General features: G+C 40.0%; 4 protein-coding genes across 12 annotated transcripts; 2 read left to right on the forward strand and 2 right to left on the reverse strand.

Moving 5' to 3' along the window:
- Positions 1-251: 251 nt before the first annotated feature.
- LOC140466867 (mitogen-activated protein kinase 12-like) lies at positions 252-68,273 on the reverse strand. Its single transcript, XM_072562609.1, has 12 exons — positions 67,437-68,273; positions 66,986-67,115; positions 56,631-56,689; positions 29,241-29,352; positions 24,144-24,173; positions 23,267-23,314; positions 21,675-21,789; positions 16,811-16,882; positions 14,301-14,380; positions 8,859-8,937; positions 4,772-4,945; positions 252-2,772 (listed from the first exon to the last, which is right to left on the reverse strand). Exons 1-12 carry the CDS (start codon positions 67,547-67,549, stop codon positions 2,699-2,701), a joined length of 1,086 nt encoding a protein of 361 aa, XP_072418710.1. The 5' UTR covers positions 67,550-68,273; the 3' UTR covers positions 252-2,698.
- An 8,600-nt stretch (positions 68,274-76,873) lies between these two features.
- On the reverse strand, positions 76,874-132,533 carry LOC140466869 (mitogen-activated protein kinase 11-like). Its single transcript, XM_072562610.1, has 12 exons — positions 132,177-132,533; positions 115,366-115,495; positions 109,914-109,972; positions 107,371-107,482; positions 102,661-102,690; positions 101,636-101,683; positions 101,394-101,508; positions 98,844-98,915; positions 97,675-97,754; positions 88,051-88,129; positions 83,012-83,185; positions 76,874-81,736 (listed from the first exon to the last, which is right to left on the reverse strand). The coding sequence occupies exons 1-12, from the start codon at positions 132,287-132,289 to the stop codon at positions 81,663-81,665; spliced, it is 1,086 nt and encodes a 361-aa protein (XP_072418711.1). The 5' UTR covers positions 132,290-132,533; the 3' UTR covers positions 76,874-81,662.
- A 94,624-nt stretch (positions 132,534-227,157) lies between these two features.
- Positions 227,158-889,701, forward strand: LOC140466870 (voltage-dependent calcium channel subunit alpha-2/delta-1). 7 transcript variants are annotated; one of them, XM_072562612.1, is made up of 40 exons: positions 227,158-227,750; positions 287,278-287,359; positions 291,642-291,758; positions 436,955-437,014; positions 520,150-520,194; positions 526,463-526,583; positions 611,064-611,195; positions 641,224-641,293; positions 676,733-676,783; positions 676,882-676,981; positions 729,798-729,956; positions 732,615-732,719; positions 740,968-741,046; positions 741,195-741,244; positions 746,471-746,560; positions 759,800-759,868; positions 763,764-763,838; positions 764,517-764,591; positions 774,079-774,135; positions 782,487-782,558; positions 785,780-785,851; positions 788,236-788,297; positions 791,065-791,141; positions 797,499-797,559; positions 800,219-800,316; positions 834,085-834,169; positions 839,890-839,952; positions 843,820-843,923; positions 849,867-849,962; positions 856,614-856,681; positions 857,561-857,599; positions 858,282-858,353; positions 860,699-860,851; positions 868,272-868,324; positions 871,198-871,253; positions 872,721-872,850; positions 874,634-874,746; positions 876,957-877,039; positions 878,647-878,735; positions 884,492-889,701. In XM_072562612.1, exons 1-40 carry the CDS (start codon positions 227,653-227,655, stop codon positions 884,526-884,528), a joined length of 3,318 nt encoding a protein of 1,105 aa, XP_072418713.1. In that variant the 5' UTR covers positions 227,158-227,652; the 3' UTR covers positions 884,529-889,701. The 7 variants fall into 7 exon arrangements, with proteins under 7 accessions (XP_072418713.1, XP_072418712.1, XP_072418716.1 ...); XM_072562611.1 differs by lacking the exon at positions 878,647-878,735 and adding an exon at positions 524,065-524,100 and having other exon boundaries at positions 227,159-227,750; XM_072562615.1 differs by lacking the exon at positions 774,079-774,135 and adding an exon at positions 524,065-524,100 and having other exon boundaries at positions 227,159-227,750.
- Positions 889,702-945,152: 55,451 nt separating this feature from the next.
- LOC140466871 (hepatocyte growth factor-like) lies at positions 945,153-995,736 on the forward strand. Of its 3 annotated transcripts, none has more exons than XM_072562619.1 (18): positions 945,153-945,269; positions 949,272-949,428; positions 953,737-953,849; positions 955,381-955,495; positions 957,561-957,703; positions 958,183-958,303; positions 959,219-959,337; positions 960,098-960,263; positions 970,540-970,673; positions 972,397-972,499; positions 974,491-974,672; positions 976,436-976,471; positions 976,900-977,008; positions 979,858-979,932; positions 981,826-981,969; positions 984,624-984,730; positions 986,905-987,050; positions 991,485-995,736. In XM_072562619.1, the coding sequence occupies exons 1-18, from the start codon at positions 945,218-945,220 to the stop codon at positions 991,665-991,667; spliced, it is 2,205 nt and encodes a 734-aa protein (XP_072418720.1). In that variant the 5' UTR covers positions 945,153-945,217; the 3' UTR covers positions 991,668-995,736. The 3 variants fall into 3 exon arrangements, with proteins under 3 accessions (XP_072418720.1, XP_072418721.1, XP_072418722.1); XM_072562620.1 differs by having other exon boundaries at positions 974,542-974,672; XM_072562621.1 differs by lacking the exon at positions 945,153-945,269 and adding an exon at positions 945,606-947,040.
- Positions 995,737-1,095,412: the final 99,676 nt, after the last annotated feature.

Below are 1,095,412 nucleotides of genomic sequence, written 5' to 3' on the forward strand. Positions count from 1 at the left end.
TTAATTACTTGTTAAAGAATGGTTTCAGCTTGCTAAAGATGCAGTGATCAAAGTTTTAGGCCCTATTCTCTCTCTGGACAATTCCAACTTAGATGCTCTCTGTAGATGTTTTATTTTTGCTTCCATATCATGAATACTTAACACAAAAAGATTGACAAAACATTGCAATTGCGATGATGTACCAGTAACACTTTCTCATAGAGCGAGTCCCAGTGCACAAATATAAATGGCTAGCAGAAACAATGGTACTCTTCAAATTTTTAAAAATATTTTAATGTTTTAACTACTCATGGTCCCTCTGCATTACAGTTCATAATTTATTACAATTCAGTCAATATTGTTCCTTTAGGAAGTGTTTCTATGCTACTATAATGAGGTTCATAAGGCTAGTTGCAGTGGATGAGTGTCTACATGCAATACCAGCTGATGTATAGCACAATTTACAAGAAAACTTAGAAAAGTACCACAAATAACTGGATGGCATCCCTGAGGAAATTGCTGAAGTGTGCTCTCACTGGTTTGAAAGATAATGTGGTGGATTTTGTGATAGAAATTACAATGAACTGAATCATTGTTATTCATGTAAATCAGACAGCAATTTCCAACAATTGCACATCAATTAAATGTGTTAAAGGAAGTTGCTGTCCAAGCTACCCTTCTCCAGAAGAGAAAGGCATCTAAAGGACCTTGGCATTGAAATACATAGAAAAACAAATATATTTTAATGGTGTTTTGAATCTTAATTACTATCAAACAACCTCTCCAGTGCTGGAAATCTACTTTAATAAATGTGAAGTCTCATTGCTTCAGATTTTAATTATAATGGTCATTGAAGTAAGTCTTACAATTTCTTTCCCTCATCATCCAATTTTACATTCCTTCCCTCTACTGTTTCCCCTTGTGGGAGAACCTAGGATCAGATTAGATTAGATTAGATTACTTACAGTGTGGAAACAGGCCCTTCGGCTCAACAAGTCCACACCGACCTGCCAAAGCGCAACCCACCCAGATCCATTCCCCTACATTTATCCTTTTACCTAACACTACGGGCAATTTAGCATGGCCAATTCACCTAACCTGCATATTTTTTTTGGACTGTGGGAGGAAACCGGAGCACTCGGAGGAAACCCACGCAGACACAGGGAGAATGTGCAAACTCCACACAGTCAGTCGCCTGAGGCAGGAATTGAACCCGGGTCTCTGGCGCTGTAAGGCAGCAGTGCTAACGAGTTGCACATTTAAAACAGAGATAAGGAGGAATTTCTTCTCTCAGAGGGTAGTGAATTTATTGAATTCTTTACTGCAGAGCTATTGAGGCTGGGTCATTAAATATATTCAAGGCTGAGAAAACCTATTTCTTTACTGATTAAAAAGATCTGCCTGTGGGGAAAAGGCAGGAAAGTGGAGTTAAGGATTATCAGATCAGCTGTGATCTCATTGGATTAGTAGAGTAAAACTTGGCTAAATGACCTCTGCTTCTACATCTTATGGGTATTTCTCTTTTTATTTCCATAAATGATTTGACATTGGATTAAGTATACTGTAACTGGCACATCCTGATTCAAATTCTGTGCAGTGAGATAACAATTCTTCAGTCTGATTAGTTAAGGAGATACAGGTATATGGCCTGTCCCAAAAGGTCACATAACCCTATAGACAGTGCAGATTTCCAGTAGTTAACTGAGAGGAATATTCAGTGCAGCACGTATAATTGGTCTTTGGGCCATTGAGATAAATAAACAGCACCTAATGGAGTTAGAAATAAAGTCACAAATTGCTGGAAAACTCAGCAGGTCTGTCAGCATCAACAAGGTTTGAAGAAGGGTCACTGGAGTCAAAATGTTAACTCTGCTTTCTCTCCACAGAGACCGCTAGATTTGCTGAGTTTTTCTAGCATTTTCTGATTTCCAGTGTCCATAGCTCTTTGGTTTTCTTGTTTATCCAATTGAATTAGACTGTTAATTTCACATTCGCTTGAAATACAGTTTGGAAAATATAAATGAATTACTATTATTACCTAGATTAATGAAAAACTGTGAACTAATTTGCTTGGAGTGGGAACTCCCACATGATTGGTCAGTGCTACACACTGGCACAGTTCTAATGGTTCGTTTTGGTCAAGGATTTTAAAAATGTAGTCTTTGATAATTATTTCTAATTAGTGTCTGTGAATAGTTATAATGGGAATGAGGATAGATTAATCAGTTTTCAATAGACTTATGTGTTTGTTATAATTTTAACACAACCACTATTAACAATGACTCTACATTATCTTACTAACAGCACTTAAAGAATGATGGTTAAAGACATTATACATCAATTAAAGAGACTACGCAAGTGACTGTAGACAATACAGTTATGAGAAACTTTTGAATTTATATAGCACCATGAAAAACTCAGTGTCAGAACAAGATTGTTTTTGCCTATTTTTTCCCTCTCAATTATTATCAAGAGACATTTCAGCCTAAAATCACATAATTAAAAATGTTACAACACTGAAGTGCTTCCAAGAAATGCTGGTGCAGAGTTTGACCTTCAAAAAAAACAAAAGACTGAAGTATAGACATAAATTTAAAATTGTGTACATTTTCTTTCAAAACATTGGAACAACAAGCAACTAAATGATTGAATGTCTTCAGAGCCAGCTGCTCACTCCACAATTATATACTACTTCTGTCTTCGACCTATGATTCCAGTGTTACACTGCTGTTTCTTTAGATTCTGGTACTCCAGTTGATGGTTTAAAGTTGATCACTTCTTTATAAGTATGACCTAGGTAGAAAAGAAATGAATTTATTCCCTTGCAATATATCATTTTTACATATTGCACAAATTTAATAAATTAATTTGGTTCTGGCGCCTTTCACTTTTTCTTATAAAGTACTCAGTCTGACATACTCTCGAAAAGCCACACTCTTACAAAAGATATGCTAACGTCTGTTGCTACTGGAGTCTGGATGTTATTGACAAGATTGAGCATGCACATGAACAAGAGTAGGAGGTAAAGAAGGATCTCTGGGGACATTTGAGAAGTAGTTATGAGGGATAGAGAGATGAACCATTGTTGGAGCTGTACTTGCCAAAAGTGCACAACTTAAAAAGGAACCAAGTGTGGCTAGTGTCATTGAGTAGGACAACAAAAGGGATGCATTGGAGGATGTTGATGTGTTTGACAAACATCAACAGCCGCAGTGAGGTAGATTTTTTCCCTTGAATTCCTGTCCCAAACCTCTTGAAGGTCTTACTGGGTCACAGCTATATTGGTACCTTACCAAGAAGATATTCATATATAAATTTAAACTATTCAACTATGGATGCATTATAAGGGATCCCAAACAATATCCATACATTTCCACAGCAAAGGCCACTGGAGAGTTATCAGTAGTGGGAACTCAATCCTTTTCTAGCATACTGATTCTGAGGCCAATTGTAAAATCTCAATTGCTATTTAATTGAAATTAGCTAAACATGACTGGAAAATACTTGCCAAAATGCAAGGCAGCATCTATAGAGAAAACAGATAAGTTAATATCAAGTATGGAATCCTGACCAGAACTGACTACAACAGGAACTTGGAATTAAATCCAGGATGTCCTGGGCTTTATACCAATGTTCTATGCCTGCCACTATTTTTACCAACAAGAGAATCAAAGCATAAGCAAAATATCACAAGACCTAGCAGTTTGAAAAACAAACAGCATGAAACTGTAATGAGGTCAGCCAGGTGGACCTCATAGAATGAGGTAGGAGGAAATCTAACATTTTCTAATTTTTCAGTAAAGCGCCAGAGTGTCAGTGTTAAACAATGCTAAAATCTATAGATTAAAGCAATAGTATTGTCTCAGTTCTATCTTTAACAAGTGATTCAATGTAAATATCAGTAGATCATCCTTAACTGTACCAGATGACATTTTCCATTTCCTATCCCAAACATTGGATAAGCATATGGATGGAAATAGAATAGTGTAGGTTAGATGGGCTTCAGATTGGTTTCACAGGTTGGCTCAACATCGAGGGCCGAAGGGCCTGTACTGTGCTGTAATGTTCTATATTCTCTGTTCTAAAACACATTTATGTCAACTTGTGAGAAGTTTGTGCTGTGGTCTAGCTCAATCATGAACTTTGCTGGGAGCAGTGAAAATGATGGTGCCATACTTGGAAACCTTACAATGGGCAGATAGAAGAAATTTCATTGTTCAACTTGAACACAAGTTGAGCACAAATTAGATGGTTAATGAAAACATGTTTAATGGAACAATAACTGCATGGCATGTCCTAAACTCTACTGATCAACACTTAGCAAGAAACGCCTTGCCAATATCCATTGTCTTGCTTCTTCTCTTTCAAATAAATATCCCTTTACTTCTCTTCTGCTTTGTTTTAAAATCCCATCCATCATTATATTTTAAAGCTTCGAATTTGAGGAGCAACATCACCCTGACTGAGCACCCTCACTCCCACATCCCCAACCCCTTTGCTTTCTTCTTGAGCTCCAATGCTGTTCACAGTTCATCCTTCCAAATCAATATTTTCTTTTGCACCTTCTCCTGAATCTCTTTATCCGGTTTTTAACATGGAAACCAGCTGGTGCCTGAATTTTAATTCAAGTAAATTTGACAGCCATTGAATCAGATATTTTTCTGACTTTGGCAGTTGTCTCTAATACCACTATATGGGTCCGAGCATTGGAGACGGTCAATTTGTGTGATCTAGTGTGATCAGCAACCTTAAAACAACTTTTAAAAAATGTCAATATTTGAAGATTGCTTACATTTCCATTCTTCAATAGTGCAATCCATATTATCAAAACTATCATCATATGGCATTGCCACAGTCTCTTCTTCAGGATCTCGATACTGCTCAAAGTAAGAATGAGCCAAAGCTTCTGCAGCAGTTATTCGTTTCTCTGCATCGAGTACAAGCATTTTCTCCATTAAGTTGACAGCTGTTTTGAGGGAAAAATAAACAAAGTCAGCAACATGACATTATTAAGCTACTGAAATTTGAAGCTTGAAAGAATGACATGTACACATTGTTAAAGTAATTCAGTACAAAACGATATGAAATGCCAATGTAGGAAAATCTGACATGCTGCTTCACAGAAGTGAAAAAAGGGCATTGATTATATAGTGCCTTTTGAAAAGTTTCAAAGAACTGAACAGTTAATGGAGTACTGTTGAAGTGCATTGTAGAACCCAATAGCACTCAACTTATGCACAGCAAGTTTCCACAAATAGCAGGACAGAAATGACTAGTTTTCTTTTGTAATATTGATTGAGGAATAAATATTGGCCAGGACACTGGGGAGAGATCCCTGTTTTTCTTTGAAATTGTGTCATGGAATCTTTTACATTTACATGGAAAAGTGGACAGGGCCTCAGCTTAACATGTCCTTTGTGGGATAGTAGTGTAGCGTCAGGCAAGATTGTTGTGCTTTTATTATAGAGTGGGACTTGATCTAACATTAACTCAGAGGCAAGAATGCTTACAACTAAGTGATGGCTGACTGTTTTAAATATGATTTGGAGATGCCGGTGTTGGACTGGGGTGTACAAAGTTAAAAATCGCACAATACCAGATTATAGTCTCAACAGGTTTAATTGGAAGCACTAGCTTTTGGAGAACTGCTTCTTCATCAGGTGCTTCCAATTAAACCTGTTGACTAAAACCTGGTGTTGTGTAATTTTTTGTTTTAAAGATGATATACACAAAACTTCTCATAATTCATCACAAAACAAAGGGTGTCACCACAGTCAGAATGCAGCATACCCAGCTTATATAATTCAGAATACACATTAGAGACAAGGTATATTAATATAACCTTGGTACAATTCAGCTGTTGGGCTGTCAAAATAAAAGAACAGACACAAGCTTTTAGTATCTTTTCTTTGGAACTGACAAATATTGATAACTATGCACAAACTGACAAGATAGATGTGAATTTTAGTATTGCAGTTGTGAAGTGGAAGTACCAATAGCCCCAAATTGGTTTCCAGCCACTTTGGGAAAATTACATCAGTCATAACTTAAATCTCATTTCAGGGTTACACCCTCACCAATATCAACAAGGCAATGTCTATTGGACGGCACAGTAGTACGCTATCAGACAGGAGTTGGGAAGTACAGACTGGGAGCAATTGTTCCACAGAAAGGGCACAGCAGACATGTGGAGACTACTTAAGGAGCAGTTGTTGTGAGTGATGCATGAATTTGTTCCTCTGAGACAGGTAAGAAGGGGTAAGACTAAGGAACCTTGGATGACAAGAACAAAGGAGCCTTTCATCAAAAGGAAGAAGGCAGCTTACGTAAGGTGGAGGAAGCAAGGATCTAGCACAACTTTAATTACAGGCTTACTAGAAAGGAGCTCAGAAATGGACTGAGGAGAGCCAGGAAGAGGCACAAAAAAGGCTTAGCAGGAAGGAGTAGGGAGAACCCAAAGGCATTTTACTCATACGTGAGGAATAAGAGAATGATCAGGGAGAAGGGTGGGCCAGTCAGGGATAGCGTAGAGAACTTGTGCGTGGTGTCTGAGCAGATAGCGGAAGCCCTAAATGAGTTTTTTTGCTCCGATTTTCACTAAGGAAAGGGACCTTGTTGTGAATGAGAACTTTGGGAAACAGGCTTGAACAGATCAAGATTGATAAAGTTGATGTGCTGGAGGTTTTGGTAAACATTAAGATTGATAAGTCCCCAGGGCCAGACCAGATTTATCCTAGATTGCTTCAGGAAGCGAGAAAGGAGATTGCAAAGCTGCTGGCAAAGATCTTTGCTTCCTCACTCTCCACGTGAGTTGTAGTGGAGGATTGGAGGGAGGCGAATGTTGTTTGTATTTTCAAGGAGGGGAATAGGGAAATCCCTGGCAATTACAGACCAGTCAGTCTTACATCTGTGGTCAGCAAGGTTTTGGAAAGAATTCTGAGGGATAGGATTTATGACTATTTGGAAAACCATAGCATGATTAAAGGCTGTCAGCATGGCTTTGTGAGGGGCATGTCATGTCTCACAAATCGTATTAATTTCTTTGAGGAGGTGACAAGGCAGGTTGACAAAGGTCAAGCAATGGATGTGGTGTATATGGACTTCAGCAAGGCATTTGATAAGGTTCCCCATGGTTGGCTCATTCATAAAGTCAGGAGGTATGGGATACAGGGAGATTTGGCTGTCTGGATTCAGAAGTGGTTGTAGATGGAAAGTATTCTGCCTGGAGGTCAGTGGTGAGTGGTGGGCAGGGCTTTGTTCTTTGTAGTTTTTATAAATTACTTAGATGAGGAGGTTGAGGGATGGTTTCGTAAATTTGCTAATGACACAAAGGTTGGAGGTGCTGTCCTATTGCAGGCTGTAGCGCGACATAAACAGGATGCAGGGCTGGGCTGAGAAATGGCAGATGGAGTTCAACCTGGATAAATGCGAAGTGATGCACTTTGGAAGGCCAAACTTGAATGCTGAATATAGGATTAAAGACAGGATTCTTGGCAGTGTGGTGGAACAGAGGGATCTTGGTGTGCAAGTGCATAGATCCCTCAAAGTTGCCACCCGTGGATAGGGTTGTTAAGAAAGCATATGGTGTTTTGGCTTTCATTAACAGGGGGATCGAGTTTAAGAGCTGCGAGGTTTTGCTACAGCTCTGCAAGACCCTGGTGAGACCACACTTGGAATAGTGTGTCCAGTTCTGGACACCTTATTATAGGAAAGTTATGGAGGCTTTGGAAAGAGTGCAAAGAAGGTTTACCAGGATGCTGCCTGGACTGGAGGGCTTGCCTTATGAAGAGAGGTTGACTCAGCTCAAACGTTTCTCTCTGAAGAGAAGGAGGAAGATAGGTCACCTGATCAAGGTATATAAGGTAATGAGAAGCATGGATAGTCAATAGCCAGAGATTTTTCCCCAGGACAGGATTGACTGACATGAGGGGTCATAGCTTTAAGATATTAGGAGAAAGGTATAGAGGAGATATCAGAGATAGGTTCTTTACACAGAGAATTGTGAATGCATGGAATGCGTTGCCAGCGATGTTGGTGGAAGCAGAGTCATTTAAGCAACTGGTTGACATGCACATGGACAGCAATGAATTGAGGAATGTGTAGGTTAGGTTATTTTATTTTAGATTAGGATAATCCTTGGCACAACATCATGGTCTGAAGGGCCTGTTCTGTGCTGTACTTTTCTATGTTCTATATCCACAAGCACACTAATGTCATACCATTGCCTCACTAACATGTTCAGTGGAGGAAGGATATTGGTGATGAATCTTAGGCAGCAATTTACCTCCTTCCATTACCAATTCAGACTGATCAGCTGCCAAATCCATGCACTGATTCATCCACTTACACCAACTCTCTAACTCATACCACTGGTTTCGTTCAGAGTCATACAGTTGTACAGCACAGATACAGACTCCCTTTGGTCCAACCAGTCCATGCCAAACATTATCCCAAACTAAACTAGTTCCGCCTGCCTGTTCCTGGCCCATATCCCTCCAAACATTTCCTAGAGTCTCAACACCTGGTGTTTACACATCTCATCCTGCTTGCTTTATCTGTGTCAGAATCATTACCCATAAAAAAATTTGCTGTTTGTGTGTATCTGTATTCTTTTAGTAATATAAATAAAGTGAGTCAGGGACAGCAATCTACTTAAATCTATCTAAGGTCATGGAAGTACTGAAGGTGTTTTAAGTAGAAACTGCTTCAACAACCTTTGAATACCCTGTTAAACAAAGAACAATAGACCTAAATTACTACATTGTAGTTAATAATAATTTATTGCTTCACTGACTGTTTACTCCTGATTACTGGTAGGCTATACTCCATTTAACTTTTTCACCATAACTTATCAATTTATAAAAAAAGGTATCCCTTACCTGCTTGATTTGCATTTGCAAATAAGGCTTTAAAATCTTTCTTTGGAATTCTTTGTAAACTTTTGATGTAATTTTTAGCCTATAGAAAACAAAAATATAACACGATTGCTCAGGTTTCATTTAACATGAATTTTCTGGCAGCTTGTGAGCATTTAGTATACATTTCATTTCAGTCTGTTCCAAGATCTATGTGATCATTGATGCCATTCTTTTCAATAGTAAGACAAACTCATTTTATAATAATTATAAACACAATGTTTTTATTGGGGAATGCAATAAACTAAACTTTACATTGCGTAGTAAGTTGTTAAACTGTTAATATGCCTGATTACACATGTTGAAAACTGGATATATCATTAAGATTTTAAAAATTCCTACTTCTGTTTCAATTAGGAACACATTTTAGTTAAAATATATACATTTCTACCTATTCCTTTAAAGCCAAATCAAAGACATTTGCTATGTTTCAGAATCCTGAAAACTTGAACCATTAATCAAATCTGTCCAATGCTGAAATGAAAATAGTAATTTTTTGGCATTCATTCTATTTTAAAGTTCTTAATAAAGTCTCTGCTTCATTAATATAGGCTGGCACAGTGGTTCAGTAGTTAGCACTGCTGCCTCACAGCACCAGGGTCCCAGGTTCGATTCCAGTCTCGGGCAACTGAGTGTGTGGAGTTTGCACATTCTCCCCGTGTCTGCGTGGGTTTCCTTTGGATGCTCCGGTTTCCTCCCACAGTCCAATGATGTGCAGGTCAGGTGAATTGGCCATGCTAAATTGCCCATAGTGTTAGGTGCATTAGTCAGAGGGGAAATGAGTCTGGGTGGGTGACTCTTCAGAAGGTTGGTGTGGACTGGTTGGGCCGAAGGGCCTGTTTCCACACTGTAGGGAATCTAATCTAATGTAATATGGATGTTTGAAGATACGTATGCCACATCATGCTGACTTGTGTAAAAAGAGACATCTTGTATTTGCAAATCATGTTGCTTAAATACAGCACATCCTGAAATGCTTTCCAAAGAAGTACTTTTGAAGTATTGCACTTGTTATATTGTAGGAAAATGTATTAATTAATTTATATGCAGCAAGGTCCCACAAATGGAAACAATCACATGATCAAATATTCTCAAAGTTTGTGAGAAGATTTGTAGCTTGGGTGCTCGTTGTTGTGATTCTGTTCGCCGAGCTGGGAATTTGTGTTACAGACGTTTCGTCCCCTGTGCTTGCGAGCCTCCTGTGAAGGACATGCCACAACCCAAAGGACTAGCCACATTACCATGCATCAAGAACATTTCTGAACTGACAGCCAGACTACTACGACCACTAGGACTCGTAACAGCACACAAACCAACAGCCACTCTCAGACAACTCACTAGGATAAAGGACCCGATACCCAGCATGAGCAAAACCAATGTAGTGTCCAAAATTCCATGCAAAGACTGCACAAAACACTACATAGGATAAACAGGAAGACAGCTAACGATCCATATCCATGAACACCAACTAGCCATGAAACGACATGACCAACTATCCTTAGTAGCCACACACGCAGATGACAGGCAACATGAGTTCGACTGGGACAACACTATTATTTTAGGACAAGCCAAACAGAGAACAGCCAGGGAATTCAGGCATGGCACTCATCCACAGATTCTGTCAACAAACACATCGACCTGGACCCATTATACCGGCCACTGCAGCGGACAGCTGGAACTGACAATCGGAAGCGGCAGAAACAAACCACTATAAATGCCGGAGGAAACAACACAGAAGCGCTTCACAGGAAGCTCCCAAGCACTGAGGATGTCACCTAGACAGTGGACGAAACGTCTACAACACAAATACCCAGCTCGGCGAACAGAACCACAACAAATATTCTGCTTTTAGTGATGTCATTTAAGGGTTTAATATTAGCCAGAATATTAATGCAAGAATCTTTTTTCAAGTAACATCAAGGTATCTATTTTGCCTACCTACATGAGAGGGTAGGTGAGGCATCAATTTAAATGTCTTATCGAAGAGCCAGCACCTCTAAGAGTGCCCCACCCCTCAATCCTACATTGCAATATTAGCGAATGGTGAGCAACTCAAATCTTGCAGTCAAAGTTAAGTTCTTTACTTTCTGACTGAATCAATACATGACCACTGAGGCAAGACTGAAATCTTTTTTTTAAATTAATTTCATCTCTCTCCAAGACTATTTTCAAATAAGTCATTATTTTGTCTGTCTTTCATCAGATTTTCAACTGTGGATGTAACTCACATGAAGCCCTTTAGGATTTGACTTTCTATCCTCTTTGATAGGATTTTTGAAGCATTAATGGACCATAATCTATGCGTATCGGAATCAATGTAGTACCTCATAATTTATGAGTCACATTCACTTGTATAACATTTTTTGAGGAAATACAGTTTTGAGAATGACTCTATTGATGTTGCCATAGATTAAACACAATATTTCAAATCAGTGGCGTTAGTAATGATATTTACTTACAGACTGTAGCATTTCTTATTGCTTAGTTTCCATTAAGAAGTATAAGTTATAGGGAATTAATTTAGTTTCAACAACAAAGAAAAGATCCATTGGAAGCTCAGCTGTAATATAATAATTTTTTTAGCTGATTGCCATCATTTGTCGTCATGGTAACTAATCTCTGAACAGTTCTCTTGCAGCAGTTGGAAACAGCACTAAATCTAATTAGCATGCTCATAGAAAAAGAGTATCATAAGTGAAACAGGAAATGTATAATTAACCAATAATTGCACAAGCAATCAAATGTCAGGCAATCTGGATCTTAACAATAATCCAGTGAAATATTTTACTGGCTGTTTTCTAACATAGCTTGAAGACTGTATTGCAAACTATAATTATCAAACTAAAAAATTGCAGAAAGACCTGAATTTATATAGCACCTTTCATAACCACCAGTACTCCATGTGGTAATTTTAAGGTAGTTGTGTAGCCATTGTTTAGGAAATGTAGCAGCTGGTTTGAGCATAGAACTTCAGAAACAACAATATGGCTGATGTATTAAAAAATAGAAAGTGCTGTAGAAAGTCAGCAGGTCTGGGATCATCTATAGAGAGAAAAATACAGTTAACATTTTAAGTCCAATGACTCTTTGTCAGAAGTTCTGAAGAAGAGTTATTGAATTTGTCATGTTATCTCTGCTTCTGTTTCTACAGATGCTGCCAGATCTGGCTGCGTTTCTCCAGCAACTTCTGTTTTTATTTCACATTAACAGCATCTGGTGTATTTTGCTTTTATTTTAATGTATATGTGGTGATGATTGAGGAGCTGGGAATAACTCCTCTGCTCTTCTTTGAAATAGTGCCAAAAATATTTGTATCATCTATAACCATGGGTAAGATGCTGGAGACTGGAAAGTGGCTAATATTGCACCTTTATTTAAGAAAGGCATTAAGGAGAAACCTGGGAACTATAGACCTCTGAGCCTGATATCAGTGGGAGGTAAATTGTTGGATGAGATTCTAAAAGATAGAATTTACATGCACTTGGAGAGGCATGGACTGATTAGGGATCATTAGCATGGTTTTGTGAGAGAGAAATAGTGTCTCATAAACTTGATTGAGATTTTTGAGGAAGTAACCAAAAAGATTGAGGGTAGAGTGGTAAATGTTGTTTACATGGACTTTAGTAAAGCCTTTTACTAATTAGTCTACCATGCAGAAATTTGTCAAGTTAGATCACATGGGATTCTGGGTGAACGTGCCAATTGGATATAAAATTGGCTTGACGGTAGAAGAATGAGCGCGGTGGTGGAGGGGTTCTTTTTCGGACTGGAGGCCTGTCACCAGTGGTGTTCACAGGGATTGGTACAGGGTCCACTTTCCTTTGTCATTTATATAAATGATTTGGATGAGAATGCAAGAGGCATGGTTAGAAAGTATCTGGATGACACCAAAATTGGTGATATAGTGGTCAGCAAAGAAAGTTATCTAAGATTACAGAGACATTGATCAATTGGGACAATGGGCTGAGGAATTGCAGATGGAGTTTAATTTGGATAAATGCGAGGTATTGCATAAAACAAACAAGGGCAGGACTTATACAATTAATTATACAATTAGTGTTGTAGAACAGAGAAACCTAGGGGTTCAGGTACATAATTCTTTGATATTTGTGTCACATACAGACAGGATGGTTAAGAAGATGCTGAGCACGCTTGCCTTCATTGCTCAGATCCTTGAGTATAAGAGTCAGGACGTCATGTTGAGGTTGTACAGAATGTTTGTAAGGCCTCTTCTGGAATACTGTGTACAATTCTGGTCACCCTGCTACAGAAAGGATATTATTAAATTCGAGCGGTTTCATAAAAGATTTACCAGGATGTTGCTGGGAATGGAGGGTTTGAATTATAGAAATAAGCTGGGAATTTTTTCACTGGAGCATAAAAGACTAAGGGGTGAACTTACAGATGTTTATAAAATAACGAGGGGCTCAGATAAGATGAATAGCAAAGGTCTTTACGCTAATGTGGGGGAGTTCAAAACTAGGAGAGTATATTTTTAAGGTGAGAGGAGAAAATTTTAAAAGCACATGAGGGGCAATTTTTTTTACACAGAATGGTTCATGTGTAGAATAAACTGCTAGAAGAAATGATGGATGCAGATACAGTTAAAAGATGTTTGGCTAAGTACATGAATAGGAACGTTTTGGAGTGATATGGGCCAAACACCAGCAAGTGGGACCAGTTTAGTTTGGGAAAAGAGTCGGCAGGGACGAGTTGGACCGAAGGGTCTGTTTCTGTGCTGTATGACTATTGGGTCTTCTACATTCACCTGAAAGGAACTTGGGGACTCGTTTTGAAAGACAATGCCTCCATAGATGCAGCACTCTCACTCAATACTGCGCTACAGTGTCAGCCATGACTTTTTGCTGCTCAATTCATGGAGTAACACTTGAATCCACAGCTTCAGACATAGAGGTGAAAATGCTACAAGCCCAGCCAATGGTAACATGGTCCTACAATAAACTGTGCAGGAAAATGTGAAGGTACTCTATCATTTAACCTCAGAGTGAGTGAGCCTCACTCAAAATCCAGGTGCTTACAGCCTTAGAATTAAAATCAAATCAATTTTTACTAACACAATTGCTTTCCCATAACTGAGCATCAGACAAGATTGGAAAATGGATTTGAGGTGCACAGCATAAATGATCTAATTGCCGATTTGATGGGCTGAATGGCTGACTCATGTTCCTAATATTACATGCTGGCAGAATATTTCTATAACTGCTTTTAACTGTAATTTCTGCATAAGATTTATGACATTCTAAGTTCAATCTGGCTCAATTTAGCTTGGCCAATGTGTGGGGCTGAGAACTAGCAAAAGGATAGTATTAATCTAAAGTCACAATAATGAGGGAACCATTAAAATGTCCATTGTTACTTTGTATAGGTTTAAAATATTCTGCTTACCTCTTGACTCTGGAGCTTCTGAACAAAGTCTTGTGTGGGCGTACCTGTTATTTTCATGATTTCTGTCAGTTGGTCTAAGTCTATAAACTACAAGTCAAGGATTGTGCTTGATGAACCATGTAGCTGTAGACTGTAGGGCAATAATCTGAAGTGTAATTAAATCAATTAAATACTGTAACCTGTTGTGTTGTTGAATGTCACACATTAATCACATACGCAAGATATTATACCTGTGAAAAACAACTGGGAGAACAAAGTCAAAGAAAGATTTGCATTTATATAGTGCCATCCATGATGATGGCAGGGAAGTCACAAATGCCTTACAGCTGATAAAGTATTTTTGAAATGTTGGCACAAAAAGGGACAGCAGGCGAATTTATCTCTAATGTCTCCAAAACGTCTGGAAAAATCCACTCACCTGGGCAACCAGACAGAGGTCAACCCAGTAAATAGAATGGAAGGAAATGGTGGTCCTCCTTTGTGTTTGCTGCATCGGTCACAAAAACAGGCGAGAAGCAGCTTCTGAATGCAAGAATGGTGAGCTGTTTGGTAAGAAGGTGAGAGCAGTAAGGGAGCTTTATTCCGGTGGGGGAGCAAAAGAGTGTTTGGAGGAAGAGGCTGCATTGGGCAGTGGGAGGAGACAGAGAAGGAGGAAGCTCCAGGGAGTGGGGAGAAGGAGGCTGCGATGGGGAGGGCCAGGGGAGAAGAGGGGAGTAGAAGGCTGTTGCATGTTGGGAAAGGAAGGCTGTGAAGGTGAGAATGGTTTTAAACTCAGCTAACTGGGATCAAAGAAAATTTTAATTCACTGACATAATTAATTCCTTGTAAATGAATATAGAAGCTCCAGTTTAAGGGTATTCAAGTTCAGAAGCTGCTATATGGGGAAAAATGTGATGGACTCTATTGTAATGAACAGTAAATCAACTGTTTAAACTTGAGATTGAGATCAGAGATGCACTAAGTGAAGTTGTAACTGCCTGATTAAAATATTTTAACTTTGTGCTTGTGCAATGGAAATGTATTAGCTGTGACCTTGCCATCTGTGGAAGGTTATTTTGAAATAAAGACTTCCTTGCTGCTATTGTCTGCTATTTTGTACTAAATTCAATTCGGTGGCATCCAGGATATTAATGTTTTCGTTGTATGTTGTGGCTTTCAGTTTAGTGGAGACTTAACAGTTCTGGAGGATATTAATGAATTATTCTAATTCCTGTTCTGTGTCAGTCCAAATACCCCACTCATCAAATCAATTCAGAAAATACTGTTACTACGTGACTGCATCATCCAATAAATGAGTCAGTAAGAATGAAAAAGGAAAATTTAAATGTTGCCACTCCCCCGAGAAAATATCAAGAAGAGCCCTCAAGAAAATAATATTTGACACCTGGTAGTTACTGCTGTACTGTGGGAAATGTGGCAGCTAAGTTACATACAGCAAGCTCCCACAAACAGCACTGTGGTAATGATTACATTTTCCTTTTCTTTGTGATGCTGCTTTAAGAAATAAATCTTGTCCAGGGCACCAGGACCGATCCCCAACTCTTCCTTAAGATGGCTTCAGTGTAGAAAGAATGATGCACAGTCACATTGGCGCTTGGGGCTCAGTGGTTGCCTGGACACTGAAAAGGTATAACAGAAACTACAGCTGGATTTTACAGCTTGTTTTTAGTTATGGGGATGGTGGGATGGCAGGGGCATAGACAATATGTTGGTTGGTACCACCTTACAACCTCCCTCAACTCATTCCCCCCCATTAAGCAATCACTAGTTTGCCCTCAGGCCTATTGATGGCCTTAACTAGCCCATTATGACTACTTGAAGACCTGAATCCATTTCACCTTCATAAAACGTTGGATAGTGACAGGCAAATAATGTTGGAAAGACTGTTCTTTTTGTACTATTTTGTTGAAAAGGCAGGTTGGGGGCACATCATTCCAGGAATACCTTATGTGCATCAGGAGCAGCCCTCACATTCCCACAGGATGTTTCCCCCTCTCTATTCCTTTGTACCTGACCTTCAAAACCTAGGCCCCATGTCTCATCACCTCCTCCCCGCTGACTGTTAGGCTCCCTGAGCCCTCTGAGTTCAAAACTCTTGACTTACTACTCTCCAGGACTCAAGCTGTCTTTTTCGCCACAGCACTACTGAAGACTGGGCTGCTAGGATTGCAGGCCAATCAGATTGACCATCTTCTCTGGAGGATGTGACTTCCTCTCATGGTGAGGCACAGTTACTTCAGTGATAATTGTGAGGCTGCCTGCACCACGTTATTGCCATGGAGTGAGCAGAATGTGCTCCCATAAAATTCAGTTTATAACGTCTCCAGACGTTAAACAACAAATGCCAGAGATTAGAGCGGGTGGGGCAGCATCAATGGAGAGAGAGCATGCTGACATTTCAAATTACACTACTGAGCTGTATAAAGTTTCCAATTAATTACTGAGAAATTCTTTGCTATTTCTTGAGATCTATTAGCCACCTATCCCAGAGACACTGTTGCAAAGGATACGATCAATGCCTTTAAAGAGCGGCCGGCTTGTAATCATCTCTGCCATGATGCAGCCAACAGACCAAATATCAACTGTAGACATATAAGTGACATAAGGTCATTAACAATCGTCAACTGAATTTACTTTCATGTAGTCAACAGTTTACAATACTAGGGAAAAAAAAATCTATTTTATGATTTGAGTTAAATCAATACGTAAATCTTCAATATACATGTCCATGCTTGCTTGGCTAAGTATATACTTAGAAGGCATACAAAGCAGCAAAAACTAATGGTATGCCAGAGAATTTGGAATTTTTAAGGAAGCTGCATTTAATGACTAAAAAGCTGATAAAGGAAGGGAGAAAATTAATTAGAAAGGCAAATTGATAAGAAATGTAAAAACAAACAGCAAGAACTTCAATGCATATATAAAATGTAAAGAAAGTAGCTGAAATAAATATGGGACCCGAGAGGACATGACTGGGCTGTTAATAATGAGCAACAGGAAACAGCAGATTCTTTTCCCCAGCATTTTGCAGCCTTCATGGTGGAGGACACTATAAATATCCCAAAAAATACAGTAAAGAAAGATGCTAATGGGAGGAAAGATCTTGTCACAGTCTCTATCACACAGGACAATGGATTTGACAAACAAAAGAGACTAAATAAGGTAAAAACAAGGACTGCAGATGCTGGAAACCAGAGTCTAGATTAGAGTGGTGCTGGAAAAGCACAGCAGGTCAGGCAGCATCCGATGAGCAGGAAAATCGATGTTTCGGGCAAAAGCCTTTCATCAGGAATAGAGGCAGGGTGCCTGCAGAGTGGAGAGATAAAGGAGAGGGGGGTGGGGGTGGGGAGAAAGTAGCATAGAGTACAATAGGTGAGTGGGGATGGGGATGGAAAAAGTCATTAGGACGAATGCCTGCATCTAAGGATTTGTAAGGAAGTGGCTGCAGAGATAGTGGAAGCATTGAAATATTCCAGACACACTGGATTCCAGGAGAGGTACAACAAATTGGAAAAATGCTTATGTGCTGACCCTGTTCAAGAAGGGAGGGTGACAGAAAGCAGGAAACTATAAGCTTAATATCTGTTATTGGGAAAATGTCAAAGTCCATTATTAAAGGAGAAATAGCAGGACATCTACATCCTTTTGAAAATGCATGGTGTTTTAGCCTCAACCACTTCCTTTGCTAATAAATTCCACAGGCTCACCACTCTCTGGGTGAAGAAATTTCTCAGTTCAGTCTTAAAAGTTTTAGCCCTTTTTCTTATATTATGACCTCTGGTTCTGGACTCTCTCATCATTGGGAATATCCTTCCACAACCTAACTTGCCTAGTCCCATTAGAATTTTGTAGGTTTCTATGAGATCCCCCTCATTTTTCTACAGTCCAGCAAATGTAATCCAAACCAACTCAATTTCACCTCATGTGAGTCATGCCATTTCAGAAGTCAATTTGATAAATCTTCGCTGTGCTGTCTCTCTATAGCAAGCACATCCTTACTTAGAAAAGATGACCAAAACTGCACACAATGTTCCAGATGTGGCCTTACCAATCCCCTGTATAATTGAAGCAAGATACCCTTGTTCCTATACTCAAATCCTGTTGCCTTCTTTGTTGTCTGCTGCGTCTGTGTGTTGACTTTCAGCGACTGGTGCACAAGGACACCCAGATCTCATTGAACATTCCCCTCTCTCAACTTGCATTACTCAATTAACCTGCCTTCCTATTTTTGCTATAAAAGTGATAACCATATTATACTGTATCTGCCATACATTTGCCAGCTCACTCAGCCTGTCCAAATCACACTGCAACATCTCTGCACCCTCCTCACAGTTCACCCTTCCACCCAGCTTTGTGTCATTTGCAAACATTGAGTTATTACATTTAATTTTAGAGTTAAAGAGTCATAGAGCTGTACAGCATGGAAACAGACCCTTCTGTCCAACTCGTCCATGCCGACCAGATATCCTAAATTAATCTAGTCCCATTTGCCAGCATTTGGCCCATATGCCTTGAAACCCTTCCTATTCAAGTATCCATCCAGATGGCTTTTTGATCTTTTTTTCCAAGGTTCCAAAAAAGCGCAATGGCTTATAAAACAGTAATTACTGCTCCAAGAATTTGAGGAAATCAGCTTCAATGCTGAAAGTATGTCAAAAAAGCAGCTCTTACAGTCACATTTTTTTCCAGTCCTCCATCTTGGATTACCCAGAATTCTTCACTTATCATTGAGACTTAATGGCTTTGGTCCATATGCTAGCACTTTATACAAATACCATAAGTACAGGGTGACCCGTATCCGTGGAATTGTTTTCTGTGGTCTCAGTTTTCCACGGTTTACCGCAGTCCGAATATATTATAGGGAACACTCCAGAACCAGGGACTGGGGGATGCCGGGAAGGTGAATTTCTCATTTAAATGAATGGGTTCGCTTCAATCTACAGTTGTGGACTTCCGCGGTGAGTCTTGGAACATATGCCCCCACAGGTAAGGGGGGACTGCTGTATACATAATTAGGTGAGTCAATTTTTGAATTAACCAACAAGACTAAGCTGCGTACTGAAGCAACCTCTCCCGTTTATAAGTTATGGGAAAGCAAAAGATCGCTCTGCTGATCAAGTTCCTTCATTTAACTGAACAAGTAGTCAATCCCAGTGATTGATAAATCTTTTGAGCAAAAAAAAGCCTTTTGAAAAAAAGAACTAAATAAAACTAAAAAGAACTGAAAGCCGCAAGTCAAAATTCTGCATTTCTAAATTATATCAATGGCAAATGCCCAAGAGCAACTGTTAGAATTCATAATTTGTGCACAGCATTTTGTATGTATACATCAATTGAAAAACTCAGTTAGAAGACCTAAATAAATTACTGAATGTTTTTAACTTTCATTAAACATTAATTTTTCAGTAAAGTCACCTTTAAAAATGCCAATAACTGAAGTTGAGCAGAATTAAGAATTTTTTGGCCACTAATTCTCATGATAAATGTAGCTTTTACTGGCAAATTCAGAATAATGTCATTTCAGATACATCAGAAACAATAATCATTGCAACCATAAAACCTCTTACTTGAACCAAAAGAAATATTATGGTCGCTCATCCCCAAAGGATGTCTCACAAATATATTTCCAATCATTCCTTTCTCATTGCATAATACCAGTCTAAGATGGCCCATTCTCTAGTTGGTTAATTGTTACATAAATTGCCATAGAAAAGGTTATTGTACAAGATGGGAGCTCATGGTATTGGGAGTAATGTATTAGCATGGATTAGAATTGGTTATCACATAGAAGGCAGAAAGTTGGGATTGATGGATCTTTTCAGGATGGGAAAATAACTCCTGGAGTGTCATAAGGATTGGTCCTGTGCCTCAATTAGTTACTACTATATTAATAACTCAGCAGAGTGTAATGTATCAAAATTTGTAGGTTGATATACAATTAAATTGGAGGGTGTATTGCATTTAAGACATAAGGAATCTGAAAATGGATATATATAGATTGAGTGGAGACAGAAGCCTGACAGATAAAGGTTAATGTAGGAAAGTATAAGGTTATGTACTTTGTTAGGAAGAAAGAAAAGTAGAAAATTATTTAAATGGAGAGAAATGCAAAGAAAATGTGAAGTAGAGGGATCTGGGCATTCTTGCGCACGGAACATAAAATGTTAGCATGTAGTTGCAGCAAAGTTAAGAAAGGAAATGGAGTTTTGACCTTGATTGCTCAGGGAATAGAGTTTAAAAACAGGAATGTTTTGTTCTAACTCTACAGGGTGGTTTTGAGGCCACATCAGATTTTACGATCCTCCTATTTAAATAAAAATGTATTGGCATTGGAGGCAGTTTGAAAGAAATTCATCAGCTGATTCCTGAAGAAGTGTCATGAACAGCTAAGCAGGTTAAGCTTTTAATCACTAGTGTTTAGAGGGATGATCTTATTGAAATGTACAAGATTCTGAGAAGATGTTTCTATAAATGTGAGAAATCTCGAACTAAGAGTCACCATTAACATAAGAGAACACTCATTTATAGGAATTTGTTCTCCCAGAGAGTAGTGAATGTCTGGAATTCTCTCCCCCACAGGGTATGGGTCACAAAGTACTTAAAGAGGAATTGTTTTTTTTTAAATTTCAAGGAGTTGAGAGCTATGATAAGCTGTATGAAATGAGAATTAGAGGCCTTGGGCATATCAGCCATGATCTGCTTGAATGATTTGAGAGGCTAGTGCCCTAATGCAGCTCCCATTTCTTTTGACAGTTGAGGGTGCAAAGTGTGGGAGAGGAGTGAGGGTCAGCACATTCATGTCAGAAAAAGGTTGGCTATTTGAGAAGATCCATCATAGAACTCTTTGCTTTAACATTCTGTCTAGAGCCACTCAACCCAGCCACAACTTAACTGTATTTGTTTTTCTCCTTTCCCAATGGATGAGCTCAATACAGAAGCCATGACCATTCAGCTTGTATGCTGAATCTAAGGTAGGTCTGGCCAAGAAAATGGCACAGAAGCCATGTTGACCTCTTTGGGTAGATGCAACATGTGATCACCTTGATTTCTGACCCTGCTCCACCTTTCTAATGTTTTAAAAGCAAACTTGTCATGCAAAAATTGAGAGACTTGCTGGTATTGTGATCAGAAAATGCAAGTTATTTGTTGCTCATGGCATTTTGGTCAAGAGCTGTGAGATTCTGGGTAATGGAAAATAAAATTCAGGATATGTGAGCATTATTCACACATACTTCAAATAAACCCATTTCTCACACAGGCAGAATAATACTGTAAAATAAATCCAATATTGTCTAATTTTTGTAGCAGTGGAAACAGAATGGAAAACCGTGATTTTACATCTCCGCAGTGTATCTATACAGGGTATAAGATTACCTGTCTGTGTATAATGCATCCAGTTCAGTATTACCTCTGGGGCACGGTACCATCTGGTAACTACATAACCAGTCATTTCTTGATCTGCATGTCTTGCCAATCCAAAATCTAGAATCTATAATGCAAATTGAAGAGCATTAAAAAGGTCAAGGCAAATGTGTTTTGTACACACAAACCATGATCCTGTGTAACTTTGTACAGGCTAAAACTCCAGAGTTGTTTCTTTTGGTTCCTTAAAGTGAGAATAGTATTTTCAACGTAATTACAAACGGTTGCTGAAAGAGAACGTTAATAAATGCTTTCCTTCTCCTTTACCCTTTCATAATTTCATTAAAGGCACACCACATTCTAACTGTAGGTTTGGTGCTGAAAGTTTTCACCTTATTCGGACCATATAATTACAATGCAAATATAACATGAATCCGATGACAGAGCTTAACTTCATACTGGAAAAGAAAGGATACCTTTAAGTGATAATCTCATTCTGCTCTATTTTTAACTTTCTTTGCACCTTGACACCTGACTTGCAGCCCACAAGTTTCAAGTTGGAAAAACATTTTACTAAGAGTTCAGCATGGTTTGCAACAATGGCATGGATCCATTTTGCCTGGGTACAGCAGTTAGTCTACATCCCACTCATTTAGTGAGCAGTCTTTAAATTTTGGAACACTGGATTCAGGCTATAGATGTTATGACCAGCAGGAGACAAGAATACAGAGTAAAAGCAAAAGGAATAAAACCAGAACTGATCCAGAGAACTCATAAGCTCATTTGTACCGAGTGGGATTAAAGGTCATTGAAATTGTATTTGAGACAATGCGTTTGGATGATCTTTTTGACTTTTATATAATGGTGTATTTTTAATCCATTTGAAACAAATGGTTCAGCTTTTATGATGAAAGGTGAGTCAAGGAATCTCAGGTGAATATGTCAACATATTTGTTCTTAATTTCATCTCGAGAGAGAGCATTTTTTTTTAATCAGCAAACTCATCTGGAGTACCCAGCAGTAATGCTGTTCAAATCAATTAAATGGAAATGATAGTGATAACCGAATAGGAGGGACAAGCTTTCAGTATCGGGTGTGTTTGGGGATGAACAGATGTCTAATGGTGTCTGACAAAAATTAATCTAGTCATCAGCACTAACAACAAACGATAAAGATAGCATAAAGTTTTTGTCTGGTGGTAGCAGAGTTGAACTCGAGTTGTGGACCTTTTGCTCACTCATATTTTCACGGGTGATCAAGGCTGCTCCACTGAATCTGTGGCCAACTGGAGAACTGCATGCAATTTTTTTTAATAGGCTTCTGGGTGGAGCATGCATTATCGATATCCTGCTCAATAAAATCTGTTGGGCATGAGGAACAGTCTAGAAGTGTAAGTGCTAAATTATTTCTATGAAACCAGTCAAAGTAAATGTGTTCCTTTGTTGTTCACTGGCATAATGCCACATGTTCAAACCTTGGTACTGCAGCTATCACCGTTAACATTTTCAAAGGATACACAAAAAGTCTTGAGAGAAAATGGCACTCTATTGTTTGCCAGTTTTTAAACCAATGTACTAAACCACAAATCAAAAAACTGAGCCTACCTTGAGTTCACAGTCCTCATTGATGGCCAGATTCCCAGGTTTAAGATCCTGACAACAGATCAACCATAAAAACATAAGTTAACCAGGGAAACCAATCTTTGCTAAGCAAAAGTTTCTGAGATTTTTTTTATACTCTGCAACAGCCCTGACTTTATCCACAGTGCAGTAAATAAGACGGGTGTTACTGTCCTTGAAAAGTCCTCAAAAGGTGGTCGTCCTTGGCATTTCTAGGTACTATAGCACTGCCATTATAATGGCATGAACTGATTGTGGCAAATGCTAATAATTCTAGTGATGTTTGATCTGAGCTTTCAGCCCATTCAGAGAGGCTAGTGATAGGATTTCCTAATATGTTGGCTCTGCAGGTCCATCTCAGTCTTTTGAGATCAAATTTAAAACAAAACATCTGTCCCTTAGAAAAAACTAAGTTCTGGATTACATGTCTTCCCATCAAAACAGAGGCAAAATTCTGATCCTTCAACTTGGCCATCAAGAAAATGCTACGCCCCTTTATTTGAGCATCATAATAAACTATGACAAATATGGCATCAAATTAAAGTCCTGTACAAATTGCAGGACTCATTTTTGCTTTGGGCTTCACAGTTCCTTACTCACAATGTGCTACAATTGCCCAGCAACTCTCATGCTAACTGGGCCTCCAATGAAACATCAGAGAACCTGCTAGAATGGGCAACACTTTAAACTATTGAAATATGTTAATACTTGGGACTTCTTTTATCCTTGTAATTGCAAGCCTCAAAACATGACATACAGGTACATTTCATTACTTTTTGTGATGCCTGGTGACAATCAAACTATAATCAGTGTTTCATGTTTTAGAAATTAAACATAAAAGGTAGCATTGAGTGGGGCTTACCCGATGGATGATCCCTGCTGAGTGGATGTACTATTAAAAAGAAAAAGATACTATAAATTTAATTTTTCTCAGAGACACACCTATTTGGCCCAAGTTAGAGTTCCTTTCCACAACAAATACATTGCCATTAGAATTTAGAAAACACATCCCTGTGCTGTTCCCCATTTATTTGTGTATTTATTTTTGGCTCCACATTAATTTGAATGTTAAAATAGCTATTATCAATGTGCATAATGATAAGTGGTCAGACCTAAATTTGTAGAATTTGATGGAGTGCATAGAGGCATTATTAGTATTTTTTGAATATAATTAGGACTTGTTTAACATCAATGCATCATTGAGCACAGCACATAAATACAGGACAGTGTATTGACTCAAGATGACCCCCTTGTTTCAGAACCAAAAATAAGTATAGGCCTATAGTCAGCATATATATATCAAACTCCCTAGTCTTCTGCTAAGAAATGCTAAGCTCACATTAGGTGTTGGCCTCAATTTTCACCTGAGATGTTTTACTCATTGTCTCCATTCCAACTTGAGATCAAGTCGACAACTCAGGATGTGTATGAAGACGCATTGGGATTTTACACAGAGCAGACCACAAATGGCAAACACTAAAGGATGCTGGAGCAAAAAGAATAAAGTTGAGTGCTGCTTTCATGATAAAAATCATACCAATTGTTAACTCGTCAAATAAAATGTGTTGCAGCGAAGGGATTTGGTGTCAGTGAAAAACTTTTTGGAATCAAAATAGAAGAAATCCATCCTAATGAAGACGTCCAAGACCAATTGGGCTATGAGAACAGGGATCAGCTGCTGCCCTGATCTTGAGGAGGATGGATTAGAATGATCCCTTAAAAATGATCAGAATGTATATATACAATTCAATGTTTATATACCTGCATTTGGGCTAAACCAACTGTGAGCCCAGCAACCATTTCAGACCAACGGCTAGATTTTGAGATGTTAACAGTTGACTAATACTATGCAATCTATTGTATGAACCAAAAGATAATTAGTGAAAATGTCTATAGAAATTACAGAGATCATTGAGATGATAGAGGAAGAGGTCATTTGGTGCATTGTTTCCTTGCTGATTGACAAAGAGCTACTCAGCCTAATCTCCTGCACTATCTTCAAAGACCTGCAGGTCAGGGCTCTTCAAGTAGCCATCCAAATCATTTTTAAATGCGCTGAGATTTTCTGCTTGTACTATTCTTTTAAGCAGTGAGTTCAATGTCCCCTTCACTATCTAAATGAAAGAATTCTTTCTTATCTCCCCTTTAAACTCTTGTCAATTACTGTCAATCTGTGCTCCCTTGTTTTGGACCTGTGTGTTAAGGTAAATAGGTTAATTCTATTAACTCCCTCTAGGGTATCACAACTTTATGCATCACAAATAAACTCCTTTAATTAAAAACTTCTACTCCTTGCAAGACTCGATGGGCCGAATGGCCTTACTTCCACTCCTATGTCTTATGGTCTTATGGTTTCTTATAAATTTCCTTTGCACCCTCTCCATTGCAGTAATATTTTTCCTATGATGAGAAGACTGGAATTGCATGCATTAGTTAAGCTGTGGTCTAATTAGGGTTCTGTGCAGTTCGTGCATAATCTCCCTGCCCTTATATTTCTATGCATTGTATAATAAAGCACAGCATGCCATATGCTTTCTTAATTATCCAATTGAGCTGCCCTGCTACCATTAAGAATATGTGAGCAAGGTCCCTTTGTTTCTTCACGCTTTCCAGTAACTTGCATTTATTGCATAACCCCATGCTTTACTGCACCCTCCAAAATGCGTTACCTCACATTCTCCTGGATTAAATTCCATTTTCCATTTTGATGCCTAACTGATGAGGCCATCTACATCCTGCTGCTACAGTCCAAAGATTTCCTTCTCACTTTCAACCACATGTTTGCTATTGCTGTTTATAACAGTTTCCAACCGCACAGATGCAAAACCACAGTAAAATTTGGCAGCCATAATGGTGGTCATGAAGGATAAATGAGTCCAATATTAGTCTGTATACATCTACAAACTTCAGAGCAGGCCATGGGGGATTAATTTTGTGTTTGCTTTTTAGATATCTTCCAATGTAGAATGATACAACACAGAAGACCACTCACATCATAGTGCTTGTACTGGCTGTTTGAAAATCCTGTCCATTGGTCTCACTTATTTGTTATTTTCCCATAGCTCTAAAATTCCAGATGTCCTTTTTTTAGAAGCACATACCCAATTCTCTTTTTAAAAAGTACAATTGAATCTGCATCCACTATCTTTTCAGGTAGTGCATAACTCACTGTATAAAAAGAGTTTTGCTCATCCTTCCACATACTGGTGAAAATGTAGAAGATCAGCAGGCCAAGTGCCCTGGACTGTGTGTGTGTGTGTGTGGGAACATTAGAATTTAGACTGCAAACTTTCAGATGAACACTTATGGCCCTTGAGGTTGGGTGGGAGTGGGGATTGGGGGGGTGCATCTGCAAAACTGGGCTCCATGCCAGTGGCACTGTTCCCAGTAATTGGTTTTCAGCATCTGCAGTCATTGTTTTTACCTGTGCTTACCTGTCCACCTCACTCCAATTTTACTCAGTTACTGGCAACAACCAATGGATTTTACTCATGATGTTTTGAGTCCAGCACCTAGTGCTCAGCACTCACTATAAGCCACATGGAGTCCTAGTCAGGAAGGGTGAATGAGCCTCCTTTATTGGCTCCTGTGTCAATCAGAAGGCTTCAATAGCTTTCCCCCCACTCCCTCCTGTTTCCCTCCTCTCTGCTCTGTCTACTCTGGGAGGTGCCCCCTTCCATTCCACTCCTTTGTTATGGCCTTGCAGCCTAGGCCATATTAATAATTATATATAAATATAGTGAATAGTTGGGGTCTGACTGATTCCTGCTGCATCTGACTGGTCACTAGCTGCCACTTAGAAAATGAATTGTTCAATCAGTGCAGAAGAAGGTTCACTGGATCTGAAACTTTAACTCTGATTTTTCTCCAGATGCTGCCAGGCCTCCTGAGTTCCTTCAGCAAATTCTGACTTGTTTATTCTTACTATTTGTTTCCTGTCTGCCAGCCAGCTCTCAATCCATGTCAGTACACGACCTCCAAGAATTTGGCGCTGCTTCAAAATACATAAATCTGTGAATCTAAGGAGTTTGTGGTTAAGAATTTCCAGACAACACAGGCCAGGTTAATATCCTGCCAATATCAATTGAAGTTATTTCCTTAATGAAATCAACACAATACACCAACGAGAAGCCAGAATCTTTACTGCCTCTGGCTTCCCTCCTTTGTTGAAAAAGAATGACTTTTATGTGAAAGCGCTATTTCATAGATGCCGTGTGGCTAAGTATATTTCTGAGAGACAATAACGAAAGAACAGGATGAAACCTTAACACCCACGTAACCTCAAGCCAGTTCAGCAGTCAGTTGCAGAATAACATTGTGCTGTTTTCGTGAGTGAATTGCATTTGCAAATTACTCTTGTGTGGGTGCACATCTACTTCTGGTAGCACACCACAGCCATGGTATATGTATGTTCTGAAAAAACTGCTTTTAGCCTCTCTCTTATTTCTTAAACTGAGGTTCACCAGCTAGTCCTCTTCTGCAAAACACCTTCAGATATTTTCTGCGTTAAAGACTCCATAGGTGAAAATTCTCATTGGTGCCAAAACATTAAATTGCATTTGTCTTCAAAATTGGAAAAATATTGCTATTGTTCACAAAGTTTCAAGTTCTGTTTGGCGCCATTTTTCATTTCACAAGAATACAAAGAAGATATATGCTGAATGGAATTGATCTTCAGTTACTGTTTAAATTTCTGCAACATATGAATAAAAATGAGTTATTATAGTGTATGGTTACATTATTGGGCCAGTAAACCAGAGAGAACAGGAGCTCAATCCCAGTCAATTGGAAAATATGAATTTAATTGAAACTAAACCATGGAAGTAATAAAATTGACATCAGTAAAAATAAACATGAACTGTTAATAAGAAATATAAACAGGCTCAGTATTCTTATTTTGGGAAGGAACCAGTTGTTCTTGCCAGCTCTAGACTATTTTAAAGCTTTAGATCCACCCAGTTAAATTTGTGTTATCGGTGGTACTGAAGAGATACTGAAGAGCATCGTAAAATATTTAATCTATGCTGTTTTCTCACATTCAGTAGTGACCAGCACTCCCAATAAATGATCATACAATATCTTAAATAGCACTTCAAGCTGTCTTATGACTGTCAGTCCCAGCACCTCCACCATCAGAGGGTCACTTCGGAAAGGCTCTCAGTTACTGAAGGATGCACTTCATTCCAGTCAGTGGAGTATTCCAATGTGCAAGATCGGGAGAGATAGTGGTCTAGTGGTATTATCACTAGACTGTTAATCCAGAGACGATCCAGGTTCAAATCTCGGCATGGCAGGTGGTGAATTGTGAAATCAATTTTAAAAATCTGGAATTAAGAGTCTACTGATGATCATGAATCCACTGTCAATTGCCAGAAAAACCCACCTCGTTCATTAATGTCCTTTAGGGACAGAAACTGCCATCCTTACCCAGTCTGGCCTACACATGACTCCTGACCCACAGCAATGTGGTTGACTCCTAACTTCCCTCTGAGCAAGCAGGGATTGGCAATAAATGCTTGCCTAGCCAGCAATGCCCTCATGCCATGAATGAATAGAACAAAATGCTGAAAAACTAAGTTGTGAGGTAGGTGGATACTAACTGCCCTGAGAAGTGGCTCAGCCAACCAAACAGTTGCATCAAACCACTGCACTGCTTCAAGAGAATTTCAATATGCCATTGACACCACATCCTCAGAATACTGTTTTGAAGTACGCTTGTGAGAGTAGAAGATTCAAAAGAACGATTTTATTATATTCTGGTGAAAAAAAACAATTATGGATAACTACATGTCTTGCAAGTTAATATAACATGTCTCAAAGTAATGTAAGGGCATAAGGTTCTAACTCACTTGTCTAAAATTATATGTACAGACATAAAACTTTCATTTTAAAACTGGCCAGGCAATTAACTAATATCATATTCCCAGAGTCAAAATTAATGACTGAAGGACAAACTGACCTTTAGGCCCTTCAAGATTTGATACACCAGAAATTGGATCCGGTCTTCAGTCAGTTTCTCATGCTTCATTAATTTGCTAAGGTCTGTTCCCATAAAAGGCATAACCAAATAACTGCAAAGCAAGGTAAATTAATAAGCAGAACATCAGTACGACCATTAAAAATGTAATGCTGAACAATAGCCACAATACATAGCTGTTTTAATGTTTAGATAAGCAGTAACCAGGGTACTGGTTGATGGTCATTGTTTATGATATGCTGGGTCCTAGATAGAGAAATAGGATATAAAGCTAAATTAAGTAATTCCAGAGTGGAAGATTCAAGGTTCAAGAATGACTTTTAATAATTAAGCTGATAGGCAGGATTTTAGATGTTTAAAGTGATGAAAATTTAAAACACTGTATTAGAATCTAACATCCAAATAAAAGCAAAGTACCTTGGATTCTGGAAATCTGAAATAAAAACAGAAAATGTTGGAGAAACTCAGCAGGTCTGGCAGCGTCTGTGGCAAACGAAACAGAGTTAACATTTTGAGTCCGATATTACTCTTCTTTAAAGCTAAAGAGTCATATCAGTTTGAAATGTGAATTGTTTCATTATTCACAGATACTGCAGACCTGCTGGGTTTCTCCAGAATTTTCTGTTTTTATTTCAGATTGTATTAGGAATGTGTCTTGAAAAATTACTTAAATAAGAATTGGAAGTTCAAACAAAATATTACGGAGATAATACAGTATCTTACCACGTCTTCTATGCAACGTACAATTGTATCACTTTTGTTTTCTGTCATGCTTTTGCATTAAGTAAACAGCATAGGATCTAAGACTACACTGATTCTTTTTTGATAATACAGAATTCCAACTTCTGTAAATAATCCCAAAACAGGAATGGTATACAAAACAATATTATGAATGGGAGAAATGTAAGTTTTATTCCATCGGTTGTAATTTCTTTTTGTTTTAGTGTAATTATCTACTCACATGATAAAACTTGGCATATGGGAAAGACATGTCCAGTCATAATAAGTATATTCTTCACAGTTAGTTGCATTTTGTATTGAATAAAATTATGAAATGAAAAAAAGAATAGTCAAGTGATTATTAAATGATGTGGTACTTAACAAGATCTTTTAATTAGTTGTTATGACACTTTCCTGTAGAAACCCTACCTTTCAAACAGTTAAGGTTGCAAAATTTTATCTTTTCTATCTATGCCCATTGTCCAATTTCCTTTAAAAGAGACTAAATTTGGAAAGAATTCATTTTGCCCTGGAGACCTATATGTTCACAAATTATGAATATGAAAGAATGTGTTATAAAAATTTGCAAAGGCGTTATTCTTTGACACCAGTTAGATCGTTGAAGGTATATATGATCTGCCCTGAGCTACTAACATTGCAGTTAATAATCTGACATTCCTAATACTGGTTTTTCTCCACTTGTCAATTTTCTGAACTGTAATGAACTATTTGTGGGGTTATGGACACCTTGTACCCTCTGAAATCTTGTTTGGTTTGCTATTCTTCTGTGAATTTGGAAAGCAGCTTTTTACCTATGGGGTCATCACTGTGGAGCCTGAATCTATCCTTAACATCAACCAAAGTTTACTTCAAACAGAAGTCAGCAAAAGGATCATGAAACAAAGTGGGACTTCAGTCATTGAATGTTTTCAAGGCAGAATCAGATGGATTCTTGGCTAACGGGAAGGGGACAGTGGCATCAAAGGGTATCACAGGTTGGCAGGAAAGTGGTATAGAGGCTATTATTAGTTCGGCCATGATCTTATCAAAGGCAGAACTGGCTCAGAGGTCGAATGGTTTAATCCAGCTCCTACTTCATATGTTCATTCATGTGACAATTGGATTCAAAAAAGCCTTTCGCTACAGGAACCAACATTTGCTGCCTGGACAACCCCAATCCCCGTCCTTGTCAATTGGTTGGTATCTAGTGGGGAGGCTGACATTGATATTGTACACATAAAACTTCATAACCTGCAGAGGACTCTGGTTTTCTGGATCTTTGATGCTCTTCTATGACACACAAACCCCACTCTTGACTTGTCAAAAGAAATTAACTCCCCATTGCGTGTAGATATAAGTATTTCTGATTACTGGTCATGAAAATCACCAATTACATATTCTGCTTGACAAGGAAAAAAATTCAAGGATACATCTTACGTGATTGGTGAGAACAAGTCTTGCATGTACTCCACTAATTCAGGTCTAAATTTCAAATGAGACACTCAATTCAATGTATTTATCAAGCTATTTGTTTTATTTGACTCCATGTTCTGTATACTAACACTATAGTTAATGGTTTAAATATAAGTGGTTATCTGGAAATACTGTCAATGAAAAGAAAGCTAAAAAATGTGACATTTATTAATTCTGACAAATTAATTCAATACTGATCCATTAGAGATGAGGCTTCTCTCATTTTCCTTTCTCAACCAATTTTTTTCCTGACTTTCTGCTTTGAGAGTACTGAGCCAATGTAGGGGTATGATATCAAAGACACATTCCAGTACTGTGTCCAAGCAGCTGGTCTTTATTGGACCCCAGACAGTGAACCTTAGTGAGTCATCTGACCACATCAAATCATTATGCCCAAAGTGGTCTGACCTGCTATCCCTACCTATGTAACTTCAGAAGGTGAAACACCCCTTCCTGATCAAGCTAGCCATGAATTTTAAACAAAAACAGAAATTGCTGGAAAAGCTCTGTTTAGAGGAAGGGTCACTGGACCTGAGGAAAACTAGTTCTGAGGAAGGGTCACCGGATCCAAAACGTAAACTCTGATTTCTCTACACAGATGTTGCCAGACCTGCTGAGCTTTTCCAGCAACTTCTGTTTTTGTTTCTGATTTACAGCATCCATAGTTTTTTTGGTTTTTATTTAGACATAGATTTTAGCCCAGTCATAGAATCAATGCCTTCAAATGGGAAAGAGAATGGGCACAACTGGGGAAAAAAAAAACAAGATATTGTTACTGATTTCGGAGATTGACAAGGTTGAAAAAGAAAGTGATTCTTCTCTATCGGGTGGATTTCTGGTGGGGACAGGATTTCAACCTCTCCCTCAAAATCTGTCTTAACCCCTACCAACTTAACTGAGTCATTTATGGTACACATGACAAATGTCTCACTTCGAGAGTCAACTGACAACTAGCCTAGTGCAGGGGAAGGGAAGGTAAGTCCTGGCTTCGAAAGCAAGGTGATAGTCGATCTCGTGACCCACAGTTTTTCCTCCTTATTTGCCCTAACCCTCTGAAGAAAAAAAACAACAACCCTTCTATGTTGAGGAAACTGAAGCAGGCTTATTGAACTCCCTCACATTTTAGTAACAGATTTCATTTTTGGCAACGCAGCGGTAACAGTATGTACCAGCTATAAAGCACGCTGCAGCAACTCACCAAGGCTCTTTTGACAGCACCTTCTGAGAATGTCACTTCTATCACCTGGAAGGCCAACATCAGCAGATGCATGGCAGCCCCACTGTCTGTAATTTCCCTCAACTTTCACACCCTTCTGACCTGGAACTATATCACTGGCCCTTCACTATTGATGGGCCAAGATCCTGGAACTCCTTTCCAAAAGGCACTGTGGGAGTACAACACCATATGGACTGCAGCAGTTGCAGAAGGAAACATGCTATCACCTTCTCAAGAGCAATTAGGGATGGGCAATAAATACTGGACCATCTAACTACACCCTCCCAGGAATGAATAAAACAGTATAATATTCCAACTGAAATCTGGTGGCAAAATGGAACAAGATTTGTGAAAATTAATCCGAGATTACAAAGCAGTTATTTAAAGAAAACATTCTAATGATGGACTCCTATTATTACTGTAGGTTTTGGATCTTTCTGAAAAGAAAACACAGCTTAGATAATTAATATTTACTTAGCATCTATGATTAATGCAATGCTCCCAGCCTCATTCCTGATGAAGGGCTTTTACCCGAAATGCAATTTTCCTGCTCCTCAGATGCTGCCTGACCTGCTGTGCTTTTCCAGCACCACTCTAACCTTGACTCATTCCACACACTAACCATCCCCTATATAAAAACCTTGCCTCATAGGTCCATTTTAAATCTCTCTCCTCTCACCTTAAAAATGTGTCACCGAGTCTTGAAATCTCCCACCGAGTCTTGAAAAGACAACTACCATTAACTCTATCTATACCTCTCATTACTTTATAAACTTCTATGAGGTCACCTCTCAACCCCTATGTTCCAGTGAAAAAGTTCCAGCCTATCAAGCCTTTCTTTATAACTCAGCCCTTCCATACCTGACAACATCCTGGTAAATTTCTTCTGAAACCTCCCAATTTAATAATATCCTTCTTATAACTGGGCGACGAACGGGACACAGTATTCTAGAAGAGTCCTCAACAATGTCACGTACATCCTTAACATAACATCCCAACTTCTATACTCAAAGGACCTACCAATGAAGGCGTGTGCCAAACCCCTTTTTAACCATCCTGTCTATATGTGATGCAAATTTCAAAGAATTATGTACCTGCACTCCTCAGTCCCTCTGTTCTATAACATTACCCAAGACCCTACCATTAACTGTATAAGCTCTGCCCTTGTTTGTTGTTCCAAAATGCAATACCTTGCATTTGTTCAGATTGAATTCCATCTGTCATTTAGCAGCCCATTGACCCATTTGATCAAGATCCCTTTGTAACTTTAGAAAGCCTTCTTCACTGTCTACTATGCCACTAATTTTGGTCCTTCCGCAAACGTATGAACTATGACTTCTATATAATCAATGCCCTGCTGTGGGAAGAGAAATTTATCTTTATTATCTGTAACTCTGTTAGAGATAGATGGACTATGGGTGAATATTTTCACAGACCTCTGAAGGTTGCAGAGCAAGTCGTTAAGTTGGTTGAGAAAGTATAAGTGATATTTACTTTAATTAGCTGAGGCACTGATTACTAGAGCAATGAGGTTATGTTGGAACTGTATAAAATGGTGGGGTCCTGCGTGTATTTCTCGTCACCACAGTATTGGAGGTTTTTATCATTCATTCACCTGATATTGCCTTTACTGGTTAGGCCAGCACTTAGTGCCCATTCCTAATTGCCCAGAGCACAGTAAGAGTCAACACAATGCTGTGGATCTAGAGTCATGTGTAAGCCAGATCAGGTAAGGACAGCAGTTTCCTTCCTTGAAGGACATTATTGAATCAGAAGGTCTTTTCTGACAAATGGCAACAGTTTCATGATCATCATTAGACTCTTAATTCCAGATGTTTTAATAGATTCAAATTCCATAACAGGATTTAAATTTGGATCACTGAATTGACAGTCTAGCGATAATAACACTAGGCTCTCACCTCCCCAAATGCAGCTGGTAAATCTGTATCCTATCTAGTGCAAAGTGCTGCTTGGGTTAGAGGGTCTGAATTATGACAATAGATTGGATAGGCTGGGTTTGTTTTCTTTGGAACAAAAAAGGTTGAGAGGGGACCTGATCGAGGTGTATAAGAGTATAGGGGGCCTAGATAGGGTGGAGAGGATACTTTTTCATGAGTAGATTGGTCAAGAACAAGAGGCCTCTAAAATAAGAGGTAGAAAGCTAAGAAGACAGTTGAAGAGAAATGTTTTCACCCAGAGGGCAGTGTGAGTGTGGAACTCACTGCCTGAAAGGGAAGTCGAGACAGAAACTGTCAGAATGTTTGAGCAGTATTTAGATACTACTTGCATTGCCATGACTCCCAGGTCTAAGGGAGAAATGCTGGAAAATGGGATTAGAGTAGTGAAACTTTTACTGACCAGCGTGGACACAATATGACATACAGCCTCCTTCTGTGCTGGACATGTCTATGAATCTACTTATGAATATTTTATTTGTCTCCTCTAATCTTTTGCCCATTATCCAAATAAATTGTTTATTTTCTTTGAGGTCATTCACTAATGTCTTTTAGGGAAGGAAACTTGTCCTTACCTGATCTGGCCTAGACATGCCTCCAAACCCACAGCAATGCGGTTAACTCTTAGCTATTCTCTGGGCAATTAGGGATAGCCAATATATGCTATCCTAGCCAGTGGCACCCACATCCTTGTGAATCAATAATTTCTCCTATAATGTGGGAACCAGAACTGCATGCAGTACTCCAGTGTTTTATAGTATTCCAACATAATCTCTTTGCTCTTGTATTCTGTGTCTTGGATAATTAAAATAAATGTGTTGCTGGAAAAGCGCAGCAGGCCAGGCAGCATCCAAGGAGCAGGAGAATCGACGTTTTGGGCATAAGCCCTTCTTCAGGAATGAGGAAAGTGTGCCAAGCAGGCTAAGATAAAAGGTAGGGAGGAGGGACTTGGGGGAGGATCGTTGGGAATGTGATATGTGGAAGGAGGTTAAGGTGAGGGTGATAGGCCGGAGAGGGGGCGGGGCGGAGAGGTCGGGAAGAAGATTGCAGGTCAAGAAGGTGGTGTTGAGTCCGAGGGTTGGGACTGAGATAAGGTGGGGGGAGGGGAAATGAGGAAGCTGGAGAAATCTGCATTCATCCCTTGTGGTTGGAGGGTTCCTAGATGGAAGATGAGGCGCTCTTCCTCCACACGACGCCTGGAGGAAGAGCACCTCATCCCGACCCTCGGACTCAACACCGCCTTCCTAACCTGCAATCTTCTTCCCGACCTCTCCGGCTTATCACCCTCACCTTAACCTCCTTCCACATATCACATTCCCAATGCCCCTCCCCCAAGTTCCTCCTCCCTACCTTTTATCTTAGCCTGCTTGGCACACCCTCCTCATTCCTGAAGAAGGGCTTATGCCCGAAACGTCGATTCTCCTGCTCCTTGGATGCTGCCTGGCTTGCTGCGCTTTTCTAGCAACACATTTTTCAGCTCTTATCTCCAGCATCTGCAGTCCTCACTTTCTCCTAATTAAAATAAATATCTATACATAGCTTTACCACAGTCAGAAAATGTATATTGTTGGAGCCTTTTTTTCGCAACTTAGTAATCGTAAGCCAGAAGTTATCCTGGACATTTATTCCATAACCCTTTACAATATGAGTCTTGAGGAAAGATAATACAATATTCCAAGGAGCGATAACAAGCAACATTGATAACAGAGACAGCTAAGGAAATACTAAGATAAATTACTAAAAAAACTTGGTCAAAGAATGACGTTGAATGGAGTGCCATAAAGGAGAAAAAAAAGAGGCAAGGAGAAGGTTTATAAAGGGAACTTCCGAGATTAGGAGCTTGGAATTTGAGGGCATGGCAACCGGTGGTTCAGTAATTAATAACAGTAATACTTAAGAGGCCAGAATTGAATGAGCAGAGATACCTCAGAGAGTTAAAGAGCTGGTAGAAATGATAGAGACAGGGAAGAGTGAGACTATGGAAGGATTTGAAAACAAGCATGAGAGTTTTCAAAATTGATGCATTGCTTGACTGTGCAAGTCAATGTTGGTTTACGAGCACAGTGGTGATTGGTAAAGAGGACTTTTTTGAGGTAGAACATGAATAACAGAGGTTTGGAAAACCTCAAGTTTATGGAGGATAGAATATGAGAGGCTACTAGGAGGGCTTTGAAATAACCAAGTCTAGAGACAGCAAAGGTATGGATGAGGTTTCAGCAGCAGATGAACTGAGGGAAAGGATGAAATCAGGCCATATTATAGTGATTGAAATAGGCAGTCTTAGATACGGAGCAGATGTACATTTGGAAGCTCAACTTGGGCCAATTTTGACACTGGGTTATGAACAATTTTGTTTAGACAAAGATAGTTACTGTGATACAGGATAACTTGGTAGCTTAGGGAGTATCATGGAAACTGAAGATAATAATTTTTGTCCTCTTATATTTAATTGGAGCATATTTCTGGTTGTCCAAATCTACATGTTAGACAAGCAGTCTGGCTAACAAGAGCTTGTCTAACTGCAGTATTCATCACTGACTGAGTTTTGTCATTGTGGCTTGTTTTGACTTGAAGTCCAATATGCTGCAGTGAAATACTGCTGTATTAATAACTTAGGTAGAAAACAACACCAGATGGTTCCATTAGTCATCACCTTTAGGGTAGAAGCTAGGAGATGCATTAATTGCCTCATTAAGAGTTAAATAAATGAAATAATCTCAAGAGTATAGCCGAGATGCATGGCAGCAAGGTGGGAAATTTTTGATAATACGCTGTCAACAAAATTTAGTTGCAATTTTAAAAAACTGTATTTTTCTGCCACCTCCATTTCTGCACCATTCACCTGTCCTTAATCACATTCTGGCACCTCACAAAGATAGATGCTGGGGTGTAGTTATAGAAAGCACTCAAAAGATAAGGCTCAATTTTAAGGGAGCTACATCAATTCAAGATTAAATGTTCATTTTGTGAGAATGAAAGCCCTTGCGTGCCAACAAAATAGCCTGCTTAACTTGCAATAGAAGAGACCATTGAGGATCAGAGAATCCACTCTATATGATTTCTAGAATGTTAAAATCTCACTTATACAAAATGAAATTAAAGCCAATATTTTGGTCTGTCCAAAACAGCTTGGAAAAGTTATAAAAAGATTTTATTCAGATTTATTTGATATTACTTGAATTGTTGCCTGCTAATCACACATGTAAAATGGTGGACTGAGATTAGTGTGAATCTTGCAGCTGCTCCTGAGATTCAGGCTTATATCAAGTTTAATTCTAGATTTCTTACAGTTACTACATTTCAGTAGTATAAGATTTCTATTTTGATACATTTAGATAAGTACGTACATGAAGAAATGTTTGGAGGGATATGGGCTAAGTGCAAACAGGTAGGACGATTTTAGTTTGGGAATATAATCAGCATGGATTGATTGGACTGAAGGGTCTGTTTCAATACTGTATGATTCTATTACTCTAATCTTCATTTATCTGCAGATTGCTAAAACAGTGCATTATGTATTATAGTTTATCCCTTCCACGTCAGACCCAGAGAAGATACTTCAGCAGCCACTGGGTAAAAGGACATCAAAATAAAAGTTGTCCAGGCTCGCAGATGGTTAAGGCACAACAGTTAAGGTGCTGGTTTCTAGTAGGCAGCCATGGAGAATCTCATTCATGTGTTTGTGTTTTAAGACTGTTCAAACATAAGCACTTTCCAGGAGAATTCACTGGAAAATAGTTCGATCTGAAATCTAGCAGTCTTTTCTTCCGCCTTAAGCTGCAGTCATTATGGTCAACTGCAATTTTTCCACAGCAACCCAAACAGGATCTAACTTGGCATCAGTTCGGGATCAGACTGTGATCTTCCTGACTGTATGGACCCGTTCTAGTTGATACCTTTACTCCCTGAGCCACTTCAGGAGTTGCATTTTAGCAGAGAAGAAGAACTCTTGTCAAGTGCTTTCCCAGAAATAGTGGCCACAATTTTGAATTTTCGTTTTTGTACAGTTTGGTATTTGTGAAGCAAATGCAAGCTTATAAAAGCAAAATACAGTAGGTGCTGGAAATCTGAAACAAGCACAGAAAATGCTGGAGAAACTCAGGCTCTGAAGAGAGAAACAGAATTAATTTTTTGAGTCTGATCTGATTCCTCTTCAAAGTGATATCAGAATTGAAACATTTGCAAGTTTATAGTTTTGCTACATGTAAAAAACAAATGCTGTAAAACTTGAGAACTACATTCTAGGTAAGGGAAGTAAAATAGGAAGATGTCAACTGCTCACTATTATAGTAAAGCTGTAAACACACATTCTTAATACATTCATTGACAATTGCACAATAGGACACAATGGAGATTTTACTGCTTAGCAAACTGAATGAACTTTAAGAACTGCTGCCTGTTGACAGTTAAGTGAAAAATAGCCTGGTTGCCAAGGAAATACTTATACATTTGACAAATTTTGAATTGATTTCGTCCAGTTTCCATGGTTACTGAACTATTTTCAGTAGAGATGGCATTTCAGCAGTTACAGGACAGAATTTGCACTGATTGATCAGGAGGAGATGGTCTACTTTGATGGAAAAAAATATTTAGACTCATCAAAGATTTTATTGAACAGCAAGGCATTGGCAGTATGTTTTGTGGCACAGTGATATGAACACCCAACATGTTGGAAACGTACTGAATATATAAAATGTTTTATAGTCAATGGCTCAAGCAGCCGAGATGAAAATTGCAGTTACACGTAGGTCAATGCTGTATAGGATCATCTTTGTGCATACTATAACAGGTATATCTCAGAAGCCTAGCTGCCACTTTGATGCAGCTGCAAAATAATCTTATTGCATGGTGTTTGTGAGCTGAGGGCTGAAATGGGCATTTGCATATCAACTTGCAATGATCCTCGAACAAACAAAAATTTAAATTTGACTGAGTTAAACCTTGAACATCGTAATCATGCTTAATGTCCATCCCATTGTGTTGTAATCAAAATTTAAAGCACTATTAAAATCTGTTAATACCCTTCTTTGCTGCACAATCATTGATTGTTGTTTCTGGGTAATGGATTCTTCATTCCCCAATACATTTTTACCATTGTGTAATGGTCAGGACTAATTGCATTGACTCCTAAATCAACTCATTCTATTCCAAGTTAAAAATCACACAACACCAGGTTATAAGAAAAAAAGTGAGGACTGCAGATGCTGGAGATCAGAGTCGAGAGTGTGGTGCTGAAAAAGCACAGCAGGTCAGACAGCATCCAAGAAGCAGGAGAATAAATGTTTCTCATCAGAGTTCCTGATGAAGGGCTGATGTCCGAAATGTCAATTCTCCTGCTCCTTGGATGCTGCCTGACCTGCTATGCTTTTCCAGCATCACACTCTCAACATCAGGTTATAGTCCACCAGGTTTATTTGGAAGCACTAGCTTTCATAGCGCTGCTCCTTCATCAGGTGCTTGTGAAGCAGGATCATAAGACATAGAATTTATAGCAAAAGATTACAGTGTCATGCAGCTGAAATGATATATTGAACAAGTCTTCCATCTTTTAGAATGGATTTGTTTGTTTCAGTTCTTTAAAATTAACTTCTTTTAAGTCATATTCTCAAGATAGCTTAAGGATTTATAACAAAAAGTGCCATCTTAGCTCAAACAATGTATTAAAGGTGTGAGGTTACAAGTTTGTCTGTATCCCAATCCTAAGTCAGACTGGTTCTATTTCTAAAGTGGAATTTACACAACATTTACATGGATTGACTGCCTGTAGGTTACGTATATTTTGAGCAAAATAGAATGTATATGTAAATATAATTCTGCAAAATAAATTCACTCCATAAACTTGTGTGTGTGTGCGTGCAGGAGAGAGACAGACAAATTGAGTGTGTGCGTGTGTGTGTGAGTGCATGTGAGAGAGTGTGCTTACGTGTGTGTAAGTTTGGTAAAGTATGTGTGCGAGTGTGATGGGACATAAGCCTGTGAGAGAGTGCGTGCATGGGTGTGAGTGGGGATGTGTATGTGTGCGTGTATGAGAAGAGGGTTTGCGTGAGTACATAAGTGTGTGTGTGTGTCTGTGTGTCTTTGTGTTCATGAATGGACACTGCACAACAATCACCAGGCAAAGTGAGCACTTCAAGTGTTCCCTCCCAGTTGGGGAGCACTTCAGCAGTCAGGGACATTTGGCCTCAGATCTTCGGGTGACCATCCTCCAAGGTGGCCTTCAGACAATCAACAATGCAAAGCGGCCGAGTAGAGGCTGATAGCCAAGTTTGGTACCCATGAGGATGGTCTCTACTGGGACCTTGGGGTCATATCACACTACAGGTGACCCCACTGCACTACACACACATACTCACACACTCACGCAGACTCTCTCTCATGGACACACACATATACAACCCACACACTCACACCCACGCATGCACCCTCTCACAGGCTTATACCCCATCACACTCACACACATACTTTATCAAACTTGCACACAGGCAAGCACACTCTGTCTCACATGCACACATTCACTCTGCCTCTCTCTCCTGCATGCAAACACACATATAAATTTATGGGGGGAATTCATAGTTGCAGAATTATATTTGCATATATATTCTATTTTGCTCAAAAAATACATAACCAGCTGAAAGTAATATTATGTAAATTCCACTTAAGAAATAGAACAAGTCTGATTTAAGATTTGGATACAGACAGACTTTAACCTCACACCTTTAATGCATTGTCTGAGCTGAGATGGCACCTTTTGTTCCAAAACTTTAAGCTATCTTGAGAATGTGACTTAAAAGTAGCTCTGGGGTTTACATATTAAAGAACCGAAACTAACAAACCCATTCTAAAAGATGAAAGACTTAATCGAGGTTTGTTCAATGACACTGAAATCTTTTGTGATAAATTCTGTGTCTTATGATCCTGCTTCACAAGCACCTGATGAAAAAGCAGCGCTTTGAAAGCTAGTGCTTCCAAATAAACCTGTTGGACTATAACCTGGTGTTGTGTGATTTTTAGCTTTGTTCACCCCAGTCCAACACTGGCTCCTCCACATCATTCTATTCTAGGGTTTGTGGTACTCATTTACTTCTCCCAGTTATCTGAGTATCTTCAGTTTTGTTTTTAAGAAGGTCAATCTAGGTGCTAACTCAGTGGTACTTCCTGACTTTCTTTGCTTTCTCAGCTATTTTTCCATTTTGTCAGGGCCCTGTGTTGAGAACAGATTTATATCATCAATAAGTATTTTCATGGGAACCTCTCAAATATTTGGGTCACAATCTAAATGCTCACATTTGTATTCCGGTGCCACAGAATAGGATTATTTAGATTAGATTACTTACAGTGTGGAAACAGGCCCTTCGGCCCAACAAGTCCACACCGACCCACCGAAGCGCAACCCACCCAGACCCATTCTCCTACACCTAACACTGCGGGCAATTTAGCGTGGCCAATTCACTGGACTGTGGGAGGAAACCGGAGCACCCAGAGGAAACCCACGCAGACACGGGGAGAATGTGCAAACTCCACACACTCAGTCGCCTGAGGCGGGAATTGAACCCCGGTCTCTGGCGCTGTGAGGCAGCAGTGCTGACTACTGTGCCACCGTGCCACCCATAGGAAGCTGCTAAAATACTAAGCCAGATTTATTTCAGCCCCAGATAATAAGATTTATTGTTGAGTGTGGTGTATTGTTATATTTGAGGAATTAACCTAAAAGACAATCAAAATATGCTGGAGAAAGATCAGCATATCAGGGTGAAACTGAATGTAGTACTGAAGCTAACTTAGCATGGATACATTTTTTATTATCAATAATTTATTGCATGGGTTGACAGCTTGCTAAATTACAGAATCAGAAAACAGAATATGTCCAATCCAGTTCAACAACAGCTAATATTTATAGTGCCATTAACATCATGAAAGTCTTCACAGGATCATTATAAAGCAAAGTTTGATACTGTAGAGATTAGGATCAGGTTGACCTTGTTAGCTATGAAATGTTTGATTGAGGTTGTTAACTTGGGCCAATTAGGAAAGCCTTGGCTAACCAACATAACCAGGAGATTAGAAACTCCCTGTTCGAGAATTGACTTTGAGCTGGTTGCTCACAGCCAGTGTACTGTGCATTAGTAAATAAAATTACAAATCACACAACACCAGGATATAATCCAACAGGTTTAACTGGAAGCACTAGCTTTTGGAGTGCTGCTCCTTCATCAGGTCGTTTGGCCCCACAACCACCTGGTGAAGGAGCAGCGCTCTGAAAGCTAGTGCTTCCAATTAAACCTGTTGGACTATAACCTGGTGTTGTGTGATTTGTAACTTTGTACACCCCAGTCCAACACCGGCATCTCCAAATCATTAGTAAACAAAGGGTGCCTTGGTGATGGGACCCAGCCTCTGTGCAGATGTTTCAGACACCAAGCCACAAAGAGTTGTTAGGTCAGATGACCAAAAGCTTGGAAAAGCATTAGGCTTTACTAAAAATATCTTTAAGGAGGAACATGAGGAATACTCTCTCAGGGGGATGCATCTATAGAACACTCCATTCAAACATTTGCTCATAGGGAAATTTGCATGTAGCACAGAAACATAGAAAGTAGGAACAGGAGTAAGACATTTGGCTATTTAAGCTTGCTCCACTCTGCCATTTAATATCATCCTGGCTGATCAGCTGAAATATGTAAACTTCAGAACTTTTAACAACTGTTCATTGATTGAAAGAAGCAAGAATAACTTTGTCTGAAATGACCTACTAAAAAATACGCACAAACTTACACAGGAATTAAAAGCAATTAGCCTTGCCTGGGAAAAGATGGAGTCAAAATTACATAAACAAATAACAGTTTTAACTTCTGCTTGACAATTGGCTGCTTTGTGAGACAAGGATAACTGGTTGTCCTGGAGAAGAATTTAAGGAGTTAATCGCAGGAAAGGTGTGTCTTCAAACATACAATCAATGCCAAATGTAACAAGGAACAAGGAAGCTACTTCTGATAAAAATGCAAGCTGCAGCCTGTAAAATTGTGGATGAAAGAAGCTAAAAGATAATCAATAATGTCATCCACTAGACCTGAAGGATGAAAAAAAACTGTGTAAGAATCCAACACTTGAACTCTTCGGCAGCAGATCTTGGATGAACAACACTATGGAGCAGAAAGTGAGGACTGCAGATGCTAGAGGTCAGAGTTGAGAGTATGGTGCTGGAAAAGCATAGCAGGTCAGGCAGCATTAAAGGAGCAGGAGAATCAACATTTTGGGCATAAGCTCTTCATCAGGAAGGGCTTCATCATTCCTGATGAAGGGCTGAAGGACTTATGCCCAAAACAGTGAACAACAGTGCACAAGGATCAAACCTGTACATCAGAGGCAGACAGTGTTGGTTGGAATCATAGCTAAATTCCACCATTAATTTGTTAAAAGCCATGGTGAATTATGAGGCTTAACTTGATTTCTTGAGGGGTCTTATTTTGGTTGCTACATGCAATAAAGTTTTTAATAATTAATAATTAATTCATTACTTGACTGTCTGTGAGGTTGCTTAATAACTACATAAATTAAAGGCAGTTTGTGGTAATTTACCCACAACACAACCAACTCAGTACCCTGTTCCCACTTTGGTCCCGTTAGCCGTATGAATTGTAACTATTTCCATTTTGAAAAAATGTTTTGGCTTCTCTAATGGAAAATTCCATTGGCTTAACACTCCTCACCCATAGATGGCAGTCAGCAAAGGGTAGGTGCCTACACTCCATGATCATTCTCAACTACAGTGCTCTGCAAGGCTGCATACTTAGGACCTTACTATATTCCTTATACATTCATGACTGTGTGACCAAATTCTGCTCTAGTTCCACTTACACATTTGCTGATGACACCACAGTAGTGGGTCGGCTCTTAAGCAATGATGAGACAGAGTACAGGAAACAGACAGAGAGCTTATTAGTGTGGCATAAAGACAACAATCTCTCCCTCAATGTCGGCAAAATGAAGGAGCTGGTCATCAACTTCAGGAAGCAGAGTGGAGGACATGCCCCTGTCTGTATCAATGGTGCTGAGATGGAGATGGTCAAGGCCTTCAGGTTCCTAGGAGTAAATATCATCAAAAGTCTGTCCTGGTCCATCCACTCAATGCTACAGTCAAGAAAGCACACCCAGCCTCTACTTCCTCAAAAGGCTCAGGAAATTTGGCATGATCACAATGACTCTCACCAATTTTTATACATACATCACTGAAAGCATCCATTTAGATGCTCTGACCACAGGAAATTACAGAGAGTTGTGAACGCAGCTCAGTCCATCATGCAAACCAACCTTTCTTCCATTGATTTTGTCTATACTTCCTGTTGCTTCGGGAAAGCAGCCAACATCGTCAAAGAGCCCTCCCAACCCAGTTATACTCTTTTCCACCCTCTTCCACTGGGCAGAAGATACAAAAGTTTGAAAAAATGTAGCAACAGTTCCACGAACAGCTTCTTCCCCACTGTTATCAGACTTTTGAATTGACTTCTCATATATTAGAGTTGATCTTTCTCTGCACCATCTCCATAGTTGTAATACTATATTCTGCATTCTGTTCTATTACCCTGATGTACTTATGTAAAGTATGATTTGTTTGGATAGCATACAATTTTCACTATATCTCAGGACTTGTGACAATAACAATTCAAATCAAATCCCTGGGTGAAGACATTTCTCTTCAACTTTGCAGTCAATTTTGCTTGTTCCATATAGGAAACATTTAAATAGCACTTGCTACTTTGCCCTGTGGAGAAAATATTGACTGTGGGCTTGAATACCTGTTCAACACCTTTTCCAATTTATGATTCAAGTGACCTTAAAAATTACATGTTCTGTGTAAGAATTAGGATTGAGTGTGTGTTGCTGGAAAAGCACAGCAGGTCAGGCAGCATCCGAGGTTTTAAGGTCCTAAGTATGCAGCCTTGCAGAGCACTACAGTTGAGAATTATCATGAAGTGTTGTCATCTACCTTTGCTGACTGCTGTCTATGGGTGAGGAGTGTTAAGACAATGGAATTTTCCATTAGAGAAAGCTGTTGAAGCCAAAACATTTTTTCAAAATGGAAATAGTTATAATTGATAGGGCTAAAGGGACCAAATGGTATGGCGTGAAAGTGGGAACAGGGTACTGTGTTGTGGGTAAATCACCACAAGCTACCTTTAATTTAATCAGAGAATGCTGCCTGACCTGCTGTGCTTTTCCAGCACCAGACTCTCGACTCTGATCTCCAGTACCTGCAGACCGCACTTTCTCCTAGTAAGAATTAGGATGACAAATCATTATGTGACCGCTTGCTGTGCACACAGACTGATCATGAACATTTGCGAATATTGTTTAGTTTCACTCTTCGAGACTTACACCTACTTTTTATAAAGATTTAACTCACTTAGGTTTTTCTCTTCTTTTACTGTGTTCTTTTCCTTTCCACCACTCCTGTTTCTTAGATTACTTTTGTAATCATTTCTCTTATCTCCGAGTTAGGATCTCAAACCAAAAGGGGATAGTGGTCAGAGTGGAACTGGTCTTGGGGGAGCATGACAAGCAGAATTATAACAAAAATGGAATTTCAGAAATAGAAACCCCAACAGAGAAGGTATGAAGCAGAACCAGGAAGAAAACCTATGTCACAGAGAAACTATGTTATATTTAGATTTGTAGTTTATAGTGGAAGTAGTCTGTTTTATATTTCACAAACATACCAATGCAAAATATTTTTAATTGGCTCATGCAAGCTGTGATGTACATCCTTAGTTTAATATATCCCAATGTGTGATTAATGATTTAAAAATCTGATATGTATTCAATGTACTCCCTTTGAGAGGGGAAAGATAGAATCAGAGGTAATTGTCTTTAGGTGATTAAAGACAACTGAAGAAGCATGAGAGGGGAACTGGGTAGAATTGACTGGGAGAGCAGCCTAGCAGGAAAGACAGGGGAACAGCAATGGCAAGAATTTCTGGGAGTAATTCAGCAGAGATTTATCTTGAGAAAAAAGAAACATGGTACAGGGAAGATGAGGCAACCATGGCTGACTAGGAAAGTCAGGGATAGCATAACAGCAAAAGAGAAAGGATGTAATGTGGCGAAAGGCAGTGGGAAACCAGATGTTTGGGAAGCTTATGAAGACCAACAGAGGGCAACAAAAAAAAAGAAATAAGGAGGGAGAAGATTAAATGATATGCTAGACCACGTTCATATTAGAAAGGAGGATATGCTTAAAATTTTGAAAACCATAAGGATATATACACGCCCGGGCCAGATGAGATATACCCTCGGTTCCTGCAGAAAGCGAGATTGCTGCAGCTCTGGCGATGATCTTTGTGTCCTCCCTGTCCACTGGAGTAGTGCCAGATGATTAAAGGGTGCCAAATGTTATTCCCTTCTTCAAGAAAGGGAATAGGGATAATCCTGGGAATTACAGATCTGTCAGTCTTACGTCAGTGGTGGGCAAATTATTGGAGTGGATTCTGAGAGACAGGATTTATGCCTACTTGGAAAACCATAGTTTGATTAGAGATAGTCAGCATGGTTTTGTGAGGGGAATGTCATGCCTCACAAACCTTACTGAATTCTTTAAGGATGTGACAAAACACATTGATGAAGGTTGGGCAGTGGATGTGGTGTACATAGATGTTAGCAAGGCATTTGATAAGGTGTCCCATGCTAGGCTCAGAAAGTAAGGAGGCATGGAATACAGGGAAACGTGTCTGTCTGGATACAGAATTGGCTGGCCCACAGAAGACAGAGTGTGGTGGTAGATGGTAAGTATTCAGCCTGGAACTCAGTGACTAGTGGTGTTCCACTGGAATCGGTTCTGGGACCTCTGTTCTTTGTAATTTTTAAAAATGACTTGGATGAAGAAGTGGAAGGATGGGTTAGTAAGTTTGCCGATAATACAAAGGTTGGTGGAGTTGTGAATAGTGTGGGAGACTGTTATAGATTGCACTGAGACATTGAAATGATGCAGAACTGGGCTGATAAATGGCAGATGGAGTTCAACCTGGAAAAGTGTGAAGTCCTTCACTTTGGAAGGTCAAATTTGAATGAAGAATACAGGGTTAAAGGCAGGATTCTTGGCAGTGTGGAGGAACAGAGGGATCTTGGGGTCCATGTCTGTAGAAACCTTAAAGTAGACACACAGGTTAATAGCTGAAAATGTGTTGCTGGAAAAGTGCAGCAGGTCAGGCAGCATCCAAGGAGCAGGAGAATCAACGTTTCGGGCATGAGACCTTCTTCAGGATTCCTGAAGAAGGACTTACGCCCGAAACGTTGATTCTCCTGCTCCTTGGATGCTGCCTGACCTGCTGCGCTTTTCCAGCAACACATTTTCAGCTCTGATCTCCAATATCTGCAGTCCTCACTTTCTCTACACAGGTTAATAGAGTTGTTAAGAAGATGTATGGTATGTTAGCTTTCATTAGTGGGGGATTGAGTTTACGAGCTGCAAGGTTACGCTGCAGCTGTATAGAGTCCAGGTTAGACCACACTTGGAACATTGTGTTCAGTTCTGGTCGCCTCATTATAAAAAGGATGTCGAAGTTTTAAAGAGTGTGTAGGGGAGATTTCCCAGGATGCTGCCTGGACTGGAGGGAATGTCTTACAAAGAAAGATTGAGGGATTTAGGGCTTTTCTCATTGGAGCAAAGAAGGATGAGAGGTGACAATATAGAGGTATACAAGATGTTGAGAGGCATAGATAGAGTGGACAGCCAGACACTTTTTCCCAGGGTGGAAATGTCCATCACAAGGGGGCATAATTCTAAGGCAATTGGAGGAAGATTTAGGGCAGATGTCAGAGGTAGATTCTTTACTCAGAGAATGGTAGCTTCATGGAATGCACTGCCAGCAATGGCAGTAGTCAGATACATTAGGGATATTAAAGCGACTCTTAGATAGGCACATAGAAGTTAGTACAATGAAGTGTATGTAGGTTAGTCTGATCTTAGAGTAAGCTAGAATGCTGGCACAACATCGAGGGCTGAAGGACCTGCACTGTGCTGTACTGTTCTAAGTTCTAAATATGAGAGTAAGCGAGCCAATACTATAAAGGAAGACTGTAAGAATTTCTTTAGATATATAAAGGGCAAAAGAGATGCAAAAGTGGACATTGGGCAGCTGGAAAATGATGCTGGAGAGATGGTAGTGGAGAGCAAGGAAATGGCTGAGGAACTGAGTAAATTACTTCGTGTCAATGTTCACGGTGGAAGATACGAGAAGTCTCGAAAAAATTCAAGAGAGTGAAGGGGCAGAGTTGAATATTGTGGCCATCACCAAGAAGGTGCATGGAAAACTGAACGGCCTGAAGATGGATAAATCACCTGGACCAGATGGACTACACCCCAGAGTTCTAAGGGAGATAGCTGAAGAGATAGTGGAGTCGTTAGTGGTAATCTTTCAGGAATCACTAGAATCAGGGAGGGTCCCAGAGGACTGGAAAATCACTAATGTGACATCCCTGTTTAAAAAGGGAATAAAGCAAAAACAGAAAATTATCGACTGATTAGCCTTAGCTCAGTCGTGGTTAAGATCCTGGATCTTATGAAGGATGCGATTTCTGAATACTTAGAAATGTATAGTAAATTAAGGCAAAGTCAGCATGGTTTCGTCAACGGGAGGTCATGCCTGACAAATCTTCTTTAATTCTTTGAGGAAGTAATGTGCAGGTTAGACCAAGCAGAACCAATGGATGTTATCTATCTGGAATTCAAGAAGGCCTTTGACAAGATGCTGCACTGGAGGTGGAGTATGATAAGGGCCCATGGTGTCAGAGGCAAGGTGCTAGCATGGGTAGAAGTTTGGCTGTCTGGCAGAAAGCAGAGAGTGGGGAATAAAAAGCTGTTTCTCAGGATGGCAGCTGGTGATGAGTGAATGTTCTGCAAGGCTCAATGTTGGGACCATAACCTTTCACTTTATACATTAACAATCTTGATGAAGGAACTGAGAGAATTCTGGATAACTTTGTAGACAATACAAAGAAAGGTAGAGGACTGGTACCATTGAGGAGGCAGGGAGGCTGCAGAAGGATTTGGACAGATTAGGAGATTGGGCAAAGTAGTGGAAGATGGAGTACAACGTGGGAAAGTGTGAGCTCATGCACTTTGGTAAGAAGAATAGAGGAATGGAGTATTCTCTAAATGGGGAGAATATTCAGAAGTTCAAAGTGCAAAGAGACTTGGGAGTTCACACCCAGGATTTTCTCAACGTACTGGATTAGTGGTGCTGGAAAAGCACAGCAGTTCAGGCAGCATCCAAGGAGCAGTAAAATCGATGTTTCAGGCAAAAGCCCTTCATCAGGAGTACAGCAGAGAGCCTGAAGGGTGGAGAGATAAATGAGGAGGGTGGGGGTGGGGAGAAAGTAGCATAGAGTACAATAGGTGGGTGGGGGAGGGGATGAAGGTGATAGGTCAGGGAGGAGGGTGGGGGAAGGTAGCAAAGAGTACAATGGGTGGATGGGGTTGGATGAAAGTGCTAGGTCAGAGAGGAAGGTGGAGTGGCTAGGTGGAAAAGAAGATAGGCAGGTAGGACAGGTCATGGGGATGGCGCTGAGCTGGAAGTTTGGAACTGGGGTGAGGTGGGGGAAGGGGAAATGAGGAAACTGTTGAAGTCCACATTGATGCCCTGGGGTTGAAGTGTTCCGAGGTGGAAGATGAGGCGTTCTTCCTTCAGGTGTCGGATGGTGAGGGAGCAGCGGAGAAGGAGGCCCAGGACCTCCATGACCTCGGCAGAGTGGGAGGGGGAGTTGAAATGTTGGACCACAGGGCGGTGTGGTTGATTGGTGCGGGTGTCCCAGAGATATTCCCTAAAGCGCTCTGCTAGGAGGCGCCCAGTCTCCCCAATGTAGAGGAGACCGCATCGGGACCAACGGATACAATAAATGATATTGGTGGATGTGCAGGTAAAACTTTGATGGATGTGGAAGGCTCCTTTAGGACCTTGGATGGAGGTGAGGGAGGAGGTGTGGGCGCAGGGTTTGCAATTCCTGCAGTAGCAGGGGAAGGTGCCAGGATGGGAGGGTGGGTTGTAGGGGGGCGTGGACCTGACCAGGTAGTCACGGAGGGAACGGTCTTTGCGGAAGGCGGAAAGGGTGGGGAGGGAAATATATCCGTGGTAGTGGGGTCCGTTTGGAGGTGGTGGAAATGTCAGCAGATGATTTGGCTTATGCGATGGTTAGTAGGGTGGAAGGTGAGCACCAGGGGCGTTCTGTCCTTGTTATGGTTGGAGGGGTGGAGTCTGAGGGCAGAGGTGTGGGATGTGGATGAGATGCGTTGGAGGGCATCTTTAACCACGTGGGAAGGGAAATTGCGGTCTCTAAAGAAGGAGGCCATCTGGTGTGTTCTGTGGTGGTTTTTACCTATTTTCTCAAGGTAAACTTGTAGGCTGAGTCAGTAGTTAGAAAGGCAAATGCAATGGTGGCTTTTATTTTGAGAGGACTTGAATATAAAAGCAGGGGTGTACTTCTCTGGTCAGACCATATTTGGAATATTGTGTGTGTAGTTTTGGGTCCATATCTCAGGAAGGATGTACTGGCCCTGGAGTGTGTTCAGAGGAGGTTCACAGAAATGGTCCCAGGAATAAAAAGCTTAACATATGAGGAATGTTTGAGGACTCTGGGTCTATACTCGATGGAGATTAGAAGGATGAGAGAGTATTTAGTTGAAACATACAGAATACTGAGTGGTCTGGAAACAGTAGACGTTGGGAAGATGTTTCCATTGGTAGGAGAGATGAGGACCTGAAAGCATAGTCTTTGAGTAAAGGGAAGGCCTTTTAGAATAGAGATAAGGATAAACCTCCTCAGCCAGAGAGTGGTGAATTGATGGAATTCACTACCACAGAAGGCTGTGGTGGCCAAGTCATTAAGTATATTTAGACTGAGATAGATAAGGTTCTTGAGTAGCAAGGGGATCAAGAGTTACGGGGAGAAAGTGGGAGGATGTGGTTGAGAAACTTATCAGCTACGATTGAATGGCAGAGCTGAATGGTCTCATTTCTGCTCCTATGTCTTATTAAAGTAATTTAAATTTCTTGCTGAGTAATGTTAAATGTAACATTTTGGGATATGAGGCATTATATGGAAAGACTGGAGATGACTGCACACTTGGTTGTGGGGAATTGAAACATTTTCGGGAATATCATTTTAATAACCTGCGATTAAGACACAATGAGTTATTTCTGTGAAAAGCAATTGTTTTCCATGTCACGTTATATCGAAAGTAATTTCTACATTTGTTTTTGGTAGTCTTTTTTGATTAGATTAGATTACTTACAGTGTGGAAACAGGCCCTTCAGCCCAACAAGTCCACACCGACCCACCAAAGCGCAACCCACCCTACATTTACCCCTTCACCTAACCCTATGGGCAATTCAGCATGGCCAATTCACCTAACCTGCACATTTTTGGACTGTGGGAGGAAACCGGAGCACCTGGAGGAAACATGGGGAGAATGTGCAAACTCCATACACTCAGTCACCTGAGGCGGGAATTGAATCTGGGTCTCTGGCACTGTGAGGCAGCAGTGCTAACCACTGTGCCACTGTACCGCCCAGAATATTATATCTACAAAACGGGATTTATACTGGAAGTAGAACTGGATCATACTAGAATGATTGAAGGGAATCACTGGCTGAATCAGCGACTAGTTTTCAATGTCTATTACGTAAACTTCTTTTATGGGGTGGAACTTATGACCTTATCTGTGTTTGTTTTTCAATAAGGTAGACTTGGATATTTTGAATGTCTGTTTTGTTACCAGTATTTTATGCAATAGGGAGTAGAATTCCCGTTGGTGTAGGTTAATCAGCAAAAGTGAGGAATTTCATAGTTCCTATTAATGTAATTGCTCTTGAACAAATAACAACAATGTCTGTTAACATGACAACACTATCCACAGTGCTGATAATGTATTAAATCAAGCTGGATTCTAATAATGGAATTAGTCTGTTTGCTATGTGAAGAGGAAGGTTACTGCATGACAGTATTAGAAATTTAATCAGACTGCAGTTCCCTTTTTGCTTAGAAAAGGGGATCTGATCTTACTTGCAAATATAAAACAAATTTTCTCGCAAGTGAGTTACTTCAAGAAGTTAGTGATGGAAATAAACATTAAACTTCTTCATTTTCTCCTTTTCTCTCCTGAAGCTATGTTGGGCATGGTTTTAAGCTAAACATCTGTCCACTGGAATATCGACAGAGTGAATCTTTTTATATTAGCCTGATCACAGAGGGCAGAAGTTTAACAGGCAAACTGGGGAAATAGGGCTGTCTGCGTAATACGGGTGCAATTTAGATCCACTAAAAAGGCCAGAGTGATAGAAAACCAAGTTGACTTTCAGAAACATTAGGTGGCACATTGGAAAACCTGCAGAACTGTCAGTTCTGCAATTTAAATATGAATTTTGATCTTAATCTTGGATTCTGGTTTAAAATATCAGTGCTTGGGTTTTCCAAGCTGTATGAAAACCACCAGTGTCAACAAGATGCAAACAGTATTGTTGAGTGAAACTGACATGCCTGAAATCACACAGCTGCCTTCCTGCTTATGTGAATGCTTGTGCTTACAAGAACCTGTTCCGAGAGTGTGCCTTCACTGCAGATGATTTATTTCTGCCACCTTTGGCTTTACTCACCTTGTCCTACATTTCCATGCTCTCAGCCTTCATGGAGCTGAGCAACATGAGAGCAAATGATGTTGCTCTAGTTTCGAGTTCTGCTTACGGACAAGAGTAGCAGAAGCAACCCCAATAGCAGCACTTGCCTTCTCCTCAGCCAAATGCTTCTCCATGTAACAGAGCACCAGTCTGAGGGAGACAATCCTGCCAGCGCTGAATCTACAGCAGATCAATTCCCTCGACTTTACTGAGCAACAGTACGTCAGGAGTATCAGATTTGAATGGCAAGGTTCATTGCTGACATCTTCTGGAACAGGATCGCCTTCCCAGTGGAACAAATGGGTACACAGTGCCTGGGGCCAGAAAGGCAGAGCCCAAGCTCCTTTACCTGAAGCTTCTCTTTGGGATCTGCTGGTGACATCTGCAGGATTTCACAATCCACTACCCATAGTTCACCTCTCCACTCACTGATGCCAGATTTGCCAGAACCATGAGGCCAGCCAGAAACAGGGAGCTCTCACCACTGCAGCACCACCTGGTTGAAGAGGGTATTGAGTGCATGCACATATAGCCACCCTGAGATCAACAAGAGGATGGGTCAATCAGGAGGATATACTCAACATGACACAGGAGGATTCCCCTGAAAATATAGTACCTGTTCCCCCTAACACCCCATCCCTGCCTTCCTAACTGTCTATATTTAAAATCCACCACACCCATCCAACCCTTCCCTCATGTGGATAAACAATCCACCCAATATCCCTGGCTTACTTCACTCCATCAGGCCTTCTTAATGGGACTAACTGCAGTGCTGGTAGTGCCCACTACTGAGTTCTGGTGTTGCCAGGTCTGTTGGATCTGCCTGTCAACTATACTGGCTGGCACTTTCTCCCTAATGAGAGGGACAGGTCGAACCCTCCTGGATTCAGCACCCGCCTCCAGGACTTCAGCCAACTGCAACATTCACGATTGTGGACCTCTCTCCCTTCTAGTCTAACAGACTGACTTTCCTTCGAGGTGACAAGTAGTCAGCTCCCAACCTCCAAATTTTCTTTCCTCAGTTCTGATTGTAACATTAAATTAGTTTGTCAACACTCCTTGCTCCTAGATGCAGTGTCCTGTGTATGAAGCCAACAGTACTGTTTACAGGTATTTGTCTTTTCTCACCCTTGAAAGAACCATGTCTTGCTACCTGCAAATCTCTCCCCCTTCCACTTGGCTAAAAGTCCTATAGGTGTAACTCTATCCTTTGTTCTTTATTGGCCCATATCTAATACTTCACCTTCATTTGTTTCAAATCATATTTACCACTTATTCCCAAATCTCCTAAGTTATCCAATTCTTTTCACAGATTCTCAAGTCCAATCTGACCATCAGCTGGCTCCCTTTTAATAGTAGTATGACTGCCGCATGCTTTTGTTTGTGTGGAAAATAACTCAAAATGTGATTGAGAGTTACAATGAGTATAATACTCTTGATTTTTTTTAAAAGATCGTCAACTAATATTGTTCATATGATGAGTGACTTATAGAGTTTTAGAGATGTACAGTACAGAAACAGACCCTTCAGTCCACTTCACCCATGCCGACCAGACATACTAAATTAATGTAGTCCCATTTGCCAGCATTCGGCCCATATCCCTCTATACCCCTCCAATTCATGTACACATCCAGGGGCATTTTTACATATTGTGATCATACCAGCCTCCTCTACTTCCTTTGGCAGCTCATTCCGTACATGCTTCCAGATGCCTTTAAAAATGTTGTAACTGTCACTGTCTTTGTCTTCTTTCCTCCTTTTTAAAGTGACGTTGCTTTGATCTTTTCTCCCCCAAAGTTCCAAGATAATGCTACAGTTTATAATAGAGTAATTACTGCTCCTAGAATTTGAGCAAATCAGTTCCAACATTGAAAATACCTCACAAAAAAAAGGGAGCCACTCTTACAGCCACAATATTTTCCCTATCCTCCACTTTGGACCTTGGCAGGATTTGCATTAACAACTGGAAAGTAGTTGTTGCCAATTGTTCAAAACAGATCACAAAGAACTTCATTGCACATTATAATGGAGCTTTCACCGGGACTAAAAATATAATTGATTATAAACAAAAATCCAATGTTTTAATGTTTGTATTATTTACCATTTGCAATTAATGAATAACCTGCCCTTCCAACACAGACATTACAGGCATCTCAGATAATGAATGACTTGCTCCCAGACTTCTTAAAATTTAAAATCTGATTGGATTTTAGAAGCTCAAAGATACTTCTTAAACCTTAAATATTTTATGGTCGTTTTCTTGCAAAACTGAATTGTGAATTTTTTCATATTGAGTCGATTAATAAAATTTATGAAATTGATGTTGTAGTCTGAAGAAAGTATGGTAATTGGTCATTAGGCAATTTAAACAAATGTGTATGCAAAACTTAAGTGGAAGGCAAATTTTGATAAATGAGAATTAAATTCATGATCAGTCCTTTATGTATGGTGACAAACACCCATTATATTATATTATCCATTTCTTGATAAATTTAACAAACCCAAGGCTCAAGGGCAATGAGAATGAAACAAAAAGAGTTACAAATCCAAATATAGTTGCAATAAGCAGTCAAAACAATGGAAAATCGTTACAATCTGACAAGGCTGAAAAACCCAGAAGATTGTCAGGTCAGGAATACAACATGATTCCACCCACTTCCAAACTTGAACCAGCAGGCTTGCAGATGTGAAAAATCCTTGTGGGAACGCTGTTTAAGTAACATATTAAAATCCAAAATTTAATGTGAGACTAAATACAGATTACTAGTTTTGACAGCCAACCTGAGTTTATTGAGCTGCATGGAACTCACCAGGTTAAAGAAAACAAGAAGAAGTGTGTCATCAATGAAACGAACAGGTTAGAAAGCCTTCAAGGGGTGAAACTGGATAATTGCAGCCTTTCAGATTAGGTGGAAGGTTAGTACTCACTGCATGTCTTTCTTTCAATTGGAGAACCTTTGTGGCAATCAAAAGCTGGAACCCCAGTGAACTTTCCTTTTCTCAGCTTAGCATAAAATGGTTATTTGTAATGATCTAACTGCTATTCATGTGAACACCAAATACCTGTTCAATAAAAAAGGAACCTTCCTGTTCTGTAAAACTGCATGATAGAACTAGACATTAAGCTATTGGAACAACTTAAACATTTATCTTTTTTATTCTTAAGTTGCTCCAATTCAGTTGACATGAAAACAGTTTTCCAAGGTGGGATACATTCCCTTCTTCATATTGACCAGGTTTAGAAAGCTTTGTCTATCTTGTGCTTGTAACTTTCTTAAAACTCAACTCTGATTACTTTGGGATGTGAATGATAATGTTTCTGCTCAAAAAGATTCTCAATACTTACAAATCATTAAATTTCGCCAAGGACAGATCTGGTGTGAAAACATCCAACAGACCAATCACCTAGACAGAAAACAAAATATGTTTATAGTCAATGTATGATTTATTCAGATTATTCAATACATCTGCAAAGAATAGGAGACAAAAGACAAATCATGTGATAAGCATTTCTTCAGTTATCAAAGAAAAATTACTCATAAAATACTTTTATTTTTAGTGCACGTCTTCCTTTCTGAAAAAGTGCTTGTAAACCAATCAAAACTGGTTGTCAAATGTATAGTAGTGACATGTACCACATTGATATCAGAAGTACAATCTATGATCGAAATATATTACTCTCTTGTTGAAAAATCATGTTGAAAATGATACAAAACCCTCTCTCAGCTCTTCTCACTCTCTGCAAAATAATCGGCAGCGTGCTTTCTTGTAAAGACATAGAGTTATAATTTGCCTTTCTCAGTTGACCAAATGACCAAAAACAATTTCTCAGACATTTTTCATTTTGTTTTTCATTGAGCTTTGTCATGAAAACAACTTTCAGATAGAGATAAATTGGGCTGCCAACTCACTATCATCCATCTGCTAGTTTATACAGACAATGACTATTTTGGAGTTATTTTTTACACCTTCAAACATTAAAGATTCTTAGATTTAAGAAAGACAAACACTAAAATTATTGTACATACAGATATATATTTCTTAATGTATCAACAACATCACAGGCAGCTGGCTTTGATGTGTTAGTGAATCTAGTTAGGCTGTGAAGTTAAATTAAAACAAAACGCAAAAGAAACTCAGTATGTCTAGCAGCATCTGTAGAGGGAGAAACTGAGTTAATGTGTCCAGTCCTGTATGATGTCTTCTGAAGAGGAATCATATTGGATTTGAAATATTATATGTTTCTGTTTCTACAGATGCTGTCCCCACTACTAGGTTTATCTAGTACTTCCTGTTTTTATTTCAGATCTTCAGCATGTGCAGATATTTTGCTATTTTTATTATTCACTTGTGGGATGTGGACATTGCTGGCTGGCCATCATTTATTGCCTGTCCCTGGTTGCTCGAGAAGGTGGTGGTGAGCTGCATTCTTGAACCGCTGTGTTCCATGTGCTGGAGAACAACCTACAATGCTGTGAGGGAGGAAGTTCAGGACTTTGACACAGTGACGCTGAAGGAATGGCAATATATTTCCAAGTCAAAATTGCAAGTAGCTTGGAGGGCAAATTGGGTGGTGGTATTCCCATGTATCTGCTGCTGTTGACCTTCTTAGGTGGAAGTGATTGTGAGTTTGGAAGATGTTGTCTGAGGATCTTTGGTGAATTTCTGCCATGCATCTTGTTGATAGTATACACTGCTGCTACTGAGCTTTGGTGGTGGAGGGAGTGGATGTGTTGCCAATCAAGCAAGCTGCTTTGTCTTGGATGGAGTCAAGGTTCTTGAGTGTTATTGGTGCTTCCCCCATTCAGGCAAGTGGGGAGAATTCCATCACACTCCTGACTTGTGCCTGGTAGACAGGCTTTGGAGAGTCAGGAAGTAAGTTACTGGCTGCAGTATTCCTCACCTCTGACCTGTTCTTGTAGCTACTGTGTTTGTGTGGTGAGTCTATTTGAACTTCTGGCCAATGGTAATTTTTAAGATATTGCTAAATGAATTGATTATAACCGTACAACTTTACTTCAGCTCTGTCATATTGCTTGGTTCTGTAACAATGTCAAATTAACTTGTCTCAATGTCATTAAATTCCATTGGTTAATGAATGCTGATTCAACCCCCTGTTGACCTGGTTCTGGTCAGAGAGCATCAGGACTCCTTGCACTGAGCTATTTACATGACCTGGAGGTATTCCCAATCAGCTCACCAAAATCATCATCATATTGTAGTTCAGGTCCATGAGCAGGAAGAACTCACCATGGATATCCTGTGTACTGATAGCTGCTGAATTGATTTTGGATAAAGTTCCTGTCTAATTGTCTCCATGATCCCCACAGATCAAGGAGTTGACAGGATGTTGAAGCCAGACACAGGGCCTTGACTGTAGATTACAGCACATGAAAACAAGAGATAAAGCTGGAAACACCCTCTCCTACCTCACTGGTCTACTTCTGACAGGTTTGGAAATCAGCAAGGGATTTCCAATCATGTTGAATTCAGAGGTTTTTTTTCCTGAAATGAAAGGACTTAGATTGAATTGTTTTTTTTTAAAATTCACTCATTGCACATGGCCAGCATTAATTGCAACCCCATCCCATAATGGAATTTCTTGTACCCAGAAATTCCTCATGCTAACTGTGAGGGAAAACAGAAAGTGGACTAGTCCAGTTCAATTGCATGATCTGCCTGTGCTGCATGTTCTCAATTCCAATAACTCTCACTTGGGTATTCTCTGCTATTGTGAGCATACAGCCACTGAAATCCAATAGAGGCGTTTGGTCACACAATAGTTAATTCTGCATTAGTGGTGCTGGAAGAGCACAGCAGTTCAGGCAGCATCCAAGGAACTTCGAAATCGACGTTTCGGGCAAAAGCCCTTCATCACAATAGTTAATACCAACTGAACAAATCTCCACCAAGCCCGTAGAGAGAAAATAATTTTGCGAAATAGCTTATTTTAATTCTTTACTTTTTGCATGTTTCCACCGGACCAAATGGAAAACATAAATTGAAATGCTGAAACTATAACCAACCAAATGAGGACACAATAAAGGAGTAAGACGGAGAATGGGGTGACTATTCAGGGAAAACTTCAGCATTCATCTGAATCAGTGTGTATAACTAATGTGCCCAGATATTCCAAGGAGTGGCATGGTGGTTCAGTGATTAGCACAACTACCTCACAGCGCCAAGGACCAAGGTTTGATTCCAACGTCAGGTGACTGTCTGTGTGGAGTTTGCACATTCTTCCTGTGTCTGTGTGGGTTTCCTCCATTGTTCTGGTTTCCTCCCACAGTCCAAAAGATTAGAGAGATGGACTGTGCTAAATGCCAATATTGTCCAGAGATGAGTAAGCTATATAGGTTAGCCATGGGAAATACAGTGGTGGGGGGGGGGGTAGATCTAGTTGGGATGCTCTTCAGAGGAGCAGTGTTGGCTTGATGGGCTGAATGGCCTACTCCCACATTGCAGGAATTCTATGATGAGTGACAGTCACTGTTGGATTACATTATTGTATTAGGACTGAGCTCTGCATTTCTCACTGGCAATTCCAATCCCAATTCCTCAGAAATGTGGAGAATTATTGATATCTAACAATCCCCTTGGTTCAGGATAATTGGGGGGGTGGGGAAAAAATTGAACTTCATCCCTTTTTTAAGGTAGTAAATGCTGTATTCTGTAAATGTCCATTTTAAAAGGTTTTAAATGGGCTGTGTGTGTAGGTCAACTGATTATCTCAACTTCTTTCTTCAGTGTGAACACCTTCCTCACAGCTCCTCTCCACTAGTGAATACTGCTTCCTCCCCCTCACCCCTATCCTCCAATAGGTGGGGGGGGGGGGGGGGCGCTGTTTAGTGGTGAGTCAGTGGTCAGTTTATTAGTTTTCTAGGGCTAGGTTTTTAATCCTCTAGTTTTCCCAGTCTAACTATTAGCTTAATGGACCCTTCCAATTACAATGCACTCCTATGAAAGGTTCCATGCAGGGGAATTGTCCATGTGAAAGTTCAATTTCCTTGGCAATCCCCATGGAGTCAGCTGTATTGGGATTCTACATAGTCCTGATATACAACTCCAATCTTCACTGTTCCAATGACTCTCCAGCTATTAGAATATCTGGGCTGTGATACTATGGAGACTAAAAATTGGTGAAAATTCAATCATAATAATAGCATTAAACCCTGGAACTTTATCTCAAGGTATTGTTGCACAAATCTTAAATGCATTTCACTGAAATTCTTTCCTTTGCTCTATTAGCGGTAGACTTAATTGGTTTAAAATAAGTAAGTTAACATTTCATTAAAGTCTCATCGTAAAGGGATTTCAAATATCACCAATATTTTACAACTTTATTTCAGAGTCTGGGTCACAATGGGATCAAGAGAATATGGTCTCGTGGAGAAGGTGAGCTTAGACCTAATGAGAGAGTAGGAGATAAGTGGGTCGAGATAGGGTTGGGAAAGGGCTTAGGGGTCATCTGCAACTATCAGTGCAGCATTCTACATATCCTTGTCCTCCACAATGTTTCTCTATTATTGTCAGTATTATCATTCCATCCTAACTGTACTGATTCAGATCATGTACACAAATGGTGCTTGTCTGCAGCCCAACAGGTGTTCGGCTGAATGGCCTCCTTCTGAACTGTAATTATTATGTGATTCTGCTCCGACATCTTTCACAAGATCACACCTGGGCTTCCTCAAGGAGCCAAGCTTACTCTGCTTCTCTTTCTTATCTCTGTGAAACTTCTCAGGGCTATCACCTAATGGTATTAGGTCAGCTTCTATAAATATTCTAACAATATCTAGCTTTCGTCTTCAACCATTTTCCTTCTCTCCTGTGAAACCGCCTGTCTGACAGTAAATTATGAATTCCTTCTCAACTCCTTCAAGTGAACTTGGGAAGATTGAAGCTATCTTTTTTGGCTCCAGGCAAATATTTTGTTTGCTTTCACTGACTCAACTTTGTACCTGCTTGCTTGCTTAGGCTGAACTAGAGGGTGCACAACCTCAGCATCCTGTTTTGACTTGCAGCTGAGTTTCAGTTATTATATTGTGTCTGACATCAATACTGCTTACTTCCACTATCACAATATTGTCTTTCTCTACTTCAACTTGCTATATACTCTCTTCCTGCTTCCACAGCACTATTTGTTGTGGCCTAATGATCTATCCTTTGAAAAATACTGATTTCTCAACTATATAGTTCTCCTGTGTGACATCATTCAAAGTACAGTTTCTATTAACACTTGCCAACAACCAACTCTTCTTCACCACCCCTCTCTTGACTCCTCCACTGTCTCTAATTTGTCACAATAATTTGTTCAACATCCAGTACCGGTTTAGCAGAAATGTCCTCCAGCTCCATTTGAAAAAGACTGAAGCCTCTGTCTGCATTCTCTGTCAGCAACTCCATTTCCTGTCCACTGACTTCATTCCTCTCCCTGACAACTGTCAGGACTGAACCAGGTAGGTCATACCCTTGGTGTCCCTTTTACTTACTTCCAAGATGAGTTTCTGCCCACATATCCTCACCATCCCAAAGGTTTTGTGAAAGAAGGAACATTTTCATCTATATAACACCTTTCGTGACCACAGCAAGTGCCAAAGCACTTTACCGCCAGAAAAATGAACCTCAGTTTGTCGATTGCTGAAGTCATCATCTATGCCTTTATTAACTCCAGTCATGATGATTTCAGCACACTCCTGATCAAACTCACAGCTTTCATCCATCACAAACTTGAGATCATCTAAAACTTAACTGCCCATATTCTAAATCAAACTGATCACTCTCATACTCACTGGTCTATATTGACAACCAGATGAGCAACATATTGAATTTTTAAAATTCATCCTCGTTTTCAAATTTCTTCATGGCTTTGCTCTTCCCTCTCCCTGTAATGTTCTCCATCCTCTATAATAGACACAGAGTGCTAGTTGTTTGGAAATTTCTTCCACCAACACCAGTGGATACTATTCAGGTGTTAGTTTAAAATCTGAGATAGATTTTTTTGTGTTAAGCAAAGTATTAATGGATATGGGACAAAAGGTACATAGCGTGTGGCTACAGTTCAGCCATGATCTCATTAAATGGTGGGACAGGCTCAATGGGCTGAACAAACTACTCCTGTTGGGACGTTTCAATCTCTTCATTTCTCCAATGATAGATTCCTGCAGGTCATTGATTTTAGTCAATCCACATTGGATGGCTGTGCCTTCAGTTGACTAATTTCTAAGCTCTGGAGTTCCATCCCTTTCAACCTTTTTTGATTCTTTTTCTTCCTTTAAAGATGGCTCAGTGGTTAATATTGCTGCCTCACAATGCCAGGGACCCGGGTTAGATTCCAGCCTCGGGCAACTGTCTGTGTAGAGTTTGCACATTCTCCCTTTGTCTGCGTGGATTTCCTCTGGGTACTCCGGTTTCCTCCCACAATCAAAAGATGTGCAGGTTAAGTAAATTGGCCATGTTATATTTGCCCATAGTGTTCAGGGATGATTAGGTTAAGTGCATTAGTCAGGGGTAAGTGTCGAGTAATAGGGTAGGGGAATGGGTCTGGGAGCATTACTCTTCGAAGGGTCAGTGTGGACTTGTTGGGTCGAATGGCCTGTTTCCATGCATTTGGGATTTGATGATGCTCATTTAGACCTAATCTTTTGCTGCACTTTTGGCCATCTCCCTGACTTATCTCCTTATGTGAGTCAGTGATTAAATTTTGTTTGATAACACTGCTGTGAGGCAGTTTCTCTTGCTTTTCTACATTAAGTGCACTATACAAATACCATAAGATAAAGGACAAAAAACTACAGATGCTGGAAATCTGAAACAAAAAACAATGTTGAAGAAACACAGCAAGTCTGTAGAGAGAACATTGAGTTAATATTTCAAGTCCAGTGACCCTTCATCAGAACTACTGTTACTGTACAAATACAAGTTGTTTTTGTTATTTAATCAAACCTTCAGTCACTTTTCTTAACACACCCTCCCGAGCATTGGATTGACCTGTTTTCCTTTATTTTTCAGTGAACTGTACAAATTTCATGCAGTTGTAGTATAGTGTTAATTGTTGTTCTGATGTTTCGATGAATAATTAATACACAAGCATTATCAAAAGGAATGAACATGTATAATTAATTTGCTTGAATTGACATGACGTGCACCAATTACAAAACTTTATCCTAAAAAAAATGCACAAGTCAATTAAATAGATTTATTTTGCCCTAATACAATAACTGTTTTTGCATTTTTAATATTCAGCTTCTTCACTTGAGCTTCTGTTAACAAAAAGTATTTCACATCCACAGCAAATTTCTTTTGGAAACTTTGCTATCACCCCCTCACCAGGTCCCCTTTTCAAAAGCTCTATGCATTGTGTGACTGGTAGCACAAGTGTGGGAACAGCTTGACACAACGCAAGTATGTTACTATGGTAACAGTGTCTAGATCCTGAACACTGCTACCTAACGGGACAGAACAAAGAAGCTGGTGCTGTCTTTCTCAAGGCTGTGAAGACCTTGCACAAAAATGTTTCGCTAATTGAATTTCAATAGTCACATTGCTGTTTCAGCTCAGTGTAAATTCAAATCATTCAGAGTGTTACAATTTTGTTTTTGAATCCAATTATATGTCCTTGATACCTCGCTGTAATAAAGGACATTAGATCGTCTAAAAAAGAATTAATTTTAATTCTTACTGACCAACTAAAAAGGGACACAATATTAAGCCTCATACATAACAACAACAACAACAACAATGTCACAATGGACTGCAATGCACAGCATTTTGCTTCAGCTGAGGAACCATTTTAGAGAATTTACCATATTAAATCTTGTGGGAGTTGATATATAATATAAACAACTGACAAGCTCACCTTGAGTTGAAAGTGATGGTAACTTAAGTTAGAAGTCAAATTCAGTACTTTAACCAGTCATGATTTTTTCCTTGCATTAACTTTGTGAATTGGCATATTAAAGTTGTAAATCCCAAGGTCATAACTAGTTGTGAATTAATTGTATAAAATAAAGAACTATGGTTGCTGTAGATTTACAATACATAAACGACAAATTGCTGGGTAAACTCAGCAGGTGTGGCAGCATCGTGGAGAGAAACCAAAGTTGATGCTTTGAGCCCAGTGACCTTTCTTCAGAATTCTTCTAAAAAAAGAATGAATTTTAATTCTTACTGCCAAACTAAAAAGGCACTCAATATTAAACCTCATACAGAACAAAGATATGTCACTATCGGCTGCAATGGACAGCATTCAGAATTCTGAAGAAGGGTAGCTGGATTCATAACATAAACTCTGCTTTGTGTCTGCAGATACTGCCAGGCCTGTTGAGTTTCTCCAGCAATTTTTGTTTTAGTTGTGAATTAATTATGCTGTTTGAAGGAGTTGTTTGACCAAAGTGAATGAAATAATCTGTTCAGAGTTAACAGGAAAACCTAAGTGTAGAGTGCTTTCTTTAATTATATTCAAAGAGACCTTTAGCGGACATTAATGGATGAAAAAAATCATAGTAACTGCCATTGTGATTTCCCATCATGCATAACCAATAAGCAATGCTTGTCACTGGACTGCATATTAGTCAGTGCTATACTGTCAAATTGGAAGAGACAGCTGAACCCACAGACATAATCCAACAATTAAAATAACAACTATAGAAAAGCAAATATGAAATAATAGTGGTGAAATAATCCTTACACGTTTGAAGTATTATGTATAGGAAGAAAGTGGCTGATAAATTACTTATTCGATGAGATAGTTAATGGCATCATTGACAGTCATCCAGGATCTGATTAGACTTTGTACTCAGTACACTGTTTAATGAATGTAGTTGAATGTTGAATTGCATGTGCAAAAGATGAAAGCACAAGTCAGAGGAAATAATGCTTACACTATACATCACTGCAGCCAGACAACACTTGGAGCACTACAATACAATAGAAATAAGTATGTGGACCAAGGAGGTGGTGCAAAACAGAGTTAGGTCCTTTATTCCCAACCTATGAGGAAATACTATAGAAGAATGACCTTTGCATCCTTGAAAGATGACAGCATGTAAAAGTGAACAGTATAGAAAAGGGAAATCTGGAACACGAAAGCCTAAGCCATGCGACACATTTAAGTGATATCAGGAAGTTATTCACATGACAATATGGACTTTTAAGTTGATCCGTGGAGGGAAGAACCACAGAATTACTCAATGTATTTTGGGTTGAGATGCTGACAGTTGCCTAGATGGAGCACTGTCCTTACTGATCACAGTGATTAAGAGGAGGTGGTGGGATAATGGTAATGTCACTGGACTAATAGTCTAGAAGACAAGGGTCAAGGACTCAGAACATACAGATTCCACTATTGCAAATGATTAACTTCTGATTCAATAAACAAACTGGAATTTAAAAAGCCAGCCTAATGCTGGCCAAGTAACTATTGTCAATTTTCATAAATAACTCCATCTGGTTCACCAATGTCCTTGAGGAAAGGAATCTGCCATCTTTTCTGGGTTTGGCCTACATGTGACTCCAGATCCACAGCAATGCAGTTACAGATTCATATAAAGTTATAGAGCATGGAAACAGACCCTTCAGTCCAACCAATCCATGCCAACCATAATCCCAAACTAAACTAGTCCCACCTTCCTGTACTTGGCCCATATCCCTCCAAACATTTCTTGTGCACTTACTTATCCAAATGTCTCTTTAATGTCGTAACTATAACCACACCCACCACTCTCTCTAGAAGTTCATTCCACAAGTGAATCACTCCATGTTAAAAAAAGCCTCCTTGTCTTGAAATCTCTACTTCAGGGAAACAACATCTACTTTTCACCTTATCTATAGCCCTTACAATTTTATAAAGCTCTATAATGTCACCCCTCAACCTCCTACATTCCAGTGTAAAAGGTCCCAGCCTATCCTTATAATTCAAACCTTCCATTCCTGGCAACATCCTGGTAAATATCTTCTGAACCCTCTTCAGCTTAATAATGTCCTTCCCAAAAAATAGAGACCAGAACTAGACACAGTACTCCAGAAGAGGTCTCATCAACATCCTGTAGAAATCTCATCATAATGTCCTAACACCTATATTCAAATGTCTAAGCAATGAAGTCAAGTGTGCTAAAAACCTTCTTAACCACTTTAAGTATATGTGATGCAAACTTCTAAGAATTATGTACCTGAACTCTTACATCTCTGATCCACAACACTACCCAAGGCCCTACTTTTAATTGTATAAGTAAGTTAACTCGTAATTGCCCTCACCAAAATCTGAAGAGTCTTGCTGGACTAGAAATATTAACTGTGCTTCCAATGATGCTGCCAGACTTGTTGAGTTTCTCTAGTATTTGCCACAGCGACGTGCTTGACTCTGAATTGCTCTCTGGGCTATCAGGGATGGTAGCAATCTCGCCAGAGAAACCCACATCCCACGAATGAACAAACATCTGACGACTTTGGTCCTTCCTCTCAGCCACTACGTTACTCGTCTCCATCCTCGAATCGACATAGGTAACTGGCACTTATACACAGTCAACAATGAAGTAGGAAATGGACAAGCAAAATCAAGTCAAGATTTATGTGATAAAACAAAAGATTATTCAAAGCGCTGCTTTTCCCAAAGACAAACATACTCGTAACACTCCCATTTTATAGGGAGGCATTAAAATTGAGGATCTGAAATCCATCTTTTGAAGTGATCCATTCACTCACATTCTCGTGTTTCATGTGCTTCAATAGGCGAAGTTCCCTGTAAGCTCGTTTAGCAAACAACTCGGATTGAAAGGGTCGGTACAATTTCTTGATTGCCACTTTAGTGCCAGTTCGCTTATCAATGGCTGAGCTGTGGGTCAAAAAAAAATCAAAGATTAGTAAGAACGTGTTTGGTGTCTCAGCGAGTAGTTCTTCGGGTACAGTAACATGTAGCAAGGTTTTATTTGAGAACCCGGAAGAGCTCTGGCCCAGTCCACAACTTTCTCAATTCACCGATTGCACTTAAATACATGGTGTTCTTTGAATCTAATCTGCTGAAAAAATACCGTGTGTGTGTGTTTTTTAAACGTCAAATGACTTGAAGAAATCACATTGCCGACCACAGGACAATAAGCAAAAAAACTTCCAATCTCTAAAACGAAACTGGGTAGGGAGATAAGATCCCACTTACCAAACACTTCCATAGGCTCCCGAGCCGACAGCAGCCAGATCTGTGTATCTCTCCAACACTTCCCAGGCTGTTTTATTGATCTCCTGGTAATAGAAACCCTTTCTCGTTGTCATTGTAGCAATCTATTAGACTTTGGGACCCACTCAGAATTTATTCGAACAAGACGCTAGAAGCAAAAGTGTGAGTTTGTTGTACTTCTGTCGCGAGTTTCAGAACTCGGACTCCAGCTCCTTCACCCACTTTAAAGCTGAAGTGAATGTATTGAACTGGATGCCTTCATTGACTATCAATGAGTACAACTCGACCCAGAGTAACTTGGAATCCTTTGTTCGGATTAGTACGACTACAAGCTTCCCTTCTGTCTCTCTCTTTCTGTAATATTTAATCGTTTCCTTCAAAGAAAATCTTTGAACTTGATAAATCACGTGTTTGATCAATATTTGCAGTGAGGTAGGTGGTGTTTCGGTTGCTTTGAGTAAACACTGTCTATAGTCAGCAGCTGGATTGGAGACTGCCATCTCATGGCTGTAGTCGATCGTTACAAGCCAGCGCTTAAAAATGTGTTGCTGGAAAAGCTCAGCCGGTCAGGCAGCATCAAATTCCTGAAGAAGGGCTTATGCCCGAAACGTCGATTCTTCTGTTCCTTTGATGCTGCCTGACCTGCTGCGCATCTGCAGTCCTCACTTTCTCCCATTACAATCCAGCCCCAAATTCTAATGTCGCTTTCAACATTTATGGATGGTAGTCATGATTTGGAGAGGGTAAAAACAATGACTGCAGATGCTGAAAACCAAATCCTGGATTAGTGGTGCTGGAAGAGCACAGCAGTTCAGGCAGCATCCAACGAGCAGCGAAATCGACGTTTCGGGCAAAAGCCCTTCATCAGGAATAAAGGCAGTGAGCCTGAAGCGTGGAGGGATAAGCTAGAGGAGGGTGGGGGTGGAGAGAGAGTAGCATAGAGTACAATGGGTGAGTGGGGGAGGAGATGAAGGTGATAGGTCAAGGAGGAGAGGGTGGAGTGGATAGGTGGAAAAGAAGATAGGCAGGTCGGACAAGTCAAGGAGACAGTGATGCCAGTGTTAGACTGGGATGTACAAAGTTAAAAATCACACAATACCAGGTTATAGTCCAACAGGCTTGATTGGAAGTACTTTTGCTATAAATTCTGTGTCTTACAATTGTGTACTCCACAACCACCTGATGAAGGAGCAGCGCTCCGAAAGCAAGTGTTTCCAATTAAACCTGCTGGACTGTAACCTGATGTTGTGTGATTTTTAATTCTGAACATTTATACATAGGGTGAAATATTTCTGCATGCAGTACTGGAGTTGGAGGTCAGCGCCACTGAAATCCAAAATTCAAGTAGCACTAATCCTACAGTGTAAAATCTTTTGACAAACTCTGCTTCATTTTTGATGTCCTGCTTCCTAATAAAACCAGAATTCCAGCACTGTAAGATGGACAGACTTGAAAGGATAAGGTTGACAACTGGTTTAGCTATCAACCATCTTGGCTGGACCACCTAACAGTAGAGTGCTTGTCTAGGAAATCTGCTCCAGAGTTGTCCTGGAATCAAAGGATAACCTGCAGCTGCTTTTCTCTACTGCAGGCAGTCTACTAAATCCCCGTTTCCCTGACCACTCCCACCTGACTAACTATGGCATGGAAGGGCCTTATGGACTTCCGAGTGACACAATCTCATTATTTACTGCTGCTGTCTCACTGCTTCCACTACCCCGCCTGACCAAACATATCTGATTATCCTAATTGCCCTGATCCTGAATTCTCTCTTCCCCTAGACTCTTGATCACCACTTGTGCCTTCTGAGCTAATCTTATTAATAAGATTCAACTCCTGTTTCCTCAATCTTATTCCCATTAAACTGCTGATTGGCCAATTTCCTCTCCTTACCCCTTCCATCAGCAGATGTTGTAATTGCCTGTCTTTTCAGGTGTAGTCCCTCTCAGATTTACATCTGCTGTTATAAGGAGAAAGTGAGGACTGCAGATGCTGGAGATCAGAGCTGAAAAATGTGTTGCTGGAAAAACGCAGCAGGCCAGGCAGCATCAAACGAGCAGGAGAATCGACGTTTCGGGCATAAGCCCTTCTTCAGGAAAGATTGTCCTGCTCCTTTGATGCTGTCTGACCTGCTGCGCTTTTCCAGCAATACATTTTTCAGATCTGCTGTTATAATCCCTCCTCATATCAGGACTTGCATCCCAGGACTTGCAAACTGCTAGTCTCCCTTTATTCTCCAAAACAGTTGAATATGCCGTCATCTCTGAAATTCATGCCTTTCCCAGAACACCCTGTTCCCCCCCTCCAATCTGTTTTATGTTCCTCACTCAGTTTCAGTCAAAATTACAATGCCATCCTATGTGATGATAATAAATGTCCTGACTTGTCCTTCTTAACCTGTCTGCAGCCTTGAACATGGTTAAGCACACCACCACCCTCAATGCCTGTTGTGTGCCATTCAACTAAGAGGGAGTGTTCTCACTTAGTTCTAACCTTGTCTATCTAACCATGGCCAATGAATCACTCACAATAGATTCTCTTCCTGCTCCTGCACTGTTCAGTCTGGTGTGCCCCAAGGATCTATCCTTCGCTTCTTCAATTTCTCATCTACATCTTGTGCCTTGTGACATCATTAGTTTGCATATAGGCATCAACGAAACCGATCTCTACCTCAGCACCTTGACTCCTCCACTACTACTGTTATCTCCTCTTCTCTGATATACTGTACATGATGAGTTGAAATTTACTCCAGTTGAAGCCTGAGAAAGACTGAACCTGTTGTTTTTCATCCCTGCCTGTCCAAATTCCATTCTCCAATCTTAAAACGCACTTCCCAGACCAAAGTTAAAAATCACACAGCACCAGGTTACAACACCAGCATCTCTGAATCATTCCCAGACCAAGCTTGTGACCATCCTATGTAATATTTCCTTATGTGGTTTGGTGTCATACTTTATTTTATTATGTTTTATAATGTTTCTGTGCTGTATCCTGGTGCATTTCATTATTTCAAAAGTGCTACATAAGTAAACGTTGCTTATTAGAACTATCTAATACTACAGAAACCAGATTTGAATAAAAAACTCAATCCTTTCATTTAGGATATTATGCAAGATAACTTTCCCTAATGCTTTCAGAATGTTCAACATTTCTAATAGGCATGCTTTTCCTAAATTTTCTAGTCCACCAGCCCCTTTATATTTTAAGAAAACCTCCTCTGCTTTTAGCTAAATAAAATGAAAACTGAGAATGATGGCTTTTTAAAGCTTTCAAATCAACAAATGTTATGAGACATGAGCAGGAATGTTTTGCTGAGGTAGAAGATTAGCAATGATCAGGTTCAATAGCAGAATAGGCTTAATAGACTCATTTTACTTCTAATTTTTCTAATCCTCTGCTACATTGTCAGCAGTTCATTCTCCCCCAGTCAGTCAAATACCTTATGATACCATCATCTTCTGTCTGGGCCTTTTTCTAAGGCTGGGTGGAGATGCTGGGTTGCAGTGTCATCAGCTTAAAATCGATATCTTTATATGTGCCTACTCTCTCAAGGGGAACAATTAATAGACAATATAAGAATTCAAAAAGCAAGACTTGCATTTAAATAGAATCTTTTACAACCTCTGGATGATCCTTAGCATTTCAGACATCTAAAATGTCTTTTCATTTTGTCATGGGATATGGGTGCCACTGGCTAGACTGGGATTTCTTGCCCATTCCTAATTGCTCAGAGGGCATCTAAGGGTCCATCACATTGCTATGGGTCTGGAGTCACATGTAGGCCAGACCAGATAAGAATGGCAGATTTCCTTCCCCAAGTAATATTTTTGAACCAGATGGTTTTTTAAAAATCAGATCATCATTTGACTAGCTTTTTATTTCAGATTTAATAAAAATAATTGAATTCAAAGTTCACCATTTGCAATGGTGGGGATTCAAAGCCATGCCCTCAGAACCTTAGTTTGGAGTTCTGGATTACTAGTCCAGTAAACAATCCCATCTCCACAATCATTCACAGATGGAAACATGGCAGGCTGTGTTTGCACTACAACATGACAGGACCAGATGATCTGTTTTTGTGATGTTGGTTGAGAAATAAAAATGAATCAAATCACCAGAGATAACGTTTTGAAATAGTGTTGTGGGGATCTTTACATCTGCTTAAGACCAGAAGGCACCATGGTTTAACGCCTCAATTACAAGGCAGCACTGACTCTGTCCTTAGCACTAATGTGTATCCACCTTCGTTTTTATAAACTCTACGAGTGGGATTTGAGCCAACAACTTGTTGAACCAGTTTCTGCCAACTGAAGACAAAATGAAACTTAAGGTTTAATGACAATGCAGGAAGACTTTAAAAGCAAATGTTACTTTCTGGAAGAAAAAAATGTTTTGGATTTTTGAAGACTGAAGCAATTTTCAAGGACGATTCTTTCTTGTTTTTTTGCAGGTAATCCAATAGTAGCTGCTGCTTTTTAAAATTCAGTTTCTTCTCTTCATTCAAGTTTTTTTTGTCAGCTCAGTGCTTTGATCTGGGCACAGCTGCCTAGTTGCTCAAGCTGTGGGTAACTACCTAACGAGGAGTTTACTGGTAACTGATGCTTGTATTTCTCAGATTGGTGATGACTCTGACCCTATTTTAGCTTAGTAAGAGGAGTGAGATTCAGTTGCCCAAGTAGCACCTAATAAGACTGGGAGAAAGTGAAGATTGCAGATGCTGGAGATCAGAGTCGAGAGTGTGGTGCTGAAAAAGCACAGCCAGTCAGGCAGCATCCGAGGAGCAGGAGAATCGACGCCTATGAAGAGCTTATGCTCGAAACGTCGATTCTCCTGCTCTTTGGATGCTGCCTCACCATCTGTGCTTTTCCAGCACCGTACTTTCGACTCAGCACCTAATAAGAATTCACATTAAAACTGTGTCTTTAGGGGCATTGCAAACATAATTAACAGTCACACGGTCACACATGCTAAAAGATTCTAAAATTATAAAATCAACAAAGTCCCAACAAATCCAGAGGGAAGCCTCCCAGGCTGAGACATAGTACAATCATCAGTGTCTCAGACACTCCAGTCCCTATGGTGACCACCAGTTGAAAAGGTCTCAATGGATGCTAGCCTCTGGGACCAGCAGTAATCACTACTACCTTCTAAGTGGGAGCTATGGGATTTAGAGTTGGGTATATAGTCAATGGCATTTTCTGCAATAATTAGATACAATTAAAACTTACACCTCAGCAAAGAAGCAATCTCAACTGGCATAGCAGATTGATTTGAAAACAAGAAATGTACCAAAATATCATTATGTAATAAAAAGTGCCTTTCATTTAACTTCTAAATGTTGTGCTTTTATGAAGTACTTTTTTCTCAAAATCATTTGTAACTCCTAAAGATCAAGGGACTATATGGCATAGCTTCCCTCAAAAATCAATAGAATATTTTTCAATGTATATTCTCAAGTTTTCAGCTAATCCATACAGAGCTAAGGGCATTCCACAGGAGGAGGGACAAAAACATTCCACAGAAATTGAGTTGAAGTATAAAATGGTTGTGTAATTTCCCAGTAGTCAATCATTAACTTTCAGTTGGTTTTCATGCTGTGATTGCTTCACCATTGTCAATGCATTCTCAGATTTATACATCATGTGACAATGAATAATTTGAAAAAACTGTCACAAAATCACCAGCTTGAACTCCACAACACATTTTGTAAAAGTATACACACCTGTGATTTCAAATTTGTAACTTCATCTCCGGTTTCAGATGACAATTATATAAGATACTCTAGCTTTGACTGCCGATCATGCTTTCATTTTTTTTAATCCTTAAGTAAGAGAACGGACGTCATGTTTTCCTTTAAGAGAATCAAGCATCAGTAGGGAATGTTTCAGGGGACAATGATCATAGTATTGTAGGGGTTAAAATGACAAAGAGAAAAACAGGCTAAAAATAATAGGAGTCAGGAGTATTGATACGCTGATGAATCTGGATGTGCAGGTCCACAGATCACTGAAGGTGGCAGCGTAGATAGATAAGGCAGTAAAAAAAGGCCTATGGCATGCTTGCCTTCATTGGAAGGGGCATTGAGCATAAGGGTAGACAAGTTATGCTGCAGCTTTGTAGAACTTTACTTTGGCCACACTTGGAATATTGCATACGGTTCTGGTCACCACAGATTGAGGATGCATTGGAAAAGATGCAGAAAAGGTTTACCAGGATGTTGCCTGGTATGGAGGATTTTAGCTATGATGAAAGGTTAGAAAGACTAGGTTTGTTTTCGCTGAAATGCAGCAGGTTGAGGGGCGACCTGGTAGAAATTTATAAAATTGTGAATGGCATGGATAGAGTGGAAAGTATGGGGCTTTTTTCCAGGGTGGAGGAGCCACAGGTTCAAGGAAAGGAGGGAGGGTTCAAAACAGATGTGTGAGGTGAGTTTTTCACACAAAGGTGGTGAGTGCCTGGAACATGCTGCCAGGGGAGGTGATGGAAGCAGATATAATAGCAGTATTTAAGAAATACCTGGACGAATACATGAGTAGAATGGGAATGGAGGGATACGGATCATGTAAGTGACAGTTTTAGTATGGAAGGACAAAATGTGTCGGTAAGGGCTTGGAAGGCTGAAGGGCCTGGTCCGGTGCTGTATTATTCTTTGTTCTAATGAACTGGGAGAGGGCCACCTTTAATGGGATGAGATTGGATTTGGCCCAAGTACATTGGAATCAAAGAATAACAGACACAGTTTAGTGGAACAATGGGTTACCTTTAAAGAGGAGAAAGTTGAAATACAGTCAGATACTGGGGGAAATATGGAGATAACTAATCCAGAGATCTCTGGATGACTAATTACAAAAAAAAAGCATGACACGGTTCCTAAGGTTACGGAATGGAAGATAGCAGATTTAACTTTACCATTTGCAAAGGAGGGATACAGAAATTTAAAACTATAGATTTGTTAGCCTGAAATCGGTTCCAGGGAAAACCCATATATCTACTTTAAAGGATGCATTAACTAGAAATTCAGAAAACAATGGTGGGATTGGATGGATGCACAAAAGGGATATCATGTTGGAGGTTTTTTGAGGATTTAACCAATAGAATAGATAAAAGGGAAATGGAGTAAAATGTGAGAAATCATTAAGTTATTCATTTTAAAGGGAGAACAAAAGAATATCTTATCATTTAAATGAGGAAAGACCTGCAGAAAGCCACAATGCAAAGGGTCTTAGGGGCACTTGTATATGAAACACAGAAACCAAGCAGCTGGTAATCAGGAAGGCTGATGTAATTTTGGTCCTTGCTTCAAGGGGATTGGAGAATAAGAAGGGAGGTCTTACTGCACTTGAAGTACTATGACCAGTTTTGATCCCCTTTCTTCAAGGATACAGATTATTTCATCAGAAGCCATTCAGACACTGTTCGCTAGGATGATTGCTGATATGGAGGGATTGCGTTATGAGCAAAGGCTCAACAGGTTGGGACACCACTCATTGAAATTTAGAAGAATGAGAGGTGATCTTATTGAACCATATAGGATTCTTAAAGGTCTTGACAGGGTAAATGCGATGGGGATGTTTCCCTTTATGGGGGGAGTCTAGGACCAGACAGCATTGTCTCAGAATGACAGGATGCTAGTTTAAGATTGAGATGAGAAGGAATTTCTTCTTGAGGTTTGAGTGTCTTTGGAACTCCTTGTCACAGACAGCTGTAGAGGCAGAGTCCTTGTGTATATCGAGGAGCAGTGCTCCAAAAGCTTGTATTTTCAAATAAACCTGTTGGGCTATAACCTGGTGTTGTGTCATTTTTAACTGTGTATATTTAAAGTTGAGATGGATAGATCCTGGATCAGTGGGGGACTCAAGGGTTATGGGGAAAATGCAGTTTGGTCTGGGTGGGATGCTCTTTGAAGAGTCGGTATAGACTGGATGGCTGAATGGCACTGTAGGAATTCCATGAAAAAGAGAATGGGCTTATATTTGCTCAAATTTTGAAATATGAAAAGTGACCTATTCGGACACATAAAATTCCTCCAGGCCTCAGTAGGGTAGGTGAGGAAGGATGTTTGCTCTTCACAAATGCTGCCAGATCTGAGTTCTTCCAGCAATTTCTGTTTCTGACTTCCAGCATCTGAGTTCTTTGATTTTTTAGTTGACAGAACTTTAATGTTTGAGGAAACACAGAATGGTTTACTGTACATCCCAGATAAAAGTGAAGGAACATTGCTGGAATTGCAATATTCTATTGTGTAAATCTGCTAAAATAAGAGGAGTTGGCCATTTGACTCCTCAAGCCTACTCTGCTCTAGATTATGGATCTTCTACCTTAATGCCATTTCCCACATTATCCTGGATCCTTTGATGTCTTTAATATCTAGAAACCTATTCACTTTTATTATGACAAACACAAACGTCTGAGCCTCTGCAACCATTTGGATAAGAGAACTCCACAGATTCATTAGCCTTTGAATGAAGAAATTCCATCTCATTTCAATCTAAATGGTCTACCCCTTCTCCTGAAGCTGTGTCCCAGAAGATCCATAATCTAGAGCAGAGTAGGCTTGAGGAGTCAAATGGCCAACTCCTCTTATTTTAGCAGATTTACACAATAGAATATTGCAATTCCAGCAATGTTCCTTCACTTTTATCTGGGATGTACAGTAAAAAAATTCTGTGTTTCCTCAAACTAAAAAAAAATCAAAGAACTGCAAATGCTGGAAATCAGAAACAGAAATTGCTGGAAAAACTCAGATCTGGCAGCATTTGTGAAGAGCAAACAGAGTTAACATGTGACCCTTCTTCAGAAGAAGAGGGACAGAGAAAGCATTTAGGTTAACGTGGAAACAAAATTTGAGAAAATCCTTCTCTGATCTCAAAGAACAAATTACATTTATTAAACAAGGTAATGGTTCTGAATGAATTAATGTTGGACACTCCATTAAATCTGATGATGTCATATGGTCTTAGCGAGTGGAAACTGGGAGAATAATTCTCCCAATGATTGAAGGGGACAGATTTCTTTATATCTCTTTACTGTGTTAGTAACAATTTCTAATTAGCTAATGTAACTTGTAAATAATTGCTATTATTGATTAAACTACATCTTATTAAGAGCCTCTTCTTGTTTAGATACATTAGTGGTTGGTACTATAAGCAAAATGAGCCATTAGGCCAAATCAAGGAAAGAGAAATTGGAAATGATCATGTCAATGAGTTTGAGTATATAATTTGTTATAACTGAATTTGAGCTAATAGAGACATAATTTCTAGGTTGAACATACAATCTTTTGAAATATAGGGTCTAGATGGGCCTTGGTTCGGTTGATCAATTAGTCGCAGATAATGGTGAACTATGAAACATGTGAACAATGTGTTTGCAGAATACTCTCCTTATTGCTGCGAATATATGTCAGGACCAGCAGTTAATTTGTTTCAAGTTGCTTTATTCCAGCCAGAATATATACAAGTTCACTTTGATACTTTCAACTTCACATCAACCCTGTGATGTATTATTTGTAAGTTATTTTCATAGTAGAAAACTCCACAAATGCTAAGTAATTAGTTAAGATTTATGCCATGTTCTGAGCAGCTAGCTATTCTGTAGGATACTAGCCTCAACAGCAGGAGTATGCAGTCAATCTTGCCCAATTCAGCACCATAATTCCAGATCTAACCTTCTTGCAAGTACTTAATGGCTTTGTTTTGATGGAACAATTCAAGTCTAATAATATTTTGATTACTTATTCCTGGGTGTTTCTCCATATGGAGTTCTGATAATCCATCAGGTTTATTATGAAAAAAACAGATCCACCCTCCTAGTTTCTCCAAAAACATGTTGTACAAGGAAATAATTATGATGTGGAGATACTGATGTTGGACAGGGGTGGACAAAGTTAAAAATCACACAACAGGTCGTAGTCCAATAGGTTTATTTGAAAGCTTGTACTTACAAATGAACCTGTTGGACTATAACCTATTGTTGTGTCAGAAAAAAATTGTTTATCATAGCTACAAATCTTTGCAGTTATTCTCCCCAGTGGATTTTGGATCGGAAACCATTGGCCCATTGAATTCTGGAATTTACAATCCTCAATACTACAGATTTTATTGAATTAAGTTGTTTCTACAACCGATGGGCAACTTGAGGCAATGTCTGTCTCTTCAATGAATAGTAGCTTGAAACATTCTGCACAGGTATTTTTATTGAGCTATGTAGTGGTGGCCTACATTGAAGAAGGTTATTTGGATTTTTTTTTGTCTTGTGCCTAGTAACAATGTACTAGCTCAGATACCAGTTTCAATTCAGAATCCCTTCTAATCTGTGCCCAAAGTATCTCCTTATAATAGTTCCTTAACCTGTAGTTCTAAATTGGGTGTCAATGTGTAATTTTGCATAAATACAACTGAATCAAAAAATCATCAACTCAACATTGTGAAACATAGCAATCTCTTCCTACAAGTAGTCCATCTTTAACCAGAGCATTGCAGGAAGAGTAAAAACAGGTGGAGATGAAGCCCAGAGAGAAAGAAAAACAGGTGCATAGACAATGGTATAGGTAAAGGTCAGCCCGGGAGAATGAATAGCTGCCAATGGGGAATATTAGTGGCTGAGAGTTGGATGGGTTGTGGTAGCAGCCCATGTGATGACAAGGCCTGGTGTGTGGGGTTTGGCATAAGGACATAGAGGGAGAACTTAGGCCCTGAAATTACTGACACAAAAACAGACATTGCTGGAAAAGCTCAGCAGTTCTGGCAGCATATGTGGACAGAAATCAGAGTTAATGTTTCAGATAGAGTGACGCATCCTCAGAATGCACTTGACCCGAAATGTTAACTCTGATTTCTCTCCACAGATGCTGCCAGATGTGCTGAGCTTTCCCAGCAATTTCTGTTTTTGTTTCTGAATTACAACATCTGCAGTTTTTTTTGTCAGTTTTTACTTAAAATTACTGAACTCTATCTTGAGTCCCAAAGGCTAGTTCCCAAGTGGAAAGGAGGTGCCCATCTTCCAGCTTGCCTGAGCTTCTCTGGAACACTGAAGGAAGCCTGTGAGAGAGAGGTGTTGGGAAGGGAACACAGTGTGTGTTGAAGTGGCAGGCAACAGGAAGTTCAGGGTTATTTTTATTTTTGCTGACAGAATGTAGGTATTCTGCTAAGTGCTTCATCTTCCCACTGTAGAGGAGACCACACTGTGGCAAGCAAATATATTAGACTAGATTGAGTGAAGTGCAGGTAAAGCGTTGCTTCACCTGGAAGGTGTCTGGGGTCTTAGAAAATGAAGAGGGAGGAAGTGAATAGGCAAGTGTTAGACCTTATGTAATTACATGGGAAAATGTTGTGGGTATGTGCAGAGAAAACTGGACCAAGGTGTCATGGAGGCAACGGTCCCCATGGAGGCTGACAATGGAGACAAGATGAATATGTGTCTGATGGTGGCATCCCATAGAGGTAGTGGAAATGGCAGCTAATAATTGTTTGAAAGCAGATAATAATGAGATGCTAAGTGAGGACCAGGTATCCCTATTGCTGTTGTGGGAGTGAACAGAAGGGATGAGGGCCAAAGTGCAGAAGATGGGTCAGACATAGCTGAGGACCCTGTCAGTGGTGGGGAATCCTTAGTTGAGAACAAGGTGGAAATTATAGAGGTTCCCTTGTCGAAGTTGGTATCATCACAATAGATGCAACAGAGATGGAGGAACTGACAGAATGGAATAGAATCTTTACAGGAAGCAGAATGTGAGAATGTATCGTCAAGGTAACTATGGGAGTCAGTGGGTTTGCAGTGGATATCAGTGGCCAGCCCATTCCCAGAAATGGAAACAGTATTGCCAAGGAAGCAAGGCTGGGAGTTAAAGATGGACCAGGTGAAGGTGAGAGTTGGGTGGAAATTGCAAGCGAAATAGATCAACTTTTCCAATTCTACGTGAGGGAGATAGCACTGATAATGTCATTGACATATCAGAGAAGGAATTGTGGGTCAGAACCAGAGTAGGACTCAAACAAGGAATGTTCCATATATTGTGCCCAAAAAGAGACAGACATAACTGGGGCCCTCCCTTCCCTCACGTCCTTACCCCAAAAACCCAACACATCAGGCCTTTACCCTCACATGGGTTACCACCACAACCACCCCATTATTAGCCACTAATGGTTCCAATGAGCAGCTATTGAATCCTCAGGTGATCTTTACCCATTCCTTTGTCTGTCCAACTGTTGTTTTCTCTTTCTGGGCTTCATCTCTACCTACTGTCTACTCCAAGCCCCTCCTCCACCATATCTTCAGCACACATACCAATCATTTCCTAGATACACTCAGTTCTGAAAGAGAGTCACTGGACCTGAAATGTTACACAAATGCTGCAATATCTGCTGAGTATTTCCAGCAATTTCTGTTTCGGGTTTCCAGCGTTTTTTTCTATGAAGGAACACATGTTTATTTTTAAAGATCTCAAACATTGAGTTTGCTCCCTACCTACTGTAGTTTTTCCAATTAATTTTCTTATGTAGATGAATATTAAAGAACGTCAAATTTGTTAGGTCTATTTTTAATTTCTGAATCTCGTCACAACTGTTTATGTTACACGTTTTTTCGTAAAGACCCAGTTGACATTGACGTATAAACTGAATGGTATTTTAACAATTCTAGCAGTATTTCTCCTGTGCCTATTTCTATCACTTACATTGTTGCATGCTGACATTTCCTGTCTGAAAAACCTTCTTTCCTGTTGTTGCTGTTTCATATTAACCTTTTTCTATTATAAAATCCTATCTCCAAATTGGGCAAACAGCGCAATTGATGACCACAGCTGCATTTGAGCCACTGCCCTGGAAATTGACACAATGTAAGAATGATAGAAATTTAAATGCACATTCTCATGGCTGCCAATACGTACTGTACATGTATGCTAATTTATTCCAACATCAAGAAATTGCAAGGTGGGGGCAGAAGGGGGAATTGTTTTTTCAATAACTATCTTAAAATTCACCTGTCAGAGAATAAGAATTGTTGTGAGGATACCTGTGATTGAAAAGAAATGTATTATCGGCTATTATAGTTTTAGACTAAGTAATGCTGTAAGCTTTATAAATCATGATTTTATTTCATAAATATTTCATAAAGATGTTAAAAAGGACTGTCATTTCTTCATTACATTTTTTTTGTTATGTCATGTAAAATTTAATGCACTTTTATATATTTATCTTCACCTTTGTGGGTGGGCTTATACACTGTTTGCACAACTTTTGATACAGCCAAGGGAAACATTCCCCCCATGCTAGATGTAACAAACCTGTCTGTAAAGAACTTAATGTTTTTTAAAACACAATACAGAGGAATCATTCTACTCAGTTATTACTTTACCTATTGATAATGAACAATATATTATTCCTAGCAACAATCTCTTTGAAAATTTAAAGTCCATATATAGTTGGAATTTCCTGCTTGTACAGGAATTCTTTGATAAATGTAAGCATTTCAGGATCCAACTGTTGACATAACAATGCTACTAACCTCACAAATCAAACATGCAATGTGCTAAAATTTTGCAAATAAGATAATGATTGGAGTTGACAGTCCACGAGCAGAAGCTCAATTGTCTCCTTCTTTGTCACTAATATCTCAACATGAATTTAACAAAAAAAAAGACTATCTAAAATGTGTTTTGCTACCATTAAATAAAAGAGCAAAGCATCAAAAGCTTGTGTGAAACTAGGCTTAAAATGTATGTGTAACAGAGATGAAGACAATAAAATTTAAGTTTTGTTTTGAATTTTTCTGACTTGGTTTGTTAATCAGAAATTTTTGAAGAATGAATAAATTTCAGGTCAAATAAATGGTATAGTTATCAAATGACATCTTGAAAACATTTGTGCTCTCACTAGTTCTGAATGAGTCAGCATCATTGCCCAACATCAGCAGTAATAACACAGGTATTAATATAGACTTAAAAAGCCATTGATAAATTTAGGATGAATGCCAGACATGATTTGGTTTATTAACTGTTTACAGAAGAAGTCATGCAAAAAGTCATGGTTAAACTAAATAAAATTTTAAAATACATTCAATTGTTTTTGGTTTAAGACAGCTATAACCAAGTTATCAATTTGTTGTGTGGTAGCCTGTAGGGTGGTGAAAATGCAGATCTCTGGCAAGTCATACACCAGCAGCAGCTGAAATGCTTTGTATTTCTTAATAACGTGTTTAATGAGGTTGCTCCTAGGGTTCCATCTCCATGTTATCCATTGTTGATTGTGGCAACTCAAAGCTGTTTACCTCCTCAAATGTAAGTTCTGTGAATATAAAATTGTATTTACTTTCTATTATTCACTAGGATAAACCATAACAATAATAATATTAAGTGCCTCTCATGTCAAAAATTCTTGAAGTCCTTTATAAACTAAATTACTTTCTGAAGTGACTACTGTAATGCAAGGTAATTTGTAAAATGCATTTTATCTTATTACAGTGTATAAATTGCTTATGTTTGTGGGTCATGTTCCTACACAGGGTCCCCTTATACGAATGAAGAATTTTATTCTTATTGATAGGGATTTAGAAAGAAATTTGTATTTGGAAGGATCCAGTTTCCAGTATGTTGCTAATGATTCCAAAACTGCCGTTTTTTGTGTGGGCTGTTCACAGAAATAAAAGCTGGATTAAATAAAGAATGTTGCTCCCTTTTAGTGCTCTTACTATTCTATATGCAGCTAGTGCCCTGGACAATGACATTTTTTTTCATTATGCATCTCCATTGGCTTATGTAAATTGTCTGGTGTAAGAAAATTGTATTAATAGCAAGTCGAGTTAATCTACCATACCCTGTCCTCATTCTCTGGAGCGTATTGTGACACTTGACAAAGTTTTGTGTTTATCTTGCCCCCTGCCATGACTATTTCCCTTTGTTCTCTTGGTATGTCTTTTCTGAAACCTTACTATCAGTGGATGTGCTGACAAGAAGAGTGGCACTGAAGGAATTGAAGATTCTTTTTATTTTGGATCATTTGGGGTGGCATGATAGCTCAGTGGTTAGCACTGCTGCCTCATAGCACCAGGGACCAGGGACCAGGGTTCAATTCCAGCCTTGAGCGACTATCTGTGTGAAGTTTGCACATTCTCCCCGTGTCTGCGTAGGTTTCCTCCATGTGCTCCAGTTTCCTCCCACACTCCAAACATGTGCAGGTCAGGTGAACTGGCTATGCTAAATTGCCCATAGTGTTAGGTGCATTCATCAGAGGGAAATGGTTTTGGGTGGGATACTCTTCGGAGGATCGGTTTGGGCTGAAGGGCCTGTTCCCACACTGTAGGGAACCTAATCTAATAATTTTCATTCAAGATGACCGCCCAAACAGCAGGAGTGACAGACTTTCTTGGAGAGACACAATCAATGCCAAAAGTAGCTCAATATTACACTGGCTGGTGCATATACCCACTTACCATGGCAGAGATGTTCATATGTTCATTCAACATATGAAGAATATGAGACCATCCAAATTTTTAGGATGCACAACATATGGAATAGTTGAACAGAAGAGTACATATCTCAATAAGTTTCAAAATATACTTACCTTTCCACTCCTCTATAGTCCGTTCTTTATTCTCTATTGAATCATCATAGGGTTCTGCTTCTGGTTCATCATCAGGGTCATGATACTGAGCAAAGTAAGGGTGAGTCAGAGCATCTGTTGCAGTTATCCTCTTATCAGTGTCAAGTATAAGCATCTTCTGAAGCAGATCTACAGCTATGATTGGAAGGGACCAAGACAAGCTATATAAAAGGTTTACATATAACATCTAAATTATATTTACCCTTCAGAATGGTCACATTGCAATTTATGTATGAACTTCAAACAAATTAATCTAGCACCCACTGTCTTGAAGAAACACTCTTTAGGAGGAAGGAATAGAATAGGTGAAGTGACAGCCAGGCAGGAGTTTTCCTTTTGGGTCAGGCCCCCATTGACTGGTCAAATCATGACCACACTCTGTGTGGAAATTGTCACCCATCAGCGGTTTGTTCACAGTCCTAGTGGTTACATTAGTCAATATTGCACTCAGATAGCAAAAATGATTGATTAGGTCCATACCTGTAAAATATCTGAACGACATATTATCTTCTGATGATTTTCACAGGTAGTTATCTAAAATGGGTACGAGGCTATTTACATTCAATGGAGTACGAATGTGTGGTTCTCTTTTAGACTGACAGAATATCACAAGTGGTGAGCCACAGGGGTGGTGCTGGGGCCTCTACTCTTTACAATTTATATAAATCATTTGAATGAAGACACCAAAGGTATTATAGTTAAAGTTGCTGATGACATAAAGATAGTTGCAAAAGCAAGTTGTGAAGAGGATACAAGAAGCCAACAAAGCAATAAAAATCAGTCAGTGATTGGGCAAGTGGCTAGCACTGCTGCCTCACAGCACCAGAGGCCCCCGGGTTCAATTCCAGCCTCGGGCGACTGTCTGTGTGGAGTTTGCATGTTCTCCCTGTGTCTGCGTGGGTTTGCTCTGGTTTCCTCTCACAATCCAAAACTGTGGAGGTCAGGTGCATTGGCCATGCCAAATTGCCCGTAGTGTTAGGTGCCTTAATCAGGGGTAAATATAGGCTAGGGGAATGGGTCTAGGTGGGTTACTTTTTGGAGGGTCGGTGTAGACTTGTTGGGCTGAAGGGCCTGTTTCCATACTGTAGGGAATCTAACCTAATCTAATCTAAAATGGAGTACAATGTAAGAAAATGTGAACGTGTCCATTATGGCAGAAAAAATGAAAAACTGAAACACAGTATCTAAATGCAGGGAGATCTGGGAGTACTAATGTATGAACCACATAGGATACAGGAAGTAATCAGGAAGGCTACTGAAATGTTTTGGTTTATTGCGAGGGGAACACAGTGCAACCTCGTGAGGTTCTGCAGGGCATTGATGAAACTGCATCTAGAGTACTGTGTACAGTATTGATCACCATACTTTTGGAAGCAGTTCAGAGAATCTTTACTGGACTAAGACTTGAAATGAATAGATGGCCTTTTGAGGAAAGGCTAGACAGGCCTTGTCTGCATCCTCTGGAATTTAGAAGAGTCAGCAAAGACTTTATTGAAGCACAAAAGATCCCGAGGGGACTTGACTGGGTGGTTGTGGAATGAATGTTTCCTCTTGTTGGAGAGGCTAGAACTAGATGGTCCGAGTTTAAAAATAAGAGGGCGCCGATTTAAAACAGAGATAAAGAAACATTTTTTCCTCTGGTTATGAGTCTTTGGAATTCTCTTACTCAAATGGCAGTGGAAACAGAATTTCAAAATATTTTTGAAATATTTTGAAAAAGGTAGATGGATTTTTGCTTACCAATAGGATGAAAAATTCAAGTTATATAGGCATGTAGATTTCAGGTTGAAATCAGACCAACCAAGACCTTGTTGAATGATGGATCATTCTTGAAGGGCCATAGCCCACTTTCATACAATAAGTTTTTTGGGGTGAGTGGTTATTGGCTTTTCTTAGCAGAGCAGATCAGGGGCCTGGCCTCCAACCTGCTCCATTCAGTATGCATGTGAGATACCTGCAGACACCATTAAGACAGAGTTTGCGTTTTGTTTTAAATTCATGTTCCTCCTGGCAGCCAGGATCTACCACCTCTCGCACTGTATGTTGTTGTGTTCCAGCATTGATCACGCCCTGGCAAATATCTAGAGGGAATGTGACACTCCTTAGTGTTCATTGTGAAACTGCAATATTATCAGAACCTTTAGGTATTGCAGCAGGGTTACTGCTTTTGGCAGTGTGGAGTTGAGATTCCCCCTTGGCAGCAGAGATAGTGAAGCCACCATAATAACAGAAGCCATGTTTGTTAACAGGTAAAGCAGACTGGTATCAATGTTTATCTCACCGTTCTCTTTGGTACTTTTTGATCCAAGAGTGTTATCACAGTGTTGGTCTTTTTACAAGGTGTTGAGTATTTCTTTTTCAGACAGGGAGTAATTGGCCAGGCTTCAACGAGGCTGGGTTTGAAAGGTTTATTGGGGCCCTTTTTATTTACGCCTAAGTATAATGACTCCGGCTTAAGGCTTTTATGTCTTGTTTTAAAAAAAGGTATTATCAAAGGGGAGTGGCCAGCTAGCTGAGTAGCTAGCCTTCGTTTAGATGAGAGTTTTTGATTCAGTCCAGCAGCAGTGTGTGTGAAGAAAGGCAGCTGGTTCTTTCCCTCCTTCTGCCCTTCTGTAAGCTTTTTGTGTCATTTTCACTCTTTATGCTAAGGAGTTTGTTTAGGGGACTGTTGAAGTATCTTTGGATCAGCATCATTAAGTCGGGATAGTCTGTCGGGTTTTTGGGAAGGATAAGTTATCCGGTATTCTACTTTCTGTTCTTTGGGTTTCATTCCATAATTTTGTAAATAAATTCTGTTTGTTTAAAACTTGGCAGTTGAATCAGCTAATTCACTCCAGGAATATACACTATAAACTTACCTAAAAATAATAGCAAAGTTATGGTCTGGGCTACCTGCTTAAAAATGTTTTGAGGGGTCGGGCCTAGTCCATAACAACGTAAATGAGGCAGACTGCACTGTGCCAAAGACAGTGGACAAAGGAAATATTTCTATTTGGAAGAGAGTTTACATCATATAAAATTTACAAATAAACCCAATCTGTTGCCCATAGATTACCGTTGGGTGTGTGGAATTTAAATTAGATTACTTACAGTGTGGAAACAGGCCCTTCGGTCCAACAAGTCCACACCGCCCCGCCGAAGCGTAACCCACCCATACCCCTACATCTACATCTACCCCTTACCTAACACTATGGGCAATTTAGCATGGCCAATTCACCTGACCTGCACATCTTTGGAGTGTGGGAGGAAACCGGATCACCCGGAGGAAACCCACGCAGACACGGGGAGAACGTGCAAACTCCACACAGTCAGTCGCCTGAGGCGGGAATTGAACCCGGGTCTCTGGCGCTGTGAGGCAGCAGTGCTAACCACTGTGCCACCGTGCCGCCCACCAAATGCTAATCATCATCATTTAAATCACCAAATCAATATTTTTCCTTATGTAATATTTACTCCTGACATATTAAACTTTTTCCTAAAAAAAAGTTAAGCATATCTTGAATTGCAGCACCTCTTGCAACTATATTGATCCGGTTTTTTGAAGAGGTGACAAAGACGATTGATGGAGGCATAGCGGTAGATGTCTACGTGGACTGCAGCAAAGTGTCTGACCACATTCTGCATGTTAGACTGGTTAGTAAGTTTAGATTGCATTGTATCCTAAGAGAGCTAGCCAATTGGAAACAAAATTAACTTGAAGGAAGGAGACTGAGGGTGGTGGTAGAGGGTTGCTTTTCAGATGGAAGGCCTGTAACCAGCAGAATGCCACCTGAATCATTGCTGGGTCCACTGCTTTTCATCATTTATATCAACGATTTGTATGTGAATGTAGGAGGCATAGTTCATATGTTTGCAGATGACATATCTCAGAGTAAAATGGGATCTTGATTAGATGTGCCCATGAGCTGAGGTACAGCAGATGGATTAATTTAGATAAATGTGAGGTGTTGCATTTTGGTAAGGTAAACCAGGGCAGGTTTTATACAGTTAACAGTAGGGCCCTGGGGTTTGCTGCCAAACAAAAAGATCTAGGAGTGTAGGTGCATAGTTCGTTGAAAGTGGAATCACAGGTAGACAGGGTGGGGAAGGCAGCATTTGGCCCACTTGCCTTCATTGCTCAGGACATTGAGTAGAGGAGTTGGAACATTATGTTGTGGCTATAGAGGACATTGGTGAGGCCATGCTTAGAATACTGCATACAGTTCTGGTCGCCCTTTTACACTAAAAGTGTTGCCAAACTTGAGAGGATGCAGAAAAGATTAACAAGGATGTCTCGGGATTGGAGGATTTGAGTTATAGGGAGAAGCTAAATAGGCTGCAGCATTTTTCCCTGGAGCAGAGATTGAGGGAAGGACCTTATTCAGCTTTATTAAATCATGACGGGCCTGGATGGGGTGATAATAGGGTGAATAATTAAGGTCTTTTTCCTGGGGTGGCAAAGTCCAAAACTAGAGGGCATAGGCTTAAAGTAAGAGAGGAAAGATTTAAAAAGGAACTGAGGGGTAACTTGTTCACACAGAAGGTTGTGCGTTTATGCCAGAGGAAGTGGTGGAGGTACTTTTACAATGTTTAAAAGGCATCTGGATGGGTATGTAAATAGGAAGGGTTTAGAGAGATAAAGGCCAAATGTTGGTAAATAGGACTAGGCCAGATTAGGATGTCTGATCAGGGTGGACGAGTTGGACCGAAGGGTCTGTTTCTATGCTGAATGATTCTATGACGAAATGACTCTCTGTCAATTAGTTTTGAAGTTGTGCATTAATTATATTTCATTCTGTAATTATAAACTATTTGATGCATTTTATGAAGATGAACTTTCAGTTGTGAAATCTGGATGATTAGGCAAGGGTAATAGTGCAGCATAAACAATAATGGCATCTGTTATTGCTCACTTATGCAATGGCATTTTGCATTCATTACAGCAAGACCTAAGCCTACAAATCACAACAGTTATTCCCATATAGATTACTTCCAATTAGTTTAAATGCAGAAAGTCTTACCTAAAGGATTGTCACCATTGAATAGTTCTTTCAAATCTTTTTGAGGCATGTATGGTAAAGATTCAATGTATTTTCTAGCCTGCAAGGAGTAAACAATGTCATTTGACTGATTCCCAATTTGGTAAAGCAAGTCCATGATTGTATTTAATTCTTTTAGAATAATACAATGAGAAATACTATAAAGTATAATGCTTCCTTCCCTGTAACAGTCTGCTTCAAACATGGCATTGTACAGTCCATCAAGCAAATCCTCCCATGCACTGACTTTGTCTATACTTTGTGCTCCCTCGCGAAAGCAACCAGCATAATCAAAGTCCCCTCCCATCCAGGTTATACTCTCTTCCACCTTCTTCCATCAGGCAGAAGATATAAATGTTTGAATACATGTACGAGCAGATTTAAGATCAGCCTCTTCCCTGTTGTTATCAGACCTTTGAACGGCCTCTAATCTAATCTAATCTAATGTTGATCTCTCTCTCTGTAACACTGTATTTTGCAGTCTCTTCTGCTACCTGATGCACTTTGTAGGTACGATCTCCTATACAGCACGCAATACAGTGAAAAATGTTGTATCTCAGTACATGTAACAATAATAAATCAAATCAAGCAATCAGAATAGTAATATTTCAATGCTTGATTATACAAAGTATAATGATTTCATAAGAAAGAACTTTAGCTACAAGTGACCATTTGAGCTTTTGCTGCTATTAATTATAAAATCAAAGTCTCTTATAACCTGAAGTGTTTGTAGGATCTATGCAGTTAGAAAAACAAAATAAATCTTAAAGCTCTGAGAAATTATTTGAAACCAATGTTGGAGGAGTCTTTAATTGGACCTTACTAATTGGAACAAAGTTAATACTGTCTCCAACATCCGACTATCCCATTGAACTCTGAGTTAAAAATCACACAACACCAGGTTATAGTCCAACAGATTTAATTGGAAGCACACTAGCTTTCGGAGCGTCGCTTCTTCATCAGGTGATATAGCCTGGTGTTGTGTGATTTTTAACTTTGTACACCCCAGTCCAACACCGGCATCTCCAAATCATTGAACTCTGAAGTAGTGATGGACTGGAATCAATCTTTTGTTTTCTGAGGTAATCGCAGCAGGCAAATGCCTCTCAAATATGCATCTACTGGAGGCCTGAGATGTGACTGACGTCCATTGTGCTTTTTAATGTGAAAAATCAAACGTCTTGCTCAGAGTCAAATTGCTGAGCAAAATCTTATGGATTGGTTTCAGAAGATGGCTGGAACCACTGAAATGAATAATGGTGGAATTGAGATCACAGGGACCTGTGTACTATTGTCTCTTTGAGAAGATCTCCGAGTTTGAGGACTCCTCGCTCTTCCTAATGAACCCTGATTAAGGTCTCACAGCTTAGAACAAGAAAAAGTGAGGACTGCAGATGCTGGAGATCAGAGTTGAGAGTGTGGTGCTGGAAAAGCACAGCAGGTCAGGCAGCATCCGAGGAGCAGGAGAATCGATGGTTTGAGCATAAACCCTTCTTCAGGAATGAAGGGCTCCTCTGATGCTGCCTGACCTGCTGTGCTTTTCCAGTACCACACTCTTGACAGCTTAGAACAGCAAACATGATAACTTCAGTGTTTTGGAGGAAGTGCTAAACATAGTCGTGATCAAGAGGGGTTTGCTTTGGACTCATTTTCTTGTTCGCAAAATGTGAAAGTAGCAGTGTCAGTACAATGAATGCAGGCTTCCGATAAGACGGGCTTTCCTGCTTTTAGTAAGGTTCTGAGAGCCCACAAGAAATGACTGTCTGCAAGTGATTAGGCTGCTTGTCCCTGATATATCTGGATGGGAAACCTGCCAACCAATATTAAAAAAGCATAGGAATTAAAATATTGCTGGTGTGAAATTTCTGACAGAGAATGTGTTTCTCTCTTACCCTATCTGCCTGCACCCCACTCCAATTTAAAATCCATTTTAATGTTATTCAAGCTAATCTCCAGCAAAGGATACAAATGGGTATCCCAGGGAGTCCATCTTCCTAACAGATCATTTACTGAAATGGCAACTTGGAAAGGGGTCTTGTAGCCTACTGGCTAATGCAGTAATGAAAGCCTTTCATTTGCAAAAGTCTATTACAAACCTAAGGGTGTTTTTGCAATATTGATGAGGGTGGAGGGGAAAATGTTGGTAACAGTGGAAGCTACGCAAAGATTGCATTCATTGCATCTACAACATGGTGCCCAAGGACTAAGGTTCTGAACAAGAAATTTCCTGCCAACTGAAGAGAGCTTTGTTACAATATAATTACAATTAGATAAGAATGAAACTCTCTGGTCTGGATGCTGAATTTTATCCTGGTGATGCAAAAGACCAGAATTTTGCACATGAGCATTGTAGGACAGGGTATGCTACAGCACAGATATGGATGAAATTCCATGTTTTGGATGTTGGATTTTGTCCTGGTGATGCAAAAGATTTAAAGTCGTACTCTGGTCCAGTCTGTTTTGTTTCTGGTTATAAACTGCACAATAGATATTACCCTTTTGTTTTAAAAATTCCTGGCACCTTTCACTTAATAAATTTAGTGGATATATCAATTTATTTGTTTTGATGCTCCTTAAACTCAACTGCATGGTTTTCTACTTTAGAAAACTCTCTGCATTAGTGCTAGTTAAAAGAAAAGCAGGATTAAAGAGGAATGATGACAGGTGAAACAACACTCAAGATGTGCTCACCGCACCCTAGTTTCCTGCCAGCCACAAACCTATACCTGTTTAATAGGTGCTTGCATTGGTCTTCAAGTCAGGGTTTCTAAATACTGTTTTCTGATTATTGATATAGATTATGAAAGACAAATACTGTTCCTGATCGTCATAGCAATTGGATTCTGGGAGGCATCAAATTCATGACCATCTGAGCCAGGGGGAACGTATGCCTGGGGCAAACAGGAAGGAAAGGGGTTGAGATTCTTTTTAAATACATCAGTATTTTTGAATGGTGTGTGCTCTTGTTTCATGGATTTTGTTTTTAGTTAAAGTGTGATCTGACTCTGTCACAGCAGTGTGACCTTTTAAAATAATTTTTCCAGTGAACACAGATTTATGGGGTTTGGGGAAATCGCAAGGCTGTGACACAGTAGTCCTAGTCACTTTGATTAGAATTTTGCACATGGGCATTGTAAGACAGGGTATGTTACAGCACAGATATGGATGAACTTCCATGTTTTGGATGTTGGATTTTGTCCTGGTGATGCAAAAAATTTAATGTTGGACTCTGATCCAGTCTGTATTGTTCCTGGTGAGAAACTGCACAATACATATTACCCTTTTGTTTTAAACATTTCTGTTTAAACATTTCACTTAATAAATTTAGTAGTACATCAGTTTATTTGTTAGGATGCTCCTTCAACTCAATTGCATGTTTTTCTACTTTAGAAACTGCACAATAAATATTATCCTTTTGTTTTAACAATTTCTGGTGAGAACAGAAAGAGACTCTGAGCTCCAATATAAAGACTGGGCTCTATCTGATGAAATTTATAGGATGAAACTTGAGATGAAACCCTTGGGAGCAATTGCTTTTAAAGTGTTTTTTTTTCAGTTAATGCTTGTGGCAGAAAGATGTGGCCGTGTTTTGCATTAATGATGGGAAATCAGTTTTTCAATATCTACAAACAACGGCAAGCACAAGAACATAATTCCTCTATTTCAAACAGTTTTGTACAATGTTTGTTAAAAGTGTACATAGTATTTTGAAAAAGTGTTACTATCAATTGCCAACAATTTCCCGACAAACTTCAGAGGAACAGTGCACATGGAATTCCATGATCCTTTGGCCAAGGACATGCAGCATGATTGGGACAATCTGCATGCAAATACAATCTCCCATATGTTTCCGTTAGGATAGATTTTCAAGAAACTTAAGTTGAGGCCATGACTTGGTCACCTTCTTGTGGTCTGGGCAGCATGATTCATCATGAATGTACATTGAATCTATGTTAATCCACTGCAAATACAGTTTGCAGTGGTGGAGTGGGCATAACTCTGCATCCATCCACAATAAAATATAGTCAGTTTACATTTCAGATTTGTAAACAATGTTTAAGCACAAACGGTGCAAATGTCCAGATAACTGTAAACATCCTTCATTTTCAAATTATATACTTGTAGATCATCTTGCAGTGATTAGAAGTTGGTAAATTGAAATGTCTTTGCAGGTTCGAGGATAAATTCAAACATACATTCAATCCAGGCCACAACATGAGATGGAGTTTCTTCTTCACCACTGAAATGCAATTCTGAAATTTTAAAACTATGGGAATCATAGAAAAATTACAGCTCTGAAAGTGACCATTCAGCCCATTGTGTCTGCTCCTACTGAATGAACTAGCTGCCCATTTTAAACCCATACCTGCTCTGTGGCTGGCACATTACAGCACTTCAGGTACAGATCTAGGTTTCTCTTCACTGAATTGAGGGTTTCCACCTCCTGAACTGAGCAGTGAAGTCCAGACATCCACCATCCTCTAGCTGAAAATGTTTCTCCTTCCAGTGATCACCTTAATTTTGTGCTCCCTTATAAGTGACCTCTCTCCTAAAGGAAAACAATTTGTTTCTGCCTACTCTACCCAAACAGCACACCTCCACTCCATTATTTTGAACACCTCAATTACACCACCTTTCAGACACCTCTATTCTAAGGGAAACAATGCTAGCATACCTAGCCTTTGTTCCTAACTGCAATTTTCAACCCTGGCAACGTTCTTATAAAATTGTCTCTGTGGTCTCATTGCAGCAATGTTGTCCTCCATGAAATGTCATGACCAGAACTCAATATAAAACTCCAATTATGGCCTGGTCTATGTCTTACATAGTTCTGGAATTCCTTCTTTTGTATCTTGCTCAATGAAAGAAAGCATCCCATATGCCTTCTTTACCACTTTGACGAGCTGTCCTGCCACCTTCAGGGATTGGTAGATATGCACTCCGGGTCTCCGAATTCCTCTGTCCATCTTGATACCTTTCTATTCAATGAGTATAAACAGGTTCTTGAGTTGGTCTTTATTTACAGAGCAGCAACTTTGTACCTCATTGGGGTGAGATTTCAAAGTTACATCCTTCTGTGTGAAAATTACTTAATAAATTTTATGTTCTCCCAGAACCCTTAAGAACATTTCAAAATTTCAACACATTTTGTTCATTACAGATTTTGAAATTCAGTTTTAGAATTTGAGTTTGGGTAATCCTGCAGTGTCAACATGCTGATATTTATTTCTCAATAGTCACTAATCAACTTCAGAATTCATATTGTTGGCTTGTTAAAAAGTGTAGATCCTGTTAACAAGCTGACTTCTTGATTATTCATTTAGAATTTGATACAACATCACGTTATTTCCATATAAATAATTGATGTGGAAACAAGGTCTCCGAAGTTTAAAAACAAATTCCAGGATAAAATTTTAATAGTGTTGAGAATAAACAAGATTAGTAATGTTTATGCAAGCCTTTGTGTCAACATATTTCCAATAACTAAGTCATGAAATAACACAGAAATGTAATAAGAGAACAAATGCAACTTAAAATTAAAATGACTTGCAGGAAGTGAGAAGTCTATCCGTTCCAGTACCAGTAAATGTACTCGCTGACCTTCACTGGCTCCCTGTTAAACAATGCCTCAATTTTAGAATTTCATACTTGTTTTAAAATCCATCCAAAGCCCAATCCATCCATACCTCTGAACTTCCTCCAGCTCTACAACTCTCAGAGGTAAGTAACTATCCACCTCTTATCCTGCCATTGAAGCAGTCCTGATTTTAATCACTCCGCAACTGATGCTGTCTCTGGCCAAAACTCTAGTTTCTAAACTTTTATACATTTCTTCCTTTCTTAAAGACACACCTTTTGAAAGCAGGTGTCTTTGACCAAAGTTCTGATTATCTATCCAAATATCTCCTTTTTCAGCTCAGTGTCAAATTTTGTTTGTGTAAAGCACCTTGGGATTGCAAGAAAATAAGTCCCTTAATAAGTGGCTATTTTTGGAATAATAAAAATGTTATGAAATTTGCATTGATTATTTAATTGCAAAGAAAGGAAATCAATGCTTAAAACAGTTCTGGAAATAAGTGGGTCACTAATTATGTCAGGTTTCCAAGTTAGCGAAAATAAAACCTGAGTAACCTACTATCAGCGCAAGTGTTTAGAAAAAGATGATCCTGGCATAATGCAAATTGACTTGAGCGAGGAGGTGGACAAAGAGGGAGATGACTATCCTGTCAGTTGCATAGCCTGTCCTGCGCTGTGTTCAGTACAGTCTACCAAACCCCTAAAAATGATGATTATTAACAAGTGCTCAGAATCAGGGAGCATTGCTTGTCAGGCAACTATCATCTTCAGATGGAAGATGGCCGAGAAGAGGAGGAGGAAGCCACAAGGAGGGATCCCTAGCACTTTGAATCGTGAGCAGGATAGTGCTTCCAAAGCTCTAATAAGATCAACACACACTGTGCCAACTGTCTCTTCATCCTCTGCTACCACTGATCAATCCATGATTGTCATGAGTCATTTATTTTTTCTCTCTATGTAAACTACTGCTTAAATTTAGTACACTATCTGAAAATTACTTCTGAATAATCAACTGCCTACCTTGGGTAATTGGTCCCGCATTTCAAAAACCTAACGTAATGTTTTATTATGATGAAGGTGACACAGAAATATAAGTCATGAATATTTATTTCTCTGGCTTTCATTAATCATCTGTCATGGTTTTGCCAAAATTGCTCAATTAATCTCTACTGAATTAATCTCCTTTTCACTGAATTTCTTTCTGCCTTGCTCAATTTTCACTCTACTTGATTTTTGGTGCTCCATCCTTTGTTTCTTTACTGTCACACCCTTTCTTCTCTGTAACTCTTTATTGTTCTTTTCATTTGTACAATTTCTTTTGTTACTATGCCTTTGCTTCTCCACATCCAGCTTTGTCGTCCTTCTCCCGGCTTACAGGCAAAATCTCAAGCAGGAGACCCCCTCACAGATACAGGTCCAGTGCTGGTCGGAAGAGGCAGAAGATCAACTCTGGTGCTGTCTGGAATTGGGCCACGTTCAAACAGGTACCTTGGACGAGTACACCACCACCATCACAGACTTTATCAGCATGTGTGTGGAGGAAGTCAATCCGGGTGTTCCCTAACAGGAAACCCTGGATGAATCTGGACATACAGAACCTGAAAACACCAGGCGTGAGGCTTTCAGATCAGGAGACCATTTAAATATAAGGAATCCAAGTAAGACCTTTGCAGAGCCATTAAGACAGCCAAGGACCAATACCGATCCAAACTAGAGACCCAGACAGACAAGGTAAGAACTATGGCAAGAACTGAATGACATCACAGGTTCTAAAAAGAGACAGTGCAAGATTGCAGATGCTGACATATCCCTCCTAGATCGTCTCAACGCCTTCTATGTTCGCTTTGAGCAGAATTTTGGCGGAGAGGTAACACCTATTCCGACCAGTCCTGACGAACCTATCCCAACAGTCACTTCATCAGAAGTCAGATCAGTTTTTCTTCATGTGAATCCAAGGAAAATGATGGGACCAGACAGAGTACCGGGCCGTGTACTCAGAGCATGCACAGATCAACTGGCAGAGGTCTTCTCGGACATCTTCAACCTCTCCCTGCAGCAGGCCACTGTCCCTGCCTGTTCCAAGAGGCTAACATCATCCCTGTGCCTAAGAAGGTTCGTGCAGCTTGTCTCAATGACTACCGCCAGTGGCCCTAACTTCGATGGTCATGAAGTGCTTTGAAGGGCATTAATCAACTCCAGCCTTCCCACTACTCTTGACCCACTCCAATTTGTCTATCTGACCAACAGATCCACATCAGATGCCATGTCACTTGCCCTTCACTCCTCCTTAGAATATCTTGACACCAAGAACAACTATGTAAGAATCCTACTCATTGACTACAGTTCAGCCTTCAACACTATTATCCCTTCGAGAAAGATTACTAAACTTAGTGATCTTGGACTAAGCCCCACTCTCTACAATCGATTCTCAGTTTCCTGACTTACAGGCCCCAATCAGTGAAGATTAGGGACAATATTTCATCCTCACTAACACTCAACACTGGAGCTCCCCAGGGGTGCGTACTCACCCCCCTCAGTAACTCCGAACCCAGTATAGTCTCTAACTAAATAGATTGTGTCACTCATCCCATTACTGCACTGTGATTAACCAGCTGGTATCGGATGAAATTAAAAAACTCTGAAGTTATGAGGTCATGTTCTCTATTTGCATAAATAGAATGGAGAGATTCCTCTTTAGAAATGGGCATGATAGCATAGCAAGGGGTGTGTGGACATCTTTACTGCAAGATCAAATGCACTTTGCAATCTTCTGTCCACTAGAATAAGATGGATGAAAAGGCCATGAAGGTGTGGAAAACACTACTGGAGTAACTGATTAAACTAGAAGCCATGTGAACATTTAAGAATATCTTAGATGGGTGATTGTCGGAAAGCAGAATAGAGATTTGGGAATAAGGGCGGCATATGAAATAAGGATCACAATTGACAAGGGGAAAAGACCAACATGGACTATATATGCCAAAAAGTTTGTTATAATTTCTAAGTACTTGTAAATAACATTTATTGCTGCATACTTTGCCTGAGGCAAGACTATTCAGTCAATTATTTATTCAGAATAAAAACTCACCAAAAAAGAATCTTGATTGCTATGTGTATTGTGAACTGTGTGCAAATTTTGGTTTCCTAAATTGTAGCAGCGTCTATCCAGCAACATGCTTCATTGGGTGTAATGAGCTTTAGGATGTACTGAGGTTATGAAAGGTTAGTTCTGTGAGACTGCAAGCCTATCTTTTACTTTTATGCTGTCCATTAAAGGGAAAACATTTATTAGATGCTTTCATGTTTTTGTTTTGTCCAAATTAGCAAATTTCAGCTTCTGGCTGTAGCAGGGAGTAGTACAATTGGTTACAGAAACCCCTGATTACACATTCCTGAGGCTGATTGTTACTTTGCAAATTTCTGCTCAACGCGTGTTTCTGTTCAGTTGGCCTTATTTGTGATGGCTCATGTTTTTAAATGGTTTGATTAGATTAGATTACTTACAGTGTGGAAACAGGCCCTTCGGCCCAACAAGTCCACACCGCCCCGCCGAAGCGTAACCCACCCATACCCCTACATCTACATTTACCCCTTACCTAACACTATGGGCAATTTAGCATGGCCAATTCACCTGGCCTGCACATCTTTGGACTGTGGGAGGAAACCGGAGCACCCGGAGGAAACCCACGCAGACACGGGGAGAACGTGCAAACTCCACACAGTCAGTCGCCTGAGGCGGGAATTGAACCCGGGTCTCAGGCGCTGTGAGGCAGCAGTGCTAACCACTGTGCCACCGTGTCGCACATTCCAAGATCACACATGAATATTTACCAGTTAGTTGTCACAATTACTTTGAAACCACAATTCACTAAAATCATGTTGGATAGAAAGGAGGAAAACCTAGCAAAGACAGAATTTTATCATAAATGTTACTATGTACTCTCCACTCTGATACCTGATGACTATATGAGGGGACAAATAACTTCCTGTTTGAACAGTATTTACTGTTAGGATCAAGCACTCACTTACATGTTCTGAAGATATCTTTTTTAGTAATTCAGTACTCGGTGTTCCAACAACTTCCATTATTCGCTTCAGTTGATCAATATCTGTATCATTATAAGAAAATATAGAGGAGAAAAGAAAATCCTCTTGTTGATAAGTCACAATATCTGCTGCTTAATCAACGCTGAATATATTTTATAGACCATATAAGATTGGGAAAGCTTACTATCTAGAAAAATGAGGATGGTCAAAGTTACAATTTCACTATTATCTGTAATAATGAGATAAGATGGAGGCTTTTTCTTACATTTCATACCAATCATACAAACACTAGCTCTAGCTAGTGATCAGCTCTAGCTCATGTTGGTGAAAAATTAAACTTTAGCACTATTACTGTACTTTGTCAACAGCAGTGAGGGTCCGTTGGAATGGAGAATGATGTCTGTCAGTTTAAATGAAGTCCTTAGATAAGCCCAATTTTTGGCTCGAAAACTTTTTCTGTAATGGGAGCACATTATTGCAACAAGAAGTTGGAATTTGCACCACTGGATGGGCGTCATTCTTCCTTTGGTGCTGCTGTTTGACCTCCCAGTCAAGTCATGGACCTTGGGGTCTCGTGTCTTGATGGTTTGGGCGATGCCATACTGAGCCATTCTCCTCTCAGTCAGTAGTGCCGAAGCCTTTGTGTCTTAGGGTGACCTTGAGTCTCTACTTATACCTTTCCTTTGCCCAACTTTTGGACCAACTGCCAATGGAGAGCTGGAAGATGAGAACTTTTAAAGGGGAGGCAGCTTTTGAGCATCTGGACACAAGAGCCCATCCATGGGAGCTGGCTCTTTAGGAGCAGAGCTTTTGATATTGGTAGGTATAGCTTCATGGGGAGTGCTCACATTGGTTCACCTGTTCTCCCATTTGATCCCTAGAGTTCAATATGAGTACTGCTGGTGGAAACACTCTAGAGTCTTATTGTGATGTTGGTAGATGGTCCAGGTTTCCTTGCGGTAGGAGTAGTGTTCAATACAACAGTTTTCCAGACCAAGATTACTCCTATTAGGGTGCATGAATTACCCTAGCAGTAAACATGACTCTGGATAACTTGTATTTCAAATTATTTTACTTTATGTTAATTCCATTTACCAGTCTAAAATCAGAATAAATACTATCGAACAAACAAAAAAACTTGTCAAGGATACAATCAGTTCCTGGGAAGAGGGCTTTTCCTTTCAACAACTCTGCCATAATGCATCCAATAGACCAAATATCCACTGGGGAAGCAAAAGAAAAAGAATTTAGATTAAAAAGAAACCTGAAAACAAGTCCAAAACTGTATTGTGTGCATTGGTGCAACAATTTTACCATTACAGACTCTGAAGGCTGTCTTTTCAGGGATAGAGCTTAACACGGTTTCATGGCATCGACTGCAATACAAATTTAAGTCATGATTTCTCACTTGTTTCCCTTGGATTGGGAGTCTAGGATTAAAGGGCACAGTCTAAAAATTAGTCTTACAAGTTTGGAACTCTTCTGAAAGTAACAATTAATAGATCTTCTTTAACAATCAAAGGTCGTATGGAGTATGGGGTAAAGGCAGGTACATGGAGTTTGTTCACACATTGGTCTGATCTCATTGAACAGGCAAACTGGCTAAACAGCCTACTTGTGTTCCAATGTTATATCTTCTAATGTTCATTATACTGTTACTGTAAACCTACTATTACCAAAACTTGATATGACCGGGTTTGATTTACGTAATCACAGTTGGAGGTCACCTTTGGATTCATTTTCTTGTCGAAGCAGAATAATTTTTAAATTGAGATAATGGACTGAATTTTAACTTCGGCATCCCAATCTGAATGCTGGGCTGAAACTCTGGGAACCTGGCGATAACCCTGGCCGATCCCTGGCAAAGATTTACAAGGAGGCAGCCACCTCCAGAAGCAATGCCAGTTGAGCCCCAGCAGACAGACAGCCCAAAGGGGTGCCCGAGGGGCTAGAGGGCTGGCAGCCCTACTGTGGGAGACCATCACTGTCAGTGGGAGATTTGCATGGGCACCTTAAGGGGGACACTTATACATTGTATTGAATTTATAAGTTGACCACAGCTACCAGGCCATTGAAGCACAGGCAGCTCCCCTCCACTAGGGTCTCTGTTATGGCTGTCACAGCCCCTCAAGTCCATGCTGAGAAGTTCATAGAATGTGCCTCTGGCTCACCCTGGCCTGTCAGTAGGAGGCTCCACCATTTTATTTGAGGGACAGGGCTGTACCTTCAACTGCCTTGGCCTCAAGTTCCGGAACACACTCCTATATCTTTCCACCTCTCTACCTTGCTTTCTCCCTTTAAGACACTTACGAAAATTTACCTCTGACATCAGACCAATGCCTCCTTATGAGGTTCAGTATCATATTTTGTATTATGCTGCTGTGGAGCACTTTGGAATGGCATATTTCATTAAAGTCACTGTATGAATCCAAATAGTTAATTATAGACCTGAGGCCCAGATAGTCAAAGTTTGCATTAATGAATGTTTTTTGCAATATAGATCCAAATTTTTGATTGAAAAATGAAAGAAAAATAATTTTGATATCTGCCCTGTCTACTCTTACTAATCGAGTACAAGCTATTAAATCAGTTTGATGCAGATGCTATGTTCTTAATCCAGTCAGCAAATCAAAGGATTATTCAAAATCTTAAGTGGCACTGGAAACTCTTTATTCACATCAATTTAGCAGCCATCAATATCAAGGAAGAGTTAGCAGAAAGGCTGGTGAAGACTATGCAGACCTGTAAAGGGTTTTATGCATTCTCTACAACCTTACCATTGTGTCCTACATATTGCTGCAAATGCTCTCTGAAGTTGTTTCTAAGCATTTTCTTCTCAGTAACTGAAATATTTATTGTCCCCAAAATAAGAAAAACACACCATGATAATATCTCTACATAAAACATCTACCACTTGTTTTTCAAGACCTGGGCTTGTTATTTTTGCCTGTTTTGACTGAGCTGAGTTTTGATTGTGCAGTTGGAATATACGCACTCCATATTACGCATCATTCAACTCGCTGTACTGCCGGAAGGTTATCTTTATCGTTCAGCAGTTTCTATTCAAATATTTTCTTCACAATTATGATATGGCAAGAGTGAATAAAACACAAGCTTTTTCTCACAACAAATGTGCATGGAAGGTATTTTTCAACTTTATTTGTGTTTTATTTAGTGCAGTGTAAATATAAAAGTAAGAAACAGAACTGCAGTTCCATTGACTTTCATTATATCCGTTAGTAATGGCACTTGGGATTCAGCAGGCACATATTAAGAGAATGTCAGAAAACACAAATAGGGAACTGTTTTATACTGATTTTGGCTTCTTACCAATGTTCTTGAGAAATACTTTTCCCAGACTGAAAGCCTGAAAATATGCCCAAACAAAGGAAAAAAAAACATCCTATCCATGTCTTTAATTTGCAGCTGTGTTTATTCTAGTTTTTTTTTCAAAAACCCTTCATCTTGTGAGTTCCTAGCCAGATGCCCAGTATGGGATGGGAGCTTATATTAAATAGAATTAGTCCAACCCAGAGATCTGACTGGGCTGACCATTTGTAAAATATTACAATACAAGGTTTGCAAGTCCCACAATGAAACGCTATGAATGGAACAAATACTGTAGAGTCTGTACTTAGAGAATCCTTGGCACTGATTTGAAAATTGAGCAATATTTCTATAGGTGTTAGCATTCCTTTTACCTGTTTGATTATAATGCATCCAGTTTAGCATTATTTCTGGTGCTCGATACCATCTAGTTGCTACATAACCAGTCATCTCATCATCGGTCTGCCGTGCCAATCCAAAATCTAGAATCTGTATGTTAGATAAATATAAAACTGTATGTTAGGAGCAAGCGGTGGAGGAAGAGAAAGATGTAAAGAAAAAATATTCTTCTTCTTCAAATATGAATTAAACAGCAAGGGAAGTAAGTTATCCTTACTCGTAATTCACAGTCCTCATTTACTGCTAAATTGCTTGGTTTCAGATCCTGCAGAGAGAAAATATTTATCACTATTTCAGACTAATGTAGAAACATCAAATGCTTTGGATGCATAAAACAGATGATATCACATTGACTCTTCATTTTCCTTGCAATCCTGTATTTTCCCATTACATATCTTTCGATCAGTCTTTAAACATGTAGAAACAGACCTTGTTCTGTAATTTGGTTTAAAAAAGTTATATAATTCTTTAGATTTGTAATACTGTTAGATCTATGAAAATATTTATTCCTACTGGCTATAACCCTATCATGCACTAGCTATTGATACAGATTTCCCAGAAACCAAAGTCCCAAAAGGCATATACTTCTGTGTGTTTGCATTCATTTTAGCCCCTTATCCTGCTACAAAAGTGGTAAACCCATATGAAACATTTACTTTTTCCAATGCCCTCGAACGTCGGAATACATGGTTGTCTGCCCCCTGTAGCCTGGCATATTAATAAGGGAGGCAATTAGTGGGATAGCATTATCCATTCTAAATTCTCTTGGTATTTCCCCCTATACTTCTAAGTTACTGTGTGCTATCAATATACTGACACATACAGTTCACTGGCATGGTGGGACCCTTCCAGGACAGATTAATGGTCTATAGCACTCCAAGATTGAAGTCATGGCTTTTCTGAAATTAGGGCTTCGCAGAAATGAGGGCTGTTTTAAAAGTTTTGCAGCGGTTTCCAGCTGAACCTACTCAACTATGCTTGCAAACAGCTGGAAAGGCAGTCTTTTGTTGATTGTATCTTGTCTAAAATGGAACAAGCTGGCGGGTTGCCAGTCACCACGAAACAAATGGAAACTCTGGGGTCAGAAACGTACTGTGATGGAACTTATTTGCTTAAGCTCTTTACTAATTTGACTGTTAACTGGTTTGACTTATTTTTGTCTTATTAAACTTTTACTTAAGCAGGACATGCAGGGAATAAAAACTTACACAGGATACAATACATAATACAAACTCAACTTACTCTGTGAATGATACCAGCTGAATGGATATACTGTCAGAAGAAAAACAGGAAATTATGATGTTATAAATCAAAAGTTTCATCATAAATGTATTGTGAAATTGAATTTGAAATTGCCAGATTTTTCTTGTTGAAATTGACCATTTTTGTTTCCATGTGGAAAGACTGCGAAAAACAATAGTTAACTCTGTCTTATGATAAACTTATCATAAATTGTTTTTTCCAGAACTGTAGAAAGAGACTAGGGAGCATGGAGAACGAGAAAGAAAATGAGAGAAAAGGTCAAACTAGAGAAAACATTTTTTGATGCTGATTTATTTGTTACAGGAAAGTTGTCTAATGAGGTTGATATAGTCAGGATTGAGCCTACAAAAGATTTTCTTTTATTGATTTATGTGATATGAGTGTCACTGTCCAGGCCAGAATTTATTTTATCCTAACTGCTCAGACAGCAGTTAAGAGCCAATTAAATTGTTGTGGTCCAGAATCACATGCACATCAGATCAGGTAAAGATAGCAGAATACCTTCTCTTAGTGAACGTGACATATATGATTAGATGGTTGTTATTACACAATCTTCTTACTCCAGACTTTTTTTAATGAACTCAAAGTGCACCATGTGTCACAGTGAGATTTGAACCCATGTTGCCTGTGGTTCTGGATTGCTCGTCTCGTGACATCCCCACTATGCCCAAAATTTAAAAGCTATTCAAAGCAAGGATCAATCTTTGGCCTTTGTCAAGAAGTGAGTGTGTATATGTTTGCAAGTGTATGGCAGATGTCACTTTGTCCTCAAGTCAATTGGATTGGGGCTCAGTTGGTGTCATCTTGTCAGAGAAACAGTTGCCATGGCTGCAGATGGAAACATTCTGGTAGTTTATTCAGAACTGTGTTGAAGCTCTGGTAGTTAGTGGATTGCTCACTTTTATGGCTGGCATTACTCTGTGGCATAGGCTTCAGTTACAAAATGAAGAGAAAATATCAAGAATGTATGCACTAGTATAAAATCCTGGCAGGCTCAATTGTGCTGGAAGGCTTCAACATGGGAGATCTTCTGACATCTTCCACAGGATTGTTCCCACTGATTTGCATTTAATTTTAGACAATACAGTGAGAACATTTCCACAATGAACTCATGGGGATTTTACACTATCTTCAGGAGAGATGCTGGAAGGATTAGTGCAGCCATACTCAAGGTTTGGCTAATAAATTTTAAAAAGCATTTTAAAACAGGTAGGGTTGACGTGAGAAGGAACAAATGCTGGTAATTAATGAGGAGCCAAAATTATGGTTGAGTGACAGTTTTATAACATGGATTAAGTATTTGTACTGGGCATCATGTGCATGATTTCCATTCTGGAGGCTTCAAAAGCATGCCCTACTGCTTTCAGGAAATGTTGATTTTTGTGGTTATGACCAGTTAAGCAAACAGCACTTGTGTGTCAGCTTCTCGTAAGAAAATCGAGGTAAAGGTGATAGATACCAACACATCAGAGTATTTGAAAACCAAAACTGGAGGTTGTCAGATAAAACCAAATAGTTAGAACCTGAACAGTGCCTATATACCGAAGGTTTTTTTTCCAATCTACCGCCGATTGTTCAGAAACTTTAGGCAGAAAAGCTTTAAGATGGGCTGATGGTAAATGTCCATTGCTGTTATAGCTGCCTTTAATTGATCTATGTCCCCAGGGCAAATACAGAGAGTTAGTAAACTGCCAAAAATCAGGATTTTAGAACTAATATTTTCTCAAAGGAATTGTCTGGATATTTCTATGAGGATTTATTTTTCTCAAGCTAAATTGCAGTTGCATTTTGATGGAGAATGTTCCCTCATACAATTGCACTAAATGTGGTATTTGTTTGTCACAGCAAATTGTCAGGATTTAGAAATAGCTTGTGAAGAAGTGGTGATGAGATTTACTTAATTTCAATGCATTATACTGTTTTTCTTCTTTGAGGTCTTTGCTACAGCACGCCGCTGTGATGTATAATTATTGTTTGTGTGTTACCTAGAATGCTTGGTTGTTTTACAACTTTGTTGTTTTCAATTTGTTTAATACATCTACATTCTATTATTAAATTTTAGTTATTATTAATTTGTAATTTTTGAGGGCCCTTAGTCCTATCAATTAACTGATGGAAGAAACAGTGCAATCTGTAATGAAATGGTCATCCACGGGCCTATATGCAAATGTGACAAAAGATACAATCGCCACCTCAGCCTTGAAGAAAGTTGTAAAATCCAGCTCTCTCTCTCGGTTACTGGAAGTGATACTTTTGTGCACTTTGTTTTGTCAAAAATATTTGCATATTTTTGTCTACTGATCATGTTAAAATAATTTTGAAATTTTAAAACAGCACAATGGTTTGCAAATACTCACTATAGCTTTATGGTATTTTAACCTATTTATTTTGATTTACTAAAGATTGACAAGCACTTTCGTGTTTAAAACATTTAACATTTCCATGAGAAATGATTTTGACATGTAAAGTAGAATACAACAGGCTGTCCAAAATATACCAAATAAAGTGTCAAAAATCAATGTCATAAAGTTTGTATTCACAATCAAGCTTGAACTACCATCATTCCTGTGTCTTTTTTTAAAATAAGTTGTTGTTTGGCATTGAGATCTCTGTTATTGCTACCCTTGTGGATGAATTTGGGTGTTGGGTATGTTTACTAGCTGACTGTTTAACTAAATGTAATACATAACTTTAACTTGTCTATTCCCTGCACAAATTCTGATTGAACCAACTAATTTCTGTAATCAGATTTATTTCATTTTTTGGTTTAATATTTTTAATGACATTCAGATTTATTGCTGATGAAACAATTCTGTTCTTTCTGAGGTCAGGAGATACCATTGCTGACTTAAACTAGCAGAGTTTCTTGAAAGTGTTAACGGAATTTAGGTGATTTAAGAAAAGACAGAACCCAGACTATGTGAAGTGCGACCATGGGTCAAGGTTACATGTAGATGTTCACTTCTGTACATGTAAAAAAATCCTTGCAGTTATAGTGCCTTTCACAACACCAATGTCGCTGTTATGTAGGAAATGTGGCAGCCAATTTGTGCACAGCAAGCTTCATACTGATATGATAAATACAAGATAATCTGTTTTTAGGAATACTGACTGAAGGATTAAAAAGCGCACTTGGGTAAAACTTCTCTGTTCTCTTTTGATATAGTGTTATGAGGTCTTTTACACAACATGACAGCTCAGACTTCAATTTACTGTCTCATTCAAAATATGGTACCTCTGACAGTGCAAGCCACCCTCAGTATAATCTAGAATTCTGTGCTTAAGCATTTCGAATTGCATGTGAATTCAGGTCTTTTGCTAACAAATGAGGCAAGGTCGGCACTATAGGCAGTTATACATAAAGTAAGATCATTCTCAAAAAGCTTAGACAAGACCAACTCTGATGCTATCTGTGGCTGCTTCGAACTGGTCTGAGGTCGAAGCAGAAAGGACAGCTTTAGCCTTCAAGGTTCCATCTTTGCAGTCTATCTTCCTTTTCAAACTAATCTGACAAAACCAATTGTCATAAATGGTAGTTTTGTGACAGCTATCCAGGGAGAACCATCGATCAATATGACAGAATCATACAGGTCACTGACCAAGTGCCATGGGTGGAAGAGAAGCCCTTACTATGCAAGAGAAAACACTTGCTAGCTGACAATCATAAGAAAATCTTGACTGTGATGGTTTGAGTGCAATCTTGGGTACATTTTCCATTGATTTTTCCGGTAGAGGTTTAGTTACAATAATGAGAATAGCATTGTTAGGTTCATGGACTTTGATCGTTCTTGTTTGTGAAAGCAATCTGCAACATACCATTGACATAGATGAATGCAAAATGTTTCTAGATAGGTAAATATAATTCTGTAAATGGTAATTAGTATTTAAGTATTTTAGATGGCAAAAAAAAAGGGAAGAAACTGCAAATACTGAAAATCAAACAAAATCAAGCTAGAGATATACAGGAAGCAAAGCTGAATCCATGAAGAAACCAGGCAGGTGAATTATTTTCATAACATTAAATTTGTACTTTTCCAGTGAAAACATTTCACATAAGTTTTCTAACTGAAGGCAGATTTAGGGCACATTGTAACCTTTTACTTCATACACAGATAATTGTTTTAGCTTTTACCCATATCTTAATCAGGATATGTAATTACCTGATAGTTGTGGTAATAATTTCACCAAGTAATTAATGAATAATGGTAAATTCCATTTAGTCTCCCTCACTTAAAAAAATTACATCTTTTGCAATGAATCTGCTTCTTAGTGAAAATTCACTTCCAAAACACCTCTGTTGATGCAAATGAGATCAACAGATATCCTCCCTGATGAAATACCTTGAATAATAATTTAAAAATACCTGCACATTTGGAATATTTGAAGAACTACTGTAAATTAGTTATGCTGTGACCATTGTTTGACTGCAGAGAATGGGTTGCTGTTGGGGCAATGACTTAATGAGGTCAAGTATGGAGTAAGTCATTGAATATCATAAGACTGGAAGAGGAGAAAGGATAGTGTACATGGTTAATATTAATTATTAATAGATAGAAAGTTGAAATGTGTAAATGATGTTGAAACCATCTAAAGTATGCATCAGATAGAAAAAGAAATGAGAATCAGACATTGTTCTTGACCATTGTTAACCTAATTTTGTTTCTACACATAGTACACTGAATACTGTACCTTAAGTCCCCTGAGTAACTGATACACAAGAAACTGCACATGATCGTCTGTCAACTTCTGACACTTAACGATGTTATTCAAATCTGCACCCATAAGGTTTGTCACCAAGTACCTACAGTGGTAAATATGTAATTGGCATTAGACAAAGATTTTAAAGAAATTGTTTGACAGACAATCAACCTTCACAGTACTCTTGAGCTAAATACAAGGCACTTTAATTGCAAGATCCTTTCCCCAAATATGCAACAGTTGCTCTGGCATGTCATGGGGTGGATTTTCCAGCACCATAATCACATAGTAAAGAAATTATTATTCATGCTATCGCAAAATTGAACTTTTTTTTTCAACAAATAAGCTATTGGCACTTTGAAAATATCAAAACTACATCAGACATATATTTTATTAGGTAAGAGTATTAAAGGATATAAAACTAAGGCAGGTAAGTAGATCATGATCTAACTTAATGCTGGCACAGTCCCGAGGGGCTGAATAGCCTGGTCTTGATCCAAAGTTTATCATCTCCATTAGAGAACAAGATTTTAAAAAAACAGTAAACGCTTGAAGAAATATTTCTAGGTATGACTAGAATAATGGATTCAGAATACTTCAATATACTGTCAAAATTAACTGCAGTATCTGTTCAGCTCAATAATTCCACATGTAATTCACTCTATTCCTGACTCTGTACTTGGCAGATGCAGGAAGTGGTTGTCAACTTCTTCTTCCTTAAAAGACAAGTTATCTTGGGTTGTACTTGTGCTTCTCCCTTGTAAACGTTTGAGAGATGTTTGAACCAGATGCACATAGATATCCCACTTCCCATTTTAAAATCGTACTATGTCTTCCTGCATTTTTGTTATAAAATGATGTGTACAAATTCATAATAGAAACTACTTCTGCAAATATAGCTGTCTTCAGTGAAGCTGCTTCCATGCTGGCAAAAAGGCGGTTAAATTTGGGAACCAAGAAATTTCATCATCCTGCATGCACTTCACAGACGTATGATAAGTAATTAATATCCCAATATAGCAGGCAGTGTCTGTGCAGTCATTCCATTTTCGAAATGCATCACCCAAGGGATGTGAGCATTGCTAACTAGGCCAAGATTTATTGACTTTCCCTAATTTCCCAGGAGGTGGTGGTGCTTCTTGAATCGCTGCAGTCCATGTGGTGTATGTTCATCCATTGTGCTGTTAGGAAAGTAGTTCCACAGTTTTGACCCAGTTACAGAGAATGAATTATGATATAGTTCCAAGTCTGGATTGTGTGTGGTTTGGGGGTATTTACAGCTAGTCATATTCCCATGTGTCTGCTGCCCCTGTAGTTTGATGTGGTGGAAACTATGGGTTTAGAAGGTCTTGTCTCAGGATACTTGGTGAGTTGCTTTCAGCAAATCGTGGCATCAACAGTCAATATTTGCCCTGCAAGACCACTATAAAAATGACTTATTTGTCGTAAAACATCAGCTCAGGTTTGTCTGGAGATCCAAGTGGCTTTTAAATGTGCATAAATCCCAACCTTGCCAACTCTGAGTTAAGCCTGATTAGAATAACTGAAATCTACATTAACCACCCAAATTCCACACTGGCAAGTATAAAATTTGATACACCTAAACTATGGAATGTTCAAAGCTTACAGTGTAGAAAGAGAAGTTTTAGCCCTTGAGTGGGGCAACAGTACTGCCCAAACAGTATTAAAATATAATTTTTCATTTTTCAAATATTTAAAATACTGCAAGATGTACATCATTCATGAACTTCCAAAACAGATTTTAATTTTATAAATTGCTTATGTTTTCCAAAAGGATATTTAAAAATGTTTAGCCACCAAATCTTGATTTCCCGAACAGGCACCAACTGTTTTATTTCCATTGTGGCCAGCAGACTGAGCTGTAGAGCACTAACATGTTCTTCCAGTATTCAGTTGGGAAAAAAAGCAGGTTCAATCACAGAAATTTAATGTTAGTTCTTCATTCTTCTTTTAGCTTGCCCATTACACCATACTGTGCTCGGGCAGAGTTACACAAGTAATTCAGAATTTAATGAATCCCACCCAAATAAAACAAAAACCATGCAAGGAATAACTTAGCGAATTTTGAGAAGATTTGTAGCTCAGGTTGAGGTTCTGGATGTAGGTTTACTCGCTGAGCTGGAAGGTTCGTTTTCAGATATTTCGTCACTACACTAGATAACATCATCAGTGAGCCTCCGGATGAAGCACTGGTGGTATGGCCTGCTTTCTAGTTATGTGTTTAGGTTTCCTTGAGTTGGTGATGTCATTTCCTGTGGTGATGTCATTTCCTGTGGTGTTGTCATTCCTGTTCTTTTTCTCAGGGGGTGGTAAAAGTAATAAATTTCTCACATGCAGCAAAGCAAGTCCAGATTTCTTTACAAAATCTTCCATCTGTCCCCCCTGCAAATTGTGCTCTTATTAGGCTTACTTATGGACCTTTCTCAGGGAACCTACTTCAGAATAAACTGAGTTACAACAACAGAGCAGAAGAGATTTTCACCAGTTTGTAATTTAGATTCTGCTGAACTTACACTTCTCGAAAATTCTCCAGTGTGACTGCTGGCGTAAAGACATCTAACAATCCAATAACCTGAAAGAAATCAACAAGGGATGAGCTTTTGGATTTTACACAACTTCGAAATATATGAATGGTGAAATGAGAAGACACATTTGTGAGACAATGAGTATTCACCAATTAGAGACTTTACAAGTTGCCATTAATATATGAATGAATTCATTCATCATGTAATATTCTTGTTGCAATTCTAAGCACCTGTTAAGAATTTCGCAGAGTGTGGTACCTAATAGTCTTGGGTGGCTCAGTGGTTAGCACTGCTGCCTCACAGCGTCAGGGATCTGGGTTCAATCCCAGCCTCAGGTGACTGTCTGTGTGGAGTTTGTACATTCTCCCCATGTGTGGGTGGGTTTGCTCTGGTTTCCTCCCACAGTCCAAAAATGTGCAGGTTAGGTGAATTGGCCATGCTAAATTTCCCATAGTGTTCAGGGATGTGTACATTAGGTATATTAGTCATGGAAAATGTAGGGGAATGGGTCTGGGTGAGTTACTCTTCAGAGGGTTGGTGTGGACTTGCTGGGCTGAGTGGCCTGGTTTGACACTGTAAGGGCTCTATGAAAATTTAACAGGTGACAAGGAAATCTCATCATTGAATTGTATTTCTCTCCCTGAAGGTTATTATAATTTAATGCTGTCATAACCAAATAACACAAACTTCGTTCTTATGACAGTAGCCACAAAACTCATTCAAAACTAGAACTGGCTGTAAGAAATTTGGTCAAAATCTGGTCAGTAAATGTTTACCAAATATGCAATAAGTTAAATCTAAATCTGCAAACTTGATTAATAAATATTCTTTAAAGACTTAAATTTTATATCTTTCCTCCTTTCCCAAGGGCAACAAGTCATTGCTGAGTTCAGGTTCATTGTCAATGTTCTCCAAATGTTATTCAGATGGACAGGCAATGGACCAGTGGTATTATAATAAACCAGGGACCAAGATAATGCTCTGAGTTACCCAGGTTCAGTGGAATTTGATTTCAATAAAAATCTGGAATTAAGAGTCTAATAATTGTTGAAATTGTTGGAAAAGCCATCTAGTTCACTAATGTCCTTCAGGAAAGGAAATCTGCCATCTTTGCTCGGTGCGGCCTACATGTGGCTCCAGACTGTTAAATACCCTCTGGACAATTAAGAAAAAGAAATAAATCCTGGCCTAGCCAGCAGTGCCCACATTCTGTGAATGGATAAAAAGAAAAGTGAAGATCTCCTCTAGTCTAGGTATGCTGAGGCCAATTGTCTAACCATTACTTTGTCTGAGACCAGGCTATTCAGCACTAGGATAGTCCTTTCTCTTTTGCATAGCATCCTATTGCACAATATATTTGTCCACTAAGCTATCCTCTACTGCCCTGACAGCAATAATGCTCCTCACAGGAAATATATGATGCCATTATTCACTTGTGTTTTAACAATAAGTGGCAAAATGCAATTAGAATTCATATGCTTGGGTGTGATCCTCATATGAAAAATGTCTTGCTGGAAAAGCGCAGCAGGTCAGGCAGCATCCAAGGAGCAAGAGAATCGACATTTCGGGCATAAGCCCTCTGGCAGTTACAAGTATGGTTCATTCTAATGTGATCAAGAATGAGAATTAGAGCTGTTTTTTCCCTTTCCTAACCCAGCTTTTATATTCCTCATGCTTCTCTGCATAAGATCAGCTAAACCAACAGACACCAAATATGAAACCTGGTGTTTCTCAGGTCTGTGTGGCTCAGACAGTAGCAGCTCACTCACTGGAGGAAATAGTTTAGCATCTTGCACATTATTTAATTTACTGGAAGGATATCATCTCTGCTTTGTTGTTCATACTTGACTGGAAAGAAATTATTCATGTGACTAAATTTTGTTAATATTTTCTGGTATTCATGCTCATTATAGAAATATACAATGTTATTAATTTTAACATTTCACTGGAGGGTTACCAGTAACAGCCAAGAAATTTATAGTATTACCGGGATAACTGAGCATTACTACTGAGTTCTGCTGTTTTATATAAAAAAAGCATATTAATATAACTTTTGTAATCATTTTCAATGCTTTAACACCTACAAAGTGCACATTCAGTAGACAGCTGCATTAAATTAATGTAGAGAAACATTGTTAAATAAAGTAATGAGTTGTTGTGGTTCTGTTCGCCGAGCTGGGAATTTGTGTTTCAGACGTTTCGTCCCCTGTCTAGGTGACATCCTCAGTGCTTGGGAGCCTCCTGTGAAGCTCTTCTGTGATCTTTCCTCCGGCATTTGTAGTGGTTTGAATCTGCCGCTTCTGGTTGTCAGTTCCAGCTGTCCGTTGCAGTGGCCGGTATATTGGGTCCAGGTCGATGTGTTTGTTGATAGAGTCTGTGGATGAGTGCCTTGCCTCTAGGAATTCCCTGGCTGTTCTCTGTTTGGCTTGTCCTATAATAGTAGTGTTGTTCCAGTCAAATTCATGTTGCTTGTCATCTGTGTGTGTGGCTACTAAGGATAGCTGGTCATGTCGTTTCGTGGCTAGTTGGTGTTCATGGATGCGGATCATTTGCTGTCTTCCTGTTGTCCTATGTAGTGTTTTGTGCAGTCCTTGCATGAGATTTTGTACACTACATTGGTTTTGCCCATACTGGGTATTGGGTCCTTCATTCTGGTGAGTTGTTGTCTGAGAGTGGCTGTTGGTTTGTGTGCTGTTATGAGTCCTAGTGGTCGCAGTAGTCTGGCTGTCAGTTCGGAAATGCTCTTGATGCATGGTAGTGTGGCTAGTCCTTTGGGTTGCGGCATGTCCTCGTTCCATTGTCTTTCCCTTAGGCATCTGTTGATGAAATTGCGGGGGTATCCGTTTTTGGCGAATACATTGGAGAGGTGTTCTTCTTCCTCTTTTTGTAGTTCTGGTGTACTGCAGTGTGTTGTGGCCCTTTTGAACAGTGTCTTGACAAGCAACATGAGTTCGACTGGGACAACACTACTATTATACCCAATATACCGACCACTGCAACGGACAGCTGGAACTGACAACCGGAAGCGGCAGAGACAAATCACTATAAATGCCGGAGGAAACATGACAGAAGCGCTTCACAGGAGGGTCCCAAGCACTGAGGATGTCACCTAGACAGGGGACGAAACGTCTGCAACACAAATTCCCAGCTCGGTGAACAGAACCGCAACAACGAGCACCCGAGCTACAAATCTTCTCACAAACTTGGAAAATAATGAGTTATTAAATTCCTGAAATTAAATCACCTGCTGACTAAGGGAATCTTAGGTATAACATCAGCCACTAACAGAAAGCATTGATTCACAGATGAAATTGTGGATACTCATCCTGAAGGAATGAGATGGAGGAGGAAGACAACAGACAGAATCTTTCTGACCCCTTTGGCTGATGAGCAGGGAGGTTAGCTGGCTCCTGAATGCATTCCACTATTGCCATTTCTCAGCAATAGAAAGGGACCTAGATTAGCTACATGCACCATACAATCTCCATTGAGACTGCCTCCTTACGGAAATGCCGTTGGAACTTACTAGTTTGGCACTTCTACATTTTTAAGTTCAACTCACCTAAGGTGTGTCGATATGTTGAGGTGCCCTCATGGCACTGCATACTTCCCCCAGTGGATCTGCTAAAGCTACAGAACTGCTGGCTGCCTGATGGGACTGTCCTTAATTGGACAGCAAGCTCAGAGGTTGTGAATTAGGAGGAGATCGCTGGGAATAAGACTTGTGCTCATCTTTCTGTTTGCGAATGTGGCCTTGAGACCTCTGTATGGTCATGATTTTAAGGGCCCCAGGAAAATTTCCCAGAGGTGTGTGATGCCAGTGGTATGGAAATAACCACCACAAAATGTTAACATTGTATTCTTCCATCACCAGGATCAGACAAAGAGGGCACATTCCATCCTGAATGTTGGGACATTCCCATTAAAGTCCGAGCACAGTCTACAAATTTGGCAGAGTTAGGAAGATAGCCCCTGTTTCTCATGGCACTGACTGATATCCATCCAGTGAACAGGCACAAGTGTATAATTGGAGTGAAATGTAAGGAAAGTGAAGTAGACTGAATTTTCTGCAAAAGTGCACTTACTCTTTTTTATTTTAGATTTTGTCTATCTGCATGTATGTATAGTGGTGTAAGAAAGGGCAGAGATTAATGAGAGAACTGTAAGTTAATAATTAAAAAATTGTCTGCCCTTGGTTAGAACTCACTTATTTGCAATAAATAGTTTTTTTTGTTACTGATTTTTATTGACCTGACTTCATTAGATATGAAAGTTGGATGCTTGAATTTTCAGTTGGTATTTAATTTATTGTTGTCACATATACCGAGATACAATTGTTTTGCATGCTATACAGGCAGGTTGTACCACACAAACGCAGCAGGATAGCTGAACATAGTGCAGAATATGGTGGTACAGCTGCAGAGAAAGTGCAGAGAGAGAGATCAGAATTAATATTTGAGAGGTCCGTTTAAAAGTCTAACACAGCAGCGGGGAAGAAACTGTTCTTGAATCTGTTTGTATGCGTATTCAAACTTTTATATCTTCTGCCTGGTTTAAATTTTTAACTTTAGTGATGATCTGGGGTTCAAATTTCAGTGTGTATTCCTGAATGGATTGTGACAGTAGTGTTCAGAACTTGATCCTGGCCTCAAAAGCCAGGTGAGCTATATTTTCTTCCCTTTGGCAGAAATGCAAGCTTTGTCTTCCATGGGCGTATCTCTATCAACTCTCTTGTTAGGTGCTTCGGTGATCAGGGAATGTGAGAATTCCCAACTCAAGAAGAATGTAATTGTGTCAGGAAGATAGAACCCCACAAAATTAGCCAAGCAAGAGTACTTGTGTTTGATGAGGGCCAAGAATATCTCTTGGGTTCTTCTGGCAAAATCCGTTCAATTGATGATGGGGCTGTGAACCTTGGCCACAACGGTGTTAGTGAGGGTAGATACGTTAGAAGATGAGTCCATTCAACAACCAATGATACAGTGAAATTGTGACAATCTGAAGGAGACCATTTGTCAAATGGCTTGGTCAATCATGTCTGATATAAATGGGACAAAATTCCTACTGGGTACTGCACAGGGAGAGTATAAACTGAAAAAGGTTGCACAGTACCTACAATTTCCTTACTGGTACACTTTGGTAAAGGTGCAAATACATTTCAATCAGACATTTTAAATATGTGAAGCTCTCCATAGGGAGCTAGCATAATGCTGAAAGAAGATAATCCTAAAATACAATAAACTGAATGAGCTTACTCCTTTAAAATGTAGGCTTCAAGATAGTCTCAATAGAATTTTGCTTTTGAAATTTCTCATTTTTATTTGTAAGATTAGAAATAACTGAAAAATCATTTTCATCACTTTTTCACAACATATTTTTGATTGCAATTATAACATAGCAATAGATAGTCAACATATTTTAGAATAAAATATTCACTTACATTTTCATGTTTCATGTGCTTTAACAATCTCAGCTCTCTGTATGTCCTCCTTGCATGAATCAGTGACTGAAATGGTCTTGATAGCTTTTTTATTGCTACCTTCCGTCGTGTCCTTGTATCATAGGCAGAGCTAAACAAATAAAACAATACAAATCAGCCACACAATGAAAACTGTTCAAGCCCAAAAGAAGCTGTGCCTGCTAAAATGAAAGCTTTCTAGGCAGCTACCTGGAAAGTCCTCACTTGTATTTCATTTAGCTATTAACTGATTGCAATTCCCTTTGGAATCTGTAGAAGAAAACAGGCATTTGGGAGCGTATTTGATTTTTTTTTTGTTCACTGACTGTTTCTCAAATATCTGCCAAAGTAATGTGAAACCATTTTTGAGTTATGGAAGATTGCGAAATAATGCTTCTCTTACTTTAGAAAAAAAAATAAGGTGGCACATTTTCATCCTGGAGATTGAAAGAGTTGCAAATAGATTTGTGTCAGCAATGCTATATAGGCCGCATGAAACAAACAATGCAACATTAAAACCAAAATATGCAGATGCTGCAAATCTGAAATTGAGTTCCAAAAAATAGTCATTCCAGACTCAAAATGTCCATTCTTTTTCTCTCTGTGTAGACATTTCCAGACTTTGAGTTTTTTCCAGCGCCCTGTTTTCATTTCAGTACCCCCTTTTTGTTTCTACAATGCCATAGCTTTTCAATAACCATTTAGCCCACTCAAACAAGGGAGATCAATAACTATTGTTATGAAGTAAACTGAAAGTAAGCCCATTGGTTTAACCATGTTACCATTCAGTTCTGTTCAACAGAAAATGGCAGCATGGGAAAAAGTCTTAAAAATTACTGATACAAACAAACATATGAATCAGGAAATGCAGTGCTATCCATCTCTGAGCTCACTCTTCCATTCAATAAAATCATAGCTTATCTGATTATACACTCAAATCCACATTTCTGTCTATCCCAACAAGCATTTGACCCCTTGTCTACATAGAATCTGTCTTTCTCTACCTGAAGAAGTTCAAGGACGCTAGAACTCTAAAGACCCAGAAAATAAATTGCCTGATTTCTGTTAAAAATGAGCAATCTCTGATTTTTGAACAGTGATTCCCAGTTCAAAGTTCTCCCAGAAGAGGAAACATCCTGTTCACATCTAAATCAAGATTCCTCTTACTCTTCCAACTTCCAGCAGATTCAAGGCCCACCTGTCCATCCTTTTCTCAGAAAAAAACAACCTGTCCATTCCAGTCTGGTAAAATTTCTTTGAATTTAAGTTATTCAAGTAAATGTTGGAGTATGTTATCAATTGAGTTATGTAGTTGGTGGACAGGCTTTGGCAAGTTAAGTGGTGAGCAGAATAGCTGGCCTGTAAAACCAGTTTCAATAACCACTTCTTTTATGTAGCTGGTCCCTTTGAGTTTCTGGAATTTGATGAGCCCCAGGATATCAATGGGAAGGAAACTGGAACTATACTATTAGATTAGATTCCCTACAGTGTGGGAACAGGCCAACAAGTCCACACCGACCCTCCGAAGAGAAACCCGCCCAGACCCATCTCCATCTAACTAAAGCACCTAACACTATGGGCAATCTAGAATGGCCAATTCATTAAATGTGATAGGAAGGACCATATTCATTGGACAGAGTCTCAGGTTGAAGATTGCCATTGCCTGACACTTGAATGACACCAATGTTAACTGTCATATATCAGTCCCAGCTTGGATACTGTCCAGTTCTTTCTGCATGCAGGCATGGAGGACTGCTTCGTTATATGAGTAACTGTAAATGGAAATGAACACTGCATAATGATTATCAAACAGCCCACATCTCACCTTATAACATAGGAATATCTATTGACAAAGCAGTAAAGATACTCAGTTGTCGGACTCTGCCCTGTGGAAGGCCTGCAACACCGTAGGGCTGAGGTGATTGCAATTGCTAAGAGGCAAGGATCTTTTGTTGTCTTTGGCACGAGTCCAGCCACAAGACAGTTCTACTGCTGATCCAAAATGAATTCAGTTTTACAAAGGATTTTTGATGCTACACTTGGTCAAATGCTGCTTTAATGCTAACAATACTCATTGTCTCCTCACCTCTGGAATTTAACTCATATCCATACTTGAAACAACATAGTCATAAAGTCTGAAGGTTAAGAGTTGAACCCAAGCAAAAATCATCAGTAAAGCAGACAAATCCTACTTTAACGTACTTTTCTTCATGTTACTGATTATTTGGAGTCAGTTGATAGGGCAGCAATTCACTTCATTGGATTTTTTCTGCTTTTAGGGGACTGGCCAAATCTGAGCAATTTTTTTTCTGTAGACATCAGAATTCTAGCTTTAGTGGAATAGTTTGGTAGTGTAGTGGCTCATTATCAGTACAGATTCTCAGCATGACAACCAAGGTATGGTCAAGATCATACCTTTTGCTTTATTCAGTATGCTAAACCAGTCTTTAAAATTAAATTTTACATTGTCTTTGTGTCTTAGAAGTATTGGAATCCCTACAGTGTGGAAACAGGACCTTCAGCCCAACAAGCCCACACAGACCCTCCGAAGAGACACCCATCCAGACCATTCCCCTACTCTACATCTACCCTGACTAATGCATGTAACCTACACATTCCTGAATGCTATGGGCAATTTAAAATGGCCAATTCACCTAACCTGCATATTATTGATCTGTGGGAGGAAACCAGAGCACCTGGAGGAAACCCACTCAGACACGGGAAGAATGTGCAAATTCTACACAGACAGTCGCCTGAGGCTAATTGTTATTTTACATTTATATAACAATAGGGAAACTGCAAGGAGGCCAAGAAGAACACTTCTTGATGAAGATAGTAGTAAATGCTTCAGCCTTGTTTTGCATGTCAATGGTGGACTCCGCCAACTTTGAGAAAGAGGATTTCAAGGACTTTCCAACCATTCCATTTGTTTGTTAATTTTGCACGATCATTCATAATGAGTTCTCAGCCAATCCACTGACTGAGCAGTTGTGTTAGTATACATGCCTGGAGCCCACAACTTGCAGCTTTTGTTCAAAGTACAGTTGGTACTGGCCTTAGCTTGACACAGACTGTTCCACAGAACATTAACTCATTCCAATTAGTGCTTTTTTTAACGGCAGAAGTCAAACTTCTCCTCTTTTGTTTTGGGTGAGTAAGGTGGCTTTTTAAAACTCAAGATAATGACGCCAGATGTGAAAATTAGCAGTCGGCATTCTAACTTGGCATCAGTAAAAGGTCAGGTGCTTTTCATGCATTCATTGGTGCACTGTGTGAAAAGAGTTGACAACCACAAGAATATTCATGGCTTGAAAAACAAAAAGGGGGACAGTGCTATAAAAGGAAACCAGATATTCAGCCATCTGGTAATGGAGGTTCCTGTTTAATGAAACTACAGTCTTGTAAACAAAGCTACTGCACAGTACTGTTGCCCGATAGGGGCCAATATAAAGGTACAGTGCAACATGCAACATGAGCTCCAGTGTTTGTTCGGCAGATGAAATGTACGCTTGGCCAGTCTACTCTCTTCATTTTCCTCTGGCTTTCATACTTTGCTATTTTGCAGAAAACAGTATCTGGTTTTCTTAAAAAAAGTGATATAGCCTTATTGTATACATGGAGTAGAGTCCAATAATCCTCCATAATTCTGGACTGTCTGAAGTTTTTCCCTCAAGATATACTTTATTAATTGCAAAATACTTACTTGAATAATACCGAATTCGCATTAAAATTCAATTTGTCTCCATACAGTTTAGATAAATGTGAGCTGTTGTATTTTGGTAAGGGAAACCAGGGCAGAACTTACACAGTTAATGGTAGGACCCTGGGGATTGTTGCCGAACAAAGAGACCTAGGAGTGCAGGTGCATAGTTCCTTGAAATTAGAGTCGCAGGTAGACAGGATAGTGAAGACGGCATTTGGGCATGCTTGGTCAGTGCTTAGAGTATAGAAGTTGGGATGTCATGTTGCGGCTGTATAGGACATTGATGAGGCCACTCTTAGAAAACTGCGATCAATTCTGGTCTCCCTGCTATAGAAAGATATTGTTAAACTTGAAAGGGTTCAGAAATGATTTACAGGATGTTGCCAGAATTGGAGAGTTTGAGTTATAGGGAGAGATTAAAAAGGCTGGGAATTTTGTCCCTGGAGCATGGGAGACTGAGGTTAATAAAATTATGAGTGGTGTGGATAGGGTGAAATGCCAAGGTCTTTTTTTTCCCAAGGTAGGAAAGTCCAAATGTAGAAGGCATAGGTTTGAGGTGAGAGGGGAAAGATTTTAAGAACAACCCAAGGGGCAACATTTTCACACACAGGATGGTATGTGTATGAAATGAACTGCCAGAGGAGGTGGTTAAAGCAGGTGCAATTACAGCACTTAAAAAGAGATCTAGATAGGAATAGGATGGGTTTAGAGGGAGATGGGCCAAATGCTAGCATATAGGACTAGATCAGTTTAGGACATCTGGGCAGCACAAACAAGTTGGAACAAAGAGTCTGTTTTTGTGCCGTGTAATTCGATGACGATGACAAGTTGCATTTTTATGTATTTCAATACAATTATAATAGGTCCATTATAAAATTGTATTGAAATATATACTGACACTTCAACCACCCAGGCAGGTGGCATAAGTTTCTGTTGGGGATTACTTTGGGAATAGTGATCACAATTCTGTAAGTTCTAGAATACTCATGGACAAAGACGAGAGTGGTCCTCAAGGAAGAATGCTAAATTGGGGGAAGGCTAATGCGACCAAAATTCAGCAGGAGCTGGGGAATGTAGATTGGGAGCAGCTGTGGGAGGTTTTAAAGAGAGGTTGGTTAGAGTGCAGGGAGAGACATGTTCCTGTGAAAATGAGGGATACAAATTACAAGATTAGAGAATCATGGGTGATAGGTGATATTGTGAGAGTAGCTAAGAGGAAAAGGGAAGCATACATAAGGTCTAGGCAACTGAAGACAGCCGAAGCTTTGGAAGAATATCGGGAATGTAGGACCAATCTGAAATGAGGAATTGAGAGGTCTAAAAGAGGTGATGAAAATATATTTAGCAAAACACGATTAAGGAAAGTCCCAATGCCTTTTATTCATGTATAAGGAACAAGAGGGTAACTTGAGAAAGCGTTGGCCCATTAAACGACAAAGCAGGAAAGTTATTCATGGAGTCAGAGAAAACGGGTGAGATTCTTAATGAGTACTTTGCATCGGTATTCACCGAGGAGAGGGACATGTCGAATGTTCAGGTTAAGATAATTGTTTCATTACTCTAGGTCAAGTCAGCATAAGGAGGGAGAAAGTGTTGAGTACTCTAAAAGGCATTAAGGTGGACAAATTCCCCAGGTCTGGATGGGGAAGTGAGAGAGGAAATAGCTGGGGCTTTACAGATACCTTTGTAGCATCTTTGAACATGGGTGAGGTCCTGAAGGATTGGAGAATTGCTAATATTGTCTCCTTGTTTAAGAAGGGTAGCAGAATAATTCAGGTAATTGTAGAACAGTGAGCCTGACGCCAGTGGTAGGGAAGCTGCTGGAGAAGATACTAAGGGATAGGATCTATTCCCACTTGGAACAAAATGGACTTATCAGTGATAGGCAATATGGTTTTGTGCAGGGAAGGTCATATCTTGCCAACTTACTAGAATTATTTGAGGAAATGACAAAGTTGATTGATGAGGGAAGGGCTGTTGATGTCATATACATGGACTTCACCAAAGCATTTGGTAAGGTTCCCCATGGTAGGCTGATAGAGAAAGTGAAGTCGCATGTGGTCCAGGGTGTACTAGCTAGATGGATAAAGAACAGGCTGGACAACAGGAGACAGAGAGTAGTATTGGAAAGAAGTTTCTTAAAATGGAGAACTGTGACCAGTGGTATACCACAGGGATATGAGTTAGGACCACTGTTGCTTGTGATATACATAAATGATCTGGAGGAAGGTATATGTAGTCTGATTAGCAAGTTTGCAGATGACACCCAAGATTGGTGGAGTAGCAGATAGTGAAGGGAACTGTCAGAGAATACAGCAGAATATAGATAGGTTGGAGAGTATGGCGGAGAAATGGAAATGGAGTTCAATCCTGGCAAATGTGAGCTGATGCATTTTGGAAGATCCAATTCAAGACAGAACTATACAGTAATTGGAAAAGCCCTGGAGAAAATTAATGTACAGAGAGATCTGGGTGTTCAGGTCCATTGTTCCTAGAGGTGGCAACGCAGATCAATAGAGTCACCAAGAAGGCATATGGCATGCTTTTCTTCATCGGACGGGGTATTGAGTACAAGAATTGGCAGGTCATGTTACAGTTGTATAAGACATTGGTTCAGCCATATTTGGAGTATTGCATACGGTTCTGGTCGCCACATTACCAAAAGGATGTGGATGCTTTGAAGAGGATGCAGAGGAGGTTCACCAGGATATTGCCTGGGATGGAGGGCACTAGCTAAGAAGAGAGATTGAATAGATTAGAATTATTTTCATTAGAAAGACGGGTTTTGATGGGAGACCTGATTGAGGTCCACAAAATCATGAGAGGTATAGACAGGGTGGATAGCAAGAAGTGTTTTCCCCACTCAGTTACTAGGGGTCATGAGTTCAAAATGAGAGGGGAAAGGTTTAAGGGAGATATGCATAGAAAATTCTTTACACAGAGGGTTGTGGGTGCCTGGAACGCACTGCCAGTGGAGGTGGTAACGCGGGCACGTCATTTAAGATATCTAGACAGATACATGTATGGGCAGGGAGCAGAGGGCTACAAATTTTTAGAAAATAGGCGACAGGTTTAGATAGAGGATCTGGATTGGCGCAGGCTTGGAGGGCCGAAGGGCCTGTTCCTGTGCTGTAATTTTCTTTGTTCTTTGTCCTAGTCTTTATATCACAATTTGCATTCTTTGTCAGGCATACAGTCCATGGGAAAAAAAAACACTTCAAATTGAAAATGACAGAATATGCACTAAAATTTAAAACTTTCTCCCTGCACCATGTTCCACTTTAAGGTGCTTCTATACAATTTCAATACTACTGATGAAATGCACAGAGCCCACGTTTTATCTGTAAGGATTGTAATCCATTGTCGAGATGATTGTGCCTCACAGGTGAACAGCTTTAATATTTGTCTTTGCATTTTTACTACTCAATTAAAGGAAAATAGTCATTGTTACTATTTGATCAGAGAAACCAATTATACCTTAATTTTATATATTCACTCAACAATGTAAATCATATAGCACAAATACATGCACGTGGATCACTGCCAGCTAGTTTACATTTTCCCTTTTTAAATCTATGAATTTGATATCAGTTTCTGTACTCCACTGCTTTTAAACCACAATATTGTAATCTGCAAATAACACAGTGATTTCAAGGGTTAGTTCAAGTGGAAAAAAAATTATTAGAATCCACAATACTGCAAAGCCACAAAAGGTTAGACTGCTATTTTTAATACTTAAAAAGCACCTGTTTTAAGGTCTGTGATAATGCCATTCTTGAATTAGGAAGTGTGTAAAAGCAGCCCTACTATACTTTTCCAACATCTTTCTCGACTATGCAGTCTTTGGCCAAGACGCTGCTGAGATTGAAAATTTCACACTGAGTATACATCCTTACATTCTGCAGCTCAGAACTTTAGTGGTATTTGATGTCCTATTGTGAATTATCAACTTATTAAAACACAGAGTTTGTCTTCTAACAATGCTGCAGATACTAGTTTTGTTTTCCACACAGGATTACAGAAAAAAATAGCTGCAAGATCAGACACCGTATATATCATCGTATTTTAAAATGCAACTGTGTATGAAAATTTACATTTATCTAGCACCCTTAAATTAAAATGTCCCAGGGTTTACACGAGCCTCATAAAACCTAACCAAGGAGCTATTAGGTCAGATGACCAACGACTTTACAAAGAGGTAGATTAGGTTTGAAAATGAGTCTTAAGGGAGGAAATCAAAGTAGAAAGGCAAAAGATGGGTAGGGAGGAAATCCTCCAGCTTGGGGCCTAAGCAAATGAGGATGCAGCCAGCAATGGTGAAGTAAATACTAAACAAAAAAGTGTAAACAATGTGGATGCTGAAAATCAGAAACAAAAACATAAATTGCTGTCAAGATTCAGCTCATCTGGCAGCAACTGTGGAAAGAAATCAGAGTTAATGTTTCCAGTCCAGTGACCTCTCTTCAGAAGTAAATATTTGGTCAGGTCGATTATAATGTGCATTTCTTCAACACAAATTGGCTGTAATGCGATTGAAGGATTTCAATCATTATTTGTAGAATATGGACTTTCTTTACTTGTATTGGCTATAATGTGATTAGTTTAAATATTGCTGCTCTTACGTGATTTTCTTACATTGTGAGGTCACATGGGAACAGAACTATCACATCATATCAGAACCGACCATAATTTGGAATACAGAAGAAGCCACAATTAGAATAGTGTAGATATTTGGGAGGGTTGTTGGGCTTGAGAAGATTAAATTCAGAAAGGGGCTAGATCCTGGTGGAAGTTTAAGACAAGGTTGAGAATTTTAAAAGTCAATATCTAGTTTGATAAAGAACCAATGTAGGCCAATGAACATACAGCTGGAAGAACAATGGGATCTTTTGCAAGTCAACAAAACTTAGAATGACATGTTTATAGTCTGGAGAACGTGGGAGCCAAGCATGCATCTACATTGAACAATATCACAACTGCAAATGACTTTCACTATTCTGTTGCAGTAACATGTATCATTTGTGGGACAATTTTATGAACATATGGAAATTGTACATTGGGAAGTTGTTCCATCAAAATAACTTATCCACACCACAATCTCCATTGCCATCTGCCTGATCTCCTGTCAGCCTGCTGCCAAACCCTCCTCCTACCCTGAAGGCAATCAAACAAATTCTGAGATATCACAGATTTTAAAGGACACATCCCTCAATAGCCTACGTCTGCTCTTTGAGTAACATTGGCTGCAGAGAGTATAATTTGTTAGGACCGCTAAGCTGGATGGTCTTCACTGCTGTGTTTTTTTTCTGGAGCTAACTAAACCATGCAGAATTGCCTTAATCCTGACAAGTGAATCTCACTCAAGACATGAATGTATCTTTTTACGATCAGATTTTGATAAAACTGCAACACACTCTCAGTTTTTGCTTCTGTGTAAGTTCAACTGACATTGATTGATACCATGTCTTCAACAATGTTTTCCTTCTACAATTCTTTAGGCAGTTTTCCAAATTAAAAGTGGATGTGCCATGATGTGAAATATTTATGGTGTCCTCACACAACACTCAGAACCTCTGAGTATTTTGCCCTCTAACAGCCCATAATTTGCTTTCAAAATAATAGTGGGAACATCCTACAATGAATTCAGGTGAGAGCAGACGCACACTAAAAATGGAAATAGTCAACTTCATTTGAAAATGCAGCCTTAGTTGTTACATGCATAGTGCTGACGCAGCTCTCCACCTCTCTCAAGTTCTCCAGTGATGCTAATTATAGGATTGCCTATCTAACATCCAGTACTAGATTAGCAGAAACATCCTTTAATTAAATAAAGGCTGAAACTAGTATCATAGTCATAGAGCATGGAACCAGACTCTTTAGTCCAACCAGCGGAGCAGGAAAATCGACATTTCGGGCAAAAGCCCTTTATCAGAGCTCCATTCCTGATGAAGGGCTTTTGCCTGAAACGTTGACTTTCCTGCTCCTTGGATGCTGCCTGACCTGCTGTGCTTTTCTAGCACCACTCTAATCTAGACTCTGGTTTCCGGCATCTGCAACCCTTGTTTTTACCTCTTTAGTCCAACCAGTCCATGCCATTCATAATCCCAAACTAAACTAGTTTTACTTGCCCGTGCTTGGCCCACATCCCTCCAAACCTTTCTTATTCATATACTTATCCAAAATGACTTTTAAATGTTGTAACTGTACCCACATCCACCACTTCCTCTGGATGTTCATTTCATGCAAGAACCACTGTGTAAAAAAGTTGCCCCTCATGCCTTATTAAAATCTATCTCCTCCCTCCTTAAAAATATTTCCCCTACCTCAACCCAGGGAAAAGATACCCGTCATTCGCCTTCTCTGTAGCCCTCTGTAACCCCATGATTCTGTAAACCTCTATAAGGTCACTCTTCAACACTCCAGTCAAAAACGTTCCAGCCTATCCAACCTCTCCTTGTAACTCAAAACCTCCATTCCTGTCAACATCCTGGTAGGTTTTTTTTCTGAACCCTCTCCAGCTTAATAATAGGGTGACTAGAAATGGACACAGCACTCCATAAGAATCCTCACCAATATCCTGTACAACCTCAACATAACATCACAACACCTATATTCAAAAGGTCTGAGCAATGAAAGCAAGCATGCTAAGCACCTTCTTGACCACCCTGTCTACATATGACACAAACTTCAAAAGAATTGTGGACATGAACCCCTAGATCTCTCTGCCCGAGATCTCTCTGTCCTACAGCATTAACCAAAGCCATACTTTTAATTGAATAAATCCAGTCCTTGTTTTTCTTACCAAAATACAATACCATATCTTACCTTTATCCAAATTAAACACCAGCTGCAACTCCTCACTCCTTTCCCATGGTACTGACACCAAACATTTCATTGCCCATTATCAGATTGCTGTAACCTTCATGATATAGAGTCATAGAGATGTACTGCATGGAAAAAGACCCTTCAGTCCAACCCGTCCATGCCGACCAGATATCCCAACCCAATCTAGTCCCATCTGCCAGTACCCGGCCCATATCCCTCCAAATCCTTCCTATTCATATACCCATCCAAATGCCTCTTATATGTTGCAATTGTACCCGCCTCCACCACATCCTCTGGCAGCTCATTCCATACATGTACCACCCTCTGCATGAAAAAGTTGCCCCTTAGGTCTCTTTTGTATCCTTCCCCTCTCACCCTAAACCTATGCCCTCTAGCTCTGGATTCCCCGACCCCAGGGAAAAGACTTTGTCTATTTATCCTACCCATGCCCCTCATAATTTTGTAAACCTCTGTAAGGTCACTCCACAGCCTCCGATGCTCCAGGGAAAACAGCCCCAGCCTGTTCAGCCTCTCCCTGTAGCTCAGATCCTCCAACACTGGCAACATCCTTGTAAATCTTTTCTGAACCCTTTCAAGTTTCACAACATCTTTCCGATAGAAAGGAGACCAGAATTGCACGCAATATTCCAACAGTGGCCTAACCAATGTCCTGTACAGCCGCAGCATGACCTCCCAACTCCTGTACCCAATACTCTGACCAATAAAGGAAAGCACACCAAACGCCTTCTTCACTATCCTATCTACCTGCGACTCCACTTTCAAGGAGCTATGAACCTGCACTCCAAGGTCTCTTTGTTCAGCAACACTCCATAGGACCTTTCCATTAAGTGTATAAGTCCTGCTAAGATTTGCTTTCCCAAAATGCAGCATCTCGCATTTATCTGAATTAAGCTCCATCTACCACTTCTCAGCCCATTGGCCCATCTGGTCCAAATCCTGTTATAATCTCTTTGCTGCCATGATCAACACCTAGCTACACATCCACACTATTATCACTGCATATGCCTATATTCATTTTCATAATATGATCCTCTATTGCCTCGTCTTCTCACCTTCTGCTAACACCCTTCAATACCTCTCATTCTTGACTATTCCAACATGATCTTGCAGTCCTTGACATTCTACTCTCCATTAACTTGAGCACAACCAAAATTCTGCTGTACGCATTATTATTTGCACTAAGTCCTGCTCTCCCCTTAGCCCCATGCTTGCTCATCTACACTGGCTCTCAGTTATGCCAAATCATGATCTGATGATTCTCTTTCAGTGTCACACCACTGCTCATGTTATCTTCAAGATATCTATATGTCCAATGCTAGCCTCTTAGCATTGCCGATTTTAATTGATCCACTCTGAGTACAAACACATACAAAGTAAAGCCACCACATAAAGTTAGAACTGATCTCAAATGACATGAATTTCTTTTCAGCCATTTAGGATTTACACCTATTTAACTAAAACTAATACAACTTAATGAACAGTGGATTCATTGCTAGAGATTCTTCTTGTTAATTCATGAAGCTCTCTTAACTATTACGTGTGTGAAGCCTCATTCCTTGAGATTTTAATTGTTGCTGGATATTTTATAAATATAAACTTCCCTTTTGTCTTTTTTCCTTTCAATTAATATATTCTCTTGCCCATTTCCCCCCTTCTTTACCTGATTTATCATGAGATTTAGTAAAAATCACATTTTCTTCTGCCTTTGCACTGCTAATTTCATAAACCCTTATCTGATTGGTTGAGAAGAACTCCAATTGCTTGTTCTATTAACTCAGATCCCAAACATCCATTTTCTTACACTATTACCAGTTCACACTTTCACTAACTTAGAGTGTAGAATATCACTGAGATAAATGAGAATAGGAAAGTCTCATAAGACAATTATTTCTATAGAAAAATATTACCCAGTTATGGTTCTGGAAACAATCATTTATCTGAACAAAGGAGTTGTGATCAGATTTGATAATTAGTTTATACTAAATTACCTAAGACATCATTCATGGAAAATCAGTTCCTCAATTACTACATTTTGCATGAAATGCTTTTTAACTATGTTACATGTTAACTATGTTACAAGGTATTTGGTAAAGGACAGATGATATTAGTTGTGTTTTACTGTACCCAGTACAAAGGAGTGGAGCAAGGCAAAACAAATCAGTTTGATTCCAGTTTCTCAGTGCACATGGGGTGTTATTCTGCAAATGTACAGGCCTTAAATCACCATTTATGAAGTTGTTTCTGAAGTGCAGCAGAGATGAAGTACAAGTCCAAATGCAATGAAAACCAAGTTTAGTTAAATTCCATGGCACTAAATTGTTTTGCTGAATAAATGCTAAACATCTAATTAAAATGAATGTCTAGCACAAATGAATGCCGTAAGAATTATGACTGAAAACTGAAATACCTGTAGTCTTACATTATATTGTGCAAGAAGGTCAAATAGGTTAGAGAACAGAAAAATAATTCTAACCAAAGGTTGCATTTTCTAGCACCATACCTGCAGGGGATGCGCTCTCTACCTATGCAGTCTCAGTGCCCGCATGTCACTGTCAGCAATGCTGCAGGTAGATGCTGTATCTTAAAATCTTCTTTACTTGTCAGTTCAGGTTTATCAGAGAATGTCCCTTTCCATACATGCACTACATTGGAAAGTGAAATAAATGAAGCAAATTTATTAATTTTGTTTTAAAAGAACTCCCATTTGTAAGGTGTGTGGATAACCATCGACCCAGGGGAACCATTGTTGATTCAGCTACCATCTCCTGAAGAAGGGCTCATGCCCAAAACGTCGATTCTCCTGCTCCTTGGATGCTGCCTGACCTGCTGCGCTTTTCCAGCAACACATTTTCAGTTCAGCTATCATCTCATTTACTGCCTCATTCTCTCTGAATGAAGCACTGTGCAGGACAGCAAAGGGAGCAGCAGCAACAAGGGACACAATTGGGTCAGGAGCACCGGCTTCCTGTTCCAGTAAGGTGCCAGTGCACAGTTATAACATTAGTGGGACCAACATCCTGTTGTAATGCATGGCAGGAGATTCAGTTTTCCAAAAATTAACCATAGGCTATTACTGAAGCCATATTAGGACACTGATCCATAACAAAGTACATGAAGAACTTTAGAATATTAGCATCTCACTAGCATAACATTAGCATTTTTATTTATTCATGGACTATGGTTAGCATTTTCTGCCTTTCCCTAATTTCCCAGAGGGCAGTTTAAAGTCAACAACATTGCTGTGGGTCTAGGTTCACACATTGGCCAGGCCAGGTCAGGAAGGCAAATTCCACAAAGTGCATTAGTGAACCAGATGGACACACAGCTAGCTTTTTATTGAATTCAATTTTTCCCATCTGCCATAGTGGCATTCAAACCCATGTCCAGGTGTTAGTCTGGAGTTATTCATTGCTAGTCTGGTGACATTTCCATTACACCATGCCTCCCCACTTGGTGACACTGATGATATGGATAAAACTCCAAAGTCAGCAAGTATTCAGCACTATGGGCTTGTAATTTAAAAAAAAGCAACTTTAAATTTCACCAAAATTTCACTTTGAGAATATGAAGCCATTTTTTAAAAATCTAGGAATAATAAACTAAAACTGATGTCTGCCAAAGTGGCCATGGATTTTTGTAAAAGCCCAATTGGATCATTGACCTTCAAGAAGGAAAGGCTGCTAGCATCCTTTCCTTGGAAAAGCATATGGCTTCAATACAACAGCAATATGACTGCCATCTAGAGTAACCTGGTAAGCTACACAGTTGTACTAAAAATCACCAACCATGAAAGAGGGCCCAATACCAATTTTGCAGGGCAACTGAAGAAGAGCAATAAATACAGGTTCTACCAGCAATATCAAATCTTCATTAATGAAAATGAATACCATTATTTGTATTCATTATGCTTTACCCACCAGAAAAACAGTTGGTGAAACTGCATCACTAACAAAATTAACTGGACACTTTTCTTTGCTGAGAACTTTAACCAAAACCCTTCTTTACCAATACTGGCAGGATGAACAAGGCAGTGATGCAACCAAAATATAATGTAATTCATATTAATGACTAAACTTGCAGATGAAGCAGAAGTTGTAAATTTACCAAACAATGAGGAGGATGGTAACAGACTTCAGAAGCACATAGATTACCCAATAGGACAGACATGTGGCAGATGGAACACCACGCAGAGAAGTCAGAAGTGACTCATTTTGCAGGAAGAATAAGGAGAGGCAATATGAAGTAAATAGTAATATACAATTTTATTGGGGCACAGAAACAAACTTTGGGACAAAAGAAAGGAAGTTATGTTGGGTTGACCTCAGCCAAATAATGTAATTATTTTGGGCACATTTCAAGAAGCATTCAAGGCATTCGAGATATATTGAAAAGATATATTAGAATGTGATCAACAACGAAAGACTGACAGTGGGACATTCAAGGGACTTGTATTTCTTAAGAAGAGAAACTTAAGTGGCACGGTGGCTCAGTGGTTAGCACTGCTGGCTCACAGCACCAGGGTCCCAGGTTCAATTCCAGTCTTGGCAGACTATCTGTGTGGAGTTTGCACATTCTCCCCGTGTCTGCGTGGGTTTCCTCCAGGTGCTCTGGATTCCTCCCACAATCCAAAGATGTGCAGGTCAGGTGAATTAGCCATGCTAAATTGCCCATAGTGTTAGGTGCATTAGTCAGAGGGGACTGGGTGGGTCACTCTTCAGAGGTTGGTGTGGACATGTTGGGCCGAAGGGCCTGTTTCCACACTGTAGGGAATCCAATCTTAAGTGGAAATCTGGTAGGGATATTGAAACTCATGAAGGATTTTGATTGGGTAAAATGCCAGAAAGGGAAGTAACCAAATGAGACAGGTTGGCATTCTTAGGTAAGGAGAATGTCTATGCACAGTAAGTTGATTTGATTTGAAAAGGTGGTGAAAGCAGATTCACTAATGTCTTTCAAAAATAAATTGACTGTATAATTGAAGAGGGATAACTGCAAGGCTGTGTGGAAAGGTCACACATGCTTGGGACCATTTCCACGGCTCTGAGTCTGGTCTTTCTCTTGCTGTACAATTCAAACCCTGTGGAATGGTTATATACAGTAGCACCATTTGGAGAAATAAGGCTTACTTTGGGTAAGGTCAAAGTCAACTGGTTATAGTCCAACAGGTTTATTTGAAATCACAAGCTTTCGGAGCACGGTCCCTTGGTCAGGTGAAGTGATGAAGGGGCAATGCTCCGGAAGTTTGTGATTCCAAATAAATCTGTTCATGATGAAGGGCTTTTGCCCAAAACATTGATTTTCCTGCTCCTCAGAGGCTGCCTGACCTGCTGTGCTTTTCCAGCACCGCTCTAATCTAGGCTCTAATCTCTAGCATCTGCAGTACAGCACTTCTGCCTATAACTTAGGAGTTGTGTGACTTCTGACCTTGTCCACCCCACCACCTCCACATCATACTTGAGGTATGCCGCAGTTTCAATATCAGACAACAGAAAAATCAAATAAGTAATGCAAAATCTGTTTACAGTCACAACTTTCTGAAATTATTCAGGAATAAAATTTCACATGTTTAAATATATATCTTAATAGGAAGACCAATGGCTACTAAGTCATTTATTTAATTACTTCAACTTAAACACCATTGGGGCCTGGAAGTGAATTGAAGCTAAAATTTAAAAAGTGATGGCAGAAGATGCAATTGGCCATCATGTCATTTCGTTCCGGGACAGACTATTGTCACTTGTCACTTTGACCATTAATGCCAACGTCATCAAAGGGCCGTAGATGAAGACCCTTTGCTTATGTAAACATCTTTTGCAATTGACCACAGAGGCGTGGAACTGCTGTTTAACTGTCCTCGGCCAAATGCACAGACTAAAATCCCGCACCGATACCGTGCTCTCACACCGACATCTCGCCTGTCTGTACAAACCACGCCCATACAGCCCATTCCAACATGGTTATCTTGCCATTTCTCCGGGCAAAGTAGTCACTGCAATTTTTGAGGAAGCGCAGTCTGAGTGAGATTGCACCCCTGCACTTTCCAAAGGGGTACCTTACCGCCGAGTTACATTTGTTACAGGGACTGCAGACAATTCTCCATATTTATAAACACAATTTTGACAATGCAAGTGTGATTAATGCCCAAACCGTCTAAAACAAAACAAAAAAAAAATCAGCCATAAAATAGCCTCATATTCCTGCTGGGGTGAATCTCTCTAGCAGTTTCGGAGCATATTTTACTCACCAGACAGATCCATAAGCCCCTGATCCAACGGGAGTCAGATTCTGGTATCTCTCCGGCACCTCCCATTTCGTTTTGTTTAATTCTTGTTTGTAAAAGCCAGTCCTCACTGACATTTTTACTCCATCAAACGCAGCAAGCCGGCGGCCGGAGCCCCCTCCCTGTCTTGCTGTCAGCGTCGAATCGAAACTGGTTACAGATTGCAGGCACACGCTCGCATTTTATTCCATTCGGGCCCCAGAAGGCAGGCGGGCAGCACTCACTGTGCACAAACCACTCGCGACCAGCCGCTGAAGCTTGCACAGCGACCTGCCTTCGCGATGAGTTGTCACATCGAGTGCGAATATATTTGCAACTGCTTCAACTGCACGCGAGGTCTCACGCTTCAGTCACTGAGTGGCTGTGGGGAAACTCCGCCACGCAGTTTGGGTTTCGTTCCCTGCCCATGCTTTCTCCAATGTGTCTCCTGGTACGCACCTTTTCTGAAGTGGTTTCCACTTTTACCGATCAGAGTTTAGCAGATCTCCACTAATCCATTTTTCCATGTTCCCCTGGGGATGTGGTGCCTTCCCTGACACTCTGCTGTATGTATCACCTCTAGCAGTATGCGGTAGTGGGTACAGTGCTGGTGGAGGTGGTTTGCTGCCACCAATTCTCCATTGTCTTCAACCTGTCTCATGACTTGTAGTAGAAGATACATCACTGTACAGTATCCTTAGAGGAGGTGTGTTGTGTAACAACAATAAAGGTTATTGTATGATGGCCAGAAGCATAGTTACATTTGGTCAGGTATCATTACTAGGACCATAAGGAACTGGTACAGATAGATCTGCTCCCTCCCAAAGCTAGAGTCAAACTCCTTGATTTCACCCATAGACTGGGTGAGACCAGCAGAATCGGTGGAACAAATGTAACCAGCATTCAGAACCATTAGCACCCCTCCAAGATCCATACTTAATTCCCTCCTCTTCTCTGGTAACAGCACTTTCAGGGCCAGATCTGGACACTGATCTGGTTGCAGTTCTCCATCACTTCACTCCACTGTCTGGTCTTGCTTGACACCTTATCTGACAGTAAATCATGCATTATTTACTATTTCCAGAAGCTCCAGTGCTTGGAAGATTAAAATTACCATTTTAAACTTTGATCAATTGCTTTTGGCTTCATCCCCCTCTTCAGCAGAACCTTTCTTTAGGGAAGCAAATCCGCCAGCCAACAAGTAACCCCAGGCCCACAGTGGTTGACTCATTACTGCTCTATGACGAGGCCTAGCAAGCCTCTCAGTTGAACCAAAATTTTAAAGTACAAAAGAAATAAAATTGAATAGACCACCTCATGGCATAAAGTTAGGCACCAGAAATCAGAACAGTGCACACAGCCTTGTCAACTCTGCAAGTCCTTCTCACTAATATCTGCGGGATTGTGTAAAAATTTGGAAAGCTGTTGCACAGACTAGCCTGATATAGACATACACACGGACTTATACCTCATATTCAATGTCCCACAGATTAACGTCACATCACTGGCTATGTTCTGTTCCACTAGTAGGACAGGAGCCACCAAAAGTGGTATTACATGGTATATACAATTTGGAGACTTGCCCTGGATGTCCTCAACATTGAACCCATGAAGTCTAATGGCATCAAATCAAAGTGGGTCACAGACCCCTCTTGCTCAATAGCACTTATAAATCAGTACTCCTCCAAATCGAACCCTACTTGGAAGAAGCACTCAGAGTATGTACCCTTGGGGAATGTTATAGAATCTCAAAGCCTGTCACCAAGACTAGCTCTGCAGTGTCACCACTGACAAAACCAGTCAAGCCCTGAAGGATATACCTGCCAGTCTGGGCCTGTGTCGGGTTGTGAGGGAACCAGCCAGAGGGAAAAACCCACTTGACCTTGTCCTCACATGCTTATTTGTCACATATGCACCATCTATGATATCACAGGTCAGAATTATAATCAACATAATCCTTGTGAAGACAAAGTCCCATTGTCATATTGCTGATACCCTCCTTTATCTTGAGGTTCATAGCCACAGTGCTAAATGGGACTGATTTTGAACAGATATGGCATCTCAAAACAAGACATCCATAAGGCTCTAATGGCCATCAGCAGCAGATGTCTAGTTGATCGCAATCTGTAATCACATAGCCCAGCCCCCATTTTACCATTACCACAAGTCTACAAATACATTAATATAATTTAAATCTTCATCTTGAGTTGTATCCCTCCATAATTTTCCTCAGTCAATTTCTTTGATATCCTTCAGCCCAAAATCAGAATTTAAAGTTTTTGTTGCTTTACTCTGTGCACGCCCTACTCAGATCTATCAGAAATATAGCAACAGGAACAGTCTTTTGCCTCTCATGTAAACTTCCCAGTTCAATTAGAATCATTAGAGTAAGAATCTCCATTTTGCTCCCAGTTTAATCTTTGTACTTTGGGCCAGCTACAACATTCCAATGAAACTCAATGCAAGTTCAAGGAGCAGCATTTCACTTTTTGACTCAGCAATCCACATGTTTTCTAGATTTAGGGATGAGTTCAATGACTTTAGATCATAACTGTTCTCCATTTCTCTCATGTTTTTATTTGCTGGTTCACTTTTTTTCTTAATTCTTTCTACATTTCTTCATGTTTCATTTGGATGGCTGCGATGCAACCATTCCCACCTTATCTTGACACAGCTATTTCCACTCCCTTTCACTTTTATACTATTCAACTATATATCATTAAATCTCTCCTGTCCTCCACTGTATCATAGAACTTCTCTTTTCCCCTCTGCCCTTTGACCTTACACAAAATATTTTTCCTCAGTGTGCATCTTCCAGAAACGTTGGACTGCATTTTACAGGAAGGCAGAGAGCTCACCTTCCCTGGGAAGGAAACTTGGCTGGAAGCTGACTCAGACTGAGCAAACCTACCCTGAAGCCATGGCTGCTGCAGGTAAGGTAACCTGCTTATTGGTGCAATTTCCAGCCCTCAGTATGAGGAAATTCCACCTTGGAGGCAGTTTCTCCATCACCACTGTCGACTCCACCTGGGTTACTGTGTATGTGAGCTCAGGGTAAACTGGAAAGATGGTGGGCTGGCCACCCAGGTCTATTTTATGTAGATGTCCCACCAAGCGACAGGTGAAGCCCAGCCTATTCCTGACCATTGACGCTGTCTGACTTGCTGAGTATTTCCAGCATTTTCTATTTTTATTTCCAATTACCATTATCTGCAACATCACGCTTTTGTTTTAATCGCGGTCTTGAAATTTCCAACTGCCTGAGCATCCACAATCTTTTGGTGGAGAGAATTTCAGATTATTCTTTGAGCGTTCCTTCACCCCCGCCTCTTTCTTAAAATTGGTTTTTGAACAATCCTCACATCAAATCTTTTCTTGGGTTGGTGGCCATTTGTCTTAGATTTGATTGCAAAGCACTTTGTGTACTATCTCTGGATTAGGGACATTATTTATACAAGTAATCATTTAGAGTTGGACATCTGGTTCATTAATGTCCTTTGGGGAAGAAGACTGCCTTCCTTACCTGATCTGACTACATGTGACTCCTAACTGGCCTCTGGAATGGGCAATAAATACTGGCCTAGGTAGTGATGCCCTCATCCCGTGAATGAATTAAAAAAATGTATTTTGGGATATATTTCCACATGCATTGTCAGCATTCCAGAACAGTGCACCAGTGGACATTATTCATATAACAACATAGAAAGAAGGTCGTAGCAGTTTCCTTGGCAATGAGGGTTTAGGACAAAGTGATGGGACGGGGGAGTGGGATGGGTATCAGGTCTACTATTACAGTTGAACAATAACCTGCACTCAACCAATGTCTAACATGATCCTTCCAGGGTCATCCAAAAGCATAAGAAGCAGGATCTTTGACTGATGCTCACCGAATCCAATTAGAATGACTCTCAGCTCTCCTGAATAAGAGTTGCTCTTTTTACTGGATGGAAAATCAGAGGCTGTCAGCGTGCAGTTTCATGATATATGTTCCCCCTGAGAGTTGAGCAGACACCTGAAATTTACCATGTTTTGAAATCTAGCAGCATATTTTACAGAACCCATGTGTTGCGAAGTTGGTGTGTGTAAATTGTAAAATGGGGAAAGCATTGCATGGTCCATTTAAAAGTTGCTGTTTTTTTTTGGCACTTAAAGTTAAAATGGATGTCTGTAAGCTGCTTTAAAGTTTGCAGGAACAGAGAGCACCTGAATAGAAACATTTTGTATCGAAAGGCCAAACAACAGATTTTTTTTTTACCAAGACAACAGTCTTTTTAAATTTAGCCAATCAGTTTAAACTAGGCATTTAGCAACCAAAAACCTATCAAGTTTAAATCTGATAGTTTTGACAATCTGGGACCAGTCAAATATTGATAGGTCATCAGTGGGGCAGTTGAAAACTTGGCACAGCTAACCACAATCTGCTAAGAGATAACAGCTCTTAGAGCAAGCACAATCTATTTACCACAATACCACACCATCTAAATTCCTGACTGAAAAATTCACAGAGAAAACATTCCTGACAGAAGAATCAGTTGAGAAGACACAGAAAGTTCCAGAAGACATGTAACCTGGCTGTATTTTTAAGGGACTAAATTCTGTTGTTTTGTTTTTAAGTGGGACTTTTATTTATGTGAATAGCATACTATTAGAATCTTGGCTTTATTTGGGAGTAGTTAGTAGTGAGAGGGGAATTGTTCGATTTGTTAATAGTTTAGTTAATTTCTTCACTGTTAGACTTAGATAAATAAATTATTACTTGTGGTTGTAAAGTGACCATCAGGGATTTCTTTTACTTAACCACTAGAAGGTACTCAGAGAAAAAAACAGAATACACCCCTTCTTAGACTCCTTTTAACACATTATAAAGTGAGATGTTCTCCTTTGGTTTTAATTCTCAGAGAGGAAGGTCAACCTCTACTTTATAACACCATGCACATTTTTCTCAATTTGTTAGTTTTTGTTTTGGAGCACTTTGTTAGTTTTGGTAACGTTCTAGGTTGGTATTGATGAATGTTGTAATTATGGGTTATCCATTCAAGAGAGAATAAAAGAAGCGAAGGAATGTACCATGAATAAGAATTTGTTGAAGCCTGGAAATAATTGCATCTGACCGACAGCTCATCCATTGTGGTCCTGGCTTTCCAGTTGAGTAAGCATGGGATTCATCATTATTTGTGGCCCAGTGAACAAACACAATTCCTGAGAGACCAACTGCCTACCTATGATAGTCATCAACATTAACTGATGACAATTATGTCAATCGACCTGGTGGCCTGTGTGTATTTGCGTGTGTGTACAAGGAGTAGGGGAGAGAGGAATATGAGAATGAAACAGTTTCATGTGTGCTGCTATTATTAGTAAACTCACTAGTCGCTGATATAGATTCTATATCCTGTTTAATGCTATCTCTCTGCCCTTGCCCCCCACCCTGAACAATTATAATGACATTTCATTCACAAAATTAGGCTCCATCATCCTAAAGTCTGATGGCACACAATGAATAGGACACTTAGCTGAGACACAGTGAGATGTAAATGCCCTCAGAACTGTAACATAGCAAGTATTATTAAGTTTAATGGCATTAGGGACATGTATATATAAAGTAAACGTTTCCAAGATGCATGTGTTTGGGGCTAATTCTTTTCCCTACAGCTTAAATAAACAGATCCTGCTTGTACAAGGAATAGCTACTGTGTGTCCTTGATAAGTATGTACCTGTCAGGCAGGGAGGAAGTGGTTGAGCAAGGAAATTGTGGTTTACTAAAGAAGTTGAATCTCCTGTCAAGAGGAAGAAGGAGACTTATCTAAAGATGAGACATGAAGGCTCAGTTCGGGTGCTTGAGAGTTACAAGTTAGCCGGGAGGGACCCAAAGAGAGAGCGAAGAAGAGCCAGGAGGGGGCATGAGAAGTCTTTGGCAGGTTGGATCAAGGAAAACCCTAAAGCTTTCTATAGGTATGCTAGGACTAAACGAATGACCAGAGAAAGGTGAGGACCGGTCAAGGAAGTAGTAGGAAGGTGTGCGTGGAGTCCAAAGAGGTAGGAGAAGCACTAAATGAATATGTTTTGTCAGTATTCACACAGGAAAAGGACAATGTTATCAAAGAAAATACTGAGATACAGGCTATTAGACTAGATGGGATTGAGGTTCATAAAGAGGGGATGTTAGCAATTCTGGAATGTGTGGAAATAGATAAGTCCCTGGGCCAGCTGGGATTTGTCCTAGGATTCTCTGGGAAGCCAGGGAGGAGACCACAGAGCTTTTGGCTTTCATCTTTATGTCATCATTGTGAAGAGGAATAGTGCCAGAGGACTTGAGGATAGCAAATTGTTCAAGAAGAGGAGTAGAGGCAACCCTGGTAATTATAGACCAGTGAGCCCTACTTCAATTTTGGGTGAAGTGTTGGAAAGGATATAAGAAATAGGATTTATAATTATCTAGAAAGGAATCATTTGCTTAGGGATAGTTGATACAGTTTTGTGAAGGGCAGGCCGTGCCTCACAAACCTTATTGATTACTTTGAGAAGGTGACTAAACAGGTGGATGAGGATAAAGTGGTTAATGTGGTGTATTTGGATTTCAGTAAAGTATCTGATAAGATTCCCCACGGTATGCAATTGCAGAAAATATAGAGGCACGGGATTGAGGGTGATTTAATGGTTTGGATCAGAAATTGGCGAGCTGTAAGAACTCAGAGGGTGGTGGTCGTTGGAAAATGTCCATCCTGGAGTTCAGTTACTAGTGGAGTACCGCAAGAATCTGTTTTGGGGCCACTGCTGTTTGTCATTTTTATAAATCACCTGGATGAGGGCCTAGGAAGATGGGTTAGTAAATTTGCGGATGATGCTAAAGTCAGTGGAGTTGTGGACAGTGCAGAAGGATGTTGCAGGTTACAGAGGGACACAGACAAGCTGCAGAGCTGGACTGAGAGGTGGCAAATAGAATTTAATGCGGAAAAGTGTGAGGTGATTCACTTTGGAAGGAGTAACAGGAATACAGAGTAATGGGCTAATGGTAAGATTCTTGGTAATGTGGATGAGCAGAGAGATCTCAGTGTCCATGTGTATCGATGCCTGAAAGTTGCCACCCAGGCTGATAGGGTTGTTAAGAAGGTGGATGGTGTGTTAGCTTTTATTGGTAGAGGGATCGCGTTCCGGAGCCATGAGGTCTTCTTGCAGCTGTACAAAACCCTGGTGTGGCCATACTTGGGAGTATTGTGTATAGTTCTGGTCGCTGCATTTTAGGAAGAATGTGGAAGCATTGGAAAAGGTGCAGAGGAGATTTACCAGGATGTTGCCTGGTATGAAGGGAAGGTCTTATGAGGAAAGGCTGAGGGACTTGAGGCTGTTTTTGATAGACAGAAGAAGGTTAGGAGGTGACTTAATCGAGACATACAAGATGATCAGAGGGTCATATGGGGTGGACAGTGAGAACTGTTCTCCTTGGATGGTGATGACTAGCACAAGGGGGCATAAGCTTTAAATTGAGGGGTGTTAGCTATCGGATAGATGTCACAGGTAGGTCCTTTACTCAGAGAGTAGTAATGGTGTGGAATGCCCTGCCTACAACAGTAGTAGACTCGCCAACTTTAAGGGCACTTAAATGTGCATAGGATAAATATATGGACGATAATGGAATAGTATAGGTTAGATGGGCTTCAGATTGGTTTCACAGACCGGCGCAGCATTGAGAGTCAAAGTGCCAGATCTGCGCTATAAAGTTCTATGTTATATGTTCTGTGCAAGGGGATGTAAAACATGTCTCTTTTCTCCACCTTTATTATTTCATGGAATGTGAGAATCATTGGCAAGGCCAGTGTTTGTTGACATTTGTTCTTTTAAGTAAATTGCTCTTGAGAGACTTGTTAGGCTATGTCAGAGGGCAGTTCAGAAACAACTATGTTGTTGTGAGTCTGGAGCCACATGTAAGCATCACCAAGTAAACTTGGCAATTTCTTTGCTGAAGAGCATTAGAGAACCAGGTGGATATCCACATAAAATTGATGATTATTGTCACGATCACCATTACTGATGGTTAACTTTATAATTCCAAATTTACTAATTGATGCCATGCCATCTGCCATGGGAGAATTTGTATCCAAAAACATTAGCCTGGATTACCATTACAATACCATTTATGATCTGATTTGGAGGTATAAGTATTAACTTCCTACTCTGAGAATGAATAGAAATGAAAAAATTGTAAAATGCTCTTGATATAACCAGGTACTTATTAGTCCATTGAATGGTGCTGATATGATCACATTCATAATAATTCCTGAGAGGATATAGTGAATCTCATTAAAATTGAAATAATATACTATAATATATTTCCGTAAAATCATAATCTCTTAGAAGATGTTTAAAAATTAATTTTTAAACTTAAATTGCCACTAATTGGTTCAGTGTTAGAAACCAACTGGATAAAGAAAGTTATTAATAATCACCTGCAGAATGAAAACCTGGTCTAATGACCTTCACTGTCAGACTTCATTCAAAAAACCAATTCTAATTTCAAAATCTATTCACTTGCTCCTCATAACTTTAAGTTTCTTACGTCAGTTTGACTCAGTTACAGCTTTCTGATCTCTGAGGTAGATAAAATCATAGACATTGCAGCAGAAGTAGGCCATTTGGCCCATCAACTTGCTCCATCATTCAATTTCACATTTCTACCTTTTCCACGTAATTGTTGATTGTCTTAGTAATTAGAAATCTGGCTGTCTCAGCTTTAACTATACTTAACAGCCTAGCCTCAACAACCTTCTATGATAAATGATTCCATATTCACTACCCTCCGAGAGAAGAAATTCCTCCTCGTCTCTGAATTCTCTCAATTGTACCAGAAAGTTGTTACCAATAAGTGCAGCAGATACATAGGAACATCATGGGATGCAGGTTTCCTTCCAAGTGACCCACCTACCTGACTAGGAAATATAACGGTTTCTTTACTGTCTTTGCGTCAAACTCCTGGAACTCCCTCCCTAACAGCAGTCTGGGTGTCCCTACACTCCAAGGACTCCATTGGTTCAAGGAGGCAGCAATGACCATAAGTTCATGCCTTATGCTGCACTGACACTTCAAGAGACTTTAGTGGTCAAGTGTCATTGTTGAAGATGTTGCGTTAAATTGCAAATCCATTTACCTGTACTGGTTAATGCAAATATTATGGGAAAGTGTAAAATTACTGTTCCATCAAACAATACAATTGTGATTTGCTTAGGACACCTGTAATACAAATCTAATTGGAGGAGAAAGTCAGGACTGCAGATGCTGGAGATCAGAGCTGAAAATGTGTTGCTGGAAAAGCGCAGCAGGTCAGGCAGCATCCAAGGAGCAGGAGAATCGACGTTTCGGACATGAGCCCTTCTTCAGCCCTTCCTGAAGAAGGGCTCATGCCCGAAACATCGATTCTCCTGCTCCTTGGATGCTGCCTGACCTGCTGCGCTTTTCCAGCAACACATTTTCAGCATACAAATCTAATTGGCAATTATTATTAATGTCTGCAATGGCAGCTTAGAATGGCAGGTACATGATAATTGAGCATACTGTTGCAATGTTGAAAATGCACAAATCCATTAAGAGATATCTTGCAACTCAATCTGATTAACATCTCATAGTTGAAGGCAGTGACTGGTAATGCTGGACCCATGGTGGTGTAGGCTGGTTGGTCACATTGCAAAATGTAGTATTAATCCTTAATATACCAAAGTATCTTCTGAAAATTGCAGGTATTGGTGCCACTACATGTATTTTGTGACCTGGAATATGCGTGGGTTTGGGTAATGTGTGCCTTCAGTGTTTTGTAGTCAGCCTTGCTTCTGTTCATTGCTCTTCCTCCTCTTCTGAACAGCATCGACATAAGTGATTCCCCAACAAGACACTTCATGCGCCTATGGGAAACATTAATGGAAAAGCAAGAGGGCAATAGTAATTGATAGAAGAGTCACCTTTTTTCTGTGATTTGCAGAAACAAAGGAGGAAAGAAACTGTAGACTGATGTGAGTAGTGTTATACACAGCTCCTTAAAATCTCTTGCTTCTCCTCCATAAACATCACTATTTTGAACAGATGAGAAAAGGTTTAAATTACAGCCAATGGAACAAAGTGGTCACAATGACAATTTTACCCAATTCGCATGGTATTGCGTAAAGGCAGGCAGCTCCAACGGCAGCAGAAAATTGTGCACTAAAATGGGAGTGGAACCTTTCCCAAATTTCCAAGTAGTTCCATCACATTTATGCTTGATCAGAATATCAAGTTTTCACCGTTGGTAATCATGCACCGATAACACCATTTTGCAAAAGTTTCAGATACATGTCAGCATATGTGAACAAAACTATAGACAGCAATGAAGAGATATGAAAAGTTCAATGTTTGGAATCTCCATTTGTGAAGCAACAATGTCATTATGGTCAGGACCTTTCCGCCTGAGAAGTGGTGGGAAGGATGAATAACTGTGCAGGTTGGAACCAAGGGGATATTCATTCCTTTTCTGTCAACTCAGGGTTGGGATCTGGGTGGGAAAGCCCATAGGTGACCATCCTGAATTGTAGCCAATTTAGGTAGTTAAGTGTTAACGAATTACCATTTAATGGTCTCATCCAGACACTGCCCCAATAAACTGGGTCCTTGTCAGGTGAGAAAAGTGGCAAGCTCCTGATGAGTACAATGGAAGGACCTGCCCATTAGGTTGGGACTAGGTGATCTGCCTCAATCTGGGGATGGTGGAACACTTGGAAGTGATTGCTGAAAGTCAAACTAATTGCCCTCTCCTCTGACTCCCCAGAAACCCTCTCCCTGTCTCTTCGACCTCATTCCCCCACCAAAAAGTCACTTACTTTGCCCAGTGCCCCAAGGCTTCATCAAAGTGACTTTGCCTCTGGAGAGGTGCTGCTGCTCCTCATGGAGGCTGCCAGTCTCTGACTAGCTGGCAACATCAAGTAGGACAAGGTCTCTCTCTGCCAGGCAGTGATCCACTGAACACACGTCACTGGATGATCTCTTAATCTGGTGGGTTTTGTGTTGGTAGTGGTGAGTGGGGGAGTGGGGGCTGTCATAACAGTGCCTGCTTTCTCACTTTAACGGAAAAATGGAATATGCCAGCTTATGTTTCTTCAAATCTCCTCCAGATGGCACTCTAATCATAGAATTATAGCAGTTACACTGTAGATGGAGGGCCATGGTGTCTGTCTAGAATGTTAATGATATAATGATATTGGATAGTTGCAAAAGTCATGCAGGAAGAAACAGTTCAATTTTTATTCTTCAAAATATTGATAATATTTCTTTAAAAATAGATTGCAATTCACAGACTTGTTCAAATTCTGTATAATACCAGCCAGTGGTTTGAATCAAACACATAACAGAGGGTTATTACAGTGTCACCAAGTGACAAATATCTTGTATTGCAAGGAAGTTTTAATATACACAATACAGCCAGGCTGTAACAATTCAAAAATGAACAGCTTCATTAAAATCAAGAAAGAAAACAAATTCACTCATAACATCTTTACGCATCACCCTAGATCACTCTCCATGTGAGGTTTGGTTGATCTTTACAATAATTGCTCAGCACTTTAAATTACTTTCTCCAATCGTCCATTGTACCTTTGGCAGAAGATCTGTTGAAATACAAGGAAACAATGTAGTGTCTAACTGTTCATGAGAATCCTTTTGCTAACTTATAATAGATGAGAGGGAAGCCCTCACCCTTTATTTAAATGCACCCCTTCCATATCTTACAATGTGCTTTGTGCTAACTTTTGTGTTTGTAGATATCCTGCGCATTCAGAGGCTGCATTGTACAGTCCTTGCCTATAGACTCAGTACTGAAACACAAGCTGTGTTTGTGACTCCTTCCAAATTAAACTGACAGAATGTATTATAGTCAGGGGGCTAAACCTAAAAAAATGCATTCCATTGTGCCCTTCTTGGAGATATTCACATCATTATTAGTTCAGACAATCGATGTTGGCATTTTCAAAGAGTGAGGTATTAGTAGAAATTATTAAGATAAAATCTGTAGAAATCGCATGAAAACCCAGAATGATTTGTGATCACCAAGTCATTGATGCTAACTCCACTAAGCTCAATACAATGAATGCTGTTTTGATTAGATTAGATTCCCTACAGTGTGGAAACAGGCTCTTTGGCCCAGCCAGTCCACACCGACCCTCCAAAGAGTAACACCCCCAGACCCATTTCCCCTCTGACTAACGCACCTCACACTATGGGCAATTTAGCATGGCCAATTCACCTAACTTGCACATCTTTGGACTGTTGGAAGGAAACCCACACAGACACGGGGAGAATGTGCAAACTCTACACAGCCAGCCACCTGAGGCTGGAATTGAACCTGGGACACTGGTGCTGTGAGGCAGCAGTGCTAACCACTGAGCCACCCTTTTTATTTGTCAAGCTATACTGTAGTAACTCATGAAAGGTCTTTTGAAAGCACCTTCCAGAATCATGACCTATACCCCTGAAAAGGACAAGGCCAGTCCAAGCATTGGAACATTGCCACTTGCAAATTCTCTGCTGAGTCACATACAATGTTGACTTGAAAATATATCACCATTGCTTCACTCATTTCTGACACAAAGTTCATGTTATTCAAAATTCTGTTGTGCACCTCTAACCCTCCATCACTTGTCCTTCACTCCCATGCCAACTAAATTCCATTAACTCCATTCTCTATTGTATCAGATTCAATACCGTCATTCTTGTTTACAAACCTCTTTTCAGCTTAGCTTCACTTTATGTTATTCTTCCACAGGATCTAAACATTGCTGGTGAGACCAGGATATGTTGTTCATCCAATTTCTGCCTTCTTAAACTGCTTTAGTCTATTTGGCGTAGGTAGTTCCATAATACTGATAGACAGGGAATTTGATCCACAGCGGTGAATGAATAGAAATATAGTTCCAAGTAAGAGTGTGTGACTTAGGGAAGAACTTCGCTTGTGTTTCCATATGTCTGCTGCCCTTGTCGTTCTAGATGATAGCGGTGGCAGGTTTGAAGGTGCAGTCAAAGGAGCCTGTGGAGAGTATTATATCACATACCTGACTTGAGCCTTGTAAACTGTGCACAGGTTTTCTGGTGTCAAAAGTTCATTTATTCGCTGCAGAGTGTCTACCTTCCGACCTGCTCTTCTCTCCATAATATTTTTATGGATGGTCCTGATCAGTTTCTGATAAAGGGTAATCTCCAGGATGCTGGGGAATTCATCAATGCTAATGTCAAAGAGAGATTAATAAATTCTCCCTTTTGGCACTTGTGTGGTCTGATTGTTCCTTATTATCACTCCAGGCTGGACACAGTTTGGGTTTTGTTGCATTTGCACATGAACTGATTCAGTATCTGCGGAGTTGTAGACAGTGCTAAACATTGTACAATCATCAGCGAACATCCCCTCCTCTGACCTTATGATGGAAGGAAAGTTGTTGATGAAGCAGCTGAAGATAGTTGGTCTTGGTCACAGCTCTCAGGAACTCCTGCAGGGATGTCCTGAAGCTGAGATGATTTGCCCTTGACAACCATAACCACTTTCTCTTGTGCTGGATATGACTCAAACCAGTGGAGAGTTTTCACCCTGATTCCATTGACTTCAATTTTGCTAGGGCAGCTTGATGCCATATTCAATTCCATGCTGCCTTGATGTCAATCTTGAGGTAAGCTCTTCTTTTCCATGTTTAGACCATAATTGTAATGTGGTCAGGAGCTGAGTGGCCCTGGCAGAACCTACACTGAACATCAGTAAACCGATTATTGTATATACATGCCACTAGATAGATGAAAAACATCTTTTGTTACAGTGGATTATACCCTGATGGGGCAGTAATTACCAGATTGGATGTGTTTTGCTTTCTGTATATACGACTTACCTGGCAATTTTCTGTATTGTTGGGTAGATGCTTGGTTAGAGGTGCAGTTCGTTCAGGGTTCATAACATTTACAGTATAAAATATCTTCAGCACTCTCTTGATATCACATGAAGTGAATTGAATTGGCTTAGGATGGCTATCTGTGATGCTAGGACCTCAGGAGGAGGCTGAGATGGATCACCCACTCAGCACTTCAGGCTGAAGATCAATGCAAATGCTTCAATACTTGCAATGCCTGCCAATATACCTGACTCTCTATGACTTTCTGTCATCTATCACTGTTCCATTTTGTATTGACCATACATATTATTGCTGTTCATCAGATGTCATGTCATTTGGTGGGGGATACACTGGGGGAAGGTGAAGACTCAGAGGTTGTGGTTCATGTTGATACAGCTAGGAAGGGGATGAGATCCTGAAAGCAGATTTTAGGGAGCTCAGGAGGAAATTAAAGAGCATGGATGCAAAAGCAGCCATTTCAGGATTAATCCCAAAACCGCGTGCTGGTAAGCGTAGGAATAGGAGAACTGATTTGTTGAGCTCTTAGTAAGAAAATTGGTATGGGAGGGAAGGTCATTGGGACTGGTTCTGGGGCAATGTAACCTGTGCAAGGTGGATGGATTACATCTTAACAGGACTCAGACTCCAATCCTGGCAGGAAGATTTGGCTGAGGAAGGTTTAAACTAAATTGGCAGAGGGAACCCAACAGGGGAGCTGAGATTGGAGAGAAGGAAAACTGATAACAGGAAGAAGAAAAGTAACAAACTAAAATTAGAAGACAGATGATGCACAGGGAGTAGTGAGTGGTAAGGGCGTGGAATGCCCTACCTGCTAATGTAGTCAACTCAGCCACATTAGGGAGATTTAAACATTCCTTAGGTAAGCACATGGATGATTTTCGGATAGTGTAGGGGGACGAGCTGAGAATAGTTCACAGGTTGGCGCAACATTGAGGGCCGAAGGGCCTGTTCTGTGCTTTATTGTTCAATGTTCTATGTTCTATGAAACATTAAATAGGAGCAGAATGCAGAACAATGTTAAAAAGGCAGAAATATAGGAGCTCAGAATAAGTCCAGCATTTGCAACAGGGTGGTTGATTTAAAGGCACAAAATGAGGTAAATGTATATAATTTAATTGCCATTGCAGATAGCAAATGTAACCCCACTATCAGAGAATGAAGGGAGAACTACAGAATTGTTATTTTGATATCAATAAAAATGTTACAATCTATTTTAAAGGATGCGATAAAGAAAATAATGCTGAACTTGAGCAGAGTCAGCATGGAATTATCAAATGGAAATCATGTTTGCTAAAAATGTTGGAGTTTCTTGAGGATGTTAGGTGTAGCGTAAATGAAAGAGAAGCAGTGCAGATGGTGTATTTGTATTTTCAGAAGGCTTTTGATCAGGTGTCATACAGGGGGATGTTAGCAAACTAATACATGAAAAAGCATGGGATTTTTGAAAGACTGGGCCATTGCTCACTAAATTTAGCAGAATGTTTCTTCAGTGAATCATTCAGCATGATCTTGAATTCTGAACATTCCTGCAGCAGACAGGCTTTTTCCTCCATTAATATATATTCCTCTGTTGTGTCAGTGAGATGATAATGCTGGTAGTCTGAGTGTGAGATCTTTATTAATCTTCTGAATGTTTCCCCTTTCTGCCTGTAAGTCTTGATTGTGCTGTTTGGAGTGAACAGCTAGACTTTTAGTTCAGTAATTCCACTGAGGCAGTTAGACTGTGACAATTTTTGTTGGGTTTTGATCTTTTCAAACTTATTTTGATGCTTAACTTTAAGCTTCATCACCTCATCTGCACCTCTAAGAGCTTAATAGTTGTAGTTTTTAGCAAAAAAAAACTCTCTATTGCTTCCATATCTTGCTGATAGGTTTCCTTTGCAGCCTCCAGCTGCCATTTTTGTAGGTCAACAATTTCTGAATGTTGACATGATCCATTTCAGACTTGAGGATCTATTTTTCCTGGGTGGATTTTTATTAGCTACTTCAAGTTGTTGTACTTCTTCATGAGGGCCTTTTCTGAAATTTGAAGCTTTTATCTCAATGTAGTCAAGTTCATATTGAGGTTCTCTGGGTATTATTACAACATTGTTGCATGTGGCTTCTGTCTATGACACGATTCAGCTTGCCTGAAGCATCAATGGTTCTAAATTTGTTTTGAAGCTCTGGAACCTCTTTCCTGCATAATTGAATATCATTTTCTAACTTTTCAGTTAGAGATATCTCAGATGCTGTGGTCACTTCACTGACAATAAAATGCTTGAAGTCATTCAACTGACTGGTGATCGCTGCATTGTTTTCTTGCTTTCCAACAATAGTTTCTACTTTGGGAGGAATGTTATCCTACTGTGGCTACGGTTGCTGTTGCCACATCTCCTTGGAAGGTTTGGAACAATGGACAGACAACTTCACTTCTTTATTTTCTTCAACACAGGCTTGACTATACATAAAAGAGACAGTTGGGTTTTCAGAAACAGTGCCGACTGAACCTAAAGGTTCAGAAAAGGCCAAGGTTACAGATTTCAGTAAATGAATGACCTAAGTGATGACTTCATTCTCTGTAACTACATGTAAAAGTGAAAACCACTGTCTGAGAGAGCTTTGGGTGACTGAACACCATTACCTTTGGCACTTCCTGCTTCTGCCATTTTTGGCTTCTGTTTTGAGGTAAATGAAAGATCTGCAGGACCATCTTGCAAGGCTAAGTTTGAAGTGTCTTAAGTGTTTGCCAGCTGAAGAAAGTATAAAGCTTTGAAAGCAGTTCCACTTAATGATAAAACATAATGATTAAAAATGACATACAAGATCCCTGTGATACAGCTTCCATTGTAGCAAAGTGTAGCATGCATTAGACCCTCACCTTATTCCAGTATATTTCAAGCTGAAAACTGATTGGAAGATGTCAAAGAAATCCTGGCCTTAATCGTGGTTTAGCATCAGAATGGTCAATACATCTCCCTGATATTCAGTTTAGTTTCCCTGCCATTTCCCTAAATCTCTGTGTGCTTGAATTCATCCTGTGCATGTGAAGTATCAGGGGAGTTAAATTTCACCTGGAGTCTTTATTTGAAGCAAAATACTTCAGGTGCTGCAAATCCAAAATGAAACCAGAAAGTGCTTGAAAAAAATCAAAAGTCTAGATTTGAGCAATGATTTGAAAGAAAAGAACAAGAAACAGTACAGAGAGAGAAAAAGCTGAAGAATAACAAATAAATTGTATTAAGTATTTGCATTCTAAAATTAATGCTTTTGGTGTCTTTCCTGTGTTTGGTGCAGTGCAAATGGCTGTTTAATTGCACTGTGTAAAGTTGTTTTGCAACATCAAACATTAAAATAATCAAATCTGAAGTGCACATAGTAAATAAAAAGCAGTAATTCATGTCTATATATAAGCAATATGGATGATAAATTTATTATTCCATATACACCTTAAGGGATATCTTCTTGAAGATGTAATAACAGAGCTCTGTAACTCATTGTAATAGCAACTTCAATTTTATCAATTGCTTCTGTGTTGTAAATGCGGTCATCCATTTCAAAAGTGCATTTCCTGCAGTCACACTCTGCTCACTCTCCCTGGTGAATTTGTTAAAAATTGCAAAGGATCACTAAAAAAAAAATTTGAACTGCAAAACGTATCTTCATTAGTGAGCGCATTAAATTGCAAAATAAGATGAAAATATGTTTACGTCTCGTTTACTCTGGAGAATGCTTAACTAAATATTCAAATCTTCTTTCCTGTTTGCTCATTGCAAATTACAATGAGCTCAAGAATTGCAGGTGAATATGCCTACCACTTGTAACTGCATGAAAAGGGGAATACGCTAATAGTCATGTCGTCACCATTTTCAATCCATTCACATAGTTCACATTTATATCCTTAGTGGTGTTGTGTTGACCAGTAGAAGCCGTGACTATGCTCCATTATCTTGAGCAATCTATTGCTGATTTTTTCCCTGTTGTCTTTTGGTACTTTGCAAAGTTTATGAGCTGGGCATCAAAACTGAACACTCATTGCCATTTGCAGTTACACTGAGGAAATGTGGTTTTGGCAGTTCTTTAATGTCCCTTCACATAATGTGACTTACGTAATGACCTCATTGTAATTTGCACTCTCACCACCACTGCACAATTGTAATGATTGCATTTCAAAGCATTGGCCCTGACTCTTATATGGTCTTATCACAACACATGCAGTAACAAGCCTGGTGATTTCAGAAGACAATCCATGTTTCAAATCACTGCGAAACAGATATAATGTGATTTTTTATCTCTAGTTTCAGGTAGAACTTTGAAACAATGGGTTGTTTGGCCTTCCAATTTCTTATTATTTTGCATAATCTCAATCTGAGTTCATTTTGATGGGAAAAGTACATTTGGGCAAAGAAACTAATTTCACAGAACACCTGAGCTTTTTCAACATTTTCCCTAAGGTTTGTTCCTTAATTGTGGCAAATAGTTATATTAACTCAATCGACATTGCAGAAGACCTAGATTCTGCTTAATGGTTTTTCTCTTAGTTCTATGAAATGCCACAGGGCCTATAAAACTCTCTTTGACTTATTGTAAAAATCATCTCATGAAACTATAACTTTCCAAGAACATGCTAACAAGGACCCATTTAACTATTTCAAGAGGAGAGATCTCAGGATAATTATAATTTGACCAGGCTCTGCAATACTTATAAACATACACAAACAGGACAATTTCAGCTGCATGTTCTATTGCAATTTTCAGCATTAGAAATAAACAAACATCTGTTTTATTATGTTAAATATTGAATGTTACAAAACATGACTAGAGAAATTTGTTGCCTGCATTCACACTATACTTTAGTTTGCAACACAATCTGTTTGCTTCAGTATGCTTCATACTTGCTTCACACGTATGAACAAGAAGCAAGAGTAGACCATTTGACCCTTTTGAGCCTGCTCTGCCATTCAATACAGTGATGGCTGATCTGTTTAGAACCTTAACTTTACATTCCTGCATGCCCCTAAATCTTTCAGCCCCTTGGAAATCTAGAATCTATTTGCCCCTGCCTTAAAAATATTTAAGGGCAGAGTCACCATGCACCTTTTATGCTGTAACTTTAATAAGGAATGAGCTACTACAGAAGGTAAGTTGAGCTTTGATATGAGAGAGTCTGAGCTAATAGTGCAGGTGCCGAAGCATATGCTTATCATCTTGGTAATTTATTGGTGTAGTACATCTCATATTTAACCTAAAAACAGGTTTTCCTGATGGTATATTGCTTCACTATTATTGTTGATTCACTAATATTGTCTTTTAGATTGCTTGAAAATAACATTAACATTAATATTATATACCCAATATGACTGTTCTTCAAAATTCTTTTCCCTTCAAATTCTGCTGAGTAGAAACTTCTACAGTAACTTGGATCCTTTATAATCAAGCCAGTTCTTAAGGCAAACACTTAGTGTGTGGGAGAAAGTGAGGACTGCAGATGCTGGAGATCAGAGCTGAAAATGTGTTGCTGGAAAAGCGCAGCATGTCAGGCAACATCCAAGGAGCAGGAGAATCGACGTTTCGGGCATGAGCCCTTCCTGAAGAAGGGCTCATGCCCGAAACATCGATTCTCCTGCTCCTTGGATGCTGCCTGACTGCTGCACTTAGTGTGTGGGGAAAAGCCTGTCTAATGTTATGGACCAGACCAAACCCTCTCAAAACATTTCAAGGAGGTAGCCCTGACCCGAATTTTTCTCGTTGTTTTGAGCATGTGTATAGTGGATATTCCAGGAGTGATGCAGCTGGTCAAAACCCTTTGTTTTAAATAAAACAGAATTTATTTACAGAAACAGAAACAAAAGAGAACAGAATACAGAATAATTTTACCTATCCGAAAACTCAACAGACTATCTCAACTTAATGATGTTGTTCAAATTCCTGCAATGATCCCCATAAACACCCCTTGATAGAAAAGTTAAAATCAAAAACAGGAGCTTACATGACAGAGAGATGGCAGACAAATTTAGCATGGAACACTCTCTTCCATGTCAACTACTTCTTTGATCAGCAGACTCAAACAAACTGACTGACTGCTTGCTCTGAACAGCAAGACTGCTAAAAGCCAAACCAAACCAGAGGAAAGCTGAGCTGGGAGAACTGACCACTGCCCTTTCATTGTACAAGTGTTTGTTTAAAATCGTAAGAGCTTCTTCAAGTAAATAAACCCACATTTTTGAATCTATGTGTTTATGGCCCCTTTGAAAAAGAAGCCAAGGGCAACCTAACCTTGTTAAAGGAGCAGCATCGTTACACCTCTCCCTTAAAAAAAGAACCATCAATATTCAAAGGTGGCTTCATTTTAAAACCCTGTTAGTACTGTTACTAACCCTGTTACACTAAACCCTGTTACACTGTTAGTACGCAACAACACTCACATACATTACATTGACTGCAAACGTGCAAATATGCACTATATATTATGCTTCAGTTCATTTACTCCTGCCAACAAATGCCTCTGCTTCTCATCCATATCTCAACAATGCGTCGGCAATCATGTTTTCCCGTCCTACCACATGCACATCTTTCAAATTGAATGTCTGTAACAAAAAGCTCCATCTAAACAGTTTGGCATATTTGTCCTTAAATTTCTCCATAAACCTCAATGGATTATGATCAGATTATATGACTGTCTCGGATGCATCACTGGTAACATAAACATTAAAATCTTGTAAAGCCAACACCAAGCTCAAAGTTTCATTCTCAACTGTCGAATATTTCTCTGATGAATGTTCAAGTTCCTGGAGAAATACCTGGTAGGTCTTTTCTATTTTCTTATCATTTTCCTGTTAAGAGCACAGCACTGACACCGACATCACTCGCATTGATAGCCACCTTGAATGGCTTTGCGTAATTAGTTGTGGCTAACACTGCAGAAGTGGTAAACACAGCTTTCAGCCTGTCAAATGCCTTCTGACAGTCCACTGTCCACTGAAGCTTCTTGCTTTTCTTTAGCAATTCAGTGAGTGGAGCAGCCACACTGCTAAAATTTGGTACAAATTTCCGATAAAATTCACTCAATCCCAAAAATCATAGTACTGCTCTTTTTTGTTGATGGTATGGGAAACTCCTCAATTATCTTTGTTTTTGCATTCCATGGGGCCTTTTGTCCATGTCCAATAACATGCCCCAGGAAGGTAACTTGGATTTTGGCAAATTCATTTTAGCTACGTTTATCACCAAGCCTGCCTCCCCAAGTTGATCGAACAATTCTGATAAATGTTGAAAAGGTTCCATTTGTATGTGACTAAAAATCATTAGGTCATCCATATATGCAACACAATTGGGTAATCTGGAAATGACCTGATTGATTAGTCTTTGAAATGTGGCTGGCACATTTTTCATTCCAATGGCATGACTTTAAACTGATACAGTCCATTCAGTGTTACAAAAGCTGAAATTGTCTTTGCTCTTTCGGACAAGGGTACTTACCAATCCCCTCTGAGCAAGATCAACTTAGAAATATAAGTTGCTGGTCCCACCTTTACAACACAGTCTTCCAAACATGGAATCAGGTATGCATCAGTCTTTGTAACTACATTTATTTTACAATAGTCCATACATAACTGTTGGGGTACATCTGGTTTTGGCATCATTACTATGGGCGAGCTCTAGTCACTGTAACTCATTTCGATTATGTCGTCTTGGAGCTCGCGTTCAATCTCGTTTTGAACCTGTGCTACTTCTAGAGGGTTATGCCTATAATGATATTGCTTAATCAGAACAGCACCTCCTATATCTACATCATGCATAATTAGTACTTCCAAGCTTATTTCCACATATCTCCCCATGTGATCCCAATAACTCTTGCAGGTCATTTTGATTTTCCTCTGGAAAGTAACTCAATTATTTATCCCAATTTTTGACAACTTCCTCATTTGACAACTCCAATTTAATTTGAGGCATGTCCAATCCAGAATCCAATGAATTTGGTTCTTCACCTGTGTTGTTACCAATAATACAGTTTCCGTTTGCTTTCCTTCCCTGTCAAAATAACTTTTGAGCATATTCATATGGCACACTCTGAGATTTCTTTCTGTCTGAAGTCCTTATCAAATAGTTCACCTCACTCAATTTCCTTTCGACTTGATAGGGTCCACCAAACTTTGCTTTTAGAGGTTCATCTATCACTGGAAGTAACAGTTACACCTTATCTCTGATACCAAAATTGTGAGGTTTTGATTTCTTGTCTGCTTCTCATTTCGTTGTATTCTGTGATTTTTAAAAATGCTGTCTAGCCAACTCCCACACTCTATTTAATCGTTTCCTAAAATATGACACATAGTCCAAATATGTGGTCTCTGAATCCTTACTTACCCATTTCTCTTTAATCAATTTTAGCAGTACATTTGCTTCACACCCACAAACTAATTCAAATGGACTGAATTGCTTGATTCGTTTTGTGCAGCTCTGATCACAGAAAGTACTAACAGGATTCCTTTATCCCAATCATCTCAATAGTCTTGACAATAAGCCCTCAACATAGTCTCTAATGTCTGATGCCACTTTTCTACTGCTCTCTACGATTCTGGATGGTACACAGTAGATTTGAATTGTTTTATTCCCAAGCTGCACATAACTTCCTTGAATAATTTTGATGTAAAGTTTGTCCCTTGATCTGATTGTATCTCTGTGGGTAGTCCATATCTGTGAAAACTGTGAGTAACTCCTCTACAATCCTTTTAGCTGTGTTATTGCAAAATGGAACTGCCTCTGGAATTCTAGTGGACACATCCATTATTCTTAAAAAATATTGATTCCCACTCTATGTTTGGCAGGGGAGTGGGTGGGGTGGGGGGGGTGGGGGGGGGCTATACAATCAATTAAGATTCTTGTAAAAGGTTCCTCAAATACAGGAATAGGTATTAAATGTGCAGGGTTTATTACTGCCTGTGGAAAATTCAACTACATCTTGATGCAGTCCAGGCTAGTAAAATATTTTTGTATTTTACCCTTACATGAACCCCTACTGGTAGTTTGTGTACCATCCACAACACCTCATTGGTAATACAACTTGATGAACTTTTGCCCATTTCTCATTTGCCTGAATATGTGATGGTCTCCATTTCCTCATTAAGACATAATTTTTAAGCTAATAGCAGAAAGTGAGGACTGCAGATGCTGAGATCAGAGTGATGAAGGGCTTGTGCCCAAAGTGTTGATTCTCCCACTCCTCGGATGCTGCCTGACCTGTTAAGCTAGTAGAATTCAGAGATACATTTAGATTCTTCTTCCATGTATGCATTTTGACACAATTGGTTTAGGTTCTCATCCTTCTGCTGTAACTCTGTTAATTTCTCTGAACTAAAGATGTCTGCTTTGGCACTTATCTGCTCCTGGCTTGTCTCAACCATTTGATCAAACAGGATCTCTGCTAATTCCACTTCAACTTTCTTATCTGTATTCTTTGATCTCTCCTGTTCCAACTTGTGACTTTGTGATGTTGCTACCACACAGTTGGAAAAAAATCCCAGGATATTTGTCCTGCAAAAGTTTAATTGCCTGAGTTTCCACAGGCTTTTCAATCACAGTAGGTAGCAGTCCTACTGTGAACCAGCTATATCGTTAGCAAGGATAAATTATATTCCTGGAGCTGAGAGTTTGTCCAGTACTCCTACCACGACTTTTCAACTCTTCACTGGACACTCTAACCTCAATCTACATAATTGAGCGCTTCTTGTCTCACCATTAATTCCCATTACCTGCACTTTTTCTGGCAATAGTCCTTCAGAGGGTACATATATCCTCATCTTTCAACATCAAAGATTGAGAGGATTCTGTATCTCTTAATATTTTAACCTCTTTACCTGTTGCTTCTGGCCAATGTGAGTAAACTTTAACTTCACAGGTGTATTGTTTAAGAAGATCTGGCACTTCCTCCTTAACCAGCCTCCACTGGTTCTTGCCTCCACTGTGCTTTCTGTGATCTCTCCAACAACGTTCACTGGCTTATCCTGTTTTCCTACATCTGGCTTCCCAGTGCTTTTCCTCCACCCACCAACACTGTGATTTAATGTGGCCTACTTTATTGCAGTGAAAATACCGAAGCTTTTTAACTTCTCTTTCTCCTTCAAGAGTTTCCTTTTTTACCCTGCGGTAAGTTATCCTTATGATCTTCACGGAGATCCATCTTTCCCTTTCCATGGGAAGATTTTCCTTTTCCTGAATTTCTATTCCTCACAGATTGAAATTGATGTTGGAAACCAAACTTTGATTTATGGACCAACGTATAATCATCAGCCATTTCAAATGCTAATCTTGCCATTTTAACTCTTTGCTCTTCCTCACTAAGCTTACCTTTAGCCTTCATCTCCAACCTTTTAAGTTGATTTTCCTGTCCAAGTGCCAATTTCTGAAGTTCAAGCCCCCTCTCTTTCTTCCTTTCCTCTCTCTCTTCTCGCTCACTTTTTCTTTCTGTTCTGCTAAAGCAATTCATTCTTCTTCACTTTCCTCTGATTTTAGTCCAATTTCAAGCAGTTTCATTACTTTTGCCCTTTCCTTGTCTTTTGTTTTTAACTCAAGCTGCTTCACTTTCAACTGAATTTTAACCATCTCTAAAGAATTTGATGACATTTATAGCAAATTTAAATGCAGAGTTATTGCTGTAATTATCTTTCCTTTCTTCACAGAAGGAGACAGTTCAAACCCCACTTGACTGCCAATTCCTGCAGCTTTTCCTTATTTTGCAAAGCCTTCTACCACCCCTAGAAAACTCATAGTGACTGAAAGAGCCATTGCTATCCCAAGCACTATTTAAACTAACTGAATTCAACACCCGGAACAAAAGAGACTAACACCTACCATTTGCTGCCTTTGAGTCTAACAGCCCTAATCCCAATTTGGAACTATAGAACAACTCTTGCAAAGAGCCCCCAGTCTGTATGGACCAGGCCAGATCCCCTCAAACATTTCAAGAAGGTATCCCAGACCGAAGTTTTCTCGTTGTTTTGAGCAGGTGTGTAGTGGGTATTCCAGGAGTGATGCAGCTGATTAAAACCCCTCGATTTTAAACAAAAGAGAATTTATTTACAGAGTACCAAAGGAAACATATATAAAAGAGAACAGAATACAGAATAATTTAACCTGGGACCACTTATCCAAAAACCAAACAGATGATCTCAACTTAATGATGCTATTCCAAATTCCTGCAACAATCCTTTTGGCAGAAAGGGTAAAATCAAACATAGGGTCTTATAGAGGAGAGAGAGATGGCAGAGAGATACAGCATGGAACACAAAAACTGACCGGCTCCAAACAGCCAGACAGATAAAAACCAAATCAAACCAAACCAGAGAATAATTGAGCTGGGAGAATTGGTCACTGCCCTTTCATTGTACGTGTGTTTGTTTAAAAACTTAAAAGTTTCTTCAATTAGGTAAACTCAGACATTTCGGAATCTGTGTGTGTATGAGCCCTCTGAGAAGAAAACAAAGACAATTTAACCTTGTTAAAGAAGTAACATCGTCACATTGGGTCAACCAGAGCATGAGAAGTGTCAGTCATCTGTCATCTTACTTGTTTTTGAATGCTTCTAGTGTAGAGGTGAAGCTATTCAGGCCAACTAGTCCATTCATGTGAAGCCCATCTGACCACACTGACTGACACCAGGTAACATCACTGAAGTAGGCAAGTTGGGTTGAACTTTGACATGGGTCTCAATTCAAAAGGGGGCTGAACACAAAAACTTCAGATAAAGGTGGGTTAATTAGAATGGAATAGAAGAGAATGGAACCTGAAAGGTATGGTTGTTCACAGCACTGGAAGTATGCTGGTGAATGGAGAGTGGAAATGGGGTTACAGAAGTGGGAAGCAATGTACTGGGGAAGGGGGACAAAGAACAGCAAGAGTTGCATATTAAGGAGGGGAAACATGATGTGGTAATTAGGTATTTTCTGCCTGGTTTTCTACATCTCCTGGAATCGGTGGAGGTGATGAGCAGAGGTTGCTTGCTGCTCCTGGATTATGGATGATAGCTTATAGAGAATGAAGTGCATTTTAAATATATTCCCCAGAATTTGGAAGCCCAGTGGGCTTTCAAACTTCCTGTCTGTTCAGCTGCCCATGCTTCTCTCTCCACAGCTGCCAAATCTATGAGTTTCTTCAGCACTTTTTGTTATTATTTCAATATGCAGCATCCGCAGTATTTTGCTTTCGATATTATTACATTTGACAGCCATGGGTTAGTTAGTGCTTTTGCCTCTGAATCATAAGGTTACTCCAGAACTTGAGCACAATGATCAATCCTGAAACTCTGGTTTAATGCTGAGGCAATGCTGCCACTGTGAGGTGTGCTATCTTTTAGATGAGGGATTAAACTGCGGCCCTGGCTTCCTTCAAAAGGTGTACTAAAAAAAAATCCCATGGCACTGTTTCAATGAACTGCAGGATATATGTGTGGTATCCTGGTCAATATTTGCCAATAAATCTACATTTAAAAAAAACAGATTACCTGGCTCTAATATATTACTGCTTTTGGGAAGATTTTTGTTTATAAATGGGCTTTTGCTGTTCCTACACAAAACAGTCAATTACACTTCAAAAATATTTCATTGCAAAATGCTTTGGGACGTCTAGTGTCAAGAATGTTGTCATATAAACCCAAGTCTTTGTTTTCTGTTAATATTGCTGCAAAAATCAGTTGCCATTGTATTCAAACACAATATCCACAATAATTCTGCAAATATATAGAGCTGTTCATTTGTGCCAAGGTCATTACAATAATCTTGCAAGAATTAAATAGTCAATAATGTGACACTGCTGTAAACTGACTAATATTGGCAGGGCTAGTTTTATGTTCTGTTTGGGATAAATCAGAAACACAAATCAGATACTCACTGAATAACATTGTCATAATTAAATTAAGTCTCAAAATACAATTATTATTGAAAAAACAAAATAACTTCAGTGATCATAAACTGAATATGTCATGGTGAATGGTCAATACATGAGCTTGATAGCATTTTTACTCAAGTTACCTCGTCAACTTTTTTTTGTGAAGATATTTACCACATCCCCCTTATCGACTTTGGCATGTGCCTTATTTATGAAATCTGTGGGAATCATTTGGAGAGCCAAGTAAACTCAGTTATTTATGTTTCATTTACTACACAAATTTAGCACCTTTGATGCAATTTAAGTCTTTCACTGGGGAGAGAAACTAAATTAGTTAATCAAAGAAATATCAAACTTCGTCTTCTATTTCAAAGTTGATGACCCTTTGGTTGTGCATGTTATTTAAGTTTTTGCAGAAGATTTGAGGGGAGATAGTCTTTGGTCATAATTTTCAAACAGCACAACCACCCTCCAGTGCAGTCTGAATGTGAGAGACAGCTGCTGACTAAATTGATACAGTGAGACTGGTTATATTTCCACTAAACATCTAAGCACTTGTGAGTCCCTCTATTCTCGACAGGAATATACTATATTGATGCTTAAACAGAAATGTCCTTTCCTTACATTACAAAATCTGTAAAGTGATTTGATTTCCTTGCTATCGGTAAGAATCAAGGAATGACAACAAGCAAATGTTTGTCGTAGTGTGCATTAATACAATTATACCACTAGAGGGCAGGCACAAACAATTTTCATTTGGGGATGTAGTTTGCACTTGATCTTCCTCATGAAATCGGTTTAAAAGAAAGAATATGTGGGATTTATCATTTAACCAGCAAGGCTTTACATTTGATAAGCTGTCTACAATTCATGGAAACTGATGCCTTTTGGAATGCTTTATCTGTGACATTGGGTTTTGTTTTCCAGGGCAAAGAATTCTCAGGAAATTATGGGATAAGCAAATTAAACTATCATTCACGTCCTCCTCGTGATTTTCTGGGAGTTTTCTGCTTTTGCACCATTCCACGGCCATGTAAAATGGATTTTCATAGTGTTAATTATTCTCACTCAAATAATTACTAGTGGTTTGGTGCACTTGAAGGAAGATTGATAACAGAAGAACTTCAGTTATTAGAACAGAACAGAGACCTATACCCAACCAGTATTGCAATCTGGTCTCCTAATATGGGTTTCCTTAATTTAAGCTGGTTTTATCCCTGCATCTATAGATTGATAATGACAGTTGGGATTTTGTGGTTGCAAATGATGGAGAAATTGTCATATCAACTGACATTACTTTGATGTGTATCTTGCCTCCAATAGGGTATCTTTACCTGATGTGGCATACTTATGTTATCCCTTGTAACATATGAAACGAGGATGTGGGAAATGTGGCATTGAAAGATCTGACAGATGTTTCCTACAGCTCACTAAAATACATAATATATAAATATTATGGGCTGGCATTATACTATTTGGTTACAAAGAGGAACATGCTTCTAACAGCATGTCATACTTCAAGTGGTCCCAGTTAAGATGGAATATGTAACAGACCAATATGTATTTGTTTTTATGGTTATTTTGAGCTTTAATTTGTGTTAGACTTCAAGAGTTATTGTGAATCACATGTGGTTCTTTTAGTTAAAGGGTATTATTAGGTTTTAGCAAGCAGTTTGATACATCAGTTGGGATATTTGGGATGATATTAAATTGCTAGGAGCTGACACTACATATTCTACTTTGACATATATTCTACTGGTGCCAGTAGAAGATTTGATGTTAGTAAGATAAGAGGGACAAGTGTTGAAAACAGGATTACCATTTCCTAGAATTAATCAGGAGACAGTAAGAAATAATACATTAGGAAAGTGAGTGACTAGCCGGGATTAATAAATGATAATTACTAGTGGTTTGGTGCACTTGAAGGAAGATTGATAACAGAAGAACTTCAGTTATTAGAACAGAACAGAGACCTATACCCAACCAGTATTGCAATCTGGTCTCCTAAAATGGATCAACTGAAAACCACCATTTTGATTAATTATAAATTGTGTATTCCTTACAATGTGGAAGCAGACCATTTGGCCCATCGAGACCATACACTAAGTATCATTTGTTTTGCACTTGTTATGATAAACTTAGTAAATTCTGTAAAACTTATGAAAAAATAATTGTATCTGGAATGGGTCTTATAGCTAAATCATCTAGATTGGTTCTCAAAATTGTAATTGATTGAGGTCTGAAAATTACACTTAAAATGAACCCCAACATTTTGCAAAATTGGTGCTCAAAATCACAAATAAGATTAGTGTGTGGAAACAAGTTTCATCCAAAGTAGGAGCCAATGATTGGCCAGTGATGTTTAGTTTCTTTGGAGCAAAACCATTTTAGTCAGGTATCAAGTTAAACTGACCAATGGGGTCTCTTGAAAGTATACAATAAGTCACAAAAAGATAATGGGAAGAAATGTCTTTGGAAAATACTTCAACAACGCTGGATGGTAAAACCCTTTTCAAGAAGTGATTTGAGAAATGCACACAGTTTCCTTTGCAGAAGTACTTTGTCCAAAAATAGATGCAAAGGCAAAAGAATGTCAGATTAATATTTTTAGCTTTCCAGGATGAGCTGGCAGTTTAAGTTCCAAGATGAGAGTTTTGTTCATGAAGGTCTGTTATATGGATTCAGAGAAGATCAAAATGATTAAAAGCTGGTTGTTTGATTAAACCGATTAGTTTTGCAATCAGTTCCTGTGTACATAGAGAAGGTGAGAGAAATAAAATAAACTTTGAAGTTAAAAGTAATAGATAGAGAAAGTTAAGTTACTATGAGCAGAAGGCAAAGGAAAATCTTGTGTTAAGTGGAGTGATTTTCTATTGGTGTGTTTTACTGCAGCGTCTTATTTGATTTAATGTTTTTGCACGCCAGTACCCAGTGTTTATGTTATTGAATTTTAATGGAATGACTATGGTGGCCAGCCAGCGATGCCCATCCCTAGCTGCCCTTGAGAAGGTGATGGTGAGCTGCCTTCTTGAACCGCTGTAGTCCACCTGCTGTGGGTTGATCCATGATGCTCTAAGGGAGGTAATTCCAGGATTTTGACTCAACGATAGTGAAGGAACAGCAATATATTTCCAAGTCAGGGTGTTGAGTGGCTTGAAGGAGAACTTTCAGATGGTGGTGTTCCCATATATCTACTGCCCTTGTCCTTCTAGGTGGAAGTGGTCCTGGTTTTTGGAAGGTGCTGTCTGAGGGTCTTTGATGAATTTCTGCAGTGTACCTTGTAGATAATTCTGCTACTGAGTGTTATAGATGGAGGGAGTGAATATCTGTGGATGCAGTGCCAATCAAGAGGATGTCCTGGATGATGTCAAGCTTCTTGAGTGTTATTGGAGATGCACTCTTCCAGGCAAGTGAGGAGCATTCCATCACAATCCTGATATCTGTAGGTGAGTTACTTGCAACAGTATTTCAAGCCTCTGACCTGCTTTTGTAGCCACTGTGTTTATGTGGTGTTTTTGGTCAATGATCACCCCCAGGATGTTGGTAGTGGGGGATTCAGTGATGGTAACACCATTGAATATTAAGGGGCAGTGGTTAGATTGTCTCTTATTGGTGATGGTTGTAGCCTGGCTTTTGTGTGGCATGAATGTTACTTGCCACTTGTCAGCCCAAGCCTAGATATTGTCCAGATCATATTGCATTTGAACATTGGCTACTTCAGCATCTGAGGAGTTGCAAAGGGTACTAAATATTGCGCAACCATCAGCAATCATCCTCACTTCTGACCTTATGATGGAGGGAAAGTCATTGCTGAAGTAAGAGGGAGGGGATGTCCTAGTGGTACTATCACTGGACTGTGAATCCAGAGATCAAGGTAATGTTCTGAGGACCCGGGTTTGAATCCTGCTATGGTAGATTGTGGAATTTGAATTTTAAAAAGAAGACTGAAATTAATGAATCCATTCTCTAGGCAATTAGAGATGGGCAACAAATGTTGGCCTAGCCAGTGACACCCTCATCCCATGAAGGAATAAAAAATAAAGCTGAAACTGGTTGGGGCACAGACACTACCCTGAGGAGCTCCTGCAGAGATATCCTAGAGCTGAGATGACTGATCTCCAACAACCACAACCATCCTCCTTTATGTCAGGTATGACTCCAACCACTGGCGAGTTTGCCCATCAATTCTAGTTTAGCAAGGGCTCCTTAATGCTACACTTGGTTGAATTCAGCCTTGATGTCACTCTCACCTCACCTCTGGAATTCAGCTCTTTTATCCATCTTTGAACTAAGGCTGTAATGAGGTGAGGAGCTTAGTGGCCTGGCGGAATCCAAGCTGGGGTCACTGAGCAGATTATTGCACCACAATATGGAGGACTAACTATTAGAGATATTTCAATCACTGTCTTTCAATACCTTGGATTCCGTAGCTCATCCCAAATGTTATTATCTGGGAAAGTTGGCAGCTGGCCAGACTGGAACCCTTCTCGGTGCCTTCCTCGTGCTTCCTGACTAAGGGTACCTCTTGCAACAGTGATTCTCCTGCTGAAAAACCAATGGTTTACCAACCTGCTTTATATAGTTTGCTGTGCCAAGTGCCTGCCTCATTCGGAATTATCCATGTATGTGATCAATTCTGAATGTTTTATCTTTATTTGGTAGAGACATCAGTTCATAAATTTCTGCAATCCTAGTTCTCAGCAGACCTGAATGACTCAGCATAAGTCTATTCACAACACATCCCATTGTAAAGCCTCTCATCAGTTCCTGTATGTTCAGATTTATCCACCATCTTCCCCCCTTTTGATCCAAAGATTTATCTGAGGATCATCTCGACTGGGTTTGTTACATCCTCCAGATCACCAGAAGTGATCATTACCTCCTTCCAGCAATGTTTTCTCTGCAAGGCATGACTTGATTTGATTTATCTGAAATCCCATTTAGACCACTGTGCTTATCAAAAACATAGTCATAAATGGAATCAAAGTTACAAATTAGTTCCTGCGAAACAAGCATAGCCTCTGCTCTTGTTTACAATTTATTCTATACTTTTTATTGTACTTATTGAGCTAATCTCCTCACCGCCCCCCCCCTCAGCGAATTCACATACATCAAGGGCTGGTTCCATCCTTCCATCCTTTACCCTCATCTATTTCTGTTGGAGGTGGATGTCTTATCCAGTGTATTGCTTTTTTTTCCCCTTCATTTCCATTTTCATTGGTGAGTATGAGAGTCCATCAGATCCCTTAGTGGTTGGGAGATAATGATGTACATGGCGGATCTACATTTTGCTCAGGTTTCTCTGGTCCCACAATCCCATGTTTTATAAAGCATCAAGTGCTGTACACTTATCATCCCCTATCAGTGACCTACCTTGGTTACTGCTGAAAATGTGTTGCTGGAAAAGCGCAGCAGGTCAGGCAGCATCCAAGGAGCAGGAGAATCGACGTTTTGGGCATGAGCCCTTCTTCAGGAATGAGGAAAGTGTACCAAGCAGGCTAAGATAAAAGGTAGGGAGGAGGGACTTGGGGGTGGGGCATTGGAAATGCGATAGGTGGAAGGAGGTTAAGGTGAAGGTGATAGGCCTATCACCCTCACCTTATCACCCTCACCTTAACCTCCTTCCACCTATCGCATTTCCAATGCCCCTCCCCCCAAGTCCCTCCTCCCTACCTTTTATCTTAGCCAGCTTGGCACACTTTCCTCATTCCTGAAGAAGGGCTCATGCCCGCAACGTCGATTCTCCTGCTCCTTGGATGCTGCCTGACCTGCTGCGCTTTTCCAGCAACACATTTTTAGCTCTGATCTCCAGCATCTGCAGTCCTCACTTTTGCCTTGGTTACTGGTCAAGTAACATTGTGATTTTCAAATTTTCATTCATGTTTTCAAATCTTTCCATGGTCTCATCCCTCCCTTACTCTACAATCCCCTCCTGTCCCTAGCCCTCTGAGATATAGCTATTCTATAATTCTGGCCTCTTGAGGATCACCAAATCTGATTGCTCCAATATTATTGGCTGTACTTTCAGTTAAATAAGCCCTAAGTTTTTGAATTCCCTCCAAGATACTTCTTTACTTGTCCTGGTTTAGGACAACCCTTAAACCCTTAAACATTTGATCATCTAAACTGATTCTCCTTCTCTTGGCCGGTAGTAATCTTTTGTTTTGTAATGCTCCTATGAAGTGCTTTGGGACGCTTTATTATGTGAACATTTCCATATACCCCACATTACTTTTTATTGTTGATTGCAACTATGATGTTTCATTCCTTCAATTTTTATTACTGTTGGTGATTGAAGAAAACCTTTCTTTTACTTTCCCCTCTTAACCCAAGTTTTTCATTTTATTTCTTTTTCTCACTTCATTCTCAAATACCTCCACCATTTCTTCTTTCCTTACTCAGTAATTTCCTTCAGTCGCAAATCATCCAAACTATCTTTACTCATCTAATTCTGAACTGCTTGAGCATCCTCAAGTTTAATTGTTCCATCTGTTGCAGCCATGTCTTCCACTATCTATGCCCTTGAAGCACTTGGATTACCTTTCTACATCCCTCTGCATCTCCATCTCTCCTACCTCCTATAAAGACACTGCCAAATGCTATAAAGACACCTATTGATGAAGCATTTGTCCATTTTGCACTAATAAGTCATGAAGTACTTGTAATGCTGTGAAATTTTATGCTAAACAAATACAAATTGTTTTTTCTTGTTCTTTCTGCTGCTGATTTGGCCTTGATTTCACCCACTCATATTAAGCTTTCTTTCTTTGTCTTAACACAGTTAAGTTCACAAAGCTTCAATCTGATTTAGGAGGGAGCTACATCTGTTGTCCACCTTGTTCAGTCATATCCCTGATGTCATAGAGATGCTATTTCCATCTCACTCTTGCTGTAATTTGCGGCAATGTTAAATAAACAAGGGGCACTTCTAACCAATAGTGAGTATCAGTGACTATTCTGGCAATTTGAGGTGTGGCACAATGGCCACCCATGTCATCCTCCTGGCCTGGCATGGTCTCGAGGTGATTCCAGAACGATCTCACAGCCTCATGAACCTTAAGGTGAAGCCTGGCACAATCTGGAGCCAAGGCAGTGTGAGGTATGGAGGCTACGGACCAGCATGGTCTGGGTTGAAAGACCATTGTTCTGAACTTTTATTTCTGCAATGCTGGACATTTTACTTCTCTATTTTCTAAGATCTTGTAATTGAAGAAGCTGTACCTAGACACGTTTGTACCCAAGATGCACTGTACAAGGCGACATATAAACTTTTTACTGTACTCATTCGAGTATATGTGACAATGCAACTAATCCAATGTAATTCAGTTCTCTGTAATTTGGTGTAGTAAAACCTGAAATAACTGCAGAGAAAAATGATTTTGGAAATAAAAGTCATTTTTCCATCAACGTATCTTGATCTTTAGAATGAGGTGTTCATATAATAAGAAAAACAGCCACAGAGTATATTAATAGCAATGTAATAAACAACATTTCTATTCTCCCTACACACACAGCCATTAATATACGAAGCTGAGTTGCTTTTGGGATACTGAAGGGAATTAAGTCCCTGAGGAGACTTCTTTCCATACTGTGTCTGTTGTAATTTATTCAGGTGGGTGACAGATATGTTAGCCAAGCTCAGAAATGAGTTGAGAAAGGACCAGTGGGAAATCCTTGGAGTCTATAATTTATGGTTTGGAGATAAAATCAAAAACCTGTCGTAAGATCAGACCTTTGTCAGGTGAGTGCACATTAACAGGCTTCATTGAACATAACTAGATATAAAGGGCAAGACAGGACATTTCTGGTACCTTGAGACTTAGGTCCCAGTTCTATGTGATCCAACATCAATAGATGACAGTTGAGGGGGCAACTTTAGAGTATTTTTTTTAACAGCCCTCTTTTAGGTCTGTGGAGTCAACTTACAGTTAAGGTTAGTATCAGAGAAAATTCTGGGTTGAAAGGTCTAAAAAAAAAGATCCTGTGCTCCAGGCCTAAGAGCAGGTAAAGAATAAGCATTTTAGTTTCCGAAACCTTACTTAGTTGTACTGTGTTTTTAAAAAAAATGTTCATGAGATATGGGCACCATTTGCCAGGGTAGCATTTATTGCACATCCCCAATTGCTCTGGAGAAGATGTGGTGAGCTGTCTTCCGTCCTTGTGGTGTATGGGTACCCATTGTATTAGTAGAAAAAGAGTTCAGGATTTTGATCTTACAACAGTGAAGGAACTGGATATTTCTTATTAGGGTAATGTGTGGTTTGAAAGAGACCTTGCTTTTGGTGGTATTTCCATGCAACTGCTGCCCTTGTCCTTCTAGGTTGCAGAAGTTGTGAGTTTGGAAGGTACTGTTGAAGGACCCTTAATGAGTTACATCAGTGTATCTTGTTGATAGGATACACTGTTGCCACTATGCAGCACCCATGAAGGGAGTTAATGTTGAAGGTGGCGAATGGGGTGCCAAACAAGTGAATAGCTTTGTCCTGGATGGTGTTGAGATTCTTGAGTGTTGTTGGAGCTGCACCCATATGGGCAAGCGGGGATTATTCCTTCACACTTCTGACATAGGAAGACATAAGGTGAGATATTCACTGCAGGATTCTTAGCCACTGACTTGCCTTGTAACCACAGAAATTATATGACTGGTCTGGTTCAGTTTCTGGTCAATGGATGTTGATCAGGGGATTCACCAATAGTTATGCCCATGCATTTCATGGGACAATGATTAAATTGTATCTTGATGGAGATGATCCTTGCCTGGCAAGCCTGGCAAAACCCTTGCAAATCTTTTCTGAACCCTTTCAAGTTTAACAACATCTTCCCTGTAGCATCTTTCAATACATCTTTATACTGCCTCAATGTCAATTCAGTCGAGTATTTCATGATGCAAATGCCCAATTCTCTGGCAGTTTTAACCAGGCATTGGGTTTTTAAAATCATATCCAAGTATTTGTTAGTGGTCCATTAAATATGACATTCAACAATCACCAAGTATGATGTCAACCCAACTACCTTATATGTTATGTGTTCACATAAATGATAACAGATCTGCGAGCTTAATGACACATGTCTCATTTCTCTATATTCGAATATTTATCTTTTTTTTCTCCATGCCTGAAAAAGGTGTTAGTTATCTTAGTTGACTGGATAGCTGCCACAGTGTGGATCCAATTCCTGCACTGGCTGAAATTCTCTTTCTCAACCTCTCCCCTTGCCTGAGGTGTGGTGACCCTCAGGTTAAGCCATCACCAGTCATCTCTCTCTAGTGAGAGTGCAGCCCTACGGTCTGGTAGAACTTTAGCAACTTTACCTTTACCTTTGCTCGGAAAAGACACATCCAACTTGTAATAGTTATTAAAACTATAGATTATTTTCAGACTAAGGATAGAGTTAGTAAGGTTAGATTATCAAATACTGGATTAGTGGTGCTGGAAGAGCACAGCAGTTGAGGCAGCATCCAACGAGCAGCGAAATCAACGTTTCGGGCAAAAGCCCTTCATCAGGAATAAAGGCAGTGAGCCTGAAGCATGGAGAGATAAGCTAGAGGAGGGTGGGGGTGGGGAGAGAGTAGCATAGAGTACAATGGGTGAGTGGGGGAGGAGATGAAGGTGATAGGTCAAGGAGGAGAGGGTGGAGTGGATAGGTGGAAAAGAAGATAGGCAGGTAGGACAAGTCAAGGAGACAGTAACTGAGCTGGAAGTTTGAAACTAGGATGAGGTGGGGGAAGGGGAAATGAGGAAGCTGTTGAAGTCCACATTGATGCCCTGGGGTTGAAGTGTTCCGAGGCGGAAGATGAGGCGTTCTTCCTCCAGGCGTCTGGTGGTGAGGGAGTGGCGGTGAAGGAGGCCCAGGACCTCCATGTCCTCGGCAGAGTGGGAGGGGGAGTTGAAATGTTGGGCCACGGGGCGGTTTGGTTGATTGGTGCGGGTGTCTCGGAGATGTTCCCTAAAGCGCTCTGCTAGGAGGCGCCCAGTCTCCCCAATGTAGAGGAGACCACATCGGGAGCAACGGATACAATAAATGATATTGGTGGATGTGCAGGTGAAACTTTGATGGATGTGGAAGGCTCCTTTAGGGCCTTGGATAGAGGTGAGGGGGGAGGTGTGGGCACAGGTTTTACAGTTCCTGCGGTGGCAGGGGAAAGTGCCAGAATGGGAGGGTGGGTCGTAGGGGGGTGTGGACCTGACCAGGTAGTCACGGAGGGAACGGTCTTTGCGGAAGGCGGAAAGGGGTGGGGAGGGAAATATATCCCTGGTGGTGGGGTCTTTTTGGTGGTGGCGGAAATGTCGATGGATGATTTGGTTGATGCGAAGGTTTGTAGGGCGGAAGGTGAGCACCAGGGGCGTTCTGTCCTTGTTACGGTTGGAGGGGTGGGGTCTGAGGGCGGAGGTGCGGGATGTGGACGAGATGCGTTGGAGGGCATCTTTAACCACGTGGGAAGGGAAATTGCAGTCTCTAAAGAAGGAGGCCATCTGGTGTGTCCTATGGTGGAACTGGTCCTCCTGGGAGCAGATACGGCGGAGGCGGAGAAATTGGGAATACGGGATGGCATTTTTGCAAGAGATAGGGTGGGAAGAGGTGTAATCCAGGTAGCTATGGAATCAGTGGGTTTGTAAAAAATGTCAGTGTCAAGTCGGTCGTCACTAATGGAGATGGAGAGGTCCAGGAAGGGGAGCGAGGTGTCAGAGATAGTCCAGGTAAATTTAAGGTCAGGGTGGAATGTGTTGGTGAAGTTGATGAATTGCTCAACCTACTCGCGGGAGCACAAGGTGACGCCAATGCAGTCATCAATGTAGCGGAGGAAGAGGTGGGGAGTGGTGCCGGTATAATTACGGAAGATCAACTGTTCTACATAGCCAACAAAGAGACAGGCATAGTTGGGGCCCATACGTGTGCCCATGGCTACGCCTTTAGTCTGGAGGAAGTGGGAGGGTTCAAAGGAGAAATTGTTAAGGGTGAGGACCAGTTCAGCCAAACGGATGAGAGTGTCAGTGGAAGGGTACTGTTGGGGACGTCTGGAGAGGATAAAACGGAGGGCTTGGAGGCCCTGGTCATGGCGAATGGAGGTGTAGAGGGATTGGATATCCATGGTGAAGATAAGGCGTTGGGGGCCAGGGAAACGGAAGTCTTGAAGGAGGTGGAGGGCGTGGGTGGTGTCTCGAACGTATGTGGGGAGTTCCTGGACTAGGGGGGATAGGACAGTGTCAAGGTAGGTAGAGATGAGTTCAGTGGGGCAGGAGCATGCTGAGACAATGGGTCGGCCAGGGTGGTCAGGCTTGTGGATCTTGGGAAGGAGGTAGAACCGGGCAGTGCGGGGTTCCCGGACTATGAGGTTGGAAGCTGTGGGTGGGAGATCTCCTGAGGTGATGAGGTTCTGTATGGTCTGGGAGATGATGGTTTGGTGATGGGGGGGGTGGGGTCATGGTCGAGGGAGCAGTAGGAAGAGGTGTCCTCGAGTTGGCGTTTGGCTTCAGCGGTGTAGAGGTCAGTGCGCCAGACTACCACTGCGCCCCCTTTATCTGCTGGCTTGATGGTGAGGTTGGGATTGGAGCAGAGGGATTGGAGGGCTGCGCGTTGTGAGGGTGAGAGGTTGGAGTGGGGGAGGGGGGACAACAGGTTGAGGCGGTTAATGTCCCGGCGGCAGTTGGAAATGAAGAGGTCGAGGGCAGGTAATAGGCCAGCGCGGGGTGTCCAGGTGGATGCAGTGTGTTGGAGGTGGGCGAAGGGGTCCTCGGAAGGTGGGCGGGAGTCCTGATTGTGAAAGTACGCTCGGAGGCGGAGGCGACGGAAGAATTGTTCGATGTCACGTCGTGTATTAAATTCATTTTCGATGTCACGTCGTGTATTAAATTCATTTTCGATGTCATGTCGTGTATTAATGTCCCGGCGGCAGTTGGAAATGAAGAGGTCGAGGGCAGGTAATAGGCCAGCGTGGGGTGTCCAGGTGGATGCAGTGTGTTGGAGGTGGGCGAAGGGGTCCTCGGAAGGTGGGCGGGAGTCCTGATTGTGAAAGTAAGCTCGGAGGCGGAGGCGACGGAAGAATTGTTCGATGTCACGTCGTGTATTAAATTCATTTTCGATGAGGTTAGATTATCATCCAACCCATCTCTGAAAAGAAGGTGTTATGGACTTCTCTTTGAGCTGCTGCAGTATTTGGTGGGGGTGGAACTCACGTGGTGTTTTTGGATAGTGAATTCTAGGATTTTGAGCCAGAAATGATGAAGGAACAGGAAGAAGCACTTAAACCTGAAGACTATGTGAATTGCCATGGACTTGTTGGTTATTTGATATGGCACAACTACTCTTGGTCTTCTCAGTTATGGCACATTTGTTAAGGTAAATGGCATTTACTATAACCACAGTACAACATTGGTGGAGGCAATGTTGCTATGATCAATGTGGTGAAAACTAGTTAAGTGAAATATTGAGTTCTGGACAGTATAAAGTATTTGGAGCATTTTTACAAGTACATGCATTCAATGATTAGTGACACTACATACTTGAGCTTTGCAGATGGAGAAATTGCAGAGCCAGAAAATGACACATTTCAGATCGTTCAGTCTCTAGCTTGTATTTGGAGTCAGTAATGAATTAATATTCTGCCCTGTGGTGACTTTTCAGAAAAAAGAGGGCTATGCCTTCTCTTGTTCAAAATGGTCACTGCCTGGTAATTACATGGTACAAATGTAGTTCCTCACTAGTCATCACAATCCAGGACGTTGCCCAGATATTGTGGTCAGGAATGGGCTTCTCCCTCCTCTCTGTGGTTATGTCTGTGTGAGGTTGGGAATTCCAGAGCTCTTGACCCTGACTGGAAAAGAAGTTGTAAATGGAGCTGAACATGTTGAATGGTCAGCAAACATTCTGATCTTCCAACGGAGGATAAGGTAATTGGGCCAAGAATACCACTCTAAGCAAATGTGATAGTAATGTCCTGGGGCCGAGGTTACTGACCTCTGACAGCATGATCATCACCAATTGCATACTATTGGTGATATGCACTTCAAATTTTACATTTATACTTTTGAATGATCGAGTGTCCTTCATTAACCAGCTCCACACTGTGATCTTGGACTCAGATTTAACTTGATTGTACAGGCTCTGAAATCTCTCAATATTTGCTGAGGGTTTCAACCAACCCCTGCAGTGGACTCCTGTGGGGTCCATCAGTTTCTATCGGAAAGCAGAAAGCCAGTTATGTCGCATTTTTGGGAGCAGATGGGCTGTTGGACAGCTATTGGAGGACTGGGAATGGGTACTGGGTGCTGAGGATGAACCTGCATTGCCTGTTAGTCCCATGTACGTGACGTGTCCTCTGTAGGACTCTACAAATTCTGCCTTGGTTAGGCACATCCGCCAGTTTTGTATCCCCCTGACTTTCATATCCACTGTTCTGCTAAATCCAGATGCAGCAGAGGTTTTTTAAAATAATGTTTAAAATAATGTTATGTTTATGATAACATAACTTTTTGATTAACACCTATCAGCTATTCTCATTCATGTTACAATAAAATAACATGTTGGTGTTTAGTTCAATCACTGACATATCTACCAAGTAGGAGTCAGGGTAGACTTGTTGCTGTCCTGATTGATCTTATTGAGTAAATAATGAATATTTTTACACCATTGTATATGGAATAGTTAGAAGCAAATTAATCTAGGCTACATGAAACACCAGCTCTCTGATGTGTATATGTTGATGCAACATTTGTTTGATGCCCTTCAACCAATACAGATAAATATTGGAATTTCTAATAATATGTTTCTATCGAACAGATATCCCTTGAAGGTGATTCAAAATTAAAGCATTGTGCTTCAAACTAGGGAAATTTGTAGCTTTCATGCTCACCTTTTCAAACTATCTGTGCACTGCAAGAATATAAATCTCTGTGGTTATTGTAAGCCATAAAATTATGCACAGCTTACTAATTTCAAAGTAGTTACAAATCTCTCCTCCAAGGACGTGGAAGAAACATTGAAATCTCATAAACACATTCCTTGGGTAAGCCCTAGTGAATTTGGAAAGCAGATGCATTTCTCTTGTTCCCTCCGCAGACCATCTGTGCCTTCCTTTATTCGATTAGATCTTGCAAATAGTGCTACATCACAGAATTCTTTGGTAAATGCGTGAAAGAATCCAATCATTCATTACAGCAGTCACCTTCAGCGTGACTGATCACTCTGTTTCAATCTTGGATGAGACTAGTAGATCATCATTTAACTAGTGACAGATTTTGTAAGGGAACGGCCAATAGTTTATTTGTCCTTGACTAGGATACCACCTGGAGAGGATTCTCTTTAACCTCGAATCTGATTCCTGTCTTGTTTACCCCATAGAACGGAATGGCCTCTAAAATGCCTTGATGCTGTTTAGCCCATTATCACATTGAAAGGAAAGTTTGACCCCACAACAGCACTCATTCTTTTATCAAAAATGGGCAGTTTTCAAACACAATACAAGCCACAACTCTTATGGAACAATTAAATGGCGGAGGGATGGCGGTGCAGGCATCGTTGATATTGATGAGCTGGTTCATGAAAGTTGGACCATCTTCCAGTTATAGCTTTCTTTTTTCTCTTATTTTTAAATTATTCAAAATGGCGCCGTTTCGAGGTGACAAATGAAAGCTTTTCACCATAATTTATTCTTACTGTAAAATACACATGACAATAATATCAAAATCAAAAATCAAAATCAGATCCAATGACATTCAAGAAGCTTTACACCATCCAGGATAAATATTCTTGATATCCCATCCACCATCTTCAACATTCACTCCCTTCATCATGAAACACAGTAAAGCCATATTTATCATATATATGGCTTCGCTGCCGTTTACACCAGACCCAAATAACATTGAATTTGCTGATTCTCAGGCGCCATAGTTTAGGCTGATACTCCTCTGCTACTGCCTAGCTTAATATTAACCTTGCCAGATTAACCAAAGTTAGAATCACTTCTCTCGATGTTGAGCCCACTTCATCGATGTTGCCCTGATGCACTTCCACCATCACTTTGCCACTGCCAGCGCTGGACGCAACCAAAGAAGTAGCCAATCCTCAGGCACCATCCTTTGCCGCTGGGCCTCACTCGCTGACGTCGCCTCTGCCAATGTAACAGCTGTCAATTCCAGGTACTGTGCTTGCTCTTATAAAATAGGGGTTCACCTACTTACAGGCCTCCACACTGGGTCCAGCGGAGGTCCACAGAAGGCCCACTCCAGATCCACGCTCTTGACCCGGCTAGAGACCACTCTAGGCTTGCATGCTGGGCCCACTCAAGGTCTGTGGTAGCACCCCCAACCCCTCTCCACACCCTGGATTCAGTTTGAGACCGCGTCCTGGGCCGGGTCTCGCTGCTGCTGATGCCGTCCAACCTCAGGCCAAGACAAGTAATTACGAAAAAGAAAAGATCCGCACCTACCTAAGCAAGTGGAGACTACTCCCTTCGGCTCCTGACTTGGGCCTTGTCAGCGTGGAAAGGCACAGGGGAGATAGAAGGTGAGTTACTTATTGCAGAATTCCTAACCTCTGTCCAGCTGTCAAAACCAAAATATGGATATGGCTAGTCCAGTTCAGTTTCAGTCCAGTCAATGGTCACTTTCAGATATTAATAGTGACTTGTAGATGGTGCCTTATAGATGGTGGACAGGCTTTGAGGATTTAGGAGGTGATTTACTTACCATGCAATTCCACTCTGCTCTTGGAACCAGAATATTTATGTGGCTTGACAAGTAACTCCCTGGATGTTGATAGTTGGGTACTCAGTGATGGTAATGCTATTCAGTATCAACGTCCGATTGCTAAATTATCTGTTGTTGGAAAAGAAAACAGCAAATTGCTGCAGATGACCCTGGCAGAATCCAAACTGAGGGTCAGTGAATAGGCCATTGCTATGCAAGCACTGTTGATGGTAGTTTCCATCACTTTCGAATGATTACAAGACATTTTGATGGGGTGTTCATTGGCTAGGTTGGATTGGTACTGCTATATGAAACTCTCTTGCTATATTCACTATCTTTCCATTATATATGAATGCCTCAGCTTCCCCAAAACCGGTGATCATGGCCTATCCAATGCATAGCCAAACAGCAGCCTGCATAATATGAAAATATGTTCCACTGTTCTTTGAATTGAACAATGTTTTATTACCATCAGCAGTTATCCACCTGTAGGTCTTCTTATCATATCTGTCAACATAGTCTTTATGGTGAAGTGCCAATGGCTTCTCATAATTTCTGTATTCTGCAGACAATTTTTGGAGGAGTGTAATATGCAGAGCATATCTTCCTCAAATATCACCTCAGTCCTCCCCTCATTCTGGACTGCTCCTACCTCATTTCCAGCAAATTAAACAACATTGTGTGCTCATTGGGAATCCCATCATGTCTCAGATCCTGTAGCTGAGGGTGAAGTATCCAAATGGTCTTACAGTTCTTCAAACTGCCTGTCCAACTTCGAAAAAATTGTCTGCAAGAGAATACTCCAGGTCTCTTAGCCAATACCAACAAATATGACAAAAATATAATCTGGTCATCATTGCTACGTTTGTGTGGCTTTGCTGTGAAGACATTGCCTGTTGTGCTTCTTAAACTGCAAGTGTCTACACTTCAAATGTCTCATTAGTTGTAGGATATTTTGGAATATCCTGATTCTAAGTAAGCTGCTTCATAAACATAGGTTCAGGTTGCGCAGACCAAACCAAATGTCTTCCACTAGTTTCAGCTGATATCTGGCAAAAGGTCCACCTCTTTAAATTTGTGCCTGATTACCCTTGGGGCAATGATGGCCATAAGAATGGATTTTGACCCACTCCAACACTGTACCCACAACAGAAGCTAAAAGAAAATCACTTCAACCTTTCTGGCTCTTATTCTGAGAATAAGAGCCAGAAAGGTTGAAGTGATTTTCTTTTAGCTTCTGTTGTGCATTCCTTTTTCTGTTCACCAAAGAATTTGATTGCTCCATGATGGCCAATGGTACCTCTGTCATCATTGCTGATAGTTGGAAGAGGTGAAGCATGACTTGAAGTCCATTTTTAAATATACTTGAAGTTAAAATATAAAATGATTTTACAGAGAAAATCTGCAGAGAAGAATAGATTGTGCAAATCTACATTCACAAAATATGCTATTGCCAAGAATGTGAACAACTATGGAAGGTAGCGGGATGGAGGTGGGGAGCAGTGTAATTATACCCACTCATATTCCACTACTATGAACATTATTACATCTCCATTTTGTACAGTGCATTTTTAATGAGCTTTAATACTTATCCATTTCAATTTGACTTAAAAAGTACTTTGCCATTTTTGTAAGCTTATTAGAAATATGTTAACTAATAACATGCCAGGTTTTAGAGCTCTTGTGAATTTCATGATTTCTTTTCATTCATGCTAGACCAGCATCCATTATCCATTTCTAGTTTTCATTGCAATGGTGATGGTTTGTTGCTGAAGTATTTTTGCATATTAGAACATGCGTTATTTTATAATAAATCCATGAACTGTAGATTTGAGGATAACACTGAGAATTTTCACCTATGAAAGAACGCTCTTTTATTTACTTTTTACAATTTGTCCGGATGAATTTTCCATTACAACTCAAGAAAACCAAAAGGATTTGAAGGTTTTAAGACTTTCAACATGAGACTGATTTTCTTTATTTTCACCTTGCAAAATGTTTACAAGCCTCATCATATAAAAGCTTATATGAGTATTTGTACATTCCACTTAGCAAATTGATCCTGTCCATTAATTTGAAAGGCATATGGCTAATGTACATCATTGAAAAAAGTGGATTTACCTGTTAATTATCACATATATACCGTAGTCACCTTCAACTGTAATTTCTAATATATATTGCCCTTTAGTAATATCAGTCTACTTCCAGCAACCCTGTTATCTTCACACCAGGGTGATAGCATTTACAGATATTACACCTTACTGGAAATCTTTCCATCAGTCTTTCAGTTTTATCACTTCTCTGTCTCCCGAAAACCCTTCAATTGTGGTTTCAGCTTCATCTTTATCTCCTTTTCTGTTCTACTCAATGTTCACTTTTTTCTTTCACTACCTTTTTAGCACAATTGTCCGACATGAATTGGCAGTAAATTGCTGCGGCTATACTTCATATTCTTTTTAGTGAACAATGTCATATGTCATTGAAATCATAGTAAAAATCAAAGGAACTTTCATCTTCTCTGTGATGGTTTTGGTGGTCCCCTTACTTGTTCTGGGAACTATTGTCCTTAAGGACAGTGGATTCTATCGGCATCAGGCGTTTAGCAGAATTCGTTGCAAGATATATTGCCATGCGATGATGTTTTGTGTCAAATTTGCTGTTTTTTATAGCTGGCATGATGTTATCTTAGGTGTGGCAGGTAATGTCAGGTTTAGGTTTTGTGAAAAATCAGTTATAAGTTTTAATTTGATTAACTCAATAAGTGAAAATATACTTTGGAAGTGGATTGAAATTGGTTTCAGTGGATTGAAATTGCCTTTATTGCATCAGTTTAGTTCCACAAACAGATGGCAGGACTTAAAAAAGACTGATTTTTAAAATATAAATACATCTATTGTAATGTTTTTGAATTGTAGTCTTTGCAGGTGCATTGTGTTTCTGTATAAGAGAAAATTTTAGTGACTTAAATTCTGCTTTCTCATAGAACTAACTGTTATTTTATATGAAATGAAGATTACTCTAATTAAACTCTGTCAATGCAACACTATTGAAAAGATAATGGCAGACCCCACATTCCATTACCACCTCAGATCTTACTTTGTTTACTGTTAGGAGTGTCTGTTCTACAAATGCTGATAACAGTACGCCTCTGCAGTTATACATTACATTTTGTAGAAATATGCAAATTTCTCAGATGTCTCAGTGGCTGCTCCATACTCCGAAATTTTGTGACTGAACCAATTTCTACCTTGTCAACATCTTTCAAAAATTTCCTAAATAGCAGCAGGGAGTTGTTATGTTCTCCCTAATGTTCTAGAAATCTTTGCCTGTGCTGAATACATTGTAATTGGTAAGCCAAAATAACATTAGTATCTGTAGATTACCTGTCAACAACATAGTTGAAAAGCAAATATACTATTTGTGTCCATGCTTTATTATAAAATGGATATGTCATAATAGTTGATAGAAATGTAGACATGTAAGTAACTCTTGTAAAAAAATTCTAGTCAAGGGGCCATTATTTTCCAATAAATAGGCTATTCTTTTAAATACAGCGCACACTTCAGTGTATGATTAATATCCAAGTTTTTGTACTGTAATCTCATCTGTGTATTTAAAATGAGTGAATACTAAGAATACTACAGAGTAAGAACTATCAGGGAAGTTATCTGTGTGAATGTTAAAGGCAATTTTATGGATTGTCCTCCTTGCTGTTTTAACATCTAAGACTTGTTCTTATATTATTTTCAATGTTAAATTAATTATCATGTATGAATTGGAATATTATGGTCAATTATGTGGTGGTGTCTAAAAGGGTGTTAGATACATGAAGTCATCAAACTTATATCATGAATTGGGAAAATAGGTTCAAGTGGCTTTGAACAAAAATGACATGGCAATCACATGTATTAAGAACTATTTAAATTACCATATATATCTATGCAATTGTACAAATTATATAAGCATTTGAGAAGAATAATTCACAAAGATGTGCCATTTTCTAACTGTTGAAATAGACATTGAAACATTTTGGTCCAGTTGTGTCTAGTGATCACAAAAGTATGGATGAAGGGTTTCAGCAGCAGAACGTAAGCAGGGCAGAGAAAGGTTAAGGAATCATAAAGACCTTCTTTGTGAGGGAGCAAGAGTGTGGTTGGAAACCATCCCAGCGTCAAATATAACAGTAATTTTGCGAATCGTCTGGTTCAGTCTCAGACAGGAAGAGAAATGGAGTTGATAGATAGGGAATGGAGTTTGTGGCAGAGATTGAAAATGAAGGGTTTTGGTCTTTGCAATGGTTAGCTAGGGGAAATTTCTGCTCATCTAGTGCAGAATATCAGATAAGCAGTAACGGATCAGAGAAAGTAGAGGGGTCGATTGAAATGGTGGTGAGATAAAACGGCAGGTTGTCAGCAAATACATGGCAGTGCATCATTAGAAGCAGCAAACACTGTAATTTCCCACACTCCAAAAAGAAAGCTCAACCCCATTTAAAAATCTGTTGACGCACATAACCAAAGATTTTTTTTTGTTCTTGGCCTCTTAGTGTGATGTGAGGAAAAGATGTTATATAATTTAGCTTTTAAAAAAAAGTAAGGCTCATCAACTTCTAAACTCATCAGCATCATAAACCTGATTACCGTTTTATAAACTATATTGAATATTGCGTATTTCTGACCTCTTTAGAAAAGATGCAAAAATGTTAATGATCAGATTACATAGTATTATAAATAACTATAATAGCCAGATAATGTTTTAGTGGTATTGATTGAGGGATAATTATTGGCCAGAGATAACACCCTGCAAATGAGACTTTGGCTTAATATCTCATGTGAAATACAGCACTCAATCAGAGTAGTATTCCGCTGAATGGACAGGGATACCATCCGAACGACAAGCATTGGTAAAGACGAAATAGTGATGGAGAGATGAGGCTGATACTTAAATTGCCTTTATTTAAAATATCTAGTAGCTATGATTCCAGAGTCCATTTGTATACCTAACATCTAATAAAACCTCCATCTATTACCGCTAAGAGAAAGCTAGTCTTTTACTAGTGTTGAAATATGCAAAAAATGATATTTGTTCACCCTTGAACAATAAAAAACATGATTACGTTGTATCTACTTAAGCAATTTTCTGGTTTAAAAAAACTGTTTGCTGCATTATATAAGGCGCAGCAAATGTGGCTATAGTTCCTAATGTTATAAATCACTTGAGTTAGATGTCTGTGGTTTTGTATCAATACAAGCACTTCAAAATCATTGAAAAGTTTGTAACTTTCTGTCTAAAAGGGCGGCACGGTGGCTGAGTGATTAACACTGTTGCCTCACAGTACCAGCGTCCCAGGTTTGATTCCAGCCTTGGGTGACTGACTGTGTGGAGTTTGCGCATTCTCCCCGTGTCTGCGTGAGTTTCCTTCGGGTGTTCTGGTTTCCTCCCACAGTCCAAAGATGTGCAGGTCAGGTGTAATTGGCCATGCTAAATTGCCCATAGTGTTAGGTGCTTTAGTCAGAGGGAAATGGGTCTGGGTGGGTTTCTCTTTGGAGGGTTGCTGTGGACTTGTTGGGCCAAAGGGCCTGTTTCCACACTGTAGGGAATCTAATCTAAAAGCAGTTGGTTTCTACTTTTATCATCAGTTGAATGACCCATTCAGTTCAAACTCAGCAATAGTCTAGAAGTAAGGTAATCACCTTTGCACTAAGTGCTCCCAGATGCAAGTTTCATATAAATATAGACATTGTGCCCTGTTTACCTTTTGGGCAGAATTTGTTTCACACCAAGTTTTCTACATTTAATTTGGTTTCAGTCACAATGGAAAAGTCCCATATCATATGGCATTATATTTCAAAACTCAGTCAAATTTAGTGGTGAAATTTCATCAAACTGACTTTCCAAACAACATAAACTAAGAAATTCCTATGGTTTTTGGGATAACTGATATCAGGTTCATGACCTCTGGTAGAATTGGTGGAATACCTTAAACTCAATAAATGAATAATATTTTAGATCATGACCTGACATTGTAACCTTTTCCAGAGGATTTATAACTTCTAAAGTTTCTCAAAACTACAAGCAAAGATTTAAAAAATATGCTAAATTATTCCAATCCTATCGTCAAGTATCTTTAAAACCCATCAAGCCAGATGTAGTCTGTGATAATGTAATTTCTTGCCAACACAATCTTCACGCTTAAGAACAAGTTAAGTTAAAGTTTCATATGTGCCGTGGAGGTTCTTGTGAGCCAGTGTGGCTTTTGAAGATTGAGTGAGCTCTATCCTGAAACTGTTAGCTGACCGTTAATTAATACTAACAATAAAATGTTTGCCTCTGCAGGGAAACAGAAATAAATTCCATAAAATTATTCCATAAGTATATAAATGAAAAATATTTTGCCCAATTTTGTTATCAGCCATTTAGAAATTTAACAAATTGTTCACCTTAGAATTTGATATTTTTCTATCCAATGGTGTTTAGTTTTTCCACATTCTACATTTTGAAAGATTAATTCCTTTCTGGTCTTATGAGATTTAGTGTGATGTTCTATTATTTATGAGTTCTTCCTACCCTTGTGAATGGAGTAGATTGAATCTTTTATAATCTTTCTGAGCTGCAGGGATGGGTGATAACCCTTGGAGAAGGATACAGATTGAAGTATGCAAATGCAATAAAACCATCAAATCTGTGTGGAGTTCTATTAGGTTTAATTCTTCAATATGCAATCCAATTATCTTGCATGATCACAAATTCTGATTATCCTGTCTGCAATAAATGAGTAAAAGTACTTCTGCAGTGGTCCCAATATGTGCATATTTTGCATATCATATTAATTTGCTGAATTCAGCAACAATATTCAGGCAGCAAGATCATATAAAGACATATTGTACACCAGCTGCAAGTAGCAGAATGTACTTGGATTATATTCAGGACATGTATAATTTCCATGACTTCTTTGTATTGTTAAAGATAGCCTGCTCATACATTTGAAAATTTGAATAAAAAGATTATTTTCTTTTTGAAAAATTTGTATATCGATTGAGCCAGATAATCATGTCACAAAAAGGCAGAACTATTTACAATCTATCTACAAAAGGATATATTCTTTTTCATCACAGAAAACCTTCCATTTTATATTTTTGCTTTGTTTCCTTTTTTTAATTTTGTGGAAAAACCGAACTGAAGCAGTCTCACATGTTTATTGTTGCTCTGCATCTTTTCCCTCCAAAATGGTTTTAACAACAAAGAGTGAAAACTGGTAATCAGTAATGAACTTGTCAAATTGTAGAATATATGTTGTAATCCAGGTCAGACCTGGCATTTGTAAACTTAACACTGGATATAAAAGTGAATGACAGACAAGAGCATTGACCTGAAATTTCCTCCATATACATAACCTGGAAATTAGAGCCAGAAATGCACCTTCTATTATGCTTATTCCGCTGACACCAAGTTAAATACATGTTCCCCTTGTATCTTATTAGAATATACCTGAATGTTGGTAGATAAGACCAGCATAAACAATAGAGTTCAAGGAGAGTGTGGAACACATTCTGCATATATCTTCTTTAATGATTAAAAATAAGGTTCTATTAATTTAACCATCATCCATGTACATCAGGCATAGCAAGTTTAAGGGCCCAATGATTGGGAAATTTTGAATTTTTAATACTTCTTACACTTATGCCATAAAAATCAATTCAAAGAACAAGAAAATGTTCTATTTGTGTTTCTTTCCTATTAATATATTACTGTCTTATCCTTGTCTTCTGAAGCCCAAACCATTTTAGTTATAGCACACATTTGTTTGATGTTATCCAGCCCCTGTAACGTTGTATTATGCAGTTACTGCCAGGGAGCTGTAATTATGATATTTCCCACAAGAGGTTGCCAATGTATCAACTATTAGACGGTTCAATACATCCTTTACAAGAGCCCATTTAAAGAGAATCATTCACTTTAGCAAGGATTACTAAGTTGTCATTCTGTATTACTAATGCAGCTCTTAAGCTATGAGGTCTTTTTACTTTCTGTTCATCTGAAAGTCTGTAATCCTCAAGAGTATATTGCAAGAAGAAATTTAGGCTTTTCTTGCCATTATCTATCAAGACGTTTAGTGTTTGATGATTAGGTGCAGAAATCTCTTGTAGTGTTAGGTGTCATTATCCCAAGAGCCAAATGCTATATTCCTGCTTTATTTGTAAACTCTGACTTTTACTTATATAAACAAATGTTCGACGGAGAATGCTCCCAAAATTCAATTCTGTGGCATACAGATGTTTGATTTTAAGATTACTAGTTAATTTTTGATCATGGGTTGGATGGATGGGGCATTGATTCCACATGCCCAATATACCAATGTATTCAGCAGGCAACATGTGTCATGTTGGCACTATTCCACACATCCTCCCAAATCCCCCCACAGGCCTTGTCCTCTGGTTCACAAAGGTGCTTGTGGAGTAAATGAAGAACAGGTAGGAGATCCAATTCTCTGCAATGCTGACAGATTCTCTGAAGAATCAGTCAGCAGAAATAGAGAGAGATTACTGGAAAGTTCAATGTGATGATCATAGTTCCAAGAATCTGGTTGCAATGCACGAAGAAAATTAGTTACCTCACAAAGATTGCCAAGGTAAGTTTTTTCTTCACTGTCCTGATATATTTTACCTTTGTCCAGCAAATACAATCCTTCCCAATTTTTTCACAGCTGCAAGTACTTTACTACTCTTTCTATTTGGAGTCATGTACTCAGCCATCACAGCTATACACATATATTCTCAACTTGTACATTATACACATGTTCAAAATCCTTCAGGAGACTCACACTAACCTCTTCTTGGTTTTCTTGGAGCAGAAACTTTCTCAAAGTTCAAGGATAATGGCAGTAGAATAACAGGAAATCCCACAGTGAACTGCCTCCATCTTTTCTCCATCTCCATCACAGATGCATGCAATCCATAACAATCTGCTCTTTACTCTTGTCATTATTTGTAACTTTGTTTTGATCTACCCTTTATCTGGGTCTTTCAGTCTGTAGGTTAGGAAAACCTCAGAGCCCTATCCTTTTCTTTGCCAATGTCCATGGATAAAACATTAAAGAAAATATTGTACTAGTCACCTGAGTAATGCAAACATAAACTGTGGACTGACTGATATGGATATCCCTTGTGGTGACCTGGAAGGAACATGAGCTCTTGTGTTCATGGTGGCAGTTGCTCACAGGGCTTGTACCAGGAAGTGAAGCAACTTTGTGACTGTCTGCCTAAGAAAAGAACAACCTGATTATGTTGATCTTCAGGAATAACATTTTGGGTGTATATGCTTTCTGGAGGGAATGAGAACTCCCTTTTCTTGTCCATCTAGGTGCAGTCCCATTTGCTGCTTCCTCCTATTGCTCCTCCTTCTGTTTGTTTAGATCTTCCACCTGGACCTCAATAACTTCTGAATTTATTTATTATTATTAAGTTATCGATTTGTTAATACCTTCACTGACATGGCTCAATCCCCTATTATTTATTTTTAACTTATCCAATTATCCCAAAATATTTCAAGTAAGTAAACAGTTGTATCCAAAGATCACAGTGATCCTGTTATTGGGTCAAAGGTTTTGTGTCTGATAGTAAAATAAAAGAATTAAGGCCTTAGAGTGATAAAAGAATTGTGTGTAATCCTTAATACATTAATTATCAGTACAATATATAGTGGTTTCAACAATATTCTTATAATTGTGATTGTGTAAAAAGTTCAGTTTTCTGCCTTTATGTATTGGTATTCCACACACACACCATTTATTTGGGTTATTTGGATTAAGGCTTCCTTAATCAGACCAACAAGCTCTGGTTGATTTTCAACAAATATCCATTTTCCGGCAATTCAAAGTGAAACAGCAGCAGTGGACTAATGAAGAATGGTGAAAGATTAGTATTATTCTACTGCATAATGAGTTTTGGACTGTAGCTTTGTCCTGGAATTTGGCGCCTAGTGAAGACCATAATAAATGCATTCCCACATGAAAGAGGATAAATGAAGGAGTGCTATCAATGTACTCAACATCTTTAATGATACACTTCTAATTCAGAAGATCTAAAAATAATCTAACAATATCAAGAATAACAAGAATCTAACAATATCATTGGAGATACACATTTGAGTGAGCTTCTATCGGAACTCAATGTTCAATTAAAGGCGTGGAAGTAGTTGCTGTCTCTTTCAGTCATGGAAATTCTGAGCATGTGGCCTCTGTGCTCTATGATTTGAATAGCACCTGAAAATAAGATAAATAGTCTGGGTAAAACAAAGAATGTGGGCTTAAATTAATGCTAGTTCTCTTAAAAATATCATTATGGCAATTAAAAAAAATAATATTTTCTTTCAATTGATAAAATCACTAGGTTGTTCCCATGCATTTATTAGTAGATACTGGACATATTCTTAGTTCAAGTGTTCCGACTCACTGTGGTAACGTGCTAAAAATCAAGCCCTGCTTTTCCCACAGTCATCACAAAAGTTAAAGATTTTATAGAAATATGCAAAATTCCCCAACTGACCTGTCTTTCAGACTCAGTTTAACAGAAAGCACATACTAGATTTCTGTAGTTGACATGAATGCCTATGTCTTATAAACAAATAGCTTCTAGTTACTGATAACAAGTATATGTTGACGGTAAATAACTCTTCTGGTTAAAGCTCTAACTCCCTTATAAACTCCTCTTAAACACACACATTTAGGCAGACAGATAGGAAAAAGAAACATGCGTGCTATGAATGGAGGGAGCACTGGAAAGACAGTTCTCTGGTCTTGACCACAGAGTTTGCTGAAATGATACTTGCGCTGATCAGAACATTACTTCTTCATCTTCCTTCTCCAGATATTTTCATCTGTTTGCAGGAGACAAACTTAATGGTCAGAAGCAAGGTTTTACTTGATATGGTTCAAAGCCACGCTGGGAATAGTGTGTAAAATAACAATTTGCAAGATATTATGCAGGTGTCATCAACAAGGAGGAAACTGAAAATGGGCTTTCATCGAGAGACAAGTGCCTTGTTAACTGAAGGCTGAGGATTGGTGGTTCATAGTGAATGCAGATGCTAACCCTGCCCCTTGCCAAATATCACAATTTTGTGCTTAGTGAGGAAAATGTAACAAAATCTGTGAAGCCTTTGAAAACACCCTCCTTGTGTTTGTATGAATTTCCTTCGGGTGCTCCAATTTCCTCCCACAGTCCAAAGAGGTGCAGATTAGATGAACTGACCATGCTAAATTGCCCATAATGTGTTCAGGGATGTGTAGGCTAGATGTGTTAGTCAGGGGAAATGTAGAATAATAGCGTAGGGGGATGGGTCTGGGTGGGATACTCTTGGAAGGGTTGGTGTGGACTTGTTAGGCCAAACGGCCTGTCTCCACACTGTAGGGATTCTATGATTCTATGATTGCACTTAAATTAATAAAGTGTCTTATCTTACAATATCACCATCAGGACAAACCTAGTGGCAAATTGGATCAAGAGCTGAAAGAGGCCCAGAAGCCCAGATTTGTGTGTTTTTAAGTCTTCCAGGTGGATCAGTAGGAACATCACAATAAAATGTATCTTGTGCTGGCCATTGTTGCCAAGGGTTCTCAGCAAAAGGCTCTGTCGCCTGATTGTCAGGGCAGCCTGACAACGTTGTTGGCCAGGAAATTGGCAAATGGTGTGATAATGTGACAAACAAATTTTAAAGTATCACTACAAGAGAATAAAGTGCTGATAGGTTGGCAAATCAAATGTGACTGGCCAAGGCATTGTCATAGAGAAAGTACAGGGAATTTTATGATTGTAAGGTAATATGCCAATTCAACAAAGTTGCAAAGAATTACCTTAATACCTCAACTAATATTTTAAATTGGCTGTTGATGTAGAAATGAGCACACACGCAATTTTTCAGCAATTGTTGCCTAACTGTGTAATCACATCTATTAAATGTTTGTTTTGGGGTTTTAGAAGAGCAGGCAAGTTAATTATGATCTATAGTCTGCCTATTATGAACAACCAAAGTAACATGCTATTCCATTCAATCAGCCAATTATTGGAACATACAGCCTATATACTTGGCATTACCAGCACTGAAATTCATACGTAACTTTGCTCAATTACTTGGAAGGTAAGCTGTCTTGCTGGACTGATAACAGCATCCTGTTAGTGGAAACTACCATCCAAATAGCCATTGCATTTTAGCAGTGTAAATCCTATTGTATCACTTGATATTAACATTTTTGCAATACTTTGTCTTTCCAAGATAACTTGAGGTGGACCAGGAACTTTACATCTCCAAAAGATAGTAGCTGTTGGACTGTTTATGAGCTTTTATGATACACAAGCAATGATCTCATATGGCTAGGTATTGTCCCACATATTTGCTTTGATGTACTCTACGTCTCTGTCAAGCTTGAAAAATGAGCTTGTGGTCTAATGTGGACTGTGGTCCAATTTACAAGATTTAATGTGCTTCCCTTCCACAATGTGCAATTTGAGAAATCTACTGATGGATTCTTCATGACTGTCTACCACAAACGCACCTTCACCAGTAAGTAAACTTGCATATCCACAGCCCAGACAATCATGGAAGTCAACTTTCCATCCATTAAAGCTGATGAAGAGTCACCTAGACTCGAAATGTTAGCTTGCTGTCTCTCCATGGATGCTGTCTGACCTGTTGTGATATCCAGCATTTGTTGTTTTCAGTACAAATTCCAGCATTTGTGCCTACTATGATCTGTATGTCCTTGCTGCCCATAATGTCTGCCCATAATGTGCACAAAACATTTCACTGTACTTAGGTACACGTGACAATAAATCAAGTCAAATCAAATCAAATGTACTATAAGATTGGTCTGAATAACAATCTTGTTTTAGAATTGACAGACAAATGTTGCTCATCAATGTCAACATATGAAATTCCTTTACTCACAAGCTACATACCAGCCAGTATTATGATCATTACAGCCAATGATCTAACAGCTATTGTGGCAATTTCTGTTTTCTTCCCACATGGCTTATAATCTCATTCAATCAGCTTGTAGGACACCATTGTTCCTTAATAAAATATCTTTGTTGCATTTAATAGTTTGTCTACTAAGTAGAGTTAGGATCTCACAGGTACTTTAGTATTCTTCTTGAAATGTCGTTACTGCACCTCATAATAACCTAGACAAGAAATTGGTGATAATTATGTTAGCCAGTTAACCACAACATGGAATTAATGTCATTCTTTTACTGGGCCAGTGGCCATTATGAGACAGTATGCACCATTGAGAAAATAGATTGCTTCCCCAAAGCATGTTTAATGGTATTCTATTAAGATTTAATTCAAAGGTTTGCTAAGCTCAACCATAATGCCTGGGCTCAAAAATTTTGAGTCAGTAGCAAAATATTACTCACTGAGGATTCAACTAAAAAAAATAAATGATTTTGTAGAGCTGACATATTTCTCAGGCCCAGTGCTTCCCAAAAAAATGTCTTACAATGGGTAAGTCGCCACTGTTGCCATTTGTTAATGTATAAAGAGATGGGCCTGAAGGAATATAATGGTCACTGAAGCTCAGTATTCTGAGCACACAAGCCTCAAAATTGATGGGAAATAGATGAATGAACATTATAGCTCTGGTACGGCCACACTTGGAGTATTGTGTACAGTTCTGGTCACCGCATTATAAGAAGGATGTGGAAGCTTTGGAAAGGGTGCAGAGGAGATTTACTAGGATGTTGCCTGGTATGGAATGAATGTCTTATGAGGAAAGGCTGAGGGCCTTGAGGCTGTTCTCGTTAGAGAGAAGAAGGTTGAGAGGTGACTTAATTGAGGTGACTGAGATTGATAGGTTCTTGTTGTCTAGAGGAATTAAGGGCTACGGGGAGAGTGCTGGCAAGTGGAGCTGAAATGCGCATCAGCCATGATTGAATGGCGGAGTGGACTCGATGGGCCGAATGGCCTTACTTCCACTCCAATGTCTTATGGTCTTATGGTCTTATGGTCTTAATAGAGACATACAAGATAATCAGAGGGTTAGATAGGGTGGACAGAGAGAGCCTTTTTCCAAGTATGGGGACGGCAAACACGAGGGGGCACAACTTTAAAGTGAGGGGAGATAGGTATAAGACAGATGTCGGAGGTAGTTTCTTTACTCAGAGAGTAGTAAGGGTATGGAATGCTTTGCCTGCAATGGTAGTAGATTCGCCAAGTTTAAGTGCATTTAAGTCGTCATTGGACAGGCATATGGACGTATATGGAATAGTGTAGGTGGGATGGGCTTCAGATTAGTATGACAGGGCGGCACAACATCGAGGGCCGAAGGGCCTGTATTGTGCTGTAATGTTCTACGTTCTATGAAGCATTATGAAACTACAGGTTGGAATTTACCAGAAATTGGCCAAGTGTCAATTTTGGAGGGTTTCACGGAGGATTTCTCTTTGTGAGCACATAACAGTTTGTTTCATGCTCTTCTCAGAAACCCACCTTATTAGCCATGCACTAAATCTCCACAATGTCCTCATTCCATCTTCCCTCTCACCAGAAGCAGAAGCACTTACCACTGCTGGAACCTCCCAGAAATCCAGCACCAACACCAGTTTGAAAGTTGAGCTGTGTACCAGGTCAAGGGCTGCCAACCATGAGCTGCCCTTCACAATGCACCCAGTGGGAAGGCAACCAAAAGGAAATATTTCTCAAGGCAAACAGGTGGCACATCTGACACTTCATTGCAACTGCAACTGCACATTGGTCCATATTGTTCTATTTAGGAACCAAACAACACAGGCTACCCATCCTTGTTGTAAACCCATATTAGAGACCTATCTAAGGGAATGCTACTCTTTCCCAATGCCCAGTCCAGTCTAACATCTTATTCATTGCAGGACCATCATGTATTAGAAAGCTTTCAAGCAGTAGAAAATGTTTACTTTTATTCATCAACAGCAAAAATAGAGAAAAAATAATGCAAAAATTACTCACTTGCTTTCAGATTGTAACAATTTTACAGTCAATGATTGATCACATCTCACATAAAGTCATAGAGATGTACAGCACAAAAAACCAGATCCTTCGGTCCAACTTGTCCATGCTCACCAGATATCCCAAATAAAATTAGTTCTATTTTCCAACATTTGGTCCATATCCCTTAAATCCCTCTTCTAGGAACAAAGCAGTCCTTCTGCAGCTGTACAGGACCCTCGTGAGACCGCACTTGGATTATTGTGCACAGATTTGGTTTCCAAATTTGAGGAAGGACATTCTTGCTATTGAGGGTGTGAGAAATATTTCCTTTTGGTTGCCTTCCCACTTGGTGCATTGTGAAGGGCAGCTCATGGTTGGCAGTCCTTGACCTGGTACACAGCTGGACTTTCAAACTGGTATTGGTGCTGGATTTCTGGGAGGTCAATTCCCAGAATGGTAGGACTTTCATATGTTGAAAGATTGGAGTGACTGGGCTTGTATACTCTTGAGCTCAGAAGGATGAGAGGGGATCTGATTGAGACCTGTAAGATTATTAAAGGATTGGACACACTGGAGGCAGGAAACTTGTTTCTGCTGATGGGTGAGTCCAGAACTAGAGGACATAGTTTAAAAATAAGGGCTCGGCCATTTAGAACAGAGTTGAGGAGAAACTTCTTACCCAGAGAGTGGTGGATATATGGAATGCTTTGCCACAGAAGTCAGTGAAGGCCAAGTCTCTGGACACTTTCAAGAAAGAGATGGATAAAGTTCTTAAAGATAGCGGAATCAAGGGTTATGTGGATAAGGCAGGAACATGATACTGATTGTGGATGATCAGCCATGATCATAATGAATGGTGGTGCAGGCTCAAAGGGCCAAATAGCGTATTCCTGCATCTATTATCTATTATCTAAACCCTTTCTATTCATATACACATTCAGATTCCCCAATTTGCTTTTCATCTAAGGAACCCTGGCTGTCTTTCCCAACGTTTCATCCTTGTTGAAGTATATTTAACCTGATGCATCTCCTTCTTGCAGAGCACTCTTTGTTCTCTTGCAGTTTTTCTTGTTAGTCTTTGGTTCCATTTTATTATAGTCAAATCCCAGTCATCCCATTGAGCTTAAAATCCATCTAATTTTAGAAGTTCTATTTTTAGGTTGCTTCTTGCTCATCTCCATTATGAATCTAAATCTTTTATAATTCAGTGGTCAATCATGCACAGTACCTGTTTCAACTCAACAAAATAAGTGACAGTCATTTGCTGGTTGGATGGTCAGGGAATTACCTTGAGAGAATCGGTCAATCTGTCTGGTTCAAATTGTAGAGCCTGGCAGTTAACTATCAATCAACATTGACAGGTCCATTTTCCATGGTACTGCCTATCTTAATCAGAGTTCACTTATCCAACCAATCAGTACTCTCCTCTCATGCTGTATAAAATGTTGGTTTTCCCCTGTGAATTGTCCCAATGAGTGAAAGTTTTGATAAAATGCCTTTTTTTTTGCACCTATGCTTTTGTGAAAGTAGGATTGGGGGGAGGATCAAGTGGAGAAAGCACAAAGATCAGGGATAGATTAGAAGGCAGGCGAGACTTAAATAACAAAATGATGTCATACAATAAAAAGTAAAAGCAGTGATGATGGTTGTAAAGAACCAACATTGTTCAGAAAAATTTAAAGCTGGACAAAGGTCAGCTCTTAAAGTGAAAACATAAGACCAAGATACTGACTGCTATGTTGGAGTAGGATTGGTGAAGAGGAAGGCTTGGAATTGAATTGGAGGACAGTTAATGATCTGAAGTTATAGGACTTTAAATTGAACCCAGAAGCAGAAAAGTGCTAAATTGAAATCTTTGGTACTGTTCCTTTAGTCTGTGTTGGGCTTCGTTGGAATACTGTGGCAGGCTGATGCTATATGTTGTGGTTGTGTTCACCAGAAACATTTGGGATGCGTTGGCATTCACTACCACCAATCCTCCTGTAAGTTACTGAATCTAAATGTGGAAGGACATTCATGTGAAATCTTTAACAAATATGTGCTCAGTCTTGATAAACAGTATTTTTAAAAAACGTATTAGAACACTTATTTACATTACATCTGGGATAAGGCTATAAGACTTAGGAGTAGAGATAGGTATTCTTCCCATTGAGTTAATCGTCAACTCCTCTTTCCTACCTTTTCCCCATAACCCTTGATTCATAACTAAAAGTCTTTCCATTTCAGCCTTGAATATACTTTATGATCCGGTCTCTACAGCCCTTTGATAAAGAATTCCACAGAATCTCTCTAATATGAGAAAGAAAAACTCTTCTTCATCCCTGTTTTAAATGGACAACTCCTTATTCTGAGATTATGCCCTCTGATCCTAGACTCTCCTGGAAGAGGAAACAACATTTCCACATCCACCCTGCCAAATTCGCGAAGAATCCTAATGTTTCGGGTCTGGTGACCCTTCCTCAGAACTCTTCTGGCTCTGAAGCAAGGTCGCTGGACCTGAAATGTTAACATTGACTTCTCTTCATAGATGCCGCCAGACTTGCTGAGCTTTTCCAGCAACTTCTGTTTTTGTTTTTGATTTACAGCATCTGTAGTTCTTTCAGTTTTTATTTTCCCTAAGAATCTGTCATCATAATATGCCTCTTATTCTTCTAACTTCTGCTGAGGACAGGGCCAAGTTACTCAAACTCTTCTCATAAGACATAGCAAGCGCAAATAGAGAGGTGGTCAGGCTAAGACTCCAAAGGGAGGGACAAAGTGGATGATCATCAGGCAGTGGAAGAAGACTAGGCAGGCAGTGCAAGTAACCCCTGTGACTATCCTCCTGCAAAACAGATCTCTAGACATGGGGTTGCTGCTGGTCACTGTGCATGAAGTGTGACCTGAGACATTGGTAAATGCTGTTTGAGATAGAGCCCTGGAGGAACAAGCTGCAAGCTGGAGTTGACAGCGAACCCCTCTGACTTACTGGCAACAATTGTCACCATCTAGTTTCTATCCTGCAGGTGGATCAATGGGATCAATGAGATAAGATTTGGTAATAATGTCATGTTAATGCCAGAAAAAGATGCAAATAGGTCTCATCACTCACTAGCAATACTTTTGTCTCACTGTTCGAAACCTGTTTCGCAAATCAGACCTTTATCTCTCAAAGTCAAGAGCCTTATTTCTGCCAATCATGCCCCAATTTGCCAACTGACTTGCGAATGTCCAGGCCATTCAGGAGCTGGGAAGATTCTGTAAAATGATGGGAATTCTCCCAGTGTCTAAATGACATGGAAAATGACAAGGTAGTTGTGATAATAAAGTGAAATTGAAAAATTGAGATTCTTGACACCAAGACAAATAAGTCACATTTAACCCTTAAGGGCTTCGTGGCAAGTTGTGAATGTTGCTCGTTGGTGTCAAGGGCCACATTTGGTTGGATTAATACCTCATTATTCCCTAATCTTGCTTTATTTGTATGCACTTTGTTACTCTCCCAAATACCAGTAAGAAACTAAATGGTGTCAATTCCTGACTTGAAACTCAGAAAAATTACATGGTGGCTGTAGCTCACTGGCACCACCTCTGGGCATGGTCTATGGGCAGTAACCTCCTGTACCCACCATCAATAGACATTGGCACCAGCAAAGCACCAGCGCAACATATCATTCCGGTGCACCTTGGACTAGCTTTTCACAGTTCAGCACTTTAATACCGTTCTTTGGAACTCACCCACATCTTTCATTTCCATGCTGCTGCCAAGCCCCAATGCACGAAGGGTCATCAGACATCCATCCCATGCATGAAAACAGCATGTACCTAGGTTTGTTTGCTCATTGAGTTGAAATTTAGTTCGTAATCTGGAATAAAAAGATAGACTTAGCAATTTTGACCATGACAAGTACCATCAACTGTCATTAAAAATACATCCAGCTCATTAATGTCCCTTAGGAAAAAAAAATCTGCCTTCTTTATCCAGTCTGGCCTAACTGTGACACCCTGCCCACTGCCTACAAATCATTGCTGGTTGTCTTTTGAGTCAATTGATCAACATCAGGAATTCTTTTGAATTCTGGTTCTGAATCAGATTGTTGATTTCTGACTGAGGACAATATTGTTTTCTCTGCCTTCATAGTAATTACATTAAAAAACTGCAGATGCTAGAATCCAAAGTAGATTGGCAGGAGGCTGGAAGAACACAGCAAGCCAGGCAGCATCAAGAGTTGGAGAAGGTCTTGAAGAAGAGTTACACCTGAAACATCAACATCTCCACCTCCTGATGCTGCCTGGCTTGCTGTGTTCTTCCAGCCTCCTGCCTGTCTTCCATTGTAATCGGTGGGTGAGCCGGTAGGGTTTCCTTGTGCCTTAAGAAGAAGAAGGAAAATAAAAGGGAAAACTGAATAGACCTGCAGCAGCTCATAGAAGGACCTGACCATGCTCACAGCACAGGTCTTCAGAAAGCATTTCTCCTATGTGAATGTCTCCAAGGGGCAACATCTCAGGGATTCACTGTTTCAGAAAGCAGGTTGCCTGTGCCCGTTAAAGTCACAGTGCTTTCCACTCGTGTGCCACAACTTTCTTCCATCCTGAAGCATGTCACATCAATGATAATTCCTGGTTTACCATCCACTGTCTTATCAGAGAGGTAACTGAAGTACTTTATTCAAGAGGAATGTGAGCAGCAGAGGCCATGCACCTAAGTAATTTTAATGAGATCCCAGCACAGTTTTAACATGTTGTCTCTGAGCAAAGGAATGGACATTTGCGTTCACCTGCATACCTAATATTGAGTGCAGTGGAATTTCTAGACAAGCATATTTATAGAGTTCTTTTCTTTTCATTCATGGGATGTGGGTACCAGCATTTGTTGTTCATCAGTGAAACTATTATCCTTTTATTAGTACATACAATAACATGGTAATCTGCAGATTTCTGTCAAGTATTAAAATTTCAAGGTATAAAGTTTCTTTGGCTCATCAGACCCTCTCCCAATGAGCTGTACAGCTATGAATTATCAGTAATTAATATGACATTTTGATGTAAGTTAGCTGCAGGTAGAAGCTACAAAAGAAAGTTGAATTTCTGTTCATAAAATAAATTGAGTGAAAATAACAAGTTATTGATCTAACATTGCAATTTCTTATTCATAAATCTATTTGACTTGCTTAGAAAAAATCCTCTAGGGAAAGTTGCAATAGGGTGAGATTTTATGGGGCATTGATCATTCCTGACCATTTCCACATTTAATTCCATTCTGATAGAAAATTCCAACACACTATGTCATAAAATGTATGGCCTTGAAATCCCTCATTAGTGCAAGGCCAGGAGATTGAATCCTTCATCTGCCCCTGTTCCAAGCCAAATACCCTATACCGAATTTTAGGGCTGGAAAACATTGGACAAACAGTATAGGTGAATCAGTGAGACCTTGGAAAAAAATTATTTTTTTTATCCACGTACAGGATGTAGGCATCTCTGGCATTTATTACCCAATACCTAATTGTCCAGAGGGGAGTTCAGAGTCAACCACATTGCTGTGAGTCTGATGTCATATGTCGGACCAATGAACAAATTTCCTTCCCTAAAGGACATTAGTGAACCAGATGGATTTTTATGACATCCAAAAGTGGTTTCATGGTCATCATTAGACCCTTAATTCTAGATTCATTGTTAAATTCAAATTCTATCATCAGCCATGGCGGGATTTGAATCTGGGTCCCCAGAGCATTATCTGAGTTTCTGGATTAATAGTCTAGCAATAATATCACTCAGGCATTATCTCTCCTAAAAATGAACTTCTTCATACTTTTATTCACAATGGAGGAACAGTGCTCTTTAAGAAGATGGTGTAATTTCTGGACAATTGATTCTCATTTCCAAACCAAAGATTCAGAAGCAAGTGAAGGTGTAAAATTGTAGACTTGTTTAGGACACCTAATGTTCTAGGCCACAGAATGTTTCTTGCTAAAAATAATTACACATACGTAAGCTTGCAACACTCAGTGGCTTGAAAATGCAGGCTGTTTGTTACCTATAAAACCTATGAGAAGGCTGTGTACCTAGTAAAGGTACAAGGTAATGCAGGGCAAGGCAGGGAACCAGAGAGAATTCAGGTATGCTTAGAGTGGGCGGGTTCCAAGAGAACAAATGAATGGGCTGGAGATGTAGCCTGGTCGATGAGCTGAGTGCATGTTGCAGAACACAAAGTGTCTTTGTTGCAGCTTTACAATATACTTGCTGTTGCCCCCTGAGCTGTAGCATTGCAGTGGAGGAGCTACTGGTAAGTGGTTTGGAGATGTGCAATGAGGCTGATGCACGTTGGATGCCAACATCTACGAATGTGAGGTTCATGAGGCCAATGTCCGCTATGTGTATCCTGAAATGTTGATGCCTGCAATCCAACATGGAGGTTCTTTGGACAGTACAGCGATGTCAATACATACTGTAACTTCCATGTAGAGCATTCTCGGGATGCATTCTGCTTACGATGGGTGGTAGGATTGGATGTTGCATATTAATGAACTGAAATGTGCAGTTAGTAACATCATTAACAAGCATCATCCCACTTAAGAGACAACTCACTGCTGACTAATGCGGATCTCTCCTTGGCACCTGGAACTTAGTGAAAAGATTTGATTTTATTTATTTATTGTCATGTGTATTTTGTCACAAAATACAGTGAGAAGTGTTGTATAGTGTTGCTACTCGCTGGTGTCATCTTAAAACACAGAAAAATAAATTAAAACATAGAATACAAAGGCAGAAAAATAAATAAAAGAATTCCACTTTACAGTTCTTCTTGTTAAGTGCTTAGCCATGTGCCTGATTATCAGGTGATTTTTGATAGACATTGCTGCACATTGTTGAGTGTAAACCAGTTTTTCACTCACAGTAATATCTTTTGGGAAAATAGATTCCAAAGTGTCCCATAGAATGTTTGATAATTTATCCTGCTATTTCAGCTTTGAATTTTCATTTCTTTTCAGAATCTGATACTGGAATTCATGCAGCTCTTCTTTAAGGAATTGATCTGATGGTTGTGAATTTTGATGGCAATCAGTTCTATTGGGAAATATCTCTCTTCTAATCTGTGGTTCAGCTTACCAATGTTGTTTTTACTTTCTTATAAACTTGTGAAAACAGATCGAATTTTGCTTCCATTTCTGTTAAAATGACTAATCAATGAATATTTGAACCAGTCGACCCAATTCAGTGATTGTGCCCTCATCAATTCCCAACCTCACGTTGTGAAAATGTATTATGCTGAGTCAAATGATGGGCTGGAGTCATTGATCTGCTTGAATTCACTTTCTCAATTTTTGAAGGTTTTCAAAGAAATGCAGGGGCTTCATTACTATCCTTACTTCATACAAGGATTAAAATTAGCAATCTTTTATTTATAAAATAGAATCATACAATCCTTACAATGTGGAAGCAGGCCAGTTGGCCCATTGAGTCCTCTGAAGAGCATCCCACTCCATCCCTGTAACCCTGCCTTTTGAATGGCTTATTCACAATTTATTAAATGCCATTCACCTTTCTGAGAAACAAATACTGTTGGAATTTCCTCTTCTCTTTTCGGCAGCTTGTTCTCAAGTGGTAGGATTAACAATCTAGTATCGAATTTTAAATTTGGGATTTTTAACGTTTTCCACTCAGCGTGATGGTGAGCTGAGAGGATGGGAGCTGGACAAATAGCCATAAGCTACGTAGAGGTGGATACCATATACATTCTTGCCTGCAGACTGAGCAGGAATGTGGTTCAGCTGCAAGGAAGCAGGTCAATAATGTACACATTGAAGGAACCGATTCAGGGCTCTTCAGAACCCTAAGTGCCACTTTGCCCCTAGTAGAACAGCTGTCCCCCCTGCCATCCACAGAGTCTGCAGCTTCCCAGCAGCAGTGTAGGGTGAGGAGGAGCAATCAAAGCTGAAAGCTTCATCCTCTATTGAGGGGATCATCTGCATTACTTGGAGCCTCAGTGATGCATCTGAATGGTGAGATCTGACTGCTTAGCCTTTCCAAAACAAAAGTATTTATTTTTGACCCCTCCATTTTGGGTTGCCCTCACGTTCTCCTACGGCCTCAGCAGACCCAGCTCTCTTAGTGATGTTGCTGAGGCTTTAAAGCTGTGAGCTCTCTGAATCCTATCAAGACCCTACCTATTAGCTCTAATATGACAATGAGCATCGAGATGGCTGGTGAAGGGGACACCATTGCAAAACCACTTGCTCCCAGCAAGTGAACACTGAGGATTCTCCTCTTGATCCTTATGTTACGGTCCCAAAGGCAAATAATTACACTTAGTGCATCATTTGATTTTTGAAGTTGCACTTTTGAATTGTTAGATGGCTTGTGCGCATATTTTTCCCCCAACATTCTTACTCGTGGCTGCAGGCTCCAGATCCCACTTCAGGTACAATGCAAACTGATCTTACAATGTAACATTAACGATATACTGCATGGCTAGAGTTCACTACTTTGAATGAGGTGTTAAACTGAGGCTTGATTTACCTATCCCAGTTAGTTTTTAAAAATTAATATCTGGGATTTAGGTGTCGCTGGCTAGGTCAGCTTTTATTACCGATCTATTTCTTAAAGCAGTTGCTATTGAGAAGGTGGTGGTGAGCTTTCTTCTTGAAACACTTCTGTCCATTTGGTGCAGGTGGACCCACAGTGACATTCGGGAGGGAATTCCAGGTTTTTGACCCAATGGCATTGAAGGAATGGTGGCATATTAACACGGCAGGTCGATGAGAGACTTGGAGGGAAACTTTCAGATGATGATGTACCTACATATCTGCTTTCTTAACCTTTTAGATGATGGTGATTGTGGGTTTGGAAGATGTGATTATACAGTTACAGAGATATACAGCACAGAAACAGACCCTTCAGTACAACTCGTACATTCCGAGCAGATATCCCAACCTAATCTAGTCCCATTTGCCAGCACTTGGCCCATATCCCTTCAAACCCTTCCTATTTGTATAGCCATCCCAATGCCTTTTAAATGTTGCAATTGTACCAGCCTCCACCAATTTCTCTGGCAGCTCATTCTATACACATACCACCCTCTGCATGAAAAAGTTGCCCCTTAGGTCTCTTTTATATCTTTCTCCTCTCAACCTAAACCGATGTCCTCTAATTCTGGAATCCCCCATCCCAGGGAAAAGATTTTGTCTATTTATCCCATCCATGCCCCTCATAATTTTATACTCTGCAGTGAATAAAGTAGATGGTACACTCTGCTGCTACTGAGCTTTGTCAGTGGAGGGAGTGGATGTTTATGGAAGTGCTGGTATTCACGTGAGATGTTTGGTCCTGGATTCTTGAGTGTTGTTGGAGCTGCATCTAACCAGGTAAGTAGGGCATATTCCATCACACTTCTGATCTGTGTCTTGCAGATGGTGGACAGGCTTTGGGAAGTCCGGAGGTGAGTTACTCACTGCAGAAAACCTAACCTCTGACCTGCTTTTGCAGCCAAAATAGTCAGGAATTAGAGTGAGTTTGAATCTCTCCAATCTATCCTGGGTAACTACTTGGCTAAATCAGTTAGAATTCTCCAAAGTCTCTGACTCTAACATTTTCTTTCTTGTGTGCTTTCTTGGAAAGTTCCAGATACTCGTTAATCAGAAATCAGAAGTTTCAACTTGCAGGGTAACTCCTGGGGTTTCAGTTATAATATGATGTCAGTGTCATCCTAATGTGCAACTCTTGCATCGTCTCCTGAAATGACTTTCTTCCCAGCAGAAGGTCTGGACTAAAGCTTTTTATTCATCGCAGTGTTCGAACTGTTGCACTCAGGGATAGGGTTAGATTTAGAAGAAGTTAAAAAAAAATACACCCAGAAGAAAGGTGTTGTTTCTGGAGTCACATTGCCCATCTTGCAGAGATGTACCTGTGTCCAACTCAAAAGAAAGCTGCCTTTGTTATCTACACTGCACAAGGGAGAGTCATGCTGCAATGTCATCAGTGCAACCAGCTAATACGATCTAAGACAGGGATAGCTATCCACTGTCTGGATATTGCCACATCAGTTCATTTTGTGCAATCTTGTGGTATTTGAACTAATATTCAATGCTAAGTAATCGCTCACACACATTTGAAGTAGCGATGATGTTGGAGCAGTATTTCTGCAGAAATCTCCAATGTATCATACAGTGAGCAAAGAACATCCTCGAAAGAGATATAAAACTGCTGTTTAATGAGCTCCTCTATATAAACAGCCTCTTTGAGATAATAAACTTTGGCTTTGCAATAGCAGAGTGCACACTTTGATCAGGTTGCTCTTGTTCATTTACAAGCATGTCCACTCGCTCCTCCTAGTTCTGCTGGGCGCCTTGAGTTTCTGAATCCCCTGTGGGATCTGTGCAAGTGTGTTCATGAGGACATGACAAACCTTTGGTGAAATTGCACAGCTTCCTGCCATTTGAGGTGGTGAGCACATTATGTTGGGAAAATCTTATAGCCAAAAGAAAAGGCCATGTAGCCTTGAAAGAAAAATCTATATTTTTCAACCCCTGTGACTATGTTGTGGCTGAAGTAGAAGTTAAAGCTTCAGTGCTGGTACAGAAGGAGAGATGGGACATTATTTCCATCAATTCAATATTAAATTGTCCATCAACTGTAAGAGTGAAAAGAAGACTTGCATTTACATAGCACTTTCAGAACCACCAGACATATCAAAAGCTTTACAGCCAATGAGATACTTAAGAAGTAGACGTTGTTGCACCATAGGAAACACAACAACCAAATTACACTCAAATGTCCACAAATTGCAATGTCGGAATGACCAGATATCTGTTTTTATGGTATTCATTGTTGGATGACTATTGCCCAGGACACAGGGGATGTCTTTGATATTGTTTAATTGCTATTTTTTGGCACCTCATGGTATCTGCCACTTCTGTCAGTATATTGTTCAGCGTAATGGTTGTACTTGAGGGAGCTTGCTGCCACCAAAAATCTTCGTTCATCTCTGGTTTGTCTTGAGCTTGTGTAATGATCAGAGTTAGTGAATACATCATTATAGAATCTTTACAGAATTGGCACTGATCTTAGTTAACCAGATTTTTATTGGATGATAGCGAAAATTACAAGTGCAAACTGGTCAAGTACAGCTCCTTGGACTCTTGTGAGCTGTGCAGAATACATCTGCGCCCTATGAAGGCTAATGTAGAATACACTATCTCTACCACAGCCTGAGTGTGACATCAACAGGAGTTCAATGTAACAGCTCTTCTTATTCTCCTTCAAAATTCTCTTTCACTCCCATCCAAACATGTAAGTATGGCTTCGGTTTAAGGGCTCATCTGAAAGATTGAATGAAATTGGATTAAGCTGGCAAAAAATGAACAAATAAGTACAATTTTAATATTTTCACATGGTGATAGCAAACTCTACAGTAATAATAACTTGTATGTTTGTTACTTCACTTAATTAAGAAACACATCCTAATATGGACGGCACAGTGGCACAGTGGTTAGCACTGCTGCCTCACAGCGCTAGAGATCCGGGTTCAATTCCCGCCTCAGGCGACTAACTGTGTGGAGTTTGCACGTTGTTTGCGTGGGTTTCCTCTGGGTGCTCCGGTTTCCTCCCACAGTCCAAAGGTGTGCAGGTCAGGTGAATTGGCCATGCTAAATTGCCCGTAGTGTTAGGTAAGGGGTAAATGTAGGGGTATGGGTGGGTTGTGCTTCGGCGGGTCGGTGTAGACTTGTTGGGCCGAAGGGCCTGTTTCCATACTGTTAGTAATCTAATATTATTCTATCAGTTATGCAGTGTGTGATCTTTCTTATTTTTGGAATGAACTGGGAACCTCAGCTCCAAACCTCATGTATTCAACTTATATTTTTTCATTTTCTATTTTCTATAGAGTCCTTCACTGTAGCATAATTTGATAAACTCTGAAATTGATAAGTGGTGTCATATTGATAATGTCACTGCACTAGTAATTCAGAACCCCAATTAATCTTCTGGGCACTTGCCTTCATATCCCACCATGACAGGTGGTGAAATTTACATTCAACAGAATCTGAAATTCAAAGCTAGCCTGATTTAACAACTGTCAATTGTCGTCTACAAACTCCTGTCTGGTTCATAATTTCCCCTGTGGGAGGAAATCTGCTGGTCTCACCTGATCTGGCCTTCAAATGACTCTACATCCACAGCAATGTGGTTGAATCTTAACTGACATCTGAGCAATTCAGGATGGGCAATAAATGCTGACTGAACCTGCAACACCCACAAACCATGAGTGAATAAAAGATAAATAAACTCTGATACAATATACATTGATTACAGCTTCCTTCTGAACACTGAGATCACATTACTCTCTTCTGACCCACAGAATATTTCTTCTGTAAGGCTCCTACACTAACTGAAAAAAGAAGGATCTATTTCTTAGAGCATTGCTAACACTTGTGATTCATTTGCAAATCCCACATTATGCACACATTGCAATTCTTGCAATTTACAAGAGGAATTTAAATTAAGTTCTCTATATTTTATTGCCTAACTTGAATTAGAAGCATTACAAAACATTTGCAAATCACTAACCTTGTGAATGAGTCATGAAAGTGTACACTCTTTCTGCATTTTTAATGATTATTCATACCAACCTCAAAGTCTCAAACCTTAGAAACAAAGCAAAAAGAATTTACATTCTAGTTGCGCTTTTAAATTTTCTCAGAATATCCCAAAGAACTCTCAGGTAGTAAATTATTTTACAAATGTAGTCACAGTTATGATAAATAGCAATTGCAAATCAGTTCTTGCAAAGTTACACATAAAAGCAAAGTCAAAACCTAAAGTTCTCAGGATGTCCAAAGCACTTCATAGTCAAAGAATTACATTTGAAATGTATCACTGTTGTTATGTAGGGAAATGTGACAATTAATTATCACACGGAAAGCTTCCTCGGACTTCACTGAAAGAAGTATACAGCTGGTTTATTTACTGTGCCTTTGGCTGGTGTAATGTTGCCTAGGACACTGGGAAAATGTCCTGCCCTTTTTCGAATGATATTATGGGATATTTTACATCTATTTCAAAGCTTCAGAATAAGTGACATGTCCGAAAGATGACACCTTTGACAGTGGTGGCAACCTCTTTATTATTACACAGAAGAATCCACCTGAATTATGTGCAGAGGTCCTGTAGTCCTGCTCAAACCCAGAACTTCCTGATTCAAAAGTGATTGTATTAACAGCAAGTCAAATCACTGTAAGCCTTTGGTAAACATAAAGGACTTACATACAATGAAGTCAAAAATGAATTTTTAGGAATATATTCCTAGTACCAACAAGTACATATCTATTTTAATGATGTGGTCTTCATCTATCCAGTTATCCTATATCACTTAATTCACTCAGCCAGATTTTTCATTTATCCCTTACATCCTTTCCTTATCAAGTATAGTTAAACATGATTCTTTCTATATTATTTGCATGCAGTTTTGGAGTGTATACTTGTCCCAGTGATTCAAATTCAATGTTCTATCAAGTATTGCATTAACTAATATTGTTTACTTGATCATTTTGATATCTTCCTGAATAATTCTGTAAGAAAAGGACTAATACCAGTTTCATAGAAGGTCTTTCCATTCACATTTGATTCTTAATACATTTTGCAATATAATTTCAAATCATCTTTCAAAGTCTGTTTCTTATTTCTATTCCAATGGTACTGCTTCCATGTGAGTCTCTGAGGTACATCTGCTTACCACGGACTGATCGTGCTGTTGTATAGCGACAATGCCTCAGTTACTAAGCAACCACTGAAAGCAAATCCCCAGAAACCTGCCTCTCCAGAAGCACCTGTCTGCAGACCAGCTATTTATTTAATTAAAAAGGACCTATTTCTTTGCAAAAGCCTTGCAAAAGTCAACAGAGCGAATACTGATCAAATCTGATGAAAGCAATCTGTCACCTTATCATTTCACAACTTTGGCCTGTATGAAATTGTAATTAATTTGGAGCACACCTTTCTGTGATTGACTTTACTGTGGTCTTTGGGAGAAGCTCATGATTTCCTCATTGAGTAATGTACAAATGAATGAGAATCGTGACTACAAATAGCAAAGTAGGATCACTTGGACCAAAATTTTAAAAGTAAGAGCTCTACCAATTAAATATAACGTGCAGAATACAATCATATTCAAAATTAGGACAGACGAAGAATTTTATACTTTTTATGCAGTTTAATATGAGAATGCATAAACTACCTCTCAAGACACCAAAATGTATATTCATACAGAGACAGTCATAATGACACCATTTAACGACTTCAAAGTAATTTTGAATGCAATTAATTTAACTAAGCCCTTGCTCTGTTGTTCAGCTTAGTCTTGGTAATTGTGTTTTAATGATTATGTCTTAACTTGGTTCCTAACAACATTGTTAGTATACTAATACAACATGGATTTCAATGGTTCAAGAAAGCGACTAATCACCACCATTCCACATAGGTAATACATGTAGATCTGACCAGCAGCACCCAGATGCCATTACAGAGCAAAGGAAAAAAGAAATGACATGCTGTTGAACTTTGCAGGTCAGGAAGGTTCTAAGTCAACTCCCAAACAGTGTCATCTGAGCCAATAAGTTGCCTTAATTATTAATACATTAAAGGTTTGGGAGAAAATATAGAATGTGCCTATTTGATTGAGGAACCTGAAGGGCTACATGTTCTCATAAATTTCATGGAGTAAAAATTAGAGAGGGAGATTTTTCTCTCTGTTTCACTCTGTTTTTCAGTATGAATGGGTGAGCAGTAGGATGACTTTGTAACTTATTATCACTTTTACACGGCGCCAGAACTCATTATGCCTCTGGGTGCACATTGGTGTGTTTTCCTAACCACAAGTTGTTGTTGTGAATTGTTACAGGAATGGAGTTTGCATTCCACAAACTCAGTTTGTTCCATGTCACATCAGTGGTCAATTTGTGCTTAGCACATTAATACAAACAGCGATAAGATAACCTGCTTTAGTGACCTGGGATTAAAAGTACCATGAGACATTTTTTTAAACTTAAGAGTGCAGTTACACATCTCATACAAAAGATGAGGCTGATGGAAACCTGGGCTGGAATCCATGACCTTCCAGCTTAGAGAGTAGCGACCTCCACTCAGTCAAGGGTGATAACCTAACATTATTGTTTCAATTCTGCTATGTCACCTGTCATGATGTGGTTATAGGCTTTGCAATGAGAGACTTCCTGACCTTTCTTTCTAAAAGCATTTACTGTCCTGTATAGAAAAAAAATCATATTCATCAACTATCAAAATTCTTTTGAGCAATTTATCCATACATTTGCATATTACATGCAACGAAGAAAATCTAAAACCAAGACTATGTATCAAACATTAACTTTGGTTATAAATACATGCACATTTTTAAAATATTGCAAGCTGTCTAGAATCTCAGCTCATTGTGCAATTTTTCTCCAAACTACATGTATTGTCATTGTCTGTTTTGTATCATATATCATTCATTATCCCACTGCTCCTATGCTGTGCTTGTATTTTATAACAGTTTTGCTTATACTGCACAAACATAATAAATCTGTGCTGTAACAGAGAAGAAAAGACCATTTGGTTCATAAACAAAATAGAAATTGCTGGAAAAGCTCAGCAAGCCTGGCAGCTTTTGTGGAGAGAAATCAGAGTTAATGTTTTGGGTTGAGTGACTTTTTCTCGACCCCGAAGCATTAACTCTGATTTCTCTCCACAAAAACTGCCAGACCTGCTGAACTTTTTCAACAATTTCTAATTTTATCTCTGATTTACAGCATCCACCGTTCTTTTGGTCTTTATTTGGTTCATCAGGCTTGCTCCATGCAGTTGGGGGGATACCTCAAGCATCAGGAGACCTCCAACCCACTAAGAGCCATGCAATCTTCTGGGAGAGGCAAAAAGAAATGGACAAAATACAAGATCAATTCAGGACTTTTTTTTGTTGCCAGGGCAAATTTGTCATCTAAGGCCTTATACAGTTATGAGCAGTTCTGCAAGTGGCAGATACTATCCTGATATGACTTGGTCTTTCATCTGTCTTTTCTAAGATATTACTTCAGCTTCAGGCAATAAGTGTCCAGCTCTGTTTTGAAGTTTTCTAAAGAGCTAGCACTCACCAGTTAACTCTGCTTTCTCTCCACAGATCCTGCCAGGCCTGCTGAGTTTCTCCAGCAATTTCTGATTTTGTTTCCTCACTCTGAGTCTGATTGGGTAGATTTATGCTGACGTAATTTGACAGGTGAGGATTTAGAATGGTGGAGAAAAGATTTTACAGCATGATTAATTATTTTCTATTCTACATTTTTCACCAGTAAGCAGTGCGAATAATAGAATGACCCAGATTTTGTGATTGGCAGTAAATGAACAGTGTCAGACACTCCTTACACTCACCCATATGATTTTTGTGTTGCATTGAAATTTGCAGATGTTTGAATTCAGATACAGCATTCAACCTTCTCTAGGGAATAGTGCAAACAACAATGTGATTCTTCAACCAATAAAATTGAAGAATCCAAATGAGCCATGCAGTATCAGAACAATGTTTAATGCTAGACCAATGAGGTTATGTACAGAAAGCAAACAGATGGGTGTGCATGACAGAGGCATAGAGATAAAAGAATGATTATAGTTTTAAATTGTTGTATTTCTAAAAATAATTAAAATCCCATGAAATGAGATTCCAAGCTTATAAACTTTCATTGCTGCATACAGTGGCTGGTATTTTCCAATGCCTAATTAATCTTTTCTGAAGTGTGGATGAGAATTGCGCATGGGGACCTCGGAACCCCCTTTGTAGCAGACTCTGATGGAATTTCCTCAGAAATTAAGATTCCATTGGGCAATTCTCCAACTTTAATGGGTACACTGAGAGTATTCCACTGGAGTTTTAAGTGAATAGTTATTCAGGAAAAGTCAGGCTCTTAAATACCTAGCGTAACAATGGAGTAAGTATTCAGCTAATCTCCCTTCCAAGTACATTCCCCAGACACTAATCTGACACACTCACTCCCATTTGGACCTTGGCGTACACATTCACACCCAGATCCAATCCCCACACCCATTGTGAAAGCAACCCCTTTTGCTCCTCTCTAGGCTGAACCCAATCCTTCCCACCACTGGGCCTGACAGATATCCCCACCGTTCCACAGCTGGTCTTGACCTTCAAAACTCCTGAATCTTTAAATTCCAGAATACAGCAGCTTTGTAGTGCTGTAAAGAAGGGTCACTGAACTCAAAATGTTAACTGTTTTCTCTCTACAGATGTGGACAGACCTGCTGAGATTCTCCAGCAAGTTCTGTTTTTCGTGTGTTTGCCTTCCCTGACTGCTCTACGCTAAAGGGGACCTGTCAGAATGGAAGCATGGCTTAGCATTTCTGAAGATGCAACCTCTGCATGAGACTGCCAATCCCCAGAAAATCTGGTTTATTATTCTGTAGTCGTTAGCTTTAGCATGATGTTAAAAAACTGAATGGAGAGGTTCAATACCTTCTATTAAGTTGAACAATTTCTATCATTCAAGTACCACAACTTCTCATTGGCCAAAATGTTTCAAACCATCTCATTGCGTGACAGATTGTAATAGAAGCTTCTGGAGTGGTAGAACAATTCAGACAGGAAGCACCTGATCTCGGTTCTCAATTGTGCAAGTAATTCTGGAGGTTGTATCCAAATTACTTCTTAATAACAGGGACGACCAATATTCACCCTCGTAATAACAGGAGGACCAATATTCTCCTCCTTAGTAACAGGAAGAAACAATGTTCACCCTCTTAATAACAGGGAGGACCAATATTCTCCTCATAAGGAACAGGGAGAACCAATATTCACCCTCTTAATAAGAGGGAGGACCAATATATTCACCCTCTTAATAACAGGGAGGACCAATATTCTCCTCCTTAGTAACAGGGAGAACCAATGTTCACCCTCTTAATAACAGAGAGAACCAATATTCACCCTCTTAATAACAGGGAGGACCAATATTCTCCTTAGTAACAGGGGGGACCAATATTCACCCACGTAATAACAGGGAGAACCAACATTCTCCTCCTTAGTAACAGGGAGGACCAATATTCTCCTCCTTAGTAACAGGGAGGACTGATATTCACCTCCTTAGTAACAGGGAGGACCAATATTCTCCTCTTTAGTAACAGGGAGGACCAATATTCTCTTCCTTAATTACAGAGAGGGCCAATGTTCTCCTCCTTAATCACAGGGAGGACCAACGTTCACCCTCTTAATAACAGGGATAACCCATATTCACCCACTTAATAACAGGGAGGACCAATATTCTCCTCCTTACGAACAGGGAGGACAAATTTTCTCCTCCTTAATAACAGGGAAGAAAATTATTCACCCTCTTAATAGCAGGAAGGATCAATATTCTCCTCCTTAGTAACAGGGAGAACCAACATTCTCCTCCTTAGTAACAGGGAGGACCAATATTCACACTCTTAATAACAGGGAGGACCAATATTCTCCTTAGTAACAGGGGGGACCAATATTCACCCACATAATAACAGGGAGAACCAACATTCTCCTCCTTAGTAACAGGGAGAACCAACATTCTCCTCCTTAGTAACAGGGAGGACCAATATTTTCCTCCTTAGGATCAGGGAGGACCAACATTCTCCTTCTTAGTAACAGGGAGGACCAATATTCTCCTCCTTAATCACAGGGAGGGCTAATATTCTCCTTTTTAGTAACAGGGAGGACCAATATTTACCTTCTTAATAGCAGTGAGGACCAATATTCTCCTCCTTAGTAACATGGAGGACCAATATTCACCCTCTTAATAGTAGGGAGGACCAATATTCTCCTCATTAGTAACAGGGAGGACCAATATTCTCTTTCTTAGTAACAGGGAGGACCAATATACACCCTCTTAATAACAGGGAGGACCAATATTCTACTCATTGATAACAGGGAGGACCGATATTCTCCTCCCTAATCACAGGGAGGGCCAATATTCTCATCCTTAATTACAGAGAGGGCCAATATTGTCCTCCTTAATAACAAGGGGGACCAATATTCTCTTCCTTAGTAATAGGGAGAACCAATATTCTCCTCCTTAGTAACAGGGATGACCAATATTCACCCTCTTAATAACAGGGAGGACCAATATTCACCCTCTTAATAACAGGGAGGACTAATATTCTCCTCCTGAGTAACAGGAAGGACCACTAATCTCCTTATTGATAACAGGGAGGACCAATATTCTCCTCCTTAGCAACAGGGACGACAAATATTCACCCTCTTACTAACAGGGAGAACCAATATTCTTCTTATTGATAACAGGGAGGACCAATATTCACCTCCTTAATATCAGAGAGTTCCAATATTTTCCTCCTTTGTAACATGGAGGACGAATATTCACCTCCTTACTAACAGGGAGGACAAATATTCTCCTTATTGATAACAGGGAGAACCAATATTCTCCTTATTGATAACAGGGAGGACCAATATTCTCCTCCTTAGTAACAGGGATGACCAATATTCTCCTCTTTAGTAACAGACCAGGACCAATATTTACCCTCTGAATCACTGGAAGGACCAATATTCTCCTCCTTAGTAACAGGGAGAACCAATATTCACCCTCTGAATAGCAGGGACGACCAATATTCATCCTCTTACTAGCAGGGAGGACCAATATTCTCCTTATTGATAACAGGCAGGACCAATATTCACCTCCTTAATATCAGAGATTTCCAATATTTTCCTCCTTTGTAACATGGAGGGTGAATATTCACCTCCTTACTAACAGGGAGGACCAATATTCTCTTCCTTAGTAACAGGGAGGACCAATATTCTCCTCCTTAATCACAGGGAGGACCAATATTCTCCTCATTGATAACAGGGAGGACCAATATTCACCTCCTTAATATCAGGGAGTTCCAATATTTTCCTCCTTTGTAACATGGAGGACAAATATTCACCTCCTTACTAAAAGGGAGGACCAATATTCTTTTCCTTACTAACAGGGAGGACCAATATTCTCCTCCTTAATCACAGGGAGGACCAATATTCTCCCTCTATTTGGATCCCAAAATCCAAACTTGACTACTTCACCAATGAATAGGAAGAAAATTTACTTGTTTGTAAGTCTTGATAGAGTCTATAATGTTGTTAGACATGGTCATTTTTATTAAAGAGGAACTTTTCATTTTTAATACATGCATTAAGAAGTTTTGACCAAAATATGGAATTTTGTTCACCTTCTAAGTGTAAGTCAATCTGGAGCCAAGTTTGAATTATTACCTCATTTTTTGACTCATATTTACAGTAGGTACAAACAAAAGAAGCAAGCTTTCTGAGCCTACTCTGCCATTCTATAGGATCATGGCTGATCTGATCATAACTTCAAATCCACATCCCTGCCTCCCCTGATAACGTTTTCCCTCCTTGCTTAACAAGAATATGCCTTAAAATATTCAAGATCTCTGCTTCCAACACCTTTTCAAGATGAGAGTTTCAAAGATTCATGAAATAAAAAAAATCACCGCATCTCTGTTTTAAATGCGAAAACACTGAATTTTTAACTAGTGACCTCTATTCCAGATTTTCCCACAAGAAACATTTCCACATCTATACTGTCAAGACCACTCTTTTTGCTTGTAATATTTCAAACAAATCACCTCTTACACTTCTGAATGTCAGTAGATACAAGCCAAGCCTTCCTAAGCTTTCCTCACTTATCTCTCCACCCTTCAGGCACTCTGCCTGTAATCCTGATGAAGGGCTTTTGCCCGAAACGTCGATTTTACTGCTCCACGGATGCTGCCTGAACCGCTGTGCTTTTCCAGCACCTCTAATCCAGAAAAAGCTTTCCTCTTCAAACAATCCACCCATAATCATCTACTAAGTTTTCTCTGAACTGCCTCTTAAGTATTTACATCCTTTCTTAAACAAGGTGACCAGTTCTGTGCACAGTACTCCAGATGTAGGCTCATTAGCCCCTTGTAAAACTGAAGCAAACCTCACTACACTTATATTAAATTTCTCTCAAAATAAATTAAAACATTCTGTTAGCTTTCCTAGTTATGGGATGTACCTACATACTGACCATTTACAATTTGTGCACTAGGACACCCAGACCCTTCTGCTGCCCAGAGCTCTCCAATCTCTCACCAGTTAAATATTTTTTGTATTCTTCCTGCCAAAATGGACAATCCATATTTTCCACAATTTTATAATAAATCACATCATTATCATTCTTCTCACGGATTTGAGTTTCTTCCGGAGGCTCACTGAAGATGTTACCTAGTATATTGATGAAACGCCCGAAAATAAATCTTCCAGCTCAGCGAGCAAACCTACAGCCGGGTTTGAACATTTTCCTGCTCCTCGGATGTTGCCGGACCTGCTGTGCTTTTCCAGCACCACTCTAATCTCCAGCATCTGCAGTACTACCTCCGCCTATGTTGATCTTTTTGTCTAATTAACTATGTTCCCACAGATAATGGGTATTGGGTATTACAATTAATTATTTTTTTCTGAAGGTCATGCTAATGATATACTTTACTCATTGACAATTGCTAAACATATAATAATCCTGCATCTCATTTTTTTTGTTAATTTCAGTTAAACATTGCTAAAAAGGAGACTAGAAGTTGAAACTTCTCATTTTACCCTTATCAAATCAAGAAAGAGACTTGGAAAAACAAATACACCATTTTAGACAGAATGAGAAGAGGTGCTGTTGGTTGTGCCATCATTGCATGGAGCTGCAGCATGAACAGTTAACTGTCAATCTTAACCCTCAGACTAGGCAGATAGACTCACGTTAGTCAGAGCATTGACTTGGAGCTGCTGCAGAGTTTGGATCTCTTCATGACCCCTTTAAGCGTAATATATGTACAAATTCCTTTTGCCTCCATAAACAATGTCTTGAATATTTATATATGTAGCTCTTAGTATGTGCAAATACATCAAACTGTGAGCCTAGCTGATGAATTTAATTTGGTTTCTTTTGAAATTCTTAGCATGGTTTGTATTATTTAACAGATGATTTTTAACAGCAGAACAACAACACAACTGGTTCCTACATAGTGTTTTTAAACTGACTAAAGGTGCTTGAGAGAGATATTATCAGGTAAAAATTAGCAAGGTGTAAATGCATGAGGAAGGGGGATTAAATGCTTGACCAAAGTTGATTATGGGTGGCATGGTGGCACAGTGGTTAGCACTGCTGCCTCACAGCGCCAGAGACCCGGGTTCAATTCCCGCCTCAGGCGACTAACTGTGTGTAGTTTGCATGTTCTCCCTGTGTCTGCGTGGGTTTCCTCTGGGTGCTCCAGTTTCCTCCCACAGTCCAAAGATGTGCAGGTTAGGTGAACTGGCCACGCTAAATTGCCCGTAGTGTTAGGTAAGGGGTAAATGTAGGGATATGGGTGGGTTGCGCTTCGGCGGGGCGGTGTGGACTTGTTGGGCCGAAGGGCCTGTTTCCACACTGTAAGTAATCTAATCTAAATTATTTTTAAGAAAGACTGCAAGTTGTAGGAATGAGAACTAAAACCATTCCATTTTCAGTAAGAGGTTCAATTTGCAGTTTACATTTGTGAACTCAAATACTCACTCAAAAACCAAATTCCAAGTTATTTGTCAAATCCTTCTCTGAAGCATGTGAGAAAATGGACCTCTTACAAAATGCCCAGCGAACCAAGATCCACTTCCAAAGAGCTTCCACAGAAAATATCGTCCCCGTCCACTCCCTCTTGCAATACTTAACCTCTTCCCTCTTTAAAGATGTTTCCTCATTTTCTTGATTATTGTTCCCTCCCTCTGGTGATAGTTGAACTCTCCCTCCCAGTTCCAGCCGTATGACCAATGCCATGCCAAAGTGGTTTGAAGCAAAATACTCTTCACTAGCCAGTTGCCTGGAGAAATCTGGCTGGCAGCTAGGGACCACTGGTTTCATGTAAACGATCTTTGACCTAAAGCTGAGTGGGGTTTGGACTACCTGTTGCCATGTAGCACTCATTTCCTGTGTCCAGGCCAGTAAAAATGAGTTTGAAGAGACCACAATATAATTTCACTAATAACCAGAGGATAACTGTTGTTTCTTTGTTCCCCTAATATTTTATTGACTCTTGCATTAGTTTCAATGTATTTTACTGGAGTGACACAGTTGTGTTCATAAGAAAAGTTTTACATCTTCAACTTTTCCAAACAGAGAAAATCACCAGCAGTAACATAAATACAGTAGGTAAAGTGCTGCAGCCCATTTTGATTGATGTTCTTTGTGATTATTTTTATGCTCATCAAAGACAGAAATGTCATTTCTTGGGAATGAAATAATTTTCCATCTAATGTCAGATTGAGTAACTCCTGGGTCAGATTTTACACAAAACAACCACATTGTAAAGCTTTTCTGCACCCCGCTGATGCACATTTGAGAAGTATGGTTCCATTTATGAGTGCATTTTTGTTTTGAACTTTCCACCTCATTTATCCTCATGACCTTCTAGTACAAGATTGCCTGTTTATGTATTGTTGATCCAATTCAGCTAGGAATTGTGATTTTTAAAAAAAATCTGATTGCATATTTGACCTATGCAATCAGCAGGAAGAGAAGATTTTTATCATGTTCACCTAGACTGACTACGTATCAGTGTCCTAGACATGAAAGGGCAATTTGCTTATCCACTGCACAACACTTTCCCTCTAGTTAAGCATAGTTTTGAACTTATCACTGTTATACAGTGACAGCAGTTATATAAAAGCAAACTGGCATGAAGAAAGTTTAGAACAATTTGAAAACTGCCTTAAAATAATGGCTATGTGGTGTCAAGGGAAACTTTCAGCCACAAGCCAGAGTGACATTTATAACTCTGATTTGACTCTTATGTAAAAAACACAAAGGACAGATTTTACGAGAGAAGGATGTCCCCATGTTGGGATCACAGATGGCTCCCACACAGCCAGGCACCAGGACCACATTGGCAATGTAGCCAGGAGCCGCCTCTGAATTGGCCACCTTGTGGCTTGCTGTCCAATTGAGGATGGCTCTGAGGCTGTCGACATTGCTGGGCCAATCAGAGGGCTGGAAACTCTGAAGCCTCAGCAGGGTCCCTGGGAGAGAGAGTCACTGCTGAGGCAGGCTGGAAATCGTGAAGCTTCTTCACGTGAAGATATCTTGGAGGAGGCAATTTAATATTTTATAAAATTATAGGCAGTTGAGGATGAATATCCAATTGACCAGCAATAACTCTGGGACTACAAAGCGGTGTTTACTTGGCTGCCCACTCTTCTCGCCATGGAGGCTCTAGATCCAAGACCACTGGGAAACAGCTAGGAGGCCACTTTTCAGTCAAATCTGACATTTAGTCCACTGCTAGGAAATGTCCCTATACCTGTGAATTCATCCCAGAGTGGCCCCTTGGCTTTATTACCAGCCCAAACCACACCCAATCTGTCACCCTGACACTAATAAAATCTGAGCCAAATTGTTTCAGAAAACAATGCATACCTGTCAACATATAGTTTTAACTTATTAATTTGACTGGGTTGAATCCCAGTTAATTCCCAAGACATCAATTGTTTGCAAAGTCGATACAGTGAAGGAAAATGTGTGAGCCAGTTTCAGTCTGAAAATACTGCAGAGTGGCATCCAATTACATAGAAAATATTAGACTTTTCATTCCATCAAGAGTCGATGAGTCTTTATTTATTTTAAATTTCTATCCTCTTCTTGGACGACCTGCAGTTAAAAATATAGACAGAAGACTGCTTCCAAATCTTCATAAGTGTTACCCTGAAGAAGCCAGCAGAGATATGTGAGACTGGACGGACGTTCCTATTTTCCCTCCTTTCGTTTCGAAAGGCATTTGAGTCCCACAAAGAGTGCCATGGAATCTTTGATGTACATGGCCAGAGTTTAAAATCTCAAACAAACAACAGCACATCTTACAATATTACACAATACCCTCAGCACTATACTAGCATTTCAGGCTAGATTATCCACTTATTCCTGAGGTTTGGGGCTTGAACCCAGAATTTTGTAACCACAAGTTACCATTAAGCGAAGATTGACATGTGAAAGGTTAATTTTGAATGCTATTCGTTTTGTTTATTTTTCTGCAGCTGATTAACTTGCTATATACCTCTGACATTTGCTGATTTTATTTCACTTTAGGATTAAAAGTAGAATTAATTCAGGAATATATTTTTTCATTAAGAGCAGTTTGAGATGTTAAATGAATGAAGTTCGGATTGATTTCAAAGATGTGACCTGCTAAGTGAGTGATCGCTCTTTAATCTTGCACTTTCCAGTCTTTTAAGAGAGGGGGCAGGATTTTGCATTTTGTTTGAAACCACATGATGTGGTCAAATGTGAGTCCCCATCCTGCACTGTTTTCGGAGTAGCAACCTGACCTGGATTTTGCGAATGAAAGGCTGAAAGAAGTGCTTGCTGTCCAATTCAGAATGGTGAATGGATGGGGTCTCGAAGCTAAAGGCCAGTAAGAGACCCTTGATGCATGAAATGAGCTGCACCTTGCCCTGACAGGTAATGAATAGAGAGGGCATGTCCACTTTAAGGCACCATCGTAACACATTTAAAAAGCTTGTAATAAAATCCAGACAGAGCTGCTTGGACACCATTGTGGAACAGCCATTCATAAAAACATAGAAGATAGGAGCAGGAGGAGGCCATTCAACCCTTTGATTCCTGATGAAGGGCTCCAGCCCAAAATGTCAAGTTTCCTGCTCCTCAGATGCAGCCTGACCTGCCTGACCTTTCCAGCAACATATTCTCAACACATTCAACCCTTTGAGCCTGCTCCAGCTTTAAATGTGATTGCAGCTGATCATTGAGCTCAATACCCTAATCCTGCCCTTGCCCCATATCCCTTGATCCCTTTAGCCTCTAAAGCTAAATTATCTCCTGATTGAAAACACATTTTTCCTTATCTCAGTCCTAAAAGGTTTACCCCTTATTCTTAAACTCTGACCCTGCTTCTGTGCTCCCACATCACTGGGAACGAGCTTCCTGTATCTAAGCTGTTTAAACTTTACAGATTTCTATGCGATTCTCTTTATTTTTCCAAACTTGTGTGACTACAATCCTAACCGACTCAATCTCTCCTCACACGACAGTCCTGCCATTCCCACATTCAACTTGGTAAACCCTCACTGCACTTCCTGTATAGCAAGAACATCCTTCCACAGATAAGGAGATCAAAATTTCAATATTCCAATACACCAATGCCCCTTTTCTGCTCATCAAAGTGAAAAATGTCATTTCTGAAGAAAGAAATATTTTTCCATCTGTTGTCAAGTTGAACAACTCCCAGGTCAGGTTTTACACAAAACATCTGCATTGTCAAGTTTGTTTGCACCCCAGTGATGGATATTTCAAAAGAATGGCTTCATTTTTACCATTGTCTTTTTGTTTTAAAATTTCCACCCCATTCAGCCTCATGGCCTCTTAAGTACAAGGTTGTGGTTGATGGCGATCATTGTACTGCTGATCGAATTCAGCTGGGAATTATGAGAGCAAGACAGGGTGGTCTCCAGCTGTGGCTGAATCAGGTGTGTAGGGAGAGGAGGAGTCTCAAAGTTTGGACCCACTCTGTTTCTGCCAGGCATCTCCGTTTCAGCATGTTCCAGCAAGTACAGGTTCCTGCAGGTTGACCTGTAAACTCCAGTTGGCCTCTGATCAAGAGCTTTTTTTTAATGGGTTGAGCAATCTACCTGAAATAACTCCACAGAGCCAGTATCCCATCACCAAGTCACCTTTGGTTTACATCAACTAGGCAGAAGTGGGTACTGCAGATGCTGGAGATTAGAGTCAGGATTACAGCGGTGCTGGAAAAGCACAGCAGCTCAGGCAGCATCCGAAAAGCAGGAAAATCGATGTTTTGGGCAAAAGCCCTTCATCAGGAATCAGAAACCTTGACTATAGTACTGCGTTGTACAGAGTCAGATCAGAGTGTCAGTATCTTTGGCACTCACCACGTTTATCTGTCAGCGGGGCTTGCTGATTGGGTCTGTTAATCTGGTCAGTCAGGGAACTCATACTCTATGAGGTCCAGCTGGCCAGCCTCATTACAATCACTGCACGATCTATTGTTTTCAGGTGGTAGCTGTTCAGCTTCTGACCCAAACTGTAAGAAAATGATCTGGGATGGAATGGTGCCAGTAATTACACACCTTCCTGACTCTGTTCCTGATCCCTTTCAGGGGAAATTCATGCCAGTGCAAAATATTCTTTTAGTCATCGAACAATTATAACAAGTTATCATTAACAATTCGAAAATTATTTATATTTCTGTGATGTTTCAATAATAAATGTTAATATTTTTATCTGAATAACTATCCTGCAGACTGGCAGATGATTGAGGGAAACTGAATTAACATCATTACAGAGATATTATTAAACTTGGTTGTTTAAACTTGGAGGTAAAAGCAATATCAAAACCTTTGAATCGATTTTGTCTGGTATACCCAATACATATAGAATAAAAACTCCATCATCAAAAAGAACAGAAAAGGGATTTAATTTGCTCTTTGTAAGCTGTCTATTAAACACGTTTGCCTGTTACCCTGTTCTTTGTAAACATACTCACCAAAGTATAGGCATTTATTCATTGCATATTTCTAGAGTTCTAGAGTTTCCCACTTCCTCCAGACCAAAGGGGTAGCAATGGGCACACGTATGGGCCCCAGCTATGCCTGTCTCTTTGTTGGCTACGTAGAGCAGTTGATCTTCCGTAATTACACCGGCACCACTCCCCACCTCTTCCTCCGCTACATTAATGACTGCATTGGTGCCACCTCGTGCTCCTGCGAGGAGGTTGAGCAATTCATCAACTTCACCAACACATTCCACCCTGACCTTAAATTTACCTGGACCATCTCTGACACCTCCCTCCCCTTCCTGGACCTCTCCATCTCCATTAATGATGACCGACTTAACCCTGACATATTTTACAAACCCACCGACTCCCACAGCTACCTGGATTACACCTCTTCCCACCCTACCTCTTGCAAAAATGCCATCCCGTATTCCCAATTCCTCCGCCTCCGCCAGATCTGCTCTCAGGAGGACCATCCAACGAGCAGTGAAATCGACGTTTCGGGCAAAAGCCCTTCATCAGGAATAAAGGCAGTGAGCCTGAAGCATGGAGAGATAAGCTAGAGAAGGGTGGGAGTGGGGAGAGAGTAGCATAGAGTACAATGGGTGAGTGGGAGAGGGGATGAAGGTGATAGGTCAGGGAGGAGAGGGTGGAGTGGATAGTTGGAAAAGGAAATAGGCAGGTAGGACAAGTCCGGACAAGACATGGGGACAGTGCTGAGCTGGAAGTTTAGAAACAGGGTGAGATGGGGGAAGGGGAAATGAGGAAACTGTTGAAGTCAACATTGATGCCCTGGGGTTGAAGTGTTCCGAGGCGGAAGATGAGGCGTTCTTCCTCCAGGCTTCTGGTGGTGAGGGAGCGGCGGTGATGGATGCCCAGGACCTGCATGTCCTCGGCAGAGTGGGAGGGGGAGTTGAAATGTTGGGCCACGGGGCGGTGTGGTTGATTGGTGCGGGTGTCCCGGAGATGTTCCCTAAAGCGCTCTGCTAGGAGGCGCCCAGTTTCCCCAATGTAGAGGAGACTGCATTGGGAGCAACGGATACAATAAATGATATTAGTGGATGTGCAAGTAAAACTTTGATGGATGTGGAAGGCTCCTTTAGGGCCTTGGATAGAGGTGAGGGAGGAGGTGTGGGCGCAGGTTTTACAGTTCCTGCGGTTGCCCGAAACGTCGATTTCGAAGCTCCCTGCTGTGCTCTTACAGCACCACTAATCTAGAATCTGGTTTCCAGCATCTGCAGTCATTGTTTTTAGAATTCAGATGTGTCATATGAACAAATATAATGCGAAAGCTGGATCTGTACATTAACACACATCAGAAAAATTTGCTCCTGTGCGGAGTGTGAGCAAGAGTTATTAATCAAACAATTAACAAAAAAACTCAATTCTGACACCACCCAAAAAACAATTAGCAAATTCATTTGCTCTGACACTGAGCAAATTAAATCTCAAAGAAGCAGTAACACATTAAAACATGTACTAATGATGATAGTCTCCCTTTAAGAGTGATTATTTGAACTTGCCTTTCATTTGGTGATAGCATTTGAACTTGCCTAGCCTTTGTTGAAAATCCTTGTACACATAATGTGCGTGTGTATATGTATTCCACACAAGAAGCTACACTTCTACTGAAGAGATTTTCTTTGAATTGTTCTGAGGAAGGGTTACTGAACCTTAAATGTCCACTGATTTTACTCCTGAGTTGCTGCCAGACCTGTTGCCTTTCCAGCAATTTGTGTTTTTGTTTCAGATTCTGTAGAAGGTGCCTCATCATCCTGACAAGTCATACATTCTGGTGATGTTTAATGTTTAAATGGTAAAGAAAATGAAGGTATCCCTTTCAATCTGATCCAAGCCAATAGATTGAGTTCAACACATCCTTTTGTACGGTTCTGAGTAATTTTTGAGATTTAAATTGTCCCCTTCACTCTTTGGTTGTTTGATTTGCTAAATTAGATCTTATTTCTATTATTCCAAGATTTTCCATCTCTCTCTGATGTGCGTCCTCCATCACGGATGGAAAAAAAACAACAAATGTTAGCAATTGGAAATAAAGTCAAAAATGGCTGGAGATGTATTAGATCTTCACTGTCTGAAAGTAGAAATAAAATGCTAATTTGCAAGTAGAATTCATAGTGATGGATCAATACCTGAAAGGTTATTTATATAAAAACCTTCTCTGTGTAAGTGCACCTTACAGCATTGTTTGCAACTCCCCCCCCCAGTGGGCTTTGAATCTGTAGGTGACAACATTAAGGCTAGAAATTGAGTCCCCAATTCACTGGCCACCTGCTGTTTATTTGCAGCAGTTTTTGTTTTATTTCAGTTTGTTATGGCTGGTTTGCATATGCATAACGTGTGCTGCCTCACTCTCAGCCATCTGCCAGTGACAACACTGTAACGGCTAGAAAGTGATGCACAAAAATGACTCAGTTTCAATTTTTTTCTTTGTCACACTAGGGATATGTAAAATCTTCCATCATTGTCTTCCCACTTATAGTCACATAGGAATAAGAACTCACTATGTGGGTTTGCAATAGAGTCAACATGGCTTTATGGTAGGAAAATCTCAATTAAAAAAAAATTAAGAATCAACTTTACTGACAATGGAAACTTTGTGAATGTTATATGTTTAGATCTCAGTAGACCCTTGGAATGTGCCACTCAGGCTATTAGTTGAGAAAGTAACAACTGGAACTAATAAGCAACTTCTGAAGTGAGTTGACAATTCACTAAATCAGATAAAGCGAAGAATGTCTATGAATGGAACTGTGCCATACAGCACAAGGTTTATTCATAGGATGACAGTGATTAATACTGGAGACATCATTTTTACAATGCGTTGGAATGGTTTTGAGCTTGTAATGGAAATCTGGTTACGTAAATTTGCAGAGAGCAAGTTGGGACACAGGTAAAATTTCAAATAATAGGGGTCAGGTAACCAAATATCAAAAGGTCTTTGAGATTGGAAGGTTGGACAGATGACTGCCAAATGGCATTTAACTTGACCATGCACAAGTAAGACAAGGGAAGTGAAATAAGTAATGGGAAAATAAATTGAATAGTTCTTGTTTTCAAGACATAAGAGCAGAATCTGGGAGCACTGCAGATAGTGTACTGAGAACCTAGACAATTTTTGAATGTATAGTTAGGATGGTTGAAAATAAGTTTCAGGAAGTGATAATGAATCTTTATAAGGCACTGAAATGCCACACTATAAATAACATGTAAAATTCTGACTGTTGCATTGCAGCAAGGATATTCAGGCACTGGAAGTAGTGCAGAAAAGAGCAATTGAAATTACAGTTAAAGCTTGTGAGCTAACCAACTGAATTGTCATAATATTGCTACAAACACAAGAACAGACATATTGGTTCAATCTTACAAAAGAAAGTGTATGCATGTTGTTTGGACTTAAACTACTTTATACTGAAAATTGATGGTGTGACATTAAATTCTTGAAGAGACAGTTGAGATAGAATCAGAAAATGTATTGGTAAGTTAGTTAGATACTTGAAAAAGGGAGTGATTGAGAGAATTTTGGTTATGAGAACATGCCAAGTGGATTGAAAAAACTTTGTCAACTCTATACTTGCATCTGTAGCATTGTGGTGAAAGACCATCATTAAAATAGCATTACAAAAAGGAAAACATTTCATTCTGAAAAATAAGGAATTGCTTTTTACAAAGCAACTATTACCCCTCTTTGCAAATAGAGCATATATATCTTTTCATGTATTTTTGCTTTTATATCCCAAATGTAATAATCCGTTTCAGTAAAATTAAAATGGGGATGTCATTGTGCTGAAGTACAGCTCAAGTTCCACATGACACCATTACTGTTCCTTAGCTCATTGAAATAAACATTCAGTATGGGGCTTGAGAATTAGGATATTCAACCATTGTTGAAAGAAAAGTGTTACTGCAGTTGAACTTTACATTTTCAGCCTCAGGAATACATGATTAAAAGTAATTTTGTAAACGAAGCTAACTGCTTTTCATTTGACCACCGTAATTTTACAATGCAGATAAAACATCACAAAGATGTAAAAATGTCATTAGAGCTGAAGTGAGGGTGATGGATTTTTAAAATTTTGGTTGTCGGCTGTAAATGTAATTGTCTCAATTTTTCAAAAGTGAAAAATTATGGCAGAGTGATTTCTAATATTCAGACTGGGGATCTTTTTTGATTAACTTTTAAAGCCATCATTTCACTATGCAATAAGAGCTTTAACCATTTAAAATTCCAATGGCATTTTTGAATATATTACACAGGGAAATTTACAGCAGTTTTTAAATACTTAAAGCTAGTATTACCTGAAAGGCTAAATATAGTGCTTTTAAGCATATTCAGAAAAATTCTATGAATTAAAGAAATATTGTGAATTTTGGATCAGTTAAAGAGGCTTTCGCTGTTACACTTATTCTCAGATCCTGCTTTGAAAGACTGATCTTTATGTGCTGCTTTCCTGTGTTAATCCTGTGAATCAGTCCTGGTATCTATAGAGCTGTTTAAACCAGAGAACTGAAGCATGTGTGTAGGGATCAGCTCCCTGCATTTATTTCACAGGAACTCATTAAAACATGTCAGTGTAACATTTACAGGCTAATATTTGGTGTGTCTGTGAGCCTTCTTTATGCAACCAAGAGAGGGAGAACCAACACTCGTGGTCAAGCTGCATTTCTATAATGTGAAAGCAACTCAACTTTCAGACGAGATACCATAAGTTCAGAAAAGTGATAAGACATTAAAAGTATTAAAATAAAGACTCTTGGCCAATGCACAGATTGTTTCCAGACAACAGATTCAATCAATCCCATCATGAAATCTACTTCACTTACTGCATCTAGTTTGTTTAGGCAAAATGTTACATAATGCTCATAAACCTCTTGCAGTTTATCCTTCTCACTATTCATGTCTGATCTGGAACTTCATTCAAGCTACATAACACCCATTTTATTCTATGTAATCCCATTGTTATGTTTATTTATAGCCAGCATTATATCAGGTATGAACTCTACGAATCATCTTTTGGTAAGTGCATGATGGGCCAAATGGTCTCCTTCAGTACTGTATCATTCTACACTAATCTACCTCTAGGCTTTTGCCCGAAACATCGATTTTACAGCTCCTCGGATGCTGCCTGAACTGCTGTGCTCTTCCAGCACCACTCATCCAGAGTCTGGTTTCCAGCATCTGCAGTCATTGTTTTTACCTAATCTACTTGTAGTCCATTCCATAATATAGACTCCTCGAGAAAGGAACAAGGAAAGCTTCTGATTTATAGTCTGACCTATGTTTTATTAATTTTAATCCGGTGTGTCTGGTTCCACATTCACAATTCCTGTCAAAAACTGCCTTATATCTATATTACTTACGATATTCAGCATTGCAAAAATATGGATCACATCCTCTTCTGATCAGTCTTTTTTCAATTGAAAATGAAGGTCAGCAATGACAGTCTTTTATGTTAGTCAATGAATTTAGTTTCTGTTTAAAATAAATATAAATGCCAAGTTCCACATGAAATTGACATTCTTGCTGAAGATAATGATAATAAGTACAAGAAGGAAGAATCTTCTGAGGTTTGAGTCAAACAATATAATTAGAGCAGTTTAAAGTGTCCTATTGTCATATTTGACAAACTCTAGGAGTGTCTGATAGTGAAACTGTGCCCAAAATTGGTGATATCTTCAATCTGGTGAATGACAAAAATCAATGTTTAAACAAAAAGTGGAATCTCATTGTACCATACATCATTATAAAAAAGAACCTCATTTTTGTCTCCCGATGATAGCAAAATGTCTTTGGTAATGTTCCTATAAGCTCAAATAATACTGTGAGCTCTTCAAATTGAATTTGGCTGTGAAATTCTGAATGTCTTCTTTAGGGAATAGTTTTTTTCTGTGGGTCTGTATTTCTCATTTTGCACTGACGTATAGGGACAGAAACAGTAATATTATGAATTATCAAGTGGATGCCCATGTACCTTCTGTCCTTTGAGCGATGTAAGGGTGCATAATCTGTCCTAGGATTTATAATGCTGTACTTAAAGCAAATCATTGTTTTCTGGCTGGATGTAATTTTGTATTCATTAAGGTTTCAAACCCAGTCAGTACAGAACCTTACTTCTGGCAAAACTAGGTGACAATGTGCCCATGAGTGAGCACTATACTTTATCACCTGCCCTAACAGTAAGGGTTAAATGAAGGATACGTTCCACTTGTCACCATGACCCTCTCCCACCTTTTATAACATTCTGAGTCTGATTCATTCATAAAGAATGAAACCAGATGGATCACTTGGCACTGACCGAGGCACTGAAAATGACAACGTCACTCCCAGTGCTGTCAACCCTACAAAGTCATCCTGGGGACCTGAGTCAAAAGTGGGAGAGTTATCCTGCAGACTAACTAATTAACAGCCTGCAAACCATCATTATATTATCCCTTAGAGAATCACGTCCTGTCCCATCAGCAAAATAGACATACCAGAGATAGCAGTACAGTGGCAAAATGGGTAAATGGTCAGAAGGGAGTTGGCCTGGGAGTCCTCAACATTGACTCAGGACTCAAGTGTGGTGACATCAGGTCAAACATGAGAAAGGAAACCTCCTCTTGACTACCATGTATCATACACTCACACCCATAACTAATGATTCAGTACTTCTCCACATTGAAGACCACTTGGAAGAAGCACTTCAAATGGCAAAGGAACATATGTGTTCTGGTTGGAGGACTTGAATGTTCATCATCATGAACAGTTCCGTCACACTACTAATGACCAAGCTGTCAGAGTCCTAAACTGAGCGAAAAATAATCTGTCTGTCACAGATGTATCTGTCTGTGATAGTTTCAGTAGTTATTTGGACAACTACATAGATAGGAAAGGTTTTGAAAGATATGGGCCAAGTGCAGGGAAATGGAGTTAGCGTGAATGGACTTTTCAGTTGGTGTGGACCAGTTTGGGCCAAAGGGTCTGCCTCCATGCTGTCGGACTCTATGACTGTTTGAGTGATCATTGTACAGTCTTTGTGAGATAAAGCTCCATCTTCAAATTGAGGATACCCTCCATTGTGTTGTGTGACACTACTACCATACTAAATGGGACAAATGTCCAACAGACCTATCAAAAATAGACCTAAAGCCTGGCTTCCATGAGGAACTGTGTGCAATGAGAGCAGCAGAAAGAGATCAACTGGTTCAAATAAGATTGAAGGAGCACATGCCAGGTGCAACACCAGACACACCTAAAAATGATATGTAAACCACATGAAGCTACAACATGTGTCAAACAGTGGAAGCAACAAATGAGAAATAGAGCCAAGCAATTCCACAACCACTGGATCAGATGTCAGCTCTGTAGTCCTGCCACATCCAGTTGGTAGTAGATAATTGTGCAGAAATCTTCAGTCACAAATATTTAATCACTCTCAGCTTCTTTCTGAAGTCCCCAGTATCACTGATGACAATCTTCAATCTATTCACTTCTCTCTATGTGATATCAACAAACAGTCAAAGACACTAGATACTGCAAATATAATGAGATCTGACACCATTATGGCAATAATATTGAAGACTTGTGCTCCAGAACCAGTGACTCCCTTAGCCAAATTATTCCAGTACAGCTACAACACTGGCTTCTATCCAGTAATGTGGAAATCTAGGACAAGTCCAACCCTGCAAATTGCTGCTCCATCAGTCTACACTGAGTAATCAGTCATGGAACATATTAACAGTGCTACTAAGTGGCACTTAGCAAAACTCTACTCATTGATGCTCAGTTGGGTACTACTAAGGATACCTAACCCCTGACCTCATTGTAACCTTGGTCCAAACATGTACAAAAGCAGTGGGCTCAAGAGGTGAGGTAAGTGTAATTGCCCTTGAATGAAGGCAGCAGAATTAAAGAACCTAAGCAAAACTGGTGTCAATGGGAATCAAGCGGAAAGTGCTCCACTGATTGGTATCATACCTAACACAAAGGAAGATGGTTGAGGTTGCTGGAGGTTGATCACCTCAGTTCTGCAATGTTACTGCAGAAGTTCCTTAGGATAAGGTCTTAAGGGAATGTTTGTTTATTCATATCATCAACAGTAACGTTTAAAAGATTTTAAATCTTGACTTTCAATTAAAGTATAAATAATATATTTACAATGCTTGATGGAATTAGAAACACAACTATTTAGTTCCATTACTAATCATGCGAATGCAGCCTTTTCAGCACTGAAGAACTATAAAGTTTCTGCACTGAAGAACTTAACCAGCAGCATATGAACAAATATAAACACACCACCACCGACACTGAGTAGTAACAAGGTGCAATGCAGAAATTTACTAGAGCTCCTGAGACAGCACCTTCCAAGCCTATGACTACTTCCGTCTAGAACGATAAATGCAGTAGAAACCAGGGACACCACCACCTGAGCCACTCCCCATTCTGACTTATAAATACATCACAGTTCCTTCACTGTCGCTGTGTCAGAGATGAGCTTTTATCTTGTGCACTGTGAATTCCCTCCCTAAAGGCATTGTGGGCCTATCAGAAGCACGCGGACTCAGTGGTTTAAGAAGGCAGCTCACCAACACCTTCTCAAGGGCCACTAGCAATAACTGCTGGCCAGCCAGCAATGCCCACATCCCCTAAATGATTGACAAAAACAATTGTTGTTGTTTCACTGACATGGCATTAGAATCCATATGGACTGCACTGGTTTATAAACATGGCCCAATACCACCTTCTCAAGGATAATTAGGAATGAGCAATAAATGCTGGCTATCACCCACACCACATAAAAGGATAAAAGTAAATGAATTGGGACAGAAAGTTTCAAACTTTTAAGTGGGTCAAGGAGGTTAATGTTCCTGATATGCAGAAAGGGTTGCATATCAACAAACATTGTATACATATAATTTATACCTTTCATGAAAGTCAAGATTTTAAAACTTTGTTTAAACACTTGCATTACAAGAGATTGAGTAGTCACTGTTGTGGATGATGTGAATGAACAAATGTTTCCAGAATATTTTTCTGTTAAATATTTTTAAATTAGTCTATGTTAGCACTAAAAAAAATGCCCAAACAATATGATACAGATCTATTTAGGTACCCCTACTGGAATCACCAACAGTAATTTCTGGAGTATAGTAGATGCTCCTGCATTCTCACCATGCAAGTGGAAGTTTCAGAGTGATTACATAGTGAGCTGGGGCTGGCTGCAGCCTTTTTGAACAGAATCACTGAAACCAGGAATATACAAAAACAGAAATTACTAGAAAAGCTCAGGGGTCTGGCAGCATCTGTGGAGGGAAATCAATTAAAGTTTCCTGTCCAGTGACCCTTCCTCGGGACTCTAACCCGAAACTTTAACTATGCTTTCTCTGCACAGATGCTGCCAGACCTACTGAGCTTTGCCAGCGATTTCATTTTGTTTTGTTTCTGATTTCCAGCATCCGCAGTTCTTTTCGGTTTTATTATAAAGATATTTCTTATAAAGCCACTGCACATATCAGTAGGCTTAGGCTCTTAAAACTGCAAGATTCCGTTCTTTAAGTTCTTAGTTAAGAAAAACACAAGCTTTTCCTCTGTGCAATAAATGGAAGGGATATTTGCTGATAAAGTTCTATTCTTGCAGGAGCTGCGTCCCCTCAAAAATGAGCTTTTATCTGGTGCGCTGTGCAGCTTCACAGGGCAAACTGGAACTTAGTCATATGCAAAAATGAACCACTGCAATATAGCTTTGATATTCTTTCCAGCAATCATATACATCAGAACAGCTGGTCTCAAGGTATAAAACACACCTCAGGGTTGACGTTTCGAGGGTATAGAAGGTGGTGCATTTTGATCTATAGACTGTAATTTTGAGTCCTTTTTTTTGTTTTTTTTTAATAACACGCTTTTCGAACACGAAAGTCACCGCCGCGATTGGAGAACCCGCCTTGTGAATGCTTTAAAAGCGTCACCTCGGCACGCAGCACCTCGCTTTAACAGCGTCGATATAAACCAGGGTTAGACTGCGATGTTTGTGTGACAGGCGATCAGCCGCTGGCTCCCCGAGAGGAGACCGAGTGTGTGTGGTGTGTGCGCGTCTGTGGTATTCCTTGTATGGAAACTCGAGGGGGAGCGAAGGGGATTGATGAGACTGGTTTCACAGGGCAATTGGAGGAGGGGACTGAGTATCCAGGACAGTGGCGATCACCAGCAGTTTGCACTGCCCCAGGATAAATCCCAACCCAAGAAAAAGAAGAAAAAAACAAAAACAAAACTAAGCTGTTTGGAGATGGAACCCGGGCTGATGGCGGCTCTTCAGATCAGCCGCTAATGTTATAGTTTGGGATTATTAGAATTTGTTGCCGTTGTGAACCTATTCTTGGAATCTCTTCTTCCTGACATTAACTTGGGACAGATTTATTTTCATTCTGCATTTTTTTTTAAATTTTCCCTCCCACTTTGTTTTAAAATACATCCACGGTGGAAGATGGCTGCTTGCAGGAGCTCACTCTGTTTAATAGCAGTTATACAGTTGTGCCTGATGCTATCATGTACATCGCAAGAAAGCTTTCCTCAAGCTAACGAGTAAGTAACAATAACCCAGTTTGCCGCTTGTCCTTGTTGTAACTGCGTGTGTGTGTGTGCCCAGTGCCTCTGACTGTGGCTGCTTTGCTTGCCAGTACGAAGTGTTGTACTGTACAGTATCTCACGGCGCATCTCTGATTAAACAGATCGCTGTAGAGAGGGAACAAAATCTTCTGATGCCTTTGCGATCTGGCTAACCGATTACTGATTCAGAGAAGTTTTAACACATTTGGACGTCTCTACTGGGTTGATCTCTCGCCCTCTTTCAACTTCCAACCCTCTACTGAACGACAAAGCAGACCCCGAAAAAGTTTATTGTTTGTGAGCATCTATTTAGGCTAAAACGATGGTAATATGTCAATCAGACAGGGCTGCCATGTTTAATTGGAATGGGGGGGGGGGGGGGGGGGGAAGAGTTGGATTGCTGTATTCTCCCTTCTGAATTCGGGGCAATCACCTTGCTCCAATAAACTTGTTGCCAAAGTTAATAAAAAAAGTAAAGCATTTGGGGAACGTTTGCCGTGACTGTTGTCACTGGGATTGATCCCGTCAGTTCTTAAAGGAGCCACTGCCGTCTTCACCAAGAGGTGTTAAACACGTTTTCCTTTGTTTATAAACACAAGGTACAATTATATAAACTACGTTCAAAAGCATTGCTGCGTCACTTGCATGTGATGTTAACGTACGGCAATAGCATTTATAGTCTCTTCCCTCCCCACGTCTTCCCATCCCCCTACTAATCCCAAAAACAAGACTGTTCGCTAACAAGAAAGTAAAAGGACGTGTAGGTCCGGAGTTCTATTCTTAACCAGAATTATAGAAATTCTTGAGTTTTTTTTAAATCATGCAATCATTTTCCTTTTTTGGTTGTTGGCTAGCATAGAATATTTTCAACATTGTTAAATCAGTAATACATTTCAACTCCCTCTCTCTCTTCCCATCCCAGAGAATAAAAGCGGTTCCATTAATAGATGGTGATTAGTCTCATTAGTCTCATACAGTTAACCCATCGGACGATGAACCAGGCTTTAATTCTAATCAGTGGTTCTCCAGGGGGAGCAGGTTTATGTTTGAATGTGATGCTGTAACGGGGGCAATGGTGGTCTGGCATGTGACCTTTTCCCCACAGTATTGACAGCTCGAGCAGGTTGTTGACTTTGAAGAACACAAATCTTGTGCTGCACTTTAGTTGCACGTGGTGGCATAAACTTCACAGGCATTTTTTGGCGCCAATAGAATCATTTTGATGAGCAAAATGCAAAATATTGCATTGGTAGCACTCTGAGCCATCTCATTCCATCCCTCCAAGAAACTTGGGAGCGTATGTTTTCTGCTTGAAAGCTATGCAGTCTTAATAAATACATTTCTTTAGGTTGTTGCAGAATAAAGTAATTTGGACAAACAATGCCTCAAATTGCGAATGATTAAAATGTTGCATTTCGATCCACTTTTTAAAAAATTTGGTCAGGGGACATTTCCATCATTCATTGCCAGAGGTCCATTAAGAGGTAGCAACATTTCTGTGGTATTGTAGTCAAATGTAGGCCAGGCCAGAGAAGGATAGCAGATTTCTATTCGTGCACTACATTTTGTTTGCAAATACAGAAGTTGTAAAGAGAAATCAGAATTAATGTTTCGGTCCAATGATCCCTCCTCAGAACTCTGACATTCTGAGGAAGGATCATCAGACCTGAAATGTTAACTCTGGTTTCTCTCCAAAAATGCTGCCAGATCTGCTGAGCTCTGCCTGCAGAATTTTGTTTTTGTTTCTGATTTACAGTTATCTTGGTTATTATTTAGATTTTAAAAATAATTTCACATGGCTACCTGTAGGTGTGATTTTCTCTAATTCCAGATATTTATTGAATTCAGATTTTTCCACCTGCCATGGTAATACTTGACCCCATGTCCCTAGAACATTAACATTAGACTAGTGATTTTACCACCATGCTTACCCCTTCTCCCTGCTGGATTCTGCTTGTACTGTATAGAAGCCAATGACAAATACTATTTTAAAATGGCTAGATTTGATATAATAAGACACTATTGAATTATTTACATGGTTTATATTAATTCCAATGCAGCTGCAGATTTCTAAGAAGCTTTCCCACATTTTTCCCGTTATAAAAGTTACTGTGCCTCCTTAATAATTTCACTGGGGTAGAACCTGGCAACCTGTTTTTAGGCTCTTGCTACTTGGAACCATACAGGGAACCACTAGGAGGTGTGTGAGAGCAATGCTTGTTGATTCCCTCTGTGGTCTGTGAATTCACTTTGTATGACAGCACCAATAAAGGCCTAATGAACAATTGCCTGTGCTCTCTCTTGACCATAGGTGCGGTATTAGAAGGTCAAGAAGTAAAATGCCATTTAAGTATTTTCATCTTTCACAGACATGAAACGGAACAAAAATTGTTCATTGTTTGGCAGTGCTTTTAATATCTGGTGGAAAGACAGGTGAAAAGTCAGTCCAACTAAGCAGAGCATATGCAGTAGAGGACTGCCTAATGGCAGTGAATTTGGAGTGGGCTCTGAAAGCTGGCTTGGAGACATTATTTTGTACAGTTGCGACATCAAATGCTTAGGCAAGTACCCTGGAAACTAGACAGTTGCTAACTTCCAGTTTGACACAAGTGGCATATATCAAGGGCATCAGATGAAAAAATGCCAAGCAAACATTGCTCAAAACAAAGGTTGGTTTCTCTCCCATTAAATAAAGCTGTTTTTCTGAACAAGTATTTGAAGAGTTAATATTCTATGTTAAAGGAAGCCTTCAGTGACAGCTGCTTGCCACATGCCGTGCTTAAGTTATCTCAGTAGAGTCTTTGGTTTATTATTTAGAGGAGGCTTGATTGGTTGTTTCCACATGAAATTGTATTAACTTTGATAGTGTGAATGTAAAGAATGTGTTTGTAGCTAACCACAGATGCTATGCATTACTAGTGCTTGTAGGAATGGGGCCATCACTCTGTCCCTGCTAATTTGCTGTGGTATATTTTTAAACCTGTTAGCTAGCACAAGTGTACAGATCTATATTTTAGGAATGAGTTATTCTGCCATCTCTGAGTTGCCTAAATATAGAAGTAGAGAAGTTATCAGCTGGTCCCAACAATCAATGGTGCTGTCTGTTAACCCATTAAGTAGTATAGCAGGCCAACTTTCTAGTCCACTATGTATATGTGAAATGAATTTGTATCTGCATTTAAAGCATTGTCCCTGTTTCTTTTGGTGCCATGCTATTTTAAAAACTAGTCAATATTTTCAGCTTGTACAGTGTTACTACAGCAACTTGGGGAGATGTAATACATCAGAGGTAGGTGTGTATGAATTAAAGCTATTTAAAAGATAAAACAGAAATGCACTATGAATTGTCACTATAAATCATCAGTATTTTCAGTATTTAAAACTGGCACGGTGACTCCGTGGTTAGCACTGCTGCCTTACAGCACCAGGGACACGGGTTCGATTCCAGCCTTGGATGACTGAATGTGTGGAATTTGCACACTCTCCCTGTATCTGCACGGGTTTCCTCTGGGTGCTCCAGTTTCCTCCCACAATTCAAAGATGTACAGGTCTGGTGAATTGGCCGTGCTAAATTGCCCATAGTGTGAGGGGTAAATATAGAGTAGGGAAATGGGTCTGGGTGGGTTAGTCTTCGGAGGGTCGGTGTGGACTTGCTGGGCTGAAGGGCCTGTTTCCGTACTGTAGGGAATCTAATCTAATCCATGGACTTTCCACTAGGAGGTATTGTAGAGGGTAAAACTGAGTCAAGAGGGAAGTTTTGATAAAGACTAAATGTTATGCATAACTATTTCAAAGCTAGAAAGTTGACCAAAATAATTTATTTCAAGTTTTGTTTTGTTTGTTTTTAACTTTTGATAACACTAATTAAGGCAAATTTTAGGTTTGAGGTTATATGGCATAGTTGCGAGGAAAGTGATTATGTTTACCATCACACCAATTAAAACAAAGGTTGCTGCGTAGAAAGACTCAAAACAAAACTACTTTCTGATTAAACCTCCAAGACTCCTACACTTGAGCACTTCCCCGATTTCATGATTGGTGGCTGTGACTTTGCCTGCCTAGCATCTAAGCACTGGAATTTTCTCTAAATCTCGCTTTTCTCTTGACTTTTGAATCTCCTTTAATATGCACCTCAAACTCAACACCTTAGATCAAGGTTTTGGCTAATAAATATCTGTTAATTTTACACAGGCAAATTTGTTATGTTTGATAATGTTCTTTTGAAGCTCCTCCCATCATTTCATCATGTTAAAGATACTACTTAAGTCAGGTTGTTGTTGTAATGGGTAGAGAGGTCAGAACAACCATTCATTATATAGGTACTGGTTCTAGGGCATCTGCAGGGAAGAAGCAGATAGTATTGTCAGGGCTGAGAAGCCCCACTCAACCCCAGAGTTTATCTCTTTATTTTACAACAAGGTCCTGAAAGGTTCGCCAAGTTGAGAAGAAACAGGCTTGGTGTCTTTTAGTGAGATTCATCTGTGCTTTCCAATATCTAGCATTAAGTTTCTTTGATTTGAGTACAGAATATTACACTGACAATATATCAATAATAATGTAAAATACCATTATGGTTTTACAGATTAAGTCAATACAAATGAACATTGTAGTGGATATAGGGAGGCAGTAATAACAGGTGTCATTATAATCACACAGCAGCGCTATAGATGGACACTTCTGAGCTGATGACCCAACTTCTGACTTCTGGATCATACAGATAGAGCCAAGATGTGTCTCTCTCTCTCAAAGAGTCACAGAGGTATACAGCATGGAAACAGACCCTTCAGTCCAATACATTCATGCTCACCAAATATTCTAAATTAATCTACTTCCATTTGCCAGTACTTGGCCCATATCCCTCTAAACCCTTCCTATTCATGTACCCTTCCAGATGCCTTTTAAATGTTATAATTGTCCCAGTCTCCATCACTTCCTCTGGCAACTCACTCCATACACACACTACTTTCTGCGTGAAAAAGTTGCCCTTTAGGTCCCTTTGAAATCCCCACCTCCCCCCCCACTCCCCCCATCTTAAAACTTTTTTCCTCTTTAGTTTTGGTCTCCCTTACCCTGGGGGAGAAAAAACCTTGTCAATTCACCCTATCCATGCATCTCATGATCTCCTAGAACTCTGTAAGATCATCCCTCAGCCTTCGACATATCTGTGGATGGAAAGCAGAGTTAACATTTTCGGGGCCAGTGACCCTTAAACATTTAGAATTGATTGCTCATCCCTAATTGCTCAGAGGGTAATTAAGAGTCAACCACATTGTGTGAACCAGGTTCCTTCCCCAAATGAGACATTAGTGAACCAGATGGGTTTTTACAACAATTCTTAGCCGTTACAATGTTACCTTTATCCTCCACTAAATTCCAGACCTTTTTTTCCCACTGAATTCAAATTTCATCATCTGTTATAGAGAGATTTAAATCAATGCTCCCCGATCATTAGCTCCCGGGTCTGGATTACTGGTCCAGTAATATTACCACTATGACATTCATCTTCACTATGCTTACATTTTGTACACTGCTGGATCCAGGTTCATGCGATCAGTGGAATGTCACTTGCCAGTGTTATTGTCAGGTTCAGTTGATATCCCACCGGTTTGTTGCATAACAATTGAAGACCGATGGCATATATTTTCATTGTGATCTATATGCCTATTCATGTCCCTGCAGAAAACTGTCAAAAATTGACCTGTAGCTTCATGAGGGCATACAACTCAAAAAATATATAAACTTATGATGTAGGCACACCTACATTGCAATAGGACACAATGTTGTTGAAGTTTTGACAGGAGATATATGCAGTGTTCCTTCACTTGTATGGTGGAAGTTTATAGCAAAAACTGTGGCAATTTCTGCCTAATTTCTTTCATAGGATTAGAGGGCAATTGTGGGCATGTATTGGTACTTGCTATGGGATTTGATTTTAAACTTAAGATTATTTATATTTTGTGCTAGCAGCATGGAAACAGTTTTCCTCTGCCTCACCCCTTTCACAGAAGCACTTTTTGTCCTCTGTCTACATGGCATTGGTTTCCCTTTCCTTTTGCAATTCACACTGCCATACTTCAACCCAGTATCTTCTGTTGTTGCTGTTAATCTCTGCACTGCTGTTCACACTGGCATTCATTCACCCATCATTCCTTATTTTAAGCTAACATTTTCTTCCCTTGTTGATGCTATTATTCAACTCCATTGCTCCAAATCTCAGGTGCCTTTAATCCTACCTGTTCCGTTCTTTCCCACTGTCAATTCCAACCAGCACTCTCCTTGCCGATCCCTCAGTTCAAATTGACTCGGCTCTTCCTTTCTCTATTTTGATCTGCTGTGGATGTTTTTCCTCTTACCTCCTTCACTTAATGTTGGCAATATAAATCCCCTCCCACCCTTCATCAAGACACGTTACTACTTTTCTCCCTCACTTCATACTGACCATTCTTTGTACCAACATTCCTCCCACCATATGCTGCCACCTATTCCTGTCTCCTTTTCACTACCAATCCTAGATCTGACTTAATGTCTCTGAGATTAAAATGCTACATGACTTTCTCACCTTTGTATACAGCACACTTACATATCCTACAGAGGCAACATAACCAGATAGAAATTGGAAGAAATATTGAGGTTCTGAGCTAGAGAGCTAGCATCTATTTATTTTCATATCATAATTTCCCTCATCTCATGAAGTTGGGTAAGACTCTGACTGACAGGGAAAATTCTGAGTGATCTGTGGAGGGCTGTGCTTGAAGATTAAATAAGGTTTTATTTTTCTGTACTTTCTTACTAATTTGTGGAAGTATAAAGAAAAGCTTACAGTTGACTGCCAGTACTGAATTAATCCTCACCCTCGACAATGTTTCCTTCAATTCTTCCCACTTTCTCCAAATTCAGGGAGAGGCCATGGGCACTTGTGTGGGCCCTAGCTACACCTGCCTCTTTGTCGGTTATGTCGAATAGTCCCTCTTCATTACGTACACAGGCATTCTTCCAAACTCTTCTGCCATTATATCGGTGCTGCATCCTGCACCCAGGCTGAACTGGAGCAGTTCATTGACATTGCTCACAACTTCCACCCCATCCTCAAATTCACATGGTCTATCTCAGACACCTCCCTCCCCTTTCTTGACCTCTGCATTTCCATCTTTGGTGACAGTTTATGGACCAACATTTACCATAAACTCCCTGGTTCGCGCCACATTCCCCACCAACCCCTCCAACCCTCCTCGCTACCTTCCCCGTAAGCAAAAGAAGATGCAATACTGCCTGTACACCAATCCCCTCACCCCCATAGCTACCTGGATTACACTTCCTCCCACCCTGTATCCTGCAAAAATTCCACCCTCTTTACCCAAATCCTCTGCCTCCATCACATCTGCTCAGATGAGGAGATATTCCACCCCCAAGCATTCCAGATGTCCTCTTCTTTCAAACAACATGGCTTCCCCCCTCTGTCATCCAGACAGCCCTCTGTTGCACCTCCTCCATTCCCTGCTCCACTGCTCTAAAACACCCTGCCTTCAAACATAATCAAGACTGGGTCCCCTTTTGTCCTCACTTGCCACTCCAAAAGTCACTGCATCCAACGTGTCATCCCCAAGCATTTCCACCAACTCCAATTAGTCCCCACCATCAAGAATATCTTCCCCCTCCCCCACCTTTCTCTGCCTTCTGCAAGGACCTTCCCTTTGCTACTCCCTGGTTCACATTCCCCACCAACCCCTCCAACCCTCCCCGCTACCTTCCGATAATTGAAAAAACATGCAATACTGCCTGTATACCACTCCCCTCACCTCCATCCAAGGCCACAAACCGTCCTTCCAGGTGAAACAGAGGTTCACCTGCATCCGGTGCTCCCAGTGTGGTCTTCTCTATATCGGTGAGATCCAACGTACACTTGGTGATCGTTTCAGCGAATATTGTCGCTGAGTCTGAAACGGCCAGCCTGACCTCCAGTTACCGCCATTTCAATTCCCCTTCCCACTGCCCCTCTGACATATCCATCCTTGGCCTCCTCCATTGCCATGGTGAAGCAGGCTGCAAATTGGAGGAATAACATCTTATCTTCTGCCTGGGCAGCCTACTGCCTGGAGGACTCAACACTAACCTTCCCACCCATCCCCCCCCAATCCCTTTCCAGCCCCACCTCCTCCTCCTCCCCCCCCCCATTCCTTCCAGCTACCAATTGGATTCACCCCTCCCATCGACTAACCAGGTTGTACCCACTACCTGTGTTCACTTATCACTACCTCACCATTCTGCTACCCGTCCCCCCGGTTTTATCTATAGCTTCCTATACCTCACATATAATCCTGAAGAAGGGTTATACCTGAAATGTTGATTTCTCAACCTTCTAATGCTGCTTGGCGTGCTGTGCTTTTCCAGCCTTCAGCTTGTCTACTTTGGATTCCAGCATCCACAGTTTTTCGATCTCTAACCCTGTATCTTCTCAGAGATCACTTTGCCCTTTTTGCTAAAGAAAAGAAAAATTCATTTGCTTGGATTTTATTTCATAAATTTATCTTCCCCTTCAGTACAGAAATAAGGTAGTTATGATTGTGGATTAATGTGTTCAAATCTCACTGTCGAAGCTTGAGAATTCGGTTTAAAACAAAATAAGTTTTAGAATCCACATGAACTGAAGCTGTCAACTGGTTTACTCATTTTATTCTGTTAGTAAATGAACCATTCTGATTCAGTCTGTTTTATATGTGACTCTCTTTCTCTTTTTTTTCTCTCACTCACTCAGTCACTCGCACACACTGTCTCTCTCTCTCTCACACACACACAAATGCAGAAGCACAAAGTTTCTCTCTCTCTCTATACATGTACACACACACATACACACACAGGCTCAGTGTGTGTGTGTGTGTGTGTGGAGTTAAAAGTGGAGTGGCACAACTGCAGAAAGGGAGGTCATTGAGGAGGGTTTGACTATTGAGTCAGTATGGGTGGAAGTCAGAAAGAGGAAACTTTATTGGAAGTTCTCTTTGTCTCTGTTGCTACTGAGGAAGCCAATGAGGAGCAGACTGGGAGGCAGATTTTGGAATGGTGCAGAAGTAACAGTGTTGCTGTCATGGGTGACGTTAACTTCCTAAATATTGATTGGAACCTCCTTGGTGCAAATAGTTTGGATGGAGCAGACTTTGTCAAGTGTTTACAGGAAGGATTCCTGACTCAATATGTAGGTAGTCCAACTAGAGGGGAGGCCATATTGGATTTGGTGCTTGGCAACAAACTAGGTCAGATGTCAGATCTCTCTGTTGGAGAGCATTTTGGTGATAGTGGTCACAACTCCCTGAGCTTTACTATATAATTATGGAGAGGGATAAGAGCAAATGGTATGGGAATGTATTTAATTGGGGAAGGGGGAATTTCAATGCTATTAGGCAGGAACTCTGGAGCATAAATTGGGAACAGATATTCTCAGGGAAATGCACGACAGAAATGTGGAGATTGTTTAGGGAGCACTTGCTGTGAGTACTGGACAGGTTTGTCCCACTGATTCAAGGAAGGGATGGTAGAGTGAAGGTACCTTGGATGATAAGAGATGTGGTTCATCTAGTCAAAAGGAAGAAGGAAGCTTACTTAAGGTTGAGGAGGCAAGGATCAGACAGGGCTCTAGAGGGTTACAAGATGGTCAAGAAGGAACTGAGGAATGGACATAGGAGAGCTAGAAGAGGGCATGAAAAAGCTTTAGCGGGTACAATTACAGAAAACCCCAAGGTATTCTACACTTATTTGAGGAACAAGAGGATGATCAGAATGAGGGTAGGGCCAATAAGGGATAGTGGAGGGAACCTGTGCCTGGAGTCTGAGGAGGTAGGCATGTCCTTAATGAATACTTTGCTTCAGTGTTCCCTAATGAGAGGGATCTTGTTATTTGTGAGGACAGCGTGAAATAGGTTGACATACTCGAACAGGTTGATGTTAAGCAGGAAGATGAGCTGGAAATTTTGAAAAAAAACATGAGAATAGGTCAGTCATGGGCCAGATGGGATATACCCAAGGTTTTACCGGAAGTGAGAGAAGAGATTGCTGTGCCTCTGGTGATGATCTTTGCATCCTCACTGTCCACTGGAGTAGTACCTGATGATTGGAAGGTGGCAAATGTTATTTCCTTGTTCAAGAAAGGGAATAGGGATAACCCTGGGAATTACAGACAAGTCAGTGTTATGTCGGTGGTGGGCAAATTATTGGAAAGGATTCTGAGTGATAGGATTTATGATTATTTGGAAAATCATAGTTTGATTAGAGGTAGTCAGCATGGCTTTATGAGAGGCTGGTCATGCCTTTCAAACCTTATTGAATTCCTTGAGAATGTGACAAAATGCATTGAAGGTAGAGCAGTGGATGTGGTATATATGGATTTTAGCAAGGCATGTTATAAGTTTCCCTATGGTAGACTCATTCAGAAAGTAAGGAGACATGGGATAGAGGGACATTTGACTCTGGATACAGAATTGGCTGGCCCATAGAAGACAGAGAGTGATAGTAGATTGAAAGTATTCAGCCTGGAGCTCGGTGACCAGTGGTGTTCCGCAGGGATCTGTTCTGGGACCTCTGCTTTTTGTGATTTTTATAAATGACTTGGATGAGGAAGTGGAAGGGTGGCTTGGTAAGTTTGTCAATGACACGAAGCTTGGTGGAGTTGTGGATAGTGTGGAGGGCTGTTGTAAGTTTAAAATGGGACATTGACAGGATGCAGAGCTAGGCTAAGAAGTGGCAGATGGAGTTCTACCTTGAAAGGTGTGAAGTCATTCATTTTGGAAGGTTGAGTTTGAATGCAGATTACAGGGTTAAAGGCAGGATTCTTGGCAGTGTGGAGGAACAGAGGGATCTTGGGGTCCACCATCCATAGATCCCTCCAAGTTGCCACCCACCTTGGTTAATAAGGCATCTGGTGTGTTGGCTTTCATAGCAGGGGAATTGAGCTTAAGAGCCATGAGGTTATGTGCAGCTCTGTAAAGCCCTGGTTAGACCGCACTTGGAATAATGTGTTCAGTTCTGATTGCCTCATTATAGGAATGAAGTGGAAGCTTTCGAGAGGGTGCAGAGGAGATTTCCCAGGGCGCTTCTTGGACTAGAAGGCATGTTTTTTGAAGAGAGATTGAGGGAGCTGAGGCTTTTTTCATTGGAGTGAAGAAGGTTGAGGGGTGATTTGATAGAGGTGTACAAGATAATGAGAGGCATAGTTAGAGTGAATAGCCAGAGACTTTTTCCCAGGGTGGAAATGGCTATATTTTAAGGTGATTAGAGGAAGATTTGTGGGGGGATATCAGAGGTACCTTCTTTACACTGAGCATTGTGGGTGTGTGGAATGCACTACCAGCAGTGTTATTAAAGTCCGATACATTAGGGTCATTTAAGTGACTCTTGAATAGGCACCTGAATGATTGTAAAATGAAGGATATGTAGATTAGCTTGATATTGAGGAGGATAAAAGGTCGGCACAACATTGAGGGCTGAAGGGCCTATGTTGTGCTGTCTGTTTGTCTATATATCTCACTCTCTTTCTCTTTCTCTTTCTTTCTCTCTCTCTCTCTCTCTCTTTCTCTTTTGCTCTCTTTCTCTTTCTTTCTCTTTCTCTCTTTCTTTCTCTTTCTCTTTCTCTCTTTCTTTCTCTTTCTCTCTTTCTCTCTCTTTCTCTTTCTCTCTTTCTCTCTCTTTTTCTTTCTCTCTCTCTTTCTTTCTTCCTCTCTTTCTCTCTTTCTCTCTCTCTCTCATTAATATGTTTTACACTGAGGATTTTTCCGGTGATGAAGCTAGCCATACTTTTGTATGAAATCACTAGAAAGAAAGGCTTCCATTTTCTCTGCCTTTCACGATCCTAGCTGTGGCCACCACATCTTGATAATAAATGTCAAACAAAGTTTAAGAATGTTCTCATCTAACTAAGGTGGGATATGAGCTTCATACTGTTCTGATCTTCCATCAACCTTTCAGCCAGACTGTGGTTTTAATGGAAGGACCTGGCCCCAGTTGAAGTATAGCACCCTTCACCCAGCAACCTAAACTCACCTTGCTGCAGTCGCTGAATGTCAGTGCCAAAGAACCCACAGCTGGAAACTGTGGCTTCAAGATTAAGGAATAATTGTACTTCTGTGTATCTCAGTCCCCTCTCTTTGATCATTGTATATAATACGTAATAGCCCTTGAAGAATACATGACTTTTTTGCCACAGAAAGCAGTTGAGACCAAAACAGTGAATATTTTTAAGAAGGTGGTAGACATACTTCTTATATGGTAGAATTATTGCAATTTTGTATGTCTTGATTCAGTGGTGTGTGTTCCTAGATTGTGATAACCCCAAATGGAAAGAGTATATCTTTATTTTCACATGCCTTCAGACAAATAGCTACCTTATGTAATCACAACTATTATTTGCATTAATCAAATTTGGTGACTGAACAGGATTCATAACTTTAAAATCCCAGATTCAAAATCATTTGGTAATTCAATCACACCCATCTTTGAAATTCCATACCAAGTATTAAATGTTAAATTATTTATTTCCATTTATTTATTGCTGGGGAGAAATTTGCTCAGCTGTACTAGGCCTCAGTGACTTACGTCCGTGGGGAACACTTAGGCAAGGCAACAATAGTGGTTGTTCCTATAGGGAAGAAGAGAGGTCAAAGTTGCTCACAGATATCCCAAATTGCATCTTGATGTCACTCAGTCACTATTGAAAAGGCACAAACCTCTGATCTTCTAGTCCTGCTCCTCTATCTTCTGGTCCTCTAGATCTTCCTCCTCCATTGGTTCAATACTATTCCATAATGAAGTCAGTGTCTATGGTCTATTGCAGGGAACTGTATTTGAAAGATGATCAAAACTCATAGTTTAAAAAAAATAATATTTTTAATCCAGGTATCTATCATAATCTTTCTGGAATTATATAAAGATCTTAAAGTACAAGATGAGTAACAATAATGAGATTAGGTCAAGGGAATTTGATATTGCCTTTTATGCTACAAAAGCAGATTCTTTGCCTAAAATGAATGATCTTGTAGCAGGATTAAATTGTGTATAATCTGAGAAAGTCTCAGATTTCCCTCATCTGTGTGAGGGTTAGGATCTGACTGGTTATGTAGGATAATGACTGTTCATCCTAACTATGCCATGGCCCACTGGGAGAATCTTGATCCAGTTGCCCCTGTCATACTTCTGTTGCTTCCAACCAGCTTATTGTAATAACAGAATTATTTATCATTTTCCTTATTTATTCCCCTGATTTAATTATGAGGTGGTGAAAGTTGTGTTTGGAAGTGAGAATGGTTAGATGTGCCATTCTTATGCTTAGCATGCAGAACTTGATAGAAGAGGGTAATTTTACCTGAAGAGAGAAGCAATGAGCTAATTAGCCTGATAACAAGATGGTCACTAATGTAAAACATGCAGTATGAATCATGAAAAATAAGGCAAATGCATTGACAGTGTTTAAATGTTCTGATTTTTAAGAATTCTCTGAACATGTGTTAAAGCAGCATTGACTTACTTGTGTGAAAATATGTTTGTTAACAAGTTTCTAAGGTGGAATCTTGGAAGAACAGAATAATGCCACTGCTGTTTATATTTCTGAAACGAATTAATGAAGCATGAAAGACATACACCAGACAGTGATGAATTAATATTTATTACTTCTTTGACTTTCAGAATATATTAGAAATTAAGTTCAACTGTAAAGACCCTACAAAGTAGAGGTAATCTTAACTCTTGATAATTGGACCCATGTGAACCTTAACTGAGAAGAACGAGTGTGACGGAGATATGGAAATAGTGATTTGATGACGTGCTGCCATGCAAGAAGATACAAGGCTTTGACATAATATCTAATCTGAAAGATGTCATTGCCAGAATGCCACTTAAGGTTGGCATTAGTTGACTAAATTAGTTTTGCTCTGAAGTAATAGCTTAGGTTATGGGCTCAAGTACATGGAGTTGAGTTTGTAACCTCAACTTTCTGACAGTAGCAAATATGTTCCCTCTGAGAAAGCCACTTCTTTGGACATAGGCATTTGAATCGATTATTGATTTGGGAAGTGTAGATTCAGTGCTGGTCAATAGCATACAAATAAAGAGAAGATGTGGTAGACTGGATTAATGAATGAATTGGCAGAAAACACGCCAGTAGCATTTTGCCTGCCAAATTTTCTTTGATAAGAAAATTTAGAATTACATAAAATTGTGAAAGTGTATAATTTTCACATGCCTTCATAATAGTGCAGGTTGTTGTGTTTATAAATTCTGATTTTATTTTGTGATAGGTTTTTGTCTGCTGAAGTTTATGAAATATGTTGTAATTCCACAGGTATGGAAATTGAATCACACTACAGGAATTAAAGAATAATTTTGGGTCCAGTGGCAGTGACAGGTTCATTTTGTGATGAAAGTGCATCACGTCCATACTAGGGTCAATCTGTTGGTGTTGAGGGTGAACAGTTTAAATGCATGTAACTACATACAATGAAAGCTTGAGAGTTCTTGTATCACAATTGTAGTGTCCCTACTTCTGTGCTAGGTGATACAGGTTCAAATCCCAATAACTCCACAAGTGTATAGTAACATTTCTGCAGGTTGATTAGAAAATATCTATATTGAAAGGTGAAGGACGGGGGGAGGAGGGGGTGGGGAAGTGGTTGGGGGTGGGGGGGGTTTGTGGTTTGGGGTCGTGGTTGCAAGGGTCTTTAAGTCTATTTTGGATCTCTTTGTGAAATTGAGCTGTGAATGACCATAGCAATGTGACCAGCCTCAACTAACAAAAGGGATCAGTGGAGATTTACACACAAAAGGCATGTTCTCTGTTTCCACATTCCTTACTTTAGGAAGAAGAATGTTCCTGCTAGTTCCACATTGAATCCACAGGCTACTACTAAACATTTATTTCCAACTCAAATGCTGGAGTTTTCTGCCTTCATTAGACACAATCAGAAGTCACTTGGCACCAGGTTACAGTCCAACAAGTTTATTGTGTCTGCACCTGTTGAAGGAATGGCACTCCAAAAGCTTGTGATTTCAAATAAATCTGTTGGACTGTAACCTCGTGTCGTGTAACTTCTGACTTTGTTCCCCTGATTCCAACACCAGCACTTCATTAGGCACATTGGAAACTCATGTGGGGGCATTGGGAGAAATCAGCTATAATAGGAAGTATATTTTAATTGCATTTGTCATTATCGCGTTTACTGATAACTGGTTTGGATACAGTTCAGTTTCTAAGTCACTGAGATGTAATTTGCAATGTTCATTCTGGAAATAATAATGGACATTAGCAATGCTTTTGCATTAGCTCTGTTCATACAATAATCAAATTAGTCATTTCAGATCATTGTTAGGTGTGAAAATCTAAAGCGAAAGGCATTACAAAGCATACAAACAATAAACTATGCATTGTTATCTGTAGTTCTTGGACGTTTGCCCTTCCAATGCATTTTGATCTATCAAGCAGGATAATCTTTCTGAGTATACATCTTCAGTTCCCTTGTTATGACTTGATATATAGCTGATGTAAATTGCAGAGAATTATCAGATAGGTAAGTGGCTATCTTGCAGATGCAGGTCTGGTTTTGTTCAGCAAATAGAATTAAATTGCAGATGGGAAAGAGCAAACAAAATCCCACTGCTTCCACCTCTTGCGTCAGAAAACTTTTGTGAAGAATTGTTCCACCATAATAATGTAAAGTATACAGTTTGAATTTCCATCACAATTGTATTTCTAAATAAACTGAATTTTGCTTGTATTCATCAAGCAGCTTGGCCACTTTACTGTCAGTGAAATATTTCATGTCTATGAGATGACTTTTTGGAGCACTTTGTGGTGGAGCCCACTAGGGAACAGACAATACTGGATTTAGTGTTGTACAATGAGGCAGACTTGATAAGGGAGCGTAAGGTGAGGAAACCCTTAAGAGGCAAAGATCATAATATGATTGAATTTGCTCTGCAATTTGAGAGGGAGAAGATAAAATCAGAGGTATTACAACTGAATAAAGGCAACTACAGAGGCATGAGGGAGGAGCTGGATAGAATTGGCTGGGAGAGGAGCCTAGTAGGAAAGACAGCAGAAGAGCAATGGCAGTTGTTTCTGGAGGTAATTCAGGTGACACAGCAGACATTCATCCCTAAGAAAAAGAAGTGTGGTACAAGAAAGATGAGGCAGCCATGGCTGACTAGGGAAGCCAGGGATAGCATAAAAGCAAACAAGGAAGTATATAATATGGCAAAGGGCAGTAGGAAACCAAAGGATTGGGAAGCTTTCAAAGACCAACAGAGGACAACAAAAAAAAAGAAACAATGAGGGAGAGAATTGAATAAGGGTAAGCTAGCCAGTAATATAAAGGAAGGCTTTAAGAGATCCTTTTGATATATAAAGGGCAAAAGAGAGGAAAAAGTGGATAATGGGTCACTGGCAAATACCATTGAAGAGATAGTAGGGAGCAAGGAAATGTCTGATGAACTGAATAAATACTTTGCGTCAGTCTTCTCAGTGGAAGACATCAGTAATATCATATGAATTCAAGAGAGTGAGGGGGCAGAGCTGAGTATTGTGGCCATCACCAAGGAGAAGCTGCCAGGAAAACTGAATGGCCTGAAGGTGGATACATAACCTGGACCAGATGAACTACACGCAAGAGTTCTCCGGGAGATAGCTGAAGAGATAGTGGAGGCATCAGTGGTGATCTTTCAGGAATTGCTAGAATCGGGGAGGTACCAGAGGACTGGAAAATTATTTATGTGACACCCCAGTTTTAAAAAGAGAGTGAGACAAAAGGCAGAAAATGTTTAGACTGATTAGCCTAATCTCGGCCGTGGGTAAGATCCTGGAATCCATTGTGAAGGATGAGATTTCTAAATACTTGGAAGTATATGGTAAAATAGAGCAAAGTCAGCACAGCTTCATCAAGGGGAGGTCATGCCTGACAAATCTTCTAGAATATTTGAGGAAGTAACAAGCAGGCTCGACCAAGGAGAGTCAATGGATGTTATCTACCTGGACTTCAAGAAGGCCTTTGACAAGGTGCCGCACAGGAGACTACTGAGTAAGGTAAGGACCTATGTGTCAGAGGCAAGCTGCTAGCATGGATAGAAGCAGGCTGTCTGACAGAAAGCAGAGAGTGGGAATAAAAGGGTCCTTGTCAGGGTGGTAGCTGGTTACAAGTGGTATTCCACAAGGCTCCGTGTTGGGACCGCAACTTCTCACTTTATACATTAACGATTTAGATGAAGGAACTGAGGGCATTCTGCTAAGTTTGCAAATGAAACAAAGATAGATAGAGGGGCAGGTAGCATTGTGGAGGCCGAGAGATGCAGAATGAATTTGGCAACTTAGAGTGGGCAAAGAGTGGCAGATGGAGTACAATGTGGGAAAATGTAAGGTCATACACTTATGAAGAATAGAGGCATGGACTATCTTCTTTTGGAGAAAATGCAGAGGCATGGGATTGAGGGTAATTTAGCAGTTTGAATTAGAAACTGGCTTTCTGAAAGAAAGCAGCGAGTGGTGGTTGATGGAACATATTCAGCCTGGAGTCCGTTTCTAGTGATGTGGCACAAGGATCTGTTTTGGGACCACTACTGTTTTGTCATTTTTATAAATGACTTTGACACAGGCATAGGTGGATGGATTAATAAATTTGCAGATGACACTAAAGTCAATGGAGTAGTGGATAGTTTAGAAGAATGTTACAGATTGCAGGGGGATTTAGATAAACTGCGGGATTGGGCTGAAAGGTGGCAATTGGAGTCCAATGCAGCTAAACGTGAGGTGATGCACTTTAGGAAGAATAACAGGAAGGCAGAGTACTGGGTCAGTGAAAAGATTCTTGGTAGTGTGCATGTGCAGAGGGATCTTGGGAGTCCATGTACATAGATCCCTGAAAGTTGCCACCCAGGTGGATAGTGCTGTTAAGGCATACAGTGTGTTAGGTTTCATTTGTAGGGGGATTGTGTTCCGGAGCCGCAATATTATGCTGCAACTATACAAAACGTTAGTGCGGCCACACTTGCAATATTGTGTACAGTTCTGGTCGCCATATTTCGGGAAGGATGTGGAAGCATTGGAAAGGGTGCAGAAGAGACTTACGAGGATTTTGCCTGGTCTGGAGGGAAAGTCTTATGAGGAAAGACCGAGAGACTTGGGTCTGTTCTCATTGGAAAGAAGGAGGCTAAGAGGGGATTTGATAGAGACATACAAGATGATCAGAGGATGGATAGGGTAGACAGTGAAAGTCATTTTCCTAGGATGGTGATGTCAGCTTGTACGAGGGGGCATAACTACAAATTGAGGGGTGATAGATTTAAGACAGATGTCAGAGGCAGGTTCTTTACGCAGAGTGGTAAGGGCGTGGAATGCCCTGCCTGCCAACATCGTTAACTCAGCCACATTAGGGAGATTTAAACAATCCTTGGATAAGCACTTGGAGGATGATTGGATAGTGTAGGGGGACGAGCTGAGAATAGTTCATGGGTTGGCGCAACATTGAGGGACAAAGTGCCTGTCCTGCACTGTATTGTTCTATGTTCTAAATGGGGAGAAAAATCAGAAGTCTGAAGTGCAAAGAGTTGGGAGTTCTAGTCCATGATTCTCTCAAGGTAAACTTGCAAGTTGAGTCAGTAGTTAGGAAGGCAAATGCAATGATGGCATTTATTTTGAGAGGACTTGAATATCAAAGCAAGTACTTCTGAGGCTCTATAAGGCTCTGGTCAGACCACTTTTGGAATATTGTGCACAGTTTTGGCCTCCATATCTCAGGAAGAATGTACGAGCCCTGGAGCCTGTTCAGAGGAGGTTTATGAGAATGGTCCCAGGAAAGAAAAAACTTAACATTTGAGGAGTGGTTGAGCACTCTGGGTCTATACTCGATGGAGTTTTGAAGAATGAGGGGGGGTTCTAATTGAAACATAAAGAACACTGAATGGTCTGGACAGAGCAGATGTTGGGAAGATCTTTCCACTGGTTGGAGAGACTAGGACCCGAAGGCACAGCCTTGGAATAAAGGGAATACCTTTTAGAACAGAGATAAGGAGAAATGTCTTTAGCCAGAGAGTGGTGAGTCAATGGAATTCATTGCCACAGAAGGCTGTGGAGGCCAGGTCACTGAGTATATTTAAGACTGAGCTAGATAGGTTCTTGGGTGTTAAGGTGAGAAAGTGGGAGAATGGGGTTGAGAAACTTATCAGCCATGATTGAATGGTGGAGCAGACTCAATAGCCTAGTTTCTGCTCCTATGTCTTATGGTCTTCTGGTCAGTTTTACTCTCATTTAAAATGCAGTTCTATTTTCTGTGGATATAAAAGTCTCAGGTATGTTGATGTGAGAGCTGCATTTAACTCAGAGGTTATTTAATAAATGACTTCTGAATGTATTAAAGCAAGAAATGTGAGACTAATCATGCGTAACCTGACACCATTTGGGCTTTTATGGTGCACTGGATAACTGTAGCCTAGTGGAAAGTACCCATGCTTCGACCTTTGGGGGATTTTAACGTTTATTTTTAAACGTTATTAGTGATGCTGATGCCTATTATCTGATGCAGTGATCTGTGCTGGAACTACAGTATTTGTTAACTTTGCAAAATAATTTAACTAATCTATAATAATGATTTGGAGATGCCGGTGTTGGACTGGGGTTTTTAACAAACTAAAATAAAGCCATCATCCTCAATCCAAACTTAGTTAGAGGATGCTGTTCTATTAAAACACAGTCATGTCTGCTATTAGAGCAAAGTAAAATTGATGACTCAGTTGGCTATTTAGGATCATTGGTACAAGCGCTTGAGCAAGCATAACCAACATATGTGGGAGGAAAACGTCAAGCTTAAAGAGAGCTATTTGTTTGTCATGACTACATATAGCAAAAGGAAAAAGAAGTCAGGAAGCAGTTTTGCTTAATTAGCATGAGGGTGAAAATTAGGGTCCTGTAATTAATCTCTGTATCATTGCTATTTATCACCCTGTGGTGTCCATCCATCTATCTGCCTGTTTAGCTTATTATGGAAGTATGTGGGTGTTTGCCTACCTCTGTTTTCTCAGCAAACATCTTACAGTTTCTGCTTGTCTGTATTTTTTTGGAAGTCTTTTCATTTCTCAGTTGATGTTTGGAAGTGAAGTTTTACGAATTGGTACACCTTGACCTTTCATTCCAGTTTGTTTCTATATCCAGTTCTTGTTTATGGAGTGATTGGGTAATAGTGACTGGAATTCTGTTTCCACACAGATCTGTGAACTAATATTTACTATCTGTAGCTTTGGAAATCTCCAAAAAGCATCCCCTGAAGGATTTCTGGAATATATTCTATCCTTGAAAAGAAAAGGAACTGATAATAATCCTTAGAAAAGTAATTCAAAAGTATAGTAATTATATTGGTGCAAAATATTATTAACAAAGTTATATTTGTTTTAAATTATGTACCCTGAAATATTTGTATTGAAGTGAAGAATGCTACTGACATTTGTAGATAACAATTTTGATGGAGTCACTGAGCCTGATGCTGCATGTGTGTTGAATTAGCATCAATTGATGTAGTCATTAACCACAGGTTATTTGGTGATCATGGGGGCTTTGTGGCACAATTGTCGTGACCCTACCTCTAATTGGAACATTCATGCTCTATTTACCTCCGACATGTGTCGTAACATTGTTTAAAAATATCTATTTAATGATCATATCCATTTAGCTGTGGTAATTCAGCACCTTTTTGGTTTTATCCATCCTAACTTCCCCAAGGAGCGCATCGGCAATTACAAAATGTAAAAAGATTCACAGAAAAACAAAGAGAAAACTAGTGAAGGTTGATAATTTTTCTATTAAACTACATTTCTTGCCTACTAAAAGCAGAAATGGCAACGTTAATACTCTTAACAATATTACATTGAGAGCTCAGGAACATGATGGATGGATGAAGCAGCTTAGTGACGTAGGATATAGTCTAGTGCTTGGTGTGCAGAAGATTCTGATTCTCATACAGGGATAGGTGCCAAATAGAAGCTTGCTCTTCCCTTTTACGGATGCATCAATCCAGAAAACTCTTAGTCACCTGATAGGATCTAATTGCAGTTCATTAGCTGCATGGTGTTCAATAGAAGTGTTAGAAAGGTACAAAAAAATTTGTATGAGCACAATGAAATAGTGCTAAAATTGCTGAAAATTAGAAACAGATTGGTTTGGAGTTAAATGCCAATTAAGTGTGTATAATTCGAAGTCAGCTAATTCCATGTGCTTTATTGAATTATATTTCCATAATTTTATACAATGTTATAATAATTTAAATTATAATTCAATCACATTAAAAGCATATTTTTGTTAAAAAGATTGTTATTTTCCTGCTGTAAACACAAAAGTTAGTGGTTGCTATGGTGACACAAGTCAAGTAGCCAGTGCCTATGAAATTTGAAATGAACCTAAAACAAAATTAATCACTAGGATTTTTAGACATTAATTTGTAGGATGTTACTAATAATATTGCAACAGATATGATCAGTGGTCAAATGCACCTAAATTTCTACTGGGAACGTCATGGAGATTTGGACATTTAAATACCAAATTGATGGAGAAAATACTTTACTCTTGTAATGTTTTTAAGATTGTCCTATTTTAAGTAAATAGATGGTGAGTAACATTTTTTTCTGACTTTTTTTTATGATCAACCAGGCTGGCAATTGAAACCATTTTAGGACCTCATCTGTAAGGATCTGGGCTATTTAAAGAAGAGCTGCTGAAACAGCTTGCATATCACTGCTTCATATTTCTGAAGATGTGCACCATTAATAGCAGCAATAAGCACTGTTTAGAATATGAATCAGAAGTCCACTCCTGCATATGTTATGTGCCTTGTTTTCTTGACCTGTCACCTCCTTTTCAAATTTGTGAATTCACTCTTCTTTATTGTTGCCAGCAAGAAGATGTCTTCTGGTATTTTTAGATTAGATTCCCTACAGTGTGGAAACAGCCCTTCGGCTCAACAAGTCCACACCGACCCTCTGAAGAGCAACCCACCCAGACCCATTCCCCTACGTTTACCCCTGCACCTAACACTACGGGCAATTTAATGTGGTCAATTCACCTAACCTATACACCTTTGGACTGTGGGAGGAAACCCATGCAGACACAGGGAGAATGTGCAACCTCCACACAGACAGTTGCCCGAGGCGGGAATTGAACCTGGGTCCTGGCGCTGTGAGGCAGCAGTGCTAACCACTGTGCCACCATGCTGCCCCATTTTACATTCAACTTTAAAAAATTAGCAATATCATATTTTAATGGTGGCATTAAATAATTTGAATCATACTATGTGGATTAAATGTTTTTATTTGAACTGATGCCTGTATGTTAATACAAAATATTTCAGCTTCACAGTAGTGTAAACATGGTTCAGTTTTATACTGGATGCAGTCGAGAACGTGGTGCTGGAAAAGCACAGTAGGTCAGGCAGCATCTGAGGAGCAGGAGAATTGATGTTTCGAGCAAAAGCCCTTCATCTGTCCCGTTGAAGGGCTTTTCCCTGAAACATTGATTCTCCTGCTCCTCGGATGCTGCCTGACCTGCTGTGCTTTTCCATCTCCACACTCCAATCTCCAGCATCTTTGGTCCTCACTTTCGGCTCTTTATACTGGATGCAGTATAATTCCAGTCTGAACAAAATGTTTAATGGCTGCCCTTATTATTTTTAAATGTTTTCTAACAAAATATTGTCAGAACCTATGACAATATTTTGCTTTAGTTTATATCCATTCTCTTTAAACTTTGTCCATATCTTTGGAGAAGGGGGAGACTCCAAAGAAACAGAAATTTAAATATGTCCATAAGTAGAAAAACGATATTAACAGTTAATTATTTTTCTATTCAATTGCATTTGTAGTGAGTCTTTACATCAGTACAAACCAATTTCAGTTGCATATTTATAGCACAACCTTGAAAATATTGCAAGATATTATCACGGAGTGCAGTAAGAGTCAATATCATACATATACAGTTAATTTGTGCCTGAGCTGAAAATGTGTTGCTGGAAAAGCGCAGCAGGTCAGGCAGCATCCAAGGAGCAGGAGAATCGACATTTCGGGCATAAGCCCTTCTTCAGGAATGAGGAAAGTGTGTCCAGCAGGCTAAGATAAAAGGTAGGGAGGAGGGACTCGGGGGAGGGGCGTTGGAAATGCGATAGGTGGAAGGAGGTCAAGGTGAGGGTGATAGGCCGGAGTGGGGTGGGGGCGGAGAGGCCAGGAAGAAGATTGCAGGTTAGGAAGGCGGTGCTGTGTTCACGGGATTTGACTGAGACAAGGTGGGGGGAGGGGAAATGAGGAAACTGGAGAAATCCGAGTTCATCCCTTGTGGTTGGTGGGTTCCTAGGCGGAAGATGAGGCGCTCTTCCTCCAACCGTCGTGTTGCTATGGTCTGGCGATGGAGGAGTCCAAGGACCTGCATGTCCTTGGTGGAGTGGGAGGGGGAGTTGAAGTATTGAGCTACGGGGTGGTTGGGTTGGTTGGTCCGGGTGTCCCAGAGGTGTTCTCTGAAGTATTCCGCAAGTAGGCGGCCTGTCTCCCCAATATAGAGGAGGACACATCGGGTGCAGCGGATGCAATAGATGATGTGTGTGGAGGTGCAGGTGAATTTGTGGCAGCTATGGAAGGATCCCTTGGGGCCTTGGAGGGAAGTAAGGGGGGAGGTGTGGGCGCACGTTTTGCATTTCTTGCGGTTGGAGGGGAAGGTGCCGGGAGTGGAGGTTGGGTTGGTGAGGGGTGTGGATTTTGGGCAGGAGGTAGAAACGGGCGGTGTGGGGTTGTGGGACTGAGGTTGGAGGCGGTGGATGGGAGATCCCCTGAGGTGATGAGGTTATGGATGGTCTGGGAGATGATGGTTTGGGGGTGGGAGGTGGGGTCACGGTCAAGGGGCAGTAGGAGGAGGTGTCCACGAGCTGGCGTTTACGCCTGCCTGACCTCAATTGAGATTATAACTCATATTTGCCTATTCAGACTGGTAGTGGGAACACAGGCTTTTTAATGATATATTATTAGTGTCGATGGAACCATTTATCTCCCAATCCTAAAGCATTGATTTGTTACCAGCTAATCAGGAAAGAATAATAAGACAATTAATCCCAGAGTAAATGTGGATCAAACACAGTAGAAGATCATACTCTTGGCTACCGGAGGTATGATTGGTTTTGAATTAAATACATAAACCCGAGTCCTGCTTGATGAATGTAAGACCACATGTACAAAGAGAAATAGAGTTAGTACAGAAATATACGGAGGTAATATTAGATTACCTTGATGCACATCATTGGATAGTTAAGTGTCATTTCTTCCAATTGGAAACTCTGGAGTAGAACTTGAACCTTGTGCCTATTTTGCCAGTGTATAATGGGCTTAACAATGCACAAGTTTGAAGATAGATATCTTGGAGCGAGGAAAGCCTGATCAACCTTGACCTGAAATTGGTTAGGTCATTTCAAAGGCACAGACTGTGTGATTTTTAAATGGACACAAATGTGTAGGGTATTCGCCAGCAGTGAGCCAACTTTTCAGCAAGAGCATAATGATTTCTGATTTTCTTTTCTAAGAAGTCAGAGTTGGCCAGTGGTCCAGTGCTGATTCAGCACTCATAAATAGTGCACAGAACTGACATTAGAGCCTGAAAATATGACCTTTTCATGAATGCACAGGCACCAAATGCTCCCAGGGACACTGGAGTGTGGACATCCTCAGTAGCTGGCAGCAAGCTGCCATATGCTTGAGTGTCAAATGGAATATTTTCACTTGAAAATGGTAAATGAAGGTTCTACAATCATTTTTGACTTTGAATATGGAAGCAGCCTCGACTGACCTTTGTCAAGGACGAGTGTGCATGTCGCTTGCTCATTTGCCATCCTAAAAACTTCTTCAGGTAGGTTTGGGCTTCAAAGGGGTGGTGGCTATTACCCTGCCATATTCAGATTTCAGAAGCCTCATTCATGGGGCTGCCATTATGCAGATATTGCTTCTCCCAGTGAGTGAGATTTATTCACTTATTGATACTCAACTCAGTGCTAAATGCTCAAGACTGTCCTAATCTGTGTAAAGGGCTCTAAGGGTGTAGTGATAATATCCTTACCTCTGAACAAGCAGGCCCAGGTTCAAGTCTGGCCTTCTATAAAGATGTGTGATAACATCTCTGAGCAGGTTGATTGAAAAATATCTGACAAGTTGTGCATGCCATCTTTTTGCATATCTTTAACTTGTGATAAAGATAACAATGTCAACAGTTTGCAGTCATGTCGTGCCTTCAGCATAGTTAGACCTCTTAAGAGACTTAAGAGGCATAATATCAGGCCAGAAACGGCACCAAGCCAAAGTAATTGATATTATTCTGGTGAGCACTAACCTTTAGTAGCTTCTGTATAAGAAGATTGTCGGGGTTTATGTGGAGAGAATGGGGGAACAGTGATGATTGGGATAATTCCAGTGTTTGCGTTTCGATAGCTGGCAGCTTTCCTCATTGGCTGAGTTGCTGTTTGAGAGATCCAACAAAACCCAGGTGAGACAGGAGCACCACCCAATACATAACCAGCCCTCCTTTACATTGTGTACAACACCAGTTAAATAAAACTACCTTCCTTAAAAATACTGATTGCTTCTGAGCAAGCATTTTCCAGTCTCCAAACTTTAGTCAAACTCTGTGTCGTGGTACGACTTTAGTTAACAATAAATAGACTTCGGGACTTTAAAGGGGCTACCTTTACAGCAAATAAGAGGTCGTGGTGGTGTCTGAGTTGTAACGTAGGTGGCATAGATCAGCCACCATCTGATGGAACCACTCAACTCTCTCACATTAAAATTGGGCAATTTCTTCATATAATAATTTGTACCCTATTGTACTTTACAAGTTTTGTGATACTCCTACAACTGAAGATTGTATAACTTTCTGGAAACAGAGCCACTGTGATCAACTTTTATGTCTAAAATCAAGAATATGCAGCAGAGCTAACAAGATTGGGATGCCCACTTTAAGTTAGCTTCTCAATGAGGGAATCCATAGTCACTGTAACCGAGTGAAGAACAAAAAAAATTGTACCCTTTAAAACATCTTTTCTAAATTAAGATGCGTTTAATCACATGGATTTCACCAAAACAATCTCTATATTTATACAATATAATTTAAATCCAAACCAGGAATACATTGAGTCAAACTAATTTAATTTTCTACTTTTGAGATTCAGCCCTGAGCCTTTGGTGTGTAGTTGCTGATTCATCTTGCAACCAGCTGCAATGATCTTCCTCCTACTGTCACAATGCTCTCCTTTGGTACTCAAATGAATGGGACGTTCAATTCAAATGGTCCTTTGGGTTATTAATGAGCTTCACCATGGGTTCTGTTAAAAGAGTGATAGCTTCAGAAGCTGCTGCATGGTTTAGAATCAAAGAATCTAAGCAGTTTGTTCTGCATTATTCTGCTCATCTGTTCTGTGCTGGTTAACTTAAGGAGCAATTTGGTTACTTATAGAGGCTTTCTGAAGTCAGTAATAAGTTTTTATTGATTGTTTCTTGTTATTTTATGCAACCTATAAATATTAATTATTGAAGTATCTGATCACTGTTGTCAATGTTATTTCATACAGTGATGTTTTTCGACATTTATTCTGATTGATGAAGTAATTCTACGCAATGCTACTGTTTGGAAATACTGTGCATCCAGGGCTGTTCTGCAGAGGCAACAGACTGATTCTAGGACTCATTGCTGAGCTTCAGTTAAGTTTGTTACAAAAGCACAAACCTCTTGCTTTGTATCCATTCCTAAGAAACCTCCAACACCCTGCACCTTCACTACCACGTATTCTTGCCTGGGTGATGCCTATTACAGCAATCCTGCTTGTTTCAAAGACCTGAGTGTAAGATTTTCATCTTATTCATCTCAGCTTCTGGACTCTAACACAGAATAGATCTTTTGCAGTAATTGCAATAGAAGTAGATGAATAAATCCTCTGAATTTAGCCATGAGTTTGGAGACTGCACATGGTTGAATCTAATCGGTAAGCTGAATGCACAAGGAATGCACAAGTGTGTGACAGCCTTGTTATACTTTATTCACTCTCATTTTACGCAAATTGTTTCCATGCTGCAGTCACCAGTTTTTTTTTTCACTGTTTGCTCCATGAGCTATAAAAACAGGTGCTGTTGGGATTTGCTTTTCTATCCTTTGGGAGTTTCCTTCTTCAAGGTGTGTTTGGATTCCCACCTGAAGCTCTGGGTTTCCTGGGAGTATATTTACAATACTGGTGTTTTGCATTGTAATCCTGCAGTACAGAACTGTTTATTTGCGGTTTTCCTGCATTTGTGGCTGGCACTTGGTCCTTGCAAAGAAATTGCTTTGGGAAATTCAGGATTTGGAAAGGCCTAGGTTTTAATATGGAGAAAGGGGAGACGTGCCTTAGGCATTTGCTGTAGTTCATCAGAAGGAAAGCTTCAGACATGTCTGCACTGTCCACTTTCCCTTGTTGGCCTGACAGGTTCCTTGGAGCCAAAACAAAACAATTCCTGAGATGGGAGCTATTTGGCTGTCCCATCCCTTACCATGTTGGAGCATTGAGTGTGAAGCACATTTAAATGTATAGGTGGGTACAATAGGAGCTGCGGCAGCCCCGACTGAGTTTATGGAGCCAGGAGAGGTTCTTCTGCTCCTCCTTTCCCTACACATCAGTGAAGAGCAGCTCACCATCAGGAACCTCTTCGGCTGGACTTCCACCTGCTACTTTGGAGCAAAGTCCTGGGATATACTCCATCCAGTTCGCTCCAAAAACCACAACCAAAATTTATAAAAATTGAAAGCACTGCAGATGCTGTAAATCAGAAACAAAAATAGAGATTGCTGGAAAAGCTCAGCAGGTGTGGCAGCGTCTGTGGGGAGAAATCAGAGTTAACATTTCAGATTGGTTCAGTCAGTTCTGAGGAAGGGTGACTTGAAACATATTTGTCACCAAAATTTATATGTACAGCACCCCAATTAAGTGTTCTGCTCCAGCTGCTGGGGAAACATGACTGTAAACCTGGTGACAGAATTCATAGGATGTTGGCCACCATTTTGCAGAAGCCACCATCTTGTTTTCTTCAGACAGGAGGCCTGATAATTCATTCATACTTTGAGTCACCAAGACGCAGGGACACTATTTTACTGGACTTTACACCTGAAGAAACAGCCGACTAGATGATGGAAGGAAGGAGAATAGATCTTGCTTGTGATCTTTTGCAACATTGGGATTACTTAGTCCTTGTTTTACAATCAGCATTAATCCAATTGCAGGACAGATAAATGACACTGAGCTGTACTTTTGTTTAAACTGAAGTTTTACGTTTAAAAAAAACAATTGAGAAATTACCAAAACGTGCCACTCTAACTTGGGTGGCTGCAACCAAAGTTCATTAAGATTTTAATACTTGTTTGGGATTTTATCGATTTAAAATTGTGCAGGATAGATGAGTAATTTAATCTGTGACTCATTTATACAAATATAACCTTTTACATGTTTTATTTTGAAGAACTAAGTATGCACAGCGATATAAAATAACTGTACTAATAGCTCGTGGTGTTTTCATTGATCTGTTGGTGTCTGGAAAAAAAAACAAAATAAGCTGCAGACAAATGGCTGAGAAGCCTGCTATTAAATGTCAGTGGAGCGTGTGTGTAGCATAAATGATGAATGCTTGTGTCTCGCCTTACCTTAGCTCAAGTTAGATGATTCACCCGAATTGATTGAATGTGTGTGATGCTGATTGCGTTTCTTTACCTTTATTTTGTTGAGCATCAGCCATTATTGTCAATTCCCTGTTAAAGTTGAGTCTGAAATGTATAATATTTTTATTTTGTCTTTTAGCCAATTTTCTTTGTTCCTCTCTCGAGCTGCTTGTTGGGAGATGGCTCTGTGGCTGGCCCATACCCTCCAGTATCTTATTCAAATGACTGCACTGCATATGATTGGGAATGTTAACAGACTGTTAGATATAATGGCAGGGTTCCAGCCAGGCAAGGCTTGTCCTCACCTGACATCTACACATATTAGACGAGTGGTGCCAAATAAAGCAAGCCCAACGAGGTACCAGGGCTGGGAGGAATAGCCTGGAGGATTGGACAACTGTACTAACGTCAGATTCTTGGCATTTGGAGAACAGTCCCCAGTGAAGTAGCAGGTCGCAAGGGGCTTTTGCGGGAACTCCAACTGTCTGCAGCATGTAGGCGATTAGGTTCACCAATGAGGTGAAGAAAGCCAATTATTCCTAAGGCTACGATAATTTATTGGTCGGTCAGGGATTGAATGGAACTTGCTTGGTCTACCTGTGCCTACTGAAGGACATGTAACAAAATCTGGTCAAGGGTGGGGGTGGGGGAGGAGGTTGCCTGATGAACTGTGTGTCTGATTGAATGGGTGGGGCAAGCAGCTGAAGGCCATCCTATGCTTTTGCCAGTGATCCCCTGATCCTTGCCAGCCATCACGCCTCTGTGACCTCCATCTTCCCCTCACTTACTGGTGTTCTGGAATCCAGATGTGACTACTGGAAGTTGGGAGCTGCTGGACTCTGACTGACCATCAGCTTTCAAGTCAAGATTTCCTTCCCACTGGGAGCTTCTCTGCATGGAAGGCAAGGTGCTGGCCAGTTAAGTGCCTGAAGGGCACTTATTTATGTTGGACCTCCACATAGAAAATATGTGGGGCGCTCACTGGTTCTCCATGATGTGATGGGATGCTGGGGAACCTGTGTCACTGGATCCAAATTCAACCCACTCTTTTCTGATAGATGTCACTGGAGAGAAACCAGAATCTTGGCTTATTTGTGTCCTCTCTCACACAGGAGTAATGTATCACAGATTTACAGAATTGTTATCGAGCAGAAGAGATTAGTAGGTTTATCATGTCAACTTAAGCATTCCAGATGAATAATATAACTTAGTGCCATTCTTCTGTCTTTTCCCTGTAATCCTGCACATTATCTCTAACCTTTTATGATTCATGCACCAGAACACTGGGATCCCTCTGCATCTCAGAGCTCTGCCAGAGACATTTTCATATTTTCTCACATTATACTCTTTTGGTCAAATCTGCGTCTACTCACTGAACCAGTCAATTTATTTTGTAGCAGCTAATTATTGAAATGCTGGAATCTGTACAGGAAACAGAAAAATGCTGGAAATTGAAGCGGGTCAGGCAGCAACCATGGAGCGAATAAGCTAACATTCTGAGTCTAGATGACTCTTCATCAGAGCCTTATCTGAGCAATAACAGCAATATCTTGTAACTTTCTTGAGTCCTCTCCACAAATAATTTCCCTACCTATATTTTTTGACATCTGCAAATTTAGCAATTATATCTCTGTCCTTTCAACCAAGTTATTTATATTGAGTAGAATCTGATAGGGATCTGAATGACATGGCCTACGTGAAATGTATGACCGAATCAGGCAACAGCAAGATCCAGCTCAACGTCAAGAACATCTTGTTCCATCCTTTATGCTTTTTATAAGCAGCATGACATGATTCTCATTAAAAGAGGCGCGATATCAGTGATGTATTTTTAATGCCTTACTAACAGCCCAACTCACCTTGCTAACATTCCGACTCCCATCATACTAAATTTGCCAAACAAGCTTGACATCACGAAAATTCGACCAGGAAACCAGAGCGATTACCTGACAGATTCAGGCTGCCATTTCCTCTGAATGACCTCCATGTTTGACACCGGGCACCAATATCTCAATGCTAGCTCAGTGGGCACTGACCACATGTATCCTTGATTCTCAGATATGTGCCAGCCTCTAAGAACGGTCATTACACATCTCCAATCCACTTTAAGGATGATTCTGCATTTCAATGCTGCACCTCAGGCTGCATTGGCAACTATTATTGTAATACAGCAACAAGGTCACTGTGCACTGAGAGTCACACACCCAACTCATGGACTGAGCCAGGCTGCATCTCCAAGCTTTGCACTCACTGTCATAATGCACATTTATTCTGAGCTGACCTGGATGTTCATACCATTCCTGCCTTCCATTGCATTGTCTTGCCATTGTTTTGTGCATTACCTTCTCAGCCAGAATTATGAGGCTTGTGTTACTTTAAACTTACCTTGCTGCTTAACATGCATAAAGCCAGGAAGCTTACATTGGCTTCCAGCATTCATCAGTCATGGTAGGGGGATAGTATTCCTCCGGGATACTGGCAAAGAAAGTCGAAGGCAGTCTCCTGCTTGGGGCAGTCAGAGCCAGGACACTGACCGCCTGAGGGGTGAAGATGCAAATGATGGGCAGCACACCATCGTTTAGTCTGATGCCCAACTGTGGACTTACCTTCCATTCCTTTCGAACAGGAGGATATTAAGGTCTTGAAAGTCACGAGTGGAGAAGACCATTGACCTACAGTGCTGTGCATTCTCCACATGGCTGAGACTGCTTTAAGCCAGTTGGGAGCCTTGGACCAGGTCAGCGTGGCCTGGTGTGACCTCAATTACTGGTGCTGGAGGACCAGAATGCCCTGTGTCAGTAGCACACAGCCCACCAGGAGCTTCAGGACATTGCCTGCAAAGTGGAATACCGATTTGTCTCTCTCAGCCATGTCTTAGACAAATGTCAGGAATCACACAGGGCACTTCTGGAGTGACAGCATTTGTCTAGATGCATCCTAGCCTTTCAAAGATGGCAGGAGTATAAGGAATTCTGTGTTTTATTGGATGTCCAGTAAGTGACAAGTTGTTGAGGAATGGTACTGGATAAGATAGGGCAAAAATCAGATGTGAGAGATGCGGCAGGGTTGTGTTGGGCAATCAATAAGGCCAGTTTGGTAACACCGTGAGAAACTCAGCAGCAATAATCCTTTCAAAAAACATGATGCATAATGAAGTTAGCCAATAAATGTAAGATTCAGCCTACAAATTGTAAAAATAAATAATATAAAGAAGCTGATCCCTGTGGTACACTATCTATTATGTTTTGCCAATCAACAAAGTCTCCTTTATCCCATTCTACTTCCTGTTAGTTAGCCCATCTTCTGTCTATTTCAATATGTTCCTTCCTACAGCAATGATTTCTGACCTGTTTGTGCACAAGATCAATTTTTGAATTTGTGTTCAATCCCAGATCTACCCTGGAGCAAATATGGAATAAACAATTTATTTTTAGTGCTACAGAAATGTGTAAGTAAAAGTAAGTGTGGATAATTATTCATTTTGTCCTATTCACACCAAGTCTCATTGGCACACCTATGACAGCACATTATCTGCCAGTACCTTGAAGTCTGGATTGTAGTTTGAGTGTGCGAGTTCTATCGACCGATAAATGCAAGTCCATCAAATGGGTCATCTGTGAGGTCAGTGCAATACTGGATTTGATTATTTTCATTTGTGAGAGTGCTGTCTTACAGAGGTATGTAGAGTCATAAAAAACATGGAGTATAAGAGCAGGATTTGGCCAATCAATCCCTCGAGCATACTTCATCATTTAAGATGATCATGGCTGATCATTAAGCTCATAACTCTGATCCCACCCTCTCTCCATACTCCTTGGTCCCTTTATATCCACCTCCTTCTTACAAACACATAATGTTTTGGCCTCAGCCACTTTCTGTGGGCTTTCACTTTAGAAGCAAAGGATGATAGATGCAGATATTTTTCTGTGTTTGAGTTCCCAGAAATCATTGTCCCTTGTAGAGTCATAGAGATGTACAGCATAGAAACAGACCCTTAGGCCTAATGCCAACCAGATATCCTATATTAATCTAGCATTTAGCCCACATCCCTCCAAGCCCTTTCTATTCATGTACCCATCTGGATGCCTGTTAATTGTTGTAATTGTAACCAGCCTCCACCACTTCCTCTGATAGTTCATTCCACATCCTCTGCCTGAAAACATTGCCCTTTAGGTCCCTTTCAAATTTTTCCCCTCTCACCTCAAACCTATGTTCTCTGGTTCTGGATTCCCCCACCCCAGGGAAAAGACCTTCTCTATTTTATCCTATCCTTGCCCCTCATGATTTTATAAACCTCTATAACGTCACCCCTCAGCCTCTGACTGCTCCAGGGAAAACAGCCCCAGCCTATTCAACCTCTCCTTGTAGCTCAAATCCTCCAACCTGGCAACATCGTTGTAAACCTTTTCTGAACCCTTTCAAATTTCACAACATCCTTCCGATAAGAGAGAGAGACCAGAATTACACACAATATACCAAACGTGGCCTAACCAATTTCCTGTACAGCTGTAACATGCCCTCCAAACTCTGTTACTGATCTGACTTTCAGCACAATATAATTTTGCATAATAATTATCAACTTCACGGCTTTGTAAATCAAACTCCTGATGGAATTGCCAACCCACCAATGTTGACTTGAGGAAATGGATTTGAGAAAAACATGATGATTTATTCCATCATATCTAATTCCTGAAATTGCCTGTTGACTTCCTCTGCTAACTTCCTCAAGTATGCTCAGAGGTTTTCTGGTTAGAACCATCTCTCTTTGCCTTTGATTCTTTTTCTAGTATTTTCTCCAGACTCAAAGTGTTGCAGCATTTTATTTTTTGATTTGAAAGGTTAACAGACCTAGTTTCAACTTGAATGCATTCACAGCACTGACCATATGTGCTAAGTCACTGTCTTTTTTCTGCAATTCACCTCATTCAGTTTTGACATTCAGTCTGTAAAGAACCCAAAGTCGAGCAACCACACTGATGGTTCACTGCACACTTCATTCATTGATTTAAGCAAAGTGAGGATTTCGGGCATCTGAAGGTTTTGCAAGACCACGCCATGATTTAGCAACCTCGGATTAGAGTGGAGGATTAGTTCACTGTAGGCAGCATTGATTTCATTGAGTAAGGATTTAAGCAAGCGATGCTAAAGGGTTGTTGCTTAAATTGAGATTACAATCTTATTGCAACTTGCATTGCGTGAGGAAAGTCCATAACTTCACTCAGTAGTACACATTGGTAGATTATACAATAATTGACTAAAGAGGGGAAATCAGGATCACTTCTACACAATGCAACAAAGCCAGCTCTTTCCCTTGACTAAAGGAGCTACATTTGCTATTGTTGTGGGTGAATCACCATAGGCTACATTTAATTCGGCTACTTATTCAGAAATGTGACAATCAAGTGCTGAAACAATGATGTAAGCATTATTGCACGTGGGAACCAAAATAAGACCCCACATGTAAGTTAGACCTCACAACTCAACTTGGCTATTACCCGATTTAATGGTGGATGTTAGCTACAATTCCAACCAACAGAGTCCGTCCCTGGAAGTGTCCAGGGTTCAACCCTTACACAGTATTGTTCTTTGAAGTGCTGAATTATTCTGATGTTGGATTCTTACACAATGTTCTCTCTTTTCACATTTGTGGTGGGATATTCTTGTTGATCCTTTAGATTCTTTCATTTTAAACATTCTGTGGTCCTTGAATCTGTAGCTTGCCTTCTTATCAGAAGTCGCTCCCTTGTTCCTTGTTACAATTGGAGTTAGCTATCTGTTTTTAAACAGCCTGTCCTGCAGTTTACCCCTTTTTACTTCAGGATATTCCTTCTGCAGGCAATCTTAATTGCCCATTTATCAATTAACTACAGGTTATCAGTAGTGTTACCTCTGCTATCCCAGGAAACAGCTTATTTATGTTGCTTTGACTCCTTCTTCTTCCCAGGGATGATTAATTAGCAGGTTGCTTTTAATTCCTTCATGACAGTTTCTCCTTGAATCGTTCATCTCAGGAAACAATTTACTCCAGAAAGAGTTATTGCTAGTTCTTCCAAGTTGTGAAGTTATTAAAGTTCTAAAGTTTATAATATCACACTATCTTCCAATCTAATGAGACTTCCCATGAACCTAGGGTGTTTTGAACAAATAAGAACAATGTATCAAATATCTCACTCAACACTTCTTTTAAGACCCTCGGATGAAGTCTTTCAGGACCCAGGCATTTGTCAGCTCACAGCTCCAACGATTTACTCAGTACCACTTTGCTTTTAATTGTAATTTTCCTGAATTCCTCTCTCCCTTTCCCTTTCATTTCTGAATTTGTAGCTGCTTCTGAATGTTACTTTTATCCTGTAGAGTAAAATACAAAAGATTTCTGGTAATAAATGTGAAGGAGTGGTAATGGGCAGAAGTGGGACCTGGTGTTCCAGGATCCCCACTGAGCTTAGGTCTGGGGCTGGGGTCTCTAGGCAGAGGCAGCGCTAGGGCCTTTGATTTCTGTCCCTGTTCCTAGAGAGTAAGTTAGGACTTCCAGCAGGTTTCTCACTCATGGTTGCTGTTTTAGCTGCGTGTAGATCAGACATTGAGATCTTCTGGTCTGCTTGGCCCTACTTCGAAGCTGCTTTAATCAGCTGAGCTGTCAGGGGAGTTTTGATTCTCAGGACGCAGATGTCACTGCTTTTGAAGTAGTGTTTTTTTTTGCCTTTGATGTCACTGTTCCAAGGTACTGCACCACCATATGCCAGAATGTAGCTTTGCACCCTACGCTGATTTTTTTTTAATGTTGTTGTGGGGAAAACATCTGGCACAATACAGGAACCTTTTCCCAGGGAGGAAATCTCTGGCAATTTTCAAATGCATTCCTTCCAAATTTTATAAATGGCAAAGCAAAGGCCTCAGAGTAAGCTGACTATCAACTTTCTTTAAAAGGAGGACTCACAACCTATGAAATGTACTGTGCTGCTATCAAATGTACAGTGCATAGGCGTTATTGGGGATGTTTATAGTTTACAAAGACTGAACATAACTTTTGAACATTTGTGTTTAATCAGGATGAGTAGCAATGTTAAAAATAAACAGATAGAGATAGATGTTGTTTTTTCGCTCCAGTAAAGAGTGAACACCACCCCATTGCCTATCTTTCCCTATTTATGAAAATTAGCATCTAAGCTGATGGTATTTCTGAAATTGAGTGATTTATGAAAAGTGGCTGTTATCTCAGTTTTGGATAAAAGACAACATTTCCAAATGAAAGGTGCTTAACTAACTTCAAAATTGATGCGGTTTTGATCAGACAATATTACATTTATATTCACTGGTAAGCAGCTAATTTTTTTATTGGTTTACATATTTTGCTCTAACACTGTTACCTCTCCACTTCATACTGCATTTGGTGAGGGCCTTGTCTCTTCATTGCTTCACTGCTCTGCAGTGGACTGACCAATAAACCTTCTTACTTTGTGTGATTTTCTTTCTTTGTATTTTCACCTGTTCTCTCATAGCTTGTATATCAGCATGACTGAGAATTGATAAACCAAATCTGTGAAAATAAATTGGTTCTGTTATCAAGCGTTACTAACTTCTGTGGGTTATTTTCTTGGCTCTGAATTTCACCTTTTTAATTAATCAGAATTTCAATGTTGTTAATAGCTAACCATTTTATAGAAATAACAGGACACTCAGTTGTTTTACAGAGAGGTTCCTGGGTCCCTTAAAACTCCTCCACATTGTTTTGTGTTTGTGAATTTGTGTTGATTACATTTTCCCTCCTGCTTTCTTTCTGCTCATTTCTTCTGCTTTCTTCCCGATTTTGTTTTTGGTGTCCTTCAGGTTCCGTGCCCTTGCCACAAATAGGGCCTGCTTCTGGATGTCTGCCAATGCCCTTTTGTCTGGTCAAGAGGAAACACATGGTAGAAATTCAGCTATGACATTCACTTGCAATTTCCCCATTCGCCCAGCGAACAGCCTTTGCCCAGTCTGCAAATATGGATGTTTGAATGTTTACACTTTTCCTTATCATCTTGGAGCATGTCCAGCTATAAGCAAGGGAGGATTAAAATAAAACATAATATAACAGCTGGAGTTAGAATGCTTAATGAGATCTCTAAAGATAGAGTGGTTCATGATTTTTTTGACTTTTTAAGAATGAATCCTGTTACAAGGAAGTAGGCAGTTTTGAAGAAAAAGCAAATCACCTGTCAGACTAATGTAATAGGCTCTGAATAAGTGCTCAATGAAGACTAAAGAGGGAATGATGAAAATACTGCTAATGACGTAATTAAGGTTAGATACTTTGTTGTCAACAATTATATTATTTTGATCAATCAGTTTAACCACTACACAAAGATATGGAGAACATTCATATTATTATTCATGTTATGAACTTAATGTGCAGTTTGATCTTAAGCTCAAAATTGTGCATGGAGTTATTACTTCAAAGAAAGATTGGCATTTTTTCGACCTTCCATCTCAACGACATTCATACAATTGTGTCTGAGATTGTTTGTTCAGGATCTCTACCTATTTTAGTGGATGTTTTTAATGTATAACTGAACCTATGAATTGCTCATTTGGCTGGGCAGTAGGATAGTGGTCACTGCAATGTTGTCTTTACCTAAAGCAATTTTTTCATCAGTTATCACATAAATTAGTTGGAAAATATTGTGCAATGCACAGGAAGAATCTGGCTTGAGTGATCCACAATGGGTAGAAACCACTGAGCAGTAGCCATAAAAGGCTTCTGAGACTTTGTTGTTCTAAGAACAATATTAGTTACTGTTTTGTACTAGCATTGCTGCTATTACAAGGTAAAACTATTGAGTTGAGAGGTTCTGCACATATACAGTTAAGTGTGAAAATTTGGAAATTGCTATCTGTGACTCTGCTTCACAGGCTGAATTGGTTGGTATCTCTGTGATATAATCTGTATGGAATTCAATATTATTTTATGAACAAGGCTAATCACCCACTTTCCCATTGTAAAAACAGTTGAAATTAGGGCTTGTCCAGTATGAAGTCACTGAGTCTATAATGATCGTTCTGATCAACCTCTTTGGACCTGAAAGATAATAAGTTTGCAGGTCTGAAGTCAAAATTGCTCTGAAGAACATTGTCAAAATCTGTAATGTTAATGTTAAAACAATTGTCAATTTGAAATCTTTTTTTCATCTCTCATATAGCCAAATCTATATTTTGTACTGTGTACAATAACTTAAATGTAAGCTGCATTTCCTGCAAATTTATTTCTACTTTCTGTTGATAGGTGGGTGGGTCTGAATGTTGTGGAAAACGTGGAAATTAGAATTCTTATGCTTTCCAGGTGTTTCCCGCTAGATTTATGGGCAGTCATGTGGGGATCTAGTCAGTGAGGGTGCCCAACAGGCAAAGTTGTGTGGAGGGGCAAACATTGAAGTGGGAAAAGGGTGGGTTGATTATGGAGGAAGGGACAGTGAGAAGATCAGGCCAGTGAGCTGCTGATCCAAGAATTTGGCAGGGGGAATGTGGGGATAGGATCAGAGAGTTTGGAAGGTAGTGGTGGCTTTGTGTGGGAATTGGAGGACTTGATAGGAAATGGTGAATAGGATTGTCATTAGAAGTCTACCCTGGTATTCTGATTTATGCAGGCTCCTTGACTCAGCAAGGAGCTGAAATGAATCTTGCTTCTTGATGGAACTGCCAGGTTACCTAACACTCCCCTTCCAGCCTCAGGTAAAACTATAAATAGACGCTTTTTTGGGGTAGAGGTGTTTGAGTGAGGAACAGATCTTTCAAACTTTAACTTGCCTCTGTCTCTCGCCATCAAGCGACCTAAAGCTCGGTGAAGTTTTCAATTAATCCTTCCCCAAGTTGTTGGTGGGTATTCTTCAATGTAATTGGTTGACAAGCTTCTTTACTCCCTGTCTGGCTCACAGGTACCACAGATTCCCCATTGGAGGGCACCATATTGATGTGGACATCCGAATACTAGAGATTAGAATTGACAAATCCAAAGTCTCTGTCATTTTTATGTAGAATGCAAGGGGTAGGTAACTGATAGTAAAGGTGGTCTGAAAAAATTCTGATCACCAGGTGGTGCCTTTCCCTCATCCTGATTATATTGTGTACTATAATTATGCAATTTATTTCTACACGGTGAAAGTGAATGGGCATAGTATGTCAGAATTTAATACTGCGATTGAATTACATTGGATTCAAGCGATCATTTGTTTCCCATGACAATGAATTTCATGTTCATTTGTTCAGTATAAAACTCCAAATCTCATTCTATTGACATATGATATGAAATAAATCTTTTAAAAGTTAAGCAGGTTACAAGGATGATTAAAGGATGAAAAAAAACCTACCATGAAGTTTGTGAAGTCATCCTACATCGTCTCTCTCACAGTGATAACCAGCCAGATCAGCCTCAGAACAGACAAATCGGATTAAGGGGTTATTCCACTTCCCAAAAATCAAATATCACAAGTGCCAGCTTAATCTGTTTTATTTCAGTCAGAGCACCAGACCTCCAATTCGGAGTAAAGAGAACATCCAGCATTCTAAGGTACAATAAGGACTGCAGGGGAGTTTGGAAAATTACTGTCAAGGAAATGCTTTAGAATGACACAAGTCCAAATCCCACTGTTCAGAATTGTGTTTATTATCTGTACATCATTTTGTGACAGATAAGTAGGAGGTATTTCCCACTGAGTAATTCCCGAGTTTGTCATAAATCTGTAGGATGACTGTGTATGTCAATTACATGTGGTCCTGAATGATTGTAATGTTTAGATTAGAACTGTACCCCAGCAGATTTATGGAGATATTACATTACAGACAGTCACTTTCGTAGGTTTAATTACAAAAGATATTTAACAAAAAGAGAATCCATCTTTTGTGTTTAAAAATAACACAAAATCTAATAACTATAAGGGTCAAGCATGAAATAAAATGATTTATGAAAATACAGTGACAACCATTTATCCTTGCTACAACTGAAGTTGCTTTAAAAGCATGTGCAAAATCATTCCGAAAGCTCAATATTGTTGTGTGTTGGCCATGCATACCAATGATAGAAGGTGTTGTTAGTTGGAGTCAACAGTGTTACCTTACATAGATTGGAGGAGCATTGAAGGTGAATAAATATTAGCCACTTGTCACAGAGGCCTCGTGATCAGGTTATTTGAGAAAGTGAGTGATGCAGTTGGCTTGTGGAGAGGCAAATAAATGTACAAGAGATATGTCACTATGTTTATTGGTTCATAGAATGGTTATAGAACTGAAGGAAGCCTTTAGCCCATTGTGCTACTGTCATGTTTCAGCAAGAGCAGACCAGATCATGACATCTAGAGTTTTTCGCTGCAGTCCAGCAAGGTTTTCATGTCATGATGCAATTCTATTTTGAAAGCCATCATAACCTGTTTTTCACAAAACGCTGAGATCATGCATTCCAGATCCTAACCACTTGTTAAAACACTTTTTCCTCATTTGCCATTACTTTCATGGGAGCTGTTTCACATGCAGCAACATAGGAAGTACATAGTGTAGTGAGCCAATGTTTGACTGGTCTTCACAGTAGATATTCATTTAGAAGCAGATTTGTTTGAAGTCTGTTCCATTTGGCATGGTGATAGTGCCACACAACACAATGGAGGATTTTCTGAATGTGAAGACATTGTCTCTGCAAAGATTGTGCGGTGGTTACTCCTGCCACTGTAATGTCGGATGCATCTGTGGTAGGCAGATTTTGTTTATTTCAAAAATATACTTTATTCAGAAAATTATTTTGATATCTATACAGTTGTTCATGCCATTCTTATGCACACATTGCATTTCATTACATACAGAGATTGGAATTAATCATTTGTATATGCAAGTCTGGACATTAACCATCCAGATATTTTGCTGAGGTGTCAGTGGGTCCCCTGTTCTTCTTAGGCAGGCAGACATTGCACGGTGGTCTTTCCCTACCACGCCTTGGCGGCAGCTGCCCCAAGCTTCAGTGTGTCCCTCAACACGTAGTCCTGGACCTTGGAATGTGCCAGTCTGCAACACTCAGTCGGGGTCAACTCCTTCAGCTAGAAGTTCAACAGGTTTCAGACCGCCCAGAGAACGTCCTTCACTGAGTTGATGATCCTCCAGGCACAGTTGTTCGTCTCGGTGTGCGTCCCGGGGAACAGGTCGTAGAGCACGGAGTCCCACGTCATGGAGCTGCTCGGGATGAATCTCAACAAACACCACTGCATTCCTCTCCAAACTTCCTTTGCATAGGCACATTCCAGAAGCCGCTTTGAGGGCAGCGTGCGGTGCGGCAGAAAGTCCGGGCGTGCCTAAAGGATCTCACAGGCAGAGCCCTTCTCACCACCAGCCAAGCCATGTCTTGGTGCTTGTTGGAACATTCTGGCGATGAGACATTCTGCCAAATGACTTTGACAGCCTGCCCAGGGAACTGCTCAACAGGATCCACCCTCTCCTTTTCCAAAAGGGTCTCAAGGACACTAATTGCGGACCACTTCCTGATGGACTTGTGGTCAAGGGTGTTTCTCTTCATAAATTTCTCCACAAAGGACAGGTGATACGGAACAGTCCAACTACTGGCAGCGAGGCCAGGCCCATCCTTCGCAACAATGGGGACAGGTAGAACCTCAGTACATAGTGACACTTGGTGTTTGCGTACCGGGGATCCACTCACAGCTTGATGCAGCCACACACAAAGGTGGCCATCAGGGTGAGGGTGGCATTGAGTGTGTTTTATTTTTCTCCCGTTGCCCAGATCTTTATACGTTTGAGTCCCTTCGGACCCGGTCCATCTTTGATCTCCACATAAAGTGGAAGATCGCTCGGTTGATTGCAGCGGCACAGGTCTGGGAATAGACCTGTGCCACATATAACAGCAATGACAGTGCCTCACACCTGATGACCAGGTTTTTACCCGCGATGGAGAGCGACCGTTGCTTCCATCTGCCCAGTGTCTGCCTCACTTTCTTGATATGCTGTTCCCAAGACTTGGCGCACGCCCCAGCCCCTCCGAACCAAATACCCAGCACCTTCAGGTGGTGAATCCTGATGAAGGGGATGGAGGATTGGTCGGCCCAGTTCCCGAAGAGCATGGTCTCGCTCTTGCCTCGGTTTGCCTTGGCCCCCGAGGCCTGTTCGATCTGTGGTAGGTAGATTTGGTGAGGACAGTGTTACGTAGATTTTTCACTCTTGTTGGATCCCCACCATTGGCCACAGATCCAGTCTAGCAGCTATGTTCTTTAGTTTGTGACAGCTTGGTCAGTAGTGGTGCTGGTGAGCCACTCTTGGTGATGGACATTGAAGGTCCCCACACAGCATACATTCTGTACTCTTGCCACCCCCAGTGCTTTCTCCAGTTGCTGCTTAACATGAAAGAGTGCTGATTCATTGGCCAAAGTGGCATGGTAGAAAGTGGTAATCAGCAAGGGTTTTCCACGCACATGTTTGGGCTATTGGCATGAGAGGATTTGCAGCGCAATCCCTTCCTGACTGTCGCAGCTGGTCATTATCTGACGTAGCTAACGGAATCTGCTGTGCATGGCTTTGGCTAAAATGTGGGAGATCAATGTTGAAGTCTGAAAGCTTTGATGTAGTAACTGGTAGAATTGTCATTTGTGGATGGTAATAATATTGAGATATGTGCATGCTAGTGAGCTGATAACAACTCCTTCATCTATTTCACTGAGGTAAAAGGTTTCAGTGCCTGTACTGAACATTTGAATTTGTATTTAAGTTGGGTAATGCCAATAAATGGAATGTCACGTTTATTGTAAGCAGTTAACTTATCTAGGGCAGACTGTACAACACTGACAGTTTCTTGAGTACATCTCATATAAATGCATAAAGTAATGATATTTATATTGGCACCAGTGCCAATCTTAGCATATAATGCATGTTGTCCATTTTAGCTCCGATATTTCACTTGGATGAAAAGATTCAACTTCTCTGATGGCCTTCATGTGATGTATCATGTGAGTTGACCCAACTATTATAATCCAAAAGTCTTCGAGAAGTGGTCATCGCCTCTACAACCCTCAAACACTCAGAAAAGTAATTCTGTAATGACTGACTGGGATCAACAAACTGTAACCTTGTAGTTATCCCTTGGGCTTTGTTGACATGGTGGTGGAACTTTGGAAGGATTTTTGGCATTATTCCTTTGTTGACTCATCTTCTCATGCTGCTTTGCAGCATTGTGCTGCGTTTTGAGTTTCTCTGGGCAATTGGACTTCATTCACATTGGGCTACAATGTCCATGGAAAATGTACACAAAATGCTAGACACTGTCTTGATTAATGAGACAGTTCTTGATGAATCTCACACAAGATTTTGATGTTGTACTGAACCTACTGATAGTTGAAAGAGTTGTTCCAGACTCAAGTACTTGAAATGCTACAATTGGTTCAAACTTACAACCTCTTCTAGTTGAACATGAATGGTGTATTCCTTAGATTTGTCCAGAATTACTTTTCTGAGTGTTTGAGGGGTGTAAAGGTGATGACCACTTCTTGAAGACTTTTGCATTATAATAGTTGAGTCAAATCACGTTCTGAACGTTTGCATCAAGACCTGCCTAGAATTTTGGTTGATTGATTTAGTTAGCTGTTGGTAATAACTCATGAACTTAAGCGTATGTATCCTGAAATTGACTTGAACTTTCAGTTGATCTTCTAGAATCTGAAAGGTTTGTCAGGACCTTTGGGGTCACCATCCGAAATACCAAAGGATTTATTCTTCTTATCTCTTCAGTGCCTAAGGAGAGAAGAGGTTTGACTGCCTCTCATTCCATGTTAGGTGTCTGTGGGTCCATCAAGTAAAGGTTGACTCTTTCTTTAAATAACCAAACGTCTGACAGATTATCAGCGGCATACCAATCCATGTGTTTGCTTTCCATTTTTATTATGCTCATTATGCTTCTTAAAATATCAGAACAAAAATCTGTATTGCACTGTGGTGCTTTTACTACCTTTTATTACCTGTTGGCTTGACAAGTGGTTCTCTTTTATATTTGTTGTAGCAGCTTTAAAAGTATTGTTGGCTTATCTCTCTTTTTCTTGTACCATTAAAAGTTGCAGACTTGCAGTAGCAGTTTTGTGCCTGTAGGGTGCCATTTGTTCCAAAAAGGGAGTGATGATGTTATGTGGACTTTTTCTGTGCTCTTTCCATAAAGGAAACTAGAGAAATGGACCAAAGTCTGGACTCAGTTAAGGTGTATATAGTAAAAAAAACAAGTTTCTTTTATATGTATTTGTTCTAGAAACTTCTTTGGGTAGGGACTTTCGTTTAGCATACTTTAAGTGCAGATTTTGGTTGAAAGCAGAGCTGTCTCTTGTAAAATGCTGATTTTTTTTTAAAACGGAGAAAGAGAGAGGTGAAGTATTCATTTCTTTGGTATCTGCTCCAGTACAGGTCTTTAGCCTTTAGCTTTGATTGTTGCACTTTAGACATAGCTCAGCTCTAATCTGATGAGGACTTCAAAAAGCCATATTGCTGTCATCTTCTTCCCCTTTCTCATCCGCTTACTGCCTTTGGCGAGCTAAAAGGTTAATCTTTAGCAGCAGCCAAGCTACTGCATCTATGATAAGTTTGTGATTTTTCTGTATGTTGGGCTGCTTAGTCAGAATCTTGTTGAGTCAGATACCCAGAAATTTACTTACAATATTAACTATTTATAACCTTAAATGGGCATAGTCTGGATGTCATGTAAATATCTTAAAGGTACAGGCCTATCTGGTCTGAAATCTATGCTCTCATACAACAGTTGTCGTTGGAAGATGTGATTTTGTTGTTGATTCCTTTTTTCTTATTTGACAAGGTGTTTAAATATTAATGTAAAATTGAGTGAGAATGCATGGATGCTCCAAATCACATTGCCAGTGGTGGTCATTTCCTTCTTTCTGACTTGCTGAAGATTATCTTGGACTTCTTCATTTCTCAGTTGCAAAAAAGATTTCATCTCCTCTCTTGAATTAACCTTCTGAAGATTAGATTCCCGACAGTGTGGAAGCAGGTCCTTCAGCCCAACAAGTCCGCACTGTCCCTCCGAAGAGTAATCCACCTAGACCCATTTCCCTCTGAATGAAGCACCTAACACAATGGGCAATTTAGAATAGCCAATTCATTTGACCTGCACATCTTTGAACTGTGGGACGAAACCAGAGCACTTGGAGGAAACCCACACAGACACAGGGAGAACGTACAAACTCCACACAGACAGTCACCAAAGGCTGGAATCGAACCTGGGACCTGGCACTGTGAGGCAGCAGTGCTAACCACTGAGCCACAGAAATACTCTGTGCTCAAATTTGCAAAGGGAAAAGAGAAGAGAATGGGGTTTCTGCCTTGGAGCTGACCTTTCTATTTTTATTGCAACAGATTTGACCCTAAGCCTCTTGACAGGGAAATTATAGGAGTTGAGCCGAACAGCGATTTTACACCTTTTGGAGACAAAATTGGGTGAAGTTTAAAATCATCAATTGACCTGATTGTCACTGGATGGATTTGGTTGAATTACTGTTCAAATTTCCTACAGTCAGGATGAATCTGAAATGTGCCTGGCCTGAGTATAGAAAGGGTACAAATTGTACTTAGCTATCCTGTCACAAACGCAGTTTCTGTTGTCTCTGACCTCAAAGTCCAGGCTGGAGTGCAAGCGTGCCATTTGTCACTGGGGCATCACAATTAAGCCTGAACTTGTCCTTGCACTACATTTGCCCGGGTACACTTCCAGCAGGGGCTGTGAAACAGGATTAATAACAACGTTAACTACTTTTGACGATGTACCAAAGAGAAAAATACCAAAGGTGCTATCACCTTTAACACAGATATTCCCTGCATCTCAAGTGGGTAAAACCATAAAAAGTGGGTGGTGTATTGAATTTTAAGGCCAGATATATTAAGCTATAAAAATCGTTAGACATTAAATAGAATAGTAAAATTCTCATCCTTGATTTTAAGTTCCTTCTTTACCTTACCTCCCCCCAAACCTCTGAACTGTTCTCAAAATACAGTCCCTGAGATTTTGGCATTTTGAGTGTCAATGATTATAATCACTTCATCATTGGCTCTCGCGTTCTCTCTCTCGCGCTCTCCTCTATTAAGGTGCTCTCTAAGACCTAAATCTTTGGCCATGCTTTTGATCATCTGCCCTAATGCCTCTTTATGTGGCTCAGACTGTAATGCTCCAGTGTAGCTACTTGACATGCTTTATTACATTGAAAGCATAAAATAGTTGTAAGTTGTTTTAAGTTAATAGACAAACCCCACCCTGCATTCACCCCTTCCCCCACCAAACAATCCCATCATTGACCAAATTAACATTTAAGACTAGCTTTAAATTGAGGGGTGATCGACATAGGACAGATGTCAGAGGTAGTTTCTTTGCTTTGCCTGCAACGGTAGTAGATTTGCCAACTTTAAGTACATTTAAGTCGTCATTGGACAAGCATATGGATGTACATGGAATAGTGTAGGTTAGATGGGCTTCAGATTGGTATGACAGGTTGGCGCAACATCGAGTGCCGAAGGGCCTGTGCTGCGCTGTTATGTTCTATGTAAGTGATTGGCAGAAAGGAGAATAAAGAAATTCACAGAAAAGGCTGGCACACTAAGAATGTAGCTATTGTTCACATTGAGTCGTAGTTATAAGGCAGACCAAAATAATAGCAGGAAGTGATGGAAATACTTAAAGGTTTAGCTGCAACTGTGGACAGAGCAAGAGAGTTAATATTTCTGGTCAATGGCATTTCATAAGCATCTCTTTGTAATTCTGTGCTCCAGTTTGCTAAATATTTAGAAAATACTTTATGGGGGAGACCTAACAGTAATGAAATTATTTACATTGAGGTAACTCCCTTACTTTGATGAAATGGATCCCAGTCAGTACTGAGGCTAACAGGGCTGTTATACAGATGGTCTAATCAGCTGTGTTGATCTTTAGACTTTGGAGCAGTAACTCCAGCTAGGATTCCTGTTCCTGACTGTTATCTACTTCAGCTGGATTTCAATTGAAGGCAGAGCTAAGCTCAGTTGGGATGCTTCACGAAGGTCAAATTAGAGGCAAACGTTGCCACAGTCTTACTCTCCCATTAATGAGAGATAAATGGTGGTGAGTTTAACCTGAGGGACACCACACCTCGGGTAATGTTGAGAAGACAACATTTTCATGGTAACCTCAGCAGATATGGGATTTGAACCTGTGCTGTTGGTATTACAATATTAGCAACCAGCCATTCAGGCAACTGAGCTAACAATCCTTCTGCCATTCACAGTGTAGTGTTATCTAGAGAAAGTAAAGGGAGAGCTACTGAACAAACACTGGCAGCACTGGGGCTTCTCATCTTCTTAAGCAGAAGGGGAAATTTGCAGGGTATAACAAGTAGTTTTTTCATAGTTTGTCCTTCTTGTTTAATTAGACTACACCGTTTTAATTAAAGGATTTTTGGAAAAAAAGCTGTAAATAAAGAGGTAATAGAAAGGGTTTCTGAAAACAAGGTTGCGTTTTTTTAAATTCACACATGGACATAATTAGCTGGCCAGCATTTATTGCCCTTGAGAAGGTGGTGGTGAGCTGTCTTCTTCAACTGCTGCAGCCCATGTGGCTATAGGTTAACCCACCATCCCGTTAGGGAGGGAATTCCAGGATTGTGACCCAGTGATACTGAAGGAATATGATGGTGAGTGGGTTGGAGGGGAACTTGCAGGTGGTGGTGTTCCCATGTACCTTTTGCCCTTGTCCTTCTAAATGGTAGCCATGATTTGGAGGTACTGGGGTGGACAAAGTTAAAAATCGCACAGCACCAGGTTATAGTCCAACAGATTTATTTGGAAGCACTAGCTTTCGGAGCACTGTTCCTTCATCCGGTCGCTGTGGAGCAGGATCATAAGACACAGAATTTCGTGAAAAAGATTATAGTGTCATGCAATTGAAATGATATATTGAACAAACCAATATTGCTGTTAAGTTTTTCACCTTTTTTAGAATGGGTTTCAGGTTTGCGTTCATTAATATCTAAATCCCAGAGCTTCTTTTAAGTCACATTCTCGAGATAACTTAAGGTTTTATATTAAAAAAAAGTAACTAACATCTCAGCTCAGACTGGTTCTAGGTAAAAACAATGACTGCAGATGCTGGAAACCAGATTCTGGATTAGTGGTGCTGGAAGAGCACAGCAGTTCAGGCAGCATCCAAGGAGCAGTGAAATCGACGTTTCGGGCAAAAGCCCTTCCTGATGAAGGGCTTTTGCTCGAAACGTCGATTTCACTGCTCCTTGGATGCTGCCTGAACTGCTTTGCTCTTCCAGCACCACTAATTCAGACTGGCTGTAGTTTAACTCAAGACTGGGATACAGGCAGACCTTAAGTTATCCAAAACTTTAAGTTATCTCGAGAGCGTGACTTAAAAGAAGTTCTGGAACTTACATATTAATGAACTAAAACCTGCAACCCATTCTAAAAAATGAAAGACTGAACAGCAATTACAGTGTGTACAATATATCATTTCAGTTGCATGACACTGCAATCTTTTGCTATAAATTCTGTGTCTTTATGGTCCTGCTGCACAGCTACCTCATGAAGGAGCAACACTTCAAAAGCTAGTACTTCCAAATAAACCTGTTGGACTTTAACCTGGTGTTGTGTGATTTTTTTAAACTTCTAAATGGTGTGATTGTAATATGGCTTTAAGAGGTACATTTTTGTCCTGTTTTGTTTTAAAGGGTAGGTTTTAAGACCGATATGCTGAGCTGTCTATTTGGAACGTCAGTAAACGGCTTGTGAAGCCTTGGGATTTCTTTTAAAGTTGAAACAATAGAAGCAGCCTGAATGGGTGTGTTCAAGCTCCCACAAAACCAGGACTTTTAGGTTTAGTTTTCAGCAGTGGTTGTTGCTCGGGTCTTTGGAAGCTGCAGCACATCTCTCCCTCATACATTATCTCAGAGTTTTCTTTTGGTGTTTTTCCTCCTGAATTGCTAGAATTGAGTGCGAGGCAATTTTTTTTTGTCTTTGCCTGGGGTGTATTTATGCGATGTTACTATATTGGAGCAGCTAATTAGTAATACTCACTATCTATTATTTTGTTAAGTATTTTGGTAGTTATAGCTAAGCTGATTATTTTCTCTTTTTTCCCTTTTGCTGTATTTTCACTATAGTGTAAGAATAAATTGTGCTTTGCTTAATGTTGAGTAATTTGACCATTGAATTGTATCTAGAATGCAACACCTTATATTTTTCTTTAAAATTAGAAAAAGTTAGGGTCCAGGCTACCTTCTTCATATAGTTTCAGGGGGGAGGGGGGTTGGTCTGGTCCATCACAAAAGAAGTGGTTGTGCATCTGGAAGGTGGTTTGCAAGGATCTGCAGCAAATTTCTGCAGTGCATCTTGTTCATTATCTTGCTGTTGCTGAGCATTGCTGGTGGAGGGAGTGTGTTTGTGATATATACAAGCACAAATATCAAATGTTTGTGAATTGTTGGTGTTACCTTTTGATAACTGAATTGTCACATGAATTTGTGAATTGAAGTCAGCATAATCTTATGAATGGCACATTGATTTGTGTGACAATATTTATGGCAAAGTGAATAGAAGTTGGGTGATGACTGTTCATGGGATAACAGTTAAACTGACAGTTTAAGCTACCAACAATACAAGATCAGACATCCTTTATCTTACTTACTTTATGTGGTTCTTAACTGCATGGAACAATGTGAAAGATGGCACCTCAGTCACATCACAAAAGAGGGCACATCTCGCCTTTTATGCTGTGCAGCTGTTTTGCAAAAGCAAAAAATACTCAGATTAAGTTGTCGGACTATAAATTAGTGCATAAACTGCATGGCAGCATCACAGGGAATATTTCAGGTGACAACCTGAGCTATTGAGAGTTAGACCCAAGCTATTTGTCAGTAAAATTCCAAGCCTGAATTAATTTTCTGTATTAAAACATACTCTTGCGCATGTTCTTTGAGTGCAGAAACACAGAAAAGGAAGGAATACTTTCCCTTGCCCCACTCAGGTCAGATACAGTATCAGTAAGTGAGGGTGGAATACGGGCTGAGGCTTTGAATGAGAGGAATGGTTGCCCTTGCCATGGTGAGTCAGTCTGAGCCACATAGTAATGTCATACAAGTTACCATTTATTTTTGTGTGCTGTAATCTATCCGGAAGTACCCTTTTAATACAAATCACAAGGGAGTTTAGGCAATGAGTTCTTGGCATCAGGGTCCCATGTCAGTAATGCATGACTCATGAAGCACGATTACAATGCCTTCATACTACATAAAGCATAGCCATTGAGTTCAATGTGGCAGCAAAGTATCATCATTCCTTAGTCTCCCTTCTGCACTGAGCCAAGCTCAGGCAGACTTTTCTCCTTTGCAATTATCTGGCATATGTTTTGTCCAGTGAAATTTGCACCTACATACTTATGAATATCCAGCTTCTTTGAATATTGTTGATACATATCTGGCAGGTTTCTACATCTGTCACGAACTTATTTCAGTGGGGCACTTGGTTGGAGAAGGAGTAGGAGTAGGGGAGGAACAGATATCGCTGTGGTCGATAGCTGGGGTTCCTGAAGCAATTGAAAATTCTAGGCTTTTGTTAAAATTTAATTTCCCAACCCCTTACTATAGTAATTCTGCGTACATGAAAACATGACTGTTCTGTGTCAATGGGGTGATCAGGATATGGATTGTTACCACCCCATTCACTTTAGGCAGTAAAAGTGATAGAAATGAAAGCTGAGCCCAAAATTTGCAGAATTGTTATTGGGAAATATAGATATCCTGAAGCTGGGGACAAATATACAGAAATAGTGAAACAATAAGGTTTTGAAGCCATCTACATATTCAATGCTATGCTTGATGATCAGAGCAATGGTTTTAAAGATTCTTTGACCTGGTTTATAAATCAAACGCTGTCCAACTTCCTCTTAAAATATCAATTTATAATAATGCAGTATTGGAGAATGATAATTATTCTTTGTTTTATCTTTCTATGGATGTGTAACTACACTAAACTACATGGGCAGCACAGTGGCTAGGTGGTTAGCACTGCTGTCTCACAGCGCCAGGGACCCAGTTTCAATCCCAGCCTCAGGCAACTGTCTGTGTGGTGTTTGCACATTCTCCTCGTGTCTGTGTGGGTTGCGTTGGGATGCTCTGGTTTCCTCCTACAATCCAAAGATTTGCAGGTTTGGTGAATTGGCCATGCTAAATTGGCCATAGTGTTAGGTGCATTAGTCAGGTGTAAATGGAGGGGCATGGGTCTGAGTGGGTTACTCTTTCGAGGGTTGGTGTGGACTTGTTGGGCTGAAGGGCCTGTTTCCACACTGTGGAGAAGCTAATCTAAATCAGTAAAGCTTAATGATATTGTCTGACCATTCCCAAAGGATTTGCTAACATTCTTGTGAGTAATCACATTTCTGATGAAAACATTGGAATGCAGAAGAAAGAATTTATTTGTTCAGATTTAATGGAGCTGACTCGTTTTTAAGATTGGTGCATGACCATAAGCAAGGTTTATAAATTAGGTATAGAAATCCAATATGAACTGGTTAACAAACTAAGTGAGTGCACTGGTGGAGGGGAGGAGGTTGTAGGAGGAGCTGTCAATGCAGACTAAGTAGCCAGGACCACACAATAGTTGGTTCATAAATTTTGCAATTAGACAAATCAATACCAATTACATTGTGAAAGTGATGAATGCAAGATCCTATATAATGTCAGAAAAATTGATGCTACAAAGATACTGTTAATGCTATAAGTAAGGAAAATGTGTAAAGAGATTTGGGTGGGTTAATAGACTCAGGAGTGAGAAAAAAATGCATTTAGATTTATTTAGTGCTTATCATGAGTTGAGTTGTATCATAAAGCTTTTCACATCCAACAAGTAAGGAATTGTGCTAGCTAGTTTGCACACAGTAGTAAGATAAGGGACCATTTATCTTATTTGCATGTTTTGGCTGCTTGATAAATATTGGACAGGACACTAGGGTAGCTTCTCTGATCTTTGAATACTATTATGGAATCTTTAATATCTACCTGCAAAAGCAGATGGGATCTTTTTTAACATTGCATCTTAAAGACAGAACTTCAATTGCACAGTATTCTGTCATTGCTGTGCTGATAATGTCACTCTGGATTATATGCTCACCTACCTGGGATAGGGATTAAGATGTCAAATCTTTGAAGTGGCAATAAACAAAGCCTCCTTGTAATACAGCCTGCTCTGCTGTGTTTTCTCAGCATTTTATATTTCATATTTACAGCATCTGCAATGTTATTGTAATAGAAAACATTGTTCGGCCAATATCGATGTGTTTGATTCATTCTACATGGATGAACAGAAAGTGGCTCTTCTCCCATATTTGCATTAATGTTGTGACTATAAAATACATTCAAAAGATTTTGTCTTTTTAAGAAGGATTCCTTTACATATCTATTTTTTAGATCATTTCAAGAACATTTTGCATGTTTGGATAGATCAAAGATATGAGCTATTTTTGGCATTTTGATTCATAGAGTGAGATGAGTGAACCATCTGGTCTCACCCAGCAGGATTGCAGACCCTAGGATGAGGAGAAAAGAGATGTGATCAGAATGCAAACCAGTGCAGTTCTAAGTGTGTTGATGGCTAGCAGTATGCAGTCACTGGGCAGGCTGCCTGATGTCTAATTGGTGGGAGGGGAAAGGGATTTTGCTGTTGCAAGTATTTATTTTAGACCAATGTGCTCATTGTAATTAGAGTTTCCCTCGCTGGAGGCAGGACGCCATCGCTGTGTACAAGGCCAGACATGCCTGATGTACTGGATCAAGACAGTTACAGTAGCAACCACATAGCTTTAGTCTTGGCTCTTGCAGTGAATGCAATGGTGAAGGCAAAAAGAAATCAAAAACTGAACGTAAATCCCAGCACTTGGTCTGTTGTGAACCTCAAAACGACCTGAGGCTTAGGACTCTTGTGGCATAATAGTTGTGTCCCTTCTTCTGGGTCAGCCGATCCTGCCCTGAAAATGTGTCATAATGTATCCAAAAAATGGATTCAAAACGCATGCTGTCTGAATCCGATGACGAGGACTTTGATCAAGCATTATTTGTAGTATTACTGTGATTGTGAAATATTGTATTACTGCTCGCAAAAACAACACCAGAAAGGTATGCATGCTATCAACCTGCTTAACTGCACAATGGAATAGTTTTGGATAAAAGCTTTGACTATAAATTTGAGCAGTTGTGAAATTCTGTTGCTTTAAAACAGATGGTAGCCAGAAGCTTACGCTGCATGGCTGTGGTGTCTACACAATAGGACTGACAAGGCTGTGTTATATCAGCTAAGTCCACTTGTATGAATGTGGCATAATATCATGTGATGTTTCATTTATGAGATGAAAATATGCAAAGATATCAAGATATCTGCCCTTTTTGAAAAGACAGTTGCTTTTTAAAAGGTTCCGTTGTGTGGGTTGTTGGAGATAAGGCAGAACCCAAGAGAGTCTAGCAAAGGGTATGACATGTGGTGTGTTGAATTGTAGTGAGATAGAGCTTTTCTTAGGACCATTTTCATTGTAATAGCTCATCTGTGACAGGGGTAGATAACTCTGGACTTTGTGATGATAAACAGTTGGCAGAAAGATCAACAATTTTGAAACATGTACAGACAATGTTTGATTTAAATGGCTACCTTGGTCACTTGCAACAGGCCAATATTTGTCCCATTGAAATTGTGGGGAATGACTGCCTAAAAGCCTTTCGTGTCCATTGTGTACTCTGATAAAGTTCAAAGCATCAATGGTGAATCCCAGAATTTGAATGATTTCAATGAAGGATGCTGTCAATTGCTTGAAGATGTCAGAATGTTGGCATATGTTTCCAGGGCTGGATGGATGTCAGGTCACTAAACTGGAAGAAAGTTCTGGATTTCTTTATTGCTTTCAAAGTCCTTAAAATATTTTGGAGAACAACAGCTTCATCTTCCATGGTTATACACTTGACCATCAGGTGGGCCTCACTTTCACCAGTTGGCCACCTAGTATTTCCTGCGCTGGTTGTACTTTGACTGATTATTTGGTTCAGGTGAGAGTTTTTTATTTGGAATCTGCACTCAGCTTTTCTGATTCCCAGCCAAGATGCTCATAACATTCCCACAGGAATTTCTTCTTTTCGTGGCAGTGTCATAACTTGGCAGTGGCACAAAGCTGAACTCCAAGCACTGACTGAACCTTGGCTTACTGAGGGATTTGCCAAATTGTGGTCACTATTGCACACCCAGTATGAAAAGGGAGCCATTATTAATTCCTGACCGAGTGTGTGAGGTGATTCCTGTTCTGCAATTCTGACAGGAAACAGTACACTTTATAGAAAATTAGATATATGTTTCATCATAAAAGTCAATTTTGTTTGCAAAATTGTTTGCTGACTCAAGTGATGCAGTTAGATAATCCAACTCTCTGCATTATTTAGGACAACTGTCTTTCCCTGAGGAAACATTTGTTATTTTTAGCACTGACTTTTTTTTTCTTGGATTAGCAAATTAAAGCTTCCCATGTCTGCATTTTCTCATGTAAAAGTGTTTAGAAGGTTGTGGATCATCATTTGCATTTATTTTGCCCAGCAGTATTCTTAACACACTCATTTATTCTTTTGTGATTGAGAAAGACAGGATTTTTTGATCTCCTTCATCCTGTGATGAGAATCTTTGTTCATTTTTCAGATGAAATGTATAAAATATTTCAGGTGGAAACTTACCAGGCTCTGAGTGCCATGGGTTACAGTGAAATGCCTGGTAGAATTAGGTGAGATGGTCAACTTGCTGCAACTTCTCCTCCATCCTTTGCTCAAGTGGCATGACAAGATTCTCACCAGGGAGTGGCGAGTTCCCAACTGAAGCTTTTTATTGCTTGTTAAACATGTTGGTGAGAGCCCAACTTGCAATCGTGCTAAATGTGCCATGCAAACATCGGGAAACGTTGATGTGGAAAATAAAGCATGTACTCCCTGCTTGGACCAAGAGATCCCTATTAGCCACAGACAGACTGGAGGACAGGGCCAGCTGCTCATACCCTTTCATAATAGACATTGGCATACACCTTCAAGGAGGCACCGCCACCATTCTGGCACTCTCCAATGAACTGGCACTGAATCCTGCAAGTGCGGACTTGTCTAAGAGGACACACCAGCAACCAGCAGTGGTACAGCTTTATCAGGAATAGGTACAGCTCAAGGAGAGGAACTCATTGTGGGCTTTTACAGGGCTGTCTACCAGCACCTCTCAGTGAGCCCATTGGCATGACCACAGCATGCTTTGTTCTACTGTGCCTTCCCTTCGGTTGGCATGTGGCACAGTGAGACTGCTGGGTAGATGGCTGTGTAGTGCAGCTGGCCTCAGTCAATGTGCCATGTCACTGTAGCACCTGCACCCTGTGATCTCACCGTTCACATCTGCAGCAAGCACTCAGACGCGGCTGGATGTCTGATAGGATAAGCTGGCAGTGAAGGGTGTACGATGAGGTGTACCTATCCATCAGGCGGCGCCCAGCATGGTTGTCAAGGGCAGCCTCCCATAACCGTACTGGGCTTCAATCATTCGTTCTAGGGTTTGGCCGTAGTCAGGTTGGGGTGTCGTTGCCTAGGGATATTATGTGTCCTTGCCTCAGGAAGTGGGTCCTGGTCTGTGTATCCAAGGGCCCCATCCAATGGGATCTGGGGAAGGGAGGGAATATGTGTCCAACAGCCAAGGTTTGTCCTACGCCTGAATTCACAGTAATTAAAGGGAGGAGACATTTCTGGGAAGGGGTCTGGGGTGGGGGAGTGCAGGGTGCACATTTGACAGTTTTAGTCACATTTACTCAGCTTGGGTGATATTTGGGGGAAGTGCAAATGGTATAGGCACATAGAAAGGAGAACCTGATGAGGGTCTCAGCAGCATGTTAACACAGAGGCTGGAAGCTACTCAGAGGACCACTCACTCTCAATCTTGAAGCACATGGATAGTATGCAAAGTTGAGCTGAATGGCTGCAAAGGGACTCTTAATGAGAGATAAGTCGACTGACTAGTGGGGGAGGAGTCTGCGCCTGCCTGTCAGCATTCACTGGGCTTCACAGAGAAATGACACAGTCCCCTGACACATGAGGGGTTAGTCACAGAAGCATGCTTGGTTCTTACCCCGGCCATCCTGTAATACTGACTGGTCTCGGTTGTACTTCCCTGTCACAGTCACTTGCTGGAGAACTCCCTGATTTGTACACTACTGTCACACAGCCAGCCGAACAGTAGGCAGTGATTTGTGTAGGAGCTGGGACAAATAATTTGGAATGAGCTGTTGCCATGTGATTTATCTGGTGACCATTGCAGACCCCTGACCATTGCATCTTGTTATTGGATGAGAAGCAATGCATAGGGCATCCCAAAGTTGAGTGGTTGAAAGTTGGGGGGAGGTTCTAGGAGGATATAAACAGATTGGCCAGATAGGCAGATCAGTGACAGATGGGACTTAACTCTGAGAAACGTGAGGTGATGCACTCTGGAAGAAGGAGCAAGGCAAGGGAGTACTCTTGAATAGCAGGACACGAGGATGTTTAGAGGAACAGAAGGACCTTGGGGATGCTTGACCACTGATCCCTGAAGGTGGCAGGGCAGGTTAATTGGGTAGTTAAGAAGATATATATGGGATGTTTGCCTTTATCAGTCGTGGCATATACCAGATCTGGGTGGTTATGGAGTTTTACAGAACTTTGGATAGGCTACAACTGGAATACCATGTGTATCACTGTATGATAGGAAAGATGACATTGTCTTGGAAGGGGGTCATGGTGATTTGCCAGGATGTTGCCTGGGTTGGAACATTTCAGCTATGAAGAGAATCTGGTTAAGCTCAGTTTGATTTCCTTGGGGCAGTTAAAGTAAAAGAGGATGTGGTCGAGGTGTATAGGATTATGAGAGGCCCAATGTGAGTAGAAAGCAGCCATGCACCTGGTTGAACGGTCAGTAACAAGAAGGCATAATTTTAAAGTATAAAGTAGGAAGTTTTGAGTGGATTTTCTGGAGGAAAAGCTTTTTTACCCAGACAGTGGTGGGGGTTTGTACTGTCCAAGAGGATAGTTAAGGTGGGAAACCTCAAAACCTTTAAAAAGTACTTCGGTGAGCTCTTGGAGTATTATAACATTCAGGGTTATGGGCTTAGTGTAGGAAAGTGGAATGAATGTAGTTGAAGTGTAACTTTGGTGGTCCAGACTCAATGGGCCAAAGGGCCGCTTCTGCACTGTATGTTGCTCTGATTCTATGGTTCTATGATTCTAAAATATTTACAGCTGTAACACAGGCAGGTACAACCACATGAACAGCGAAATGCAGGGGGATTATGAAATGTTAAAAATATTTACTACCATGGCATGTGAAACAATCTTTTAACATGAAAATGTTTTCTAAATAGCAGAAGTATAGTAAAAAAAACTAGTTACATCGGATGTAATGATCTACAAACGGCAGGTTTTCCAGCCATCCCTCACATGTGATGTTAGTATATTTTTCTGCTGCTCTCCCTCCCGCTGCAATGCTCTGAGCTTCTCTGCTGGAGGCTTTGCTGTGAACCCTGCTGCCCTGGAGGTTTATGCAGACCCCTGGGGTATTGGATATGGGTGAGCCAGATAACGCAAGGGTCTTCTTCCCAGGGACAAGTTGATCCTCCCAGTTGGCACTTCAAGTGGTGGAGAGGGGGTATGGAGGGGGAGGTATGGGGAGGTGGGGTGGGGGGGGGGGGAGGTGTGATATGGGGAGTAGGGGAGGGTAGATGGTTGGGGGCGACGGACCCCTCTGCAGTCTCCTGAGTGGAGACTGTCGCAAGGCATGTGTGTGGCTCCTCCTCTGGCTGGGAATCACTGTCTCTTTGTGAAGTTGGTGGTGGTGGGGCAGACGACACCTGCTCTAGGGTGAAGGCTAAATGAAGGCCTCACTGATCTGGAACTGGGAACTTGGTTCTTTGGTGCTGAAATGCAGTTTCTTCTTGCTTTCATTTGGTGCACATTCTTTGAGAAGGTTCTATAATCTGCTCATTCACTTCTTACATTCTACACTGGGTCCAATTCTACTTTCTATCTCAGAAGTTAGATTCTTGAGCTTGCTAAGATATGATTTGCAGGGCCATTTTGTTATCACGCTCATGACTTTAACTTTGGAGTATCTGCTCTTAGGAGAGTTGAACTAAGGTCAAAGTGTCCAATATTACCTATACATAGGAGGCTGCATGTGCATATATAAGTTTGCACAGTGGACATCAATACAGCATTCCCCTAGTCTCAATACTTCTTTTTGGATTGGGACCCATTTGCACAAAATGATGATTAGTCTCCTTATCTTATGAGTGAAATATCGTGAATGTATTTGACCTGCTTCAGTCCTCTCAAGCTAATTTCATTGAGTCATCCTTTAATAGGCATCAGACCTTCTTTTTACGACATGAGGTCAACCCTCCTGCTTAATTTACACCAGCAACACAAAGATTTATCCCATGCAGTAATCTATGAACATTTGAGAGGCTAAGAGCTATTTAAAGTAAAAATTAGCAACTTTATTTCTTAAAGTATAGCAGAGAATAATTAAGTAACAACTATTTACAACTCCTTCTTCTAACCTATCTTTTATCTTCCCTTCTATAATACTAGACCGATTAAACCCCCCAATTAAGATATACCAAAAATTCAAGTTTTCAAAGCCAGCCAGCTTTCGAATCTTCTATTTGGATCTTCATGTGTCTTACTTTGTTCTTCTTAGGGATTATGCTTCACAGGTCATGGATTGATAAAGGAACCTTTAAGAGAGCTATTTTTTAGGTAGTCTGTCTATGATGGTGGTGGGGCAAGTCCTCTCAACTGTTCAATTTTCTCCGGTCTTATACCCCCAAAGCATCGGATTGTGTTATTGGCTTTTAAGATTGTCAATAAATTAAATTCAAACTGGATTGGAATTTGGTGTTTTTTGGGGTATAATTTAAATTTATTGGCCTTAATTCAAATCTGTTTTTGTCTCCAGCTGCACTAACTGCTGGACCACATGTTACATTGTATTTTGTTGAGAACACTTGATGCTGTCAGGTTGTTCTGTTAGCTTTTAACTTTCTTAAAGGTACAGTACACCCACATCTTCATAACACCTTCATTAGCAATTTTTGCTCCTCTGCACCTTCAAACACAAAAGCAAGTAATTTTGCACTAACAACAAAAAAATTTGCTTATTTCTTTATTAAGAATTCTGAATGCCTCATGGAAAGAGCTGATATTTAGATCAGTTAATGAGTCCTATTCTTTCAATTTTACTTCCATTATGTTCACAGATGCACAACGTAAGGACAGAATTCTGTTCCAGCTGATTACATCAGAGTGTGGGAACATGTACTGACCATTCACCCCCTCACCTAGAATTCAATGACATCATAACTGATTTGGACCTTCACTTTATCTACTTCCCTTTGATGCATAAACTGAATGCCATTACATAGCAAAAATGTATTGACCTAAATCTTGAAACCCAGCATCCACAACCTGTGGAGAAACAGTTTCAGATCTTTGCCGCTTATTGTGAGAAAACTGCATACAAGGGAGATTGAGTGCTGAAATAACAACTTTGCAAAGGTCAGGAGGAAAATCCTTCAATTTAGAATGCCATTCTTCAGAGGAGGCTGTGACACCACTGACTGTCTTCGATGTGACTAAGCCAAGCAGAGATTTCAGTGAAGATAAATGTCAGCTGATATGTACATTTGTGACAAACCATTCCAAAAGCCATTGAGCTAATCAAACATCTTTTATCTTGCAGTATACGGTCATGGGCGGAGAAAATGAAGGATGACCTGGTGAAGTTGGTGCGTGCTTCGAGTGGAGTGGATCAGATGGAACAGGTAAGAGGAAACGACATCAGGTTTTCTCAGCCACAAGCTCCCACATAATCCTGTTCCCAGATCGCCTCAGTTCCTTTATTAACGCAAGAGTTATTTCTGTCTTTCCAACTGTTTGTGCCAACCCGTTACCCTATCAATTGGCAATTCACCAATACCTCATGAGAATCTTACCTTGCTGCTTGTGAGAAGTGATGTGGACTGTGGATGGATGTGTGACAGAATCCAGCAATATGCATCTTCATATCAAAATAATCGTACTCCATATCTGTTTTTCACAAGCGGCTTGGCGAAATTCTCACCAGGCAGTGTCAAGTTACCAATTTACTACAATTAGGGTCCTTGTTCCTGGCCAAAATTGCCTCATTTTAGAGTCATAGAGATGTACAGCATGGAAACAGACCCTTTGGTCCAACTTATCCATGCCAACCAGATATCCTAACTATTTGCCAGCACTTGGCCCATATCCCTATCCATATACCCATCCAGATGCCTTTTACATGCTGTAATTGTACCTTCCTCTGGCAGCTAATTTTCATACATGCAAAAGTTGCCCCTTAGGTCCCTTTTCTATCTTTCCTCTCTCACCCTAAACCTATGCCTTCTAGTTCTGGACTCCCCAACCCCAGGGAAAAGACCTTGTCTATTTATCCTATCCATGCCCTCATGATTTTATAAACCGCTATAAGGTCACCCCTCAGCCCCTGACACTCCATGGAAAACAGGCCCAGCCTATTCAGCCTCTCCTTATAACTCAAGTCCTCCAACCCTGGCAACATCCTGTGAATCTTTTCTGAACCCTTCACAACATTCTCCTGATAGGATGTTGCAGTAGCAATCCAACCAAAAGTGCTCAACAAATTAGATGTTGGGAAAATGTGAGATATAAACCAGATCAGGTGCCTGGCAGGTTGAGCTCAGCCTTTGCCCCAAATGACCCCCATGGTGGATACTGGGCACTGACCTGTTAGGGCAAGCTTCATAGCACGCACAGCTATGTCATTGGCATCTGATATATGCCAGCCTCTAAGAATCCCTGAGGCACATTTCTGATTGACTTAGAGGATGCTTCCATGTTTTGATGCTGCACTTCAGGCTGCACCAGCAACTATCAAGGACCCTGTGAGCTCAGGGACAAGCTGCATCTCCAGGCACCTAGTGCTCACTCACTCAAGTATTCCTGTCTTTCCTTGCCTCACAAAGGATGGTGACCAGAATGATGGGCTGTGCAACACATTTCTTGTTGCTTTCGGCACTAATGTGGGCTACCTTCCTCCTGGGCTCAACGATGGGTAGATAATGTGGAGGATGAAAGTTGGTGATGCTCCGGTTTGTGTTGGTGCTGGTGAGAGGTCTTCTGTGGGAGTAAGTGATGCAGAGGGCACAGGGGATTCCTGGCATCATAGATTGGTGCATGTGACAAGTCAGTAGTGAGATTGGTAAGGCGTGAACTTTGCTGGGAATTGGGTACAATGTGAAATATCAGAGAGGGGGAGATGGCACCAATTCTAATGGTGAGGCTTACCCTCATCCAACAGGGTTTACAGGCCCCTCACAGTACAGCGGATGCAGATTTACTCCCATCTGCTGTGTGTGGGGCAGTTGTCAGTCTGGGTAGCTGTGGAGTGATAGTGCTTCTCTGAGTGCACAATGGACCTTTAAAGATGCCACTTGTGCCAGGTGCTGGTCAATTCTGGGATATTATAGACAATAGACAATAGGTGCAGGAGTAGGCCATTCTGCCCTTCGAGCCAACACCACCATTCAATATGATCATGGCTGATCACCCTCAATCAGTATCCTGTTCCTACCTTATCCCCATAACCCTTGATTCCACTATCCTTAAGAGTTCTATACAACTCTTTCTTGAAAGTATCCAGAGACTTGGCCTCCATAGCCTTCTGGGGCAGAGCATTCCATACACCCACCACTCTCTGGGTGAAGTCGTTTCTATTCAACTCTGTTCTCAGTGGCTTACTCCCCTTTTTTTTTAAACTGTGTCCTCTGATTCGTGACTCACCCATCAGCAGAAACATCCTTCCTGCCTCCAGAGTGTCCAATCCTTTAATCATCTTATACGTCTCAATCAGATCCCCTCTCAGCCTTCTAAACTCGAGCGTATACAAGCCCAGTCGCTCCAATCTTTCAGCGTAAGATAGTCCCGCCATTCCGGAATTGACCTCGTGAACCTACACTGTACTCCCTCAATAGCCAGAATGTCTTTCCTCAAAATTGGAGACCAAAGCTGCCCACAATATTCCAGGTGCGGTCTCACCAGGGCCCTGTACAGCTGCAGAAGGACCTATTTGCTTCTATACTCAATTCCTCTTGTTATGAAGGCCAGCATGCTATTAGCCTTCTTCACTGCCTGCTGTACCTGCATGCTTGCTTTCATTGATTGATGTACAAGAACACCTAGATCTCGTTGTACTGCCCCTTTACCTAACTTGACTCCATTTAGGTAGTAATCTGCCTTCCTGTTCTTGCCACCAAAGTGGATAACCACATATTTATCCACATTAAACAGCATCTGCTATGCATCTGTCCACTCACCTAGCCTGTCCAGGTCACCCTGTATTCTCTTAACATCCTCCTCACGTTTTACCCTGCTACCCAGCTTTGTGTCATCAGCAAATTTGCTAATATTACCTTTAATACCTTCATCTATATCATTAATGTACATTGTAAAAAGCTGCGGTCCCAGCACTGATCCCTGCGGCACACCACTGGTCACCGCCTGCCATTCCGAAAGGAAGCCGTTTATCACTACACTTTGTTTCCTGTCAGCCAACCAATTTTCAATCCAAGTCAGTATTTTGCCCGTAATTCCATGTACCCTAATTTTGCTCACTAACCTCCTATGTGGGACTTTATCAAAGGCTTTTTGAAAGTCCAGGTGTACTACATCCACTGGATCTCCGTCGTCCATCTTCAGAGTTACATCCTCAAAAAATTCCAGAAGATTAGTCAAGCATGATTTCCCCTTCATAAATCCATGCTGACTCTGACCTATCCTTTTACTGCTATCCAGATGTGTCATAATTTCATCCTTTAAATTGACTCCAGCATTTTTCCATCCACTGAGGTCAGACTAACTGGTCTATAATTCTCTGTTTTCTCTCTCCCTCCTTTCTTAAAAAGTGGGACAACATTAGCCACCCTCCATTCTGCAGGAACTGATCTTGAATCTATAAAACATTGGAAAATGATCACCAAGGCATCCATGATTTCTAGAGCCACCTCCTTCAGTACCCGAGGATGCAGACCATCAGGTCCCGAGGACCTTTCAGCCTTCAGGTCTAACAGTCTCTCCAACACCATTTCCTGCCTAATATAAATTCCCTTCAGTTCAGGTATTGAGGAGTGGGAAGTTATTCCAGAAACAGCGAATGGAAAAGTAGGGTGAAAATTGGACATGATATTTGAAATGAAACTTGGCAGGACCATTTGGCATTAACCCACCCGCTAGAAAAGACAATGGCAGAAACAGCACTGTCACAACTGTCAAGTCCTCCTTGGTCACATCTGAGGACTGGTGCCAAGATTGGGAGAGCTGGTTCACAGACTGGTCAAGCAACAGACTGACATAGTCATGCTCACTGAATCGTACCTTACAGACAACATCCCAGACATCACTACCACCATCCCTGGATATGTCCTGTCCAACCCAGGACAGACCCAGCAGACGTGGCAGCACAGAGGTATGCATTCAGGAGGGAGTTGCCCTGAGAGTCCTCCACATTGACTCCAGACCCCATGAAATCTCATGGTTTCAGGTTAAACATGGATAAGGAAACCCTCTGCTGATTACCACGTACTGTCCTCCCTTGGTGATGAATTGGTGCTCCTCCATGTTGAGCAACAGTTAGAAGAGGCATTGAAGGTGACAAGGGTGTAAAATGTACATTAAGTGAGAGATTTCAGTGTCCACTACCAAGAGTAGTTGGGTAGCAGCTGGGTGATTCCTAAGGACATAGTTGCTGGACTGGGTCTGCAGTAAGTCGTGAGGGAACCAACAAGAGGGAAAAACATACTTGACCTCATCCATACCACTCTGCTTTGCAAATGTCAACATGTATATTACACTTAAATGGAACCTACACTGGCAGAGATACCATCTGTAACTAAAGTCCTTGTGCACAGTCCCTATAGGTTTCTGAGTTAATCTAATCTTGGTGCGATGGTTTCACTGATTTGGAGTTGTTTTCCTACGTCCCTCTATGAATGCAACTTTTTGTAATTAAAGCATAGTTGCATCAAATGGTTTCACATTTTTATTTTGTAGATTTACTTAAAAAACAGACAATACTACACAGTTGAAACAAACAATGCTCGGCGTTTGGTGGAAAGTGCAGCAAGGGAGATTGAAAAACTTTTAAGTAACAAAGTGGAAGCCCTGCAGGTGAGTACAGGAACTCTGTTAAAATTCAGTATGCATTTTAATCAACACTTTATAATGTTTTAACAAAAGCTATGGACTTGCTGTCTTGAGAGCAATGTTTTCCACTGCAATGATGTGTGTAGATTTGTTTGGAAAGGTATGGAAATGTAGTATTAAAGATATAAGCAAAACTGACTATGCCATTAGTTAGGATTTGTCATGTGACACTGATTTGAATTATATTCAGCAATCTTGTTAGTAAAGCAATATTAAATGGTTCTGAATATTTGCTTATTAGCCAAAATTTACAGCATTATTAATGTGTGTACTTTAAAAAGCATCAAAATCATGTTGCTGAACATTGATAGTTGGATGTGAACCACTATCATGTCTGACATCATTTACCCATAATAACCAGCTTGATATTTCCCAGATGGAATTTCTTTGTTATTCCCAGGGTGTTTTTTTTACATGAATAAGTAGAATATTGAATAGCATCTCTGACTCTTGTTTACAAATTTCATTTTACACTAGTCTATTTCTCTATTGTAACTCATATGGTAAAATAGTAAAGAGTCTTGAAGAGGAAAGCCTTTTAAATCTTGCATTACAATTTATTGGCTATTGGAATTCATTTCAAGTCTCCAAATTCATATGTTGTATAATCTTGAAATGACAAATTTTGTGTAAAGAGAGATTATTCTTGAGAAGTGAGTGTAACAGAATTGGTTGCTTGATGCCTGAGCTTTGTTCACCTTTGGAGTAGAAACAAAAAGAAAAACTGCATCTGAAGTTTAATGAAAATGTTGGAAATATACAACAGCTTGAATAACATTTGTAAACAGAAAGGAAATGTTAATGTTTGGGAATGCTTCCTTAGAACTACCTCAGAGTAATGACCACCTCCTAAAATGTTAATTTGTCCTTTCTCTTGTGGATGCTCATAGATGCACAGTCAACGTGATGCTCTATTCAGACTCTACAGGCTAGCAGACTTAGAGCAATAAAGCTGGTTGATTGCTCAGGAGTACTCTTATCAGGCAAACAGAAACTTTATTTGTGGGGATTACTCAATAGTGAAGCTTGGAAACTGTTACTCAAGATGATGGGTTCTGTGTCAAATGCCTGACTGGTCTAACAAAACACGTAGTTTACTTTTACGTTACAGTCTCACAATGAGTCACTGCAATTTACAGTTTAGAATGCAGTCTCACCAGTACTGCTTTGCACAAATATTGATCAGATTTAATCATTTACAGGTCTGTATTTGAACTGCTGTTGTTTAGAAATTGATTTCTATTAAGATCAAGACCAAGAAAGGAATGATGTCATGAGAAGTTTTAGTCAAATTTTTACATATGGTAGAAAAGAGATAATAATTTAGGTCATAATAATTTGGCCTGGTCATTGGTGTAAGAAAATATACCAGACTTGTAGAGGGACAGAAAAGAGGGCAATTTAATATTTGATATTAGAGTTAGGATTTTGTTGCCCATGTAAAATACATTAAGTTTAGAAAGGTAGAAAATAGAGGGACATGTATAAATATTATTAATTATTTTTCAGAATAGAGTTGACCTCCATATTATATACAAGGCTATAGTTAGGTTACATTTGTAGTGTTATGCCCAGGCTTGATTCCAGCAATAAAGTAAACCCTTTTCAGCAAAGGGCATTGAAGCAATCTGTGGTGTTAGTAAAAAGCAATCCTTTAGGGACAACCGTGACATATTTACAATTGTGCTTCTGCAACATGCATTATGGAGTAGTGATGGCTGGCAACACCTTCTTGCATTTACATCACTTAAAATTAGGCATATCCTGATGTTGGAATACGCTCAAACTACGCTGTCATGAATCCAAGATGTTTCCAATCAGATAAGGGAATCGATAAGGAGGATGTAGTAGTGTCTTGGTAATGCTGCTGGACTATTAATCCAGACAACTACGGTTTATGTTCTGCTGGGGATATGAATTTGATGGTGAAATTTGAATTCAATAAAATCTGGAACCTAAAGCTAGCTTCATGACATCCATTGTTGATGGCCATTAAAAACATATGTTGTTCACTAATGTACGTTAGGGAAGGAAATCTGCCATCCTTACCTGGTCTGGCCTACATATGACTTCAGACCCACAGTAATATATTTGATATTTAAGTGCTATCTGGCCAATTACAAATGGACAATAAATGTTGGCCCAGCCAGTGACTCCTACATCCAATGAATATAAAAAACATGTTTGTATTTTTTCTATTCTGATCTGAACTAAAGAACAATAAATAGAAAATAATGTTTCAATAAGCTGGGCTTTGTAACCTTAAAAAGATATCGGAGAAGCTACCTCTTAGAAGTATTTAGAAGCCATAATGAAAGAGAGGAGATAATTTTCAGTTGCAATAGAGCTGCCTGCAAGTCAAGAGCTCAGATTTGAGGTTATGATGAGTACATTTTGGGACAGATGCTGCAAAGTATTTCTTTCTGTGCAGAGCAATCACCAGTTTGGAAAGTTTGCCAATTACAGCACTTGAGGAGAGAATATACTTAAGAAGTGCCTAAATGTTGCACAAGGGTGACAAGAGTATTGGTGTTCTGGAAGAAGGCAATCCAATAGAAATCTCTTACCCAGAAAACAGTGGAGGGTGAGTCATTGAGTTATTCAAACCAGAGTTAGTTAGGTTTTTGGTCAAGGGAATCCAGGGTTATGGAGGGGAGCAGACAGAGTGTGATAGAGATCAGGACCAGATCAGCTTTGAACTTATTGAACGGTGGAGTCTGAAACCTATTGTGTGAAATGGTTAATAAAACATGTGCTATGATAGTATTTGTGAGACAAAGTCAGATTAGTGTAAAACTTGATAATATTCAGTTGCTTTTCTTTTCGAACTCAGTCATGATGCACCTTCCACACTAAAACAAAATCTATTACATTATTTTTGAAAGGAGTATCGTTCGTCGTCCTCTCAATTGTCTCTGCAAATCCTATAAAACAGCTGGTGACTGATTGTATTCAGATATTTATTTGTAACATCTGACTTGATTAGATGTATATATTGTACAACTTTAAGTGGATAATGAACATGTCTGATATGCATTTAGCCTGTTAATAGCTTTGCTTCTTCACACTCGTTGCACACCACGTTATGGGGCCTAGGAAGATTAAGTTCAGTCATTCGTAAATGTCCTACTTAACTAGAATGGTTTAAAATTACTCATGTCTGTACAGTGAGTGTTGTAGAATAAACTCATTTACTCATTTTAAAGCAGAGAAGCAAATTGTCATTGAAATTAGAGGGGATTGATGGTGGCAAGGCCACTGAATGTCGGTCAATTGTATAATCTCTCGAAACTATGAGCGAAAATTAACAACAAATAAATCATGACTGTGCATCCAAGTATAAAAACAACTCATGCATAGCATAATAGTAGGTATAGGGAAAGAAATAGTCCACGTGCATCAAAACCCCTGTCATGAAGTAATTCTGCTCATTACATTGCTTACTGTTCAGTGGTCACCTGATTATCGCACCTGCATTGCCATGACATCTGCTTTCCTGCTATGGGCTGTAATTAGGAAGTTTAGCTCCTGGGTGGAGGAGGAAGAACAGAAATGACATTGGTTTAATTACTTTTTCAAGGTAATTACAAGTTTCTCTTTCTTTTCCGAAGATAATTTTCCTCATTCAGTGGAGACCTGCTTGATATTAGGCTTGGTTCTTCCACCACGGCAGCATGGCACATTACGTCATGAAGTACGATGCAGCAATGGTACCATTCTGTGGAAAAGTGCTCCACGTGAATTATGTGCGTTATGCAGCTACAATTTTACTTCTTAGACCTGAATCCAGCCTTCATTGTAAGACTTAAGGCAATTACCATTATAGACGGAGATGAAATAGTCAATCAAAAGATTTCTCTGTCCCAATGAGTGATAAGACCATTCTGGGTAAAATATGATTTCACAAGTATGTCTTGGGGCCAAATGGTGATTTCCTGGAGCATGTGTTCGAAACTCACAATTCCAATTACTCAAATTTCAATTTAATTTGTAAAAATCTAAAGTTCTAATGAAGCTAGTCTATTGCTGATCATGACACCCTTGTCACTTGTTGTACAAAGTCATTAAAAATACAAAGGAATTAAAAATCTGCTGTCCTCATCCTGGTCTGGCCTGCATATGACAGCAATATGCTTAGTGCCTAAATGCTGTCTGAATAGGCCTAGCAAGTCACTCAGTTGTGCCTAACTGCCACAAAGTAAAGTATAAAAGGCATGAAACTGGATGGACCACTTGGCATCAGTAAAGGCACTGAAAACAACAGTGGCACATCTTCTTTGACAGTCTGTCAGCTTCATTGATGACTTGCTTCCACTCCAGGGATTACTTCTGTGGTGGTTGAACTGTCCAAAACTGGAGCCAGAGAAGGAGTGGGTGGGTGGGACACTCTGGAATATGCTCACTCTTTCTGCTGCTTGTGCTTGGCTTCCATGTGCTCCACTTGGTGACACTCAGTGTTTGGCATCTTTTGTGGATGCTTCTTCTCCAGTTTGTGTGTTCTAGAGCAAGTGATTCCCATGTGTCAGTGGAGTTGTTGCATTTCTTTAAGGAGGATTTCAGAGTGTCCTTGCAGCATTTCCTCTGCTCTCCTAGAGGCCACTTACCATTGCAGAGCTCAAACTAGAGCACGTGTTTAGGGAATCCTGTGTCAGGCATGTGAACAATGTGGTCCACCCAATCACAGCTGGTCACGTGTGACCACTGCCTTGATACTGGGGATATTGGGCTTGGAGAGGATGCTCACGTTGCTACACCCATCCTATCAGTGGCTTTACAGGATTTTGTGAAAGGAATGCTAATGATAGCTCTCCAGGGATTTGAGCTATCTGCTGCACATAGTCCATGGGATAGTGGGGACCGTAGCTGCTCTGCAGGCCATGATCTTGGTGCTGGGTTTGAGGTCTCAGACTTCTAACTTTCTGTACTTCAGATATCTGAAGACTGCACTGGCACACTTGTCAGTGTTGGATTTCACTGGCCTATTGGATTTCAGTGGTACATACAACATTCAATGGTACATACAGCATTACCAATCCTGCAAAGTCTGATTTATTAACATCTGGGGGCTTGTGCCAAAATTGGAGAGCTGTTTCAAAGACAAATCAAGCAACAGCTTGACTGTCATTCTGAGAGAATCACGCTTTCAGATAATGTCCCACATACCACCATCAACATCCCTGGGTATGTTATGTCCCATGGACAAGACTGACTGATCAGAATTGGTTGCATAGTGGTATGCAGATAGTGGAGGATGCACTGAGAGCGGCAAGGGCACGCGCTGTTCTCTGGGTGGGGAACTTCAATGTCCATTACCAAGTAATAGCATCACTACTGATCAAGTTGACTGATTTCTAAAGGACATACTTGCTGGACTGTGCCTGTGGCAGGTTATATGGGAATGCACAAAAGGGGAAGCATTCTTGATCTTGTCCTCAATAATCTACCCATAGCAGATGCATTTGTCTATTAAATGTTTGGTAGGAGTGACCATCGCAATTCTTATGGAGACAAAGTTCATACTGACATTGTATTGTGTGGCATTATCACTGTGCTAAATGGGATTTCACACAGATTCAGTAGCCCAAGACTAGCCACCCATGAGCTGCTGTGGTACAACACCAGCAGCAGAATTGCATTCAACCACATTCTAATCTCATGGCTTGGCATATCCTCCATTCTCCTATTCCTGCAAAGCTAATGGATCAATCTTGATTTAACGAAGAGTGCAGGAAGGCATACTGGGAGCAGAAACAGACATGCCTAAAAATGAGGTGTCAACTTGGTGAAGCCGCAATACCTACATCTACAATCAAATAGCAGAATGCTGAATGCAATAAATAGAGGAAAGAAATCTGCCACCAATGCATGAAATCTCATCTCTGCAGTTCTGCCACATCCATTTGAGATGGTGCCAGACAATTGAAAACTCACTGGAGAAGGAGGCTCCACAAACATTCCTGCCCTCAAAGATGGGACAGCCCAGTACAGCAGTGCAAAAGTTAAGGCATTTATGCATGTCTTCAGCCAGAGGTGCCAAGTGCATTATCCATCTCGGCCTCTACCTGAGGACTCCAGAATCGCAGATGACAAACCTCAGCCAATTCAGTTCATTCCATGAGATGTCAAAAATGTCTTAAGATCCTCAATACAGCAAAGTGTATGGGCTATGAAACATTCTGACAACTCAAGAACTAGCAGCACCCTTAGCCAATTCACTTACAACACTCCATCTACCTGGTAATGAGGGAAATTGTCTAGGCGTGTCCTGTGCTCAAAAAACAAGACCAATCCAACCTGGCCAATTACTACTATATTAGTCTACTCTCCATCATCAGCAAAATGATGGAAGGGGTTGTCAACAGTGCTTACTCCTTACTAACCTGCTTACTGGTGCTCAGGTTTGGTTTCACCGGGGCCACTCCTAATTTCACTATGGCCTTGATCCAAACATGGAAAAAAGCTGAACGCAAGAGGGAAACTGAGGATGACTGCCACAACATCAAGGCCACATTTGACCAAGTGTGGCATCAAGGAGCCTGAGGAAAACAGGAGATGGGGGAAAACTCTCTGCTTGTTATAGTCATACCCAGCACGAAGGATGACAGTGACCTCCAACTGCATAAATCATCTCAGCCACAGGACATCACTGCAGGAGTTTCTCAAGATAATGTCCTAGGCCCTGCAATCTTCAGCTGCTTTATCAATAACTTTCCCTCAAATGTAAGGTCAGTGATGGGGATTTTTGCTGATGATCGCACAATGTACAGGATTGTTCACAACTCTTCAGGTGCTGAAGCAGTCAGTGTCCAAATGCAGCAGATCCCAACAGTATCCAAACTTGGGCTGAGAGGTGTCAAGTCATTCTCTACTTAATGACATTTTGTGTTTACGTATAGCAAATTCAAGAGGGCAGCTCACCCCATCTCTTGAGGGCAATTGGTAATGGACATTGGATGCTGGATCAGTCAACAATGTCTACATCTTATGAGTGAATAAAAAGCTTGATCAACATAAGTGCCAGACAATGAACATCTACAACAAAGGAAAATGCAACATCGTCCCCTTGGCGATCAATGGTAGAAGCATTGTTGAATCCTGCCACTATCAATATCCTGGGCAGTTACCATTGACAAGAAACCCTGGGCCAGACACCGGCACCACTCCCCACCTCTTCCTCCGCTACATTGATGACTGCATTGGCGCCACCTCGCTCTCCCGCGAGGAGGTTGAGTAATTCATCAACTTCACCAACACATTCCACCTTGACCTTAAATTTACCTGGACCATCTCTGACGCCTCGCTCCCCTTCCTGGACCTCTCAATCTCCATTAGTGACAACCGACTTGACACTGACACCCACCGACTCCCACAGCTACCTGGATTACACCTCTTCCCACCCTATCTCTTGCAAAAATGCCATCCCATATTCCCAATTTCTCCGCCTCCGCTGTATCTGCTCTCAGGAGGACCAGTTCCACCATAGAACACACCAGATGGCCTCCTTCTTTAGAGACCGCGATTTCCCTTCCCACGTAGTTAAAGATGCCCTCCAACGCATCTCGTCTACATCCTGCACCTCTGCACTCAGACCCCACCCCTCCAACCGTAACAAGGACAGAACGCCCCTGGTGCTCGCCTTCCACCCTACAAACCTTCGCATAAACCAAATCATCCGCCGACATTTCCGCCACCTCCAAAAAGACCCCACAACCAGGGATATATTTCGCTCCCCACCCCTTTCCGCCTTCCGCAAAGACCGTTCCCTCCGTGATTACCTGGTCAGGTCCACACCCCCCTATGACCCACCCTCTCATTCTGGCACTTTTCCCTGCCACTGCAGGAACTGTAAAACCTGTGCCCACACCTCCTCCCTCACCTCTATCCAAGGCCCTAAAGGAGCCTTCCACATCCATCAAAGTTTTACCTGCACATCCACTAATATCATTTATTGTATCCGTTGCTCCCGATGCGGTCTCCTCTACGTTGGGGAGACTGGGCGCTTTAGGGAACATCTCCGAGACACCCGCACTAATCAACCACACCGCCCCGTGGCCCAACATTTCAACTCCCCCTCCCAATCTGCTGAGGACATGGAGGTCCTGGGCCTCCTTCACCGCCGCTCCCTCACCACCAGACGCCTGGAGGAAGAATGCCTCATCTTTCGCCTCGGAACACTTCAACCCCAGGGCATCAATGTGGACTTCAACAGCTTCCTTATTTCCCCTTCCCCCACCTCATCCTAGTTTCAAACTTCCAGCTCAACACTGTCTCCTTGACTTGTCCAGACTTGTCCTACCTGCCTATCTCCTTTTCCACCTATCCACTCCACCCTCTCCTCCTTGACCTATCACCTTCATCTCCTCCCCCACTCACCCATTGTACTCTATGCTACTCTCTCCCCACCCCCACCCTCCTCTAGCTTATCTCTCCACGCTTCAGGCTCACTGCCTTTATTCCTGATGAAGGGCTTTTGCCCGAAACGTCGATTTCGCTGCTCGTTGGATGCTGCCTGAACTGCTGTGCTCTTCCAGCACCACTAATCCAGACATCTAAATACTGTGGCTATAATAGCTTGTGAGCAACTTGGAATTCTGTGGTGAGTAACTGAACTTCTGCCTTCCCAGAGCTTGTCCATCATCGAGAAGGCCCAGGTCTTGAGTTTGCTGGAATACTCTCTGCTTGTTTGGATGAGTGCAGCTCCGGCAACATTGCAGTATCCCACTGAACATGTTTAAGCTTTACGCATTGGCGCACAGGTATCGCAGTGTGTATCATTCGCAAGATGCACTGTATGAATTCACCAAGAATTCATAGACAGTTGCTTCCAAACTCATGACATAGAGGAACAGGGCGGCAGATGCATGGGAACACCAACAAATGCAAGCTCTCTTCCATCCTGACTTGGAACTATGTTACTGCACCTTCACTCTCACTCTCACTGACACAGCACCACCATTCTGAAAGTCCCTCCTGAATACAAGTGTGGATGCACCTGCAGGACATAAAGGTTCAGGAAGGGAGCTCACCAGTACTTTCTGGAATGTAATTCGTGATGGGTAATAAATGCTGGCCTAACCAGCAATGCCCATGAGCTATGAATGAGCAGTAGTTTTTCAGGATTTATTAAGTTTATTGCAATAAATATAAAAGACTGATAAATGAACAGTAAGGTAATGGTTTTCATCAGAACAAAACCTTTGGAAGACATTGCACATGTCTCTTGTTCTGTTCTGTTGACTGAAGTTTTGCTTCTGTCTTTATACTGCACATTGTAATCACTAAAGGTTACAGCCTATTAATCCTTGCTCGCCACTATCCCTATGCATGATCAGAAGCATCATAAACTTTGATTGACTTAATCAATATAAGAACAGCATTTATTCAATTTCAGATTGGACAGGCAGTGTTTTCCCAACTTTTAATTCTTTTTTAATGGTGATGGTCATCTTCCTGATATTATTTTCTATTATATCCTGACTAAAATATCAATCACTTTTGAAGGGTCATTACCATCTTTTAAGGATCTTTACTTTTTTCACTAGAGAGTTATCGATCACATGACTTACAAAAGTTCTCTTCAGACCGTACCAGATTATCAAACCTGAGCATTGTACTAAAGCATGTTAACACTGATGTAATAAAGTACCATTACAAGATATAGCAAAATGCATGAAGGTCAAAGTAACCATACAAAACTATTCACAGGACTTGATTTCAACCTAATTTATGGGCCTGTTATAGACTTTAATTGACAAAAGGAGAACGTGAGGACTGCAGATGCTGGAGGTCATTCATGATGAAGGGCCTATGCCCAAAATGTCAACTCCCCTGCTCCTTGATGCTGCCTGACCTGCTGTGCTTTTCCAGCGCCACACTTTTGAACTTTAACTTCCAAAAACAAACCAATTTAGGATATCGCTATATACTGAATCCTGAAGTTGTTTTCACTGCAAAATGATTTTACATTTATCCTGTAATTCACCACATGTACATAAATGCAATATTGAGTTATTACCATCATTTGTTTATCATGACCAATCTTACTTAACATACAGACATGTATGTTACAGATAACATGGTGTGACACCACAGTGTTTTGTAGAATGCAATTGAATTTAATATAATTTAATTTCTCACTTGCTGAATCAATCCAAAATATCCAAACTGAAATGAATTACTGAAAAATAAACTCGATCTCACAAGAGGTTTGATGTTTCTCCTCTTTGCCAATGTTTACACCTTCTAAATCATGTTTGCAGTTTGCAGTTGTCAGTAAGAGCAAGTTGTCAGTGGTCATCATTACCTCTGAAACTGAAAACTCCTGGAGTTGTGCAATTAAAAGTTAAAAATCCAGAAATTGCTGTCAGTGAATCAGTGGTATTCTAGAAGATGTACTATAGAGGTACTCCCAGTAGTAAATCATTAGAAGTTGATTATTAGAAATCATTAGAATTGATCAGAAATTTCACTGGGATGCTGTTAGTCCCTTTGCAAAACCCACGCACCCAATTATTTTGGCTACTTGTAAAACTGAAAACTAAGAGATGAAGAGATCCTGGATTTTCAGTGTATTGGCGTCTATGTTCCAATGGTTTGCTTCTATATCATTATTCTACTTGATGATATGTCTATAGCTGAAGGCCTCAAGATCCCTTTGACTTGGCAGCAGGTTCAATCTGATTTTGGAAAAGGAGAGATCCATGAGCCAAAAATTGCTCGATTCAGAAGGACAGAGATCTCCAGGTTTCATTGTTTCACCACCATCTGCAAATACAGTCTGTTAGCATTAAGGAAGAATTAAATGATAACCCAATGCAAGAAACTGCCAGAATTCAGCAGGAAGTGGCAATCTCACTCTAGAGTATACAAAGGGTATTTCAGGCAATTTTGCATTAGCAAATACTCTAGGAAGCTTGGCATTCAATGTATATTGCTGAGGGAAAATAGAGTTTTGCTCAGCATTTGGCATTTATAAGCTTCCTGTCACAGCTGAGTGCCGTTCACCATTACTTTACTAACCTGTTTTACTTTCCAAAGACTGACAATTTGGAGGTTGCTGACATGAACTGATTTCCCATTATATCATGCCAACTAAAGTGAGACAGTAACATAAGAGAATGCTGTAGTGAGAGGACTGGCTTATAAATATTCTGATATCAGGGTGTTTGAGGCAACGAATGAACAAATTCACCACTGGATCTTCATTTCAATGTGTTGATGGGGGAGTAAGCGTGAGAGTTTTGAAAGAATTCCTGCTTTGAAGAAACAATAAAGTAGAAATTTAGACTATTAGCAAAAAATGTTGGAAAGGAAAAGGTAGACAATAGTTTTATCCTTTTGTTTACACAAAAGATGCCTCTTATTTGCTTATTATTTGTTCATGCTAGGGATTTGGATGCTGTTGGCTGGACCAGCATTTATTGTACATTACTAACTGCCCTTGAGAATGTTTCTTTCTTGAACTTTTGCAGTCCTTGCTGTTAGGGAGGGAGTGCCAGGACTTTGACCCCATGACAGTGAAGGAATGGCGATATATTTTCAAGTCATGATGGTCTTGTTGGGAAATGTGTCGGTGGTGATGCTTCTTTATATCTGCTTGTCCTTTTTAGGTGCTAGAGTACATGGGTTTGGAAGATGCTGTCAAAGGAGTCCCAGTGAGTTAGTGCAGTGCATCTTGATGGTACTATGCACTGAAGCCATTGTGTCGGTGGTGGAGTGAATAAATTTTGACGTGGTTGGTAGAGTTTCAACCAATGGGCTCTTTCTTCTTGAATGATGTTGATAGTTTTGAGTATTACTAGAGTTGTATTAATTCAGGGAGATAGACAATATTCTGATGTGCTCCTGACTTGTGCCTTGTAAATGGACAGAGATTGAGGAGAAAGGAGATAAGTTATTCACAAATTTCTTACTTGATGTTCTCATCGTCAGACTATTTATAGGATTGGCCATTCAGTTTCTGGTTAATGGCAACTGTCAGGATTTTTAATTGGGAAATTTACCATTGGGAATGCCATTGACTATCAAAGGGAGATGGTTAGATTCTCTGTCTCTTGTTTCAGAATATCAAAGCCAGACCATCACATGGCATGCATTTTAGTGTTAGCACAATTCTGGATTTAGTCATATGGACATGGGCTGCTTTAGTATTTGAGAACTGAAAAATGGTGCTGAATGTTAACAGCAAGCATTATGATGGAGACAAGAATTTTGTCATAGAAAATTCTTCCTTCCTTTTTTAAAATCAAATGCTGGGTTGCCTTCTGACTGGACCTGCTAATTTGCTTTTTCAACAATCGGTCTTAACTTGATACTGCTCAGCTGAAAGAGATGCTTACTTCTGCATTCCAATTCATAGTTATTCTCTTAGCTGGAGAAGATTGATTGTGCAGCCAATCCTTACAGCCTCTTTAATGTGTTTATTTCAAGGAACATTCCAAGTATACACGATCTTACCATAATTTCATTATCTCTTTATATGCGTTCAGATTTTATATTTACTGGTCAACTTGTTTGTTTATATAAATACACTCGTCTTGAACCCGCGATTCCTAGCTCAGAGGTAGGGACATTACCGCTCCACGACAAGACCCTACTTTATATGTGTTCAATATATTTTCTAATCAACCTGTTTATGATACATCTCTAGAGCATGTGGGACTTGAACCCAGGCCTCCTGGTCCAGAGGTAGAGACACTAACATTGCACCACAAAAAGCCTTTTATAAGTATTCAGAGGAAACCCCAATGAATGCCTCCAACTGGATTTTATTTAACACATTGATATGCAATTAACATCAGTCACTCTCCTTTATTTACTTTCCACGGACCTCCCCGATCTATCACTGTGATTCTCAATTTTATTCTTCTGTGTCTGGCTTCGTTCCCATCAATTGCTCTTCAGTCAGCACACTTAATGTGATTTAATGAAGTCATTGTGAGGATGGTTAGGTACATTGGATTAGTACACTGTTATTACACCTTTTGGGAATTGTTTCTTAAGTCAGCCCTTGACAGATGGGATGAAAGCCTCTTGCCATTAGAATGCAGCCCAGGGATGAAAGTTCCCGCACTTTGCCAGCTGTGTCCTACATGGAGAATATTTTTGTTTGGTCAGCCCTGTTCCCAATGGGCATAGTTTCACCTCACAGAGCAGTGCTTAATTCAGCTTGTTGCTGTCAGGTTGGCAACCTGAGAGTCTGATATTCTGTGAAATTCAGTTAGATTGAGGCTGTGCTGAGGGATGTATTTGGAACATGAGGGATGTATTTGGAACAGCGCATAAAGAACTTTATTCTGCAGCTGATTTAAACCTTCTTCATGCTGATTTTCAAACAGATATGTCTCAGAACTGTTGCCCTGCACTTTGATAAGCACAAAAAAAGCTCTAAAGTTAAATACTGTATGTTTAAAACAATCAGAATGTGACACAGTCACAGCAATTTAACACATTATTGTGTTACAATTGGTACATAGAAGGTTATGAAAGTTTGATATTCAGTGAATTTGGTATTTAATTTAACTCCGAATGGAGGCCCTCAGGTGTGACTGATGTTTCTGTAGTAACTAATCATGTTTGAATCCACGTTTGATACAGTCAATGTGAGAGCACGAGCTATTAATGTGGTGTCAGGGTAGTTGTGGCAAAATTGAGCCAATAGGAGTTAGTTTGTATGGATCTGATTGTACGTAAGGTAGATTGTTTGGATTTGCAGCAGGAGAGTGGGTAAAGATTCTAATTCACCAAACAGATTCAAGGCAGTGACAGCTTGAAATTGAAGTTCTAAACAATCGAAAAGAGATGTCATGAGAATAAGGGTCCAGAGTCACTCCCTGTGAAGTAGCCTGCTTTATTCTGTACATTTCCAATTAAAATACCATACTCCTTTTCTGTAGTTTACATCATCTTATAAAATTGTATTTGAGACTGCACATATCATATTTTTGGCAAACAACATGGCTGTTCATCTTTAAAAGCTCATGAGTTCTGTACACAAGAGTTAAATACAGTTCATCAGATCCTGGTAGAAAGCTTGTCAGGTGTATACACATAGATTTATATTTTAAAATAATGTTGACTGAGTTGTTGTTAACTCAGTCTGTTAGCATCTGTTGATAAATTACCATTGAACACCGTTACGGTATATGATTGATCTTTACACATTTTACGAAGAGAATTACTATTGTTGCAGAGATTTATTTTCCACTTTTTTGGTTCTGTGAACACGTTGCTTGAGAACGAGAGGATGGATGGTTGTAACAGCTGCTGTTTGGTAATTGGAAGAGTTCTTAATGGCTGATAGGCAATGGTCTGGTACACAGATGTGAGAGCTTCTGTCATCTCTGACACTGATGCTTAAAGCTACTGGCAAAGCACAAGTATTGCTCACTGCAGCTGAGTGGACCTGCTGGCTATGCTCTTTAAGAGACAGTCATTGACGTCAGCAGGGCCAGTTGAAGATGAAGACAGCCAGGTGGTTTTGTTAGTGTGTGGAAAAGCACTCAGCAATTCCTCTTCTCTGAGGGGATGTGCACACGCAGTCAGTGTTAATCCAATTACAGGCCTGGGCAATTAACCCTGAAAGGTGCTAGGTATTATGCAGGACTAAAACACGGCTGTGAATGGGATAATAAGATCTAAAAATGGCGCAGAGAAACCCTGCGATGCTGTTTAAAAATTGTAGTAATATTTTTGCATCACATAGCAAAATGGATCCAGTGTAGAAAATTCTGTGGGCCCTAACCTTTCTGTCATCCTCTTTAAAGGGACACAGCATTATTGATTTTTGGTTTTAACCATGAATAAAATGCATCCTCATTCATCATGAAGAGTATTGAATTCTGATATGTTGTGTTCTGAATCTTTAGTTTGACTGCGATGATATATGTGTGTGTGGAGCATCAGGGTTATGGCAGAGGCAGATTAACACATGTAGAGCCAACAAGATATGACGCTCCTGGTAACATGTAACAATACTGCAGAAAAGCTGACAATTCTGTTTAAGAATAATATATTGTAATATAATTTTTTAAATTATTACTTCAATATAGAGACTTTCTACAAACCAATTTCTTCATGCAGATTTTGACAGAGACTGGTATTTTAATCAACCAAAGGGGAAGGGGGAAGCCCTTAGCTATGGCCCCAAAATTTATGAAACTGTTTCTGCAACTTACAACCCTTCTTTGAAATTGCATTTGAACAAGTTATAAGTAAGAATTACTGTCAATATTAGACATTTAAGGGATTTGAGGTGTTAGAACTCTACAGCTCCCACAGAACTCTCTATTCCTCTGACTCTTGGCCTCTTGGTCATCCTGCCCTCCTTCATCTCCCATTTAGGACTCAAGTCTAGAATCCCTTCTGTATCTCTGCCTTCACCACCTCCTCCGTGTTTTGAAGACTGACCTTAAAAATACATATTTGACAAAGCTTTCAATCAGTTCTCCTAATAACTCCTCCTCTGGCACAATGGTTATTTTGTGAAGGGCTCTGGAACAAATTTTCTCTGCACATTTGTGGTATGCAAATGCCAGTTGTTACAGTGACATTCCTGTTGTCCATTAGAGTCCAACAGATATACGCAAGGGAACAGAACCTTCGGTCAAACTCATCCATGCCGACTAGCTATCCGAACCTAATCTAGTCCCATTTGCCAGCATTTGGTCCATATCCCTCTAAACCCTTCCTGTTCATATACCCATCCAGATGCCTTTTAAATGCTGTAACTTTACAAGCCGCCATCACTTCTTCTGGCAGCTTGTTCAATACATGCATCATCCTCAGGGTGATAAAGTTGCCCCGTAGGTCCCTTTTATATCTTATCCCCTCACCATAAACCTATGCCCTCTAATTCTGGACTCCCCCACCCCAGGAAAAAGACCTTGTCTATTTATCTTATCCATGCCCCTCATGAATTTATAAACCTCTATAAGGTCAACCCTCAGCCTTTGATGCTCCAGGGAAAACGGACCTAGCCTATCCACCCCTGGCATCATCCTTGTAAATCTTTTCCGAACTCTTTCAAGTTTCACAACAACCTTCTGATAGGAAGGAGACAAGTTTTGCATGCAATATTCCAAAAGAGGCCTAACCAATGTCCTGTACAGTTGTAACATAACCTCCCAACCCCTGTACTCGGTACTTGGACCAATAAAGGAAAGCATACCTAACACCTTCTTCACTATCCTATCTACCTGCAACTCTACTTTCAAGGGACTATAAAACTGCACTTTAAGGTCTCTGTTCAGTAACATTCCCTAGGAATTTCCCATTAAGTGTATAAGTCCTGCTATGATTAGCTTTTCCAAAATGCAGCACCTTGCATTTATCTAGATTAAACTCTGTCTGCCACTCCTCAGCCCACTGGCCCATCTGATCAAGGTCCTGTTTCGAATGGATATTGTGAGGAATTGAGGAATGCCACATGGTCATATTAAGCACTCTTCTGCTAACAACACTGACACTTTCCAGCCTCTGCTCTTAGTGCAGGCTATTGGTGTTCGAAGGAATTGCTCTTTAAAACTGCTACTTTTGAATATTCATAATTTTATCCTTTACAAAGAATAACTTTTCAAATTTTAAATGAAAGCCAGCATTGGAATTTAACACAGTTTTTGGAACTTAACTAGAAATTCCTGGAGTCAGGCTAAAGATTTACAAGGATGTTGCCAGGGTTGGAGGGTTTGAGTTATAGGGAGAGGCTGTATAGGCTGGGGCTGTTTTCCCTGGAGCGTTGGATGCTGATGTGTGACCTTGTAGAGGTTTGAAATCATGAGGGGCTTGGATAGTACAAATACATAAAGTCTTTTCCCTGGGATGGGGAGTCTAGAACTAGAGGGCATAGGCTTTTGGTGAGAGGGGAAAATTTTAAAGGGGACTAAGGGGCAACCTTTTCACGCAGAGGGTGGTGCATGTTTGGAATGGGTTGCCAGAGGAAGTGGTGGAGACTGGTACAATTTTAGCGTTTAAAAGGCATCTGTATGGGTATATGAATAGGAAGGATTTGACTTGACTAGGTTCGGATATCTGGTCGGCATGGACAATTTGTGCCCAAAGGTCTGTGTCCGTGCTGTACATCTCTAAACTCTATAGCTAAGACCATAATAAGTAAGAACAGGAGTAGGCTGTTCGACGCCTTGATTATGCTTTGCCATTCAATAAGATTGTGGCTGCTCCAACATTCCTCTCATCCAGTCTTCCGCCCTTTCCCCATAGCTCTGGATTCCCCTACTGATCAAGGAAGAATCTATTTCATTTAGCTTTAAATATGCAGAAGGACTCTGCACCCTCCCACCTCCCCCCGATTCTCTGTGGTAAGGAGCTCCAAAGATTCCCAGACCTTGGAGAGAAGAAATTCCTCCTCATTCCTCATATCAGTCTTCACTTGGTGCCCCTTAATGTTTTTACGATTGCTATTGAATAATCCGCATAAGCAATATTTACAACAAGAACTGTAAGGTTTGGGTGGGATTAACATTTTGAGTGGTTATTATGAGTTCTTAATGAATAATAATTTGAATTAAAGATGGTTTGAAACAGGAAAGGGTTTAAGACTTTAACAGGCAAATGTGTACAGATATTTAATCTCAGATTCACAGGTTGCTTTAAAACAAATTTTATTTTACTATCTGCTATGCCTTATTTGCATTTCTTAGTGCATTATATGAACAGATGAAATGATATTCCAGAGTGTTCAAGAGAAGCTTGTGTTCTCAACACCAGGGTTTGATTCATATTCAAACTTCCAGGTCGAATGAAGCCAAAGTAATTGCTGTTTACTTCCTTATTGGCTACAAATTTCAGGTAAATTTTTTCTATTTTCTACATCAGTTGATTTAAGATTACATAACTGCACACCCTTTACAGGCATGAAAGCAATTCAGGCGAGCCCCTAAAAACATTAAAATTAATTGTGTGGTGTTTTCTTCAGGGAAGATTTGTATTTTTATTTAAAAAGAAACATATATATTCTTAAAACCAAAAGATTAGTATTTAAAGAAGATGGTACATATATGCTTGCTGAGAGAGGTGTATTTGAATCCTCCCCTGAGGTGACTGTTCCCTGTGAATCTCCAGATGGCAAGCTGCCAGTTTCCATACAGTTGATAGGGTGCAGCATCAACAAAACCCAGCTTCTGTCACTTAAGGAAAGAGGAAAACTTAGAAAGAAACTATCCGTTTAATCACCAAAGCTTTATTAGCACCGATAGCAATGGATAGAGACTGATTGAGACCGGAGCATTTCATCAAAGTGGATCATCTGGGTGTGCCAAATGTCGACAGGACAAAATGGATATGTGGTGCCTTCTGTGTAAACCATTATAAACATTGCTAACATTGGCAATATTTTTAGCTTCAAATCAGCCCTGTATTTGAATGGGTCAGAAATTTGAAACCATATGATTTGCTGCTAATTGAAGACAGTTAGTGTACTTTAGTTTAAATGCGCATGATATATGCAGCACTCCCTTAATGCAGCAAGTATCTCAAACCCAGCTTTGAAAAGGGAATGGCAATTATTTGTATTTTTATAGCATTGTGTGACATTTTCAAACTGTCTTGAAGCACTTCCTGCAGTAAGCTCCTTTATTTATACCTTGTTTACATTGTAAGTATGGAAACGTTACGTCAGTAAATGTGAGCTATTCAAAAGCGCAAATTAAATAAAATGACTAGATGAACGAGGCACTTTATCATTAGAATGCTTGATAACTCCTTGATCCTTGTTTGGACTAGATGTGCTTAAAAACAAGACAGCAGTGGTTTGACACTAGCACAGTACAGTAGAATGACTCATCAGCTTTGTTTAAAGTTGAGCCCAATGTGATATCTGTATAAATCAACTGGAGTGATTATCAGTGATAGACAGAACTATATTTACAATCAATGTACTACTGCATCATTGCCTGACTTGAGACAAATAAATCCATTATGAATGATGCCTTGCTTAATTAGGATGTCTAAAAAAGTAGGATGTAAAGAAAAGATTAGACTTGTTAACAAAGATGTGTGATTAAAAGAATGTAAACAGCTGGACAAACTGGTCATAGGGAAGTTTGTGCTAATCATGCAGTAATAGATTGTCCTGTGTTGTGCAAATAATGATGTGGGGGTGGGGGGGTGGGGAGGAGGAGTTGCCCCTATGGCTGCTATACCTATGATAAAGAAGAATGTTTGCATTGCAGATCAGTAATAACTGGAATCTTTTTTGTTCCAAAATATGTAGATCTATAAAACTTGGGGTACAGTCGTTTCCTGATTCAGAAAACCAGTATATATCAATGATTTTACATGTGAGAATTAAATTTAATATTTCCAAGTTTGCTGATTGTAGTGATGGTAATGACGTCAGCCAGATAGCCCTCATAGAATGAGTTCCCTGATTGGGGTTGTTAACCTGGTCCAATTAGGGAGCCAAGGTTATGAAGATATAAACAGGAGTGTCAGAGGTTCTGTTCACTGTGGAAACTGCTCTGAGGAAGCTGGACCAGTGTCAAATACTATGCACATGTAAATAAATGGTGACTTGGTGATGTGATATCAGCCTCTATGGAGTCATTTCACAGATGACACAAAGTTAGGTGTGATTGTGAGTGGTGAAAATGATGTAATGGGCTTCAAGGTGACTCAGACAAGTTGGGTGAGTGGACAACTACATGGCAGATTGAGTACAAAACAGATAAATGTGATGCTATCCACTTTGGTAGGAAAAACAGAATGGCAGAGTATTGTCTAAATGATGATAAATTGGGAAATCTTGGGTATACAATGAAACCAGGTGAAATTGTATTCTGATTCCTAAAAGCAAGCATGAAGTGTAGCTAGCAGCTAAGAAGGCAAATGGTATGTTGGTCTTCGCTGCAAGAGGATTTGAGTACAGGAACAGGGAAATATTAGTGCACCTGGAATTCCCTCCCCAATGGCATTGTGGGTCAACCACAGCAGGTGGACTGCAATGTTTCAAGAAGGCAGCTCACCACCACCTTCTCAAGGGCAACTAGGGATGGGTAATAAATGCTGGCCAGCCAATGACGCCCACATCCCACAAAATGAATAAATTAAAAAAAGTGCTGTACCAGGGCATGGAGACATCCGTCTGGTTTCCAGCATAGAGGTCGTTTGGAGCAAGCAGTGAGGGGAAGCTATTGGGTGCTCTTTGGTTTTGAATTTTCCCAACATAAGAGCATAAGAATATAGGAAATATGAGCAGGGGTAAGCCATCTGGCCCTTCAATCCCACTCCAGCATTCAATAAGATCGTGGCTGATATTTTTTTGTGACCTCAGCTCACCACAACGACCTCAGTGCTTTGCGGGTTTGTTAAGAGGGGAGGCTGAATATTAATGAGGCTGTTTATGGCATTTACAAGGATTGAACAAATATTAATCCCCATTAATTGGTATCTTGTTGCTGTCTAGTGATAGTTTTGCCATGCTGTTTGTGAAAAGCACAAGAATATGGAGTGAGGTGACACTGAGATGGGCCTTGCTATAATTGTCTGCTGATTCTGCCACATGACTTGCCATATCTCATGTCACTCAGGCTTCTCTATGTGTCTGTCCAATGCAAAGAAAATCACTGATACAAACGCATTTCCTATTACAGTGCTGGACTGCATCAAATAGCTTCCCAGAATGCCTGCATGCATATATGTCTCAAATCCCAGAGTATGGTCCACCATAGGATTGACTATTTTCTGTAATTCTGAGTGTTTCAGCAGTTGAAAAGTGTTTGTGTGGTATATTTAGCTATGAATGTGACTGCTATCTTGATTTAATATTTATTTGAAAGCTTTTAGTCAGAAATACGTGAACTTTGTGTATAAAAGTCAAATTGATAAGAATAAAAATGTAGCAAACTGCTCAAACTCAGAGTCTTTAAAATGTTCTAAACTTTTTCATAGGATGTAAGCATCACTGACTAGGCTTGATTTGTTACCCATCCTAATTGCCATTGAGAAGTCTGTAGTGAGACGTTGACTCGAAATGCTATATATAACATAGGGAAACCCACAGCACTGATGAAGAGTGATTTCCAAGATTTTGACACAGTCAAAGTGAAGAAACAGTGATATAATTCCAAGTCAGGAATGCTTGTAGCTTGGAGGAGAATTCACAATTGGTGGTATTCCCATGAATCAGTGGGTCTTATGGTTAAATTCCCTTTTTTTGTAGAGATGGTCATTGTCTGGCATGAATATAACTTGTTCGTCCAATATGACTTTTACAGCAATCAATGTTGGACATGTTCAAGTTTTATTGATTGAATTAAAATTGTAACATGGCGGCACAGTGACTCAGTGGTTAGCACTGCTGCCTCACTGCGCCAGAGACCTGAGTTCGATTCCAGCCTTGGGCAACTGTCTGTGTGGAGTTGCCATTCTCCCAGTGTCTGCGTGGGTTTCCTCCCACAATCTAAAGATGTGCAGGTTAGGTGAATTGGCCATGCTAACTTGCCCATAGTGTTCAGGGATATGTAGGTTAGGTGCATTAGTCAGGAGTGAATGTTGAGTAATAGGGTAGGGGAATGGGTGTGGATGGGTTACTGTTTGGAAGGTCGATGTGGACATGTTAGGCAAAATGGCCTGATTCTTTACTGTAGGATTTTATGATGATCTATGTGCCATAGTGGGATTTGTACCCATGACTCCAGAATATTAGACTGGGTCTTTGAACTACTAGTCCAGTGAGAATGCTACCATATCATCATATCTCTTGGACTGCAATGGTTCAAGAAGACAGCTCGTCATCACTTTCTCAAGGATAATTAGGGACAGCCAATAAACAAGTCAGAGATGCCCACATGCCATGCACAGCTAAGAAAAAGCTATCTGTGTGGTCTGTTTTTGATATCAACCTAACACTGCTGCCTCAGCTCATTCATGAAGAATGCCTCTTAGAGGTATGGGAGAGTAATCCACTGAGGAAAAAACTGGATTGAAGAAATATAACATTGAAGTTGACCAATTATGTAAAGACCTAAACAGTGGTTTACTTGTGTCACTGAGGAGGGTTTAAAGTAGTTTAGCAGGGGAGGGCGAATCAGAGCAATAGATCAACAAGTGAAACAACTGAGGAGGAGTTAGAGTCTAAGACCACTAAGGCTAAGAGGAAAAACAGACAGGGAGAGGTTACTGAACATGGTAGGACTGGTAGTGTGAAGTATACTTGTTTTAATATAAGGAGTATGACGGGTAAGGCAGATGAAGTTAGAGCGGTGATCAGTTGCTGTGACGGTGTAGCTGTAACAGAGATTTATTTGCGAGAGGGACAAGACTGGCAGCTTAATTTGCGGGGATTTAGATATTTCTGATGAGAGAGAGAGGAATGCAAAAGAGGTGGCAGAGTTGTGTCACTGATTAGTGAGAATATCACAATGTACTGAGGGAGAACACCTTGGAGAGCTCACCCAATTTGTTAGATGCATCGAGGAGAGTTTCTTGAAGCGTAGAAGACAGAGTGTAATGGTGGTCTGATGTTTTTCTGACTGGAGATCCATGACTCCAGGACCGGTGTTCCGCCAGGACCGGTGTTGGATCCCTGTTATTTGTAATGTATGTGAATTATTTGGAGGAGAATGTAGGCAATCTGATTTGTAAGTTAGCGGATGACACAAAGGTTGTGGGAACTGCACATAGTGAGGAGGATTGCCAAAAGGTACAGCAGAATATAGATAGACTGGAGACTTGGGTGGAGAAATAGCAAATGGAACTTAATCCAGCTAAATGTGAGCTGATGCATTTTGGAAGATCTAATGCAGGAAAGAAGTATACAGTAAATGGCAGAACCCTTAGACACATTAACATACAGAGGGATCTAGGTGTACAAGTTAAGTTTCCTGCAAGTGGATAAGGTAGTCAAGAAGGCATATAGCATGCTAGCCTTCATTGGTCAGCACAGAAAATATAAAAATTAGCAAGTTATGTTGTAGTTCTATGGAACTTTAGTTAGGCCACATTGAATATTCTGTGTAGTTCTGGTCACCACACTACCAGAGGAGGTGAAGATTTTGGAGAGGGTACAGAAAAGATTTATTAGGATGTTGCTTGGTTTGGAGTGTACTAGTGGTGAGGAGAGATTGGACAAATTTAGTTTGTTTTCAGTTGAGTATTGGAGGCTGAGGGGCAATCTGATAAAGGTTTACAAAATTATGAGAAACATGGATATTCAGTGTCTTTTTCCTATAGTAGAAATGTCGATTACTAGAGGACTTAGGTTAAAGGTGAAAGAAGAAAAGTATAAAGGAGGTATGAGAGGTAAGTTCTTTAGCACAGAGGATGGTAAGTGCCTGGAATGTACTAAAAAAGGAGGTTGTAGAAGCAGATACAATAACAACGTTTAAAATGTATCTTGACAGATTCGTGGAAATCGAGGGAAATGGACTGTATAGAGGCAAAAGGTTCTTAGTTTGGAAAGGCTTGATGGGCCGAAGGCCTGTTCCTATGCTGTACTGTTCTTGCTCTTTCTTCAATACTTTTTGTTCCGAGCGATATTTCTAGGTCATTTGTAATTACTGTGAACTCTGTCATCACAGAAAAAAATACATTGAAGCTTGAGGACATTTGCATATTTAATATAAAAAGCTCCTTTAATATGTGAATTGGCTGAAATTGCTTCGGATTTGAGGAAGCATTAAACTTCTACTCATTAGAGTGTAGCTCCTGGAAGCATTTTTTTCTTTCTTATAAAGCTTAATATTGAAGAAAAAGCTCAATTTTTAAAAAAAATGTGAATGTTCTTCGGATGACTTCCAGTATTTGCCATAGCAACAACTGACTTCAATGGGAGTCAAGAGGAAATCTCTCCACTGGTTTGAGTCATACCTAGCACAAAGAAACATATAGTTGTGGTTGTTGGAGATCAATTACCTCAGCTCCGGGACATCTCTGCAGGAGTTCCTCAAGATAGCGTCGTAACTACCTTCAGCTACTTCATTAATGAACTTCTCTCCATCTTAAGGTCAGAAGTGAGGATGACGCTGATGACTGTGCAATGTTCAGTACCATTTATGATTCCTTTGACACTGAAGCAGTTTGTGTTCAAATGCAACAAGATCAGGACAATATACAGGCTTGTGCTGACAAGTGGTAAGTAACATTTCATGCCACACAAGTGCCAGGCAATGATCATTTCCAGCAAGAGAGAATCAAAACATCCTCCCTGCTTATTATCCAATGGCATCGTCATCACTGAATCTCTTACCATCAACATCCTGGAGGTTACCATTGACCAGGAACTGAACTGGACTCCTCTTACAAGTACTGTAGCTACAAGAACAGGTCAGAGGTTAGGAATCTTACAGCAAGTATCTCACCTCCTGACTGCCCACTGCCTGTCCACCATTTCCAAACCACAAGTCAGGAATGTGATGGAATACTCACCACTTGCCTAGAGGAGAAACTCCAACAGTCAAGAAGTTTGACACCATTCAAGGCAGCCCGTTTGAATGGTGCCGCATCCACCGACATTCAGACCCTCCCCACTAATGCACTGTAGCAGCAGTGTGTACTATCTGAAAGGCATACTTCAGAAGGGTCATTAGATTGTATTTTCCAAATTCGTGACCATTTCCATCTAGAAAGACATTGGTAGGAGTTACATGTGAACACCACCACCTGCAAGTTCCTCTTCAAAACACTCAACATCCTGACTTGGAAATATATCACTGTTCCTTCACTGTTGCTAGGTCAAAATCCTTGAATTCTTCCCCTCATAATATTGTGGGTGTACATACACCAAATGGTTTTCAGTGTTTTAAGAAGGCTCACCATCACCTTCTGAAGGATAAACAAGGACATGGGATAAATGCTAGCCCAGCCAGCAATGCCCACATCCCGTGAGTGAATAAAAGACGCAATTAGTATTTTTGACAACTTGTGTCGAAACAGTTATTAAATTCATTCACTAAGGAGAATGCTGGACCTGTTGTTTTTTTTGAAAGGTTACTGAAGAGACCTGCTGGGATATGTGTTTAAAAATACACTTATTTCAAGTCATAAAACTTAAGCAAATACCTTGCACTTAATGGAAGTTGCATATCTGAATTTATGGATGTCAGGAGTTGTGGCTATTTTGTTATTGTTCACTCTCATCTAATTTACACCATGTCCCACTCTGTACTACTATTTACTGGCCTATAAAAATAACTGCAACCAATATCTGCTGCCTCTTGCTTTTTCTTACTTCCTGCCAAACGGATTACACACCTTATTCTTTCCGACTGAAGTCACCTCCGATCCCATTTCATGTTACTGGGGCAACTCCACCTGTTTTTCCTTCTTGTCTATCTTTACTAAAATTGAAATATCCTTGAATATTCAGTTCTCAGTCCTGGTCACTAAGCAGCCATGTTTTTATAAGAGAAATTATATTGTAACTGATCACCTCTATTTGTGCCTTTAGATCTTCTAGCTTGTTGTGAATGCTGTTTGCTTTCAGGTGAAACCCCCTTAACTTTGTCTTTTTGACATAACGCTGCATTCAATACTTGGTGCTCATCTTTGTTTCTCTGGTTTTCTAGTCTCTCTCACAATTTTTCTGCTTCCTGTTACCAGTGTAGTTCCCTTCCAGTTTGGGTTATCCCTCAGGTTTCTGTTCACCTGAGAAACTAGCTTAACTCAATACCAGCTGTACTGGCTCCCTATGAGGGCTATCAGTCCAGTCCTGTTAAGATGTAACCCATCAACTTGACCAAGTCCACCAGCCACAGAACTGTTCCAAAGTCTCGGATATGATGTCCTCCTTCTTATGCCAGATCAGCTGAGCCTGCTGTTCTTATATTTATTGACATGTGGCAGAGAGTAATCACGACATTACTGCTCTTGAATTCCTGCCTTTCAATTTCCTTCTTAACTTGCTGAATTCTGTTTTCAGGACCTCATCCCTATTCCTACCTATGTCATTGAATCTCTCATCACTATTGGCCTCCCATTCCTCTTTCTCTCCTCACCTACAAAGCTGAGATACCCTTGATACCATGGACTTGCCTCTGGCTGCACTCCCCTGAGAGACCATTGCCTTCATTAGCTTTCACATAGCAATGCAACTTTAAGACTAAAACTTAATATATCTATGCTTGTAGTTTTTATAAATAATGGATAATAAGTAGTGTTACTTTTAAGTCTAAGCTTAAAGATTCTTCTTGACTTTGTCTTCTCCTCCTCCAAACTCCAGTGTGACATGAAACTAAATGAAAAAAAGCTCAACCACTTAAAAATACACTTATTTCAAGCCATATAACTTAAGCTAACAGATTGGACTTACTGGAAATACTAAAATCAGATGGCAGAACAAATTACCAGACACTGATAGCCTTATCTGAACTGGTGTGTCAAGTATCCAAGCCATATTGAGACCATATCAATTAAGTTTGGCTGGTTGCGCAGCTAGAATGCCTGACGCTTACTCACTAAAGCAAATTTTGTAAGGAGACTTTGAGTCTGGGTTCACTCTTATCACAGTAAAATGAAGTACTGCACTACAAAAACACTCTGAAAGGTTCATCGAGGAGTTCTGATGTCGACTTCAAGTCTTGTATAAAGCTCGCCCAGGATCATTGAATCATGTGCAACCCAATAAAAACTGGTGCATCCTCTTTCAACAAGCAGGCATGTCTGAGACAGTGAAAACATAAGTAGAGGAAATTCTGAGCCAGCAACTTGACCAATTCTCAGTCATCTGTGGTACCCTGTCTTATTTGCAGCAGAACCTCCTGGCTGCAGGTTGGTCTTAGCATTCACCTGTCTACTCACTAGGAACTGTTGAACCCCCCAGGTGATGAACATGGTCGTATTTGTTTTACAGGATAAACAAGAGGAAGAAGTCACAAACCATATTGTTTGTAACCAATTTACAATTTCCTTCATACTGGCATGTTCCTCTCCCACCATTTGTATCATGTATTCTGAAGAAAGTAGCAAAACTGCAAGATATAGTACAAATAATACAGTTATGGAACTCTCTCCATTTATGGTTATGTTGGTTTTAAATAACTTTACGTTGTCTAATTGTTTTCCTAACAAACTTTCATCACCATATAGAGATTAGTTAAATCATATTTCAAGTAACTTGCAATAAACATTATAATATACATTTTGGGAATGGACTCTGAGATTGTTGAACCGATGCCAGCTATCAAAGGGGTATAATGTGTAAGTTGAACTTTCATTTTCTCCTGATTTTGCCATAATTTCAGCTCCCGTTTATCAGTATTTTATCCTAGATCAGAGATTTGTCATGCAACACATCCTTTAGACTTTTTTTTTAATGAAACTTGGTACAGGTCCAAGTGATGAGGTGTGAATACAGAATACATCTCCAGGTTTATTGGTATTGGAAATCAGTTTCTTGTTGGTGACCCAGCAAATTTCCTTCAGCTCCTTTTTGCAAGATATATTAAAATATTTGCCCTTGCCAGTGTTGCCAGCTCGTGAAAACATGTTAGTGCACTATCCTGAGAATCAGTTCTAAAAATAAGAAAATGACTAATTTACACTTAATTTTTTCCTCTCATTATTTCTAAAGCCTGAATCCATTGTGCTGAACAGAGACATTATAGGCTCCTTTAATTTTGTCTCTTGGAGCTGAAAGATTGAAGTGCGAAGCCAGAGTGCCCTAATGGGCATGTCTTTTGATAACTTTCTTAAAGCTACACTTGGAGATGGCAATATTTTACACACACTTTGATGCACAAAGCCTTTTAGGAGAAGCAAAGGAATGTTCTTCATGTGATGAAATGTGTGAAAGCAATGGAATGATCACAAGTCCTTAAATGGTACAGTCAATTAAAAGTATTAATTTCAGAGTGTTCATGACAGAATGGACCTCATCAATGTTTTGTGAGTTGATAATGAGGGTGGTGATTAATTTAAATGCAAATTGTGGACTTTTAAGTTTTTGGCTGTTTTCACTTTGATCAACGAATCTGACCTTTGATTAAATGGCAACAAAATTTTCCACTCTTTAAATGTAAAGGCCTTTATCTGGGGATTTTCATCATTGTCAAGCTGTGTCTCACTGCATCAGAAACTTTGATCCAAAGTTTTTAACTTATTAAATTTGATCTGAATTCAAGTGTCTAGCCAAAGGAACAAGATTCAGGAGGTGCTGCTGAGAACATTACAGGGGAGAGGAAGAAAGGAACATGCTGTCATCAATGATCCTCCTTCAACTAGTTGTAAATATTATTTACAAAATGCTGAGAAAATGAAATAAAATCAGAAAATACTGGAAATGCTCAGTAGTTCCACAGCACAACAGAATGTTTTCTGAAACCCAAACAGAGTGCTGGAGAAACACTGGCAGCGTCTGTAGAAGGAAAGCCATGTGGTTGGCACTGAATCCATCTATGGAAGTAAAGGGTCTTCCATCACTCTCCTGCCTCTGCTATGGAAATAGTGGACAGTCTGTGGGGAGTCAGGAAGTGAGTTACTTGCCACAGAATTCCTAGCCTCTGACCTGCATACAGTATTTATATGGTAAATCCATTTCAGTTTCTGGTCATTGATATTCCCTCGGATGTTGATAGTGGCAATACAGGCAACAATCCTGTGAATTAAACATACTTAATTGTGTAGCCTATTGAGACTGCATCCTTTCTTCCTCAGATTAATTGACTCTTTAAATTGATGGACCACATATAAGGAATCTGAAGTAATAAATGGGACTATTATTAGTTTGGGACAGACTGGGGGCAATTTCTAATCTCACCACCTGGTGAGATATTGCTGTTGAAGGAGCAGTAGTTAGATGCTATCTGGTTGGAAATTGTCATTTGTTTGGTGTGAATGCTGTCTGCAACGTGTCAATCCGGCTTGAATGTTGTCCAAAGATTGCTGCCTATGGAAACTGACTCGTTGATTACTTAAGTTGCCACGAATGGTACTATATATTATGTAGTCACTGATGAACACTGCTGCCATTGTGATTGAGGAAAGATCAACGGTGAAGCAGCTGAAGATGGTTATGCCAAGGAAAGTAGCTTGAGGAATGTAGTGATGTCCTATAAACTCCTGTAATTCTATCCTATAATGTGCAGTGTTTCTCTCTAATGTACTGGTAATATCAGCGGACTAGTAATCTAGAATCCCAGGCCAGTGTTCTGGAGTGTGGGTTCGAACATCATGGTCGGTGATGAAATATGATTCTTAAAAAAAATTAAATATTAGCCTAATAGCAATCATTTAACCATTGTTGATTGTCATGAAAACCGATAGGTTTACTATTGTACTTTAAGGAAAGAAATCTACCATCCTTACCAAGTCTGACTTACATGTGTTTCCAGATCTGGAACCACATGTTTGATGCTCAACTGCCCTCTGAAATAGTCCAGCAAGCCACTCAGTTGTCACAAACTTGTAAAAACTCTAAACAGAAATTAACAACACTGTGGTTGCTGTGACACTCTTAAGCTTCAAGGTGACAGCTCATCACCACCAGGAGAATTACAATGGGCAAAAATGCTAGGGTAGTCAGCACTGCCCACAGTCTATGAATGAAATATAAAGAAAAAACAAGAATTGGGTGCCTGTGCCTCTCAGAAGTATTTCCTGAAAGATTTACAAGGGGTGCCATTTAAGAAGGATTCAAATGAGTCTTGCCTATGTTGCTATTCTTGAATTGATTTCAAATCATCCTGTGCTATTTGAAATAATGGGAAAAATGCTCTTCAAATAACAATCCTGTGAATTAAACATACTTAATTATGTAGCCTATTGAGACTGCATCCTATATTCCTCAGATTAATTGACTCTTTAAATTGATGGACCACATATAAGGAATCTGAAGTAATAAATGGGACTATTATTAGTTTGGGACAGACTGGGGGCAATTTCTAATCTCACCACCTGGGCAGTTACTGAATGTAATGAATTGTCCAGCCGAACTGATGTCTGGCTATTGTTCAGTGGTGGGATAATGGATGAAAGAACAAGTCTGCTAGGTTATGTTCTAGATTTACGTCATGCGCAAATTCTCACCTCAGTTTATGGGCATGTGTCACTTCTTGCCTTTGTTCAATTCTATGTTAGATAAAAAAAAGTATCTGGAGAAATTCAAATTGTAACATCCTTATCACAGAAAATAATGTTGTCACTCTGTTAGAGAGAACACTAAATCACACTTATGCACTGTAGTGTTCACCTTATTAATCTTCAGTGCATCATGTTCAGAAAATACCAAGTGCATTTTATAAAATAATACCATTTCAGACACCATTACCACCCAGTCATTTATATCTGAAAATGCTGGAACTAATCTATAAATCTTAATTTAATAAAGCAAAATAATGTCTTCATTTGATGAGATAAAATCAGTAAAATGCTTCATAAATCATATTGAGCTTGTCTCCACTGAAAACTGGAGTTAACCCTACATAGCACCTTGTAAATTTCACAGTTGAATTTTACTGCTCTTCTAGCTACTGAATTGATTTTGAATTTATGAAATTGATCCAACTATAATCCGGTGCCCCCACAAAAGACAATTACTGTGTTTTGAAATTAATCTAAGTCCACTTTCACTGCAGTAGCAACAGCATATAATTTGTAACTATCGAGCAAAAAGATTACTCTCAACTTCCAAACTTAAGGCCTTTTATGACAGAACCAAATCTTGCTTTCGTCCTTTTAGGAAATAGCCTTGTTCTCCTTTCATAGTGTGCATAGCATTCAAGAAAGTGAGTGTGGGAAGTTATTGAGTGTCTGTCTGAGGGCTGTTGGTGTCAAGTGGACATGCCTCATTCTGAACTGCCTGAAATTAGTTCAAAGCAGAGATTGAACCAATTTTTTTTAATCATGATGAGTGGGCCAGGTTTTGAGAAGCAAGGACACCACTGGATAATGGAATGAAGGTTTCTTGAAAAGGACTCAAGGACAGTTTTTAATCATCCATAGTTACCTGTAGTAAGTCTGTATAATGCATGCTCTAAGTATTATAGCATAAAGATGTAGAAGGCAGAATATTTCCAGCATAGCTTTACCTTGCCAATATCATACAATGTAATTTGTCTTCATTTCGGGAAAACAAATTCAAAACTCTGTATGCAATGAAGAACAGACCTCTTTCCGGAAGAGCTTTCTTCTAGAGCCCAAACAGAATGCTGGAGAGGAGGCCAGGGGTCAATTTGTTTATATTTCATTTTGTAGTTTCCACAGGACTGAATGCACTGTCAGATTTTGGAGTTCTCCAGCATCTGTGGCAGCAGCTTATTTAATGTTTATTGTAGCTGATACTGTGAAACAAAATCACATAATTGTTAGCTGTGGGTTATAGATCTGACCACAGTCATAAGCATGACCTGGACAGGGTTTCTGCTTTCTCAAAGAATGCAGTCTACTCCACAGTTAACTGCTGTGAGCTCTTTGTGTAAATTCACACTGCATTTTACACCAACCTTTGACTGACCTAACCATCCTTGGTAATTTGTTAAACAAGCAAATATGTTGCCTAAGCTACAAAATTATAGGTTCTTGAGACAACTCTAAATGGTATACACTTTCAATGGTACTTACTGTAATGAAGTGTTTCAAACAGCCATACCCTGGCTTTCAAACAGTATGCAGATTGCTCATTCCTGCCTAGGCTAATGATACAGTTGTGTACAGAGCTGACGACCTTTGATGACTTCTCTGCAGGGTAGCTGTATTCACCTTATGAGAGCAACTGTGACATTTATTTACCGCAAGTATCAAATGATGAAGAAAAGATTTTAAAAAGAATGCAATTGAGTAATCAAAGGTTACAGAGACTGTAAATTTTTAAGTGGGACATTAAGTACTTCATTGTACCACACTCCCCAGCTAACCACAATGTGATATTACTGAATGACTTGGACAACTTTTGTCATAATAGACCAGCATTTACGATCTAAATAATGGCTCAGATAATGGTGCAATTTATGCGCACACCACATAATAACTTTGGATGAGGGAGAACTCATGGTTAATCATGTGAAAATAAAAGTTGCTACCCAAAGGAGGCTGCTCCGCCAATAGCTTTGCATCAATTGGCATTTTACCATCTGCCTTACCATTGAAATACATTGAACAGTATGAGGGCCCTGTAATTCAGTGGTGGATACAAAGTAGACTCACTGCTAAGATTTAAGGTTTATTCATTTCAATTTGAATATCTTTTTAACTATGTGATTGATTATAATTACTTACAGATAATTTGGACCAGATCGAACCTCCTCAAAACATGTCAAGGAATTAATCCAGACTAGAACTTTTTCTTATTTAATAGGCAAAGCATTGTGTCCTGGATGCTATTCGATTGGTCAAACTATTAAGTTTGAGGCAAAGCACGCTTTATACATACATTACAGTTAAAATACAGACAAAATTAAATAAAAGATTTGGCTTAACTGTAACCCTATTGAAATACCGAGCAGAATAATAAACTATTCATTAGCTGTTCCGTTGTAGGAACATCTCATAAACACACCTTTGGCAATGGCAAATTCAGTAAAACAGTCTTACATGCAATTCCAGCAGCAGAAAGAGAACCCCAACTTTTAGCTGTAACAGAGGGAGAAATAAGAGCTTCTACATCAAGCTTCATGACCCCAGCATCTGCACAAAACTAAAACTACACATCTTAGTTCTGTGAGTGCTCGATCCTACCCATTCAGACTGCTTCGATTGTTCCAACTTTAATTAAGACAAACGCCAAGGCCTGACAGCTGTTTACTTTGTTGGTTTTGAGCAGCCTGTTCAGCACTTCTGTCTCAGCCTCTCTCCATCCAAAAAAGGGCAAAATACACCTCTCAAAGCCTTAGTATTGTTACACAAACAGCTTCTCTAAAAATGATCATTCAAAATCTCATTCCTTCAGATTGTTTATTTTGATTTCAAAATATAAATGTCTATTCTATGTTTTTTGTTTTGTTTTTTTATTCTTGCTACTAATTAGGTAAATATTCTCAAGTGTTTCACGGTAGCATAATTCGAATAAAGAATGTTGAGTCAAAGAAAGAAATGTAAGGTGTGACCTAATGTTTGGTCGAAAAGATGATGCTTCAAAAGTGGTTTCGGAAAACAATTACGTACTATGGCATCTTACCAACTGAAGATACAAACATCAATAATGGAGCAAAGAGAAATTGATGGGGAAAAGACCAGAATCAGAGGAATGGAGAAGAGTTGAAGGGGTTGAGATTGATAGGGATAGGTGTTAGAATTTGAAACACTGACATGAGAATTTTAGATTTTGAGCTGAAGGACAACTGGGAAACAACATGAATCAACAAGGACAGTCACGGTAGATGAAGTGAAAATAGAATTCGTACACTTTGGACTAGCTGGCGTTTACAAGGAAAGCTTGAGTAGATTGGGCCTGTACTCATTGGAGTTTGGAAAAATAAGAGGTATTGAAAAATACAAGATTTGCAGGGAGCTTGACTGGTTTGCAGAGGGCTTGACAGAAATGTTGTTTTCCCTTGTGGTTGGGAGAGTCTAGGGCCAAAGGGTGTAATCTCAGAAAAATAGGTCGCTGTTATAAGGCAGAGATGAGAAGGGTAGCTAACCTGTTGAGCTCTTTACAGCAGAGAACTCTAGAGATTGGATTATTAAGTAGATTCAAGGCTGAGTTGGACAGGTTTTTAATCAATAAGGGAATCAAGAGTTATGTAGAAAAGGCAGAAAAGTGGGGTTGAGGATCAGCTGTGAACTCGTTGAATAGCAGAGCCTGCTTTTATCCCCATGGCATGGTTTTATAGAGAGTGGAGGAAGTACCCTGCCATTAAAACATTGAATTGTTGAAACTGAAGATAGTAACAGGCTGCATTTAACATTCCACATATTAGAGCCAGAGTTATTCCAAAAATGATATTTTAAATATTTTAGAAAGTATTTATACTGATGGAAGTAGACAGCCCCTGTTTTCTTTTTTTAACGTATCTGAAGGTGCTTTCTCATACAGGCCAAAATTCCCTTGGCACTAGTGCATCCAAGAAACTGACCTGAGTACTTCTGTGTAGAGAGTGAGTACCAGCAAGGTTGTTGGTATTCTTACAGCACGTTCTCATCCTCATTTGACATCCTCACCAAATGATGTATCCTCTAGAAGAGGATACATAATAACTTTGGATGAGGGAGAACTCATGGTTAATCATGTGAAAATAAAAGTTGCTGCCCAAAGGAGGCTGCTCCGCCAATAGCTTTGCATCAATTGGCATTTTACCACCTGCCTTACCATTGAAATACATTGAACAGTATGAGGTCCCTGTAATTCAGTGGTGGATGCAAACTAGACTCACCGCTAAGATTTAAGGTTTATTCATTTCAATTTAAATATCTTTTTAACTATGTGATTGATTATAATTACTTACAGATAATTTGGACCAGATCGAACCTCCTCAAAACATGTCAAGGAATTAATCCAGAGTGGAACTTTTTCTTATTTAATAGGTAAAGCATTGTGTCCTGGATGCTATTCGATTGGTCAAACTATCCGGTTTGAGGCAAAGCACGCTTTATTCATACATTACAGTTAAAGTACAGACAAAATAAAAAATAAAAGAAACTATTTGGCTTAACTGTAACCCTATTGAAATACAAAGAGATTTAATTTTGTATGATGTCTGGTTGTTACGTCCAAAACAAATATATCTGGGTTCCAGGGAACTTTCAATCTAGTTATAATTTGCAAACTGTTGCCCTTAATCAGTTTACAATTCAATAGAGATTTAATCCTGGGATCTTCCTGCCCTGTATGATTGGGTATGACATCATGTGATGCAACGAGAAGGCAACATACGCATACTCTAAAAATCTGAGCCAAGATCTCAGTTTGTTGTAAATACACTTTAAATCATTTGTATGCTGATTTGAAATGCTGCCCGTTAGGCTTGGCATTAAACAGGATGTTGTGATTGCTCTTCTAGGAAGTTGAAATCAAATGAGTCAAGGGGTTTCTTCATTTGAAATCTATTTATTTTAAAAAATGCAACTCTCAGATCAGATGTAGATTGGCGTTGTGAATTGACAGTTGTGAACATTTATGCAGTTGCAGTTGCAATGTTATTTTTAAGCAGAACTAAATCTTAACAGTAATTCAGGGCATTTTGAGTCAGATTTTCACTTTTTGCTAGGTACCAAATTATTTAAATAACTGTAACAATTAAAAATTCCAGGTGTATAGGTTACATTCATCTCAAGTCAGTAACATTGGTTTCTCCTAAATGTGGACCCCAAGTTTCTTAGAAGCATTTGCTTACTTTCTTGAACATTGTCCAATTGGATGATAACATCATACAAGTTTTTAAGCAATATTACTTCATCATATGTGAACTGGAAATAATAATCTCTCGAGCTCCCATTTGTGTTTCTCCTCTTTTTTAAAAGGTGGAACAGTAAGCGCACTAGTGAGACAAGATCACTTATAAATCATCAAGGTGATGCATTTTGGATTTGGGAGCAAACTTACATATTTATATTGAGTTGGCTAGGGCATTCAAATTTAAATATCTTGCAGTCATATTTTAAGATTATATTTTTGTTATTCTGTAACTTCTTTGGAAGCAAATTTGTCTGTCTTTCTGACTGTGCTTGTATCTAATTTATAGAGAAAGTGTACCTGGGAGGCCGAACAGAATTGACATATTCTAGAATTCTGGATTGTGGTTGCCTTGGCACTCCCCTCTTTCTTATCAAAGCACTGACTTGCTAGAGTACAGTTCCATCAGTTCTCCAATGCCTGTTCCAAGAAGTCATAAATGAATCTGGGAAATTGTATCACCTATCATGAACTGCCATTGATGATTCTGATGTTCTTAAGGATGAGGTTGCTAGATAGCCCACAGGGCTGATAGCCTTGCAAAGCTATTCCATGCTTTTCTGGGATACTGAACTCAATTCACTAGGCTAACTGGGAATCAAGTATAGGAACTTGTTGTTCATTATGGTTTAGTTCCACTGTTGGATGTACATTGAAATACTGAAGAAAGCTGGTTTGACTTTTGGAGGAAGAATTTTCACAGAAACCAGGAAACATCTGAGAAATAGTTACAACACAAATTGCACAAGAATCCCGAGGGAATTTTCTCATACCATCGGTCCTTGTTAATATTTGTTATTCAGCTGGTGGTTAGCATTCTGATTACTGCATGGCTGCTGGAGCAGAATGTAAGCTCTGTTCCTGTGTGGCCATGACATTTTAAACATAAACAGTAACAGTACTGCTGGGGCAAAGATTCTTAATTAATCTATTAGTTGACTGACATCATTATTTTTGTAATGCAATTCATCCTCAAAAATAGCATGAAAGAATGTCATTCTTTTAAAAATAATTTGCTTTCTCCAAAGGAGATATGAATTTGGTTAAGTAGCCATTAGAATCACGCAGGTTGCAAACACATCTGGAATATTGATTAACTATTGTACCATTTTAAATTGAATGGTATGCTGTAGGAAAGCATGAGGGGAATGGAATCTGAAGGAAACAGAACACCACGGCTTTACTGCTACAACATCAAATGTTCTGCTGGTTTCTGTTGTCTATGAATAGACTCGCAGATTGTGCCAACTTTCATCAGTTATTTATTCATTTTAAATAGGTGAAAGCACCACTGAGTTTGTTCCCTTGAATTATTAATGCTGTGTGTTGTAAGACATGTTGTTGAAAACAGGATTACCTTTCAGAGATGCATGCGACTTATTCGGCCTTGGGCTGGGTGCAGAGTGTATGTGACAGTTTATGACAGGATAGGAGATCAGAGAGCTATGACTCATTGCATTAAGTTGCTACGGTGAACATCCTGGAATCAAAAGCATCATTTTTACACAGTTGCATAAACAGTGTTTGGTAATGATAGTTCAGTCAGTGCACCATGAATAATATATGGGTGAACTGTTTGCCAATTGACCGAGTGACCCAGAATTTTCTCGAGTCCGGCAATGTTGTAATGGTGGACCTGCATGGTTGGGCACATTTTCCAGTCCAAAAGTCCCAGGAACCATTTTGAGGTTCATGATTTACGCAATCATTCATGTTGCACTAAGATTTCTTGGGCTTCTGTGCCACAATGTCTGAAAATTGGATCATTCAATCATTGTTTTGAATAAATGATGGATAAAGGTCAAATTTCACTAATAACATTTTCTAAACCTTTGCAGGTATTTAAATGACTAAAGTCATCTTCTTCAAAAATAAATGGTTAGAAAACTCAAACTTGAATGGTCATTCCAAACTGAGTGCGGTGGCTGGGAATGCTGAGAACAGGTTTCCCAGGAGTTATAAAGGAAAATTCAACTCAGAGTCAGAGATCTATTGGGCCAAATGGCCAAACCTTACTCAAAGAGATCAGTTTAGAGAAGATAAGAGGGGAAGAGATTTGGAGAGGTTTAAGAAGGGAATTCCAGAGTTTGGGGCCTAAGTTGCCAAAGGCATGACTGTTGGTGGTGGAGCAGTTATAGTCTGGGATAATAATGAAGCCAGAATTGAAGGGCACAAGACTGTGGAGGGATTTAAAACCAAGGATGAGAATTTTGAAGTTTCATCAGGGACCAGTGTAGTTCAGCTTTAAACAGCCTAGTCTGTCATTCAGCAGCCCTTGGGGCCATCTCTGATTTGTGTCTGGGGACAGTGAGCTCAGGTTCAACCTCCTCCACGTGAAACTGTTGCGCGATGGGGCACTTTTTATTGAGGAGTGTGTGACGAGCCATGAAATTTTGCATTTGCCCTATCTAGCCTAGGAGTGAATATCTGATCCTGTGAATCAGGGCACTCTGTGTTAATTTAATTATTTAAAGCCGATTGATTTGGACCTCTCAAACATTACTGTTGATCTCTCTCTATGCACCTTCTCTGTGGCTGTAACACTATATTCTGCACTCAGTTCTGCTATCTCACTGCACTTTGTATGGGGTGATCTGCTTGTATAGCACACAAAAAAAACACTTTTCACTGTATCTCAGTACATGTGGCAGCAATTAATCAATCAATCATGTCTCGAGTCCCTGATTGATCCCTTTGCTTACTTCAGTGTTTTGAAATTACTGAAGTTAGCTTGTACTGGGAAAGTTGGGGTATAACATTGTCATCAATGGTTTTTGTCACCATTTCAGCAGTCTAGGATATGCTTTATATAAAACGTGTTCACATTCATATTGGTGAATGTAAATTGTTAACATTTTAGCAAAGCAAAACCCGTAGTTCAACCAGACAGTGAAGTTTATCCACCTTTTTAAGCTTATAAAAATAAATTGGATTGTTGTGAATATTTTGAAAAGCCATTGTACTTTTCTTTGCTATGTTTATAATCCAGTAAACTCAATCATCTTGTGGCCAACTTCACTACAGCAGCAAAAACTGAACATAAAATATAAAGGATTGACTTTGTAAGCAGACCATTAGAAGCAAATCTTCAAACTAGAGCTGCTGCTGCTTTTTTTCCCCAAAGTGGATGAAATGCTAATTTGTCTCTGTGTGCTCATAGTTAGTGAAATGACATACTGCTTCATACCCTACAATGAGCTAGGTTTGCATTTAATATGGTCTGTTGTGGTTAGGGTTAGTAATTTGAATTGTTATTGATCAGTCAGCACTAAATTGCTGCCAGTCAGTTCGAGTTGTTGTTGGCAGGAAGTTCTTGTATATTTCTCACTCTTGTTATGGTTCACTGGGGTGGTGCTCTGGAAATCCAGCCCTGCTATTCTCAGCATTGGCACAAAATTTAAAGATTTTATGAAGTACAGTCAGTCCTGCTATAACACATGTTTCTTCAACGCGAATTGGCTTTGACGCGACTGAAGAATTTAGACCATTATTTCAATAACATAAACTTCCCTTACCTGCATTGGCTATAACATGACTCCAGCTCCATTAGTTTGAATGGCATAGTTATTGCATGATTTTCTTACAACGCAAAATTGCACGAAAATTGAACTATCGTATTATATCAGAACCGACTGTATGTAAGATACTTCCACTAATTGTTAAGAGATACAGGATGGCTGGTTCCCATGTAAAAAGTCTTTAATTTATCACTTAAAGGTACAGCTTGAAACAATAGTTGCAGGAAAGAAAGACTAGTTTTCTTCTGTTTTACAGCTTTGACTGTAGAAAATAGAGAGACTCCTCCCAAGCTGGGGAAGAATAGAATATTCACCTATAACGTGTTGCCAGCTGTAAGCTGTTCAGTTATCTGAGATCTAATCATAAGTATTATGATGTTGACATGTTACCAGTAATTTTTTTCACCCACTGATTTTAATGGGAGCAATGTGGGCACCAGATTTGATATTTCTTGAAATGCTGTCTGTTAGCCGAGGCTCCCTGTTGGTTGTAAAATCCACCCTTTTATCTCTGCTGATGTACATTTAATGCTGTAGCTGTTTGCGTCAGTCTAAAAATTCATCCACTGCCACAATAACAGCTTGTCTTACAAATATATTTTAATGTATCAACAATAGACAGAAAAGGATATTAAAAATAGATCAGAAGTCTTTGCAATGCTGCAACTGTTGACCTTTTTTGAAAACTCTGTATCACACATGGTATACCAGTTTTTCTATTTTATGTGAGCAGTGAGCGAAATTGTGAAATTTCTGTTTGAGCAGGAACATTTAACAAACATAATTAAATGGTGGATGAAAATAGAAAGTGCTGGAGAAACCCAGCAGGTCTGGTAGCATCATCTGTGGAAAGAGAAACCGTTAATGTTTGAATCTGAATTTAAGGATCAGACTTCAAATGTTAACTCTGTTTCTCTCTTCACAGATGCTGCCAGACATGCTGAGTTTCTCCAGCACTTTCTGTCTGTCTTTCAGGCTTCCAAAATCGACAATATTTTGTTTTTATTGAAGTGTTTAAGCACAAGTTTGCTTAGTAGCCCAGCCAATTTAATGCCCTTCTTCCCTGTAATTCCTGTGTGGATGTAGGAAGAAAAATAAATAGTCCTACTTCCTGATGACTCTCAAAAACTAGTAATTATTATTGGAAATTACTCCCGTGAATTCCAGGTTGAAAAACGATGAGGCTTGATTGTCATGTTCCAAACTGATTCACCTGAACAGAGAGAATAGGGCCTCTTAAAGGTCAAGAAGGTCATCTATGTGTGGAGTCACAAGAGAGGGGTGAGATCCTAAATGAATATTTCTCATCAGAATTTACTGTTGAGAAAGGTATGGATGCTAGTGAACTTGGGGAAATAAATAGCGATGTCTTGAAGAATGTCCACAGTACAGAAGAGGAGGTGCTGTAAGTATTAAAACACATTAAGGCAGATAAATCCAATGGCACCTGATGAAATGCACCCTGGGACTTTGTGGGAGGTGATGGAGGGCACTGCGGGGTCCCTAGTGGAGATATTTGTATCATTGACAACCACCAAAGTGGAGAAATATATTCTGCTATATTTTTGTAAGTGTATTTTGGAGCGCAGACATTAAAAAAGCTGTGATGGTTTTGCTAGAAGTTTGGATAAGTCTTTTATTATACTGTCATTGAATTGTAATTGGCTGGAGGGAATTTCTGATAAATCTCCCTTCCCTGTCTTGTTGTCCTCCATCCCAGGCATTACTTCAGTTACGTGATCATTTCATGAGATGAACTTGGTTTTGATTCGATATATAATTACTGTATCATTCTGATTGAAAGATCTGTTATTTTAAAAAGTCCTTGACACAGAAAAGTGACTTTATAAACTGAGTTAATGCATTCCTAATTATTCAACTAATTAATCTGTCTCTGAAATATTTTTACAGTCCTGTGGTCAGAAAGATATTCAAGTTTTATTTAGATATGGTACAGTGCTGGGAACAAAGATTTTATATAATAACAAAATGCAAATTCATTTCTTTTTGCCTTACAATATAATTGTTAAAGATCAGATTGCAGTTTCATAAACTAATTAAGAACATTGTAATGTGATTTTGCTGAGGAGCTGTTTTGATTCCTTTGGAGTATTAAAATAAATCGAATGCTTTGTTTGATTATAATTTTCAACATCTTGCATTAGAATTTAATAACTTTAATTTCTTTGTCCAGTTCAATTTGGTGATTTTTTTTTTCTCTTAATGTAACTTATTAGCATGAGGCTTGGTTTCCCTAACCAGTTTGAATTTCTTAATTATATACAAAACAAATCAGCACATATATCTGAACTGCTGTGGTTTTGCTTTGCAATATCTTTAGAAACTTCTTTTAATCAGCTTATGAAACTTCAACAGAAGTCCCCACCTCCAAGGTATTCCTAACTTTGACAACTACCCTTTTTTTTCTGTCTCATTTGTCAGAAATGAAAAGTGAGCCTAGAGCCTATTGTTGACCGTGTTAATGGATGGGCACTTACAAAGGGTATGGATCCACAAAATCATCAAATTGTTGTGATGCAGAAGGAGGCCATTATACCATCATATGTGCACAGAGTCTCTGAATGAGCACTATGATTTAATGCAATTTGTTTAATAGACTCATATCAATATGTTGAATTTGCAAAGAAACTTCAGAGGTTTGCAAGGTTTTTGTTTGTAAAACTTTAAATTAACACAAACAGCAGTTTCAACCTTTCCTATTTGGATCCTTTCCCTGTCCAGAAACCAATAATAAATCAAATCAAATTAACTCTCCACTGGGGAAGAACCCAACTGTTAAATATAAAATCCTGATTTCAATCAACTGTATCAATCTCAACTCTCCTCAATCTCAGTCAATGCCATCTACAAGTTTGCTGAATGCACCACTGAGGTAGGATGGATGTCTAACAATGACTAGTCAGAATACAGAAAGGAGATAGAGGGCTTAATAACATGGTGCAATGAGAACAACCTCTACCTCAATGTTGGCAAACTAAAGAACTGATCATTGGCTTCAGTAAGGAAGGAAGAGAACACACCCCCATCTACATCAACAGAGCTGAGGTTGAGAGGGTGGAGAGAGTCAAGTTCCTCGGCATGACGATAATTGACAACTTGCCCTGGACTTCCCATGTAGACACCATGGTCAAGAAGGCCTTTTCTTCCTCAGGCAGCTCAGGAAATTTGAAGTATAACCCTCATCACCTTTTACAGATCCACCATTGAAAACATACTGTCCAAGTGCATAATGGGCTGTACATCTCTATGACTCTATGTTCTGTCCAAGAATGTAAGAAACTACAGAAGGTTGTGTGCATAGCCACAACCATCACCAGAAACCAACCTTCTATCCATGGATTCTTTTTACATGGCTTGTTGATGTGGAAAGGCTGCTAACATCATCCAGGACCCATCGCACCCTGGTAATGCTCTCCTACAACCTCTTTCATCAGGCAGAAGATAGAGGAGCTTGAAAGCTTGCAGTAGCAGATTCAGGAACAGCCTCTTCCTTGCAGATTATTAGACAGATGAATGACCTCTCTAACTTCAAATAATGCTGATCTTGCTAATGTTGATCTTGTCTAGCACAAGCCCTATGCAATGTGACCTGTATGCTGTTGTCCCTTTTTTTTTAACCCTCTGACCTGTATGTTCTGACTTACTATGATCTGCTTGTACTGCTCATAAACAAAGCTTTTCACTGTACTTTGGTACACGTGACAATAAATAAATCAAAGCAAATCTTTCTTTTAATAAAGTAAGTTGTATTTATTGGAGACTATATGGAGATAAATAAAATACAGATTTCTCACTATTGTGTAGTGAGACATCCTTCTTCTAGGGACTTCAACAGTGTTTCCATAGAGGCATTCTTCTAAGTGAAACAATCTTTTCTGGTTAGAGTGCAGGGTAAAGCTGGTAAGATTAAGGAACAATGGATGAATAAAGATATTGAGGTTCTAGTCAAGAATAAAAGAGAATCTTATTTCAGATATAGACAAGTTGGTTCAGTTGAATCTCTAAATTGATATAAAGGATGTAGGAGCATTCTTAAGAGAGAAACCAGGAAGGCATAGAGGGGAAATGAGAGAGCATTGGCAGATAAGGTTAAGGACAATCCAAAGAGATTCTACAAATACAATAAGAGCAAGAGGGTAACTAGAGAGAGATTAGGGCCCCTTATACATCAAGGAGGTCACCTTTGTGTTGAACCCCAAGAGATGAGAGAGATATTAAATTAATACTTTGAATCAATTTTTACTGTGGAGAATGCAGAAAAATAAACTTTTGACGTTTTAAAAACTGTTCACATTGCAGAAGAGGAAGTTTGGGAGGTCTTAGAGAACATAAAGATGGGTAAATCTCTGGGACCTGATCTAATGTATCCCAGAACATTGTGGGAAGTAAGGGAGGAAATTACGAGACACCTTGCAGAAATATTTGCATCATTCATAACTATGCGTGAGGTGTCTGATGACTGGAAGGTGGCTAATGTATCTTTGTTTAAGAAAGGTTGTAAGGAGAAACCAGGGAACTGTAGACCTGTGAGTCTGACTTCACTTGTGGGTAAATTGGTGGAGGTGATTATAAAAGATTGGATTTTTAGACACTTAGAGAGGCAAAATTTGATTAAGGATAGTCAGCATGGTTTTGTGTAAGGAAAATCTGTTTCCCAAACTTGATTAAAGTTTTGAGGAAGTTACTGAAAAGATTGAGGGCAGAGCATTAGACATTGTTTATTTGGATCTTAGTAAAGCTTTTGGAAAGGTTCTGCACGGTAGATTAATTAGTAAAGTTAGTCACCTGGGATTCAGGGGTGAGCTTGCCAATTGGATAGATAATTGGCTTAATCGTAGGAGACAGACAGTAAAGGTGGAGGGTTGCTTTTCAGACTGGAGGCCTGTGACCAGCGATATTCCACAGGGATTGGTTCTGGGTCCTCTTTTGTTTGTCATTTATATAAATAATTTGGATGAGAATATAGAAGGCATTGTCAGTAAGTTTGCAGACAACACCAAAATTGTTGACACAGTAGACAGTGAAGAAGGTTTTCTAAGATTACAAAGGGATCTTGACCAAATGGGTCAATGAGTTGTAAAATGGCAGATGGAGTTCAATCTGGATAAATGCGAGGCATTGCATATTGGTACAACAAACAAGGGTAGGGCTTTTACAGTTAATGTTAGGGCCTTGGGTAGTGTTGTAGAACAGGGGGACGTAGGGGCACAGGTACATAATTCTTTGAAGTTTGCATCACATTTAAATGGGGTGGTTAAAAAGGTGTTTGGTATACTTGCCTTCATTGCTCTGTCCTTTGAGTATTGGATTTGGGATGTTATATTGAGGTGGTACAGGACATTGGTGAGATCTCTTCTTGAATCTGGCATCCAGGTCTGGCTGCCTAGTTATAGGAAGGATATTATCAAGCTGGAGGGGCTTCCGAAGAGATTTACCAGGATATTGCCGTAAAAATTTTGAGTTATAAAGAAAGGCTGAATAGGCTGGTATTTTCACTGGAGTGTAGGAGGGTGAGAGGCAATCTGATAGAAGTTTATAAAATAATAGCAAGTATAGATAGCTAATGGTGGTTGTCTTTTCCCTAGGATGGGGGAATTTCAAGACTAGGGGACAGATCGCAAGGTGAGAGGAGAAAGATTTAAAAAAAGACATGAGCGAAGTTTTTTACACAGAGGGTGGTTCACGCGTGAAATGACCTTCCTGAGCAAGTGGTGGATACGAGTACAATTACAACTTTTAAAAGACATTTTGGATAGGAACCTGAATAGGAACGGTTTGGAGTGATATTGGCCACAAGCAGGCATGGGGGATTAGTTTAGTTTGGGCTGGTTGGACCAAAGGGTCTCTTTTCATGATGGATAACTCTATGACTCTATAACTAAATAAAAAATAAAGCTGGACACCATAACCACAAATGTAATTGGTAGTCATTCTTGTCCCATATCTTCACAACTAGTTCTATTACTTCATTAAATTTCTGGGCTAAAGGAACACTTACAATTTGGTGTAGTGCTGTCAATATTTAACACGTGAATCACATTGTGATATGATCTGTTCTACAATGGATACCACAAATGAGGCATCCTTTAACAGTAGCTTTAGATTTTGTGACTAGGGATGAGCAAGTGTGTATGTGTATATATATATTATAATGCTCCTCTTATCTGCCAGATTCCTAGCTGCAGAGATCAATCACACTTTTTTTTAAAATCGAAGAGAGACAATTAACAAGGTCAAAACCAAAAATCTCTCCATGTGCAAAATTTGTGTGCAGTCTAATAGTTTAGCACCAGCACAGTTGTGGAATTTCTAGCTTATATTTCTTTAGTCTTTCATCTAACTTCTCAAAATCCATAACATGCTTTTCCATTGATTGACCATCCACGTCTTTAAATTTCTCAAGTATTGACTACACTTTATAAGCTTCCAACACATCATCCTTTTAGGAAAATTTGTCCATAAATCCTGTAACTCCACCTCAATGTCCAGGTCAGTTACATTCAGTTCCAGAAACTATTTTCGTCATAATTTAAGTCCTCGCAAGGAGTAATCCAAAAACATACCTTGCTTCTTCTTAGTTAGAGTAAGAGTGGCATGGTGGCTCAGTGGTTAGCACTGCTACCTTACAGCACCAGGGTCCCAAGTTCAACCCCAGCCTTGGGTGACTGTCTGTGTGGAGTTTGCACATTCTCCCCTTGTCTGCATGGGTTTCCTCCAGGTGCTCAGGTTTCCTCCCACGATCCAAAGATGTGCTGGCTAGGTGAATTGGCCATGCTAAATTTGCCCTTAGTGTTAATATTAGGAGGGGAGTGGGTTACTCTTCGGAGGACTGGTTGGACCGAAGGGTCTGTTTCCACACTGTAAGGAATCTAATTTAAATGACCTGAGTCTGCATTTCCACCTGGGTCTTCTATTGCTCATGTGGACCGAATTCTGCATAATGATGGTTTTTTTATCCTACTGTGTGATTCAGACATTTCAGTTTCAAAAGCAACTGAGAACATTGCTTCTATCACAAACAGTGATTACCATTTACTTTCTTTATCTTTACACTTGAAATGATTAAGGTTAATCCTCTGCTACCATGTTTAACAGGCTGATATGAAGATTTCAACTGAAAAAGACATTCCGAGGTTTTTGTATGGTCTCAGCTGATGTTACTCCTGACAAGTCAGATCCCAGACTGAAGTCTGTCTTGGAAGGCTTGTTTTTAATTGATATGGTGGTCTTTGCCTCAGTAACCTGTTTCTGCTTTCATCCGTGTGAACCTCTGCTGAACACATTCCAGTGCCAGGATGTCCTTCCTGAGGTGTGGGGCCCAAAATTGGACACAGTATTCTAAACTGGACTTAACTAATGCTTTATAAAGTCTCAGAAGCACATTGCTGCTTTTGTATTTCAACCCTCTTGAGATGACTGACAACATTACATTCGCTTTCTTTACCACGGACTCGACCTGCAAGTTAACCTTTAGAGAATCCTGGACTAGCACTTCCAGATCCCTTTGTACTTCGGCTTTGTAAATTTTCTCACTGTTTAGAAAATAGTCCATGCCTGTATTCTTTTTTCCAAAATGCAAGATCTTGCATTTGCTCACGTTGAATTTCATCAGCCATTTGCATGACCGTTCTCCTAAACTGTCTAAATCTTTCTGTGTACTCCCCACCTCCTCAGTCCTACCTGCCTGTCCATCTAACTTCGTATCATCGGCAACCTTCGCCAGATTGCCCTCATTCCCTTCATTAATATATAAAGTGAACAGCTGTGGCCCCAACACTGAACCCTGTGGGACACCACTTGTTATCAGCTGCCATTCCGAAAAAGAGCCTTTTTATTCCAACTCTCTGCCTTCTGTCAGACAGCTAATCCTCAATCTCATCTCAAACACCATGGGTCCTCATCTTAATCAGCAGCCTCCTCAAAAGCCTTTTGGAAGTCTAGATAGATAACATTCACTGGGTTTCCCTGGTCTAACCAACTTGTTATCTCTTCAAATAATTCTAACAGGTTTGTCAGGCATGAACTCCCCTTACTAAATCCATGCTAACTTGTTATAATCGACTCTGCACTTCCAAGAATTTAGAAATTTCATCCTTAATGATGGATTCTAGAATTTTACCAACAACCGAGTTTAGGCTAAACGGCCTATAATTTCCCATCTTTTGTCTTGATCCTTTCTTGAATCAGGGGGTTACAACCGTGATTTTCCAGTTATCTGGGATTTTCCCTGACTGCAGTGATTTTTGAAAGATCACAACCAACTCCTCCACTATTTCCTCAGCCACCTCCCTTAGAACTCTAGGATGTAACCCATTGGGGCCAGAAGATCTATCAATTTTTAGACCTTTTAGCTTTACTAGCACTTTTTCTTTTGTAGTGGCTACCATATTCAACTCTGCCCTTTGACTCTCCTTAATTGTTGGGATATTACTCATGTCTTCCACTGTGAAGACTGACACAAAGTATTTATTAAGTTCTTCAGCTAATTCCTTACCTCCCATCACTGGCCTTCCAGCATCAATTTGGAGTGGCCCAATTTTATAGGCTCTCTCTTTCTCTTTGATATACTTCCTGACTTCTTATGTCAGCCATGGCTGTTTAATTGTTCCCTAGATAATGTTTCTTTTCTTTGGGATGAACCTCTGTACGGTGTCATCAATTACACCCAGAAACTCCTGTCATTGTTGTTCTGCTGGTCTTCTCCACTAGGCTCTGCTTTCAGTCAATTTTCTTCAGTTCCTCTCTCATGCCCCTGTAATTACCTTTTAGTTAACTGTCACACCATTACATCCGATTTTGCCTCTTCTCTTTCAAACTGCAGCCTGAACTCTACCATATTATGATCGCTGCCCCCTAATTGTTCCCTTACTTTAAGATCTTTTATAAAGCCTGGCTCATTACATAGCACTGAGTCCAGAATAGCCTGCTCCCTTGTGGGCTCCATCACAAGCTGTTCCAAAAAGCTATCCTGTGAGCATTCCATGAATTCCCTTCTTTGGATCTAATGGCAACATTAGTCTCCCGGTCCACCTGCATATTGAAGTCCCCCATGATCTTTCTGATATGCCCTATCTATTTCCCGGTACATCTTGCACTCCTGGCCCTGACCACTATTAGGAAGTCTGCACATAACTCCCATTATGGTTTTTTTTTGCCTTTGTGGTTCTTCAAATACACCCACACAGACTTCACATCATCTGACCCTATGTCATTCAGTTCCATAGATTTAATTTCATTCTTAAGTAACAAGGCAACCCCGCCCCCTCTGCCCACCTCCCTGTCTTTTCAATAAGTTGTAAATCCTTGGATGTTTAACTGCCACTCCTGAACCCCCTGCAAACACATCTCTGTAATGCCTACCACATTGTAATCATTCACAAATATTTGTGCCGTTAATTCATCTACTTTGTTACGAATACTACAGGCATTTAGGTCAAGTGCCTTAATGCTAACTTTCTTATTATTATGAGAGATATTGGAAATCAAAGCCTTGCCAAGTACTCTGCAATTAAATGTTTGCAATTGCCTATCTGCCATCATTCCATTAAGTAAGGCTTCCCAGTTTATCATAACTCATACTTCATGCATTCATAATTTACTCTATGTCATCCTCCATCTTAATTAAAAATTCTGTCTCATTATGGTCACATTTCCTCAAGGCACTAGATTGCTAATTCTTCCTTTCTCATTACGCGATACACAGTCTAGGATGGCTTGCCCTCTAGTTGGTTCCTCAATATATTAATCCAGAAAACTATCTCCTATACACTCCAGAAATTCTTCCTCTAGTATTATTACTGATTTGATTTGCCCAATCGATATGCAGATTAAAGTTGCCTATAATTATTACTGGACCTTTTTTTGCTTGTTGATCTAATTTCCTATTGAATGCTTTCTCCAACATTACCATGACAGTTTGAGGGTCTACATACAACCCCCAATATCTTTATCTCCCCCTTGAATAAACTAAGCTATTTGCATATAATGTAATTTGAAAAAAATTAAACACATGGGGAAAAAAAACATCTTATCAATTTCCAACACCATCACGTCAGTGATTCTACCAGAGAGGACTACCTTCTTATATTATACCTGAAGTCCACCTGTAGGTGCTTGATTAACTTCACCTTGATTTTTCAAATTTTCTGAGCTTTAAGCAACTATTAAGACTTCTAACCAAACACTTGTGGTCTGGAAAGTTTTCAGTTAAAACATTTACAATAAAATAACCCATTTCCTAACTGTTCTGAACTAACTTCTTTCTCCAGGAGAAACGTCTTATGTCTGACCCCAACCAGTTCTTCTGTGAACTGTACCAAAAGCTTTCAAACCTATAGATATTTCCTAAACATAAAAGCTTGATTCTTCTAAACCAAAAGCAAGCTCATGCCTTTCAAAATTTGCCCTCTTTGACCATAAAACTCTGACAATGCAAAGAAATTCCCATTATCACACCAGGACGGTCTCAATCAGCTGCTCTCTGACACACAGTTTTGAAATAATGACTCTGGAAATACTTACAAATTAATTTTTAAATTCTTTATTGCAGACAAAACAAAGCACTCAACCCTGGAGCCATTCTTGCAAACCACCAGGGCAATCTGTTTGATCAGTTCATACCAGCAATTGTGCTCTACCCAAGTTACATGCCATCTTTTACACCTAAACCTGTTATCATAACCCTCTATTGCTTGCTTGCATGCTTGAAAATGCATTTTAATGCTTATGTCATAAAATGGCGTGCATAATGGCATATGACATTGCTGGTGTCCAGCTGCTTAAGTTGACCATTGTATGTAGACCTTGATGTGTTAATGTGACAAATGAAAGTTGGACCTTCAAATATTTTATGTTGCATCAAAGATTTCAGAAGTAGTTTAATTGACAATAGACATTTAACTAGAAAGGTTAGGGTAAAGCTAAGGGGAATGCAACTACTAGGTTGCACTTTCAAACAGTGTGATGGGCTGGATATCTTTCTTTGGTGTTTGCATCATTCTGTATTATGAATCCAGATCAATTGGCATTGCATGGCTTGTAACTTACATTCTTCCCTGGATCACAAGCTTGTCGTATAATTAAAAACTGAATTATTTATAAAGATCCATTAAATTGGGTGACAGAAAGATTAGCTAAAGGCCACTGGCGTGCGACAATGGACTGTGTTATGTTTTCTGCGACCAGGAGTAATTTTCCAAATGATCAGCAGCAAAGGAATTAATTGAATTTGGAGAACATTTTGTACAGCAGTTGTATGCAAATTTGACTTTTACATAAAAATCTATGAAGTAAGTTGTTCTAAAATATGAATGATAAATGAACATTGTGACCAAAGCTCATAAATTTGGAACATTTTGCAGACAGTATTTATTAACTTGGGATTTAAAAATACCATTATGATATAATGTATGAATGCAATTGAATTTTGTGGTTTGCCCAAGAGGTACATTTCAAAACAGCACAATAAACCTCTAATACTCACAACTACATTTCATGGCAAAAACTTCAATGTAACTGAAAGTTAATTCTTAGAGCTAATTTTGTGGTACAGCATTGTCTATTAAAAATAATGACCTCTGATTTTCAGGCAATTTAGACACAAAAGATGTTTTTTTTTGGAGTTTCCATTAAGCCTTTAAGACAGATTAACTTTTGTGAATTTGCTTTTTGCTTCTGCTTTATAGTCTTTCTCCCTTATTAAAATAATATTTTCAGTAACTTGTTTGCCAATTACATACAAACTGCAACTTCCTCATGAAGAATTAAAGCAAAGTCTAGAAGCAGGAAGATTCCTGCAATATGTGCCATGGTGGTGATCAGAAGGTGTTCATGAGTGAACCATTTTTTAAAACTTTGAACAGGGATTATTTAAGTTGTACAATAGATTTGGTGCAACTTTTATAAGACATTTCCCAAGTTTGAGATTATTTAGGTTTATAGGGTATGAAGGGGGTCATGTGACCTGTTTTGAGGTCTGAGTCAAGATTAGAGTGGTGTTGGAAAAGCACAGCAGGTCAGGCAACGTCCAAGGAGCAGGAAACATCGACATTGCTCCTGGCCCATATCCATCCAAACATTGCCTATTCATATACTTCTCTAAATGCCTCTTAAATGTAACCGTGGCCACATTCAGTACTTCCTCTGGAACTTCATTCCACACACGAACCACTCTCTGTATAACTAAATTGCCTCTCATGTCTATTTTAAGTTTTCCTCCTCTCACCTTAAAAATATGCCCTCTTGTCTTGAAATACCTCCAGCTTAGTGAAAAGATAATGCCATTTACCTTATCTGCACCCTTCATGATTTTATAAACCTCTATAAGGTCACCTCTCAACTTCCTATGCTCTGGTGAAAAAAGGTCCAGTATTTCCTTATAACTCAAAACCTCCATTTCTGGCAACATCCTGTTAAATCTCTTCTGAACCCTGTCCAGCTTACAATATCCTTCCTATAACAGGGCGACCAGAAATGGAGATTAAAGGAAGGCTCGGGTTGTTTTACTGGGAAGAAAATGCAAATTATTTCTACTCTAAGACATTGGTTGCAGTGTCCAAGTTTCTAATGAGTGGGTACCAAGTCTCCCAAAGCCATAGAAAAGTGTTGCTGGTTTAAGTTTGTGAACAATTGTGCTGTAAACTGTCCATTTGTTTCTAACATTAATGAGAGTGAGGATCATGGATATCTGATTAGCATTTCTACCTGAATGTAACAATAACTTATTTCATCTTGCTATGGGGAAAAGGGCAGAGGAGATTATTATTGAGATGGGGTTACAGACCTTCTTGAATATCAGACGATAGCAGAGATTCTGTATTGTTAACACAGAGAGAAGAAGCTGCTTGACTTTGTAAGTCGTGAAGACAGTGGCCATTTGAAGAGGTGCATCTTCTATAAGACAACTTTAATAAAGATATTCAGGCTGAATCCTCTATATTTTGGCTAAGTGTGATTTCCTTTGAATTTCATGAGGAGTTTCTCACTGTGAATCCTGGCAGGTTTTCTTCCATGATTGTCCCAAACCTGCCTTATGAGCTACCTACCGTGGCCTTACAACCTCCCGATCCATGTCTGGGCCTTCAAGAGATGGAAGGTTAACAGCAGTTGCTCTTTGAACAATAACTCTCAGGCTCAGCCTCTATGTCTTGGTGAAGCCCCTACTCATAACCAGCCCCTTCTTTGTTGCCCACCCCATCAACTCCATGGGATTTGTACTTCCCCAAGTTAATAGGCCTCTTTAACTTACTAGTGAGAATCTCAACTTGACATCAAACACTTTATTGGAAAATGCAACTTCTTGGTCTTGATATCAAGAAAGGTCTTGATATCAAGAAAGGCCTTGATCCATATCTCACCTGATCTTCCCAGATTCTTCACCAGAGCTCACATTGTTCAGGGCCTGGGAACAATCCGCGCTTAGTCTTTATCAATCATGTTTGTTTTAGACATCTGTTACAGTCAAGTTATAAAATATGAATTTATGATGTTGTACTTTCAGCATTAACTGAGAAGTTCATATTTCTTTTTGAAGGTTCTTGGCCTCCTACAGGGGTTGGAACAACTTGATTTTATGTCATAACATTACAGAATTCTCAGAACTGCCAGGGCCTTTCACTCTTTGCAGAATGGGTGATGCTTGTTGGTTTATTTTTAGGGCCACCTTGAAATGAGATAGCTAAGATAGTCCTGAGAAAGGAGGTGGAACACCGGAGCTCAGAATAACTGGATAGTTAGATAATTAGCTCGTGATCAAATTGGCATCTGATGGTCTTGAAGGAAATGTGAGTTCTGTTTTCATATCAACCGTGCCACAATGATTCAACAATAAGAGTAGTGTGAGTTGGCTGACAATGATTGAGAAGTCAGCAAGTCCTATCTCAACATTGAGAACAGCTATGCATATTTAAACTAAGTTCTAGTTGTTGAGGGGAGATTCTCATGAGCTAGTGGCAAGTGGCCTATAAAGAGGGATTATTGTTCATTAGCTAACTGCACAGGAAGCTGCATTATAACACACCGCTGTAGACAAACATGAGGCTCGTTGCTCCAGAGGATCTCCATGTTGGACACTAGGCATGAACATTTCAGGGCAAGATCCATGGCTATAGCCACATGCACCTCAATCCTATGGACATTGGCATGTGATATGTGCAAGCCTCTTTGAGCTTCATGGTACATCTCTAACCATTTTCAGTATGCTCCTCTCATTCAATTGCCGTTGTGCCCCAAAGTGTGCCAATATCGTTGTAATACTACAGCCAGGGCACTTTTACTCTGGGACATGCACTAAGCTTATGCACTGGAGCAGGAAGCTGCATCCCTGAGCTGGTCACTTTCTCTCTTAGTGCTCACTCACTTTGACTCTCCCTAGATGAAGACAGCCTTTCCAGCCCTTTTTGTGCCTTGTCCTTCAGCCAGAGATACCGTACTCTCAGTACTGTGGTCCAACCTTGCCATTTAGCACAGGCATGAAGGCAGGAAAATTGTTGTGGTTGTCAGCACTCCTACGGCAAGCCAAAGGAGATAATCTTCAGTCAGGGGGTCACATCACCGTAAGTTAAAGCCAGCGTCTGATACCAGTTCAGGGACTTGGAGACAGTCAGTCAGCTGCTCAGGGCAGGCAGAGTCAGGATGCAGTCCACATAGTTGGGGAGGAACTGAATGTTGGGCAGCACACAATTATACTTCAGACTCTGCCTGTAATATATCAATGTTAATTTTAGCCAAGCTTTTCCTTTTTATATAGCTATTCCAACTTTGATGGACCATTTTGATGATTGAAATGAACTACAAAAGCCTCAGTCGCTAAGTAAAAAGGAAAAGTTTGGCTAAAACAAATGTTAGTATATTACAGGCAGAGTCAAGATAATTTACAATGACAGACAAACTAAATTGTTACTTTGTGTCCATTTTCACTGAGAAAGATGCAAGAAATCTCCTAGAAGTGGAAATCTTAGTTGCAAGGCAGAATGAGGTGTTGATTGGTGTTAGCCTTAGAAGATCATGTGTAGTGTGGGTTTCCTCTGGGTGCTGCAGTTTCCTGCCAAAATTCAAAGATGGGCAGGTTAGTTGAATTGGTCGTTCTCAATTGTCCATTGTATCCATGGATGTGCAGGTTAGGTGGATTAGCCATGGGAAATGTAAGGTTACAGGGATAGGATGGAGGGGTGGGATTGGATGGGAAACTCTTCAGAAGGTCAGTGTAGAATTGATGGGCCAAATAGCCTGCTTTCACACTGTAGGGATTTGATGATTCTATGATTGTACTGGAAGAAGTATGGATATAGGCCGGGTGCTGGCAGGTGGGACTAGATTGGGTTGGGATATCTGGTCGGCATGGATGGATTGGACCGAAGGGTCTGTTTCCATGCTGTACATCTCTATGACTCTATGTCTGTAAGTAATGGAGCTGAAAGTTGATAACTCCTGATGGACTATATCCCAGAGTTTTGAAGGATATCACTATAGAGATAGTCTATGCATTGATGGTTATCTTGGAAAATTCCATAGATCCTGGAATGATTCCTGAAGATTGGAAATTAGCAAATGTGACTCCATCGCAAATGCTAGAATCTATTATCAAGGAGTGAATAAATAGACTTCTGGTTAATAATGATCTGATTGACTTGATTTATTGTTGTGAGGTGTACCTAGGTACAATGAAAAGTTTTGTTATGCATGCAATATAGTATCACAGAATTCCTATAGTGTGGAAGCAGGCCCTTCAGCCCATCCAGACCCTATCTCTGTAACGCTGCACATCCCATGGCTAATCCACCCAGCCTGCATATTCCTGAACTCTATGGGCAATTTAGCATAGGTAATCCACCTAATCTACACATTTTTGGACTGTGGGAGGAAATCAGAGTGTCCGGAGGAAACCGACGCAGATATGGGAAGAATGAGCAAGCTCCAATTAGACAGTCACTTAAGGCTGGAATCGAGCCTGGGTCCCTGTGCTGTGAGGCAGCAGTGCTAACCACTAAGCCACCTTGCTAACCCAAAGCCTACTGCACCTGATATTGCAGGCAGATCAAAACATACAATGATCGTAGCATGAGTGGATAGAGCAAGGAATAGAAAGTTTCCGCAGCAAAGTAGGTTCACAAAAGCAAGATCAACATTACATTTGAAATTTGAGAGGTCCATTCAGAAGTCTAATAACAACAGGGAAGAAGCTGTTCTTGAACATGTTGGTATGTGCATTTAAGCTTTTGTATCTTCTGCCTGACAAAAGAGTTTGGAAAAGATTATAACTGGGTAGGAGGAGTCTTTGATGGTGGTGGCAGCCTTTCTGAGGCATTGAGAAATGTAGATGGAGGCAGCGGATGGAAGGTTGGCTTGTGTGATGGACAAAGCTCTGTCCGCAGCTTGCTGTAGTTTCTTACAGTCCAGGGCAGAGCAGTTGCCATTATCAGGCCATGATGCATCCACATAGAGTGCTTTCTATGGTGCATGTTTAGAAGTTGATGAGAGTCCTGACAGACATGCTGAATTTCCTTAGACTTCTGAGAAAGAAGCAGCGTTGTTGTGTCTTTTTGACCAAAGCATCAACGTGGGTACTCTAGAACAGATTGATAATGACTGTCACTCCAAGGTACTTGATACTCTTGACCATCTCCAACTCAGCTGCATTGCACATTGTCAACATGGATTTGTGAATGGGAAATAGTATTTGATGACATTGGTGAGGATGTTTGATGATTTTACCAACAAAATTGATTAAGGGAGCCAGTGATGCAGTACACTTAGATTCTCAGACAGCTTTTGGTGAAGTCCCCCACAGGATACTGGTTCGACAATTTAAAGCACATCAGAAAGGAGGTAATGTAATGACATGGATTAATGATTAGCAAATGATCAGGAAACAGAGTGTAGAAATAAAAAAGATCTTCCTCACATTGGCAATCTGTGACAAGTGGAATACTGCAAGGTTCAGTATTTGGGACCCCAGATGTTTACAATGTATATCAAAAGCAACATTTACAAATTTACAGATAATGCAAAGCTAAGTGGGAACGTGTATTGTGAGGAAAACATAAAGCGGTTTTGGGAGGATTTGGACTGGCTTAGTGAATGGGCAAGAACACGGCAGAAGGAGTGTAATGTGGAAATAAGTGAGGCCATTTGGTAGGAGAAACAGATTTACAGAGTATTTCTTAAATAGTGAGAGGTTGGAAATAGCTGATGTACAATATGTTATTGAAGGCTAACATGCAGATGCAGCAAGCTATTAGGAAGATGAATGGAATGTTTGCCTTTATTGCAAGAGGATTTCAGTATAGGACTAGTGAAATCTTGCTTTAATTATAGGAGCTTGGTGAGACCAAACCTGGAATATTGTGTGCAATTTTGATTTCATATCTTGGGAAAGCTATTATTACCATAGAGGGAGTGCAGTGAATGTTCACCAAACTTGCTTCTGGGATGATAGCTCTGTGAAGAGAGATTGGATAACTGGGCCTGTATTGTCTAGAGTTTCGAAGAATGAAAGGTCATCTCATTGAAACTTACAAAATATGTCAGGGGACAGGTACGGTGGATGCAGGTAAGATGTTTCCCCTCTAGAACCGGGGGCACAATTTAAAAATAAGAGGGATGCCTCCAAGGTTCAAGATGAGGAGTTTTTTTCGCTCAAAGTATTGTGAATCATTGAGATTCTCTACCACAGACTGCTGGGGAAGCTCAGTCGTTGAGTATGTTCAAGGCAGAGATTGTTAGCTTTCTGGTCACCAGTGACATAAAGCATGATGGGAATGGCCTAGTTAAAAGACGTTAAAGTATTCGATCAGCCATAATCATATTGAATAGTGGGGTGTGTTCGACACGCTGAATAACTTATTTTGTTCCTTTGATTGTACTGAGTTTTTGAGTAGACTTGACAAGATATAGGATCTGCTGCTGCTTCTGTTTCAATGTTCTCACACGTCTGGTGCAGAGTCTTTTTCTCTGTCTCTCTTCAGATACCAAACACTAAGTGGACATTGGCAATGATGGACTTGGCAAAGTACTGCAATGGTTTGTTATTGCTTTTTGCAGGATGGCTGACCAGGAAACAGGAGCAGGCCTGCTCTAACTACTTGCCATCAAGCATATCAGATGTATTTACTGGCTCATAAGCAATCTGGTTGACATGCTTTGAACTCTTTTTTTTGTGCTTGTCATCTCCTGAAGTGGGACGTGACCCAGGGTTTCTGAGAAGTTCCATGATTAGCGATATTACCCACTACCACACAAAACTCTACATTAAATCTCATTGGATAAGGAGATACAGAGTTACTTGCCCTGTTCACACAGATACTCAGCTAAAGGATCTATGCTGTTTCCGTCTCCCAGCTAAAGCAATTTAATGTGCAAAGTATTCTGAGATTAAATAGGAAAAAGAAGTCTGACTCTTGGCAGGTGGTATTCAGTTGTCATTTACAGTAAAGTTTGGCCCATTACATTTTTTATCAGGCTGCAACTAGACATTAGAAAATGCATTTTAATCATGTCACTAAGAACTTGAAAATGTCTAATTTAAATCAAGTCTAGGGCCAAAAGTTCACTGCAGCTACAAGTTCTCAGCATCTCCTTCAGGTGCATTCACATCCTTTTTGATTCATTTCCAATGAATGGAGATAAATCGTACAGATTCTAATACTGATTCAAATTGCTGAGGAAAATTGCAATAAACCAGAGTGTTGCAGATGCTGGAAATCTGAAACAACAATCAAAATTGCTGGGGAAACTCAGCAGGTCTAGTAGCCTCTGTGGAAAGAAAGCAGTCAATGTTTTGGGGCCAGTAACACTTCATCACATGAAATGGAATGTTTGGGATGCACAAAGTAACTCTTCACCGAAATATTCTTAAGTATAAAATTGCATTTCTTGCATGATTTCTCCAAGTGACCTATTTAGCTGTCAGTTCCTCTCCATCCAAAGAGCTTTAGAGATTGATACTAGCCACTTATTCCAAATGTCCTTGTAATTCCAGATTATTGTAATTAACTGAAGTGAAAGTATTGAATATCATTGTAATTGATAAGTAATGGGGTAGTCTTCATGTGGAGAATTGGGGGTTATCTTTTAAGAGGGAATCTCAACTAAATGATCACCTCTGCTCGTGAAGACATGATTTATTATGGATTTGATATGATGTGCATTTTTATTTCCTCACCAATGGAAAACTTTTAAAAGCAAATCTTTTATCCAATGCATTATGTGCCTCTTTATGACTGCAATAGGTGGGTTCATGATTGATTTACTATTGGAGGCATTAGCATCACTTTTGATCTGACTAATGAGTTCTATGTTGTTGTAAATTCCAATTCAGTACATGTATTCTGCATAAGTTACATCTTGTTTTCATTGATGTTTACACAGTCACTGTCTCCTATTGTGATTAGCACAACTAAGATTGATTGTACTTTCCACTGCAATCGAGGAGTTTACGCACGAGTTGACAGTATAAAGGCAGAGGTAACAAAGAGCTTTTATCTTGCATGCTTGTTGTAGCTAAGTGGAGCTGTGGCATCACTGGAACATTTGTCACGTTCATCAGCACTGTTTGGGTGTCAAGAAGCTAACATAGCCTGCATCTTAAATTGGCAGCTGTTAGAAAGGGCGGAGAGTTAGGAATTTCAGCTCTGTCTGAGAAAAAGATCTTACACATTTTATAGTGGAATGAGGAATCTATAAAGTGAGCTTTACTGTGCTGAAAGAGTGTTTGGGCCAGTTTCCACCATGAACAGTCTTTAAATTTTTACTACATGACTACCCTCCCAATGGAAACTGGTTACATTCTTCACCACAAAACTCTTCTGACAAGTGAATAGAATTGATGAGCTAACTGGGTTATTAACTGCACAGTTAGCAACAATAGATGTTTTCCGCAAATATTAGGATGGTTAGTGAACATCATCTGCAACGACCCTCGCACAACCCTGCAAATTAATACAAGAGTTCTTAAATTGTGTGTCGAACTTTCACACTCCAATGGAAAAGACAGGTTTTTCTAAATAAAAGCTATCTCTTGTTCTTTGATGCAGCATAACAACTAATTTAAATTTATTGCAGCTGTTCCTCATTGCTTCCAAGTTATTTCACCAAGTCATTTCACGTACATGAAGTGTTAATTAAGTAATTTGTACCTTTTTATAGCCAGGCTTTGGATCCGTTTTGGTGGTTGTTTAATTAGGTGCTCATCCCCCAAGACACAGAACAATGGATCCTGAGCGTGATTACAAGCAAATGATCTAATTGACACTTTTGGATGATTTCATGAGCAGTAAGAGCTAAGCCATGAAATGAGATCTGTGTATTGCCACTTTGGGTGACATCCTTATAATCATAAAAGGGTAGTTTTGTTCATTTTGTTCCTATTGTATTGATTATTCTTACCACCAGGGCTGGAATGGAATCAAATGTAGAAATTGTCATTGAAGCATTAATTATTTTGATGTCATAATTGTAGGTTTATTGAGAAATTATTAACAATTGGCTTCAATGTCAACTCCTTCTTGAATGATGAACTATGCTTTTGTTATAATATAGCTGAAACCCACCAGCAGTTTGCTCAATGCTGTTTAAAAGAAAAGTATTCATATAGTTCTTTTACAAACATTTTAAGTATTAGTCCATGAGATGTGAGCACCTTATTGCCCATCCCTAATAACCCTTGAGAAGGTTGTGTCATAATGTCCAAATCCACTGAAACATTTTTAAGGGCAGTCAGTGTTATGATCTAGAAAGCAGGGCAGCCAATTTGCACTCAAACAATATATTCCAACGACAATAACTAAATTGTTTTAAATTATGTTGATGATGGAGGTGGCTTTAAGCCAGGGCACTGGGGAGCACTCCCTTGTACTGGGAATTCTTTACTTGAGAGAGTTGACTGGACTTGCTCGACGTGATCAGAAAAGTGATAGCTCTGACAGTGCAACATTCCTTTAAATTCCACTGAAGTGGTGGCTTTGATTATGTGTCAAGTTTCTGAAAGGAGACAGGAATTCTACCATTGAGCCAGGGCTAACAGCTATCAAATTGCCATTAAACGTATGACTACCCAATGTCGTTTTCTGGCCTTCATGCTAATTTTTATTGCCAAAGTTTCTTTCTCCCCCATCCTTTCAACTCTAGGGTCATCAACCCTTCCTCAGTAACTCCTTTCCTCTCCTGACCCTTCTATCATTGCAAACTACTGCCTCGTCCCCAAACTCACTTTTTACTGTGCACGTTTTATCTACAACTTGCGGCCTAGGATTCCAGCAGCCTGGCCTGGCCTGATATTCCAGGCTTTGACTTAGTTAACATTTTTTCTTATCTATACTTTGTTATTAGTATGGGGGCTGTGATATGGTGACTTTTCACTTTGTTTTTGTAAAATCATACAGTGGCTCAGTGGTTAGCACCGCTGCCTCACAGCGTCAGGGGCCCAGGTTCAATTCCAGCCTTGGGTGACTATCTATGTGAAGTTTGAACATTCTCCCCCGTGCCTGCATGGGTTTCCTTTGGTGGTCTGGTTTCTTTCCATTGTCCAAAGGTGTGCAGATTCAGTGAATTGGCCATGCCAAATTGCCCACAGTGTTCAGGAATTGGTACATTATTTAGAGGGAAGTGTAGAGTAATAGGGGAATAGGTCTGGGTGGGTTACTCTTCAGGGAGTTGCTGTGGGCCTGCTTGGCCGAAGGCTGTTTCACACTTTAGGAATTCTAATTCAAAAATCTCTACAGTGTGGAGACAGGCCATTCGGCCCAAAAAGTCCACACCGATCCTCTGAAGAGTATCCCACCCAGACCAATTCCCCAACCCTATTACTCTACGTTTCCCATGACTAATGCACCTAACCTACACATCCCTGAACACTATGGACAATTTAGCATGGTGAAAAATACAAGTGGCAATAAATGACTATTCTATTCTGTCTCCATATTTGAACTATTAGAGTCATAGAGATGTACAGCATGGAAAAAGACCCTTCGGTCCAACCCGTCCATGCTGACCAGATATCCCAACCCAATCTAGTCCCACCTGCCAACGCCCGGCCCATATCCCTCCAAACCCTTCCTATTCATATACCCATCCAAATGCCTTTTAAATGTTGCAATTGTACCAGCCTCCACCACATCCTCTGGCAGCTCATTCCATACACGTACCCCCCTCTGCGTGAAAAAGTTGCCCCTTAGGTCTCTTTTATATCTTTCCCCTCTCACCCTAAACCTATGCCCTCTAGTTCTGGACTCCCTGACCCCAGTAAAAAGACTTTGTCTATTTATCCTACCCATGCCCCTCATAATTTTGTAAACCTCTATAAGGTCACCCCCCAGCCTCCGGCGCTCCAGAGAAAACAGCTCCAGCCTGTTCAGCCTCTTCCTGTAGCTCAGATCCTACAATCCTGGCAACATCCTTGTAAATCTTTTCTGAACACTTTCAAGTTTCACAACATCTTTCCGATAGGAAGGAGACCAGAATTGCACGCAATATTCCAACAGCGGCCTAACCAATGTCCTGTACAGCCGAAACATGACCTTCCAACTCCTGTACTCGATACTCTGACCGATAAAGGAAAGCATACCAAACGCCGCCTTCACTATCCTATTTACCTGTGACTCCACTTTCAAGGAGCTATGAACCTGCACTCCAAGGTCTCTTTGTTCAGCAACACTCCCTAGGACCTTACCATTAAGTGTATAAGTCCTGCTAAGATTTGCTTTCCCAAAATGCAGCACCTCGCATTTATCTGAATTAAACTCCATCTGCCACTTCTCAGCCCATTGGCCCATCTGGTCCAGATCCTGTTGTAATCTGAGGTAACCCTCTTCGCTGTCCACTAGACCTCCAATTTTGGTGTCATCTGCTAACTTACTAACTGTCCCTCTTATGCTCGCATCCAAATCAGTTATGTAAATGACAAAAAGTAGAGGGCCCAGCACCGATCCTTGTGGCACTTCCCTGGTCACAGGCCTCCAGTCTAGAAAACAACCCTCCACCACCACTCTCTGTCTTCTACCTTTGAGCCAGTTCTGTATCCAAATGGCTAGTTCTCCATATATTCCATGAGATCTAACCTTGCTAATCAGTCTCCCATGGGGCACCTTCTCGAACGCCTTACTGAAGTCCATATAGATCACATCTACTGCTCTGCCCTCATCAATCTTCTTTGTTACTTCTTCAAGAAACTCAATCATGTTTGTGAGACATGATCTCACACGCACAAAGCCATGTTGACTATCCTGAATCAGTCCTTGCCTTTCCAAATACATGTACATCCTGTCCCTCAGGATTCCCTCCAACAACTTGCCCACCACCGAGGTCAGGCTCACTGGTCTATAGTTCCCTGGCTTGTCTTTACCGCCCTTCTTAAACAGTGGCACCATGTTTGCCAACCTCCAGTCTTCCGGCACCGTACCTGTGACTATCGATGATACAAATATCTCAGCAAGATACCCAGCAATCACTTCTCTAGCTTCCCACAGAGTTCTCGGGTACACCTGATCAGGTCCTGGGGATTTATCCACCTTTAACAGTTTCAAGACATCCAGCACTTCCTCCTCTGTAATCTGGACATTTTGTAAGATGTCACCATCTATTTCCCTACTGTCTATATCTTCCATATCCTTTTCCACAATTAGTACTGATGCAAAATATTCATTTAGTATCTCCCCGCATTTTCTGTGGCTCCACACAAAGGCCGCCTTGCTGATCTTTGAGGGGCCCTATTCTCTCCCTAGTTACCCTTTTGTCCTTAATATATTTGTAAAACCCTTTTGGATTCTCCTTAATTCTATTTGCCAAAGCTATTTCATGTCCCCGTTTTGCCCTCCTGATTTCCCTCTTAAGTATATTCCTACTTTCTTTATACTCGTCTAAGGATTCACTCGATCTATCCTGTCTGTACCTGACATATGCTTCCTTCTTTTTCTTAACTAAACTCTCAATTTCTTTAGTCACCCAGCATTCCCTATACCTACCAGCCTTCCCTTTCACCCTGACAGGAATTAACTTTCTCTGGATTCTTGTTATCTCATTTCTGAAGGCTTCACATTTTCCAGCCGTACCTTTACCTGCGAACATCTGCCTCCAATCAGCTTTTGAAAGTTCTTGCCTATATTCTGGTGGTTTCAAGCAATAAATGTTGGCTAGGAGCCAAGAGAATACCTTTCCTCACTCTGAATAATGCTGTGCGATTGTTAGTCCCACTAGAAGCATCAGAAAAGGTAGAAAGGGTCTTGTTTAGATGTCTGACCGAAGAATAGCCTGCCTGACAGCACACCTTTCTTTACATGGTGATGTCAGCTGAGGTTATACTGAATTGTTACGAATGTGAGGTTTTATAAGATCGCTTTAACCCATCTTTCTAATATAAAACAAAATGGAGGAATGAAGTTGGTCATGTGATCTTTGACATCTGCCTGTGAACAAGGATGTCTGAAAGGGAAGGATGAGAGAAAGGTCTCATAGATACAAAAGCTGCACCTGGTCTGGCCAGCAGAGAGATGAGCTACCAGGTAGAATGTAAGAGGGAGAAGGGGTATGGAAAAAGATCCTGAGCTAATCTACAGATTCTGGAAGATTGCATCTGGTGAAACCTGAAGGACAAATAGGCAGAATGGGACTTACTGCTAACTGGTATTTGGCTTGGAAATTTACTGAAAGATGAGGTAAGTGCCTCTTAACCGTCACTGCTATGAATCTGAGCTGGAGAATAGGGCTAGCCTTTGGGAGCTGGTACAAACATGATGAGTCAAATGACCTCCTTCTGTCCTGTAAAATTGTAAGATTCTATTCGAACTTGGAGAAGCTGTGAACTATTTCTAATAAAACAGTGATGACATTGTGCTGTGTGTTGCAACACAGGGCCATCTTTTATGTAGTTGAGAGTATTCCTTGCCTATGATGTAATGTTTAATCAACATGCTTGTTGTTTGTTACAGTAGAAGCCTTACATCTTGAAATTTTGGTGTGCAACTCCTTTCAGTTGATCACTGGGAATTAAATTGTCTTTTCAGAAGTTATGTCTCTACAGACATCATGACAAAACATTTGGGTGTATTGCACTGCTGCCACTGAGGGGCTGTGTCTCACTTTAAGATTTGGAGATGCCGGTGTTGGACTGGGATTACAAAGTTAAAAATCACACAACACCAGGTTATAGTCCAACAGGTTTAATTGGAAGCACACTAGCTTTCGGAGCATCGCTCCTTCATCAGGTGGTTCACTTTAAGAGACACCCTGTCTGTTTGAATAGGAGAGTGCAGCAACACCAACATATTTGGGCATGGCAATTGCATTCCCAAATGTATCTGGTGACACTGACTTTTTTTTGTATTTGAGTTTAAAATTGAATTTAAAGAAAATGAAAGAGTGCAGTGAAAACGCTTACATTTTTACGTCTCCTATTGGGTTTGAAAATGTGTCACAGCTTGGAGGCAGACAAAACAATTTTTTCTAGTTGCTTCTCCTTTCATTCATACTCCTGAGAAGCAGCCATGGTATTTGTGTCACTAACTCAAACCTACATCTTTCTTCAGAAGTAGAGATGGCAGCAATTTCAAAAGCCTTTTGCTGGATTTTGATCTCTCATCCAATGACTTTTTAATATATTATCTCAGGCTACTTGTATATGCAGTAAACAGATGGCAGACATTCTGAGATTATCTAATTTTAGAAACAAATAACACAGCCATATTTTACAGTGATACGTAATGTCAGCATTTGTCTTGCACCTGCTTTCTAGTGCTGCATCAGGATTTCATCTCGTTTACACTCTCCACTACAACCTCTTGGAAAATCTTCTTACCAGTCTGTGGTTTGTCAGTAGCATGAAATGTTGTGAGTATAATTTTACCATTATTGGTGAAGTAAAGAAGATTTGTTCCTGCTATCAGCAAAACACCGTCAGCTGGACTTGCATCCAGTGATGTCCACCAATAGATAGAAAAGCCCTTGTATGTGCAATTTCTTAAGTTGGTTGCATGGTAACTTTCTGAAAATACATTTTGGCCAAACATCAAGAATAATTCCCATTCCATTCTTTATCGCTATATTATAGAATCTGTTACATCACCCAAGAGGTCAGGCAGCACACATTTAACATCTAGATGGCACTTCCAACAGTGCAGGACTCCATCAGTATTGCACTGACCTGTCAACTTTAATCTTTGTGCACAGATCCAAATTGGGACTCAGGTTCAGCACAGTAAAGACCATATCTTTTCATTTTCTTTATGTTTGGAGAGTGAACTGAAATCAGAAGGTACTACTTTAAGCCAAGGGGACTATCAGAAGAGATGGCAGAATTTTAAAAATCACCTGTACTGGAATATATAATGTGTTTTACCTGGAATAGTGCGATGATAAGAGGTTTATTTTGTCCTTTTTTTAAATTGAATTGAATTGTAATTATTGTCACGTGTGCTGAGGCACAGTGAAAAGCGTTGTCTTGCGAGCAATACAGGCAGATCACAGAGTTAAGTAGCATAGATAGTAAATAACAGATAAACAATGGCAAAAATGAAAACACAGGTACAAGATTAGGAAAGAGATATGAGCAGTCCAGATCAGATTAGAGTGGTGCTGGAAAAGCACAGCAGGTCAGGCAGCATCCGAGAAGGAAAATCGACATTTTGGGCAAAAGCCCTTCATCAGGAATACAGGCAGGGTGCCTGCAGAGTGGAGAGATAAATGAGAGGGGGGTGGGGGTGGGGAGAAAGTAGCATTGAGTACAATGGGTGAATGGGGGTGGGGATGAAGGTGATAGGTCAGAGAGGAGGGTGGAGTGGATAGGTGGAAATGAAGATAGGCAGGTAGGACAGGTCATGGGGACAGTGCTGAGCTGGAAGGCTGGAACTGGGGTGAAGTGGGGGAAGGGGAAATGAGGAAACTGGTGAAATCCACATTGATGCCATGGGATTGAAGTGTTCCAAGGCGGAAAATGAGGCGTTCTTCCTCCAGGTGTCAGGTGGTGAGGGATTGGCGGTGGAGGAGGCCCAGGACCTGCATGTCCTCAGCAGAGTGGGAGGGGGAGTTGAAATGTTGGGCCACAGGGCGGTTTGGTTGATTGGTGCAGGTGTCCCAGTGATGTTCCCTAAAGCGCTCTGCTAGGAGGCGTCCAGTCTCCCCAATGTAGAGGAGACCGCATCGGGAGCAATGGATACAATAAATGATATTGGTGGATGTACAGGTGAAACTTTGATGGATGTGGAAGACTCCTTTTGGGCCTTGGATGGAGGTGAGGGAGGAGGTGTGGGCGCAGGTTTTGCAATTTCTGCGGTGGCAGGGGAGGGTGCCAGGAAGGGAGGGTGGGTTTTTGGGGGGCGTGGACCTGACCAGGTAGTCTATACAAGTAGTCCAGTCAAAGCCAATCAAGTAAACAGCTGATGAGGCCTTGCAGTCTTCTTTTAAAGTTAGAACAATAGAAGCAGCCTGAAAGGGTAGGACAAGCTCCCCCAGAACCAGCATTTTTAGTTTTAGCTTCCAGCAGTTACTGAGGTCTTGCAGCTGGATGTGAAAGCTCTTTTCCTCTCTCTGTTAAATCTTCCATTTGATGGGTGGAATGAGCTGGTAGTTAAGCACTACCACCCCACAAAGTCACCAATGTAAAAGTTTTGATTTAGTTTTCAAAATGACCAGTAGTTTCCCTTTTGTACTGCTCTCCAGATTAAAAGCAGGCTTTTTTAAAGAGCTCAAAATAATTAATTTACGAAAAATAGCTCACTTATAAAAGACATATCGCAAAATTGGTCAACATCTCAGCAATAATCCAGATTTAGAAATATATTCCCTTTTGATTACAAAACAGATGTACTCACACAATGCAGAAGACAACAAAGATACCTGTAGAGAGAATATTTTTAAAATGACAAGAGAGAAACAGCCTTCTTCACCAATGGTCTGAAAAATAAATGATAGAATTTGATGAATTCTTACCATCTGTCAGATCTCTTCATGAAATCTAATTGCTGACAGGTGAAGTCAAATGGAAGATATCACAGAGAGAGGAAAAGAGCTTTCACATTCAGCTTCAAGACCTCAGTTGCTGCTGGAAGCTAAAATTAAAAATGCTGGTTCTGGGGGAGCTTGGCCCTACCCTTTCAGGCTGCTTCTATTGTTCTAACTTTAAAAAAAGATTGCAAGGCCTCATCAACTGTTTACTTGATTGGCTTTGACTGGACTGCTTATCTCTCTATCCCAATTTTGTACCTGTGTTTTCATTTTTGCCACTGTTTATCTGTTATTTACTATCTATGCTACTTAACTCTGTGATCTGCCTGTATTGCTCGCAAGACAACGCTTTTCACTGAGCCTCAGCACACGTGACAATAATTACAATTCAATTCAATTTAAAAAAAGGACAAAATAAACCTCTTATCATCGCACTATTCCAGGTAAAACACATTATATATTCCAGTACAGGTGATTTTTAAAATTCTGCCATCTCTTCTGATAGTCCCCTTGGCTTAAAGTAGTATCTTCTGATTTCAGTTCACTCTCCAAACATAAAGAAAATGAAAAGATATGGTCTTTACTGTGCTGAACCTGAGTCCCAATTTGGATCTGTGCACAAAGATTAAAGTTGACAGGTCAGTGCAATACTGATGGAGTCCTGCACTGTTGGAAGTGCCATCTAGATGTTAAATGTGTGCTGCCTGACCTCTTGGGTGATGTAACAGATTCTATAATATAGCGATAAAGAATGGAATGGGAATTATTCTTGATGTTTGGCCAAAATATATTGCTCAGTAAACATTACAGAAAGAAAATTAATTATTATCACATGGTTGTTTGTGGGACTTGTCCCACACAAACTGGCTGCTGCATTTCCTGCACGAAATCTTCACGACATTTCAAAATACTTCATTGGCTGTATAGCGCTATGAGACATCTGATGGTTTTGAAATGTGCTAAATGTATGAAAATCTTTATTTTTCTTTTTATTGATAATGTTTCTATGAAGTTAAAAGTACACACTGACCTGTAACCTTTAAATTTTTAAACTTAACCAACCATCTGACTTTTGCCAGTTGCTAGAATGTTTCTGGGTAGAGAACGGTGACCATTATTTGTCTCTCGCTCCCAGTTTGCCAAGAAAATCTGGTCCCATGCTTTTAATAGTATCAAATAATTTTTGTTGTCACCACAACACTGGGGAATGGAACTCCAAATTTTGAAATGTGATCTGCAAATTCTTGTGACTTAATGAGCCAAATGCTTTGGCCGGGTCGCTGACTATAACAAAGATTTCCTGGTCTTTTCCTTTGGGCACCCTCACCACACTTTCCACTTATTTCTCCTTCTAGCAGCATAAAAGCTATAATTTTCTCATTCCAATCTGTTCCGAAGCAGAGTCGTATTAGACTCAATGCCTTATCTCTGTTTCTCTCTTCAGCGATACTGCCAGTTTCTCTTGCACTTTCTGCTTTTTATTTAAGATTTCCTTTTGTTGCTTGCACCATTTTTTTTGAACTTGACTGGCATTTCAGAGCATGTCAGAGTTTCCTCTGAATGCCACAGTTTTTCTCTGGAATTCTGCATCTTCATTCACAATCCTATGACTACTTCATGATGCTATCACAACATTTAATAACTGTTTGGTGGGAAACCTAAATCAGTTGTCATTCAAAACCAGACTGGGGTTGAGCAGGTCTATGTGATAGCCTATTTGATTTACAATCCACCACCCAGTGGCTGTTCACCTCATCAAAGATTGCCTCTGGTTGTCAGTATTAAATATGGCCGAGATGGAAAACTCTTTACCCTTAGTCCTCCATGTCAGAAATATACCTGCAATCTACAGTTTACAGATGACAGGGAAAATGTTAGAAGTTGTTATTAAAGAAGTTAGAACATGGCATTTGGAAAAGTTCAAGATAATCCGACAAAGCATAGTTTTGTGAAAGGGAGGTCATGTTTGACCAATCTGTCGGAGCTTTTTGATAACATGACACTTGTTCTGAGTAAATTTGCTATAGCTCCAGAAGACCATCGGGCAGTTCTCTCATTAAAGAGAGGTGACTGGTGGTGAGTTTAACCTGAGGGTCACCATGCTTTAGGTGAGAGGTGGGGTTGAGAAGGTGGGACCTTCATGATAACCACTGCCTCTGTAGGTAAAGGGGAGCCCATGGATGCATTTAAGAAGGCATTTGATAAAATGTCATGTCAAAGACTATTGCAGAAAATAAAAATGTAATAAAATAACATATTGCATGAATAGACACTTGGCTGGCTAACAAGTAGCAGAAGGTTTGTGTAAATAGGTCTTTTTCAGGTTGGCAAGATGCAATGAGTGATGTGTCACAGAGATTGGTGCTGGGACATGAACTGTTTACAATTTATATAAATAACTTGGATCAGGAAATGGAAGATGTGATTCCTAAATTTGCTGATGACACAAATATAAGCAGAAAAGTAAATTGTGAAGAGGGCACAAGGAGGTTACAAAAATGTATTGATAAATTAAGTGATTGAGCAAATATGTGGCAATGAAGTATATTGGGGGAAAATATGAAGTTGTCTCTTTTGGCAGGAAGAATGAAAAACAGTGTGAAGATGCAGAGGGATCTGGGTATCCTAGTGCATGAATCACAAAAGGTCAGCATGTAGGTACATCACATAATTTATGAGGCTATTACAATGTTTTAACGTATTCTGAGGGGAATTAAATATAAAAGTAGGGAGGTTCTATTTCACTTTTATAGGGCACTGGGGAAACTATATCTGTAAATAGAGTGCACAACCTCAGTCACCTCATTTATGATAGCATGTAATTGCTTTGGAGGCAGTTCAGAGAATGTTAGATTAATACCTGGACTGAGTTGTGCATCTTATGAAGAAAGGTTGGATAAGGTTGAATTTGGACTTTATTGAAAGAAATAAGATTCTGATGGGTCATTACAGATGTGGAGAGGATGTTGTCTTTTATGGGAGAATCTAGAACTAGAGAACAGTTTAAAAATCAGGTGTGACCCATTTATAATAGAAATGCTATGGTTTTTTTCCTCTAGAGAATAGCGAGTCTTTGGAACTCTCACTTAGAAGGTGGTGGTTGCAGAGTTCTTGAATATTTTTAAGGCAGAGATAAGCAAGGGGTTGAAAGGTTATCAGGGTAGGCAGGAATGTGGATTTGATGTTACATTCAGATCAGCCATGATCTTTTGAATGGGGAAACAGCCTGATTCATGTTTAACTGATTCATATGTTTATATGTCTGTAGTGTTGTGATCCCTCTGTAAGCAATTCTTCATTCTCTTCAGTTCAACAAGATAGCCAGCTTGTCCTTGAATATTGCCAAATTGAAACAAAATGCACCAGGTCAGCCAAATATTGCACTGCCCATTTATGTTGAAGGAATGACTCTGGAAAATGTTGAGTACTTGTCAAAGTTTGGCAGTTAATGCTCTTAAAAGGCTGCCATTGACTGGGAGATCGAAGATCATGTCAGCTCAGACATCCTAACCCTAACCCTCAAATCCATGTCTGACAACAACTTCCAAGCAAGTCACCAGAACTGTTAGTGCACTGCAGTGAGACCTGGCTGTCAATCAGTGACACACAACAGTGCTAGAGAACTTCCATTCGCAATGCCTCAGTGAGGGGGCTATTGAACAAGTGCAAGTATTCCTCTTGAAGTCAGTTTTACAAGCATTCTGGCAGATCTCCTATGATAGAAAGTTCAATGGAATAGTGCCTGCTCAATATTCCACATAAAGACTGAGAAAAAATTCAAAGAAACTTCTCGAAGCTGGGCAGAATTGACATTAATGACTGGCAGGAACTTGGTACCAACTGTTCAACATGACAGCACCTTGTCCATAGATTGTCTTGTGTTTTGAGTCACAATACATCAGCGTGAGGCAGAATAGTGGCAGAGAAGATAGGAAAAGGCAGCAAATCTTGAACTCTGGATCCAACTATCTTGTGGGATGTCCCAACCTTGTCCTCAAAGATCTGTGGATCAAGAATTGGCATATTCAGTCACCTGAAGACCTGTAGCAGAAACTTACAGTTGACATCATCTTCGAATTGAGGGACAGCCAATGGTGACTGAAAAATTAACAGGAGGAAATATTCTGCTGGCAGTGTTTAGGCAGTCTGTGTCTGGAGTACAGAAATACTGTTGGCAACGATTACAAAAGGATCAAACACCAAAGTAAAGGCCAAGCAGGAAGTATTTCATTACTTTGTAACCTAATGATTCAATGGGTAAATTGGCAGAGCAGATGTCATGTTGTACTGCAACTTCAGCCATTTACCAGAGCAAAATAATAATTCTGCAGTGATTAGGGTGGGTTTAAATTGCTACTAATACCAGTTCAACAGTAAAAACAGAAAATGTGAGATAGGTAAGAACTACTTTATCCTTACTTTCACAATAAAGGTTTTTGAGGGGAATAAATCAACCATTTAGGAATAGTCTCAATCGGGAGCACTAGCAGGCAGCTGTAGGTTGACTATTGAATCTTAAGGAATTGAGTAGATGCCAGTCTATGCCAGACATGACCAAACTGGAGGGAAGACAGTAAAATTTGTCAGAGACTGATAAAGGATAGCCTGCCCCCCAAGAAAGATTACGCTATTGAAATCTCACATGGCCTTTTCTTGTACATATTAAAGAGAGAGATTTTTGTGATAGGTCCTAATTGCTACACAAAAAGCCAGAGATTTTTGAAGCAGTGTACTATTTGAAGTAGTCCGATCCCTGACAACATTTGGGGTAGGAAGAGGGAGAGTGTGGGCAGAGGGTCTCCTCGTGGATCTGCTCCTGTACCTGGCTCCAGTTGCCATCAAGAGGTCCAGGCAACATGCCGTGGATGGGACTGTGGTTCCTGAATGCTTCGCCTTCTTCTGTGGCTATGATCATTCTCAGATGTCCTTAGAGAGGGAACATGAGATGTCCACCTGGAAGCCCTCAGAAAGATGTGGGGGCCTGTGCTGCATTATTTGCTTCATTGATTCTATTTTGATTTTGCCTCCTCCCTGGCTTGTTCTGTTTTTGGTTTTTTTATTATGATAACACTCCCCCTGGTGGGCAGTAGCTGTTTGGTATTTGGGTGCTTTGCTTAATTGATGGTTGTTTCGTTTTAAGTTTTTTAAAAAAAAGGGCTGGGTTCTGCCCCAGTGAGGGGTTAGCTTCTGGACAAGGGAAAGGGCCCTGAAACGAAAGATGGAAACTTGTGTTTGTGTTAAACCAAAATTTTTGTGTTTCTCTCAGAATTTTTTCACAGCCTAATTCAACATTGGAATATTGATTTGTTAAACATTTGAGGACAAGAGAGTCATGGCGTCAGGATATCTGTCAACCAGTTAGGACTAGGTGCGGAGAAATTTCTTCACTTAAAGGGCGATGACCCTGTGGAGTTCTCTATTATATCATTCATTGGGAGTGGTATGGCAAGGGGTCAGTTATGAACTAAAATACTCAGTGCTTCAAAAGTGGTTTCCTAATCCTATTTTGTTTCTTTTCTTGGTTTAAATAAAAATCTCTTAAACCAGTCTGATTTAATTACATTTCAGAAGCTTGATTGCAGTGTGCCAACAGCACACTGTAATTAATGAAATTCCACTTCTCATTGAGAGACATAAAGATGACTAGTGCACAAATTGAAAATGCTACATTTGACAAGTAGGGGCTGTTCTTTGGAAATTTGAATTAAGTCGGAGTGGTTGAAACCATGCATTACTTCTGGCTTTGGCTCTTACTCTAACTACAGAATTCTTAAAAATTAATTGTTAGAATGTGAGCATCATTGCCAAGGCCAGCATTTATTGGCCATCCTAACGGCCCTTAGACTGAAATGCTTTGTAGGCCTTTCACAGGACTTATGGGATTGAATCTCTTTGCTAGGCCTAGAATCACATATAGGTCAGACCATATAAGGTTTCCCTGAAAGATTTTAGTGAACTAGATAGGCTTTGTTCCAGAAATCTAGTATTTAAGGATTAGCTTTTTGGAAAGATTTATTAATTCTTCCTCTTCCAGATAACTCATCTCTCTGAAGCCATGGCTCACCCTTTTAGATTACTAATCTGGTAACATAGCCTCTGTGTCACCAGATGATTTAGTTATGCCATAAAAAAAATCCTATTCTTGATTTTGTAAATGACAAAAACTACTGCAAGTTTGGTGTTAGGTTGATGTCATCCAGTAATGCATTGAACCTCTGCAAGACTCAGGCCTACATTAATTCAATCAGATTTTAGTTGTATTTGCTCCTGCCCTGGTGTGGTTGTACACTGTCTGCAGCCCTTGGAAAAAAGAACCAGCATCAAGTTGCCAGAACTTCACTTTTCATTAAAATCAATGCAAAAACAGCTTCATAGACTCCACCACTCGAGTAAAGTGATGCCCTTTTCAGCATGTCATAGCCACATTCCCACTACTTCTCATTAATTGAACCAGGCTTGGCTAAGAGACTTGGCTAAGACAAGTAAGGAATACAAATAGGCAATCCTATTCAAAACTCATAAATCTGATTAGTTTACTGCTGTGAACCTAATGGGAAACTGGATATGAATGGAACACATGACAGTAGAGCCTTCTTAAAGTGAGGACTGCAGATGCTGGAGATCAGAGTCGAAAAGTGTGGCACCGGTAAAGCACAGCAGGTCAGGTGGCATCCAAGGAGCAGGAGAATTGACAATTTGGACATAACCCCTTTATCCTGCAATTACCCATTTGGTGGTGAGGATGCCCATTGGTTGCAGTTGCATTCTGCACTATATTTTTTTTCCGTAAGGTTTACCTGTGACACTGGCCTAGCCAAGAAGATAATTGTGAGCCTTTTGCAATGCTGCTGCTTTGTCAGATTTACATTGTGAAAACAATGCCTGGTGATTGGTTCCGCTGAATGATGGTGTTGATCAGCATTAACTAGCTTGCATGTGGAAACACCGAGCATGAAACTGTGTGCTGTTTCTCCATGAGAAATCAAGGTGAAGTGCAATGTTAAGAGGAGATTGCAGTGATGGCCTTTGAAGGCCAAGTGTATCACCAACCACTGTACTTCATTATTGCTCAGAAACACACCCTGTGCTTGTATAATCACCATATTGGAACTCACCTTCCACATCTGAAGCTGTAATTGCTTCAACAATTCAGGGCGGTTAGCCAAGGCAAGGTCTCAAAGATTATTGTTGCTTTCACATAACTTTGTACTAAAAATGAATCAAACTAAGTTGGAAAGAGAAATGCAGTAATATATTGAAGAGGAAGCAGATTGCAGTACTGAGGAATTGATCGTACAATAAGCAAATCAGTCTGCAAACCGCCATTTCCTTACCCAGTGGCTATTGTTCATGTGTAAGTTGATTTGATGAGCCCTGGTAGGCTGTGTGACAGTGGAATAAAATATCCTGCAGTCTGTTTCTATTCTCAGTTGGCAAGCACAAGTACACTGTACAGCAGAGATCACTGGATAGCAATCAGGTGCTGGAACTGTGGCACTGGGATGAAGGCGCACATAACCTTTTTGTTTGGATGTGTGATGGTAACATCACTGAACAGGCTAGACTTTATTGCTTGTTTGTATTGCACTCAGGAGAGTTTGGCAAGACTGGAATTGCAGCAGTCAGCATAGTGAACATATCTTCATACTGTTGTTAGAACTAAAGTTGAAGAATTTTCCAAGGGATCTTAAGTCATGGTGTTCTCATCCACATTCTGTCCTTGCTCCCTTAGACAGAAAATGTGTGTGTGGATGTAATTACATACCTATTGTCCAAATTGTTAAAATATTGATATTTTCTAATCAACCTGCTCGAAGATATTATTATGCACCTTTGGAGTAATGGGGCTTGAATTATGGTTGATACAGAATGTAAAAGGTAAATGCAAAGTCCAGACCATAGGGTTGCTGTCTCATGAGAGAGACAGAGACAAACTGGCCATGGTTTAACCTGAGAGTCACCATGCCTCGGGCAAGGGAGAGGTTGAAAATGAAAGTCCTCCATGATCACCTCAGCTACCGCGGGAAATGAGCCTAGGCTGTTGCCATCATTCTGTATTGCACACCAGCCATCCAGCTAACCAACCTCAACATATTACATATTCCACTAATATCATTCTTCTTTCCAATCTGCACAGCTGCAGTGACTTCTGAATTGTCCAAAATATACTTCTCATTCTATTGCTGTATACCTAACAATAGCAAAGGTTCATTGACTGTCATTGGAACACAAAAATTAAGATCAGAAATAGACCATTCAGCATCTTGAGTCTGAAATGGGAGACTCCAATTTTTAAAAAAATATGTTACCTAATTCTAGACGCCTGCAGAATGGGAAGTGTCCTTTCAGCATCTATACTGTCAAGACCCTTCTGAATGTTAATTGTTTCAATAAAATTACAGTTTTGGCCTCTTGACCCTGCTCCATCTCTCATTTATTTCACTTCCAATGCGTGTAGGCCCAACCTGCTCAGCATTTCCTCATCTAACTCTCATTCCAGGAATCAGTTCAGTGACCCTTTTCTGAACAGCTTCTAATGCTATTGTATCTTTTGTTACAGACAGGGGAGAGATGGTAGGATGGTTCATCCTTTGTCAACCTCTCAATTAACTAAAGATAAATATGTTTCAATAAAGAAAACTGTTTTAAACCCTTGAGTGCTGTAACTCGCAAGAAAAGACAAATACTTCCTTTATGATGATGACTTGAAATGTTGTAGGCCCGTGGTTCACTGAGGAAATTAAGGGTGAAGGTCTGTGGAGTGTAGCTCATTACTTGCAGTAGCAGCTTTTCATGACTTCACTTCAGTCAAGGTGCAGTCATATCCCTACAATGAAAATCTGATTTGGTTCCTCCCAGTGATATGTAAAGGTAAGACCAATTCTGTGCTTTCTGATGGATTTTGGGCAGGATCCTAAACGCTTCTCCTTTCTGTCTGCCTGCTGCTGTTCAAAATGTGTCTGATTTAAATAACCTTTTATCCAGAATCTGATTTGTGTCATGTTACTATCGTATCTGTTTTTGATTGTCCTCACAAGTAGCCTCTGGTAGTTTGGACATTGACACACAGTGGTGTTTCATTTTCATCCATTTACAGATTTTCATCAATTTACATTTTTTCACACCCTCTTTTTTTGGAATTTCACTCCTTAGCTCAGAAATGTGAAAGTCCATTGTGAAAGAGTTTGTATTTCACTATTTAGATAATGCCCTCTGCATACATTGGATCTGTTCAGATAAGGAGGAGCACAACAGACACCTGAAGGAGCTAAATGATGTCCTGATAAGAATAGGGTACAATGCTCAACTCATTGATCACCAATTCCGACAGACCACAGCGAGAAACCATAATGACCTTCTCAGGAGACAGACATGGGATGCGACTGATAGAGTACCCTTCGTTGTCCAGCACTTCCCGGTAGCGGAGAAACTACGCCATGTTCTTCATAGTCTGCAACACATTATGGATGAGGATGAGCACCTCACCAAGACCTTCCCCATGCCTCCACTTCTCACCTTTAAATAACTGCCAAACCTTAAACAGACCATTGTAAGCAGCAAACTGCCCGGCCTTCAGGGCAACATGGACCACAACACCGTACAATCCTGTCATGGCAACCACTGCAAGAATGTTGACATGGATGCCACCATTACCCATGAGGCCACCACCCACCATGTACATGGCAGGTACTCGTGACTCCGCCCACATTGTCTATCTCCTTCGCTGCGGAGTAGGATGCCCCGTGGCATGGTCGTTGGCGAGACCAAGCAGATGCTATGACAACAAATGAATGAACACCACACAACAATCAACAGAGAGGGGTATTCCATCCCAGTCAGGAAACACTTCAGTGGTCAGGGATATTTGGCCTCGGATCTTCATGTGACTGTCCTCCTACGAAGACTTCAGGATATGCAACAACGCAGAGTGGGTGAGCAGTAGCTGATAGCCAAGTTCACGACCCTTGAGGGTGGCCTTAACTGGGACCTGTAGTTCATGTCACATTACATATAACCCCACTACACTATACCTCTCTCTCTCACTCACCCACACACACACACACACACACACACTCTTACATGCTCATGCACTCACACAGACACTCTCTCAGACACACATGCTGTCTCTCAGACACATATATATACACCCCCCACACTTTCACCTGCATGCACACCCTGTCACAGGCTTACACTCCATCAAACTGATACACACACTCTACCAAGCACACACATGCACACAAGCTCACACACATGCATGCACTCACACGCTCTCTCACTCTCTGTCTCTTTCCCTCCCATCCATGCATGTCCAAACACACATGTATAGGGTGAATTTGCACTTGCACTTTTTGAACAAAATAGAATGTATAATCTGCGAGCAGTTAATCAATGTGGAATTTTATGAATTTCTACTTTGGAAATAGAACCAATCTGACTCAAGATGGACTCTAATCTCACACCTTTGATGCATTGTCTGAGCTGAGATGTCACCTTTTTTTATAAAACCTTAAGTTATCTATGGAGTGTGACTTGAAAGAAGTTCTGGGATTTACATATTAATTTATCGATACCTGTAACCCATTCTAAAAGATGAAAGACTTAACAGTAATCTAGGTTTGTTCAATATATTGTTTTAGTTGTATGACACTATAATCTTTGGCTATAAATTGTATGTCTTATGATCCTACCCCACCTGATGAAGCAGCAGTGCTCTGAAAGCTCTCAAATAAACCTGTTGGACTATAACCTGATGTTGTGTGATTTTTAACGATTTGGATAATGGCAGGAAAAAATTGTTATATCGTAATGCTTTCTCACTGAAACATTCAAAAAGATAATTTGCCTTTTTATGTTTTGAGCAGGCATGCTGGGTATCCTCCAGACCTTTGTGTCGTTCCTTATGTGTTGACTTGCCTGGCCTTTCAACTCAATTTTGTTTCAAAAGCAGCGTGTCCACTCTCCATTTTATTTGAAGGAAAATATAAATGGTCATTTTGAATAAATTTAGGAGACTCCATCATGTTAACCATACATACCATGGTAAGCAAAGTGTGCATTTAGATGCATTCTCACCGAGGTCCTGTACAGTGATAGCAGATTTTCCCAACTTTAAGACTCTAATTCCCTGGCAATAAATGCCAAATTGCTGTCTTCCTTCCTCATCGGCAGCAGTACTTATGTCCTTATTATTTTTGTGACAAAACAATCTTTCTGAAGGGTGCTCAGACATTTTCTCCAATGACTGCAAACTCGACTGTTAAATTATCAAAATGAATTATTATGGGAACATATTATTGGCTACCGTTTTATTGCACTTAATGGAATAGCTATCACTAATCGCATGTTTAAAAGTCTTACACACGCATGTCTCATCAGCACAGTTGAACAACATACTGTGTTCCCTTTCCTGGTGCAGAAACAAGGATGCTGATTGTACAGGGAAGGCTGTGAAAGTCCTCTGGGATTTTTTGATATGGTAGTGGTGCATTCTGAATGACTGCAGAAGCTCAAGCAAACTACTCAATCCAAATTGAGGGATTAATATTCTTGATTGCATGAGTCAAAAATGTTATTGAAGGCAAACTATTTTTCAACGAGTTGAATTATGGATAAAGATCTAGGAAATTAAAGTTAATCTATTGCAATATATGTTCAGAAATCTATTCTAAATTATTGCATTTTTTTACTTGAAATAGTCTAATGACAGAAATAGTTGATAGTAGACACCATTGGTAACTTCAACAAATCAGCAGACTTAATGTACCTGGAGCACCACAGCAATGCTAAATCAGCTTAGCTGTATTTTCCCATAGGTGTTGCTGCAACTAGACTGATCTTTTGCCTTTTATGGCTTTCTCTTCCATGCAGGGTCACTCCTTATTACATGAACAACTGCCTCTTGGCTTTTAAATACCCAGCAGGCAATTTGAACCTTTTTACGAAGGTCCTATTTCAACAAAAAGTGGGCACTTTTTAAGGGCAACAATATAACAGCTTTTGATAGCTATTAATCTGCCCAATGACTTCGGAATTCTCCCAATGAATAAGGTGCCATGCAGTGCGACTACTCTTGAAATAAATTATTAAATTAACCTGTTATTATGCTGAACCATTGCCTGAGGAACAGTGATCTTGGAAGCACTTGCTGGGACTACTTTATTGGCCCCAGCATCATTGTGGAAATGCTAAGAATATTAGACTTAAATCAGTGCGGAGAGAAATGTAAAAATGACCAAATAATTATCATTTTTTAGACAGGAATGGCCTAAGGTTATTGAGCTCTGATAAAAGAGATGTACTGCATTCATTTTATAAAAAATGCAAATGTAACTTAGAATGAAAATTAAGTATTAAAATATATCCAGTTACTCTTGAAAGATAGGAAAGCAACAACGTTCAGGGTAATGAGGTCAGTCAGGTAGACCTCATACCATATGTGTTTGCTGATTGGGGCTGTTAACCTGGTCCAGTCAGGGAGTTCTGGCTGACAGATATAAACAGGAGTCTCAGACCTCCTGCTCACTCTGAGAGCTGGGTGTGAGGAAGCTGGGTCAGTGTCAAGGACTCTCCAGATGTTAATAAAGGGTGACTTGGTGACAGGATAACTCTGTGGAGTTATTTAATCCAATGCATTCTGCTAAAGTGAAATTGTGTACCTTAGAACCTAATTGTTATAGAACATGGACAATGATTAAAATGAATTGGGTACAATCTGGAACAGCAACATGATGGCACAAGTGCAAAATCAGCTCAGAAATGTTTCTGTTTACTTGATACTGACATGAAAAAAAATGTGAACTGAAAGAAGTCCTGAACACCATCTATTCCCAACAATTTCTACTGCACCCACCACTCAGTGGCCATGTATCTCTGAAGTATGATTCATGAGAGCTGTGCTGTAACCATTGCCTACTAAGTATTGCAAGCAAGCAGGAACAACATGGATGCATATGTTGGTTCAGTCAGGCACACACAGACGGAGTTGCCAGCTGATGATTTAGTCATGAGACCTCCACAGCTTTCTACTTTCACAGCTCTTGGCAGGCTCATTACTCTGTGTGCATTGGCTTCTGTTCAGTTCTGCTGTGCGTAGGAGGTAAATTTTGCAGGCAGATTGAAAATTGGCTAAACCAGTCAAGGTACAGCGTGTTTGTGAATGGAGCTGCATCAATATGGCAAGGAATCATTTGCAGCTTGTCACTGAAGATTAGTGCTAGTGCTGTTGCTGCTTCCAGTTTGTACAAATGATTTGAATTTGGAGGCAGATTGAATTGTCTAGCTTTGCAGATGATAACATAATAGCTGAGGATGGAAGGTGGGAGATAGTGGAGAAGCGAGGCAGTTTCCACAATATAGAAGAGGCAAGCTACAATTAAAGGATATGGATGAATTGGAAGGCTTCATGGATGAATGGAAAATAGCAACTAAAGTGAACACATTCAAAATAATCAGTCATTGAAAGCCAGTAAACAATGGAAATAGAACTTAAATTGGTCTAAGATACAGAACAAAATACAACAGAATAGGCTATTACAGAAAAGATTTACAAGGGTGTTGCCGGTTTGGGGTATAGGGAGAGGCTGAATAGGCTGGGGCTAATTTCCCTAGAGAGTTAGAAGCTGAGATGGGATTTTATATAAGTTTATAAAGTCATGGGAGGAATAGAAAGGTGAATAGCCAAGGTCTTTTCCCCAGGGTAGAGGAGTCCAAAACTAGAGGGCATAGATTTAAAGTGAGAGGGGAAAGATATAAAAGGGACCTGAAGGGGCAAGTTTTTCATGCAGAAAGTGCTGCATGTATGGAATGAGGTCCCAGAGGAAGTGGTGGAGGCTGGTGCAATTGCAAAGTTTAAAAATCTGGATGGATATATGAATAGGAATGGCTTAAAAGGATTTGGGTTAAATGCTGGCAAACGGGAATAGATTAATTTAGGCTATCTGATCAGCATGGACGCATTGGACCAAAGGATCTGCTTCCATGCTATACATCTCTATAACTCTATTTACAAATAGTCAACAAAAATCAGCAGCATCTAGCACGTATAATAGCATTAAAATGAAATAAAGGTAACTGGATCTAGAGATCTTAAGATAGAGCACATATTGCATGATTTGATCATGTGTGCAAGGTGGAAAGAAAGTGCAGAGTAAAAAGCAAGTGCAAAAAGACAACCAGACACAATATAACGTTCTGGAGAAACTCCACAGTTCTGGCAGCATCTCTGGAGTGAGAAACAGAGTTAACATTTCAAGTCCAATACTATTCAGAACTCCCACCCTCACACCTAGCTTAAAATGTATGAGCAGGTGGGCTTGAGCTTGACTGTCTAGAAGGGTTTATTCTGAATAAATAGAGACTTTTGCACAATCTTATTCAAGTAATTTGGGGGAATTTATTGAATAATATTGTCCTGAATGAAGGAATGTGAGCTGTCAGCTTAGAAGACAAAAAGTGCACAGTTTACATTTGACTGATTGATGCAGAAGGCAGTGATGTGTGGAATAGATTGTCCAGTGAGGCAGTTAAAGTAGACACAGTAGATTAGAATAGTTTAAGGTAGCATTGGACTGATATTCAACAAAGGGGCCTATTGCGAAGTTTTAATGAGATTAGTAGATGGGACAGCATAGTATTGACCAATTCTGTGCTGTATTTTCTGATAGCCCAGTTTCAGTGAAGAATAAAATTGTTTTTAACACTCTCTCCAATGAGTAAAACTCAAATTCACCCCAAATGGGTTGGGTTAAAACATATCATTAATGTATATTATGTTGTTTAGCTTAACTCTCTGAATAAACGAAAGCTACTTTATGCTGATTTTCTGAAATATTACAAAATAAGTATTCACAATTTGTCAGGCATGAAACAAAATCTGCCAATCAACGCAAGCTGAGAGAAATGCTACAAAAGAATGAAGAATAAAGGGAATTAACTGTCTAAATATGTTGTGAAAATGCTTTCAGCTGCCACATTGCTGAGAATATACGGCTTAACATTTTTAACAGCTGTTTTATTCTTAAATTAGTTATTGAATTGATTCAACTTTTCTGTGTTTGGAAGATTAAATCACAATAATGGAAACCTTGATTTAAATTGTGGGCTGATGCTCCATTGTAAGAATCCTTGCAGCATGCAGACAGAAATAAAACAAAAAAAAGTACTTAACATTTTTCACCATTTTCTATTTGGGCAAGTAACAATATATCCTTCCACATACCATTCACTTTAGAATTAGAATCACTACAGTGTGGAAACAGGCTGTTCAGACCAGCAAGTCCACACCTACCCTCCAAAGAGTAGCCCACCTAGACCCATTCCTCTACATTTAACCCCTGGCTAATGCATCCAACCTACACATCCCTGAACACTTATGGACAATCCATCTAACCTGTACATCTTTGGATGGTGGGAAGAAACCCACGCAGAGACGGGGAGAATGTGCAACTCCATGCAGACAGTTGCCCAAGTCTAGAATCAAACCTGGGTCCCTGGTGCTGTGAGGTAGCAGTGCTAACCACTGGGCCACCGTGCCACCTTATTGAAATGCATGAAAGTAGAGTTTTCAAAGAAATCTACCATCACTATTTCCAGGTGTTATTAATGGAGTACTGTGTCCAGTTCTGGTCTCCCAGTTCGAGGAAGGATAACCATGATGTGGAGGGGCTGGTGTTGGAATGGGGTGGACAAAGTTACAAATCACACAACATCAGGTTATAGTCCAACAGGTTTATTTGGAAGCACTACCATTCAGAGCCCTGCTCCTTCATCAGGTAGCTGTGAAGCAGGACCATAAGACGCAGAATTTATAGCAAAAGATCACAGTGTCATGCAACTGAAATGACATATTGAACAAACCTAGATTGCTGTAAAGTCTTTCATCTTTTAGAATGGGTTGCAGGTTTCAGTTCATCAATATGTAAATCCCAGAACCTCTTTTAAGTCACATTCTCAAGATAATTTAAGATTTTATTAAAAAAAAAGTGACACCTCAGCTCAGACAATGCATTAAAGATGTGAGGTTAGATTCTGTCTGTATCCCAATCTTGAGTCAGACTGATTCTATTTCCAAAGTAAAATTTATAAAATATTACATGGATTGACTGCCTGCAGATTGTGCACTTTTTGAGCAAAATAGTATCTGCAAATGTAATTCTGCAAATGCAAATTCACCCCATAGACTTATGTGTTTGTATGTGCATGAGAGAGAGAGTGTGAGTGTGTATATGTGAGTGCATGTAAGACAGTGTGTGCTTGTGTGTGCAAGCTTGGTAAAGTGTGTATTTGAGTGTGATGAAGCATAAGCCTGTGAGAGGGTATGCGCGTGGGTATGATGTGAGGGTTGTATGTGTGTAGATAAGATATGGGTCTGCATGAGTGTAAGAGTATGAAAGTGTGTGTGTGTATGTGTGCTTGTGTGTGTGTGAGGGAGTTATAGTGTAGTGGGGATATGCTGCAACGCAGAATGGCCGAGCAGAGGCTGATAGCCAAGTCTGGTACCCATGAAGATGGCCTCACCTCGGACCTTGGGTTCATGTCACACTGCAGATGACTCCACTACACTATGTACTCTCTTTTACAGGACTTTGGTCATTTTCTTTCTAAGTTGCATGAAAGTACCTTTGTGCGAACTGTGTTCGATGACTTATTCCTTTGTTTCTCAAGGGCAGTGAACTTTCTGAGCAACTTTTTATGCTTTATGGGCTAACCTGAACTGTTTTGATTTGTTTCACCCCAGAGTATGAGCCTAGTATATACTCCACACCTTCCATTAACATGGCTGAAATCAAACACTCTCCATTCAAATAAATACGGATAGTACCGATGCATATCCTTACATAGACTTTTCCTTTCTTTTGAAATATTTGTCCACTTTTTTCAAAGTAGTTTTGATTGAATTAATACAGAACATCTGCAGGGTGAATGCAAGTGTGATGACCAAACATAAATGGACTCTGATATCCTCCTAACGCTGCTAATATCAAGACAGGCTCTTCGCTGGATTTGAGCTGTATTTAAATTGCAGCTTTGGTATTTATGTGGAACAAAACTAGGCACTAAAGTCATGGTGTCAATGTTCCCTAAAGGATGCCACTTCGAGCCTTCTGGGAACACAAGTAGGAAACTTACAATTTGCACCATGTCCTACTTTATTAGACAAACTCTTTCTTCCCAGGTCACGTGAGAGTGGGGATGCAAATACATCTGTGGATGATCCTGCACTGGTGTTCTAGTTATCCTCTGCCACAGCAAAAGCAGATGGCATTCCAGTTGATGACTAGCAGTATAACTGCCCTGTTGGAATTTCCAGTTTTAATCCAAACGGTAGCCAAATGTGTTTTCTTGCAGAAATGTGATTCACTTACAAGAATTGTCCTTTTCCTACCAGTTTTGTAGAAGGGGTATGGAAGGTCTGTACTGAATAAAATGCATGAGATGTGTTGTTGTTTAAGCCAAGTTAAATATACTATACATGCTGTTCTTTGCACCACCTTCGACCATATGGTGTAAACTCTCTGAATCTTTCCTGCATTAATCATGCAGAACTAATCTCTCATGAAACATGGAATTAATGTGTATCACTGCAGAAACAAAAGTGATCAAGTGCTGAGAGACATGTTGGCAGCTGCTGTATTTGGTAGGACAAGTTGATTGCAATACATTACACTGTCTGCGATTGTTTGGCGAGAAGCATTATGGAGAAGATACGTTTCAAAATAGGTGAATGTGGATTTGGTGCTAAGAGACTTCATGTGGTCTCTGGGACTGTTGGCTCTGGGGAGTTTCATCAGTCAATGTCATTTTCTCACAGCTACTATCCTAACTTGGTTTCAAAATTTTAGTAACTACAAGTCAGGCAACACAGAAATGGAAAGAGAAAGAGTCAAACATTGTTTAATTCAATGTAGTTGAGTATAAGTCATTGATGTGCAAAGTAAATTATTATTTAAGGCAGATATTCAGTCAAGGGACATCCTGCTGTGAAGCCATGCTCTAACAAATTCAAATTATGAGAGAATAATATTACTAATAAACTTGGTATTTAAGGAATGAAACAGTGGTCCTGTTTAGATGTTGAGTTCCTGTACATTTGAGATCCTGCTTAAGTCATCTATCTGCTGCTTACTTTACAAGAAGGCTCACTTTTCTGTGAAGCTTTTTCCAGCCTCTCAGTAGCATCTCAAAGGTCTTACATATAGTAAATGATTTTGAAGCCTGTTGACTGCTGTGTTGGTAAATGTGAAAACCATTTTAGCACACATGATCCACAAGGCCACATTAAGTAATTGCTGTGGGTAACTGAGGGAGGAATACTTGAAATATCACTCACACATATTAATCTAGAACAACTAATTACGCAGCTAAAATTGAGGTATTAAACTGCTGAAAGTACACCACAGGAATATACACATATCAAACAACAGAAGCAATATGTAATAGGGCTAAGTGATTCCACAAACAACAGATCAGATCCAAGTTCTGCAGTCCTGCCACATCCATTTGTGAATGGTGGTGGACAATTAAACAATTATGGGTGGCACGGTGGCACAGTGGTTAGCACTGCTGCCTCACAGCGCCAGAGACCTGGGTTCAATTCCCACCTCAGGCATCTATCTGTGTGGAGTTTGCACATTCTCCCCGTGTCTGCGTGGGTTTCCTCCGGGTGCTCTGGTTTCCTCCCACAATCCAAAAATATGCAGGTTAGGTGAATTGGCCATGCAAATTTACCCCTAGTGTTAGGTGAAGGGGTAAATGTAGGGGAATGGGTCTAGTGGGTTATGCTTCGGTGGGTCGGTATGGACTTGTTGGGCCGAAGGGCCTGTTTCCACACTGTAAGTAATCTAATCTAATCTAAACTCACTGGAGGAGGAGTTTTCACAAATAGCCATATTTTCAACAATGGCGGAGCCGAGCACACCAGTGCAAAAACAAGGCTGAAACATTTGCATCCATCTTCGTTGAGAAACGGCGAGTGGATGATCCATTTTCCTGAAGTCCCAAGCATCACTGGTGCCAGTCTTCAACTATTTGGATTCATTCTACATGATATGAAGAAACAACTGAAAGTGCTGGAAACAACAAATGCTATGGGCCTTGACAATATTCTGGCAACAATACTGAAGACGTGCTCCAGAATCTGCCATGACCTGAGTGAAATTCTCCTTGTACAGGTATAACAAATTACCCAGCTGTCTTATACACAAAAAGCAGGATAAACTCAACACAACTAATTACCGCCCGATTAGTTACACTCAAGCATTACAAAGTAGTGGAAGGGGTTCGCCACAGTATTATCAAACAGTGTGGAAGCAGGTCATTTGGCCCAATGAGTCCACACCATCTCTCCGAAGAGCATCTTACTCAGACCCACCCCATCCCTATAATCCTGCATTTCTCATTGCAAATCCACCTTGTCTGCCTGTCCCTAGACATGATGGCAATTCAACATGGCCAATTCACCTGACCTGCACATCTTTAGACTGTTGGAGGAAATCTGACTACCTGGAGGAAACCCGCTCAGACACAGAGAATGTACAAACTTCAGACAGTCGCCTGAGGGTGGAATCAAACCCAGGTCCCTGGCACTGTGAACCAATAGTGCTAACCACTGAGCCACCATGCCACTCCATACCATTTACCTGACAATAACCTACACACAGTTGCTCAGTTTGTGTTCTGCCATACCCATTCAGCTCCTGAACTAATTGTAACCTTGAGTCAAACCTGGGCCAAAGAGTTTAGCTCCAGAACTGAGTTGAGAGTGAAAGGACAATAACTTCCCTTGACATCATGGCAGCATTTTATTGAGTGTAGCATCAAGGAGCCCGAGCCAAATTGGAATCAGTGGGATTCAGGGGAGAACTGTCCTGGTTGGAGTCATACTGAATACAAAAATGATTGTGGTTGTTGGTGTTTGATCATCTTCGTTCCAGGAACATTACTGCAGGAGTTCCTTATTAAAGTGTCCTAGGCCCAGCCATTTCAGCTGCCTCATCAATGAACTTTCTTCTATTTTAAGGTCAGAACAGAGGATGTTTGCTGATGTTTGCACAATGTTCATCATTTGCAAATCCTCTGCCTCTGAGGCAGTCAGTGTTCATATTCAGCAAGACCTAGGCATATAGTGAATAACGTTCATTCTACACCAATCCCAGGAAATGGTTATATCCAACAAATGAGAAGTTAATCATTGCCTACTGACATTCAATGGGATTACCATCACTGAATCCCCAATATCAACAATCTGGGAGTTACCATTGATCAGAAACTAAACTTGACTAAGCATATAAATGCAATGGTTACAATAGCAGGTCACTATTATGAATTGTGAAGCAAATAACTCATCCCCAACTTTGCTGCAAAGTAACAGTGCAAACTTATCGCTCGCCCAGTTTGTTGCCTATTCTCCCATCCTTTCCACAGTGTGAGATCCAGGAAATTGCTGGTGAGGTTGTAATGCATTTTTCCTCTTACAGCATTTTTTAGCATTTTCAGGTGTAACATTCAAAGATTCCTTGACAGTAATCTTTTGGCTAGATCAGATCTCTTTCAAAAAACAATGCTGGAATTAAAAGTTCAGTATGTCTACAGTGGATCATAGACTCCATTTGGGCGAAAGTGAAGACTGCAGATGCTGGAGATCAGAGTCAAGATTAGAGTGGTGTTGGAAAAGCACAGCAGGTCAGGCAGCATCCGAGGAGCAGGAAAATTGATGTTTAGGGCAGGAGCCCTTCATCAGGAAATCACTCCATTTGCCTGGATGAGTGTAGCTCCAACAAAACACAAGGAGTTCAACTCCATCCAGGAAGAAGCAACTACTTAATTGATACCCTACTGTGACCTTTCACATTCAGTTCATTCACTGTTTAGATTAGATTAGATTACTTACAGATTAGATGATTTACAGTGTGGAAACAGGCCCTTCTGCTCAACAAGTCCACACCGACCCACCGAAGCGCAACCCACCCATTCCCTACATTTACCCCTTTACCTAATACTATGGGCAATTTAGCATGGCCAATTCACTTGACCTGCACATCTTTGGACTGTGGGAGGAAACCGGAGCACCCGGAGGAAACCCACGCAGACACGGGGAGAACGTGCAAACTCCACACAGTCAGTCACCTGAGGCGGGAATTGAACTCGGGTCTCTGGCGCTGTGAGGCAGCAGTGCTAACCACTGTGCCACCGTGCCGCCCACTAATACTATGTTGATACATAATGTGATCAATCTAAAAGATGCACTGCAATAACTTGCCAATGATCCTTTGGCATAGTTTTCCAAACCCACCACCTCAACTACCTAGATTCACAAAAGCAACAGAATCATGGGAACATCATCACTTGCAAGTTTCCCTCCAAGCCACACACCACCCTGACTTGGAGCAGTACCACTGTTCCTTCACAATTGCTGGATTATGTCCTGGAGCTCTCTTCATAACAGCATTGTGGGATACTGTCATGTGATGGACTAGTTAGTTCAAAAGGCAGCTCTCCTCATTTTCTCCAGGGAACACCCACATCCCATGAATGTATTTTAGAAATGATTTCCTTGAGTGTTATGGCTACTGCGAGCTGCAAAAGAGCATGTGGTTTAATACAAACTGAGAGTGTGTGGGTCATCAGAGCTACGACGTAACCTTGTACCTCACTGAAATTAAAAAATCTCATCCCTCAGTTGTGTAGTAGGTCGAATGTCTTTTCAGCTTGATACAAATATTTTATTAGTGGGAATTACCAGTCATTATTGCTTCATTGGAGCAAAGTGAAATGGCTAGCTTCACCTGTTGCTCAAAGTTTTGGGAAACTTTACCCTACACTAAGGTAGTCCAAATTTTTTCAGTTCCAGAGGCCTTAGGCTTATTTATGAGTATGCATGATAGTTTCAGCAGCAGATGAGCTGAGGCAAGGATGGAGTTGGATGACATTAATGTCGGCGAAAATAAGAATGGTTGATGATGGCCTGGATGTGTGGTCTGAAGCTGCCGTTGAGACCAAATACATTAATCTGAGACAGTTGCCAGGTAAGAGGATAGAATCAGTGGCTGGACCACAGAGTTTGTGGCAGGAATTATTTAAAAAATGACTGCTCATCCAGTACTGAATAAATCAGGTTGAAAACTGAATAAAACTGCCTACTCTGCTAATGGTCTCTTCAGGAAATCCCACCATTCTGTGTTGTAGTAGTAAACCATACAGCTCACATGGTTCGAGATGATCTGCACTGGGCTATCCTTTGGACTGTATAAGTTATCTCAATATCTCTAGACTCATAAAGAAAAATAAATATCAGGACAATTCCTTCTAAACAAGTCTCCAATTAACATTCCCACTGCACAATGAATATATACAATTCCTGGTGAGAAAAGCATTGGGATTGCTGCAATGCATTCCATGTGCCAACACTATCTAGTCCTGTGGGAATGACTACTCGGGTGCGATAATTAGAATGCTGTCTGCTTACGTGAAATGTGTCACGCCAAGAAGTTGTGTCTTTGGGAGAAGGGGGGAGAAACTTTAAGACTATCACATAAATCCATTAATTCTGGCAAGTCAGGTTTTGACATAGATGCAGTATAGTATTTTTTCACATTGGTATTATGTGAATTCACTGTATATATTTGGATCGGAGAGAGACTTACACTGAAACAACATTCAAAGAGATACTGAGGCCTGGAGTTTTGTTCCTGGAGCTGACTTTTGGAGCTGGCTCCCCAACCCAGGAGAATGTGACCCAGTAGGTCACACTTTCCCTCTAGAGTTGTTGGCTTCTCTGGGAATTAAGCCGGTTGACTCTGGAATGAGTGTTGAGGCAGTGCTGTCTATTTTTGTGCACCAGCACTGTGTTGAATTATACTATGAAAAAGCTACAAAAATATAAATTAGCCTGCCAGCCCTCACCCATCAACTGCTGAAATCTATTTACTGCACTTGCATTCTTTCATCAAAATGATCCCTTATAACAAGAAGTATTTCATTCAAGTGTTCAATCCCTCATAGAAACAAGCATGAGAATTCTAAGTCCCAATTAAACTCTGGAATGGTAGCACCCTACTGTGACCAATGGGAAATTGTCAACCAGCACTGAGACTCAAAAAATAGCAAGCAAGTCTTTTTTTAACATTCCAAGCAGTTTCTTTTAAACATATTTAGAGAGCAGTATTTTTAAATACCTTTAGAGCTCCCTGATAGAGTTCCTCTTGATAGTTCCAGTGATTGCCTACGTACATTCATGCCGACCTTCAACAATCCCAAAGGATGCACATTCGCTCAGAGGGTACATGGACTCCCTAAATATGTTGTAGGACTTTAACACTCCAAAAGAGTACACTGGCTATCCAAACAAATCTACAAAGTTCAGATTGTTCCTTTCAGGCCTAATCTGCATGTTTTGTTTCATATACCTGGAACACCAAAAGCAGACTTAACTGGAGGCGGATTCTGATGTATATGGGACACACACACACACATCCATGGAAATTATAGGTGCCTGATTAAGAGGTGGTACTTTGAATATACAGCTTCATCTGCTATATTTGTAATAATATTGTGAAAATTGAAGCCCAAGTCTCTTTTCATATCAGTTGCTAAAAGGAATCATTAGGGTTACTCTGTACAGCAACTTTGACAGCGAATGAGCTTTTGAAAACAAGTCCTGCACACTCCCCAAGTCCTTTCAATCCATCGTTTCCTGATATTCCCTTACCCATTTAGGGAATCAGTCCTGGAATTCTTTAACCAAAACACAAAAAAACTGCGGATGGTGGCAACTGCAGTTCTGAAGAAGGGTTGCTGGAGTCGCAACGTTAACTCTGATTTCTCTCCACAGATGCTGCCAGACCTGCTAAGTTTTACTAACAATTTCTGGTTTTGTTATTGGACTTCTTTAAGTATTTCCACTCTGCTCTTTTCTTTTCAGGAGCTCCTGAAAATCTACTTCTTTGAAAAAGCTTTTCATCAGTCATCTGACTATCCCCTTTGACTTTGTTGATTAAGTTCTGTTGAGGCATTTGTGATGCTTTCTTATGTGAAAGGCCTTATTATTCCAAGTTGCTTTTGTTAACATGAAAATGTGGTTTTCGAAAAAGGCTACAGAGATGGTTAAATTCTTTAAGGAGTTTACTTTGTTGATGACTGAATGTACTAATGTCGACATATATAATAAGACTTTCAAGAAGGTTTTAACAAAGTGTCACAGAATAGTATCCTTTGGGATTGGAGGGTGGATCTTCGTTTGGACAGTGAAGCTGTTACCTGCTCATATAGAGTCATCATCAATGTCAACAGCTCTTCATGGAGACTGGATAATAGTGGAATGCTGCTACCACTATCTTCATAACCTATACCGATAATTTGGATAAGAATCAGGGAACAGTCTTCAAGTTCAAAGCTCTTGGGAACATTTGAGGAAGGAGAAAATATCAATCTGATCAAGATCCAATAAGTAAAAAGGCAAATTTAACAGGTTTTTAATTACCACAACTGGCTGTCTGCTACTGTTTGTGGATAGATGGGTATTCTGACTTCGACGTGACTCGACTCAAAGTGGAAGCAAAATACTATGGAACTGAAATAAAAAGAGGGAATTCTGGACAAGTCCTGTTCCAAAGAAGACTCTTTGGACTTAGAGTGAAACTGAGTTAACATTTCTCTGTTGATGCTGCCAGATCTTCTGAGTTTCTCAAAATGAATCAGATTTGTGATCATGGCACTGAACCTGTGTGACAGTGGTGAATGTGTGTGTCCACCTGTTTGTCAGTGTCTGTCTTCTGGAATTTTGTCTGTTACCCAAGATGAAGAGAAATAATATTTTTGTTGACTTATCTTAATAGTTGGAGTTGAACCATTATGGGGATTTTCTCTCAGCCACCCAAATACCAGAGATGACCCATGGAAGAGGTAGAGCTGCATTGTTCCCTATGGCCAACAGCATTATAAAGACAGACAAGAAGAGTTGGGATTGTGCTTTTTAGCCCTGGTGGTTAGCATATGTTTAGAATAACACCAACTGAGATAGACTTGGGACCTGCCTCCTTGCCTGACCCCTGACAATGGACGGCAATGGCAAACCATCAGTGAGAAAGACTGCCAAGAAACATGTCTGAGGATGAAGTATGAGCCAAGGACCTGCCTTTGGATAGAGTACACATGAAAGAATTATTGAATGAACACAAAGAGCGTGATAATGATTTCCTTACCCATTGTGATCAAAATAGTACTTTCACAAAGGGCAGTCTGATTTGGCACTGTTGTGACTATGGATACAATTAAATTTAAATATCAATCAAGAGTGGGATTCACACCTCAAATCCTCTTGGGGCCAACAGCTCCCAGCATTGCTTGGAAATGATATAAAGTTGCAAGGTCTTCATGTCATGTGGGGATTAAATTAATGCATGTTTTTGATATCTTCTGACTGTTTTATTGAATTGCTGGGCAGGCCTGATTTGCTCAGTGTTGCTGCTGAGCATAAATTTATTTCCCTGGCAGCACTTATTCAAGTGCCTTCTGGTAACGGAGATTCCCTTGAGAACACTTGCCTCCACTACTAGCGAAAAAAGTGCCAGAGATCCGAGTTGTCTTCTGCAGCTTGGGGTATTGACAGATGCTCCGAACTGGCTACTTTGCATTCTGTACCTGCTGTGCATACGAGATCACTGGAATTGATGTGCTGTACTGTATTCATGAAGGCGCCTTACTAATTCTTTGTAATAGGAAAAAAACACTGCATGAAGCAGTCCACATGATCCTTTAGCCCCATGCTGAAACTCAGCAGATGTACAGCTCCTGCCAAGAATACATTTACTCAGGAAGTGTAATACAAATGATACATTGCACTGACATTGATTTACAATTGAGGTAGTAAATCATTTCCCTATGAAGCTTGGGAAAGTGTCGGGTCAATAAAAAGAAACTTTTTGTGGCCTGTAGTTGTCCAGGTAAGAAATGACTGACGTGTCAGGAGGAATTATGATTTCAGTGGTGAAAGAGAATGACCATAACAAAGCATGGACTTGCTCTTAAAATGACTGCTAAAATGATTAGCATTGTCAGAATGTAGGCTGGCAGCCTGTCATTAACATTGGGAAACAAATGTTTTAAAAAAAACCCCTTTTTTCTAATATTATTTTATATACAAGCTATTCCCAGGTCTCTGGTTGCTAGGTACAAAGGTACATGAATGGATCAGCCCCTTACTTTCTCCGATTTACAAGACATTTTGTGCATGTTAATTCTTGGCCTTTATAAGTGATCAAAGATAAATTGCCAACATATATTTGTTTGTATGGATTTCAGAATGAGTTGAGATCTGATAGCATGAAAATTTAATCCTAGAGTATTTGACTAGAGTTGATTGATCTTGCTGACAAAATTCAAGATAATTGACAGATTTGAATACCGCAGAGCTGATTTAATTCAATAACAATATCTACTTGTGTTCATGTAGTGCCTTTAACATTGTCAAAGTAGAGGGGTGTTGAAAAGAGTTTGACCCAGCTGCAAAAGGAGATATTGGGACAAGTGAGCAAAAGCTTGGTCAAAGAGGGAGGCTTGAAAGGTGCTCCTGAAAGGGAGAAAGTGAACTGGAGATCTGTAAAGGTTTAGCAAGAGATTCTAAAGTTTAGAAAGTCGGTGGATGAAAGAATTCCTGCTAAAGGTGCTGCAATGGAAATTGAGGATGCTGAAGATGCCAGAGTTGCTGGAGTGTAGAGTGAGACCTTGAAGGGTTGTAGACATGGAGGAGATTACTGAGAAAGGGCAGTGACAAGGCCATAGGAGGATTGGAAAGTGAGGCTGAGAGTTTTAAAGTCTTGTAAATGTAATTCAGCAAGCAAAGGAGTGCTGGAGCAATGGGACTTTGTGCAAGTTAAGATACAGGTGACAGAATTTTGGATGAGCTCAAGTTTATGGAGGGAGGAATGTGCAAAGCTGGCCAGGAGGATGCTGGACTAATCAAATCTGGAGCTAATAAAGGCTCAGATGAGGGTTTCCTTAGCAGATGGGCTGAGCATTCACATTAAAACTCAACGCAATAATGAAATCATAGAATCTAAACGCTGTGATTATTGAGTCTTATTGCCAAAAAATATAATTTGATTCTGTCTGTATTGTATATCTATGAAGTTGGGAAACATTTGCCTAATTGAAGTACTTGTGTCAGCTTGTTGGCTTTTCTTTATACAGGGTGCAGCTGTGAATAGTCTGGGTGAATATTAAAGAATATCATCCAGCAATTACACATCAAGAGGGATGCTGAGGAATATTGAATGAATTTAATGCAAACTGAAAACTTGAATAGTTAATAGGATTACTTGATTTTGCCAGTTCCTAACAAAAATACTTCTATCTCCAACTTTAAAAAAGCGACCCACAAATATCAGGGTAAGGCTTCTGAAAATCAGATCTCAAGGTCTACTTAGATATTTTATTGTGAGATACAAGGCAGAAGTCAAATTTATGATCTTCTTTTCCAGTTTTTTGTGACATAGCTGTGCTTGCATTTCGGTCTCGTGCACCAATTTTGATTAAGTAGTGACATGAATAGAATCATGAACCCAACCCTTGGGTTGCCTATAATCTCATTCTGGGGTTGGCAGCCCTAAATTTATCCCACCTCTTGGTGTAACAAGGCCTTTTAAACTGAGGTGACTCTGCAAATGTGGGATGTTTGCCAACTTGAGCTAGCGGAGTATCGAAATTCCTGCCCTGCTACCTTTAGCCTTTGGTCCCTGCCGTAAGCTTTGTCCTCTAGCCAGCATCTCCCTCTCTGTCTGTTTGAGATTGAATCAGACTCCTCACAAAATAAAGACTGGAAGAACTATGGGTGCTGTACATCAAGAACAAAAGCAGAAGTTGCTGGAAAAGCTCAGCGGGTCTGGCAGCATCTGCGAAGAAAAATCAGAAGGGTGTCATATTTGACCCAAGCTGAACTTCTATCTAAATTTCCATACCGTCACAAAAACTTTCCTATTTCAAACTCAGTAACATTGCTCAGTTTCACTCTGCTTGTCTGCTGGTCAAACTCTCTTGAATGGTTTTATTACCCCTGAATTTGATTATTCCAATGCCACCTCCCACATAATAACATCTGGAAACTTGAGGTCATCGAAACTTCTGCCACTAGCACGCACCAAATCCAGTTCACCCATTGTCCCTGTGCCCACCAAACTGATTAACACACCTAGATCTTACATTTCCCATCCTTGTTTGCCGTTAGCACGATGCCTCACCCCTTCTGACTCTATGATTTCCATACCTGTCTAACTCTGTGACATGTCTGTGCTCTGCTAATCCTGGTCGCTAGTGTATGCCCAATTTTAATTGTTCCGCAATTGATGGCCATGCAAAGACCCTAAATTCAGAAAATCCCTCTGCAAAGCTGTCTGCCTCTCTAACGTTTTGGTTAGAGCTCTCATCTTGTAATGAGCTTCAGTGTCTGATTTACTCCCTGTAAACGTGACTTGGAATGTTTTCATACGTTAAAGGTGTTATATAATTACAAGTTATTGTTATGGATGGGGTATCCAGGAACTCAATTAGGGAATCAGTATCATGCTGTACACAAATTTATTGTTACCTCAATTGTTTCATTTATTTTTTTCCTCTAATTGATCTCTAGGATTGGTTTCTACGCTGCTAAGTAACAATGTATTTGTATGTAGGATATTGTATTCCACCTTCAGGATTAATTAGTCTTAAATGTGAATAAGTTACCAAGGTTCAAAGGGTGTGCTTTATATCTCATGAGTGAGCTGTGCTGAATTCCAAGGTATAGCATAGTGCCTATTGCCTATAGGAATAAATATCTGTTTTCACTCATAATACCTGTTATCACAAATTTATTTATGGTTTGGTTTGAGTCAGGCAGAAGGTAGCATGAATGGAAATTGCAAGTTAATTTTTCTATTTATAGGTTTATAGATGATGCCTTGAACCTTCTCCTTCAAAGAATTTTGAAAAGAAAAGTAAATGTCAAGCAAATTTAATATAAAATACTTCATTGATATCTACACTCAAGTAAATATATTGCATTGGGCATCAGTGTATGCTCTCAGTGTAATGTAATATCAGATCAGGGATTCAGTAGACTTTTGAAAACTTGCCTTTTGAAAAGAGAAGGTTGAACAACAACAAAAAAAAACTGATGAAACATGTCATCAGTTTTTAGGTGATGGGAAGTTGTGTGAAACTATTGTGTGAAACATTTATTTAAAAAAAAAAAAATGAAGGTTTCTAAAATTTGGAAAATGTTCAACCTATTAGTTAAGATACATTTCCACCAAAAACTTAGTGAAAAATTGAATGGATGAAAGATAGATGTATTTCCAATTGGTTCTGGAATAGACAGCTTTCATTTTAAATACTTTTGTAATTAAGCAACTCGCATGATAAGTCAAAACCCAGATAAAACATCATCAATAAAGTGCCACATCACAACATTCATTGTATCAACAGATATAACACAAAGAGTATTTAATGGGGTGTCATATAATTGGTGGACATTAATAAAGACAGGACAAATAAGTTGAAAAATAATGGCTTCGATTTTATAATTGATAGCTTGTAGGAGCAAGATGAGCTTGGACAAGGTAAGGATTCATGACTTTGAGATTAGGAGATGACAATTTATATTGACTTTAACCTTTTGAGCATGAGGATGTCAGATGATACACTTGGCATATGGGGAACAAATTGTGGCTCCAAGTTTTTATTTCGCTCATCCTAACACATTGCATTGATAGAATGTTGGATCTTTGCGGGTTTTTGCAGAACTATGCCATGTAGAAGGTGTGACTAGAATGCTGAGATTGTTAAGAATGTGATTTTGTCTGATCATAAAGAATGCAATAGATTGCAGACTACCTGGAATGTTGGAGGGGGAGTCTTCCAATCTTTGAGCCAGACATCAAAATTATTCAAATTTGAAGTAGATCTGGATTTTCACAAAGGTGTAGAAAATGTTGGGTGAGACCTGGATACAGAAGTCACACCCACACTTTTAGCAGGTCCCAATCTGCAGGACCATTTCAACTCATCAGACCCAGTTTTGGTTGTACCATGGGCCTTAATCCAGTGTGTGTTACACACTTTTTTAGAATGGATGTAAATCTAAAGGATGAATAGGTCTACTGAATTGTCGAAATGTGAAGTTATTTAAATCTACAGTTCTTTTTAAAAAAAAATCAACTGTGTCAGTGAGGGATTAAAAAAAAACTTGAGTTTTAGGAATAACATTAGCTGTTTGTCAACAATACCCAAAAGGCTCTTAATCAATGCTTGACTGCTTTCTACAACCAATAGTTACTTTAGCAAGGGATCTTTAAGATCGTACTTTGATTTACAACTAAAATAGGTGATTACAAGAGTAGCTGTCTTTGTGGGGTTAGGAGTAAGAGTTTGTTTATTTTATAAGGGATTACTTGATTTGTAAAAGTTTTGATTGGGCTTTCATGGATGAATTTATTATACTGACATTTTCCAGTGGATACTGGATGAATTGGCAGGGAGAATGTAAGGATTAATAGTGGTAGATAGGTTGGCATTAATTTGGCTTTGGGGTTGTAAGGAGCTACAGTAATTGTTGCTTAGCATACATTGATATGAACTGTCATTACATTTGTTTGAAGCTAAAAAGGTCCATGATTATGGGTAGGTGACTTGCATTTGTACTGAGTTGGCACATAGAGCATGAAGGGGTGGGTGCAGTAATATCAGTTGCCTTGGATGGGGCACAGGTGAGGGAATGAGGGTCAATGAAGGCTAGAGACCCTAAAACAACAGGGAGGAGGTCTCACCTCTGATCTATACTCTATCCTGCACACCCATTCCTGGATTAAATATCCTACTGTATTGAACCTGTGAACTGATTGCTGTTGTGCAGCCAAATGCATCTATTTTGCGTGTATCAATCTCATACCCATATTGAGATGAAATAAGGAAAATCTTGCATTTATGTAGGATTTTATATAACCAGTGGATGTCTCAAATGCTTTTAGCAGTCTTTTGACATGTCGTCGTTGTTGTAATATAGGAAAACTGGCAAACATTTACACAAATAGCAATACCTAGGTAACCTACTCTTTTGTGATGTTAGGTGGGCAATGACCTAGTGGTATTATGGCTAGCCTATTAACCCAGAAACCCAGAAGAAGGCAAATGGAATGTTTTTATATCTCATCCAAAAGACAGTACCTCAGACTATGCAACACTTCCTTAGGCCTGGAGCTCTGGAGTAGGGCTTCAACCTGGCACATTGTGATCTAGAGTGAAGGGTTCACCCAACTGAGCCAAACCAACATTGTGAGCACCTATTTGCTTGAGGTACTTGGTTGATCAGCAATGCGAGCTATCATGTCAAAAGAACTTCATGTCCTTTTTTAAATATAATATTATGGTATCCCTAATGCCACATGAGCTATGGAACAAAAACCAGAGTCTCATTTTAAATTTTTCTTCAAAAGATAGTATCTCTCTATGGCAGCATTTTTTTTTAGATTAGATTACTTACTGTGTGGAAACAGGCCCTTTGGCCCAATAAGTCCACACCGAAGCGCAACCCACCCATACCCCTAACCTAACACTACGGGCAATTTAGCATGGCCAATTTTGTCAAAGCAATAAAATGCAAATCAGCATTATAAGCTTGAACCTTTTCTTTTAGAAATGAAAAATTGAGATTTTGTTGGATTTTAGCAGAGAAAGACACTTTTATGTGAAAGCCCATTTTTCAAAAGCTTTATTAATTGGTGAATCTTTCCTTCAGAAGACTTAATAAGCAATGTTTTTCTTTCTCTCTTTGACATTTGCAGCTTTCAACCCCTTAAACTGGGTCTTTTAATAATACTTCTTCACAAAGGAGCTAATTCTTGTGTTCAAGCCTGTGCTATCAGAAATCAAGCTTTCCTTTTATATCCAGAGGTGCTCTTACCCACAAATGAACATTTAGTTTTACATATTAAACATCATCAGTAAATCACCCATGTTTTCCAATTGATTAACTTATGTACAAAGCTCAAAAAGTGCAATGCAGACCATCAAAGGTGAGGGAGAGGTCGGGAGAGAGGGAGGTGGCTAAATCAAAATGGACTTGGACAAAATTGGGCTTTAAGTACTCCTTAAAGTGTTTTCAGATTGGTGACAGCAGAAAATGATTCACAATGACAAATCTGTTAAAAGTTTCAATGATTGTTATGGGTTAATGCAGATTACAAACCAGCAGTGGCATCTGATACTATTCCAACTACCCATTGTACATTTTGGAGGGGATAAGATTCCTATCAACTTTGCAGCATGCTGTATTATTTTATGTAGAATTTGAATCCCAAAGACTTTTGATTTTAGGTTGTGAATTGGCCTTAAAAAGTTTCTGATGAAGGGCTTTTGCACAAAATATCGATCCTCCTGCTCCTTGGATGCTGCCTTTTCTAGCACCATACTCTCGACTCTAATCTCCAGCATCAGCGGCCCTCACTTTCATCTTAAATCATTTCAGTCCAGTTCTATAGTTGAGGCATGGTCCTCCTCTGTCAGAAAGGCTCGTTAATCTGTTAGGTGAATGATTAGCAGAGGTGATAAATTTGTTGACAGGTGCAAATGAGTTGATACGTTATTATCTTCTGAGATATAGGCCCTCGGCTAATGGATGAATTGGAAATAAAGACAGGACAGAAAGCTGGAGGATTCTAACAGGTGAGTCAGTAACGTCAATTTCTGGATGTAAAGAAATCAAAGACAGCCTGTCTTTAAAAAAGGAATTGAAGACATTGAAAGGGTATTTAGAATTTCCCTTCAAAGCACTGCTGATATTTTTCACTTATGCTGCCACCCAGTGCTTCCAGCACATTTTGCAATAGCCTTCACCACTTAGTTTGATGGCTTGAAGATGATGGTGATGACACGAGGGGAGAGGGAAGTAAGAGAGTATTTGTTTCTAATATTTATGAAAAGGGTCAACTGGTGCACAAAACAGAGGAAGACACTTTTAAACTCACCATTGATGAAGAAATAAATTTATACAAAGAGCAAACAATTATGGTTTCAGAAATCTGATTTTATAAACCTCCATAACTTAACCCCTCAACCTCTGACACTTCAGGGAAATTAGCCCCAACCTATTCAGCCTCTCCCTATAGCACAAACAGTCCAACCCTGATAACATACTTGTAAATTTTTACTGAACCCTTTCAAGTGTCATAACATCCTTCCTATAAGAGGGAGACCAGAATTGCACTCCCAAAAGTGGCCTAACCAATGTCCTGTACTGGTGCAACATAACCTCCCAAATTCTATTCTCAGTGCTCTGACCAATGAAGGAAAGCATACTAAGCGGTTTCTTCACTATCCTGTCTACCCAAGACTCCACTTTCAAGGAACTCAGAACCTGCACTCTAAGGTCTCTTTGTTCAGCAACACTCCCCAGGATTTTTCCATTAAGTGAATCAGTCCTGCCCTGATTTGCCTTTACAAATCTGAAGGGAGAAGACAGAAAACACTCAGTAGGTCATGCAGCATGTGTGTTTAGAATGTAGGGTTACTATTTCTGATGACTTATTCAAATGGGAAAATAAGTCTTAACTTTTGGAAAGAGTATCCCTGAATTTCTCAGTACTATTTCCACCTGCAGTTATTCTATGTGGCACAGCTTTCAGATTACTGTTGATGCATTATTTTCCAACAAGAACTCCAAAAGGCGACCTGCTATTGTCAAAGATTGTAATCATTGCCCACCGATAATGTAACCTTTGTATTGGCATTCGATTCTCCCCAGTCTCTGTGACACACATTACTAGCATACATTATAGAATGGAAGGAAAAACAAAATCACCTGTCAGAAATAATGCCCAGAAATATTGCCACCAAATATGTCAATTGTGAGAAAAATATATTCTCATCAAAGGTCAGAAAAGACATAACCACTCAACTACGTTAAAAGCTGTAGCAATGGCATCGATATACCTAACTCTCCAAATCCCTAAATCTACAGGTTATACCAAGGTCAAAAGCCAATGTTATTACTTTATGCTCCTCTCTTCCCCTTTTCTCTCCCATTGCAATGATATGGCTTACGCAACATTATACAGTCAGAAAGACTCTGAATCAAAGATTTTCTAGTTGACCCTAATCAGCTGATGCATTTTGTTGCCACATACTCCCCTCTTTGAGTAGATGAGCTCTATTATTTTGCTTGTTACTTTGTTTCATGATTCAACACTGAATGCTGCAGTTGCCTTGAAGTTCCAGTTTTGTCAATAGTGACTGTAATCTCGGCAAGGTGGTTCTGCTGGCTATTTATCGGTAGATGTTTGTTCCCTGTGTGTCAAGCAGGGCAGAATTGGAGAAGCAACAAAATTGTTCTCGTAGTATTACTGACGATCTTTTATACTGGTCATGGACAGAATCAACATATTGGTCGTCTTGCACAAGTCCAGCTAATTACTTGGGACAGAATCTTTTGGGTGATGGGTTTCCCATACCACTGCAGGAAAAGTTGATGGGGAGCATACTCCCATCATTAATGGTGCTGGGTCCATTGCTTTTCATCATTTATATAAACGATATGGATGTGAACAGAGTAGGTATAGTTAATACATTTGCAGATGACACCAAAATTGGAGGTGTAATGGACAGCGAAGAAAGTTACCTGAGAATACAACAGGATCTTGATCAATGGGCCAATGGGCTGAGGAGTGGCAGATGGAGTTTAATTTAGATAAATGTGAGGTACTGCATTTTGGAAAGGCAAATCAAGGAAGGACTTATTCACTTAATGGTAAGGTCCTGCGGAGTGTTGCTGAACAGAGATCTTAGAATGCAGGTTCCTAGTTCCTTGAAAGTGGAGTCTCGGGTAGACAGGATAGTGAGGAAACCATTCAGTATGCTTTCCTTCATTGGTCAAAGCATTGAGAAAAGAAGTTGGGAGGTTATGTTGCAGCTGTAAAGGACATTGGTTAGGCCACTTTTGGGAGTGCAATTCTGGTCTCCCTCTTATCAGAAGGATGTTGTGAAACTTGAAAGGGTTCAGAAAAGATTTACAAGGATGTTGCCAGGATTGGACTGTTTGAGCTATAGGGAGAGGCTGAATAGGCTGGGGCTAATTTCCCTGGAATGTCTGAGGTTGAAGAGTTACCTTGTAGAGGTTTATAAAATCATGAGTGTCATAGATAGGGTAAATAGACAAGGTTTTTCCCTGGGCTGGGGGAGTCCAGAACTAGAAAGCATTGGTTGAGGGTGAGAAGGGAAAGATTTGAAAGGGGCCGAAAGGGCAATGTTTTCATACAATGGGGAGTGTGTATATAAAATGAGCTGCCAGGGGAAGTGGTGGAGGCTGTTACAATTAAAAGGCATGGGTACATGAATAGGAAGGATTTGGAGGGAAATGGGGCAGGTACTGGCAAATGGGAGGAGATGGGGTTGGGATATCTGGTTGGCATGGATGAGTTGGACCTAAGGGTCTGTTTCCATACTAGACAGCTCTATGATTCTATAACTGCCCTTCTACCAAATAGGGCTTTGTGGATCTGATTGGCCAGTAGCTCTGTCATCACCACAATGTCAAAGGGTATAGTGGCAGTTGCTGGAATTAGTCTTCCAAAACAAAATGTTGGGAGCCAATGATTTAGATAGGTCCAGGGACTTTAGATGGGACCAAGAGAGGAGGGTCCAAAGTGAATGGCAATGGGCTTGCGGATTGGATTGCAAAAACCAGGTTTAATGGGGACCCCGAGGAGGAGGGTGGGCTGACCTTGTGGATCAAGCTGGTGATCTCCCTCACATCCTGGCTGAGAGCTGAGCAGGCCAACATGTGGAAACATCAATGACTTTGAGAGAAAAACATATCTTTGTTTTACAATTTCTTCAAACACTGAATGAAGTGTTACAATACATAGAACTGTTCTTTAAAACAGATTTATGATTTAACTACATGTAGAAATGATTTCCCCTCAGTATCAAAACATCTTTCAAAGTGGATACATAAATATAGCATGGACTTTATTAGCTTTAACTTAGCTCGTGATATTGCACAGAAACAGAGTCACCACCAATACTAACTAGCACTGTGTGTGCGCTGCCCCTTCCACTGCTACAGCCATTGTTGAGCGCTGGCAGTCCATTGATCCATCTTCACTCCCGACTCCAATATTTGCGCTCGACCTGAGTCTGCTTGGGGCCTCTTGCTGTTGCCTCCACTTAGATGTGAGCACCTGAATTAGGAACAGGAATAAGCCAGTCAGCCTATGGAGCCTCCTCTACCATTCAATTAGATTGTTGCGAATCTGACTGTAACACAGTCCACATTCCTGCCTATCTTTCAACCCCTTACTTGACAAGAATCCATTTACCTTGGTCTTAAAAATATTCCACCACCTTCCTGGAGAAAATTTGAAAGACTCACAACCCTCGGAGAGAAAACAAAAGCCTAACCTCTATTTTAAGTGGACAGTGCCCCCACTTTTAAACAGTGATCCCTAGTTCTAGATGCTTCCATCAGAAAACAAGTCCTTTGCATATCGATCTGATCAAGACCATTCATGATCCTTTTTGTTTCGATCAAGTAATTTCTAAACTCCAGTAGATAGAAGTTTAAATGCCCAACCTTTCCTCATAAGAAGATGCTCACATTCTGGTAAAACTCTGAACTGCCTGAAAAACAATTATTTCCTTTCTTAAAAGAGATCACCAATACTGTTCACAGTTTTCCAGATGTGATCTCACCAATGCCCTGTATAATTGAAGCATAATCTCCTACTTTTCTTTCAATTCCCCACTCAGTAAGTGGTAACATCCTACTAACTCTCCTAATTATTTGCTGTACTCCTCAGCTAGTCTGGCTAACATGTGACTCAGACCCATGTTAGTATTCGATTCCGAACTATCCTCTTAAATGGCTGACCAACTTGGGATGAGCAACAAATGTTGAACTTGCCAGCAGTGCCCACATCCATGAAAGAATAATGAAGACACAACTTAAATACTACTCTTATATGAATCATGAACTGGCACACCAAGAACCATTTCTATTTCAGCGTTCTGCAATCTCTCACCATTTAAATAATATGCTTCTCCCTGACAAAATGGACAATTATAATTTTTCTCACATTGCACTACATTTGCCAAATCTTTGCCCATTCATTGACTTATCCATATGTTTTGTAGCTTTCTTACGTCCTCTTTGCAATGTACCTATCTTTGAGTAATCAACAGATTTAGCAATTATATTTTAAATTCATTTATCAAAGTGATTTACGTAAGTTTTAAAATGTTAAGGCCTGAGCACTGATCCCTATGGCACAGCATTTGTTACAACTTGCCAACCAGAAAGAGACCATTTGTACCGAATCTCTGTTTCCTGTTAGCCAGCCAATCTTCTGTCTATTCCAATATTTAACCCTATACCGTGAGCTTTTATTTCTACCATAACCTTTGTCTATTTAAATGCCTTCTGAAAATCATCTAAAAACTTTATATCCATCTTTGTTCACAGAGTATGTTATTTCTTTGAGGAGGACCAATAAATAGGTTAAATGTGATTTCCTTTTCTCATGATGACTCTGACTGTTTGCTTTGAATTTTTCTCAGAGTCCTGGTATACATCATTTCATAATGGTTTCTAACACTTTTATTATGGCAGGTGTTTGAGTAACTGGCCTGTAATTCCTCCTGCTTTCTTTTTCTCATCCATTTTGAATGAAGGTGTCGCATTTGATATTTTCGATTTAATGGAATCTTTACCAAATCAAAGGAGTTTAAGAGAATTAAAGCTTTGGTGTCAACTACCACATGATCCACTTCTTTTAAAACCCCGGGATGAAATCCATCTTGTTTGGGGCACTTGTCAGCTCATAGCTTCATTGTTTATTTGGTAGCACTTCCCTCGTCACTGTAATATTCCTGAATTCTTTCCCCTCTTCCATTTCCAGATTTACAACTATTTCTGTGGTGTCATTTGTATCTTCAATGGTAATGACTGTTACAAAATAACTTTCATTGATCTGACCTTGTTTTCCACTATCAGTCTTCATAATATATAACTTTTACATATCTAGCTAGCTTTTGAATGTATTCCAAACTTTTCCTTCCTTATTAATCTTTCAGACATTCTTTGCTGATCTTTATACTTTGTCCTAGTTTTGACTTGCCGCCTATCTTTACACGAATATGCTTTATCTTAAGATTTAGCACTACTTTGTGTCTTTTCAGCTGATTACTGATGGTGGGTTCACCTTTGGAATTTTTCCTTCTCTTCAAAATGTATTTATTCTGAAATATCCCCTAAAATATCTACCATGACATCTCTACTGACATTTCCTTAACCAAATTTGCCAGTTCACTTGAGCTAACTCTTCTTACTTGCTCTCATAATTGCCCTTTTTAACTTTAAAATTCTAGACTTTGACTCACTCTTCTCTCCCACAAACTGAATACAAAATTCAATCATCTGATGATAGCTGCTACCTAGGGGTGTCTTTACTATGAGGTCATTAATTATTCCTATCTCATTGCGCAATATCGGGTTTGGTATAGCCAGTTTTCTTGTTGGTTCCAGAAATTGCAATGCTGTTCTAAGAAATTATCCTGACAACATGCCGTGATCTCTTCATCTACATTACTTTTATACACATTAGTTTTTTCCAAGTCGATTTTCCAGTTCATAAAATCCTTTAGGATTATCGCTGTCATTTTCTGACAAGCTCCCTTTTATAACAATAGAGCAAAGACCTGTGGATGCTGGAGACTTGAAACAAAACCAGAATTTGCTGGAGAAACCCAGTGAGTCTCGTAGCATCTGTGGTAAGAAAACAGAATTAACGTTTCGAGTTCAGTGACTCCGTTAGAACTCCATCTCTGATTTCATTGATCTCATTGTTTTGTCCTTTATATGTGGTCCTATAATGTGGTTACTATTAGGGAAGATATACTCTACACCCACAAGTATGTGACTTCTTGCCTTTTTCATTTCTTACCTCTATCCAAACTGTTTGTACATACTGGGCTCTCGAACATAGGCCAACCTTCTCTATAGTGCTAATTCCATTGTTAATTAACAGAGCCAATCCTTTAACTTTTCCTAGCTGCATATCCTACCTAAATGTTATGTCTGTATTCAATAGTTGTGTCCTAATCTATGTGATCCGGCAGCATTGTCTCTATAATGGCTTTCAGATTGTACTCATTTACTTCTACTTTCACTCTTAGTTCATCTGTTTTATTTTTATCCAACCACATATTCAAATACAGAGCCTTTAATTTTGTCCTTTCATTATTTTGGCAATCTCTAGTCTTATCTGCTGAAGTAACTTTAGATTTATACTCTCTCTTCTTTTCCTGTCATGTCTGTTTATTATTTCCAATATTAATAGCTTTCTCTGTCAACTTGTCTGTACTTTGTGATTTACCACATGCTTCAAAGTTTGATCTCTTGTTTCCAACAGTTTAAAATCTTCTCTACTTCCCCAGGTAGGACACTGATCCCAGTACTCTTCAGGTATAGTCTGTTCCAGTGTTACAGATCTCATATTCCCCAGTGCTGGTGCCAGTGCCTTGTGAAGTGGAACCATTTATCCCATTTATCCCACAGACCTTAAGCCAGAATTTCTATAGAATTTCTATAATTCTATTTGTCTTGTACCACTTTGCTTGAGGCTCATAGTTATTCAGAGATTGTTACCTCTATGATTCTACTTGATAATTTGGTCCATAATCCTCTCCTTTATTGTCAAAGTAGTATCATAAATCTCTTGGCTTGACTCTTACTTGTAATGAACAGTGTTAGTGAAAAGATTTATTTTGTCTCCATTACCTGATACAATTTGATTGAACTTGTGGTTATTAATTAATATGATATGATAAGATAAATTATAGGAGCAGAATTAGGCCATTCTGTCCATCAAGTCTGCTCTTCCATTAAATTATAGCTGATATGTTTCTCACACCCGTTTTCTTGCCTTCTCTCTGTATCCTTTGATCCACTTCCTCATCAAAAACCGATCTATCTTTGTCTAAAAGAGTCAGGGAGAAGGTAGGAGAATGGGATTGAAAAACATGCTAGCCGTGATCAACTGGTGGAGCAGAATCCGTGGGCCGAATGGCCTGATTTTGTTCTTATATCTTATATCATACATCATTTAAATTAATAAACACCACAAATTCAATTAAACTGGTTTGAGGTAATGGGCATATGATAAATCACCCTTTTCACTAACACTGTTCATGAGAAGTAAGTGTCAGGGCAAGAGATTTATGACATGTCTTTGACAATTAAGGAAGCACTAAGAACCAATTTAAAAAAAGCAGAATCACAAAGATACGATCTCTGAATTATTATGAGCCATAAGCAAAGTGGTATAAGGCAAGTAGGCTGGAGATCGGAATGGTTTCATTTGACAATATAAAATAAATAATTTTATATAAATTTTTGCTAGATTATACATAATTTTGCCATCCAGATTCATTTGGCTTTCCATCTGCACTGATTGCTATATTGTATTTCTGCTGATAGTATTTGCGATGAATCCATGTATGCTTTTCAAGTAGACCACCAGTGGCACAAAGCAATAGCTGGATAAATTAACAGGTGATTTGCTCAGACGTAAGTGACTGGTGATCAGTGAATGTATTTTTGACCACCTTGGGATTGATCCTTATAAACTGCACTGAAGAAGGATGGGAACTTTTATTGTATAATTGATTGATTGATTGCATTGCCAGTGTGTATTTCCTGTTCTGTGGAGGCATCACATATTCCTTTGAGCATAAAAATAATGGGTGAGCAAAATGAAGATGTGACTGAAAGCCTAGTTTAAAACTGAAGGGCTGGGCAAAGAAGTTTTGCAACAGGAATAAATATTGCAATATATCTTTCCATACACTGGAGCATTAAGTGCTTGATCAATGCTGGTGCAGCATTTTAAATCAATTATAATTGTAAGATTTTAACACTGGCTAAATTGGTAATTGGTAATCGTAAGTGTAATCTACTTCCTCAAGTATGGTCATTGCCATCTCAACAAGAGCAATTTATTTAAATTACTGCAGGGCATAGCATGTGTAAGATTGGAAAATTTTTATTATTTGTTAGAAATGAAAGTATTTGTATACCCTAAATGGATCCATACTCTCACCTTGAAATCAAATATTTTAGTGTTTAACTTCTTCAATGCCGAACCATATCTTCTATATTCAATAGTGAATCATTTCCTATCTTGATACTTAAACCAAATTAGAGTTTGGATATTAGTTATAAAAAGGATCTTCCTCTTCAACTGGTATTGACTATCTTGTATCCTTGAAATTTCTTCCGTTTGACTGTTTCATTGGTGAGGTTGTATCTCTCCTGCACATTGCCATGTTCTTTACCTCCCTTCAGTCAAAGAGGGTGTGGAATAAAATGATGCCAGATTACTAATCCAGAGTTCCGTTCTAATGTTCTGGGGATGTGGATTTGAATGGCATCATAGTAGATGGTGACATTTGAATTCAATAAAATTCTGAAGTTAAAAGTTACCCTAATGGTGACTATGTAACTATTGTTAGTTGTTTTAAAACACATCTGGTTCACTAACATTCTTTAAGGACAGAAATCTGCCAACCTTACTTTGTTTGGCCTATGTGTGACTCCAGACCCACAGCAACATGGCTGACTCTTAACTTCTCACTGAAAAGGCCTAGCAGGCCACTCAATTCAAGGGTAATATGGGTGGGCAATAACTCCTGGCCCAGCCAGGGTCACCCACATCTCATGAAGAAAAATAAAAAAAAATTCTCCTGATAACTAAGTTGAAGCAGGCAGATTGTTGGCAAGGGACGAGATTCTAATTTTTGGAACCACTCCATAACTACATTTAATATCTTGCTGTATTCTTCCCAGTTGGCTTTTTGTAGGATTCATCTCAATTTCTTTATGCTGGCATTGATCAGTAGTTGAAGTCGAATGTAATCCATCCACAAATACCTTGTGATAGTTACTGGTCTCCAGTGAGTTGCAGGATGCGAAATGCAGATCCAATAGTATGGAAACTACAGGATTTCATTTGTTGATGGTTTTTGCTGATATGGTAGTCAGATTCAATTGGTACACTTGCTAGAATTAGTTCATGAGGAGGATGATTGGCCTCCCAGTGTAGCCCAGATACAGTATATTGATGTGTCACACAACATTTCATTGCTGTTTGATTTGGAACAGAGTGCTATAATTATGCCAATCCAAAATATACAGCTGTCATACAGAAGCTTCTGCAGAGCGATCTACAAAGCGGCGACCAGTATCATTCCAAGCAGATACTATCTTACTATACACCTTGCCAGGGAGAGATGTCTACCACCTTACTCTATTAATATGACCTACTTGTGGCAAACACTAGATTGAATCCTGGAGTGTGCCTGAAAGCCAGATGGGGCAATTTGATATTAAGCCATAAGACCATAAGACATAGGAGTGGAAGTAAGGCCATTCGGCCCATCGAGTCCACTCCGCCATTCAATCATGGCTGATGGGCATTTCCACTCCACTTATCCGCATTCTCCCCGTAGCCCTTAATAATATTAGTCATCTCACAGTAAGGTGATAAATTATAGTTGTTGATACTAAGCGAATACCTTTCTGCCAATCCAGTTTTGCTTTAAGGCAGCTCTGACCAAAGCATCACAATGCTGGGGATTTAATAATAAATAAATGGGTTCACCCTGAAGACAGAGTGACTGGAGTATTCAAAACAACTTTAAGTCACAAGTGGGTTAATTTGGTTAGCTTGCTAGATACTCTGAAAGTTCTTTCTTTTCTTCATACTTTCAGAGTGTGTTTTTCAGCTTGTGATGTTTGTATGATTTAGGGCATGACCATATTCCTGGATTTTACATGCAAGAGAGTGGAGGATGAAGATATAAATATTTTTAATTGACCTGTTCAGACATGTTATTACACAACTCGAGCAGGTGGGACTTGAATGCAGGCCTTCTGGCCCTTTTGGTAGGGACACTACCACTGCACCACAAGAGCCTTCTTCATGATGCACATATAGAAATATCTTTAGAGAATATGATAATGGAGTTAAGACAGCCGTCTTCCCCTTTTGTATTCAGATCTTTAATTCCTGTTTCAGTGTGCATTCAGTTTGACTCAAGTCACTCAGGCCATATGTCTGAAGTATGTATGGAGAGTTAATTGTTCATCTACCAGGAGTTTGCACAAAATGTAAAATACACTTTACAAAATGCACAGTAAAAATAAGATAAAGTACAAAGGGTACAACAAGGTTTGCATTTCCTGCAAAAGGTGTCATATAATACTTGTGCTTTACTATTTACCTCAGCTATCAATATTCCATAGAAATATTGTAAGGACTAAAAGCATCATGTAATAACCTGTAAAAATAGCTGAGATTCAGCTATGTGGATAATTGCAACTGCTGAGCATTATGTTGAACTGCATAGACCAGAAGGGTCCTGTGACATAGCCTTCCCTCAGTTATCTGATTTCACCTGGAAGAATCCAGATTGTAAAAGTTTTCTTTCACGGTTGGCCTAGTTGAATCAATGTAAAGGTGGCCATGGTCTCACTACAGATAATTGTCCAGTGACTGCTGCTGGAAAGTGTGTTCATGTAACTGGCAGGCGAGAGTGGGATCAGACTTCACTCCGATATCTCTGCCAAAATTGAATTTTCTGCTGGAACTTGGCATTGAGATGTGCTGTTATAAAGATGGCCACCGGAATAAGAAACTGTCATGATCCCAGCTGACATTACTCTGGACAAGTCACTGTCATACCTTCTCATTTCAGAAAACTCTGAGCAACCTTCAAATCCATTTTTAAATCCATGCAGAAAACTTCATCATTTCGTGTTCATCACTTTTACGTCCCCATTTCTTTAGAAGCGACTCAAATCTCTCTTAAATTCAGTGAACTCAGATCTTGCAAGAGTCTCCACTTGTTATGATTACTGGACAAGTCAGAACCCAGAATGAAATAGATTTGATTGATCATATTTTGTTCTTTTTTAAAGGTATATTGTGTTGGTCTTTCACTGGAATATGAGCACACAATGCTGCAGATTTGGTTTTAACAATAAAGAAAATGTTTATTATGCAAAAGAAATAAAAATAAAAACAAAGCTATCAATTTATAATATATTCCAATCAATTTGTTCAAAGATATTATGACACACCTCCAGAGCAGCTGGAACTTGAATCCAGGGCTTCTGGCTCAGAGGGAGGGACTCTACCGCTGTATTGCAGGAACCCAGCTATCTACATATAGCACAATTTTAAAGATTTTAAACAGGTGATATAACAAAATCCCATCTATTCCTCAACATCATTACTTTATTCAAAGTCAAGAGAATTTTTCCTTTGCTATCCAATCTGTAGATTGACTTAGCTGCTTCTTTACAGCTGATCTTGCCATGAAGTATTTTTCTTTGACTCATACTACTGAGATCTTTCACTTTATCAGTCCTAAATTCCAACAAATTACTTGTGGTCTGGAAGTTTTCACAAATTACCAGCCCTTTACGGAGGAAACTTGAAACAAACACCGAGAATACTGGAAAAACTCATCAGTGGAGAAGCAGGTTTAACAAGCAGCTGACTTGTTTTTTAAAACTGAGTTCTCTTATTCCCTTGACTATACTGAATAATCTTACCTTAGACATACTATTCTTCTTTCAAATACCAGATTTTAAATAAAATTTGCTTTTCCCAACTTCTGATAAGCTGATGGCTAATCTTGAATTTCACTCCTGTTATAAAATCATACAATATAAACAATACTCCAGAAGCTCCATACTTATTTAAAATTGTGAATTTGGAAAGATTGATCTGTGTAATTTCCAAACTCCTTCCCCCAAAAAAACCTCTAAGACACTAGTTTATAATCCAAACACTAAAATTAATTAACATATGAATTATATGCCTTGCATCACAATACCAATATGTCACAACACATTTAGAGCTTTAAGAGTCAGTAACTTTAAGAACAAGCATTCTGAAACGCAGTATTTATAGAGGAACATGGCTGATTTCTGAAGGAACATGGCTGATTTAAAATAATCCTGCTGCCTCTAAACAAAGGGTCATAGATCACATTTACCAAGGAAGTTAAACTTAATTGAAGATTCTTTTTTTAACAGGATGGAATTACAATATTGAAAGTGATCATTGTATAATACTGTAAACAAGTGATGTAATGATGTTTTTGTGAGTGATCAGAAGTATTGTGCAGAGGCAGTGATGCAGTTGCTTTCTTATAGCCAAGTTAAATTACAACCTTAGAAAAGTAACAGCGTCCTTTAATTAAAAATGAAAAATACTGGCAGCACATTGTATTAAAAATCAGAATGCTGTTTTAAGTGGTAGAACAAGAACAGAGAGTTCTGAATCTTAACAGTGATGATGTGAGATCAGGCTGGTTGGCAGAAACAATTTAGTAGAAAAATTGAAGAGCCACTTCATGAGATCTTGTGAAATTCTATTATTGAGACTTCAGCAGAGGGATACAATATTGGCAGAAAAGGAAGTGAGGAGCATATTAATTGGAATTAAAACAAATGAAAAACATTTGTGGCTATAGGCGAATCTGATTTTATAGTTACAAAATTGATCAAAACTTCCTTTGATAGCTTGTGCTGTCATCTTAAGTCAATCAGATAGGTAAACAAGTTCCTAATCACATCCTACCATCTACCATTCACCCTATATAGAAAAGAATAGAGTTTCATTGTGAGAGCTTTGCAAATCTGCGTGGAGTCCAACCAGAAAACCCCCCAGAAATTGCTGGTAAAGCTCAGCAAGTCTAGCAGCATCTGTGGAGAGAAATCGGAGTTAACATTTCAGGTTCAGTGATTCTTCCTCAGAAATTACCAGTATGAAACTGGCTTAACAGAGACTGTGGTGTACTTTAATTTACTCTGGCTGTTCAGATATCTGAGAACTTTAAATGTTTGAAAGGAAAATATTCAAATACATTTTGGTGCTTTAATCTGTTGGATGGCTATTTAAATTTAAAAGTAATCAGAAAGGATTAGATTAATCTAATATGACATTAGCATTTTACAACACTGCATTGAACACAATATATAATTTTAGTAATTTTGATCCAGTACTTCTGAGATATAAATTAGGGATTTAATATTCTATTATTCAATCACTAACCCGATTTCTAATCAAAGTAATGAGTGGGCACAGATCCAATTAATATATAATTCAGCACAGCATTACTGGTTCAACTGTTATAGGTGCTTCCTAATTGTGATAAACTCTCAGATTTCATCAGTATTTTTCACAAATTCCTGTGAGGTTTTTTTCTTTGCAGTAAATGAATTCAAGAAACAGTAAGATATAAATGTGGTTACTGGCCTAATTAGCATTGCTAAAATAGGGAGATAATAACCAGACCGAGTCTGTTGTGATAACCAGTATAACATATAATGAATTACATTCTTAAACTTAGTGAAGATTAAAATTTACTCAGCATTTCCAGCATTAGTGTGTGTAATGCATATTGCACTTGTATGCATTCAGGACCCCAAATGCTATTTGTCAACAATGTTGCACTCCTCCTGGCACTTTGCTTTGGTATTGCATGTTCTTTGCGGAAATCATTTGGTTGCTGCAATATCTGCTTGGTGACTTGTAATGTCATAGAGTTGTACAGCATGGAAACAGACGCTTTGGTCCAACCCGTCCGTGCTGACCAAGGTCTCTTTGTTTAGCAACACTGCCCAGGACCTTAGAATAAAGTGTATAAATCCTGCCCTGATTTGACTCTTTTAAAAAAATAAATCCACTCACAGGGTTAATCAATCCATGGTGAGTGATTAACACAACATGGTGAATGGCAGTGGGGAGTATTGTGCTGATGAGGTCTACTGTGTTTGAACATTCAACAATCAGCCCATAGATAAAACACATGCCTGACATTCTTAAATCATGTTGTAGTACATGAGACAACCCTCAATTTGTTTATCCCAATTTGTTGGAAAACTTATATGTTGGTAAGCAGGATAAATGTTTATCAAGAATCTAGTTTAACTTACTTGAGAAATACTCTAATCACTTGTCTATGTTGGACCATTGGCAAGCAAGGGAGGCGAAAGGTAAGTTGTCATAATGTAGACAAAATTCCCTACTTTAAATTGGGACATGCAAGATCTCCTAACGGAAGTTGAGATTTTTGAACGGGATTCAAAGCTATGGTTTCTAGATTCAGGCATGTTCAATGCAGAAAAGCAAGTGATTAATATTTGCTTAGCAATTGAGAATTAAGGTCACCACAGTTTTAACATGTCATGATTATTAGCCAAAGAGCTAAAACATCCCCAAAAGACATGGACCACCTCAGAAAATCAATGCGGAGTTGGATTAAATGTCCATATTCATCAACTAGAATTCATGGCGTTTAGACAGAAGCTGACTGAATTTATAGACCACTTTTGAGAGCAGATGCAGCGAAAAGGGCTTGTTACATGATTTCTTTGGACGGGGAACTAGCAAACAAAATTGTTAAGTGTGATCATGTCATCCCCAATGGAAGCTTTTCGGAAAGATTTGCTAGACAAACCAAAGACTTACAGTGTCAAAAAGCTACTGAACAATGTTCACAAATTTGAAATGATCATTGCAGGTCAACAAAGCTGACAGGTCCTGTGAGAAATTCAGTGGTTGGCACAATTAATAGAACATCCAAACATAGCAAGACACATGGAAGGTGTGGCATTCTGCATGCACTAAGTACACCAGTCAATGAAGGTAAGCATGCAGGTACAGTAGGCAGTGAAGAAGGCTAATAGCATTATGGCCTTCATAACAAGAGGGATTGAGTATAAAAGCAAAGAGGTTATTCTGCAGCTGTACATGGCCCTGGTGAGAGCACAGCTGGAGTATTGTGTGCAGTTCTGGTCTCCAAATTTGAGGAAAGACATTCTGGCTATTGAGGGAGTGCAACGTAGGTTCACGAGGTCAATTCCTGGAATGGCGGGACTACCTTACGCTGAAAGACTGGAGCGACTGGGCTTGTATACCCTTGAGTTTAGAAGACTGAGAGGGGATCTGATTGAGACATATAAGATTATTAAAGGATTGGACACTCTGGAGGTAGGAAACATGTTTCCGCTGATGGGTGAGTGCCGAACCAGAGGGCACAGCTTAAAAATACGGGGTAGACCATTTAGGACAGAGATGAGGAGAAACATCTTCACCCAGAGAGTGGTGGCTGTGTGGCATGCTCTGCCCCAGAGGGCAGTGGAGGCCCAGTCTCTGGATTTATTTAAGGAAGAGTTGGATAGAGCTCTCAAGGATAGTGGAATCAAGGGTTATGGAGATAAGGCAGGACCAGGATACTGAATAAGGATGATCAGCCATGATCATATTGAATGGTGGTGCAGATTCGAAGGGCAGAATGGCCTACTCATGCACCTATTGTCAATTGAAATATCCAGCATTTAATCAACTTTGCAATGGAGTAGCAGAAAAAAAGCCATCGGCAGAGTCCGTTCGAGAGAGGAAAGGTAAATGCAGCCACAAAGACTGCTATACTGATCTACCAAACTGCGTCATGCTACAATAAGGACCATCTGTTATCACGGCAGAGGTAGATATGTGATGTGACTCAACAGAATCTGACGATTCAACAATGAGACAATGAATGGTGAACACGTGTTTCACACTGTCAGTCTCATGGCAAGCATTTAACATCATCACACCATCTGACATGTTTGCTGAAATGCAAATCATCCATGCTCCAAAAACCGATGACCATTTGTTACTGTCTAAGATTGACAGTGAGGCATGTGCCAGTAGACCACCTCCATGAATTCCAAAAAAACATATACCCATGGACATGGAGAGCCATGATGAAACTTACAAATATAAAACTTTCAGCATGCAACAGTTCACTGATACCATGTGCAGGATCAATAGTGCTGGATTGCAACTGCGATTAGTGTACCTGGGGGTTATAGCTGATTGATATAATTGGCACTGTTGGATTGGGGATTGCACGAAAACATCATGTCATCACCTAGCATTAGTCACAGTCCCCAGAATCTGGACATCAGAGACAGAACAGAAACTGTAGCAACTATTCAAAAAACACTTGCAGAACTGAACGTGAAAGAAGAACAGAACATTTCACTTCCTTGTGATTTAATGGAGTTAAAATCTCAACTCTGCTGTTGCGATAAAAATGAAAGTTCAGGAGGAAAATGCCAAACAAGTCAGTTTAAATGCAGATTTGAGAATACCATCCATGAGATGGTGAAGTCTTTATGGTATATCTCCTTTCGACACACAAAAGTTAAGCGAAGAGCTAAAAGATAAAGAAAGGAAGCAGTATGGATTACTAGCTCTCTTCCACTAATCCAGTGAAAGTATTGCAAGTTTATAGGAAGACTTGGAGAAATTTCGACATAAAACAGATCAGGCTCAGTAGGAGCAGCAACAGGATCATTAACTTGAGCTGAAAGCAATGCTGGAGAAAATTAAAGCCTTGCAAATACAGGAGGAGATGTCCAGCAGACATAATAAGGAGTGGCTAATCACTGGTGTGGTACTATCAGAAATCGTTAACAGAAATGATGCTGTTGTAAAAGAACTCAAAGTAGGATGTTAAAGAACCCAAACAATGTAGAAGAGGTGTAGACTTGCCAGAAAACAAAAAAAAAGAAACAAAATTGGAGAGGGTAGGCCGTTAGTCGAGCAGTTTATGAAGTAGACAACAATACTGGACCATCAGAGGACTGAAGCCATGAAAGAATTAGATGACTCTAGGGTTAAAACTAAAAGATTCAAAATGAACTGCTCGTCATCTGTCTGGTTGTGCAACTTAGAATGATTTCACATTCTCTTGTTTATCGGAGACAGCTGTAGAGTTCGTTGGTCCAGTAGTCACAACAATCGTAAAGCACCAATCAGCATTTTGGGTCCTCCAAAAATACATCCTGGGAAATACTTAAAGAATGAAAATGCGAGGAGACTGTGATCCAAAAATGTAAACATAAGAAAAGGTCTGGTGGTGCAAGGATTGCATTCCTACTATTGGACCAAAAGATGTGAGGTAGTTTGTACAATAATCACAACAACAAAAATCAAGAAACCCCTGTATATAATATGCACAAAAATATTCAATGAGAGTTGAAAATAAACTTAATAATTTTGGTTTGAGAATGTTTATAATGAAATAGTGACATTTGAGCAAAATATTATTTTATTTTGATGATTTATTTGTGTAATTTTATTAATCTAGTAAATAAGCCTTCACTTTCAACCTTAGCTCTTAGATCTGGCAGTTCTAAGATGTTAATCATCCCATGTGCTTGGTTATAATTTGCAATACCTACATGAAGGGTAGAGGTGTTCATCTGTGGCAATTCTAACCCAAATATGTTACATTGAAGGAAGTGCAGTCTTTCATATGGAGGTCAAGTTGCATGATATGCATACGTGAAGTGTTTTAGGAACTAGCAAGTTGTACTGCCTTGCCATTTGTGGGATTCTGCCATCAACACTAAATTCAACTCATTATATTTGCTATGCAGTCATTGTTTCGTGACTAGTTTAACAGATTCCTGGGATATAACACTGATCCATCAGAAAGGAACAATTATAAGTCATACAGTATAAACATTTCATTAATCAGTGACATGGAATCATTGTCCTAGCAGATATCAACTTTGGAACACAAATAGACCCAGAGACGAAGAAAATTGTCCATAAATCTCTCTGGGTGGCCCAATGGATATCTGCACTGTGATACTATTACTATAGCATTTTCGGAGAAAGTGATGCACAAACATATTAGCTTTGCTTTCACATTTGCATTGTGGGGGAATTCATTTGACTTTCCAGCATTCTGAGTCTTAATTGAAATTGGAGAAAGAGAATGTAACATGATTAGAAAAAAACAACACTTGTGGCATGACTTCACAGCAGGTGAGATGGTTCTTACACTTCCATCAGGCCTTGTCACATCGAGATATCACATATTGACAGTACTATGAAGTGTTATGTGCTAGGATGTATCAGATAACTCAGTTACAATTTCCCTTTTAACAAAGTAGACTAGTGAAGAGGTTAATGATCTTTTGTGGTCACTTCTTACAAGGACACATTGAAGTGAGGAAGTATAGTTGTCTTAAAATCAAATGGATATCTCATCTGTTTCATGTCGTGTTGAGACTGTAAGTAATTTTAATCAGCTTTTTACTTAAGGAAGAGGGGAGAGAATTAATTGAAATAGATGGGTTGTACATGATGGACATGGTTTGGATAAATTTCAATTTCTACAGATGTATGAGCAATATTCTGAAAATCAATCCTATTTAGGATTGTAATGTTGCTTTGTCATTGCAGCTAAAAAAATGTGTATCTGATGTCATCTGAGCATATGACTCATTGGTACATTTCTAAATACAGCAATATTAAATCAAATTATGCATGGTGTATCAATAGGTGTAACTAAGGAGAAGGGGTAGTGAGCTATTCCACTCCAAATTAATTCCAATGTATGATGATAGAACCAATGAGTGCCCTGTCCAAATTAAAAATCTTCCAAAAACCAACAGTAAAGAGAATAATATAATCAAGATGCTTGCATGAAATACACTGAAATGATCCTTGCTACTCCATGATGAGTAATGATGCAAGAGATTTTATACCTCAAGCAAATTACAATGCATTCCTGTTATTCTTTAAGTGCATATCAGTCAAGCTATTCTAGCATAAAACATAAGAATTGCTGATAGTTTTGTAGATTGCATTTAATCAGATTAGCTGCAGCATTGATCATCAATCCATTGATGAAATCTACATGTATGTTTTCAAATCTCAAAGAGGGCGATTCATACCGTGTTGCTTAAATGGTTTGCGACTTGCTGAGTCAGGACTTCAATAAGAACAATCTAAAATTTGCTGCAATAAAACAGATTTTGTCAAAGCTTTTCATCTTGCACCCATCGCAAAGAATACCAATGTAAAGAGAAAACATTTATTCAGTAAAAGAGGAGAGTGAGGATATTGCTATTGAGGATACACCAGTTCGAAGATGACAGACTGACAGTTAACAGACAAGAGTTTAGATCAGAGTGGTGCTGGAAAAGCAGAGCAGGTCAGGCATCAATGTTTCGGGCAAAAGCCCTTCATCAGGAATTGCTTTTGCCCGAAACGTCAATTTTCCTGCTCCTTGGATGCTGCCTGACCTGCTCTGCTTTTCCAGCACCACTCTGATTTAAATTCTGGTTTCCAGCATCTGCAGTCCTCACTTTTGCCTAGTTAATAGACAAGCTTTATTTAAATCTTAAACAAGGCAGTTTGACTCTGATTTGTTAAGTCGCTGCCCTGACAAATGAACCAGAACATTATTTTAACATTGTTTTCCCTTTATGTTGGTAATTCCTGAAAAATGCAAGTTCCTGAGTGCAAGTTCAAAAACATAGACAAAATATATCTTTTTGCAGCAACAATCAAATCCTGTACTAACAACCAGCTATTTGTAGATCTGAAATTCTTGTCTTCAGATGCAGTGACGTGATCTTTGAGTTGGGGAATGGAATTTCCCCAGTGTCTGATGACATGGGCAATGACAATACAGTCAGGGAAACACAGTGAGAATGAGAAAAGAGGTTCTCGATGTCAAGGAAGAAAAGCATGATTTTCCCCTTAGGTTTTCAGAGGCTGGATGAGAATCTAAACCCTGCTTGCTTATTGTTACCCCAGATACAAGTGAGAAACTCAACAGTGCCAGCTCCCAACCTGAAAGTCTGAGTGGGCACTTTGGTGGCTGCAGCTTGTTGGCATCTTCTCTGAGCCTCCATGTTGGCCAGCATTCCCAAAATGGCTCAGCACCTGCTTCATGGGCAACCACACTCAGTCCACAGATGTTGGTATCAGAAAATTACCAGCCTCACCACGCCAAAATGGCTCATCTTGGACTAATGTATTGTACGGTTCAGCTATTCGCTACTGCTAATTTGGAGCTTGCAACCATGTGGTATTGCAGTGCTGCTGCCAGTCTGTGCACCCGTCTCATGTATTGGAACAGGGTCTGTTTCAGGAATCTTGGCTTACTTCCTTAGCACTCACTAATTCTGTGTTAGTTGGATGCTCACAAAACAGGCAGCTTGACATGTTTTTCAGCAATAGAGTATCAAGGGTGCAGACATGTGGTGAATGATGTTGTGCCACTGTCAATGTGACACCTACAGAACATACCAGCAACTCATGTGAAAAACACATTGAATGCACTCCATCAAACAGCCATGTCTGAAAGTCTAAGAGGATGCCCTTAATCCAGTTAAGGGGGATTATGGTTAGTCCAGAGGTTGGTCCATCAGTCAGGAACGTTGCTGTGATGACCCGAGTGAGTGTGAAGTACAGAGGACATGATGGATTAGTTGTTTGGGAGGGATGGGACGTGTGAAAACCATTAAGGGAAAATACAGCATGCAACAATGCAATTGTTAGACTATGTGCCTGGTGGGAGCTGGGTACATTAGTGGAGTTAGACTGAGTGTGAGGTAGTAGAGAGAAGATGGTGGCATTTAATAGTGTAATGAAATGTTAGCCTTTATCGAAAAGGGATTTGAGTACAGGATTTGTGAAGTTTTACTTGAATTGCATAGAAGCTTAGTTAGATTGCACCTGGAGTACTGTGTCTTGGTCTTCTTATCTCAGGAAAGATATTGCCAGAGAAGGAGTGTATTGAAGGTTTACCAGGCTTATTCCTGGGGTGATGAGACTATCCTATGAAGAGGGATTGAGCAAATTGGCCTATATTCTCTGTAATTTTAAAGAATGAGAGGTAATGTCATTGAACCCTGTAAAATATTTGAAGGGATAGACAGGCTGAATGCAGGTTCCCCAGTTGGTATACTTAGAATCAGGGCGCACAATTTAAAAATAAGGGTAATGTCACTTAGGACTCAGATAAGGAGAAATCTTTTTACTTAGAGTTGTGAGTCTTTGAAATTCTCTGCCCAAGAGGACTGTGGAAGCTCTGTCTTTGAGTATATTTAAAGGAGAGGTTGATAGATTGCTGATTGCGGATTAGTGGTGCTGAAAAAGCACAGCAGTTCAAGCAGCATCCAAGGAGCAGTAAAATCGACATTTCGGGCAAAAGCCCTTCATCAGGTATACAAGCAGAGAGCCTGAAGGGTGGAGAGATAAATGAGAGGAGGGTGGGGGTGGGGAGAAAGTAGCATAGAGTACAATAGGTGAGTGGGGGAGGGGATGAAATTGACAGATCAGGGAGGAGGGTGGAAAAGAAGATAGGCAGGTAGGACAAGTCATGGGGACAGTGCTGAGCTGGAAGTTTGGAACTGGGGTGAGGTGGGGGAAGGAGAAATGAGGAAACTGTTGAAGTCCACATTGATGCCCTGGGGTTGAAGTGTTCTGAGGCAGAAGATGAGGCGTTCTTCCTCCAGGCGTCTGGTGGTGAGGGAGCGGCGGTGAAGGAGGCCCAGGACCTCCATGTCCTCGGCAGAGTGGGAGGGGGAGTTGAAATGTTGGGTCACAGGGCTGTGTGGTTGATTGGTGTGGGTGTCCCGGAGATGTTCCCTAAAGCACTCTGCTAGGAGGCGCCCAGTCTCCCCAATGTAGAGGAGACCACATCGGGAGCAACGGATACAATAAATGATTTTGGTGGATGTGCAGGTAAAACTTTGATGGATGTGGAAGGCTCCTTTAGGGATTGATTTTACTGCTCCTCGGATGCTGCCTGAACTGCTGTGCTTTTCTAGCACCACTAATCCAGAATCTGGTTTCCAGCATTTGCAGTCATTGTTTTTACCTACCAGATTGCTGATTGCTAATGGAAAAGAGTACAATAGGTGGATGGAGTTGGGGATGAAGGTGTTGGGTCAGAGAGGAGGGCGGGGGAAGGTAGCAAAGAGTACCGGCAGAGGAGATGACCTGCGGGTCACAGCGAGAGAGAGACTCACTGAGGTTCTTACTACCTCTTTGCTATCTTCCCCTGAGGTAGACAGAATCTCAGTGAGTCTCTCTCTTACTGCAACCCTCAGGTCATCTCCTCTGCCCGTACTCTTTGCTACCTTCCCCCGCCCTCCTCTCTGACCTATCACCTTCAACTCCACCCCCTATTGTACTCTTTGCGACCTTCTCCCCATCATTTATCTCTCCATCCCAGAGACTCCTTGCCTTCAGTCCTGATGAAGGGCTTTTGCCCAAAATGTCGATTTTCCTGCTCCTCAGATGCTGCCTGACCTGCTGTGCTTTTCCAGCACCACTCTAATCTAGACTCTGATTTGAATCATTAATGATAGAGCTCTCAGCCACTTTTTGCCCTTCTCTGTGGAGATGGTTCTGTATGTTATCCCTTTGACTACTTCCCTGTAAAGCCTATTTAAAACCAATCTTTTCATAGAATCCCTTAGGTGTGGAAACAGGCTATACATCCTAACATTGATTCTCTGAACAGCTCCCACCCAGACTAACCCCCTTACCCTATAACCCTGCATTTCCTATGGCTAATCCACTTAACCTACACATCCCTGGTCACTTCTGGGGCATTTTAGCATGGTCAATCCACCTAACCTGTACTTCTTTGGACTGTGGGAGGAAACCCACACAGACACAGCGAGACTGTCTATGTCGAGTTTACATGGCCTCCTGATGCTGGACCTGAACCCAGGCCCCTGGCATCATGAGGCAACAATGCTTAACCATTGACCCACTGGGCTATTCCAACCATGCTTTCTGTTATCATTCTTAACTCTGCTTGGCATACATTATGTAAGTGAAATCTACTTTCCTAATCATTCTGTTTAATGAGCTTCACATTCAATCTCACACTCCAGTAGGTGGCCTTGCTAAACACTTTCAGAGTCCTAATGAGAGATTCAGAAAATGTCACCCATTTTGAAGCAGCTAAATTTAGGCTTTGGCATCAGGTTTGCTGTGCCCACTGTTACTTTTTCATAACTGTCTTTTCATTCCTGCAACCATATCTCTCAATTAACTCACCGTTTCTCTGGCTTTCTCCCTTCTGTGTCCGTGTTCCAGACCACTCTTGTGACCCAAAGAGTGCCTAAAAGTCATCATCTTAGAAGTTGCCACAAATTGTCTTAACTATTTGTAAGTGTGGTTCCTGTCATTATTTGCATCTCAAAGCAATTCTGGAACATTAAAGCAGATCTTTGCATTGGGTCAAATGACTGTTATTTGGAATAAAATTGGGAGCTTTGAGATCAGAGAATATTGATGACGATGCCTTGAAAAGGTATTCCCACCTGTGAGAAACCTAACTTATTCGATATATATGGCTGAGTGTTTGAAATAATATAGATTTCTTCAATCATACTGGCGGACAAGAAGCCTAGCAAGAAATTATTAATCCCTCTTGCACACACTGTCACTCCCTTCTCCCTTTTGTTGGAAGTGAGTCTCTTGTCCTCTTTCACCAATGGCAACACTAAACAAGTTTTATTTACCTGGGCTGTGATCGATTCCTGAATCAAGATCTTGGGGTCTGGGAAGCAGGGAACAAATCTTTTCCTTTGAATTTTCATTGAAAAAGAATTATCCAGATGTACTTGGAGTAATGGTGTAGGGTTCCTGATGTACTGAGTTTAAGAAATCTCGTCAAAGTAGTTGTGGTTTGAATCCCATCTCTGAACGCCCATAATGTTCTGCTTCTTGTCACTTTGATTCAGTGCCAATGTCCTTTTATTGCACTGCTAGCCCATTTTCAATAAAGCCTATAGCAATGGCATGCAGTAGTCACCTGCCCAGTGTTCCAGTACACCTCTGTCCAACGCTGTCATATGCTTTCTTACTGTCACAGAAATCACACAGAGCAACAAGTCTTTGGTCCCTCTGCACACTCCCACCTACACACTGCATACAAGCCCTTAACCACTCTCCGTTGCTGGCATACTTTGTAACTGCATACTCTGAATTCCAAAGACTAACTAGCATGATCCCTCCATGTTCTTTGCTACCCCTTCCTCAAGTATTAATACTATTCCTGTGCAAACTGTGAAGATCTTCCTTGCCACCTTCTCGGGTTTTGAAAAAGAAAGCAAAATGAATGATGTTAATTGCAGAATTAAACTTTAAACAGTAATCAAGTTCAGCAATTTAAAATTTCCATGCAGATGCACACATAATCACAGCATTTGAGTCTGAAAATAAGACTAACACTCCTACAAAATTCTGTAATAAAACACACAATTGGACTTAAGTATTCATTGTAAATCAGTGATGCTGCTAATTTGATGTTATAACGTTCCACCAAATATTATGTTCTGACTCATCATGAACAATAACAATAGTTTTGTGTGTGTGTGTGTGTATTGATACTCATAATTTTCTAAGACTATCTTTCAGAAACTTCCAGGTTAGAAGCAAGTTCTCACTCCTCTATCGTCTCAGGTCAACTGCTGGGTAAATTATTCTTGCAGTTTTAACATATGATATTCAAAATGCTTAGTTACTTTTCACACAGAGAACAATCTATTTTTCTAATGATACATATATCTGTTGTTGCATCTGCTGCACTTAGTAAGGATGAGCTCCAAGTCACCTCTATAAGTAGGTCTGCCAGATCTGATTTCAAGGATTTGTGTAACATTGCTTATAGAACTCTTGTAGCTGCAGGAATTTGGAATTGCATGGATGCTGAGCACAGGTGGGATGGCAGGAACTAGGTTCATCCTAGTAATGGCTGCTGCACACATCAGTTTCTATAAACATAATGCGTAATGCATACCGTCACAGTGTCAATACACTGCTGGAACACATATTAGATCAGAGCTTTTGATATTGATTTTCCTGGATGCTTTACAAGTGAGGGAGGCCAACATCTTGGTTTAACTTCCTATTAGTTGGCTGAGCTCCCATGATCCATCATGTTATGAACTAATTAGGACTTTAGATATAGACAGTTCTGGTTTTGGTTAGTTTTAAGCCTATCTTGCTGATGTAAGAAATGATAGAGGTTACGTGCAATAATTATGACTTCGGAAGCCAGGCCACTTCTGAAATAAAATGAGTTATGATAAACTTTGACTCCTTTCATTAGTCACATTCTGCTGAGCCAAGCAGTTCCACATAGTCATTTCCCTGAGCTGGTGGAATGTTTTCCTAGTGTTAGTGCCAAGCACAAAATGCCAGGCACATAACAGTTAGCTGCAGAGTACATTCCCCTAACGATACTTATTGGAATCTCAAGCATACCTTCTGCTGCCCCAGCATAGATTATTTCCATTTTGTATACTAACTATCCTTCTTTGGTCTAGCTGCGGAAAATTGTAGATTTGAGTACTAAACTGTTTGCAGTTTTGGGGATGGAGCTTCAGTTGGTTGCTGTTGGAAACTGTAAAGCATTCATTGTTGAATTCTGAAGTATGGCTCGTTGTGCCCATCACCTACTGAATCTACCTACTGCCATTATACTTAACATGAAATAATATAGATTTAAAAACTCCAGTCAATGTTTAGCTGCCCCTTACTAAGATTTTTTCAAACCCAATTTATCATTGCAAATTAAACACAAAACTTTCTGGTTAAAACAAATTGCATGTGTCAGCTCTTCATCAAAATTGTAAAACTAAACTCCCAATGAAGTTTTATGAAAACCCTGAGAGGACCTCAGTTATACATATTTAAAGGACTAATTTCCAAATCTCTTTTCTACAGGAACACCAATTTCCTAGTGATCAAAGTTTCATAGGAAGGGTTAGAAATCAATGATCTGCCGAATAATCTGTGTCTCAGGGACACTCGACTGCCTTGGGACCATATCTGGTTCTGCATTGCAGTCAATAGTTCCTTGGTCCAGCATCTTTATGGATCAAGGATAAAATTAGGAAAATTTTCCAAAACATTTAAGCAAATGTTACTTTTCGTGCTGCCGTAGGTCGCAAAAGAGAACTTTTCCTTTAGGTATTATGCTCAGTTATGAATTCACTACTTGCAAAAAGAACATCAATGTTTTGGGCAAAGGTTCAACAAAAAGGGAGAAGGGTCTGGAGCTTAGAGCTATAAGCCTGGAGAAGATCCTTGCAGAATTGCAGTCTTTATTGTTGGAGAGAAAAAGATTAAGAGAAGATAAAGCAAAACTTATTTTCATGCCAGAGAAACTAAGTGTTCTTAACCTATGAATGCAGAACATGAGTACAAAATCAGTAAATCTCAAGAAGAAGTCCTCAATGGGATCAGATCCATGTTTGACAAGATTGTTTGGCTCATACATAATGAATGGACAATATGATAATTGAATTACAGCAACTTAATTGTGAAAAATATGAAACTTGATTTTACAGCTGGCGATCTATGGCAGCCGAACAAAACCCTTTTAAGTTTGGCTACAACTTAAAATGCTTGGGGTATTTAAGTTTTGTCAATGAATAGGTAGATATTTGGTCCAGTTCAGTGAAGGAAACTTCTGCGCTAGTCATACTGCCAAGCAAGACAGATGCCTGGGGAAACAAATTGGACAAGTGAGGGGCTAACCAAAAAGAATGACCTGTTTTCTCACTGAATTGCAGCAGAGCAATGATTACAAAGCCAGGGGTCTAATGTGGCTAAATGAAAAGAAGAAAATGTATCAGAATGAAATACTTCAATCAGGCTAGTTGGTAGTGCACAGAAGGAGAAGGAGTGGCCTAAAAGGTAGAAAAGAATAGCACATAAGAGGAATTGACAGAACAGAATGGGTTTACCGAACACACCTATCGATGAGGGAATTGCATGAGACATGGGTTTGTTCTGACCTTTGCATCATTTTCTATTGAAAGCTGCTGATATGAACATGCCAGAAACACAAAATATGCATTTTTGGACTTGTTTGCGCAAGTGACTCTAAAGTGAGCAGTGGATTATTTATTGTGACATAGTCACACACTGCTACTTTGGAAGTAATCTGAGATGTATCGCAGCAAGGAAATGCAGATTTTATTTCACATTAAACAAATGTATATTAAACCTACTCACTACTTTTGAATTGTCCAATAGAAAAATACAATTGTTGAAATAGAGCATTTGTGCATTTTTGGACTAACTAAGTGGGGAATGTTTGGTAAGGAAATTTGGAGTATAAAATGTGTAAGAAGTGCTGGTTGTACCTCCCTCTGAATGATTAAAAGAACCAATGGTTCTCTGTGAGGTAAAAGTGTTGAGTCATTAATTTGATTGCAGGGTGTGTATAACACTGATTAAACACTTTTTGCTGCAAAAACAAGGTGAAATTACAAATATATGCATTTGAATTTAAACAGAGTACTTTGAAATTGGTGGTTCATACTGCTTTTGTTATTTACATAAACCTATTAACAATGAACTTTGACAGTACTAAGCAAATATGATTCTTAATTGAGATAGAAAACTGCCATTGTTTGTGAAGTTAGTATTTTGGCTTTATGCAGTATCATAGAATCATTTGAGAAATGTTACCTTGACGGGCAAGTAATTCAATTTAATAAATCCAGTCTCTGTCTGAAATTCACTTATTTTGAGGGATTTGGAGAAGGCATTCATTTACCAGAAATTTGCTGGCTTGGTTTTTGTGTGGTTTGTACAAATCAGGCATCTTCCATACTTAAGCAGTTTACAATATAGTGTGATGTTGCTGATATTATATTATAGAATGTTAATAAGGATAGTGACTAACTAAATGTTGATTTAGTTACAGTTTCTGAGAGGGTTTAATCAGTCAGCCAAGAAACAATTTAAATCTTATTTGGTCTTATTAACGTACAAATCATGAATTAAACATGCAGTATTCTCATTGCGTGGCTTGCACTGAATTCAGTTTAATGTTTTCTATGCGCTTGTAAGAGAGGCTTAGTTTTTTTTTGTTTTTAATGATAAATACAGTTGAAATACTGCTAAATAACCCTTAATCGTCATATGGCCATTATTTTACAATTGTGATATTCTTGGAATTAGTTTCTAATGAACCTGCCCATTTCCTAAAAGTGAAAGATAATTAACAATACATAAGACATGCAGTTAGGCTCCAGGAAATGTAATATATCATGAACTGGGAGCTTATATATAGAAAAGGTGGGCCCCATGTTCACTGCAGCAAGGACCTTTAGTGGTAGAATTAAGGTATTTATAGCACATTAATAAATGTTCTTGGTGTAGTTAAAATCTGTACAACTACCAGGTTGTAAAGATTTTTGAATCTGCAGCCCTTTACAGAATTTAAGAAACAGCCTGCATATATCCTTGAGAGATTAGAAAGTCTCAAGCTATGAAATTATTCAAATTGTCAAGCCTTTACATTTTTTTTGAAAAGGTTGTGTTAGAGAAGTGAAAAAAATCTGCCCTAGCAATCATGACAACTATTAGTTTATATTGCCACAAAGGCTATCCTTATGTCACTTATTAACGTTTGGCTACTTTCTACTATATATCAATAGGTGATTCTAACTTCATAGTTTAAGGGACAGCTGAAAGAGGTTATTGAATGATCAGTGGTCTTTGAGGTTGGATTACGAATAGAAACATGTTTGTTATTTATATGTGATTAAGTACTTGAAGGAAATTAAATGTTTGAATGAGCTTTCATGGATGGAAATTTATTTTGGAACAGTAAAGGCTACGTAGATATTTAGCATTTTATTCTCTTTCATTTTAACATGAATTTTGGGGCCGCTTTTGAGGGTGAGTGATACTGAGGAAATAACTATAAAACATGTTGAGTAGGTTGACGTGAGTTGACATTGAAATAGAGTAGGGGCTACAAGGTACTGTGGGAGTGAGTGTGGCTGTGCATTCTCATGAAGAGTTTAATTGACCTTTGGGAGTGGGAGGTGAGCATAGCTGGCTCTGGGCATATGCTGGCATGCAATGGCCTAGTCGAGGCTTCAGGGCATGAAAGACGGTAAAAAGGTGAGCGCCAGGCAGCCTAGTATAGGTCAAAGTCCCTGAGAACTAAAGCAGGCCTTTTCAATAACTCACCTCTGCATTTTCCATCCTCTGCAGTCATCACCATGCTACATCAGATAGCAAAGAATTTGAGTTCATCCCAGACCCCAACGCCCACTGGAGTGAAGATCCCATCATTCAGTTTCTTCTGAGGCTCTGTGGTGAGCCAGGCGAGTTCCAACTCTCACTACTTGACATGAGGACGAAGGTCACGGTCTGAGTGTTTGTCCCGCTAAATAAACCGTAGGAAATTATATAACATGCTTCATTACTTCAGCAGCACAATTACTTGCAAGTGATTAATGGTGCTGTTGAAATAATTAAGCATGGTTGCTACTTTACTATGGTGTTCCTTTTACCATGCATTATCCACTGGAGAAAATAGCCAGTATTTATAGACAGCATTTATAGCTTATTTCAAGATGTTCTGAGAGATGGCAGTGGGCCTCCTTCTTCAACTACTACAGCAGCTTAATGCAACTAATTAGCTTCCTACGTCACTTGAGAGACATCAAATTGTATAATGATAACACGGTTCTTTTCATTAAAAGACATATGCTTTTTAATTTTGAGCAAGAATTATTGTTATGTGATATTAATACTCAAACACTTGTATGTGTGCAACTTTAATCTGTAAAATTTTAATTATTATCCACCTATATTGCTGTAAACAGAATCAAACAATGTGAAAATGCTCTAACTGCAGTGCAATAATTGTCTGATTGCTATTGAGCTTGGCTTTGTTTCAGGCTGAAGCAGCTTCTCTTGTGCTGCTTCGTGAGATAAAGATATATTTCCAGTTCACTATTGCTTGATTATAGGTTTGTTCCAGCTTCCTTCTGAACTGGAATAATAACCTGCCTTAACAATCTTCATTGTATGCAGCATATGTTGTTTGTTCACAGACTGATAAGTAGCTGGTACACATGTATTCTCTATAAACCTCATAACAACTGCCAGCAAATTGAATGATTGATTGAGTTGTTAATCAACTTCCATGCATGAATGCTGTATGAAAGGTAGTGTAGTATATTTAGAATTTGAACATGCCAATTTTCTTATATGCTGATTTTATCCAAAAATCTCTATAAACAGTGAATATGACAGCCAGAATGAGGGGTGCAATTCTTAACTTCAGTATTACTAGGTTGTACCTTGATTATATGTTTGGTGGTCGGGGATGGGGGTGTATGTGGCAAGGTTTAAGTCAGTGTTCCCAATCTATGAGCCACTGGTATTTCAGAAGCAGCATTTGGTATCACAAGCTCCCCCTTCATTCTCTGAAGCAGCCAACTGGTGGACTGACAGGAGAGCAGACTGGTTGAACAGCCTTGGGCCAATTGGGTGCTTGCTGTGAAACAGCAAGGGAGGGACGGTGATCCCAAATTATCCTTTAATCTGAGGAAACATATCAAGCAAGTGAGTGCCAAGTGAGTGCAAGATGTCAGTGTGCTAACTTGGTGCAGGCATGTGTAACCAGGTTCCTGATTGAGTGCAGGAACAATAGGCAGAACATGACTTCAAATGCGACTATATTTCTGCTCTTTTCCCATACTTTTCTTGTACGAGACTAGCAACTCTGCTTCTCAGGCAACTGGACCAAGGCAGGGATGGGAGGAATGATAAATGTGTGGATTGTTAGTGAAGTGAATGGTTGCCTGTTAAGTAGAGGCAAAACTGATTGCTGTGTAGGGAGGTGCCCAGAAGGAAACACCAGTGAAACTGGCAAATGATATATATTGATATGAATTGTTTACTTCAAGTGGTGGTCTAGTACATCATTTCCAAGTATGGGAACTGGTGGCAGAAAAGCTTCACCAAGTCATCTATCGTCTATCGTTGGTAAATATGAAGAGCTTGGCTGAAACCTTACATGTGTGCATAAAATAGTTTTACAAAGTCCTTTGAAACACACACTTTGGAATTTACATGCCATAATGTGAAAACTCAAATGAAAATATCCCAAGTTGTTTCAATGCTGTTTTGTTTTTGCTGGTGTCTGGGACCACATTAATTTTTATGTATTAAAATGAGGTCATGATGGGAAATAGTTTGTGAAGCGTGGGGATTAAGTATTCATATTGTTATATTTATCATGTTTTACCAATCAAAAGTGCGCAAGGCTTGATTTTCAGTCCATTTACAAATTACATTTCAAACCCTGGAAACCTTTGGAATCTGCAAGATGAGTTGGCGTCAAATATTGTGAAAGAGGTGGTGATGGATTGATTTTAAGTGGAGCAGTGATAACCAATGTAGTCCACAGTAAAGTGCAGCCTGTTGCTATAATAAACAGAAAATGCTGGAAATACTCAACACGTCTACATCTGTGGAAAGAAGAAACGGATAATTAAGGCTTCAGATCTGTCACAGCATTTCGCTTTTTATTTGAGCCTGTTTTCTGTTGACTCGTTTCTGCCCACTGGAGGACTGTCTCCCTCCCAAACTGTCTGGAAGTCTCCCAGATTTGTCAATTGATCTCCTGGCACTGAGGAAGTGATCACGCCCTCTCCCTAAGTTATGAGTGAAAAAGTGCTCAGAGGGTGTCTGAAATCAGGCAGAAGTAATTTGTAACAAGTAAATGCTGATCTTGTAAAGATTGCCCAAACATTATGGAGAGCAGCAAGCGTTTTTGCTTCAACATCAATAAACATCTGAGGATAAAACTCATAACCTGTGCAAGATGTTAATCCTTATCATTTGTTAAATACTCTGAAGAACTTGTGAAAAATGTGAACAGCAGCAACCTTCTGTGCATTAGTTTTGTTTAAACTTTTTCCGAATAAAATTTTGCACAATCTTGCTTTGATATAAATAACAAATGTACGATATTACATTGACTGCTGGAACTAATAAACTGCTTTGTGCAAAAATTAAGTTGCTTTCTAACAGAATGGGGCAGCACGGTGGCTCAGTGGTTAGCATTGCTGCCTTGCATGCCAGGGACCCAGGGTCGATTCCAGCCTCGGGCAACTCTCTGTGTGGAGTTTGCACATTCACCCCGTTTCTGCGTGGGTTTCCTCCGGGTGCTCCGGTTTCCTCCCACAGTCCAAATATGTGCAGGTCAGGTGAATTGGCCATGCTAAATTGCCCATAGTAATAGGTGCATTCATAGGGAGTAGGGGAATGGGTCTGGGTGGATTACTCTTCAGAGGGTTGGTATGGATTTGTTGCCCAAAGGGCCTGTTTTCGCACTGTAGGGAATCTAATCTAATCTAAAAAAACTGGCTGACACTAATATGATAGTTACCTTCCTCTTGCCAACCTCGTAGAGTCTAAGGGAATCTCTTGGAATTGAGATTTATCTCCTGGATACCATGCTAGCAAACCAGAGGAAGAGGATGGCGTTGCACCTATCCCCCTTGGATAAACCTGACAATGCTGAGTCCCATATCACCACAGATATGGTAAAACAGGCATTACTAAGGATAAAGGGGAAAAAAGAACATTGCATGGTTGGTGGGGTGGTGACTGGGAAATCACAGATTTGGAGTTTATTCCTAAAATAATAACCTTTGGCCTTGCAGAATTCCAGTTCTCAATTTGAATTACTCAGTGGAAGTCCTGAAGAGAGGATTGGACCAGATAAGTCATAAAGCACAACTGAGTGACAGGGAAGGAGCTGGAGATTGGCTAGGATAACAGACAAATGCAAAATGTGACACCCAGGAATGAAAGAGATTGTGTGGGTAAATGGAATAGGAAAGAAAAACAGTGGAAACCGCATATACAGCTTGGGGAATGGTTTACCCATACTATCTGGGCTTTCTAAATTATGTGTGACATAACAAAAATTGGAATGTTTTAATGGACCCTTAGTGATTCTGCGACAGTCAACAAGGCAAATGTAATATTTGAACACCAGTGCATTTGTCTACAAATTGTCATGTGATCAGTGGACTTTAATAATGATTAAATAATTAAATTCATATTAATATGTAGAATTGTCAACCACATGCTTAAAATGTCACACGATCAAACCCTCATGTGTACTCCTGGTCAGTATTATTAACCTGAACATTTCTCTTTCAAAGACCATGTATTCTCCATTGATTGTTTTTATTGAACTGGGTTTGAAGATGGACTTAAAATGAAAGAATGCACTCTGTGTAGTATTTATTTCTTTAACAACACACTCTTGTTCGTTTCTTAAAACAGCCCGGAGCTAAGCAAGTAAATGAATGCATTACCTTAAGGACCACGCTCCATCTGCTGGACACATGAAATTCATACGATTTGTGAAAAGATGGGTTTTGCTGTCTCAGATTACATTTGGGAATGTTAGTCCAGCCTAATTTACAGTCGAGAACGCGAGTACAATCCTATTGAATCCTAAATTCAGCTCTTATTTGCAAATTAAAAATTGGCTAGTAAAGAACATAAATCTCACCTCAGAAATCCAGTACGTCTTCAATATTTTAATATCACATTTAAAAATGTTGTGTAGTTTAATCATAGAGAAGTATATCACAACTTTAGATATAGATTCATTTTGAGATATATTTATATTAGTCAATACTGTGACCTAAAGCAGTGCCTGTCCTTTATTTCACACAAAGGATGGAAACTTCCCCACCAAAGTAGACTGAGGTAAGTCATTTGGGAAATATGGTGAGCTCATAAAATTGTGGGTTGACCCACAGCAGGTGGACTCCAGAGGTTCAAGAAGGCAACTGACCACCACCTTCTCAAGGGCAACTAGGGATGGGTAATAAATGCTGGCCAACCAGCGACACCCACACCCTGTGAGTGAATAAAAAAAAATCGCATGCACCAAAGCAGGGTTTAGCTCAGGGTGTTCACTTACTTTCTTAACACTCACTCATTTTGAGCCTACCTGGATGTTGAAAGTATCTGTAGCATGTCTTGCTGTGCACTGCTGTCTCATTCAGAACTTACAGTCTCACAGTACTTCTGCCCTGCCTGGCTTTTTCACAGAGACATAAAGTCAACCAGCTTGTCATGGTTGTCAGCAGTAACCAGTCAACAATCATTACACCTCCACTATATGCCAACAGCCTACAAAACAAACACACTGAATGTATTTTAACTAAAGAACCATGTTTCAAATATCTAAACGGACCGTCCTCTGTCAAGTCAAGGGATGACTGTCATCAGTCATGGGATACTAGCACAGTAACTCAAGTGTATTGTCCGATCTCAGTCCAAGATTCGGCATGGTCAGGCAACTGTATCACCCTGAGTCACAGTCAGTCCTGTAGGTCCACTGTGAATTTAGTGGGATGTCAGCTGGAGAGGTACTCGGAGAGTCACAGTCATCAGGTCAGAGAGGTCTACAGCACAGAATGAAAGGCCCTGTGGATCATCAAGTGGGTGCTGGTGGAAAACAACTTAACAATTCGAGAATGCGGTAAATTATCAGTCAGGGTTGTCATACAGGTCAGAAAGGGAGATGGGCTGTGGTCACTGTGGGGTCTGTTCATTGAAAATCAAGAGGGGGTTATCAGACCACTGCTTGTGCTGGCACTTTGGGAAGTAAATTATAGAGATTGAAAGTGGCATGCAGGGTTATGGAGAGTAATTGTGAAGGAAGCTGCTGAACACATGAGGGTAGGAGACAGTAAAGAACGAGAGGGCACAGGTTACTATAGGAAGGGGCTCATCGATCACCACCATGCTGGCTTCAATGAGGGAATAGTGCATAAATATGTTTGGCATAATTGACACTTGGGTGGGGGTGGGGGGGAGTACATGGAGACATGAAGAGATAAATAAATGAATTAGGTGGGATTGTGGGGAAATCAGACCCAATGGAATTGACAGGGAGCGGAAGGCAGAAAGGAATACAAAGGTTTGGGGTGGGGGGTGTGAACCTACAATGACATGCTGACTCATGTGAAGTGCTTCCTGTGTTACCTTCTCTCTCCCTGGAAAGTGCAAGTGTGCAGTCAAAATAGATAGTAGCTGCCAGTGTGGTAAAAACAAGGACTGCAGATGCTGGAAACCAGAGTCTAGATTAGAGTGGTGCTGAAAAAGCACAGCAGGTCAGGCAGCATCCGAGGAGCGGCTGCCAGTGTACCTGTACTGGGCAGAGTAAATGTTACTTTTACCTTGTATCTATCTACTTGTTAGGGATTTAAACATCCACTCCCTTCACCACTGAGACTCAGTCGCAACAGTGTGTACTACTCGAAGATGCACTGCAGAACTTCACCAAAGATCCTCAGACAACATCTTACAAACCCACGACCACTTCCATCTAGAAGGACAAGGAAACTGATACATGGGTCAGCTACCACCCACAAATTCCTCTCCAAGGCACTAACCATCCTGACTTGGAAATGTAAGACCATTCCTTCACCGTCACTGTGTCAAAATCCTGGAATCTCTCCCCAAAAGCATTGTGGGTCAATCCACAGCAGATGGACTGCAGCAGTTCAAGAAATGAGCTCCAGAGAACCTCGGATTGAGTAATAAATGCAGACTAGCTAGCAATGCCCACATGTCACAAGTGAATAAAAAAGTGAGGCCCTTTAAGGGGTAATTACATTAATCAGACACTCACAGTACGTCTAAAAGACAACTGTTATCACAGAATTCCTCCTGTGAATCCCAAACATTGACCCCTACTGTGGAGTTACAGATCCTCCAGCAATCTTGAACATGTTATTGAACAGATTAGTCTGAGTAATGGCTGTAAAGCAGAACTTATGTCAGCTGTACTTTAAGATTTCACCTCTGTTCTACAACTCTCAAGCACATTCCAGAGTCTCATAGCTTAGGGGAGCTGCACGCCTCACGCCATGGACTATAACATTTGCACACCATTATCCTATAGGCAATACTGTCTTTTTTGAATAATGTAGGGTAATGGGACAAACTGGAGTAATCAGTTGGACTTGGAGTTTTGGGTGGATGACACTGAGGCATTTGTTGATTTGACATTCTTCCTACTACACTTACAGTCTCCTACGGAATGTGTTCTAAATGGCAGCATAAATCTGGTCTATGATATAAAAGAGGCATCCCATTGTCCTCCTTGTCAGAGAACTATGTGTTCTGCTGTTTGGGTAATGATACCTAAGTGTCATATATGTGTATGCTTTGACTGTTCACTGTTTACTGAGGTGCTAAGGAGACTAGCATCTCTATTTTGATTTTTGTAGCTGCAGCAAAAATTATAGTCAATCACACAGCTGATGACAAAAAGTGAACTTTTTTTATTCTCCCATGTGATGTGGGCATCACTGGCTGGGCCAGCATTTATTGCTCATCCCTAACAGCCCAGAGAACAGTTAAGAGTCAACCATATTGCTGTGGATCTGGAGTCATGTTAGCCAAACCATACAGTGAACCAGATGGGTTTTCATGGCAATCAATAGTGGTTACATGATCACTATTAGACTTTCTTTCAATTTAAATTTTTATTGAATTCAAATTTCACCCACTGCTATGGTGGGATTCAAACCCATGTCCCATGAACATTAGGTTGGTTTTGGGATCCCAGTGAGAGTACCATAATGCCGCCTCCTCCTGCGACATTTGCGAATGTGAGATCCTCTCTAAAATGAGGCCACTTTTGTGCCCTTGTAAGGTTTTGTTTCTCCTTTCCATCCCACTACATCTGGGTGCAGACCTGGGTATAGGGGGTCTGTCCTGAACTGTCTTGCACCTGGGGTATAGGGGGGGTCTGTCCTGAACTGGAACTGGTTGGTCTTGGAGATTTGGGTGGATGACGCTGAGGCATTTGTTGCTTGATGGAACAGGCATGCTGACAGAGCAATAAAAGTGAAGTATGGTAGATGACAGAGATCTGAAATTTAAAAAAAAAGTTAGTGCTGGAGGAACTCAGCAGGTCTGATAGCATTGCGGAGAGAATAACAGAATTAATGTTTTGAGTCCAGAATGACTCTTCTTCAGAATTCCATGTTCTGAAGAACAGTCATATTGGCCTTGAAGTGTAGAGACACAACAAGAGGCCTACAAAACTTGATTCACACAGATGTAGCACCAGCTGTAAAAAAGGGAGACTATTCCCCTAAAGTGTACTGTTCACACCATTCATAGAAAAAAAATCCATCTTTGAAATCTACTGCAAGCAACACATTTTCAATTTGTTTTTTGCGGGTGACATTCTTCTCATTTATCTGGGAATTGTAAAAAGTTCTATGCTTTCTGCACTGCATGTCAGTATGAAATCCTGGGATCAGTTGTAGTGCAAGCTAATTGAAGAACGCTGATGGTCGTGCAACAGATCAGAACAACTGCCTAATATTTGCACATACATTGCTCCCATCTCATGGCTTCTCCTGAGTGTGATTATAAGGGCTTTCCTGTTTGTAGATAACCTAGCAATTGGAACACTGAAACCCATTTTATTGAGGGCCTGTTTTATTTGTCAATGAAGTGTGTTGTCTGCCTCGTTAATATGGATAGGGTTTAGATCTTTTCGAACCATCCGGTTCCAAGATGTTACTACACAGGTCTGGTGCAAGTGGGTCTTCAGCCTGGGCCTTCTGGCTCAAAGTTTGGGACATTACCACTGTACCACAGCTTATAGTTAGGATTAACAGTGATCCCCAGTAATATAAAGCACCCGTATTCTGAATTGAATCAATTCCCCATAAGCTTCTGCCGATATATTTTCCAAGGCTTATAATAACAAGGCCAACGTGGTCACACCTGAAGGAAAATTGTCAATTGGGTAAGATATAGTTAACCAAGTCATTTCTATCTTTATAGAAATTATTTGTGTTGCTTAATCTTAACTATGCAGTTCTATTTTAGAGTTGGGCCTAATAATTAGTTCTAAAAGATGAATTCCAAAATCCAATTTCAGTGTGTTTGTCAACTCCAGCTCTTGGGTAATATATGTATCTGTTCTTCCTGTGGTAGAGGGGAGAATTCTCTTTTGCTCCGTGCCAAAGGTAGTTTTAGTTGATTGATTCAAAGAATGGTGACAGTGCAGAAGGAGGCCACTCAGCCTTTTGTGTCTATGCTGGCTCTCTGCAAGGAAAATGCACCTTGTAATGCAGCCCTGCTGTTTCCCCATGGCCCTGCAAATTTTTTTCTCTTCATGTAATGATCCACTTCTCTCTTGAAAGCCACGATTGAATCTCTCAGATTCTAACCACACGAGGAAAGATGGTTTTACATATTAAGTAGCCATTGTTTTCTTTTGCCAATCACCCTAGTACAGTGTCCTCTGGTTCGATCACAAAAAGTTGACTGTACCTTTTAAAATTCAGCTATACTGTTAATCAACCTGTTCAAACATGTTATGATGCATCTGTAACTCGGATAGGATTGAACCCAGATCTTCCGGCCCAGAGGTAGAGACATCACCAGTGCATCACAAGAGCCCTTAAATCACAATTGATGAGAAGCATGATTGACAGGACTTGAACCTGGCTTCCGAAGCTATATTATCATTCTTTATGAAGATAACATGGCCTTTTACTTATTTCATTTACTATATTCCTGTCAAAAAGATATTTTACTGATTTGAAGTCATTGAACAGTTGTACCCACAGTTAATTTTGATAGTTTTGTTTGACTGGAATTCAGAGCAAAAAAATAATGAAAAGGCCTCACTTTAATCTTGATAACAGTTATTTTCTGAGCACTATGTGTGTGTTGTTTCCTGTTAATCAAATTCTATGAATTCTGCCATTTTTAGACCAATTACTGGACACAATTTGTGTGGATTGAAAGCAGTTTTGGCTTCAAGCCACAGATCATCAGATAGTTTTTCGGATCCTTTCACCCAAATCAAATTTAAGCCAGTAGTCTCTTGGCTTCATCTTATCAGCTGAAAGTTAATTATACCTAATCCGAAGCAAAGCTTAAAATCTTCCTGCACTAAAGTTGATACGGTAAGCATTGAACATGAAGATCCTTGCCGTGATCAGATCAGCATGTTTGATAAGCATGTCAATAATTCAAGTTTGCTGCAGTAAATTTGTTTTTTTTTGAAGCAGTCACAGAAGCAAGACCTTTATGTATATGTGATTCAATGAATTTCCCACTGCTGTGACTGCTTAAAGTATTATTTATTGCAAACAGATGTGATGGACCATGATAACACCATGGTTACAGGAGCATGAAGTTGCATAAATAGAAGAATCTTCCATTATTAAATCTACTATTCTCTGCTTTTTTACTCAAAGTAGAACAGAAATAGTTGTGGAGGCAAATGCGCTCCATAATTACGTTTTAAATAACTTTGTAATACCTTTTAGATTTTATTGTTAATTCGCTGCTTAAAAATTGTTAAATGCTATCCTTTGTGCCTCCACATTTCTGAATTGCGTTGTGGCTTTAATGACTATAAAGTTATAGAAAATCATTTTGACAGATCTTTTGTGAAAGACCTTGACATTTTGAAAGGTGAAGGAACCATTCAATCAGCGACAGATTCTGCTTTATGTTTGAGCATTTTGTCATGGTTTTAAATAAAGCCTCATTAAAATAATAGTGATAGATATCCTTTCCCAGCTGTGCAGCATTAGTCCAATCATCTTTCCATTGAGGCCCTATTGTCTAGATTGCTGATTATTGATGGTTAACTGCACATACACTGCAATGTTTCATATATCCTTGTCAATATTTGACATACATGGAACAATCCAATACTGAAAATGTTCTATTGTAGACTTTTTTGAACTGCATCCAACATTCAGTTTCAAGCCTTTTATGGAATAATCAGATATTACTGTCAAATTCAGAAACCATTATTTTTGCTGTGCTTCATTATGTTCCACCTTTTGAATCGAACTTAAAATGAAACCTTAAGTAATACTTGACTTTTTGTTTCAAATGAGATATCACAATAATAAAAAGCTGTTCTGAGAGTGACAAGGGAGTGGACAAAATGTGCTCATATTATGTGCTATCTGACCCTTACATGGACGTTAGATAAACATTTCCAGGCTTTTAATGTTGGGAATAATGATTAGCTTGCAATGCAGAACATATTCACTGATATGCTATTTCCTGTTGAAAGTTAGGACATTTTGTTGTAGCTGAATCAAACTTCCTATTTCTAAATTTACAATAATCATCCATAATGTCAGTATATATTGAAGAAAGGAAATGTATTTTGTTCAATGTTTGTGTGTGTCCCTCTCTATTCTTAAAACATTACTTTACACTTCTCAGAACCTGTCTGTTGTTGATTGAGCCTTTTCCAACTCTCTGTTCATGTCTGGACTGGAAACGTGTTTTTATGATGTGAAATTTATATTTTTATTTTCTACCATGATGCCCTATTTTCTTGTTCTGTTTCAAATTTATTGTTGAAACTGTGTTCAGCTGGAAAAAAAATTCCAAACACTCTGACTTTCTTGATTTTGATTCTTTGTGGTAATGTCAACTGGCAGTTTCTACTTCCCAATCAGTTTCTGTTTTTTGTCTGATCCTTTGCATTTACCTCTTCCACACCCCACTCTGAAAGGGGGAAACAATTAAATTCCTCTCGCACGTTGTTCTCTCCTTGTGGTGGACTAAGATATTCAGTCAACGCTGAGGAGAGAACAAAGTGCTAGAGAAATGCAATTGTTTTCTTTGTTCAGAATGGTGCTTGGAAGAGGTAAATGCAAAGGATCATACAAAAATAAACAGATTGCTGGTGAAGTGCAGATACTGTTATGTTAAAAAGCACGGTCATCAAGTTGCTGACACATTAACAACCTTCTGCAAATATAGTGACCAACACTGTAACTCTGTTCTCCAGATGTAATGCTGAGGTGAGAGATTGTTTTTGAAAACAATTTTGCCTCATGGATACCCAGCGTTGAGTTGCAAGGTCTATTCAAAAACTATCCCATTTAGCACAATGGTAGTTCATACTCCATGGTGCAAGCTGTCCTCAGTATGAAGATGGGACTTTGTCTCCACAGGATTATGTGGTGGTCACTCCTACCAACACTGTCATGGACCAATGCTTTTGCCATATACAGGTTGATGAGAATGAGTTCAAGTTTATTTTTATTTCTTTTTGGTTCCCACACCACTGGTCGCAGACCCACTTTGGCATTTATGTTCTTATAGACTCGACCAGCCAAGTCAGTAGTGGTGTTGTCAAGCCAATTTTCTTGATGGGACGTTTAAGTCCTGCACCCAGAGTACATTCTGTGCCCATATCACTCTTGGTGCTTCCTCCAGTGATGTTTAGCATGGATGAGTACTAATTCATCAGCTCAGTGGAGCGGTTCGTGCTGATCAGCAAGAGGATTCCTTGCCCATGTTTATCTCATGCCATGGGATAGCCTGTGGCTCAGAATCAATTTAAAGGATTACCAGGGCTGCTCCTTCCTGAATGTATACCACTGTTCTCATCCTTCTGTTGTGTCTGTCCTGACAGAACATACAAAGATGAAAGTGAGGATTGTAGTTGCTGGAGATCAGAGTTGCAGAATGTGGTGCTGGAAAAACACAGGCAGTCAGCCAGCATCCGAGGAGCAGGAGAATTGACGTTTTGGGTGTAAGCCCTTCATCAAGAATGATGCTTGTGGGCCGAGGTGGTGGAGAGATAAATGGGGGGGGGGAGGGGTGGGGGGGGAGGGGGGTTGGGGCTGGGGGGAAGGGAGCTGGGAATGCTATAGATAGATGAAGGTGGGGGTGAAAGTGATAGGTTGGAGAGGACGGTGGTGGAGAAAAGTGGGAAGGAAGATTGAGAGATAGGACTGTTCAAGAGGGCAATGCCAAGTTGGAAGGTTGGTACTGGGATAAGGTGTGGGGGAGGGGAAATGGGGAAACTGGTGAAATCCACATTGATCCCAGGTGGTTGGAGGGACAAAAGGTGGAAGGTGAGGTGTTCTTCTTCCTCCAGGTGTTGGGTGGTTAGGGTTTGGCAATGGAGGAGGCCCAGGACCTGCATATCCTTGGCAGAGTGGGAGGGGGAGTTAAAGTGTTCAGCCACAGGGCGGTGGGGTTGTTTAGTGTAGGTGTACCAGAGATGTTCTCAGAAATGATCCGCAAGTTGGCGTCCAGCCTGGGAACATACAAAGTAGAATGGTGATGGTGGTGTCTGGGATATGGCAAGCTATATTTTTGTGACTGTTCCTTAGCTAGTCATTGAGAGAGCTTTCCCAATTGTAGCACTGGCCTCCAGATGTTGGTAAGAGGCATTCTGCAATGTTTACAGGGCAATATTAGCTGTTGTTGTTTTTTCAGGTGCCTAGATCATTGTCTAGTGGTCTGTTTTTCAGTACTTTTAGTGGTTTGATACAACTGAATGGCTTCTTAGACTGTTTCAGAGAGCAGTTAAGAGTCTACTATATTGCTGTGGGTCTGGAGTCACGTTTAGGTCAGATCAAGTAAAGATCTTCTTTTCTAAACAACATCAGAAAACCAGATGGGGTTTAGTGATTATCAACAACATTTTCATGATAATTATTAGACTTTTAATTCCAGATTACTTTTCACATCCAATGACATATGTGGCGGTTATATAACCTTGTTCTCATTTTCAGTCTCGTGCAAGATGAAGCCACAGGAAATTGTTTCTGAATAAAGTTAATGTTTTCCTTTCTTTAGCAGAAACTGTATGTAATCTTTAGCAGCATAACTAAAGAAAGGCGATACGAAAAACCATATTAAGTATTCATCACATTGTTATTGATGGAAATTTGGTACCTAAAGCTATTACCTGCATGACAATACTAACCAAATTTGAATATTAATTTGTGGGAAATTCTTTGATACTTTTCTCAGACATTCAAGATGTTTTAAAAACACAAGCTTTCTCGTGTTGCTCCTTCTTTCAGCTCAGTGTCTCACAAGGCTGTTTTGCTGTCACTCACTTGCTTTCCTCTGAAATCACAATCACTTGGCACTGACTGAATCTAATGCACAGTGGCAGAGTCAATGAAAACTATAAAGCAACAGCAGTATTGATATAAACTTCATTTGATCTTGGTGAATGTTCACAGAATTGAGATTACAGAATTTTTTGGCATATTTTCTTCATTAATATTCAAAAGACCTTTTGGACACTTCCATTTGTCAGAAGAAAATAGACACAACTTTGACAAATGGCAAATTATTAATTTATCTCTGTAATTTCCTGCAGTACCATCACTTCTCCTTGCACATTCAACTTAAACCCTTCATGACTCTGATTAGAAGTTAATCTAAACATTCTTCACATCCCCACAATTTGTGCCACTATTGGTGACTATGCCCCCCTGACCAGGAAAGCCCAAATCTCCCTAATTTCCCTCCTGCAACCCTGTGCCTTATTCACCTCCTACCTCTGTTAGTTCAGAGTGTACATTTTTTCCCAGATAGTTGTGTGAAATGCTTTGGAATGCTAAGACTTTGACGCTTTTTCAGTCCAGTGATACATGAGGTAGTCCCAACATGTACTTATGTCTGTTTCTAGTTGCAATAGGTTGCCTGTTTAAAAAAAGAAAATGGCTGGAGAGACAGCATACTGCTCCAAGCATGATTGACCAGGCGCCTCTCCTACATTTGCCACCTGCCTATCAGAAGGTGGATGGTAATCAATCTGTTTGACTATGTTATGAATGCCCCTTTCATGGTCAACAAGTCCTGAAGCTTCTGTCTCAAAGGCAGGGTCCCCTTTCACTGGTGAGGCCTAAGACCTCCTATTTTCTACTTCGAAGGTGTGATGTAAGTGTATATGTATTATACATATATTTACTGATAATACATAAATGACATTTGAGTATTTAAAACCTCCATCACTGTTGGAACTTACCTTGCAACAAAGAATTTCTTACAGTTGCAAAAGGTATTCCCACAGGCAAATGCTTTTGATTGTTCAAAGTATCTCAGATCAGTCATAGAGTCATAGAGATGTATAGCATGGAAACAGACCCGTCGGTCCAACCCATCCATACTGACCAGACATCCCAACCCAATCTAGTCCCACCTGCCAGCACCCAGCCCATATCCCTCCAAACCATTCCTATTCATATACCCATCCAAATGCCTCTTAAATGTTGCAATTGTACCAGCCTCCACCACATCCTCTGGCAGCTCATTCCATACACATACCACCCTCTGCGTGAAAACGTTGCCCCTTAGGTCTCTTTTATATCTTTCCCCTCTCACCCTAAACCTATGCCCTCTAGTTCTGGACTCCCTGACCCCAGGGAAAAGACTTTGTCAATTTATCCTATCCATGTACCTCATAATTTTGTAAACCTCTATAAGGTCACCCCTCAGCCTCCGCGTTCCAGAGAAAACAGCCCCAGCCTGTTCAGCCTCTCCCTGTAGCTCAAATCCTCCATCCCTGGCAACATCCTTGTAAATCCTTTCTGAACCCTTTCAAGTTTCACAACATCTTTCTGATAGGAAGGAGACCAGAATTGCATGCAACATTCCAACAGTGGCCTAACCAATGTCCTGTACAGCCACAACATGACCTCCCAACCCCTGTACTCAGTATTCTGACCAATAAAGGAACACATACCAAACGCCTTCTTCACTATCCTATCTACCTGTGATTCCACTTTCAAGGAGCTATGAACCTCCACTCCAAGGCTCCGTTCAGCAACACTTCCCTAGGACCTTACCATTAAGTGTATAAGTCCTGCTAAGATTTGCTTTCCCAAAATGCAGCACCTCGCATTTATCTGAATTAAACTCCATCTGCCACTTCTCAGCCCATTGGCCCATCTGGTCCAGATCCTGTTGTAATCTGAGGTAACCCTCTTTGCTGTCCACTACACCTCCAATTTTGGTGTCATCTGCAAACTTACTAACTGTCCCTCTTATGCTCGCATCCAAATCATTTATGTAAAGGACAAAAAGTAGAGGGCCCAGCACCGATCCTTGTGGTACTCCACTGGTCACAGGCCTCCAGTCTGAAAAACAACCCTCCACCACTACTCTGTCTTCTACATTTGAGCCAGTTCTGTATCCAAATGGCCAATTCTCCCTGTATTCCATGAGATCTAACTTTGCTAATCAGTCTCCCATGGGGAACCTTGTTGAACACCTTACTGAAGTCCATATAGATCACATCTACTGCTCTGCCCTCATCGATCTTCTTTGTTACTTCTTCAAAAAAGTCAATCAAGTTGGTGAGACATGATTTCCCACACACAAAGCCATGTTGACTATCCTGAATCAGTCCTTGCCTTTTCAAATACATGTACAACCTGTCCCTCAGGATTCCCTCCAACAACTTGCCCACCACTGAGGTCAGGCTCACCGGTCTATAGTTCTCTGACTTGTCTTTACTGCCCTTCTTAAACAGTGGCACCACGTTTGCCAACCTCCAGTCTTCCGACACCGTACCTGTGACTATCGACGATGCAAATATCTCAGCAAGATGCCCAGCAATCACTTCTCTAGCTTCCCACAGAGTTCTCGGGTACACCTGATCAGATCCTGGGGATTTATCCACTTTTAACCATTTCAAGACATCCAGCACTTCCTCCTCTATAATCTGGACATTTTGCAAGATGTCACCATCTATTTCCCTACAACCTATATCTTCCATATCCTTTTCCACAGTAAATACCGATGCAAAATATTCATTTAGAAGAGACTGAAATATATTTCTTGCACCAAATTTAATGGACTGCCTTTTGTGTTTTCTTACAGAGACTTGCTCGTGCTGCAGAGGATTATCAGGTGCATCATGTTTGGCAAGAAGAATTTGGGGTAAGGCCTTAAGTCTCCTTTTGTTTCTTCCTGAGGCTATCCTTCAGGGGTGATTCTGTGTCTGGCCTCCTTGTGTTTGTAGCAGGGATCCACAATTGAAGGGCACAATGCATAGTGATTGAAAATCAATGTCTGTCTCTTTGAGTTTTATTTTAAGATTTGTTCAAAGCTGTTGAGGTGTGACCAGTTGTCTGTCATCCATCAGTGACCTACTTTTCAGTATTAACTACAAATTTGTTGTTTGGGCATTTATATTGATCGATCCAAATGCAGTTAGTTATTAAATGTAGGATTCTTTACAGAAACAATCTGCTATGCAGTCAGGGCTGTGCATCTGAAACCAATAGATTGATATTTGTGCTTTGTTTTGAATTTGGTTAAATCCAGTCTCCACTCTCCACCCCCAGGCACCCACTCCATTTCTCTGCTCCTTTTCTAGATACCAGGGCTACCCAAGTTCAGGGGTCATGAGTTCTGGAGCAGCAAATGTCATGATGGAACTTTGACTAAGTTATAACAGCTAACCTCCCACTCTCACATACAACACCTGTTGTCTCAGGCCCCCCTCCCCCACCTCAATTCTCACTGAGGGGCCACGATGGATTTCAAGACTCAAATTGGGGTCACTGTGGGAAAAGTTCGGAAAGCTTTGCTGTGGACTGAAGCTGGATTTTCCTGTTCATTGCTCTTAACCAATGAAAAGTGCAGAATTCCGTTTGTTTGCATGCTGCACAGGAATTTTTCGGGGTTTCTTATTATAAGCAGGCTTTTGTCTGTGCCTGTAGTAGGCTATTATCAGTGTTCCTACCTTAATGACCTCTCTGCCATAATACTGGCAGTCAAGCTTGTCTTCTTTACACCAGAGGGTCTTTGGCAGTCCATGGGATACATTAAAGATTTTCACGTATGCTATGCTCTTTTCTCAGGCTATTCAGTAGCCTTAGCAGCCTCCAGTCTTTTGTCTACTTATTTTTATTGCTTCTGTTCTCCCCTCCTACACAGAAAATGCCTGGCAGCCAATTTAATCCTTGATGTGATGGACTGGCTTTAGACCAAGAGCTCACTGTGGGGAATTGCAGCTTACTAATAATGCAAGTGCATGAACCTTTCTCTGATATATTGTGCAATTAATATCAATGGATATGAATGCAGATGGAATTTCAAACAGACCTAAGATGCTGCTAAAAGGGCAGACCACATCTGCTGGATGAATGGTTCGATTTCACAACTAACATTGTTGAGTGATTCAAATAACATCAAAACCTCGAAATCACTCCCATCGTCTATGGTTTTATCAGGATGCAGAATGCATGGGTGTATTGTTCCTGCAGTTTGTTTTTAAGTGAAAGATGGTGCATGGTAACTAGCTGAGTGGAAGAATTATGTTGGTAACAAAATCGCTAACTTTATCAAGAGACAGGATAATTGACTGCTAGTAAGTAGTCGGCTTATTTTGTGCAGTATTGATCTATTGAAACTGAATGCTGACATTTTATTTAGCTCTTGTATCATCAATTATTTTAACATCCAATGGATTATCCATTAATGTAGTTTTCCATATAAATTACTGAGGTAAAAATCCACTAGGATCTTGGAAGTGAAAATATCTAAAGGAGCTGTATACTACCCAGTATTGGTGTTTGTAATAATTGCATTTTGTAGTGGGTTTGTGCTTTCCCTCATCTCGTGGTTCTCAGATGGAAATCTGATGGTTGCATGATCTTTGAATCTGATTAACTTTGTGCGAAGTGATTTTTTTTCATATTTCATTAGCTCATCTTATGCAGACAACTGTGACAAGCATGTCTGTGATGTATCCAGCACTGCTCAGTCAATAAGCCCGGGCCTGAAACTTCGGCCTACTTGATGAACGTGCTTTTTTTTGCTGTTTGCATCAGCCATTAGTTGGGATTCAGTGACCAAATTTCATGCTACCAGTAGCTCTCTGGTTGCTCAAGTCCACTCAATTCCTTGGCCTAGAGGGAAGTTGTAGAAGAGGGCAGCCACTGTAAGTGTCAACTCAACAAATTAAGGGCTTTTTAAGGCCCATTGTTGGAGGCATCTGTGATTTTCCTGTCAGCTTCAAGGTCCCAAGATGAGATGGGTAATTAACTCCATTGTCAGATAAGAATTGATCTAACTCATTTTTAAAAATACTCAATGCCCTAATTTCCACACCTCTCCTGGAAAGAGACTAAGGACTCCCAGACAAAACTAAATCTCTTCTTCTCTATCTTAAGTGGAAAAGTCATTATTTTTATGTTGCTTATCTCAACAAAGGGAAACATCCTTTCAAGTCCCTTCAGGATCATTTATCTTTAATATGATCACTTCTCATTCTGCTATATTTGAATGGATACTGGCCCAACCTATGCACCTTTTTCTTATAACTTCTTTATTCCAGGAATCAGTCAAGTAAGCCTTTCTGGACTAATTTTAATGCTATTGGATTATACTCAAATCCCTTTACAATAGACAAGAACATTAAATTTGTCTAACCAATCATTTGCTGTAGTTGCAAACTAACTTTGTAATTTGTGTACCAAGTTGCCCAGATGGAATCTTCTGAATCATTGAGTTCTACAAACTCACTCTATTTAAATAACATGCTGCTTTTCTGTTCTTCCTGCCAAAGCATGTAAGTTAACACTTTCCCACATTATACTCCATTGGATGATCTGGTCATTGATATTGTGTGAAAGAAGGAGATTGAGGCAGATGATCAACCATGGTCTTGTTGAACAATGGAGTGTGGTCGGTGGGTTGAATGTATTGTCCTGTGTCTGATATATTGAGAATTAATAAATGAAGAACTTAAAGACCATCAGATCATCTTAATCTCAGGTGCACTGATGTTTGCAAGAGGAATGTGAACATTTTTAGTGTTGATATTATACGTTGCAAAGAAGTCAAAATTGGAGGAACACGTCATTCCTGAAGGGTTGTAGGGCTGGACGAATTTACAACAATAAAGATGGAGTGATGCCACAAAGCAATTTAAACACAAAGTGAACTCTACATTTGAAAAGGTGAGGTGTGCAACCTGTAAGTGTCAGAGAGGTGATTGGTGATTTGAACTTTTCTGAGAAAGTGCACAGGCTGGAGGTTGGAGGTTGGTTTGGGATGCAGTATAGGCCAGAGGGTGGGTGTTTGTCAGTGATACAGTACGGGCTGGAGAGTGGAAGTTTGTCTGGGATTGAGTGCAGACCAGAGAGTAGAAGATGACAACCAGAAATGCATTGGAACAGCAAAGCCTAAAGATGACAGAGGTATGGTTGAGAGTTTCAGCGCCAGGTGAGCTGAGACAGGGTGGGGGCAGAAATAAGTATCTTTATAATTGTGTGAATCTTCGGTCAGACACTCAGCGTAGTATCAAATGGATACCACAGTTTGGTTCAAAGCACAGAGCATCTGGTGAGGGGTTGAAATTAGTGGCAAGCTGACTCAATTGATGGCAGAGTGCAAAAAAAAAGCAGTATTTAACTGGAAGAAATTTAAGAACTGTCGGCCAGGAAACTGGATCCTGCAATTCTTCATACTTTTCAGGAAAAGAAAGATTAAGAGGAGCAAAATTGAAAGACAAAACAGTGAACATCTACTCATCCTTATTAGTTTATCCAAATATGGCAAACTGTACAGATTTGCATATAATACATAGCAGTGAGCTCCTTGTTGGTCTACTGTCAAGAAGAGAGGTAGGAGGACCAAGTCTGATCAGATCATTTTGAGCCTGTTGTTCACACTTCCCCTGAGGACAGAATGTGTCTTGTGCACGCACTACTTGTTGATGCTGTGAAGAATGGCAGAGGATGACCAAGTGCCAGGAGGTCATGGAGTGGCATCAGAGGGTCAGGCAGCCGGCAACTAGGACCCAGTACAATGCCAAACAATGGTACATAATTGAATATACCACATGCTCAGTCACTGACTGCGAATGCCAGAGAAGCAATGTCAGAGATGGCTGAAGATGTCACCATAATCAGTTATTGACCTGTATCAGCTTCTGCTGGAAGACCTACGGCCTTGTTAAATCAGAGGCAATCCTGTGTCAAATACCTTAGGCAAATGAGGCACAGACCTTCTGACCTTCAGCAATGCGACGCCAAACTTTGTGTTCTTCTAGCTGTATCCTCCCTTCCCAGCTTTCGCACCAATGATTCTGCTAGTCAAGCACAGAAGGAAGACAGCGCAGGGGGCACACCCTAGTTCAACAACACCAGGTGACATATTCAGACATGCTTTTAAAGATCTCAAAGGTTTTCAGTGAATGAGTTGGTGATGAGTGAATAGGTGGTTGGGAAACTGGCAGCCAGGATGGTAAGTAGGAGATAGTGAGGACTGCAGATGCTGGAGAGTCAGAAGGCAAATAGTTAGTGAGGACTGCAGAGACTCTCTTCCTCCTCAGATACTGCCTGACCTGCTGTGCCTTTTCCAGAACCATACTTTATTGAGCCAGGTTGGTAAGGTCTCAGTAGGAATGGGCAGCTGAGTAGGGGGAAGAGGATGGAGGTAGAGGGGAGGAAAGATGAATCAGGTTGGATGTTGTCAAGAGAGTGGGTATTCTGATGGAGAGGTATTGGTTAGGAAAGTGTTGGCGAAGTGTGGGTATTACATGTGGTTGGAGGCTGAATTAAGTTACACTGTTAATCACTAAATAATGCCAGAGTTTAAACAGTTTCACAATTCTCAGGTAAGTGTTGCATATTTAGCTCAAGTCTCTGACACAGGTCAGTTAAGAGAAAACAAAACTGTGTTCAAAATTTAATTCTGGGCCTTACAATTACATCTTCAGTGTTTGTTGGGGGTAGGTGGATTGTACATAATAAATTCTCTCGACAGCCAAATCCTTAGCTTGAAAGTAGACTTTGAAGTAGATTGTTTTAAAGGTAACACACTCTACCTAAAACTTCCCAAAAGATTGACAGTTCCCCTTTTTATAGAATCTAGATTCATTGCACACGTCTCACTCTGCTGTGAAATATATATTGTTATTGATTTTTTTTGGTGTATAGACTGAAAGCAAATCTTGAAAGACATCTCACTCAGATTTCCCTTGGGATCATGTGTCTGTGCTGGTAGTGGCTCAAGGGGATTCTTTCATGGTTGCAAAACATTTTCCCCTGTGCTTAAAGGGAATATCTTGCATTTTATTAGTCTCTCCATGTTAGAGACTTTCCCCATCAATGTAAAATCATGACATTTATTCAAAAAGAATCTTTGGATTAACTGAGTCTTTTTTTCTGGCTTTGCTATCTGTGCAATCTTACATGCTTTGCAGAATTCCTGTTGGATACAGTGAAAGTGGGCAAAGGTGATCCTACTTAAAAGGCATTAACTCTTGTGGTGTACCAAAAAAAAATCACAGGTCATCTCTTGCTTGTTTCTTTGCACAATTTAAGGTTGGTGCACTGTGTTTAATTAGCTTGCAAGTGTAGCTTTAATATTCAATGTCAGTTGAGTAAATCTTCAGTTTACCCACTCAGAGAGTTGCTTTTGTTGTGACCTTTCTTCTCTTCCCCTTTGTTCTCTTCTTAAATTACCTGATCATTTGCAGACAGTATTTTATGTTTGCGTAAAGCCTTTAACAGAGCAGAACCAAAACACCAGGCATTGCAGACAGGCAGTCAAACATTTACAGCAAAGAAAGGGATATCTTCATGGAGGGGTGACTAAAAGTCAAAGGGATGAAAATTTAGGAGAAGGTCTCCAAAGATTTGGAAGAGCTGGGAGGATTGAGATGGCAATTCTAGAGCCAAGATGTTTATGGAAGACATGGCCACCTATACTGGAACAAAAGGGTGGCTGAGGAGTGATGGCGCTTAAGAAACTGGAGTGAAAGGATTCAAGAATACCAGGCATCTGAAAATGAGGTAGCTGAGCTAGGAATGAACATGGCCATAGAGATTTGAACATGAAGATGAGAAATTTTAATTGGAAGTGCTGGAATTCTGCGAGCAAACATAGGCTTGTGAGCACATCAGTAATTGATGAATGGAACTTAGTATGTAATAAGATGCAGGTTGCAGCATGAATGAGCTGATATTATGGAGAGTGCAGTTTAGGAGACCAACAAAGAGAGTATTAGAATTGCTAAACCTAGAGGTAAGAAAGACAAATACATTTGATAGCAGATAACCAAAGGGGTGGGGGATACTGATGAAAATAGACACTGAAACTTTATTTTGATTTTAAATATGAACTAAATCGGGAAACATCTAAGTAATGTGGGATGGCTATTTTACATCCTGAGCCTATTCCATGCTTCACTGAGTCTGTGTCTAAATTATGACCTAACTATATGAACTCACATTCACTAAGAGTATGAGTCTCAGATAGAAATTTGATAATTGATCTAACATAATTTTCATTTGAGAATCAGAGTTCCAAACCTCTACCACTTCAAGTGAGAAGCAGTTCCTCATTTCAATTTCTTTACATCTACCCAATCTGTTCCTATTAATACTGTGAAAATGTTGATCTCATCACCCTTTTAACCTTCTAAATTCCTGGGAATACAATTCTAGTTTGGGGCTGTTATACTGCCTGAGCCAGGAGGACTGGATTCAAGATGTGTCATAACATCAGTAAACAAGTTGATTCGAAAATATGTCTCATCCTGGTTTGTGAAATTCATCATTTGTAATTTCATGCTTGGAATCCAGGTATTATTTTAAACCAAGGTGGCAATATTCTTTCTGAGATATGGTAACCAGAACTGATTCCAATACTCTGGGCTTGGTCTAACCAGCTAACTTTGTATATCCACAGCATAACGTCTACTCCTTAGCTTCATATTAGAAAAACCAGCAGTCCATTAGCCTTATTGATTATTCTCTGTACCTGTAAATGCTCTTTCATTGACATTTGCATGTGGGCCCCCAAGAAGTTTTGGACATCACTGTTTTCAGCATTTTACTTTTAGAAGGTCCTCTGTTCTGTCTTTTTAGGTTTGAAATGAACGATCTTTGAAATCCATTTTGTAGCTTTAGCCATTCAGTAATCTGTCACTATCAAATTGCATATTTATTCTTCTGTCTATACAATCTGTAATGCCTCTATCTTCGATTCAATGGTAAACCTTGATATGAAGCTTTCTATCCCGTAATTGGAATTGTTAATAAATGTGGCAATTATTTGAGGGCCAACACAGATCCTATCAGGGTGTCATGTTAGAATTGCTAATCAGAGATTAATTTCCTCTGTTAATAGGTTTCTTTGAATCAGTAAAACACCTCAAATTATGAAGCAGTTCTGGAGCAAACTAACTGATTTTTCTGCATGCTGCTTGCAGACATACAGCAAAATAACAGTCAGGCAGAGTCACAACATTGTATAGATACAGTGCATAGAGTCCTGAAAGGTGAACTCATTCAGAAAGGAGGGGCATGTTATATGTTTACCTTGACTTTAAGAAAGTTTAATGATTTGCATTAACAAAGGAGCCCATGAGGCACTGTATTGTATTAAAATATGCTGATATGTTACCATATCATGATGGTGACTTTGTTGATTTTCACAATTACCTGTTTTATTGTCAAGCATTCCTATTTGTGTTATCAATTTTTCTTTCATAGACAGCAGCTGCTATTCCGCAGTTTGCTTATCCTAATGTACAAAAGCCAGATTTTGTTCCAGATTAGCCACCGACTGATCTTGTTCCTCAAGCTATTTGTAATATTTCAAATCAGCTCAGCATTTCCTAATGTTGTAAAAAATATTTTGAAGTTTGTATTTTCACCTAATTTGTGAGTATGCCCCTTGTAGATCCATAGCAGAATAGCTGCCAGGCAGTCACTATAAGTTAAATACACAGCACATGGGATCCCTCAAGTCATATCCTGCCAGTTGAGTTACCTGTCCATTATTCCCACTCTGTCTTCAATTTCCAAACCTGATCAGGAATTTGGTTCATTTTCTTGAGCTTCAACTTGAGCCATTGGAAACTTAGGAGTGACTTTATTAAACACTTCAAAAACAGCAGCCTTAGAACAATTCCCAGGCTGCAACTTTAGTTACCAATTTAAATAATTTGATCAGGCTCTTCAGCTATGACCTACCTTTTACAAAAAAACATATGTCACTCTGATCATCTTACAGAAATGACAAGCAAAAATTTCCAATGCAAAATAATTGTTCCCAAATAGAGAAGACTTTAAAAACTTCTAGTGCAGAGATGTGTAATGTTCTCACCCATTTTCTTTAAAAACATGACAGAAATCCTGGGAATTTGTCACTTAATAGTGCCATTATTTTCTTTTTAATGGATGAGATTAGATTCCCTACGGTGTGGAAACAGGCCCATCAGCCCAACAAATCCACACCGAAGAGAAACCCACCCAGACCCATTTCCCTCTGACTAAAGCACCTGCCACTATGGGCAACTTAGCATGGCCAATTCATCTGACCTGCACATCTTTGGACTGTGGGAGAAAACCGGAGCACCCGGAGGAAACCCATGCAGACACGGGGAGATTATGCAAACTCCACATAGACAGCCGCCCAAGGCTGGAATCAAACTTGGGACCCTGGTGCTGTGAGGCATCAGTGCTAACCACTGAGCCACCCTGCTGCCCGTAAAGTTATGTTGCTTTTGTTAATTGTGGGCATCCTTCCCCGAATCAAGATTTATTTCCTTGGATGTTCCACATTTTATGCTTTCCACACTGTAAAATAATACTCAAAATAGCTATTCAATGTGTTTGCCATTTACTTATTTTCATTGATAGTACCATCATTATCTGTATTCAATAATCCCATGTCACGTCTGCCCATTCTTGTTTTCCTTATAGCAAATCATGAAATCCCTTGCAAATTGCCTTTCATATTCTTTTTTTCTCATCATCTTCCATTGTTCCTTCCATTCTCTCTCTGTTGCCAGGATCGGCACTAGTTTTTGTACTTCTGTCAGATTTTTCTTTAGTTTGATTTTGTCCCTTACTTCTTTGGTCAAGCCAGCCTCTTTTTAGATTCCTTGCAATCTGGACCTATTGTAGGTTTTCTTTGCATTCCCAGATGATTTATTGATATATTCAAAAGAAAGAAGAACATCAAGGCATGCCTATAACAAAGTTTTAACACTTTAAGAAGGTTTAACATGCTTAGTATACTAGCAGAATCTGTCTCATGACCCAGGATGTTGTTTTGGATACAGGTTATGAAGATACACTTAATTCCATGCCTGTGGTGGTACAAACAACGTGTTGAGAATTTTCTATGCTGCAGTTGTCTTAGCTGAGCATCAAATTTAGTAATGAAGGCAATGTGGACAGCAGTAGCAACATACTTGTGATTGCTGCTATGATGGTCACCACAATCTCCACAAGAAATCATCAAGGCCTGTGTTTTCCAATGCTCACAGATTGCAAGATGTCAAGAGGACATTTCAAGATATTCTCTCCAACAATGTATGTGGAGAGAAGCTTTGATTGAACAAGTAACTACAGTATGCACCTTGTTGATGCTTAAATGTATGGCCTTTATTGTCAATTTGCTGATGAGTGGAAACACTATTTTCAGTTTATCTAATCAAACCTCCTCACATTTTGAATTGAAAAGTGCCTTAGTGTCTTTTGTGTTTCCCTATAATAGATGTCTTTCAGCTCCCCTGTCATAATGATTCTCTTCTCTTCTCTGTTCGTAGCCTGACATGCTTGCTAAAGTGAGGCACTCAAAGCTAACCACAATATTCTATTAATCACTTTACCATTCTTATGCTATTCTTAGCTCATCAATTAGAATTGCCTGTTGTAATTCATTTCCCTGCCCTTGCCCAGTCATATTCTTTAAATTGCTTCATCCCATACGTAATTATTTGCCTTTTAAATGACAGAGCTTTTGGCCTTGGTAATAACCTGTCGCAACATTCAAAATAGTTACTTGGGGTTAAGTCTAAAACACAAAGAACGTGCCTGAACCTGCTGCCCATGCGAGCGTTGTGCCTTTTACACCTGTCGATAATATGCCATACTTCTGCCCCACCTTGCTGAGGTGGGGCACTTCATTAATATACTTAAGCCAGATTTCCACAATTGAATCTAAAAAATCTAACAGCTTTTCTGGGGTTCATGCTGTTATGTATCCATATTTCCACTTAAACACTACAGATTGCTTTCAATATATTTATGTTCACTTATTTCCTTCAAAAGCTGTGGTACTTATTTTTTCTCTATCTTGAAGTGTATGCAAAACCTATCTGTTAACTCCAGTAACCCTTCTGTGCTCTTCCAATCTGTTATGGCCTTCCTCAGAGTTTTTTCTGCTCCTAATTTAGTGTTGGGCAAGATTCAGTACCTTCAATTTCTCTTGTGCCTGTGTCTAAATTATACATTTAAATGAAGAATTGAAGAAACCACAGATCAAACCCCTGGAGCACAGTGCCATTCATATCCTGACTAGCAAAAGTTTAGATTAGCATGGTGCTGGAAAAGCACAGCAGGGCAGGCAGCATCCGAGGAGCATCCAGGATGCTGCCTGACCTGCTGTGCTTTTCCAGCACCACTCTAATCTAAACTCTGGTTTCCCGCATCTGCAGTCCTCACTTTTGTCTAGTTAAAACAAAAATCCATTTAGCCTTACTCTTTATATTCTGTCCCTAAGACATGTCTATGTTCATCAGCTGCACATATTTCCATATCATGCACTTAAATTTTCAAGTACTTTCTAATAACTAACATATTTAAGTCCCATGCTGCATTTCCTATATTTATGCACATTGCTAGATTATCTACTTGAAAAGTACAGCAAAATGATTCAGTCCTTCTCCTACTTTTTTACGGTGGCTCAGCTGGTGACATCAACACATGTTTGTCTCCCTTGCCTACTTCTCCTTTAAAGTTCAGGTCTGGTTCTCAGACGTAGCATGTTAACATACATTAGCATTTGTTACAGGTACTTCAATCAACTAGTCCAGACTTGTTATTACACATCTCTGGAGCATGTGGAGTGTGAACGCAGGCCTCCTGGTTCAGAGATATGGACATGAGCATTGCGCCACAAAAGTCTCTAACATTCATTGCATTCTAAATATCAACGCAGCGCCATTGTTAATTATATCCAAGAGTTATTACCACAGTTGCACCTGAGTCCAAAGCTCCAGGAAGCAATCAATCCATTTCCTTGAAACAACTGTGCCATGTTAAATTCACTTCCGTCAAGTATTCACAGGGAGAGACATCAGAAGCATGTTCTCCCCAGATAAAAATTGCTTGACAATACGCAGGCTAAAGTGGCTCAAAACCATTATCTGATGATGATGTTGATCAAGTTCCAACGGGACACATGAAACATGGAAATTACTACAGGGGAGTTATTGCTTTGTGAAAGATGCCAGTGGATTTGAAATGGGCAAATAATTTTATTGAATAACAAATATTAAACATAAAGAACAAATTCATTAGTCTAACTTCAACCCATCATGTGCAAAGGCATAAGTGGTAAAATAAAGATTGGATAAAATCTGTAAAATGTGCAGATGTAAGCTATTAATTAAAAAGTTAGTTAGCACACTTATTTTGAAGTAATGACAGTAGCATTTGGGATGCCACAGCAATTTGTACTGGGATTACACTGTTCCTTGTTTATCTTTGGAATTAAATACATATGGATGTAGCACTCAGGAGCACTCTGGCTTGGTGAGATATCTCAGTTAAAGAATGGATTGGTCAAAAGATTTAAGTGCACATAAAGTTCAAAGTTGACGAATACAAACATAGGGAACATATTCATTGAATGAGCAATGTTGAAAGAAGCTAAAGATGAAGTCAATAAGAGACCTAGGTGCCTTAGTAGATTCTGGATCGGTTTGTCCAACTAGTGAGGAGCAGCAATCATCAAAGCTAGTAGTGTATGAAACCATATTTCCAAGATAATAGAGGACAAGTCAGAGGAGGTCACAATCAAACCATACAGTGTTCAGTTCAAATCACACTTGGGGTATAGGAATCATTTCTGGTCATCCTGATAAGAAACTGAAGCAGTAAAGACACTGCAGCGCAGGATCATGGGGCTAGTATTGAAAGTCTGAGCCATGAAGAAAAAATGGACTCTTCAGAATTGAAGGGAATTTGTCTGTGACAACTTGGTATAGTTTCCACATTAAAAATTAAACTTGAATATTACTTCAAACAAATGTGTTAGTGTAAAGCTGCAGATTCAAACTAGTAAAAGGGAAAAAAAACAAAAATAAGATGTCCTTTACAATGTGATTGTTGTGTGAACCATTCCATTATCACAACTAGATTAGTGAAGATGGCACACTCATTCATAGTCTCCTGATCCCTCATTGCTTACCTGTGAAGTTCAGATACTTTTATGTATGGTGTATTGGATCCACTGCTTGCAGCAATTTGTTCTGCACACACACGTTTCATCCTCTTCAAGCTCTACATGAACCAGAAACAGCTATTGCATGTAAGCTGAACATGGGGCAAGAAAACTTGTACACATTATTCATTTAGAGTCATAGAGTCATAGAGATGTACAGCATGGAAACAGACCCTTCGGTCCAACCTGTCCATACCGACCAGATATCCCAACCCAATCTAGTCCCACCTGCCAGCACCCAGCCCATATCTCTCCAAACCCTTCATATTCATATACCCATCCAAATGCCTCTTAAATGTTGCAATTGTACCAGCCTCCACCACATCCTCTGGCAGCTCATTCCATACACGTACCAACTTCTGCGTGAAAAAGTTGCTCCATAGGTTTCTTTTATATCTTTCCCCTCTCAACCTAAACCTATGCCCTCCAGTTCTGGACTCCCCAACCCCAGGGAAAAGACTTTGCCTATTTACCCTATCCATGTCCCTCGTAATTTTGTAAACCTCTATAAGGTCACCCCTCAGCCTCCGACGTTCCAGGGAAAACAGTCCCAGCCTGTTCAGCCTCTCCCTGTAGCTCAAATCCTCCAACCCTGGCAACATCTTTAAAAATAGTTCTATGGTTAATTAAAGAACTTCTGCTTGCTCACCATGTGTAATACTTCCAGATCTAACTCTGAGTAAATTTGTCTCTTTACCTTTTCTCTGAGTGACCTGCACAAACACCATCTTACACATGTTTCTTCTAATTGCGCTATAAGCAGAATTTTTGGCCATTCATAAACTAATTTTCATAGGCCTGCTTGAGCACAATGGCAAAATTCAGAGCTGTGGTAAAAATCAATATTGGTTAGTGCTTTGTGCTGGTACCATTCACATCTACTTACAGTGACTTCCTTTCCCCATTGTGCAATAGCCCACAGGCTCAGTTAATAGCTGTTCAGAAAGCTGGATTGAAGATTATTCCAAGACGACAACTGTCCATTCCAATATTTTGTTCCATCTGTTACTTGGCAGAAACCTTTTTCATTCTGGGAAAGAAAGTAATGGAAAGAAGTTAAAGTATTAGAGTTGAAACTTTACAGGATCAAATAATGCTTGTATATGTCTTGTTGAACTATCAATTGTTATTAGCTAATAGCCTTAGCTGATGTGGAGACCTATTTTCTGAATAACATCAGCATCCGTTATTTCTTCTACATCAAGTAGAAGTGATACTTTAATTATAGATGATTTTCATTGTCCAGAACTGAACCATTAGGGCATGTTAGTCCTTGAGCTACTTTCCCAAATTCAAATATACTGACTCCAAATGGCACATTACTTGTGTTCATCACCGCAGTATTATAATTTATGGGACATCAAGTTGAAATCGACCCTTTAGTCAACATCTATGGTTGCATTAGAGTAAAAGAAAAATAATCTCTCTAGATTCTTTTTACTTTACCTTGTATTTATCCAGCATTCCACACATCTCAGCTCATAATCTCCTACTGCCACACCTCCCCCCCCACCCCTGACTGAAACAATGACTGGTGGAGTTGTGCAAACTTCCTGTTGTAGTCTGTTGATGTTCTCAGGGGAATGATAGGCTGAAAAGAGTTTGATTCTGGATTAGTGGTGCTGGAAGAGCACAGCAGTTCAGGCAGCATCTGAGGAGCAGTAAAATCGACGTTTCGGGCAAAAGCCCTTCATCAGGAATAAACCTTTATTCCAGATGAAGGGCTTTTGCCTGAAACATCAATTTTACTGCTCCTCGGATGCTGCCTGAACTGCTGTGCTCTTCCAGCACCACTAATCCAGAATCTGGTTTCCAGCATCTGCAGTCATTGTTTTTACCCTGAAAAGACTTTGACCTTATCCAAGTTTCCAATTTAGAAATAAAACAAAGCCATAAGCATTTGGTCTTATTTTCACAAGATCTGTGAGCAATTTTAAAAATTATCATTATCAGAGCTATAAGCAAGAAAGCGTGTTCTGACAACATCATGACATTAAAATGGGCATGTATTGAAACTTTAACTTATGTTTGATTTAAAATACAATCTTAGTAGGTTCGGAAAGAAAAGGTCTTTCCTTCATATAAAGCTGTCCTCCCCTATTATATTCAATAAAGCTCTCTGGTGAACACTGACAATGAATACTAAATTTAATTTAATCAGTAGTTAAAGATTGTGTCTGTAATAAATTGCAGTTGATTGAATGCAGCCCTCTTTTAAACCTCGGTATTTGTTGACCTATGAATTTTAATTTACCAGGCCTCAGAGAAGTCATCAGGGGTCATTACTATTACCCAGGATAAAGACTTTTGTGTTTTGGTGCTGTCTTGACATTCACAGTTATAGCCTGAAAATTACTGCTGAATAGAATGGTTACATTCTGAGCACAGGTACAAACTGATCTTTCTTCTAAGATCATAACTTAGGAGAAAAAGATCTCATTCCTTTTTAACACAAATTAAACAAAACTGATCAATTTCTATGAGTAATCAACACAACAGACTAGAATTCCATGCCATCAGTGCAATCTATTCACAGGATAGTGTGTTTACCAGAAAACAGCTTGACTCTAATTGCCTTTGGATGATGACCATTATTAGATTACATACAGTGTGGGAACAGGCCCTTCGGCCCAACAAGTCCATACCGACCCGCCGAAGCGCAACACACCCAGATCCATTCCCCTACATTTACCCCTTCACCATCTTAATGAAAAATTGCTCGAGTTAAAAGATTTGAAGTAATCACACTGTCACTTTGCTTGAAAATGAATACTGCTGTTGAATTTTGTTTTACATTGATCTTTAAACTCTTGGAAATACTTGCAGCTTATTAGTATTATTTATTGGCTATGCAACCTCCTTAATTCCGAATTTATTTTATCCACCACAGATCCCATATTATCTCAACAGGGACTTTCCTGTCCATACAAAATAAGAATCTAGGAGAATAGGAATTGCTAAATGGGAAAAGGGTTGGGTCCATCCCATTTGACTTTGTATTATTCCACTGGAATGATCAGATGAGGAAAACCCCTTTGTAGAGAAAGGCACTGGGAACATGAATCTACCATCAACTGTTGTTTCCAAATATGCTGCACCTATTACAGGTATACACCATGTCTTACGTTACTCATTTCAAAGTGATATCCTGAAGACAGTCTTTATAACTTCCTCTTTCCCGGTGGGAACCTGTCCAAGTTGTACAATTTCTTGAAAGACTCCTGAAATAACTCCACAGAGACCAGTATCCCATCACCAAATCACCCTTTATTTACAGTTCTTGACTATAGTACTGTCTCAGGCACCAGAGTGTCAAAATCTGACACTCACCCTTTCAGTTGCATGACACTGAAATCTTTTGCTATAAATTCTGTGTCTTGTGATCCCACTCCACAGCTATTTGATGAAGAAGCAGTGCTCCGACGGCTAATACTTCCAAATAAACCTGTTGGATTATAACCTGGTGTTGTGTGATTTTTAACTTTGTCTACCCCAGTCTAACACCAGCACCTCTACATTATTTTATATGTCAGCTAGGGCTCCCTGATTGGACTAAACTAACAGTCCCAATCAGGGAACATGTATGCTATGAGACCCAGCTGCCTGACTGCTAATTCAAACATTTTATTCCATCAATCAGGCTAGGTTTCCTCTTCTGTATTCCTCCAGAATCCTTTGTCTAGAGAGCTTGGCATGAGACACACATCAGCTTCACCACATCCTCATGACACATTCTGGCTGACTTACAATACAGTTCTCCAGTTCCGTCCTGCACTTTGGAGCATGTGCATTTCTTATACAGTGTAGTGCTGCTGTCAGGCTGATTTGTGAGCAGGGACAGGTATTTATCTCATGGACTGGAGCAGGGGTCTTCTCAAGGTTCTTAGCGTTCTCTCTTCGTGTTGATCACTTTGCACCAGCTTGCATGTTCACAGCATTTCTGTCTTGCCTTGCCTTTTTTCACATTCCAGTTTCATACCGAACTTACAACCTCTCAGTACTTCTTTCTTGCCTTGCTTTTTAGCGCAGGCACAGAGCCAGACTGTTTGTCAGGGTTGCCAGCAGTTGCTGAATGACACCGTGCTACATCAATGTCAGACCTGCAGCATATGCCAGCAGCTTATATGTAAACCCTCTGCAAGTGCTTCAGCAAATTGCTATATCTCAGGTTCTAAGTGGTGGAGTCCTCAGTCAAGTCAAAATGGATTGTCATCTGTTAGAGGAGACTGATACAGTAATTCAAGGGCATCACCTGATAACAGTCTGGGGAGTGCACCCATTTAGTCTCAAGAGGATGAGATGGGGTAGTGGCATTGTCAATAGATTGGCAATCCAGAGACACAAGTAATCTGGATATCTGGGTTTGAATACCAACATGGCACAGGGTGAAATGCGAATTCAGTAAAATTCTGGAATTAAATGTCTCATGAAACCACTGTTTGAAAAACTCTGCTTGGTTCATTACAATCCTTTAAGGAATGAAACCTGCCATCCTTACCTAGTCTGGCCTACACATGGCTCCAGACCCACAGCAATGTGGTTGATGAGTGACTGCCCTCTGAAATGGCTGAGTAAGCCAATCAATTGTACATCAATCAGTCTTATAAAAGGAGTGAAACTGGACACACCACATGTTATTGACTCGGGCACTAGAAATGTGCATGAGAGTGTTTGAAGGAAGGTGCTGCATGCAACTGAGGACGCAGTGGCAGAGATAAATAAGTGTGAGGTAGCAGAGAGAAGCACCTACCCTTGTGGAGGTCAGAAGGTCATTAACCTTTTGTAATTCTTGGCATTTTTCCAGACCTGGACACTGCATTGACCCAGGTAGTCACTTGTTTTATTCATTCATGGGCTGTGGGTATTGCTGGCTAGGACAGTATTGATTACCCATCACTAATATCCCAGAGGGCAGATAAGTGTCAACCACATTGCAGTGGGTTTGGAGTTACATTTTGGCCAGATCAGGTAAGGATGGCAATTCCCATCCCTAAAATGTATTAGTGACCCAGATGGATTTTCCAGACAAACGACAATGGTTTTATAGTCATCATTAGACTCCTAATTCTAGATTTTATTGAATTCAGATGCCACCATCTCCCATAGTAGGATTTGAACCCAGGTCCCCAGAACACTATCTGAGTCTCTGGTTTAACAGTCGAGTAATAGTGCCAGTTGGCCATCACCTCCCTATTGTGGTCTGGTTTGGCAGTCCTGAGGAAAGTAGATTGTCCTCTCCATTACCCCGTCCTCCAAGTCCCTGTTCATACAGCAGAATGCCAACTTTCCTTGCTTTGCAGTGTCCTTTAGAATTCTGCAGCAGCCCTCTGACTGGTAGGTCCTGGCCTGCAGCCTTTAAACTACTGCATGGCTAGGATTTTAATATGGTACCTGTTGCAAATCCTGGGAATTCCTGGCCGTGACGAGTAACTCCACTGCTGGTGAATGTAAGATAGTATGGAGTAGCACAACAGAGATGTGCTGCATACAGAATGAGGAGAGTAGCAGAGAGTTGCACATAAAATTTGCTTGTGTTCATGGTGAGAAATCCTCTGTGAAATTCTGCAAAATGGAAACTTTGGTGATTTTTGGTAAAATTTAGCCTTTGTCTGGTATGAGAGTGGGGTGCTGGAAAAGCACAGCAGGTCAGGCAGCATTCGAGGGACAGGAGAATTGACGTTTTGGGCATAAGCCCTTCATGATGCTGCCTGACTTGCTGTGCTTTTCCAGCACCCCACTCTCGACTCTGATCTCCGGCATCTGCAGTCCTCGCTTTCTCCCTGGTATGTATGGCATTGAATTTCTCAATAGTGAATATCACCTGTCATTTGTCTCATTCCCAAATATGTTTTTTTTCTATTGTAGTTCCTCCTGTTCAGCCTTAGAACCTTGCAGCCTTATTAACATGCCAGAAAAATACTGACATTTCCCCAGATTGAAGACAGTCCCTGTGATATTGTCTATTGGTTATTGAGTAATGCATTGATTGTTAAATATTTCTACCAACTCCACATTCTTAATTTTCATTATCAACTTTCCAAAAGAAGTTTGTCAAAGGACAAACTAAAATTGAAATACAACATCCAACATTTGAAGGTGCTTCTATCAGGCTGTATTTGCATACCCTTGCAGGTTTGCAAAATCTTCTCTTCAGAAACCCTATTGGTTTATGGTTTTGTTTCTTTCCAGATCCTTCATTCTCTTTAATAAAAACTGCTCATAATCTTACCCCTGTTGGATGTCACAGTCATGTGGGACAGCATGGTGGCTCAGTGGTTAACACTGCTGCCTCACGGCGCCAGGGGCCTGGATTCACTTCCAGCTTCAGTCTGTGTGAAGTTTGCACATTCTCCCAGTGTCTGGTGGGTTTCCTCCGGGTGCTCAGGTTTCCTCCCACATTCCAAAAGATGTGCAGGTCAGGTGAATTGGCCATGCTAAATTGCCCATAGTGTTAGGTGCATTAGTCAGGAGGAAATATGGGTCTGGATGCGTTACTCTTCGGAGGGTCGGTGTGGACTTGTTAGGCCCAAGGGCCTGTTATCACACTGTAGGGAATCTAATCTGGTCTGTAGTGTCTTGGGCTAATTTTGCTACCTTCAAATAAAAAAAAGGAGTAACATGTGCGTTCTTTGGTTCTTAGGCATTTCTCCAGTTTTCACTGCTTTCTGGAATAAAGAAAAACAGGAGTCTGTATTTGTCTTCATTCACCTAACAGCTTCCCACAATTATATTTAATTTAAGGTTTGATGACTGTGCAATGGTTGGTTAACTATGGTAATTTTAGCATATGGTTTTCTAGTGATTCTCACTGAACCTATACTCTTTGAACATGATTAATTTGCAGTTTTACATGATCCGTTTGCAATTTGCAATGGCCATTTTTAATAGATACAGACACCTTATTTGCAAAATTAATTATTGCAGCTATTGGCTTGCATGAGACAGATTGCTAAGCTTCATCTTTCCCGTTTCTAATTCATCTCCGCACTCAATGTCTCATTTTGCCAGCATAAGTGGTAACCTTTACTGGCTAACTTTGAATCAAATAGCTAATTCTGACAAAACAAAAGCAGACTTCATGCATATGAATACTTTGTTCTGGTGGGTAAGAAACACTTTGGGCAGATTTTTCATTTGATGATAGTGGCTTTTCAGATATAAAAGTGTTGATATTTATCACTGCTTGATTTTTGCTTCCTGCAATTCACTCGAGTTGCAGTACCAATGGAAGAAAATTGTAGCATCTGCTAAATGACATCTAAAATACTGCAAACAATCAGTTTGACTGAGATTGAGGGCACTTGATTCTTCTCAATGAATTGGTTTCTGTCTGGAGTGCAGTGGTTAAAGTTATTATACACAAAGAGCTACTTACCTGGAAGGCAACATTAGACTTTCCCCTGAAGGATGTTTTGATAGAGAAAGAGACTGCCTTTGGTTTAAAAATAAACACATACGTCCCATCTCTTATACTGTTTAGGTAAAATTTGCCCAAAAAAATAAATGCGACTTCCAAAGTTAAAAGGTACATGTGCAAGCATGTAAATAATATTGCAGAACATTGGAAATTGAGCACTATCTGGGAGATAAATTGTTATAATCAAAAGGGCTGGACTGAAACCTTGTCCAACTCTTACATTTGTCACAAAAAAAATTGAATTGAAAAAGGAAGTGACATTACTGCTAATTATATATAGACTATTTCAGAATCAAAAACATGTCAGCCAGGTTCTGTAAATTAACAAATAAATAATTAGTTTTATTGTGCGAGAAACAAAGCTCACTCACTTCAATAATTTCAGTCCGAGACAAGATCTGAAGCAATCAGTATGTTTATTATACACTTGCAAGCGTGGTGCCTGAGATAAGGCACACAGAGTTCAGCAAGTACATATCTTATTTAGGATTCATTACTCCAAACCCAGTGCCCATTACTATTGTTTATCTCTTGCCTTATCTGGCCTTGTGCATAACAAAGTACAAGTTTTACTCGGTCATTTCACCACATCATGCTGTGGCCCATTGTTAGGTATATCCTTCTTCATGATTATCTACTTCATCCACCTGTGCCATTTCTTCCCTTTCCCCAACCATATTGATCCTTATGACCTTTTAATTGGGGTTTGTTTTTGTGGTTTTGCAAAAGTGGGAAACAGATGCTTATAACTACTGCTTGTACAAGAATTTCTGGTTTAACCTACATCCTCACAGCACCTTACCTATTTGTCTACCATTGTTAGCAGGCACGTTTCATTCTTGCATTCACATTTTAGCCAATACAAGAACAATTATATATTTCCTCCACATATTTTCATTCTTGTTGGCTCAGCTCTTGGTTGAAACAATTATACACTGGTGTGAGTGCATTTACCTTGCATAAGTAATTATAATTGCAGAAGTAACACTACCTATATCCCACAATTGCAAAGAAAGAAAACCAATCTGCAAAGAATTATTGGAAAAAGAATTAAGAAGTACAAATATGTCCAACTACCCTTGTGAACATAGAAACCAGTAACAAAAAGAGGCCATGATGTGGAGGAGCTGGTGTTGGACTGGGGTGGACAAAGTTACAAATTATAAAATGCCAGGTTATATCCAACAGGTTTACTTGGAAGCACTAGCTTTCAGAGTGCTGCTCCTTCTTCAGGTGGTTGAGTAGCAGGACCATAAGACACAGAATTTATAGCAAATGATTACAGTGTCATGCAAGTAAAATGATATATTTAACAAACCTAGATTGTTGTTCAGTCTTTCATCTTTTAGAATGGGTTACAGGTTTCGGTTCATTAATATGTAAACCCCAGAACTTTTTTAAAATCACATTCTCAAGATAGCTTAAGGTTTTATAAAAAAAAAGGTGATATCTCAGCTCAGACACCTTAAACGTGTGAGGTCAGAGTCTGTCTGTATCCCAATCTTGACTCAGGCTGGTCCTATTTCCAAAGTGGAATTTACAAAATATTATATGGATTGATTATCTGCATTGGCTGCCTACTAGTTGTGCATTTTTTGAGAAAAATAGAATGTATCTGTAAATATAATTCTGCAAATATACATTCATCCCAAGACTTATATGTGTGTGTGCGGGAAGGAGGGGAAGAGAGAGAGAGAGAGAGAGAGAGAGAGAAAGTGCATGTGGGCGTGTACGTGTGAGTGTGCATGCACGTGAGAGAGTGTGTATTTTGTGTGTGCAAGCTTGGTAAAGTGTATGTGTGAGTGTGATCGGGTATAAACCTATGAGAGGGTATGTGCTTGGGTGTGAGTGTGGGGTGTATGTGTGTGTGTATGCCCTTCCCAGTCGGGGAGCACTTCAGTGGTCAGGGACTTTTGGCCTCAGATCTTTGGGTGACCATCCTCCAAGGCGGATTTTGGGATACGCAACAACACAGAGTGGCTGAGCAGAGGCTGATAGCCAAGTTCGGTACCCATAAGGGTGGCTTGAACCGGAATCTTGGGTTCATGTCACGCTAGAGGTCACCCCACTAAATATACACACACACACACACACACACACATTCTTACATACACATGCTCTCTCTCTTATGAATGCACACATACTACCCCACATACCCTCTCACAGGCTTATACCCCATCATACTTACACACACAATTTACCAAGCTTGCACATACACAAACACACACTCTCTCACATGCATTGTCTCTCTCTCTCTCTCTCTTTTTCTCTCCTTCACACACACACACGTATAAGTATATGGGGTGACTTTGTATTTGCAGAATTATATTTACAGATATGTTCTATTTTGCTCAAAAAAATACACAACTGGTAGGCAGTCAATGCAGATAGTCAATCCATATAATATTTTGTAAATTCTACTTTGGAAATAGAACCAGTCTGATTCAAGATTGGGATACAGACAGACTCTGACCTCACATCTTTAATGTATTGTCTGAGCTGAGATGTCATCTTTTTTTTATAAAACCTTAACTTATCTTGAGAATGTGACTTAAAAGAAGTCCTGGGATTTGATGATCCGAAACCTGTAACCCATTCTAAAAGATGAAAGACTTAACAACAATCTAGGTTTGTTAAATATATCATATTACTTGCATGACACTGTAATCTTTTACTATAAACTCTGTGTCTTATGGTCCTCTACACAACCACCTGATGAAACAGCTGTTCTCTGAAAGCTAGTGATTCCAAATAAACCTATTGGATTATAACTTGGCGTTGTGTGAAGAGAAGGCTAATCAGCCCTTTGAGCCTGCTCTGCTATTCAGTAAGATCGTAGCTGATCTGATTTTAACTTTAACTCTACGTTCCTGCACATCCCTGAATAACCTTTCACTTGCGTAGCAATCAAGAATCTATCTATCTCTGCCATAAAAATATTTAAAGGCTCTGCACCCACTGCCTTTTGAGGAAGATAATTCGAAGAACACTCAACCTCTGAGAGAAAAAAAAGTCTTGAAAAATACCGCGAACAAACACGCACATACTCCCCATGAAGCCTTGAAAATGTTTGTAAAATTCTGCAGAGTATTATCTTAAAAACACTTTGGTTAAGCAACAGGAAAATCAGAACACAGTATTATTCACAGATTGTTCAAATGCTGGTCTGCAGGCAAAGCCACTTTCCACACAAGCCATTGACATGGGAATATCTCCTGAGATCAGTTATAGCTTGTTAAAATCTTTTTTTTCTGTCAACAGTGGTGTAGATTCAAACTTTTCTTTCTAAAATTCCTCCACTTGTAGTGGTGAGATCTTCTAATGGGTTTTCAACTCTCAAACTTTGATAAGAGGGATTTCAGACAATGAAAGGGTATAAAGAATTCCTTGGTCAGTTTCTCTGTGATGGTGCTATTTCAAAATAATATGTTTCACCCACAAAATGAGCTGTGTGTCCTTTCTCGGAAAATGTTACACACTCAGTGACTTCATTTTAGCAGCTTGTGCTTCTGACAAGTACACCATTGTTGCTATTGTTGTCAGTGTCTGAAAAAAAGTTGTCTACAAAAGCTGCAGGACATGTCTTCCTAATGATTGTAGAGATGAACATTTTAGATAATGCATCTTCACAACAAAATTAAGATGTAATTAGAGAGTCTCAGTGGGCAATAAAATCTAAGGATAAATTCCTTGTTAGTGCTCAGTCAGTTTGTCTCTGCCAAGACAGGCTTTTGTGTGTTTTTGGGTTATGAAGGGAAAAGATTGATATTTTGTCATTGATTAAAAAACAGAATTAGTTTTCTTTGTTTTGCTTTGGCCTGAATAAATGTCATGACATTTCATCTTATTATAACTATGAAACTAAGATAAAAAGCATTGACCATAAATTGAAGTCACAAATAATAATATAAGACATCAAGGGTTAATCATAAAGTAGCAATTAGGCCAAAAAAAAATTGCTGAATGAATGAGAAACTAAGGAAGAAAGTCCAAGTAACCGTCTTGTTATATTTTTAGTCTAACTTTGGTTGCAATTTTCACCCCTTAACCACCACCGTTAAATCACTCCTGTTTCCAATTATTCAATTTACGTGCAGAGCCCATTAAGGGCAATGCAATGAACCAAAGGGTAGGGAGAGCTCAGGAGAGAAGGAAAAGATTTTGTTGCAGTGAATAGAATAGCAACAAAATAGCAACACCTGGTTGATTTTAATTGTGGTGTTGGCACTCCTCCTTAATCCTTATCTTTGAGAGATCCAGAGGGATACTATCAAAACTTCTGTTTTCTGAAACAAATGAATAGATCAGTTCCTCAGTGAGCACTTGAAAGTTTAAAAGCAAATGTGACATGTGCTTGAAGATATGACTAGTGAGGATGTATATGTGCTAGATTATCTATTATTGATCTAATCTTCATAATGTCAGTAAAATCCATAGGCAGGCACATCAAAATGAGAATAGAGGGACAGGATGAATTAGTTTTTTTTATCTGGAGTTTAATCTTCAGAACATGATTTAATCTCAGCTCAGGTGTTACTGGAAGTTAAATTATTTTATTCCAAGTGCACATTTGTGATGCAGTGGTAGTCTCCCATTCTCTGAGGCAGAAAGCCCAGCTCCCTCTCCTGGTGTACCAGAGGAATATGTGAACATGTTGAATAGAGTTATCTACATTTTCTAATTAGTGTGTTATTTCAATTAGTGTGTTTATTTGACTGTATATAACCACACACTATTACACACAGCCACCTACTGGTGGACTTTCCTTTTATATATATTTGAAAACGATTAACAAATTAGCACACAACACATACTTGGCTTGTTGCCATTCACTCCTAATTATTTACCATCCTCATGACAGTTTAGATATTAACACCTGGCACTAAAATGATCCAAAATAAAGTTGTATATGACACTGTCTGTGACCTTACTATGCTTCATCCCCATCTTTCTTATCCTCAGTAACCTTTGAGACTGGCAGCAACGCCATCCTCCTCCAACCCATGTCCATTCAGATCCTCGCTCGGTTCCATTTATATCGAGTATTTCTAGCGACAAATTATTTCCCTGAAACTGCGTCGTAACCTCTGGAATGACAAGGATTTGTTTTAGTATTATCCTATTTATCACCAGCGTGCTGTTTCACACATTGGAATCCGAATATATGTTCATATTCAACTGTATTCATCTGGAGTCCTGTACTGCCTCTGTTTGGTTGCTTCTCTCACATCCAAACCTGGATGTTTGTGAACATCCATCGAGCATTGTCTTCATTGCGGTCATTGAATTAATTCTGGACCCAACCACAAACTCCATCCTGACATTCATTGCCTTCGTATCCCTCCATGCCCTACCTACTTTACAGCTATATGAATTTGAATGGTTATTTATGCCTCACATTTCTCATATCATCATCCGTCTCTAGCTTTCTGTGCACTTCCTAATTCCTAGTCCACACTGTTGGAAGCCAAGTATCTAAGCTCTGTACTGAGGGACTTCCTCCCTATTTTTCTGTGCACTTCTAAGACTTTGCAAAAATTCACTTTTTCTGTTAAGTACTTCTGTTATCTCCATTTGCTTTGGTTTCTGCTTTTATTTGACTGGATATAAGAGAGGTATTTTAGGATGTTTTCCCAAATTACCGAGATCTTCTATGTATAAGTTTATGTTGCAATCGTGCAAAAGTGCCATAGCTCATACTTTGTGACAGTCATGCAGGCAAGACTGTCACTGTTGCTATCATTACTCAGTTGAAACTGACAGGACATTCTGGAGCCTGCCACATGCATAGTTAAGTGCCAAATTCCAGAAGTTATTGACAGTGATTCTATGCTTCTGTGTGACGTTTGGTGTTGAAGTCTCAAACAGTCTACAATCAAATAGAAGCCATGGAACTGATGAGATCCCGCACTTCCACGCTCTCAGTATCATTGTAGAAACCAATGAAAAATGTACACATTATTCAGTGAGGTGAACTGGATTTCTAAGAATGCAGTAAATTCATGATCATTGTCAAAGAATCATTTTGGACTAAGAGCAGTGTCGTTATATTTGTGAAATGTCAAATGTTTCTATTGTGATACATCATTCCTTGTTTTTAAAACAGTACCACTTTAAATTTGCATATTTCAGCTTCTACTTTAATATCTCAATCATTTATTTAACCTTCTGTAAAGCTTAACTAAGAGCTAAAAGATTCAGGCCATTGACTTCCTGGGTTGCAATCTCTGAAAATCCCTCAATGTGACTGGCTGCTTTCTCTGCTTGACAATAGCTTCTTAGCTAGACGCCTGGAGATATCTTTGATGCCAGCTTCACGCTAAGGCCAGGAGAATTGGAAATCCATGCTTCAAAGATCACGAGATTTATGTAGGCAGCTTTCTTTGAGGTCAGTGGTGTGTGCTGTTACATTGCCCCTAACCGCAAAATCCAAATGAATTATCTATTAAGCTGAAATCTTCAATGTGCTGCTTTTTTTTTGAAGGTAGTCTTTGAAGATGGCAGACAACTGAAGATAAATAAAACTTATGTGTGTATTTTGAAAAATTGATGCAAGGAAAAACAAGTTAAGTTATAGTACAGATATGGTGCCACACAGACCATTTTGAATGAGGGATGATTCCTGGTTAACTCATGTGTTCATAATAATGATAGTAATAACGATGGGGCTAATACATGACCAGAAGGAGTAGTTGCGCCCTTGATCATGTTGTGGTGAAGAATGACCATGCTGAGGTCTGCAAAGTTCAAGGAAGCAAAAGTTTTATTCAGACATTTGCAAGAAATAGGCTCATCTCAGTTACCCAAAAAGGCTTCTCAAAATTAAAGAAACGCAATCAGATATTGTTGGAGAAACTCAGCAGAACTGGCAGCATCTGTGGACAGAAAGCAGACTTAAGATTTCAGGTCAGTGACCCTTCTTCAGAACTGACTGTAACAGAGAAAAGATTGGTATATATGCTGAAGACGGGGTTGGGGGTGGGGGGTGGGAAATGAGTAAACAATAAATACTTGGACAGACAAAGGAATGGGGAGAGGTCCGCCCAAGAGAATGAATAGTTGCTAATGAGCACCGTGAGTGGCTGACAATAGGTTGTGTCTGGTAGCAGCCCATGTGATGACCAAAGCCTGGTGTGTAAGAATATGAGTAAAGATGTTCAGGCCCTAAAATTACTGAACTTGAGATTGTGTCCAGGAGCTATAACTATAATCTTATAACAATAGTTCTAATATTAAAACCTGGAACTCCCTCACTGACAGCTTTGTGGGATCAAGAAGTTCTCAAGTGCTAGTGTCCGAAACCCAACTATCTTCAGCTGCTTCATCAATGGCCTGCGCTCCATCATAAGTTCAGAGTGGGCATGTTTGCTGATGGTTGCACATTGTTCAGCACCATTCTCCACCCCTCCTGAAGCAGTCCATGTTCAATTACAAGAAGATCTGGACAATATCCAGGCATGGGCTGACAAGTGGCAAGTAACTTTTGGTGCCACCCAAAATACCAGGCAATGACTATCTTCAGTAAGAGACAATCTAACCACTAAACTGTGGTATTCAATGGAGTTGCCATCCCTGAATCCCGCTTTATCAACATCTTGGGGAGAGTGTTACCATTGATCAGAGCTAGCCATATATATACAATGGCTACAAGAGCAGGTCAGACGCTAGCAATACTGCCCCAAGAGACATATCTCCTGACTCCCCAAAGCCTGTCCAGCATCTGCAAGGCCTAAATCAGGAGTATGATGGAATATTCCCCACCAGCCAGGATGGGTGCAGCTCAACAACATTCAAGAAGCTTGTCACCATCCAGGACCAAACAACCCACTTGATTGGTACCATATCCACAAGCATCCATTCCCCCCACTACTGATGCTGTGTAGCAGGAGTGCCTTCCATGCATAAGATGCACTTCAGAAATTCACCAAACGTCATTAGCATCTTCCAAACGATGACCAGTGCCATCTTGAAGGACTAGGGCAGCAGATACTTGGGAACACCATCACTTGCAAGTGGTTTCCAATCCATGTCATGCACCATTCTGAACTGGGATTACATCATCCTTCCTTCACTGTTGCTGGGTGATGATCCTGGGAATTCCATCTCGAACACCATTGTATTTTACCTAGAGAAGAAGTTCCAGAAGGAGCTCACCACCACCTTCTGAAGGGCAGCTAGGGACAAGCAATTGATGCTGGCATAGTCCGAACAGCCCACATTCCATGAGTAAATAATAAAAAAAGTAGGGATGGGTAATAAAGACTAGTGACACCCACATGCCATGATCATAGAAAAAGCAATTAAAAGTGACAATAGATAAATAGATAAATGAACTGGTTTAACACAGTTTTATATTTTAAATTAAACTTAATTAAATGTTTTGAATGACACAATAATTAACATTTTGGTGCTTCACTAAATTTATTCATTTTTGGGTTGTCAGCCATGCTGTATAGGTCAGCATTTACTAATTATTCTCACTTGCCCTGAAAAAGGTGCAAGCAAGCAGTCTTCTTGAACTGCTGCAATTGTTGGGGTAAAGGGACACCCATAGTGTTATTAGGAAAAGAGTTCAAGGATTTTGACCCATTGACACTCAGGAATGATGATAAGGGTGATGAGTGCTTACAGGGGAACTAGAAGGTGCTGGTGTTTCCATGTGCCTATCTCCCTTGTCATTCTAGATGGTTATGATCAAAATGCTGCCTAAGGAACTTTGGTGAATTTCTGAAGTGCATCTGGTAGATGGTACACACTGCTGCTGGTGAGCATTGATGGAAGGAGTGAATGACAATGGATATGGGGCCAATTAAGTGGGCAGCTTGGTTATTAGGTTTCTTGAGGTGCACTCATCCAGGCAAGTGGGGAGCATCACTCCTGAATTGTGTATTGTGGAAGATGGACAGCCTTTGGAGAGTCAAGAAGTGAGTTAGTTATTGCAGGATTCCTGGCAACTGACTTTTGCTTGGAGCCAGTGTGCTGTTGCGTCTAGTCCAGTTGAGTTTCTGGTCAATGGTCATCCTCAGGATGTGGACATTTGAGTGTCGTCATTATTTATTAGAAATAGATAAAAAGCTAATCAGCTTGAACTCAGTCATAGATTGAAAATGAGGGAGCAGTTGGTGTGTTGGTTTGATGTATTTCCATTATTTATTTAAAAATAGCACTTTTAATTATTTCTGTCTTGTCATCAGTCATGGAGCTAAATTTTTTATTAGTTTTGTTCCTCACCTCAGCATGATGCAGTTTGGGTCAAAAGAGACTTTGCAACTTAATTATCACTTTGCGGGGGATTTTTCAACATGATAGATGTTGAATCAAGGATCAGTGTGTTTGAAAGTGCTTCCCTAATTTCATTTAAGTGACCATAATGTTCCCACAAGAAGGACTTTCTCAGCTCCTATTGAATCCTTTAAGTGTTTTAAACGCCTCAATCAGATTAAGCCCTCAATCTTCTAAAATCATGCAAATACAAGATTGTGTCACCCATCCTCACATTTTGATCTATTATACCCAGAATCATTTTGACAAATTTGTACTGCATCTCATCAAAAAAGACAACGTACCTTTCCTGTCACAGGCAGAATGTATGTGTTCTCTTCCAATCCATAATCATTTTGGTTTGCATGGAGACAGTTGGATCTTTTCTTAATCTTGGGGTGTGTATTCCAATTAATAGTTCAGCAGCAAGTCTTTTTGAATTGAAAATGACAAAGGTTATGCATCCTTACACACATATGCAGGAATTAATGCAACATCACATATTCAGTCTCTGTAGTGATTGTAATGAGGACAACCAGCTGGACCTCATAGAATATGAGTTCCCTGATTAGGCCTGTTAAACCGGTCCAATCAAGGAGCCCTGGCTGACAGATAAGAAAAGGAGTATCAGAGGTTCTGTTCACTCTGAGAGCTGGTTCTGAAGGAGCTGAATCTGTGCCATGTGTAAATAAAGGGCGACTTAGTGATGGGATAACAGCTTCTTTAGAGTTATTTCAGTCTCCCCCATACGTGCATACAAAGATGGGATACAAAGACCTTTTAGAGATTATGGTTAATCAAGTCTCTGATTATTGGTCTCTTATGTGTCAACACTGTGATGACTTTAATTTGAAAACTCAAAATCAGGGTCTTATAAGGCATACGTTCACAGCAGTTTGTGACATTTCTAGTAGTTGAATAAAACAAAGAAATGCAGATCTTGGTGATTTGAAGCAAAAAGCAGAAATTGCTGGTGAAACTGGCATCAGTTATGAGAAGAGATCAGAATTCTGATGAGCCACATGACTTGAAATGCTAACTCTGCTGTCTTCCCATAGACCTGCTGAGTTTCTTCAGCAATTTCTGTTTTTGTTTCTTTTGATTGAATATCTATAAAGCTGTTTCTCAGGTGAACTTTAACACCGGAACAGGTTAAGTGCTTGAATTGCAGGTTATCTGGCAGCCAATTTTACGGCCTGAATCTTCGGTTGACTGATGACAATTGGTTCTGACATGCCTTCTAGATTCTGAGATAATAAGTATGTGTTTCCAAAATCAGTTTCAAACATATATCACAGGCTTTACATTTCTGAGAGCTACCCCATCTATTTTGGATGGAGAGTTTATCCTGATAGATTAGAAAGTTAAGAATGGTGTTGAATTTCAATCTTCACTTTTATCTGGGATGGAACATGGAGACAGACAATCTGGAAACTCTGTAGTCTATAAATTTATCCATCCTTAAACAATGAGATATGCGAATTTCACTGATGTGAGGTACCCTTTGCCCATGTCCACATTTAATTAGGTATGCACCAAAGATTTGATATTGTCTTTCGTCTGAATTAAACAACTCCAATAATTTGTAGCAGCCATCTTACCAGCGTGTTTGTATTTAGATTTTAAATGTGTTGTCTGAAAATTCATGATATGACATGCCAGTATTGGGCACAAGAGAGGTAAAATGTTCAGAAATGAAAGATTAAGTCTGATCAAGGCTTGATACTACAGCATTCCTCCCCCATTTAGATAAAGAACAATATTTCAGCAACCTGTTTGATTAGTATTTGCATCAGCCCACTCGCTTTCACCAATCTGTGTACCAAAAGCAATACATTCTTTTGTTCTCCAGCATCCTGGAAATATCAGCAATTCAGGAATCAAGAGAGAGAGGAACTCAGGAAAATTACAATTACCAGGGAAGTAATACTGTGTAAAGCATTGGAACTGTGAGCTAGCAAGTCCATAGATCCTGATGATTACAACCTCGGGTCTTAGAACAGGGAGCTACTGAGATAGTTGATAAATGGCTTTATTTTCCAAGGCTGGTTAGATTTGTGGAAGGTTCCTTTAGGTTGGAAGATAGCTGATGTAACATCTTTATTTAACAAGGGAGGGAGGCAGAAAATGGAAAGTACTGCCAATTAGCTTAACATCTGTCATCGAGAAAATATTATAACCATTATTAAACAAGTTTTAACAGTCCACTTAGATAACTGCAAGGTAATTGAGCAGAGCTGTGATGAAACCATGGGTTTAAAAGATGAACTTTGTCCATTCTTTTTAAAGAGAAGTTTTAATCCATAGGTCATGAGCTGTCTCCTATAGACCAATAAAGTAGACAGTTTGTGAGGCCTTGGGTTTTTTTGTAAAGTCATAACAGTAAAAGCAGGATGAATGGGTGGAGTCAAGCTCCCACAGAACCAGAGTTTTAGTTTAGCTTTCAGCAGTTGTTGGGGGTTTGAACTCATTGTGGAAGCTGGAACATCTCTCTGTGTTACAGTGAAAAGCTTGGGTACTCTCTCTGTTGTCAAAATCACATGTGGGACAATCTGTTTTACAGACGTTGCCTTTGCTAAGGGTGTATTTGTGGGATGTTACTATATTGGAACAGCTTCTGTTTGGGAGTTAAACAATTAGTTATTCTGTTATGTTTTCCAATAGAGTTAAAATTATACTGATTAGAATCATATACAGCACGGAAACAGACCCTTCAATCCAACTATCCATACTGACCAAATATCCTAAATTAATCTACTTTTTCCAACATTTGGTCCATATCAGTCTAAATTCTTCCTATTCATCTACCCATCAAATTGCCTTTTAAATGTTGTAATTGTACCTTCCTCCACACACCACTCTGCATGAAAACGTTGCCCCTCAGATCCCTTTTTAATCTTTCCCCTCTCACCTTAAGCCTGTGCCACTGAGTTTTGGACTCCCTACTCTGGTGAAAAGATCTTGGCCAGTCACCCTATTCATGCCCTTTATGATTTTATAAACTTCTATAAGGTCACCCGTCAGCCTCCAATACTTCAGAAGAAAACCCTATTCAGCCTTTCCGTATGTCTCAAATCTCCAGTCTCGGTGACATGCTTGTAGGTTAGATTCCCTACAGTGTGCAAGTAGGCCATCTGGCCCAGCAAGTTCACACCGACTCGCTGAAGAGTACCCTATTCCCTCTAGCTAATGCACCTAACACTACGGGCAGTTTAGCATGGCCAATTCACTTCACCTGCACATCTTTGGACTGTGGGAAGAAGCCAGAACACCCAGAGGAAACCCACACAGACACAGGGAGAATGTGCAAACTCCACATAGACTGTCACCGAGGCTGGAATCAAATCCGGGTCTCTGGCGCTGTGAGGCAACAGTGCTAACTACTGAGCTACCATGGTGGTGATGGAGGGCTGTTTTTCAGAATGGAGGCCTGTGACTAGTGGAGTGCCACAAGGATCAGTGGTGGGTCCTCTATTTTAGTCATTTATATAAATGATTTGGATGCAAGTATAACAGGTATAGTTAGTAAGTTTGCAGATGACACCAACATTGGAGGTGTAGTGGACAGCGAAGAAGGTTACTTCAGATTACAACAGGATCTTGATCAAATGGGCCAATGGGTTAAGAAGTGGCAGATGGAGATTAATTTAGATAAATGTGAGGTGCTGCATTTTGGGAAAGCAAATCTCAGCAGGACTTATACACTTAATGGTAAGGTTCTAGGGAGTGTTGCTGAACAAAGAGACCTTGGAGTGGAGGTTCATAGCTCCTTGAAAGTGGAGTTGCAGGTAGATAGGATAGTGAAGAAGGCGTTTGGTATGCTTTCCTTTATTGGTCAGAGTATTGAGTACAGGAGTTGGGAGGTCATGTTGCAGCTGTACAGGACATTGGTTAGACTACTATTGGAATGTTGCATGCAATTCTGGTCTCCTTCCTATCAGAAAGATGTTGTGAAACTTGAAAGGGTTCAGAAAAGATTTACAAGGATGTTGCCAGGGTTGGAGGATTTGAGTAATAGGGAGAGGCTGAACAGGCTATGGCTGTTTTCGGAGGCTGAGGCTGACCTTATAGAGGTTTACAAAATTATGAGGGGCACAGATAGGATAAATAGAAAAGTCTTTTCCCTGGGGTGGGGGAGTCCAGAACTAAAGGGCATAGGTTTAGGGTGAGAGATGAAAGATATAAAAGACAACTAAGGGGCAAATCTTTGACGCAGAGGGTGGTGCTTGTATGGAGTGAGCTGCCAGAGGATGTGGTGGAGGCTGGCACAATTGCAACATTTAAGAGGCATTTCGATGGGTATATGAATAGGATGCATTTGGAGGGATATGGGCTGGGTGCTGGCAGGTGGGACTAGATTGGGTTGGGATATTTGGTCGGCATTGATGAGTTGGACCAAGGATCTGTTTCCATGCTGTACTTCTCTATGACTCTACGAAGATCTTTCTATAGCAAGGAAACCAGAATTGAACACAGTATTCTTAAAGTGGCCTCACCAATATCCTGTACAGCCTCTTTTTACTTATGTGTATATTTTAACTAGGGGTAAGAATAAACCGTGTTTTGCTTAAAGCCGAGTACTGTGACTCATTGAATTACATCTGGAACACAGCACCTTACACTTGCTGTTAAATAAGATAAAAGTTGGGGTCTAGTCTATCTCTTTGATATATTTGCAGGGGGTTTGGTCTGGTATATAATAGAACCAGCATTGTTTTATCAAAGGGAAAACATATTTACCTAATTTATTGGAGTTTTTGAAGAAGTAACCTGTGCTGTGGATAGAGGGGAAACCAAGGGATATTTTGTACTTTGATTTCCAAAAGGCATTTTATAAGGTGCCATGCTACTGGTTCTTGCAGAAAATGAAAGCTCATGGTGTAGTGGGTATCATTAGGTCATAGATAGAAGATTGGCTGGCTTACAGGAAGCAGAGAATGGCACAAAATGACATGACCCTCTCTCACTAGTATCCTTACATACAGATAAGGAAGGGCACCACTTCGGCTGGAACAATACATCCATTGTAGGACAAGCCAAACAGAAACACGCACGAGAATTCCTGGACGCATGGCATTTCCAACCGGAACTCTATCAACAAACACATCTACCACCCCCTGAGAAAAAGAAGAGGAAATGACATCACCATTGGAAATGGCGTCACCAACCTAAAGAAACCCAAACATATAAATAGAATGCAGGAATTGAAGGTGTTACCTAGTAGGGTGATGAAACATCTGGAAATGAACCTCTGAGTTCAGCGAGCAAACCTACATCTAGAACCTCAATCTGAACTACAAATCTTCTTAAAACTCCCTAAGAGAATGGCAATAAGTGGGTCTTTTGTAGGTTGGCAGGATGTCACAAGTGGTGAGCCACAGAGATGGGTATTTGGACCACAACTCTTTGCAATTTAAATAAATTATTTGGATAAAGTGACGGAAAGTTTGGAAGCAGTCCAAATAAGATAGTTAGGAAAGGATTTGTGATGAGGACATAAAGGGGCCTAAAAAGGGATAGTTTCAGTGATTTGGCAAAGAGATAGCAAATGGGGTCTAATGGTGGAAAGTGTGAAATTGTCCACTTTGGAAGAAAGAATAAAAAAGAAGCATGTAATCTAGATGGGGCGTGGTTGCAGAGCTCTGAGATGTGGAGAGATCTGGATGTCCGAGTATGCAGGCACAGCAAGTAATCAGAAAACCAATAGACAATAGGTGCAGGAGTAGGCCATTCTGCCCTTCGAGCCTCCACCACCATTCAATATGATCATGGCTGATTATCCTTAATCAGTATCCTGTTCTTGCCTTATCTCCATAACCCTTGATTCCACTATCCTTGAGAGCTCTATCCAATTCTTTCTTAAATGAATCCAGAGACTGGGCCTCCACTGCCCTCTGGGGCAGAGCATTCCACACAGCCACCACTCTCTGGGTGAAGATGTTTCTCCTCATCTCTGTCCTAAATGGTCTACCCCGTATTTTTAAGCTGTGTCCTCTGGTTCGGCACTCACCCATCAGCGGAAATATGTTCCTGCCTCCAGAGTGTCCAATCCTTTAATAATCTTATATGTCTCAATCAGATCCCCTCTCAGTCTTCTAAACTCAAGGGTATACAAGCCCAGTCGCTCTAGTCTTTCAGCGTAAGGTAGTCCCGCCATTCCAGGAATTGACCTCGTGAACCTACGTTGCACTCCCTCAATAGCCAGAATGTCTTTCCTCAAATTTGGAGACCAGAATTGCATACAGTACTCCAGGTGTGGTCTCACCAGGGCCTTGTACAGCTGTAGAAGAACCTCTTTGCTTCTATACTCAATCCCTCTTGTTATAAAGGCCAGCCTTCTTCACTGCCTACTGTATCTGCATGCTTACCTTCATTGACTGGTGTATAAGAATACCCAGATCTCTTTGTACTGCCCCTTTACCTAAATTGATTCCATTTAGGTAGTAATCTGCCTTCCTGTTCTTGCCACCAAAGTGGATAACCATACATTTATCCACATTAAACTGCATCTGCCATGCATCTGACCACTCACCTAATCTGTCCCAGGTCACCCTGTAATCTCCTAACATCCTCATCAAATTTCACCCTGCCACACAGCTTAGTATCATCAGCAAATTTGCTAATATTATTACTAATACCATCTTCTCTATCATTAATATATATTGTAAAAAGCTGCGGTCCCAGCACTGATCCCTGCGGTACCCCACTGGTCACTGCTTGCCATTCTGAAATGGAGCCGTTTATCACTACTCTTTCTTTCCTGTCAGCCAACCAGTTTTCAATCCAATCTAGTACTTTGCCCCCAATACCATGCGCCCTAATTTTGCTCACTAACCTCCTATGTGGGACTTTATCAAAAGCTTTCTGAAAGTCCAGGTACACTACATCTACTGGATCTCCCTCGTCCATCTTCAGAGTTACATCCTCAAAAAATTCCAGAAGATTAGTCAAGCATGATTTCCCCTTCATAAATCCATACTGACTCTGACCTATCCTGTTATTATCCAGACGTGTCATAATTTCATCCTTTATAATAGTCTCCAGCATCTTTCCTACCACTGAGATCAGACTAACTGGTCTATAATTTCCTGCTTTCTCTCTCCCACCTTTCTTAAAAAGTGGTATAACATTAGCCACCCTCCCAATCCGCAGGAACTGATCCCAAATCTATCGAACTCTGGAAAATATTCACCAACGCAACCACGATTTCTCGAGCCACCTCCTTCAGTACCCTGGGATGTAGACGATCAGGCCCCGGGGACTTATCAACCTTCAGACCTAACAGTCTCTTCAACACCAAATCCTAGCAGATATAAATGCTCTATGTTCAGGTCCTTCAGCCACTGTTACCTCAGGGAGATTGCTTGTGTCTTCCCTAGTGAACACAGATCGGAAGTACCAATTCAATTCTTCTGCCATTTCTTTGTTCCATGTGATATATTCCCCTGTTTCTAGCTTCAAGGGTCCAATTTTAGTCTTAGCCATTTTTTTGCCTTTCAAATACGTAAAAAAGCTTTTACTATCCTCCTTTTATATTTTTGGCCAGTTTACCTTCGTACCTCATTTTTTCTCTGCGTATTTCCTTCTTTGTAATCCTCTGTTGTTCTTTAAAAGCTTCCCAGTCCTCCGTTTTCCCATTGATCTTTGCTATGTTGTACTTTTTCTCTTTTAACTTTATATGTTTCTTAACTTCCCTCATCAGCCACGGCCACCCCTGCCTCCTCCTAGGATCTTTCTTCCTTTGTGGAATGAACTGATCCTGCATTTTCTGCATTATACCCAGAAATATCTGCCATTGTTCCTCCACTGTCATCCCTGCTAAGGTATTGCACCATTGAACTTTGGCCAGCTCCTCCCTCATAGCTCCATAGTTCCCTTTATTGAACAGAAATATTGTCACTTCCGATTGTACCCTCTCCCTCTCAAATTGCAGATTGAAGCTTATTGTATTATGGTCACTACTTCCCAATGGCCCTGATCAATTCTGGTTTGTTGCACAATACCAGGTCCAGAATTACCTTCTCCCTGGTAGGCTCCAGCACCAGCTGTTCTAAGAATCCATCTTGGAGGCATTCCACAAAGTCTCTTTCTTGAGGTCCAATACCATCCTGATTCTCCCAGTCTACCTGCATGTTGAAATCCCCCATAACAACTGTAGTAACATCTTTGCGACAGGCCAATTTCAGCTCCTGATTCAACTTACATCCGACATCCAGACTACTGTTTGGGGGCTTGTAGATAACTCCCAAGAGGGTCTTTTTACCCTTAGAATTTCTCAGCTCTATCCACACTGACTCTACATCCCCTGATTCTAGACCCCCCGCGGAAGGGACTGAATATCATCCTTACCAACATGGCCACCCCACCCCCTCTGCCCGTCAGTCTGTTCTTATGATAGCACGTGTAGCCTTGAATATTCATTTCCCAGGCCCTGTCCACTTGAAGCCACGTCTCAGTTATCCCCACAATATCGTATCTGCCAATTTCCAAAAGAGCCTCAAGCTCATCCATCTTATTTCTAAGGCTTTGTGCATTCATGTATAGTATTTTTAATTTGTTACTGCCCTCATCCTTCCCATCAACTCCTATTTCACTCAACCTTACAGCATGATCCCTTTTTGAGTTTTCTGCCTCATTGATACAGTTGTCTTTCTTGATTTCCCTTGTTCTAACTTTCCCTTCAATTTCCTTCTTAAACATCCAGTCTTTCCCCTCCCCCCCTCTACTTAGTTTAAACGTAGCTGTGTTGCAGTAGCAAACCTGCCTGCCAGAATGCTGGTCCCTAACCTATTAAGGTGCAAACCGTCTCTCTTGTTGAATTTATGCTTACCACAAAACATACCCCAGTGATCCAAGAATTTAAATCCTTGCTTCCTGCACCGGTTTCCCAGCCACACGTTCAAGTCCATTATCTCCCTGTTTCTGGCCTCACCAGCCCAAGGAACTGGAAGCAAACCGGAGATAACCACCCTGGATGTCCTGCTTTTCAGCCTTCTTCCTAGTTCTCTGAAGTCCTGCTGTAGTATGTTCCTCCTCTTCTTCCTGACTTCATTTGTGCTGACATGTACCACCACCTCCTATGATTTGGAGATGCCGGTGTTAGACTGGGGTGTACAAAGTTAAAAATCACACAACACCAGGTTATAGTCCAACAGGTTTAATTGGAAGCACTAGCTTTCATACCGCTGCTCCTTCATCCAGTAGCTGTGGAATAGAAGATCATAAGTTACCTCGGGCATTGACTGCATCTGGACTGCTGTGGACAGTATAGAATCATATAATCCCTGCAGTGCAGAAAGAGTCTTTTCAACCCAAGTCTGCACCAACTCTTCAAAGAGCATTTCATCCAGACCCATCCCATCACTATAACCCTGCATGGAGTTTTTATCTTGGCTAAACCACCTAATCTGCACATCCCTGGACACTACAGGCCAATCCGTCTAACCTGCATATCTTCAGACTGTGGAAGGAAACCAGAGCACATGAAGAAAACCCATGCAGATGTAAGGAAAACGTGAACTTCACATAGACAGTCACCTGAGGCTGGAATTGAAGCTGATTCCAAGAAGAGTTGCTGCATTGTGAGGCAGCAGTGCTCACCATGGTGATACCCAGTAATAGTCACCGTACTAACTAAAGGATGTTAATACATTAGAAGCAGTTCAGAAAAAGCTTGCTAGACACATATAGACAGAATAGTTAAAAAGGTGTTTCGCATGCTTTCCTTCATTGTTCAGTACTTGAGTTCAGGAATTGGGAGGTCATGTTGAGGTTGTACAGGACATTGGTGAGGCCTCTTCTGGAATATGGTGTTAGGTTCTGCTCGCTCATTTATAGGAAGGATATTATCAAGTTGGAGATGGTTCAGAAGAGATTTACCAGGATGTTGCCGGGTATGGAAGGTTTGAGTTATAAAGAAAGCATAGATAGATTGGGACTTCCTTCACTGGAGCTTAAGAGGTTGAGAGCTGACCTGATAAGAAATGTAGATAGAGTTAATCATAATTGTCTTTTTCCTAGGCTGGGACATTTTAAGACTATGAGGCATATTTTTAAGGTGAGGGGAGAGGGATTTAAGAAAGACACGAGGGGTAAATCTTTTACACAGAGTATGGTTCGTGTGTGGAATGAACTTCCTGAGGAAGTGGTGGATGTTGGTACAGTTGGGTTTAAAAGACGTTTGGATAGATTCATGAATAGGAAAGATTTGGAGGGATATGGTAAAAGTGAGGACTGCAGATGCTGGAGATCAGAGTTGACAAGTGTGGTGCTGGAAAGGCACATCATCCAAGGAGCAGGAGAATCAGCATTTCAGGCATAAGCCCTTCATCAGGAATGGGCAGGCAGGTGGGACCACTTTCCTTTGGGATTATGTTCGGCATGAACTGGTTGGACTGAAGGGTCTGTTTCCATTCTGTATGATATTATGACTTGAAATGAGTGGATTGTCTTTTGCAGTGCCTGTATCCTGTGGAGTTTGGAAGAGTCAGAAGTGACTTAATTGAAACATAAAAGATCTAGAGGGAAATGACCAAGTGAATGTGGAAAGGATGTTTCCTCTTGTGTGAGAACCCAGAACATGGGGTCATAGAAAGAAGGGTTGCTCATTTAAGATAGAGATGAGGAAGCATGTTTCTTTCAGAGTGATGTTGGGCTTTGGAATTCCCTTCCTCAAAAGCTGACAGATGCAGAATCTTTAAATGCCTTTATGGCAGAGGTAGATAGATTCTTGATTACAAGGGGGTGAAAGATTATTGAGGATATGCAGGAGCGTAGAGTTAAGGTTAAAAGCAGATCAAATATGACCTTATTGAAAGGTGGAGAAGGCCTCAAATGCAGAATGGCCAACTCTTGTACCTTGTTCAGAAGTTCGAACATTCACAATTTCTGAATTTTAGAAAACATAGTAAATGTATTCATTAATGTGGTTCCTGCAGATTCAGTAAAAGGCACCTGTAGGCTCATCAGTTATTCATTGCCTGAGGGTTGCTTTACTGCCTCATAAAGCTGGCAGATCTGATGAACATCAGGGATAGCATCGCCATGTTTAGACAGTTGAGGCTAAGACAAGTCGCTGAAAAATGAGACCCGAAAGTTTAAGTCTGACAGTTTGTTATTTTCTGTGTCCTGATTTTTTGCAAACAGCAGAGACCCACTCTATTACTGCTGTTCAACCCTTTTCCTTTCTTAATTTCTTTCATTAACAATTAGCTGAGGGCTTGAGGTAGTGCAATAATCAATTGTTTATCAAGAATGATAGTTTTTAAGTTAACATTTGGATTCCTTTGCTTTAAATTAATCACTGCTCAGATGGAATGTTAGGGAAGTTAATGTTTTGTGGAGTTACTCTGTCTGACAGACAGAGGATAATTAACAAACCAAGTGCTCTAACCAAATAACAGCGTTCAGCTTCTTGTAACAATGTATTTTATGAAGCCTTTATAAAGCCTTGAAGTTACAGCTTCACACCCCCACCCAATCCAATTTCTTCCAATGTATTCAATGGTTTCATGAGCATTATTCTATGAAAGTTGTCTTTTGATATTAAGAAAAGCGTGTGGAAGAAAAACTTCATTTCACTTTATTAATTTCTCTTCTAACTTTGCTTTATGGATGCTGAGACTTCCCTGAGGTTGTAATGGTTAGGCCTACCAGAAAATGTGTTATTGAACTGCAGACCAAGGAGCTGTATTTTGCTAGACTTACTGAATTTCTCCAGCATTTTCTGCTTTTGTTTCAGATTGCCAGCACCGACAGCTTGTTGTTTTATTCAATTCCTGATCCTTGCTAAGTTACAGCCACCATCTTTATTAAGCATTATGAGACCTAAGGATCACCAGGCTCGAGTGCAGAAATGTTAGACATGTTCCATGCCTTTGATCACATGCCAATGACCTCTCCTGTAATGTACCTGTGTCGTGACCAGTGGGATTTTCTATGATGCTGCCATAAAAATAAGACATTAACATTCACTTCCCTAGATTCAAATGCAATGACGAATAGTTTGTCCAGGGTAATAAAAATGAAATACTGCGAATGATGGAAATCTGAAACTAATACAGAAAATGCTGCCCAGATTATTAGCCGGTTAGCTCCTGTTGAATTGTATTTGAACTTGATTCAGTTAAAAGATCTAAATAAAAAGTGGAAGTTCTGTTTTAAAAAGTATTTTGTTGTCTGCGCGGAACACACTGGTATGAAGTTTGGCCACAGATATCATAGTATGTCTATGTAATAACTTTAACATTTCTAGGATATGTTTCGTAACTTGCCACCTGCCATGCTAATGATAAGTGTCCGATAATCAATTGCTCATCAGAGACTGATCAATTTCATGGATTAGTTTATTTGAAACAGTAAAACACATTTCAATCTATGAAACATGTTACAAAACCAACCAATTTCTGTGTGTGCAGTTTGCAGACGCACAAGATACCATCAGGCAGATTCAAACATTGTCTGTACACCATACATGGAGTCCTTAAAGGTGAACTTTCTTAAAGGCAAGTTACACATACACCACTACCCAGGTACAAAACTAACATTACTGATGGGTCACCTGTTTTATAAACCACTGAATTTTAATATCCATTGATTTCAAGAGAATATTGGACTGTACATAATGTTAATGTTTGTACTACTGGCAGGTTTAAAACTGCGCCATTCACCTTTCTTCGTGTTTTGATCATTTTTGGTTAAAAGAATTGCTGCCACCTTCAGTGCATTTGTCTGTGAACATAAAAAGATGTTTTGCTGCAACAAGAATGCTCCTTTGAGATTGTCGTGATTCTACTCATCCCAAGTACAATGTATACTTAATCAGTTGTTCTGGAAATGTGGTGCAACCAGGAGACTCCTGAAGTCTGATGCCCTGACAAGAATTTCAGGTTGCAACTGGTATTCAGCGCAATCCAAACCATCCCATTTACACAACAAAATGCTTAGTTCGGTAAAGATATAGTGGCATGTTCTAGAGAGAAGAAAGATTTTCAACATGTACAAATAAATTTAAAATTCTTTGATTTTATGTCATTATTTAAAGTACTTACCTAATGGAGCATCTCTCCCTCTATCTCTTACATTTTCTGAACCCAAGGTTCCATTTCACCAGGTTTATTTTGTTTTTTCTTCTTTACCAGTTTTGTTTTAGGATTTAATGAGAACCAACTGGTAACTCTTTACTTAGGTATTATAAATTGAACTTTTGGAACCAATAAACTTATTTTTCTTTTTCAAAAAAAAAATTTAATGAAGGCCTCCAGCGATGATCTGTTAATTTTTCTATTTTCTTTTCACTTTTTAAAATTGACAAGTTCTTGCCTGGAGCCTTTACATAGGAAATGCAGCAACACTTTGGGAACTGAGTAGGTTTAATGACAATTCCATGTATTTGTAATGCCACACACTTTTGGCCAAGGGTTACTTTCTGAAAAAGTTGCAGCTTTAAATGACTGCATATGGAAACTTCTCACACAGTGAAATCATTGCCAGTTTGGGTTATTCCCAATGGGGTTGTTTCATTTAGCATTACTGGAAGCCGCTCCCTGGTTGGAGAGCAAACTTTGTCACTGTTCAAAAGATGTGCAAGTCACAAATGAGGCACTGGGCAGTACAATGACAAATCTGCAGAGTACTACATGTGAGGACAAATCAGACTTCTTGCCAAACCTGTGACTATTACTCATTCTATGTCACCAAACAGCATGTTTTAATTGGGTGGCCAAAAGGTGGCTGCATAAATTTTGGAGTACTGGAAAATTGAGGATTGTCTTCTCAAAAACCCAGCAGACAAACTTCCTCCAATCAGAGAAATGTTAATAACGAAAGAAAAAAAACAGTTAAAATAAAATGAATGTCAAAAACATATATTGTGGCAGACTTGTTGGTAAACTAGGTAATTTAAGATGCAGCAATGGCCACATAATTCAAATGTGACAGAGTTGCAAGTGACAATCTGTCACACCAGTGAGATGTTGGTGTACTTAACTCCAGGCAATAGTAAATTGCTTCACTTCACAGATTTTATTTGAGGGGAGTAACTCTGATTAACAAAAGAAGGAAATGCTAGTTTGTGCAAATATATTATTCCATTAAGATATAACGAAATGTTTTGCTGACATTACACAAACTGCATAGAGTTAAATAATGTTTCCTGTTCCTATGATTTTGAGTTGGTGCCAAAATAAAGTTAATCTCATTGGCATAACATCAGACTGACGATGTGAATTTTTTTTTTGTATTTTGCTGTGCTGTTTTTTACCTTAGGAATTCATTTTATTTCAGCTGGAAGTATTCTTCTAATACTTTGTCTCCTTCAGAGAAATCCCATGATGGTACAAATACTCAATCTATGCGATATGTTTTCTGATATTTTTGGACAGTATTTTTTTCCCTTGTGTTCATGTGATGGTGTGGCTATCACCATATATAGTAGTAAGTATTAATACACAAAGTTATCTCATGGATTTAAGTTGTCAACAAGAAACCTTCAAAAAAATTTGAAAGGTCCACTTTAAGTGACTGTTATGCAATTTGCTGACAATATTGTAAATTGCCAGTTGCAAATAAAAATAAATATAAGTCAAAGTTGCATTTCTGATTTCTGGTGAGACTGACAACTGAGTTTTTGCCTTTTGAACATTTTTATCAAAAGATGTTTTATACAAAATAGACTGCAAAAGCAAAGAATGAAACCCTGGTGTTTTATCAGTCAGCTTATGAGACCTCATGCTTGCCTTTCAGAACTTCAGGGCAAGTATGTGTTACTAACATGCCTGTGTGCTGATTACTAGAGGCTGAGTTTATGTTTGTCAATGAGGCACGTCATGGGAGAATTACCCTAGAAGTGGCAAGCCCTTATTATTTAACATATGTGGAGCAATTGCTTAAGAATGGCTGTTCAAGACTGTCAGGTCCTGTGAGGCTAAACTTAAATATATATTCTCATTTAAACGATATGGAGAGAAAATTGAGGAAAAATGTAATTCACCATCCATCTCCTCCATCTTTTAGCTGCAACATAAGCCTGCTGGATACTTGAAATGATGTATAAATCCATCTGATATTCTGTTTCCCATTGTAGTCATTTTGCCATTAAGTGAAATTGTATACTTGCCAATTATTGCTGAATTATGGATGACTGTAAACTACCAGCCCATTTTCACCAGAACTGAAATCCTCGATCTAATTTCCTTCGTTTCACTTTGGGGCCACACAGACAGCAGAGAGAAAGGAAAAATTTGTGTGATCTGTCTTGGATGGGTTTGTTTGCTGTTTGATTGTGTGGATGAGTTACTGTTTTATTTCAATTTTCTGCTGCAGTTTCTGGATATTACTTCATTGTTTTTTTAAAATTGGGTACCTTTAGGATCCCTTCCCCGATTTTGCTATTGAAACCCTCGGTGGCTAGTCTTCCTGAGTATGTTGCTTTCATGTCAATTAACACGAAATCCACTTTGTTTCAAATTGTTATTGCTGATGCTGTTTTTAATTTTTTTTCTAATTTTGTCTCCTGGTGCTTTTAAGACATTCCCAGATTTTCCAAAATTCTTCCTGCTCACATCTTAAGATTTTTTGTTTTGCATTTCATTTTTAGCCTAGGAATTGTGAGAACGGAAAAAAAAATCCTATTTTTGATGGCCCTTTGTAATGGTGTAGTTAAAAAAATCAATTTTGGAAATTTCCATTTCATGTCACTATGTTGATTTTAAAATTCTTTAATTTTTATATCACCGTAACTTATTCAAGGGTGGTTAGAGAATCTGGATTGGGTGAGCATTTATTCCTATTAGTTATTGTGAGTTTTTCATATTAGCTAAGTCACAGTTGCTTGTTATGATAAGTAAAATATTGTCAATGTGTGTTTTATTTTATTTAACAATCTACCACGTTTAGTGTTGACATTTCCCTTTCACCAACGCTTGGAATATTGAGATAGTTTTTCAGGCACATTGCATCTGGGTGCTATGTGTATTTGTAAAGGGAAGACAATGTCTGATCAAATTCATTCCATTTTTTTAAGTAATAACTAAAGTAATTGGTAGAAGGATATCAATGGATGTTATTTATCTGGACTTGCAGAACATATTTGATCAAGTCCCTTCGGAGTGATTGATAGTTAAACCAGAATCTCATGGAATTGAAGGCAAATTATTAAATTGGTTGGAAAGTTGGCATTGAAGGGAGAACTAAAGAGGGTCCACAACAAATATGTTCCTCTGAAGAAACCTTTCTGGACGTTGTTAAAAATCACACAACACCAGGTTATAGTCCAACAGGTTTAATTGGAAGCACACTAAGCTTTCGGAGCGTCGCTCCTTCATCAGGTGATAGTGGAGGGCTCAATCCTAACACAGAATTTATAGCAAAAATTTACAGTGTGATGTAACTGAAATTATACATTGAAAAATTGATTGTTAAGCCTTTCCTCTGTTAGAATACAGTGATGGTTTCACTTCTTTCATGTGTAAATCACAAAACCTTTTTTTAAAAAGTTGCATTCTCGGGTTAGCTGTTAACAATGGTGCTAGCTAGACAATATGTTGAAGGTGTTAGCCCCCTGTATTCTCTGTCTATGCCATGATGTTTAGCTTGATTCTAATCTAAAAAGTGAGGTAACAGAGTTCTACATGAATGCATGCAGTTTTTGAGCAAAGTACAATGTAACCCTGCAAGTACAAATTCACCTGACAAAATATATGTGTGCATGTGGGTCTTTGTCTATGTGTGTGTGTCTGTCTGTCTGGGTTGGGGGTTGTGAGTGTGAGAAAGTGTATGTGTGTGCGTAGTGAGTGCAGAGTGTCTTAAGTCTGTGAGGGGGTGCATGTGGGAGTGTGTGTGTCTGTAAGGGTGTGTGTGGGTGTCTGCGTGCGTGTCTGTGTATATGTGTGTCTATGTGTGTATAGGAGTGTCGTGTGTGTGCATGCGCGTGTGTGTGTGTGTAGGAGTATCTGTGTGTGTGTGTGTATAGTGCAATGGTGGTCACCTGTAATGTGACATGAACCCAAGGTCCTGATTGATGCCCTCCCTATGGGTACCGAACTTAGCTATCAGCCTCAGCTCGGCCACTTTTCGCTGCTGCTTCCCGAAGTCCGCCTTGGAGAATGGTCACCCGAAGGTCCGAGGCCGAATGTCCTGGACCACTGAAGTGTTCCCCAACTGGGAGGGAACCCTCCTGTCTGTTGATTGTTGTGCGGTGCCCATTCATCCGTTGTCGTAGCCTTTGCTCGGTTTCCCCAATGTACCATGCCTCAGGGCATCCTTGCCTGCAATGTATAAGATAGACAATGTTCGCTGAGTCACATGAGTACCTGACATGTACAAGGTGGGAGGTGTCCCCACACGTAATGGTGGTATCTATGTCCACACTCTGACACTTCTTGCAGCGCCTATCCCATCTTCCCCACACCTCCACTACTTGCCTTTAAACAACCGCCATACCTCAAACAGATCGTTGTTCGTAGCAAGCTGCCCGGCTCTCAGGACAACTCCATACAACCCTGTCACGGTAGGCACTGCAAGACATGTCAGAGTGTGGACATAGATACCACCATTATGCTTGGGGGGACCTCTCACCTTGTACATGGCAGGTACTCATGTGACTCAGCCAACGTTGTCTATCTTACACGTTGCAGGCAAGGATGCCCTGAGGCATGGTACATTGGGGAAACCGAGCAAAGGCTACGACAACGGATGAATGGGCACCGCACAACAATCAACAGACAGGAGGGTTCCCTCCCAGTTAGGGAACACTTCAGCAGCCCAGGACATTCAGCCTCGGACCTTTGGGTGACCATCCTCCAAGGTGGACTTCGGGACAGGCAGCAGAGAAAAGTGGCCAAGAAAAGGCTGATAGTTAAGTTCGGTACCCATAGGGAGGGCCTCAACTGGGACCTTGGGTTCATGTCACATTACAGGTGATCACCATTGCACTATACACACACACAGATACTCCTACACACTCACACTCTCACACACACACAGGCCCTCCTATACACACATACACACGGACACACATATACACAGACGCGCACACAGACACCCATACACACCCTTACAGACACACACACTCCCACACTCACACATGTACCCCTTCACAGACTTAAGACACTCTGCACTCACTACACACACACACATACACTTTCCCATACTCACAACCCCCAACCCAGACAGACAGACACGGACAGACAAAGACCCACATGCACACATATATTTTGTCAGGTGAATTTGTACTTGCAGGGTTACATTGTACTTTGCTCAAAAACTGCATGCATTCATGTAGAACTCTGTTACCTCACTTTTTAGATTAGAATCAAGCTAAACATCATGGCATAAACAGAGAATACAGGGGGCCAACACCTTCAACATATTGTCTAGCTAGCACCATTGTTAACAGCTAACCCGAGAATGCAACTTTTTAAAAAAAGGTTTTGTGATTTACACATGAAAGAAGTGAAACCATCACTGTATTCTAACAGAGGAAAGGCTTAACAATCAATTTTTCAATGTATAATTTCAGTTACATCACACTGTAAATTTTTGCTATAAATTCTGTGTGTTAGGATTGAGCCCTCCACTACCACCTGATGAAGGAGTGATGAAGGACTATAACCTGGTGTTGTGCGATTTTTAACTTTGTGCAGCCCAGTCCGACGCTGGCATCTCCAAATCATTTCTGGACATTAGTAGTCCTCTGGCATAGGCTGGGAGGTGTATGGCCTTGCAAAGGGATACACAAACTGCTAATCACTGGGGCCCATGCCTTTATAGGGCTCTGAGTTTGGGCAGCTCTGTCTCCCACTCAATGGCCTCCATGTGCTTATAAACAAATGCAAATTCAGGAATTCACCAGCGCTCCTTAGACAGCACCTTCCAATCCGATGATCACAGGTGACGAGAGGCAAGTACTGTAGAAACATGGGGACACCACTTTCTGCATGTTGCTCTCCAACCAGTCACCATCATGTATTGGAAATATATTGCCTTTACTTCAGTACTGCTGGGTCAAAATCCTGGAATTCACTCCCTCATGTATCTCAACTGTATATGCAACACAGGGATTGTGCTGGCGCAAAACAACAGCTCACCACCACAGTAAGGGCAACTAGGGATTGGTAATAAATGTTGGCCAACCAGCGATGCCCATGTCCCATGAATGAAGTTCACAGTGAGCACTCTACAAAATGGCAAAGTTCCAGGGACTTGAGATCCTTGGCCTTACACAAGAGCCCAAGTCCCTGAGATCATTGATTCTAACTGCCACGACATTTTGGATGATAGAGTCTGCCTTTGGCCATGCTCCAACCCTACCCATTGAAGAAATTGGAGAAGACCTCCTTACCAGGTCCCAAGACATCTTCCAACACAGACTAACCAATCAGAGAATTGTTGCACCTATCAGTAGAATTGATGAGAAGTTGCTCCCCCAAACACAGGCTGTTTATCTCCTGTGATTGCTGCTTGTTGGTTCACTAGTGAGTCTGCCAGGATTAACCAGGAAAGTGAAGCAGTGAGCAATTTGGAAAGGAAGTGCTGACAGTGATGGCATTGCCAATGGTGCAGGATTTGCTTATGACCAGAACTCGAGTGCCTTAAACCATGAGACTTTTACCCAAAAGCAGGAGCAAGAAAGCTGGGGTGAGACAGCTGGGTCTGGGGTTGCCTTCTGCAAGTTTGGATGTTTTGTCTGTCGTGATGAGTGCTGTCCAGTCCTAGTTTGAGGGATGTGTTGGTGGAAATGAGTGTAGGTGGAAATAAAGAAGCTGTGAGAAGGGAATGGGAGGAGAAGGAGACTGCAAGAAGTGATAGGGATAGGATCAGAGAATTAGCAAAACGTGAGTGTGCAAGGCTTCAAAAGGGGTTTGGTGGGAGAAGGAGACAACGGGGAAATTCACAGAGAGAGGGAGGCATCAAAATACTAGGGAGAGACTCAAACTACTTGGGATTGTGGGGAAAGACATTAAGTTTACAAATAGATTACAAGAGAGAGGGTGGCTGCAGAGGTGTGTAGACAGGGAAGTGGAAAAGGGATAGAGAGAAACCGGGATATTGCATGGTGGGTGGGAAAAAGAGGGAAGCTGCAAGGGTGTGGTAGTGAGAGAATCAGTGAGCTGCTCATGGAGTCAGAAGAAGACAGCCTCTGCAAGGGAGAGATTTTAGGAAAGAGGACATAAGGGGTTAGGCAGATTGAGGCACGCTGTAAAGAAGAGGAGCAGTTCTAAACACAGCCTCAGTGGGGTGAAACAGTTTTGTAAAGGTTTAGCAAATCCTCTTAAATTTTATACACGATTCTTCTATTTTATGAAGCGCATTAAAAGCTTATGCTTCAGAATGATACACTTAACAAATTTGTCAGTTACACACAAATTGTCATTCATGCGGGTGGCACGGTGGCACAGTGGTTAGCACTGCTGCCTCACAGTGCTAGAGACCCGGGTTCAATTCCCGCCTCAGGCGACTGACTGTGTGGAGTTTGCACGTTCTCCCCGTGTCTGCGTGGGTTTCCTCCGGGTGCTCCAGTTTCCTCCCACAGTCCAAAGATGTGCAGGTCAGGTGAATTGGCCTTGCTAAATTGCCCGTAGTCTTAGGTAAGGGGTAGATGTAGGGGTATGGGTGGGTTGCGCTTCGGCGGGGCGGTGTGGACTTGTTGGGCCGAAGGGCCTGTTTCCACACTGTAAGTAATCTAATCTAAAAAATCTAATCTAATCATGATAATGCAAGCAGTTCTGATACTTTAAACCTGGCCCTATGCAATATCCAACAGGATAGCCAACTGGGAGTTGAAATCACTGAGGGAAAGTATCAATTACAAAATGAATACAGGGTCTCTAGTTTCAGACTTCATATGTTGAAGTGCTACTATCTAGGAGAATGCATTGCATGTTACTCATGAACACAATGACACTTGTTGAATTTAAACCTGCGATTGCGATCTGTAATACAGTGAAAAAAGTAGTAACTACTTGGTTAAACTCTTCCAGCTTTGTGTATGTGTGATGTAAACTCATAAACTGTAACCTCAACAGTGTTCGGAAGATGCATTTATGGTAATGGCTTTCTGTATGTTGAGGTGTCAGTTAATCTGAAAAACTTTATTTTATTGCTAATTTTTGTCTGTTCCCTTGTGCAAAGTTAACTTCTGTGGCTTATAGAAATTAATGCTTTCCTGGTGTGTTGTTGCTTTAAATTGGAAGGGTGATAATTCTTGAGGGTATTGCAGCATTATTCACATTGTTTTTCTGTGTGAGTCCAAATTCCTCACTCACCAACACAAACACAGCAGGTAATGTGACTATGTAGCTTTATCATCTGAATTAGAAGACTGAAATAGCTTCCCTTGAAAACCAAAATGTATTCTGAAAAGAGAAAAACAAAATTTCAGTATTGGCCGTATTTTGCTCTCTTATTATTTGTTCTATGCTGTGTGCATTTAGTTTCAGTTTAAATTGAGAACTTATTTATCACTCAGTTGCAAGGTGTGTTCTTTTCTATTACCAAAGCCCACTTACATGGGTCAAAATAGAGAAGTAGTACATTATTGCAGGTGAATGGATTGCTGGTAAATTACTGGAAGGTTTTTCCCAATTTAAACTTGGAAGCAAAACCAGGAGTCATGCGACAATAGAAGATGTCATTGTAATTTGTTCTTTGGACTATTATTTGCTGTGCTTGCTGTGAGGTTCAAGTCTTATTGATGTTATAGCAGTCTGGATATTACATAGAACCAGCTTCAAAGGAGCAGAGCTGCTTGTATTATCATGAATGACAATTAATGTGTAATTGTCTGACAATTTGTTAAGTGCATCATTCTGAAGCATGAGCTTTTGATGGGCTTTATGAATAGAGGTATAGTGTACAAAAGTGAAGGGGATTTGCTAAACCTTTATAAAACTGTTTAACCCCACTGAGGCTGCGTTTCCTATTCAGGGCACATGAAGTCTGTGAAGGGACGGGTCAAATGCAGAGTGGGTGTGATAAGGGAATGGGAAACCGGTGAAGCTCAAGAGCCTATGGTCTCTCTCCATAGCCCTGGGAGGGTATTGGGATGGGGTTATAAGATGATAGGGCAAGGCTTGATTTGCAGTGACCATCACCTCTCACTGTCCAGCTTCCATGACATTCTGTCAGGAGCAGGGAGCACTGAGGCCCACTGTCTCACTTCAAGAGACTGATTAAGGGATTCCTGCCTTTGACACTGGCATTTTACCAGCAGAAAGTATTGGCCCCGCCCCACTGGGTTTGAAGTGAGGGTATCGTCTGAATCAACGCTGTTTGGTCTGCAATGAGGCAGGTGGTGGTAATGGCAATCTTCAACCATGTGCACTTAGTGATCGTAAAATTCCTACAGTGTGAAAGCAAATCATTTGGCCCATTGAGTCCCGCCAACCCTACAAAGAGCATCCCACCCAGACCTGCCTCCTGCTATCCTATCCCTGTAATCTTGGCCAGTCCACATAGCCTGCACACTATGGGCAATTTAGCATGGCCATTTCACCTGACCTGCCCATCTTTAGACAATGGGAGGAAACCGGAACACCGGGAGGAAATCCATGCAGGCACAGGGAGAATGAGCAAACTCCACACAGAAGTTGCCTGACGGTGGCGTCAAACTCAGGTTGCTAGTGCTGTGAGGAAGCAATGCTAACCAATATGCCACAGTGCCATCCCAATCTGCTTTTCTCAGCAGGCACATGTAGTTCGAGGCTAATTCATTGAACACTGTTGTTCTACATAGACACAGCTTTCGACTGATTATTAAATTCAGCAGTAGGTAGGTTCTCAGAAATTTGTAAATCAGACTGGTATAGTGTTTTGTTGCTGGTTTAGGAGAACTCTAAGTTATGTTATTCCTGTTCTGTCTGCATTTCTTAAAACAATGTCCATTTTGTCTTTTCCTGTATTTTTTCATAAATCACCATAACACATAACATATACATTGGATGTGAGTTGGAACCTGTGCTTCATAGATTTCATCCAGCCAAACCAGTAACAAACTACACATAAATAGTTATGGTGTCTCCACTTATCTTTGATTCAATTAATAAAATCTGTTCTATCTCCAGTAAAAAAAAACTCTGCCATATTCTATCCAATTGATGTATTGCAACGTAATGTGAAAGAGCTGTTTAGTAACAGTTGTCAATGTCTGTTGATTCTAAGGATTAATAGGTTGTGTGATTACATTTAACACATTCAAAAAAATATGATTATTAGATTTTGTAACAGACTAGTTTGAGTTCACTACAATTGCTTGTGATTTATATTTCAAAGTTATTTTTTAAAAAAATCACAATTTTCAAAGCTTTGCAAAGCTGCAGATTTCAGATAATATCTCAATCATGCAGTCAGTAAAGTTCACCATAACCATGAAAAAAACATTCACAGGCAGTCTGGATTACAATTACAGTACATGGCAATGCAGAGGACATTATAAAAAGAACTCCGGATAAATGTTAATTTTACTTCTATGTTTTTTAAAATATCATTGGGGAAGAGAAAACAATTGTCCATGTTATATTCATTTACTCTTTTGGTAATTTTATGGCTGCACATATTTTCGAATCAGCCTGCTCAGAGATGTTATTGCACACCTCTGGAGTAAGTTGGATGTGAATGCAGGTCACCTGGCACAGAGATAGTGACATTGCCACAGTGCTCTAAAAGCTCTGCAATTATTAGCCTAAGGTTCTGGATTATTGGTTCAGTGTCAGTACCACTATGCCACAGTCTTCCGTCCATCGTTATGTAGCATGGTCATTATATGCTACATATATTTGATATACATGTGTGTATGATATGCACTGGCATAGAGATGGTATTCACGCCAACTGGCAGCTGAGTCAATCTTTCAGTTATGTGCTAGTATGAACATTTTGTGAAATAAGCAAACCTTCCACCTTCTGATCTGCTGGGAACGTCTTCAGAATTAAATGACTCCAGGAGTAATAAGCATTGTGTGCAACTCCCCAAATTTTAACAATGAATGACAGAACACTACTCTGCATTGCCTCCATGTTTATTTTGTATTAAAATAGACTCAATCTCCCTTCTCTACAGACTCAACAATGAAATCACTTCAGGTCAGCACTGTGGACCCCAGTTATTGTGTTAAATGCATGAGAATGATGACAAACTGAAAGGACATCGTGAAAAAGGAAGGGAGCCCAAACCTTCAAATTTCTTAAACACACCCAACCACTTTTTCAACGGCCATATGGACTGACATGCTGTCCTTTTTCTAACTGTCAGTCAGTTGTCAGTCACCCATTACAATTACTGCAACAGTTGATTTAACTTGATAATAACACTACACGAAGGCACCATGAAATACTTCTATTTCTTGTCTCTGATCTTATGCTGGAGAATAAAATTGGATGACATCCAGATCAAGAGCTTTTCTTTTGAAATTATTCTTAATTTCTCTGTCTGAGATTTGCGAGTAACCTTGAACTGATCTCTTGTAACTTATTATAATTCCTGTTACATTCACATCATTCTCATCTCCTGGCAACTAAAGCATTTGATTTATTTGGATCTGTCCAGATTCTGACCACTTGTAGGCGGTTCCAAACTGTAGAGAATCTAATCTAATCTCAGCACTTGACTTCTGCAACTCCCACTAACTCAGTGTAGTGTTTATTCCTGAGATGTATACGGTGATTGAACTTTTTCACCTCATATAAAGTCCTTGTATTCCAAATACTTATTCTCAAAGAACTACTTCATTGAGTGTAAGTGGCTGAGAAACTGATCACTCTTGTGAGTTTGCTTCACGCCCATCATAGCTTTGTTGGCTATTTTGTTGGATAAAGAGTACTCCTTCCCAGTTACTGTTGACCACAGAGAGGCTTCAAGTTCTTCCCGTATCTGTTATTTTTGACCATAATTAGCCATGACTAATTCTGGAGCTTATACTGTGTGAGATCCCAGATTCTCACAGGTGACTGGCCATGTTGCTTTATTAAGCATCATAACTGTGCCCCAGTGAACATGAGCAAAGCTGATACAAGTTTGTCAAGAAAATGATTTGATTGAAACCAAAGTTTAGTGATAAAAAAAAATACACTTGGAGAACTTCAGGTAATGCATTTGGAAATCCAACAAGTAAATTATGCAAAACAATGGGCAGGATCGTCCCAGGCCGTGACAATATGGGCCATGACCCAAAAGTTGGAAGAATTTTGTTAGATGTATAATGTATAGCTTCTCGGTGTCTGTCCATTTTTTCCTGGAATGAGAGAAAGCCAGGGATTGAGATAAAAGTGGGTGGCACAACTGTTAGTGCTGGTGCTGGTGCAGGTGGGGTAAGGTAGTGAGGTGTTCTCATTGGGTGAATAGGCAGCATGCGGGCTTAGGTGGTTGGAGGGATTGGGTGGGTGAGAGTGAGAATGGGAAGATATTGTGTGCAATAATGAGAGTGGACGAGCACAGGCCTTGGCCAAGCCTGGGTCTAGTAGCAGGGATTGATGGAGGATGGACTGTCAAGGAGATGATGGTGGCACTTAACTGAGCAGAGCAAAGAAGATGGCTGACCTCTTTCCTACACTATATTGGGGAGACAGGCCGCCTACTTGCGGAACGTTTCAGAGAACACCTCCGGGATCAACCAACCCAACCACCCCGTAGCCCAACACTTCAACTCTCCCTCCCACTCCACCAAGGACATGCAGGTCCTTGGACTCCTCCATCGCCAGACCATGGCAACACGACGGTTGGAGGAAGAGCGCCTCATTTTCTGCCAGGGAACCCTCCAACCACAAGGGATGAACTCAGATTTCTCCAGTTTCCTCATTTCCCCTCCCCCCATCTTGTCTCAGTCAAATCCCTCGAACTCAGCACCGCCTTCCTAATCTGCAATCTTCTTCCTGACCTCTCCGCCCCACCCCACTCTGGCCTATCACCCTCACCTTGACCTCCTTCCACCTATCGCATTGCCAACGCCCCTCCCCCAAGTCCCTCCTCCCTACTTTTTATCTTAGCCTGCTGGACACACTTTCCTCATTCCTGAAGAAGGGCTGATGCCCGAAACGTCGATTCTCCTGTTCCTTGGATGCTGCCTGACCTGCTGCGCTTTTCCAGCAACACATTTTCAGCTCTTTCCTACATTGTTGTGTATTTCTCCATACTGTCCTGGGTGGCAACTTCAGACCAAGGTTTCAGGCTCTGCTGTTGTGGCCTTTTCGGCTCGACTCTTGTAGGAGGGGTCTGCTTTTGATTAGATTCCCTACAGTATGGGAACAGGCCCTTTGGCCCAACAAGTCCACACTGACCCTCTGAAGAGTAACCAACCCAGACCCATCCCCTTATTCTATATTTACCTCTGAGTAATGCACCTAACACCACAGGCAATTTAGCATGGCCAATTCACCTGACCTGCACATCTTTGGATTGTGGGAGGAAACCGGAGCACCCGGAGGAACCCAAGCAGATACTGGGAAAATGTGCAAACTCCACACAGACAGTCGCCTGAGGCTGGAATCAAACCCAGGTCCCTGGTGCTGTAACCACTGAGCCACTGTGCTGCCCCTCTCTGCAGCTTACCATCCCCAGGACGTCCAGGTTCCTGTCTGCAAAGATGGCCATCAATTTTGCCTTATCTACCATGTCCAATGCAATGAACTATAAGGGGAAAATTTGAACTGATGGGATAAGATTCAATATTGAATATAAATTTAATATTTCACATTAAAGTTGGCGGCGGAGCAGTACGCTTCAGCCAGAGCTTGTCCACTCCACCTGTTTCTTTTTTTTTGTCTTTTTCTTTGCTTTTTGTGTTTCTTTTCTTTTTTCTTCTCCCGGCCTCAGTGTGGACCATGTGAGGCGTCCTCCCAACATGGTGTGTCGCCCTCCTGGCTATGACTCTGTCTTGGCGGCCTGTGGTGGCCTCTTGGCCTGGTGTCCGAGGCGGCTGGGGGTGAAGACAACGGCCCAGCTTTTATCTGGCAATCTGAGATTGTGAGTGGGTGCTGCGATTGGAGGCTGTGAGTGGGTGTTGCAATTGGAGATTGTGAGTGGGTGTTGCAATTGGAGGCTGTGAGTGGGTGTTGCAATTGGAGATTGTGAGTGGGTGTTGCGATGGGAGGCTGTGAGTGGGTGTTGCGATGGGAGGCTGTGAGTGGGTGTTGTGATTGGAGATTGTGAGTGGGTGCTGTGATCGGGGATTGTGAGTGGGTGCTGCGATCGGGGATTGTGAGTGGGTGCTGCGATCAGGGATTGTGAGTGGGTGCTGCGATCGGGGATTGTGAGTGGGTGCTGTGATCGGGGATTGTGAGTGGGTGCTGCGATCGGGAATTGTGATTGGGTGCTGCAATCGGGGATTATGAGTGGGTGCTGCGATCGGGGATTGTGAGTAGGTGCTGCGATCGGGGATTGTAATTGGGTGCTGTGATCGGGGATTGAGTGGGTGCTGCGATCAGGGATTGTGAGTGGGTGCTGCGATCGGAGGCTGTGAGTGGGTGCTGCGATCGGGGATTGTGATTGGGTGCTGCGATCGGAGGCTGTGAGTGGGTGCTGTGATCGGAGCTTGTGAGCGGATCCTCTGATTGGAGGCTGAGAGTGGATCCTGCTATCGGAGATTGTGAGTGGATCCTGCGATCTGAGGCTGAGAGCAGATCGTGTGATTGGAAGCTGAGAGCGGATCCTGTGATCAGAGGCTGAGAGCGGATCCTCTGTTTGGAGGCTGAGAGCGGATCCTCTGATTGGAAGCTGAGAGAGGTTCCTCTGATTGGAGGCCGAGAGCGGATCCTCTGATTGTGGTTGGAGATTGTGAGTGTGTCTGGCCCGGCATATTCCAGAGGCAGCAGAGGAGATCAGAAGCGGCATCTTCGGCAGCAGTGATGGCGTTGTGGCCCGGTGATGGAAGAGCGAGCGGTGAATGAGGTTCCCCCAGTATCTCTGGCACCAGCAAGGACAGACAGTTTAGATCTCTGGAACAGTGAGCTGAGTGGTGGAGATTGGAGCCCCAGCAAGCACTCATTAAAGATTGTCGAACTTTTAACTTTATTCCTTTATTTTTCTACTTCTTCCATGAAGTCTGTAATGCTTAACTTTTTAATTTTGATTCTTTTACTATTTTATACCTGAGTTATTTTGTGTGTCAATACCTTTGTACCTAAGGTGGGTCTATGTTACGACATTAGACACCTTTCATGTACTTCTGTACATGAGTGCATGTGACTATAAAACTTAAATATAGAATCTAATGCACAAGAACCTTTTAAATGTGGTTCGGTTGGCAGGAATCCCACGATATCCCAGCAGTCAGCAATACATCCGGATATGGCAAATTGCCGCATCAGATCAGATTAAGATGATTGGGCTGCCATAGAGATGTACTGCATGGTTACTTGGAATGATAGCGTGGAAAAATTCACTAGATCCTGTGGAGGGAAACCCACCACAAATCTTGTGAAAAAATACATTGAACCAATTTTTTTTGGTAAGATACAGCCCAATATTTCAGAAATAGTGGAAAGAAAGACATTTCTTCACATCCCAGAAGGGATATAAATTTACATCATTGTCTTCTTGCGGAAAAACTAAATTGAAACTGAAAATACCAAAACAGGAAAAAATGTTTGATCATTCAGATCTTGACCTATTTTAAGATGATGACATTAAAGTAGTATTCACTCTTCAACTTAACACAAATATGTATTTTTGAGGAATGAGGAATCAGAACAAAGTTTTCAGAACAAGAAACAGAAAGCAGGCTGTTTTGTCATAGAGTCAGAGAGAAGTACAGCACAGAAACAGACTCTTCGGTCCAACTCGTCTCCGCCGACCAGATAGCCTAACCTAATCTCGTCTCATTTGCGAGCACTTGGCCCATATCCCTCTAAATCCTTCCTATTCATATACCTAGAAGATGTTTGAATATCTCAAGTGTTATCTGAGCTGAACTCACTTAGTCAATTGGAGACTATTCCATCACACTCTTGAATTATGCCTTGTGGTAGGTAGGAGTCAGGAGGTGAGTTACTCACTTCGAGGTTCCCACCCTCTGACCTGCTTTTGCAGATATGTTATTTATGTGACGAGTCCAGTACAGTGTCTGATCAATATTAACCCGCAGGATGTTGATATTGGGGGATTCAGTAGTGTAATACTATTGAATGTGAAGGGGTGATCGTTAGATGCTCTCCTTTTGGAGATGTCCATTGCCTAGAACTTGTGTGGTCTGAATGTTACTTGCCAGTTGATAGACGAGACCTGAATATTGTCCAAGCTGTGTTGCATTTAGAAGTGGACGACTTCAGTATCTCAGAATTTTCAAATGGTACTTGACGTCAAATAGATATGTGATGTGAAATAATGGATAGAATCTATCCTGAACATGGAGGCATTGGCCTAAAAGTTGGGAAAATCAAGTTAGATGTTTAATGGGAGCTTCTCAATGACTGAACATTGTGCAATCATCAGCAAACATCCCCGCTTCTGACCTCATGTTGAAGGGAATGTCATTGATCAAGCAGCTGAAGGTGGTTGGGCCTAGGACACTACCCTGAGGAACTCCTGCAGAGCTGTCCTGGAGCTGAGGTAGCTGACCTCCAACAACCACAACCATCTTCTTTTATGTCAGGTATGACTCCAAACAGCAGAGAATCCCACCACCCCCACCTGATTCCAATTGACTCCTCTTGTGCTGGGGCTCCTTGATAACACGCACTTGATCAAATATGGCTTTGTCACTCTCACATCAGAATTCAGCTCGTTTATCCATGTTTGAACCAAGGCTATAATGAAGCCAGGAGCTGAGTGGCCCTGGTAGAATCCAAACTGGGCACCGCTGAGCAGGCTATTGCAGAGCAGGTGCTGCCTAGAGCACTGTTGATGTCACCTTCCATCACCCTATTAATGATCTAGAGTTGACTGATCGGGCGGTAACTGGCCGGATTTAATTTGTCCTACTTTTTATGCACAGGGCATCCCTGGGCAATTTCCACAACGTTGGGCAGATGCCAGTGTTGTACTGTACTGGAACAGCTTGACTAGGTTTGCGATGTGTTCTGGAGCACAAGTCTTCATTACTATTGCAGAATATCTTCAGGGTCCATTGCCTTTGCAGCATCCAGTGCCTCCAGTTATCTTCTGAAATCACGTGGAGTGAATCAAATTGGCTGGTGACTGGCATCTGTGATACTGGGTATTTCTGGAGAAGGCTGAGATGGATCATCCACATGGTACATCTGGCTGAAGATTGTTGCAAATACTTTGGCTTTTTTTTTGCACTGATGTGCTAAGCTTCACCATTATTGATGATGGGAACCTCCTCCTCCAGTGAGTTGTTTTGTTGTCCACCATGATTGAAACCAGGATGATGTGGCAGGACTGCAGAGCTTAGATTGGTTATGGAATCGTTTAGCCCTGCCCATCACTTGCTGCTTATGCTGTTTGGCATGGACGTAGTCCTGTTTGTAGCATCATCAGGTTGACGTGTCATTTTTAGGTATGTCTGGTGCTGCTTCTGGCATGCTGTCTCTCCTCACCAAAGCCTTGTTTGATCCCCATGGAATGATAGAGTTGGGATAAACTGGCCATGAGTTTGCAAATTGCATTGGTGGACCATTCTGTTGCTGCTGATAACCTATGTTGCTTCTTGGTGCCCAATCTTGAGTTGCTGGATCTAATTGAAGTCTATGTCATTTGGCACAGTGATCAGTGCCTCACAATGGAATTGCGAATATTGGAAAGTTGGGAATTTGTCTCTCCAAGAACTTTGCAGTTCTAACTCTTCCAAATACTATTGTGGATGAAAGTGTGGCAGACAGATGGGTAAGAATGAGGTCAAGTATGTTTTTCTTTCTTGTTGCTTTCCACCTGCTGCCAACTCAATCCAGCAGCTTAGGACTCAACCAGCTCAGTAAGTAGAAATGCTGCCAAGCCACTCTGGTGGATGCTGATGCCCCTTACCCAGAGTACATTCTGCACCTTTGCCACCCTTACTGCATTCTTCAAGTAGTGTTCAGCATTGAGGAGTGTTGATTCATCAACTTGGGGGGCAGTATGTGGTAATCAGGGGGTAGTTTCTTTGCCCATGTTTGACTTGTTGCAGTGAGACTTCATGGTGTTCCGAGTCAATGCTGAGGGCTTCTAAGGCACTGCATCTCAAATTTATACCAGTGAATCAGCACCTCCTACTGACAGGACAGATCCAGGGATGGTGGTAACTCAGACATTGGGTGTGAAGTATAATTCTATGAGTATAGTTGTGTCAGACTGTGGCTTGACCAGTCTGTGAGAAAGCTCTCCCAGTTTTGTTGCTAGATGTTAGAAGGGTTCTTTACAGAGTCAGCAGGGCTGTGTTTGCCATTGCTGTTTCAGGGGCTTTAGTTGGTGTCAGTTGGGCCATTGGCTACATTTTCTTTTCTATTTCTAGCAGTTGATGCTCTGTGGCTTGCATGGCCACATCAGATGGCAATTAAAAGTCAACCAGATTGCTGATGGTCTTGTGTCACATGTAGGGCAGACCAGCTAAAGATGTTATTGTACTTCCCTAAAGGACATTAGTGACCAGATTGGTTTTTACAACGCTGGTTGCATGTTTATCATTAAACCTTTCAATCCTGTTTTTTTAAAATTCTAATTTGATCAGTTGCAGTGAAGGGATTTGAACATTACTGTTCAGAACATTACTTGCGTCTCTGGATTCCTTGTCCAGTAGACTAGTACTGGTCTGTTACTAATAGACAATTCCACAAGGGTATTGTCTCCCCATTAAAATGGAAAACTGAAAATCATGACAGAGTGCAGAAAACAATACAAAGGAAATGTTAGCAAAATGGAAATGACATAAAAACAATGAATGGATGCAACATGATGTACCAGCAATGCTGATAGAGGAAAGAAGTGAAATGTACCTGAGTCTGATGAAATTGAAAGGCAGGTGAAAGTGGAATGATGTAATGAGATGTGTGATGAAGCATTGAAGCTGGAAAGAAGTCAGAAAATGAGAGTTCTGCTCCAGAAAAGGAAATAATTGATAGTAAGGCATAGCAACAGAAAGTGGGTGTGAAAATGTGGTAGTCTTGTTTGACAGGGATGCAGTAGATAAAGGGTGCATTGAATACGTAAACAAATTGTACAGTGATTCAAATTGAGGAATCTTCAAGACAAAGAGGGAAATGATAGACAAAATATTATGCTATCAAAGGTAAAGTATGCTTTGAAATTGATGAGTACAGGAAAATTTCCAGGCATCGATAAGGAAGTCACAGAGTATCTAAAAGCCCTTGGAGAAACAGAATTAGGAGTGGTAACAGAAATTTATATTCAAATATAAACCAAAAGAGACATTCTTAATGATTTGAGATATTTGTTATTTCTTAAGCAAGGATAGTGAGTCATCTTATTAAATTAAGCTTCAAATTTGTAATAGGGAAGTAATAACACATTTGAAGCAGAAATTGGTGAAACACAGTCTGCATTTAGACCTCAAATAGGCACAAAAGAGGGAATATTTAACCTAAGGACAATATTCAGTAAATATCCTGATGTAAACAAAGTATTTACATATGCCTCATTGATTAAGAAAATGTGTTTGATCATATTTATCACCAAAATTTTATATGCATATTGCTGAAATGCTGTATTGGAAACTAATAGGGTTAAATAAGAGAACATCTGACATACTTTCAATGAAGGGTGGAGTGGGACAGGCTGTGTAATGGTGCCAAACTAAGTCAAACTGTACTCAGAACGATATACAGAGAATTAGATATACTTTCAAGGGTAAAGCTGATACAGTGGAAAACATGCACAGCTCATGAGTAACTGAGAACAAAGATTTGTGAGTAGGGTCACTGCTACAAGATGACAGAATAGGTTAAATTTCCTTTTTACTGCACTAGATTTCAGAATTTTTATTACTTGTTTAGTTTTCCTGTGATGATTGAAATCCAGGAGCCTGGTTTATGATTTAGCAAGGGCAACATGTTGTTCTTTGGAAGCCTCAATTGCTCTGTACGTAGATAATGAACTTGTGATATTTCATTGCCCTGAATATCCATCCTTGCAAAATCCCTATTGTACCACTTCTGTTCAACGTGCACAGTCATTGTGCTCAGTTAATGACTGGCCTGAAACATTACCTTTAAATATTAATGCTGGTTAAAAGTAACTACTGCTTTGAAGATTGAATATCATGGGATGGCATGTAGACTGAATTTGACTTTCCCACAGATTTTCCAAGAGATTTTGTGTAGTATATTGCTGCCAGAGAGACATGCAAATGGTACCTGGAACCTGTGAAAAGGGGGCAAGCCAATGTATATCACATTATCCAATCGGATCATCAAATTGGAATCAGGGCATGACAAGTAAAATATTTAATTCAATGTCAGAATAGGCACAGAAAATAATAAAAAAATGTAGAAAGAAAGATTAGATTGCGAAGGAGTTAAAAGAAATAGAAAGATAAAGTAGTAACACATTTTTATCTTAAAATCGGTTTTGGAAAAATCTCTAATTATCATCACAATCTGATTCCATAGTTGTTAAATTCAATTCAGTGCCAGAGATGCTGTTCAATAGGACTTGAGATTTGTCACATGGTTAAAAGCGCTGATAGACTGAATGACTTAGCTTAATTTTCTGTAGTGTGTTTCATTCATATCTCCTTTGTCGAGGAACATCACACGCTCTGAAAAATTTGCATGAGGATAAGGTCGGTACTGCTACTTTGTGCAATTTATAGAGAAATGGTATATCTCATACAGCAAAGTCCAATTGTCTTGAGCTGTTAGTGTGCCCCTATATGATATTGCTGTACCACTTGTACCTACTTCAGGGTGACTGATGGGTGCCAGAGCCTTGGGTTCTAACGTTCCTGTTTATTTTATTACTTATGGCCCCCACTTCACATTATTCATGGATTTTACAGTACAGAAGGAGGCTATTTGACCCATCGTGTCTGTACTGGCTTCTGAAAGAGCTACCTAGCGAGTTCTATTTTCCAGTTCTATCACTGTAGTCCTCCAAATTCATCACTTTCAAATATATATATCCCGTTCTCTTTTAAAATCTCCTTTGGAATCTGCCTCCACACTGTCGGAGATGGTGCATTCTAAATCCCAAAAACTCTCTGAATAAAGAAGTTTCTCTTCATCTCACTCCTTGCTGTCTTCCTGACAGTCATGAAATTGTGATCCCTAGTTACTGACACGCCAGCGAGTGGAAACAAAATATCTTTCTTTACCCTGATGAAATTGTTCATAGTTTTGAACACCCTAATAAAGTCACTCCTAAATCTTCTCTGCTCCAAAGACAATAAGCCCAATTCCTCTAATCTTTCCTTGTATCTAAAATCCATTATTACTGGTATCATTCTAGTAAATCTAATTTGCACTCACTCCAGGGTTTTAACATCCTTCCTTAAATAAGGTGCCCAGAACTCAACACAGAACAAATACAGGCCCTTCGGTCCTCGATGTTGCATCGACCTGTGAAACCTCTGAGTAAAGAATCTACCTCTGACATCTGTCCTATATCTATCACCCCTCAATTTAAAGCTATGTTGCCTCATGCTAGCCGTCACCATCTGAGGAAAAAGACTCTCACTGTCCACCCTATCTAATCCTCTGATCATCTTGTATGTCTCTATTAAGTCACCTCTTAACCTTCTTCTTTCCAACAAAAACAGTTCAAGTCCCTCAGCCTTTCCTCGTAAGACCTTCCCTCCACACCAGACAACATCCTGGTAAATGTCCTCTGCACCCTTTTTAATGTTTCCACACCCTTCCTGTAATGCAGAGACCAGAACTTTATGCAATACCACAAGTGCGGCTGCACCAGAGTTTTGTACAGCTGCAGCATGACCTCATGGCTCTGAAACTCGATCCCTCTACCAATAAAAGTTAGCACATCATATGCCTTCTTAACAAAATCCTATCAACCTGGGTGGCAACTTTCAGGGATCTATGCGCATGGACACTGAGATCTCTCTGCTCATCTACATTACCAAGAATCTTGACATTAGCCTCGTACTCTGTATTCCTGTTACTCCTTCCAAAGTGAGTCACACTTTTCCACATTAAACTCCATTTGCCACCTCTCAGCCCAGCTCTGCAGCTTATCTATGTCCCTCTGTAACCTGCAACATCCTTCTGGACTATCCAAGACTCCACTGATGTTATTGTCATCTGCAAATTTACTAACCCATCCTTCTACGCCCTCATCCAGGTTGTTTATAAAAATGACAAACAGCAGTGGCCCCAAAACAGATTCTCGTTGTACACCACTAGTAACTGAACTCCAGGATAAACATTTCCCATTAACCAACACCCTCTGTCTTCTTTCAGCTAGCCAATTTCTGATCCAAACTGCTAAATCATTCTGAATCCCATGCCTCTGTATTTTCTGCAATAGCCTTCTTTGGGAAACCTTATCTGAAATCCATATACACCACATCAACCACTTTCCCCTCGTCCACCTGTTTGGTCACCTTCTCAAAGAACTCAATAAGGTTTGTGAGGCACGACCTACCCTTCACAAAATGCCGTTGACTATCCATAATCAACTTATTCCTTTTTTACATGATTATTAATCCTATCTCTTATAATCCTTTCCAACACTTTTCCCACAACTGAAGTAAGGCTCACTGGTCTATAATTACCAGGGTTGTCTCTACTCCCCTTTTTGAACAAGGGGACAACACTTGTTATCCTCCAGTCTTCTGGCACTATTCCTGTAGACAAAGGCAATGAACACAATACTCCAATTGTGTTCTGACCAATGATTTGTAGAGTGTCGCATCACCTCCTTGCTTTTCCACTTTATGCCTCTATTTATATCCAATGATCCTATAAACAACTGTTTGAACTTGCCTGGCCAGCTTCAGAGAATCATGCATGTGAACATCAAAGTCTCTATGCTCCTGTGTTCCTCTCAAGGTTTTGCTTTTGAGCCTAGATTGTCACTCCATGTTTCTTCTGCCAAAATGCATTACCTCACATTTCTCTGCACCGAGAAATCTTCATGGACCATATATGTGTCCAGTTGCTGCCAGTGGATCCTGCCTTGGGATACTGGGGACTGATGTAGTACTGTCGAACCAAGTGGCAGGCTGGAGTTGCCTGATTACTGCCAGATATCTGCCCAATTGGTCAACCTGTCAATGTCCCTCTGAAGTCACTCAGCATCATACTCACAATTCATTATTCTGCCTGGCTTAGGATGATCTGCAAATTTAGAGATTTTTCCCTCAACACCAATTTCCAAATAATTTATATAAACCAGAAAAAAAACAAGGGTCCCAAGACCAATCCCTGGGGAACACCACTTTCAACTCATCTTCAATCTGAGAAATGCCCATCAATGCTTATCCTCTGTTTTCTACCTTTTAGCCAACTTCTAATCCATGCTGCCATCAATGCCAAACATTTCCAATTTGCTAGCCAACCTGCCATATGGCACTATATCAAATGCTTTCTAAATGTTCAAATATACATCATCCACAGCACTATCATCATCCATTATCAATGCCACCTCGTCAAAGGATTCAAATAAATTTGTCAGGCATGACCTGCCCTTGACCAAGTCATGTTGATTGTTTCATATTCACTTACGTTTCTCTAAAAGCATGCTTACCTTATCCTGTATTATCTCTCCAAACATGACTTGCTCAGTTAGGAACTTAATAGGATGTATTCTGCAATTGCAGAGCTAATAGCTAATAGTCTGAATATCTAGTGTACTAGAATATACCCAATATACTAGAGAGAATACTGATGTACAGGCACAGAAAATGCACTTTGAATCTTACCTGGTAATTTAGCAACTCACTTTAATTTTCAGAGTGGATCAAAGTGCTGACTTAACATTACATTTCTAGACATTCAGATCCAAATTTGCAGGGGGCAGTTTCTAACTTCAGAGTTCGAGAACATTTCTTCTGAGAATTTAAATATATTTCTCAAAGTAATCAAACACAGTTAAAAGTGTGAAGTTGCGTCTTACCAGAAACCAGCTGTTAATTTTTGGTGGATTTCAAAGAGATTTTCTCTCTGCAAGGCCTAGTGAGTTTTCCAAGTATGTTCCCAAGCTTGTCTCATTACCTGTGCACCATGCCCCAGTGGTGCTATCCTCATTGCATTCTCTTACTCACCACAGGCACAAGTAGTGGTCATTACCAGAACCTCCTGGGATTCCTGGCACCGGGGTCATTTTTTAAGCCCAGCTGTGCACCCTGTCAATCTCTGGCAGTCAGCAATTGGCCTGGAAGGTCTTGTCAGCTGTTCCAGACATGTTGATCAGAGGAAAATTGGCACCCTACATTGTTGATAGTCACCTGGAGGTCTTGGTGGACAGGCGTGCATCTGATTGCTGCCAGTGGAACATAGCTTGAAATATTGCTGACTGATGCAGTACTGGAGGACCAAGTGGCAAGCTGGAGTTGCCTGGTTACTGCATTGACTTTCATGTTGAGATTTACTGTTTAGTTACTGTCTGGTAGGTGGGAGACTACATATCCATGAGGTGAGTTGGCATAGTAATCAGAATGTTAATATATACCAATGCATGTAAATAAGCTTCTCCCCACTCACTCATGAGAATCCTGCCTTGGAAAATGGACCCTTTTGCTCTTGACATTGGGATGCTTCTCACTACTGGTCACATGTCATTTTCTCAATTTTCTCATCAGTGTGCAAGTCACTTAGTGCCTCAGAATACTGTCTGCTACTTTTGCGATGTTTTGATGAAGATAAGCTTATCCTCCAATCTCTAGTGCACCACAACCGGACTGTGTAGGCTTTAACTACAAACACAGCCAGGATCACATCCTCTGTGATATGATCCTTTTCACTCGTGTTCCCTTGAGCAGCTTAATGCTCATCATGTAGGAAAAGAAACACTGTTAGCTTCAATTTTAATTGCCAGATGAATTAAGAGTGAAAATAGGTCAACAGTTTGCCATCCACTTATCACGGAGACTGGAGATGTAATTTCATTGCTTTTCAAAAGAGATTTTATTTCAAAATAAGTATATCTTGTTTATGAAAGCTGTTGAATGTTTTCATGGGAAATTGTTTTCATAGGTGAGTTTTTCACTCAACACACAAGTTGTCAGACATTTAATGCTTTATTACTGTGCAAACCCCGATGGTGAACCCTTCAGAACTGAGTGTGCAGGAAACCTCAAAGAGAGCAGTGTGAAAATCCACACAAAGACACACCGTCTTTTTATGGAATTGCCTATCAAATTGCAGGAAGTAAAAAGTTTAACTGTGCCAATGCTTGTTTATGAATCTCCAGAGAGAAGGTAAATGTGCATGATGTTTGGTTGCATGTGATAAGTGGCTAGAGTGGTCGGTGGGTAGGGTAGCAGGTGTGGGGAGGAATAGTGAACAGTACAGCACAAGAACAGGCCCTTTGGCCCACCAAGACTGTGCTGACACACGATGCATTTCTAAACTAAAAGCCTTTTCACCTTGACACGATATGGGAGAGTGGGATAAGTAGAATGGTGAGGTCGATAGCTAGTCGGCGGGGGATTGGGTCAAGGCAGGAGGTCAGTTGGTGAGTTAGGTGGTGGGGCCAGGTTGTGGGCTATTATGTCAGGATCAGGATGGAATCAGCAATCGAGGGGTCATGAAGTAGTTACTCAGGTGTCAGGCTTGGTTTTTTCTCCCACCCTTCAGGGAATTAGATTAGATTAGTTTGCTTACAGTGTGGAAACAGGCCCTTCGGCCCAACAAGTCCACACCGCCCCGCCGAAGCGCAACCCACCCATACCCCTACATCCACCCCTTACCTAACACTACGGGCAATTTACCGTGGCCAATTCACCTGACCGGCACATCTTTGGACTGGGGGAGGAAACCGGAGCACCCGGAGGAAACCCACACAGACACGGGGAGAATGTGCAAACTCCACACAGTCAGTCGCCTGAGGCGGGAATTGAACCCGGGTCTCTGGCGCTGTGAGGCAGCAGTGCTAACCACTGTGCCGCCGTGCCGCCGTTTTCTCTCCTGTTGATCATTTCCGGCATAAGTCAGAACTGAACAAAGTCTCAGCCCTGAGTCAAACTTGGAGGTTTATTTCCTGGAGGATCCTGAGGAGCAGGGTGATCACCTATTGGGCAATCATAAATCCCAAGTGATTCCTTAGAGACCTTTCATCTCCTACTGATCATCTTCCAGGAATGTACAGTCTCTGATGGTCTGGACACCATAAGATCTGTGTAAGTGACGAGCTCCAGACAGACCACACTTATTGTTTTTACGAAAAGAAGAGTTGCAGCATTAAGCCCAAGTATGAATCGAGCAAGTGTTTCTCAAAGTTGTCTTAAAATGAAACCTCTTGGAATAACATGCACTCTGTCAGTGAGCAATTCTCTCTAAAACTGATTGCTTTAAAAGGAGCTGTAGTTTGTCAGAACACTGCCTAACTAGACCCTGGTTTAGACCAGTCTTTTCTCCTCAGGTATCCATTCTTCTCTGAGCTAGGACAAATGATCACACAGTCGCCGTTCCTTAGATTAGAAACACCACCTTCAATATATCCTGTTTGACACATCCCAGTCCAAATAATCCTGCATTTATTGTGTCAGTTTGAAAGGGTGATGAGAACATATTGCAAATATAGTTAGCAGTAACAAACTGGGTGATCACATAATCAGCACAAAATTTACATTCCAAAGCTTCACCTCTGCTCTTCTTTTTTTGATGTATGCCATATGGTAATTGGGCTGGTCACCTCACAATCTGGATGATGCACAGTAATTAAGTAGAATCTGCAGAAGCATATACAGCAATGGATAAATTGTTCAATTCTAGCGCTGCAGTGTATAAAATAAACCTGTCATTGGAAAATAATTCTCTTGTAAAACTTGACAGGTTGTGTAAACATTATTTAATAATCTGTCCATGCTTGGTGATAGATATTGAACACAGCTACAATTGAGTTTTCCTTTCTGCATAGTCAAACCCTCTTCCAGTATTTCTTTAATGATATGTGCTTTCTCTCGTCAGTCAATTTTATGAGATGTCTCTGCTGTAAATATTGAACAGCTTTAAATCATTTTAATTTGCACAACATCTGCCCATTCCACACAGTGTCCAGAAGGAAGGCTTCCCTGGACCAAATCTGAGCATCTTCTTGGAGGTATCTTCAACATGATTGGCAGTGGCTTGGGAACAGTAATTATCCTTCTGTCATGGATTATGAATTTCATTGAGGAGAACCAATAAACAGGAGGGGAAGGAATTACTTGTGTCAGAGAAAGAAAATAATTAATGAGCTGGGAGGTTGCTTGAGGTGAGATTTTGTGCCAACTTCAGTCACATTTCTCATTACAAATTTAATGTACAGGATTAACTGGTTTACGGATTTTGTAGTCACACTCTGCAAGTGGAATTAGCTTCCTAAACCTTTACTTAATTACTATTTAAAGACACAAGTCCAGAGGGATATCATGAGGTGGTGAAAACCTGTTTAGGTCATCTGGCACTTATGTGTACTGGAGAGGACTACAGAATAATTTACTGTGGAAGAACTTTTGAATTTGTGAAAAAAATTATATTTTCTAGCCTTTAATATTCATGTAGTTAATTGAATGATGCTGTTTTATCAGATAATATTAATTCTGAGCATAGGCTTTTGTAACCGAATTTTGAATGTAAAAGTAGTCCAGAGTGTTTCCTTAGAGGGCTTGTGGTTAAACTACTTACCAGTGAATATAACAGCAAACAAATTTACAGTTTCTCTGTGACTTGACTGAATTGGTTCAACACTGTAATTTGATGTTAGCTTTAACCCAGATAATGGAGGGAATTTTAATAGTTCTTAATAATGGCTGGGTTTGAATGGATTTGGATGTCAGAAGTGTGAATACTCTGGACCCTGACCACTATCCATTTCCAGTTGGCTCATTTCTGGTTCTGATAGAGGCTGAACGTAGTGTGCTTGCTAGCTGAAAATTGAAATATTGCAATCATTGATTCACTGTTTCAAATTGGACTCTCGCAGGAAACCTGGCAGCTTTAAGGACATCAAGACTGCTAGGTCCAGGGTGTAAGTACATTTCCATTTGTGAATTAGATCCAGTGTACCTGCCTCATCAATCCTCTGCAACCACCTAGCTCACTTGAAACTCTTGATCTCTACCCACCCTTCAACCTGTCACCAGGGACTCCAGTCTCACTGCCTCCAATTTCTCATAACCTCACCCTGGCCTTCAATTCCTCAGCCCTCTTAAGTTAAACACCTTCTGGCCTCCACTGTCCAATCCTGATCCCTACAAGCCTCTGTTACCACTCCCCGTCCTTTTATGCTGCTTCCGACCTCACGCCTTTTCATCCTCACTGCAATTGTCAACTGACTAGATTTGTCATGTCCACATTGTAGTGAGTGTAATGAGGTCAGGTAGGTGGACCTGACTGGAGCTGTTAACCTGGTCCAATCAGGGAGCCCTGGCTGACAGATATAAACAGGCATGTCAGAGGTCCTGTTCTCTCAGAGAGCTGGCTCTCAGGGAGCTGGATCAGTGTCAAGGACTTTACATGTGTAAATAAAGAGTGACTTTGTGATGGGATACCGGCCTCTCTGGAGTTATTTCGTACAAAAAGCAGGGAAAATCCAATTCAGTCAATTGTTTTGACCTGTTTAGACCCCTATCATTCACCAACAAAGTAATGGAAGGTGTTGTCAACATTGCTGTGAAACAGTATTTTCTCACTAATGACCTGTTACCTCATGTCCAGTTTACAACCTTGGTCCAAATATGGGCAAAGGAACTGAAGGTGAAAGTAACTGGCTTCGACCTCAAAAGTCCCAATAATGTTGATGTCAGTGGGGATTGCGAAAATTTGTCACTATTTTACATGATAGTTTAACAGATTGTTGTTTTTGAACGCGAATGGCCTGATATCCAGCTGTGCCTCTGGGTTTCTTTTATGCAAATGTGGCAAGTGTATATAACTGACTAGGATCACATTTATTGCCCATTCCTTATGCCCTTAAATTACTGAGCTGTTTTCTTAAATCTTAGGATATGGGGGCACTCAGAGCTATTAGGAATGCAATTCCTGGATGTTGATCCAGTGACAGTGAAGGAAGAGTGTTAAAGTAGGGCAGTGCCCTAATCTCAACCATCTTTAGCTGCTTCATCAAGGACTGTCCCTCCATTGTAAGGTCAGACTGGGGTTGTTCACTGATGATTGCACAATATTGAGCACCATTTGTCTCTCCCCAGATGCTGAAACAATCCCTGTCTGCTTGAAGATGACCTGACACATTCAAGCTTGCACTCTTTAGTGTCAAATATCATTCACGTTACCTAAGTGTCAGGCAATGACAATCTCCAACAAGACAGAATTTAAGTATTGTCCCTTGACATTCAATGGCAGTGCTGCAACCAAGATGCTTGGGGTTGCTGTACAGACTGCAGCAGTTTAAGAATGCAGCTGAGCAGCAACTTCTGCAGGGCAATTTGGGATGAGCTGTAAATGCCGGTGTTGTTAATGACACCCACATCCTGTTAATGAATTTTAAAAGCATGTAAGCAGAGCTATGAGTTTATAACCGTGAAAGAAAAAGTAACAAAAACTGTATTTCTAAAAGCAAACATAAAATATGGTAAAATACCTTTTTGGGGAACATTGTACAGTTTTTAACAATTACTTTGGGACAATGTGTTCCATTAGCCTGATTTCTTTTGTCCAAGTTGAAATCTCTAATTACAACAAAAGGAAGAGATGAAAAATCACATTGAATAAAATAACTTGTGGACTAGTGTGAAAGAATTATATTCCAAATGAATTGGAATCCTGCATGAGAGACTAAAATTGGCAATTAATTTGGAGCTGAGAGCAATTGCTGTAAGTAATGAGATATATTTATAAGTATGTACAGTGTATAAGATTACCACATTTTTCCAACCAAAAAAAATTGTGCATTTGCAAACGCTCAGCATATAAATTGACCTCCTCTTTCAGCCATGTCTTGCTATACATATAAAGGGCAGAGCAGGAGATATACACAGTGTTGCAAAGATGTGTGGGAGTTTAAAACACAGTCACAGACAGCAGATCGAGTCTGAGAAACCGCTTGGAGAAATGAGCCTTCCACCAAAATGAATGGAGCATGAAGGATATTTCAAGGTAACGAGAGAACATTTGATTATTTACCCAAGTACAGAGGAACCTCGATTTATACAAATTTCAGGTTATCTGGCAAGATCACAAAGTCTCGATGCTTGGCTAAACTATGTTATCCAGCATTCGATTATCTGAGTTTCGATTATCCAAACAAAATACTCCCCGCCCATGTTGTTTGGATAATCGAGGTCCCTCTGTAACTGTACTGTACTGATAGAAATCAATATTAGTGAGAAACTGGTGTGGGAATGGAAGAAAAAGTAATCCACCTGGAAGAAACGCATATTGGATTGACTCCTTGAAAATTGTCAGAATGGTTTCATTGTTACCAGAGTCTAGAAGTGGACAGTCATGACTGAGATTCTTTCAGTGTTCACAAGGAGTGGAACTCCTCAACCATAACTATATTCGGCAGCATGCTTGTCATTCCCACATCAGCACAACTCCAGCTAGGCAGGAGAGTAAAAGGACTATATGATAGCTGAAAACCTAAAAGGACACCAGTGCAGATGGAATCTTTACCGAGAAACTGAAATACAATGGGGAAGTGCAATTGATATGAAAAAATGAGCTCATTTGGAATAAGGAGGATTACTGAGATGCTGTAATTGTGAGCATCTCCAAGAAAATAGATATGATCTATTGCAATAACTATGCGAGGGTGCACATGCTGCACACCACAGGGAAGGTTATGATAAAATCCTTCTTAAGTGTCTGCTTCCAGTGGCTAAAGAACACCTATGCGACTCTCAATGTGGATTCTGTCCATTTAAGAAGCAGAGTAGACTTGGCCTTCACAGTAAGGGAAATTCAAGCAAAATGCAGCAATCTTAATTCATGTCCTTCTTTGATCCAGAGTTATTGTGGCGCTTTCTCCTCAAGTTTGTTCCCCTCAGACATTTGTCACCATTCTTCACCTGCTGCATGACAACAAGGTGCTGCATTTTGGGAAAGCAAATCTTAGCAGGACTTATACACATAATGGTAAGGTCATAGAGAGTGTTGCTGAACAAAGAGACCTTGGAGTGCAGGTTCATAGCTCCTTGAAAGTGGAGTCACAGGTAGATAGGATAGTGAAGAAGGCGTTTGGTATGCTTTCCTTTATTGGTCAGAATATTGAGTACAGGAGTTGGGAGGTCATGTTGCGGCTGTACAGGACATTGGTTAGGCCACTGTTGGAATATTGCGTGCAGTTCCGGTCTCCTTCCGATCAGAAAGATGTTGTGAAACTTGAAAGGGTTCAGAAAACATTTACAAGGATGTTGCTAGGGTTGGAGGATTTGAGCTATAGGGAGAGGCTGAACAGGCTGGGGCTGTTTTCTCTGGAGGGTCAGAGGCTGAGGGGTGACCTTATAGAGGTTTATAAAATTATGAGGGACGTGGACAGGGTAAATAGGCAAAGTCTTTTCAAAGTTCGTGAGAAGATTTGTAGCTCGGGTGCTCGGTGTTGTGGTTCTGTTCACCGAGCTGGGAATTTGTGTTGCAGATGTTTCGTCCCCTGTCTAGGTGACATCCTCAGTGCTTGGGAGCCTCCTGTGAAGCGCTTCTGTGATCTTTCCTCCGGCATTTGTAATGGTTTGAATCTGCCGCTTCCGGTTGTCAGTTCCAGCTGTCCGTTGCAACGGACAGCTGGAACTGACAACCGGAAGCGGCAGATTCAAACCATTACAAATGCCGGAGGAAAGATCACAGAAGCGCTTCACTGGAGGCTCCCAAGCACTGAGGATGTCACCTAGACAGGGGACGAAATGTCTGCAACACAAATTCTCAGCTCGGCGAACAGAACCACAACGGCAAAGTCTTTTCCCTGGATTCGGGGAGTCCAGGACTAGAGGGCATAGGTTTAGGGTGAGAGAGAGGAAAGGTATAAAAGAGACCAGTGGGGCAACTTTTTTTACACAGAGGGTGGTACGTGTATGGAATGAGCCGCCAGCGGAAGTGGTGGAGGCTGGTACAATTGCAATATTTAAAGAGGCATTTGGATGGGTATATGAATAGGAAGGGTTTGGAGGGATATGGACCGGATGCTGGCAGGTGGGGCTAGATTGGGTTGGGATATCTGGTCGGCATGGACGGGTTGGACTGTTTCCATGGTGTACATCTCTATGACTCTAAAAGAATGAGGCAGTTTGGGGAATGCACGATTCAGGCTTAGAAAAGTACAGAATGTTGCAAGTGAGAGATTATTGGTTGAAGCTCCAAATTTTTCTGATCTATTGACCCAGATTCAGAAAACAATGTAAATGATAAGAATTTGTGTATGCTAAGACAGTAACCTCTAATTCTTACAAGTAGTGGCTGACAAATGGTGGCAATTTAATTACAATACAGAGAGAAGAGTATTGTATTGTTAAAAGAAAAATGAAAGTCATATGTACATTATGGATGGATAGCTATAAGTGAAATGGAAAAGGATCTGAGGATCATGGCATAATAGCTCAATAGTTAATGTGTTAAATTACTGTGAAACAGTGACAAGCAAAGCAAATAGAATGTAATTATTATATTAATCGATCAGAAGAATTAAATGGGGCGATGTCATAATAAAGTGTACAATGTCCTTGTTGGATTATGCTGTAAGTAATGGGTTCAGCGTGGCACAAAGAAAGAAGGAAATTTTCAAGCTAGTGTTATAGTACTGAGAGAAGCATTAACTGAACCCGCTGCAAGATAATCCTGTACGATCTGACTTAGCATTGAATTAGGGAAGGATACATGTGTATTGTGGAAAAAAGGACACGTTTAGTCAAAGCTTTTTTATCTTCCACTCCTCAAAACAATTCGCAAGAACACTGATTTATGTGAAAAACAAAGCTTTTAAGTTGTGAGAGGAAGATACTGTTTTGTTGACAAGTGGACTCTGGTAGATGTGTTGTCCTGGAAAATGCACCATTTTAATGATCATTGACAGTTAACTGCAAGGCTTAGTTTAAAAGTTATATCAAGCAGTTTTACTCTGGTCAGAGCCTTGTCTTGAGGAATGAACTAGTGAATGACTGTCAACTATTTTGTTGAGTTGAAACAGTGCATGTACATTTTCTTTCTATTTGCAAAGAAGAGCGTATTAGTCTAAATAGTTTCCTGTACATGGAAATGCACCAGTTTGAGATTCTAACTTGCAATTGGTTGAATTGCTGTCAGCATAATTCTTCACACACCCAGGATTATTCAGCAAATGTTATCCATTTGAGGAATCACATCCAATCTCGAATGCTGTGTTTTGGGTTTTGCAAGTGCAGGCTGGTTGGCTACAGTCAGTATTTGATGTTGCAAACGGTCAAAGCGATATTCTGCTTGATATGATGTGAGTCTTTGGGACACCCAGCCTTGAAACCTGGCATCACCCTGACACTGCTTTTCGTAATTCACTTCTGAGATGGGAAGTATGTCTTTTTGACTTTAGAGCAACATCCTGTTAGTGGCGAACACTACTGGTCTAACTACTGCATAGAGGCAGCACAAAGCAACTAGCTTTATCTTCTGTTCTAACCTTTGAGATATCTTACCCTTCAGGATAATTTGAAACAGACTCAGCAGGCCCTTAGGGCCATTCATGATGCTTTTGTGGTGTGCAATGAGAAATTCCTGTGATGTGTGAGATTGGAGATCCAACTGAGCAGGCAGATGACAGCTCTTGTTCCTACAGTTTGAAGTGTCAGATAAGATGATAGATTACATGTTAATTATAGTAAGATTGAATTCCTCCATTCGCCCACTCGTCACTGCTTTGTGATTTTAGTGATAAGATACAAACATATGAAGTACAAACAGGAGTACCAGCACTGCTATTCAATAATATTATGGCTGATCTGACTGTGCCTTTAACTCCATCTTCTCACCTACCCCCAATAAACGTGGACTCCTTGGTCAAAAAGTTGTCTACCTCTTACCTTTAAAAAGTCAATGCTCCTACCCTATCACTCTCTGGGAAAGATACATCCAAAGATGCACTAACCTCTGAGAGAGATATGGTTGAAGGAGTGAAAGGCAGCTATGAAAAAGGAACAGTGGGCAGGTCGAAGCCAACCTGATGCCAAAGCCTAATTTTAGCTGCTTCAGAATGGGTGACATTTTCTGAATCTCTCATTGTGACTCTGAAAGTGACCATCAAGGCCACCTACTGGAATGTGAGTTTGAAGGTGAAGCTCATTAAACAGAATGAATAGGGAAGTAGACTCAGATAATTTTATTTACAAAATATTTGCCAAGCAGAGTTATGAATGATAACAGAAAGCATGGTTAGAACGTCATGGGTGGTTCAGTGGTTAACGCTGCTGCCTCAGAGCGCCAGGGACTTGGGATCAGTTCCAGCCTCGGGCGACTGTCTGTGGAGTTTACACATTCTCCCTGTGTCTGAGTGGGTTTCTTCTGAGTCCTCTGGTTTGCTTCCATAGTCCTAAGGTGTGCAGGTAAGGTAGTTTGGCCATGCTAAATTACTCCATAGTATTCAGTAATGCATAGGTTAGATGTGGTTTGTTATGGGAAATGCGAGGTTACAGGGGTAGTAGGGGAGATGCTCTTCAAAGTGTCAGTATTGGGCCGAATGGCCAGTTTCCACACTTTGGATTTCTGTGGATCAGAAATGATTTTTCCTCCAATTTAGTTAGGGCCTTTTGATTTTTAAACCATGATCCTTAGTTTTAGACTCTCCCACAGAGAGAAACATCCTCTGTGTCCAGTTCCTTCAGGATCTTGTATGCTTAATAAGATCATCTCCACATTCTTGTAAATTAGGTCAGATTAACTTGTCTAATCTTTCCTCCTGCAACAACACCCCAACTTCCAACCCCAGGTATCAGTCAAGTGAACCTTCTCTGAAACTGTTTTTATGTAGTAACATACCCCTTTAAAAATGGAAATAAAAATTGTATAGAGCGTCTCACCAATGCCCCGTACAAGTGCAGCACAACATCCTTACTTGTATATTCCATTCCTGTTTTAATAATCACTTGCCTTCCTCTCACTTGCCACTCACTGTCTGTCCATACTAACATTTATGATTCATGTACCTGACACCCAGATTTCTCTGTGCCTCAGTTTTGCAATCTCTTGCCATTTAAATAATAACGTGTTTTTATATTCTTCCTACAAAAGAGAATAAAGACATTTTTTCCCATATTATACTCCATCTTCCTTTGTTTTTGCCCACTCACTTAGCCTGACTATGTCTCTTCGCAGATTCCTTCTCTGTTCTGCATAACTTAGTCACAGACCTATTATTGCACCAAGTTCATTCTGCACTCATTCCTTAAAAACCGTCTCTAATATTTGCCTTGCAATTTTGTTTAACTTAATGTTTCCTTTGTGGTTCATTCTGTTGGTCGTCCAAAATTACATTTGACTTCTATATTTAGCAGCTTGTCCATATGTTTTAAAATCATATCCTTAAACCTTCCAATGTATATTTCACTTCTATTCAAAGTAATTATCTTTTGCAAAAAGAGGGCAAGAAATTAGAACAAAGCGTCAACTGTGTGTAAGAAGGGAAGAAAAATAAAGGACTGACGGATAAGTAATAATGCAGAGCCTTTGGATTTTGTGAAAAGCAGCATTGAGACAGAGATAATACAAGAACTGGAATTGAGAGTTGGGAACATAAATATTAAATTTTGAGTTAATTTTTTTGATTGAAAGAAGGGTCAGAGGTTATGAGGGGCAAACATGATCCTACCAAATGGCAGACTCGAGCGATTAAATGTTCTGCTCCTACCCCTTATTTATTTGATGTTCTAGTGTGTTGTAGAGTCGGGGGGGGGGAGGGCAGTGATAGGGGTCAAATTCAGAAAGAGAGCTCTGTTCTATATCATGAGTCCTTGAATGTGGTCTGGGATTAGAAGGTGAACCAGGTGACAATTGCTCCAGAGATGTAATAAAATCTCTGAACAGATTGATAGGAAAGTAGCTCGAAGAGCAGGTTTAGAGCCAATGATAATAAAATAGGTTGGGCTGAGATAAGTTAGTGTCAAAGGTTAGGACCTGGGGCTTGCTGAGGAGTGGAACTATAATGTGCAGGGAAATTCAAAATCTGAGATATAATATATAAAATATAGGGACAGAATTAGGCCATTCGGTCCATTGAATCTGCTCCATCATTTGAACATAATTGATGTACTTCTCAACTCCCTTTCTCCTGCCTTCACCCTGCAACCCTTGGTGTCCTTACTAATTAAGAACTATCATTCCCTGTCTTAAATACGTCCAATGACATGGCCTCCACAGCCTTCTGTGACAATGGGTTCCACAGATTCACTACTGTCTGGCTGAAGAATTTCCTCCTATTCTCAGTTCTAAAGTGTAATCCCTTCAATCTGATGCTATGCCCTTGGGTTCTCGTCTCTCCCTCTAGTGGAAACATATTTTCCTCAGCCACTCTATTCAGGCCTCTCAGTATTCTGTAAGTTTCACTCTGATCCACGCTCCCACCCCAATTCATTCCAAACCCCACTGAGTACAGATTCAGAGTCCTTAACCACTCTACATATGACAAGCCCTTATTCCAGTGGATAATTCTTCTAAACTTCCTTTGGATCCCCTTCAACGCTAATACATATTCCCTTAGATATGGAGCCTAAAACTACTGCAATTATTTCAAATGATATCTGACCAGAGCCTTATACAGCCTTAGCAGTACATTTCTGCTCTTCTATTCTAGCCCTTTTGAAATAAATGTGGACATTGCATTCTGAATCTGCATGTTAACCTTAAGAGAATACTGAACTAGGCCTCTTAACTTCCTTTTGTACTTCAGATTTCTGAAGCTTTTTCCCATTTAGAAAATAGTCTGCACTCCTACCAACGTGCATAACCTCACACGTTCCCACCTATCATATCTTTCCCCCTCTTCTAGTCTGTAGCACTCTTTCTGCAGTCTCCCTGCTCCCTCCACACTACCTGTCCCTCCAACTATCTTTATGTCACCTGAAAACTTAGTAAGAATGTCCTCCATATATTCATCCAGATCTTTAATGTATAATATGGATAGATGTGGTCCCAACAATGACCCCTGTGGAACTCCAATAGTCACCCGCTGCCATCCTGAAAAAGACACCTTCATCCCCACCCTTTGCCTCTTGCCAGTCAGCAAACCCTCTATCCATGCCAGTACCTTGTCCCAAACACAATGAGCTCTGACTTACTAGCCTCCAGTGCAGCACTTTGTCACAGGCCTTCTGGAATTCCAGACAGATAATGTCTACTGGCTCTCCTGTGTCAACTTGCTTGTAATCTCTTCAAAGAGTTCTAATCAGTTTGACGAAGCTATGCTGACTCAGCTCTATTTTACCATGCTTTTCCAAGTACTCTGCCAACTTACCCTTAATAATGGATGTAAAATCTTATCAATGACTGAGGTCAGGTTAATCGGCCTACAATTTCCTGTCTTCTACCACCCTCTTTTCTTAAACAGGTGTGTTAGATTAGCCATTTTCCAATCCTCTGGAACCCTACCTGACTCCAATGGCTTCAGAATGATTAGCACCAATGCTACCACAATCCCCTGAGCTATCTCCTTCAGAACTCTGGGGTGTAGTCCATCTGATACAGGTAATTTATCTACCATGAGACCCTTCAGCTTCCCTAGCATCTTCTCTTTCATGATGGCTGCTACACTCACTTCTGCTCCAACTCTCTTAAAGTTTTGGTATAATACTGGTATCTTCCACTGTTAAGTCTGATGCAAAGTATCTATGCAATCCCTTCACCATTTCTTTTTTCCCAGCACAATGTTTTACTTTTTATTTATTTCAAAACACTCTTGCAATCTTCTTTTATATTACTGGCTGGCTTACTCTCATATTTCATCTTCTCCCCATTTATTGTTTTTTTCGTTTCCTCTGCTGGTTTTTAAAGCCTTCCCAATCCTCTGGCTTCCCATTCATCTGCACCACATGACATGCTTTTTATTTTGCTTTTGCATTTCTGCTGGCCCTGACTTCCCTATCAGCCACGGTTGCCTCATGGTTTTCATGAGGAATTAATTTCTGTGAACTGTAATTTAAACTATTGATAGAAATTCTATTTTTATGAGAGGCAACAGTGCTGAAATGCTATGAGGGTTTGGTGATTATTTTTACTGAATATCCACCAGCTGTGGTTGACCACTTTTTATCTTTTGCTGTTATTCGTGCATCCCGAATTTCCCTTTGGATATTGAGGGCTATGATTGTTTTTAGAACTGGAATCCCTACAGTGTGGAAATAGGCTCTTCGGCCCAACAAGTCCACACTGATCCTCCGAAGAGTAACCCACCCAGACCTATTCCCTTACCCTATATTTACCCCTGACTAATAACCTACACTATGGGCAATTTAGCATGGCCAAAAAGTGCTTGTTTTTCAGTTATTCCATAGGAAGAATGGAACCTCAATCTACGACTCATTCATAAAAACAAATCAGTGCTCCATGTCATAAATTGCAACAGTACTCTTTAGTAAAGTGTTAAAAGTGGGAATAGATGTGGAGTTTGCTTAAGTTGTATGAAGCACGCCCTCTATTCCAAAACCTGCAAATTCTAGCAGTGTGATGCTGGGACTGCTCAATAAAGCCTGTGGAAGATTGTAACTGCAACTTTGCTCAGTTTGATGAAACTTCGGTGAAAATGGGCAGAATTCCAGTTACAGGCAGCTCCACCATCCTTTTTGTTCAATAAAGACTGGCATGTTATATTCTGTCTTCCCATTGGCATTCATTTTGCTTCTGATAATGAATGCTCCTGGCCCAGTTTATGCCGGAGGTTATGGCCAGTAGTCCATCAGTACAATGAGTATGTGTGTATGAATGTTGTTTGTGTATGTCATGCAGGCAATTTTTTACTGATTCTGTTGTAACAAAGTTAACTATTTCTGATCCCTGTGATCCCTTCATTTTAACTGGTAAAATTAATCAATATTTTCTTATTCAGGCTCCTGACTTTAAAAGTGTGGCTTATTTGGTGACAAATTATTATAATTTGATTGGTTCACAGTGTATTGTTCAAAGGATACTTTCAGGTACACTATCTCAAATCTGGAAATCTTGGGACTGGGTTCATGCTCGACCTTGTTGGTTTTGGGTGAAATCATGTTCAGAAGATTGGGCAAAATTGGTTCTGGTGGGGTCAAGGGTCACTTGGCTCATGGGAAGAGACAGGCACACAGAGCCACTAACAAGTCTGATCTGTCAATGCAGTGCCGGGTGCAGCAAGCCACCAAGTTATTTTACAAATTCACATTCAGCATTTTGTAAAAGCATCTGGTTTTCAAATACCCCTGGCTTTCAGATTTGTGACACTGCTTGTGTTCTGTACTGTAAACAGAAAATTCTGCGTATATTCTACTCTGAGGAGGGCTTATTGGTCTGAAATATTTTCTTTGTTGTCCTCTCCACAGATGGCGCCTGATCTGCTGAGCATTTCCAGCTGTTTGCTCTTCTTTCAGATATCATATGTTGCCATTGTACTTGCAGTATGTAGCATGCCTTAGCTTTAATACCTATCCAAAAGATAGTACTGCTGACAGTGCAGCACTTCGTATTGCACCTGTGGGTCATCCTAGAATTTGTGTTCAAGTATCTGGAGCAAGACTTGGAACCACCACTTTCTGATTCAAGTGGAAGTTCTGCCAACTGTGCCACAACTAACATCTCTGCACATTGCACATGCAAGTTACATGTATCAATGTTTAGCAACATTAGGTGTATTATGTCTTGCTGTACATAACATAGTACCAGGCTCATTGGTTTGGTGCGATTGTCAAAATCCTGTTATTATTTGATGGTTTTTTTTAATTTTTTGCCAATGCTACAACTTTGTCCATTATTCTGTGAAAATGATCAAAGTTTGATCTTTAGTTTGATACTTACTTCATGGAATTGCCTTGCTGTTCTTAAAGTTGAACATACGCATCAAGGCATTGTGCAAATTGTGCTGGCCAAGGTCAGTATTCAGCAGTAAAGGTATTGAACTGTTTTCTTGGGCTTTCTTTAGCTAACGTTACAAAAGAAAACCCCACAAAACCTTGTTGGAAGTGGATAAGAAATATTCAAGTATATGGCTAGTTACTAGAAGGACATATTGCAGACAAATGATACATATTGCAGATACTTAGACAGCAGAACCTATCTTCCACTTACATTGTCATAGCTCATATAAAACCACAAATGCCCATGCCACACAGGCTTTTGGAGATCCAGAACACTTCAGTTAAAAACAAAATTGGAAGAACTGTGGATGCTATAAATCAGAGACAGTTCTCAGGAAGGATCACTCAACCTGAAATAATTTCTCTCCACAGATGCTGCCAGACATGTTGAGATTTTCCAGCAATTTCTATTCTTTGACTTCAATTAAAATGTTTGTGGCTGTTAAATAACATTTCAGTAATTTTAATTCTTCTTGTGAAATGTGTCATTTTAAAATATGATTCTGTTTCAAGTCTCATTTTGGCCACTGGAAATTTAAGTTATTACTAGCACTGGAAGTCTAAATAATGTTTTGCAGTTGGATTATGTTTTTCTCCCCTTTTGTTTGAGTTGTACTCTTCTCAGCAAATTTTCCAAATTGGTTATTCATGATTGGTTTGTGTCTATAAGCCTGTCGATTTTTTCATTGCTATTTTCTACCGAGTTCAATTGTGTTCAATTTTTGGTTCACAATATTTCCATCTCCTTGTTTGTATCAGCGCTTTCATTCATCCCTGATCGTTAAATATTCTGGCTCATTGTGATTGCTTTATGCCATTTGTTCCACTTTTACTATTAGCCAAACGACAATGCATTTCCAAATGTTGACACTCAAAACACGAATGAAACTTGAAAAGGAGGATGGTCTCGCTACTATATACAGGAAATGTGCATATGAAAGATTGAATATTTCAAACATATGAAAATGTGTTCTTTGTAGCAGGGTCACCATTAAGATGCCACTACAGTGGTTGCAAATCACTGTAGGATAGTCTTAGCTTTAATTCTACTGACTTTGTTTCCAAGGATTATTTGTCATTGCTATATTGAATGAATCATAAATTGTGCACTTTTTGTTTTGGTAATTATTATTTTCTTTATTTCTTCAGGATAATGATGTGATATACTACAATGCGAAGGATGACCTCATGAGTGTAAGTATGGGGTAAAATAATGGGTTTGAATTGTGGACCATTCTTTTCAGAAATCAATGTTTTTTTTTTCAAAATGAGAATGTACCTGAGCTTTCACAATTGATTCTATATTAAGAAAATACTGTGCTGTTATCATTGTCCTTGAAAGATGGGACTGATCTGTTTATGTATTCTGTACTGTCTACTTCATTCAAAGATATCTTTAAGCAAAAAATGCAATTTTTAAAATCAGCAACAATAACACAAAATAAAAAGACTCAACATTCAATACACGCTTTAGTGTAATTATTGATGGACCTTGCACGTTGCCAAAGGTTCTGAAGTTAGTAAACAATGAATGATGCAACTTATTTTTGGAGAATTGACATGAAGTTAAGATTTTCTTAGGTTGAGGTTTCCTGCCAAGGGTTCATTGTTAGAAAAACTCACTTGGTTCATTAATGTCCTTCTGAGAAGGAAATCTGCCATTCTCAGCAGGTCGGGCCTATGTGTGATGCCAGAGCCACAGCCATGTGGTTGACTCTCAACTCCAAAATGGCCTAGAGCCACTCAGTTTATCAATTGCTATGAAACCTCAACAAAGAAATGAAACTAGGCAGACAGCTTAGCATTGACTGAGGCATCAGAAAAGACAACAGCAAAAATAGGCCTGTATATCCTGCAAAGTCCTCCTTACTAACAGGTGGGAGATAGTGCTAAACTTGGAAGAGCTGTCTCATAGACTAGTCAAGCAACAGTTTGATATAGTCATATTCACAAAGTCATATCTTACAGATAATGTCCCAGATACCACCAGATATGTCCTGTCTCACTGGCAGGGCAGACCCAGCAGAGGTGGTGGCACAGTGGTATACAGTTGGGAGGGAGTTGCCCTGGTAGCACTTAACATTACCTCTGGACACCATGATGTCCCATGGCATGATATTAAAATTGGGCAAGGTTACCCTGCTAGTTACCACATGCTGTCCTTCTTTGGCTGATTAATCAGTACTCCTCTATGTTGAATAATACTTCAAGAAGGCACTGAGTTTGCCAAGGGCGAAAAATGTACGCTGGGTGGGGGACTTTCATTGTCCACCACCAAGAGTGGCTCAAAAACAGCACTACTGATTGACCTGATTGGGTCCTAAAGGACAAGCTACTGATCTGTGGCAGGTGGTAAGGAAACAAGAGGAAAAAACTTGACTTCATCCTTACCAATCAGCCAGCTGCACATGCATCTGTCCATGATAGTATTGGTAAGAGTGACAACAGCACAGTCTTTGGGGAGATGAAGTCCCGCCTTCACGTTGAGAATATCCTCCATCATGTTGTGTGGCATTATCACCAAATGGGATAGACTTCAAACTGATCTAGCAACTTAAGACTGGGCCATCAATAGCAATAGAATTATACTCCAGCACAATCTGAAACCTCATGGCCCGGCATATCCCCTGCTCAACCATTACCATCAAGCCAGGGGATCAACCCTGGTTCAATGGAGAGTGCAGGAGGACATGCCAGGAACAACACCAGCCATATCTAAAAAGGAGCTGTCAACCTGGTGAAATTACCAAACAGGACTACTTGCATGCCAAACAACAAAGTAGCAAATGATAGGCAGACCAATAGACCTATGCTGTATAGTCCTGCTACATCTAGTGGGGAATGGTGGTGTACATTAAGCAACTCCCTGGAGGAGGAGGCTTTACAAATATCCCCATCCTCAATGATGGAAGAACCCAACACATCAGCACAAACGATAAGGCTGAATGAAACATCACTCAGCAATCTTCAGCCAGAAGTGCTGAGTGAATGATCCATCATTGCTTCTTCCAGTGGTCCCCAGCATCACAGATACCAGTCTTCAACCAATTTGATTCACTCCATGTGATATCAAGAAACAGTTGGAGGCACTGGATACAGCATGGTGATGGGGCCTGACAACATCCCGACAGTAGTACTGAAGACTTATGCTCCAGAACATGCCTCTCCCCTGACCAAGCTCTTCCAGTACAGTTACAACACTAGCATCTAACCAACAACATGGAAAATTGCCCAGGTGTGTCCTGTACACAAAAGACCAGGATAAATCTAACCCAGCTAATTACCGCCCCATCAATCTACTGTTGATCATTGGTAAAAGTAATGAAAAGTGTCATCAATATTTTTATCATGAAGCAGCTGCTCAGCAATAACAGTGATGCCCAGTTTGGGGTCTGCCAGAGCCACTCCTCCTGAATTCATTACAGCCTTGGTTCAAACATGGACGAAAGAGATGAATTTCAGACGTGAGGGAGTGATCGCCTTTGACATCAAGGCTGCATTCGACTGAGTGTGGCATCATGGAGCCCCAGCAAAATGGGAATGGAAAGGTGTCAGGGAGCAAACTCTGCAAGATTGTGTGGTTGTTGGAGGCCAGCCATCTCGGCTCCAGGACATCTCTGGAGGAGTTCCTCTGGGTAGTGTCACAGGCCCAACCATCTTCATCTGCTTCATCAATTACCTTCCTTCCATCATGAGGTCAGAAGTGGGGATGTTAGCTGATGATTACATAATGTTCAATACTCTTCACATATTGAAGCTGTCCATGTCCAAACGCAACAAGATCCAGTCAATATCCAGGTTTGGATTGACAGGTGGCACGGAACATTCATGCCATACAAATGCCAAACAATGACCATCAGAGACAATCTTACCACTGCCCCTTGATATTCAATGGTGTTACCATCACAGATCCCCTTGCTACTAATATCGTGGGGATTATCATTGGCCAGAAACTCAACTGGAATCAGCGTACACACGGTGTCTACAAGAGCAGGTTAGATACTAAGAATACTGCAGGGAGTAAATCACCTCCCGACTCCACAAAGCCTGTCCACAAGTCAGGAGTGTGATGGAATACTCCTTACTTGCCTAGACAGGTGCACCTCTTATTATCCTCAAAGAACTTGGCACCTCCAGAACAAAGCAGCTAACTTGATTGGCACCATATCCATAAGCACTGATGCTCAGTAACCGCAGTGTGTACTATCTACATGATGCACTGCAGAAAGTCACCAAAGAGCCTTGGTGAGCACCTTCCAAACTTGTGACCACTTCATTCTGAAAGGGCAAGGGCAGCAGTTACATGGAAACACCACCACCTACAAGTTTCCTTGCAAGCCACTCACCATCCTGGCTTGGAAATATATTGCTATTCCTTCACTTTTGCTGTGTCAAAATCCTGGAATTCCCTTCCCAAGGGCATTGCAGGGGTCTACCTACAGTAATGAACAGCAATAGTTCAAGAAGGTAGCTCACCACCTCCTCAAGGTCAACTAGGACAAGCAATAAATGCTGGCTGGCCAGCGATACCCATGTCCCATGAGTAAATAAAAGAAAACGCTGGTTCAAAATGACGTTTGGAATTTTCATTGCAGCAGGGAGAAGCCATTTTTTGAATCTTCTATTCCTGTTTTTGATCATGATTAAAAAACAATTTTCATTGAGACCTTCATTGTATTTTATCTCTCATTGCATATTCTTAAAGATTGTGTGGACAATGATTAATTTAAAACTTTAATTTTTAACTTTTATAAAAGGAGTTTATGCCGTGAATTCCTCAGGCCCTCATTATTTATGAGGATTTCCATTTTTACACCCGACCTACAGAAATGTGGCTGGAAAGTTGGATGGAAATGGACTTTGACAAAATTGGTGTCATGTACTTAATATGCCCTGCAGGAATTGCACTCCAGAGTGTGAATTCTATTTGATATATTGAGCTCCTTGTGGTTGAGGCAGAGAAACAGTCATGTCCTTAGTCTGTATTAGCTATGTGATGAACCCTTTAAGAACTCCATGTTTAATTTAAGTTATTCTCTTTAGTAACGATGTTCATTATTACAGGTTTTAAAGCAAGACGAAGGATTCACGAGGTTCAAGGTTATGTGGATTTATTAGATCCTAGATCTGGTGAATTTAGATTACAGTTAGCTTTAGAGCTGTTATAACATACAGCAACTTGCAGTTTTTAAAAATGATTTAATTCTGAAGTGCCCCCCATATAATTCTGAAGGAGCTGCTTTCCTTTTTTTCATCAATGTTCTTTGCTCCATCCTGGAGATGCAGCCTTGCTTTGAATATAGTCCCATCTTCCAACATGTCACCCCAATGCCCAATCTTGACTTGCAGTGAGTTGCAGCAAACTACTTGACTGTTGACACCATCACATCAGAGCTTCAATTCTGCCGGGTAAAGTGTATAAACACAGTGGTTTGCTCAAAATCTTTACCTGTCCCTTGTGCGGCTTGGGGAATGGAATCAGGTTCGATATTCAGCAGGGATGCTTTAAATTCAGGTAGTGTTAAACCCTTAGAAGAACATTTCTGCCTTTTTAATTGGCACATTGTTTGGTGATCAACGTATTGGATTGTCAACAATGCCAAAGTAAGAAATGCAGGGCATTTAAATAAAAGGAACAATCCTATTCAAATTGAAATTGTGTGAATGTTCATTTTGCACAACTTGGAGCCTGTTACCGACACCATAGAGAAATCTAAATATTATGAATGCAGTGAGTTTAGGGGTTGGACCGAAGGATCTGTTTCCATGCTGTACATTTCTATGACTTTATAATTAGAAATCCTTTCTTTCCATATTTGAATGAGGACTGTTCTGGGGAGGAAACTTAGAATTAATGAAAAAAAAACTGTAAGGTCCTGATGTTTTCAGGAAAACAACTTCATAGATTTCAATGTTTTTTGTGATTTGAACCACTTGGCTGCAATTTTTTAAATGTTTTATTCATACCAATTTTGATGGTTTAATACAAAGAACTTTTGTTTACTAACATGTTTGTGCTTTTATCATTTTGGAAAACAATATTAGATCAGTATTGTAATTCTTATCAGCTGAACAATCTTTGGTTTTGTCATTTTTTAATATTCTCCAATCCTGATATAAGATCTGTCAACCTACTTGTTGGATCACTGCAGTATTTAGCTTGCAGCTCTTCCACCCATGTGCCTTACGGCTTCAGCTGCTCAAGGACTAAAGTCAGCTGCAACCTTTTACTTAATTGAACCTCAGAAACAATGTATTTTAAAATTGCGATTTCCTTCTCCCACTTCTGTACCTGTGGAGGCTTTTTGAACAAAGTGTATAAAAGGTAGAATAACCTCTGCAATTACTATTTGCCAGTAGAAAGTACTGAAGAGAGAGATCCACGAATGAACAATAGCTTTGGACAAACTCCCAATTATGTTTTAGTGTTGACTATCATTATTTGTAGTGACAAAATATTTTTTTCTGAACAGAGAGGCATCATTAAATAAGTGGATTTCAGCAAACCATACATTCCCTTTAAAAACAAACTTGCTTGTTTCTACTTGCATTTTACCTTTCTGTGGTTTGTGCACAAGGGCTGCCACACCCCTCTGAATGCAAACATTTCCAATCTCTCAGCATTTAAAAATATTCTGCTTTTACTTTTCCAACCAATAAGGATAAATTCTCACTTTTTCACCATTGCCAGAATCTAAGTTCACCTACTAAACTGTCTATATTTCTTTGTTATCTCTGAGCATCCTCTTCACAACTTCCTTCCCCAACTCACAGTACCTAATCAACTGAACTTGGATATATTACACCAAGTCTGCTCATTAAGTCATTAATATGGATTGTACTGATACTTGCAGCATCCCATTAATTGCAGCTTGCATACCTGAAAATCTCATTATATCCATTCACCAATCTCTATTACATTCCCAATTCCAATATGAATCTTTGCTCTCTATTTGAATTCAGCACAACTGGTTACTCTGAGAGGCTCCATGTTATTTCTGTTGTTAAAAATGATAAATTATCGCTGATTCTTTATTTGTAGAGTAGGCTCCTTTCTATGTAATCAAAAATTCATAATAAATTTGCTTTTCTTGGATGTCATCACCAATTTGGGATTTTTAAATTACTTTCAAAATGTTAGAATAAAAGTGCAATCATGTTTGTACATATGCAAAATTTTAGCTTGTTCTAAAATTTTCACTTTGTTATTTATTGGCTTAAAATCCCTTCTATGTTGCTTTTTATGCATTGTTATTGTCCAACCAATAGGATGTAATGTCTCTAATATTCATGAGTAAATGACACTCATGTAGAAAGATAATTTGGACATTAATAATCTCATATAATGATAACATTGCAGCTTTGATGTCTTTATAATCCAATAATTGTACGCAAGAAACAGGATTGTGTCAGAGTCTCAGAGTTCTTAAATGTTCACTTTTTGATTTTCTTCCCCCTAAAGTCTGACAGAAATGAAAGCCGTCCAAGGATCAAACCTGATTTTCAGTTCAACCAAGCTTTCCGACGCCGTGTGGACTTCAACCACACAGCTGTCCACATCCCCACTGACATCTATGAGGGCTGTAAGTATCTTCTGCTCTTTTATGTTCTGTAACATAGTTTCAAATTCTCCTTGATAGATAGAATCTCTACAGTGTAGAAACAGGCCATTCAGCCCATCAAGTCCACATCAACTCCTCAAAGAACATCCCACCCAGACCCACACCCCCCCTACCATATTCCTTTCGGCCTGTATTTCCAATGATGAATCTACCAAGCCCTACACATCCCTGGGGACTGTAGGCAATTTAGCATGGCCAATCCACTTAACCTGCACATCTTTGGATTGTGGGAGAAAACCTATACAGACATGGGTAGAATGTACAAACCCCACACAGACGGTCACATGAGGGTGGAATCAAATCTGACTCTCTGACACTGTGAGGCAGCAGTGCTAACCACTGAGCCACTGTGCCACCCTAGGTGAATATATGAATCCTACGCTTGAGCAGTTTTATTTTAAGGTGGTCAGAACAGTGTACAGTTTGTGGTACATCACAGGAAGGCTACGATGAAACAATAGAAGCTGGATTTTCATTCAAGCTTACCACTGTATTAGAAATAACTTTGTTGCTTGGATTTTGGAGAATATCTATTCAGGAAAATTCACCAGCCCTAGAAACTTGGAATTTGTTTACTTATTTAGATTATGATGATTGTCCAGCTGTTAATGGAAACTGAGCAGAGCTTTAAAGCGTGTGATATAGACCAGCAGAGTAACTATGTTGATGGTATCTAAAATGATGCAGATAGTCATCTTAAACATATTCACTGTTGTATGCTTTGCCATTTATATCAAGTCATGGTATTTAAAGCAGATATATTATTTCTCCCACTTACTCTGCACTTTAAGATGATGGTTCCCTCAAATGTGCACTTTATATGATATTGTGCAGTAATTTATTTTTCAAATGGAATGCTTGCTATTCATCAGCCTTTGGTAAGAAGAAGCTGATCTAATATCTATTTAGTCAATTTGTCTCGATATAAATTTCTACTTAATACACATGTTTGTCTTCTCTGTAAGACAAGTAATACTCAAAGAATGCCTAAATGTCCTCTTGCTATTTTTATTCTGCGGTGTAGACTGTTGGTTGCTAGACATTGCAATGTGGAAGAGATGCAACTTTGCATCTTTAAGGATTGTGTAAAACTTGGTTCAGGGTTTCTAAACTGTGGATTGCAATCCACATATAAATGTAAAAGAATCACGCCATCATTCTTATCCTATTCAGATTGGAAGTTACAGTATCCAAATATTTGATTGTAAAATGCATTATATGTGCCACCTGCTGTGGTGTGAATTGAGAATGTTACCCCAGGGTGTGATAATATATTTGTACAGAGGCTTGCTTTCATTGTAGTGAATACATTAACCAGGCTCTTCAGCACAGCTGTGCAGTGAAACATTCCTGTTCTTTGTTTTGATTTTGCACCACTGAGTTTACTTTTATAATGCGACTAATGCATAATTACAAAGAAAAGCACAAAGAATATTTTATGTTCAGTAGTTTAAAGCTTTTGATCTTTTCCAGATCTTACCTGTGAATAATTTTTCAGTTTTTACACACATGCTCCCACACTATTTGTTGCCAGCTTCACAATTATTTATAGCAGAATGAAAAGTCATGCCTGAGGACTGATTACTCTTATGCTTTATTAATCAGTCATTTGCAATATAAATAATTAAATATTCCATTGTGGAAACAATTTTCAATCCACTTCACTCTTTCTGTGTTAATTCTACAACTCTGCTTTTTTGCAAGGAGTCAGTTTTGTGGTCTCTATTCCCTTTGTGATGTGACGCTGTGCCCACATGTTGTCTGATATACTCTGGTATCAGTAACAGAACCTAGGAACACCGTAGGCACTTGGAATGCATGTGTAAGTTGTATGATAACCTTAACAAAGTGCTAATATAGACAAAAGCTAAAAATATAAAAGAATGGCATGGCCATGCTCCATCACCTTTATACACATGTAAAATGTGAAATACAAGGTAGCCCATCTATTCGATCCTTGCTTTTAAAGGTGTTCTACTTTTTCTATATATTTTAGCTTGAAAGACTTATTTCATAGCTATATTACTATTATACCAAATAAAACGTCTTTATTATTTATTCTTTTGTGATGTGTCAATGTCACTGGCAACTCTAGTGTTAGTTGCCCATTTTATTTTTACTTGAACTGGTTTACTAGGCTCTTTCAGAGGCCAGTTGCTATGGGTCTGGAGTCCCATGTCGGCCAGACCAGGTATGGAGGGTAGATTTTTTTTAGATTAGATTACTTACAGTGTGGAAACAAGCCCTTCGGCCCAACAAGTCCACACCGCCCCGCCGAAGTGTAACCCACCCATACCCCTACATCTACCCCTTACCTAACACTACGGGCAATTTAGCATGGCCAATTCACCTGGCCTGCACATCTTTTGGACTGTGGGAGGAAACCGGAGCACCCAGAGGAAACCCACGCAGACACGGGGAGAACGTGCAAACTCCACACAGTCAGTCGCCTGAGGCGGGAATTGAACCCGGGTCTCTGGCGCTGTGAGGCAGCAGTGCTGGCCACTGTGCCACCGTGCCACCCACCGTGCCTTCCCTAAAAGGCATGAGTGAACTGAATGGGTTGTTACAATAATTGAAAGTAGCTGCATCGTCCATGTTATTATGTTAAACATTCAATTTCAGTTTTTATTCATTGAATGTAAATTTTCCCAAAAGCCTTGCTGGGTTTGAACTTATGTCTGAAGGACTGGGGTCTCTGGATTACTAATTCAGTGATATTGCCACTAGGTCATCATATTCCTGATGTCTGCTGTGACCTTCCTAAACCAGTAGTGCTTCTGAAATCTTTGCCTGTTTAGAAAATGAATTTTGCTAAAATTGCAGCTTAAAATAGATATTGTTAATTGTCTCCATTAAGGCTTAGAGTCTGCGGGATTAGAGCATTTACTTGACAATGACTGTGCACAGATAAACCTATTCTGACTTTCCACAACTGGTGGGCACCGCAGAGAGTCATAGAAATGTATAGCACGGAAACAGACCCTTCAGTCCAACTTTTCCATACTGACCAGATATCCCAACCTAATCTAGTCCCATTTGCCAGCACTTGGCCCTACTCCTTCTAAATCTTTCCTATTCATATATCCATCCAGATGCTTTTTAAATGTCGCGATTGTACCAGCCTCCACCACTTCCTCTGGCAGCTCATGCCATAGGTGCATGTGAAAAAGTAGCCCCTTAGTTCTCTTTTATATCTTTCATCTCTCATCCTAAATCTATGCCCTCTAGTTCTGGACTGCCCGGCCCCAGGGAAAAGACTTTGTCTGTTTATCCTATTCATGCCCCTCATGACTTTGTAAACCTCTATGAGGTCACCCCTCAGCCTTTGATGCTCCAGGGAAAACAGCCCCACCCTATTCAGTCTCTTCCTATAGCTCAAATCCTCCAACCCCGGCAGCATCCTTGTAAATCTTTAAGTTTCACAACATGCTTCGCATAGGAAGGAGACCAGAATTGCATGCAATATTCCAAAAGTGGCCGAACCAATGTCCTGTACAGCTGCAACATGACTTCCCAACTCCTATACTCAATGCTCTGACCAGTAATGGAAAGGATACCAAACACCTTTTTCACTATCCTATCTACCTGCGACTCTACTTTCAAGGAGCTATGAACCTGCACTCCAAGGTCTCTTTGTGTCCAGCAACGCTCCCTAGGACCTTACCACTAAGCGTATAAGTCCTGCTAAGGTTTGCTTTCCCAAAATGCAGCACCTCACATTTATCTAAATTAAACTCCTTCTGCCACTCCTCAGCCCATTGGCCCATCTGATCAAGATCCCATTGTAATCTGAGGTAACCTTCTTTGCTGTCCCCCATACTTACAATTTTGGTGTCATCTGCAGACTTACTAACTACACCTCCTATGTTCATATTCAAATCATTTATATAAATGACAAAAAGTAGTGGACCCAACACCGATCCTTATGGCACTCCACTGGTCACAGGCCTCTAGTCTGAAAAGCAGCCCTCCACCACTACCCTCTGTTTTCTATGTTTGAGTCAGTTCTGTATCCAAATGGCTAGTTCTCCCTGTATTCCATGAGATCTGACCTTGCTAGCCAGTATCCCATGGAGAACCTTGTTGAACGCCTTACTGAAGTCCATGTAGATAACATCCACCGCTCTGCCATCATCAATCCTCTTTGTTACTTTTTCAAAAAAACTCAATCAAGTTCATGAGGCATGATTTCCTACGCACAAAGCCATGTTGACTATCCCTAATCATTCTTTGTCTCTCCAAATACGTGTAAATCCTGTCCCTCAGCATTCCCTCTAATAACTTGCCCACCATCGACATCAGGCTCACCAGTCTATAGATTCCTGTCTTATCCTTACCACCTTTCTTAAATATTGGTACCACGTTAGCCAACCTTCCCTCTTCAGGGACATCACCTGTGACTATCAATGATACAAATATCTCAGCAAGGAGCCTAGCAATCACTTCCTGAGCTTCCCACGGAGTTCTAGGGTACACCTGACCAGGTCCAGGGGATTTATCCACCTTTATGAGTTTCAAGACATCCAGTACTTCCTCCTATGTAATATGGACATTTTTCAAGATGTCACCATCTTATTTCCCCACATTCTATATCTACGATGTCCTTTATTATGTATAATGTGCCTTCACAACTATTTTAGTTCAGATTTTGTAAGCTTCATTTAATTATTTTATTTTTATTACAGTGCCCCTTAAATGTTAGTTTGATTTTCACTCTCATTTGTTTTTTACAGAGCTATCATCTATCATTTCTTTACAATGTTCCTTGATTCCTGACTTGCTTGGTTTCTCTACTCATACCCTTTTTGGAGGAAAAAAAAACTTTTCCTAATCCTCTATTTGGTTTCATTCTCAACTCTATCTCCTCTCCTGACCTCAGCTTCTGACATATGGAGCAGTTTGCTTGCTATACTTGTCTTGACTTCTTCGACCTTAGTAGAGGCGATTGTCTGGGAAGTTGTTGCAGTGGCATTATTGGTAACAGTTGCCATAAATAATTCTGTTGTTCATCCCTATTCCCCAGGGCCAATCTAATTTTGCTGAGAAATGCATTGTTGTACAGCACGTTGATTTTGGACACAATCAAGTAGACTTGGAAGTAAGATATGGGTGATGTGTGTGAATACAGCAGTTTCATCAGGCCAGAGAACTGATGACTTTCTTTCAGGGTTTTGAATTTCCACTTGAAGAATCACAAGTTTTATAACTTTGATAATAATAGATAAATGAAAAGCAAGATTGTTCATACACTGTACAGTCAACTTGTACTGTCAATGAGTGATTCTCATACAGTTTTTTGGCCATAGACCCCCTTGGCAGTCTTCTCAGGTTCCAAGCCCCCCTTACAAACAGGGAAACAACACAAACAGATAGACGTTAAATCATTTATTATTGAATACCAAGAAAACTTGAACATTGTGACATAACGGGCAAAAATTACAAAAAAGATTGTATGGAATTGAACATTTATCAGGCCTCATGTGATACTTGAGCTTGGTGCTTCTAATAATTATTATAAATAGCAGGGAAAGTATTGACTCCAATGACGGTTGTTGCTTGGACTTGAAGATGGAAGCAATAAGTGCCTAGTTTGTGTGACATTCAGGAATACTTTAGACTTTGCCCTCAGCAACTCTTATGTCTGTACCTCTACTTTGTTAAATATCTGGAAAAAGCAGGCAGTACAAGTCCATAAATATTACTTCCTGTTGTCACAATGTTTGGTTGGCAGTTTTATGCCAACACTACTCATTAAATATTACCATTGTCCACCTGTACTGTCTGTGTGGAAAGTAGCTGACTTGATCTCACTGTGATTGTGAATGCTGTTAGTAATGAAGAAAACCAATTTCCTAGCATTACAGTTGCACTTTCCCAATGGAAATATGATGTGAGATCTGATAAATTTCAGGAAAATAGCAAACAGTTTACCAAAGTAAAATTTTCAAAACGTTCAGGAGAGCAGTTGGAAACAGTTATAATTACAAATGAGTTTCCATTACATAATTTAAGACAGTGTTGGATTTATCCTGTTCTTCATTAAATGCTCTCCCCACCTTGCGTAGTGTTGACATCGTCAGAGTTAGCACAATGATTTGTTGACTTTGGTTAAAACGCTCGATGCATGGTTAAAATGATGGTAACGCTACAGCGTTTTCTAATCTCCTTGTATTATTGGTGCCCAAGGCTGCATCCGTAGTCAGAACATTTAATAAGACTCAAGGGACTTAGTTAATCAATTTTCTGCTTTGAAATGCAAAGTCTCATTGGTCAGTCATTTGTAGAGATTAACAAAGACTTTGCCTTGGGCAATGATAGTAATACAGCTTTCATAATCACTTTATCTGGAATCATTTACCTTTGGCAATAACAGTGATACTGCGGTTAGAACTATTTAAGCAATATATTTTGTATATAATGGCTGAAGGAACGTGGTGAGAGATTTAAGGCTGTCACTTAAATACTATAAATGCAGCTTTTCCATGTGTTGAAATTTAGTTACTGGACATTTATGAATTGAATGAGACATCTACTTTCCTGGTTAATGGGCACCAGTGAACAGGATTGCAAAGTCAGAAGTTTTACGTTTCTGTGTCTGGAGGGTTGCTGTGGACCTAATCATAGCTTATTTTGTAGCTTTAATAAAACTGTGGCATGCTTGATACTAAATTGAACTAAAGAAATATAATAAACAAACTAATTTCATTCTACAGTATGATGGTATTTTTAATAAAATATATAGCAGTGTATGACATAGGCAGCACCTGATTGAATTTAGCTATAACTTTAATAATTTTTGTCTAATTTGCAAAAGTGACTTTATGCAAATAGGAACATAGAAACAGGAGTAGGCCATTTAGTGCCTTGAGCCTGTACTGCCATTCAATGAAATAATGGCTGATCTATGGCCTAACTCCACATTCCTGCATTTGACCCATATCCCTGAATACATTTGCTCAACAGAATTTTATCTAAGAGAAAGTGAGGACTGCAGATGCTGGAGAGCAGAGCTGTAAATGTGTTGCTGGAAAAGTGCAGCCGGTCAATTTTATCTAACTCAGATTTAAAATTGACAATTGATGTAGCATCAACTGCTATTTGCGGAAGAGGGTTCCAAACCTCTGCAGCTCTTTGTGTGATCTTGCTGTGATTTCTTTTCATACAATTTGGGCACTTCTCTAACTTTACTTATCAAATTTATTTTGAGTGTCCTTTTAACCTACGACATTTCCTTGCCGTTCAAGATATATTTTGTTCCTTGAGGGCATTTTTTTTTGCCTCAATAGTGTCTTCCCCCAAATCGTGCTGTCACGACACTACTCTATTTCCATCCAATAGAAGTAAGTTTAGATCTTGTAGCAAATGCCATTCACTGTCACATCATTCCCTCTAAAGAATCTTTCATGGATTCGGGAAATTATGTGTTGGGGGAGATACCAATAATTAAAGCTCTTTTGTCCTCCATGCTACTTTGCTTGGATATGCATTCTCAATATTATTTGTTGCTGTTTCAGTGATCAAAACATGAAAAATGTTAATTGTTTGGCAGAAATTGCATTAAAATGCATTTTGAAGACAGTTGCAAAATTAATCAATGTTAAACAGCCATCTCTGCCTACAGTTCATTGCAATAGTTTCTGCTCCGTGAAGCTCAATTAAAAACAAATCTGTCTGAAATTGTGTTTGTTTAAATTTGAAGTGATTAAACAGTGAATTGATTGTCTTTTCCATCTCAGAGGATTCTTGCTGCCACAGAAATCTGCATTAATACCTTTTTTCATTTGAAATCTTACAATGTTCTGTTTGAAATTGTTGGCAAACATAATGTCCTATGTAAGTCTGCCCCATTTTCACCTATTTATTTCAATTCTACGCACAAAATTAATTTTACATAAAAGTAAACTTTACAGTACAGCATGCTGCGTTCCAACCCCACTGCATAGTTCATGAATCGGCAAGATTTGAATCAAACTTCTCCTGGGTCACAATACAAGTTCCAGGTCTCTGCCAATACCTCTTGGATTTTGCTGTCAGAAGACCTTGAAGAATCAGCTGTTAAGTATTCCTTTACTAATTTTTCTCACACTTTCTCAATACATTTTTGGCTTGTGCTTCGTACTTCACTGTGGATGACAACAACTGCGCTCCGGCATTCATAGAGTGGAGAATCAATTCAACTCATGTCCTGCAGATTGTCTTGTAACGTTTACTTTAATGTACCTTGAAATTTTCTGCACAGATTAAAAATAAATGTTGATATTGTCTCTGGGGGACTGACAGACCAGCATTAACAAAAGGCATAAAATAGATTATTACACTGGAACTATGCAGACATCAGGAAGCAATTTTTTTTACAGATTTCAGTGTTTAAATGGGCAGGGTTTGATCTATGGAAGTAATACGCTTGACAAACAAGGTGGTCTGGTTTAGTTCTATCTTTGATTAAGTTCTTATTTTTAAACCTCTTGCTTCTGGTAACAGCTCCCGATGATAGATGCTATTGGGAATGAGTTACAAAAATTGCCCATGCCTCTGCTCATTCCCAGCACTTTAATGTGTCTTAAAGCTTTTGCTTATTCTGCCATCAATAGGTAATATCAGAACTATAGAGCAATATGCTTTCAGCAAGAAAAATAGGAAATTGAATCCATTCAAGCATTCAACACCAAAACTGAGATGATGGTTACAGAAATATTACATAATGCATGCATTGAATGGTCTTTTATTTTTTATGATCAATTTTAATAGAAATGTGATTTCATGGTAGAAAGTTTTATTCATAAGTGATTAGATACACTGGAAAGCTCCTAATCCGCATGCATATCCATGACTTTAATAGCATGTTTCTGCCTCTGGGAGTGTAGTTAATTCCTAATCCATTGTAACAACTTCCCATTGATTCCACTAGATTCTGTCTGGTAGATGTGCTTACTGTGAGAAGGTACACAGAACACACTGAAAACGTAATCATAATGCCGTGTGAATTATATATTGGAGAAATTATGAGTCCAGGTTTATAGCACTCACAAGACATTTTTCCTTCTGATTATCCTTCTAATACAGTGTAAAAGACTGATCAGTGACACACTTGTTACATGGTACTGTGCCACAAGTGGGATAAATTCCTTGAGTAAACGAAAGTGCAAAACAATTAAGATCTTATAGCAACAAAAGAAAAAATTCTTGTGTGAAAGTTTGATAGATACTAAAAATAAGTTGCAAACCACCTGCCTGTAATGTCAGGCAGGAAAATTCTGAATGACCAACTCTGTTATTTTTCAGAACTTCTCACAGTGACACATTCTTGACAAGCCACACAGATGATCATTAAGGCTACAGCTAGCCTACTATAGCTGAGACTGAGAATATGCTTTCGGGCAATGTGGTGAATGCCTGTAATTGCTGTTGTCCTCTGACACACTGTACTTTGCTGAGAGACATGGCTGAATGTGCTGTGAAACAGACTCAACCACAAATTTTTGTAACAATGCATCTAATACTGGCTACTGTTAGTTTAATTAAAGTACTGTGAATAACAGACATCTGAAATGAAAACATAAAGTCCCGGAGAAGTTCAGTAGGCCTGGCAGCATTTGTGGAGAGAGAAACAGTGAATATTTCAAGTTCAATATTAAGTTTGGAGGAAAAGTCATACCTGCATTTTCTGTTTTGTTTCCATTCCTATTTGGACTTGTTCTTAAATCTTTTATTTTAATCATTTATTTTTATGATATTGCTGAAAAGAAAAGTTGGTACCACTATAGTGAGGGAAACAGGGCATCAAGAAACTGTGCGAACAGAGCATATCATCTTAATCCATCAGACTGAAGAATTGGAAACTTATCTATGACTTCATTAAAAGGGCACTTAGACTGAATTGGATAGTACTTTTAACTTTCTGGGATGAATTTAGCATGTTATGACCAGGTGAAGAGGGATGCAGTGTCTATCCTATTCTTCTATTCTTTGTTTGACCACAACAGTTTTTTTTTCTTTAGAATTTAGAGAGGATGTGTTTTGTCAATTTTGTAAGTGACCCACTGTTTATGTTTGGAGCCTATAAAAAAAACTATCCTGGCAGCTTGCTTGAGTTAAACAAAGAGCAAGATAAGTTTATTATATTTTTCCTGAGCTAAAAAGACTAGGCGATGCAACACTTTTCGGTACTTAGAAGGAAAAACAACAGTAAATTCTGTAAGTGCTGAATGCTGGTCAAATCCATCTTATACACTTCAAAATGGAGGTCCAGTATAACCAAGTTAATCTCCAAATATTGTTTTTTATTACCTTTTTTTTCTCTCTGGAAAGGTCACATAAATACGTCTGCTCCCACATGTACACACATATTTTTGGTGGTATAAGAGGATAAGCTGACAAGGATCTTTCAGTCCATGGAAACTAAAATAAACACACACACAATAAACTGTTGCATGACTTGTCTTGATGCGGGGATTTCAAATTTGTGGTGGTTTAGTCTAAATTTGTTCTCCTAGTCGGTAAGACCATTGAAGTACCCTGCTCATTTGTGTATTCCGTCGATGGTCCATTAGTCTATGCCTGTAGTTGCTTCAGAATATCTGATTGAAGTTGGAGGACTTATTTCAGAAACATTTGAATGTTTGGAGGATGGTGATTGCCAATCATTCAGAGATGGGAACTTTCATAATTCCCATGGATTTAATTGTCTGTTTTCATTATTTTGGTGGAATTCAAAAATAAGTAATTTGCAGTAGCCAGTTTGACTCACAATCTTTGCTTTTTTTAAAAAAGCACCTTGTTTTTTTTAAGAGTCCCAGTTTCTTTTTAACATCTCCAGCCAGGAAAAAAGGAAAAGTAGAAATTCCATCTTAACAAATAAGTTATCATAACAAGCAAATACCTTGTGCAACTACAGTAACTTTACACTGTTCAATGTATTTGAATGGTGAGGCAGTCAGAGATGTTTTGTGAAAACGTGAAGCAGTGGAGTGCTGCATTATGGACAACTTTTGGGTTTTCATCGTAATCATGCAACCAGGCTGTAGCTTTTGTGCATTCATAACTGCTATTTTAACAATATGAACCACTTATTCATCTATTGCTGAAAATCTTTCAAGCCAAAACCTGAGACTATGTTGATTCTTTAGGTTAGAATTTGTTTGGAGGTTCCTCTCATCTCCCAGCCTCCCAGTGAATCCTCGATTAATGGAGGAAATAACTGCTCGTAATCTTGCTCTATGTCTTTTACCAAACCGATGTTGGAGAATCCACATAGAAATTCAAACCACTCAACTCTTCAATCAGAATATGAAATGGAATTGTATTGGTTGCTAAAATCACCTTCACTTGAAATAATAGATTTGAACTGTTCAAGAGAAAATTGATTTTCGGTCAATCATTTGAAAGTAAAGACTGTAGAATGATTGCAGAAGAGAGGGAACAAATGTGAACGCAGTGGAAAAGATCTGTTCCATCACAAAGCATATTCTAAGTGCAAAAAACAACTGGATAAGAGAATTGCATGTTGGCAAGGGATCCTGCCTGATTTTCTCTTCATTTAGTGTAACTTGATAAAACATCATGTAGGGACCGATAAGGGTATGCATTCTTCATAGTCCAGAGTGTGGTGCTGGAAAAGCACAGCCAGTCAGGTAGCATCCGAGGAGCAGGAAAATTGACGTTTCGGGCAAAAGCCCTTCATCATTCTTCATAGTCTGCCCTATTCACCATGTCGAAGTGATCTAATACATCTCAATGCAGGAATAGGAAACATTGCATATGGGATTAAGTTCTAGTGCATATTTTCAGATCACTAATATGCTTTTAGAAATATCCACAGAATGAATTGTGAAGCTGAAGATGAGGAGGATTATTTTTCTCCTGGCAGAGTTTAGTTGTGGAATTTTCTTTCCTAGAAAGCATTGGTGGCTGGGTCATTTCAAGCCCTCCATTCAAGGCTGAGATACATGGAGTTTTGATAGACAAAGGCATTAAGGGTTCTGACGAGATTAGTCATGATCTTAAAGAACGGTGAAGCAGGCTTGGAAGGCTGAATAGCTTACTCCTGCTCATAAGTGCTTTGCTCCTATGATCTTGGCCACTGAGTAAATGGAGAGGCAGTAAAGGAAGCATCAGAGCAACAGATAAGAGTCATGTTGCAGGAAAGTTGATTTCTGCAGGCTGCTGTGGCGCACATATGTTATAAACAGTTGTGAGAAAGTTTCTTTGGGATTTTGTTCTAATTCATCATTGCATCTAGCTTCTTGTTTGATTCCACATTGCAAACAATGCAATTGCTCAGTATGACTGTATGCTAACCTTGCAAATCGAGCAGCTGATTACATTGTAGCATTGACACAGTTTGTAAATCATTGTTGTTCTAACCACTACAGCAAAAGGGCATGAAAAGTCTTTGGAAATAGTAGTCACCTCACATCTTATAGTTTTGTGTTGCAAAAATTGAAGTCAGCTATTTTTCCTTTTTATCTTTGTTTTATTTGCTGGAGACCTTGACAAATGCTGGTTCTGGCACCATGTGGTAGGCACTGTCTGGTGTCCTGTTCACGTAGCCGTTGTTGACATCTGAGCCTCATGGTTGGTGCTGATAGAATAGTTTCAGCATCAATGCTATCACATTGAAGTCTGATATTACCCTCACCTGCAGTTCACATGCAGGTATTCTCACTGAAACCCACCTAAGGTGATCAAGAATGGAAATTGTGGCTATTCCTTTCACTAACTTCATTAAAGAGTGAGGAACCTGTTGCAATCCAGTTGCCACACTGGCTTCAGATGATCAAACTACACATGTCCTACTCTTTTAACAAAGTCCTAGAATTTTCAGGGAATGTTGTGTGACAACATTGGGTTGGTGGAGGGAGGGGAGGAGGGTGGGATGTTTTCCCACTGTCATATTATTTTGCTTGCAGTGGGAAAAGTATCAGATAAGCCAGTGTGTACTGACCTATCTAAACTCATCCCATTTTCCAGAACTGAGCCCATAGCCTTGAATGTTATGACATTTCAAGTGCTCATCCATATTTTTTTAAAAGGCTGTGAAACCTCCCATCTCTTCTAACCTCCCAGGCAAAGCGTTCCAGATTCCCACCACCCTCTAAATGAAAATATGTGTCCTGAAATTCTTTCTAACCCCCTGTCCTCTTTAAAATTGTGCCTTCTTATTATTGAGGAGAAAGTAAGGACTGCAGATGCTGGAGATCAGAGCTGAAAATGTGTTGCTGGAAAAGCGCAGCAGATCAGGCAGCATCCAAGGAACAAGAGAATCGACGTTTCGAAGCTTATCCCCGAAACGTCGATTCTCCTGTTCCTTGGATGCTGCCTGACCTGCTGCGCTTTTCCAAGAACACATTTTCACCTCCTTATTATTGCCTCTTTAACTCAGGGGAAATAGCTGTTTCCCATCCACCTTGTCCCTAATCTGATATACCTCCAACAAGTCCCCCTGCAGCCTCCTCTGCTCTGATGAAAATAACCTGAGCCTATCCAGCCCCTGCTCATTGCTAAAATGCTCCAAGCCAGGCAACATCCTGGTGAATGTCCTCTGCACCTCCTCCAGTACAATCTCATCCTTTGTATAGTGTGGTCACCAGAACTGCAAACAGTACGCCAGCTGTGATCCAACCGAAGTCCTGTACCTCTCTGCTCTGATAATTTATGCCAAGACTAATAAAGGAAAGTGTCCCATAAGTCGTCTTATAAGTCACCTTCAGGGATTTGTGGACAGGCATCCCAAGATCTCTTTCAGCTTCCTCATGTTTTGCCTTCCGTTGAGTATTCCCTTGCCTTGTTATGTTTTCCCTTGGGCAGCCATTTATTTAAGTCTGAAGTTGGAGAGCAATGCATGTCTCTGCTGAACTGACTGAGAGATATCACCTCAAAGCTGATTTGGGAACAGCCAAGTCTTATTATGTATACATAAAAAAAAATCTTCATCACATTTATTATAATAGATTTGCCTCTCATCTACAACAATAGTTTGATCTGTTTTGGAGCAGAAGTAAGCCCATTTTAATAAATATCTCAATTTTATTGAGCCATGGAACTCAAACTACTAGAATGTAGTCTCTCAGTCTTACATTAATATTCATCTGTAGTTTTTAAATCTTATTTGTATCTCAAACTGTGATGAGGGAATTTGTTCCATTCATATTCAATTCAGGCTGGTCGTCACTTATTTGAATTGGAATGAAATCAGATGTTTTGAATGGAACTTTCTCATCTGTATCGGTGAAAACTACAGTTGATGATCATAATGAATCACAGAATTAGAGAAACATGCAGCACGGATGGAGGCCATTCAGTCCTTAATACCTATTCTGGTTCTTTGAAAATGTTTTGTCCCACATCCTCACTTTTTTTCCCTTGCTGCTTTAAGCTCCAACTCCATTTTAAAATTACTACTGGAATCTTCCTTCGCTACTTTTCAGATAATGTCCAAATTGGAGTGAAAAATAATCTTCTCCTCTCACCTTTATGTTTTTTTTGTCAACGATATAAAATCTATAGTTTCTGCTTTTGTTGACCCCCTTACCAGTGGGAATATGCTTTCTCCAGCTATTCTGTCAAAACACCTCTTCATCATGTAAAACTCCATCAGGCCACCTCTTCACTTACCTGCCACAAGGAGAACAATCCTGACACTTATCATGTTATGATGTGATATTCTGTGAAGCCATTTTCCACTCAAAGAACCTGCAAATGTCTCTGAATTTTGATGGGAAACAATTAATATTCATTAAATATCTGGGTCGGAAACGAGTCATTTATTAAACTGTAAACCAGCAAGTTAAATTTCAAAGAGCAGTTTCTTTTTGACAGAATGTCAGCTGCCATACATGAGACACTATTACAGTTGACACGGGAGCAGAAAATGACCATTAGGTTCATTAATCAAATCTGGTTTTGATACATTTTTTACCACAGTAATTCAAGTTCCTTCTCTCCCAAGGAGAACAACTAATTACTTCCTGCAGCCTTTCCTGCAAATATTTAAGACTGTTCCATTGCCCTTCATCTGGAGGGAAATATTTCACTTGACTTCCTTTCGAACTCCAGGTAAGTTTTTTTTCTGAGCATGTGGCCTTCAGCTGCACAAAATACCAACTATTGGTGTCAGCTTGTCAGAGTTTTATAAGAAAAATCGATTTTTTTTTCTCTGGGACCAGAGGTTGTCGTTAGAAACTACTCAAATCAGTTTGTCGGCATAACTGGAGATTGTCAAAACCTTTCAGATCAGTTGGAGGGCAACACTAAAGCCTTTTTTGGATGCACATAAACTTGAAACAACTAAATTTCAAGAGATTTGATGATTTTTGAGAGATTCTTGTTTACTGTTAATTTCTAAAAAGAAAAGTTTAGAGAAACAACAATTTCTTTCAAAGTACTTTCTGGATCATATCTCAGTATTTCTTCGCATTGAGGTCTGGACTAATTGCAGCCAGCTTTTTGAGAGGAGGAGGATCTGCCTGTTATGTATGCACTAACTGGCTTCAGATTGCTGGAGTTGGCAGGACTTTGAAATAAAGAGCAGTTCACTTAATTGAAGTAAATCCTCCAGCAAATACCATATTTAATATTCTGCTGCATTGTGCAGCTGTGATTGATGAGATGGAGCACTGGCTTATTTTTGCAGGAGTTGAAGTGCCCAGTTTAATAACTTAATTGATGTTGGCTTATTTGTATTTGATATTCCATTGTCTATGGAGCAAATGGGAAACCAGGCCACAGCACTTATATCACTGTGAGAAATATGGGGGTGACATTAACAGCCAGTGAAAGACACCTGAGAATCCAATTTCACCTCCTAACCAGCAACATTATTTCCACAGGTTGCTCTGGAATCAAACACTTTTGTGACATTTTTAAAAAAAAATCGATGCTGTGTCTAGTAATAATTTCATTCTTGCAAGAAGTGGATAAATCAATTGCTGTTGTTAACAATATTTATTAATGAGCTCGTCTTTGAGTTCTTATTTATTTTAGTAGAAGCTGGAATTTTCACACTTACACTGTTTTGTTGAGTGAAATTCATGGTAACTGCTGTGCCAAGGTTTGGAATGACTTCTCTCACACAATCTTGCGTTCTTCACCTCACTCATCAAGTGCCCAGCTTTTGAGCTCCTTCTCTGGGCAGTTGCATGCCTAGAGAGGCAGAGGTGTTGATCACTGCTGGGACCTTACAGCCTTCAAAGCTCTGATGGTATATCTAAAATCCAGCTGCACACCATTGCCGACGCTGCAAACCAGGAACAGCCCCTCACTCAGTGACGCTCAAACCTCAACCTTCCAGACTTGGCCTCTGCTTAGTCTTGCTGGTCAGGCTGTTGGAGAGGAGGACAATCCTTTTATCCAGCTAACTTCCACACGACCAGAGCTATCAGACTCAGCCAACCTGGACACACATTGCAGCCAGGTCAGTGATGTGTCTAGGCTGAGACATGATGCTCAGTAGTGCAGGAAGAAGGTCAATAATCTTCTGTGATGTGCAAAGATAAGTTCTCTGCTACACCCACAGGACTGTCACTTACTCTAATCTCTCATCAAGACTCATGACTATAACTCCCATTATTTCATGCATCATTTCCAGTCACTTATCTATCACTCACTATCTCATCCTCCTAAACCACTGCTTCTTTCTACCCTGTGCACTTCATACTGACTCAGTGGGGAAACCTTATCATACTTCTCCTGATCATACATTACCACTCACGGCTCTTCCAACCACTCTAATTGTACTCAATCCCTCCCCTTGCCTCATTGCAGGAAAACCTGGCCCATATCCAGGACAAGAGTACCAAGACAACGGGTGAGTTTGGGGAAATTGCTCATGTGAGGATGGTGAGATGTCAATGGCCAACCAAGTCATTAAGCTTGATGGTACTGTGCTGACCTGCTCCCCCATGACCACCAATGTTAGTTCACTCTTAGCCTGCACAAGAGCTTTTATCCCTCTGACACAATTAATTCCCTCTTACTCGTGACACTCAGTGACCCCCCTGCCTGCACCAGAGACCCTCTGCTCCAATCCCATCTGTGAGGAGGAAGCCAGTGAAACCTCAGATGGTGCAGCAACAGGGGTTTTAATTGTGCCCTCCAGACTTGCAATCATGTTGAAATTGGACTCAGGGGCACAATGTGCTGAGCATATCACTGACAAATCTCTGCACCTGGTCGATGAAGAAATGCTCAAGATTTCTAGCACTCAGAGGACTGCCCAAGACCAAGCATCTGCTCAGCTCCAAGTACACCATGATCCCATCATCTCAGCTGCAAATTGACTTTATCAAAATGTACAGAGAGGCATGGGACCAGCAGGCAGATTTGTCAGAGGCACTCAGTAAGAGGGATTGAAGGATAGAGGAATCCACCAATGTTGCCAGTAGTCCACTGGCTCGGACTTTTGTCCGAAAGATTTCAAAGAAATCTTGATCATTGGGTCAATTGGCTGAGGAGTGGCAGATGGAGTTTACTTTGGATAAAGGCAAGGTATTGCATTTTGATAAAAACAAACAAGGGCAGGACTTAAACAGTTTAAAATAGGGCCTTGAGGAATGGAACAGAAAGACTTGTAGAACAGAAAGACTTAGAGGTTCAGTACATAATTCTTTGAAGTTTGCATCCCAGATAGACGGGATGGTAAAGAAAGCATTTAGCAGGCTTGCCTTCATTGCTCTGACCTTTGAGTTATAGGCCTTGGGATGTTGGTGAGGCCTGTTCTGGACTATTGTCCAGTATTAGTCACCCTACTATGAAGGATATTATTAAGCTGGAGAGGGTTCATTAACAATTTACTAGGATGTTGCTGACACTGGAGGGTTTGAGTTAAAAGGAGAGGCTGGATAGGCTGGGACATTTTTCACTAGAGTGTAGGAGGCTGTGAGGTGACCCTTTAGCGGTTTATAAAATTATGAGGGGTGTAGATAAGGTGAATGGCAGGTGTCCTTTCCTCAGGGTGGGGAATAGGAGGCATTACGTTTAAGGTGAGAGGGAAAAAAAGATTTAAAAAGGACATGAGCAACTTTTTTTACATAGTTTGGTTCAGGTATGGAATTAGGTACAGTTACAACATTTAAAAGTAATTTGCATAAGTTCATGAATAGGAAATGTTTGGAAGGATATGGACCCAATGCAGGCAGGTGGCACTAGTTTAATTTGGGATTATGGTTGGCATAGACTGGTTGGACCGAAGGGTCTGTGCTGTGTGACTATGACTGGCTGGCTCCATGGACAAGTTGGTGATAGCTTTGATGAGCCAAGTCCAACACACTCAGCCAGATGTGTGCACAGCCTCTTGCATTCTATTGCCTTAGCCATTCTTCCTCAGCATCAATGGCAAGGCAAGAGGAAGATGAGGGACCTTCACTACAAGCACCCTCTTCTTCTCAGGTGTTAGGCCAATGCCAGTAGGCAAACATAGGGTGGGGGAGCCACAGACAGGCATCCCAGCAGTTTCATTTCGGTCCACTCTAGAGGAGTCAGCCCCTCCAGCTCCTAGGCCTTCAATCCAAAAGCCAGTGGCAGTTCAAACCAAGATGAACATGCACTTAGAAAGAAGACTCTGAGTGGGTCTGGGTCCTCTAGCCCCAAAAGATACCATGGCATCCCTGCTGAAATCTTCAAAGCCAGCACGGTCAACCACAAAGCAGGGGGAGAAAGGAAGAAGAAAATTTACCAATTGCACATCAGTGACATGAATGAAACATCATTGTAAATATACATTTATTTGCAGTGTTAAAGTCTGTGCTGTAGTTTAATTGTTGTGGTTGGATGTGGTTAAGTAAAACCCATGTGAGAGATGAATAGCCCCTTCAGATAGCTCAAGGATCAAAGAAATTGCAATCATCAAGCATTGCTTATCTCTCTCAAACTGCTGACTCATTGACAGCTAATAGCCACAGATGTCAGGGATCCTTGAACTGTAACATTGAGGACTGCAGCCAAGGCATTACACTGTAATATGTATAACACTGAGGCTAAACACAATGCGCAGGAAATTGCGCTAGGATCTGGTTTGCACACGTCATCCACACTTACACCTACCTTGCAAGTGACAGCGTGATGATTCTACACAGTCTGCAGAGAAGGGACCTTCTACTTATCAGCATTTCAGGAGAGTGCACTGCTGTTCAAGGATGGGAGGTATACAGTGGGAAACTCATATGTCAACTGTCCCTCATGGCTCATTAGTTTGTTGGGAAAAGGTGCACAAAACACTGCCTCTCACAGGTGTAATGTTGTTCTAAATGTTACTCAAGCAGTTCCGGGCAGCTTAGAAGTCTGTATCCATTCAGCAACATTGAAGGATTATTGATGATGGAAGGCTTAAAGCATTGATCTTAGCTCTCTTACTCTGAGAGTTCTATAATATATCATGGGCTGTCTTTGAAAGTGATAGCTCTTGTATCCAGCAGTTCCCTCAACTTTTTTTACACCAAGGACTTTGGAAAGAGGGAAGAACCAGTGAGTTCTCTCGTATGTAAGAGTCATGGAAGCTCCCGTGTTATTTGGAACAGCCTTCTTCCACTCACAAACTGTGCAAGTTGAAGACAGGATGCTTCCAAAGCAGTGTGGGTGCAGTGAGTGATCACGGAGATTTCCATTGCCTAGGCTAATTGACTGCCTTTGTCACAGGGGAATGATCGGAACAGCTATGAGCTGAAAAAGAATTGTCAATGACGTCCCAAATTCATTTATGGGTTGAGTTTTTTGGAAGATGCCACAAAGGCCCCCAGCTGCTTCTTGAAACAAACCATTGGCAAACAAATTCAGAGCAGACATGATCCTGATGGCCACCAGGATAGGATTTCCACCTAGTTCTTCTGCGTCTAAGTCCTGCTGCAGTAGATAATGCAATTAGGTGCTGATGGGCTGGGACATCGTAAATTGTGCCTAGGCTGTGTTTCAGATAGTTATAGAAAATGTCAGTGAAGCCTGTAGATGTGGGGTTGCATCATTCTTCTCCAGTACTTTGGGAGATCCTCATACGACCAGCCTTTGGAGGTTGCTGTTTATGCTGGGTTTACTGATCAATGGGTAGTGCTACCACTTTCACTCTTGTCTTGCATCAAAGTCCATGAGGCTTCCAACAACAGCGATCTCCACATGAGCTCTGAGAGCAGTTAATCTGTGAGGAATGTCATAAAAAGAGCACAATTTTATTGGAGGACCCCCCGGAACCCTCTCAGCCGTCATGTTATGCACTCACACAGTGTGGTATGGAGGCTTCTCAAAGAGATGAAAAATTGGCTTGATAAGAGCTCTGCGGTATGTGACCTTATTCCAATTGTATCAAAGTTTTCACACACTTTGGGGGCAGAATTCTACTGTAAGCCACCATAATAATTCTAGACCTTCCACTCTCCCAATGAAAAAAATACTTCCATTGACATCAGAGACCATATCCTAGCATACTTACCGTTTAGTGGCAAATGCGCAAGTGCTTGTTTTGGAATGTGTTTACAAAATGGAATCCTCATTTGCCATCTTTTAGGTGCCTTACATTACTGGTCCTTACTTGACACAACAGGGAGACAATTAGTTTGCTCAGTTTAATAGTCGTGTCTGCTTCCGGCCATAATTTAGAGTGAGCATTTTTGGATCTGCACATGAAGTTTAAAGTGAAGCCTGATGAGTGGCATTCATGAATCAATGGAAACATGATTACTGCAATGGCCCTTAACAGGGCCTCGAACGTTTTACTACTAGCCGGCAAGACAAATGCTGACAAGGGTAGTACTGTTGTTGTCTGGTGTTCTGATTTGTAGCTTGCAGAGGCTGAGCACCTCCTAACTCCCCCAGGACCATGACCTCAACATCAAACATTAAGCCAAAAGAAATGCAGATGCTGTAAATCAGAAACAAAAACAGAAATTGCTGGTAAAGCTCAGCAAGTCTTGCAGCATCTGTGGAGAGAAATCACAATTGACACTTCCGGTTGTGTGACCCATCCTCAGAACAGTTTTCCAGCAATTTCTGTTTTTGTATCAAACATGAAGCTATTGTTTGTCTGACTGCCACTAACCTCACTTTATCTATGTCTCCCCGCCTCCCCCCCCCCCCCCAATAATTTCCCATTATCCCATACAATCCATGTCTACCTTCTTCCTGCAATCCACAGACAGCACTGCCCAGACAGGCCCATTCTTTCAGCTTGTTCCTGCTCGCTAGAACATATTTCTTTCCATCTTTACTCGATTTTCTCTCCCCTTGTCCAGTCCTTTCTCATTTATTTCCACGATTCTTCTGATGTTTTAGGTTGGTTTCAAAATTTTTACTTTGTGGGCACCAGCCACCTCCTGTTCATATGGACAAATAATCAAAGAATTTTGGAGCTGGGGAAGCTCTGACCTGAGGTGGCTTAAGTGGTTAGCTATGTTGGTGTTCATCAAAGGGTCTACAATCCTTGGACAGTTGGTGGAGATTTGAATGGACACCTTTGCAGGACCTAAGGAGATGGATAAAGAACTCTCAACCATATTTGTATCTTTGAAACAGTAGTCAGACCAACTGTTTAACCTGCCATTTTGTGATAAACATTTGATTTTAGGGAGTGTAAGTCAAATGTGTGCAGGAGGAATTTTGAGTTAGGAAGCTTCATTTAGAGAATTAGTAACTATTGATCATACATTAGTTTGTTTGAAGAATATTTTAACATGGAGTATTTGTTACTCATTGTCATGTTCTTTGATTTTAATGCAATAGAATTCTTTGGTTTTAACCACAAACCTTGTGGCTTCATTCTTTTAGCAAATGCCTGAATTTACAGATTCTGAAAATAACTCTTGGTTTCTGGATTCCATGCAGTAAAACACATTGCTAATCTCTACTGAGACTAAACTATCATTCTGTCTTGCTGCTAATGGTCCCAAAATCCTGGCCTTTGAGGAAGCTCAAAAATTCAATTAATTTGGGCTGTAAGGAAACTGAGAGGCCTGTATACAATGCTGCTAAATATTTATTGTACTTTCCCATTGTACACCATTTGAATTAGTAAATGATTTAATATAGATTTTCAAGTCATTTCCAACAATTTAAAATTTATGACAATGGTTGGAAGTTGCAGTTGTTCTTGAGATATGCCTATTTTGCCTTAGCTATTTTTTTTAACACATTACGAGATGAATGTGTTCATTTTTGCCTGCCCAGCAAATTAAAAAGGTGAAATTCCTTAATGTTTAATTGGAGCTCTGAATGTTATCTTTAAATGTTAGTGCTCATGCAATCCTCTTCTGTTACATAATTCTACAGGCACCAGCCGTTTGTGAACCAGAAGGTGCAAAATTAGCACCCTATATAGCACTATTTATAGGTCTGAACAGAATGCCTCAGGGTTAGGCTGAACTTATAGTGTGATTCTTCCAGCTGACGTTTCATTTTCATGAAAGCAATGCAATTTGGCATTTGTGAGGCATTCTGCACATAAAATATACATGGAACTGTCACACTTCCATGCAACTGATAATAATATAATTGCAATAATTAAATAATAGCTGTACAATTTTGTGAAATATTACCTTATGTCAAAAAATAATGGGAAAGAAATTGGTTTACCTTTATCTGTCTTTTATTGCAAATTGAGCACATACTTACCAATTTAGCAGTTGGATGTCCACTATATTGAATTTGTGCAGACATAAATGTGTCCTTATGTTCACCTGCCTCCTCCAAAACTAGCCCAGGAACATGAAGTCTCAGGAGAGAGACTAAGATCCACTCGCCAAGCTTGCTACTGTACTACATCCAGGGGCCATGTTTGGTTACTGTTAAAAATGTGCTATGTTTTTGCTTTTGACTCTCTGGGAAGAAGCAATACAGGAGAAATACTGTTTATGGTAATGTTCAATTAAATTTTGGAATAGCTCCTTATTTAAAATTCTAACTTAGGCCAAGTCAGTTACTTTAACTTAAGTTACAGATTTCAAAACATGTTTAAAAGTTTCTTCTCTTCTGGCAAAGTATTTGGATTTGCTGGCTATGTATCTCCACTGTGTTCCCCATTTGAAATTAGGATTGATGTTCTTGGAAGGACTGTTCTCCACTCTATTTCCTTATTGGGGAACACGTGATTTACGGCCCACTGTTCTATAATTATTTATAATTATGGATGAAGGGGCCGAAATAGTTACGGTGCAGAAGAGTGGTTCATGACTAATCCAGTTGGAAGGCCAGAGCTATATTGATCAGGTGGACATCAGCTGCACAGAGGCCAAGCAATGAGGACCAGAGGAACATCACGACTAAATCATTGAGGAGCCGAGATGTGGGTCACACTACAATGGAAGCAAAATGATCAAATATGTTGCCACAAATTGACATATGTAGTCTTATGCTCATGATTTATTTGGATTATGTTGAATCAATTCAAAATGAAGGGACTGATGTTACTTATGATGTCAAAAGAAAGCTTCTTTGATATGAGAGAAGTAACCATGACGGGCAGGAGTACGTTCTGTACTTCCTACTCCATCTGGATATGAACAGTGCAAAATAGACTGGAATTTAGAGGAATAATGAAAGGATTATGGTCAGATTTAATATCATGAAAGAATCTAAATTTGCTATGCATTACATTGAGTGTACAGTTTAATCAATGAAAGCTACTATTAGTTAACATTCTGCCTCTGGCACTTGGAATGACAACCTGTGTATACCGCCAGTGGACTGCACCCTGACTTTTTGCATTGAATCAGGACAGTTCTGGATCCACAAGCCCAAACTGGTACAAAGTGCTTCAGAAGTTTGGAATTTCATTGCTGGATTCCTCGCTGCTATTCCTGGAAAGACATCAGAGATTCCTGGGTGTGCAGGTGAACTGAGCAATAGGCAGCCTTCAGTGCTGTGCCACTTTGAAACTGTATGATAAAGAATAAAGCAAAACATTGTTCTTGAGCCTGTACCTCTCATATCCCTTCAGATCCCACACATATTTACCCGTCAATCTACCCTATGACCCTCAGACATTGCATATCAACCTGTGCCATGTGAGTGACCATGGCCCTTTATAGCCTCTGCCAGTTTAATGCCAACATGTCAACTTATGCAAATTCCACCATCCTTTTTTACTGCACCCTCCATGCCAATTCACCTAATATTCAACACGGGCATTTCCCAGGACCCAGGCCAGGATGAAATAAAATTCTTGTATTCACTGATGAATTCAGTATTTGAAAATAGGTCTCAGTCATAAAAAAGACTTATTCATGATATATAGCTTTCTTTAATCACTTATAAGAAAAAAACACATGATTTTGTATTTACTGCTGATTTAAAAGCCTTGGGTTCGTGTTACAATACAGGTGACCATTGCACTGCGTGCGCACGCACACACACCACACACACGCATTCTCTCACAGACACTCATAACCCCTGTCTCCCCCCCCCCCCCCCCAGCCATGCACACATACACATATAAGTTTGTGGGGTGAATTTGTACTTGCAGAATTACATTTTATTTTGCTCAAAAACTGCATGAATCCATGTGAGATTTTGTAAGTCAATTTTTTAGATTAGAATCAGTCTGACCATTTGGCACAGACAGTCTCACACAGGGCAACTCCCACCTTCAATTCATTATCTGGGTCGACATGACTCCAAATGTTAAAGTTCACTTGAGAATATAACTTTTAAAAATGTTCTGTGATTTACATATGAAAGAACTGAAACCAACATGTTCATTCTAAACGATGAGAGACTTAACAACTAATCCAGGTCTTCTTCAATATATAATTTCAATTACATTACACTGTAAACTTTTGCTATAAATTCTGTGTCTTATGAACTTATACTGCACAACCATCTCATGAAGGAGCAGTGCTCCGAAAGCTAGTGCTTCCAAATAAACCTGTTGGACAATAACCTGGTGTTGTGTGATTTTTAACTTTGTGCACCCTAGTCCAACACCGACATCTCCAAATCTTTAAAAACTTTGAAAACAGTTGATGACTCAAACTATGAAATGACTGGCACATTATTGTGGTAATGGAAAGTCATTAAATCAGTGATGCAGTACAAATCCTTTAATGATAAAACTTAGGCTGATATCAATAGACAGAATGAAATAGCAAGCTCTGAATTATTTAAAACTATGCAGTTTCTCAAATGCTTAAAGGGCAGGGTACATAAGTGGTTTGACAACTCTCTTGACAGCTCCCTTTGATGCAGCCAATGAGCTTGTCAGTTCCAATGGGCTTGTGCAGTTTCTAAAGTATATCCTTTTAAAATTCCCAAAGGAAAATCTACCTCTCCCAAAGGACATGTGGCCTCTTTCTGTGGTGTCCCAGGAACTTTGCAAAAGTGTACTTTACCTCCTGAAAATGGTACCCGACATCTTAAAATAACTTGATAGCGAATCTGTTGGAAGCAATTCTGAGGCAAAGTTTTAATCTGCATTTGAAGGGGTAGAGAACTATGTAAGAACTATGTAAGTTAGCTCACCGAGCTTGTAGGTTTGTTTTCAGACATTTTGTCACCATAGTAGGTAACATCATCAGTCTCTGGTGACGTGCTGGTGGTATGTCCAACCTCTCTATTTATAGGCCTTGATTTCTTAAGATGGGTGATGTTATTTCTGGTTCTTTTTTTCAAGGGAAGGTAGATAGGATCTAAATTGATGTGTTTATTGATGGAGTTCTGGATAGAATGCCGTGCCTCTAAGTCAAAGTAGTGTATAGAAACTAGTGAGAGTGGGTCATGTCTTTTAGTGGCCATGTATCCTGGTGGCAGGTTTCCTGCCAGTTTGTCTGATGTTGTGTTTTTTACAGTTATTGCATGGTATCTTGTAAATGACGTTAGTTTTGCTGGTGGTATTTCAGACAAACTAGCAGGAAACTTGCCACCAGGATACATGAACACCAACTGGCCACTAAAAGACATGACCCACTCTTGCTAGTTTCCATACATATAGACAAAGAAGGACACCACTTTGACTGGGACAACACACACATCCTAGGACAGGCAAAACAAAGATACGATCGAGAATTCTTAGAGGCATGGCATTCTCACCAGAACTCCATCAATAAACACATTGATTTAGACCCTATCTATCTTCTCTTGAAAGAAAGAACTGGAAATTACATCACCCACCTTAAGAAACCAAGACCTATAAGTAGAGAGTGGGACATATCACCAGTGCTTTACCAGAATCTCTCTCTGACGATGTTACTCTAGTATGGTGATGAAACGTTTGAAAACAAATCTTCAAGCTCAGCAAACTAACTTACATACCTATCATCAACCTGAGCTACTTCTCAAAACTCATTAACCAAGAACAGTTAACATGGTTTTGTTAAGGAGAGGTCATGCCTGATATCCTTGTTTGAATTCTTTGAGGAGATGACCAAGTGTATAGATGAAGGCAATGTTTCTGATGTAGTTTAGTTGGACATTAGCAAAGCTTTTGATAAGGCCCTGCATGGGAGACTGATAGCAGAGGTAAGACCTCATGGGTACATTGAAATTTGGCAAATTGGATCCACAATTGGCTGAGTGCCAGGAAGCCAAGGGTGATGATTGAGGGATATTTTTCTGACTGGAAGTCTGTCCAGTGGGCTCCCACAGGGGTCAATGTCATGGCCCTTGTTATTTGTGGTTTATATAATAAATGATTTAGTCTTGAATGTAGGAGGGTTGATCAGTAAGTTTGCAGATGATACAAAAATTGGTGTGGTGGATAGCATTAGACAAGAGAAAATAGGTAGGCCAGTCAGATGGGCTTATTAGTGAGAAATGGAGTTCAGTCTGGATAAATGTGAGGTGATGCAGGGCAACCAAGCCAAAGAAACACACTATGAAAGGTAGGATCCTGGGAAGCATCAAGGATCAGAGGGACCTTGGTGTGCATGTTCCTTCAGGGAGTGGGACAGTTCAATAAAGTGGTTAAGAAGGCATGTGGGATACTTGCTGTTACTAGTTGAGGCATAGAGTTTAGGAATAGGGAGGTTATGCTGGAACTGTATAAATGTTGGTTGGGCCATAGTATTGCATGCAATTCTGGAATCCATATTATAGGAGGGATATGATAACACTGGAGAGGGTGGAGAGGACATTTACCAGGATGTTTCCTGGGCTGGAGAGTTTCTTTTATGAGGAGAGATTGGACTGACTGTGGTTGTTTTTCTTAGAGCAGAGGAGATTGAGAGGTGATTGAGATATATACGATTATGAGGGGTATTCATAGGGTAGACTTCTCCCGTTCTTGGAGGGATAAGTGACCAGGGGCATAGATTAAAGATAAGGGGCAGAAAGTTTAGGGGAAATGTGATGTAAACGTTTTCACCCAGATGGTGGTAGGAATCTGGAATTGGCTGTAAGGGGAGTAGAGGCAGAAATACTCAAAATATTTGACAAATATTTAGATGTACACTTGAGATGCCAAGGCAGACAAGGCCATGGGCCAAGTTTTGGAAAGTAGGATTAGAATAGTTAGGTGGTTGTTTTACTGATGTGGGCACAGTGGGCCGAAGGTCCTTTTTTTGTGCTGGAGGTATCTGTGACTCTAAGTTAGACATTCTCCCACAGGTCTAAAGTGCACAATCATGTTTTGGACACACCGCTAGGAAAATTCAGCTCTGACCAAAAGCAGCTACACTTTACTGTGTACTGTTCCCTCCGTGAATCACAGATGTGCAAATTACAACCCACTCCCATTCCTACTCCTACATCGTGAAACTGGTAGGATTGGATTTGGAGCAAGACTTTCAGTTTCATGTCTCCAGGGCCATTTTCGTTTGTATTTCCTAATTTGGTAAAACCATTGCATTTGCCACATTCCATTATCAGCTATATATGTTCAAACAGGAAAAAAAATGTTGCGGATAAACTATTTCTAGTTGCCAACAAAGCTAATTTATTTATTGCCAGAGATGGTGTTTGATTTGTGGTCCATCAGAAATTGGGGTTACGGGAGGCGATTAGATTATCGTGACTATAAAGGGCAATCTCAAAAACAGCAGATAAAGCTGAAAATAACAATGACTAGAAATTGACAATGTGAATGAAAGTTGTTATTTTCATTTCTCAGGTGTTTTTGTATTTATAAAGACGAGTACATCCAATTTCTGTAAAGATATGAAAGAAGATTATTCATACTGTGAATGTAGATTGCATTTGTGTTGAGGATCATGGTGAAAGGACAAGATGCTAACCATTGTGTGCTTCCTGTGCACATTTTGATTTTGTTCTGTTATTCATGTTCTGCCCAGTCTCTCTAGTAATGGCACATTTAAACTCTAAATGTATTGATTGCCTTGTGACCTTTTAAATGGGTATTCTATCATCATCATCCTAACTGATTTCAGATTGAAAGATTTAAATTATCCTTCATTACTGATAGTAATTTGGGTTCTCTTGTAACGAAAGATATTCTCACAAGACCTCATCTTTAAAATAAATATCAAACATGCTGCTCAAGGTACTAGAGGTGAAATGCTAACTTGAGCAAACGTCGTGTTCCATTGGCTTGCTTTGATAACTTGAGTGTTGAACCTGGAAGGCTTCCACTGAGGCGTGACTGCTGAGGAGAGGGTTAGGGTTTGCAATGATTCTTCTTTGCCTGAAGTAGGACATGGGGCATTTTTATGGACATCTAACTGCAAACTACCTTAAGCAAACAAAGTCTTGTAAATCTCATGATGAATGTGCTCTCGCTACATGAACAACGGATTTTACTGTCATTGTAAAGTATAATGTTCTGTAAGGCAAATTTTGTAGCCATTCTCTAAAGCATAAGATGTCCATTTGAAAAGGCAAAAGGGAGATATATGTAAAAGTAATTAATCCTAATATTTTGCACAAAATATTTGAGTTACTTGTAAGGGTAATCCATTCTAATTTGTCAGAAGGTAGCAGCTCTGAATGGTTGTCCTCCTCTTTTCCATTATTTATCAGCCAGTGAAATGCAAATGCAGTCTCATTTGTCATATGCTCAATTGCAGAAGCTATATAAATATATTCATAAACAACTGCTATTGTCATTGTTACTATAGCAACAGCCTTAATAAAGCTGCCAGCTTGTGTGTCTCCTGTGGAAATCTGATTATTTGCACAGATAGTAATGTTTGAAATGTGAAAGCAGTTCAGTCATGGCTGCATTTGCTGGTTTGTTGTGTAAATCTCTGGTGCGCTTGGGTAGCTCAGCCTGACGAGCATAACACATGACAGATTGCACCACAATAGAAGGAAGGAAGGTAATGAAATCGCAAATTAAAATACCCAGAGAAACATCATTAACAAAATGATTCAGGATAAATTAATTTATGGCATGCAGCATTAAAATAGGATTGCACCATATTCTAATTTTATTCCCTACCATATTTTCTCAATAAGTTAACTGTCAATAGGTACATCCATTTCCATTTGTAGCATCCGATATGTGTTGGCATTACCAAACATTTGCCATTGAGCATCATGTTTATTTATAATGTTATATTAAGTCAAACGCATCTAATTAAGAATAATGTTGATCTGTGATTTTAAACCTATCGATTTCTAATGGGAGTTGGTGATAGGCTTATATTGGATTCTCAAATGCTTGTTGCAGACCTATTGTGAACTGACGTGTTGTGCACCCAATTGGTTTCTCTCCTGTCAGCACAAGTTGTAGAGACAGAGTGGCAGTAATTTTAAATCTCCCTCCTCCTTCTCCAAAACAGGAGAATTTAACTCAGGTGGAAAGGTAAAATGTCAAAGATTGGAAATTCATACCAGGCTGGTTGGAACAGTGACCAATCCAGTCTCAAGGAACAGGTTCATTGTTGAAACTGTTTTAAAGAAGTTGCATGCCTCCAGTTAAATGTTTCCATTTTAAAACCTGTGAAGCCCAGCATGTTAGCCTGCCAAGCCACTTGCACCCCCACCTCCATGATCTCCTCCTGCCACATTCACAATCAGTCAGCCCTCCCTTGCTCACGTATTGGTCTCCTTCTGCTCCCTACCCCTGATCTCTGCCAGACTGCTAACCAATCTCTCCACAACGCTACCATCTTTTTCTCTAATCTCTCCTTGGAGCCCCCATCACACTGTCCGAACTTTACTTGCTCCCACCTCCAATCCCTCTCCATAATGTTTGCAATCACTCCCACACTCCTATCCTTAAACCATGCTATACACTTGACATTCACCACTAGCATCCATAATCCAAACACCAGCCTTTGAGCTCTGGCCTGTTCTGTAGTGCTCCAATTCTGATTGGGAGGCTGTCTCCGGGCCAGGAACATGTTTGGTAAAAACCAAACAGCATTCATGATTAGAACTTCTCCCCTTTCCTTAATTAGAAATCCAATGCCTGTAATTATCCTTGCTTTCTTAATGATACATCAAGATATTGAAAAATATTTGATCAATAAACAATTCCATATTAAGAAGACACAGTCATTCTCATGAGCTGAGGTTCCTTCTCAAATTTGGTTTAGTTCCTTCCACATTCCCCTCTTGGGTAACTTGGAATGCTGCAAATGTATTAACTGCTGTAGTGCAAGTTTTTTTTAAAAATGCAGTTGGTGTAATATGGATACCAGTCACTCAAATAAAAGGCTAAATATTTGAAAAATACCGTAAGTTAACAATTGGAATAACATAATCTTTACTGGTAATTGTTGCGTTTTTGCGAGTGTGTTAAGTAAAAGCTGGGAATCATTTTGTATTTCCGCATTCTGCTGTAACATAAAGCAAGGTAGCTCTACAATGTTGGGATACATAAAACAGATCAGAATGTCATAACCTGCAGTCACCAGAGTTTATGAGCACTTCAAGGGGTTATCTGTTTTATAATCGCCCAACATGACAAACAAGAAAATCATGCCAGCCCGGCTAGTACATCTGTAACATTAACCTTTTTACAAACCTCAGTGTCAGGTAATTAAGAACATTTTTTCTCAAAAATAATTATGAATTCTTACTGTATTGTGTATGACAGAAATACTTTACTGTAATTTCTGGTGATCTTAAGTATTGTATCGAATTTTCTTGCTGCAAGTCACTAAGAGATAAGAGAATAACTCAGGAAAAAATATGGACAAATTAGCAACCAAGTTGGTAACTTGTGCGATTAATTGCGGGACGTGGGCATGATTCTCAATGAGTAGTTTGTCTTTGCTTTCCAAAAGGTGTGGGGTGAGACATTGTAGTTGAGCGAAATATTGGATGAGGGGCTGAATACAAAGAAAAAGAAATGAAGTTCAAAAGTGGGTAATTCATTAGCCCTGGATGAAATAAATCCCAGGCTGCTAAAAAAATAGCAGTATTGGAAGCTCTGAACATTATTTTCCAATCTTCTCTGACTATAAGCAAGGTGCTGGATGACTGGAGGATTGCTAATGCTGTATGTACTCTTGTTTGCAAGAGGAGGAATGGATAATCTGAGTGATTACAAATCATTGACATAAATTCAGGAAAATTATTGCAAAATGTTTCTGAGAAACTGTATAATCATAATTTAGAGAGGCACAGATTACTTGAGAACATGGACTTGTTACAGCATTGTTGCATCTCACTAATTGATCGAATTATTTGAGGCAGTTTAGAAAGGAGAAGCAAAGGGAAGTGAAGCTAAGGTCATTAAATACTCTTAAGGATGGATTAAATAGATTCTTGATTATCAAGGGATTCAAAGGAATAGGAGGTAGACAGAAAGTAGGTATGAAGTCACAAAAAGATCAACCATAATCTTATCGAGTGATAGAGCAGACAGAGAGACTGAATGGCCTACTCTTGTTCTTAATTTGTATGTTTAGTTCTTGTAAATCAATTAAAATTGAACATTTGATGTAATCTGTATGGATTTGACAAGTTCTGCACCAACAGAAAATGTAGACTTGAATGAGAGGCTTGTGCTGGGAAATTCTGAATTAGTGATTAAATCTTATAGGTTTTGCAAAGACAGGGTTGTGCAAAAATGGAACATCATATAGTGAAACAACAGCTGTTCAACCAAAAAGCTGAGGTAGTAAAACCATTGCTTACTGCTTTAGAGGTTTACCTTGAATTTATCTGAATGACAATGAAGTGAAGTTTTGGTTTGATGCATGTTTTGGAGAGAACATAATTTCTAAATTACTGCACTAAAGAATGATTTAATATTAAAGATGACGCAGTAGAAGTGCCAATATTGAATTTAGCTTGCATTGTAATCCACTTTCTTTGCCTTGCATTGAAAACCTTGTTAGAAATGAGCCTCTTAATTCATTTATGTCACTTGTATCCTTTCAACCGGGACCTTTCAGAATGATGACTCATTTTGCTAAAGTGGACGATGATCTCACTTAGATAAACAAATTGATTTCCTAATCAATTCCAGGTCAATTCTGTATGACTGAGCATTGATGAACTGGTGATCTTTGTAATAAAGCAGTACTGCCAGATAAATTAATGTGATAACAACCTTCAAACAAAGATGATTGAAATTTAATAATTGGAGAAACTCAATGGAGGACAAATCATTAAACTAAGTTTAATGGAAACTATCTTCCTATGGACTTTCCTTAGTTAAATATTTCTCCACATAAGGATGGCATGATGGCACAGTGGTTTGCACTGCTACCTCACAGCACCAGGCACCCAGGTTCAGTTTCAACCTCGGGCGACTGTCTGAAGTTTGCACATTCTCCCTGTGCATGTGGATTTCTGCTGGGTGCTCCGGTTTCCTCCCACAAAGATGTGCAGGTTAGGTGGGGTGGGGGGGGAGGGTGGTTTGGGTGAGATGCTGTTCAGAAGGTTGTTGTGGACTCAATTAACTGAATGGCCTGCTTCCACACTGTAGGGATTCTATGATATTTCCTCAATACATTTACAATAGCTGGCAGACTATTCGATCTCCATTTGAATCTGATCATTGGAGTGCGAACGGATGGTAAAATATTTAAAAGTTCTTTAAAACCTCACACTATTGCTGGCTGTAACTATGGGATACAGGCATTGGTAGTTAGAAAATTGAATTCATTCCAATTATTAACTTCAGAGCCACAGAGTGATGAAATAAAATGAGTTTTGATTTTCTCATAGTATAATTGTCATTGGTGCTTTGTTGATGGTTAATATTTTGAATCTTATAGAGTCCAGGACTGAGGCTGAAGTATATGGTGAGGAAACTACAGTAAAAAATTAAACTCCATGTTTACAGATAACTTTTAAAATGTCACAAATAGATATGAGAACGTAACTTATCCAGTGTAAGCAGCACATGGTCTATTCTCTCCCATCAGTTTTAATAAGTACCAGCTGTTCACCAGTGAGTGAACAATCATACGGGTTCATTTCCCACTTTTTCCAGAGGTGTGTAATAATTAGCTCTGAGCAAGTTCATGAGTAAATCATTCTTTCCACTCACTGTGCTGATCAGCAGCTCCATGGATGTACAGTGATACTCAGTTCACTAATTCTAGAAAAATCAGGTGGAGCCACCTTTGCTTATGGCTAAGAAATTGTTGGCCAGAGTTACAGCAGAGAATACGTTAATGTGTAGACCAAGTTTCTGCTTCACTTTGAATGAAATTGGGGTGGCAGAGTAGAACCAAGTCCAAGGCCATTATAGGCCATTATTTTTCTCTGCCTTGATTATTTTTTCTTGCATTTCACTTCCAATTCAAACTCATCACCCAGCTTGTATTCAAATAATTTTCAGATGCACACAAACCGGAATACCCTTATGCACAGAGACAAACTTTGATTTTTCTGTTGTGAATTGTGCACAATGTATGCATGTAGGTGCAGAATCTCATTACAGCTACAATATAGCTCTGGATAAAACGATCAACTAGGCTTTGGGAACAGTGAGCCAATAATGAAGGCATTCAATGGCACTGAAATCAACTTCCTTGTTAAAATTGTGAAACACTCTCAGTATCACAAATCTTATTTAGGAAATGAAATTTTCTTTACCAAATCATTGTGTTACATTTTTTTCCCCGGAGTGTTTTGGGTGATCATTTGTTTCTCATGTTCTCCCTTTCTCTTCCTGAATATTGTAATGAAGTCACTTTCACTGTTAACAATCTTTGAAGATTTAGATCTAAAGGACTGTGAAAACGTGTTCATTTGAATTACTAAGAAAATATCTGGACCTGTTTTTATTTTACAATCCACTGAAAGGGCATTGTGGGACACTTTTTAAAAACAGACAGCTGCAGGAAGTCATGTGACTAAGCTAACTGTTTGACTGTGTTTATTGGAAATCCTACACCTTCATCTAATGGTTTGGACTTATTCAAAGTAATTACATGTCTCAAATTATGACTGTCCAAAATGTGTCTACTTTAATATTGTGTCGGAGTTCAAACGGGTGCGGCCTTTGCCATATTTCTGAGCAGTCAAAATTTTAACTTTCCTTGTGAGTGAGTGGTGAATAACTGAAACAGCTATTTTAATTCAGAAGCTCCGAGAAGACTTCCTCCTGACATCTCCGGAATGAACTGATCCTGAAGAAATCCCAATGACAACCTTCTGTACCTAGTGACTAATTTAAATAGACAATAGACAATAGACAATAGATGCAGGGGTAGGCCATTCTGCCCTTCGAGCCTGCACCGCCATTCAATATGATCATGGCTGATCATTCCTAATCAGTATCCTGTTCCAGCCTTATCTCCATACCCCTTGACTCCACTATCTTTAAGAGCTCTATCCAATTCTTTCATAAATGAATCCAGAGACTGGGCCTCCACTGCCCTCTGGGGCAGAGCATTCCACACAGCCACCACTCTCTGGGTGAAGTAGTTTCTCCTCATCTCTGTCCTAAATGGTCTACCCCGTATTTTTAAGTTGTGTCCTCTGGTTCGGCACTCCCCCATCAACGGAAATATGTTCCCTCCTGCCAGAGTGTCCAGTCCTTTCATAATCCTGTACGTTTCAATCCTATGCGTACCAGGATTCCAGACTAAAACCAACTGGAACATTTTGCATCTCATTCTTTTTTCCTTCAAGAATTGACCTTTGTCATAATGATATTATGACTAACACAGATCACGTTCTCTCCTACATGATTCCTGGAGCTCTTTAATAGCACTGTCATCAAAATTATGCAATTCTTTGTGTGAATTATAGGGATGAATAGGACATGCGTTCTGTATAGATATTATAATTCATTTTACTCCAAATTCTATTAAGACATGTTTGCAGCAAATAAGTAACTCCTAAAAACAGACTGGCATTCATTGATATGCCAGTGGTGGTTCTGTGCAAGCTCTATTGCCTTTGATTCAGTTTGCTTCCCACTGCAGAGATTTGGGCGTATTATTTAGGCTGAGACTTCAGTGCATTGTGAGGGATCATTGCAGTCCTTCTGATGGGACATTAAACTGAAGCCCCATCTGCCTTCCAAGCTGGATATGAATGACTCTTCTGCACTATTTCAATGAGAGAGCAGGCGTTTGGTGCCCTGGCCAATTTTATTCCCAATCAACATTATTGAGACACATTGCCAAGTGATTTATCGTGTTGCTGTTAATAGGACCTCGGAGTACGCAAGTTGGCTGTCACATTTCCCTACATTACAATACCGACAACATTTTGAAAATACTTCATTAGTCGTAAACACTTTTGGATGCCTTGGTTTTGTGAAGTGTTATATCCATCAGCCCTTCCTTTCTTCCCCCTGAAACTTGCAACTTTATGCATGCTGTGATGGACAGCATGACACTGGCCTAATGACCCTTTTCAGTGATGTCTTAAACTAGAGAACAGATGAGCTGCCACCACACATTCCTATCCACTTCAAAAGCTAGTAAATATTGATCTGAGACTGTTGTTCAGTCGAAAACTACCTGATTTATTTACAAGTGGCATAGGAGCAGCAAGAAACCGACAGTACAATACAATTATATAATTTACTTTTTAATACACAAATATAAACCTAAGCTTCAGAAATTAATTTTTATATTTGAGTTGGGCCTTTGATGAAGTGTATGCGTGACACCCTCATGCTGTTTTTCATCACTGTTTCATGTGAAATAAGCAGTGAAAAACAGAATCAAAGGCTTTGGGAGTTCATTTTAGCCTGTTCTATGACTTTCTAAGATTACCAAGAAATAGTTTTCACAGTTAGCATTAATGACATTATCCAGAATGCTGCTTTATTGAATAGAATTAGTTATTGGACAGTGTCTGTGAATTAAACAAAATTAGGTATTAGAGAATGATTCTGCACTGAATGGAACTCCAGCACAAAAGTCAACCGGACAACTTTTAATCTCATCTAGATTGGTAATAGGTTTTCTGGCACTGATTGGAATATCTGGGCCAATGGACTCCACCAAATTTGAAAAACAAATTGATTGAGCTAATGGCAGTTCATGCTATAATAAGAAAAGTCATTTTCAAATAAGATTAGTGAGTCACAAGTTGCATTGATTGTGACAGATCTGCTTTAAATCACAGGAGGCTTACACAGAGTATTATTCATTGGAGCAAAATTGTGATTAATCTGGTTTGTCTCGTTAAGGAATTAACATTAATTACCTTATAGCAAGAAGGCATGAAGAAAATTAAAGTTTTGCTTTAAGGTGAAGAAAGTTTTATAGGTTGCAATACGCCTGGAAAATTTTTACGTACATGCAGAAACACTTTATAAAAGCAAGGCATTCCGAAGTGTTTACAACTAATGAAGTATTTTCAAAATGTTGTCAATATTGTAACAAAGGGAAATGTGACAGCCAATTTGCATACTCTGAGGTCCCATTAACAGCAACACGATAAATCATTTGGTAATGTGTCTCAATAATGTTGATTAGAAATAGTCATTATATATGTTCCCTTTGTACGTCATAATTTTAACACTTTGAAATGTTACCTGCACACTCCTGGCTATTATACCTAATAATGGATTATTACTAAGCAAGGGAACAGTAATGTGACACCTTTGTAGTGCTCTCTAAAAGACTCAACTCAAGCAGAGCTGACCTCATTCCCAACCCAGCCACCCCAAGATGATAGGAAAATCCCACTGACTGTCATTCCCCCATAATCTGATGTTACCCACTGTCCAGATCCGATAGCAACCCCCTTCCCCACCCAAATGTGTGCATTTACCTGGCACTTTACCTACCTGGCATTTTAACCACCTGGCACTTCACCTTACTCATCCACCTGTCACCCTACCTGCATATATGCTAAATCCTGTACAGTTGAAGTATTATCACTTCATCCATAATCATGTAGCACCAAAATATGACTGTAATTCAGAATTTAGGCTTGTATCTATGGGGTTCTAGTATGACTAAACTGTCTGGATGCTGTTTCTGACAATGAGAGCACAGTAATTCCATTATGTTCTGTAGAGAGCCAGCAGTCACTTGTGCTCAAACATAAAACAAAGTTAATCAGTGCAGCTTCAATGTTTGTACTTGTCAACTTCTGGATCTATTTAATTTGTTTTTTGATTTTGTGTATTGATTGAGATTCCTTGGCTTCTTTTCAATAAGAACACCATCTGAGAATGAGCAAGATCAAATTAAGATCAATTCTTTCAGACTTTATTAGCTATTTTCACAGTGGAGATGAGAACGTCATCTTAAAGGGGTTATCAATTTCTTTTCAGAAAAAAAAGCAGTTATGAAATCCATTGCAATTTACATCAAAATAATGGAATCATTATCATTAGATGCTTGTTTCTATGTTCATTTGAAATATGTAAGTATTGAGTGCAGGTTTATCCAATTTCTATGACTCTTTTCACATTGGATGCCCTCAAATTGGAATTTATATTGCAAGATGCTTGGTAATACATAACCTTTAAATGCTGCCTTCATCTGACAACTAAAGAGCTTCCTATTGTTTGGATCACATCTCTAAAAAGCACAGCTTGATTGGTCTCAGACTCCCAGCCACTGATGAGATGATTAGATTTGAACATTTTCAGTATATTCCATATCCTTTTGTTGCCTCATTTATGTGGAAATGTCATGTTTGTCAGGTAGGTCAATTCACTCAGAGAATTATTGATGTGACTGTGCTGAATCCAGTTACAGGGTGAATACCCAAAATAGGCTACTTCTGTATTCTCGCCATGATTTATATCCAAAAGAAAAACAGTACTGATGCCTGCTATAAATTATTATTCCATGGATGATTCTGAGCTACTTCTATTCAGCGTTATTAAAATGGCAGTGCCTGACTTGTCTATACGACTGTGCAATTTACTCTGATTTCTATAATGTAGCAACTTGGAAGAAGACATCTCCTTTCTAATCATCTCCTCTGGGTTGAGATTAGGTACAAGGATTTTATAAATGTGAAGGGAACAGATCTCTGAAATGAAACCTTCTTCTTGTTATAGCTGCTACGAGAATCATTAAAGGTGAAGTCTGAGCCCCTTCTAACAATCACTTTGATTCCATAACAGTTTCAGAAGCTGAACGTCAGACAATGATCTCTGTTTAGTTGGATTGGTTCTGGCAGTTAAGTGTATGTGTGAGGAGCATGAAGCACATCAGCAAGTAAATCACTACAACAGAAATGAATGTGCTCTTTGGCAATAAAACCATTAAACATAAAGTGTGTATCAGATTATCATGAAAATGCAATACTATTTTGAGAGAGCAGAGCTGCAGCACTTAGGATTGCTGAGTGCTCACAGATCTGGTGTTCAGATTTGGCTGCCGGCCTTAAGCAATACCAATCGACTTCTCCATAACCAAATCTTACTATTGCTTCAGGATTATTACAGAAGCTAAGGACAATCCAATATTGCTGCTTTTAGTGTGTTTTTCGTTGATTTCTCTGCATATCCATCCGCCACCCACTTCCCCCCCCCCCCAATCAAATGTGAACAGCTTATAACTTTCTTTTCATCATAAGTGATCATATTCATCAGTTCAGCCATTATTTGCTGCTGTTCTCCAGTATTGGACCGTTTCAAAATTAATCCAGCAAGTTATTAATTATTGACTGAATGCAATTGTTCTGAAAAAAATTAATCATTAGATATATAAACCTCATATTATGAAGTTGAGAAGGTGAATATCACAGACAATATTATGTAGCAATTTATTCTTACACCCAGCATTTTATTTTAAGAGCAGATTTAGGAATTCATCTACTTTGTCGGAGATCTTTGTATGTAATTTTAGTTAATTACCCCTTTTTTGTTGAGATATTTTAAATTGATTTGCAAGTTTGTTCATATTTTTGTCATCAAATTGAAAGTGATTGCTTACTGTTTGACACCAGCAAATTTCCTTTATCGGTCAATATTGCTTAAGCATGGCTTTTTTGTTATAAAGGAAATCAATAGTGTGTTCTACTGGCAAGACATCAGATGCAATATTCTTTGTTATTCTAAACTGGAGATGTGTTCCTGCAGTTCAGCATTAGCATTGGGAGTTGAAAAATCAGCCAGCTTATTATTTGGCACATACGAAAAGTTGTTGAGGGACACAGATCATGATATCAGCATTAAGATTTCTTGGCCTCAAAGAATTAGGCATTTGTTTCATTCATTTGGTTAAATGCTTTTAGTCATGTACAAGATGTTGGAGGCACTTGAAGGAATTACAATTACCTAGCAGGATATGATCAATCAGTGCTTGAGTGCTATGCTTTAGTCAGTCCTAGAACCAATACAGCTTTCATGTGAAGATTACAGGGTATCTGTTGCTTTAATTTGATTTTTTTCTCCTCTCCTTGCACTGTAATTGTGATTCTTGCTGAACATGCTTTATAACAATATTCTCTAGTTGGATGACCATAACCTGATATAATGTTCTGCATCCACAAATAGTCTGTTTGGTTCATGACTACTCTGCATGCATCCATTTCTGTTCATTAACAAATTAAAAATAGTAAATGCAGAGAACACTCAGAGAAAAACAATATTCATGTTTTGAAGTTCAACGACCTTTCATCAGAACTGGAGATTACTACAGATGCATATAGTTTTTAGGCAATCTCAGAGCCAGGGGAAAATGAGTGTCAGAAAATATAGGGTGGTAGATATAAGTGATTACCTGACCAAAAGGATGCAGTACTTCGAAAAAAGATGATGGTAATTCATAGAATCGTTTTGCTTCTTCTCTCCTAGATAAAGCCCCATTTATGGGATATTAATCATAATGTTAAATTAATTTGAGCATCAAAACTACATTCCCATTGACTGTTTGTAAGTTAGGTGCAGGACTGGACTAACAAGACCATTTTGGTTAGTTTGATTCTATCAGCTTTGATGAATGAGGCTCGACAGTCCACACAGGTATTTGGGAGACAAGTGATATAGTGTTAATGTTACTGGGTTAGTCATTCAAAGGCTGAGACCACTGCTTTGAAGGCTTGGATTCAAATCCCATCAGGGCAGCTGTTGGAATTCAATTCAATTAATAACAATGTGGAATTGAAAGCTAATCTCAGTAATGGTGTGCATGGCAACTATTGATTGGTGTAAACTCTGTCAGATTCGCTAATGTCCTTTATCGAAGCAAAATCTGCCATTTTGCCCAGTCTGGCCTATCACTGACTCCAGATCCTGTTATGCCTCATGCGGGAATCTCACTGAAAATTGAGCCCAGCTTTCAATGAATCATCACAATGGTTAACAATTTTTTTTTAAAGTATGCGGAATTCCCAATTTACCTGACTTTCAGATCCAGGTTTCTGTATTTCACAAGAAAGAGTTATTATTACAAATAACTAGATGTCTACCTTATGCTCTAAGATCATCCAAAATTTATGTAAACAATTATGAGCTATCGACATATAACTCTACTCGTTAAAACTCTAACCTCCTCATTCACTCCCCCTTCACACCCACACGCATACTGATACAGACAGGAAAATAAACAACACTGATGTTCTTGGCAGCAGGAAAGGCAGTGCACTGGTTCCTGACCAACGTTTGCTGAGATGATTCCTGTGCTGATTAGAGCACTGACTCTTGGTTTACCCTCTCCAGATGCTTTCAGCTGGCATAGGCTGGGTGACTGGCTCCCACTCATAAAGGTCACAACTTACTGCAACTGGAAAAGGGAAATGAACTGGCTGTCATCAGGCTTGAGATGCTTTCTGCTGCCGAGCAAAAACAGCTTCCTTCTCCTTCAGAGATTCAACGTTTTCTGCCAAAAACGTTGACATCATCGAGCCTTTCAGCTCCCTTGGAGGTTGTTGGCAGATAGGACTGATAGTTGGCCCCCATTCCACAGTTTACACGTTACCAGCCAAAATTCTACTCGTACACACCACTTGCCTCCAGCTCATCTGTAAACTAGGTGTCCAGTACTACCTATACAAGCAGCTGTGTAACTGGCACTAGTTTCTGGTTAATTGCTTTTTTTAAAAAAAAACAAAGATTCTTCAACAACCCTTGGTTTCCTGAAACAGTTCGTTTCTTATTTCAGTCTACAGTAAAAATTCGAAGAAAAAAAGGAAAAGGTCTTTACGATATGCAGCATAATGTTTCACTGTTAACTGCCCTCTATACTCAGTTCAAGGGTTATTAGGGATGGACAACAATTGCTGGCCTTGCCAGTGATACTCCCATCCCATGTTAGAACAAAACAGATTCTGTTTGCCAAACACAGTCTGCACATGAGCTGGTAAACTGCTGCTTAAACACCACCAAATTAAATACTAATCATTGGATAATTGAATGGATGGATCTAGCTTAAACTACATAGGTCAACAATCCAAATTGTGTCCTCTTGTGGTTCTCAGTGGTAATGTGCCTACCCCTGGACCAACAGGGCTCGATTCAAGGCCTACCTGCCGTAGAGGTGTGTAATAACATTTCTAAACAGGTTAATTATAAAGAAAAGGTTAACCAGTCTAAATTGTCAAGCTTCTTGCTGCTTTGCTCATGTAAGACCAGACTGCCATAGTCTATGGGGATTGTAACCCAAAGAAAATTTTGATCATCATACAAAATGGTTCTTACATATTAATTAGCCTTCAAAAGAATAACTCCATGCATTTTGTAACATTTATGTGCCATGAGTAGAGCTGCCACTTTTTATTTACTTCAAACTTCTAAGAGCATCTTGTTCTTTAACTGATATTCAGCTTGAATAATGATAAATGTGATGGTTCATCTACAGTTCATACTGGTAATTCTATAGTAAGCCTAGCTGGCTAAGCTGTGCAGGAGAGGCTTGAAGGAGACCGGGAGAGAATAGAGATAGGAGATTCAAGAGTTTGGTGAAGAGAGGAGCATTTCTGGAGCCACAGAATCCAGGATAGTGTCTTGTCTCCCTGCTGTCAGTGTTAAGGATGTCGTTCAACAGTTACAGTACATCCAGAGCATGGAAGGTGAATAGTCAACAGCTGCAGTCTACATCAATACCAACGATGTTGGCAGAAAGAGGGATGTGAACCTGGAGGCAGAATTTAGAGAGCTGGCTATGAAACTAGCAAGCAGGCTTTCAAAAATGGTAATCTCCAGATTATTCAGAACTACATGTAAGCAAGTGTAGAAATGGAAGGATTAAGCAATTGAATATGTGGCTGGAAAAATGGTGCAGGAAGGAGAGGAATTCAGCTTCCTGGGAAATTGTGAACTGTGTAGGTTTGGATGAGTTGCACCTACACAGAGCCAGAGCAAATTTCCTTGTGGAGCAATTTGCTGGGGAAGATTGAAGCAAATTTGCAGTGGTGTGAATGACGAATTAGTTATATCAGAGAGGAGGATGAAGGTGCAAACAACACTGGCAGAGACAAATAACGCAAGTGGAGGATTATGTTCTGTCTTTCCACTGCCATGCAATCTTGTCAGCACCTTGTCTTCCCTCATCTCTCCCTGGAGGCCTAAGAAAATCCAGATTCATAAAATAAAGTCATATCATAAATCAATCCATGACAATTCAAAGCAGCAATCATTCTATTGTAAAAACTGAAAGAACTACAGATGCGATAAATCAGAAAAAATAATTGAGATTACTGGAAAAGCTCAGCAGGTGTGGCACCATCTGTGGAGAGAAATCAGAGTAAACGTTTCGGGTCAAGTGATTCTTTATTCCATTTTAGTTTGCCTGAGTGTGAAAAAAATAAACATTATAAGGAACTGCAGTGCTGAAACTAGACAAAGCTATGTAATGGGTAGTTTATTGCTGTTTCAGGGATCCATGCATAATGTGGTGATTATTTACATTGTTCTCTTTGGTGTAGAAAATTGGACAAAATAGTGGAAAAGATTGATGGCATGGCACATCAATGGCTTCATGTCTACATCTAGTTATTGATAGAGAAATGAAAAACAACCATTAAGGACTCCAGGATTTGCCATTTAGATGTCAGCAGTCTTGAAGAGTTCAAATGCTTTGACTGAAGCTTACTTTTTAAAATGGCATACAATCTCAATCTCTTTCCTTCTCTCTGGCGTTTGCATACGTGGTAAAGGAAATAATATGATCTGTGTTTCAGTTCTTAGTCTGAACGATAGGTTTAGCATAGTGTTTGTCCATTAAGTGACTAGGATAATTACTCCCGTCACTGTTCACCTGCACATACTTGAAATAACAAGAATTGATTTCTTGGACCACCATAAACAGCTTTCTGGGTAAACGATGATGTACACATGGAATTCTTGAGAGACTGCAGCAAAGCAGTTACAAATGAACATTTCAAAATCCAAAACTATGTGGGTCTCATTTTAAAGATATAATGGATGATTTGCTGGGGAGGGTGCTTGTTGAGGGTGCACAAGAGAGCTTTATACATACTGGGGATGGGACGAAATCTTTGCCAGGATATGCAGGAAACAGCAGAAGTGGGTGTCTGGTGATTTCACATGTATTTAAGGTCTCATGTCTGTGACTTTTAGTCATAACTGTGTTAATTTATTAGAATGTTAACTCAAATCTAATAAGCTAGCAAAAAGAGTTACATTACTCTGTGAAAAAAGGAAGCATAACAGAATTGTAGATTGTTGACAGCACACCAAGGAGGTTAGCCTATTGTGCCCACATAGTTGTTTGCAAAAGCACTGCATCTTGTTTCAAGAAAGGTCGTGCCATCTTCAATAAGGGATTTTAGCAACAGGGTTAATTTGGAGAAGCAGGGATTATCTTTCTTAGCGCAATTGAGATTGAGGGTAGAGCTTATAAAGATGTACAAGAATATGGAGAAAATGAGGGCTGCAGATGCTGGAGATCAGAGTCGAGAGTGTGGTGCTGGAAAAGCACAGCAGGGCAGTCAGCATACGAGGAGCAGGAGAATCGACATTTCAGGCAACAGCCCTTCATCAGGAATGAGGCTTCTGGATCAGGGCTGAGAGATAAATGGGAGAGGATGGGGTTAGCAGAAAGGTAATTGAGAAAGTGATAGGTAGATGAAGGTGAGAGGTCTGAGGGGGAGTAATGGACAGGTCCGGAGGGTAGTGCTGAGTTGGAGGCTTGGGATTGGGATAATGTAGGGGGAGGGGAAATGAGGAAGCTGTTGAAATCCACATTTATCCCGTGTGGTTGCAGGATCCCAAGAAGCGTTCCTCCTCCAGGCATCGGGTGGTAATGACTGCCTACCTAATCTAAACCAATGTGAAGCCATCCAGTTAGCTGATGATACAAAGGCGAGTAAACATAGATGCATAGTTTTTTGGCAAGATATATGTGCAGAGTATGAGAGCGAGTTTTGTACAATGAGAAGGAATAATCTAGAATTTACTGCCTATAAAGCTGATGGACATTGAGTTGTACTTGAGTGAAATAAACTTGTAGGACAATGGGGATAGAATGGGGCAATGGGACTGATGAGTTTGTTTTACTGAAAACCAAGTAGGCCTTAATGGAACAAATAGCCTCCTCCTGTGCCATAGTAACTCATGTTTTGAGGTGCTTTAGGGATTGTTTTATTAAGTTAGTAGGTTCTGTATGAATGGGAGTAATTGTGGCAGAATATGAATAGGAATCAGAAACAACTTCAGCAAAACTTTATTTTCGGAATTTATGTGGGTATGGTAGAGTCCATGTTTGGAGGGATTATACATAGCCAATAGAAGCAGTGTGATTGATCAGCAAAAGAGCATTTTCCTGTCTGATGCTTTTTCAGTTCTCATCTTGAGTACCCTGAGGTACGTGCTTTCAATGTGGGCAGTGACTCCACTCTAGGAGATAGTGACTGTGAAGCTGTTGATGGTTTGGGAAAGCAGATCTGGCTGTAGGGGGATTTGAATGCATTGTGACTGATTGTTATACACTTGTTGCTGATCCAGAATGGCAGGCCTGCTGAACTGGAAACATGATACTTACATTTAGGTCAGATATGGAAGTTTGCTGCTTTTGTTTTGAAGCACATGAATTTGTTCATGGTTTTAAATGAGAGGTGCACATAAATAACCTCGAAATACACTGATAAAGTTCAGCACGTTGAACAGAATGCAGCTGTACTGTAAAGGGAGGCATAGCTATGAATAGGAGAAGTTAATGGTTCAGTTCGACAACAAAAGTGTAAATACTAAATTGACAACGTTGGTCACAAACATCCCAGTCGAGAGTGTGGTGCTAGAAAAGCAGAGCAGGTCAGGCAGCATCTGAGGAGCAGGACAGTTGACGTTTTGGGCAAAAACCCTTCATCAGGAATGAGACTAGGAGCTCGGGGGTGGAGAGAGAAATGGGAGGGGGATGGGGCTGGGAGGAAGGTAGCTCAGCATGCAGTAGGTGGATAGAGATGGGGGTAAAGGTGATAGGTTGGAGGGGAGGGTAAAGCGGATAGGTGGGAAGGAAAATGGACAGATGGGATGGGTCATGAGGGTGGTGCTGAGCTGGAAGGTTGGAACTAGGGGAAGGTGGGGGAAGGGGAACTGAGGAAGCTGATGAAATCCACATTGATGCTATGGGGTTGGAGAGTCCCGAAGTGGAAGATGAGGTGTTCATCCTCCAGGCATCGGGTGGTAAGGGATTGGTGATGGAGGAGGCCCAGGTCCAGCATGTCCTTGGTGGAGTGGGAGGGGGAGTTGAAGTGTTCGGCTACAGGGAGGTGGGGTTGTTTGGTGCGGGTGTCCTGAAGATGTTCTCTAAAGTGCTCATTTCCCCCCCCACCTAACCCCAGTTCCGACCTTCCAACTGAGCACCATCCTCAGGACCTGTCCTATCTGTCCATCTTCCTTCCCACCTATCTGCTCCACCCTCCCCTCCGACCTTTCACCTTTACCCATACCTCTAACCACCTATTGCATTCTCAGCTATCTTTCCCCCAACCCCAACCCCCCTCGCATTTATCTCTCCACTCCCGAGGCTCCCAGCCTCATTCCTGATGAAGGGTCTTTGCCAGAAATGTCGATTCTCCTGCTCCTCGTGTGCTGCCTGACCTGCTGTGCTTTTCCGGCACCACAGTCTCGACTCTGATCTCCATCATCTGCAGTCCTCACTTTTGCCAAAGTCATCTCAGCTTTGACACAACATGGACATTGAGTGAATGTTGATATTGGCAGAAATTCGGTTCTCAGTATTAAGATAAAGGTGCAATTCTGCAACCAGGATTTGAAGGGTGAGACTATGCAACATCAGTGTAACACTTGCTCAATATGTTAGCATTGTACATATCTTTCATTCTCCACCACCATCAGCCAAATGACCATGTCTCCAGGTCTAATGGGCATGGTCATCACTCAAGCCAAGGTAGACAACGGGTCCCAGCACGGTAAATTAAGTAAGTACATCCAATTTCTGGATTAGAGGTGCTGGAAAAGCCCTTCATCAGGAATACAGGCGGAGTGCCTGAAGGGTGGAGAGATAAATGAGAGGAGGGTGGGGGGGTGGGGAGAAAGTGGCATAGAGTACAATCGGTGAGTGGGGGAGGGGATGAAGGTGATAGGTCAAGGAGGAAGGTGGAGTGGATAGGTGGAAAAGAAGATAGGCAGGTAGGAACAGGTCATGGGGACAGTGCTGAGCTGGAAGTTTGGAACTGGGGTGAGGGGGGGAAAGGGAAATGAGGAAATTGTTGAAGTCCACATTGATGCCCTGCGGTTGAAGTGTTAGATTAGATTAGATTACTTACAGTGTGGAAACAGGCCCTTCGGCCCAACAAGTCCACACCGCCCCGCCAAAGCGCAACCCACCCATACCCCTACATCTACCCCTTACCTAACACTACGGGCAATTTAGCATGGCCAATTCACCTGACCTGCACATCTTTGGAGTGTGGGAGGAAACCGGAGCACCCGGAGGAAACCCATGTAGACACGGGGAGAACGTGCAAACTCCACACAGTCAGTCGCCTGAGGCGGGAATTGAACCTGGGTCTCTAGCGCTGTGAGGCAGCAGTGCTAACCACTGTGCCACCGTGCCATTCCGAGGCAGAAGCTAAGATTTTGTTCCTCCAGGCGTCGGGTGGTGAGGGAGCGGTGGTGAAGGAGGCCCAGGACCTCCGTGTCCTCGGCAGAGTGGGAGGGGGAGTTCAAATGTTGGGCCACAGGGCGGTGTGGTTGATTGGTACGGGCATCCCAGAACTGTTCCCTAAAGCGCTCTGCGAGGAAGTGTCCAGTCTCTCCAATGTAGAAGAGACCGCAACTGGAGCAACAGATACAATAAATGATATTGGTGGATGTGCAGGTAAATCTTTGATGGATGTGGAAGGCTCATTTAGGGCCTTGGATGGAGGTAAGGGAAGAGGTGTGGGCACAGGTTTTGCAATTCCTGCGGTGGCAGGGGAAGGTGCCAGGACAGGAGGGTGGGTTGTAGGGGGGCGTGGACTTGACCAGGTAGTCCCGGAGGGAACGGTCTTTGCGGAAGGCGGAAAGGGGTGGGGAGCGAAATATATCCCTGGTGGTGGGGTCCGTTTGGAAGTGGTGGAAATGTTGGCGGATGATTTGGTTTTTGCGAAGGTTAATAGGGTGGAAGGTGAGCACCAGGGGCATTCTGTCCTTGTTACAGTTGGAGGGGTGAGGTCTGAGGGCGGAGGTGCGGGATGTGGACGAGATGCATTGGAGGGCATCTTTAACCACGTGGGAAGGGAAATTGCAGTCTCTAAAGAAGGAGGCCTACTGATGTGTTCTGTAGTGGAACTGGTCCTCCTGGGAGCAGATACGGTGGAGGCGGAGAAATTGGGAATAGGGGATGGCATTTTTGCAGGAGGTAGGGTGAAAAGGAGTGTAATCCAGGTAGCTGTGGGAGTCGGTGGGTTTGTAAAAAATGTCGGTGTCAAGTCGGTCATCATTAATGGAGATGGAGAGGTCCAGGAAGGGGAGGGGTGTGTCAGAGATGGTCTAGGTAAATTTAAGGTCAGGGTGAAATGTGTTGGTGAAGCCAGGTAAATATCAGTCTGGGGGATTAATCAGTCAGATACTTGAGACATCTAGGGTCAGAAACTCCTCGTCATTACAGTCTAGAGTCGCAATCAGTCCGGTGCAACTGGGGCCTTGGCTGTGATGGGGAGGTTGGGTGACTGAGTGGCTACACAATGGTTAAAGGCTACACTGGATATTGAAGGAAGAGTAACACTCTCTGAGACAGGGGTTCTAAGGTGGGATGTTGTTAAGGATGAGTACGCTGTGCAGCTTGGTTCTGAGACCAGGTCATAGATTAGAAAATCTGCAGCAGGGAACTTACGGCCTGATCCATCAATACCTGTCAATCATTTACAAAGCACAAGTCAGGGATGTGATGGAGTACACCCCTCCACCCCCCCCCCCTCTCCCCACCCCATCCCCCCACCCCCCTCCTGCCTCTAGTGCAGTTCCAATAGAACTCAAGAAGCTTGGGACCATCCAGGATAAAGCAGCCCACTTGATCAACACCACATCCACAAATATTCACTCCCTGTACCACTAATGCTCAGTAGCAGCAGTGTGTACGATCTACGAGCTGTACTGCCCAAAACTCCTCAGACAACGTCTTCCAAACTCTCGACCACTACCATTCAGAAGGACAAAGGCAGCAGATACATGGGAACACCATCACCTGCAAGTTCCCCTCCAAACCACTCATCATCTTGACTTGGAAATATATCCTCATTCCTTCAGTGTCACTGGGCCACACAATTCTGGAGTTCCTTCCCTGAAAGAATTGTCGTCTATCCACACCAAATGGACTGAAGAAGTTCAAGAAAGTAGCTCACCACTATCTCAAGAACAACTAATAACAGGCAATAACTGTTGGCCCAGCCAGTGATGTTTACATCCCAGGAATGATAGAAAAATATCTGGAAACCTGTCTGCCCTCTGAAGTCAATGTAAGTGATCCCACGGTACTGCTTTAAAGACAAGTACCAGTAGTCTCTTTCTCAGACATTAGCCAATATTTATCCATTAAGTGACACTGCTCGAGCAGATTATTCCTTGCTTTTTATGGGAGCTTGCAGAAAACCAATTGCCTGCCCTCTCTTCTACATTACAGTGATGACTATAAAGGTTTTTCATCAAATGTAAACCACTTTAGGGTGTTTCAAAGCTGTAGAATGTTCCATATAAATTCAAGTTTTAAAATTAGGCATTTTGCTTTTGTGGAGTGATAATACATTTTTTAAGAGACCTGGGACAGAAAAATCATTGTTTCGGACAGCATCAAGTTTTAAAAGAATAGGATCAATTAGAAAGTCATGAATAAGCAAAACCAAGCTTAATCACGTAAAGTGCAATTATCCCTGTGAACATGAACTATCAAGGATTATATCTTTTGAAGGCAAATTTTCATTTGAATTAGAAATTCCTGTGTTGCAAAACATTGTTACCAGACCTTACTGCTTCCTGTTAAAATTGTCAGCATGTCCTGCTCAATTGTTAAACAAGGACAAGACTTGTACAATTAATGGCAGAGCCCTGGGTACTGATGTGGAATAGAGAGAGCTAGGGGTTTAGGTACATAATTCTTTGAAGTTTGCATCATATATAAACAGGGTGGTTAAGAAGGCATTTAGCATGCTTGCGTTCATTACTCAGACTATACGAGTTGGGAAGGCATGTTAAGGTTGTACAGGACATTGGTGAGGCCTCTTCTGGAGTACTGTGTACAGTTCTGGTCCTCCTGTCATTGGAAGGCTATTATTAAACTGGAAAGGGTTCAGAAAAGATTTACCAGGATATTTGCTGGAAGTAGAGAGTTTGAGATATAAAATATATAAATAAATATATAGAAAATATCAAAATAAACTGAAGCGTAGGAGATGGAGGTTATAGAGGTTTATAAAATCATGAAGGACATGGATAAGGTGAAAGACAAGGGTCTTTTCCCCAGCGAGGGGATGTTCAAAGCTAGAGGGCATGTTTTTAAGGAGAGAGGAGAAAGATTTAAAAAGGACATGGGGAAGGGGGGCAAAAGTTTTACGCAGAGTGAGGTTTGTGTGTGGAATGAACTGCCAGAGAAACTGATGAATGCACATACAGTTACAACATTTAAAAGACATTTGGATCAGTACGTGAACAGGAAAGGCTTGGAGGGATATGAGCCAAACACAATTAGTGGCGCTAGTTTAGTATGGGAATATGGTCAGCATGGACTGATTCGACTGAAGACTTTGTTCCCATGCTGTATGACTCTATGACTACCATTCTTCTGAATCTGTTAGTTACATATCAAGTGTTGTTTGCTCAATTGAGGTAATCTTCACAATGCTTATTAGAGAACAATAACTTGAAACATTTGCCACCTCATAAATTGAGTTGAATTTGATACTTGTCTCAGCAAATACCAATTACATCACTGCACCATTCGTGTATACTCCATTTCAAACATTCAGCAGCAAAATATTGGTACCAGCTGTAAAATCGACTAAGCTATGGAGCTTCCACTGACATAATGGTAAATTTCAGTTAAACTAAAGCCATAGACCAAAACATCCTCGCCTTGAATATTTCGAGAATATCATGAACTTAGATACTCCTCATTCCTGTGGATGTACCTGCAAGAAAATTACTTTTGTAATTTACTTTTTCCAAGCAGCATGTAAAATAATGGATTACTCTGGTCCAGGATGCTAATTAGAGACACAGTCTGAACGTTCAGGTCATATAATAAACTGCAGTCATTTAGTAGGAGAAAACCTGACTTCGAATTCCTACTGTATGTCAACCAGACCATTCAGGCTATTGAGTCCACACTAACCCTCCGAAGAACAGCCCACCCAGACCCCCCCCCCCCCCGACATCCCTGTAACTCTGCATTTCCCATCACCAATCTATTTAGCCACACATCTCTGAACAATATGGGCAATTTAGCATGGCCAATTCCCCTACCCTGCACATCTTTAGATCGTGGGATGAAACCTGAGCACGTGGAGGAAATTCATGCAGACCCGAGAAGAATGTGTAAACTCTGTACAGAGAACTGCCCGAGGGTGGGATTGGAACCTGGGTACCTGGTGTGTGATGTGGTAGTGCTAACCACTGAGCCACCGTGCCACCCTTGATGAATGAAAACACATTTTATTGAAGCTTTACACGTTGTACTCATCAGAATAATTTGCAAGAATAGTTTGAGGGAAAAATAATATTTTTATTGGATGATAGGTGATATCTGATCAGTTGGTAAGTAGACTCTGATTCTGAGGGGTAACGCCATGGCTAATGAACTATTTAATGATGTATGACAGTAATTGCCAGATTTTGTTTAATATTTAAACCAGGCACGTTGACTCTGATTGATCAAGTCATAGCCCTGAGAAATGAACCACCAAAGGGCTGTCACCTATTTTGTTGAGATGAACTAGGCACAGTACGTGCCTAAAAATAAGGGGCCCTGGTTTGTTGATATATATGGCATACATTAAAGTGCACCAAACTTCTGTCATTCTTTGCACACTCAAGATTAACCATGGAATGTTGTCCAAATGTGGAATCTCATCTAACATTGGACATCATGCCACAAGTTTTGCAAGTGCAGGCTGGTTGATTATGGTCAGTATGTTGCCCATTGCAAATAGTGAATAGATATAATATTTGGGCCATACCAGAATCTACAAATATTAATAGAAATGACTCTGTTCTTTATAGACAGAAAGAGCATGTACAAAAGTTGCATTAATTTCAACCCAACAAGATAAGTGGTTCATTTCTCAGGGCAGTGCCTTGTCAATTCACAGTCAACCTGCCTGGTTTAGCATTTGAATAAAACTCGGCAATTAACTGTCATCATCATTAACTGATACATTCTCCAGAGCAATGTCTCTACCAATCAGAGTTCACTTGACAATCTAGTCTTTTATCCTGTATAAATGTTGGTTTTTCCTTTAAATTGAAAGTCTTGCAAGTTGTCCTGATTAGTGCAAAATGAAAAGCTTTGACCAAATATATATTTTTTCAGCAATTATAAGATGCATCTCTGAAACAAATGTCCTTTATTAACACTAGTTGACTATGTTGTGGCCATATCATTGCTGCATAATGCACACTTCAAATGTAACTCCATGTGTTTTCTTTTTTCCTCTTTAATTTTTACAAAGTGTCAATAGCTCTTTGTCATTTTAGAAACTTTTTGGAGATTGGTGCAGTGCTGAATAAATATTCCATAATATCATTTATTGTAGGCTTACTTGTAATATTTGCAATTACTTCAAGAGATTAAATACATTACATATTTTACAATTTGTTTTGTAATTGAGATTGTAGAAGACTTAATTGTTTAAAGTCCATTACTTCAGAGGCATAGCATGCTCTTTGAACAGCTAATATGTTCTGCATCTTTCTCTAGTTCCTCGCTGATCTCCCCTCGTGTATCCTCAGAACTGCATCCATCATTATGTCCATGACTCAACCCCTGATCCCTCAATCTATTGCCCACTTCCTTTCTTGCCATCCTCTGATAGCTGATATTGCAAACAGTTTTCTGTTCTAAGAATCTGGCCCTCTCTCCTTTAAATCTGCCGTCATCACACCTCTCCTCAAAAGAACAGCCGCTGACCCCGCCAACCCTACAGTCTATAATCCATCTGAAAATTTTCTTTCTCTCCCAAGTCACTGAATGTGTTCTTGCCACCCAAAGCCAATTCCCATCTTTTTTGGAAATCTATCCATACAATCAGGTTTCTGCCCCTGCCACAGCACTAAAACAGCTGTGATCACAGTCGTGAATGGCATTCCATACAAGTGCAATAAAAGTAACTTTCCCTTCTTATCCTTCTCAAAGTGTATGCAGCCTTTGACAGAGTTGGTCACATCATCATCCCCTGACTGCTCGACATTGTCATCTATCTTACTGGGACAGCTCTCAGCAGGTTCCATTCTTATCTATCTGATCATAGACCCAGTGGTTTATCTTCCTACTCTTGCACTATTACCTCTGGTGTCCATCTAAGATCTATCCATACTCCGTCTGTCTCTCATCTAATACTGTTCCTTGACAACAGCTTTTACGTAACTATGCACACTATTAAGATATTGTTTTTCAGGTACCTTTCTAAGCAGTAGTTTTGAAGTGCTGTAGTGCCGGTAGTTTTGTTTGTCAGATGAGATACTGAAACATATTTCTGCGTATTTCATTGTTTAAATTAGCCATTGAACATCGAGAGCTGCATCAAGAATAACAGGACATTTTCTCAGAATCCTGACCAATATTTGCCGTTATCAGAAGTTCATTAATTCACCTCATTGTTGTTTGAGGTTACAGAATGATTGACTCATGTACCCACATAACAATTAGATAGTTTAGATTCCCTACAGTGTGGAAACAGACCCTTCGACCCAACCAGTCCACACTGACCCTCCAAAGAGTAACCACCCAGACCCACTACCCTCTGACTAATACACCTATTGCTGTGGACAATTTAGCATGACCAATTCACCTGACCTACACATCTTTGGATTGTGGGAGGAAACCCACACAGACACAGGGAGAATGTGCAAACTGCACACAGACAGTCGTCCGAGGCTGGAATCGACCCTGGGACCCTGGTGCTGTGAGACAGCAGTGCTAACGACTGAGCCACTGTGCCGCCATAGTGCATTCTAAAACTAGTTACTTGTAACTGAAATATTTTGATATGTTTTGATGTGAAGAGGTGATTTATTATGCTGCTGTATTTGCTTTGGCAGTCAGTTAGCTCAGTTTACTGGGCAGCTGGTTTGCAATGCAGAGAGACACCAACAGCGCGGGTTCAAAATCTCTCCCAGCTGAGGTTATCATGAGAGTCCTGCCTTCTCAGCCATGCCCCTTGCTTGAGGCATAGTGACCCTCAGGTTAAACTCAGCACCAGTCATCCATCTGTCATAGTCCTCTGGGACTAGGGCAACTTTACCTTTATTATATTTGCTTAAAGGATTTAAAAAAATGTCACTGGCATTTGTCAGCAAAACAGCCCCCTTGAACATTTTTTTATGTAAAATTCCCTTTAACTTCTAAAGATAATACACTAAAACAACAGGAATTGTTAAATGAGTAATGAATTAGAATCATGACTACAGAGATGCACATCTTTTGGGTCAGAGATCAATGATAAGGTCAGAACTGTCAGCGAATTAAAAAGCAACAGTGATTTTTAGAACATTGGCTGAATTTAAATTACACAGAATGAGGAATTAAGCTAGTGAAGAGTTCATGGTAGAAAACAGCTTGATGGCATCCATGTGGATGTGTTACTGAATACATTCCATGATAACTGCAGTACTGAATAAAAATTATCAAGGCTTTCACTCCAACATGGCTAAGGATTCAATAGTGTAGAGGTTCAATTTTTGAGTCACAGACTTCTATATTCACTGATTCTTTACATCCATTCAGGTCGGAACACACAAATCTTCTTTTCTCCTCTGTGTTAATTCTGTTCAGTATGTTAAATCATCCCTTTACATACATTACATCCCTGACATGGATATTGTCCACAAATTTGATTCCTATACTAGTCCTTCAGTTCTAGACTTTGATACCTCACACTCCTTCCTTGTCACACAGGTTAAATATGATGAGTTTCCAACAAAATGGAAAATAAATCTTCACTACAAAGACAACCAAATCACTTAATGAAAAGGGCTAACCATTGAGGTAGCTACGATCTAAATGAATTTTGAATCATCAGTTGAATTACACAGTTAATGAGAAGTTTGTACATTTGTCCTTTAAAATGTAATGAGAATTCACTGTCTTCCTTCTTTAGAACGTACCTGTCATATTAACCGTGCTTCATGTGATAGGACTCTAGCCTCCAAGTCAAAATGTTGTGGATTAAAATCCCATTCCAGAGGCTTAAGTGCAAACGTCCAGGCTGATACTCCAGTACTGTTTGAGGGAGTGCTACACAGGCAGAGGTGCTGCAGTTCAGACCTGACATGAAAAAATTCTTCTGCCCTCTCAAATGTACATAAAAGATTCATAGGTACTTTTTTGAAGAATATCTAAGGAGTTATCCCTGGTGACCTGGCCAATGTTTTTCCCTCAATAAATGCTAAAACAGATTGTTATACATCACTGTCTATGGGATCTTGCTGTATGCATATTGACTGCCAGGTTTCTTGCATTGCAACACCAACTATACTTAAATCACTACTTTGAAACTTCCCATTGCTATGCAAGGCACTACATAAATGCAGGTAATTATTTTTGAAAGAATATTACAGTATTATTTTTGTTGGTTTTGTTATGAATCTTTTACTGATGAAATTATTTGGGAGCTGTTGGTGTGGTGACTAAGCACAAACATGACTGGATTGATAATTGCCGGAGTGACATTTTTTCGGTTTTCCATGTCAGCTATCTTTTGCTGCCTTTGCTATCTTGTCAATTTAATGTCATATTAAAGGTAGCTTTGTCCTGTGGGTTTAATGTCTATATTTTTGACTTTCCAAAACCTTTTATATTTGGGACGTGTGCATCCATAGGGAAAAGGATACTTCCATCCAATTACTTAAACTTGATTCCAGCCCTCAAAGATATAAGGCTGAACCAAAGCATTATGCAGTGTTTCCCAGGCCTAGTTCAGTATTAGCCTAATCCTCATGTTTGTAAAGAGAGAAGAAAGAAGTTGTGTATGTGTCAGTCCCATAATTAATCCGTTCTTTTCCATTGCTTGTGCTAATGTGTCAGAAGAATCTCAGTGCATTGAGGATTAGTCTGTATAGTTTAGTCTCATACTGCACGCCTATTTTTATCACATTATACCTCCATAAATGAGAGTAAATTCCTTTGGGAGATGAATATAGCTGGAGGCATAGTTTGATGACGGATATCTCCAGTACTTATGTCAGAACTGAATTTGAAATAATATGGAAGAGTTATGCAATGTTGGATGCCATTATATCGCTCTCATAGATTCCAGTTTGTTCCCATAGTTAAGATGGTACATGATAATTTGAAATTGTGTATCCTGTATCAACAGCAGGGCTCTTGGCATAGTGGTAATGCCCCTACCTCTGAGCCAAGTGGCTCCAGAGATGTGCAATTACACTTCTGAACAAGTTGATGAGAAAATATCTAAAATTAAGCAGTATTATATTGAACATAACAATAATCTCACCATCTGCAGTCTTTGATTTGTAAATCTGGTGGGAGTGTGCTGAGAGATATAGAAATTAGTGTGGACATGGATACTCTGGGACCATTTTGTATCTTGTTTGATGCAAAAATCTTTGCATGCTCCAAACAAGAACAAAAGCCTTCGAAATATAAGAACAGGAGGAGGGCCTTTAACCTTTGAGCCTGTTCCATCAGTCAGTGAGATCATGGTTTAGTGTGACCTAACTCCAGACACCCACCTTTGCCCCTTATTCTGTAGTAGCTCTGGCTAACAAAAATCTGTCCATCTCAAGTTATAGAATGAACCATTAGTCTCACATCAATTGTTATTTGCAGAAGACAGTTCCACACTTCTATTGTCTTTGTGTGAAGAAATGTTTCTTATTTTTACTTTTGAAGCTCTGTATTTTTTTAGATTCTGCCCCTAAGTCCTAGACTTCCCATGCTTCACTGTCCCTCTTAATATTATAGAGAGGTAGGTTTCAATGAATAAACATTTGAGTCTGAAATGTAAGCTATAATCTAACAGTGGCCTCAGTAGCCATGTGATAGCAATACTGACAGATGGTTGGAACAAGAGCATTGTGCTCTGCAGCTATATCATAATATATGCATAGTAAATAAATATTGCTCAAATAAATCTTGAAGTCTTACCTCTATGAAGAACAGAACCCCACACAGAAACGATGACTTGATGACTTCCGATTCAAAGCGAGAATGTCATTTAGGGAAAGCTCAGGGAAAAACGTTTCTTTAGCCCTTGCTTGGGATCCACTGACCACTGTGTGATGGGGTTAAATTGGCCTCCTCCAGTGAAATCCTGAAACTTGGACTGGTTCTCACATTTCCCCTGCTGCCTTTTAACAGAAGGCTGAATTGTCTCAGGTTCACCTATTGTGGGCTACTTGAGAGCCAGATTTACCATTACCTTCGGGTGGACGGCAGAAACAGACCTTTGGAAATGCCATGTTGAACTAAAGAGAGGATTTTTCTCAGTGTACAGATCCCAGGACCATTGCTGGAATCGGTTGTCTTGGTATTCAGGTTCAATGTCTTGTAAATGATTTACTTAAGTCACCGAAATGGAAAATTTGATCAGCTTAAAGTAGCCGTTTTTGTTTTTGAATTGAATCACATTCCAACATGCCTTCACTGCATTGCACATTTATGGGTGACTGGAAACAATGGACAATTGTTAATAGTTAATTCTCTGTCATTTTTGACATTTCTGCTGCAGTCTCTTGTGGACAAGCAAGTGATCTTTGGCATTAAAGGGAATTGACAAAATTGCTTTTTAAACATTATTTTGAGACACCTTTTGTTTGAATACTAAAGTCTCACTAAATAAACTGTGTCCTGCACTTTAAGCACACCATCTAGTTAAAAACAGAGATCAACAAAGATGGAATGTTCATTATTTACATCCATGCCAGTCCAGAAAAAGAAAATCACAAAACAAACCAATGTTTAAAAAACTGCTGACAAGGCCCCAGTAAAAGCAGACAACTCACAGGCTGAATGTACATCTTGGATGTCTTGCTACATTATTAATGCCACTTGCTTCAGACTTGCCAGGAACTTAATTTGTAGACACACTCAAAATTCAGTCATTGGTTTTGCATATGATTGTATCTATAATGTGGGGATTTCCTGTCATCCCTTGCGGGCGAATTGATCTATCGTAGACACGGAGCACACTTTAGTGTTAAATCTGAAAAACTGTTCCTGAACTTGTCACAGTACTGTGGACATACCTCATTTTGCTGTTTCCTTCACTGAGGTTCACTGACTCCATTTTTTGCTGCCCCATAACAACCTGGTGCGATGCGTGGCCTCTGTCCGTTCACACTGGCACTCTTAACTCCAATTCAGCCTTCTCTCCAGCTCTTTCCAATTTGTTGATTAACTAACTACAAGCAGAAATCAGACACTTACACTTCCTTTTCTCCAATATTGGTTTATTTTCTGTTTTTTTTGTGCAAGGGTTGCTTTTCTGCAGCATCACTTCTGATTGCTATTTTTGTTTCCTTTAGCATGCAATAGAGTTTGCTCACCAGGGAAACCGTGGAAACAATCAGTTGGTTCCAGGGTCAGAGTTGGGACTACATTGTGAATATTGCAACTGAGCATTTGTAATTCTTTAGGTAATCTCAGAATAACTGTTTGTGAAGTTCCTTGCTAACCATCATCTAAAAATTTAGAAAAGTGAATAATGAATTTCTGTTGGGGCATTTTAGCACTGGGTCAGGTTCCTTTGACTGTGCCTCTGATACAATGGCATGTAATGCACGGGAGTGCATTCCTTGCACCCAGAGCCCTCAGAAGAAATTCCTTCTCCTCTTCACGTGGCAAAGGCATTGAGGTGGCAATATCTGCCATGTCCATCTCAGATTATTATTATTAGATTCCCTACAGTGTGGAAACAGGCCCTTCAGCCCAAACCAGTCCACACTGACCGTCCAAAGAGTAACCCACCCAGACCCATTTCCCTCTGAGGAATGCACCTAACATGATGGGCAATTTAGCATGGCCAATTCACCTGACCTGCACACCTTTGGATTGTGGGAGGAAACCGGAACACCCGGAAGAAACCCACGCAGACACAGGGAGAATGTGTAAGCTCCACACAGACAGTCGCCTGAGGCTGGAATTGAACCTAGGACTCTGGTGCTTTGAGGTCCGTTTTACTCCTTACTGGTCTTCCCTGTTATTAGCATGTCGTCGAGATAAAGGGTGACCTGAGGTAGAGCTTGTAAAATGTTCTCCATCATCCACTGAAAAAATACCCCAAATGGCAGCCTTGTACATTGCTACAAACCTTTATGGATGCTAATTTTAGCATACCTCTGAGATTGGATTAGTGGTGCTGGAAGAGCACAGCAGTTCAGGCAGCATCCAACGAGCAACGAAATCGACGTTTCGGGCAAAAGCCCTTCATCAGGAATCGTCGATTTCGCTGCTCGTTGGATGCTGCCTGAACTGCTGTGCTCTTCCAGCACCATTAATCCAGTATTTGCTTTCCAGCATCTGCAGTCATTGTTTATACCTCTGAGATTACTCATCTAACTACAACTGTAAGTACGCATGGCTCATGTCCAGCTTTGGTTAAGGGCAGCTCCCCTCCAAGCTTTGTGTATAATCTTCTAAGTGAGGGACTGGGTATTTATCCAGCTGCGAAAAGCAGTTTACTGCCCCTTCTGATTTCTGCCTGTACTTTTACCCATAAGGCCAATGCTGTTGGGCAGGCCTTGTGGAATTTTGGAATTGCTTCCTGGTGAACATGCAAGGTGGCTTTGACTCCTTTGATAATCTCTATTCATTCCTGAAAATCTCATGGGCATTTAATTAGGACTTCACTCAGGCAGCCATTTTTGAATTGAAAAATAGTGAACCAATCTAGATGAATCTTTCTCAACCAATTTCGCCCCATCAATGTTGGAGCCAGCCTTTACTACAGTCAGTGGTAACTGAACCGGATGCTTCATGTATGAGACTGGAGATGAAATTGTACCCTTAATCTGTAAGGCTCCCTGGTATAGGTTCTCAGTCTAGTCGAATTCTTGTGCAAACGTAAAGGTTGGAGTCCAGGGCAAATTTTGTTAAAGACAGGTTCTGCAATCACTGCGATGACCTCCATTAGAACTGGATGACCATTTAATCAGATGTTTGTATTGGTTGGTTCTGATTTGGATGCTGCTAAGTAAGTAAACTGTTCCAAACCAGATGTAGGTGGATTTTGCTGACTGTGCATCTGCCGACATACCAGACTGGGATTTCTCTTACTCAATTTAAGTTGAGTAGGACTCCTTTGCAGTCTTGAGTCCGCATATCAGCAGCAATTACAATGGCTTGCCGGCCTAGATACAGAAGAAAATTTTAACCATTTGGCTGAGGCTTGACTTTGTGGTTTTGCTTTGGGCTGACCTAGAGTCCCGCTGATCAGGATATGTCCTGAGGATGGCTGTGCAATTGCCTTTACTCAAGTGGTGTTCCCCAAGTTTAGTCGGCCTGGGAGGGAGTCCACTTGCATCAGAAAACCCTGCAATTCATACGCTCACTTGCTGCATTTTCCAATGATAAAGCCAGTCGTAGTGCTGTTTGAAGTCCAGTTGGGCTTCAGCCAGTAGCTATCTTTGCAATGGTAACATCATTAGTCCCACATACCAACTGGTCTCTCAGCATCTCATTAAAAGTTGAACCGAAGTCCTATGCTTCTGTCAGTTGCTTTAATATCTTAAAAAATCCTGATATGGATTTCCTGGGTTCTCGAATTGCCAAGTCAAACCACTAATGTCTCAGAATTCAAGGAGACTTAGGTTGTAATATTCCTTAGCGAAATCCATCAACTCTTGAAAGCTTTTTGTATCTGATACCTCAGGCAAAGTTAGACTCCTAATAGTGGAAAAGGCCGTGGGTCCACAAACTGTCAGGAGAATTACTCATTGCTTTTCATTCACCCAGAAAGAATAACGCATTCTTTCCACATTTTGGGCCCAGTTTTTGATGGGTGGAATAAACAAGTCCAGCTTCCCAATACGCATGATGCCAGAAATGCTTACTCCAATTTAAAGATGACTATTCCAAGTGAACTTTTTCAGGAGCGTGAATGACTTTTGTCACCATCGAAATAACTTCACAGAGGCTGGTATCCCATCACCAAGTACCCTTTCTTTGCATATATATAGTGTCTTTGACATTGATACAACTCCCTCAGATCCAACTCTCAGTGTGAACAGAACCTCTGACACTCCTGTTTCTATCTGTCAGCCAGGGCTTCCAGCCAGGCAACTCAGATTCTGTGAAGTGAACCTGGCTGACCTTGTTATATTCATTACAGTGGGGCCCTGGGTGACCGAGGGGTTCAGTTACATAATCTTTGGAAATTTGTGTCACACATAGACAGGGTGGTTAAGAAGATGTTTAGCACGCTTGCCTCATTATTCAGGCCTTTGAGTTTCTGAATTGCAATGTCATGTTGAGGTTGTATAGGAGATTGGTGAGTCCCAGGTACAGTTCTGGCCACCCTGTTATAGGAAAGATATTATTAAAGTGGAGAGGTTTCAGAAAAGATGTACCAGTATGTTGCTGAGAAAGGAAAACTTAACTTTTAAGGATAGGCTGGATAGGCAATGACATTTTTAACTAGTATAGAGGAGTGACTTTATAGATGTTTATGAGATCATGAGTGGTATAGATAAGGTGAATAACAAGGGTATTTTCCCTAGGGTAGGGGAGTTCAAATTAAGGGGCATATTTTTAAGGTGAGAGAAGAATAATTTAAAAAAGGACATGGGGGCAAAGTTTTTACACAGAGATTCGTTAATATGTGGGATGAACTGCCAGAGGAAGTGGTGGATGCTGGTACAGTTACAATATTTAAGAGACATTTGGATAAGTACATTAATAGGAACAGTTGGGAGGGATATGGGCTAAGAATGGGTAAGTGGGCCTAGTTTGCTTTGGGAACATGGTTGGCATGGACTAGTTGGACTGAAGGGTCTGTTTCAATGCTGTGTATGGATCTATGATTTGGAAAGACTGACGCGTAAGGTCTTTCTGTCAAAGTTTAGTGAGAGTTTGTTCAATTATTGGGCCCTCCTGTTGCCTCAATGTATGAATAGGAGCGCCTTTGGTTTTTGGTAGGAAATGTCAAATTCCAATGTTTATTTCTTTAGATCCTCAAAGATGGCTTTAATAACTGTGAATGTAGATAAAGTTTTTTTATGAATAAAGTATATTTTTGAATAAGAAAAAAAACTATTCATTTGCTAATTGTCTAGTATTTTCCTAACCAAGCTGCTCAGAGATGTTCATACATACCTTTAGAACATCTGGGTCTTGAACTGATGCCTCCTGGTCCAAAGGTTGGGAAACTATCACTTTATCTCAAGAACCTTCATTTGCTAAATTGTGTTTCATTCTGTTGAAAGGCAAGATCATCAAAAGCTTTTCTTGACCCTAGTTGCCAATGTAATAACTCAAAAAAATCCAGCTGGAAAACAATATCATTTATTGTTGAACACTAAAAGAGAGTACATATAACTAAAATGGGCTAGTCCTATTCAGATTAGAGAGTTCTGTAGACATATGCCTGGATCTGCTTTATATATTTCTAAAAAAAAATCTATTATTCGAATCAACCTATTTAGTGATATTATTGAACACCTCTGGAGCAGGTGGGGCTCCTGGTCCACAGGTAGAGTCACCACCACTGCAGTACAAGGGGGCCCTCATTTGCTAAATTTCTATCTATTTAAGATATTTAATTGGCTAATCTAGTAATGTTAAACCGAAGACATTCCAGTTAAATACAAAATCAATTAATTCATTTGTTGCTCCAGAAAGTTCAAATTATCCAATATTCTTAATTACACAATGTAAATGGAACTACACAGGAGCCCTTCTTTTCTGCACAACTTCAATCTAAATTAAATTGATTTGAGGAGTAGGCGTGGTGATAGTTTATTGGAGTTTGAATTGCTAACTAATTACTTGCTGCTAGGTGACTTGATTATGAGTTATTGTAGAAATCACCAGTTGATAAACTGTGTGGGTAGAGAAATTCAGGATTGTAACATACCAACAATAAGGATCTGCATCAGTGAAATTAGGAGGTGCTGTATTTAAATATTAGCAGCATCTGTGCTTTTTCACCTTTTTCCTCCTTCCTTCACCATTTTAATTGAGGATGTCACAATATGGATTGATCTCACTCTTTACTTCCTGTTCGTCACCCATTTCACATCCAATTGCTATTGCTTCTTTCTGTCTGGATTTGGGCCTTCCTCTTTTTCTCTTCCTAGCAATTCTGACTTTATAATTTGCCTCACCATATTGTCACTCTGTCCTCAACAGATAACCATACCATTTCAATCTCTCCTCAGCTACTTTACTTTCTCCTCCCACACTCTTCATCGGTACCGTAATATGCTGGCTCCTGATTTTGTCCCTTCTCAGTAGTCCACGCATTAATTTTTGCCTCTCATTAGTATCTAATCTTTGTTCCTCACTTTTTGCTGTTGGCCACATTTCTGCATCAAATAACCAGACCAGCCACACAACTGCCTTGTTGATTCATCTTTCTGTTTCATCAATATTAATAGTATCTCTAGTCTTAGTGGTGTTATGCCTGTATAAATCCCACTGACTACTTGTACCTTGTATAGTTGGGATCCTTTACTATTATCAACAAAGTTGATACACTAGGACTGCAAAAATCAGCCATCAATAGATAGAAAAGCAAACATTGCTGTCCTTTTAAGTTGCTGCATGAGCTTTAGTTTGAAATATTCTCTTCAGTAATGTTTATTTTTTAACTACAAAGAATTCTGAATTTTTTTATTCTTTCATTGAAGATGGGCATCACTAGCATATCCCTAATTGTTCTTGAACTGAGTGGCTTATTGCACCATTTCAGAATACAGGTAGGAGTCAAACAAATTGCTGTGGGCTTCAAAGTAACATGCAGACCAGACCAGGTAAAGAAGGTTAACTTCTTTCCCTCAGTGACTTAAGTTGGCTTTTTTTCAACAATTACTGATGGCTTTGTGGTCACTACTTTGGAGACTAGCTTTATGTTCCAGAATTATTAATTTGTTTGAAACTCCACAAGATATGGTTGTGTGATTTCAATATGTACCTGCAGACTAATGGTCTAGGCATTGGGATTACACATCCAGTGACCTTATTGTTTCACCATCACCTCTGAATGTTCGTTCGTTGACCTGCAGAAAGATGTTAAGAATACTTCTCCATTGCACGCTGATCAGGTGAGATGAGATTGATGAGAGAATAATTCATTATTAAAAAAAAGAATGAAGAGACATCTCTAAGCATTATTTGATACATAATGTGGAGATAGCTATTCTAACTCAGAACATCTATATTTATATGAAGGTAGTACAATTGGGAGGAAAAAAATCTTGAATTACTAAATTAACAAAAATCATTTATATAAACATGATTGGAGTTTTGTGAGGCTCATCATTTTGTACGCTATGAAACAAAATTCCTCACTACCATATTTTGATTGGCAGTAACTTGACTGTGCTGAAATAAGCATCATTGTACTCAATGAGAGAAAAATAGACCCTTTTGTCTCTAAATAGTACAAGCATTCAATGTTCCTTATTAATATTCTGAGGTTGTAGACTGTTATTATTGTCCCACACTGGGTGCATGGCACGTAAAATGAGATTACAGAGATTAAACTGATCCTGTCTATCTGCAGAAATCTCATTAAATTTTCATTTGAGATTATCATCTGACTTGATTCATTTACGTAGCTCAACTTTCTGAAAGTATACTTTTGTGTTTAAGGTGATTAACAATTTGTACATTCAAAACTACACGAAACAACCATTTTCACTCTAAATTCTGTTAAAAGATTTAAGTTAAATGACTTTTCAGATTAGAAATGAACATGGCCATCAGAATAATACGGTATAACCATAATCTCTTTAGAGATAAAGATACAGCCATAATACAGCGAAGTGATTAATGAGATTTTATTAAATCTGATTTCTTTTAAGGCTTTGGAGTTTGTTCCCCAATTACAGTATTATGTTGTGCTTTTATGTCTTTTATCCTTGAAATGAGTCTGAAACTATGCTTAATATTTCAGTCATGTAGTCTAGTAAAAAATTGAGGGGATTCATTTAGTTAAAATGGCTCAATGAAGGAGGGGTGTAGCCTTCTAAGGCTAGCAATACGAAGTTCTTTCATTTTCTAAATATCAATTGTTTTTCTACTATGTGATATCCATTATGCAGGTGATTGGTAATTTTTGAGTATTAAAATGGTGATCAGAGATATTTTATGTGAATTTGTAAAACAGTACCTGTCACAAAGCTAGTCCCTTTTTTATTGTTGCAAAGCTGTTCCTTGGCTCAAGGATACTATGTCCTTGAGTTTTTTTATTTTGAGGGGTAATAAACCAGGTTGGGCTCTGATCAGACTGATTTGATACAGAGATGAAAAGGATTTTGAGAGGCCTTTTGTTTATATGTAAACAAATGAGACTTCAGCCCAAAGTGGTCATGTTTTAGAAGTGGCCTGTATAATGAAAGGTCAGCTCTCTAACTGAGCTGAGCAGTTTAGTTCAATCCAGAACTGGTTGGGAAGTTTGGCAGTGGACAGTGTGAACAGGTTGTCTCTCTTCTGCCCTTCTACCTTCAATCTGTGAGCATCTGATTTTTTTTTAATGTTGTTTTAAACGGGTTTTGCTTATTGGGACTATTGCGTATATTCGGAACAGCACACTTAAGTCTAGTTTGGATAGACTGAGTTCTGGAGGGGTTCTTCATTTTGTTCTTCATGTTTCATTGTGTAATTTTGTGAATAAAGTTTTTTTTTGTCTGTTTTTAAACCTGGTAGTCAACCTCGCTAACTTGATCTAGGTAATTTTCACTGAACACTTACCGAAACAAGTTGCAAAGTTATGGTCTGGGCTGTCTGCTTAAGAATGTTTTGAGTGGTCTAGCCTAGTCCATAACATACCCCACAAATATTATTAAGTGGAATTTTATTCCCAGAGCCATTGTGTTGAGTTCATTTACCACTGCTTTATTCAGTATAAAATCATACATGCAGTGTCACTTTGGCTTGAGACAGCTTTGTAACATGCCAGAATTCAACAGCACAATCTGTTTGCCTTGATCATTTTCATTAGGGAAGAACACTATCAATAGAGGGAAAGATTTGCCCAAAAGTTTCACTTTCCTGACATCTGCTCTGCACACCCTATGAATAAAATGCATGTAGACCAGCAATGTGAAGCTGGAACACCTCCCATTCATGTGCAGTCTGCCAGCCCACATCAGGAAAATTAACTCCTTTTTACTGCAGCACTGCCAATAGAGCCAGAACAATGCCAATGGTGGTATTATAATAAGAACGTTTAGTGAACACTACAGGAAAGGAGGTCTAGTTATCAATAAATTTCATATTTCAGCTTCACTGAGAAATGTTGTCTTGCTGCTTTTTATGACTTTCTTAGAGATTTGGTTGTTAAACAAGGCAGAACTCTCCTGTTGCCTCTGTGACTGCGTAACTCCAATTCATGATTACAGTAAATGAAAAATAAACTACATTTATGTAGAATCTTTCAAAACCCAGAGGTAGGCAAAGCACATTACAACTACTAAGATATAAGACAAAGGAGCAGAAGCACTCTATTGAGTCCACTTCGAGTTTCAATGTGATTGTTGCTGATCTAATAATCCTCTTTCCTTCCCTATCCTGGATCTCCTTACTGATTAAACCATCTTGACTATCTCGGCCTCAAGCATACTTTTTGACCCAGCTCTCTGTTAAAGAATTCTTCAGGTTCCCTAGCCACTGAGGGGAGAACTCGTGCCTCATCTCTGAATTAAATATGTGGCTCCTTATTCTAATTTTTTGATAGATTTTCTGAATTTCTTTTCAATCCCGATTTTGTTTTTCAGTGCAATTACAGTGCGTGAAATGTGGCAACCAATGTGCACACTTTAAGCACACACAAATAACAATGACTAATGGGCAGATTTTTGAGAGTTTAATATTACCAAAGTACCAGCAGCAGGAGAGGCCTTCTGTATCCTTCTTCCACTTGTGGGAGCTTTTATTTGCACTTAAGCTCTGACTTGAAACTGGTACAAAGCCTCTCCAACACTACTTGAGTATTTCAGTCTCTACTTCAATGTTCAGCTCAGCTTTCTGCCCAGAGACTTGAGCTTACAACCTCCTAATGATTTGGGGTTATATGTGTAGAAATAAAATGAGTCACTGAGTGGAATCTCCAGGCTAACATGTTTCATATTGTGTCATGTTTATCCCTATTTCTGTAAAATCAAATTAGAACCAGCAGCTCTACATGTGTTTCATAATTCAGCTTTGTATTAATTCTAAAAATTCATGTGTTCTTCACATTGCTAGATGTTCTCTCGCTCTGTGCAATATCACTCCTCTGTTTCAACACTTGAATTTCAGCAGGTACTAAGACAGCCATACACATGCATCAAACACCATGATCCTGAGAGAGGTAGGCTAAGTAGGGGTACTCATTTGCATCTTATGTTAGGTTTCTGCACACAAAAAAAAGCTGCCCATATGTGTGAGCATTAATAACATTCTCATTAGGTAGGCAAATGATATTTACATCACTGTGCTCCACCTGGTGGAATGATATACAATTGCATGATATGGCCAAACTATGAGAATGTTGAACGAAGGAAAAAGATATGGGGGTACCAAATCATTGTTCAAAAAGTAACTTTTTTAAAAACAAAGGTATTAAAGGATAAATGGAGGTGGAAGGGCAGCAATAATTAGAGGGGTAGTTTTGGATCGTAAGGCTGAAGTTTGTATCTAAGGCTGGACTGATAAGTGTTACCAATCTTTAACTGGTTAGTACTGCTGCCTCACAGCGCCAGAGACCTGGGTTCATTTCCCACCTCAGGTGACTGACTGACTGTATGGAGTTTGCACGTTCTCCCCGTGTCTGTGTGGGTTTCCTCTGGGTGCTCAGGTTTCCTCCCACAGTCCAAAAATGTGCAGCTTAGGTGAATTGACCATACTAAATTGCCCATAGTGTTAGGTGCAGGGGTAAATGTAGGGGAATGGGTCTGGGTAGGTTGCGCTTTGGTGGGTCAGTGTGGACTTGTTGGGCCGAAGGGCCTGTTTCCACACTGTAAGTAATCTAATATAAAGATAGCCATGGAGAACTTTTTTAAGAAAATAAAAAATTGTTTTTATGCGTAACAAAAATATTGAACATGAGAGAAAAGACTGGTTGATTGACAGTCAAAAATCAGATAATTGAACAATGCAAAGTCTATTGGTGCACCATGAAGATTGTCATTAGCTGCTCACATGTCCAAAGTCAAGGGCTAGGAAATGTTCAACCAGAATTAGCAACTCCGTAATAAAGTAAAGAAAGATATGTGTTCCTAAATTGGGGTTAAAACAAAAACATGTTTAGGAGAGGGTGGTATAGGTAGGACTATAATGCTGGAGAGAGACTGAGACATGAAGTGAAGATGTAGCTATGATATATTGGAGGACTGGACGTTACTGAAGATCAGCATGGGCTTGAGTGGCAAGTGAACTGAATAATTCTGAATAGGATATTGGCAACAAGGCTTTGGCTGAGCTGACCTTGAAGGTAAAAGACAGGAGGACAATCCTGAAAGCATTGGAGTAATGAAGCCGAGGCAAAGACATAGGTGTTGGCTTTTAGCAGCTTGGGCCAGAAAGTTCAAACTTTCCAATATTTCATTTGTAGAATTTGTCATCCAAACCTGCATGTCAAGCAAGCAGTCTCTTGGTACAGATTTATTTGTGGGACTTCATAAACTGAGAAATGGACATTTGGACTGCTTTGTTAGCGAGAATGAACCAATTTCTTTTTACTTCAATCAAAGGAAAAAAAAAACAATGGTGTAGCTATTTATTAGTTGACAAGGGTGTGTAATTTTTATAAAAAGCTGAACTTGATATTTTTGTGAGACAATTAGACGACAGATGTCTTTAGGTTATAAACAAGAAACTGCTTGGCAACATCTTTGTATTGGTTTAAGTAGCTGTTATCACAGAATTGTGAAGAGAGAAGGTAATGAGGCTTTGAGATCTCTTAAAGCCTCTGAGGAAGCCAATCCCTCTATTTTATCACTCTGAGTGGAAAAAGAATAACATTCAAGGATTATAAATAAGATTGTTTCTAACTTCTAAGACCTAGGTCAAACTGAGTGGCTATGGGATTGAAAATTGATGTGGTCAACAGCAATGTGCTATCATTGTCAAAAATACAAAATAATTGTGAGAAAGTTCCTTTCTAATTCAAACTCATTAAATAATTTTGTTCCTTGTTGCCTATATTTTCTATGCAAAGTATTTCTAAAGAACTGTTTGTCTTCATCCATCCTGTCCATCCTGATTGTGAATCAATATGTGCATGTTGGATTTAAAGTTATATATTTTAAGTTTGAATGCTAGTAATTAATAATCCATTCCCTCTTCTTAAAGATTAAGTTATTAGAAGTATATGTCCTGTTTATTAGCGTAATCTGATGTGAGTTCCGTTTATATTATGTAGTGGTCACAGTCAGGCATTAACCATCTGAGTGGCTAAATTGGTCAAATTTCACATTTATGGGATAGTATTGCTTGATGTGCAGTGTACTCTTCCCATCTGGATTGAAACAATGCCAAGACATGTAAAAAGAAGATAGACCTGAATGTCATTGGTGTGGGTATGTGACCTTGAGTTTGTGTCTGTGAACAATCTTGTCAAGAGCCACAAGCAGATGATGAAGAGTGAGCCAAGAATAAATTCTTGATCAACGCTGAATGGAACCATGTAGAAATGGGCTAGAAATGCTTTCACTACAGTCAATTAAGTAAAAGCTGTCCAAATAAACTGAAGAATACAGGAGAGGAATTGAAGGAAGAAGATGATACAGCTGACTTATTAATAGTTGCATTGAAAAGAGCAGATTGTGTCAAAGTCACTGAGATGACTGGTTCTGACTCTCAGTTACAGTGATTTGCAGTTGGACTCTGACCAGATTGTTCAATCCAACTGCAGATCCAATAAAGGTAAACAAAACAGGAGATGACAACAGCAAGGACCTTTGGCTGCAAGCCTTGGACAATGACCAGTGGAGGGAGGAAGCAAAACTGTAATTTATGGTTGGGATTGGGAATGGACAACCAAAACACTGAAATGGCAATATAAAAGTAGCATGTATGTATCAGGAAGGGAAAAGGAACAATGAAAGGACTGAGGAAAAAAAATGGTGGTGGGAATAATGTGTTGAGCTCAGCACCAACAGCCGAATTTCAAAATCAAATGGGTGCAAAGGCAATTCTTTGTTACAGAGGAATGACGGAAGTCGTTTAACATGTAAATTGAGAAAGGATTCACATTTACATAACACCATTAGGATGTCTCAAAGCACTTTCCATCACTTAAATACTTTTTAAAGTGTCGTCACTCAGGTAGCATAGCAAGTGGAGTAGTTAGCTTGCTCACATGTCCCATCAGCAGCAAGTTGGTAATGACCAGGTCATTTGCTTTAGTGGTGTTGGGTGGAAGATAAATATTGGCTGGGCCATTTCATTGTGTAACATAGGAAGCAGCCCAAGGTTAAAATCTGAAACCAGAAACTCCCCCAAGAGAAGAAAAAAAGATAGCATAGCAGAGAATGATCTCAAAAAATTGGTGGCATAAAGGCCAGAAACTTGCAGTGAAATTACATTTAGTCATCATCCTAACAGTAGTGTAAAGACAGTGATAAGAAATTTCCACTTTTTAGTGGAATTCAGACTTTTCAATGATGGAATTCCAGCCTTTGAAATGTTTCTCTGACCTCACCTTCCCTCTGCTTTGGTTTGCATGAACATCATTCAGCAAGGTTGTGTTCTGATGGCTGTATGTATGAATTTTGTCCTGTATTACATGCAGTAGCTGCAATAAATACTGAAATGCTGAGATCACTTTAGGTGATTTCGCACAAATGTTTTATTCCCCAGTCTTGCTGATCATAGAAGGCTAGTAAAGAGAAAATGCATGTTTCTACCCACTTGAAGTCTAATAATTCCACCAATTTGAAGGAGCCTAGAAACATTTGTGTTCACTGCATATTATAAAAAGTGCTACAGTTTTCCAACCCGATATACAGCAGTAATTTTGCCAATTTGTGCTGTATTTTGTACATGAATTCTTGTCACAAAAGACTTTCAGAGGTTTTTGTCATCATCTGTGCTCATCGTTGTAAAGCTCAAGGACAGCTATAATATTAAATGTTGCCTGTTTCTCCTTGGAGCGGAGCTGCAAATGTGTTGCTGGAAAAGTACAGCAGGTCAGGTGGCATCCAAAGAACAGGAGAATCGACGTTTCAGGCATAAGCCCTTCAGACCCAGCCTCAGGGTATCAAGAGATGGACCGGCAATGTGCCCATGCAATGTGAAAATCCAACGTGTGACCTTGTGCATGGTGTAAAAACCCAATACGTGAAAAGGTTAGATCCGTGCAGACAAGGTTTCTTTGGCCATACCTCCAAAAGCCCCAAGCTCTGTTGCCTTAAATGGCAAGAGGAGCAGTCATATATAAATAGTACCATCTCTAAGTTACACTTGATCCTGTCTGGCAGAGCTGAAACCGCACCTTTTGCCACTGGTTTCAGGTTCTGGAACTCCCTGCCTAACAGCACCTTCCCCATACTGAATGCAACAATTTAAGGAAATGGTTCATCACCATCCTTTCATGGATGGCCGGTGAATACTGGCTTGATTCCAAAACCCTACAAATAGATTAAAAACATGTAGAGATATCGATATGGAGGAGCAATGTATTTGTACTGACAGCAGCGTGTTGTATAAAATACCCAAGCATTTCTGATGGGAACAGGGAAGGATTTTACAGTTAGGCCTGCCAAAGTGACAGGTTTTATGTAAGCTTGCTAATTAGCTGGCCTCATTGTTGCAGAAACAGAAAGACATGCTGCTGTCTTGTTTTCTGTCATTCGATTCACCTGGGTGATTGTTCCCTGGTTTGCTTCCTAAATCTAAGCTGTCAATATTCAGCAGTGCTTGGAAGTGGCAGAGACAGCCAAATTGTGTTTCAATGTTGCTGCAGTTAAGTTCAGTGAACTGCATATGTCAACACAGAACCGAAGTCTTTCCACAATGTGTTCATGACTGTGTATGCCAATAGACAGAATTGGCCCCAGCTGATCAATGTTATAAGGATTTGACTCGCTATTAGTACTCTTCCCATAAAATGAAAATGAAGTACGTTTTCAGTTATCCGTGTGGAGTTGTCCTATTACATAGAGCAGACCAGACCAAAGCAAAACAGTATACTATGTAGCCAGGCTTATAGATATAGAGTCTAAAATGGTGAGAAAGGCAAGAGGGTTTCACTGATTTTTGTTCTTGTCATGAGTTCCTGAATAGTTACATTAAAAAAATCCTTTTCTTTTATAAAGTGCCTTTCATATTCATGAGTTGTCACAAAGCCTTTACAGAAAATGATGTGCTTTTTGTTTTAAAGTATAGTCACTGGTGTGCACTGTAGGTTGGCCTGAAAGGTTTAGCTCCCATTTTGGAATAGCTCTACCCACATGTATATAAATGAGTGAGTGTTTCTGGGAGGAGTTGGTTATTAGTTTGCTTGTTGTTAGTCTATCGATATTGTTAGTCAGTAGATGTAGTCTATTGTTAGATATTGACTACAGCAATGTGGCCTAGACCTAGTTACTATTTGTTAGGCAAAGTAATTTCGGCTATCTAGTGATAATGTAATTAATCAGTTCTGCAATAGTGGAGCTTATTATTTTATGTGATAAACTATTTCTTACTCAAAGATGTCTTTTCTGCTGAAGACTTACCAGTGGTTGATTCTTCACTTAATACTAGTAGGCACTTTGGGCTTGTATTACAGGAATGGTTAGTTGCAGACAATCTACCCGCCCCCCCCCCCCCCAAAACAAAGATCCGATCGCAATTTAGTGTCAGCTGAGGCATCTCTTAAAACAATATAGAAATCACAGCCGTAAGGTTCCACAGACTATTACATTATGATAACAATCAGGTGGTCTGCTGCATGAAAATATTGCTAAAGAACTGCAGAAGCTGGAAATCTAAAACAAAAACAGGAATTGCAGGAGAAACTCAGCAGGTCCAGCAGCAGCTGTGGAGAGAAGGCAGAGTCAACGTTTCAAGTTCTGAAGAAGGTAACTGGACTTGCTTTCTCCCTACAGATGCTGCCAGACCTACTGAGTTTCTCCAGCAATTTCTGTTTTTGGTCCGATTACATGATATTGATCGGAAGGATAAATAATAGCCGGGATATGTGGGATAACTCTCCTGTTCTTCTTTAAAGGAATCCTTTGAAGGAAATTCTTTGAAGTTCTTCGTTGTAGGGTCTGTAAGAGAAGACTGGGCCTCAGTTTCTAATGTCTCATTTTAAAGATAGCATCTCCAACACTGCAGTAAACCAATGCATATAATGTATTCTGGTTGGCTTTGTAAAATTCTTCATGGGATTGTCCATTTATTGCCCATCCCTAACTGCGCAGAGGGCAGTTAAGAGTCAACCACATCACTGTGGGTCTTGAGTCCATGTAGGCCAGACCAAGTAAAGATGAGTTTCCTTTCCTAAGAGATATTACTGAAGTGGATGGCTTTTCTAACAATTAACAATGATCATCATTTGACTCCGATTACAGATTGTTACTGAACTCCAATATCATCGTCTGTCATATTGGGATTCAAAGCTGGGCCTCCAGAACATTACATAGATCTCTGGATTAATAGTCTAGCAGTAATGCTAACAGTCTATCGCCTCCCTCTATAGTTTAATGAACATATCCAACACTGGTTTGCTGGCACCACTACTGAGTAAGCTGGTCAAGTCCTGAACAACCTAACTTGCCACTGGGGCTGTAGCAGCCTAGAGAACCAACATGAGGGGAAAACCTACTTGATCTTATTCTCTCAAATCTCCCTGCTGTAGATTCCAGTTTGTAGACTCCTTTTGAAGTCTAAAACACATCTTTCCAAAAAGAATATTGCCCAGTATGTCCTGCCGTACTGCTGCCACAGGAGATTCAAGACAGACTGAGCTATTTAAAACTGGGAATCCATGAGTTACTATGGCCATCAAGAGCAGCTGGGATACACTCAGCCATAATCTGTAACCTAATGCTTCACCTATCCCTCACTATGACCATTATTAGAGCTCAATCAGAGCTCAATCTTAGTTCAATGAGGAAAAAATGAGACCATGCCAGGAAGCCTATCAGGCATACCTAGAAAGGATTTGTAAACCTGGTAAAACTACTTGCATGCTAACAGGACAGCATGTTACAAACAGCACTAAAAAATCTTGTAACCAATGGATCAAATCAGAGTGGCTATATGTAGCCATGAATGATGGTGTGGTATAAGTGCATAGTATAGTACAATTGTCATTGTGTGGTAAGATGGGACAGAGGGTACAAGCATAAAAATCTACCAACAATTCTGGCCAGGGTATACAAAACTGTGAAAATGCATATTTAAACCTTGCATGTTTGAAGAATTCTAACAAGTGAATTGATAGCACAGACATAAGTAAATGAGAATTATAGTCAATACAGAGACGAGTGGCAGGGGCAATGTCTGGGACCCAAAATTTCAGGCCATTTAACATTTTGGAAGGACAGAACACAAGTGAAAGGAGATGAGATAGCTTTGGTAATAAAGTTAAAGATCACACAACACCAGATTATAGACCAACAGGTTTATTTGGAAACGCTACCTTTCAGAGCACTGCACCTTCATCAGGTGGTTGTGGAGTGTAAGATCATAAGACATAGAATTAATGATCTTATACTCCACAGCACCTGATGAAGGAGCAACGCTCCGAACGCTAGTGCTTCCAAATAAACCTGTTGGACTATAACCTGGTGTTGTGTCATTTTTAATTTTGTCAACTCCAGTCCAACATCAGTTACTCCACATTTTGGCAATAGAGGATGAGATCAATATACTCATGAGAAATGAACTTGATTCAGAAGTTCAAGATATAGAATCCGAGTAGCAATAAGAACCAGCAAAAAGAAATAAGTCACTGCTTGTAGTTTTTATGCCTCCTCCTATAGTAGCTGCACAGTACAGCTGTGTGCACATTAAGAAATAATGAAGACAAGACAGATACTGTAATAATCACAGTGACTTTAATCTTCATGTAAATCAGATGAACAAAATTAATAAAGGTAGCCTGGAGGATGAATTCACAAAGTGTATTTGGGACAATCTCCTCAAAATAGTTCTAGCAGACTGTTTTCAACCTGTTAATGTGTATTGAAACACAATTAATTAAATGACCCTCAAGGTTGAAGTACTGGAATTGAACATTGAGTTTGGGGGTCAGGCACTTGGGTCAGTAACTGGTGTGTGTAACTTAAAGATGATTGCAGTTATAAATACCAAGTTGACTAAGTTAACTGAATCAATTTTAGGTAGGTTATTCAGAAGCAGGATCAGATATTCAAGGATATAATTCATAATTCTCAACAAAGATATGCTCCACTAAAGAATAAAGACTTTATCAGAAAGATGTACCATCCATGGCTAACTATGGAAACAAGAAAGAGATGTACAGTGCTGTGAAGATTAGTGATCGGCCAAAAGATTGAGAAAGTTTTAAAAGTCAGCACAGGATTGTTAAAGAATTCATAAGGAGGGTATCCGAGAAAACAAACAACCAATACAAAAACAGACAATAAAAGCTTCTACAAATGTATAATTAAGAAAAGGGCAGCTAAATGGCCATTGTTCCTTAGAAGTTAAATCTAAGGAATTAATAGTGGGAAATAAAGATATGGCAGATGTTTTGAATAAGCATTTCATATGTCTTCATTGGAGAAGATACAAAAACATCTCAAGAATAATAGAAATTTAAAATGCATAAGAGCGGATGTACTTAAAACAATCTCACTGACGAGAGAAAAAAAGTAATGGGAAACTAATGGACTAAAGCTGACAAGCTCCCTGAATCCAGTGGCTTCGATGCATTTGAAAGATTCCCAGTGGATTGGAAAACTACAAAATAACATGCCTTTTTAAGCACAGGGTAAAATTTTAATATCAAGAAGTGAACTAATTTTATGGAAAAAAAAAAGTTTGACAAATTTATTAGTGTACTTTGCAGTTGTAAGAAATCGATGGGATGAAGTGGATGTAGTGTATTTTGATTTCCAGAAGCAATTTTATTAGGTGCCTCATAAAAGGTTACTACACAAAATAAGAGCTTATGGTGGGTGGGGATCCTATTGCAGACCCAGACAGTAGATCGGCTAAGTAACAGGAGACGGAGAATAAGATCAATGTGTCTTTTTTTCAGGATTGCAAGCTAACTAGTGGGGTGCCAAGAGATTATTGCTGGGCCTTCAACAATTTAAAAACCATATTATTGACTGACTGACTATTGCTGTTAAATTTGATGACGATAAAAATATCTGGGAGAGCAAGTTGATGAGAGGATATCAAGAGTCTGCAAAAGGATATGGATATGATGGATAAATGGGAAAACATTTTGCAGATGAAGTATAATGTTGGAAATGATCCAAATAAATAGGGAAAATAGAAAAGTGGAATATCATTTAAATAGAAAGAGTGACTGCAAAATCTGGAGGTAAAGAGGGATTTGAGTATTCTTAAATGTGATTTCCAAAGTCTGCATGCCAGGATAACATGTAAATAAGAAGGTGAACGGAATGTTGGTTGTTCCTGCAAAAGGTTTAAGAACAAAAGTAAAGAAGTCCTGATGTGACTGCGTCGGGCATTGATGAGATTACTTCTAGAGTGCTATGCACACATCTCTTGTCACATGATTTAAGGATGCATGTGCTTGCAACAGATGTCATTCAGAGCATTTCACTCAGCTGATTCCTGGGATGAAGGAGTTGCCTTATGAGGAAAGGTTGTGCAAATTGGACCTATATTCGTTTGAGTTTGGATAATTATATCTCATTGAAAGTAATGTTTCATTGCAGAATCTAGAACTAGGAGACACATTTTAAAAATAAGGAGCCTCCCATTTAAAAGAGGGAAAAGTAGATATTCTCTGAAGGCTGTTAGTCTTTGGAAGTCACTTCTCCAAAAACCGTGGAGGCAGAGCCTTTGAGGCCTACCTACAAGGTTGAGTTAGATTTTTGTTTGGCAATGGAATCCAGGGTTATGGAGAACAGGCAGGAAATTGGAGGTAAGGTCACAGTCAGAGCAGACACGGTCTTACTGAATGGTAAGGCAGGCTTGGGCACTGGCTTTTTTTCTGTTTATTTCTTATGTTTTTAATACCATTAACAGATGGCAGCCTGCCAAGCAGACACTTCAAGTGCTTTCCTCTCATTAGCTATCTTTGGTTGCAAATGGCATTATTGGCTATTTGTGCTCTGTTCACTTTTTCCAAACCTGTATTAAACATTTAAATAGATTTAAGTACTTCTGTAAGTGACAGTCCTTCCAAAGGGCAAGTTACCATCATAGTGTGCTCTGTATGCAACAGAAAGTGTGTGCTTACAGTATTATTAATGACAACTTGTATTTAGTGTTCCACTGTTCAGTAATCAGAGCTCAGATCCTGTGGTTATGATTTCACATTGAGGTTAATGAAGCTGCAATCTTGGCCTGTCAGGGAGCCACAATTAGTGTTGTAAGTCATGGTTGTACAGTTTACAATGAGGGTGAGTAATGGCGAATGCATTTCAATCTGTTCAAAGTCACCCCAACTAATAATATAAATTACACGCAGGTAAAGGACGGGTGACCGTACCAGGTACCTTTTAGTTCTTGTGAATTTTATTGTTAGTTCCACAATTCATTATAATTGCTGAATCATGCCTATGTACTTTTAGCTGTTTGTATACTCTTGAAAGCTTTAATTTATCTATAATTCACCCATTTGTGTTCAAGTTTGCATGTTATTCTTTAACTTTTATTTTACAGATTTATCACCATCTGTTGATGGCCTTTAGGGTAGAAACAGATTGAAATACTCCTCTCCGCTATTAAGATATGTTATTACTGTTTAATGCACAGTAATAGGGGAGAGTTTCCACTTTGAATATATTGAGTTTCCAATACAATTTGCAGCCTTTTATATTAATTCTGTTGTTTATAATTGCTATTCTGACAATTGCAAAATTTGAAACTGGATGTAGCAATCATCTGTCAGAGTTCCACCTGCGCATCTACCAATGTCATTTATTGTATCTGTATATCCCGATGCGGTCTCCTGTACATTGGGGAGACTGGACACCTCCTCGCAGAGCACTTCAGGGAACACCTCCGGGACACTGCACCAATCAACCGCCCTGTGGCCCAACATTTCAACTCCCCCTCCCAGTCTGCCAAGGACATGCAGGTCCTGGGCCGCCTCCACCACTGCTCCCTCACCACCCGACACCTGGAGGAAGATAGCCTCATCTTCCGCCTGGGACCACTTCAACCCCAGGCATCAATGTGGACTTCACCATTTTCCCTCCCCCAGTTCCAACCTTCCAGCTCAGCACTGTCCCTATGACCTGTACTACCTGCCAATCTCCCTTCCCATCTATCCTCTCCACCCTCCCTCCTGACCTATCACCTTCATCCCCACCCCCATTCACCTATTGTACTCTTTGCTACCTTCTTCCGCCCCCCACCCCCCAATTTATCTCTCCACCCTGGAAGCTTCCTGCCTCTGTTCCTGATGAAGGGCTTTTGCCCCAAATGTCGATTTTCCTGCTCCTCCGATGCTGCCTGACTTGCTGTGCTTTTCCGCACCACATTAATCTAAACTCTGGTTTCCAGCATCTGCAGTCCTCACTTTTGCCCTGTAGCAGTCACTATTCCAAGTGCTTAATAATCAGTACATTGAAGAATTTTACAGTATTGTTAAAGTGTTGAACCGTTTCATAGTTTTCCATTAATTTTCCCTGAACAAATTTAGATGTTTCGGTGTACTACTCCCTGTTTCTTGAGAGGAATTGCCTCGAATAAAGTCACTGATATCATCAATGCTGCTGTCTGGGCTCCAAATCCTGAAGTTGTACAATTTTTCTTCACCTGATAGGAACTGCTTCCATGTAGTAATTTAGACCACGGATACATAAACACACACTGTTTAGGCAGCTAGGTTTAAGTAGTAGATATAGAACAATACAGCACAGAACAGGCCCTTCGGCCCACGATGTTGTGCCGAACTTCTATCCTAGATTAAGCACCCATCCATGTACCTATCCAAATGCCGCTTAAAGGTCGCCAATGAATCTGACTCTACCACTCCCTCGGGCAGCGCATTCCATGCCCCCACCACTCTCTGGGTAAAGAACCCACCCCTGACATCTCCCCTATACCTTCCACCCTTCACCTTAAATTTATGTCCCCTTGTAACACTCTGTTGTACCCGGGGAAAAAGTTTCTGACTGTCTACTCTATCTATTCCTCTGATCATCTTATAAACCTCTATCAAGTCACCCCTCATCCTTCGCCGTTCCAACGAGAAAAGGCCGAGAACTCTCAACCTATCCTCGTACGACCTACTCTCCATTCCAGGCAACATCCTGGTAAATCTTCTCTGCACCCTCTCCAAAGCTTCCACATCTTTCCTAAAGTGAGGCGACCAGAACTGCACACAGTACTCCAAATGTGGCCTAACCAAAGTCCTGTACAGCTGCAACATCACCTCACGACTCTTGAATTCAATCCCTCTGCTAATGAACGATAATACTCCATAGGCCTTCTTACAAACTCTATCCACCTGAGTGGCAACCTTCAAAGATCTATGTACATAGACCCCAAGATCCCTCTGTTCCTCCACCTGACCAAGAACCCTACCATTAACCCTGTATTCCGCATTCTTATTTGTTCTTCCAAAATGGACAACCTCACACTTGGCAGGGTTGAACTCCATCTGCCACTCCTCAGCCCAGCTCTGCATCATATCTAAGTCCCTCTGCAGCCGACAACAGCCCTCCTCACTGTCCACAACTCCACCTATCTTTGTATCATCTGCAAATTTACTGACCCACCCTTCGACTCCCTCCTCTAAGTCATTAATAAAAATTACAAACAGCAGAGGACCCAGAACTGATCCCTGCGGAACTCCACTTGTAACTGGACTCCATGCTGAATAATTACCATCTACCACCACTTTCTGACTTCGACCGGTTAGCCAGTTTTCTATCCAATTGGCCAAATTTCCCTCTATCCCATGCCTCCTGACTTTCCGCATAAGCCTACCATGGGGAACCTTATCAAATGCCTTACTAAAATCCATGTACACTACATCCACTGCTCTACCCTCATCCACATGCTTGGTCACCTCCTCGAAGAATTCAATAAGACTTGTAAGGCAAGACCTACCCTTCACAAATCCGTGCTGGCTGTCCCTAATCAAGCAGTGTCTTTCCAGATACTCGTAAATCCTATCCCTCAGTACCCTTTCCATTACTTTGCCTACCACAGAAGTAAGACTAACTGGCCTGTAATTCCCGGGGTTATCCCTATTCCCTTTTTTGAACAGGGGCACAACATTCGCTACTCTCCAGTCCCCTGGTACCACCCCAGTTGCCAGTGAAGACGCGAAGATCATTGCCAACGGTACTGCAATTTCCTCTCTTGCTTCCCACATAATCCTAGGATATATCCCGTCAGGCCCGGGGGACTTGTCTACCCTCAAGTTGTTCAAAATGTCCAACACATCTTCCTTCCTAACAGGTATCTCTTCTAGCTTATCAGTCCGTTTCACACTCTCCTCTTCAACAATACGGTCCCTCTCGTTCGTAAATACTGAAGAGAAGTACTTGTTCTCCATGGTTCGGGTGTGCAATATCTTTGTAACCTGAGTTCTTTATGCTGTCATGCTAGTTTGATCATTGCCACACTACAGACTTAATTGCAACAGACTGCTTTTCAAAATTTGACACAGAACTAAAAGTGTATCTAACTATTTGGCTGCCGAATCTGTCAAGTAACATCTAATTAATATTATCACCACAACAATATCGTATGTTCCAAAGTCATAATAATAGAGATTCTCATGTCTTGGCAAGTAATAGGTTGATTTTAGTTGAAGTTGATGAAGTTGCCTCAGTGAAGATCTCTTGAGATATATGTTGGTGAACTTAATGTAAATTTTTTGCCAAGAAGCACACAGTAGGACATGCTGCAATTCTGTCTCTCAGGAGATATTAAACAGGATTGAATGATCCAGTTTACATGAAGCTGCACCCACTGCTGGAAGGACACCTAGAATAAATCATCAACAATATTTATATATTCATCTCTACTATTTGGAGGGAGTTATACCAGATTGTTGTATTGATTTCAATTCTATTTATAAAATTAAAAGTGTTCTTGTCAAGGCTTTTCAATTTTGTGCCATTTACTGGTGATAAAAGAATGGAGATGCATATCTGGAAGAAATCACTGGGGATGATGATGTTCCCTTTGTGTGATGAAGTATTACATTTTCTTTTGCTATATTGTGCTGATATTAATACTTTGATTTATGTCAAGTAAGAGCTGGAGATCGTCAACTAATAACAAGCTTAGCTTGGACATACAGTACAATTTTAATGATGAGCGTCTGCTTGACATTGGTTTATTCATATTCAAATTAACCAACAACGCAATGAAATATTACTTCTGTGTAAACAGCTTTGACTCTTTTTCTCTTCCACAAGGAGTTTTTTAGTCTCTTAGATTATAGATGAAAGACAGGTGGTTTAGTAGCTTCAGTACTGAATTATTTGAACCCAAATGCTTGTCAAAGCTGGGATTCAAACTCAAAGCCTTTGTTCAACCCAGAGTAAAAGAGTTCTCATATGCCTCAACCATTACAAATCTTGAAGTAGATACTTCTCTTATTTTTACTCTTAATAGGTAATGTGTCAATGACAGTTAAAGGACACTATTCTGTTCTTCTGGATTGCTAGATTTTGTTTAATCTTCAAATCTTTCTAAATGTTCCTTTCTGTAAACTTCAAACTTTTAAAGAATTCGTGCTTGTTACTGTATAATATTATTTCCAGATTTACCTGTTCTTTCCATTCACTTTCTTGAAGATTTCTTCCTTTTGAATGTATGAAGCTTGTCTGCTTTGTTTCTCTTGTGGAAAGAGCACTTGGATATGAATTAAGAGCAGGAGTGGGCCATTCAGCCCTTTGAACCTATTCAATAGATTGTGGCTGATTCAATCTCAAGTTCACATTTCAGGATCCCCAATAACCTTTCAATCCCTTGCTTAAGGAATCTATCTAACTCTGCCTTAAGAATGGTCAAGGAGTTTGCTTCTATCACCTTTACTGGAAGAGAGTTCCAAACACCAGTGACCCTCTGAGAGAAAAAGAAATCAAGTAGATGACCCTGATTTTTAAACAATGGCCCTCTGTTATAGACTTGACACAATTATTTGTTAAGACCCCTCAAGATCTTGTACATTTTAGTCAAATCACCTTTTCTTGCGAAGCATAATAAAAGTAGCCTTTAATTGATTTTATTCAAATGTACAACGCAATGGAATGATAAGCTGCTTGTGCGATAAGTTTGTAAACATCTTGCCATTAATAGGTAAGCGTTCAAATACTTGCAGTCTGATAAAATAAACTCCAGAAGGAAAACTTTTTATATCATGTCCTTGAATGTTCTTGGAGTTAGCCTAAGAGTGACACTGGCATAGACCTTTATAGTAGGTGACACTGCCATTCACATCATCGATAAACAGTGAAGCTCCAATCAGCAAGAAGATCAACTGACATAATAGGGAAAGTAAGCTTACAAGGATCACATCATAGATTTAGAGATACAATAATGGAAGGTGCTAATATGAATGTAATAAAGCCAAGTTTAAAAATGAAGTTCAGCTTGATCTATAATTTTGTTATATAAGAGCTAGGAACAGGAGTTGGCTAACTGGCTCTTTGAGCTAGCTCCGTCATTGAATAAGATCGTGGTTGTTCTTTTCATGGACTCAGCTTACCCACTCTCTCACCATAAGCCTTAATTCCTTTATTGTTCAGAAAAAGAATATTTCTTAGCTTTTAAAAGCATCTCGTGAAGTAGCATCAGCTACTTCACTGGGCAGGGAATTCCATAGATTTTACAACCCTCTGGCTGTCTTGTGGAAGAGAGGACCACACAGACAGATGCACAAAGATTGTTGGGTGGACCCACACTTACTTTCTATAAGAGAGGAAAAGTTTTTAAATGCTTAACTATCAAGTCCTGCGCAATGAGAAGCAAATGCACCCATTTCAGTGATATGTGAGATTGAATACTTAGTTTTGCAAAAATAATAATAAAACTTTCTTGAATGCAATATTTTCATTTTATGAGTATTGTTTTGTATTATACTTGTTGTGGAGTCCCTAGGACTGGGACACAGACTTTTAAAACTTTGAGACTTGCACACACTACGCAGTAAAAAGTTGGACTCTTTTCCTCAAATGGTAATTGATACGACATCTATGTTCAGTTTTAAAATGGAGATTGGTACCAAAAGTGTGAAGAACTTTGGCCCAATCATAGATCTATGGAGTTAGTTCATAGATCAACCGTGAACCTATTAAATGTCAGAACTGAGTTGGATGGAGCTAAATAGGCTACTCAACTCTTAAAGCTTAGACTAGATTCTGCCAATTTGAAATAAATGCTACAACCCCTCAGAGAAGTTTGAGAAGCAATGTGTTAGTGACCGGAACAGTGCCACAGAGGATGGGAATTAATGCTTCAGTAGTAGCTCCACTGCTCCATAAAAAGTAACCTCTTTTACTGATGGAGATGTATGAAGTTTCTGTTCTTGACAGTATCAGTGGAGAATATGGGCTGTTGGCAGGCAAATCAATTGCCCAAGCCTCTTTGTTTAACTATGTCATCAATGAGACTGACAAATCAGGGAATTTCATAGTTAATTCGTTTAAATACTCAGCTATTAAGAAATTGAGAAATCTTTCTTAGGCCAGGTGGCTTTTTCTTGCCTCATATTTTACTTTGTTTTCAATGTTATATTAAATGGTTATAATAGTGTTTCTAAGATGAAAGTCTCACCACAGCAGCACAGATGTGAAATCAGCAAGTTCCTGTTGGGGCTAGTGAATGTCCAACTTTGGTTTGACTTTGGAAAAAAACAACCATTTTCTGGAAAGCAACTACGTTTGGTGGGATAGGTGGCAGTATGATGAGTGTTCAGCTCTTGCTCTGATGAACCTTCCCAAAATATATTCTCCTTTAGTTCTGCGTGTAAGTTAAAACAAAAATGCTAGTGTGAGTTAGAAGTGGAGAACCATTCTTGTGCGATAACTCTAATAAGGAGCATAAATTGTCAGAATCTGCGATCAGCAACACAAAGCAAGGTCTAATTGATTCTGAGCAGTGAAGATATGACACATTCAAATTATTGCCCGATTATTGGCCATTTTATTCATCTTTCTCTATCTTTGTGACTGAAAATAAATGTGCTTGATTTCTTTCATGAATATTTGCACGTTTTAGGGAAGTACTGAATCTAAGCTGCATGGATTCCTATTGTGTGTTACATGTTTAACTAATATAAACTATTAAAGTGTAGAAGTAATGAAACAGCAAGTAACTAGTTTGCCTTCTATTTGGGCATCAAAGTAACTGGCTATTAATTAACCAAGTGTTTCTTTCTTGGCAGCAACTATTGTTCTAAATGAGCTAAGCTGGACTTCAGCGCTGGATCGCATTTTCAAGAAGAACAAAGATAAAGACCCCACATTAATGTGGCAGGTGTTTGGAAGTGCAACTGGCCTGGCTAGATATTATCCAGGTAAAATAAACTTTACAGTGTGAAAATGGGGATTGTATGTTGTAACTGGGAGGGAGCTGCAATTAATATGTAATAACTTACCTATACACTGGCTACCTTCACTGTATGATATTGTGCATTTCAATCCCTGTAAAATGTGGATGGAATCATGTCAAGAGATTTGTTTACTGGGAATCCTGCACCTTATTGTACTCCCTCACAATTATGTTACTACAAGCAATTTGCTGCAAACCTAATCTTTGGAGTGAATGCAAAATGGGATTGTTTCAATTTTCTACTCATTTAATGAAGTTAATCCTTATTATTTGCATATGGACAGCTCTTTCCTTGTTAGCAATATATTGGTGCTGGAGAAATTCATCAGAAAAATTCTGTTTTTCGCATTGTTATTTTACTCTGCAGTTTAATCTGTCATGGTCCTTTCTTATATTCATTTCATTGAACTTCTTCCTCTACATCTATAAATAATAACTGAGTCTCCAAAGGTGTGTCACATTGACAGCGAAGACCATGGGGGTGAATTTAATTGTTGCGCTCAGCAGGACCAGAATGGTAGAGCTGTTGAAATGGAGTCATTTCCCTTTCCATTGTATTTTTTATTGCTCTCTGTTTTTAATACACAGCTTGCTTTTTGAGGGGGGGGGAAGGGAGGGGGGCGGGGGGCGGGGTGTAGATGGCCTACTAATTGGATTTGGTTAGAAATCTCAGGCATGTATCCTAATCAGGTTTCTTTAATATCACCCTGAACTACATCTTGACTGTGGCCTACGTGATGAAATAACATCTTCTCCACCACCTTGGTGACTAATGAAGAGGATGACGAGGGCCTCTATAAACTTATTATTCTACAGTCTTCTACCAATGATGATACTGAAGCACTCACTGGTGATGTCTTTACAATGTGATGAATTTAGTGGACAGTGTATTTTATAATTGTAGAAGTAAGAGTTTACTGTAGAAAAACGCAAGAGGAGATGCATACAGACATAGGTAGGAGAGGCTAGGACCCGAGGGCACAGCCTTAGAGTGAAGGGAAGACCTTTTAGGACAGCGATAAGAAGAAACTTTTTTGGCCAGAGAGCAGCGAATCTATGGAATTCACTGCCACAGAAGGCTGTGGAGACCAGGTCATTGAGTATATTTAGGATGGTGAAAGTGAGGACTGCAGAGACTGGAAACCAGAGTTTCGATTAAAGTGGTGCTGGAAAAGCACAGCAGTTCAGGCAACATTCCGAGGAGCAGGAAAATCAACATTTCAGGCAAAAGGGCTTTTGCCCAAAATGTCGATTTCCCTGCTTCTCGGATGTTGCCTGACCTGCTGTGCTTTTCCAGCACCACTCTAATCGAAACTCCATATTTAGGATGGAGATAGCTAGGTTCTTGTTTGTCAAGGGGATCAAGAGTTACAGGGAGAAAGTGGGAGAATGGGTTTGAGAATCTTATCAGCCATGATTGAATGGTGGAGAAGACTCAATGGGCTGAATAGGCTGATTTCTGCTCCGCTGTTTTATGGTCTTATATGAAACATTTTATTTAGTATAGACAAAGTGCAAAATCTGTTGGTTGCAACACTTAATTTAGTGGCTCAAAGAACTATACTAGTAATTGGCAGTTGACTTAAATTGCCTGACGCTTGGCTTGTTAGTTCTCCTAGAATTAATATTAATTGGCCAGGAGAGCCAGGTGACCTTTCAGACAGGCGACAATGTACTTTGTTAATTGGTAGAAGGAGTAGAGATTATTTCATTGATCTTCAGGACAACCCAAAGTAGCTCACAGTGAGTTGACAAGTACCTGTTGTTTTGTTGTGATCGAATTAATTTGCAAGTTCCCATATACACAGATTCATTAAATAACTGGTGATGTGTTTTTCTTGTGTTCGTTAAAGGTTAAGAATTGACTTACTTGAATGGATTGATATATCTCAGGTTTAATGTTCCCTTTGTAGGATGAAATCTTTAAGAATGTAACACTCTCTCAGTATGACTCTGAAGTGTTCAGCAGTATTTTTAGGTCTTGGAGTGAGACTTGAATCCATTACCTTCTGACTCTGCGCAATAGTAATAAATACGGTAAGAATTATGCTTAAAGGTGCAAAAAAAGTGGGTCTCCATATGAGAAATATTCCATTAGTGACTTATTTTTCTTTTTTGACGGTTACATAGCTATTTCCGTAACCTGAAATGCTTGATTTCAGAATTAACAATTTGTACCATGTCTCAATGTTATACAGCCTAATTATGAATAAATAACAGTAAAATTGAAATACTGAGTTATAGGGCCGTACAGTACAAAAACAGACCCTTTGACCCAAATCATTCATGCAAAACAGATATCCAGAATAAATCTAGTCCCATTTGCCAGCATTTCATAGAATTCATCAAAACTTTATGGTCTGGAAGCAGTTTGTTCAGCCCATCGAGTCCATACCGATCCTCTGAAGAGCATCCCACTCAGACACATGCCTCCCCAACCATGTCCCTACATTTCTCATGGCTAATCCACTTAACCTGCACATCTATGGACTGTGGGAAGAAATTGGAGCACCAGGACAAAATCCATGCAGGCACAGGGAGAATGTGAAAACTCTACACAGACAATCATCCAAGGGTGGAATCAAATCAGGGTCCCTGGTGCTGTGAGCTAGCAGTGTTAACCACTGAACCATCATGCTGCCCTTATCCCTCTAAACCCTTCCAATTAAAGTATGCACATGGACGCCTTTTAATTGTACCAGCTTCCATCACTTCCTCTGATAGCCATATATGCAACACTCTCCACATGACAACATTGTTCCTGGGGTCTCTGTTAAATCCTTCCTCTCTCTCACCTTAAACCTATGCCTCCTAGCTTTGGACTCCTCCCACCCTGGGGATAAGACTTTGGCTATTCATTCTATCCATGCCCCTCATGATTTTATAAACCTCTATCAGGTCACCCCTCAGCCCCTGACTCTCCAGGGAAAATAGCCAATGACTGCTCAGCCTCTCCCTATACCTCAAACCTTCCAACCCTGGCAATATTGTTAATCTTTTCTGAAGCCTTTCAGGTTTTACAACATCCTTCCTCTAGCAGGGAGATTAGAATTGAAAGCGATGTTCCACATGTGACCTAACCAATGTCCTGTTCAGCCTTGACATGACCTCCCAATTCCTAAATTCAATCCATTGACCAATAAAGGCAAGCATATCAAATGCCGCCTTCACTACTCTGAGTACCTGTGATTCCACTTTTAAGGAACTTCCCAAGGTCTCTTTGTTTGACTGCACTCCCCAGGATCTTACCATTATGTATACAAGCCCTGCCCTGATTTGCTTTCCCTGCATGAAGCACTTCGCATTTATCTAAATTAAGCTCCATCTGCACTCCTCATTCCATTCACCCATCTGATCAAGGGCCAGGTATTCTGAGGTAACCTTCTTGGCTGTCCACTCCACCATAATTTTTGTGTCATCTGCAAGCGTACTAACTGTCCCCCCCCCAAATTCACATCCAGATCTTTTATATAAATGACAAAAAGCTGTGGACCCAGCATTGATCCTTGCAGCACACTACTGATCATAGGTCTCCAGTCCAAAAAGCAGTCCCCTACCACTACCCACTGTATCCTACCCTCGAGCCAATTTTGTATCCAAATGGCTAAAGATCCCTGTATTCCATGTGATCTAACCTTGCTAATTAGTCTTCCATGTGGAACCTTGTCGAACACCTTACTGAAGTCCATATAGATCATGCCCACTACTCTGCTTTCATCAATCCTCTTCATTACTAAATGAGTATTTTTGCATTCGTGTTTACTGTAGAAAAGAATATGGAAGCTAGAGAACTTGGAGAAATAAAGAGTGATATCTTGGAAAGTTTCCATATTACAGGGGAGGAGGTGGTGGATGTCTTAAAATGCAAAGGGAGATAAATCCTGAGGATCTGATCAGGTGTACCCCAGAACTCTGAGAAGCTAGGGAATTGATTGCTGAGGTATTTGTATCATCAATAGCCACAGGTGAGATACCAGAAAACTGGAGGTTGGCTAATGTGATGCTATTATTTAAGAAAGGCGGTAAGGACAAGTCAGGGAACTATAGACTGGTGGGCCTGACGTCAGTTGTGGGTAAGTTGTTGGAGGAGATTCTGAGGGGTAGGACTTGCATATATTTGGAAAGGCAAGGATTGATTAGGGATAGGCATCATGGCTTTGTGTGTGGGAAATCGTGTCTCATTAACTTGATTAAGTTTAAAATAAAACTCAAAAGTCTAGTCACAAAACTACAGGTTGCCACCATCCAATACATTGACAATTTGATGCTAGAAATCCAATTTTATCTGTGCATTACATTATCCTGAATGAGTCAATTTGGACTTCTATTTAAATTCATTGTGGAGCTGAGGCATTCAAAGTTTGATTTTATACTGCGCTGAAAAAAACTGTTATTAGCAGGGATGGATATAAAATTGCTGCAGTTGGCTTCTGTGTGTCTAGTTTAGTCAAAGAGAATTAGTCAGGTCTACTTGATTCCTGTTGGAAATGTCCAGTTATGAATACCTGATACATACTGAACCATGGATATCTCCCCTGTTACCACCCCAACCCTACTATTACATGATCAACAAATACTCACTGCTGTGTCATAAATGTGGGAAGTGACTGCTTGAAAAAGGCAAGCATTCCCCAGTGATCCTCCCCTCCAGATGAAGAATCAGAGTATTCAAGGGAAAGGTTGCAGGAGGTGGAATGAGTGGAAAGAGATAAAAATACAATTTGAACTTTAAATGAGAAATCAATACTTGTACAGCACAGTTACCATAATAAAACACCCCAAAGTGCTTCACAGGAGCATTATAAAACAAAGTATGATACTGAATCCCATAGAGAGCATTGGGTGCAATTGGTGCAATTTAAAGAGTGTCTTAACAGAGGAAAACGGGACTGAGAGGTGAAGAGGTGTGAGGAGGCCATTGTAGGGGTTAAAGTCTAGCCAACAGAGTGCATCCCCAAATAGTAGAACAGTTAGAATTGGATAGAAAAGAGACAAATAGACATTGGGCATCTCTTGGTGATGACCATGCTGGAATATAACATGGGTTAGCTCATGGAATGGGTGCAACCCAGAAAGAGCCAATTCAGCCACTTGTCTCCATGTCAGTTCTGTTTAAGGGCTACTCAGCCAATGCTGTTCCCTTCTTTTCCCTTATAATCCTGGGAAACTGCTTCTCTTCATGAAATTATCCAATTCCCTTCTGAAAGCTGTGATTTAATTTGTCTCTGTCTTACTCGCAGGCAGTAAATTCCAGAATCTAAATGCTGAGTGTTGTTATGATGTTAATACTGAACACTCCAGATCCCAGAGTGAAACCTGACTCAATAAAACTTTCAGTTTTATTTTCCTTTATGTTTATAGTGGAAGTCAGACAGTAAATGTGTTAACACAATTCTGCCCAAGAAGAAAATAAATTATTACTTGAAAGAAAATATGAATTACAGACTGAATTTTACCAAGAATCAACCAGACATCAGTTTTGGCAAGCTACATGGATGGGTTTTCTTCTACTGTAGGTTTTCTCTGCAATTTGCCTCATTACCTTTGCACCAAGCCTGGATGGCACTTCCCTCGTTCTATCTTCTCTCTCATTTAAAGGTGGAAGTATTCACCCTTGCTGGGTTTGCCTGGGATACCTGGAATGGCACCATTTCTAAAGCCCACCTGTGCATTCTGTCAAGGGCTGCCAGTTAAGATTGTCCTTCACCAGGCATATATTGCAACAGGATTTTTAAAAAAATCACTTCTCAGGGCGCCAAGGTGGTATGGTGGACACTTCATTTCAAGTACAAGTGCACATTTATAAATGCATTCTATTTAAGAAGCAAGCTGCACAGGTTTCCTGTCCTTAGCGTCATCCCATTTTTGAACCCTGTCTAAGGGACTAATAACTTGTTTGTTAATGCACAACATATGATACCACCTTCTCATTGTTCAATGTAGATAATGATATACTGGAAAGCCTTCAGTGGCAAAGATACACTTTTTTTATTTAGCAACAGCTAAAGCAAAAGCAAATGTTTAAAAAAAAATGATGCATTTGCTTCTGGGAATAGACAGGGTTTACTTGTCGTACAGTCAGCGATGTGTGGTCACTGCATCCAGCCAACATCTATTAGAAGTGGGTGGCATGGGGTCTGGAGTCAATACGGAGGACTCTTAGGGCAAGTAGGAATATGGGGAGGCAATGATCTATTGGTATTATTTCTTGGCCAACTGGTATTATCACTAGACTATTATTGCTCGACTGTTAATCCAGAGATCCTGGTAATGTTCTGGGCACCTCGGTTCTAATCCTGCCTTACTATGTAGTGGAATTTGAATTCAGTAAATATCTGGGATTAAGAGTCTAATGGTCACCATAAAACCATTGTGAGTTGTCAGGAAGAGCCCCATCTCATAGGGTAAGAAACTGCTGTCCTTACCTGATGTGGCCTACATGTGACTCCAGATCCACAGGAATGTGGCTGACAATTAATTGCCCTGGGTGGATATTAAATGTGGCCTAACCAGTGAAGCCCAGATCTCGTGAATGAATAAAAAAAAAACTTCCTCCTGACTATATATCATTGTGCCACCACCTCTGATGAATCTGTCCTGGGACAGAATATACCTAATGATGGTAATAGTGTTGTCTGTGACATTGTGTGTAAAGTATGATTCTGTGATTGTGACTATATCAGACTGTTGCTTGACCAGTCTATGAGGCAGATCTCCCAATTTTGAAAGTATCCCTCCCCCCATTTATTGGTGATTTGGGACTTTGCAGGCTCAGTGGGCTAGAGTTTGCCATGTCTTTTTCAGTGCCTAGGTTGATGCCAGATGATCCATCCAGTTTTATTCCAGTTGACGCTGTATCTTCTTTTCCACCTATCCACTCCACCCTCTCCTCCCTGACCTATCACCTTCATCCCCTCCCCCACTCACCCATTGTACTCTATGCTACTTTCTCCCCACCCCCACCCTCCTCTAGCTTATCTCTCCACGCTTCAGGCTCACTGCCTTTATTCCTGATGAAGGGCTTTTGCCCGAAACGTCGATTTCAAAGCTACTTGGATGCTGTCTCAACTGCTGTGCTCTTCCAGCACCACTAATCCAGAAACTGGCCTTGCTGGGCCATTTCAGAGGGCAGTAAAGAGGCAACTGCATTGCTGTGGGTCTGAAATCATGTGTAGGCCAATCCTGCTAAGGAGAGCAACTTTCTCTCACTAAAGGCCATTAGTGAAGCAGGTGACAATCAACAATCATTTCTCCATCTTTATTGGACTTGCAATTCCAGATTTTATTGAATGCAAATTCCACCATATGCACTGGTGGGTTCCCAGAGCCTCACCTGGGTCTCTGGATTACTAGTATGGTGATAATATCACGACAGTATCACCTTCTTCCCTTGTTGACAAGGTATTTGGGGCAGCACAGTGGCTCAGTGGTTAGCACTGCTGTCTCACAGCACCAGGGACTGGGTTCGATTCCTGCCTCGGGTAACTGTCTGTGTGGGTTTCCTCTAGGTGCTCTGGTTTCCTTCCACAATCAAAGATGTGTAGGTCAGGTGAATTGGCCATGCTAAGTTGCCAAGTCAGAGGTAAACATAGGGTAGGGAAGTGGGTCTGGGTGGGTTACTCTTTGGAGGGTTGGTGTGGGGTTGTTGGGTCGAAGGGCCTGTTTTCATACTGTAGGGAACCTAACCTAGTAGTTAGGAATTATAATTGAGGATAAACCCTTCAAAAGCATTTTTCAGGTTATTTTGGAGAAGTTAAACCTAAATGCAGCGAGTGCAAAATCAAATTTAAAACAACAATCAAATGATTAAGTTAGGAGCATGATTTAGAAAGACTGTAATGAGAAGAAAGGGAGAGAACAGAAAAAGAAGATTATAAGCATGCTGGCCACTCTTAGTTTTATGCCATAGGTTTCAAATATTCCATTATGGGGCACTTTATTGAATGCCTTTTGGAAGCGCATGCACACCAGCTATATTAGCTTCATCACCCTCTTTATCAGAAAACGCAATCAAACTGGTTAAATATGATTTGCCTTTGAAAAATCCACACTCTTTCCAGATGATGTCTTAAAGCTTGTTACCAAAATCAAGTGGTTTATTGTAAGTCTGTGAACCCATATATGTACAGGCATCTTCACATTATTTCCTGGCATATGTTCATCTTGCTATTGAATGTATTTTGTTCATTTGTTGCACAGTTTTCAACTGCCACTAATCACCATGTCCCTGATATGTGATGACAGTTGTACAGCAGTATCACAGAGTGTGATACCATTACTGCTGGTTTACTGAAGAGTAATCTAAAGCTATTGAAAATTCTGTTTCCTCTATAATGAGATTATGGATTGACGGTGTCATCTCTGTCTATCTGTGTTGGTTTCAGATTGCTTTTGTTGAGCTAATGTCATTGGACTACCAGAGAATTAACATAATTTTAACTCTATAACCAAGTCATTGGCTGGTATAATCAAGTCAAGATTTGCACAGGGGGCTGTTGTTGTGCAAGGACCATGGAGTAACATTGCAATAATGTCACAGAGCTACCCCTTACTGAGCATAAGTAGACCTGTGCAGGTAGAGTTCAAACACTGTAGAATGGGACACAGTGTTAAACTGGGTAAAAACAATGACCTGATGAAGGGCTTTTGCCCGAAACGTCGATTTTGAAGCTCCTTGGATGCTGCCTGAACTGCTGTGCTCTTCCAGCACCACTAATCCAAAAACACAGTGTTAAGCTCACATGCGCAAGAAGAATATGATTAAACTTTATCTAATATTGGATAAATTAATACTTGCCTAATGTAGGTACCTAATAAGGTCAGAACCAGGTATATCAATGATTACCATGCACGCAGTACTTAGTATGACCATTATAAATAGCGTTACTTTGAAATTTAGCTGTGACAACATTTCTAGACTTTGCCTTCTCCTCAACAAGCCTTTCTTGAACTTGAACCCATAGTCAGGCATGAAACCGCATGATAAAAAGTTAGTTATAAAGAGTTTTTACAACTTACTTTCAATGGAGGTACTCAACATAGGTCAAGGGTGGTTAAAACATTGAGTAGATCATCCCAAATACTCTTCACAGGCTTCTAATGAGCAACTTAAAAGTGCCATTCAGAGGTGCCAGGCAGCAGAAAATCTGCCCAATTTTTATGCCAGGAATATTGGGTGATAAGAGTGGTACAATAGTACGATTTCACCTGTTTATAACTGTTTTATTGAAATGGGTGTCCTTAAAAGACACGGTATTTTCAAAGCAACAAATGCACCAGTGTATGACGAACAGTCTATGTTGGTACAACATGCATTTCTGCATTTGCAGCAACGTCAGCGCAATATGTTTCTGTTAAAGTTGATCCTGTTTGCACTCTATTGTACACAATTTAATAATGAATTTAAATACATTTACAGCCCAATGTTGTGATTTTTCACTAACAACAATACATAAAACCAAGAAGTGGAGGTGTAATTTACATAAATTACATTGGCTTGTTAATGAGTAAGGGACTACTTTCGAAACATAAGAAAATGAAGTCAATGACAGGTTATAATCACGAGCAATCTTAGAAAGAAACTGAGTTAAAAGACTGTTTTAAATTGACGTAGATTTTTTGCATACAATTGTGGTTTCATAATTTTTCATGAATCTTACATTTTCAGGTAAGACACTGAAGCCGATTTCCTGCTTAATGGAAATATACATGGTCAAATAAGCAATATTTTACCAGAGGTACAGGCTGCAGGCCAGCATAGTGCAACATATGGACAAGTAGAGAATATCCTTGAACAATTTTGTATTTCTTTTATGCCTATATGCTTAACGAGGACATTTGCAGAGACTTAGGCCAGAATTTTCTCAACTCCAGAGCAATACAAGCTTTAATTTGTTTTTCCTATTGTGCCAGATTTCCTTGTGAAACTGGAAGTCAATTTATTGGCATGCTGATTGGCATGCATGGGCCCTTGGAGCGACCTGTAAAGTTCAATGTGTAGAGGGAATGATGTTTAAGAATGTTGCCCACTCTGGGAAATTGAAAGTGCGTGGCAACCCTGCAATTCTATGCCAATGGGCAGTGGTGTTCTGGCAGGTTTACTAGTGGTGGACATTGAAGAGAAGCCAGTTTGGACCACTGTCCAACTGGGGAGGGTGACCTGCTTCCGAGAGGTGTCCACTCAACGGGCCAGCAGCTTGGCTGCCTTGCCAACCCCATGACTACAAAATGGCCACTGCTGAGGCTGCAGGAAGACAAGACAACTTCCATGCTGAAGCACACTCAAAGGGAACTCTTCTTTTTGTCCCAGAGTTGGGCAGGCACAGATGACTGAGGTTGTGATCTGTCCATCATCAATATGAAGTGAGGGAAGAGATTGCTGTTCCTCTGGCGATGAACTTTGTGTCCTCACTGTCCACTGGGGAAGTGCCAGATGATTGGAGGATGGAAAAAGTTATTCCCTTGTTCAGGAAGGGGAATAGGGATAATCCTGGGAATTATAGAGCGGTCAGTCTTATGTCAATGGTGGACAAAATGTTGGAGAGGATTCTGAGAGACAGGATTTATGATTACTTGAAAAGCCATAGTTTGATTAGAGATAGTCAGCATGGCTTTGTGAGGGGCAGGTCATACCTCACAAACCTTACTGAATTCTTTGAGGATGTGACAGAACACATTGAAGGTAGAGCAGTGGATGTGGTGTACATGGATTTTAGCAAGATGTTTGATAAGCTTCCTCATGGTAGGCTCATTCAGAAAGTAAGGAGACATGGGATACAGGTAAATCTGGCTGTCTGGATACAGAGTTGGCTGGCCCATAGAAGACAGAGTGGTAGTAGTTGGAAAGTATTCCGCCTGGAGCTCAGTGACCAGTGGTGTTCCGCAGCGTTCGGTTCTGGGACCTCTGCTCTTTGTGATTTTTATAAATGACTTTAATGAGCAAGTGGAAGGGTTGTTAATAAGTTTGCCGATGACACGCAGGTTAGTGGAATTGTGGATAGTTTGGAGGGCTGTTGTAGGTTGCAGCGAGACATTGACAGGATGCAGAACTGGGCCGATAAATGGCAGATGGAGTTCAATCTGGAAAAATGTGAAGTGATTCACTTTGGAAGGTCAAATTTGAATGCGGATTACAGGATTAAAGACAGGATTAGATTAGATTAGATTACTTACAGTGTGGAAACAGGCCCTCCGGCCCAACAAGTCCACACCGCCCCGCCGAAGCGTAACCCACCCATACCCCTACATCTACATCTACATCTAGATCTACATCTACATGTACCCCTTACCTAACACTATGGGCAATTTAGCATGGCCAATTCACCTGGCCTGCACATCTTTGGACTGTGGGAGGAAACCGGAGCACCCGGAGGAAACCCACGCAGACACGGGGAGAACGTGCAAACTCCACACAGTCAGTCGCCTGAGGCGGGAAATGAACCCGGGTCTCCAGCGCTGCGAGGCAGCAGTGCTAACCACTGTGCCACCGTGCCGCCCACGGTGTGAAGGAACAGGAGGCAGTGTGAAGGAACAGGAGGATCTTAGGGTCCATGTCCATAGATACATCAATATTGATTGGGTTGTTAAGAAGGCATGTGGTGTGTTGGCTTTCACTAGCAGGGAGATTGAGTTTAAGAGCCATGAGGTTAATCTGTAGCTCTATAGAGTCCTGGTTAGACCACACTTGGAATATTGTGTTCAGTTCTTGTCACCTCATTAGAGGAAAAATGTGGAAGCTTTAGAGAGGATGCAGACGAGATTCACCAGGATTCTGCCTGGACTGGAGGGCATGTTTTTTGAAGAAAGGTTGAGGGAGCACGGCTTTTCTCATTGGAGCGAAGAAGGACGAGAGGTGACTTGATAGAGGTGTACAAAATGTTGAGGCATAGAGTGGCCAGAGACTATTTCTCAGGCAGAAATGTTTATCACAGGGGGCATAATTTTAAAGTAATTGGAGGAAGGTTTAGGGGAGATGTCAGTTTTCTTTACACAGAGGTGATGGGTGCGTGAAATGCGCTCCCAGCAGTGGCAGTAGAGTCAGATACATTTTGGACATTTAAGTGACTCTTGGAGAGGCACATGGAAGATAGTACTAAGAAAGGTAGGTTAGTCTGAACCTAGAGTAGGACTAAAGACTGGTACAACATTAAGGGCTGAAGGGCCTGTATTGTGCTGTTCTATATTCTATGTCCTATGTCCTATGTTCTGTGTAATGTTAGAGCCATGGGGGCAGCCATTCCCACCAGAGGTCCTTCTCTCAATGACAATGAAGAGGTAGTGGCTGGTTTGAGTGGTGGCAAGTTAGAATGGGGTGTCTTCTGTATAGAAGTGGACATTGACCCTACATCTTTGAATGGTGTTAGTAAAGGGAAGCAACTAGATAAGGAGGAGTCAAGTATATGCATTTGAGAGATAAGGGCATTTCAGGATAGGTGACAGAAGAAGGAAAGCCATTGCTGCTGATACTCTGATAATGATGAGACTCGGTGAAAATATTGAGCTGGAGAATGGAGCAGAATTGTTGGGGAAGGTGATCTTCTAAAGTAATTTTGGTGCTGTTTCAGGGGATGTGATTAGTGAGATTCAAGCAAAAGTTCTAGGAGCTGTGGCAATTCACATTGAATGCAATGGAATATCTGATTTTGAAGCTTTGTTATATGGTATTAAAAAATAGGTGCCAATCAGGCGATCAGTGTGGAATGCATGCTTCATTTTATGGAGCTTTGATATAAGTGGCAGCAAGGTATGATCCCATGATTACTCTAAAGTGAGGCTTTTATTGTCCTTTTGTTGAAGTATCCCTTCAGTTGGGAAATAGGCAGGTTAAGTTAAAAGAAAATCAGATTGGCATTGTAGGTAAACATTCAAATTGTACTGAATAAATTTTATCTATTTATCAACAATTTGTTACATTTGAGACTTTGGGTTGAAATTTTCTTCAGGCAATTATCCAAAAGGTGAACTGAATCAAAAAGTGTACCATATGTTTAGGAATTCAATATGTATTCAAATTGAGTGTTGTTTTTGGCAATCTGCTTTATTGCACGAGGTATACAGTTTGTTTTAAAGCATAGGAAGGACTGCACTGCTAGCTGCAAAGTCCTCACCAATATTCTGCTTGTATTTTGATATTGCAATCACACAACTTCTCCAAGGACAAGGTTCTGTATGTTGAGGGAGTCCAATACCGAATTGGGATTTCATGAAGGGGTAATTTAAGATCAGTCAACTTATTTGTGTGTGAAAAGTTCCTTCAATTTGAAATCACTTAATGCAATTTTTGTCCAGTTGGTATTTTTAATAAGCTAGAAATCACAGCCATAACTATCTTTGGTAATTTCAATGTTATATAAAATTAAATTGCCAGTGTTAGAATTTGGCTTTTTAAAAATGCATTAATTCAAGGGAAGTAGGTATTGCTGGTCAGTCTAGCATTTATTTATCATCACTAATTGTCAAGAGGGCAGTTGAGAGTCAACCACATTGATCTGGAATCACATTTAGGCCAGAGGAAATAACAACAGCAAATTTTTTTCTAGAAAGGACATTATTGAACCAGTTAGTTTTTAATAACAATCGACAATGGTTACACGATTACCATTGGCCTGCTCTTAATTCTAGATATTTGTCAAATTCAAATTTCATGGCAGGCTTCAAGTCCACATTTTCAGAATATCTGCCTGGGGTTTTGGATGACTCGTCTAGTGAAATCAGCACAATGTTACAGCTTTATACGAGGTTTAAATGATACATCAGAAGTAAAATGTAGATTGGGAACAGATGGTTTAAATGGGGAGGGGATAAAGAAACAGGTGGGACAATTAAAAAAAAACCTCAAACACTAATTTTCATCTCTCAGAATGAGATCTCACACTTCTAAAATGAATTGTTCAAGTTCGGAGAGGTCATTTGCCAGAAATTATTATTTTATTCCATTTTTAAAAAACTGTCTGTTGTTCTGTGATTTTATACAGTTTAAGCAGTTCTGTAGGCCTCCCAGTCTATGTAATCATGGAGGCATCACTGTGCAATCATAGACCCTGTCTAAAAATTCTTGTGACCCATAATATCATTTATCTTAAACCACACTCCATGGTTATGTCAGGAACATGAATTATCCCCATTATTATTCAACACAGATTAATCTAAACAATGTTCACAGTTTGGCAACAACAAAGTGTTTTGTATCCCCTGTCCACTCTTTAGAACCCTCGTTATCATAATCGAAATCTCGACATGAATGACTTATTCACCGTTTTCTGATTCTGCATTGCTTGAGCATAACTTAAGCAATGGAAAATCTTGCATAAATAGATACTGCAATACTGCTCCAGGATTTCCTTCTTCAGCTGAGGAAAGAATGAGGTTTTTGCAAAGTCTATTCATGTTACAATTCTCTCTGCTGTATAAATAATTCCATACATCTACTCTATCTTTCACTGGCTCCCTTCATTTAAATTTCCTTATTGTGTTTGTATTTATCTGGTATAGCACGTCCAAAATTTATAATGATAACAAGAATAAGTCACGAGTGCACATCACTATAATGCAGTAAATCTGACAGTAACTACTGGGGTCAGCACATGCAGCATTAAACAGAAATGTGGAAGTGACTATCAGAGATTCTCTGTTTGTCCACAAGGTGTGCTGTTGCAATCCTTATCGATAGACTCCGCATTAAAATGATTGTAATAGTATGCATTTTGGGTACTTGTCTTTTAATTTTAGAGTCAATGGTGGAAGATGTACATTCAGAGATTTTTTTTGAATGCAACTAAAATAATGACTTTGTCAAATGGACTCTCTGGACTTGAGCAATTTGTTTTAGAAGTGTGAAGGCTCATTCTCTCAGACGAAAATTAGTGTAAGTTGTTTTTTAAATGTCCCACCTGTTTTTTTTTATTCGCTCCTCCCTCCCTGCCACCCACTATTTAAAACATCTGTTCCCAATCTACATTTTACTTCAGATTAAACTTTATATATATTTCCTGTTTTTTACTTCATGGTTGAAACATTGCAGAGGAATTTTAATCCAAGTTAGTGTATTGGCTTGATTACAGGTGTAGGTCAAACCAGAGAAAGTTTCAAACTCAGCAGTATGCTGCCTCCAAATTCGAAGTTTTGTGAAAATAGGACAAGGAAGGGCAGCTAATGTGCTTCCAAGAGGTATATTGACATTCTAATGATCTTAATAAGACTGGTAGCTTTTAATTTAACTTGCTTTTCAGCAGCATCCTGGTCTCCCAGCTGGAGTAAGCTGAGATAAGTTTATGGGTTCAGGCAAGTGCCTTTTCTAGCTCTACCAGGAGGAATAGGTCTACTTTCTCACTTTCTCCCCTCATGATAGTCTCCTTCATACAAAGACTCTTGGAACAAGGGTTGGCTTACTGCCACTACCATCACACCATCCATCTCAATATGGGATGTAACCTCCATGTCCCATTCAACTCAAGGAGTGTGTGTGGCTGAAAGCTTTGCTGAACTAACCCAATACCTATTGCTCACCAGGGTCATAGGTCAGATCTTTCAGGTGCTGTGGCAGGTTTTAGAATGCACCCCACTCAACTGGCTTCCCATCAGAAATTTTGCCCACATAGCTTTCTTCCCTTACACCAACACTTAGGTCTCAATAAATATTCAGGCCATACTGTTGCTTGCATTATTTGGAGATTCCAGCAACTCCTGATCCACGGCACTTATCTCAATAAGATGCCAAGTTAAAGAAAACTTTCCCTGGGCACGTCACAAAAGATCTTTGGGCATCTGGCTGCAAGGTATCTGGATGTACTGCTTACTTACTGAAACAGATAAACTTGGTTAGTGTACAATGTATCTGCTCAATAACATTGAGAACAATAGGTTTGTTCGTATTGCTGCAGGGGGCGGGGGGAGGGGTGGGCATAATTCTGTGCTGCCAAAGCTAGCTAGTGTTCTTTAATTTTCTTCAACACAGAATCACTGGATTTTCTGGTTCTTTAACTGAATTGAACTCATCCACACAGCAAACTTTTGTGCACAGTGAATGGCATACTATGGGACATTTTAATATAATTAGAGTCAAGTTATTCATATGTAATCAAATAATAATTACATTTTTCTGAAAGAAAGCTATTATTGCCGCCTTGTTCCCAGTAAACTTATTTTTCTACATTGGCATGTGATATATGAAATTGAAGGTGAATATGTTTCTGTTATAAATGATGAGAGCTGCTTTCTCTTTGAAAACTTGTCTTAGTTCATATTAAAATGTAAGCATACAAGGATATTATTGCTTAATTTTTGAAGCTTTTGTTTTGGTTTCTACCTGTCTGTCTTTTGTATCTTTCTTGACTGGCACAGCCTAATAACATGGGATTTTCTCAAGTATGATCAATGCATTTTCAGAGACCTGCAGAGTCAAAGTGCTAATATTACTCAATGCAAAGTAAATTCTGTCTTTCAACATTGTTTTAATTAAGACAATAAAAGATGGAAAGAAGCACTTTCTTTCACAGTAACCGATTGTTGAATGTATTAGAAATCGCAAGTGGTACATGTTCTGCAAGTATTGAATTTATTTTGAAGTCTGTCTTTTGAAAGGAAAAATATTAAACCATTTATGACATTTAGAAAATGTAGAGAATGGACAGCCTGATATTAAAAAGTAAATCTATGGATTAATATTTCAGGGTTCAATGCTTTCAAAATAAAGTTTTAAAACATTATCAGTAAGTTAATCCACAAAGACATAATGATAATTTTATTACATTTTGCATACTTATTTACATATTATAATATTTTGATCCCAGCTGATGTTAACATTGGCCAAGTTAGTTCCCAAAGTGAAACCTGACCTTACAGATTCTCACTGCTTTTTTTCTAACTGTGGAGGTCAGTTAGTGAACTCACTCATATAAGCCTGCCAGTGTACTTTTTAATAAATATTTTATTCATTTTATTAATAGGAACACTAACAATATTACAGCAGACAAAAAAGTTGGCAAGATTTCATCGCAAACATCAGAAAATGAATCCAACTCACAGGATTCCTTTTTATTGCAACAGAATTCCTTACAAACATCAAAGCCCTAGTAATGATTTACCACAATCTCCACTCCCAGGCTTCTGGCACATTGTGGCACCATTGCAACCTACTTTTGTCTAGCCATTTGATTTGATTTGTTTTTGTTTGATTTTGATTTGGTTTATTATTGTCACATGTACTGAGATTCAGTGAAAAATATTGTATTCTGTGCTGTCCAGATAAATCATACAAAAGTACATCAGGATATCCCAACAAAATACAGAATATAGTCTTATAGCTGTAGAGAAGGTGCAGAGAAAGATCAACTCTAATTTCTGCTCCTTCACTAAATGCATTTTCATCAGCTAGTATTGCTCCCAGAGAAAGCAGAGTTAATATTTTGAGTCTAATGACCTTTCTTCAGAATTCGGTGCAGATTGAAACATTAACACTGCTTTCCCTCAACATACACTGCCAGAGTTTCTGAGTTTCTCCAGCAACCTCCAACTTTGTTTTAGATGTTCAGAGTCTGCAGTTCGTTGTTTTACTTTACAAATTCATTAAACGCTGTTTCTAGCAGTCTTGCAGAATTTCCTATTGGAGAGTTTAACACTTTTGCCTTCACTCTCTGGTATGCACTCAAACTGAGGTGGTCGGTTGCTCCCTTTGGATTTTTCTCTATCTTTGTGTGCCCTTGAACCTTTGTCACCAGTCAACACCCAGTTTTTTTTTAATACCTCTTTTGAATGCACTGAACTATTAATCTCCATCTCTTCACTTCCAATGTTGTAAAGCCTCATTAAGATGCATGTAAATAAATAGACCTGCAGACTTCTCAATACTAAACTTACAAAAATAGCCCTAAAAATGAAACCAAAAAACTGTTTAATGCAGAAAATACAAAATATTAATTAAACTTAAATTTGCATTGTCCAAACAATATTAAATACAATTTTTATTGTTGGCTAGAAATTCCAAGAAGGCCATGTGCAAATATGTTGTGTACCCATGCTGTACACCTGCACACGGAAAGGCAGGATGACCCCATTTGGGCGATAACAATGCTGATTGGGAATTGTCTGTCTAGACCCACTATTAAGCATTCCTTCCAGGCAACTTTTGGATTATACTAGCTGAAACATTGGGAAGGAATTTACTGATCTGGAATGGTGAGTGATAGACTGGAAAAATAACTGGAAGCCTTGTTGGAATGTTCCCCCAATGCAGTCTGACCACTGAGGAAGTTTCTCAGTGGCAGGACCCGATGTGAGATTCATTCCCTGCCAGATGGAGGTAAGGTAGCCTGCTGAAATATTCAAATGTTTTATTACGGTGATTTTCTGGAGCAGCTCGCTACTTCGTTTCAACACCCATCCTGTGGCCATTGGAGATCCACTGGAGATAGAGATTTTATAACAAAAGGAAATGGTTGGTGAATGAAGAAGACTGTAACTCAAGTGTATCATCCAAAGGGGATGGCCTGTTTAACCCCACTCATGTAAGTTTTTCACATAATAGTTTGATGTCTTCATGGTGAGGTACCTCCTCTATCGCTGATCTCCCTTAGCAGCTTTCACCTCTTCTGGTGGGGCTGACAAGGATTTAGACTTGCTGATTCCCTTATTGGGCCTGAAGCAAATCCATTCTGGCTGAAGCTCTCAAGTAGACAGTTGGCCCAGAGCATCCATTTAGGAGGTTCTTTTCTGGAATATTGTTGAGCCAAAAACAGAGTCAGTATTTGCATTTGGCCTCAACGTGGGGGTCATGAAGCCCACAGTAAAACTGTACCCATCTTAATGATTGACTCAAAAAATAACAATAAAGTAACGAAGGCCAGTTTGAGATGTTTGAGCATCTTTATTAACATTCATCTAGATATTTAATGCAATGGAAAGCTGAATGATTTCTAATTTGCCTTTTTTGAAAGTGACAATGAATTCCTTAAAGCATTGAATCACAAATTAAATTGAAAATGTCTCATTATTCTTTTATGAAAAATGTGTTAAATCCAGAAAAATGTATTTTGTCGGTGTTTTGTGTGTAATAACCTCTCTGTCAGGGGAGTTTTTTTTAAATCACTGGAGACTTAGGTTTGTACTTGCACCAAGAAAAGAAAACATGTTTTTTTGTCACTAATTAATGCTTAGATGTCTATTCAAGGGTTGTTATTGCCTTGTAGCATGATGAGCTGTCCTTTATGTGAGTCCCCGCAAGCAGATTTATTACTGACCTTCACTAGAACCATATTGCACTCATACCATACTTGATATTCATAGAATTGGAGAAATGAAATAAGATGCAATGTCTATTAGCCCATTATATATGCACCTGTATTTTTTTCTGCTTATTTTGACTGGAGTTTTGATTAAGGACATACTAATAACATAGATGTTCAAATAATAGTGATGTTGCAAATTCAACATTGTGACTTCGGCCTCTTAATACAAGTTAACCCACTTCTTATGAAATCATATCAGTTGGGAATTAAGTAAGCATTGGAATAAGCAACAATTTTGAATTGAAAGGTAATGCATTGACCTTAGAGGGGATATAGTGCAGATTCAGTGTGAGGACCAATGTACTTCAATTATTCCACTGGGTATTGGCATCACCATCAACATGTATTGCCCATTTCTAATTTCCCTTAATATGGTGGTGAGCCACTTCCATGAACAACAACAATCCATACGGTGTGTAAGTACACCCACAATGCTGTTAGGGAGGGAGTTCCAGGAGTTTGAGCCAGCAATACTGAATGAACTACAAGATATTTTCAAATCAGGATGGCAGTGAAACTTGCAAGTGCTGGTGCTCCCATGTATCTGCTGCTGTTGTCCTTTCAGACTGCTGAGATGGCAGATGTGGAAGGTGCCATAGAAGGAGCTTGCCTTTTATTCCCTTGAGCTTATAGCATTGAGGGAGAGGTCTAATCATGGTATTTAAACAAGAAAGGAAAGCATAGGACGGGTGCAAAGAAAATGTTTCCTGTGGTGGAAGAAACCAGAAAAAGGCATAATCTTGAAAATAGATCAAGGCCCATTAACCATGAAGTTTAGAATAGTACAAACCTGGAATTCTCTAATTTGAAGGCAGAAAATGGGTCAACTGAAATTTTCAGGACTGAAATACATTAAATTTTGCTTAGTTAAGGTGTCCAATGATATGAAAATACTGGTTAGACAGAATTGAGCCATGACCTGAAAGAATTGTAGACTTATCAGGCAATAGACGAAAAGGAATCAATACCTTACTATTTAGCCATGTTCCTATCATTATAATTTGCCATTGTATTGTTTATATTTCTGATACAGTTACTAGTATTTTCACCCGAGATGTCCTGAACTCCCTGTCACAGGGCTTAAGATCATAATACAGTGAGTGTTGCATTATTAAAGCTGCTTTCCTTCAGATGAAATATTAGCCAGAGGCCATGCCTGCTTATTCAAGTGAATCTAAAAATCTCCATGCACAGGGCAGAAAAGGAATTCTCCCAGTTCCCAATGTTCCTCCTTCAACTAATGCCACCAGAAAAAAAACCCAATAGATTAAATGGTTAATCATCACATGGCTGATTGTTGGTCTTCACAAATAATGATGCCATATTTGCCTACGCTACTATCAAAACATTTTATTGAAACTAACAGTTTACTAATTCTAATGTTCTGTTTCCTACGTCCATCAAGCCTAATTTATGCTGGCGTGCATGTGGCCTGTAATTTTATGTCATCTACTGTGACACCTTGTGAGAAATCAAGTGAGAAAGATGTTTCTTTCATTCATTCCTAGAAGTTCAAATTATAAAGCAGACATCTTCCAGTGTGATATGAATTTCAAGAATCGTTCCAGCCCCTGAATGATGTGGGCATTAGTGAGTCAGTGGGAAAGTAGGAAGAGATCGATAGAAATGAGATTCTCGACGTAGGGAGATAAAATCTGATTCTCTATCCAAATTCGGAGTAGCAACACAAGAATCTCACTTGAGTGGTGAGAGGTGGATTTGCATCTATGTACATGCTTAAGTATGGCTCTATTGTTAAATCACGCCTCATTGATATGCAGTTTTCATGCTCCCATCCGCTGGATAGAAACTAGATGTGACAATCCTCGACATGAAAGTCAGAGCAGGTACCTGCGACTCCAGTTCACTGCTCGCTCCTGAGGGTTTCCATCATGGACAACAATCACCAACATCTTTGATCATGCTCCAAGCATCCACATTCCCAATCCATGGAGGTTGGCATTGCACACGTACCAGCCTCACCATACTCTCCAGGTCAATCTCTGAATTATATACAGTACACATCTGCAATCTGATACTGCACTTGGAATGCATCAGTACCTATCAATGTAATGCTACTGCCTGGACACTCCACACACAGGGACAGCACATTGATTTGACCAGGGCACACCTTCAGGCACCTCGTTTACTCTATTAATACACAGTCTTATGTCCACTTGCAATGTCACATCTCTACGTGTTCTTGCCATTTTTGCTCTCTCCTCTCAGTTAGATTTTAAATGCTGACAATACTTTTGTCTTGGCTTACTGCTACAAAGCCAGGCAGCTTGACATGGTTGCCAGGCAATCACGCGCAGGGGTGGACATTTTGCTGTATGGCACCATATCAATGTCACACCAACACTTTATACCAGCAGTCTGCATGTGCTTCATCCAAATGACCATGTCTCAAAGTCTAAGTGGAGCAGTCCTCTGTCAGAGGGTCTTGGCACAGTAAGTCAACGGCATCATCCTCTTCAGTCCAGAGACTTGGACAATAGTCAGCCTCTCGGGGCAATCAGAATCAAGGGTTCCATAACTTTACAGTCTGAGAAGTGGGCTATGGTCAGGCCTGCAGGTCGAGTGCAATCAGTTTGGGAGCTGCATCATCAGTCAGGGGTCTTGTCAGTCATTGTTTGGAACTGACTGTCCATGTTGGTCAGGGGGAGGCCATGGTCAGTCTGGATGCAACTCTCTGAAATGCAAAGGAAGGTATGAGGGCCATTGCTGTTATAGGAAAGTTGGGGAGGTCAGTGGTATGGATTGGAGGCAACATGCTGGGATGCAGAGGGGGCAATAATAATGATGGGCCGAAAATCAACATGTACATGGGGGTGGGAGACAATATTACATTGGAGGAACATAGGTTACTGCAGGATAGAGAGTTATTGATGATCACAATCAACCTGACGTTGATGGGGTCAGTGTAACATGATGGTTGGCATGACTAAGCTGTTGGCTCATGCTTTGAGCATTGGGGGAAGAATAGCACCAACTTAGACAGGGGTTTAGTGTCACATGACACTACAGGTGGATAATTTTATAGCTTGGCTCTTAAATAACAATTTTTGTTTCAATGTACATTGTATTTGTGATGAAGTGTCAGCCATGCCACCTCTCTGCCCCGGGGAACATTTGTATTTTGTCCCCCTCTCACTACATGGACAATGAAGGGCATCTCCAGGTTGGCAGTACTTGATCTAGTGTGCACTGGTCTTTGTACATGGTGTTGACACTGGAATGCTGGAGGTCCCAGTGTGAAAAACCTTGCTAGGGCTTAGGGAGAGAAATACTCTGAAACTTGCCAAAATTGGTGCTTAGCTTATTTCTAGTAAAATTCAGAGCACAGAATGTTATTTTCTAAACTGGCAGGAGTGAGTCCAAACTGTTGAACTTGCCAAGCATAAATCAGCTGTCATCACAAACAGTGTTGTGATATGTTTTACCTTGATGAGAGTACGCAAACCTAAATAATTTTATCGAGGAGAGCTGGCCTGTTTATCAAAGCTGCAAGCAATGCCCAATTTAATAGAGTCATAGATGAATGTCCATTAGTAAATACTTATTATGTCTATCTGGAGATAGATTCAACCGTGATGGTTACATCAACACCAAACTCATTGATAATTAATTTAATCTTTTGCTTCTTTTGGAACCTGAACTTCAATATCATGTTCATCAAATTCCGCAGAACTCCTTTGTCCAGTTAATCTGGGGAGACAAAATCTCCTCGAGATAGGCCTTCATTTTACGAAAGAACGATGCTTTTACATTTCTAAGAGGAGATGCTCCCTCAGAAGTTCCGAGCTGCATGTCTGTTCTAACGGTTCAGTCATAGCGCAGAACTGTCAGGAAGGAGGCGAACCATGTTCCCTTTCATGGCAGTCACTTAACGTATTCCCCACAGGCACTTTGACAACTGCTGTCAAACTGTGAGTACATAGGGTGAGTGCGATGTTAAGGTGCTGGGAGATTTGGGTGGCAGATAAGTGGGATTCCCGCTGGGAGGAGTGCCAACTGTAGAGGGGTAGGCTGTCATAAGTGCCAAGATGAACTGGTGGTTTGCCAGTTTAGTGGCATGCCAGGTTAGGGTGCCAGATTGATAAAGGGAAGGTGTAAAGTTGGTAGAATACCACACTGCCAGGTAACTAGAGATCCGACTGGGCAGAGTGACAGGTAGGTAGGGGGTACAATGTCTGGGTGAAAGATGGCAACAGAAGTGATGCACTGTTTAACATCCGTCAGAGAGGGTGGGCAAAATTGGTTCAGCGCGGGGAGGGTCAGGAACAGATTGTGAAAGGTTGGAAAGTTGGGTCTGCTGTGGCTGAGGGTCAGACAGGGCGGGTTCTGTCATGTCAGGTCTGGGTTCAGCATGAGTCGTTGGCAGCAGTGTCGCAAGGAAGGCAGGAGTCGAGGAGAGGGACGGGGTTCTGTCATGGTCCATTGTGAGGAAAAGGCACTGTCAGGTTAAGTGTGCAATCAACTGAACAGTTATTCAGGAGTTAGACTGCTTTTTTAATGGTCCAACTTTGCCTGAGTAACTGTCTCATTTGGTTTCATTGGAACCATCCAAAATCTCTGACCTAAATGAAGACTTTCAGAAGGTTCGAGACTGAATGGATTTGCTGAATTGAAAATTTAATTTCCCAGGCAATACGATATCTAGTCAGCGTTGACAAGTTGGACCAAAGGGTCTATTTCCATGCTGCACTTCTCTATAACTCTCTGACCCTAATTCCTTTGGAGTGTGTTATGATGGGGTTTCCACAGGTTTGCCATATGGAACTCCCATCTATATTGAGTAACAAATGTTTGGCCAGTGGAAAATCCAGGCCCTGGCAGTGCAATGTTTTGAAAATTACTTTTTCCCATTATTGCAAAGATCAGAAACTGCACTATATCCATAATGATCCTTGCAGGCAAATCATGACAGGAGATAACAGTGTGGATAAATTGATGTAGACCATTGCTGTTCTGATTATTTCTCTCTCTATAAGATGCATTATTTGAAGTTGTTGGATTGATAAGAGTCTTCTGATTACTGCATTGCTGGTAGTTGCCATCCCTCCCACTGGCATTGCCCAAATGGGCACCTGCCAATTGATGTGGCACGGTGGCTCAGTGGTTAGCACTGCTGCCTCACAACGCCAGGGTCCTGGGTTTGAGTTTGCACATTCTCCCTGTGTCTGCGTGGGTTTCCTCCCGGGTGCTCCGGTTCCTCCCACAATCCAAAGATGTGCAGGTCAGGTGAATTGGCCATGCTAAATTGCCCAGTGTTAGGTGTATTAGTCAGGGGTAAATATAGGGTAGGGGAATGGGTTCCTCTTCAGAGGGGTGGTGTGGACTGGTTGAGCTGAAGGGCCAGTTCCACACTGTAGAGAATCTAATCTAATCTAATCTGTAAACTATCAGAGCACAGAATTGCAGCCTGGGGACTGGCCACTATGATGGATTGGCATCATTTTAAATGTGTATTAAATGTTCCTTCCAGCCGTTCTTTCTTCATGGTAATGCCATACAAAAGTAGACCGATGAGAAATGGCATTTGTAGCCTTTACTGTCGAGTTGGTAGATGTCAAAATCTGGCATCTTCACACATTGAAGGTTATTTAGGCTAAACACCACTAAAAAATCACTCTGGAAGATAATTCCCAGTTGCAGTAGCCACAGCGCACACTGTCTGCTGGTACAATTTGTTTTCTAATTAACTTGGTCAGATGTTATTGCATCCCTCTGGAGCAGGTGGGACTTGAACCTGAGTCTCCTGGATCAGAAGTAGGGACACTCCCACTGCACCATCAGAGCCTTTGTGCTGGTATAAAAATTCTTCCCTTTCATCCGTTTCAGCCTGTTCTAATCGCTGTACCTTATCATTCTCATTCTTCTTCCTGCCAATGCACAATGGGAGAAGGACCAGAAAATTTGGAATTCCAACTCCTGGCTCTTTATTTAAATGAAATGAGAGTTTTCTTTTAGTTGTTTGTGGGAAGAACCAAGTAATTTTATTGAGTTTAAAAGCATTGATTTTTGAGGCAGAAAATCCTGGCCAGAATAAATAGTTCCCCTGTTGAAATGTGACAGAAAATCAAAATTTACATGGACAGTCAAGACTATTACTTTTTGTAAAATTGTGAGCAGCATTCTCCTTGAATGTTGCTTCAGTCTGTTCCCTTTATCCTTCTTTTCATTATGACGCTGGCATACAAAGTGCGACAGTGCAGGTACTAAGATCGAACTGTATCCCACAGAGATAAAATGTCAGACGTGCTTTCCCTGAATGTGATAGACTGTTTGCAGATTCCTTCCTCTCGGGTTGTTTTACTGAACACGATTTGCATTTTGCAGTACTTGTTCGATGAATCAGACATAGTGAATGCCTGTCAGCCTTGATCCATCATTGAAGACTCAGTTATAATTCAATTCCTACAAACCTGATCTCCAAACGAAAGGCAGTAACTTATATTTAACGTGATGTTAACACAAACTGCATAATAGGAAGTGGAATTCCTATATAGATGAACTGTTGCTCCAGTTACTTGTCTCAAGAAGTTAGAAAGCTTGCTGCCTTCATTATTTTTGAATTAGTTACTGGAAATATAAACGTTCACCTGGGTAAGATGAAAAGAAAATTGCATTTCTACAATACTATATCCTCAGATGTCTAATTGAACTTAACAAGCAGGGAGTTCATTTGAAATGCAGTGACAATAACTTGGCAAGCACTTTGTACACTGCAAGATCCAAGGGAACAGCAATGAGTAGAATGACCGATTAATCTGGTTTTGGTGGTTGTGTTTGAGAGAAGAACTTTGCTCAGGTCTAATTCATTTTAGATCTTCCTAAATAATCTTAGTCTTTTTGAAATATGTGATGGACTCTTTAATATCTATCTGAATCTCTGCATCATTTGAAAGTCTGCATCTCTAATAGTCCAGTACTTTGCTGAAGTTAGAGTACTCAGTACACATTGCATTCCTGAAATGAACTGCAAATCTTTTGATTCAGAGCTGTCATCAAGTAAACTGAGCTGGAAGCTAAAATACTCGTACCAGAGTGATGACAATGTTAAATTGAATCAAGTAGCCCTTCCTTACAAGTAGAAGGTACAATTAATGGGCAGGGGATCTAGGTAACTACTGGTTGCCTAATATGTCAGAACAGGAAATTAAAAATATCCATGAAGTAAAACACTGTTTGAATTTCTAGCAGTCCAGATTTCCACTGTGAATCTTATAAAGAGGAGGTCTCAGATTAGGTTTCAATTGATGAACACCTCTGTTTCAAGTTGCGACTTTCAACTGACAGATTTTAAAAAAAAATCATTTTGTGGGATGTGGGTGGCACTGGCTGGTTTAGAGTGTTACCAGGTTGTGTGATTTTAATATTTGCCAATTTAAATATCTAGTCATGACTAAAATTAAGAATCAATTGCCATTGCAGCAGAGTTCCTCTGAGCTTGCTGCAAAGAAATTATAAACCCAGTACATGAAAAATATTTAAGATTTCATTGCACTCACCCAACCTATCCCATTCTTTCCCAGCAAATGCAAAAATTAGTCTTCGAACAAAATAAATAAAATAATTAAATAATCTGTGAGGTAGGTATGGTGGGAATGTATAATACATTCTACCACACTATCACTGCAACAGCATTTGGAGAACACTGCAAATTTCTAACATTTATACAGTGCAAATATGACAATTCTCTTCAAAACAGTATTTTTGTAATATGTGGTTGCATGAATGTAGTGTTATCATACATAATGCATACGTACTTATAAAAGGAAAGTGCAGCTGAAGCTATGTACTCCTTGGTTGTGTAAATGAAATTGGGACTTGAGAATGGAGGCAAATGACTACTAAGGTTTTTCAATGTTGATACCTTTGGCTTTTGATATCACAGGTTACATCAGGTCTTAGGTCATTACAAACTTCAAATGAAATGGAAAATAAAGTAGTTGTGACTTTTGAAAAAATCAGAGTAAAAATGTTTTTCTTATCGGTGCGGTCTCAGAATGGTAAATTTTGACTTTTAAATCTTGAAGTGAAATTACAGTGGCCTACAATAGCTAGGAGCCAAGTGGTTCCACAAATTAGGAATCAAATGTAGGATTTAAAGTTCAGGAAGCTGTGCAAGTTCACTTTGTTAGATGTATCATTAAAAAAGAAGAGAGAGAGAATTGGATGAATACTTGGAAGCAAACAACTTAGTGTGATGGAGAAAGTGCAGTGAGTGGGACTAATTGGAAAGCTCGACCAAGGAACTGAGAAGGCATAATGGATCCTTCTGTGCTGGCTGTTTGATAGAGGAGATTAATCACTGATATTCACAATGGTAGAGTTCAAATACTTTGGAAGGACAATTTAACAGTTAGGAGGTAGGAAGTGACTTCTTCCTATCAAAGAATATGTGATGAGAGAAAGTCTTTGAAACAAACAGTCTAATGAAACTTAATGGTGGTCTTGGCAAGAAAAGTGATTGAGTGATTTGGTGAAGAGAGACTGGTGAATTGCTCTGATAGAAGGAGACCGATATATTTGTCCTCATTGACTTTCCTGTCCTGTAGTAAAATTATGCCTGCGTATATTTAGTGTTTGCTAGAGAAAGGGTGCACAGATGATTCTTGAGAATGTCTCCAAGGATAAGGAACTTCAGCTTTGTGGATTGATTAGAGAAGGGTTTTCTCCTGAGAGAGGAGAATGGTGGTTCTGGGCGAAGAGAAGGTTGAGAGGAGATTTGTTAGAGGTGTTCCCAATCATGAGGGGTCTGGAAAAAATAGACAGAGACAAATGCTTCCTGCTGCAAGAAGGATTAGGAACCAGAGGACACTGATTTAAGGGGCTTTGCAAAAGAAGCAACGGTGACATTGGGAAAATATGCAGCAAATAGTGTGGAAGTGGAATACATTGCCTAAGAATGTGGTGAAGATAGTGTCTCAAAAGAAAAGTGAATAATTATATTCACACAAGGCCACACCTTGAGTATTGCGTGCAGTTTTGGTCTGCATGTCTGAGGAAGGACATTCTTGCTATCGAGGGAGTCTAGTGAAGATTCAACAGACTGATTCCCAGGATGGTAGGACTGACATATGAGGAAAGACTGGATCAACCGAGCTTGCACATGCTGGAATTTAGAAGAATAAGGGGAGAATTTCACAGAAACATAGAACATCCTTATGGGACTGGACAGGCTCACCGTGGAAAGAATGTTCCCAAAGTTGGGGAAGTCCAGAATTGGGGGTCACAGTCTAAGAATAAGGGGTAAGCCATTCAGGACTGAGATGAGGAAGAATTTCATCAGTCAGAGTTGTGAACCTGTGGAATTCTCTCCAGCTGTTGGGGCCAGTTTATTAGATATATTCGAAAGGGAACTGAACATGGTCCTTGCAACTAAAGGGATCAAGGGGTATGGGAAAGAGTGGGAATGGGACATTGAAGTTGCATGATCAGTCATGATCATATTAAATGGTGGTGCAGCCTCAAAGGGCTGAATGGCCTACTTCTGCATTTAATTTCTATGTTTCCATCTTTCTATATGAAGAGAGAAAAGTTTCCAGAGCTACAGCAAAGAGACCGGTAGCAGGATTATCTTGCTGGCTCTTACATAAATCTTACAGCGGTTCAAATCTGTACAACCAGAAATGGACCAGTTGAGTTGTTCTTGCAGAGAGCTGGTATAGGCACAGAGGTTTTTGTGGCCTCATCCTGGGTTGTAACCTTCTATGGTTCATTTCATATGAAATTACAAACTGGATTAATAAAAGGTTATTTAACTATCAGCTAAACACAATGTAGGAGCAAATACTGCAGATGTTGGAATCTGTACTGCAAACAAAAGATGCTTGAAGTTCATAGTGGGTCAGGCAGCATTCATGGAGAGAAAACAAGCTAATGTTTTGAGTCTCGATGCACTGATGAAGAATCTCCAGCATTTTGTGTTTTCAGTGTTTAATTGCCAGCATTGCTTTCTTTCAGGTGAATTGGCCATGCTAAATTGCCCGTAGTGTTAGGTAAGGGGTAGATGTAGGGGTATGGGTGGGTTCCGCTTCGGTGGGGTGGTGTGGACTTGTTGGGCCGAAGGGCCTGTTTCCACACTGTAAGTAATCTAATCTAATCTAATCTAATCTAATCTTTAAACTGGTTTAGTCAAAATGTAGTTGAGAGTGTGGTGCTGGAAAAGCACAGCAGGTCAGACAGTATCTGAGGAGCAGGAGAGTCGACATTTTGGGTCAGACCCTTCATCAGGAATCACTTAACACAAGTATAACATGAATACTTCAAATTCTGTATGACCACACTGATGTACAGAGAAGAGAATTTGGAAAAAGGACTTCAAATTTTCATTACTGATTCCTTTATCCACTGTAGGGTGACTTATCAAATCCATTCTGAGACTGATATGGAATGATTTCTTGCACTGGTTTGCAACATTTGCAATTAACTAAGTGTTGCAAATTATCTCAAATTAACCTGAACCTAGCAGGAATGATAAACAATGCATGTAGCCCTCTACCCTCCTTCATTATCAATATGCTTATCTATGGTCATTTTTGTAAGTTGGTTTATTGATTTACAATAAAGCATAATTCCTTATTTAATGACGTTTTTTTAAATTGCATTTTAGATCAGTTTCTTTGGTAACTTCTGTAGATTTATTGGACGTTTCTTTAATCAATAGTTCCAATCAAGTTCAATCTTTTGTTTTACTTCCAGCATCGCCATGGGTTGATCTAACAAAGACTGCCAATAGGATCGACTTGTATGATGTTCGGAGAAGACCATGGTAAGTGCTGCTTCAGTGAGGGGATGTAGGCATTTGGCAAGCTAGCATGTGTTGCCCATCCCTGTTTGTCCCTGACTGGTTTATGAGACCCTGTCTATGGGCAGTTAACCTTAATAATGTGGGTCTGGAGTAATGTATAGACCAAACGAGGTAAGAATGGCAGATTATCTCATCAAAAGGTTATTAGTGAGCTAGATGGATTTTTATGAGGATCAAACATAATTGTCATGGTCACCATTACATAGACACTCTTACAATTCCATATTTTGTTAAATTAATTTAAATTACATCAGCTGCCATGGTGGGTTTTGAACCCTTCGTCCCAGTGCATTAGCCTCGGCCTCTGGTTTTGTCATTCACTGATGTCACCACTGCTGTCGTGAAATCATTTAATAACATTTGTAATAACATTAGTCATTGGCTTCCATCCTGGAGCACTGAATGCTATTTATAAAAAGGTAGAAGAAAGTAAAAGAAATATTTGAGTTGATACAGTAAACTTAAAGAAAAGTTAGAAGTGACTATCCATAGTTATCATATTGCTATGATCTTGAGGGAGACCAGTAACTTTGAAAGAGAATTTCAAACTTTCAGTTATTAACTGAAAGAATTATGCCACAATGTTTCGCATTTTAAAGTAAACTGTTTACACGAGCTAAACAAATTAAATGCTGCTAACTTAACACTAAATTCCATAAAACGTTTAAACTATAAATTTTAAAAGCATACAGAACACGCCCCATTTTTAGTTTATTTCCATCTGAGAGTTTCCCTCTACCTTTTAGGATTTTGAGGTTTTCTCCACTTCTCTTGCAACCAAACCAAGGTGAGCTACAGATTCCAGGCAGTAACTTTGATTCTTCTCAGTGTTCCTGCTATTCTTCAAGCTGCGAGATTTCTTAGGATCCTTCTGCCAGCATCCTATGTGGCCAACTGCTTAAGCAGCTCATGATCGTGGACATCCCAGCTTCAGGATTGGCCTCACTACTTTCTTGTTCAGTGACTCCAAAATCAGAAAACATCCTCAGTTTCTGATGGTTTTTTGCTCCTGATCTACAGCTCCTGCCAGATTTTTCCTTTTGCTCATCTCTAAGCTCCTTTGTGGGTCCAACACCAACTCCTATTTCTTTGAGATATCATACAAGTGAAACCCAGGGACACAAAAAGCTCCCTGCATCTACCTATCTATCAGCAAGCAACATGGCCCACGTGGGATGTCCCAGGTGTAAATTTCGACTAACTAACTTTATCTGCCAAAAATCACTTTGATTCTGGGGTCCAAAGATTTATGTCTCAAGAATAATTGCAATCTCAACAGAATCACTGGTTCCATTGTCAGGCTAAAAAAAAGACCACTTTTGTTTATTGTTTCCCTCTTCCAACTCTGACTTCTTAAAAATACACAGGCTGTCTTTTGAATTACAGTTACTCAAGGTCTGTTTATTGGTCTCCTAATCCAAGTGCTTCCATTATCATTCATCTAAAACGTGCCTCCAAACATAAAGTTGCACTCCTAAAATGTGAGTCTAATTTTCGCAACGATATTCATCGTGAACTGTAAAAATAAGAACAAAGAGTTTTTATTCACTTTGATATTCTGTTTCTTCATTCAACAAATCGACAGTCTGAATGTACAGTTCTAAATGCTGATGTACATGTTTGGTAGAGATTACTTTGAGCAATTGCTTATCAGGAGCTAACATGTACAGATGTAGCTGCTCTCACAGAGGGCCAAAGTGGTGTGTGTTGTCATGTTAAGTTCAGAAGCTGTGCCAAGGCAGTTTCCTTCATGCTTTCATTAGCTGATAGAGTTTGTTGCAAAACCTTGTCAGCAAATAAAGTGCAAATGCATGCTCATAATATTAAGGTGGATGCAATTTAATCTTTTAATTGCTTAATTATTTAATGCAGCTCAATTACATAAAAATAACCTGAGCTAAAAAGTTTTTAAAATTCATTCCTGGGATATGAACGTCATTGGCTGGATCAGCATTTACTATCCATTCCTAATTGCCCTTGAGAATGTGCTCGGGAACTGCCTTCTTAAACTGCTGCTGTCCATGTGCTGTCAGAAGATCCACATAGCTGTTAGGGAGGGAACCCCAAGATTTTGACCCAGAATTTTCAAGTCTAGGTGATTGACGTGGGGGGCAATTTGAGAGTGGTTGGGAATCCCATGTATCTGCTGCCTTTACCCTTATATATGATAGTGTTCAGGAGTTTGAAAGGCAAAATAACTGTGGATGCTGTAAATCAAAGACAAAAACAGAAGTTGCTGGAAAAGTTCAGCAGGTCTGTAGGATCTATGAAGAGAAATTAATGTTTCTGGTCCGGTGACCCTTCCTCAGAACTGAAAAATAATGCAGAATGCTTCAGCCTCACTATTTTGACAACAAAATTAATGGGGCTGTTATCTCTCTGTAGAAATGGCAATATAAGTGACCTCCATGGAAATGTGTGATTAATTTGCAATTGAAAAATATTGTATCTCTTCCTGCCATCCATGTTTTTTTTGATGTGGTATTGATTTTATGTTTCCCAGTCAGAAAGTAGTAGGATTGTTGACCTGTTGTTTGACCTTTGTTAACACAAGTTAACATTCAACTTCCAAACATACTTTTAAGTTTGTTCATGGGATGTGGCCTTTGCTGGCTAATCCAGCATTTATTTCTCATCCCTAATTACCCAGAAGATTGTTAAGAGTCAACCACATTGTCTCTCAAAGTAATAATGTGGATTACACCAACATGTATGAACGAGTATCAATGACTTGGCATATGCTATTCTCCCAGTTAGGGAACCATCATTTCTTGCGCTATTTCTCTCATGCCTCCTCAACAATGAAGGAAAAACACTTCATTTAAAAAGCTTTATGTTCAGCAGGGTGTATTAGTTTATAGAAATCCATCTTACAGTCTCCTTCAGTCTATTCAGAATGGTTGTCTAATTGAAGCAATGAGAGAATGTCAGTAAATTCTGTTGCTTTGTCGCAGTTCAGTCATTAGACTGTACATTTGTCATTGTAGGAGGTTTTGTGGTTTCTGTTTTGTGATACCATGTATTTATGCATTCGGAATAGAATTAATACAAGCCTGGCAGCAATTGCCTAAATCCTCACAGCCTGATACAAAAATAGCATCCTGTCCAGGGTGACCAAAAGAGAATGAAAATAAACAAAAAAGGTAAAATATATTTTTGACAGCGGTAAGGTATAAAATGAAACGTTTTAACTCAGATAGTGAAGGTATATCTGTCAATGGAATGTCCAACATGCTTCTTTTCTGCCAGTTTCTAAGATTTGTGTGGGTGAAATTGTAGAAATCTGCAGGCATTAACTATTAATTAATGCCTTGCTAAGGTGTGAGTGTCAATCAAATATAATGAACAACCTACTTGGGCCACCTGAGACTATATCGGCTTTCTGCCACAGTGCCATGTTCTTTGTCTCACAACCGCTCAATGGATGCTTTTTAACTTATAGTTTGGATTTCTGTGAAGCTTAAAAATGTTGCTAGGAAATCTTATGCAAATTGCATTAGGATCTGGAGCAGAATGCCTGACCTAGTCATTTTAATTGCACAGTATGTTAGAACACATTAGTATACCTACAGTGAAAAATATCACATTTAATTACAGTACTCAAACATAATTTTGAGTTATTTGATTAAACATCTTTTTTTTTAAACCATTTCATAGACCTAAGAATTACTCTTGCTTCAGCTGCTTAAGAAATTAAAATTCTCAAACTCTGGGACGGAATATGCAATATAGGCAGTGGTGACCTTTCATTGTTATTCAATCTAATATTAAGACAAATGCATAGATCTCCAGCAATGTACAATATAGAGAAAAGTCATAATTAGCAGTTTGATGCACTTTTGAGGTTTTGCAGTCAAAGTTTGTTTTGTAATGTGTTTTGAGTCATTGGGGCACAAATATCTTTTTTATTTATTCGTGGGATGTGGATACTGCTGGCTGGGTCAGCATTTATTGCCCATCCCAAGTTGTCCTTGTGAAGGTTGTGGTGAGCTGTCTTTTTGAACCGCCATAGTCCACCCTAAAATTCAGATGAAAGTTACCTTAAAGGGGAACTTGAAAGAAAAGCTGTAGCATGTTTCAACTGATGAGTGGCATGCTTGATAAAACCTCTTAATTCTAGATTTGGTAAGTAAGGAGAAATTGTTCAGTAACAATTAAAACAATTGCAAAACAAAAAGTTTGCTGAAGAACGAAAAGTGCAAGTTAGTTTAATACTTTCTGAAGATTTTCTGTTTGGCCCTCAAACACACGTTATAAGCATTCTATCCCCTTCTTTTCTAAGTGGTTTAGTCAACTGATGCGATAGCTTTGGTATTCACAATCCGAAAGTTATTTTAATCATGTTGACCAGGTTCTGTAGCAAATAGGGGAACTGAGGGATACATTCCACTAATATTCTGCTAATGTGTGTGCACACGACTTGAATTGTGGGATAGGGCAAAGAGAAATCACGGTGTTGTTCAATGTTGCCATTGATGCACACAAAGCTGAGTCCGCTTGGATTAGCTATTGGTCATGAGCAACACTTTCAAATATATCATCTCCTCTAATCTTACCTTGCTGCTGCATACTTCTGATTGGCAGCTATGATGTTCCAAAAGGAGATAGTCCAGGAAGTGTAGACCCAGTTTCATTCTGTAATTATTGCCTTTTCATTACCGTGAACCAATTACCTGCTTCTGAAGCAACAGTCGCACTAATTACCATCAAATCTATTTGGCACCTACAAATAATCAAATTTGTACTCTAAATGCTTCACTGGAGATTGAATTATATTAGTATTAACTATAATTATCTTTGAAATTTAACTTAAATATTTACACCATGGCAAAATTCTTGACTCCTTGACACCTGTTATGACATGGGGTAAAACCCTCCTGCTTAATTTAAACCAGCAACACAGAAAAGATTTATCCTGTGCAGTAATCTGTAAAAGTTTGAGGTGAAGCACTATTTAAAGTGCAAATTAAAAACTTTATTTTTTAAAGTATAATAGAGAATAGTTAACGAGCAACTATTTATAACTCCTCCCACTAACCTATCTTTTACCTTCCCCTGTATAATATTAGTCAGATAAAACTCCTGTTTAAGATTTACTAAACAAAACTTTTATCTCAAAACCAGGCACATTTCTGTTTTCTCTGTATTCCTGTCTTTTCTTCTTGGGCATTCTGCTTCACATGTTACTGATCTTAAAAGGTACCTTTATCGAGAGCTATTTTTGGGCAGTCTCTTTACATGCTGGTGGCTTAGCAGTTGTCCACCCAACTGTTCAATTTTCCCTGGTCTTGTACTCCCAAAGCATTGGATTGTGTCATTGGCTTTTAAGATTGTCAATACACTAAATTCAAACTGGATTGGAGTTTGGTATTTTTCAGGGTACAATTTAAACAAATCTGTTTTTGTCTCCAGGCAACCAGCTACCCGAACTGCTGGACCAAAATGTTACATTATATTTTTTTTCAGGACACTTGGTCCTGTGTCAGGCAGTTCTGTTGCTTTTAACTCTCTTTGTAAGGTACAGTGTGCCCATATCTTCATAACACATCCTAGGTGGATTTGTTAAAGAGTGGTGATGGCTGATGTGATACAGACATTGACAGTTTGCAGAAAATGTCACCAAACATTTTCAAGAAGGTCAGAGGCATCATCTGAAATTCTCAGCTTAGATATTGAGATTGTTTCTTTTTGTTACATTATATTTATGAGACTCCAAGAACACAATGCTATGAAGGCGGTTATTGCTGTTTTGACCTTCACAGACTTATGGAAACATTTTAGAATGAAGAACCAAGTGTATTTCCTGTTGGAGAAAATTCTGAAGGAATGAAATAATATCCACTTAGAAAGGAATGGGTTAATTAGGGATAGTCATCATGGCTTTGTCAGAGGGAGGCCTAACAAATTGTTAGAATTGTTTGGAAATGTGATCAACTGTATGGATGGGGAAAGTTCCGTTTACATGGATTTTAGCAAAGATTTTTACAAGGTTCCACATGGAAAATTGATTGAGAAGGTTAAAGGACATGGAATTAAGGAAAGCTTGATGAGATGGATCAGAAACTGGCTGAGTAATAGGTCATATAGGGTATTGGTAGAAGGCTGTGTAATTGACTATTGCCTAGTGTCCACCAGTGTACCACAAGAATCAGAGCTGGGACTCTCATTGTTTGTTACAAACATAAAATATATGGATGAAAATGTGGGCGGAATATTAAACAAATTTGCAGGCGACACAAAGATTGGTAGAGTGGTTCATAGCAAAGAAGATCACTGTAGGCAACAGGAAGATATAATGGGTTGAACAGACTGGTGACAAATGATGTTTAACCCTGATAAGTGTGAGGTAATCCATTTTGGAAGAAACAAGATTAGGGAGTATTAGTTAATGGCAGTACACGGGGTAGCTTAGAGGAACAGAAGGTTATTCACAGATCCCTGAAGTCGACAGAGCATGTGAATAAGGTAGCTAAGAAGGCATAAGGGACACTTGATTTCATCAGTCATGACACAGAGTATAAGAGCAAAGAGGTAATGTTGGAGTTGTACAGAGCATTGATCAGGCCCTAACTGGGGTACTGTGTGCAGTTCTGGTCACCTCACTGCAGGAAGGATGTGATAGAACTTGAGGAGGTCAGAGGAGGTTCACCAGAATGTCGCCTGAGATAGAGAAATTGAGCTATAAGAAGAGACTAGAGAGGCTTGGATTGTTTTCTTTAGAGCAGAGGAAACTGAGGGGGGACATGATTGAGGGGTATAAGATTAAGAGGGGTGTGGGCAGGGTTAATAGAGAGCAACTGTTTCCCTTGTATGAAGGGTCAATGACGAGATGGCATCATTTTAGGGTAAGGGGCAGGAGATTCGGAGGGGATTTGAAAAAGATTTTCACTCCGCAGGTGTCAGGAATCTGGAATGTACTTCCTGGGAAGGTAGTGGAGGCTGGAAACTTGGCAACCTTTAAAAAATAGTGGGATGAGTACTTCAAATATCATAACATTCAAGGATATGGGACAAGTGCAGGACACTGGGATTAGCACACATTTAGAGGTAGTGATGTTGGTGCAGACTCCATGGGCCGAAATGCCTTTTCTGCACTGTATGAATCTACGTATTCTGGTCACACTGATTAATGCATCACAACCAACTCCTCCCACCTTTCTCCTTCTCGTCTGGTTCCCTGGTTGCATGGCCCATGGTTGAATGAACCCTTCCAAAGGCAATTCCATGAGCTGTTAGAACCAGGCTATTTGCAATAATTAGACCATAAGGAAGTTTTACCCCAATGCCTTCACTAAACATCTGAGCCCTCATCCATTTCATCATCATGCTGACACCCTACATCAGTTGAGCTTTGACCCAGTAGCTCAGTCACCTCTGCTGCCTGCAGGGTTAATAAGGGAAAAGTATTGCTTTTAATATTGGTACATTTCCACAGATGGTTTAGCTGCTTATGGTTCTGTATCTACATACACTTCCACCATGTGACAAAGTGAAGGATCCCTGTGTATCTACCACCTGTGAGGCCCAGAGATTTAATCATGCTAAAACTGCAGAACAGTTAGAGGCGAGTATCGGAGCTGAGTCAGTTAAGTTCCATTCATGCTAACCTTTGTATGTGAGAGGGAAAAAAAAATCACATGATTTTGCACATATGTTCAGCTGGACATTTTAGGGCCAAGCCAACCACACTTTGTGCCTCACAAAAAAATGACCAAATTGAAAATGCAACATTTCTTTATTTATTCAAGTATATGGGTATCATTGGCTAAGCCAGCATTTGTTACCCATCTCTCATTGCCATTGAGACAGTGCGAGTGAGCAGCCATATTGAACCATTGCAGCCTGTCTGGTGTGGGTACACCCTCACAGTGCTATTAGATAAGAATTTCCAAGATTTTGACTCCGGGATAGTGAACGAACAGTGGAGGATTCTGTCATGGTAATATTCTTAAATGTTAATTGCAGATGGTTAGATTATTTCTTGTTAGAAATGGTCATAAGACCATTGTGGTGTGATATTTACTTGCTGATCATTAGCCCAAGCCTGAATATTGTCCAGACCTTTCTGCACACAGACAGAGGCTGTTTCGGTATCAGACAAGTTGCAAATCATGCGAAACATTGTGGAAGCATCAATGAATATCTCCACTTCTAATCTTATGATAGGGAGTGTTGTTGATAAAGCAGAAGATAGTTGGGACTACAATGCTACTCCGAGAAACCAGGGAAGGGGGAAGACAGGAATAGTGGTGAAATCACTGACTAATAATGCAGGGGTCCAGGCTATTTTTCTGAGGCCATTAATTCAAATCCCACCATAGAATTGAAACTCAAGTGATAAACACATAAGAATATGAATCTAGTTTCTGTGCTGGTGACAATGACCGATAGTGTACCTTAATGTAAAAACCCATCTGGTTAATAAATGTCATTTAGGGAAGGAAATCTGCCAACCTTACTTGGTCTGCCTGACATGTGACTCCAGATCCACTGCATTGTGGTTGATTTTTAAAAGTCCTCTGAAATGGTCAACCACACACTCAGTTCAAACACAGTTAGGGCTAGCCAGTAAATCCTCACATTAGCCAGTAAATCTTCATATCTTATAAAGAAAAAGATACAACTCCTGCAGCAATGCTCTGGGACTGAGAGTCATACAGCATGGAAACATACTCTTTGGTCCAACTCATCCATGCCGACCAAGTTTTCCAAACTAACCTAGTCCAACTTGTTTGCATTTGGCCAATATCCCTCTAAATGTTTCCTATTCATGTATCTGCCCAAATGTCTTTTAAATGTTGTAACTGAATCTACCAATTCCTCAGATGGTTCATTCCACATACCAATGTTGTCCCTCAGGTTTCTTTTAAATCTTTTTCCTTTCATCTTAAAAATATGCCCCCCGTTTTGAACACCCCCACCCTGCAGAAAAGACCTTTGCTGTTTACCTTATCTAAACCCCTCATGATTTTATAAACCTCTGAGGTCAACCCTCCAGTTCCTACACTCCAGTGAAAAAAGTCCCAGCCTATCCAACCTCTCTTTAAAACTCAAACCCTCTAGTCTCAGCAGCATCCTTTTAATTTTTTTTTGAATCCTCTCCAACTTAATAATATCATTCCTATAGGAGGGTGACCAAAACTCTGTACAGTACTGCAAAAGTGGCGTCACCACTTTCCTGTACAACCTCAACATGATGACTCTTATCAATGGTCTGAGCAATGAAAGCATGCGTGCTAAGTGCCTTCTTAACCACTATGTCTACCTGTGATGCAACTTTCAAAGATCTATGTAGCTGAATGCCTAGGTCTCTCTGTTCAACAATACTCCCCACTGAACAACAACTACAACTGTCCTCTTTTTTTTTAGTATATGTTACTCCAAACAATTGAATGTTTACCCCTGAAACCTATTGACATAAACTAAACCTTCAATTTCATCACTTTCCATTAAGACTCCCTGTGAAAATCCATCCTCTTGGTATGTGTCCAGCTCTCCTTTCACATCCTGCTTGCATTCCTCCACATCTGTCCTTTTATCCTGCTGTATCCATCCAGCTCTGCTGCATACACCTTGGTCGGTGAATAGCGTTCTGTGATTCATGTACCAGGGCAACTGAATCCCTCTGAAATGTTTTTTCATTTGTTACATTTTTGCCCACTGACCTAACTTATCTGTATCCCTTTGAAGACTCCTTATGCCCTTTTCAAAATTTAGTTTCCTGCCTATGTCTGTGTGCTCAGCATTTTTAGGAATAACTAATTTGGTCCCTTCATCCAAATCATGAATATAAATTGTGAATAGTTGAGGCCTCAGCACTGATCCCTGTAGCATGCCCATTATAACATCTTACCAACATGAAAATGACCCATTTATCCCTACTCTGTATTCTCTGTTGGCTAATCAATTCTTTCTCCATGGTAATATATCACAACCTACACCAGGAGCTCTGATTTTATAGAAGTGCCTCTGAACCAGCACCTTGACAAATACCTTCAGGAACTCTATGTAGAGCATTCCCATGTGTACCACTTCATACACATTGCATATTTTTTTCTCTAAGAACTCCAATAAATTAGTCAAACATGATTTTCCTTTCACAAAACCATGTTGACTGTACCTTACTGCGTTGTAATTTTCTCAGTGTCCTGCTGTAACTTCCTGCATAATCTTAGCAATTTTCCTGTGATAGATGTTAAACTATCTAACCTGCATTTGCTGCTTCCTGTCTCCCTCCTTTCTGAATACAGAAGTCATATTTGCTACTTTCTAGTCTAAGTGGAGCCTTTGCAGAATGCAGGGAATTCTGAAAAATTTAAACCAATGTTTCCAAACTTGACTGCATCACTTTGAGCTTGACTTGAAGTGTAAATTTAAACTGGAAAATCTAGGATTCCTCAGTTATTCATAGATTAATGTCTTGCTTCATAGATCTCAGTTTTCATAATTAAAAAATATTAAAACTTACAGTTCCTGGTTTTTAGGATCATTATCAAACCAAGTAATCCAGAAATTGAAAATACATATCATTGTCCAGCATGCATCACAATTTTTAGCAATTAAAATTGAAAATAAAGTTCGCAGTTCCTAATTTAGTCAAATAAGTGAGACATATAAAAGCATGCTTACGTTATATAAGCATCTGTATACTATCAGAACAGATGGCATCTTTAAGAATGCGTTTCATCATAGTAGCACATCCAGGAGCACTTAGCACAAAAGTGTGATATTGAATCTCAATAGGTGAAATTGAGGCACACTTCTAAGAAATTAATGGGTGACTCCTATAGGGAGATATAGCTGGTTGAATTTTGACCTACTAGTGCTGGATTTTAATAAGAGTTTCATCGAGAAACATCCATTCCACTAACTGGATCTACATTTGCAACATAACACTTTGTATAAAACACCAGGTCAGCTCGTGCTACTCAATCTCTTTGATTTCTGCTTCTGTGTGCGAATCTTCTTCGTCCAGCATTCATGGGAGATATCATCAGTTACTGCAAATACTAACATTTAACATTTTAAATGAAATTAAAGCTCACTGCTATTGTTCAAATTTTGGAGTTTTGCAAGGTCAGGTTTTTGTTTTAATTTCAAATCCGAGTTGCAAAGTAACATTGCAAATAATTGCAGTTTATGCTATTAGAATTGATAGAATTTAATTTTCCTTTCTCAAGAAGGTAATTTAAATGCTATCCTTGCTATTCCCAGGCTGCTGCGATACAATTTCAGGGACAATGTGAGCAAACCACCATGACACATCTTATTCATTTTTTACTGCTTGTGGGAGAAAGTGAGGGCCACAGATGCTGGAGATGAGAGTTGATGAGTGAGGTGCTAGAAAAGCATAGCAGGTCAGGCAGCATCGAGGTACAGGAGGAGTGATGTTCCAGGCATAAATAAGCCCTTTGTCAATTCTCCTGCTCCTCGAAGCTGCCTGACATGCTGTGCTTTTTCAGCACCACACTTCGCGCTGCTTCTTGTGGGTTTGGACTGGGGGCAATTGGGAAATCTGTACTTCCCAATTTGAACACACAGACATTCTCCAGTGAGCTTTTAAAATAGGCTTAGACTCAAACAGAGCTTTTTTTTTTGGTTGTTTAAAGCTGGAACTTGCTGAGGGGTGACATAGCTTGATAAAGTCAATGGACTTTTTATTTAAAATCATTAAAGGGATAAGGGTGTCACTGGCTAGGTCAGCATTTTTTTGTACAACCAAGAGTGCAATGGGTCTGGAGTCACATGTAGGCCAGACCAGGTAAAGAGGGCAACTTTCTACCCTATTGAACATGAGTGACCCAGGTGGGTTTGAAGAAGAAACAAATGTCTTAGTGGCACAGTTGCTCAGTGGCTAGCACTGTTGCCTCACTGCGTCAGGGTCCTGTGATCAGTTCCAGTCTCAGGTGACTGTGTGGAGCTCACACATTCTCCCATTCTCTGCATGGGTTTCCCTCAGGGTGCTCTGGTTTCCTCCCACAATCCAAAGATGTGCAGGTTAGATGGATTGGCCATGGGAAATGCAGGGTCGGGGTGGGGGGTGGGGGTGGGGGGGCGTGGGGCGTGGGGGGGTGTAGAGCAGGGGGGAGTTTTGTCTGGTGGGATGTTCTTTTGAAGGGTTGGTGTGGGCTTGGGATGAATGATTTGCTTCTACACTTTATTCTATTCTATGAAACCCCCTCCCTGGGACTTAACTTGTTGCTGCCCAATTTTCTGCCACCTGAAAGACTGTTCCCACCTGGTTCAAGGGCAAGTAGGGGTGGCTGGGTGGAAGATGAAGCCTGGGAGCTAAAATTGCCTCAGCCTTGACCTGCTGATTGTCCTAGTTCAACCTTTCTACCTGTTTCCAGGTTAAAATCTTATGATATTGTAAATTAAATAGCATGAGACACAAGCCATTGTGAAATTGCAGAGGAGCTATTTTTGGCACTTAATGTTTGCATGGTTTATCTAAACTTGAAGCTGTTAAATTTTAAAATTTTATTTGGTGATTTATTGCTTGGTGCCAGTTGCTATTTATTTAAAATGAAAGAAAGGCAAAATAATTATCAATAATTGGGCCTGTAGATTGTTAAGGTACAAAGATGGCCTTTAGTGATGTGCTCTTCCTGTCAGATGTTACTAATGACTATGTCTGCAGGAAGTGCTTGGTTGCAAATCCTGTCAATTTGCATGGAGCGGCAGCTAGAGGCAATGAGGAATTTGCAGGAGTTCGGGGTGTGATGGATGACTGTTACATAAATGTAGAAAAGCTGCAGATACAGTCAGGTAGATGGGTTACCTCCCAGAAATTTAGGAGAGGTAGGCAGGTACTGTAGGAGTCAAAAAGTGTGGCGCTGGAAAAGACCGCAGGTCAGGCAGCATCCGAGGAGCAGGAGAGTTGATGTTTCAGGCATAAGCCCTTCATCAGGAATGTGGGGGTGGGGGGGATCCAAAAGGGGCTGAGACATGAATAGGAGAGGGGTGGGTTTGGGGGGAAGGTAGCTTGGAAGGTGATAGGTGGATGAAAGTGGGGGATGATGATGATAAGTCGGAGTGGAGGGTGGAGCAGATAGATGGGAAGGAAGACAATAGTCAATAGGTGCAGGAGTAGGCCATTCTGCCCTTTGAGCCTGCACCGCCATTCAATATGATCATGGCTGATCATTCCTAATCAGTATCCTCTTACTGCCTTATCTCCATAACTCTTGATTCCACTATCTTTGAGAGTTCTATCTAACTCTTTCTTAAATGAATCCAGAGACTGGGCCTCCACTGCCCTCTGGGGCAAAGCATTCCACACAGCCACCACTCTCTGGGTGAAGAAGTTTCTCCTCATCTCTGTCCTAAATGGTCTACCCCGTATTTTTAAGCTGTGTCCTCTGGTTCGGCACTCACCCATCAGCGGAAACATGTTTCCTGTTGCCAGAGTGTCCAATCCTTTCATAATCTTATGTCTCAATCAGATCCCCTCTCAGTCTTCTAAACTCAAGGGTATACAAGCCCAGTCGCTTCAATCTTTCAGTGTAAGGTAATCCCGCCATTCCAGGAATTGACCTCGTGAACCTACGCTGCACTCCCTCAATAGCCAGAATGTCTTTCCTCAAATTTGGAGACCAGAACTGCACACAGTACTCCAGGTGTGGTCTCACCAGGGCCCTGTACAGCTGCAGAAGAACCTCTTTGCTTCTATACTCAATCCCTCTTGTTATGAAGGCCAGCATGCTATTAGCCTTCTTCACTACCTGCTGTACCTGCATGCTTACCTTCATTGGCTGATGTACAAGAACACCCAGATCTTTCTGTACTGCCCCTTTACCTAAATTGATTCCATTGAGGTAGTAATCTGCCTTCCTGTTCTTGCCACCAAAGTGGATAACCATACATTTATCCACATTAAACTGCATCTGCCATGCATCTGCCCACTCACCTAACTTGTCCAGGTCACCCTGTAATCTCCTAACATCCTCATCAAATTTCACCCTGCCACCCAGCTTAGTATCATCAGCAAATTTGCTAATTTTATTGCTGATACCATCTTCTATATCATTAACAAATATTGTAAAAAGCTGCGGTCCCAGCACGGATCTCTGCGGTACCCCACTGGTTACTGCCTGCCATTCTGAAATGGAGCCGTTTACATTTTGTTTCCTATTAGTCAACCAATTTTCAATCCAATCTAGTACTTTGCCCCCAATACCATGCGCCCTAATTTTGCTCACTAACCACTATGTGGACTTTATCAAAAGCTTTCTGAAAGTCCAGGTACACTACATCTACAGGATCTCCCTCGTCCATCTTCAGAGTTACATCCTCAAAGAATTCCAGAAGATTAGTCAAGCATGATTTCCCCTTCATAAATCCATGCTGACTGTCCTATCCTGTTACTACTGTCCAGATGTGATGTCGATGGACTGGTGGGAGAGGTTCAAGAGGGCAGTGCTGAGCTGGAGGTTAGAACTGGGATAAGGTTACTTAAGTTAGCACAACAAAATGGCTTCAAGTTATGATTTGACACTGTGAACCTGCATTGCTGCTTTACTGAGTTAGCTGAATTAGATGATAAAGCAGACAATGGTATCTTCATAAAATGACTCATAAGACAGTAACTGACCACTTGAACTGACCTTGAATTGTGAGTATGAGATGATGTGTGTGAGATAATACCATTTCCCATAAAATACCATTGGAATGACCTGCTGTCAATCATGTCACCTTATTACATTTGATTGGTCTTTCCTTGTAATTAAGGCTGTACTGTCTCTTCAAAACATATAAAAATTGCTTATTGTTCAATTGTAATTGCGCATTTTCTCCATGGAACACAGAAACTTTTAACCTCTCTGTTGCTGGACAAATCTGCACCAGGCTGCCTTGTTTTATTAAACTGGTAACCTTGCTTTAAACAGACCGTACCCCGAGTGATTCCTTTGACTGATCATCTGGACCCTCCTGGGGATCCAAATCTTCAAGGGGAGGGGAGCTGAGGAAACTGGTGAAATTGACATTGATGCCATGGGGTTGGAGAGTCCCTAGGTGGAAGATGAAGTGTTCTTCCTCCAGGTGTTGGGTGGCTAGGATTTGACAGTGGAGGAGGCCCCAGACTTGCTTGTCCTTGGCGGAGTGGCAAGGGGGGAGTGAAGTGCCCAGCCCCAGGGTGGTGGGGTTGTTTAGTGTATGTGTCCCAGCGACGTTCCCTGAAACGTTCTGCAAGTTGGTGTCCTGTCTTACCGATGTACAGGAGACCACATTGAGAGCAACAGACACAGTAGATGAGGTGTTTGGATGTGCAGGAAAATCTCTGCCGGACGTGGAAGAATCCTCCGGGGCCTTGGGCGAAGGTGAGGGCGAAGGTATGGGCACAGGTTTTACACCTCTTGGGGGGCAAGGGAAGGTGCTGGGAGTGGAGGGTAAATTGATGGGAATCAGAGAGGGAATGATCTCTGTGGAATGCTGGTAGGGGTTAGGAGGGAAATGTATCTCTGGTAATGGGGTCTGATTGTAGGTGGCAGAAATGGCGGAGGATGATGTGGTGTGGCCAGAGGTTGGTGGGGTGAAAGGTGAGGACCCGGGAGTGTTCTATCCTTGTTGCGGTTGGAGTGGTTGGGTTCAAAGGCGGAGATGTGGCAAGTGGAGGAGATATGATGGAGGCCATTGTTGATCGTGGGGGAGGGGATATTGCAGTCCTTGAGGTAGGAGGCCATCTGGGATGTTCTGGAGTGGAATTAATCCTCCTGGGAGCAGATGCATAGGAGGAGTTGGGAATAAGGGATAGCATTTTTACAGGATTGGGGGTGAGAGTCGGTGGGTTTGAAGTAGATATGTGTTGAGTCATCACTGGAAATGGAGATGGAGAGGTCCAGGAAGGGGAGGGAGGTGTCTGATATGGTCCAGGTGAACTTGAGGTCAGGGTGAAAAGTGTTCGTGAAGCTGATGAACTGTTCAACCTCCTCTTGGGAGCATGAGATGATGCCAATACAGTCATCAATGTAGTGCAGGAGTCTCCTGTGACTAACCCCATTTCTAACAAGTATGCATTTTTTGAAAACTGAAGGGGTGATGGACTCTCAGGGGAATATAGCACTGACAGCTAGATTTCTGGTATCGAGACTGTCTCTAATGTAATGAGGGGTACACCAGATTCTAAGTGATCAATTGTGATAGGGGATGCTCCAGTCAGAGACACAGACAGACATTTCTCTGGCTGACAAATGTCAAAATGGCGTGTTGTCTCCCTGGTGCCAGGATCAATGATATCTCAGAGAAAGCATATAATATTCTCAAAGGGGCAAAAGACCAGCAGGAAGTCATTGTATACATTGGAACTAATGACCTAGGAAGAGAAAAGGATGAGATTCGGAGGAGAGAATATAGGACATTAGGCAGGAATTTACAAAGTAGGTCTTTGAGGGTAGTAATGTCTGGATTACTCCTCGTGCCACGAGCTAGTGAGAGTAGGAATAGGAGGATAGAATGAATGTGTGGCTGAGGAGCTGATGCAGGGGAGAAGGATTCATATTTTTGGATCATTGGAATCTCTTCTGGGGTAGAAGTGACCTGTATAGAGGTCACTCTACTCTTCTGGGGTAGAGTGTGCCTGACTTGGAAGGGGACTAATATATTACCGAGGAGATTTGCGAGAGCTGCTTGGGAGGCTTTAAACTCTAAGAGGGATGTCGGTGGGACCCAGTGAGAAAAGAGATCCGTCTGAGACTGGTGCATTTGGGAAAAGAAGCAAGTCAAACTGTCAGGGAAATAGGGACAAAGCAGAGAATGAGGTAAGACTGATAAAATAAACTGCATTTCAATTCAAGTGGCTTAACTGGTAAGACAGGCGAGCTCAGAGCATGGTTAGAAACATGAAACTGGGATATCATAGCAATTACAGAGGAACTCGATTATCTGGCTTTCAACTAACTGAATTTCGGATTATCTGAACAAGATCGCAAGGTCCCAATGCTTGGCTAACAATGTAATCTAGGATTCGACTAACCAAACAAAATACTCCTTGCCCATGTCCTTTAGATAATTGAGGTTCCTCTGTACAGAGTGGCTCAGGGATGGACAGGACTGGCAGCTTAATGTTCAAAGGTATACATGCAATAGGAAGGATAGAAACGGGGGGCAAAAGAGGAGAGGCAGTGGACTTTTTGTTTCATGATAACATTACAGCTGTACTTAGGGAGGGTAGTCCTGGGAATGCATTCAGAAAAGTTGTTTGAGTGGAACTGAGAAATAAGAAAGGGATGATCATCTTATCGGGAGTGTATTATAGATTGCCCAATAGTCAGTAGGTAATTGAGAAACAAATTTGTAAGGAGGTCTCTGTTATCTGTCAGAGAAATAGGATGGTAATGGTAGGGGATTTTGACTTTCCAAGCATGGTCAGGTCTGCCATACTGTAAAGGGTTTAGATAGAGAGGAATTTGTTAAGTGTGGACAAGAAAGGTTTCTGGTTCAGTATGTGGATGTACCTACTAGAGAAGGAGCAAAACTTGACCTACTCTTGGGAAATAAGGCAAAGCAGGTGACTGAGGTGTCAGTGGGGAACCACTTTGGGACCAGTGATCATAATTCTATTCATTTTACAAGAGTGATCAAAAAAGATAGACCAGAGCTAAAAGGTAAATTTCTAAATTGGAGGAAGAATTTTCAAAAGTTGAATGGGGATGAATATTCAGAGGTAAAAGGAGAGCTGAAAAATGGGAAGCCTTCAAAAATAAGATAACAGGAGTCCAGAGACAGGATGTTCCTTTTAGGGTGAAGGGCAAGGTTAGTTGATGTAGGGAATGCTGGATGACTGAGGAAATTGAAGTTTTCGTCATGAAAAAGAAGGAAGCATATGTCAGGTAAAGACAGCAGGGATTGAGTGAATCCATAGAAGATCATAAAGGCAGTGGGAGTATACTTAAGAGGGAAGTCAGGAGGACAAAAAGGGGACATGAGATGGCTTTAGCAAATTGGGTTAAAAGGAAGAATCCAAAGGGACTCTACAAATACATTAAGGACAAAAGAGTATCTAGGGAGACAATAGGACCCTTTAAAGATCAGCAAAGCCATCTATGTTTAGAATTGCAGGAGATGGGGGAGATACTAAATGAGTATTTTGCATCAGTGGTTACTGTGGAGAAGGATATGGAAGCTAGAGAACTTGGGGAAATAAATGGTGGCATATTGAACAATGTCCATATTGCAGAGGAGGAGTTGCTGGATATCTTAAAATGCACAAAGGTGGATAAATTCTCACAACTTGATCAGGTGTACCCTAGAACTCTGTGGGAAGCTAGCGAGGAGATTTCTGGGCCTCTTGCTGAGATATTTGTATCATCGATAGCCACAGGCAAGTTGTCATAAGACTGGAGGTTGGCTACTATTTTAAAAAGGTGGTAAGGAAAATCCAGGGAATTATAGACTGGTGAGCCTGACAGTGGTGGTGAGCACGTTGTTGGAGGGAATCCTGAAGGGTGACATTTACATGTACTTGGAAAGATGAGGACTGATTAGGGATAGTCAACATGGCTTTGTGTATGGAAAACCATGTCTCACTAACTTAACTGAGTTTTTTGAAGATGGAACAAGGATGAGGGCAGAGCAGTAGATGTGATCTATATGCACTTCAGTAAGGCAGTTTATAAGGTTCCTCATAGTTGACTGGTTAGCAAGATTAAATCACATGGAATACAAGGAGAACTACCTGTTTGAATGTAGAACTGGTTTGAATGTAGGACAGCAGATATAAGCTGCTGATGAAGAAGTGGTGCTTTGAAAGCTAGTGCTTCCAAATAAACCTGTTGGACTATAACTTGGTGTTGTGTGATTCTTAACTTTGAATGTAGGAGACAGAGGGTGGTGGTGGAGGGTTGCTTTTCATACTGGAGGCCTGTGACCAGCAGTATGTCACAAGGATCGGTGCTGGGTCCATTGCTTTTCATCATTTATATAAATAATTTGGATGTGAACATAGGCAGTATGGATAGTAAGTTTGCAGATGACACCAAAATTAGACGTGTAGTAGACATCAACGAAGGTTACCTCAGAGTACCATGGGATCTTGATCAGATGGGCTGATGGGCCGAGGAGTGGCAGATGGAGTTTAATTTAGATAAATGTGATGCACTGCATTTTGGAAAAACAAATCATAGCAGGACTTATACACTTAATGATCCTGGGAAGTGTTACTCCAAGAGCTTGGAGTGCAGGTTCATAGCTCCTTGAAAGTGGAGTCACAGGTAGACAGAATAGTGAAGGAGGTGTTTGGTACGCTTACCGTTATTGGTCAGAGCACGGGGTATATGAGTTGGGTTGTCATTTTCCGGCTGTACAGGAGATTAGTTAGGCCACTATTGGAAAACAGCATGCAATTCTGGTCTCTCTGCTATAGCAGGAATGTTGTGAAACTTGAAAGGGTTCAGTAAAGATTGACAAGGATGTTACCAGGGTTGGAGGGTTTGAGCTATAGGGAGAGGTTGAATAGGCTGGGGTTGTTTTCCCTGGAATGTTGGAGGCTGAGGGGGGACCTTATCGAAGTTTATATTAAAAAAAAGAGGGGCATGAATAAAGTAAATAGACAAAGTATTTTCCCTGGGGTGGAGGGGTCCAGAACTAGAGGGCATAGGTTTAGGATGAGAGGGGAAAGATTTAAAAGGGACCTAAGGGGCAACATTTTCATACAGAGGTTGGTGCATGTATAGAATGAGCTGCCAGAGGAAGTGGTGGAGGCTAGACCCATTACAACATTTAAGGAAGGGTTTAGAGGGACATGGGCTAAATGCTGGCAAATGGGGCTACATTCATTTAGGATTTCTGGTTGGCATTGACAGGTTGGACTGAAAGGTCTGTTTCCATGACTCTGTAACTAAATATCAGCTAAGATACAGCAAAATAGATAGTGAATGGGGACTGAAAAGTTTGTGAGGCGCTCCTGTGTTGTTGATCCTAACATTCACCAGAATGACCAAAAATGAAATAAAGGATTCAAACCTTGCCAATAACTCTGGCAACTAGTTGGCTGATATAATACTGGGATTCTTGATTACAAGGGATGTGCAATGTGTTTGAGTGCTCTGCACTCGTATGTTTGCAGTAGATTTCACAGTATCAAATTCTTCTGATTCAGAGTCATTTAACTGGAGTGGGAGTGAGGGACACTCTGATATGAAAGACAGTGGGAAAGTTTGCCTAGACTCAGTCAGGATTCTGAGTTGCAGGGTCAAAATGGGGTTAATGTGAGACGTAAGAAAAACTCAGGTGTGATGAAAAATAGGCGCCTGTGGAATCCGATCCGCCCTCCCAGCGTGCACAATGTATTTTCTGCCTGTGAGGATAGGATGAAACCCAGCAAACCATCAGACAGTAACAAACACTACATTGGACAAACAGGCAGAAAACCTGCCACCAAGATACATGAACCATCAACTAGCCACAAAAAGGCGTGACCCACTCTCAGTAGTATCTTTACATAACGTTGAGAAAGGACACCATTTTGACTGGGGCAACACATCTACGCTAGGACAAGCCAAACAGAGACACGCGTGGGAATTCCTGGAAGCATGGTATTCCAAGTGGAACTCTCTCAACAAATGCATTGACTTGGATCCCTTTAGCAACTTCTGAGAAAACCAAAAGGAAATGACATCACCACAGGAAATGATGTCATCAACCCAAGGAAACCTAAACACATCAATAAAAAGTGAGCCATACCACCAGTGCTTCATCCAGAGGCTCACTGATGATGTTACCTAGTATGGTGATGAAATATCTGAAACCGAACCTTCCAGCTCAGCGAGTAAACCTAAACCCAGCACCTCAACCTGAGCTACAAATCTTCTCAAAATTCACGAAAGCTCTTGGCTGTTAGAATGGCAACCATAACATTAACTGTGGTACTTTGGAGCAGGAAGTGGTTCAAAGGAGGGAACAGGAAAATGTAATATGGAAGTTGTAATGGATTCAGTAAACCCCGGTCACTGGTATCCTTTGTAAGCAGGATCTAAAGCACCATGTAGTACATTGCCCAACTAACACCAGGGTGAAGGAGTTACAAATCACCTTGAAAGAATATTGGAGAAAAAGTTGAAGGAGTCAGTCATTCTGATCCATGTTAAGACCAACTGAAAAGTTCAGAAACTAGCATGAACCAAGAGTGAAATGAAAATAATAACTGCCTCAAATGTTTTTGTCTCTGTAAAATTCCTGAGTGAGGCTAAATTTAACATTGTGATGACCAAATCAGGGAGGTGAGCATCTGACTGAAGTAGAACTATGTTGGCAAAGAGGTATAACATTGAATCTGGACTGGGGCGAGAGTCCAAGCAGAAAATGGAACAGAACCATCGCAAGAACTTAAGTAGATAACAGAATATTTTCTAAATGGTGAAAAACTAAACTGTGGAATCCAAAGATGTATGGACATCAATGTGCATAATTCTTTAAAATGGCATGGATCGGTTTATAGAACACAAGTACTAAAACACAAAGGGGTGGAAGTTTTACTTCTGCTGTAAAAAGCATGTTTTAAAAATTCATTCATGAATGTGGCCATCGCTGGTGGGACAGCATTTCCTGTTCACCCTGAGTTACCCTTGAGAAGCTGGTGGTGAGCTGCATTCTTGAACATCGATGTGGAGGTGCCATGTTGGACTAGATGGGCAAAGTTAAAAGTCACATGACACCAGGTTATAGTCCAACAGGTTTATTTGGAAGTATAAGCTTTTGGAGCATTGCTACTTCATCAGGTAGCGAATGGAGTAGGATCATAGGACACAGAATTTATAGCAAAAGATCATAGTGTCATACACTGATGTGATATATTGAACAAACCTAGATTGCTGTAAGTCTTTCATCTTTTAGAATGGGTTGCAGGTTTTGATTCATTAATATGTAACAGGTGAATAAACACCATGCAATAATCGCCAGACAGGGCTGTTCCCTCCCAATCAGAACACTTCAGCGGTCAGGATATTCGGCCTCAGGTCTTCGGGTGACCATCCTCCAAGGCAGACTTTGGGAAATGGCTAAGCAGAGGCTGATAGCCAAGTTAGATACAGATGAGGGTGTCCTTTACTGGGACCTTTGGTTCAGGTCACACTACAGGTGATCCCAGTGCATACGTACGTAGACAGACAGACAGACAGACAGACAGACACACACACACACACACACACACACACACACACACACACACACACACACACAGTCTTATACTCTCACAGTCATGCATACACTCTAAAAAGGATGCACGCACACACAAACACATACACTCATGTATGTATACTCACACACACACATTTTCTTTCTCTCTCTGTCTCTCTCTCTCTAATGCACACACATACAAGTCGATGATTTGAATTTGCAGATACAGTCTATTTTGTTTAAAAAGCACACAGTCTGTATACAGTCAATTTTTTTTTATAAATTCCTACTTTGGAACCAGTCTGACTCAAGATTGGAATACAGACAGACCCTAACCTCACACTTTTCATGCATTGTCTGAGCTGAGATGTCACTTTTTAAAATAAAACCTTAAGTTATCTTGGGAATGTGATTTAAAAGAAGTCCTGTGATTTACATATTAATAAATCGAAACCTGCAATCCATTCTAAAAGATGAAAGACTTAACAGCAACCTAGGTTTGTTCAATATATTGTATCAGTATATGACACTATGATCTTTTGCTATAAATTCTGTGTCCTATGATCCTACTCCATAAGCTATCTGACAAAGGAACTGCGCTCGAAAAGCTTGTACTTCCAAATAAACCTGTTGGATTATAACCTGGTGTCATATGATGTTTAACTATTTGAAACTTTGGTGTCGGTCCACCCACAATGCAATTGGAAAGGAGTTCCAGGATTTTGACCCAGTGACATTGAAGGAACAACAAATTTCTGGATGGTGAGTGGCTTCGAGGGGGAATTACAGGTGGTGATCTTTCCATGTAACTGCTGCCCCTATCCTTCCAGGTGGTGTCATTGAGTTTGGAAGATGCTGTCTATGAATCTTTGGTGATTTTCTGCATTACATTTAGTAAATGGTTCACATTTCTGCTACGGACTTTCACTGATGGAGTGACTGAATATTTGTGGTTGTGCTTCAGGTCAAATGGACTGCATTGTCCTAGATGGTGTCAAACTTCTTGAAAATTGTTAGCCGCACTCATTTGGACAAATGGGGAGTAAACCCATTACATCCCTGACTTTTAGGTGGTGGAAAGGCTTTGGGGAGTCAGGAGATGAATTACACATTGCAGGATTACTAGTCACTGACCTGTTATTGGAGCCACAGTATTTAAATGGCTGGTCCAGTTCCGTTTCTGTTCAGTGATAACCTGCAGGATGTTGAAAAGCGAGGGATTCAGTAAAGGTAATTCCATTAATTATTAATGAGTGGTGGTTAGATTCTGTCTAGCTGAAGCTGGTCATTGCCTGACATTATTATAGCGCAAATGTTACATGGCACTTATCAGCCCAGACCTGGATAATGTCCAGTCTTGCTGCATTTAGACAGAGACTGCTTTGATATCTAAGGTGCCATGAGTGGTACTGAACATTGTGCAAACATAAGCGAACGTCCCACTTCTGACCGTATGATGGAGGGGAGGTCACTTATGAAACAGCTGAAGGTGGTTGAGCCATGACCACTACCATGAGGAACTTCCACACGAGACGTTCTGGTGCTGAGAAGCCTAGTTAACCACAGCTGAAGAACCGTGCTAAATTCTGTGCACCATATCTTAGGAAGGATATTTGACCTTGAAAGGGATGCAGCGTAGATTTACCAGAATAACACCTGAATTCTAAAGGTTAAATTATGAGGAGGTCACACAAATTTAAATAGTGTTTCCATTTATAAAGCAATTTGATTAAAGTTTCAGAAACATTCGGTGGAACTGATCTGGTAAATAAAGAGAAGCTATTTCCACTGGTAGCATGTCTAGGACTGTGGACAGCGTCTCAAACTTAGAGCAGGCCTTTCAGGGCTAAGGTTAGAAATTACCTCCCCACAAAGTCCTGTTTAGCAAAAGACTCGGTCAATTGTAAATAGTAAAACCAGTATTGATAGGTTTAAGTTAACTGAACGTCAAATTAAGCGATATGGGGCAAAGGGGAAATATGGATTTAAGTCAGAGATTACTGATGATCTCAGTTTGTTTAAAAACGCTTGAGGCTTGAATGATCTCATTCTGTTTCAGTCCTCCAATCATGTCAGAGTTGTTATTTGGATTGAGCAATTAGTGACTTGAAACGTGGTATTTCAACATTGGAAGGCGATGACATGTCTTGCTGTCTAAAGTGGCAGCAGTAACACAATAGACTGTAACCTTTTCAGTGAACTGCTGTGGAACTACTTCAATCATGTGATTCCATCTTCTAATTGAAGCTTTAAGATTTCCTTTGATTTCCCCCTTTCCTGACTGACCAGAATTAAATGTGATAGCTTTAATTTTTATTGATATAATTTGCTTTAAGCCATTGAAAGAAAACCTCCTTTGTGCAAGGCAGATTTTTAAAAATCCAATTAAAGAAAATCATGCTAACTGTAGAAAGTACACAAATAATTGTGAGCTATATCTGATTAGACTTCTAGAGAGTTGAAATTATCTTCAGCACTCTATTTTTTAAATGACTTAGTTGGCGTGCTACTGTAGAATTCTTATGTGTACTATTTTTAGAAATAAGAGTCAACTTAGTGTACAAAACCATTTTAAAAGAGTACATGCACCCAGTGCTCAAAAGTATCTCTGCCCCAAATAATCCAATCCTTTTTCAACAAAGTGGAGGAATTTCAATGTTCTAGAGACTTTGTATTTGTTAAAGAAAATTGAATCTTTTAACTTGGGTGTGTATTTTTCTTACAAATCTATTGATTTGCCCCCTATTGATTTTTCTGAGGATTTTTCTGAGGAAAAATCTATTGATTTTTCTTACAAATCTATTGTCTCTTCAGTAGTCACTGTTAATTGCCACTAGTTTATTTGAAATCCCATATTTAAATTCAAAGATAAATTGTGATCAGTCTCTGTCATAATGTCACTGCACCAGTTGACATGCATGGCTTTCCTATACCCACATGAACATTTGATCATAGACATTTCCACCTGGATTTTCCTTCTCTCATTTCAAGGAGATTTTCAAGGCCATTTTCTTCAATGCCATTCTAATTGACTATTTTTCTCTATTTTAATTTTGCTACTTGTTTAGGCTTCACAAGTATATTTCTCACAAGCTGTATTCAATACCATTTTCATTGTTAATGAATTCTTTTGTTGAAATCTAAAGCTAATCTTTCTTTTCTTTCTTAGCTCTTTAAAACTATTCTCCTTGCCATAATTTGCAGACTTTAAAAACTCAGGTTTGAGGAAATTGAAGAGGTACTTTTTGATTATATGTTAGTTTGTGTTCACATCATCTTCTGCAGTTCCTCAGCATCAAGGATAATTTTCTTGCAAAATGACTTGATGGGTACTGAGGTAATAAATCCAATGTGCACTCTGCAGATTCTGTCAAATGTGGGGTAAAGAATGCTAGAAGGCTTTGTAACATGAGATGTTTGGAGATTCATGCATTATCCCCTCCACACATTTCAACAAAGTCTTTCAAAGTGTTCAGTGCCCTCCTGAATCGACCTTCTCCATTTTAGTTGCTCATAACCACGGTCCCCCCATGAGTTGGCAGCAATGTTTCACCTCTTCAGAAATGCTTTGAGGTTAACCATAAAGCCGAGCACCAACTCACGGAGCGATTCAGGGAACATCGTGGTCTGCATGCAATAAACAACCCCGCCAATATGGCCAACCACTTCAACTCCCCCTCGCCCTTCCCCAAAAGCATGCAAATCCTGGGCCTCCTCCACCATCAAATCAAAGCCACCCACCAACTGGAGGAAGAACGCCTCATCTTCTGCCTTGGGACCTTTCAATCACACGGCATCAATATCGACTTCATCAGTTTCCAAATCTCCCCACCCCCCACCTCCTATCCAGATCCAACCCTCAAACTCGACACTGCCCTCTTGACCTGTCCTCCCTGTCCATCTTTCTTCCCACCTATCCGCTCCACCGTCCCCACCAACTTATTACAATTATCTTCCACCTACATCCTTCTATCGCCATCTCCCACCAATCGTCCTCCCAGCTCCACCCCCACCCTCCTATTTAATTCTGATCCCTCGCCCACATCCCTAATGAAGGGCTTATGCCCAAAATGTCAACTTCCCTGCTCCTTGGATGTTGCCTGAGCTGCTGTGCTTTTCCAGCACCACACTTTTCAACTCTTGACTCTCCAGCATCGACAGTCCTGGCTTTCTCCTGAAGTATTTCTAATATGTTACTGGGACTAAGCCTGTGATTGAGTTCTGAGCTGTACAGGTGCTTCAGGATAGTCTGAGATATGCAATCAATTCTTCCCATCTGGCAGAGCTGTTTTAAAGTAGCTAGCATCTTGATGCTAACTGTGTTGCTTTGGTTGAGGATGCCAACATAGGATCCTTTTCCCAGATTTGGAGGATCTTGCATAGGTGGGATTTTTCAAGTGCTGTACGGTGTCTGCTGTCGTGTGTTCAAATCTCTGAAGCATACAGGATTGCAGGCATCACTGCTCCCCAATAAACCATGCTTTAGACATAGATGGTCAAGCTTGAGTTAGTGGTCCTCAGATATTCTTTTGCTCAGTCACCAAAGGCTGTGATGATGAATTTACTCATCTGTCTGCTTTCATGAAATTGAGGCTCACACAACTTGAAAGATTTTGTCCAAACTTTTTAAGGTCCCAGTGTTGATCTAAAGTGGTGTGGGATGGTGTTTTGTTGTGGGAGCTGTTTGAAAGAGGACTTTTGGGTTCTGGATACTTTGTGAAAGGTCTCTTTTCTTGGGTGCTTCAGAGAAGGAATGAACACTGACTTGGAGCTCAGTTTTGACTCTGCACACAAGCAGCACCTGCACATTGAAACTCAGTGCGGTTGGAGTGATTTTGGGTTTGGATCAAATGCAGTGTAATTTGAAGAGCTTCTCATCTGATCTGTAGATTGTCCATTTAGCTGTGAGTAATTTGTTGGAAGTGATGTGCAATATTGTAGTGAGGGAAATGGAGGAGAGTTGGCAGTATGTGTTGTTTGACTGTGTATTCATTGAGATAGAGTTTGTAGTGGTTCCGTTGATGAGGATCACTGTTTGCGTGTTGTCGTGGTGTAAGTGGAAGATGGTAACAAATTTATCTGGGCAATTGAATCTGATGAGGATACTCTGAGAGACTTCATGGCAAACAAATTTGAAAGCTTCGGTGTGGCTGAAAAGTCAGTTGATGCTGTTCCTTGCATTTTTCTTGAATTTACCATACAGTAAAGATGTGCTTCTCAAAAGAACTGCGTGGAAGGAGACTGTGGAAGGAGTTCTTCAGCCACTGCAAGGATGCAGTTGTGGAGAGCCCTTGTGATCATCATCCTTGTGGAAGACATCAGGGACCATTCTCTCTGGTTTCAATATCACCTCCAAAGTCAGACCCATGCTCATCTCCTGGGATATATTCTCGTCCCTCTGGTTCTGCAACTTGGTGTTATGGACCAGGCCAGACCCCAACTTTGCTCGTTGTTTTAAGCAGGTGTAAAGTGGATATTCAGGAGGGATGCAACTGGCCCAACCACTCCGTTTTAAACAAAACATAATTTATTTATATACAAACAAAAGAAAACCGAATTTAGCATAACATGACTATTTGAAAATCCAACCGACACTGTCACAACTTAATGATGCTGTTCCAAATACTTGGATCATTGCCCTAAACACCCTCCTTGGCAAATAAAAATGGTAAAATCAAACACAGGTTCTTACAGAAGAGATGGCAGAGAGACAGTGGATCAGCATGGAGCTGCTTCTTCGGGCCCCACAGCTTCTCTGGGTTTCCAGCTAAAACCTGACCAGCAGCTTCAACTAAAGCAGCTTGTTAAAACCAAACTAAACCAAACCCTGAACTGGGAGAACTAGCTTGCTCCCCTTTCATTGTACAACTGTTTTGAAAGAAAGACTTAAAAGCATTCTCAAGTAGATTCACCCAGATATATTGGAACCTCTGACTTTATGACCCTCTGGAAAAAAAAGGACAACATAACCTTGTTAAAGATGCAACATCAGCACACGTGGCCAAATCATCTACACCCACAGCACCACACTCAATATCTACTGGAAACATCCATCTCTGTCTCCATTACCCGTTTTGCTTTTATTTAACGAAAACTTTGGTAATCAAGCCTTTCGCCACTTAGAACTAGCACTCCAAATGTAAGTTCATTATTTTTATCAGTGTCTCTGAAGTTTCAGGGGCATCATTTTTATTCATATAATTGTAAATTGTGATTGCTAGCACTTCTTCCCTCCTATTTACTTCCCTACATTAGCCTTTAGGCCATGATCCACATTCAAAAGCAAGTCTGTAAAAACAAATTGTTGTTTAAAGTAGCTCAACGTTAATGATGCTTGCAATTTTTACCAGTGTTTAAAGCTCATTTGTGCATGTCAAAAATGTTTACTTCTGTGCTGTGAAGACTATGAACATCTTTAGCTTCAAATGGAAGTTTGACAATGCAGATGGAGTTGGAGAGTCAATCTGCTTATTGAATGCTCCTTAATCATGACCAGGGACAAAGAGCCAGATAAGACATGTTTTTGCAATGTGCTCCAGTGTTTAATGGGTGGTGCATAGCAGAAATTACAGAAATATTTCTCATTTATCTTTTGTGCTTGTAAGCCAAGCTGTGGCATCATAACATCTGCTTCCATTTCAAAACTGATTGTTCAAAATCTAAATCCAATAACTTATACTCTGTTTGACAAGCAGAAAGCACACTTTAATTGTTTTGCCACAGCTGACTTCAGTAGAACATCATATCAAATGGGGGGCTTGGATAAACTGCAGGATTGGACTGAGAGATGGCAAATGGAGTTCAATGCAACTAAATGTGAGGTGATGCACTTTGGGAAGAATAACAGGAAGGCGAGTCCTAGGTAAATGGAAAGATTCTTGGTCGTGTGATTGTACAGAGGGATCTTGGAGTCCATGTACATAGATCCCTGAAAGTTGCCACCCAGGTTGATAGTGCTGTTAAGAAGGCATACGGTGTGTTAGGTTTCATTGGTAGAGAGATTGAATTCCGGAGCCGCAATATCATGCTGCAACTATACAAAACACTAGTGCGGCCATACTTGGAATATTGTGTACAGTTCTGGTTGCCATATTTTGGGAATGATGTGGAAGCATTGGAAAAGGTGCAGAGGGGATTTACTAGGATGTTGTCTGGTCTGGATGGAAGGTCTTATGAGGAAAGGCAGAAAGACATTGCTCTGTTCTCATTGGGGAAAAAAGAAGGCTAAGAGGGGATTTGATAGAGATATACAAGATGATCAGCAGATTAGATAGTGTAGACAGTAAGTATTTTTCCTAGGATGATGATGTCAGCTTGTATGAGGGGGCGTAACTACAAATTGAGGGGTGATAGATTTAAGACAGATGTCAGGGGCATGTTCTTTACTCAGTGGTAAGGGCGTGGAATGCCCTACCTGCCAATGTAGTTAGCTCAATCACATTAGAGAGATTTAAACAATCCTTGGATGAGCACATGGATGATGACGGGATAGGGTAGGGGGACGAGCTAGAATAGTTCGCAGGTCGGCGCATCATCGAGGGCCGAAGGGCCTGTTCTGCGCTGTATTGTTTTATGTTCTATGTAAATGATGGGTACATACTTAGTTAATAGGTTTAAAAGGAACAGCAAAGCACATAAAAGGGCTCCTTAGTGCTGTGGCTGCTTAACGTTGAGGTAGGAAATGAGTGGTACAAGGAGGACAAAGAGTCAATGCACACAAGGGCAAATTGAACAAAAACCAAAAGCTGTTGGTGCAGGAGATCTGAAATAAATCAGTGAATGCTTAAAATATTAAAACAGGTCAAAGCTCTGCAGAGAAAGGAAGTTATAGGGTCATTGTTTCAGAATATTGGCCTATTTTCAGAGCCTTGAGATCTTGGAGATGAACTGCTATGAAGGAGTAGAAAGAAACAATGCTTGCAAACAGCCTATTGGAGACAGTGCTGGAGGTAAAGGTAAGAAAGGTCATTCAGCATTTGTGGAGAATTAAACTGCCAAGTGTGACACATGAATTCTGGTGTGGCATGTCAAATAGTGAGCACAGTTGGAGAGAAAAATGGTTGATGAAGACAACTGGTCCATGAAAGATGTAGGTTCACAGTCCTGCTGTCATGTATGTCCAACAGGGTAAAGCTTAAGGTTCACAAAAGAAACTTCCCAAAACGTAACTCCCAAAAGGATAAGCCATCTACGTTCATGATAAAGAATGGTGGAGGAAAGTGGTTTGTAAAGATGGCTGCAGGCAGATTGGAGCCGCCAATGCAGAGGATTACATTCAGAGAAGTTTTCTTAACTGAGGCATGCTTAGATCATGCCTTGTCAATGATGTTGCTGAGGTTTAGTCACAGAACACTGATATTGCAGTGATTCTCAATAGGAAATCTAGCTGTGTTCTACCATTGAATGTCTCTCTAAACAAGTCCTTCAAGGATGGCATCAGAAGAATGACTGGATGATCAGTGGAGAAAAGACATTCTCTAGCAAAGGCAGCATAAGAAGTGCAACTTTAGCAATCCTGTATTAATGAGTTTAAAGGGATGAAATTAGAGATCAGCTAAATCTAATAACTTATGCCATGCTCAAGAAGGCAGAGAGCACATTGTCTATTTTATCACAGCTACCTTCAGAGGAACATCAGATCAAGTGTGGGTATGTCCTTATTCAATGGATTTAAAAGGAACAGCAAAGCACATAGAACGACCACTTGGTGGAAATCGCCACTGGAAGTGCAATAGTTAGAACATTGTTTTTCTACTTTTTAAAAAGAAGGGCTGTAATGTTTAACTTTTTAACCTTGATTCATTATTTTTCTGCATTGTACCTAAGGGTCTGTATGTAATTGGCGTTGTAAGTGGCGACTTGTACACTTTTCACTGAACATAAGAACTAGGAGCAGGAGTAGGACATCTGGCCTTTTGAGCCTGCTTCGCCATTCCATTCATGGCCTCAGCTCCACTTACCCCCCACTCTCACTCTATCCCTTAATTCTTTCACTGTTCAAAAAACATCTGTCTTAGCTTTAAAAACATTTACTGTGGAAGCCTCAACTACTTCACTGGGCAGGGAATTCCATAGATTCATAGCCCTCTGAGTGAAGAATTTCCTTCTCAATTCAGTCCTAAATCTGCTCCACCTAATCTTGAGGCTATGCTGTATTGACCTAGTTTCACCTGCCAGTGGAAACATCCTCCTATCTTATCTATCCCCTTCATAATTTTATATGTTTCTATAAGGTCCCCCCTCATTCTTCTAAATTCCAATGAATATAATCCCAATCTACTCAGTCTTTCCTCATAAGCCATACCCCCTCCAGAACCAACCTAATTAACCTCCTCTGCACCCTCTCTAGTGCCAATGCATCCCTTTTCAAGTAAGGAGACCAAAACTGCATGCCATTTACAAGTTTGCTGAAGACACCACCATAGTCAGTTGAATCTCAGATGGCAACAAAACAGACTACAGACGGGAGGTGGAAGACCTGGAAAAATGGTGCATTGAGAACAACCTAGCTCTCAATGCCGGCAAAACCAAGGAACTCATTCATGACTTTTGATGGGCTGTTACTCATGCCCCCCTACACATTAACAGCACAGAGGTGGAACGAGTGGAGAATGTCAAGCTCCTGGGTCATCCACAATAAGCTTTCTTGGACTGTTCATGTGGAAACACTGGTTACAAATGTCCAACAATGTCTCTTCTTCCTCAGGCAGCTGAGAAAATTTGGCATGATGGCAAATAACCTTCGAGGAGAAAGTGAGGACTGCAGATGCTGGAGATCAGAGCTGAAAATGTGTTGCTGGAAAAGCGCAGCAGGTCAGGCAGCATCCAAGGAGCAGGAGAATCGCGCTTCGGGCATAAGCCCTTCTTCAGGATTCCTGACGAAGGGCTTATGCCCGAAACGTCGATTCTCCTGTTCCTTGATGCTGCCTGACCTGCTGCGCTTTTCCAGCAACACATTTTCAGCACTGGCAAATAACCTTGCCAACTTTTATAGGTGTGCCATCGAGAGCATTCTGTCTGGATGTATCACTACCTGGTATGGAAACTGTATCATTCAAGATTGGAGATGATTAGAGTGTGGTGAACTTGGCCCGGACAATCACAAAGGCCAACCTCCCATCTATAGAGTCTATCTACCAGGCCCGCTGTCAAGGAAAGGCCACCAGCATTCTCAAAGATCCATCCCACCCGGCAATGTTTTTCTATAACCTCTACCATCAGGGAGAAGGTACAGAAGCCTGAATACATGCACCAGCCAGTTTCGAAACAGTTTCTACCCTACTGTTGTAAGAATACTAAATGGACTCTCAAACTCTTAACATTTGCCTGTACCTGTGTTTTCGTTTTGCTGCTGTTTATTTATTATTTATTTAGCTATGCTAATTAACTCTGTGATCTGCTTGTGTTGCTTGCAAGACCAAGCTTTTCACTGTGCCTCGATACATGTGACAATAAGTTCAATTCAATTCAATACACCAGGAATGGCCTCACCAGCACCCTGTACAGCTGCAACATAACATCCCTGTATTTAAACTCAATCCATTTAGCAATGAAAGACACAATTCCATTTGCCTTCCTAATTACCCTAATTATCTGCAGACTAACCTTCTTTGATTCATGCACAAGGATACCCAGGTCCCTCTTCTTAGCAGCACACTGCAACTTTTTACCATTCAAGCAATAGTCCTTTTTACTGTTACTCCTACCAAAATGGATGACTTCACATTTATTAACATTGTATCCCATCTAACAGACCTTTGCCCACTCACTTAAAATATTTATGCTCCTCTGCAAAATTTCACTGTCCTCTGCTCACTTTGCTTTGCCACTCATCTTAATGTCATCTGCAAACTTTGACATACTGCATGTGGTCCCCAACTCCAAATCATCTATGTAAGTTGTGAATAATTGTGGTCCCAACACTGATCCCTGAGGCATACCACTTGTTACTGTTTGCCAACCAGAATAACACTCATTCATCACCACTCTTTGTTTTGTGTTAGTCAACTAATCCTGTATCCATGCTAATATTTTACCAGTAACACATACATGTTTATCTTATGCGCAGCATCTTGTCAAAGGTCTTTTGGAAATCTAGATACACCATATCGACTGAGACTTGTTTATCCTTAGCCCCAGTAGCTTGCTCAACACTTCCTCTTCCATGATAATGATACTTTCCAGGTCCTCACCTACCTTCATCTCTTTGTCAGTTACTGGCATGCTATTCATGTCCTCCACTGTGAAGACTGAACAAAATACCAATTCGATGCCTCAGCCAATTCATCATCTCCCATGACTAAATGCCCCTTCTCATCCTCTAAAGGACCAATGTTTACTTTTATCACTTTTCTTCATTTTCTATATTTATAGAAACCTTTGCTATCTGTTATTATATTCTATGTTAGTTTTTCCTCATGTTCTATCTTACTTTTCTTTATAGCTCTTTTTGTGGCTTTCTGTTGATCTTTAAAGTTTTCCCAATCTTCTAGTTTCCTGCTGTTATTGGCCACTCTGTATGCCTTCTCTTTCAACTTGATAGCCTCCCTCATGGCAGATTACCCACATTTCTTACGGTCATTTCTTTTCACTGGCATATACTTATGCTGAGCACTTTGAAAAATTGGGTTGAAAGTCCTGCACTGCTCATTAACTGTCCCACCATAACATCTTTGTTTCCCCTCTACTTTAGCCAAGTCCTCCCTCATCCTATTGTAGTCTCCCTTGTTTAAGCATAGGACTCTGATATTGGATTTTATCTTCACATTCTCCATCTGTATTCTAAATTCAACCATACCATGATCACTTCTTCCAAGAGGATCCATAATTATGAAATCTTTAATTATTCCTGTCTCATTACCCAGAACCAGATCTGGAATAGCTTGCTCCCTGGTCGGTTCCATTACATACTGTTCAGGAAAACTATCCGCGGATACACGCAACGAACTCCTCCTCAAAGCTACCCTGACCATCATGGTTTGACTAATTGACATGTAGATTAAAATCCCCCATGATAATTGCCATACCACTTTTACAGGCAGTAGTTATTTCAGAGCTACTGGGCTCATGTAAATACATGTGACAGTAAACCCAATTTTCAATTCTAATTCTAAACATTTGATGGTACACAGTGTGGTTATTTGTGGGATGATATGGGCAATAATGTTAGTGAAGATAATGTTGATAAACCATATGATATTGCACTTCTTGAATCGATTTGGGAAAAGTTATTTCATTCTGATGATGAAGAAGATAGTGAATCTTAGGTACTTTAATATAAACTCAATGCTTGTTCTGTTGCTAAATTGAATTCATTTCTGCAGAGAAAACCTGAGTAAAATTGCATACATTAATAGGTGTGATGTTTGGTTTTGATGAATTTGATAAATTTAATAAACTTGACGTTCATCAGTGAACTTACGGAAATTAATGTCTGCCTCTATTATTTACTTATAAGTGATATAAAGTAATGACAACTCTTCCAACTTCTTTGTCCTACTTTTGGGTGTTGGATTGATGGGGACAGTCTCCAACATAGCAGTTATAACAGTAAGGTAATGGGATAGGATGGAATTCAGCCTCTTCAAAAGTGTTACTTGTCTTAAAGTTGACTCTCTACCTATTGACTGAATGTTTAGTCTTAGAAACTCAACTTGTCCATAACTATATGAGGCAAGTACATTATTAGTGAAGTACTAAAGGGGTACAGCATTGCTATTTTCCAATGCAAATTGCCATTAAAGAACCCATTGCAATATTTGAGAAAGAGCATGAGTGTTCTTAACTGGCTATTTGCATTGCTCCTATTTCTGGGACCTTGTGTGTACAAGTTAGCTACTGCAGCTGCTAATTTACCAATAATATCTAAACTTTAAAAATAATTTAGTTGCTTGTAAATGTGGAATCATCTGTGTTTTGCAGCTCACTTATGATTTGATGTTATTGATGCCAACATGAATAAAAAGCTACATTTTGGCTCATTGTAGAATTACACAATACAAAAGGAAGCCATTTAGCCAACTGTGGCTTGTAATAGTTCTTTGAAAATTCTGTCTAATTGATCCCGCTTAGAGCTATTTCTCCATTGTTATATTACATTACAGCAACTGCCCCAGCTGTGCTTATGCACTGGCCACAAACCTTGGCAGAACACTATGCTTGTGATATGCTGTTAAAGAATAAAATAATACATCCCTGAAAGCCTGCAGCAGCTACACTAAAATATATTTCTGTATGGTTTCTCACATTGTGAAGTTAGTGGTGCATCACTGATTTGTTCTACTCTCTCAGGTACATTCAGGGAGCTGCTTCACCCAAGGACATGCTCATTCTTGTAGATGTGTAAGTACTGCTCAGGTCTTTAGAACATTGTAACTGTTATTTTCTGAGTTAAGAGTGAAACATTTACCATTTTTCTTGTTTTCTTTTCTACTGAAAAGGAGCGGAAGTGTTAGTGGGCTAACATTGAAGCTAATTCGGACATCAGTCTCTGAGATGTTGGAAACACTATCTGATGATGACTATGTGAATGTGGTATCTGTGAGTATTGTAACCATAACTCATTATCCATATGAAGTCCAGCAGTGTTTTATCAGTGACATTGTACTTTATAGGTACAAAGGCTGTTCCACTTGTCCATGCTCCCAGTGTACTCAAAGGGTTTGTGTGTCAGAGATATAGCTTAAAGCTATCACCCTGATCATCCAAACATGTCTGAGCTGGTGTGGCTCCTGCTGTGAATGCACAATTACACCACCTGTATGTCCGTTATTATACAGCACTTCAACAAAATGTGGGATCCATGAGAATAGGTGATATGCAGATGCTGGAAAGAATACGTTTGATGGGATAAATGTTTTTTTTAATTATTACAAACTGAAGTTTTTAAACTGAACAGATTAGTCAGTACAGTATTAGAAATGCACATCAATAACTGATGCCAAATTGTGCTCTGTGGAATATCTTATTCGTATTCAGTGTGTGCATCAGCTATCAGCCCAGATTGGTTGTCTGGATTAAATAAGACATGGCTTTTAGGAGTAAAGTTTTGTGCTTTTTCAGACTAGTTTGAATCAAACTGGTGGTTTCAAATTAAATTTTTGAGTGTCCTAGTTAATAAAAATGAGGATGGGTCTTTCAAACCACCTCGGGGTTTGGTTGCTAGAAGGAGAATCACATGCCTTAATTCAATTTGAGTGTCAGCATTTGTCTGGGGTGATGTTTTGGGCCTGTAATCCAGCTCTGCTTCATCATTCATTTTATTGAAGATGATGATGGTCATCATTACTATCAGAGTTTATACAATTACATGTGTTTCTAACATAGGCAAAGGTTACAAATATAAGTCTTCTTTAGAGTATGTTGTTTTCATTCCATGACATTGTCTAAGTTGAATGCTTTCAGTGTAATTTCCATAATGGTTTTTTTTTGTTAAGCAATTTATGACTTTTTCTTTGAATATCTATTTTTAGCTAAACTAAACCATAGGTTCCCACAAGGAGAGAAGTGTAAATGTGGAACAGTAAAAAATGGTGTACAGTTATTTTATTTTGTTCCTGTGAGTGGATGGAAGGTTATATTTTAATGATTGCTGTCATTTGGTGTCTGAAAACTTCAAGTCTGCTTCTCCCATACTATGCCATTCTTTTGACTTTGCCAGATCAGAATCTGTTAGAGGCCAGATTATAGTATCTGCTCTCGCCCCAAAGTATCTCCTTTTTAAGAGGTGCAGTTATTTGACCTGCTTGGACATGTGATCACAGATCCCTAGGGCAGGCGGGACCTGAACCCAGACCTTCCACCCTTGAAACATAACCACTGCACACATCCAAAGGGCCCTTTTAAGAAAGAGGTGTAGTTATTTTAATTAACCTGTTTATGATGTTATGACACACCTTTGGTGAATGTGTGACTTAAACCCTTAGAACTCAGTTCTGAAGGAAGGTCACAAGTCCCAAAACATTTTAACACCTGTTTTCTCTCCACAGCTGCTGCTAGACCTGCTGAGTTTCTCCAGTGACTTCTGTTCTTGTTTCAGACTTCCACCATCCACAGTTTTTTTTTTGGCTTATTATAAAGCTACTTTGGGTTTTCTTGTGACAGCAATCAGTTAGAATGGAAGAACTTGCATTCATTTTTCACATTCTCAGGAAAAGTTCAAAAATACTTCAATTCAACAAAATGCCTTTTGAAGGGTATTCATGGGAATGTGAGGGCATGCACAGTCAATTTTGATTCTCCTAGTCCCCACAAACAACAACTGGTCAGGTAACCTATTTCTCCTCTTATTGGCTTTTTATTTTCTTCATTCATGATGTGGGTTCAGTGGGTTTAATTGTGCAGAGGGTAGTTAAGAGTCAACTACACTGCTGTTGGTCTGGAAACATCAGGTTGTTAAGGATGGCAGTTTCCTTCCTTAAAGGACATTAGTGAACTAGATGGGTTTTTCCTGACAATCGACATCATTAAATGTTTAATTCCAGATTCTTATTGAATTCAAATTCCACCATCTGCCATGGTAAGATTTGAGCCCCTATCCCCAGAATATTACCTGGGTCTCTCGATTAACAGTCCAGCAGTAATATCACTAGTTCATCACCTCCACTCATCGCTGGATGATGAATGTTGGCTAGGGGAACTCCTTGCTGCTGCTTTCAATAATTCTATGGAATCTTTTACATTCACTGAGAGAATAGACAACTCCTTGGCTTAACATCTCCTTTGAAAGACAGTACCTCTGACAGTGTCAGTTTAGATAATCTGCTCAAGTCTCTGAACTGGGAATTGAATCTACAACTTTCTGACTTAGAAGCAAAAATGCTGCCATGAAGAAAAAACATCAATGAATCACCGCGAATTGATGAATTAATTGACTGCTGGACTCCATTGGAACACTAAGTTTGTAGACAGGTGGGCAGCAGCAAGTTAATAAATTAATACAGCAGTTATTGTAGCAGTGAATTAAAAAAAGAGCAGAGGGCACCTGATAATCAATTAATAGAACAACAGATGCAAACAAATTAATTGAGAAGCAGGCTACAGTGATTTAATAAATGCATGGACCAGGAACACACCAATGAATCAATAAATTAATGGAGCGTGGCGTATTAGCAGATAATTATGACCATGTAAATTAATGAAGAACTAAGCACCAACATATTGGTGAATGATAGAAAGGTGAGTATTCCAACCAATTGATGAATGGAGCTGTATGCACATCTCACATGCTGCCACAATCTGCAAAAGTACTCATATGTAATTGGAATAAGTTTAGAACTTTTCTGGATTTATAATGAGGCAGTCAGAATTTAGGTGGAAGCTTAATATTAAGGAGTTAATTGAAGACAATTTCGGAGAGTAAATTTACTCAAGTTATCATGAAAGACTTTTATCTTTTTTAACTTATGCTTTCTGAAGTCCACCAAACTCCACAGGAGCATCAAGTGATAAGTGAGATACATAATAAAGATAGGGAATCAGCAGAATTACTTGGAAATCCAAGATGAACATAGTAATAGGAGTAGGCCATTCAGCCCCTTGAGCCTGCTCTGCCATTCAATAAGATCATGGCTGATCTGTGGCCTGACTCCATATACCTGTCTTGTGCCTATAAGTCGTCTTACCCTTGTTTAATAAAACCTGGTCTGCCTCAGATTTAAATTTAACTATTGAATGAGCATTAACCACCATTTGAGGAACAGATTTCAAAGTCTCCACTATCTGCCACAGCTTTGCTCATTCACTTAATCTATCAAACTCATGTTGTAATTTTATGCTGTGTCGACACTATCTATAAGGTTGCCCATTTGAGAAAATTGTTGTAAAAATTCTAGGTTGTTCTTGACGTCTTGCTTCTTGCCCTCAGGCTTTTTGAATCCTCGCTGCTTTATTTACATTTAAATATATATTGAAATTGGATCACACTGAGGAAATCACTCCAGAGAGATCAAAACGAGACTCCTTGACTTAGTTTGGAGAGAAAACAAGCCTCCAATCTAAAGCTGGGAATTAGAAATCTTGTTGGGCTCTGTGTTGTCAACTTTTTTTCCATATCCCATCTAAAGCAAATTTGGTTTTGCTTTTACGTTAATCTCGGGGTCAGTCCTCTGCCTATTTAGTTCTGATATTAGTTCATTCTTCAGATATGGATGATGCAGGTAATGCGTTTATTCCCTTGATTCCTGAGGACATTGAGATGTGCCTCTGGATTCACTGGTCGGTGAGAGTGAGTAAGGCTGTCCGATTCCTTTCCCTGAATGACATAAGTTATTAATACTTAAATCCAAAGTTGTATATTTACATATTGACAGTTCTGCTTTTATTTGTTGTAAGATACCACCGTGCACTAGCCAACATGTGAATACACAATTTTGGATTTAAGTTCCAGTTGCAGTAAGCAACTATTTCATTCAATACACTGATGGACTGAAGACCAAACTTGATTGAATATTATTCTTGTTCTCTTCTCTGTAATTGTAGGCATGTTACAATCATGGCACAGAAAGCAGTGATTGTGATATCTTTTAAATATACATTTTAATATAAAATTATTTTAATTAGAGCTTAACTTTTTTGAAAAAAAATTGAATTTAGATTTCATTCATAACGATTGACTTTCACTGAAATAACTGACCGCATGAGGCAGGTTTATTGAATTATCTCATAGTAAAAAATCCCCTAGAATCACAAACATGGTCCAAGTTAGCATTCAGTTTGAGAGTGAGCTTGGGTCAGAAGCAGCTGTTTTAAACTGAGGAAGTTAAGGAGAACATTCATTTCAAGGAAAAAGCATATAATGAGGCAAAAGTCAGTGATAGTCCTCGAAGACTGAGATAAATTCAGAATCCAGCAAAAGAAGACTAACAATGTACTAAAGACAGAGAACATAAACTGTGACACCAAACTTACAAGGGTCATAAAACCTTACAATGAGAGCTTCTATAAAAGGAAGAGAGAAAGTAAAGAGAACATAGGCCCTTTAGAAAATAAATCTGAGGAAAGAGAGAAAAACAGGTAACTCTAGGCTAGTTAGATTAACTCATATCATTGGGAAAATGTTAGATTCTGTTATAAGTAAAAGGAAACTAGCAGGTGTAATATATTCAGATTTCGAGAGGGCATTTGATAAAGTATTACAGGGTTAGGTTGATAAGATGACAGTCCAGTGTTTTGGTGCAGTATATGAGCAAGGATGGAGGCTTGACTAATTAATAGAATACAGAGCATTGGGTAAAGGGGGCATTTTCAGAATAGCAACTCCTATCTATTGGAGTACCACATGGATTTATGCAGGGGTCACTGTTTTATTTGCAACGTATACTAATGAGTTGGAAGAAGGAGGTGTATGTACTGTTAGCACGGATGAAATGATCTCAGTCCGAGCCCAGAGTGCGGTTCGACAATCGGTAATTTATTAAAGTGTTTAACGCCGGTGGAGACCAACCGAGGTCCGAATCTCGATCGCTCTCCCGTTCCCCGCGCGATGTTACAAGTTATATTCTTCATGAGTCAGGATGTAGGAGATTGGGTATGAATTAGTGTGAATGGTGGCAATCACGGCTGGAGTATGTGTGAATGTCAAGCTTCCTGCCATCCTCGGAAAGCCAGCAGCATACACAAAAGGTGTGCTGTTTATCTTTACGTAAATGGGTCCGGGTGCTATCTGCTTGTCTCTCCGTGAGGGCTGGAGGCTAGCACCCCCCTTTGTTACTTCCAAAGTGTCTGTTAGATTCATCCTGTTTGTTTGGTGTTTGCCTTTTGTGTAAGACTGTTTTGCATGATCAGGTTATGGGTGTGTGTCAGTTGGAACCTTGACGAGATTATAAGGTGGGTTTCGATCTGTGAGTCATGACCATTGTCTGGAGTCCTGACTAGTGTCTGGTCCGGTGTGTATTCGGATCTGTCTTTTGGGCCCCCTTCTCCCGATCACGTGGTCGGGCTGGCAGCTGCTGTTTTAGAATGAATACTGTTTGCTTTAAAATGGATACTGCTGGCTCTCCCGATGTGGGCCTTGCTCCATGGTAAACAGGGGCGGTTTATCACCCCCCTTCAGTACTGAAGCCAGGTTTGTGCAGGACAGTGGTGAGAATGACACAAAGTGTGCGGAAAGATATGGACAGCTTAAGATAGTAGGCAAAATCTTGGCAGGTGAAATATAATATGGGAAAATTAGTGATTATGCACTTTGGCAGGAAGAGTAGAAGAGTTGAATATTGTTAACTGCAGAAAATCTGTAGAAAGCTGCAGCACAAAGAGAAATTTGGGACTCCTCATGCATAAAACACAAAAGGGTACCATCCAAGTTCAGCAAGCAGTAGGGAAGGCAAATTGAATGTTAACCTTTTAATATAAACGGAATGTGATATAAAAATGGGGAGTACTTGCTCAAACTATACAGAGTATTTGAGAGACCACACCTAGAATACTATGAACAGTCTTGGTCTCCATATCTACAGAAGGATATGCTGGCATTGGAGGATGTCCAAAGAAGATTCACTAGATTGATCCTGAGTATGAAGGGGTTATTTTATGAAGAAACATTGAGTAGGTTGGGTCTGTACTTAGTGAAATTTAGTAGAATGAGAAGACGACCCTATTGAACCATAAGATTATTAGAGGCTTGACAGGGTAGATGTGAAGATGTTGTTTCCCTTTGTGGGAGAGTCCAGGACTTGAGGGCATAATCTCAGATTAAGTGGTCACCCATTTCAGACAAAGATGAGGAGGAACGTCTTCTCGGAGTGTAGTGAATCTGTGGAATTATTCATCGTAAAGGGCTGCAAAGTCTTGTTTGTTATTATTTAGGCCTGAGATAGATTTTTAATCAGGAAGGGAATTGAGGGTTATGGGAATGAGGCAGGAAAGTAAAGTTGGGGATGATCAGATTCACTATGATCTCATTGAATGGTGAAGCAGGTTAAGTGGGCTGAATGGCCTACTTCTGCTCCAATGTCTGATGGTCTTATAGTACAGATGATTTACACTGTTTTCTAGTTTATTACCCAGTACTATAATCTCTTACTCCCTAATTGCAGTGTTTCTTCCATTTGTCTTCCCTTCTGTAGAATGCAAAGATAAAGAAGCCAAACATTACACCACAGTACACGCTCTTCGGCCCTCGATGGTTCCACTGGTCGGCGCAACAATCTGAAGCCCATCTATTGTATGCTATCCCATTTTCATCCATATATCTATCCAATGACCATTTAAATGCCCTTAAAGTTGGCAAGTCTACTACTGTTGCAGGCAGTGTGTTCCACACCCCTACTACTCTCTACCCCTACTACCTCTGACATCTGTCCTATATCTATCACCCCTCAATTTAAAGCTATGTCCCCTCGTGCTAGCCATTATCATCCAAGGAAAAAGGCTCTCACTGTCCACCCTATCTAACCCTCTGATTATCTTGTATGTCTCAATTAAGTCACCTCTCAACCTTCTCTCTAACGAAAACAATCTCACGTCCCTCAGCCTTTTCTCATAAGACCTTCCCTCCATACCAAGCAACATCCTGGTAAATCTCCTCTGAACCCTCTCCAAAGTTGTTGTCAATTCGGTACCTTGCCATTTAGCCATACATAACTGACTGGATACAATGAGTGTTAACAGGTTGCTTGACCAAAAATATTGGTCTGAGCCTGATACTATCTTCATTTATTTCTACATGGTTCATTTCCAGCAAGAATCAATGGAAAGCTTGGGCAACTATCTGTGTGGAGTTTATACATTCTCCCTGTGTCTGCATGGGTTTCCTTTGGGTACTCTGGTTTCCTCCTACAATCCAAAGATGTGCAGGTCAGGTGAATTGGCCATGCTAAATTGCCCATAGTGCATAAGTCAGGTGTAACATAGGGTAGGGGAATGGGTCCGGGTGGGTTACTCTTTGGAGGGTTGGTGTAGACTTACTGGGTCGAAGGGCCCGTTTTCATTCTGTCGGAATCTAAAAAGAAAACAGGAGATTCTTGCTAGGTTATTTTAGTCAAGATCAACTGGACCACCTGACTCAACTGGATTAAAATAATACATTAGTCAAAAGTAAACTTATTTCCCAACGTGTGATAAGAATAAAGAACTTACAAATAAGCATGAATGCATTTAAAGAAAACAAGGTAAGTCCATAAGGGAAGAAGGGATGGAAGGATATAATGATAGGTTTCATGAAAAAGTGTGGGAAGAGGCTTATGATATAGACAACTTGGATCAAATAGCCTGTTTCTATGCTGCAAGCTTTATGGAATCTGATATAATAAATATATTGAAACAACAGAAGTTGATGTTGCAGTTATAGAAACACATCTAACCATTGTTGTGCCCACATCATTAGTTTATCTCAGCTGTCTAAACAAAAAAAACCTGTAAATTTGTGCTTCCAAAGTGAAGATGGTAATGTCACAAAAAAAATTGAAGCACATTTCTCTTTTTTTTAGATTTGTTATAAGGTGAAATGTACACAACAAATACTTTGCCCTGTTCTGGTCCAATTTAACCCCAGCAAGAAAGCATCAGAATGAGATTTTTTTCTCCCGTGCCTATAAAACCAAACAAGGTAACCAAATTAATGGCTCCAATGGGTTACACAACACCAACTCATCTATAAACAAGAGTAAGATGCATTTTTCCACAGCTAAGCATTACCTTTTATTACAGGTCACAGAACACTATTGACAGTATAGTGGCATTGATTTGCCTGGCTATCGTGGTGTCTCATTAGGTGTGGCAGAAAGATTCAGAAAACCTATAGAGGGAAGGAGGTATTGTGGCAATTCAGTGATTCAATATACCTAAAGCGTGATAAATAAAACCTGAAGGAACTGCAGTTACTGGTAAATCAGAAACAAAAACTGAAATTGCTGGAAAAACTCAGCAGGTCTGGCAGCAACTGTGAAAATAAATCAACGTTAACATTTTGGGTCCACTGACCCTTCCTCAGACCAGAAACATTAACTCTGATTTCTCTTCACAGAAGCTGCCTGACTTGCACAGCTTTTTCAACAATTTCTGTTTTTATACCTAAAATGTACATTGTGGTTTTTTTTTTGGAAAATTATGTGACCTGTAATTCTCCTTTGGAAATATAAGCAAACTATCCAGATTTAGCTTTGCATTTCGCCTATCCGCAGATGTCTTTATGGACATGGCAAGGCATGCTAAAGAGTTTGAGGGTTCATCAAGAAGTTCAGCTGGACTTAGCTATGGTGGTTGAAAATAATGATGTTGGATTTAGTCTGCAGTTTCGGCTTCAGAAAGAGACTCAAGGGACTGACTGCTATCAATGCTGTAAGCTCTGAATGAAATGAGGCTATTGGCAAATTGCTGGTTCTCTAATGAGATAAAGTGACTGATACGTTCTGGCCTTTCTACTCCTTATTCTATACATCATTGGGAATGCAATAATTTGTTTCTGTCTAGTTTTGCGATCTTACCAGCTTAATGGGATTTCTTGCCTGAGCCATATGTTGTTATGTTATCTTGTTCTCTGAGACAAAATTGTAAATTGTGTTCCACAGTAGTTAACTGTGAAAATGATGCCTGCAGTCATGGTACACGAGTAACTGTTTCAGGAATGATATTTCATTATTTTATTTTAAACATTCATCGTCTCGTCTCACTGCATCACTATAATCAGTCCTGTGAAATTCCATGCTAAACTCACTTGCCAATATGATATAAGATGAACAATTATAGTCAGCATTGACAATACAGTCGAAGAATGTGGTGCTGGAAAAGCACAGCCAGTCAGGCAGTATCCGAGGTGTAGGAGAATCAACGGTTCGAGCATAAGCCCTTCATCAGGAATCTTCCTTCCCACCATCTGCTTCACCCTCCCCTCTGACCTATCAAAATCACACTTCACCTCCATCTACCCCTAGTGCCTTCCCAGCTATCATCCCAACAGCTCCACCCTTCTATTTATCCCTCAGCCCCCATGTCCCATCCCCCAATTCCAGATAACACTGTGCCATGAAAGTTGGTAAGAACCAATAAACTGTCTGTAAAATGAACACTATGTAGTATTCAAGAGAAAGAATACCATCCATTGAAGTGATCTCAAGTGTGTAATCTAATCTCAGGCTTTGAGAACAACTGGAAAGAACTGATGATTTATGAGATGTGAAGGACACAAGTTAGTTCATTGTTTTAAGTGTCGACTACAGATTGTGTGTGTCAAACATTTTCAAGAAAGTTCATGTTGTGTGACATTTACCACTGTGCTAAATGTGATGGATTTGGAACATGCAGCAAGGTGATGGTGACAGGTCGGAGGGGTGGGTGGAGCGGATAGATGGGAAGGAAGATGCATAGGTAGGACAGTTCATGAGAGCAGTGCTGAGTTGGAGGGTTGAATCTGTGAAGAGGTGGGGGGGGGGAAGAGAAAGAGGGGAGTTGGCGAAACTGGTGAAATCGATGTTGATGCCATGTGGTTGGAGGGTCCCAAGGCGGAAGATGAGGTGTTCTTCCTCCATGAGTCAGGTAGTTTGGTTTGGCAATGGAGGAGGCCCAGGACATGCATGTCCATGGCGGAATGGGAGGGGAAATTGAAGTGGTCAGAGGCAGGGCGATGGTTTGTTTGATGTGTGTTCCCCAAAGATGTTTCCTGAAATATTCCGTGAGTTGGCGTCCTGTCTCCCCAATGTAGAGGAGACCACATCAAGACAATGGAAACAGTAAATAAGGTGCTTGGATGTACAAGAAAATCTCTGCTAGATGTGGAAGGATTCTTTGGGTCCTTGGATGGAGGTGAGGGGGAAGGTGTGGGGCACGGGTTTTACACCCCTTGTGGCAGCAAGGAAAGATACTGAGAGTAAAGGGTAGTTTGGTGGGTGGGGGGCCGTGGACCTAACGAGTGAGTCACGGAGGGAATTGTCTCTGCGGAACACAGAAAAAGGTGGGGAGGGAAATACATTTCTGGTGGTGGGGTCTGAAATGACAGAGAATGATGATTTGGATCTGGAGATTAGTGGGGTGGAAGGTGAGGACCAGGAGGGTTTTATCCTTGTTGTTGGGTGGGGTTCAAGGGCAGAAGTATGGGAAGTAGGTGAGATGCACTGGAGGGCATTGTTGACCATGTAGGAGGGGAAATTGCGGTCTTTGAAATAGGAGGCCATCTGGGATGTCTTGGAGTGGAATTGCTCCTCGTGGGAGCAGATGCAGTGGAGTAATTGGGAGTAAGGAATAGTACTTTTACAGGATAAGGGGTGGGAGGAGGTGTAGTCCAGGTAGCTGTGAAGCTGGTGTGTTTGAAGTAGATGTCCGTGTTGAGTTGGTTCCTGGAGTTGGAGATGGAGAATTCCAAGAAGGGAAGGGAGGTGTCTGAGATGGTCCAGGTGAACTTGAGGTCATGGTAGAAGGTGTTCATGAAGTTGATGAACTGTTCGATCTCCTCATGGGAGCACAAGGTGGTGCCAATACAGTCAATATAGCAGAGGAAAAGGTGGGCAATGGTGCCAGTGTAACTGTGGAAGATGGACTGTTCCACATACCTGATGAAGAAGCAGGCATAGCTGGGACCCATGTCGTGCTCTTGGCTACCCCTTTTGTCTGAAGGCAGTGGGAGGATTCAAAGGAGAAGTTGTTGAGGGTGAGGATTAGTTCTGCCAATCGAATGAGTAAGTCGATGGATTGTACTGGTTGGATCAGTGGGAGAGGAAGAAAGGGAGGATTTGGAGGCTTTTGCCATGGTGGATGGATGTGTACAGGGATTGGATGTCCACGGTGAAGATGAGACATTGGGGGCCAGGGAAATGAAAGTCATGGAGGAAGTGGAGGGTGTGGGTGGTGTCCTGAATACATGCAGGGAGTTCCTTGACCATCGGGGACAGGACGGTGTCAAGATATGAGGAGATAAGTTCGGTGGGGCAGGAGCAGACAGTCAGGTTTGTGAATTTTGCGTAAGAGGTGGAACCGGGCAGTGCAGGGTTCCTGAACTGAGAGGTTGGAGGCTGTGGATGGGAGATCCCCTGAGGTGATGAGGTTGTGGATGGTCTGGGAGATGATGGTTGGTGATGGGAGGTGAGGTCACAGTCAAGGTGATGACAGTATCTTCTCCCTCCCCTCCGAGCCATCACCATCACCCCCCACCTGCATCTACCTCTCACCTTCCCAGCTACCTTTCCCCCAGCCCCTCTGATTTATGTCTCAGCTCCCCTCACCCCCAACTCCTGATGAAGGGCTTATGCCTGAAACATTGATTCCCCTGCTCCTCGGATGTTGCCTGACCTGTTGTGCTTTTCCAGTGCCACAGTTTTCAAGAAAATGTTTCTGATTTGGAAGATAAGTCATCTCAGTTTCAGGACATTCCTGCAGATGGTCTTCAAGTAGTTTTCTACATTCAGCCACTGTAAACTACTTCTTCATTGGGCTTCCTTTCATCATAAGATTAGAAAGGGGATGATAATTGATGATTGGACAGTGTTCAGTCCCAGTTGTACCTCCTGAGATAATGAAGCAAACCATGACTGTATGCAGCAAGCCCTGAACAATATCCAGCATTAAACTGAATGTCACGAGACGAAATGCAAAATGAGTGCTAATGCTTGTAGACGAGGAAAGAAAGCTTTGGTTCAGAGAACATGTCATTGGCAAAATAAAGGACAGCTCAATCTAAAAACATCAATTAAGATACAGACTGCCATTTGGCAAAATGGAAGAATTTGGAAGACAGTTCACATTTGGAGATTATTGAACCCATGTTGAGGCCAGATGCCTGTAAAGTGCTTAATCAGAGGAAGAGGGACAGTATAGCAGGCTGTGGGCAGCAAGTGAGCATGAGGGCAGGATGAAGCAGCGTGGTTAGCACTGCTGTGTCACAGCGCCAGAGACCCGGGTTCAATTCCCACCTCAGGCAACTGTCTGTGTGGAGTTTGCACATTCTCCCTGTGTCTGCATGGGTTTCCTCTGGGTGCTCCGGTTTCCTCCCACAGTCCAAAACAAAATGTGCAGGTTAGGTGAATTGGCCATGCTAAATTGCCCGCAGTATTAGATGTAGGGGAATGGGTCTGGGTGGGTTGCTCTTCGGAGGGTTGGTGTGGGCTTGTTGGGCCGAAGGGCCTGTTTCCACACTGTAAGTAAGTAACAGGAAGGACTGGGTCATGCTTGCAGTCTGAGCACGTCTATTCCACAGTGGTCACCCAGTCTGCTTTTGGTCTTCCCAATGCAGAGCAGACTGTGCTGTGACATCAAGAATGCCTATCTGTGCCCCTGACTCTAGAACCCCCTATCACTCCTGCTCGCTGACCCTCCCTGCTATACCACAGAGCCACTGATGTGGCTACTACTGTTGCTTTCCCCTGAGAGAACATTCTCACCCTTCCCCATCCAAAATGATATATTTGTTTGAGACGGGAAAAGCCGTTGGAGACTCCTGTACTGCCTGCCTGTCTGTCCTGGCAGTCACCCATCAATCTGGCTGAACCTTTGCTGCGACCACGTCCCTGAGAATTTTATCTATCAATTTTTCTGCCTCCTGTATACTTTTCAGTGAGTCCAGTGTTCATTTCAATTGATTGATGTGGTCTGAGAGGAACTGCAGGTTACACACTCCCTGCAGACATCAGGACATTTAACTTCTCGCTATTCTTCTACATCTCACAGGATGACCGTACCACACCACTAAGTGTTATTACTACCTCTCTACTAAAGATTGGATTAAAAGAAAAGGAAAGACCTTACCTTGCCTTACCTAAATGCTGCTCGCTGTCCTCAGCTAAGCCTGATTCTTACTAAAGCCCACACTTTAGCCACTCGTGGACCTCATAGACCCTGTACAAAATGGCCGCTCCCACTCATGTTTACTTTCCTTTTGTGTACTCCCAGTCAGAAGGAAAAACATCTCCCAGAATCGTCCTCGATCACTCATTAGCACTCTTTGTTTTTACCTTATCCTTTGTACATTATTGATCAACATGAAAGACTCTTTTATTTCTATTGGTCCCTCTGGTAATTAATAGGAACTGGTCATTTGTTGACTTCTGGAAATTAGGAGAAAACAAGTCCAGACAAATGCATTAAATATCTGTCTGCCGACTAAAGATTTTATGCAGAAGTGTGGGCAAAATCTGAGCTTCATTCTTAATGACACTAGTTAGTGCTTGCCTACACCAAACTTGCAGTCTTATTGCAACTTTCTTTTACTTACAGAATGTGGGCAACACTGCCAATGTTGGGATTTATTTTCCAACCTTAATTTCCCCTGTGAAGGTGATGGTGAGCTATCTCCTGGAACCACTTGTCATCCCTGTGGCTTGGGCACATGTACAACATCGATCTTCCAGGATATTAATGTAGTGACAGTGAAGGAATGTCCATGGTCAATGTAGTTCCAAGTAGGTGACTTAGGGGAGAACTTACAAGTGGTGGTGTTTCCATAGATCTGCCTTTGTTGTATTTCTAGATGATAAAACTCATGAGTTTGGGAGATGATGCTGAAGGAGTCCAAGAGAACTGCTGTAATGCTTTTGTAAAAGGTACAATGTGCTGCTACTGTGTATCGGAGATGGAGGAAATAGATTTTATTTAAGGTCGTGGTTGGGGCAATAATCAGCGGTCTGCTTCATCCAGGATGGTGTTGTAATTCTTGAGAGTTGTTGGAGCTACACCCATCAAGGCATGTAGAGAGTATTTCATCATACCCTTAACGAGTATTTTGTAAATGGTACTCACAGAATCATAGAAATTTCATGGAACAGAAAGAGAACTCTTTGTGTCTGTGCCAGTTAAAAATGTGCTATCCAGTCCCATTCCATTTTGCAGTGTTTGTTCCATAGTGTTGCAAGTTATAGCCCCTAAGGTGAATATCCAGATACATTTTAAATGAGTTGAGGGTTTCTGACTTGGCCACTCTTTCAGGCAGTGAGCTCCAGACCCCTACTACTGTCTGGGTCTTTCCTCACCTTCCCTCTCGAGTCATAGAGTCATAGAGATGTACAGCATGGAAACAGACCCTTCGGTCCAATCTGTCCATGCTGACCAGATATTCCAACTCAATCCAGTCCCACCTGCCAGCACCTGGCCCATATCCATCCAAACCTTTCCTATTCATATATCCATCCAAATGTCTCTTAAATGTTGCAATTGTACCAGCTTCCACCACATCCTCTGGCAGCTCATTCCATACACGTACCACCCTCTGCATGAAAATGTTGCCCCTCTCACCCTAAACCTATGCCCTCTAGTTCTGGACTCTCCAACCCCAGGGAAAAGACTTTGCCTATTTACCCTATCCATGCACCTCATAATTTTGTAAGCCTCTATATGGTCACCCCTCAGCCTCTGACGCTCCAGGGAAAACAGCCCCAGACTGTTCAGCCTCTCCCTGTAGCTCAGATCCTCCAACCCTGGCAACATTCTTGTAAATCTTTTCTGAACCATTTCAAGTTTCACAACACCTTTCTGATAGGAAGGAGACCAGAATTGCACGCAATATTCCAATAGTGGCCTAACCAATGTCCTGTACAGCCGCAGCATGACCTCCCAACTCCTGCACTCAATACTCTGACCAATAAAGGAAAGCATACCAAACGCCTTCTTCACTATCCTATCTACCTGCGACTCCACTTTCAAGGAGCTATGAACCTGCACTCCAAGGTCTCTTTGTTCAGCAACACTCCCTAGGACCTTACCATTAAATGTATAAGTCCTGCTAAGATTTGCTTTTCCAAAATGCAGCACCTCGCATTTATCTGAATTAATCTCCATCTGCCACTTCTCAGCCCATTGGCCCATCTGGTCCAGATCCTGTTGTAATCTGAGGTAACCCTCTTTGCTGTCCACTACACCTCCAATTTTGGTGTCATCTGCAAACTTACTAACTGTACCTCTTATGCTCGCATCCAAATCATTTATGTAAATGACAAAAAGTAGAGGGCCCAGCACTGATCCTTGTGGCACTCCACTGGTCACAGGCCTCCAGTCTGAAAAACAGCCCTCTACCATCACCCTCTGTCTTCTACCTTTGAGCCAGTTCTGTATTCAAATGGATAGTTCACCCTATATGCCATGAGATCAACCTTGCTAATCAGTCTCCCATGGGGAACCTTGTCGAACGCCTTAATGAAGTCCATATAGATCACATCTATTGCTCTGCCCTCATCAATCTTCTTTCTTACTTCTTCAAAAAACTCAATCAAGTTTGTGAGACATGATTTCCCACGCACAAAGCCATGTTGGCTATCCCCAATCAGTCCTTGCCTTTCCAAATACATGTACATCCTGCCCCTCAGGATTCCCTCCAACAACTTACCCACCACCGAGGTCAGGCTCACTGGTCTATAGTTCCCTGGCTTGTCCTTACCACCCTTCTTAAATAGTGGCACCACGTTTGCCATCCTCCAGTCTTCCGGCACCTCACCTGTGACTATCGATGATACAAATATCTCAGTAAGAGGCCCAGCAACCACTTCTCTAGCTTCCCACAGAGGTCTCAGGTACACCTGATCAGGTCCTGGGGATTTATCCACCTTTAACCGTTTCAAGACATCTAGCACTTTCTCCTCTGTAATCTGGACATTTTGCAAGATGTCACCGTCTATTTCCCTACAGTCTATATCTTCCATATCCTTTTCCACAGTAAATACTGATGCAAAATATTCATTTAGTATCTCCCCCATTTTCTGCAGCTCCACCCAAAGGCTGCCTTGCTGATCTTTGAGGGGCCCTATTCTCTCTCTCGTTGCCCTTTGTTAATGTATTTGTAAAAACCCTTTGGATTCTCCTTAATTCTATTTGCCAAAGCTATCTCATGTCCCCGTTTTGCCCTCCTGATTTCCCTCTTAAGTATATTACTACTTTCTTTATACTCTTCTAAGGATTCACTCGATCTATCCTGTCTGTACCTGACATATGCTTCCTTTTTTTTCTTTACCAAACCCTCAATTTCTTTAGTCATCCAGCATTCCCTATACCTAGCAGCCTTCCCTTTCACCCTGACAGGAATATACTTTCTCTGGATTCTTGCTATCTCATTTCTGAAGGCTTCCCATTTTCCAGCCTTCCCTTTACCTGCAAACATCTGCCTCCAATCAGCTTTTGAAAGTTCTTGCCTAATACCGTCAAAATTGGTCTTTCTCCAATTTAGAACTTCAACTTTTAGATCTGGTCTATCCCCTTCCATCACTATTTTAAAACGAATAGCATTTTGGTCACTGGCCCCAAAGTGCTCCCCCGCTGACACCTCAGTCACCTGCCCTGCCTTATTTCCCAAGAGCAGGTCAAGTTTTGCACTTCTCTAGTAGGTACATCCACATACTGAATCAGAAAATTGTGTTGTACACACTTCAGAAATTCCTCTCCATCTAAACCTTTAACACTATGGCAGTCCTTGTCGATGTTTGGAAAGTTAAAATCCCCTACCATAACCACCATATTATTTTTATAAGGAGATCTCAGCTATCTGTAAGTTTGTTTCTCAATTTCCCTCTGACTATTGGGGGGTCTATAATACAATCCAATAAGGTGATCATCCCTTTCTTATTTCTCATTCCCACTAAATAACTTCCCTCGATGTATTTCCAGGAATATCCTCCCTTAGCAAAGCTGTAATGCTATCACTTATCAAAAATGCCACTCCTCACCCCCCCCCCCCCCCCCCCCCCCCCCACCCCCTTTGCCTCCCTTTCTATCCTTCCTGTAGCATTTGTATCCTGGAACATTCAGCTGCCAGTCCTGCCCATCCCTGAGCCATGTTTCTGTAATTGCTATGATATCCCAGTCCCATGTTCCTAACCTCTAATCTTGGTCCAATCCATGCCCACTTGATACTGACCTGTCTGCGAAGGGAAATGTACACTGTATTATTACAGTGTGGAAGTTCTGAATCCAATGCATTTTATCTGTTTTCCAGTTGGTTAATTATATTTTGCCTGCATTGTTGCACTTCTGAGAACTCTAACTAAATAATAGTTATTTTGCCGACAAAATAACTAAGTAACAATGTAGATATGTTTCGCTAACTCAATTCAGGGTATTTTCAGATTGCAGATTAAGTTAAGCAGATTAATTGTATATTAACCTTTGCTATACAGCACAAATATGTGCTTGATGCTGACACTGACAAAATTTCAAAATTATTCCATTTCCCCAAGATGTGCAGAAAATTCACTATCATTTTTAAACTGAGTTGGTACTTCAATGAGACTTTCTTTATTTGTGTAAGATATTGAAAAATCAGTAATGCAGTGTGTTAATAGCATCTGAAGGATGAGACAGGCAGCAGAAGCAGACAATGTAATATGGTGTCAATATTTACAGCATAAACAGTACTGCTAATCAAACAGTTTAAAGCTGCAGAAAATTATATTTCCTAAATACTCATGTAAATTTAAAACACTTGGGGAAATGATCCTAATGAACAGGTGTAATTAAGAGATTTACACACTGTGAAAAGAATTCTAGTGTTTCCTGATGCTACGTTCCATTTTCTAATGACATTGCCTAATGATGAATCCGACAGATTTTCAAGGGAGCAATTTCCATGCATGTTCTTGCTTTAAAAAGGGATGGTTTCAGCAGAACAGGCTGTTAAACAATGATAAAAGTTCATTGAGCTGCAACAAGATTCTAGTGGGACTGTAATCTGTAAAAATATTCCACAGTGAGTTGGCCCCCTGTGATGGCTAACACAGCCAGTAAAAGGAAAGCAGCCTCCTAGCAGCAGACTAGTGGTGGAGAGTGTTGAGTGGGGTGGGGGAAGAGGGCACACTTCTTTTTGAAGTGTCCCTACCCCAGGTCCACCATACCACAATGATTTTCCCCATGCTGCTGCTGAACATACTGTGGAGGCCAGCCTGGCAGCACAAACTCTTCCTGTCTTGGTATTTTGAAGAAAATGTTCAGAGATCTCCTTAAGATGGAGGTGTCCTTTCTCTCTCCTGCATACATTAGCACTCCCATCTCAGACTGTGAAACTGTCAGTGTATCTTTGCAGGATTGGCTTCACAAACCAGTCCTAAGACTTGCAACCTCTTGGATTTTGAACTTGGCTATCCTTGTTAAAACGCAATTTCTTTTCAGCTTTTAATGTTATTCACTTCTGTTCTTTTGTGGACCTTGTTCTTTATCTTCTCTTGCCAAGGAAATTGGTATTGGTCTGACTTGTTTAACATTTCAGCCAAGCTTGCTTTCTTCTTTCATCCACAATTTGTTTTTATTCCCATCTCCTTCTTCCCATCAATAATTTGGCCGAGGTTTTAAAAGCTTGTTGTATACAGAGAGCAACTGTGCAGGTTAAAAAACAAATATATTACACTTTTTTTTAAAAAAGTGTCAGAAGCACAATTCCTGAAAATAATGTACTGTCAGCTTGACATTTCCAGTTATACTCCACCATAAAGCTCGCAACTTAAGCTGAGATAACAAACCGGGAACATGCCTTTATTCCTTAAATAATTTGCAGGTCACACTGTCTTACTAATTATTGAGGATTAGTGTTATTTCAGATCATGCCATTTTAAAATCACGAAGTGATCCCTTAAGTTCTGTAAATGTGCGTGGCTGAGTGGAAGAATCTATGAGCTTTGATTATGAATTGACTGGGAGGAGATTGTGGAGGTAATGGCACATATTATAATAATGTATGATAGTGTATTGTATATTGTTCTTCCTGTTGCCATAATGGCTGTGTATTGATCCTCTTGCTTACTATAATGGCTATTCATCATTTTCCCTTTTTACAATAATGGCCATGTATTCAACACATTTACACACATGGTTATGCACCCTACTTTTTTGTGTGATTTTAGGTTATTAAGCTACACTTACACACTTTTTAGACAGAACACAATGCAATATTGTTAGGCAGGGGCATCCCTGAGGTGATGATCATTAACAATTGGGGAGCACTATCTCATTGAGCAAATAGGTAATGAGCAAAACCAGAAATTGGTGCGAAAACTCAACAGTTCTGGCAGCTTTTGTGCGGAGAAAGCAGTTAACATTTCTGAAGAAGGATCACTGGACCTGAACTGGTGATAGCTAGGGAACATTTAGTTATTTATACTGAAAGTGGGGTAGGGGGAGGTGGAGGAGTATAAACAATAGGTGGAGATGGAGAACCAGAAAGAGAGAAACACAGTTGGACAGACAAAGGAATGGGTAAAGGTCAACCTGGGAGAATGAATAGTTGCTAATGGCAATGGTTAGTAGCTGACAATGGGTTATTTGTGGTAGCAGCCCATGTGATAACAAGACTTGGTGCGCAGGGCTGGGTAAGGATATGGAAAAAGGTGCTCAGGCCCTAAAATTATTGAACTTGATATTGAGTCCTCAAGGTTGCAGTGTCCCCAAGTGAAAAATGATGTTCTTCCAGATTATGCTGAGCTTTGCTGGAGCACTGTAGCAAGCCTGAGATAGAGATGTTGGCCTGAGCAGAGATGTTGGCCAGGGAACAGGGTGATGTGTTAAAGTGGTAAGTAACTGGAATCTCGGGGTCTTTTTTGTGGCCAGAATTAGGTGTTCTACAAAGTGGTCACCTAGTCTGCTCTTCATTTCCCCAGTCTAGAGAAGACCACATTGTGAGCAGTGAATGCAATAGACTAAGATACATTGCTTCATCTGGAAGGTGTGAGTGGGGCCTTGGATACTGAGAAGGGAGGAGGTAAATGCACAGATGTTACACCTTCAGCAGTTGCAGGGAAGGTGCTGTGGACCTTGGGAATGAAGGAAGAGTGAACCAGTGTGTCCTAGAGGGAACAGTCCCTGAGGGAGTCGGACAAGGGTGGTGAAGGGAATATGTATCTGGTAGTGGCATTTTGCTGGAGGTGGCAGAAATGGCAGGTAATGATCCTCTGGATGTGGATGGTGGTGGGATGGTAGGTGAGGAGATGGGTAATCCTATTGCTATGGTGGGAGGGAAGAGAGAGGTTGAGGGCCAAAGTGGGGAGATGGGTCGGACATGGCTGAGGGTCCTTCGGTTGAGGAAGAAGGTGGACATTTCAGAGGTCCCCTTGTTGAAGTTGGCATCATTGGAACAGAAGTGACCGAGACAGAAAAATTGGGAGAATGGAATACGGTCTTCACAGGAAACAGGGTCTGAGGATGTATAGCGAAGCTAACAGTGGGAGTTGGTGGGTTTGTAGTGGATATTTAGTGGCCAGTCTATCCCCAGAAAGGAAACAGGTGTTGAGGAAGGGAAGGAACGAGTCAGAGATGGACCAGGTGTAAGTGAGAGTGGGTAGAAATTGTAAACATTTCCAATTCCGGACAAAAGAGGGAAGCAACACCGATGATGTCATCAATGAACCAAGCAAGGGACCAGAGTGGGACTGGAACGTGGAATGTTCCGCATATCCCACACAGAGGCATAACCAGGGCCCATGTGAGTACCCAGGTTACCCCTCTGACCTGAAGAAAGTGAGAGGAGTTAGAGGAGAAATTATTCAGGGTGAGGATGAGCTCAACTAGGCGGAGGGGGTATGGTGGTGGATGGGGATGGTTCAAGCCTTTGCTCCAGGAAGAAGTGGAGAGCCCTGAGACCGTCCTGATGAGGGCATGGATATGGAAAGGGATTGCATCTTCACAGTGAAGAGGCAGCAGCTGGAAACTGCGAAGTGGAAGTTCATAAACTCGTGTAAAGCGTCAGGAGATCTGCGGATGTCAGAGGGAAGGCCTTGGATAAGGGGAGACAAAACTGAGTCAACGTGGGAAGCGATGAGTTCTGTGGAGCAGGAACAATGGGTCTGCCCAGACAGGTCTTTTTGTGGATTTTGGGAAGGAGTAGAAGCAGGCTGTGCAGGATGGGGTACTCTGAGGTCATATGCAGTGGAAAGGGGAGATCACTAGATGAAATGAGGTTAGTGACTGTTTAGACACAAAGCCCTGCTATTTGATGGTGGGGTTTTGGTTCCAAGGGAAGAGAGGAGGTGGTGTCGGGGAATTCAGATGTCAGACGCCAGACAACAACAGCACTGCCTTTGTCGGCTGGCTTGATTACAAAGTCAGGGTTGGATCGAGAGCATTTTGTGCAGTTGATTCAGAGGGAAATAGGTTGGAATGGGTGAGTGGGGCAGTGAAATTGAGGCGAACAATGTCACATTGACAGTTCTCCATGAATAGGTGGAGTGCAGGCAAAGGGCCGTGGGAGAGTGTTGATTCACAGACAAAGGCATCTGTGGGATGGGGAGAGAACTCTTTTTCCAAAGAAATGGGCGCAGAAGTGGAGATAACAGAAGAAATGTTCAACATCATATACCAGAAATACATTGAGATGGGGGCACAGAGTTAAAACTGAGACCTTTGCTGAGTACAGAACTTTCAGCATCAGTGAGTAGAAGGTCAGAAGGGATAGTAAATACATGACCGGAGGTAGGATTAAGAGAGGCAATGGAGTCCGAGGGAAGGGGAAGAGAAGGTTATAGAGGGGCATGGATATCTGAGTAGTCACATCTTTTATTCCTTAATGCTTGAAAAAAATGAAGAAACTTCTTTTTAAATCACAGTGAATTTTAATTCATATTTAAAGTGGAATTAGATGGGTTTTGCAATAAACGTTTAGAATTCTTTCAAGCCAGAAGTTTCCTGAGACTTTAAATTGAAAATTTAAATCTTTTATAGATGAGATTGTTGGCAACGAAGATTCATTCAACCACTGAAAAATGCTAAAAATACTCAGCAGATCTGTCAGGCATCACATGAGAGAAACAGACTTATGTAACGCATGTGTCTTTTTTTTTGAGTTTTTAAAAGAAAATTATGGATGGAGAAAAGAATTGTTTTAAAACCAGCAATTGTAAGTATTGCTGCATGATTTGAAAGTGAATAGCTTAATGCTCATGGTGAACATTGTCTGTACAGCTGTGGGTGCAGATAACCTGGAAATGAAGCCTTGTGTACCAGTGGATAATCGGTTGACAACAAATAATGATTGGTTTGTGGACGAGTGACCAGTTACCAATGACAAAAATCTTCAGCCTGTACACGCTTATGTGATTGGTTCTCAGGTAGCTGAATCACTTGGGGCTGTGAACTAGATTATAGAGCAGCGTTCAAACTATGGCCAGCTCTCAAGCTCCCTCTGTTCTCTAGAAATCCACATTAAATTTCAAGGAAACCAATTTATCTTTCTTTCAGCAATTGTGTAAGCTGTGACATTTCATTAATAAACAAGAGACCTTTTAGAAGTGTCATAACCACCCTGTGGTTCTTGCAAACAAGATAAAGAATTTGGAAAAGTGAAGACAGAGAAGCAACATTCTGATCAACGCATGAGCCATCTGAACAGATCATTTGAATGAAGGCTACTGAGCGGCTTTTCCAGCGTTCCCTCCATCCATAATACCCAGACACAGGGGTAAACAGGGAACGTGTGTGTGTGTGTGTGTGTGTGTGTGTGTGTGTGTGTGTGTTAATTAGTAAAGGTTGATTGTTCACAATTAACCTGTAACTACACTTTATGTACCTGTGACAACTAACAGTTTTTATTCAACATAGAATCCTAGTCAACGCTTTCTGTCAATCTGGGCCTAGAAAATAGGTACATTTAGGAACCTTTGCATACTTTTAAAAAATCTTTAACTTTTGTGATGACTCTGGGAACAGTAGGGCTTGCTTTCCAGCACACTGTCTTAGTGAGGCACAACAATTAACATTTCAGCTCAATGCAAACATTAATGGTAACAGTGTTAAACCAGGACAGCAAAGGGAAGAGAGAGTGAAAGATTAAAAGAGGAGACCTATAATGAAGCTGGATGGCAGAAGTGAGTAAACGACATGATGCATTGGACTAAAGGTGACAATTGGACAAGTGCAGAAACAGACTCTTTGTGATGCAGTGTTGATGTGCCTGTCTCTGATCCAGGAGTCCCTTGTTCAAGTCCCACCTGACTCCAGAATTATCATTTCTGAACAGACTGTGTTGTGGACCAGACCAAGCCCCCTTCAGATCTATCAATGAGATAGCCTAATAGTCCCAGGAAGTGGCAGCAAGGTTAGCCAGGATGAAGTATCTGCTACTTTGACATGGTGGGCCCAACGTCTGGTTAGATCCCGATTGGGACCTGGCAGCTTCAGTGGATGCATGGTGCCAATACTGCCAGTGGAGGCAAGATAGTGCCGAAAAATGCCAACATGATTCCAAGGGTGGAGGAATGGCTCCAGGCCATGGCTGGGTCTGGGTACCAGGTGCTACCCTTCTGGCTGTGGCAGCATGTGGGGACTCCGGTTACCTGAATGTTTGCAGACTGAGGGATGTACTATGTGGCTTTGTTTATCTGGCAGTGAAGCCCCATGGCAGAGGCAGGGGAGTGATCTGAATGTTTCCTTTCCTTTTGGCTGTTTCTTTTATTTCTGCTTCTGTTTTTAGTCCTGTCTTCTCTCTACTAACATGGTGGGAAAGAACGGCAACTTTGTACACTTTTCACTGTACTCCTGTGTTCATGTACTCGAGTACACATCACAATAACATCTAAATCCAAATCTAGTCCCTAACTTTTGTCTTATTGAAAGGCATGTGTACGGTGCTGTGTTTCAGATGTAATTTTATTGGTTACACTACACTGTTTTAAGCAAAACTTTATTCTTATCCTCCAGTTAAAATACAAACAAAAAGAATGAAGAATTGGTATAACTTTAGCTGTATTGGAAAACTGAACGGAATAGTGGATTATTTAACTTCTAAACAGCAACTGTTCCAATATAGTACCATCCCACAAACACACCCTTAGCAAAGGCAAAGTCAGTAAAACAAATTGTCCCACATGTGATGCTGGCAGCAGAGAGAGAACCCAAACTTTTCACTATAATGGAGAGAGATGTTCCAGCTTCCACAACGAGTTTCAAACCCCCAACAACTGCTGAAAGCTAAACTAAAGCCCTGGTTCTGTGAGTGCCTGACTCCACCCATTCATGATGCTTCTACTGTTCTAACTTAAACAATGAACCCAAGGCCTCACAAAGTTTGTTGGTTGAAAGAGACAACTCGGCACCTATGGCTCAAAACCTCTCTTCAAAACAAAAAGGGCAACGCCACAGTGTCGCCACCTTTTGTTTTTAAAAAGGACAGTCGAGGAAATAGAAATTGCAGAATCATTAACAATAGCAACCTGAGGTCGTGATTAGCATCTGCAATTGTTGAACTCAATGTTAAGTGCAAAGGCTGTAAAGTAATTAATCAAAAGATGGAGGGCTGATTCTCAAATTTACGTTGAGCTCCACTGGAACACCGCAAGAGGCTGAGGACAGAATTGGAGTGGGACAGAGAATTAAAATGACAAGTAGAGACTGCATGGTCACTCAATATGTGTTTGATCTCCCTCCCCTGTGGAGGAGATTGTATTGTGAGAATGAATATAAAACGCTCTCATGTTTTTCTATCATTTATTGTATTCAAGTACAGGTATATGTTTTTGTTTGAACAAGAACGCTGATGACATTGTCACAGGAATTGGCACTGTATGTTATTCAGGCTGACAGCACGAGGGAGCAGGATTCACATAGAGAATTGAGATGAGAGAATTTCTGAAGCACTATGGGTTTCTGATTATATCTTTATTGATGCTGTCTCTTCTTCGCCTCCGTAATTCCTCCAAGCTGCCTCCCTGATGTCAATCTTAATTCTTTGTAGTGGTTTGATCGTATTGAGGGGCCTGACGCTCGGACTCCTGCTGTCAAATATCAAGGGCTGTAACAGATCAGCTTAGCTACTCCAGTGATTTTCAACTGCTGGACTGTAAGATGAAAGGACACTAAAGCAGAAATGAGTTTTGAGTGAGTCTTTGTCTCTTTCCAAAAGCTAGCGTTTTTGTTGAACTGTCCGAGCCAGTGAAGTCCATTTAACCAATCATGTCTGAGATACTTCTGCGGTTCAGAATGCCAGGGTAGATCTTCCCTGGTTTTAAGCAGTGAAGCATTGCTTCATGGTAATTGCGCACAAGTCAAATGTGACAGATTGGCTGGTTTCCTGATGGTTGTTTCTGTTAGTTGCCTGCAGGCTTCATTAGATATTCTGTGCCTGTTAGCTATTGGGCCTGAGATACAGTACCTTCAAAGGATTGCTTTCATAATTCAACACTGTTTTACCATAGAAAGAGCACTATCACATATTTATAAACTCTATTTTATTCATATGATATAGAATTGAAATGTTAAAAAAAAAGGGCTAACTCACCAATGATTGAGGATCAGGATTTGGACTTTATATATTGATGTGAATCGAAGGTAATGAATGAAACTTTAAACTTCTGTAGGGGTAAACAAAAGCAGGAAACATTGGAACAATCACTTAATCGACATTTTACTTACTATTCCTGTATGTAAAATAATTGAAGAGGTTAATTAGACACATTATAAAATGGACTGATCTAACATCACCCACTTTATAACTGTCAAAGCTGACGATTTGACGATAGGTATTTCACTTTAAACTTTGAGACCCGACTGCCTTGGTTGTTGCTAATGAATGTGAAAACCTGCAAGATTCACATCCAAATAGTTAATTTTCTTGTTTTCAGTCCGTTGTTCTTTAAATTTTTTTTGACATTTGATGCCTCTTTAATGTTCTTATAAGGTAATACAATAAAGTTTTAATGTAATTTCCTTCCTAGCTTTGGTATTTGAATTAGCCTCACTCTCATAAATGTTATGCTGTGAGACTAGTAGATTGGATATTTTTAGCTCTCTCTCTCTATTCCAGTATTTGAGCATTATATTCATGGTGCTGATCATTATTATTGTCATTATGTGCAGGGTACTTTGTCGGTTCTGCAATGAGTTAGGAATGAGTGATGTAGTCACTGTCTCCTGGTGACAAGTTAATTTTCTTGTTTAGAACATTAATGTGTTTCTAGTTTTTGCTTCTCCCTCAGGCCCTGACTCATGTTGATATACAATGCAATGAATGTCAGCTGACCTTCAGTATTTTGCCCTGCTGATCATTATCCATGAATCAGTCTATACAATAAGGTATATATTTAATAATCAGGGTGACTTCAATGATGATATTAACTCATTTAAAATAAATGAGATAATGTCAGAAATGGGATGATGTTGATTAGAAAATCTAAGATGAGAGATTTGAAGACTATTTCCCTATGAGTATCCCAGCTAAACCAGATCCTCCTTTCATCTCCAACTCCCAACCTTGCATTTGCAGTTGGAATCACTAGATAGTGTAAAGGAGCCAGCCTAACACTTGTCGTTTTCCTCCGCCCCCCCCCCCCCCACTTTCCCCTTGCCACTGACCAGGCATCCTGAAAGCCAATTGCACTGTTTCTGTCAGTTTTTTTTCTAGCTGGGATCAGTGAGTTTGACATTGCCCAGGGCTGGAACAGGGAAATCTCTGGTCTGCACAAACCAGCTTTGAATTGGCTCATGCTCCTATCAGTTTAATTATCCTCGAATCACTCTCACCAGAACCTGTGTTGCCTCAGTTTGATCTGCTGGTTGCTGTTTTAGTTTCCTCCAAATGTAATTGCTGGTTAGGGGACACTAACATTGCAATAATGTAAATGACATCTGCCTGATTTTGAGAGATATATAAAAGGTTTCAGAATTACTTGACCTGTGGCATGGCATACATTGTGAGTTTTGCTTCGAAGTGGGGTTTTAAGTCCCTGATTGTATTATCATGGTTGTATTTCAATTATGTCAGCACTTCATAAGAATTTGACTTTTTGTTTGGTGAACAGCTGGCATGTGACTGAAAATGAAAATACACAGTGTTCCTACGTTATAGGATTGGTACTGGGCCAACTGTTTTTATCATTTATATAAATGATTTGGATGTGAACATAGGAAGTATGATTAGTAAGTTTACAGATGATGGCAAAATTGGAGGTGTAGTGAAGAGTGAAGAAGGTTACCTCAGAATGCAATGGGATCTTGATCAGATGGGCCAGTGGGCTGAAGAGTGGCAGTTAAGTTTAGTTTAGATAAATGTGAGGTGCAGCATTTTGGTAAGACAACTCAGGGCAGGACTTATCCACTTAATGGTAAGGTCTTGGGGAGTGTTGCTGAACAAAAAGACCTTGGAGTGCAGGTTCATCATTCCTTGAAAGTAGAGTCGCAGGTAGATAGGGTAGTGAAGAAGGCTTTGGTATGGTTTCCTTTATTGGTCAGTGCATTGAGGTTAGGAGGTCATGTTGCAGCTGTACAAGACATTAGTTAAGCCACTTTTGGAATACTTCATTCAATTCTGGTCTCCCTGCTATCAGAGGGATGTTGTGAAACTTGCAAGGGTTCAGAAAAGATTTACAAAGATGGAGAGTTTGAGCTACAGGAAGAGGTTGAATAGGTTGGGGCTATTTTCCCTGGAGATTCAGAGGCTGAGGGGTAACGATAGGGTGAACAGCCAAGGTCTTTTTCCTGGGGTTGGTGGAGTCCAAGACTAGAGGACATAGGTATAAGGTGAAGGGGGAAATATTTAAAAGAACTTAAGGGGCAGTGTTTTCATGAATAGAAGGGTTTAGAAGGATATGAGCCGGATGCTAGCAAATGGGACTAGATTAGGTTGCGATATCTGGTTGGCATTCAACCGGGTCTGCTTCCATGCTGTACAGCTTTATGACTCTAAATGGCATTCTAAATAAATTTGTGGAAACTTATTATTAAATAACCTGTTGCAGCCTCTCTGCTATTTAGTTATGTATTGCATTCTTGTGTGGTTAAATTTTTCCTGCTCTAAGAGAATTGATGTACAAGCAATGTGAATAATAATTGCAACCAAATGGCCACCAACCCTCTCAGATATCTGATCTCCTAACAGCTCGGGCTGAATCCAGGAGATTCGAAATCTCAGAATTTGAAAAGGTACTGGGGAGGCTTCTCATCCACTGATTCATCAGCAGACAGTTTGCCTGGACTTTGTTGTCAATCAACTCATAGGAAGGATATAATTAAACTGGAGAGGGTCCAGAAGAGATTTACCAGGATGTTGCTAGGAATGGAGGGTTTGGGGTGTACAGAGAGGCTGGATGAGCTGAGATGTTTTTCACTGGAATGTAGGAAGTTGAGAGTTGACCTTAATGAGGTTTATAAAATAATGAAGGCAATAGAGGTGGGACTAGATTGGGTTGCGATAGCTGGTCGGCATGGACGGGTTAGACTGAAGGGTCTGTTTCCATGCTGTACATCTCTATGACTCTTTGACTAATAGAGAAAGTGTGTGTTTTCCTTTGGGTGGATGATTTTAAGACTAGGGAGCCAATTCTTAACATGAGAGGAGAAACATTTAAAAAAAACACGGGTGACAATTTTTTTTTTACACAGTGGTTCGTGTGTGGCATGAACTTCCAGAGGAAGTGATGGATGAGAGTACAGTTACAACATTTAAAAGACATATAGATAAATACATGAATAGGAACTGTTTAGAGGAATATGGGCCAAGTGCCAGCGTGGGAGACTTTAGTTTGGTATTGTGGTTAACATGGACTGTTTGGACCAAAGGGTCTGTTTTCATGCTGTATGACTCTAACTCCACAGGGCAGCATGTGACAGAATACGGATGAGTTGCGCCCTCTGCAGGTGCTGCTTCCTCATTACCTGGGCTTGATGAGACTGCCCAGCTGCCATGCCACCTTGACACAAGTTCAACTGTTAGAAGCATGAGGTGATAAAATGTTTAACACATCCTTTGTCCCTTAATTGTATACAAACCACAGGGACAGTGCTTGTTTTCTGATACAGATTGTTGAACTTGTGGCTGCTGTCCTGCAGACACCATGACTTGAGAAAGTAAATCAACTGTGATCTCGGCCTGGCTTTTAACTCCCAATGTATTTCTGACAATAAGTTGCACTGGAGAGGTAAATGTCCTGACTGCCCACAAATGTTAGGAAGGAAGTGACAGAAAGTAAGTCAGAAATACACTTCCTGACATTGGGATCAGCTTTGAGAGTTGACTTGCTTTAAATGGTGGCAGGATCAATCTATGACAGGGAAAATCTAAGCTGTCCTAGTGAAACTTGCATGAACAAGTAACCATCTTCCATTTTTTGTACTTGCTTTGTACAAGTGACACTGTTTCAGAAATTGATGTTTTTCCACTTTGTCAAGCTGGATATTCTGTGATAGGAAGAAATCACTGTCAAATTTTAGGTAATAGAGACATCAAAGGATATGTGGAGAAAGCAGGAATGTGGCATTGAGACAGAAGATTGTATTAAGTGGCAGTGCAGGCTTGAGGGCCAAACAGCCTACTCCTGCTCCAAATTTGTGTTTACCATTGGGTAGAGCAAATAGCTGCTGCTTTCCTGTTTATTGTGTTATGTATGTTTAACTTTTTACATAATATTTCTCTGGTATTAGACTGAGCAGATGCTTTGGACAAATGTATCTTAAAGGAGTACTTCAGTTGTGCAGCAACTTTGGTCAGTTTTGTCACATTTAACAAGGAAGCTCTTATCAAGAATTGTGAAAATGAATTGAATTGATTCAGATGGGGTTGGAAGTCTCATTGTGAAATAAGCACAGACCCAAGACCATAGCTTGGGTTCCATAACTCAATACTGTGTACTGCCTCATGCAATAGGGTGTGACTAACCAACAGGTTATAACTATCCTCCAGAAGAATATCAAAGGGTGGCAGCCATGTTAAACTTGCATGTTTAGGCTTTAATGTTTTTTTGCATGGAAAGTAGTTGGAATTGTGAGGTAAATTTGCAGATGCAATGACAGAAACCCGTGCGAGGGGGCATGCAATTGGGCATCACTGTAATGGATCAGATGGAAGAATTGTGAAGATAACAATTTGAACTATTGCCTCTCAATTTGACTTTGCACAGGTACAGAGAGTGAAATAAAAGCAGGGAAACAAACATTGGATGAAGAACGAGTGAGAAAAAAGGAAGGAAAATAAAAACTTCTTAATTCAAGAATTTTAATTTTAAATTCTTTTAACAATTAAACTGAAAGAATGAAATGTGACATTGTTAATAGTTAACTTATACTGCCAGTAATGCCTGCCATATTGTTAAAGGTTGAAATGGACAAGACTTTACTGTCTGTGACAAGGTTAGTTCATATCTACTGCCAAAACACAACATTCCACTCACTGACTTTTCAATGGTAAAGCAGACAATGAGATGCCATTTTTCCTTTGCTGACAGCCAAGTGCCATCAATTCCAAATATTTGAATTGAATCATGCATTTGCCAAGTGGCTAAGATTTTTAAAAATTAATTATTGTGTGAATATGGATGCCACTGCCAAAGCCAGTGTTTGCTTTTCATCCTGGAACTGAGTGATTGGCTAAGATGGTTAAAAGACAACCACATTACTGGGGGTCTGGAGTCATGTGTAGGTAGGGACTGTAAATCTCTCTTCCCTGAAGGACATTAGTGAACATGATGGGCTTCTATTACATAGTTTCAGGGTCAACATCACCGAGGTTAGCTTTTAATTCCAAATTCTATCAGTTAAATTTTAATTAGTTACAGTGGTTGCATTTCAACCTGTGACTCAGAACGTTAGCCCGGATGTCTGGATTACTAATCCTCTGATATTGCCACATTACCCTATTATTTTCAAACGACTAATGATGGGTGGCATTAGCCACATGTTATTTTGACAACAAGTTATGACCCAAAAGATTTCAAAATCATGTTGTTCCCCTGAGGGGAGGGGTCAAGTGGCAGAGGGGTCAATAGGACAAATCACATCACCAGAATAACCAATGGTTTAAGGCATTTTGCTGTATAACTCATTGCAGGAGGTATTATTTGAATTAGTTACACACTTGCACAACTCATGTAATTATTAAGTATTAAATGTCACAGATGCTAAGCACTTGGCAATCCCATCTACAGTACAATATGCTCTGTAAAAAATAGGGATTGTGGGGATTGTAAATGGTTATTGCATTAGCCTCACTCTGAATATGCTGTAAATTGGAAAGGGTACTACCATTCAGTGAATAAATACTCAACACTATGACACTGTAAAGGAAATACTTAAATTGTTTATGAAAGCAATGCAAGATCTACATGTAGAGAATGACCCAATGTGAAAGCACCTCCTTGTGGCAATAATTATAACTTAAAGAAACAATTTTTGTTTTACGTCTTCCTAGTTAAGAAGAACCTTCTAGTTCATGTTTTTAGTGCTATTTTGGTGAGAATGGAGAGTGATAGTATTGTTTCAGTCTAAAGTATTTATGAATATACACTTTTTAAATCCTGTTTTATACTTATGATTGAACTGAATGGAATTCCAGCCATAAGTAATGGATCACTGCATTCCTCCTTGATGTATAAGGCTGTTATGTATTGACAGAAGTTCCATACTATCACTTGTAATCTATACCTTACAATGCATAGTGCAAGTATGAGAGTACATGCCATGCTTCCTTTCATGTTGCAAGACCTGGCCGAAGTTCTCAATTGTTCTGTAATTACAATGGGGATCAGCATCATACCGAGCAAAAATCTGAGCCCAACCTATTCGGGTTAGTGTGTTGTCTCTGCCTAAGTCTCCACTGAATATGTGCTTCTGTCCTAGAATCTTTGAGCTGTAAAAATACATTGAAATAGCAGCAGTCTCACTAAGGCTGTAGTGCAACGATTTATAAATGTAGGTTTGGATGCTGATTTGGAAGGTTTGTTTTCAGACGTTTTGTCACCATACTAGGTAACATCTTCAGTGAGCCTCCGAATGAAGCACTGGTGGTGTAGCCCACTTTCTATTCATGTGTATGGGGTTCCTTGAGTGTGTGATGTCATTTCCTGTGGGACATTATTTCCTATGATGATGTCATTTCCGGTTCTTTTTCTCAGGGGATAGTAAATGGAATATTGGCAGCTTTTGATGATGGCAGCCTTCGTCTCTGTTTGGCTTGTCCTAGGATGGATGTATTGACAAAACACGTCCACAAACGCTAGCCACACTCCCCTACATCAAAGACATCTGGGAAGTGACTGTCAGACTACTCAGACCCCTTGGCATCATGGTGACTGACAAACCCAGCAACACACTAAAACAGCAGCAATTGAACTTGAAAGATCCTATACAGACAACAAGCAAAACTAATGTCATTTACAAAATACCATGCAACAACTGTAAAAAAACACTACATTGGACAAACAGGCAGAAAACTAGCCACCAGGATACGTGAACATCAACTAGCCACAAAACAACATAACCCTCTCTCACTAGTATCCTTACATATGGATGAGGAACGACACCATGTCCTGGGACAACACATCCATCCTAGGACAAGTCAAACCGAGACGTGCACGAGAATTCCTAGAAGCATGGCAATCCAACCATAACTCTATTAACAAACACATTGAATTGGATCCCATTTATCACCCTCTGAGAAAAAGAACAGGCAATGGCATCACCAGAGGAAATGCGTCACCAGAGGAAATGACATCACCAACCCAAGAAAACCCAAACACATAAATAGAAAGTGGGCTACACCACCAGTGCTTCATCCAGAGGCTCACTGCAGATGTTACCTTGTATGGTGATGAAATGTCTGAAAGTAAGTAACCCAACATCCAGAACTTCAACCTGAGCTACAAATCTTCTCAAAACTTGCTAGCAGTGATTTATCTTTTCATTGTGGTCATTTCCAAAGAGGCCATGAATGGCTGTGATTGACATGACCTGCAAGGTAAGTTGAGTTGTTGGTACTATGAGCTGAAAATGTGTTGCTGGGAAAGCGCAGCAGGTCAGGCAGCATCCAAGGAACAGGAGAATTGATATTTTGGTCATGAGCCCTTGTTGGTACTATGAGGAATGTTTTGAAAACAAAGCTGAAAAAGTGTGACTGGGCTGGATATTCTACCTGAATTTGGAAGGCAGCAGTGCTGCCATGGAAAAATGATGAAGACTCTTCTCCCTCAGTTCCAACTCCCTGCCCTCTTCTCCATATCCTGGTTTTGTATCTGTCTTTTTACAAGTGTTTGTTCATTTCACGTCAGAGATCAGAATGACCCATTTGCACTGTGGTGCAGTTAAGTAACTTTATTATGCCACCAACATTTACCACATGCATTGTTTGCATAAAATGAAGAAATTCTTGTAAAATATTACATATTTATTGTGAAAAGGCACAATTGTTTTGTGAGAAGAAAAATTGGCACTTCATTTTCAGTTTGATGGCTTTTGATTTGATTTAACTTATTGTAGTCACATGTACCTAAGTACAGTGAAAAGTTTTGTTTTGCGAGCAGTATTGGCAGATCACTGCAAGCAAAGATGTACAGATCAGAGGGCGCTTTGAAAAAGTGAGACATACAAGGTTAATGCTACGCAGGAGGTGCACAAAACATGATCAAAATGAGCAAGATCAACATTATTTCAGGTTAGAGCGGCCCATTCGGCAGTTTAATAACAGCAGGGAAGAAGCTGTTCTTGAAACTATTGGTGTGTATGTTCAAACTTCTGTATCTTCTGCCTGATGGAAGAGGTTGGAAAAGAGCATTACTGGAGTGGGAGGAGTCTTTGATGTTGGCAGTCTTTCCACAGCAATGAGAAGTGTAGATGGAGTCCATTGATGGGAGGTTGGCTTCGTGATGGTCTGGTCTATTCACACAACTTTCTGTAGTTTGTTATGGTCCTGGGCAGAGCGGTTGCCATACCAATGTTATGTGCCTGGATAGATTTTTTTCCTGGTGCATCTGTAAAAGTTGGTGAAGGTCCTTGTGGACACGCTGAATTTCATAAACCGCTTGAGAAAGAAAAGGCGTTGTTATGTCATCATGACTGTCACATCTATGTGGGTGGACCAGGACAGATTGTTAATTATTGTTGCTCCTAGAAATTTGATTCTCTCAACCCTCTCCACCTCAGCTCTGTTGATGTAGATAGAGGCATGTCCTCCTCCTTTCTTCCTGAAGTCAATGATCTGTTCATTTGTTTTGCCAACATTGAGAGAGAGATTATTCTCATTGCACCATGACACCAAGCACTGTATTTCCTTCCTTCGTTGTTTGATATCTAGTCTTTCATGAGGATGTCGTCAGCAAACCTGTAGATGGCATTTGTTGGAATTTGGCTACACTGTCTATGGTGAACAGGGATTAGAGTAGGGGGCTGGGAACACATTCTTGCAGGGCACGAGTGTTGAGATTATCGTGGAGGAGGTGCTGTTGTCTATCTTCACTGATTGCAGTGAACTGAGCACCCAGTCGCAGAGGAAGGAGGCGAGAACTAGGTCTCAGTTTTGAGATTAGTCTGGTAGGGATTATGGTGTTGAAGGTCAAGCTGTAGTTGATGAGTATGATTTGGACATAGGTATCACACCTCATCAGATTTAAAAAAAAATACAAAGTGCAGCAGAAACCCTGCAGGTCTGGCCACATCTGTGGAGAGGAAACAGAGCTAACATTTCAAGAATAATATGACTCTTTTTCAGGACTGGAGTGGTTGGGAATTTTTGTGTTATCAAGGTTGGGGGGTGGTGGGAGAAGGATCGAGTGGAACAAATAGTGACAATGCCCAGAGCAAAAGACAAAAGGAGTGCCAATAGTTGTAGGAGAGATATTAGTTTAAAAACATTTTAATGGCAGGTGTAAATAACAGAAAATAGGTCAGCTCAGCTGAGCACAAACTCATGCAAATATGACAAGGGAGATGGGATTTGGAAAGAGGTGTAATCAAAATATTCATGGTCTGAAGTTGTTGAACAAACAGCATAAACGGCATTATATTTCAGTGTCATTCAGTTCTGAAGAAGAGTCTTATTGGACTTGAAATGTTAATTCTTTCTCTTCAGGTGCTGCTAAACTTGTTGAGTCTTTCTGTTTCTTTTACAGATGTCCATCATTGACTTGCTTTTATTCATCAAATTAATGTTTAGTCGGCACAAACATTACTATCTTGCAAACTTAATTGATATCACCCATTAAAGTGTATGAAATGGAAGTGATTACATGGAGTTATGCCATTCAGCATGTCCACTCTGTGCAACTGGTTTTTATGTTTATCCAATTAACCACTTTGTCTAATCTCACTCCAGCTCAATCCCGATGTCCTTTGTTATTTTTGAAGAAAGCCATCTAATTCCCAAATAAAGAAAAATTAAGAGCGTTGTTGAAATAATGGCTTCTGGTAGAGAAGCCCACACTGTTAACTGCCACTGTGTGAAGAAGTGCATTTTAATCTCTCCTTTATTTGTACTAGTCATTAAGGTTATGCTGTCCTGTATTGTCTCACCGAATAGTGAAAACAACCTCTTGCTATTTACCTTCTTATAACCCTCCATAATGTTGAAGATATCTGTCAGATCAGCCCTTCATCATCTTTATGGTTCTGATAAATGCTAATTTCTCAAAGAACTCGTCATTACAGTAACCCATTTATCCTGACTGAGCCAGACTGCCCCACACACAGCGTTCAGTAGCCATTTGTTTTTGTTCTGTTTAGTTTCAATTCACAAACATGATGACTGAACTGATTAGCTGTTGTTTCACCAAGCACAGCAAACTTTTTATTAACTGGCACCTATGGGACCAGGAGTATGCCGGTTGATCAATGTTCCAGATAATCAAGAGTTACGCCTAGCCGCAGTAAATCCTCACCAACATCCCTGTGTAAAAACTTCAAGACACTTCCTGAAATCAATATTTAAACACACCATAGGTAACAGGAACGTGAGACAGGAAGTATACATATCAATGTACTTTTATTTTGTTAAAAATCACAACACCACGTTATAGTCCAACAGGTTTATTTGGAAGTCATAGAGTCATAGGTCATAGACATGTACAGCTTGGAAACAGACCCTTTGGTCCAACTTGTACATGCCGATCAGATATCCCAACCTAATCTAATCCCACCTGTCAGCACCTGGCCCTTATCCCTCCAAACCCTTCCTATTCATGTACCCATCCAGATGCCTTTTAAATGTTGCAATTGTCTGAGCCTCCACCACATCCTCTGGTAGCTTATTCCATACTGTACCACCCTGTACGTGAAAAGGTTGCCCCTTTGTCTCTTTTATATCTTTCCTCTTTCACCCTAAACCTATGCCCTCTAGTTCTGGACTCCCCCACCCCAGGGAAAAGACTTTGTCTTTTTATCCTATCCATGCCCCTCATAATTTTGTAAACCTCTCCGCCTCAGCCTCCGACGCTCCAGGGAAAACAGCCCCAGCCTGTTCAGCCTCTCCCCGTAGCTCAAATCCTCCAACCCTGGCAACATCCTTGTAAATCTTTTCTGAACCCTTTGAAGTTTCAGAACAACTCAATCAAGTTTGTGAGACACTATTTCCCACACACAAAGCCATGTTGACTATCCCTAATCTGTCCTTGCCTTCCCTAATACATGTATATCCTACCCCTCAGGATTCCCTCCAACAACTTGCCCACCACTGACGTCCGGCTCACTGGTATATAGTTTCCTGGCTTATCTTTACCAGGGGGAACAAGTAGATCGAATATATTTGGATTACCAAAAGGCATTTGATAACATACTCCACATAAGGCCAATTAATTAGATAAGGGCACATGGTGTTCAGGGAAATACTTTATCATGGGTAATGCATTGACAAACTAATAGAAAACAGAAGTTTGGAATGGGGAGGCACTTTCAGGAGGGCAGTCTGTAACTAAGTAAAGTGCCATAGAGATCTGTGCTGGGGCCACAATTATTTACAATATATGTTGTTAACTTGAATGAGGAAAGTGAATGTACTCTCACTAGGTTTGCAGAAAACACTAAAATAAGTGAGCAGGCAAGGATAAAATAAGTGAGCAGGCAAATAAGTGAGGATGACACAAACAGTCTGCAGAGGGGATATAGATTAGTGTGTGCATGAAATTTGGCTGGTAGAATATAATCTGGCAAAAATGTGAGGTGATGCACTTTGGTAGAAAAAAATGGAGAAACTGAATATTATTTAAATGGAAAAAGACTGCAGAAAGTCACAGCACAGGGAGCTTTGAGTGCCCTGGTGCATGAACCACAAAAAGCTAGCATTTATGTTCAGCAGATATGAGGGAAGGCAAATAGACCATTGGCCTTCGTATCATAGGGGATGGACTATAAAAATAGAGAGCTGTTGCTAAAACTATACAAGTCCCGAGCCAGAATACTGTGAGCATTGCTGACCTTTTATCTAAGGAAAGGCATGCTACCATTGGAGGCAGTCCAGAGTAGGTTCACTAGATTAATTCTTGGTATGGAGAGATTTTCTTATGAGGAAACAATTGAGTAGGTTGGGTTTGTTTTCAGTGGAGTTGGCAGCATGAGACGAGATCTTATTGATACATATAAAATTCTTAGAGCTTGAGAAGCTAGATGCAGAGAAGTTGTTTCTCCTTGTGGGAGAGGCCAGGACTAGAGGGCATAATCTTAGAGTTAGGGGTCACCCAGTTTGGACAGAGACGAAGAGGATATTCTGCAGCCAACCTCTAGAATTCCTTACAGCCGAGGACTGCAGAGGCTGTGTTATAAAGTACATTGAATGCTGAGATAGGTGGTTTTTAATGAGTAAGTGAATCTAGGATTATGGGGAAAACGCTTGAGGGTGGAATGGAGGGTTATTAGATCAGCCAAGATCTCATTAAATAACAGAGGAGGCTTGATGGGTCGAATGGCCTGCTTTTGCTTCCACATCTTATGGTCCAAGGATGGAATCATACTGGTTTTGGACAGTGTTTTGCAAGCCCGGGCTGTTTGGGTATGGTTAATACCTTGTTCTGAAGAGCTGAAGGGATCTTGTGTTCAATACGATCTGTCAGTCTTTGGAAGATAATGGCCTACATACTTGGCAGCACACTGGAACAGAAATTCATATACCACATTACTCATTAGTGTGATAGGCAGAATGTGTTTCTGGTTGGACAGCAGCATCCTGTTCCTGACCAACACTACTTGTTCCTCCACAGTAGCTGTGTGAAGTGGTTGGTTTCACCTGCTCTTCGTCCATAGTATCAGTGTGAAGTGGCTTGTGTCCCCTGTTGTTCCTCCACAGTATCAGTGTGTAGTGTCTGGTGTCGCTTGTTCTTCCTCCCATTAGCAGTGTGAAGTGGCTGGTGTCGCCTGTTCTTCCTCCCAGTAGCAGTGTGAAGTTGCTTGTTTCACCTGTTCCTCAGATCTTTGAGAAAAAGAAAACTCACCCAGATAGGCTGAGGAAGACAGGCCACTTTCCAGGACCAAAAGTGATAGCCTTGGGTGTGATGTGCAGTGAGAAGCAATCTGACCAGGCTAGACATTGTCTTCAGGATGACTGGCATGTGCCCTCTTTCAGTCTGCACAGTAACCAATGGCTATGAGCCTCTCTGCAAGTATGCTGCTAAGACTGATGATAAACTGTGTGGAACTGCAGGAATCCTAATGCATATGTTGACTTTTGAAGATAGGCTTGCAGTAAACAGTAGTAGGGAATCACTGGCTATGTTTTCAACTGGGACAGCAAGTTTAGTGAGATCTCTTGACTACTGCTGTCCAAGTATGAATTTAAGGACAGCATGGAGCTCATTAGGAAATGTAAGGAACCTCTTAGGTTCATTTGAAGATTCAAATATGGCCAGTGTTATCATCTCCTGTCAGAAGTGTGCAAAGAGCATGACATTAGATATCATTCCACCAAAGGAGTGTTTGTCATGGAACCCAACAAAGATGTTTGCAAGAGCTGGCTTTAGCAGGGTTCCTAATGGCAACACCACCTCTATTTGGGTATACATGGTATTGTTAAAAAGGAACTCAGTTTGTGCAATTTGCTGAGTTTATATGTTCATTGAATACAAAATTGTGGCAGATTTTGATCACCAGGTTATAGTGCGACTGTGCAAGTCACTTTAACTTTCCAGAGTGATGAATCGGCTCACAAAATCAAAAGACTACATGGACACTGCAGAGTTATTCATATGCAAGACTTGCATTGGCTTTAAGAAGTTGAAGGAATCCATTATAGTGTTTGAGAAAAGCATACACAATTGCTGGCTGGAGCAATTTGCCCAGCTCTTTGGCCAGTTCTTGTTCTGCAGAACCAGTCATAGGTGTTGTAACAAGTACGTGAATGATGTTCCCCAGTTTGTTTTGGTTTAATATCAGATACCTTAAACTGTTGAGCTCCAGGGTGATGAGGGATGACCTTGGCTTCCTGTGGCTGTTCACCGCCCCTCCCGCCTCTTTGTTGGTTGCAACAAGGTTAGTTTTAAAAGAATGTCTTCCTTTGTCAATACTTCTCTGGCTGACCCAAATGAACTTATGTTTTGTAGGCGCTAATATAACCAGACTTTCTTGAATTAACAAAAAGATTGAATTCAAAAAGTACTAAGCATAAGAAGAAATAGCAGCTGCATCACACTGACATGATGATTAAAAATAAGTGAGTCCAGAAAGTTAAACTTTTAAAAAATGTATATGGATTAGTGTCTTAATTAGTTGTGAAGTCTACATACAGTTGTTTGAATATTGCAGCCATTGCAATGAATATTACTGTGAACATTGACGTTGATAATTGAACAGTTCATTTCTAGGTTCTTCAGTACGTAAAGTGATGGTAACTCATTTGTCCTGATTGCTTTCAGCTATGGCTGACTGACAGGCCTTGACACGAGAGAGAGTCCTCTCCCTTTCTTTTAGCTGCAGGCAAAAAATTTCAAAATGAATGTTCTCAGACCTGTGACCCTCAAAGCACACCAGGCCATACACTACGATATTGGGCCACAAGCGCACACAGACGGATGCTGCGGTTGATTTTTAACCCCTTGTTTTGTATATTCCTGGAAGGCCAAAACACAAAAACTGCAAGATCTTACTTATAGCTGTGGAGGGTATGGTAGAAGGAAGATCGTCAGGCACCTGGTTATCTCTTCCTGTTACATTTCTGTTCTCTGTTTGAACCTTCCCTAACACTCTACAAGTGCAATACACCTGAGTTCTATATGCAATTTGCCAGATAGCAATTGAATTTACATCTGCAGTCATTTTATTTTGCCCATAGCAAACTTTTTCTAAGATACACATTTTGGAGATTAGAACGATGTCCATGCTACTTTGAGGTACTCCCCCATTGTCATGACCTGGGTAGTGTAGAGAATAAGGCAACATCACTTTTGTGCTTTAGACTGGCAATGCATATATAAGTGCAGTGAGCTGTAAGAATGAACCTTGTCATATTGAACCGGCCGATCATTGTTCTTGCATGACAATTTATTTTTGTAAGCTTTTGAATAAGGCTATCTGGTCAAGCTGATCGACCAGTCTAATGGTACGTGTTAACTGTCAGTCATCATTAACTGTTGATGTCTATAACTTTGCCCCTATCAATCACAGTACCTTTGACATCCAATCAGCATTCTCCGCTCATGCAGTAGATTTTTTTTCTTTCGCTTTGGTATTCTTGTGAATTATCATGAAAGTTGCAAGACAAAATGCTTTAACAAAATGTGTCTTTCTTTTCAGTAATACACAAAATCTGTTGTCATCATTGACTTCAAATCCCTTCATTGTTCTGGCACATCCTGTCTATGTAGTTTCCTCCAGTCCAATAACACTCCAAAATATCTGTGCTTCCTTAACTCTTGTTTTTTTTTAGCATCCCTTAACTTATCCTCTCTATTGGTAACTGCAGCTGTCAGGTTTGGGAATTCACTCCCTAAACCACCTCACTGCTCTTTTTCCTCCTTTAAGATGTTTTAAAAACCTGCTCCAATATCTTGATATGTGGCTGAGTATCAAATTGTTTTATAATGGCCCTGTGAAACATTTTGGGCTGGTTAATTCTTTTAAAGATGCTATATAAATGCAGGTAATTGTTGATAGTGCAATATTGTCTACCTCTGCCAGTTCTCTCGGGCTACATTTCATGTATTCCATTTAATAGGTTGGTGATTTATTTGTCTCTGCCTGTGTCTCCATGCTTTGAAATTTTAAATTCTCACACATGTCATTTCATTCATTCACTCCCTCATTTTCTTGCTGTGTCTCCTTCCCCCAGCCCATCTGTTCCACACTTAGTTCAATAGAAAAAAAACTGAAGTTAAACACTTCACTCATATCTACAGTTCAGTCCATTAAAGAAGCTATCTAAAAGTATTAGATGAGGCCACCTAAAATGGAGATCAAGCTGGAAGGGCTGTGAATGATTTCCCTTGGGTTTCCTATGTTAAGTATAACCTGACAAATCACTTGCCGTTGCTTGGATTTGTGCCTCAATATGCTGCAGTGTGATAAATGCATGATTTTAGCTGTACCATCAAGACCGTGGCAACAATCAGAGGCCAGACAATTTCCCACAGGGAAAGATTTTAAGACCAGGTTCTCCCAGTATTTATTCAGAGTGCAGAGCAAGAAGAGATAATACAAAAAGAATGGAACTGCTTCTTCTGGTATTGGATTATCGTTTCCTCCTGTAATCAATGTTACAAAAGTGACAATAGGTATAAATTGGACACACCCAGTCTTTATTTTTGCTAATGTTACTGACTCGGGAAGTGTATTTATTGAAGCAATCAGTAACCTTTACAATAATGTAGGAGAATGCTGAGTGCATTGTTCAAATTAACGGGGCCAATATTTTTTATTATAAATTGCCGTATAAATAAACCCTGTAATTGCTACATTTTTCAAAAGCATTAGGACGTTGGCAGATTTACTTTGTCAAAACCGCCCACAATCAAACAGCTATGTGATTATTGGAGTCTTGCCAGCAAATTCATCAAGAGAAATGCACAACCGACTGCTTGACATTTATTTCTTAATGTGATCACATTACTAAATACGCAACAACATCTTCCCCCTTGAAAAAAAAGCTCAAGCTAGAAAAACGTGGCACTACTTACTGGAGTGAAATTGACTGTTCTGTGCACCACTGTGATATTTTTCAAATGGAAGAAGGTACCCCTAACTTGTCACTCTGACAAATAAACACATTTGCAGCAAAATCATAGCAGTAGTTTGCTTCTGTCTTTGTTAAGATTGAATCCGAATCAGTACAACTTTGCAGTTCTGTGAGCATCATGGTATGGTATTTAGCATACATGATAAAATAAACTGCGCTGTAGCATTATAGGAACAGAGTATAATTTACTTCACAGTATATTAAAAACCAGTGACGGTCGAACAGTCCAGCAAACAAATAAGCACTTGCAATTTTGTGAGATGTCACTGGTTATTTTTGAGATTGAAACAAATCATTTGCCTGAAGGGTTTTAATTGAGCTTGATTTCCAAATGTCAACTGTTCTTTTCAAATGAATCATTCTGCCCCCAGGGCACTGTTTCATTTTCTTTCAGATGGTCCCATGTTGACAATCATCAGCCTACCTGAAATATTATGAGCAGTGAATGAATCTCAATGAATCTTCTCATGAATTCTAAACACTCATGTTATTAACTGAGCTCATCAGACTTTACCTCAGCCTGACCAGTACTTACTGCTGGAAATCATTTAGAGATAGCACAGTATGACTAATGTGAAACAATGTTCAGAAGTCAATTTTGGTCTTTAGTTCATTGAAAATCTCAAATCAGATAACATTAAGATTCACTTGCATTCCACTTGTTCTCCTTTCAACAATCTCAAACAATATTCCTAGTGGCAAAACAAAAAAAACTTTCCTTTAAGTATATATTTCCTCTTTCACTGCAAGGAACATGCAAATGGGAAGATCCCCAAGTTACACTTTTTGGATGAACTGGGTGTGTGGCACTGCCTATAAACTCATCACATTGTACATGTCTAGAGTAGTTTGGAATTCACGGTGTACCCCCACACTTTATTTGTTTTTATATTATCGAAGTTACACTCCAGTGTTGAAATTTGTGATCTGATACTATTTGGCCCAAAGGGCAGCATTTTTTTTGTAATTGCAATTTATCAATCACCACGAAAGAATAATTAATCTTGCCATGTTTACTGCAAAATTACATCTACTTTCAAAATGTTTTTCATTTTGATGTCATTATGAATATATAACATTGAAACCCATATAAAACCTGAAATTGTGTAACTTATTTCAATTGTGACAGAGGGATTATTTTTAATGTAGTTATCTTGTCTCAGGTACAACAGATCACTAAATAAGGATGAAAATTACATTGGAGCCAATTACATTTATCTATCTGGAATAACCTTCTCAGTGCACTTTTTCATAAGTCATATCCAGTCCTTAAAATGTTATTAAACATTTTGGGACATTTTATCTTGTAAAAGCTGCTACATAAGCTCCTTAAAAGTATTTCTATTTCAATATCCAATTTCAAAAACAATGTGAGCCACCAAACCATTCTGCATCTTGTCCGTCAATCACCTGAAGCTATTGTTTTATATGTTATCCTTTATTTTCTTTGGGTATGTAGAGGACAATACATCCTGTTGTTCTTCAATCTCCTGCCCTCAGCACAAGGGAAGGAATTCCCAACTGTCCACTTACCCATGCCCAAATTGAAGCCCACAAGTGGACAGTTACAGTTATACAGATGTACAGCACGGAAACCCTTTGGTCCAACCTGTGCACACTGACCAGATTTCTTAACCTAATCTAGTCCCATTTGCAGCACTTGGCCCATATCCCTCTAAACCCTTCCTATTCAGATACCCATCCAGATGCCTTTTAAATGTTGTAATTAGATCAGCCTCCACCACTTCCTTTGGAAGATCCAATTGATAACTATTTAGCAGCCACTTCACACTGAGCCTCAATTTTCAGGCTGTTTGGAGGAGTTTAGGGGCAGGCAGGAATGCCTGGAATGTCACGCTGCTTTATGCTTGGCTGGTAAGTACTGTGATGAATCAACACCCTCCTTTTGATACACCCCCCACCCAACACTCCACTGACCTCTCCTCCTATAGCCCCAACCTCAGCTCCCTGCCCAGCTGCTGGACCTCACCCCCTGTCCTGTGATCCTGATACTTAGTTGGTCTTGCATTCTGGGGACATAGGCTCTGGAGCATGGCTTATGATCCCAGTCCTATCCACTGCAGATTCTAGTGCTGCTGGGACTGGAGACCCACTTGTAAAACGGATTGGCTGGCAGCACAGGTCCCAAGGGCAGAGGTTTGAAAGTCCCACTTACATTCCGTTAAATTGCTGCAAGACAGTGAGTATCTATAACCTCTCAATATGGGCACAACCATAAAGGGACAACCTGATAGGCCAGGCCACGATAAGCACTGAGCTATGTGCGGCTGATGTCACTGGAGTCTGTGTTCAGTGACCCCTTTGAGAGCTCATGAACCTTTTGAGAAGGAGCTTGGAAGGTGAGATAAGGCCTGGGGCCTTGGCAGGCCCAGGGACAAAGCCTGATGCTAAGAGTGGGAATGGGCTGAGGCCTGCGTCAGGAAGGGAGAGTTCAGCTTCCCTATGTCCATTGTGTGCATTAGCTTTTATTGAAATTTTATCCAAAATATCTAAAGAACTTTTCAAAATGGCTCTTCCTGGAGCACCATCTTTGAGATTGGTTGTTGCCTTTCAGCACTTACAATTGACATTGGGTTCATCTCTGTTCACACACGTGCTGTTTGAGTCACAACCACCAATATCACTAGTGATGCATTCACCATCACCACCTCCGATGATATAAAGGGAAACCCAGTCATCCTAAAAACCTTGACCATAGAATGAGGTGCAGAAGGAGTTTAAACATAGCTTTACACCTAATTAATTCTGATCATCATGACTGATCATCAGGACAAGCTTATAGTCCCTTTGATGTCAATAACAGTTGTGCATTTCTTGCTATTTTACTGTCTATGAGCATTTTCAGTTGGAAATAAAGCACTTGAAATTAACAAGGCTGTTGTTATTTGCCCCTTTTTGCTTTCTCTGTCCCACACATACCGCATTATTAGCAAATCTTCAATCTTGTGAACTACATCCTCAATTCCAACTGATAAGTAGTACTCTCTAAACATTTAAGAGGGTTGTATTGTTTTCTACATCCATGTTCAAAGCGAGAGCTTTCATTTATTTTGCACCAGTTGTGTGTAAAGGTAGAGTCAGCTTGGGTTGCTCTGTCATTACAGAGAGAGATGGCAGGAGGTGGTTTAACCTGAAGGTCACCATGCCTCTGGTGAGGGCAGAGTTTGAGAAGGAAAGTCCTTCGTGACAACCTCAGTTGTTGCAGGAACTGAACCCACATTGTTGGTGTCCCTGTGCATCACAAACCAGCCGTCCAACTTATAGTTACTGTTGCAAAGGAGGAAATTCAGCAACCAAATCAATGTACAGCGTGAGCCCACAAACAGAAATGTACTAATGACCAAATTACAGTGTAGTTGTTGGTTAATGGATAAATATTGGTCAGAATTTGGATTAGCATTCTGCTGCTCTTCTTTAAATAGTACAGCACAACCCATTACATCAACCTGAGAAAGTAACTGGGATGCTAATTTAATACCCCATGCAGTATTATACAAATTCCTCATTCTTGATGAAGGGCTTTTGCCCAAAACGTCGATTTTCCTGCTCCTCTGATGTTGTCTGACCTGCTGTGCTTTTCCAGCACCACACTTTTGACTCTAATCTCCAGCATCTGCAGTACTCAATTTCGCCTAGTATTATACAAAACTCACGCTTCATGACCAGTATAATGTGTGCATTTTAAAATTTGATATGAAAATCAAACCTCCATATATTTTGCACCTGGGTGGAAAATTTAAAAGTTATCCCTAGTGTCTACTCATTGGTTCCTTTGTGGTAATTTCCAGTGTTAATTTAAGCTTTTTCATCACCTACAGATGGAAGACAAGTGATCACTGATTCTTTCGCAGACCTGTTTGAAAGCTTTGACCAAATTATGACAGAATGTTTTCATGCTGATTGGCATCCTTCCAATTTCATATTTTTTTATGAATGTAAAATTGCTTTATTTTTTCCACCTTGTGCTTATTAACACACTGAAGATGTATTTTCAGTACATTAGATAACACTATTATGATTTGTAACTTAATTTGCATTTTGATACATCATTATTCTGCGAATTCTGACTAGTGGTACCTGGTCCTGGTGACAAGGTTCTCTGAAAACTACAGGTTGTCCCTTGAATTACCTGAGCCTGCTCACATATCAATAATAATCCCTGCTCCAATGTGGCTCAAACCAAGGTCTGAACTGATGTGAGCAAATTCACCATCAATAGGCCATGGTCCCATCTATTATGCTGCATTGTCAGTGGATCAGAGTCACATACCTGTTTTATCTGTTTGGATTCAGATAATACCCACAGTTCCTTAAAGTGGGAACAGATGTAGATGTTTTTAGAACTTCACTTTGTATTTCAGAATATCAAAAGTATTTATTGCCAAGTGTTCAATTAGGAGGGACTGGCAGGTGGAAAATGATTTGTGTTTGCAATTTGTTATAAATGTCAAATCTGACATTGTTACTGCACTGCTTGACGGCACTGTGTAGAAATCCAATTGAAAGAAAGCCAAGGGCACAGCCTTCATGCCAAAGCAGTCTGCAGGAAGTTGGATCAGTGATGTAGTGTAGGGTGTCTGGGTTAATAGGAACTGTGACACATGCCAGGAAACCTTGTTTGTGTGAGAGATTGGTGAGTATTTAATTCATAGTATTTTTCTGATATATTTTCCAAATAGTCTATAGACGTTGTTTATTTCTATATAATTTATAAATAAATTATACCAGTAAAACCTGAGGCACATATAACGGAAGCTAGTATTGTCTACAGACTATGCCACTTGCTGCTTGGTCAAACGCCGAGAGTAAAAACCTTTCCATGTTTTAAGTTTAATTCACCGTAGCTGCTGCGCTGGTCCTGTACAATCTGTTTTATAGAATCTAGCATGAATATGTGCCAAAGGAAGAATACAAAGAATTTTTAAAATCTGTTGTTTGCCAGAATTGCATCCTTGTATTTCCAGCAGGAATTGTATTGCATTTCACGGAGCCCTGTTTGCCAGTGGGAGAATCCTGAACATGCCCCAGATGGCCCCACAGTTACCCTGACCTCTGTAAGGGGTATCTTCGACACACTGAGAAACTCACAACTGAATATTCAAACTTTGCCTTCTCAATTCAGCCTTTTCTTATTTTTTCTTACACCTTTGCAAGAAACCAGAATGATGACAGAAATGTAGCCACTAACACAGCAGCCCAATTTCACTAACCAGGCTATTTCCCATATGTTAATGCTCAATAGGCAGTGGCCAGCCAAGCATCCCCATCCATACTTGGGACTGTTCCAAAAACCAGCCATTTTGGTTAACGTGCAATATGACCAGCAGTGAGCCTCATAGTATTACCATAAGACATACGAATTTAGGCATTCAGCCCATTCAATCATGGCTCATAAGTTTTTTTTAAACTTTATTATCCTATTTTCCCCCTGTAATCCTTGATCCCCTTGATACTCAGTCTTAAATATACTCAGTGACCTGGCCTCCGCAGCCTTCTGTGGGCAATGAATTCCATAGATTCACCTCTCTCTAGCTGAGGAAGTTTCTCCTTATCTCCGTTCTAACAGATCTTCCCTTTACTCAAAAGCTACGCCCTCAGGGCCTTGTCTCTTCTACCAATGGAAACATCTTCTCAACGTTCACTCTGTTGAGGCCATTCAGTATTCTCTATGTTTCAAGTAGATTTTCCCCCTCATCCTTGTAAACTCCATTGAGTATAAACCCAGAGTCCTCAGACACTCCTCATATGTTAAGGCTTTCATTCCTGGGACCATTCTCGTGAACATCCTCTGAACACGCTCCAGGGCCAGTACATTCTTCCTGAGATATGGAGCCCAAAACTGCACACAATTCTCCAAATGTGGTCTGATCAGAGCCTTATAAAGCCTCAGAAGTACATCCCTGCTTTTATATTCAAGGCCTTTCAAAATAAATGCCATCATTGCATTTGCCTTTTCAACTACACTCACCTGCAAGTTTACCTTGAGAGAATCCTGAACTAAAACTCCCAAGTCTCTTTACCTTTCAGACTTATGAATTTTCTCCCCATTTAGAAAATAGTCCGTGCCTCTATTCTTCCCACAAAAGTGCATGACCTCACACTTTCTCACATTGTACTCTATCTGCTACTACTTTGCCCATTTTCCTAAGCTGTCCAAATCCCTCTGCAGCCTGCTCGCCGCCTCAATGCTACCTGTCCCTCTAACTATTTGTATCATCTGCAAACTTAGCCAGAATGCCCTCCGTTCCTTCATCTCGGTCATTAATGTAAAAACTGAAAAGTTGTGGTGCCAACATTGAGCATTACAGAACACTACTTTGTCATCGGCTGCCTTCCTGAGAAGGACCCTTTTATCCCCACTCTGCATTTGTCCAGACAGCCAAGCTTCTATCCATGCTAGCACCTCACCTCTGATGCCATGGGTCCTTACCTTACTCAGTATCCTCCTGTGTGGCACCTCGTCAAAGGCCTTCTTGAAGTCCAGGTAGATTACATCCATTGGCTGTCATTGGTCTAACCTGCTTGTTGCTTCTTCAAAGAATTCTAGAAGATCTGTCAGGCATAACCTCCTATTATGCTGACTTTGCTCTATTTTACCATACACTTCCAAGGATTCAGAAATCTCAACCTTCACAATAGATTCCAGGATCTTACCCATAACCAAGGTTAGACTAATTGGTTTGTAATTTTGTCTTTTGCCTTCCTCCCTTTTTAAACAGGGGTGTCACGTTAGCTATTTTCCAGTCCTCTTGGACCCTCCCTGAATTTAGCAATTCCTGAAAGAACACGGCTAATGCCTCCACAATCTCTTCAGTTATCACCCTTAAAGGTTTAGTCCATCTAGTCTAGATGATTTATTCACCTTTATTATTCAGTCCATCAGCCATTTCCTTGTTCCCCATTACTATTCTCCAGCATCACTTTCCAATGACCCAGTGTCCACTTTTGCCTCTCTTTTGCTCTATATATAGTGAAAGAAACTCTTTCAGTCTTCCTTTATATTACTGGCTAGCTTACCCTCATATTTAATCTTCTCCCTCTTTATTTCTTTTTGTTGTCCTCTGTTGGTCTTTTTAAGCTTCCCAATCCTTTGGTTTCCCACTGCCCTTTGCCATGTTATATGCTTTCTCTTTTGGGTTTATGCTATCCCTGACTTCCCTAATCAGCCATGGTTGCCTCATTTTCCCTGTGGAGTATTCAGTATAGAAGTAGACCCATCTGGAGTCCATGCAGGAGTTTCCCTCTATTCCTGCCTCCCTCTCTTACTTGCCTAGCTTCTCTTTAAATGTATCTATAGTATTCACTTTGCTAATATGTTCCACCACTCTTTGGGTAAAGGATTTCTTCTGAAGTCCATACTTGTTTTTTTTTGTTTGCTATCTTACATTGATGGTCTCTTGCCACATGAGAAAACAATCTCTCTTTCTTCATTCTATGAAAAGATTCAATTATTTTAAAGACCTCTCTTGAGTTACCTTTCAGCCTTTATTTTATAAGGAAGTAGAGATCCAGCATGTCGATTCTTTGTCTGTTATTTATGCTGGCATGTTTCTGGTAACATCCTTGTAAATTTTCTCTGCAACCTTTCCAATTCTTTATATCCTTTTACTAACAGGCCAAGCTGAAATGCACACTGTACTCTTAAATATTCCCTCTGACCTAATCCCATCTGTATTAACTTGAAAGTTGCTCTACAGATTGAAAAATCATGTGGATAATGAAAGAATCAAGTCTCACCATGACAAAGGCCTTTAGCAAAGGCATCTCTATGTCACAGACAGAAACATATAAATTAAGGAGCTTTAGAAAGTGCGCTGTTTGGAGGGAGTGATAAATTGTCTCCAATACATCACTGTTTGCATCCTCCACAGATATCAGTTAATACTGATTGGGTCAAATGGCCTGTTTCTGCATTGCACTGTCTGTGCCATAATGTCCACAGGAAAATGTTTGTTTATATTAACGCAATCCAAATAAAATTGTACCAGTATGTAAACTGACTTGAATTTGAAATGAAAATCATTGTCACAATCTTTCTGTTATATGCCACTGTATAACTGTCTAAAGGTATTAAAGATTTCTATTAAAGTGGATTAATTAAGGTGTTTTAGATGATTAAACAATAAAATATAAGTGCAGGATAATGGAATCACTGGCACAAGGCCAGTTGTGGTAGAGCATTATATCAAGCAATAGGTTGAGTATGAAATCAAACATTTAATGAGCCTGGTGTCCTGGTGCATGAACACTCAAAATATATTGATCAGGATATCAGTGGAGGTTGATGCGGGAAGTGGAAGGTGACCCCCTTAGGTGGTGGAGGAGAAGTTTTAAAAATTCCATTCATAGGATGACATTGTCGCTGGCTCGTTCAGCATTTATTGCCCATCCCTAATTGCCTATTGGGCAGTTAAGAGTGGGTCTGGAGTCACATGTAGGCCAGACTGGACAAGGATGGCAGTTTCCCTCCGTAAAGGACGTTGGTGAACCAAACCGACAATGATTCATGGTCGTCATTAGTCTCTTACTTCCAGACTTGTATTGAATTCAGATGCCATCATCTGTCATGTTGGGATTCCCCAGAATATTACCTGAGTCTATGGATTAACAGTCCAGTGATAATACCACTACGACATTGCTTCCCCTCAGGTTGAGAAACTGGAAGACCTACCCCACGTGTTATGTTTTAACTCCATTTGTCTGGTTTGTTTTTCACAAGTTCTTGTCCACAGGTCATTCTGGTCAATCATTGGTCACTCTGGGCTTGGTCTTCAGTCAGGTATAGTGTCTGTAGGTTAGGCTGCAGGAAAACGTTGGTTGGCTCAGGAACCCATGGGGCCTTGTTCTAATCCTTTGGCTCCAGTGTGTTAAACACAAGTGTATGATCCAGTGAAAGGCTATCAAATCTCTCAACTCAGGAGGCAGTTACCAGTTCCTGGAGAATGTCCCATTTTGGAATGACAGGATAAGGTGGGGAGGTGGGATCTGTGGGCGTGGTGTTCAGGTGATACTGCCATAGAAATTTCAGCTGAGCCTGGGATATTTGTGGTGTGTCTAAATGCCTGGATGGTGATATTGTGGGATCATACAAATGCCGGCTGGCCATGAAGAAAAACCTCTGCTTCTCCAGATCCATAAGCAGACTGATAGAGTCACTTACCCTCCCTCAAAAGTGATGTCCTTGACTCCATTAAACTGCCAGGTTTCTCAAGGCTTGGAAAACCTACTTTCCGTGGTTAAATTTGAATTTATTTTTTAGTCAGAAAATGTGGGTGCTATTAGCCAGGCCAGTATTTATTTCCTATCCCTTATAACCTTGAAAATGATGGCAAACTGTCTTCTTGAACTCTTGTAGACCACATGATTAGATACTGTCAGTGTCGTTAGGGATGGAGTACCAGGTTTATTATCAAGGAACAATGAGGCATTGACAATATAGCTCCACAATCGGGAGTAGATGTGACTTGGAGGAGTCTTGCAAGCGATGATGTTCTTTTGCATCTGTTCCCCATGCCCTTCAAGGTGGTAAAATTCGCAGGTTTGGCTGATGCTGTTGGAGATTTGCTGTGATATATCTTGTTGATCTTGCACGCTGCTGTCACTTTATGTCACTGGTGGAGGATATGAATGTTCAAATTAGTAGATAGAATGCCAATCAAATGGATTTATTTAACCTGTGACATAGTGGTAATGTCACTGGACTAGTAATCCAGAACCTCAGGCTAATGTTCTGGGAACATGGGTTTGAATCATGGTATGTGGTAAAAATAGGAACCAATAAAAATCTGAATTAAAATGTTGTAAAAATGCATCTAGTTCACTCATGTCCTTTCAGAAAGGAAATCTGCCCTTTCACGGTCTGGCCTACATGTAGTTGATTCTTAACCACCCACCAGATAGTTAGGATGGGCATTAAATTCTGGTCCAGCCACTGATACCCACATTCCAAAAGTGAATTTAAAGATAAAATTGGGTATCTTTTGTGTTTTTGGAACTGCAAGCCTGACATGTGTTTGGTAAAAAGTTGAAAGGCTTTGGAAGTCAGGAGATGGCAGAATTTCCAGAATCCAGACCTGGTGTTGTCACTACACTATTTACATGACTGGTCCAACTAATTTCCTACACAGTTATAAGCTCCTGGATATTGATGACAGAGAATTCAGCAATGAAATACCATGGGATATCAAAGGGACTTGGTTGTGTTGTCCCTTGTTGCATGTTGTCATTGCCTGGCACATTTGTGGTGCAGATGTTGTTTGCCTGTTATAAGTCCATGCCTGAATGTTATCGAGTTCTTGCAGTATCTTTACATGGACTGCTTCAGTGGCTTGTGAATAATGCTGGATATTGTATAAACTTGATTGAACATTCCCACCTATGATCTTCTGATAGAGGGAAGGCCAGGATTGAAATAGTCGAATATAGTTATGTCAAGGATTGAAGGTGGACCAGTAGTGTAATTATAGTTCAGATTGGATTGGTCTTGCTTTTTGTGGACAGAACATATTTGGCACTTTTCCATTTTGTCATGTAGATGCTAGTGTGATGACAGTGTGGGACCAAATTAATGTATTAACGTAATTCATTTTTTCTGTTTTCTCTTTTCCTATATTTCAGTTCAACAATCAAGCAAAATCTGTCAGCTGCTTCAGACACCTTGTGCAAGCTAATGTTCGGAATAAGAAGGTTCTCAAAGATGCAGTTAATCAAATACAGGCAAAAGGGATCACTGACTATAAAAAAGGGTTTACATTTGCTTTTGAACAGTTGCTAAATGTAAGTTGTTATTTCTGTTCCAAATGATTGCATGGATAACACCATATTGAATTAGTTTGGAAATTAGGTAAGATATTTTGTTGTCATATTTAGTTTTAAAACAATAGACTGAATGTTATCCGAGTAAATACAAGAAAATATCATTGAAACATTTAATATTTGGTAAGTGAATGGCTGGGGACCAATTCATTTACTTCATATTCATCAAAACACAAACTCAAGAACAAAATATATCAAAATCAACAGTGAACGAGGTCATTCAGCTTATCATTTCTATGCAGGACCTGTGGTCTAGCTCTTTATTCAGTCCCACCACTGTATTCTTTCTTCATTACTTTGTACATGGTCCACCCTCAAGTATTTAGTGGAATTCCTTTTGAAACATACTACTGAGTATGCTTCCACCATCTTTTCCCAAACTATATTTCAGATCACAATTCACTGTGCAAAAAATATTTTCTGATGTAACCTCTGTTTTTTCCAATCATTTAACTCTGGCCTTTAGTCACTGGAAACAGGCTTTCCTTATTTACAATATCAAAACCTCCATGATTTTGAGTACTTCTACCAAATCTTTTTGTAGCTTTAACTAATTGACAGAGAACAGCCCAGCTTTGCCATTCTTTCCAAGTGTCTAATGTATGTCATGGTTCTGTGCTGTCTCATAGAAATAACCCACCACGATGAATAATTCATGTCGAATAGTGTTATGATCCCAGCTGATGTTAATACTGAATAAGTCGATTCCAGTCTGAAACCTGGGTTGATTGACCTACACTTTGTTTCTTTTTTAAATGTTGAAGTTCAGTTAATGAACACATTTATAAGAGTTTGCAAGTGTACTTTTAGCATAATTAATAAATGTTCGTTGGACAAGAAAAAAACATAAGTTGTATTACACTGAACAAAAAGTTTTAAATTTTGCTGCAAATTCAACAAAAGACTCAAACTTGTAATATTATTTTTATGTCAGTGATATCCTTGCAAATTAAATCTCCAGCAAGGATTTATCAGTGTCTCCACCACACCAAGGTTTATTGCTTAGGCTGGCACAGTTGCAATTAGTTTCCTTCTGACAAATTACTACACATTCACTAGATGCTTTTGCCTTAGCTGGTATCTCTCCCTGGGACATCTAAAGTAAACTCCAAACTAAACTCACTGTTACTTTAACTTCAAAGGAAACACATGAGTTCCCTAATGTTAGTTCCTTGGTTCTTGCTGAACTTCTGAAAATAGTGTTCCAGACTTCCATTTCCATTCTCTAGCACAAACATGCACGCAACCACTGACTGACTCCCTTATGGAATTCTCTCTCTCTACCTCCGTGTTTGTGGATCTGTCATTAGGCAAGCGAACAGTTTTTATTTCCTGTTAGTTCCTCGCTAACTACTAACCCTCACTTCTTCACTTAAAGGGTAATAAAACCTTATTAAAATGCCTATAAGCAAACAGGCTGACAAACTTCTTGTCACCACGACACTGAGGATAGCTCCAAAATGAAACTAAAATCACGTATTCCCCCCTTAAACATATGTTGAATACTCTTCCTTACAATAGGATGCCTGGTTTCACTTAACAGGCTGAGCAAGGTTTTATATCTTGGCTTTTTATGTTAAAGGAGTTGAGTTCCATCTATTTTCATTCAGCCACTTTGCAACACGGTAAAGAAAAGAATTTGCAATATTTAAAATATTTTAAAATGATAGGAATATCACTTTAATATTCAATTGTGATATCAACACTTGTTTTTGAATTAATTGCTTTTATGAACTAGGTAACCCTATTTAAATAGTTCCCATATGTATATGAAGGTGTCTTTACACAGTGACTGTAGCATTAGTGCAAATCAAAACTGCTTCACATTGATGCTGCATTGATGCTGAGTCTAAATGGATGCTAAAAAGTACAAAAATATTAAAGAAACAAAATTATTGGGATCATATGGCAGAAATGAAGTGTAGTTATTATTAGGTATCATGATGTTTGATTCTTATCTACAATTGGGGTTAAAGGATGAAAATTATTTAAAGTTGTCAAGATATTGTAAACTAAACAATGTGCCTGGTGTTTAACGGATAGACAAGCCAGGCCATTTCAGTTTGGGTGCAAGAGGGTTAAACATGGTAGTATTTTTTAATCATTGCAAAGGTCTTCGTTAAGTTCATAACTACTGATTGCTTCTGTTTGCTTACCTATTTTCAATGAATATATCATTTGGGCAGTTTATAGTCAATGCCACAGTCCAGGGAAACATTAATTGCATTGTTTTTAGGAATGAAGAGAGATTGCTAAAGGATATGTGGTATAACTAGAGTGTAATAATGAGTTTTCTATTTGATTCCTGGGCTTACAACAAATTACCCTAAATATAAGGCAGATAAAGAAATGACTCAGTCCATTTAAAGCAGGGGTTACTAACTGAGTGATCTGAAACGATAACCTTAAAGACTAATTGGGGTAAAAAACCCGAATATGTATCAGAAACCCACAAACCTGGGAAGTCAAATTTGAAGATCAGGAATTATATTTAAAAAAAGGTTTTTTATTGCAACTTGTCATTGTGGGATGCAGTAGATTTAAGAAGTATCTTATGAATTTCAAATTGAAAGAAAATAAATTGATAGCAGAGTAATGTTCCCTATTTCTTCACTGCAGTTCAATGTTTCCAGAGCTAATTGCAACAAGATCATCATGCTATTTACAGATGGTGGGGAAGAAAGAGCCCAGGAAATCTTCACAACGTACAACCAGGACAAAAAAGTAAGTATTTGTGAAATTGCTAGTTTTGATTTTAAAAATGCAACACTAATACCATAAAAGTTGTTTTTTTATAGTGTATGAAAATGATCTTAGTGAATTTGGCCACATAATAAATATACTATAGCCCAATAGAGTACATGTTTTGTCTTGTTTGCAAAAATGAACTTATTGAGACTGGATCTATTGAAACTGATTTCCTTTGGCCAAGGATTATTCAGCTTAACTTAAAAATATAATATGTCGTGAGAGAATTAGCTGACATTATCATGCTTTAAACCTGGATGTGTACATGTTTCCCTCGAGGTGAATAATTTCTATTAATTGGAAAGTTAAGCATAAACTGGTGTCAGATTAATCACTTGCTAAAATTTTAATGTTTTTGTTTGAAAGATATAGCATTATGATGCTAAGAGATTTACTCATCAGTCAAATGGTATAAGTTCAGGGAAAACTTGCACTAAGAACAAAAGTTTGATTCCTTTGCTGAACAAGAATTTGTCCACCTCCATTTGCTAGATTTGTTTTTCCCACTTGCTTAACCTGTATCAAGGCACTAATACATTCTTCTTATATCCTCTTAAAATACTTCCTATCTATCATTGCATCATTTGAAAACTTAGCCATCATGTCTCCAATCCCCTCCTCTAAGTCATTGATATAAATTGTTAAAAAGCTGAGGGCCCAGTACAGACCGCTGCAGGATCCTATTCATCACATTCTGCCAATCTGTAAAAGACACATAGAAGCAAACAGTTATTATGCAGCAATCTAATTTCCCATCCATTGCTAGTATTTTACCCCTCTACCACGAGCTCCTTCTTTGTACAATAAACCTTTATGCCAAATACCTCTTGGAAATCTGTGTGCACCATGTTAACAGGCTCTTGTTTTCATCTTGAGGACTCAGACACTCTAAAACATTATAATAAACTGGTTAAACATGTTTTCCCTTTCACAAGATCATACTGACTCTTTCCTGTCGTCATGAGTTTTCTCAAGCATCCAGTTAAAGCATCCATAATTCTAACTCTTCACAGAAGACATTCAGCCAATTACGCAATGGTTTTGTGCTTTCTACGTCCCTCCCTTCTGGAATAAAGAAGTTGTGCTTGCTGCTTTCCAGTTCAGTGGAATATTTTCAGAATCTAACAGATTTTGGAAAATGAACACCAACACATCATCTGCCTCATTAACCACCTCTTTTGAGAGCTAACAATGAAATGTCTCAGGATCCAGAGACTTGCAAACCCTCAGTTCCATGGCTTTGCTTAGTATCACTTCCACAGAGATTATAGTCTCACCAAATGGGCATTTAAATGTGGCATCAACATGAGGGATGCCAGTATAGGCCAGGACATCTTGGCAATAGTGTGTAGGTCTGGCCACGAGCAGTGGGAGAATGAGGCTAGCATTGAATGAGAAAAGGACATGATAGGTAGTTAATAAAGGTGTTTTGGGATGATCGCTCAGAAAAGCTGACTTGGCTTTGTAGAGAGAAACCTTTCCTAAAACTCAATGAAAATTTCACTTTGCCAAAATATGTTAAGATTCAGCCCCAACAGACTGTGGTTTCAACTAAAAACCACAGAACAGATGTATTAAAAGTACTGGGTATTCAGCAGCAATGGACAATAGGGCAATAGATAATCTAGGACAAAGCACCACATCCACAAACATTCACACCCTCCACCACCGATACTCAATAGCAGCAGCATGTTTCATTTGCAAGATGCACTACAGAAATTCACCAAGGCTCCTCACTGATCAAACAACACTTTTTAAACCAATGATTTCCACCATCTAGAACAAAGGTAATAGTTGCACGAGAACTAGCCACCAACTAGCCACGAAACAACACGATCAGCTATCCTTAGTAGCCACACACACAGATGACAAGCAACATGAATTCGACTGGGACAACACTACCATTATAGGGCAAGCCAAACAGAGAACAGCCAGGGAATTCCTAGAGGCATGGCACTCATCTACAGACTCTATCAACAAACACATCGACCTGGACCCAATATACCGGCCACTACAGCGGACAGCTGGAACTGACAACTGGAAGCGGCAGAGACAGGCCACTATAAATGCCGGAGGAAACAGCACAGAAGTGCTTCACAGGATGCTCCCAAGCACTGAGGATGTCACCTAGACAGGGGACGAAACGTCTGCAAGACAAATTCCCAGCTCGGCGAACAGAACCACAACAACAGTGTATCAGCATTCATTCAATATTGCTGGATCAATATGCTGGAAATCAATTCCTTGTTGTACCATATAGACTGTTGTGATTCACAAAGACAGCTCACCACCTCCTTCTCAAGGGCAACTAGGCTTGGGCAATGCCGGTTAACTATGCCGGTTAAAGTCACATCTCATGAATGTATAAAAAGAAACATCCTTATCCACACTTTTCCATATGAAAGTAACAAATGGTGAGACTATTGCCTATTCTTCATTAGTAGGAACATAGGAGAGTACAGGGCTACAAAAGATTCACCAATGGAGCTACTCAGACTGAAAAAAAGAAGCACTTAGTTCTGTCTCTTCGAATCCTCCTTATAATGCTGTCAGAAGAACTTATGCACTGGATCGAAGTTACCCAAAATATGTCTTCCAGTCCCTTTAAAGTTTCAAAAGGAGCATGAAAGATCAAATGTATAAGACAGAAGCACAATATTGGAAATCTGAAAGATGAATAGAAAATGACGGAAATATTCAACAAGTCATTCAGTATCTGTGGCATTGCGATGAAACATTAACTCTGCCAAACATTAACTCTGCCTCTCTCTGCTCAAGTACTTCCTGATGTAATGAGTACTTCGCGCATTTTCTGTTCTTAAATCAAGCATATGTTTCTCATATTTGCACAAGGGTATGAAAAGCATCCTTCAGATATCAAACATGGGGAGTGTTAATCTGACCAAGGTATACATTTTGGCTGTTTGAAATCAAAGATTTACGGGTGAATAGTTGCTTTTCATAATGGAAGCAAATTCATTGCAATGTTCTCCTGAACCATAATCCAGTGCATGACAACTGCCATTTGCCCATATCTCCCAGTATAATTTCCCAAACAGTTGATCTCAGGACAAAGCTGGCAGTCCAAAAATATGGTTTTGGCTTATTTTGCTGAGGAATAATGAGTTGAAAGTAATATTTGAACAATGCTGTGAAGCAAAACATTAAAGAGGGCTGCAGTACAAGCCTTGAAGAAATGTGTTTTCTGCTATTAACAAAAACACATCCCATCAATGAACACCATTTCAGACTTGTTTTTTTTTAGTCAATCAGCCACTTAGTTCACTTGATGCGGTCAACTATTTGATGCATTCATCTTATGTGATTTTGGAATGGAGAGAAAATACAATGGCTTCATTGATTTTTCAGTGTCCTAATAGAACTAAGTCACTGATTTTGACTGAAATATTTAATTCAGACCCTTCTATAAATTGCTCCAGCTGTTCCCATACAGGAAGTTATGTTTGTGCTTGTTCTTTTGTTATGTGTATATACAATATCATTTGGACTTATGCCCGTTGTAAAATTGAGCATGAACTTACTAAACTGGCAACTGAGGACTTTTTCCAGGAACTGAATGTTTCAGAGATCCTTTTGTGACACAGCTTGTTTTATGTCTGTTATTAACTGGAAGTTTGTTACGGTCTTTGCCCTTGATCTGAGATGTGAAAAAAAAACTAACAATGCCACATGGCCACTTTTACTGTAACTATACACTGTGAGCTAGCATCGTATCTTGGAAATACTCAGCAGGTCAGGCAGCATCTGTGGAGAAAGATAGAGTTAATATTTCAAATCAATACACTTTAATCGGAACTAATGTCCAAATCATAATAGGTTTTAAGTAATTGAAAGCAGCGAGGGTGGGAAAACAACAGCGGCAGCATTGTGAGACAATTTAGTAAATGGAAGAGATTCAATGACAAAGGGGTTGGTGGAATAGTGCCCACGGCAGTGGTAAAGGGATAAGTAGAGAAACCAACATTGGCAGAACTAAAATGAAAAGAAAAATGAAAGTAAACCTGGAACTAGTGAAAATTTAGGAAAGAAAATGGGACATCTGATATTGTTGAATTTGGTATCAAATCTGGCAGGCTGTAGAATATTTAAACATGAAACAGCCTCGCAGAGTGAAGATTAAAACTCTGCCTTTGATGTCTGGATTGACATCATGCATCAGGAATGGGTGGTTTGCACTCATTGTGTTCTGGGCTGTGGAAGCCCATAAAATCCTCCCTTTGTTTTGGACTTAGCACCTTATTGGTTGATCCAAACCAGCTTCCAGCCATGAAGAATATTTTCATATTGTGGCCTTGAAGATTACTCATCAGTCTGCCACAATTTCACACTGCTGTCCAAATAAAAGAATCCTATATGACAATACAATTCAACAGTTTATTAGGGCTATAATACTTATTAGAAATCCAATTACAAATCAATACAGTTGAAAGAAATATTGTTAGAGCTGGGACATGCAGAGTCTGGTGATTGAGTGATAATTATATTACTCTTTAGTTATTGAAAATCCCAATTCCTAAAAGGGTTTGAACAAATATTTGGAGGTGCCAGTGTTGGACTGGAGTGGACAAAGTTAAAAATCACACAACACCATGTAGAGTCCAACAGGTTTATTTGGGAGCACTAGCTTTCGGAGTGCTGCTCCTTCATCAGGTGGTTGTGGAGAAGAAGCACAATATTCTCCATAACCACCTGATGAAGGAGCAGCGCTCTGAAAGCTAGTGTTTCCAATTAAATCTGTTGGACTATAACCTGGTGTTATGTAATTTTTAACTTTAAACAAATATTGTTTGGCTGTCAGGACTGACTGAGGCCCAGTCCCCAGATTCCATTCTACACCACTTTACACCGCTTCTGCTTCCTCAAAGCTGAAGTCCTCTTTGGTACACAGCTCCTTTAACTCCTCTCCCTTGTGCTGTTTGGCTCTTCCTCCTGTTTTATGGAGCACCTTGGGATTTTATTTGTTACATTAAAGGGCCATGCAAATGCACATAGTTCATGTTCATTTTGAAGTCATCTTTGGAGTTTTGGTTTTTCTTTGTTTCATCTCCAATGATATCTCTGCAGCATATGGTCTTGATATAACACATACCTCCTCTTTGGGAAGCCTCATTGTGGTCTCTTCCAAATCGAGCTACTCATTACTTTGTGTATGATTTATACATAAACCGCAATAGAAAGAGGAAGGTTTGTTGTGGTTTCAGTTTGGTATGGAATATTGGAACAACTGATTTGGCATGTCCTAAGAGAAAAGAGGCTAATAGACTGCTCAGGACGAATTATCTAACACTAATGTTTCGACTGTGTCAAATTTCAGAGGATTTCGTGGGGGGTTTTTCTCCACAAAGTCCAGCACATTTTCTCAAGCAGTCGATTCATTAACTATACACACCACTCCTATTTAGTCCCTCTCATGTAATGCTCGCCCAAATCTACCACCCTTCATAGCTGGAAGAAGTTAGCACTGGCTAGATTTCCCGAATGGACTGGCATCCCTGTTACCGGTGCCATCTTTGAAAAGTGATTGTGTACCAGGGACAAGCAGTGCCCTGTATGGTTTGTGGCAGTTGCAGTGGGCATGGCAGATATGGAGAAGTTGGTGCCCTGCTCTGTGGACTGATACCCTAAATGTCCTGGTGGATGGGGTGTGCAGAGGAGGACCAGCATCTTCCCATAGGATTGGCAGAGGAGGCTACAACACCAGACTCTGCCAGTTTCGTCCGAGGTTACAACCCAGACCAGTGCAGTCTCAATCATCCAGAGAACTACCCAGCAGTGTAGAGAGGAGATTAAAAACCTTCTTCACTCTAGCCAGGGTAAGTGCCAGTACCTGTTGTCTGCTACTTCCATGTTGGAAAGGATAGCTCTGACAACAAATTCAAATGGAGTGCATGAGGAATAGTTTCCGAGAGCAATATATCCTGGACCTTATCTTGGATTTAGAAATGGGTAATGAAGCAGGTTTATTAAGTGACCTCAGAGTAAAAGATCCCTGAGGAAGTAGTGATCATAACATGATTGAATTTAATATTTGGATTGTGTGTGAGAAGCTTGGATTGGAACCAACTATTTTTAACTTAAATAAAGAGAATTACCATGAAATGAGGGTAGTGTTAGCTAAGGTGAACTAAGCAGATAGATTAGGAAGAAAGACCATAAGCAAGCAACGGTAGGCATTTAAGGAGGTAATTCATGACTGAGCAAAACTGTATCCTAGGAAGGAGGCAAGATTTTGAGAGGGATAAACTAACCATGGATAACCAAGGAAGTGAAGAGATTGTAAAGTTGAAATAAAAAGTATGCATGGAGGCAAAATCAGTGATAGCCCTGAAGACCGGGATAAATTCAAAATCCAGCAAAGGAAGACTAAAAAGATAATAGAGAGTAAATAAGCTATGAGGGCAAACTGGCAAGGACTATAAAAATGAATAGAGCTTTTTAAATACATAAATAGGAAAAGAAAAGGTCAAAGAAAAGGTTAAAAATGAATCTGGGGAGATAGTTATGGGAAACAAGGAATTGGCAAAGGAGTTAATGGATATTTTACATTCTTTTAATGCTAAATAAGCACCATTACTGTCACTAGAAAAGTACTATTAGACAAAATAATGGGGCTACAGGTGGATAAGTACCAGGCTCTGTTTGTTTACATCCGAGGATCCTAAAACAAGTATTTTGTAGAAAGAAGCTGCTCCCTATAGCATATTTCAGCTCATTGCAACTAATTAAATGCTTCTGAGGTGTTATTACTGCTGTAATGGAAGAACCAACGGCAGCCACTTTGTACACAAGGTCCCACAGCTGCAATAAGTTTTATGATGATGTTGGGACTAGATTATTTTGGATTATAGTCTCAAGAATAAAGTTAATAATCACTTGAAAACTCTCAGATTCAAGCATAAACTGAGAGGCACAATCTTAAGCATGTTGGTCCGTTAGTAGGGAATGTTGGTGAGGGCAGTTGAGTTGCTGCTGTGTCTGTGGATTTGCAGAATGTGTTTGATAAAATGCTAAGTAACAGGCTTCTTCGCAGAACTAAACTCCTTGGACTTAAAATGACAGTGCTTGGATGTGAACTTGACTATAAAACAAAAAGCAAAGAGTAGTAACAAGTCATTGTTTGTCAAACCAGAGGAATGTACACAATGGTGTTCCCTACAGTTCTGATCTATTTATGCATATTCTTGACTTGGATTTGAGTAAACAGAGGATATTTACAAATTCTGCAGATTTCATAAAACTTGGAAATGTAGTTAACAAGGAGGCTAGTAGCAAACTTTAGCGAGAAATAAAAAGACTAGTGAAACTGGCAAAAGGAGGAGGATGGAAATTTAATGCAGAGGTGTAAAGCAAGGAACTTTAGACTTTTAGAAAGAAGTATCAGAACAAGCATCAGAAAGTGAATGGTACCATTTTAAAGGAATTGTAGGAGCAGAGAGACCTGGAAATCATTTACACAAATGTTTGAACATAGCAGAGCCAGTTGGTATATCAGCTGTAAAATCATATGTATTTATTAATCATATTTTTTAAAAAATAGTGTGTACAATCAAGGAAGTGAACCTCAACCATTGTAGATCGCTAGTGAGGCTTCAGCTGGCGCATCAGGTCTAAATCTGGGCTTCAGGAAGTATGTTGGAAAGAATGCAAAGAAGATTTAGCAGAATTTGATGAGAATCAAGAGCCGTCAGTGAGTGGAAAGTCTCAAAAAGCTGAGATTGTTCTCCTTGGGGTAGAGAATATTCAGGGGAAATGTAACAGAGATGTTTGAAGTTATTGGTGGCTTTCATAGAGTAGATAGGGAGAGATTGTTGCCACTGATAGAGGACACAGATTTAAAATCATTGGTGGTGAAACCATCAGGGAAATGAGGACATTTTTAATGCAAAGAGTTTTTATAATTTGGAATTCAATGACAGTAAAGGTATTCGCAGGAGATTGGTGTTAGAATTACCATAGGAATTTGTTATAAATTTAAAATGATAAACATTTGAAGAGCTTTGGAGAAGCAAAGGGCACTAATTGGACAGCTCTCGTGATGACCTGAGACAAGCCTGATGGGGCCCATTCTTTCTGTGCTGCAAAATTCTGCGATTTTCTAATATAACTTTTATCTTGCGTGAAGATACGTTAGGATATTGTAAATGTGTTAATAGCACATTCAAGATTTCCTCATTTACTAAATAGTCATGTCTTTTCATGTTAGGTGCGAGTGTTCACCTTTTCAGTCGGTCAGCATAACTATGATAAAGGACCATTACAATGGATGGCCTGCACCAATAAAGGTATTTATGACTTATCTTTTAGGGTCATATTTAGAAAATGTGTATTCAATGAATAACTGTCTGTTTTTTAACTACCCCATTCCCACTTTTCTTTAGCTTATGGAAAATGACTGAGTACATTATGAACTGTGTTATTTCTTTATTTCAGGCTACTTTTTTGAAATTCCTTCCATTGGAGCGATACGTATAAACACACAGGTAATAATGTTACACTTCAACTTACTAGGCTGAAACTATTCAGTTTTTACATACCTTTGTATAGACTCCAAATTTTAAAAAAAAATCTAAGAACAGATTAGATATTGGGTGATTTGTAGGTAAATACGGAGAAATCCTTTCTGTGGTAAAACTTGCAAATGATATTTGATTTGTTTGCATATTGTACTGTACTGAATGTCGTTTATTACATTGATAGTTTGCCTTCACCTTTGCTTGAACAGCCCTACCAGTTTGATTTAAACCGATCCTGGTTAGTTGTTGATTTCTATTGGCTGCTCCTGAGTTACTGTCGTTGGGGGTTACCATTTAAAGGTTCACTGGGAATGGCATGGCAAATGGCAAAGTCCTTTGTGATAAATTCATGGATTGAGCTCAGATCATGTGTTTTCAGTCTTACTGCAGTGGGTTTGTTCTTCCTTGGCCTGCAGTATGACATGGAGAACATAAAAAGGTGAGCTAGATGAGGACAGTTTGCTAAGTAAAAGAGGAGGAGGGTAAAAGAAAAGAACTTGAATTGAATCAAATTGAATCAAATCAAATTGAATCAAATCAAATAGAATCAAATCGAATTGTGTACCAAGACACAGTGAAGAGCTTTGTCTTGCAAGCAATACAGGCAGATCACATAGTTACGTAGCATAGACAAGTAAATAATAGGTAAACAGTGGCAAAACAAAAACACAGGTACAGGTGAATGCTAATACTTTGCAAGGCCATTCAGTATTCTAACAATAGTAGGATAGGAACTGTTTTCAAACTGGCTGGTGTGTGTGATCAAGCTTCTGTACCTTTCTTCCGGATGGTAGAGGTTGTAAAAAAACATTGCCAGGATGGGATGGATCTTTGAGAATGCTGGCGACCTTTCCTTGACAGTGGGCCTAGTAGATGGATTCTATGGATGGGAGGTGGGCCTTTGTGATTTTCCAGGCCAAGTTCACTACTCTCTGTAACTGTCTCCGATCCTGAATGGTACAGTTGCCATACCAGGTAGTGATATATCTAGACAGAATGCTCTCGATGGCACACCTATAGAAGTTGGCAAGGTTATTCGCCATCATGCTAAATTTTCTGAGCTGCCTGAGGAAGAGGAGATGTTGTTGGGCCTTTGTAACCAGTGCATCCACATGAAGAGTACAAGAAAGCTTGTTGTTGATGACCACTCACAGGATTTGACACTCCACTCATTCCACTTCAGTGCTGTGAATGTGTAAGGGGCATGAGTAACATCTTGCCGAAAGTCAATAATGAGTTCCTTGGTTTTACTGGCATTGAGAGCTAGGTTGTTCTCAGTGCACCGTTTTTCCAGGTCTTCCACTTCCCATCTGTAATCTGTTTCGTCGCCATCTGAGATTTGACCGACTGTGGTGGTGTCTTTAGTGAACTTGTAAATGGCTTTAGTCTTGCATTTGGCGACGCAGTCTTGGGTATACAGCAAGTACAGTAGGGTACTGAGTATGCACCCCAGGGGGGCTCCAGTGTTGAGTGTTAGTGAGGATGAAATATTGTCCTCAATCTTTACTGATTGCGGCCTGTGGGTCAAAAAACTGAGGATCCAGTTGCAGCAAATGGGGCTTAGTCCAAGATCACTAAGTTTAGTAATCAGTGTTGAGGGGATAATAGCATTGAAGGCTGAACTGTAGTCAATGACTAGGATTCTCACGTAGCTGTTCTTGGTGTCAAGATGTTCTAGGGAGGAGTAAAGGGCAAGTAATGTGGCATCTGACGTGGATCTGTTGGCCGAATAGGCAAATTGGAGTGGGTCAAGAGTAGTGGGGAGGCTGGAATTGATTAATGCCATCACCAGCCTTTTAAAGCACTTCATGACCACTGAAGTTAGGGCCACTGGGCGGTAGACATTGAGACATGCTGCGTGAGCCGCCTTATGCACAGGGATGATGGCCTCTTGAAACAGGCAGATCTGCCAGTTGATCTGCGCATGCTCTGAGTGCACGGCCTGGTACTCCATCTGGTCCCATCGTTTTTCTTGGTTGTTGCCTTTTATGACCACAGGAAATCTCAAAATGTTTCACAGCAAATTAAATCCTTTTAAAATGTAATTAATGTTGTAATGAAGGAACGTAATCACTGATTTGCATCCACAAACTCTCTGGACAGTAATGTGACCAAAAAGTCTGTTTTCGTGATGTTGGATGAAGGATAAATATTGACCCTGTCTGAACTTTCGTGCTCCTCTTCAAACTATATTGCTTTGGGATATTTTACATGAAAGGACAGAGGGGACCTTGGTTCTTCATCATCTTATCTGAAGGATGGTACCTCTAACATTGCCTCACTCTCCCAGCACTGCATTGAAGGGTCACTGCTGGGTTTTGTGCTCAAGCCTGGAAAGGCTCTTGTCTCCATAGCTTTATGACTGGGAGTAGAAAGTGCTACCAACTCAGCTACCTCTGTGGAGGAGAGGAGGGCTCTCGGCATGGTCATCTTGTGCCTTTTTTCCTTGTGTATCTGTAACAGTAAAATGCAAAGTTAGGGTTGTAGTAAGGAGGGTGCATAGAGGTATTGGTGGCAAGGGAGTGAGAGGTGTGTGCACACACCGCCTGCTGCTTCTAAATCAGAAGAAGGTTGTGGGATGAGTGCAAGTGGGAATCAGAATGAGAATTAGGTGTGAGCGTGTGCAATCTCTTGCAACTGCACAAGAGATGACAAGCATCACCTCCTCCATCTGGGTGAGTGCATACAGGCACTGTATCCCCGAAGATTGAGGGTGGTGTGTCAGGATGTATGATGCATTCTGTTTGCTTCATGTCTCAATAACTCACAATGGCACCAAGCTGCAAAATGGGAATGTGATGTGAAGCGTACAAAGGTGAGGTGAATGTGAGGTATGAGGCATAGATTGATAGAGATTGTGGCAGAAAACTGCCTTTTCAAAGTGAAGGCTAGTTTTTCGTGCTGCTAACCTTACGTGAATTTGCTTCAAAGATATAGGCTGGGGTTAATCGCACGTTCAACCCCTCAGCATATTTTCAAGACTATCCAGTTGGGCCCCAATGGTGTCGTCATAGATATGTTCCTGCTCAGGGCCTTATATCTTTGTTATTTATAAAGGAAGACATTATTTCAAAATTCAGACTGCAGTGAATGTACTGGAGTTCAGATACATTGAGTTGCAACACATTACCCTTTCCCTTCTGTGACCTGAGTTTCAGTCCAGTTAGATTGCTGGGAAGAAGCCTTTCCGCCAGCCATGCCCACAGGTTCTAAGTGTAAGTGTCTGGTTAAGCTGAACTCAGTTCCTACAGCTCAAACACAAATCTCAATATTATTAAAAACTTTGCATTAATTAGCATTTTTTCAGAGAGGTCACCAGGAGCCTGGGCTTCGGGAATTGTTTCTTTTGAAACGGCAGGTTTGGATTTGAGTGAAAGGATGTTCATTTCCCACTATTAGACTGGGGAAATATTGATGGTATCTGGAAATGGAAAAACATCATTCACACTGACAGTCAATATTTCTCATATCTGCTGAAAGTGTAAACATTTTGAGACATCGCTGGGGCATTTTCGAGTGTTCATTAACATACATTCACATTTAGGTTTCTCAATTTTCTTTTATAAAAGTGTGAAGATTCACCCTGTAACTAAGCTGAGGAGCCAGCTACTTAGACTTAGTGGTGTTCAAGATTAACCATAAATGCTTTTTAAAGGCCATGACAATATGTCTTGTCTTATGGAATGAAATATTGCTCTTTTAGCTGTACCTTCTGACTAGCTATGAGTAATGCTTTAAGTGATCTGCAATTTGTGTCTGGTATGTATCATTAGTGCCACTTCTCAAATGTCATCGTTCTTCTGGGTGATCTTATCAAAAAGGAATGGAACCTTGTCAGTTTCTGTTGGGAATTTATTTTTGCTGAGTTAGATTCTCAGCAAGAGCTCAATTTTAACAATTACACATTATCATTTTGTGTGTCATGCCACAAAACTCTGAGTTGTTCTTTACAATATTGATCTAATTTGTAATGAGGTCAGCCAGATGGATCTCAGAATGAGTTCCCTGATTGGGCTGTTACTCTGGTCCAACCAGGGAGCCCTGGCTGACAGATAAAAACAGGAGTGTCACAGGTACTGTCACTTTCGGAGCTAGCTCTGACTTAGTTGGGGCAGTGTCATGTTCTATGCATACGTAAATAAAGGGTGACCTATAATGGGATATTGGCCTTTGTGGTGTTATTTCACACTTCTTATGTTAAATCTATGACCCCTGGTTATTGATATCTCTCCTTGTGGAATACATGCATTTCTATTCACCCTATGTATGTCCCTCAGAACCTTATACACAACTATTAGGTCCTTTATTAACCATTGCTGCCCAAGGAAAACAAGACCAACTTTCAAGAGTTGGACCATCTGAAATATAGCCACAAGTCAGCAGCAGAATAACAGGCTATGGCATAATGCTCCTGCCATTTTGAGACTGGGGTAATATGAAAATTCAGATCAAACAATCCACTTACTGCATTTATACCCACTGTGAGTGAGGTTGGTGAGACACCTGGATTACCACATTTAAATTTGAAACCATATCTTGGGAAATTTATATTATTGGCCTTGGAGGGAATTCCCCAGAACGACAGTTGATCTGCAAGGTTTACTTGCCAGACTGGCTGCAAAACCTCGGCTTGTTTTCCAGGGAGTTAACAAGGTCGAAGGGTGATTTGATCAAGCCGTTGAACATAATCCAGGAGTTTAGTAGGTAAATGCAGAGAAAGCTTTTCTGCTAATTTGACTACCCAGAATAAGGTGCTACAATTTGACACTCTCCCCTGGCCACCACCTCTTTATCTCTGATCGTCCATTTGGGGCAGGCAACCCACTGAGTCAACATAAATAAGAGCTGGCCCATCAAATTCACTGAGCCTCACATTCAACTCCAGGCTGATCTGGTGACACATGCTGCCAGTCAGTGGTCCCGAAGTCCACTTAGTGGTAGGTTTGAGTCATAATGAGCAATTACATAAAAGGTTGGCCAGCATATCATCTTCTGGGGTGTATTTGTGAGGAAGTTATGATTGTAATTAAACTATTATATGAGAAGTTCATATGCTCTACTGAGTACTATTCTTTTAAAATCTTAATATTTCCACATTTATAAAGCATGGTGAACATTAAGAATTATTCTCTGTGTGGTTACCATTGTGGGTAGCTTTGACTGCTGTGATCAATTTTTTGGTTTATTCCATAGGAATATTTGGATGTGCTTGGAAGACCAATGGTTTTAGCTGGCACACAGGAAAAACAAGTTCAATGGACCAACGTGTACCTGGATGCATTGGTATGATATGAACCATTTGTATTTATCACAGCTGGCATTTGCATTGAGTGATAGGTATTACTAAGCGAAGTTCAAATTAGCCAATAAAGAAGGAGATCAGAAGAATGCATTCTTTGTAATGTACACCATGTTTGCCTATGAAATAATGGACAAGTCAGCAGTTATCTATAGTAATCTTGTCAGGCACATTCAAAATGTTTTCCTGATTGAATTAACCAACATGTGATGCCCTTGACAGCTGATTATGCAATTATTTTGAATTGAATAAATTGGATCTCCAATAGACAACGGACTCTTTATTCCAAGCTGAAAAGTTATGGCATGACAATTGAATGCTCTGATGAAGGAAACTCAAAGACATTGTGAATGAAAAACAAAGATGATGCCTCCTATCTTAGTGAAAAGTAAAACTAATTACGTGATTTAGTTCAATTTAATTTTGCTGATTGTCATCCATTGCTCAACTCTTTCAGATAGATTTATAGTATTTTCTGCTGAAAATGTGATATGATATTTCATGCTGCATTTAGCTTCCCGATTATGTGTATTTTGGAAATTGCTCTGAGCAAACCGTTTTCAAAAATACACTTCTGGAAAAGGAGGTATTAATGATGCATTTATCCGGGGAAAATGCAAGTGTTGTTGTGTTTATTTTCATTTTGTAATTATGAATTCAAAAGTAGACAGAATTAACCTGGACTGTTTGACATGAATCACAGCCAAGTTTTCCTCTCTCATTGATAGTAGAAACACTTAGTAAAAGAGCCCAAAGTGCTTCACAATATTCTGATCCCACTATCTTGGTTATCATTTACTCCTGTTCATTTTCCTCTAATTTGGTTACCAAGGTTTTGATTTCTGTTTGAATTTTGAAGTCGTCATTCAGGGCTCAGAAGTTTCCAGATTTTCACTGGGCTCTTTAGATAGTTATTATGATAAAGAGAACAGTAATGTCGTGGTAATGTTATGGAACTCGTAATTCATCTGCCTAGCCTAATGTTCCAGAGTTATGTGTTAAATTCCTACAGTGACAGATGGAGCAATTTACATTTTTAAATTAATAAATCTGGAATAAAAATCTCAACTTAATTATTAATATTTTAGAATTGCTGTACAAACCCACTCTGTTCACTAATGGTTTGTGTGAGACTCCAGAACCATACTAATAATATTTAATCTGAAATGGCTTGGCAAGTCACTCATTAGTAGGCTACTCTCTGCTCAAGGGAAATTAAGGATGGGAAATAAATGCTGGTCTTACCAGGGACCTGACATCTTAAGAAAGGAAAATGTTACAGCTAAAAGGCACAATGTGACAGCACTTGATATATCTGCTCTAGCCTGACAAGTTTATAGATGAATCCTCTCTCAGGAAGGTTTCTCTCCTTCCCCCATCTGATGCAAGTGCTTTTTGATAGTATTTAATTTTCTGGTCCCCAATGCTATTGTCAAATGTGTCCTTCAAATTTGAAAGAAATATTGATGCCCTTTAGCTGAAGGCTGCAGCATGAGGCCTGTGGCTGTTCAGAGCTGTGCTTGAATACACATGGTTATAATGGTATCCTCTTCACCCCAAGGGTTTGAATGCACAACTGGGACAAGGTTTGCAGTTTGAGACATAGTCAGTGTGTCTGCCTCCAGGCAATCCTCCTGGAGAGACTGTGGGTTGATCTTGTTGCAGAGGGTGTAGAATCCAGAAACATTCAGTAAGCATTGTATCGGGTGCTTAAACATTTTTTCATGTATCAATGCTGCAAAATAAAAATATCTACCAGTCTGTGGAGCCATGCATGTTGCAGTTTGTCCCGAAATATTCAATCTAACTTTTACTCATTGTCTGTCATGACCTTCTTGAGTTATCTATAGCATATGACATCTCAGATGGCATTGCCAATAAATGGGAGCAATCTCTTAATGATATCACAAAATACTGTGCTGGTACAAAAGGTTAACCACATTGCTTTCAGTTGTGTTCTGAACCGGCTAAAAGTAAAGTGCTATTAATCTTATCATCCAGTTCATTCTTCATGGAACACAGGAAAGCTTTCCCTACTGCCATTAATGTTTCCCAGTTCAATTCAGGTTTTACTCTTTCCTCCTTTTAGTTAAATTGGTAAAATTTTTCTTTATTGCCATTTTGTAAATTCAAAGTATAATGAACAAATTTACTCCGCTTTAAATAACATGCTTTACTGGAACTGTCCAAGATATTTCCTTTTTCCTTTAAGATTCTATATTTATTTAAATTGATCAGTCCTTTTGGGAAAATAATACCAAATGCAGATGATAAATCCAATCACAGCATTACTCTCTAATATTCTGCTTTAATCAATATGTTGAGGGATCGAGATTTTTTTTCCCAATAATTGTAAGAACACCAATGACATCTCATTGTTATGTTAGTTATTAATGTCTAATTTCCTTTTCTCAATTTTAGTTTTCATCCCAAAACAGATATTTGTTGTTCCTTGTATAATAATGACATCTTGTAGTCTCAAAAAGATTCATCAATTTGTATGATGGTATCCCTCAACAGTAGACTGCATATATGTTATAAGCGTCCTATTGTTAGAAGACATTGTATGTTCTGGTCACTGTAATCAGCACCATGGGAGATCTATTAATATGTTGAATGAATACACAATTTTGTGGGAGACTGTATAAAATTATTTGTTATTTGAGAAGTATATGATTTAAGTCTACACTTTACCCATAGTCTCTTCCAGCATTTTAAAATCCTGGTCCCCTACCTCTTGATCAAGTATCAAATAACTGCCAACCTTGAGGCTTGGTAGAGGTTTTAAAAATTAAATGTGTAAACAAGAAAGATACGTATATCAGGGATCTATAGTGAGTAATATTTATCCATGTGAAGAAATGGATGGCATGGAAGCCTTCGAGGAAGAGGCATAGTGAAAGGACAACAACAATGAGACGAGTGGAGGTGAGGCAACCTCAAAGCTGTGAGGGGTATTCAGGAAAAGAAAGCAAGTGAGTTGGAAAGATGGAGAGCGGAAGGAACTTGTAATAATTGAAGGGTTAGGAAAGAAACAAATACTTTCCTTGAAAACAGAGACAGTTTCAGAGCACATCGATGCATTTATTAAAATAACACTCATGTCTTTGAGCAGACATTATGATATCGCCATACACACAATGCAGCTATAATTTCCTTAAGATGCCTAATAAACTGGTCAAACATCTTGCTGTTTGATGTTCACGCAGGAGAGGAAGCTGGTAAGGGTTATTCAACAATAATAAATATGGTCACACATTGTTACATTATTGAACTAATTATAACCCAACAGGGCAGATGGGGACCTGAAATCCAGATACTGAAAGAAATGTAGAATGAAAACCTGGTATTGATAATGTTGACTGTGAAACTACCAGATTGTCATAAAAATCCATCTGGTTCATTAAGATTTGGCTGCTGTGTGGCTCCAGATTAACAGCAATGTGATTGTCTTTTGAAATGTCTTAGAAAAGCACTCAGTTGTATTCAAGCAGCTTTTCAAGGGCAATTAGGGATGAGCAATAAATGCTGGCCGTGCCAGTGACACCTACATCATGTGAGTGAAATGTTTGTCAGAGTGCTTCCACTAGAACCTCTACGTAACATAAAACAGAGACGGCAAATTACAAATCCAGTTGCAAGTCTGAGAGTAATTCATTTGCTCTTTTATTGACCATTAGAGGGCCTGATGGACTCATTACATTTCCTCACTTCACCTGCACCAGGATTAAAACCCTCAGGCCAGTAATGACAATAAAGCCTTGGATATAATAGGTTGCAATTTGCTTTTGGACTTAGTCGATGTGAGTAATGCTACCAGCCATTCTTTAAACTTGTCCTTGACAGTTTCATCTCCATGATATTTTAAACCTGAGTTCAGAAAGTGTGAGGGAAACGAGGCATCTGCTATCTAGATGAACATAACAAGCAACTGTTCATCTCCTTAAACAATCAGGTTAAAGGATTATAACGTAATGTCAGAAGAACTGCGAAAGGAGTGTGAATTTGACTGGGTAAGTTCAAAGTCTAATGAAAGGGCAGTAAAAAAATAAAAATTGGATTACAAGAAAAAGTAATTAGAGATATAGAAGTAGGAAAGTAGTTTTTATTTTAAATTTTACTATTGCTGAATTATAATGGTTACTTTTTGTTACCAGTCATTGACAGTAGCACATAAAGTTGTAACTAAATCTGTACAAAATCCAAATTGCTCAAACAGGCTTTTGCATTACTTCAAGCCAATTTTTACTTTCTGTAGTGAGATTAGTTTGTTTATTGTTGAAAATACAGCAACTTTGTCCCACTGAATGCATTTCCACAATGAGTCAGACAGAGAAAATCCCATGATGTTGACATTAACGTTTGAATTTCTTTCTTCACTTCACCTCAGAACAGTACAGCACAGCACAGGAACAGGCCCCTCGGCCCACTACATCTGTACTAATCATGATGCCATTTTGGCCATGATGTGGATCTCCATCACTCTAGAATGAACAATGTGACAGGAACATAATATACTAGCCAAGAGAAAATACCTGCGTTTGCCACTTAAATAGCAGTAAAAAAAGTCTTATTTTCTAAATTTTCAAACAATGAGTTTTAAGTAAGAACTGAAAGAACTGCAGATGCTGTAAATAATGAACAAAATCAGAAGTTGCTGGTAAACGCTCAGCAGGTCTAGCAGCATCTGTGAAGAGAAATCAGAGTTAACATTTTGGGTCGAGTGATCCTTCCTCCAATGAGTTTTAAGTACTAGATTTTCTGCTGTCTGTGTGTTTAAACGATTCAGATTGGTGGGGGGGGTGGTTGTAACATCTACCACGTGGCCTCCAGTCACCCACTGCATCCCTGCACCCAATCCCACTGCTGACCTCTGTGTGACTTTGCACTGACAATGGGGGATGCCCCTGCCTCCACCCGGGGTTTATTGAGTACTTGAAATGACCAATCAGTGGCTATTCAAGGGCCACATTCCAATGCCACCACTATTTCTTCCAAGGCAGTTGGAAGCTCATGCCAAGATGGTATCCCAGCACTTCAGGCTGCAAAACTCTTACTACTAGTGCAGGGGTGAGTGACCCTTCTGTACAAGTCCCCTGTGCCCATTGGAGGTATCTCTCTACCCATCCCCGCTGATAGCACGATCACACTTGCCTCTTTCACTAGACTTTCAAAAGCCATACCCCTCGCTGGAGCCTGCCAACCTGACACTGGTGAAATTCATACTCTCCACCCCAAACTGCCTCTCCCCAATCCCAGCACTTACCATTGTTTTCAACTTCAGCAACAAACTCCATTGGGGGGCAGTTCCTGTTGTCCCAGGAGTGCTCACTGTCACAGCTGGGATCACTACGTTACTGACTATTCAATCCTTCAGCAAACTTCAGACCTGGGCTCCCTGTTCCTGAGGGGCTAACGTTCCGCATTGCCCTTATTCATAGTCAATTGACCATTACATATCAGCTGGACAGCTGTTCTTGATGAGGTGCAGTGAGAGTGATTTCCCTTGACAACAAGACAGCAATTGACCAAGTGTGGCATCAAAGACACAGAGGAAGACTGGAGTCAATGGGCTTCAAGCGGAACGCTCTCCACACTGATTGGCATCATACCAACAACAAGGGAAGGTGGATCTGATTGTTAATGATTAATCATTTCAGTTCTAGGACTTTTCTGCAGGGGGGGCTCCTCAGCATTGTATCCCAGGCTCAACTACCTTCAGCTTCACCAACGACCTTCCCTTCCTTGTAAGGTCAGAAGTCAAGATGTTTGCCAATGATTGCACAATGTTTAGCACCATTTGTGACTCCTCAGCTTCTGAAGCAGCTCCTATCCAAATGCAGCAAGATCTAGACAATATTTAGAGCAAGGAACATTTGTGTGACACAAATACCGGATCATACCTTTCTCCAAGAGAGGACCTACCCATCACCTCTTGACATTCAATGGTATTATCCTTACTGAATCCGCTACTTAAACTTCCTGGGGGTTACCATTGACCAGAAACTCAACTGCACTAGCCATATAAATATTGTGGTTATTAGAACAGGTCAGAGGCTCTTAGTGGCAATTAACTCACCTTCCCAAACCCTCACTGCCATGTACAAGGCACAAGTCAGGGCTGAAATATCAACAAGAGGGTCTGACTTTCCACCAAATTGGAATGACTGAGGAGCACTTTCCAAATGGGATGCATTCCAATTCTAGGTTGACAACTTCAGTTCTGGATTTTTTCAATTGTCAGAAGTGTCTTTTAAGGATGTGGGCTCGTTCAGGACATAACCCTGCAACCTGCACACCAGATGTGACCAGCTCTGTTGCAAAGATGGGCATATTCTATTCTTCCATGACTTTCATAGCATTGGCTCAGCTTTTCAAAGAGTTGTGGTCTGAGGAAATCTCAGGTGTGGTGAACCATAGAAAAGCTATGGCACAGAAAGAGTGCAGTCAGCCTATCAGGTCTGTCTGTCCTGTCACTTTCAGGGACCTGGGCACATGCCTGTACCCTCTCAATACCCACCTGCTTGTTGTGTATTCTTTTATGTTGTTTGCTCTCCCCAAAAACATAATCTCACACTTGTACGGATTGAATTGCATTTGTCACTTTTCCACCCACCCAAACAAATCACTGATACCATCCTGCAACCATTCTGTTCACTATCAGCTAACTGGCTATTTTTGTGTCTGCAATCCTATCTCCCACATTCAAATCTAAATCATTAATATGTACCAGAAACAGCAAGGGGACACAAATGCAGGCCCACAGAACACCATTGGAAATTGCTTTCCATTCGTTAAAACAACCATAATAAATTACCCTTTGTTTCCTGTCACTGAGCCAATTTATGATCTAACTCACCACATTTCTGTATCATACAGGCTTTATTATTTTGCCTGAACATTGACATTTGCATTGACAAATGTCTTTCCATGCAGTCAACATCTAGTGCATTACCCTCATCAATCCTCCTTGTTACTTCCTCAAAATGTTTAGTAAGACACAATCTTCCTTTTGTAGAGCTAGACAGACTTTCTGTGATTAATCCATGTGCTTCTAAATGGCATTTCATCCTATTTCTCAATCTTGATTCTAATAATTTGCCCACAACTGGGGTCAGACTGACTGGCCCGTAATTGTTGGACTGATCCCTCCCAACCTTTTGGAAGAGTGGTACATTTTTAATAGACTTTTAACACCCGGCCTCTTACCTGAACCCAATGAGAATTAGAAAATTATCATCAAAGCATCAATTATTTCCTCCGGGATTTCCTTTAACAGCTTAAGATACAGGTCATCTGGCCATGATGATTTATCCAACTCCATCAGTCAAGAATTGGCAGTGAGATTTGACTGAGAGCCCAGAAAACAATTGATGTGTTCAACCATCTCAGCCAAAGGAAATATATTCCGTGATTGACAGCTGTGACTTGTAGATCTCTATTATCAATTGTATGATATTTACTCATTTCACATACTTTCAGTTTCTGCTTTTGATGCTTGAATTCAAATGGGTAATAGGTAGACAGTTTTATTGTTCATTGTGAAATAATTATTTTTAAACATAGTGCAAGGTTATTTTTAAAAGCATTATTTCACACATTCTCCACCTTCTTTGGATAATTGGGTTTTAAAGTAGAAGCAACTTGTTTTTATTAATTCATGGGATGTGGGCATTGATGGATTTATTGACCATTCCCAGTTACCCAGAGGACAGTTAAGTGTCAACCGTATTGCTGTGGGTCTGGAGTCACGTGTTGACTAGATTAGGTAAGGACTGCAGTTTCCTTTCTTCAAGGACAATAATGAACCAGATGAGTTTATCTGACATTTTAAATTCTGTGAGGATGCCTCTTTTTTTTTCCTTTTGGGATGGAAACTCCTTTTGTTAACATTGGGTGAAAGCAGCCTTTCCTGGAAATCATGTGACTGAAGTTAAATGATTAGGCAAGCAATCAGTGGGGCAGAAGATGGCTAAGTTCAGGAGAAAAAGAGCCTTACCTGTGGATGTACTGCTTAGCAGCTTCAAAGGGGGGGGTGGGGGTGGGGGGGTGCTGGGGAGGTGGTGTTGTCCAGGTGAATAAGATTTAGTGAATGTGCAGAAGGTTTCCTAAAATAAATGCTTGCAAACTTGTCAGGAAGGATCTTATAAAGTGAAGTGAAAAGAGATAATTCACAGTGGTTGAGTGTCTGAAAGAGATATTGTTGAGAATAAGGGTTGAATTTTTTTTTGTGTTGTTCATAAGGTCTTTCAAAATTATCATATATATAGTTTTTCTTTTTCTCTTGGGTAGTAAACACATGTTCTTTTTGTATGATAAACATATGTTATTTTGCTAATAGTACAGCCAGGTGAACACATGTGAACATATTCAGTGGGTATCAAACAGCAAAATATAATTTATGGTCTATCAAGCAGGATAGACCTGCTCCAAAATCTGACTGGTGCAGTATTACCATCAATGGGGACAATAATCTATACATTCAAATTCTCTGGGTCATCAGGAGCTCTTGTGATGCAGTAGTACTGTCTCTGTCTCTGAGCCAGAGGTCTGAGTTCAGGACACACCTGCTCTGGAGGTGTGTATTGGCATCTCTGCATAAGTTGGTTAGAAATATCTGCACTGTGTCAATGATTATACAAGTACATTATCTTTGCATGGGGGTGGGTGGAGAATGGAGGAATGAGCTGGCATGGATAGGGCATGGGGATTTGGTGAGGGCTATATTGATTTTATTCAAACTGAGGTAACCCACTGGAGAGCTGGTTCCTTTAACATCTCTACACCTGGCAGCTGTTGCCTCTTACCTGGTTGGGCACCACCCTATCATAAGGATCACATCTTTGCAGACACTTCCATCTGTGCTTGAAGCTAGGACTTTTCCCATTTCCAGTTGGCCACCTCAAAGCTAAAAAACCAATCCATAGTGCTTGGAGTCCTCTGCAGATCTGCCAGTTTCTATAACGAGAGCAGGTTAAAAGTTGTTACTAATAACCAACTAAATCCAAGTTAATTCCAGAACTGACATTTTTTTTTTCTTTTTAATAACCTATTCTAGTTAGAAGGAAACCTCATCAAAGCACTACCCTACAACTAATATTTTATTTGGTAGCAGTTCAATATTTGAAGTACTGTTGTTGCAAAAATTAGACTATGAATATCTGTCCATTGCATTAATGATTACTGTAGTTTTAACTGCATTTAGTTTGGAAAAGCACACTTCAATTTTGTACAGCTGGAATTTGTGAGCTATCATTTACTCATTATTTTCTCACAGCAGCAGATATGAGGAATCATAAGTGTGAAATAGGACATGAAAACTGAATGTTTCTTTTGGTGACAAATGAACATAAGGATATGATAGGGTTTCTATTCAGCATGGGCAGATATGATGGCAAGTGAATTGATCAAAAATCTAAATACATGTTATAGATTTATGATAATGCTGTTGAAATTTAAATTGACTTTTATGATATAGACTCAATATTTAAAATCTAGGCATCTGTGCATTTTACTTGATGAATACTCAGACTTTGCTGCTTGAATGCTCTACTGTAAAGGCCATGTCACCTTTAAGTATAAGATTTTACTTTTACTGGTCTAACTGGTATTTTCATTCACATTTGAAAACTGGGATAGCTTTGAGATCTGTTTAAAATGAAGCATTTCAAAGGGCCTGTGTTTTTTCAAATTCTTAAACAAAATTACTGGAGCAAATGACCTTGATTATTCTGTCATATTGGAGTGGGAATTAGGGACCAGTGTGTTATTTGTAAAAATTGAAATGAATCATTCCAATTAGCATTTCAAAAATGTTAGTGAAAAGTGTATCCCAGCTGCTTGATTTCTGAAGCAAACATTGTCGCAGCATTTCACCTTTGTCTGTAATAGTGCTGTCAGTGTATGCCTCAACTGTGAAGTACCAACAGATTAACTGTATTTCCAATCTACAGTGAAATATTTGACACCTCCATCTATAGCACTCAAGTATGTTCATGAAAAAGGAATTGTTAAAATTGAAGTGGGACCTGAGAGATTATCAATTTATTGACGATCAGACAATTGTGAGGTATTTAGGATTTCTAGTTGCTCAAAAAAAATGGAAAGAAGGAGAGCTCTGAAGTAACTGAGGCATGCATTGAGCGATATTTTGATTAGTAAAAGGTTGAAGCAATAGACAATAGGTGCAGGAGTAGGCCATTCTGCCCTTCAAGCATCCACCACCATTCAATATGATCATGGCTGATCATCCTTAATCAGTATCCTGTTCCTGCCTTATCTCCATAACCCTTGATTCCACTATCCTTGAGAGCTCTATCTAACTCTTTCTTAAATGAATCTAGAGACTGGGCCTCCACTGCCCTCTGGGGCAGAGCATTCCACACAGCCACCATTCTCTGGGTGAAGAAGTTTCTCCTCCTCTCTGACCTAAATGGTCTACCCCGTATTGTCTGTTGTTGAAGCAAGCCAAAGCAACAAAACCAGATAAATTATTATACCAATGTCACTGAGCACAGGGGTGATAGGTGAATGAGACTTCCTATGAGTTAAGGTGTGTTCGACAGAGCTTTGGAAGAATTTAAGTTTGTGGAGCGTGGAATATGAGACACCAGCCAGAAGTATGTTGAAGTATCCACATTGAGAGGTATTGAAGGAGTTAGTTTGTAATGATTACAGTAAGGGTCATAGAAGCTTCTCAATAATGACAAAGATTAAAGGCTTTCTCATTTCAAGATCCTAGGATAGTTTTGGTTTAGATCTCAGCGTATAAGAAGTTGTCATGCAAAATAGAACAAGCCGGGTGTTAAAACATGGCAGTAAGATTAAAGTCCATTGTATCTGATTGCTAAGACAACACTTTAGACCTTAATGAGGGATGCTGTGCTTTAGTTTTTGTTTTGCCCCATTTGTGCAAGGCATTAGTGAAACATAATTGGAATATTATGTAGAGTTTTGGTGTTGTTCCTTTACAAAGTTAAAGCAGAAAGCCATTCAGAGTAGGTTCAGCTAACTCATTTTTGGGATGAAGGGGGATTTTATCTGATGAGGAGAAGTTGAGTAAATCTGGCCTGTATTCTTTGGTATTTAGAAGAATGAGAGATGATCTTTATGTCCTCGGGATGTTATATGGCACAATTGGACAGAATGGCTGCTGAAACGATGCTTCCTCTTGTGGGAGAGATTAGAATTAGAGGACATAGTTGAAAAGTAAATGGTCTCTCATTTAAGCAGGTATGATGGCAAGTGAATTGATCAAAAATCTAAATACATGTTATAGATTTATGATAATGCTGTTGAAATTTAAATTGACTTTTATGATATCAACTCAATGTTTATGATCTAGGCATCTATACATTTTACTTGATGAATAGTCAGACTTTGCTGCTTGAATGCTCTATCTTAAAGGCCATGTCATTTTTAAGTATAGATTTTACTTTTGCTGGTCTAATTGGTATTTTTGTTCTCTGAGTCGTGAGTCTGTGAAATTCTCTTTCCCAGCGGTAGAGGCAGAATGATGGATAGACAGGAAAGTCAAGTTGAGACCACATTCCTATTAACTATGATCCTATAAAATAGGAGAGCAGGCTCCAGGGGCCAAATAGACTATTACTACATTTAATTTATATATTCTTCGACTGAACAGTAGTGTGTGACAGAAGGTGGCACAATATCTTCGATCTCCTGTTGTTCATGTTTATGATAATGTATAGGCGAGGTTTCTAATCCAGCTGAGTTTTCAGAGACAGAGCTGACCAGGGTTACTTAGTGAGAAAGGGAAATTACAAGTTGGAATTGACAGGGGTCATGGACATCACATCTTCAAGGTCATCACTGCTGGTTTCAGAGCAGAGGCAGCAACCAAATAACCACTCAGTCTGCATTGGTGATCCCTGCCACAGGTACACTCGGAACAAGGAATGAGAAAAAAATCTTAACAAAGGAAAATGTACTAAAGAAGGAAGTAATTGACAATATCTAATGTCTGTAGTCTATCATATTAAAACTACTGGTATGCTGGTAATGCCGATCAGCACAGCTGATGTTTGACATTTGAGCTGTTGCTTTGGATTTTCTTTCGTAACTCGTGAGTTTGGATGATGGGTTTACATTTGAGCATCTTATGCTAGTGACCTTACTTCATATCGGATGCATGTAATTGCTAGAAGACTATTCAGTCATGACTGGCATCACATGCAGACTCGACCATTTTCCATCTGTATTGCCAAATAGGCATTAGCTATGAGTCCAGCATTAATTTTCTCAATTGCACTGCCCTTCAAGGACTTTAGTTTAAATTATTTGTAGCAACACATAGGATGGTCCATTTGTCCTGATGGTTGGGCTGTGTTCTGTTAATATTCATGAGGATCAGACCAGACTTCAGTGTAATTTAGTGGAGTACAGTGAAAATGAAATGGATATGATGCATTTAAGCATGTGGTATACTATTTTATTCATTCATAAATTGTAGACATTGATGTCAAAATCAGCATTTATGTACATCTTTAATTGCCCTTGAGAAGGTGGAATGAGCTGCATCCATCAATAGTACTGAGAGACTTGCTAGGTCATTTCACAGGGCAGTGAACAGATAACCCTGGGTTTGGAGTCATAAATAATCCAGAACAGGTGTGGATGGCTAATTTGTTTTCCTAAAGGATGTCAAGAAATCCTTTTTAAGACAATCTAATAGCTTGTGGTCATTATTGCTGTTTCTAGGTTTATATTTTAAATATGGAGGAAGTGAGGACTGCAGATGCTTGAGATTAGATTCGAAAGTGTGCTGCTGGAAAAACACAGCAGCTCAGGCAGCATCTGAGGAGCAAGAGAATGGATGTTTCGGACATAAATGGCTTTCCTGATGAAGGGCTTATGCCATTTCTCCTGCTCCTTGGATGCCACCTGATCTGCTAGCATTTTCTAGCATGACACTCTCGAGTATATTTTAAATGTATCTAAATTCTCTAGTTGCAACGTAGGATTTGAACTCAAAGCTCTGGATCATATACTAAATCCTCTGAATCATATACTTAGTAACTAACCACAATAATACCATATTTGAATAATGTATGTATGTGAGCTATTTTTGTTAAATTCAACCTGATTGATATGTATTGAATTATTTCAACAGATGTTCTAACCTGTTGTTTCTTTGTGCATCTGTGTGTGTCTTTTATTCCTGTCTCTCTATATATGTGCATGTCACTTTGCCGTTACAATAGGAACTCGGTCTTGTTATCACAGGAACACTGCCCGTCTTCAACTTGACTCAAGATGCTAGTGGAAACCAGGTATGTTGCCCAGTGCAACAGTTTGGTATGGATTGTTGTGATTGGGTGGTACATGTGTATCATCTTTTAAGCTACTAAGAAATTTCAATTTAATCTTCTAAAATCATGCAGAAATGATCATTTATCCACACTATAATACTCTACAGTGAAATAGTATTTCGCAGTGCACTGAGGTTGCATTTCTGCGAAAAGAGAAATGCTCGCAATTATGAGAAATGGGTTTAATCTGTTTGCCATTAGTATAAAGATCTTAAACACATGTGTAGATCTATTCTGTTTGAGAAACCAGGTCAGTGCCTTTGAACTTTATGGCAGGAATTAGAGCTGTAAACATGGAATCTTAGCACTTGATGTTTCATTATAGGAGAATATGCTGACAGAAAACACATAATGCTGCAAAGCCAGTCGGAGATGTCAGTGTTATATATAATTCCTGAGTTCTGTCACAGTGTTCATCCTCCTGGTCTTCCCCAGTATTCTTAGAATTGTCTTAGTTCTTATCTTCTGCTGAAGAACCATTACTTCATATCTCATTTTATTCTTCAGTGACAAAATATATAATGCCCATTGTTGTAAGAGGTCTGTTTAGAAATGTTTATATTTTAAAATTGCATCCATTTCATGTTACATCATGGCTTGATTGAATGTCAAGAAGCAGCAATGTTTTCCTTTTGAACTCTATGTAGTTCTCCCGCAACCCCATTTGCTCCACAGCCCCTCCACAGCATTAATTGTGTCATCATGTATAGGAAAATTGCAGCTATTTTGTTATCTTCTCTGGATTAACAGAGGCACACTGCAAAAATAACCGATATATTTTAGTGACCTGGGTCTTATGGTGCAAGGGACAGTTTCAAAGTTTCCTGATGATACAGAATTTGTGGAGAGGACAATGCTGAACTCCAAATGGATGTAAATAGGATGGTGGAGTGTGCAAATAGGTAGCAGATAAAGTTCAAAGCAAGGAAGTGTGAGATGATGCATTTTAGGAAAGAGAACATGGACTGCCAATGTAAGGGAGTGCAGAAGCAGAGGCACCTCATAGCATGAGGTATCCTGATCTTTAATAGTCGGAACATAAACCAAAAGAGCAAGTTGGATATGCTGAATTTGTACAAGAGACTTGTTAGCCCTCAGCTGAAACATTGTGTACAGTACTGGGTGTCACACTATAAGAAGGATGTCAATGCATAGCGAGAGAATTGATGGAGTTTACAAAATTTGTTCAAGGGATAAGAACTTCAGGTATGAGGATAGATTGAAGAAACTGGGACTGTCTTCGGAGAGAAAGAGGTTAAGATGGATTGATTATGGTAGAAGTTTTCAAAATCATGAGAAATCTGTATAAAGTGGCTAGGGACAAACTGTTCCTTAAATGGATCAAGGTGACACAGGATTAATTGATTTGTAAATCAGTAAATTTGGTGTGAGAAAATACTTTGCACAAAACAAGTGGTTTGGACGTAGATCACACTGCCTTAAGTGTGGTGACAGAATGGTCAATTAAGGCATTTACGAGGGCACTAAATGACCTTTTTAATAGAAACAACATGCAGGGGTATAGGAAAAAAACAGGCAAATGGCACTAAGTAATAATGCTTGTTGGAGAGCTGGTAAAACCATGATGGGTCAAAGGGTCTCCTCCTGTGCTGTAACAACTTATGTGATTCTGTGGCTCCCAAATTCTCAAAGTTCACTTATCTGGCTTAACTTTTGGACTGTTTCATCCAATTGCATCTAGCGTCACCAATAAGATAATCTGTTGAGCAGTAGCACTTCCTCTTTGAAAATAAACATTGCTTCAATGATTGGCATGTTTTTCTTTTATCTGACATTGGCCAAGCCAGTGTTTATAGATCTGTGCTCCAAATGGCTGAAAATTTGTTTTATGAATTTGTTTCTTCTGCTAATCACTAATAGAATGTAGGAGACAGGAAAAAAAATGTGCCTGTAAAGAGAAATGATTGAGAAATATTTGTAAAATGGTATTGGAAAAATCAGAGTAGATTATATTATTGAGAAATTACTCAAAAGTAATGCTGACATAAAAAGGATGACAGGGAGAGGAGATGTGGAATGCAGAATGTAGGGGTGCTTTGTATTGAAATCGAATCTTTTGAACTAATTAAAGACACTCGAGGGCAATAGTAAATGAAGTATGAAATGTATACTTTTTACTTTGTGTGCTCTGAGATGACCTGACAGTAACAAAGGTCCTCCAAGCATCTAGTGTTATTACTGTCAGGCTAAAGTCTGCTTCAGTGTAACCATGAAATAGAAGACCATAAGATATAGGAGTGGAAGTAAGGCCATTCGGCCCATAGAGTCCACTCTGCCATTTAATCATGGCTGATTGGCATTTCAACTCCACTTACCAGCATTCTCCCCATACCCTTAATTCCTTGTGACATCAAGAATTTATCAATCTCTGCCTCGAAGCCATTTAGCGTCCCGGCCTCCACTGCACTCTGCGGCAATGAATTCCACAGGCCCACCACTCTCTGGCTGAAGAAATGTCTCCGCATTTCTGTTCTGAATTTACCCCCTCTAATTCTAAGGCTGTGCCCACGGGTCCTAGTCTCCTCGCCTAACGGAAACAATTTCTTCGCGTCCACCCTTTCCAAGCCATGTATTATCTTGTAAGTTTCTATTATATCTCCCCTTAACCTTCTAAACTCCAATGAATACAATCCCAGTATCCTCAGCTGTTCCTCGTATGTTAGACCTACCACTCCAGGGATCATCCATGTGAATCTCCGCTGGACACGCTCCAGTGCCAGTATGTCCCTCCTGAGGTGTGGGGCCCAAAACTGGACACAGTACTCCAAATGGGGCCTAACCAGAGCTTTATAAAGGCTCAGCAGCACATTGCTGCTTTTATATTCCAACCCTCTTGAGATAAATGACAACATTGCATTCGCTTTCTTAATTACAGATTCAACCTGCATGTTTACCTTTAGACAATCCTTGACTAGCACTCCCGATCCCTTTGTACTTTGGCTTTATGAATTTTCTCACCATTTAGAAAGTAGTCCATGCTTTGTATTATTTTTTCTAAAGTGCAAGACCTCGCATTTGCTCACGTTGAATTTCATCAGCCATTTCCCTGGACCACGCTCCCAAACTGTCTAGATCCTTCTGCAGCCTCCCCACTTCCTCAGTACTACCTGCCTGTCCACCTAACTTCGCATCATCGGCAAACTTCGCTAGAATGCCCCCAGTCCCTTCATCCAGATCATTAATATATGACGTGAACAGCTGCGGCCCCAACACTGAGCCCTGCGGGACACTACTGGCTGCCATTCCGAAAAAGAACCTTTTATCCCAACCCTCTGCCTTCTGTCAGACAGCCAGTCCTCAATCCATGCCAGTAGCTCACCCCGAACACCATGGGCCCTCACCTTACTCAGCAGCCTCCTGTGTGGCACCTTATCAAAGGCCTTTTGGAAGTCTAGATAGACCACATCCACTGGGTTTCCATGGTCTAACCTACTTGTCACCTCTTCAAAGAATTCTAACAGATTTGTCAGACACGACCTCCCCTTACTAAATCCATGTTGACTTGTTCTAATCCGACCCTGTTCTTCCAAGAATTTAGAAACCTCCTTAACGATGGATTCTAGAATTTTACCAACAACCGAGGTTAGGCTAATTGGCCTATAATTTTCCATCTTTTGTCTTGATAAATATGAGGGAAGTTTTAACAGAAAGTAGTCTACAACTCCCAGGAACTGCACCACTCTACTAGGTTAATGCTGAATATTGATTTACAAAGAAACTCCTCACCTATGACAATAATTGCTGAATGGTTTTATACTAAAATAAGTTTAAGATAAAAATAAAAGATCATGTAAAAACAGCTTTCTGAAAGGTTATGGTTTATTTTGCTTCTCAGAATCAATTGATTCTTGGAGTGATGGGCATTGATGTGTCTCTTGCGGATGTGAAGAGACTCACACCACGTTACACTGTAAGTATTGTTCAGGACTCCCACACGCTTGTTTATTCTCACTAGGTGTCTCCCATTCAATGTTGCTCACACAGCATATTGTAGAGTTTTCTACCTGTGTTCATTATCCTGCTATCTCTGTCTTGTGCTGTGTTCTCTGAATTCTTACTTTCTATCCATGGGTTAATGTAATCCAGAATATGTGTGATCCAATCACTTATGCGGTGGATGCTCATGAAGATGATGTCACTGCTTGTCTTCAGCATGAGTTTACATCATTAAATTGTTTAATGAACAACTGAAGTAGCTAGCTAACACAAAAATTAACATTGATGAAGTTCAAAATTATGTAGCCTCTTTAATGGATTTACTGCAGGTTCGGATTTGGCTTCCCTTAGATGCCGAATGTGTTCTAATTACTTTGTCTTTATTGTGTAATTATACATAATTACAGTTACAATGTATTAGTGTAAAGATGATCTAAATTTTAAGGAGTGCAGCTGTAAGCTGAAAATGTAAAATCATTTCAATGATTGTTCGAAAATTATAAAATTGTGCATTTATATTTTCACAGTTTGTAAATGCAATGGACACCATGCAAGTTATGTTTAATAATATTGCATTCATTTAAACTTTTTCTTTCATTTTGGATCTATAGTATTTTGTTGCATTATTAAAGTCCTTCTTATATGATAACAGCTTGGGCCTAATGGATATTACTTTGCAATCGACCCTAATGGTTACGTATTGCTTCATCCAAATCTCCAGCCTAAGGTAAGTTAAATAAAAATTTTATGTATTCTAATGGTTAATGCATGGGGACCTACTATCTTGTCTATTAAAAAGGGAGCCAGTGACTTCTGTTAAAATCATTAAAACTGCGCAATTCCTTGAGTACCAAAATACAGCATCTCAGTTACTTATTAATTTTGTTCCTTTACCCTCCTATAGAATGAAGCAGTTCACCACTCACCATTTACAATTAAATAATATAAGCAATCATTTTCTTGTGAGACTGAGAGGCTTTGTTTGAGACATAAATGTAATTGTTGTAAGACTGAGGTTGTCCAAATTATAGTAATTAATTTCCATAGAACGAAAGGAATGGAAATCTTTGTTAATTTTGTGTATGGTTTTAACATAAAAGGCAGCCTGTATTGTGGTGGTGGTTAATTCCATTTTATACCATGACTGTGAAAAAATGAATGTGAGGATCCATGAACCTGTAGAATAATTGGTTTAAAATAACTAACATTTGTATCTTATTTTTGAACATCTGTGTAAGTACCTATTAGTTAGCTGGAAGAAAAGAATGGGAAAATCTGCACATTCACCTTGAATTGGCCCTTTATATGTCAAAACCTATTAATGCAACAGCTGTAAGATTGTATATTTAATGGACTTGGTCCTGAGAGAAATTTTGGAAGCATGAGCAGTGATGTGTTCATGCTCCATTAAGATTTCTAGTAGAGCGAGTTAAATTAATTATAAATGTAACTGCATTATGTATAAACAGCCAATATTAATATGGCACTTGTGTATTGGAGATATTTCATCCCATTTGATAAATTGATATAATACTGGTTTATAACTGATCCTAATGTCCAGTGAAGCCAAACAAAATGAAGTGTTTTGAACATATATTCTAGATATTAAAATAAACCCACTATGTACATAATGGCGTATATTAACAATGTGAACTCTGGAAGTGATGTATACAAACTATGGTGTTGTGTCTAAGTTCAATTAATTCTGTAAGTTCCAATTTGGTGTAAATTCACAAAGATGAGGGCAGAGGTTATCTTTGATTTTACTTTAAAACTGAGCCTTTATGGGCACATTGAACACCAGTATACCATTACAATTTTTCTTTTATCTTTCTGTTTGGCCCTAACTGCAAAGTGTTGAGACAATTAAGTTTGAACTTAATGGAAGTAGCATTGTTTACCAAGACTGTGACTTGGCAGTTTGCACAACTTTATTAAAATCCCCAACAGGAATGCTGATGGGTTTTTACAATTTTGTCAGTTTGCTTGTGATGATGCATGGCAGAAAGACTGCTTACGGAATCTCACCTGAGGATAAGGTACCCTGCAAAGGCAGCTGCTGTTTCGGTTGCCTTTGTTTAATCTAGTAAATTAAACATAACATGAACTAACAAGAGTTATGCACTGACTTCAGAGATTCATTTTTTCTTTACTAGAAACTGCTTCTTAGACCTAAACTTATTAATATGATATCATACACAGAGGTGAGCAAGTGTGTGTGCTTAATTATAGAACTGCTCCTTTTCTTGATTTGAGTTGTAGCTGTTAGGGATTGAAATTTGCCAAGCCAGAAGACAACTTTTCAAGATTCCAGTATTTACTAAATCAAAAACCTAATTTCTGTGTTGAAATCAGACATTGGTACTTGAGCAACAGGCAAACTGTGATTCCATTCTCCTTAAGGTGTGTTTCGTATCCATGGATCTTTATCAATTATTGATTAAGACTTGAGCCGATCTCAGAGTTGGTATGTTTAGTTCTATTAACACTTGTGATACAGTGGAAAGAACACTAGTTAATGTCTGTATATAGGAAATACAATTTTTCCAAAGAAACTTTGCCCTTCAACAACCTCCTTACATGAAGTCTCTTGTTTTACTGCACAATGTAAATCCATGCTTCCAGATTTTCTGTGCTGCCAACCATCATATTTTCAAGTCTACCCCTGTACTTTCTTGCATGTCTTCATCGCAGAATTGATTCCGGGTTTTGAGCATCATTTAATAAATCTTGATTAATTGATCTTAATTTGTTTTTAAAAAATTGTCAAAGGCAAATATTTCAGCAGGAAAAACCCCAATTAAACTTTGCCTCCTAATTGGACATGCAACCCTGTGTGCCTCTTGCAACTGTCATCAAGGTCATATCCCTGCATGAAGGGAATCACCAATAATGATACATTTTGTCAGGACCATAATTAAATTAAAGGACTTCTATGCCCTTCAGCAATATCTGTACAAATAAAGAGACAGAGCTGAAATATTCAAAATATTATAGTCAAACTGATTTTATCAAGAGCAAGTAACAACACAAAAAAAATGGCAGGAACAAAGACAAATGTTTTCTTAAACAGTCCCTAGAATTTCACTCTGTTGGACATGTACCTTTGTGATCCATTATTTGTTAGCAGCTATAGTTTGGAGCTCATCTCTGAGGCTTGCATTCAAATTTATGCAAGCTGCATAGATTGACATAGAACTATGACTGAGCCATTGGAATGCATGTCCTTTGGGCTGGAGTGTCCAGAAATGTACTATCCCTTAATGAGCGAGGAATTAACAATCTGGCATGGGCATCAAGAAACACTAGTGTGTGATATGGGAAGTCTAACAGAGATGCTCTTCTGAAATAATAGTAAACTTGTTATTGGAGTACAGGGAGCTTTACTCTCTGGAGTGATTGTAACAAGGCAGACCCCATGGAAGAGAAGTTCCCTGATTGGGGTTGTTAATCTGGTCGAATCCGAGAGCCCTTGCTGACAGATAGAAACAGGTTAAACTACTGCTGGTGCCCCGATGGGTAGTGTGGGGAATCTTTTTAAAAAGGAGATTCATAGAGTCTCCTTATTCCAGGAACTGGCTCTGAGCTGAAATAAAACAAGTGTTTCATACATGTTGATACTCTAAGAGCTGGCTCTGCGGGAGCTGGATCAGTGTCAAGTACTTTCCTTAACGGGTGACTTGCTAACAAGCTACCAGCCTCTGTGAAGTTACTTCACTCTCCACCCAGGATTTGCAACAAAGTAGTCCGAATAAAGGAAAACCTTTTATAGTAAAAACATCAGTTGGAAGCTCAAAGAGGATCTTCGCTCCAAGGGAAGTCTTCTGTTCATTCAAAATTATCAGAGCTTCAGTTTAAAGCTCCATCCTAGAGATAGTGAGGACTGCAGATGCTGGAAAGTCAGAAAATATAAAGTGTGTAGCTGGAAAAAGCACAGCAGGTCAAGCAGCGTCTGACAAGCCGGGGAGTTGATGTCTCAGGTCCTGATGAAAGGTTCTGACCTGAAATATCAACTCTCCTGCTGCTCAGACGCTGCTTTGACCTGCTATGCTTTTTCCAGCTCCACACTTTGTAAACTTTATTCGGGATCTGACTGAACTGTTAGTGATGAGAAAGGAGCTTTTCTGAGAGAAGGTGAGTGAAAAATATACAGCTTAGATTGAAAGGCAGCTAAAAGCTTTATTTTCTTAGATGAAGAATTTGGACCAGTATGAGTTAGAATGTGAAGAAGTGAGAGCTGAAAAGAATTAAAAGAAATCCCATAAGTTTCTGAAAGCCCACGCTGAGACAAAACTAAATGCCAAGGGAAATGGTAGTAACTAAAAGGAAAATTATGAAAAGAAATGCCAGATGACAGGTAGGAAGAGCGAAGGCAAGAGGGAAAAAGAACACCTTGGGATAATAAACAGCTGACTTAATTATAAACATTGATATATTCTGTGTTGCACACACATCTTTGTTGAGTCTCTAAATATGGAGGCCTTGAAAAAAGATAAAAATGATACAAGTTTCCTGTATGCCAAGCAATCTATAATTGATATGATTGCACCTATTCTATTGGCAAAAGAAAACAGCCATATCAATATCCAGTTTAGCAGTACAGAGTCTTGTGCCATATGTACATGGCCATTTGCTTTCCACTTTAGTTAGCTGGTGTCCTGTATTTAGCTGGACTTGCATTGGACACCTGAAAAGAATACTGACCTTTTTTCTCGATTGAACGGAGGCTCCTTACAGATTTAAACCTATGAGTTAATTTAGTCCATTTAGTGCTTTCAATATGCAACTCTGTTGCTCCACCTATACACTTGCCTCTGGACCTGAGTGGAGAAATGTATTGGAATAGTCTCAACAAATCATCAAGGATCCTATGACTGTATCCTCCAAACTACTTAAAACGACTAGGACTGCAAATGCATGAGAACAGTACCTGCACATTCCCTTCAAAGACACACCACCTTGACTTGGAACTATATTGCTGTTCTGCTGGAAGGATCCCTGGATGTCCTTCTCTGAGTGTGTACACGCACCACTGCAGTGATGCAAGAAAGCTGCTTACCTCCACCTTCTCAAAGTCAATTAGGTTTGGGCAATAATTGTTGGACTAGCCAGTGACACCTCAACTTGAGAATGATTTGAAAATATGATAAAGGAAGTGAAGGACTGTCCTTCCATTCCACCATTCCATTCCATTCCACCATTCCACAAATTCATCACCATGGTCTTAATCTTGGGAAACCCAACTCATGATTACCTGACACATTTTATCTGTATGGTGGAGACGATAAAAGGGAGGCAATGGGCTACTGGTATTATCACTGGACCGTTTATCCCGAGACTCAGATAATATTCTGGGGACCTGGGTACAAACCTTACCATGGCAGATGGTGAATTTGAATTCAATAAAACAAAACTCTGAAATGAAGAGTCTAATGGTGATAATGAATCCATTGTTGGTTTTGAAAAAGCCCATCAGCGTCACTAATGTCCTTCAGGGAAGGAAACTGCCACCCTTATCTGGTCTGGCCTATATGTGACTCCAGCCCCACAGCAATGTGGTTGACTATTACCCTCTGCGCAATTAGGGGTGGGCTATGAATGCTGCTTTACTAGTGACAGCCTCATCCAGTGAATGAAATAAAGAAAAAATTATGTCTTTAAATTCTGAAATTGGCCAACTAGTCAATCCACTTTGTGGCTTCTGCAGCTAACTATAATTTCATTTAGTTTTCTGACTTTGTTTTGCTCACTTCTGGTAGCAAGTTAATCTTAGATCGTTGCAATTTGTAATACTTGTGCATCCTCCAGGCGTGGAATTGTTTTGCTTCAATCCACACTTTCAATATTGTGTGTCTATCAATATTGCATTCCCCAAGTAACTGTTACCAGAGCAACAGAATCCCTCTCAATCTCAAAAGAAGTTAACTGTCAAGGCCACTTCTACTGCCACATTTATCCTGCACAGATTGTAACACAACTCTATCCTCCAAACTGCTGGATCAAGGCTGTTATAGATTTCTCATTAATTTTAATACACAGTACACAGATTAAAATGTGTCAATACAAGTCCTAGACAAGATGACCTCTGCTTTGATTTTTTTTGTTAAAATGCTGCAATTTTCAGACCTTGTCTGTTTCATCACCCATTTTTTTCTTTGCATCTTCTTTCATCCCTATTTTCATTATTTTAAATCAAAAACAAAAGCAAAAGAATCGTCTCACGCATGACCTTCTAATAAAATATTTTATAACCAACATTTCAAGTAAGCACTGCAAAATACATTTCATTAAGACATTAAAAATTAATTCCTTGATGACCCATTCTTTACACTGATTCTGTTAAGTAAATTGAGCAGCTTGGCATTTGAAAATATATAATGTGGGTGCTCAATGCTTATTCTCCATTTGTGATCTTTTAGCAAGACAATAATAATTAGATTGATTTGTTATGAGTACATTTTCAATATTAGAGCTCATTGATCAGGACACTTTTATGCATTAAACATTAAAGTAATAAAGCATGTGTGGATGGTGAATATTCCATTGTAATTAGATGTTCTTCAAGTATTTAGTAATTAGGAAGTTGCCAATTACTTATTCATGGCCCCATGAAATAAAAGTTTTTTTTCATTATTTAAGCTGAAATTGATTTGTGATGAATTAAAGTTCAGTCCAGGTTCAACGAGTAATTCATTTAGATATATTTAACATTCAATGTGAGCTGTTTCTGTCAGTATAAACAAGACCTAGGGCTTCTTGCCAGAACAGCATATCCATTGAGTATATTTATACTAATTCTTAAAAGTTTATACAAGCAACAGATCACAATCAACTGCAGTATGGCATGGTTTAAGGCACACTCTCACTGTTGATGAACATAATTAAAACAAGGCCTTTAAAGTTATATTAAATCATTTCAAATAATAGTCCTTTGACTGAAATGCATTGGTACTGTATATTAAAATATTTCAAAAGGTAACCCTGGTCCTTTCAAATTTTAAAGACATTAGGAATGTGAAAATGTACTAATTAGCATTTACAGCAGATACTCAGTGAATATAAAGAACCAGAAATGTCAATTGCAATACTTATGAAATCACAGAAAGGACAAAGCATTAAACTTGCAGCTCATAAGTATCAATGTCTGAAGCTGGTAGATTTGTCATACTTCAAGATGCTTAACTTATGCTTGATTCATGTAGACTGTTGTTCAAAATTTCTAATTTCTGAAGAAATTATTTATTTCAAGGCAAGTGCATTTTATAGATGTCAAATACATGAAGTCTCCTCAAGTTTCATTTTCTCAGCAATGTGAAACTCATTTTCCAGGCAAATTTCAAACCCTATGATTAGCTGATTGCACCTATGCAGCTTTCAATGTGTAGATTCAAGCATACTTTACATTTCTAAAGATTTCTATTAATCATCTAATCCTTGGCTTCTGCAATCCCACGTCATCAGATTGTGGGATGTCAGGAGAGAACTAGCACAATTTGTCTAATTTACTTTCCAGTATTTCCAGCAAATAACCAGTTACAGCAGATATGGAGGAATATGGGGTATGTGGCGAGATGCTGAGGGGAGAGGGAATGGGGATTGGTGCTGCTGGTAAGAATTGGAATTGTGTCCTAGTAGAGTTTGTTTTTCCTGCTCACCAGACCTCAATCCCATCCCACCATGCTGCTTTACCATGCCAACACTGACAGAGTGTTTCTGATTTTGCATTTCTAAAATGTCATAAGTATCTCCTATACATTTAAATTTCATGTGCAATTGTGTATATTTGTGTATATAAGTTATGCAGTAGAGCTTTTAATGGGGCATGAAACTTTACTTTTAAAAAAAAATCCTCGAAGTTAGAATAATTAATAAAATAGATTTAAATTTTTAACATGTTGAAGATTCATTGTAGACTTCATATCATGCTGCAGTAAATTCCTTATTTTGTCACAAAGATTGAAATTTACATAAAGTGACTAGCTATATATGTCTCAAATATGCAGGACAGGGAAATCAATGTCAGCCTATCACTGTTCCAATCCCACTCACCATCACTACAGTACCACTTTATTAAACAATATGGCTCCATGCAATCATTTAGTTTGATGCTGATGTTTGGAGTTAGTACTTGCGAATGACATTAGACTAAAATAACATGCCTAGGTTTTTAAAAACTTGTGACGAGCTGACATGCAGGGAATACCTTTCTATGACATTACATTTTATAACAATTACTTTGCAAAGTTATTACAACTCATCTTTGAAGACAGTATTTGAAGGGAAGCTCAAGAAAATGAAGAGGAATAAACACTCCTGCCCGCAGCATAATGAGGAAGTGAAAACCTGATTACTAATTGCAGTGGGGAAGCCTTGTGCTCAGGAGATGGCTTAAAAATATTTGTATAAATCTTGTCAACATAACAGTCTGTGAACTGTGTTCTTCAAAATGTATCTTTTTTCTTGAACTAAACCAGAAAGAAGACCCTTCTTTGAACCTGATGTGATTTTAGCTCCTATATAATCATGTGGACAAACTATTTTCAAGAATGTTAGATATATGAAGAAAATCATGTTTGTGTCTATGTATGTTAGTTTATTAGAGATAATGATAGCATGAAAATAAGGACTTTGACTTAGAGTTGTCGCAAAATGTGAATTATGTTTATCTCCAGATTTATCTTGCTAAATAATATAATGCTGCTAAACAGTTTCATATTCTGATTTATTAACAGCCAACACCTACCTTCCCCATTTTTGGTTTTCAAAAGATTAGTGTTAACAAAAATGTCTGTGTCCAACATTGTACAACAGCATAGGACAGCCATTTGAATTGTATTAACTAATAGCCTATTAGGATAATGAAGGATTTAATAAGGAACTGTTGCATAGCTCCATGTATCTAAACTGTCCTCATGCAAAAGACTAAAATCCAATTCATGAATATATTTATGGAAAGTGGCAGATGAATGATTAAATGTGTTAGATCAGTACAATACTACTTTCCCCCAGTAATGATCAAGACCTAAAGTTAGTGACCTTACAACCTGGGTATCAAATATCAAAATTATTTGGTAAAGATCAATTTGGGTCCAGGATTAGCACTTCCTTGATAGGAGAACCCCAAGGTTACTCCCTGTAATTCAGCATTGAGCCACATCTCAAATAATTTTGACCTTTATTTCATGCTTGTCAGATGGTCATCTGTCATTAACAATTAGTTTTGGGATATTTGCCTCTCCAGTAATTTCCAGAGGAATGGAAGGACTATGGTGCAGGGAGACAGGTATCTCTTAATGCTGGTATCAACTGTCAATAATAATATTGTGTCAGAAAGAGTTAGCCTCAGTCATCAAACTGGCTGGTGCTGTCTGGCAAACTTTGACAACAAAATTCACAAACATCAATAAAGAGGTATTAGGATACTCATTAATATGTGCTAAAGTTTGATAACCAGACTTTAAGACATCTCCCTTAGCAACTGAAAAATGGCACAACACAATTTTGGTTGGGACATTAACACAACTGTGGATCATAACCAACTAGTTCCTGCAATTAATTTCCTCATTTCTATTTCTTTGTCCATGAGAGATTCCAACTGAGTCTAAATTCTACCTCTATTAAATTGTAAGAAATAATAAATTTATTTTAAAATGTACTATGAGGCCTGATTACAGAGGAGTAAAGATTTGGCTGAAAAACCCACACCTCATGAGTAATGGATTCTGATGGATTCTTGATCAGCATATTTGATGATTTTGTCAATAACTTTTAAACGTGTTCTTTACAAGCATGGAAGGAGTTTCTTGAGGTTGTCAGCTTTAGGATTTGATTATAAGGTTACCAGGCCAGGGATTTCAAAGATTGAGGTTGCATTTAAACCACAAGTATATAATAAATAAACTTAAATGTATATTGATCATTCACCAGTCCATGTTGTCCACTGGATTTCATAATTAAGAGGTACAAGTTATGCATTTAATCATGGATGAATGATTACATTACTGTCTTATTTGACATCTCATCTTGGCATCTGAATTACAAATTGCAAGTTCCATTTAAAATTCAAGACCACTGTTGTATTTCCTGATTAATTCCATATTTGAAATACATGATTTGATATCCATTTCATTAATGTGCCATTTCATTCATAATACTATTCCTACTGATCATTGTCATATTAATCTAAAAACCTTACTTTCTTATTACCTTATTAGTCAATTGGTGTAGGGATCCCAAAGATTAATTTAAGGGAAAGGCACCCTAAAGCACAGGTAATGCAGTTGAAGGTACCATTGGTGTTGCAAAGCTGCCAGCATTGAGGTTTTCATTAAGAGCTTTGGCAAGCTTACATTTAAGTGCCTATCTGTCAGCCTGGCTACCAAGAATATTCTGAAGCATGCATTTCTACTGGCCTAGTTTAAAAACTAATCCAATGTCGAAGAAGCTTGACTAGTTCAGTAATAATGTTTTGTGACATGCTTTTGTATTTTAATGATGGCTGCTAAACATGAGAATAATATCAGCTTAAAGAAAAAAAAATACATTTTAAGATCAGAGTGGCTGATTTGAACATGTGAATGTAGCAAAGTACTTAGTCTGATGTTTGTCAGGTTGTGCTATTTATTACAGATACTGCATAAGGTTCATGCACTTTGTTAACTAGAGTACACTTTCATGTATGATGACTTAATTGTGAAGAGCACATTTTCTACTGACATTTATTACTTAAGAGATTTAATTTATGAGCCCATCACAAAGAACTTTGAGAAAAATAAAATTTTAGCCATTAAACAAAGTGACCAGGTGCTAAGTAGAAGTCAACAGCAGTAATATTTGCCTGTTTGCACTTGAATAGATCTCGATAGAACAGTACACAGCCACTGAGGGAATTCACAATGTTGATACGTAGGAGTCACTTTGGGAAAGCAAATTCAAATCATTCATTTTAGTCCAATGTTTGATGGACAGTTAATGATTGTATAAATGCTTATATCACCAAGTATCCTTAGTTCAAGTAACTTGTTTTGTCCAGAGTCTAACTCTTGATTTGGTTGACATTGCACATGAAGTCTTATTATACAGGAACAGATTATATCTGTGTATTTGAAAATAATAACTTCATGATAACCAATAAGAAAAATCCAGAATAATCTAGATTTGAGTTTGTTTTGTATTTGAGTTTCAATATCATCATCATCATCATGAATTTGCTGCCTGGGAGGATTTTCCTTGAAAAAAGCATCACAACTGCTTGTATAATTATATTCATCCACAAAATAGTTAATTGTTACTTTCGTATGGAAATGACACTTGAACTCAACACTTAACCTAGACTTTTCTCCACAATTTGTGAGCTTGACAAATGTAACCTAGGATGTGGAAATTTTGGCCCAGATATTCTGATCAGGTTTGGAAATGCTATTTCTGCCCTGCTTGGATTGAAGTGTTCCCATTTACCTGTAGATGCCTTCTGCACTAAAGATTCTTAGGCATGAGCCTCTTGTTCTAAATTTGTCTAGGATTCCACAAAATCCAGCCACAAGAGAATCCGATCCCTTTTACAGCACTTAGTGTGTCATGGTCTGAGATGTAAATGTACATTAGCACAGCCAGCCATGCTGACAGCGCCTGTGGAAGGGCAAGTGTAGGGTGATGGTGCTAGACAGTTAAGTGGTTAGGTTGCCAGGTGGTAGGATGTAAAATTGGTGTGATGCTAGGGTGACTGTGGGTAATTTATCAGTTGGGTCAGGGAACAGCCAAGATGGGTGCCAAGTGGGTGGAGTATATGTCAATAAACAATTGACTGCTTATAATGGGAGGAGTTTCAAGACCAGGGGTGGAGGGGTTGGTGGTGGGGGAATGGGGGCTAGGGGTTTGCTGCGGTACTGGATCAGGCTGTAGGAAGAGGAAATATCTGATCTGTGTGGTGTCAGTTTCAGGCTTCAGGCCACTGTTGGGGGAGAAATGGTCAACAGTGTTGGATACAGGGAGTGTTGGACCTGTAGATGTTTGGAGCTGGGAGGATGGGGTAGGGGGCCAGATAAAGATGGGGGGTGCCTGGTCCAGGAGCTGGTTGTTGTCAGTTCTGGGTTTGGGGATGGGGTAAATGTCAGTCAACTGTAGGAGTAAATGTGTGTCCCAGGACATGGAAGAGGGTGAGGAGGTTGCGATTCAGCCTGGCAACAGGGAAGAGGGCAGCAGGTAGTGTCAGATCTGGTAGGACTATGGAATCAGGTTAGGTCAAAGAATGGTATTGGGGTGTGAGAGATCAGGGAGGTTTTGTTCAGGGGCTGATGTGGGGGTGCTATATTGGTGAGCTAACCAGGTAAACTAGGGTTTCAATCCTTTACGTTCTCCTGGGTAACTATTAAACTTAGGTGATTTAGAACCCTCCAAATTCTCTGACTTCAATTGATTCTTTTGGAGGGTTTCAAATGGAGGGGAATCTCTTTTGAAAAATTTAATTTCCCAGGTTATTCCAACAGAGTCTGCTGCAGCTGGGATTCTGTGTGGTCCTGATGTGCAACTTTAGTCTGCACTGCTTTCTGGCCATCAGACTATCTTGGTCATTATGTTTTATGGTGAAGACAAAGCACTAACATGGGTTGTCAAATACATTAAGATGTCCTTAGTTTTCAACTCTATCATCTGGAGTCACTTATTTCCTCACTTGTTGTACTTTTGACCCACGAACCCTCCCCCAGCGAATAGGATTAGTGCAAAGCTTATGTGCTACGTTTCTGCTATATTTTTGAACCAACTTATGGACAGTGTGTAACTTAACCTTTCCTCTCTATAGGTAAATAATTGAATGTCATTTCCCAACTCTTCCTATGGCTCAGTTCCAAAAAGGTGCTCTGAGCAGCACTCTAATACAGCTTACCACCTCATGACCACATAGACCCCAAGGACATAGAAAGTTTAAAGTAAACTGGTGACATATGGTAGAATTAGAAAAACACAAATGATAACTTGCCAGAGGTTTAGTAATGCACATTGGTATAATAAAAACCATATTTTGACCTGAGAAATTATTTGCTCATTCCTATTAGCTGTTTAGGACTCTAATCTGAAAAATGGCTTTGCTTTCCTTCAGTATATAATTTAATAAATTCTCTGTAAAGTTTGCATACTTTTAGGTCTGATGGTTCATTAAAATGAATTGCATACATGTCAGTACGACTTAACTTATATGCATTGAACAGAAGAAATGTTAATTATAAATTCTGCACACTGCATTTTCAAGCAAACTTGAAGGACCTGTTTACAATTGTGCGCTGTTTTAAATATAAGAAAAACATCTGTGAAGGATTAGTGTTTTTTGGGTCCTGTATAAATATGTCATTGTCAGATAATACTTGTATTCAAAGTATTTGCATGAAACTAATACAAACCACAGTTTAAACACTAAATTGTATCAGGAAAAAAGTCCTCTTTTTCCAGAATTCATGTATCATTCTCTGAAATACTTTGAATTACTAGCTCTGTGCATTTAAAATCTTACTGAGCTATTGATTTTGTTTGTGTGTGTGTGTGTGTGTGTGGTATGCTGTTTTCATAGGTTTTTTGTAGCCTTTCATTTGAAATTTTTGCATGAGTATATTGTAGGAAAAGTCAATGTTAGCATTCTGCATGCTGTGGGATTTTTGATAGGTTTCTGTTGATAAATTTTTGCAGTGGAAGAGACTGAGGAATTTCTAAGTCATTGCTAATAAGCATGATAAGCCATGGATCACATTGTTCAGAATCTTGAATGAGCGTTTGCATTACCTAAGGAATAGAACCTTTGACATCTGTTCATAATGATATTCCTTGCCACTTCTGACCCCATGTTCTTCAATTTCACCAGTACAAACTCGAGGCTTCAGTTTCCTGACCAGTTTTCAATGCTATTTATGACTGGACTGAAAACAACCAAAAAATGAGATTATTTCAGTTATGAGCAATCTCCTCAGACTCGTCAGACACTGAAGCAGTCTATGTTCAAATGCAACGAGGTCTGGATAATATTCAGGCTTGGGTTGATAAGTGACAAGTAACATTTGTGTCACACAAATGCCAGGCTATGACCATCACCAATAAGAGGCAATCTAACCACTGTACCTTGATATTCACTAGTGTTACCATCATTGAATCCCCCACTGTCAACATCCTGGGAATTATCATTGATGAGGAACTCAGCTGGACTGACCACATAAGTGCAGTGGCTACAAGAGCAGGTCAGAGGCTATGTTACACACCATCTGACTCCTGAAAGCCTGTCCACCATCTACAAAGCACAAGTCTCAGGAGTGTGATGGAATACTCCCCACTTGCCTGGATGAGTGCAGCTCCAACAACATTCAGAGGTTTGACACTGTCCAGGAAAAAGCAGCCCGCTTGATTGGCACTGCATCCACTCCTCCCACCACCGATGCTCAGTAACAGCAGTGTGTACTGTCTCAGCGCCAGAGACCCAGGTTCGATTCCCGCCTGAGGCAGCTCTCTGTGTGGAGTTTGCACATTGTCCCTCTGTCTGTGTGGGGTTCCTCCGGGTGCTCTAGTTTCCTCCCACAGTCCAAAAATGTGGAGGTTTGGTGAATTGGCCATGCTAAATTGCCTGTAGTGTTAGGTGAAGGGGTAAATGTATGGGTGGGTTGCTCTTTGGAGGGTTGGTGTGGACTTGTTGGGCTGAAGGGCCTGTTTCCACACTGTAAGTAACATAATCAAATTTAATCTAATCTAATCTAATCAAAGGATCAGGTTTTGTTTTGTATGATTTTAGCTCGAACTGCCAATAGATTATAAAACATAATAGAATCAATAAATGCTGGCAATGTGCAGCAGACCAGGCAGGATCTGGGAAATCCATTAATGTTTAAAGTTTACTCATTCACCAGAATGCCTGTTCATGAACTGTATTAATCACATTACTTTAATTCACAATTTTTGAAAATAAACTCTGAAAGGGAGTCCTCATGAATGAGTAGTTCTGAAGATTAACAGCAGAGTCAACAAACCTTCACCAGATATAAAATGCCATGCAGTTCATTCCAATAAAATGCAAAATTATCAGGAGTTTAGTGTAGATCCAACATATTAAAGTATTTCTGGTTGAGGGGGTAGGAAAATCCTGTACTCTTGCATATTATGGAAACAAGAATTCCTAGTACTATGGTTGCAAATTCACAAATTTCAAACACATTTTGGTGTGATTATCCAGTGATAGAATTCACTAAGTCTAGAGACTGCAGGCTGGATTTTCAGTTGTAGGTTGTAGGTGGGTCATTTCTAGGCCCCATGTCAGTGTCAACAAAGCAGTATGACAGGGAAAACCCAGAGGTGAATTTGATATGCAACTGATGGTGCTGAGCATGATCTGGAGCCAGAACTTTGTGATGGAGGACAATTTTAAAGGGCACACAGTGGAGTGGATTTAGAAGGAGAAAGAAAAAACTAGCATCCCATATACAAGTGCCCAAACACTGCATGAGTGCCTTAGTTTCACCATTAGTTTTAACACAAGGTTTTTTAACCTGTTCTGGCTCTCCACTGTGATCTTGCCAAATGTAACCCAAAGTATCGCAGAACATTTGCTCTTCCTGACATTCACTCTCAGCTTTGGAACAAGCTCTCCAGTGAGCTTAACAGCATGTTAATTAGAGGGGGTAGATTCCCGGTTCCCCTCTGCCAGCCATCAGAAATTCCAGCACTACAGAACTGTTGGAAGACTGATGCTTCCTTCAAGTATCATTTCCCGAGCACCTGCACAACCAACCTTGCCTTCACAGGTGATTGTAAATCCAGGACACCCAGTCTCTAGGTGTGTCAATTCAGGAGGTTGAATGGGAGAGGCATGTGATTATGCTACTGTCCTAGATAACTGAGGGCAAATGGCCTTGAATTACTATTTGATACTCACTCACCCAAGAGCAGTAATCATGAAGTGCTGGAGGTAAACTCAGAGCATTGTTAATTGTTTAGGGACTGCCTGTGGACTTTTCTAATTGATTGGTGAGTGGACCATAATACTCAGGATACCAAAAATAGGAGTAAACGTGATCAACAGAATGAGAGCTTTAGGATGATTAGCTTCAGGTATGTTCTGAAACAAAAACTTGAACAGGAAGGTCACAAGTTTTCCAACTTACAAACAATGGACATTCTACTGCATGTTTCACAGTGACTAGAGCAGTGAATTTCGATTACTCCATTTCTTATTGAATGAGAAAATTCTACACATTTGCTCTTGGATACATACAAGCATATGCTCGGAGAGCTGCTCAGTGGCCTTGATTTTCAGTTGTAGAGTAAAGCTAGCACAGCAGTCTGTGGTACTCTGAGCCAGTTGAATAATTTAAGCTTAAAATGTGGCAGAATGTTGTCAAGACTAATGATGTGCAGTCTTGCAATCAGTCCGAAACTGCTTATTTCAACAGCCTTACATTGTGTATTGCAAAATAAATGGTGTTTCACTGATTCCAAATAGGGCATGAGGAATACTATCTGGATTTTAGCAGAATGACTAAAAAAGTGTGACCGACTGCCATCTCTTACAGAGCCAATCCACATTGCTCTAGAACATTTTAAAGAAAAATAATTTGACCCAATTTGTTAAACCCTTCACACATGGTTTCAAATTATAAATGACGTTTTTTTGAAAGTCATCCTAAAGTTCATAGTTTCTTCCTCTGTAATTTATCACTTCTGTTTTGTTGTTATGTAAGATGTTTTGTATAATTGCTTCTGACTTTTTTTTTGTTCCATGGCCACATATATTGGAATGTGACGTGATCTGCTACCTCCTGATACCAATGTCTTGATGCATGCTGCATGGTTGGTAATGTCATGGGGTCTTCTGTGCATGTAAACTTTCTGATTTAATTCAATTTGGTTTGTTATCTAATGTGGGTGACTCCTATGTTTTTATCGTAAAGTACAATAAGTTCCGTTTTACTTTGGCAATGTCAAGAGAAACTGTTTTGAAGTGCAGCACGAGCCTGCAGACTTGGCATAGAGGCATGATTGAATGTCACTGCATAGGGCACCTGCAGTGAGGTGCACCTCAATCCATTAGAAAAAAAGCTGCACTCTTTGCCAATCCATTTTTACTTGCAGTTATATTGATTGCAAGTTTCCAGATGCTGTATGAAGCCGGTGTATGTTTGCATTTTGTAATGATAGACTTATTGATCGCTGATACTTTCAGTTTGATGGAAAGAAATCAAGGTGATACAATCTTGTTTTTCTTTCCTGACTTTGAATTAAGTGGTCCCATGGGTCAAACTGCACTTTTTGTTTAAACCTCCGGATTAAATGTGAGATATGCATTGAGAAAGGGGGTCAGCTTGATTCCTGTGCTGACTTTCAATCCTTAGCAACACACTTTATAAAATTCCTCAGTTGACTTGAGGATTGATACTGAAAATTCCCATTTCTAACCATTTCTAAAAAAGTGATTTGACTCCAAACCAAAGAACTCCAGTAGTGAGCCAGTCAAACCACAGATTTCTATGACTAATTGAATGATAGTTGAGTTTTCACAATGAAAAATGCTTTCTGCTCTGAATGTAGTCTGCAATCAAATTTAAAGATTGCAATAATAATTCACTCACTAATTCTCCAACTAATTTAATGCTCAGGAATATGAATCCTCAGTGAATAGCTGTAGTGATTGAGAGTATGCAGCCTGCATTGTGTGATTGTACAACTCCATTTTATTCTGGTCTAAATCAATTCCTGATACAAAATTCAAAACAAATTAACAACAAATTGTGTATTTTGTTTGAGTTACATCAACATTTGATTGCAATGCTACCCATTCTCAAAATCATTCCGTATGCTGCCAGCGGGGTAATTACGATTCCTTACAATTTTTAGAGAATAATTGTTGAGCATTGAGCCATAAACAAAGGTTCACATTAAAAGTTGTAAATGTATTTCTTGCGAGGTGAAAAAACAATTACACAGAAGGGCACTAAACCCAGCTGAAGAGCATGATCATGTAAAGTATTGGCTATAGCCAAAAAATCTAAACCTCCAGATTAAATGTGAGATATGCATTGAGGAAAGGGGTCAGTTTGATTCCTGTGCTAGCTTGTGAATACAGATTGCAACATTTATATGGGCTTAATAAACTAAGAGCACAATTCTATTTGATTTACTAAAATGCACAGTACTTGTTGTACTGGATAATAAAACTAAGTTCAGGCTGTTTCACCTTTTGAAGATGCAGAAGATAGTTGTTGCTACTATAATTCAATCATTTTGCTTGTTGTATCAGACAGTTAATTCCAATAGTACAATGCCTCTTAGCATTCATATGGGCCAAATATCAACAAGCATTTGCACAGTTTAAATTGCGTTCAAAGAAATATTATTCAGCAGAAGCATTTAGTTCAATAATCTGTAAAGAGCACTTCAGAAATGCATCACATTACAGCTGAATATTCCATTAAATGAGATGTTGGAGAACTGTTTTTCTAAGCATTTTATTTTATCCACTGCCAACTTTTTGTTTGACTTCCCTTACTGAGAAAGGTACAAAGCAAAAACTTGTCATGATTTGGCCTCAAATGTTGAACTCAATATTTTTACATTGTACATTTAACTTATTGCTTGATGATTATTCCTTTTGGTCTAGAATCCCAAATCTCAGGAGCCCGTCACTTTGGATTTTCTAGATGCTGAATTGGAGAATGAAATGAAAGTGGAGGTAAGACGATCATTATTGGCCAGAGGCTACCATGAGTGGCATGTCAACATCTTTTAACTCCATAACGCCTGGATTGACTTTATGAAACACTTCACAATGTTTTTATTTATCTATAAATTGCCTGTATTTTTTTTGCTGTGACCTTTCCTGCAGTTCAGGTGATGTGCTTTCATGAAACATCACCTTCTCTTGATTGAACATGACAGTCTGTCTCCATAATCATGAGCAGATGTTAACTGGCAAACTTTCAGTGCCAATTGGCCTGATTGTGGGAGATTGTTTCAGTTAGTGTTTAGGCAGACTGCTCAGATATACTGTGCATATGTGGCCCTCATTTTCCAGATATACTGTGTACATGTGGCCCTTGTTTTTTTTTCTGACTCCTTTATGATTTTGTGAACTTGCATCCTTTTTGGCAAACATTCGGGTCTTTGAACTGATGAATAGTGAATAATAATATCACCCCTAGAAAACTTAAACAGTAATTGCTGCTTAGTGGAATACCACTAGAATGGAATTTCTGGTTGTTCCTAATGGTGCAAGTGTCCTACTGTGACTCAATGCTAATGTACATTTTTTAGATTAGATTAGATTACCTACAGTATGGAAACAGGCCCTTCGGCCCAATAAGTCCACACCGACCCTCTGAAGAGTAACCCACACAGACCCATTCCCCTACCCTGTATTTACTCCTGACTAACACACCTAACACTACAGGCAATTTAGCATGGCCAATTCACCTAACTTGCACATCATTTTTGGATTGTGGGAGAAAACTGGAGCACCCAAAGGAAAGCCACACAGATACAGGGAAAATGTGCAAACTCCACACAGACTGTGGTGGGCCTCGAACCCAGGACCCGGTGCTATGAGGCAGCAATGCTAGCCACTGTGCCACCCTATTTTACAGCTACTGTTTTCACGCGATAAATGAACTAGGTTGAATGATCTGTTAACTACAAAGAAAAAGAATCTGGCATCCAACATTTTACCTGTGCCAAGTCAATTACTTGTGGCATTGCCCATGTTCAGTTCATAAATATGGAGTTTTTATATATAGTGGTAACCAGTCTGGAAGAGAGACTTCAGAAAGTTTCCAGAAATCAGTCCAGGACCCAAGAACATTAAACTGAATTTTGGACGAGTAAAATAAGGGGAAATCTTAGTAGCAAATCGTTAATTAAGATCATGACAGTTCGTAGTCTTTGAAGGCAGTATGTGTGTGCCATGTACAAACATTTTAATAATCTTTCAGTTGGAATTATAATGACACTCCTTGACTATTTTGAACTACCTACACACTGTTTTCATGTATTTATATATTGGTGTATACACAGCTGAATTTTTACATAGATTGAGAGTCTTTCTAGCATTTCAAAGATGGTGATGAAGAGCCAATTCTGGAACTCTCAACCCCAAACATGGCACAAATCCTTATCACAGACAGGGCAGAAACAATGGAGTGTCCTAATCCTTAGTTCACCAACTCTTTTCGCATGTTAGAATGCAACTGCATCAGGCTGATCTGACTTTCATGAGTGGGATGTCCAAAACATGACTTAGGAACTTCAGACCCGGTAGGAGATAGTCGAAAGCTGCTGGATTTCTTGGGAGGGATGAGGTATCCATTTGTATATGGTCCTGGGAAACATTGAAGGAGGTCAGCTGCCCTCTCAAAGAGTTAAGTCTCTCTTCATGATAGCTAAAATTAGACATTAAAAATGTGTGTGTAATCTCATTGGAACTATCAAGAAAATTATCCTTTTGCCAAATCATTTTGACCGTGGTGTTAAAAATACCAGAGTGCTGTATCACTGTCTTTTGATATAAACCTGCGTGATTAGTACAATAACCTTTAATTTACACATTGTGGAGTCTGTCAGTTTACAGTCTGAATGGCAGCTCCAAGTATTTGTATAGTCTTTGAAGTGGAACTGTGTATTCAAGTGTTTGTTTTTGTAAGGAAAGTTAAGTTCAGTAAATAGGCTATTTTTATCAATGAATTTTTTGAAATAGTAGTTTCATCAATAGATGCAAAATCTTACGTAATTTTAGCATAGAGTTTGACATGTTAGATATAGGTTGAATTAATATAGCTGGATAAAGAACGATAGGTGGTGGATGGAGGGCATGAGTTGGCATGGCTGGGCACTAATTTAGCATAGAAGCTATAAAGAACCATGGGGATAGTTGAAGAGCATAGTTTGCCATAGGAGGTATGAGATGTTATGGGGAATGAATCCAAGGGCATAGGTTCCCCTATAAACCCAGAACCAATCCCCAGACTTCCCAGGCATATTTTCACAGGTAGGATTTATGGAACTTTGAACATAGCACAGAGCAGAAACAGAAATTTCCATAAATGTAATGTTTGACTATTGCTGGATGAAACTGAAAAGTCCAGAATGTTCAAATAACATTTAATCATGAGCTGTAATAATGTGTATTTTTACAGAACGTGTTCTTATTTCCCTAAGACACTGTTGATTTTAAGCAGTGTTTTTGAGCTGTTCATTTATTTATCATAAGGCATTTTGTCCCCTATAATTTATGATGTTGTACTAACAAATTAATCTTTATACTTCTCTTTGGATGGTACATTAGAATCACCATTTTGTAATTTATCACAATACTATTAACTAGTGATTAGATAAGAAAGATTACTTACAGTGTGGAAACAGGCCCTTCAGCCCAACAAGTCCACACCGACCCGCTGAAGCGCAACCCACCCAGACCCATTCCTCTACATTTACCCTTTCACCTAACACTGAAATTTAGCATGGCCAATTCACCTAACCTGCACTTTTTTGGATTGTGAGAGGAAACCGGAGCACTCGGAGGAAACCCACGCAGACACGGGGAGAATGTGCAAACTCCACAGAGCCGGCTCAGGCGGGTATTGAACCCGGGTCTCTGGCACTGTGAGGCAGCAGTGCCAACCGCTGTGCCGCCCACAAATGACTTCCTTTATTGTTTCATGGGATATAGGCTTTACTGGCAAAACCAAGATTATTGCCCATCCTTAATGATTCTTGAAAATCTGGTAATAATGGTCCTTTTTTCTTAGCGTTACACATTAATCTGGCACTTGAAGTGACTTCATTGGATTTTGCTTGAGCTAGGGTTATACAACTGTTTGGAAGTTTCATCACACATTAGTTACTGGAACAAACTGTTGCACAGAGTTGATGAACTGCAAGTTATAAGTTTATGTCTTCCAGATTCGGCACAGCATGATAGAAGGTCAAAATGGTGAGAAGACTCTCGACACTCTAATCAAATCCTACGATGAGGTACAGTCTGCAACTAATTAGTTATTTCATTGGTGTCTCTCTCTATTTTTTTCTGAAAATGCCAAATTAATTGCTCAAGGAAGGGATAAGAAATGTTCTTTCTTTCACAATGCTTATTAAGTCTCAGATGCAAAAACCAACAGTATTAATGGGTCACATTTCACGACATGCACCCAGGATAGGGTTATATTCCTAGGGTGCCAGAATTAAATACTGTGCTGAAACATGTTTTGCTGATCCTCTCTAATGATGTAAACATGCTTCATTACACTGCCACCCTGCAGTTAGCAATGCTGAGATTTTTTTCATCTTCTCTTATTCTCTGTTCCCGTACTACAAAATCATCAGTAACACACTGATTGCCGCCTTTACGTTATGGAGTCCAGATTTTAATTACTGATATAGGAGGCACAAAAAATAATCACACACAAATAATTTAAAACAAAGGAAAGGCAGATTAGATTTCATGTGCAGCCGAGTAAAACAATTCTTATGTAAGATCTACGAATTAATCATTTTCTGACAAATGCATGTCCTCCTTAATGCAAATACTTTGGAGCAATGTTTAGTCTTTGATTGTTGACCATTTTAAAATGTAAGGACCCTACCCATGACTCAGACAGGGTCACAAATGACTGATGGCATATGTTACCATTCCTCCATAGCAAAAACACAAAAGGTTCAACAATATTGTACATGGCTCCAAAGTAGAAGACAGAAGGTGGTGGAGGCTTGCTTTACAGACTGGAAGCTGGTGTGCCATAAGGATCGGTGCTGGATTCACTGCATTTGGTTATTTATATAAATAGTTTGGGTGTGAACATAGGAGGTATGGTTAGTAGGTTTGCACACGATGCTAAAATAGATGATGTAGTAGACCATGAAGAAGTTTACCCCAGAGTACAATGGGATCTTGATGAGATGGGCTAATGGACTGGGGAGTGACAGATGGAGTTTAATTTAGATTAGTGTGAAGTGCTGAATTTTGGAAATGCAAATCAGAGCAAAACTTATACAGTTAATGGTAAGGCCCTGAAGAGTGTTGCTGAACAAAGAGACCATGGACTGCGGGTTCATAGTTCCTTGAAAGTGGAGTCATAGATAGACAGGGTAATGAAGAAGACGTTTGGTATGCTTGTCTTTATTGGTCAGTTCATCGAGATCAGGAGTTGGAAGATCATGTTGCAGTTGCACAGGACATTGGTTAGCCATGATTGGAGTACTGTATGTAATTCTGGTCTCCCTCTTTTAGAAAAGATGTTGTAAAACTTGAAAGAATTCAGAAAGATTTACAAAGATGTTGCCAAGATTGAACGATTTGAGCTGTAGGCTGAAGAGGCTGGGGCTGTTTTACCTGGAGCAATGTAGGCTGAAGGGTAACTTTATAAAAGTTTATAGAATCACGAGGTGCATAGATAGGGTAAATAGCCAAGGTCTTTTCCCCAGGGTGGGACAGTCCAAAACTAGAAGGCATAGGTTTAGGGTGAGAGGGGAAAGATTTAAAAGGGACCTAAGGGGCAAGATTTTCATGCAGAGGGTGGTTTGTATATGGAATGAGCTGCCAGAGGAAGTGGTGGACACTGGAACAATTACAACACTTTAAAAGGCACTTACATGGGTATATGAATAGGAAGGGTTTAGAGGGGTATGGGCCAAATGGGACTAGATTAATTTGGGATATCTGATCAGAATGGACAAGTTGGACTGATGGGTCTATTTCCATGCTGTACCCTATGACTCTACAACTATATGCAAAGCTTACAAGACCTAGACTGCCAACAGATCCAATCTTGCTTTGTTGGACCACCTAAATTTCAGTTCTTATAAAATGATAAAAATACAAGCATTACGATAAGGAAAGCTGTTCAGATTCATAAATATCACATTTGCTACTAAATAAGTTCTAAAAATGTTACTTCATTAGAGGTATTTGTTCTAGTCACTGTTCTAGTCATGGTTAACCTTTCATTGCTCTTCGTCCTTCAGAAATGCAAACTTCGAATAAGATGTGAAACTGAGTTCCCATCTGCCCTTTCAGATGGGCATAAAAGATTGCATGCCACTTTTTTGAAGAAATGCAAGGAATTTCTACTAGTACTCTGGACAACATTTATCCCTCAACTAACATCACTAGAAAGAATATTATTTGGTCATAATCCGATTGCTATTGTGCTCCTTTACCAGACACAATTTACGTTGTAACAGCGATGACATGTCAGAAGTACATAATTGAGTGGAAAGCATTTGGGGGTATGCTGACCTGTTAAAAGCTGCTATATAAATTTGATATAGTGTTACAAACCACAGTACACACAATGGTGAAAAGACGTCAAAATGACTTATCAAGGAATTGTGCTATCAAGTAATCTTCCCTTTCTTTTTAGAGGTATATTGACAGAGGGACTCGAACGTATACCTGGACTCTCGTGAATAGTACAGATTACAGGTAATCCAGTATTACTTCAGGAAAGACTCTTCCTTTCCATTCACCTGTTATGACTGAGTTTTTTTTTTAAAAAAGCTATTCTCTGTGGAAAGAGCATTAACATATGAACAGAAATCTTAGGAGCATCCCCTTGAGATGAAAATAAAAATGGCTCACACAGACACCTTTCTGATTAAGGTTATGGCTAAAGTACATTGTTGAAACAGTGTATAGAGTGATTTATTCTGCATTTAAGTCTGCCTGACATGGAATTGCTTAAAGTTGACACCTAAACCATGAATTTTGGTGACCCCTCCTACTTTCTAGAATGTGTTCTTGAGCAGACATAATTACCTGATAATTAAAATTTAGACTCTGCGATACATGTATTACAAGGTGCAAAATATTTTAATGGAGCACTGTGAAATTTGTGCACATAAAACAGCCTGCACAATATAGCTGAGGGAATATACAGTTTCTTTTTAAAGTCTTAACAAGGAAAATTAGGCAGAATTGCTCCATATGACCACAGTTATCTGAATCAGACTGGAATCTATGGATGTGAGATGCTGCATTAGTTTTAGCTTTGATGGTACCCAATGTCAACCAGCTATGCCTGAATTATACTGAAAAATGGTTGAGACACATACCCCAACAAGGAGTTAGCACCTGTGGTGAGGTTCAGAAGGGAGTATGGTGATTAGAGAGTGGGAATCTGAAGCATAGTTTGTTTTTCTGAGTTGAACAATTTACACTGCAACAAAGGTATCTGGCATCATAAAAATGTTTGCTTCTCGGCTGACCTATTAACTTCCTACTTGTATAGAGCATTGGAGTCAAGAATGATTAGGGTGTTCTCAAATAAAAGGAAAATATGTAGATGTTGGAAATCTGAAATAAAAACAAAATAGTGGAGAAATTCAGCAGGGCTGGCAGCATCTGTGGAGAGAGAAACAGAGTTAACATTTAGGGGCTGACATGAGTTCTGAAGACTTGAAATGTCAACTCAGTTTCTCTATCTGCAGATGTTACAGTTCTGCTGAGTCTCTTCTGTACTTGCTGTTTTTATTTTATGTTTAGCACTTACAATTGTATTTTAGAAGCAAAGCAATTGGGCTTAGATTAAGGAAATGATCAGAGTCTCAGATGGACCACACCTGGAGTATTGTATGTAGTTCTGATCTACTTACTTTGGAGACAACAAACTTGGTGTAGGGGGAGGGAGGCAATGAATGTTCGCAAAAATAATTCCTGGGGTAGAGAAGTGTTGTCCAATGAAAAAGATTAAATATACAGCACCTTTATTATCTAGAGTTTAAAAGACTGAGAGGTGACTTCATTCAAACAGACAGTGTTGTTACAGGGCTCAGCAAACTGGATGCAGGAAGGATGACTCCCCTGGCTAGGGTATTTTGAACTGGGGACACAGTCTCAGGGGAAGAATTAGATGATTTAGGCGAGATGAGGAATTTCTTCCTTCAGAAGGTGGCAAATCTTTGGAATTCTCTTCCCCAGAGTGCTAGGATTGATAGGTTTCTATGTATCAAAGACAAAAGTGTAGGAAAATGATGCTGAGGTAGAAGATCACCCATTATCTCACTGGTGGCGTGGGCGAAATGGGTTGAAGTGGCCTTTGAATTCCACTGACTAGACCAATAAAACTCTGGCAATTTTCTGTGAGATTGCATCATCCTGATATTAACTTTCCCAATGGATCACCATTTTTGATGTGTCGGGCCATTTGTTCTGGTCAGATTAATGTCCAAAATAGATTGACTCCATGCATTCTACTGACCTCATACACAGTTTGTGGATGGAGACAAACATTTAAACTCTAGTGCTTGGACCAGCCATTTGTATCTGCACCAGCTCCCTAACATCATAGTAATTATACCTGACCGAATGTAATTGCACTTATTGCCATCATCTGTACATACGCAATGGTGGTGTATCCTTTCCCACTAATCACTGAATAGGCTCAAGACAGATCAAAGACAAAGGAAGATTGATGGCAGTGAACTCCCTCCAACAGCATTGACCCAATACCAGGGGCTGGGACAGAACTCAGAGGCCATGGTGCAGATCCACAGCCAGGCTGCACAGCCTGAGCATAATGGTCACCTCCCCTGCCACAAGAACAGTCACCCCCTATCTCCCAAGCCAGGCAGTGTCTTCCTGTTCCCTTGTCCAAACACAGCTGCAAAATCCCATGACCCAAGTGAAGCAGCCTTGATGTCTGACCCAAGTACAACGATGCCATTACTGATTGTCCCCTGTCCCACATACAGTCATCTCCCCCATCTCCTGTCCTAGACACAGCCATACCTACCATTTCCTGTCCCAGATACAACCATCTCCCCTATTTCCTGTCCCAGACACACCATTTCCCCCCATTTCCTGTTCCAGGCATAACCATCTCCCCAATTTCCTCTTCTAGATACAGCCATCTTCTCCAACTCCTGTCCCAGTCACAGCCACCTTCTGCCACCCCATTCCCAATTCATCCCCAACTGTTAATTATTGGGCCTGATGTAACCCCCCCCCCAATCCCAGGAGCTACATACTGTTAGAGATGCTAATAGTAGTCATCTTTGAATGTTAAACATAGCAAATCTGGCAGCCGTATTGATCAACCAAAATCATTGGCTAACTGTTGGCAGTGTGAAGGGATTGTGCTGGAGCCATTGATAGTACTAGGCTCACCGTTGCAACCAGAACATCTTTGATTCATAAATTTCATCCACCAAAGTCCACAGGTTATGTGATTATATCTATCTGTTTTCCCCAGTTTGGCACTGGTTCTTCCGCCATATGGTTCCCACTACATCAAAGCCAAACTGGATGAGGTTATCACCCAGGCGCGGCGTAAGTATTGGGAAGGGTGGAAGCTGATCTGGAAATGCATGCCAGAAAAGAGCAAAGTATTGATTCTGTAAAATCATAAAAAGATCTTAAGCTATTATATTCATAGTGTTTAAAACAGTAAGAGGCAGATTCTCAGATAGATGTCATCATAGTGGAAAGCAATGATTCTAAAGCAACAGAGAAACAAACATGCAAAGATGTAAAACAACTGCATGGTTTGAATCTGTAAGAGTGATCATTTTCTTTCTTTGTCAAAGTTCCATTAATGAATATGCACAATTTCGCTTATCATGTAATTTTAGAATCATTGTACAGCTGTACCTTCTGGTTCTATGCATCCATTAAAAGGTCTGTTTATTTCTTGTGATAATTTTTTTTTCTATGTAATTGTATAACAGTATAAATAATTTGATTATTAGCATTAGATAGAAACCTGCCATTGATTTAGCATTTGGCCCAGATTTTGCAGTAGAATAGTAATCAGTCTACGGTGCACATTATTAAAAAAGAGTAAATCAGGCAGCAACTTTTAACACCAGGATATTTGCAGTTAAAGGTGGATATCAATAGATTGTTGTCAACCGTGTCCTGCTTCTTGATGAGCTTCACTATACCATTAACTCACTGACAAATTTATTATTAACTTGATAAGGAAGGTGAAATTATGCTACTCAAGCACTAGATACTTACTAAACATTCAAGTGTAAGTGAACTTTTAGTGGTGTGCTATGTCTTAAAAACTTTTGACAATCCCTCTGGTACTGAAAATTAACTTCTACAAATGTGGACTTCCATTCTTTTTTCCCTTAATGATTGTTGGCAATTTAGAAATAAATTATTCTTTATCTTTTTGTTCATTATCTCCTTAAATTACATCTATTTTTCTTTTCCTCTCTATTGTTTTTTAAACATGATTTAAAAAAAAAGATTGAATTCTGTATTCAAATTTACACTTTCAGTTTCAGACTCCAAAGTGGTACACTTCATTAAAGATTCATCAATATGATTGAAGAGAGACATCATTGCTTTCCCTGCTGATGCAGATTGCAAATTCCATGACATTAAGCCACCATGTTTGGATTGTTGATAACAACAAATCTGATTACAAGCACCCACGCAGTTTATGAACAGTTGTAAGCATAATGGAAGGCTCGTACTGTTTGTTACACAGCTGACCACAAAATCTGGGCCATTTTATTTTTAAAAAAATGTTTCCCCTCAGTTAAGGTTATTTTTAAAGGTAAATTGGATTTAGTTCTGAATAACCTTTGCTGAAGAAATACAGAAGTAATACAAGTCTCACCCACCAACTTCCTTTGTGCTAGCTTTTCCTTTGCTATCTCACAACAGAAATCTTTATTGCACTTTAACATTAAAAAAAGACAACATTAAAAAAATGACAATACACCTCTCCATGCATGGTTTTTCAAACCTGTTGATGATTTGGCTGGTATTGTCTTAAGCATGTGCTAATTATCCAAACCTTTTATATCCAGCATTTGGTACAGCATGCTATTTTGTCTTGTTTTCTGAAGGCACCTTCATGTTATGCTTGGCCAAGCAATAGACTCAGGCATCTTCAGTGTAAATGAGCAGTGAAACATTATAGTTGTAGGGCATCCAAAATCCAGCTTAGAAAGATTGAGTAAATGACCTTTTGGCCCGTGCATTTTCCTATCCTGTAACTCTGTACTATAAAATTAGCAAATAGTATGTCATGCAGGTAAGACATGACTATTAACTGACCCATCTTTTTTTAATATACAAGAAGCTTATAAGATAATCACAAATTTAAGAATTTCAAATATTCTCACCATTCCTTTTTGTGCTGCATCCCTCTTCTTCAACCTATCTCCAACATCCCCTCATAAAAGGTGTACACGGGCAAAGATTGAACCCATAAGCCCTAGAAATGTATACATTTCATTGCTGACTACAAAAACATAACTCAAGAAAATAAAATAAATTGTTTTAAAATCACAAATAAACCACAGGGAACTTCTTCACTTCCTTCCGTGCATTTGTGTCATTATGTTAAATGTTTGAATATTTCCAAAGAGGAGTCTTGTTCAGAGGATACTTTTAATGGCATTGGACTAAGGCTGTGTGTTTGCCATGAAATTCTTGAAATACCATCTGATTTCTACATTGCCGATTGGGGTTGCTGGTTGTGTGGCAACACATTTGCTCTTTGCCATTGAAGAGAAAGATTGGAATTTACTTGGGGAGAAATATAACTTAAGTTTTTCTATTTTAGAAACATAGGAAATAGGAGCAGGAGAAGCCTGTTTGGCTTTTTGAGACTGCTCCACTGTAAACTCTGATCATGGCTGATCATCCAACTCAGTCCCTTTTTCTCGCTTCCTCCCCATATCCTTTGATTACTTTTAATACACAAAATCCCAAAGTGCAGAATTGCCATGTAGATGCACCATTTGTTGGATCACAAATGCATAACTCCCAGTGAATACAACTTTTGCCATATATAATAGATCTAGTTGTAATGGGTGACTGAATTAATAACCTCCCATGAGGAGGTTGAACAGTTCATCCACTTTACCAATACCTTCCACCCCGACCTCAAATTTACCTGGACCATCTCAGACTCCTCCCTCCCCTTCCTAGACCTCTCTGTTTCTATCTCGGGCGACTGAATCAACACGGACATTTACTATAAACCGACCGACTCCCACAGCTACCTAGACTACACCTCCTCCCACCCTGCTCCCTGTAAAAATGCCATCCCATATTCCCAATTCCTCCGTCTCCGCCGCATCTGCTCCCAGGAGGACCAGTCCCAATACCGAACAACCCAGATGACCTCCTTCTACAAAGACCGCAATGTCCCCCCAGACGTGATCGACGATGCTCTCCACCGCATCTCCTCCACTTTCAGCTCCTCCGCCCTTGAGCCCCGCCCCTCCAATCGGCACCAGGACAGAACCCCACTGGTCCTCACCTACCACCCAGCCAACCTCCAAATACATCATATCATCCGTCGTCATTTCTGCCACCTCCAAATGGACCCCACCACCAGGGATATATTTCCCTCCCCTCCCCTATCAGTGTTCCGAAAAGACCGCTCCCTCCGTGACTCCCTCATCAGGTCCACATCCCCCACTAACCCAACCTCTACTCCCTGCACCTTCCCTGCAACTGCAAGAAATGCAAAACTTGCGCCCACTCCTCCCCTCTTCCCTCCAAGGCCACAAGGGATCCTTCCATATCCACCACAAATTCACCTGCACCTCCACACACATCATTTACTGCATCCGCTTCACCCGATGTGGCCTCCTCTATATTGGGGAGACAGGCCGTCTACTTGCGGAACGTTTCAGAGAACACCTCTGGGACACCCGGACCAACCAACCCAACCATCCCATGGCTCAACACTTCAACTCCCCCCTCCCACTCCACCAAGGACATGCAGGTCCTTGGACTCCTCCATCGCCAGACCATAGCAACACGACGGCTGGAGGAAGAGTGCCTCATCTTCCGCCTAGGAACCCTCCAACCACAAGGGATGAACTCAGATTTCTCCAGTTTCCTCATCTCCCCTTCCCCCACCTTGTCTCAGTCCCAACCTTGAACTCAGCACCATCTTCCTAACCTGCAATCTTCTTCCTGACCTCTCCGCCCCCACCCCCACTCCAGCCTATCACCCTCACCTTTATCACCCTCACCTTAACCTCCTTCTGCCTATCGCATTTCCAACGCCTCTCCCCCAAGTCCCTCCTCCCTACCTTTTATCTTAGTCTGCTTGGCACACTTTCCTCATTCCTGAAGAAGGCCTCATGCCCGAATCGTCGATTCTCCTGCTCCTTGGATGCTGCCTGACCTGCTGCGCTTTTCCAGCAACACATTTTCAGTGACTTAATTAATAAGCCTTAAAGCAGGAATGGAGGCTGCTGAAAGAAAGGCCACAGTACGTTTTATCGATGTGGGCTTAACTAAAGCAGATGTGTTCTTCCTGGATCATGAATAAATTCTGATGCAATGTCAGTGTTTTTTGAGTTACATTTTTACCCCCTTACCCCTCAGGGCATTGACATTGCTTCCCTTCCCTCCCCCACTGTACTGGGTAAAACCAACATGCGGCATATCTAGGAGCAAATGACTACAGATGCTAGAATCTACTGAAATCAAGAAATCCTGGAGATCTCAGCAGATCAGACAGCATCTATGGAGAGACAGCAAGATCATGTTTCGAGTCAAGATCACTTCAACTCTGATGAAAAGTCAAGTGTGGAGGAACAGCATTTATGCTGTAGATTGGAGAGGGGGTGGTGATGGGGTAGTGGGTGTGGAGTACTGATGGAAAAAAGATGTTGATAGTCTGGCAGGAGACATGCCATTGTTCTGCTATTCTTACATTTGGATCACTTAATCTGAACTATCATCGTCATTTCTCCATCAAAACCAAACACCCACTACCCCAACTCTCCTTTTCCCCCCCACAAATGAGAGGATAAATGCTGTCCCCTCCAACTTCAGCTCCAATGAAGAATAATCTCGACTCAAAATGCTGTCTCTCCTTTGATGCTGTCTGACCCATTGTGATCTCCAGCGTTTGTTGTTTTCAGTCATGCCGTATAGCTCTGTGTGTCATATGTTTTATTCAACTGACAATCTGCAACCTAGAGCTTGCTTTGTTATCACAGCTCAACAGCAACATTTAAATGAACCCTCAGAAATAAAATCAGTTTGAGCTGCAAGTTGGATTTCTCCCTTTCTTCAAATTTAAGGTGCCATTTACTAATGAATGAGATTTAGTAGTAGCAATGTAATAATCTCTAGCATATGGCTAAATTTAATTTGCACCAAGTTAACTAAGTTTCCCCATCAGTGTTCTTGATCTGTTTGGGCTCTGCATTTCTATTAGTTAAGAGGACATCCAATCTAACCTGTGGCCTTGACAATTGTTGCTCTGGTCATACCTGGGAACTAGTCTGCTTTGCATTAGTATTTCCTTTATTTTAAATGTAACTGCTGTAGTTGAGGGTTGGTTAGCTCGGTGGTCTGGCCAGCTGGTTTGCAATGTGGAGAAATGGCAACAGCATGGGTTCCGTTCCCATGTCGGCTGAGGTTACCACAAAGGCCCCTCCTTCTTAACCTTGCCCCTCGCCTCAGACTTGGTAACCCCTAGGTTAAATTGTTGACTGATGACAGAGCAGCTGTATAGTTTGGTAGGACAATGGCAACTTTACCTGCTAGTACCACACTTAGGTCATCAGCAACTATAGAGTTTCAAAATGCATTTATAGAATTTTGTAAGTAGAGGAGAAGGATCAGATATGATTCGAACAGCAACTCCTTAGGAGATTGTGGATCCATACATTTACTTCTTCACTGTATGGGCCTTAATGCTTGGTTGTATACTTGCAAAGAATTAGGTTTTAATTTGATGCATTTATTCTCTAAGCCCATAGAAAATAATATTGACTATTATCTAAGGAAACAAGTTTTCTAAAAATTTGAAATATGAAAATAACAAGATGTAATGATGTGCAACAATAAGGAGAGATGTGCAGCATATGCTCAGCACTTTCTGTTGTTTCCTTTTGTATCTCAACCATTCCTTCATTTTATTGAGGAATATTCAGGAAAGATAATGGCCCTTCACTTCTCAAGGGGTTACAAAGCTTCTTGTTATATTTAGTGCTGTGCATGATATTATCTGAGCCCAGGTCCTTATTTATAACCAGACTTGTATTATCTCTGTGTTGACATACATATATTGCTCAGTAAACAGACCTTTAAATGATACAGCTTCTCGAAGGCAGCGTTAATGGTGATCACATACAGTTTTCAGTCTGCAAGCGAGTGTGTCTTTTTCAGACTTCTACTGTGCATTAAGTTTCCCAGTATAGCACAATATTTTTATTCAAGCACTCATTGAATAAAATATTGTTTATAATCCCTTCTACTTGACCCTTTTTCCTGTTCCCTGCTTTCTCTTTCTGATGGATTCTGACAGCCAAACGCAAGGGCAAGTATCTTTTTGTTGGTCAATTTCCTTGTTGTATTGTCTTTAGATTATACTGTAATGCACTAGTGCTCCTATCCCTATCGAATATTCTTCTGTGTTTATTGTATCTGATCTATATCTATTAGCTCATGGTGTCCATTACCATTACATTAATAGCTTTAGCACTTTTTTTTTACACGAATTACTGCCTGCTGCCTGTGTATTTTCTATAATTCGGCACTTTGTGAAAAAAGAATTAGTTGGTGACTAATTATTTTTGCTATTTTGGTAAGAGAAATTCTGTTCAAACTTTTCCATGTCAAAGGTCTGGCTATCTAAGAGGCACAAACAGACGTAATAATGAACATTTAACAATTGTTTCTTTTCAGACTTAGAATCAATACTGCCCGATAACTTCGACACAACAGGATATGTATTTCTCGCCCCAAGGTAGCTCTGTTTAATGCTTTATTGTAAGAGCGCATGTAAAGCATGACTGTTTGTGGACAGAGGGTCTATGATTTGCTGTGAGTTGCGAGCTTCTGGCACTGGGGAAAAAAAAAGAGCGCTTTGAGAGGTGTCCAGATTGGTGTCAGCTTTGGGAAATCTCTGGATTTTGGACTAGACTTAAAATCGCTGAAGTTGGCCTGCGGTCAAAAGTTTCCTTTTCTGATATGTTTCTGATCTCACCCATTTCAGCTGTATTCAAGAGGTTTATGTCCTAAGTACATTTCGCACAGGCACTGAGCATTTTCTTAGTCATTCAGTGATTTCTCAATGTTCACCACATTCCCACATTTACTCATTTTGGGCAACAACAATGTCTTGAGGGCCTGGGAACTATTTAAAATATGCCGTGATTTTGAATATCCTGATTTGAATTACTCCATAAATTTTGATTGAACTAAAAATGTTCCCTGAATATTGATTAATTATATTGAGGGCATTTGTTCACAGTATATTTTTAGACACTGATATACCAATACAAAGGAGGCTGTTGTTGTTGTGAAATGAAGTCCTAACATCACTGTTAATTTTATTGAACATTTCAATGAAGTTCACAATCTCAAAAAAGCACAAGAAAATGCAAACAGGAATAAATAAAAACAATTATAAGGATTTAAAACAGAAGTAAATCTAAATTTAAATTCAAGAGCAGTTAATCAGAAAAGAAAGGAGAAGTAAAGCATATCTTTGAAGAATATTCAGGCATAATTTTAAAAAGTGACAGCTGTGTGATAGTCTAGAATGCTCATCCACAGTCTGAACTTTGAGAGTACAGGTAAACATTTTTCTGGGCCATTCGCTAAAATTACCACAAAGGTGTTTCAGTACTTGGCTAGTTAACACCTGAAACTGAGAAAGGTTACCATTACAAATGGGACATTCATCACAATGTGACAGAATCAGCAGGGGCTCTTGTGGTGTGATGATAGTGCTCTTACCTCAGCCTCCTGACTCAGAGGTTCGAGTCCCACCTGCTCCAAAGTTATGTCATAATATCACTGAATTGTTACGATCTGCTTGTACTGCATGCAAAACAAAACTTTTCACTGTACTTAAGTACATGTGGCAACAATAAATCAATAAAATCAAAACAGGTTGATTGAAAAAATATCTACAGAATCAGCAGTGTGCATAAAGCCTAAAAATGTGACAACTCCACTGCTCTGAAATAATATAAACCAAAGGCGTTACAGCAAAATTGAAATTCTTCCACAACAAAACATGCACTAATTTATATATTTGTGAAGAAATTAATTTGCTTCAAGATACATATTGAATCAATTTTCCCAATTATTGATATTTAAACTATAGAATTGCTGAAACAAAACATTTAAATTGGCAGCACATGAACCTCTGTAACCAAACTAAAATCTAAATTATGTTCACAAATGCCTTGCATTGAATAATGATACTCTATGGCAGAAATTTTTTTTTATCACTTAGTTTAAATGTATTCCATTTCTAACTTGCAGTAGAGCTGGTCACTAAATCAGGAAGAGCATCATACTATGCAGCAGATGGAATAAAAATGAGTGTGTAAACATGAGAAATGTATATTTGGAAACCCTGCTATTAATTACTGTTGTTTCAAGCTCCAGTTTAACTACTATTCATAATTTGGCGTAAACAAGAAATAGAATGGATTTTCTTTTGTTGGAATGTACTGTAATACAGTAGCTGGAGTCTTGGCAGTTTTTACATATTGGCTTCCGTTGTGGAAATGTGTTCTGTCTGTTATTCAATGATAGCTGATATGTTAAGTGGAAACTTCACAACTTTTCCCTCACACAAAGCAAATGAATGTTTGGCAGAGATAATTAGGGCTCAAATGAGTCAGTTTGCTACAAACATGAACCAAAACCACCCAGATCTTCATCTCAGCTCTGTGTTGAATCAGCTGATCCTATCTCCTGTTTGGCTGTACCAACCAATACATATTATCGAACTAAGAATGGTGAGAATGGGCCAGACCCCGGCTCCAGCCCATTATCAAGTTTCCCCTACTGGAAATGAGTTGTAAAGGGATGAGGGCAGTATTGACCGCACTGTTGTACTCTATAAATGGTGCATTGACTACCTAGCTTCAATCATGAAGTGACCCCGTGGTTAAGATATTTACTACTGATGCTTGATGACCTGCAATTGAACATAAGTCATTAGGAAAGGAAAGGAACTGAAGTTGGATTGGCAAATGTAAATTTTAATAATAAACACATTTTGTGATAGACATTGGGTTGACAACAGATTGCATAATCCGATAAAACAGAAAGACAAAGGGAATGAAAGTAGACATTGTTGTAAATTTGAAGGAAGAGAATAGATTTTCTTCTGACCTACTTAAATATGACTAGTTGGCAATTAGGAATTTTCCAAGTATGGTTAACACCTTTCGAATCCAGCCTTGATGGTGTTGTTTGGTAGTCAGTGCTGTTTACATGTTTTTGCAGGTTGCTGTGCCCTGTGTGCTGTGGTGTGTAGAGCCAAGTCCTCTTCCTGTGTGTTGCTGCCACCATCTGGTTGTACATTTTCTTCTCACAGTGACCGTGTTTGTTTACATATAGGAAGGCTGTTATAGTGTGAATGTGTTAACAATGCCTTTCAGGGAATACTGTAATGGGCTCACTCCTTCAAGCAACAACACATCATTCCTTGAGAACTTTATTAACATTATCGACCGGCAAACTCCAAATTCTCCAGAATGTAAGTATCATTCTCCCTTGTCATTTTTGATATATATCATTTCAAATTTTCAAAGTGCTTTTGTGGAAATTGAGAATAAACATTCACTGTAAGGTCACAATGAGTGAAAAAGAGGAAGGGAGAAGATGGTTGATAAAGTAATGGTTAGACAAAACTGAGGCTATGTTTAGAGTATGTAGAGGAGGGAGAAAGAAGAGAACCATTGTGTACAATTTCTTTCACTTTCAGAAGTGTAAACAGTGCTGGATGATGATTTCAAGCACAGCAGTATGGCAGTGGATTCCTTTCTTATAGATTTTTGGTTTGGAATTGCAGGAACTGACTTAGGCACATTTAGATGACATCTTGCGACTATATTAAAGAATGAACCAACTAATTAAATTCAGAAAGCTAATTGCATGTTGCACTGAACAGACAGATACTTGTCTAACATTAGGCAGGTAATCCTGCCTGCAACTCAAGCACGAAAGAACAATTCATTTTGAATTATGACAGAGCATCAGTTCTGAAGAAATATTCACTCCAAACACCTGCCATACAAGTTTGATTCTACCCCGTTAATATATACTTGGAATTCTAAAAAAAATGTCCTAGCCTGTAGTGCTAATGTAGCAGAATTGGAGATAATGGATCTATCACTCCAGCAGCAGGAGCACAGAGTCAAGTTACCACCTGGCTCCATAAACTGGACCTGGAGAAACATTGACCGGAGGGATAAATGTTCATTTCAGGGTGGTAGAGGTCCTTGAGTGGTGGGCTGGGCAACATTGATATGACAGGGGGTGCTGCTGGCTGGACAAGTGAGCTGAACTCAAGAGCAGCCTTCCCACACTGGCACTGCACTGCAGTTTCATAAGCAATAAGTGAAACCAAAAGCATCCCTCTCGCCTTCACTCATCCACCCTCTTCACTCCCCAAACGTTCCACGTGCACCATCCTTGCTATCCCCATTACCTCATTGCCACTCTACCTGCCTCCAAGCATCGAAAACCCCTCATGCCAACTCTTTACCCTCAATGCTCATATCTGACATGATCAAACCTCAGGAGCCATATTGATATCATTATGTATTTATTGGTGTCATTGCTATGAATAATTACATTCAATACATCAATATACTTTAAACTAATTCCTAATGAAATTGAGTATTTGTATTCAACATAGTTTGATACTGTTAACAGTTCTTTGACAGCTCTAAGGGGTTTGGCATGTTTGGCACATTTTTGACTTAGTTGTCTACGTCCTGCAATCCCAAGAAGCATAACCACCCACCTCCCCCAGAGCACCTAACATTCCCCTGTCACTCCCTCTCCCAAGTGGCACAGGACCGAATCCAAAAGGTTGCCTCACCTGTACCTGGGCATCTAAAATGTTTCACTGAAACAGATGTAGTATATTATGTGTACTCCAATCGGATTTAAATTGAAACAGCTATTGAAGCTCAGGATGTCCAGAAACATGTCCCTGTAAAATTGGAGATGTGGGCACTGATTCCAGGGGAATGTCACAGGTTTTATTATGGTGGAAAGGTTACCAGATGTGGTGAAAGTCTTGGCCAATGTTGCTACTCTTTTTAAAGCTCCTTGCAGGAATGACATTCATTAAAACAATTCTTCGCAGCCAGTTGATAGAAAATGAGATGTAAAGTGCCACTTCAGAAAATTAGGCTTTTTTTGAGTTTCCTAGAATTGTTGTACCTATATACAAAATATGACAGATGTATCAAGTGAAGGATCATCACTGACTGACTGAATTTTGAATGGAATTTATCAATACACTGATTTTCTGGATGCCTTTCAATCAAGGGAACTGATTTTGTTTATAGGTACAATTCCAGGAACCTCAAAAAAATGCATAATTTTCCAGTGTGGTATGTTACATCTCAGTATATTTTCTATCAACTGGCTGTGAAAAATTGCTTTAATGAATGTCATTCTTGCGAGGAGCATTAGAAAGAGTAGCAACATTGATCGAAGCTTTCCCCATGTCTGAATGCCTCAGAGAAGTTATAATAATCATTGTAGATGGTTATGCTGACTTGCACCAGTAATTTGGTCATCTGTCTATACCCTTTTGCCAAGAAATAGATATGCTTTCACAAAAGCTTGTATGTAAATCTAGCCCGCAGCAGTTAAAATCATGGATTAAGCTGACAGTTGCAAGGATGAGGCAAAGAAGTCCAACATTTTCCAGATTGTATTTAATTTTAGACATTTTTGAGAGTAAGCATTGCTAACATGGCTAGTGCTTATTGTCCACCACTAATTGCCCATGAGAAGATAACCCTGGTCCGACTTCTTGGACCCCTGCAGTCTGTGTGATAGACTGGTGCTGTTAGGACAGAGATGAGAAATCTCTGTCCTCTAAAAGTTGTGAATCTGTGGAACTCTCACCCCAAACTGCTGAGGGCAGTCAGTTGATCAGTGTATTCAAGGTTAAGATCATTAGTTTTTTTTATACGCAGGGAATTACATGAGATAAAAATTGGGCAGAAAAGTTGAGTTCAGCTTAACGAATTGCGAAGCATCCTTGATGAGTCGGAAAGCCTACTCTTGCTCATGGTTCTTACATTATGTTAGGAATTCTGGGATTAATGCCCAGCAATAATGAAGAAACTGTAATATATGTCCAACTCAACACAGCGTGTGAATTAGTAGGGCACGTAGAGGTGATAGTGTTTCCAGCACCTCCCACCCTTGTCTTTCTAGCATGTGGAGATTTCAAATATGGGTTCTGCTGTTAAGGATTTGTTTGTTAAGTGGCTGTATCCAGTGAATCATGTACGCAGAAATAAAGGGACTGGATATTTACAATGATGTTTGGGCTGCCAATCAAGTGGACTGTTTTGTCTTGGATAACGTTAAGCTTCTACCTTGCTTGGGTTATATGTTGACTAGATTCTGAGAATATCGTACGGTATTCAGAATGTGTTACTATGCCCACCAGCATCAATTTAACATCCAGTCAAAGTGTTTGGCTAGATTGGAGTACACTTTGAACACATCCAGGAATATTAATTGTCCTTTAAAGATTGAGAAATTGGTACTCTGGGCAGGTTGATCAAATATGTTGAAAGGTTTTTTTTCCAGACTGACTGTTATTGTTTAGAGACCATATTAAAAAGAAATTCCAAAGCCTGTGTATGTTGGACATCAGAACATAAGAACTAGGAGCAGGAGTAGGCATTTCAGCCCCATGAGATCACTCCACTCTTCAATAAGATCATGGCTCATTTCATCTCAGCCTCAACTTACTTCTCTGACTACTCTCCATAACCCTTCAACCCATCACAAATCTGTCTATCTCCTCAAGTTTACTCAATGTACCGACATTCACTGTAATTTGGGGTAGTATGTTGCGGTTGTACAATATGAGGCCTCTTCTGGAGTACTGTGTGCAGTTCTGGTTGCCTAGCCATAGGAAGGATATTAAACTGGAGTGGGTTCAGAATAAAATTATGACGATGTTGCTGGGAATTGAGGATTTAAGTTATAAAAATAGACTGGATAGGCTGGGCATTTTTCTTAGAACATAGAACAATACAGCACAGAACATTCCCTTTGGCCCTCAATGTTGCACTGACCTGTGAACTATTCCCAGCTTGTCCCCCTACACTATCCTAAAATCATCCATGTGCTTATCCAAGAATTGTTTAAATCTCCTTAATGTGATTGAGCTAACTACATTTGGCAGGTAGGGCATTCCACGCCCTAACCACTGAGTAAAGAACCTGCCTCTGACATCTGTCTTAAATCTATCACCCCTCAATTTGTAGTTATGCCCCCTCGTACATGCTGACGTCATCATCCTAGGAAAAAGACTTTCATTGTCTCCCCTATCTAATCCTCTGATCATCATGTATGTCTCTATCAAATCCCCTCTTAGCCGCCTTCTTGCCAATGAGAACAAACCCAAATCTGTCAGCTGTTCTTCATAAGACCTTCCCTCCAGACCAGGCAACATCCTCGTAAATCTCCTCTACACCTTTTCCAATGCTTCCACATCCTTCCCGAAGTATGGTGACCAGAACTGTACACAATATTCCAAATGTGGCCGCACTGGCATTTTGTATAGTTGCAGCATGATATTGCGGCTCCGGAACTCAATCCCTCTACCAATAAAACCTAACACACCGTATGCCTTCTTAACAGCACTACTCACCTGGGTGGCAACTTTCAGGGATCTATGTACATGGACTCCCAAGATCCCTCTGCACATCCACACTACCAAGAATCTTTCCATTGACTTAGTACTCTGCCTTCCTGTTATTCTTCCCAAAGTGAATCACCTCACATTTATCTGCATTGAACTCAATTTGCCACCTCTCAGCCCAATTCTGCAGTTTATCCAAGTCCCCCTGCAACTTGTAACATTCTTCCAAACTGTCCACTACTCCACCGACTTTAGGGTCATCTGCAAATTTACTAACCCATCCACCTATGCCTGTGTCTAAGTCATTTATAAAAATGACAAACAGCAGTGGTCCCAAAACAGATCCTTATGGCACATCACTAGTAACCAGACTCCAGGGTGAATATTTTCCATCAACCACCACTCGCTGCCTTCTTTCAGAAGCCAGTTTCTAATCCAAACTGCTAAATCCTCCTCAATCCCATGCGTCTGCATTTTCTCCAACAGCCTACTATGTAGAACCTTATCAAAGGCTTTACTGAGGTCCATGTACACCATGTCAACTACCCTACCCTCATCTACATGCTTGGTCACCTTCTCAAAAAACTCTGAGGTTTGTGAGACGTGACATGCACATGTTGACTATCTGAAATCAACTTGTTGCTTGCTAGATGACTATAAATCCTATCTCTTATAATCCTTTCCAAAACCTTTCTTACAACAGAAGTAAGGCTCACTAGTCTGTAATTGCCTGGGTCATCTCGACTGCCCTTCTTGAACAAAGGCACAACATTTGCAATCCCCCAATCCTCTGGTACTAAACCTGTAGACAATGATGACTCAAATAGCAAAGCCAAAGGCTCTGCTATCTCCCCCCTAGCTTCTCAGAGAATCCTCAGATAAATCCCATCCGGCCCAGGGGAATTTGTCTATTTTCACTCCTTCTAGAATTGACAACACCTCTTCGTAACTAACCTCGATCCTTTCTAGTCTAATATCTCGTATCTCCTTCTTCTCCTCTACAATGTTCTCCTTTTCCTGAGTGAAAACCAATGAGAAATGTTCATTTAGCACCTCTCCGATCTCCACAGGGTCCACACACAACTTCCCACTTCTGTCTTTGACTGGCCGTATTTCCTACCCTAGTCATCCTTTTACTTCTCACATACCTACAGAAAGCTTTAGGGTTCTCCTTTATTCTATTTGCTAAGGACTGCTTGTGTCCTCTCTTTGTTGTTCTTAACTCTCTCTTTAAATCCTTCCTAGTAACTCTCCATCGCTTCAGCTGAACCATCTTGTCTCATCAACACATAAGCCTCCTTCTTCTGCTTAACAAGAGATGCAAATTCTGTAGTAAACCACGGTTCCCTTACCTTATCACTTCCTCCCTGCCTGACAGGGACATACCTATCAAGGACACACAATATCTGTTCCTTAAACTAGTTCCACATTTCCATTGTCTGCATCCCTTGCATTTTGCTACCCCATTTCACTGGAGCATTGGAGTTGAGAGGTGACCATTTAAAGGTTCATAAAATCACAAGGGGCCTAGATAAGGTGAATAGCAAAGCTGTTTTCCTTAGGCTAGGGGAGTTCAAAACGGGGGCATACTTTTAAGGTGAGAGAAGAAATTTTTAAAAAGGACATGAGGGGCATTATTTTTACGCAGAGTGGTTCGTGTGTGGAATGAACTGCCCGAGGTAGTAATGGATGCAGGTACAGTTAGAATATTTAAAAGGCATTTGGATAAGTACATAGGAAAAGTTTAGAAGTATTTGGGCCAAATGCAGGCAAGTGGGACTAAATTAGTTTGGCAACATGGTCGGTTCTGACTAGTTGGACCAAAGGGTCTGTTTCCATGCTGTATGACTCTAGTGAATTCCACAATTCGCAACCTTTTGAGAGAAGTAATTTCTCATCCTCTGTGCTAAATCTGTGACATCTTATCCTGAAACTATAGCCTCTCATTCTAGATTACCTCACATAAAGAAATGTTCTCTCTTCTACTTTGCTATTCCCCTTTAAGGTCTTAGATTTCTCAATTGCATCTCTTTTGTTATTGTAAGCACGTAATTATAGGCCTAACTGCTCAAACTCTCTTTGTAAGATAAATCCCTCAACTCTGGAATCAATCTAGTGAACCCCCCTGAACTGTTTCCACTGCAACATCCCTCCTCGGGTTAGGGGACCAAAACTGTGTGCAGTATTCCATGTGCTGTCTCACTAATGCTTTGTACAATTGCAGCAACATTTCCCTATGTAATAACTTCACAGAGGCTAGAGTTCCATTATCAAGTTACCCTTTATTTACACTTGGAAATCCTTGACTCTGGCATAGCCTCATCAGAGTCAGCACCCAGAGTGTCAAGACCTCTGACACACTCTTTTTATCAGTCAACTGGGGATACCTGATTGGACCGGATTAGCAGTCCCAATCAGGGAACTCATATTCTATGAGGTCCAGTTGATTGACTTCATTACAATCACTATATCCTACTTTTAACCTTCATTCTTTTACCAATAAATGCCAAAATTCCATTTGCTTTCCTTATTACTTGCTATAGCTGCGTACTAGGTTTCTGTAATTCAACCATAAGCACACCTAGAACCCTTGGCACTAAAGCAATCAGAGGTTTCTTTCCATTTAGATATTAAGTTGCCTCTCTATTCTTCCAACCAAAGTAAATAATTTCTCATTGATCCACGTTAAACTCTTATCCGTCTAATCTATCCATATCCATTTGTAAACTTTTTACTTATTTACTGCAGTTTACCTTCTCACATATTTTAGTGTCATCTGCAAATTTGGCCCTTTTATCCCTTCATCCAAGTCATTAATGTAGATTGTAAATAGTTTTTAGGCTCAAAGACTGAACACTTAGCATCCCATTAGTTACATCTTGCCAACCAGAGAGACCCATTTATCCTGACTCACTGCTTCCTGTTGGTAAATCAATCTTCTCTCCAAACTAATAACTTACCCCTAAACTCATGGGATCTAACCTTGTGTAATAACCTTTTATGCAACATCTTATCAAATGCCTCCTCGAAGTCCAGATGCACCAGATTTACAGGGACCCCCCCTTATCCACATTGCTAGTTACATCTTCCAATAACTCCAGCAAATTAGTCAAACGCAACTTCCCCTTCATATAACCCCTGCTGACTTTGCTGGATTGTGTTTTGACTTTCCAAATATTCTGTTATTACTTCCTTAATACTGGTTTCCAACAATTCCCCTGATGACATGTTAAACTAGCCAGTTTCTGCCTGTTACCTTTTTGAATAAGAGTGTTATGTTAGCACTTCTCCAATCCACTGGAGCTTTTTCTGCATCAAGGGAATCTTGGAATATTATAATCAAATGATCTACTATCTCTGCTGTCACTTCCTTTAAAACCCTGTTGTATAAATAAAACATCCTGTGTGGGCTGTGATTTCCTGAGACACAGTCTGCACCATGTTCTAAACTGTCATGTCTCTTTCAGTAGTCAATTGAATGAAGCCTATTGTTTACTCTTCCTATTAAAGGTCAGCTCAGTCTGTAATGTTGGATAATAAATGCTACCTAAATCAAATTAAGAGTTTGTGATTATGATGGAACTGCATATAAAACTGCAAGTGAGTTTTTATAAATATTTCATTATGTAGAAAGACTCCATGTAAGTGTGAGACTTCTTTGTCTGCTTTTAAATAATTTAAATAAATTCTAAGGTAGAACTTGAAGTAGTTTTAAAACTGAGAAATTCTGTTAAGATAAATGCAAAATAGCTGAAAACTTGGACTTATTTTAATTGATTCTTCAGCTTTGCTTATGATTTGAAATACAGAAAGAGCCATCACTTTCATCATGGATACAACAATGCGGTTAGTGTATTGTGACTCACTGGAGTAACTGAGAGGGGAAGAGAGATAGAGAATTCAGTGAGATGCTGAGATATAGGTCTGGGATAAAACAGGAAAAGTAGCAACTCAGCTCCGGAAAAAGAAATACTGAACTGAGTATAACTGACCTCCGGACGATGTTTTATTCCAATCAAACTTGCTCCTCATATTTTTCTTTAGTGTGTAATCGAAAACATCACTCTCAGTCTGCTACATCACCATTCTTTGAAGTATTGACCTTAATCTGAATATTTTTTTCCCTTCTAACCACTGGACTAGGCATTTCATCTGCAGAAGTGAAACTAGCATGAGTGATACATGCCATCACAAATCCATTTCATATCTTCATTGATAACATACAATTGGTACTTAAGAAATATGTTGCTGTTTCTCACTGTGCTAACATGTACCTGGTTTCCAAGTAAGGAAACAAATTGGCCACAATGAATAATGGGAACTCCGCTATGGATGACCAAGCTCATGTAACCCAGTGAAAATGTAGCCTTACTTGGTCTTAGTTGCTTTGATCAATGCTGGACAGATCTGGAATAGCCTTAAAAAGACCGCAATAGTATGTTTCTCCCGTGCTGCAACTCACACCGGGAGGTTTGCTGTCATATTATGTCATGTTCTTCTATCTTGCACCATCTTCATTCATCTAGTGTAGCTTGTTTGCAATCTGTAGCATCCGTCATCTTGTGGTTTTTTTTAGTTATGATCAAATTGCTGAAGTGCAGATACTCTTCTGGATGTCATTTTTTTGAGGTTTTGCACTTATAATTTCAAGCACCTCGTCACTTGTCTTATGGTCCTTGTGTGGAACTTTTAGCATAGTTCTTGGCAGCTACATTTCATAGATGTGTTACAGTATCATTCAAAAGATGTAGGATGTAAATTCACAATGAAGTGGCAGTGAGGTAGAAATTGAAAGCCATGCCAAAGCATTGCAAAAATCTTGTAGAACACATTCACGAAATTGGGTAAATCAAACCAAACAAGTTGCAAATCGATATAAATAAAATTAACCTAGATTAATACATCAAAGTTTGCAATCAAAAAGGGCTTAGGTGGAAATTAGTGAAATGTAAATTTGAAATTAATATTTGGAAACGTTTGTTGTGGCAAGACTGATTTATGTTGAAAATAATGGTCCTTGCCAGGTACGTTTTCCAGCTGGAATAGGGGCGTATAAAACACAATGAGGGCACTTTTCTGTTTGCCCCAAACCAGTCCCCACGATATGGTAAGCAAGTTAGTTCCCCTAAATTGACAGCCCATCTGCAATATTTTAATAGATAATTAATAAGCACTTGAGTTTGTACAAAGCCACTTGATCTGAGAGTTACAGACCCCACACTATAATATAGTTGATGTGGACAGAAGGGCAAGAATGAGAAGGTCATTTATTGAGCAACTTAATGGAAAATGTAAGAATGAAAGGGGACGCAGCATTCAGTGGGTGCCCAGTGTGCATCAGGGACACCTACCCAAAACATTTCAGACCTCCATTTTGTTGCTTCCCACCTGGTCTCTGAAAACTGACCCCTCTCTCAGGTCCCATTCACTTCCAGTCAAAAACCCAGATGCACCTGTGCTTGAACGCCAGGGCTGTCTTCGTTCTTGGACCTACTCAGTGTGAGCAGTGGCCAACACTCAGGAATGCCATTGGCCAGCAGCTCTTGAGGGCAGGTCTTCCTCCCACCAACAGCATGTTACCACCAAGGGGAAGTCTTTGTTTAAAAGTCAGTCAGCTTTCATTGGATATTTGAAAGAGGGACACTGAGCAATTGCAGCCCACAACCTAGCCACTTCTGTGAAATTCAGCCAGTGATGGGTCAAGATATAGGTGCCTTTTCAGAAAGTGGAAAGGCTTACATTTATGTTATGCCTTTCATTATCTCAAGATGTCCCAAAATAATTTACAATCAAGCAGATGCTTTCCTTCAAGAAAGTGTGGTCACAGTTGTAATGTGTGGAATTGTAATGTGAGGAGAGAGTTAACATTTTAGAAGAATGTCTGCTAGTGAGTCAAGTGACCTTTTCATGTTTCTAAATATGCAGTAGGCTTTACATTACTTGTGAAGTAAGTTTCCCAGGCACGAGGAGGTGGGTGTGGCTGTATTTAGGGAATTAAATCCTGTAGAAATGATGTCGGGTCAAGATCCTGACATCTTCCCATCTTCTTCCGGGCTCCACTCGGGTAGTGTTGAAGGCTAGTGGGGATCTTATTTATGTGATTTTCCTTAATAATAGGACATGTTTATTTAATGTGAAATTGTTCTCCGTTGTGGAGAGGAGCTATATTTCTCCAGCTGACTTCAATACAGCCTGTTCTGATCTGCAGTGTCCAGACTTTACAACATAACATGATTTTACATCAGGGTAAATGAGTAATTCTATGAATGGAGTTTGGAGCCATTTAATCTCCATAAATGAAATTCAAAATTCTAGGAAGAAAACAAAATAGAATTGATGATATGCAGTGATATTAGTTTTCACATCTGTTTTAAGTCAGTTGTTGATACATGACATATCAGCACAAGAAATAGGAGTAGAAGTAGAGCATTCAGCCCCTCAAACCTGATCTACCATTTACTATGTCAAACTGTATGCTGGAAATGTAATGGTATACAGGATATCGAGTTCAGAAACAGGCCATTTAGCCCGACCAATCCATGGTGCATTTATGAGCCTTCTCCTATTTTTCCTTACCTAAATCTATCAGTATAATTGTGTATTTCCATCTCCTCATGGGAGATTCCCCTTAAATGAATTTATATTATTTTCTTCAATCACTTGTATGTGATAGTGAATTTTTATTCTGACCCCACTTTGACTTAAGAACGTTCTTCTGAAATACCTGCTGGATTTCTTGGAAGCTACCTTATACTATAGCTTCTGGTTACAATTTTCTCCACAAGAGAAACTATTATATGTATTGTGTTCAGTCTAGCAATACCTTTTGCAATTTTAAGCGTCTACATTTAGGTTACTGCTCAGTTTGTTTTCAAGGGAAAAGGTACCCAATCTGTTGATCATTTCTTTATGGGTATAACACATTTCTGATATCAGTCTCATAAATCTTCCATATGAACATAAGTTCCACTTTCTGACAATTTAGCATGTCTACAGCACTTTATGGCTTCAGGGCAGGGCTTCTTGTTGACTTTCTCTGCCCCTCTCCCTGTGATTTTCAGTCTAGGGTTTAACGAATAGGCACTTGAGCCTCTGAGGTACAAGAACATGAGCAATTGGAACAGGAGTAGGCCAGTTGGTCCCTCAATCCTGCCCCACCATTTAATAAGATCATGGCTGAACTGTCCCAGACCTTAAATCCTCCTTCATGGCAGCTTATCATAGCTCTCAACTCACCTATATTACAAAAACCTATCTACTTCCTCTTCCACTCTTTGGATAGAGAATTCCAAACAGTCACTACCCACTGATAGAGGAAATTCTTTCACATCTCTGTTTTAAAAGGGTGTATCCCTAATCTGTAACTACGTCACCTTGATCAGGACATGCCTGCTAGTGGAAACATCTTCTCAACATTTACTCTGTCAAACATCATTCAGAATCGTGTATGCTTCAATAAGATTACCCCTTATTATTAAAGAATAGTTGCTCAATCTGTTCTTAAAAAAGTCACTCCCTTTCTTCCCAGGTAACAGTCTAGTGAATCGCCTTTGTACTACTTCCAATGCCAGAACATCCATTCTTAAATACTGCGAGCAATAGTGTACACAGTACTCCAGATGCAGTCCCACCAAAACTCTATGCAGTTGTAACAAGGCTTCCCAGTTTTTAAATTCTGTCTTCTGTGTGTTAATTAATCCTCTATCCATGCTAATACATGACTCCCAATATTATGTAATAATATTTTATACAACACTATCACATGCCTTCTGCAAAGCCTCATCCAGCTCCCCTTTATCAACTCCATTTGTTAGATCCTCAAAGAACTCTAGCTTAATTGGCAAACAAGATTTTCCCCTTCACAAAAACATGTTAACTCTTATTGTGTCAGGCTTTTCTAAACACTCTCCTATTTCTTCTTTAATGATGGATTTTTGCTTTCCCAATGACAAACTTTAAGCTCACTGACCTAGAGTCTCCCGTTTTCTGTCTCCCTCCTCCTTGTACATGTGTATCACATCAGCTGCTTCCCAATCCGCTGGAACCCTCCCGGAATCCAGTGAGTTCTGGACTAATTTGACCACTGCCTCCACTGTCTCTATGACATAACTGTGACTTCAGGTCATCATGTGATATAGAATCCGCTCAAAGGTAGAAACAACCTTAGTTTCCTGCAGAGATGTGTGGGGGGCTCTGGGATGCCCTAGTATATAGTGTAAATAAACAGAAGAAATACTTGGAGGTCTGACCTGATCTTATCTGAACAAATGAACCCATACTAGTGGTTAAGGATGTATGTTTACTTCTACCACTCAGCAAAACAAATTGAAACCATGGGACCCTTTCAGAATAGCACTGGCTGTAGCTTCCACATGCTGCAATAAATCCATGGAGTAGAAATTAATATGCCCTGAAGTTTTCTTTATTTTTACCTTTGTGTTTTTCTTTAATAAGATTCTGTTCAGGAGTAAGATTGAGGCACCTCAGCATGCACAGAGTTTCCACCTCGAGCTTGTTGCTTTGTACATTGTCGTTTATTCGGCTCGTCTCAGAAAAAATGGAAAAATAGTGAAACTCGTAACTCTGTTTTTCTGGTGCATCAGAAAATAGGAGAAAGAGAAGCAGGATGTAAATAATGAGAGTTTATTGTCCTTAGGAGCCGTGGTTCACTTTCAAGAAATGTATGAAATCTGTACCCTGTCAGGCTGTGCTGAACCTGTCCTTATGGACTGGCTTTTCTAATAAGACAGTGAGACCCTTGTGTATAAATGCCTCATGCATTTACAAGACATGCATTTCCTCCGGAGTTTTATTTGAAGCAGATAAAAGGAGCATTTCTTCCGCAGCTTGAACACAAATAGCTGCTGATTCATCTTAGTTGTCATGAAATTAAAAATGTATCCACCTCCACTTGGCATTTACTTGTTTAATTATAGTCTGATGCCAGGTTTTGCACTGTGCAGTTCAGTTCACATTTCAGTCCTCGTGACACATGCTCCTGAAGCTGTAAGCTTCCGTGCCTGCAATTCACTTCGATAAAGAGCATTTCAGAATTTATTGCTTCAAAAGATATGATTAAGCATTTATTATTGGATCTAATTTGCTTGCGGGTTATTGTGACAGGCTAAATAAATATCACCCATAATAAACTGAAATTCTTTCTGTAAGTCTATCCTGATTTCCTGTCATACTATTACTGTTAAGTTGTTCTATAAAGCTAAAATATCGGTTTTGCTCTCTCTGGTTCAGTCCTCTGGATTTGTTGGATGGTGTTCATCCTTAACATTGAGACCTCTAGGTGGCAGCCTAGAGATCAGTTTTTGGGTCTTGACAGTCTGACGGTGGCACAGATGCTGCAGTCTCTGGAATGGTGGAGACTGGATGTATCCTGATAGACCCCTCCAATGCATTGACCACATGATAATAGCCTGGGAACTTTTTCTGGAATCTTCTGGAAAAGTCAATAACTCTGAATTAAAGTTAGAGACTTCAGAGGATTCTGACCTACTTACATGAATAGTTACTTGGGAGAAGTCTGAAGGATTAAAACCTGCTCCAACTCCTGGATAACTGTAAAACTGATACCTCAATATGCTGACCCCTGTCTTTCACAACTGACAGCCAAATCAGCCCCCACACCCTGCCTTATCCTGCCAACACCATGGCCTCCCTCCAAAAACATGTGAATCCCCAAGGGGACACAACCTCTTACATGATACCTGTCCCCTCTTGCCCCAGTACAATTTCCCTTGCTAGCTGATCCATTCATTTACTTACCTGTCAGTGTAACCCTCACCCAACGACCACTGAAGCCCCTCACCTACCTGTCTGATTATCCCTTCTCTCATCTCTTGCCCCCTTAGCCAAATGGCACACTGCCCATTCAACGATCCATCTACCTCTGTAACCCTTATCCCATTTGACATACTACACCCTCACCCACCTACCAATGTGCCCTCTTAACTACCCATTTAACACCCTAACCCCTCAAACCCTTCCCTCTTTACCTGCTCATCTACCTGCCTCCCAACCACCTCTCTTAGCTGCTACCATACTCCTCACTCATCCACCAGCATAACCCCTCACCTGTTCAGTTGCTACCTGCACTCACTCACCCACTTTACACCCTAACCCCTCACCCGCCTGATACCCTTCCTGCTTACCTAATTAACACTATGACACACATACACCCATTTGCCATCATACCCTCAAACCCACCTACCGTCCAACCCCTTTTACCCATTTAACTGAAGCCCTCCCCCTTCATGAACCTAAGAACTACATTATCACTTCATCCACTTACTTTAGACATCCAATTGCTCTCCTTGTCAAAGACGCTTTGGATCTTTAAACTCTGGAATACGGCAGTTACTGCTGTAAAAACAGGTGTAGTTTGGCCTCCAACACCAAACCTGCATTAGACTGGAACTCTCCACTCTGTGGGCCTCAAGGTTTGAAACGTAATGAGCCTCCTAATGAGCCAGGGTAAGTAACAAGTAACAGAAGAGCAAAGTGACTGTGGCTTGTTCTCCGCAGAAGATTCAGCCTGATGTTTCTAAGTTGAAAATACTACTGATTTTCAGTGGGATCATCTTTGTATCTCCACTGCTATAAGATCCCCAATAGTTCTCACACCATTGCAAGTTACCAACTGTCCTTATTGATTCTTATCTGTAACTGCTACTCTAGGAACCTGGAGCAACCCTTGTAATGATGTCAGAGAGCTTCTCCTCACTGGACATAAATAACACAGTGTGGGTGGAGTTAAGAAAGTAGAAAGAAATACATGGAGAGCTCAGTAGAAGCCTGAATCCTGGAAATGTTTAGAGAGTCCTGTAGGGTGGACAAGCTAGTATTAAGCTGTCATGAAATAGTCTTTCAAAAGTGTAACAGTGAAATGAGAGACTGGTATTTCTCTGAAGTCCATGTATGATAGCATGTAGTGTTAATATACAATAAACACTGTTATGAAGAACCCCTAACCTAAAGATAGTTTATGACCTTGCTTTCTCATTGATTAGTGTGTCTTGCAACTTGTGGACATGGTCATAAAACCACACAAAGAAAGAGGCATACCCTGAGGGTCATTTGCCCTCTGCCTTCTCTCTATAATTGAGTCATCAGCGTCTGTGTCTCCCTCTCCTCAGGCCTCCAATGTTATGTGCACCAACCCCATTGATTGTGCCTGTGTGCATGGCTCCCCTTTCACATCTCTTGATCTTCAAGTGTAAATTGAAATGGGTGGGCATTAAGACTGTACGCGATACAGTACAGAAAGGTAGGGAGTAGCCAAAGGAAAAGATGCTGGTCTCGTAGTACAGAAAAGCAGTCACAGCTGCATAGGCAAGTAGGTAGAACACAATTGGTCTCCTATACCACCAAGATTTGGAAATTTCTTCCCAGCATTCACCAATCCAGTTCCACCTTACTGCCTTCTCAGTCCCACAACACAGCACATCAAGTTCTGTAAAATGGTTGAATTCCCGCAATCTCCCATTTCACTGGAGTTATGTACTGAGATTTTGTTTCTTAATTCTACCAGAACTCAGGGAGGTTTCTCAATGCTGCCAGACAGTATTCTCCTCAGTTGACTGTGTTGGAATCCTCCCACCCTTTCACTGCTGCCAAATTTGAAGAACCCCTGTCAATGATGCAAAGCCCCAGAAATCTTTGAGTGAGGCATGCTGGAATTTCAAGACCCCTATTTTAATGGAAACCAGATTTCTGCTCCATAGATTGTTAAACCACAGGAGTCTCCTCCTACTGCTAATGAACCACAGAAATGTCACACATTTCGTGCCTTTAACACAGTAAAAATGCCCGAAGGAACTTTACAGGAACATTATCAGATTAGATTTGACACAGAGGCACAGAAGGAAATATTAGAACAGCTTGGTCAAAGGGTGCTTTTAAAGTACTTACAGAAATGCCATATGATTGCTGCAGCACTCCCCGATGCTGTCAACTTCCATGATATTCCATTATCACAGTCTATTGGAAGGAGAAAAGGCAAGAAGGTCAAATGGGGTGGGAAAATGGCCTTTAAATATTGAAAAGGCCACGGAGCCCCTGTATCCAGTCTAGATGAAGTTATTTTCAGGAGTGTGTTGGAGAGTTGTGCTATATTGCCACTGGGATAAAGAATAAAGTGATCAAGTCTAGCATCAAAGCTGAAGCTGGGAAATTTTTAATAAGGCTTCCAACAAACTGATTAATTTTAAAATCAATGGGCAGCATCTTGTGGGCTCTGAGCGTTGTGGTCAGTGATGAGATTTGTGACAGAATTGGTTGAGAAATCCAAAGAGGCTGATCTCGACGTCAGGAGCTGCTCTTTCAAGTTTTCATGCTTTTCTCACTAGGCAATGCTGAGGTGCCAATTAAGAGGGATTGTTGCTTGTTAAAAGTCTTGTTAAAGCTACAGCTCTCCTCATTAATATTCAGCTTTCTATCTTACCAGACCAGCCAAATAAATTAGATGTTGAGAAGAGTTGACATGGAAACCAGAGTGTGTACCTGACCAATTTAGCTCCCTGCTTCTCTTTTTAAAAAAAAACACCTCCATGTTGCCCCCACCCCAAAACCCATGGAATTTTTGTGGTATCCCAGGATTCACTAGACAAATCATTCCAATGCTGCAGTGCCATTCTACGAGATGAGAATATCCCCACTTTTGAATCTCCATTCTGGAGATTATTTGATGTAATTTAGGAGGGGAAGTGATGGCTTAGTGGTATTATCCCTAGACTGCTAATTCAGAGAGCTATGCAATGTTCTAGGGACCCTGGTTCGAATCCCACAATGGCACATGTTGGAATTTCAACTCAATAAAAGATATCTGGAATCAAGAGTCTAATGATGACCATGAGTCCATTGTCGATTGTTGGAAAAACCCATCTGGTTCTCTAATGTCCTTTAGGGAAGGAAGCGGCCATCTTTACTTGTTCTGGCCTACATCTGATTCCAGACCCACAGCAGCATGGTTGACTCTTAACTGCCCTCTAGGCATTGGGGATGGACAATAAATAGCTAGCGATGTCCTCATCTCATGAATTAAAAAAAACACAATCATTTCGCTTGCTGCTCCTGATTGTACAGAGTGTTCATTTTGGATCCCAGAAGTGGGCTAAAATGAGGGTTTGCTGTGAGTCTATTTCTCTCTTCCTCTGGTCAAACAACCTGCCAACAGTAGCTTCTTAAAGTTTCAACTGAAGAAGCCATTGCTCATTGCAATATTGAAGACAGTTCACAGACTGATTTCATAGACCAGCATTAGTGGGTGATGGGTGGTCAAGGGGAAAAATGTTGGAGTTGAAGTGAAACATTGATGTGTACCTTACTTTTAAGTGAATGCATTAGAATACATATTGGTACTGGGGTTGTTGGGCTGGCAATTGCATGGATTATAACTGACACCATTTTCCCTCAAGGAAGTTACTTCAAAGTGTGCGAATTACTTTGGTATCACGGGGCCCTTTGAGAAACTTGTACTGAGAATTAACTTATGTAGTAATTGGATACTCATTCAGATTTAAACTATTGTTATGTTTTAGTCCTCTGACAAGTACTATTATCACTTTTTTTGTAAATGGCATGGATGAATTAGACTAAAGGTTTGTTCCTTCAGTGGGCCAGTTCTGGCACAATAAGACAAACTGCCTTCTGCTCACTACATTAACTTCCATGGGCTGAGAGTCTCCACTGAACTAGAGTCCTCCTGAAGCTTGATTCTGTCCACATTTCCAGTAAAGATACAAAAGCAGAGCTGGATTAGCATCAAGAAGGTTCAGGATTATTGCAGAAACTTGGCAGCAGAAATATAGACTGATACCCCAGCGCAGTATCATGCAAGTCAAACCTGGGCGTTGGATTTCGGGTGAAATGTTCAGGTGAGCTTCTATCAAGTGGACTTAAAAATCCCACGGTGCTCCTTTTGAAGATTGGTTGGGAAGTTGTTACTGTGTCCTGCTCAATAGGTATCCCTCAATCGACATCACAAAGAGTGATAATTTTGTCATGATCATGTTGCTATTTGTGGGAAATTGCTGTATGCAAACTTACTGTCACATCTTTGGTTTATACAAATGAGTAGAAAGTGAGGACTGCAGATGCTGGAGATCAGAGCTGAAAATGTGTTGGTGGAAAAGTGATTCCTGAAGAAGGGCTTATGCCCGAAACGTCGATACTCCTGTTCGTTGGATGCTGCCTGACCTGCTGCGCTTTTACAGCAACACATTTTCAGTTATACAAATGAGTACACTTCCAAAGTATTTCATTGGCTGTAAAGCACTTTGGGGTGACCAGAGGTTATGAAAAACACTTAATGAATGCAAGTCTTTCTTTCTTTAAAATCAAAGCATGGTAGGAGGGAGACAAAATCAAAAATGAAGGGAACTGAAGCAAGCTAGAAATGGACATGAAACAGAACAAATCAAGAATTGAAGGAAATGCCAATCCGTTCGGGAGAAAACTAAATTACAAGAATATAAAATTTAAGAGGTAGTGAAGCTAGTAGAGAACTATAAATACAAAATAGATTAATGAACACAGAAGTGAAACGAAACACCATTAACAGAGCATACAGGTGGGGAAAGGAGACTGCGTAAATACGAAAAAGAGAGTGATCACAAACCAGGAGAGGTAGGAAGGGGACCAAAAGAGGGTAAGAAGAGAAGGCAACCTAAAAGAAGCAAGGAAAAAGAAGACACTTTAGGGAGAGGCAGCTAGAAATAGATGAGGGTGAGAAAACAAGGGAAAAACAAGAGGAACTCAGAATGCAAACATGGAGAAAGTGAGAAAGAAGGGAGGAATCAGAAGAAAGCAGGAAAAAGAAATAGAAAAGGGCAGAGTTGATAGTGACACAGTGGGAGAATACGTGGTTATAAATGACTGGGGTGTGACGTACCGAAAGTGGAAGAAGACAGAAGCACAGTACAAGAATGTACCAGGGAAAGTCAGATATTTCTATAAACAAAAAGGAATTGGAAAGATTTCCAATGTGTCACCCTCATTTTTTCCCAAATCTGGGCACTCAGCCATTACTGCATAGATACCAAACAAAAAACCAATGTTTTCTTCAATGTTTCTCCAAACCTCTTGAAGCTCACCACTTCTTTCTACTGCTCGCAGACCTGGACTATCATGTCTGCACTACCTAATGCAAAGGTAGACATCATTGGAACGCAGTAATTATTCAAAACTTAGAAACTGCTTCAAGAAAGAAAACAAGTGAAAGCATTTTCCTGCATAAACCATAATAAGTTTGCTTCTGTTTTGCAATAAATGGTTTGCTATTCTGTTTGTCCCCAAATATTTTGATGGTTGAATTCCATTTGAATGCTAAATGATGGAATATGAATACAACTGATTTTGATTGCAGTATTTATTCATTACATTTATTAAAGCAGCGAATCTACTTGGCAGGTTTCAAAATACTTTTGTTTTTATTCATGGCTTGCCTAACTAAAGTGATAGAGTTTACCACAAAAAAATGTATGAGGCATTAAGAATCCAGAAGTCGTATTGGCAAGTTTTGGTGTCATCAGGACCCTAGGACACAGTTACAGCCTGTCCTCATCACTTTCAAATGATGCATATACGCTAGGGGAGTGCTTCTTAATTGGAATTTAGATCAATGGAAATTGCACCTAATTGGAATAACAAATCATTGCAGGCACGGGGGAAATGGAAAAAAAAATTAATTTCAGTTGGTAGCAGTGGAAGTATTAATAGTTTAAAAGAAATCAAAATGAATTGAGTTATTGCAGTTTGGGAATTTTTATGATGTTTACTCTTGAGGAGGTAGCTGATATTTCCAATCTAGCAACTGCTGCACGTGTGCATTCAAATTTGTTGAAAGGAATTTGGAGCAGAAAATAATTGGATGTGGACTTGATAGGAGAGTATCCCCTAAAGAGATAAATGTATTAAAGATAATGGTATGCATAAATGTATTTTGAAAATGTTAATATTTTGTAAAGTTGGTACTATCCTCTTCTAGCAGATGTTTGTGGTGTAGAACTTGCATCTGTGTTTAAGCCTAAGCCACTGGCTGAATATATATGTGTATCACATAAATCTTTGAAGGGATGGATGTGCACTCCCACATAATTCAACACGAGTATGGCTATATTCTCCTGCCTCATAGGATTTAAATTGCATTGCAATAACCAGCTTTCCTGCTTTATTTTGTTCCAATGATACTAGAGTATAAATTAAATAAGAAAGACTAAGACATAGAGCAACCAGAAAAGAAAGGGAAAAGGGAATCGGGGAGAAATAAAATTAAATATTGTTCATTCAGGGAAAGTACAAGCAAAGAAATACTTGGTGACGTGCTGTTTTCATCTTAGTGAGGACCTGCTCAGTAATATAATCCATCAAGCTAGAATCACTCTTCCTGATGCTTGCTGCATTATCTATATCTGCGAAGCCCCTGCAGGCATTAACCTTTTATGTGACTGGCTTCTTCTGTGAACTGGACTGTGATTATGTTGACATCTCCCTGTCTCTCTTGCATGCACATGCACACGTGAAGGCACAATGCATTAGTAATTGGCAAAACACATTTCAGGAAGGCCTCCTAAATTATTCCAAACATTCCTAGGCTGCAGCCTGAACTATCTCTGTGTCCACCTGGTTGAAACCTATGTGACTTAAACCATTTGCTGAAAATAGGCTTAACTTGTTGGCTTAAATTAGGAAGACTTATTCATGACTGTAGGAAAAAATGTAGTGTGTGTCAATTCAACTGTTAGTCTGTAATTACTTGACAGATGCATTTGGTTTTGAATCACTTTTGGGAGGTGCTGAAATTATGGAGCGCTTGTTCTATTGGCTTTATTGATGGCTGAAACATGTTACGTTATCTCAGTAGTCATTCAATTTGCTGACAGACTCTATTCAATGTTCTGCCTTTCTTCTTCACTGCTCTCCGAGTCTCATACATCATGCAGCCCAAGGCATTTGTGTTATTTACTCAGTTCATTCACTAAGCATAAGCTCCTGTTTGTGAATGATCTGCATTGCCTTCTGTAATTTGCAGGATGCACAAAGACAAAGAAACTAACCACAGAATGAGAGAGCGCAGAGGCAGTTACATTTCTCTTGGATTTATTCATATGTGTTAACCAGTTATGAGAATAACAAGTCAATCAGAAATTTCATTGACATGCTAGTTGAGAAATTGGCTGGGGTTCTCTTTTAAAGTTTACTGCAAGCTTAACTTTAGATGTCAATATTTGCTTTGGGATTGTTAGAATTCCATGCAAGCTGTTGACTGTGCTGGCAAAACTCACAACATAGTAACCAATACTACACATGATTCCACAATTGGGCAACATTTGCCAAGTAATCCTGAGTGTACCAAGATTTATGCTAACAACAAATTGAGGGCTGTCAGTTGAGCTCATAAGCAAGATGCGCTTTTGGTTGCTAGAAAATACGCATATTAATATGTGGGGCCCTGGTTTTTTTCAGACAGAAAGAAGATATGCATACACCAGGCCTGTCTCAACTTAACAAGATAAGTGATGGTCATATTCCAGTTAATTCTTCAGGGCAATATCTTGACCAATTGGCATCAATCAGCCTAGATTAAATTTAAACAAAGATTGGCGGTTAACTGTCAGATATTCTCTGACTGGGGCATTCTCCAGGGCAAAGCCACTTCTCATCAGAGCTCACTTGCCAACCAATCAACATTATTTTCTCACACGTTATAAATTGTTATTGCCCTTGACATGGCTATTCTTACAAAAATCCTGATGAATTCAAGCTGAAAATATTCCATTAAACGTGTTTTTTTATATATCAGCCAGATTTGAATGCTGTAGAACTGCACTGTTACGCCAAACAAATACAAACCAGTCTTTTGAAGTTAACTTCCTCAAATAGAAACAGGCAAAGTTTTAAATACATGGTGCACAGAACCATTTCTTAGATCATGGCTGCACCTGTTGGCAGATATCAGTGAGGACACCTTCAGAAGAGTACAGACGCTTGACAGGTTAGTTGTTGGTGAGTTCTCCTGGCAGTTGCTTTAATCCCATGGTGTGAAAAGAAATCGATGTTGAGATAATATAAACATTGATTCTAGTTTTCCAAAATTCTCTGGATTCTGGAAAGGTCCAACCAGGTTGAAAAATAGTAAAAGTAACTCTTCAGGAAAGAGGGAGACAAAAATGTGCAAGCCAGGCACCAGTTAGCCTAAACTCCTGGGAAAATGCTAGAATCCTTTATTATTGCAGGACACTTAGAAAATATGGACACAGCCAGGCAGAGTTGACATAGTTTTGTGAAAAGGAAGCCAGATTTAACCAAATTATTCGGAAGTAGCAAATGGCATAGATAATGAGGAACCAGTGGATGAACTGTACTAAGACTTCCAGAATGAATTTGATACAGTGTCTCACCAAAGGATGCGAATCAAAATGAGAGCTCATGTTATGGGTTAATATTTTAACATAGATAGAGGTTTTGTGGCCTATTTGGAAGCAGAGGATGGGCATTAACTGGTCATCTCAGGTTGCCAGGATACAATGAGTGGTTTGCAACATGGCTGAATGTAAATAATTGAGTCCCTCGCAAACTGTTCAAATGACTTGAATACAGAACCAAATATATTGGTGCTAAATTTGCTGATAATACAAAGGTAGATGACATGAAGAGGACACAAGGAGGTTATAAAGGGATATAGATAGGTTAACTGAATTAGAAAAAATAATTAGCTGAAAAAATGCAAGTTGAAATGTTGTAACTTTAGCACCAATGAGAAAATAACTAATCTAAAATGCAATCATTTAGAAGGGAATCTGTTTCATATTTTTGTGTTTTGGATTTTTACAGGGAACATGGAATAGGATATCTCGGCATCTAGAATCTCCTTCAATCACAGCCCTTCTCAGTTATTGGGCAAAGATTGATATCAGTGAGCAGCTAACAAAATATGGGATCAGCTTAGCTACTTTAATAGTTGCCAGCAGTTTGTGATTGTGTTTTATATGCTTTAGTTTTTATCTTTGGCTATTAAACATTCCAGGTGAGCTAATAATATTGCCTATTTAAAATGGGAAACAGTCAGATGGCAAAATAAATAGCGAGTGGTGTTGTCAATGCAGGGTGAGAAATTTTGCTTTTAAAAAAAAACAATTTACAGTGATATACTGCATTGTAGTTCACTGACATCCTTTCCCCCATAACAGCCATGAGTCATTTGGGACCAATTGATGTTTCCTACAGATGACTCAATAGACCTCAGGGTCTCTGCCGTTTCATTTGGTGCAGTTGTGTTTGATGAAAATGGCCATGAAGCACAGCTTTTTAAAATGACCTTTTGACAAGATGCCAGAGAGAGAAGGCTGCCTTGGTTTTTATTGCACACTAAGGAAGGAGCTGGTTTCCAACACAGGGCTGCAGTTCTCTGTGATTTCATTTTTACAGCACAGTCACCTGTATCAATGGCGAAGGTCAGATTAAATCATATTCTTTAAATTAAATCATTGTCTTAGTGAAAATAAAATATATATGCTTCACATGAATGTTATATTGTGGCTTCCAGGAAATAAATGTGTTAGAGGGCCAGTTGGTTTTCAATTTAGAAATCACAATGAATTTACGTCTGTTACGTGTGTGTTTTTTAACTATTAAAAGACCCTATAATCTTTGTAACCCTCAAACAAGGTTTTGAAAACAGCTGAATTCTTGTAAATTCAAAGACTTCAGGGTTGAAGTTTACGGTTGCTCTCACAGTTGACATCAAGTGCTGAACTGCTTCGAATCTTTCAATCAAAAAAGAGCAATGTGATGCTGCAGCCTTGTTTTCTCTGGGGCATCAGGACAAACACCAGAATTACAAATTTTAAATGATCAAAACAGTTTTTGTGGGAGAAAAGGGAGATGGTGACTGGTTGGCAAGTCCACTCTGATTAGCTGAGGCATTGCCATTGTGAAAGCAGCAGGGAGCGATAACCTCCCCACATTTCTGGATAATTCATAGAGGGACAAGGTGGGCGGCATGGTGGCACAGTGGTTAGCACTGCTGCCTCACAGCACCAGAGACCCGGGTTCAATTCCCGCCTCAGGCGACTGTGTGGAGTTTGCACATTCTCCCCATGTCTGCGTGGGTTTCCTCCGGGTGCTCCGGTTTCCTCCCACAGTCCAAAGATGTGCAGTCAGGTGAACTGGCCATGCTAAATTGCCCGTAGTGTTAGGTAAGGGGTAGATGTAGGGGTATGGGTGGGTTGCGCTTCGGCGGGGCAGTGTGGACTTGTTGGGCCGAAGGGCCTCTTTCCATACTGTAAGTAATCTAATCAAGGCTTGAATGTGTTCCTTTAGTTTTCAGAGAATGAATCCCTGCATAGAAGTGCACATCAATTATAGCAAGCTGTCGATAAATGATGTTACTAGCTCCACTGATTATTCTATATTGGTTGCTAATTTTCTGAAGAAGGGTCACTAAATTGAAAAGTTAACTCTGCTCCTCTCTCCATAGATGCTGCCAGACCTGCTGAGTTTTTCCAAGAATTTCTGTTTTTCTTTCTAATTTCCAGAATCCGTAATTCTTCGAGTTGTTTTTTTGGTTGTTAATGGGACTGGAATCAAATCTGGGTCCCTGGCACTGTGAGGCAATAGTGCTAACAACTGAGCCACTGTGCTGCCCAATGTTAAAGTCCAATGTGACCTGTTAAGGTAGCCATTAACAGGTCCAAGAAGCAGGATGTGGATGGGTCACTCTTTAAAGTTACATCTGCGTCCTTGTGCCCTTAGAGAGGGAGCATATCCACTAGTATGCATGAGGCCTTTAGGGCTAGATGTTAGCTCTATGGACTGGACTGCATTGTCTTTCCTCCTCCCTCCCTGTTCCCCAAAACAAAACACTATTTAGTTTCCTTAGATTTTCTTTTAACTTTTGGTTAACGTTACAATGCGGAGAGAGTGAGGACTGCAGATGCTGGAGATCAGAGTCGAGAGTGTGATCCTGGAAAAGCGCAGCAGGTCTGGCAGCATTCGAGGAGCAGGAGAATTGACATTTTGGGCAAAAGCCCTTCATCAAAAAAGAACCTCATCATTGATTCTCCTCCTCGGATGCTGCCTGACCTGCTGTGCTTTTCCAGAAACACACTCACGACTAATGTTACAATGCCTTTAATGGGTAGCTGTTGGTTTACAAAATTTGGTTATAACAAAAATGAAAGGGAGTTGGCTTCTGGATCAAGAGAGTGTCTACACTGGCGAGAAAGGGATCAGTGCGAGTACTGAACCATATTTTATCAATAAAACAGTTGCCAATGTCAACATGTCTTTTCCAGCCTGGAGCAGTACATGGGAAACTGATGTAAGTAACGCCTCTCTCTGACCTTCCAACTCACCGATCCTCTTACTTGGTGACCTGCCCACTCGCTGACCCTCACCCTCACTGGCAGTCTCACTGATTCTCTCACTCGTAGACCTTCCCAATTGGGGCTCTCGTACTCGTTAGCCCTCTCGCTGAGCTGCTCACGTAGGACCGCACTGCTGACACTCCTACCTGTGACCCTGCTCATCAACCTCCTACTTATCAAAAATACAGGTCATTGATCCTCCCACTTGCCAACCCTCTCACTGGCTGCCTCCCTCTCCAAATCTTTGGAGTGAGAACAGCAGGTTTTAGAGTTGCACAGATAAAAATGTAATCTGGAGATGTGGTAACCTAGTCAGAATAGGCAGCCTTGTGATGGTGAGATTCATCGTCTTGCAAAGAGGCTACAATAAAACTCAACATGTAACTCAAAAGAGTGGACAAAGTGAAAAATCACACAACACCAGGTTATAGTACAGTAGTTTTTTTTGGAAGTACTAACTGTCAGAGCACTGCTCCTTCACCACCTGATGCTCTGAAAGCTAGTGCTTCCAAATAAACCTGTTGAACTATAACCTGGTGTTGTGTGATTTTTTTTCACTTTGTACACCCCAGTCCAACACCGGCACCTCCAAACCATAAAAGGAGTGTGCTACTGCAGTCATCACAGTGATTACATTCTCAATTTTCCTGTTACTGCTGGCAGCCCAATAAATGTGAGGGTGTTTTAAAATGTGATTGAGGTGAAGAAAATGGACAACAGTAAAAACCATAAACAGACTTAACTTTCATTTATTATCACATCCCAATGTTTTTTTTACAATGACTGGTTAAATACAGTCAATGTGGTTATGTGGCAAACATAGCCAATTTACAGATAGCAATTTCCAGCTGCAAGTGAGACACCACACTTTTGCTGTGTGGGTGAAGAAAGATTTTTGTTTCAATTCATTCTGCCAATGTATGTGCTGCAGACAAGACTGGCACTTATTATCCATCTCTGGTTACATCTAAGAAGATGGCGTGGAGACATCTTGACCATGTTCTCCCACCGGGCTGGAAGGTAATAATTCTAGGACTTTGACCGAGCAATGAAGATAGAATGAGTAAAAATCTCCCAGGTTGGAGGGATGGGCAATAAATGTCAGCTTAGCCAGTGACAACCACACTCCATTGAGAGTAGGAAATAGTCTAGATCATTTCCTCCTTCGTTTCCCTGAATTATTTTCTTTGTCTTTCTGATATTACACATGAGTCTAAGAAGTTAAAAGCTTTTGTAAGATTTTTTTCAAATTAATCTGGAAAGTACACGAATACTTCATTCTCCCCCTTTTTGTTGTTAAAAGAAATTATGAAATAATCTTAACTGTGCTGAAAAATCAGATTCCAGTTTCCATTCTTTAATAAAAATCTCTCTATTGTGCATTTTTATGACTCAAACTGTAAGCCTAGTGAGCATGGCGAGAAACCACCCTGATCAATTAAGCTCACGGTGCTACTTGTGCTCAATGATTGAGAGCTGTAGAAGTGAACAAACACCCCAATCATATGTTGAAATAACGATTGGGAAAGGTAAAGTAATTTGCAAAATAATTAATGCATGAATGAAGAGTTGTAGGGTTTGTGGACAAATTTCAATAAGTTGCTAACTTTTGCACTATAACTACTTCCATGATCCAATATGACAAAAGCGGCCAAAACATAAATGCTTGCAGAGAAATGATCAAGCTTCTAAAATATGCTCCTTTTATGGTAAAATGTAGTCGTGGATTCATATTAATGGTTTGAAGTATGAACCTGATGCCTGGTTTACCACAATTTCAGTCTCAAACTGGACAAGTCATGTTTCCACCAATCACATAAATAACACTTCAACAAATTGCTTATGAACTCAGTAATGACTCACAATAAAAATCCTTGGTCATTAGCATTCTTCAAACTGTTACAACTGAAGAGAAAGATTGGAGACAGTAAAGAGGATGTCTAGCCAGCTGCAGTTTGTCCGTGTCTAGTGTGATTCACCAACACCTTTTTAAAGTCTCATTTCTTGTGTAGTCTGAATATTTTGGCACCTCTCTCAAAGCTCCTACGGAAAGGTCACCTCAGTAAGAGCATTCTAATTTTTTAAGTAGAGATTGAAACATCAGACTGTTTAATGAGAAGTATTGAACCATTCGTACAGGATTTTGAGCCTATGCTAAGTCTTTTCTCAGACTCAGTGTCACCAGCATCTCTGATCCCTCATCCTTTCTAATCTGAATTTTACCTTAATTGCTTAACCCGATAGCAAGTTTTGTAGCAATGCAACTGCTTGCTATGTGAACTGGATATTGTAATTTCATGTGCTTGTTCTGCTCTTTGGTGACTCCTGTGGCTATGCAATTTATGGCCACTGAGGTAGATCCTATATCTGCTTAATGTTTAATTCATGCACAATTCCTTTTGTTTGAAAGATGGATTAACTAACACAGTGGTGGGAAATGGCTGACTATATACAAACAAACTGATTTGTTTTAGATAGAATATGCCAGTGAGCAAAATAATATTTGAATAGTTGCTTCTCCGAACAAAGTATAACTCGAATCCCTACGGTGTGGAAACAAGCCCTTCAGCTCAACAAGTCTGTACCAACCCTTTGAAGAATAACCCACCCAAACCCATTCCTCTACAATCTTAAATTTGCCCCTAACTAATGCACCTAACCTACACATCCCTGAACACTATGGGCAATTTTGATAGCCAATTTACCTGACCTGCACACCTTTGGATTGTGGGAGGATACCAGAGCACCTGGAGGAAACCCACTCAAACACGGGGAGAATGTGCAACCTCCACATAATCGCCCAAGGCTGGAATTAAACCTGGGTTCCTAGCACTGTGAGGCAGCAGTGCTAACCACTGAGCCATATTAGATGATTATTTGAATAGAAACAGTGCCCTCTTGAATGTCTCAACTGACTCTCCCTCCACCACCAGATCCTAACCACTTGTTGTGGGGCATAAAATTCTTCTCACATTGCATTTGCTATGTTTGTAAATCACTTTAAATTCGATTCTTTTGTGTGTGGTAACACTTTCTCCCGATCCAGATCTCTCATGATTTTTGAAAATTTATAGCGGATCCCCTCTTCGCCTTCCTCTCTCCAGAAGTAATATACCAGTCTCTCCGATCTACCCTCACAAATGAACTTTCACATCTCTGGAAACATTTTTGTAAATCTCTTCTGTACTCTCTCCAATGTGTTCACATCCTTCCCAAATTGTGGCAGCCAGAACAGTACACAATGTTCTGTCTAAAATCTAATCATTGTCAAGTATAAATTCAACGTGATGTTCTTGCTCTTGTCCTTTATGCTTTGTTAATAAAGCCCAGGACATTGGGTGCTTCATTAGTAATGAGGTAGCACTCCATAGCCCTCCACTCCACCTTCCCGATGCCAGTTGTCTCAGTCATGCAGTGAATAGACAGTCAGTTTGCATTTCACACTGAGGGCCTGAGTTTGCAACAGGGCCATCCAGGACCTTTACCACCCTGGTCTTAACTGTGACAGTGTTGGGAATGCAGCATGGTCCCTACCCAGCACCCTTTTGTTTGATTAAATACCTAATGCCAGCAAAATGGCAAAAGGGGAGGACCTAAAATTCCCCCCCATATTACCATTAATGTTGACCTAATGCTGCATTTTTGGGTGACCAGAGTGTCAAATGTTGATGGACCAGCCATTGATTGCACTATGGAATCAAAATGTCAGCATTCTTCCTCATGAGATATGATCTGACAGCTCAGGCCATTGAAAGGTCATCAAAGGAATCTTGCGTGATATGTATTAACCTCTTAGCCTTTGACAGGCATTTCAATGGAGTTCCATTCTACATTCCCTTGAAAGCAGAATAGTGAGATCAGTATTAAGTCAACTCTGAGCTGATCCTTCTATTCATATGTGATCTTTAAAAAAGATCCTTTTCTCTCACCTGTAATTATTCTCTCTCTTCTGAAAATGGTTGGGACCTTAAACATCATAGTTTTCTGAATGTTTGCCTCTTTCTAGTCCCTCTATTGTCACATTGACAGATATCCGTTCAGATTCTATTGGCCTAATGCCCGGAATTCGGAGCCAAAATCTTTAAAACTGATCAGCTCCTGCTGGCTTTTAAAACTTCTTCAAAAAAGAATCTTTCTGGACACTTTTGACATTCGACTCTCGATTCCTACTCAACACAGCTTCTGACCATCATCAACAACAATTCCTGTCCTTACTGGGTCATCATTGAAGCTTATATTTCTGAACCAAATCCTCATTCAGTCCAGCATGAGCTGCTCAAGCGTGGAAGCCGTGATTTGAAAAAATTATCAAGTTGATTTTTAAATGCAGTGTAGATATAATATTATTTTATATTTAATTCATTTGAGCCACTAAAATAACAACCACTAAAATAACAATCCAGTCTGAGGTTTTTGCATTGTGATTTAGTACATTAGAAGAATGAGTGAGGATCTAATTGAAACTTACAGAATACAGGTTGTTCTGTTATACCATGCGAATGTGAATTTGCTGGAACGTGATTGACAAATTGGGGACGCTGTTTCTAAACTGCGAACTTTTAGAACATGTGTTGGCTGTAATGCAATTATAGTACTAGCAGCCTAAGCACTGTTTCGCCCAAGAACACAACCATTGTGTTATAGAAGAACTGACTGACTGTACTGAAAGGCATGGATAGAGTGGACACTGGGAAGGTGTTTCCATCAGCAGGAGAGATTCGGACTCGAAGGCAGAGCCTTGGAGTAAAGGGAAGACCCTTTAGAACACAGATGAGGAGAATCTTCTTCAGCCAGAGAGTGTTGAAGCTTTGGAATTCATTTCTACAGAAGGCTGTGGAGGCCAAGTCGTTGAGTATTTTTAAGACAGAGATAGATAGGTTCTTGATTGTCAAGGGAAGAAGGCTGGAGAATAGAGTTCAGAAACATATCAGCCATGATGGAATGGTGGAGCAGACTTGATCATAGAATTCTTACAGTCTGGAAACAGGCTCTTAGGTCCAACAAGTCCACACCAATCCTCTGCAGGGTATCCCACCCAAACCCATTCCCATACCCTATTGCTCGACATTGACTAATGCAACCTATGCATCTCTGAATACTATGGGCGATTTGAGCATGGCCAATTCACCTAATCTGCACATCTTTGGATTGTGGGAGGAAACCAGAGCACCCAGAGGAAACCACACAGACATGGGGAGAATGTGCAAACTCCACACAGTTGCCTGAGACTGGAATCGAACCTGGATCCCTGACACTGTGAGGCAGCAGTGTTAACCACTGAGCCACCGTGCTGCCCCACATTGGCCTAATTTCTGCTCCTTTGTCTTATGGTCTTATTTGAACATTTCTGGTTATGGAACAATAGTGCATCCTGCAATTAATACTTAACCATATACAAATAATGAAATATTAGGATCATGATCTTCCTGCTGGAGGGAGAAATGTGTTTTAGGTTACACAGTTTGACTTTATATAGTTCAGATGATGTTTGATGTAAGGATATATTTATATTACATAACGATTCAGTTACAGCAATGGTTCTTTTACTGCTGTTATTTTTCCAATTCTTACTTGTTGGAGAGCTATTCTTGGTTCAGTTTGAAAATTAGATGAGAAAATCTTGGGTTGGAATCTTCCCAGACCCTGAACAATATGGAATATGATGAGAAATTTGGGAGAATTGCATGAGAGGTTGAATGATGCTTTTCTCAACATCAAAATCAATAAGAGCAACAATAAAATCAATCATTTTCCAATTAAGTTTAAGACAAGACACTCACTAGTGTGTGGTAAGAGACCAATTAATGGAATTAGTACTCATTATCGCTCTCATTTTTTCTGGAATGTACCTGATTAGTGTGCCATCATCTATTCTCCCACCTGCTGGATAGAATCTAGACACTGAAATGAAACTTGGGGAGGTTTCTTGGTTACTCCAGTGTAACTTTCCCTCGTAAGTTACTGGTCAATGTTCCAGTTGTGACATTGAGAAAGCACAGTGCTTTACAGTGACAGGTCCACCCTCAAGTGATTGATCACTGCAGGCAACCCTGACAAGCTGCCTGGCTTTGGGTCTGCAGTAAACATCAAGGCAAGACTGGAATGCTGCAAGCATCCAGGTTGGCTCAATGGGAGTGAGGATTAGAGTGGTGCTGGAAAAGCACTGCAGGTCAGGCAGAGACAGGACCCAAGGGCAGAGCCTTAGAGTCAAGGGAAGACCATTTAGAACAGAGATGAGGAGAAACTTCTTCAGCCAGCCCAATTGTTTCCCACTCCTCGGATGCTGTCTGTCCTGCTGTGCTTTTCCAGCACCATTCTAATCTTAACTCTAACCTCTAGCATCTGCAGTACCCACTTTCACCTCAATGTGAGTGAGCACTAAGAGAGTGAGTGAGCAGTCCTGCGATGCAGCCTGCATCCAATCCATGAGCTGGGTGCCTGTCCCTGTGTGCTAAATGTAGTTACTGCAGCATTACCATGCTAGTGGCTGGTACACTGTAAAGTGCAGCATTCTGTAAGTGGGTCAGAGATGTGTCGTGATGATAAGTGAGGCCAGTGCATGTCAAATGCCTGTGTTCATGGACACAGGGTGTGTGTGTGTGGTCACTGCTCATTGGGTACACACTGAGATGTTAGTGCAGGGTGTCTGACTGAAGGACCAAGCAGAGAATATTTGCCAGAATATAATGAAACTCAGCCCTTGGACTTCTTGCAGGCCATACAGGTGAAATGGTTACTGGAACCTTACTGCCAGGATGTAAGTCCCAAGGTTGAGACTGATTGTGAGTCTTGAGGTTGGACAGGGCAGGCAGCAAGGGTGTGGTAGCAGTCTTCCCAGTGGCAGCCTCTCGGTTGGGCTGATATCTCGCTGGGTCAGCAGTTCTTTAGCGCTGTCAAGACAAGTGGCCACTACGAGGGCTGCTCCCTTGCAGGAGAACATGGCAGGCTCTGGTGTTTGGAATGGTAAATGCTGGGACTCCATCCTTCAAACATAGAACTTTGGAATACAATGGCCATAGCCTCCATCCAGATAAACCACTGGGAGTATGTAGTTATTGGCCTCCCAATTGATGGGGGTGGGGGGCTACTGTTACCAGGCACACTTCAAATTGCACACTTGCTGCCATTCCTGCTACCGTTGGCAGGAGAGCATTGGCAAGCTGTCCTACTGTGGCTTCCAACAATTGCCCATCCGGGCCATCTCCAAGCCCGGTGCCCAGGGCTTGTCCACTATGTCAGTGCACTGGTCTCTCATAATGTGAGGTAACAGAGTTTTAGTTCCTCCGCATTATTCACCACAATTTCTGTTCTGACCAGTTGAGAGGGGCCACAAGGTAGATGCAATTTGCTTCTCGTAAAGAAAGAATAATTAAGAATTCAATTCGCAGCATTTGTGTTTACTTTCAACTGGCCAGCATAGATTATGCATGGCAAGAGTTCAGGTCAGCAAGTTGTTCTTTTCGCTCAAGTGCCATCTGAAATGTTTAAAAAAAAGCCTTGCACTTATGAAGCATTTTCCATGAACACTAGACATCTTAAAATGCTTTATAGCTCATGAAATATCTTTGAAGTTTTTCCATTGTCATAATAAGAAATTTGGTATCAATTTGCTGAAAACTACTTGAAACAGTGATGTGTTTCACTGCTTTTGTGATGCAGACTGGGGGATAAATGTACACAAGTGCACAGGGAATAACTCTCCAGTTCTTCTTTGAAATAGTGGCAAGGGATCTTTCATGTCCACATGAAAGGACCTGCATTTAACATCTCACCTAAAAGACAGTTGCTCCAACAATGGAAGTCTGTCAGCTCTCCACAGGAACACTGACCTTGATTTTTATGCTGATGTCCTGAAGTGGGACTTGGAGATTAGAAAAATAACCTACAGAACCAGTAGAGAATAACTTGGAAAATAAAGAAAACAAAAGAAATGAATAGAATCCAGGTTTAATTTACTTAAAATTTAGGGTCTCTGACAATGGCCAGAGCTGAGATCACTTAATGGGGTGGATGTGAAATGGGTGGTTAATCATGGTTTAGGGAAGAGTACAGGGCAATAACAATGTAAGTTGCATTACATGGGATAGCTGTCATTTTCTGTGAGTTGGAGTTGAATATTATAGGGCCTGAAGCTGCAGTTACTAGCATTGTAAGAGAAATGACAGCTTTTATGTTTATCTAATACTGTCTTTCCTCAGGTTTTATAGTTCTTTTCTAATACTTTCTCTTTTTTTCCCAGGCAAAACTGACCTAATCAATAACTTGTTACTTGATGCTGGATTTACAAGTGAACTTGTAACAAACTATTGGGCAAAACAAAATCCGTAAGTTCTGACTTTCCATTTTATGTGACTTGTAATAGGGTTTACTGTCTCATTTTGAGCAAGCATCTATCTACACCATAGGCGTGCATTTACACATTAAGACATAAAATGTCACATCTTTTTATGCAACTGTGCCATACAGAAAATAAACCACGGTGCTGTGCGAGTTTTATAATATGATGCTTTCACAGGTGCGAATGAAACAGATTGAGTCAATCCCTGGTATCTGATGTGAATTTTATTTCAGTGATGCAAGTGACTAGTTAAAAGAATGGAGCTGAGGTGCTTATGTATAAGGAGGGAACAGGTTGTGTCTGTGTTCAGGGAATTGAACCAGGCTTGTCAAGTTAAGTAGTTTAGTATGTTATCTTGTGTGGATTAATTATTAAATATATGTTAGATATTTTAAAAATTAAACACTACATTTTTTAAAAATTGCCTTTGTTGTAAAGCTGCGGCTAACTTAAATCTTCAGACAGCCACCTGGTGGCATCATGTTGCATGAGCTGGGTGAACTGTGTTGCCATTGGGTGGATTTGTTCCACATCCCCTTTAAGGTTGGGACCTTCAAGGTCTGCTTAGACAAGATGTGATTTTTGTTCATGCTAGTTTGAAAACATCTGATCTCAGAGTCTGAGCAGACTCAGGCCTGGTTAGTACTTGGATGGGAGACTGCCTGGGAATACCAGGTGCAGTGGGCCTGTGTGGTTGGTGGTTAGCTTTGATGTTTAGCGAGTGATGCTAAGAACGCTATGATTGGATACTCAATCCACGCCAGTGCTGCTAGCTTGGTGTTTTCAATTGAACCACGTACTTACTTTGTTTTGAGGCATCCCTTTCCTTCCCCATCTCTATGCAACTGACCCATACTGGTGGCAATGAGCTGTTCAACTCTTTTTTTTTTTCTCTTTCCACGCCGGTGCTTCCATGCTCAAGATGCCTCTGTCAAAAGATCTGCTACATCCATCTCCCAAGGAGGAGAAGAAGAAACACCACCCAGTTCTACCTCCTACCCCAAGATCCACAGCCTGACTACCCAGCTGACCTATTGTCTCAGCCTGCTCCTGCCTCACCAAGCTCATCTCCACCTACCTCAATACTGTCCTGTTCCAGGTGCTCCCCACGTACGTTCAGGACACCACCCATGCCTTCCACCACCTCCAAGACCTCCGTTTCCCTGGATCCCAACATCTCATCTTCACCATGGACATCCAGTCCCTATACACCTCCATCTGCCATGACTAGGGCCTCCAAGACCTCTGTTTCTTCCTCCCCCAACTTCACCACCAATACCCTTCCACTGGCACACTCATTTGTTTGGCTGAACTGGTCCTCACCCTCAACAATTTCTCCTTCAAATCCTCCCACTTCCTCCAGATGAAAGGGGTAGCCATGGGCCCAAGCTATGCCTGTCTCTTTGTCGACTACATCAAACAGTCTATCTTCAGCTACACCAGCACTGCTCCCCACTTTTTCCTCCGCTATATTGATGACTGTATCAGCGCCACCTCATGCTTCCATGAGGTGGTTGAGCAGTTCATCAACTTCACCAACACATTCCACCCCGATGTTAAATTCACCTGGACCATCTCTGACACCTCTCTCCCTTCCTGGACCGCTCCATCTCCATCAACCGTGACCGGTTTGACACTGACATTTTCTACAAACCCACCGACTCCCATAGTTACTTGGATTACACCTCCTCCCACCCTGCCTCCTGCAAAAATGCTGTCCCTTATTCCCAATTCCTCCACCTCTGCCGCATCTGCTCTTAGGAGGACCACTTCCACCACAAAACACATCAGATGGCCTCCTTCTTGAAAACTGCAAATTTCCCTCCCACGTGGTTGATGATGCCCTCCAGCACATCTCATCCACCTCCCGCACCTCCGCCCTAGATCCCCACCCCTCCAACTGCAACAAGGAACCCACCCACCAACCTTCCGCCACCTACAAATGGACCCACCACCAAAGATATATTTCCCTCCCCATCCCAATCCGCTTTCCGCAAAGACTGTTCCTTGCGTGACTACCTTATCAGGTCCACTGCCCCCACCCCCCCCCCCCACCCCCCCAACCCCAACAACCCACCCTCCTGTCTCGGCACCTTCCCTTGCCACTGCAGGAATTGCAAAACCTGCACCCACACCTCCTCCCTCACCTCCATCCAAGGCCCCAAAGGAACCTTCCACATCCATCAAAGTTTCACCTGCACATCCACACATGCCATTTACCGTATCCATTGCTCCCGATGTGAACTCTTTTACATTGGGGACACAGGATGCTGATTCACAGAGCGCTTCAGACACCCACACCAACCAACCCTACCATCCCGTGGCTGAACACTCCCAGTCTGCCGAGGACATGCAGGTCCTGGGCCTGCTCCATTGCCACTACCTTACCACCTGCTGCCTGGAGGAAAAACACCTCATATTCCATCTTAGGGCCCTCCAACCCCATGGCTTCAATGTGGATTTCACTAGTTTCCTTATTTCCCCTCTTCCCCCCCCCACCCCCCACCTTATCCCAGTTCCAAACTTCCAGCTTAGCACCCTCCTCATGGCCTGTCCTATCTGTCCATCTTCGTTCCCACCTATCCGCTCCACTCTCCACTCTGACCTATCACCTTTACCCCCACCTCCATCCACTTACTGTATTCTCAGCTGCCTTCCCCCCAGCCCCACACCCCCTCCCGTTTATCTCTCCACTCCTGAGGCTCCCAGCTTCATTCCTGATGAAGGACTTTTGCCCAAAACATTGGTTTTTCTGCTGCTCCGATGCTGCCTGACCTGCTGTGCTTTTCCAGCACACTCTCGACTCTAATCTCCAGAATCTGCAGTACTCACTTTCGCCATATAGGGTCCTGACTCATCTGCACAAAACACACAGCACTTCTTCAAAACTTAATATTGATTCACGTTTAACATTTAACATCATAAATTAAAGTTAAACCTGCCATGATGGTTCATCCCCCACTCAATTAAACCTGAACTACTTACATTTTATCCACTCCATCTATCGTATGATTGGTTGAACTCCAGTGGTTTCCAAAGTGCCGGTTGGGATCCCCAAGTGGGGTCCTGAACTAAAACCTAGGGGTCCTGAGTTCTGAGGTACCAATGGCTGCCAGGAGTTCTGTCTGAATTATATTAGCTAATCTCCTGTCCTAACAGACTCTTGCTTCCCTATCCTCCTGAATTTTCAAGCCTTGACATAGGGTCACAATGGGGCAGCATTGATCGACTCTCCTTTATTCTGTGTCCCTTCCTGATCATCCTCTTCCTCCACCTTTCTCCCTCTCAGATCATACCTTCAACCTCAATCTGTTAACTGGGTTGATCTGAAAGGTGCCTCTCTTTCTTCCTGTCATAGCCTTTGTTATCTACTTGCTTAATCTCCTGAGAAATTTGGAAATTAGGTTTAGGCTGGATAATTCTTTTTTGACTGACACAGTAGAATGAGCAGTGTCCTTCTGTACAGTAATGTCGCTGTCTTTCTCTAAACCCACCTTTGGCATATTGTCTTCTGTTTTTGTTGTACAGCTTGCCCTTTATCAAAGGTATAAGTTGCTAATTGAGTAAACGAGTGAAGAAATCTTGTGTCGGAAAGACACATAGCAACTTACATGAAGAAGGCTACAATAGTAAGAGGGAAAGGGGAAAAGAGTAACTGAGAATAGGCAGGAAGCTTCAAGGAAAACAACGTGCAGCGGACAAATAAAAGGGAGAGGAACAAACAAGATTATTGGGTGTTTGCAACAAGATGCTCAATTTTATCAGTCATAAATTCCATCCTCGCTTTTGTATTTCCACTGTGCATTGATGCATTCCCATTAATTGTGAAAACTATCCATATCACTTGGCCCATTATAACCACATCGGTGCATTGTGTCCTCTGGGAAGGGACTTCATATTCACAATATCATAAGACAGTTCTGTTATAAATGTAATATAAGAATTTAAAATGGAAAATATTGACAAACAATATGCTTTGACATATTAGTTTTGCTAAATACACAGCACAGTATTCAGTCTAGCTATTATTGTGCATGTTCTGTTCAGGATGCTTGCTAGCTGAACTATGTCTTTACTATAGTGGAACAGCACAATGTCAAAACAGATCAATTATAATGTACATCTGCTGTTTTCCTTAAAGAGTCGTACCTAACATTACTCCTTTTAGTTGCATTTTCATCATTGTAAAATCTTTGGTGAAAGAAATCCAGTTGCCACACGAATATTTTTATTTGCTGTGTGTGTTTACCAAGTAACAGGCTATTTATTCAAAATCTGTAAGTGTTTCACAAGAAACCTATCTCTGACACCAAATTTCAAAAGCAAACCATTGTAACCCTCATGGAACCCTACAAATTTAGTATTTTTTATCATGGTGTTGGGAAGAAATTAGAGAGTTGTGAATGCAACCCAGTCCATCATGGAAACCAACCTTCCTTTCATTGACTTTGTCTACACTTCCTGTTGCCTCAGGAGAGCAGCCAACATCATCAAAGACCTCGCCAACCCTGATTATCCTGACCTCCACCCTCTTCCATTGGGCAGAAGATACAAATGTTTGAAAACACGCGTCAAAGATTCAAGAACAGCTTCCTCTCCGTTGTTATCAGATTTATGAATGGACCTCTCCTATATTAGAGTTGATCTGTCTCTGCACCTTCTCTATAGCTGTAACACTGTAATCTGTGTGCCATTGTATCATATACAATCTTTTATCCAAAATCCTGGGGAAGGGGGTGGGGGGGTGGGGCAGTTGTTTTTTGGATTTTGGAATAAATGACATTTTCACAGTGAAGTGAGAAAAAAGCTAACAGCAGAAGCTCGTGTGGATAGTACGAGCACTGAGACACACTTGACGCCTGCCAGTGCGGGCCGAGTGGGTGTGGAGTTGGCTTACCTGGTCGCACGCCAAAACGATGCTCCACACTCCACAAAAAAATGTCAGATTTCGGAGCTTTTCGGATTTCGGAATTTTGGATAAAAGATTGTGTACCTGTATTACCCTGACGAACTTATGTAGGGTCTGATTTGTCTGGTTATCATGCAAAACAATACTTTTCACTGTACCTTGGTACACATGACAATAATAAATCATATCAAAATTAAAGTTAAACCTGCCATGATAGTCCATCCCCCGCTCAATTAAATATGAGTGAGTGGTTTGAAATTGAACACATCTCCCATCGTTTATGCCTCGGTAACACTGGTTGCAATGGACACTGATTTGTCCTTGGTAACTGTTGTCTTAGCAGTTAGCTTTTAGAAATCAGTTTTCCTCAAAGCAGCCTGTCATAAAGAGATTGACTGCTTAGGGAAACTGCTGATACAAATTACCAGTCAGCTTTTGGAATTTGCCAGGGCCATACCATAGGGTGCTCCAGTGACTTGCCTGTCCTCTACCCTGGCCCTACCCCTGAACATAAGGCATGCGCTCCTGGCACCATTATGGATCTCTGTGCCTTTAAGATATTTTGGGGAATTTCACTGCAAGATGTGGACAAGGATGAGGGATATATGTTGGTCCCCTCTAAAGATAATTTGATGCCATATCAACATTCATGAAGTCTGGTCTTCCTTTACAAACAGGAATGAGGGTCCACACAGTGCCAAAAAAGGTTTGCATTTTCACGTCAAGTTAGACTGATAATGCATGTGAGAGGATTCTGTGATTCAACTCATGTCATTAAATTTTTCTTTGTAAAATAGGGCCGGAGTTCTTGCAAGATTCGTAGCGACTGATGGAGGAATTACAAGGATTTACCCCAAAAGGTAAGACTTTTGAAATGAAGGATGCATGTCCTTGTGTCAGTTGTTCACTCATTGCAGCTAATTACAAGTTATTGAGGATCTGAGATTTATCCTGTGGTGAGGGTGGGCGAGCTGTGGAGAAGTGGGTTCAATATACGGGCGGTGAGGATGGGAGTGAGTCCAGAGTATGGAGGGTAGTTGAGGAGGCCTATAAGCCGGGAAGGAAAATGAGAAACTTTGACTCTGAGTTAATGATAAGGCTTTTGAGAAATGTGGGAGATTGGATGCTGTCCACCCACATGGGTTATTCTGATAGATGGCTGGATTCAGATGGATGGTGGAAAATCCCTCATTTCTTGGATCCCCCTTGGATTTACCCTCCACTCGTGAATGTACCCTCACCATGTGGATCTGCCTTTCCCTCCTCAATCTGTCCTCATTTACATGGTCCGCACTTGCCTCTTGGATCAATGATCTCCTCCAGGATATATCTCATCTTGTGGCTCTGTCCTCACAACCTGGAACCATCTACCTGGATCCACCAGGCCCTCACTTTGTTGATCCCAAGATTCAGGAAACCCTAGGTGAAGACAATTAACTTTGAAAATGGAAATAACAATGAAGCTCGCAATATCATATTTAATTTACCAGCCCATTCCTTGGTGCAGGCTGGTCACCTGCACTCTATCAAATTCAAAACAGCTTGAAGGTGAGTTTGAATCAGGAAGCTGACCCTCATGATTTTAACCTTAACCCACCTTCTCTTCTTGATATATTTCAAATCCTTGCCACTAGAATAACATCAATTATAAACTTTCTCAGTAATTTATGAATAGTGATTGCTTGGCAATACCACAAATAAGTCACAAAATAAACGATGATTAGGTTGTCTTGCTACAGCATGTTCAACCAACATACCTCACATTGTATTCTAATTTATTTACAAATGAATCTGATAAAGAAATACACTGCGAACAACTGGACATAGTGATACATACAAATAGGTTTGCTAAATAGTCAACTGCTTCTGGAACAGCAGGAGGCAGTGTGCATGCCAGTTAGTTAATCATGAATTTGAAATTAAGAAACTAAAAACTGAAGAAATCGTTTACCAAAATATGATTGCATTGTGTGTATGGTTGAAATTGTAACCTATTATTTTCATTTTTGGATTTTCTAGCATTGCACACTCCATAATGTCTGGCATTCAGGACCCTACTGAAGGTTATTGCACTACGCAAAACTAAAAACAAACACATTAATCCTTTTATCTTTTGTGTTTTTGTCACGTTGTTCTCTTTTGTTGTTTTCTATATTTCACTTTGATGTGATGCTGATCTTTCCTTATGTTCACATCATATCTTGGTCAAATTGTAGGCAGAAGGGAATTTGAGACATGTTTAAGCTTTTCATCTTAGGCTTACATACATCCCCTTTTAGTCATGTCGTCAATAAACTGTTGATACAAAGACAATGCATCCCTCTGGTTCAGTCTAAATATACCTGTTCTGACAATGGAGACAATTTTGACTCAAAGTTTATTAAGGGTGAAATGTAACAAACAGAGTCAAAGTAAGAAGGCCTAGGATCTGGTCTCAAGCCCCAGGAATTTGGCCATTGCCAAACTCGAGGTTGGCAGACTATACTTAAAACAATGCATCGTTTGATCCACCAATAGGAATGACAGAGTGGTGCCAGGATGAGGAAGAAGATAAAACCTCATTTCTTCCATTCCTTCTGATGCAAGTAGGCCTCAAGTTTGAATGTACTTGATTACTTCTGGGATCACTTACAAGGATGGCCCTGTGCCTTCAACTAGACTTTTTTCAAACATTTTTAGCTGGCAAGAATATATGTGTGGCCTTAGAAGGTTTGTAGTGGGTAAAACTTGAAAAGTTGTCTAGGAAACCAGACAGGTCAATACTGTGTGGATGTAGAAGAACAGTTTGCCTTTGTTATTTGCTTCCTTCAGAAAATCGCTGAGATTCTTACAAGGGGCAAATCTGGAAAGAAATGTGTTATGTTCCATTTTCAGCTGCCCTCCAGCAATTCCATTAGTGAAGGCTCAGTGTCTGATTGGAATCTTGGTTGTTTGCCTAAAATTCAAAGATATTGCTGATTGATCAGTTTAATGGATATAGCAGATGCTTATAGCCCTGGAAAAAAATGAAGTCAATGCAAGCGAGGGTTATAAATCTGCTGGTTGCAGTTATTGCTAGCTCAAAGAAAAACGATTCTTATTGCTGGAGGCCAATCACTTCATTTGAAGGAGTTTGCTATTGGTTTCAGTCATGACCTCAGCCCGACATCCTCAGCTGCTTGGCACTGTCCGAACCCTAAGGCCAGAAGTGATGACTCCACAATGTTCAGAATCATCGACAGCACCTCAGAACCTGAAACAATCAGTGCATGCATGCAGCAAGACCTGAACAACATTCAGCCATGAGATGTTAAGTGGCGAATAAAATTCATGCCAAACAAATTCCAAAAAATTATCATCTCCAACAGGAGAGAATCTAATAATTTCCCTTTAATATTTATTGGTATTACCGTCATAAAATTCTTCATCATCAACATCCTGGAGGGCTACTATTGATAAGACACTTAACTGGACCAGCCACATAAATACTATGGCTGCAGGAGCAGGTCAGAGACTGGGAGTTCTGGGTATCTCACCTCCTGGTTCTTTGAAGCCAGTCCATTATCTGCAAGGCACATGTCAAGGGTGCAAAGGAATATTTTTCATTTGTCTGGATGGAAGTCGAGGGGTATATTGTTTATTAGATTTGGGATATCATGTTGTGGCTGTTCAGGACATTGGTGAGGCTACTTTTGGAATACTGTGTACAGTTCTGCTCGCCCTGCTATATGAAGAATATCATTAAATTAGAGAGGGTTCAGAAAAGATTTAACAGGATGTTGTCAAGACTGGAGGGCTTGAGTTATAAGGAGAGGCTAGATAGGCTGGGACTTTTTTCACTGGAATGCAGGAGGTTGTGTGGTGATCTTATAGAGGTTTAAAAAATCATGGGTATGGATAAGGTGAATAGCCAAGGATTTTTCCACAGGGTGGGAGAGTTCAAAACTATAGATGGTATAATTTTAAGGTGAGAGGAGAAAGATTTAAATGGAGTCTGAGGGGCAAATTTTTCACAAAGTATGGTTCATGTATAGAATGAACTGCCAGAGGAATTGACAGATGCAGGTGCAGTTGCAACATTTAAAAGACATTTGGACACATATGTGAATAGGAAAGGTTTAGAGGGGTATGAGCAAAACACAGGCAAATTGAACTAGTTTAGTTTGAGAAGCCCATTCGGCATGGCCAAGCTAGACTGAAGGGTCTGTTACCGTGCTGTATGACTCTCAGTAGCTCCAACAGCACTTATGAAACTCCACATCATCCAGGGCAAAGTAGTCTGCTTGATTGGGACCCAATCCACCACTTCAACTTTCTGGCACATAGTGACTTCACTGCCTACCATCTATAGATTGTACTAGAACAACTTGAGGCAAAATCCTGGAAGTGCACCCCTCTTCCCCCCCGCCCCAGCCTTTAGTGCTGTGGTTATACCTACACCAGAGAAACATAAGTTGTTTAAGAAAGTGGCTCACCACTATCTTCTTGAGCAATCCAAGATGGTAACAAATGCTGGCTCAACTAGCAAAAGCCATATTCCAAAAACAAATAAAGAAAGAAAATGGTTTAACCCAGTGATGAGAATTTCGGGGCATTTGAACTGCAGTTAAATTAAAAACTATATTTTTACTAGCACTTTTCTATATGCCTTTCATAACCTTTGTCGAACATTTTTATGATGTTGCTGTTGACCATATTTAAATGTAAAAAGCAGATTCTCCATTTCTCAAATATGATTTCATTTTTAGTGCTGCAGAAGAATGGACAGAAAACCCAGAGACATATGAAGCAAGTTACTACAAAAGGAGCCTAAACAACAATATTTACGTCTTCACTGCACCATATATCAACAGTAGGTTCAGCGTGCTTTATTCTTTAGGGAATCTATATCGGTGACAGAAATTGAAGAAACATGTTGATTTTAACAACTTATTTACATTTTCCAAATCTGCCTTCTGTCCGAAGCCGCTGCAAATGCTGTTAGGGATGTGAGCAGGAGTGGAAATTAATATGGGAGCCAGGGACAAATGGAACACATCCCAACATAAAGTAATAGGAAGAGTTTTGAGGGATATATGTCGAGTACTGGCAAATGGGACTAGATTAATTTAGGATATCTGGTTGACATGGACGAGTTGGACTAAAGGGTCTGTTTCCATGTTGTACCTCTCTATAACTCTCTGACTCTATAAATGCTCAGGGGTAGACTGACTGTCAACTGGGGGCTGTAGAACAGTGCAAGCTGAGCTGCAACATTTCTGTTTCACGTACACAAGGAATTTCTTTAAGTCTTGTCCTTTTAACTTTTTCTGCGCTGCTACTCATGTGATGATTTAAAGGGGCAGATGGTGGTTGAACAGTGTGCGGACTTTCGAGTTTTTTGTAATGTCACGCACCTGAGAGGAAATGTTGGGAAATGTTCTGCACTCCTCTTGACCACAGCAGTTCTATTTTCCAGGAATTTTTCTTGCCTTACATTGACCCTGTCTGACTTCCCACAATAGTAGTCCGGGTTGACTGAGCCGGTCTCCTAAAGGCTGTAACTGGGGAATTAGTCACGGAGAACAGGGAAATAGTAATTTAAATCAATAGTTTATGTCAGTCTTCACAGAGAAGGATATTATAAATGTCCCAAAGGTAACTGGTAAGTAAGGTGCTTAGTGGGAGGAAACTTCTTGTAAGAGGGCGGCACGGTGGCACATTGGTTAGCACTGCTGCCTCACAGCGCCAGAGACCTGGGTTCAATTCCCGCCTCAGGCAACTGTCTGTCTGTGTGGAGTTTGCACATTCTCCCCGTGTCTGTGTGAGTTTCCTCTGCGTGCTCTGGTTTCCTCCCACAGTCCAAAGATGTGCAGGTTAGGTAAAATGGCCATGCTAAATTGCCCACAGTGTTAGGTGAAGGGCTAAATGTAGGGGAATGGGTCTGGGTGGGTTGCTGTTCGGAGGGTCGGTGTGGACTTGTTGGATCGAAGGGCCTGTTTCCACTCTGTAAGTAATCTAATCTAAAAAAAAGTCCCTGTCATGAAGGACAAAGTATTTGCTAAACTAACAGGTCTGAAGGCAGACAGGTTGCCAGGACCTGATGGACTGGATTCAAGGGTCTTAAAGGGAGTGTTTAGAGACATAACGGAGACATTGTTCAAAATAGTCCAGACTGTTTAGACTCTGGGAGGGTTCCAACAGATTTGAAAAATGCTGTACAAGAATGAAGGGAGACAGAAAGCAGCAGACTATAGGCCGGTTGCTTAATATTGGTCATTGGGTAAATGTTAGAGTCCATTATTATGGAAGAAATAGCAGGACATTTAGAAAAGCTTAATGCACTCAAGTAGAGTCAGCATGGTTTTGTAAAGGGCAAATCATATATTTCAATCTTACGTGAGTTCTTTGAGGGGATTGCAAGCAGAGTTGGTAAAGAGGAAGTCATAGATATAGTGTGTTTGGTTTTCTAGAAGGCATTCAATGAGATGCTACATAAAAGATTATTGCACAAGATAGGAGCTCATGTATTAGCATGGACTGAGGATTGGTCAGCACACAGAAGATAAAGAGTCAGGATTAATGTATCTTTTTCATGTTGGAAAGATGTAACCTGTGGAGTGCCATAAGAGTCAATAGGGTCTCAATTATTTATTATCTATATTAAAGCCTTGGAGCATTGGGCAGAGTGTAATTTATCCATGTTTGCTGGCGATACAGAAACAAGTAGGAGAGCAGGTTATGATGAGGACATTAGTAATCTACGAGAGGATATAGATAGGTTAAGCCAGTAGGCAGAAACCTGTCAGTTGTATTTTAATGTAAGAAAGCTTGGAAGAAGGAATCAAAAGGCCTATTCTTAAAGACTATTTCTTAAATAGTGAAAGACTCTAAAAAGATATTTGTTCTACACAATCTGATTCTCCCAGTAATAAATACGATTGGTTGTAAAACTACAGAATGCACAGTAAACGTTAGTGATTGAGACCAGAGCAAGATTTTAATGCCCACAAAACTCTAATTTACATAGAGTTAAAACCGAGCCCTCAGGCTGGAGATAAATGGATATGGGAACAGAGCAGATGCATGGGATTAGGAGCACTGTTCTTATGGAGCATTAGTGCTAACAAGGCTTTGTTGAATAAAAAGGAATGTTTCCCTGTTTTAATTTCAATGTAATTCAATAGTTTAGTTGTTTTTCAAGAACTAGGGCATAATGGTGTTCCTAAAATAGAGCAGGCTTGTTTTTGAATAATCCTAAACCATCCTGAAGTGCAACAGCAACAACCACTAACATGTGAAGAGGTCACTGTTATTCTGTATGGAAATAGAGCCTTCAATTTGCATAAACTTCTGAAAAGAAGAAATGAGATTAGTAACCAGCTGATCAGCTTTAAAAGGATTGATAGAAGAATGATGTTGGCTAAGTGGTTCCTTGGCCATGTGTTAAACATTTTTGTATCCATCTGACACTTGAGAATGACCTCAAGTTTAACATTTGAACCAAAACGCAGCAATATCTCAACCCATCAGTATTATAGTAAAGTGTTTGTATATATTATGTGTTCAATGCATGTACTGTCATTCAATCCCTCAACCTTCCGAATTTGCAATCTATGTACTTAAACTCTAATCAAGATTCCTATAGGTAAGCCTGTTGATCATTTAAAATCTTTCACCTGCCTGCAACCCTGCATTTTTGGTTTGAACCTCCTTTTTGAATAGCACTATTACCTGCTGATAATTAAGCTTCTCTCTCTGCCAATATGCACTACAACTTGGCCATGTGTACTGAAGCCAGATCAACCTATTTCGTGGGTGGCATGGTGGCTCAGTGCTGTCTCACAGCACCAGGGACCTGGGTTCGATTCCAGCCTCGAGTAACTGTCTGTGTTAAGTTTGCACCTTCTCCCAGCGTTTGCTTGGGTTTCCTCCCACAATCCAAAGATGTGCAGGATCGGTGAATACGCCATACAAAACTGTCCACAGTGTACAGGGATGTGTAGGTTGGGTTCATTAATCAGGCGATAAAGATAGGGGAATGGATCTGGGTGAGTTACTCTTTGGAGGGTCGGTGTGGACGTTTTGGGCTGAAGGGCCTGTTTCCACACTGTAGGGATTCAGTGACCTGCAGGGATTCTATGAAGCATTAACAAATTTCCTGCAGCTGGATAACGATGGTGCTTTCATTTATCTCAGCTCTTTCCTGGGGTTCAAACCTGAATGCAGTGCATTCTGATTTCTTAGCCATTCAGTGCAGACCTTCCCAGAGATGCCAACACTTTGAGAATGAATAAAATGGAAGATAGTTATCCTTAATTACTATGCATTGATCCTGGCTCAACAGTACCTGGGTGAATACACATTAGGCTCAGGGTTGGATGCATTTCCCAGTTAAGTAATTGACTGACATTCATCGCCCAGTTCACATTTGTAATATGGCCACTTGGCATTGGCTCTGGAAAGTTTTTTGCACCTGTCATATTCAACAATGAAAGGTAGTACTCGCAAGTGGAGGATGAGACAGATTTGGGGAAAGGGTATAGATTCAATACTCTTCAAGGCCACCAACTGAGGTGCAACAATGAGTCTTGGTGTAAACACATTCCAAATCAAACTGGACCTTGCAGAAAATGGCAAGATACAGGAGGACTGATCGCAGCTTGAGAAGCCTTCTGAAGTCTATAGATACAAGCTGCAAGGCATTGTTTATTCTTTAACTCTTTGAGGTGGGGTTGTCACTGGTAATTATTTAGGCCCCATTCCATAGTTGAGTAGCTTGCTCAACTATTTAAGAGAATGGTTAACCACATCACTGTGAAAACCAGACCCAGTAAGGGTGGCAGAAGTGGGTACTGCAGATGCTGGAAATCAGAATCTAGATTAGAGTGGTGCTGGAAAAGCACAGCAGGTCAGGCAGCATCAGAGGAGCAAGAACATTTGGCTTTTGCCTGAACATCATTCATCAGGGAACCTCTGGGGTGGAGAGATAAATGGGAGGGGTGGGGTGGGGCTGGGGCTGCGGAGAAGGTAGCCAAGAATACAATAGGTGGGTGGAGGTGAGGATGAAGGTGATAGGTCAGAGAGGAGGGTCGAGCAGATAAGTGGGAAGGAAGATTGCCAGGTAGGACAGGTCATGAGCATGGTGCTGAGCTGGAAGTTTGGAACTGGGGTAAGGTAGGGGGAGGTGAAATATGGAAACTGGTGAAGTCCACATTGATGCCCTGGAGTTGAAGTGTTCCGAGATGGAAGACGAGGCGTTCTTCCTCCAGGCAATGGATGGTGAGGGAGCGGGGGTGGAGGAGGCCCAAGACCTGCATGTCCTCAGCAGAGTGGGAGGGGGAGTTGATATGTTGGGACACTGGGTGGTGGGGTTGATTGGTGCAGGTGTCCAAGAGATGTTCCCTAAAGCGCTGTGCCACTCCCTCACCATCTGATGCCTGGAGGAAGAACGCCTCATCTTCCGCCTTGGAACACTTCAATTCCAGGGCATCAATGTAGACTTCACCATTTTCCTCATTTCCCCTCTTTCCCCCCCCCTACCTTACCCCAGTTCCAACCTTCCAACTCAGCACCATCCTCATGACCTGTCCTACCTGCCAATCTTTCTTCCCACCTATCCACTTCACCCTCCTCTCTGACCTATCACCTTCATTCCCACCCCCATCCACCTATTATACTCTTGGCTACCTTCTCCCCAATCCACCCCCCTCCCATTTATCTCTCCAGCCCGGAGCTCCCTGCCTTCATTCCTGATGAAGGGCTTTTGCCCAAAATGTTGATTCTCCTGCTCCTCAGATGTTACCTGACCTGCTGTGCTTTCCCAGTACCACTCTAATCTATACCCCAGTAAGGGTGGCAGGATAGCGTCCCTAAATGAAGCTTTATTTTTGAGATGTTTAGTCATGTACTGATACTGATATAAGCATTTTAAACTGGATTTTGAATTCTCCAACTGCTGTAGTAGGATCTTTGAACTCTGGTCTCTGAATAAATAGTTCAGCCCTCTGGATCACGAGTCCAAAAGCATGACCACAATGCTACCAGCCCTGGTGTGTCTTCACAAAGCCCTGGTGTGTCTTCTCTCTAAATTGAGTGACCCAACAAAGTGCAAAGCTGAGTATTCCTCTAGTGTATCATCAAACAGGCAACACAGGGCCTGCGTTCACTCCAACCTCAAACCATCAACTGTGGAGAGCCATTGGAAACCCAGCAATGGTTAGAGATTTGGTATGATAGATCATTGCCTTTTGTTCTCCCGGAAAATAATCCTTCTTGAGTTTGGGCAAAGAGCAATATGCACCCTAATAAAACCTGAATGGTCAGATACAGAATGTTGTCCCATGTTAATTTTGGTCATGTCAATAGCTGTCAGTAACTGTTGAACAAAATTGCTGACCACATGCTTAGTAAGATGAATGATGTACGATCGGGTGTTTTTAAGCAGCAGCAGGTAAGTATTTCACTCTGAGGATGGGCTGGTGTTGTTCTTTCTGTTCTCCACCAAGCAAACATAGAAAGTGAGCAGTTCCGAAATAAAATTCCAAAATTAAATTTCAGCCTGTCAATGATTTCCTACAGCTGTGGTATTTCCCCAAAGCTGTTTGTGTCTTTGCAAAAGTATTTTAGCCTGTTCTGTAATATCGGCTGCTCTTGACATTTTACTGTTCAGTTAGCATCTGGGCACTAAAATGGTATTTTGCACTTGATGGAACACAGTGCTCACAGAATAAAATCACACAGCATCACCACATGGCCGTCGGTCATTATGATGGTTATGGGAATGGTAACTGTTTTCCTTTTATTTTTGTTTCAGAAACATGGGATGGAATACAGAGCAGCGCAGAGTCTGGTATTATGGTGAGCAAAGCTGTTGAAATTAAAATTGATGGCAAACTTCTGAAACCTGCAGGTGGGTTGATGATTTCAGTTATTATTTTTCTCACTGCATATTAACACATTGTTTATGTAACATCTGAGACCTTCACAAGAGCCTTGGAAAATAGTATGGTACCCAGTTTTGGAAGTGAAGATCTCATTACTTAGTTGTGTTCGTTTTTACCCTTTAATATTGTCTGGCACAATAAGTTTGTTATAAGATTTTGGGGTGAACTTCAACTTTAATTGTAAGACCAAAATCAATTACAATTATAGATTGAGTTTAAGAGAGTCAATCTAAAATTTTATTAGTTCTGATTAATTACAGTACATATTCCACATATTTATAGACATTAATAAGTTTATAATAAGAAGCATAAGAGGTACAGTTAGTAAGTTTGCAGATGACACCAAAATTGGAGGTGTCGTGAACAGTGAAGAAGGTTACCTCAGATTACAATGGGATCTTGATCAGATGGGCCAATGGGCTGACAAGTGGCAGATGGAGTTTAATTTAGATAATTGTGACGTCTTTCATTTTGGGAAAGCAAATCTTAACAGGACTTATACATTTAATGGTAAGGTCCTCTGGAGTATTGCTGAACAAAAAGATCTTGGAGTGCAGGTTCATAGCTCCTTGAAAGTGGAGTCACAGGTAGGTAGGATAGTGAAGAAGGCATTTGGTATGCTTTCCTTTATTGGTCAGAGTATTGAGTACAGGAGTTGGGAGGTCATGTTGCGGCTGTACAGGACATTGTTTGGGTCACTGTTGGAATATTGTGTGCAATTCTGGTCTCCTTCCTATCAGAAAGATGTTGTGAAACTTGGTAAGGTTCAGAAAAGATTTACAAGGATGTTGCCAGGGTTGGAGAATTTGAGCTATAGGGAGAGGTTGAATAGGCTGGGGCTGTTTTCCCTGGAGTATTGGAGGCTGAGGGGTGAGTAGTAGAGGTTTACAAAATCATGAGGGGCATGGATAGGATAAATAGACAAAGTCTTTTCCTTGGAGTCCAGAACTAGAGGGCATAGGTTTAGGGTGAGAGGGGAAAAATATAAAAGAGACCTAAGGGGCAACCTTTTCGTGCAGAGTGTGGTACATGTATGGAAGGACCTGTCAGAGGAAGTGGTGCAGGCTAGATTAGATTACTTCGTGTGGAAACAGGCCCTTCGGCCCAACAAGCCCACACTGACCCTCCGAATAGCAACCCATTCCCCTACATTTACCCCTTCACCTGACACTACGGACAATTTCGCATGGCCAATTCACCTAACCTGCACGTCTTTGGACTGTGGGAGGAAACCGGAGCACCTGGAGGAAACCCATGCAGACACGGGAAGAATGTGCAAACTCCAGTTGCCCGAGGCGGGAATTGAACCCAGGTCTCTGGCGCTGTGAGACAGCAGTGCTAACCACTGTGCCACCGTGCTGTTTTTCCTGGAGTATCGGCTAGTGCAATTGCAACATTTAAGAGGCATTTGGATGGGTATATGAATAGGAAGGCTTTGGAGGAATATGGGCCAGGTGCTGGCAGGTGGGACTAGATTGGTTTGGGATATCTGGTCGGCATGGACGAGTTGGACTGAAGGGTCTGCTTCCGTGCTCCTCATCTCTATGACTCTAAGTAATTAAAATAATGTTCAATAAAAGCAGTGGTTTTCAGATGATATTCAAGACATCGGTTGACTGAGCATTAGTCCCCTGTTTTGTTCTGTTGACTGGAGTTAAAAGTCTTAGAGGGCTATAGCGCAGAAAAAGGCCCTTTGGCCAATCACGTCTTCTTATTCTTCAATCTTCCTTTTAGGTTTTAGTGGTTTAGTGCTTGAGCTAAGGGTTCATCTTGGATTTCTCAATAGTCTATTGCTAATTCTTGATTGGTTTCTTAAAAGGTAATGGTCATTTTAGTGACATCACTTCCAACTGTATCCTTATTCATTCTTTGACATGCCAATCATTTTATAAGATCACCCTTTTCTAATAGCTTAGCCACCTTCGCCTTGCTTGCCAATTCCATCGATCTTCACTGAGATAAAGTGGCAGTATGAGCAATGTGAATGTCTGCCTTGAGGACATAATGCCCTCTCCTAATGATTAAACATCATCCCAAATGTCCAACTTGATATATCTGAATCATCTCCACATCCTATCAATATCCTTTAAATATAAGAACTGTGTGCGGCTATGCAATCACTGTTGATCCCAAAAATGAATTGCGGTTTAAAATAACCACACAAATATATACGACAAGGCTCTTACCTACTTTAAATTAAAATTTTAAAACACAGCCATGTCTTGCAGTAAAAGCCTTTTTAATCTCTAAGCGTTCTCACCTGTATGAGCCTAAGTTTACATTAGCCTAAGCATGCAACAGCAATAACACCACAAACCTTCCTCCTGGTCTGCACATATGGCTTTCTTCTCTGCAGAAATCGTTTACAGCTGACCGCGGTCAAATATGTTTCACTTCCTCACTTAAGTCAAAATTATTGAAAAGTTATTCGGTCCTACAATGTCAAGACCACAATTTCCCCTCAGACGTGGTTGACGATGCTCTCCACCACATTTCCTCCACTTCCCGCTCCTCCGCCCTTGAGCTCCGCCCCTCCAATCGCCACAGGACAGAACCCCACTAGTCCTCACCTACCACCCCACCAACCTCCAGATACATCGGATCATCCTTTATCATTTCCGCTACCTCCAAACGGACCTCACCACCAAGGATATATTTCCCTCCCCACCCCTATCAGCGTTCCGGAAAGACCACTCCCTCCACGACTCCCTTGTCAGATCCACGCCCCCCACCAACCCAACCTCCAGTCCCGGCACCTTCCCCTGCAACCGCAAGAAATGCAAAACATGCGCCCAAACCTCCCCTCTCACTTCCCTCCAAGGCCCCAAGGGATCCTTCAACATCCATCAGAAATTCACCTGCACCTCCACACACATCATTTACTGCATCCGCTGCACTCGATGTGGCCTCCTATACATTGGGGAGTCAAGCCACCTACTTGCGGAACGTTTCGGGGAACACCCCTGGGACGCCCGCACCAACCAACCCAACCGCCCCGTGGCTGAACACTTTAACTCCCCCTCCCACTCCGCCAAGGACATGCAGGTCCTTGGTCTCCTCCATCGCCAGACCATGGCAACACGACGCCTGGAGGAAGAGCGCCTCATCTTCCATCTAGGAACCCTCCAACCACAAGGGACGAATGCAGATTTCTCCAGCTTCCTCATTTCCCCTCCCCCCACCTTTTCTCAGTCCCAGCCCTCAGACTCAGCACCGCCTTCTTGACCTGCAATCTTCTTCCTGACCTCTCCGCCCCGCCCCCCTCTCCGGCCTATCACCCTCACCTTAGCCTCCTTCCACTTATCGCATTCCCAACGCCCCTCCTCCCTACCTTCTATCTTAGCCTTCTTGGCACATCCTCCTCATTCCTGAAGAAGGGCTTATGCCCGAAACGTCGATTCTCCTTCTCCTTTGATGCTGCCTGACCTGTTGCACTTTTCCAGCATCACATTTTTAAGTGCAAACCATGCAGCAATTTGAAATGTTTATAGTAAGAAACACCCATGGACTGATATTTTCATTTGTACCCTGGGTCAGTTCAATAGAAGGGCTCCTTACAGCATGAAGATGCATGAAAATGGGCAACAGAATGATTTGCATGGTTTCCTAATTGTAGGAAGTAGATTGTATTTATTAGTCAGACATGTTATGACACACCTCTATGGCTGGTGGGACTTGAACACTGACCTCTGGTCATGAGGGAGAGATGTTACTACTGCACCAAATCAGCTCTTGTTTATAAAAAGAATTTAAATCATCTGTTTGGATATGTTATGACACACTTGCATGACAGCTGGGACTTGAACCCAGACCTTCTGATCCAGAAGTATGAATGTTACCACTCCACTACATTAGCCCCAAGAGAAGTCGGTTGTATATAAACATTTGGCCTGTCAAGATTGCTCCCTCATTCAGTGCGATCATGGCTTGGCTGTTCTATTTGTTTCTTGAATTCTGCTTTCACATCTAACCCTAATCACCTTTGATTCTTTTGTTGAACAAGTACCACAGCACCAGGAACTCAGGCAACTGTCTGCGTGGAGTTTGCACATTCTCCCCTTGTCCACGTGGGTTTCCTTCAGGTGCTCCAGTTTCTTCTCACAGTCCAATGATGTGCAGGCTCAGTGGATTGGCCATGCTAAATTATCCATAATGTGAAGGGGATGTGCAGACTGGGTGGATTAGCCATGGGAAATGCAGGGTTACAGGGATAGGGTAGGAGGTGGGATGCCCTTCAGAGGGTCAGTGTGGACGCGATGGGCCAAATGGCCTGCTTTCAAACTATGGGGATTCTATGAACAAGAATCCAGCTACTTCTGCCTTAAAAATATAACCCCACATCTCCTGCCTAAAAGAGAGACCTCGAATTTTAGAACAATGCCCCCTAGTTCTGGGGTGACGTACAAGAGAAAACATCTTTCCACGATCCATGTCGGATCTTATACACTTCAACCAGTTCACCCCTCATTCTTCTGAATTCCTATGGAAACAAATCCAGCTTGTCCAACGTTTCTCCGTAAGGCAATCCACTCGTTCCAGTTATCAATCTATTGAACCTCTTCTGAACTCCCTCCAAGGCAACTCTTTTAAATATAGAAAAGGTATGCCAGATTGATTCTCTATACTAAGATGTTGGGTAAGTTAGGCTTGTACTTGTTGGAGTTTTAGAAAATGAGATGAGACCTTATTGAAACATTAAAGATTCTTCGTGGGCTTGACAGTGTAGATGCAGAAAGGTTTCTCCTCATCGGAAGAGTCCATGACTATAGGCCACAGTCTCAAAGTAAGGAGTTGCCCAGAGAAGACAAAGATGAAGAATTTTTTCTCTCAAAAGTGGTGAGTCTATGGAATTCTTTACTACAAAGAGTTATTGAGGCTGTGTTTGAGTATATTCAAGGCTGAGAAAAACAGATTTCTAATCACTATGGGAATCAAGGTTATGGAGTAGGGCAGAAAAGTGCAGTTAAGGATAATCAGTCAGTCTTGATCTCATTGAATGGTGGGACACACTTGATGGGCTGAATGGTGTGTTCTGCTCCCTCTTCTTATGGTCTCATAAAGCCTTCCTCTTACAGAAAGACCATCGTTTGTATTAGACTATTCAAAAAAGAATTGTATGGAATTATGAAAATAATTGGGGTGGAGTGAATAATGACCATGTGGCATATTTTTGCTACTTCATCTTGTGGTTCCAATAAGATGGTGTTCCTGTTTTCAAAAGATGGTGATTCAGTTCTTGTCTGAAGAATGATACATAGTAGAAATTTTATGTTCCCAGTTGGTGTTAATTATTGGAGACATCACTTCCCAGAGTGGAATCTGTCCTGTTACACCCTAAGTTTGATTTTATCATAGAGATCAGTGATCAAACGCATTCACAGAGGCTGTTAATGTACTTTCAAAATAAAGAGTAAATGCTTATTAAACAAGAAACATGAACTATAACGCACTTGGCAAAAGTTGGAAAGTTTGTATTGAAAACAGAAACGTTTTCATCCACATGTAATCCCTGATATCTTCACAAACACTCAAACTTGAGTAAAGAGTCACCACTATTTTCACCCTAAGGCTCCTTATTCAGATTCAGGCTGGAAGAGTTTTTACTCATTTTCTTTCAGTGACTTTCTGTGCAGTCATTAGATGCTTTTCCCTTCATTGAGTAAGTATTCCCAACTCACCAAAAAAATCTGCAAGTTAAGCTCTCAATCACTTTAAACTTCAGAGCAAAAACATAGAATTATAGAATCCCTACAATGTGGAAGCAGGCCATTCGGCCCATACCGACTCTGCCAAGAGCATTCCACCCAGACCCAAACCCCCTACCATGTCCCTGTAACCCATAGTTAATCCACCTAAACTACACACTGTAAGCAAGTTAGCATGGCTACTCCACATAGTCCACAGATCTTGGGTCTGTGGGAGGAAACCAGAGCACCCAAAGGAAGCCCACACAGACACAGGGAGAATGTACAAGCTCCACACAGACGGTTGCCTGAGAATGGAATCAAACCTGGGTCGCTGGCATTATGTGACAGCAGTGCTAACCAATGAACCACAGTGCCACACAACATATCACCCACATAAGTTTCCTCAATGCAGTTGTCCATCTGCCTTGTCTCCACCATCAGGCAGAACCTACTCATAGATCTTCTGGCTTGCTCTGTTTCTGTTTTCCACTGGATTCGTGATGCAACAACACAAGTTTATTTGCTTCCTGGCTTTTTTTAAATAATACTCTGCACTATTCAACTGCTGCTCCTCAAATAAAGGTCATAAAAATGCATGCTAGTGTAAACAATCTCCAGACTCTCCTGCACCCGGAAGGAAAAGCCAGTAAAACTTCAAAATGGAGCTCCCGTATCTTCATTTCCAAGTATCACTTTCTTTTTGACTTGAAAGTTTCTAGCTCGCAAATAAAATGCTAAGAATAGCTAACCACAGCTTTCTCATTTTAACACACCAAAAGATTTAAAATTCCAGTCACAAGTTATACATTGTTCTCAACATAATGGGGCATGCAGACAAATAAACCAAGTGGAAAGAGGGGGCAAAAAAACACAATTACAGCTGACTCCCCTTTACTGATGTTGATTGTTACATTTCTCATTGGATTGCAGTTGTTGGAGTAAAGCTTGATGTAACTGCCTGGATGGAGAACTTCACCAAAGTAGCAAGTAAGAGCAAGGTAAGAAAATTAAAATACCAAGCCCTAGCATTGGCTCATATGCCATGATGCAGATATTGTTTTAATTTTGAAGTGCTTTGGAAATAAATATCACTCCTGTACTTATCAATGGGCATATCATTTGTCTTCAGTTCCTGTATCAACCGACCATTTCCTAACTCATATATTTAAACTGCAAAATCGCTGTGTCTGCAAAGGGTTGTGTCATCTATTTCCACCCAGTGAAGGTGGAATATGGCGCTACACTGAGATTTCATATAGTTGTAACTAGATATTTAATTTCAAGCAGGAGGGACATTCTGTCTGTGCTTAAGGGACTCTTGAGAAGTCTCCTTTAAAATCATTTCAAAAACCTGGACCTAACTTAGATCAGTTGATAGCTGTGTGTTTCTTTTGAAGGCCTGAAACGTTCTCAAACTGGAATAACTGGAGCAGAACCTCTGCTTTGGGGCAAGGAGGAGCAGGGAATTTGCTCTGTCTAAATACACTGAATGAGCATCTAGTGATTTCAGGGCCTTACTTTATCTGTGATCTTGTAATCAAGATAAAACTTCTTTAACTTACTCAAGTTGCAGCACTTAACTTCTTCTGCTTCCACCCAAAGTACCTGTTCATTCACTGTCCCTTCACCAAATACACTACTTAATCTTTCTGTTCACCTCTCTTCCTGCCAACATATTACCCACTAAAAATGGTCCTTCCTTAAATCTCCACTCTCCAACCCTCATCCCAATTCCCTAATAGTGTACTGTACAATACTCCTAAAATCCTCCTCCCTAAGACCAAGTGCCAATTAAAATTGGAAAATATGTTTTAAATGTCTTAAATTGTATGTATTAAAGATTGTTTGTATGTATTAATGATGTGCTTTTGTTACAGTGTTATGGTGAAATCTGTGACTGCACAAAGAATAGCAAGGTAAGACTTTGCATACCTGCATGCTGTTAGATCTAAAGAAGACACATATATTTTATATTTCTTTATATGAAAGTGGAGGATTTAACACTCCCAGGAGCTGTACCAAAGAGAGCTTTCAGTTAATCCTGAAGCCACTTTGGCCCGATTCAAAAGCCAGCAAGTGTAAATTGAATGTACTAAGTCTCATGCATGATCCTTATGGATTAAACCCAGGATATTTATTAATATTCCTGCCAGCTCATCAGAAAGCATTTTGATTCAAGCATTTTGAATATGAATTCATAACTTCAAGGTTTATTTGGGGTTATGTTTGTTCTATTGTTCAGTATTTCAGCAGATTAAGTTGGGTGAGCGAAATGTTGTAGTAGAATTTATCAATTAATTATAATCACAAACAAGAGAGAAAAGATTCACATTTGAATTAAAATCTCTACTGAAATAGATAATTTATAAAATATGCACAAGATCAATGTCAAAAAGAATTATTTGGACAATCTCAATTTACTGAATGCCAGTCCACAGCACAAATTTCATGTAAACTATTGACTAAACTGTTGTGCAATAAACGGGTGAACTGTACCTAAAGAATGTAAAGAAGGTCTTTAAAAAGTGTACCTGAGCCTAAACAATTGCATTTCTTTATAGTTAAAATCAATCATTCTTGCTGGTGTTTTCTCTGCAGCATTTTGACTGTGTTATATTGGATGATGGTGGGTTCCTGCTTATGTCAAACCAGGATGAATATATTGGAAAGGTAAATGTAATTAAAACCTTCAGCCTTGAATGATCTTAATTATTTGAGTTAAAACATGCTTGCGTTATATTAAGGGTGATGATCGTGTTTTCCTTCAACACACATTTATAGAAATGTTTTCTGAAGTAATAATGCTGATGTTGTTCAGGTCCCCTGTTGGCAGTAATCATAAAATGAGGGAAGAATAGATGACATATTGTATTTCACCTCTAAGATCTGGCTTTGAATTCATCATTGATCATTGACCACAGCATAAAATTGTCTTCAACACCAATTGACACTTATTTTAACAGCGATTCCTTTTAACATTATAGGAAGCAACAAACATGATTAGTGTGGGAAATGAATGTATCTCTCTAACGGTAGTAAGAATAGTTCTGAGACTCATAGGATAGATGTGTAACATTGTCTCAGTCCAATGAAATAGCTGACAACAGTATTGAATACTGTTAATGACAACAATTTCTATTCATATAGCACCTTTAACATAATTCCAAGCTAATCCATAAGGAATGTTATCACATGAAAGATTGATAGTGATCCACTGAAATATCAGGGCAGATAGCTACACGATTGGTCAAATACATTGTTTTAAGAAGCGTCTTAAAGGAGGAGACTAAGATGAAGCAGTTTGGGGGGAAGTTCCAAGGTGGGAATTTGTGAGAGTCTTGGAAATGGTAGGCAGGCTCACCAATGGCAGAGTAATTAAAGCAGTAATGCCAAGAGACCAGTATTAGACGGGTTCAGTGATTTCTGTGTATTGTAGGACCGAAGGAGTTCAGGAGGATCGAGATCATGGAGTGTTTTGAAAATGAGGATGCAGATTTAAAGCCCTGGGATTGGATAACTGGTGCCAATATAGATCAGAAAGCATAGCGGTGATAGGAAAATACGGGGTGAATTGCAACAGCAAAGTTTAGATGACCTCAATATTATGGAGCATAGTAGACAGGCGGTCTGTTGGGAAAACATTAGAATAGAGCAGTCTTGTGTAGGAAAGGGGTGATTGGTTTCAGCCGTGGATCAGCAGAGGCAGGGTCAGAGCAGGGTGATGTTATGAAGGAAGAAATAGGAAGTCTTAGTGGCAGTATGGATACATGTCAGAAGTTCAACTTGGGGTCAAAAACGAACAGCTTGTTGCAGCCTCAGGCAGCTGCTATTGAAAAGTGCTGTGGTTAGTGGCTGAGGAACAGGGTTTGGAGCAGAAAAAGGCATGGTTTTAGTCCCCAATAGGAACTACAGCCAGTCTTTTTTTTTTGACAAGTTATGAACAATATTCATACTCTCTCTGGTCCAAGAAAGGAGGCAGAAAGGGAACCAGCTGTCACGTTTTCTGATTGGCCTACATCAGTTCTATAAAGGACTTCTGCTTTGACCATTCTACATTCAGATCCATTGTGGAAGCTCAAAATTAAATTGAGGTTGTAAATTCATAACAGGATTTTGACTCCAGCTGCTCGGTTGAAACCTGGATGAGTGAACCGTTAATGTAACTTGGTAACTTTATCCTGCCAGGATCTCTGTCTAGATGTTTTAATGAACTGTTGAGCAAAGGCATCAAGGATATCTACTCTGAGTCAACAGGGCCTTTCTTTATTTATCTTAAATCCCAATTGCACCATACATAGGAAGGCACCACGATTTTCTAACAGGTGAAGGCCACTGAACACTTGATGGGAGGTTGAAGAGATCGAAGCCCCACAAGTCACTGTAAGACTCCTTTCTCAGGGACAGGGTGATTCCCCCTTGACCCTGATCATGCTGCCTGTGCTCTGACAGCAGCAAGCAGCCATGCTAGTTGTTATCAGCTGCAAGCTTCCAACTTCCTGCCTGTTACATCAAATAACCTCTGCCGCATATCAGTCACTGCAGGCGACTTTCAAATTCAACCTGCTGTCCACTTGTACAAAACCTATCCATGGTTAAAACATGGATTAATTCAGTTGACTCTCTGAAGAATTTGCTTGAAGGTAGGATTGACCCCTGGGCTACCTTGAAGAGGAACAATCGTTATTTTGTGCACGAACAAAGAAGCCAAGCTACAAAGTTATTTATCTTGTTGCAAAGTTTCTTTGGAAGCCAATATCTAATATTTACACCATCTTTTATTATTGTGTATGTATGCAATTGCATTGAGCATTTGTACAAAATAATTGGCGTCTGAGTTGACTGTCAGGAATTTCCTTGCGATTTCTCGTGATCAGTCATCAGAACTTTCTAGTTTGTCAGGAATTTCCAAGTATCTTACAATATATTTCCAAATAATTAAATTCCCAGCAGTCAGTTTAAAGCTCTTGTCTAAATTGTAGTTCGAACAGTTTTAACAATTCCCATTGCTGTTTCAGATTGGCAAGTTCTTTGGTGAGATTGATCCAAGCCTGATGAGACGCCTTCTGAACACATCGCTGTATGCCTTTAACAAGTCCTATGATTTTCAGTCTGTGTGTGATCCAGAAACAGAGACAAAAGCAGCAGCTGGGCTTCGCTCAGTCTTTGTTGTAAGTAAATTAAAGTTATTGATACTGAATGTAATGGAGCCTCAATTCCACAGTAATGGCTGCCTACAGTCAGAGAATGAGAAACTCGAATTGATTTAATTTCATATCAATGAAGTCACAGACTGACATGTTTTATGTAATTTGTAAGCTGTTACTTAAAAGGTTATACCCAAATTTCTATTTTATTTAAGGAACTCATTTTTTATTGACATTGTAATGAGACATATTTTATGAGTACTGATTTCCTTACAATTCATCAGTCAGCGCAATGTGCCCAGTCAGAATGTAATAGTGGACCTCTGCATGGTGCAGTGCTGCTTGCTGTCAGGAGCTTACCAATCCCCATCAGTCCCAGCTCTGAGATTCACAAGTTCTGACGCCAGAGCTGAGCGAAGTGGGGAGTGATTTTTTTTTACACTAAAACAGCACTTAAGTGTAGTGCCAAGAAGACTGCATTAAATTGAAGTGAAAGGGATTCATTTGTGAAATGGAAGACAAGATGCTCTTCTGGCCTGTCACCGGAATTCATACTTGTGGCAAAGGAAAGTGATTGTAATTGTCAGAGGTCAGTTGTTTAATTGGGTGGCATGGTGTCACAGTAGTTAGCACTGCTGCATCATAGGACCAGGGATCCAGGATATGATTCCAACCTTGGACAACTGTGTGGAGTTTGTATGTTCTCCACCACGCCTCCTGGTGCTCCAGTTTTCTCCCACAGTCCAAAGATGTGCAGGTTAGGGTGGATTGGCTGTGCTAAATTGCCTGTAGTATCCAGGGATGTGTAGGCTAGGGGGATTAGCCACAGGAAGTACAGGGGTGTTAGGGATAAGGTAGGAGGTGTGAGTCTATGGGATGCTCTGTGGTGGATCGGTGTAGCCTCAATGGGCTGAATGGCCTGTCTCCCCAACTGGAGGGATTCTGTGAAGTCACGGGACATCACTGTGCAAATCATAAAAATATCAAATGTGGAAACACGTTTCTCATTCAGTAAGGTTATGGCTAATCTACTATTTCAGCTATTTGCATATCCTTTGATGTTCTTAGAATCTAAAGGTCAATTGTTTTCTGATTTAAATTTATTTGATGAGTGAACATTTTTAGCCCTCTATATTGAGAATTCCAAGGACCAACCACCTTTCTCGAGCAGAATTTTTTCCTCACCTCTATTCTGAATGGTTGTGTCTTACCATGACTAATACTGTAATTCCAAGTTCCAGACTTCGCCATGAAGGGAAATATCTTCCCAGCATCTACCCTGGTAATCCCAATGAGTTAACTTTAAGTGCTTCATTGAATGCACCACTCATTCTCTAAACCTCAAAGAATAGAGGTTTAGTGTACTCAATCACCTCTCATAGAACAATCCCCTCATCCCAAAATCAGTCCAACGAATTTTCACTGAACCCCCTCCTAGGCCAAGTACAGTAGAACCTCGATTATCCGATCAAGACGGGCAGGGAGTATTTTGTTTGGATAATTGATTGTTTGGATAATCAATCTGATCATAAACAAGCAGTAATTTATGAGTGCCAGTTATCCAAACATTTCTCTGTTATCTGGCAATGCACGCCATAATGCTGTTTAACAGATAATGGAATGCTGAATTGCCTAGTGCGGTTTTTATGGGACCTTGAGATCTTGTTCAGATAATCTGAAATTTGGATAACTGATGTTGTACTGTACATCCTTCTTTAGGTAAGGTAACTAATTGCACCCGGTAATCCATGTGCAGTCTGATCAAAGCTTTATATAATTGCAGTAAGACTTTTTTCACTTTTGGACTAAATCCTTTGTTTATGTAAAGCTTAATCGGACCCATTTGTTTCAACTCTTCATTTTCTGTCCTGTCACCAATTCTCAATTCATGTTAACATATTATCTGCCATCTCATTATTCCTAATTTTTTGCAATAATCTCTTCTTCAGCACCTTATCAGATGCTTTTTTAAAATCCAAATCCAATACGTATGTAAATTTCTTCTTAAACAGCCTATTCAAAAGTTCAAACAGCTTTTTGTTAAAATCTGGTTTTCCTTTAAGGAATCTGTGTTGGTCCAAACAAATTACAGTGTGCTGTTGGCAGATTCTAGTATTTTTTTCAACCAATGATGTGGCTCAATGGTTAGCACTGCTGCTTCACAGAACCAGTGACCTCGGTTCAATTCCAATCCTGGGTGACTGTGCAGAGTTTGCACATTCTCCCCATGTCTGTGTGGGTTTCCTCCCACAGTCCAAAAATGTGCAGGTTGGGTAAATTGGCCATGTTAAATTTTACTTTAAGGATATGTAGGTTAGGTGCATTAATCGGGGTAAATGTAGAATGGTAGGGCAATGGGTCTGGGAGGGTTGCTGTGGACTTGTTGGGCCTAATAGCCTGTTTCCACACTGTAGGAATTTAATTCTAATGTCAGGTTATGTGGCTTGTTTTCTGTTTCCTTTCCCAAAAAGTGTTTTTTTTTTAAGTTGCTATCTTCCAAACTATGGGAACTGCAACTAAGTCTAGGGAATTCTGGAGGTTTTCTCAGGGAAATATATGTCTTAGGCCTTATAATCATCTTCAATTCTTTATGATGAACCTTCCTCCCATCATAAGGTCATAAGTGGGGCTGTTTCCAATGATTATCAAGTGTTTGCCCCTGTCTGCTTCCCTCAGATAGGTCAAAGCAGTTGGCTTGATCAGTAAGCCCAGTGTTCATAAGTCTTTGTTTCAGCCTCCAGCTTCCCAATATGTGGATGCATGGAGAGAAAATGCCAGGTTTGAATGAACAAAGGTTCAGCCATAACTGAAGAGTTCTAGTTTATTTCATTCTAAGGTAATTTGAGGGATTACAGCGTTTTATGAATGCTGTGGTTACTCCTTATAATTAATATCAAAACATCTACTAAAAATACACCAATCTTTGGATGTGAATATATTTGTCAAGTTTTCTTTTAAAAGTAGGAAATCATGAATTGGTTTCAATTTTTTTTGTTCATACGTGAACATTACAGATTGAGTAGTAATAACGTACAAATACTAAGAAGCATAATTCTGCAAAATACAAAGGATTTATGTGCCAGGAAGAATGATACCCATTTGCCTAAAGTCATGATCCCATGAATCTGATGAAAGATCAAAGACTCTTAACATTTAACTCTACGTTGCTCTCTCCATAGATGCTGCCTGATCTGCTGAGTGGATCCAGCATTTTTTATTTTTATTAATCCAGACCCATCATTAATTCACTAATCCTCTTTGAAAAGCATGTTTCCAGCTACTCTGTCCAAAGTAATAAAGTAATTAACTAAGCAGAGATGACTGGGCAGGTGATGTGCTGTAGCTGTATGATGTGGGAGCTGGCTGATCCCATTGTGAATGGCAGTGACCACATCTGCAGCAAGTGTTGGTTGCTAGAAGAACTCCGGCTCAGTGTTGATGATCTGGAATCTGAGCTTCAAACACTGCGGCACATCCGGGAGGGGGAGAGTTACCTGGATGCTTTGTTTCAGGAGGCAGTCACACCTGGGAGATTAAGTAATTCCCACTCAGCTAGTGATCAGGGAGATCAGACTGTGACTGTAAGTGAGGCAGGTAGGGGGAACCTGAGTTCAGGAGTGCAGGAGCCTCAGCCCTTGACCTTGTCCAACAGGTATGAGATTCTTGCTCCCTATACGGATGAGGAAAAGGGCTCTGGACAGGATGAGCCAGCTGACCACGGCACCATGGTGCAGAAGGCCATTCAAGAGGGGGAGCAAAAAGACAAGTAGTTGTTATAGGGGATTCTATAATTAGGGGGACAGATAGTATCCTTTGCACGCCAGATCGGGAGTCTCGCATGGTGTGTTGCCTACCCGGTGCCACGGTTCGGAACATCTCTGACCAGCTTGAAAGGATATTGGAGTGGGAGGGGGAGGATCCAGTTGTTGTGGTCCACGTTGGGTCTAACAACATAGGCAAAGCTAGGGTGGAGGACCTGTTTGGGGATTATCGAGCACTAGGAAGGAAATTGAAGTACAGGTCCTCAAGGGTCATAATCTCCGGATTACTGCCCGAGCCACGTGCCAATTGGCATAGGGATAAGAAAATTAGGGAAGTAAACACGTGGCTAAGGGATTGGTGTGGGAAAGAGGGATTCCACTTCATGGGGCATTAGCATCAGTTTTGGAACCAGGGGGATCTGTACAGTTGGGACGGTCTCCACCTGAACTGATCAGGTACCAATGTTCTAGTGAAGAGGATAAATAGGGTGGTCAGTAGGACTTTAAACTTCTGAGTTGGCGGGGGAAGGGAAAGTGAAAGCGACAGGGAGTATGGAGTTAAATTGAAAGATAAGCAGCAGGATAGCATATGTGCAGGCAGATTTAAACTTGAGACAGACTGGGAGTGCAGCAAAAAGGAAGGATAACTTAGGACATCTTATGACTTCCAATATCTCTAATGATAAGAAAGTTAGCATTAAGGCACTTTACCTGAATGCTCGTAGCATTCGTAACAAAGCAGACAGACTAATGGCACAGATCATCGTGAATGATTATATTGTGGTAGGCATCACAGAGACGTGGTTACAGGGGGGTCAGGACTGGCAGTTAAATATCCAAGGGTTTTCAACTTATCGAAAAGACAGGGAGGTGGGCAGAGGGGGCGGGGTTGCCTTGTTAGTTAAGAACAAAATTAAATCTATGGCACTGAATGACATAGCGTCGGATGATGTGGAGTCTGTGTGGGTGGAATTGAGGAACCACAAAGGCAAAAAAACCATAGTGGGAGTTATTTTCAGACCTAACAGTGGTCAGGACCAGAGGTGCAACATGTACCGGGAAATAGAGAAGGCATGTCAGAAAGGCAAGGTCACGGTGATCATGGGAGACTTCAATATGCAGGTGGACGAGGTAAATAATGTTGCCAGTGGATCCAAAGAAAGGGAATTCATGGAATGCTTACAGGATGGATTTTTGGAACAGCTTGTCATGGAGCCCACAAGGGAGCAGGCTATTCTGGACCTAGTGCTATGTAATGAACCAGACTTTATAAAAAATATTAAAGTAAGGGAACACTTAGGAAGCAGCGATCATAATATGGTAGAGTTCAGTCTGCAGTTTGAAAGAGAGAAGGCAAAATCGGATGTAATGGTGTTACAGTTAAATAAAGGTAATTGTGAGGGCATGAGAGAGGAACTGACGAAAATAGACTGGAAGCAGAGCCTAGCAGGGAAGACAGGAGAGCAAAAATGGCAGGAGTTTGTGGGTAAAATTGAGGACACTGTACAAAGGTTCATCCCCAAGAAAAGAAAGATTATCCAGGGAGGGATTAGACAGCCATGGCTAACAAAGGAAATCTATCAAAGAAAAAGAGAGATCCTATAAAGTGGCCAAGAGCACTGGGAAATCAGAAGATTGGGAAGGCAACAAAAACAAACAGAGGATAACAAAGAGAGAAATAAGGAAGGAGAGGATCAAATATGAAAGTAGGCTAGCCAGAAATATTAGAAATGATAGTAAAAGTTTCTTTCAATACATAAGAAACAAACGACAGACAAGAGTAGACATTGGGCCACTTTAAACTGATGCTGGAAGTGATGGGAGATAAGGAAATAGCAGGAGAACTTAATAAGTACTTTGCATCAGTCTTCACAGTAGAAGACATGAGTAATATCCCAACAATTAAAGGGAGTCAGGGGGCTGAGTTGAGTGTGGTTTCCATTACAAAAGAGAAAGTGCTAGAAAAGCTAAAAGGTCTTAAAATTGATAAATCTCCTGGCCCCGATAGGCTACACCCTAGAGTTCTGAGGGAGATGGCTGAGGAAATAGTGGAGGCGTTGGTTGAGATCTTTCAAAAGTCACTGGAGTCAGGGAAAGTCCCGGATGATTGGAAGATTGCTGTTGTAACCCCCTTGTTCAAGAAAGGATCAAGGCAAAAGATGGAAACTTATAGGCCAATTAGCCTAACCTCGGTTGTTGGTAAAATTCTAGAATCCATCATTAAGGATGAGGTTTCTAAATTCTTGGAAGAGCAGGGTCGGATTAGAACAAGTCAACATGGATTTAGAAAGGGGAGGTCATGCCTGACAAACCTGTTGTAGTTCTTTGAAGAGGTGACAAGTAGGTTAGACCAGGGAAACCCAGTGGATGTGGTCTACCTAGACTTCCAAAAGGCTTTTGATAAGGTGCCACATGGGAGGCTGCTGAGCAAGGTGAGGGCCCATGATGTTCTAGGTGAGCTACTGGTATGGATTGAAGATTGGCTGTCTGACAGAAGGCAGAGAGTTGGGATAAAAGGTTCTTTTTCGGAATGGCAGCCAGTGATAAGCGGTGTCCCGAAGGGTTCAGTGTTGGGGCCGCAGCTGTTCGTATCATATATTAATGATCTGGATGAAGGGACTGGGGGCATTCTAGCGAAAGTTGCCGATGATACGAAGTTAGGTGGACAGGCAGGTAGTACTGAGGAAGTGGGGAGGCTGCAGAAGGATCTAGACAGTTTGGAAGAGTGGCCCAGGAAATGGCTGATGGAATTCAATGTGAGCAAATGCGAGGTCTTGCACTTTGGAAAAAAGAATACAAGTATGGACTACTTTCTAAACGGTGAGAAAATTCATAAAGCCAAAGTACAGAGGGATCTGGGATGCTCGTTGAGGATTCTCTAAAGGTCAACATGTAGGTTGAGTCCGTGATTAAGAAAGCTAATGCAATGTTGTCAATTATCTCAAGAGGGTTGGAATATAAAAGCAGTGATGTACTACTGAGACTTTATAAAGCTCTGGTTAGGCCCCATTTGGAGTACTGTGTCCAGTTTTGGTCCCCACACCTCAGGAAGGACATTCTGGCACTGGAGTGTGTCCAGCAGAGATTCACATGGATGATCCCTGGAATGGTAGGTCTAACATATGAGGAACGGCTGAGGATCCTGGGATTGTATTCATTGGAGTTTAGAAGATTAAGGGGCGATCTAATAGAAACTTACAAGATAATACATGGCTTGGAGAGGGTGGACGCTAGGAAATTGTTTCCGTTAGGCGAGGAGACTGGGACCCGTGGACACAGTCTTAGAATTAGGGGGGGTAAATTCAGAACAGAAATGCGGAGACATTTCTTCAGGCAGAGAGTGGTGGGCCTGTGGAATTCATTGCCGCAGAGTGCAGTTGGAGGCTGGGACGCTAAATGTCTTCAAGGCAGAAATTGATAAATTCTTGATGTCACAAGCAATTAAGGGCTACGGGGAGAATGCGGGTAAGTGGAGTTGAAATGCCCATCGATAGGCCAAATGGCCTTATTTCCGCTCCTATGTCTTATGGTCTAAATCTTGCTCTACATTGGAAAATTGTTGTCATTTGATTGATTTATTCTTGAATGATGTCACATTAAGATGGAACATTTACAATCATGATGGGTTGGATGCTGTTTATTGAATACTGAATTAACAATGATGTTTCTTAAATCATTTTTAGCCCAGCATAGTCGATATTTTGAATATAGGTTGGTGGGCATCAAGTGCAGCATGGTAAGTGAAAATTGCTTTGTTATATTCACTTAATTGAACAAGTGACAAAAAAACACAAATTTTGATGGCGGCAGGGAATCAAACATATCAACAAGGCAATATTAGACTGCATTAAATTTGTAAGGCTTTAAATTTTGGTTAGGCAGTTTGACAAAAAGAATAAGGACAAAACTGACTCAACTTTGTTTGTTATGTTTTAACTATCTTATAGCCCCTGCAGCCTCCACCTACACATGCTTGGGAAGGGAGCAAATGGTAGCCCAATAACTCAATGTTAATTTTGAGAATGTTCAATTGCCTCAACTGGGTCGCAATATTATAGCAGATAGGCTTAGAACCATTTCGAATTTGTCACTTTGTTTTTATTTGATCCTTTTATTATATCGCTTGGTTTACCTTTGCACATTTAGTGCGGCTTACTTTCTGTGCTGCTTCCTCATTCATTCAGTCAGGTTTTGTGGACGAGAGTGAGCACCTCTCTTAACAGGGCTTTCCAAATTCCACAAAAACCAGGAGACTGTCCTTTCAGCCCGCTCTTGATTATTTGAACATCAGAGCTGAGGTGAGAGTGACTGCCCTTTTACAGCAAGACAGCATTTGACCGAGCGTGGAACAATAAGCCCAGCAAAATTGGAGTCATTGAGAACTGGGGAAATTTCTACATCAGGTGGAGTCATATCGGGCAAACAGTTATCTGATTGTTGGTGTTGAAGGTCATTCTTCTCTGTCAAAGGGCATCTCTGCAGGAGTGCCTCAGGATAGACACCTGAGGTCAAAACCGAGATGTCTGATGATAGCACTATGTTCAACACCATTTGTGATTCCTTAGATACAGAAACAGTTCACGTCCAGGTCTTGCTACATCTGGACATCTTTCAAGCTTGTGCTTAAAAGCACCAAGTCACCTTGTGCTACACAATTGCCAGACAATGACCATCTCTGATAAGGGAGAAGCTCATCATCACCCCATGACAGTAAATGGCATTAACATCGCTGAAAGCCTCACTCTCAACAACCTGGGGCGTACATAGATAAGCAACTAAACTGGACCAACCATATCAACTCTATGGTTACATGAGCAGGTGAAAGGATAGGAATTTGCAGTGAGAACTCACCTGCTGTGTTCCCAAAGCCTGTCCGCTATCTACAAGGCACAAGTCAGAACAGTGATGAATTACTCTGTACTTGCCTGGATGCGGGTACTTTCAACAACACTCAGATGCTCGACACAGTCCAGAAAAAAAAAGTCCTGCTTGGTTGGTACTCAAACTGCCACCTTCAGCATTCACTTCCCTCACCACCGATAAATAGTGGCTGCATTGTACACCACCTACAAGATGGACTGCAATAACTCACCACAGCTCCCCTCTACCACAGTACCTTTCAAACCCTTTACCTCTAGCACCTGAAAGGATAAGGGCACCAAGTGCATACAAACAGCACCAGCTGTAAGCTGTTCTTTAATTGTCACTGGATCAAAATCCAGTGTTTTCCCTTTCAGCACTATGGGTCTCCCCAAATATTGCAGCAGTTCAAGAAATCTGCTTGTTACCACCTTCTAAAGGGCAATTCGGAATGGGCAAAAAGTGCTGAATTAGCCTGAGATACCCAACTCCTGAATGAATGCAAATAAGGAACAGCCAACTGCATGTAAAGCTAACTGGAAACTGAACAAGTGACTGTTAAGAGGATAAGTGAGTTCTCCTTGACTGATTTTCATCCATTCGAACCTCAGAGTAGGTCTTGTGTCCAGTATTTGAAGAGTACAATACACAGTCTAGATTGTAGTTTGATTCATATGCACATGCTTTATGCACACATGCCCGAGAGTGGATGGAGCTTGTTTCCTAGAGAAGTGGGAGATTTGGGTGCAACAGAGCTTTAGTTTCCCATCTGCCAGCTTCCTTTATCCATTATCAAATCTGCAGTCAGCAGCAGACAAAGCTTATAGAGGAAAGCAATCCTTATTGAACAATGGAATTGAGAGCATTCAACAGATGACATTCAAATTCTAAATTCTAATGACATGCTAAATTATATTCCTAAACCATAACGATCTTGTTAGTGTGATACCGGTGAGTACTGTATTCTCTGGAGAGGCAGGTCATTGTAAGGTAAAGGTAAAGTCACCTTGTCCCAGAGGATCATAGGGCTGCTCTCTCATTAAAGAGAGAGAGGTGATGGGTGGTGCTTTAAACTAAGGTCATCATGCCTCAGGCAAGGGGAGAAGGCAAGACATTGATGGTGACATCAGCTGGTACAGGAATTGAACTCATTCTCTGCATTGCAAACCTGCCGCCAGCTAATGAGGAGCTATGTTGTTTATAGCTCGGGCTGTAAGGTCGTTCTGATATTAAAGCTCCCCAAACTGATATCTTGTTTAATTAATGACGATATCCAATAGGAATGAACTTTGTATAATAAGTAGGAAGCATATTTTCAGAACTTAACATAAATATTGAATCTTTGCAAACCATATCACAGTAACTGAAAAGATCTAAATAATTGGCAAGAGTCAAAGAAATAATATTTCAGAATGGAATTTACATTCAACCACATGTAATTATATAGTAAATGATTTAATTTGCAGCTTTTAGTCACTTTTTCAAATGTTATTTCTTATAGGTATTCTTTACTTGAGAAATGCTGAATTTTTCAATGTGTCTTATATTCTGCATTCAACTTATAACAAAAAGGGTTGGATATTTATTTTCACTGCCTGGCCATGAATTTCAGACCCTTTACAATTGTGAGCATGTTGTAGATCTGAAAGGAGCATGTGATTTGTCAAGCAGTGAAGGGGAATATTTACCCCTACAGCTCTTGGCCTCATTATTCAAATATTTACTTTTTATCTCTTTATTGATGTCCAGGTCCTTACTGCAGCAGCTGTTCCTCAGCCTTACCTTCCCACACTTACTTGAAGCAGGTACCTGAAAATTTCTTTGGTGGAAGCTGGCATCTCTGATGTTTATTTATGTTAATTCTATTGTAAATGAAAAACCATCAGAAGCGAATTGAATCATGATCCATTCATACAATTAGTTTGAATTACCACACTGACAGAATCCCAGTGTATGTTGATCAGGCTAGTGTGCAGATTAGGTTGCCAGCTGTAGCTGGTTGTATTGCTGGAGGTCTTGATACAAGGTCTCAGACCTCCACCAACTCAGTCCTAACTCTCCAAGTTGGCAATTACCTGACACATTCATCCTCAACAGGATTTGTCGTCTTGAGTTAATGAGCTGAATTATTCTTGATCCAGTCAAAGAGCCATCTCCAATATATTTATACCATCATCCAAAATGTTCAATAATTTAAAAATAAATACAATTTGTTTTAATATCACTATGATTGTTCTCCTGGGTTGCAGCAATGTCCCTTGGTAAACTCCAAAGGAAAATGCTCACCCACGTTTTTAGTGGCTGAGATGAGTAGTTTTAATTTAGCATGGACACTCAGCGTCAACTGATGTGTCACTGCTGGAGCTGACTGAAAATGATACATGATGAGAAAACTGCTTCAGGAGTGCCTGTGGCCCCAGCGAAACATTATGGCACTGATTTATTAAACATGCAAATGAAAATCTGAAAAGATTAGATGATCTGTTGAATTTGCCCCATCTTGACAGGGTTAAACTTCCATAGTCTCCCCGCTGCCCCCACACTGCCTCCCCACCCCACCCCGCAACTGTGCAGCCGTGCTATTTCTGGAGTTGTGCAAAAAAGAACCTGAGGAAAATTTAGTACGATTTTGGAAATTTCTGTCTGACACCAACAAGTAACAAGCAGGTTTCATAGGACTACAGGAGCAGCTTAACTAAGCCCTTAAAAACCTTGCTGCCTTTCTCATAGATGGGTATAATTGCCACTATCAAAGACACATTCATCTCCCTTTTCAATCTTTGTCATAAATCCATGCTCACTGTGTATGCCAGCATTTTATCCATGAGATCAATCTCATTGTAAGTAGATTGTACTTCCTAGCATTCAACCTTGATCTATGTTTTTGTAACGTCAACTACTACACATTTTCCCTTGGTCCTAATTATGATAAACTCCAGGAGCTGATCCACGTAGACTGAGTTCTCACCTTGTAAAGATCCCAACTGTATACTTTTCCAGAGCAAAAAGCTGTGCCTTGCTCAGCCTCTTCTGGTAACTCTACCCAATTTTATTAAGGATCTCAACGATCTTAATTTCAGACATTAATGCACATATATTCATGTTGATGGACTTACAAAGTGAATATAGTCTTAAAAGGATTCATTTTACAAGAGTAATAATCTTAACCTGAAATTACATTAATAGTATACCTCAGCAAGTCAGATAGACTGAGTTTGTAAGGGATAATGTTTCAGCTCCATATTCATTTGTATTTCACTTTTGATTTGCAGTTGATGCAGAAAATGAAGATTTTTCTGAACCTTTATCAAAGTCCAGCTGTATCACCGAACAGACTCAGTATTACTTTTATGACAATGAATCATCCTTCTATGGGCTTGTGGATTGTGGTAACTGCTCAAGGTAGGACTGCAGCAAAACTCTAGCACTATTGGGATCACTGAGTTGAGATTTTGATCTGTGCTTTTCAGGCTGTTTGGTGTTTGAAGACACAAATACATTTTGACTAGCCTGCAGCCTGCACTTCCAATAAGTATCATGAAAAGGAATCTACTCAGCAGAAACATTTCACGAAAGATAGAACTTTCATGCACAGAGAAATTTCACATTCTATGGACACTTTAAATATCTTAATAGATGATGCAGTACTTATAAAGTCTAGTCATTATTGTAAAATGTGAAGCACAGCAATCAACTTGCGATCAGATAAATCCCTTTATGTTCACCTTTCCTAAAATTATCTATTTTGTCTTCCTGTCTGTTCTATCTGATTCCACCTCTGTAAAACACTTTGAAGATTTTTATGTGCTAAAATTGTTAATATAAAGAAAATTCTTACTGCTATTGTAAAGTGCATATAGTCATAATGTACAATTTTCCTTGGGCTTAAAAAGTAATAAGTAAAAGTAAAGGAAACTAAGTAAATAGCAATTTACATCACAACTACCACATAATAACACACACAAAGGAGCTTTGAAAGTAATAATTTGCCACTGAGCAGGAAGGATGAGAAATGGCTTAGATATGCAGAAAAAACAAATTGCTGAGGATATTTTTGAAGGTGTGACAGGAGGATGCAGAAGTGTTTTTGAAGTGAATTCCTGAATGCTGAGTCTCTGCCATAAATAGCAAAATAGAGAAGTGGGTCACAATGTACAAGTCATAAGAATACATTTCTGGTATTGCAACATTTAAGAGGCCTTTGGATGGGTATATGAATAGGACGGGTTTGGAGGGATATGGGCCGGGTGCTGGCAGGCGGGACTAGACTGGGTTGGGATATCTGGTCGGCATGGACGGGTTGGACCGAAGGGTCTGTTTCCATGCTGTACATCTCTATGAATCTATGACTTCCTGAAAAGAACCATGGTCAATGAAAATAGTGGGTTTAGGTTCTCAATTAGACATTGGTTTCTGCACATCACTTGACACATGATTTGTGTCATCTCTGTCTTACTCTGACTGAAGGTGCTGCCATGATGACAGTGCCTGGTGAATGGAATTTTAGTATTCTATTTGTTGATTGGAAGATATTTATTCATTTTGTACTATTGTGATACAACAAAGAGAAAAGTCAATTCAACAAAAGTAGTATTGATGTGTTGCAGCATTTAATCATTTGGAGAGGAAATTTGCAGCACATATTTCATGAAAAATAGTGCCTCACTGATAATGTCACATTGCTGATCTGTGCTAATCTGTCGAATTCAATTGCAGAATATGTAAAAAGGGAATGAACTTGTGTAAAATGTACCTGGCAGAGTTTTGTTATTATTAAAAATAAAAAGGTAAAATTAGTCTTTGCTATTAGCATGAAGTGATCTCATAGTGAACCACCTATTTTACGTCATCCCTTGAAGCCTGTGGAAAAGGAATTGCTCTTGATGTTGAACAAGTTGCTGAGTCCATGTCTTGCTACTGATGAAGACCAATTTCACCTTTCAAATCTACTAAAAAAATTAGAGTTACTAAAATAACAGCATTTTTCCAAGAGTTACTAAAATAGCTGCATTAAATTAACAGAATTAAAATTTTAATTGAACGTTTTAATTAAGATTTTAAATTATTTAATCTGCAAAAGCTGTACCTTTGTTCCTCTTGCTTTTTTTTGTAACGGTATTGATTAAAATGTATTCCTTTTGTATTCACACTGACAAATAATAATTTGAATATAATTTTGCTTCAGGCTTTACCATGCGGAGAAGCTCTCCAAGACAAACCTGGTATTTATACTGGTGGAGAGTAAGCCCACATGTCAGTCATGTGACTCAAAGCCCCTAATGCAAGCAGAACAAAAATGTATCCTTTACTTGTCAATGTTGAATCTTCTTCAAACACAGAGGTTTCATTAGGAACAGTAGTTGCAAATCAGACACTAATGTGGTTCGAAGAATAATTTATCATTGATGGGAGTCAGGTCTGAACTGGAACTTGGATGGGAAATATTGCACAGTAATGAAAGAAATATTGTTAGTCACTAATGATTGAAATTTTTCTTGGTATTTTTGACTTGAAGTTAGGATGTAACAGGTTGAAACATACTCTGAAAGGACAATTAACATGGTGCAGGACCACTTAACTGGAAATTCCATCAGTTAACTAGAAATCTACCTTAATACCCCAAGGAAGCACAAACTGGTACTTTGTGCCGCTGCTATGAGACACAGGCTCAGAGTGGTCAGTGGAAGCCCTTTCAATTGGCTATTTTTACAAAGACAATTGGGATATGTAACCAGTGAACAAATAGAACTAACCAAAATTTTTAGTAGTGTATATACAGAAGATGGATTGCTGCATTATAAGGATTGCTGCCTAAATTCAGCAGTCCTTATAATGCACTCCCACCATTGCTTTAATGAGTCACAATTTAAACTAAGATCCGGATAGCTAGGTCATATGATTGATCACAAGAAAAGTCATCAGAGTCTTGTTCAGAGACCCATTCATCTCAAACAGAGCGAGTGACATAAGAAAAGGTGGAGATTCCTGTGGTTTAAATGGATTCATGGAAATCACAATAATGTACTTGATCACATAACTCTGACACTAGAGAGAGAAGAGTTCCATCCAGAATGGGCAATTGAAGAGGATGGTCTTTGACACTATATCTAGATTGCTGGAGCAGAGAACCTACTGTATATAGATCTAAGTAAAGGAGTGATAGAGTCCACCAGAAGTTGAAGAGAAGGAGTAAGCAGGCTTTGGCAATAGTGTATGTGGACATGCCAATTGCCTGAGATACTCCAACCTGGTATTTCAGTGTGCGTTATTGGCTTAAAGCACAGGATGCTGCAGTTCTCTTCAGCAGAAACTCCCACATCTCCATACCTCAGAGTGACCTAATATATGGTTAGGTGGAGTCTGCCATAAGGTGGAACTAGGGTTCATCTGAGAGTCTACACTGAGGTTATGCAAGAAGATTTTGATTAATTTCCCCCTATTTTGAGTGAAACTGATGAGAGTGAAGTGCTGCAATGGTTATTTACATAACTTTAGCCCCAAAATGGCATGAAGGCAATGACCTACTAGAATTGCCCCGAGACCAGCAGAGATTAATCCCAGCTTCAAATCCCACAGTGGTCAGATGGTCGAATTTGAATTCACTAAAAATCTGGAATTAAGCATTTAATGGTGACCACTGTCTATGGTTGGGAAAAGCCCATCTGGTTTACCAGTGTCCTTTTAGGGAAGGAAATCAGCCATTCTTCCCTGGACTGGCCCGCATGTGACTCTAGACCCACAGCAATATGGTTCACTCTCAACTGCCCTCTGAGCATTTAGGTGCTGGGCAATAAGGCTCTCCTATTCAAGCAGCTAACTCCTTCACATATGGTGAAGTCCTAGATAACATCTGAAGGTTTGTTTCATTTTGACAGCATGGCCACTGCAGTTTAAAACAAATCCTCTCAAATTAGTTTGACCCATTCATTCTCTTAAGCAGCTCTGTTTTTGTCTCCTAAGATTTTAATTTCCTAGCTGGCTGATTTATCGCTGTTATTAAACTCCAAATTCGATTTTGCTTTTGGTCATATGCTTCTGTAAAATCCTTAAACCTGGCCCGTTGGCCATATTCTCGATTCTTGACACATTCTAATAAATCAACTTTTATTCCCAATCTCCTGAACTTCAATTACAATATGTTGCACATAGTTGATGGTTAGCAATATGGCAGGAGACTGCGAGTAGCCCCAGGCTACATAAAAAGTCATAAGTCAGATTTAATCATTCCTGAATGCATTTGTCTTGACATGACCAACCAGAAAATCTCTCTGGGAACTACAGGCATCCCAACTGCCTTGACCTATTTCCCTTTAACTCTAGACTGTATAAATCTTCACTGCTTGAAGTTAAATGTGAATATGTATGCAAAATTACTGGCTGAATTTATTCCCAGATGACAAAATGGTGTATAGTTGCAGAATAATGTAGTGAAGTGTTAAGAGTTAATGTTTATGAAATGAATTCTGTTTTCTGTTGTCGTACCTGTCTCCTTAACTAAAACCACACAGCTGATGGACCTGATCCCTGTCTTCTGGCTCAGAACCCCAGACACAGAAAAGGTCCTGATGTATGCTTTGATTCTGACGAGCATGTAAGTATGCAAGGTTTGGATTCAGGAAGAAAAGCAAACTGCAAATAAGTATATCGGAATATGTATTTGTAATGTGTAGTGTCACAAAAACAAGGTCCCTTTAACACCTTTGTACAGATGTGATACTGCTCTGGGCCATAGCTCCTTTATTTTGATAACATGTCATAACTCTTTTGGAATGTTAACAAAATTAACTGCAGCTTTTGATATCCTTTCTTCGAATACTCTACTTTCACGTGTGTAATCTGGTAGCTGTGACTGGAATTTGTCCCCAGTGCTTGGAATTTAACTTCACACCTGTCCAACTGTTCTAAAATAGTATCAAGCTATTCAACTTTGGAATGGTGTTCTTGACAGGTTTTAGATACCAGATGGATTTGTCTCTTTACTTGTTTCAAATTTCATGCATTAAGTTAGAGCTGAAAGAAATTAGTAGATGAGTAACCAGGAGGCTCTTGGATAACAAGCAGGTTCTCAGTTTCTCTTGTATATTCTAGAGTGTTACAACAAAGAAGGTCTGCATGTTCATTCTTCATATGAACCATCCATTTCAATCTTTCTTTACTTACTATCTCTAACACCCTTAATATTTCTCTTATTCAAGCAGTTATTAAACAAGCTTTTAAAATAATTAGCTGACAGTTTCAGTAAGCTTTCATGGCTTAGTTTATCAAATTCAAATTTTGTTTCTGACTTTCCTTTCTGTTGTATTTGTGATTATCTTTCACTTCTTACTCCTCATTAAGGCTAGTGAAAACAATCAATCTCCATTCTCCAATAGTCCTGATGACTTCTATCGTTGAATTCTTTACTAAAATGACCAGTTTGCTTGGATCAACTTTGGTGACTCATATTCATGAAAATTGCATCAGATCTCCCTGAAACCTCCTTCATAAACAAACTTCTTTTCATTCTAATGGTCATATGAGGAATGACAAATGCAATGACTTTAGGAATTCATTTCTAAGTTGTGATTTTACTTAACTGTTGAAGAGTTATTTTTAAATGATTTTCATACATTAGACATTTGTGTAGTGAATTTCATTTATTACTTAAGAATTGTTAAGAACTGTTTAATTGAGTTGCTATTTTAAGATAATAGCACTTTCCAATATGTATTAAGTGATCGTGTAATTGCTACACATCTTAAACGAAATATGTTTCATAAAGAATTTAGCCTTATTCTGTCCACATAAATTTCCATCATAACTATTTGGGGAAACAGTCACAAGAAAATCTTCCATATTATGTATTTAAGATGGCCATACATATCAGGGCCACAGCAAAAAGAAGACCTAAATATTCGTGATTCCTCATAATGCCAGAAATATCACGTGGTCTCCCCACAAGTCCTTTGCGTGAAAGTACAGTAGCACACGCTCACTAGCTTGACGTCTTTGCTGATTGATGTCTTATTGTGTGTGTTTTAATTTGTTAATAGTGGGGTATTTTCTGTTCTGTGATTTACACTGTGACTTTCTGCTCTAGGTGGACGCTCACATTAATTCTGCCAGCAGCCAGCAAAATGCATGAACTCATCTTGTTTGTCTCTTTTTTTTTGTGTCCCCTTCCTTTTTTCTTCTTGCTACTTTGCCCGTTGTTAATAGGATGAGCCTATATGCACAACGAGTCGTGCCTCTGCCGTGGCGTCAGCTCGTCTCTTCATTTTACTGCAAGTTTTGATGTGGTGCGGAGGGTCAGTTACTTTCACTGGTTTTGTTCTTTAGTTTCCTTCTTAGGTTTGATATTAACTTGAAACTAACACCCCTACAAATGATTGTGGTCCAGAGCGAACTTACTGTGGTTTGAGAGTTGCGAAGCAAACTAAATTTGTTGTTCCATCTTGAACTAGATGTTTTTCTTAGATCTGTTAATTTTGAGTTCTTTCTCGAATGAGTGAAAGTTTACACATTATAGATGAGTTATTTAATAAAGCAATTGAATATATTTTCATAGACAGAAACAATGTTCAACAGTTTGTCAACTTGATAAGAAAAAGATGAATATGGGATATGAGGAACCATACAAATTAAATGTCGGTAAAGGGAACTTCAAATAATAGTTTGATTTAAAAGTAAACCCTATAACGCCACTAATATCACACTTCTTTCGATACAAAGTTACCAAATAGACTGATCCAATCTAAATTTTTGATAATTCTTTTGAAAAAATAAGTTCTGAGATTTGGTAAATATAAGATAGTATATATGTTTTTGATTTAGACTATTGATTTGATAAAAATGCATGTTAATATATATGTAGTTCCCTGTTGTTGGATGGGAGTGTTGAAAAAGTGGGCTTTTATGTTCTACGCAGCTCTACTGGCCCAAATATGTACAGAACCTATGTGGATCAGGACTGAAAAACCAAACTCCTCAAGTGATTGAAAAATTATTTTTTCCAACTGGACTTCTTTTTAAAAAAAAGCACTTCATTATATTTTGGTTATATCTTCTCTTTGTTTTTTTTCTGAATATAAATAAGCATAATCCAGAAAGTATCCAATTTGCCTGTGCAGAACTGAAATCAGAAGTTACTTTAGTGGTCAGAATTCTGTGCATATTGTGTATCATTGACTGCTGGGACATTCCAAGGGTGTGTTGGAACTTCAACCACTTAGTCATCTAGATAAAAGCAAAACAGTCACAGTTTTTAACAAGAACTTAATTTAGAATGATTAAGATGACTTCTTAAATTAGAAGAAGAAATTTGTTGTGTTGATTTGACTTTCAAGGATTTATATTTTTGTTTTTTAAGTTGTTTGACTTTTATTATAACTACCTTTATTTTGGGAGCACTCTGTTTTAAACTATGGGAGATTGTTAGAACAAATAGAATTTTTTTTAAGATTAGGCAGCACTTTATCACATATTCTTTAACTGTGAAGTGAAATACAATCTTATGTAAGTGTTGCTTTGACAGAAATACAGTTCCCATTCTACAAACAAGGAGTATGATTTAGCTCATCCCCAATCTTTTATGTAGTCTAGTATTAATCACATTACCTCTAAATGATTCAAAGATTTTCCACTGCATTATTCTATCTGCCGCTGTCCTTCTTATTAAGATCATGAGAATTATAGCAGCTCAGTGGTTAGCACTGCTGAGACCTGGGTTTGATTCCAGCCTCAAGTGACTGTCAATGTGGAGTTTGCACGTTCTCCCCACGTTTGCATGGGTTTCCTCCCAGAGTCCAAAGATGTGCAGGTTAGCATGACCATGCTAAATTGCCCAAAGTGTCCAAGGATGTGCAGGCTGGATGGATTAGCCATGGGAAATGAAGGGCTACAGCAAGAGGCTGAATCTGGGTGGGATGCTCTTCAAAGAGTTGATGTGGACTCGATGGGCAGGATGGCTAGCTTTCACACTGTAGGGAATCTATGAAAATTAGGAGCAGGAATAATCCTTTTGACCTCTCTAATCTGCCCCACCATTCAATGGGATTGTTGCTGATCTGGTTGTGGCCTTAGCTCCTTAACTCTTGACTTTAGATTAGATTAGATTAGATTAGATTAGATTACTTACAGTGTGGAAACAGGCCCTTCGGCCCAACAAGTCCACACCGCCCCGCCGAAGCGCAACCCACCCATACCCCTACATCTACATCTACCCCTTGCCTAACACTACGGGCAATTTAGCATGGCCAATTCACCTGACCTGCACATCTTTGGACTGTGGGAGGAAACCGGAGCACCCGGAGGAAACCCACGCAGACACGGGGAGAATGTGCAAACTCCACACAGAGCGTCGCCTGAGGCGGGAATTGAACCCGGGTCTCTGGCGCTGTGAGGCAGCAGTGCTAACCACTGTGCCACCGTGCCGCCCACATTCCTGGTTATTCAAAATATTTGTTGAACTTGGGCTTCAATATATTCAGCGACCAGCTTCCATGGCTGTCTGGGAAAGAGAAGTTAAAACCACCAGTGAACCTTTGCGAGAAGAAATACCTCTGAGTTCTAAATAGGAGATCTGTTCTTTTAAAACTGTGCCTCCCAGTTTTGACCTTCTGTAAGTGAGAACAACCTTTCAGTATCTACCCCTTCAGGTGCCCTCAGAATCTTTTATGCTTCAATAAGATCATCTCATTCTTCTGAACACCAATGTTTATAGACTTGACATGCTCAATCTTTCCCTCATAAGGCAGCATCCCAGAAATTAGTCAAATGAATTATCTTTGTGCTGCTTTGACTTTGAGTATAGTCTTTCTTAAATCAGTAGACCAAGATTGTTTAAGGTACTCTCGGTGTGGTCTCGTTCATTCCGCAGACAGTAGTATTTAACATACTGCTCTTGAGTGAAGAGCTTTCTGATATCAGTTCCAAAATTACCTATTAACTGAATATCGCCCTTGTTTCTTGGTAAGTAGAGTTCAAAGCAGAATTTGTACGGTGGTCTGAGCCATGCATTACCCAGTTGATCACAATTACTGATGACTTATATTCCACTGTTTCTAGCTATGTAGATCAACCATATGTTCTCCTTGTTGACCTGCCACCCTATATTGTTTGCACATGCTTAGCTTTGAATCTGAGTGTCTCATGTGATTTCGAAATCTGTGCTTTTTAACATCCTACACCAGATGCCCCAGGACTAAAACTTATTTCATCTGTCATACTGTTGGTGGATTAAGGGTAACCTAAAGCTCCATGCTAAATTCCATGACCAAGCATTCAAATCTGACTGACATGCGATCTGATCATTTAATAACGAAACTTTGGGTCTTAAAGGACTCATTGCATACAGGGCAATCTACAGTGCAAAATACTTCTGGTGTTTTGTAAAACAACTGACTGGCCATTTCTTCGGATAGATCTGCATGGAAAGTAAAATTAGTTTGAGAGTAAACCTCATGGTCAACCTAGTTCCATTTGTTTACTGATTAATTGACTGGTTTCCCCTCCACTGACCCTTTTTCAATGGTTAGAACCACAAAATCTAATTCTTAATTGAACAGAGCCTGAGATCAGCCAGTGTTTAATTGTTCTGTATTTGTGCTACTTTACAAGCTGGCCAATTGATGGTCTGATCCATTTGTTTGACTGTCCATGTGAAGATGAAGAGGGGTTGGTCACGTGGATTTGAGGTCATAAGTGTCATGTTCATGATAATGGTTTAGGAAAAAAATGTTCATCAGGGATTGATTAATTTTGTGGATTAGTTTATTTAAAACAGTGAACAGGAGCTCAATCGGTCTGCCTGCTTCTGTGGAGTGAGAAAGAGTTCATGTTTCGAATTAACGTTTCAAATCCAATTAGACTCTGCTTCTGGTCAGATCTAACATACTTTGTTAGGGGCAGCGTGGTGGCTCAGTGGTTAGCACTGCTACCTCACAGTGCCAGGGACCCGGGTTTGATTCCAACCTCAGGTGGCTGTCTGTGTAGAGTTTGCACATTCTCCCCGTGTCTGTGTGGTTTTCCTCCCACAGTCCAAAAATGTGCAGGTTAGGTGAATTGGCCATGCTAAATTGCCCATAGTGTTAGGTGCATTATCAGGGGTAAATCCAGGGTAGGGGAATGGGTCGGTGTGGGTTACTCTTTGGAGGGTCGGTGTGGACTTGTTGGGCCGAAGGGCCTGTTCCCATACTGTAGAGAATCTAATCTAATCATGAAACAAATAGCAGGTGAACTGATTTCTGTGGATGTTGTTTGCAAACCAATAGACTAACAGACAGGCAGAGTTGCAATATTACATATGCTCAGCACATGGAGTCCTGAAAGATTATGTTATTTTAAGATTACGGTTTTGCTGTAAACTGTACTTAGAATCGATCCCAGCAACTGAGTAGCTTTGGTGAAGGAGAAAAGAAATTCGGAACATGTGCTCCTTTCTGATGTGCTAGTTTTCTTTGCGTTCCCACGTTTTTAATTTCAAATTTCTAGCATTCACAGTTCTTAACAAAAAAGGTCTTTAGAGATAATGTAACGAAATCAGGGTTAGAAGCTAGAATACAGGATGTCATCAAGAATAGAAGCTATTCAAAATAAAGAGCAAAATATTGCGAATGCTAGAAACTTGAAAGAAAGGCAGGAAGTGCTGGAGAAGCGCAATAGGTCTGCCTGCTTCTGTGGAGTGAGAAAGAGTTCATGTTTCGAATCCAATTAGACTCCGCTTCAGGTCAGGTCTAACATACTTTGCATAACAAAGTATATAAGATTGTGAAGCATGGGTCAAGCCCGATCTGGAGTCATGTATGTACTTCTGAATGTCAATTCAAAGGAAGTTACAATTTCTGTTGAGAAGTAGACAGATAAGCAGCAAAATGTATCAGAAATGGGATTGGTTTTCTTGCGTTTGCTACTTGAAATAATGATCTGCTCTTTTTCTGAACATCCCTGATATTATTATAAAGGGGGCTAGGCTTGTTGTTTCTAATTATTTTATATTATTTTGGTTTGAGATTTTATTAATGCAGCAAATGCTTAGGTTTTAGGGAATGGCTCATATCTGTTTATATTATTACTTGCAAAGCAAAATAGTTTAGTCAATTTCTCAGACAAAGTATGACACCAAAGTTGGCACCAAAGGAAATGTTGAAGCTCTTGGCTTTAAGGACTGTCTCAATGTTGAATATTGGTGTCATAATAGACTTCTTCTAGCATGAAGACCTTGGGATAACCAGTCAACTTTATTTTGTTTGCTTTGTCCAGTTGATTTGATGTCACAGAAGTGGAAAGTTCCCAAAAACAATGTCATAGCAAAGCTAACTTGTTCCTAGGTAGTGGTGGGCTATCATGAAGAGAGTTTACATTAATGATTTCTTGGGACCTGGTTGAAAAGCAAGAAAGTTCCATTAAATATTCAATTTAATGCTGTATGCTAATAGTCTTTCCTGGTTCCCAAGTTTGCTTTATACCCTTGAATTAAAGAAAGCTTGTCTTTCCTTTCACAGCTGTTGCACAAAATATTGTAAATGTTGACGAACAAAAACTTGCTTTTATCCTGCATTTGTAACTTCATGGGGTCTCACAAAGCTCCTCGCAATTGATGAATGAGCTTTGAAATGGATTCTATAAGCAATCTTGCTGCTTATGTGTATAAACCTTTCTTTCATTTGTGGCACTTTGAGTTACCTCAACCCTGGCATGAAGATAGATGCTGATAAAGGTATTAGTGATGGAGGATTTGAACTAATTTAATCAAATCTGCGAAAATGATTTCAGGAGGTTTAAAGTGAAATCCAAGAGTGGAGGAAGGATTTGGAAAGGTAGTATATTTACGCAATGAAAAGTTGCACACCCTGCCTAATATGTGCAATAATTCACAGAAATGCTCAAAGTCACCAGTTCCAGATTGGGACACTCAAGTATTCTATGAACATGTAACAACAAAACCAAGATTAACAGTGACAATGCCAAAGAAATGTGGTTAAATGCTGCCTGAACTTAAGAGATCAATGGTTTCACTTTTGATGATTATCATGATGATTATCTTTGTTTTTCTCCCTGACAACAGGAGGATGATTCTGAATGCGGCAGTGGCTCTCGTCTGAGCCCATCCTTATGGTCAATGATAGGGATTCAGCTGGTTCTCCTCTGGCTGCTAAGTAGTGCCAGACATTATCCATCATGACTGCAGAGAACGGACAGCCATCTCCGCTTTCTAGACCCACCACACTGTAGCCCTGGATTAAACCAGGGAATCTTTGTCCCCAAGCAGTAGAAGACTGACCATTTCCATATCCTGGTGTATCACTGTGTCAAAGATTCATTGTTGACTCTCCATATGAAGAATGGTCAAGGTGCTCCATTGATAAGTTTTTTTAAAAGAAAATGTTAAGTCATACAATGGTAGCAAATTGGATTGTCAATCCTGAACCGTGCCAGGCAACTATGGGAATGCTAATACATTTATACAAAGAAACAATTCATAAAAAGATCTAGATTTATTTATCATTAGGTTCATATTTTGTTTAGCTTACTTTGATCAAGATAAAAGGGTATTCTTTATTTATGGCTTACATTGACTGACTGTAGCTAATTTTAAAACCACTTACATGGGCTAGCGACATACAGGCACAATCAGCTATCCTATTGGTATAAAGCCAGAAAGCTTAGACATGACCATGTTGGGTACCAACCAGTAATTGCAATCTTTTTAAGGTTTTGATACACCAAAGTACACTGATTATTCTGTGGCTGTGTAATTATATTATTGTTAGCTATTCTGTTACCAAAGGATGCCTGTAACCCTCTCCTTCTCTCTCATTAAGCCATAACTCTATGCCTGATGCCCTTCATGTTTGCTGAAGCAAATGCATAATGATTGTTGTATCCCACACAAGGAATAGTGCTAAGGCTTGTGAATGAAAAATCTGTTGTTGTGGCGATTGAATTTTGGACACTGATGCTTTTTTTGCATGAAGATTCTGCTACTATTTTCTCATTCAATTTTACTGTAGGAGTGTAGTTAATGTGCAAGAGCAACTGAGTGAACCAAATGTTGTTGATGTGAAATTTAGATAATATGATGTAATATAACTGTTTCACTTATAACAACTAAATGTTGTCAAACATACCTCTTTCAAAGTGCAGTGAGCAGGCTGAAAAGATGGGGACTTTACACAAAGGCAATTTCAAAATTTGGATTTTGTTTTCAACAGTTGGGATTGAGCCAAGGGCTGTCATTAAAACTGTACCCCAATATAGCTGTGCAATTTCTGTAATACAAGAAAAATAAGACTTATATGAGGTAGTTGGTTGAATTACAAGAAAATTCCCAAAGGCACCAAAACAATTTGAAGTAAAGCTGAAATTTGGTCGACAATTGATTCTATAAGAAACTTCTATATTGGGACAATTGATTGTTGGGAATTAAGTTTTACATCACAGCAAAATAGGAATTTTATAAATTAAAAATTGTGATGTGGTCTAAGGAACCCGAGACATTATATGCCAACAAAATACAAAAAGTGTGCATTTTAGTTGAACAGTGTTTTGAGGTCATGCAATCAACAATGTTCACTTCATTTATATTTCAGCCTGTCTTAGTGCACAATGTTTATTGATTGTGCATCAATCTTTTTGTTTAGTTTTTGAGAATCATCCTCTGGTCTTGGTCGTAAATGGATGTAACTCTAAAGTATTTAAATTGGAGTGCATGCTTTGTCAACATCAGCCATCTGGGGCTAAACAGAGGGACATTTTCCTCAAAAAACACAGTTAAAATTACTAAAGAAGTTAAGCTGCATCAGTGAAAGGAATGAAGATGGCAGTGGATCATTAAATACTTTGGTTATCTCTGCCATCTACTTTTATTCAAAAAGAGAAATACACTAAGACTTTTGCATGATCAGTTCAGTATTTTGAAAAATATAAGTAATCCGATGTTAAAATATGTGGAAACAGTATTGAAAATGTTTTGGACAAGTTGAGGAGGGTTTTGTTATATGACCGACTGATATCTTTTTGAGTAAGGATTTCCGTTGACAATCTGTCGATTGTGGTACCAAATTCAATGGATTCTGCAGCTTTTGTATCAGTGAGCCTTTTGCTGGCAGAAGTTTAGTTGTTAGTTTTCATTGATTCAGTATCAAATTAACAGGCAGTTTTCTCCACTTTAGGGCAAGGGCCAGGGAACTTGTCCATTGCACTATTGAATATGGACTGCCCTGTGCAGTGACCTGGAGACTTGCTATGACATCTGATTTGTGGGTTTGCCAAAGTGATACTGTAGCATGTGACCAATGCATTGTCTCACAGTCATTTTGTCCTTGTGAGGAGTGAGTCCACATTCAAGAACCTTTCAGAAATTGAAACACATGGAGAATTCTTCCCCGTAAATAAAACAATGCAAGTTCATCAATGGACTATAGATGCTCTTCTACTTGTAACTTCACCTAGTCATCTCAAAGGGCAAACTATTTGAACATTAATGAGCTATTTCATGTCTGACCAGGCAGTATTATCCTCAGTCCACTTATCTATTGACTGCTTTTGCTGAAAATGTAACACTGATGCAGAACCCACCAGCAAACCGCCAGCATGTCAAGTAGCAGCAAGGACAAACAACAACTAAAAAGGTCCCCACTTTATTACTTGTTTCTCCTCTTTTCTCTTTACTACATATATGATTTCCTGACAGATAGTTCAGGCAGTTCCCTCTCTCTGAGGATACTGCTTTGTAACAAACATCAACAAGTGAGCATTCTGGGTTAATTTCTCCTCCCATTTGTTTTCTGCCATGGTGAAGTTGATGCTCTCCTTTAAGTGTGTACTCCTCAGTGCAAATATGCCTTCTGAAATAATTAAAACTATTGTAAGACCAGAGATAGCTTACAATTTAAGTGCTGTCCTGGCACAGTTGATTGCCTGTGTAAACCGGCCAACTTGCTGTCAACCTGGATTTGCCGATGAACTATAAAGAGAGAGAGCATGTGGGAAAAGCTATGGTGTAGCATTAACTTTATAACATCTAGCTATGAACATTTATGAATAATATTTTATGTAGAAAAGGAGCTTGCATCCTGTTTGTTAATTTTAGTATCACAATTCAGAGATGATGTCATAAATATATTAAGATTTCAAAATTAATGCATTTTTCTCTTTTTATTCCACATTAAGTTTGCTTTGTATGCAAATATGAAGAAACTCTACTCAATATTTTACAACCTGTGGAGAACTATTCAAATTTATGTGTCTCGTTTTCTGTTCAGTAACTTGCATTGTGTTACTGTAAATCATGTATATTATACTGTGCTGAACACTGAGCCAGATTGGTTAAAGATTCTGGGAAACCACTGCTGCTCATAAGTTTGACGAATTGAACTGAGTACATTTTTGCAAAAAGTATTTTGCCACCATGCAATCGGACCATCCTCAGCTCATTAATTCTGATACGTATGTTTATTGCCAAATGGAAATTCACAACAGATAAAGGAAATGGTTAGTGTAGTCATTGCCAACCTAAACGTGCATGCATTTTCTTAAGGAATTGACTACTTTGGGATTCGCATTTACTTATCACTTTCAGGAAACCTAATTGGTGTACTCTGCTAAATTTCAAAAAACCAGTGTAAAATATAAAGCAAAGCTGCTTCCCGCCCTCCCTCAAGTACAATTTGTCAGTTGTGCAGAATTCTGTTATGAAATTTGGCCTGATTGTATTTATTATAAGGAACTATTAGATTGTAGATGCCTTTGCAGAAAGTTATGAGTGGTTTGGTTTTTGTTTTTATCATATTACTTGTTTTGAAATGGGTTTGGAGAAATAGATTGATTGATGTACTTCCTCAGTTTTTTTTTATGATGGCTGTAATCCCAAGAGTAAATTGAATCTAGCCAAAAGCCTGATGTTAAGAATCTGAATCAATATGTGCTAAGAATATTGCTTCACAACCATTGTAATAGTTATCTTGATACTTGTAATCCTCTAACTCCAATCAGAATGACTGTACAGATCATTTCAGGTATTGGATAATCAACCTGTGAAGACAAAAGGGTCACTCAATACAGATGTGAAGCACTGGAGTGAGTTGTGTGCAATAATTCTGATCAGTTGTGAATGATCCAAATTCAGTAAAATAATTATTTTCTTATTCACAGAATAGTACTGAGAATATACATTCTTCTTCTTGTGAGTTTTTGTTTTCCTTTCCATTATCAGGATAATAGGTGTTTTCCTGATGTCTTTATTCTGCTTTCCTGTTAGTAGAAACATATTACCATCTGTCACATTTTTAGTGATGGAAACAGCTAATGAGTGATAATATTCTTTGGCATTGGGACTACATGTGAGTCCCATGCCTGAAGTCCCATATAGTGTGTGTAGCTTATCTGGGGATTCTTAAACAACCAGGGATGGTAGGTGGGTTGTGCAGGGAGGAGAGCCAGAGTGTCTCAAGTTGTGGGTGGTAGCCAGCCTCACTAGGAGAAGTGAATGCTGCCGCTGTAGGTAGAATACTGCAAATGAACCCCATGGAAATTTCAAACAATGTTTCCAATCTCTTTGGCCACAGTTGTCAAGCCAGCCCCAAGCAGCAGGATTTGTAAACATCTAGAGCTCTTGGCTCTGGTGTGGAAGGAGTTAGGAAATTAAAAGAGATTTTACTGGCCTCCTGGGCTGGCATTTCCAACTGTTTCTTGGGCTTCAGTCTCGGTGAAATTAGGAGGGGCAAGATGAGCCAGGGGCATGAGCAGGTAGCGGTGTTACCAATCTTCCCTGTCTGGGCATTTTAATTCCCATTAATTTGCCCTTTGCTATTCTTGCGATTGTTAGTACTGCCTTCTGCACGGTCAGTTAGAGATGTGAAATTTCAAACATCCTCTGCTATTCTGCTTCTTCCAAGTTAAATCCATGTCTAATATGATTCCACCCACTATGTTCACATACACTGACATTAAGGTGAAACAAAACTCTGTAAATAACTGAGCAGTATACACCATTCCCCTTCTTCCTCCAAGTGCCAGTGACCTTTCCAATGTTACAACTTTTCAATGTAACAGTCTTTTCTTTTCAAACTGTAGAAGCTTGAAGATGTGCTGTTAGGGTACCTGCACACAACTGAACCTTAAATTAACTTGTAATTGATGTAATGTTAAAATAACATATGGCAGCCTCTTTGAGGTAGGAGAAAGTGAGGACTGCAGATGCTAGAGATTAGAGTCGAGAGTGTGGTGCTGGAAAAGCACAGCAGGTCAGACAGCATCGAGGAGCAGGAGAATCAACGTTTCAGACATAAGCCCTTCGTCAGCTCATTCCTGATGAAGGGCTTATGCCCAAAATGTTGATTCTCTTGCTGCTCCGATGCTGCCTAACCTGCTGTGCTTTTCCAGCACTACACTCCAGTCCTGCATCTGATGGCAAACAATTAATATAAAATAAAAGTCTTGGTGCTCCTCAGGAACTGTCTAGTTTAATATGAAAATAAACCAGTTTATTTGTATATAGACATGTCTCTGAGCAGAATAAAGAAGAAGTTATTTATTGTTAGGTGTTGTCTATTTTAAGAATTCCATCATGATGCTTAATCTTTGTTCTTTAAATTCATTCAGCTAACCATAAATGTTTCATTTTTAAGCTTACACGTAGAGTCATAGCTTCATACAGCATGAAAACAGACTCTCAATCCAAACGATTCATGTCACACATAATCCCAAACTAAACTCATCCCGACTGCCTGCTCCTGGCAACTGTGCATGCATCTCCCACATCCTCAGGAAGTTCATTCCATGATCGACATCCTGATTTAAAGAAATTTGGAATGGGACATTTTTCAGTGTATTTTACATATATATCTCAGTATGTCAAGATATTGCGATACTTTATTTGGATAGGAGATCAATTATTCTTCCAAGTAAAGTCAGAACATTTTCCTGAACGACAAAGTGAACCACTTGGTCTTCATATATTGCAGATTGATCAATCTTAAAATCTATTACCACTTAACTTCAATATATCTAAAATATACTGAAGTGTTGGATTTTTTTTCACAATTGTAAAGTGGGTAATGAAGCAGCCAATTATAATCCACCACTAACATTTTATTCTGTTCACTGTAATGGATTAGGAATTTCAGAGTTTGAAAATACACATTGATTTTGATTTTTAGATCATATTGTTTAGATTATGTCCTGCTAAAGGTAAAAAAAAAGTTTGGTTTTCCTGGTAATAATTTTCTATTTAGCTTCTAATATTTTTGTTTTGTCTTTCTTTTTGAATCCACATTTGTCAGTGTCCTTAAATGGTGATTTGTTCAATTGTACTGAATATTTCCTTTTATCTGTCAAATTTCATTAGATAGATGACACCAGAAATAACAAGAATTTATATTACAATTGATTTTCCTGCAATGAAAAGGTTCCCTTTAGAGTGCCACGCTCCTCATATTTATAGCAACTTATCGTAGGAACACACTTACTCATATGTTGAAATGCTGTTCACACTGGAAATACCATGTGCTGCTTTTACTTTTAAATTGACTTTGGCTTAAAGTTTATTTTCAGAATCAAATTTAATAGCAGCTGCCACCAAATGTTTCCCACAGCTCCCTCATAGTTTTTAGGTACTCCTTTCATTTTGCTAAAAATAATGAAAGGATTAATGCTCCTCCAGGTTTTTCTAGTATAACATGCAAAGTTTAGTAAATAATGCTTTGAGATAAAGTGTTCCTACAATTGCCAATTTAATTTTCACATTTACTTCAATCACATAGGCTGACTACCTTGTCAAAGAATTAAATTGACTCTCACACATATGAGAAGGCTCTTCAAGTTGATTTATTTCAATGGCTAATCAACATTTTCGTAAAGAAATATTTCTTGTCACCTGAAATTTCAGAGCCATGAATCTTGTCCGACTGCTCATAGCATGTCTATGAACTTAAAGGAAAAAGCCAATAGGAGAAACCAGATAGTTGATCAAGGCCAGATAATTCAATTATAGCTGAGCAACATGATCCTCAAAAGTTCCCAACAGCTGGAGGTGAGTATTCACCTGGGAAGACAATTTAAATAAAAATCTGAGATCAAGTTAAGCTGGGGAGGAAGAAGTAAGGTAATCAGAATGAGTTGCAGGAGACCACACTGTTGATGAGAAACATCACCAAAATCCCACTTACCTTTGCTATGCTGGGATAACCACTACAGTTACAACATCTAGATCTCTTTTGAACACTTGCAGTGAATCAATATTTATTGCATGATTAGTAACCTGTTTCAAACTTTGATTCCCAAGCATTGCAACATTCTGTGCTCAGATAAATATTGATTTGGAGGTGCTGGTGTTGGACTGGGGTGGACAGAGTTTAAAAATCACACAGTACTAGGTTATAGTCTAACAGATTTATTTGGAAATAATAGCGTTTGGAGCAAAGCTCCTTCATCAGGTAGCTGTGGAGCAGGTTCATAAAACACAGAATTTATAGCAAAAGATTAAAGTGCATTTCCTGGTTTTCCTTAATTGAAAAATGCATGAAATTTATCCATGTAGCTGCAGCCTCATCCCTTCATTATTTTGAATATCTCAATCAAATCTCTGTGAAGTACTTGTCTTTTTTTTAAGAATAAGAAGTGCTAAGTATGGGTTCATAAACTATATTTCAAGTCAGTGGCTCTTCACTGAACTTTTATCAGCAATTCCATATCACCACCAAACAAGGAGTCTAAAACTGAACACAGTATTCTAAGTGAGGCCAAACCAAGATAGACAATAGACAACAGGTGCAGACAATAGGTTCAGCCCTTCGAGCCTGCACCGCCATTCAATATGATCATGGCTGATCATTCCTAATCAGTATCCTCTTCCTGCTTTATCTCCAGATCTTGTGTGAGGCTGTTTAATGCTTTTAGTTTTTACTGAATTAACCTATAATCCCATAAATTGTTATCCTCTCGGGCAGTCTGTTGTGCAGCACCTTTAAAAGTTTTTTTTTTGAAAACCAAGCATACAATTTCAATGTCCAGCACCCTATAGCCTTGCTCAAGAAATTCAACCAGGATAATGAGATATGACTTCATTTGCCAGAGGTAAAATTGAGAATATCTACTAACCCTTGTTCTGTTCATGTGATCATGCAGCATCTTGCTAATTTTTCATTCCAAAAATGAACCTGTAAGTTGTTGCTTTTTAAAAATATTGGCACAACATGAGCAGGCCTTGATTCCACGGGCACAAAAAACACAACTCTTGTGATGTAATATTGCATTCATAAGTGACACATTTAACACCATATAAAGTATTGTAAAGATTTCCATTCTCTGTCCTAATAACTATGTAAGATACTAGAACTTCTCCTCTGTGTTTTCTTTTTGTTCAAAGTTGAAAAATCTAATTTAAGAAGTCATTCTACTTAGCCTTTAGAATTGGGAATCAACCTGGTTGGCAAAGTCTGCATTAACTCAAGGATTGGATGATCCTGTTATACTTTGTCAAACAAACTGCATTGTATTCTCAAGCAAAGCCTGAACTTATCAATGTACAACTAGAGCATGAATTCTGGAGATTTGAATTGACAATAAAACCTAAATATTTTTGTTTCCTAACTCACAATGTGTGAATTAATATTCATAAAGCCTAAAAAAAGTGTTCATTTCACGAAGTACAAAAACAGAACTGTGAATAGGAAATTAAATCAACAGTGATTATTTTACTGATTATTCATTCAAAAGGTGAGATTTATGACACTTTGGGAGAGGGGCGGGGGGGGGAGAAAAAACAAAATTGTTGTGTTCACAACAATACTAGTTAGTGGACAGTTTGATTTCAATATTTTCAATGAAGCAGCTTTAGTTATGATTGAGCTGTGAATGTTCAGAGTCTCTGTTATGCATTGAATTTTATGCTGGTTTCTTTTTAAAGCTTAAGCTGGTAGATAAATTGGTGAAGAGCATTGCTGCCATTTGTGTGTGTTTGTATGAGGTTTATATAGCTTTTTTCAAAATCATCTAGCCCTGTAGCCTTACTGGGTTGCGAGTTGCAAAGCTGTTTTACAATGTGAATGAGGGGAATTGTGCTGTTGTTGACCATAGTACAAGTGTCCAGATCCTGCTTTAATGGATTGTTTTCTTTATGGTCGCAGATGGTTCAATGTGTGTTCTTGCAGAAGGTTCTCACTGCTCTTTGCAGACTGAGACCCTCTCCCTTTCTCTTGTGCTTTCTGAACGTTTTGTGGAACTTGACAAGCCTGGAAGAAATTTTGTATAAATTTGTACAATACTGTTAAAAACAAAGTTTATAATCTTAGAAATGTTGTGTTATTTTATTCTTGTGCAAATATATTCAGAATAAAAGATTTATCAGTTAAATCATTAAACTGTTTCACCATGCTGAGTTTGTGAAGCTTTGTTATTGTATGAATGAAATGCTTTGACAAGTAGAGCCACTTTGTGAGTTTGAATGGAATTGATCTGTTTCTAGTTATTGAAGTTAAAATTAGATGTACAAAAATATGACAAATTCAGAACAGAAGTTTTGTGTTAATAAAGCAACCCATCTTAGACACAGCTAATGAACTCATCTTGAAGTTCAGTCATGGAGACTGGGAAAATACATTCACTTTTAATATAGTGCTATGCAATTATTAATTTTACATCATGGTGAACCATCAACATAAGCAAATGTCACCTTGGTTTAATATCTTTAATATCTTAACTGAAGTACAGCAATTTTGTGTAGGATTGTACTGAAATGTCAGCCTCCGGTTCAGGAGTACAGCTATTTATTTTAATATTCATTCATGGAATGTGAACTTCACTGATATATTGACATACATAATTACCCTTGAGAAGGTGGTGATGAATGCCATTTTTGAACTATTGCAGACCAGATATGCCTACAATGTTGTTAATGAAAAGATTCCCGGATATTGACTGAGGAACAATGAAGTAATGGTGATATATTTCCAACTCAGGATAATATGTGTCTTGGGTAGTAACTTGCAGGTGGAGGTGATCCCATGTATCTGCTGCCCTTGTCCTTCTAGGTTGTAGTGGCCATGCATTTGGAAAGTGCTGAGTAAGGAGCTTTGGCTAGTTTCTGCAGTGTACCTTGCAGACAGTACACACTGTTGATATTGAGTGTCAGTGGTAGAGGGTGTGCATGTAATGCCAGTCAAGTGGATGGCTTTGTTCTGGATGGTGTCGAGCTTGTTGACTGCACCCATCCAGGCAAGTGGGAAATACTCCATCACACTCCTGACTTCTGCCTTATACATGATTGGCAGGCTTTGTGGAGTCAGGAGGTGAGTTACTCACTGCAGGATTCCTAATCTCTGACCTGATCGTGTAGCCACTGTATTTATGTGGCTCTTGCAGAGCAATTTCTGGTCAACAGTAACCACCGGGTTATCCACAAATCTTTACCTCAAAGATAGAGGTACTAAACTAATTTAAGAGTCCAGTCTTAATATACAATTCACCATCCATTTAATAAAGCAGATCTGGTAACTGGTGTGGAGAATTAATAAAAGGATTGACTCATTGAGAATCTAGCATAGCTAAATGGAATTTCTGTGACTGACAATTTTGAAGGGGCCACACTGGGTGGGGCAAGGAAGACAGCAATATCCAACTAAATTCAAGATTGAGATAAATTAAGTACAGGCCCATGAAATAAATATGGCCCCTTACTCCCTATTAGAATTAGAGAACTTAGTTTTCTCTCCACTAGTTCACCAAGTGTCAATACTGCCTTTGAGAAATGAATGGATGACAATTTTATAAAGACCACAAATATTTCAAATATATCATTAGGCTAACAGAAGGATCACTTCGAGATCAATAGAACAGTTCCCCAACTGCTCGGATGAGATTTCCACTCAGTTGGGTGCTAAATAGAAAAACGATTATCTGACTGTCTCAGTCAAATTGCAATTGCATTAATATGTATTTTACAGAATCTGAGATCAGAAGATAGGAAAATTATTATTGATATTGAATAACAGTGAAGTCTGAAGTATTATTTTTCAAATATTATGAACAGCAGGATTGTAAACAGTTATAAGATCCCTAAATTGTGTAATCAGGCCAGTTGGCTCATCGAGTCTGCACCAACTCTCTGAAGACCCTCATACCCAGACTCAGTCCCCTACCCTACCCTGTAACCCTGCATTTCCCATGGCTAATCCACCTAATCTAAATATGGGTAATTTAGGACGGCCAATCCACTTAAGCTGCAGATCTTTGGACTGTGGGAAGAAGTCAGAGCACTACACTGGGTGAATGTGCAAACTTCCCCGTTACCTAAGACTGGCTTTGAACTTGGGCCCTTGACACTGTGAGACAGCAGTGCTAACCACTGTGCAGCCCCTAGTGGTTCATTAAGCATCCACTGAAATTGTGATATTTGGAGAGAATGGGATGGTGGACTGGATTTTCAGAGAATTAGCAATTTCTGCTCCACGAAAGAACTCCATACTTCAGACAGGAAAGTCTGATCAGGAGTCCTCTAGGAATAAGGAGCCTTACCTCCATTCTGACATAGTTCAAAACCGTCAAGAAAGGTAAATCATGCCTCCTTTACAGAGCAGTCAGCTGCCGTTTTCTGAACTATCAAGGTCAAGAATTAGAGACAGCCACTCTAAAGGTTTCTGGGGGGTTGGCAGGGGGAGAGTTCAAATCCAGCAGTGAGGAGGTGAATATGTTGTTACGGGTGAAAGGTAGAATGCTGAATTTGCTTGCCAGAATTACAATGTCTAACCAGAGCTACCATAAATCTCAGTCTCACCTAGTTCTTAATAAAAGCAACCAGTTAATCACTCCCGGTGCCATGCAGTTTCTGAACTTTAAAGAGTACACAAAGAATCTCTGCATTATCCAAGCAATTTTGTTTGAAAGTTTTTGAGAACCAGGCATGGCCTTTCTCATGCCTCGGGTCATTTTGAATGCTGTTTTATGTCAATTATTTTTTGTTTCCCAACAATGCATCAATTTCCCAATATCAGGCTAACTGGACCCATTTGATGTTAAGAACAGCAACATGCATACTATTTGTATGTTCTATTTATTTCTGCGGGTTAAAATGTACATCATAAAATGTAGGAGAATATCTACTTTGAAAATGTGTAACATTATAGTAACCTGATCTTGTACTGATTTTTGAAATATTGTGCAATACACATTTTAAGAAGCCTTTTCTTATCGGCGTTATTTTAGCTGAAGCATTTATGTCTTTAACATTAGTGAGTCGGCAGGGGCTAAGTGATTACAAATGATATCCAATCAAAAAAATAGGGCAAACTGATCAGACCAAATGTTGATTTCCAATTACAACTTGTCTTATAAAGTATAACTTATATTTCACAAAATATTGGGTACATTCATGGTGAATGACACAAACCACACGTCAAGATTTGGACCTTCCACTGAACTTACTGATGGTTGCAATACTTGTTTCAGAGTTAAGTACTTGAAGATGTTACCAGCTTGCTATAATTAGTTTCAAACATTTGTCCTTGCGGCACTGTTACAATTTATAAATTTTAGGTTTGCCTGAATGTGCCTTTTTGAATATTTTGATGGATATGCAGGGAATAACCCCTTCTATAGATCTTTTAGCGAAGTAACTTTGGTGAAGTCACATTCTGTTACCTTGTCTACATTGTCTACGAATTGCTCAATCATTTCATCTGGCTATTTGCAGTATGACGAGGTCAAACTTGTATAACCTGGAATTGATTTGAACTGTAATTTGACCTTAAGTCTGAAAAATTCTGACAAGAATATGGAGAAGTTGATTCTTCTTAATCCTTTATTGTCCAAAACGTGAAAAGATTTGACTGTCTGTTGTTGTTTGACAACTATCTACTGATGCATAGAATAAAGATTAGTTCTTTCTTTAAAAACCTAAATTTTGACCAAATGTGAATGAATCTATGTTCAGATGTATCCCTTCCATCTTTCATGTAAGTGATGCATCAAAATTGCTATACAAGTGCAAACTCACACTGTAGTCAGAGCTGTCTCAGCGATGACTGTACCTGCAGGACTAACCGAGCTGGTGAAACAGTTCAAATAAAACGTGACTCATACACAAATGCCAAGATTCCAAACAAAGGGTTAAGCTTAATTGTAACTTTCCTTGTAGCTGATGAGAAAATAATTTTCACGATACCAGTGGCCTGCGTACTGTAACTGCACTGATGGTTTGGAGTTGAACTGAGGAAAGATTTCTGAACTTAAATTATCCAATAAAAATTGCTTCATGTGCCCCAGGGTGAAATAACCCACTAACATTCATTATCTCAGTTTGCACACAAATAGTGGTCCCTTGAGGATGACTGACCTTATGGAACCACAATGAAGGGAAGAGTCAAAATTTTTATGAGCAGGAGGGAACATGTGGCAGAAGAAAGTTTGCGTGTGAAATAAACAGTTTACATCTGAGACAGCTGCATATGAGAGCATGATGTAACTTGAATGATTTTTGTAAGAACTGAAAACCATTTTCAAGTAATAGAGGCACCAATTCCTTTCTCGTGTTACATTAACTTTTAAACTGCGTTTGTATTTGTTTTGGATTCTACTCATTAATGACTAAGTGATTTGCCATCTGCTGGTTGGGAAGTGTAGGACAGGTTAATTTCAAGGAAGTCAGACCAAATATCAATTGTTTTCAAAAATTAGAATTTCTTTGTCCTTTGAAGAGCAGTTCGTACATAATTGATTTTTAAAAAATATCCAGCTTACCTTGCAACTTCAATTCCATTCTTTTATTCTCTGAAATTCCAAACTTCTAATAACTTGCAAATTATTCATACTGGTCTGAACTGTCTTGCGTACTTCAAAATGGAGTTCCAGTATACCTGTTCATTCCTTTTCGAGTATAACTGTTTTACCTCCTATATTTTCCGTTGCCTTTCAAGTTCCATTGGCTTCTGAATTCCAAGAAAATTGACTCCAGTTTCTCATCTCTTGCAACCACAATTTTCCAAAACTCAACAACATCCCATTTATCCAGTCATAAGCAGTCCACTCATGTAATAGTCATTGTTTCTCAGTCGCTCTGCTTCACCAACAATGTCCACTCCTTCAGCCACTATCACTATTTGAAATTCACTTTCTGAATTCCTGTCATTTTGTCAGCGCACTGCCTGCCTTCACAGGATTTTCTTTGATTTACTAACTATTCCCACAACTTTTCTTTTCTCCCCTTTTGTTGAATAGCTAATAGTTTTTTTTAGATTACTTAGTGTGGAAACAGGCCCTTTGGCCCAACAAGTCCACACCGACCCGCCAAAGCGCAACCCACCCAAACCCATTCCTCTACATTTACCCCTTCACCGAACACTACGGGCAATTTAGTGTGGCCAATTCACCTAACTTGCACATTTTTTGGACTGTGGGTGGAAACCGGAGCACCCGGAGAAAACCCACGCAGACACTGGGAGAATGTGCAAACTCCACACAGACAGTCACCCGAGGCTGGAATTGAACCCGGGACTCGGGTGCTGTCAGGCAGCAGTGCTAACCACTGTGCCACTGTGCCGCCCACATTTTTGTCCACATTGTCATGAACAATGAAATATCTGTAATGGAGGAGAATTAACCAGTGCATCTTTTCAAATGCTCAGAGGTTGACATCTGATCAGAATAGTGAAGGAAGCCAAAAGGTAGCATGGCAAAACCTTTTGAGGAAGGCTGCTGTTCGATTAGCTTCAAAAAGAATGTGACATGGAAGTGAATACAAGCTTTTTAAAAAAATAATTGATGGGCTATGGGTGTTACTGGCTGGACCTGCATTTCTTAGTCATCTTTCATTGCCCTTCAACTGATTGGCTTGCTTGACAATTTCAGAGTGCAGATGAGTGTGAACTACATTTTTATGGTTCTAGAGTCACATGTAGGCCAGACCAACTGAGGATGGCAGATTCCCTTTCCTTCCAGATTTGACTGAACCAGATAGGTACTTATGACAATGGTTACTGGTTTGACATCCCACTAGCTTTTAATTCCAGATTTTTATTGAATTCAAATCCCTATTCCCATAAACTTAGACTGGGACTCTGGATTGCTAGTCCAGTGTTAAATATTACCATTTGGCACTACCTCTCTCAATATCTTTGATTGAAAACAGTTTAAAACTGATGCACTGAAAACGTTCCAATACAAATACATACATTGATGCAAATATACCAGCTTTTTCCAATGTCAGGATGTCAACCTTATTAGCAAGACCAGAATGCACTGCTCAACACTGCTCTCAAATCTGCAAGTAGGTCTTCTTGAATCACTCAATAATCTATTGTCTCTTGACAGAGAATAGTTAGGAGTCAACCGCATGGCATTGGCCAAAAATTTAATTTTAAGAGCTGGTATAGATATGATAGATCAAATGGCTCCTTTTTGCTGTAAAATCTTATGATTGGATGATGATTACTGGCTCTCTGTCTAAAGGACATTAGTGAACAAATTGGATTTTAAAACAATCTGACAGGTTCATGGATGCTTCAACTGAAAGCAGAGTTTTCTGTTTAATTTTCAAGTGTTCTCATTACGTTGAATTGAAATTCTCAATTTGTCCTCATTTTCTTTGAATTACTGGTCCAGCCATTATATCACTACATGATTAAATTTAGGAAAGCTGCTATATTAACAAGGATGTTGGACTGTCAAGACAGAATTACAAACAGCAATTAGTGTTCTAGTTCTACATGGAAAGGTTAGATCTGAATTGAATAAAATTAGTTTTATTGTAACATACTCAAATGAGCACAATGAAAAGTTCACAAGTCACTACTTACAATGCCATCTTAGGTACAAAGTACCAAGGTACAGATTCTTCAATACAAGTTCTTAGGAAGAAAAAAATTAGGAAAATGAAGAAATAAAAAGCCCAGAATTACAGACTGTAGGAATAAATTAGAAAACAGAAAAATGAAGTTCAGAAAGAGTCACAGACTGAACCCTGCATGGCTTGGCAACTTGGACTAGTACCCGGTCGTGTGAAACATCACATAAAATTCTATACATTTTTCCTCTCTGTGATAACATCATACTTTGCAAACTGACTTTAATGATGGCCATATGGCATAAATGTGATGACAATGTGCTGAGATGGTACTGGGTAGGTGCTGTTTCATGTTGGCATTCCTGTTGCTGCCATCTACAACATGCTATAACCTCACACTGTTAACATCTACTTTCTGAATTCCGAGGGCTGGCTTGTTTCTGGCTGAGGCAAGCATTCTTCTAACAGAGGGAATTTACTGCAGGAAATTCAGGGCCAGAATGATGAACTGGACTAGTTTTGATCATCTGGTCACAGCCAGTCAGAAGTGGGCCATTGACCCCCCACCCTCCCCTCTCTGACCCCATCACCAACCCCCCCCACCCCCCCCCCCCCACACACACACACACACGTCATTATAGCTGCTCTTCAATCTTATCTCCACTTTTCCACTCAATCTCCATGGCCTTGGTTTCCTTGGACTCCAAGGACCTGTTGGTCTCTGCATTTAATGTTCTCAATGACTGAACACCTCAGATCTTTAAGGTAGAACATTCCAGTGAATTACAACCTTCTAAGTGAAGAAATTTCTTCTTACCTCAGTTCTATGAAGTTTAGTCAGGAATTTCCCAAATATTTTTCTGCAAATTGCTTGGAATTTAGATTTTCAAAAATTAGTACATGCTTTTGGCTGTGTTGCTGATAATGTAAAAAGTACCATAATTATAGGTACAGCCAAGGCTTCTAAGTGTTTCAGAGAGAAGGCGACATGATGATTCAAACATGTATGACATTCACTGCAATTTCCACATACATGAGAAGAATGGAAAAATACGTTTACTCAAAAATGGTGCAAATACTTCAGTTTGTTAAACTAAGAAATTTAAACTCCTTTGAGAGATGACAATGATATGACATGAAGATACGATGTGTGTTTGAAAAAAAAATGTGACATAGTAATTGTCAAGCATAGCTATCTCCTTGAGTTGGTAGAATACAGTAATTAATTTTGACTGCTGCAATCTAGATATTTTTAGTTGATAGTTATTTTACATTTAGCTTCATCCACTGAAGATATGTGGACTGACTATCGGCCATAAAAGGCTTTAGACATTTACAACTTATATCAGTCAAGCTGAAAAGTCTTCCAGAAGGTGACAAATACATGTTGAAATGACAAAAAAAAAAGCTAATCAGACAAATATTCTAGGACATCTCTGCAGGAATTCCTCAGGGTCATGTCCTAGGCCCAACCACCTTCAGCAATTAAACAGAAAATGAAGAATGTTGGAAGCTGGAAATCTGAAACTAGATCACAAATTGCTGGAGAAACTCAGCTTTGTTGGCAGCATCTGTGGAAAGAAAGGAGACATAATGTTTTGGATCCAGTTCTGAAAAGGGACACTGGACCCAAAATGTTAACACTGCTTTTTCTCCACAGATGCTTTCAGATCTGCTGAGTTTCTCCAACAATTTATGGTTTTGTTTCATCTTCAGCAATGAATTTTGCTCCATCATAAGGTCAGAGATAAGGATGTTCATTGGTGGTGGCATAATGTTCAGCACCATTTGCAAATCCTCAGATAGAAATCCTTTGTGTCCATTTGCAGCAAAACCTGGGCAACATCCAAGTCTTGAGATAAGTAGCAAGTGAGGTTTGCACCACACCACACAGCAGGCAATGACCCTGTCCAACCAGACTAAATTTAACCATCATAATTGATGATCAGTGGTATTACCATTGCTGAATTCTCCATAATCAACATCTTGGAGGTTAATATTGACCAGAAACTGACTGGATCAATAATATGAATACTTTGGCTGCAAGAGCTGGTCAAAGGCTCTGTAGCAAGCAACATACTCCCTGACTCACCAAATCCTGCCCATCATCTACAATGCACCAGTTAGGAATGTCATGAAATATTCCCAAATGAGTGCAGTTCCAACCATGCTCAAACTTGACAATATCCAGGACAAAGCAGCATTCAACATTCAGTACCTTCACCACTGACCTAGAATGGCAGAAGTTGTACCATCTACAACACATGCTATAACAACCCACTGCTCTTCCAAGAGCACTTTATAACCTGTCAACTCAACCCTCAAAGGTCAAAGACAGCAAATGCATGAGAACCATCTCCTGCAAGTTCACTTCCGATGTACACACTATCCTGACTTGAAACCAAACCTCTGTTTCTTCATTGTTACTGAGTCACTTCTGAACAGCACTGTGGGTATCCCTACACCTCAAGGACTGCGGAGGTTTAAGATAGCAGCTCATCACCATCTTTTCCAGGGCAATTACTGATGACTAACCTCCAATGACCACAATCAGCCTCCTTTCTGCTGGTTATAACGTGAACAGGCAAGGAATTTCCCCAGTCCCCTGACCCTTATGTGGCTAGTTGATGCTACATGAATGAATGCAGCCTTTATGTTAAGGGCAGCTACTCTTTGGAGTTATAGACATCCATGACTATGATTCTAAAGCACAGAAAAGGTCTTTCAGTCTATAAAGTCTGTGCCAGTCAAAACCAGGGTCTAACTATTCTAACCCCATTTTCCAGTACTTTCCCCAAAATCTTGCATGTCATGGCAATTACGCACCGAAATACTTGTTAAAAATTATCAGGGTTTCTGCTTCCACCAACCTTACCGTAACTCCACCTAAGGAAATGTTCCATTCTGTCTACCTTTCTACTCTGCCTGCCCGAGTGCAGCACCTTACATTTATCCAGATTGAATTCCCTCTGCCATTGATCAGCCCATCTGGTCCATATCCTCCTGCAATCTAAGGCTATCCTCAGTATTTCACATCCCACCAATTTTCAGTTTTCTACACACTCGTTGATCAACCCTACCACACTCATATCTATTACAAATAGCAAGGGGCCCAATACTGATCTTTGTGGAATCCCACTGGACAGAGGATTCCAGTCACAAAAACACCCCTGACCATCACTCTCTACTTCCTGGCACTTGGCCAGTTTAGCTGTTTTGTTTTCTGTTTGAACCAAGGCTGTAATGAGGTCAGGAGCTAAGTGGCCCTGATGGAACCCAGTCTGAGTGTCAGTGAGCCAGTGATTGCTCACCAAGTGCTGTTTGATAGAATTGGCGATAATACCTTCCATCACTTTACTGATGCTTGGGAGAATTCTGACGGAGCAGTAATTTGGTCGGGTTCGATTAATTTTCTTTTGTGTGCAGCACATACCTGTGAAATTTTCATTACTGTCAGTAACTGTACTGTAACAGCTTGGCTAGGAGCACAGAAAATCTGAAGCATACAGTATACTATTGCCAGGAAATTGTCAGGCCCCATAGCCTTTGTAGTATCTAATGCTTTCAACTGTCTTTTGATATCACGTGCAGTGAATAAAATTAGCTGTAGACTGGTATCTCTGATTCTGGGATCTCAGGAAGAGGCTTAGATGGATCATTCTCTCAGCACCTCTCACTAAAGATTGCTTTGAATGCTTCAGCCTTATTTTTTGCATTGACATGGTGGGGTCCCCCATTATTAAGAATGGAGATATTTGTGGAGCTGCCTTATCCAGTGAGTTGTTTAATTATCCACCACAACTCATGACTAGATGTGGTAAGACTGTGGAGCTTCGATCTGATCCATTGGTTGTTGAAATCATTTATCTTTATCACTTGCTGCTTATGCTGTTTGGCATGCAAATACATCTGTGTTGATCTTCACGAGCTTATTAGCTCACTTTTAGGTATAGGTGCTACTCCTGGCATGCCCTCTTGCACTCTCCATTGAACCAGGCTTGACCCCTACCTTGATGGGAATGATTGAGTAGGGGACACACCAGGCCATCCAGTTGCCAGATTGTTGGAGTCTGATTCTGCTGATGGTCCACAGCACTTCATGGTCTTGAGTTGCAAATTTTATTCAATACCTATACTGTTTAGTTTGAAGATAGTGCCACACAACATAATGCGGAATGTGAAGAAGAGACTTCATTGAAGAGCTTGTGCAGTTGTCACATCTACCAATATGGCAACAGACAGATTCAGTGCGGCACGCAGATTGATGAGGGTGAGCTTGAATATGTTTTTTCTCTTATTGGTCTCCTCACCTCTTGCTGCAGACCCAGTCTATCAGCTATGTCCTGTAGGAGCCAACCAGCTCAGTCTATAGTGACAATGCAGTGCCACACTTGGTAATGGGCATTGAAGCCCTTCTATCCATTATACCTCCTACACACATTCTGCTCTCAGTTCTTCCACTGAGTGATGCTCAATATAGAAGAGAACTGATTCATCAGCCATGAGGGTAGGGTGTGCATATGTGTGTGTTGGTGGGTTGGAGTGAAGGGACTATGCAGGGATTGCAGGAGATATCCTTGCTATGTTTGACCTGATGTCACAAGACTTCCTGGGGGTCCAGATTCAATCCTGAGGACTCGTTAAATCCTTTCTGACTGTACACCACTGTGCTGACACTTTTGGTGGGTCTGTTATGCCAATGGGAAAGGACATAACAAGGCATTATGATGATAGTGTCCAGGTCATTGACCTGCAATTACAGTTGTGTATCTCTGCAACCTCGTGCTATAGAAAATCGTGAAATGGAAAACCACTATAAAAAATCGTGCTGTCGAAGGTCGCTTATAGAAAATCACTATACTCATCCAGTAGAAACTTTGTATTATTCAACCAACATCCACAATTTGTCAATTGCATTATTGCCAATGTAAGCTGATGGAACGTGTGTTCTAGCAGAACGACCTGGAGGTGAGCATGGCTATATCAGGATTGACTGATTTATGCGCCACTTCTCCCAGTTTTGGCACAAGCCTCCAGATATTAGCCAACAGGACTGCAGTGGCTTCCTCTCTCTGGAACTGATCACACAGCTCAATGTTCTCCCTAGAGCCATCTCTTCTGATGTAAAAGTTGGCAGGCTAAGGAACAAAACCCTTTTTGAAAGATTTTCTGAAGGAAACCTTCATTTCTTTTTTAAAATTTAATGTTAATTATTTTTTCATTCCAGAGTGAAGCGTAATTTGTTTTCTCTGTACTTGAATTTTCATTTCAAATTCATGCTGTTAATCAAATAAATTAGTCCAGAAAACTTGACATAATTAATGCAAGAATGAAATTGCCAGTTAATTGCCCATCTGTGCCATGAACTGGTACCCATGAGAAACTGAATCGAGATCTCCAATCTTAATTCATGAAAAGTACAAAGTTACAGCTTGAAGTCAGATGCTTTCATAGAATCCACACAGTGCGGAAACAGGCCATTCAGCCCAACAAGTACACACCGACCCTCCAAAACGTAACCCACCCAGACCCATTCCCTGACCCTATTACTGTACATTTCCCCTGACTAAGGGGGAAGTCTAACTTTCATTCCAAGTTAGATAGAAAACTCGAGTCTAGAGGCAATCAGAACATGAGCTAGCACATTGGCCAAAGTTTTGTTATGCAGTGTCAAACCTCCACCCTGAGTTGAACTCCTTTGCAAACCACTGAAAAGCAATTCCTTTAAAATGATAAAATGTGTTTTGCATGTAACATCATCAGGAATTGTTACTAATTATGAAAATGTTGTCATTGAAAATTACTTTAACAGCATGTTTTGTATGTTATATTTTGACTTGATATATGGTATCTGTTGCAAATCCAGAATTAGCAGAAAATGCTTCAAAGCTCATATATTTTCCACAAAACAGTACCTGACTGTGAAATACTTTGGGATGTTACTGGGAGAAATGTTAAAGAGGCATATGAAATATAGTTGTTCTCTCAAAAATCTGATGTAACTATTCAGATATTCCTGCCATAATATCTTTGATGATGACGACATCAACCGCGCACATACTTCAGCTATCCAATGAAATACGATTATCCAAAAATTGCTGTCCAGGTAGCCAGGTTGAGCCACTACACAGTTAGTTTTATGTAAATGGTGTCTTGCCATGTTGTGCATCTTTGAAATCCAGTCAATGATGTGATGTTGTTTTACTTGGACGGTAGATAAAAATTAATCACAGAAAATGATGTCTTGTCCATCATTATGGGCAGCACGGTGGCACAGTGGTTAGCACTGCTGCCTCACAGCGCCGGAGACCCAGGTTCAATTCCCGCCTCAGGCAACTGACTGTGTGGAGTTTGCACGTTCTCCCCGTGTCTGCGTGGGTTTCCTCCGGGTGCTCCGGTTTCCTCCCACAGTCCAAAGATGTGCAGGTCAGGTGAATTGGCCATGCTAAATTGCCCGTAGTGTTAGGTAAGGTGTAAATGTAGGGGTATGGGTGGGTTGCGCTTCGGCGGGTCAATGTGGACGTGTTGGGCCGAAGGGCCTGTTTCCACACTGTAATGTAATGTAATTCCAGTCTAAGTTCCCCCTTAACCACATAATAAATGATTATTATGGCTAGTGAAGCTCTTTCGCATGGAAAGCAAATTATTGCAGATTTGGAGTCTTTGTTCTTCAGTCTTGGTTGTTATTGGAGATTTTTAAAATATGAAATGTATTTTATTTTTCTTTCTATTATCTCTTCTTAATCCAATCTTTTCTCTACCTCAGAGCATAACTTAACATCAAATTCCTCCACTCTAAATCATACATTCTTTCAAATCTCATGTTGATAGTTTCACAATGCTTCAGTCAGATTGTTCAGGAGATACCCAGTTAGTTACTCAGTTTTCTTAGATTCTACCCTCTGGTTTCCCCTCACTCTGACGTTATTAGAACAGATTTTCAGCAATTTACCACACAAATATTGTAAAACCTCAACATGAAAGGGCAAGTTTAGATGCTGCTAAATATCCCATTATTGGACACCTTGACCCAAAGAGTGCGGAATGAGACCATTTGGCAAAGACCTTACCAAAGGACAATTGGTTGCTGTGTTCACCAGCAAATCATAGAGAATTCAATTCAATCTGAAACAAGTTCATGAGGGCTATCACTTTTTGCTGTCATGTTGGAAACAACACAGTATGTAGCCCAACTATGAATTTAAGACAAAATGTAATCAAAAAGATCAGCAAGGTTTCTTTTGTGGTTTAGTTAGTAAACAAAAATCTGCGTCTATTTGCCCAACATATGACCAGATGAGAAATGGAATTCATTTATTCATCTACCAGCTGTGTATACATAGAAAATGAATTATTCAGCTGTTGCATACACGATTTATCTTATTCTTAAAATGTAAGGGACTGTAAAATGGTTATTACGTCAACCTATGTGTTGGTCTCGGTAGTACGTGGAAACTGATCATTATTCTTACCAATCTTCAAATCGGGCTACTGAGAAATCCCATGGAGCTCCTGTTTGTTCTTGTGTAGTGCTGTCTCCATTGCGGCATGTTACTTCTTACTGAGATATTGAAGCCAAAGCAATCAGACAGCTCTGACTTGCCAAAATAATGCAGGGCATGAGGAAAACATAAAGGAACAGCTTCTGTTATTGGGAATGTTTGTCCTAAAGCAGAGGAAGCTAAGAAGATAATTGCTAATATGTTTCTAATTACGCTATGCCATTTGGCAGAAGATTTGGGAAGCCACAAGTGCACAGGAACAGATGGATCTTAACCAGCTAATGCCTTGCCTTTTACCTGCAGTGGTTTATTCATTTAGAAAACCTTGCCCATTAATGCAATGGTTTGTAGTGTTTCATGGAGTAGGACTCCATTGATAGCCCCTCCCAGTATATTAATGAACCAGGTTGGTTAATCATCAGAAGAGCTCCAGGTTATCTCTGGTACAATTGTAGAATAAAAGTACCATATTTACTACTCAATCCAATAGAATCATGGAGGTTTACAGCAATCAAGCAGGATTGTCAATAAATTCTGTCTGTGCCAGATTTTGCCTCAGCAATTTAATGTGAATATGCCAAACTAGATCTCTTGACATAGTCCAGTGTCCTCTTTCACTTAGATATAGGGTCCCTGTCTCAACTATGTTTTGTGCAAAGAATTTCTGGTAACTGTACCCCAGTTCATGATAGTGACATTTCAATGGATCACCTCACACCACTGACTTCCCACCCAGTGTAAATAATCTTTTAGATCCTTGATAGTACAAGACTTCAGTATTGCTGAGAAAAGGGACATGCTGGTAAAGCTTTTCAAGTTGTATACATTAAGACAGAACCAAAAGAATACCCAATTTCAAAGGGAACAACAATTTATACTACATGAAAAGAGTCTGCTGATTGTTTGGTAAGTGGACTCAATTACTAGAGCCATTGCCATAGAGATTGTACCAGGAACAGTTGATCCCCAGGTTTTGTTTATCCATGCAAGTGTATGGGAAGGCCTTAGCTGTCAGAGTCAATTTGCTCAGCTTGAACATAAAGTGAAGCTTGGAGTCTAAATGATCCCTGTTGCATTCCCCATGGCAATGCCTCAACCAATCAACATCCTTCTCTCATCAGCATGGATTATTATTCCCTTTAAACTTTGGTATGCTTGCAGTTCTGTCCTGATATAAGCAAGATGGAAAGCTTCAATAGCATGCCTCTTTTTTTCAGTTCTACTAAACTGTTAAGTTTTATTGAATTATCTTTTTTAACACTACCTAATCTCCGCACAGTTTACTCCAGTAGAAATATTGCAATTTTCTGAAGTTTCTGGATGTAGGTTTGCTCGCTGAGCTGGAAGGTTCATTTCAAGATGTTTCATCACCCTACTAGGTAACATCCTCAGTGGGCCTCAGGCGAAGCACTGCTGAAAATTCCTGCTTTCTATTTATATGTTTGGGTTTTTTTTGGTTCGGTGATGTCATTTCCTGTGGTGATGTTATTTCCTGTGGTGAAGTCACTTCCTGTTCTTTTTCTCAGGGGTTGGTAAATGGGGTCTAACTTGATGTGTTTGTTGACAAAACACATCCAGAAACCCTAGCGACTCTCCCCTACATCAAAGACATCTCATATATTACTGCCAGACTACTCAGACCCCTTGGCATCATTTTTTTAGATTAGATTACTTACAGTGTGGAAACAGGCCCTTCAGCCCAACAAGTCCACACCGACCCGCCGAAGCGTGACCCACCCAGACCCATTCCCCTACATCCAACACTACGGGCAATTTAGCGTAGCCGATTCACCTAACCTGCACATTTTTGGATTGTGGGAGGAAACCGGAGCACCTGGAGGAAACCCACGCAGACAATGTGCAAACTCCACTCGCCTGAGGCAGGAATTGAACCCGGGTCTCTGGCACTGTGAGGCAGCAGTGCTAACTGCTGTGCCACCGTGCCGCCCACAAATCTACCAAGACACTAAAACAGCAGCTAATGAACTTGGAAGATCCTATACAGGCAACAAGCAAAACTAATGTCATTGACAAAGTACCGTGCAAGGACTGTAACAAACACTACATTGGACAAACAGGCAGAAAAGTAGCCACCAGGATACATGAACACCAACTAGCCACAAAACGACATGACCCTCTCTCACTAGTACCGTTACATACGGATGAGGAAGGACACCACTTCGATTGGGACAGCACATCCATCCTAGGACAAGGCAAACAGAGACATGCACGAAAATTCCTAGAAGCATGGCATTCCAACCAGAACTCTTATCAACAAACACATTGAGTTAGACTCATTTACCAACCCCTGAAAAAAAGAACAGGAAGTGACTTCACCACAGGAAATAACATCACCACAGGAAATGACATCACCAACCCAAAGAAACCCAAACATATAAATAGAAAGCAGGAATTTTCAGCAGTGCTTCGCCTGAGGCCCACAGAAGATGTTACCTAGTAGGGTGACAAAATATCTGGAAATGAACCTTCCAGCTCAGCGAACAAACCTACATCCAGAACTTCAACCTGAGTGACAAATCTTTTCAAAACTCTGAAGTTTCTCTTCTCGAGTTTCACTTTCCAACCCAGTATTGTCTTGATGAATTAATTCTAAGCAATTTCTGTGATTATCATTTTCTCTTTAATTTTGTACTTTAAGTACTCATTTCCAAATTCAAAATACTGTTGACTTTTTAATGGCTTCATCTGTCTGCAGTCATACTTCCAAACGATTTAGCAATTGCATCTCTACTTCTCTTTGTTTCTCCAAATCCAGCTCCAACATTAGCCAGTGTACTTTGTTTTCCTCATATATCTTCTGAAAATGTATTCTCTCACATTTATCTTGTCAACTTCCATGTCCCACTTAACTGGTTTTCTACTCAAGTATTTTGCATTCACCTCGCTGTTTGCCAAATCCTCTGCATTTATGTTACAGGAAAATGTGCTATCATATTCTCTATTACTCATCACAACTCACCTCCATGTACTAAGAACAAAGTGGATCCATCACTGTCTACAAGGGTGCGCAGGTTTCTAAATTCTCAAACATCATCCATTAATTCTCATCCCTTACTGCATGTCCACCACCTAACTTTAAATCAATGCTGCTGCATTGCTGATTTCTTTTTATCAGCAATCTCCTATGCCAATGCCTTCTGGAAATCTAAATAACCTACAGTTTCCTTATGTGTTCTGTCTAGACAATCAGTCATTGTTTCAAAAGACCAGAGGAAATATGGTCACTAATTGCTCATTGTCCAACTGATAAACATAGGCTGGAACATAAGTTATGCAGAAATCTGAAATGTGTAATGATTGATAACAATATCGCTCACTAGAAAATGTGAGTGCATGAGTGAATAATGATTACAATGGGACCCTTTTCAAAGATTTTACAGAGTATGTAAAGATCAACGCATACAGAAAATAGATTATTCTGGTACTAAATAAATCAATGATTAATTTTTTAATCATGTTTGTGAGATTGGTCATGTCTAATCAGTCATTCGGTTCCCTGAAAGGTACATAGGTTATGAGATGGCAGCATCCAAAGAGCAGGAGAATCGACGTTTTGGGCATAAGCCTTTCATTAGGGTTCCTGATGAAGGGCTTATGCCGGAAACGTCGATTATCCTCCTCCTCGGATGCTGCCTGACCTGCTGTGCTTTTCCAGAGCCACACTTTTCGACTCTGATCTCCAGCATCTGCAGTCCTCACTTTCTCCAAATCAATAGCAATAAACTGGCGTACTCGGCAAGACGTTCCCAGGCCTTGAATAATTTGAGCCATGGATAGAAATTTGAGAATATTGAGAAAGATGTCCAACAAGCGACTAAGTTTAAAAAGTTCAATTTTCGAACCAAATGTTGGGTGGTGAGAAGAGATTCACATTAGTGAGAGAGGAATGGCCTATTTGTATGAATTACCATGCAATATCACCCTCATTGCAATATAATCTTGGTTTATAAATGTGCAGTTTCTCTTCTCCCACGTATTGCATAGAAACCAGCTGCTGGGAATCCGCAACATGAAAGTAAAGTGGTTGCTTGGCAACTCCAGCTGGCTAAGCTTCTCCAGAACTCCATCATGGATACCAAATCTCAGGGCACACCCCATGGACAGCAACTGCATGAACCCCATATCCTCGGACTTTGGCACCTGAAATGTATCAGCCTCACTCATCACATCATTATGGTACTCTTCTAATCCACTTGCAGTACACTTATGTGCTTCAAACAATGCTGCACCTTCCAAGGGCTTATGCCCGAAACATCGATATTCCTGCTCTTTGGATACTGTCTGACCTGCTGTGCTTTTCCAACACCACACTCTCAACTCTGATCTCCAGCAGCTGCAGTCTTCACTTTCTCCCAGTTTACTTTAAGGGATAGTTTGGATCAGGCAATAGATAGGGTTCCTCACCTTCTTAGTGATAACATACTTTATGCTGACTTCAGTGTTCACATCATCTCTGCTTGACCTTCCCTCGTGGCATTTTTTTCTCCCCCAGCCAGAGCTTAAAGAATTCACTGTTCTTCTATCCTCACTTGGCCTTTAGTGCAGACATAAAGCCAGGCAACTTTTCATGGTTGTCAGCAATCATTGGTCAAGCTGGAGAGGTAGGTGGGGAGGCCTCATGATGTGATGCCATGCAATGTCAATCTCACACCTGCACCACATCAGCAGCAGCTTATTTGGCAAACACACTGCAGGAAAATGACCTCATCTCAAAGACTAAGTGGAGTAGCCCTCAGTCTAAGCCAGGGAGACACCAGCAAAGAAGGCATCCCAGTCCTATAAGCTAAAGGCAGCAATCAATATCAGCCCAAGGGCTTGGTCAGGATCAGTCAGTCACTTGGGATGGTTATAGTCAGGGGGCCTGTACTTACATAGTCCAGAGAGTAAGCCATGTTCAGACCTAACGGGTCCACTACAATCAGCCCAGGAGATTTAGGAAGACAGTTGGGAACCTGCACAGATATCAGTCAGGAGTCTGTTCACTCATTGATTGGTGTTGTTTGGTTAAGTTGCTTAAAGCCTGGGTCACAGACTGTCCTGAGGTTCCATCTACTGTAGGCTATGTGAGTTTATCAGGGGTCCCTGCTGCAGGAGAGAAGCTGGGTAACTTAATTGTGGGGATTGGAGATGATAGAACACTGAAAGGTAAGGTGTTTTGGGGGAGGAGAGGTCATCAACAGTCTGTACCATCTAACTTTGATGTGGGTTGGTGCAGTGAGTGCATTGTGAGATCTAACAGGTTTACTTTGTTTATTTAAAATGTCTGGGGCAGGTAAAGTAGCAAGGGTAGATGAAGACAGGTTGGTGAGGACTTGAAGCTTAAAGCCTTTAGGGTTGACAAGTAGGGTTACCGTGAAGGGAATGTGTACACTTGGGGGTTCACCAAGGGGAAGAGACTGAGCTTGAAACTCACTGCTAGAGGAGCAGTTGCTGCTTCTTTTCATCATGATGTAAATAACAAATGCTTAGTGGTGATGGAAATGGCTGCCACCACATCCAGAGTGGGCAAGGTAAGTCTTTCATTCTGTTTGATAAGGTTCCCCACGGTAAACTAACAGAGAAAGTGAAGTCACATGGTGTGCAGGGTGTTGTAGCTAGGTGGATAAAGAACTGGTTGAGCAACAGGAGACAGAGAGTAGTAACTGAAGGGAGTTTCTCAAAATGGAGAAAGGTGACCAGTGGTGTTCCACAGGGATCAGTGCTGGGGCCGCTGTTGTTTGTGATATACATAAATGATCTGGAAGAGGGCACTGTTGGTATGATCAGCAAGTTTGCAGATGACACAAAGACTGGTGGAGTAGCAGAAAGCATAAGGGACTGTCAAAGAATACAGGAGGATATAGATAGACTGGAGAGTTGAGCGGAGAAGTGGCAGATGGCGTTCAATCCAGGCAAATGTGAGCCGATGAATTTTGGGAAGTCTAATCCTAGAGCGAATTATACAGTAAACAGAAGAGCCTTGGGAATGGTTGATGAGCAGAGAGATCTGGGAGTTCAGGTCTATTGTACTCTGAAGGTTGTTGCACAGGTGGACAGAGTGGCCAAGAAAGCATATAGTATGCTTGCCTCCATAGGATGGGGTATTGAGTAAAAGAGCTGACAGGTCATGTTAAAATTGTAAACGACATTGGTTCGGCCACATTTAGAATGCTGTGTACAGTTCTGGTTGTCACATTACCAAAAGGCTCTGGAAACTTTGGAGAGAGTGCAGAGAAGGTTTATAAGGATGTTGCCTGGTATGGGAATGTGCTAGCTATGAAGAGAGGTTGAGTAGGTTAGATTTGTTTTTCATTAGAAAAAAGGAGATTGAGGAGGTACCTGACTGAGGTCTACAAAATCATGATGGGTATAGACAGGGTAGACAGAGTTAAGCTTTTTCCCAGGCTGAGGGTTTCAATAACGAGAGGTCATGCTTTCAAGGTGAGAAGTGAAATGTTTAAGAGGGATACACATAGCAAGTACTTCACACAGAGGGCGGTAGGTGCCTGGAATGTGTTGCCAGCAGAGGTGTTAGAGGCAGGCAAGGTAGAATCATTTAAGATGCGTCTGGACAGATGCATGAGTAGGTGGGGAGCAGAGGGACACAGATTCTTAGGAATTGGGCGACAGGTTTAGACAGTAGATATGGATCAGCTTAGGCTTGGAGAGCTGGAGGGCCTGTTCCTGGGCTGTAAATTTTCTTAGTTCCTTGTTCTTTGGTCTTTGAAGGAATGGGGCTTCAATTTTGAGTGATGAGAGAGCAATACAGAGGCACCAACATCTGGATTGTGGAGACCACACGGACCAAGCTGGGAGAGTCTGGTGTTGTGGCCTCATTTGCCTGTCCTGTCTTCTGCATCACCCCATCCATCAGGACCTCAAGGTCTCTGTCTGCAGAGTGGGGCTCCAAGTTCCCCGATGTCTGCTATTGAGGGCCCGATATCTCAGACTATGCAGGGCAGCTCTGGACTGACAAAACTTTACTAGGTTACAGGAGGGCCTTTTAAATATCCCAGTAGTAGTGCTTACTTTCTCCTTCAGCTAGCATCAGCTAAGCCGTGTACCATTGGGGTGTTATCAGTAGTTAACGGGACAAGTTTGGGATGATAGGAAATATGTGAGATCTCATGGACAGAAACCCTCATGAAACTTGTCAAAAATGACACTTTGCCAATTTCTGGCAAAATTTAGCCCATTTATTTTATTTTGGCATTTCTGCCAATGGGTAACAGAACTTCAAGAGAAGTTAGCATTGTGCATGAGTTACTTAAGCTTGCAAGACTTAGGGTCTTGGGTCAATAGGTGACCATCAATTGGATGATGTAAAAAAGATACATTCAGGTTGACGGAGTTACAAAACCTCCAGCCTCATCTATGTAGTTGCATACGCCTGTGACATTTATGAGGTTTGTGGATTAAAACCCCATGCATCATTTCACATGACCTTTTGTCCTTTTTCCAATATTGCACAATGGAAAAAAATATTGAAGCTAAGTACAGCACACTCTGCATGTTCATTCCAATATGACACAGTATAGGTATGATTAGCCATGTCAATAATCAGTGTGAGAGTCTGGATCAGTTGCTGACTGTTTGGTAAAGACCACATCCTAAGGAAGTGATAGAAGCTTGGCATCACCAGTGATTAACAATGACGTGTATCCAGACTTCAACAATGACTTTGGAAAGAACATTTCCATCATGGCATGGTATGGCTAGTTAAAAGATCTGCAAGGCAGATTACACATCACATGAATTGCATTGCTGTCAAACAACTTACAACATTTTCACAAGTCTACTAGACTTACATTTTGACAACTGACCCCACATTCTTCCCTCTGCAACCACTGAAAACAATTTGCTTTTATCTACCTTGCATGTCCTTTCATAACAATGTGTTTGCAAAGTATTTTATGAACTGATATCTTGGCATTTGCTGTGGTTATCAAACAAATACAATCATCTTGAATTAGAATAATTTCTTCAATTCTGTAAAAGTAATGTCTTGGAGTACTTCTGTATGGAATGCTGATGTTTGCCAATCATAATATTTTGATCATTACATTGTGCTGTGTTTTCCATGTTGTTTCATTTTTCCAATTAATTGGAAACGGATGTAACATGGGGGAGTTTACCACAGCATTCATTGAAAAAGCCATGTTTCCCTTTATCCTGCCAAAGTGAGAGACATAGAAATAATATTAAAACACAGAGATGCATCATTTGGCCCTATCAGTCCCTTCCAATGTATATCAACTGCATTATTATATAGAATCAGAAAGTTCTGGAGAACTGTTACATAATTAAATCACACTAATCATATTGACATACAATGTTCTCTTTACTCCTTTCCTTCATTCAGCTATTCATTTTGGTCTGGAATGTTAGCTCTCTTTCTGTCTCTAACACTAGAAATTGATTCTGTAACTTCACAATTCTCTTTGAAAAAATAAGTTTCTCCTGCCTTCTACTCTTTTCTCTTTGAGGTTATATTCTATGTACGGACCGGCAATCCAAACTCTTCAATTACCAGAACCCTCGCTCATGCTATCATAATCTGAAACACTTCTATCATTTTCACTACAGCTGGCACTATCTGACAGAAGAAGACCCAAGATTTTAATTATTTTGTCATATTTGTATTGTGTGGTAAATAGTATGTTCGTAAATCTGAGTTGTAAAGTCTCAGACCTTACATTTTCTGATCAGATGAGAAAATATAGGCTTACCTTTGGAGGAAAGCCTCTTGTGAATGTCTGGACCAAGATACTGAAGCAGTCTAGTCCGGTGGTGCAGGAGTTCACTCAGCCAGCTCCACAGTACATCTCTGGGGAAACCATGCCCCTTTTCTTCAACACTGGCTGTCATATTCCAACATTTAAAGGTGCTGACATCTCCAAGGCAGCTGCTGAGAGAAGGTGAGTGCATGTATTTTTTTCTAATCACACCTCTAGAGCAATTGGGGCTTGAACCCAGGCCACCTGATCCAGGAGTAAGGACATTACCACTGTGCCACATGTGTATAAAGTTAACGGCAGAAAGCATAGTCAGTGAGTTGGGAATAGGGTACCAGATGGCTACTGGGGAGGGGAAGGCAGGGTAACATGTAGGTAAGAGTTGAGGGTGACGGGTTGGTGAGGGAGGTAAGTGCCAGGCTGAGGAAGGGGTACAAGTGGCAGATATGGAGGTATAGACTTAAAGTAGATTGGAGTGGAGGTGCTTTGGATATCAGGGAGGAGGGGGTGTTAGAGATAAGTCAGGTCAGGAAAGGGGAATTGGGTGTGTGGAGATTTGGGAGGTCTGGTTAAGTGGAGGGAAGGGTTATTGAGGGAAGGTTGAGTGCCAGTGTGGAGTAGACTAGAGGCTTGGAGCAGGGGGGGACAGTTATTGAACTTGGGCCTGACATGGATGATCACACCTTGTGCTGATCTGTTGCTATTTGAAATTCTTTACTGAACTGTAATGTAAACCCTTCAACTATGTTATAACTATCTTATTTCTAACTTATTATTTAGACACTGTAAGCAATGCTACTGTTTTTCCTTTTATTGCTCTTCTGTATCAAGATTTGTACCTTGGTACTTGTACCGAAGATGGTGCCATCAGAGGCAGCTATTGTAAAATCTTTTCATTGTATTGGAGTACATGCGACAGTAACGGTGGCACACTGGTTAGCACTGCTGCCTCACAGCGCCAGAGTCCTGGGTTCAATTCCTGCCTCAGGCGACTGACTGTGTGGAGTTTGCACATTCTCCCCGTGTCTGCGTGGGTTTCCTCCGGGTGCTCCGGTTTCCTCCCACAGTCCAAAGATGTGCAGGTCAGGTGAATTGGCCAAGCTAAATTGTCCGTAGTGTTAGGTCAGGGGTAAATGTAGGGGAATGGGTGGGTTACGCTTCGGCGGGTCGGTGTGGACTTGTTGGGCCGAAGGGCCTGTTTCCACACTGTAAAATAATCTAATCTAAGCTAAGGGATATTCCATTCTAATAAGTGCATCATATAACCATGTTAAAGAAATACTTTCAAATGTGTTGTCCTCTTTCTGGATAAACTTGGATACTTCCAGATGGGATCAGAACTTTTGAACAGGATTATTATTAAATGTAATCAGTCACATGTTTATCCAAAAGAAATTGCCAACAACTGCAAATTACTCCTCTGTAGTTAACTAAAGAAATAAGTTGTACTGAAACTGTTGCATCTACTGACATTATAAACCTTGTCTGACAATGTGTTAAGATGATGTTAAACATGGACTATTGAGTTTTGAATTCTATCATCCAATTTAATATCTGTGACTTTCATGGACGAGGATTATTCCAAAAAGACACTGGCAACACTGACTTAAAATGGTCACTTGGATCACCTAACCACACAATTGGGTAGGTTTCAACACAGACCACACAATAGACAGCTGAACTGAGGTAACATTTTTCATACATGATGAAACAAGCTAGAATACCCACTGGGAGGGTGGGTGTGTGAGGGGATGCGGTGACATGCAAATGCCTTTGACTTTATTATGGTTTAAACATTTCTGAGAATGTTTGTATGTTGGAGATGAAACTGAGGATGCAGAGTTGAAAACACAAGATGAGAACTCCCAAGAAGAAAAAGCATCCAGTGACAATACAGGTTAAAAAGAAATATTAGAAAACTGGGAACTCAAAGGATAGTGGTGGTATTTGCTACTCATGGTGATCTAAGTCACCAAATGAACAACTATTGTCTCAGGTTAAAACCAATCCCTTAAGACATCCTAAGAACTTAAAAATATGCATTCATTTACCTTCCTTTATACTTGACACTATCCACTTTTATCTTTGCATCTGTGTGTGGAAGGCTGGTTGAAGTTATCATGAAGGATTCTTCTTCTCAAACTTTCTCCTCACCTGAGCAATGGCGACTGTCAGATTGAACCATTACAAATTCTCTCTCTCTCTCTCTCTCTCTCTCACTCTAATGAGATAGCAGCCCTATGATCTACTAACACAATGATGACTTTGGATTTTCCTTTTTTTAAAAAGAGGAACGTATCACTACATCCAAATATTATTGAAAATCTTTAGTTAGTAACATTCAAGTTACAGTCAAGTAAGGACACAACACGTCTACTTGCTCAGAAGGCTAAGGAAATTCAGTGTGTCCTCAATCACTTTACCAATTTTTATAGATGCACCATAGAAATTATCCAATTCAGATGCTTCACAGCTTGATATGGCAACTGGTCTGCCCAAGACTGCAAGGTATTGCAGAGAGCTGTGAACACAATCCAGTCCATTATGAAAACCGGTCTTCCTTCCATTGACTCTGTCTACATTTCCTGCTGCCTTGGGAATGCACACAACATAGTCAAAGACCCTTCCCACTCCAGTTATACGCACTTCCACCCTCTTCCATTAGGCAGAAAATACAAAAGTTTGAAAACACATACCAACAGATTTAAGAACAGCTTCTTCCCTGCTGGTATTAGACTTATGAACAGACCTTTCATATATTAGAGTTGATCTTTCTCTACACCTTGTCTGTCGCTGTAACACTATATTCTGCATTCTGTTCCATTATCCTGATTTACTTATGCAAGGTATAGTTTGTCTGGTTCGCACATAAAACAATACATTTCACTGTATCTTGGTGCATTGTCAATAATAAATCAAGTCCTATACAAATACAAATTGTCGATTAGCCACCAATTTCTAAATAAGATTAGTCGAATAGTGCCAGATTTAAGGAATACTCAGTGCTTAGTACAGAAGATAATGGAAGGAAGGCAGGTAGATGGAATTAAGATATGTATCAGCCATGATCTAATGGAATGACCTATTCCTTTTCCTTTTTCCTATAGCATATTTCCAATGCCTAGTTCGGAAAGGAAAATATTGAGAAAGGAATATTGTACAGTCTTATTTTTTTCAAATACAATGTCAAACCACTTAGTTAATGTCATAGGCAAAATGTTTACCCAATGTAGGGGTGGGTGTGGAGGCACTGCAAGTTGGTGCACTGGTTTACTGGCACCATCCTGCATCCAGGCCATTTCCTGGGGCTTGGCCAAGAGTGGAAAGCATTGAGTAGCCAATAAATGCAGTTTAGTTGACCATGCACAGACATGGGGTAAAGTTGGACAAGATGATAGAGGTGTGCTGGCAGATTTTAAAACCTGCTCTGGCCAACTCTTTCAGTTGCTGGGGGCCAGGGCTACCACTCCACAATGGTGGGATAGAAATTGTGACCATTTTAACAATTTAGAGTTTAAATAGTTACTGAAATGGCATCTCAAAACTCATTCTTACCTAGAATGGCAGACTGCATCCCCTTCTGAGCTACACATCCTCCTATTGTCATTCCAGCTATCTTTAATCAACCTGTTCAGACCTGTTATGACACACCTATGGAGGGGGTGGGGTTTGAGCCCTGGATTGTCAAACCCGGACATAAGAGCACTACCACTATACCACAAGAACCTTGCTATTGCCCTTCCATCTTTGAGAACCCTCCCATCATCCTTAATTAGATAACAACTTTGTCCTTTTACCAGAAATTGGCTAAATTTGTGAAAATTAGTGCCAAACATGGTGCAGGGTCCTAACCTCCACTTGACCCCGATGCCAGGGACCCAATCCAAAATCAAACTTTCTGCCTGTAGACTCTGTTTGTTTCTACATAGATATTCTCTAACCTGCGGAGAATTTCCAGATTTAATGTTTCATTTTGTTGAGTGTTAGCTTGGCTTCATGGTAGAATCTTTGGCTTTAGTTCAGAAGGATGGGAATTCAATTCTGCTTGTCTCTAATCAACACTGACATGGCATTGCATGTTGGATCATGTTTACCTTCTTCGGGGCAAGGAGATGTTTCATTGTTTCATTTGTTCCAAGTAGTGCAGAGATTGAACCCAATGTTCCAGTAAACAGTTATTCCTCTTTCACACCAAAAGTACTTGATCCTGATTTCTATTTGTGCACATTGTTAACTGTCACATTCAACAATGACTCTATTTCAAAAACAAAACATTGGACATGCCCCAAGAAAGTTTCTCTCTCTCTCTCTCTCTTTGCATGTGTAGTTTTCCTTTTAATAATGTGAAGTCCTTGATTTTATAGTTACCAATTTTAATTTCGTCATTTGACACCATGCTAAGCTGCAGTGTGGAGCTGAGCTGTCCTTTATGATTATATCATTATATATTTTCAATGTTCTCTTCACCTTGCTTTCAGGACTTTCTCAGTTCCCATGTGTACTCTTAACCAGACTTATGTCAGCTGCAATAAACTGCAGATTCACTACCTTTTGGGACTTTAGAATTTTAAAATAAGTTGACACGAAGTACAGATGACCTGAAGGCTTGAATTGTCCAGCAGTTCTTGTCTCAGTCCTTGTAGATCTCACATTTCCAAGGGATTTAATGATTCCATGAAATGTGTCAAATCTTCCTGGATAAATTACTGTCTTTGTGCCACATTTTATTGTTAGGAGATAATCCAGCAGCCTGTTTAAACAATGAAGAGATTCATCAGGAGATTTGAATGTTCAAGACCTACTGACCACTTTTCATCCAAATATAATTGATACAAATACCATCTCACCCTGAATATTCTGCACATAGCTATCATCCACACACCTCTCCTACCATCACCCCCTCATCATGCCTCATCATCCCCAAAGATCATCCCCTACGTCACTCCCCCATTACCGCAACCATTACCTCCACATTACTCCCACATTATCTCCACATCAACCCCACCATCATCCCCACATCATACTCAACATCACTCCCACCATCACCTCCAACAGCACCCCTACATCACCTCAATGTTACACCAACAATCCCCACGACATCATTCTGACCATCACGCCTTCCAACACCCCTACATTACCTCCAAACCATTCTCACTATATCATTCCCCCCCCCATATCAGCCCCACATCACTCCCACAATCACCCCTCATATTACATGAACTTGCCCAAATGTTTTTTTTCCCAGAACGCACTGGAATTTCACATTAGTTGCCCAGTAAACGTATCACAGAAAGTTGGGACATGTAATTGACAATCTGACTTGATTGTTCTTGTAATGACCTACATGCCTGGAGGCCTGAGGTGTGGAGATGGACAGGAGGAGAGAGGCCAGAGGGGTCAAAGGAAAAATGATCAGATGACCAGGGAACTCAGTGCAAAGAAGTCTGGCTACTCTTTTTAAGCAAAGAGTAAACAGTTCAGAACTCTACTCATTGGAGTCTAGAAGATGATCTCATTGAAACATATTGGATTTTTAAGGGGCTTGACAGGGTAAATGCTGAGAGGATCTTCCCTTCATGGGAGAGTCTAGACCTAGAGGACATACTCTCAAGTAAAGGGGTATCAATTTAAGACTGAGATGAGAAGAAACTTCTTCTTTCAAAGGGCTGAGTGTCTTTGGAATTCTTTTCCAAAGAGAGCTTTGCAGGCAGAGTCCTTATGTTTAATTGAGGCTGAGATCAATTGATTCTTTACAGTACCCATCAGAGCCGCTCAGTACCAGTTCCTGACCAGTAGGAGAATCAATGGTTCTGGGGAAAAGTTAGAAAAGTGGATATGAGACATGTCAGATCAGACACTATTCTATTGAATGGTGGAGCAGGCTTGAGGGGCTGAATGGCCTTCTGCTGTTCCCATTTCTTATGATTGACCTGACAGCAGAATCACAAGAGGTTTAAAGCCTGATGGCGGTAGAGTTCAAGATCAGTGACATGTTATATCCTACTGAGCATTCCCCATCCAACTCACCAGCATTTCATGCTGTTCAATGTACCACACCCTCATGACTCACCCTCACACCCCAAATCAAGTTCAACGTTCAAATTCTCTGTCAACCTTCGAATGCATTCCAAGGTAGTCAGCCTCACACTCAGCCCCTGCTGCGTTCCATAGGTCTCCAGCTACTCAAACTAGACACACACCTTCCCAAACTCAATGCAGCAAACCCAGTCACTGACATGCTTCCCTCTCCTTTGAAGAAAAGGTCATCCATGACTGCTATGAACAAAATAGAATTGCTGGGGGTGGGGGTGTGGAGGGCAAGGATCCATTCATCTCCTGAACCTGTGGAAGAGCTGCTAATTAGCATCGTGAAGTCGGCAGTGACAAAGTCTAGGTCATTCAATGCCATGGAGAACTTTGAGAATGATGGTATGTTCCAACATAATGTTCCTCGTCATTCTCATCCTACAATCTGGCAAAGTGAACACATCGATGATGGTGTGGCCATGGTTCTGTTGCTTGACACTACATCTCCATTTCCTGCACACCAACGCTCCCCGGTTTTGCTTTTCTGCTTTCCAAGACCCAAGAATAGCCACCTGTCCAGTGACAGCGCCCAGGAGGAGAACGAAATACATGCATGAAGAGATTTGTCATGTGATCATGCTTGATGCCACCACCTCTCACTGGAAGTGCATTGGAGACAAGTTTAGGTTAGGATCAGTATTTGGTGAGGCACTAGGAATGAGTAGACTGCGACTAGTCTTAGGAAAAGGAAGGCTCTAATAGTGAGTTTTGAGAAGAATTGGAGCTCAGATTGAGAATTTGGATGTAGGTTTGGTCACTGAACTAGAAGCTGAAAAATGTGTTGCTGGAAAAGCGCAGCAGGTCAGGCAGCATCCAAGGAGCAGGAGCATACGTTTTGGGCATAAGCCCTTCTTCAGGAATGAGGAACGTGTGTCTAGCAGGCTAAGATAAAAGGTAGGGAGGAGGGACATTGGGAATGCGATAGGTGGAAGGAGGTCAAGGTGAGGGTGATAGGCCGGAGAGGGGGTGGGGGCGGAGAGGTTGGGAAGGTGATTTCAGGTCAAGAAGGCAGTGCTGAGTCCGAGGGTTGGGACTGAGATAAGGTGGGGGGAGGGGAAATCAGGAAGCTGGAGAAATCTGCATTCATCCCTTGGGAATATTCCCAATTCCTTCGCCTTCGCCGCACCTGCTCCCAGGAGGACCAATTCCAATACCGAACAACCCAGATGGCCTCCTTCTTCAAAGACCACAATTTCCCCTCAGACATGGTTGACGATGCTCTCCACCGCATCTCTTCCACTTCCCGCTACCACGCTCTTGAGCCCCACCCTTCCAATCGCCACCAGGACAGAGCCCCACTGGTCCTCACCTACCACCCCACCAACCTCCAGATACATCGGATCATCCTTCGTCATTTCCGCCACCTCCAAACAGACCCCACCACCAAGGATATATTTCCCTCCACTCCTCTATCAGTGTTCCAGAACGACCACTCCCTCCGCGACTCCCTCGTCAGGTCCACACCCCCCACCAACCCAACCTCCACTCCTGGCACCTTCCCCTGCAACCGCAAGAAATGCAAAACATGCGCCCACACCTCCCCCCACACTTCCCTCCAAGACCCAATGGGATCCTTCCATATCCATCACAAATTCACCTGCACCTCCACACACATTATTTTCTGCATCCGCAGCACCTGATGTGGTCTCCTCTACATTGGACAAGCCGCCTACTTGAGGAACGTTTCAGGGAACACCTCTGGGACACCCGCACCAACCAACCCAACCATCCCGTGGCTGAGCACTTTAACTCCCCCTCCCAATTCGCCAAGGACATGCAGGTCCTTGACCTCCTCCATCGCCAGACCACGGCAACACGACGCCTGGAGGAAGAGCGCCTCATCTTCCGTCTAGGAACCCTCCAACCCCAAGGGATGAATGCAGATGTCTCCAGCTTCCTCATTTCCCCTCCCCCCACCTTATCTCAGTCCCAACCCTCAGACTCAGCACCACCTTCTTGACCTGAAATCTTCTTCCCGACCTCTCCGCCCCCACCCCCTCTCCGGCCTATCACTCTCATCTTAACCTCCTTTCACCTATTGCATTCCCAATGCCCCTCCCCCAAGTCCCTCCTCCCTACCTTTTGTCTTAGCCTGCTTGGCACACCTTCCTCATTCCTGAAGAAGGGCTTATGCCCGAAACATTGATTCTCCTGCTCCTTGGAAGCTGCCTGACCTGCTGCGCTTTTCCAGCAACACATTTTTCAGCTCTGATCTCCAGCATCTGCAGTCCTCACTTTCTCCTCACTGAACTAGAAGGTTCATTTCCAGACATTTCGTTACCCTACTAGGTAACATCTTCAATGGGCATCAGGCGAAGCAACGCTGAAAATTCCTGCTTCCCATTTATATGTTTGCGTTTCTTTGGGTTGGTGATGTCATTTCCTGTGGTGAAGTCACTTCCTATTCTTTTTCTCAGGGGGTGGTAGATGGGGTCTAACTCAATGTATTTGTTGATAGAGTTCCGGTTGGAATGCCATGCCTGTAGGAATTCTCGTGTGTATCTTTGTTTGGCTTATCCTAGGATTGATGTATTGTCGCAGTCGAAGTGGTGTCCTTCCTCATCTGTATGTGAGGATACTAGTGAGAGAGGGTCATGTCTTTTTTGATGAGGAAGGACACCACCTCAACTGGGACAGCACATCCATCCTAGGACAAGCCAAACAAAGACACGCATGAGAATTCCTAGAGGCATGGCATTCCAACTGGAACTCTATCAACAAATACATCGAGTTAGACCCCATCTACCACCCTCTGAGAAAATAAACAGGAAGAGACTTCACCACAGGAAATAACATCACCACAGGAAATGATATCACCAATCCAAAGAAACCCAAACATATAAATAGAAAGCAGAAATTTTCAGCATTGCTTCACCTGAGGCTGTCTGAAGATGTTACCTAGTAGGGTAACAAAACATCCGGAAATGAACCTTATAGCTCAGTGAGCAAACCTACATTTGGAAAGCTCTAATGTTAGCATCCAGGAGGGTATGGTCACAGACAAGTTCTGTTTCAATGAGGTAGGAAAATGTTTGATGAGGTTTCAAGTTGAAATGCTGGGTACACTAACTCTGAATTCTGTCACTGTTAGGAGCATGGAAAACTTAGAAAAAGGCATTACACAGAAGTTTGTCTCTCCACAGCCTCTGCTCCAGAGTAGATCCAGAGATACTGCAAATGTAGCCCTCCCAAACCTATTGCATACTCTGTATGGACCGGGCATCAGGCCCTTTACCTTTCAGAGAATTAACCACAACAGCATCTAGTCTGAATTGCCTTTCCTAAAATTTAGGTTTCTCTTCCTCTTGAACATGTACAGATATTCCTTTACTGAATGAAGCACATATCTTCATCAAATCTGTGTGGCCAAAGATTGTAAATCAAATCAGCTACTGATGCTGTTTGTTGTTAATTGTGAAACTTCTTCGGGCATGTGCACAGTATGCCCAGATGAATGCCATTTCTAAAAGGGAATACGATGCCTTTAGCAGCTGGGAACACCCCCCACACCTCACCCCCACCGAGAGACCCTTTGGCTTTGGTAGTGCCATGTCAGAAGTCACATGAAGCCAGGTTACAGTCCAACAGGTTAATTGGAAATCACAAGCTTTCGGGGTACTGCCCCTTTGTTAAGTGAAGTGGAGGGAAGCACACAGGCACAGAATCAATAGACAGAGAGATCATTGCAATATAATTCCAGGAAATTAAACGTGTCAAAAGATAGTACATATGATGTGAGTGGAGTATTGACCGGCTGAATAATAAGTCTTTGCAGGTGATCAGAAGTGTCACCTATATGATTAAAGTGTTAACAGCTGAATAATAAGTGAAGGGATGATCTATGATTAGATTAATTAAGGTAGGGAAATAATTATTAAAAAAATCCAAAATAAGATGGTGCTAGAGACAAACCAAATGGTTGGAATAAAATGATGGATATAACAGTCACATGACAAGGGTCTAACCAAGGTAACAATAATCCAAAACTATACAAACTAATTATGGTCAAGAGATCATAACAAGTTACCAAGGTGATGGCATCAAAACAGGACAATAAGGAAGATTTTATAGATTCAGAACAGTACGGTGGGGTTACATATTGCTCAACGTAATTCCAAGATCACAGTTGATGCCATCTTCATGGGTAAGGAACTTGGTTATCAGTTTCTGCTCTGCAGTTCTGCATTGTTGTGTATCTCGAAGGCCACATGGAGGATGCTTACCCAAAGATCGGAGGCTGAATGTCTTTGACCACTGAAGTGTTCCCCCACTGGGAGGAAACATTCCTGTTTTGGTGATTGTTGCACGGTGTCCATTCATTCATTGTAGTAGCATCTGCATGATCTTGCCAGTGTACCATGCCGCAGGGAATCCTTACCTGCAGCATATGAGGTGGACAACATTGGCCAAGTCACATGAGTATCTGCCGTGTAAATGTTGGGTGGTCTGCCCACATGTAATGGTAGTAACCATGTTGATGATGTGACATGTCTTGCAGAGGTTGCCATGGCAGAATTGTATGGTGTTATGGTCGATGTTGTCCTGAAGGCTGGGTGTTTGCTCTGAATAATGGTCTGTTTGAGGTGAGCCAGCTGTTTTGAAGTTGAGATGTTTGTCCTCATCAATAACATTTTGAAAGCCGCGGAGGACGTTGCGTAGTTTCTCTGCTCTAGAGAAGTACTGGATGATGAAGGGTACTCTATCGGTCATACCCTGTGTCTGTCTTTTGAGGAGGTCTTTGCGGTTTCTCGCTGTAGCACGTCAGAACTGGCAATCGGTTAGTTGAGCATTGTGTCCCGTTCTTACGAGGGCATCCTTCAACACCTCAGGTGTCTGTTGCATTTGTTCTCATCAGAGCAGATCATGTCTATCCACAGGGTCTGTCCAAAGGGGATGACTTCTTTAATGTGTTGAGAGTGGAAGCTAGACAAGTAGAGCATCATGAGGTTATTCATGGGTTTGGGGTAGAGTGAGGTACTGAGATGTCTATCCTTGATGATGATGGGTGTGTCCAAAGAGTAGTCCATGGTCAGTCTGATGCTGAGATGAAACTTGTTGATATTGTTGTGCAGTCGTTTTAGTGATTCCTCGACATGAGTCCAAAGGAAGGAATTGTCGTTGATGTATCTATGTATAGTATTGATCAGAGGTCTTGTGCAGCAAAGAAGTCTTGCTTGAACTTGTGCATGAAAATGTTGGCATATTGGAGTACAAATTTGGTTCCCATGGCTGTTCTGTGTGTCTGGATGAAGAACTGTTTGTCGAAGGTGAAGATGTAATTGAGGATGAAGTGGATGATTTGTAGGATGATGCTTGGAGATTGGCAGTTGTTGGTGTTGAGTACTGAGGCTGTTGCAGAGATGCCATCATCATGGGGTATGCTGATACGTCCATTGTGGTGAGGAATGTTCTCGGTTTCTCTGTAAGAAATCCGTAGTGTCACGCCAGAAGCTGGAGGTTCCTTGTATAGTGGGCTTCAAAATGCCCTCAACATAGCCAGAGAGGTTCTCACGCAGGGTCCCATTGCCTGGTACAATTGGACATCCAGGTGTGCTGGCTTTGTGCATCTTTGGAAGGCATTACTAGTCCCCTACACAAGAATTATGTGGGATGGGAGTGTGTAGGATACCCTGAAGGTCTGGATCAAAGGTCTTGATCAGTCTGTGGAGTTGAAGGGTGTGTTCTTTGGTTGGATTTTTAAAATTCATTTGTGAAACTTGGGTGTAGCTGGCTGGCCAGCATTGATAGCCCATCCCTATTTGCCCTGGAGAAGGTGGTGGTGAGCTGCCTTCTTGAATCGCTGCAGTCCACTTGCTGTGGGTTGACCCACAATGCCAGTAGAGAGGGAAATCCAGAATTTTGACTCAATGACTGTGAAGGAAAGGTGGTATATTTCCAAGTCAGGTTGGTGAGTGGCTTGTATGGAAACTTGCAGGTGGTGGTGTTCCCAAGTACCTGCTGCCCTTGTCCTTCTAGATGGAAGTAATCATGGGTTTGGAAGCTGCAATGAAGGTTCTTTGGTGAATTTCTGCAGTGTATCTTGTACATGGTACATACTGCTGCTACTGAGACCCAGTGGTGGAGGGATTGAATGTTTGTAGATATGGTGCCAATCAAATGGGTTGCTTTGTCCTGGATAGTGTCGAGCTTCTTGAGTATTGTTGGAGCTTCATCCGTTCAGGCAAATGGGGACTATTCCATCACACTCCTGACTTGTGCCTTGTAGATGGTGGACAGATGTTGGAGTGTCAAGAGGTGAGTTACTGGCTGCAGTATCCCTAGTCTCTGACCTGCACTTGTAGCCACTGTGGTGAGTCCAGTTGAGTTTCTGGTCAATGATAACCCCAAAGTTGTTGACAGTGGGGGATTCACTGTAGGTGCCTAGCTATTGGCAAGTAGTTTCTGTGGTGTTCTTGGTTGTTCAGTTGTCAATATGCTTCTTTGCAGTAGTCCATACTATTCTGTATGACAATGGATCCTCCTTTGTCTGCTGGTTTGATGACACTATTGTGATTGGGCTTGAGAGCATGGATGGCATTGTGTTGTGCTTGGGTGACATCCTGTACTTTCTTGAGAGGGTGGCTAATGAATCTGGTGTTAAAACATTTCCTGACGGCTTGAGCATACATGCCAAGCCTAGGGCAGTGGCATTCTGGAGGGATCCATTTTGATGTTTTCTTTCTTAATCACTGCACCACAGATCTATATGTTGACTGTTCTGGTTCGTAACTTGTCTCATTGGGCTGGTTGCTACATCTTGGAGTTTGTGGAAGAATTCCTGGAGCTTCATTCGTCAAAGAATTCCTCAGTGTCTGCCATGAGACCAATGAAAAATGTTGCTTATTCTTTTTCATTATTATCCTTTGCTTAAACCACTCATTCTTTACTTTTCTTCCTACAGCTAATTTGTCTCTTAATCACCCCCTGCTTTTTCTTGCAAATGATTAGGTCCTGTTCACTCTAGCTCTGTTGCCCTTGGTGTGTCATGAAGAGCTCATATCTGCATGAAGTTGATTCCCAACAAGGTTTCAAGCTTCAGTGTGTAGCAAAACAATAGACAATAGACAATAGACAATAGATGCAGGAGTAGGCCATTCAGCCCTTCGAGCCTGCACCGCCATTCAATATGATCATGGCTGATCATTCCCAATCAGTATCCTGTTCCAGCCTTATCTCCATAACCCTTGACTCCACTATCTTTAAGAGCTCTATCCAATTTTTTCTTAAATGAATCCAGAGACTGGGCCTCCACTGCCCTCTGGGGCAGAGCATTCCACACAGCCACCACTCTCTGGGTGAAGTAGTTTCTCCTCATCTCTGTCCTAAATGATCTACCCCGTATTTTTAAGTTGTGTCCTCTGGTTCGGCACTCCCCCATCAGCGGAAATATGTTTCCTCCTGCCAGAGTGTCCAATCCTTTCATAATCTTATATGTCTCAATCAGATCCCCTCTCAGTCTTCTAAACTCAAGGGTATACAAGCCCAGTCGCTTCAGTCTTTCCGTGTAAGGCAATCCTGCCATTCCAGGAATTGACCTCGTGAACCTACGCTGCACTCCCTCAATAGTCAGAATGTCTTTCCTCAAATTTGGAGACCAGAACTGTATACAGTACTCCAGGTGTGGTCTCACCAGGGCCCTGTACAGCTGCAGAAGCACCTCTTTGCTTCTATACTTAATTCCTCTTGTTATGAAGGCCAGCATGCTATTAGCCTTCTTCACAACCTGCTGTACCTGCATGCTTGCCTTCATTGACTGGTGGACAAGAACACCCAGATCTCTCTGAACAGCCCCTTTACCTAATTTGATACCATTGAGGTAGTAATCTGCCTTCCTGTTCTTGCCACCAAAGTGGATAACCAGACATTTATCCACATTAAACTGCATCTGCCATGCATCTGCCCACTCACCTAACTTGTCCAGGTCACCCTGTAATCTCCTAACATCCTCATCACATTTCACCCTACCACCCAGCTTTGTATCATCAGCAAATTTGCTAATGTTATTGCTGATACCACCTTCTATATCATTTACATATATTATAAAAAGCTGCGGTCCCAGCACGGACCCCTGCGGTACCCCACTGGTCACTGCCTGCCATTCCGAAATGGAGCCGTTAATCACTACCCTTTGTTTCCTATTAGCCAACCAATTCTCTATCCAATCTAGTACTTTGCCCCCAATAACGTGCGCCCTAATTTTACTCACTAACCTCTTGTGTGGGACTTTATCAAAAGCTTTCTGAAAGTCCAGGTACACTACATCCACTGGATCTCCCTCGTCCATCTTCCGAGTTACATCCTCAAAAAATTCAAGAAGATTAGTCAAGCATGACTTCCCCTTCATAAATCCATGCTGACTCTGTCCTATCCTGTTACTATTATCCAGATGTGCTGTAATTTCATCCTTTATAATAGACTCCAGCATCTTTCCCACCACTTTCCCAACGTTTTATTAATGACGCACATTGTGAGATGCCTCACTCTGGACAGATCCAGTACTAGGAGAAGAATTAGACATAAATGAAAGAAATTATGTTTTAATTGTGCACAGCATTAATGAGATGTTTTTTTTTATTCATTCACAGGATGCGGGCATCACTGGCTACACCAGCATTTATGCCTATCCCCAGAGGGCAGTTAAGAGTTAACCACATTGCTGTTACTCTGGAGTCACATGTAGGCCTGACAAGGTAGAAGGGATTTTCCTAGCAATCAACTATAGTCATCATTCAAGTCTTAATTTCAGAAATTTCATTAAATTCAATTGCGCCATCTGGCATGGTGGGTTTCAAACCCATCTCCCCAGAACAGGATCTGGGTGTCCAGATTATATCACTAAGTCATTGCCCCCTCTTAACACATTGTGAGTTCAGTGTGTGGTTTTGGTCTTCTTAGTTAAGGAAAGAATGTAAATGCATTGGAGGCATTTCAGAGAAGGTATACTTATTTAATAACTATAAAGAGCATGTTGTCTTATGAAGAAAAGTTGATTGGGCTCAGCTTGTTTCTAATGGAGTTTAAAATCATGAAGGGTAATGATTGAAATTTATAAAGTTAAAAATCACATAACATCAGGTTATAGTCCAACAGGTTTATTTGGATATGTTTCCTGGTGTTGTGTGAATTTTAACTTTGTCCATGCCAGTCCAACACTGGCACTTCCAAATCATGAAATTTATAAGATCTTGAGTGGTCTTGACAAGATGGATATAGAAGGGATGTTTCCTCTTGAGGGTGAGTCCAGAAGTAGAGGACATTGTCCTAAAATTTGGGGTGCCTTTTCAGGACAGTGACTAGAGATTTTTTTTCTCTCAGTCGTGTGACTTTGGAAGTTTGTGCCTTGAAAGGTGTTGGTGGGGGGGGAAAGGCCATTGAATATATTGAAGGTAGGGGTGTAGGGGTGCTTGGGAATATGGAATTTGAAACACAAACAGATTAGCCAAGATGTTATTGAATAGCAGAGCAGGCTTGAGGGGCCAATGGCCTACTCCTACCCTTAATTCATATGACTGCTAATTCGCATCTCACCATGTTTGAGGTCGCACTTGACTGGGAGCTCACCAGGAGGACAATTCAGCTTTAACTATATAATCTAAAAGTCACAAACTTTATCACATCACCAGTTATTGTGCTGAACGCTCGGCCTGATTCATTTAACTTCCTCCATATTTTGCTTTGGGCTTAAGCACTGTAAACTGGGATGACCTTTTCACCTACATTGGTTGGAATGAAAGATGAAGGCCAAGTCATATATATATATAAGTACGCGTGTTTGGATTCATTCCTTTGTCTTATCTTTTAAATTCATTGTAGGTGAATTTGAGTTGTTAACTTTGAAAGGATTTCCCTAAAGGAGTTTGTAAATAAGTGAGCATGTGTTTTGTTGCACAAACATCTTTTACTCTGCATGACTCAAGTGAAGGAGATACAATTTGTAAATAGCCAGAAACACTGTAAGTAATCACATTCAAAGAAACACTGCAGTGACCCAATTTTTATCATTTCACTTCTATACAACTTGCCAGCTTTGATTTGACACATTTTTGGAAATGTTTTATTTTATAAGACAGTAAGATATACGAGCAGAATTAGGCCATTTGGTCCATCGAGGCTGCTCTACCATTCGATCATGAGTGATAGGTTTCTCAACTCTCTTCTCCTGCTTTCTCCCCATAACCCTTGACCCCTTATCAATTAAGAGCTTATCGATCTCTCTGTCTTAAATACACTGACTCAGCCTCCACAGCCTTCTGCAGCAATGAGTTTCACAGATTTAACTACCCTTTGGTTGAAGAAATTCCTCCTCATCTCAGTTCTAAAGGGTCGTCCCTTCGGTCTGAGGCTATGCTGTTGAGTCCTAGTCCCTCCTAATAGTGGAAACTTCATCTCCACATCCACTCTGTCCAGCCCTCTCAGTATGCTGTAAGTTTCAATCAGATCCTCTCTCATTCTTCTAAATTCCATCAGGAACAGACCCAAAGTCTACAACCTCTCCACATCTGACAAACTTTTCATCCCCAGGATCACTGTTGTAAACATCCTCTTGACTCCCTCCAACACCAGCACATCCTTCCTTTGATACTGGACCCAAAACTGCTCACAATATTCCAAATGTTGTCTGACCAGAGCCTTATGCAGCCTCAGCAGAACATCTCTGCTCTTGTATTCCAACCCTGCTTGAAATGAATACCAACATTATGTTTGCCTTCCTAACTGCCAACTGAACCTGCAGAATCCTGAACCAGGCCTCCGAAATCCCTTTGTGCCTTAGATTTCTTTTTCCTTTTATAAAATAGTCTATGCCTCTACTCTTTCTACCACAGTGCATAACCACACACTTTCCCACATGTATTCCATCTGCCAATTCTTTGTCCATGCTCTTAGTATGTCCAAATCCTTCTGCAGCCTCCCCACTTCCAAAACACTACCTGGTCCTCCACCTAACTTTGTGTCACCTGCAAGCTTAGCATTAATACCCTCAGCTCCTTCACCCAGAGTGTTAATATATAATGTGAATGGTTGTGGTTCAACACCGACACCCATGGAACTCCACTAGTCACCAGCTGCCATCCTGAAGAAACCACTTTATCCCTACTCTCCATTTTCTGCCAGTCAGCCAATACTCTTCACATTCCAATATCTTGCTACAAACACTATGGGCTGTTATCTTATTAGCAGCCTCCTGGATGGCACCTTGTCAATATGATGTTTGGGTCACCTGGCTTTCAAACACATGACTTGGGTAATGTCAATTAAACAAAAAACTGCAGATGCTGGAGATGTGAAACAAAAACAGAAATTGTTGGAGAAACTCAACAGGTCTGGCAGTATCTGTGGGGACAGAGCAGAGTTAACTTTCGAGTCCAGTGACTCTATCAGGTACTTGATCATGTGACATTTTCTTGCTATTTTCAAATATTATTACATTTACCTTATCTGAGTGTCTCAATATCACCAAGTTCAAAATAAATTATTTGACTTTTTTGTTGGAAGATGAAAAGGGTACTTTGAAAAATAAATAAAAACACCAAAAAGAAAGATTTAACAGGGTGTGTTTGTTCCACAAAAAAAACTACGTGCAATATTTCCACAACATCAGAAACGTCAGATAAATCAATAATATTTTTGATGTAACAATGGAATTTAAAAGTTTTGTTCTGTGTTATGACATTTTACAAAACAAATCATAAAAATGATACGTAACATTAAAATCAAAATGAATTCAATTTAAAAATGTTCCTATCCTCCCTCTCTCAGTTTGCCTCTCTCCCTACTCTGTCTCCCCCCTAGTTTGTGTCTCTATCTCTATTCTAGTTTATGTTTTCTTCTCTCACTCATCCTCCCCAATTTACCTTTTGCTCTCTCCAATCCTCCCTTAGTTGTTGTTTCCTTCCATTCGTTCCAACTCTGTTTCTCTCTTACCGCTGATGTATTTTATTTTGTCTCTAATATCCCATTGGCATTTCACACAATGTTTTTATGAAATTTTTATTTGAATTATTTGAATAATACACTTCATTAAAATTCATCGACAATGATTGTGCATTGTACTCCATGTCAATGTGCATGATTAGACTTTTAGTACCTCTTTCAGTAATATTGGCTCCAAATAATCCCTGTTTCTTCAGCTGTACCATTCCAAGAATGCCAGACAGGGCTATGTGGAAAGAATATTGTGGTGCACCACAAAGCAAAAGCCTCAGTTTCCTTTATGAGTTTTTAATTTCAACATTATTTTGAACATTTTGGCTTTTCAGAATTCCTTTACTTATAATTCTCTTTCCATTTATTAACTTCCACTGTATACTTGGTTAGATAATTTGTCTTTATTTAATTCACAAGTCGTCCCATTCATCAAAAACATTCAGTATTGCTGTTTCACTGAATCTTTTAGCCAAGACATTCTATAAAGAATCAGGAATCACTGATAGCTTTTTAATAGCACTTTAGTAAACTGTAACACAGTGTGAGTTGTAACAATTTCAAATTTAGGACATCCATTGCTGTTGGGCTTTTTGTTCTCTCCTGACCTGTGGAGACAATTTGAAGAAAACAAATAAAAGTGAAGTTCAGATAACCATCGCATATGAAACATAATGCCTTCTGGTGGTGACAAATATTCTAAGTAATTTGGAAATCCATCAAGGGACCATCTATCTTTGAACAAACTCCTGTTGTGATCAAACAACTGAAACACAATGAGCATCAATCATATATCTAAAGAATTCTGAAGACTGGTATCCTGCAGGCATTAGCTGATTTTTAACTAAATTGTGACAAATAACACTGAATATTTTATGGTCAAAGTTAATTTATATAGTTTTTTTTGAGAAAAGCGTAAGTCTGTAAGTATTTTAATACTTAGCTTTGTAAAAATTGTTTACTTATGAAAAATACTTCACACTGTCAAAGTTCCATTTGGAGCTGTAATATGCAGACATGTTGAGCATTGAATATTGTCCTCCATCTGTTCTGTAATTTGTTTGATTCTATTAACAATATCAGAAGTAGTTGTCCTATCTGGACTCTGTAAAAACTCCAATGTATTCAGAACTCAGATACACATACGCTATCCTGCTGTCATTGATTGACAGTGTTTCTTTGACCCCAACACTTTGAACTCTTGTCCGATTTTCAAATCTGCACAGCGACTTTGCCACCTAATCGTCATGGTTTCCTCAAACATTACACTCCTATTGTCACCCTCCAATTGCTTGATTCTTGTCTTTCAAGCAAACCTCTTTTCTTTACCTCATTATCAGTGGCAGTGGTCTTCACCCACTTCTGTTCTTCTCTGGAATTCCCTCCCTAAACCTATCCCATCACTGCTCAAAGTCTTCGTAAGTGTTTAGAAATCCACCTTTTGAGGCTAAGTTCATTTACCTCCCTTGCCTTAATTCAGCAGTGCTTTTCATTGTAATTTATTTTCTTCTATTTAGACTTGGGATTCTTTTTATTTGATTTGACTTATTATTGGCACTTGTACCGAAGTATATGAGAAGTATTGTCTCCTGTGCTTTAGAGGCAGATTGTTTTATACAAGTGCATCAGGATAATAGAACATAATGCAGGATACAATGTTATGGCTGCTGAGAAGGTGCAGAGAGAGAGAGAGAGTAACATTAAATAGGTCCATTCAAAAGTCTGATAACAGCTGGAAAGAAGCTGCTCTTGAATCTGTTTGTACATGTATATAGACTTTTATATCTTCTGCCTGATGGAAGAGGGTGGAAGAGGGTATAACCAGGGTGGAAAGGGTTTCTGATTATGTTGGTTGCTTTCCCAAAAGAAGTATAGACAAAGTCAATGGATATACGAAAGTTACTGTGAAAACATTGTTGTGATGTAAAGAACAGGATCATCAACAGACATATTATAAACAGAAGAAGGGTGACAAATACACATTAGTAATATAGATTGCATAATGTCGGCATAGTTGGAGGATTTAAGAGGGAGTTTGATTAATTCTGAAGTGTTGTCCAACAGAAATTGCTACGCAGATAAAGGTATGACTAAAACAGCATCCTTACAGCACACTCCCATATTAATTGGTAATCCCTCTAATGTACTCACACTGTTTTGGTAAATGTGCGTATGCATTTTTAATTTAATAATTATGGCTCAAAATTCAGTATTTGAAATAATAAGTTCCAATGATTAAAAGAAATTTGCACATTCCTTTTTAACTCAATTTCATCTACATATGTTCAAAAACCTTAAAATGCATGTAGAAATGTCCTGTAAATATGAATTTTGAGATTGCATGCCCAGGAATGGTATCTATCACACAATTTTTAATTAACAACCAGTCATAAAAATTAGCCACATCCAGAGTTACAATTAGCTAGATGTATATTGTATTGAACAATACAGTCTCGAAATAGTGTTCAGAAATAATTAGTATACAATAGTTTCTGAAAAATTACTTAAAACAATGGCTAAACAGTATCAGCAGTACAGCCACTGTTTCATAGAATCCCTACAGTGTAGAAACAGGCCATTTGACCCAACAAGTCTATACCGACCCTCCGAAGAGTATCCCAGCCGATTACCCCTGACCAACCTACACATCCCTGAACACTATGGTCAATTCAGCACAGCCAATCTTTGGATTGTGGAAAGAAACCCATGCAAACACAGGGAGAATGTGCAAACTCCACACAGATAGACACCCAAGGCTGGAATTGAACCCAGCTCCCTGGTGCTGTGAGGCAGCGGTGCTAACCACTGAGCCACCATGTCTATGTTATTAAGAGCATCATATTCTTACTTGCTTTTGATATGTTAGACACTAAGAGCTTCATGGTTGCCTGTGTGCTGCTCCATAATCTGGAGTTCCCTTTTTTAAGGCCCTCTGTTTTACCACCTTTAAGTTTGTTATGTTCTCTGCTGCCATCATCATCAGTGAAGATATTGGTCGCAGAGGCCTCTTCCTCTTTCTGGGCAGCATCATATCACCCTGCAGAAAAGGTGCTTCTAGTCAAATATTAAGAGGTATCATGGTTTCTGCAGACCTTATTAACCTCTTCTGTGGTTTTAAAGTAATTTTTATAGTATACAGCTGGCCAGGCTGTAATTTGAGCCATTCTGCAGATGTCCTAAATTTGAAGAGCGAAATCCTTTAATGACCGTAGGCCTCAATTTTGAATTACAGTACTGCATATAGTCACCAGATTCATTCTTACACCAGTTATTGGTAACATATTTATTTTTTAATTGTACATGCTTTTACTGCAGCAGGAAAGATAAATATTATAATACATGAAATAAACAAAAATACAAGAAAGCTGAATTGGTCTAAAATTGGTAGAAGACAATATAGACAAATATTATCATAATTCCCATTTTGTTTCATTTTGTAATGGGTCACCAGTGAATAAACTATATTTATTTCATTGGAGACTTCATTGTTCTCAGTGTTGACTCCTTTCTGCAGATTGTAATTATGGAAATTCTACAGACTTAGCTTTTCAGTCAGAGACAAAAAGCATAAGTTACTTGACCATCACACACATGGGAGAGCAGAGCCAGAAGATGGAGGGGTCATTATCTATTGTGTGACACCATCATTCATTATGACTCAATCAGTCTTGTAGTTTTGTGAATTGACTTTGAGAGGCAAGGCAAAGGGCTGAATTTTACCAGAAATTAGCAAAGTCACAATCTTGGCGAGGATTTCTCTCCATGAATCCTAGCAGGTTTTCTCACACCATTATTTGCAACTGGCCTCATTAGCTATGTACTATGCCTCTGTGGTGTTCCACTTGCACTATCTTGCCTCTTGCCTCTTGTCAAGATGTCTCCAGATTCTTGGTACCAATTTTAAAGGCCAGCCATATGCCAGGTAACGTGCTGCCAGCCTGGAGTGGCCCTTCACATTGCAGGTAGTGGGAGGAAAACCAAAAATAAAAGCATCTCAGGACACAAATACGGCACTGGTGGCTCCACTTGCTTACAAATTTAAGTGCACATTTGTAAATAGTAGAAAGCGAGGACTGCAGATGCTGGAGATCAGAGTCGAGAGTGTGGTGCTGGAAAAGCACAGCAGGTGAGACTGTTTCCGTGAAGCAGGAGAATCAATGTTTCAGGCATAAGCCATTCCTGATAAAGGGTTTATGCCTGAAACGTTGATTCTCCTGCTCCTCGGTTTCTGCCTGACACGCTTACTTTTCCAGCACCACACTCTCGACCCACGTTTGTAAATAAACATTTTCTAATCAACTTTTTCAGTGATGTCATTATAAACTCCTGGAGAGGTGGGACTTGAATACAGGTGTCCAGGCTCAGAGGTAGGGTCACAAATATATAAATATTTTAGAATGCCCTACAGCAACAAGTCCACCCCCAATATTTATCACCATTGAAAATCATGACAAGCTGCCTGGTTTTGTGCATGACAGTGAACCTTTCAGGTCTGGCTGAAGAGACAAAGTGCAAAATTGCAAGGCAAAGGAAGAGGCAATGTGAGGGCAGAAGCAGGATCAATGTAAGCGAGTGCTAAGAAACCAAGCAAGGAACCCTGAGATGCAGTCTGAGTTCCTGTCCCTCTGGGCAAAGAATCCTGACAGCAGCATCAAAATGAAGGATACCAGTGTGCTTTAGAGTGCAACACTGAAGTGCAGAACTCTTCTATATGTGGGTTGGAGATTTGCTATGATATTGCATTGAAGTTGGTGTGTGTATGATCACAAGTCTGTAGACAGTGTTTGTGAGCAGTTACTGCCCATGGACAGTACCTTGTGACGTTGGAGATTTCTGTGCAAGATGGAGGCTTAGAGGAGCGAGCAGTGAGCTGGAGTTTCCAGGTACACACTCAGAATTTCATGTCAGGAAGTGTTGCCATCTAGTTTCTATCAGTCTCATGGGTGAATAGAAAAGTGTATATCAATGAGGTGAGATCAGGTAGGACTGACTTTTTATTGTCTATAGATAGTTGACTAGGTATTTCACTGCTCAAACACGAAATTCCCTTCTCAACATTCAACACTCAGATGGAAAATCTGTCTTTTTGCTCTAGATGTAAAGAATATGATTTCTTCTGAACTCACCCCATTTTCCCAACTGACTCAGCAATGCCCATGTCCTTCAAGAATTGGGAAAATTCCATCAAAGTTATTCTCATTTTTATGGCCAATATCTGGATTTTAACCTGTTGGGAAGAGATGACACCATAAACTCCAAGGGTGAATATAAAACAGTTCGCAAAGTCAATTAGATCCCAAGGTAAGTTAACTTGTCTGAGCAGGTGCTGCCTGGTGAAGTTTTCTAATACCACAGTACATTCAATGGTGATTTTGAATCTATTTTGACATCAGTATTTGGTCTGGAAGGTATTCAGTTGCATCATTTGACCTTAAAACCCAATATGAGTCGTCTAATTTTCCTTCCAGTTTTTCCACAAGTTTCCTTTTAATAATGTCTCAAATATGTAGTGGAAGCTTTAATACTTGCTGTGGAAAAACCATTTCAAATTAATAATACACTTGGCACTTAATCACATTGTTTGATCTACAGTGATATTTCACATTTAACTGTGGACACTGCTTTATTCCACTTAATATTACAGAATAAGTGGTGTTTATACAATAACCTCTATTTATTGTTTGATTGTTTTTATCTTTGAGATTGAGGACAGTATTAATCATGAAGTTTCCTGATAATTACAAAGGAAGATAGCAAGGAATATGATATCATCTCGACAACATCTTATTCATAGCATGAAAAAAGCTCTAGGCATGGATTCTGTAGTCAGTCTGATTACGGTGCTAGACAATGACAACTCACTCTTCAAATGTGGTCCAGTTCTCTTGCTTGTGGTTGTTGCAAGATGTTTTCTCTTTCACACATGAATTGCAATGTTACATTTAGATTTCAAACACTTAAGTAACTTATCAGGACATATTGAGTATACTGCGTATTTCTGGAAAGTATGCTACAGATTTCTTCTACGTACATACGCAGATTAGGAGGTCATGTGTTGCAGTCCTTTTTGTCAATGCCAGGTTCAAGTTTCACCTCAGAACTCCATAGTTCCTAATGCCGTTCACCAGGTCAAGAGACAATCTACACATCAGTCAAGCAGAAAAAGTGAGAGAGATTTCTGATCAGCCATGTTTGGAAAGAATATTAGAGCTTCATTACCCATCCAAAGCTTCAGACTACATGATGAATCTAAAATGCATGTTACCACAGCAACTCAGAATCCTGGGTGATCTGTAACACACCAACACTTGTATATATACATTAATATTCATTAATTACTGATGCCAGACTATTGTCATTCTGTATTGTGCAAACCTGAATAACATCCTATTCTAGGATTCCAGAAGAAGGGCTCATGCCCGAAATGTCGATTCTCCTGCTCCTTGGATGCTGCCTGGCCTGCTGTGCTTTTCCAGTGGCGCATTTTCAGCTCTAACATCCTATTCTCACTACGTTTTACATTCATATATAATTCAGAATTTCCTGAACTCAAATTCTCACTATATTAATGTAATTAATGACAATTGTAAGAGATCTGCCCTTGTGTTAAATGGATACCACCATTGGTGAGGAGATGATCCTGGAGTGTTTTATGTCACTGGACTGGTAATCAAGGAGCCATGTTCACTCTCTGTGAACATGGTTCCATAATATTCATTCAGGAAAGAAATTTGCCATCCTTATCTGGTCTGGCCTACATGACATAATAAACGTGCTCTATCTTTTACTTAAGAAAAGTAGAAGGGGAATTACCCCACAGCAGTCACCACTAGTACATACCACCATGGACCCAGCAGTGACATAAAACCACAGTTACTGACTGGGAAAACAAAACAGAATCAAGTTTCAAACATCAACCAGTCTAACTGTATGAATGGAAAGTTCAAAGATATTGTATAATGGAATGGTTCTGAAGGAGTTGAATGTTCACATTAGGTTGAGATCTATCCAATCTGGAGCTGCCACAGTCTTTGGGTGGAGATTGCTGAATTCTGAATGAGTACCTGAATGGAACTGTCTTATTCTGTCCCTTTGAAGGACAAAGCAACAACTGGCAACACAAACTGAAGAAAAATAACTGGACATCAAGAACTAAAGAGATCTGTAATATTTGCTACTGCTCAGTTTACAAGACAGTGGTCTCCAGTTAAAATCTGCATGCCTCAAGAATATGCTAAAGACATTACTTCCATATTCCTTCCATATTCCTTTTGAATTGGACATTTTCCCTTTTTACTTTGTCTGTAGGCTTGACTTCATATTTTTTGCGGGGTTAGCAGATATCAAACTTACTCTTTATTTCCCTGAAGAATAGCTTGTAACAGGATCCTTGCTATTTCTGATGAACTGCTTATCCATATTTTAGTTGGCGAAAAGTACGGCCTCAAACTAAATAGAATAGAAATCTTTGTGGTCAACAAAGCAGGTTGAAAAGATAGGAGTCAATTCCCCCCACCTCACCTGGTTGTAACACTAGGAATGGATGTTGTTTCAAATTTATAAACCGAAGGGAAGCATTACTAATATGTAGGTAATAAGGAAAATTAAATACTTACTATCTGACATCATTACAGGCAGGATCGTAGTCCTGTTTCACAGTGTGAAGACATGCCTATGATCAGAAACTGGCTTCTGGTAATTCTGTCAAAAACTGCATTTTAAACTGAAGAACTAAAATATTTGTATTGAATAATATGCAATTCCACAAAACACAGTTGAATAGGAAAATGGACAAATGGCAATGCATACTTTCTAGTGGGGAATCCTGGGGCCAGATTTTAACAACGCAATGTTTTCTTTTCCTGTGGGCTTCAATTGTACTCAAAAACTTTACAGATGCAGAGCTGACTTAATTGGAACTTTCAATCATTTATTGGAGTCCAAAGTTTCTTTTTTAAAAGTGTGTGCACGAATGAATGTCTTCAAAACAAGTGTCATACTGCAACAAAACTGTCTTTGTTATATCGTTTAGATTTTAAAGTGGCATTTCTGGCAAAACTGTCAGCATTTGCCAATGTTATCCATTGACAATGACAGCAATTTTAATTGTACACACATTTGTAGCTTTTTGTGTGTGGTTTTCTTTGAGATCACATTAAGCTCATTTGTGGGTGGCATGCTGGCTCAGTGGTTAGAACTGCTGCCGCACAGTGCCAAGGACCCGGGTTTGATTCCAGCCTCGGGCGACTGTCTGTGTGGAGTTTGTACATTCTCCCTGTGTCTGCTTGGGTCTCCTCGTGATGCTCCGGTTTCCTCCCACACTCTAAAGATGCGCAAGTTAGGTGAACTGGCCATGCTAACATTGTCCATAGTATTCAGGGATGTGTAGGTTAGGTGCTTTGGTCAGGGGAAGTGTAAAGTAATAGGATAGGGGAATGGGTCTGGATGGGTTACTCTTCGGAGGGTCAGTGTGGATGTGTTGGCCTGTTTCCACGCTGTAGGGATTCTATGAAATCAGAGTGAATGTTGCTGGTTTGTGTCTGACCTTAAAATCCATGCCTAAATAGAAAATCGTAATCATCATGACTGGGGTTGTTAATTATTTGTACACTTAAATCCAACGTCTGTCTTATTACAAAGTGTCATGTATTCAATCAGTATGTCACATTTCCTCGTGTTCTTGTCATGATTGGTTGATATATCATAAAAAGAAACCAATCCCTATAAACTGAATAATTAAACAATACCTATTGGTTCACATACGACAGAACATGTTGAAAACCAACAAATGCACCAGCAGGTAAAAAAGTATCAATAAGTATCTATCAATATATTTTTGAAGATGAGCCAGTTTTGACTCTGTGCACTTTGCAATTGCATTCTGCGTTAAGAATTCAGCACAAACTTTTCAGTAGAGTTAATGGATTGATCTAATTCCAGTGGATTTTGGTAAGTGGTTTTTGAGCAACATAGGAATCATGTTATGATATGAACTCTCAAGATGCTTACCAATTTTGGTCATGTATTTTATACAACATTTCTGTCCATATGTTTTCCAATCTCCAGATCATTGTGTGAGGATACTAAACTCAGTAGAAAAGTAATGGGAGAAACCGAGGAGAAAAGAAAACATCTCTCATGAGAGTATTGAAGTGCTATATAATTACATTATGTTACAAATGTTGTTTGAGAGCTGTACCTTTCAGTGTCAATGATGTATGTAATAATTTATCTTTTGTTGGATGCATGATACCCATTGAGTTCATGGTCTCATGAGTAGGAGCAGGTTACACAGGATCCCAGCTCCCACTGTAAAGACTGGCACTTTGGTATGATCTTCAAAAAAACCCCAAGACCTAAAATTGTTAATAACCAGAAAAACTGCAATAACTGCATCCATCCAGGGCAGCACCTATGCTCAATAGTTAACACTGCTGCCTCACAGAGCCAGGGACCCACGTTTGATTCCACTGTTTGGGTGACTGTCTGTGTGGAGTTTGCACATTCTCCCCGTATCTGCGTGGATTTCCTCCAGGTGCTCCAGTTTCCTGTCACAGTCGAAAGATGTGCAATTTCAGTAGGTTGGGCAATTCAGCATAGCCATTGTATTCAGGGATGTGTAGGTTAGGTGTGTTCGTTATGGGAAATGTAGTGTTGCAAGAGTTGGGTTGGGGGATGGGTCACTGTGTGGAATGATCTTCGGAGGGTCAGTGTGGACTCGTTGGGCTGAATGGCCTGTTTTCATACTGTAGGGATTCTATGAATCACACTAGTCTGTGAACATTTTTGTGAATTCTTCAACACATTGGTGATGGTTATGCAATGGAGCTGTGCGCAGAGGGTCTGAATGCCAGTGAGGCCTATCAGCTTCCAAGAATTCTTCATCTGGCAGCGTGCAGGAAATACACTCCAGAAGGAGACTCGTCACAGCTGGATGATGGGACATCTGTTTTGCTGTGCTGAAACAGTCCAAAACAGACTTTTCATCCTGGATCAAAATTAACGTGACAAGTTTAAAAATAACTTTCAGCATTTTGCTAATCTGAGTTTCTGGCCAGAATACTATATACAGGACTCCCAAATTTTTATACCAAGTTTGCATCTCACCAATTGGATGATTTGAGTAGTGCCAGATGTACATTCTGTTTGGTCATGGTCCAATTTTCTTTTATATTTTATCGGCTGCAATATAGCAGAATTAAATAAGACCTCAAATTGTAGTGACAAACTTTAATCGCTTGGCTATTAGCAAACATGTAAGCTTTTAATAAACAGTCGAAATAATATAATACAATTTTGGATTGAGCAGATTAACTGGTGTTGCAGATGTATTCTGTACCCAACCAAGGTGATGGGTGATACTATATAAGGAACGATCAGAGACAGGTAACTATATACTGGGTCATTGCTGAAGCATTGTGAGCTGTAATACCAAGAGGACCATGGTTTGGATATTATTGCCTGAAACAATGCTGATTTGTTTTAAACGTTCCTTTAAATTGCCAGGAATTCCCTCCGAACTGCCGCAATCTGCTCCTTATCTTCACTTTCTAATTTTGTTAGACTGATGAAATAGTCCGAAACCAGAGAGCAGGCTGATAATTGGTGGAGATTGGGAGGGGGCGGGGATGTGGTAGGATTGGTTGGCCTCCTGAGAGTAGTTTTTTTACGGACAAAAATGTATTTTTCCAGTAATGTTTTCCAAACACTCCAGGAGAGAATAAAACCCTTGGAGGAGCATTCAGTGCTCACATCTATTGCTGGCAGTCACCATGATGGGGACAATCAGGCTCTTAGTGCTCCTCTCCACCCTCACGTTGGCAGGTTGGAATGTTTTGCTTTTTGTGTGCATGTCTTTCTCTTGTGGGCTAACAGTTGCTGAAAAGACAATTGGTAGGAAGCTGGAGGAAATTCAACGGGACGTGTGTGATGACAGCGGGGAAATTCCGCATGCACAATAACAATTGCACTTTCGAGTGTTGAGGGCTCTTGAATCAATTAAGGAACGACAGCTCCCTGACCTGGAATCGGTGCTTGAATAATTGTTAATTGCAATGGTCCGATCTTTTAAGTAACTGTTTATTTAGACGTTTAAAAGCGGTCTAAAAGGAGCCCCGTGCGATTCAAGCTTCATATCTTTCCATCTCTTTTCTATGTTAGCGAACCTGGTCCGGATTTGTTTGTCTCTCAAATCTAACTACAGAGGCTGGAGAATTTCTGTGTGAAATACTGATCTCTTGCTTCACAGGGAGACAGTCTTGTTGGGTATTTCTGAAACTCTCGAATTTGAGAAAGATAAGTATTTAACTATAAAGCACTGGTTTCATAATTGTACGCAGTGGCAGAGTTGCTGTCGCTCTTTTAAACACGGCTTCCTGTTCTGTTTGTATGAGCTTGTTTTGAAAAAGTGGAGTTGAGTAAAATTACTGTGTGTGGAAGTGATTACTCCAGGTAATTGGAAGGTTGGAGTTTTCTTACAAGGGTGATAGAGCTTCCGGTCAACATTAACGTTTAAGAGTAAAGTTTCCCTTTTCCCCAGAGGGACAGTAATGGGATAAGAGTAGAATAAAGCTTACTTGAACCTACATCCTCCTCAGCTTTTCAGATGATATTCCCTTCCTTTCCAAAACGGAGAAAAGCAGAAAAAGGACATTCAAGACGGTTTTATTCCCTTTAACTCTCATTTATTGGTGAGACTGTTTCCTTCCTCGAGCACCAATTTAAATTAGAGGCAACTCTGATTAACAGCAAATAGATGCTGCCTTTCATTGAGCTGTTTTAACTTGACTGAAGGAATGTTCTGTGGTCGAAATGTAAAGACCAATAAAGTTTGTTATAATACTGTAGTGATAATTGTGGGGTGACCACTTCTCCTCCTTGAACATGATTACTGACAGTTGACATATAAACAGCTTTTAAAAAAAAGCCCAATTCAAAAAAAAAGTTGCTCCTCCAGAAAGTAATTTGAACTATTTTATAACTCCGTCTCCATTATGAATTGTGATTTCAGTTGGTTTAAAATAAATGCAGGTGAAAGTAGTAATATCTGAGCTAACTGTTCCCTTTGTCATTATATTAGTTATCAATTTGAAGTTTAATGATGATCCACAACTGCCACTGTTTTAATTTTCTGTAGGGAATGTTTGAGTTTGTTATTGAATTCTGGTTATTTTACTGAGATACAGATTTTCCTGCCTTGTCTGCTGTGCCAGCTAGTGTTCAGACTCTGAAAGCCATGGCTTATTTGGTTGTCCTGCTCTTGACCTGACAGTCTGAAATACAACCCAAGGCTGAAGAGTGGTGATCAACTGTGAGAGACCACAGACTAATTGGAACTGTGCATCAATGGGAAAGAGAGCAGATATGCCAAATGTGGTTTACCTTAATGTTTCAGATGGAAGCTATGCTTTAGTTTCCCATCTTAATTTGTTTGCAGATTTTTCTTTTGTTTATACTGAATATGGATTGGCAGCAAAGAGCCAATTACATTTTTCTTGATTGTCAGAAATAACTTCATGATGACAGGATTGCATATTTACAATTGGAATTTGTTTTGGATACCTGGCATCAACTGCTGTGCCTTTTTAACTAGCACGTAAGTTCTGAATGTTGGATGCTGCATGTAAATCCCTCATTGATGGCTAACACTATTTCTGTCAGCCTTGCTAATTGTTTCTGTCATGTTTGTACCAGAAACAATGATGTTGTAATGAGTGCTGATGCCTTTGAAGTGATTATGATTAATGAGTGTAAAGGAATTAATTACCTCTTCCATGTCTATCATACTTTGCCCTAAAGTGGTGGGAAAATACCTTAATCATCTGGAATTTCCTGAAATCCTGCTTTTATATTTTTGCAAGTTGATGTTTGGTAAATATCCTTCCATATAGCTGAACTCTGTCTGGGGTTGAAGCCACAAATCGGTTGTAAAATTGGAATTATGACTTTGACTTTCTGTGGAATCAAAAGTTGTGCCAAAGGACTGAAGGGGTGAGCAAATGTGACATGTCTACTTCATAACAAAAGGAGACTGGAATGAGATGGGGAAATTTAGAAGACGGTTACTTCTGTTATGGGCAAGGTGCCAGAGACTATAATACAGAATGAAATATTGTAAACACTTGGTGAACTGTGGATAGTCAAATGTAGGAAAAAAAGGAGCAGGACAATGCAATTCAGCTCTTTGAGGCAGCTTCACCAGTCACTCAGATCATGTCTGATCTCCTAGTCAGTTCCTGCTGCTTCTTCCCCACCCACTCTTTGACCCTTTTAGTCCGAAGTGCCATATCCAAGTCCTTCTTGAAATTATACAATATTTTGGTCTCCACTGCTGTCTGTGATAGTGAATTCCACAGGCTTACTGCTGTCTGTGTGAGGAAATTTTCCATTTTTCCCTGCCACTGGGAATATCCTTTGTCTTGTCCTGTTGAAGTTTTATAGATTTCTGAGATGACCCCTTATGCTTCTGAATTTGAGCGAGTATAATCCAAATCAATTCAATCTCTCTTTGTACATCAGTCCTGCCATCCCAGGAACCTATCTGGTAAACTTGACTATACTCCCCCTATAGCAAGAACATCTATCCTCCGATAAGGGGATGAAGGATGAATGCAATATTCCAGGAGTGGTCTCTGCTCCTGTGCCCAAACTCTCTTACTATGAAGGCCAACATACCATTTGACTTTTTTTTTATTGCCTGCATGATTACCGTCAACTGTTGTATATGATGACACCCAGGTCTCATTGCACATTCCTCTCACTGTTTATAGCCATTCAAATAATAGTCTGCAATCCTGTTTTTGCAAGGTAAAAACAAGGACTGCAGATGCTGGAAACCAGAGTCTAGATTAGAGTGGTGCTGGAAAAGCACAGCACGTCAGGGAGCATCCAAGAAGAAGGAAAATCGACGTTTCGGGCAAAAGCCCTTAATCTATTCCTGAAACATCGATTTTCCTGCTTCTCGAATGCTGCCTGACCTGCTGTGCTTTTCCAGCACCGCTCTAATCTAGATCCTGTTTTTGCTGCCAAAGTGGATAACCTCGCATTAAACTGATCCACATAAAACTGCATCTGCAATTCAGCCTGCCCACTGTTTGTCCAAATTATACTGAAGCATCTCTGCATCCTCCTCACAGTTCACCCTCCCATCCAGCTTTGTGCTGTTTGCAGATTTGGAGCTGCTATGCTTAATTCCCTCATCCAAGTCGTTTAATATACGTTGTGAATAGTCGCTGTCTGCCAATCGGTAAAAGATCATGTCAAAACAATGGGAGGAGGGTCCATAAAAACATTCCGAGATGAGAGACGACAATTATAAAGAGAAGCTTGAAAAGTTGAAGTTGCTTTTTCTCCATGAAAGAATGCTATGGATGACTGGGAGTTATGAACAGGCAGAAAGTAATGATTTGTGAAACTAAAGTGTGATAATTTTGATTACTTTCAGCGAGGATGAATAGATTGTGCAATTCTTTACCACAAAGCTTGCTTAAAATACATTCCATATATTTGTTCTTTTTTAATAGGATAGTTATTTGAAGAAAACAACTATTATGGGGTATTAGGAGTAAACACAACTGTGGTTTAGGCTGATTGTTCATGGTTGGGGTGTTGTTTGATCTGTTAATGTGCTGTAATATACTATACAGAGACTCTTGTTGAGCAGAAATGCAGACATCAGAAGTTAAGTTTGTCCTATACTTGTCCTGCCAACAGATAAGTATTGGTGTAAAGTGTGGAAATCTTCATCAGTTGAGCATTGGTGTAAAGTGTGGAAATTTTAGTTTTAATTTAATCAATACTTAAAGATGCTGTTTCCTTTCTCATCAGTTGATTCAATGACAACAAGAAAAAATGCCCTTCATAATTTTCTGAAGACTTCTGGACATGTTTTGATTAAAAAGTCCCTGCAGCAAAAGTCAAAAAGAATGGACAACATTGAACAATGTGCAAAGCGATGTATGAAATTCAAAGGATTTGTTTGCAGGTAATTAGATATCAAAGACTGTTTGGCCAATAATTCAATTCTGTTTAGGGGCTGGGCATGTTAGGGATACAATGGGGTTGGAGGTTGTAATGGTGGATATCAGTGCAGGGCTACTGTTTGCTTAATAATTGCTGCCATATCAACCTTTACAACTTCTAAACTCACCACCTCATTCTCTCCTTTCAAATGCACAAGGAACATCAAGGTGGGTCTGCATGGGGGAAAAGTTAAGAATTATCTACAAATAGAAAGGTATCCAAAAGCAAGTTTGTACCCGATAGTTTCCCTTGTCAAAATGGCACCCAGTGACTGGATCCCTGTTTGTACTGACTTCAGAAACTGGCTTCAGTAATTCACTTCAGTGTCATGAGTGGCAGCTGTTGCATTATTAGCCCTTCTGTGGGGTTATTTTTTTAAAAATATAATTATGGAGCATGAGTGAGATTTTTCAGAAATTGTTGTTTTGTGGTGGTGATATATTTTAGTGATGAAAAATAAACTTGATGCAATGATGTGGAGATATAATGAATTGTCTTTTTTTTAAATATATTGTAAGTGTTCTTCCCTTCCTTACGTTGAATTAGTATACTAGAAATTTGCCAAATTAAAACCGAGAATCTAGTGAAAAGTAGTTTATAACTTCCTGATGAACCATCATAATTACATTGTGAGTGTGCCAAAATGTATCCTGTTTAGGTTGTGTTTTCTTTGAAGAAGAAGAAGTTTACCACATCTACAAGAGAAAAATGAATTAGGCACATAATTTGATTTATCCAATTCTTTCCATAGGCCATTATATCTCTTAAGTGTCAAGCCAAGTATTTGAGCTTCAGAGGCAAAATTTGATCTAAAGACACCCTAATTCTTAATGTCAACTCTGAGGGACAGGTTGTGATAGAATGTCTAGCCTCACTTGTTTTTTTTTCTTCTTTGTAAGTACAGTTAGAACACAGTGCTGGTGTTTTAGGCAAATCGCTGATATTTGACCTGGGAAGTCGTTACTTCTGCTCTGTCCACAAGCATGACTGTGACCTTCCAGTTACATGCCATTTTAATTTCCCACATTGCTTTTGTGCTCATATCACTCTCTTTGGTCTACTGCAGTGCTCCAGTGAAGCCCAGTACAAGCTTGAGGGACAACACCTCCTCTTCTGTTTCATCACATTGAAGCCACTGGGTTTAGTATTGAGTTCAATGACTTCATATGGTGAACTCTGTCTTCCCTTTGCTTGTTTTTACCAAGTACCAATCTGTATCTTGTTTACATACTTATTCTGTCAGACAGACTTGTCCTTTTATTTTGCCATTCATGCTTAATCTTGCCCTGACCTTGGCCTTTTGTATCAGCTGACTCTTCCCTTTTTGTATCAGCTGATTTTTCCCTTTTATCTCATCAGTCCAAATCCCATCACCTTTCATCTCTCTTCACTTCTGAAGATGAGTCATGTTGGACTTGAAATGTTTACTCAGTCTTTGTTTTCACAAATGCTGCCAGACCTGTCAGGTTTTTTCATTTTCTGTTTCTATTTGAGCACATTGAGACACTGCCACGTATTTATGTTTGTGGACAAATTTCTGCACAGGCATACCCTTTGCACACTGCGCCCAGCTTCAGCACTCTGTAATAACGAACTGATACTTGTATATACTGAATGGAAGGTGTCATGTGAGATTGGAAAACCAATCACAATGAGCAAAAATTTCAATCCAGTATTAGTTATAGCAAGAGTTTTAGAATGTAAGAATCCATTGATGCTGCAGGGAATAGAGTTTGGTAGGATTAAGGATAGAAAGAGATGTGAAAAGACATGAGCAAAACTGTTGAGGAGGCAGAGAGAAGCTGAGAATTATTTTGGGGAGGAATAAGGGCATTTAGCCAGAAACACTATGGAAAGGGGACCATTGGTCAAGTGGTCTTTATTCCGAAGTGTATCACTTCATACTTCTCCACATTGAGCCTCATTTGTTACATACCTGCAAATTCCACCAAATTGTCAATGGCGCTTTGAAGTTCTGCACTGGCTTCCTCTCAGTTTATAATGTTTCCACAATCATCCACAATCTTGAAAATTGTCCCATAAGCTCCAAGATCTAGATCATTTACATCAGGAAAAATAAGGATCCCATTAATGATTCCTGTGGAATTCCAAAACAAAAACCGAAAAAAAAACTATGGATGCTGTACACCAGAGACAAAAACAGAAGTTGCTGGAAAAGCTCAGCTGGTCTGGCAGCATTTGGGAAGATAAATCAAAGTTAACATTTCATGTCTGATGACTGTTCCTCAGAACTGTACTTGGATACATGTGACACAGTAAATCAAATCAGATGGGCAAATGGGGCCACAGGGTTGGTGCTGGGACCTCAGCGCTTTACAATTTTATATTAATGATTTGGATAATGGGACAGAAAGCTAAAGTTGCTGATGATGCAACAATGGTTATGAAGTTGAGCTGTGAATAGGACATGAGCCTATAAAGGGATGTAGATTCAGTGAGTGGGCAAATGGAATACAAGTGAATAAGTGTAAAATTTGTCCACGTTGGCAAAAAGAATAAAAAAGAAGCATAATATTAAATAGTGAAAGGATGCAGAGAGATTTGGGTGTTCTTGTACATGCATCACAGAAGGTTAATATGCAGCAAGTATTCAGGAAGACAAATAAGAATGGAATCTTTTATTGTGAGGAGAATTGAATATTACATTGGGCATTGGTGAGCCTGCAATTCAAGTGCTGTGTACCGTACGGATCACTGAACTTATGGAAGGATATTAATGAATTGGAAGTAGTTCAGAAGGTTTGCTGGACTAATACCTGGGATGAGGAGATAGCTTTATTGGGAAAGGGGAGTCAGATGATGTCTGTATCTTCTGGGCTTTAGAAGAGTCAGAGGTGGCTTGATCAAAACATATAAGATCATGCAGGAACTTGACCGGGCCGACATTGAAAGGATGTTTCCTCTTGTGGGAGGATCTAAGAAGAGGGCCAGTTGTTTTAAATGGGTGACTCCTTATTTTTTTAAACAGATGAGGACACTTTTTTTTTGAGGGTTGAGTGTGTTCCTGGAAAAGGAATTGATGCAGAATCTTCAAATATTTTTAAGGCATTGTTAGGTTCTTAATTGCCAAGGTGATGAAAGGTGATCTGGGATATGCAGCATTGTAGAGGAGAGATTAAAATTGATTTTATTGAATGGTGGAGGAGGCTAAGAGGACTGAGTGGAAGTATTCTAAATGCACATCTGTAAGTAACTTGTTTGTAAATTGCTGCAAATAATTTCTAAAAACATACAAGACCATTCATTAGTTATATTGTAGAACAGTGGTTAACATCAAAATGATGTCTGTGCGTATTCATGTTTTAAAAGTCAGCCTTTACAGAAAAAGCAGAGGTTGGTTGGCTTGTCAAGTCCCTGCTGGCTCTCTTTAGTACAATCCAAAAAAATATAACTTAATGTTTAAAGTTTTTTTGAAGACCCACAAAAGGGTGCAATGGATATAAACTCCCAATGGTGATTGATACATCCTGGAGGAAGTCTAGTTTTGTCGGTGGGGCTGTACACTCTAGAATATGTTTTAAAATGGTGTAAAGGATTGCAGAAGCTCAAATTCAGGTGAATGTAAATTGGATGATTTTGCAATCCTTCACATTAGTTTTTGGTATACAACCAACAAAGCATGACCAAATTGGCCCCACATCCACAAACGTCCACTCCCTCCATCACTGACCCTCAGTAGCAGCAGTGTGTCCTATCTCCAAAATACACTGCAGAAATTCACCGAAGAGACTTAGCACTTTCCAAACCCACGACCACTTCCATCTCAAAGGACAAGGGCTGCAGTTACATTGGAAAGCCACTACCACTGTGTCCCACTTCAAATCACTCTCCATCCTGAGATGGAAATATATCACTCTTCCTTCCGGGTCGCTGTGCCAAAATCATGGAATTCCCTCCCTACCAGCATTCTGGGTCCAACTGCAGTGGTTCAAGAAGGATGTTTACCCCCAAGTTTGCACAGAGAACTAGGGAGAGGCAACAAATGCTGGCCCAATCAGCAATATGCATATTCCATGGGAAATTAAAAAAGACTAGATTCTTTATTCTAGGATTTTTTTAAATTGCTGTGTTTTTAATAACCTGTTCGTCCTGAGTCTGTTTTAGGAGAGATCTATTATTTTGTGCCTCTATAAAACATAGATGCATGGGTTGCTCAACTTATTACAGAAGTTCATATTTCTGGATGAGGCTTGTCTGGTCCAGTTTTACCCAAAGTGTTCAGCCTAACTTGTATTTGCTCTCTCCCCAGGGCCTTTTATTTTGGTAAAAGTGAGAAGCGGTGTTATTGGCTGTCATTTAACAGCAAAACAAAAGGGGTAAAAGGAAAACCGGACAAAGCATTTGATCTTTATGAGAGAAAAGGTAAAAATGTGCATACGTTTTCCAAAGAGTTGGCATTTTGGATCAGCTGCATTTTGAAAGGAGGTTAACATAACTCAAATTTCCACCCCCAGTGTGCTGTCCTGTTTACAGATCCTTCAGTGTCAATATGTGATTTTAGACTTCAGTAGATTATCCCAACAACGCTTGTAAAATAATTATTGGCATATCAAATCTTCTTGTATCTTGGGAATTATTTCAACTAACTCGTTGTAGTCTAACAGCTTTCAGTGGATTTGAACTCTATTATATTTCAGTTTTAAGTTGTTAAAATTGTTTACAGAGCTTGAGCAGTGATTGGCTTCAGATAGTCCCCATGGAACAGAATTATTTGTGGCCAGTCTTCTAACTTGGTTATTTGCAAAGGAATGGGTATGGGGAGTAGAACCAATAGAATTCAAACAGAAGTGGATTCCTTTGGTTACTGATTTATGGGCTGGCTGAGCCAGTACTTATGATATCCTCAGGTGCCCTTGAGAAGGTGGTGATGAGCTGCCTTCTTGAGCCGCTGTAGTCCATTTGGTGCAGGTAGACCTGTCCTGCAGTCAAGGAGGGAATTCCAGGATTCGGACCCAGTGACCCAGTGTTCCTTATATTTGCTGCCCTTTTCCTTCTAGTTAGACATGGCTGTGGGTTTGGAAGGTTCTGTTAAGGAGTCTTGCTGAGTTGTTATATTCCAGCTTGTAGCTGGGGACATTGCTGCTACTGTGACAGTGGTGGAGGGAGTGAATGTTTGTGAATTCATGACTAAACAGGCAGGGATTAACAGTGACACCCCATTCTTCGGCAGATACCGAGGTAAGAGATATTTATCCAGGGCAATCCAACATCATGCCCTTTTGTTGCAAGCCTGCTAAAGTGGTGATGAAGATAGCCCTTTATACCACTCCTTAAGCAAATGTGCCGGCTTTCAGATCAATTCGTTAGTCCATTTTCAGCCCATTGCTGGATGGTAGCTGCTGTCTCTGCAACACATGGCATGAATTTTATATAACCCTTTGCAAGATGTTCTTTGTCAGGCTAGTCCGTTCAGGCCAGAAATGTGTACTGCTGCCAAGATTCAATACGATTGAGGCAAGCTGCCTGTTAATCAGCCCGACTTGCTCCCTCCATGCAATGCCATTGAAAGTAGCAACCGGCAAAAAAACAACTGTTCTTGAAATCACTCAATGCTGAAGGGCTATCTTAGAAATCCTCCAGATGTAATGTCCTATATTCTCAGCTTAGGATGGTAGGTTGTGTGTTTGTTCATCGTCAAATGGTAGATCGTGTGTGTACGTTCCCTGTCCCAAATTTTTCAAGGCTATTGTACTGCTGTCCAGAAAATGGACCCCTGTGTAACTTGAGTGGATTTCAGTCGGACGAAATTCTTGCTTATTTTCCATGACCTGTTATAATCTAAAGAGAACCTGTTCACTGTATTGGAAAGTTCTTTGCTTTAGTGCTTATTGCATCAATGGAATTCCTTTACTGGACAGGGGACTAAACTTAACAACCTATCTCTCTCCTGCAGATTACATTAGAGAATGTATTATTGGAAAAGGTAAAAACTACAGGGGTACAAAGTCAGTGACAGAAAGTGGTCAGACCTGTCAACACTGGAATTCAACAATCCCACATGACCATAGGTAACATGCAATTATTTAATGTTTGTTCATGGAATGTGAGGGTTACCGATTTAAGGCACTAATTATTGCCTTGTTATTTCTTCCAAGCAAACTGTTTTGTGCAATCTTCTTGCTGAGGATGTTGAATTGTTTAGTCGTGGCAAAGTAGCTTTACTGTCTGAATCCAATGCCAACACGTTCTGTTAGTTGGAGTTGAGGATTTTTTTTTAATATAAGGACTTTAAATTTAGCTGGCTTAGGGATCCATTTGTCTAAAAATATAGCAATTTCTGAGCTTCAGCCAAATTAATTTGGCAGTTGCCATTGGACCATTTCAGGATTGCCTCGGAGAAAAAAAATAGCTGTAATTAACTAAGCTATAAAATTGCAAAATGCTGAAACACCACCTTTTTATGATGCTTATTCTATGGTGCACATTTTTTTGGGGAAAAGTAAGTTCTGCAATTTTCAGGTATTCTAGATGAACGTCACTGGAGGAAATTAGTCCTTGAACAAAAATTTCAGTTCTTCTTTGCGTATGTTCGATATCTTTTGTTTGGTCAAGGCAGTCTTTTGGAAGAGAAATCCAGTGTGTGTTTAGAATCTGCTGATAACTTTGAATCACTTATGGAGGAATATGCTGAGTGTTCTTAGCACAATCACCTTTTAAAGCCTTTTCTGTGATTGTTTGAGGAAATGCAGATAACCTGCAAGCAAACTTTGACTTTGCCACCACAGATTGGTGAGTCAGTGACTTGAATGGAACATCTAGAGATGACAAGACCCCGACTTGAAGTAAAGCAACCATTTTAGATAATTTCCAAAGTGGATTATCAGAGCATAAATCTCTCTCCATTGAAAGCACTGATTTGTACCTTTTTTAGTTTAAAAATTAGTTCTCTCTTTTTTTTACATGATTCAAAACTTAACACGCAAAGTCATTTTGCAATTTTCACTGGTAGTGCCATCCTTATTCAAATATCATAAATTGAATTTGAAATCTGGAATTGTGGATTAACTGGTTTTTGCTTGAGTGGATCAATGATTATCATTTTTGTACTTTATTAGTGGAAGCACTTAACACTCTGACTCTGAAGAGATGGAACACACTCCTCACTTAAAACATCTCAGGCTTTTCACTTGTTTAGCCGAGTTGAAGAGGACTTTTCCTGTCCTTTTTTAATTAACCTTGTTTAATTCCTTGGTAACTATTCAGTTACCATAATCAAAACAGTCCTTTCTATTTATCACATATCAGACATGGTACAAGTATAAATCGCACTTGATGACACAAGTGTTATGGTTGCATGACTTATTTTTTTCTGAAAAGGCCAGTATTAATGTTAAAGAAACTTGAACATTTATCTAATGTGAATATTAAACAATACTTAAGGACCAAGTAATGCAAAGATGAGAAAATATATCAAGTGAAGTTTAGTATATTGAATTTGATTAGCAAACATGAAATACTTTCTTTAAAAAAATCAGCTATTGATGTTTTTTTTAACAAAAATCAACACATTTTCTTTTGAGAAATGTTTCTTACTGTCTTTTAAATTGAAGAATATCCATTTTTGAGGTGAAATATTTCATGTATCATGTGTTGGTATCCGTTGTTTTGTAGGCTGACTTATTACTTGGGTCAAGTGCAGGTTAAAGCTTACCAGTTAATCTTAACTTCAACCTCAGAAGCATGAGAATATATTTAAGGATGGCAATTTCTTTTTCTCTTGCAGCGGCAGAACTTTTGACAATTTTGGATGGAGTTTTAATCATAGTGCCAATTGAGCCTAATAGTGTATTTCTGTGCAATTAACTGCATTTGTAGAACTAAATTTAAAACAGTTTCACTTAATTTATAAGTTTGCACTCTTCAAGATGGCATAGCATTTTATTCTATAGGTCTGAACTACATTTAAAACACCGTTCCCATGGGTAAGAGGACATAGTATTGGAGATTGATCAAATCCAGATGATACTTGTTTTAGTTGATTACACAACTTAAATGGATAGATTTCATAGTTTTTTGACGGAATGCAGGTTCAATATGTCTTTAATATGAGACGACTTTTGTCTATCCAACTAGGTTTTTGCCTTCGAACAATCGCAATAAAAATCTAAAAGAGAATTACTGCAGGAATCCAACAGATGATGAAGGAGGACCATGGTGCTTCACAATGCACCCAAGAATTCGGCTAGAGAGCTGTGCTATTCCACAATGTTCAGAAGGTGAGATCCTCTCCTTGAGGTTTACACAGTGTTTGATGTGGAGGTGTCAGTGTTGGACTGGGGGGTGGACAAAGACAGAAGTCACATGGCACCAGGTTATAGTCCAGCAGGTTTATTTGAAATCACAAGCTTTCGGAGGTTGCCCCTTCGTCAAGTGAAGACTTCATCAGACGAAGGGGCAGGCTCTGAAACCTTGTGATTTTATGTAAAGAATTTGAATCCCTGTTTGCAAAAGTGTAGTAGTTCACAAGACCTGATGCACAAAGTGATGGGTTTGGATTGTGGTCAGTCTGAGAACATTGAAAAACTTTTCTTGGGGCACATCAAACTCTGGTGATGTGCATCATTATGATATGGTGAAATGATCAACTTCATTATGTTACAATTCATCATCCACCACCACTTCAACTAAAAATGTATTTCGCTTTAAGCAAACTTTGACCAAAATATTTCTTTTTTGTTGTTGCTTTAAAATGTAGTTGAATGCATGACATGTAATGGAGAAACCTACCGGGGACCCATGGACCACACAAAGTCTGGAAAGGAATGTCAGCGCTGGGACCTTCAGATGCCTCACAAACACAGATTCAATCCCGAACGGTGAGAGGCTGAAGTACAGGAGGGTGTATTTAAAGGGTGACCAAATTTGATCTGAATAACTGATCGATTTATCTTTTAAATGATCATAAGACATACTCAATATTGGCACAAAGAATTGAATCATCATTTTCAAATTCACATGAAAGGAATAAATACATCAGTGGTTTCAACACTGCACTATGGAAGGAAAAATATGGAATGAATTCTAACAGTCTCCCTTGTGATTGCAGAACCACACACAAAGCTGCCTTGAATTCCCACAAAAAAATGAAAACCAAATTAGCAATCTTGCTTAAAGCACATTTAAGGGTGCTTGATGTGAGCAATGGAAATTGAAGATATAAACATCGTGGGCTGAAGGGCCTGTTCTATGTTCTAGAACAGTCTGACAGTCAACATTTTTGGACACGTTTGTATGCTGAGAAGAAGAGTACCAAGACATTGTGTTTTCAGGAATCAGAAGATAAGCTCCTTTGGCTAAAGGGAACAAGAGATAATGGGGGGCGTGGGGAAGGTGGAATTGGGGTAATGAGCTCAACAATCGTATAAAATGGTGGAGAAGGCTGGAAGAGACAATTGGCCTATTCTTGCTCCTGCCCTTTGTTTCTGATTTACTTGCACTGTTAGCTGAATTGAGAAAGTTGTGTTCGCTGCCATTAGTAGTATTCTCGCAGAAAGACTAACTTGTTTGGCATGTCAATACTTTGCAATGCTTCCTGTTGTGTGTTAACTTTTCTTTGTAGCACATTCAGTTCCATTTCATGAACTATTTGAAACATGATGGATTTTTAGTGACCATATTTCTCCAAAAAAAAACCTGATTATTTGGCTTAAATTGGAACTAGTTAACACTTTAGAACAATGAGCCATTGCAAGTCCTGTAATTTTTTTTTATTGTTTGTTTTAATCTTGTAGGTATCCAGATAAGGGGCTTGATGATAATTATTGCCGTAATCCTGATGGCCGCACTAAGCCTTGGTGTTACACACTTGACCCCCATACCCCTTGGGAATATTGTGACATTAAAGAATGTGGTAAGTAACTGTTTATTTATTTTATGGCTTAAATAAAACACGTTAGGGGCTTTCTGCATCAGCAATAAACTTTACTGAAGCTTATTGTCATTACAAATGACTTCCTTAGTTAGCACACACTGTCAATCCTAAAATACAGAAGAATGATTCATATTTTCCTTTTAATTGGAATCACTAGCTGGGGGGAAAAACCTTACTGACTATTGCAAAGCTTCATACACTGGATTGTTAGTATTTGATTACAAGAGCAATGATATGACTAATGCGTGTTATTTGTAAAATCTCTGTTCCCTGTTCAGACTTGGCTCAGATATATGACCTGATCAGCACCAAGATGACTTAGAAGTTGTTTTTGTTTTGTGTTCAACTTGGGAGAGTTTTCAAAAGTAAAAAGTACCTTCTGGGTTTTGCTGCTTGCCTTTTTTCCACTGCATTTCTTCATTTGCTTTATTGCAATTAGTTATTTCAGGATGTTTAATGAAATATGTCTCATCCTATTCTTTTGGTGAATGTTTTAGGACCAAGAGAATTTGTTGTTAATTTATGGTTGCTAATTTGGAAGGTATACTGATTGGAACTTTGGGTTCATTGCATGTACTTTAACATTTTTAAAAAAAAAGGAGCTGGCTGTTCCTGAATAAGGTGGATAATAAAAATTGTATTTCGATACTGGATTTGTGCTATAATATGTTGCAATGTCAGTAAGATATTTATTCTGTTAGGAGTCCTCCATTTGTTTAACTCCATATCACTGTTTCAGTTCATAACTGTGAGCATGATTTGGAGGTGACTACAGAATGCTTCAAAGATCTTGGGGAGAGTTATAGAGGAACTATGAACACCACACCTTCAGGAATCCCCTGCCAACGCTGGGATGTTCAGTATCCTCACCAGCATAATTTCACCCCTGAGAACTATAAGTGCAAGTGAGTAATCTTGCTTTTGTTGAGGTTATAAACTCTGTGTATGGTTGACTTTTTTTTTATATGGCTTTCTAATTTTTTCCAGATGGTTTTTCTTTTTAAACTCCTGAAATATTAGTGTGAGCTATTGCTAGAGCAGAATATGACAGGGAAGTTTCAGCTGCTAAATGGGCCAGTTGGCTCAACTAGTCTATACTGTTATTCTGACTCGGCAATACATATCCTATTCTAATTCATCTCCCCATATCAATGTATTCTTCAATTCCTTTCTTCCTTCTGTTGATGTAGCTTTCTTTTTAAATGCAAAGACAATTAAGAATTTACTTTTTGATGGTGGATGTCAAGTAGAGTTTTACTAATGGCAATAAAATCAATTTTAATAACTGGGACAGTGCAGTTCCTAAAATTAAATTCCGCTATCTTGTCATCCAAATTCAATTCAAGTACTGTAATTGCTTCTCTGCAAAATATAATCTCGCAGTTTAGAGACAAAGGCTGAAGAAGTGAAGACTTTTGAGGAGCAAAGTGAAATTGTGTAGTAAATTTCCATAATGGGATGCAAAAGTTGCGATGGAGTCAATTTTCCCATCACCAGTAGACTTGACGGACAAGTGTATTTTGATGCTCTTTTATTTGGAGGCGAAGAAACTACAAACACGTTTCATCTGTCAGTCGGGTACAGAAAATGTGTTGCTGTTGTTTCACCTTTCTTAAAGTATGTGTTTTTTTTTAATACTGGAGAGCTTTGTTGTAAAAGTATGAACTAGGTTTTTGAAGCCAAAAAAGGATGTGTAGATGTAATTAGAAACTTACTGCACAGTTTAAAAACCCAGGAATGTCACACTTCTAATGCAACCTTTATACCCGACACTAACTTACCTAAAAAAAGTTTGATGCACTTGACAATTCATTGATTAACATTTGCACTGTGGAGGACATCAGTGCACATCAAAACAAGCAGAAAATCACTGATCATCTGGGTTACACTGCATATCTGCAAATACAGGAGAAAGTGAGGACTGCAGATGCTGGAGATCTGAGTCAATGAATATGGTGCTGGAAGAGCACAGTCGGTCAGGTAGCATCTGAGGAGCAGGAGAATCGATGTTTCGAGAATAAGCTCTTCGTCAGGAAGGGCTTATGCTCAACATTGATTCTCTTGTTCCTCAGATGCTACCTGACCAGCTGTGCTTTTCCAGTACCATGGGTACTTCTATCATGACTCAGTGGGTAGCATCTTGGAAACCAAACCCCACTATGCCCTGTGTCGTCATAGAAGTTAGGTTTAAAAAGAAGTATGCAAAATCCACAAAGTTACCTGATTTTTAGATCCAGGTTGATGGGAAGGAAGAATCTGGTTTCTGTATTTAAGAAGACATCTATTTATTACAAATCATTAGTTTCTAGCTACAAGTAATTGAATCCAATTCAGCAAACTCTCTACAAATTAAAACTTGCAACCTCTTATGAACACGCTCTTTTACACACATGCAAGCACGCACACACAAACATGGACATGGAAAATAAAAACATCAGGGCAGAGGGAAAACTGGGAAAACAATTCTGTTATCTTCATTCTCAGGACAGTTTGGTTGATTCTTGATTTCTCTGTTGCTTGCAAGGTACTCCTTGACTTTGCTTTTTCTGAATGTACCCACTGATTTTCATAAGGCAATTAAATAAATAAATATAAAGAAATATGAGATGTTTATCTTTAGGTTTAAACAGTCATGCTGCACAGAACTGAACATGCAGAGCAGGTCAGGCAGCATCCGAGGAGCAGGAGAATTGACGTTTTGGGTATAAGCCCTTCATCAGGAATGAGGATTATGGGCTGGGGTTGAGAGATAAATGGGAGTGGGATGGAGCTGGGGGAAGGTAGCTGGGAATGCAATAGGTCGATGAAGGTGGGGGAGAAGGTGATAGGTCAAAGAGGGTGGAGTGGATAGATGGAAAAGATAATGGGCATGTCAAGAGGGCAGTGCCGAGTTGGAGGCTTGGAACTGGGATAAGGTAGTGTCGGGGAAAAGAGGAAACTGGTGAAATCTACATTGATCCCTTGTGGGTGCAGGGTCCCAAGGTGGAAGATGACGCGCTCTTCCTCCAGGCATCAGGTGGTTCGGGTTTGGCGATGGAGGCCCAGGACCTGCGTGTCCGTGGTAGAGTGGGAGGGTGAGTTGCCCTCCAGCGCATCTCCTCCACTTCCTGCATCTCCGCCCTTGAACCCCACCCATCCCAACGCAACAAGGACAGAACACCCCTGGTTCTCACCTTCCACCCCCACCAACCTCCATAAACATCACATCATCCTCTGCCACGTCAGCCACCTACAAACAGACCCCAACACTGTTTCCCTATAAGGAAGTATAGGGGATATAGTTCCCTCCCCACCCTTGCCAGCGTTTTGGAGAGACCATTCCCTCTGTGACTCCCTTTATCAGATCCACATCCCCCACAGCCCACACGCCACTCCCAGTACCTTCCCCTGGCACTGCAAATATTGCAAAACCTGCGCCCACACCTCCCCCCACCACCCCCCCCCCCCCCCCCCCCCCCGCCTCACTTCTGTCCAAGGCCTCAAAGGACCCTTCTACATTCAACAGAAATTTACCTGTTTCCCCCATTAATGTCATCTACTGTATCCATTGCACCCAATATGGTCTCCCCTACATTGGGGAGACAGGTTACCAATTTGCGGATTGTTTCAGAGAACATACTGGGACACCCGCGCGAACCACCATTCCATGGCTGAACACTTCAGCTTCCCCTCCCATTTCACCAAGGACATGGATGTCCTGGGCCGTCTCCACCACCAAACCCTAACCACCAGACGACTGGAGGAAGAACACCTCATCTTCTGCCTTGGGACGCTGCAACCACATGAGATTAATGTGGATTTCACCAGTTTCCTCACTTTCCCTCCTTTCCCCTCCTCCCCCACCCCCGCCGCCACCACCACCACCACCACCACCCCCCAACCTTATTGCAGCCCCAAGCCTCCAACTCAGCACTGCCCTCTTGACCTGTCCCTTGTCTTTTCCATCTATCTGCTCCACCCTCCTCTCTGACCTATGACCATTACCCCCACCTTCATCTACCTATTGCATTCTCAACAACCTTCCCCTCAGCCCTAACCCCCCCACCCCCCCACCCCCTCTCCCATTTATCTCTCAGCGCCCCCAGCCCACAAGCCTCATTCCTGATGAAGGGCTGAAACGTTGATTCTCCTGCTCCTCGGATACTGCCTGACCTGCTGTGCTTTTCCAGCACCACACTATTGATTCTGATCTCCAGCATCTGCAGTCCTCCCTTTCTCCCACCGAACCGCACATGTATATTTGGCTGATGCGGGTTTGTGTTTTGGTCTGACAAAACTTCTCTATCTTTGTCTTGTTCACAGCCCAAGCTTTGGTAGGCAGGAGATGTTTTGTCATGTAGTTGTGGACTAGGGACCAAATGTCAATCAGTTTCACATCTAATTAACCCCGTGGCCCAGTTCACTTACACATTGCTGAAACCCATGGCTACACAAACAGGGGTCACAAGGTTTTCGAAGGCCTTGCTCCAAAACATGCAGCCATCCTTCCAATTCCTTGGCTTAAAACAGTTCTTTCTCATTTCAGTCCACAGTTTTTCTTTTAAAAATGCATAATTTTAAAGACATAACATTTTTTTTTAAAAAGTCCAGATGCTGAAGATGTGAAACAAACAGAAATTGCTACAGAAACTCAGCAGGTCTGGCAATATCTTGGAGAGGAAAAAGTTAACATTTTGAGTCCAGTGACCCTTGAGAATTGATAGTAGCTAAAGAAAAGGTGGTATTTAGATCGATGATAGCAGGGAAGGCTTGAGTTGACAGACAGCGACGGGGCCGAGACCGAAAACATTGAGGAGGCAAATGTAGGGCTGATCGGGAGCCAGGGAAGCAGGAACGCTGATAATGGGAGATAATGGGCTGGAAGCTAAACAGAGCCTTTAATGATAGAGCTTGGATGGAGGGGGGTGTAAACAAACTGGAGAAGGTACTCGAGGCTCTAAAATTATTGAACTCTATATTAAGTCCTAAAGGCTTCAGGGTTCCCAAGTAGAAAATGAGGTGCTGGAGCACTGCAGCAAGCCTTTGACCGAGGTGTTGGCCAAAGAACACAGTGGTGTGTTGAAGTGGCAGGGAACTGGAACATTAAAGCCACTGTCTTTATTACTAACTTCAATGGAGTAATAATGCTGAACGATAAGAATGTTACAGTTATTACTACAGCCACATCAGGGCTGTTTTGAACTTGTGCTTTATTTATGAATACTTACATAGGACAAAGTCGTAACGGTTTTGACTAGAAATTTACAAATGTGTGATATGACTAATTTTCCCTCAAAGTAAATATCTTGATGCCTGTAAATGTATTTTACTGCTATGGAGTTTTTCTGGTACTGATTTTTTGGGTTTGAACAAACAATTTTATTTTAAACAAACAACAGTACTGCATACAACGTTTAAAAACCTTTTGTCCTTCTATTAAAGTGTATGTTTGATTGCAAACCTGTGATTTTAATGAAGAGCTTGACCTATTCACTAAGATGTAACTCCTTCGCTGGGAATAATGGGTGGTAGCTTCTGTTCCAAGAGGAAGTGAGATTGGAGGTGACAAGATCACTTAACGGTCATTAGTCAACCGTTTCTGTCTTCAGTGGCCAATACAGAACTGCTTGAGGGCTGTCCATGTATCCCTTCAGTAATCAACATGGCTATGGCCCTGTTCCTGACAACTACTGCCGTTTACTCAACTTCCCTGCTTTCCCCCCCCCCCCCCAATATGCTGCTCCAAAACAAAACCAAAATGAGATCTCTGTGATCATGTCTCACTTGCTTCTACCTTGGCTCCTCTGGTGTCCTAGGAGTCTGGAGTGTGGGATCTTTTCCAAATAATGACGGAAATCAGTGAGTGACGGAAAAAGCCTCTTTTATTCCGCAATCACAGCACAAGTTCAATGTAGCAATAGAATCCCGAAATACAGTTCTTACAAGACTCCCTTTGTATACAGTTCTTGCATATATTAAAATTCCATTACTGTCGTACAGAATGGTTTGAATTCATTCATTCATGCAATTTCATGTAAGTGGTGTTTTGTCAGTTAGTTTCTTAAAGGGATAATGGCCCAGTTAAAAGGTATTTATCAAATACTTAATCGACTTAGTTCAGGAGATGGTTGGTAAGGACTGATTAATATCATGATATTTCATGGAGACTTGATGGGGATGGTATTGTTCTCTACACTGATAAGGTGTGGAAATGCAGTACTCTCAGAGGAACCTTGATTATCCAGCATTCGAATTATCCGGAATTCAATGAACCGAATGAAATACTCTCTGCCTTGTCCTTCGGATGATCGAGGGTCCTCTATCATGGGTTTGAAAGGGTTTTTTTTTTAAATTTTAGATAATACAGAACTGTGGTTTTATGAATGGATGAAAGTGTTATAATAAATAATGGGTTAGTAAAGGATTATGAATGAATGGACAGGAACCTGGTATTAATTAATATAGCAAGCTGGTGAGTGAGTTAATAAAGATAGCATTATATCTCATACACAGTATTTCACAGGTGTGAGTGAGCACAGGAGCTGTCAGCTTCTGATTGGTCGGTAGCTCTCACTGGGTATGTATTTTAGTGTGCGGTTTGGTCAGCATTGTGTGGAAGAGGCAGCCTAGCCCCTGAGTAAGGCTGGCAAGACCCACTGATGCTTCAAGACAATTTCTCCCAGTGCTGCCACATTATTGATAAATTGGTTTATGAATGTGCAATGTAGTCAATCAATATTGGGCGCTTTATCCCAGAGTGCGAGTCATCCTTTTCAACTGAAAACCTATTACTTTCAAAAGTTGAAACTTTTAAAAAAAAAATTGATTCACAATCATTGCCTAGGGCAGCTTTTCTGCTTGGTCCTTGAGGTGGTGGTGAACTGCTGTTTTGAACCACTGTGGCCCTTGGTGGGTAGGAATACTCACGGTGTTGCCACCTCTGGTAGGTTAAGCTGCCAATGGGACAGCTGCAGAGATGGTGGGGTCCTTACCTGGGTCACATGTGTGGGGCATGATTCCATGAGAATGCCTGACTGTATCAGGCTATTGTTCAAACTAGATCACTGGACAGGATGTCCCTGCTTTGATTTAAATCAGAAGGACTTGGGTTGATTGAGCAGTATTTGCCATTACAATTTTTAGCACTGTGGTCTAATCCAGTTTCTATGAGACATTCTACAAGAATCGTCTACACAATTATGCCATTTGATTGTGGAAACATGTATTGTTATGTTGTGGTTTTAAAATTCACAGAATTGTGCTCATTTTCAAAATTGGTGGATTTTAAACCAAATATTGTGTGCATCTGTGTATGATGTGTTTGTGTTCTATCCATGTGTATTTAGACAGCTGTGAACACTCAACTGCAAAGGTCATGAAGGTTTCTTATAATTTTCCTTGCTCATTTTTAGCTAAACGTTTTATTCTTTTGAAGAGCAATTAAAATCTAATGGTCGACGGCCATTTCTTATTTTTGGAAGAAAACAAGCTTGGAAAGAGTTTGAAAACAAAGATTGCCATTCAGCACTGGATGATTCCAGGATAGTTAGATTCTGAAAACTTGTCAAAGATTGTGGTTCTTTCCCTCATCTGCCAGTTTTCTTGATGACCTAGAATCTAAACACACAATAGGCCTTTAAACGCAACTGGACTATGCCAATGCTGCTATTTCATATGACCCTCGTCCTTTTTTTTTAAAATTCTAATGTTATCCTGCAATTTTGTTTTTCCTTTCTGTTTATCCAGCTTCTTCATATATGCATCAATAACATTTGTCTCTGCTATGCCTTGTGATGCTGATGAACATAATACTTCACATTTTATTTATATCCTTCAGTACCTTTCTCGATTTAAATCGTATTTTAGTAGTGGTGGCAGTATTTCTATCTACAAAAGATAATGGAGAGGCTGCAAACAGTCCATTTCAGATGGAGTGTTTTCATATGACACCATCTACCTTCAGTTGCTTGTTGAATAGGCAAGTTCTTCCGCACGTGCCAAACTTGAAACCACCAGATGTCATTGAGGGTTCAGTGTTGGCATCTGCCAAGCTAGTGTAGCCCACAAGTTGTCAAAGTGATACACACTAGCTCACAGGAGCGGTTGCTGTTTTCCTCATTCACTAGCTTCTGGCTCCCCGGTCAGATAATTGATCTTCACTGGCCCTCTGTGCATGCATTCCTCAAAGCAGGAGTCTTGGCATTTCATTAACCATCTGCTTCTGGACACCAACTTCCCCATAAACAAAGTGCTTGAGTATATGACTGTGTCTTTGATTCTGCAGACCTGTCCAAGCCAACACTCTCACACCTCTGTTTGAACGATTAAACCTTTTGCTGTTTTGAGGTCTATCTCTTTCATTATTTTGTCCTAACAAGATGCACCCAGAATGTTACACAGGCAATGAGGACGGGAATTGTTGAACTCCTCTTAACAGTATGATTCACAGCCACACAGCAAGGTTCTGAGCATTGTAAACCATTTGCTTGGTCCTAAGGATCAGTTTGATGTAATAACGTGTTCTGTGAATCTGGATTAGTGGTGCTGGAAGAGCACAGAAGTTCAGGCAGCATCCAAGTAGCTTCGAAACCGATGTTTTGGGCAAAAGCCCTTCATCAAGAATGCTTCGAAATCGATGTTTTGGGCAAAACGTGTTCTGTGAGTCATTCAAAGATAGCAAATGCTCTCACTGAGCCAAGAGACTCTGTCTGCCTCTTTCACCATATGCCTGAGGTAGCAGAATGTTCTAATAATTTCCGGGGGGTGCTATTTAGTGTGATCAGGGGTACAAATTGTCCATTTCAGTCAAAAACCTTCAAAAGTCTAGGGTTTTATTACTCTTCTAGCCAAGGAAGTCAAATTGCAGAAATAGGAGAGTAAGTCTGAGTCTTTGTTTTCTGTGTGAACGACTAATGCAGCAGCATCAGTGTAGAGGCGATTCTAGCTAAGTGTATTTTTTAAAAAATTTAGTTTTGATAGATTTGTAGGGCCATCTCACGTGATATGCAAGTAGACTCCTCCTCTATCTTGTAGAAAAGGGCAACTAGTAGGATCCTGGAGAAGAAGGTGCTAAATAGAATGGGGGCAAGAACACATCCATTTCACACAATCCTTCACTCTGAAATTGTTGGAAGGGGAGCCATCAAACTTTACAAGGCAGTGCATATTGCATGGAAATAACACACAGGAGACTGAAGAGCTTTGATGTACAGCCAATTATTCCCAAATCTTGTAGAGTCTGGCTCTACCATTGTTGGATACCTTGGTGAGATCTATGAAAGTATGGTAAAGAGATGTCACCTATTTTATATGCTACTGTTATAGCAGACTTACAGAGAAGATCATGTCAGTAGTGAATCTGTTGGCCCAGGAACCTGCACTGTTTCTGGACGTACTGTTATACAAGTCAATGAAGTCTTAAGAGTGACCCATCTCTGCCAATGCCTTCTCTATGATACAAAGGCCTGAGTTATGCTGTAGATATTGAGTTCTTCTCTGTCCCCTTTTTGTGTTTGAAGAATGTGATGACATTTTGTCATGCAGTGCATGTAAAACTGAGCTTAGTTTCCAGTAGTAAAAGAAAAGATTGTATTGGTGTCCCGTTAGATGAGACCTCTTTTCCATCCATCAGCCGTTTAGTTGAGATGCTATCATTGCTGAGTGTCTCTGTTTGCTTACCAGGCAATGGCTTTCTTGAGCTCACTGGATGAAAGATCTTTCATAAACCATCCATGACATGAAGCTATTGGAGAGTATTCCAGGGAACTGAAGATCTGAGCCAATGTGTAGTACTTAAACAATATTTCCCAGGTGTTAGCTGTATTCTGGAAGGGAAATGCTTAACTTACTGAATCATGAACAAGATCCAGACATTTAGTTGCTGTGTTATACCTCTGTTTGGCATTTTGAGATCCCATCTTTGCTTTGCTTAAATATTTTGAGTGAAGTTGATCAAGTTAGCATAATGCTATCCAGTTATAGATCATTATTTGGACTGTGAAGAAACTTTCCTAATTCTGATAAAAGAATAACTAACTATTTAAATGTCATGAGTATCTGGATATTGACAAGGAGGGCGATGTTTTACCTTGTTAGAAAGCTAAATTTTAAAAAGGGTGCAAATACTCAGCATGTCAGGCAGTATCTGTTGAGGGAGGAACATAGTTAACATTGAAAGTTGCCGACTTTCATGAGCTTAATTCCATCATCAAACTCCAAGTACATAAATGAATTGAAGGCCATTCAAAAGAGGTTTGTGGGATTGATACCTGGAATTCACAAGTTGTTTTAAGAGGATAGGTTAGACAGGCTGGGAGTTTGGGAGTTCTGCCTTTTTGGAAGTCTCTGCCACAGAAGGCCATGGAAGGTGGAGATGGGTAGATTCTTGTGAGGCAAGAGAATCCAAGCTTATCAGGGGTCAATAGAAATGTGGAATTCTAAACAAACATTGAATTGAATTAGCTTTATTGTCACATGCGCTCGAATGAGTACAGTGAGAGCTTTACAGTCACTGCATGACAGCACCATCTTAATTACAAAGGTACCTAGGTACTGATACTTAAGATCAAATACTTAGTCGAGTATGATCCTTTATTGAAATGTAGAGCAAGTTCAAGAATCTGGAAGACCAACTTGTGTTTTTTTTAAAAATAGACGTTTGCATGACTCTTACTGTAGCTTGACGTGACTATATTGGTTTGTGCTGCCCTAAGCACTGCTGACTGGTATGAACATTGCTATAACTTCCATTAGTTTCAAAGAAGGAAAGAGAGCTTGAAATGTAGATGTAAATGTATCACAGATCTTGAGTACATATACTGGAGAAGAAACAATTTTGTGTAAATGCTACATTTTTTGTGGTCCTTTTATAGAGTAAGAGTAAGTCTCTTTGGAGTATAGTGGGTGAAAGCGCCAGGTGAGCATGCTCTGAGTAAGGGGGAAGGGGTGAAGGGGCAAGGTGAGCATGGTCTGAGCAGGAGGGGGGTGAAGGGGCAAGGTGAGCATGCTCGGAGTGGTGCAGGGGTGGGAGAGAGGATTGCTAAAGGGGCAGTGTGAGGATGCTGGCCAAAATGACACTGGATTGTGGCAACAAAATATTTTTTTCAGTTTTCCCAAATACGTGTGACAGTAAAAATTGTTCATTCATTACTCCGACCTCTAACTTCCTGTATCCTGTAATATTTAATTCTGATGGTTTTACAGGGACTTGGATAAAAATTACTGCAGGAATCCTGATGGAAGAGAAGCCCCCTGGTGTTTCACTACAGATCCAGAAATTCGAGTAGCTTATTGCTTTCATATCCCAAGATGTGAAAATAAAACTCCAATTTCAGAAGGTAAAATGTGCAAATGACTGTGTGTATTTTAAACTGCCCTAAAAATAGGAGATTTCTTTGAAAGCCTGGGAAGCCTTCCAATTTACAATGGTCAACATGATGTATTACAGTTTAAATGATTGACTTTCTTAGACCCCCTTTTAGCACCATTTTGAACAGGCAGCAAATAACTTCCCTATAGTTTCTCAGAAAATCAGTGGAGCACAAGAGGGCAGCAGCACACACTTTCCTGAAATTATACATATTCCTGGGCACAGGATCCACTTGACATCCCACACGTCAATAATAAGAAACTTCATTGTACATCAAGGGTATTGAACATAAGAGCTTTGGTGAAACCACTTGGAATAAATGACCCACACTTCCCCACCAATGCTAAACTAATCTGAAGAAAAGATATACCAACAGTGTGTATCCCTTTCGCTTTCCAAAAATGCTGGCAGAACTGTTGTGGTTTTCCAGTGCTTTGTTTTTTATTTCATATTTCCAGCTTCTCTTTGTTTCTAATTTTTGATTTAATAATTCGTCCATGGGCAACAGACATTTTTAGTCCTCTCACAATGTTGCCCTGATTGGTTTTAAAGAGGCCTAGTCTGTTTTTAATAAGAAAGTATTCGATTTTAGTTTTTAAATAAAGAATAACCAATATCGCTAAATTCAGTAATTGGACTTCAAATGAACACTGTCTTTTTGCATTTTTGTCCCAGCCTTCTTGTGTTGTAGAGTTTTTAAAGTATAAAACATATTTTCAGGCCTCCAAAAGACAATAATTTGGTTAACTGAGAGGAGAACATTTGTCTGGCTGTAGGGAAATGTGGAGGAGTGGGATTAGACAAGTTGATCTTGCAGAAGAATGCACAGGTGTTGTGGGCTCAATCGTTTCCTCCTTTTGTGCAATAACGATTTTTATAGGTTGACTCTTCCAAGGCCCTGAAGGATGTGGGCAATGGTGTAAGATCATGTGAGGCCTTTCTCAACATCGAGGCTTAACAAGTGTATTTTCTAACCAAGATCAGCATGTTTGATTGAGACTCACCATTGTGAGAAGCCTGTTAAACAATTATTCGTTGTTATCATAGAATTCCTGCAGTGTGGAAAGAACAGTCCATTTGACCCAACAAATCCACACCAACCCTCTGAAGAACCATTCCCCTACCCTATGTCTCTACATTTCCTCTGACTAATGCATCTAACCTACATAACCCCTGAACTCTATGGGCAATTTAGCTTGGGGATTTCACCTGACCTGCACATCTTTGGATTGTAGCAGAAATTGGAGCACCTAAAGGAAACCCATGCAAGCATGGCGCGAATGTGCAAACTCCACACAAACAGTCGTCCAACTCTGGAATCGAACCCAGGTTCCTGGTGCTGTGAGGCAGCAGTGCTAACCACTGAGCCACTGTATTATTTAATCAAAATTTAATATATGCACACTCATTAATCTATCATGTTCTGAATAAACACCATATGTCAAGAATTCCTGGCATGAAAATCAAAGTGGGTACTTGCTTGTGCGCCATCTTGAACACTTGGCACTAATGGGCAGTGGCTGTACGTATTCACATCCACAAGTGCTGGCATCTGACACATGCCAACTCCCACTTCCATTCAGAAAATACAGAGTAAGGAAAGTAATTCGGAAAGATGAGAAATGAGGAATTATAAACCCAAGTTGATACTGTCGTCCTTAACCATAATCTGTGATTTTCTATTTGCCTAGAATGTTACCAAGGGACTGGAACAACCTATAGAGGAAGTGTATCTAAAACCAGGACTGGCATTCATTGTGCGCCGTGGGTAAATTACAGCCAGGCTATTGCAAGGTAAGATTCCAGTTTTGTTTTTGGGTGCTGGGAATTGGGATTGTTCTTGTTATAAACAGAACACTTTGTCTTTTAAACCAGCATTTAGGCATGTCTGCAGCTTTCTGCAGCTTCCTTCCACCTTCTGCCTCTCCACGGCACTGGTATTTAACCGCAGGGCTCCAGCATTGCATGGTATAGATAGCTGTTAAAGTTTACAGTGCAACAGTGAACTGGATTTAGTCAGCCTGACAGGAGCTTTTGTCCACTGGACAGCTGGTAGGGAACTCCCTGTCAGCTCTGTGGAGGAGCTTCTGGATCTGTGTCCTTCAACATTTGAATCGTTGTTGGGGTTACCCCAGGATGTGGGAACCCCTTGAATTTAAAAAAAATTGTTGTTGGGATGTGGGCATCACTGGTTAGGCCAGCATTCATTGCTCAGAGGGCAGTTGCAATTCAACCACATTGTTGTGGGTCTGGAGTCCATGTAGACCAGACCAGGTAAGTCTAGCCGATCTCCTTCCCTGAAGGAGATTAGTGAACTTGATGGGTGTTGTCTGGCAATCGGCAATGGATTCATGATCATCAATAGATCCTTTGATTCCAGATTCTTTATTGAATTCCTATTTCACCATGGGCTATAGTGGGATTTGAACCCAGGTCCCAGAATGTTAACTGAGTTTCAGGATTAACAATCCAGCGATAATACTACTAGGCTATCACCTCGCTGTAAGGGAATGGAATGGAAAACCCCTGAGCCAAGAACTGCCAGTCAGTCTGTGGAAGACAGATCTCCATCACTTGTCAACAGAAGCAGTGACAGCTCCTGGCAAAGTCCTCCCCTGAGGCCCAGGATTACCAAGGGAATATTTAGAGCAATGGGGAGTTAGGGCAGAATGGAGATCATAAAGTGAACTTTTCAGATCCATCACCCTCCCTGTTATCAAATCCCTCCAAGTACAGGATAGTTCCTGAAAAGAAAAATCTGAGTCAGAAGAGTTCATATGGTTTAATGTATAGCCTTAATGTTTAATCATTCTTTCTCCCACTCCCTCTCCTGCTCTCACACCCAATTCTGTTTAGTCAACAGGAAACTCTGGGCTGTAAGAATTAATTGACTTCTACCCATAATTTTACAGACATTTTCTTACCCTTTTTAAAATACTTGTGCATTTGTGTGTGCACACACTTGGGATGAAAAGGGGATATCATTCTAATTCTCCATTTGTAATTGAATGTTGATCAGTCTCTCCACATCTTGTAAGAATAAAGATATTATTATGTTCTGATGCACTGAGTCTATTGACTTTATTGAATGAGCCAGGTGACTTTTTATTTTGGACAGCTGTAACAAAGAGTAAGGTTGGCCTTTTTGTTGACAGTATAAATTTTTAACTTCGTTGATGGGACTTGGGGTTCTGAAAAAGGCTCGTTGGTCCCAAGACTCTTTGTTTCATCCACAGATGCTGCCAGACCTGCTGAGCCTTCCCAGCAATTTCTGATTTTGTGTCTCTAATGTAGTTGTGCCACATGAGTATCAGGTCCATTCCTCCTATTGTGGTCCTAACACAATTTAGAAAAGTCTATTGTACTTGGAAATAATCACACTGATCCAACTGGACCTCTAATTTGAACTGTACAAGACCAATCCGACTCTGTATACAATATTTGCAAATTGTATTGGTTTTGCCTTCTGTGGTGGTAAAGATTATGAATCAAATCAGCTACTGTTAGAAAGATGTTGAATGACAGGCCCTTCATACAGTAGAATCCAGGTGAATACAGAATGCTGGCAGGTCCTCCACAATTACATTTAGAAGAATAGACCAATTTTAGTGACTGTGTAGCTTATTTGCTTGCCTGCTCCCTCTTAAATTACATAACATCAGCACAAACACGATTGACCACAAGCACCATTAAAAAATAGACCAGGCATTTAAAAGTTAATGTCTTACCAAGGAAGGTGTGTCAGTGGTAATGTTAAAACATCCACATTGCTTTATCCTTTTCAGAACAGAGCAAGGTTTTTCATTCTTCAACTGCTGTCTTTTCCCTACGCGCAGAATCACCTTGGACACCAATACTGAAAGCCTGGCAGAGAACTACTGTCGCAATCCAGATGCAGACAAACATGGTCCCTGGTGTTACACTAGTGATCCCCTCACTCCATGGGACTATTGTGCAATTGAACCTTGTAAGTACCAGCAGACATGTAAACAGCAGCCTGTAAGACTCCACTCACTTCAAAAACAAAGTAACTTTCATGTTGAACAAAAATCAGAAAATTAGTCAGGGAGTGCCATGTGCTTGTTCTGTGCTTTTGCCACCTTGGTTTATTTGAATGGCCAGAAAATCGAAAATCTCATCATTGTTTGGAGAAATCCACGTTTTGTATTTTCAAGCCAGAGTGTCTTTTGGGGCTATTGGCTTCATTTCTTGAATGACACAATCAAATATTTCAGAAAATTTATTGCTATGTTAACAGCATAAACAGTGAGGCACTATTCTGTGGAATGGTAAGATCCCATCACATTGAAGCAGACGTGTTCTCAGCCACATTAGCATGGATGTTGCAAACTTTGGTTTCAACTGTACGTTTATTGTAGATTCTAACAGATTCGTAAAGCTCTGAGGAAAAGCAAAATTGGGAAACTGAGAAAGATGACAAGTTAATTTATCCATTGACTCTGCAATTCACCAAGTTTCCAAGTTAATAGTGTATTGTAGATTTTTGATGCTTGAGGTTTTTTTTTAATATTATTCAGAACATGGTGAGTAACCTAATAATGCTTTCATAAAAACTAGTTTTTAAGTACTTAATTTTCCTTGAAAATTCAACTCTTAAACTTGAATGCAGAAAATAATATTTGAGGCCTCATCAATCTTTGAATGGTAACTGGCAGGTTCATTAGTAATATTTCTATGACCTCTAGCATCTGTGTTCATAAGTAACTTGTGGATATCTGTGTAAACAGTAGATTCTTGTGCTTCCGTAAGAAAATATGCTATTCCTGCAGCTGTGAATGTCAAAGACTGATTGATTGAACTATTGGTAATAAGTATATTCTGAATAATTTTTCAGCTGAACTTTTCAGTATCCTGCTGTTTTTCTGCATGTAGCAGTTCCTTTTGCATATGACATAATCAGAGTTATACATTATGACTTGGGATATGAGTGCATGTGCAGATTTGATACTGGCAGCATTGCTGCACATGTGCAAGAACTAAACAGAACTACACGTGTACAAAGAATCTGCATTAGTCCACTTGCACAGCTCTGCTTTTATGTGTATGTAAGGCTACAGAATCCTGCTAGGAGAAAGTGAGGACTGCAGATACTGGAGATCAGAGTCACAAGTGGGGTACTGGAAAAGCCCAGCTGGTCAGGTAGCATCTGAAGAGCAGGGGAATTGATGTTTCAAGCATAAGCTATTTATAATATGAAGAGCTTATGCTCGAAAGGTCGATGTGCTCCTCGGATGCTGCCTGATCGGCTGTGCTTTTCCAGCACACACTCTCGACTCTATTTTCGGGTTTCTGCGTGTGTACATTTGCAAGTGGCGCCAGGTATGTCCAGGCACTGTTTTCACTAAAACATGACATAACATAATGGTTTTTATCAAACAATCCATTTACTAAACAAATTTTTTATGTTGGATCCTCCTTTTTTTGAAACTTGCAGCTTGTTTGAATTTTAGTTGACACCAAATTGAACTTTAAGATTGTTATGAAAAAATATAACTGCAAATCCAATGCATCATGCAAGCGGGCTCAAATTCCATTCTGGTTGATGTTTGTTGTGATTATTTTGGCAGCATTAAAATTGGAATGATTCTCGGAAGATTAGCCTGCACAGATTTTGCTTTGGATTTGAATTAAATATATACTTGTATTGCATTTCAATCCATGTGTCAAGAGTAACTTGCCTTGTAGTAACTTAATGATGTTTCTATTCAGGTGACAAAACAACATCATCTGAATTAGCCTCAGCAGGTATGCTCTTAAATTGTCACTTTTTTTGTTTTCATGTTTCAATGGGATTATTTCTTGGTGAGAAGCTCTCATCTGGAGAAAGCTTGTTAATTCATGTTGGTGGCTAAACCTAAAGGTTGAAGACAATCTTCATCTTTTTGTTTTGCTGCCTGGAAGGTTAGAATGTTACTATAGTACATTTCCCATCTTTAAATATTCTCTGTTTACTCAAATACTGACATACACACACAGGGTTGGAAGGGCAGGGCTACATGGTTGAAACACTACTGTTAGAATATACATCAAGCTTTTGATTTCTAGGTTATTCAAATTTTGAGTGTTCCTTTAATATTTTAAAAGGGCTAACACCTTTTTATGGTTTAGCTTTCTGTGAAGGTCTGATTTTAATGACATAGACACTTCTTTTTTTTCTGTTGTTTCGTACCCAGTCCAATTCCCAGGCACTCGACAATGTTCCAGTAGAATACAGACAAGAATAGTGAATGGATTTCGAGCAACTGCCAAAACCTCCAGCTGGATGGTTAGCCTGCGACACAGGTAGAGCTCATTGAATTTGTGAACGAACCTTTTTTTAGTTAATCTGCAACTTCAACTTTTAAAATGATAATCCAGAATCTATCAATTTGACAAAAACCAAGAGATATATTTGCAATTTCTTTGTAAAAGAGAGATCAATACGTGGACCACTGATATCCAGAGACAATGAACTAGGCATATTAAACTCCCTCCCCTCTTCTAATCAGTGTTACCAACTTTTGATCCATTGGCATTGTTGATTTGAGATTGGTGACCATGTATAAGCTGCCTGATACTTTGCTCAAGTAGCCGTGGCGTGGTGGCTCAGTGGTTAGCGTTGCTGGCTTACTGCGCCAGGGACCCGGGTTCGATTCTAGTCTTGGATGTCTGTCTTCGTGCAGTTTGTACTTTTCCCCCCGCCTTGTCTGCATGTGTTTCCTCCCACGATCCAAAGGTGTGCAGATTAGGTGAATTTGGCCATGCTAAACTGCCCGTAGTATCCAAGGATATGTAGCTTAGACGGATTGACCATGGGAAATGAAAGGTTACAGGGATACGGTAGGGAGTTAGGTCTGGGTGGGATGCTCCTCAGGCAGTCGATGTGGTCTCAATGGGCTGAATGGCCTGCTTCCACACTGTAGGGATTCTAGCCACGTTTTATCATATTTGTACTTTTTGTTTACCTTTTTTTTTCTATTCTCTCACAGTCAGACCCTGAGGTTAGTTGTAGTGTCCCCACTGTCACTTTAAACTGGTGCTTTCCTAATCTGTATGCTGTGTAGCAGATCATACATTATTAAAGCAGCATTGTCTTCCCTCTAAACTGGGTTTTATAATTCAGGAAAATCAATCCAAAAGTTTGAGTAATCGCTTTTGACAAAAATAAAATTTGAACTCATCAGCATTGGAAATAGGACTGTATTTATTATAATCAGTGTCTGTTTTCAATTAGTCAAAATTTAAAATGGCTGTGAATAAGCTGATGCAAAGTGAGTTTACTAAGTTGAGAATTCGAATTATTTGAAGTATGAGCAGTAGATGTATTCATACTTTGAGAATTTATTGCTTTTGAACTTTTTATGCCCTTTCCCAAGTATTCAGCTCACCCGTCCTGTAATCTCCTATATTTACCTGGTTCTGAGCGTCTCAGAGGTTTAAAGAAATGACTAAATTACTGAATCTTTACCCAGATGTGATTTTTGAACAAATATAACAATTTGGTACAATTCCAGTACTTTGTTTCAACACAACCACTTTCTGGTTGATGGAAACCAATTTTAGATGTGGGTTTTGTTCTAATTATTCTGACTGTGGTATTAAAACCAAATGATGCGGGACTTCCTTCCAAAGATCTCTGATTACGGAGCAGTCCGACATATTGTATATTGAGAAGTCAGCCCTAGAAAATGTTACCCATTTCCTGGATAGTTGGAACTTGCTGGGATCTTTATATGCTGTGGGGTTGCGGCTACACACCTCCCACTAAATCTTTCTGACATTTAAACTTGTAAATTAAGGTGCTGAAGGAGTGGAGCTCCGGTGAGGGACACAGATAACCTAAAGGAATCAAAGGTTGTTAGTTTTATGACTCTTTTTGCTAAGCCAAGAGGATAGTTTACCGTAATTCCCATTTTGAGGGAGGGGCGATGTATGATAGTGGTAACGTGCAGCTCTCACTTGATCCACACGGAGTCTCTGGTCTTGCTCACTGTGGTTTAAAGCCTTAATAATGGTGCTTCAAAGCTGCAATCTAAGATGCCAAATCAGAAGTATTGTTTCATCAATATATTTACCAGACTTTGTTGTGAACAATATCACTTCACTGGGGTGTTATGTGAGAAAGTCAGCCCTCCTATACCTGAAGTTTTCACATTTAAAAACTTTCTAAATGTATGCAGAATTCCTTAATTTACCTGTCTTTCAGACCCAGATTAACAAAGTACAGACTGGGTGTCTGTGCTTTGACTATTTGTAATTAATTTGTAATAAACTACAGACAACCAATTAGGAATTGTTGTCATATCACTCTAATCCACTAATAAACATCCCCTATACACACGCATACAAACAGACATTAAAAAAAAGACTGGGAAGGTGGTTCCCTGGTCTTTGTCCAGGGTTTACTCAGATCATTCTTGTGCTGATCAGAACACTGCTTTTCGATCTTCCTTCAACAGTTAGTTACTTCAGTTTGCAGGGGCTACAGGTGACTGCTTCCCACTTTAACTGACATCAAAGAACAATACAAAAAGTACAGCTTGCAGAAACTGAAAAAGGGGAAAGAAAAATTGGCTATCTTCAGGCTTGAGATTCTTTTTTTTTTGCAGAGAAAAAGGTCAGCCCTTGTTTTCACAGAGACCTGATTTGCTTCTCCAAAATATTCACATCTTCCAAGTTGGCTTCCAGGAACTGAATAATCTCCAGTTAGAGACGATACTAGGTTTTTGACATTGATAACTGGTCGCTAGGCCCCAGCCAAGCAGCTACTTGTTACCAGCCAATGCTCCATTTGTACTCCCATTCCTTGCCTCCAGAGTGTCTATAAACTTGGTTTCCATTACTGCTTGAATGAGCAGCTTTGTGCAATGAGTATCAAGTCACTTACTTATAAGAAGTACAACAAAACCTTCAACACTCATGGCATTTAAAACTGTTTTTTTCACAATTTAAAAATGCAGAAAAAGGGAAAACAAAAGACAGTGTTTACACAATTAAGACTGTGTACATGGAAATCTCCATTTTTGGATCCCCCGACATTCATATTACTCAAAATATTGAATATCTCTTAAATATATTTGATAATCTGTCAATAACTGAAATGAGCATACCTCTGTTACCATTTACTAATTAATCCTTTCTCTCTCCCTCAGGGATATCCATTTCTGTGGAGGATCATTAATTGAACAGAATTGGGTTCTCACAGCCAAGCATTGTTTTTCCACCTGGTACTTAGGATTTTTATTTCATTCAGTAATACAGATATTTGGGTGTCTTGTGATGGTTGTATGTAGTAGAATGTTAGGACAGTATTAAGTACTGTTAGACCCTTTCTTAATCTTTCCCTAACTATGACTGACGACACAATCAATTATGATTGATCTAAATGATTTGAGGCTAGTTACTAATAGGTTTCAGTGATCTGTCATCATTTTATAATTGGCTCTTTAAAGATGTTTTGCAGTGATTGATGTTATTGTCTCTATCTCCTGTTTGGCTCCTTTTAAGTTGCCAATTATCCATGGGTCCTTCTTGTTCCTTTTACAGTTTATTTAATGACTCTTTGACTTTTATGACTCTTTGCTTAGATAAGAGGATGGTTTATCGTAATTTTCTCCCTTGACAAAAGGGAGAGATGTATGATCATTGAATCTCTGTTCTAATGAAGTTCTAGCCAAACTCAAAACATTTAATTCTGCTTCTTTCTACACAGATGCTGCTGGACCTTCCTGAATTTCTCCAGCATTCTGTTCATTTCAGACTTCCAGCATCTATAGTATCTTGCCTTTTATTTAAATATTCATACACATTGTTCATACCAACATAGTCCTCAACATTAAAATTCTAAAGATTGTACAATTACAAACTTGAACACACATTTGTTACAAAGATAATCTAATGCAAAAATTAAATTTTTAGTTAAAATTATATTGGTTCACATCTTCAAATTTAAAAAGCTCAGTGCAGATCACATCTCCGTCTCTCTCCACCTCTCTCCGGAGTTCCCTAATGAGGAATTAATGAGAGTTGGGAGGATGTTAACTCCTCTTACTCAACCTTAAAGTTTCCGTTTTCTCAATTGTGAAATGGACATAAGCTAAACAGAGGCACCTCAGCATATAAAATGTAGTTTTATGACATTGGTGTATTAGTCACTTTTTCAATTCAATGGTGCATTTCTGTCAGTTGAAGCTGAATCATGTGATTGTAACAGATGTAAACTTTACTGTTAAATGGAATAACACAATGGACTAATAACTGAAAATGTGTTGTGTGATTAATACCAAAACTAATCATGTAATGTGAACTTTCATCCTAATACTAAACACTGCATTTGAGTATGAAATGAAAAAAGCTGTGTAAATGATGAACTCGGCTAGTGTGGAAAACACAGAAAAATAATTTCAGCCTTTTGCTTTTTTTAAACACTTTTTTGATTATTATTTATGAAAATAGTGGAATTGGCAAAGGGAACATTGTTTGGTAGAAATCCAATCAGTAATACCGTATGAAATGCGAAAAACCTGCATATATTTAGATTAGATTCCCTACTTTGTGGAAACAGGCCCTTTGGCCCAACAAGTCCACACCAACCCTTCGAAGAGAAACCCACCTAGACCCATCTCCCTCTGACCAATGCACCTAACAACACTATGGGCAATTTAACATGGCCAATTCACCTGACCTGCACATCTTTGGATTGTGGGAGGAAACCGGAGGACCCGGAGGAAACCCACGCAGACACTGGGAGAATGTGCAAACTCCATAGAGATAGTTGATCAAGGCTGGAATTGAACCTGGGACCCTGGTGCTTTGAGGCAGCAGTGCTAACCACTGAGCCACCGTGCCGCCCAACTCAGCTCCGTTTTATATTAAATTGATCTTATTTGGAATATCACAGCAACTGGACTACCACTTTGTAAATGCTTCCAAAAATACATTTTAATTTGGGAAATGATCGCTGCTTTCTCCTATTTACTAGTTTTAGCAAATTTTATTTAGACTAGTAACCAGTGATATCATTCTCTGCATGCAGCTTGCTGTGATATTAAGTTGAAGAGAGGGAACTTGTATAGGTTGGAAGAGTCTAACTGGTACCTGTGGTTTTTCCTTTGTTTTAGTAAGCCAGATTTAAGAGGATATGAAGCTGTGATGGGAATTCTTAAAGATGATAAAAGTGAGGAAGCTCATAAGCAAGTAAGAGAGATATCACAGCTTGTCTGTGGCCCAGATGGATCCAATCTAGTGATGTTGAAATTGTCCAGGTGCGTCACTTAACCACATGACTGTAGTATGTCACAGTCAGGAATTGGCTTGTCAGCCAAAACTTATTATTTGATGTTGCACCATATTTTCTATTATAATTTGAAAAATGTTTGACACCTGAATGCTGTGTAGACAAATGTTGTCTCTGAATCCAGATGCTGAATACTTGTACCCATTTATTTGCCTTCTCCTAGCTTCTTTTTATTTGTTTGAGCATTCATTACCACTGCCATTTCCAAAATTCCTTTCATACAGAGAGTTGACGGAGCTTGGGAATGGTTGAGCTGTAGGCCACACAAATTTTTTTTATTAAAAAATCAGACAAATATTTGAAGCAGCCCATATTCACAGGCCATGGGGAGGAAGTAATGGACATTATCTTTTTACTGCATAATGTATGTCTTAGAACTTGCCAGGAGTAACCTGTACTCTCAAAGCAGCACCAATCCAACCTGGCCAACTTCCAACTTTTATCAGCCTATTCTTCTTCATCAGTAAAATAATAGAGGTGTCATTATCACTGTTGTAAAGCAGCACTTGCTTAGCAATAAGCTGCTCACTAATGCTCAGCTTAGATTATGCCAAGGCTACTCGGCTCCCTGAGCTCATTACAACTTTGGACATCTCTGCAGGAGTTCCTCAGGGTAGTGTCCTAGGCCCGACTATCTTTAGTTACTTTGCTAAATACTGTCCCTCCATCATAAGGTCAGAAACAGTGATGTCACTGATGACTGTACAATGTTCAGCACCATTTATGACTCCCCAGATACTGAGCTGTCTATGCTGAAATGCAGCAAGATCTGGAGAGTATCCATGTCACTGGTCAGCCCAAACAAGTAACATTTGTTCCACCCAAGTGCAAGGCAATGGCCATCTCCAGCAAGAGAAACTTTAACCACTGCCCCTCAATGTTCAGTGGTGTTATGATTACTGACTCCCCAACTATCAACATCCTGGGGATTACCTTTGATTAGGAACTCAGTGGGACTGTCCATATAAATACAATGGCTACAAGAGCAAGTCAGAGGCTAGGAGTCCTGTAGCGAGTAACTTGACACCGGATTTCCCCAAAGCCTGCTCATCATCGACAAGGCAGAAATCAGAAAAGTGATGGAATAATCCATGCTTGGCTGTCTGAGTACAGCTCCAACAATGCTCAAGAAACTTTGACACCAACCAGGAAAAAGACAACTTGATTGGCACCGCACCCTCAAACACTCAGTCCCTCAACTACTGATGCTTAGTAGCAGCAGTGTCTACTATCTACAAGTTGCATTGTAGACATTTTAACAAGGCTCCTTAGAAAGCACCTTCCAAACCCGTAACCATTGTGATCTAGAAGAACAAAGATCGCAGATTCACAAAGTTCATCACTGACAAGTTCCCCTCCAAGCCACTCATCATCCAGACTTGGGAACATAGCTCCATTCTGGAATTCCCTCCCTAGCAACATTTGTGAGTCTACCCACACCAAATGGATTTGCTGTTGTTCAATAAGCCACTCGCTATCACCTTCTCAAGGGCAACTAGAAATCAGGAATTAATTAGGCCCATTCAAAGATGTCCATGTCCTGTGAATGAATTGTAAAAAAAATGATAGCCACTGAATCAAATCTATGTGGAGGGATTTGCCTGACTGCTTCAATTTTCAGAGGTCCTCTGATTTAGGCAAGGCCCTCATTTTTATGTATAAATCAGGTTGCACATTACCCAGCAAAAGTCCCAACTTTGTTTATTTTTGGTCCGTATTGACATTCTCAGTTCCTTAACTTGCCACAAATCATTTGTGCATCAGGAGTTGGCTGTTTCTGCTGCTCCAGGAAAAATTGGAAGTGCCTAATGACAACATTTGTGAGAGCAAGTGCACGTGTGACTTGAGCCTTCAGTACTTCCAGTATTTGATCTCATTGCTTTAATTGTGCAGAAATGCCCCCTGTCACTAAAAGCTGATGCCCCCTTTCATTCTCAGTACTTCCAATTGTCAGGTTTAAGATACCACTGCTGCCCCATTGTCTTTGAATATTGGCAGTCCTCATTGTTCCATAATTTCCAGAAATTATGGAAAATATTTCTGTAGAATTACATGTCTCTCAAAATCTGATATCGATCTGGCTCTTCCATATTGCACTGAATCTCTGAATGATGTTAGGTCAATGAACATACAGACAAATAAGTAACTAGAAGCAGGAATGAGCCACACAGCCCCTTGAACGGGCTCTGCTGTTCAGTAGGATTGTAGATGATCTGGTTGTGGCCTTGACACCACATTCCCAACCACCCCCTGATACCCTTTTTAACTTTCTGTTGCTGCTTCTGAGTAGAGCAAAGTCCGTTTGATTGTGTGGCACAGTGTCTATGAGAAACCTGTTCCTCATTGGAAAATGTCCACCCTGGCAGATTGTCATTTCAGCAACATGACAATTCTTAGAATGTTGAAAGCGCTGCTTTCCTTTGGCAGAAAATAACAAAATGGATACTTAAGAAAAACAAAATCACAGATAAATCAGTCAATATTTTAGAATTGGAAATTTGCACAGAATACCTCCATGCTTAATATTGGTTTGGATATTAAACACTTCTTGTATAGAATTGAATCATGCTCAACATTGACTGCCAGTTTTCTGTGTTTAATCTCTCCCTTTTTTTTTACCAGACCAGTAAAATCGACCAGTTATGTTCACTGGATCAAACTGCCTCAGCCTGGATGTGAAATAAGTGAAGGCACCTTATGTAACATATCTGGATGGGGAGAAACCAAAGGTAAACAAACATTTGGGATGGAATGAGTGTATCAAGATACTTCCCAGTCTGGGTGATGCAACCGATTTGTTGAACCAGGGGCAGTATATTGGCTCAATGGTTAGCACTGTTGCCTCATAGCACGAGAGACCCGGGGTTCGATTCCAGTCTTGCATGACTGCTCCACACAGACATTTTCCCTGTGTCTATGTGGGTTTTCTCCTACACTCCAAAGATGTGCAGGCTAGTTAGAAGTTAGATTAGCCATAGGAAATGCAGTGTTATGAGGTAGAGGGTGGGTATGGGTGGGATGCACTTCAGAGGATCAGTATGGATTCAAAAGGCAAAATGGCCTGTTTCCACACTGTCGAAATTCTATGAATTAACTTTGTCACTGATGTAAAAGCAGAGCCCGAGGTTTGAGGGGTCACTTGACTGTCTCATCTGGCATATTCTCTTCAGTTTATTTCTGCTGTTTTCACTTTCCTATTGGATTCCAGTAAAATTTGAGCAAACTTTGTTTGTTTTTGACTCCTGCAGATGGGTCATTAACTCCATTTTAGTCCATTGCCTGTGTATTCAATTGTTTTGGTAACTTGAGTTTTGTTGGAATATGGGGAGAAATTATTTATTTAAAGTTCTGTGGCGATAACTGGATTGTTTTTTTTTAAATGCCAGTTGAAAAGATAATGGACTTTTTTTTTAAAGAGACACTTGTTGGAAATTGCATGTCTTGAGCTAATTAGTTACATTCACTTCTCACAAATCACTCCTGGCCTGGGTATTACAGTTGTTCTATTTAAGTTACATTTTTGCAGGCAGTAGAATTTATTTTAGTTTTCGGATTGGGGAAGGCTGCTGCTGAGCAACAGGCTATGTAGATCACTTCTCTATATTTTTCTGAAGTGTACTTGTGAATTCCGTAATTCACTGGATTGTCCACTTGAACATGTGACTGGAAGATTTCTCAACGCTGCATTTTTTTGGCATCTGCCATGACCCTAGTTATAACTGCACATGACTAGTGACTTGTCCACAAGTACTAGAATGCCAGATCAACAGTTGTCAGAACATTACACACCTTGTTGTTTTGTTTCCTTCAAGAATTACCCATTATTGGCCAAATGTGGTGTTGTTTTTTTAATAATGCTACCGATGTGAATCTTTGCAGGGAGAAATCCATTCTTCCCCTGCTGTGGCCTGCTGTAGATGTTTTTGCATAAAGCACTTAGAGGGCTAAATGTGTATGTTTTCAACAGATTGTGTTATCCAATTCCAGATCTTCATTGAATAAGTTTTTTTTTCTGTTTTACAACAAAACAAAATGTGTTGTCTGTTAATACCTTTTTTAGACATTTTTATTCCAAGTGTAAAACAGAGTATACAATTGCTATATGCAGACTGGGTAAAATTTCTGTTGAGTTTTGGAGTAGTGGGACTAGGGAAAGTCTGTGCAATCTTAACCTGACTGAAACACACACCAATAAATCCAAATATTTTTCATTAGTCTTTAATTCCTTAAACAATTACTTTTGACTCCAAGAATGGGGACAAAAAGAGTTCAAACCAGTATAAATAAAGGTGAAATTTTTAGATTTCACATTAGTTGGTCTTAACCTTCAAGATTTGAAGTCTAATGTGGCATATTGTCATCTTCAGAGCCTGAATGGTTCTGGTCTGATGCACTACGTATTCTTCTTATAACTTGCCAATCTTTTTCATTGCATTCATGTCAGTTTGCATAAAAATCAGGCAAGTTCTATAGAGGATGTGGAAGCTGCCCTGACAGGTTAGCGCTCATCGAGTGAAGGTACAATATATGCCACAATGTTCCAGCTCATCACCTGGAGGATGGCAGAATGAGAGTATGATGCATGTTTCTGTGGAATGCAGGAGTGCAGTCGAGGAATAATTGGTCGAACCAGCACAGAAGGTCATGGAATTCATGCAAAATCCTATGCATTCTTGATTCCAATGAGTTTTTGTATTCAAGACCTTATCAAAAAAAAAACTGCCCATAACTTGAGATGAAACTTCTCCCATTATGTTGGCTCTGGAAGATTCTCTAGACTGTGCATTTTCTTTTAGACACAATAACCGTAGGCATGCTTTAAAACTTAGATTAAAGCATACTTAATTTAATATCTAACTTGAGTATCTTTAATCTTTTTTGTTTATTCCTGTTTCTTGTTTAGACACCGGTTATGAAGGTGAGCTAAAGGTGGCCCAGATCCCGATAATTGGAAATAAGAAATGCAATGAATACCATCAAGGAAAAATCCAAATTAATGAATCTGAAATCTGTGCAGGAGATGAAAAGGGAACTGTTGGCACATGTGAGGTAGGTTTTAAAAAGATTAAAATTATAAAGAACTTTGAAGACAAATATATACTTTTTTTAAAATTGGCAAACTGCATTATATTGAAGAAATGAAAGCACCGGATAGATTCTGGTTTGGTGTACCTGGTCAGTGTTAACATGATACACCTGAAGGAAAAGCTCATCCTGAAGCTTTTAACTGGCAGTATAAATCCTATAATCACTACAGCTGGGCACAAATATTATGGTTTACTGGTAAATGTGTAATTTAATGTCATTATTATCTGAGTTAGTGGTGAGTGTACACATCAATTACTGTTTTGAAAAAAAAATGTCTGCAGGCTGACCTTCTGTCACTCACACTGAAATTCTGTGGATGGAAAGCTAATGTGTATGATGATGCAGGAAGACACGTGACTGTGCTTGATAATGTTGTAACAGCTGGAATCTCTCACGTTTGCAAACAACACCATACTTAGAGTCATAGAGATGTACAGCATGGAAATAGACCCTTCAGTCCAACTTGTCCATGCCGACCAGATATCCCAACCCAATCTAATCCCGCCTGCCAGCACCTGGCCCAAATCCCTCCAAACCCTTCCTATACATATACCCATCCAAATGCCTTTTAAATATTGCAATTGTACCAGCCAACACCACATCCTCTGGCAGCTCATTCCATACACCCACCACCCTCTGCATGAAAATGTCAACCCTTGGGTCTCTTTTATATCTTTCCCCTCTCACCCTAAACCTATGCCCTCTAGTTATGGACTGTCTGACCCCAGGGAAAAGACTTTGCCTATTTATCCTATTCATGCCCCTCATGATTTTGTAAACCTCTATAAGGTCACTCCTCGGCTTCCGATGTTCCAGGGAAAACAGCCCCAGCCTGTTCAGCCTCTCCCTGTAGCTCAAATCCTCCAACCCTGGCAACATCCTTGTAAATGTTTTCTGAACGCTTTCAAATTTCACAACATCTTTCCGATAGGAAGGAGACCAGAATTGCACGTAATATTCCAACAGTAGCCTAACCAATGTCCTGTACAGCTGCAACATGACCTCCTAACTCCTGCACTCAGTACTCTGATCGATAAAGGAAAGCATACCAAACACCTTCTTCAATATCCTATCTACCTGTAACTTCACTTTCAAGGAGCTACAAACCTGCACTCCAAGGTCTCTTTGTTCAGCAACACTCCTGAGGACCTTACCATTAAGCGTATAAGTCCTGCTAAGATTTGCTTTCCCCAAATGCAGCACCTCACGTTTATCTGAATTAAACTCCATCTACCACTTCTCAGCCCATTGGCCCATCTGATCAAGATCCTGTTGTAATCTGAGGTAACATTCTTCGCTGCCCACCACACCTCCAATTTTGGTGTCATCTGCAAACTTACTAATGATACCTCTTATGCTCACATCCAAATCATTTATATAAATGACAAAAAGTAGAGCACCCAGCACCGATCCTTGTGGCACTCCACTGATCACAGGCCTCCAGTCTGAAAAACCACCCTCTGTCTTCTACCTTTAACCCAGCTCTGTTTCCAAATGGCTAGTTCTCCCTGTATACTGTGAGATCTAACCTTGCTAACCAGTCTCCCATGGGGCACCTTGTCAAACGCCTTACTGATGTCATATACATTACATCTACCGCTCTATCCTCATCAATCCTCTTTGTTACTTCTTCAAAAAACTCAATCAAGTTTGAGACATGATTTTCCACGCACAAAGCGATGCTGACTATCCCTAATCAGTCCTTGTCTTTCCAAATACATGTACGTCCTGTTCCTCAGGATTCCTCCAACAACTTGCCCACCACCGACATCAGGCTCACTGGTCTATAGTTCCCTGGCTTGTCCTTCCCACCCTTCTTGACCAGAACAAAGAAACATTCACTCAAAACACTGATCCATTTTGGATGGATCATAAATGAGACAAAGACCAATCTTATATCCTTGAATGTTAATGGAAAATTTAGGATTGAGTAGACCGGCTAGAGAGTAGACAAATTCAAGAGTCTTGTTTCAATGATGAACACCAAAGTTGTGAACAAAAGTTAAATCCAGGTTAGATTAGCCATGGAAAGAAGCATGATCAGTGTCTTTAGTGGCATCTGGAAATCCAGATATTTGCCCATGAAGCTGAGAAAATGGTCGAATGGTGCAACTGGTGTGGACTGTCGCACTTGAGTGATTTTGAGAGTTGGACTTTGAAGCAAGACAATTAGAAAAGGATAATGTTTAAAATATCAATATGTTCGAAGGTGTTCAGAATCTGTTGGATGGGCAGAAAAGCTTGAGTGGATCAGAAATAGGAGGGCATGAATAAAAAGGGTTGCCAAGTGTAGTTAGAGGAAAAATAGCCAAGTACAGTAATTGAAAACAAAAATCTGGCAGCTTCATCATGTCATTGGTTCATCAAGAAATTGAGGGTAAAAACAAGAAGGAAAAAATGGATTCTTGGATAACACCAAGAAGCTTGAAGAAAGCCAGAGAAGAAGTAAAACAATGCTAGTGGTTCTCAGGCTACGATTGAGAGCAATAGCTGGGACAACTGACATTTTTGTATGTATAAGTCATGGTATTCCTTTACATATGAATGTTGGTGAAGATGATTGTAACTTTATTGGATCCTGACATGTTTTTGTCATCAATAACAATCTCCTGATTTTTTTTGTTTTGGTCATTTCTGTTTTTAATAATTTAAATGTGCAGGGCTCAATGCCCTTTGTGTTCTGAGAGTTGCTTGTGCATTGTTGAGGAGTTCAAAAATAGTTAAAAAGCCATAAACGTAGTGTTATCTCTTTGACCTAAGTTTGACATTCTAACTCCAAATCCTACAGATCAAGATAAAATAATTTAATAAAATTAATTATTTAATAAAACAATTATGCATGATTCTTCATCATTTTAGTTGGTCTTTAAATTTAAGATTAAAGTGATAGGAATTCCCAGGGAGGTGAGCTCATCCTAGGCTGAAGAGACTGTGTACCAACATCCTGATGGAATATAGTAAATTCAGTAATGTTCATCATTATTCTCAGCAGAATTCAATGCCAGCAGCAGGAGTCTAAACTGCCAGCTGGAGAACCCTATGCCATCTTTTAGGGAATGCCTGCTCCATTCAGTGTTAACAAGGCACTGCTGGACAGCAATGGGCTTTTCTCAGGATCAAGGCCTTCTGTGGCTGGAAATCATGCCACCCGAGAGTTCCCATCTAAACAGAGGCCAATGACTGTGCACTGCTTGGTAATACACTCGCTCACTGCTCCGGTTCCTTGAGAGATCCAGGCTACAAATGAGTAGGATTCATGGAGAGTGTGGTTGGTAATAGGAGCACGAAGTTGGCTCTTTAGTGGGATGCTCCTTCCTTGATGGGTCGGGCCTCTCGAGCAGGTATTGATGAGGGACCTCTCCATTTGACTCATCCCACTCTCAAATATCACACACCCAGCTGGAAGCAATCCTGACCGTCTGTTTTATTGGTTTTCCACATGCAAAGTCTCCTGTTTGCCATTGGGTGAATAAGGGGTACAGTGGAATGTGGCTCTGGCCGACAGGGCCTGAACCCATCCATGAGACCGCCTGATCTGATGGAGTATGAAGTCCCGACTCAACACACTCTTCCGCTTCCTCCCTGCCCCCCCACCCGCCCCCAACCCCCTGATTAAATGACTCCATCACCCAAACTCACCCTGTGCAAGGAATTAAATGTCACTCCACATGTCTTGCACTGAGAGTATGTTTTATAGTAGATGTTTAATTATCCAAATATTCTGTAAGTGAAAGAAATAAGGTCACATTTTAAGCAGAGATGCTTTTTTTTCAACTTATTTCTCAAATATAATAGCTTCCTAACATGTGTAATATATCATATGTAGTTTTGAAGTAGATGGTATGTTTTCTCTTTGATCCTGTTAGCATTGAGGCCAGACTGTGAAGCTGGGAAAACACAATATCATTGCTTATTAATGCTTTTGTTTACTGAGAGCATTGGTAGTACAGGAAAATGGGAGATGTGGTTGCACCAGACAACATTCGGAGTTGAGTTAATTATTAATGCAATCTCTCTTGATCTAACTGTAATGTGTTTTGTTATGTTGTGAATAATGCACTAAAGTGATGAGAAATGAGTGAAAAGTGGTGAGATGAACCTAGTTCATGCTTTTTAGGTAGAAAGAGATTCGAAAGTGAAGTCTGAGTTGTATTTGGTGCTGATCTCATGCTTAGACACCCAGAAAAGCTGGTGAAGTAGTTGATCAGTTCACTGATGAACTAATGAATATCTCTTACTGGCAATTAGAAATGAAATCACTCCGTTCAAAATTAATGTTTTGGAAAACTGAAGGTTTTTTTTTACTGAAGCCAGATATTAGAACAAAAGTGTGCATGAAACTTTTCCTATTGTAATAACTTAGACTCTTGCAATTTTTCTTGTTTTGTTTTACAGCGAGATTATGGTGGCCCCCTAGTCTGTGAAGAACATAACCAAAGCTTATTGCAAGGTGTCATCATTCCTGGTCGAGGTTGTGCAAAACCAAAGCGTCCTGGTATTTTTGTGAGGGTGTCATATTATGTCACATGGATACACAAAGTCTGTAAGACATACAAAAAACACAACCGCATTGGATGAATGTGTCAACCGAAATTCTTAATTGCCAAGCACATAATTTATCAATTGAAGACTCATGTTGCTGCAGATAACTATCAACTCTATTGATTCTTCCCTTTTTTAAGAATGGTTTATCTGATCATTCTCTTCATTGTTCAACTATATCTGGATATCTGAGTTTTGTATGTATTTTTGGAGGGTTCCTGAGGTACAACTGCAATAAAGTAGAAGTAAGGAAATTTCCATAATGTCAGGTTAACATCTGGCTCACACTTGAAAAGCTTTTCTTTCTGAAATTTTATTTTGATGTTGGAGTAGCTGCTTGTTCTGCTCTGAAGACAGACATTCAGTTCATGAAACGTTTGTGCCTTTTGTTATAACTTAGCTTGAACAAATTCTCTTCCTGCACTTGAGAAGGTTGACTAGAACCTTCAGCATTAAATCAGGCAAGCAAAGAACTAGATTCTAGAGTAACCTATAGGGCAACTTGATTTGGGCTCATTTAGGAGCATTAGCTGTCCAAATGTATGTTGTATATAATTTAATGTAATTTTTCCAAGCATTCCAATTTTTGTAATGGAATGAATTGGATTTATATCAGAATTTTACAACTTTGAAACTCTTTTTTTTTAAAGTATACATGCTACACATTTGTGTGCGTGTCCTCTAGAGGATTTAATGCAAGGACTAAAATGGATTTAAAACTCATTCAGATATCTTTTACAAAGTTTTTTTTTCTTTTCAATTTCCTCTCTTGTTAAGACAATTGAATAACTTGTACTCAATGTTTTATTCCTTGAGTGACTGAAACTGCTGTCAAGACACAATGCAAATGTTGTTTGCTGCAACATTTTTTGCAAACTGACAACAGAGAATCCTTTCTATGCACTTGTCCACTTATTTTCTGTGACCTGTACACAGCCTTGCTTCTCCACTCATCTGCTGGTCAGATTTGGACTTTTGTAATAAAAACAACAATGAGTTTTCAACATCCCAAATTCTGCATTCCAGAATTGAAATATCAATGTTGTGCAACATTAGAGCTGCAGCTTTTCTGTGTCCATCTGCTGAGCACTGTTCCATTGTTTAGCATCTTTGCCAATTCAGCCAATCCTCTCTAATCCTGCTACCTACTGACCCTTGATCTAACTGTGATGGTACTTTGAGAACACTGACTGGAGGACGAATAGCAGTAGCTGCCCTTGCAGCAAGCCTGATTAATAGCCTCGTGGAGCTGACTCCTGAATAACACATCCAATTATTTCATAACATCTGGACTGACAAACTCTTTCACCAGTTTAGCTCAACTTTAGAAATATACATTTATGAATATTTTTCTTATTTGGGCAATTTGTTTTAGTGTCATTCAGGGGTCTAATTTTCCATTTCTCTTTGCTAGGCTGTTTTGAAAATGGCACTGATTCAAGTAATGATAGATTTATAGCTTTTACTCATTATTGCCTTTTTTGTGACAAGAGGGAATAAAAAAAATTCTTCTGAAATGGAGAAGGAGGGCTATAAACATTGCTTTTTTTTTACAACTTCCACCACACACTCTACTTTTTTAATATGCAAAAGCATTTAAGCAAGGGGGGAGAAAACACATTTAATTAATTTACTTGCCTGGATTGCTCTTGCAATAAATAATACAGATATCTAACTAGTGAGATGAATAACTTTGGATCTTCTGAATATATTTGTTGCCAATTAGATACAAGTCATAGCAAGGTGCCGATTTAAGTCTTGCAACCAGAAATTCCCAGGTTAAACCCCTGCTGGTTGGCCTGTACCAGACAGCTGATGTTTTATAGCTGGCTCAAATGGCACTGGGTTAAGAGGAGCTGGTCAGATTTTCCAATATGATTCTGAAGGAGGGTCACTGAACCCAAAATTTTAACTCTGTTTTCTCTCCACCAATGCTGCCAGACTTGCTGAGTTTTTCCAGCAATTTCTAGCTTTGTTTCCAATATTCTAATTATCCCACTTGGAAAATGCATCCAGCTGAAGTAGAGGAACGACCCATGAAACCAAATTCTCAGCATTAGTCAGTGCCTTTAGGAGAGGAGACAGAAGGGTTGGGGAGAAGGGATAAAAGGATGATTTGCATGTTCATTGAGTGAATGTTATGAGTTTTCAACAGACATATATTACTAAATAATCTTTCCAGTTGTATGGTTACCCTACTGTGTGTGGCTGTTTTTGTAAAATGTATGCCAAGTTAAAGTATGTGGTTTTACATCTTCTTGTAATAATTCAAATGAGGGAACACTGAAAGGCAACCTAGGATTACTTGTCTATCTTATCCTCAAACTACGCTTATTTTAAAAAAATGATTTTTTGACTTGATATTTTCATTAACGCTGATTAGCAGTTTAGTTTTGAATGAGCATCTGGGTATTGTTGCAATGTTGGCACAAAAGCTGATATATAATCCTCACAGTGTGGAAACAGGCCCAACAAATCCACACCGATCCTCTGAAGACTAACTCACCCAGACCCATTCCCCTACCTCTATTAACCCCTGACTAATGCACCTAACCTACACATCCCTGAATACTATGGGTAATTTAGCATGGCCAATTCATCGAACTCTCGCATCTTTGGAGTGTGAGAGGAAACCGGAGCACCAAGAGGAAATCCAAGCAGATACTGGGAGAATGTGCAAACTACTCACAGACAGTTGCTGGAGGCTGGAATTGAACCCAGGACCCTGGCACTGTGAGGCAGCAGTGCTAACCATCGAGCCACCATGCCACCACAATATAGATTGTGTCACCTCTTTTTGCAATTTATTTGTCTTTTTTGGTGAACACAGTGCATGTTGGACTAGATTTTGTAGGTATACCTTCAATCGATTGTTTTACAGATGTCACTTATTTCTTTAATGATCTGAAAACTGTTTATATTTTGAAATTACTTTGGTACTTTTAGCACCCAGAATTGTTGAATTTAGACAACTGTGTTTGCAGTTGTCTAAGAGCAAATCCAATTGTACCTGCTGCCAAGTATGCAATGGCACAATTGCTAAGATTTTTCTCCTGCTTACTATAGTAGTGATAACCATTTGTGGTGATATTAAATTCAGACAATGCCCAGATAAACATATCTTTATAAAGTTCTCAATTTGAAACATTATCAAAAGATAAAGCGAAGAACTGGTTTCTTTTTTGGAAAGTATATTGAAAGAGTTTGTAATGTGAAATAAAACATTGTATTTTGTGCTTCTCTTTCCCCCTCCCTTCTTGCCAGCTTCCAAAGAAGCGAAAAGAACATATTTAGGGGTTAACAGCTCTGGTGAAGAATCTAATAGTATAACTATTATACAGGTGCGCCAGCTGGTTTGAAGTGGTTTCATTTGAAAGTAATTTTAAGGTCTGATGTTTGTCTAGTTTAAGGATGCTCTCTGTAATCCCAAAAAAAAAGTGTTCCTTTTGGGGATTTTCCATAGGATGCACAGTTATAAAATGAGGGAAGAGCATAAATAGAATAAACCTTTAGCGGTAATCTCCTCACTCGTCAAAGTGGGCTTTCACATCTGATTTGCATTATGGAAGTTTACTGTTGTGAAATGGAAAATACTAAACTTGTAGTGTGATTTGACTGGATACCTTCATGCATCTCTGAGCATGTTGTAATGTTGCTGAAGGATGGGATTGCAATAAATAAAACTCGACCTTTTTACAACTACATCTGGTTCAAACCATGGCTTGAAAATCCTGTTAATGGTTAGTTCTACAAATATTTTAATTTCAAAAGGGCTGTTTCTGTCTTTGAACTAAAAAAAGGATTCTAGATTAGGGTCACTTTGGAAATAAAGTTGCTTGTGATGTACTTTACATTATTTATAAGCAGCTCTAATGCACAAGCACACTTTGTGAGTGTTTTGAAACTGGTTTTGCACACTTTTGTATACAACTCTTGACTTGTTACATAATGTTTGTTGCGTACTTTACAAATGTTTTAAATACAATTTATCTTCTGTTGAGCAGGAGAAATTTAACCATTTATTCAATAGATGGGTTGTTCTACATCACTTCACATGCTATTTTGAGCTGATTAGAAAAAAATATTTTTATGTACTTTTTTTATAATGACCTCTGTATATAAAATAAAAGCATTAGCTTGAAACTTTTTTTGATGGTTTTTGGTTGACTACACTTCTATGGCTAGAACGTATTTGCCGTGGAACTTAGTGGAGTTGAGGCTAAACTGCAAGTTTAGCTTATTTGAATAATTAATGTCCAAGATTGCTTTTGACTTGTACTCTTAATTTGTAATTCAGGAATGGGATTAATAACTCCATTTCAAATGTTCATATCCTGTTAAAGCTATGTAGTGTCATTAACGGGGTACTTAAAATATTGTAGATGTCTTAAAAGCTGTTCACCCTAAGTGGACCCCAGGATCCTTGAGTCATGTTTGTGTGCTTACTCGCTGGTTAGAAAATATATTTTTGTCGAAAATTATCTTGATGTACATTTTGGAAGTGTCTTAGCTTTACTAAACAATATATGATGCAATATAGGAGCAGAACTAGATCTTTTCAACCTCTTGTGGTTGCTTTGACGTAAAACCAGATCGAGGCTGATATGTTTTTGTTTCAAGCTGCACATTCCTATCTATCCCATCTAACACTGGAATATATAACCATGGATGAGAACTCCACATTCCCATCGATCTCCAATAACCTGTTCCTCCCAGTCAATGTGAAAGTCAAAAAAAAAAAGGGCTGAATTTGGCCAAAAATGCATTCTGTGTTAATTTAGAGGAGTTCATGGAGAGTTTCTATCTCAGCCCTAGTATGTTTCCCCTCTCAAAATTCTGCCGCTCACCTTTATTGAATATGCATCACACCTCCCTCAGCTTCTCTTGCACTCACCAGTGGGGAAATGTGCACTGGTGCCGAGTCTAACTCATGTTCTTACTGTGGGCACCATACTTAAATCCTAGTTGGACGCTGTGATCTGGGTGTCACTGGCTGGGCCAGTGTTTCTTGCCTATCACTAGTTACCCTGGACAAAGTGGTGATGAACTACTTTCTCAAATGCCGCAACCCTGAGGGTACGGAAAACACTATAGTAGTGTTAAGAAGGGAGTTCCAGGCTTTTGAATACCTTATCATTGGTCTGGCCTGGTCCATATCAATCAAAACACCTTTTAAGCAGGCAGTCCAGACCATAATCTTGCAGTTGTTTTGGTAAGTGTACAGCGAAAATTACCTGGAATAAGTTAGTTGGGTTGACTACCAGGTTTTAAACAAACAAAAAATTATTCACAGAATTACTCAATGAAACACAAAGAACAGAATAAAGAACCCCTACAGAAGTTAGTCTATCCAAACTAGATTTAATCATGCTCTTCTGAATATACACAATAGTCCCAATAAGCAAACCCCCTTAAAAACAGTAAAAATGGAACAAATGTTTACAGGTAGAAGTTAGAAGGGCAGAATTAGAGAGAGAGAGAGTTTTGCAGCCTGTTTCCACACAGCTGAACTCCTAATGAGTTCTGGACTGAACTGCTCAGCTAGAGAGCTGACCCTCTCCTTTCATTATATAGGTCACTTCTAAAACATGACCACTTTGGCCTGAAGTCCCATCTGTTTACATATAAACAAAAGACCTCTCGACAGCCTTTTTCAACTCTGTACCAAACTAGTCACCTTGGAGCCGGGAGGGTTTTATGACCCCTCTGAAAAATATCAAGAGCACTGTATCCCTGAGAAAAGGAAAAGTTTTTCGAATAAAAAAGGACCAGCTTTGTGACACAATGAAGGAACAGTAATATAGATTGAATTCAAGATGGTGTGTGACCGAGGAGAATTTTCAGTTGGAGATGTGCCTGTGGAGCTTTTTAAATCACCTCCACCACAAAGATTTCCAGAGCTAATGGACTATCAGACACTAAGAGCTACTGAACTTAGTAGTGCAATGACAGAGGCTGTGACATCTGATGGGGCACCATCCCCTGGGCACCCAGAAGAGATTACTGCCAGGAAATGTTAATATTGGTTTGGCTGGAGTTTTGGGGTGAGGGTTTGTGGACAGATGGGGGTTGGTGGGGGGTCGTAGGTGATGACAGAAATTTGGCTCCCAATGGCTGTGCCCTCACCTAGGTCCAGCCTTTCATCTTTGCATAAACTAAAGCCAATTGAAGGACCCCCAACCACCACCACTACTGCCTACCTGCACAGTTTTACCAGTCTGGTAGACTGATTCATCTTTTTTTTCTCTCATCCTGCCCAGAGTCGAAGTAATTGTGACCTCGGCAGGATGAGATGCTTGTCTGGCCATTAATTGACCACTTAAAACCTCTAGTGGTGGGATTGAGCTTGGACTTGCCCCTCCTGCAGTGGTGAAGCTGGTTGGTACTTTCCTGATGCCAACCATCACAATTATCTTCCCCCTCCTGCCACATTACCCACCACTGTACAATGTTCTGCCATAGAGTCTGGTCAGAGTATCTCTTAAAAGGAAACCGATTTCCCTGATATCTCCTACAACAAATAAGTTGGAAGAGAATATCAATACTGAAGGCTTGGAAACTGATGCAAATTATTAGCAAGTGAAAAGACTGGTGCAAAACAGATAGGTGTGGACAGTTAATGATTAGTTACACTTTGGGCAGATCATGAGGCAATGTTTTTCTATATCCATGATGTAGGATTTTAAGGCTCCCCTGCCAACAGTTTGCAGCTGGGTGTTGGAGGGGTGTGTAGTGGGGTGCCCTGTAATGTTCCTGAGAAGGCCTTGCGCCCAGAGTTTTGCAGAGCCCCTGCTGTGCTCACAAGTTTATACAGAGCAGGTGAGGCCTGCCTGCCCTTGCTTCAATCTTTGAATTCTTAAGGAGATACTTCTAACCGTGACTCAGGGAGGAGTCCAGGGGCAGGGAGATGGATACAATATCCAGGGTGGGATGGTTGTGGAATAGCAAACTATGTATGGTGATCAGTGGTTTGCGAAGTGACAATCTCCCACAGTCCATCTTAAATCCATTATCTCAGCAGAGATGTGACATGGCGTTGACCTTACCTCTTTAAGACTCCATTCCAGCACATGGCCTGTTCGTTCACTGAATCTTCAGAATTGTACAGCAGTTACTATTGTGTAAGGGCATCTTGGCCCTGGAGAAATTTTGCAATGATGTTATGGAGCTGCATGTTACTGAGCATAACTAGAACAGGGGGACAAGGGCAGAGTTAGAACAGTCTCAAATTTTATACCGAATTAGACTACAATGTGGATATGAACACATGTAAATAGGAAAAGATACCAAATGCAACTATAAGAAAGAGCCTGGTAAACCAGTGATTACCATACAATATTTACAATTAATGTATCATACTGTTATTTTGAAGCTGAAGCCTAAACACCATTTTGAACTTGCCTTTTCCTTAACCAGGCAGTCCTGAACCCAAAGTCATAATTTGACATTAAACACCACAATAAAAGAATTCCTCTCCAAAATCTTAAATCCACTGAGTCAATCTCACCACTTCTGTTAAGTATTGATAAATAAAGGAATCTTATGACTCGTGAAAAGCTGCCAATAATGACTAAGATTAAATTCTCCAGTATTGGTGTATTTTAAAACAATTTGAATTTTGCGTTTGTGTTTCATGATGTTTGCAATTTCCTAATTAAATTATACCAGAAAGCTTGCTGTCTGGCAGCTATTATGAACAAATTGCTGCTTAGAAGATATAAGTGTTTAACTTCTTCAGGCAGGTTTACTTGCATTTCATGTAATCATTGTATATGCTAATACATATGAACCATTGTTAACCACTAATAGTCCCCATTAGCAATTATTAATTCTCCTCGGCTGACTGTCTGTATAACTGTCTTTTGTCTGTATAACTGTCTTTCTCTTTCTTTGGATTCTATCTCCACCTATTGCCTACTCCATTCCGCTCCCCCCCCCCACCCCTATCTATTATTCCCCACATTTTTCTAGCTACCATCAGGGTCGTTGGATTTAAGACAGTAACTCTGATTGCTTTCCATCAATACTGCAAGAGCAGCTGGGTTTTCTCAGCAGTTTCTGTTTTGTTAGCAAATCTTCCATGGCTGGTTAGATGCCAAGCATCTAAATATACATTTTATGCATTCTAATGAAATAATAAAGAACAGGATTAAATTCCTGGACTGAAAGAAAAGATGGGGTAGTTACTGGAACTAGATAACATGGTGATATGAGTTCAGAAACCAAGCAAACTTCTGATAACTCCAACCATCCTGTAACTAAAAGTTTTACTCCTATTAGCACTCTGAGAATAGACTCAAAACTGTGATGAGCCATATTTAATAAGGGTGAAAACAAGTTTAATATGCAAAACAAGGTTATGCATTTTTTGGCCGAAAAGCTATTAACTGAGGAATAATAATCTTTATAGGAAAGAGTTGATGCAAACTATATTCTTTTAAAATGTGCTTATTCCTCTGCTAAATTATCAATCTAAAACAATAATAACTTAGAACTTTATGGTAGTTTTAAGTTTTATTGTTTTCTCTTACAATTTCTGTTTTGAAATTACCGGAATAATAAGTCACACCAAACCAAGGACAATAATGCTTTTTATTCTTGACATACATATGGATCTGAAGCAAGACTAGCTAGCTATTCCATCCCTTGAGTCTACTTCACCATTCAATAATATCATGGCTGATCCTATTACTCCGTATTCCGGCCTACTCATTGCTTATCAAGAATGTATCTATCTCTGTCTTAAAGTTTTCCATGAAACTCTGCTTCTACTACCTTTTGAGGAAGATACTTCCAGAGTCATTACTCTCTATGAGAATTTTTTTTGTTTCGTCTTGGTCCTAAATGAAGTATCTTTTGATGTGACACCTAGATTGCAGATATCTGACTCGAGGAAACATCCTTTCCACATTCACCCTGTTAAGGCCCTCAGAAATCTTGATTAGGTTAGATTCCCTCCCGAGTGGAAATGGGTCCTTCGGTTCAACAAATCCACACAGACCCTCCGAAGAGTAACCACCCAGAGCCATTTCCCTCTGACTAATGCACCAAACACTATGGGCAATTTAGAATGGCCAATTCATCAGGTCTGCACATAGTTGGATTGTGGGAGGAAACCAGAGCACCCAGAGGGAACCCATACAGATGCAGGGAGAATGTGCAAATTCCACATAGACAGTCACCTGAGGTTGGAATCGAACGCAGGTCCCTGCTGCTGTGAGGCAGCAGTGCTAATCACTGTGCTATCCCATGTTGCAATTGAATCGCTGCTTGCTCTTATACACTTCAGTTCATAAAAGCCTAACCTGTCCAATCACTCCTATCTGGACAATCTGCATATTCCAGGTATTAGTTTTTTTTAAAGAAGTACACATTTCAGTGCTCTGCTTCATAAGATTGAAGATGACACAATTAAACCATGAAGAATTACTTCTCATCACTGTTATATCATTACGGCAATATTAAGGAAATACCAAAAAAAAAGACCACTTTCAAATAATGTTGAGTACACGATAACACGATATAAGGTATGCATTGTTATATGGCACCATTCCCGTTTGTAGATGCTAAACATAGCTGTGGTAATGCTAAACATTAAAGCCCTGGTGAACAATATAAAGTGGAACACCCAAAAGGTCACTCATTGTTAGGAATCTTAAATTATCATGATTTGGAGATGCTGGTGTTGGACTGGGGTTTACAAAGTTAAAAATCACACAACACCAGGTTATAGTCCAACAGGTTTAATTGGAAGCACACTAGCTTTCGGAGCGGCCCACAATCACCTGATGAAGGAGCGTCGCTCCGAAAGCTAGCGAGCTTCCAATTAAACCTGTTGGACTAGAACCTGGTGTTGTGTGATTTTAAACTTTAAATTATCATGTTAGACTTTGTGAGGAGGTGTATTCAGCATTAAACAAAGTTCAAGCCTAGAGCAAAGGTTTTTTTTTAATTTTGAAGAGATTTTTAATTTTAATTTTCTTTCCAGTTGGATGGTTTGTCTGAGCTTGATTATAATGCATGCAATCAAAGAATTAGATTAAATGTTAGGAAATATTTCATCTCAAAGGGAATCAGTGTCTTCCAGAACAATTGCTGAATCATCCAGTGAATATAAGTTCCATGAAGTCCTAATAAAGATTTGGAAAAGATCTGGGAAGAGCAGGATTTTTTCAAGTTGTAAAAGGGATATTTTGTTGCAGTTGAGATTACAAGTATTTTCTCTATTGCTTGTAACTTTAAATTTTATTGAGTTTTTTTAAATTGGTCACATATTTGATTCCTGGACCTTTTTCCTGTCTTTGTCTTTGGTCTGCCATCATTTATTCTGGAGCTGAACATTACAGTTTTAAGTCAGACTCTTGATTAGTTGGAAAAGAAGTTGACTGATTTTGTTGATCAACATATTTGAAGTTTGATACAGTTAATTACATTGAAGTGAACATGCCAAAATTTGGCATCGCTGCATGTGACATAATTCACTAAACGAGGGAATACACAGAAACCATTTGCCTCATTAACAGCAGCTCAGAAGTGAATACTTATTTAAATAACTTGCACTTATACATCTCCTTTAATAGAGGAAAACTCCCAAGATGCTTCACTGGGGTTCAATGTGACAAAAGTTGTAAGTAAGGAAAAGGAGATAATATTAGGACAAGCAAATAAAAGTTTGAACAAAGAAGTAGGTCTTAAACAGCATCTTGAAGGAAGTGGGAGGATTAAGGTGGAATTTAGAGACCATATGACGAAAAGCATGGCTATCATTTTGGGATTAAGAAAGTGTTTGAGGCCAGAGTTGGAGAAATATAGAGTTGTTTTATACAGGGAGTGCTGAAGTGAGTATTATTGATGCACTGAAGAGGAAATTAGATATGTGTATGATAGAGAAAAGGGTACCGTAGATGGTTAAAATGGTCGATTTAGATGGTAAGTCTAGATTGCAGCATCAATACTGGCTTGGATATATGAAGTTGAATTGTCTGTTTCAGTGATATATATCCAAATATGTAATCCAATGGGATGGGCTTTTGTCTAAATGCCAAGAGTGTGGTACTGGAAAAGCACATCAGGTCAGGCAGCATCCGAGGAGCAGGAAAATCAACATTTCGGGCAAAAGCCCTTCATCAGGGAAGCCCTTCCTGATGAAGGGTTTTTGCCCGAAACGTCGATTTTCCTGGTCCTCAGATGCTGCCTGACCTGCTGTGCTTTTCCAGTACCACACGCTTGACTCTAATCTCCAGCATTTACAGTGTTCACATTTGCCTTTTGTCTAAATGTATTTGTGCAACTGTTGTACCTACTGGGAGAAATTCATTCACTAAGTGCATATAGTTCCGCAGCAATGATAGTGAAAAATGCTTCACATCCTGCATGGGTAGCGGTCCACAGTGCTATCTGTCTCCTGGGAATCAATTCATTTGCAAATGTCGCCATGAAACCTTTTCCCCCTTTTTAGGTTTGCAGTTTGTGGATCTGTTACAAATTAATGAGTTTCATTGCATTTATTTCTGAAAAGCAATCCAGTGAGAAGAAAATACCTTCCCACTATGCACAGATGTAGCATCATAATCACTCTCACAGTTGACATAGAAAAGTGCATGACCTTTCCAGAGATTTCACTAGTGATTGGCAGCTGAAGACAAATGTAATTTGTACAAGAGCAAAGTGCAAAAAGAGTGAAATTACCAAATTTCAAAGAAGCTCTGTAACAATGAGGTGTGCTTTAACTCTGTTATGGTGACTGGGTTTTCAGTGAGTTAAAATTGAGGCCTAATATTTAACAAAGAGTTTGTTATGAATATTTGAAGAAGTGAAATATTTCCTTGGACATCTTTTCCCACCAATGATACCATTTTTCTCTTTTTTAAAAAATTAACTTGCCCCACTGTCCTTTTATTTACTATGTGGGGCTGCATCCAAACTAATAGATTCTAATCTTTTTTACAAGAAAATCTACAAAGAGGAGTCTCGTTGGTTCAAATGGATAAATGTCTTTGAAAGGTCAAGTAAACTTTAATTTAAAAGGGGGATTATTAAAAAAAAACAATAGGAACATTATATTTTGTCCAGATATTCTTACAGTCATTCCTTGTCATGATTCACAATTGCATAATCAATAGCCATCTGTATTATTACACAATGATGTTGAAATGAAATTATAATGTTTTAATTTCGTCTGTGTCATTTTCATAATTGGATAATGAAAGAATTCGACAATGGGGATGCAGAAAATAGCATGTGATAATGATTGAAAATCGTGAACAAATTATTAATGTGCATTGTGATAACGTTTCGTGCTTTTTAATGAATTTCAATTATACAGTATAATTAACATATTTGTGTCAAAGTCCAAGAACTAGCAGACGTTTAGGAAGAGCTACCATAAATTTGCTGACAGAGGGCAAATATGTAATGCAGTCATTCCTCTTTTTGCTTTGATGATCTTCAGGTTAGCTTGTTTAATTTTTGGCAACTAAGTGAAGATGAAGCTCACGTGAAAACAATGACCTTTATGCAAAAAATTACAGCAGCATGCTAATTAAGATGAAAACCATACAGTCCAGGGAAACACATTAGTTTTCAAATACTCTCTGCAATGTATAGAGATAAGATTACTTCTTTAAAAATTCCAATGGGATTAAACCTGGTACCTGCCTCAAACCCACAGGGACTAATTGGTAATATTTAGAAATCTGGCATTTCTGTGCTTAATCCCAAGAATCTCATTTTTTTTTCAACTATAAAGAAAACTTTCTAGAAATCACATGAAGAGCAGATACATTGAGAAAACATGACAGAGGATTTTATTCTCTGTGATGCACAAGTGATGGGAAATAAAGACAGGCTATGCCCCTTTTTTAATGGTACTAGCTGCCATGTTCTGGTATATGTTCACCAACACACTGAAATGTTTTAGAATGCTTAAACTCCATCATGCAGATGAGCACACTGCTTAATCTCCTACCATGTTATGCATTACCTTCTCATCGATTGCCATGCTTTAAAACCAGGGTAATCTCTTCCAGAAAGAAATACGAATGCTGCTGCCTGTTTTGGTAATGTGGTCAGTTCACAACAGAGCCAGTGAGACTTCTGTTTTGTTGGAGTTACTGCTTACTCTCATTTGGGTATTCAAACAATGATCTTTCTCGGCTTTATGTCTTAGTATCATGCCACCTTAAATCTATTTATGCGCCGAAGTTTTAGAAAAGATCATAATGTTTCTGATGCCTGTGGTGTTAATGTGACTATGAAAATAAGGCAGACTGTGCTGTATGGGGAAGTGATGTAAGATCACATGACTACTAGGTTCTCTCTGTCAGCCTCATGGTCGAGATGAAGTCTTGACATTTACATGGTTAATGCTTTCCATGTTTAAATGAGAGGAAATGCTTGCTGACAGTAAAGCCTCTTGCTATTTTGCTATTCACATTGACATGTATGACAGCAGCAGTTCTGGACTATGTGAGGACAGAATAGACAAACTACTAGATTTTCAGGGCTGGAGTGCGAATTCATCATCAAAGTCATATTCTTGAGAAGATACCACATCCACAATACCATCTTGTGGAGGCAGAAAATTTATAGTGAGAAGAACCAGGAGTATGTTAGCCATTACAAAGTAATTTGCTGCAACTGATTAGAGACTGTTTGGTAAGTAAATGCATTACCAAAAGTATAATTCAATTTCAAGGCAATGTTGGATATTCAGAGGAATTTGCAGTTTGGATTCACCATGAGAATGATCTAAGATTAATGAGCCAAAATACACTTAAGGTATGAAGCTTAAAAGAGATTCATAAAACATTGCACTGGTTTTCTGCTGTGGAATTTTGCTTGCTGTGCATATCCTGTATAAAATTATACAAGAATCTGTTGTATATTCAGCCTGCCATAAAAAGACTTCACCTTTAGGGACTGCAGGTGTTGCTTATACACAATGCTGCAATTCCAGCTCCTCATCAGTCTGGCTGAGAAGTCTAAGCTGCACACACACAACCTCGTTCTACTGCTGTAATGTCTGTTTTATAACTTAAGTTGTATTTTGTTTGAAATATACTAACCTCAAAGTTAGGAGAGTGATTTATTTTAGATCATTATCATTCACATGGCATGGTGCTTGAGGTGGATGTTGTTGTTGAAAGCTTTGGAACAGCCAAAGATATGAAGAATCCATGAGAATTCCAAAAAGACATAGCAAAAGAAAATTCTGCAGTGTAGTGAGTGTATCATTTATAGAATAGACTGCCCCCAGGGAAAAGAAGCACATTTAAACTGAAGACAGCAGCCTGCATAGACTGTTGGAGACAACACTTTGAATTGACTGAATTGGAGCTTTAAGGAATCTGTTCTAAATTCTCAAAGACCCCAATCAGACCAGGGACATGATTTTGAGATCTGAAGAGATCTTAGCAAAAATCAGAAAACTTGTGAGATGCCATTTTGGACAAAAAAGTTTGAATCCACCATTTTGTAAAAGTTAAACAGAAACTAAAAATGGCATTCCTCTAATATTTTTAAGAAAAGTAAGATTAGGATCTTTGACATGGTTTAAAACCAATCCAATGATATTGCAATACTTAAGAAATTTAAAGTTTCAAATACATTAAAAATATCGTAGCTTTGTCAAGCGACAACAGCAAGAAAAGTCAGTGTATAAAGTAGCAAGTCAGAAAGATCAAAGTCATATGTCAGAAATACCTTAGTTTAAGTTGGGACACAAGAGACCTCCTGAAAGAATTTAAATTTCTAAATTGCATTTAGAGCTATGCCTTTTAGAATCAGGTATGTTGAAACCAAGCCACTAAGATTTGTTTTGGAATTGAAATTGAATGTCTATCCCATTTAAAAATATGTCAGGTCCAACGACCAAAGAGCTAAAAGATCCCCAAAAGATATGGATCGCATTCAAAGACTAATTCAACGTTAGATTAAACATCTGTATTCATCAATTAAATTTCATGTCATTTACAGTTTGTCATGTTTTTTTGCAGCTGGGTAGCTAGCTTGATATAGAATCCACTGAACTTGCCATATGAACTTCATGATCACTCATATTTAAACAGTGATCAAGATAATTGTTGTTTGAAAATGTTCCTAAATTAGGAATTGCAGTTTGAGGTGATTCACTCTGCATTGTAATGATTGTGAATAATATTTTTTATTCTTAAAATGTCAGATACTCATTATATAGTCAGCAAATGACAAACTCTTGTGGAAAATTACAAAATATTGTGGAAATTTTCGTGATATTTGTTTTTCAATACTTTGTTATTCATTTATTCTGTTGTCTGGTCCACATTTCACATTGTGCGTGACAGCATGAAACATATGGTTTTTTACTTGTTCCAGATGTAAAACTGTGAAGCAATGTTCTAAACTTTTAAAATAGAAAAGCAGCATTTCTACTACTGTGCTAGAACCAAAATATTGAATCTGGCCCCTGCCCATTTCAAACTTTCGTGACCATGTTTCAGCCGTGGGTCAATGGTTATGATTTTGGGAGATGCTGTCTGTCTTCTCAGGTGGTTCCAAACATCCTATACTGCAATGAGAAGATGAATTGGGAGCCTATTTTCAATGTTGTAACATTTATTGGAGACTGCCTATTTGCTAATACATTGGAGTCTGTGGTCTACTTTATGGATTAGGCCAGACCACTCAAAACATTCTTAAGCAGGCAGCGCAGACCATAACTTTGTAATTTGTTTCGGTAAGTGGACAGTGAAAATTGCTTAGATTAAGTTAGCGAGACAACAGACAAAATACTTACTCACAAAATTACACAATGAAACACGAAGAACAGAATAAAGAACCACTACAGAACTCAGTCTATCCAAACTCGACTTAAGAATGCTGTTCCGAATATACACAACAGTCCCAATAAGCAAATCATCTTTAACACACAGTACCACAAAGGATCAGATGCTTACAGGTTGAAGTTAGAAGGACAGAAGAGAGAGTTTCCACACAACTCACTGTAGAACTCCCAACCAGTTCAGGACTGAACTAAACTGCTCAGCTGAGCTAGAGAGCTGACCACTTCTCTTTCAATCTACCTGTCACTTCTAAAGCATGACCACATTGGCCTGAAGTCTCATCCGTTTACATATAAACAAAAGGCCTCTCAAAATATTTTCATCTCTGTACCAAGGGACAGCTCTTGGAAAAAAGAAAGGACCAGTTTTGTGACATCTAGCCACTTGTATAACTTCTGGTGTTGTGAATATTTATTTATATTTTACATTTTTTAAAAAAAACTGAAAGTTCTGGAACTGTTTGAATATTTTCTGGATTGAAAAGCTTTTTACAAAAGTTCAGATGATTTTGAAGCACGGGCAAACAAGCTTTTTAAAGGAGATAAGAGATGGGATTTGACTATTAATTACAAGAATACCTGGTTTTGAAAAGTCTGTGGTAGCCTCTAATAGTTACCTTGCAATCCTTCCTGGACATAAGTTTCTGTCTTACACACATAAGTCAAAGGGGCAAAACTTCAAATGCAGTAAAATTAACTCTGTCCTGAAATTCTCTCAATAAAACTTACTGGGCATGTAATAAGGTTTGCAAATATTAATATTTCTGTAAACCATATGAGCTAAACTGTGGCCATTTTTCAAAGGCTTGACTTCATCTTGATTTCAACCCAAACTGAAGTGCAGTTTACAAATATCAGTAATTCAGTTTGAGGATCTAAAATTTGAATTTAGGCAACAAAATGGTTTCTCGATTTAAAAGAATGCTATAAAATGGCCTGTGAACCATATTGTTGATTTGCAGAATTAAGTTGCAGTTCAAAGATAAGAGGACAATAGAGTTTTCAAAAGCTGAATACTGACACATTAATTGACCATTTGAACGAACCTTGAACCAGTACACGGCATAACAATTTACGTAAATAAGACATCTTTTAGCATAGAATACCATTGGATTAGCCTGTCTTCAATCATGTCACCTTATTAGGGTTGATTGGACCTTTTTTGAAATTAAGAACCCTTTCCCAGGAAATGTCATTGGAATAACTTGCTGTAAATCATGTCATCTTATTATATATGATTGGTCTTTCTTGTAATTAAGGCTGTACTATTTCTTAAAAGCCATATAAATAATGTGTAATTTTCAAATGTAATTGCGCAACTTCACCCCAGAACATGGAAGCTTCAATCTCTGTGTTGCTGGATAGAATTGTGTCAAGGTACCTTAATTCAATAAACTAATGAACCTTGCTTTTTGAATAGACCGCATTTGTCGATTCCTTTGACCGATCTCGAAACAAGAGGTCCCTCTTAAGGGGACACAGATCCTCAAGTTTTGTTGACAGGAAAATTGATGGACTAGAAGAAACCAATTTATTTGATCCTTTGCTTTCAGACCCTTGTTCAACAGGCGTGTTTTCCTCTTTGCATTCTTTTTCCTCTTAGTTCTAACTCCAGTTTATAATTTGGATATAAACAAGTATTTGCCAGTTGTTTTAAGAGTAATTTTTGTTTATTATAAACTGACTACTTCTTCAGTTCATAAAAGAAGCCTGATCGAAGTTTATTTTATTCCAGATATAAGATATCTGGATACTAAAGAAAAGCAATTGCCCTTTTGCTGATTGAAAAAAAACGATTGTACAAAATGGTGTGACGAGTGGAATGTTGCAGCTAGACTATCAGTGTTTTCCTCCCATCACAGCCTTAACACTGATGTTAATGTCTTTGATTTCCTTCCTGAAAGATGCATTTTAAATTTATAAATTCAATGCTATATGAAGGACACAATATAAATGCATGATATCAGCAGGAACAAAACATTAATATCATAAAGTTAAGTCGCACAGTCTCCCTCATCGTTCAACTCAGTTAACTCCTTTGAGAGTACGTGGATGCACTTCCCTTCTATTAAATATTTAAGGTTTTTTTTGTCGTGGTAAACTTGAATGATTCCAAATAATTTCTAATTTAGATGTCTTTTAAAACTTATTTTTGGCTGTTTATTAATATGACAACTAATTGATAACTATATTTTGTTCCCCCGTGGTGTATGTCTTTATTTTGAATTGCTTCAATGTCTTACCTCAGAATATCACCTTAACATGGTTCTATTCTATATAAAATGTTTATGTGAATATATTGTTACTATGTGTGAAATTACTTAATTCCATCATTATTAATTCTTCCACTGGAAATCCAGTCAAGGTCTACTTGATGTAACTGTTTTAAATAGCATGATTCAAACACCAACTTCTCTCAAGTGGATGATTTTGTGTTTAGCAGAGCAATGTAAATATTTGTTTCATTCACACAAATGAATGGTAATGTATCAGTTAATCTCTAGATCACCATCTCATAGTGACTGTGCAATGAGTCATGACTCACTACAAATGATGCATGTGCAATAATGTGTAAGTCAAGCAAGCAGATGTAATATGAACTTTCCTAAAGGACATATTACTCCTCTCTCATTCTTTTCCAAAGACTAAAGCACCACCAAACTAAATGGATAATTTCCCAAGTATCTCTTGTTCATAATTCAGTTACTGCTCTGAGAGTCAAGGGTCAATCATCAGCAAAGAGATGGATCTATCATTGACTGTGTTATCAAGCAACTTTTACTTATCTGTAACCTACTTCTTGTTGTTCTGGTTTTAGCCTTCAGACACTTTCCTATTCCTGGTTTTATTACAATCTTGGTCCACACATGAGAAAAGGAGCTGAATTCCAGAAGTGAGGTCAGGGTAACGCCATCAGATAAAATTGGTGTTAAGGAATGTCACAAAGCTGGTCCCTTTTTTTCTAAAAGCTGTTCCCTTTCTCAAGGATACTCTGTCCTTGATCATTTTTCAGAGGGGTCATAAACCAGGCTAGACCCAATCAGACTGGCTTGGTACAGAAATTAAAAGAATTTTGAGAGGCCTTTTGTTGATATGTGAATAGATGAGACTTCAGGCCAAAGTGGTCATGTTTTAGAAGTGACCTGTATAATGAAAGGGGAGTGGTCAGCTCTCTAGCTGAGCAGTTCAATCCAGAACTGGCTGGGAGTTAACAGTGAGCTGTGTAGAAACTCTCTCTCTCCTTCTAACTTCAACCTGAAAGTATCTGTCACTTTTTTTTTAACTGTGTTTTAAGGGGTTTGCTTATTGGGACTGTTGTGTATATTCAGAACAGCATAATTAAGTCTAGTTTGGATAGGGTGAGTTTTGTAGGTGTTCTTTATTCTGTTTTTTGTGTTTCATTGTGTAATCTTGTGAATAAATTTCTGTCTGTTTTAAAACCTAGTAGTCAAGCTCACTAACTTAATCTGAGTAATTTTCACTGTACACTTACTGAAACAAATTGCAAAGTTATGGTCTGGGCTGCCTGCTTAAGAATGTTTTGAGTGGTCTGGCATAGTCCGTAACAGATTGGGGGCTCATCCAGGATTTCAAACAGCAAGTGGTAGGCGCTAGTTTCTTTATTTCAGGTGTTGGTTTGGTTGGGTAGACCAGACTTGGGATAGTAATATCTCTTTAAGTCACCAAAAGTTTTCTGGAAGTGGATGTGGTGACTTTGGAAGTTTTGCAAAAGATTAATGAGACTGAGTTGCAGGAATTAGCAGACCAGCTGGAATTGGAACTGTCTGCTTCTGTGAGGAAAGGAGATTTAATTAAACAGTAGCTCAGCATTTAAACCTGCTGGAGAAACCATCAGAATCTATACAGTTGGCAAGAATTCAATTGCAAATGAAGCAGCTTGAGTTAGAGGTGGGAGATGAGGAAAGGACAGCAGAAATGAAACAAGTTTGAGTTATGATTAAAAGCAGAAGAGAGGAAAAAGAAAGAGCAGCTGAAGAGAGGGAAAAAGAGCCGAGAAAGAAAAAGATAATTCTTGAATGTCAAAAACTGATACTTGAAAAGAAAATTCAGCTTAAAGGGCTGGAGATAAAGGCTGAAAGTAACCTTAGTGAGGAAGTAGTGTGAACTCATGTGGAAGAGCAGAGAGTTAAAATGACAAGGATAGCAGCCAAATGGACTGGTTCATAAAACTCGGTTTGGCTTTCAGAATCAATTTCAGTCCATGAAGGATAGAAATTGGGGAAAAGAGAAATCCTCACGTGGAAAAGGAAAGGTAGGTCTCAGTGAAGATCATAAGGATAACTTACCATAGGGGAAAAAAGAAACCCTTGAGGGGGACAAAGAAGTTAAAAGCTCTGGTGTTTTCATTGTAATAAAGTGGGCCACACAAAATCACAGTGTTGGTGGGCTGGGAGAAAGCCAGATGTAGGAAAACTGGATAAGCCTGGAGGTTTTGTTGGACTAGTAACAAAAAGCACAAGGGAAGTTAGTCAACTGCCTCAGACTGTACAAGATGATCAGAGGTTGATTAAAGAGCAAGTGCCAGATCTGCATAAAAAATATACATGCTAGGGTAAAGTTTATTCACATAGGCCAGGAGTAGCAAGTAAAGAGGTTAAATATTAAGGGATACAGGATCCTGTCAGTCTGTAAAGCAAAAGGATGAAGAGCTATGTACTCCTGAGGGACTACTGCCAGAAAAGGTACTGGTAATAGGAATTCATACTGAGACAAAAAAAAACACTCAATTTGTGGTAGGACTACTGGACAAACTCTCAGCTCTAGGAATATAATTTATCCTTGCAAATGATATCACTGATTCACCGGTAGGCGTGCTGCCTACTCTAATTGAAAAGCCAGTAGAGATGCAGGCAACTGATTGTGTGGTTACAGGATCACAGAGGCACAAGCTGAAGCAACAGAGATTAAAAGGCACAGAAAAGGAAACGGACATAGCTTTATCAGGGACTTTTTTTGATCAGAGAAATGTCACTGAGCAGGAGCAACTAGATAAACATGCAAGCATCTTTAGCTCTGCTGAGCTGATTGAATTACAACAGAAAGATGAGAACTTAAAACAGCTGTATCAAAAGGCATTTACAAAGAAGGAGGTTGAATGCATCACTCTATGTTATTACTTAACAAATTATGTTTTAATGAGGAAATGGAGACCATCACGCATTCAAGCAGATGAGAAATGGACAGAGATTCATCAAATTGTTAAGCCAGTAGGGTATAGAAAGGAGGTACTGCGAGTGGCACATGAGCTAACAGCATAATTATGTTTAGTTTGGATAGACTGAGTTCTGTAGGGGTTCATTATTCTGTTCTTTGTGTTTCGTTGTGTAATTTTGTGAATAAATTACTGTCTGTTTTAAAACCTAGTACTCAACCTAGCGAGCTTACTCTGGGTAATTCTCACTGTCCACTTACCGAAACAAATTACAAAGTTATGGTCTGGGTGGCCTGCTCGAGAATGTTTTGAGTGGTCTGGCTTAGTCCATAACAGGAAATTAAAGTCAATGGGAGTTGTAGGGAAACTTTTTACTGGTTGTAGTCCTACCTAGCATGAAGAAAAATGAGGTGTACTTGTTGGAGTTCAATTACCTCAGTTTCAGTACATTACTGAAGGATTCCTCAGGGTGGATATTTTTGAACACGGCCCACTAACTGCAAGTTAGATACACTATCACTGTACCCCTAAAGCCATAATGATCCCTCAGGGTAGATATTTTCTAAACACAAGTTTAGTAATAGTATTACAAATCCCTTAAGCAAATATGACTTGACCCTGGTCCTCCTAGCCCCGATATAGTGACTCTACCACTGCACCACAGATCCCTAATGATTTCTCATAGGTTCATTCATCTTCAGTTACTTCATCAATTACTTCAATCATGTGGTCAGGATTGAAGATGTTTCTGATGATTGCACAATGTCCATTATGAAGATGTGCTGTATCAAATACTAATCTTTAATTTGTTTAGCTGATTTTTGATGTTATGCTTTTAAAAATGGATTTTGTGGGCTCTGAGTTTGATGCGAGACGTTTTGCAGGTTCAAATTTGCCAAGTCTCTGTAAATTTTAAAAATGAACCATGAAGCAAGACACCTAGATGACTTGGGGACTTTCAAGGTTGTTAAATAAAACGTGACTTCAAGAACAATGAGATTTCTAATGTTAACTCAATGTTTGTCATACATTTGGTAAACAAATTCTACTGAAACCTTCATCGTTATGGAACGAAAACTTTCCATCCAGATTGAGTGGAGAGTGTGGAGGCATGGGATGGTGGGGAAGTAAGAGATAATCCCCAACTACCAGGTGGAATTATTATTCCAGAGGAAACAAACTATTTAAAAAAAACTGTAATACTTGAAATTAAATGCATTGTTTATACTGGATCATTGAGGTATACAACAAGTCAGAACTGATTACGTCATTCACGAGTTCCATTGCTTTTCCTACTGGGATATCAGCTTATTTGGGCCCGTGACATAGCAGTTTGAGAGCTATTCACTCGACAGCAACTCTGTTTACCACCAAGTACAGCAAAGGTCGCAGGATTCTTGTGGCACGGTTGTAGTGCCCCTACCTCTGAACTCAGAGGCCCAAGTTCAAATCCCAACTTCTCCAAGAATGTGCAGTAGTGTCTCTGAACAGATTGATTAGAAAATGTTTAGATTCTTGAGGGAAGTTGTCAGCCCAGCACCACTGTCTTAGGGAAAATAATCCAAATGGAAGAATGGTCACTGAATCTGAAATGTTAACTCTGATTTCTCTCCACAGTTGCTGCCAGAACTGCTGATATTTTCCAGGGATTTCTGTTTTTAATTCAGATTTCCAGCATCCGCAGTTCTTTTTGGTTTTTTCCCCAAATTAAAGGGACACTTCTTTAAACCAGTACAATGGATCATTGAAGATTTTGACAGTATATTTCTTTCATTTATGAATTTTAGTCAATCTATCTTTTTTTTTTATCTATGCCTTGTTTTTTTTGTCTGCTTGTTTCACAGATGAGGAGTTAATTTAAATAATTTTTTAAAGCTTTACCTGAATGATTTTTTTAGTGGTAAAACTAACTCTACTGTTTTAACTCATAGAATTGAGTTGGCTTTTTTTCTTTGCACTGAGCTGCACACAGTACAAATATGCTGAATAGGCAATATCAATAGGCAAGTTTTTTGTAAATTGAATCAGCTGTAACCAATCCAGGAGAGAGAAATCATTCATCTCTCCTCACTTGATCATGTTGACATAAATTCTGGATAAATAAAACAAAAAGTTCTAATCCTTGCTGCCCTATCCTTCTTATGTCATGCCATTGGCAAAATTGAAAGGTTATTCATACTCTGTTTTCTGTTGGTGAATAAATTCTTTATCCTAGCTAAACTATTACCTGAATCTCATTAACCCTAATTTTATGTAACCCTAATTACGTGGCTTTTTATTGAATGCCTTATAAAAATCAAAGCATACAATATTTCCTGGCTACTCTATTAGTTGAATCATTAGTGACCTCTAACTGATTTGTGAAGCATGATTTACCTTAGAAAACAAATTCAAGATGTATTTGTTTAATCGTCTCACTCACCCAATGTCCTATTGTTCCATCCATAATAAAGGATCTTTGCATTTTCCTGGTAACAAATATTAGGTTGAATTCTTACAGTTTTTTTGTTTTATCTCTTTGCCTCTTCATATTATCCTGAAGAGCAGGAATACATTTGTTGGCATCCAAGTCACAAAGACTATTCTAAAATTTAAGATATTTTTGAGGCAAAGTAAACAATGTGGCCCCAATCGTTGTAGCCACCTCTTGTAGAAGGTTAGGATGCAGGCTATTGGATTCATGGGTTCAAGAGCTTTTTGCTATGATCACCATTGAGATCAATAACCCTTTTAGCATTTCGTGAAGGAAAACTGGAAAGAGTCAGTAAAATAAGAAATTAAAAATTTACGGAAAGTGTGATACTTCTCTGGGATTAAGTTTCTGAAAATTTTGCTGAGAAAAAAAAAGTCTATGCTTTTGCTGTTAATTTTGAGATTTTTAAAGAAGTACAGAGATATGGCATTGAGGGTGAGTTGGAGGTTTGGATTAGGAATTGGCTCTCTGGAAGAAGACAGAGGGTAGTAGTTGATGGCAAAGATTCATCTTGGAGTGCCGTCACTAGTGGTGTTCCGCAAGGATCTGTTTTGGGACCATTGCTGTTTGTCATTTTTATAAATGACCTGGAGGAAGGGTTAGAAGGTTGGGTGAGCAAGTTTGCGGATGATACGAAAGTCGGAGGAGTTGTAGACAGTGAGGAAGGATATGGCAGGTTACAGCGGGATATAGAGAAGCTGCAGAGCTGGGCAGAAAGGTGGCAAATGGAGTTCAATGTAGCTAAGTGTGAAGTGATTCACTTTGGTAAGAGTAATAAAAAGATGGATTACTGGGCTAATGGTAGACTACTTGGTAGTGTGGAAGAGCAGAGGGATCTTGGTGTCCATGTACACAGATCTCTGAAAGTTGCCACCCAGGTAAATAGTGCAGTGAAGAAGGCATATGGCGTACTGGCTTTTATTGGTAGAGGAATTGAGTTCCGGAGTCCTGAGGTCATGCTGCAGTTGTATAAGACTCTGGTGCGGCCGCTTCTGGAATATTGTGTGCAGTTTTGGTCGCCATACTATAGGAAGGATGTGGAGGCACTGGAACGGGTGCAGAGGAGGTTTACCAGGATGTTGCCTGGTATGGTAGGAAGATCCTATGAGGAAAGGCTGAGGCACTTGGGGTTGTTTTCTTTGGAGAAAAGAAGGTTTAGGGGTGATTTGATAGAGGTGTACAAGATGATTAGGGGGTTAGATAGGGTTGACAGTGAGAACCTTTTTCCGCGTATGGAGTCAGCTATTACAAGGGGGCATAGCTTTAAATTAAGGGGGGGTAGATATAGGACTGATGTTAGGGGTAGGTTCTTCACTCAGCGAGTCGTAAGATCATGGAATGCCCTGCCAGTAGCAGTAGTGGACTCTCCCTCTTTATGGGTATTTAAGCGGGCATTGGATAGGTATATGGAGGATAGTGGGTTAGTGTAGGTTAGGTGGGCTTTGATCGGCGCAACATCGAGGGCCGAAGGGCCTGTACTGCGCTGTATTGTTCTATGTTCTATGTTCTATGTTCTAAGTCTTCCTTACATAAAGGATGCAAAAACGATTTATGTGTCTGTTACTGAAACTGAAAGTTTTGAGTTATAAGGAGAGGCTGAATAGGGCTGGGACTTATTTTTCTCTAAAGCATAGGAGGCTGAGATGTGACCTTATACAGATTTATAAATTCATGAGGGCATGGTTAAGGTGAATAGCCAAGGTCTTTTCTTCGGTCCAAAACTAGAGGGCATAAAAGTTTAAAGTGAAAAGGGAATGGTATTAAAGGGACCTAAAGGGCAATGTTTCAACACAGAGGGTGATATGTGTATGGAATGAGCTGCTAGGGGCGGTACAATTATAACATTTAAAAGACATTTGAATAAGCACATGGATAAGAAAGGTTTATAGGGATATGGGTAAAACGTAGGCAAATAGAACTGGTTCAGTTCAGGAAACCTAGTCAGCATGAATAGGTTAGGCCAAAAAGCATTTTTTCCATGCTGAGAAGGCAGAAGAATAATTATATACATATAGTTTTGTTCATTTTTTCATGTATTTTTGTGTTAAAAGAGCAGCGATAGTCTCAGGTGGTTATGTTCAATAACTGACAACCATGATATCAACTGGAAAATTAAGCTTGTAATCTATTATATCAAGTTTCAATCTGGGATTTGACTTGTCTGTTCCTACCATCAGCATAACTGGGTCCACTTGACAGGATAACAATTTGTTGAAGGTAAGAGAGGTCTGTGAAACTTTAACTTAGTGTGTGGTGGAACCGGACATTAACAGCAGTTCTTTTGAAGTCTTTTACGAGTTCGACTTTCAATGTTGCTAAGACTTTCTGGGATTAGAATGTTACTGTATTATTTGAAATTCTTGATTAAGGCTTTACAGAGAGTTACCAGATAATTATTGAAGAATCCTGAAATAGTATTGCAACAACCATTAAGACTTGTTTACATGGGTGAGAGTGTGGTGCTGGAAAAGCACAGCAGGTCAGGCAGCATCTAAGGAGCAGGAGAAATGATGTTTCAAGCATAAGCCCTTTATCAGATTCCTAATGAAGGGTTTATGCCTAAAACATTGATTCTCCTGTTCCTTGGATTTTGCCTGACCTGCTGTGCTTTTCCAGCACCGCACCCTTGACTCTGATATTCCATCATCTGCAGTCCTCACTTTCTCCTTGTTTACATGGGTGTCAAATATTACATATTCAATTTGCAGTAGTTCTGGCAGATACCCATGCTAACAAACACTGCTATATATGGGGAAATGGTCATGTGGGAATCAATAAGGAAATTGATGGGATAAAAAAATTGGCAAATGGAAAAAGTATTAGTTTTAGGGAACAAACAGAAGGCTAGCAAAATAACAAAGTCAAAAGGTGATCAAAGAAAATAACATGCTTCCATTATAGTAATCCTGGACAGTTGCTGGAAGTTAAATGGGAGACTGCTTGCAGTAATAGGAATGCTTAAGGAATCATTACAAAAGGATGTGTTTGGAAAGGAAATGGGTTTTAAAACTGCAGCAGTAATACAACTGAAGCATGTTCCCTTTGAGACTATTAATAAAAGAGGGTTGGCTCAGGACAATCAGGCAGATTCTTCCTTCACAATGAATAAAGAGAATCAGGCCATTGAAGATCCTGAATGTTTTATTTCAAAGGGAGAAAAAAGTCCTTTATAGGCAGTCCCTAGGTTGTAAATGGAGTCTGCTTTCAAGTCAACCTGTACACAATGCTGAATAATGGAAAGTAGATGTTTGTAAGTACAGGAAGTTTGCAGATGTTAGTCTTTAAAATTAAACTCCTACATGGGATTGCGTTCGTAAGTCAGACTGTTGTAAATTGAGGACACCCGCCCCAGGTAATATTCTTATTCAGGAGGTAAAGTTCTAAGGGTACTGAGAGACATTGAAGCAGGTTGGTTATTATGTTGGCTGATGATGCAATTTCCCTTAAGTTTCAGGAAGGATAAAATATGAATTAAAGGTAAACCTGTCCCACCATGTAGAAATAGATTAAAGAGTGACTTAGTAAATGATAGTGGTGCAACAAATGCCCATAGAAGGAATTAGTTTTATCTTGGAAAGACCTGGCTGGTTGGTTCAAAACTATTGGTTTCACCAAGGATGGTTGAACAATCAGTAGAAATAAACAAAAAACTCAAATGCTACAGGAGGAACATCCTAGATTATTTCTGACTGTGTTATGACTAGTTTGCAGGCACATAGTCTTCTCTTCTTCCTGTCTAATGTTATGAAAAGTGATATGACATCAAAATTCATTCAGCTGACATGAGTTTTGAAGATCTAAATAAGTATGGTGAAGCAAAAGACAATAATGCTGATATGTTTAGCCAATTGTTTAATAGAAACTCATTAAATGAATTCTCAATTGAAAGGGTTATACCAAGTACCTACTCAGAAATTGGATCATAATGAATATTTGAGAGTTATTAGTTAAAAAAAATGGAGATCACCTCAAACGGTAGACAATGAGAATTGGACATTAGGGCATCAGGTTATTGTTATGATATCAGGTTTTATGAGTGGCTCATGAAATTCTCATGACAGATCATTTGAATTTTAATAAATTACAGGCTAACACATGAAAACACTTTACTGGTCAGGATTTCATAAAGATGTCGTTGGATTTTGCCAGACATGCCATATGTGGGAAATCCCAACCATTAGTTAATCCCACAACTTTAATTCTGATACCAACTTTCATAGAATTATTTAATAGGGTCTTAATAGATTTTACTAAGAGACCTACCTGAAATTAATAGTCATAGAGATGTACAGCACTGAAACAGACCCTTCGGTCCAACTCATCTTTGCTGACCAAATATCCCAACCCAATCTAGTCCCACCTGCCAGCACCTGGCCCATATCCCTCCAAACCCTTCCTATTCATATACCCATCCAAATGCCTTTTAAATGTTGCAATTGTACTAGTCTCCACCACTTCCTCTGGCAGCTCATTCCATACACGTACCAGCTTCTGTGTGAAAAAGTTGCCCCTTAGGTCTCTTTTATGTCTTTTCCCTCTCACCCTTAACCTCATCCCTCTAGTTCTTAACTCCCCTACCCCAGGGAAAAGACTTTGTCTATTTATCCTATCCATGTCCCTCATGATTTTGTAAACCTCTATAAAGTCACCCCTTAGCCTCCGACGCTCCAGGGAAAACAGCCCCAGCCTGTTCAGCCTCTCCCTATAACTCAAATCTTCCAACTCTGGCAACATCCTTGTAAATCTTTTTGTACACAATATTCCAACAATGGCCTAACCAATGACCTGTACAGCCTCAATATGACCTCCCAACTTCTTTACTCAATCCTCTGACCAATAAAGGAAAGCATACCAAACATCTTCTTCACTATCCTATCTACCTGCGACTCCACTTTCAAGAAGCTATGAACCTGCACTCCAAGGTCTTTGTTCAGCAACACTCCCTAGGACCTTACCATTAAGTGTATTAAGTCCTGCTAAGATTTGCTTTCCCCAAAGGCAGCACCTCACATTTATCTGAATTAAATCCCATCTGCCACTTCTCAGCCCATTGGCCCATCTGATCAAGATCCTGTTGTAATCTGAGATAACCTTCTTCGCTGTCCACTACACCTCCAATTTTGGTGTCATCTGCAAACTTACTAACTATACCTCTTATGCTCGCATCCAAATCATTTATATAAATGATGAAAAATAGTGGACCCAGCACTGACCCTTGTGGCACTCCATTAGTTACAGGCCTCCAGTCTGAAAAACAACCTTCCAACACCACTCTCTGTCTTCTACCTTTGATCTAGTTCTGTATCTAAGTGGCTAGGTCTCCCTGTATTCCATGAGATCTAAACTTGCTAATCAGTCTCCCTTGGGGAACCTTGTTGAACGTCTTACTGAAGTCCATATAGATCACGTCTGCTGTTCTGCCCTCATCAAGAAGTTGGGAGGTCATGTTGAGGCTGTACAGGTCATTTTTCTTCAAAAAACTCAATTGAGTTAGTGAGACATGATTTTCCACGCACAAAGCCATGTTGACTGTCCCTAATCAGTCCTTGTCTTTCCAAATACATGTACATCCTGTCCCTGAGGTTTTCCTCCAAAAACTTGCCCACCACCGACATCAGGCTCACTGGCCTATCATTTACTGCCTGGTCCTTACCACCTTTCTTAAATGCGTTAGCCAACCTCCAGTCTTCCGGCACCTCACCTGTTACTATCGATGATACAAATTTCTTAGTAAGAGGCCTAGCAATCAATTCCATAGCTTCCCACAGAGTTCTAGGGTACACCTGATCAGGTCCTGGGGATTTATCCACTTTTAACCGTTTCAAGACATCCAGCACTTCCTCCTCTGTAATATGGACATTTTTCAAGATGTCACCATCTATTTCTCTGAAAAATAATTGTTTGGGAATAAAATAATTTACATTTTTCATTATCAACCACAAGCTCAAGAAGCATGAAAAAGATGGCATCAAACTTTAAATTCCATACCTAGAGCTTATTTTTCAGAAGGTCCCAGTGATTGTTATTGTTTGCCATTAGGGGTGCTTCTAATATGTCCACAGGATCCAACCTTTTTAAACTGATATAGGTAAATGAGGTGAGAGGACTCCTTTAATCAATTAATGAATAATCTATAAATTAAAGCTCAGAAACTGCACTTTCAATAAGTGTGTCAAGTTTCTCAGAAAAAGTAACCAAAGTGTGTGTTTTGGCAAAAAGAAGTTTGAAAAATGCTTCACAAACAATGAAATCTGGGGAACAAGTCAAGTGAAGTTCACTGGATTTTATAAAATCAAATAGAAGATGAATAATGTGAATTATATCATAAGTATCGCAGACAGTAACCTGGAGAAACAAGCAGTGAGAATGATATGTTATTATGCTAATACAATATCTTGACAAGTAAGATAATCAAGAACAGAAATATTCCCAGGATTGAAAGAAATAGGGAATTAAATAAAAATATCAGAATGATTTGAGAATAAATTCGTAATTGAAAATTTAAAAGTTGTCCCTTCAGAAAGCAAATTATATAATACCGGGACATTTAAAAGTTTATATGCAACAGTATGTGATTTCTTCAGAAATCTATTGAAGTGATATTGTAAACTCACAGATTGATTTGTGCAAATAGGCCAGGAAAATGTCTTGGTCTATACATGATATTGCAGGGATATAAAAGAACATCCTTACAGAAACACCTCTGAATGGTTCTGAAGAAACGTTAAGTTCACTTTCTCTCTGGAGATGTTGCCAGACCCTGCTGTGTTTTTTCAGCTATTTCTAATTTTGTTGCATATATACTGCATACTTGTACTCTAGTCCACCAGATATAAAGACCAACATTCCATACACCTGAATTCCCCCCCTCGCTGCCCCCCCCCCCCCCACTGGCCAAGTCGCCAAGCATATCCATTGATACCATCTAGAACGTACCCTGATCTATTCTTTTACAGTAGGAAACAACAAGATTATAGTTTGTGTCCCTATCTCTGAGCCAGGAGGCCTGGGTTCAAGTCCTATCTACTTCAGAGGTGTGTCAGAACACATCTGAACAGGTTGACTAGAAATATCTATAGACAGATCACACAACTTAGTTGTATTCAGGCAAACCTGGGGAGTATATTTACACAAATTGAACTACTTGGTTGATTACAAGGAGCCAATTGATCATAATTTGACTAAAATTTAATTTGCCAAAGTGAAAGAGACTTATTTGGGCCAGACAGATCAAAAATCATACCTAAACAAAATAAGAGTTAGCTTGAATTACCTTATACCTAGGACAAAATGGAGAATTCTGTGACATATTGATAATGGATTTTATCAGAGGTTAGTTCCAAATGGCAGCGTTTTGTCGGGTTCATTGAAAAAAATTAAAGAAAGGCAAGAAATTTGATGGGGCAGAAACACATGAGTGCCCTTTTTACAACTTGAAAGCTATACTGACAACTGCAATGGTTCTAGCAGTACAGGATTAGAAGAAGATATTCAAACTGACTGTTCATGCCAGCAATATTGTGGGGAGATAAGGTCAAAACCGAAAGGACAGTCAATTATTTTTCCCAAAAATTAAATCAATGTCAACAGTAATAACTGATGTTGGAGAAAGGAGCACAGAGTCTTGTGTTTGTTTCACAGAATTTTGATGTTTATGGTTGCAATAATTCTTCAGAGACTGTGACTCATAATGGGACCAGAACCTACTGTTTTTTAGGGAATGATTTGTGACAAAATGCTGCAACAGTACAATACCATAATACAGTTTAAAACCATTTATATTTTCAGCAGTGGCAAACTTATAATGGATACTTTGTCAAAGTATAGATGGAAAGCAATGCTGTGATGAAAATGGGCTTTTGTAGAGAAAGGTTATGAAAATCCTTGTGTTTAATTTATATATACATACATATATATAGTATTACTGTCAACACAAATAATGATAAGAAAACAATTTGTTAGAAAATGAAAATAGCTCTTAAAGATCCCTTTTCAGTTATTCTTTGGGGAGATGTGATAAACGTATATAGATTGTATTGTTAGTATTATCATCTGGGAAAAGTTGTAAAATGAAGACAAACTGGTTTTGATTTCAGTTCTGTGGAACTAATGTTTCTTTAAGATGTCATGAAGTCACATGAAAAGATGACCTCATTTCCAAGAAAGTGTGTGACTTGGTAAGTGATTAACAAGATACTTATGGCATTAATTGATGGAGTGGTAACACTGACACAGTAAAATAAATGATTGGAACCACGGGTGGCTTGGCTTGGTGTGGTTTTTTTAGTGTTCAGGTTTCAGTTTCATCAGAGCAGAAACAAAAAGTTTTCAGTCATGAAGAGTGGTACTATACAAGCGGCAGGGTAGTTTGTTGGGAAAAGGTAGTCTCTAGGTTGGGAGAGTTTATATAAGTTTCATGGCAGCCTCGTGCCAATTTATACAGTGACTAGCCAACATGGTAACAAAATGCAAAAATCAGATTCATGATCTATCAAGCCAGGTTTAACTTGAGGATCCGTCATTTCCAGAATGGCCATCAGCTGAGATCGTACCAATATTCAAATGGACTTGCAGTAGCAAAAGATGCCTCTGTGGAATTAATGGACTTTTCGTCTTCGCAAGATGCTTTGAATTGATTTATCTGATTTGATTTATAATTGTTACATGTACAGTGAAAAGTTTTGTTTTGTGTGCAGTACAGGCAGATCTTACTATATAAAGGTACATAAGTGTAATAGAACAGAGCGAGGAATACAATGTTTTTTTATAGATATTTTATTAGAAATTTAACATTTTTACAAGTTTACAAAAATAAACAAAACTCTCATATACAAACATTGATATACAATTAAATCAAATATACAATAGCCAAAATTTAACAAAAGAAAAAAATACCGAAAAAGAAAAAAAAACAAAACTCAACTATCTACTAATCTAACCTACAACTAACCAGAGTGTATATTTAAATCTCTTACATGCTCGGAATGTATTAACATAAGATGTAATAAAACCCGTATTCATGCGGGATTCTTCTCCTAAGGGGCCCTGGACCAGCCGGGTTTGTAATCTCAATTAAATAAAAGCCCTTGTTAGGATAGCCGAAATATCTGTATTTATGTAATTCAAGAAGGGCTGCCATATTTTATAAAATAATTCGGTCTTTCGGTGCACCATATTTGTAAGGAAGTCAAGGGGAATACATTCCATAATTAATCTGTGCCAATTTGAAAGTCCAGGGGGGCCCTCAGACACCTAGTTCACCAAAATATTTTTCCTTGCACAGAAAGAGAGAATAGAAAATAGTCTCTTCCTGTACATGTCCAGGGAGGGAAAGTTCGAAAAGCCCAAAAGGAGAGATACAGGGTCCACTTTAATTTCCGTTCCTAAAATTTCTGTCAGGGTACTTGATACTTTAGTCCAATATCTACGGATCTTATGACAGGTCCATAGGCAATGTACAAGAGTGCCCACCTCTATTTTGCATTTGGGACACATCGGAGATGCTCCTGCCTTAAATTTTGCCAATTGAACCGGTGCTATATGGGCCCTATGAAGTATCTTCAGCTGGATAGCCTGGGTTCTGTTACAGATAGTAATTCTTCGAGCGTTTTCCCAAATATCATTCCACGTTTCTGTAGAGATTTCTAGTCCCAAATCCTGATCCCATGGTTTAAGCAGATTGTCCATATTTCCCGATACTTCATCATGTAATAAATGATAAATAGTACTGACGGAAGATACCCCCACTGGTCGTAGGACACTACATTCTCTACCTGATTTATAAAGACTATCTAATAACGTAGTCTTCTTCTGTATATATTCTCGAATTTGGAAGTATCGAAAGAGGTCTCCATTAGGTAATCCGAATTTCTGACGCAGCTGTTCAAAAGACATCAGGACCCCATCTTTAAATAGGTCCCCTAGACATGAGATACCCCTGGGTCTCCAGAGTTTAAAAGTGGCATCTGTAAACCCCGGTTGGAATCCCCATGCTCCCACTATCAGTGCATAGGGGGATGTTTTATGTGAATTACCCTCATTTTGCCGCATTATATTCGAAGCCCTAATTGTGTTTAGTATTATAGGGTTTTTACAGTGATCTATAATGATTTTCCTCTTGTCTGAAAATAAAAGGTTAATAAGTGGGTATTTTACTTGAGAGGCCTTGATGTCCAACCAGATTGATTGTGGATCAGACAAGACCCAATCAGCTATGTAACTTAATAGGGAACTTAACTGATATTTCCTAAAATCTGGGAAGTCCAATCCTCCCCTTGTCTGTGGAAGCTGTAGCTTCTTCAGCTTAATGAGGGGCCGTCTATGATTCCAGATAAAGGAACCCAGCCGGCCATATAATTTACATCGAGCCGTCCTCGGCAGCATCACCGGAAGCATTCTCATAGGATATAGGAGACGGGGCAGGACATTCATTTTAATTAGTGCTATTCTACCCACCCAGGAAATTGGAAGGTCTCCCCATCGCTGGAGGTCCTGCCTTATCCTTTCCAGTTAATGCACAAAATTAGCCTTATAAAACTGACCAAGTACTGGAGTAATTAAAATGCCTAAATATAAGAAACCCTCCAGGGACCAACGAAAGGGAAAGAGGAATACAATGTTAAGGCTGTAGAGAAGTTGCACAAAGAGCAAGAGCACCATTCAATTTAAAAGTTTGAGGTGTTTTTTGTTTGGAGGAATCTAGCCTTTCTAGAACCCTGGTAATCAATCTGAAAGCAGTGCAATTTTCCTGTTTGGGAATGCTTTCATTTTGTTTTTACCTGGGCCCCTGCCTCTATGGTACCCAGGTCACCTAGGCTTACCATCTGGCTCATGATGAGAGGTTAAGTGAGCTTGTCTCCAAGCAGATTTCATATGAGTCACATTCCACCTCTCCAAATTACTGCATATTACCTTGTATTAAAGGAAACAGTTTAAAACATAATTCCATCATGTGTAACACTATAGACACTTTAATTTCTCAGTATTTATTCCTTTCAAATTCATTGCTCTAATTTGCCTTGAAACTCCACAATGTTTGGTATGTTTCTGCTACTTCCTATAAAAGGCCTTGGGATGTTTTCAATGTGAAAAACAATATAAATAACTGTTATTGATTCTGTTGTGGTATTTACTGGAATGCATTAAAGGAGCTGTGACAGGACATAGGGACAAATGTGGTCCTGCTAATTATATGATAGCTCACCAACTTTCAGTGTCTGTGGGCAGAATGTGAATGTAAAACAGGGCTGCAATTTTGTTACATATTCAAATAAACAACTCACTAACTATGCCATTGATTCCTCAGGGAGCAATAGCTTATTGTGTTCATTTTTTGTTCAATACTTTGGTCATCTCCATGACCATAATCTGCATCAGGGTTTGATACTTTCCCAATAAGTAAATGTAAAGTGTGTATAAACCCAATGTGAAACTTTTATTTTTTGTGTGAAATGTCTGTGCAATAAAATAGCAGCTTAGCAAACAAAACACTTTCTAAATTTATGCTCAAAGGCAAATATATGCCTTCCTCTGTTCCATGAGTCCTCCCAAACAGAAATTATAGAAACATAGAGCATAAAACATAAAACATAGAACGTAAAACGTAAAGCATAGTCCATATGGCAGAGAACATATGGCAGAGAGCATAGAACGTAGCATTTAGAGCATAGAACATAGAACATAGAACACAGAACATAGAGCGTAGAGCATAGAACTTAGAGCACAGAACAAAGAACATAGAGCATAGAACATAAAACATAGAGCATAGAACATATGGCGTAGAGCATAGAACTTAGAACATAGCATTTAGAGCATAGAACATAGAGCATATAACATAGGGCATAGAGCATAGGGCAGAGAACATATGACATAGAGTAAAAAACATAGAACATATGGCATAGAACATAGCATTTAGAGCATAGAACATATAACATAGGGCAGAGAACATATGGCATAGAGCAGAGAGCAGAGAACATAGAACAAAAAGCATAGAGCATCCTAATAGCATAATAATGCTACCACATAAATTTAATGTTTTCATCATGCCAAGTACAAGTATTATGCATGCAATAATCATAAAACATTAAAACAACTTATATTCATATAACTTCTTTAAAGTAAAATATCCTCAGGCACATCAAACTTGTGTTATGAAACAAAATCTAACACTGAACCACATAACGAGCTATTAGGACAGCTGATCAAAACCTTGGTCAAGTGTAAGTTTTAAGGAGCATGTTAAGGGCAATGAGAAGTCTAGACAACGTGTTGCAGAGACCCAGGCGCTACAAACTGAAGGCATTGCTGCCAATGCAACTGAACCCAGAGAGCTTTAAGAGGCCAGGATTGGAGGTGAGCAGAGATTGTTGAGAATTACATGGCTTGAAGCTTCCAGAGATAGGAAAGGTTGAGGCTATGCAGAGATTTGAAAACGAGGATGAGAATTTTAAATTAGAGGTAGTATCAGAGAGCGAGACAATGTTGGACTGTGGGCTAGCACAACCTGCATTTCTATCACCCAAACAGCCCGTACACAGAACATGTCTCAAATTGAAGCTACAAGAAAGACAGGCACCACACAATGAATCAAACATGCTGAACCGCAGACAGCCATGACTGAATTCATTTTATTTGCATCTCCCCAACACACCAGGCAGCAAGTAGACAGGACTTTATCTCAAAATGCTCAGATGGTGCACTACACCACAATAGTTGACAAGGAAAGCTTTGATGAAGCTTAAAACTTTCAGAGAGAAGGAGGTCTAGAGCTGGGTATAGTTGGTCACTATACTTAGATTTAAAACAAAGCTCAAGTTAAAAGAATACACAGATGGTACCCTTTTTAATTCACCTTGAGCAAGTGACTGGGAAGGAGTAGCAGGGGTACTGGGAAGGAAATGGGCCAAAGACAGGAAAATGGGACTAGTTCTGTTTAGGATACCCAGTCAGCATAGATGAGTTGGACCGAAGGATCTGTTTCCATGCTGTATGACTCTGTGACTCTAGTGGTTCAGTAAAAGGTACAAATCCAATAGTAGGCATCAAATAAGACAAATCTTGGTAATTCTGATTAATCAAGCACAGAGCCGATCAGGAAATTTTAACACACAAAGCTAAAACAATGCCCCTTTTTGAATTAAAAGACTTGGGACTGGTGGTGCAGGAAACCAACTGGTTCCCTCCCAGAAGGCAAGTTGCCAATTTAAATATTTGACTGAGTCTAGCAGCCTCTGATGGAAATCATTTTGCTGTTTTAACTGTAGATAGCTGGTCCCTCCAGGTCTCAGGAAACCCAACAGCTGGAAAGTGCTGAGAACAAGTTCAGGGAGAAAGAAATGGTCTTTACAGCACAGATGTAGCAGGAGTGCTTACTGCCACCACCAAGTCAAGCTGCTCCCTGTACCAAAGATCAGGTCTCTCCAATGCAAACATTTCTGGGCAGGACCTGATACCCCAGTGATCTGGAATTGGAATTGTGATGGGACCACAGAGGGATCAGGGTTTTGATCTCTCAATGCATGTTGGGATCAGACGTTTTAACCAAAGGTCAAACTATTAAATCAGCTTCACATGTGGAATAAATTTTATGCAGGAGACAGAGTAGGCACTTGGTGACTTAGCTATTAGTTACTTACATTTGTTCAAATCATAACCGTCAGTTTTATCTAAGAAGATGACGATAAGAGGTTTAAACTCATCAAACGTATTATCTCCTGCATTAGGGACTGATATTTGAAATCAGTTCATTTTCATTCAACATTACTGGATTGTTGTCAAATATTATTTCAGCCTTTTTTCTTGAATACCTTAATGTTGTGGGAAGCTAGAGAAGTGATTGGTGGGCCTCTTGCTGAGATATTTGTATCATCAATAGTCACAGGTGAGGTGCCGGAAGACTGGAGGTTGGCTAACGTGGTGCCACTGTTTAAGAAGGGCGGTAAAGACAAGCCAGGGAACTATAGACCAGTGAGCCTGACCTCGGTGGTGGGCAAGTTGTTGGAAGGAATCCTGAGAGATAGGATGTACATGTATTTGGAAAGGCAAGGTCTGATTAGGGATAGTCAACATGGCTTTGTGCATGGGAAATAATGTCTCACAAACTTGATTTGAGTTTTTTGAAGAAGTAACAAAGAAGATTGATGAGGGCAGAGCAGTAGATGTGATCTATATGGACTTCAGTAAGGCGTTCGACAAGGATCCCCATGGGAGACTGATTAGCAAGGTTAGATCTCGTGGAATACAGGGCGAACTAGCCATTTGGATACAGAACTGGCTCAAAGGAAGAAGACAGAGTAGTGGTGGAGGGTTGTTTTTCAGACTGGAGGCCTGTGACCAGTGGAGTGCCACAAGGATCGGTGCTGGGCCCTCTACTTTTTGTCATTTACATAAATGATTTGGATGCGAGCATAAGAGGTACAGTCAGTAAGGTGGACAGCGAAGATGGTTACCTCAGATTACAACAGGATGTGGACCAGATGGGCCAATGGGCTGAGAAGTGGCAGATGGAGTTTAATTCAGATAAATGCGAGGTGCTGCATTTTGGGAAAGCAACTCTTAGCAGGACTTATACACTTAATGGTAAGGTCCTAGGGAGTGTTGCTGAACAAAGAGACCTTGGAGTGCAGATTCATAGGTCCTTGAAAGTGGAGTTGCAGGTAGATAGGATAGTGAAGAAGGCATTTGGTATGCTTTCCTTTATTGGTCAGAGTACTGAGTACAGGAGTTGGGAGGTCATGTTGCGGCTGTACAGTACATTGGTTAGGCCACTGTTGGAATATTGCATGCAATTCTGGTCTCCTTCCTATCGGAAAGATGTTGTGAAACTTCAAAGGGTTCAGAAAAGAATTACAAGGATGTTGCCAGGGTTGGAGGATTTGAGCTACAGGGAGAGGCTGAACAGGCTGGGGCTGTTTTCTCTGGAGCGTCGGAGGCTGAGGGGTGACCTTATAGAGGTTTACAAAATTATGGGGGGCATGGATAGGATAAATTGACAAAGTCTTTTCCCTGGGGTCGGGGAGTCCTGAACTAGAGGGCATAGGTTTAGGGTGAGAGGGGAAAGATATAAAAGAGACCTAAGGGGCAATGTTTTCATGCAGAGGGTGGTACGTGTATGGAATGAGCTGCCAGAGGATGTGGTGAAGGCTGGTATAATTGCAACACTTAAGATGCATTTGGATGGGTATATGAATAGGAAGAGTTTGGAGGGTTATGGACCGGGTGCTGGCAGGTGGGACTAGATTGGGTTGGGATATCTGATTGGCATGGACGGTTTGGACTGAAGGGTATGTTTCCATGCTGTACATCTTTGTGACTCTATGACCTTGAAAAAGGACATTGCACTTAGAAAAAATGCAAAATACATTCCAAATATTAAAAAATTAAATAACATGGAGTTCAATTCAGTTTGGTAAATAGTCAGCACCTTAAAATATATCAATTGATAAAATGGAGAAAACATCAGAAAATAGTCCTGAAAGCAAAAACAAGGTCGAAGTGATCTTCATGGTGAGAGGGTGATTTCACTGAGACAGTCTAGCAAACATATAGTTGCTATGTTGAACAGGGTCATTTCTAGAGACAAAAATGAAATATTAGTTTTCTATTTGCTCAGGAAATGTACAGAGAGTTACAGGTGGCTGCCATCATGTAACTTCACACAGTGTGAATTCTGATATGTATTAACTCTGGTGCCTGAAAGAACACTGTGGAGTCAGTTAGGTACTCAAAGAAAGGAAACAAGTTCCATCAATGGTAGAAAAATCAATTAGGAAAGGAATACTTTGAAAGATAGCCTCGATAAACATTTTATAAAGACAGGAGTAACTCGCCATGCCACAAACAAAAAGGGCTGATCATTTAAGAAGAATACAGATGAACAATAAATTGAAAAGAAGGATCTAAACCCAGTGTAAACTGAGAGTTCCGAGATGGGTTAGAATCCTGATCGAGTAAATCATAACGCAAGGCAGACTGTTCATCTGGCTGGGCTTGTGGCAGTGATAACTCAATTACTACTGGCCCTGTCCCTCAATCCGTTTACAGTTTCTATGCCAATAGCCATAAACATTATTATTACTATTGTCCTTATTATTCATTTGATAAACTTAAATTTACACCATATTACTGTACATCTGTTTTGCTCAATTATCAATACTTCCCACTCTGACTCGAGGGCTATGCACTTTGGTATATAATGAAGACTCGTGCTCCCACGAGGAGGTTGAACAGTTCATCCACTTTACCAACACCTTCCACCCCGACTTCAAATTTACCTGGACCATCTCAGACTCCTCCCTCCCCTTCCTAGACCTTTCCATTTCTATCTTGGGCGACCGAATCAACACGGACATTTACTATAAACCAACCGACTCCCACAGCTACCTAGACTACACCTCCTCCCACCCTGCCCCCTGTAAAAATGCCATACTCCCGATTCCTTCGTCTCCGCCGCATCTGCTCCCAGGAGGACCAGTTCCAAAACCGTACAACCCAGATGGCCTCCTTCTTCAAAGACCACAATTTCCCCTCAGACGTGATCGACGATGCCCTCCACCGCATGTCCTCCACTCCCCGCTCCTCTGCCTTTGAGCCCCGCCCCTCCAATCGCCACCAGGACAGAAGCCCATTGGTCCTCACCTAACACCCCACCACCCTCCATATACATTGTATCATCTGTCGTCATTTCTGCCACCTCCAAATGGACCCCACCACCAGGGATATATTTCACTCCCCTCACCTATCAGTGTTCCGAAAGGACCACTCCCTCCGTGGCTCCCTCGTCAGGTCCACACCCCCCACCAACCCAACCTGCACTCCCGGCACCTTCCCCTGCAACCGCAAGAATTGCAAAACCTGCTCTCACACCTCCCCCCTTACTTCCCTCCAAGGCCCCAAGGGATCCTTCCATATCCACCACAAATTCACCTGCACCTCCACACACATCATTTACTGCATCCGCTGCACCCAATGTGGCCTCCTCTATATTGGGGAGACAGGCCGCCTACTTGCGGAACATTTCAGAGAACACCTCTGGGACACCCGGACCAACCAACCCAACCACCCCGTGGCTCAACACTTCAACTCCCCCTCCCACCCCACCAAGGACACGCATGTCCTTGGACTCCTCCATCGCCAGACCATAGCAACACGACGGCTGGAGGAAGAGCGCCTCATCGTCTGCCTAGGAACCCTCCAACCACAAGGGATGAACTCAGATTTCTCCAGTTTCCTCATTTCCCCTTCCCCCACCTTGTCTCAGTCCCAACCTTGAACTCAGCACCATCTTCCTAACCTGCAATCTTCTTCCTGACCTCTCTGCCCCCACCCCTACTCTGGCCTATCATCCTCACCTTAACCTCCTTCCACCTATCACTTTTCCAATGCCCCTCCCCCAAGTCCCTCCTCCCTCCCTTTTATCTTAGCCTGCTGGGCGCACTTTCCTCATTCCTGAAGAAGGGCTCATGCCCGAAACGTCGATTCTCCTGCTCCTTGGATGCTGCTTGACGTGCTGCGCTTTTCCAGCAACACATTTTCAGCATATAATGAAGACTGTCGACTATCCATTTGGGAACTCTGCTTAAGGTACAAATCCTTGATTGTTTAGTCTGTCCATTCGCTGGGTTTTAGGGTGCTGAAGGTAGTCAATAGTATCAAGTTTTGAAAGGTGCCTATGAGCTAGAGCACCCAAAGAGAGGACCCTCAATAAAATGTGGCATACAGGCTGAAAACTCCTCTCTCAACCTGTCAGGATACCTGTGCTGGTGGCACTAACTGTTGGGCCCTGGAACCTGTGTAAAGCTCCAGGGAATCCCTACAATGGAGTGGACTCATGGGACAAAGGACAAACTGCATTGACAGCCTGATGCCCACATAGACCAAACATCTCTAGCCTGATGCATACTAAAGCTCAGTTTGCTCCGTTCTCTCAATGCATCAAAACCCTTGCTGCATCGGTTTGGCTTTTTTTCCATTTCCCTCACCTTTGAAGCCAATTACCGACCTGTCCAAACCTATTCAATTTTTATCGAAATGTTGAAATGATACATAATTCTCAAAATGGAAAATGCTTCATGTTGTAATATTTGCTACCATTTATAATGACCCATGATTGCGTTCAAATAGATGTAGGGAGGAGAAAGTGAGGACTGCAGATGCTGGAGATCAGAGCTGAAAATGTGTTGCTGGAAAAGCGCAGCAGGTCAGGCAGCATCCATCTGCGTGTGACAAGCAGCTGACAAGCAACATGAATTCGACTGGGACAACACTACTCTTATAGGACAAGCCAAACAGAGAACAGCCAGGGAATTCCTAGAGGCATGGCACTCATCCACAGATTCAATCAATAAGCACATTGACCTGGACCCAATATACCGACCACTGCAGCGGACAGTTAGAACTGACAACCGGAAGCGGCAGATTCAAACCACTACAAGTGCCGGAGGAAAGATCACAGAAGCACTTCAGAGGACGGTCCCAAGCACTGAGTATGTCACCTAGACAGGGGACGAAACGTCTGCAACACAAATTCCCAGCTCGGCGAACACAACCACAACAACGAGTACCCGAGCTACAAATCTTCTCACAAACTTTGCAGTTCCTGTGATGTATATACAACCACAATACTATCAAACATTTTGATCCTGCAAAAATGAAGGAAAAGAAGTATTTTTCTGTCAGATTGGGGTGTGTCTAGGTGGTCTTTCAGATGGTTGTGTTCCCATGCATCTATTTCCCTTTCACTTCTAGATGTAACAGATTGATGTTAGGTACTTTGAGTTTCTCCAGTGTACTCCTGAGATCATATACCTTTTTGTGGTAGGAATGAAAGTAATTGTATGTACCTAAACAGTTGACCAACTTTCTGATCCCTTTGGCTCCCAGGAATTATAGATGGTAATTATATGCAACAATTGAAAATGCTGTTCTGGCTGAATTCTCATTTTAATTAGCATCATTGCACTTCACAATCCATCACTATCCACTCAATCATACAACTCTATGTTGAAATTCTAAAATCGCTGTAAGTATTTTAATTCTTAACACAATACACTTTGTGCCCTTCATCTGAGAGAAAACTATAAAAGACACTGAAAAAACATCTGTAACATATTAATTAAATATTGTGTTGGCACAATCACCTCCTGTGCCCTGATTTTACCACCCTTGTACACATTTCTGTCATAGCTCAATGTTGCCTGGCTGCCTGCTGTATTTAGATACCTACTAAATGTCTAAAAACACTTAAAGTTTGCTTTCCATACTTGCTATTATTTACTTTTCAGAACTGCTATCAGGATGTGGTTCAGTTTGCTCCTTTGAGCAGCAACTTCCAGCTCTGTTTGTATTGCAAGTTAGGTTTTGGGTAAACCTTCTTTTGTCAAACATGCAGATCCTGCTATATTCAAACAACAAAAACCAACAAGTATGTAATATTAACATAGGTAAGACTGAATGATTTGGGTTTTGATGCCCGCGATTCAAAAGCTGCCTGTAGTCTATAGACTCTGCTGTGGACAGTCTGACCTACTTAATCAATACAGGAGGAACACTGTTGGATGGTATTTACACTGAAACATCAGAGTATTTTTAGATAAATTTAATATTTTGTGTCTTTACATAATTTCAAGATATTAATTGCCTCAGGTTTTGTGATAGGGATGAACAATCAGGCAATCAGCACTTACTGGTACTGAGGAGTAATGTAGCCAGCAATGTCTCCTGCCCCAGCATGCACAGTAAAACCCAAAACTGAGCAAGTGGTTGTTTGTGCTTCCAGGATATTTATAAGCCTCTCTACATTGGTACCTCATCAAGAGACTTGGTATTTACATACATGTAACAGGGTGAAGTTGCAATCCTTTGAATGTACATTCAGGTTTAAGTGTTAAACAGTAGTAACTATGAATTACAAAAAGCAACCTCTCTGACACTGCAATTGCTTTCATAAGCATGGGGTCTTACTTCTCCAGATTTTAATCATTGTTAGAGATTTTAAAAGAAATGAAATAAAACGTTTTCATTTTTTGATTTAAACAGTGCGTGTTTCAGTCATTATTTTTCCCCAATTTGATTGGTAAACCATCACATATTATTTGTGCTATTCACAAACATTCCAAATTTATTCCAAACTGTGCCACACTATTAAAGTTCCCTAATTACTACAAATCACAGTTTAAAAGCCCAAAAAGAAACACCATGCACAAATGCATGGACAGTGACCATTGAGTGCCATTTGTTTTCCACAGATTGCAAGATGTTCAATTATCAAGGGGAGATATCTTTGTCATGTCACTTTAGGAAGAGCAGTATACTTCAAACAATAACTTCCTGATTTATCCATTTAACTTGGTATCTGAAGTTCCTATCAAACTTACTGATTTCTGTTACCACCATTAGTCTTACCATCACTTCCACCAGAAAGTTGAGCTCATTGTATTTTAGATATTTAGCAGTTTGGAATCCATATTACAGTCAGGAAGATATCATAAATGCTTCAGATCATTATTTTCGTTGTGTCACTGTTTATAATGCAGAATCTAGAAACAAGCAAAATGATTGCCTGACGGACAGGTCTTGCTCAGTAGTCCAAAGGTTAATTGAATTGAATTTGCTTTAAGACCATAAGACCATAAGACATAGGAGTGGAAGTAAGGCCATTCGGCCCATCGAGTCCACTCCGCCATTCAATCATGGCTGATGCGCATTTCAGCTCCACTTACCAACGTTCTCCCCGTAGCCCTTAATTCCTCTAGACAACAAGAATCTATCAATCTCGGCCTTGAAGACATTTAGCGTCCCGGCTTCCACTGCACTCCGTGGCAATGAATTCCACAGGCCCACCACTCTCTGGCTGAAGAAATGTCTCCGCATTTCTGTTTTGAAATGACCCCCTTTAATTCTAAGGCTGTGTCCACGGGTCCTAGTCTCCTCGTCTAACGGAAACAATTTCCTAGCATCCACCTTTTCCAAGTCATGTATTATTTTGTATGTCTCTATTAAATCTCCCCTTAATCTTCTAAACTCCAACGAATACAATCCCAGTATCCTCAGCCGTTCCTCATATGCTAGACCTGTCATTCCAGGGATCATCCGTGTGAATCTCCGCTGGACACGTTCCAATGCCAGTATGTCCTTCCTGAGGTGTGGGGACCAAAACTGGACACAGTACTCCAAATGGGGCCTAACCAGAGCTTTATAAAGTCTTAGTAGTACATCTCTGCTTTTATATTCCAACCCTCTTGAGATAAGAGACAACATTGCATTCGCTTTCTTAATCACAGACTCAACCTGCATGTTTACCTTTAGAGAATCCTCGACTAGCACTCCCAGATCCCTTTGTGCTTTGGCTTTATTAATTTTCTCACCATTTAGAAAGTAGTACACAAATGAGTACAGTGAGAAGTCTATAAGTTGTCACTTGCAGCACCATCTCAGGTACAAAGCTACCTAGATATTATCCTTAATTACAGGATAGAGAAATGAAGAAAAAAAGTTACATTAGCTATACACAACATAAACATAGGTCTGAGAAAACAAGAAGCAAAGTTAAAAAAACTAACATCACAGTTGCTTACAAAGCAAAATGGCTGCTTTCAGAAGAAAAAGCAAGGCAACAGTTCACATCAACCTTTTTTAAACTTGTTTGGCTTCATGTGGGCGGCACGGTGGCACAGTGCCAGAGATCCGGGTTCAATTCCCGCCTCAGGCAACTGTCTGTGTGGAGTTTGCACATTCTCTCTGTGTCTGTTTGGGTTTCCTCTGGGTGCTCCGGTTTTCTCTCACGGTCCAAAAATGTGCAGGTTAGGTGAATTGGCCATGCTAAATTACCCGTAGTGTTAGGGGAAGGGGTAAATGTAGGGGAATGGGTCTGGGTGGGTTGCTCTTTGGAGGGTCGGTATGGACTTGTTGGGCTGAAGGGCCTGTTTCCACACTGTACATAATCTAATCTAATCTACGCAACAATTTCCAAGATTATACGTCCAAAGTCTTAATCATTCAATTGCCTTCGCAAAGTATCTGTTGAATAGTAAAGGGCCAAGTTATTAATAACAAAGGAAGACTGAAAAGATTGGACATTCAAAATAGCACATTGTGCATTTGAAAACAGAAGACTGTTATAGAGTATAGAACCTTAATGCAGTCTACATTTCATCACAATTATGGACTTCCTAGTTTATTATATTTAAATTTAAAATTCACAAATTCATTACAATTTGGAGCAATGTGTCACTTATAATATCTCTTTCAATAACAACTCACTTGTTATATATGCAAGTGTTGTAAATATCTGTATTTCAGATGATGGCCTAATCACAACAGCAAAAGTGTTTGGTTGTCAACTCAAAATTTGAGTAATTCATTTGCAGCTGCTCCAACTCTCAGGATACAGCTACAGCAACATGAGACTCATACGAATTTAAATTGAAATATCAATGAGTCTCCCAAATATGAACAGCCAGAGTTTGTGGCAGGAACAGATGGATTTTCTTTTAGGTTTTGAAAGAAATATAATTGAAAAAAGGCAATAAATATAATATATATATCTGATTATACATTGTAAAGGAAGATGTACATATTTAAATTGTATGTTTTGGTGTTTGAGGGGCAGAAGTTTAATGAGATGAAAACCTTTTGAATTTAATGACTTCTGACATTGATACGGCCAAGGTATGTGAAGGAATACACTGTGCAGGGAATTGATGAGGTTTTCACCAAATTTAAATAATGCCAACAGATTTAGTTAGTCAACCATCTCCTGAAGAATTCGGAGTAGGACGTTGGGAACTTAGGACTTGGTGGCAAAAAGATGGGACCAGGTGACATGCTATGATTCCTTGTAAACTAACTATCAGCGTAGCTTTTTACCACCTTTACAATGAATAAACAATTTAGAAACCTGCAATATCTTGTCTACATCCTAGGCCTAGATTCATTGCTGGGAACCAAGCTCTTTCAGATGATAATTGGCAATGCTGGCTATCTCTTCTCACATGGACAAACTGCTGTTCCATCACTCTGGGAATGAGGACTTTCACAACAAGGCTTCCCCAGTGCCTCACATGACCATTCTGACACATGAGGCCTTGGCTGGGTCGGTTGAGGCTCTGCCCCAATCAAAGTTCCATCCCAGCTGCCAAAGGAGGCTGAGTCATAGCAAAGGCATTTGCTTAATTCACAGCCCCAATGTTCCCATGGGACTTAAAGTGAGAGAGCCATAGATTTCATTGCTTTTCTTCAACTGTGTACTTATTCACGGGGAAAGACATATAAACATGGGACTGAGGAGCAAGAGTAGGTCATTTGGCCTTGTGGACCTACACCACCATTCAATAAGGTCATGTCGATCTGCTCATGGTCTCACTCCTGATTTTCTCTATCCTCTCATAACCCTTGGCTGCACAATCTATCAAAAATCTATCAAATTTAACCTCAACTAATTCAATGACCAACCTCCACTGCTTTCTGGTGGAAAGATTTCCATGTATTAATGACCTTAGAGAAGAAAAATTCTCTTCCTCTCTGTTTTAAAAGGAAGACCTGATATTCTTAAACTGTGTACTCTAATTTTATTCTTACTTGTCAGGGAAAACATCCTTTCAGTATTCACCTTCTCAAGGTAAGATATCACATGTTTCAATAAAATTACCATTCATTCTCAACTCTAGTTGGTACAGGCTGAAGCTGTTGAATATTTCTTCATTAGGAATTCTCTTTCCCCTCAGGAAGGAGATGATTGAATCTTCTCTGAACTGTCGCTCCAAATGCATGTATTTTTTTTTCAGATAGGAGACTTTATACAATACTGCATTAATTAATTATAAGGTGAATTTCCAACAATCAAAGACAAAGTACATTTTCTTACAGAATCTGACTCCTGTCTAGCTATAGAACATAGAACATAGAACAGTACAGCACAGAACAGGCCCTTCAGCTCACGATGTTGTGCCAACCATTGATCCTCATGTAAGGTAAACATAATGTATGAACCCTCAAATTTCTGTGACCATATGCATGTCCAGCAGTCTCTTAAATGTCCCCAATGACCTCGCTTCCACAACTGCTGCTGGCAACGCATTCCATATTCCCACAACTCTCTGCATAACGAATCTGCCTCTGACATCCCCTCTATACTTTCCGCCAAACAGCTTAAAACTATGACCCCTTGTGTTAACAATTTCTGCCCTGGGAAAAAGTCTGGCTATCAACTCTATCTATGCCTCTCACTATCTTGTACACCTCAATTAGGTTCCCTCTCTTCCTCCTTTTTCCAATGAAAAAAGTCTGAGCTCAGTCAACCTCTCTTCTTAAGATAAGCACTCCATTCCAGGCAGCATCCTGGTAAACCTCCCCTGAACCCTCTCCAAAGCATCCACACCTTTTCTATAATAGGGTGACCAGAACTGGACACAGTATTCTAAGTGTGGTCTAACCAAAGTTTTATAGAGCTGCAACAAGATCTCACGGCTCTTAAACTCAATCCCCCTGTCAGTGAAAGCCAAAACATATGCTTTCTTAACAACCCTGTCCACCTGGGTGGCAATCTTAAGGGATCTATGTACCTGTCCACCAAGATACCTCTGTTCCTCCACACTGCCAAGCATCCTGTCTTTAATCCTGTACTCAACTTTCAAATTCGACCTTCCAAAATGCATCACCTCGCATATATCCAAGTTGAACTCCATCTGCCATCTTTCAGCCCATCTCTGCATCCTGTCAATGTCACGCTGCAGCCTACAACAGTCCTCTATACTGTCAATGACACCTCCAACCTTTGTGTCGTCTACAGACTTGCTAACCCATCCTTCAATCTCCTCATCCAAGTCATTAATAAAAATTACAAAGAGTAGAGGCCCAAGAACAGAGCCCTGTGGAACACCACTCACCACTGACTTCCAGGCAGAATACTTTCCTTCCACTACCACTCGCTGTCTTCTGTCGACCAGCCAATTCTGTATCCAGACAGCTAAATTTCCCTGTATCCCATTCCTCCTGACCTTCTGAACGAGCCTACCATGGGGAACCTTATCAAATGCCTTGCTGAAGTCCATATATACCACATCCACTGCTTGTCCCTCATCAACTTGTCTAGTAACATCCTCAAAGAACCCAACAAGATTTGTGAGGCATGACCTGCTCCTCACAAAGCTGTGTTGACTGCATTTAATCAAGCCATGCTCTTTCAGATGGTCATAAATCCTATCCCTCAGAATCCTTTCTAACACCTTGCAGATGACAGACGTGAGACTGACCTGGTCTGTGATTGCCGGGGATTTCCCTATTTCCTTTCTTGAAGAGAGGAATTACATTTGCCTCCCTCCAGTCCTCAGGTATGACTCCGGTGGAGAGCGAGGATGCAAAGATCTATCTGCACTGACTGTTTTCCATAAACAGGTTCCACCTTCAAAACGGAGGAGAAAGTGAGGACAGCAGATGCTGGAGATCAGATTCGAGAGTGTGCTGTTGGAAAAGCACAGAAGGTCAGGCAGCATCTGAGGAGCAGGAGAATTGACATTTCGAGCATAAGCCCTTCATCATTTTACCCTCAAAACATTGAGCCCAAGTATGCAAACAAATTCCAATTGGTGAAGGATAGTTGGAGCAAATTTCAACTAGCCTTTAGCTGAATTATCTCATTCAATTGAATTAATATTATCAAAAATTTAAAAGCAGCCCCAAGTTGACAGGATGGAGAGGTTATTGGTTGATGCGGGTGCAAATGATATGAGCTCCATTTATGTGTATGGCTGCATTTAAATTCACTCTGCATAAAATGTATGGTTTCAAATTCCTGTCCATATTTTACTATTCCTTTCAAAAGTGATTTACATTGTATCCAGGTATAGAACGTGGGTTGGGCAAATTTTGTAGATGAGGAAGTTTTGAATAATAATACACTGATGGGCAGTAAGGATTCCTCCATCTTGCTTTTTATTGTGTGGACTACAAACACAATGCAAGAAGTATAATAGGCAAGGTAGATGAACTCAGAGCTTCAGTTAGTTCTTGGAACTTTGACACAGTTGCGATTACGGAGATTTAGCTGAAAGAGGACTGGTAGCTGAAGGTCCCAGGATTTGGATGTTGCAGGTGCAATAGAAAAGGATGTAAAAGGAGTCGGGGAGTTGCTTTACTAGTAAAGGAGGATCCTCACAGCTGTACTGAAGGAGGATACATCAGAGGATTTGTGCAGCAAGGCAATATGGGTGGAACTTTAAGGGCAGCACAATGGCTAAGTGGTTAATATTGCTCCCTCACAGAACCAGGGACCTGGGACCGATTACCTTCTCGGTGACTGTGTGGAGTTTGCACTTGCACCTTGTGTCTGTGTGGGCTTCCTCCGGGTGCTCCGGTTTCCTCTCACAGTCTCAAAGATGTGCAGATCAGGTGAATTGGCCATGCTAAATTGCCCATAGCATGAGGCGCATTAGTCTGAGTGACATGGGTCTGGGTGGGTTACTCTCTGAAGGGTCGATGTGGACTTGTTGGGCCAAACGGCCTGTTTTCACACTGTAGGGAATCTAATCTAATCTAATCTAAAATTCAGGAATAGGAGGTGAAATCACAATGCTGGGGGTATACTACAGGCCTTTCAACAGCCAGTGGGAGATAGAGGAGAGAATATGTAGACAGATTTTGGAAAGATATAAAAACAGCAGGGTTCTTGTCATTGGTGATTTTAATATCCCCTATATTGACTGTGACACACTTAGTGCTAGGGGCTTGGATGGGACAGAATTTGTAAGCACAATTCAGAAGGGTTTTGTGATACAGCATATAAACAAGGAAAGGGTATTACGAGACCTAGTTTTAGGAAATGAGCCAAGTTTTCTGATGAAGGGCTTTTGGCCGAAACGTTGATTTTCCTGCTCCTCGGATGTTGCCTGACCTGCTGTGCTTTTCCAGCGCCACTCTAATCTAGCCCCAGGTGAGTGAAGTGTCAGTGAGGAGCATTTCAGGAGTCGTGACCATGACACAGTGAGTTTTAAGATACTCATAGCAGTCCTTGGGTGAAGCTGTTAAACTGGGGGAAGGCGACCTGCAACAATATTAGGCATGAACTGGAGAATGGTGATTGGAGGCAAGTTACGTGAACCTTGGATGACCAGAGATGGTCATAAAAGAAAAGGGAAGCATACATAAGTTCTGAGGATGAGAACTGATGAAGCCCTTGAAGTACAGAAGGAAAATAGGAAAAAAACCTAAATAAGGAATTAGATGAACTAAAATGGGTCATGAAAAGTTGGTAGCAAACAAGGTTAAAGAGAATCTCACGGCTTTTTCTACATGTATAAAAAGATAGTAACCAGGGAAATCATTGGCCCACTCAAGGATGAAGGAGAATCCATGTGTAAAGCCAAAAAAGATAGGTGAGTTCCTAAATGAATTTTTTGTGTTGGTATTCGTCAAAGAAGGGTTGTTTTTCAGACTGGAGGCCTGTGACCAGTGGAGTACCACAAGGATCAGTGCTGGGTCCACTACTTTTCGTCATTCATATAAATGATTTGGATGTGAGCATAAGAGGTATGGTTAGTAAATTTGCAGATGACACCAAAATTGGAAGTGTAGTGGACAGCGAAGAGGGTTAATCAAATGGGCCAATGTGCTGAGGAGTGACAGATGGAGTTTAATTTAGATAAATGCAAGGTGCTGCATTTTGGGAAAGCAAATCTTAGCAGGACTTATACACTTAATGGTAAGGTCCTAGGGGGAGTTGCTGAACAAAGAGATCTTGGAGTGCAGGGTCATAGCTCCTTGAAAGTAGAGTTGCAGGTAAATAGGACAGTGAAGAAGACATTTGGTATGCTTTCCTTTATTGGTCAGAATATTGAGAACAGGAGTTAGGAGGTCATGTTGCAGCTGTACAGGACATTGGTTAGACCACTTTTGGAATATTGCATGCAATTCTGGTCTCCTTCCTATCGGAAGGATGTTGTGAAACTTGGAAGGGTTCAGAAAGAATTTACAAAGATTTTGCCAGGTTTGGAGGAGTTGAGCTACAGGGAGAGGTTGAATAGATTGGGGCTATTATTCCTGGAGCATTGGAAGCTGGGGGGGGTGACCTTATAGAGGTTTATAAAATCATGAGTGGCGTAGATAGGATAAATAGACAAAGTCTTTTCCCTGGGTTGGGGGAGTCCAGAACTAGAGAGCATAGGTTTAGGGTGAGGGGGAAAGATATAAAAGAAACCTGAGAGGCAACATTTTCATGCAGAGTGTGGTGTATGTATGGAATGGGCTGCCAGAGGAAATGGTGGAGGCTGGTACAATTGCAACATTTAAAAGGCATCTGGTTGGGTATATGAATAGGAAGGGTTTAGAGGGATAGGGGCCGGGTGCTGACAAATGGAACTAGAATAGGTTGCGATATCTGATCAGCATAGACGAGTTGGACCGAAGTGTCTGTTTCCGTGCTGTACACCTCTATGACTATGACTCTAAAAAGGAATTGCTAGAGGATGGTATCAGGGAAGGGTGTGTTGAAACTCTAAGCCAAGTTGCTATTTAAAAAAAAGTATTGGTGTGTTTAAGGAGGGTAGCAGGGATAATTCTGGAAATTACAGGCCTGTGAAACTCACATCGATGATATGGAAATTATTGGAAATGATTCTCCATAGGCATTTAGATACAAATGGACTTGTTAGTGATAGTCAGCATTATGTTTTTGTAGGGGAGATCATGCCTCACTAACTTGATTGAGTATTTTGAGGAGATGACGAAGATGATTGCTGAGGGAAACGTGGTTGATGTTGTCTACATGGATGTCAGTGAAGCCTTTGACAAGGTCCCTCATGGTAGACTGGTACAAAAAGATGAAGTCACATGGTTATCTGGGTGAGTTGGCCAGATGGATACAGAACTGGCTTAGTCATAGGAGACAGAAGGTAGTGGTGGAAGGATGCTTTTCGGAATGGAAGATTGTAACTAGTGCTGTTCCACAGGGATCGGTACTGAGATTCTGCTTTTCGCGGTCAACATAAGTGATTTGGAGGGAAGAATAGCTGGTCTAATTAGTAAGTTTGTGGATGATGTAAAGTTTAGTGAAGTTGCAGATAGTGAGGAGGATTGTCAGAGGATACAGCAGGATATAGATTATATGGAGGTATGGGCAGAAAAATGGCAGATGGAGTTTCATCTGGACAAATGTGAGGTGATGCAGTTTGGAAAGTCAAGTATAGATGTAAATTATACAGTGAATGACAGAACCTCTTGGAGTGGTGAAATGCAGAGGGGTTTGGTGTGTGCGTCCACAGATTGCTGAAGGTGGGAGTGCAGGTAGATAAGGTTCTAAAAATGTTTTTTGACATACTTTCCTTCAATGGAGGGTGCATTGAGTATAACAAATTATACTGCAGCTTAACAGAACTTTACTTAGGCCACACTAGGAATGTTGCATACAGTTCTAGTCACCACACTACCAGAAGGATGTGGATGCTTTGGAGAGGGTACAGGAAAGATTTACCAGGATGTTGCCTTGTAGGGGGGATTTTAGCTATGAAGAAAGGTTGAATAGACTGAGTTTGTTTTCATTGGAATGCAGGAGGTTGAGGGGGAGACCTGATAGAAGTTTATAAGATTGTGAATGGCATGGATAGAGTGGAAAGTATGAGGCTTTTTACCAGGGTGAAGGGGTCAATTACAAGGGGAGACATGTTCAAGGTGTGGGGCTTTAAAAGAGATATGCGGAGTTTAAAAGAGATGTGTGAGACAAGTTTTTCACACATAGGGTGGTGAGTGCCTGGAACACACTGTCTGAGGAGGTAGTGTGAACAGACACAATAGCAGCATTCAAGAAGCACCTGGACGAGTACATGAATGGGAAGGGAATAGAGGGATACTGTAAGTGAAGACAGTTTTAGTATTGAAGGGCAAAATGTGTCAGCGCAGGCTTGGAGGGCTGAAGAGCCTGTCCCTGTACTGTATTGTTCTTTGTTCTTTGTTCTTAACTCCACTACCACTCAGCCCACGGGCATTTTTAAAAGTCAGAATTTACATTATGCAAGAAATTTCTCCTAATTGTCTCACAAAGTGAGAGGTCCCTTTAGTTCAATGAACATCCCAGAAGGCCTCATCGTCCTGAGAGAACTTAGAGAGAACATTGCCTGGTAAAGCAGTACAAACTTTAAGGTGATTGTTAAAGCTACATTTGCATGATTGTATCACATCATAGTATGTCAGCTCGCTCTGCATTAACTAACAGGTAACTCCATGATTCAGGGACTGGTCTCAGCAAGAATCTGTGTTTCAGTCCCTTTGTGAAATTGGATTGTGTCTGGGTTGTCACAAAATGTACCTGCTATCTCACTGCTGGAAGCTGGCACCCAAAAGGCAAGTATCAGGGTTTTTATGTACATCAGGATGGAGTCAGGAGAAAAATCCCTTCCTTTTCTTACCCTCATGATCCTGGTCTCCTGCTACGTCTTTGGCAGTGAGCTAGTGCCTTAACTGGACTAACACACTCACATCTGGTCCCTGAGCAGAGACGCTGGGGTTATGACTCATGTCTGCAGCTCTCTGGTACAGTCAGACCGAGACCAATGGATAAATTTCCTCAGTTTTACTCACTGGCCTTTAGATACTAACTGCATAAGTATCTTTAGTCAGTTGAGAGATCTGCCCTCAGAAATCACTGTTGATTAAAGTCTTGAGCTGAAGATATTTTCATGTGTGATTCAATCTTTCTGGAAACAAATTGAACAGGAGTACACTTGAAGCGACCAAATGTCTCAATAATTTTCCTGAGGAAAAATAGGATACTCTCTAACTATGCACAAGCCCTATTAAGAGGGCATTTAATGAACTTTGAAGACTTTAGTTTTGAAAGAGTGTGGAAAATATGAATTATTTCAAGTTCGATGGTGATGCCTGAATTTTCTTTCACAAATGTCAGTAACAAGACACATTGGAACATATTTTGTTGCTTAAAAAAGAGACTACTGGGAAATAAGATGGTTACAGCTAATTGCTGGTTTTGTTTTCTAAAGGTCACCTGACTTTGTTTTTGTCGGTTCTGTTTGGACAGTGTTTTGCAGGTTTGGAAACTGCTTTGGTTTACAGTTAGGAGGGAACAAAGCTGCTCAGTTCATCTCTCTGCCTTTCGTGTCTTGAATTCAGTATGAATCCCAATTGTCCTCTTGGAAGAGCATCTAGCAAGCTTTTCGATACTGAGCCTTCGGAACAAGCTAAGTCCCACCAAGATCCCAGAAGTAGCTGCACATGTACACTGACATGTCTATATATGTTGATGCCAAATCAACAGTTATTCGAACAAGTCAAGCCTTATCCTTCAAGACTCCTTCAAAAAATTATCTATTATTTGACAAAAATGCTTTTCTTCCAAAAAAGAGAATCTCTGCAGATTTAAATCCATTTTCTTCTGCCTTCACCCAGTGTATGAATGTTTCTGTTTCTGTGTGCAGCTTTAGATTATTTAGAGGGGTAAACTGTAAGCATTATGTCTTTTTATTTTGTGTTTTTTTTTAATTGAGGATTGAAACTGGAAAGAGCTGTTTCTAAAGCAACTGTTTGAAAGGGTGATTCTATGTTTTGAAAGTAAGTAACCCATCGTTCAGACCAAGCATCACATAAACAAGTGTTAGAACAAGCAGTAATTGAAGATTCAGTTGCAGATGATTTGGAGCTAAGGGGCTGTACAGATGCAGCTCTGTTTGGCAGCAAGAAATTGACTGGTCTATGGACTAGTGACCAACTATCAATGTTAAAGACCTGCCTACAACTGCGATTAGTTCTCAGCTAACCGAACATCTTGGAGCTGGCAACGAGTTACACAGAGAGATAGAAGTGTTCAGTTCTTTCCCAGCTCTAGAGCAGTTTCTCTGTTCTCTGCAGTCAAAACTTACTACAAAGATGAAGAAAATCAGTTTAAATTTCTGGCAACAGGTGTTGTAAGCTGTGACTTCAAATGCATAAATCAGAGACCTTTTAAAATTCAACCAGCCAACTCATGTCTCTTAGCAATGAATGCATCTGAAAAAGATGTCTGAAAGTGTTAGCCAGCAAAAGAGTCAAAGGATCATCTCAGTTACCTCGAACAAAAACTACTGAATTGTTTAGGGAATTTCTCCCTGCCACGATCTATTTTACATGTCTGTTTGCGAGTGTGTATAAGGAGGATTTTATAAGGGGATTAGAATTTGTCATGATATATTCCGATAGTTTGTAAATGTTTACCTGTAGCTAGAGTTTAACTATTCTAATAAATAGTAGTTCTTGTTCAGTACAGAAATCTGGCCTGTGTTTTCTATCAATTTGGATCTGAAAGTCAGTTAGGTTGGGCACATTGCATACTTCATAAAATCTTTAACTTTTGTGATGACTTTGTGAATAGCAAGTCTCAATTTGCAGCATGATACCCCAATGAGTTACAATGAGGTATTTTGATGTTGATATTACAAAATTTTGAAATAAAACTTAACTCTTGATGATGCATAATTGAATAACACATGCAATTATTCAATTATGCATTCAATGTTATTCAATTATTCAGTGTTATTCAATTATGCATCTTCAAGAGTTAAGTTTTATTTCAAAATACATGAATAAATTTGTGTTTATTAAAGATACCTGATTGAAAGATCACTTTATTCAAAAGTGTAATGTAGAGAAGACGTGTGATTGGTCACATCTGGAAAAGAGTAAAAAATGTTGAACAAAGTTTATTAAAGTATCTTTAATACAATTAAATACATAGAGAGATTATATTATATAATATCCATTATATAACTATATGTTGCATATGTTGGGACTAGGAAGGAGAATGCATTGCTTCAGATTGCTCATGACATTATACAATGTAATAAATAGAAGCAGGAACAGCCACTTTCGCTTTCTCCATCATTTTAGTTAGAGCATTGTTGATCTTTCATGTCAACTGCACTTTTCTAGCATATTCTTTGATTTCTTTAATGTTCACAATACATTATCTGACATTTATTGTCTGCTCGGGTAGAGAATTTTAAAGATTTGCAATCCTCCCATTGAAGAGCATTCTCAGTATCGTCATTCTAAGTGGCTGTCCCCTTATCCTCAGATTATGCCCTTTGTTCTGGCCCCTCCATCCAGGTGAACAGTCTCTTTGCATTTGCCCTGACAAATCCTTGTTCATTTTGATGAAATCACATCTTATTCTTTGAAACTTCAAAGAAGACAGACTCAATTTATTCAGGTTCCGTTCAAAGGAAAGCCCTCATTAACCAGGAATCAATCCAGAGAACATTTCAGTGAATATAGTTCTGAATAAAAGTCCTTTTTGAGTTGATGGACTACCTATTATTATAAATCTCCATTGTGCCATCTGAAGCAAGCTTACTACTTGTTCTTAGAACTGATAACTTTTGTTAACAGAGCTGAAAATGTGTTGCTGGAAAAGTGCAGCAGGTCAGGTAGCATCCAAGGAACGGGAGAATCAAAGTTTCGGGCATAAGCCTTTCTTCAGGAATCTGCCCGAAACGTCGATTCTCCTGTTCCTTGGATGCTGCCTGACCTGCTGCGCTTTTCCAGCAACACATTTTCAGCTCTGATCTCCAGCATCTGCAGTCCTCACTTTCTCCTCGAACTTTTGTTAACAGACTGCATTAACCCTTTACATGTTGGTACCAACAGCAAGCAGATAATATTGACATAGAAAGCCCACAGATTATAAAAAAGGTCACTTTGATACACAATGGACTAATAGAGTCACAGAGTTACCAGAGTCCAGAAACAGACCTTCCTGTTCGACCAATCCATGCTGACCATAAGTCCAAACTAAAGTAGTCCCACCTGCCCATATCTGTCCAAACATTTCTTACTCATGTACTTGTCTAAGTGTCTTTTAAATGTAGTAACTGTACCCATCTCCACCACTTCCTCTGGAAGTTCATTCCATGCATTACACATTCCATGTGTAAAAAAAATGCTTCTCATGTATTTAAATCTTTTCTCTCTCACTTTAAACATAAACCCTATGAAGGGTTGGAGTGAGGCATCTAACTGCTGGTTAGAATCTGGCATGACCCCAACTCACTTACCTTGGTCAGGAATTAGGAATTAGTCAGGGAGGATTACCCTGTCTGAAGAAAAAGCCTGCTTTAGGGGGAAGGTCGTCCATGCTTCAGTACAACTGAAGAACCAAGGGAAATATATGGGGACAAAAATGTTCCAAAGTTTATTTCAGACTCAAGCTTGGAAACCTCAAGAAGCCTCAAGAGATGCCTAGTGGGAAGGAGAGGTGACGACTACTGAGCCTAGTCCCTCCAAAGAGGGCATCAGTAGGTCTCCTACAGGATGTTATTGACTTTTGGCTGTTAGTTAATGAGATAAGTAGAGGCATTGGAGATAAAGAGGGAAATAAGTTATCTTATCATGTTCCTTTTCCATGTCTAGGGTAACATGAGTTTTTTTGGGGATGGAGAACAAGGGGCCTGAGTCTAGTCCAATGTGGGTGGGGAAGAGATGAGTTTTGACAGAATATGGAACAGGAACTGATCTCAACATCCTTTGCTCTCTAGCAATATAGCAACATTGTCCTCAAGATTTGTTTGCAATCACATTGTAAAATTCATTCCAACAGCTTAAGATACAGACATAACTGTGTTTATGACAAATATCATAATGTATCATTTTAATTTAATTAATGCTTTAAACAAAGGCTGAATAAATCCTACTGGACATTTATATAGATGATGCTCACTGCTAACTTAAATATGACTGAACTTAAAAGTTTACTATTTTGATATTTGATTGGAATAAAGATTTTACATATTGCCACTGTATCTCTGGTAAAATGACTAAATTATTTTATTAGTTACCAAAGGTACAGTTTTCTATAATGTCCATGCTGAAGAGGTGGATTCTGATGACAGTGTGAAGGTAGAAATGTTTTAGTGCTTAATTCTATTGTACAACATGGTTTTCATCAGCCTTAGTCATTATCTTATAATTGGGGAAAAGAACACATTTCTTCAGAAACTTTGCATAAATCTTAGAATCAACACAAATTTTAAAATATAACTGTGTGTACTGCAATTGTTTGTATTGATGCAAGAATATTTTCACTTTGCAATGAAACAAGATTTCAAATAAATTACGACAAATACATACTTAATGTATTAGATGGATATGACCCTTTGAGAATCATGGAGGTAAACCTGAAACATTGTTTTCTGACTTGTCAATTGTTGCAGTTAGAGTTAAAATTACATAAGGCGATGTGTTTATTTCAAATGTAAATAGGTGTTGAACTAAATTAGGTTTCTTGTAATATTCAAATTATCTGGTTATAGTTGGCAGCTTGTGAGAACAAGAAAACTGTTCTTTGATCTAATATTCAAGTCAATTTTGTATAGTTTCTGAAATTGTACATAGCAAATTGGCTTTTGTTGGCTGGGTAGGTGTAAACATTAGCGGACAACTTCATGCAAAACATAAGACACCTTATTTGACTGGTTTATCACATATTGCATTTTGCTCATTGAAGTTGCTGAAAACTGTTAACCAATGCTATTACAAATGTAGCGATTAATGAAATTTGTAGATTAACAACTTCACCTGGCAGAAGAATCCATCCAATACCCAAGGGTTTTGGACCCACTTGTGGCATCTAAATGCTATCCTTGTCAATTTATGAATCTGTAATGAAGGGTAAATCTTTCCTTGCCTGGGGGTGAAGACATTACTGCTTTTTGAATGGCTTGTCACCTTGTTAATATAACTACAGTTGTTCATTATTCTTGGCATTTTTGTGGAGAGAAGTAGAAATATCTCTGAAACAGTAATGTAAAAATCTCAGACTGCCTGTTTTCCAAACTTCCTGGTATTCAGATGTACCTAAATCAGTGGAATTGAAGATTGGGGAGTCATATCACAGGATGGCTAATGGAACACTGTTACTTATACCACTTACAAAAAGATTAATGATAATTCAAGACCATAAGTTTTTATTTTATCTGTGGGGGAGAAAGAAATGCCTGTTTTCATTATTTATTAAACTAGTACCGAAAGAAATGTGCAAGTATTGAAGTACTTGTTTTAGAATTTTAAATTCTTACAGTGTGGAAACACGTCTTTGGATTGTGGGAGGAAACCAGAGCACCTGGAGGAAACCCACAGAGACACAGGGAGAATGTTCAAACTCCAAACAGACAGTCGCCTGAGGCTGGAATCGAACTTGGGTCCCTGGTGCTGTGAGGTAGCAGTACTAACCACTGAGCCACGTGTTTCACGGTTGCATTGTGTAATGTTTCATTTCAAATCAATTATTTGTTTCTTTTAAATATTAGTACAAGTTCAAAAGCAAACTCCCAACTGATTGGTCTGTTTCCATGCTGTACATCTCTATGACTCTATGACTATGACTATGATTGTGGAAACCTCAAAATTTGGGAGAAGATTTGTAGCTTGGGTGCTCGTTGTTGTGGTTCTGTTCGCCGAGCTGGGAATTTGTCTTGCAAACGTTTCGTCCCCTGTCTAGGTGACATCCTCAGTGCTTGGGAGCCTCCTGTGAAGCGCTTCTGTGATGTTTCCTCCGGTATTTATAGTGGCCTGTCTCTGCCGCTTCCGGTTGTCAGTTCGAGCTGTCCGCTGTAGTGGCCGGTATATTGGGTCCAGGTCGATGTGTTTGTTGATAGAGTCTGTGGATAAGTGCCATGCCTCTAGGAATTCCCTGGCTGTTCTCTGTTTGGCTTTCCCTATAATGGTAGTGTTGTCCCAGTCGAATTCATGTTGCTTGTCTTCTGCGTGCGTGGCTACCAATGACACGACCAGCTATCCTTAGTAGCCACACATGCAGAAGACAAGCAACATGAGGATGTCACCTAGACAGGGGACGAAACGTTTGCAAGACAAATTCCCAGCTCGGCGAACAGAACCACAACATTGTGGAAACCTTTTCAGCACTGATTCATTTTTTTGGTGCAGTGCTTGTTAATTCCACACTGGACAATGGTGTTGGATAGAGGATAAAATCTTTTCTGAATTGATTGTGTTACTTTCAGCATGTCCAGTATGTTAAAGTTGCACTGGCAAACAGTGCTGTGCATACCAAGTACGTCCTGCACCTGACTGGCTCGAATATCACATTCATATATAGTAACAAATCACAACTTAACAAACTGTAAAATAAAGTGGAAGAATGAAAGTAAATCAGTCAGTCCCGGTGGATTTCTGCTGACTTGGATAAAATAACTTTTTCACATGGAATGCAACTCAGGATTCACTAACAGCTGCCAGTCTTGAAAGGTAGTTGGCTGGATCTTAGCAATTAGCCTTTAATTAAAGAGCAGGGTGTTCCTCTTTAATGTAAGTCTCTATAGTGTTGAGCAGGGTAATATTTTATGCTATTGAAGGGCAACTAGGGTAGGGACGAAACAGAGAACTGTCCTGAGGACAATAAATCCGTCACTGGCTTTCAGCATAACTTGAATACTTATTATTCACTGATCATGCACGTTATTTTAACTACAGTTTGGCAGTTAAAAGATAACATATCTTTCAGCTAATAGTCACAGAAGAAATTTTAATAATTCTTGATATGTACTTACTATCTGCTCTTCCGTTAATACTTTATTATAAGAGGACCCATAATATTAATTTACATTAATCAATACATACATTTATCTCATTATTAACTAAATCACTATTTTTTTTGCTCATTCATGGATTGTAGGTGTCACTGGCTGGGCCAACATTTATTGTCCATCTCTAATTGCAGTTAAGACCCAACCACATTGTTGTAGGACTGGAGTCACATTTAGACCAGACTAGGTAAGAATGGCAGCTTCCTTCTCCAAAGGACATTGGAGAACCAGATGAGTTTTTCCAACATTCAACAAAGGTATCTTGCTCATCATTAAACTCAGAATTCCAGTTTTTATTTTGAATTCAAGTTCAACCATGGCAAGATTTGAACCCGGGTTTCAGGGACATTACCTGGATTAATAGACTAACAGCAATGCAACTAAACATAGTCTCCCCCAATACAAAAGGTAAAGTTGCTATAGTCCTACTGGATGATAGGCTACTCCCTCATTTGAGAGAGGTGACTAGTGGTGATTTAAACTAAGGGTCACCACACCTCAAGTAAGGGGAGAAGTTGAAAAGGAGGGTCATTAATGATAACCAGTGTGGGAATTCAACCCACATTGTTAGCATCATTCAAAATTGCAAATCAGCTATCCAACCAACTGAGCTAACCACGCAGTAAGGACAGCTTGGTCCATTGTGCAGACATCTGCTCCATGGCAAGCCTATCTAAAACCAAAAAGCACCAGAAGAGAGGACAAGAAATACATGGGAAAGGTAACACTTTTGCAAAATTGACTTGCACTGAAACAGGCAGCAACAAAAACAGAAATTACTGGAAAAACTCAGCAGGTCTGGCAGCATGTGTGGAGAGAAATCATAAATAATGTTTTGGGTCCAGTAAACCTTCCTCAGAACATGTTTCCTGTTTCATTCAGGAAACCCAGATCTGTGTGTTCAAATCAACAGTTTAAACATATAAAAGTAGCTAAATCCCCAGGACCTGATCAGGTGTACCCAAGAACTCTGTGGGAAGCTAGGGAAGTGATTGGTAGGCCCTTTGCTGAGGTACTTGCATCATCAATAGTCATAGGTGAGGTACCGGAAGACTGGAAGTTGGCTAACGTGGTGCCATTATTTAAGAAAGGTGGCAAGGACAAGCCAGAGAATGATAGACCGTGAACCTGACGTTGGTAGCAGGCAAGTTGTTGGATAGAATCCGTGGGAGACTGGTTAGCAAGGTTAGATCTCATGGAATACAGGAAGAACTAGCCATCTGGATGCAGAACTGGCTCAAAGGTAGAAGACAGAGGGTGGTGGTAGAGGTTTTTTTTCAGATTAGAGGCCTGTGACCAGTGGCGTGCCACAAGGATTGGTGATGGGTCCACTACTTTTCATCATTTATATAAATGATTTGGATGTGCGCATAGGAGGTATAGTCAGTAAATTTGCAGATGACACCAAAATTGGAGGTGCAGTGGATAGCAAAAAAGGTTACCTTAGATTACAATGGACGAAAGTGAGGACTGCAGATGCTGGAGATCAGAATCAAGATTAGAGTATGCTGGAAAAGCACAGCAGGTCAGGCAGAATCCGATGAGCAGGAAAATTAATGCTTTGGGCACAAGCTCTTCATCGGGAATGTTCATTCCTGATGAAGGGCTTTTGCCTGAAACATCGATTTTCCTGCTCCTCGGATGCTGCCTGATCTGCTGTGCTTTTCTAGCACCACTATAATCTTGACTCAGATTACAATGGACCAATGGGTTGAGAAGTGGCAAATGGAGTTTAATTTAGATAAATGTGAGGTGCTGCATTTTGGGAAAACAAATCTTAGCAGGACTTTTACACTTAATGGGAAGGACCTAGGGAGAGTTGCTGAACAAAGAGACCTTGGAGTGCAGGTTCATAGCTCCTTGAAAGTAGAGTCGTAGGTAGATAGGATAGTGAAGAAGGTGTTTGGTATGCTTTCCTTTATTGGTCAGAGTATTGAGTACAGGAGTTGGGAGGTCATGGTGTAACTATTCAGGACATTGGTTAGGCCTCTTTTGGAATATTGTGTGCAATTCTGGTCTCCTTCCTATCGGAAGGATGTTGTGAAACTTGAAAGGCTTCAGAAAGGAATTACAAGGACGTTGCCAGAGTTGGAAGTTTTGAGCTATAGGGGGAGGCTGAACAGGCCTTTTTTCCCTGGAGCATCAGAGGCTGAGGGGTGACTTTATAGATGTTTATAAAATCATGAGGGGCATGGATAGGATAAATAGACAAAATCTTTTCCCTGGGGTCAGGGAGTCCAGAACTAGAGGGCATAGGTTTAAGGTGAGAGGGGAAAGATATAAAAGAGACCTAAGAAGCAACATTTTCACATAGAGGGTGGTACATGCATGGAATGAGCTGCCAGAGGAAGTGGTGGTAGCTAGTACAATTGCAACATTTTAAAGACATCTGGATGGGTATATGAATAGGAAGGGTTTGGAGGGATATGGGCTGGGTGCTGGCAGGTAGGACTAGATTGGGTTGGGATATCTGGTCGGCATGGACGAGTTGGACAAAAGGGTCTGTTTCCATGCTGTACATCTCTATGACTCTATTAGAAACTTAGACAACTATTTATTGTCCCAAAAAGATATACCAGGATATTGCCAGGAATGGAGGGTTTGAGTTATTAGAAGAATATAGGCTGGGACTTATTTTCACTGGAGCATAGAAGTTTGAGGGGTGATCCTATAGCGATGTATAAAATCATGAGGCCATAGATAAGGTGAATAGCAAAAGTCTTTTTCCCTTGGGTGCGAAAGTTCAAAACTAGTGAACATAAGTTTAAGGTGAGAGAAGAGAGATTAAAAAGGGACCAGAGGGGCAATGTTTTCACACAGAGGGTGGTTCATATGTGGAATGAACTGCCAGATGAAGTGGCAGGTACAGTTACAACATTTAAAAGGCATTTGTACAGATACATGAATTGGAAAGTTTTAGAGGGAAATGGGCCAAAGACGGGCAAATGGGACTATTTCAGTTTGGGAAATTTAGTTGGCATGGGCTAGTTGGACCGAAGGGTCTGTTTCTATGCTGTATTATGAATGATTTTGACAAGGTAAAGAAGAATCTTCTGTTCCCAGTCAGTAATTAGAGTAGCAAGATTATCAGTGAGGGAGCTATGAGTGACATGAGGAGAAACTTCTTTACTCAGAGGTTGCTAGGATTTAGAATGCACTGCCTGGGAGAGTGGTAGAGATGGATTCAATAGGAGCTTTCACAAGAGAGCTGTAAATATAATTGAAAGTGAACAATTTAGAAAGCCCTGAAGATAGGAATGGAGAATGAGACTAGCTGAGTAATTCTTTTGGGAGCCAGTGAAGACACAATATGTTAATTGTCCTCCTTCTGTACTGTAAAATTGTATGATTCTATAACAGCAACCTCACATTACCTTAATGCTATCTCCTTCGGTTAATGTATCTTCATGAAACTCTTAAGGAAACTGCTAACACAGCTCACTTGCTCCTTAACATGTGTTTCTTAAATTCCTGCATTCAACAGCCTTGTGGGATGTCTTCCACTGATGCCTTAAAGCCTTCTGTTTTGAACTTTTTCTTTTACTAATTTTCAGCTACTCAGGACTTCTCTTCTTCTGCCCTGGCTGTTAGGACTCTTCAAAACTGCACTGCTGCTCTAAGTGGCCTTTTCTCTTGGGAAAACAAACTTGCAAACTCACTAAATCTCTGGACGGTTCTCTCTTGTTAAACACAGTGTTTCTAACTTTGTCTCCTTGTGCCATTGAACACCTTGTTGCCAGGCAACAGGTCTTTCCTTCTCTTTCTTCCACCCTTATTTAGTAATGCACTAAATTATTCACCTCGAATTTTGGTTAAAGCACCATTTAAATGCACGCAAGCCAGTTTTTAAACAGCTTTGTTCAACTCTCAAAACTAATGTAAAATTAAAATAAAACCAAGTCCTTACCTTTTTAATCCACAGAATGTAGAAAACTAAAATTAATCTTAAAGCTATTCACGGTTTGTCTATTTCAGAACCCCCAAATTTCTAAATGATAAACAAAATTATGAACTGTCATCAGACAACATTCTGCTCAACCAGCTTGTTCTGCCTGTCAAACAGATCATCGCTGATTTGTACCTTCAATCCATTTCCCACTTTGGTGCCAATGTTGTTAACATTGGCTAACAACAAGTTATCAATCTCGGCTTGAAGGTTTCCACCCTGCTTTGTGTGCGGATTTACTTCCTGACTTCCCCATTGTGATTTAAAAAAAAATATATAGAATTTCAACTATAGCTATCAAGTGACAAAAATGAAAACGATGCTCATTGGAAAGAATTGATTCATCATTGTGTTGGTGAGACAGAATGATCAGAGCACTGCAGCTTTACCATTCTCTAGGATTTTAATATATAAGATTGTAATACCTATAAGCACAACAAAAACTACAATGGGAAATATTAATAGTAGAATATAATCTTGCAGGAATAGAAGGATTTGCATTGAAGTTTAAGATTTTAATCATGACTCTTTAATGTATTATCACATCATTAATTCAATGAGCTACATCAATACATGAATATTTTCACTTCCTTTGTATAGAAAAGTTCTTAATGATCCAGTTCACATTCCTGAAAAAGATACTGTTAGGACAATCATTGTGGAAGTGAAAGCTCTGGAAAGAGATGAAAATGATATTGTTACTTATAGCTTTACTAAAACAGAGGATACATTTGAAGTGGATAAATGTAAGTAACATTACATATTTTGTTGTTATAACATTATGCACTTTTTCTTTATAAATGAAGCTTAGGGATTTTAGTTTTAGAAAACTTTTACTGCAGCTTGATTGGGGTAGAGTATTTACTAAAATCTTCTAGTTCTGAGTTGTGAGTTTGAATGTGGAGCTATGTTGACACTTAGTAGAGAATGGATACAATAGACCTGGATATCAGATTTACCTGTCACAGGTGGGAATTTGAAGGTGGCTTAAATTTCAAGCAGTGAACTGACCCTACCTCCTGTATACAATGACATTAAAGATGGCACTGTCACCGAACTAGAAATCCAACAATCAAGGCTAATGGTTTTAGGTCAAACTGGAAAACGGTTGACAAATTGAGAATTGAGAGCTAGTCATCTGCAATGGTGACCCTGCAATGGTGACTGATGCTAGTAAAAACTTTTCTGTTTCACTAATGTCCTTTAGCAAAGAAAGCAGAAGGAAATCTACTATCTTTAGCTGGACAGGCCAACATGAGACTCCAGGTACCGATATGGTGAACTCTTGTCTATCCTCTGCAATGGTGTAGCAAATTATTCAGTTAAAGACCATTTTGAGGTGGGCAACAAATGTTGGCCTTGATAATGATGCCCTAATCCCATGAAAGAATAAATTACAAAAAGCATATTTTTTATGAATAATGGCCTTAATGATGCTGGAGATTGTCTAATCCTCCAATTAGTGGTTGGGGGAAAGAGGGGGTGGGGGGTGGGGTGTGGGTAGGGGGGGAAGGGAAGTAGACCATTAAGGAAGTGGCCTTTATGAATGTGCAAATCAACAGCCATTCCTGTGTTTTGCTGTTCCAAAAATGAACAAGCTCATGTTCAATATCACAAGGGCAAATGAATAACTAGAACCTGGAATGGCCTAGGGAATATATGATTACTAAAATGTGACGACTGTTCCATATAACCTTTCAACTACCTCATGCTGCTGCCCTGTTGCCACCAGATTGTGGCTGGTCAGCTCCACAGAGCCAGTAGAACCTTTGAAAAGCCTCAGGAAATCAGAAGGCAAGCTCCAAGATGGCCTCAAGCTGCCCACTTAACCAAGCGGGAGACAACATTCTCTTCATCAGAGTGTTCATCTGGCTTCCAAAAACCACTCATTCAGATACTAGACTAGAGTTTTACTGCAATCATAGTGGCATGTTGGATGTGGTCGCATAAATGGTGAGGTGGTTGGAGAGTGGTAAACTAAGGATGTTATTTTTGCTATGGAATGGTGTGGTTAGCTGAATAGTGAAGGGAGGAAATTGAAGCCATGCTAACCCAAACAGGGTTTGTGGGGTCACATGAAGTACTTATTGTTCTTCCCAACCCCACAAGAATGAGTAACTATTCATCATCCAGCTGTTCTATAGCTGAGCCACCATCTGATATTGGCTGGAGAGTGAACAGTGCAGCTTCTACCCAGTATAGGTATTTCAAGTCCTATTAATGTCTCGAGACCTCAATTTAAATATCTCAGTTAGATGGAAGACCCTATAGATATCTGCTTTGGGAAATTTACCTAAGGATCTCTGTAAACTCAGTTTTAAAATACTGTTTTAAGGTCTATCTGTGCTCAATTCAACTTAGCAGGAAGCCTGTGAAGTCATCACTGTGATTTTGGAAAAATAATTATTGTATCACAAATTAAATCTGTACTGACAAGGATACTCTCAGAATGATATAGATTGCAGTTCCCAGAATGCATGACTCAGTGCCTGAAATGTTGCAAGTGCTAGCCATCTCACAAATTCCTCAGTGAAAACTATGTTGCAAAAGTGACTTGTGTCACATTTGTGATGTCAGTACCTGGGTTCAATGGGAAACAGCTGCAAAATGTTTCCTGTATGTTTTCATTTCCTCCTTGTTTCTTTTTGAACGCAAAGAAGCAATCCTCTTCAATTTTCGAGGGGTCATCAAAAAATGTATATTCAACATCTTTGCCCGTAATCAGATTGATGCACTGTTTTGAAAAAGGGAAGTGAAGGGAACTGAAGATCCCAGAATAGCTCTGCCTGGGAGAATTAAGTATTTAGGGTACATCTGGACTTACGCGCTCATTAACTTAGTCAATTAAACCATTTAAGACCTAAACTATGTAGACTTGAAAGTTTGCATTAAGTTAGCTGGTCTCACTGAAACAGTGGTAAAAGCATTATTGTTGGTTGCATTATCCAGGGTATCACAAGAGAAAACTTAATATTTTCCCTATTCCTGATAGCTACACACTGATAAATAGTGGAAATCTTTTTGTTTGTGGATTTCAGATGATGTTACAAACAAGCATATCTGTGGTACACATTGTACCATTCCCTCATTTGTTTTCTAGATCCAGTTATTGAGCAGGTTTATGACAGAGGTCACAGTTCATTTAAATAGAAGTGATTCTGGGAGTGCAGGGGTAGGGGGGAGTGGGGTACAGGAGGAAGCATTCACAAGGAGCCCATTCCAGAATGAGCCTGATGGGCTAATTGGTCTACTCCTAGTCCCGTGTTGAGAGTTAGAAATGCAGATCCCTTTTAAGGGTCAAACAGAATAGCTCCACAATATATGAAAAGCAGACGATGCTCATTGGACTATATATGTAAGAGCTGGATTCTGTAAATACACAGGTGATTATTGGTGGCAGCTAAAAGGAAAAATGAAAATAAAAAAGACAGGTGATTTTCATGGTGGGAACGTTACTCAGTTGTGTGTGCTTACACTTCTGGATATCAATAAAAATAAGGAAAAACCAGCTGGTTTCTTAAGGACCTCATTTTGGTCTGCTCTTGGGCCTGGTCCAGTTGGCTATTAACAGGTCCAGGCAGTGGACTGTGGTGGGGGTCTTATTTGCTGACTCTCTGCCCTTCTTCTTCAGTTATGGTGCCTGGGTGTCCTTGCAGAAGGAGTGCGCAGTGTCCACCAACACACATTCTCTTTCGAGAGGTGACCACTGCAGGGGGTAGAGTGATTTATCTCCCCAACTCCATTTTGATTTATCCCTTCCCCCTACTTCTCCTTCACCTTCTGATAGTTTGTGTTGCCCTTAATGGGCTTTGCTTGTAAAATATTCAATTGGAAACATGGGTGGTTTCAACGTGGTGGTGAATGGAAGAAGAAAGAAGACTTGGTGATGGGGAAAAAGAAATGTCTAGTTGTGTGTAAGAGTACTTCTGGGTACAAATAACCAGCTGGGTTCTCTATCCCTCAACGCCATTTTAATTTAGTTCCTTCTCTCTGTTGCCTATTTTGTTGTACTGCCCTAGTGGGCATTACTTGTTAATTATTAATTGTTTAATTTGCCAAACAGCTGATTGATGATAACTTTAAAAGAAAAGTTGTGTTCTTACTGGTCATATGGTGCAATGGTAATGTCCCTACCTCTGGGCCAGAAAATTCCTAGCTCCATCTGCCCTGGACTTGTGTCATAACACATTTATATTTCAAGCATATCAAGCCGGTTTCTCCCCTGACATTTTGCTTTCTGTTGGTGTTGTTTTGCTCCTGTTCATTAAATGGGTGCTTGGTTAACTTAGTAATGGGTTTATAAAGTCAAGAAGGAGCTAGTACAGGTAGTGAGCTGTGGAGAAGATCCTCATTCCCACTGGCTGACTCTTTTGTGGCTATGTTTGTGTCCAGAAGACCTTACAGAGGTGACAGTTAGTGTCCTTCAGTGGAAGGCCTTGAGCCCTTTAGACCGAGGTGGATACCTTGGGGACACCCCCACCAACTCAATTCTGATTTAGTCCTGCTCCATTGTTCTCCCTACCTATTTGGTTTTTGTTGTAGTAAGCCTGCCTTCCTATAATTGAGAGACAAAAATCTACATATCACTGCAATTATGCAAGTTAGGTAGTTTGGCCAAGCTAAAAATTGCTTATAGTGTCCAGTGATGTGCAGGCTAGGTGGATCAGCCATGGGAAATGCAGGCTCACAGGGATAAGATGGGGGGTGGGTCTTGGTGGGATGCTATTCAGAGGGTCAGTGCAGACTTGAATGGCCACCTTCCACACTGTCAGGATTCTTTGATTCTAGTGTATGAGGACTTATCAAATGGTTACAAATACCCGTGCTTCTTTCTCCTCATGCAATATTTAAACAGCCTCCCTAAATGAACAGATAATCTTAAACCTAGCTCTGTTAGTAGCTGAATATTATCATTATACTCAAACCTCCCACCCACCGATGAATAATGACACTGATGAATAAATCAAAAAACACATCAGACTGAGCTCTTGTGACAAAAGCTTTTTTTATGTTGAAGAATTGACAGACGCTTTGACATAATGAACTTCTCGTTATCTTTTCCCCTCAGATTCTGGTGACATAAGGTTGGTAAAACCTTTGGATTGTACAATTCTGACTTGTGGAATATTTACCTGTAAGCTGTACTGGCATCAGACTAAGATCACAGACATACAACCACCTACACTCTGACAGTCTCCGTGGACAATATGAATGAAGCACCAGTCTGTCCTCCAGGAAGCAGGTACATCTCCTCAGATCTAATATGTATTTGACCCTCACGTCAGTCAGCATGGATCCTGTACTTCCACTCATCAAAGTAACACTACCTCTGCACATCCTGGGTGTTATCCCTGCTATTGCCTGGTAGCATTTAGAGTCATAGAGTCATAGAGATGTACAGCACGGAAACATACCCTTCAGTCCAACTCGTCCGCGCCGACTAGGTATCCCAACCCAAACTAGAACCATCTGCCAGCACCCAGCCCATATCCTTCCAAACCCTTCCTATTAATATACCCATCCAGATGCCTTTTCAATATTGCAATTGTACTAGCCTGCACCATTTTCTCTGGAAGCCTGTCCCACACATGCACCCCCCTCTGCCTGATGAATGCAGAAAATAAGAGCAGGAATTTCAGCTCATGGTGGACACTGTCAGCACTGTACTGACCGTACGCGATTCCCCACAGGACTGACAGTCGTTCACTCGCTGGGATGTGCTCAGACATATACTAGACCACATGATCATTCCGAGAGGATGACCAAGCCCCTGGACAATGTGTGGACTGTGCCTGTGACTGATGCTACTGACCAACAACAACAACACCAATCCTCCCCCTACCCGCCCCTTCACTGGACTGAGGGCTGGCCATCTGGTTGAATGAATGTGCAGTGTCTTTGCTTGGCACATGCTGCAAATATTAAACTCAAGATTCAGTGAGCTGTTCACCAAAATAACCTTTGAACAGGCAGAACCCTACTGACCTGCACCCTGTCTGTGCGTTTGCATTAAAGAGCACCTCAGCAAGGCAGTACTGAGGGGCTGAAACACCAACGTGCTGACAGATACAGCAAGGCGATTAAGGGCATTTATGCTGTGAGCATGCAGGTAGGTGCAAAGGAACAGCTCCGAGGTGCAGCCTGGTTCAATGCTTGAGCTGGGAGCCTGTCCCTGGACGCCGACTGTCCCTGTTGTAGCTTTCAATGCTAGTTGCCTGGGTGCAATTTGTGTTTCCCGAGCAGCCTGCCATTGTTGGAGTGAGATGCCATAATGATTGTGAGTCACTGGCAAATGTTTAGTCCCAATATCTGTGGATGAGGGGTGCATACAGCATACCCCTGTGGATCATACCTTGTGATGAAGTTTGGTCATAAACAACATGGAGATCCCTTGGAGCAAACATGAGCCGAATCTACTTGTTTCCTGCTCCAGTTTTCATGTTGATATCTACTCTGTTTGGTTCATTTGCTAAGATTGGAAGCCACATATTGTCTGTTAACAATGTGTATAACAAGTAATAATAGATGAATTGCCACTGGGCAGCGATAAACACCCATGCTGCTTTTTATAAGCTTACAAAATGCAGTGAGATGCTACTGACATTATAATTGGCCAGGGCCAGATTTCTTGTCTGATTTGACCACGAATCTCACCATAGCTCATGTCATTCAGACCCCTGTTTTATTCTGTCCTTTGTCTCCATGGTAACAGATTCACCCCTTCCAGATTGCATGACTCCCATGGTATTGAATCCACTTGCGTTTTCCAGTAATCAGTTTTGAAATAACAGGCAGTTTATGGGTCAGTTCAGAGCTGATCCATACAACATCTATGTCTCTCACCTGTAAACAAAAACAAGAAATATCCTGTACTGGTGTGTGCTGCAACTAAAACATTGTTTTGTCCAAACAGTAAAGCAGAAGTTATATTTCACCAAAACTCCTTAGAAGATTTTTGAAGAGCTTTGAAGAGTAGCAAATGTTTACAATCTGTCAACTGTTGGCTTGTCAAAACATGATTCCAGACTGCTAACTTTGGTTTTGATCTTTTAGACTCCATCTTAAACAGCAAGGCCATTGTTAAATCAATATCCTTGGTTGTTCTCCACTTAGGCTGTTACTAACCGAATACCTTCTTTATTCTTTCTGATTCCATCTCACTGTTTAAAGTAAGGGGAAATATTAAATCACAATCTGCTTATGGGTACTGGAGAAACTAAGGAGAGAAATTTGTCTTTTAATTTGTAAACTGTCCATGACAATTTGAATGAAGCGAAGTTTAATAATGGTTCAATATATTGCCGACAGCCACTACAAGCTGGGACCTATTCTGGGCCAAGAACTTTTCAACACTACATCTGGCATTGCAACATTGAGCATCTGGTTCTAAAATAGTAGACAATAAGTTTTGAAAAGTTAAGAGTTGTTTCAGATAAGTTATGGTTGGGAAATAATTGTTCTCAATGTTAAAGGTTAACATTGTTTTCTCTTCTCTGGAAGAGTAGTAATGGAATTGAGTAGAAAAACTACAAGGATAACTGAAGTCTGTGAAGATTTGATCCTCATATCAAACTATTGAGAATAGATTTGGTTTGGAAATTAACTTAACATGTTTTCTTATCTGGTCTGGACTAAAAATTATCTAGGGAAAAGGTTGAGTAAATTGCAGCCATAGCACACAGAGATCTGAAATGATCCTTTAGGCCATATTTTGTTTACAATGTATAATTCAGCATGATTCCCCAAAGTTATTTGAAGAAGAGGTTTTGAAACAAATTTAATGACATAATTTAATCCTATGTTAGTTGGTTCCAGTCTGGCTGAACAAAGTGTGATGGGTGTTTGTTATACATTTTGAATTTATACTTTGAATGTTTTCCAGAGATAATTAATAATCTTAAGAAATGTCAATGCAATTTTATCTTGAATTTATTATTTTAAGAGAATTAACTCTTGATTTCTAATTCTAATTCCTATTTTGACATTTCGATTACATGATGTGTATCATTGTAGTATATAAATATTATGTAAAAATGTAGTACAGAAAAATGTTTTCTATAAATTCCAATTCTGATTTTATATTGTTGTGTATGACACTAGTGTTCCCTTATATCATTAACCAGAACATCTATACATTATAAGCAGGTGCCGCAACAAGTATTTCAGAAGACTTCCCGTCCCTGGGACAGTGTTTAGAATTATTGCAAAAAATCCTAACCTTAATAATGTCATTAAAGTGAGAAAAAAAATCAATTCTTCAACTAATTTGTGTGTTAAGTTTGAGTTGTTGAGATAATGGATAGAATTTGCTTTCTCTCATGGTGAATTTCATGGAGATGACTGTTTGCTTAAGTGGTGCAGTAAGATCAGGTCTACACTTGAGTAAATGAACATTAACAGGATTTAGTCTGTGTTCAAGGGATGGTAAGGGTGGGATAGTCTGGTACCCTCTGGACTAGAATCCTAGTTGTTGTCAGTAGGACATAACTTTTAACACACTTTAGCTGTTTTGAAAGACACAGTTAATCCTTTGATCTACAAATCCTCTCGAGCTTGCTTTTCCCAAAACTGTTAAATACATGCACTATTTATAGTTTTCAGCGAGCTCCTGTCGACCAACAATCCACAGTCCAAAAATAAACCTGTCTCTTTTGTGTCTCAGTAATCTACAACAATAATCTTTGCCAGTTTGGAGAACTTGTACAATATACCTGCTTCCTTATCACTATCTTGGAAGGCAAATACATTGGTGGAAGGAGAAGGAATCTTCTCTCAATGGCTAGTTCCTGGGTTGCACTGCAGTCAAGATCAATCAAGGAAAAATTATTTGATGAGGCAGAACTCCAATACCTAAATTATAAGGTATATAAGGTGATAAACTGAACTTCACCCTCTCGTGTCCATCGATGATATGTACTGAGCCATGGATGAATCAAGTGGATGATAAGAAGACCTAAGAGCAGTACAAACTTAAATCTGGAGACAAGATATTGAGGACTTCTGTACCAGCCCAACAGCAGGAGTTTCATTTTCCACAGGGAGTGCTCCTAGAGAAAAGGCACTTTTGTGAAACTCCTTCCAAATATAGACAAGCATCTGCATCATCAATAAGAAGACAAGAGATATCTGGACCAGGATCTGTAAAATGGTCCTTTGTACAAATGTGGTCTGTAGACTGGATGGAAAGTTAGACAAAGCAAAACATTCAGAATGCATCATCTTTCCACCATCTCAATCTCAGCTAAATATGTGGATCAACCAGAAGGGCTTAAATTCTCTATTTTCTTTCTCATTTATTTTTAAACTTTCCTTCAAAAGACCATCGGCATCCTGCAGGTGATCTCCATCATTGACCTTTCTGTGATAGTCCATCCTGCCTCAAGCTTCTATGTCCATTAATCTGTGTCAAAGCCTTGAGACATCCTTCAAGCATGGCTGACAATTCGTATCTAACACTGTCACCTGCGTCTTCTCCAATATTTATGGCTATAGAATAATTTGAAGTTTTCCTTAAGCTTGTTTGTGGTTGAACCATAATAAACTCTTCTTTGGCTGTTAGCCCTTCAATGGTTAAAGCATCAACAATTGTGTCTGTGTGTGATGCTGAACCTAAGAGGTCCTTTGGTTTCAGCTGAGTTGCTAGCAAACTTACCAAGGTCCCATTCTTTTCTAACTGATGAATACTGAGCACTTTCTGTTTCTCTGCGGTCCTCTAACCTTCATCATACATCAGGTATTCTTGTCTAACTGTGCTGCTGGTGTTGCTTCAGTGGCATGTCATAGATGGATTCCGTGGAATTAAGTACACAGATGTGCCTCTTTGTTACCCTCATGAGCAAAGGAATGATTCTCCTCAAAACAGACAGTACAGACTTCACAAGCAATACACCCTGAATCCCAATGTACAGTAAAATTCGGGAGTTCCACGAATCAACCAGAAACTGGGAGGTTCATTCTTTGGTTTGCTCCTTGAAGGAACAAACTAAGAGCTAGAATGCCCTCTTCTGGCTGGTCAGTTTCATTGTTAGCGCCTTTCTTTTCTGCCTTTAGTTCCATGGGTCAGGTCACTGTTGTTACCATGGAGGAGAAAGTTAGAACTGCAGATTATCACCATGTAGTAAGATCAGGTCTACATTCAGGTGAGGCATTATTAGCCGGCTTTATTGAACATACAATAATTAAGGGAATACAAGAGAGGATGTGTCTGATATTTTACAGACCGAGTTCCATATGATCTGATGTTACCATGGCCGAGTTAATTGTGCACTACTCAGGAGCTATCCTTAGAGCAGGGGTATTTATTACTTACAGTGTGGAAACAGGCCCTTCAGCCCAACAAGTCCACACCGCCCCGCCGAAGCGCAACCCACCCATACCCCTACATCTACATCTACCCCTTACCTAACACTACGGGCAATTTAGCATGGCCAATTCACCTGACCTGCACATCTTTGGACTGTGGGAGGAAACCGGAGCACCCGGAGGAAACCCACGCAGACACAGGGAGAATGTGCAAACTCCACACAGAGAGTCGCCTGAGGCGGGAATTGAACCCGGGTCTCTGGCGCTGTGAGGCAGCAGTGCTAACCACTGTGCCACCGTGCCGGGTAAAGGGTATGTTTAACCCTTTACTGCACAGTTAGGAGGGTGACAGATGAGGACCCCGCTCATGATCAGTTTTCGCATTCTGCTACCAACTGAAACCCTGAAATGCCCCATTAAAGCTCATCAATACTGGTGAGACCCTAGCAGTGGATGGGGCTGCTCAAGATACACAGGGAGCATGTGAAGTAAACCCATTTGGGACTCCTTGTGAACAAAGGATTGAGGTGTGGGGAGTATTTCACTGGGAAAGCACAGCAGGTCAGGCAGCATCTAAGGAGCAGGAGAATCAACTTTTCGGGCATAAGATCTTCATAAGGAATGAGGTTTGTGGGCTGGGGCTAAGAGATAAATGGGAGGTGGGGTTGGGGGCAAGGTACCTGAGAAAGCGATAGGTCAGAGGGGAGAGTGATGGACAGGTCCGGAGTTGGAGGCTTGGGATTGAGATAATGTGGGGGGGAGGGGAAATGATGAAGCAGTTGAAATCCACATTTGTCCCGGATGGTTGCAAGGTCCCAAGGCAGAATATAAGGCATTATTCCTCCAGGAGTTGGGTGGTAACGGTTTGGCAGAGAAGGAGGAGGCCCAGGGTCTGCATGTCCTTAATGGAACTGGAGGGGGAGTTGAAGTTGAAATGGATGGTGGGGTTGGTGGGTGCGGATGCCCCAGAGATATTCTCTGAAATGATCCACAAGAAGGTGTCCTGTCTCCCTGAAGTAGAGGAGATTACATTGGGTGCAATGGATGTGGTTGATGACATTGTTAGAGGTACAGGTAAATTTCTGATGGATGGGGAAGGATCCCTTGAGGCCTTGGACGGAAGTGAGGGGAGTGGTGTGGGTACAGGTTTTGCACTTCCTGTGGTGGCAGGGTAAGGTGCCAGGAGTGGGGTGTGGACTGGTGGGGGGTGTGGGCCGGTGGGGGATGTGGACCAGCTGAGGGAGTCACAGAGGGAATGGTCATTCTGGAACGCTGATAAGGCTGGGAAGGGAAATATATCTTTGGTGTGGGGTCCATTTGGAGGTGGCGGAAATGATGGAGGATGATGTGATGTATGCGGAGGTTGGTGGGGTGGAAGGTGAGGACCAAGGAGGTTTGTCCTTGTTGCATGGGGAGGGGTGGGGTTCAAAGGCAGTGGTGCGTGAAGTGGAGGAGATGCACTGGAGGGCATCGTCAACCATGTGGGAAGGGAAGTTGCGATCATGGAAGAAGGAGGCCATTTGAGACTTTCTGAGGTGGAATAGGTCATCCTGGGAACAGATGCGGAGGAGGTGGAGGAATTGGTAATGAGGGATGGTGTTTTTTACAGGAGGTAGGGTGGGAAGAGGTGTAATCCAGGTAGCTGTGGGAGTAGGTTGGTTCGTAGTAGATGGCTGTGGTTAGTTGGTCACCAGAGATGATGATGGAGATGTCCAGGAAGGGGAAGGAGGTGTCTGAGATGGTCCATGTGAATTTGAGGTCGGGGTGGAAGGTGTTGGTAAAGTTAATGAACTGTTCAACCTCCTCGTGAGAGCACAAGGCAGCGCTGATACAGTCATCGATGTAGCAGAGGAACAGGTGGGGGTGGTGCCGGTGTAACTGCGGAAGATGGATTGTTCCACATATCCGACAAACAGGCAGGCATAGCTGGGTCCCATGAGGGTGCCCATGGCTACCCCTTTGATTTGGAGGAAGTGGAAGGATTGGAAGGAGAAGTTGTTAAGGGTGAGGACCAGTTCAGCCAGGTGGATGAGGGTGTCGGTGGAAGGGTACTGGTTGCGACGGCGTGAGAGGAATAAACGGAGGGCTTGGAGACCTTCGTCATGGCAGATCAATGTGTACAGGGACTGGATTTCCATGGTGAAGATGTGGCACTGGGGGCTGGGGAAATGAAAATCTTGGAGGAGGTGAAGGGAGTGGGTGGTGTCACAAATGTAGGTGGGGAGGTCCTGGACTAAGGGGTATAGGATGGTGTTGAGATAGGAAGAGATGAGTTCAGTGGGACAGGTAGAGGCTAAGACAATGGGGTGACCTGGGCAGTCAAGTTTGTGAATCTTCAGTAGGACTGCAGGGTGGTCTCTCCTTCAGAGGTACACATTGCTAGATTGAGGGACCCTGACATCAAAAGGGTCTGGGTCTGCTGGGAGACACCAACCTGTTATTGATGTTGACATTCACCCACCTGTGAACCCATTCCATCCATCAATCACCTGCAGCTTGTAACCCAGCAACAAGCCAGTTGCCGCCCTAATGACACTGATAATCAACGGAGAATGATTTTACCTCCCTGACTGCTGCTCACTAAATGGTAGCTGCATTTGGATTGCATTTATAGGTTTATATCCCCATTACTGCTTGATTCTTATTTGTCACCAGTTTAACTGTGCAGCCGGAGCAGCTTGCTAAAAGCAGCACTGAATTTACTGAATAAAACTGAGTAAAACTGAGAAAATATTCAGAATTAATACTTAAAGGGGTGTTCTTCTGTGACTGTGCATTTCCAAAGGAGAGTTTATCTTGAAGATTGCCCTTTTTCTATATTTATTCCATTACATACCCTTGATAGTCCCATAGTCCCATAGTCTCCAGTGTTTAACCCAAATTACTCTGCGTGCTATCCTTTGCATTTAGTCCATATCTGAGAGAACTTCCTAATACTGCCCACTTCCTGAAGATGTTTGGTGGCCCTTATCAACATTAGGCCTTTTATCCAGCACCTTCCAACAACCACTCTCTCATGGTTAGAGTCATACCTGACACATAGGAAGATGTTGTGGTTGTTGGAGGTCATTCATCTCAGCTGCAGGACATTTCTTCAGGAGTTTCTCATGGCAGTGTCCCAGACCCAGCCATCTTCAGCTGCTTCATCAGTGACCTTCCCTCCAACATAAGGTCAGAAGTGGGATGTTCTTTGATAATTTCACAATGTTCAGCACCATTCATAACTCCTCAGCCAAGAAAGCAGTCTGTGTCCAAATGCAGCAAGATATGGACAATATCCAGGCTTGGCTGACAAGTGGCAAGTAACATTTGTGCCGCACAAATGCCAGGGTATGACCATCACTAATAAGAGACAATCAAACCACCTCCGCTTGAATGTCTGGGAACTATCATTGAACAGAAACTCAACTAGACTCACTACATAAATGCAGTGGCTACAAGAGCAGGTCAGAGGCTAGAACTACTGTGGCGAATAACTCACTTCCTGACTCTTGAAAGCCTGTTCACCACCTACAAGGCATATGTCAGGAGTGTGATGGCATACTCCTCACTTGCCTGGATGAGTGCAATCCAACAACACTCAAGAAGCTTGACATCATCCAGTGCAAAGCAGCCCACTTGATTGGCACTGCATCCACAAGCATCCACCCTCTTCACCACTGATGCTCAGTAGCAGCAATGTAAACTATCTACAAGATGTAAAAATTCACCAAATATCCTCAGACAACACCTTCCAAACCAACAGCCACTTCCATCTAGAAGGACAAGGGCAGCAGATATATGGGAACACTCTCTAGTCCACTCACCATCCTGACCTGGATATTGCCATTCCTTCACTGTCACTGGGTTAAAATCCTGGAATTTCCTTCCTAATGGGAGTGTGGGTCATACCACAGCACATGAGCGGTTCAAGAAGACAATTCATCACCACCTTCTTAAGGGCAACTAGGACGGGCAATACATGCCAGCCAGTGATGCCCACATCCCACAAAGTGAATTTTAAAGAAAACTTCCAAAAGCATTTGTCTTTCCACTCATCTTTTATTGAGGACATGCTTTACTTTGCTGGATATTTCCACCCCTTTTCCCCTCACCCCATGCCTTCCAGTCACTGCTTCAGGCACCTTGCTTCCCTCAGAGGTCAGAAGTCATTTTGAGATTGGCTCATATGTTAATCCACCCAATTATTGCTGAGAGCCAGTTTAATGTTGAGTTGGAGGGGAAAGCTTATCGATCCCTGACCACCCTGGCTCCTTTGCTCAAACCCATCTCTCAAATCCCTTTATGGTCCATATTGAGAAAGATAGCTGGGAATTGTGAGATAGCTGGAAACCACTATCAGTATCATAAACCTCATGGCAAAAGTGAGGACTGCAGATGCTGGAAATCAGAGTTTAGATTAGAGTGGTGCTGGAAAAGCACAGCAGGTCAGGCAGCATCCGAGGAGCAGGAAAATTGACCGATGAAGGGCTTTTGCCCGAAACGTCGACCTTCCTGCTCCTCAGATGCTGCCTGACCTGCTGTGCTTTTCCAGCACCACTCTAATCTAAACTCAAAAACCTCATGATCTGTTGAGAAAGGAATCTGAAGATGACATAGAAAAGGACAACACCATCTCCAACTGTTCCTAATCTCACTCAGCCCTACTTATTCTCCATTTTGCCACTCAGACATTCTCTCACCATGCCTACCTCCAATTATTGCTCACCCGAGCCTTATAATGCTGCTTGAGCTGAATACACATCCTGGATATAAAGATTAACACTCCTCTTTCCTCAAAGTTTTCAAGTTTTGTGCCAACTGAAATTGTATGCTATGAATGGAAATATCAGTGTGTATAAAGTTTCCTCACTCTATTTATAAACTACACATTGGAAGATCAGAGAAATGTGGGTAAAGGGAGGCATGGCAAGTCAATGCTTGTGTTACCACATGTTGGTTGTACATATGAACCAAATAAAGTCACAGTTGAGTTCATTAACAGTCATGTTATTTGCAGCTTGCTGCGACAAGTGACCAAAATTAAATTTTAAAGTACTTTCTTTTGAATGCTAATAGGGACAAATCAGTCAATTGATTGTGAGGATGGAATGTAGGTTTGAACAGATATTAGTGCTTTGAAGATGAACAAACATATTTATTCTCAGAGTAAACAGAGCGAATATACTTTGCAACAGCAATGCAAGATGATAATTTCTGTCACTGAACTGGGAAAGATTGCTCCAAAGTCTTGCACAAGTATCATCACTGTTGATATCTATGATGAATTCCCAGTCTACAGTAAGTAATATTTCACCATGTAGAAGCTCATAACATATTTATTTGGTTACATTTTGGTTAGTTCAAAGGGATGACAGAATTTGCCTCAGTTTGTCGTTTGGTTTCTACAACCAAGAAAAATTCAGCCCAGAGTCAAAATGAAAGAATTTAAATAATTCTCTCCTGTCAATTACTTAGAGCCACAACAAAGCAACAGACCACTCAAACACAAGTGGTTTGTGCTTCTCATTCCACTGATCACTTTCTGCTCTGAATTTTTTGTCCCTCTGTTCAATAGCTCCTTTGTATACTCATCAAGCCTGTTTTTAAATGCGAATTCTATTGGCTTTGACCACTCCAGGTGTTGGTATGTTTCACAACCTTAAAGGTTTTTGCTCACTGGCTGTCTTAAATGTATGCCCTCTTTGTTTAGAAATCACCCACAATTGGAAACAATTTGCCCACATCCACACTTTGTTCATATAAAGTTCAGACTTCTGACTTGAATAGCAAGATTTTCCTGGAACCTCTGCAGTTGGATCTCGTTATATTGTTTTATTTTTTATTTTTTATTTTTATCATCTGGTTTCAGTTGTAGCTTCACTGTTCTTGATAGAGCACATTAGACCATAATAATGAGCAAATGTTTGTAACAAGGTATAGCTATGACAATGTTTAGTACCAAAATACAGTTCTCTGTGCCTACTTCATGGTCATTATGTGCCTGAACATGATTTTCCTTTCTTTTTTTGTAAAATTCATGCCCAACATATGGCACTATTGGCAATATCCAAACTTATTGCCCAGCTCTGAGCCTCTTCAGAAGAAATTGGTAAACTTGCTTTTTCTTGAACTACCTGACCCACTTATTCTTACAGTATTCTTAGATAAAGTGTTTCACGTATTTGGTACCAGAAACAATCAAAGAATTAAGGAATTAAAGCATGACAGACTGCAACAGCTTTCTTGTATTTTTGAATGGGACATGGCCCCATTGTTGCCCATCCCTGACTATTGTCGAACTGAATGACTTGCTTGGGTACTTCAGAAGGCAGTTAAGAGTCAACCACTATTCTATGGATCTGGAATCACATGTAGGCCAGACCAGGTAAAGATTCCTTCCTGAAGGTTCATTAATGAACTAGATAAGTTTTTTTTACAACAATTAACAGTAGTTTCATAGTCACCAATACTTAGACTGTCCTTCAATTCTGGATTTAATATACCAAGAGTAGAGTGAGGTAATAATCATAGTGGATATGATAGCTGAGTTCAAAATACATAATGCACAGGAACAGGCCATTTGACACATTGAATCTCACTTTTCACTTCTGCATGAGAGTGCACTCTTCAGAAAATCTGGTCCAGAATATTTATTCTCCTGAGGTAATGAAAACCTTAACATCTTGCTGTGGCTTCTCCTTGCCATGAAACTTGCTAAGAAGGAACAGACTGACAATCTGAACTGTTTCTCTGCTTATGATGATTTGCCATGTTTAGAATTAATCACTTGTATCACACATACTTTCTATTCTATGAAATGATATATTTAGACGTCTATTGTTGTTTAATCATGTGCCTATGACTATTTGCAATGATACAAATTATAGAGATAGATAAGGTAATAATTAAAATGATCAAATAGAGCTTGCTCCATTTTCTTTGTTTTCATAAGAAATCCTCCTGATGTTATAAACGTACCTGATGACCAGGATGCAGGAATTGTTGTTGCTAAGTTCACTGCAACTGACCATGATGCAGATAACAAAGTCTTCTTATGAGTTTGCCAGGTTTCATGCTTGATGAAGGTGAGTGTTACTTTTTATATTTTTAGATCCACAATTTGGTCTTACATTCATTATTTTTACATTTCTAAACAAGCATGGTTTCAGCCTGTTTCTGCTGATTAACCGTTACTATGGTGGCGTCTTCTTGCAAAAAGGATACCCCAGTGATCGTGTCACTATCATGGGGACTCCTGCAAACAAACATCTAGTGCCCCTTTGGGAAAAAATCATGAGCTCCATGTCAGCAAAAAAATGGCAATCTCCCAATCTCCCACCAGAGTTTCAGACAATTATAGAATCCTTGAAGAAATTGTGCAAATAGCCATTGTTGTTGTTGAAGCTTTCGGTGTCTTCGTGTAAAGGATTCACTTTTTAAAAACTTTAATTGTTTCATGTCAAATTTTGCCCATCTCAGTACCAATGGAACCAATCGTTTTCTATGTATTTTAACCGAACATCTGATGATCTTGAAGATTTAAGGAGCGGAGATCTAATTTAGGTGTAGACCATGATGCTAAATGCTGTGAGGTTGCCAACCAATCAGAGGCCAGTGGTTTATGAGTCCTAAAATCATTCGTTGAATGAATTATTGCAAATGTGGAGACATTGCAAATACAGAGACAGAAAGAAAATAAAGATTTTGAAGAGACATTTATGAATCCTGAGGTGCCAGAATAATCTTGAAATTTAGAGGATGGGATTTAGTGTTCCCCCCAAGGCAGTGGGTGGGAGAAGGTGGATGTATACTCATCACATTCCTAACTCCCGCCACCGATTATGTTCCTGCTGGGAAAGTTCGATAATTTTCTGCCTGCAGCCAATTGAGGCTCTTAATTGTCTACCTTAGTGTTTAATCAGTTCATCATGCTGCTACTGGTATCCACAGTATCCAAATTGGAAAACATAAAGTAAACCCTAACTGATATGCCTGTTATCCAATAGTGGCTGAAAGGTGATGTGGGATATAGGTAAAGCAGTGTTCCTTCTGCAATCATTATTGTTTAGATTAGATTACTTACAGTGTGGAAACAGGCGCTTCGGCCCAACAAGTCCACACCACCCCACCGAAGTGCAACCCACCCATACCCCTACATCTACCCCTTACCTAACACTACGGGCAATTTAGCATGGCCAATTCACCTGACCTGCACATCTTTGGACTGTGGGAGGAAACCGGAGCACCCGGACGAAACCCACGCAGGCACGGGGAGAAAGTGCAAACTCCACACAGTCAGTCGCCTGAGGCGGGAATTGAACCCGGGTCTCTGGTGCTGTGAGGGAGCAGTGCTAACCACTGTGCCACCGTGCCGCCCACAAAGGTTTATGCAAGGTAAATGAACTCACACCAGTGTATAATTATTTCAGCCAAGAGCTGAGTTAACAAGAATAAAAACTATGTGAAGGAAATATATAATTGTTTTTGTATTAGCTAAAATGTGCATACAAGAATGAAATGTACCTGCAAGCAATGTTAGATGTTACAGACAAATAGATAAGGTGCTGTGAGGGGAGGGGGTTAAACTGATATGCCTGTACAAAGAGCAGTTATAAGCATCTGTTTCCCGTTTCTGCAAAAACAAGAACAAACCACAATCAAGAGGTCATAAGTTCAAACAAGTAAGGGAAGCAGATGGTAGCGAAGGAGGATATACCTAACAATGGACCACAGCAAGAGGTGGTCAAACGGCCTTGCGAGGCCAGAAATAAGCATTTTGTTACAGACAAGGCCGGATAAGGCAAGAGATGAACAAGAGTAATGAGCGCCGGTCTTAAAAGAAGTGGGAGATGTAAACAGGGGAGGACCAATGGAAGGAGGGAAAGAAAACAAATTACATAAATATTGTGTACTTGTTGAATTCAGTGTGTGTGTGTGTCCCTGCCTTGTGGACAGTGGACACAACACCCCTCTTGCAAGAGCGTAATAAATGATACTACTGATTCAGAACTTGTCTCGGACTGAAATTATTGAAGTGCTTGAGCTTTGTTTCTCACAGTGAGAAGGTAGGTATCCCAACAATATAGAAGCGTGTGCGTAACAAGATCCACTCAAACATGAAGAATCCAACTGTCCCATTAAACTGACATGCAAATTGCATCACCAGAACCTCTCTGACTTGCTGCAGTCATCTCTGTTATCCCTGTATCTTCTTTCCTCGATGGCTCCAGTGGAAACCTGCAGGCTGGGCTTCCTGTAATATTGACAAGGATCTAGGGTTTCATGTGCAAATGTTTTTGCAAGTATTGAAACACTGACAGAGCAGTTACCAAAGCAAATGGGCTTCTGAGCGTCATAAATCACCATACCAGGTACAGAATCTAGCAGGTTATACCAAATCTTTGTGAAGGTTTGATTTGCTACAGTATTATGTTCAGTTTTGGATACCAATTGTGGAAGCATGAGGATTCTTGAGAAACCCCAGTCGGAATTTATCAGAATGGCTCCAGAGATAAAGGATTTTAGCTGCAATGTTAGATTAGGGAAGTAGGGGTTATTCACTTTGGAGCAAATTTGATTCAAGTGTGATTTGATATGATAGATTATGATAATGATTGGTTTAGATTACATAAGAGAAAGGAAAGCTGCTTCCATTAGCCCAGCATCCAATGCAAGGCCAATCTGATATTTAAGATAACAAGTACAGAGGGATTTGAGGAAGAACTTTTTCCTCAGTGAATGGTAATGATTTGGAAGCTACAGCCTACATATGTGCTGGAATTGGAAATGATCAACTAAATCAAAAGGAAGTTGAATGGGAATTGAAGAAAATAAATTTGCAAGGCTTCAAGGACTGACTGAATTGGTCATGGACTCAAGAGATGGAATAGACTCCTGTGTTATACTGAATCATAAATTGCAGCTGATTTCCTGTTGCACACTCTTGAATTTGTCATGCAGAAAATAATAAGCATGAACATCTGCAACTCTAACAGGAATGCTATGCAAAGGCTTTCCATTTGTAACTTTTGTCTGATATTTATGTAGTAACCATTATCTTGCTGTGATGCGACACTATGCACAGCAAATGAATAATCCTTGAGGTATGAGGGATCTGATACAGTTAAATTGAAAACTATTCTATATTGCTGAAAGAAACATTTTGTTGAATTCCTTCATCTCATCAGGACAGTTTGCAAGAATACTAATTCAAAGGGAAAACACATTTTTATACCTGCTTCGGGTGAGAGTGCTGACTGGTTGGCAAGTGTACTCTGGTAGAGGCATTAACATGGAGAATGTCCCCATTAATGCTGATTGTTAGTTAACTTGTTGGTTTTGTTTAAATGGTAAAACAGTGACAGATGACTTGGCAATAGGAAAATAAGCATTCAGTTCTGTGTAAAAGCACTTCTGAATAGAAATTAATAAAAGATTAAACCAGGTAGGTATTCTCTGACTATTCAGAGCATTGTTCTGAGAAATGAATTAGAGAATGGCTGTCTTCTATTTTGTTTAGTTGAAATAGGTGCAATGCATATACACTGATCTTTCTGTCTGCTGTTGGACTTTGGCTCAATCTACCAGCTTACTTTCCTCTATGTGTGAGCCGAGTCCTGTGTGTTCTTTAAATGAAGCAATAGGAGAAGACATTCGGTCTGAAACTCTTAGTTTATTTTAGCAGTAAGTGGATAAAGTATACAGAGCTCTGTGTCTAGGTCTTCCTGTCCCTGACAAACAGCAAAGTGTGTCAGTTCATGAAGTCCGACGTATTCCTGTCCCTGACCCAGTCTTTTATACAGTACAGAACGTCATGCAATCACTGAGGTGGGATTGTCTTCTGATTGGCTGTTGATCTGACTCCACTCTCCGCTCCCTCGCATTCCCGGATGTCTAACCCCATGTGGCCTCCTTCTGCCCGTGAAACAGAGCACCACGTGACCTTCTCTTGCGCGTGATCCAAATACATCATCAAAAGCTTCTGAATGCCGTGTGGACGAAGCCATATATTTACACTGCAAAGAACAGAGCCCTGTGCAACAATATATGTTGGTTCCAGCACACGCAAATTGTGAATCCAACTGACTCCCCTAATTGGGCTATTTGGATAATCCTGAAAGGATAACGCTGCATGATCAGGAGGATGAGTGCAAGATGAAAAATGTGTGCTTTTTGTTGCAATGCTGAAATTCTGTTTTAAGATATGAAAATATTATACAGTTTCTAATGCAAGTACCAACTTTTGGCAGCATTGTGTATCTCAGGATACCAAAGGAATTTATAAAATCTGCATTATAAACGTACACAGATTGGTTCTGAAGGTTTAGATAATGATAAGGCAACATTCGAAGGTTTACATTTCAAACACAGAATAATAATCAGTTTCAGATAAATGAACTCCCACTTTAACAAGTAAATGAATGGTAGTTTGTACTTATCGCATGTCGATCACTTATTTTAAGATTTGCAAAAGCCCTTATAATCAACTGCTGTGATGCTCTGACTTGTGTAGGCACAGATACATTGGTTGTACAAGTGACTTGTGAAAACGAATAGAATCCCAGATCACCAAATGACAGATTCACTGTTTCAGAAAAGAGCCCGATTGAAACAATAGGTTGGAGTTGTAAACTTCTCTGATGCTGTCTTCCTATTTGACAATAATGTGTAGCATTGCCAGTGGAAATGATGATATCTCTCCTAAATCTTACATGGAACCCAACACAGATTCTGTATAACTTTTAGAAAATATTTCCTAATAATCAAATAAATTTCTGACAAAACTTGGGGCGTGGGGGTTTCACTAGTTCACTGAAATGATTGCCTCCCTACAAATGGGGTAAATCAATGCTAGATTCCATATTACTGTAATAAACTCTGAGTCCATTAAATAACCAAAATCTTTGGCCAGTTCTTACTGGGATGTTGAAATTAAAATACAAGCAGAAAATGCTTCTTCTGCACAACAGCTTGATTAGAAACAGGTTTCAGATGGGACTCTTCCTCAGAACTGGCTCAGAAAGCAGAGTTCTTAATTTCTGAGAAATCACTGGTTCATTTTTATTTCAGGTGCACATTTTTAATAAGTGAATGTCTCTTCAAAAACATATGTGTCCTGAAATAAGTTATGACTGATAAATGCTCCAATCACAATGTATTTATTTTTGTATGTAAAATGCATGAAATAAACCTAAGATCGTTTACACGTGTGATTAGCATTGAACTCCTTGAATTTTTTTTTAGAAATGGCCCAAATCTTCTCATTTTGGGAAGTGTTATCCTCCAGTGTCAGAGGACTTGTTATCAGTTAGGAGGTATGGGGGAGGGGTATGTGATGGGGCGGTGGAGAGGCAGGGATGGGAGACAAGAATGAACACTATTACCCCCTCCTCAACCCCATCCAGATGCCTTTTAATTACTGTAATTGTACTAGCCTCCACCACTTCCTCTGGCAGCTCATTCCATACATGCACCAGCTACCGTGTGAAAAAGTTACCCCTCAGGTCTCTTTTAAATCTTTCTCCTCTTACCTTAAACCTATGCTGTCTAATTTTTGACTACCTTACTCTGGGAAAAAGACCTTGGCTATACATCTATAGCCCCTCATGATTTTATAAACCTCTGTAAGGTCAGCCCTTTGCCCCTGATGCTTCAGGGAGAAAAGCCCCTGTCTATTCAGCAGCTCTCTATAACTCAAACCCCTAGTTCCAGCAATATTCTTGTAAATCTTTTCTGAACCCTTTCAAATTTCACAACATCCTTTCTATAACAGGGAGACCAGGATTGAACACAGTATTTGAAAAGTGGCCTAACCAATGTCCTGTACAGCCACAACCTGACATCCTAGCTCCTATACTCAATGCACTGACTAATAAAGGCATTTGCACCAACTAAAAGCATGCATACCAAATGCCTTCTTCACAATATACTTGCAACTCAACTTTCAAGGAACTATGTACCTGTATCCCTAAATCCCTTTGTACAGTCCCTTTGTGCAGGGCCCTAATATTAAGTGTGTACGCCCTGACCTGATTTGCTTTACCAAAATGCAACACCTCACATTTATCTAAATTAGACTCTTTCTACCACTCCTCAGCCCATTGGTCCAACTGATCAAGGTCCCATTTATACTCAGATATCCTTCTTCACTGTCCAATACACCTATTTTGGTGTCATCTGCAAACTTAATAACTTCCTATATTCACATCCAAATTATTTATATAAATGACAAAAAGCAGTGGATCCAGTACTGCATCTCCTTAACAAATCCATAGTCAAGAGAATTTTATATGTCTTCACATCGCAAATAATTGTCCAGCTGAGAATGGTCATATCCTTCGATTATATGCTGCTATGTAGAATGTAAATGATAAGCCTCCAAACTGCAAACCAGCATATTATGAAACTAGCATGTGCTCTGCAATTAAAACTGTCTTCTTGTAACTTTACTGTTCAGACAAAGATTCTACAAGCGATCAACGTCATTATGTGATTGTGGGAGGTAAGAATAGGTTCAATGGTTCAAATTTTATTTGTGGTCCACTTTTTGCCAGATGTCTTTTGGTAATCTTTGAATCCAGACAGTCTATTAAATCTGTTGCATTCAGATATAATGCATCCTTTATGCACCATTACTATGGGATAATTCTTTGTTACACATGGTCCAGATTCTGCTGTTTTATTGAGCTAACTGGAAGATGGATATCTCTCGTGCGTGCTGTATTATCGAGGTCACATGACTACAGGAAACCAGAAGGTACATTAGTATGGTGTTGTGTTTCTATTTTAAACATCTCCTTTTTATAAAAAGAACATAAGAAAATTGTAAACTTTCCTTTGGAAATTGCCTACCATATCCACTGTGCGCATGATTGTTCTGAGACATTATCAGTTTATTTTTATTTGTATCTACACAAGCATTGCACACTGTCTTTAAATCATGCCAGTCTTTTAATGGTATGTCTATGCACAATTGTTGGCTGTTCAGCTTGATGTTCCTTCCTTACATTGTTCATTAGTTTTTCTTGTGTCATTTGTTGTGGCTGCATTAACTGCTGTTTCATTTCTGTTGTTGAGGTGCTGTAGACCTCTGGGACAGATTGTTGATCTGTAGTCTCTTCAGAAGGTTAGGTAAGGTCTTCCTGATTGGTCACCTGCAGTTGAGGAACAGCTTCTCCAATGGCGCATGTGTGCCTGAAATTATGATAATATATCTGGTCATTCAGTTCAAGATGAAAACTGCTCCACGCAAGCCCCAAGTTGCCACTTGTACTCGCTCTTGTTGAGAGTGTTGAAGGTTTATATCCTGACTGACTCAACAACGATCTGTAGCCTTGTTAAAATGACATATGGCTTTCTACCTTTTTTTAACCCTGATATTGTCACTCACTTTTGTTAGACTTCAGAGGTCTTTTGCTGCTGGCAGAATAGTTTGGTTGTTGTGTACTTGTACTGGACTGCTTCCCAGGCCTTCAGTGGAGCGATTCATCAGAATCTTCAGTTGATATCTCTCTCTAGTGATCCTCAGTATCTGCTTGTGTTTCCTTCTCGCCATACAATTGGTGTACAAAATAATTTGGCTTCTTCAGTGAGTACACTGTTTTCCCCATGTTACAAATGCCTTCTTTGCCTTTGTGCAATGTCCTTCACTGTATTTCTAACCTTTTTATTTCTCGTGATCTTCCTGCCCTTTCAAGTAGAATGTCTGTCAGCAAAGTGTGAAGACTGCTCAGATCTGCCATGAATATAGTCTAGCATCATATTTACAACTTCTGCAGATGCTAATTACTTTCCTGAGAGCACACAACTTCTCTCTCAGTGGACGATCTTGCACTGTGGGATCTCATGCTTATAAAACATCATAACTTGACTGAGATCACCTTTGGTTGCACAAATTCACTGAATTCTTAAAGCGATGTTACTACGGTCAAAAAATGACAGATTCTATTTCACTTTGGGTTCTAATATTGAACACATTCCATTCACAAGGTGCATTCAGTTGACATTTGAAGAATGCCTTCAAAGCTTTAAAGTTTCTGCAGGTTTTTTTTACTTTGGTTCTTTAGAGAAATTCAGGGTGAAATAGACATTGAAACAGTCTCTTCCCAATACGAATAATAATGTAGTTGTTAGTTAAATTTGCTGTAGTTCTGTAGTTTTGCTGTTGCACATAGAAAGAAAACCCTGCTATTTCTATTTCACATGATCTTTTATCTTGATTGGTGCAAGAAGGTAGAAACAGTTTCAGCTTTGGCCTATTTCTGTGATCCTTTTAAGTCATTTTAGCAGATGTTTAGCAGACTTCATGGCTCTTAACATTCCTGCATTTGTTTTCTAATAACTGTGTTTTTATCCAGTTCTTCAACATTCAATCTCAGCTTCACTCTGACACCATGCTATGAACTCATAGTGCACAGTGGCAGGTTCTTGCAGTGTCTTGATTGGACTGGCTGTAATGTAGATATCTCCAAACAGTGCCTTCTGGTAGAGGTCACATGAGGCACATTAGTATAGTATTGCATTTCTATCCTAAAAATCCTTAATATTTTTAATAGACATCTAGATTCAAGATAGATATATGATTAATTTTCTTTATAAAGTCAAAATTACAGACCACTACATACATTATTTATAAAATCAGTGTAAAATATTCTCATAAAGAAAGAACTCATTAGGATTTTCCTTTAATTAATCATTTCTGAGGAGGGGCTTAAAATATGAAGGGAACCTCTGATCACTCAAAACGCTACATAGGCTACCTAGGTCATAACCAGTTTCAAAGTGTAATACCTTTTATAATTGTTAATTATATAAGTGTGAAGTTGGTATATTAGCACAGTGCTAATACCTAAGGTACATGCATAAGTATACAAAGTTATTTAAGCGAACTCTGCTGACTCACTGTAAGGAACTAGTGAGGAGTATGATGCAATGTCACTGTTTGCTTGAATGGGTGCAACTCCAACAACATTCAAGAAGCTCAGTATTCTCCAGAACAAAACCAGCCAATAGGATTGATAACCCAGCTGCGATCTTACATAGTCATTCCCTCCACCACTGATGCATAACAGCAGCAGGGTATTCTTTCTACATGATGTAATTTAGCAATTCACCAAGGCCCATTCAACAGAACCTTCCAAACTGAGAACTGCTACTATCCAGAAGGAATCAAAGCAGCAGGCACAAAGAACCCTCCAATCCACACCCTATCATGACTTTTCGCTATGTCATCTTGTGTTCACTGTAACTGGAGGAAAGGAAACCTACAACTGCCTTCCTATCACATTACTATGGACCAGACCAAACGCCCTTTTCTTATTTTTAATTTATTTTAAAGGCAAGTGCCAGGCATTCGATTAGTCAAACGATCAAATTTGAAGCAAAACACACTTTATTTGTACACTATAGTTAAGATACAATAAAATAAGAAATTGGAATAACTTTCTCTATTGGAAAACTTAACCGGATATTCGATATTTACTCACTAAACAGCAACTGTTCCAGTATAGTAACATCCCATAAGCACACCTTGCACAAAAGGCAAATTCAGTAAAACAGATTGCCTCACATGCAATTCGATAGTCCAGCAGGAAAAAAACATCAGTAGAAAACTCTGTGAGGGAGAGATGTACAGCAGCTTCCAAATCTAGCTTCAAGACCTCAGCCGCTACGATTGAAAACTAAAACTAACATTCTGGTTCTGTGGGTGCTTGATCCCACCTGCTTCTATTGTTTCAATTTAAAAAAAAAACAAGGCCTCACAAACTATTTACTCTAGTGTTTCTGGGTAGACCGCTGTAAACCTCTCAGTCAACCTTTCTGCATTTAAAAATAAAATACACCTTTTAAAGCCATCGTATCATCACAACATTGACTGCAGTGGTTCATCACCACGTTCTCAAGGACAACTGGAGAGTACAATAAATTTACAGCATCCACAGTTCTTTTGGTTTTTATATAAATAAATGCTGGCCTTGCTAGTGATTCTCCAATCCTGTGAACAAAGTTTTGAAAATTGAAGCTAAAATGCATTCTTGTAATGAATCTATGACCTTCTAATTTGAAAAATACAAATTATATTCTTAAGATTTCAATGTTTCTTCTTTTTTCTAAAACCCGATACCGAACATCCTTAATGCTTGGTAAAATTCTTCTGTCTTCACTGTTGACCATCTTCAGTGTTTTAATATCTCCCTGCATGTCAGGAAAGCACTAAGTCATCTAGAATGTGCCTTAGTGATGTTTGGATAGGACTGGTCTATAGTGTAAAATTACGTTTTTAGTGCCTATGGACAGTATGCACATTGTGGCCTTATGCTGTTTTTAAATATGTCATCTTTGAAAATATAGCCTGGCAACAGAACTTCACTTTTACACACAAAGTTATATTGCCAACGTGCACTAAAGATGGAAACTTTCTGAATTGGAATGTCAGGCATTTTATTTTGCATTCTGTTAATTTTTCCATCAATGGTGCTTACCCTTCAGCCTTACAAACAATTGTTTTATGCTGCAGAGAACAGATTTCAGTCTGCCGTCTGTGGCTAGAACTCAGGACTTCCAGTTTGACATCTTGAGAGGCATACAGTATCAGAATGACTATCAACTGTTAGTTTAAATCAAGGATGAACTTAGTGGAATCAAAGCACACCAGCTGACTGCCACAGTTGTTATTCATGTAATCCCATGGCGAACTACAGAGTCAACCACCTTAATACCAACCACCCCAGTCAATATGTCACCACAATATGTCATTGATTTTTCTACAGTAACATCGTTATGCATTATGCTATAACAGTGTGCCACAATTTTGACAGTTTGAAGTAAAGTTTAGCATTGGACTTCCTACTGTTTAAACTATCTTTGCTTTTTCAACTTGAATTGAAATAAGATTAATTCAACTGTAACAAACATGGGCCTTATGTTAAAAATGAAACAATTCATAAACAGAAAAGAAAGTTTCTGAAGGTTTAAATGATAAAACAATTTTGAAGGGAACAAACACCTTACTTTGTTTAGCTGCCTGAATGCAATGCAGCCAATTTGAGGCACAATCTTATGCTCAAATGGTTTGTTACTATAAAGAATAGTCACAGATCCCATTGTTACTGAGTTCTGTCACTGAATACTAGTTTCATGAAGGAATTTCAGGCTTCTAAGTTGGAAAGCAGTGAGTTCAGATCCCACTCAGGAACATTTAAACATAAAATTTATATTGACACTTCAATGAAGTGTTGAAGGTGTGCTGTAAGTCAGAGGGGCTCAAATACACATTGATATGAGATGTTTATTTGTTTATCTTAAATAAACCAAAGTTACTTATTCAGATAGACCGTGCAAAAAGATAAAAATGAGGAATGCTGGTTTACAGACACCATTGTTCACAGTGCATTTGAACTTCAATTTGTAATGTATGAAGATCCATCCTTTGATTTGAATAATTCATACTGAAGAGATGGATTCTGATAACAACAGAAGAATGGAATGGATTCTACAACAAGAACTTAAGTTTTATTGAAACATGCCGTGTAACTCTCAAAAAGTTAGATGGGTATTAATCTTAAAACAATAGTGTGTAGGGCAATTTTAAGTTTTCTTGGTGGAAATAGGCATCAGTGTCCTGAGAAATGGGTTGCTTTCGCACTCCTGTAAGAATTCCAAGGAGTGGAACACGCTGCCGGGTGGCAGATGAGTCCAGCTGAGTCCAGCAGTCTGACCCTATGGCTTTATATCAGAATGAGGTGAAATGCATGCAAGTGCATCATCTGCGTAATGTGAGGAAGCAGTTTGACAGAATAAAAGATGAGCTGTTAAGTCTTCATTTATTTTTGGGAAACCTGAAAGTGCGGGAATAGTCTAATTCTTTAATTCTCTGTATTGCTAATAGTTTACTACTGATGGGCTAATATGGACAACAGATTCCTGGAATACAGAGGGATGGTTTACTGCTTTCCTGGTTTTAATTGGACTGTTGGCACTGGTAGTATTCTATGGACTGGTTTGACGTCTCTTCAAAAAGTAAGAGCTGATTTTTGCTTGGACAAAGTTTAGCTTCATGTTGTAAATTCCTTGAGAATGTAGTTGGGATAATATGCAGTTTATGACTATCTTTTAGCAGATGCTTCATTTTCTGACAGCCATCCCAACTGTAACCAATTCTTCCCCAAATGGAAGAAAGCTGTAAAAATGCATTTAATTAATGTCACGGAGGCTGGCCAAAATCAACTAAGGTAATGCTTGTTCTTAATTGATTTTTGAAAGTAATAAATGCTAGAATCACATAATGAATGACATATTTGTTATTCTGGCAAAGCAATTCAGCACCAGTTACTCAAGAATCAAAAATTAAAAGCAACTCAACATGCTCCCTAGCAATTAAATGAAGGCCATTAAATTCCAATTATATTTATATTGTTATATTTGTACTGTATTGGAGCTTTTCTTTTTGCATTTACATTAAAGACTCTAGCTGGTTTGTACTTCAATAATTCAGGGCTGTAATTTGGTGACTATCTTATTGATGAAAACACTATCTGTATGTAGGAGATCAATTTCTATCGTTTATTGTGACTTTTTGACAGTACACATTTGACCAGCCTATATACTGTCTGTATTCAGTCTTAATCTTTCTGGCTAGTAATGCTTTGAAAATTCCTGCCAGATTAATTGTCCCTTTTTGGAATTTGGATCTCTTTCAGCAAAGCCACTTTAATCTTTTATGAAACTTCTGATGTCAGGAAGCTGGTCAACATTACAACACTCTCTGCTACCCTCTGCACACTGTTGTTCTGTGCTCACCACCTTGAAACGATATTAAATGCATGGGCAATATTTAAATGAGCCAAATGTCATTAAAGTGATGCAGCAACATTGTTTGCATTTGTTACTTGTGCTGAAGGAAAACTTTAAGGTGGCAAGTGAATGGATGAGGGCTTAGGGTAAATCTGAGGGTGTCCCAGTGTGTTGATTGGTGAGTAGGGGGGAGGGGAGAAATCTTCAGCATCAATGGGGTAGGGTATGGGTAGTTTGGGTCTGGGGAGATTCGGGGATGAGGGGGGTGAGTTGATGGGAGTGTTGTGGATGGACTGGGGTAGGTGAATCTCTGGGAGTTCAGTGGTTGAGTTTGTGGGGGATTCAGTGCCCATGTGCAGGGGTTGGGTCAAGTGGGGATGTTAGTGGGAGATGGTCTTCAGTTTTACATTAGTTGAGAGTTAGAGTAGGTGTGGATCCATCTAACTTTGCTGGCGAACTATTTAAGTGAGTGAGTACTACCCTCCACAATCTTACAGATGTTTCCAGACATTGGATAGTTGTTCACTGGAAGTTTAAACTTCCTGAGCAATTCCCTCAGCTGCATTTGGATATCAACATAGTCTTGACACACAGTTTCAGTGCTATGACATTGAACATTGCCTGAAAAGCAGACACAGTAGATTGCACAATGCTAACTAAATCCACCTGGTTTTCCTCCCAGGAAAGCCCAACCACTCAATCCCACTAGTAATTATTCACTGCAATGTTCAACACTCCGGTAATCAGGGATAAAATCTATCCCATGTCATAGTAAGATAAAGCAAACAACAGGAATGCATTGTTATCTACTGAAGGCCATGAGTTGCTGAAAAAGAATAAAAATCAAAGTCATGTCATTACATTTACCTTTTCCTCCTCTTAGTGCTAATTTTGCATCTCAGGAATATGTTGGAGCAAAACTCCCCTGGGGGCATTTAAAAATATTGAGAGGCGGCAAGTCCATAGCTATTTTACGCTTTGCCTCCATTTTATGAAGACAAAGATGAATAAGAAAAATCATACCGGACCTGAACCATTAACTCTGTTTTTCTCTCTCTGCAGATATTGCCAGAACAACTGAGTTTCTCCAGCATTCTCTGTGTCTATGCTTCAGATTTCCAGAATCTGTAATAATTTGCATTTATCTATTTGGTTCTGAAATATTTCAATGGAAAAGTAAATTTGGCAGAACATGAAACAAGCTGCTGACTGTCTGCTTGTCCTGCCCTAAAACCCAAGGAGAATTTCACTGCCTATGGACCTCTTTCTGCTATAGGGTTATTTATTGCCCACTGCCTTAGCATGTAAAACCTTGGGTAGAGATTTCTATGTCATCTGTGTCTTTACTGTTGTATACCACTTTTGTTTATCATATCGTATAAAATTTTAAACAGCAATTAAGATTTATCACTAAAAGCTGTATACATATAAAAAAACAGGAGATAATTCATCTTGTATGCTTCTGGTGTTAGCAATTTCAATAAATGTGTCTCAGTCAGGTAATTAACAAAGCAAGTAACTTCTATTAAATACTGTTGGATGTTGCATCAATATGAGCAGTATTTATAATAATTGTTACACTCCTGAAACAAATGTTTTCCAAATTCTAACAAATGAATGAAAACATCCATGAAATGAAAGCAGAATTATGCACAGACAAAGTTATTTATTTCAAAGTTTAAGCAGTTGTTGTATGTCATATTATTCTTTGTTTTGCGATCAGGCCAACAGAATTGGATTACATTCCATACTTGAAATTGCCAGTATGTAACTTTTGCCATACATTTCTTTGTTCTTATCACTGAACTGGAACAGTTTTCCAACACTGGTTTTAGAATTCACACACTTCAGCAGAAGTTATGACTTCATTGCTGAAAATTAGAAGGTGTTTGACTCTGGTAAATTTCTATTTCCTTTCAGTTTGCCAGAACTACAGTTTTAACCTTGTATTTAAGATGGAATACTTTGCCGAATGAGAGACTATCTTGGAGTCAGGGACAGTTGGTGCGGGGCAGGGTAATTTTAAACCAGCCTTTTGGACCTTAAGTTTACAGTATCATGTGGAATGTCAATTTAAGACATTCACTATCTGTTAACATCCGATGGAAAGCAAAATGATTTAGTCCGCAAACTTCATGTATCACACGATCTGACCTGTTTTTCAATGGGCTAGTTAGGTTAAATTTTCTCCAGTCGTGCATAACACTCATAGTTTAATCACGTACTATCAACATTTCTGATCAATTGTCACATTTGATAAGGAAGCAGAGACTTTTCTCAAGTGACCCTTCTTCAGGACAGTGAAAGTAAGAACTGCAGATGCTGAAGATTAGAGTCAAGATTAGAGTGGTGCTGGAAAAGCACAGCAGGTCAGTCAGCATCCGAAGAGCATTCCTGATGAAGGGCTTTTGCCCAAAATGTCGATTTTCATTCTTCAGGAAGGCTCCATTCTTCCTACTGAAGGTCACCAGACATAAAATGTTGACTTTGCTTTCTCTCCATAGTTGCTGCAAGACGTGCTGTGTTTCTTCAGCTATTTTTATTTTGCTTCAGATTTCTAGCATCCACAGTTCTTTGTCTTTTGCCACGTTTGATGAACCTCCTCTAGCCTTTGGCTTCAAGTCTACAACTCTGCACCTGTGGCCATATCAATATAAACTCAGATGCTGTGGGCAAAATCTATTGTTCAGTATCTGTTCAGTTTTATAGGAGGCATATCGTTAGTTACTGTTTAATATCTCATGTTGCCCTGCTATAAACTGAATCACCACAATAGAATTAAAAAGTAACTCTCGCTATAGGTGAAGCTTTCTTCAATGTCCCCAACATAGTAAAATATTAAACGTGTTTCATGTACAGGTTTACAATTTCACTGGATCTCAGTCCAGGAGGAGATCTTGCCTTCCATTCATGACCTTTTCAAAAACGAAGTTGTTACAAGGACTGATTAACTTTAAACGATCCCTTATGTGACACAGAAGTTTCCCTTAAATGGCTTTTACATCACTAATTATTCAAATTTTAGAGGGATGACATTCATTTGAAGGGCAAGTTCAAAGTGAAAATAGCCCGAACCCACATCACAAAGCAATAGACTAATTACCATTCAAGCTGCCTCCATTGGGACCTAACCACTAAGGAATAAAATATCCCATGTAAACACATCTTTCTTTACATCTGAACTTAATTATTTATCTAACTCTTAACATCTGGTGTAAACAGAGCATGAATGAAGACATGTGGAATGCTTAACTCCCATTAAGGTGCTATTTCAGAACACTGAGTATGAATTCTATCGTATGGATCTCAGCTAACACAGTGATGGTCGATTTTTAAAATGTGTTTATTTGAACACAGTTCTAATGACATTCTGGAGGACATGTTTTGCAGCAATTGAGCTAATTGAAAAAACTGTTATGTAAGTTTGCTCATGGATATTGATTGTGAGAGGGGCTGTTGTGCATTGGTAGTATTTTTGCCTCTGAGCCAGGAAGCCTGTGTACAATGCCACTTGCTCAAGAGGTTTATCTGAACAGGTTGATGACAAAATATTGATATTGTTTGTGGAAACAGACGTTGTCTTGACTGATGATGTGTGTATCAATGTCTTCACCACAGGAAGTCACCAAGTAGTCTCCTTCACTGGGACTGGTTTATTAATACGTGTTGTTATTTGGCACACTTTCCGAATGAAAATTATCATACTATTGTTCGTTTAACTTGCAAATTGCATGTTGCCTATTCAAGTGTGTTAAAGGGTGCCGTGAATACTTCATTTAATTGTTCTTTATAATTTCAGGTTTTGGATCAATTCATCAATTTAAATAATAACACATTTTGCAAGCTTCTTCCTTGCTTTTAATGAAAGGGTTTATTTTTAATGGCTGTCAGAACAAGTGAGTGCAGAAGGTGACCTTTTGACATAATCAATGAGCTAAACAATGCCCTGGGAAATGTAATGTTTGGTAGTGTTTCATATAAGGAATAAGTATTAGGTGTAATTATATAATGCCTAAGTACTGTTTTTATGCTAATAATTATCTTTGGCCCCTGATTAATGTTATTCTGTCCCTGTTGGACCAAATTAACAGTCACAAGTGTTCTAAATAAGTAAGCCGAGATAGTTGAGTAGTCACTAAATTAACAAATTTGAAGAACCCATTTGTAATGAATTGTAGTGAAATGCATTACTATTCTAACAATAGTAATAGTAAGAGGATATCCAAATCAGACCTAATGTTCACCAGACCATAAGAAATATAAACCCCAATTTTCAGGTGGTTATCCAGAGGTCCTTGATGAAACCATTTGAATTCAATAACAATTTCTACATTTTTTAAAAGCCACTTGATACCTTTTTAACCACCCTGTCTCTATATGATGCAAACTTCAAAGAATTAAGAACTTGAACCCTTAGGTCCCTCTGCTCTGCAACACTGCCCAAGGCCCTACCATTAATTGTAAAAGCCCTACCTGTGTTTTCATACCAAAATGCAATACCCTGCATTTATCTCGATTGAACTCCATCTGTTATTTTTCAGTCAATTGACCCATTTGTTCAAGATACCTTTGTAATCTTAGAAAAACTTCTTCACTGTCCACTATGCCACCAATTTTGGTGGTGTCTGCAAACTTACTAACCACGCCTTCAATATTCTCATTCAAATCATTTATATAAATGACAAACAAAAGAGGACCCAGAACCGATCCCTGTTGAACACCGCTGGTCACAGGCCTCCAGTCTGAAAAGCAGCTCTTTACTCTCTGTCTCATGCCAGTAAGACAATTATGTATTCAATTGGCAAGCTCACCCTGAATCCCATATGACCTAGCTTTACTAATTAGTCTACCATGCTGAACCTTGTCAAAGACTAAAGTCCAAATAATGTCTATTACACTGTTATCATCAATCTTTTTGGTAACTTGCTCAAAGCTCAATCAAGTTTATGAGGCAAGATTTTCCTTGCACAAAGCCATGCTGACTATCCCTAATAAATTTTTACCTCTCTAAATGTCACTCATTAGGGTTCCCAGGTTAAGTATAAATGAAGAATTTGATGAGGAGCTTTTTCACCAATCTGATGCCCTTTTTTTCCCCCTTGTGCGTTGCTGTAGGTTTACTGGTGAGCCTATCAGCAGCAATCATGCAAGAGAAGCAGTCGGTGATTGGAGTAGTAGTAAGCAGCCTCAGGCCTGGTGTGCTGGTGATGAGTCTGTAGGATGGGTCTGGGAATAGGAGGCTTTCAGGGAGACTCAGATGGCAGAGGTGAACTGTGACATGGACCATTACAGGCGGATGCAGAAAATGATAATTGAGCCTCCAGTCTTTTATAGTCTTTTACTAAATTACACTGAAGTCTCTCTAGGGAATTAAAAAAAAACTTGGCCACTTTCATTTCAAAGCAAGAAGTTTACTGGTGGAAATTTTGAGTACAGAGCCCTATGGATTATTTTCTTGAAGTTATCGGGGGAAAGAGGAAGACTAACAGAATGGGTTGTGGGGAGGGTATTGAGAAAGAGAGAGGAAAAGGGAAAGAGGGAGAGAGACAGAACTACTTGTGAGAGGAGGATCCCTCAGGCTGAAAGTCAGCTCACGTCCAACCTCCGCTCTCGTGTGAATTCTCACCAAGGCCTGCTTGGAGTGGGCCCCATCTGAGGTGACACATTGTCAGTGTTAGTGAAACTGAACCCCTCAGCTTGGCCCTAATCACCATCCTACTTTCCTGGTGACCATGGACTGGAGCTGACTCTTTAACTCTCTCAAGCTCTGCTAACCTTTTTGGTTAAGAAGCAGAGCTATAGAGAGACAAAAAGAGACAGCTCCAGTCCATGGTCACCAGGGAAGTAGGATGGTGATTGGGGCCAAGCTGAGGGGTTCAGTTTCACTAACACTGACGATGTGTCACCTCAGATGGGGGCCACTCCAAGCAGGCCTTCGTGAGAATTCACACGAGAGGGGAGGTTGGACGTGAGCTGACTTTCAACCTGAGGGATCCTCCTCTCACAAGTAGCTCTGTCTCTCTCCCACATTCTGATCTCTTTCCCTTTTCCTCTTTCTCAATCCTTGCCCTTTCTCCATACTCTTCCCCCCCAACTCATTCTGTTAGCCTTCCTCTTCCCCAATAACTTCAAGAAATAATCCATAGGGCTTTGCACTCAAAATATTTCCACCAGCAAACCTTTAGCTTTTAATTGAAAGTGGCCAAGTTTTTGTTTATTAGGAAAAGCATATTTCATCAGTCAGACCGGACAAAGGAGATTGGTAAATTAGATCAGGTTGACAAGAAATATGACATTTCCAGAAATAACTAATGTCATTATTTGCATCTGTCTTCAATAAGACTTTTTAAAGTCATTTGTCCTCCCACTAAGCTCAAAGACCTCACATTTAATTTACATGACAATAACATATTAAAACATTTTCTATGAGAAGTCAGCCAAAGTATGGAGGTCAATAAATTTAAAACTGCATTAGCCCAAGATCTTTAAAGGAATCCTGGACTGTTTTTGACATTATGCTGTCGATCACTTCTGGCTCAGTAGGCATTTAAAGAGTCATAGAGTCATAGAGATGTACAGCATGGAAACAGACTATTTGGTCCACCCCGTCCATGCCGACCAGATATCCCAACCTAATCTAGTCCCACCTGCCAGCACCTGGCCCATATCCCTCCAAACCCTTCCTATTCATATACCCATCAAAATGCCTCTTAAATGTTGTAATTGTACCAGCCTCCACCACTTCCTCTGGCAGCTCACTCCATACACGTACCACCCTCTGTGTGAAAAGGTTGCCCCGTAGGTCTCTTTTATATCTTTCCCCTCTCACCCTAAACCTATGCCCTCTAGTTCTGGACTCCCCGAGCCCAGGGAAAAGACTTTGTCTATTTACCCTATCCATGCCCCTCAATTTTATAAACCTCCTATAAGGTCACCCCTCAGCCTCCGACACTCCAGGGAAAAACAGCCCCAGCATATTCAACCTCTCCCTATAGCTCAAATCCTCCAACCCTGGCAACATCCTTGTAAATCTTTTCTGAACCTTTCAAGTTTCACAACGTCCTTCCGATAGGAAGGAGACCAGAATTGCACGCAATATTCCACTTTGTATAAGAATTTAAGAGCACTCTGAGATAGAAACATCTGAGAGTTAGCTTTCATATTTTAAGTAAGAAGTGCACTCTATTATCCAGATCCACTCTGTTGCTAAATACTCTGTATTAGACAGTGTCCAAGTTATATAATCAGGAAAGAACTAGGTTTGGTTCTGGAGACTGTTATTAGCAGAATGAGGGAGACAAAATGGAAATTGAGAGGTTCTCTCCTTTAATCAAATGTTGGATGGATAATTAGTGTGTGAGGGGCAGGAAAATGGCCAGTCAGAGGTAGATTCCCCACTCAATCATCACTCTAGACAGGGACACTTTGTGGCAGAGAGGTAATGCCCTGAACAAGAAGGCAGTCATGGCTACATTCTTAAAGGATCCCAAACCCCTCCCCACCCCCTACCACTCTTGGTCACTTTATTTTTATTAAAGGCACAAATACCTTAAATTTGAGAAAATAATGCAACCCCGGCTGAATGCTCAAATTTGCAACGTCCTGAATGAGCCTGAATGTAAATACATTGCCCCCATGGGGCTTGGTGGATCAGGTGATGGGCCTTCTGAAGGTGAGGTCAGTTTGTGTGGTTCTAGCATAATGAACATCCAAGCATACTGCAGTCTGCACAACGGGAGCAGGCAAAGAGGGGATCTGCTGGAGGCTGCTGAGCTGGAAGAGCAGGAGCAGTCTCGAGGAGAAAGTTGAGGCAATTGAAGAGGAACATCTCCTTCACCTTAAACCAGCAGTGCTGCATCAGGCACAACAAACCAGGCAGGACTCAATTGACATTGGGTTCAAATAGATGAGAGATTAGTGAGGACATCAGTAATTAACTTATTATAGATTTGTTGTTGATCCAGGGCAAATATTTGCTGTTCATTTCCACAAATAAATGCAGTTTTTTGTTCGCTTTTTCTTCATTTTTTCTAATCAGTGAATGCTGAAGGATGCTATTCAGCCCATTGTGTTTGCACTGGCTAACGAAATGAGCATCATTATCGAGCTCCCATCTCTTGTTTTCTCCCTATGCTTTGCACATTAATTTTATCCAGTTAATCATTCATTACCCTCTTAAATGCCTCAATTGAAACTGTCTCCACCACAGCTCCAGGCAGTGCATTCCATGCCCCAACTACTTACTGAGTGAAAATGTTTTCCACACTTCACTGTTGCTTCTTTTGCAGATTACTTTAAATCTGTTCCCTCTTGTTCTTGTTGCTTTTATGAATAGGGACAGTTTCCCCCTATCTGTTCTATCCAGTCCACTCATGCTTTTGAAAACCTTTATCTGATCTCTACTCTGCATTCTTGGCTCCAAGAAGAAAAGTCCGTAAACAGTCCATGTTCACCTGCCTTGTGCTATCCTCACATGTACAAGCTATAGTTTGTCTGTAGGAGAAAGTGAGGACTGCAGATGCTGGAGATCAGAGCTGAAAATGTGTTGCTGGAAAAGCACAGCAGGTCAGGCATCATCCAAGGAGCAGGAGAATCGACGTTTCAGGCATGAGCCCTTCTTCAGGAATGTTTGTCTGTAGTTGGTCTGTAGCCATTCTGTGATGAATTACAGCAGCAGAGAAACAATCACTCTCAATAAATTTGTGGAAGACATTTACACGAGA

The sequence above is a fragment of the Chiloscyllium punctatum genome, chromosome 44 (genome assembly GCF_047496795.1).
Source record: "Chiloscyllium punctatum isolate Juve2018m chromosome 44, sChiPun1.3, whole genome shotgun sequence".
Taxonomy (NCBI): Eukaryota; Metazoa; Chordata; class Chondrichthyes; order Orectolobiformes; family Hemiscylliidae; genus Chiloscyllium; species Chiloscyllium punctatum.

Coding starts and splice junctions, on each gene's coding strand:
- LOC140466867 (XM_072562609.1), bottom strand. CDS start 67,549: ATGACAACGAGAAAGGGTTTCTATTACCAGGAGATCAATAAAACAGCC. Junction 16,883..21,674: donor GATGCATTATACACAGACAG/GTAATCTTATAC, acceptor ATATGTCTACAG/TTGATATTTGGTCTGTTGGC. Junction 14,381..16,810: donor GCTCTTTAAAGGCATTGATC/GTATCCTTTGCA, acceptor TGTAGTTTATAG/ACTTAGACCAACTGACAGAA.
- LOC140466869 (XM_072562610.1), bottom strand. CDS start 132,289: ATGTCAGTGAGGACTGGCTTTTACAAACAAGAATTAAACAAAACGAAA. Junction 115,496..132,176: donor GGGGCTTATGGATCTGTCTG/GTGAGTAAAATA, acceptor TTATTTGTTTAG/CTCTGCCTATGATACAAGGA. Junction 109,973..115,365: donor AGCACATGAAACATGAAAAT/GTAAGTGAATAT, acceptor GATTTCTTTCAG/GTTATTGGATTGTTAGATGT.
- LOC140466870 (XM_072562611.1), top strand. CDS start 227,653: ATGGCTGCTTGCAGGAGCTCACTCTGTTTAATAGCAGTTATACAGTTG. Junction 291,759..436,954: donor ACAAAGTGGAAGCCCTGCAG/GTGAGTACAGGA, acceptor GTTTTCTTACAG/AGACTTGCTCGTGCTGCAGA. Junction 676,784..676,881: donor ATGCTCATTCTTGTAGATGT/GTAAGTACTGCT, acceptor TCTACTGAAAAG/GAGCGGAAGTGTTAGTGGGC.
- LOC140466871 (XM_072562619.1), top strand. CDS start 945,218: ATGATGGGGACAATCAGGCTCTTAGTGCTCCTCTCCACCCTCACGTTG. Junction 958,304..959,218: donor CACAGATTCAATCCCGAACG/GTGAGAGGCTGA, acceptor TTAATCTTGTAG/GTATCCAGATAAGGGGCTTG. Junction 987,051..991,484: donor GAACTGTTGGCACATGTGAG/GTAGGTTTTAAA, acceptor TTTGTTTTACAG/CGAGATTATGGTGGCCCCCT.